The sequence below is a fragment of the Lissotriton vulgaris genome, chromosome 10, assembly GCF_964263255.1.
Source record: "Lissotriton vulgaris chromosome 10, aLisVul1.2, whole genome shotgun sequence".
NCBI classification, from domain to species: domain Eukaryota; kingdom Metazoa; phylum Chordata; class Amphibia; order Caudata; family Salamandridae; genus Lissotriton; species Lissotriton vulgaris.
Genome location: NC_141698.1, coordinates 715451181 through 716604613, shown reverse-complemented (window position 1 = coordinate 716604613; position 1153433 = coordinate 715451181). Strand labels below are relative to the sequence as shown.

Below are 1153433 nucleotides of genomic sequence, written 5' to 3'. Positions count from 1 at the left end.
ATGAAGTTCCCACCCTCTCTACGAATAATCTGGCGTAATAAAATGAGGAACATTAGAGAGCCTGAAGAAGTAAAAAATGTGTTCAGTCTAATGAAAGATACGATCCTGATGGAAAACTCTACAATCTGAAAAAAAAACGTGAAAAAATTAGATGCCGGCGCAAAGTAAGTAAAACAGACATTCAGGTCCAAGGTGGAGGAGCCCAAAGGGGTCAAGATAGAAACCCCAAGAAAAAAAGAAGGAGGCTTCCCAGGGGAGGGTAAGAACAAAACACAAAACCAGAAAAGTAAAAAAAAATCAACAAAGCAAAAAAATGGGTGGGGAGCAAAATGGGGAAAAAAAACAAAAAATTAAATCCTCAATATGGAAAGAAAATTGGAAAAGAATGGAACACCGACAATACAATATCGAAGCTATTGCGACAAATAAACTAAAAACTATAAAAACAAATGGGAGAAATCAATAGAAATATAAAAATACTATGCTGGAATGTTAATGGCATGAGAACAAAAAGTAGAAGAAATAAAATTATTGAATACCTTAAAGTATCTGAAAGCGAAATTATAATCCTGCAGGAGACACACCTATTGAAAGAGGAATGGATCAAATCATGAAAAAATTAGGATGGGCGGACATACATATATGCACAAATCAAGAATGTAATATCAAAGGTGTAGCTATTGTCCTAAAAAAATCCCTAAACGCAATTTTGGAATCTTCGGAAGTCGATAGTAAAGGTAGATGGGCACTAGCAAGAATAAAATTGGGGAACTCCGCATTTACAATAGCAGGGTACTATGGCCCAAACCTTGACGACTCTGAGCCCTTACAGAAACTGTACACACAGTTGCTACTAGTTAACACCCCAATAATTCTAGGAGGAGACTTTAATCTCATCCTAAATCCTAAAACTGATAGATCCCCCCCAGGAAGAAATGTTAATCTACCTAATTTACCAAAAATGAGGGAGTGGATTGTTTTTTTTTTTTTGTAACATTGTTTTTATTGCATCACCAAAATAATTTACAGACATTAATTCCTTGGCAGAATTAGAAAACATAGCAAGAAGTCATATTATCAATTCGTTCCCCCCACCATGTCTGGCATGTCTCCAGAAAGAAGACCAATTTGCCATTACGCGGAGTCCATTCCTTGCTGCATAAATCAACGTCCGACATCATGTTTACAAGAAAAAGTGGAATGCTTTTGTGATTTTCACCCCACCCCCACCCCTAACAATCACCTTCCCCCCACCACCTCAACAGTCCCGAACTCCCCCCCCCCCGTGGCAGCGCTGTGTAAAAAGATCCTAGTCAGAGTAAGGTCCAGTGTGGGCAAGAAGGTCCTAAACATTCACTAAGGTGTGTTCCTGGGTGTGTGAGCGGGGTCGGCTGCCACCAAATCCTCCTCCTCCTCATCCCCCTCATCAGTATCCTCTCGGAGCGCCTGTACCATCATTTCCCAAGCTGTTGCCCTCTCCATAGCCTTCTCATCATCCGTCCTCCTCGCCATCTGGTACCTCAAAGTACTTTCACACGCTGCCCACCGCAGACATTCACCATACCATCGCTTATACGTGGGTCCCGCTTTCGACTTCCAATTCCTCGTTATCTCCCGCTTCGCAAGGATCAACCCCAAGTCTATAAATCGGCTGGTATTTTTAGTTTTAGACGTGTGCGGAAACCAATGTAGGATCCCCACTGCCTTGGTATACTGTATGTCCCTATCCGTAGCATTATTCAGGGCCCTCCCGATTTCCTGCCAGTAATCCCCCAAGACAGGGCAGTCCCACAGCATGTGACCCAAATCCGCCCCAACTGTGTTACACCTGGAACAAGCCGCTTGTTCCACCCCAAAGTATTGCCGTATTTTCCCAGGCGTGAGGTATGGCCGATGAATAATGTAGAAGTGTATGAGCTGGAACCTGGCGTTCCTCGAGCTTTTCCGTGACCGTTGTAGCAACTGACCCCAAGTTGTATCAGGGATCTCCATTTGGAGGTCCAACTCCCACTTAACCTTCAAAGCCGCGAGCGGCTGCAAAGCCTCCCGCATCATTCTGGAGTACAGACAGGTTACCGCCTTAAAGGTCCCGGCTGCCATCATCGTATATTGACACGCCATGGAGATCGCCGGTTCCTGCAAACCCTCCCCCCAGTGATCTTGCATAGCGGCTGTTACCGCTGCATGCAACAAGTAGTCACCTCGCGGGAGATCGAACCGCTCTTGCAATTCCTGAAATGGGAGCATCACACCGTCCTCGTACAAGTCGCCCAGCATTTGAACCCCAGCCTCCTCCCAGCCCAGTAAACGCGACCAGTCCCCTCCATGAGGGAGGGCTGTAACCATCCCCAGCGGAATCTCCGGGGCATGCATACTCGTTTGCACGCCCGATTCCAGCAGAGTCAAAAAGTCTGTTCCTCCACTGTCAAATCTCTAACCAAGAGCTTCTGATGCAGCGTGATGTATGCCAGCACATGCCGCGGAGTGCCCTCATCCCTAGCTTGCTCCGGGCCTCGATATACCCGCGCGACCTCCTGAGTGAAAGCCTTCAGCTGAGCCGCCAGATAATATCCTTCAAAATCAGGCACCGCCATACCTCCCTCATCCTTGGGCCGCAAGAGAGTGTCCAGCGCGATTCGTCGCCTTCCTGTGCCCCAGAGAAACGCTATGGTCAATGATCTCAGGCGACAGAAAACGGAGCCCGGAATCCATACCGGAAGCGTCCTAAAATAATTTAACAGCCTGGGCAGAGCCACCATCTCAAGCAGGGAGACCCGACCAGCCAGTGACAGTGGAAGAGTGGACCAAAAATCCATACTCCCCCTCAGGGCAGTAATGCAACGGTTAATATTGCCATCCAGCATATCCGTTGGGGTATGGTAAATGTAAACGCCTAGATAAGGCAGACAATGCGGTTCCCACCGGAGTTCCTGCGCCGTGAGAGGGCACGGCTCTCCCTGTCTCAGGGGGTATAGACAGGATTTGGGCCAATTGACCTTTAGGCCCGACAGTCGCCCGAACAGCTCCAACAAACGTCTCGCCCCCAGTAGCTCTACTTCCGCATCAGCCAGGAACATTAGTAAGTCATCTGCATACAAGGAGATAAGATGCGGCCTGTCCCTGTACATCAGTCCCGCATAATGGCGGCCAGACCTGGCTTCCGCAGCAAAGGGTTCCATAGCCAAAGCAAACAGGAGAGGAGAGAGGGAGCACCCTTGCCTAGTGCCTCGTCGTACGGGGTACTGCTTTGAGATCAGGGAGCCAACCCTGACTCTAGCTGTGGCTTCCGTATACAGAACTTTGGTCCAGTTGATGTACCCATCCCCTAGCCCGAAACGCCTCATCACCTCGTACAGAAAATCCCATTCAAGGCTATCAAAGGCCTTCTCGATGTCTATGGAGAGCACGAATGGGGTAGTGGCTTCCGACCAGTGGGCCCCCATCAATCTTGTAAGCCTGCGGATATTGTGGGTAGTGTTACGCGTAGGGATAAAGCCGCACTGATCTTTGTGAACCAGACTTGTCATGTGTGCCATTAATCTATTTGCCAGGATTTTACTCAGGATCTTGTAGTCCGTCGTGAGCATGGACAATGGACGGTAGGATGAAAGGGCAGTGCCCTCTCTGCCAGGTTTTAATAATGGGATCATAAGGGCCTCACACATGGAGCTTGGGAGCCGACCACGCGATTGCGCTTCATTATAAACCAGTTGGAGTTGTGGAGCTAGGTACTCCAAATATTTACTATAAAATTCCACCGGGAGACCGTCAAGCCCCGGAGTCTTATTCCTAGCCATCTGCTTCACAGCACTCCCTATCTCCCCGATCGTAATGGGCCGACCCAACTCCTCTGCCTCCGATTCCTCCAATTGCGGTAGCAGTAGCCCTTCTAGGAAAGTGCCCAACTCTTCCACCCCGCCCGTCTCTCCACTCTCGTACAAACACTGATAATACGCCCTGAATCTATCCAGAATCCCTGCTTGGGTGTGGCACAGCCCCTCCCCCACCGCCTGAATCGCCATGATGGGCGTGCCCCGCCTGATCGGATTGGCAAGCCACGCCAGCATCGACCCCGCCTTATCACCTTCCGCATGCGCCTTTGTCATGTACGCTTTATGGTCAAAGTTACGCAGCCGTTCCAATTCCACCGCTAGTGCCTCCATGCCGCCACTAAGCCCCTCCTGAAGCTCGGGGTGATTTGGGCGTTCCCTCTCCTTCTCCCTCAACCGCTTCTCCGCCTTCTCAAGATCATCCAGCAAAGTCCTACGTGCCCCTGCAGTGCTCCCAATACAGTGCCCCCTGACCACCACCTTAAACGCGTCCCACTTAGGTATGGGCGGAAAATCCGTTTCGCTCGCGGATTTTGCGGATTTTCGGGAAATTCGCAATCCGCGAGATTCGCGAATCTCCCGCAAAATCCGCAAATCCGCGAGCAGCGGATTTTGCTCGCACTGCTCGCACTGCTCGCACTGTTCGCGTGAGTTCGCGGCTTCCCAGTACAACTTTGCGCCCCGCGAATAAGTGCTAAATTGCAGAAATACGATCTTAGCAAAACTGAAACTACTTGCCAGGTTCAAAAGTTCAGGCTCATCATTAGTAGCCATTTCCTGTAGTGCTTCCTGAGGGGCCCCTCCAGAGTTCAGTTGCCAGTTGCAACTATTATGTGACCCTGCTCTGAACCTCAGAATAGTTACACATATGCCACAAAGGTCCTGAATTACAGCTAAGGGAGACAAGCAGGAGCCAGGCTGGAAGTTAAAATCCATTAATCAGCCCCTAATTCATTATTGTCAGTTGGGGCAGGGCAGGTGTTGTAACTAATTTTGCAACAATGAAAGCACTTAGCAAGTGCAAAAGATCACTAATCAGGGCGCACTAAGGAAGCAGGTGCCAGCTAAAAAAATATTCTGTGACACATTAATCAGCCCCAAATTAATTCAGGTCAGTTGAGGCAGGGAAGGTGTGCTTTGCTTTGCCGAAAATAATGTACACTGGACAACCAGAGGGTGTGGTGATGAAACAGAGGGTGGCATGGGTGGGCCAGAGGGTGGCATGAGTAGTCAGAGAGTGGCAGTGGTGACAGAGAGTGGCAGTGATGAAGAAGAGTGTCCCAAACAGGCTGGACACGTAGAAACAACAAGTTCGCAAAACTTGCGACCCGACAGGTAAGTTCGCAAATTGCGAAATTGTAAAAACCCTCGCGAACTGGCAGAAACACGGGCGAACACAAAAAAAAATCCGCAAATTCGCGGGAATTCGCGGATTTTGCGGATTGCGAGTTCGCAAATCCGCAAAATTCGCGAACGCGAGATCCGCAAAATTCGCCCATGCTTAGTCCCACTCCACCGCCCTAGTGGAGGCGGAGCCACCATTCTCCTCAAAGTAGCGCTCTATTTGCTCCCCTAAGGCCTCCCTGAAAAGCAAGTCATCCAAGGTATCAGGCTGCAGTCGCCATGTAGGCACACAATTAACTTCCACCATCCAGTTCAGGGACAACAACAAGGGGTTGTGGTCCGACATCGTGCGAGCCAGATACTCTGCGCTACCCACTGTGGTGAGCATATGTGAAGAGAACAGAAACGCATCCAATCTAACATGTAGGTCATGCAAATGTGAGTGGAAGGAATAGTCCCTAGTGGTGGGGTGTAGTGTCCTCCAGGCGTCCCCCAGGGCCCAACTCTCCTGCCACTCCAGCCTGCGTTTTGCTACCCTGTGTGCTGGGGATGCGCGCAGCAGTGGGGATGGGATCTATCCAAGTCAACATACACCACCGAGTTGAAATCCCCCCCCCATGAGCACCGGCCCTGCCAGATAACTCGCCAGTTTGCACGAGAGTGTTGTCAGAAAAGCGGGCAAATCCACATTGGGGGCGTACACGCTGCAGAGAGATACCACCCGGCCCCTCAATCTCCCCTCCACCGCTACATATCTACCCTCCGGGTCCACTATCGACTTGGTGACCTGGAAAGGGACCCCCGCCCGTATCCAAATCAACGACCCTCTCGCAAAGGCCGAATAAGTCGTGTTAAACAGTTGCCCCCTCCACCTTCTTTGCAGCGCAATCCCCTCCTGCTTGTTGAGATGCGTCTCTTGTAGGAACGCCATATGCACACCCCTACGCTTCAGATATGCTTGTACCTTGTGCCTCCGTGCCATAGTCTGGAGACCCCGCACATTCCAGGTCACACATTTCAGAGCCCCCGTACTAGCCATGGCCCTTTACATACACAGACAGTACAATAAAAGTCACCAACCATGCGCTTTTGCCAACAGCGTGCTGCCCCTCCCTCCCACTCCAAACAAGTGAAACCCCCCCCTCCCAAAACAACCTGAGCAACCCCAACTACTCTCGGCTCCCACCCCCCCCAGGACAGGCCCCCCCACAATCGGAAGCAACCCCATCCAAACTATCACACCCAACCACCCTCAAAAGAGGCACTAATATTCGCAGTCTCCACTGCGATGACCGTAAGGGCCAGTAGGGCGCGGGCCGATGTCGAGAGGGTTTGTCAAAGCAAATCAGTCCCGCATATTCCGCCCCATGATCCCCCCATTACAGATTCACGAAACCCCATATAATAGTATCCTGTTCTCACGGGCACAGCGCGCCAGTGTCTGACCAGTAGGCCGCTCCTCTTGTCCAGCGCGTCATGCCTCAAGGATCTCCCCAGAAGTCTGCGGTGTCACTATAGGGCCCTTGGCTCTACCAAATTCCGAGAGCCCCGTCTCCGACCCCGTGCCCTGCTCATCAGAGTCCGTGCCCTTCCCGGACTGGCTTCTGGCCGCGCTAGATAGGTCCACAACCGCCTGTAGAGCCGCCTTTCTCTCTGCTTCCGTTTGTGATATGGACGGTTTGCCAGTTCTCCAACGATTTTTTCGAATCCGTTGGGACTTCCTGATCGGTTGTGCCACTCTAGCTTCCTCCGCCCTGGCTTTAGCTCCGTCCGTTCCAGCTTTATAGATGTCCCACCAGGCCCAAGCATCCGCCGAGGTCGCAAAAAAGAGCGATTGTTCATCCACCACCACTCTCAGCTTCGCTGGGAAGAGCAGGGAGTATTTTATGCCCTCTCCACGGAGCTCACGCTTGAGGGACAAGAAGTTGGCCCGGAGTTTCTGAGTCTCAAACGTATAGTCCGGGAACATAGTGACTCTGTTATTGTCCACTTGAAAGGGTCCCGCTTCCCTCGCCCTCTGTAGTAGCCAGTCCCAGTCCCTGTAATGGAGCAACTTGAACACCACCGGGCGAGGTAGAAGGCCCGGGGCCGGCGGCCGAGCCGGTACCCTGTGAGCCCGTTCCAGGGAGAAGAAAGGAGATAGTCCCTCCGGTGCCACCTCAGTGCGTAGCCAGTTGTCGAGGTAGCCCACCATATCGTCGCCCTCAATTTTCTCCGGTAGGCCCACGAGGCGAACATTATTGCGCCTACTCCTGTTTTCCGCATCCTCGGCCCTCCTCTCCAGCACCTTCAGCCTGTCTAGGGCATTCGCCATCTGCACTTTCACAGCTGCGTGGTCCGGGACCAATTCCTGAACAGTAATTTCCATGGATTTCACTCTATCCTTAAGTTTATCATGGTCAGCTTTCAGGAGACTCAAGCCCGTCGCCACCTGGGCGATGTCCTGCTGCAGGGCGTCTTTCGTGGTCGCGATGGCCTCCAATATACGGTCCTGCATGCGCTGGAGAGCAGACTGATCACGATCCGCTCCATCTGCCGCCTCCGTGTCGGTCGCTCCTTCCCCCTTCCCTTTCGGTTTCACCATCTCGGCTGCAAATGGTAGCGGCCTCTAGGGACCCTTCGTCACCCTCACTGTCTCCACACTGCAGAGCTCCGCCACTAGAAAACTCCCCGGGTAATAGGATCAGTGTTCTTGGATGTGCTTAGCGCAGTGGGCGCCGCTCCAATCACACTAGATAGTATAGTACTCTAGGGTCCACTGCTGCCGTTGAGCCTTCAGATGCCAGCCTGTGCTCAGATAGTCGGGACCGTCGTCACAGGGCCGCCGCCATTTTAGTGCTTCGTCGGCGATCCTAATTATGGCCACGATTCCCAACAGCTAGCATCAGCTTGAGGGAAATTCACCCGTGCCCGCCGAGTAGGTCAAGAGGGGTCCTGCAGTCCATCCAACACCTCCAGTAATAGGGCAGCAGAAGAATCCGGCCTCGTGCTCCCAACGTTTCCTTATCCCGGACTCAGGGCGCCATCTTAGATCGACGGCATCACACCTGGTGCCGGTCTTCAAAGTCCAATTTCAGGGCCAGGAACAGCTCTAGGTCGTCCACCGTGAACGCTGCACCCTCCGTGATGACTTCAGATTTTGGATTATCCCAGTTTTGCTGGAATCCGTTCAGATAATCAGGATGATATTCGGGATCGGGCGCGGAGCTCCGGGCTCACGCTGCCTACCTCCTCGGCATCCAAGCCACGCCTGAGGGAGTGGATTGGTATCTATAAGAAAGACTTGGAACTAATAGATATTTGGAAGGAAAAAGGAGACAAGAGCCAACCTTTTACACTCCATAACAAAAGACTAGGACATAAATCTAGAATCGATTTCTTCCTAGTAGACAGAAGACTACTGGAAAATGTAACAAATCTAATTCATATTCCAGCCCACCTATCAGACCATTCCGCTGTACAATTAACGCTACAAATTAAGACAGCCCAGATACATAGAAGGTTCACGGTGGAGAGAGCCATGTTTTTAGATCAGAAAATTGTACAAGCACTTAAAGAAGAAACAGAAGACTTTTTTGAAAACAATAAAACAGGAACTTCAAAACAAATAGTTTGGGACACATATAAGGCCGTACTAAGGGGCAAACTACTTAACCTTGGTGTACATAAATCAAAGAAAGAGAAACAAGAAATAACAGATTTAGAAAAAAACATAAACATTCTAGATACTCAAATACTAATAGAAAGAGATCCAGACAGAAAAGAAAGCTTGCAAAAAGACAGACAAAGACAAAAGGACTCCCTGAGTAACATCCTAGAAGAAAAAGTAAAAACTAAGTGGGAAGCAAGCAAGCTGGCAAATCATGAATACGGGGAGGGTTGCGGAAAATGGCTCGCATGGAAATTAAAAACTGATATGGCAAGAAATAGAGTAAAAACCCTAATAAGACAAGATCAAGATCAAACAAACCTGACCTTAGCGGAAGAGGAAATTAGAAACTAATTTATGACCTTCTTCTCGAATTTATACACTGAAGATGTCAACCCATCTGAGGAACAAATAAAGAGATATCTAGTAGACATGCCAGTCTTAAAACTGTCGGAGGAGGAGAAGAATGAACTAAATAAAGAAATTTCACCAACTGAGGTTAAAAATATAATAAAATCCCTAAAAAAAGGAAAAGCAGCAGGCCCAGACGCATTGCCAAATGAGCTGTATCTGACTTTAATGGATACATTAGTCCCACATATAACAGAGCTAGCAAATATGGTTTTTAAACAAAAGGAAATGCTGCCAGATACCTGGAATGATGCAGTAATAACAATCATTTTAAAGCCAGGAAAGGACCCCAAAAAATGTGAATCATACCGGCCGATATCTCTGCTTAATGCATATTATAACATTTTTACTAAAATAATGGCAACAAGATTGGGAAAGCTCACACCTCAACTTATACATTCAGATCAAAAAGGCTTCACAAAAGGAAGGCAACTACATGAACTAACGCATGAACTTATAAGTGCTATAGACATAGCTACGGAAAAAAATATCCCTTTAACAATATTAACGGTCGATGCCGCTAAGGCATTCGATAGAGTAAACTGGGCATTCCTGAACAGCATAATGACTAAAAATAATTTAGGGGACTCCTTTTTACACGCAGTAGGAGAAATCTATAAAAATCCAAGATCAAGAATTTTGGTTAATGGTAGCCTTACGAACAACATCAAAATCGGCAGAGGCACTAGACAGGGGTGCCCCCTCTCACCCCTGCTTTTTAACCTATATATAGAACCCTTAGCAAATAAACTTAGAAATTGTAAAGAAATATTTCCCTTTAAATATCAAGGATGGGAGAAAAAGCTGGCACTCTACGCAGATGATTTGATGCTATTCACAGATGAATATGTAAAATCTAAACCAGCTATAGAAAAAATCATCAGTAAATTCGGTGATGTTTCAGGATACTTTTTTTTTAAATTTTTTATTTTTGTTGCAAAATACAAATAGTATCATCATCATCAATCACATAAAAGCTTACATTCTTGAGGCCAGCTCATAACACGAGATAAATATAAACAGTATGTACGTTTCCGGCCCTTTCTGATCGTGTAGCCGCATCATTATTCAACGTGATCAGATGAACGGAACGAATAAATGTACCGTAAAAATTACGATTTGCGTTTTGTGTTTTTTGTGTAACATGGAACATAAACTAGAAGAAACTGCACACATGAGTCGGCATGTCATTGAGGTAGATTCGATAGCAACTAGCATCATAGTCGTCATAGGAGGGACCAATCATACATTTTCGTACCCTAGGCCCTACCCCATCCCACCCTCAACAGACTCCCATCACAAATCCATCCCATTCCCATATGTGTTGCCCATCATCCAGCCCCAGTCCCAATCAGTGATCTTCTTCATCATCAGAACCCTCAAGATCCTCTTCATCCAGTGGCTCACATATGTCCCCCCTATAGGAATTCCAAGGCTGCCAGACCCCGTTCCACTTACGAGGATTATCCCGTAGTTTGTAGACTGCTCTTTCAGTCAGCATGAGCATGTCCATATTTCGGATCCATTGAGCCAATGTGGGGAGGTCAGCCGACCCCCATTTCTGTGCTATGTCTCATTTGGCCGTGACCAGCCCGATCGTGGTCCACGCCCTTGCATAAAAGGTAAGGTCAGTAGGCCCCCACACATTCAGTAGACACATCCGCGGGTCCAAGGTGAGGGAGGTGTGAAGTGCCTGTGCAATGGTACGGAGAACCCGCTGCCAATAGCTAACAATGAACGGGCAGTCCCATAACGTGTGTATAAACGTGCCCTCCGCCCCGCAGCCCCTGAGACAATTGGGATGACCTGCTCTTTGCAATCTGTGTAGTGTTGTGCGAGTGTAGTAAATCCTATGTAGAATCTTTAACTGCACTAGGCGGAATTTGGAGGATATACCTGCCTCGCGAGGGGACGCCATGGCTGCATTCCAGTCGGATTCGTCTAGGTCTCCGACATCAGTCGTCCATCTGTCCTTCAACTTCTCTAGTGGGTCAGGCATGTTATTAACCAATTTGCGGTAAGTCAGCGAGGTTGCCCCCTCCTGCAAGAAGTCCGTGAGCAGACGGTCCTCTAGCGGAGAGGATTCTGGTGGGGATGTGTCTGGTGGAATTGCCGCTTGTAGGGCGTGTCTAATCTGTACATATCTGTATAGTTCGTTATCCCCTAGTTCATACTGTTCCTGTAGAGTTGCAAAAGGAACCACCCCCTCCCTCGTCCACAGGTCCCCCACAGTTGAAATCCCGATGTTATCCCACTAGGTAAAGCCCTTAGTGCGTCGCAAATGTCCCAACGCCATCGTGTCCCATAAAGGTGTGAGTTTTGTGATGGTCCCATCCCATTTCAGTTTTGCTTGCGCCTTGTACCATAGGCGAACCGTGTGTTTCGTGGGTCCAATGAGTTTCTCCGCAATACCGCGGTGGTACAGTGGGGCCAACAGACTGTTCGTGCCCAGTTGCGCCCTATCTGCTTTGAACGCTGGATCCTCTTGTGGGGCATGTATCCATTGATTAAGTATCTTAAGCTGGGCCGCCAAGTAATACAGCCGTACGTTGGGCAATGCGATGCCCCCATCGTACCAACTCCTATTCAGCTTTATGTGCGAGATCCGGGCTGGCCGGTTCCCCCATAGCAGGCCCGTGATCTGCGCTGTTATCTTTTGGAGGAAGCTGTCTGGTATCAAATGTGGGGCATTTTCAAGAATATACAAAAAACGCGGCAGGGCCATCATTTTAAAGAGCGCTGCCCTTCCCAGCAATGTCAGTGGGAGTTCCTTCCAATGCAGCACATCATTACGAAGTCGAAGCAAGGAAGGCTGTAAATTAAGCCGTGCGAACTCTGCCTCGTCGCGGGTAATATGGACCCCCAAATATTTAAAGGAAGAGGTAGCTATCTCTAGCGGACAAGAGACCGGGAGTGGCAGAAGTGGTCCATTGAGCTTGAAAATTGTCGACTTTGCCCTGTTGATGGTGTAACCCGAGACTCGCCCATGTGCATTACAGAGAGCCAGGAGGTTGGGAAGGCCGTCCTCCAGATCAGTGAGGTATATTAACATGTCGTCCGCGTATAGTGACACTCTATCCTCCCATTGCGGAGTCCATTGGATCCCCCTCAGGAGCTGCGTGGTACGAATAGTAGCCGCCAGCGGTTCCAGAACCAGAGCAAAAAGGAGGGGCGAAAGCGGACATCCCTGCCGCGTGCCACGTCCTAGATGTATGGTTCGAGAAATATGGCCATTAGCTACCACTCTGGCTATGGGGTCCTTATAGAGCATACGTATCCAGGAGATAAACACCGGTCCAAAGCCCATACGTGCGAGCACTGCAAAGAGGTAACTCCACTCCACCATGTCGAACACCATCTTGGCGTCCAATGATAGGATCGCAGCCGACTCCCGCAATAGTGAGAGCCTCGCCACAACCCCATGCACCCTGCAAAGGTTTAGAGCCGTACATCGATGCGGCATGAAGCCGGATTGGTCCGGGTGAATCAATTGAGTTAAGCACGGCAAGAGCCTGTTTGCCAGCACTTTAGCTATAATTTTGGCCTCTGGGTTCAGAAGGGGGATGGGTCTATATGACGAGCAGTTACTGGGGGGTTTACCCGGTTTCGGGATGGCTACAATAGTCGCCATCCGCTGGTCCGGCGGTAACATTCCCTTCAGTCTACATTCCTCGTACATCTGAAGAAGGGGCGTACTTAGGGCTTCTGACATGGTTTTAAACCACTCAATGGGTATTCCATTGGGGCCCAGGGCCTTACCCGAATGAAGGGAGCCAATGGCTAGTTGGATTTCCTCCGCAGTCAAGGGTGCGTCGATATCCTTCGACGCCTTGTCCGTCAATTTCGGCAGAGGCACACATTCGAGGGCAGCTTGAGCCTCATCCTCCGCCACCACTGTCGTAGGGGTGTACACGTCACTAAAATGATCAGCTAGGACCTCCACTATTTCACCTGGGTGGGTGTGGACGACGCCACACGAGTCAGTGAGCTGTAGGATATTCCTCCCTCCCCCCTGCCTCTTATCTAGCCACGCCAAGAGTTTGCTAGCTTTGTCCCCAATGTCGTAGACCCTGTGTTGAGTCGCAGCAATGTCCGCCAAGGTGACCCTCCGTAGGTGGTCGGTGAGGTGACGCTGGTGGACCTGTAGATCGTGGAGTGTATCCTCCGAAGAGTTTGCCATGTGGGCGGTGTTGGCCCTCTCGAGGCCCAACTCTAAGTCTAATGCTTCCCTCCTATGTGCTTTCTTGTGGTTTACAATAATGGCAATGGCTTGGCCCCTAAACACGGTCTTATATGCTTCCCATAATGTGGAGGGGGAGTCTACCGAGGACTGGTTCTCCTCAAAGTAAAGCCGGGTGGCTTTCTTCAGGTCCTTACTTATCTGTGGAACTTTAAGATATCCAGGGAAGATCGGGAATAACCGTTGTCGTTTAGTGCCTATAGTGGTGATTGTTAGAGTGAGCGGTGAGTGGTCCGAGATGCCCCTCGGCTGTATATTCGCCTCGGCCACGGTAAGATACCCGTTGCCCAATACGAGAAAGTAGTCGATCCTGGAAAGACTATTGTGAGTGGCCGAGTAATATGAATATTGTTGCTGGCCAGGGTGTAGTGTGCGCCATATGTCCACCAATCCCTGTGCGTCTAGAAAGGTTTGCAGCCTGCTGGGACCATCAGTGTGTGTTCGGGAAGGGAACCGGTCGAGGGTGTCCGTGAGTGTCACATTGAAGTCCCCACCTACGAGCAAGTCCCCATCAGGGAGGTCCAACAAGAATCTGCCAAGGTCCGGCAGGGCTACAGAGTGTAGCGCCGGCGGTATATACACGGAAACTACATTTAACAATTTCCCCTCCCACTGACCATGGACTGCCGCAAAGCGGCCATGAGCATCAACTGCTGTTGACTTCACTATAAATTGAGAGGATTTCTTTTGCAAAATACCCGTACCACGAGATCCTGGAGTAAACTCCGCATGCACTATCATTTGATAACCTCGCCTATCTAGGGCCTTCGTGGCCGCCCCCTTCAAGTATGTTTCCTGTAAGAGAACTAGTGCAGGCCCCTGTCTTCTAATTCCCTGTAACACCAGACCCCTCTTAATCTTGTCCCCCAGGCCTCTGACGTTCCATGACATGATGTGCAATGGGTTTGATGTGGTGTGGCTATCTGTTACAGCCATGAGAAAGATGGTGAACCATCATGAGGCCCCCTCGCTGTAGGCGAGGTGGCGTGCGGAGACAGGTGTAGGGTAGATGTAACTCTTTCCGACATTCCAATTCCTCATTGTCCCACATAGACAAGATGCTCTCAGAAAAATGAAACATACCAAGAAACATATGTGTGCATAGAACAAAAACTCGCAGGACCAAGGGGTCCTGTATTGTGAACCTTCCCGAACCCCTATCCACCCCCCTCACTGACCCCCTGCTGCACGGACTCAAAACTGCCCGCCCCCCCAACTGAGCAGAGTGCATACCCCATCCCCAAAACAGTGTACTTGCGCGTTGGGGTGAGGGACTCTCCGCTGCCGGCAGTCTCTCATTCACACCCTCGGAGGCCCTTCACTCAGTGTCCAATGGCGGGAAGCGCGTACGCAGCAGTAAATGTCTACAACACAAGTAAAGTCTGAAGCTCATTGTTCCTCATTCTCTTCTTGGCCGCCTTCTGCCCCCAAAGAGTCGCTACTTTCTGGTCCACCTCCCGAAGCCTGGGAGTCCTGGCGCTGACCGCCATTTCGATCCTTCTTGGGTCGATTTGTCCGTCGTGGATTCTGACCCGGCCTCCAGCCCTCCAGCCATTCCTGTGCTGTCTCCGGGTTATCGAAGAACCACGTTCTGTTCTCAGCTACCACTCTAAGTCTTGCAGGAAAGAGCATGGAGTACGGTAGTTCCCTTGACCTCAGTTCCTTTTTTACATCAAAGAACGTTCGTCGCCGACGTGCGACCTCCGCCGTGTAGTCGGGGAAAATGGCGATGGTAGCGTTCTGTAGCTTAAGAGGAGGAGAAGTCCTGGCCGCCTGCAAAATGGCGTCCCGGTCGCGGAAGTTAAACAAACGGGCTACTATGGGCCGCGGAGCTGCCCCTGGCTTTGGTTGGCCTCCTGGTACTCGATGGGCCCTTTCAATAGAGAAAAAGTCTGACAATCCTTTCGGCTTAAGTTCATCCGTGATCAGGCTCTCCACAAAGAGGTCCATGGCTTTAATTCCTTCCGTCTCCGGTACCCCAATAATACGGATGTTGTTCCGCCTCGAACGCCCTTCCTGTTCATCCAGTTTTTCCCGGAGCATTTTATTGTCCTGCGCCATCTTCCCCATTTCCCGTTGGAGTTCGGAGACGTCCTCCACTAGAGATTTCGTAACCACCTCCATGTTCTTAACCTTCTCCGACATTTTGTGGAGGTCCGCTCTGAGCAAGGTGACATCCGTGGAAATCGCACCCACTGTCGTTTGTAGCTGAGCCAGAGCATGCATTACATCGTCCAGTGTCGCCTTCTTACCCCCCGGGGTGTCTGCCGTCTTGCCTCCCGGGTCTTTCCCCGGCGCCGGGGAGGTGGTTGGCTTGTCGGAAGTGTACCATTCGATGCGGGTCTGTGTGGCGCCGCCCTTGGGACCTTTCCCCGCCATACCGCTGGAGTTCATGCTCCTCGTGCCCCTACGCTCCAGGATGTCCGGAGCGGTGTGATCGCACCACCCAAGCCAAATATATTGTGTTCAAGCCTCGGTAGGGTGTTCCGTAGGGCGAAGAGCGCCGGTATTTGCCAAGTGCGCGGCACCTTCCTCGTTCTAGAAAATGGCGGATGCCCCCGTCGTCACAGGTTCCTTCACACACAGAGCCGCCTATTTCGCCATTGGGGAAGGCCGGGGCACCGGCGATAATGCTATTGTCCGCCACACTCCCGTGGCCTGCATGCTTCGCTGCTTCTGACTGTCCGGGAGGCACTCGTCCTGCCGTCCCCCGCGGCCAGCGGGCACTTCCGGTCCAGATTCCCAGGTCCGCCTGCACTTCCTGCCAGGCCACTCGACCAGGGGAGGTCCCGGCTTAGGAGGTCGGAGTAGGCCGAACCGCTGCCTCGACGTATCTCGGTCTCGGATTGTATCGCCGCTTGTCGCTGCTTACACCACCCGGTCCTGGGCTCCGGTATCCTCCTGTAGGGCTTGGAAATTGTGTCGGATTATGTGTCGGATTGACGAAGAGGCCGCTTCAGCTGCGGAGCTCGTCCCTTATGCTGCCGCCATGATCGGCTGCTAGCCACGCCCCCCCCATGTTTCAGGATACTTAGTTAACCACGCAAAAACAGAAATAATGACATGGAATACACATTTTAACAGCCCCAACATAAAGGAAGAGATAAAATACCTGGGCATCTTGGTTAATCAAAATCTTGATAAAATATCACAAAACAATCTAAATAAAGTAGCTCGAGAGGTGCGAAAATTGCTTAAAGTATGGTCTAGCCTTCCCCTAAGCTTCATAGGGAGGTCTAATATTATAAAAATGACTATACTCCCAAAATACACCTTCCTATTTAACACTATTCCTTTGGAATTTAAAAAAGCTGAATTAAAAAAGCTGCAAGGAGAGATAGCAAGTTTTATATGGGCCTCCAAGGGAACCAGAATTTCATGGAAAAAACTCATGAGAAAAAAATCGAAAGGAGGGATAGCAAGTCCAGACTTAACAGAATACTGTAGGGCTTTTCAATTTAAAAATACTCGGACTCTCCTAAGAATACACCAATATTACCCGGAATATCTGCAAGTAATGACAGAAGCTGAGGATCACTTTCTTTTTAAATTTGGTCACCAAAAATACTTTAAGAAAATTAAGCTAAAAGTTCTGAAGGAGGCAGTTAAACTTTGGATACAAATTAGAACGATCTTAAAAATCCCTTATTATAGTGCAATGGCACCGATATGGAATTCTCCTGGAACTCCGGACTGTTTAAAAGATGCCATGGCCACCCCTCTAAAACAATGCAATATCAAATATTGGGGTCAACTTCTAATTGGGTCAACATTAATAACATGGGAAGAAATGCATAAGATCTCCAATGGAACAATATCAAAATTCAAGTTTTATCAACTAAACAGCTGGGCAAAGACACTACCAACGCATGATAAAGATAACAAGACTTTAGAGAAAGAAATGATAAAAATCCTACCCATAAATAAGGAGGTAGCAAAATGGTATTGGACCTTTATAACAGAAGAAGACAAAAGTTCCCAGATGGTAGAACAAATCTGGGGAAAAGATCTGGCCTCAGAAGACCTAGTAAATATATGGGAAGATTCAATAGAGAAATGTTGGTCAACTTTAAAATCCGCGGCATTAAAAAGAAATCATCTGTATACCCTGCATAGAGCCTATTGGACACCGAAAAAACTTTCAAAATTCAAAAATGCGGGAATCAAAAAATGCCCTAAATGTGGGGAAGAAAGGGCAGATGATGTCCACATGTTCTGGAGTTGCCCATCCCTGAGAATATTCTGGGAAGGGGTTGGTAAGACGCTGAACTCAATATTTCAAAAACATCTAAATGTAAGTACAACTCTTATTCTCTTTGGGATTGATAACATAACAGGGATAGCTAAATTAACAGTAATGGAAGCAAAGTTACTTTTTGTATTAATGGTGATAGCTAGAAGGGAGATCTGCATTAAGTGGATTGGTCCTCAACCCCCGACGCATGTAGAATGGTTGAACTCAGCTATCAAGATAAATAAACTAGACAGAAGGGGAAAAACTAGCAAGAGGTTTAAATATTGGGAAATCATGGAAAAACATCTGACCTCTGAGGATAGGGCAGAACACACTGTCCTATGATTAAAGCGAAAGCGTATTCTGGTTTATGAGTATGATACTCATAGAGTAGCCAAGGTGGCTAGCTCCCTCTCGACTACAGATATGTTTATATGTAAATGGAAAAGGTTCTCCTCTGACCGAGCAAGACATGGGAAAAACTCCCAAGACAAGAGAGACCATTGGGCAGTGACGGTACAAAAAGAAAGCTTCAGAGGCAGAAACCAAAATTTCCAAAATACATAAAATGTTTGCAGTATGAGGATTATTAAAAAAAAAAAAAAAAAAAAAAATGCCAACAACACCCAACTCTACATGAACATCACCTCCCTTGATAACATACCCACCCTCAACAACACCCTGACAAAGTTGCAACAGTGGCTGACGCTCAACCATCTCAAATTCAATGCCCTTAAGACTAAAAGTTGCAGAGCTTATGTGCCACTTTGATGAAAAAGAATACGCTAGAATATACATAAAACTGCACACTGTTTTTCAACTATTAGTAATAGGCCTTAAAACGTACTAGAGTAGCATTGCTTGAAAACAAGATTGAATAGAAAGTGCTAAATATGTATAAACAAGTTTATGGCCTTTTTACAAGTTTGGCGGTCCTCCTGTCGGCCCACCACTGCCGCTTCGATAGGAGGACCGCAAGCCCTTAGTGAGCCTGCCTGCTGGATTACAAGTGTAATCCATTGCCGGCGGGTGGTGCTGCAGAGTTCTCATGGCAGGGTCTGTTAGGCTAACAAGAGAGCCTAACATGCAGCCGCCAGAGCAACAACTGTATAATATAGAATGGTCCCAGTAAACAGTATTTTGCCACAGGACACTTAGAACATATATTCACAAAATGTAGAAAAACAATGCATACAATTAATGACTGAACAGTGTTATTTAATCACACCGTCATATTCTCAAATGCATACATTACAAGGTCAAATTCATACACAAAGTACCCGGAGAAACACAGATATTTAAATGTGGACTTTCTAACCTACTTCTTTTTCTCCTTCAAAGACGATATTGCAAAAAGTTTTGTTTTTCATTAATACAAATGTTTCAACTTCTACATGGACTATTTTCTTAAGAGTTGATATTAGATATATAATATATATGTGGGAAAGTAAGCCTGAGCAAGGCAACCACAAGTGGCGGTTGGTGATATACAAAAATGGTGCAGTGCTATACAGAAAAATACATAAAATACATGCATAAAATACCTCAGGAAAGAGATCAAAAGCAGTCAGCTGTTGTCGGATCTATCTCCGAGCATGGATCTGTAAGTTGTACAGATTTGGGTGAATAGGTGCTAAGTCTTCAGATTGAATATGTGTGACATTTAATGGTTTCAGTGTACTTATGAGTTACATTCAACTGCCAAATGTGTAACACTTAGAGTGACACTTTCTCATGAGTAAAACCACGCAATCAATGCAACAAAGACACAAATATCAGAATGAACACCCTTTTGAGCAATGCGAAGCTCTAAAAGATCTTGAACCTGCCCCCACACTCTGACAGAGCGATACCAAAGGGGATGATGGACGGAGCGTTTGAGCAAATCAAACACTCACCCCCAGTCAAGTGATCTGGGTTTAATCCATCACCATTCTTTAGCTCACTCCACCACCCCCACTTCAGACATGGCCATATGCAAATCAGTCTGACCCTGTGCCTCATGGGAACAGTTCAGCCCGAACTGCCAAGCCATGTCTTCCCTGGACCGGAAACAAGCATCCTGGGACTGGTTTCAGATTCATAATCCTTATCAACCAGGCTTTCTTGAATCCAGTGGTAGAGTGAGCAAGGGACCCACATCTGGGCATACCCTGCCAACTTAGTGAGAACAAAGCGATACCAAAGGGGATGATGGACGAAGCGTTTGAGCAAATCAAACACTCACCCCCAGTCAACTGATCTGGGTTTAATCCATCACCATTCTTTAGCTCACTCCACCACCCCAGTTCAGACATGGCCATATGCAAATCAGTCTGACCCTGTGCCTCATAGGAACAGTCCTGCCCGAACTGCCAATCCATGTCCTCCCTGGACCGGAAACAAGCATCCTGGGACCCGTTTCGGATTCATAATCCTCATCAGCCAGGCTATCTTGAATCCAGTGATAGAGTGAGCAAGGGACCCACATCCGGGCATACCCTGCCAACTTAGGGCGAACAAAGCGATACCAAAGGGGATGATGGATATATTGCAGCTGCCAGTCCATAGAAGCATGTGGTTCGATGCTGGCCTTCTTGAATTTCAGTAACACTTTCTGGGTGTCGCAATACCCAAAATATGATCTCAAGGGATGAAAACTTGGGATACAGATCCATGCAATCATTACCACAAACATGAAGGCCAAACTGGACAATCCAGTACCAGTCCAGGACATACATCTGGATCAAACCACTGGATTTTTTGAGAGGAGCTGATCATTTGACCTGGACATGGAGCCCAGCATTGAGGCAAAGCCTGCAGTTAGGTCTGAGGGAAGTAAATTCCATGTAGTGCATGAACAGGGAATGGACTAGATACCACTTGCAAGTTCCAGGACACTCTGACTTGGATCTCTAAATGACAAATTTCGGCTGAAACATACAATTCACTAAGTTACAATAGACATCACTGGCAGCAAGGACAGGACTAAAGATCAGCTCACTATGTACAATATTTCTACATTAAAACCTGTGACCCAAACACAATTTTTAAAACACTCATTTTCAAATTGAAATCTATTTAAACAAAGAATGATAGAAAGCAGCATTTCTGCCATTAAAAAAATGCTACATACTCCTGTAAGTCAGAATAGTCATGGAAATATACATTTCACTGAAGAATCCACCTTCACATTTTGTTGTTAAAGAAAAAGAAATCCGGACGATACAAGAGTGAAAATGCTGACCTTTCCACTTTAGGAATTGTGGAAACATGCATATCCCGTCATGCACTGCACGATAACAGACAGTTTTTGAAGGTCAGGCTGAGAAAGGATCTAACAATACCCTCAGTCAAAACTAGATACTGATACAAGAGAGCCTATTTTTGAGTACACAAGATGGAAAACTAAAAATAAAAGTAACTTCTTACCCCGTCATTGGATTCTTGCCGATGTTCAAGTACGATGCATCGAAGCAGGAATACAAGTGGCATCATTGTAACCATATATTGTGCAGTAAGGTCTCTCCTACTGCAGTATTTCTCCCAGAGGTCCCACCTCTAAGGGCCTATTGGCTCTCAGCTCGCGGCCTATGACGCAGAGACTATCCATCGAGTTATGGATTGTTCGAGAAGCTAAAGCTGCACGAGCAGCTCTGTCATTAACCAAGAGCCGCTGCACCTGTGCACGTAGGAGGTATCTGCCAAAGTGGAGCGGTTCTGGAAGAAAATACCGACTAAAATACTCTGATATGAAAATGAAAACATTATTACGGTAGAAGTGCTAAATGGTCTCACCCGGACATATTGTTATTTGGCGTTTATATAGCACACAATCTGCCAATAGCATGACATCACAGAACTTTAGATTTTCAACTGGGAAGACAATGTCCCCAGTCAAGTGTTGCAGAGTGCAGACCCACCATGGGAAAAGGCTTTAAGTGTGTGCACATCAATTTTACAAGACAAATTTCAGTTTCCATCGAGGTGAAACACTTTCTACAACAAGCATTTGCAATGCAATAGGTCTCGCATTAGGAAAGTTTGAGCTATTGGTCTTGTAAATGACAATTTTTTTTATTTATGTGTTGGTTTTTAAAATAGCTAAATTAATAGCTTTGTCATTTACAATGCCAATAGTTATAACTTTAGCAAATGTGACACCTATAGCATTTGTAATGCAACATGTTTTGTATTTACGTGAATCTTTGGCATTCCTGGGAGCTAAAACGGTGTGATAACACCCCCCCTATTCCACATTTCAAGTATATGCTATGAGATTAGAAACCTTCAGTCTGAAGGACTACAAGAGTTCCCTCCTGAGTGTCCCCATTGGACGCAAGCCTTTAATTGGTTGCATGTCCCCCTCCCCAAGTGCACTTTCCATGTCAAGTTGCACAATGAACAGCGCTAAACATAGCGTGCCACATGTGGCAAAGTGGCTATTAGTCCGATGAACTGGCGCTTTACTGCTTGATTTGAATGGCCTTCTTTGCTGCTCATCCTAAGTCTGTGTGTTGACCCCATACACGTTAATGTTGAAGGGAACCCAATCGCCTACTGTTGATGGGAGCACTGAAAGACTTCTTGAATGCAAGAAAGTTACCATAAGGGATGCATCTTTAAAACCATCCTTTTCTTCATGGCCTAAACGCTATCCGACTGCCACATCAGGGGTTAATGTGCAAAAAATGTTTATTTAACAAACTTGGTGCTAAGTGTTGGCACTTAGAGAGGTTACATGTCCACAATTGTCCATAAAGATGTTCAGAGATCCATTAGCTGCTGAAACCGATCCTTCAGATGGGATGTCAAAGGCAGAAAGCTATGCCGAAAACGACCCTTATCCAAGAACATGGTTCACAGCCTCACCTAATAGATTTTTACAATGCACATCATGCAAATGTAGTCGATTAGCTACAGCAACAGTTAGTGGCCACTTAGTTGGAGGCTTCGAGGTTTACACATTTATAAGTGAAAACTGACAGTCACGACTGCGGAACTGAAGGCACATTACCAACCTTATGCTCCATCAGGTGTATTCTCTCATTCTTAACATGAACAGAAAAAAAAAACATAAGGCCATCGTTTTTCCAGGTAGAGAGTACGTAGATTATTTTGCTACAATGCTACCACATTTACATTAAAATACCAATAGAAACCTGGGACAAGCTGTTCGTGCAAATAAGACTAGGCGTCTGAAAGCGTGGTGAAAAATACTAATGGAGCAAATAATGGAGCTACCCCGTGTCAATCTTCCAAGGGGGCAATTGTCCATGCATACCCTGAAACGGTTTTAACTTAAACTAATGTGTACACTTACTTTATTTACTAGTATATCCTACAAGGATTTCGTGGGGAGAAACGACTAAGCATGTTCATTATGTGTTTTGGGGACTCCCCCCCCCCCATTTGCTATCATACGCATTTAAGGCCAACATTTGGAGCCGTGTATATACACACACAGCCTTTAGAAGAAACAAATGGAATAAAAAGGCACCAGCTCGCAGTGGGGTGGAGCAAGTTACGATGGGGGCGGGTGGGGTCGATTTGAGCTTAAAAAATAAAAAAAGTGCTGTTCTTACCAATCGCTCTTCCAAACAAGGCGGAAGAGACGCGAGACGCCAGCGGCCAGTCGCGTGCACATCTCCTGTTGTTGTGTTGATCGCGAGATTGCCGCCGAGCTGCCCGCGGCGACCCGGAAGCTCTTGGCCGGCCGGCCAATCTGCTCGCGGCCGACCGGAAGTCCCGCCTCCTGAGGTCCTGGGTAGCCCGGGTCCCCAAGAGGGGGCCGGGGAGAAGGAGGAGTGTGGCGCCTGTTGCGGGGCTCCTCTGACCTGAGGGAGCCCCGATTGAGAAGAGGAGACGCGCCGTGAGGAGCCCCGCCGGAAGAGCGCAGTCGGTGAGTGGGGCCCAGGGCTGATGTGAAGTCCGTGTGTGCCTGTGTGAATGCCTGTGGGGGAGGGTAGGGGAGGGGAGGGGAGGGGGGGAGTGTGTGCGCGCATGTGTGCGTGTGTGCGCAAGGGAATGTGTGTGCGCATGCGTGACTGTGTGTGATTGAGAGAATGCGAGGCAGGGGATAGTGTGCCGTGTGCCTGTATGTGTGCCGTGTGCCTGCGTGTGCATGCGCGCGCCTGTGTGTGTGTGTGTGTGTGCGTGCGTGCATGCAGAGGGGTGGGGGCTGCCTGTGTCTATGTGTGAGCAATGGCTTTGCTCCGCGCAACCGCAGCTCAGACGCGCGCTCCCGAGGTGAAATCTGACAATGTGGAAGCGCGCGTCTGATTGCTGTCCACTTTCCTAAATACGGGCAACATAAGTTGTCGAGCTGATGCATTCATGCTTCGCATGAATGCCACATCAGCTCGACCTAAAAACCTTAATAACCGGGCAAAAGGAAAAAGATGAACATTTATAATAAGTGGTGAAAAAATAACCAAATGTAACTTAATAGAAGTTCCACCAGATATATGCACATATAAATGTGTTATTTCCCATTGTGTATCCTTGCCAAAAGGCAGCGGAGCACTGGTTAGAAACAAAGGCAAGCATAAAGTCAAGGAGTAATGAGAGAGGCAGTGTTAAAGCATTGTGATGTAGAGTTCTTTAAAGAGGGGTGTCTTCAACTCTTTCCTGAGATGGGGCAGTTCTGATAACTACAGGGATGCTGTGATACAGAAGGTAATGTAGAACTATTTCTTCCTGGTAAGTTTTCAGGTTCACCTATTTATTAAGATACCTGATGCAGAACCTCTTGTACTTGTGGGTATATGAGTATTTTGTGAAAGAACATTTTAATGTCTTCTGTATAATCATGCTGTAGTCTGGAAGGTTTAAACATCCCTACTGAAAGAAATCAGCAGTAATGCAGGAAAGCACAGCAATGAGTGACTAAGATTTAGAGTCAATCCCGACCACCTGGAGAGGAGGCCTGGCCTGCAAAGAATCCTCCTGTAGCACCAGATCGGACAGGGCTTTAACACTGGGAGGAGGAGTTTAGAGCTGTTCTACCTGCCCTTAATGACAACATGCTGATTAATCTTTTGTTATTCTTTGAGATATCCTTTTTCTTACATAGCAAAGTCACACAAATGTGCATTACAACCTTGAAAAGAGCAATCAGTCACACTGGTTTGCTGCAAGGAAGGTTGTTGAAAGGGAGCCGTTGTCACCTGTTCTTGCAACACAACCATGACAGAGGATAGACAGTTGCAGCCTTCATTAGGATCTTGTCATCTCAATCTTTCATTTTCTACCACTCTTGATCTTCTAGATCAAAGGTACGCAAGCTACTCTAGCCCTCCAGACTTGTGCATGCGGCTCCCAGGTAAACTGTGGCACTTGGATGCTATGAACTTGGTTGACAGAGATATAGGGGCGGCTGTAGAGCCACGAGGAGCCATACTGTGATGACTCTCCTGCTGTTTTCAAAATCTGCAAAAGCTTCCTGCAAGTAGCCAGTTTCTAGGTCAAACAAAACGCACATGGAGAGGCAGCAATAAAAACACTTGTCCAATGCTTAAATACATCCAATGAGACACATGTCCTTCTTTTTGATATGAAAAAAGTCCTTCTTTTTATTATATGTATATCCTCTTGATAAAAAGTGTGTAGATCGACAGCCAATGTTCTTAACAAATGGAGATCAATAAAACAGCCAACGCGTTTCGCCCGGAGGCTTCCTCAGGGCTAATTCTCAAGGTGAGCTCAGATAAGTAGGTCGCTTTCTAACAGACAGCTGTTTGCTTTCCAAATACTTTTTGGGGACCTTCTGAAAGCTTCCCTGGGATTGCATTCTGCCCATTGCTTACTATTAACTTTGTGTTTTGTAACTTAGTTGCTTGCTTTGTAATTGCAGGCTTTACTATTATTATTTTTTAGGCCGCCTAGCATGTCCCTCCCGAGGAGTAAAGTCTGTTTACCACTGCAACTTGTTTTCTTTCACAGCTGCTCGCTTTCTGTAATCTGGCTTTTACATTTTGTTCTGACCTTGTCAAATGGAAAGGGGCGACCACTCGGTCCCCCCGAACGTATGGTCGGGTGCCCCGATCCCCCCGGGAAGCCATTTTGGGCGGGAGGCGTGTCACGGCAGGTATGCCCGAAGCGGCGTAGCCGGGGCGCGCCTTTTCCCGCCCAGGAGGGGCTGTCCTAGACACCTACACCGTTGGCCACGCCCTGTAGGCGGTCGGAGGAGGGTCCACGCCCTCCCGGAGAAGAATAAATGGAGCAGCAATCCAAAGAAGCATCCTCTTGTTCCTGTGCTTGGAAGCTGCACCTCCTCGTTGCACGTGAGCCCTTGACGGAACAAGAGCCAATTTTGAGAATTTAATTTTGTGTTTCTTCTTTCAGCGAGTTCGAAGCTTCCTGACCTAGGACCTTGAGGTTTACCCTTGGACGATGCCTGGCAAGAAGGTCGGAAAGAGGGTCGGAACCGACCAGATGCTTCGTATGCTGGTGAAGGACATGGCGGACATGAAGAAGCAGATGGCGGCAATGAACGGTGCGGGTGGACCAAAGAGAGTCATCGGACCAGCATTGCCGGGAGTGGTCCCTAACGGGAGAGGTAGAAGGGCCAAGAAGGGGGCATCGGGGGGGGGAGGCCCCGGTTCCCGAATCACCTCCAGCGGACCCGGTCACCCCGATCGAGGCCCCAGTTCCGGTCCCGAACGCGGGACAACCAATCCCTGTGGTGGTCCCTCCTGTGAACGAGGAAGATATGCCTCCGGAGCTGGCTGCCCAGTTGGCGGCATGGTTGGGCAGAGAGAATGAGGGGGCCACGGCTGAAGAAGCCAGGTCGATAATGAAGCAGTTGCGGCAATCGAAAGATGCTGCGAAGGCACCGTGTTCTCTTGTTTCCCCGCAGGCTCCCGTGGAACAACCAGTATCGGGCGTTGGTTCGGCAGCGACAACGGTCACAGCTACCGGTTCAGGTAAGCTGCTATTGCCGATGGCGGGGGAGGGATCGGTACCCTCAACGAGGGAAAAAGTCGTTCAACATATTCGGATTGATGTGAAAGAGAGGATTTGGGCGGATAAATATGTGAACATGTTTTCCTTGTTGACCGATCACTATGAGAATGAGCATGTAAAAAACCAGAAAGAGTTTTTGCATCCTAGTGTATGGCGCGCAAAGATGGCAGGTTTCAGAGTAGATGAAACAATCGCCAATTGGGCCAGAGCGTTTGGAATGTTCACTGCAATTATGGGGGAACGTAGGCCCGAATTAGTGGTGGAATTAGCCGTTTATCAGACACGTATCATGGAATTTTATGAATCATACGGGGGCAATCAATGGTGTTGTTACGATAGCATATTTCGTAAGTCCAAGGAGTACGACTCATCCCTGACGTGGGATTGTTTCGACTCCATTTCCTGGCAGAAAATTGAGAGGTCGAGCACGGCGAAGTCGCCATTTTTAGGCGGGAACGGGGTGGAGCCTTCCCGCCATTCTTTGGGGGCGCCCTTTCGGGCGGGTACAAGCAGCGATCAGAACACAAAGAATAATGGCAACTCGGGTAAGAAAGGGGTCTGCTGGAGCTTTAACAGAGGCAAGTGTTCTAGGCCACAGGGATCTTGCAGGTTCAGGCATGAGTGTGCAGGGTGCGGACAGTCCTCGCACCCCGAGAGTACGTGCAGAGCCAAGACTGGTAATACGGGAGGTAGAGGGGGCGCCAAACAGGTCTAAAGTAGACCGAGGGGCGCCATTACCTACCCCAGTTGATATCATGGCACTGATCCCTTGGCTGAACGAATACCCTGATCATATCTCCGCCGGGGTGTTGCGAGACGGTTTCTCATATGGTTTCCGCATCCCGGCGGGGGATTTTCGGGGGGAAGCACAATGTAAGAACCAACTATCGGTTCAACAGAATACGGCGGTGGTACAGGCAAGGATTGGTAAGGAAGTGGCCCGAGGTCGGGTTGCTGGACCATATGACATACCACCAGTTGGCAATTTTGTTTGTTCACCTTTGGGAGTGGTCCCCAAAAAGGACCCAGGGGGGTTCAGGTTAATACATAATTTGTCAGCTCCTAGGGGCCTTTCGGTGAACGATGCGATTGACCCGGGAGTTTGTTCGGTGCGGTACGCATCCTTTGATGAGGCCGTCGCCATTTTGAATCGCCTAGGGCCCGGAGCGCTGATGGCTAAATCAGATATCGAGTCAGCGTTCCGGTTGCTCCCGGTACACCCAGATGATCAGCGTCTCCTAGGTTTTATGTTTCAGGGACGCTATTACATGGATAAATGTATGCCAATGGGTTGCTCCATCTCTTGTGCGTATTTTGAGAAATTCAGTAGTTTTTTGCAATGGGCGTTCACAAGAGTCACGGGCTTTACACATGTTATGCATTATCTTGATGATTTTCTGTTTCTGGGGGCAGCCGGGGACATGGAATGTGCACAGGCCTTGAGGGAATTCTGTAACCTTATGGAGGAGTTTGGCGTGCCGCTGGCACCCGGTAAGACGGTAGGGCCATCTACTACACTCGAGTTTCTCGGAATTGAGCTCGATTCTGTAGAGGGGTGCTTCCGCTTGCCCAAAGAGAAGGTGATGAAATTCAGGGCCTCGCTAAAAACATGTCTCGGCGAAAGAAAGGTATCTCTCCATCAGTTACAACAGGCTGTGGGTCAGCTTAACTTTGCCCTGAGAGTAATACCGATGGCTCGCCCCTTTTCCCGTCAAATGCACGGTGCATTCAAAGGCAGAGGTCAAATGTCAAATTCAAAGTGAGAATATTTATGTGACAATCTTGCTGGACATTGGGGTCGTGTTCTGTACATTGTTCTTTTTTTCTAGCACACAACTACATTTAAATGTCTGTAAATGAACTGTGCAAATATAAATATTAAGAATCAGGAAAGCACAAATAAAGCAATTTTTTTTGTAATTCCGAAGTGTGGTGGAAACAAATATTTTATTGTGATCAAAACAAATCAATACACTAGGTGATGCCCTTTCCACACATTATCTTTTATGAGCTGTATATTTTTATCAGTAAAACTGGCAGTGAGCTACCACACCATGCTTACTCCACCCTACAACACTCTATGCTACGCCACTCCACATCACTCTACTCTAACCCCCTCTACACCACTCTACTATACGCCTCTCTATGCCATTTCAGGCGGGGCCTCTACGACTCTCTACTCCACTCCATGCCACTTCACTCTAGGCCGCTTCACTCCACTCCATCCTACACCACTCCACTCTACGCTAATCCACTCTACAGTACTCTACTCTACAACACTTTACCCTATTTTACGCTACACCACTCACCACCACTCTATGGCACTCCAAGAAACTTCACAGCACTAACTTTTAGCCATGCTGAACAGCAGCCATGCCGGTGTACAACATAGCTAAAACACATTGGCAAAGCCAATGGCTGTAACATAGACAAGACATATTGTCTTTGCAATGCTTGTTATATACATGTCAACAGAGAATAAGGAGCTGCAGCACGTCGGAGAGCCAAACAGTTTTTGGAACAGGTTTACATGGGACGTTAATAAGGAGATATGTCAACAAATATAGTTAACATGTAGTTCAGAGGTCCTGAACAATGGACTGCCTTAAAACCTTTAACATTTACAAATTCAGTCAACTGCCAGTATAGGGACATGTGAAAAATCGTGAAACTGTTTGTAAAATAGATTATTAGTTTAACTAATTTTAATGCCAGTGAAAAAGAAAATCACAACTTTGTGACTTCAGCCATCTATTTTCCACCGCTAATGAATTTGTTTGGCGTTTGATAATTCCATGCAGCTTTATTGTGTTCATGAAGAACAAGTTAATTACCTTTGGTAATGCATTATTTGGTAGAGACAATACCTAGCTGCAGATTCCTTACTTTTGAATATTCTAGGCGTCAGGCTGGGTCCAGTAGATTTTTGCAATAGCAGTGCCCCTGTGAGCCAATAGGTGGGTCTGCACGGCGTCATCCACAACAAAAATGGTGTCTGTGTCACCTACATAGGCACCACCTCAGCGCACTGATTTCAGATACTTTTTACGACTTTTCACACCAGGAGCACAGAGCCATGAAGCGCACAGAGCCATGAAGCGCACAGAGCCATGAAGTGCACTGACACTAGTGTGTCCAAACTAGGGCACTGAAAGGGATTAACCCTAACTCTAGAAATATGTCCGCATAGCGGGGAGGACGGATGGGTCGGTAAGGAATTGCAACTAGATGTTGTCTCTACCAGGTTATGAGTTACCGAAGGTAAGTAACTTGTTCATCTTATAGAGACATCTAGACGCAAGTTCCTTACCTTTGAATAGATACCCAGGCAATATAGTCTCCAGCAGTGGGCTGTAGACAAATTCGAAACTAGAAAGTCCTGCAGGACCGAATGGGCAAAATGCCCCTACATGCAGACCTGACTATCCAGGCAGTTATATATGGTGAAAGTGTGCAGGGATGTCCACGTTGCTGCCTGGAAGAAATTCAGGACTGGGACTCTACGTGCTAACACAGTGGTCGCAGCTAAAGCTCTCGTGGAATGAGCCCGTTAGCCTCCAGGGGGCTGCTTTTTGGCCTGTGTTTAGCACATTTTAGTACGTAGAATGTTCCAGCATGAAATGGTTCCTTTTTGCACTGCCCTACCCTGCCTCACTCCAACATACCCCAGGATGGGTTGGTCGTCCACCCGGAACTCTTGTGTGCTGTTAAGGTAGACTGAAAACGCTCTTTTTGGGTCTAGACAGTGTAGTCACTCCTTTTCTTTTGCATAATGTGGAGCAAAGTGACGGATTGGCCCAAATAGAATGGTGTTACCAGTTTTGGCAAGAAAGAGGCCTTAGAGCAAAGCACCAGTTTATCTGGAAAAACAGACAGGAATAGAGGTTTGGATGATGAATCCTGCAACTCACTCGACCTCCGGGCAGATGTTAATGCCACAAGAAAGGGTGTTTTGATGGTGAGAAGCCTGAGGGGCCAATTATTAAAGAGGCTCAAAAGGAGCACACTTTAAGAAAGTGAGAACCAAATTAAGGTGTCCTGAGGCATAATGAAAGAAGGGGGAAACATATTTACAAGACCTTTAAGAAACCCATTTGTAACGGGAGACTTAAATAAAGAGGCTTGGTCGGGCAGGTACGAAAAGGCAGACAGAGAAGAGGTAACCCTTTAGAGTGCTCAGAGCAGAGCCATGCTGGGCAAGGGTAAGAATAAAAGGAAGGACATCAGAAAGAGAAGCAGAAAGAGGGTTAATAGACTTTTCTATACAATATAATACAGATTTCTTCCATCGGTGGAGGGATGCCTGGCTGCCAGAATAACATTGCAGACTTTGGGAAGAAGGTCGAAAGCTGTCAACTGTCGCCGCTCAATCTCCACGCAAGAAGGTGGAGAGTTGACAGGTTCGTGGAGGACCCTCCCCAGCCTCTGTGACAGAAGATCTTCCCGAAGAGGTAGCCTGATTGGAAAATCGATACTCAGGCTGAAAAGCTCAGGATACCAGACTCTCTGTGCCCAGTTCGTGCCTACAAGAATGACTTGGACCCAGTCATTCCAGATGTTGTTGAGAACTATGGGCAGAACTGGTATGGGCAGAAAGGTGTACAGGAGGCCAGAGAACCACTCAAAATGGAAAGCGTCTCAGAGTGAGAGTCGCCTTGGAAACTCCAGCATGCAAAACTGCGGACAGTCTGCGTTCTTGATGGAGATGAACAGAACTAATCAAGGCTCTCCCCACTGCTGATAGAGACCATGCGCCACCTTTGATGGGGATGCCTTTTGTGATCCGCAAGGCATCCTCTGCTGAGTTTGTCCAATCTGTGTTCTGGGAACCTGCCAGGTACTGAACCACCTGGGATATACCCTGCTGTTCCAGCCATTTTCATAGATGCAGGTCCTCTAGACACATGGTCCACGACCCCACCCTGCCCTGTTTGTTGCAGTACCACATGGCGGTGGTGTTGTCTATGAACACCTGCACCAGCCTTTCCTTGATAGAGGGTTAAAAGGCTTTCAGTGCCAGCCAGATCGCATGGATCTCTGACATGTTGATATGTGGAGTCCGGAATCCGCCAGAGACCGGAGTCCTCTGATGTTTACTTCTTCCAAATGGTGTCCCATCCCAGGAGTGATACATCCATCACTGCTGTGAGATCTGGTTGGGGAAGGGAGAGAGTTCTGCCTCAGACCCAAACGCGGTTCGTTAGCCACCACTGCAGTTCTTTTGCAGTTCCCTCAGAGATCTGGACCTTGCCAGAGAGATTTTCCTGATGCTGCGCTCACTGCAACTTCAGGTCCTACTGCAGTACCCGCATATGCCGTCTGTCATGTGTCTAGCAAGATGCAGAAGTCCCAGCAGACTAACAGTCATTCTCATTGAAAACTAAGATTGAGGATGAAACATCGGTATCATAGCCTGAATATCCCAGACTCTCTGCTCGGGAAGATGAGCCTGAAACTGCACTCTATCCAGGTCAGCTCCAATGAAACTGAGCACCTGAGAGGGAGTCAGGCATGACTTTTGCACGTTGATAGTGAGTGCAGGAGTTTCGCCGTAGTCTGGAGGTGGGAGGTGGCAACCTGGGACGAACTAAACTTCAACAGCAAGTCATCGAGATAGGGGAAGAATGGCACCCCTGATTTCCGCAGATGATCTGCAACTGCCATCACCTTGGTGAATACCCGAGTGGCACTGGTAAGGCCAAAAGGGAGACGATGATTGAAAGTGCTCGTGACCTACCTTAAACCGCAGATAAGGCCAACAGGCAGTCAGGACGGGGTGAGTTGATGCAATAAAGAGCTGTGAATTGGCCTGAAAGGGGTACACATCAGAAAGGTGAATACTACATTTAAGTCCTATTGCAGCATTACAAAGGGGGTTGGTGGAAACATATGTTGCAAACCTTTTAGAAAACATCACATCCAGTGATTTGAACAAGGATAATTGGCTCAGCAAATGTAAAAAGGCTAAAAGGTAACCTTTAAATGTGCCCAAATCTAGTTGAAGGAAGGCATACAGGGGCCCCATGCTCCACTTCATACAAAATGCATCTCTTAGATAGCTTTCTAGGGAACTCCAGTGCTCAAACGTTTTGACATTGTGCGTTATAGACAGTGGCAAGCAGATCTAGCCAGCGTTCTGCCTGTGTTGGAAAATGCATGAGGCCACTTCTGGATGTAATTGCCATTCATGATTCGCTAGATGTCACTGATGGAGATCACCCACCGTGGTACCTTAATTGACCCCTAGGTATTGCACCATATGGGAAATCCACTGAGGATCAAGCCTGCTCCAGAGGCATAGAGCCTCCTGGCATGGGACTCTGGACACCACCCTGCCCTGCTTGTTGCAGTAACACATGGCAATGAGACGTGCACCAGCCTCCCTTTTCTGGTTGGCAGGAGGGCCTTTAACACCAAGTGAATCACCTGCAACCCCAGCAAGTTGATGTGGAAGTAGGTCTCCACTGGAGATTAGAGTACTCTGATTGCCACCTCTCTCCCAGATGACCTCCCCAATCCAGTAGCAATGCGTCCCTCACAACCGTCACCTAAGGGTGGGGCAGGGAGAGGGGTCTGCCACTGGCCCAAAAGCAGTTGAGCAGTCAATATTCCAGATTTTTTTCAGTCTCCTCTGATACCTGGATGGAATCTGACATGTAACCTTTGTGCTGGGCCTACTGACCTCCCTTCCCACAGTGCATCTGGCATGGTTGGTAAGCAGGATGCAGGAGACTAATAGGCCAAGAAGTCTCAGAGTCGCAATCCTCACTAAGAACCAGGATAGAGGTTGAAAATGCAGGATGATTGTCCGAATGTCGTAGTGGATCCAGAGGAAAGGCTCAAAAGTGCACCGTATTCAGGATGGCAGAGATGAATTAGAGTCTTTGTGAAAGAATCAGGTTTGACTTAATCAGGTTAATTGAGAACCCTGATGATGTCAAGAGGTTCGCCATTGTCTGGAGGTTGTCTGCGACTGACTGTGACAAACCTGCCTTCAACAGCCAGTCGTTGAGGTTAGAGAAGAGTGGTATAACCATCCTCCTCAGATAGGCAGGGACTGTTACTAACACATTTCTGAACATCCAAGGTGCACTGGTGAGGCTGAAAGGGAGCACAGCAAACTGAAAGTGTTTGTGGGCGGAGGCGTGGCTAGCCAGCACCCAAGATGGCTGCAGGGGAGTGAGGCTCTGAGCACTAATTAAATCTTTTCCCCCAAAATCCGTTCAATCCATCCGTATTGCCCGCTGTAAACAGCTGCCGGGGTACTAACTGTGTAGCCGAGTCATCCGATCAGCCATTGCCGACTTTTTCCCTCCCCTATCCAGAGAAATCCAGGCCGTCACCTTGGACCGGGACCCAGAGGAGGTTCGGCCGTGATGACGTCCAGACCTTCCCTGCGCGACATCCGGTGCTGCTGCGGAGGCCTGCAAGCACAGGAAAGTGTCTCTCCATCGGCACCCCTACTTGTTTGTTCACAGAGTCAAGCCCTGACCCCGTAGGTGTTGCCGATCGCTCGCCGCTGCTTGCACTGTGGTGGGCTCTGGTGCAGGACATAGACTGAAGCGGAGGATATTGTGGCAGCAGAGGGGGCAGATAAGCCCAGGATCGCGCCCTTCTCTCGGCGCAGCTGCCCGATCATCACCGGTACGTGCCTTGCTTTCTGGAGGGTTCCCTGCTGTTCAGAGCCGCATTCAAGGAGTGACACACACGGCGGTGCACAGGGTGAGCTCCAGTGCACGCGCCTATTGTTGTGTTCCCAGTTCTGGCACGCCTGTGACGCCACGGGCGTGCAACGTTGAGTCATGTGACTTCCGTTAATAAAGAGGGGCCCCGCACGCCCCGGAGAGCCATGAAGTTATACCCAGTGTCTGTCTCTGTTATTTCTAGGGCCACGTGTTAGGCCTAGTCATCCCTAGATGCCCCTGAGTGTAGGGCCCGAGTAGCAATCCCTAGGGCTGTCACTACCCACCCCAACGACACAACAACTGGCGACGAGGGTGGCTGCCGAGCCCTCGCCGGGTGTGCGTGTGTGCCTGCTGTCTCCTGCAGCGGCCGCGAGCCTGTCCCCCGGCTCGTGGTGCTCGTGCCTCACGCCCGCACACGCACACGCTGTGCGACCACAAGAAGATCGCTCCGGTCCCAGTGAGCGCTCAGGTGAGACGTTTGCTACCGTCCCACGCCGGCTGCCAGGGCCGTGCCGTACGGCGATTCCGGGAAGCGCCTGCTGCGATCGCCTGCCTGCGGAGGGAGGCCGTGTGCACTCCAACCGGTAGATCCCCACCCAGCGCCACACCTGACTTCCCTGCCCATGCGTGAAGCTCGCTTCTGCCCGAGTCGCACGGCTGGAGGGGCGGCGCCCTACCCCTTCCTACGCATCTCGCGGACGCGTCGTCGGCCGATCCCGCTGCAGGCCTCGTTCACCTGTGGTGAGTGCGCTGGTCGCACGCGCCTCGCCACGCTCCCTGGAGGGAGAGCCGTTGCCCCAGACATCTGAAGCGCCCTCGACAAGGGAGCGGCCCCAGCGACCACGCGGCCACGCTCGTAGCAGCGGCCTACGCCAGGCCCCAACGGACTCTGTCCTTATCAGTCTCCCCACCCATCAGGGGTTTGACTCGACGTCTACAGTGCAATGGCCACGATTCCGCCCATCGAACCCTTCGTGGTGGAGGGGTCGCCATCATCATTAGCTCCTAAATGGAAAGAGTGGGTGGACAGACTCCTCGTATTCTTCGAGGCCACAAAGGTACATAAAGAACAAAAGAGAGCCATGGTGCTCCACTTGGGAGGCAAAGACATACACTCTATCAGCAGAACACTCACTGAAGCGACTCCCAAAACACATCACACGCTGATCAATGCCTTGAATGCTCACTTCGAACCCATGGCCAACCAGGACTATGAAAGGTTCATTTTCAGGCAAGCGCGACAGTTGCCGGAGGAGTCTCTGGACACGTACCACACAAGGCTCAAGAAGCTAGCGCTATCCTGCGGTTTCGCGGATGTCACAGAGGAAATCCGGGGACAAATAATCCAGGGCTGCGCCTCTGCAAAGCTGAGGGAACGAATATTGGAGGAATCAGGCAAACCATTAGCGGACATTCTGACCCTCGGTCGCACTAAGGAACTGTCCAAAGCCAGGGCAGCGCACATGGAAGCAGCACTACAGGCAACAGTTAAAGTGGAACCAGTCAACAAAATCCAGGTCCACTCACCGTCTAAGTGGCACAAGAAGACGGCCCAGCCACCGAATGTGGCATCCGGACACCCTTGTGGATACTGTGGAGGCCCGAGTCACCCAGCACCAGAGTGTCCGGCTAGAGGGAAGCGCTGCTCAGGATGCGGCAAGCTCAACCACTTCGAGAAGGTGTGCCGCTCGAAGAAATTCCGCAGGCCCCGCCAAGTGGTAAATGCAGTGCCGGAAGGTGAACAGAGGCACAGTGACATGGACGATGACGAAGAAGAAGAACGGACGGTGCACAAAGTACATATGATTGGCACCGCCACTCGACGCACCAGAAAACTCCCACAATGTCCGATCAGAGTGGCTGAACAGGACATCATGGCTGTAGTAGACACGGGAGCCTCCATCAACCTCATGAGTGCAGCACTCTACAGGACAATGACGCAACCCCCTGCCCTGAGTTCCACGCCCATCACTGTGTTCGCGTATGGGCAGGATACCCCTCTCAAGATCCGAGGTAAATTCCGAGCTGCTGTTCGCCATGGGGACAAAACGATCAATGCCAACATTTTCGTATCAGAAGATGGGCAGGGCATGCTGCTAAGCTGCAGAGCGGCTGAGGACCTAGGGGTCGTGACTTTTGCTTTTGGCGTTCACGAAGAATCTGTGCAGCAGCTTATAATGGAGTAAGCTGAAGGAATTGGACGGTTCAAAGGCCGTGAAATACACCTGCACATCGACCCAACGGTACAGCCGGTAGCCCTGAGACACCGACGCATCGCGTTCCACCTTAGACCCCTGGTAGAGGAGGAACTTCGGAAGCTGGAGGCGGCTGGCATCATTGAATTTATTTTATTTATTTATTTTAAAAATTTATAAAGCGCAGCATATACCCGTGGGTGTCTTGGCGCTATGACTTCGCTAACGATCTCAGATTGAGCATGTGTTTACCTTAAGGAATGTAGTCCTGGGCAGTTATTGGTCAAATAACCAGGTTTTTTTCTGGGCAGTTATTGGTCAAATAACCAGGTTTTTACCAGTTTTCTGAATTGGAGTAGCGAGGGTGCCGATTTTATTTCCTTTGGAAGCATGTTCCAAAGTCTGGCTGCAGAGTTGGTGAAGCATCTATCGCCCCATGTAACCGTCCTGGTACGTGGCACAACCAGTAGATGCCTCTGTTCAGATCGCAGAGATCTTTTCGGTAGATAGTGAGAGAGCTTCTGTTTGAGAAACGCTGGGCCATGACCCTTGAGGGCTTTAAAGGTGAGACACAAGGTCTTGAATCTAATATGATTTCTCACCGTTAGCCAGTGGTAGTTCCTTATTGCTTGCTTGGTGGACTGAAATTTGGGGATGCCAGATAGTAGCCTTGCGGCAGCATTTTGAATAAGCTGCAGTTTAGCCACCACCCGTGCCTGAGCATTTACAAATAATCTGTTACAATAATCAAGTGATGAGAGTACTAAGGAGCTCACCACTGTTTTCCTAGTACTCTCAGGAAGATAGGGCAGGATTTTTCTGATGATCTTAAGCTTGTAAAAGGCCGACGACGCTACCTGATTGGCATGGCTGGAGAAATTGAGATTGTCGTCGAAAATAATTCCTAGATTCCTGACCTTATGCACAGGTTCTGGGGGGGCTCCAAGTGGCGTCGGCCACCAAGTGGTGGACCACTGTGGTGATAGTTTTCCAAAGATCATTACCTCAGTTTTATCTGAGTTGAGCCGTAGGCAGTTCTCAGCCATCCATTCCTTGATGGCCAGCATGCCTTCCTGGAACCTGGCGGCTACTTCCTCACCATCATTCTTAATTGCGATCACCAGTTGGGTGTCGTCGGCGTATGAGAAAAGGCTCATCCGGTGGTTCTTGATTACCCTAGCTAAGTCCGACACATAGATGTTAAAAAGTGTCGGACTTAGGGATGAGCCTTGCGGAACACCACATGGGAGGGCGAGCTCGGTAGATTGAAATGCGCCCAGGGTCACTGCTTGCGTTCTGTTAGACAGAAACAAAGCCAGAAGCTCTTTGGCCCTTGAGCGAATGCCCATTTCTTCGACACGGTCAATCAAAATAGCATGATTGACCGTGTCGAAGGCCGCTGAGAGATCCAGCAGGACCAGTATCGCTGTTCCTCCTTGGTCCCTGATGGTTCTAATGTCATCAGCAGCCTTTATGAGAGCAGTCTCTGTTCCATGTAGTTTCCGAAACCCGAATTGAGACTCGTCCAGGAGGTTGTTCTGTTCGATGTATTCAGCTAGTTGGCTGTTCATAGCTTTCTCCACTATTTTGGCCAGGAAAGGCAAGCTGGCGATAGGTCTATAGTTTTTGAGGATTGTTTTATCTAGACCAGTCTTCTTGAGGAGGGGTTTCAGTAGTGTGTTTTTTAACTTGTCCGGGAAAATCCCGGACTGGAACATGGCGTTGCAAATTGGGGTAATGACTTCACTAACCACGTCAGTTACTGGAATGAGAATTTTAGGGGGGCATGGATCTAGAGATGAGCCTGTTTTTACCTGTCTCATGAGATCTTTTATCTCCTCATTCGTCACATCCCTGAATTTAGTAAATGAGCAGTCCGTGTTATTTCTTAGTTGTTTAGGTTGTATGTTGGTATTAGATAAAGTAACAGAAAATTCAGAGTATATGTCGTTTACTTTTGAGAAGAAGAAACCTGCTAAATTATTGCAAAATTCCTGTGATTGAGGAGGGCTGAGGTCTACCGCTTTCCCTGCCAGAGTCTTGACTACTTCAAACAATTGTCGACTTGAGTTTTTTGATTTTTCAATTTGCTGCTCAAAATACTTCTTTTTTTCCTCCTGAATCATTTTTTTGTAAGTGGTTAGTTCGTCTTTGTACTTGGCCTTACTTATGTTATCATAAGTCTTACACCAGATTCTTTCCTGGTTCCTACAGATCTGTTTTTGCTTTCTGAGGATCTCTGAGTACCAAGGTGCTGAAGGCACTTTCCTATTCTTCGAGATGGTTTTTAGTGGAGCATGCGTTTCCACCGCGTTGCCTACCCAATTGAGAAACTGACCTACTGCTTCAGTAGGGTCTAGCTGAATATTCGGGCGAGTATTAGACAAGGACATCCTGAAGGTATCGTAATCGATGTCCTTCCATACTCTAAATTTATTCTGAGGGGGGGTCTGTTTAAAGGGGTTGGTCCGTTTAATAGGTATATGACACAAAATGGCATGGTGATCTGTCCATGTAAGTGGCAGTATATTGGATACCTCCAACTCATTAATGTTGGAGAAGATGGCATCCAAAGTATGTCCAGCATCATGAGTTGGTGCCTTTATGTGCTGGTTTAAACCCAGTGTGTGACATTCTGCTAATAAAGCTTGAGTGTCAGCCTCGTCCGTCTTGTCTAGATGGAAATTTAAGTCTCCCAATGCCATAAAGGAGTCCTCAATGGCTAGTGGTTCCATCCAGGAAGTGAAGGAGGAAAGAAACTCTACGCGAGGACCTGGTGGTCTATAGATGAGCACTCCCTTGAGGTTGTGTGAAGGGTTCAAGTTGATGGCAAAGTGTAACGCCTCACATGCTGGCGATGGTACCTGGGAAATTCTGACTGGGAAAATATCCCGGGTAATAATTGCCAAGCCTCCTCCTCTTTTTCCCCCCTGCCTGTCCCGCCTGTACACCTTAAAGCCGTCTGGTACTGCTACCTGTAAGTCGGGCTCGGATGTATCATCCATCCATGTTTCAGTTACAAAAAGGATATCTATTGCGTAGTCCACAATTAGATCGGCGATATCCTGCCTATGCCGAGCCAAAGAGCGAGCATTAATAAGGGAAATGGATATAGTAGTATGTTTGGCGGTGCCATCAGTGAGATGGTTGGCTTTATTGTTAATTAGAGGTACGTGGGATTTACAGTCCTTACAACCAATTTCAGTTTGATCAGGGAGATCCTCTGGGTTTTGTTGGGTACAGGTCGTCAGGTGTCCTGGATTCCACTTACGTATTTCGTCAGAGGTGTAGGTAATCCTTTCGGTATAAAATGGCACAGGGGGTATGGCGCTAGGCGCGGATCTGGCGCGGACGGGCGCAGACGGGCTTGCCTCCGGCGCGCCTCCGGCGCGCCGCCGGTGCGCCCGCCCGCTACGCGGACGGGGTGGACGTCTGCTTTTATCCAGTTTTGAGGAGGGTGGGAGGCGTCCAGCTACTGGACCGCCACCCTTCCTACCTCCAGTATGGCGCCACGTCAGCACGTATTCTGCTGCGCGTGATGCTAGAGCGTGATGAAGCGGCAATGTTTAGCAATGGGGTCTGATTAGTTAAAATACATACAAGTTGAAAAGTATGTAAACAAAAAATAAGGCACACAATTTAAAAGCACACAGAGCCCCCGGCTTCCGCCTCAGGGGTGAGAAGACTAGCTGTAAGTCAGCGCGCGTGCGTTATCGCGTTGCTTTTGTAGTCGGGCCCCACCCCCTGGGTGTCGCCCATCGTGGTCACCAGAAAGCCAAAACAGCCAGGGGCGGTCAGAATATGCGCGGACATGCCCCTCCCCAATGCAGCCATAAAACGTGAACGTCACATCACTCCCACCATTGACGACTTAATTGGAGAAATGGCCGGCGCCTGTTGGTTCTCAAAGCTGGATCTATGGTCGGGATACCACCAGTTGGTACTGGAAAAGGAGTCGCGAAACATAACGACCTTCTCGACTCACATAGGCTTCAGGAGGCACACCCGGCTCAGTTTCGGTGTCTCCAGCGCAGCGGAGGTGTTCCAGAACGTAATTCAAGAGCTGATAACAGACATACCGGGTGTGATAAACATGATACATGCCCGTACCATCATAGAGCACAACCAATGGTTAGCCCAGGTATTCCGAAGACTGAGAAAGGCTGGACTCACTCTCCACAGAGAGAAATGCGAGTTCCTACAAAGAAAGATAGGATTCTTCGGATACGTATTCTCTGCAGAAGGGGTCAACCCCGACCCGGAAAAGGTCAAAGATGTCAAAGACGCAAAACCCCCTACCACAATCACAGAGGTTCGGAGCTTCCTCGGCATGGTCAACTACTGTGGGAGGTTCATAAGAGACCTTGCCAACCTCACACTTCCCCTGAGAGAACTCACAAAGGACTCCACGCCATGGACCTCGGGGCCGGAACAGGAGAAGGCATTCGAAGACATCAAGGCATCACTCTCGGACAACACGACCCTGGCATTTTTTGACCCCCGAAACCTCACCATGATAGCAGTAGATGCTGGCCCCACCGGGCTAGGGGCAGTCCTGATGCAGAAACAAAGAGATGAACTGGATTGGGTGCCTGTTGCCTTCGTGAGCCGCTCGCTCACGGATACCGAGCAACGATACTCTCAAATTGAGAAAGAAGCCATCGCCATCCACTGGGGATGCCGACACTTTCACCTATATGTTTATGGCAAACCTTTCACGGTCGTGACTGATCATAAACCCTTGGTAGCCCTATTCTCGGGGACCTCAACAAAGCCACCACCCCGCATTGAAACATGGATGCTACAACTACAGGAGTACAACTGCAACATTGAATACCAGCCAGGGGCAAGGAATCCAGCAGACTACCTTTCACGTCACCCCCGGCCCGCCACTCCGGAAGAGATGGAAGAAGCTGAAGAAACGGAAGCCTATGTCAAGTGTGTGACGGCGCGGTCGTGTCCGCGACCCCTCTCAGTAAGTGACATAGCGGAGGCCACGGCGCATGACGTCTGCATACAGAGGGCTCGAGAAGCTCTTCGAAAAGGGAATTGGCACCGTGCCAAGGAAAGTTGGAAAGCGCTTACACCAGAAGCCCAAAGGATAATGGAAATTCTGCACCACGTAAAAGAAGAGCTGAATGAGGATAGCACCGGATGCCTGCTGCGAGGGCACCGACTGGTAATACCCTCTGCACTAACTGAACAAGTGGTACAACTTGCACACGTCGGTCACCAAGGAATGGTTAAGACCAAGGCACGCTTGAGAACAAAAGTATGGTTCCCTCTGATGGATGAAATGGTGGAGAGAATGGTGAGATCGTGCACGGCCTGCCAAGTCACAGGTGACGTTCCGCGTGAAGCCCCAGTCATAGTAGAACCACGGCCGCAACAACCATGGGAAAGAGTCAGCATGGATTTTGGCAGTCTACCGGATGGGAGACACACCTTAGTGGTAATTGATGACTACTCCAAATACCCCGAGGTGGAAATAATAACCAGCACGAGTGCTGGAGATGTCATACCGAAGCTGGAAAAGATCGTTGCTGCTCATGGGGTAATGCACGAACTACGGACTGATAATGGACCCCCGTTTCAAGGACAAGAACTAGCCACTTATCTAGCTTCCCTCGGTACTCAGCATCGCCGCATCACCCCCCGCTGGCCTCAGGCTAATGGAGAAGCAGAGCGATTCATGAGAACTCTGAACAAGGTGATTCGCATTGCACATGACAAGAGCCAGTCAATAGAGATGGCCATCTTCACATTCCTTCGGAGCTACAGGCAGACACCTCATTCAACCACGGGGGTGGCCCCGGCACATGTCCTCATCGGGCGGGTGGTGACTGACTCCATCCCCCACCACCCCTGGTGGACCCCCGATGGGGCGGATGAAGACCAGATCGCGAGGAAAAGGCAGGCCACGTACGCTCAAATCAGCAAGAGAAGAAGAGCCGTGACACTCACTTTCAGTAGAGGGGATTTAGTACTTCTCAGAAACAGAGTAACCAGCGGGAAGTTCAGACTGAACTATGAACGAGGGCCCTGGCGGGTGATCAGTGTGAAAGGCACCCGCATCATAGCGGCACGTGGGCGAGAAACAGTAACGAGGAATGTGTCACATTTCAAACGATTCCATCCTGAGCTAAGATCACCCTGTCCTCCAAAGTTCACTGCAGAGAACGAGGTTGCCTTCAGTCCTACTAACCCTGAAACAGTAACCAGACAAGAAGTCACTCGGAGAAGCAACAGCTATGTGGATTCGAACGGCGGGCTGAATGAAGACACAGAGGCCATGGAGAATATGGATTGTCCCGATGTTGCAATCGACCGGTCACAGTCACCAGTCCCGGTCACTGAAGAGGACACACTGAAGCGGGGAGAATCGCAGTATGGACTGAGAAGAAACCCAACACCCTCCTGTCGCCTGCGGGACTACCTCACGTAAGACTGTTCTGATGTGAAATCTAAACGTTGAAGCAATAGACTGTTTGGTATGTTAACCATCATGTCCAGTAATCTGAATAACATTTGAGTAGAGTTTGCCAACGGCCGCATATCAAGGTGGACGGTTGAAATTGTGTGTGTTTTCATTTCTTCATGTTTTAGGAGGAATGTTGTGTTCCCAGTTCTGGCACGCCTGTGACGCCACGGGCGTGCAACGTTGAGTCATGCGACTTCCTATAATAAAGAGGGGCCCCGCACGCACGTACGCCAGTCAGGCGCGCAGACGGAGAGCCATGAAGTTATACCCAGTGTCCGTCTCTGTTATTTCTAGGGCCACGTGTTAGGCCTAGTCATCCCTAGATGCCCCTGAGTGTAGGGCCCGAGTAGCAATCCCTAGGGCTGTCACTACCCACCCCAACAACACAACACCTATAACGGACTGCTTCCAGGGTCTCTGGCCTGCTTCTAGTTCTGTGGAGGGGGTCGGGAGTGGTGGCACAGGACTGCCTCCCGCGGCTATTACAAGGGATTTCGTCTCGTTTGGGTCATTGGGTCACTTTGGTCGTCAGAGCGAGCTATCATATCTCCACTTGGCGCCCCTCCCCCACTCTGACTGCAAAACCCCTGAATGACAAATTGGCTGGAGCACAGGCTAAGGGATTGTGGAGGTCGACTTAACGCTGGGCGTTTTACACCCGATACAGCTGGCTTCAGGGGCGCAACTAGGTCTTAATTTCAGGTGGGCTAACATGGCAAATGAAGGGGCGTGGCTAATGTTAATCAATGGGGCGGGGCTAAAATGGCAGATAATCAGGATCGATTAATGCTCAGGTCAAGCGGAGAAAACATGCAACCCTAAAATTACCCCCTCGCACCCCACAAACCATTACCACCCTGAACCCCAAAATTACCCCCCTCACACCCTAAAACCCATACCCGCACTGAACCCTAAAATGAACCCCATGACACCCCAAAACCCATTACCACCCTAAACCCTAAAATTACCCCCTGGCACCCCAAAACCCACACACACCCTGAACCCTAAAATTGGCCCCCTGACACCCAAAAACCCACACACACCCTGAACCCTAAAATTCCCCCCTCACATCCTAAAACCATACCCACCCTGAACCCTAAAATTAACTCCATAGTACCCCAAAACCCTTAACCACCCTAAACCCTAAAATTATCCCCTGGCACCCCAAAACCCATACCCACCCTGAACCCTAAAATTGCCCCTGACACCCGAAAACCACAACCACCCTAAACCCTAAAATTACCCCCTGGCACCCCAAATCCCATACCCACCCTGAACCCTAAAATTACACCTGGCACCCCAAAACCCATTACCACTCTGACCCCCAAAATTTGCCCCGGTACCCTAAAATTACACCCTTGCCCCACAAAACCCATACCCACCCTGAACCCTAAAATTACCCCTGGCACCCCAAAACCCATACCCACGCTGAACCCTAATATTACCCCTGGTTTCCCAAAACCCATACCCACCCTGAACCCTAAAATTACTCCCTGGCACCCTAAAACCCACACTCACCCTGAACCCTAAAGTTACCCACTAGCACCCCAAAAAGTGAACACTACAAACTTACACTACATTTGCATATTCGGAGGGGACTCTCCTCTTTAGAGAAAGGTCCATGGCCCTGTTCACCATTTATCTCGGGCCATATGTATCAACAAATTCTTTTGCGATTCCTAAATAGCGATTTTTAAGGAATCGCTATTTAGAAATCGCAAAATGGTATGTATGAAGAAATTCGCTATATTTTAGCGATTCCTTAAAATTCCTTAATTGCGATTAGCAAATTGCTAATCGCAATTAAGGAATAATTTCCCATTCATTCCTATGGGCCAGGAGGCCCATAGGAATGATTGTGAAGTAATTCTCAAATTGCAAATTCGCAATTTGCTAATCGCAATTTGAGAATTATTTCAAGGGTGCAGGGGTGTCTCAAAGACACCCTGCTGCACCCCTGAAATGTACATGTGTGTGTATATGGTGCACATACATGCCTTATGGGCATGTGTGTGCATCACATGCCACCTTCAAAAATGCCAAATTGTGCATTTTTTAAAGATTTCGCAAATTACCATCAACTACAAGTTGGTGGTAATTTGTGAATTCTTAACCAAAATTCGCAAACCAAAAATGCTACATACATAGCATTTAAGGAATCGCAAAATTGCGATTCCTTAAATGCTATGGCAAAATATGAAATCGCAAATCTTTGCGATTCCTTATTTTGCGAATTTTTGATACATGCCAAAACATGCAAAAAGACAGTTTGCAATTCGCAAAGGCTGAAATTCTACGACTTTCGGCCTTTGTGATTCGCAAAAGGCTTGAGCTGTGCTGTGGATGTGACTTCCCTGCAAGAGCACGGACAGCAGGGGGAAAGGGATGTCCAGTGCAGGTGAAGCTTTTCCTTTGTAAATTAATTCCTGCTGGCGTCCTAGCTTAGGGTTTGATGTCTGTGCACTTGTATGGAATACACATCCATACAAGTGCACAGACAGCAAACCCTGGGCTATGACACCAGCAGAAATTCCTTTACAAAGGAAAAGCATCACCTGCACTGGCCGTCCCTTTCCCCCTGCTGTGTGCATCTTCCCACTCCCACCCCATGCTGAACACATCAAGTACTTAGGTGAAATCCCTGCCTTCAGGCAAGGATATCACCTCGGGGCCAGTAAAGGAAAACAAGAGGTGGGGGCTGGGGGTTCACTGACACTGTTTAGAGGCTGGCTGGCTCGGGCTGCATCAATAAAAATGACATTCTCAGCTCCGATGAGCAGTCATTTCAGTGCGTGTCAAATTATCCCGGGCTGAAGAAGACGACGGGGGGGCTGAAGCCCGGTGAGCCCAATGGGTGTTGCGCGCCTGGCTGGCTTCATTTCGTGGCTGGAAGTAATTGCGATATGACTGGATTTGGCACTACAAATACCCCAGAGACACGCAGCGAGGCTGAAACTGCACCCCTGAGTCTATATCACCTTAGACGAGGTGCTGTTCATTTGTAGGCATTGAAAGCTCCACAGGGCACCGTTAGTATACAGGACTATCAGTGATGTTTTTCCTCGTCCAGCCTCCCTCCTTTTTCCTGTTTGGATTTGCGGAGGCCAGGTGTTCTCTGCAGTGACGGCTGCGATTGCCTTCTTGATTTCCTGACGGCTCTCCTCACTTTGGGCCTATTAGCCCCTTGGGGTGTCTGGGGCCTCTAGTGTCTGTGCCGTGCCCGCTTGGGAAACAACCACTGCCATTTTCTGCTACAAGCTGCTCCCTACTGAAGGGTTACTGGCGAAAATGAACTGACGACATTTGTCTGTGGTTCTGCATATCCGGTACTTGACGCTCCCCTGGTCCGACGGTTCCCAGCCCAGGGTGTGGAACGCAACACAATGGTCACAGCGAGAGGCCCCAAGCCATCCGATATGCAAAGATTGCCGAAATGTGCCCATTCCAAGCCAGAAGAGACAGATGGGAGGCAGGATGGTGTGGAGGCGAGGCAGCAACCTGAAGATGGGGGGCCGACACTGCTAGACATCATGGAGGCAGTCCAGGGAGTTCGTACCTCATTGGAACTCAAGATCAACACTGTCTCTATTGATGTCAACCTTATCCATGCTGATCTGAGGAACATCGGGGAGCTGGTCAAGGTGAATTAAGGTTCTATCGCCACACTCAAGCACTCCACGACGCGGCTGGAAACGACGGTCAAGCAATTGCAGGCCCAGACGTCCGACCTCGAGGCTCCCCTGAAGGATTATGAAGGGCGCGCAAGGAGTAACAAAGTGCACATCCTGGGGGTACCCCAGCGAGCAGAGGGGCAGGCCGCTGACCTGTTCGTTGATGACTTGATCCAAAATCATCTACAACCCTGATCCCTCTCCAAATATTTCTCAGTCAAACGTGCTCATATGGTGCCTAGAGGCCCTCCAAAGCCGGGCACTCCGCCTCGTCCCATCCTGGCACGGATCTTCAATTTTCACGACCGGGACATTATCCTTCAAGCGGCGAGAGATGGACCTTCTCTCAAATTCAAGAACTCGAGCATCACCTTTTTCCGGACTTCACCTACAAAGTGCAGCAGAAACGCAGCACCTGCCTGGAAATAAAACGAGCTCTCAGGAGCCACAATTTGAAATATGCCATGCTCTTTCCAGCAAATATGCGTGTGCAAGCAGACGGCAAGTCAATGTTCTTCCAGTCCCCGGAGGACGCCTGGGACTGGCTAGAGAGGTGGCGCTCCTCCGCAGACCGCGATGGCTCATCCCATGATCAACCTCATGGATCCGACTGCCCTTGAGGAAAGATTGACTGAGTTCCTAAGTCACAGGTATTGGCAGGCTTTGCAAGAACTGGGGTCTCACCCTGTATTTAGTGATCAGCTATGTCACTGACTAAGATGGACCTTGCCTCGGTCCTTGGTTTTGGAGGGGGATGCATTCTGCGTCCGGACATTGTTTAACATATGTGTCGTTTCCCATAATGAGCGCTATAGGATTATTGTTCATGTTTAATTGCACATATAAGAAAGGGACCCCCTGAGACTAGTAGCAAGTTCCTAGGTCAGGGCACAATATTTATCAAAATAACAGTTCCTAGGCAACTATGGGGTCCTGTAAGGATATCAGGTACAATGACACAGTGATGATAAAAGCACAAATTGTATATAAAGTAAAGCAGTGTACAGGAAGGATAGATTGAAAAACAATATCATATACATCTGATTTATTTTAAATATACAGCATAAATGTATTAAAAAACATATAAACAATCAATCTATAAGACAAGTAATATGGGGGATTTCAACATATATAATCCATCTCATTTAAAATCAGGTTACATAAATAAAAATATACATTCATAAAAAACAACAACCAAGTGGGTAAATGAGTAATCTCATTTACCCACTTGGTTGTTGTTTTTTACAAAATCAGTCCAGTCCTGAGTCTGTGTCTTCTGGGTATCTCTGAACAACAACCTATATTGTTCAGTGGTTAAGCCAAACCCATCAATCAGAGCACTCTTCAGGACAGAGTAGTTGTTAGCATCCCCATCACTAACTGTGAGGAGCTTATCTCTACCTTTTTCTGAAAAGGAGAGCGATAAGATTGCTGCCCACTGACTTTGTGGTACCTGCTGCACTTTGCAGGCCCTCTCCAAAGCAGTTATCCACTTGTGGATGTCATCCCCTTCTTTGTAGGGGGGCACAATCTTGCTTAGGTGTCTAGTATCATAGGACCTATCTTTATCCTTAGGGATACTGCTGCCACCAGTGGGTTCTAACCCACTCTCTCTATGCTCTCTAGCACGAGCAAGCCTCTCTTTGGCCAAGGCAACCTCAAGTTCCTGTCTCTCATTCCTAAGAGCAGCTTCTCTCATTTTGGCCTCATGTTCTCTTCTCTGAGGGGAGGTCATCCCTCTCTGAGCATGGCAATGAGAGCCATTTGAAGCATGAGATTGGAGAGATTCCCTGGAGTGGGATCTTCCTCTTCTCTGCCTCTGGTTAAGCCCACTTGGGGGGTCTGTATGAGGGCTGCCCATACTGACTCCCATGTATGCTTTAGTTAGCCTGACTAAGTCTTCTGACTAAGACCTGGCTGTTTGTCTTAAGGTCAGAATCATCTCCGCCCCCTCTCCTTCTTCCTATTCTGGTACTGGAATATCAGTATTATCATCTGAGGAGGGGAAGACTTCATCTGCACTACCTGTATCACCTGTCGTAGGTGAATGCTGAGCATCATTCTCTTCTAATAACTCAATCAGGAATTTGAGGGTAGGGTTTGAACCCTGTTTTAGCCTTCTGGAGGTGCACAATTGTCTCAACTATGGAAAGGCTAAGGCTTCATATCTCGAAGCAGTCCTCCAGGGATCTACCTCTACAGTCAGTGAACCACTGGGGTTCATTGTCTGAGACATGGTTTCTAGTGAGGTGTGGTGTTGCACCTACCTACACTATATGTTTTTCTAAAGAACCTCTCTAGGAGTTGTAGTCAGGGTGTGCTAGGCCCAGGCTCTACAACAGCTAAGGTCAGTAGAACTTAAGTATACTAAGACTTGTTTTTATATATACCTACAGGTACCTATGTGATCTTTCAAATGACATCTCAAGATTACAAGTGGTAAAACAACAGCAAGATCTAATCCCACCGCTGCCACCAATGTGAGAAGTTGGCCTGGTATATGATGTTCACTATTCTAGTGAACACCTTGCACTAGTCCAAACAACCCTTATGGTGATGGTTGTAAAGTCAACCTTATAGACCAGCTATCCTAGAGGTAGCGTGGACAGAACAGTCTTAGGCTAAAAGACTCTTGAGGACGTGTAAAGCCAGCTGTTTTACCATATGTAACCCCTGAATATCAAATGAAAGGACACCACACAGGATATATATAAATATATATGTATTTATTTACTAACACACTCCTCTGAACTCTTTATGAGGTCAGAGACAAAAACACATAACAAGTTACACTCAGAAATACTTTAAATAGCACAATTTACAGTTAGGCCCCAGGGGCGCGTAAAACCATATACTAAGTAAGTGGTATAAGAACCACGACTTGGTTGATTGGCTGCCTGTCCCACATGGTATGTAGGAACTGCGTTCTCAGCCAAAAAAAGATTGTGAGGATTGCTGTCTGGTGTGGCTGGGTGTGTAAAGACATGGTTGGATGCCCCACCCATGGCCACGAAAGGGGCAGAAGGCGGATTGGGGTTGGCATGGGGCCATGCAAAAGCCCAAGGGCCTGACTTTAGCTCTGCTATTCTTAAAGCGCTCAAGCGCAGAGTCCGCCTTCTCTCTGTAAAACTGAGTGCCATCAAAGGGCAAGTTCATAAACAAAGCTTGGACATCTCCTGAAAGCCAGAGGTTCTCAGCTAGGTGGCGCCTCAGGGCCACCGACGATGAAATCGCTCTACCCAGTGAGTCGGTCGTATTCAGTCCACGTCAGATGGTGAACTTGGTTTCTCTCCCATCACGAATGGCTTGAGAGAGTATGGCTCAGACCTCCTCCAAGACCATGGGTAGCACTTGTGCCACCAAGTCCCAGATGGTATGGGAGTATCGGCCTAAGAGGCACACAGTGTTCAGCGACCGCAGTGCCAGGCTGGCAGAAGAGAACTTTCTATTCTTAAAGGTACCCAGCCTTTTGGATTTCCTGTACAGTGGAGTAATAGGAAATAAGCCAGGGTTAATTTTGGAGGTGGAGGCCTGGACCACCAAACTCTCTGGGATGGGGTGCTGGGTGAGGAAACTGCGGTCCTCAGGGGTGGGGTGATGGCAGCAGGCAATTGTCCTTTGTACAGGAGCCCCTGTTCAGTGTTTGGACCAGGACCCAAGTAGGACATCAGTAAAAGCTTCCTTGAATTGGAGTAATGGCTTGGAAGGGGTAACTCCCTGCTGAAGCACCTCCATTTAGAAGTTTGACTTGACTAATGATCCTTATAAATGTATGAATAGATCATAAATGTGCTCCACTGCCTCAGTCTCGTCCAACATGGGGCCATAGTAATTCAAAAGATTGAGAATTACCTCTGCAAACTTAACCTTAGTCCATATCGATCTGCCCTCCCTATCCCGGGTTACACGTTTGACTTCCCAGTCTACCATATTCGAGAATATTATTCCCACCCTCGCCCTGCCATATTTGCAGAGGCAAAATAAGCCTGTGAGTACTTCTTTAGTAGAAATAATTTGGTGTGTTAGTCTTAAAATGAGTTACCTGCTGAAAAATTACCTCGGGGGTTGAGGAGGGGGAGGAGACTAGCCATTTCAAGAGATTATCACTTTTCCGCGAATTCAGCAGGCCATTGACATTACACGTAATCATCTCATCTTTATATTCTGTGAAACTTCTTAACTTTCAAACTTACACATTGTCTCCCCAGGAACCTCTTCTCAACCGAAATATTCAACTTACTCATCCTTTAGTCGCTGCACTTGGCCATTGTCAAATTCTTACTCTATCACTTCACTTCCAAATTTCATCCTGCTCTTCTTAGTTATCACTACGTGCCCCTACTCTCAGCTTGCTGTTTTATATCTGCACAACCCTCCCCTGCTGCCCCCCTAGTCTGACCACCCCTCCACCCCAATTCCATCTGAGGATTCCATCTGAGCCCTCCCATTAAATATGGTGCCCTGACCTGGCCACACTCTCACACTTCCACCACCTCATGTCTTTTTTCCCCATCATTTCACAAAAACCAGAGCCATGAACAAAGTGCTACATAGTACTACAAAGTGCTACTCTGAAAAAGTGACAAGTGCTTAACAGGATAGAGATGTGATTACATCATTCTTTAACATCCATTATTTTACTAGATCCGAAACCGTACATCAAGTCCTAAAAAAAGTGACTAGTGTTTAGCAGCATATCAAAGGGACTACAACACTAAAAGTGACTGCTGGATGACATTCTGAACAATATAGTATCCCAGTTAGTATTCGCTGATACCTTTCAGATTTTAGCCACATTTCCCCCCTCATCCCTTAACGATTACTTTCTTTCACCACCTACTGGAAAACCTCTTGCACTTCCTCCAGAGTAACACAGAGGTAAAATTGCACCTTGAATAAACCCTTCAGCTTAGATTGTTGGACAATACACACATGTGCTCCGGCATTTTTAAGCTGACCAATAAGTCCCTAGGTCGGTGAGCTGCTAATGCCAACATGTGTGAGAATACTCTAACTTGTGACCCATAGGTTAGCAAAAAAGTTTTATTCTGGATGGCTGTAGTTAGAATAGCCTCCTTTATGTGATAATCTGCAAAATTTGCAATCATTGTCCGTGGATATTTAATGGTAGAAGCGTGCTGTGCAGGGACCCAATGAGCCCGCAATATAGTAAGATTTGCAGGGGCTTTCTCCAGTATATGTTATTTTATCATTGTTTCCATGTACATCAACAGATGTGCATGTCAATTAATGAGTTACTTTTCCCAGCTGAACTACCAATCCTCCATATCAGATACTCTCTGCTTGATTTCCTTGATTCACTCTGGAATTTGTTGCACCATTCCCTCAATCTTATCCAGCCAATGGTGGACTAAGGCTATTTCCTGCACCCGAGAGGTTTTACATTCTCTGATTTCAGCTAAAATGTTTAAAAAACAAGCATTTACAATGCAACAGTCTCGCCTTTGCAAAAGTTAGAGCTATTGGCATTGTAAATGACAACATTTGTATTTATGTGTTGGTTTTGAAAACAGATAAATGGCATTGTCATTTACATTTCCAATAGCTTAATCTCTCGCAAATGTGAGCCCTATTGCATTTGCACACACACACACACACACACACACATACACACAGCCACACACACACACACACACACACACACACACACACACAGAGCCATACACACACACAGAGCCATACACACACACAGCACCACACACACACCCCCAGAACCACACACACACACACACACACACAGAGCCACACACACCCACAGAGCCACACACACACACACAGGCACACACTCAGAGCCACAGACACAGAGCCACACACACAGACACGGAGCCACACACACAGACACAGAGCCACACACACACACACACAGCCGCACATGGAGCCACTCACACAGTCATTCACAGAGCCCCAGAGCATAATTCCAAGAGCCAATGTAGTTTAAAAATTACTTGTGAAGAAGCATGCGGGGCACTGTGGAGGCGCCGACAGCTCCCACCTATCTTGACAGGTCACTCTCCACCCTTCTTGACTGGTCACTTTCCACCCAGCTTGTTATGCCACTTTTAGTCCATCGTGATGTATCACGCCACCTGTCGTGGCAAGTCACTTGTCAGGCGACCCTCAATCATTCACTTTCAGCTCTTCCGGACAGATTGCGTCCACCCGTCCTGACAAGTTACTCTGAGACTCTCCTGACAGCTGCTGTCCTCCAGTCGTCGTGACAGCGTGCACCCATTCTGACAGGACGACTCCCCCTGCAAAGTGCCCGCAGCACTCACTGCTCTCAGTGCTGGGGCAGGGGGCACAGCTCCTTGAAGCGGCGGGCAGCACTGTAAGAGAAGGCATGTACTCACCAGGAGCAGGGCGGCCGCCAGGGGCAGCAGCGGTGCCCGGGGGCGGCGGCTGTCCATGCCAGGGCAGGAGGCTGGGTGCTGCTGGAGGCACTGCTACCGGACAGGGAGTTCTTTTGTGCTCTGCTCCGCGGCCTCTCACTGCCCCTCCTCCTCCTCTCCTAGCCCTCCCTCCCTTCCACCTGGCAGCCGCTCGCGCTTCCTGAATCTAGGTGCGGAGGTAGCGGCCGGGCTCCCCGCCGGTGCGCAGTGCACAGTGTGCAGAAGCCCGGGGCACAGGCAGAGCTCGAGACGGGACAGGCGGCACGCAAGAGAGCGGGCTCAATGCCACAGAGAGGCGCTGCATAGCGGAGCGCGTGGAGGTACTGATGCTGTGCAGCGAGGGGGCATACTGGAGACATTGCGCGCTCGAGGGCAGAGACTCCGAGCTGGGAGGGGCGGGGGCGTTGGTGTGGTTAAAAAGGAGTGAGCATTGGATCACCCCTAAACAGAATGGGAGACACTTTGTGGGGTTAGAGTGTGTGGGGAGCAGCACTAAGGCATCGAACGGGGGGAGAACCCTGAATGCAACAGCAGGAGATTCCCAGCAACACGCTGGGACCGTGCGTGAGCCGGAAGAAAAACACGGGAACCAGGGACAAGAACCCCAGGTGCGAGCCGAGAACACGGGGTCCCTTTGCGGAGTGTCAGGAGGGCTGAGAACACAGGCGGCCACAGCAACAAAACTCGCTAGAACTGAGGGCCCAGTAAAGGGATCCATTGGGAGATTCAGGTGCAGGCTGCAACAGCGGCTCGCCCCCAAGAGCCCAGAAATAGCCATGGGGCAGAAGGGGGGTTAGGGACCCGGAACTCAGGCTCCCCTGGAGGAGTCCAACAAGGCAAGAGCCCAGAACTAGGGCTGGGTTAGAAGGGGGGGGTTGGGGGGGGGGGGGGGGGTTTAGGGACCCGGACACAGACTGCGGAGTCCAACGAGGGAGCCTCACACCTAAGAAGCCTCTCTTCATCTGACTGCCAGAAACCTTTCACTGCCTGGGCCAGCCCCTGCTGTGCCGGCTCCACTTCATGTCTTATTTTTATATCCCCCACCGCGCACAAAATCCGGAGACACTCGCACTTGCCCACACCTGGCATCCTGCCCCCGGGCAGAGCAGTCCAGCCCTGCCAGGTCACATTTCTTCACAACAAACTTATTCAAAACATACCAACGTTGTTTTTTAGGTGAAACAACAAAGGCTTGATTGTTGTGAAGGACGAAGTGAAGAGTGAAGAATTTCTCTCCCTCCCCCACCCCATACAAACCCTTCTGTGCCCTGGGGGGACCTCATCGACACAGGCCTACAGCACAGGCGCATACCGGGCAGGTACTGTCAGGCTCTAGGTACACACATTATATATAGTACAGCGCTTGGGTCGTCTGCAAAGCCGCCAAGGCGTGCGTGGGACAGTACCAGAGCGGCCCGCTCTCAGGAGACCGACGGCACGGACGCCTGCAGCAGAAGCTCGGCGCTGTCAGGACTTCACGGACACCCAATCCCCGGTGCTGTCGGGAGGACAGTACTGACGCCCACAACAGAGCCTCGTGCTGCTGAAAGGGCACTTGTGTGTGATGTTCTCTTTGTCCGGTGGGCACAAAAAGTGCACACACACGTTAGAGCTGGCCCTGTGGCACTGGTGACTGCTAAACACAACAGCACTGGTAGTTTTCAGTGGTTACAAGCAACTCAGCCACATGGGGTTAACCACCTCCGTTCGCTTTCACTTTTCCACTCAAGACTACAAGGGAGGTGATATAAATTACCGTCAGAAAATAACCTGAAAAGGCGAGATCTCCATAAAGATACCTGTGCACCCCCCAATTTTAACGAAAGTGAGTTGAAATGCCCATGTGCCCTCATAAAGGCCCTTACCCGCTTCAGCACAAAAAAGAGGTGCTTCACCCTCTTACCCCCCTCCTTTAAAAGCAATCCCTACACTCCCTTTTGAGACGGAAATGACAAAAGCTGGCCCTTCACTGACTCTAATGGCAGAGTCAGATGTGAGCGCACGGCGGGGTTCCCGTCGAGGTGTGTACGCCGGGTCTGGAGCGAGCAAGCCTCAGCCCTCTGGGCACATACACCCGCCTGGTTTCGGGTGGATGGGAGGAGACGGTCTTCAGTTAGTTAGCATGGCACTCCAAATAGCGTTTGAGCCAGCATCTGAAGCTCCGAAAAACAAGCATTGGCCATGTTAATTTTCGTATAAAAAGTGGAAAAGAAAGTAAACACATGGCGCACAACAACAGAAGCGAAACCAGTCACCATGACTCACTAAGTGGTGGGGTGAGGCCGACCCGTGTGAGTATAGTGGGGCGTGGCAATGCGCAATCTGGAATCTGCGCAAGCTGCCTGCTCTTGCGCAGCCCAAATCCCGTAGAAGCATAATCCAGCCCAAATCGTGTTCTGACCTGCCCACCGGGCGCCATCACTGAACTGAGGGGCCGTGCAGAACATATCATCAGAGATCATTGATGCAGTACTGGACGAGCTCAGCAGACAGCAATTACTTGCAGACGAGTTCTATAACACAACAGTGACACTGCTAAATCCAGCGCTTCACAATAGAAACAGAAATTATACATGAGAAGATTACGAGTGAACAAATTACAAAAGCAGACGCTAAGTTATATGAGGCAAAAGTGACAATTGTGAGCAAACAAAATACACGAGGTAGCAAAAGGTACATTACAGGAGGAATATACGAACTCGAAAGTTTCAAACCGGCATCCCGGAGCGGCCACATCCGCTGGTTCAAGACGGCACTGCGGAGCTTCGCAAGTAAGCTACTGCCCGGGCGCCATCTTCGGGGGAATGACAAAAACAAACCTTGGAAAAAAACAAACGCCCACCGCTGCATGACGGAGAAAAGGGGCGGAGCTTAAAAAAACACAGAAACGCCCACGAATCTGCTCCCACAATGATTGACATATCTCTCTTCCAATGGCTAGCTTCCATTTATGGAGCAAGCCAATGGAAGAGAGAGGCGGGTTAAAGCCACAGTACTGGAAAACTAAAAATTTCGGCTGCGCAGTGAACGCCAGGCGAAACCTAAAAATTGAGGGCTGAAACTGATGGACGGAAGGTTGACTAGGATTGACCAGAACAGTACTTTGCAACACCCCTTGCAGTACTGAAGTGGTTGGGTAATTTTTAGCCAGAGATGTTTCAACACCAGTAGACAGATCCTAACTAGTCTTATTAGAAGTTAAATTTCCAATAGTTTGTGGCAATGCAATTAAAACGTCTGCTAACGGCTGATGCACCATCTCTGGACGGACCCCCACCACACTCAAGCCTGCCCCGCGCCCGCCATGAAGGAACTAGAGCAAGGTCACAGAGGTACTCCTCAACACCACCCTCCTCCAAGACCCTTCCAGCGCCACGACCAACACCAACTCCGCAGCCAAAGAACTTCACCGCTGGATCTCCTGCTGCACCGACAAGCTAGCACACCTCCGTCACCCCGCCAAACAACGCCCTCTGAAGGCAGCCTGCTTCACCACAGAACTACAAGAAGCCAGGTGCTCCTGCAGACGCCTAGAGAAAACCTGGCGTAACCAGAAAACCACTGAAGCACGGAACAACCCCAGGAACGCCCTGAAAAGATAAGACCAGCGCATAAGAGAAACCAAACGGACCTACATCAGGGACAAAGTCCACACCAACGCGACCAACGCCAAAGAACTGTTCAACGTCATACAGCATTTCACCAGATCCCCCAGCGAAGCCACAGACGTCACACCTTCCTAGGAACTCTGCAACAAGCTCAGCTTGGACTTCCATCTGAAGATCAAGGCCCTCTACGACAACTTCAGCGAACAGACACTGGACACCACCCCCTTCCTCACGGCCACCGATAAGGCAACCGTCATGACCTGGAATCCCACCACCGTCGAACACATCACCGCGACCATGAAGAAAACCCACTCAGGAGCCCCAACGGATCCCTGCCCACCGCACATCTTCCACAGGGCCACCGCCGCCATCGCACCCGAACTAGGATGGACCATCACTGCCTCTTTCAGATCGGGCACCTTCCCAGTCAACTCGAAGCAGGCGGAGGTTAAACACCTCCTCAAGAAACCAACTGCCGACCCAACAGACCTGAAATCTACCGGCCCATCTCTCTCCTCCACTTCCCTGCCAAAGTCACCTAGAGACTCATAAACGCTTAGCTGACCGCCTTCATCGAAGAGAACTCCATCCTAGATTCCGCAGCAACCACTGCACCAAGACCGCCCTCCTCGCTGCCACTGATGACATCCGCATGCTACTCGACCAGGGACACACTGCAGCCCTCATCCTTCTTGACCTCTCCGCAGCCTTCGACACCATCTCACATCACACGTTTGCAGCCAGACTTCATGATGCAGGGATACAAGGAGCCACCCTCAACTAGATCCAATCGTTTCTCTCCAGCAGAACCCAGAGGATCAGACTCCTTCCCTTCCTCTCCGAACCCACAGATATCAACTGCGGAGTACCCCAAGGATCATTGCTCAGACCCGTGCTCTTCAACACCTACATGGCCCCCCTCACCGCCATCGCCAGACAGCATGAGCTCAGCATAGTATCCTACACCGATGACACCCAGCTCATCCTCTCACTCACGAAGAATCCTGAAGACACCAGACTCTGCTTCCAGGATGGAATGAAGGACGTCGCAGCCTGGATGAAAGACAGCTGCTTGAAGCTCAACTCAGAAAAAACCGAGGTCCTCATCCTCGGAACCTGTACCTCCGCCTGGGACAACACCTGGTGGCCCTCCACCCTCGGGGGTCCACCCACCCCTACAGACCACGCCCAACTATCTCTGGGGGATTTTAATTATATACAAGATATGGGGCGGCTAGTGACATTTATTTATTTTTATTTTATTTATTTGAGTTTTATATAGAGCTGGCTAGACCCGGAGGTATCACAGCGCTTTACATAAGGATTCACAAAATTACATCAGTTACAAGTTACATCAGTTACGAGAAAACATTTCAAGAGCGTCGGAAGTTGGAATAAATGAAGCTTAGAAGGGTAAGGGGGTGGGGTAAAGGTATAGGATGGAGATAGGATGGATGGAGAGACGAAAGAGAGTCTGCCCAAAGTCCGGCTCTTGCACCAGATAATCCACAGAGGATGCCACGCCAAGGAGTCGGCCCAAATCTGTTTTTGAATGTATTAGGACTTATAATGGTGACTCAGGATTGATTATCTGGTGCAAGAGCATTTTTACTACAGCCTTCTTGAATACAAGAGACAAAGAATACCTATAAGGTAATCTGAAATCAAGTTGGATACCGTTGGGGAGAGACTCAAAATACATGTTAAAAACTATAAACATTTATATTTTTTGACCTGAAGAAGTCTGTGAAGGACGAAACGCATTGGCTACGGCTACAGACTTTTATTTGAAGAAAAAATAAATAAAGAATGCACTGCAAACAACTCCACTGAATTGTTATCGTCGTCGATTTGGAATAAGCATTGTACATAAACTGTTATAATTGCTTGAATATTAGGACATAACTGCAATTAGTGTGCTGGACCATTGTGTGCTATAATCTGAGAGAAAGACAACCTTTGTTTTAGGAGATTTAGGGTTTGTGAATCTCCGGTCCGTGGCACCTAAAAAAACCTTTACAGAGTAGTACTAGGGCTAGGTGCAATTGTGTTTGACTTCATTCCCCGTTCTCTTTTTGCAATAGTTTTTGTGATGTCATTAAGATAGATTAGCAACTGTAAAAAAAATCTTTTACTACACTAGCAGAAAGTTTAATAGAATATCAGAGATTTCCCAGCAAGAAATGGAATGCACATACAAATGTTGAACCCAAAGCCGAAATGAAGTGGCGTTAGAAGTGTGCCGTGGGCCCTGAAGCAAACAAGGAAACCTGTTTCCCTTCTCCCTGTTTCAGTAGTAAAAAGAACAGTCCTAATTGGGGCGTAGTGGAACCCTCACCCCTCTTGTTACTGGGTGCCACTGTACCTGCTGTACTATTGATTGGTACGCCCTTGCCTAGTTATTTAAAAAAAACGTGAAATTCACTCCCATATCTTCGGAATGATGCAAAAGGCTCCATCAGTGCGGTGATGCAACAATGATCAACTCTGCAAAAAAATCTGAGAAAAGAATCTGAGCCTTCACAAGAGGTTGAAGTCGAAAATTCGTGTCTTAAAACTTTGTTCAAAAGCCACGAGATTGCCTCATTAAAACAAATATAGGATAGTCAGCAACTCAGGCTAATATGATTATTATCGCGATTTTTTGGACTGAATCAACTGCCCTTTAAGGTATTGAACAAAGACTGAAAGGCTGGCAAGCTTTGAGACTTTTGTCAGTGTATTTGAACAGAAAGCACAGTAAAACAAGCACTGGTAAAGCCAATGCGTATGGTGTTGGCTACTGACCTTTTCAATTTAGCAATGATTATTTTGTTTGTGAATGGGCTTTGTATGAAGGCATGCACTGGAAAAAAAACAAGCATTGTCTGTGGGTTGAAATGCATATACTTTTATGTAAAAGCACAGATTGTATCAGCATGCAGTGCATTGAAAGAGACTACCTACTGGGCTCACTGTAACAGAAAGGAATGCTGTCAATGACAGGTAAGCCAATAGCTGAAGTGGGCTGACTGCACGTCATGCTGTATACAGTGGTGGACAGAGGCAAAATGTGAATGACACCACAGAAGAGCAATGGATGAAGAGAGATGACTGAAAATCCCTGTACGTATTTATATTATATGTATTTTTATTAAAAAGAAATAGTCTTGGTTAATGCCAAATCTAAAAATGGTAAGTCCACAGAAAGATAAATACAGAAAAATGTGATAGGGTCCAGAGTTTTTACACCGACAACAGATATAGATGTCTTTGCATGGTGAACTCTCTAGTTGTAAACCCTCAAAAATAAAAAAACTTCACTGTTTGAAATATTTGTATTAATTTACAACACAATGATATCAGTGCTAGCATCATTGTAAGGAGTACATCCATTTCCAATCTGACTTATATCCACATATTTGACAAGACTTATAGAAAATTAGCTCCCAGCCATTTTACCCATTACAATTTTTTTGACGGTGACAAACTCGCCAACGTAAAGTTCCCACTCCACCTTCCCATTCACATTGCACTGCTATGCAACGCATAGCATATTTGTCAGGGAAACACCTTACTGGTATTATGCACATATACCGAAACCATTAAATTGTTGTCTAAAGAAGTATTAGTATAGACTTTCCTCTGGGCTGCATAATACAATGGCGCTCAAGATCTCTCCCCTTGCACAGTAGCTATATAACAGGTTTTTCCCATGCGTTCATGATGGTCTAGTATCTTGATTCGACAACTCTTGAATCAACGGCATCCAATCCTAGAAATCTTCAGTTAATTTCTCATCTCTCCTTGTGGCCTCCATCTGACTCTCCTCAGCTACTAATTTTTAGTGGTTATGAACTTAGACAAAGAATACTTATATACCTTTAGGAAATCACAGCACCTGAGGCTTCAAATATGTTTAATTTCCCCCTTTTTCTTCTCAGGACCATCCCTAATGTACACTGCTTCAGCATCAACCTGGGCACCCCCAGTAATTGGGTATGGTTTAGACATCGGCCATGCCCAAACAACATGTTTGCAAAGAGCAGCTCCATGTCATGTGCGGTATTCGGCATTGATACCCATGTCCTGGGCAGTCTACAGGGTAGATCCTATTCGCTTTCAATGGAGTTAAGTAGATTCTAGACAATTAGTTGAATTGTATTAGCTTAAATCTGGCATCGCTAGATATGCTCATCACTTACTTACAAGCTTTGTCTCCTATTTTTGTAATCGGCTCTGGACAGTCGATGATCGATTTATCTTTAGCAATACCCTGCTCTTCCCACTTTATCATGTCATAGAGCCCAATAAACATTAGCCACCAATCCCCCCACTGCACTAAACTGAACATCATTGGCATCGTTTGAGTTTCATCTGGGGCTTCAAGGAATGACTTGCCTACTTCTCTGGCAGTCTTTGCGACACAGGCATAGTGCCAAAACTGCCCGGTTCCTGTCCCAGTGCATTCCTGTTCCTTGGCAAGTGTAATTAATACATTTGCTGCCCAGGCAAGGATCTCCCATTATTAATTACACAGCAACCTTCTCTCCTTCTCTCGCGGTTGTCAGCACACTCCTGCAGACTAAGAGTGTAAAAAAGAAAAAGCAAGGCAGCAGGCTTTATCAATCTATGCACCCATTATCTGGAGAAACATCCCCCCCCCTCCCCATCCTTCTAGGTTAGAAAGGAGCTGAAGATTCATCTCTTTAAATAACACTACATCACAACTCATTAACCGTGCACAACCCAGCCACTTCTCCTGTCATTGAAATGAAATGAAAAGGGGATTTGTATAGCGCGGCTGCTGCCCGAGGGCGTCCAAGCGCTGAATAGAGGGCGTAGTACTCTGAGGGGAATGGGGGTAGTTAGTTTCTAAAGAGGAAAGTTTTTAGCTCTTTGCGGAAGGAAGAGAGGAGCCGGTTGGATCTTAGGGAGGGGGGAAGGGAGTTCCAGAGTTTGGCGGCATTGAGCGCGAAGGACCTGCCTCCTGCCCTGGCCCTTTTGATTCGGGGAACTGCGGCAAGGCATGCATTCAATGATCAAAGTTGTTTGCCGGGGCAGTAGGGGGTACGAAGAGAGTGGTTGATCTCGGGGCCGGCTCTGTAAAAGGCTTGATGGGAAATACAGAGGGCCTTAAATTTTTGACATTGGTTGACATTTTGCTTGTTTGACCTTGTAAAGCATTCCATAGCTTTTTGACTAACTTTGTGCTCTAGAAATACCGTGTAAAAACATACAAACGCAAACAATATACTTGTGCACATCCATACACACCTGCAGCATGTTCACTCTTCCACCGAGATCTAATTTGGCTGCCGTCCCGCTCGTGCCCCTCCACTTGCCTTGCATTGCCTGGAAGGCGTGTGTCATAGTTACACGGCGATGACAGCTCTGGACTTGTAATACAACCTGTCATTAAGTGGCTGGAGCTGTAGAATGACTGGTCGTTACAGTCCTTCCCTGTAATTCACGCGGCGGGTGACACAGAAGTCCAAGGGTTTGGAGCACCGTGGAGGGCAGCATTACACGTTTTACTCAGGGAGAGGTCATCAACACAAACTGCACAAGTGTGATAGTCTGCACTATAGTCGCCGTCCCATCAGATGTGCACTTTTTTTATTGTTGAAAGACTTAATAAGGTGACGTGAAATAATAGCTTACTTTTTATAAATAAGTCTTTATTGCTTGATTTTAAAAAAACCATTGCAAATACAAAACATTTAAAAAGTTTCAAAATTGCATTTAAAATATCATGTTCGGGGGGCGTGGCCAAGATGGCGGGCTGAGCGGTCGCACTTGCCGAGGGCTCCCGGACCCCTGAATTCCTGCACCGCTCGGAACCGCTGATTCCCCCCCGGATCACGCGGCCACCGAGCCTGGTGCTTGCGGTGGAGGTGTGGAGAGCCTGCTGAGCCTGGTTGGCGCCGTCGGGGACGAGATTTTGGCCGGTGTAGCCCAGATCGGACCCCGCTGTACGACCCGAGTGAGAGCTGGAAGCCGCGAGTCTCCCGACCCTCGGAGCGCGACGGGGCGATCGGCCCCTGAGGTGTGAAGCCCGCTGTGGTGCATGTGCTGTTGGAGTGGGATTCGGCGACGGCGCCGCGCGCAGCCGGGAGCTGTCCAGCAGCGGCAGTACGGAGCGGAGCGGAGCGGAGGTGCAGAGCGGTAGCGGAGTCGGTGCCACCTCGCTACGCCAGCCCGTGGCTTGACGAGGCCTGCTGGAGGAGGTCGCCTCGGCTGGTTATCTGTGCGGAACTGGGGACCGAGTCTCCCGAGACTGATCTCTCCCTGAAGCAGCGGACCCCGGTGGCTGTTGCGTTGTGACCTAGCCCCCTGGCCGGATTTCTGGTTCTTGGGTCGGAGAAGGACAAAGGGTCTCCATCTTGGGCGTTGTCCCCACAACACTACTGAGCGGCCATTTTGTGGAGTTCGGCCGGGCAGCTCATCCCTCCTGGCGCTCTTTGCGACCACTCCCGGCTGGCATATAGCCGCTTTCTCTGCTGTTCAGCGAGCCTCAGTGTCCGTTCTCGCTCTACAATGTCGAATGCCAGGGGACAGCGAAGAGGCGACCGGACCTTGCCGGAGATGCTGGGACGGGGCGCCCTACGCAGCGGAGGTGCTCAACCGGCCGCGACCTCCCCGGCACCAGCCAGGGGGGCAGAAGGTGGAGAGCCCCCGGTGACGAGGTCCTTTCTCGAGTCCCTGTTTAGCTCCCTGAGGGAAGACTTCCAAGCACTCAAGAATGAAGTGGCCGAGGAGGTCCGCGAAGTGAGGAGAGAGATGGACTCCCTGGGGGATCGGGTGAACACGGTGGAGGAAGCGGGCCACTCCAGGGATGAGGAGATCACCCATCTGCAGCAGGAGGTCCTGCGGCTCCGGGAGCAACAGATTGAGCTACAGGCCCACGCCGAGGACCTTGAAAATCGGTCCAGGCGGAACAACATTCGGGTCCGCGGAGTGCCGTCTGGTGAGGAGGGTGAAGACGTGACGGCATATCTGGTGGCCCTCTTCCGAGCGATCCTGGGAGAGCCGGAGGACTTTCGGATTCGCATTGACCGGGCGCACCGGGTGGGTCGCCCCCGCAGGGCCACGGCGCCCGCCCCGGACATTTTGGCCTTCCTCCCGAACTTTCCTTTGAAGGAGCGGATCCTCCGTGAGGCACGAGGGCAGCAGCCTTTTCGATTCCGGGACCATCCTGTGACACTGTTTCAGGACTTATCCACAGTCACGTTACAGAAGAGGAAATCCTTCAAGATCGCTACGGACTTCCTTCGGGAGCATGAAACGCAGTACTCCTGGGGGCACCCCTTCCGCCTGATCTTCAGGTGGAACGGTGTCTTACATCAACTTCGGTCCCTTCAAGATGTTTGCGAGGTGCTGGGCCTCACTGCAACAGACACGGATACCCCGGCCCCGCGACGGAGGCGCGGCAATCGTAACGGCTGGCAACGAGCTGAGGGGGGGGCCTCTCCCCCGGCGGAGCGCCCGGGCTCGCCTGCAATCCGGGCTGACATGGCGGCTGCTATCCAGGAGGCCTCCAGAGTGGCGGCGAATGGCGAAGTGGCCTTGACGGCCTGAACTCACTCCGGGGGGAGTCTACTTTAGCACACTCTTATTGCAGGTGCGGGGTTTCGGGGGGTGGCACGGGAGGAAGGGCGAGTGCTGAAGGTGGTGGCTGGACGTCCACTAGGTTGACTTTCCACGGCCTTGCCCGTTTTGGGCCGGACTGGGACAATGTCTTTTTTGAGAAGTTTGAGAAGCGGGGGAAGGGGTTGGGGCGGGCGGGCAGCTGTTTTGATTTTGGGACCTGGGGGGGGGGCCAGTAGCGGGGGGTGGTGTGGATTTGCTGGTGTAGGGGCGGGGGGGGGGGGGGTTTGGTCGTGGGGTGTTGGGGTTCGGGGACTGTACTGTGCCAATGGTTGATTCAACGTTGCTCTGTTTTGAGGTCTCGGAGGGTGCCTTCTGTGTTTGCTGACGGGGCTTTGCCTTTTGATATGTGCTCCCTGAACTCTCTCTTTGATGGCTCTTAAGGTGCTTACTCTCAATGTGAAAGGGCTGAATAATCCGGTTAAGCGGCGGGCAGTGTTATCCCTGTTGGAAAACTCACAAGCGGATATCTGCCTGCTGCAGGAGACCCACTTGCTGGCTAAGGACTGCTCGCGGATGCGAACCCCCAAGTTCCCCACACAGCTATTTTCCTCTAGCACTTCCAAGACGGCAGGGGTGGCCATTTTGTTTTCTAGAAGGTTCGGGGGCGAGGTTGTGAGCAAGGTGGCGGAGCAGAAAGGAAGACTCCTGGTATATAGAATCAAGGTGGGGGGCTTAGCACTGACTGTAGGCTCCGTTTACTGCCCCAATGATCATCAGGACCAATTCTTACACAGGGCCTTGGACGACGTTGCATTCACCTCTGATAGGCACATAGTGTTGGGGGGTGATTTGAATCTGGTTTTTGACGCGGCGCTGGATAGGTCTGTGCAGCGGCGCCAGCAGTTGGGTGAGCTTTCGGGCTCGATTCGAACTCGACTTGCGGAGCTGGACCTGCATGACATGTGGCGCTGCCTCCACCCCACCACCCACGCATACTCTTATTTCTCACACGCCCATAGATCTTATGCGCGCTTAGACCACCTCCTAGTGTCGGGCCCGCTGCTTCTTTTGGCTTCGAATGCGGACATGGGGGTCCTTTCTCTTTCCGATCACGCCCCAGTTGAGGGCACTTTCACTCTTCCGCCGGTGGCTCGGTCGAGGGGGGTTTGGAGGCTCCGAGATACGCTTTTGCATAGGCGGTCGGTGGTGGATCAGATCAGGGCGGCCATTTTGGCTTTTCAGACCGTGAACGACAATGGGGACACTTCCCGTGCGACACAGTGGGCGGCCCTAAAGGCCGTGCTCCGAGGTGAATTTATCGCGATTTCCGCTGCCGAGAATAGGGACCGGCAACTTAAGAGAGATGAGCTCACCCAGCGGGTGAGGGAGCTGGAACAGGTTCATCACAGGACAGGGGCCCCCAGGGTGTGGAGGCAGCTGAAGGCGGCGCGGAAGCTCCTGGCAGCCCTGGACACGGATCGGGCGGAGTACGCAGTGCTCCGCCTGAAGCACAAATATTACACAGGGGGCGATCGGTGTGGGCGGCTCCTGGCTAACAAACTCAGGGTGCAGCACCAGCAGCACCGAGTGAAGGAACTGCTGGACCCGGCCGGAGGCAGAGTCACGACCGATGAACACATAGCGGATGTCTTCCGCGGCTTTTATGCGGACCTCTACTCCGGGGAGCCACCTTCGGCCCAGGCTGAGGGGGACTACCTGGACTCGGTTCCGCTTCCGTCGCTGACTCAGGATCAGGCTCAGTATCTGGAGCGTGACATACGCATTGAGGAGGTGGTTACGGCGATATCCCGGCTCAAACTGGGCAAGGCCCCGGGTCCGGATGGCTTCGTCCCGCTGTTTTACAAAACCTTCTGTCAGGAGCTGGCGCCTCTGCTGACTCGCCTTTTTAACTCCTTCGCAGAGCCGGGAGCCATCCCCTCCGAATTTCTCCAGGCCACGGTCTCAGTGATCCCTAAGCCGGGCAAGGACAGGACCGCCTGTGGGTCCTATCGTCCCATTTCGCTGCTGAACACCGATTTGAAGGTGTTCACCAGTATCTTAGCGGCACGCTTGGCGTTGCATCTCCCCGGTATGGTTGACTCGGACCAAGCGGGCTTCGTGCCCGGTAGGCAAACGGTAGATAATACGAAGAGGGTGACGCACATTCTCGAGAAGGCTTCTAGGATCCCTGGAGAGAGGATGCTCCTGTCCATTGACGCGGAGAAAGCTTTTGACAGGGTGCACTGGCCCTACCTTGAGAAAGTCCTGAACAAATTTGGGATAGGGGAGAAGTTTCGTCACCTGATCTTTAACTGCTACCGGTTCCCGTCTGCGGTGGTCCGGGTGAACGGCGGCAGCTCTCGACCCTTCCCCATTGAACGGGGCACGAGACAGGGATGCCCGCTCTCCCCTTTGCTCTTTGCCTTGTACATGGAGCCATTTGCCCAGAGGGTTAGGCAGAACCCTGACATTATCGGTGTCCAGATGGGCGGGTTTCGCCACGCGATTAGCCTGTACGCGGACGATGTCATTCTGACGCTGGATGACCCGCGGAGATCGCTACCGGCCTGTGTGGAGGAACTGAACTTATTCGCTGATGTGGCGGGCTTTAAGGTGAACCTGGGTAAGTCGGCCGCCCTGGACATCTCGCTATCTGCTGCCACTAGAGTGGAACTGCAGAGGCTTTACCCTCTGAGCTGGTCCAAGGACCAGATCCCGTATTTGGGGATCCTGCTGGCGCCCTCCCTCCCGGAGATGGTTAAGGCCAATTACGCAGCTCTAGGCACTAAAATCAAGGAGGAATTGGGCCGGTGGGATAAAGGCACGCTGTCGCTACTGGGTAGGGTGGCCGCGGTGAAGATGACCCTTCTGCCTCAGGTGCTTTACCTCTTCAGAGCATTGCCGCTCCACCCTCCTGCGGGTGGCTCGCGGAGACTCAGACTGCCATTTCGCGATTCGTGTGGCAGGGTCGTAGGCCGAGGATCAAGAGGGGCATCGCTATGCTCTCGCCGGAATCCGGAGGGCTGGGGATACCGGATTTACGGAAATATTTTCAGGCCGCTCAGCTCCGATACCTCGTGGAATGGAGCCGGTGGGAATCTGATAAACACTGGTTGTTCCAAGATCAGGCGGTGGCGGGTAGGACGCTGCAGGAAGTACCATTCCTGAGGCGAGCCCATCGACCCCCCAATCTTTACGCGTCTTTGGTGACGCGGGTCCCGCTCCAGACGTGGGACTCGGTGGCTGCCAGATGCGAGTTGACTACCTTCCCCTCTCCCTTCACGCCGCTCATTGGCAACCCGGACTTCGGCCCGGGGCTGGAACAGGGAGCCTATGAACGCTGGCGGGTGGCCCGCTGCTGCACTCTGTACCACTTGTACTCCCCCGAGGGAGTTGTCTCCTTCCAGGACTTGCAGAGGGATTATGGCCTCCCTGAGACGGAACGCATGCGATACATGCAGGCGCGCCACTGGGCATTACAACCCCAAGTGCGCGACGCGGCACACAGGGAAATCACGGAGTATGAGCGTTGGTTAATTACTCGCACGTCGGACGCCAAACTGATCTCGGACCTGTATAGAATGCTGCAGCCCCCCTCATTTCACATTCACAACCCTGGTCGGGAACGATGGGAGCGAGAGCTTGGGCGCGAGCTGAGTCATAAAGAATGGGACCACATCTCCTACCGTGCGCGCCACTCGGCCTACCACACGGGTCTTACGGAGACCTTTACTAAAATCTCGACCTACTGGTACCGCACTCCGGAGAAACTGCACGAGATGGATAGGGCGATACCGGGGACGTGCTGGCGCAACTGTGGCAACACTGGTACACTGACACACATACTGTGGGATTGCCCCCTGCTGGCTCCGTACTGGGAAGAGGTCCTGAGCGAGGTTGACAAATGCTTTGGGATAGAACTGCCTAGGTTCCCGGCCTATGTCCTGTTGGGGTTGCCGAATGGGTTGATGTATCCCCTTAGGTCCAAGAGGGGTAGACAGATCGCAATTGCGCTGGGGTCAGCGGTGCAGAATATTCTCATACACTGGCGCACTACAACACTTCCCTCTGTAGTTGGTTGGCTGCACAGATTGTGGCATGTTCTTGGAATGGAAAAGATGTCCTTAGTGGCCCTGGGGGATACTGATACCTTTGAGGAATTGTGGGAGCCCTTTCACAGCCTGTTATGTTCTGAGTTTCGAGAGATTACCTGCCCTAGATATCTGCGGTTGTTGAGGCTGACGCCGCCGCCGGACCCGCCTGCCTGAGTGGGTGGGGTTGGTGTTGCATAGTAGTGATTCATGGAGAGTTCACAGAGGCGGGGACTGTAGATGCTGGCACAGTACAGGGGGTGGGTCGGGGTATGGTAGTTGGGGGTTCAGTTTGGTTGGGTAGGTTTTTTGGAGCGGGGTTGTTTCTCCTCCCTTCACCCCCCCCCCCCCTTTTTTTTTTTCTTTTTTGCTTCCCCATGCGTTCTTTCTTTTGTTCCTTCCCTCCTGATTTTTTTCCTCTCCTCATCCCTCCCCTCCCCTCCCCTCGTCGTTTGTCCGTGCCCACAGGTGCTGAAGCTATGCTCCCGAGTCGGACGGAGCCTCTTGCAAAATTGTAACTGTATTATTGTATTGGCTGTATGATGCGCACTGGTGCGCGGATCTTGTGGGTCACCTGTTTCTCACCCCTCTGTGTCCTATCCCACCCTGCTTCAATAAAATACTTTAAACCTAAAATATCATGTTCATAAAAAGCCATTATGAGTAAACAATAACAGATGAAACTTTCATTTAAAATATCATATTCATAAAAAGCCAGTAGGGGTGGCAACAACAAGTGAAACTTGACAGTTTTATTCCGATGGGGAGTCGCAAACTGTGGGCACCTCAATACGTTTTTTTGCAGCGCGCTCCATAAATCTTACTAGGACACAATTTAATTTAGTGTTCCTAGGATCAAAACAGGCCAAAACTGCTGCTCTGCAGCTTCTAATCATGTTTCTATTCCAATGGTGCTTGAGTAGGGCCCGTCTCTCTGTCAGTAATATTGGGCACAGACAGATGATGTGTATGATGTCTTCTTTATGGGTCCTGAAAAGTCGGCATAGATCTCTTCCATGTTCTCTTTTCCATTTTGGCCAGTGAGTCAACAGGTTAATAACTCCCAGTCTCAGTTTTAAAAAACGTAGTTTCGTTCGAGCACTGAACGATATAGTAAGGTACGGCTGTGGAATTCACAAGGCATAGGATTGAAGGGTCATTCACCCGTGACTTCTTTTTGCAAGAGTGGCTTTATCTTCCACTATTGATAATTGTTTGGTACTGATTTTCGCTAGCCTTTTGAATTCCTTCTGGCTAGCATGCAAGTTCCAGAGGTCATTTAGGCATAGGGTTTTTAATCCTTTTGACCAGTAGTCATGTCCTGCTCGCCATGAGTTGTTGTCAATGCTGGCCCACAAATGGTGTCCTAAACTTCCCTCCTTTGATAACCTCAATTTGTGACAGCACACGAGAAAAGACATGGCTCTGGCCAATGGTTGTTTGCAGATGCCTAGTTCCAACCTAATTTGTGCCGGTGATGTATGATTTGGTAATTTGAACACGGACCTATAGATCTTGGTAATAATTTTGTCCAGATGGTCACTGTCCAATCCTTTTAAAGCTTCACTGCCGTAGGTTAAGGTAGGAATGATTTTTGCCTGAGCCACCTGTAATGTGGGTGCAAGAGTTGGGCCTTGTAGCTTCTTTTGAATTAGTCCAATTGCAAAAGCACGTGCCGTACCCTTCCTTTTTAGCTCTTCTAGGTGGGATTTGTATTTTTCATTGTTGTTAAAAATAACTCCAAGGTACCTTTGGCAGTTTGATTCGACAATGCTTTCATTGTTCAAAGCCCAAGACAGTTTCTTAACTTTCCTTGAGTGCACTGCTAGAATTTTCGTCTTCCTGTTGTTAATGCGAAGCTCGTTGTTATTTGAATAGTCAAAAGTAGCGTCCAGGAGTCTTTGCATTCCGATCTTTGTTTTACTTAACAGTACCACGTCGTCAGCATATAATAGGTTTGTCAGCGACAGACCAGATAGTTTGGGAGCGTGGGAATTGACCTTGTTGAGGGCTTCAGGGAGGTCGGCTAAAAATAGGTTAAAGAGTGTCGGGGCCAAGACACAACCCTGTTTGAGGCCTTTTTCCGTCTGAATTGGACGGGACAATCTTGAGCCGTCCCCGATCTTAATCCTAACCCATGTGTCCTGGTGTAGAAGTTGTATGGCTCTTAGGAGGACCGCTGGAATGTTGAGTCTAGACAACTTCTGCCAGAGTTTACTTCTGTTAACATTGTCGAAGGCCGCTTGGAAGTTAATGAACCCCATATAGAGTGGGCAAGAACAGAACTTCGCTTGGTCAATCAGGCAGGAAAGGGTCATAAGATTGACTGAGGTACCGGTGTTTATTGTGAAACCTGTTTGATTCGGAGGAATTATAGAGTCATCATCAGCCCATGCCCTAAGTGAGTTGAGCAGCACTCCCGCAAAATACTTTGCTTCATTGTCAATGAGTGCGATGAGACGGTAATTCCCTGGGGATTTTTTATCCCCTCCTTTAAAGATTGGTGCAAGAATGGATCCATGCCAGGAGGGCGGTATGGTGTTGTTTTGCAGACATGAATTAAAAAGGGGGCTTAGTTTCGCAGCCCAGAAAGTTGCATCTTCCTTAAACAGAGCTTGAGGAATTCCACCTGGACCAGGAGCGCCGTCCTTGCGTCCCCTTTTAATTATTTTTTCTATTTCAGCCTTCTGGACTGTTGTAAGATTGACGCTGCTTTGAGTCAAGAGGCGCTCTTTTATTGATGTCATTTTGTGACCTAGCTTCGTTAGGGAATTTGAAGTGTTCAGAACAGATTCCCGGACAATCTCTTTTTGTGTTACTTTGTACATGGGAGGGAGATTTAGGTGGGTAATGTGCACTTCCTGGTCATTAAAGTGGGAATAGAGAAATTCGACCCACTCTATTTCAAGTATGCTTGAGGAGGAAACTTTGGATGCGCGCCCAGATGCGCTATTGATTGTGCGCCAAAACCTGGCAGAGTTGTTTGTTTTAATGTCATGCTGCAGTTTGACCCAAAACAAGTTCCATTGGCTTATGCGTAGCTCACGTTTTGCTTTCTTGAGGTGACACCTTACTTTTTATATAGTTACTGTTAATCGCATTTAAAAGAGTGCACGTACATCAATAATCTAAATCTTGGTGCAGAGAAATAAATATAGGGTAAGATCGCTAGAGCACTAAACAGCCAGGGGTGAATATACATCGGAGGACCGTTCGAGTGGGTAGATCACTCGTCCAGCACGGTAATGTCTGTAGCCCTGCCGCCAGAACCAAAGTTTTATTAGCTGGTTTTATTCACTGATATGAAATTGTATGTTCGCTTTCAAAATCGCGAAATACTGTAGGACTTTTAATGGGACTATTTGCACTAGAGTGACTTTTTTTTAGCAATTGAACTTTATTGAAGGAATCCATACATTCTTTTTGGGGTCTGTGCAAAAGAGTGTGGCTGGGACTGTGTCATACTGTAGGGGACCAGGCAAAGTTCTTGGAGGACCTTCTGAAGCTATGACGTATGAGGTTAAGGTTCCGGTTGTCTAAACGTGCTCGGGCTGGGGGGCTACATAAGTAGGCGGATTGTGACACAATCAGAGTGGCCTGTGCCGCCCAAGACCATCTGGACCAGGGCCAGCTGCTACGTAGCAGTCACCACCTCTACTGCGCATCAACTGAAAGACCTTGGTCAAGTAAGTTTCCAAATTCCTGAGCTTAGGAGTAAAGTATTTATAGAAGAAGATTGAATTTCTGCGCATATAGCTCTGCCCTTGTGTGGGCCAGCCCACACCCTTCCACTCTTCGGTAGCAGCCATCCATCACGGTCGAATAGCTGAACCACAGGGACTAAAGTGAGGAAACAGTGATAAGGCAATCACATCTACTTGCTCTGCTTAGTCAAAATACTCACTCTCTGATAAACACAAAGTCGAAATCGTATGATTTATTGACACATGGCAATGTAGACGCACTATTGCTTGCTGAAACCTGGCTCACTGACCATTCGGCCCCAACGAATTAGAGTCCATCCCAGAGGGGCTTCAACGTGATCAGCATTATTCACGTATCCTCTCCACGCCACTGGAGTCAAGCTATCCTGGCTGAAGATGGCTGATAGCCAGAAACCGGTCCTAGGATGCTTGATTCCGGTCCAGGAAAGACATGGTTTGGCAGTTCGGGCTGGACTGTTCCCATGAGGCACAGGGTCAAGGCTGATTTGCATATGGCCATGTCTGAGCTGGGGTGGTGTGGAGTGCAAAAAAACGATGGATTTAGGCCCAGATCCCTGTACTGGGGTGAATGTATGACATTGTTCTGCATTCTGTCCATCAACTGTTATTTTTACAACTGTGCGCAGGTCAGATGGGGAGCGAGGGTTGAGCTAACTAATAGAATCCCTATCGAAAGAGGGGTCCGCCAAGGATGTGTTTTGCCCACCCCCTGGCGCACTCCGATTGAGTCAGGCGTGTCCCGGTAGCGGCCGCGGCCCTTACAATATTCTTCAGGGAGACGCGAGGACAGGATTGCCAATTATTTTATGTGCTTACTGCTTGACGGTGCGTCCATGTGGCTTAGTGGGGCTACGCCCCTACCTACGCACCAATGGACGCACAGCGCCAACAAGATCTAGTGTTGTATACATTGCATGAAAGTAAGCTGCAATTCAAATCGAAAACTTCAAAATTGAATCAGGTAATAAAGGAGGGCTTCGCCATAATAGATCAGTGGCCATCAGACCAACTGGACTCTTTCCACTTCACTTCTTAGTCTTCTAGATTTAAGATAGCCTCGCAGTTAGATTGCTATCTCGTGGATAAGTTATTAGAAAGCGGAGGGACTGAGATACTTGCTAATTACTTCTCTGATCACTCTATAGTCTCTCCTTTAGTAGTGCTAGGAGCACCTCAGAAAAATGAATCCAGATGGCAGTTTGATAAGCCTCTGCTTACGGACCAAACTTAGGTAAAAAAAATTAGACATTTTAGTCAGGATTTTTTTTTTTTATCAATGAAAATACTGTCCCTATATTTATGGTGTGGACGCATTTAAGGCAGCTATCTGGGAGCGGGTAATCTCCTTCAGAAGCTAGGATATATAAGCAACATGCACTAAAAAAAAAATCTTTTACAGACCACAGTAGAGAGGGCTAGGCACGAATGAAACATAATGTCCATAGATGATCAAACTGTTACGATATTACATCAAGCATTGATGAGGGCTAAGGAACAATTCAAATACTTTTTTATCAACAAAAGCTGTATGAAGAAAAAAATCAGCACATAGGTAAATATTTGGCATGGACCACCAAAACCCAGAAAATTAGGCAAGTAATTACCCAAGTGAGGGATCCAAATAGGCGAACCATAGAAAATAAGAAGGAGAGGGTAGCTGGATTAGTTCTCAACCATTTTAGGAAAATCTGAGCAGAAGGTAACAGATAAGCAAGAGATGGCACAGTATTTTAGGTTCTTTTAGCTACCACAAATCACTATGGAGTATAGCAATGCAAACAGAGCTTCTGGAAGTGGTCGATGCCATTCAAAATATGGCTTGCGCGAAAGCCAGTGGAAGCAGTGGCATTTCAACAGAAGTATACAAGGTCTTTCAAGCTGAGATTTTTACTTTTTTAACAATTCTTTTTAAACAAATCAAGGGTGGGATTCCCAGCTCCAAGAGGTTCAAGAAGTCAGTAGTAATAAGCTTTCTTACAAAAGATAAGGATCCAAGAGACCCCAATTCCTACTATTGCATAAGTTTGTTAAATACAGATTTAGGTGACTAGTATTGCCCATTGTGGCCAACAGGTGGTCCATGTTGACCAAAATGGGTTTTTGTCAAAAAGGTCTGTAGCTACCAATACTTCTTTTTTAACCCAAGCCATTGATTACTTGTCAGTCAACAAGTACAAGAATGTAATACTTATGATGGTTGCGGCAAAAGCCTTTGAGCTTGTTGACTGGCAAGCTTTGTTTTTTATTTTGAAGAAATTTGGATTTCCATCTCAGTTTGTCTTGGTGCTGAAGGAGTTTCATAATGAGGCAGTATAAAAAGAGGGGGATGAAGGATTTGGTTCCATTTGTATCGGTCGCCGTTGGTCTTTTTCTATCAAGAAGACAGAACAGTAAATAGTAGGTATGCAAGAGGGTCTTGTTTCTTTATTACATTTTAAATTCCTTTTGTACCAACGTTTTCCCCAATATTGTTTTATGAAGGGTCTTATGTCGAAGGCAGAAACAAGATATAGGAGGAAGGAAAAAAACAAAAAGAAAGCAGACACAGGGGTTTTCTAATGCTGGGGTTATCACAGTTCTAGCATTTTAAGTTCAAGCTTTTTTCCATAATTCTGGATTGGGGCTTGGCTGGTTCTTTGTTTGTCTCCGTCGTAGGGAACTGGGGAAGAAGGAATAAAAGAAACAAAATGTCAGGCTGGCATCCTGAGTATTTATATATATATGTGCATGCGGGATGGTGTTCCCTTAATACCGTCCCTACTCCTGTGATGTGCCTAAGTGAGGGAAGAGATGATGTGTTCACCCAGTGCTGCCCTGAAAACTCGTCCACCAACCCCGAAAAGAAAAGCCAGGCACTTACCTGAACCCATGGTCCTCCTGGACCATGGGAAGGGAAGTCTCAGCCTCCGCTTCCCGTGATGGAGTGCTGAACTCAAAGGCGCTGCTCCAAGAGCGGATATCTGCGTCTTTCTCTCCCTTGTCTCGAAGTAATGTCCCGGCTCGTTGTATCTCCATCTCTCCTCTTTCTTGTGGTTCTTGTACGTGGTCCTTTTCTTTCTGCTCCGCCTCTTCGTCTCTTCCCGGTCCTGTACACACCGCAATGGAGTTCTCTGCCACTAGGATGCCGTCTTTTGCTCCTCCTTCCGTCTTTGTAGGTGTCGGTGTGTGGCTTCAGGCATATACTGTGTCTAGACCGCTGGGCTCCTTTCCGGCCAGGAATGTTGTATCCTCCATGTTGGAGTGGTCGGGCCATGCCATTGAGAATCCACCACCTTGCCTTCTATCCAGGAATGGACGATCAGGCCATTCGGATACCAGATACTGAGAGAGAAAGTCCACGTTGGTCTGTCATTTTCCCAGGCCATGTAAGGTACGAAAAGAAAAGGGCTGTAAGGCAAGGAACCAAAAGAGCACTTTTGGGTTCGAGTCTTTATGAAGAGAGAGCCAGGTCAAAGAGGCATGGTCTGTCAGGAGAATGAACTGCCATCCTAGGAGATAGTACTGTAAGCTTCTACTGCCCACTTGATGACCAGGCATTCTTTCTCTATGGTAGCAAATGTAACCTCTCTAGGTAATAGTTTTCTACTTAGAAAAAGGATAGGGCGTAACTTGCCTATGGTGTCGGGTTGGGAAAGGACAGCCCTAGTCCTCTACCAGAGGCGTCTGTTTGAAGAACAAAGGTCTTTTTATGGTCGGGACAAGTGAGGACAGGGGCACTGCACAGAGAGAAACTATGTTATTGTGGGGGAAGACCACTGGAGAGATTTTCCTGATGAAGAATTACTTAGGACAGTGAGGGGGCTGGCGATGTCAGAAATGAGGTATAATACCCAACCAAACCCAAAAAGGAGCGGACGACTTTTTTGTGAGGGGACGGGGAATATTCACAATAGCCTATATTTTATTTAACTGGGGTCTGATTTGTCCCTCCCGGATGTCATACCCAAGATACTCGATGTGATTTGTACCTAGAGTGTTTTTTTGAAAGGTTGATTGTTAGCCCAGCTCTTTTGAGGGTGTCTAGGATTGCCTCCAGATGTGTAAGGTTGGCTTTCCAATCTGGGCTGTGAACAACTATGCCGTCCAAGTAGGCTACAGCGTATGGGTGGTGTTCCCATAAGAGGACATTCATTAACCGTTGAAATATGGCTGGGGCACCATGTAGGCCGAATGGAAGGACTTTGAAGTGGAAATGGCCTGACGGAGTAGAGAATGCTGTTTTTTCTTTGGCTTCTTCAGCAAGGGGTATTTGCCAGTAGCCTTTTTTAGTGAGGTCGAATGTAGACATGATTCTGACATCCCCGTCGTTCCATGAGTTCATCAACGCGGGGCATAGGGTATGCATCGAACTTGGATATGGCATTGAGCTGCCTGAAGTCGATACAGAACCTTATACTTCCATCCAGTTTGGGAACTAGGACAACTGGGGAGGACCAGGCACTGTGGCATGGTTCGATTATGTCTGCCTTCAGCATGGCAGTTATCTCCTGGTCTATGGCCTGTCTCCGTGCGGCTGGTATCCGGTATGGTTTTAGTCTTATTGGTCTAACCCCCGAGCTGTCAATCGTGTGTTTCACTAATGAGTCCCGGCCGGGTGTCCCAGACAAGACATCCAAATAGGTGTTGCATAGGGCGAGTAATTGGTGTTGCTGTTTTTTGTTCAATTGTTCAATTGTTCTCCAAGGGGTACAGATCCCCCCTCTGTAGAAGAGGGTATAACTAAGGGAATGTCAAGGGGTTTGTTAAGTGATATGTGTAATACCGGATGGTCTTCTCCTGGCGAAGCCAGTGAAGGGCCGCCCAAGCCTTTAACAGATTCACGTGGCAAGTTTGTCCAGTTCGCTGTTTATGGGGGCAGCTATGCGGTAGGAGACTGGAGTAACTCTATGCAGTACCTTATATGGACCCTGCCATGTGGCGAACATTTTATTATCTGAACTAGGAAGAAGGATCAAGACATAATCACCTGCTTTGAGTTCTCTGAGCTTAACGTTTTTATTGTACTGTGCTTTTTGTGTGGACTGTGCCCTTTCCATATTCGCATGGACTTCCTCCCAGAGTGATGCCAGAGTGTCTCATAGTGTTGGGCTGTATTGAAGGAGGGGTTTACTTTCATCCTCTTCCTTTACCCACTGTTCAATCGTCATGTCAAGCAGTGTACGGGGTTTCCTCCCAAACAACAGTTCGAATGGGGATAAACCTGTAAACCTTTGTGTATGGGTACATATGGCGGATAGAACTAGGGGGATTTGGCAGTCCCAGTCCTTTACTGATTTGTCTAACACCTTCTTTAACATAGCTTTTATGGTTTGATTGTATCGTTCGTCTAAACCATCTATCTGGGGGTGGTGTACGGCAGTAAGCATCTGTTTAATGCCGAACAGTTCACATGTTTGTTTCATAATGCGTGACACAAATGGGGTACCTTGGTCGGTTAGCAACTCCCAGGGAAAACCAACCCTGGAAAAGAAGGAGACCATTGCCTGGGCTACGGCTATGGAGGATATACTGGTCAAGAGTATAGCTTCCGGGTAACGGGTGGCGTAATCTACTAACACAAGCAGGTATTTGTGTCCACGGGAGAAAGGGATAAGGGGTCCAACTAGATGCATTTCTACCCTTTAGAAGGGAACGTCTATAATAGGGAACGGTTGTAATGGTGCTTTGGGAATCGAAGGGCGGTTGACCAGTTGGCATCTTTTACAGGAGGCACAATGTCTGGCTACCGCTAGGTAAACCCCAGGCCAATAAAATCTTTCTAGTAGGTAACGTTAGTTTTTTCCTTTCCATAGTGACCTCCCCCAACCTGACTATGAGCCAAATCTAACACTTGATCCCGGAAGGGTTTCAGGACCAGTAGTTGCTCTCTTACTCGTCCTACCCCCCGGGTTATCCTATACAACAAGCCTTTTTTTATGCACAATAACAGACCTACCTTTTCGGGTTGGTCTTCTTGGGCTTGGTCCCAGGTGTATTTCAAGGTGCCGTCGTTCCACTGAGAGGCACGGAAGTTCTAGCCTGGCGTCTGGGTCATGGCTGGGGAAAGAAGGACAGGAGATGATAGGATGATAGGATACAAAAGTTCTGAAGGTACAAGTCTCGTTCTTTCCTCCTTTCCTTCCTGGATTTTATTTGTTTGGGTTTTGGGCTTTCTATAGTTTCTCGAGAAAAAAGGGCATTTTCTAGCCATCCTAGCATTGGGGGGACTGCGATGTAAGGGATGAGCGATATTCCTGGAACCGGGGTTGATCAGTGCCTATAAGTACGGATTCCGGGAGAGAAGGCAACACCCCTACTTTCCTTAGCTGGGATTCCCAATCTATTTCTAGTAATATTTCAGCCAGTGGGTACATCTTTTTTTCTCTGTGTACGCATGTGACCTGTAGGAGGTCAGTATCAAGAAGGTGGGATTCAGGAATAAGGTTTTTGCTGACGACAGTGTGATGACACCCAGTATCCAGAAGGGCCGTAACTGGTTTCCCATTGACGCATATTCTTTTTTTGTATAGCTGTGGTGTTTCTCCTACCACCAAGACGCGACCTCGGGTGTAGCCTACTTCCATGGGCTCTTGGGGAGAGATGCGAGTATGGCACTGTCGGGCTATGTGTCCCCACTTGCCACAGTGGGAGCACCGAGGACCCTGTAGGGCTGGTGCACTCTGGATGAGTCGGGATGTGGACTTTATAGGGTTTGGGGTTTTGTTTTCTGGGGGCCTGGTCAGAGGTCTAGGCATATGCGTCTGTTGACGCTGGGATTGGGTTTTAAACTCAGGAGATCTGTGGAAGACGCATGCCAAATCCACAGCTGATGTAACAGTTAAATGGGGGTGCTGTTTAGCTCATGCCCGGGTGTTAGGGGGGAGGGCCTCAAGATATTGCTCTAGATATATATTTTCTGTGACATCGTCCATGGAGGAGGAGCTGGTTTGTAACCACCGGTTTTCTGGGTCCCGTATCCGGTAATACAGAGCCCTGGGGTTGTCTCCTGATGACCATTTCTCCTTACGAAACCGGTTATGATCGTATTCCTGGTCACAACCCAATCTCTCTAGAATGGCCCTTTTTAGGTCACTATAATTATGATTCCGTCTTTTGGTTAGCAGCTTGGAACGCGGCCTGTAGTTCCCCTGATAGCAGAGGGGCTATATACTGCCCCCACCTCTCCTGGGGCCAGGCAGCAGTGGAGGCGACCCGTTCAAATTTAACAAAAAGTAAATCAGGATCATCTCCTTCTTGATATTTTTGTAAAACAGTACCAGGTATATTGGGATGCACCCTTGTGCTGGCTATGGCGTCTGTCAGGCGCAGGATGGCTGTATCCTGGGCTTGTTGGTTCCAGGCCATGAGGGGTGCCTGGTCTTTAAGTGCTGTCTGTAGGACTTCTCGTTGAGCTAGTTTAGTCTGCTCTTCAACAACAAGTTGGGATATGACAGACTCCATGGTGAGGTGGAAGAAGGAATAAAAGTAACAATATGTCAGGCTGGCGTCCTGAGTATGTGTATGTGTGTGTGTGTGTGTGTGTGTGTATATATATATATATATATATATTTCAAAAACATCCCCCTCAGGAGATAAACGAGCCGCACACGCTATATCGATATATATATATATATATGTGCATGCGGGATGGTGCTCCCCTTATACCGTCCCTAATCCCATGATGTGTCTAGGGAAGGGAGGATGTCTTCACGCAGTGCTGCCCTGAAACCCCGTCCACCAACCCCAAAAAGAAAAGAAGCCAGGCACTTGCCTGAACCCACGGTCCTTCTGGACCGCAGGGAGGGAAGTCTCACCCTCCGCTTCCCTTGATGGGGTGCTGGACTCAAGGTCGCTACTCCAAGAGCGGATATCGGCGTCTTCCTCTCCCTTGTCTCGAAGTGAGGTCCCAGCTCGTCGTATCTCCGTCCCTCCTCTTTCTTGTTGTACTTGTATGTGGTCCTTTTCTTTCTGCTCCGCCTCTTCATCTCCTCCCGGTCCTGTACATGTCGCAATGGAGTTCTCTGCCACTAGAACGCCATCTTTTGCTCCTCCTTCCATCTTTGTAGGTGCCGTTGTGTGGCTTCCGGCGTATACAGTGTCTAGACCGCTGTGCTCTTTTCCGGCCTGGAATGTTGTATCCGTCATGTTGGAGTGGTCGGGCCATGCCATTGGAAATCCCTCACAGGCAGAAGCTAAAATCATTATTAATATGGAGAGGTGGGAGTGGCTAAGATCAAGCGGGGAAATGGCAGTGATACCCACTAATCCCAATTTTGTTTTCTCTTTTTATTTAACCTCTTGGCAGGCAAACTTTGTTCTAATCCTTTCATTGTACCCCTATAAGTGGGATGGCAAAAAGTAAATTACTTGTGGATGATATCATTTTATACTTAAAGGCAGAGGGTTCCAATATATAGAACACGATGGATGAAATTCTGTGTTTTACATGTGTAGGAGGGTATAGAGTAAAACAAGCCAAAAAGAATACTTATATTTAATTCAACGATTTCTCAGCTTTCGGTTGGTTTATAGTCTGTATCGCAGTGACCCATTAGATATTTGTGAATCTTTGAAAGAAGTGATAATGCACAATTATTTCAGCTAAATTATGATAATACCCATATGAAAGCAAAAATGCTATTAGACAGGTGGACTCTTCTGCCTTTGTCATTGGTAAGACAGGTTTCATTTATTAAAATGTCAATACTTCCTCTATTTTTATTTCTTAATCTTCCTCTCAAAGGACCTCATTCAATTTTTGAGGAGCTAGATACAATTATCCTGAAGTGTATTTGGGCAAATAATTAACCCAGGGTAAAATAGTCTACACTCCAATTAGATACAATACAGAGGGGTTTAGCATTATTACATTTTTCAACATATTATCAGGCCTCATTGGTTAACTTGATGATACAACTAACTGCAGCAACATCAAACTATGACAATTTTTTGTTAAATCGTATGTTAACCGAAAGTGCAAAAATACTACCAAATGTTTGCGCTCTGCCAAATGTCCTAAGTAAACGATATATACGTTATAGTGGTTTTAGCAGCTTGTATCCAGCCATTTTTTAAATTACAAGATATACCAGTATGTCATGATTTCACTACAATGCAAGACCGTGAGATTTGGGGTATACCATTCATTCAAGGGGCCTTACAATCTTAGAGAGACTTTGGCTTTGAACAACAGGATGATTTTTATAATCATACAAGATTGATTACATGGGAATCGAAAGAACAGCAATTCGGCAGTCAAAATGCATCATTATGTTTAAGCTTCAACCAGGTGACTAGCTTTCTTTAAAATAATTATGTGATTATGAGTCTGCACGGTTGATAATGAGGTGGATTGACAAAAATAAGATGATTGGAGAGGAGTACTGGTATCACTTGCTACGTCATAGGGTCAACGAGAAATTGTTAGACAGATTGCTTCAGAAAGTTTTTGAAGAAACAGGATGCAGATTTAATATTAAAGATTGACAATTACTTTGAGCAGCGAATTTCAAAAGTATCAAGGTGGATGGCATATTATACACCACATATATTGCACAGAATGTTTCCATCACTCCGATCAATGCTTTAGGTGTAAGATGAACGTGTGGGTGGATGGGTGTAAGAAAGTAGGATCTGCTTTCAAGGTTATGCCCACTTTTTGCCTGATGTCAGTGTGTTTTGACTGTAGTTTGCTGGGATCCTGCTAATCAGGATTCCAGCATCTGTGCTTTCTCTCTCAAAATGGCTTTGTTAAGGACTTTTGCACTTCTACAATTGTATGCTTACTGGTGTACCCTTGTAAGTCCCTAGTATATGGTACTGAGCTACCTAGGGCATAATTACACCAGAGGTCTCCCATTGGCTGCAGATTGTATTATGCCACCAATGGGAGTCTACTTCAACTCTGATTACAGGCCTGTCATTGCAGACTGTGAGAGTTTGTGCTTGCACCTCTCACAACAGATATGTTTCGGTATATCTGAAATCACTACACTTAAAACTTATAAGTCACCCAATTGTAGGCCCTTCAGTCCTGAGGGTATGGTACTTGGTTATATGTGTGAGGGTGCCCCTGCATGAGCAGGACATCCCTACAAACCGGAGTCGAGTCTCCATGCTTTGTAAGTGTGGTCAGCCATTTTAAGATATATAGTGGCCATCATTCATTATGAGATATCTAACTATTTAATGGCTGTGCCGAACCTAGTCATGTTTGGTATCAAACATGTTGGAATCATACCCCAACACCGATTCTGGTGTTGGAGTTATGATTCCATGTACTGGGGGGCCCCTTAGAGGAGCCCCTTGTATTCCCAGTACCAACCTTTAAGGATTGCCAACAAGCTAGTGCTGCTGCCGACCACAGGCACAATTATGCCCTCCTGCTGCTGATCTGAGCTCGAGCAGGAAAAGGTAGAACAATAGGTTTTATATCACAGGGAGGTGTGACCATCTCCCAGACAGGACTTAGTGTTTTGGGCTGGGGTGGGGGCGCTCGCCAGCGCCACCAGACTGCATTGAAGGGCACATTTGGTGCCCTCCTTGCATACTCCTGTTTGAGCCAGTTCAGGAACCCTCCGGAGGGGAGCCCTGAGTTGTTCCAACCCTTTTCCTTGGGTATTTGGGCTCCCCTGTGGGTGGGTTCTCAGAGTTGTCATGGAACAAGACTCACCTCTGAAACCAAGACACTTTTCGACCGTCAGGACACTTCGACTTCATTGGACTTCGACTGGAACCAAGACTGCATCAAGTTAGACTCCTGCTGCTCCTTGTCCCGCTGTTCTTCAAGTATTCTGCCTTGTCTGTGCTTCATGCAGGTTCTACAGAAGACCTGTGGGCATCCAGGACATCCAAAGAAATCTCCTTTGCAGTGAAGGAGTCACTCCCCTGCATCTGCAGGCACCGTAACAAAGCTGACAGGTCTGCTGCTCCCGACGTCCTACGGACTTCCGAGGTTCAGCAACATGGGTGGTGGTTCTGTGTCTCTCCAGAGGCCTGATCCGTCTTCCCTTCAATTTGGAGGACAGTATCCCTCTTTGGAGCTGCTGGGACCAAACCCCTGTACACCGCGTCGACTTGCCGTTGCCAAGGCTAGTTGGCTCTGCCCTCCACAGAACTTCAGGCTACAAAAAGCCCGAGTCTCCAGCACCTCACCCTTTGAAGATCAGCTTCCTAACGGCATCCCTTGCATCATGGGCCTCCCACTTTGGTGAGCTACTGGAGGTCCTTTTGCAACTCCTGTGCCTCCGGCCTGTTTGTCCTCTCGAGGGTCTTCTGCTACACCATATACCAAGCCAGCTTCTCACACCACCCCAACCTGTAAGTCTCCCGTTCTGCTGTTACCCGTTCAGCCAAAGCACCCCAGAGTTGCGTCCACTTTTCAGCCTCCTCCGGGGGGATTCACCACTCCTCGTACCAGGAGTCGGGCATCTCTTCCTTGTCAGCGACGTCCTCTGGTTCGGCGTCCAGACTGACTGGCGTTCTGTGTCGCAGTTTCACAGTTCCTTCCATGTCCATCTGGGTCTTGTTCTTTCTCTTGTGCTCTTGATTTCCGGGGTCTGTGTTCTTTTCTCCTCCTCCTTTTTGTGATTGGTACGTTTTCTCCAGCTCCTGCTTAAAGACACAAGAGTCAATTTTCAATGTTACTGTTCTTCTCTTAACATTAGTCTCTTCTTTATTACTTCCACTGGTGTTTTCCTGCTGCCAACATCTAGAGGGGAGGAGTCCCTGGTGTACATAAGGCAAGTAAGGGGTTTGAAAGCAGAATTCCTAACACCTATCCATTGAAGTTTATTGGACCACATATCCATGCATTCCCTATAGGGACTGAGTCGAATACTCCCAGAGATAGACTACTGCTCTATTTATTATTGTGACCAACTAGGCAAATTGTTTTCTCCTTAATTCTAGTATATTACTTATCTTAGACAGGCTTCCGACTAATCCCTCTGCCCAGCTACAATTTTGCTTGTTTACCCTTAGAGGCCGGGTGCTCACTGCCCTGTCCTGATGACTACCTCGCATTAATCCGAGGTTGAAATGCCGTTGACTACAGACGTTTATAGACCCCACTTCCTGAACTTCAACCTCCACTTGTCACAGCACATTTACTTCATGTGTGTGAGCAATAGGTCTTTGAAAATACTGAACAAAAAAAATACTTTTTACTGTGAAAATAAAATGTTGCTCAATAGAATGTATGCCTGTCTTGTAAATGATTTAATTATTCATTTTATTTGGGGACACCATATAGTTTATGCACATATTGTGATTGCCATAATTCTAAAAACAACTAAGATTGTCTTCTATAAAGAGATTATTGTTCTAGGACTAACACCATAGTGAACAGCTGTTTTCTAAATATCGTAGGATTAAGGCTCTGACTGAGGATTCTGCTCCCCATCTTCATCCATCTGGATGTGTCGGAGTTGGGGATGGTGCCAGCGTGGGGCGTCAGCTGCACCAGTGTGTCAGTACTGGAGACATTACCAAGGTAGGTCAAGATGGCTCGACCTGTGCCACTCCAGATTCATCCTCGGGTCCAAGGGGCCCGACTGGCGCTGTGGGCGAACACCAGGGCCGGACTGGGAACCAAAAACAGCCCTGGCACATTTTGCCAGACTAGCCCCTGGCCGGCGCATCACGAGCGACCGCAGCGAGAGAGCCTGACCACTACAAGAGGGTTTTGGGGGGGGGTTCTCCCCCAAAGAAAATTTTGGAAAAAGACAGACCAAAAGTATGAGTTACTTACCTTCAGTAACAATGTATCTGGGGGAGAGGATTCTAGCCGCAGATTCCTTAACGTAGAATTATCCCCAGGCGTGAGACTGGATCTTGAAAACTTTTCTGCCACAGCATACCTGCGCGCCGGGGGACGGCACCAAGTGACTCGGCCTTGACGTCGTCCGCGCCGGTGACGTCAGCAAGGATACATAAGTCCCACCCCGGCGCACCTACGTCAGTTTTCTTCGGGGATCTTTCCGCGCCACAAAGCGAAGCCATCACAACCAAAACTGTGAGAATACTGAAGCAGTGTGCGAAAATCCAGCTAAACAGAAGGGAAAGAAATGAAAGGTGAAGAACAGCATATTTTAGAATAGTGCCAGGCACTAAGGTTCCAAGTCATGGAATGAAAGAATAGAGCGCAACTACTGGAAGCAAACCCACAACCAACAGAACAGCCTCCCTGGAAACAGAAAGCATGTGAAAAAAGAGCACAGCAGATGAAAAAATCCGCAACCACCGCCCGAAGCCAAGAAAGGGTCCAAGGCCAGAATGGAAGCACAACGACAATTCATCCCCCAACAACACCAGCAGGGGCAGCTCCTGAAAAGGACCGGGGTCGAGACACAGCCAGGAGACCTCAACCCCAAGGACTGCAAGAGTCAGAAGTGCAAGCAACACAGGAAAGCAGGGCACAACAAACCATATATTGGAGATCAAATGCATGGGCGCAGAAGTACCTGGCATCCATCCACCAATCCCCAGAAAGGAAGGAATGGAGTAACAACTACAACAACAAGGCGAGCATCCCCCAAGGGGGGGGGGGGGGGAGTAAGAAAAAAGCACCCCTAGAGGACCGCCGCCTTGAGGCAGGTCAGTGTAGAAGACCGAGAAGGGTCCTCGCAGAAACAGGGAGGAAGGGCGGGTCGTGAAGGAATCTGCGGCTAGAATCGTCTCTACCAGATACATCGTTACTGAAGGTAAGTAACTCGTACATCTGATAGAGACTACTAGCCACAGATTCTCCCAATGGGGAGGAGGGTTCTGCGAGAAGACCTCCCCTGCTCAGGAGAACCCAAGACACCCCCAACGGGGGACCCGCGATGGGGGCAGGGGGAAAAAAAAACATCCACTGCAGCAGGGATAAGGCACAGGCTCCAAGCTGAAGAGAACCTCAACATCGTGGAGGAACACTTGCACCACAGGGGATGTGTTAGAACGACAAAGAGGCAACCAAGCCTTCACCAACAGGAGAAAGCAATACGAAGGGGAGGGAGGGGGAAACCAGAACACCCCAAGCCCAGTCAACGCACCAGGGACCTCTACCAAAGCCCCAAGGCACAAGCAGCGCAGAGGAAGAAGAGCCACCCAAGGAAAAGAGGCCGAATATGGAGAGCCCTCCACCGGGAAACATACCCAGTGAAGAGGACCACCGAGCCCATCACAACTTGAAGCCAAAGACAAGACTGAACGAGCCTAAGCAGTAAGCAGTACAAAAGGGGTTGGTGATGGACGGAGCATCTGAATCAATCAAACACTCACACCCAGTCAAAAGATCTGGGTTTAATCCATCACCGTTCTTTAGCCCACTCTGCCACCCCAGTTCAGGTTTGCTTCCATTAAATAGTAATCAAATCAAATCATCCAGTGTAAGGTGTCGACGATGTTTCGATCCCCTTAGGGCATTACGGGATCATCATCAGGACATTCAAAATTCATGCCTTATCATACGTAGCGGTATTTAGACTTGGCGTTATTGCCAGTTTGGAATTAATTTACGCAAGACCGCAACTGCAGGTCTGTTAAGGGAGGGGAAACACAATGGTCCCAGGAATGGTAGTCGGTGCAGATCCTCAATGGGGTTCCGGGTGCTGCAAGGAGTCAATGCTCACGAGCACCAGAGGGAGCCCCGTAGGGCTTTGCGGCGAGGCAGTGACGCTAGGCGCCAATGAGTGAAGCCCCGAAGGATTACACCTCGACGATGCCACCCTCCTACAACCTGAAGCCGAAACCTTCGGCTCCGGAGCCACCGGCGATGACGCGGAAGTCCCAGCACAAGGCAAGGGATCTGCAGACGTCACAGGAGGTGAGGAAGGGCCAAAGAAGCCTGCAGCGCCGCCGCATTGGCAGTCATTTGGGCCCTAGTCCCCTCCGCGCCAGGAAACAGCGAGTAGGGAGGTGACAGGTGAGGGCACCTGTCCCGCGGGGAGCCGGCGCCCACCCTAAAAGGAGGACAAGGCCTCAGAGACATACTGAAAGACCTACCAGCCGGTGAGCCATGCCCAAAGGGCCACAGCGAAAGGCAATTCTGCAGACGAAATCGGCGGCTCCTTGCCTCCGAGGTAGAGGACGGTCACTGGGACAACACCAACCTGGATAAGCGCACCCACAGCAACTTTATCTAGCGCTCCCGCCGTGATTTAGGCTTTAGTTGTTGGAAGGCGTTGCATCTCTCTGAGTTGTGGTGCTCACCCATGCACCACATGCAAAGCAGGTGAGGGTCCGTCGCCGCCATGGGACATGCACAAGAGGTACACATCTTGAAGCCCGAAGGCATCTGCACTCTGTTCCACTAAACGCCAAAGTGTAGGAAGATAATGGAAGGCCTGAAAACAGGCCAGTAATCTGGATCCGCGTTGCACACGGAAAGAGAAAAAACTGACATAGGTGTGCCGGGGTGGGACTTATGTATCCTCTCTGACGTCACCGGCGTGGACAACGTCAGGGCGGAGTCACGTGATGCCGTCCCCCCGGCGCACAGGGATGCTGTGGCAGAAAAGTCCCCAAGTCCAGGGGGGAGCGGCCAGCCTCTGAATAGAGGAGGCTCCACAGAAGAATGGGAACCTGAAGGGCCTCAGGGGAAGGCAGAGAGGCCGGTGGAAAAGCCAGCCGCGAGCCAAAGAAAGAAGGGTTCGAACATTTAGGCCGTGGGTACGGCGAGGATCCCTCGCTGGAAGATGCCGGTGAAAAGTCAACAATACAGCGACCAGTCTCCGGGGAGGAACACACCAACAGATGACAGACCTCTGGAGAAGGGACCTCAGGAGATGAATCAAGAACCCGACGCGGCTCCATGGAGTCCGCCATCGGTGCCTGATCAACATCGACCGGTGCCGGAGTGGGCATTTGTGGCCCCGGGTCGACTTCTGCCACCATGTGCCTTCCGAGAGAATGGGGCTGGGTCAACGCCAGAACAGCGAAGGAGCGGTGACGGCTTGTCCTCAGAAGGGGCAGTCGCCCGCGTCGAGAACTGAGAGAGACTTGTGAAAGCGCCCCAGGTCCCGGCCTCTACCGGCGACTCCACCGGAGCTGGGGAGGAAGGCTCCCGGCGCCGAAACAGCGCTGGCTCGACCTCTGGCAAGGTAGCCGCCTGCTCAGAGGACCGAGGGGGACGCGGGGGCAAGCCCAGGGTCCCGTCTATCTCCTGCAACACCACAGGGAGCCCCGTAGGGATTTGAGGTGAGGCAGGGACACTAGAGGGGAGCCCCGAAGGACCACACCTCAACGGCACCACCCTCCTACAACCTGAAGCCAAAACTTTTCTGCCGGAGCCACCGGCGACTCCACTGAAGGCCAAGTGCGAGGCAAGGGCTCCACGGACATCTCAGGAGGTGGAGGAAGGGCCAAAGAAGCCTGCAGAGCTGCAGCGTAGGCTGTCATTTGAGCCCTAGTCGCCTCTGCGCCGGGAACCGGCGGGTAGGAAGGCGACGTCCCGGGGGGAGCCGGTGCCCACCGCGGAAGGAGGACAGGGCCTCGGAGACAAACTGAAGGGCCTACCAGCCGGTGAGGCACCCCCCTAGGACCGTGGTGAGAGACGATGTCGCAGACAAAACCAGCAGCTCCTCGCCTCCGAGGCAGAGGACAGACGCTGGGATGACCTGGACAAGCGCGCCGACAGCAACTTCTTCCGGCGCTCCTGCCGCAATTTAGGCTTAAGGTGCTGGCAGGCATCGCAGCTCTCTGAGTCGTGGTGCTCATCTAGGCACCACATGCAAATCGGGTGAGATTCCGTCGCCGACATGGGACGTGTACAGGAGGTACACGTCTTGAAGCCCGAAGTAATTTGCACACTGTTCCACTACCGCCAAGCGTGAAAAAGAAGAGAAGGCCTGAAAACAGGCCAGGACACATTCCAGATCTGCGTTGCACGTGGAATAGAGAAAAAACGGACGTAGGCGCTCCGGGGTGTGACTTATGTATCCTCGCTGACGTCACAAACGCGAACAACATCAGGGCGGAGTCACGTGGAGCTATCCCCCCGGCGCACAGGAATGCTGTGGCAAAAAGGTTCTCCGGATCCAGTCTCACGCCTGGGGATAATTCTACATTAAGGAATCTGCAGCTAGTAGTCACTATCAGATACCAGAAGCACATCAAAAGCGGGTCAGTCACCGACATCTGTTGGTAATAGGCACCACACGGTTTGAAACAAGCTTTCCCAGCTGAAATCCTTACATCAGGAGAAAAATCTCATTTTTTTTACAAAAAGTTGAAAAAAGGTCTTTCGAAAGGACTTTGGGTAGTTCTTCCAAAATCTGTGCTGACTGGTGTGGAAAGAAAAGAACTGACGTCCGCGGGGTGGGGTGGCGTCTGTATAGGCACCGCACACATCACTTCCAGAGCAGTTGCCAAGGATATCATGCAGAGCCAAACACCACCACCTACTGGTGCAAATCCACCCCCTGGCAATGTTTCTCTTGGCCACGGCCTCCACTAGTCCGAGACATATCTCCATATGCCTTGTCCAGTCCTCATCCCCCTGTATCATCAATAGCAGTCATCGTGGCTCCTGTGGGACCGGTGTGCCCACCACCTTTGACATTGTGGCAGCCACCCTAGTCCAGAAAGGGACTATGGCGGGGCACTCCTACAATATGTGGTAAAAGGTACCTTCCCCGTGGCAGCCCCTCACGCATAAAGCTGAGGGGCTCCTGCCCCACTGATACAGGTGTGTGTGAGGGTAGTATGTGCGATGGAGTATTGTCATCTGGATCAGCCGGAACCTGGGGCGGATTGCTACCTCCCGTGGGCTTTGTATGGCGTCCTGCCAGTCGGTATCGTCAATGTCACCTAAGTCTCGAGTCCACGTCTCTCTAAGTTTCTCCAGCAGGTCGGGCATGTTATTGATAAGTTTCCGGTAAATGGTGGATGTGGGCTTCTCCAAAATGGGGTCTAGTAGCAGCCTGTGCTCCATAGGGGAGTACTCCGGGATGGAAGTGTCTCTGACCAGTTGGAAACGAATGGCATGTATAAGTTGTAGGTAATGGTAGTATTGTGACTCGTGAAGGTCGTATTCCTTCTTTAGGTAGGCAAAAGAACAGGGAGCCGAACCCTTCCAGACATCCCCCAGATAATCTATACCTATCAATTTCCACACCCCAAAGCCAGCCAGTCGTGACACTTCCCACAATTGAGAACCCAGCCACAGGGGAGTGCGACCAGTTAATTTGTCCGCCCAACCCAGGAATCTATTTGCTTCCTTCCAACACTGTACCACTAACCTAGTATGGTTTCAGTCTGGACTGAAGGCGGTGGCCAGCTGGTTGACAGGTAACTGTCTCCAGCTTAATGCCACAAAAACAGAGGTTATGGTTGTCGGGAAGGGAGTGGAGCTCTGGGGCGATCAGTGGTGTCGGAGGTGAAGAATCTAGGGGTCTGGTTAGACGCTGGTCTCACATTCGTAGGGCACACCAAAAAAATTGCAGCCTGTTGCTTTGGACTGTTAAGAGGTTTAAGACCAGTTCTTAAATTCTTCGATGCCCCTACCAGACAGCTTGTAGTCCAGGCAACCATCATCTCCCGTCTGGACTACGCAAGCTCTTTGCTGGCTGGGGCTAACCAGGCTGAGTTAACTCGTCTGCAGCAGGTGCAAAACGCCGCGGCGAGAGCCATTGTCGGCCTACCTAGATTCTGCCCGGTGGCTAATGTCCTCCGCTCCCTGCATTGGCTCCCTGTAAGGAAGCGTATTCTTTTTAAGGTCCTTTGTTTGACCTTCAAAATCCTAAGAGATATAGGCCCTGAGATTTTGGCCAACTCAATTTCCTTCTATGCCCCTACCCGCAACCTCCGATCTCAAGGTCAGGCCCTTGCTGTTGTCCCCAGATTTAGGCTCAGCAGGATGGGGGGTCGTTCCTTCAGGGTGAAAGCTGCGTTAATCTGGAACACCCTCCCAGTGGAAATCCGACTGCTTGAGGACCTGTTGTCTTTCCGTAAAGCCATCAAGACTTTCCTGTTTTAGCCATTTCTCTGAGGCCCTATCTCCCTGTTGTGTTGTGTTGCTCCTTGTCGCTGCGCCGGGACGCTCCTTCGCTGGAGTCGCTGTGCGCATAATAAATTGTTATAACATAACATAACATAACGTATGTGCAGGCCAGTCTTTCCCCACTCTGTGAGCGTAGAGCAAGTGCTCAAAATTTCCCTTAGGCATGGCAAGTCTATCCACCCTGTACGCTGGTTTCGAGTTGTCTGTATACACCCAGTTGTTTACTACCTGCAGCTGTGAGGCCCAGTAGTACAGGCGTACATCCAGAAGTGTCACCCCCCCATCGTACACCCCCCTGGTCAGTTAATTAAGCACTATTCTGGGAGTCCCCCCATTCCAGAGCAGCACCCGCACCACCTGAGAAATCCTTGTGAACACACCCTGGGGGACTGGGTATGGTGTGTTTTGCAGTATGTACAGCAATGTTGGCAAGGCGAGCATTTTGAAGAGTGCTGCACGAACCATAGGAGAAAACGGGAGGGACCTCCAATGATTGACAACGGCCCCTAGGCACGCCAATTGGGGTTCAAGATTTTAAGTGAAGAAGTCCCTCGCATCCCTGGTGATGTGGACCCCTTGGATTTAAACCCATCCGTAGCAATGGTGGCAGGAAAACGAGAAGGAACCCACGGTGGGGAGCCCGACAGGGGAAAGATCACCGACTTCCCCCAGTTGATATTGTACCCGGAGTAGCTGCCGAACAGTTCGAAGAGGTGGAGCGCCTGCGCCATAGAGTGATAGGGTAGAGACATGTAGAGAAGGACGTCATTTGTGTATAACGAAATACGCTCCTCTCAGTCGTCTGTCAGGGCCAGGCTCCAAAAGGACCTGTCTCTCCTGATCCAGTGTGCCAACGGCTCAAATGCCAGGGCAAACAGGAGGGGAGACAGGGAACAGCCCTGCCTGGTGCCCAACCTGAGGGGGAACTGTCTGGACACTGAACCATTCACCCTAACCCTAGCCATCCGCTGCTCATACAAAAGAAGCACCCATGCACAAAAGGTGGGGCAGAAGCCGAATTTCTGGAGCACCATAAAGAGGTGGGGCCATTCGATGCTGTTGAAAGCCATCAAAGCATCCAGAGACATCAATGCCGTCTGGGTGTCCCCTCCGTCCTCCGTCATCTATAGCACGCAAGAGAGACGTCGCAGGTTGGGGCGGGTTCTACGATGGGGCATGAACCCTGACTGATCCACGTGCACCAGGTCAGGCAGAACCGACAGCATTCTGTCCACCAGGGCCTTGGCCAGAACCTTGGCCTCCGTGTTGATCAGCAAGAAGGGGATGTACGACGAGCAAAGGTCCGGTGGCTTCCCAGCCTTGTGAATAACCACTATGGTGGCCTCGCGTTGATCCGGCGGGAGCGTGCCCCTGGCCTCCTCAAAGATCCGAACTAAGGGTTGGATGATGACACTTGCCTGTCGCTTATAGCTTTCTACCGGTAGCCCATTGGGCCCAGGTGCCTTTCCCGACTGTAGGGAGTTGAGGGCTTTGCCAATTTCTTCTGCCGTAAGGTGCGCTTCGAGGCGGTCACTCTGTTCTCTAGACAGTTGTGGTAACTGAAAGTACCGCAGGAACTCAGTGCAATCTCCCTCAGTAAGAGTGCACACCGGGGAGTACTCCTTCTCAAAATAGGACGAGAACGCTTCTGTGATGTCCATACTGTTGGACACTACAGTCCCCGATTCATCATGTACCTGTGCTATCCAGGATCGCTCCCTGTCCCGCATCTCTAGCCAGGCTAGTAGCTTTAGGTATTTGTCGCCCACATCGTACATCCGACGTTGCATGGCCAATGCATATGCACGTGCCTCCGCTTCTGCCAGGGAGCGAAGCTCCCGTTGTTTGAGCAGCAGCCTGTGGTCGTCCAAGGGAGCAGTACCTGCCTCCCCCTCCAATTTCTCAATGTATCGCTCGATTTGGCTAATCCGTAGGCGTTCTTCTTTCCCTTTGGCCCCAATAAGTGCCTGCGCCTGTCCCCTTAATACAGCTTTGTAGGCTTACCACAGTACGACATGGGAGTCCACCAAACCGCGATTTTATTCAGAGTAGAGCTTTGAACCCTTAACCACATCGCTGCTGTGGTTATTTTTACCCTGTGCTGGAAACTGCAATTTGGCTTTATTCATGACGAGCTCAGCTCGTCATCAGCACAGCTCAACTGTGCCTCATGACGAGCTGAGCTCGTCATGAGCATGGAAGGGGTTAACTAGCTTGGCGCTGATCGACTTATCGCAGAGACGCCACAAGTCTATCCTTGGAAAGGAGACCCTGTCAACAAGCTGGCCCAGGATCGTGACCCTAAACGGCGCGTGGTCCGAGATGCCACGGGCCAAAATACGGTCAGTGGCGTAACGAAACTTGAGGGGGCCCCCCTGCAAACTACATGGAGGGGCCCTCTCCCATCCTCCGTGCCAGTCTAGAGCTCTCAGGTCAGCGACCCGCCATACTGCAGGGGATGCGGGGCGATTGTTACGCCACTGTCACCAATACAGCCGTTATAAGTAACACTGGATGGTGGAGTTAAAGGTTGGGCTTAGTCTGCCGGCAGGCTATCATAGATGGTGGTCCAGTCATTACAGGGTCCCTGCCATCAGCACGCCAGGGAAGTTTGGCCAATTTTAGGTGGGTTTCCTGATGCAGACTCCTTACATGATATACAACATCGGGCCCACTCATCGTTCAGTTTTGGCAAAAGTGCATCCACTGCTCCTTCTCGTTTCCGTTTTAAAACATTAGACAAGGCGACAATGCAGTATTTTAAAAGCAGATGTAAAAGAGCACATTTTGATAATATATTTTTATTAGTAGACAATAGCAATCTTAAGAGGCATTGCATAGCTTCATACACACTGTGACCCCAATTTCATCACAGTCTCAGTCTCTTTCTCTCTCTCTCTCTCTCTCTCTCTCTCTCTCTCTCTCTCTCAATGAGTCAGTCTCTCTATCTCAGTCAGTCAGTCTCTCTCTCTCTGTCATTCAGTCTCTTTCTGTCAGTCAGTCAGTCAAGTCAGTCAGTCAATCAGTCAGTCAGTAAGTCTGTCATTCGGTCTCCCTCTCTGTCAGTCTCTCTATCTCTCAGTCAGTCAGTCTCTCTCTCAGTCAGTCAGACTCTCTCTCTCTGTCAGTTTCTCAGCCAGTCAGTCTCTCCGTCAGTCAGTATTCAGACTCTGAGTCAGTCAGTCTCTACTCTCTCTCCATTCTCTCTCTCAACTCAGTCCACTCTATCCCCACTGTCTCTCTCTCCACTGTCTTTCCCTACACGGTCTCTCCCTCCACTGTCTCTCTCTCCACTCTCTCTACTCTCTCTCCAGTCTCTCTCCACTCTCTCTCCATTGTCTCTCCCTCCACTGCCTCTCACTCACTCCCTTCTCTCTCTCTCTCTCCCTTCTCTCTCTCTACTCTCTCTCCACTCTCTCTCCACTCTCTCTCCCTCTCCACTGGCTCTCTCTCCACTGTCCCTTTCTCCACTGTCTCTCACTCTCTCTGCTCTCTCTCCACTCTCTCTCTGCTCTCTCTACTCTTTCTACTCTCTACTCTCTCACACTCCCTACTCTCTCTCTCTCCACTCTCTCTCTACTCTTTCTCTCTCTCTCTCTCTCTCCACTCTCTCTCTTTCCAATCTCTCTCTCTCCACTCTCTCTCGCTCCACCCTCTGCACTCTCTCTCTCTCTCCACTCTCTTTCTCTCTCTCCTCTCTCTCTCCACTCTCTCTCTCTCTCTCTCTCTCTCTCTCCACTCTCTCTCTCTCTCTCTCCACTCTCTCTCTCCACTCTCTCTCCTGTTGTGAATTAAATATTCCCGATTAATGCCCTTATGTGGTTATAACAAATCATATCCTTATAAAGGCATAAGAATGATTTCCATATTTAGTCATAGCCAATGCAGTCCAAATACGGCAAGGCTACTTCCCTAGACTCCTAGAAAGTACAACGCGTTCTTTAAACAAACCAAACCTCCAGCAGCCCGGGAATTCCCCCTGCTTCTGTTTTGATTTGTCCTAGAACTCCTGAGAGTCCTGAAAGAACTGCCAGTTCTTAGTGACAGTTCTTAGTGACGTTTTATGTCCAACCTTAGGTCAAACTCGGCACCTTCCAGGTATAAATATACCAGCATTTGCCTTAAGCAACACACGATGGTTTGGAGCAGAGCGGCTATCTACTTACCCAAAGCCCAGCTGATGCGAGTGCAGAAGGAAGCCGACCCTCCCATTTTACGCACTGAGAGAGAGGCTGTCTTTTCTCCTGCCGAGAAATCCAGCTCCAGTGTTTCCAGTCACCCTTGCGGGTTGCTGGGAGATCGAGTCCTGAGAAAGAGATACAAGACCTCCTTCATTCTAAAACCAAGGTACGGAGCTGATTAGATCCTTAGAGAATTCTTGATTCAGATTCTTGGCAAAACTAACTTAACTTAAACTGCAGCTCACTTACGCCTTCTCAAGTACTAGGCTTAGGTTAGGTACACTGGGGTGGGCGTAATTTAGAAGCACCAGTTGAGTACGTTTAGTCAACTTTTATCATTGTATGTATTGTATATATTTTATCCGTTTTAATATCATATGGCTTAGAAACCATATAAATGCTTTTACAGTATTATTTCATAATACTCCTTTTACTGTACGTACTCTACTTTATGATAAGTATTGCAATTGTGGCAATTCATTTCTCTTGCATGAGAAAGAAGACTGCTCAATAAATAACAAATTTTATTGAAAACGCCTGTCTCTCTATTTCTCTGCACTCTGGTGAAACTAAGCATTCACGATTGACTGAGTGAAATAGCTATCTATTGTTTTCAAACGACTCTGGAGATATACTCCTTATTCTGGAGGGAGCAAAGTTGTCATGTTTATGCGGTTGTCAGAAACGAATCCCTTCTTGTCTAATCAGGACAGTTAACTCCTTCCTGTTCATTCGAGAAAGTTTCTAGTGACCTCTGAGCTAGCTGGCATACCTAATTAAGTCTAACATATTCAGTAGAGACCTAGTCGACCTCAGTCCTACGTCTAAACTATCGTTTTTGTTATTCCAATGAGCAGAGCCTATTGGGAATATAGGAACTACACTACATGGCGCCCAACGTTTGGTAAGGCGATATTCTAACGCAAGATACTAGAGTAACTCATTCGTGCTATTCACACAGACCCCTTTTCCCGTAAAAACTCCAATAGAAGTCTGGAGTGGGTGAAAGGTTAATATCCGCCGAAACTTAGTAGGAAGAGATTCCTATGTATTAGTTTTTGGTTTAGTCAACTTTGAAGGATACAGTGTTCCAAAATATTGTGCACCTAATCTTTGTTTCCTTGAAACTCGCACTGCAAACTTTCATTAAACCTTGTCAAATAACGGCGACAACAACGAAACCGGTGGAGCTGCAGTAGATGCGAATCAACCAGGTGCAGACCTTACAGGGTTTAATGAAGACGACCAGAATGCTATAATCATCCCGTTCAATATAAGAAAAACCATAACTATAAAACTTATAGAAAATGGAGTATCATCAAGAGGTGGTACAGTAGTATTTGTGGTAGAGGCCCATGAATATCGGCAGACAGAGGTATTCTATTCCTGGGTAACTTTTCCAGCAGCACATGCTGTGACACGCGAGTTCCACTACTACAAAATAGAGGAATCTCCAGAGGAATACTCTCCTTTCGAGGAAGTTGAAATTCCACTAACATACCAAGAGCACCTGCTCTGGTTTAATGGCGCCCTAAAACATCAAAATCACATTACCAGGCTCGGTCCACTAGGTAGACCAGGAGCCACAAGGCCGGTTTTAGCCAGCTACACACCACACCCTGACATTGAAAAAATGTCAAGCGAAGAACTCTTAGTTAAAATAAAAGAATTAACAAAAGCATATAGAGACTTAGTTCAATTAACAGTTGACGGTACAACCTACTGCCTAAATACACTAACTGAAAATCCTGAAAAAACTTTCATTAAAAATAATCTCAACTCTCAAAAGAAGAAGTGGGTGGGTAATAAACAAACCACTCCCAGAGAAAAACAGTTTCAGACCAGAGGAATGTCTCCCCAACGAAGATATAGATCTCCGGAAGGAGGGGGCAAGTCTCCACAACGGGAGCCCTCTGAAAAAAGATACAACCTTAGAAATAGGGACAATTTGAGAAAACCTTACAGATATCAAGATATTGATACACGTCCCTCTCGATCTTTTCAGACATCCTCAAATAAATCGGAAAGAAGAGGACGGTCAGAACATAAAGAAGAGCACGTCAAGTCCAAAGACAAGGAACCTGCTCATCAAAGTAAAAAATTACAATTTCCCAGAAAAAGGCAGCCAGTATTAAAGTAAAACATGCCGATAATTCTGAGGACACAACTGAAAAACGGAGAGTGGGCCCAGACAATGCTAGACAGCGCAGCAGAAGTGACCCTAGCTCGCAAGATCCTTATGAATCTTCTGGAGATAGTGGACACGAATGAATACATTCAAGTGGAAACCGCAGACACCTGAGTTAGCGTGCCCCATAAACTATATGAAATAACATTACGTATAGAGGGAGATAAAACTAGGAAAATAAAAGGTCTCTTTTGGGAGAATCTATCTAAAGGCTATTATATCCTTCTAGCAGAGAAAGACTGGCCACCAGAGTTTGTCAGGGAGTGCCCACATGGCGAAGAAATGATTATGCCTGCCTTCTCAAATCACATTCCAATTCATAAAAAATACACATTTGCTAGAAAATGGGCAGTGGCCCAAGCCCCTGCATTATATAAAAATCATGTAGGATGGGATGAGGATTCTCATCACCATAAAATCCAGATAAAAAATCAGCCTACTGCACAGAGGCAGTATCCAGTTAAGCAAAATGCTAAAAAACAAGTCAGAGAAATCTTAGAACAACTTGAATATCAGGGGGTGATTGAAACATGCACCTCATAAATGAACAATCCTTTGTTTCCTGTCTCCAAGCCAGACTATTCATATCGTCTAGTTTTGGACTACAGACACCTAAACTCCTGCTGTAAAACATTTGCAGTACAAAACTCACACAGTGCAGCACTAATGAATAACATCGTGCGCAAGAAATATAAAACGACATTAGATATTTCAAATGGTTTCTTCTGTCAAAACATAGCATCTGAAAGCAGATATTTGAACTCTTTCTCTAGCACGGGGACCCAAAAACAATTTTGTCGTCTCCCACAGGGATTCAAGAACAGCCCAGGATTATTTTCAGACAGGGTATCAGAGTTACTACAAATATATGATGATGAGGCCTTATCTTATGTCGATGGCATCTATCTTACAGACGATGACCTGGAGACTCCCTTGAAAAGAGTGAACACCATCATACTTGGGTTCGCATCTGAAGGGTACAAATATTATTTCTTTTTTTAATAATTTTTATTTGCATTTTTCAAACTCAATATTACAGGCAAGAAGACAGCAGCAATTTCACTGCTTCCCCCCCCCCCCCATAAAGTCCAAATATTTCTTCACAGTTCGGAGATTCGAATACCCAGTGCCCTGTGGCACCCATCTTGGTCATCTTGTTGCACCTCATCCATACCATCAGCGTAAAAATTCTCACCGTGGCCCTTACCTAGACCCCCCCTCCCACACACCCCCCCTCAAACCCATGATGGTGTCGCCACTTGGACCAAACTTTTCGAAATTTCTTGGGGCATCCCCAAGCTTTGTAAGTCACTCTCTCGGCTGCCATATACAGGTCCAGTCCCCTTCACCATTCCTCCAGTCCCGGAGGTTCCGATGCCCCCCAATACTTAGCAATGTCCCTTTTCGCTACCACCAGGGCCAGGACGAGGAAAATGGTGAGTGGGCGTGTCAGACCCACCTCCGTGGTTATACCTAGCAATGCCAACTTGGGGTCCTGGGGAATCGGAGCCCCCAAAACTTCCTCCAGCTCCCTGAAGACCTGTGCCCAATAGGTTTGGATTACGTCACATGCCCAGATCGTGTGGTAAAAATCCCCATCACATTGGTGGCATCTAAGACACCGCGGGTCGTCCACTTTCCCCATTTTAGTAAGTCGCAATCTGCCATAGTAGGTCCTATGGAGCACATTAAACTGAATAAGACGCAGTCTTGACTTGATCGCCACCTCCCAGGGATGCATCAGCACTATTTCCCAATCCAGGTCCTCCATCTCACCCACCTCTGCCTCCCACCTCTCTCTAAGTTTTGCCAGGTCACCCAGCATATTGTTCGTCAAGGTTTTGTAGGTTAGGGAGACCGCCTGCCCCGGTATCTGCTCCTGGAGAAGCCGTCCCTCCAACGGTGCGTATTCTGGGATGTCAGCAAGCATGATGTTTTGGGCTCGCCATGCGTGTCTTAATTGAATGTATTTGAAATGCTGTGTGTTATGGAGGCCAAACTAAGTTTTAAGAGCCTGAAAGGACTACAGCTCTCCCTTGGCTATCACATCTCCTATGGTGGAGATGCCGATGTCGTCCCACCTTCGAAAGCCGCGTAGTTTGTTCAGTTCAGCCAGCCAGCCAGCGGCAGTGCCACAACGGGGTCTGTCGCGTGGGCTTCTTTTCCCACCCCATACGTTTAGTGGCCTTAGTCCATGCGGCGAGTGTGAGACGTCGCCGGGAGGAGCGGACCCTTCTAATGCCACCATAAAGGTAATACATTATGTTGTGTGTCGGCATTTTGACTCTCTCTAGGGTATACGTCGGGTGGTCCGCCGGGGCGTGCAGCCAGTCGTTAATGGGTATCAAATGTTCCGCCCAATAGTAGGCCTCCAGGTTAGGTAGCGAGATCCCCCCACTGTACTGGTGTCTCTGGAGTGTAGGCAGGGCCACCCTGGGATGTTTGCCTAGCCAAAGAAAGGATCGTAAGTCGGCATGGATCTTAGCGAAGACCCCAGTCGGGAGTGGGTAGTATTCGTTCTGTAATGCGTAGAGAAATTTTGGTAAGGTTATCATTTTATACATGGCCGCTTGGCCCAGGAGTGTGAGTGGGAGCTGTCTCCAGCGGTCCATATCCGCCACTGCATTCAGCATGATCCGTCCCAAGTTCCTTTAGAACGATATGGTCCTATCCAGGGTTATGTATATCCCAAGGTATTGGAAGCCGTCAGCCGTCGTCAACTGTCTGTCTGGTAGCCTACCCCACCGGTCCCATCCCCCCGGGTTGTATAGAATTGATTTATGCCAATTAATTCTATGACCCGCCTGTCTCCCGTAGTGCTCTAGTTCCCGGAATAGAGCCGGGATGGTGGTCTCTGGTTTTGTTATATATAGCAAGACATCATCTGCGTAGAGTGAGATCTTTTCTTGTGTCGGGTTCGTGTCAGTGCCTGTAAAACCAGAGATGTCCTAATTTTGCCGGATCCGTGCTGCTAGTATTTCTATGGTGAGTGTAAAGAGGAGGGGGGACAGGGGGCAACCCTGGCGGGTGCCTCTCTGGATCTGAAACTCGCGTGAGAGTGTCTGGTTCACCCGTACCTTCGCTTTCGGGGTAGAGTATAGGAGTTGGACCCATTTCACGAAGTTTGGCCCAAAGCCAAACCTGTGGAGGACTGCAGTAAGAAATGGCCACTTGCCATTCGAAAAAGCGGTAACTATCTGGAGTTAATCTTGGGCATGTATATGTGCTGTGGAGTTTCAAAGTGTTTCGCTGCCTCTCCCCAACTATTGTCCCTCCCCCTAATTCTCCCTCCCCATTCCCCAACTTGAATCAACTTGGCACCCCCCACTCCCGCCCCCCTCCCCACCTCCCTCCCCATCCAGTCGCATCCTAACACAGGACAGAACTGTCCGCAGGAGTAGGCCTGTCGCCCACCCACCCATCCCTCCCTTCAGAAAACCAACAGAGAAATCACACAGTAAAACGTGTTAAACAAGAGGGCGTGTCAACTTGCGTGCTTCTCCATGCCGGGCTGCCATCATTAAGAATCAGGTGCACCCCCACTCTTTAATGTGAGTCTTGTGTTTCAGTCACTGGAGCGCAGTTCAGCCCCAAATCGTCCTGCTCCAAATGGCGGATCGCCTCTGCCAGCGGATGGACGGATTCCTGCGTTCTCCCCTCCTCCACTCCTCCCGATGCGCGGCTCCCCAGCTCCTCCTCGTCGTCGCCTTCCGACCGAATGTTATTCCGGAGGCAGTTGAACCTAGATTCTGCTCCTGGGTGTGTCCCTGGCGACTCCGAGCGTCATCTCCGCGCACGACCTGGGTCATGACCTCTGTATGGCGTCGCCGGAGTTGGCTTCTTCACCCTATGCGACCTCCGCCTTTGTGGTTTCGGCAATTCCCACTGAGAACTTTGCCGTATTGCTCTGTCCAGCTCCTCTCGCCCAGCGGCCTCTCTGCTGTTAAGGATAGGGCGTTCTTCGAGCCACTGCCAGGCGTCCTCCGGATGTGTGAAAAAGATAGACGTGTCCTTATAAAGCACTTTAAGCTTCGCAGGGAACAGGAGCATGTAAGAGAGATTCCGTGTCCTCAGCTTCGCCTTCACAGCGTCGAAAGAGCGACGTTGTCTCTGTATCTCCTGACTGTAGTCCGGGAATATCATTATCGTCGTGTTTTCCAGACAGATCTCTCCCTTTTTTCTGGCCTCCCTCAGGATCAAGTCTCTGTCTGCGAAATTAAGAAAGCGCGCAATGACCGGTCTCGGTCTAGCTCCTTCAGGTGGTTTTGCCAGGAGGGCCCTATGCGCCCTCTCGATGATGAAGCAAGGAGAGAACTGCACAGTGGGGAAGGTCTCCTTCAGCCAGGTGCGTAGAAACAGGGTCATGCTCCCTCCTTCGATTCCTTCTCTAAAACCTACGAAGCGCAGGTTATTGCGTCTCACCCTGTTTTCGGCATCGTCCACCTTCCACAGCAGTTGTCGGTGGGGTGCCTGCAACTCTGCCATGTCTTTCTTCAGGGTGGTTATCGCGTCGTCATTCTCGCCAATCCTAGTTTCGGTCGCCGTCACCCTATCCGACAGTTTGCAGAAGTCCTGTCGGAGCAGCGTCACTTCAGACACAACTTCCACGATTTTCACCTCCAACGCCGCCCGTGACTCCTGGATGTCCGCCCTGGACGCCTGGATGGCTTCCAGTAGTAGGTTAGTGTCGGTCCGCACCCAGGAGGGCGCATGAAGGGCCTCTAGCTGTTGTTTGGGTGCCGCAAAGTTGTCCATGGGACCCTGCTTCTGCGGCTTGGGAGGCGGGTCCTTCTTCCCCATAGCTGCCCGTGTCTCAGGGTTGCTCACCCGTCGCAACCTGCTGGCCCAGACCTCTTCGGCTCACCTGCCAGGGGTCAATGACTCTGCGTGGCGTGGCGTTTCTCACTCTGAGAACTGCGGAACCAACGTCCGCCTGGCTTTGCTCCCACCTCCGCGCGCACGCCGGCCGACGGGCGACCGGCCCTCGTTCAGCTGGCCACGTGGTAGACCACCGACCCGTTCGTCCGTCCGGGTACGGCTGCTCCTCCTCGCCGGTGCCCCAAGGCCGCCTTTACAGTGTCTCAGGGTGGCCCTCCCGTGTGGTACTTGCAGTCTTACCCCCAGTGGGGGGGGGCTCCGTCCCAGCCCACAGGTGGTGAGAGGCCAGGGAGGGGGGGCCAGACTCCTCGGCGTGGAAGGGGGGGGTGCTGGATCGGGCGCTCCCGTCTGTGGATACGTAGGCCCCGGAGGGGGATACCTGCCGAGTCAGGGGTCTTCCGGACTGCGCTGCGCAGCTCCGACCGCCCTGGTGGCGCAGAGAAGCAGCGGCGAGAGTGAGGGGGGGGCGTCCCAGATTCCCAGCGGGGTTAGCCTCCCTGCCCCCAACCCCCACGCAGGCCGCAGTCCAAGGAGCCTTCCCGCTTCCTCCTCAAGGGACCTTAGTTCACAGGCCAGGGTCTCCGGGTGGGCCAGTCACTCCCTTGCTGCTCCGTCCGCCACGGCGTTATAGGGCAGGCGGGGTGTAGCTATGAGGGCATGGGGGGGCAACCCCGGTGTTCCTACAGCGTCCGACCCCTCCACTCCTCACCTCCTTTCAGTCTGTCCATCGGCGCGTTCCCGCTTTCCTCCTCGAGGGACATCGGATCCACAGCCCGCGGTCCCCTCAGCGCATCATCAGCATCTTCCCGCCACAGCGGCCAAGCCGGAAGGGGCCAGGCGGAGGTCGGCACACGAGGGGGGGGGGGGGGGGGCCTCAGTATTTTGGCAGTGTTGCTTTCCCCAGCTCAAGGCCCCGCACAGGCCTCGGTCCAGTGCTCTCCTGCTCTCTCCTCTCTCCTCACCGGCTACCGGCCTCCTAGCCTTGCTCCCGCTCTCACCGCTAGGCCCGCTTCACTGCCTCTCCAGTCTGCAGTCTGTCTTCACGGGTCCATGCCGGATCGCGAGCGGCGCCCTCGCAGGACGGCTCACCGGGTCCAGTCCTCTCAGGCCGTCGATCGGATGCCTGGCAGCAGGGCTCCGGAGTGGGACAAGCCCCTCAGCTAGGCCTCTGCTCTCGCCACCGGGCCCCCTGCGGTGTTGCCCCGGACCGAGGTCTGCCTACACTGGAGTACACCGGCTCTTCTACCCGTCTCTGGCTCAGTGACAGAGCCCCGAAGTCGGGTCCGCCATCTTGCCCGGAGGGGTGTACACGCCGGCACTCGTCTCTGGGAGATTTCTGGAAGAGGGAGGTCGTTTCGTTGCAGGCAAGTCCGCTCCTCCACCCCCGAGGGTATTACTGCTCCTGTTTTATGTATTTTGGGTGCCCTGGGATCGTATTATCGTCGGATTCTGTGGCAGCACTCCGGGAGCTCCGGAGAGGCACTTCCTAACCGGCCATGCTGCTGGCCACACCCAATCCTGAAGGGTACAAATTTAACTTTAAAAAATCACGAATTGCCCATCTAACTGTCCTATTTTTAGGATATGAATTGTCAAGTGAAGGCAAACGGCTAGCAGACAACTTCCTAGAGAAGTGTGCAGTACTCCAAGCTCCAAAAATGCTGAAAAACTTACAATCAATTCTAGGTTTCCTGAATTTTGGAAGAACATACATTCTAAATTATGCAGAGAGGGTTATACCTCTCTACGAACTAATAAAACCTGACTTTAAACCAATTAATTAGACTCAAAAACATACAGAAATTTTAAGATCATTACAGACAGACATGTTAACTAAAACAAAACTGCAAACACGCGCAAACGAACGCAACCTTGTAATCCGAGTCATCCCAGGAAGATGCGGATTCACATACCTGACGTCTAATGAGGGAGAAACGGTACCAATAGCTTACAAATCACACTTGTACACACAAGCTAAACTGAAATTCAGTTCTACTGAAAAAATTCTAACTGCGGTTCAAATGGCTGTAGCAAAAGAAAAACCTCTAGCTCATGGGAAGAGGATATCTGTTTTAACAGCAGTATCAGCCCTTGAAGCGGTAACAAGACCGAGCATTACAAATGCTATAGCTCTAGATCCAAAATGGATACAATGGGAAAATTCTCTTGCTACAGAAGACGTGAAACACGCTTTTGATCCGAAAATGAAAAAACTAGAAAATCTGGAATATGAAAATGAATGTCCTCTGTCAATTAAAATTCTGCCTCTCGAACAGTACACCTGTGTAATCTACAGGGACAGATTTGCACAACACTACGTTGTGGAAAAACAAATTTACAATGCTGCGTGTGCGATTGTTAAAGGTCGCTGGCGCTTAGGTAAATTTAGACCGATGCTCACTAAAACTGAATCACTCAGAAACTGCACAGCTCAGCGAGCTGAAATAAGATCCCTAAAAATGGCGCTTGAAAATGCTGATCGCGAATTCCCCACACTAATAGTGTGCGATTCGCATTACTGCGTCCGGTCTTACAATAATTCCATGCAGACCTGGATAAAAAACGGTTACAAAGATGAGACAGGTGCCACAATAAAGCATAAAAAACTATGGCAACAAGTAGTTCTTTTGCAGAAAGAACTACGAAAGACTCATGTGATACATACGCAGAGTCTTCAACGTGATGGCGTTCACGTTGCAGGGAATTCATTGGCTAACAGAGCCGCAGCGGGTCAACCGGCTTCCGTAGCTACAAAAAAGCGTACGAAAAAACAAATAGATGGCGAAACGCTGCTTGCAGTAAAAGCCTCAATGGAAGGCAATTATGCGGCGTTACCTCTAAATTATCCACTCGGAAATACATACATAATTGATGCGAACTCCATTCTGTTTGCTCAAATCCCTGGAGTAGGGGATAGAGTAATTCCAAACACGAACCAGAGAGTCTTCTTGATTGAAGAAGCACACATGGGATTGGGTCTGAGGCAACAAGAGATCCTGAAATCTCTAATAGAATTACAATCAAAATACTGGTGACCGGGGATGAGCGTGCAAATTTATAACTTTGCAATGAATTGTCAGGACTGCAACAGAGATCGCAGTTGTGAACCGGACCAGACACCTGCCCAGACACCTCTATTAGACAGCATCAGGCTATCTATACGCAGACATTCAGACGGAAGAATGCAATCCCATAATTATTAAGACGAGATTCATTTGGATGTGGCCCCAGCACACGGCTGACGCCAGAACTGTTATAAAAGATTTGCAAGATGGTTGCTAATAATTTCACCTCCGTGTTGAGGAGGGAGATAGGGCGGTAGGAAGCACAGTCTTCCCGCGGCTTGCCCTCCTTATAGATCGGGACAATCGTCGCCATGACGAGGTCCGGGGGGAGCTCCCCCTCCTGGTATGCACCAGTAAAGAGGGCTTTAAGATGTCGTGTCAAGAGGTCCGCTGAGCGCTTGAAAAATTCAGCCGGGAAACCATTCGGGCCCGGGGTTTTGCCCGGCCTCAGCCTCCCCGATATCGTCGGTCGTTATGTCCGCCTCCAAGCCCGCCCTGGCCTCAGAGGACAGCGCCGGCAGGTCTATCTGTTCCATGTACTGTAGCGCTTCCTCGCAGGTCGCCAGGTCTCTAGCTGCGTAGAACTGTTCATAATGGACCGCAAACGCTTCAGCTATCCCCACGTCAGTACTAACAAGTGTCCCGTCCGCTCCGTGAACACTATCCACCCACCGTGCCTACGCTCCTTTTTACTGAGCCACGCTAAAAGTTTGCCAGACTTGTCTCCCACGTCGTAGAGATGATGGAGGGTGGCAAGGGCTTGGGTCTTCGCCTTGTTGGTCACCAACTCTTGGTATTGCCTCTGGGCGTCAAGGAGTTTTCTGAGAGTCTCGACCTGTTTGGAGGTCTGATACTCCCTCTCCCACCCTAAGAAAGTCTGTTCCAAGGCCGAGACCTCAGCCTGGAGTTTACGCCTTTCGTCTCCCAGTCTGCCCTGTATCCTATCTCGTAGGACCGGCTTCAGGGCTTACCAGAAGGTGGCACTCGACTCCACCGACCCCTCATTCTCCGCGATATAAACCTTAATGTCCGTGCGAATGCCTCGCAGTATGGCTGCGTTTTGCAGGTCCCAGGCTGCTAGGCGCCAGGAGCCTCCCACGGTGCCCCGGGTACGCCCTACCTTTACTAATAACGGCGAGTGGTCCGATATACCCCTGGCCTTATATTCTGCAATGTCATCTACCTTCAGGTATTGTCGGGACATGAAAATATAGTCCAGGCGCGAGAACACCCTGTGGGCCCCTGAGTAATATGAGAAGACCTGTTGTGTCAGATGTAGCCATCTCCAGACATCCGTGAGTCCTAAATTAGCTACCTGTCGTGATAGTGCGGTCTGGTGCCCCTCTCTACCTGGCTCCCCGGAACGGTCCTGTGCTATACTCATTACATTTGAAATCGCCTCCCACCACTTGTACCATGTCTGCAGTGTCTAGTAGGATATTCGCCAACGCTGTAAGCGTTCGTGCCTGCAATTTGGGCGGTGCGTAACCGAGATTAGCGTGTATGTGCGCCTATTCCAGGTCCCCTGCACCCCAGCGTACGTCCCCTGTGTATCTATCCAGGTGCGTGTGATGCAGAATGGGGAGGTTTTTTTGATGATGACCGCCACCCCTCTGGAGTCGGAGGTGTAACCCGCATGAGCCAGGACTCTATGTCTACCCCTAGCAATGAAGGCACACTGAGTACCCTTGAGATTTCCTGCAGGAAGGTAGCATCCGGGTCTACTCTTTTAATGTAGGCATCCACCAAACCTCTCTTGACCTTAGAGCCCAGACCATTGACGTTCCATGTCAGGACGCTTACTCCCCTATCTCCCCCCTGTGGATTGCCTACGGTACTCGCCATTCGAAAAAGCGGTAACTATCTGGAGTTAATCTCGGGCATGTATATGTGCTGTGGAGGTTCAAAGTGTTTCGCTGCCTCTCCCCAACTATTGTCCCCCCCCATTCTCCCTCCCCATTCCCCAACTTGAATCAACTTGGCACCCCCCACTCTCGCCCTCCTCCCCACCTCCCTCCCCATCCAGTCGCATCCTAACACAGGACAGAACTGTCCGCAGGAGTAGGCCTGTCGCCCACCCACCCATCCCTCCCTTCAGAAAACCAACAGAGAAATCACACAGTAAAACGTGTTGAAGAAGAGGGCGTGTCAACTTGCGTGCTTCTCCATGCCGGGCTGCCATCATTAAGAATCAGGTGCACCCCCACTCTTGAATGTGAGTCTTGTGTTTCAGTCACTGGAGCGCAGTTCAGCCCCAAATCGTCCTGCTCCAAATGGCGGATCGCCTCTGCCAGCGGATGGACGGATTCCCGCGTTCTCCCCTCCTCCTCTCCTCCCGATGCGCAGCTCCCCAGCTCCTCCTCGTCGTCGCCTTCCGACCGAATGTTATTCCGGAGGCAGCTAAACCTAGATTCTGCTCCTGGGTGTGTCCCTGGCGGCTCCGAGCATCCTCTCCACGCACGACCTGGGTCATGACCTCTGTATGGCGTCGCCGGAGTTGGCTTCTTCACCCTATGCGACCTCCGCCTTTGTGGTTTCGGCAATTCCCACTGAGAACTTTGCCGTATTGCTCTGTCCAGCTCCTCTCGCCCAGCGGCCTCCCTGCTGTTAAGGATAGGGCGTTCTTCGAGCCACTGCCAGGCGTCCTCCGGATGTGTGAAAAAGATAGACTTGTCCTTATAAAGCACTTTAAGCTTTGCAGGGAACAGGAGCATGTAAGAGAGATTCAGTGTCCTCAGCTTCGCCTTCACAGCGTCGAAAGAGCGACGTTGTCTTTGTATCTCCTGACTGTAGTCCGGGAATATCCTTATCGTCGTGTTTTCCAGACGGATCTCTCCCTTTTTTCTGGCCTCCCTCAGGATCAAGTCCCTGTCTGCGAAATTAAGAAAGCGCGCAATAACCGGTCTCGGTCTTGCTCCTTCAGGTGGTTTTGCCAGGAGGGCCCTATGCGCCCTCTCGATGATGAAGCAAGGAGAGAACTGCACAGTGGGGAAGGTCTCCTTCAGCCAGGTGGGTAGAAACAGGGTCATGCTCCCTCCTTCGATTCCTTCTCTAAAACCTACGTAGCGCAGGTTATTGCGTCTCGCCCTGTTTTCGGCATCGTCCACCTTCCACAGCAGTTGTCGGTGGGATGCCTGCAACTCTGCCATGTCTTTCTTCAGGGTGGTTATCGCGTCGTCATTCTCGCCAATCCTAGTTTCGGTCGCCGTCACCCTATCCCACAGTTTGCAGAAGTCCTGTCGGAGCAGCGTCACTTCAGACCCAACTTCCACGATTTTCACCTCCAACTCCGCCCGTGACTCCTAGATGTCCGCCCTGGACGCCTGGATGGCTTCCAGTAGTAGGTTAGTGTCGGTCCGCACCCAGGAGGGCGCATGAAGGGCCTCTAGCTGTTGTTTGGGTGCCGCAAAGTTGTCCATGGGACCCTGCTTCTGCGGCTTGGGAGGCGGGTCCTTCTTCCCCATAGCTGCCCGTGTCTCAGGGTCGCTCACCCGTCGCAACCTGCTGGCCCAGACCTCTTCGGCTCACCTGCCCGGGGTCAATGACTCTGCGTGGCGTGGCGTTTCTCACTCTGAGAACTGCGGAACCAGCGTCCGCCTGGCTATGCTCCCACCTCCGCTCCCAGGCCGGCCGACGGGCGACCAGCCCTCGTTCAGCTGGCCGCGTGGTAGTCCACTGACCCGTTCGTCCGTCCGGGTACGGCTGCTCCTCCTCGCCGCTGCCCCAAGGCCGCCTTTACAGTGTCTCCGGGTGGCCCTCCCGTGTGGTACTTGCATTCTTACCCCCAGTGGGGGGGGGGCTCCGTCCCAGCCCACAGGTGGTGAGAGGCCAGGGAGGGGGGCCAGACTCCTCGGCGTGGAAGGGGGGGTGCTGGATCGGGCGCTCCCGTCTGTGGATACGTAGGTCCCGGAGGGGGATACCTGCCGAGGTGGGGTCTTCCAGACTGCGCTGCACGGCTACGGCCGACTTGGTGGCGCAGAGAAGCAGCGGCGAGAGTGAGGGGGGCGCCCCAGATTCCCAGCAGGGTTAGCCTCCCTGCCCCCCACCCCCACGCAGGCCGCAGTCCAAGGAGCCTTCCCGCTTCCTCCTCAAGGGACCTTAGTTCACAGGCCAGGGTCACTCCCTTGCTGCTCCGTCCGCCACGGCATTATAGGGCAGGCGGGATGTAGCTATGAGGGCATGGGGGGGCCACCCCGGTGTTCCTACAGCGTCCGACCCCCCCCACTCCTCATCTCCTTTCAGTCCGTCCATCGGTGCGTTCCCGCTTTCCTCCTCGAGGGACGTCGGATCCACAGCCCGCGGTCCCCTCAGAGCATCATCAGCATCTCCCTGCCACAGCCGCCAAGCCGGAAGGGGCCAGGCGGAGGTCGGCACACGAGGGGGGGCCTCAGTATTTTGGCAGTGTCGCTTTCCCCAGCTCAAGCCCCCGCACAGGCCTCGGTCCAGAGCTCTCCCGCTCTCTCCTCTCTCCTCACCGGCTACCGGGACTTTGATTGAGTGCCCACCGGATTGTTTATCGGGCCTTCTCTCCTCCGGCCGCCATCTTGGTGCGGGGCAGCCGGAGTCCGGAGCGTCTCGAGCCTCCTAGCCTTGCTCCCGCTCTCACCACCAGGCCCGCTTCACTGCCTCTCCCGTCCGCAGTCTGTCTTCACGGGTCCGTGCCGGATCGCGAGCGGCGCCCCCGCAGGACGGCTCACCAGGTCCAGTCCTCTCAGGCCGTCGATCAGATGCCTGGCAGCAGGGCTCTGGAGTGGGACAAGCCTCTCAGCTAGGCCTCCGCTCTCGCCACCGGCCCCCCTGCGGTGCTGCCCCGGACCGAGGTCTGCCTACACTGGAGTACACCGGCTCTTCTACCCGTCTCCGGCTCAGTGACGGAGCCCCGAAGTCGGGTCCGCCATCTTGCCCGGAGGGGTGTGCACGCCGGCACTCGTCTCTGGGTGATTTCCGGAAGAGGGAGGTCGTTTCGTTGCAGGCAAGTCCGCTCCTCCACCCCCGGGGGTATTACTGCTCTTGTTTTTTGTATTTTGGGTGCCCTGGGATTGTATTATCGTCGGATTCTGTGGCAGCACTCCGGGAGCTCCGGAGAGGCACTTCCTAACCGGCCATGCTGCTGGCCACGCCCAATCCTGAAGGGTACAAATTTAACTTTAAAAAATCACGAATTGCCCATCTAACTGTCCTATTTTTAGGATATGAATTGTCAAGTGAAGGCAAACGGCTAGCAGACAACTTCCTAGAGAAGTGTGCAGTACTCCAAGCTCCAAAAATGCTGAAAAACATACAATCAATTCTAGGTTTCCTGAATTTTGGAAGAACATACATTCTAAATTATGCAGAGAGGGTTAAACCTCTCTACGAACTAATAAAACCTGACTTTAAACCAATTAATTGGACTCAAAAACATACAGAAATTTTAAGATCATTACAGACAGACATGTTAACTAAAACAAAACTGCAAACACGCGCAAACGAACGCAACCTTGAAATCCTAGTCATCCCAGGAAGATGCGGATTCACATACCTGACGTCTAATGAGGGAGAAACGGTACCAATAGCTTACAAATCACACTTGTGCACACAAGCTAAAATGAAATTCAGTTCTACTGAAAAAATTCTAACTGCGGTTCAAATGGCTGTAGCAAAAGAAAAACCTCTAGCTCATGGGAAGAGGATATCTGTTTTAACAGCAGTATCAGCCCTTGAAGCGGTAACAAGACCGAGCATTACAAATGCTATAGCTCTAGATCCAAAATGGATACAATGGGAAAATTCTCTTGCTACAGAAGACGTGAAACACGCTTTTGATCCGAAAATGAAAAAACTAGAAAATCTGGAATATGAAAATGAATGTCCTCTGTCAATTAAAATTCTGCCTCTCGAACAGTACACCTGTGTAATCTACAGGGACAGATTTGCACAACACTACGTTGTGGAAAAACAAATTTACAATGCTGCGTGCCCGATTGTTAAAGGTCGCTGGCGCTTAGGTAAATTTAGACCGATGCTCACTAAAACTGAATCACTCAGAAACTGTACAGCTCAGCGAGCTGAAATAAGATCTCTAAAAATGGCGCTTGAAAATGCTGATCGCGAATTCCCCACACTAATAGTGTGCGATTCGCATTACTGCGTCCGGTCTTACAATAATTCCATGCAGACCTGGATAAAAAACGGTTACAAAGATGAGACAGGTGCCACAATAAAGCATAAAAAACTATGGCAACAAGTAGTTCTTTTGCAGAAAGAACTACGAAAGACTCATGTGATACATACACAGAGTCTTCAACGTGATGGCGTTCACGTTGCAGGGAATTCATTGGCTAACAGAGCCGCAGCGGGTCAACCGGCTTCCGTAGCTACAAAAAAGCGTACGAAAAAACAAATAGATGGCGAAACGCTGCTTGCAGTAAAAGCCGCAATGGAAGGCAATTATGCGGCGTTACCTCTAAATTATCCACTCGGAAATACATACATAATTGATGCGAACTCCATTCTGTTTGCTCAAATCCCTGGAGTAGGGGATAGAGTAATTCCAAACACGAACCAGAGAGTCTTCTTGATTGAAGAAGCACACATGGGATTGGGTCTGAGGCAACAAGAGATCCTGAAATATCTAATAGAATTACAATCAAAATACTGGTGGCCGGGGATGAGCGTGCAAATTTATAACTTTGCAATGAATTGTCAGGACTGCAACAGAGATCGCAGTTGTGAACCGGACCAGACACCTGCCCAGACACCTCTATTAGACAGTATCAGGCTATCTATACGCAGACATCCAGACGGAAGAATGCGATCCCATAATTATTAAGACGAGATTCATTTGGATGCGGCCCCAGCGCTCGGCTGACGCCAGAACTGTTATAAAAGATTTGCGAGTCTTTATCGGCACATACGCAATTGGCATGCTACATTCTGACCAGGGTCCTGCGTTTAGCTCTCGGGCTTACAAGGAGGCCATGGCCAGCATGGGCATTGCATTGCGGTATTCTAGTCTATTCCATCCCGAGGGAAATGTGGTGGTGGAGAGAAAAAACCGTGACATAAAGCAATCTATAACAGCGAGGGTATTAGGTTCGTGTGACGGGTAGGTCAAACATCTAATAAGTGTCCAACGTAGTCTTAATAATCTGCCAAGAAATTCTCTAGGAGGTATCACTCCGTACAAACTTTTGTTTGGTACAAGAATGATCATTCATGATCTCGATTGTCACACTTCAGTGGTGAAACAAAAAACCTTTCATATCAAAGATCGTTTGGCTGTTTTACAGGACTTGAATGAAACAAGAAAAAGTTCAAGTAACGAAACGCTACAGCCAATGACCACTGAAGGAAAACCACCTGTCCCAGCAAGACCTGTCTGGATTCCAAAGATTGGGGATCTGGTCAGAGAAAAGATCGCGGTCAAGAAAGAATTTGGGCCTTCTTACAGAAAAGCAGTACCTGTCTTAGCTGTCAGCGGAACAAGATCAGCAGTACTACCGCCCCTTGCTGGCAAAAAGGAGAACCGAGTTGTATCAATCGACCTGGTGAAACCACAACCATGTGGCCAATAATAAGTAGTAGGCCCATTGGACTCCAAATCTTGCTACAATCCAAGAGGTTCAAACTGAGAGACTAATCACATTTGATAAACTTGCAGTGAATAAAAAGGACTATGCAACAAAGCCATGGAACTTGTGCCTCTTGAAAGCCAAATTGCAACAGTTCGTCAAGAAACACCTGTCTACAACGATGTAGTCTCTGACTATACAAATGTAACAAAAGAAAATCCAAAGATCAATGGAAATCCGGAAGCAATTCCACCAATTGATGGAACTGTATCTGGCTACTTTATCAACTTTGATGACTTTTCCGATGATCCAAGTGAACATGGAGACAAGCCAGCAACAAAAACTTTCAAAGAAAAAATTACAGAACTCTTTCATCAACTCAGAGAAACATATCTCATTTCACCATGGATTAAACTATGGATTGTGTTAGGTGTACTTTTCCTACTTCTGTGGCTCATCTTGGTTTTAAGTTTGGGTAGATTTATTGATGGAAAATATAGTACAATGGACACAGCAAGTCAGAACATCAACTTGGTCCTGAAACCACACAGATCTTGTCACATCGAAAAATGAGAACTTTCATCAGTGAACATCACAGCCATCCCTATACCTGGTGGTATAGCATGGGACAAAACTGACTATGAAATCTATGGCCCGGTTGAGCTCTTGAAATATCCACACCAATTCAAGATCTCCTTAAGTGACTTTGTATCACCTAGTGCTTTCTCTGATGATTGGGACTTTGAAAATATTAATAATATGATGTCAGATTTAGAAATGTCAGCAAAATTTACAGAACATGATTATTTACAGGGTTCTTCGAATTATGAAGAAATGTATTGCTTCAATCACTTTGGGCATCATTATCTGCATAAATCTGCTAATCCTAGAAATGTTTTCAGTTATAATCAGTGGGAACATTGTCCAACTCCGCCAAAAGGCAGTTCGAAAACATTTTATGAGAAATTCCTATACTTCTCAGGGTTTAATATCACAAATCCAGAAACGTTTTATTTCAAAATGTTAAATAAGACAGGAATGAAAAACATGTTGACAAATACTAAACTGATTTATTCTGAAAAATGGTATGAAAAAATGTCTACATTTGGTTTAGAATTTTGGAAAAACAACATTGAGACACAAACCATCTGAGGTACAAAAGAGTGGCAGGTACAAGGTTTAGAATTATTATTTAGAGCCTGCATGATCACAGAACAAATAATGTTCCTGAATGACACCATTCAACAAACAACCTGTCTTGGTTTAGCCAAGATAAAAGATTTAAACAACCTGTCTATACCAAAGCCTATGCCTGATAGAAACACCACTATAGATGAGGGGTTAGACGTGTCCTATATTTAAAAAAAAAACAGAACAATTCCTGATTGGAACAAATGGTTGATCTGGCCCACAGACACTAATACCTGTCAAGATAGATTCCTGAACAAAGTACAGGGGTTCAAACAAAATAGGCCAGACCCAAGATATTCCCAGAGACAACATCCAGGGATAATTACAACATATAGTGTAGGAAAACTATGCCTCGATTGGCTACAGAGATCCACACTTCCCGAAATTAAGCAACACTTAACTTTACTTAAAGAAGGTGCTGACTTGCGAGATTTTATAATGGGACCTCGCAAACAGCGTCAAAAACGTTTCATATACGCCGGTATATACGCAGCTTACAGTGAAGCTAGGAAAGTAACACAAATTAAAACTGCAGAAAAAATACGAGAAATTGATCGTATTAATTTGGAAAAATCACTTTCTGTAGTGGACAATGGGTTAACGACTGTCCTCCAGAATTTATTCACTGGACAGCATTGTATCATCTGCTATTGATATAATAGAACAGGATATGCTAATGTTACAACATGGCCAGTCCCAATTACGTTCTATTGTACAGCTAGGCTGGACGTTACAAAACCTCTGTTCAGGCCACGTGCCATGGCGTCTAATCAACACAACATCATTATTGTCTATCTTTAACCTTACTGATAGATAAATCTCGGTGGCACAAAAAGGAGCAGACTATACGGTGCTGAGCATTGAAAAACTAGAAAGATTACCATTACAATACCGATAACAACTTTTCAGTTTCAATACTGCCAAAAGTATATACCAGCAGGCCTGTATGAAAGGTTGGGTAAAGGATACATCAAATCAACCTGGAATTTACCTTATACACATAGCTGTTATAGTGAAGGGAAAAAAGAGGTATTTCTTAGTGGTAACAATTGTAAAAAATCACTAAACGGTACACATTTCTGTGTCAAGGTATTAACTTGCATGGAGCCTACGAAGGTTCATCAAACAACCTTTCATCTCATCTGCACGGCACCTCTGCTACACAGATAGAGCCCTTTTTCAGACAACTTTCCAACGCTAGCTACGTTATAATAAGTGACTCCCTGTGGCGCAGCGGATTCAGTTTAAGGTCCTCTGCGTCGCCCATAAGATCTTGAAGGGGTCCCCTGCAATGATCCTCACGACACTCATGGCCAATTACATTCCGGCACGACCCTTAAGATCGTCAGATCTCGATTTGGCTGTGGTCCCGCGCTTTAAGCGAAGCAGGGCCGGTGGTCGCTCATTCCGAGTGCGGGCCGCTGCTCTGTGGAACTCCTTGCCCCCGGCAATTCGCGCCATGAGCGATGTGCTCTCTTTTCGTCGCGCCTTAAAAACATTTTTATTTCCTTAGTTTGTGTGTTCTGTGCTGTTTTATTTAGTTGTGTTGTGTAGCTGCCTTGTCTGGCGCCAAGACGCTCCTTAGCTGGAGCATTTGCGCGCCTAATAAAAACCACATAACATAACATAACATAACAACTGTTGTGGCATGATGCCAGGAAAAGCCTATCTCTCGAGCGTTACTTCCAGGGTCATTTGTTGTATGCAAGTATTATATCCAAACAGCAATCCAGACATGGAGGCAGCAATATGACCTTCTGTGAATATCTCTTCTATTCTAATTGATATTTTAAGCAGAATGAAGTCTATTCTTTTACAGACAACTGTGCCTTTAACCTCGTCCAAAGAGACGTATGACCTGCAAGTTGCAAGGACAGCGGCAGAGATACATACCCTATTATCGACAAATTGCCCGTGCATTTCGTAGAAATGTTAAGCCAAATCTTAAACATGTCAGATACCAGTGGCATCGCACATGTATTTAAGACTATTTTTTCGGGACTGTTTGAAACAGTTCTGGGCATCTTCCCGAATTTTGTGCATTCTCTATTTGGAGGCCTGCCTCTTATTTTGGGACTCGTAGCAGGAATTTTATTTTTGTTCCTTCTGCTCCGATATGGCAAGCCAAGTCACAGACAAAACTCAGGCTACGATGGAAGAAACGATGCTAGCAATACGATACCAAGACCGTATCTCTAAGGTCCTCAGATTAGCCCGGCTAAGAGATCTGAATACTACCTGGTTTCTTTCATTCAGACCAATCTGGCAAAATTGCATCTTACCTGTGCTTCGATGTCTGCTATGCGGAGAAGAATGCGTGTTGGATGTCTGTCTTACACTACCATCAGCAGTAGCAATGGATATTAATGCTTTGCTTTGTCCGGTAACGACTCATGCAACGTGTATTCTGATGACGGCATTCGTTGAGACTTCACCATTACGATTAGGTGGCAGTGAAGTACGAGATGAAAGCGGCACCACACAGGTACAACCTTCTGTGAACATTGCTGATCTGAACACCGATGATGGCAATGCATCGCATATCTGCACTATTTTTGATTTTTCAGCGTTGGCCCAACTTTCACCTACTGTTGTAGACACATTTTTTGCTGGCCTATCTGAGGTAATGTTCTCTCGTAACAACCAGAATAATATTTGAAAAAGCGAGCACACAGCATTCCCTGAACTCTGAATTCGGCCTTCAGTTTTTATAAACAACACTGCTGAAAACATTTGGAACAATTTTTTTCCCAAGAAAGCGAAATTATTTTTTCCCAATTTCCAAAATATTTACCTTTTTTGGCCCATGGTACTCTGCTTAAAGTAGAACTATTCTTAGAGAACAGAACTTCTATTTTTAGAGGCTCTAGAGACAATATTTTGAATCAGCCTCTAGCACATGTACAATCTTGTATAACTATGTGATGAAATGGTCTCGACCTTTTTCTTCAGTATTAAGAGCCATTTCATGAATGTAATTTTCGTGATTCATTCAGTCAAACATTCTAAATGAACAACATTTTATCTGAATGATACCACTGCTTGAAAGCGTACAGTATATAACTCATTTTCGTGTATCTATACCATTTCAAATGCATTTGATGTATTTTGGGGTGGGCTAGAAAACACATGCATACTTATATGTTTATATATTGCTTAGTATTTAGTAATGATGGACATTATACGTGGAGTGGGTGTTGTGAACGTATCTAGGACCCTAATTTAATATTCCCGATTTATGCCCTTATGTGGTTATAACAAATCATATCCTTTATAAAGGCATAAGAATCATATAATCATAAATAAATCATAAATCATACGTTCTTATATAGCGCCTTTCACCGTAAGGTCTCAAGGCGCTTGCTTTGGGAACCCGTCCTGGCCTTTCCCTGCGAGATTACCCCTACTGGGCATCCCCATGGTGAAGACCAGGCATCCCATCGCGGTGGGGCCGTAGTGGAGATTAAGCAAGCTATTGCCCAGAGTTGCAGAGTGTGAACCCACGATTCAAGTAGGCACGGAGGCGAGAATTATCGAGTCCATGGACATTTTGAGCTCAAGGCCCTGCCGCATCGGGAATTGAACCCTGGTCCCGGGTCTGACCTCTGCATCAGGGACTGCCTCCTCTAACCGGTGAGCCACACTTCTCCAAATATCCATATTTAGTCATAGCCAATGCAGTCCAAATACGGCAAGGCTACTTCCCTAGATTCCTAGAAAGTACAACGTGTTCTTTAAACAAACCAAACCTCCAGCAGCCCGGGAATTCCCCCTGCTTCTGTTATGATTTGTACTAGAACTTCTGAGAGTCCTGAAAGAACTGCCAGTTCTTAGTGACAGTTCTTAGTGACGTTTTATGTCCAACCTTACGTCAAACTCGGCACCTTCCAGGTATAAATATACCAGCATTTGCCTTAAGCAACACACGGTGGTTTGGAGCAGAGCGGCTATATACTTGCACAACTAACGCGAGTGCCGAAGGAAGCCGACCCTCCTGAGGTTCCGTGACAATTGTAAGTGGTGTTTTCGACTCGCACGAATATAGTCGAGTCTAGTATCTATGAACCGCAAATGACGAGTTTAGTAAGTGTGCGCAGTTTCGCTGTGCTAACTTAAACCGTTCGTTTGTTATGTGGGTTTTTCATCTGTACCCACGGGTTCCATCTTAGATACGGCATCCATTTTGTCTCTTGCCCTCAAGTAGCCAGCGAACGGACGTTGTCCGCTTCGCGACCCTGGGACTTCCAAGATATTTGCGGAAGACACATGTTCTTTGTGAGTGTCTTTATGACGAGGGGGGATGCTACTGTAAGGCAGATGGCGCCGCTCGAGGCTCATCTTGCCGCACGGACTTATTGTCTCAGCCGTGCATCTCATTAGGCACGTCCCTTTGATGCCTGTATCTCGTGTTTCCCGATACCTCCCCTTTTACACCCTTTTCGATCTTCCCACTGTTTCCCTCTTCCTCTGCACCTGTCCTTGTTCCTATTTCGATCTATTTTACTGCTGATTGGAATTTGCTAATGGTGGGAAGATGGGTTTTTACAGTTGGGAACCGCCAAATGTTTCCGCACTTATGTTCCGGACCTCATGTGTTTCAAAGTGACCAAAGCGACCCCTCTGGGGGATAATGATGGGAACCGGGTTGTAAACTTTTGTGTGCCATGTTATCCTATGGGTAAAAACTGTATAAAAGGAGCGACCCACAGAACCAATTTGAAGCAGTCTCCCCAAGTTGCACGTTGTGTACTTGTCGTGACATCTGTGTTCCCTGCAGCAAATAAACCTTGAATCTTTGACGCCGAAGGAAGTGTCCCGTGTCTCTGTGATTCGTACGCCGGAGCAGGTTACCCACAAAGGTTTCAGGTGTTGTGCCCTGGCACCGCTGGGTCTTAAAGAACCCAGTCCTTCAGTTGGCGCCCAACGTGGGGCTGCATCAGTGGTACCGGTCCAAGCCCGACGATCGTGAGGAACTTCGTGTGAAATCTCCGAGGGAAGGTGCACTCCGCTTCATCGATCCTGTTGTCGAAATAAGTGGCCCGAAGACTTTTCCCGCGAAGATTCCCACCTCCGGACGGCTGCGACGGACTGCTGCCCTGACTGTAGACCTGTTTTGGCGCCTGGCGTAGACCTTGGTATAGCGAGACGATTGACGGGCCTTCCTGGTGACGCCATCGATCTTTGAGTTAAGTATTTGTGGGTCGCTCCCAGAGTTCTTGGTTGTTGACACTTTAGCGAGTGTTTTTGTTGTTACGCTGTGTGAGTGTTTTTGTCGGTGACACTTTGCTAGCGTACTTTGTTGTGTTGTTTGACGACTGCAGCCGCCAAAAACCGAGGGTTTTGTTCTTTGCTGGGACTTGGTAAATCCCGTAACCCTTGAAGTTTGTGAAACTCGGCTAGTGTGCAAGATGCCTGGTCGCAGTACTTTGTTTAGTTGTTTCAGACCTTGTGGTACGGATTCCCGACTGGAGGACTCGTGTCCGATACCTCCGGTTGGAACTCCCACGTATGAGCTCTATAGTAAGCATGGGCTAGGCCCAATTACCTTTAACGATTACTGGATTAAATACACGAAAAAGGACGGCGACCTTCGCTGGCCACCTCATGGTAGCTTTGAGGCTCCGATCTTAGATAATCTAGAGATTAAATTGTTCGAAAGAAAGTCAAGGCCGGCCATGTTTGATGCCTTTCGGTTGTGGCGTAAAGAAGCCCGACAGAAAGAAATCAGGCAGACTAAACGTAATCAGCGAGATAATGTTGCTACCATAGTGAAGAAAGCAGAGCAATTTCAGCGTGATAAGGAGGTTAAGGATAAGGAAGTGTTTGATAGATTACAGCGTATGACCATAGATAAATGTTACCCCGCTTTGCCTACGGAGTCGGAAACGAAGGATGAGTCAGTTGAGGATCCTTTAATGTCTTATCTTATGAAGTCGCCACCTCCATACGTACAGGGTACCGCAGCTCCTGTGGTCCCTGCCGTACCTATTCTTCCGCCTATTCCTCCTCCGCCTGTTCCTCAACCTGCACCCGTTCTTCCGACTGTTCCTGCTCCTTTGCCTGTTTCTATCCCTACTGCTCCTCCGCTTCCACATACTCCTGCTCCCGCTACTGCTCCTGCTACTGCTCCTGTTTTGTTAACCCCTGCTGTTGCTACTGTTTCTACTCCTTCTCTTGTTAGTCCTGTGTCCTATACTCCTCCCTCTACTCGTAGTCGTACTACTCCTCTTGCGGCTAGCTTCTTTCATTCGCTCGGACCTGTTCATGGGTCCGCTGGTTCTGATGGTCCTCAGAGACATAGTCAGCTTCCTGGAAACAGAGAACGCGTTGCGTTATATAATATGGCGATGGGTTGGATGGTAAACCCTCTTAGGTGTCCACCCCGTGTTGTCCTCGATACATTTTGTCAATTCAATATACCAACCCAGAGATATGTGTTTAATGAAATGTGCAAGTTCCTTTATGATCAAATAGCGGCCGATGCGCCTGACGAGGTGCTGACCGCCCTGTCTGATCTTCAGCTTCAGTTCGCAAATGGACTGATAGTGGATACCAACGTTCGACGTGCTGTTGAGCGGTTGCTATCTTTTCGTCCCGCTCCAATCCCTCATGCATTGTTCGTTGAGGATATTGAAAAACAACCAGACGAGTCTGGCCAATATCCTATGCGTGAAGTTCCGCCGGTTTGGATACCAGCTGATCCTAATGCTCAACCCCCGGTATTGGCGCATTTCCAGAAAGTGTGGATACATCTCCCATGGAAATGCTCGGAAGTGCTGCAGGTGAAGCAATCTTTGCCTGATCCACGCAAAAATCCTACAGGGTATTATAAGGAATTATCGCAGCTCGTAGATGCTACGGTAATGAATCTTGCCGATATCGATATGTTGTTCGGCAATGTCGTGCCGCAACCGGTATGGGCTAAGATTCGGCAGGAAAATCATCCGACTGAATTAGGCGGTGATTGGGCTGCCATTGTAGCGGCAGATGCCGGACAAGTGGTTGCTACTAAACCCGACCAGTTGATTACTGCTCTTCCTCAACGAATCATAACATTAATGAAAACGCTTATGCCAGCTATGAGGGTAAACTGGGACAAACTGTCAGCTTGCAAGCAGAAGAAAGATGAGAGTGTTTCCGACTTCTTTACGAGGTTCGAGGAAGCATTCATTGACCATAGTGGACAGGATATGGGTACCGAGGGTGGTCAGAGGTTGTTCGTGGATAAATTTGTTTCAAACGTATTGCCCGATTTGAGCAATAAATTAAAGAATTCGGAAAGTGCATGGGCCGTTTCTACTTCGGCTCAGATATTGGCTACGGCACAATACTATGAGAATAGAGAAAAAGAAGAGAACGACCGTGCTGATAAAAAGACGAAAGAGCTCAAAACTAAAGTGTTGTTGCAACAAGCGTATCCTCCGCGTTCAAATCAGAATGCGCCCCAACAGAATAGATCGCAGTCGCAATCGAATCGATCGCAGCCGCGTAATGATTCCTCCTCCCAAAGATCCTCGTTAGGGTATAATCAATGTGCTTATTGTAGACAGGAGGGACACATTAAATTCAATTGCCCTGTTTTGAATGAACGTAACAATGGTAACTCATCTAGAGGAGGTCGTGGTGGTTCGCAGCAGGCATCACGTGTTAGAGGTCGTGGTGCTCAGAACGATCGCTCAGACAACTCATCTAATTCTAATAATTGTTTCGATCAAAGTGGATCATCGCAAGGACGATCTGCGCAGTACAATGTAGACGATTATTACGTCAATCAGGGAACTGACGACAGTAATTACTAGGACAGCCAAAGACAAGGAGAGGGAGTGGTATCAGTTCCGGTTGATCAGAGAGGGCCTTACGTCGCAGTTGCTACATCGGGCGTCGTTGAGCCTTTTCTGTTGGACACTGGTGCAGCGAAAAGTTCTATCATGCATTCGAAACTCCCTGGCGCACCTTTGTCTGGCTTAACAAATGTTTCCGTTGGATTCTCTGGCGCCCCCGTTAGCAATCCAGTTTCGCGCCCTTTGCCCCTTAAAATTGGGCCACGTGAGCTAGAAGCTCCGTTGATTTTGACTACAGGTTGTGGTGAAAATCTTTTGGGCCTGGATTTGCTTAAACGTTTGTACGCAACTTTGTATTGTTCTCCTGCGGGTGTAAAGCTTACGTTAGGAGAGAGGGTTGTCTCTCCTATGTATTTGTCTCTCGATAAGCTTCCACCGGAATTGAGTTCTCTTCCTGCGTCTTTATGGGCAACGGGTCCAAATGACGTGGGCCTACTTGATATCTCCCCTTATGTTGTTCAGTTGAAATCTAATGTGCGACTGCCACGTATTCCCCAATATCGTATCTCCCTTGATGGTGAACGAGCACTGTTAGCGATCATCTATGATCTGATTGAGAAAGATGTTATTGAGGAGACTCGGGGAAACGTGTGCAACAGCCCTGTGCTGCCCATTCTTAAACGTACTGATCCTTCAAAACCGCCTGTTTATCGCTTTGTTATCGATTTACGGGAAGTGAATAAAATTGTGGTTCCTCAATTTCCTGTTGTGCCTGACATCACGGCGCTACTGACTCTGATTCCAGCTTCTGCTTCATGGTTTTCGGTGATTGACTTGAAAAATGCGTTTTTCAGCATCCCGATTGCCGAGGAGAGCAGGGACCTTTTCGGTTTCTCTCTCGGTGGACATAGCTTCCGGTTCAAACGCGCTCCTCAGGGCTACTGTGAAAGTCCATCTATTTACAGCCAAGCCTTGAAGGGTCAACTGGATGCGTTTAGGTTGCCGGTCGGTGCGGCCTTGATCCAATACGTCGACGACTTATTGGTGGCTGCTGATACTCAGGACATTTGCAAAATTGCTACGGTGTCGTTGCTGCAACATCTCTGTGAGCTGAATCATAAGGTGTCCCCTTCTAAACTCCAATATTGTTGTCAAGAAGTAACCTATCTAGGTCACTTATTGTCAAAGGAGGGAAGGAGGTTGACCCCAGAGAGAATTGCAGCAATTGCGCGAATGGCTGTGCCAAAAACCCAAAGAGATGTGCGTGCCTTTCTAGGTATCACGTCGTACTGCAGGCAATGGATTCCTAATTTTTCATTGCTAGCGAAACCATTGGTGGCTCTTACGTGCAAGGATGTTTCAACTCCTTTACCATGGACGGAAGAATGTCAGAAAAGTTTTTCTGAACTGCGTGATTCATTGTGTTCGGCTCCTGTGTTAGGTACCCCTGACTACAGTAAGCCGTTTACATTATATGTTCACGAGAGGGAAGGTTGTGCTTTGAGTGTCTTAACGCAACCTTTTGGTGGTAAACAGCGTCCATGTGCATATTTTTCCTCGACCTTGGACCCAGTAGCTAGAGCATTGCCGAGTTGTTTACGAGCAACAGCGGCAGCTGCGGTCTCCATCCGACAATCAGCAGGATTGGTCATGGATAATATGCTTACGGTGATGGTTCCGCATGCAGTCGATACTCTTTTGAATCGAACGAAAACCCAGCACTTGACGAGTGCGAGGTTGTCTGGGTACGAGTTGACGCTCTTGGCAAGCCACATTCAGATAAAACGTTGTAACGCTCTGAACCCGGCAACTTTGTTACCAATTAGCACAGAGTCAGATGAAGTAGCAGAACATGATTGCTACTTGAGGACTGAAGAGGAAACTAAAGGTCGAGTGGACCTTAAAAACACCCCATTGGAAGATCCGGATGGTACTTTGTATGTGGATGGGTCATGTTTTAAACTGCCGAATGGCGATGTGACTACTGCTTATGCTGTTGTAACATTGAATACTGTTGTTGAGACTGCAAGGTTGAATCAAAATTCTGCCCAAGCTGCAGAATTGATTGCTCTTACTAGAGCATGTGTGTTAGCGAAAGGGAAACGTGTGAATGTGTTTACTGACAGCCAGTACGCGTTTGGAGTCGCTCACAGCTTTGGACGATTGTGGAGAGAGAGAGGTTTCTTGACGTCGCATGGTACGAAGATTCAGCATGGCCAGCTTGTGAATGATCTTTTGGATGCATTGACGTTGCCTACGCAAGTTGCGATTGTTAAATGTAGTGCGCATCGTAAGGTGACGGATGATGTTGGTCGTGGTAATGCGTTTGCGGATGAGACTGCTAAGGAGACTGCCCGGAACCTTAGCACTCGGATGTATGTGACGAGTGCTAAGGTAGGTGGCCTACAGAATCGAGCATGTGTGAGGACACTATCGAAAGTGTGAAAGAAATTCAGAATGAGGCCACCGAGACTGAAAAGACGAAGTGGAAAGAAAGCACGGGAAAGTTGGATGCGAATGGTTGTTGGATTGATTTGACCGATCAGAAAAGATGGATGTTGCCTGATGCGTATGTGCTGGCCGTTGTGACAATGGCGCATGGGTTAGCACATATTAGCGCGAAAGGTATTTGCAAGTTGTTGGCCCCTGTATGGAAGAATGATGGTATTACGAAATGTGCTGAACGTCTGGTGAAGAATTGTATGGTGTGCATGATGTACAATCCTGGCAAAGGAACCCCAACTCCTCCTGGCAGTTTTGCTCCCCCTTCGTATCCCTTTGAGGTGATTCAATTGGACTTCATCCATATGGAGCGATGCAATAACCTGAAATACGTTTTAGTTGTGGTTTGCGCATTCTCCCGATGGATCGAGGCCTACCCCCTCAAAGACAATACTGCTTTGTCTACTGCGAAAATCCTACTGAAGGAATATTTTCCTCGGTATGGAATGCCTAGAGTCGTGTGGTCAGATAACGGAAGTGAGTTTGTTGGAAGTGTGATGAAGAGTGTGTGTAAGGGCCTTGGAATTAATCAAAAATTCCACAGCGCCAATCATCCCCAGTCAGCTGGATTGGTTGAAGGGTACAACGGCACCCTTAAACTAAAGCTAGCGAAGATTCAGGCTACGACTGGTCTTTCGTGGCCTGACGCTTTACCTTTAGCATTACTGTCAACTAGGGCGACTGTACACTCCCGAGTAGGGCTTAGTCCCTATGAAATAGTGTTCGGCCGTCCTGCGAATGTGTGGGGGGTTCCTAGGCCAGGAATGTTTTCTGATCTTGAGTACCCAATGTTGATCGATTATCTACATGACTTGACTGCTAAACTGAGGTTAATTCACCAACAGGTTTACGACGCATTGCCGACGCAGACGGAGGGTCCAGGCCACCAGCTCCAGCCCGGAGACTGGGTGGTGACGAGAAATTTTTCACGCAAGAATAACCTGGACCCGAGGTTTACCGGACCCTACCAAGTGCTCCTGGCCACGAGGACTGCCGTTCGTCTCGAGGGACGTAAGAATTGGGTGCATGCCACGCACACCAAAAGAGTCCCTATTCCTTTGCCGGCAGACCCGTGGGTAAGGAGAGGCATTGCATCATCGGAAACAGAAACCTTGCCGGCGTTTGTACCTTTTAGCGACGCACAGCTTGTTGGAGAATCCTCAGCGCAGCAGAAAGACACTGTTGAACAATTAGCATCAAAAGACTCAAGACCAGAACACTCAACTGATCAGCAGGACGCTGTCTCTTCAACGGATCCTTTGTTTGACGAGCAGACACGTCCTGGGAAAACCCGATACTTTTTGCGATCTCGCACTAAGGACAAATAAAAGATCTTGCTTTGCTGTATTGACGATTGCATTACCCCGTTTTCCGTGATCAGTTTTGAACTTTCGTATTACTGTAATTATTTTTGTACATATATATTGAGCTTCATTCCTTGTACTTTTTGCTTCCACAGCTGAGAGACTTTGTTTTTGCATACATACATATTGTGCATTGAAGGCCGTAGGGCCGCGCGCGTACTTCCTTCTGGATAGTAGGTCTTGACGCTAGGTTAAAGGCCGTCGGTTCCTGGGAACTCCTAGGGATTGACTATTGCTACACAGAACAAAGTGCGTCAAGAAACGTTGCGGACGGTCGTAGGGAATGGCATTCTCGAAGCTGAATGATTTGGAGGGAGCTCAGGTTCATCGATTCAAGCTGCAGCAACTCAGTCGTACCAAATGTTTTATATTCCAACTGTTTGTATTGTTTTTGACTGCTTCTGCATTATTGGCGGGTGGGGTGTATTACACGATGTCTTACTTCTTACCTGCTACACCTACTCCTACTCCTGACCCTAATCTTACCTCTACTGTTTCTCCCCATTCCTTTCATATGTTACCCGAACACGAGCAGGCTAGACGTGTAGAATTCCGCAACAATTCCTTTATTCAGCTCCTTCATCAGCATCAGTTAGTGGTTAACACTACTAATTGTTGGGTGTGTGGGTTGATGCCACATACTACGGATAAGGGAATTCCATATCTGGTGTTACCGTATAGTTCCCAAGGGTCAGCTCGAGCATTTCAGACAATGTTTCGAAGCGCACTGGGTTTCCACCCCATCCGAGAACCACGTTCCCCCTACTCTGGTCCTACCTCGTATCAAAAACCTTTGTGGATAGCAATAGAGGATTTGGATAGTGATATCTATGATCCCTCGCTTATTCCCGAAGAAGAGATACAAGCCTATAGGGTCCTAAGTAGAGGTGAATATAGTGCGTTCACTAGCGAAAAGCAGCTTAAAAGCTCGCCTCCGATATGGGTCGTACCCCACACTGGTAATTTTTGTCTCATGGGTCGTGGCCGAAGATCGCAAGCCCGACTTGGAGCAAGTGCTTGCACTGAAAATTACATTCTGCCGATGTTCTCATCCCCTGTGTTTCTGGCTGCCAAGGGTACATACTTTATCTGTTATGATCGTGCATACACATGGTTGCCCGCTGACTTCATGGGCTCATGTTTCATTGCAAATCTGTTGCCTCCGACGTTTACCGTAGATGCCGATTATCATAAGACTAGAGTTGTGCGAGGCGTAATTAGCGAAGAGGATACTGCCGGTCAAGAGGCAGGAGACTTTTTCAAGGGTTTCCTCCCGTTTTGGGGACCTATGGTTAATAGTAGGAACCTGAGACAGTTGACTCGAGTGGTAGAATCGACAGCTAATATTACTGCCAGTGCCCTTGGTAATATCACCACAGAACTTCAGGCGGAGAGACTTATGACGTTACAAAACCGTATGGTTTTAGATGTCATCTTAGCAGATCGAGGTGGGGTATGTAAGGTGATCCATTCGAGCTGCTGCATTTTCATCCCAGATAACGCTCCTACTGTCTATCAAGCCATCTCGAGGTTGCATAAGATCTCCGAATCCATACACGTGGATGTAGGGGATTGGACGCTACTTGGGTGGTTTTGGGGCCTGATGTCGACTTGGGGTTGGAAGATTCTGATGATCATCGGAGTCGTTGTGGTGTTCCTGTTCACGTGTTGCCTTTGTGTGCAGTGTGGTCCTGCCTTATGTGGCCTCTGTGCTACAACGTGTATAAGACAACCACCTGTTACCAAGGGGACTCGGTTGGACAGAGCTATGCTACAGCAACATCTCGATGGTTTGATGAATATCGAATATGATTCCGACTAGTGCTTGCCTACATGAGGGCAAAAGGAGCGTCTGAGGTTCCGTGACAATTGTAAGTGGTGTTTTCGACTCGCACGAATATAGTCGAGTCTAGTATCTATGAACCGCAAATGACGAGTTTAGTAAGTGTGCGCAGTTTCGCTGTGCTAACTTAAACCGTTCGTTTGTTATGTGGGTTTTTCATCTGTACCCACGGGTTCCATCTTAGATACGGCATCCATTTTGTCTCTTGCCCTCAAGTAGCCAGCGAACGGACGTTGTCCGCTTCGCGACCCTGGGACTTCCAAGATATTTGCGGAAGACACATGTTCTTTGTGAGTGTCTTTATGATGAGGGGGGATGCTACTGTAAGGCAGATGGCGCCGCTCGAGGCTCATCTTGCCGCACGGACTTATTGTCTCAGCCGTGCATCTCATTAGGCACGTCCCTTTGATGCCTGTATCTCGTGTTTCCCGATACCTCCCCTTTTACACCCTTTTCGATCTTCCCACTGTTTCCCTCTTCCTCTGCACCTGTCCTTGTTCCTATTTCGATCTATTTTACTGCTGATTGGAATTTGCTAATGGTGGGAAGATGGGTTTTTACAGTTGGGAACCGCCAAATGTTTCCGCACTTATGTTCCGGACCTCATGTGTTTCAAAGTGACCAAAGCGACCCCTCTGGGGGATAATGATGGGAACCGGGTTGTAAACTTTTGTGTGCCATGTTATCCTATGGGTAAAAACTGTATAAAAGGAGCGACCCACAGAACCAATTTGAAGCAGTCTCCCCAAGTTGCACGTTGTGTACTTGTCGTGACATCTGTGTTCCCTGCAGCAAATAAACCTTGAATCTTTGACGCCGAAGGAAGTGTCCCGTGTCTCTGTGATTCGTACGCCGGAGCAGGTTACCCACGAAGGTTTCAGGTGTTGTGCCCTGGCACCGCTGGGTCTTAAAGAACCCAGTCCTTCACTCCCATTTGACGCACTGAGAGAGACGCTGTCTTTTCTCCTGCCGAGAAATCCAGCTCCAGTGTTTCTAGTCACCCTTGCTGGTTGCTGGGAGATCGAGTCCTGAGAAAGAGATACAAGACCTCCTTCATTCTAAAACCAAGGTACGGAGCTGATTAGACCCTTAGAGAATTCTTGATTCAGATTCTTGGCAAAACTAACTTAACTTAAACTGCAGCTCACTTACTCCTTCCCACGTACTAGGCTTAGGTTAGGTACACTGGGGTAGGCGTAGTTTAGAAGCACCAGTTGAGTACGTTTAGTCAACTTTTATCATTGTATGTATTGTATATATTTTATACGTTTTAAGTATCATATGGCTCAGAAACCATATAAATGCTTTTACAGTATTCATTCATAATACTCCTTTTACTGTAAGCACTCTACTTTATGATAAGTATTGCAATTGTGACAATTCATTTCTCTTGCATGAGAAAGAAGACTGCTCAAAAAATAACAAATTTTATTGAAAACGCCCGTCTCTGTATTTCTCTGCACTCTGGTGAAACTAAGTATGCACGATTGACTGAGTGAAATAGCTATCTATTGTTTTCACACGACCCTGGAGATATACTCCTTATTCTGGAGGGAGCAAAGTTGTCATGTTTATGCAGTCAGAAACGAATCCCTTCTTGTCTAATCAGGAAAGTTAACTCCTTCCTGTTCATTCGAGAAAGTTTCTAGTGACCTCTGAGCTAGCTGGCATACCTAATTAAGTCTAACATATTCAGTAGAGACTTAGTCGACCTCAGTCCTACGTCTAAACTATCGTTTATGTTATTCAAATGCGCAGAGCCTATTGGGAATATAGGAACTCCACTCCACTCCACTCTCTCTCTCCCCTGTCTCTCTACTCTCTCTCCTCTCTCTCTCTCCACTCTCTCTCCACTCTCTCTCCACTCTCTCTCCACTCTCTCTCCTCTCTCTCTCTCTACTCTCTCTCTCCCTCCACTCTCTCTCTCTCTCCTCTCTCTCTCTCCACTGTCTCTCTCTCTCTCTCCACTCTCTCACTCCACTCTCTCACCACTCTCCCTCCACTCTCTCTCCACTTTCTCTCTCCACTCTCTCTCTCTCTCCACTGTCTCTCTCTCCTCTGTCTCTCTCTACTCTCTCTACTCTATCTCTACTCCCTCTACTCTCTCTCTACTCTCTCTCTCTCCATTCTCTCTCTCCACTCTCGCTCTCCACTCTCGCTCTCCACTCTCGCTCTCTACTCTCTCTCCACTGTGTCTCTCTCCAGTCTCTCTCTCCAGTCTCTCTCTCTCCACCCTCTCTCTCTACTCTCTCTCTACTCTCTCTCTCTCCACTCTCTTTCCACTCTCTCTCTTGTTCCACTCTCTCTCTTGCTCCACTCTCTCTTGCTCCACTCTCTCTCTTGCTCCACTCACTCTCTTACCCCACTCTCTCGCTCACTCCACTCTCTCGCTCACTCCACTCTCTCGCTCACTCCACTCTCTCGCCCACTCCACTCTCTCTCACAAAGTAGTGTGCGTTGCCATAGGCATCCACAGAAATGTTTCCAGGGGGGCACATTTTTTACTTCATCACCATCCCCCTTGCACTCTTCTACCCTCTGCCTTGCACCCTTCTCCCCTCCGCCTTGCACCCTTCTCCCCTCTGCCTTGCACCCTTCTCCTCTATGCCTTGTACCCTCCTCCCCTCTGCCTTGCACCCTCCTCCTCTCTACCTTGCACCCCTCTCCCGTCTACCTTGCAACCTTCTCCTCTCTACCTTGCACGCTTCTCCTCTCTACCTTGCACCCTTCTCCCCTCTACCTTGCACCCTTCTCCTCTCTACCTTGCACCCCTCTCCCGTCTACCTTGCAACCTTCTCCCCTCCACCTTGCACCCTTCTCCGCTCTACCTAGCAACCTTCTCCCCTCTACCTTGCACCCTTCTCCTCTCTACCTTGCACCCTTCTCCACTCTGCCTTGCACCCTTCTACCCTCTGCCTTGCACCCTTCTCCCCTCTGCCTTGCACCCTTCTCCCCTCTGCCTTGCACCCTTCTCCTCTCTACCTTGCGCCCTTCTCCTCTTTGCCTTGCACCCTTCTACCCTCTGCCTTGCACCCTTCTCCCCTCTGCCTTGCACCCTTCTCCTCTCTACTTTGCACCATTCTACCCTCCGCCTTGCACCCATCTCCTCTCTGCCTTGCACCCTTCTCCTCTCTACCTTGCACCCTTCTCCTCTCTACCTTGCACCCATCTCCTCTCAGCCTTGCACCCATCTCCTCTCCGCCTTGCACCCTTCTCCTCTCTACCTTGCGCCCTTCTCTCTACCTTGCACCCTTCTCCCCTCTGCCTTGCACCATTCTCCCCTCCCCCTTGCACCCATCTCCTCTCCGCCTTGCACCCTTCTCCTCTCTACCTTGCACCCTTCTCCCCTCCGCCTTGCACCCATCTCCTCTCAGCCTTGCACCCATCTCCTCTCCGCCTTGCACCCTTCTCCTCTCTACCTTGCGCCCTTCTCTCTACCTTGCACCCTTCTCCCCTCTACCTTGCACCCTTCTCCCCTCTGCCTTGCACCCTTCTCCTCTCTACCTTGCACCCTTCTCCCCTCTGTCTGGCACCCATCTCCCCTCTGCCTTGCACCCTTCTCCCCTCTGCCTTGCACCCTTCTCCCCTCTGCCTTGCTCCCTTCTCCCCTCTACCTTGCACCATTCTCCCCTCTGCCTTGCACCCATCTCCTCTCCGCCTTGCACCCTTCTCCTCTCCGCCTTGCACCCTTCTCCTCTCTACCTTGCACCCTTCTCCTCTCTACCTTGCACCCTTCTCCCCCCGCCTTGCACCCATCTCCTCTCCGCCTTGCACCCATCTCCTCTCTGCCTTGCACCCTTCTCTCTACCTTGTGCCCTGCTCTCTACCTGCACCCTTCTCCCCTATACCTTGCACCCTTCTCCCCTCTGCCTTGCACCCTTCTCCCCTCTGCCTTGCACCCTTCTCCCCTCTGCCTTGCACCCTTCTCCTCTCTGCCTTGCACCCTTCTCCCCTCTGTCTTGCACTCTTCTCCTCTCTACCTTGCACCCTTCTCCCCTCCGCCTTGCACCCATCTCCTCTCCGTCTTGCACCCATCTGCTCTCTGCCTTGCACCCTTCTCCTCTCTACCTTGCACCCTTCTCCCCTCCGCCTTGCACCCATCTCCTCTCCGCCTTGCACCCATCTGCTCTCTGCCTTGCGCCCTTCTCTCTACCTTGTGCCCTGCTCTCTACCTGCACCCTTCTCCCCTCTACCTTGCACCCTTCTCCCCTCTGCCTTGCACCCTTCTCCCCTCTGCCTTGCACCCTTCTCCCCTCTGCCTTGCACCCTTCTCCCCTCTGCCTTGCACCCTTCTCCCCTCTGCCTTGCACCCTTCTCCCCTCTGCCTTGCACCCATCTCCTCTCCGCCTTGCACCCATCTCCTCTCTGCCTTGCACCCTTCTCTCTACCTTGTGCCCTGCTCTCTACCTGCACCCTTCTCCCCTATACCTTGCACCCTTCTCCCCTCTGCCTTGCACCCTTCTCCCCTCTGCCTTGCACCCTTCTCCTCTCTGCCTTGCACCCTTCTCCTCTCTGCCTTGCACCCTTCTCCTCTCTGCCTTGCACCCTTCTCCCCTCTGTCTTGCACTCTTCTCCTCTCTACCTTGCACCCTTCTCCCCTCCGCCTTGCACCCATCTCCTCTCCGTCTTGCACCCATCTGCTCTCTGCCTTGCACCCTTCTCCTCTCTACCTTGCACCCTTCTCCCCTCCGCCTTGCACCCATCTCCTCTCCGCCTTGCACCCATCTGCTCTCTGCCTTGCGCCCTTCTCTCTACCTTGTGCCCTGCTCTCTACCTGCACCCTTCTCCCCTCTACCTTGCACCCTTCTCCCCTCTGCCTTGCACCCTTCTCCCCTCTGCCTTGCACCCTTCTCCCCTCTGCCTTGCACCCTTCTCCTCCCTGCCTTGCACCCTTCTCCCCTCCGCCTTGCACCCATCTCCTCTCCGCCTTGCACCCATCTGCTCTCTGCCTTTGACCCTTCTCCTCTCTACCTTGCACCCTTCTCCCCTCCGCCTTGCACCCATCTCCTCTCCGCCTTGCACCCATCTGCTCTCTGCCTTGCACCCTTCTCTTCTCTACCTTGCGCTGTTCTCCCCTCTGCCTTGCACCCTTCTCCTCTCTACCTTGCACCAATCTCCCCTCCGCCTTGCACCCATCTCCTCTCCGCCTTGCACCCTTCTCCTCTCTACCTTGCACCCTTCTCCCCTCCGCCTTGCACCCATCTCCTCTCCGCCTTGCACCCATCTCCTCTCCGCCTTGCACCCTTCTCTCTACCTTGTGCCCTGCTCTCTACCTGCACCCTTCTCCCCTCTACCTTGCACCCTTCTCCCCTCTGCCTTGCACCCTTCTCCCCTCTGCCTTGCACCCTTCTCCTCTCTGCCTTGCACCCTTCTCCTCTCTGCCTTACACCCTTCTCCCCTCTGCCTTGCACCCTTCTCCCTTCTCCTCTCTGCCTTGCACCCTTCTCCTCTCTGCCTTGCACCCTTCTCCTCTCTGCCTTGCACCCTTCTCCCCTCTGCCTTGCACTCTTCTCCTCTCTACCTTGCACCCTTCTCCCCTCCGCCTTGCACCCATCTCCTCTCCGCATTGCACCCATCTGCTCTCTGCCTTGCACCCTTCTCTTCTCTACCTTGCACTGTTCTCCCCTATGCCTTGCACCCTTCTCAGCCCCCCCTTACCCCCCCTGCGGACGCCCACATGGTGCTTCTAACAAGAGTGCTTACCTGAGGGCACCATTTTGCTGCCTCATCCCTTCTCATATGAGCTCTGCCCTGGAGAATGATCTCTCTGGGGCCCCCAGTCCCCTTCCTTGTCAGGGTCTTGAGCAGTGCTCTGTGCTGCCTCCTCTCTCACTGGGGCCCCCAGCCCCGTCCTTGTCAGGGTCCTGAGCAGTGCTCTGTGCTGCCTCTTGCTCTCTGGGGCCCCCAGCCCCCGTCCTTGTCAGGGTCCCGAGCAGTGCTCGGTGCTGCCTCCTGCTCTCTCTCTGGGGCACCCAGCCCCCGTCCTTGTCAGGGTCCTGAGCAGTGCTCTGTGCTGCCTCCTCTCTTTCTTGGTCCCCCAGCAGTGCTCTGTGCTGCCTCCTGCTCTCTGGGGCCCCCAGCCCCCGTCCTTGTCAGGGTACCGACAGTGCCATGTGCTGCCTCCTCTCTTTCTCTGGGGCCCCCAGCCCCAGTCCTTGTCAGGGTCCTGAGCAGTGCTCCGTGCTGCCTCCTGCTCTCTGGGGCCCCCAGCCCCCGTCCTTGTCAGGGTCTTGAGCAGTGCTCGGTGCTACCTCCTGCACTCTCTCTGGGGCCCCTAGCCCATCTTGTTAGGGTCCCGAGCAGTGCTCTGTGCTGCCTCCTTTCTCTCTGAGGCCCCCAGCCCCCGCCAGGGTCCTGAGCAGTGCTCTGTGCTGCCTCCTGCTCTCTCTCTGGGGCCCCCAGACCCCGTCCTTGTCAGGGTCCCGAGCAGTGCTCTGTGCTGCCTCCTCTCTCTCTGGGGCCCCCAGCCCAAGTCCTTGTCAGGGTCCTGAGCAGTGCTCTGTGATGCCTCCTCTCTCTCTGGGGCCCCCAGCCCCCATCCTTGTCAGGGTCCTGAGCAGTGCTCTGTGCTGCCTCCTGCTCTCAGCCCCCCCCCCCCCGCCCCCCCATCCTCTTCCCAGACCTGGCACCTCTGACTGAAGAGAAACAATGCATGTTGATTCTTTGTTTCTCTTCAGTCAGAGGTAGGGGCGAGGGGCTCTGAGCAGGCTGCAGACAGCCTGCACCTGCTTTAGAGGGAGAGAGGCTTGCTTTAGCGCAAGCCTCTCTCACAGCTCCCACTCAAGAGCTGAGGGGCGCCGGGGCCCCCTTCATTTAATGAAGAGAGTGGGGGCCCCCCCCCACACCGCGGGCCTGCAGGGGCGTTTGTTACGCCCCTGGATGCGGGGATCAGTGAAGGGCCCCAGCTGATCGGACCGGGCGTAGAAATAATCAAGCTGAGATGATGATGTGTGCTGTGTGGAGTAGAAGGTATACCGTCTCCTATTCGAGTTATGTGTGCTCCACAGGTCACTAAGTCCCATTGCCATGGCAAAGTCTCCCAGGCCTCTCTCACCCCTATAACCAGTCCGTGCCCCAATCTGTCCAGGTCAGCCATCATCACCACGTTCATTTCACCCACTACCAGGAGAAGCCCCTGAGGAATATCCGCCAAGAAGGAGCCCAGCCGTGGGAGCATAGAGGATCAGATCAGGAAAGATTAACCGCTTCGGACATTCAAGGGGGCCTCTCGTGCCTATGGAGTGCGTAACTATATTGTACTAGAGCATAATGTACCAACCCCCCAAACAAACTCCCAACCAACAACACTCCCCACCCTGCCTCCCTGCCAGATGGGTCCCCAACCTCCCACCTTGTGAACATGCAGAGTGCCTGTCGCCCCAAAGCTGTCCCGTGCTACATGCATGAGGAAACGTGAACTTGAAGTCAGCCTGAAGAAGTATACAAATCTGACGAATGTCCCATCCCTATGAACGGTATATTGTTTGGGCAGTTCAGTGAGTCCGTGGAGTAAAAAGTCCCCAGTGGAGGACGGTCTCAGCCTGGGATATGTCCCTCCCCTGGCTTCCAGGCCCCGAGGAGGGGCTTTGAGGGTCCCGTAGGTCAAACCCGTAGAGGTACCACATGTGGCCCGTCACCCCCTCCCGTCTGCCCCAACACTCACAGTAAAAAACACTTAGACTGAGGGGGGAAAGTCAGTAAGTCACAGCGACGCCACATCAGCAGATTAGTGCGTGCCTCTCCTCTAAGGGCTCTAGGCGCCATCCCGGGGTCCCATGGCGTCAGTTGATGCCTAAGGTCACCTGTTGACCTCGCCGCCTGCAGAATGGCGTCCCGGTCCCAAAAATTCAGGATGCGGGCAATGATGGTTCGTGGGAGGGCCCCCGGCTTGGGCCTACCTCCCAGTGTGCAGTGAGCGCGCTCAACAGAGAAGAAATTTGACAGGCGTTTAGGTTTCAGCTGGTTCAATATCAGTTCTTCTACGAACCAGTCCACAGCGGGCCCCTCCAGGCCCTCCGGCACCCCACTACATGGATGTTGTAGTAACGGGCCCTCCCTTCTTGATCCTCGAGCCTGGAGAAGATGCCAGCCTAGTTTCTGGTAAGCGCCGCCACCTTATCCTTAATCTTCTGGGGTTTTGGACTGGAGGCTCCGCCACCACTACCCTGTCAGCCATTTTCCTGAAGTGCGCCCTGAGGAGGTTGACTTGCACTGTGACCAAATCCAGTTTGGGCTCCATCGTGCCCCTAAAATCACGGATGGCCGCCATAATGTCCCTCAGAGATGGGTCAGGGCAAGTGGCGTCAGGAACCTCCATTTGGTTCCCTCCTAGAGCCACCGTATACCGGTCAATCTGATTGGTCTGCCCCTGGCCCGGTGGTCTGTTTCGGCCCATGTCTCTGGCTGGCCCTGGGCAAATGCATCATATGCCCCAGCAAGCAGTGACGGGAGGCAGAACCAGGCCACCCACCACCCCTCCGGTCTAATCCACAGCACAGGGCAACTGCAGCGCGTCCCCGGTTGTTAGGCGCTGCCTCGGGCCCCCCTCCTCTCTCCTCCCACCTCCAAAGGATCTCCAGACTGCACCCTCAGAGCGCGTGGCCCTCCTCTTCTGCCTGGTGCCAGACCCGGGCAGCCCCCTACCCGTGCCATAGCTCAATCCCCGGCTGGGAGAGCGGCCTTATGATCAATCCCACACAGAGCCCGATCCGGGCCGTCTGTTAGACAAGGTCCGTCCTTCTCCGCCAGGCGCGCAGCCTTCTCTACCGACCCCCTGCTCCAGTCCTCCTCACTCATCGGGGGGAATTCACTGGTCCGCCTCCCACAGCGCTCCGCTACGCCTGTCAGCAGCACAGGAGAGGCGGGACGGCAAGAAGCAGCCCTCCCGCACTGTAACACAGGCCTCCATCTTTAAGCGCCGCAGCGGCCAGGCACCATTTTACCTCTGACAGCGAGAAACGGTCCGCTTGGGGATATCGCCTCCAGGGGTCTGAAATAGCCTCTCTCAACGTCTCCACGAGGTCTCCAGGCTCAGCGGTTGCAGAGCACCAGATGAGTTTGCTTGTGTGCCCACGGAGGATGACAGATGGCGGGTTAGTGCACTGACCGCGAGCGGTGAACTAGCAACCTGCGGCCATCTTCCACAGCTGCAAGCCATGTCCCACCATGCCACAAATTTGTCCCATCGGCAGGTGTATACCATCTTAGTGGAGGGACCCCTGGCTGCCAAGATTACATCACAGACTTCGGGAATCAAGTCAAATGACGTCAACTGCCGCCGCTAAATCTCCACGTAAGGAGGTGGAGGATGGACAGGTTCGGCTGAGGACCGTCCCCTGCTGCTGCAACAGAAGGTCCTCCTGAAGAGGCAGACGATTCGGGGGGGGATCGACTGGCATTGCTGAGTAGCTCGGGATACCAATACCTTTGTGCCCAGTCCGGAGCCACAAGGATAACTTGGGCCAGGTCGCGCATGATCTTCAGCACTCTGGGCAGAAGTAGTATAGGCAGAAAGGCGTATAACCGACCGCAGCTCCACTCGCAATGAAAAGCGTCTCCGAGCGAGTGCCGCCTTGGAAATTCCAACACGCAGAACTGTTGACATTGCGCGTTCTCTTCGGTGGCGAATAGATCTAACCAAGGCTCTCCCCACTGCTGAAAGAGGCTGTGCGCCACGTCAGAGTTCAGATGCCATTCGTGATCCATCATGCACCGGCGGCTGAGTTCGTCCGCCCTGGCGTTCAGGGAACCTGCCAGGTGTTGAACCACCAGGGTGACGCCCCGGTGTTCCAGCCATTGCCCGAGGCGCAGAGCCTCCTGACAAAGGTTCCACAACCCCACCCTGCCCTGTTTGTTGCAGTACCACATGGCGGTGGTGTTGTCCGTGAACACCTGCACTACACTTCCCCGGACAGAGGGAAAGAATGCCTTTAGTGCAAGCCGGATCGCCCGCAGCTCCAGAAGGTTGATGTGGAGCTGGGACTCCGCCGGAGACCAGAGGCCTCTGATCTCACTCTCTCCCATGTGGCCTCCCATCTCAGGAGGGAGCAGCCGTCACAACTACGTGCTCCGGTTGGGGTAGGGAGAGAGACCTGCCGCTGACAAAATCGCGGTTCGTGAGCCACTACTGCAACGGTCTTGCAGTGCCCTCCGAGATCCGGACGTGGTCGGAGAGGTTGCCCTGATGCAGTGCCCACTGAAACCTCAGGTCCCACTGCAGAGCTCACATACGCCACCTGGCGTGATGCACCAGAAGGATGCAGGAAGCCATCAGCCCCAGGAGCCGCAGCGTCAACCTGACTGAAACTCTGGCTAAAGGCTGAAAGATCGGAATCAAAACCTGAATACCCCGAACCCGCTGTTCGGGGGATAAACCCAAAAATTCCTCTGAGTCTAGAACCGCTCCGATGAAAAGGAGCTTCTAAGAGGGGCACAGGTGTGACTTCGGTACGTTGATGGAGAACCCCAGCCAGTGCAGGAGGTCAGCCGTAGTCTGGAGGTGGGAGACGACTGTCTGGGGCGAGCCCGCCTTCAACAACTAATCGTCGAGATAGGGGAAGACTGAAACACCTAATCTGCGCAGATGAGCTGCGACCACCGCCATCACGTTCGTGAAAACCCATGGGGTGCTGGTAACGCCGAAGGGGAGCACGGTAAACTGAAAGTGCTCGTGGCCTACCGTGAACCACAGGTAACGCCGGTGGGCTGGCAGGACGGGGATGTGGAAATATGCATCCTGCAAGTCCAACGCAACAATCTAGTCTTCTGGGTCCAGGGCAGCTAGGACCTGAGCCAAAGTCAGCATCTTGAACTTCTTCCGGAGGAAGCCGTTGACGCTCCGTAGGTCCAAGATAGGGCATAGGCCTCGTTTGCCCTTCTTGGGTACCAGAAAGTAGTGGGAATAGCAACCACGAGGGTCGTAACTTCCCCCTGTAGAAGTCGCAAGTGATCTCCCGACATGCGGGGGTACTGCGGTGGCATGGCTGGAGGGGTCACCTCGAATGGGAGGGAGTAGCCCCTTCGGACGATTTGCAGCACCCACCTGTCCGAAGTGATGGAGCGCCAGTGGAGGAGGTGATGGCGAACCCTGCCCCCCCACTGGCGTCGAATGGGCCTGAAAATTTGGACTAGGAGGATTTTGAGGCAGATCCTGCAGGGGAGAGTAGGGTCTGCAATCCTATGGTCACCCCAGATTTTTGCTTTTTGCTTCACTGGTTTACGACTTTCCCTGGCTGTGGGCCTGCTAATCAGACCCACAGCCTAGCTGTTCTCTCTCTAAATTGACATCCATGTACTTTAGGTGCATTTACCAATTGGTATTGGTCAATCTTGTAAGTCCTTGTACAGTGTACCATAGGTACCCAGGGCATAAGTGAACCCAAGGCCTACCAGGGGCTGCAGCATGTATTATGCAACCCCTGGCTGGCCATCCAAATCTGACACAACTGGCTGATCAATCAGCTGGGGCAAGGTGGTGTAATCACCCTTTGCTTTAGATATAGTGTACCTATATCTAAACCTAAAATGGACACATATCCTCCTATAAGTCAATCCTATGGCAGGCCTTAACAATCCTGGAGGCAGAGTGCTTGGAATTATGTGAGATGGTGCTCTAGCATGAGCTGAGCCTGTCTGAAGCTTTCGGAAGCAAGTCCTTTAGCTGTTTCCATGATAACCCTATACCATATCCTCTTAAGTGCATCCTCGCGGTTATTGCTAACTTTGGCATAGCATTATCAAAACATGTCAAGTAAGGTGTCATACGAATTGGAATACTACCCCCTCGCCAGTTCTGGTGACGGGGGTAGCATTCCACCCTTTTAGAGGGACACAACATGTATGTAACTAAGAACCCCGGTTAAAGTTAACTCGAGGCTCAGCATCACAAAATGGATGCTGCCACCACAGACACAAGTCTGACCTCCTGCTGCTGGGAGTCCTTCCAGCGAGGGAGGCCTGGACAAAGGGTTTCCTGCCTTGGGAGGTGCTAGCACCACCCCAGACATTATTTTGCGTATTAGGTAGGACAGGCCTGAAAGCAATGAGACATGCCTGGGGCACACAAGGTGCCTTGTGCATACACCGGTTCAAACCAGTTGCTGGGGTACTCCAGCCCCAGCTCTGGTGCGAAACAGGACAAAGGATAGGGGGTGTAACCACCCCCCTTCCTGGTCCCACCCATAGGAGGGACCTAGTCATAGTACAGCCCCCTTTAGGAGAATAAAGGTAGGAGCTGGTCCCATTCCAAATTAGATTATCCTGAATTGAATCTACAAGAAGAAACTCTGGACTTCGATGTTCTGCTCCACAGAAGACTGAAGAAATCGCCCTTGTGGCCAAGGAGTGACCAACCTGCACAAGCAGGCACCATCAAGCGTTCCAGCGGTTCACTTTGTCGTCTTCCCAAGTGGATCCAGACTTCAGAGCCCGACGAGACCCGGACTTCCAGACCTCTCCGGCCTCAACCTACATCTGCAGCACAGCTGAGATCCGTGGGCGCGGCGAGACACGTGGGAATGGCCATCTTGAAGAAACTGCACTTCGCTTCCAGCACGACTTCTGAGGCATCCTCGACGAAGTGCTTTGAGGATTGAGAAGCCCCAGCCCGAGCAGCTCCTGCACAGAAGATCAGCCTTCCAGCATCCACGAGATCTGCGTGGGGCCCTTTTGCTTGATTGCTGCTCGACGCATTGTCTGGTCACTTGCCGGCTGGCTAGTGGCCACCTAGACGACGATCCTTGAAATCCACACCGCTGGTCTGGTTGCTCCAGACTGGCCCTTGCTTCCCTGCAAAGGAGAAGCACCCCGGACCCTCCTGGTCCTCACCAGACGCCGATTCCACTCACCGCGTGGGTTGCCTTTGCCAAGGCCTGTTGATGCCGAATCCGGAACCAACACCGCCGACAGCGAGAGCCTGCATGGGACAGCTCGTGCTCTATCCTGGTCATCGAAGACACCTCCTGGTCCACGTGGCTGCAGAGTCAAGCGTCCACTCTTCACCTGATCGCGACGACAGCATCTGGTTCCTTCCTGGTTCCACTCCAGTCACTGGCTAGTGACTGTGAACATTGTCCCCTCTGCTTTCAGGTCTTCATCTTCCTTGTTCCACCCTTGGATCACTCCGGAAAGCTTCCTCCTGGTCACCTGCAGCATCTTTTCTTCAAGGCTCTATTGACTTAAACGCAAAAACCCGGCGCACTTTCACACCTATGCACCCGCAGCCGGTGGGTGAGGTAACGAGAACATTTTGGCGCTCAAGGGTAGATTGACTCTCCTAGTGTCCAGTTTCACAGTCGTTTTAGTCCTAACTAGTCAGAACTGTCCGTACTTACCTTTTTCGTAAATTGTACTGTTCATTGACTTCGTTACGCATCTCGCGTGTGAGTTCACACTTAGCACTCGCGTTCCGCGGGCCTCCTATTACTTACCTACAGTTAGGATAGTGTAGTCCCAGCGATACTACAGCCTCTGGACAGCTCCATTCCTTCTATCGACTTTCTCAACCCACTTACTTAGTATATGGTTTGACGTGCCCCTAGGGCACCATTGTAACTTGTGCAATTTAACATATTTTTCTTAAGATTCTTGTCATGTGCTTAGCCCTCTGACCACATAAAGAGTTCAGAGGTGTATGTTAGTTAAAAAATATCTTGTTTATTTTCATAAACTACCTGTGTGGTGTCCTTTCCTTTGGTATTCAAGGGGTTATATGTGGTAAAACAGCTGGCTTCACATGCCAAAAGAGTTTAGCCTAAGACTGCTTTGTCCATGCTACCATTAGGATAGCTGGTATATAAGGTTGACTTACAACCAATCACCATAAGGGTTGTTTGGAACTGATACAAGGTGATCACTAGAACTAGTGAGCATCATATATCAGGCCAACTTCTCACATTGGTGTGCAGCGTTTGGGATTTGAGCTTGCTGTTGTTTTTACCAAATATAATCTTGAGATATCATTTGAAAGATCACATAAGGTACCATAGGTACATATAACAAAGTTTAGAAATACTCTGAGTTCTACTGAACCAGCTGTTGTAGTAGAAAGGGAGTAGCACACCCTGATTACAACTCTTAGCAAGGGACCAGTAGGAAAACACATAGTGTAGGTAAGTGCACCACTTACACCTCACTAGAAAGCATGTCTGCCACAGGAGAGAACACAGTGGCTCCCCTTGTGGCTATTGAGCCTCCACAGGTCATTTCAAGATATGCAGCCCTCAGCTTCCAGGAGATGAGACAATTGTGTACCTCCCGGAAACTGAAACAGGGTTCTAACCCTACCCTTCCTTTTCTGATAGGTCTCTTAGAGACATATGATGCCAGAAGGGCTTCTAACCCAGGCCCCTCTGATCCTACAGATGGAAGCATGCCCCCCTTAGAAGGTGACCGTAATCTAACCCCCTGAAACAGAAGATGTAGAGGGTGAGGAAGATAGGAACTCCTCTGATGGAGAGGTAGACAAGGGCCAAGTTATAGTCAGCAGACTTACCAGAGCCAACTTAAGCCTACATGAGAATGGAACTGGGGGAGCCCCAGGCCCATCCACAAGCAGGCCTAACCTTGGGATTAGACAAGTTAGGTCTCACTCCAGAGGCTCTAACAGATCTATTCACACCCATGTCTCTCAGGCATCTTCTCAGAGAGGGATGACTTCCCCTCAGAGAAGAGAACATGAAGCAAAGATGAAGGAAGTGAATTTGAGGATCCAAAGGGAAGAACTTGCCCTTGCCAAAGAGAAACTTGCCTTTGCCAGAGAGCAGAAATTGAGTGGGGTAGAACCCACTGGTGGTAGCATTATCCCTAGAGATAAAGACAGGAGTTTTGATAATAGACACCTGAGTAAAATAGTGCACTCCTTTAAAGTAAGAGATGACATCCACACATGTCTTATTACTTACCGGTAATCTTCATAACCCCGATTAGGGTCCTCCCCGTCCCAGTCCTTACTACGTGAGGCAGTCCTGCCTCCACCCAGCCAATCAAAACGCCAGAAATCCAAAGGTTGAAGGTTACATAAGCCCCTCTCACCCACCGCCATGCCTGTTATCAACAAGACTCAGACACAAACACGGAGGGAGGGAGGGAAGAGGACTGGGACGGGGAGGACCCTAATCAGGGTAATGAAGATTACCGGTAAGTAATAAGACATTACCCCCTCATGGGTCCTCCCCGTCCCAGTCCTTACTACGTGAGGAACTCACAAGCAGAGAACCAAGAAGAAAAAACTGCAGGACACCAGGGATCCATGCAAAAGCACAAAACTATAAACAACAAAGTATCAACGAACAGCAGCGTACAAGACGCCAACAGAAATCGTCAAAAGAGGCAAGAAAACATCAAGCCGAGAAAGTCGCACAAACGTGCGACGGGACCGCCAAATGGCCGCCCCACAAAGCACCCAGATAGAGACCCCGCCGCCTCAGCACAGGAAGCAGACACAGAACCCACAGGAGACAAACAGGTTAGAAAAAACCCGAGACTGTAGTGAACATTGGAGGCAAAACAGAAGAGCCCTGCGAACACCCAAAGAAGGGAAACAGGAGAAACCCCTCAGCAGGCAAAACAGGAAGGAACACCTCCAGCCGCAAAAGGAAACACGAAGAAACGGGCAGAAAAGCCCGATCTAAGCCGCAAAACAACTCAAACCAGCAGAAACTGCAAAGAAGGAAACAAAACGAGCAAGGCACCCAACTCACCCAACCGACAAGCGGAAGTGAAGGCCAGCAAAAAAGCCACCGCAGTGGACAACCACAACAAGACCGCCACTAACAAGGACACGAAAGGGGCAACCGCAGACCATGCAAAACAGCAGGCAAGGCCCAAAGAAGAAACAAGCATAGGAAAGCCCGGACAACGAAGCAAAAGCCCCGAAGAAGCCGACTCACCAAAGGGCAACAACCACCGAGGAAGCCCCAAGGCCTCGACAAGCACAAACCGCCGTCAACGAGCAGACAAAGGGGAAGGGGAAAAATCCCAACAACAAACCCAAGCCGGAGAAACCAGCACAGAAACAGGAACCCCAGCACGGATTCCGACCAAGAGGAGAGCACCAGGAAACAAAAGAGCCCCAAAGTGCATCACAGCTCCAAAGAGCGGAAGGCCAACGCGACCAACACATGCCACCGGCCACCACAGAAGAACAGCCCAAAGACGCCAAAGACAGCCGCTCAAGAGCCAGGCAGTCAGAAGCAAGCGCCAAAGACAGGGCAAAGACAGCTGCGGACCCAGAAGCAGAGCCGGAGGCAAGGGAGGCTGGCCAAAACCGACACCCACCAGCAACAGCAGGAGCAGAAACCAAAAACAGCGAGGCCAACCCAACAACACCGACACCCCCCAAACCTCCGCAGAACCCCCGGGAGGAGAAAACGGGAGCGAAGGCATACAGAAAACCCGCAGGCCAAGGAAACGAGAAAGCAACCCCCGAGGAGAGACCACCCCGGAACAAAAACCAGGGGAGAGGAGCAACAGGAGGGGAATCAAACACGACCGAACCAGAGACCCAAACCAAAGACAAAAGGACCTGGAACAGAGGAACAGAGAGGGAATGCTACATGTAGCAGCAAGACATCCCAGCGCAGGGCCATTCCAAGCACCAGCGCACAGTCCCAAGCACCTGTGCATAGTCCCAATAAAAGGATATGTCCCGCCGAAACGAGCACTAGACAGCACCAAACAGAGGACGGGGGGGAAGCGGCCCAAGCCACCAAAGGAAGGCACAATCAGAGTACCATTCCATCAGAGAAACCAACCGCCGTAACAGGGATGTTTCTCAAGACCCCCCGAAAGCCAACAGAGAAAACGCCTCCCAGACACAAAACAGGGAAGCCAGCAGGAACAGAGACACGTACCGGGACCCCCCCCAGGAAGGCCCAAACAACAACGAGCCACCGGAGCGCCAGTCCGAACAACCGACAAGCCGGCCACCAAGGACCCCAACGGGGCCCCCAACCCAAGGACAGGCATCCGAGGACAACAAGAGGAGAGAGGGAAGCAGAAAGCACCCCCCCCACACCAGGCCGGGAGAGCAAAGCCACCAGACATGGGGAAAGAGGAACCAAAGCCCCGAAACCAGCATGAAAAAGGACCCAGCGAGTCAACAGAAGAAACACCAAGGACACAAGGTGCATGAGAGCCCAAAGAACCACAGCCGAGGAGGCAACCACCATCCGCCGGACACACGACCAACCCCAAGCCGGGGCAGGAGGGAGACCCAGTAGGACCCGTAGAAGATCCAACAGGGCAGAAAATAGATCCGGACATATGGAGCGCCTCACGAAATGCGTGTCATCCTAGCACAGGGGCCATGCCAACCCCCACCATTAACGCTCAACACAAAAGCATACGAGCCGCCAAAGCGAGCACTGAGAAACAGCTCCCAGCAAAGCGCCAAACCGGTCCAGAGGAACCGAAGCCCCCGAACAGGAACCAGGCGAGGAACAGCCCGACCCAATATGCCCCCAGAAACTGGAACCAGGCCAGCAAACCCCCACAGCAGGGGCCAGCGCTGTGGAAAAAACCAGGGGAGCAGGAGAGAGGCCAAAAGGAAACACCTGAAAACAGGAAACGGAACACAACCACCGCAAACCTCTGAGCAGCCGGATGGTAGGGAACGAGAAAAACAGGGGACTCCCAGACCTAGGGAAGCCAAAATCATCCACCAAGAAGAGGGGAACAACCGGGCAGCAAGGGGCACAACCAAAAGGGACACAGCCGCACCAGCCTGATCAAAGCTCCAGGAAGCAGAACCGAACAGAAAGACCAACGGGAGCCAGGACCAGGAACAGAGAGAAAGAGGACCCCGGCCCCACTACGTCACAGAAACCAGAACCACAGAGTGCAGCAACAAAAAATAGGCCGACGCCAAAGAAGATGGCAGAACGCATCACAGTGCCAACGGACAACGAAGCAACAGTGAAAACAGCCTAAAAGAGGGACGACCCCGGAATGGAAACCGGCAACCAAGAACGATGACCAACAGGACACACCATTCGGAAAGCAGACCGGACCAACGAGTCAGGAACAACGGAGCCGAGCCCCCAAATCGAAACAATGTCAACAAAAGGAGACAGGTGACCCACAAGCAGGTCAACACCAGGAGCGGAACACAGAACCTGAAGAGGAAGAGACTCAACCACCAGGCCACAGAGACTCCTCCTGGGCACAACATATCAGACTGACACCCAGGGGGCAGCTGCAGGCGCCGCAGAGGCAGGGAATCAAACGGAGTGCAAAAAATGCAGGCAGCGGACCAAGGCATCAGGGGAATGGCAAAGCACCAAAACGCAGGCCAGAGAGAAACCTCACAAGCCCCCGCCGCCCCTGTAGCCGAGGACAAGGCCCAACCATCCGGTACTAGAAAGAGGGACCCCCAAGAAAAGAACCTGCGAAGGACAGACCGAAAAAGAGCAAGCATACACCCCAAAAGGAGAAGCCGCATACGAACTCCTGAGAGCGGAATTCACCAACCTCCCAACCCGGTCCTCCAGGGAAGACCCCTCCGAAGACAGAGGAAGAAGGCGCAAAAAGAAGAAATGGAGGATACCAGGTGACAAAGACCACCAGGCGAAATCGTGTCCCCAGAAAGAGAGGAACACCCCGCAAGGCAATGCCAGGCCACACCTCAGCCAGTACAGCCAACAGGACAGCACGAAATGGCCGGTAAAATTAAACCGGGAATAAACCCCGCAGGAGCACATGAATCAGGTAGAAATACCCAGCATTAAAACGCTAGAAATCACGTGGACCATCCCCGAACGTATACCCCAACAGGAGAAAATGTCCACACCCCCATCAACAGTAGATGATGGCATAGCCGCATGCACCAGCAGCGCAGACAGCTCAAAACAGGCCAAGAAAAAACTGCAAAAGATGCTACGTGGACAAAGAGAATGCAAATTTCCAAAGCACAGCATGAAAATGAACATCCCAAGTCACATTGACAGCATAGGCAGGACTTGAACTCTTGGCATATGAGAGCCAGTGACCCCAGAGGCATACGACATACCATTGAGCAACAGCTCCGTGGATGCGCTGGAGAGGAAGCCCCCTCAAACATGGCGAGCAAAGGAGTAAACCCCACAGGAAACTCCCAACACACCAACAAAGGAAGTGCCCAGCAACCTCCAGGAAACACTGCCCCCAAACAACAATCTCGCATGCGAGACCGAAGAAGATACAAAAAAGGCAGCCCTGCAGTCTCCACCCACAGCCACATAAGAAGAACATGGCAGCAGGGGCCGGACGCTGCACTAAAGCACCAGCGCCGGAACGACCTGGGGCCAGAACACCAGGAGGGCTCCCCGCCCCAGCCCAGCACATGAACGGGGAGCATCCTGACCCCAGAACAGGAGCGAGGCCAACCGGAGGACCGGAGTGGCCACGCAAGGAAATGTGAAAAGACCACATCAGAGGCATTATAAATGGAAAAGAAACACTCACGGCACCGCCAAACCCTCCAGAAGAAACCAGGAACAGAGACAGGAACCGGGAGCACCAGCGTTCCGACAGCCGTCGGAGCAGAAAAAAAACAGGCATGGCGGTGGGTGGGAGGGGCTTATGTAACCTTCAACCTTTGGATTTCTGGCGTTTTGATTGGCTGGGTGGAGGCAGGACTGCCTCACGTAGTAAGGACTGGGACGGGGAGGACCCATGAGGGGGTAATGGATGACTGCTCTGGAGAGGGCTTGCAAAGTACAGCAGGTACCCCAGAGTCAGTGGGCAGCTATATTGTGGCTCTCCTTTAAAGGTAAAGGAAGAGACAAGCTACTCACTGTTAGAGCTGAGGATGCTAATGATTACCAAGTTCTGAAAAGTGCCTTGATTGATGGGTTTGGTTTAACAACTGAACAGTACAGGTTGATGTTCAGAGACACCCAGAAAACTCAAGCTCAGGATTGGACGGACTTTGTTGATTATGCCACTAAGGCTTTGGAAGGCTGGTTACTGGGAAGTAAAGTTACTGATTACACAGGATTGTATAATCTAATTATGAGAGAGCAAATCTTAAATAATTGTCAGAACCAGTTGTTGCATCATCACCTTATTGACTCAGATCTGACCTCTCCTCAAGAATTGGGAAAGATGGCAGACAGATGGGTCAGGACAAGGGTCAAGCAGCAGAACCAGGGTGGTGGCCAGAAGAAAGCAGACAACAGGGTAATGAGAATAAGCAAAATGACCAGAAGTCTTCAACAGGGCCCCAACAATCTAAGGAGGGTGAGTCCCAGAATTCCCAAAAGAAGAAGGCTGAAGGCCCAAGAAAACCATGGTGCCAATACTGTAAAAGTAAGACTCACTTGTTTAGTGAGTGCACCAAGAAAGGCACAGCTCCTAACCACTACTGCCCCTAGGGCGCCTGCACCCCCTAGTACAGTTAGTAGTGGTAGTGCACCCCCCCAAGGCTATAGTTGGGTTAACCTTGGGAACTGAGGTGGGTTCTGACTTAGTCAGAATACCTACTCAGGCTGTTCTTGTTTGTACTGGGGACATGGATTTGAACCCTACTGTAAGTTGTAGTACTCTGGGCAAATACAGACAAACGCCTTTAATTAATGGAAAAATGGATCAAGCCTACAGGGACACTTGTGTCAGTGTCACTATGGTGACATCAAACTTTGTGGACCCTGATCAGGTAATACTAGGTTCAGACTACCTAGTGACCAATGCTAGCACTGGCACTACCAATCACAGTATGGCAGTTGTTAACTTCTCCTGGGGAGGGGTAACTGGCCTCAAAAGGGTTGGAGTTGGTTCAGACCTCCCAGTGGACTGTCTTTTGGGCAATGATTTGGAATCCTCCTTATGGTCAGAAGTGGAGTATAGGACTCATGTGGAGATGTTAGGTTTGTCAGCACAAGTCCTTGCTGTGACCAGGTCACAGGCCAAAAAATGCACAGCTGAACAAGTGCTGGATCCTGGAACAATGGACCAGACACTTCCCAAGAGAAAGAGCAGTAGGGTCAAGGAAGGCCTTCCCCCCTACCTCAAGGTGAGGATCAGCCTTCTCAGGAGGCTGACCCAAAGACCCCAGAAGGAACTGTCCTAGAGGAGCTTGAACCTGATCAGGTTGAGTTTCTTGGGTCAGGGGGACCTTCCAGGGCAGACTTGAGGCAGGCACAGTTAGACTGTTCCTCTCTTGAACCCCTCAGACAGCAGGCTGCTGCTGAGGCTGCAGGGAATGCTACAGGTACCCACGAGGTGTACTGGGATGATGGATCTATACTCTGAGGCAAGAGGCCCCAAGCCTGGTACTACCAGGAGGCTGGTTATCCCCTTGTCTCTGAGAGGTTTCCTTCTTACCTTAGCCCATGAGATTCCCCTTGCAGGTCACTTAGGCCAGAACAAGACTTGGGAAAGACTTGTCCCTCACTTTCACTGGCCTAATATGTCTGAAGACACCAAAGAGGTGTGTCGCTCATGTGTCACCTGTCAAGCCAGTGGCAAATCAGGTGGCACAACAAAGATCCCCCTTATACCACTACCTGTGGTGGGGGTACCCTTTGAAAGAGTGGGGATTGACATTGTTGGACCAATGGACCCCCAACAGCATCTGGGCACAGATTTATACTAGTGGTAGTGGATCATGCCACTAGGTACCCAGAAGCTATTCCCCTTAGGACCACTACAGCTACTGTTGTGGCCAGGGCCCTACTTGGAGTTTTCTCCAGAGTGGGGTTTCCTAAGGAGGTTGTCTCTGACAGAGGTGCATACATTATGTCAGGATACTTGACTGCAATGTGGAAGGAGTGTTTGATGTAAATTACAAATTCACCACCCCCTATCACCCACAGTGCAATGGGCTTGTGGAGAGATTCAACAAGACCCTAAAAGGGATGATAAAAGGGTTACCTGAAAAGCTTAGGCGAAGATGGGACATCCTTTTACCCTGCCTACTGTTTGCTTACAGAGAGGTCCCACAGAAGGGGATTGTCTACAGCCCTCTTTTGAGCTTCTATTTGGGCATCCTGTAAGAGGACCCCTATGTCTTGTGAAGGAAGGATGGGAGTTACCTCTCAAAAAACCTAAGCTTGACATAGTGGACTATGTACTTGGTCTCCGCTCCAGCATGGCAGAGTACATGGAGAAGGCATCTAAAAACCTTGAGGCCAGCCAAGAACTTCAAAAAGCTTGGCATGACCAAAAGGCTGTCCTTACTGTTTACCAGCCTGGACAGAATGTGTGGGTGTTGGAGCCAGTGCCCCAACAGCTCTCCAAGACAAATGGTCTGGACCCCATACCATCATTGAACAAAAGGGAGAGGTCACCTACCTGGTAGACCTTGGAACTCCCAGGGGCCCTCACAGAGTACTTCATGTGAACAAGCTCAAAGGCATTTGTTGACAGGGAGGACATGGGCTTGCTCATGGCCACAGATGAGGGACAGGAGGAAGAGAGTGACCCTCTCCCAGACCTGCTCACTCAGAACCCTGATGATGGGTCAGTAGATGGTGTAGTCTTTTCTGACAGCCTCTCTGAACATCAGCAAAAGGATTACAAACAGGTTCTTCAAAGCTTTAGACAAATGTTCTCTCTGACCCCCAGTCAGACAAACTGGTGCACCCATGAGGTGGACACTGGTGACAGTCTGCCTATAAAGAGTAAAATCTACAGGCAACCTGACCACGTCAGGGACTGCATAAAGAAAGAAGTACAAAAGATGTTGGAATTTGGAGTCATTGAACCCTTAGAGAGCCCTTGGGCTAGTCCTGTAGTTCTAGTGCCTAAACCTCACACCCAGGATGGTAAGAGAGAGATGAGGTTTTGTGTAGACTACAGGGGTCTCAATGCTGTCACTAAGACAGAAGCCCATCCAATACCAAGAGCAGATGAACTCATAGATAAATTGGCTTCTGCCAAATTCTTGAGTACATTTGACCTGACAGCTGGTTATTGGCAAATCAGGTTAGCTGAGGATGCCAAGGCTAAAACAGCATTTTCTACCCCAGGAGGTCATTTCCAATTTGTGGTGATGCCCTTTGGTTTGAAAAATGCACCTGCCACTTTTCAAAGGTTGGTGAACCAAGTTCTCACTGGCTTGGATGACGTTTGTGCAGCATATCTAGATGATATTGCTGTCTTTAGCTCCACCTGGGAGGAACACCTGATCCACCTGAGGAACGTTTTGGAGGCCCTGCAAAAGGCAGGCCTCACTATCAAGGCTACTAAGTGCCAGATAGGGCAGAGTCAAGTTGTGTACCTGGGCCACCTTGTAGGTGGAGGCCAGGTTCAACCATTGGAGAGCAAGATACAGGCCATAAAGGACTGGGCTCCTCCAACCACCCAGACACAGGTCAGAGCTTTCTTGGGCCTGTCTGGTTACTACAGGAAATTTGTCAGAAATTATGGGACAATTGTGACCCCTCTTAATGACCTGACAAGTAAGAAAATGCCAAAGAAAGTTTAGTGGACAGTTAGCTGTCAAAAGGCATTTGATGACCTAAAGCAGGCCATGTGCACTGCACCTATTCTCAAGAGTCCAGACTACTCCAAAACTTTCATTGTCCAAACAGATGCTTCTGAGTTGGGTGTGGGAGCTGTTCTATCTCATCTGAATAATGATGGTCATGACCAGCCCATTGCTTTTATAAGCAGAAGGCTGACCCCTAGAGAGAAACGTTGGTCAGCTATTGAGAGGGAGGCCTTTGCTGTGGTTTGGGCCCTGAAGAAGTTGAGGCCATACTTATTTGGAACTCACTTCAAGATTCAGACAGACCATGAGCCCCTCTTGTGGCTAAATGAAATGAAGGGTGAAAACCCCAAACTTCTTAGGTGGTCCATTTCCCTACAGGGGATGGACTTTACAGTGGAGCACAGACCAGGGACTGACCACGGCAATGCAGATGGTCTCTCCAGGTATTTCCGCTTAGAACAGGAAGACTCACCTGGTCAAGGTTAGTTTAATGTCCCTAAGTTTGGGGGGGGGGTTATTTAGGAGAGTAGGGTCTGCAATCCTATGGTCACCCCTGATTTTTGCTTTTTGCTTCACTGGTTTACGACTTTCCCTGGCTGTGGGCCTGCTAATCAGACCCACAGCCTAGCTGTTCTCTCTCTAAATTGACATCTATGTACTTTAGGTGCATTTACCAATTGGTATTGGGTCAATCTTGTAAGTCCTTGTACAGTGTACCATAGGTACCCAGGGCATAAGTGAACCCAAGGCCTACGAGGGGCTGCAGCATGTATTATGCCACCCCTGGCTGGCCATCCAAATCTGACACAACTGGCTGATCAATCAGCTGGGGCAAGGTGGTGTAATCACCCTTTGCTTTAGATATAGTATACCTATATCTAAACCTAAAATGGACACATATCCTCCTATAAGTCACTCCTATGGCAGGCCTTAACAATCCTGGAGGCAGAGTGCTTCGAATTATGTGAGATGGTGCTCCAGCATGAGCTGAGCCTGTCTGCAGCTTTCGGAAGCAAGTCCTTTACTTGTTTCCATGATAACCCTATACCATATACTCTTAAGTGCATCCTCGCGGTTATTGCTAACTTTGGCATAGCATTATCAAAACATGTCGAGTAAGGTGTCATACGAATTGGAATACTACCCCCTCGCCAGTTCTGGTGACGGGGGTAGCATTCCACCCTTTTCGAGGGACACGACATGTATGTAACTAAGAACCCCGGTTAAAGTTAACTCGAGGCTCAGCATCACAAAAAGGATGCTGCCACCTATGCATACACCGGTTCAAATCAGTTGCTGGGGCACTCCAGCCCCAGCTCTGGCGCAAAACCGGACAAAGGATAGGGGGTGTAACCACCCCCTTCCTGGTCCCACCCATAGGAGGGACCTAGTAATAGTACAGCCCCCTTTAGGAGAATAAAGGTAGGAGCTGGTCCCATTCCAAATTAGATTTTCCTGAATTGAATCTACAAGAAGAAACTCTGGACTTCGATGTTCTGCTCCACAGAAGACTGAAGAAATCGCCCTTGTGGCCAAGGAGTGACCACCCTGCACAAGCAGGCACCATCAAGCGTTCCAGCGGTTCACTTTGTCGTCTTCCCAAGTGGATCCAGACTTCAGAGCCCGACGAGACCCGGACTTCCAGACCTCTCTGACCTCAACCTACATCTGCAGCACAGCTGAGATCCGTGGGTGCACGAGACACGTGGGACCGGCCATCTTGAAGAAACTGCACTTCACTTCCAGCACGACTTCTGAGGCATCCTCGACAAAGTGCTTTGGGGATTGAGAAGCCCCAGCCCGAGCAGCTCCTGCACAGAAGATCAGCCCTCCAGCATCCACGAGATCTGCGTGGGGCCCTTTTGCTTGATTGCTGCTCGACGCATTGTCTGGTCACTTGCCGGCTGGCTAGTGGCCTCCTAGACGACGGTCCTTGAAATCCACACTGCTGGTCTGGTTGCTCCAGACTGGCCCTTGCTTTCCTGCAAAGGAGAAGCACCCCGGACCCTCCTGGTCCGCACCAGACGCCGATTCCACTCACCGCGTGGGTTGCCATTGCCAAGGCCTGTTGAAGCCGAATCCGGAACCAACACCGCCGACAGCGAGAGCCTGCGTGGGACAGCTCGTGCTCCATCCTGGTCATCGAAGACACCTCCTGGTCCACGTGGCTGCAGAGTCAAGCGTCCACTCTTCACCTGATCGTGACGACAGCATCTGGTTCCTTCCTGGTTCCACTCCAGTCACTGGCTAGTGACTGTGAACATTGTCCCCTCTGCTTTCAGATCTTCATCTTCCTTGATCCACCTTTGGATCACTCCGGACAGCTTCCTCCTGGTCGCCTGCAGCATCTTTTCTTCAAGGCTCCATTGACTTCAACGCAGAAACCCAACACACTTTCACACCTATGCACCCGCAGCCCGTGGGTGAGGTAACAAGAGCATTTCGGTGTTAAAGGGTAGATTGACTCTCCTAGTGTCCAGTTTCACAGTCGTTTTAGTCCTAACTAGTCAGAACTGTCCGTACTTACCTTTTTCATAAATTGTACTTTCCATTGACTTTGTTACGCATCCCGCGTGCGAGTTCACACTCTGCACACGCGTTCCGTGGGCCTCCTATTACTTACCTTAAGTTAGGATAGTGTAGTCCCATCGAAGCTACAGCCTCTGGACAGCTCCATTCCATCTATCGACTTTCTCAACCCACTTACTTAGTATATGGTTTGACGTGCCCCTAGGGCACCATTGTAACTTGTGCAACTTGACGTATTTATCATAAGAGTCTTGTCATGTGCTTAGCCCTCTGACCTCATAAAGAGTTCAGAGGTGCATGTTAGTTAATAAATATCTTGTTTATTTTCATAAACTACATGTGTGGTGTCCTTTCCTTTGGTATTCAAGGGGTTATATGTGGTAAAACAGCTGGCTTCACATGCCAAAAGAGTTTAGCCTAAGACTGCTTTGTCCATGCTACCATTAGGATAGCTGGTCTATAAGGTTGACTTACAACCAATCACCATAAGGGTTGTTTGGACCGATACAAGGTGATCACTAGAACTAGTGAGCATCATATATCAGGCCAACTCCTCACAGTTATCATGTCCGCAACCACGTTGTGGTTGGTTTTGCGGCCTGTGGCTAGCTGGAGGTGTGGGGGCGCCCCTTCCTTGGCCACGAAAGGGACGAAAGGCGGAAGTTTGCTGGCGTTGGCCTAGACCCAAGGACTTGGCCGTAGCCCTGGAGTCCTTGAAACACTCCAGCGCACTGTCCGCCATGTCGCCAAAGAGGCGACGGCCATCAAAGGGCATGTCCATAAGGGTAACTTGGACATCCACCACCGTCGTCGCAATTGCCCTACCCAGCAAGTCCGTGGTATCAAGTCCACACCGAATCGCATAGCGTGCTGCATCAGTATCAAGTCCACACCGAATCGAATAGCGTGCTGTTAACAGACCGCAACCCCAAACTCAGTGAGGAGAACAGCTTCTTCCCAAACTGATCGTATCTTTTGGATTCCCGATCCGGGGAGCGGTCGGGAATGCCGTCTGGGAGGTAGAGGCCTGGATCACCAGGCTCTCAGGGTGGGGTGAACGGACAGGAAGCTGGGGTCACCCGGAGCCGGGTGGTGGAGTCGGGCCACGCTCCGATCTACAGGGAGGCCTGTAGAGGGCTTGGATCAGGTGCCCACAAGAACGTCAGTGAGGGCTTTGTTAAATGGCAGTAGAGGCTCCAAGGAGATTGCCTGCGGTTTGAGCACCTCAGTGAGGAGGTTAGTCCTCACGGCCGCGACCGGGAGCTCAAAAGCCAAGGCCTTGGCTGCCCTAGTCAACACCACGCTGTAAGCAGCCCCTTCCTCCGTAGCCACGGTAGGAGGGGAGACAAATCCAGTGTCGGGCAAAGTTTCCAGACCACTGGCCTCCCCCGGCTCATCTGCTCAGTCCCGGCTCAACTGGCACTGCAGTGCCAGAGGCTCCTCAGACCCCTCCCAGTCCCCCTCATCATCCATCTCCTAAGTCGTCGGTGAAAGGCTTACCAATCGGCGTCGAAAATGGCGCCAGGCAGAGCCGGTCCAACGCCGGATCTGGACCGGGGCTGGGACCGGGGACGGTGTCGTCCGGGGATGGAGTCTAAGGCGACACCCTTGGTGATGACGCCAGCGGAGGGGTCGTAAGGTCGACCGGCGTAGTCACGGATCGAGAGGAGCCCAGCGGCATCGGGACCGGAGTCGTCGATGCCGGCGCAGGGGCCAAAGCACTCGACAGCGCCGGGGCCGGAGCCACGAGGCCCGCTTGGGCTCCCAGAAGGACCCGAGGGGCCCGAAGGCACCTCAGCCGGTTCTGGCGGAGGGAAGCGCGACCTTATGGCCGTGAGGAAGGCGCTGATCTCCTCGGGCGTCGCGTGCAGCCCAGGGACCGGCGGGTATGGAGCTGAGCGCAGCGCTTGCGGCTCCTGCAGAGCCGCCCGAACCCCCGGCGCGTCGCATGAGCGTTGGGGGAGTCAGAAGAGAGATTTCGCTTCTTTGACTTCTTGTGCCTCGACTTACCTGAGGACTTGGAGCCCGACGAGCGGTAGTGACTCGTTGAGCGATGACTGTAGCCCCGCGACCAGTCCCACGACCTCCTCCTGGACCGGGACCTCGAGCGGCGCGGGCCGAATGCCGGAGCTCGAGACGCTTACGGAACCGCTCCTGCCCAGCCTTCGAGGTCAGGGCCCGACAGTCGGGGCACGACTTGTCATCGTGATCGGCCCGAGACATTAAAGGCACAGACGGTGGGGGTCGGTCACCAACATCAAGCGGTGACAATCGTCGCAGGGTTTGAACCCTGGCATCCCTATCGGCACCGCGAGTCGAGTAATCGACTCGAGAAAGATCCAAAAGAGATCAAAAAGTTTAGTAAAACATTGACTAGGAGTACTGCTCTTCCCGGATCTGCGCTTGCTGGAACCACGACGCGGACGACGGACGCGGAGCCGCAGACGACGCCTACCGACGCGCAGGGGTACTGCTACACAAAACTTTCCGGATCCAGTCTGACGCCTGGGGATATTCTAAGGTAAGGAATCTAACTCTAACCTGTTTCTTTCAGATATATAAGTTACTTACTTCGATAATACAATATCTGGTAGAGATACAGTCCAGCTGGAAATTCCTTAACTTCTGAATACTCCCCAGGTGCCAGACTGGATCTCGAAAGTTTTCACCAGTACCTATGTGTGCCAGGGGACTGCGTTGTACGGCTATGCAAGGACGTTGACTCCAGATTTAATTAGGTTGCGACCCCACCCATGTGGGTGTCTCTCTGGGCACAGGTGAAAGAGTGCTGAAAACTACAGCCAAAATGAAAAAATACGCTCGACAAAGTTGTTCTTCCGTATGTTTTTAGTTTTCAAATATGTTCATTCCACATATATCTTCAATAATGTTCAAAATGTTCCATCATGCTTCAAATCTGCATGTTAGATTATCACAATTAGAACTTTTCCCTACGCATTTCGGCATAAAGCCTTCATCAGGGAAATGTCTGAAATAAACAAAGATAATGACTTAGGGCCCGATGTAGGTAGGCCGTTACTGATCGGTAACTGCCGAAAATACCGATTTTTGGCCCTTACCGATCGGTAAACAGCCATCGAGATGTAGGGAACAAAAAACATACATAATCAGAGTGAAATCCGATTCGGAATGAGTACCGAATGGGAAAGAATCCGATACGTACATACCGAAAATCGGATATGTAACGAATCGGTAAAACACCGAATCGGATGCAAACACCGATTCGGTCCATGTACCGAATCGGTAGTGACACCGAATCGGAATATTACCGATTCGGTCCATGTACCGAATCGGTAGTGACACCGAATCGGAAAATTACCGATTCGGTCCATGTACCGAATCGGTAGTGACACCGAATCGGGACATGGACCGATTCGGTCCATGTACCGAATCGGTAGATAGACCGATTCGGACATGAGCCGAATCGGAAAACATACCGATTCGTATGAATCGCCGATCGGGAAATTCCCCGATTCCGACAGATGGGGAGATGTAGGGAGGCACAGAAACACCGAAATCGGCTCAAAATCGGTAGAATCCACTCGGTATTTACCATGGATTCCAATCAGGTGGTAACCAACTCCAACCCATATAAACAGTCCCAAAATGCATTGCAACTTGCAGGATGGCAGCTTTTTATGTCATTGCGAGGCGGCTACGGCTACAGCAGGAAGGACAGAGGGAATGGCTAAGAAATGAACAGGTCTACAGACAGAGGATAACCCTGTTCATGCTCACAGAGGCAGAGATACTACAGAGATACAGGCTGGACTCTGACACCATACTTGAGCTCATCAGGGATCTCAAACCATTCTTGGACCACCACACCCCAAGGGCACACGCCATCCCTGCGCACATCCAGGTGCTATGCAGCCTACACCTGCTAGCGTCTGGCAGCTATCAAAGTGGAGTTGCAGCAGCAGGAGGGGTGAGCCAGAGCAGCCTGTCAAGGTTCTTCCACACATTCCTTGACGCCATGATACACAGGATGGACCAATACATCTCTTTCCCTGCAACCCACGCAGAACTGCTACAAACTAAAGCTGACTTCTACCAGATGGCACAATTTCCCCAAATCATTGGTTGCATAGATGGCACGCACATTCCGATTTGCCCACCAGCGGACACAGAATACATATACCGCAATCGGAAGTCTACACACACCATCAACGTGCAGGTGATATGCAATGCAAAGTGCACCATCACAGACCTGGTAGCAAAATTTCCAGGGAGTACCCATGACTCCTATATTTTCCAACAGAGCGGCATCTATGCACGGCTGATGGCTGGCGAATTTGGTGAAGGATACCTCCTAGGTGAGACACATCATCAGACCCCCATAACACATAGTAGCTAGGTGTAATACATGTATGCATGTGTGTAATGTAACCCCTTTGTCTTCCAGGCGACAGTGCATATGCCCTCCGCTCATTCATACTCACCCCCTACCTCAACCCCTCCACACCCAGCCAAAGGAGGTATAACCGGGCCCACATACGCACAAGGAATGTTGTCGAACGGACCTTTGGCATCTGGAAAAGTAGATTCAGATGCCTGCACAAGAGTGGAGGTGCAAGGCAGTATACCCCCATCACCTGCTGCAAGATCATAGCTGTATGTGCAATGTTACACAACCTTGCGGTGAAGAAGGGCACTGAGGTGGAGTTGTCTGACTACGAGGACCATGACGACGACGAAGCTGTGCCACTGACACAGCCAGCTGGGGTGTGTACGCCAAGTGATGGCAGATACAGACGTGAGGAGATTACTGAGAACTATTTCTGAGTGAGTACAGATGCAAAGACAGCTAAATGGTGGTTGGGAAAAAACAAATTTTAATACTGTTGCAACACAGTTACAGCACTGATGTGCAACAAAAAATGGTGTATAGGAAAAAAAACTAAAGTCCAAGGTTCAGGTTGCCTCACCCGCCCTTGCAAGGCTATTTCTTTGCCCGCTTGCTAGACCCACTGGGGTGTCCCTCAGCCCCCTCTGAATGACTAGCAGCATCTGCGGAGCGCCTGGTGCTCCTACGTGGCTCAGACGCAGCGCTGGCCGGGCTGCTGCGGCTGCTGCTGTCCCCAGCATCACCCAGGTCCAGGGCAGGATTGGAGGCTGTGTTCGAAATAATCATGGCCTCCATAGCAGTGGTGATCCGGGCCATCCCCCTTGTGAGCTCTGCCGTATTCTGACTCAGGCTAGATTCCATGTTTGCGCTGCGCTGGCACAGTTGTGCCGTCGCCGCAGCAAGGCGGCTCATGCAGCGGTTCTGTACACGGGCATCCCGCCTGCGCACCAGCTCCTGCTCCTCCATTCTGCTACACAACTGGGTTATGGCAGTGGTTAGCCTGCCTAACCCTGCTGCCACCTCCTTATTCGATTCCACGAAGGCCTGAAATCCCTTTACCATTTCTCCCATCTGCAGGTTGTGCTGCAGGAGCTGGCATTGGCAGGCCATCGTGGATTTTGCCTGCTGCCTCTGTATCTTCACCATCTTTCCCTCGAGGCCCAGGAATACACTGCCCTCCCGTGCTGGTGCAGCAGTGGTGGTGATGGCACGGCGCCGGGCACTGCTGCTGCCGGCCTGCTGAGTGGGCTGGGGTGCCACTGGTGGGGGTGTGGTGCTGGCCGGTCCCTGAGCCCCTGCTCCCAGGACAGGTTGTACAGGTGGCAAAGCCATGGTTGTGGCAGGAGCTGTTGTAGGTGGAATGGTGTCCCTTGTAGGGGAGTTCTCTGGGGAGAACTGCAAGGGGGGTGTGCTGGCCATTTGTGGGGAGTGCAGTGCGTCGAAGTCTATCACCAGGTCTCCCTCCATACCTAGCCCTAGGGTGTTTCCATCCTCCTCCTCCTCCTGGGCAGCCTGGCTGGTGCTCGGCCCTGCGAGTGCAGTGTCAGACGGTGCTGCTCCCTCTGATGACAATGTTGGTCCGCCTGATGGTGCCCCTAGGTACAAAGAAGCATTTGTAAACTGAGTGCCGATGTATTACAGTCAGTTCAATTAAAGCATTCCACATGTCCTTGCATCTCCTTACACTGTGTCACACTGTTTCCTGTCTTGTGATTCTGCACTGCCATATTTTGCTAACTTCTGCTGACTACATGTACCATGATGCTTGTCTCTTGTATGTTGGTGACAGTACTGTGCTGGGGTTTGCCTATGCATTGTGTCTAATGGGGAGGTGTCTGGTAGGGTGTGTCATGATGCGCATGCTTCTTACCTGTAGCTGTAGCTCTCGCAGAGCTGTCCAGGGTCCCAATTCCACTGACACTCTCCCTCTCAATGGTGCTGGAGACCAGTTCCTCCAGCTCGGTGAGGGGTGGCGCTGGGTTCCTGCCTCCTCCAGTGCCTCCAGCCTGCCTCTGTATCTCAGCCATCTTCCTTTTTGTGAGGCTGCGGATGTCGTAGAATCTCTTCTTGAGTTCTTCCACGGACCTGGGGGTGACACCCGCAGCATTCACCTTTTGGGCGATTTCGGCCCAGATCCTCCTCTTGGTGCTGTCTGGCACATTGAGGGACAGCTTTCCAAACAGCTGGCGGTGCACCCTCACCACCTCCTCGACCAACACCTGAAGCTCGGTGGTGGTGAACTTCGGCTTCCTCTTCTGGGAGGACTTCTGGCTCTCGCTCTGGTCTGCCATGTTCTTCACTACAGTTGACAACCTCCTACTCCCACTGCTGCTAACTGTGAGTGTTGAGCTCAGGCTGGCTCTCCAGAAACTTCTTAATTAGCTGCACCTGCCAGGGTTGCCACTCCCTGTTTGGGTGGGGGAGGGGGAGCCACCTCATTGGCTGAATCGGCTTTTGCCGAATCGGCTTTTACCGAATCGGAAATTACCGATTCGGTAAAATCCGAATCGGTATTATCCGATTCGTATTTTACCGAATCGGTTTCTTCAATGCATTCCTATGGGCTTTTTCGCCATGGGTGTGTTTTCATGGCTACGATTCTATGATTGCCGAATCGGATTTTACCGAATCGGCTTTTACCGATTCGGTGTTAGCCGAATCAGGACTATCCGAATCGGTGTTAGCCGATTCAGTAATTTCCGATTCGTTGTTAGCCGATTCGGTACCTCCCGATTCGGTCCGTGCCGATTCGGAACGTACCGATTCTCATTACCGATGCCGACCGAATCGGTATTCATTCGCTTTTTTTTCCCTACATCTCGTTTTCCGATTTCAGAATACCGATTCGGACCGCCTCGGTATTTTGAAATCGGAAAATCGCTTTTACCTACATCGGGCCCTTAGTGCTAGAGATTCTCAACTTCATATTGAACCAGACGCAGATGTGACATATGTCAAAGTTGTACAAGCATTGGCATAGCCAATAGGTCTTGGATTTGGGACCTTATAAGTGTTTAGCCATGCCACAGTTCGTGTTGTTGCACCTAGGAAATTCTGCTGCATAACTCAATACTTGCGACGCCTCACAATCAATGGAGCCGTGGTCTTCCCCCAAGCACCACATGCAAATGAGGTGACGGTCCGTCCCCAACATCAGGCGTCCACAAGAAGAGCACATCTTAAAGCCCGAAGGCATCCACACACTGTTCCCACAAACACACGCAGAAGCGAAAGGCCTACACAGGCCCGGAGCACGAACCGGACCTGCGTTGCTCGCGGAAAAAGAAAGACTGATGTGGGCACGCCGGGGTGGGACTTATGTGACCTCGCTGATGTCACTTACGCGGACAACGCCCGTGATGCCGTCCCCGTGACGCGCAGGGATGCTGTGGCAAAAAAAATTCGGGATCCAGTCTCACGCCTGGGGATAATTCTACGTTAAGGAATCTGCGGCTAGTAGTCTCTGTCTGATTACCATCTTATCTGCATGAATTGAGGTAAAAGGGGGCTTAGAGCTAAGGCCTGCAACTCATTAAACCACCTGGCAGAAGCAATTGCAATTAGAAATATTGTCTTAAATGTTAAAATGTCAACGGACAGCTATGCAGGGGTTCAGAGGGAGACCCCATCAAGAAAGTAAGGATTACATTCAAATCCCACTGAGGCATGATAAATGGAGTGGGAGGAAACCTATTAGTGAGTCCCTTAATTAATCTCATGACTATGGAGATTTAAATAAAGAGGTGCTGTATGGCGTTTTAGATTCCAAATGGATTTTCCCGATTCATGTCCTTATACATATAGAAATCACGCTGCCCTTATATAAGCATTGACATCCAGCCCTTATTTAGGCATAGCCCATGCTACCCAAATACAGGCATGGCTACTTCCATCCGTTCACCAAACCTCACAACGATTTCTTGGAAAACCAGCTTAAGCCGTTAGGGACTTCCCTTGCTTGAATATTCATTTCGCCAAGATTTCAGTTAGTTTACAATGAACATCTATTCATTAGGGGTTCATTCATGACGTTCATATGCCCAACTTTACATCAAACATGGCATTCCTAAACACCTTCAAGGAATAAATATACATTCGCTTGCTATGGCAAAGCACGTTGTGGTTCAGTGCAGTTCCACGACTTACTTGCCCGACGCAGCTCGCTACAGCAAGTGCTGAAGGAAGCCGACTCTCCAGCTGACGCACTGATCAGGAAGCTCGTTCCTCTGCCGAGATTCCAGCTCCAGTGTTTCTGATTCCCCTTGCGGGGTGTTGGGAAATCGAGTACCGAGACAGAGATACCAGACCTCCTTCATTCCAAGGTATGGAGCTGATTAGAACCTAGAGAAACCTTTGGCAAATTCTTGGCAAAACTAAACCTATGCTAAAGACCATAACTTACTTCTTCCCACGTACTAGCCTTAGATTAGGTACACTGGGGTAGGCGTATTTTAGAAGCAACAGTTGAGTATTTTAGCCTGTGTTATTTATGTATGTATTTTTATATGGCTTAGAAACTATACAATGCCCTTACAGTATTATTTTACATTACTGTTCACAATGTATGCATTATACTTTGCATTCTGCCTGACGATTGTAGTAGTTCACCTCTCGTGCATGAGAAGGAAGACTGCCCAATAAATCCTTTAATTGAAAAGCCTGTCTCTCTATTTTTCTCTGCAAACTCTGTAGAAACGAAGCATGCACGATTGACTGAGTGAAATACTTATCTATTATTTCCATGACTCTGAAGATAGTTATTTCAGTCCTAGGGAAACAAAGTTATCATGTTTATGCAGTTGTCAGAAACTAATCCTTTCTTGTGTATTCGAGAACGTTTCAAGTGACCTCTGATCTAGCTGGCACTCATGATTCAGTTTAGTATATTCGATAGAGACCTACTGCTGCACAAGTTACCTACCTTCGGTAACAATATATCTGTAAGAAACAGTACTTTGTGTTAGATTCCTTACCTTAGAATATCCCCAGGCATCAGATTGGATCCGGAAAGTTTTGCGTAGCAGTACCCCTGCACGTCGGTAGGCGTCGTCTGCGGCGCCGGGATGACGGCTGAGTACTTAGACGCCGCCCTTGCGCACTGAGATCAGTTCTTACACACATCTTTTCCGCCAGAAACGCAGAGCCATGATAAAAACCGAAACTGGTGCCATGAAACTAGGGCCCTCAAAGGGAGGAACCTTAACCCTAGATATCAGTTCGCAGAACGGGGTGGATGGGTGGGGCGGTAAGGAATCTAACACTAACTACTGTTTCTTACAGATATATCGTTACCAAAGGTAAGTAACTTGTGCATCTGAAAGAAACAGGTTAGTGTTAGATTCCTTACCTTGGAATAGATACCTCAGGAATACCAACCCCGGTGATGGGTCTGCAAACCAATGATCACACCAGAAAGTACTGGAGAACAGAACGACCGAAAAAGCCATCTCTCCGGACTAGGCTGTTCACGTAGTAGTGTCTAGCGAACGTGTGCAGCGAGGCCCACGTAGCAGCCTGACAGATGTCCTAAAAGGGGACTCCCCAACCAAGGGCAGTAGTAGCCGCGGTGGCCCGAGTGGAATGGCCACGCAGCCCCACAGGAGGCTCCTTTTTAGCCAGTGAATACCAAGCCTTAATGCACAAAACGACCCATCAAGAAATGGTTTGTTTGTGCACCGCCCGTCCCTTCTTAGCGGCCACGTAACCAACAAAGAGCTGGTTGTCCACCCAGAACTGGCGTGTGCGGTCCACATAGAATGAGAGCGCACGTTTTGGGTCCAAACGGTGGAGCCTCTCTTCCTCTTTCGAGGGATGCGGAGGCGGAAAGAAGGTGGGCAAGGTGATGGACTGCCAGATGTGAAAGGCCGTAACCACCTTGGTCAGGAAAGAAGGACGCGTTCTTAAAACAAAAGGAGGCATAGAAGATAGAGCCTGGAGCTCACTCACTCACTCACCTGGCAGAGGTGATGGCATCAGGAATGCAGTCTTAAGAGTAAGAAAACGAAGAGGGCAATTGTGAAGTGGCTCGAAGTGAGCGCACATCAAATAAGTCAGAACAAGGTTCAAGTCCCACTAAGGCATCACAAAAGGAACAGGAGGAAACATGTGAGTGATGCCCTTCAAGAATCTATTTACAACAAGGGACTTGAAAAGAGAAGGCTGATCAGGAAGCCTTAAGAAGGCTGAAATGGCAGAGAGGTAGCCTTTGATAGTGCCCAGAGCAGAGCCCTGCTGGGCAAGAGAAAGAAGAAAGAGGAGAACCTCTGAAAGGGGGGCAGAAAGTGGATCCACAGCCTTTGCTGTGCACCATGCCACAAATTTGTTCCACCTGCAGGCGTATACCGATTTCGTGGAGGGACGCCTGGCTGCCAGAATGACATCACAGACTTCAGGAGGCAAATCAAATGGCCTCAACTGCCGCCGCTCAATCTCCACGCATGAAGGTGGAGACTGGACAGGTTCGGTTGGAGGACTGTCCCCTGCTGCTGCAACAGAAGGTCCTCCTGAAGAGGCAGACAAATCGGGGGATCGACTGACAGGCTGAGTAGCTCTGGATACCAGTATCGTCGTGCCCAGTTCGGAGCCACAAGGATGACTTGGGCCCGGTCGCGCCTGATCTTCTTCAGCACTCTGGGCAGAAGTGGTATAAGCGGAAAGGCGTAGAACAGACTGCAGCTCCACTCATGACGTAAAGCGTCTCCGAGCGAGTGCCGTCTTGGAAATTCCAACACGCAGAACTGATGACATTGAGCGTTCTCTTCTGTGGCGCATAGATCTAACAAAGGCTCTCCCCACTGCTGAAAGAAACCTTGCACCACGTCCGAGTTCAGATGCCATTCGTGATCCATCATGTACCGACGGCTGAGTTCGTCCACCCTGGCGTTCAGGGAACCTGCCAGGTGTTGAACCACCAGGGACACGCCCTGGTGTTCCAGCCATTGCCAGAGGAGCAGAGCCCCCTGACAAAGGGTCCACGACCCCAACACGCCCTGTTTTTTGCAGTACCACATGGCGGTGGTGTTGTCCATGAACACCTGCACTACAATCCCCGGACAGAGGGAAGGAAGGCCTTCAGTGCAAGCCGGATCGCCCGCAGCTCCAGAAGGTTGATATGGAGCCGGGACTCTGCCGGAAACCAGAGGCCTCTGATCTCCCTCTCTCCCATGTGGCCCCCCTATCCCAGGAGGGACACATCCGTCACCACTACGTGCTCTGGATGGGGTAGGGAGAGAGATCTGCGGAACGCAGGTCCAATGTAGGGCGTAGGCCCTCTTTGCCCTTCTTGGGAACCAGAAAGTAGTGGGAGTAACAACCACACCCTACTTCTGGCCCAGGAACGCGCTTGATGGCCCCCTTGGCCAAGAGGGCCGTAACTTCCTCTTGCAGAAGTTGCAAGTGATCCCCCGACATGCGGTGGTACTGCGGTGGCATGGGTGGAGGGGTCGCCTCGAAGGGGAGGGAGTAGCCCCTTCGGACAATTTGCAGCACCCACCTGTCCGATGTGATGGTGTGCCAGTAGAGGAGGTGATGGCGAACCCTGCCACCCACTGGCGTCAAATGGGCCTGAAAGCTCGGACTAGGAAGGCTTTGAGGCAGATGCTGCGGGGGTGGATGTGGACTGGCCTCGCCGCTGTGCCCTGGCACATCCACAGCGGTTACCACGTCCGCCACCATGCTGGATGTTGGTCTGCGGCCCGTGGCTGGCAGGACGTGAAGGGGCGCCCCTTCCTTGGCCATGAAAGGAGCGAAAGGCAGAAGTTTGCTGGCACTGGCCCGACAAGCCCAAGGACTTGGCCGTAGCCCTGGAGTCCTTGAAACGCTCAAGTGCACTGTCTGCCTTGTCACCAAAGAGGGGACGGCAATCAAACGGCATGTCCATGAATGAGTTCTGGACATCAGCCGAAAAGTTGGCGGGCCTCAGCCAGGTGTGGCGGCGAACCACCAGCGGCGTGGAAATAGCCCTGCCGAGCGAGTCAGTGGAATCCAGCGCACATCGAATAGAGTACCATGCTGCATCTCGCCCTTCCGCAAGGGATTGAGCGAGTTTTCCCCTGGGCCTCCTCCGGGCAATTTGGCAGCACGTCCGCAACCGTGTCCCACAGAGAGTGGGTATAACGGCCCGAAAGGCAAGCGGTGTTGACCGACCGCAACCTCAAATTAAGTGAGAGAACAGTTTCTTACCGAAATGCTCATACCTTTTTGATTCCTGATCAGGTGGAGCAGTCAGGAATGCGGTCTGGGAGTTAGAGGCCTGGATAACCAGGCTCTCAGGGGTGGGGTGGGTGGACAGGAAGCTAGGGTCGGCCGGGCGGTGGCGTCTTGCCACGTTCCGATCTACAGGGGGGCCTGTAGCGGGCCTGGACCAGGTGCAACAACAGAACATCAGTAAGGGCCTCATTAAATGGCAGTAGAGGCTCCATTAGAGCATGCCTGCGGTTTAAGGACCTCGGAGAGGAGGTTCGGCCTCATGCCGCGACGGGGAGCTCAAGAGCCAAGTCCTTGGTCGCCCTTGTCAACACCACTCTGTAAGCAGCCCCCTCCTCCGTAGCCACGGTAGGAGGGGAGACTAATCCAGTGTCAGGCGAAGTGTCCAGACCACTGGCTTCCCCTAGCTCAACTTCCCAGTCCTGATAAGACTGGCACACTCATGCCAGAGGGTCCCCAGACCCCTCCCAATCCTCCTTGCCTCCCATCTCCTGATAGTCAGGTGCAAAGGATGGGGCCGGATCATAGAAGAATTGCTCTTCTCTCGGCGTCAAATGCCGCGTCGAGCGACGCCGGTCCGACGCCGGATCCGGACAGAGGGACGGACCGGGGACGACGTCATCCAGGGAAGACGTCGTCCGGGGACGGCGTCGAGGGCAACACCTTGTGGGTCGGCGCCAGCGTAGGGGTCGTAAGGTCGACCAGCGGTGATCCGGATCCAGTCTGATGCCTGGGGATATTCTAAGGTAAGGAATCTAACACTAACCTGTACTTTCAGATTTAAGTCCTACGTCATATCTATAGGATATATTATTCCAATGCACAGAGCCTATTGGGAATACAGGAACTAAACTACATGGCACCCAACGTTTGGTAAGGCACTAATTTAACGCTAGATACTAAAGTAACTCAGTCGTGCTTTTCTCAGAGACCCCTTTTTTTCCATAATACTCCAATAGACTTCTGGAGTGGGTAAAGAGATGATATCCGCACTAGCGGAGTAGGATGAAAAATACTATGGATTCGCTTATTGGTTTGTTCAAGGTTGAAGGATACAGTGTACCAAAATATTGTGCACCTTATCTTTGTTTCCTTGAAACTTGCTTTGCATACTTTCAGTCAACAAAATGGTTGACAAAGTACTTCCCGGGGCCAGTGATCCTGAGGCTGATCCAGCCACTGCAGTTTTAGACTATTCAGGTTTCCAAGAAAATGACGATGACGCTATAATCATTCCTCCAAATTTAAGGACAGCCATCACTATAAAACGTATAAAAAATATCGAGAGGTGGTAGGGCAGTTTTTGTGATAGAGGCACATGAATATCAAGAGACAGAGGTATTCCATTCATTGATAATCTTCCCTGAAGCAGATCCAAGAACAAATGTGTTTCACTTCTATAAAGAAGATGAACCACCAATGGAATACATTCCTTTCGAGGATATTGAAATTCCACTAACAAACCAAGAGCATGCACTCTGGTTTAAAGGCGCCCTAAAACATATAAATCACATTACTAGGCTCGGTCCACTAGGTAGACCAGGAGCAACATGGCTGGCTTTAGTCAGCTACAGACCTGACCTTGACATTGAAGCAATGTTGGGTGAAAAATTACCTACTAATATACAAAATCTAATAGAGTTATACGGTTGAAGGTCTTTACTAAAAATACTCCTACTCCTTCTAAAAATAAGTGGGAGAACACTAAACAAACTTCTAAAGTGAAGCTTTCTCATTCCAGAGGTAGGTCTCCTCAAAAAGAGCCTCTGAAAGGGGGTATATCCTCAGGAACAGGGATAATTTGAGAAAACCGGATAGATATCAAGATACTGATACACGTTCCTCTCGTACCTTTCAGACTTCGTCACAGAAATCCGAAAGATGAGGACGATCAGGACCCAAGGAAGAACGTGTGAAGTCCAAAGACGATCAACACATTCAGAAAAACAAGAAACCTCAATTCACCAAAAAGAAGGTAGCAGGTCTAAAAACCAGACATGCCGAGGATCTTGAGGACACAACTCAAGAACGGGGAAAAGACTCAGACAATTTTGGACAGCGCAGTAGAAGTCACCATAGCTCGCAAGAACTTGAAGGATCCTCTGCAGACTGTGGACTTGAATTAATTAATTCAAGTTGAAACTGCAGATACCAGGGTTAGTTCTCCACATAAGTTATATGAAGTAACACTCCAGATGGAGGGAGACATACCAAGAAAAGTGAGAGCGCTCTTTTGGGAGAGACTTTCTAAGGGTTATGACATTCTTCTTGCTGAACAAGACAGGCCACCAGAATTTGTCAGGGAGTGCCCACATGGCAAAGACATCATTATGCCAGCCTTCTCCAACCACATTCCAATTCATTTAAAATATACTTATGCCAGGAAATGGGCAGTTGCCCAAGCTCCCGCATTATATAAAAATCATGTAGGATGGGATGAGGATTCTCCTCACCATAAAATCCAGTTAAAAAAATCAACCAACTGCACAAAGGCCGTATCCAGTTAAGCAAGAGGCTAAAAAAACAGGTCAGGGAGATCTTAAATCAACTTGAATACCAGGGGGTGATTGAAACATGCACCTCGTCAATGAATAATCCTTTGTTTCCTGTCTCCAAACCAGCAGATACTTATCGTCTAGTATTGGACACCTAAACTCTTGTTGCAAAACTTTTGCAGTACAAAATGCACACAGTGCAGCATTAATGAATAACATTGGGCGTAAAAAATATAAAACTACTTTAGATATTTCTAACGGTTTCTTCGGTCAAAACATTGCACCAGAAAGTAGGTATTTGACTGCGTTCTCAATGATGGGGACACAGCGTCACTTCTGTTGTCTCCCTCAGGGATTCAAGAATAGTCCTGGGTTATTTTCAGCAACGGTAACAGAGTTACTGCAAATATATGATGATGAAGCTTTGTCATATGTAGATGACATCTAACTGACTGACGTGACTTGGATAGGCACTTGAACAGGGTGAAAACCATTATACTTGGATTCGCCTCTGAGGGGTATACATTCCATTTTAAGAAATCGAGAATTGCCCACCTCAACGTCCTTTTCTTAGGAAAAGAACTATCAAGTGAAGGCAAAAGCCTGGCAGACAACTTTTTAGAAAAATGTGCGCTGCTCCAACCTCCAAAAACGCTGAAAAACAGTCAATTCAAGGTTTCCTGAATTTCGGAAGAATTAACATTCTAAATTACGCAGAAAGGGTTAAACCACTCTACGAATTAATCAAACCTGATTTTAAAACAGTCAATTGGACACAAAAACACACTGAAATGTTGCGTTCATTGCAAACAGACATGTTGGCAAGAAAACATTTGCAAACACGCGTAAACGTACGCAACTTAGTGATCCGAATCATTCCAGGACAATACGGATTCACGTACCTACCTTTTGACGAAGGTGAAAAAGTACCAATAGCTTCCAAGTCACACTTTTACACACAAGCAGAAACAGAAAAAATTCCGACAGCGGTTCAGGCTGCTGTAGCAAAAGAGCCCTCGCACAGGGTAAACGCATTATGGTTGTGACACCTAAACCTGCCTTAGAAGCAGTGACGAAAGCGAGTATTGCAAATGCTAAAGCTTTACATCCAAGATGGATACAATGGGTTAATTCTCTTGCTGCAACATATGTTGAATACGTTTTTGATCCATATTTGAAAACACAAGCATTCTAAAATATGAACAAGAATGTCCTCTGCCTACTGAAATTCTGCCTCTAGAGCAGTATGAATGTATAATTTATACTGACGGATCAGCTCGACCAGCTACGGGGGTAAACAAGCTTTTGGTACGTCGTGCGTGATCGTTAAAGGTCGTTGGCGCCATGGCAAATTCCAACCAATGGTCACTAAAACACAATCTCTAGGAGATTGTACAGCTCAGCAAGCTGAACTACAAGCATTCAAGATGGCACTTGAAAATACATATTGCAAATTCCCCACACTCATAGTGTGAGATTCGTATTGTTGTGTTCAATCTTACAATGAATACTTGCAAAACTAGATTCAAAACGGTTACAAGGATGCAAAAGGCGGCACAATCAAGCATAAAATGCTTTGGGAACAAGTAGTTCAGTTACGACATGGACTACAAAAAACTAAAGTGATACATACGCTAAGTCATTAAGTTGCAGGGAATTCATTGGCTGATGCAGCCGCGAAGGCAGCTGTGCAAACGGCTTCCGTAGCAGCAATCACTCGTTCAAAAATGAAAATAGACAGCGAAATAATGCTAGCTGTCAATTTCACAAGCAAAGGCAGCGGTTACCAATAAGTTTCCACTCAAATACTCATATATAATTGATGTAAATTCCGTTTCTTTTGCTCGAATCCCTGGAGTGGGGGGGTAGAGTGATTCCAAACAGGAAACGTAGAGTAGCTTTGATATACGAAGCACATTTGGGAGAGGGTCTGATACATCAAGGGATCTCTAAAACGATATTAACTGTTAAAGAGACTAGTGGCCAAGAATGAATGCTCACATTCACATGTTTGTCATTGACTGCATAGACTGCAATAGAGATTGCAGCACAGAATGCCGCTAGACACCGGACTATAGCATAGCCAGCCCAGTACAGACACCATTGTTAGACACCATTAGACATTTTACACGTAGACGTCCCTATGAACAAATGCGGTCCCACAACTATTAAGACAAGGTTCACTTGGATGTGGCCTCAGCGCTCGACTGACGCTTGAACTGTTATAAAAGATTTGCGAGTCTTTATTGGCACATACACAGTTGGCACGCTATATTCTGACCAGGGTCCTGCGTTTAGCTCTCGAGCTTACAGGGAGGCCATGGCCAAATTGGGTGTTGCATTTCGGTACTATAGTCCATTCCATCCTGAGGGAACTTCGGTAGTGGAAAGAAAAAAACAGGACATAAAGCAATCTATAACTGCTAGGGTATTAGGCTCTGGTGACGGGTGGGTTAAACTTTTGTCCAAAGTAGTCTTAACAATCTGCTAAGAAGTTCTTTAGGGGGTATCAGTCCATATGAAGTCCTTTTTGGGACGGGAATGTTAGTATCGGACCTCGATTGTCAGACTTCAGTGGTAGACCAAAAACCCTTTGATATCAAAGACCGTTTGGCTGTTTTACAGGACTTAAATGAAATAAGAATGAAACAAAGTAACGTGTTCCTGAAGCCAACCACCACTGAAGAGAAACACACCGCCCCAGCAAGGCACGTCTGGATCCTAAAGCTTGGAGATCTGATCTAGTCAGAGAGAAGATCGCGGACAAGAAGGAATTTGGGCCTTCTTACGGACAACCAGTACCTGTAAGTACCTGTCCTAGCAATTCACGGACCAAGAACAGTGTTGCTGCCGCCCCTTGCTGGTAAAACCACATTATACGGCCGATCATAAGCAGTAGGCCAAGTGGACTCAGCCAATGTAGGAGACACCCTGATCTGGCTACTATCCAAGAGGTTCAAACTGAGAGACTCATCGCCTTTGAAGAATCTGCAGTGCGAAATGAAGGACTAAGCAAAAAAACAGTGGAACGTGTACCTCTTGAGACCCAAATAAAAGCTAATCAAGAAACACCTGTCTACAATGAAGTAGCTCCTGACTACACAAATGTTATAAGTGATCCTGTGGTTCCAGCTATTTCAACGAATCCTGATGCAATCCCAACAATTGACAGAACTTCCTCTGGCTACTTCGTTAACTTTGATATGTTTTCCGAGGATCCCAGCGAGCCTGAAACAACGCCAGTAGAAAGAACTTTGAAAGAACAAGCGGCAGACCTTTTGACACCTGGAAAAGACTTATCTGGTTTCATCAGGGATTGAATTTTGGATTGTGTTGGGTGTGCTTTTTCTTCTAATTTGGTTGACTCTGGTAATAACTTTGGGAATGCTGATAAATGGAAGATATGTAAAAAAGGACACAGCAAGTGAGAACATCAACTTACTCCTCAAGCCACACAAATTGTCTCATTGTGAACAAAGAGACTTGTCATCAGTGAACATCACAGCTGTAAGTATACCTGGGGGTGTAGCTTGGTACAGAACTGACTGACATTTTTGGCCAATCGGAGCTGTTGAAGATTCCACACCAGTTCAAGATTTCCTTGAATTACTGTTTCATCTAGTACCTTTTCTGATGATTGGGACTTCAAGACTGTTAATAATATGATGTCAGACTTAGACATGTCTGCAGTATTTACAAATCATGAATATTTAGAAGGTACATCAGATTATGAACAAATGTATTGTTATAATCATTATGGTCATCATTTCTTGCACAAATCTGCAAATCCTAGAAATGTATTCATGTATAACCAAAGGGAACATTGTCCTATGCCACCAAAGGGTAGCTCAAAATTTTTTTTTAGAAAGCTTCCATACTTTTCAGGGTTCAATACATACGATCCAGAATCATTTTACTTTAAAAATGTGAACAAAACAGGAATGAAGTATGTTGACAAACACTAAACAAATTTATTTAGCAGCCTTTTATTCTCAGCTGTCTACACTAGGTTTCGACTTTTGGAAAGACAACATTGAGACAAAAAATGTCTGGGGCACAAAAGATTGGCAAGTACAGAGGATAGAAGCTTTATTTAGAGCCTGCGTTATCCCAGAGCAAATTAGGTTTTTGAATGACACTGTCCAACAGACGTCTTGTCTTGGGTTAGCCAAGATAAAAGACCTAAACAGACCGTCTACATCTACACCTATTAGTGATAACACTTCAGAGGGGGAGGTCGACATACATACTATTTTGCATCACAACAGAACTGTTCCAGATTGGAATAAATGGTTGATCTGACCCACAGACACAAACAACTGTCAAGATAGATTCTTGGACAAACACAGGGTTCCACATTCACTAGGCCGGACCCAAGATATGTTCAAAGACCGCATAAAGGAATAGTAACAACATACAGTGTAGGGAAACTGTGCCTCGAATGGTTACATAGATCTATACTCAAGGATGTAAAGCAACACTTATCTTTACTTAAGGATGGCGCTGATCTTAGGGAATTCTTGCTAGGACCAAGAACATCGCGTCATAAACTTTTTATATATGCCTGTATCTATGCTGCTTATAATGAAGCATGGAAGATTACTCAAGCAGAGACTGCAGAAAAATACGAGAAATTGATTGTATTAATTTAGAGAAAACTCTCTCTGTGGTTGAGAATGGGTTAACAACTGTCGTCCAGGATATATTCTTTGGACAGCATAGTGTCTTCTGCCATAGACATCATGAAACAGGACTTGGTCATGTTGTACCCTGGTCAGTCGCAATTACGTTCCATCATGCTATTAGGCTGAACGTTACAAAACCTTTGTTCAGGCTATGTGCCTTGGGTTCTAATCAATACCACGTCACTGTTTTCAGAATTTAATCTCACTGATAAACAGATCAAATTGGCACAAAGGGGAGCAGAGTATAACGTGCTGAGCATTGAAAAACTGGAAAGATTGCCATTTACAGTGGCTGAAAAGCCAGCCACTGAATGGATTATACATGGAACAATCACTCTGCCAGTTACAATTTTCCATTTCGAGTATTGCCTAAAACATATACCAGCCGGCACAATGAAAGGTTGGGTAAAGAATACATCAAGACATCCTGGGAATTACAATACACACATAGATGTTAGAGTGGGGGGCGTGAAGTGTTTATTAGCGGGAAAAACTGTGAAAACGCACTAAGTGGTTCTCTACTTTGTCAGGGTATAAACTTACACGGGACCTGCGACGGTTCCTCTAATAATTTTTCCTGCCACCTGCAAGGTTCACCAGCCGCGGTGATTGATCCAATTTTTTGATAACTCTCAAATGGGAGTTACCTTATGTTGAATGATCACAGCTGCTGTGGCATGTTGCCAGGAATACCATATCTAGTAACTGTGTCAGCCAAGGTCACTTGCTGTATGCAAGTATTGTTTCCTAAAACCAAGACAGACCGGGAGTCGCCACTTTATCCTTCACTGAACATCTCTTCTATATGAATTGATACTTTAATCAGAATGAAGCCACTCTTTTGCAAAAGAAACCTATGATCTGCAAGTCGCAAGGACTTCTGCAGAGATACATGCCCTCCTAATTACAAAATGCCCTATACATTTCTCAGAAATGTTAAGTCAAATCTTAAACATGTCTGATACGAGTGGTATTGTACATGTATTTAAGACAATATTTTCTGGACTGTGAGCACCTTTTGAAGCAGTCATAGGAATATTTCCAAACTTCGTGCATTGTTTGACGGATTGCCTCTCATTTTGGGCCCGCTGCAGGGATACTATTTTTGCTCTTACTGCTACGATATGGCAAGTCATTTCACCAGCGACACCCAGTTCTCCATGGAGACAACTACTGGTGAAGTGTTGTGAGCGAATCGTCCAAATTTTGGGACTACCTCATCTAAGAGAGTTAAATACCACATGGTTTCTGTCATTCAGACCAATTTGGCAAGATTGCATCTTACCTGTTCTACGCTGCCTGCTATGCGGAGAAGAATGCATGTTAGGCACATGTCTCACACTCCCATCAGTCATGCCAACGGATGTGGATACTTTGCTTGAACCAGTAATGGCCCATGCACCGTGCTGCCCAGCGGCTACTAATTCTGATGACTGCATTCGTTGAGATCTCACAGAAGCAAAATGCTACAGTTGAGGTACGAGAGGAAACAACAGGAGCACAGGTACCATCCGATTCGAACATTGCTAATGCAACCAATGCTGAGGGCGATGCTTCACATCTATGTGCGGTTGATCTTCTTAATGAGGTAATCCAACTTTCACCTACAATGGTAGACACATTTTTTACAGACTTAGAAGATTTGATGTTTTCTCCTACCACAAACACTGACTTGATTTGGCACACAGTGTTCTGAGAGACTCTGAATTCGACCTTCATTTTTTCAAAACAAAGTTCTCACTTTGGAACTCTTTTTTTTCTATTATTTTTCCAAATTTGCATTTTTCGTTTTTTGGCACAAAGTAATCTGCTTAAAGTAGAACTATTCATAGAGAACTAGGGCCCACATGCTTCATTGTTTCATTTTGCACTTCCTAATTCGCAATTTTTACAGATTCTCAAATATTATGTGATTAGCAAAGTGCGAATTCGCAATTCCCATTCATTCCTATGGGCTAAAATGCCCATAGGAATGAATGGGAATTGCAAATTCGCAATTTGAAATCGCAATTCAGCAATGCATTTCAAGGGTGGAGAGGGGGGTCCAAATGACCCCCCCCCTTCACTCATGAAATGTACTTTTGAGTATAAGTTACATATACACATGTGTGTCTGTAACTTTACAGTTTAAAAAATGCATGTTTGTGCTTTTTTAAACAATTTCGCAAATTACCACGAGGTTCAACTTCGTGGTAATTTGCACTTGCAATTTCAAATTTCGCAATTTGAAATCAAATGATGCATAGCATTTTAGAAATTGCAAAATTGCGATTTCTGAAATGCTATCGCAATTTTAGAAATCGCAAAAAAGTTGCGATTTCTAAAAAAGCATGATGCATCTCAAAAAAGCATTTTTGGAAATGCAAATGGCCGATTTTAAGGAATCGCACCGTTTGCGACTCCAAAAATGCTTGATGCATGTGGGCCTAGAATCCCAAGAAGAAAAAAAAAACTTCCTCATACCTTGTCCTCATACCAACAGTTATATGTTATCTGACATGAAATGGTTTCAGCACCGTTCTCTTCTGTATTTACGAGCCATTTCATAAACGTATTTTTTATGATTAATTTGTGTGGCATTTCGAATATCAACTATATGCTTTGAATGAAACATTGCTTTGAATGCGTACAGTACCATTGCTCGTCTGTGTACAACCAGTACCAAAGCATTTTTATGTATTTTGGGTGGGTTTTAAACACTTGTTGTATAGATAGTTTTTTGATACGTTCATACATGTTTAGAACTTATTATTTAATAGAAGTCATACATAAGAAAGTGGAGTGGGTGTTGTATGGCGTTTGATTCCGAATGGATTTTCCAGATTTATGCACTTATGTAGGTAAAGACATCCAGCCCTTATTTAGGCATAGCCCATGCTACCCAAATACAGGCATGGCTAGTTTCATCCGTTCACCAAACGTCACAACGATTTCTTGGAAAACCAGCTTTAGCTGTTAGGGATTTCCCCTTGCTTGAATATTGATTTCTCCAAGAACTCAGTTAGTTTACAATGAACATCTATTCCTTAGGTGTTCATTCATGACCTTCATATGCCCGACTTTTCGTCAAACATGGCATTCCTAAACACCTAAAGGTATACATATACCTTCACTTGCTATGGCAAAGCACAGTGTGGTTCGGTGCAGTTCGACGACCTACTTGCCCGACGCACCTCGCTATAGCAAGTGCCGAAGGAAGCAGACTCTCCAGCTGACGCACTGATCAGGAAGCTGTCCTCCTCTGCCGAGATTCCAGCTCCAGTGTTTCTGACTCCCCTTGCGGGGTGTAGGGAAATCGAGTCCCGAGACAGAGATACCAGACCTCCTTCATTCCAAGGTATGAAGCTGGTTAGAACCTAGAGAAACCTTTGGCAAATTCTTGGCAAAACTAAACCTATGCTAAAGACCTTAACTTACTTCTTTCCACGTACTAGACTTAGGTTAGGTACATTGGGGTAGGCGTATTTTAGAAGCACCAGTTGAGTATTTTAGCCTGTGTTATTTATGTATGTATTTTTATATGGCTTAGAAACCATACAATGCTCTTACAGTATTATTTTATATTACTGTTCACGCTGTATGCATTATACTTTGCATTTTGCCTAACAATTGTAGCAGTTCACCACTCTTGCATGAGAAAGAACTTTCCAATAAATCCTTTTATTGAAACGCCCGTCTCTCTATTTTTCTCTGCAAACTCTGTAGAAACGAAGCATGCACGATTGACTGAGTGAAATACTTATCTATTATTTCCACAACTCTGAAGATAGTTATTCCAGTCCTAGGGAAACAAAGTTGTCATGTTTATGCAGTTGTCAGAAACTAATCCCTTATTGTGTATTCAAGGAAGTTTCTAGGGACTTCTGAGATAGCTGGCACTCACTATTAAGTTTAGTATATTCGATCGAGACCTACTGACCTAAGTCCTACGTCATATCAATAGGATATATTATTCCAATGCGCAGAGCCTATTGGGAATATAGGAACTACACTATAGAGGGCTGGTATGGAAAGCAGAGAAACGCAGACAAGTAGCCTTTGGCCGTTGCTACTGCACATCTCTGCTGTGCCAGGGAAAGAGAGAAACTGAGAATATCAGACAAATGGAATTGTAAAGGATCAATCAATCTCTCTCCACACCATTTCACAAAACTGGCCCACCTACCAAAATAGACCAATTTGGTGGAGTGTCTTCTGGCTAATAAAATAACATCCACCACATCCTTTGGGCGAGAGAAAAAGCTCAGGTTGCCCGATTCAATCTCCAGGCATGAAGGTGCAGGCTCTGGAGGTGGGGGGTGTAGAACCAGCCCCTGCGAGATGAGGTCTGCCCTGAGAGGGAGATGTAGCGGAGGGTGCGATGAGAGGTAAAGGAGGTCTGTGTACCACACCCTTCTTGGCCAATCCGGGGTGATCAATATGACTTCGGCCTCGAGGAATGAAGGGTATAAGAGTAAACGCGTAACGAAGCTGTGAACCCCAGACTAACTCAAACGCATCCCCTATTGGATACTGGAGACTGCCAGTGCCCATTCTTGTGAGTGACAAACAGGTCCAACCGAGGAAAATCCCACATCCTGAAAATGTGATGGACCACCTCCGGATGGAGACGCGACTCGTGATCAGCCAAGTACAGCCGATTCAGCACTCCGGCCAGATGATTTGCAATTACACAAATCTGATGGTCCTGAGCCGAGGACCAGAGTCGCAGAGCCTCACTGCAGAGACAATACAACCCTACTAGTCCCTGGTTGTTGATGTACCACATTGCCGTAGTGTTGTCCTTCAGAACCTGAACCAACTGACCGTGAAGTGAGGGAAGAAAGGCCAAACGAAATGCCCACTACTCTAGCAGATTGATGTGAAACAACCTTTCCTCTGGAGATCAAAGGCCTTTGACTTCCAGATCCCCCAGATGAGCCTCCAACCCTAGAGTGGAGGCATTCGTCATCACTGTGGCCACCAGAGAAAGGAGGTTGAAACGGCTTCCCTTGAGACAGGTTGTCTGAAACACTTCACCATAACAGCTCCGCTGCAGTGTCTCTGGAGATTCTGACCACCTCCCTGAGATCTCCGTTGTGCTGAAACTACTGCCTGAAGAGGCACCACTGGAGTGCCCTCACGTGCCAGCGTGCATTGTTGACCAACAGTTTACAGGAAGCAAACAGACCAAGCAGGCGTAAAACCTTCAGGACTGGAACAGCCGCTCGATCTTGAAAAATTGGAATCAAATCTGGATGTCTAGAATCCTCTGAGGAGGTGGAAAAGCTCAACTCCCAGTAGTGTCCAGTACTGCCCCTATGAATAGGTTGTGCTGAAAGGGCACCAGGTGAGATCTGGCTACATTTATCAAAAAACCCAAGTCGAACAACAGTTGCGTTGTTACCTGCAGGTGAAGCAGCATCACCTCTGGCGACTTCACTTTGAGCAGCCAGTCGTCCAGATAGGGAAAAACAGGAATCCCTGATATTCTGAGATGCGCTGCTACCACCAACATCACCTTTGTGAAGACCTACGGAACGGATGTAAGACAGAACAGAAGGACCGCAAACTGGTAGTGTTGAAATCCCATCATAAAACGGAAATACTTCAGATGTGACTTCAGGATGGGAATGTGAAATTCGCATCCTGTAAATTGATCGGCACCATCCAGTCTTCCTGCTGCAGCACCAGAAGAACCTGAGCTAGGGTCAACATCTTGAATTTCTCCTGTTTAAGGTAAAAATTTGAGATCCTAAGGTCTAGAATCAGTCTCAATCACCCGTCCTTTTCGGGGATCAGGAAATTCCAGGGTTTGGCATCCCTGACCCCTTTCCTGCTCCGGAACAACCTCTATCGCACTTTTCTGTAATAAAGACAGAACCTCTTGTTGCAGGAGCAACAGATGGTCCTCCAAGCACCATCCCTGGTGAGGGGGAACTCCCGGAAAGGAAGGGCGTATTCATTTTCTACGAGTTCCAAAACCCTGAGTTCTGATGTAACAGAGCTCCAATTGTTTAGAAATGGGACACCCGACCTCCCACAGGGCAATCATTCTATAAGATGAGGGATCTAGAGCTGCTTCCCTCTGGTACCAGTTGGGGGAATGGGGTAGGAAGAGGAGGAGACTTGCTGACGAGCTGAGCCTTGCAGGCAACCTCGTACTTTCCCCCTGTATGATCTATACAGAGGATTCACCTTATGCAGCTGCTAAGCCCAAACGAAGGAGTCTTGCCAAACCCTCGAAATCTTCGGTAATCAAATCCTCTGGGCTGGGACTGTAGACCCAACAATCTAGCTGTGGCCCTACTATCCTTAAAGAGCTGTAGTACCTAAGAGGTGAGAGCCATCCAAAGGCCAGTCCAAAAGGGTGGCTTGCACATCTGAAGAAAAACCAGACCCCCTTAGCCAGGCATGCCTCCTGATTGCTACTGAGGAACAGATCACCCTAGCAACGTAATCAGCTGTATCAAGCCTAGATTGTATGACCGGACAGGTCACAGCTTGTGTGTCTGATTGGACCTCTGCAAATGGCCCTGAAAGTCTTCCGGAAGTTTGGGGATCTCTTCCTTTGCAGAATCTATGAATGTAGTGGCCCAGCAGACACATTGCATTTGTGGATTTTAAGGCCCCACTGGTAGAAGAAAACACCTTTTTTAGCTGATCGCTCCATCCTCTTAGATTCCCCATCTCCAGGCGTGGATGGGAAAGAGCCTGTAGACTGCTTAGTAGAGCATGATGCCTGAACTACTAAGCTCTCAGGGGATGGGTGTGCAGATAGGAAAGCTGGGTCCCCAGAAGCGACCTTGTATCTCCCGGCAACCGATCTGGACACAGCCGGGGCAGTCAGAGGCTTCTGCCATACCTCTAAGATGGGCTCAGTCAAAGCCTCATTAAAGGGAAACAGAGGCTCCATTACCGATGAAGGACAGTAAAGAACTTCCGTAAGGATGTTAGACTGAAGCTCCTCAGTAGGTAACTGCAAGTCCAGCTGATCAGCTACTTTCCTTGTAATGGAGTGGTAAGAGACCTCCTGTGATGGAAGGACTTTCGGAGAGATGTATTCAAACCACTAGCCTCCTTCAGTCCCTCAAATTCTTTCATAGGGTCAATAATCTACCCTTCTTCAGTCTCTTCCTGCTGTTCCTGGTATTCTTCCTCCTCCAGAAATCTTTGTGCCTCCCTTCTGGATCTCACCCTGGTAATCCGCATCGGCTGTGCCAGACGCGGCGCCTGGGGACTTCCGGCCCGGGTTCGATGGAGGCTCCACAGGGTTAGTTGAAGGTGCCGGGCGAGGCAGAGATGGCACCGGACCGGATCCAGACGGCTCCAGAGAATATCTTTCCTCCAGGGACTGTACCGGCATCGATAACCTTAGCGTCGGGAGAGGCCAACTTCCTGGGGTCATAGGCATAATTGGCATGAATGGAGCCTGTGCAAAATCAGATGGCAAACCTCCAAGGTAGCATGGCAGCGGTCCCATGGGGTCAACAGGCACACCAGTAGGGTTAGCCACCTTGGCAAAAATGCCAAACATCGCATTCAAGTAATGCAAGGGATCCGTACCTGGAGCTGGAAAGGGAGGGTATGGATCCAATACCTCCTGTTCAGAGACAGCTCAAGGAGGGCGTAAGACCGGCTCCGGAGACACTGGAGCTGGGGGTGGAGTTGTCGGAGGCAAAAGCGTTGCTTCCTTGGGTGCCGGAGAACCTCTTGGAGCCGGAGAGTATGTCGGAGTCATCTGAGGCGAAGGGGAAGGTGAGACTTCATCCTTTCTGTGACACCGTAGTACTGGGGCCCTGACTTCAGTGACTTATCTTTAGAAGAACAACCTCTGGATCCATGACGCCGCGTCTTGCGTTTCCTCAACGACTTTGAGGTATGTGGAGTCAGTGACTTTGACTTCAATCTCATCCTTCTTCGGCCCCTCTTCTGCTTCTTCACCCTGGCCATGAACAACTTGGCCTCCCTCTCTTGGAGGGTCTTTGGATTTATAAGTCGGCACGACGAACAACCCTTGATGCTGTAGTCCAACAAGAGGCACCAAAGGCAAACATTGTGGGAGTCTGATTGATGTATGACCCCGCTATCCCTACAAGGCTTGAAACAGGACTTCTTCTGAGCAGCCATCTCACTGCTACAATTTCAGGAAGAACTTGCAACAATGAAACTCTCCTGGATAGCCCAGTGGATGTCATTCGGACCATGATCCTGCTGAATGGAATGTACAACCATGGGTGGGTTCTGTACTTTACACTTTATTTCAGATTTGTGCTGTGTAATGCGTTTTGTTACTTGTTGGGTTGTCTGGCAAACATATGCCAAATTGCAGGGACACAATGCAATATATAACGTTTGTCGTGTTGCAATTGGTGAACTCATTGTGACAAATGCTTTTATTTCCATAGTTGAAAAGGCTTCCTTCTACAGTGCAGGAACATAGATTGCAATTCCCATATTTGTGATGTCCTATTACTGGTGGCAGGGCCAGCATGGTCTGTAGCGTTGGCCGATGTCTTTTTTGTCTGTCTATTAGCCCGTACCAAGAGGTCTCTGATGCTCTTGTTTTTCCTCAAGGCAAAGCCTGGAATATCTTTGAAAATTTCGATACCTCTCACTGTATTCCAATTCTTTTGAATGATTTTCTTAATTTCATTTGTCATTGTCGAGAATGTTGTCACACAGACCAAAGGTGTTTCTTTGGATCCTTCTTTTGGGGTCAAGAGTGCCTCCCTCGGTGTATACCAGGCTCTTTTCATTGCCCTTTTTGGTTAACTTATGTGGGTAGTTTCTCACAACCAATGTTTCAACTAGTGTTTTTGCATTTTCAAAATAGTCTTCTTTCTTTAAACAATTCCGCCTAATTCGCAAGAATTGACTGAAGGGTATCTTTTCTTTCAGATTGCGTTGGTGGAATCTGGAAAAGTGTAGAAGTGTATTCCTGTCTATTTCTTTTGTATATAGTGTGGTGTAAATGGTACCTTCTTCGTGTTGTATCATAGGATCTAGGAAGTTTATTTTTTCTTTGCTGGCGCTCACAGTAAACTGAATGTTGGGATTTCTAATGACATCCAATGGACAATCCTAAAACAGGTCAAAAGTAAAGACACAGAGAGGCTGTTGGGCCGATTTGAAGCAAAACTAATAGTGAAGCTAGGGACAACGAACCATGGTTTGCGTTTGAACGAAATGACTGAAATCATGCATTGTTGCTAAACAACCGCAGGTGAGGAGAACCACACCATGCGATGCACAAGAAGATCATGACATTGGCGCTATAACAACAGTGATCCCCCGCACACATTCTCTCTGACATCCTTGAGAAGCAATGAAATCTCCACTGTTCAAACAACAAATTATGGCAACATATGTCAAGTGTAAAGATACAGCCACGACACAGGCCATAAGAGTTAGCGGAAATCATGCAAATCTACAAAGCACACCCGTATAAAATCGTACAAGTCCAAGAACCAAGCCTAAAGTAAATCAAGACCATTTCTGGATAGAAATGAATGACGGAGCACACGTCAAAACAAGAAACTCCAAAACCTTGTATTCCCTCTTCCAACCCAACATGAGTTCAATATCCTTGAAGAAGCTGCACCCACACACTGCCAAACCACACCGGGGTATCCACATTGCCCCAATCACAAGAATCACAACACACCGCTATCGGTAATAAAAAGCTGGAGATACAGAATTGCCACTAAAATCAGCTAGGCGAAATCAAGGACATCACAAAAACAACAGGCAAAGAATAGATGCAGCGTCGGCGTGGCCATGACAACAGGCAATGAGGCACCATCAACATGGAAGGAAATCGGGCATGGAAGCCCGAAAGTCAGGCAACAAAAATGACACCTGACACGCCCCCACGTCGAAACGTGACAATGTCAGAAGACGCCAGCATTCAAGATATGTACCCGGAACCGGCCACTGAACGATCAACTCTGTCGGCAAAAGGGACGATGCGAAGAAGCTAGTTACGCGACTCCCAGCGGAGACAAACCAAAGAAGAAACCGGACTTACATGCTCTAAGGTAAAGCGCCGCTCGCACTAGTCAAGGGCATTGAGGGAACATGCACCAGATGCATGCTTAGCACAATCTCACATGCATAACGGACACAGTCAATAACCAATACTCGGAAATGAAGTAGACCCCAACGGGGGAGAGACACTATAAGTCACATCTAAGATAAATCCGCCAACCTCACAAAGTATGCCAACACCACCAATAGCACTCGCTCCTTTTTGAAAAATTCTCCCAGCATGAACCTCACACCAATGTGTAGACTGACCACCTCATTGCACTTAAAATATACGGCACGATGAATGACTTAAAATTCCTACATATCTGACCTCCCTCCCTTAATACCTTTAGAACTCCAACACAAAAGAAGAGAAGCCCACTGATCCACAAAGATGTCTCATATGCCCAAGAATAAGAATCCAGTTCTAGAAAAACTGATGACACACACCAATGTATGGGTAACCCTGTTAACCAACTCAACATGTGATTTAACTGTCATTTTTAACGTTCCCCATTCACTGTCAAATTAAATCGCCCTTCTCCCCCTCCAATACAGAGTCCTACACAGAAACACCCAGCCTGAGGAAAACCTTCTGAAAATCTTCTGGTCCCCACATGAAGGTCAAAACGCGTGGGTATCCCCCACACTGAGGCCAAGGGATCCCCCTTGTTGAAGACATCAGAATGACTGACATATAAGCTGGATTGAGACAGCTTAGATATTATGGATCTTCCACAGGCTATCCCTGACCTCTTCACTTTTGAACCCTTAAATCCATTTGTATAGAGGTCTTCGCAATTCTAGAGACCCAATACCTCACGATCATAGTAGGTCTGTTCAATTCATTATGAATACGATGATTGAATTTAATGTTTTATATGTTTTGTTCCAGTAGTACTGTGTATAGATTTATTTGTACACTGTTTTATGTTTTGTGTAAAAAAACTACTATCTGTATAACTTTGTTACAACTGAAAAAACAAAAAAAAGCACAAACAAGTAAAATAACGACATTGGCAAATGCACACTGTGAGTTTTGGTGTTTGCAAAGAGATGGGCTTTAATATGTGGTACTGCCAATTCAAATGTATTAAATGAAGAAAACTAAGAAACTTCACCCGCAGATAAAAAATATTCTGTGTTTGTAAATATTTTATAGAATCCATGGTCCTAGAGGTATCTGTTCCTCGTATAGCTTAACTGATTCCAGCCTCTTGGTCCTTAACTGAATCAATCCAAGTCACGCGACTGCTTATTAATTGAGCAAGCACTGTTTTAGCTGCCATGTAGGAGGAGGAGTCTGCACTGGCGGAAAAGTTCTGAATAAACCTTCGAGGAACTGTTTCACCAGTCTACTGGACCAAAAAGATGGAACACTACTTGATCTCCGGAAAAGGGGAATAGCTGCTAAGTGAACTCTAAATGAAGCGTGAGCAGAGCTAGAACACGCCAAATTCAGAAGATATGGCAACATTTCTTCTGGCGATGAATGAAGAGGATGGACGTTAGCCGATGTGCATCAAATGCAGAACCTCTTAAACTTGAGAGAGTAAGTCTTGCGAGTACTATCTGCTCGTGCATCACACATCTCTACACTCCTGTTGGATCTTTAAATGCCGAAATTCTTGGGACTCAGGAGCCAGGCGGATAATTTCAGAGATCTGGGTCACGTACTTGTCCCTGGCCCATCAACAACAGAGATGGAATCAGTTTGAGGTGGATCGGAGGCTACACTAAGAGGAGATGTAGCTTGGTTACCAATGTTGGCGAGGCCACGCTGGAGCTATTAGTATGGTTCTGCTTCTATCTTCAACACCTTTGGAAGGAGAGGGATGGGAAGAGTAAGCAAATATGCCGTACGCCAACTTGCGAAGTACTGCCATTTGTGGTTGTCTGGTGTTGTAAAAAAGACTGTTTGGCTTGCCCCACCAGAAGAAAATATTGTGTTAATTGATTTAATTCCCACTCGTGGGAGGTTGTTTTTAGCCTGCTTAACATGTATATGTTGTTTTGTCTACGTGCTACATACTCCGCTGCTAGCGGCACCTTGTGCTGAATCGCCCAGCGCCAGATTAGTTGAGCTTCCTGAGAGACCAGGAGAGATTGTGTACCTCTTTACTTGTTTAAGTAGTGCATTGTCTTAGTACTGTCTGTTTTGACAAGCACAGAAGCACTTTGTCGTCTGGGCAAGAAAGCTTGAAGCACCAGGAATACTGCTCTCAACTCGAGGAGATTGATATGGAGGTCCTGATGAGATGATGGCCATTTTTTCACTGACATGAAGCTCTTGTAGGAAAGCTCCCCACCCGTCCAAGGAGGCATCTGTTATTGCGAGAGGTGTGGCCGAAACTGGAAAGGCAAGTCTTGCGACAACTGGTGAGGTTTTGCCCATCAGGTTAGCAATACCATCACAGGAGAAACCTGAATTATGTAGTCCAATGTTCCCTCGACCTGTACCCATTGCATGTATAGTTTTTTGGAGAGGACACGTGTGCTGGCAACAGTAAGGAATGAGGTGAATACAGGAGAACATCATGCCCAGGAGAGATTTGTAAAGGTGTACAGAAAGAAATCTTTTTTAAACATGTTTTGCCAAGCATATTAGACTATTATCTTTCAAGCATGAGGTACGCCTTTTTTTTAATGGAGTCCGGAATGGCACCTAAGAAGGTTAGCAGTCTCAAAGGTCGAAGAACTGACTTTTCCGGGTTCAACGTGAGACCTAGCTGCTTGAAAAGTTGTAGGCAGGCTTTTATGGATGTTCTTGCTGTTCCGTATGTAGGAGCCTTGACTAGCCCGTAGTCGAGGTAAGGAAAAATTTGATGATTTTGTTGCCTGAGGTAAGCTGCAACTGGTGCTAGTCACTTCATAAAGATGCAGTGGCCGATTTGAGACCTAAAGGCAATACTTGAAACCGATAGTGCCTGCCGGCCACCGTGAACCTGAGCAACTTCCTGTGTTTCTGGTGTATGGGTATATGAAAGTATGCGTCCTGGAGATCCAGGGACAACATGGAATCATTTCAGTTGAGGAGATGCAACACATCCTGGATGGTGATCATGCAGAACGATTGTTTCTTGAGAAATTTGTTCAGGCTTTTTAAGTCCAAAATCGGTCTCCACTTCTTTGACTTCTTGCCAACCAAGAAGAAACTGGAGTAGAAGCCTCTTACTCTTTGACTCAGAGGGAAATGTTCTATAGCTCGCTTCCATAACATGGTGGCAACCTCTAGCTTTAAAAGATGCAGGTGTTTTTGGGCAAGAGGTAGCGCAGAGGTCGGAGGAGGAATTTTCATGAATTCTAGTGAGTGGCCAAATTGGATTAGGTCTAGGACCCATTGATCTGTGGTTATTTTCTTCCACTGTTGAAAATAATGGGATATCTTACCGCCCACCCTGGATGGAATGGGCGAGGTGGGAGTTGGCAGCAGAGAAAAGTCATTGACAGCGACTAGCGTCCTTGCCCTGTCGTCCTGTTTTTCCTCTGAAAGAGGACTTCTAGGCAGCCAAAGGTTTCTGTCGCGGAGTAAATTGCAATCTGTATTGTTGGGTGGAGGAAGCGTACGTTTAGTACCGAAACTGTTGGTATCCTCCCCTGTAAGATGGACCCCTCTTGCCTCTAGTACCACAAAAGGCATTTTCTTGTACTGTAAAGTCCTGAAAGACTTAGCTGTTTGTGTCAATCTTAATTGTTTTTAAAGCCTCATTGACATGACTTCCAAATAATTCTTCCCCATTATAAGGAAGGTCCAAAATGTTGGTCTGTCCTTCAGGGCTGAATGAGATGGCCTTCAGCCACTTTTGACGTCTCAAGACTGCAGCTCCAGCCAGCTGGCGGAAATCGGTGGAGGCAATGTCCATAGCGCAGTTCATTATTTCTGAGGCAGAGCACTCTGCTTCTAGCAAAATCTTTCTTACTTCTTCCTTAACATCTGATGGAAGTCTATCAACGTATGCAGTAACATCAGACCACATATGCCTATTGTAGCAGCCCAATAGCGCCAGGGAATTTGAAGCTCTGACCGTTAATGCCGACATGGTAGAGAAGCGTTTTCCTATGTTGTTGAGTCTTCTGCCTTCCTGGTCAGGGGCGCTGAAAGGGGGCGGCCGAAGGATCCTTAGATCATCGCTGGGCTACTTGCGAGATAACTGAATCTGGTTTTGGGTGACCAGTTACACAAGCAGGTGTGTCATCTGGGGCATTATATTTTTTTACCCAGCCTTGGTAAAACTGGTGGTACTGTTGCTGGATTCTGCATGATCTTGAAACCCTGCTCACAAACGTAATCGAGAATCAGCATAGATCTTACTGACTTACTGTAAGGCTCCTCAAATCATAAAGAAATCAGTCTTGCTGCTGCATGGGTATTGGTAACTCAAAACCGCTAGCTACTCTTTTCAGGAGGTTATGGAAACCCCCTAAATCTTCTGGCGGGGAATACGTTAGGGGCAGAGATGGTGATGTTGGCGGGGGAATTATGTAAGCATCCAACTCATCCTGTTGAAGCTCACCTTCTTCCTTTTCCTCTTCAGAAGATGACTGTTGTAGCAAAGGTACTTCGTGAGGAGAGGAATGAACAGCTGGAGTCCACTGCTGTGGTGGGTTAGGAGAATGAACCTGTAGTTCAGGAGGTGGAGGAGGAGCTTGTTGGAGAGGCGATGCTGGAGGAAATCTTTTTTTATAATCTGCTACCATGGATTGCAGTCACAAGTCTAGAAGGAAGACACACCGTATCTTGCTGATTTTGATGGTGGTGTGAATAATAGCATTGTTGGTCATAATAGTACTGATCATCCGAATCCTCGTGATATTTAACATTAAGCTCTGATGGGCTTTGTGCTGCCCCAAAGAGATTATCATCCTCAGAATCATCATCATCCAATAGATGTGAAGGTAAAAGTGATTGTACCGGATTGCGTGAACTTAAAGCTGGAGTCAAGGTTTAATGCTTTATCTTGTGATGTGAAACAACTTTTTCTCTCTTTGCTGTTGGTGTCGTTGACGAGCCGGTCGACGAGGGCTGTATTACAGTCAGATGTGCCTGTTCGTCCACGGAATAGCCGTTGACAACAATGAACAGTTGGTGAAAAGACATTTAATTGACAAGCACAATGTGGTTGCCGTCGACGACAAAATCGTAGACCCTGCTTCCACTGTCGACTAGGTCTGCACCGTCGATGGAGTTTGCACCATCAGCGAGGATGAGACGTCGTTGAGAGCCCGGTCGTCGGCAAGAGGATTACCATCGCAGAGTGATGTGTCGTCGATGGGTGGATCGTTGTCGAGAGATATTTTTTGACGGCTTAGAGGACGGATTGATCTGCGTCGTAGACTATATAAGAGCCTGGCCGGTCGATGACATCGTCGACGCCACTGAAAAAGTACCTGAAGAGGATCTTCTTGTCGTCAGAGATGTCCTCGATGAGCTCTCCGTCGGCGGGGCTGAGGGAGGCTTTTTAAATGTATGTTTTAACGTCGGAGGTGCAGTAGAAGGTTCAGAAACTGGTTTTGAAAAGATGTTTGAAAGATACTGGTCTTTTATCCTGCTGCAAATGGGAAGGTGGATTAGAAAGAACACTATGCTTGGGAGAGCTCTCAGATGATTCTTTAGATACTTTTTTGGGGGGATATGGAGATGGACCTGCAGGGTCATAAAAAGGCATTTTTTGAGGCGTATTAGAGGAAGATCTAGAAGAGGCATCACTCTCCTTATCAGAGAGCACAGTATCCGTGTACTTAAACCACTGCAGTCACAAGAGAAGCCTCCCTTCCAGATCGTTCAAAGTTTTAGTTGGAAAACGTACAGCATACCTTGCAATCCTTTGGTTTGTGGTCAGGATATTGACAGTAAAGGCTGTCCTTATTAGGGCCGTCGATATGCAATCTCTTCTTCCTGCAAGTGCTACAGGGTCTGAAGAGGCCTTATTTAGGTGTGCCTGACATGATGGGCGTTGTTTAATCCACCTAAACACGGCTGTACAGGTCTGGAGAGTATATCTGTCCAACAAGGACAAAGAAAAAACCTGAAGAAAAGCTTCTTTCAAGAGTTGTAAGGAAAAAACTGAGCAGAAGTCAATGGAGACTACCTAGCAAGAAAGCGGTAGAAAATTTGAGGGATTGGAGTTTCTCCCAGGAAGGTTCTACAGGGTGGAGTAATCTGTCTGGCTGTTTTCTAAGTTTGGTCCTTTTTCAAATAAGGACAGGGATATTTGACTAAATAACGAGGTCTTGGACCCTCTGTTTTATGTCTAATAGGACTTTGCTTTTAAGGATAAAAGGGGCTAACATGTCGACGACAGGGAATGATTCATGCATGTGAATTTATGAAAGTTCCAATACTGGAGTAATGTTTTAATTTAAAAATCATATTGTGGGTTATTCTTCTTGGAAACGTTGTTGGTTCACCCGTTCGCCTCGGAGGCATGAAAAAAAAAATGGGTGGAACTGATGACAGCATGCCAATGAGGTTCTCTTATGGCTACGTTGACGTCACGCAGTCGTGGGCGGAGCTAATACATTGCGATGTGGGAGAGCTATGGAGAAGAACAAGTTACTTACCTTCGGTAACGCTTTTTCTGGTAGATACAATATCTGCCTGTGGATTCCTCACCTTGTGAATATCCCCTTGCGTCAGCAACATTCAGAAATTCTTTTTGTAGCTTCGCGTGGACGCGGACGTCACAGAGACACGACTCCGCTGACGTCACCGACGCCTATAATAGGCCCACGCCGGCGTGATGACATCAGTTCCGCCCTTTTTTCCGTGCCTTCGAGGCACACGGACGGACCGATGACAGTAGAAATGTACCCAATATACACAGTATAGAAATAAAAGTAACACACACAGTGTGAAGTAAATGCAAATAAACATTTTACAATAAAACAATCCATTAGAGGTACTCCGGCAAAGAAGAGTGGACAACGGGGAGGCGGGTGGGTCAGTGAGGAATCCACAGGCAGATATTGTATCTACCAGAAAAAGCGTTACCGAAGGTAAGTAACTTGTTCTTCTGATAGATACATCTGCCGTGTGGATTCCTCACCTTGTGAATAGAGTCCCACAGCAGTCCCCACTCCCGGAGGAGGGTGTCCACTCTTCTAGACCAGGAAATCCTGAAGAACAGAGCGCGCAAAATGACCGTCCCTCCTCACTTCGGTATCCAAGCAGTAGTGGTTCGCGAAAGTGTGGAGGGAAGACCAAGTTGCGGCCCTACAAATATCCTCTAGAGGCACACTTCTAGCCAATGCAGAGGTCGAAGACTTAGCCCTAGTCGAATGAGCTCTTATGCCCTCTGGTGGTTCCTTACCGGCCAAAGAGTAGCAGATCTTAATGCAGAGGACGATCCATCTCGACAAAGTCCTCTTATGGACCGCTCTTCATTTCTTGCAGCCAGCAAAGCCAATAAAGAGCTGGTCATCCATGCGACAGTCTCTAGTTCTGTCCAAATAAAAAGACACCGCCCTCTTGGGGTCCAGACGGTGCAACCTCTCCTCCTCCTTGGAAGGGTGAGGGGGAGGATAAAAGGAAGGAAGGGTGACGGATTGACCAAGGTGGAAAGAAGACACCACCTTCGGCAGAAAAGCAGCCCTGGTCCTTAGAACCATACGATCAGCATGAATGGACAGGAATGGGGGCTTGGAACTAAGAGCTTGAAGCTCACTTACCCTCCTTGCCGAGGTTATCGCAACGAGGAAAACAGTTTTGAAAGTCAGGAGCCTCATGGTACATTTATGAAGAGGCTCGAAAGGAGCACCCATCAAAAATGTCAGAACTAGATTCAAATCCCACTGAGGCACAATAAAAGAGACAGGAGGGAACTTATTAATGAGGCCCTTCAAAAACCTCGAAACTATAGGAGATTTAAACAGAGAAGGCTGGTCAGGCAAACAAATAAACGCCGACAGCGCTGACAGATAACCCTTCACCGTGGCAACAGCAAGCCCCTGCTGAGCCAGAGAAAGGGCAAACTGGAGAACATCAGATAAATGGGCCCTCAAAGGGTCTATGGACTTCTCCCTGCACCAAACAACAAACTTCGACCACCTATAAGAATAGATGAACTTAGTGGAGTCACGCCTGGCTGACAAAATGACATCCACCACATCGTGAGGGAGAGAAAAAGAAATCAGGTTGCCCCGTTCAATCTCCAGGCATGAAGGTGTAAGGTCTGGAGGTGGGGGTGTAGAACCTGCCCCTCCAACTGAGAGAAGAGATCTGCCCTGTGAGGGAGACGGAGCGGCGGGTGAGAGGAGAGGTGGAGAAGGTCTGAGTACCACACCCTTCTTGGCCAATCCGGGGCAATCAATATGACTCGGACCCGGTCTTGGCGAATTTTCCTCAGAACCCGAGGAATCAAGGGTATGGGAGGAAACGCGTAAAGGAGTTGCGAGCTCCAACTCAACTGAAACGCGTCCCCCAAGGCTCCCTGCATCGGAACCTGGAGGCTGCAGAATGACAGGCAGTGAGCATTCTCGTGAGTGGCGAACAGATCCACCCGAGGAGTCCCCCACATCCGAAAGATGTCGAGAACTACCTCTGGATGGAGTCTCCACTCGTGATCGGCAGAGAACTGCCGACAGACTGTCCGCACGAACGTTCAGAACTCCGGCCAGATGATTTGCCACTAGACAAATCTGATGGTCCTGAACCCAGGACCAGAGACGCAGAGCCTTTTTGCAGAGACACTGCGACCCTACACCTCCCTGTTTGTTGATGTACCACATCGCGGTCGTGTTGTCCGTCAGGACTTGAACCGACTGACCGCGAAGGGAAGGGAGGAAGGCCTCGAGCGCCAGACGTATTGCCGCAATTCCAGAAGGTTGATGTGAAGCAACCTTTCTTCTGGAGACCAAAGACCTTTGACCTCCAGGTCCCCCAGATGAGCATCCCACCCGAGAGTGGACGCATCCGATATTACTGTGGCAACCGAAGGAGGAATCTGAAAAGGCTTTCCTTGAGACAGATTGCCTTCCACACTCCACCAAGACAGATCCGCCGCAGTTTCTCTGGAGATCTTCACTGACTCCCTGAGATCTCCGTTGTGTTGATACCACTGCCTGCGGAGGCACCACTGGAGTGCCCTCATGTGCCAGCGTGCATGGTTGACCAACAGAATACAAGAAGCCATCCGACCGAGCAGGCTAAGGACCTTCAGGACTGGAACAACCGCTCCAGGGAAAAACAAAGGAATCATCTCCTGAATGTCGCGAATCCTTTGAGGGGGAGGGAATGCGCGACATACAGTAGTGTCCAGTACCGCACCTATGAACAGGTTGCGCTGAGAGGGCACCAGGTGAGACTTGGGTACATTTATCGAAAAACCCAACCTGTGCAACAACTGAGTTGTCTCTTGCAGATGATGGAGCACCTTCTCCGGCGACTGCGCTTTGATCAGCCAGTCGTCTAGATACGGAAACACATGTATCCCCGATCTTCTGAGATGAGCTGCCACCACCGCCATCACCTTGGTGAAGACTCGAGGCGCAGTAGTAAGTCAAACGGAAGGACCACAAACTGGTAGTGTTGTGACCCAACCGTAAAACGGAGATACTTTCTGTGCGACTTTAGGATGGGAATATGAAAATACACATCCTGCAAGTCGATCAACACCATCCAGTCTTCTTCCAGCAGCGCTTGAAGAACCTGCGCAAGAGTGAGCATCTTGAACTTTTCCTGCTTCAGGTAAAGGTTCAAGATCCTGAGATCCAGGATTGGCCGAAGCCTGCCACCTTTCTTGGGGATCAGGAAATACCGGGAGTAGCACCCCTGACCCCTCTCCTGCTCTGGAACCACCTCTATTGCACCTTTTTTGAAAAGAGCCAGGACTTCTTCCTGCAGGCGAAGCAGGTGGTCCTCCGAACAATAACCCTGGCAAGGAGGGTAATTGGGAGGGAATTCGTGGAAAGGAAGTGCATACCCATTCCCTACAAGATTGAGAACCCAAAGATCCGATGTAATTAATTCCCAATCTTATAGGAAATGAGTAAGCCGACCCCCCACTGGGCCCACATGATCCGGAATGGCGGATCTAGGGCTGCTTTGCTGCGTTGGCTGGGGGTTGGGAAGGAGAGGAGGAGGATTGACGACCTCTAGGGCGGGATCTTTGTCTGCCCCTGTACGACTTGTACAGCGTATTCTGTTGCTGCTGAGGCTGCTGCTGGGAAGGTCTCTAAGAGCGAAAGGAAGATCTTCCGAACCCCCTGAAGCGTTTACCAGTAGTTCCTCTGGACTGAAGACCCAAGGACTTTGCAGTGGCCCTACTGTCCTTAAAACGTTCCAAGGCAGCATCAGCCTTCTTGCCAAACAATCCTGAGCTATCAAAAGGCAAGTCCAACAAAGCAGATTGGACGTCCGCAGAGAACTCCAAAGACTTAAGCCAGGCAGCCCTCCTGGTGGCCACAGATGAACCCATAACCCTTGCCACCGAATCAGCAGTGTCCAGGCCACTTTGAATCACTTGTCTCGCAGCTGCTCGAGTGTCTGAAATCACCTCCTGAAAATCTTTCCGGTCATCTTCAGGAATTTTCGGAACTAGCTGCTTGACAGAATCCATCAAGGCATGAATGTACCTCCCCATCAGACACGTTGCGTTGGTTGACTTTAACGCCATACTGGCTGAAGAGAAGACCTTCCTGGCACCCTGATCTTGCTTTCTGGATTCTTTGTCCCCAGGAACCTGTTGGAAAGCTCCAGCAGATTTATTAGAGCAAGCAGCCTGCACCACCAAACTCTCAGGCAAGGGATGAATTGACAAAAACGCAGGGTCCTCAGGTGCCACTCTGTACCTCCTCGCAACTGTTCTTGAAACTGCAGGAGCAGACAAAGGCTTCTTCCAAACCTCATAGATGGGCTCAGTCAAGGCCTCGTTGAAAGGTAACACAGGCTCAACTACTGACGAGGGAGAATGAAGAACCTCAGTCAAGATGTTAGGCTTATAGTTAGCAGTAGGAAGAGTAATATTCAACAGACTCGCTGCTTTCTTTATTACAGTGTGATAAGGCACCACATCCTTTGATGGCACATTTGAAACTGAAGCCAACTCCCACTCAGGTGACAGTTCAAGCCCACTGGCCTCACACAAATCTTCAGAAGGATCCTCAGAATCCCGTAACTCTCCTTCTTCAGTATCAGAATATAGATACCTATCCTCTTCCAGAAGTCTCTGAGCCTTTCTCCGAGACCTTTCCTTCACAACGGAAGCCAACGGGTTCGGAATCGACTCCGACGGCGCTGGAGCCGGCGTCGAACCCGACGTCGGACGTGCTTCTCAACACGAGGTCGGACAGAATCCTGCCTCGGAGTCGTAGGCATCGGCGTCGATGTGACTGGCGTCGACTGAGTCGGCGTCGAGCGCTTCGGCATCGACGACACCGGAGGTGTCGGAAAATGCCAATGCGGTGGTATAGCCGGCATAAAAGGCATGAAGGGCGCAGGGGCGTAAGCCTGGGGAACACCCAAGTTGAAAGCCATAGGACCCGTGGGACCAACAGGTGCACCAGACGGGAACATTGCCCTAGAATAGACACCAAACATGGCGTTCAGAAACCGAGATGGATCCTGACCTGGAGCTGGAAACTCAGGATAAGATTCTCTGGGTCGTTCCTGAGGAGGCGGAGTCGAAACGACGTCGACCTCTTCAACGAGTCCTGGAACCGGGGTCGATGAACCCGCAGGCACCGGAACCTCGACTTCACCAGCCCCCTGCTCCTCACCTTCATCCTCCTGACCAGAAGGATTGGATGGAACTGGAGAATGAACCTGCTCTTGTGATTCGGGTGAACCTGGTTGTGAAGCCTCACCAACAGAGACATGCTCCGACTCCGAAACCACCTCCTTACTCAGGAGCTTGACCTGGGACTTCGGTCTCGAACCAGAGTCTTTTCCGGAGCGATGACGTGACTCATGGCTCCTCTTCTTGTGCTCCTTCCTCGAAGACTTCGAAGCGTGAGCTGAAGATGACTCAGAGCGTGACCTCGACCTCGAACGACGAGTCAGAGACTTCGAAGATTTCTTTTCTTTCTTACTCTTTAGCTTAGCCACAAGGAGTTTCGCTTCTCTTTCCCTTAGCGCCTTAGCGCCAGCAAGCACAGTCCTCGACGTCATGGTCGGAGCTTAAACACCAGACACAGCAGTCATGTGGATCGGTGATAGACATAGTCTTGCCACATTCGCCGCAAGCCTTAAAACCAGTCTTCTTCGACGACATCTCGAAGAATATAAAGTTAAACAGAATAACAGGTAAATAGTAACAAAGTTACTGTAAAGCTACAGTACGATCCCTGAAAACCGTTAGCGTCGACGACGCGGAAAAAAGGGAACTGATGTCATCACGCCGGCGTGGGCCTATTATAGGCGTCGGTGACGTCAGCGGAGTCGCGAGCGGAGCCGTGTCCCTGTGACGTCCGCGTCCACGTCGGCGCGAAGCTACAAAAAGAATTTCCGAATGTTGCTGACGCAAGGGGATATTCACAAGGTGAGGAATCCACACGGCAGATGTATCTATCAGAAAAGTTTCAGTGGAATTCTGAGCATTGGGGTAATTCAAAAGGCGAGGAATTATCAGGCAGATGTAGCCATCAGAAATTCCTCCCTTTTGATAAGGCCTGTTCAGAAAAATTGCTAGTTGAAGGTGCAGGACGTAGCCCACAACTTGGAAGACAAATGGCACCACTTAACCTCTGCGGTCATCCCAGGCTTGGACCATGAAAAGTGTTTCCTCTTTTTTCCTAATGGCCTTGGCATGAATACAACCACATTTATCTCATGATTTGGAAGTCGTGCACCAGCCCGAGACACCATAAGCAGAGGATGTGTTGATCTAAGAGTGACATCTGCATGCCACGGGCAAAGTTTGAACCCTGATAATTTTAGAGGACACATTCTAAACATAATACTGCACCTAATATTTTTATACAAGTGTCAAGAAGAGCAACTCATGATCCATGTGCCACTATGTGGGTGCACCAGGGTAGTGACTTCTGCGACTTTGTGATATCATGTTTGGGGTGGTTCCGGATAGGAGATGGAGTAGAGGTGCGTCCTACCAGCGCAAAGGAGCTTTTGCAAAATTTTCAGATCCAGTCAGGTACCTGGAGGTATTCAAGTAGAGAGTAATTTGTAGGTAGAAGTACCTATTCAAATCTTCAAACATGTCACTCTAGAATGTCCTCATAAATTGTGGAAAACAGAGCAGATTGTAGACAGTCAAATTGTTTTATTGAACTCCCCTGGTCAGGGATAAGCAAGAGTCAGGGCAGACACTGCATTTCCATATCTACTATATCCCAATGTCTGGTACTCAAGGGTGGACCTAAAGCAATAACAGAGTCAAACAGAGGAGCCATATTGTGCATTGGTGATCAAGGCAGTGGCAGGATGAGAAACACACTGATGGCATTAAGAAGGACAAACAAACTTTGGGGAAATAACCTTTTGCTGAAAATAAGTAAAGACATGGAATAATTACCATTTGGTATTAAACACTTTTTCCCTCCCTTGTCAATTAGAGGGTGGATGAATAGGATTCATAGTTGTGCTCTGGTGCCATTACAATATTCTTACAGCCAGCTAAAGAACTTTTATTTACAACTCTATATATATATATATATATATATATATATATATATATATATATATATATAGCCCAGCTGCGGAAGAGTCTCACAGCCTTTGCGGGCCACAGATGGCACAAGCATGGCGTCATCGCGTTTGACAGTTTTCGTCAGACGTCTAGCGCAATTCAGACAACTTTGGAGCAGTAGATTTGCATCAACCCACTGGGGTGTTATATTTGTGAAGATATTAGCAGGCACGCAAAACGAACTCACTTGAGAAAATTCATGTGCACTACACGGACCAGAAGGCTGTGATGTTGGCCCAGCCCACTGGGGCGAGTCTGAGTGATTTATAAAAGTGCGCATAGCGCAGTGTTGCAAACTGAACTTTTGCCATTGAGAAAGGGAGAAGTAAACCCGAAACGCGTCTGGCATGGAAAGAAGATGCAGTTTGTCTGTTTTTATTGTTGTTGCTGACCTCTTAGCCTCATAAGTGCTGCGCCGGTTCAATGGCCGACGGCACCACTACCTCGGGAGTGCTGCCGTCGGCCATTGGACGTTCCAACTGCACCTGCGCAATGGAACGTTCAGCACTGGAGCTGGACGTTCCATAGCAGCTAAGGTGTTAGTGAACCGACATTAGAAACAACTCGCGGGCTCTTCCATTGGGGCTAAACTCTTTTGTTGGAGATATATATATATATATATATATACACACACACACACACACACACACACACACACACACACACGCACACACACACACACACACACACATATATATATATATATATACATACACATACATATATATATATATACACACACACACACACACACACACACACACATATATATACAATTCTATGAGATAAATTTGATAGCATGGTCAAATAGGACAGCCCCTGTTTTAGTACCACATGTTTATATGTTGATTGCACAAGTTACTGCTTGTGTAACAATATACCTGTAAGAGACATTATTTAGTGATAGACTCCTTACCTTAGAATATCCCCAGTCATCAGACTGGATCCGGAAAATGTTCCAGTCAGCAGTACCCCTGCGAGTCTGTAGGTAGCGTCGTGTGGCTCCACGTCCGTCAATAGCGTCCTAAGCGCCGATATGACGTCATGGAGACAGCTTAGGCGCAACCCATGCGCGCGGACGTCGGTTCTGTACACGACTTTCCGCGCCACGAGCACAGAGCCATGTAAGAAACTGATCACTGGTGCCATGAAACTAGGGCCCTGAAAGGGATGACCTTAACCCTAAAAATCAGGTCGCAGAATGGGGAGGATGGGTGGGGCTGGAGGGAATCTATCACTAACGTCTCCTACAGATATATTGTTAAACAAGTAGTAACTTGTGCATCTGATAGAAACACTAGTGATAGATTCCTTACCTTAGAATAGATACCTTAGCAATACCAACCCAGGTGGTGGGTCTGCTAACAAGATTACATCAGAAAGTCATGGAGAACAGAAGGGCCAAAGTAGCAGTCTCTCCGCACTTGACTGCCAAGGCAATAATGCTTGGTAAATGTGTGCAGCAAGGCCCACGTAGCTGCCTGACTAATGTCCTGCAAGGGAACGCTGCATCCCAAGGCAGAAGTGGCTGCCGTTGCCCTGGTAGAATGGGCCCGCAGCCCCACAGGAGGCTCCTTCTTGGCCAACTAGTAACATGCTTTTATGCACAGAACTACCCACCAAGAGATGGGACATTTGTGCACGGCCCAGCCTTTTTTGGCGCCCACGTAGCCAACAAAGAGTTGTTCATCCACCCGGAACTGTTGTGTCAGCTTCAGATAGAACGAGAGCACATGTTTTGGGTCCAGACGGTGGAGCCTCTCTTCCTTTTTTTTTTTTTTTGAAAACCTTTATTATACCTTCATATCGTTACACAGCATGTCGCCTACAACCCCGATGGGCCGGCCGCTAAACTTAAGTATCACATCGGAACGACAGCCTTAAGTAAATGCATTGCACATGTTGAAGAGGTCATTTCAATAAGGGTCGCCGGAAGAGTTAATGAAGGACTGTAGCAAATGTTCCATACAGAATAGTTGAGGTTATCATTTTCTATTTTTGAAACAAACTAAAAGAACAACCGAACATCGGGAAATCACAGTGCGATCAATGACAACGTACATTGCTAGCTAGATACGAGAGCATACCTGAAATAAGACCAAGCCTCTTTCATCCTGGAATGAACGTAGGGCGCAAAGAAAACATCTCCACCCCCAACCCCTCCTGAAGGACCCCACCCCACAGCCAACCATCCTCACTCCAACCCGTCATCATCGTCCGAGTAAATTGGGTCATCTTCTGGCAGTGGGTCGCAGATGTCGCCCCGGTAGGCGTTCCACGGGGACCAGACCTTGTTCCATTTGCCAGGACAGGTCCGGCTTAGGTACACCGCCCTTTCTGTAACCATCGTCCTGTCCATGTTTGTGCACCATTGTGATGTTGTCGGGAGGTCCGCCACCCCCCAGCGCTGCGCAATGTCTCGCTTCGCTACCATCATTCCCAATGTCACCCAAAGGCGGCCGTGCCGGGACAAATCTGTTGGTTCCCATACATTGAGGAGGCACCGTTGTGGCTCCGGCAGCACCGAGACCTCCAGCACCTGGGATATAGTACGCAGGACCTGACGCCAATAGTTGTGTATGCGTGGGAAATCCCAGAATGTATGGAAGAAGGTGCCCTCTTCCCCGCAGCCTCGCAAGCAAAAGGGGTTTGGGGCTCGGTGTATGCGGTGTAGCAGTGTTCTAGTGTAGTATGTTCTGTGGAGGACTTTGAGCTGAACTAGCCTCATCCTGGCCGATATGCCCGCTTCCTTAGGGGAAGCCAGAGCCTCATTCCACTCATGCTCGTCAAGCACGCCTACCTCCTGCTCCCATTTTTCCTTGAGGGGCATCAGCGGATCTGGAGAGTTATTAAGGAGCTTCCGGTATGTGAGGGAGGTTGCCTTCTCTACCATATAGTCTGTCAGGAGGCGATCCTCCAGCGGGGAGGACTCAGGAAGAGTCGATCCAGCCGGGATGGCCGAGAGCAAGGCGTGGCGGATTTGTACATATCGGTATGTCTCGTGCGGTCCCAGATCATAAATCTCTTTCAAACGGGCGAAGGTGATGACATCCCCTCGCTCCCACATGTCCCCCACCGTGGAAATACCGATGGAATCCCATCGGGAGAACCCCTTACTGAACCGAAGATTGCCCAGAGCACGCGCGTCCCAGAGCGGAGTGAGCTTAGTGAGCGTGCCTTTCCATCCCAGTGCAGCGGTGGCTGCATGCCAAGTGGCTACGGTGAGCCTAGTGGGGCCCACAAGCGTTCTCAGCTTCCTCCGATCATAAAGTGGGGCTTGTATGTTATCGGCGCCCAACTGAGCCCTGTCTGCCTGGAATGCCGGGTCGGATTGCGGTGCATGTAGCCACTGGTTAATGGGCCTGAGTTGTGCTGCCCAATAATATAGGTGCAAGTTCGGGAGTGCAATGCCACCCTCGTACCAGCTTCTGCAGAGTTTGGCTTGGGCTATACGCGCAGGGCGATTGCCCCATAACAATCCGGAGACTACCGCTGCAACCTTCCTGAAGTATCCAGCTGCCATTGGGAATGGAGTGTTATCCAGGATGTACAGGAAACGGGGTAGGGACTTCATTTTAAACAAAGCAGCTCTCCCCAGCATCGTTAACGGCAACCCCGCCCAGAAGCCTGCGTCTTGTTTGAGACGATCCAGTGGTGGTAAGAGGTTAAGCCTCTTGTATTCGGGAGGGTCTCTCGTGATGTGAATGCCTAAATATTTAAATGAGGAACCGGCCAGCCGTAAAGGGCAGTCCGGCCCAAGCGTTGGGGGGTCTCCTGCCAGCACATACAACTCCGACTTGTTCCAGTTGATGGTGTAGCCTGAAACTTCGCCGTGGTCGTTACAGAGATGCAAAAGAGCTGGTACGCCATGCTCGGGGTCCGTTAGGTACACCAGCATGTCGTCCGCATAGAGAGATATGCGGTCCTCCCATCCCTCCCTCCATTGAATCCCCTTGAGTAGGGGGGTAGTTCTGATGCGAATAGCCAGGGGTTCTAGGGAGAGTGCAAAAAGCAAGGGGGAGAGAGGGCAGCCCTGCCGGGTGCCACGGCCAAGCGGAAACGTGCGTGATATGTGGCCGTTCGCCACCACGTGGGCCACTCGCGCTGTGTAAAGTAACTTTATCCACGAGATGAAGTTTGGGCCAAATCCCATGTGTGAGAGGACTGCAAAGAGATATGCCCACTCCACCATGTCAAAAGCCATCTTTGCGTCCAAAGCCAGTATAGCTGCACTATCGCCAATGCAATCCGCCCTCGCCAGCACCCAGTGTACCCTTCTAAGATTGAGCGCGGTGTTTCTGTGGGGCATGAATCCTGACTGGTCCGGGTGGATAAGGTCGGACAGGTGTGGCATTAGGCGGTTGGCCAGGAGTTTTGCTAAGATTTTACTTACCGCATTTAGCAGAGAGATCGGGCGGTAAGATGAGCACTCCTCTGGAGGTTTACCGGGCTTAGGGATAGCCACAATTGTGGCCGTCCGTTGATCCAGCGGGAGCATCCCTTTTTCGCGACATTCCACGTACATTTTAAGTAAATGCGGGCAAAGAGCGTCAGAGCGTACCTGGAACCATTCAACCGGAATGCCATTTGGCCCAAGTGCCTTGCCGGTTCGGAGGTCCCCAATGGCTATCTGAAGTTCATCGGTGGTAAACGGCGCCTCCAGATCGGCTACGGCCTCCGGCTGCAGCGAGGGGATGTCTATACTGCTTAATGCACATTGGGCCGCAATCATGGTTACTTCTCGTTCGGGGGTATACACTTTTTCAAAGTGGGACGCCAACGCCTCCACCACTCGCTCGGGGTCGGTTAGCATCCTGCCATCGCCATCCTTCACCTGCTGAATCCCCCTGGAGCTACCCCCTCTTCTATCAAGCCAGGCCAGCATCTTCCCTGCCTTGTCCCCCACATCGTATACCCGGTTCTGTGTGTCGGTGATATGTCCCTGTGTCGTGAGGCGTGCATGGTCTGTGTACAGTTGCTGGTGAAGTGTGAGGGTGTGTGCCGTATCGTCCGTGGGGTCGGCTTCGTGGGCATTAGTGGCTTCGCGCAGTCGGAGCTCAAGGGCAGAGTGATCAGCTGTCTGCTCCTTTCTATGTGTCGCTATAGAGCTTATCGCCTGTCCCCGTAACACTGTTTTATAGGCCTCCCAGAGAATCTCAGCGGAGGCCGCAGTTGGCTCATTTTCTGTGAAGTAGTGCTCTGTGGTCTTTTGAAGGGCCTTCCTGATCTTCGGGACTTTAAGGTAGGAGGCATGAATGGGGTATATGCGGCGACGGGACCGTGTCCGTGAGGTAACGGTGAGAGTCAGTGGAGAGTGGTCGGAAATGCCTCGAGGGTGTATATTTACCTCATCTACGCGCTGTAGCCCATCCCCTAAAGCCAAGAAGTAATCAATGCGGGATAAACTGTTGTGAACTGTGGAGTGGAACGTGTACTGCCGGACCATCGGGTGAACGTGGGGCCAAACATCCACCAGCCCCAGTGCCTCCAGGAATCGCCGAAACCGGGAGGGGCCCCCCGGCAGGGCGGTCGCCGGAAACTTGTCGAGCTGCGGGTCTGCAGCTGCATTGAAGTCCCCACCTATGAGCATGTCCCCCTCCGGGAGGGACAGCAAGAAGTCTCCCAGGGCCGGAAGCATCACCGAGTGTAGGGAAGGTGGGATGTATACTGAAACCACTGTTAATGGGCGACCGTCCCACTGCCCTGCCACCGCTGCAAAGCATCCCTGAGTGTCGGTTCTAGTACTAAGGGTAATGAAGTGGGAGGATTTTTTGACCAGTATGCCCGTGCCCCGTGAACCTGTAGAGAATTCGGAATGAACCAGCATTCTATACCCCCTCCTGTCCAAAGCCTTGGTAGCTCCACCCACCAAGTGGGTCTCCTGCATGAGTATTAAGTCTGGTTTATAGCGTTTTACCTCGGACAAAACAAGGCCGCGTTTTACTTTATCACCCAGGCCTCGCACATTCCAAGCAAGAAGCCGGAGAGTGGAGCCGCTCGTCTGCGTCTCATCCACCCTCACGGCATTGAGCTGTTCAACCGCCATCAGTATCGATCAAACACACATTTTGTCTATAAAGAATCAGTCGCACTTGCAATAGTACATTAACAGTCAAAGCGCATTGTACAGTTCGAGATCGACTTTGTGAATTTCCCCTGAAAAAGAACCAACCCCCCCCCACCCTGCCTCCCTGCTAAACGGACCTGCAACTGCCCACCACCCCAACTCAGCAGAGCGCTTATCCCATTCCAAAAACAGAGTACTTGCGCGTCAGGGGAGAGTGTCCCCCAAAGCAGGCGGTCCCTCTGCCGCCTCGGGATGTCCAGGCCAGCGTCCATGAACGACGAGAACATCCATCTTTTTGGGAGAAAGCCAGAGTTCAACCAGTCCATCACGTGCGAGTTTCATTCGCCCCCAGCGGCCCCAGATCGTTCCTGTGATGGCGACTCGCTCGCACTTCCCCTAGCTGAAGACTGTGAGCCCGGTCGGCTGTCGTCTTCAGGCTTGTTGCGTCGACGATTAGATGTGCGGTCCACCGTGCGCCATCCTTCCAGCCAGTCTCTCGCTGTCTCTGGAGAGTCAAAAAACCAGACCTTCTTGTCGGCCACCACTCTCAGTCGGGCCGGGAACAACATGGAATACGGCAATTCCTGTTCGCGAAGCGTTTTCTTCACCTCCAAGAAAGTTCTCCTCCTGCGGGTGACCTCCGCTGTGTAATCCGGGAAGAAGGATATACGAGAGTTCAGAATATGAATAGGTGGTGCCACCCTGGCTGCTTGGAGAATAGTGTCTCGATCCCTAAAATTGAAAAGTCTTGCCAGGATGGGACGCGGGGCAGCCCCCGGCGTGGGTGTCCCGCCGGGCACTCGATGAGCACGCTCCACTGTAAAGAAGTTGGAGAGCCCCTTTGGGGCCAGTTGGGTCTTTATTAGGTCTTCTACATACAGGTCCATGGCCCCTTTCGTCTCCGATTCCCGGACCCCCAAAATGCGGACGTTGTTGCGTCTGGAGCGTCCCTCATGATCATCCAACTTGCTTTTCAAGAGTTTGTCTGCTTGCAGTTTTTCCATAGCCACCTGTAGGTCAGAGACATCCTCTATGAGTGATTTAGCCACTACCTCCACTTGTTTCACTCTTTCACCCATCTTCTGGAGGTCGGCTCGTATGAGGGTCACCTCGGTAGCAGTCGAGCCAACCGTTGCCTGAACTTGTTCCAGAGCACGTAGGACATCATCCAGGGTGGCCTTTTTTGTCCCTTCATTGACCGCGCCCTTGCCGATGGACTTGCGCTGCTCAGGCTGAGTAGGTGCCTGGTTGTCGTAGGCGAATTTGCCGAGTTTCGCCTGAGCGGCGGTTTGCCGTGGCCCTTTCCCCGCCATTTTGGCGCTACGCGAGACACTTTCTGTAGTGAGGTGAGCAGATCGTCCGGAGCCAATCGTGCCGAGGCGTCCGTTCAAGAGGTTCAGTTCGGGAACAGGCCAGTGGTCGCTGTCGATGTTGTAGTGTCTCCGGCAGCGGCGGACCCGAGTCAGCTGCGACAGGCCAGAGCGAGATGGCGGTTATGGCGCAGTAAGTTACAGGTCTCGGCCGGGTGCCGTTGTAGGGTACTGCTTCGCAGCGCCACTGGATAGGTAACGCCGAAGATCAAGTGTTCGAAGGGGAACCGCCGGTTCGGGGATTCGCTGGTGCCGAGCTCTGTCGTCAGCGGGCACTTCCAGTCGATCGTGCCGAGGAGGGCCTACTTCCGCCCGGCCAAGGGCTTGACTCGACACCGCGGCTGCACTCGTGTCACTAGGCCCCTCGCCAGTGAAGGACTAAGTTGATTTTTTGTCCTGTTTCCGGGGTCTGAGAGCTCCCAATTTTCTCCTGCAGTTGCCGTTCGGTCGCCGCACCCGGGACACCCCTTCTGGGACGATTAGTGAACGGATAGGCATGCGGATTGTTGCGGGAAGCCGCCTTGCTACGGGAGCCTCTCTAGGTTGCTGCCGCCATCACCGGCTGCTAGCCCCGCCCCCCTCTCTTCCTCTTTTGAAGGATGCGGAGGTGGAAAGAAAGTGGGCAAAGTGATGGTCTGCCCGATGTGGAAGGGCGTGACAACCTTTGGCAGGAAAGAAGGACGGGTAGATAAAACCACCTTGCCCGGATGAACAGAAAGGAAAGGAGGTTTAAAAGAAAGAGCCTGGAGCTCCCTCACTCTTCTGGCAGAGGTGATAGCTACCAGGAAAGCAGTCAAGACAAGGTTTAAGTCCCATTGAGGCATTATGAATGTCACAGGAGGATATGTGTGAGTAATGCCTTTCAGAAAACGGTTAACAACCGGGGACTTAAAAAGAGCAGTCAGATCTGGAAGCCGTAGAATGGCGGAGACGGCCGAAAGATAACCTTTGATAGTGCCCAGAGCAGAGCCCTGCTGGGCCAAAGGAAGAAGGAACAGAAGGACTTTCGAAAGAGGGGCAGGAAGGGGATCCATAGCCTTAGCTGTGCACCATGCCACAAACTTGTTCCATCTGCAGGCGTATACCGTTTCAGTGGAGGGACGCCTGGCTGCCAGAGTGATATCACAGACTTCGGGAGGAAGATCGAAAGCTGTCAACTGTCGCCGCTCAATCTCCAGGCATGGAGGTGGAGGCTGGACAGGTTCGGGTGGAGGACTGTCCCCTGCTGCTGCAACAGAAGAGCCTCTCGAAGAGGCAGTCGGATTGGAGGATCGATCGCCATGTTGAGTAGCTCGGGATACCAGTATCTTCGTGCCCAATCGCGTTGAATCTTCTTCAGCACTCTGGGCAGAATTGGTATAGGCGGAAAAGCGAACAGACCGCAGCTCCACTCACGACGAAAAGCATCGCAGAGCGAGTGCCACCTTGGAAATTCCACTGCGCGCATCTGATGACATTGCGCGTTCTCTTCTGTGGCAATAGATCAAAACAAGGCTCTCCCCACTGCAGAAAGAGACCTTGCGCCACGTCAGAGTTCAGACGCCATTCGTGATCCATCAAGCACCAGCGGCTGAGTTCGTCCGCCCTGGCGTTCAGAGTACCTGCCAGGTGTTGAACCACCAAGGTAATGCCTTGATGTTCCAGTCATGTCCAGAGGCGCAGAGTCTCCTGACATAGGGTCCACGACCCCAACCTGCCCAGTTTGTTGCAATACCACATGGAGGTGCACAACACTTCCCCAGACAGAGGGAAGTAATGCCTTCAGTGCAAGTCGGATCCTCCGAAGCTCCAAAAGGTTGATATGGAGCCAGGACTCCGCCGGAGACCAGAGGCCTCTGATCTCTGCCTCTCCCAAGTGGCCGCCCCATCCCAGGAGGGACGCATCTGTACCACTGTGTGCTCCGGTTGTGGAAGGGAGAGGGATCTGCCATTGACCCAATCGCGATTCGTGAGCCACCACTGCAATTGCCGTGCAGTGCCCTACGAGATCTGGACATTATCTGACCGGTTGCCCTGATGCTGTGTCCACTGAAACTTCAGGTCCCACTGCAGAGTCCGCATATGCCACCTGGCATGTTGCAATAGCAGGATGCAGGAAGCCATCAGGCCCAAGAGCCGGAGGGTCATCCTGACTGAAGCCCGGGATAGAGGCTGAAAGATCGGAATCATAGCCTGAATAGCCAGAACTCGCTGCTCGGGAGGATAAACCCAAAACTGCGTCGAATCCAGAACCGCCCTGATAAAGGGGAGCTTCTAAGAGGGACTCTGGTGCGACTTCGGCACGTTGATGGAGAACCCCAGCAAATGCAGGAGGTCAGCCGTAGTCTGAAGGTGGGTGACAACTGCCTGGGGCGAGCCCGCCTTCAACCATTTGTCGAGGTACGGGAAGACTGACCTTCGCAGGAGAGCTGCGACCAATCGCTATCACTTTCGTGAACACCCGGGGGGCGCTGGTAAGGCCGAAGGGGAGCACGGCAAACTGAAAATGCTCCAGGCCTACTGTGAGTCGCAGGTATTGCCGGTGGGCCGGCAGGACGGGGATGTGAAAATATGTGTCCTGCAAGTCCAACGCTACCATCCAGTTTCCAGGGGCGAGAGCAGCCAAGACCTGAGCCAGAGTCAACATTTTGAACTTCTCCTTCCGGAGGGAGCGATTGATGTTCCTGAGGTCCAAGATGGGGCGCAAGCCCGCTTTGTCCTTCTTGGGGACCACAAAGTAGTGAGAATAACAACCATGTCCTACTTCGGGCCCAGGAACGCGCTCAACGGCCCCCTTGGCCAAGAGAGCCATGACTTCCTGTTGGAGAAGCCCAAAGTGATCCACCGACATGTGGTGGAACTGAGGCGGCAAGGCTGAGGGGGGGTTCACTGGAAGGGGAGGGAGTAACCCTACCGGACGATTTGCAGCACCCACTTGTTGGAAGTGACAGAACGCCAGTGGGGGAGGTGATGTTGAATCCTGCCGCCCACTGGCGTGGGGTGCACCTCAAAACTCAGACTAGGAAGGCTTTGAGGCGGATGCTGCGGGAGCAGAGGTGGACTGACAGGCACACTGGCCACCTGTGCTGCCAGGGCGGCCTCCCCGCCCTCACTGAGTTTGGTTCTCCGCAGGCTCCTACTGAACAAGCAGGCAGTGGCACTCCTTCCGCGGCCACAAAAGGAACGAAAGGTAGGCGTGGCCGGGTGTGTGGTGGAGAGACCCAAGGACTTGGCTGTAGCCTGAGAGTCCTTGAAATGCTCCAGCTCACTGTCTGCCTTATCGCCAAACAAGCAAGTACCATCAAAAGACATGTCCATGAGGGAACTCAGGACGTGTCCCGAAAACCCAGTGGACCGCAGCTGGGCATGGCGACGCAGGGCAACTGTCGTGGAGATCGCTCTCCCCAAAGAATCCTCGGTGTCCAGCCCACAACGAATGGCGAACTTAGTGGCATCCTTCCCCTCTGCAACAGTTTGGAAAAGTATAGCTCAAACCTCTTCCGGGACTGGGGCAGCGTCTGCGCCACTGTGTCCCACACCGCGTGAGAGTAGCAGTCTAAAAGGCAGAGGAAAATAACCTTTTTCCAAATTGCTCCAGCTTTTTCGATTTCTTATCCGGTGGGGCGGTTGGGAACGCACTTTGGGAGGTGGAAGCCGGAATGACCAGGCTCTCTGGAGTCGGATGGTTAGTTAAAAAGGCAAGGTCACCCGGTGCCGGGTGATGAAGCAGGGCCACATTCTTATCCACAGGAACCACACCCTGTGGCTGGTCTAGACCAGGTGCCCATCAAAACGTTCGTAAAGGCCTCATTGAACGGAAGCAGAGTTTTCATAGAACTTTCCGCCGGCTGAAGCACTTCAGTGAGGTTTGCCATATGAGTGACAGTTGGCAGATCGAGGTCAAGGGCCTCAGCAGCTCTACAGAGCACCACAGAATAAGTGGCGCCTTCCTCCATGACAGCGGGAGGAGACATAAAACCCGGCTCAGAGGAGAGGTCAAGGCCACCTGCATCCTCTCCCCACTTCTGTTCAGACTCGCACTGCCGTGCAAGAGGGTCCTCCGACCTCTCCCAGTAATCCCCCTCCTCCACGTCCCAAGGCACAGGCGGCGGAGGCGAGGGAGGCCCGGGGGTAAACAAATGCTCCAGCGGCGTCGGTAACGGCACCGGGAATGGCGCCGGCCGGTGCAGATACTGCTCCATATACCAATTCGGGTCCCGAGCCGGGGCAAAATTGCCCGGAAATTCAGGCAAGTGCGGAACGAACTGAGCCACCGGCAGAGGACCCCGTGGCCGAAGCCACCATCGGAGGACCTTGAGGGTCTGGGGCAAAAGCCGCAGGCGGTGGAGACAAGCAAGGGCCCTCCATAGGGACCGTGGGGCCCGAAGGTGCACCAGCAGGAGCCCTAGGCCTGAAAAGACGGTCCATGGCTGAAAGAAAGTCTTGCACCTGGGCCGGAGTTGCTGACGGAACAGATATGGTGGGTAGGCCGCGGGACTCCCAGTCTCCAACGGAGCTGCAGGGGAAGGACCCCGGGCCCCCTTGTCCACATCCAAAGACTGACGGGGGGATGTCGGAAAACGAACACACTTCTTTGACTTCTTCTTGTCACATCTCTTACCCAATTCCGAGGGCGAAGACCTCTACCCCGAGGAGCGATGATGATGGCTCCGCGGAAGGTCCCTTGAGCGACCCCTGGACCTCGAAAGGTGTGGAGACGACTGCCTGGCCTCCAGCAGCTTTCGGGACTGCTCCCGCAAAGCCTTTGGTGCCATGGCCAGACAGTCGGGTGACAGAGTCCTGGTCGCGCTCCAGATAGTAGAGACAAACGCCATAGGGGTCGGCCACCAACATAGTACGGCGTCAGGCCTCACAGGATTTAAACCCAGGCATCCCTACTTGGCACCAGGAGTCATAGACTCAAAAGGAGGAGAGACTAAAGTCTAAAAGATTTAGTCAAAAACTAGGGTACGTGCTCTAACCGGATCTGCGCTTGCTGGCGCGGTAAAAGAAAGAACTGACGTCAGCGCGCATGGGTGGTGCCTAAGTAGTCTCCGTGACGTTATCTCGGCGCTTATGATGCCAGCAACCTACGCAGAGCCGCACAACTCAATCTACAGACGCGCAGGGGTACTGCTGACGAAAAACTTCCTGGATCCAGTCTGGGGATATTCTAAGGTAAGGAATCTATCACTAATGTGTCTCTTTCAGATTATGCCACTAAGTAAACAATGGTGTCTGAAGAACACATTTTTGCCTTTATTTGATCACAATATATCTACACATAAAAGGCAGCTAAAATTGGATTTCTAGACACAGTTATGTCTAAATGCATCAGAATAAATGAATTGTATTCAAGGATGAAATATGTTCAACTTTCAAATATTGCTATATGCAGCTAGAAAATCATATTTTCAATCAAAATAATTAAGTTGATCACCTTGAATAAATATTTGTCTTTATTTTATTGAGTTTGTCTTCTAAACCATTCTTGGAAATATGCTCTAGAGTAACACACAAAAGGAAAACCCTTCCAATAAAACCTGCAAATCAAATTGAACAAAGCATTGAAAATACTAATATAGGCCAACAATTTCACTTACAGAGCAATATTGTTATGTCCAAATGAACTCATGGCCCAGCCAAAAAAAAATAAAAACAATAGTGATTGAAAGTAAAATAAATTATTGTTTGTAAACTTTTAGGAACAGCAAATCTTTTTTTCCCCAATAAGGTATTGTTGCACAGTTTAAGCTTCATGCTAGTTACAGTTTATTTTACTGTTGATTACAGAGTAATGTACAGCATAAGTGACTGTGGCATACTACTGATAAAAATTAAACTACGATATATGAGGCACAAGAGAAAAAATTCTGTTTCACTCTAAAGACCTCCAGAGAATCCAGATTTGAACAGTTAAAATATGCTAAGGCTCAATTCATGAAGCGCTTCTTTATAGTCACAAATCAGAGATGTGTTGCACTATAAAAGTTGCTAATGCTTTAACTGCATCTGTTTAAATAGTACAGTGTATTTAACAGTACAGTTTGAAATTTAACAGGATTCCTATTTGGACTGCATCATACAATATAGTGACTAATAAAATTATGAGCTTGTAGTATATGCTTATTATCAAGATTATCACCATTACTAATTGCCTTTATTGTCACATATCTGTAGCAGTGTCAAATTGTTTTTAATTTCTTTATTTTATCTTCTAACTGCTCAAGCAGAATTTTTGGCATACTGAAACACAAAAACGGGAAAACTCAAATCTTCTTATGCTGTGCAAATTAGACTAAAGCAAAAGTATTTTGCTTTTAACTATTACTCTCATGGTTCTTGAATCTGGAGTGTATATTCTTGCTACACTTCAATTTCAGGACCTAGAAATGGTCCATTCTCATGACGCGCAAGATGTGTTGCTGCTTGTTCATTCCAAAATAAAACCATAATATCTGGTACTCTTTGTACAGAAGTTGAGCTATAAAACAGCGAAACCATAGCAGTATTTTACAAGGGAATAGAAAAACATAATCCATGTGGGGTGTGAAGTCATCCTCTCTAGGAGCAAACATTACAATGTAAATGTCCAAAAACAATTATAAAATATTTTAAATTGCATTTTTCCATACTAATTTCCAAACTGATAAACAGAAGGGAATTTGAAAACGGAGATCAAGTTTGTGATGTCTTGAAAGATGGAGTATTCTTTTCATATCCAAATGAGAATGCCTATTACCAATTCACTTTTGAGAGAAAGAATTTGCAAAAAAGGCAAAATATCCAGGATTATTATTTAAAAAAATGTTAGGATGTATCCTAACCACAAAAGAGATACATTTTTATTTTCATTACTATTTTACAAGTCTTTCCAACATACAACTGTAGGAGGTAGTCTGCAGAAAAATAAATTACTATTACATTTTAGATGCACAAATAGATTTTAGGTATGAGTTTAAATAGCACGAATGGTCAATTAGTAGAAATTATGTGGTGTGATTCATTGGATACACTTTTCTGTGAAAGAAAGTTTCAGATTTTGTATTAAGTAACTATACTAAATTCTACTTCACCTCAGACTTTTTTAGTGTCTTTGAATTCGCTATTCGATTGTTTCAAAACAATTTCATAATTGATCAACACTACCTTTAAATTAGTTGACATGTTACTAATACATTAGAAGGTATAAAAGATAACTGAACCACATCCACTCCTAGTGCATTAACTATGTTAATTTGATGGATAAAAATGAAGAGAGACACTGTGCCCTTGTGGAAAGGTTCATTAGAATTAAGCAGGACATTTTCACCCCAGGCTATATGCTCTGTGCAGAATCAAAAAGGACAGACAAAACGTTCAAATGCAAACATTTAGACTCCTCCTTTAGGACATAAAATATCACTATTGCAGTTTGTTATCATACAGAATAGCCTGGTAGTTGCCATTGTCTGGAAACAGCTGACAAGCATTGTCATACCAAAAATGAAATCACAGATTTTGTGACTTCAAGAATTCACTGGCAAATGGCAGTTGTCATAGCCCTCTAAAATATCTAGACACTGTAAAAAGAATTTGAGTTCTTGCTTCTTGAGGTAAGCTTACAAGTCCTGAATGTATGTCACTGCTTTCATTAATACAGTGACCGTAGTGTTGTATCTGCGTTTAATGGTTATCCCCCAAACATATTAAATCTAGACCAATATTGTTCCATGGTCCTTACACATTAAAATGTACACAGAGTAAGCAAGGTATTTTCAAATAAGATTCTCTTAACCTGTAACATACATTCAACTTGGCACAGAGCAGACTAAATTTAAGACATGAATAACAAACTTTGCAATGAACAGATACGCTTTAAATTACATGGCATTATTTGCAAGACGCCAGAATTGCACTATAGGTTTGTTGAACCAATTAGCAGAAATTGTGGAAGGGGAGGGATAAACAAGAGAGCTGTACAGGCCAGGTATAGTTTATACATTTTGTAAAATAAGCCTAGAATCCCAAGAGAAGAACCCACTCCCCTTGAGACAACCATTCCTTGTTACGTCTGCATGCCAACCAATCTTCTTCACACTTTATTCAGCAGCTGTAATGTGAAATAGAAAAAATATGAGTGAGCAAAAAGAAAAACAATCATGATTGGTCAGTGCTTTCTTTAGACTTAAAACATGTAGGGCGCCAGTCGGTGCAAGGTCTAACTTGTGAAATTTAAACTTTTGCTAACCCAACGTCTCATGCAGTTAGCATTAAATGGTTACCTACTTGTATTCCTGGTTCTGCATCGTAGGGATCTCCAAAGTATTCATAAATGTTAGAATAATTCCTCATCATGAGCATGGACACTGGAACACTTGTAGCAATATATTTGTCCACATTTTCACAGATAGGATGCTTAATTTCATATGTCCATATATTTGCTTTCTTGTGCTTGTGGGACTTCTGCAATGACTTAGAGTGTGACTAAGACCATGGGGGGGGGGAGGAGGTTTGAAGGAAAAGGGGGGACTGAGTGAATGGGACACTTTGAGCGTTGTGAAGTTAACAGAGGTCAGGTAGCGAGGAGCTTTAAGGATCGCTTTCTCAGCACCTTCGGGTCCATGGCACAGCAGTCATCACATGCGTTGAAGTCATGTCCCGGCTCCAGGCACCACAAACACACCAAGTCTGTCATTCACATTTGCCTAATACAAGCACCGCATGGTTTGAAATCAGTCGGTTTCTTTGGGGATATGCTCTGACCATGTGAAAATTCTCAAAGAGTTGACGTAAAGTAAAAAAAGACCAGTCAAAAAGCGCCTGAGGAGTAGCTAAATCCGGATCAGCACTATCTGGTGCGGAAAGAAAGAACTGACGTCAGGGCGCTGAGCTAATTTCCCAGCATGGATAACGCCAAGCCATACTGATAAACGGTAATAAATTTGCCCTTCTGGTGTGGTCACAGGCTACCGACACACTGCATATCTGAGAACAATGAACACAAATGTGAGACGAAGAAATCATGTTGAAGTGGCACTTTTATTCATTAAGTCATTAGCTTAACAGAGAATATATTCATCAACTCATTAGCTGGGGGAAGAATATTAAAAAAACTGACTTCAATCCGTCAGAAATAAAACACAAGTACACATTTATAATGCGCAAGAGCCTATAAGGCAAACTTTAAATGAGAAGAACAACCATACAAGAATCACAATTTTAAGATATATTAAATGCAATGAATTGGATGAGGATGTAAAAACTGAGAATAGATTAAGAGATCAAAAAGTAAAAAGGGTTATTTAGATTGGGATGTACCACCTGAGAGTAGGCTTAGAAGTCCCAAATCAGATAAACGGCCGGCGAACCCACGCTTGTGCAAGGCACTGCAGAAGAGTTCTGAGCTCCAAGTGGGGTGCAAGACCTATATACCAGTTCAAAGCAGAACGGTTAAACCGCATTGACGTAGGTACTGGAGTCATACTGGCGCAGGTGCTTGACCCACGCCTACAGTTGTGTTGCTAAACACTAAGAATGCAGAAGTGGTGACCAATTGGGTCAGGTGTTTGAGCGAGTGGACGGCCATGCTTGACTGCAATTTATAAATAAAGAACATTTGTAGCGTAGATATCTCGAAAAATATATGTGAGAGCGGAACTTAAAAACAGGTGTAATCCTTGCAAGATGACGTCGTGGGTTTCATTTGAGCAAGTTTGGAAAGTTTCATAATAAAAATGAAGCAAATGATACTTATGAAATGTCAAGGATGTACCAGCTGGTCTCGTGTGAGGGTGTGATGCGCTGGTCTTGCAATTGTGGAAAGTTTCTGTAGTTCTCTGGTTGCCTAAGCTGCCTTGTTGTGTTCAGCACAAAAGAAATGCATGTTCAAGAACATCGGGCCTAGTAGATTTTATTATCAAAGATGGTAACATGAGGCAGTGAGCTTTGGCTTGGGCCTATATGCAGATGTGTCAAAGGATATGTGGAATATCACTTACAGCTCGCAGGGTCTACATAGGTCGAGCAAAATGTTAGGTTGGGAAATTAGATAGTAAAACGTGATCCTCAAGTCATGACTGCTGTGCTTACCCAAAAATATCTCATGGGCCATAAGCCCATTGCCTACTTCAGTGGCATGTTAGACTCCGTCATGAAAGGTCATTACCCATGCGAGCAAGCTCTTGCCGCAACATCATTCGCTGTAGAGAAAAGCACACCCATTGTCATGAGTTCCCCTTTAAGTCTGTACACTGTGCACGCCGTCTTTGCCATAACGTGACTTCTTTGTCTCACATTTGTGTTCATTGTTCTCTGATAAGGAGTGTGACGGTAGCCTGTGAGCACACACTAGAAGGGCACATTTATTACCCTTTATCAGCTGGCGACCGCGGATCATTCGTGCTAAGACTGTTCTTGTCTCCAGCAGATCTGGAATACTCCAACGGATTGCCCTAGGGAGCCCGTCTCTAGCCACTGCCTGCCACTGGGTAAGTCAAGGATACTTTTTATTTTTTTCCCCTTGAGTTGCACAGGTCCCTGTTATGGGGTTGTGAGGCGGTATCTCTGGGGTCTCTCTGGCTGACTCACCAATCCGCTGTAGCGGTCTGTCTGGCCACAATGTGCCCCCTCTATCTCTTTGTGTGGTCACAATTTTTGCCTTAGTTTCAGGTAAGTAGTGTTGGTTTCTCTTACACACGTCCTGTGGGTACAGTTTTTGATGTGGGTTGGATGTTATCGCTTTAACTAACGCCTCAGGTTTGAGTCCTTCTCGGTTTAACTAACGCCTCAGGTTTGAGTTCTGGGGGTTCTCGGTTCAACTAGCACCTCAGGTTTGACTCCTGGGGATTCTAGGGTTGATTTAATTCTCGGGTTCGAGTCCCGGGGTAGGGGGGATGATTGCTTTAACATGTTCTCGGATTGACTCCCAGGGAGTCCTGGTTATCATTATATTTGACTTTCTTGTGGTTCGGGGTTCGAGTCCTCCATTTTGGTTTTATTACAGGGTTCAAGTCCTCAATTTTGGTTATATTACTGCAGCTATATTGATTGTTTGACTCTTCATTGCATTTATATTGCCTTTGCTCTTGATCGGGTGTCTTCACACTCTGTTTCATTATATCGGTCTATTTTCTTCAACTGTTTTTTTTCCCTTCATCTTGTGGTCTCCATATCCTGCCTGTGCTTTCTGCATCAGGTCCCCCTTTTTAATGCGGGCCTCCCTCCTTTGCCCGTTCTGTCCTTTTGGATCTCATTATTTCGCAGGCTTCCTCCTGTCTTCATCTCTTCTTTTAATGACATTTTTTTGCATGGATTGGGTGTAACATTTTTCTCTTTTATTAAACTGTTTTTCTTCTGTACACGTCCACTTTTTTAACTGCGCACTTCACTGCCACCAAAAGGGGAAGTCACTTGTGGTCACTGCGCAGACTTCACCCTCCTTTCCCTGTTGTGGTTTTCAGCCCGGCTGGCTTAGCTGCACTGTCATTAGATGAAAACAAGTTACTTACCTGTAACTTTGGTTCCCCAGTATTGGCAACTTTCATAGATTCCCATGCTTTGTATCATTCCCCAGTCGTCGGAATGGGAGCCTCGGTAAATAAAAAAATACCATAGCAGTAAGTACAAAAGAGAAAACTAGGCCTCATCTCATTTTGTAGCTTATCCATCTCTTTTTGTGAAAGAGACCAAAAACTTTTGCAACACCAATCAGAAGAGCCTCACCCCTTAGAACCTTCCTGAGAGCCTCAGATTTTTGTAGCCGTTGTGAAACAGCAACCATCTCAGTAAACAGGCCGAACTTTCCCAGGGGAGGAGGGTGGGCGCATGGGAATCTATGAAAGTTACCAATACTGGGGAACCAAAGTTACAGGTAAGTAACTTGTTTTCTTGCCCCAGTATTGGAACTTTCATAGATTCCCATGCTTTGTATCAGAGTAGCTAGCATTAAGCCATAAAAGCATATTTTGTTACATGAATATCATTACATGACAACATAGTTATTCTCATAGGAAACAAATCATAAAATGTTACCATAGAAAGGAATACAATAACTGATACAAAATGTGCAATACAGGAAGGAGGGATTGTAGGAAAAGCTCACCTCTCATTGAAAAAGATTTCTCAGGACTGTTTGTCCTACAGCTGCATCGTTCTTCATGGAAGAATCCAAGCAGTAGTGCTTCGTGAAGGTGTGGGTACTGCTCCACGTAGCTGCTCTACAGATGTCCTTGATAGGGACTCCTGAGAATAGAGCCACCGATGATGCAACAGATTTTGTTGAATGAGCACAAACTTGTCTTTCAAGCGGTTTGCCCGCTTCTTGATGGCAAAACTGAATTGCATTAGAGATCCAATGTGAAATACTGTGCTTTGAAAGCGGAAATCCCTTCCGCAGGGCACTATAAGAGACAAAAAGCTGAGAAGACTTCCTGAATGGTTTTGTTCGTTCCAGATAAAATTTCAGACACCTTTGTACTCCAAAGAATGCAAAGACCTTTCCGCTGGTGTAGTAGGTCGTGGGAAAAAAGATTTTAAAATCACAGGCTCATTCAGATGAAATTCGGATGGGACCTTCGGGATGAATTTTGGAATCAGAACATCCTTCTTGAACTGCAGAAAGGATTAGTGAGCGCTTGGAGCTCACTAATCCTCCTAGCCGATGTTAAGGCTAATAGAAGAGCCAGCTTCCATGACAGAAATGTAAGATCCGCCCTGTGAATGGGCTCAAACGGGGTTCTCATCAGATGAACCAAAACCAAATTGAGCTGCAAGCCTGGTGGCAGAGGCCGGATTGGAGTAAACGCCCTGAAAAGGCCCTTTAGGAATTGTTTGATAATCCTCGCACACCAAAGTGAAGGACCTGAAGACATCTGCCTGAATCTAGAGATGGCTGCCAGATGTACTTTGATAGAGGAATGAGCCAAACCTGATTTAGCCAGAGAAAGAATATATTGCAAAATCTGATGCGGAGCTGAAGTGTATGGAAAAAGATTCTGCCTCTGACACCAGAGACGGAACCTTTTCCATTTCGCCCGGTAAGTCTTATTTGTACTAGGAGCTCGGGCCTGAGACAGAATATCCTTACACTCTTTAGTGAGGTTAAAATCCTGGAATTCTCTGTACTCAGGAGCCACGCTGTCAATTGGAGTGAGCTCGGATCTGGATGGAGCACTGACCCTGAGACATTGTCAACAGAGACGGAAAAGGCTGCAGGTGAATTGGTTGATCTTGAGAAAGCAGGAAGAGTTACGTGTACCAGAACGGTCATTGCCACGCTGGTGCAATTAAAATCATTTTGCAAGGTTCCGCTTTGAGTTTCCTGATCAGTCTTGGGATTAGGGGTATTGGAGGAAATGCGTAGACAAATGCACCGCACCAAGCTATCGAAAGCGCATTCCCCAACGACCCCAGATGGTGATCCCTGCTCGCGTAGAACTGGCATTTGGTGTTTTCTGGGGTTGCAAACAGGTCTATGGTCTGGGTTCCCCAAATTGAGAAGACCTCCTCGAGAATGGTCTGGTCTAATTCCCACTCGTGACTGATCTATCTTTGGCGACTCAGAGCATCCGCTGTTGTTTTGAGCGAACCTGCGAGGTGCTCAGCTGTAAGAGTAATGTCGTGGAGAATCGCCCAGTTCCAAATTTCCTGAGCTTCTTTTGAAAGAGCCCGGGATCTTGTCCCGCCCTGTTTGTTTATATATTGCAAGGCCGTTGTGTTGTCCGTGCGAACCAGCACTGTGAGATTCTGAATCCTTGGAAGAAAGGCCTGTAGGGCCAAGCGAATAGCTTTGAGTTCCAATAGATTGATGTGGAACTTGCGTTGACCTGGGTCCCAATGGCCGCTCACATGCAACTCTTGTAACACTGCTCCCCAGCCTTCTAGTGAGGCGTCCGTGGTTAGAACCATGGGAGATGGAGGAAGCATGAAGGTTAAACCCTTTGAGATGTTGTCCTTTATCAGCCACCAGTTGCTTGCCCTTTTCATTGCTGATGTCACCCTTATCCTGTCGTCGAAAGAGCCTTCCGCCTGGTACCACTGCTTGTCCAGTTGTTCTTGCAGTGGACGCATTCGAAGCCTGCAGTGTGGAATCAATGGTATGCAGGATGAGGGGACTTGTAGAGACGGACCAACAGCAATTTCCTCTTTTGCAAGAGACGAGCTGACAGAATAAGTTTGTTCTGACGTTCCTCCGATAGAAAAGCCTTGCAGGGATTCGTGTCCAGGATAGACCCTAGAAACCTTGCTGACCTGGATGGGAGAAGGACCGATTTCTCCTTGTTGAGTTGAAAGCTCAGTAGGTTGAAGAGTTGAATGCAGCTTGTGACCGCCCTGGAAACTACCTGGAAGGATGGAGCTTTTACCAGCCAATCGTCTAGGTAGGGAAAGACCTCTAGAGATTGCTTCCTGGAAACACCGCCACTGGAGCAAGTACTTTTGTAAATATCCGTGGTGCGGACCCGAGACCAAAATGAAGCACTTTGAATTGAAAGTGGCTCTTGCCTACTGTGAAGCGTAGGTATTGCCTTTGAGCTGGGTGGATCGGTACATGGAAGTATGCGTCCGCTAAATCCAGATTCGCCATGTAGTCCCCTGGATTCAGTAGCGTAGAATATCCTGAAGGGTGACCATCCTGAATGATAGCTTTATGAGATAGGTGTTGAGTTCCCTTAGATCTAATATTGGACGCCACTTCTCCTCAGTCTTGCGAACCAGGAAGAACCTGGAATAAAAACCTTTCCCTCTTTGAGAGTGAGGTACAGGTTCTATCGCCCCCTTGATGAAGAGTTGGTGGGCTTCGAGAAGTAGAAGACGTAGATGTTTTGACTCGTTGGCGCCCGGAGCTCTGGTAGGAGGAAGCTGTTGAAACTCCAAGGTGTGGCCACACCGAATGCTATTCACTGGTCTGATGTAATGACCTTCCAGCTGCGTAGACAATGAGAAATCCTGCCCCCCACTGATGTTATCGGAGGGGTAGGAACAGTAGGAAGAGCCAGGAGGCCGCTATTGACGTTTAGATGACTCTCTGCCCTGGCGACCTTGACGGCCTCTCCCTTGCTGCCGAGAGAAAGAAGCAGATTGGCTTTGCCTCTGTGAATATTGTGGACTGTAGGATTGTGACGACTGGGAATACGAGGAATAACGTTGTTGGTATCCTCCTCTGTTGGTATAACACTTTCCCTTTGCTCCTCGGAATGACACTTTACAATATTGAAGAGTGCCTAAGGACTTAGCTGTTTCAGTGTCCTTTTTGATATCTTGTAAGGCATCATCTATGTGCTTTCCGAAAAGCATATCCCCATCAAAAGGTAAATCCAATATTTTGTTTTGTACTTCAGGGCGAAACCAAGTAGCCCTGAGCCAGCCCGGTCTTCGGAGGACCGCCGAACCTGCTAGAGCTCTAAAAGCAGTTGCAGCGATATCCATGGCGCAGTCAATTTCTGCGGAAGATCGTTCCCCCTCATCCAAGATCTTCCTGGCATCCGCCTTCGCCGTGTCTGGTAATTGGTCCACAAATGGCAACATATCGCACCACACTTGGCGATCGTAACGACCTAAGATCGCAAGAGCATTGGAGGCACGAACTAGGAGACTAGACATTGATGAGAATCTCTTCCCCACATTATCCAAGCGTCTGCTCTCTTTATCCGGTGCAGAGGCCAGAGGAGCTGAAGGATTCTTCGATTTCCTTTGTGCCGCCTGGGAGATCACGGAGTCCGACTTCGGTTGTCCAACCAGGCAAGCAGGACTACCATCAGGGGCCCTATACTTCTTCTCCAGCCGCAGTAGGACCGGGATGACGGTTGCTGGGGATTGCATGACTTTTACTCCCACGGACCAAACATGGTCTATGATGGGAATAGAGCGAACAGATTTCTTTTATGGCTCTTTAAAACCGTAGCGAAAACAGTCCGATTGGGTTATCCGAACTGGCAGGCCAAACCTCTTTGAAGCTCTTTCCATGAGATTATGGAAACCACCGATATCAACTGGTGGTGAATATACCGGGTCCGGTGAGGGAGAAGGTGGATCCGGGACAACGTATTCGTCCCATTCCCTATCAGGGTCGCGACCTCAGCCACATTCTGCCAATCATCTGAGGAATTATCATCATTGTTCCCATAGACTTGACTTGATGCCATACTCCGACGCACCTCAGTAGGTTCTTGTTCCCTTGGCTGAACCTCCGCTGCAGAGGAAGGAACCGATGGAGGAGGGGGCGTTTGGACATTGCCAGGAGTTTGGGATGGAAATCTTTTCCTGTAGTTCATTAGCAATAACTGCAGGTCCGATATCAGAGAGGAGGGCATGGCCACCATACCCTGTTGAGAATGTTCCTGAATTCTCTCTCTGGGAGAAGGTTGCCGCACCTCCTCATAGTCGTCATCCGAGTCCGAATCCTGGTATTTAACCCAGAGTTGCGACGGACTGTACGCATCCCCATATGGACCATCATCATCATTCTCCTCTTCTGAGAAATCCTCTTCTAGAAGCAATGCAGGAGGAAGAGGTGTCACCCTGCGTGGAGACGTCATGTCCGGGGTTATTTGTCGTCTTCGGATTGAAATCCTGACCTTTTGTACCGTTGATGGGCTCGTCGTCGACATCGTCGGCAGAGGAGTCATCGACGAGAGCGCCGTCGACGGGGAGATAACCATCGTCGACGGAGGAACCGTGTCGACGAGCTCATCATCATCAAAGTCGTTGACGACATTGCCATCGTCATCGTAGTCTTCGTCGTCATCGACACCACTGTAGGCGTCGTCATCGTCGACTTAGAGGATATTAATCTTGTCGACCAGGCCAAACCCTGTCCATCCATAGACGTCGAAGCGGTCCTCGTCTATGTCGTCGTCGACGAGGCAGAAATTGGCATTTGCTTGACTTTCGTCGACGTACCTGCTGTTGTCGCCGTCGACGAGCGGGATTTCTTGTCAGTCTTTGACTCCTGAGGTAAGGAAAAGGTTTTTTGAAACCTTTTGGTTTTCCAGTAGGCGGAGAGGTTACAGAAGGCTTTTGTAAACCCTTCTGAGAAGAAACCACCTCAGAAGTCAATCCCACTTTCTTCTTTGCACCTCTGTGAGGAGATTTTAGGGGACTAGACCTACCAGGCCTATCAGAGGCCTTTTGAGAGGTCTTGGAAGGAGGTTCAATAGATGTTGAAGGGGAAGACCTACCCCTCTTTTTTGATCTTCTTGAAGAGGAAGCCGAAGAGGAACCTTCACTATTGCTGGAAACAACCTCCTTTTTAGACTTCTTCTTTTGGAGCCAGGTTAGAAGTCTTCCTTCTCTGTCCCTCAGAGTTTTAGTAGAGAAGGTCCTGCAGATTTTACAGTCTGTAGCCTTGTGATCCGGGTATAAGCAGTAAATGCAATCTGCATGCTTGTCATCTACATACAGACGCTTCTTAGAGCAGGTAGCACAAGCCTTGAACAAGGCTTTCTTTTCTTTATCCGACATCTTGAAGAAAATAGGTTTTCTAAAGCTGTAGAAAGAAGAACTGAGCAGAGCTCAGAGGAGACTCCCTTAGCCCAACGTGCGGTAGAAATTCTAAGGGCTCTCTCAGGAAGGTTCTAAGGGGTGAGGCTCTTCTGATTGGTTGTTGCAAAATTTTTGGTCTTTTACAAAAAGAGATGGATAAGCTACAAAATGAGATGAGGCCTAGTTTTCTCATTTGTACTTACTGCTCTGGTATTTTTTATTTACCAAAGCTCCCATTCCGACGACTGGGGAATGATACAAAGCATGGGAATCTATGAAAGTTCCAATACTGGGTCAATCTAAATTTCTCCTTTTCTCTTCTACTTTTTTCTTTTCTCGGTATTCCCCTCTCACCCCTTCTCCTCCTCTTGGCCACCCTCTCCTCTCCCCCTTTCTGTACACACTACAATATAGGCTGCTATCCTCTTCCCCGCTCCCTATTTTTTTGCCCACTCTCTGCTCCTCGGCTTCACATCTCTGCACATCCTGTGGTCTCTCTCTCCTCGGTACTGTTCACACCTCTCTCCCTCTCCTCTTTTTGATCTCGAGTTCTCTCATACTGCGCTCCTATTTCTAGGCCTCTAGTGAGATTTAATATCTAGGTCTGTTTACAGTACCTCCTATTTTTCAAAATGCATTTTCTATATTACATCATCATTTATTTTACATGAATATGTCCTGTTTGATTTTAATATTTCATGTTTTCTTGTCGTTGCTTTGTTATTTGCCTATTGTGCTTCTAATAACATAGCGCCTAGTTGCCCTTATTCTACCCCATTACCTGCCTCTCCTTGGTCCGGACACCATCACACAATAGCAGAGTGTCTTGACCACAATTTAGCTGGTGTCTGGGTTGCACTCACACGCCTCTCCCCTTCTATCATTGCAACCCTGCTAGGTAGGTAAACACTCCCCCTTACTTCCACCTCCCTTCCTCTTGCCGTACCTTTACATCCGCACATTCATTCACAACATTTTTTGTCTATCATTTGCCTATGCAACTGCTAGACAAACGTGGAGAAGTATTCCTCCCTCGCCCCTTGCCACCCTTTTCACACCTTCCATACCTGTGATGTCCAACGCCCCCCACATACTATCCATTCCGCTGTCCACAACACCACTTTTAGCGAATTAACTCTCCTTACTGACCAACTCCGAGATACCCTATCCGCCGCTTAAGACCTTCTGGGGATCACTTTCACATAAACACCCAAGTGCGCATCTCTGCATTATCCTTGACTGACCTATTCGACGCCCAACCACATATATCCCTCACAACGCCATCTCCAGACACAACTCGCCCCCACCTGCTTTGGCCTGACCAATTATCTAACTCTTCCACCCTATCCATTCCCCAATCTGTTCCTTCTGAACACCTCAGTTATTCTGACCATTATGCCACCTCCCCCATCGTGATTATCACGGACGGGGAATCCTCATTAGACTCCACACAGTCAGTGGCTTAATCCGAAGCAGCCTTTCTCCCACATCTTGATGCTCCTGACTCCCCACACTCTCCACCTCTGACTCCTATTTTTTCCCGCCCACATTCTCAAGACCATCCGACACTCCTCTTAAGGGCACTCCTGCACGAATATTCATGAGACTCTACATCTCTGCCTGCTCTTGCAAGCCCACCAGATTGCACCAACTCAACATAAGGGACTGACCGATAACTCCCACAACAATACCCCACCTCAACTCACGGTATACCTGATCAACAATCACGTCATGGGTCTCTCTGATGGTCACCCCTCTTGCTTTGTTCACATGACACCTTCAACTAGCACTGTCCTTCTCACTATATTTTATCACTATATTTCAAGCACTCGGTATTGACTACAGTCATACCCGGCAGATTACGCTCTCAATAGCACAGGCACTTTCATACCCCCTTACATCAAAAACTTCTGCACCAAAACATAATAAAATATAGTATCTCCTGCTATACTTCTGCACCACCTACCTTTCACACCCAAAGGCCCCATGCAGGCAATATACGAAAAGAGAATATTTACGTAAGCATTCGTCTATCTCCAGGCTTAGAACTACCCACCACGTTTACCTAATCCTGGCCACGAAACCCATTACAAAGTAAGATTATTATTGCCCTTGCCCGCCATAATCTTGTATTCCCTGATTTCTCCCCGGAGGGAATATACAGGGGACCCGAGGAATTGGATTTAAGATACCTAATTTGAGTCATTGTTATTGACGCCATAGGAGACAAACTTGTAAAAGACCTATATCCCAACTTTCCCAGTGACTAGTCGGGGAAAACAGACAGGGCGTGCTCTTCTCACGTTCTGAAAACTTTCAGTGGGCAGGAACAACGCATACTCAAACACTGTAGGGAACTTCACAAACTCACCAAGAACATGAGTCACCCATGGCCCTCAGAAGGTAGTTTTGATAAGACAATACTTGTTCATGCTACCAACTTCCTAGACACCAAATACTCCGGCACCAAGCTACATAAGAGAACGGCTACCCTAGATCTCTGGCGCATTTTTAAGGACAATACGCAGGAGCACCCTGCTACGATGCCCACCGCTCCTCCGGCTCCTCCACCATATCAGGCCAGCGGTAAGTACACCGCAGTCACCATCACCCAAACTGAAGGTCCAGACTTACAGCCCACCACAAATAATTTATCAACTGTCGGATACCAACAACTCCCAGATGATATATCTTCCCTACCAGACTCCCCTCCACCCGTTGCTGCATGTAGCACACCTCCACCTGCACAGTGCCAGCATCAGCCATCCCCCCCCCCATCTGCACCACCCGTCCCCAGTAGCAGCCCAACGATACACGCCACAATGCCAGGATTACCAGGACAGATAGACGCGCAATTTATGCTGAAACTCACTCCCACTTCAATGACTACACCATCAACAGAGGAAGAAAGCTAAGATTCGGATGCTGACTCTCTTGCATTCTCTCACCATTCACTGACAAATGCCAACACCTTCCCTAATGCAAACGCCCCACAACTCAAAGAGTGGAAGCCCGCTCCGCAAGACAAGGTGTTGCCATTTTTCAGCACAAACACTGACAACCAACTGATAACATTCTCGAGTGTCCAACAACAGCATAGGGACAGGGAGCAGCAGGCCCTCCCGGAGTTTGACCCTGATCACTACAACAACTGAAGAACGCCCAAAGACATTAGCAAAAGCTTGGAGGATTTTTCAAATGAACATGCCCGTACAGACATATTCAATAGAGCAACATCACCAAGCCCCGATACGGCGATATTCTTCACTCACTCCGATGTACGTCATGCAAGTTATAATGATTAAACACAATAACTGAAAGTCTTAGAACGAGTCTTGCACCATCGAACTGCCAAGCAGCAGTAAATCCCCCACCCCCACATTACACGCATATACTTCTGGGGATACTGAGGGGAATGGAGAATTGTGCCACAGTGGATGTTTCCCTTGGCACGAGACAGCTGCGTCGGGGCAAACGCAGGCAGCTGCACCAACAGCTCAGGTCCACTCCGCACAACAAGAGCCGTCCTTAGCAAATACTGCATCTGTGACAGATCTATTTGACCCATTACGCGCCCCAACTATGACAGACCCATCCCGTCCACTATGTCTGGAACTCCGAAGTTCAGGTGACAGGCAGGAGAAGAAAGACTAGACTTCTCAGACTCCGCCTCTATGCGCACCACCAAAGCGAGAGAGTATAGTAACATGCATCTCAGCAAACCGTGTGTCCCGCAAAACAATGGTCTAACGCCCAACGAGATAGTGATACTAGGTGAAGGCTCAGATTATGCTGTCAATCCCTTAACCGCATGCGCGCTAGCGCAATTCCGCTCCTGTGCTGAGTTTTTTAAAACCGCACTTTACGTGACGAGCTGGGCTCGTCATCAGCGTGCGAGGAGGCTACGCCATGACGAGCCCAGCTCGTCATGAGCGTGGAAGGGGTTAAGAGACGATTTGGCAGGTTGGACAGAGTTCCTGGCACCACAGATGCTCCCATGGCCAAGAGAAGGGTCCCTTGAGCCACAGCATATGGCAACAGCAGTAGAATGCATCCTACAGGGTGCAGGAGATGAAGATTGGCGTTATTCCTATAATCTGGCCACTCTAAAGATTTGGCAGAAATATGCCAGACAACATGACCTCACGAGGCCAAACGAACAAGATGCAGGAGTGACACATCAGATGCCACTCTTGTATAAAAAAGCCACTGACCCGCCCATTTATATCCCATGGTCTCATATGGACAAAGAGAATCTCAAAAAAGCAATGACCAACAACATTATTACAACAACAGAAACAATGCCAAACGAAACACAGGTATGCAGGGAAGAGGTAATGGAATGGGACAGCAAAGGTTCCAACTGCAGCCAGGACAACACACTTGTTTTTATTGCCACAAAGTAGGCCACATGCAGAGAGAGTGCCGCACTAGACTTCGAGACCAAACCCAGTAATCTATGGGTCGTGCCCAACCAGCACCACCATGATGATTCCAGCAAATGTACCCACAGCCCCAAATGCTGTACACCTACTCCCAACCTGCCCAACAGCAAAACATGCAGCAAGTGCAGCTCCAAGCACCCATGACTGCCCAAGCCCAACCATCGCTCCTGCAAGTTCCCATGCAGCAGCAGCAGACACCTACATACCAAGTGATGCCTCAAACGGAAAATGCTGCGCCCCAAGGAGGTATGGTGATCACCCCCAGCAATCCGTTCACACAAGGCACTATTCAACAATACCAAGCAGGAGGATACACTGGTTAGGACAGACCACAGACAACTCTTTTGTGCCCGGTTTTATCATGCACAATGAGCGGTGAAGATGACCCCACCATCCTGGTCACGATAAACAACAAAACATATAGCTTTCTCATAGACACAGGCGCTACGTACTCCTGTATTACAGGCGGACCTCTGCACATTTCAGATCAGATAGCGGACACATAGGGATTCTCTGGGGCAATAGCAAGGGTCCCTTTCACCAAGCCAGTACCATACAGATAGGAGGCCGTGTGCTGGAACAACGATTGCTCAATTTGCCACAATATCCAGTGAATCTCTTAGTGCGTGACCACATGGCAAAATCAAACATGACCATCCACTTCAATGAGAAAGGAGCAATGATTTGCACTATACCAGGTGCACCCTTGGTGAGAATGATGGCACTCACTGTAGACTCCTCTTTGAAAGATCAAATAAGAGCCCGCCCAGTGGATGAACAAGCATTCTCCACTGTGGTACACATCATTGTAGCTAATACACCATAATTGCACAACCGCACTGTCCAGCTTACAAAGGAGTTTCTCTTTCACCCACAGTCTCAGAATTCCCAAGTATCAGACAGGAACATGATCCTAGACATACATGCTCTTGAAACCACCTCCACATATGGGGATTTCCTAGAAATTGACGATTATGCCCACACCTGGGCCTGCATCATTTTCATTGAGCCTGGACAACTGGTGAGAAGCATTTCAGATGAACAACTCTTTGGTGATCCTGAGGAATACTTGAAAACTGAGATCATCTATCTGAATGAGGTACCCCTCTCAGTAACAGTGGAAATGACAACACCCACTGCCATGACAAAATATGACTGTGCGTGAAGCAGATTTGGCTCAAGTCCCGGCACACTGAAATTTATTGAATTTAAAACGTATATAGCGCTTGAATGCCTGGGGGCGTCTAGGCGCTGTAGTGGAAGAAGATGCCAGAGATGAATAAATAGGTTAGGTCGAGAAAAACCATGTTTTCATCGCCTTTCTAAAGGAAAGAAGTGTTGTGCAGTTCTTTATGGATAATGGAAGTATGTTCCACAGTTTAAAAGTGTGGAGGAAAAAACGACTTCCTCTCCAACACACTCTCTTGAATTTGGGCATCTGAAGGAGTTTGCTCGTAGCTAAGCGAAGTGTTCTACTTGGAAGATACCATAACAGATGCCGTTTCAGGTATTCGGGTCCTGTCCCCTGAAGGGCCTTGAACGCTAATCATAAGGCTTTAAATTAAACTCTCTTTTTCACAGGTAGCCATTGTTGTTTTGTTGTTGTTTTAGGCCATGGGACACAGACTGGAACTTATAGATATTCAACAACATTCTGACAGCGGAGTTTTGAACCTGTTGAAGTTTGAGCAGGTGTTGTTTCTGAAGGCCCAGAGAAAGGGCATTTCCATAGTCCAGTCTGGCCAATGCCAAAGTGGTTACTAATGTTTTTACTGCAGCTGGCGGAATATAATTTTTCACCTTCTGAATTAGTTTTAGAGTTAGATGTACCTGAGATGCGACCTAATCGGTTTGATATTGAAGCGTGAGGCTGTCATCAAAGAGGACTTCTAGATTTTTAGCCTTTTGCACTGGTGTGGGAAGTATTCCCAAAGTCTGGGGACACCATTTCTCAGACCAAATGGAGGAGTCTGAGCTCAGGAAAAGCACCTCGGTCACTTCCATTCAGCTTTAGGCAGTTTGTGCTCATCCAGTGATCCACACAGGTCATACACCGACTGAAGCAAGCCGCTGTATCATCCGGATTGCCTGAGATGGAAACTACAATTTGGGTATCATCGGCGTAGGACACAAGCGAGAAGCCAAACTGTCTGATGACATCAGCTAGGGGGGTGACATAGAAATTAAACAACGTAGGGCTCAAAGATGAGCCCTGCGGGACCCCATAAGGAAGTGAAAATTGTTTTGAACTAGAGTCCTCAATCTGAACAAACTGTCGCCTATTATTAAGGTAGGATTTAAGCAAGCTCAAGGTGTAACTTGAGACTCCCAGCTTCTGAAGCCTTAGAACAAGGATGTCATGGTTCACGGTGACAAAGGCCACCGAGAGATTGAAAAGGATCAAGGTGAGTAGTAGAGAGTGAGAAGTAGAGAGTAGTAGAGTGAGTAGTAGAGAGGGAGTAGTAGAGAGTAGTAGTGAGTAGTAGAGAGTGAGTAGAGTAGTAGAAAGTGAGTAGAGTAGTAGAGAGCAGTAGAGTGAGTGGTAGAGAGTAGTACAGTGAGTATTAGAGAGAGTAGTAGAGAGTGAGTAGTAGAGTGTGAGTAGTAGATAATAGTAGAGTAAATGTAAATGTACATGTGGGGTATTTGTAAAGCAACTGTTACTCTAACCGAGTGTCCTGGCGCTGCAGACCGCTGGGGAACCCGTCCTGGTTTTCCCTGTGAGATGGTCCCTTTCTGGGTATCTCCAGGGTGAAACCAGGCATCCCCGGCGTCTGTGGGGGGCCGTTGTAGAGTTGAGGCAAGCTTAATGCCCAGAGTTACCGAGTGTGTTCCCTGGTTAGAGTAGGCACTGAGGCGAGAATTATCGAGTCCGTTGACCCCTGGTCCACGACCCTGCCGTGTCGGCAATTGAACCCTGGTCCCGGGCCGTTTTCTGCTTACAGGTCTGCCGCCTCTAACTAGTGAGCCACACCTCTCCACTACTCCACTACTCTCCAGAGTGAGTAGTAGAGAGTGAGTAGTAGAGTAGTAGAGAGCGAATAGTAGAGAATGAGTAGAGTAGAGTAGTAGAGAGCGAGTGCTCGCCTTGGATCGTGGCAGGGCCTGGGTTAGTTACGCAATGAATCCCATGGTTAAAGAGCTCGCTGCAGCCCTCAGCCTGGCACGGTTACCAGCCTGTGGACACTTATTTTCCCCCAGATGTGGGAGTGACTTGAAGCGGGTCCGCCTCCCCCGGGGCTGTGCGCAAACAGTAGCCTGGCTGGCAGGGACAACGTTTAAAAGGCAGCGAGTGTTTACCAGGGAGGCAGAGTTCATTCAGGCAGTCCGGCCCCCAGAGACCGTCGGGAAAGGGTCAGTGAGAGAAGGCCGGGGGTAAACACCAGAGTACTAATGTGAAAGGAAAACCCGAGAAGAAAGCAGCCGAAATATAAGAGACTTTCAGATCCCATTCGTAGTATTATTATGTAAATATTCGGTTCATGGTATCTGCAGAACTCAGAGCCCCCGATTCCGTAGATGGGAGAGCCGAGAGACAGGCAGTGATCAGCAACCCACAGCTGAACAACACACACCCATGACAGAAAAACAAAATAAAGGCAAACAGCAATGGCATGCTACACCCCGGAGTCAGCCCGGTGAAGAGCAAGCGTACCGTACATCCTCAACAGGACACCATACTTCAACTAGCGCCTGCACACACACATGAAATGCTGCCGCCCACTACAGCACACACATGACTGATTTATGCAGACAGGATACAGCACGTGGACAACGCCTATATCACTGATGCTTCAAGTTACACAAACAGAAATCAGACGTGAGCTGTGATCGTACCCTCGAGACCAGGGTGTGACTGCGCCGGAACACTCCCGACAGCACTGCAAGCCCATCCTCATGACAGGCTAGGCGCTGTGGAAATTTGACACACCACAGCATTCACTGGGGGATGCCAGGAGGAGAGGGCAGGTCTCCCAGTGACGCACCTGAGACATTACCCAGTAGAACTCTTTCCCCAAATCAGTAGTAGTAAAAACAACTATACAATGCGGAACACAGAAGCAACTGTACACAAAGGACAAGCTTATAATGGCATTTACTCTATAAAGTGGAGACGGAGGAGGAACAGGAGGGAAAGCTGTGTGCACAAAAGGCAAGTGCACAAAAGGCCTCGTGGGACAGCACCCCGGTTTCTGACATCACGACTACTCATGGTACGAATGATAACAATAGCCATTTAACACTGGTACAAACTGGACTGCGTCTTGCCATTTAAATATCCACATGACATTTTTTTTTTCCAAACACATACTTGAAGCCAAGTGGCTAACTGGTCTTGGTAGCACCTAACTGCCCGAGATTCTAAGCGCATGTAACCAAGGGTGGGGGCTGCTAAATATACCATATCTTGCTTCCTTGCCTGTGGATAGCATTCAAAATAAAAAAACTTGCTGCTGAGGGGAGAAGTTTCTTGTATGAAAGACATATTCGCCACTGGGGAAGATACAACCAGGCGACAATTAGAGAAGTACTTACTACAGCTGCCACTATGCATCAGTTTGACAAATGCAATTCGGGAATGCATGCGTGGGGTCTCTGTGATATGCTTTTCACACTAGATTTACCGTACGCACTACATGGGACGTGTATTTCCTACCACACACTAATTACAATTGTTACCAACCCACAATATTGTGCAACTCACCCCTTATCTCCCCCCCCCCCAAAAAAACACGATGACTCTCGGTCTCCCCAATGACATTGAAAAAACACAGATCGCAAGTAAAAAAAAGTATACTCGAAAATTCGAGACGCTCTGTTTGTTCAGTGCCTCGGGAAAGCAGTTCAGCAACTGCCGAGGGAGCGCCCGCTGCTGCCTCAGCCCCACACTCTGTTTGATTACTTTTGCGCTTTCATTAAAGGCTCCCCTCACTATGCCCAGACCGAAGTGGATGTCCAAGGCTCACTTACAGCTTACTCTAGAACCAGGGTTGTCACAACAAGGAGAGAGCCCACGAGGAGGTTGATGCAAGCATCAGCCGTGCCTCTGTGTGCAAGCGTTTTATCATCAAAGAACAAACACTGCTCTTGCAAGATCTGCTTGGGAGAAAGACATCAAATGCCAGGATGATGCCTTTAGACATCTTTTAAAGTGGCACTCATGCCAGAGACACTGCACGCCCTGACAGATAGAACAGAACTGGCGGCAGCGCCTCGTACCTTCCTTCTAGTGTACTGGGAATTATTTTATCTGCACCCAGAGAATGAACAGACTAGTAATGTTGAGAACATTGCTATACTTGTATAGACCATCCTTCAATCGGTCACGGTGGATAAATCCAAGTCACAGGGCAGTCCGAGCCTGGGAGAAGCAAGCTCCGTGTGCTGCCACCGCTGAAAGATGAGCTCGCAAAACTTCTCCAGAGCCCGCCTCCGCCTCTCCCTCAGACAGCAACCCACACACTCAGGCTCCAGTGACCTGCAAGAGGCAAACACAGCAGGCTTGAAAATCAAGCACTCGCTATGACTCTGAGTTTTTGCTTTTTCGGCCGTCCCACTTGGATGGCCTCGGCCTGTTTTCCTTTGGTTTGTTATTTTTATGGGGCCATCTGTTTGACCCCATAAAGATAACAAAGCTTTTACGGCAGAAGAAAGGCAAGCCAGTCCGTCCAAGTGGGACGGCAGAAATAGAGAAAACTGTACGTCACTGCAAGCTCTTTCCCAATGGCTGACCACCGTTTAGCATAAACTGTGACGCCGGCCAATGGGAAAAAGGGGCGGGGCTTAAAGCATGTTACCGAAACCTCCTGAAAACACTAAATCTCGCCAGCGAGACTGCGCATGTGTGCAGCTCTAGGCTTCGACCTAAAAAGTGACTAAGGTACGTGCTTTAAGCGGATCTGCACTTTCTGGCGCGGAAAAAGAAAGAACTGACGGCAGCACGCATGGGTGGAGCCTAAGAAGTCTCCGTGACGTCATCTCGGTGCATCTGACGCCAGCGACAGACGCGGAGCAGCACGATGCCACCTACTGACGCGCAGAGGTACTGCTAGCGGAAAAAATTTTCCAATCCAATTTGACGCCTGGGGATATTCTAAGGTAAGGAATCTATCACTAACGTGTCTTTCAGATTAATCCTGCTCTTCTGGCCTTACAGGATTCTGGAGGTCATACTGCAGGAGCATCCATAAGAGTTGCTCTTTGTTAGCGTTACTACCGGTCTGTAACTTTCTGGATGCAGCCTGGGTCCCAGAACTTAAGGCCACTGTAGCTAGAGGGTTGGGACCCACTGACTTCCAAACTAAACACATGCAAAGTAGGTGTAGTGTGGTGTGGTGTGGTGTTGCACCTACCTACCCTAGTGAAAACTAAACTCCCAAAAATTGGAGAAAGGTTTGTGCAAGATCCTTAAATGCCAATCCAAAAAGTTCAGTAGACCGTACTAATTACAAAAAGTATTTTATATGAATCTAAGCTAGTCATGTTTTTTTTTTATCTACCACACCTAGATTAGCTGGTAAAAAAGTGCAGGCTTAATTACCAACCACTGTGCACCAATGTAGGAGGCTGGCTTAGTATATGGTGCACACTTATTTAAGTGATGCACCTTTTACTAATCCAGGCATCCCTTATGATAATTTTAGTGATCTTTGATAACCACAGAAAGCTCTTTAAGTGGTAGCTTTCGAGAGCAGCCTTTAGGCTAATGTTGTAGGGGTGTTAAGCAGCTTGGTTTAATCATGTAGTGTAGGTTAAAAGAAAAATAAGCACACAATGTATGTAGAAAAATATGTCTATTTATTACACAACAGTCACTAACACATTGGTATATCTCCTACCTAGAAATAACAACACATATACACAACAATACTTCAATTCTAATCAGGCAAGCAAACACAAAATGCATTGGTCTACAGGGAGTAATCAAACCATATACTAAAAACGTGGAATGTGAACTGCGACCGAAGTCGGGGCTTGGACTAGGAGACTTAGAGGAGCTGGGGACACAAGGAACCACCCAAGGTAAGAACCCAGAAACCCCACAGTGGCTGTATGTAGAGTGGAAACACAGCCGCATGTCCAATCGGAGTCAACAGGAAAGTCGTAGTTGCAGTTTTTAAGAGGAAGGACCTTTCCCAATGGACCCAAAGAAACCCAGTTAAAGATAGATGGTTGGAGAGTCACCCCACCCGTAGATACCCCAGAAACCAGGATACCTGCACCAGGGAAGCTGGGTGCATTGGTGTGAAGTGACGTTGAAAACCACCGTAGACCACAATGGTGGACTTGGAAGCAGATGCTGCTGGAGAAGACTGTGCAAGAGTCAGGTAGAATCCAAGAGTGGATTCTTGAACAGGAGAACCTGTAAGCAGAGGGGACAGAGTCTATGCCATTCGGAGGTGACCAGGAGGCACGGAAGAGCAATGCCCACCGAAGTCGGACTGTTCAGAAGTGTCGACGGTGACCTTGTTGTTGCAGATGTGAGGACCAGGCGATGCTGAGGGAGACCAGGAGTTGTGCATGAGCTGTCCCATGTCCGAAGCCGAAGACCAGTGGTTAGTGTCTTGCGGGAGCACCAACAAGCCTTGGTAGCTGCAACTTGCATGGAGAGCGAAGAAGGAGCAACGCTGGGACCAGCAGGTCCAAGAGACTTACCACAAGCAGAAGAGTCAGAGCAGGCCCCAAGCAAGCAGGGGAGCCTTCTGGAGCAGAAGAAGACCCTAAGGAGGACCCACAAATCAAAGGCACAGGTATCGCAAGAGGACCTTGAGCAGCTCACCAAAATGGAATGCCCACGTACCAGAGGATGCAATGTGTATGCTCTACTTGGCAAGAAGAGATGCTGGAGCTTCTTGTAGCCCAGATCTCTGGAGTGCACAGCAAACAAGCCTTGGCAATGGCAAGTTGACGAGATGCACAGGGGTTCGGTCCCAACAGTTCAAACGAGGGATACTAGCCTCAAAATAGCAGACAGGACATGTGCGGCCTAGAGGGAGCTGCTGACCTACCACCTGAGTTGCTGAGCCTTTCAAAATCCATGGGACGTCAGGAGCGGCAGACCGGTCAGCTTCGTTGCGGTGCCTTCACTCCAAGGTTAATTACTTCAAGTGTCCTTAATGCCCACAGGTCTGGTGAAGATCCTGGAAGATTCACAGACAGACGATGAAGAAGACTTTCAGAACAGCGAGACCAGGAGCAGCAGGAGTCTTCCTTGATGCAGTCACGGTTCCAGATGAAGTCCAGCAAAGTCCAAGTGTCCAGATGGTCGAAGAGTGATGTGGTGTCAGGCTTAAGTTGTCCCACGACGAATCTGAAGAGCCACCTATAGGTAAGCCCTTAAGTATGCTAGGAAAAGGGTTGGAAGGGCTCAGAGGTCCTTCCCAGAGGAGGGGCTGGACAGAGGGGAGGATACTCCCATGTCCTCTGTCCAGTTTCATGCCAGAGTGGAAGCCAGGTGCTCCCTGGACTGGCTCAAACTGGAGTATGCAAGTAGGGCACCAAATGTGCCATTCAAAGCAATCTGGTGGTGCCACAAGCACTCCCACCCCAGCCCACTAAGTCCTGTCTGAGAGGTGGTCACACCTCCCTGAGACAGGAAACCTATTGTTATACCTTCTTAGCTCAGCAGCAGGAGGGAAGAATCGTGTCTGTGGTTAGCAGAAGCACTAGCATCCTGTCAGACCCTGAAAGGCGGTTACCGGTAGTACAGGGGGGGGGGGGGACCCCCGAAGGAGACCTCAGTACATGGCATCATATTTCCAACACTGGAATCGGTGCTGGGGTAGGATTGTGTGATTTCCATGCCCTATTAGTGTTTGGGCTACATGACAATTAATGCACTGGCGAAATAACTTTAAAAAACCCACACAGAACCACTTGTTTTCTATTATCATTATCAGTCAAGGCAATCTTTAGAATCGGGTGCTGCTTAAAAAAAAGTACACATAAATCAGAAACTTTCAGTCGCTTTAGGAAGGTAAGATCCTTCTAGCATGGTTACCCCCACTGTTTGCCTGGTTTTCTGTATGGTTTTGACTTAGTCTGACTGGGAACCTGCTAATCAGGACCTCAGCCATTGTGCTCCCTAAATTGAACATGGTAAGTACTTCTGTACATCCACAATTGGCTACTGGTGTACCTTTCTAAGTCCCTAGTATGTGGTACTAAGGTAACCAGCCCATAGGTACACCAAGGGTCTCCCATGGGCTGCAGCAGGTATTTGCCACCCATGGGAGTTCACTTGAACTGTGACTACAGGCCAGCTATTACAGCCTGTGTGAGTTGATGCTTGCACCTCTCACGACAGATGTAATTTTCCTTATATCCGGGGGCACTATACTTAAAACCTGTATCACCCCTATGGCGCTGTTCTGTTCCAAGAGCAGGGTGCTTGTTTAAAAGTGTGAGAGTGCCCATGCATAAGCATGACACTCCTCCAAACTTCTGAGTCGATTCTCCAAGCTTTGTAAGTGCTGTAAGTGCTGTCAGCCATTTTAAAACATATAGTGAACATCAGTCATTACAAGATGTCTAACCATATAGTCGCTCCACCGAACCCGGTCATATTTGTTATTGCCAGAGGCGTTGAGGAAGGCTTAGTCAATCTGCAACGGAACAGCAGGCATCAGTCCTGCTTGAACACTAAGGAATTGGATTTTCCCACAACGCCTCTAGCAATTCATATGTGAGGGTTCTTGTGAAATCTTTCGCCAGGCGCTAGACTGTATTTTAACTCCCACCACCCCCACACCCCCTGCTCCATGTCCTGATGAAGACTTGTAGTGACTACCAAAAGGGAGCACACAGTGGGTTGAAACCACAGAATAAGGCTCAGATCTACCAAGGCCCTGCGCATCAATAAGAGCATTAATTGCTACCAGGGTCCCTGGTTATATATCTGGCCACAAAAATCTTTGTCCTTTCCCTTGTACAAAAACCCTGAAACACCCTGTATATACCGCACACATTGTTTATCACTGAGCACATATGTTACATGATCACTGTATATGTCTCACCCATTGTAAACAGCCGTTGAACTACTGAATAATTGAGTATACAAGAATGAACAATAGTTACTTACCTGTAATCTGTGGTTCTCCATTATTGGTGTCTTTCATAGATTCACATGCCTGAATCATTCCCCGTCGTCGGAGTGGGAGTCCCACGGTACATAAAAAAGCAGTAATATGCCATTTGTACATAGCAAATAACAGTTATACCCAACCAGGAAGTAAAGTAGCCCCAGCTACAGTGGAAAAAACTTCCACATTAGTGACTATCCAAGTCATTATGTATAGACCAAACTGCAGCCAATCAGGCCACAGCTCCCACCAGAATGCTCTCCCCAGAGACCCAGGCTCTCAGATTTTGTAGCACCGGAGTGTACCCGAGTGTGTGTGTGTGTGTGTATATATATATATATATATATATATATCTCCATAGTCTGAGTGAGACTCTGAGGGGAGGTGGGTGGGTGCATGTGAATCTATGAAAGACACCAATACTGGAGAACCACAGATTACAGGTAAGTAACTATTGCTCTTCTCCAGTATTAGGGGTGTCTTTCATAGATTCACATGCCTGAATCAGAGTAGTTAGCAGTAATACAATAAATCGCTCTTGGACGCCAAGCTACACAGTTTTCATGCATGAACATAATGTAATGCAATAACATATTAAAGCGTCAAAAGAGCAAGAGGAGGTGGGAGAGATCATCAGAGGCTCACCTTATTGAAAAAGATTACACAGGACTGCTCTTCCCACCGAGGCATCGGTATCACTTGAAGAATCCAGACAGTAATGCCTCGTGAATGTGTGCCTGCTGGACCATGTTGCAGCTCTGCAGATCTGCAGGAGAGGCACACCAGCAAACAAAGCAGTTGAAGAAGAGACTGGTCTCGTAGAATGAGCTCTAGGTAAGGTCTGTAAGGGTTTACCTGCTTGTTGATGGCAGAGCCCTATCGTTGATGAGACCCACCTAGCGATAGTCTGTTTTGTCACTGCACAGCCTTGTCTCAGTCTGCCATGCGCTACAAATAGCTGATCCGTCTTCCTGATGGCAGCTGTCCTTGAAAGATAAAACTTAAGACATCTCCTGATATCTAATGAGTGTAAAGTCCGCTCACCTGGCGACTGCAGATTCGGAAAGAATGTCTTGAGTATCACTGGCTCATTCAAATGAAAATCCGATGGTACCTTGGGCATGTACTTCGGGTTGGTGCGCAGTATCACAGAGTCATTCGTGAATTGCAAGAAAGGCGGTTTAGACGTGAACGCCTGCATGTCACTAACCCTTCTGGCTGATGTTAACGCCAGCAGTAATGCGACCTTCCAAGTGATGAACTTCAGATCAACTTTATGGATCGGCTCAAAGGGATGGCGCATGAGCTGAGCTAGTACTATATTCAAATGCCAGGATGGAGGTGGCCGACGTATTGGTGGAAACATACGAAATAAACCCTTAAAGAATTGCTGGATTATTCTTGAGGAATATAGAGAATTCGTACCATCCTGACGGTATCGGGATATAGCCGCTAAAAACATTTTAAGTGTTGAGTGCGCCAAACCTGATTTAGCCAACTGCAAAAAGAAGGGTAAGATCTTTTCCGGTTCAGCATACATGGGATGTTAATTCATAGTTTGGCATCAAGCACAAAAACGCTTCCATTTAAGCTTGTAAGTTTTGTTCGTTGAAGGCGCTCTAACATTGGCTAGGACTTCTTGACAGTCTTGTGGAATGTTCAAGTGTGCAAACTCATGGTGTTGAGGAGCCAAGCCGATAATTTCAGAGAATGAGTGTCCGGATGATATACCCTGCCTTCTTGAATTGTCAGAAGATTTGGAATTTGAGGCAGCTGGACTGGTTCGCGTTCTGAGAGAAGAAGAAGCTGTGTGAACCAATATTGTCGTGGCCACCGTGGAGCAATCAAAATTATTCGACACGGTTGTCTTCTCATTTTCTTGATGACCTTGGGAATTAATGGAATTGGCGGGAAGGCGTAGGCAAATATCCGCTCCCGATTCATTGACAGAGCATCCCCGCAAGATTCTCTGTGGGGAATCCAGCTCGCAAATTGTGTACATTTCTTGTTCCGATATGTTACGAAAAGATCTAGATCGGGGTGACCCTATCTCTGGAAGATCCGATCCAGCGCTGGTTGATGCAGTTCCCACTCGTGAGTGCTGCTTTTGGATCTGCTCAGGGAATCTGCTAGCACATTGGCTACTCCTGGAACATACACCGCTGACAAGTTGATGTTGTGATCCAGAGCCCAATTCCAGATCTCTTGAGCCTGCTGGGACAACCAAACTGATCTTGTGCCCCCCTGCTTGTTCAGGTAATGCATGCTCGTTGTGTTGTCTGTTCGAATCAACACTGTTGAGTCTTCCAGTATCGCTTGAAAAGATTTCATGACGAGGAAAATGGCCCTTAATTCCAATAAATTGATGTGCCATTTCTTTTGCTGTCTGTCCCATTTGCCACTGATCGTCATCCCTTGAAGGTGAGCGCCCCAACCTTCTAGCGAGGCATCCGTGGTTACGATTAATCTGGGGACTTCTGCGAGGAAAGCACAGCCCACCTGCAGGTTGTGTTCCTGACTCCACCACAGGATTGCATTCTTCATTCGAGGCGTTAAGGTGATGATATCCTCGAAGGAACCTGATACCTCCACCCATTGGTGACTGAGTTCCTCTTGCAAGGGTCTCATTCTCAGACGACAGTTTGGAGTGAGAGGGATGCACGATGAGATCATCCCTAGGAAAGAATTGAATTTTCGAACAGAAACGCACTCTTTTCTGAGGAGTGCAGTCGCCATCTTTTGAATCTTCTCCTGTCTTTCGCTTGAAATGAAGACCTGAGCGAGCTTGGAATCCAGCGTTGCTCCTAGGAAAGACTTCCTTTGTGATGGTACCAGATCTGATTTCTCGAAGTTCACTGAGAAACCCAGGCTTTGAAGCAGGCAAAGGCATTTCTGGACAGGTTTGCTTGTTGTGGCGTAGGAATTGGCCTTGATAAGGCAGTCGTCCAGATATGGGTATATCTGAATACCCTGTAATCGTAAGTGGGCCGCTACAGGTGCCAACATCTTTGTGAATACCCTCGGGGCTGAACGTAGTCCAAAAGGAAGCACCTTGAATTGGAAATCCCTGCCAGCCACTCTGAACCTTAGGAACTTCCTGTGCCTGGGGAAAATGGGTACGTGGAAGTAAGTATCCTGAAGGTCGAGTGTTGCCATGTGGTCCCCTTCTGTCAGAAACTGGAGGATCTCTTGGAGTGTCAACATTCTGAACGTTAATTTTTTGATGTATTTGTTGAGGGCACGCAAATCGAGGATGGGGCGCCATTCCCCCGATTTTTTGCGTATCAAGAAAAAACGAGAGTAAAAACCTTTTCCTCTCTGATGTTGAGGTACTCTCTCGATTGCCCCCTTTCGAATCATTGTATTGATTTGGATGAACAGCTCCTTGAGATGTGCTGGGGCCGGTCCTTTTGGGGGTGAATTTGGAGGGGTTTTTACAAATTCCAATATGTGGCCCTTGGAAACCACATCCAGGACCCATCTGTCTGTGGTAATTTTTGACCATTTCGAGCAATGTAGGGATATTCTTCCTCCTATTTGTTTCTGGCTGGGACAAAGTGGTGGCAGGATGTGTTCCTCACTTTTTGTTAGTGTTGTCTCTGCCCCGATATGTTGTTTTCCCTCGGGGCTGTGAATAATTATTTCTTCTTTGGCCATAGGGTTGTTGCTTATATGGCTGGTACCTCTGGTTATTTTGGTTGTTCGTATATGATCGTTGTTGGTAATATCCTCCTCTATTTGTGAAGTTACCTCTTCCTCTAGCACCACGAAAGGAAGATTTCCGGTACTGCAGAGTACCCAACGATCGTGCAGTTTCTGTATCCTTCTTGATGGCTTGCAAAGCCTCATCCACATGCGAGCCGAATAGGTACTCGACATCATAAGCCATATTCAGCACCTTGGCTTGCACCTCCTGCCTAAAAGATGTAGATTTCAACCATCCCTCTCTTCTAAGGACTGCAGCTCCTGCCAACTGCCTGAATCCTGTAGCTGCTACGTCCACTGCAGCATCAATGATCTCCGACGAAGCACACTCCCCTTCCTGCAGAATTTTTGTGGCTTTGGTCCGGTCCGGTTCAGGCAGTTTTTGAATGTATGGCGATATGTCTGACCACATCTGCCTATCATACCTGCCGAGACTTGCCAGCGAATTAGCAGCCCTAACTGTGGTCGCTGCAATAGTCGATACCTTTTTCCCAATGGTATCGAGTCGCCTCCCATCTCTGTCCGTAGGAGTGGAGATCTGAGATGACGGGTTCTTTGCTCTCTTTAGAGCTGCTTGCGCAATGACTGACTCCGTCTTGGCCTGGCCGATCAGGCAAGCAGGTGAAGAAGTTTGTGCCCTGTACTTTTTATCCACTCGCGGTAAAACCGCAGGTAAAGAATTTGGTGTGGCCATGATCTTTAGACCTTCTTTCCAAATAAAGTCTATAATAGGAAGAGACCAACTTTGCCTCTGAGACAAACTCTTAAAGTCGTACAGGAAACATTCGTCCTGTTTAGCCTCCATGGTAATGAGAAATCTCTTAGTTGCTTTGTCCACAATCCTATGGAAATTTGCAATATCCACCGGTGGTGACTCAGCTTTTGGTTGTTCATCTGGAGAAGGTGTGTCAGCTTGATAATCTTCATACTCCGAGTCCGTTTTATCTAATTCACCTTCTTCATGAGCTTCCTCTTCAGTATTCTCATCCTCCGTTTGGTGGTAGGACACCGGTGTTGATGGTCGGGCATGCTCCGCTTCTTCTGTCATTGTAGCCATTGGAGTCGGGGTTACTCGAGGCCGTGGAGAAGAGATTTGTGATTCGCCTGACTCTGAAGGCGGAAAACGGCGATAATAATCGCTCAACATATACTGCAAATTTTGGAAAAGTTCCATTGGCATTTGCATCCCTGGTGTTGGTTCAGTCTCCAACCTAGGCGGTTGTATCCCTTGCTCCTCTTCCTCCTGATCCTTTATTTGTATAAGCAAATCAGATGGGCTCTTAGCTGCTTGAAATAACTCATCACCAGATTCATCTTCCTCAGAATCCAAGAGCCTGTCTGGCATTTTTAGTGGCGACATAGATGCAGACTGTGATGAACGCTTTTGTAATAGTGCCGCAGTGGTGGCTGGAGACGGCAGCGTTATCACATTGCTCCTTGCTGACCAAACTTGAAGATCTGTGCAAGATGACAGCTTTGGTGTTGTTGGATTCTCTTGTGCCATTGTTAATTCTGTTTCTTGTGGCTTAGTCTTCGTCGTCGACGATGTACTCGTCGACGATAATTGCTCTGTCGACGACTGTGGCTGTTTAGTCTTCGTCGACGAGATGGACTTCGTCGTCGACGAGGGAACCGTCGACGGGACTACTTTCTTCGTCGACGGGGCCGTCGACGGGACTATTTTCTTCGTCGACGGGGCCGTCGATGGGGTCTTCTTCGTCGACGATGGGATCGTCGACGGCAGCTTCGTCGACGATGATGTCGTCGACGGCAAGGTCTTCTTCGTCGACGGTAAGGCTGTTGTCGACGGCAAGCTTTTCGTCGACGCTGGTATTAGCTTCGTCGACGGAGGCTCGTCGACGAGAGGTGTGACTATTTTCGTCGACAAGATGGGACGAACCTGGACATGCACAAAAGTTGGAGAGGACGCTGAGGACATCAACATAGAAGGTTTTGGTGAGGAAAAAGTCATAGTAGAAGTCACTGCAGTGGCTGCCTGACAGGAAAACGGCAGAGTAGTCGCTGCCTTGGTCACAGGCCTCTGAGGTGACAATAAAGACGCAGTCTTTTTTGATTCTGTTGGCCTCACAGATTTCTCAGAGGATTTTTTCATTTTTGAGGTAGAAGGCTCACCAGCGTCTTCAGTGAGCTGGGCCTGTCTTGCCACCTTAGCCTTAGGAGTAGTCACCTTACTCTCAGCCATCCTCTTTCTAGATCCCATAGAAGACCATGAGGCCAAACTTCCTACCTCAGAGAGTGGGTTATCCTTATCTTTAATCCGCTGTATCCACAGCAGCAGGCGACCCTCTCTGTCCCTGAGGGTCTTTGGAGGAAAGGTGCGACAAATCTTGCACTTCTTAGCCTGATGATCAGGGTACAAGCAGTAGATGCAGAGAGTATGCGGATCCTCCTTAAACAGCCTTGCTTTTCCGCAGGATTCACAGGCCCTGAACAGGGACTTTGATTTAGACATGTTAGAAAGTGAAATCTTTCAGAAGTAGAGAAAAACTGAGCAGAGCTCAGAGAGACTCCCTATCACACGACGTGCGGTAAAAAAATCTGAGAGCCTGGGTCTCTGGGGAGAGCATTCTGGTGGGAGCTGTGGCCTGATTGGCTGCAGTTTGGTCTATACATAATGACTTGGATAGTCACTAATGTGGAAGTTTTTTCCACTGTAGCTGGGGCTACTTTACTTCCTGGTTGGGTATAACTTATTTGCTATGTACAAATGGCATATTACTGCTTTTTTATGTACCGTGGGACTCCCACTCCGACGACGGGGAATGATTCAGGCATGTGAATCTATGAAAGACACCCCTAATACTGGAGAAGATTTAATTCCGATAAAAATGTGTACTGGATACATTCATACTTTGTTATTATGATTACTTCTGATAAACCTTTTACAGTTGTAGGCTTGTGTGATATCCATGCCCTATTAGTGTTTGGGCTACATGACAAGTAATGCACTGACAAAATAACTTTAAAAAACCTGACAGAACCACTGTTTTTCTATTAACTTTATACCCAGGTTCTGAGGGACACAGGGTCACCCCGTTTTGTTACTGGAATGACTGATAATGAAGCAGATTGGCATACACTTACTTTTTCACAGAAAGGTTCTCAAATTTGGACGTACAATTCCTGTGCAATATTTGTCACATAGAGGTTTCCAGATAGGGACAACACTTACATACATCCCCTGAAAATGCATGTGCATTTGCGGCTCTTTCACATGTTAAATACAAGCTTTTTCCAACTTTTTAGATCACTGTATTCATGTATTTAAGTTGGTCCTTCCCCACATTTCCAATCCACAAATTAAATGCATGATTGCATAAAAATGTAGGCACCTGGGAAATTCCCTGCAGGTGTACTACAGTCTGCATCTACCAGTATCTGCAGACCTGAAATCTCTGAATAAATAAGCCATGATTTGCAGGAGCAGCTGACACTCTTTGTATACCTATTTTTTACTTAGGTGCACAACATGTGTTATAAATCTAGGCCTGAGACATTATTATTTAAATAAGTGTCAGGAACTAATAACCGATCAATTTCTACAAAATATTATATAGTCTTTCAACTCAGCCAAATAAAATCTTACATTTTGTCCTGCCGGGGACCACCTCCACGCACTGCGATTGGCTGACTGTTCTGTGAAAAAGCACCACCACCACGAATTGCACTTGGATGGGTTGGCGAAGCAGCTGGATGTTGTCCTGGACGGATTGGCTTCGCTGAATAAGATAGAAAAGAATACAATGTAAAAACATTCTTACTAATGCAGCACGCAGCTTCTGAAAAAATACATTCACAACATATATCTGAAATTAAAGCAAACTGAACACATGCAAAACGCATTACATGATAGCACAAAAGAGCATAATGTGTGAAGCGGAGTACAAGCCGATCAAACTTTTCAAATGAAAGAGCTCTGAATGTCAAACATTATAATATGTGAGAATGGAAATAGATTTTCTTCTAAAGAGTTTTATTGTAAATTATGCAATTTAGTAATTAAGATCGTGATTAATACAGTGCAGGGATACTACCAGTTAGGTGTTCAGTTATTATTGATGCTGCCTAGAGAACTGTAGAGTGTGATAAAAATCTCCTTAAAAGTTGCTGCCAAGGGACAAAGAAATAGAAACATGTATTCCTATTTGTAAGAAACAAGTTTATTAAGTGTAAATGCAGTTCTCCAGTGTTGGTGTTTGCAATGTATTTAAGTAGGTTTGAGTTTGTTCCATAAGCAGGTCTAGAACCTCAAGCAAAAACCTGGCGGAGACACCTGTTCCGGATTCTCAGTATCTCATTAACACTCGTCTACCAGTCTTTCTCACCAGCAAAATTGATCGTTTTTGTAAGCAGCTGGGTCTATATATAGTATACCAAAAAGATGTATGCTGTGTAAAGAGTTCAGGTATACCTTATAAGTGAACTGGGGCTTGCCTTAGCAATCCCAAGGTGTTCTATTTGTGGTAGTAGGATAAAGCAGCCTTAGATTCATTCGCGGGGAATGTTAGGTATTTGTTGCATACACAGACTCAATAAATGATACATATACTCAAGAGGAGATCAACACCAAATTAGAACAACTACTCATCTTTTCATATATTTTTCAACACCAAGAACTTCACAATTGCGTAAGTACTTTTCAGGTTATCAATTTTACAGTATTTAGCAATGTTAACGAACAGTACGCTTTTACACTGAAACTTTTCCTATGGCGAGAAGAAACATTTGCTGCATACAGGTATTTGCAATAGGATTTCCAGGGTCCCTTTTAGGTCGTGGAGCTTTAGGGGGCCAAGATCCCAAGTTCTACTAGCAGTTTGGTGTTACCTGCCCTGGTGTGTCTGGGTGCAGAGGAGCTGGACGGGTTAGTAGCCTGGCACACTACACTGCTGGCAAAGAGGGGGCCACCTAGAAATAGGCTGCAAAGGGGACGAAATAAGTTACTTACCTGTAGCTGTAGTTCCCCAGTATTGGAAGCTTTCATAGATTTACCTGCTTGAATAATTCACCGTCGTCATGATGGGAGTCCCGGGTATTTAAAATAGTAGTAGTAGACTTAAATAGTCATAATACACTAATAGGTATAGGCCTAGGCCTCTTTGTCTAATAACCTATCCTAGTCCTTATAAAGAAAAGGACCACATTTTTGCCTCAAACAATCAGCACTTTTTACCCTCTAGAAAACTCCTGAAAGAAGAACAGAACCTCAGATTTTCGAGCACAAGGGCTATATACAACCTGATGAGACATCTAAGGTGAGCTTCCCCCTGGGGAGGAGGGTGGGTCGCATGCAAATCTATGAACACTTCCAATACTGGAGAACTACAGCTACAGGTAAGTAACTTATTTTTTACTCCAGTATTGGAATTTTCATAGATTCACATGCTTGAATCAGAGTGGCAAGCAGATTGGTAGCATATTTACCATAGTTTTAAGGCATATCAGGAATCTAACAGTGTAACCTGCAAGCAATCACTAAACAGTATAAAAGATATGAAGATAATGTTAACAGTTAAGGAAAAAAGTTTCATGAGACTTCAAGACAATAACCAATTTGCCATATAGAAACGTGATACAGTTGAAAAAACCAGGTAGGAGGGTTGATAGGGGTGGCTCACCTTCATAGAATAGATGGCGAACTATTGCCTGACCCACTGCTGCATCATTGAGAACTTCTGAGTCCAAACAATAGTTCCCGGTGTAAATGTGTCTATTCTTCCACATTGCTGGCCAGCAAATTTCCGGAGGGGATACACCCGCAAATAAGGCTGTGTATGTTGCCACTGACCTCGTAGAATGTGCTCTGACTCTAGCAGACCGAGGTCTGCCAGCCTTTTGATGACATAAATGTATTGCATTTGCAATCCCCCTCGAAATGCTCTGTTTGGAGACTGGGTAACCTTGCCTTGGTGCACTGTATGCCACTAACATTTGAGAGGTCTTACAGAAAGATTTTGTTCCCTCTAAATAAAACTTCAGGCAACGTTTGACGTCCAATGAATGCAAAGCTCTCTCAGCCAATGTCGTAGGGTTCGGGAAGAAGTCTTAAGAACCACTGGTTCGTTGAGGTGGAAATCAGATGGCAACTTTAGAATGAACTTTGCATTTGTTCGGAGCAGAACTCCATCTGATCTGAATTGCAAGAAAGGTTCCTTTATTTACACTGACCCTTCTGGCTGAGGTCAAAGCAAGTAACAAAGCCAACTTCCAAGACAGGAATTTAATTTCTGCAGTGTGAATTGGTTCAAAAGGGTTTTTTATTATTTGTGTAAGAACCGTGTTCAGTTGACAGGTCAGTGGTGGAGGTCTTACTGGTGGGAACACCTGAAAGAGCCCTTTGAGAAACTCTTTAATTATTCTAGAAGACCATAAGGGAGAAGAAGTCAATGATCTTCTGTACTGTGAAATGGCCACTAAGTGAACCTTGATAGAACTATGTGCCAAACCTGATTTTGCGAGAAGCAGAAGGTAAGGTAGGATCTGTTCTGGAGAGGAAGACAGTGATGTAAACTCGCAAGATGACACCAGATGTAGAAATGCTTCCACTTGGGGCGGTACGTCTTGTTAGTACTGTCCGCCCTTGCTTTGGCTAGAATATTGCGGCATTCACTAGAAATGTTCAACTGTCTGAATTCATTGTATTCAGGAGCAAAACTGACAAATGCAGGCTCTTAAGGTCCGGGTGCAATATCTGTTCCTGGTTCATAGTCAGGAGATCCGGAATCACTGGAAGTCTGAAATGTGGGACTTGCGATAGGAGAAGCATTTCCATGTACCAGTGTTGACGTGGCCATGCTGCAGCGACAAGGATCAGTTTGCATGGCTCCATTTTCATCTTTCTCAGGACTCATGGAAGAAGAGGAATGGGGGGAAAAGCTTAAGCAAAGATGCCAGACCATGCAACTGAAAAGGCATTTCACCATGATCCCTGTTGAGGACGCCAACTTGCATAGCACTGGCATTTCCTGTTCTGGGGAGTTGCAAATAGGTCCAAGCTCGGTGTGCCCCAGTGTAGGAATACGTTCTTCAGGGTCTGGTGGTGCAGCTCCCATTCGTGACACAATGATGTCAGTCTGCTTAACGTGTCCTCAATTGTGTTCGGCCGTCCTGGAACATGTTCCGCTCGAAGGCAGATCCCGTGGTCTATGGCCCATTACCACAACATTTGGGCCTCCTTGGAGAGAAGGTGAGATTTTGTGCCCCCTTGCTTGTTTACGTAGTGCATCTTTGTTGTGTTGTCCGTTCGGACTAGCACTGATGAATTCTTAATCCTGGGCAGAAATGCCTGTAGGGCCAGATACACAGCTTTCAACTCCAACAAGTTTATGTGAGATTGAGTTTGAGCTTGATGCCATTTTCTGCTTACTTGGAGTTTTTGGAGATAAGCTCCACAGCCTTCTAAGGACACATCTGTTGTGATCACTAGGTGCGGCCTCCTGAAACAAGGACATCCCTGCTGACAGATGATCAATGTCTAACCACCACTCTAGGGCCTTCACCATACGAGTAGTTACTCTGACCGTGTCGTCGAAAGAGCATACCAACTGTACCCACTGTCTGTCCAGTTCTTCCTGAAATGGGCACATCCTGAGACGACAAAACAGAATCAATGGTATGCACGACAACATCATCCCTAAAAGTGATTTGAAATGTCGGACCGAAAGTGACTTTTTGATTTTGATGGAATATCCCACAAGGAGTTGTTGCTGACGTTCCTCTACTGGGTATGCATTTAAGCAGACCGTGTCTAATATGGCTCCTAAGAAGAGAGTGTTTTGAGATGGATTCGGATTGGATTTTTGCTGCTTTACAGTCAGAGCCAAGCTTCTGAAAAGAGCTGTGCAGGCCTCTGTTGGCTTTCTCGCTTGGACGGAGCTTTAATAAGCCAGTCGTCCAGATACGGGAAGGCTTGATATTTCTGTTGCAATCGGAGTGAGACACTTTGTAAAAATCAAATCCTGGGAGCCGATTTGAGACCAAATGGGAGCACCCTGAACTGGAGGAGTTGTTGGTGGTGTTTGAGTAAATTCTAGAGTGTGTCTACATTGAACTAGTCGCAAACCCATTGGTCTGTAGTAATAACTTGCCACTGGTGAAGGAAGTGTGAAATGTTGCCTCCCAAACGGGTAGGACGAGATTGAAATGATTGGGTTGGTGACCTGAGATATGGAGCCGGAGATGAATCATTGGAGGCGGCTAGTATCCTTACCAGTCCTTGATGTCTTTCCTCTATTTGCTCTGACATAGGATGTCTGAGGCGGTGATCTTTGTTGGTAGTGAGGCCTGTATGACTGTGACGTGGAAGAATACACCGGGTAACCATACTGCTGGTAACCCCATCTATAGGAAGGTTGACCTCTACACTTTGAATACCGAAAGGGTGTTTTCTGGAACTGCAGTGTCCCCAAAGACTTGGCAGTGTCTGTGTCTGCCTTGATGTTTTTACGGGCTTCCTCTACATGGTTGCCAAAAAGAGCCTCTCCATCGTATGAAGGTCCAATAACTTGTTTTGGACTTCAGGTTGAAAGGAGGTGGCTTTCAGCCAGCCTGGTCTCCTTAGGACTGCTGAACCAGCTAATTGTCTGAATCCTGTTGCAGCAACATCCATTGCTGAGTCTGTAATTTAGTTTAAGGTTCTTTCCCCTTCATGAAATATCTTTTTAGCCTCCTCTTTAACATTTTGTGGCAATTGATCAATATAGGAAGCAATGTCCGACCACATTTGGAGATTATAGCGCCCTAAAATTGCCATGGAATTTGCTGCCTTTACTGTAAGCTGACATTGATGAGAATCTTTTCCCAATAGAATGTGAACGACTGCCCTCTTTGTCCGGAGGCGCAGAAAGGGGTACTGTAGGATTCTTCGATCGGCTCTGAGTGTCCTGCATTACTACTGAGTCCGGTTTAGGGTGTCCTGTGAGACACGCTGGGGCACCTCAGTCGTTTTATACTATTTATCTAGACGTGGGAGCACCGCTGGCACAGATGCAGGGTTCTTCATAATTCTAACCTCTTCCTCCCAAATATAATCAATTATAGGAATAGGCATCACTGATTTACGAAAAGGTTCCTTAACACCTTGGCTGCTAGAGTCATTCTTCCCCTGTGCTGGGCCATAATGGAAATGGGAGGCTTGATGACTAGCTCAGCTCGTCATGAGCACAGCTCCACTGTGCCTCATGACGAGCTGAGCTCGTCATGAGCACAGAAGGGGTTAAAATCATATAGAAAGCAATCCGCCTGTTTGGCAGGCCTTGGAATGGCAAACCTTTTTGCAGCACGCTCCATCAGATTGTGAAATCCCCCCAACATCCTCAAGTGGGGAATCTACCAGAGGAGGAACAGGTGAAGCTGGAGAAGACATCCTGTAGTCATCCCCTTCAGAAGCTGTATCATGAAGTTCCCCTTCCTCGTCAGAAGAAACTGGTTCCGGGAGAGGAACAGATTGACGAGTATTCAGCAATGCAAGTACCGTAGGAGCTCTACCTCTCACTGGTGATATCACCTAAAGAGAGGAGGCATATTAGATGAGTAAGAAGGCGGGAAGCGCTGCCTGTAGTCTTGCAGCATAAACTGTAAATCATTCAATAATGCAGATGGCATTAGGACCATTTCCTCATGATACTGATGATGTTGTTCAGGCTGGGTAAAATAAACTTTACCATAGTAATGTTGTTCTTCCTCATCATCGTCTGGTTGGCACTTAACGAACAACTAACTTACCTTCGGTAACTGTATATCTGTAAAAAACATTAGTTAGTTGGATTCCTTACCTTAGATTATCCCTAGGCGTCAGACTGGATCTGAAAAGTTTTCGTCAGCAGTACCCCTGCGCCTCAGTATGTGTCGTCTGCGGCTGCGCGTCCGTCGTCGTGATCGCCACGATGACGCCGTCGGAGTACTTAGACGCCACCCTTGCGCGCGGACGTCAGTTCTGTACATAGCTTTCCGCATCAGGAACGCAGAGCCATGCAAGAAACCAGCACTGGTGCCATCAAACTAGGGCCTTCGCAGAACGGGGAGGATGGGTGGGGCGGTAAGGAATCTAACTAACTAATGTTATTTACAGATATATTGTTACGTAAGATAAGTAACTTGTTCAACTGAAAGAAACAATTTAGTTAGATTCCTTACCTTAGAATAGATACCCCAGCAATACCAACCCCGGTGGTGGGCCTGCGAACCAAGATCACACCAGGAAGTCCTGGAGAACGGAACGGCCAAAAAAGCAATCTCTCCGGACTGGACTGTCCAGGCAGTAGTGCTTGGCAAACGTGTGCAGCAAGGCCCACATAGCTGCCAGACAAATGTCCTGCAAAGGGACTCCCCGACCCAGGGCAGTAGAAGCCGGCGTGGCCCGAGTGGAATGGGCACGCAGCCCCACAGGAGGCTCCTTTTTAGCCAAGGAATAACAGACCTTGATGCACAAAACGACCCACCGAGAGATGGTCCGCTTGTGCACCCCCCATCCCTTCATAGCGCCCACGTAGACAACAAAGAGTTGGTCGTCCACCCGGAACTGTTGTGTGCGGCGGAGGTACAAGGAGAGAGCACGTTTTGGGTCCAGATGGTAGAGCCTCTCTTCCTCTTTCGAGGGATGCGGAGGTGGTAAGAAGGTGGGCAAGGTAATGGACTGGCCGATGTGAAAGCCAGTAACAAACTTGGGCAGAAAAGAAGGACGTGTCTTCAGAACCACCTTGTCCGGATGGACTGAGAGGAAAGGAGGCTTAGAGGAAAGTGCCTGGAGCTCATTCACTCTTCTGGCAGAGGTGATGGCAACCAGGAAAGCAGTTTTGAGAGTCCGAAGAGGGCAAATATAAAGTGGCTCAAAGGGAGCGCACATCAGATAAGTAAGAACCAGGTTCAAGTCCCACTGAGGCTTCACGAAAGGAACAGGAGGGAACATGTCCGTGATGCCTTTCAAGAACCTATTTACAACAGGGAACTTGAAAAGAGAAGGCTGATCAGGAAGCCTCAAGAAGGCAGAAATGGCAGAGAGAAAGCCCTTGATAGTGCCCAGAGCAGAGCCCTGCTGGGCAAGAGAGAAGAAAGAGGAGAACCTCTGAAAGCGGGGCAGAGTGTGGATCCCCACCCTTTGCTGTCCACCACGCCACAAAGTTATTCCACCAGCAGGCATATACTGTTTCAGCGGAGGGACGCCTGGCTGCCAGAATGACATCACAGACTTTAGGAGGCAAGTCAAATGGCCTCAACTGTCGCCGTTCAATCTCCACGCATGTAGGTGGAGACTGGACAGGTTCGGGTGGAGGATCGTCCCCTGCTTCTGCGACAGAAGGTCCTCCTGAAGAGGCAGACGAATTGGGAGATCGGCAGACATGCTGAGTAGCTCGGGATACCAGTATCTTCGTGCCCAGTCCGGAGCCACAAGGATGACTTGGGCCCGGTCGAGTCTGATCTTCTTCAGCACTCTGGGCAGAAGTGGTACAGGCGGAAAGGCGTGCAACAGACCGCAAATCCACTCGTGATGAAAAGCGTCTCCGAGCGAGTGCCGCCTTGGAAATTCCAACACGCAGAACTGATGGCATTGTGCGTTCTCTTCGGTGGCGAATAGATCTAACCAAGGCTCTCCCCACTGTTGAAAGAGGCCTTGCGCCACATCAGAGTTCAGACGCCATTCGTGATCCATCATGCACCGGCGGCTGAGTTCGTCCACCCTGGCGTTCAGGGAACCTACCAGGCGTTGAACTACCAGGGTCACGCCCTGATGTTCCAGCCACTGCCAGAGGCACAGAGCCTCCTGGTAAAGAGTCCACAACCTCACCCGCCCTGTTTGTTGGAGTACCACATGGCGGTGGTGTTGTCAGTGAACACCTACACTACACTCCCCCGGACAGAGGGGAGGAATGCTTTCAGTGCAAGCCGGACTGCCCGCAGCTCCAGTAGGTTGATGTGGAGCCGGGACTCCGCCGGCGAACAGAGGCCTCTGATCTCCGCCTATCCCATGTGTCCCCCCCAGCCGAGGAGGGACGCGTCCGTCATAACTACGTGCTCCGGTTGGGGTAGGGAAGAGGGATCTGCCGCTGACCCAATCGCGGTCCGTGAGCCACCACTGCAAATGTCTTGCAGTGCCCTCTGAGATCAAGACATGGTCGGACAAGTTGCCCTGATACTGGGCCCACTGAAACTTCAGGTCCCACTGCAGAGCCCGCATCCGCCACCTGGCGTGATGCACCAGAAGGATGCAGGAGGCCATCAGCCCCAGAAGCTGCAGCGTCAACCTGACAGACTCGTGATAAAGGCTGAAAGATCGGAATCAGAGCCTGAATATCCGCCTAAATATCCGGAATCCGCTGTTCGGGAGGATAAACCCAAAACTGCGCAGAGTCTAGAACCGCTCCTATGAAGAGGAGTTTCTGAGAGGGACACAGATATGACTTCGGCACATTGATGGAGAACCCCAGCAGGTGCAGGAGGTCGGCCGTAGTCTGGAGGTGGCTGACGACTGTCTGGGGCGAGCCCGCCTTCAACAACCAGTCGTTGAGATAGGGCAAGACTGACACCCCTAATCTGCACAGATGAGCTGTGACAACCGCCATCACTTTCGTTGACACCTGAGGGGCGCTGGTAAGGTCGAAGGGGAGCACGGTCAACTGAAAGTGCTTGTGGCCTACCGTGAACCGCAGGTAACGCCGGCAGGACGGGCATGTGAAAAGAAGTGTCCTGCAAGTCTAACGCTACCATCCAGTCTCCCGGGTCCATGGCAGCTAAGACCTGAGCCAGTGTCAGCATCTTGAACTTCTCCTTCCGGAGGAAGCCGTTGACGTTCCGCAGGTCCAAGATAGGGCGTAGGCCCCCTTTGCCCTTCTTGGGAACCAGAAAGTAGTGGGAGTAGCAACCACACCCTACTTCAGGCCCAGGAACGCTCTTGATGGCCCCCTTGGCCAAGAGGGTCGTAACTTCCTCCTGCAGAAGATTCAAGTGATCCCCCAACACGCGGTGGTACTGCAGTGGCATGGCTGGAGGGGTCACCTCGAAGGGGAGGGAGTAGCCCCTTCGGACGATTTGCAGCACCCACCTGTCTGACGTGACAGTGCGCCAGTGGAGGAGGTGATGGCGAACCCTGCCCCCCACTGGTGTCACATGGGCCTAAAAGCTCAGACTAGGAAGGCTCAGAGGCGGATGCTGCGGGGGTTGATGTGGACTGGCCTCGCCGTTGTACCCGGGCACTGCCACGACGGTTACCACGTCCACCACAGCGCTGGATGTTAGTCTGCGGCCCGTGGCTGGCAGGACGTGTGGGGGTGCCCCTTCCTTGGCCACGAAAGGAACGAAAGGCAGCAGTTTGCTGGCGCGGTGCTGACAGGCCCAAGGACTTGGCCGTAGCCCTGGAGTCCTTAAAGCGCTCAAGCCCACTGTCTGCCTTGTCGCCAAAGAGGCGACAGCCATCAAACGGCATGTCCATAAGGGTGTTTTGGACATCAGCCAAAAAGTTGGCGGACCTCAGCCAGGCGTGGTGACGAATCGCCATCGTCGTTGCCATCGCTCTGCCTAGCGAGTCCGTTGTATCCAGCCCACACCGGATGGAATACTGTGCCGCATCTCGACCCTCCGCAAGGGCTTGGGCGAGTTTAGTCCAGGCCTCCTCCTGACATTGTGGCAGCACGTCTGCGACCGTGTCCCACAGAGAGTGGGAATAACGGCTGTAGGAGAGTAGGGTCTGCAATCCTATGATCACCCAAATTTTTTGCTTTTGTTTCACTGGTTTACGACTTTCTCTGGCTGTGGGCCTGCCAATCAGACCCACAGCCTAGCTGTTCTCTCACTAAATTACAACGTGTACCTTAGGTGCATTTACCAATTGGTACTGGGCCACCTTATCAGACCCTGTAACTCAGGGCATAGGTGTACCCAGGGGCTACCAGGGGCTGAAGCATGTATTATGCCACCCCTGGATGGCCATCTAAATCTGACACAACTGGCTGCACGACAGCTGGGGCAAGGTGGTGTAATCACCCTTTGCTTTAGGTATAGTATACCTATATCTAACCCTAAAATGGACACACAGATTCCTATCAGTCACTCCTATGGCAGGCCTTGACAATCCTGAAGGCAGAGTGCTTGGAATCGTGTGAAATGGTGCTCTGGCATGAGCTGAGCCCGTTTGCAGCTTGCGGAACCAAGTCCTAATAGCTGTTCCATGATAACGCATACCATATACTCTTATACTCTTATAATCCTCGCGGTTAAATGCTATCTCTGGTATCGCTTTATCAAAACATGTCGAGTAAGGTGTCATACGAATTGGAATACTAACCCCTCGCCAATTCTGGCGACAGGGTTAGCATTCCACCCTTCTAGAGGGACACGACATGTATGTAACTGTGAACCCCGGTTAAAGTTAACTCAAGCCTCAGCATCACAAAATGGATGCTGCCACCACAGACACGAGTCTGACCCCCTGCAGCTGGGAGTCCTTCCAGCGAGGGGAGCTTGGACAAAGGGTTTCCTGTCGGGGCGGTGCTAGCACCATCCCAGACAGGGTTTTGTGTATTCTGGGTAGGCAGGGCTTTACAGGAAGGTGACTGCAAGTGGCACCCCGGTGCTCACTACGCATCTGCCGGCTAGAACCAGTTCCAGGGGCACACCAGCCCCTGGCCTGGGGAAAGTCCGGCATGGGAGAGGGGTGTAACCACCCCCTTCCTGGTCCCACCCCTAGGGCAGGACCCAGTCGCGTACCCACCCCTTTCTTTAGGATAAAGGCAGGAGCGGGGACCCTTCCAAATTAGATCATCTTTGATTCAAGAAACTACTTTCTACAAAAGGAACTCTCGACTCTTCTCACGATTTCTCCCTTGTGGCTAAGGAGTAGTCACCCTGCATCCGCAGGCACCATCTAAGAACTCTGCGGTTTGCTGCACGTCCTTCCTCCGGAATCCGACTTACCAGCTCGACGAGACCCGGCTTCCCTGGCACCTCTGACCTCTACCTACCTCTACAGCTAAGCTGAGAACCGTAGGTGCGACGAGACCGAGGGACCGGCCATCATCAGAACTGCACGACTTCTATCCAGCACGACCGCCGAGGGATCCTCTGGTGAGTGCTTTGGGGTCCGAGAAGCCCCGACCCTGAGCAGCTCCAGCACCGAAGTCCAGCCCCCCAGCATCTCCACGATCTGCGTGGGGCCCTTCTGCTTTTTGGCTGCTCACCGCGTTGTCTGGCTACTAGCCCGCTGGCTTGTGGCCTTCCTGACGGCGATCAACGACGACAACCCTGCTGGCCTGGTTGCTCCAGACTGGCCCTTGCTCCCTCCCAAAAGAGGAGCACCCCGGACCCTCCTGGTCCACTCCAGACGCCATTTTAGGTCCACCGCGTGGGCTTGAATTTGCCAAGACTTGTTGCCCCAAATCCTGGGTCCAGCGACGTCGACAGCATCAACCATCGTGGGACAGCTCGCACCTCCATCCTGGTCGCCGACAACGCCTCCTGGTCCGTGAGACTGCAGAGCCCAGCGTCGCCCACTCACCTGGTCGAGGTGACTTCACCCGGTGCCATCCTGGTGCCCACACAATCACTGGCTAGTGATTAAGAACTTGGTCCCCTCTGCTTTCAGGTGTCATCCATCTTTGATCCCGGCTTGGATCACTTCGAACAATCTTCACTGGTCGCCTGCCAGCAACTTCTTTCTTCAGGCTCCTGGTTCGTCAACGAGGATTCCCGACGTATTTTCAGACCTATGCAGCTGCAGCCCCTGGGCTGGGTAACTTCGGCATTTCGGTGCCCCAGCATAGCCTCACTATCCAAGGGTCCAGATCCACTTTCGTTTTCAACCTACCTAGTCGGGTTCGCCCGAGAACACTAACTTTGCTTTTACTAGCTCCCATAGACTTTGTCCCGCATCCCGCGTGAGAGTGCACACCCTGCACCCGAGTCCCCTAGGCCTCCTACTAGTAATCTGAAGGTTCAGTAACGTAGTCCTAGCGATTCCAAAGCCTATTAGTATAGTACTTACTTGCTAGTAATTTCGCATTCCACTTTCATAGTATATGGTTTTTCGTGCCCCTCGGGCATTTGTGTAAATTGTGCAACCTAAAGTATTTTCGTAAGAGTTTTGTTGTGTGCTTAGTACCCGGTCCTCATAAAGAGTACAGGGCCGTTGTGAACTAAATAAATACACTGTTTATTTTCATAACACTTGTGTGGTGTCCTTTCACTTGGTGTTCAAGGGGTATATGTGATGGTATAACAGCTGGCTTAACACGCCCTCTAGAGTTTAGCCCGAAGACTGCTCTTGTCCATGCTACTAGGATAGCTGGTCTATCGGTTGACTTACAACCAATCACCATAAGGGTTGTTTGGACTGATACATAGTGATCACTAGAATAGTGAACACTGAATATCAGGCCAACTTCTCACAACGGCCCATGAGGCACGCGGTGTTAACTGACCGCAACCCCAAACTGTTTGTACCTCTTGGATTCCCGATCGGGGGGAGCCAATGGGAATGCGGTCTGGGAGTTAGAGGCCTGTATGACCAGGCTCTCGGAAGTGGGGTGGGTGGACAGGAAGCAAGGGTCGCCCGGAGCCGGGCAGTGGCATCGGGCCACATTCCTATCTACAGGAGGACCTGTAGCAGGCCTGGACCAAGTGCCCACAAGAACGTCAGACAAGGCCTCATTAAACGGCAACAGAGGCTCCGAAGAGCTTGCTTGCGGTTTAGGGACCTCAGTGAGGAGGTTAGTCCTCACGGCCGCGACGGGGAGTTCAAGGGATAAGGCCTTGGCCTCCCGCGTCAACACCGCACTATAGGGAGCCCCCTCCTCTGTAGCCACGGTAGGAGGGGAGCCAAAACCAGTGTCTGGCGAAGTGTCCAAACCACTGGCATCCCCTAGCTCACCTGCCTAGTCCTGAAAAAACTGAAACTCATGTGCCAGGGGTCCTCAGACCCCTTCCAATCCGCCTCGCCACCCATCTCCTGGTACTCTGGGTCAAATGATGGGGCTGGATCATAGAAGAAAAATTCTTCTCTCTACGTCGAATGCGGCGTCGAGCAGCGCCGCTCCGGCGTCAGAACCGGGTAGAGGGGGGGGGACCGGGGACAACATCGTCCGGGGCCGGCGCCGGCGGGGTCGTAAGGTCAACCAGTGGCGACCCGGATCCAGAACCGGATCCAGTGGGGCCCTGCGGCGTCAGGACCAAAGTCGCTGACGGCACCGGGGCCTAAGCACCCGGCCCACTTGGGCTCCCAGTCGGGACCCGAAAGGGCCACAGAACCTGACGGAGGAGTGAGCGACCTCATGGCCATGAGGAAGGCATCGATCTCCTCCGGCGTCGCGTTCTGCCCAGGGACCGGCGGGTATGGAGAAGGCAGCGACGCCTGCGGCTCCGGCAGAGCAGCGTGGGCGGTGTCGCCCGAACCCCCAGCCGCGTCGCCCGAGCGACGGGGGGGGGGGGGGGGGGGTCAGAAGAGCGATGTCGCCTCTTCGACTTCTTGTGTCTCTTACCTGAGGACTTGGAGCCCGAGGAGTGGTGTCGACTCTCCTAGCTGTGATGACTTCGGCCCCGCAACCGGTCCCTTGACCTCCTTCTGGACCGGGACCTCAAACGGCGCGGGGCTGACTGCCGAAGCTCGAGGCGCTTGCGGGACCGCTCCCGCCTAGCCTGCGACGTCAAGGCTCGGCAGTCGGGGCACGACTTGTCATCGTGGTCGGGCCCCAGGCAATGTAGACACCGGTGATGGGGGTCGGTAACCGACATCAGTCTGCTGCAGTCGACACAGGGCTTGACCCCGGGCATCCCTACCGGCACCGTTCGAGTCGTTCAACTTCGAAGAAAGATAAAAAATGATCGAAAAAGTTTAGTCAAAAATTGACTAAGTGTACCACTTTTTCCGGATCGGCGCTTGCTGGCGCGGAAAAAGGAAGAACTGACGTCAGCGCGCGAGGGCGGCGTCCAAGTACTCCGGCACCAACGACGGACGTGGAGCCGCAGACGACGCCTACCGACGCGCAAGGGTACTGTTAAGCAAAAGTTTCCGGATCCAGTCTGATGCCTGGGGATATTCTAAGGTAAGGAATATAATACTAACTTGTTTCTTTCAGATTCGCTGTTCAGGAGGATAAACACGAAACTGTGCCGTGTCCAGAACCGCTCCAATGAAGAGGAGCTACTGGTAGGGAATCAGGTGCTTCTTCGGCTTGTTGATAGAAAACCCAAGCAAATGCAGGAGGTCGGTCTTAATCTGGAGGTGGGAGACGACTGTCTGGGGCGAGCCCGCCTTGAACAACTAGTCGTTGAGATAGGGGAAGACAAACCCCTGATCTGCGCAGAAGAGCTGCGAATACCGCCTTTTGTGAACACCCGAGTGGCCTGGTAAGGCCAAAGGGGAGTTTGGTGAACTGAAAATGCTCCTGGCCCACCGTGAATCGCAGTTAACGCTGATGGGCCGGTAGGACAGGAATATGAAAATAAGTGTCCTTCAGGTCCAGTGCCACCATCCAGTCTTGTGGGTTGAGAGCAGACAAGACCTAAGCCAGAGTAAGCATTTTGAACTTCTCCTTCCGGAGGAAGCGATTTACGCTCCAAAGGTTTAAGATGGAACGTAGACCCTTGTCCTTCTTCGGAACCAAGAAGTAGTGGGAGTAACAACCATGATCTACTTCTGGTGTCGGAACGCGCTTGAGCCCCATTGGCCAAGAGGGCCAAAACTTCCTTCGCGAAAAGTGCCAAATGAACCCCCGACATGCGGTGGCATGGCTGGGGGGTAGACTAGAAGGGGAGGGAGTAGCCCCTTCGAACAATTTCCAGAACCCGCCTATCTGATGTAATGGTGCGCCAGTGGGGGAGGTGACGAATCCTGCCACCCACAGGCGTCTGGTGGGTCTGAAACACTGGACTAGGAAGGTGTGGAGGCACTGGCAGCGGGGGTGTTGGTGGACTGACTCGCACGCAGGCCCCGTGACCCACCTCTGCGAGTCCCACGTCCTTGGCTGCGCTGGAACTGTTGCTGCACAGACCAGTTCCGAAATGAGCGTGTCTGGACGACCCTACCGGAGCTACGAAAGGAATGAAAGAGAAGCGGAAGAAGTACGTGTGGCCGAAAGGCCTAAGGACTTGGCCGTGGCTCGAGAGTCCTTGAAACGCTCCAATGTGGAATCCGCCTCATTACCAAAAAGGCAAGTGCCATCGAAGTGCAGGTCCTCAACCAGGCATGACGGTGTAGCGCCTCTGTTGTGGAAATCGCCCTACCCAGCGAATCAGCGGTATCAAGACCACAACATATAGTGAACTTGGCCGCGTATCTCCCCTCCGTAAAAGCGCGGGAGAGAACTGTCCGGGCCCCCTCCAGACACTGAGGCAGCACCTGCTCAACCTCATCCCATACAGAATGGGAACAGCGGCCCAAGAGACAGGCAGTGTTCACAGACCGCAGTCCAGAACTTGTGGAAGAATACAACTTCTTCCCAAACTGCTCCGATTTCTTGGATTCCTTGTCTGGCGGAGCAGAAGGGAACACACTCGGGGACGTCGAGGCCTGAACCAGCAAACACTCAGGTGTAGGGTGCTGGGTGAGGAAGGCAGGGTCGCCCGGGCCGGGCGATGGCGTCTGCCCACACCCTTGTCCACCGGGGTCCCTGTACAAGGCCTGGACCAAATGCCCAGAAGCAAATCAGTAAGTGCATCATTAAACGGCAACAGTCGTTCTGTAGAAAAAGATGGCCGAAGCACTTTGTCAGTAGGTTGGTCCTGATAGCACTGTAGGGAGCTCGAACTTAAGAGGCTCGGGTGCCCTACGTAGCACCGTGGAACAGATCCTACTCTCCTCCATAGTAACTGAAGGGGATGGCTCTAAGGCGTGCAAGCAGGGCGGCACAGGCCGCAGATACGTGCCATTGCGGACACGAACTATTGTAATTCGTCCGCAAACGCCAATGGACCCGGGAAAGGTGGATAAACCAACCGTAACTGCTCAGGCTCGGTAGGAGCGGTGCGGCATCCCGCGAACAGCGAGGGGAGGTCGAAGAGCGGTGACGCTTCTACGACTTTTTGTTCTTCGCCTTACCTGACTGAGTGCGAAGACTTCGAATAATGGTGCTTGCCCTCGACCTCCCGCTGGACCAGGGCCTGGAATGACGTCTGGCCGACTCACAGGCCTCCAGCCACTTTCGGAACCGCTCACGCAAAGTTTTCGGGGCCATGGCCATACAGTGGGAGCCCGACTCGGTGTCGTGGTCACGCCCCAGGCAGAAGACACTCACGGTGCGGGTCCATCAGCGACATCGTGCGCGGACAGGCCTTGCAATGCTTGAAACCGGGCAGCCTTATGCACCAGGGGTAGAGTGTACTCACAAATGATAAGGATTAGATACATACCTGTAATCCTAGTTTTCTTCCAGGGGTATCCTCATCAAAGTCATAAGCACTAGAATTTTCCCGCCCATGCGCGGGACCCCGGAGACACAATCATATATGTGCCCCACCTTGCCTCCACCGTGAGGATCTCGCTTGATTGGGGGTGATGTGGTTAGTGGATCCAAGGAGGCATGGACTTTCACGGAGGTTATCCGGACATTGAGGGTTTTAAAATGCGTGGTGAAAATCCTCCCCAGCAAATACACTCTTCCCAAATACTGCATTCTGGGACATGCAGGCGTGCAACATCAAGCCACATACAGACTCACCTGTGGGGCGGCGCGAGTAATCAGCAAGCAGGTTGTGGCGGGACATTTAAATCCATAATATGTGCCGGCTTCCTGCAATACACCTCGGGCACTGAAGAAGGCTGTGACAAGAAGCCGAAATGCATTTGCCAAGCTGTGAACCACGGAAATAAATGCCTCCAAGCTTCCCCGGTTGTGGTCTCTTCTTCTTCTGTGGGAGGAGTGTTTGGGACAATGTGAAGCATGATTGCCAGCATCACGCACAAGAGACCCCCGCATCTTCAAGGAGGCCACGGAGCTGCTGGTTTTTCTGTCTCGGCGGATTTCCCTTGAGGGTACTGGATTTACCGTGGCACCCCCCGGTCATTGGGAGCTGTTAGGGCGGTGCTGCTGCTATCGGGCTGCACGTTGGGCGAGGTGGAGCTCCACCTTGTCTCCGCCGTGAGGATCCCGCTTGATTGGGGGTGATGTGGTTAGGGGATCCAAGGAGGCACGGATTTTCACAGAGGTTTTCCGGACATTGAGGGTTTTAACCCCTTCGCTGTGGCGGCAATTCCGCCGCAGCGCTAGGGGGGGGGGAGGGGGGCGAGAGGCGGCTGCATGCTCGTGACGGAGCCGCTCCGTCACGAGCCGCGGTTGAGCTGTGCTCGTGACGGAGCGGTTCCATCATGGCCCCGCCCGCTCAATAGAACGCGCCGCGCAGGCGCGGCAGCAGGGCCATGACGGAACCGCTCCGTCATGAGCACAGCTCAGCCGATGCTCATGAAGGAGCGGCTCGGTCATGAGCATGGGAGGGGTTAAAATGCATGGTGAAAATCCTCCCCAGCAAATACACTCTACCCGAATACTGCATTCTGGGACATGCAGGCGTGCAACATCAAGCCGCATACAGACTCACCTGTGGGGCGGAGCGAGTAATCAGAAAGCAGGTTGTGGCAGGATATTTAAATCCATAATATGTGCCGGCTTCTTGCAATACACCTCGGGCACTGAAGAAGGCTGTGGCAAGAAGCCGAAATGCATTTGCCAAGCTGTGAACCACGGAAATAAATGCCTCCAGCTTCCCCGGTTGTGGTCTCTTCTTCTGTGGGAGCCATGAGTGATGTCACTGACGATGTCATGAGTGATGTAATATGTGATGTCATCAGCAGTGCATTGCAGGCGCGCTTGTTATAGTGAGTCCAACTAACTATAACGTTGGAATTTCTATGGTTTTATGTCAGTAAAATTTCCAGCTAACTATAACTGGTGTGAAACCTATGGGTTTTTCAGTGAATTTCATAGGTTTTTTTAAATGCTAATTCTTAACTGTATATAGGGCCTCAAACCTATGAAATGTAATATTTTTTATAATGAATCCTGTATTGTATATTTATATAATACTCTTTTTTTTTTGCCCTGGTGCGCTCCCGGTGCGCGCACTGGAAAGCGCATTTTTCCGGAGCGCCCCGGGTCGCGTACCGGTGAGCGTCCCGTTAGCGCTATTGCCGCGAACGAAAACATGACGTATCGCGTAGCCGTGTCCGTGTGATACGCACGGCGTAAGCGCACCCGGAAGTACTCGAACGAATACGATCGTGCAACGTAAGCATCTGACGCGGTTACGCGACGCGCCCTGTGGCGCGTCGCGTAAGCGCGTCGGGTCATGTGACCTGAAAATAACACTTTTTATTGGTGTAAAACAGTTTTGGTTTCCAAATGATGAAAGCCCTGGTCATGTGACCTGAAAATAACACTTTTCATTGGTTCAGGACAGTTTTTTTTCTCCAAATGATGAGCCCCCACCTTTTTTCCTTATTCTGACTTTGTCCTTTGATTGAGGAAGACCTGTTTGGAGATCTATCAGAAATATTTTGTACTTTAAAATGGCTACAGTAGCAGCAGCAGCTGGAGCATCTGCACCACCACCACAACATCACATTTGTGGTCAAGAAGAAGAGGAAGAAGAGGAGGAGGAGGAGGAGGAGGAGGAGGAGGAGGAGGAGGAGGAGGGGAGGAGGGGAGGAGGAGGTGGCTGCCAGAAGACAATACCCCATGCAGGCCAAGGCAGCACATTGTATGGGAGTTTTTTTCTATCCCAGAGGGCAAGAAGAAAGTCAATGCGCCCAAGGTGACTTGCCAAATCTGTGGCACTGAACGGTCAAGGGGGAACCCTAACAAAAAATATTCTTTTGGTAATAATACCATGATTAGGCACATGCAGCGCAAGCATCCGAACAACTATGCTGCCGCAGAGGTGAGAGAACTGGCCAGCAACCCTCCCCAATCTACACCCAGCACCTCCAAACGAAAACAACCCACTCCATCGGGACCAGAGACAAGGGAGACGATCCCTTGCATACAACCACGGTTTGGTGAATTCAGGATCACATGTATTTTTTGTGGTAAGACCATCTCCTATGGTGAGCAGAGCATAAAGCTCATCCTCCTTGCTGGTGACAACCACAATTTCCCCCAAAAACCCTAATATTTTCCTGATTTTTTTTGCTCCAGTTGAGCCATTTTCAATTCCCCGTTTTTTGTTTCTCCCCATAAAAATAACAAAAAAATATAAAATAATTTATAAAAGCCAAAAAAAGTACAAAATGTTCAAAAACATTAAAAAAAAAAATAAAACAACAAAAAGAAGAAAAAAACAGTTTTTAGAACGACCTCCAATTTATAAAAACAAAAGGCTACATTTTTAAAAAACTATCATTCTTTTTTCCCCATGGAACGCTTCCCGGTACGCTCCGCGGTGCGCGTACCGGGCGCTCCCGCCGTGCAAATCAAATTTTTTTTTTCTTTTGCCCCGTGGGGCCCTTTTATAGCCCCCACATCAAACCTAGGGGGTCAGGGGGGGTCTACTCTGCCCCCTTATGGTCATTTCCCCCTTTGTTTTTGCCACCTCTTGTGTCTCGATCCTACCGAGACACAAGATGGCGGCCGCTCCGGACTGTTTGGAATGTTGACAGACACCCGAGAGCCAATCAGCTTTCCGCGTGCGAACTCGCGTAGCGCGCTGGTTAGCGCCCCGGTGCTCGTACCGGGGAGCGCTTATAGATATATATATATTTTTTTAACCTAAATTACTCCAAATCCACTGGAGCACATATCTTGAGACATAGCAAAGGCACATCGGGCTACCAGTCCCTACAATTTTGCCAAGTTTTGTGGAAATCCATTCAGCCGTTCGGGCTAAAAGTGAGGTCGACCGCCCTATGGAAATTAACATGGGGAAAACACATTTTGGGACCCCCCTTTTATCTCGGCCCCCGCTTGACGAATCCCCCAAAAACTTTCAGGGAAGGACCGGAGCGCCGCGAGGCAAATTTGAGGAAATTTTCAGGCAGATTCCTCAACCGGCGCCAAAGTTATTCACAATAGAATGTTGAGATTATGCATTGAAAATAATCGTAACTACCTACTGGCGACCGCCACCTAGCGACGAATAAATATATATATATATATATATATATATATATATATATATATATATATATTCCACCAGAAATCACGCGCAGCTCCGCAGCGTAACCCAGACCACACCAGCAGTACCTTAAAATTGGTTTTATTAAGAGAAAGGCATAACGCGTTTCGAGTCTCATGACTCTTCATCAAATGCCATCAGCTGCATCAATGGGTTCGTTTAGCATTTTAAAATAACGTAGCTTTGTAAACATTGAGAAGGGACCAAGTCCAATTTTTTCCAATTTTAAGAGGACAGTTCAGGTAGTTTTTTCTCTGTTTTAAATACCGTGTTCTTTTCCAATATGCAAGGTTTAGTACTGGCTCTTTAATAGGTTGATAGTAACCCCCACATTGGTTTTAAAGTTCATGTTTCCTTGCAATACAATATTAAGGTTTTGACTTCCATTAATACTGGACTCTCATTCCCAGAATACCTTTAGACTGCCCTTTGTTTTCCTTGCTGGATTCCCAATGTCGAGCTTGGCAAAACCATGCTTTTTGCACCGTGTCTTGAGTGAGTATGAGTATGAGAGTATATATATATATATAAATAGTTTATAATAGAGATAGTCATCTCCCTGGTTCTGTCCAGACTTGACTTCTCTAACAGCCTTTACCTTGGCATTCAAGCTGGAGAGCTCAAACGCCTTCAGCTAGTTCAGAACCAGGCCGCCAGACTCCTCCTGAACCTCTCTAAGAGGCAGTCTGTAAGATCCGGCCTGAAACAGCTACACTGGCTGCCTGTGGAGCAGCGTGTGGCGTTTAAAACAGGGTGCATTGTATTCAAATCTCTACATGACTCCGGCTCCCTTTTCATCAGAGACATGTTTAAGAGATATACTCCTTCACGTAATCTTCGCTCCACTCATAAATCTCTTCTGACTGTCCCATCCTACAAGCGGAAGCGTCTTGGAGGCAGCTGCTTTGACCTTCTTGCAGCTGGGTTTTGGAATTCCCTTCCCCTCCATCTGAAACTGAATGACAACATCCTCAGTTTTAGACATTCCTTGAAAACCTGGCTTTTCACTCAGGCGCACTGTTGAGCTGCGCTAGCTCCTTCCTACAGCGCCATGAAGCCTCCGGGCGTACGTGCGCTTATAAATACCTACTAACATTAACATTAACATATATATATATATATATATATATATAATATGTATGAGTATGAGTATATATATATATATATATATACCTCAGTGCAATTACAGTGTGATCAAGGGCAAGTCAGCCCGAAACGCGTAGCTGTTATCCTGTGAATAAAGAATCCATCTTGCTGTACCTGGTTGGTCCGTCTCCCTCTGTGCTAGCGTGGTGTGCTGTTGTGGCTGCGCATGGCGAAATGGCAGGGAGCTAATTCGCATATATATATATCACACAACAGTGCGTCTGCCATTCGGCATCACGGTTCAGCCCGCCCCAGCCATCCAAGTTCGTTGTACTGCCTGACGCGTTTCTGTGGCCAACGTACCACTTCATTAGAGGCATTTCTCCTGTACGCATTGGAGCGCTCTTTATACTGCATGCTGATTGGTTGATAAACCCCTCATGGGTTCAACTACGTATTTGATTTCAAAGCCTCTGATGAAGTGCGGTAGCACAAACACGTCAGGCATGCATAACTCGACACGAAAGCTGTTATTTGCATCGGCATGCCGGTTCCGTTCTTACCCTTTAAAAGCCTGGTGCTAGCAGATGTCTGAGTGCGTATTTGTTCCGGTGGGGAACTATGGAGCTTTCATTTTACGCGGCGTCCCCGGCCGCAAAAGATGCACCACCCTACTAAGGTTGGGGGCCGGCAACAGCAATATTTACGTGCACCCATTAGGGTAGAGTTCGCTGATCCAGACTACAACACCCACAAGTCAATACACTCAACAAAGCAGCCCATCAAAGGGTGGCATTTTTCCTTGTGTGTGTATGGGTCAGAACAGCACGAAAGACTGTTAAAGCCTCTGATGAAGTGCGGCAGCACAGAAACACGTCAGGCATGCATAACTCGACACGAAAGCTGTTATTTGCATCAGCATGCCGGTTCCGTTCTTACCCTTTAAAATCCTGGTGCTAGCGGATGTCTGACTACGTCTTTGTTCCACCACACCAAAAAACACACGAAAACACATAAAACACCCACACACACATAGGACTGAAAGCATACACAGCTCCCAGGCTGCATTGCAGAAACATTCTAAAAAGACTGAAAAGCTAAATCATAGCAACATAGAGATAAACTGGCACCGTGCCTTTAAGGCAGTCATGATCCCCAGCTTCCCATCATGCCTCAGGGGTGACAGTTAGGCCAGTTGTTCTTTGCGGTGACTCAAAAAGCCATGACACAAAGAGATGACATTACCTCATTAAAAACACAATGATCCTTTGTCCGGGAGGTGGGGGGGTTGCTTATGACTTTGATGAGGATACCCCTGGAAGAGAACTAGGATTACAGGTAAGTAACTAATCCTTCTCTTCCAGGGGATCCTCATCAATAGTCATAAGCACTAGAATAGAATAGCGAGCCTCACCTCATCCCCTGCGGGCAAAGGAAACATAACGGTAAATTAACCAATCAGCTCAGATAACTAAGCCTGGATAGATAGATTACTATCCGAATAGATTCCTCAAGGAGGCCTGGCCCACTTGAGTATCAGCCCTGGAATCGGATTCTAGACAATAATGCCTTGTGAAAGTGTGAAAGTGTGAACCGATCTACAGGTTGCAGCCCTGCAAATTTCTGACAATGGAACATCATGCAAGAAAGCTACTGTGGCCGCTTTTCCCTCAATGGAGTGTGCCTTAGGAGACAACAACAAGGGTTTATGTGCCAACTGGTAAGCCAATTTTATACAGGACACTATCCATCTTGAAATGGATCTTTAGGAGGTTGGGAAACCTGTTCTCGTGGCACCATATTTCAGAAAACGATTTCCTTATGCTCTTGGTAACTTCCAGATAGAATTTAAGCACTCGAGGGGTTTGGTAAAAAAGGACGGGAGGGAGATTGACAGATTAATATGGAAATCAGAGATCACCTTAGGCAAAAAGGCAGGGTGAGCCCTTAACACTACCCTGTTGTGGTGAAACACAGTATAAGGTTCTTTTGCACACAGGACTTGGATCTCACTTTCTCTGCGCGCTGATGTTATCGCTACCAGAAAAGCGGCCTTCCACGTCAGGTGCTGCAAAGAGGCTTTATGAATGGGCTCAAAAGGATGATTCAACTCCCAGGGAGGAGAAGGGTTTCGAACAGGGGGGTACACTTGGTTCAACCTCTGTAAGAAATTCTTAACCACCTGCATTTGGAAAAAGGAAGGTTGGCTGGGTGACTTTCTGTATGCCGTAATGGCTGACAAATGAACCCTGATTGAGGCATATTTCAAACCTGTTTTTGCTAAATATAGAAGGTAAGGAAGAATGACGTCTTCCTGCCCCACCATAGGTAGAACCTCTTCCATTTAAAGGCGTATGACTTGTGGAGGATTGCTTAGCCTCTTTCAGGATATGCATGCAGTCTTGCGGCAGATTCAGGTGTCCGTATTGTAGGACCTCAGGAGCCATGCTGCCAAGTTCAGGGAGGGAAGGCTGGGATGAAGAGGTCCGGGTACCACCACTGCCGTTGCCAGTCTGGAGCTATCAGAATCATCTTCATGTTGGATCTGATGAGCTTGGACACCACCTTCGGGATCAGAGGCAGAGGAGGAAAGGCGTAGGCAAATGTCTGACCAATCCATCAAAAGCGCATTCCCCCTTGTCCCTGGACTGTGGAATCTGGATGCGAAGGTGTGGCATTTTTTGTTATTGTCGTCTGTAAATAAATCTATTGATGAACGACCCCCACTGTTGGAAAATGTCTGCCACCACCTCGTCGTGCGGGACTTAGTCTGGCTGATCTTCGAAGTGCCGACTGAGTGCGTCTGCTATGACATGCTGCTCTCCCGGATGGTGCACTGCCACTATGGAAAGGTTCTGAGCCAGAAGCCAGTGCCAGATCGCTTGAGCCTCCAGGGAGAGCGGGCGAGAGCGCGTACCACCTTGCTTGTTTAGATAATACATGGTGGTTGTGTTGTCTGTTTGCATCAGGACCGAGTTGGAAGTGATCGAAGGCAAAAAAGCTTTCAGAGCAAGATGGACAGCTCATAGCTCCAACATGTTTATGTGGTAGGAGTGTTCTTTCGTTGACCACCAGCCCTGCAATTGAAGGCACCCCATGTGTGCCCCCCATCCTTGTAGAGATGCATCCGTTATCAACAATTGCAATGGAACTGGTTGATGGAAAGGGACTCCCACCAACAGATTCTGAGGCCGAGTCCATCACTTGATGGAGGATTTCGCTGCTTGGGAGAGCACGATCCGATCCTCCCAGCGACCCGTTGCTTGGTCCCACTTGTCTTCTAGATCTTGTTGCAAGGACGCATTCTCAGCCTGGCGTTGGGGATGAGAAATATGCAGGAGGTCACCGACCACAGCAGAGATGCCACTTGTCGGACTGCTGTGCAATCTGTCTGAAGCAGAGCCTTGCACTTCTGCTGCATTGAAGAAAGTCTCTCCTACGAAGGAAACGTTTTTCCTTTGTATCCAGAGTCGATTCCAGATAGTGGATCGTCTGGGTGGGCTGTTGTACAGACTTCTCCATGTTGACATGAAGACCCAGTTTGAGAAGTTGCTGTAGACAGACTTGGAAATCGCTCCTTACTTGTTGAGGAGATGGCCCTTTGAGGAGCCAATCGTCTAAGTAAGGGTAGACAAATAGACCTTTTCTGTGTAGGGCGGCCGCCACCACTGCCATGCACTTGGCAAACACTTGTGGGGCAGATTTCAGTCCGAAGGGCAAGACCTTGTATTGATAGTACTTGTCTCCGACCACAAACCGCAGATACTTGCGATGACGCGGAGCAATGGGTATACGGAAGTACGCATCTTGGAGGACCACCAAACACATCTAATCTCCTGCTTGCAGATGTGGACATATTTGATGAAGGGCCAACATGCGAAACATCTCCTTCACGATGACTCTGGTCAGCAGGCGAAGGTCCAGGATAGGTTTGAACTTGTGCTCCTGGTCTCTTTTGGGCACAAGAAAGTACCTGGAGTAGACTCCCTTCCTTCGCTGCGCGGAAGGAACCTCTTCTATGGCATTTTTTCGCAGAAGGGTTGCCACTTCCTGCCGGAGCAACTTTAGTTGGTGAGGACGATATCTTTTTGGAGGAATGGCCTTTGGAAGCACCCAAAAACGTAGTGCGTATCCATTGCGTAGTATATTGAGCACCCAACAATCTTTTGTGATGCTGCACCAATCTGCCAGATGATGTGAAGCACTTCCTCCCACTGGAGTGGGCAACAGCGCCAGAGGAAGCTCCTGCTCATTGCTTCCCTGCCGATCTGGCCGTGGTAGAGGACTGTCACTGGTGACCACATCTACCTCTGTTGGATTTACGGCCCTGATAGTGCGATTTGCCTTGGTTTTTTCCTTGGGACCATTAAGGGGTTTGAACCCTCTGCTGGTATCTCTTGCGCTGTTTGGGCCTCTATCGACGTTTGTTCTTCTTCTCCAAGCCCACGGCTTTGAGGGTGTCGAGTTCCGCCTCCATCCTGCCCATTTCCTCATCTGTATGGGTGCCAAATAGAAAGGAGCCGGAAAACGGGAGATTTAGGATTCTCTGCTGTGCATCTGGCTTGAGTGCTGTCAGCCTCAACCAGGAGGATCTTCTAGAACAAACCCCAAGGGCATATGAATGCGCCAATAGAGTAGCGCTGTCCGCTGTCGTACTGATCACCTGGTTGGCAACAAGTGACCCCTCGGTGATGATCTCTTCAAAATCCGTCTGATCCCCTTTTGGCAGCTTCTCTTTGAAGCGGTCCAAGGAGTCCCACAAGGCCCTATCATAGCGACCTAATAAGGCTGCTGCACTGGAGACCTTTAATGATGAAGCTGCCGAGCTGCACACCTTACGTCCCCAACAGTCCTGGGACCTAGTTTCCTTATCGGGAGGAACCGATGAAGACGCAGCCACCGCATGAGTTTCCTCGCTGCCGCAATAGTCACTGAGTCTGCAAGCAGATCAGTCTTCAAGAAGACAGGGTCTGAGGAAGCCGGCTTGTATTTTTTCTGAATTCGAGCCAGTGCGGCCTTGATCTTAGCTGGCATCAGGAAGATGTCCATCACGGGTTCCAGAAGCCCAGGAACCAAGGGAAGTAATGGACGAGACCCTGCCCTCTGATGCAGTCTCAAAGATCACCGTTGTTGCCACCTGAGGGGAGGACATCTCAATGTTCAGCTTCTGAGCCCCTCTCTGAAGCACATCATGGTAGGTGTTGATGTCATCTATCGGAGACACTCTCGAAACAGGGATGTCTGATAGGGTAGGGGAATAATCCCTCTTCGAGGATCAGGTGGAAGAAGAAGAAGACCACAACGGTGCCCTTCTCCTTCTGCGATGGGAACTATGTCTTCGTTCCCAGGACCTGTTGTGTGTTCCTCACGTATGGGGGAACACGATCTGTCCACCTCCTGCATCAACCTCTGTAAAGGTGACCTATGGATGGGTCTAGCATATTCTTATATTCGCTGCGTCGCCTCCGTATCCTTGTCCCAGTGATGCAGGGGGAGGAGCAGTCTTAGAGACAAGCGCACGGCAGGGGAAGCCTCCCTGTGTGATGGAAACTTATGAGCAGGTCTGCTGAACGTCCTTCTGGAGAGGCTGATTTCGTGGAAGGATGTCTGAAGGAATGAGAGGAAGAATGGCGTAAGGCGGATCCCGTCACCACAACCACCAATCCTTCTCTATACTTCACTGAGGTAGGCCTGGACGTTGGGCGTGCGCCTCTCAGCGTCGAACCGGACCTCCTCCTCCTCAACGTCGATCTCCGGTCTGATGTTGGAACTGGTGTTGACGCTTCTCTACTCCTCGACGTCGAATCCCTTGCAGACGGCGCCTGGATATTCCTTCGTCTCGACGTCGAAGAATGTCGTCGTGCAGATCCAGATGAAGGGGTTCTGCTTCTCGACACCGAACGACGTCTTGTTGATGACGGCAGAGCACTCTTGTACCTAGATGCCGATCATCATCGAGACGACGGCGAAGGGAAGTCGATCCCCGACGGCGATCGTCGTCGAGACGGCGGAGGACTCCTGCGCCTCGACGGCGACCGCCGATGGACTGACTACGACGGAGGGGAGCCTGCCATCGACGCTGAATGTCGTGCAGACGACGGCGGGGGACTTCTATTACTCGACACAGATCGTCGCCGGGTTGACGCCGGCGGAGGGCTGATACTCCTCGACGCCGATCGTCGCCGAGTTGATGATGGCGGAGGGCTTCTGTTCCTCGGCGCCGATCGTCGTCGGGTTGACGGCGGCGGAGGATCACGAGTCTTCGACGACGTACCTGAATGTCGATGTCTTCGACGGCATGCCCGCCGTCGATGGCCTTTTCTTGGACAAATGACCTACCGGTGGTACATTTTTCAGAGTCGAGCCCGACGCCGAGGTAGAAGGGTGAGGGATCTTGCTTCTGGATGGAGATCTAGACCTCTTGGAACCCTTCTTCACCGGTGACCTGCCTCTTGAAGACTTTTCTGCCAGCCCATACAGACAAATTATTTCTCTGTCCTTTAAAGTCCTTTTGGACAGGGTCTGACAATGAGGACAAGCCTTAGGGTCATGGTCCTTAGGCAAACAAAGGATACAGACTTCATGAGAGTCTGACCTGGCCTTTTTACCACAAGAAGGGCAGGGGTCAAAAAGTGAGGGACATTTTGAGTGAAAAAAAAAATGCCCAAAACTCAAAAAAAGACAGAACCTTACTTCAGAAGGTGAAAAACGTCGAAGTAAGTCAAAGTCGTTAAAAAAAGAAGATTATTTCTGACTAAAATCAGAAAGAAGTGGAGCTGTGTAACCAGGATCCTTCCTGAAGGAGCCGGAAAGAACAACTGGCCTAACTGTCACCCCCGAGGCATGATGGGAAGCTGGTGGTCATGATTGCCTTAAAGGCACAGTGCCAGCTTATCTCTGTTTCCTATAAGTTAGCTTTTCAGTCTATTTAGACTATGTTTCTGCAATGCAGCCTGGGAGCTGTATATGCTTTCAGTCCTATGTGAGAGTTTCTTCTGACTGCTAAGCATTAAAACAGATTCAAAAAATGTTTTGCTGTTGTTTTCCCTGTTTCTAATGTATGTTTTTATGATATAATGGGGAGTCCTTACAGCATTATTCAGCTCTGGTGTGTGTGTGTGTGTATGTGTATGTATGTGTGTATGTGTGTGTGTGTATATATATATATATATATATATATATATATATATATATATATATATATATATATATATATATATATATATATATTTTTAGTGAGCAAGGCGCCAAGCGCTTCAGGAGGGCTACCCACGGCGCACCAAACCATCCAGCTTTCTCGTGCCCCAATCTATCTCACAGCCACCCTCCAAGCATTTGTTCAGAAGTCCGACGCGTTTCGGGGCAGACACGCCCCTTCGTCATGGACATAAACAGATTGCACAGGACACTCACCACTTCGCTTCAAATGCATTTTATTTAAAGCGGGGCCGCCCTAAGTGGGCGTGGCTCATCACGTTGTGCTTCACAGGAAACCTGGTAGCTGTAGTCTTTGGTGGTGAGTATAAGATTATCCCTTAAGTAGGTTGTGCAAAGTAGTTATCAATCAGTCATCTTGGTTATTTTTCCTCATTTGTTAGAGGTGGGGGGTGGGCTCTGGGATGATATTCATTACTCTGATGCGTCGCGCTGTGTAAGCAAAGATGTAGTATCTTCACTCCAGTCCTCGTCATCTGTTTTGCTCCAGGCGAATGGCGAAGTGGAGCCCCTCCCAAGGTCATGGCAGACCGGAATTAATGTTAGTGAGCAAGGCGCCAAGCGCTTCAGGAGGGCTACCCACGGCGCACCAAACCATCCAGCTTTCTCGTGCCCCAATCGATCTCACAGCCTCCCTCCAAGCATTTGTTCAGAAGTCCGACGCGTTTCGGGGCAGACACGCCCCTTCTTCATGGACATAAACAGATTGCACAGGACACTCACCACTTCGCTTCAAATGCATTTTGTTTAAAGCGGGGCCGCCCTAAGTGGGCGTGGCTCATCACGTTGTACTTCACAGGAAACCTGGTAGCTATATATATATATATATATATATATATATATATATATATATATATATATATATGATTGTGTTTCCGGGGTCCAGCGGCGCATGGGCCGGAATACTCTAGTGCTTATGACTATTGATGAGGATCCCCTGGAAGAGAACATAAAATTACTTAGTCAACAAGTGACGGAGTACCGCTCTCTCCGGATCTGCGCTTGCTGGCGTGGAAAAATAAAAAACTGACGTCGGCGTGCGTGGGCGCGTCTATATAGCTCCAGAGAAGTCATTTCAGCGAATACAACGCCAACGGAGCCGTACGACGACGCCTATCGACGTGCAGGGGTACTGCTGACGAAAGCTTCCCGGATTCAGCCTGACGCCTGTGGATATTCTAAGGTAAGGAATCTATCCCTAACGTGTCTTTCAGATAAATTGGCTACAAGAAGCACAAATTAGACATTGAGATACGCAGTCCCACCACAAAGAGGAAGCTACTAGACTGCTAACACAAAATTATGACACAAAAAATACCTGTCAACATACAACACCATGAAAGGGTTTATTTCAAAATTCAATTCCTGAATAAATAAGGATACCAAACACAACGGGAGTCTGATTTAGGAAAGGAAATCCCGGACTAAAAGTGGGGGTAATATACACAAATTTTTCTGAAGTATTCAAGACTGTGAGGCAGAGTAAAAGCGCATGATGTATTGTTACATTTCCTCTTCTAGGCCGAAACAAATTTACCCAGCAGTCTCAGACTTCTGCTGGAGATGTGAGAAAATAGAGTTAGATTATACATTATAAGGTGAGAGCATGAAGCAATGCATAATTTTGGAAAAGAATGCTCAGCCATATTGACAGGATTCTGCAGGCTCTAATTCTAAGAGACCCAGGTAAAATCCTGTTGCTTATAGTGGAAGTGGGGCGAGGGCACAGGGTGAATTGAAAGTCTTTGCTTGGTACCAGTAGATCCTGATGCTGAAAAAAGATGTGTCCTCACTGAGATACTAATAAACATATTTTTCTACCCTGACCGTCATTTTAATCACCGTCACTTATCTTTATGAGCACTGCACCCTATCAGTACCACTCTCAGTGAGGACACATCTTTTTTCAGCATCAGGATCTACTGGTACCAAGCAAAGACTTTTGGGCTTGGCCATATAAGAACCTGCTGATAAAGTCCTAGATGACGATGTTCCGCCATATGGGTGGGCTGATAGGACTCCTTTGCAACTGATTGTCCTTCACCGTTAGTCGTGATAGTGGTGTGTGAGTTTCCTTGTGGCCACTTCTTTTTCTCAACTTTCAAGACCTTCAAGTTTTTTTGTTGTTGTAGTATAGTTCATGAGGGGTATGAGCTTGATAGGTCGGTAAATATAGTCCCCCAGACCCTTCTTTAACAGTTGTATTCTAAACAGGGTGAATTGCCCAGAAACCTTAATCTAGCACTTACTATGTTCAGACAAGAGACTTACCATACCATAAAGAGAAATAATCCACCGGGAACACACTGGATCTCCTCACACTCTAGCATTGGAGAGAATCACACACAAAATCCAAGGCACAAGCACTCATTTTCCCAAAATATGGAGCCTGCTCAGTGGAGTGAACAACCTTCAAGGCACCCGACTCTTGCCTTTTTTTGCTGGATCCTACAGCCACGGAGGGGTACGGGGGAAGAGGCATATACTGCTAACAGAACAATAACAGTGGATGGTGAAAGGATGTCTAGGAAAAGGTGAGGGGAACGAGAGGAGGGAGAAAATGAAAAGGTTTTTCCATTTCTTTTTCAGCTATTTTCATTTCCACTGGTGGGAGGTCTCTGTAGTTAGGAGTGTACAGACTAGGAAGAAGTTGGGATAGCATTAAAGTACTGGTGTGACATAGCTCCACCAGCAGATTGTTAATGTATAGTCTGCAGTACAATAGTGGAGAATTCTCATACATTCATCTCTGTTCAAAAGGCCTTGTGGATAAAAATGATGGAACAGTCCTCCTCAGAAGCTTCTTTCTAGGTAGTATTTCCTGTAGGTAATTGCAGTTCACAATATTTTCTTTTCAGTGAATCACAAGTGAGGAATAGGTTGGTACAGCCAGTCCTAGTATTTCTGTGCATTCCAGGATACATGCTACTTGGCAATTGCTAGTTTTGAACAGGATGTAGAAGGTCAGCTTTGAGGTGCTTAAAATGTTGCTCGCATTTCATCATGTCAAGTATCATTCAAAATCAAACAAGTGTCTCCATAGGCTCATCTGCCTAAAAACTTCTGGAGGAGCCCGTACTAGTAATTCTGTGGATTCTAGGACAAAGTGCTACTGGGTACTAGTTGGAAATGTTCTTCCCCACCCATTTTGATTGTGAGCTCCTCCAGAAGTCCCAAGGCTGATGAGCCTCAATGGGATGCACCTGCATTCTAGGAGTGATAATACACCAGACAAACTAAAAGTGCATCTTCAGGCACCCTCAGCATGACTACTACAGCCTCTTTTAAGATGGCAAACAACATAGAAAGACATGCTCTGGAACACAACCAGAAGTGGCTTACTTCGAACAGAAAAAGCACTTATGAGTAACTGAAAAACATGAACCGAGCATTCGATAACACCTTGAGAGAATGTATGCCGATCTGTCTGCACTGTGCTCCTTCTTCCTGGGCACAAACTAGGTGCCTTTCATTATCCCTGAAATGCTTTTACTGAGACTGTCTGGCAGATTTAATAAAATCTGGAGGCTCGGGAGGATGAAAGGCGGAAGAATAATGAACTTTGTGTATGCAGTTCCTTGGCCCCTTTAGAGCAACACTGAATATTACATTGCTGTTCTGATTGAGTGGTGGAAAACAAAAATGAGTATCAAGTAAAAATGAATACACAAATGAATGAAGGTTAAGGAGCAAACTATCATACAATTATGATTTAAAAATGAAACCTTAAAAATTATTATTTTGTTACTAACCAATCTGTGCAGAATGTCCCCTTCGTGCCATATTCTTGGATCTCACTGCTTCCTTGATACGGTCGACCTCCTGTTGGTATCGTTTACGATCACGAGATGCATTTTCTTTGGCTTCCTTTAGTGCAGATTCTAAGGCTTTAACTCGTTCAGCTGTAGCCCTAAGTCGTTTCTCCAGCTTAGGAAGCTCACACCGAAGATCTGCATTATCACGTACCAACTAAAATGAAAATCAAGCTTAGTTACAAGACTTCTATGTAATTTCATTTTACAGATTAAATCACAGCAAGTGCAAGTAAATGTCTGATTCAAATGTCACCAATCATTCCACGCAACAAACTGTTTTGTGTGTGCGCAGATAGGAAAGGGCACTGTAAACTTGCTGAAGCACTGGAAACCAATTCAGAAATGTTGAGAAAAACTCAACCTCCTTACTTTTTGTGTGCAGTTCCAGTATTTGTATATTTCATATATTCACATGCTTGCATCATCCCTGTTGTCGAGGCCGGAGATTCGCAGTATTATGATTATAAGCAGTACAGAAGTTGAGCTAGGCTTTAAAAGCTTTTAAGAGGCCACATTGTTAGCCTATCCCCTTCATTAAAAAAATACCAAACTTCAGCCAGAGCACAGGATGACGAACACCTCTGACTTCAAAGGCCACCATACCTCAGATCATACAATTTAGGAGTGGTTGGAGATAATCGGGCAAGAACATTTACCTTTGTTAATTATAATTAACTTGTCCGACAAGAAAATATGAGGAAGGACTGCTTGCCCGAATGCAGTGTCACTGTAAATCATTGAATCAATAGAGCAGTGCTGGATAAACGTATAGATGTTCATCTATGTAGCTGCTCTGCAATTCTGTGACAGAGGGACACCAGCAAATAACGCAATAGAGGTTGCCACGGTCTTTATGGAATAAGTTTCTACAGTACTTTGTAGAGGACAACCTGCTTTTAGATGACAGAAGACTATAGTTGCCGATGCCCAATGTGCTAATGTCTGTCTGGAAATAGCATACTTCTTTTTCATGGGACCCTATCAAACTAGAAGCTTATCAGATTTTCTACAATTCTAAGTACTGTCAATGTAGAATTTAAGAAAACAATGTACAACCAGAGCGGGTTCTGCTGCATCTTTAGGATCATTGTAGGTCCTGGGAACCACAGGTTCTTTAAGATGAAATTCCGACCGAAACTTGGGAATAAAGAACAAATTACTTACCTCCGGTTATACATTATCTGGTAGAGACAATATCTAGCTGCAGAGTCTGAGGTGTTAGATCTGGAAACCTTTGTGTTAGCAGTACCCCTGCGTGTCGCTGGTTGTCTCAATTCGGCTCTGCATGGTGTCGGCGGTGCCAGATATGTCTGGGTCACCTATACAGGCGGCACCCCCGCGCACCAGGATCACACAGCCATGAATTAGACCGACCAGTGTGGGTCAAAACTAGGGTTCTGTAAGGAGATAAACCTTCGCTCTAAAAAAGGTGTCCGCAGAGTGGGAAAGCATGGGTGTGTCTGTAAAGAATCGGCAGCTAGATGTAGTCTCTACCATATAAAACATTACTGAAGGTAAGTAACTTGTTTCTCTGATGGAGACTTCTAGCTGCAGATTTCTTACCTTTGAATAGATACCCAAGCCATACCATCATGGCGGTGGGCTGCGGACAAATTACTAGACTCAAAATCCCTGCAGGACCGAATAGACAAAATGCCCATCCCTGCGGACCGGACTGTCCAGGCAGAAGAGTTTAGCAAACATGCACAGGGAAGCCCACGTTGCTGCCTGACAGATGTCCAGGACTGACACTCCACGAGCAAACGTTGTGGTCACTGCCTTCCCTCTGGTGGAATGGGCTCATAAGTCGTAAGCCTGCTCATAAGCCCTCAGGAGGCTGCTTTTTAGCCAGGGCATTGCAGATCTTAATACAGAAAATAACCCAGCCCGAAAAGGTTAGTTTCTGAACTGCCGACCTTTTTTAGCTCCCACATAGCCCATGAAGATTTGGCCGTCCACCCGGAACTCTTTTGTGCGGTCAAGGTAGAGCGAGAACTCTCTTTTTGGGTCCAGACGATGGAGTAGCTCCTCTTCCTTAGAGGGATGTGGAGAAGCATGAAGGGTGGACAGTATGATCGACTGACCCAGATGGAATGGGGTCACCACCTTAAGTAGGAAAGAGGTTCCGGGGCGAAAAACCACCTTATCCGGAAATATCATAAGATAGGGAGGCTTGGATGACTAAGCCTGAAGCTCCCTCACCCCCCGGGCAGATACTACCACTAGAAATGCGGTCTTGATGGTAAGCAACTGGAGAGGACATTTATGTAGCGGCTCAAAGGGAGCACACATGAGGTAAGTGAGAACCAGGTTCAGGTCCCACTGAGGCATAATGGACGGAATAGGAGGATAAATACGTACAAGCCCTTTCAGGAACCTATTTACAGTAGAGGACTTGACTAAAGAGGTTTGGTCAACCAACTGCAGGAATGCGGACAGAGCAGAAAGAGAACCTTGAGAGTGCCCGGAGCATAGCCCTGTTGGGCAAGAGTAAGAATAAAGAGAATATAAGAAAGAGGCCCAATGGACTTTTCTGTACAATATTTTAAGAATATACTGTATTGGTGGAGGGCTGCTTAGCCACAAGAATAACTGTACAAACTTTGGGAGGAAGGTGAAAAGCCATCAACTGTTGCCGCTCAATCTCCATGCAAGGCGAAGAGATGACCTGTTAGGGTGGAGAACCCTCCCCTGCTGCAACAGAAGAAGCTCCCGAAAGGGCAGCCTGATCTGAGGATCAAAGCTAATTTTTAGAAGCTCAGGATGCTAAATCTCTGCGCCCAGTCCGGAGCCACAAGGCCGACTTAGGCTTAGTCGTTCCTGACCTTCTTGAGAAATGTGGGCAGCAGTGGTATGGGCAGCAAAGGCAGACAGGAGGCCGGTGTTCCACTCGCAATGAAAAGCGTTGCTGAGTCGATAACCGCCTTGGAAATCCCAAAGTGCAATACTGCTGACAGAGTGTTCTCTTTGGATGCATGGATGCAAAGAGAACTAACCAAGGATCTCCCCACTGCTGAAAGAGACCTGGTACTACCTCTGGCTGGAGATACCATTCGTGATCCGCCAGGCATCGATGACTGAGTTTTTCTGCCAATCAAAAAATCTTCCAGGTTTTGTATCACCAGGGTTGTGCCTGGCTGTTCCAGCCATGTCTAGAGACGCAGGTACTCTTTACAAAGGGGACACGACCCACCCTTCCTGTTTCAGCACCACATGGCTGTGATGTCCGTTAACACCGGAACTAACTTCCCCTTGACAATGGAGAGAAATGCTTTCAGCGCTAGTCAATCGCCATGAGCTCCAACAAGTTGATGTGGAGCCCTGATTCCGACGGAGATCAGAGTCCTCTGATCTCCATCTCTCCCAAATGGCCGCCCCATCCCAGGAGTGACACATCTGTCACCACTGTGAGATCTGGTTGGGGAAGGGAGAGCGGTCTGCCTCTAACCCAATTGCAGTTCATTAGCCACCACGGCAGGTAGTTTGCAGTTCATTCCGAGAGCTGGACCACATCAGAGAGATTCCCCTGATGCTGTGCCCACTGGAACTTCAGGTCCCACTGCACAGCCCGCATACGCCATCTGGCATGATTTACCAACAAGCTGCAGGAGGCATTGAGGCCCAGCAGCCTCAGAGTCATTCTCATTGAAATCAAGGACAGAGGCTTAAACATCAGTATCATAACCTGAATATCCTGGGCTTGCAGCTTGTGAGGATAAGCCAGAAACTGCACTGTGTGCAGACCAGTTCTGATGAAAGGGAGTGTCTGAGGGGTCAGGTGTGACTTCTGCATGTTTCTAGTGAACCCCAGTGAATTCAGGAGGTCCGCCGTAGTTTGGATGTGGGAAAGGACAGTCTGGGGGGAGGCTGCCTTCAACAATCAGTCATCGAGGTAGGGGGAAGACTGAAACCCTAACCTGCGCAGATGAGCTGTGACCACCCCCATCACTTTGGTGAACACTTGAGGGGCGCTGGTAAGGCCAAAGGGTAGCAATGTGTACTGAAAGTGCTTGTGGCCTACCTTGGACCGCAGGTAACGCCTGTGGCAGGCAGGATATGGATGTGAAAATATGCATCCTTAAAGTCCAATGCTACCAGCCAGTCTCCTTGGTCTAGGGAAGACAAGACAGGAGCCAATTGGAGCATCTTGAATTTCTCCTTTTTGAGGAAAAGCTTGACAGTCCGTAGGTCCAGAACAGAACAAACACCTTTGGTTTTTTTTTGGTATCAGAAAGTAGCGGGAATAACAACCACTGCCTACTTCGGATTTCGAAACCATTTCTATAGTCCCCTTGGAAAGGAGAGCTGTAACTTCCTCTAGGAGCAAGATAGGATGATCCTCGGCCAGCCATTCTTAAGATGGCGGTAAAGGAGGAGGCAAAGATTGGAAAGGAAAGGAGTAACCATTCTGAATGATCCGCAAGACCCATTTATCTGATGTTATGGACTGCCAGTGGAGGGGATGATGTTAGATTCTCCCTCCAACTGGACACCCATGGTCTGGCAGAACCAAACTAATAGGACTTATAGCCTGCAGCTGCCTGGAGGTCAGTGACAGATGAATTCTGGCTACCATTCCCAATGAGGTCGGAATGCACCACATCCAAGTCCTCACACAACTTGGAAAGCCTGTGTAGGAAGGTGGTTGAGGTATGGCTGACCCGGTTGAAAATCCTTTTAAGTGCCCAGAAAAGGGCAAAAGGCAGACTGCGGGCGAAGTGTCACTAAGAGACCCAAGGATCTGCCCGTAGCCCGCAAGTCCTTCAGGGGCTCCATCGCTGACTGCCATCTTTCCGAATAGCCAAAGACCCATCAAAGGGCAAGTCTATGAGGTTGGCCTTGACATCCCCTAAAAAACAGATTTTCTCAGCCAGGCATGGTGCCACAAGGCCACTGTTGACTAAACTGTTCTGCCCAGCAAGTCAGTCGACCGCAATGCTAGACTGGTGGAAGAAAACATCATCTTTCCAAGTGCTTCCAGCCTCTTGGGAGTCCCTGTCTGGGGGTGTGGAAGGGAACACACCAGATGTTGAGGCTGGGACAACCAAGCTTTCAGGGGTAGGATTTTAGCTGAGGAAACTTGCCAGGACGACAGCGGCATGCTATTGTCCTGTTCACAGAAGCCCCTGTGCCAAGGCGTGGGCCACGTTCCTAGAAGAACATCCATCAGTCCTTCATTAAAGGGCAAAAGGGGATCGTATAAAGAAGCCCCCAGGCTGAAGCACTTTGGACAAGAGGTTAGTTTTGATCTGCACCAAGGGCAGCTCCAGGCCAAGGACCTCTGCTGTCCTCTTTACTACCATAGCATAAGAAGCTCCCTCCTCCATAACCACAGTAGGAGGAGAGAACATACCAGCATCGGGAGATATGTCCAGTCACCTGGCCTACGCAAGCTCCTAATAGCAGTCCAATTCCTCACCAGGAGTGTCTAACTGGTATTCTATAGAGTCCAGTGACCCCTCCCACTCTTGTCCCATGCCTGAAACCTCCTCAAAACAGTCAGGGAATGACCTAGAGCCCCGGAGCTCTGTCAGCTCTGGAATCTGCATTAATCAATGCTGTTCCGACTCAGAGTCATTCAGGACTCAGGATGGGCTGGCGCTGCCAGTAGGCGCCAGGAGCATCGAATTCAGGACTAGCACCGGGGAAGGTCACGTTGGCATTATCGGCGCTGATCCGGATCCATGAGACCTCACCGGAGCAGAGGGCGAGGAACCGGATAGGGCGTATTGTGACCCCGCGGGGCCTAGCGGGGCAACAGAGAGGTTGGCCTGCTCAAATACACTGCGCATGGCTTCGTAAACCTCTTACTTGAACGAGGGCTGCTCCAGCTCCCTGGAACGTCAATGTTCCTCACACGTCTCGTAAATCCTCAACTGACGAGATGAAGTTGAAGTCTGTTTAGTCTTCTTTTTCTTGTGATTCTTTCCCGTGTGTCCCTAGGACCTAGAGTGTGAGGAAGACGACTTTGGACTCCTGGAGCGGTTCCGTGAACAAGCAGTTTTAAGGACTTACCTCTAAGCCTTCTGCGCCATGGCCCGGCAGTCTGAGCATGACTTCGAGTTGTGGTCGCCCTTGAGACACCATAGGCACACAAGATGCGGGTCGGTAACTGACATGGCGCGGGGACAGGTGCCAAATGACTTATTCCCTACCTTTCTAGAGATCATCCCTCGACAATTTTCTTTTCAATAAAATGTCAAAAAAAGTGTCAAAAAGAGACAGAGGGGTAGCTCTTCTTTGGATCAGAGCTAACTGGTGTGGAAAGAAAAGAATTGATGTTTGCATGCCTGGGTGGCCTCTATATAGGAGACTTCGAGATCATATCCAGAGCCAACAACGCCACAATAGTCACCTCTACTACTACTGTCAGAGCTTCTAATGCTCTTGCCGTACTTGGACGATATAGTACATATGTAAGAGTCCCAGAGAAAGACGTATCACAAACGTACACAATTAATTATTCAAAACATTTTCTAATAAAATAATTCATCACATTTAATAGAGCAAACACTGTTCTTTAATCACAATGTGCTAGTCAATAAATCAGACATTATACACAATCATAATAATGCCCCGAGCACAGGAAAGGGAGGGAAGTGCAAGGTGTGAAATGGAAAAGGTAGGGTAGTTCAAAAGAGAGACCTTAATGTCATACTCAACGAAACATTCACTATTAATTAAGAAAGGCTTCAACTTATTCAAGCCAAAATTACAATTACAGTAACATTGCAGAAGTCATTCGACGCTCACAATCATAAATACTAAACAGTCATGGATAGTGCCGGATGACAATACTGGTAGAGCCGTCGACGTTTCTACGTCCTAGATGATAGGGACTCGGCGCCGCCCTCGATTCTATCAACAACGTAGCCGCAGTCTGCCGTCTCAGAGTGCTCTGTCCTTCGTGTTCACGGAGTACACCTAGGACAAATATGGCAATTTTGGACTGCTGATTGCTATTGCGGCCTCCTGATCGATCGGAAGTGCAGGAGAATTGGTCTTCAGTCCACTAGTATCTGACCACACAGAAGGTGGTCCAACAGATTCCCAATACCCGGAGCCGGCTGGCCCGAGTTGTAGGAGAGTAGGGTCTGCAATCCTATGATCACCCAGATTTTTTGCTTTTGTTTCACTGGTTTACGACTTTCTCTGGCTGTGGGCCTGCCAATCAGACCCACAGCCTAGCTGTTCTCACTAAATTGACATATGTGCCTTGGGTGCATTACCCAATTGGAACTGGGCCACCTTATCAGACCCTGTAACTCAGGGCATAGGTGTACCCAGGGCCTACCAGGGGCTGAAGCATGTATTATGCCACCCCTGGATGGCCATCTAAATCTGACACAACTGGCTGCACGACAGCTGGGGCAAGGTGGCGTACTCGCCCTTTGCTTTAGATATAGTATACCTATATCTAACCCTCAAATGGACACCCGAGTTCCTATCAGTCACTCCTATGGCAGGCCTTGACAATCCTGAAGGCAGAGTGCGTGGAATCGTGTGAATTGGGCTCTGGCACGAGCCGAGCCCGGTTGCAGCTTGCGGAACCAAGACCCAATGGCTGTTCCATGATAACGCATCCCATATCGCTAACTTCGGTATCGCGTTATCAAGACATGTCGAGTAAGGTGTCATACGAATCAAGACGGTGACCCCTCACCAATGCTGGCGACGGGGTTAGCATTCCACCCTTCTATAGGGACACGACATGTACGTAACTGTGAACCCCGGTTAAAGTTAACTGAAGCCTCAGCTCCACAAAATGGACGCTGCCACCACAGACACGAGTCTGACCTCCTGCTGCTGGGAGTCCTTCCAGCGAGGAGAGCTTGGACAAAGGGTTTCCTGTCCGGGGCGGTGCTCGCACCATCCCAGACAGGGTTTTTGTGTATCCTGGGTAGGCAGGGCTTTACAGGAAGGTGACTGCTGAGTGGCACCCTGGTGCTCACTACGCATCTGCCGGCTAGAACCAGTTCCAGGGGCACACCAGCCCCTGGCCTGGGGAAAGTCCGGCATGGGAGAGGGGTGTAACCACCCCCCTTCCTGGTCCCACCCCTAGGGCAGGACCTGGTCAAGTACCCACCCCTTTCTTTAGGATAAAGGCAGGAGCGGGGACCCTTCCAAATTAGATCATCTCTGAATCAAGAACTACTTTCTACGAAAGGACATTCAAGACTCTTCTCAAGATTTCTCCCTTGTGACTAAGGAGTAGTCATACTGCATCCGCAGGCACCATCTAAGAACTCTGCGGTTTGCTGCAAGTCCTTCCTCAGGAATCCGACTGCCCAGCTCGACGAGAACCGGCTTCCCTGGCACCTCTGACCTCTACCCACATCGTCAGCTCAGCTGAGATCCGTGGGTGCGACGAGACCTCGAGGGACCGGCCCTCCTCAGAACCTGCACGATTTCTTAACCAGCACGACCGCCGAGGGATCCTCTGGTGAGTGCTTTGGGGTCCGAGAAGCCCCGACCCTGAGCAGCTCCAGCATCAAAGTTCAGCCTCCCAGCATCTCCACGATCTGCGTGGGGCCCTTCTGCTTTTGCTGCTCATCACGTTGTCTGGTTACTAGCCGCTGGCTTGTGGCCTTCTTGACGACACCCGACAACAACGCTGTTGGTCTGGTTGCTCCAGACTGACCCTTGCTCCCTTTTCAAAGAGGAGCACCCTGGACCCTCCTGGTCCACTCAAGACGCCATTTTAGGTCCACCACGTGGCCCTGAATTTGCCAAGGCTTGTTGCCCCAATCCTGGGCCCAGCGACGCCGACAGCATCAATCTTCGTGGGACAGCTCGCACCTCCATCCTGGTCGCCGACAACGCCTCCTGGTCCGTGAGACTGCAGAGCCGAGCGTCGCCCACTCACCTAGTCGAGGTGACGATCATCCGGTGCCCTCCTGGTACCCTCTGACTACTGGCTAGTAGTACGAACTTGGTCCCCTCTGCTTTCAGGTGTCATCCATCCCTGATCCAGGCTTGGATCTCTACGAACTATCTCAACTGGTCGCCGGCCAGCAACTCCTTCCTTCCGGCTCCTGGCTCGTCAGCGAGGACTCCCGACGTCTGTAAAGACTTGTGCAGCCGCAGCCATTGGGCTAGGTAACTTCGGCATTTCGGTGCCCGCATAGCCTCCTTATTTAAGGGTCCCGAGTCCCTACCGCTTCCGACTTGCCTTATCGGGTCCGCCCGAGACCACTAAACTTTCCGTGCCCTCGGGCACTTGTATTGATTGTGCACTTGAAGTATTTTCTTAAGAGTTTCGTTGTGTGCTTAGTACCCTGTCCTCATAAAGAGTATAGGGCTGTTGTGATTCTAATAAATACACTGTTTATTTTCATAACACTTGTGTGGTGTCCTTTCACTTGGTGTTCAAGGGGTATGTGATGTTATAACAGCTGGCTTAACACGCCCTCTAGAGTTTAGCCCGAAGACTGCTCGTATCCACGCTACTAGGATAGCTGGTCCATAAGGTTGACTTACAACCAATCACCATAAGGGTTGTTTGGACTGATACAAAGTGCTCACTAGAATAGTGAACATTATATATCAGGCCAACTTCTCACACGAGTCACCATGTTTTTTTCTCTTCATTTATAGAATTGTCTTGCCCCACTACATCCCTTGTTGTCCTGATGAAGACCCCGTCTAAGGGCTGAAGTCAACATCCCGTGTAGGGGTCGAAACGTCGACAGCTCTACCAGTATTGTCATCCGGGACTATCCATGACTGTTTAGTATTTATGATTGTGACCGTCGAATGACTTCTGCAATGTTACTGTAATTGTAATTTTGGCTTGAATAAGTTGAAGCCTTTCTTAATTAATAGTGAATGTTTCGTTCAGTATGACATTAAGGTCTCTCTTTTGAACTACCCTACCCTTTCCATTTCACACCTTACACTTTCCTCCCTTTCCTGTGCTCGGGGCATTATTATGATTGTGTAAAATGTCTGATTTATTGACTAGCACATTGTGATTAAAGAACAGTGTTTGCTCTATTAAATGTGATTAATTCTTTTATTAGAAAATGTTTTGAATAATATATTGTGTACGTTTGTGATACGTCTTTCTCTGGGACCCTTACATATGTACTACCTAGCACCCATGTCCCAGCGACTTCTTGGGTTAAACCCCCCCTTGGTAACGTACTTGGACGATATGACTGACAGATGTGGTTAGACTTGAACTCTACTTTAGAACACCTTCTGGAAGATAAGAGAAATGAGGCAATGACTATCACCTAAGACAGAGAAAGAACCCCCTTCAAGATCATCAACACAGCAATTAATAAAGCGTCCCCGGGCTTCTGGCAATTAGCAGGAGTGGCAGTTCTTGGGTGTAATGGATGGCTCAAAGCAACATCTTTCTGCTCTGAGGCTCAGACCAAAATTATAGACATGCCTTATGAAAGAGAGGCTTTGTTTGGAAAGTATGTTGACGATGCTTTATAATCTGTCAAAACAGACACAGAGACAACTTCAGTTGTTGTAAAATAAGGAAGAGCCCAGCCCATTTAGTGCGCTAAAGCACAAGTTACTACTTGTGTAACGATATATCTGTAAGAGACATTAGTTAGTGATAGATTCCTTACCTTAGAATATCCCCAGGCGTCAGACTGGATCCGGAAATTTTTGCGTAGCAATACCCCTGCGCGCTGTTAGGCGTCGTCTGCGGCTCCGCGTCCGTCGTCGGCGTCGTGAGCGCCGGGATGACGTCATCGGAGTATATAGACGGCGCCCATGCGCGCTGACGTCAGTTCTGATAACACAGCTTTTCCGCGCCAGATACGCAGAGCCATGATAGAACTAACACCGGTGCCATGAAACTAGGGCCCTGAAAGGGGATGACCTTAACCCTAAATATCGGTTCGCAGAACGGGGAGGATGGGAGGGCGGTAAGGAATCTATCACTAACTAATGTCTCTTACAGATATATCGTTACACAAGTAGTAACTTGTGCATCTGAAAGAGACACGTTAGTGATAGATTCCTTACCTTAGAATAGATACCCCAGCAATACCAACCCCGCGGTGGTGGGTCTGCGAACCAATATCACACCAGAAAGTCCTGGAGGACGGAACGGCCAAAGAAGCCATCCCTCCGGACTTGACTGTCCAGGCAGTAGTGTCTTGCGAACGTGTGCAGCGAGGCCCACGTGGCTGCCTGACAGATGTCCTGCAGGGGGACACCGCGGCCCAGGGCAGTTGTCGTTGCCGTGGCCCGAGTGGAGTGAGCCCGCAATCCAGCCGGGGGCTCCTTCCTCGCCATGGAGTAGCATGCTTGGATGCACAAGATGATCCACCTGGAGATGGTCCTCTTGTGTACAGCCTTTCCCTTCTTCGCGCCCACGTAACCAACGAAGAGTTGGTCATCCACCCGGAATTGGCGAGTGCGGTCCAAGTAGTAGGAGAGCGCACGTTTTGGATCCAGACGGTGGAGCCTCTCCTCCTCTTTCGAGGGATGCGGAGGCGGAAAGAAGGTGGGCAAGGTGATGGACTGCCCGATGTGGAAGGCCGTGACAACCTTGGGCAGAAAGGAAGGTCGTGTACGCAACACCACCTTATCAGGGTGAACAGACAGGAAAGGCGGAGAAGAAGAAAGAGCCTGGAGCTCACTCACTCTCCTGGCAGAGGTGATGGCAACCAGGAAGGCCGTCTTCAGCGTAAGGAGGCGAAGAGGACAGTTATGAAGTGGCTCAAAGGGAGCACACATCAGATAGGTGAGAACAAGGTTCAAGTCCCACTGGGGCATCACGAAGGGAACAGGAGGGAACATGTGTGTGATGCCCTTCAGAAATCTACTCACTATAGGGGACTTGAACAAAGAAGGCTGATCAGGTAGCCTCAAGAAGGCTGAAAGAGCAGAGAGATACCCTTTAAGAGTGCCCAGAGCAGAGCCCTGCTGGGCAAGGGAAAGAAGAAAGAGCAGCACATCCGAAAGGGGTGCAGAGAGGGGATCCACAGCCTTTGCTGCGCACCATGCCACAAACCTATTCCACCGGCAGGCGTATACCGACTTAGTGGAGGGACGCCTGGCTGCCAGAATGATGTCACAGACTTCGGGAGGCAAGTCAAATGGCCTCAACTGCCGCCGCTCAATCTCCAAGCTTGTAGGTGGAGACTGGACAGGTTCGGGTGCAGGACCGTCCCCTGCTGCTGCGACAGAAGGTCCTCCCGAAGAGGCAGACGAATCGGGGGATCGACTGACATGCTGAGTAGCTCGGGATACCAGTATCTTCGAGCCCAGTCCGGAGCCACAAGGATAACCTGGGCCCGGTCGCGCTTGATCTTCTTCAGCACTCTGGGCAGAAGTGGTATAGGCGGAAAGGCGTACAACAGGCCGCAGCTCCACTCGCGACGAAAAGCGTCTCCGAGCGAGTGCCGCCTTGGAAACTCCAACGCGCAGAACTGCTGACATTGCGCGTTCTCTTCTGTGGCGAATAGATCTAACCAAGGCTCTCCCCACTGTCGAAAGAGACCTTGCGCCACGTCCGAGTTCAGACGCCATTCGTGATCCATCATGCACCGGCGGCTGAGTTCGTCCGCCCTGGCATTCAGAGAACCTGCCAGGTGTTGAACCACCAGAGTCACGCCCTGATGTTCCAGCCACTGCCAGAGGCGCAGAGCCTCCTGGCAAAGGGTCCACGACCCCACACCGCCCTGTTTGTTGCAGTACCACATGGCGGTGGTGTTGTCGGTGAACACTTGCACCACGCTCCCCCTGACAGAGGGGAGGAATGCCTTCAGTGCAAGACGAATCGCCCGCAGCTCCAGAAGGTTGATGTGGAGCCGGGACTCCGCCGGAGACCAGAGGCCTCTGATCTCCGCCTCTCCCATGTGGCCTCCCCAGCCCTGGAGGGACGCGTCCGTCACAACTACGTGCTCCGGCTGGGGTAGAGAGAGAGGTCTGCCACTGACCCAGTCGCGGTCCGTGAGCCACCACTGCAGTTGTCTCGCAGTGCCCTCCGAGATCAGGACATGATCGGACAGGTTGCCCTGATGCTGGGCCCACTGAAACTTCAGGTCCCACTGCAGAGCCCGCATCCGCCACCTGGCGTGACGCACCAGAAGGATGCAGGAGGCCATCAGTCCCAGAAGCCGCAGCGTCAACCTGACCGAGACCCGGGATAACGGCCCGAAGACAGGAATCAGAGCCTGAATATCCCGAACCCGCTGCTCGGGTGGGTAAACCCGAAACTGCGCCGAGTCGAGAACCGCTCCGATGAAAAGGAGCTTCTGAGAGGGACACAGGTGTGACTTCGGCACATTGATGGAGAACCCCAGCAAGTGCAGGAGGTCGGCCGTAGTCTGGAGGTGGCTGACGACTGTCTGGGGCGAGCCCGCCTTCAACAACCAGTCGTCGAGGTAGGGGAAGACTGACACCCCTTGCCTGCGCAGATGGGCTGCGACCACCGCCATCACCTTCGTGAACACCCGTGGGGCGCTGGTAAGGCCGAAGGGGAGCACGGTAAACTGAAAGTGCTCGTGGCCTACCGTGAACCGCAGGTAACGCCGGTGGGCCGGCAGGACGGGGATGTGGAAATAGGCGTCCTGCAAGTCCAACGCTACCATCCAGTCTCCTGGGTCCAGGGCAGCCAGGACCTGAGCCAAAGTGAGCATCTTGAACTTCTCCGTACGGAGGAAGCCGTTCACGTTCCGCAGATCCAAGATAGGGCGTAGGCCCCCTTTGCCCTTCTTGGGTACCAGAAAGTAGTGGGAGTAACAGCCACGTCCTACTTCTGGCCCAGGAACGCGCTCGATGGCCCTCTTGGCCAAGAGGGCCGAAACTTCCCCTTGCAGAAGTCGCAAGTGATCCCCCGACACACGGTGGCATTGAGGTGGCATGGATGGAGGGGAAGACTCGAAGGGGAGGGAGAAACCCCTTCGGACAATTTGCAGCACCCACCTGTCCGAAGTGACTGTATGCCAGTGGGAGAGGTGATGGCGAACCCTGCCTCCCACAGGCGTCACATGGGCCTGAAAACTCGGACTAGGAAGGTTTTGAGGCGGGGGCTGCTGAGGGAGGTGTGGACTGGCCTCGCCGCTGGCCCCGACCACCGCCACGGCGGTTCCCACGGCCGCCACCGCGTTGCTGAACATTCTGCGGCGCGTGGCTGACGGTCCGTGGTGGGGCGCCCCTTCCGTGGCCACGAAAGGAGCGAAAGGCACCCGATTGCTGGCGTGGGGCCGCAAGGCCCAAGGACTTGGCCGTGGCCCTGGAGTCCTTAAAACGTTCCAGCGCATGGTCTGCCTTGTCGCCGAAGAGGCGACGGCCATCAAACGGCATGTCCAGGAGAGTGGCCTGGACATCGGCCGAGAAATTGGCGGACCTCAACCAGGCGTGGCGTCGAACCGCCACCGTCGTTGCCATCGCCCTGCCCAGTGAGTCCGTGGTATCCAGCCCACACCGGATGGAAAATCGTGCCGCATCTCGGCCGTCCGCAAGGGTTTGGCTGAGTTTAGCCCTGACCTCCTCAGAGCATTGTGGCAGCACCTCCGCAACCGTGTCCCACAGAGTGTGGGTGTAGCGGCCCAAGAGACAGTTGGTGTTGACTGACCGGAGCCCTAGGCTCACAGACGAGAAGACCTTCTTCCCGAACTGCTCATATCTCTTGGATTCCCGATCGGGCGGGGCCGTCGGGAATGCGGTCTGGGAAGTGGAGGCCTGGATGACCAGGCTCTCGGGGGTGGGGTGGGTGGACAAAAAGCAAGGGTCGCCCGGTGCCGGGCGGTAGCGTCTGGCCACGTTCCTATCCACAGGAGGACCTGTGGCGGGCTTGGACCAAGTGCCCAGCAGAACGTCACACAAGGCCTCATTGAACGGCAGAAGGGGCTCCGCGGAGCCGGACTGCTGTTTGAGCACCTCAGTGAGGAGATTAGTCCTCACGGCCGCGACGGGGAGCTCAAGGTTTAGGGCCTTAGCTGCCTTCGTCAACACTACACTGTAAGCAGAACCCGCCTCCGAAGCCACAGTCGGGGGCGACGTAAATCCAGTGTCTGGCGATGTGTCAATACCACTGGCCTCCCCAAGCTCAAATGTCCAGTCCTGATGAGACTGGCAATCACGTGCCAGAGGGTCCTCGGACCCCTCCCACTGCTCCTCGTCACCCAGCTCCTGGAAACCAGGATGAACAGCCAGGGCCTCCTCGTGGAGATAGAATTCTCCGACGGCCGACGGAATCGGCGCCCAGCGGCGCCCTTCCGACGCCTGAGGCGGACCGTAGGAAGCATTGGGGTCGGCAACCACCACGGCTGCCGGGGACGACACCTGAAGGGACGGCGCCGGTGAGGTCGTAAGGTCGACCGGCGAGGTCCCGGATCCGGAGCCGGATCCAGCGAGGTCGCGCGGCGCCGGGACCGAAGTCGCCAGCGGCGCCGGGCCCGAAGAACCCGACGTCGTCGGGGCCGAAGCGCCCGACCCGGAAGGACCTCCAGACGGAGCCGATCGGCCCGAAGGCGCCACGGGAACCGACTGAGGAGGGAGGGCCCTCATGGCCATGAGGTACCTCTCGACCTCCTCCTGCGACGCGCCGTGCCCAGGGACCCGAAGGTGTGGGGCAGGCGGCGACGCTTGCGACTCCCGCGGAGCCGCGTGGGCGGTGTCGCCCGAGCCCCCGGCCGCATCGAGCGAGCGTCGGGGCGGGTCGGAGGACCGATGGTGTCGCTCCGACCTCTCATGCCTCTTACCTGAGGACTTGGATCCAGACGATCGGTGACCACTCCCGGAGCGTCGATGACTCCGACCTCGCGACCTGTCCCTCGACCTCCCGTGGGACCGGGACCGGGACCTGGAGCGGCGCGGGGCCGACTGCCTCAGCTCGAGACGCTTGCGGGACCGCTCCCGCCTAGCCTTCGACGTCAGGGCCCGGCAGTCGTCACAGGTTCGATCGTCGTGGTCGAGGCCTAAGCACTTCAGGCACCGGCGATGGGGGTCCGTGACCGACATGAGTCGGCCGCACTTCGAGCAAGGCTTGAACCCGGGCATCCCTGGCACCGATAGTCGAGAATCGACTAAGTAGAGGATCAAAAAGATCAAAAAGTTTTCAGTCAAAAAGTGACTGGGGGTAGAGCTTCTTCCGGATCTGCGCTAGCTGGCGCGGAAAAAAGAAGAACTGACGTCAGCGCGCATGGGCGCCGTCTATATACTCCGATGACGTCATCCCGGCGCTCACGACGCCGACGACGGACGCGGAGCCGCAGACGACGCCTAACAGCGCGCAGGGGTATTGCTACGCAAAAATTTCCGGATCCAGTCTGACGCCTGGGGATATTCTAAGGTAAGGAATCTATCACTAACGTGTCTCTTTCAGATGGGATTGACCAATTACCTTGTAGAGGCAGGTACCAGCTTTACTGTTACCAACCGTACCAGCAGATTGAGCAAGGTTACAGCCAGATAACCGAGAAACATTTTCCCACATTGTCTAGTCTCCTAACTAATTTATTAGGAGGTGCTGAGCAATGTGTAGAATGGTTACTTTATTTTCTCTGGGCTGCTAGGATGACCACAGAGTCAGGTCTTTGGTGACCTATGAGACATGCTTGAGTGTTTTTTTGGAGCCTTCTATTTCCTAGCGAGGCAGGAAGTAATGGCTGCAACTGTAGCTGGGTTCTTCATACACTTTAAACTCTCTGTCCAGACACATTCAATGATAGGGATATATTTTACAGACTTCCTAGTTGATTTTGTGAAGTCATAGAAGAAATATTCAGCTGGTTTGCCAGGCAAAGGAAGGCCAAATCTTATTGATGCCCTCTCATGCATTGGATGAAATATGTCCATATCGTCTGGTTGTGAATTAACTGGAGGTGGAGTAGCGAGGCAGATAAAGATAGTCATCCCATTATGATCCTCTGTCAACTCGAAGTTAGTCTAGAATTTTACCCTATTCATATTAGTCATCAGGGTACAGGTCTTCATTTGTGGGTGACATGATGCGTCTTTTAGGAGAAGGTTCTACTGTATGAATAAGTAACCCTGGACTAGTAGACAATAGGATGGTCTTTGGTGTAAAGGGTGCTGTAGGGCGAGTATGGGGCTGCACCCTTGGAGATTTGAGTTGTTCAAGCAATCGCTTTGAATATTCAGTTAACATAATACACAAGTCTTTAACCACAGTTGTGGGCACCAGAATCATGGCTTCATCATGATAGGGATATCTTTATTCTATAGGGTCGTATTCAATGTTTCTGAAAAGATTCTAGGTCTCTCGCTTGTATGGCTGGCCGAGATGGTGGTGGTTCTGTGGATGAATATTCCTCTTCCATATACTGGTTGTCATCATGATCATCCGGATATTATACGCTTAATGGTTTGTGTTGTAATCAGTCCAAAGAGACCCTTATGACCAGAGTATTTCGAGTATAGTAAATACCTATGTGTGTACGGCAACACTTTACTAGCCCATGTGTTCCGGGAGAATTGCCAGTGGAATTTGCTTATCTGAAATTAATACGACCGCTGAAGGTCTCACTGTCGAGTCAGTCATAAACGGTCATTTATGCTTTGATTAAGCCCTGTGTGGCGTTGTTGATCTCCCTTTTAATGGTACCATCTACTGTTCCTCCGGTATCAATGATGTTGTTGCAGACACTGTTGCTGATGACACTGTCACCATGGTTTGTTTGTTGACGTTGTTATTCTTGTCACTTATGTAGTGGATTTGTGCCTTGTCTGGGTTTTCTTTTATCAACAAAGTTGTTGAAGTTTCTATCCACCTCATCTTAGACTTCAGTTTATCCTTTGATTTTACCTTTAACCCCTTGCGTGCTGATGACGGCTCCCGTCCGACATGCGTCACAGTGCTCGTGTGCTGATGACGGCCGGGAGCCGTCATGACCACGCCCGCGATGGGAATGTGCCGCACATGAGCGGAATTCCCGCCGCGGTCAAGGGGTTAAGGATTGAATTAAAGGTTCTGAGTGAAATTTGACTCCTTTTTTCTTGTGGCACAGCTGTTAGCAAGTTCTGATCATAACATCAACTTGAAGATTCTTCACTATATAGAGAAGCAGGGGGGAATAAAATAACCAATGCTGCATGCTCACGCTAGTTTCTTGCTCGACTCTTTCCGCGCCCTTGAATGTAGAGTACAAGTAAATTGGTGGTTCCATTGTGCATCTCTCTAAATTAAGTACTTATAGATGGTAAAAAAAAGCCACGCCACACAGAACAGGGAGGTGGGAAGGAGGTGAGAAATCTGTGGTTAGATAAGAGTATCCATCAGAAATGTGATCAAGGGTAAATAAACTTGTGTTCTAGTTGATACCTCTAACCACAGATTCCTTATCTTTAAAATTGATGCAAAGCAGAATCTCCCAGGATGGAGCCTCTGTGGAGTGGGATCAGACCACTACAGCAGGGCCCAATGAGTAAAAAGCCCTTTCCATCGGACCTGGCTCTCAAGGCATTTCGAATTTTTAAAACACAATATTTCAAACAAATATCAGTCTTACAGCAAGTTAGATGGTAAGATGGTACGGTCAGGTTGTACATACAGCATACATTACATTCGGTGTTGCATTGAGTCCTGGACTCAAGGCATTATTGCTCTATGAAAGTGTGCACAGACACCCATGTCATGCCCTGGCAGATGTCAAGAACAGTCATGCACTGTGCCAGTCTAGTGGTGGCAGCCTTAGTCAGTTAAATGAGCCCTCAGACCTTCTGAAGGCTGCTTTCTGGAAATGTGTAGCATATCTTGAGGCAGAGGACTATCCAACCTTGACCAAGTCTGTTTGTGCACCATCTTGCCTTTCTTTCCTGAGAATTCCACAAAAAACTGATCGTCCAACCAATGACCTTTGGTGCGATCGATGTCAAAGCTGCAAGGATCTTTTGCCTCCAGTTTATGGAGTCTCTCCTCCGCTTTCGAGGGGCGATTTGTAGCAAAGACTGTTGGGAGGGCGAGGAACGTCCGTACCAAATTAGGATCACACTGTGGCAGCACAAACTGTGTGGGAGGGAAAATGTGTGTCAAACCTTTAATAAATCGTATCACAACAGGCGACTTAAATATGGACAGTTGGTCCCACAGACACAAAAAAGGAAGAAAGGGCTGGCAAAATACCCTGAATAGTGCCTACTGAACACAAAATGGATGACATTTACAAACTCAGGTGGCAGATCGAATGTAATGAGCTGCTACCTCCCAATCTCAACACATCACTCCCACTGAGACCCAGGACCAAGGCTGAAACATCAGGCTCATAGCTTGAATATCCTGGACTGGTTGAGATAGAAGGAATGCGCTGCACTGTTATGTTATGTTAAGGGGATTTATAAAAAACGGGGCTTCCCAGTGTTAGAACTCGCAGATGGATAAGCTGTAACCAAAAGCCTACCAGAAAAGGACAGGCATTAGATGGAGAAGAGTCATCAACTCTATATCCAAGATAGCTCCTATAGAAAGAAGACTCTGCGAAGGAGTCAGGGATGACTTTGGCATGTTGATGGTGAACCCCAGCAATGTCAAGACGTTCACCATCATCTGGAATTGGTCTACAATTGACTATGGCAAGCCCACTTTCCACAGCCAGTCGTTGAAGTAGGGGAAAGCTGGTACCTCTAACCTCCAAAGATAATTAACGACCACCACCATCACTTTTGTGAGCATCCAAGGCGTGCTGGTTAGGTCCAAGGGAAGCACGGCAAACTGGCCTACCTTGAACTGCAAGTAACATCTGTGGGAATGCAGCATGAGCACATGAAAGTATGCATCCTACAGGTCCAAGGCAACATCTGTTACCTGAATTAAGGGCGGACAGAAACTGGGCCAGTGAGAGCATTTTTCACTTGCTTTTCTGCAGGAAGGCATTCAGAGGGTGAAGATCTAAAACTGGACGAAGTCCTTGGTCCTTTTTCAGTACAAGGAAATAGTTAATAACAACCAATGTTGATTACCACACCAAGTATCTCCACAACAACACCTTTAGACAGTAGAGCTTGCACTTCTGCAACAAGATGGACAAGTGCCCCAGTGAAAGTTGCATTGATGTGGGTAGAAGATTTGGCGTGCCGTCATGGAATGGTAGAGCATAGCCCAGTTGAGCAAAATGAAGTACTAGTCTGTCAGATGTACAAGCTTGGAGGTAATGGTGTGCCACTTAGGGCAAACTAAAGCAGTTTGGATGCTGGGGAGGGGAACTGTAAGGATGTGTGCCCCAGTGGACATGCACATTTCCTACCTGATCCCAGTTCTTGAACGGGCTGGGAACAAATTTACATTCTCAACTTTGAGAAGGTCTCGCACGTTTTTTTCTACTGTTCAGAAACGCAAAGCTTCGCTTCTTGATCCAGGATCGCCTTTAGGTTTATGAGAGCACATTCCTCCTGGATTTGAGTCCTGGGCAAAAAAAAAAAAAAAAAAAACAGACACGCCTGGCGCAGGTCTGTCACTGACATTTGTTTTCCACAGTCATGAACCGGTTTAAATCCTGTAGCTTCGGAATCAGATCCGACACTATTCCCTTGCACACTGCTTCACAATTTTATTGAGTAAAAAACTTGTCAATTTGACAAGAAATGGGAAAATGGAGTCCCGGATCTGGGTTTAAAGACTTAAGGAACTGACGTCCGTGTGCAGGGGGGACAGCTCCACTTCATGACTTCTGGGGGAGAACTGAGTCACTATGAAGCCACAAAGCATCACCTATCGGGATGCAGAAGCACTGATGAGAAAGCTTTCTGTAGCCAGTATGACACTGCAGGCGTATTCTAATAGTGAGAAATATGCGGTTAGATTTAACCACGAGAAGCAAGATTCTTACCTTGTCCATAAGTACTGTGGTTGGAAACCTGTTGAAAGTCAAGCTCGCTTTTATCTTCCGATTATCCAGGGAGCGTGGTTGGGATTCTCCCCTTTTTCATCGCTGTGTTTTGCCATAGCCTTGGCGCTGGTCTCAGTTTGAAGAGTAGCATTGATCATAACCAGATTGGAGAGTAGCATGGTCTTCCTTGGCCTCCATATTCAAATAAACTGCCTCTATAGGCTTGTGATCTCCTTGAGCTACAAAAGGAAGAGCAAAAGGATTATCTGTACTTGAACAAACTCCTTGGAAGCATGCCATATCTGTGACCATCTTGATATATTGCAGGGTGCCATCCATATGTTCCCAAACAAAGTTTGGTCATCAAAGGAAGGTCTAAAATCATTGCCTGGACCTCTAGATGGAAGAAAGCGAACTGAAGGAATCCCGGCCTATATAGGGCTGCTGCAACTGCAAGCTGATAGAAAATGGTGTTGGATCATTCACTGCTGCCTCTGTAGTGCTGGCCAATTCTTTTGCACCTTCTCTAACAATGATCTTAGCTTTGTCTCTTCAGTCCTCTGGGATAAGGAGATTGACATGGCGCAAAAATGTCATGCCGCATCTTGCGAACATATCCAGAATGCCAGCGCAGTCACTCGTTGATGGATGCTGCAGCAGAGTAATCGGATTTTGCCAGCTACTTTGAGTCGCTGCCAAGATGACAGAGTCAGGTGGCAGTCAAGCATTGCTGCGAATATTTCGCTCAATATTTCTTCACCAGCCAGAGCACGACTGCCTGAACAGTTATCAGCGTCTCATCTTGAGACCTTCCAACGAGACAATATCCAGAATCGGGATGAATTTAGTCATGGCTGTTCCACAGAAGTCATGGGGAGATAAGAGTTTTCAGTTGCTCTTCCCAACAAAGTGTGAAAACGGGAGATGACATCTGGAGGTAAATCAGGCCTAGAGAGAATGTAGTCCTCTTTCTCTCACTTCATTATGCGCATAATCATCATTCTGTCCTTCATCTAATTGAGTGGACCCATAAGACTGTGTCCAACACTTGATCCTGGTGCTGGCATCAGCCTCCTATTCTGAATCCTTTACCTGCAATGGAGGGTGTGCACAAAGCTTCAAAAGCGACTACGAGAAAGTTATAGGCTGTAATGTAATTCCTTGAGAATAAGCGCCACATACCAGGGTGAGGTCACTTGTATACTTCTTCCTGGCATCCTGAATCAGACCTTCACACTGTAATACAGATGTGATTTTTGAACACGTGCATATATGTGTGCGTGTATATAATTTTATTAAGAAAGGGAGCACACAAAATCCTTTGTAATTCAAAAAAAAGGCACATATGTAGGTATGCAAACATACATGTCAGAAACAGATTGTAATTGAAATTCTTATAGTTTCAGGAGGCTCATCTGTCCTGAGGAAGATCTAAAAACTATATAGATCGAAACGCCGTCGACCTACCCAAGGAATTTCACTATTTCCAATTGTATATAATTGTTGTGTTTTTATCCTTGTTGTTGTTGTGTGACAGTCCGTTCACTTTGTTCACTTATGTCACTTCCTGCACCTCACTATTCACTTGAGCACCTGAAAAAGATTATGACTATTTATATATACCCTTGAGAAAAGAGTAAAATAAAATACTCCTATCTGTACCTACTACCTCTGCTCCCTAGCGATTTATTAAGTATTCGCTCCCTGTTTCTTTTACCTATCAAGGACCCCTTGAGGCCTACCCTGAACCATTGTTTTTCTAAAGTAATGTAATTCCTGTCATTGATGGGGTTGTCAACAAATATCCAATATCATGATCGACTGGATCATCATCGTTGAGGAAATCACTCATCAGCTGTGAATGCATTGTTGCCATCAATGGAAGCTTCTTGACAACTGTGAGGTACCAGCTGACAGGTTGGTCATCATCGAAGGGGAATTTTCCATGGATGGTAGAGCAATGGCTGTTGACAACATGTGTGGTTAGTCCTACTGGATATGAGAATAGTTACATTTTCAAACAATTTGTTGGGACAGGATGTTATGTATCCTTTTTTTAATGGCTTTTCAAAGTAAGGCTTCGTCTAATACTTGGAAGTTGGGGGTTGAGGATGCTTTTGAAGTAAATTCCATATGAGGAAGCTCAATATACTTCCTTTTGTGCACTGCCTTCATGGAAGTGCCAGGTGGGGCACATTCACACAATCATCCCTAGAGGAGGGGAATATTCCCTTTGGAAGGGAGAATTCTTTTCCTTTCCAGTAAAGTATTCACGTATGTCATATGGAGACACTGAGTGCGATAAGGGCAATAAATTCATTGATCATGGGAATCGTCCGTGTAGATATTCTTTTGATTGCAGTCTGAGCAGGACTTGTGGGGGTCTTTTTTCTTTCTCAGCCATAGTGGCAGTTGGTGACTGTGGTCCCCCCCTCAAAAATCGCAAACACAGTTTGTGAAATGGCAGATAGGGCTGTCAGAAATTCAGGAAGTACAAAATAAAGATTCAAGAGCGTCCAATATATTGTCAAACACATGCTGGAGTAGATCTCTTCTGAAGGACTCCCTCACTCACAACGTGGAATAGAAATATAAGCTACGGTGGCTTTAAGGGTGAAGTAGTAGAGCTCAGCACTTGCATCTCATTGGCTGATGGTCAGGTTGTTTCAAATGAGGTGGATGTGCTACTAAATAAACTGTTGTTGAGACCCAAGGTCATTTTAACACGATTTACTGCTATTTAAAGTTACCAGGGATTTCCAGCGTTATGACAGCGAATGATTCAACCATGTGAATATAGAACAAGTTACTTGCCTTCTGTAAAGATTTATCTGTAAGAGACATATATTAGTTATAGATTCCTTAACTTAGAATTACCCCAGGCGTCAGAATGGATCCCCAGAATTTTTCTGCAGCAACACCCCTGTGCGTCGGTCGACTCAGTGTCCGTCGTCACAGTGCCTACTTAGACTCCGCCACTGAGCGCAGACGTCAGTTCTGACACAACTTTCCACCCCAGAAGCACACTACCATGAAAGACACTGACCACTGGTGTGCCACACCAGGGCCCTATAAGGGTGTCCCTAACCCTAGAAGTCGGTTCGCAGAGCGGGGAGGATGGGTGGGGCGGTAAGGAATCTATAACTAATATATTTCTCTTACAGATACATCATTACCGATGGTAAGGAATATGCTCCTTACCAGTATGCATCTGTTCTTGGCATGTAGGGCTGCTGACATTCATATCTGTGCATAGATCACCGCCTAGAGTTGGGTTCGGATGATAGCACCTTGTTGTCCTGTAAGAGTCTTCGAAGTATCACGAGATAGGTGGCTCCTCCCCTGGACTACAGTGCGCATGGGCATCTTCTCCATCCTCAGATTGTTTTTCGCCATTGTGGCAGAGATGGAGATAAGTAAAGTAAAAGATGGCCATGCAAAAGATAATGCTGCAGCTGCAACAGGCACCGGGAAGGAGGACGGGCGATATGAATGTCAGCAGCCCTACATGCCAAGAACAGATGCATACTGGTAAGTAGCATATTCCGTTCGAGGCATGTGGGCTGCTGAATTCATATCTGTGCATAGACTGTATAGCAGTATCTCCTCTAGAGGTGGTTACCTGTGCTTGCTGCAGCAGTTTGAAAGAGAGTTTTGAGGACAGCCTGGCCTCCAGCAGCTTGCTGCTTTGCTTGCACGTCTACACAGTAGTGTTCTGTGAAAGTGTGTATAGTAGACCATGTGGCTGTTCTACATAGGTCTTCAAGAGGAATATTCCCTAGGAAAGCCATAGATGCCCCCATTTTGCGCGTAGAGTGTGCTCTTGGGGGGATAGTTAACGTGCGTTTAGCTTTTTGATAACATATTTGAATGCATTTAACTATCCATCTGGCTATTCCTGACTATGATATGGGATTTCCTTAATGTTGTGGTGAAAAAGCAACAAATTATTGTTTTGTTTTTCTGAATGATTTAGTTCTGTCCACATAATAAAGCAGAGCTCTCTTTACATCTAGTGTGTGTAGGGCTCTTTCAGCTTCTGACTGTGGATTTTAGAAGAACACTGGCAGTTCTATTGATTGATTAATATGGAAAGTGGATATGAATGTTGGCATAAACTTAGGGTTTGTTCTAAGTACTACCCTGTTAGCATGTTTCTGCATGAATGGTTCTTCAATTGTTAGTGCTTGTAGTTCACTAACTCGCCTGAGTGAAGTAATGGCAATCAAGAATGCCACCTTACATGTTAAAAATTGCAATTCGCATGAGTGTAGAGGTTCGAAAGGAGGTCCGATAAGTCTGGTGAGTACTATATTTAGGTTCCAGACTGGTGAAGGTGGGTGTTTTGGAGGAATCACCCTTTTGAGACCCTCCATAAAAGCCTTGATTGCTGGTACCCAAAACAGTGAAAGGTGTTGTCTGTTTTGGAGATATGCTGCTATAGCAGCGAGGTGTAGTCTTATAGAAAAGTATGCTAGGTTGCATCTTTGAAGATGCAGTAGGTAACATATAATGTTCTGTATGGAAGCATCTATTGGGTTGATTTGGTTATTGTTGCAGTATATAACAAATCTCTTCCATTTAGCTGCATAGCATGCTCTAGTAGTTGGTCTCCTTGCCTCTTTAATGATATTCATGCAGTCTGGAGGCAAGTTAAGGTATCCAAATTCTAAGACTTAAGCAGCCAAATCGCTAGGTTCATCTGATTGGAATCTGGGTGTCTGATTTCTCCATGGTTCCGAGTTAGAAAGTGGGGTGCGAGGCATAGCCTTTGATGAGGAACTACTGAAAGCTCAAGGAACGTTGCGTACCATGGCTGTCTCGCCCATGTTGGAGCAACTAGGATCATTGTGAGTGACTGTTGCCGTAGTTTGCGTGCCACCAGCGGAATCAGTGGTGCTGGGGGAAAAGCGTACGTAAATCTGCCTGACCAGTTCATCCATATCGCATTGACCTGTGACAACGGATGTGGGAACCTGGCGGCAAAGTATTGGGATTTTGAGTTTTCTTTTATGGCAAACAGGTCTATCTCTGGGTGCCCCAACTTTTTGAAGAATGGCTGGAGAACATTTTGTAAACACTCTTGGAGCTGTGGTTACCCCGAAGGAAAGAACCTTGAATTGGTAGTGTTGACCTTCTATTGTGAACCTGAGATATTTTCTGTGAGCTGGATGGATGGGTATGTGAAAATATGCATCGTTGAGGTCCAATGTTGCTAGGAAGTCTCCTTGCTGGAGCAATGGGAGCACTTGCTGTAGTGTGATCATGTGGAAGTGCTCCGACAGTATGTATTGATTTAGGGGTCTGAGGTCCAATATTGGTCTGAGAGAGCCGTCCTTTTTGGGAATAAGTAAGTATAGTGAGTATACTCCTGTCCCTTGGTGTTGGAGGGACTGGCTCTATGGCCCCCTTTTCCAGCATGCATTTCACGTCTTGTTGTAGCAGGGTGATGTGTTCTTTGGACATAGGACGGTGTCTGGGTGGTATGTTGGGTGGAGTAGAAGGGAGTTCTAGGCAATAACCAAACTGGATAATTTGTCTCACCCACCTGTCTGTGGTAATTGCGTCCAGACTGGTAGGAATTGTTGGATTCTGCCTCCGACCGGTGTTAAATGGTCTGGAGGTAGTGTGATGAAGTCACTGTTTTGAGGCAGTGGAGGCTCTGGTATTATTGCCTCCACGTCCTCTTCCCTTATCATTGTTGCCCCTATAAACTCCTCTGTTGAAGTTCTTGTTAAAGGAACCTTGGCTGTTGCTTTTGTATGTAGTCGAGGTTTGTGAAGTATTGCCCCGTGTAGCTCCTCTGTATGAGGAGCGTCGAAAGTGAGAAAACAAGTTACTTACCTGTAACTTTGGTTCCCCAGTTTTGGTAACTTTCATAGATTCCCATGCTTTGTATCATTCCCCGTCGTCGGAATGAGAGCCTCGGTAAATAAAAAATACCATAGCAGTAAGCACAAAGTGAAAAAATAGGCCTAGGCCTCATCTCATTTTGTAGCTTATCCACCTCTTTTTGTAAAAGAGACCAAATTCTTGCAATAGCCAATCAGAGCAGCCTCACCCCATAGAACCTTCCTGAGAGAGCCTCAGATTTTCGTACCCGTTGTGAACAGCAACATCATTGAACAAGAAGGCTGAGCTTTCCCAGGGGAGGAGGGTGGGCGCATGGGAATCTATGGAAGTTACCAATACTGGGGAACCAAAGTTACAGGTAAGTAACTTGTTTTCTTGCCCCAGTATTGGAACTTTCATAGATTTCCATGCTTTGTATCAGAATAGCTAGCAGTAAAGAGAAAGCATATTTTGTCATTTGTATATCTGTAAATGTCATACATAATCCTGATAAGAAAAAACAGATACACATTGGTATCACAAAGCAGAACAACCACAAGAAATACAAAATATGCAATACAGGAAGGCAGGATAGAAAGGAAAGCTCACTGACTTATTGAAAAAGGTTCCTCAAGACTGTTTGGCCCACTGCTGCATCCTCTTTCACAGAAGAATCCAAGCATTAGTGGCGAGTGAAGGTGTGGACACTGCTCCATGTCGCCGCTCTACATATGTCCTTGATCAGGACACCTGAGAATAGAGCCACCGATTAAGCCATCGACCTCGTCGAATGAGCACAAACTGCTCGCTGAAGTGGCTTGTCCGCTTCTCGATGGCAAAACTGGATTGCACTTGATATCCAGCGGGAAATACAGGGTTAAGAAATTGGACAACCCTTTCGCGGAGCACTGTATAAAACAAAAAGCTGGGAAGACTTCCTGAACAGTTTCGTCCGCTCCGAGTAGAATTTGAGACATCTTTGAATGTCCAAAGAATGTAACGCCCTCTCTGCTGACGTAGAGGGCCGCGGGAAGAAGGGGACCTTTGGAATAAATTTAGGATTTGTCCGCAGGATGAGAACATCATTCTTGAATTGTAGAAAAAGTTCCTCAATTGTGAATGCCTGGAGCTCACTAACTTTTCTAGCCGATGTCAGGGCCAAGAGAAGAGCCAGTTTCCATAATACAAACTTCATATCGGCCCTGTGAATAGGCTCAAACGAAGCCTTCATCAGATGTGACAGGACCAAATTAAGATGCCAGGCTGGTGGTGGAGGCCGGACTGGAGGAAAAACCCTGAACATGCCTTTCAAGAACTGTTTAACAAACCTCGCAGACCAAAGGGAAGGACCTGATGATGATCGTCTAAATCTAGAAATGGCCGCCAGATGAACCTTTACAGAAGAATGAGCCAGTCCAGATTTGGCAAGATAAAGGATGTAAGGCAAGAGTTGGTGCGGTGCAGAGTATATGGATGTAGACCTTGTCTCTGACACCAAAGGCAGAACCTCTTCCACTTCGCCCGATAGGATTTATTCGTACTCCGCGCTCGGGCCTGGGCTAAAATGTCTCTACATTCTCCTGGAAGATTCAAACCCTGGAACTCTCTGAACTCAGGAGCCACGTTGTCAATTGGAGTGACTTCAGATCTGGATGCAGAACCTGCCCGTGAGCCATTGTTAATAGTGATGGAACAGGCCGCAGGAGAATTGGTTGATCTTTAGAAGAAGAAGTTCTGTGTACCACAACTGCCTGGGCCATGCTGGTGCAATCAAATCATTCTGAACGGCTCCGCCTTGAGCTTGCGGATCAATCTCGGGATCAGCGGAATTGGTGGAAAGGCGTAAACAAATGTGCCGTACCAGACTATCAAAAGCGCATTTCACAAGGATTCCTGATGGTGATCCCTGCTTGCGTAGCACTGGCATTTGGCGTTCTGAGGAGTCGCAAACAGATCGATGGTTGGGGTCCCCCAACGTGAAAACAGTTCCTCTAGAATGGTCTGATCCAATTCCCATTCGTGGCTGATCGTCTTTTGGCGACTCAAAGCGTCCGCTGTGGCATTGAGTATGCCCGCAAGATGTTCCGCTGAAAGAGTGATATTGTGTTGGATCACCCAATTCCAAAGTCTCTGTGCTTCCTTCGAAAGGGTGCAGGATCTCGTCCCGCCCTGCTTGTTTATGTAGTGCATGGCCGTGGTGTTGTCTGTATGAACCAGCACTGAACGGTTGCGGATCCTTGGAAGGAAAGCCTGTAAGGCTAGACGGATGGCCAGAAGTTCCAGCAGATTGATGTGGAACTTGCCTTGGACTGTGCTCCAATGACCACTGACTTTAAGTTCTTGGAGGACCGCTCCCCACCCCTCCATGGAAGCATCTATTGTCAACACCATGGGAGATGGTGGCAGTTGGAATGGCAAACCTCCTGAAAGATTCTCTTTTAGCAACCACCAGCTGCTTGCTTTTCGCATTCCCGGTGTGATCACGATTTTGTCGTCGAAGGAGCCGGTCACCTGACGCCATTGCTTGTCCAGCTGTCCCTGCAGTGAACGCATTCGAAGCATGCAGTGCGGTATAAATGGTATGCAGGTTGATATCGATCCGAGAAGCGATTTGTATTGGCGGACTGACAGACTTCCTTGTTTGCAGCAGGCGAGCTGAGAGAATCAGTTTGGTCTGGCGCTCTTCCAAAGGGAAAACCATGCAGCAATCCGTGTCCAGGATAGCACCCAAAAACTTTGCTGTCTTGGAGGGGCGCAAAATCGATTTCTCCTTGTTGAGCCTAAGGCCCAGCTGCTCGAACAGTTGACTGCAGCTCGTAACTGCCCTGGACGCTTCTTGGAACGAAGGAACCTTTACCAGCGAATCGTCCAGATATGGAAAGAGTTCGAAAGACTGCTTCCTGAGAAAAGCTGCCACAGGAGAATGTCCTGAAGGGTGACCATCCTGAAAGACAACTTGATGAGATAAGTGTTGACCTCCCATAGATCTAAAATCAGACGCCACTTCTCCTTCGTTTTGCGAACCAGGAAGAACCTGGAATAGAACCCTTTCCCCTTCTGGGAGTGAGGTACAGGCTCTATTGCCCCCTTGATGAAGAGTTGGTGGGCTTCGAGACGAAGAAGTCCTAGATGTTTGGGTGTAATGGCGTCTGGAGCTCTCGTTGGAGGAAGATCTTGAAACTCCAACGCGTGTCCTCCTTTGATGATGTTCAGGACCCACTGGTCTGATGTTATGACCTTCCAGCTGTTTAGGCAATGGGCAATCCTGCCCCCCACGGTGTTAACGAGGGTACAGGAACAGTAGAAAGAGCCACATGGCCGCTATTGTTTCTTAGCATTGTGTCTCCTCTGTTGCCCCTGACGTCCTATCGGCGGCTGGCGAGAGAAAGACCCCGACAGACCCTGCCTCTGCGAATATTGGGGTTTGTATGACTGACCAGGTTGAGAGTAGGAAGAGTAGCGTTGCTGATTGCCGCCTCTGTAGGATGAGAAACCTCTTCCTCTTGCCCCCTTAAAATGAACTTTGCGGTATTGTAATGTTCCTAAGGATTTAGCCGTGTCAGTATCTTTCTTTATGCCTTGTAGAACGTCATCCACGTGTTTACCGAATAACATCTCTCCGTCATAAGGTTGGTCCAGAATTTTGTTCTGTACTTCTTGTCTAAACCACGTGGCTCGCAGCCAGCCCTGGCGTCTTAAAACAGCCGAGCCTGCTAGCGCTCGGAAGGCCGTAGTTGCTATATCCATAGCGCAGTCGATTACCTCCGAAGAGGCGCGCTCCCCTTCCATCAAGATTTTCCTGACCTCGTCCTTAGACCCATCCTGAAGTTCTTCCACAAACGGGGACAGGTCACACCACATCTGGCGATCATATCTCCCCAGAATCGCCAGAGCATTAGCCGTCCTAACGAGGAGATGGCCATTGTGGAGAATCTTTTTCCAACATTGTCCAGACGCCTCCCCTCTTTATCAGGTGGTGTCGTTAGCGGTGTGGATGGATTCTTGGACCTACTCTGTGCGGCCTGGGAGATAACAGAGTCCGGTTTTGGTTGACCTGTAAGACATGCGGGGCTGCCCTCCGGCACCATATATTTTTTCTCCAGTCTGGGAAGCACTGGGAGGACCGTGGCTGGATTTTGCATAGCCTTTATTCCCTCTGACCAAGCATGCTCAATGATGTTATGTTATGTTATTCAAACTTATACCGCGCACAGCTGCCCCAGCAAAGGGGCGTCCTGGCGCTAGACAAGGTACACAAAACACAACATAAATAAAACCAGAAAGAGGGGACAGCAGAATACAGAAGATCAGGGCTAGACGAATAAGATGGTTTTAATGGCACGTCTAAATTGCAGCAAGTCTTCCATAGCCCGAATGTGAAGGGGAAGAGAGTTCCACCATTTCGCCGCTAACACCCGAAAAGAGCGGCCACCGGCTCTACTCAGCCTGAAGCGCGGAACAGCTGCCAGGTTTTGGCCCAGAGATCTAAGGGTTCGTGAGGGTACATATGGTACCACCAAATTCTCCAAAATTTGGGGGGCTGAACCCTTGAGGATTTTAAAGGCGAGGCATAAAACCTTGAATTTGATCCTCTGGTTCACAGGGAGCCAGTGAAGAGAGCGCAGCGTATTAGAAACCGAGCACTGCCTAGGCAGACCTATCACCACTCTGGCTGCAGCATTTTGAACTCGCTGCAGTCGGGTGAGCTCCGACTGATTAATCCCCGCCAAAAGCGAGCTAGCGTAATCCAGCCGGGACAACACTGACGCTTGAACCACTAGTTGCCTGGTGGGTGCGTCGAAAAATTTCATGATAGGTCTTAAACCTCTGATAATACCATAGCAGGAGGCCGCCACTTTCTTGGTATGGCAGATCAAGCTATGGGGTCGGATCAAGCCAAACTCCTAAGTTTTTTTATTTCCGCTGCTGGGGAAGGGGTCACACCCAGTTCGGAAGGCCACCACAGGTCACCCCATAACTCTGCCTGCTTGCCAACTACCATAAACTCTGTCTTTTTGGCGTTTAACTGGAGACAGTTGGAATTCATCCAGTTAGCCACTGCCCATAGTCCGTCTCCGTGATGGGTATCGAACAAACTGACTTCCGGAATAGTTCTTTGAAGTCGTACAAAAAACAGTCAGATTGAACTGTGGTAATGGGAAGACCAAATTTCTTGGACGCTCGTTCCATTAGGTTGTGAAAACCTCCAATATCTGCTGGAGGAGAGGTTGCGGTATCAGGCCCCGTTACATCTGGATTCTGAAGGCCATCCTGATTCCAGTCCACATTCTGATCTTGGTCAGGATCCCCCTGCTGATCCGCATCTGATGAGGCATCATCATCCCGAGTGGCAACCACCTCCTGTGGATGTTCTACGGGCTCTGGGTCATGCACCCTTAAGGGCAAAAAGGCATCTGCCACTGCTTGTGGTACTGGAGGTAGAGGTGTGGGAGGACGTATTTGTTGAACCTCCTGTTGAGTAGGAAACCGCCTCAGATAGTCCTGCAACATTAATTGCAGGTCTGAGATGAGTGAGGACGGCATCGCTACCATCTCCTGTTCGGACCTTCGTGGAGAACTATGCGAATTGTCATGCATGCAAGGCCTCTCTTGCTGGTCATAACAGTCTTGCGGAGCATAGTTGTGTTGCTCCGTCTCGCCTTCCTCAGAACTGACCTCTTGTAATTTGACTTGCAAGTCAGATGGGCTATAAGCTGGCCCATAATTGCTATAATTTTCCTCCTCGGAGTCATCATCAAAAATTAATGAAGGAGGCAACAGCGTAACCTGCCGTGGAGATGTCATTTCTGGAGTTATACGTCTCTTCCTTTGAGAAATGCAGATTTTCCCAGTCGACGTCGTCGGGAACGTCGTCGACGGTTGAATCTTCGTCGACTGTTTCGTCGACGGAAGCGCCAACGAAGAGACTGTGCTCGTCGTCGAAGGCTGAGTCGTCGACGGTGAGATGGCTTTCGTCGACGATGGTTGGATCGTTGACGGAGTCGTCAACGAGCTCGACGTGAGAAACATGGTAGCTGTCGTCGTGGAAAAAGTCAGCTTCGTCGACGAAGAACAGGAATCAGGCGTCTTAAACTGACGACGGTGTAGATGCAGTCGACGTAGCCATCGTCGACGAGGCCATTTTCAGAGACAAGTCTTTCTTGACAGGAATCGTCGACGTACCTGTAGTTTTCACCGTCAACGGATGCTGTTTCTTTTCAGAAGCAATGACCTGAGGCGTAGACGAAGGCTTTTTCACCCCTCTTTCAATTCTCTAAAGTTGGTGAAGTCACAGAGACGATTTTCTTAGCCTTCTTTGTAAGTTGCAACTCCTCAGGCTGTCTCTGCCTCTCCTTTTCACCGTGGTGAGGAGATTTTAGGGAAGCAGGCCTATCAGACCTATCCGAGGTCCCAGACAAGGCCTACACATGGGGCTCATTAGATGTTGAAGGGGAAGACCTACCCCTCTTCTTTGATCTTTTTGATGACACAGCAGAAGAAGAGCCCTCAGTGTCCGAAGACAGAACTTCCTTGCGATCCTTCATCTTTTGCAACCAAGTCAGCAGGCTGCCTTCTCTGTCCCTCAAGGTCTTAGTGGAGAAGGTCCTGCAAATCTTGCAGTCAGTGGCCTTATGGTCCGGGTACAAGCAGTATATGCAGTCTTCGTGTTTGTCTTCAACAAAACCTCTTTTTGAGCAGGTAGCACAGGCTCTAAAAAGTGCTTTCTTCTCTTTGTCAGACATGACGAAAAAACAGGCAAAAAGTTGTAGATATGTACTCAGAAGTGAAGAAAATTGAGCAGAGCTCAATGGAGACTCCCTTGCACAACGTGCGGTAGAAAATCTGAGGCTCTGAGGCTCTCTCAGGAAGGTTCTATGGGGTGAGGCTACTCTGATTGGCTATTGCAAGAATTTGGTCTCTTTTACAAAAAGAGGTGGATAAGCTACAAAATGAGATGAGGCCTAGGCCTATTTTTTCATTTTGTGCTTACTGCTATGGTATTTTTTATTTACCGAGGCTCCCATTCAGACGACGGGGAATTATACAAAGCATGGGAATCTATGAAAGTTCCAATACTGGGGAAACCTCTGTGTTGTTGAAACTGCAATGCACACATTGATTTTGCAGTTTCTGTATCCTTTTTCATTTTGTCTAAAATGGTGTCGACTGCAGGGCCGAAAAGGAAGTCTTGATTGACTGGTTGGTTAAGAATGGTAGATTACACCTCGTTCTTAAAGCCAGAAATACGTAGCCATGCATGTCTTCGTAGTAAGACGCTAGTGTTAATGGACCTGGCTGCAGTGTCAGCTGCGTCAAGCGTACATTTAATGGAGGCGCTTGTAATAAATTTCCCCTCTTGTATGAGGTCATTAGCTTTGAAAGGCTCAGGCAGGTGTTGCATTAAACTTTCAAGCTGGTCATAGTGTGCTCTGTCGTAACGAGCTAGTAGAGCTTGTGTATTTGCAATTCTCCATGAATTGGATGCTACCCTTTTACCCAAGGCCTCTAGTATTTTGAACTCCTTATCAGGAGGTGGAGCTTCTCCTGTTGTCTGTGAGTTGGCCCTTTTGCGTGCATTAGCCACTACTAGTGAGTCTAATGGTAACTGACCTCTGATATAGGTAGGATCTGTAGGGGCCACTCTATATTTCTTTTCAACCCTGGGATTGATTACGCGTGCCCTGGCTGTATCTTTAAATATATCTGGCACGTGTTTTAATACCCCTTTCAACATAGGAAGTGTTCTGACATTTTTCTCTGAAGTAGGGAATGTGTCAAATAGAAAGTCTTCGTCTATAGGGTCATTGTGCATGTCTACGTTGTCGTACTGCGCTGCCCTATCTATTAGCTGGTTGAAGACAATGGTGTCGTCAGTAGGTGATGGCTTTGTTGGGTATGAGGAGGTGTCAGGGATGGGATGCGTGTCATATGGGTCAATCTGATCATCCCATGGTTCATTTTGAGGGTTAGGATCCTCTGGATAGTTATAATCATCTTGAGGATCTTCCCCTGTGTTATCCTCATTGTAATCTGAGTGCGTAGGAGAGTAAGGAGCAAAAGGCGTAGTAGGCATAGTGGGATAGAAAGGAATGAAAGGTCTAGAGGGAGTAGTCCCAAAGTCCTTTTTCTTTAGAGGAAATGGGGGAATGAGAGTCCATGTCCAATGGCATCTTCTTCCTGTGTAGGATTGTGACTTTACCAGTCTCAGGGTTTATATATAATTTTGTCTGTTCCTTTGATGGATCTGGATGGAAGAGTTCTTCTTCCACTGTCCGTGTCGTTGACTTCTTTGGCTTAGTCTTTTGTGGATCGACTGTTGCCTCCGGGTCGAAAACCTTTTTTGGTTCGACGACTTTCGGTGCCTTATTGCTCTTTCTCGGCTTGGCCTCTTTGTCCGGGTCGACGACTGATTGCGGATCGACCGGATCTTTAGGTTCGATACGCTTTTTGTGCTCGACAGGTTTTTTAGGTTGCCTGTCTTTTGTCGAGTCGATGAGTTTTTTTTCGAATCGACCGGTCTTTTAGGAACACTTGTCTTTGATTCGATGCCTTTCTTTGGCTCGATAACCTTCTCTGGCTGGACCACAGGCTTCGGTACGACGCCCTTTGTGTCGACGACCTTCTTCGGTTCGGCGACCTTCGTCACAGCGGCCTTCTTTGGCTCGACGGCCTTCTTTGGCTCGACGCTTATTGACTCGACGGCCTGCTTTGGTTCGGCGCCCTTTGGCTCGACGGCCTTCTTCGGGTCGACTCCCTTAGGCTGTACGGCCTTCTTCGGTTCAACGCACTTCGGGTCGACTACCTTTTTTGGTTGTAGAACCTTCTTAGGGAGAACGTTACTTGGATCTGGGGTCTCTGAAGGCTTAATCTTTGTTTTCGTAGCCGAGCCGGACGGCAGGGCTGCTGACTGATTTTTTGGATCTTTGCTAAGGCCTTTAGGCGATGCCTCGACCGGAGCCTTCTGCAACGGGGTAATTGGTGTCGGGGGCAATGTACTCATGGTTTGCCCCAGTGGGATTTCGTCATCGGAGTCCAAGTGGTCCTAGACGGTGATGATCTCTGGATCCGAATCTTCTGCTTCTGGAAGTTCTTGTTCATCATCGAAGATGTTGTCTGGTTCCGGTGCCTGTCGCTGCATCTCTTGTCTAGCGGCCCCTCGAATCCGGATGGTTTTCTTCTAACGGAATTGGGCACAGGCTGGGCAGGTTTCTTCCTTGTGGTCTGGTGATAGGCACTTGTTGCCTACTGTGTGTTTGTCAGTATGCGGGAACTTGGAGTGGCATTGTGGGCACCTTTTGAACGGGCTCCTTTCCATCGACAGCAGGCCCACGAGGCGTCGAAAAGGCCCAACAGGCCGCGTCGACGACTGGGTCGAGATGGAAAGTTTGATTGAGTCAAGAAGTACCGTGCGAGAACAATACCGAAGTCGAAGTCGAAGGCCTTTTGGCCTCTAGAAAAGTTTAGTTTCGATTCCGAAGTTGGAGTATAGGAATAACATCCGAACCCAATGGCGGAAAAAAACAATGAGGATGGAGAACGTGCCCATGCGCACTGTAGTCCAGGGGAGGAGTCACATATTTCGTGATACTTCCAGGACAAGGTGCAATCATCCGGACCCAACACTAGGCAGCGATCTATACACAGATATAATTCAGCAGCCCACATGCCTCGAACATAACTTGTTCTTCTGAAAGAGACTATTAATTATATATTCCTTACCTTAGCATAGATACCCCAGCAATATAATCATGGATGAGGGACTGCAAACCAAGTTCACACCAGAAAATCCGGGAGACAAGAATGGGCAAAGTAGCTGTCCCTCCGAACTTGACTATCCAAGCAGTAATGTCTGGTAAACGTGTGCATAGAAGCCCACGTGGCCGCCTGACAGCTATAGATGAGCGGAACTCCCAGCGACAAAGCAGTGGTTGCTGCTATAGCTCTAGTGGAATGAGCGCAGAGCCCCACTAGGAGGTTCCTTTTTAGTAACAAATCTTGATACAAAGTACTACCAATTGAGAGATGATACGTTTTTGAACAGCCCAACCTTTTTTGGCACGGACGTAGCCAACGAAGAGTTGATCATCCACCAGGAAATCTTTTGTGCGGTCAAGGTAGGACATCGCAGATTTTAGGCTTAGACAGTGGAGTCTCTCCTCCTCCTTAAAAGGGTGCTGAGGCAGGAAAAAGGTGGGCAGAGTAATAGTCTGCCTGATATGAAAGGGAGTGACTACCTTAGGAAAGAAAGACTATCTTGATTGGATCACCACCTTGTCCGGAAGGACTTAAAGGAAAGGAGGCTTAGAAGAAAGGGCCTGAAGTTCACTCACTCTGCGAGCAGAGGTGATGGCAACAAGAAAGGCAGTCTTCAGAGTGAGAAGCCTGAGAGGACAGTTATGAAGAGGTTTGAAGGGAGCACACAAGAGAAGTCAACACAAAGTTCATGTCCCACTGAGGCATTATGAAAGGCGATGGAGGAAAGAGATGAATAATGCCTTTAAAGAAGAGACTTACAATAGGGGACTTGAACAAAGAGGGCTGATCTGGCAGCCCAAGAAAAGTAGAAATAGCTGCTAGATAGCCTTTAAAAGAGCCCAGAGCGGAGCCCTGGTGGGCCAAAGAAGGAATAAAACAACCTCAGGAAGAGGGGCAGAAAGGGGATCCACAGCCTTTGCTGTGCACCATGCCACAAACTTCTTCTATCAACAGACGTATACGGTTTTAGTGGAGGGACGCCTGGCTGCCAAGATAACATTACAAACTTCAGGAGGAAGTCAAAAGCTGTCAACTGCCGCAGCTCAATCTCCACGCAAGGAAGTGGAGGTTGGACAGATTCAGGTGGAGGACCATCCCTTGCTGCTGTGACAGAAGATCCTCCCGAAGGGCCTGTCTGATTGGAGGATAAATGGCCATGCTCAGGAGCTAGGGGTACCCGACTCTTCATGACCAGTTCGGTGCCACAAGAATAATTTGGGCCAGGTCACACCTGATCTTCTTCAGCACTCTGGGCAGAAGTGGTACAGGCGGAAAGATGTACAGAATGCCGCAGCTCCACTCGCGACGAAAAGCATAGTCGAGTGAGTGCCGCCTTGGAAACTCCAACATGCAGAAGTGCTGACATTGCACACCGCAGCCCTCATCCTTCTTGACCTCTCCGCAGCCTTCAAAACAGTTTCACATCACACGCTCGCAGCCAGACTCCAAGACGTGAGAATACAAGGAGCCAGACTGGACTGGATCCAATCCTCTCTCTTCGGCCGAACCCAGAATATCAGACTCCCTCCCTTCCTCTCCGAACCCATTGATATCAACTGCGGAGTACCCCAAGGATCATCGCTCAGCCCCTCGCTCATCAACATCCACATGGCCCCCCCTTGCCATCATCGTCGGACAGCATGGGCTCAGCTTCTTATCCACCGCAGACGACACCCAGCTCATCCGCTCACTCACGAAAAATCCCAAACACACCAGACTCAGTTTCCAGAAAGGAATGAAGGACATGGCAGCCTGAATGAAAGACAGCTGCTTGAAGCTGAACTCAAAGAAGACAGAGGTCCTCATCCTCGGACCCTGCACCTCCGCCAACACCTGCGCACGAAACCTCGGTGTCATCCTCGACTCCTCTCTCTCTCTCTCCATGAACCGCCAGATCAACGCCGTCACCTCCACCAGTTTCAACTGTCTGCGCATCCTCCGTAAGACCTTCAAATAGATCCCCCCCGACTGCAGAAAGACCGTCACCCACACACTCATTACCAGAAGACTGCATTACGGAAACGCCGTATACGTTGGAATCAACAGAACCCTTCTACACAAACTACAAACCATCCAGAACGTTGTAGCCAGACTCGTCCTCAGAACACCACGCCACGAACACATGACCTAACACCTACGAGACCTCCACTGGCTCAAAGTTGAGAAGAGGATAACCTTAAAACTCCTCACCCACGCCTACTAATCACTCAACAACTCCGGACCCAAATACCTTAGCAAGAGATTATCCTTCCAGGTACCCAAGAGGAACCTCCGCTCCGCCGACCTCGCCCTGGCAGAGGTCCCCGCATCTGCAGAAACAGAGCGGCAGGAGAGCCTTCTCCTACATAGAGGCCAAGATCTGAAACGAAGTCCCTGTGAACATCAGACGACCCCCTACGCTGCACACGTTCAGGAAGAACCTCAAGACCTGGCTCTTCGTCTGATCCAGAGCTGCTCCCCACCACCCCTCTAGCGCACTGAGAACCTCACAGGTGAGTGGCGCACTCTATGAACCCCTGATGATTGAATGATTGACATTGCGCGTTCTCTTTGGTGGCGAACAGATCTAGCAAAGGCTCTTTCCACTGCTGAACGAGACCTTGCACCACTTCCGAGTGAAGACGCTATTCGTGAGCCAACAGGCACCGGCGGCTGAATTTGTTGGCCCTGGCGGTCAGAGAACCCGGCAGGTGTTGAACCACCTGGGTTATGCGCTGATGTTCCAGGCATGTCCAAAGGCGAAGAGCCTCTTGACAAAGGGTCCACAACCCCACCACGCCTTGTTTGTTGCAGTAACATTGTAACATTGGTGTTGTCCATGAACACCTGCACCGCCTTCCCCTTGAGGGTGGGAAGGAATGCCTTCAGTGCCAAGTGAATTGCCCGGAGCGCCAACAGGTTGAAATGGAGACCGGACTCTGCCAGAGACCAGACTCCTCTGATCTCAACCTCCCCCACGTGGCCGCCCCATCCCAGGAGTTATGCATCGGTCACCACTGTAAGTTCAGGTTGGGGAAAGGAGAGGGATCTGCCTCTTACCCAATCCTGGCTCGGTAACCACCACTTCAGTTATTGTTCTGTCCCCTCAGAGATCTGGACGTAGTCGGAAAGCTTCCCCTGATGCTGCGCCCACTGAAACTTGAGGACCCACTGCAGAGCCCTCACATGCCATTTGGTTTGATCTACCAGCAGGATGCAGGAGTCCATCAAGCCCAGCAACCTCAGTCATTCTCACCGAAATCCGTAATAGAGGCTGAAACACCGGTATCACAGCCTGAATATCCCGGACTCGCTGCTCAGGAGGATAAGCCCGATACTGCAGTGTGTCCAGAACAGCTCCAATGAAAAGGAGCGACTGAGAGGGAGTCAGGTGTGACTTTGGCATGTTGATAGTGAACCCCAGCAAATGCAGGCAGGCCGCCGTAGTCTGGAGCTGGGCGAGCCCGCCTTCAAAAGCCAGTCGTCGAGATAGGGGAAGACTGAAATCCCTGATCTACGCAGATGAGCTGCGACCACTGCCATCATTTTCGTGAACACCCAAGGGGCACTGGTAAGGCCGAAGGGGAGCACAGTGAACTGAAAATACTCATGGCCTACCATGGCTTACTGTAGGTAACGGTTGTCGGCTAGCAGGACAGGGATGTGAAAATAAGCATCCTGAAAGTCAAACGCTACCATCTAGTCTCCAGGGTCGAGGGCGGACCTGAGCCGAGGTTAGCGTTTCGAAGTTCTCCTTCCAGAGGAAGCGGTTGAGGGCCTTGAGGTCTAAGATAAGACGCAGGCCTTTGACTTTTTTGGGCACCGAAAAGTAGCAGGAATAGCAACCACGACCTACTACTGGCGCAGGTACCCTTTCAATAGCTCCCTTGGCCAAGAGAGCTTAAACTTCCTGGCTGAGAAGTGCCAAGTGATCCTCCGACATGCGATCGAGAGACTGTGGCATGGAGGGAAGGGTAGTCTTATAGGGGAGGGAATAGTCCTTCAGACTATCTGCAAAACCCTCCTGTCTGACGTGATGGATTGCCAGTAGGGGATGAGATGGTGAATCCTGCCACCCACTGGCCGCTGATGGCCCTGAAAGGTCAGACTAGGAGGATTTGGAGGCTGCTGCAGGGGAGGAAAGGTGGACTGGCCAGCCGGTTCCCAGACCGCGTGGCTGGGTCCCACGCCTGCGGCCACGCAGAGGCTGGGCAGCTTGTGTGGGCCGATGGCTGGACTGGGCCGGACGTGGTGGGCTGCCCCTTCCGTAGCCACGAAAGGCAGACCGTGGGGGACGGGAGGACGCAGTGAGGCCTAAGGATCTTGCCCTAGCCCGAGAATCCTTAAAACACTTGAGCGCAGAGTCTGCATTGTCACCAAAAAGGCTAGGGCCATCGAAGAGCATGTCCAGCAAAGTTGCCTGGACACCCCCTGAAAAAACAGACGTTCAAGCCAGGCGTAGCGCCGAAGAGCTACTGATGTGGGAATCGTTCTGCCCAGCTGTCGGCAGTGTACATTCCACAGCAGATTGTGAATTTTGCTGCATCTCTCCCAACCGCCACTGCCTGGGAGAGAGTGGCTTGGGCCTCCCCTGGACACTGAGGCTGCACCTGCGCAACTATATCCCAGACTGTATGGGTAGAGTGGCCCAAGAGGCATGCAGTATTCAATGATTGCAGCACCAAGCTGGAGGAAGAAAACATACTCTTCCCAGGGTGATCCAGCTTCTTGGATTCTCTATCCGGGGAAGCAGAAGGGAATGTGCCCTTGGTAGAAGAGGCTTGGACCACCAAGCTCTCGGGGTAAGGGTGTTGGGAGAAGAATGTGAAATCGCCTGGAGCCAGGCGGTGGCGGCAATTGTCTGTTCCACTTGAGCCCCTGTGCTGGGCTTGGACCAGGTGCCCAGAAGGACGTTAGTGAGGGCTTCATTTAAGAACAAGAGGGGTTCAGAGGAAGCTGCCGCCGGTTGAAGCCTCTCGGTCAGTAGGTTAGTCCGCCACTGTAGGAAGCTCTAGGCCCAAAGCCTTGGTTGGCCTATGCACCACCAATGCATAGGACGCTCCCTCAACTGTAGCCACGGTAGGGGGAGAAAGCATGCTAAGGTCTGGGGAGGTGTCCAGGCCACTGGGGTCACCAAATTCCTCTCTTCAGTCCGGCTCTTCCAGCTGCCTACTAAAGGCTCCAGTGGCCCCTCCCAGTCCTCATCACCACCCTCAGGGCGATAGGGAACACCTGGAATGAACAATGAAACAAAGTGCCATCTGTCGTCGGATTTGACGTTGGCTGTCGTCTGGATCGATGCCGGGGAAGGTCGACCAGAGTTGATCCGGATCCTGGCCTGGATCCATGGGGTCCCTGGGGCACCGGGCCGAAGCCGCAGGCATCAAACACCTAGGGGCCCCAACCGGTTCTGCGGGGCCCAAAGGCGCACCAGTGGAGTCGGGCTGCCCAAAAATGAACAAACAGGGACCGGAGACGGAGCCTTAGAGCGACGCCGCTCCGGTTCCCGCGTAGCGCCAGCCAACCGACGGGGAGAAGGCGAAGAGCGACTGTGCTACTTAGCTTTCTTCTTGTGCTTCGACTTACCCGATGAATGCGAAGATTTTGATTAGGTGTGGTGGAGCCGACTGCTGGGCCTCCAAAAGCTTTCAGGACTGCTCCCGCAAAGACTTCGGATTCATGGCCCGACAGTCGGAGCACGACTTTGGGTCGTGCTGGCGTTCCAGGCACCAAAGGCCCACGAGATGCGTATCTGTGATGGACATCAGCTAATGACAGGAGTTACAAGGCTTGAATCCGTTCCGACGATGGGACATGCCAGATGGCCCAGGAGTCGAAATCTCAAAAAAAGATGTTGACAAAAGTTTAGCCAAACAAGCATTGGAAATGCAATAGGTCTCGCATCATTAGAGTTAGTGCTTTTAGAATTGTTTATGGGTTTTTTTTTGTAAATCTTTAGCATTTTTGTTTCCTGTAGCCAATGCTAAAGAATTACAAATAAAAAAAGCCATAAACATTTCTAAAGCTCTAACTCTAATGCTGCGAGACCTATTGCACTGTCGGCTGGGGTTTTTTGATGGTGCTGTGCTGGGAGAGAGAGTGGGGAGGGGTTGGAGAAGGGAGGGGGCGAGACCTAAAAAGGCTTTTATAACCAGAAACGTGGATATAGCAGCATGCGTCCTCACCCAGAGTGGTTGGGAAGGGAAGTGCGAGTCTTAGCTCCTGACATACCTTATATTGGAGTGCTGCACAGTTACCACGAGGTGGCACTGTTTGCAGTGTTTGGGGGTGGAAGCTTTAAAAACTCCCCACCTGAAATGTGTAGTCATTCGAATTCATCAGAAGTTATAATCCTTACTGTTTAAAAAGCCTAATGCACGTCTGCCTTGCATGACTGTGACTACCTTCGCAAATAAGAGACCCCAAGAGATGCGTATGGTGCCAGACAAGAATCTCCTGCATTTAAAGTCCGAGAGTAAAGCGAAAGGCAGAACAGCTGCGAGGGGGTGGGGGTGGTGGAGGAGACTCGGGCAGCGACTGGGTTTTAAATAAACTCCCCAGTAGCTAGTGGTAAACTCTTTACGAGGCTTTTAGTTGCATCTAGGGGAGTCTTTGACTTACTGTCTTTTATATTTGTTACCATTTTTATTTGCTAGAATTCGAAGCATCTTAATAGGGCTTAACCTAAGACCGGATGTTCCCTCACATGCATTAATTTAGGTTGCATTGAGCAGTGCGTGCACTTTGCTTGACCCATTGAAGTGCCTGGCTAAATGCTCACGGGAGCTGTGTGCTGATGCACGCGATGAAAAACCAAAGCATGCACTTGCTTGATCCAAGACGCTGATGATGTCCCTGTGACAGTGCCACTTTGGCTGAATGCACACGTACTAGAGTTTCTCCTTTACCTGATGGGTAGAGACTAGTTAGTAACGAGACGCACGGAAAACGCGGTTTTCAAGGTACAACATTCACTCATGATCTTCTCTGTCATAATAAACCAGTGACTGCGCGTAAACCTTGTCCTTGTAGTTGTGATCCAGAGTGGAGCTTTCACACGGAGTAGTTCGTTGTCGGTACAGAGATCACACTGTGTTTGTTGTCTTGCACCCCTGTCTGCCTGTTGTTGGTTGGTTTGGTACTCATAAGGAAAAGCAAAAACCCGCAGATTGCGTACCGGCTGCTTAGTTTGTGGTTACTTTGTGTGTTCAGAGTCGCCTCGACAGATCTTTAAACAAATACCCGCTAATGAAAAGCAGAATCCACGCGCTGCAGCTCATGACAAGACCTCAAAATAAGCGCATTAATGCTGCTTTATTATTAGCCTTGTATAACACAATAGCCCGAGTCACGGCAAATATTGGCAGAGCAGTGCTTCAACCCCATAAATGTGCGAGGCGCTGTACAATGTAGAAGGCAGGGTAAATACATTAATTTCAGTTTGTAAACCCGTGTGGGTGTCTCGTAAGGAGCTCGTTTTTTTTCCTGCTTTTGTAAACGCTCCTATGCGAGTAGGAGGAGGAGGAGGGGGGAGGAGAGTAGGAGGAGGAGGGGGGAGGAGAGTAGGGGAGGCACGGCCTAGCGGCCTTGCAACCAAGAAGTGAGGGGGCGGAGCTGAGGGAGGCTGTGAGAGAGAGAGTGGGGAGGAGAGTAGGAGGAGGAGGGGGGAGGAGAGTAGGAGGAGGAGGGGGGCCAAAAGAGACAAGACGGAGGGAAGGCAGAGAAGGGGAGGGGGGAGGAGAAATGCGACACGGCGGGCAGGGGAGGGGGCGGAGCGGGGGTGTGGGAGGAGTGCGCCTGAGGGAAAATACGCGGCTGGGGGCATGTGCACGCGCTTTTAAGCTCAATGCGCATGCGCATTGAGCTTGAATTTCACGGGCACTGCAAGGAATCGCCACGATTCCTTGCAAGTTGGTTAAAGGCTGTTTAAGCCCCCATAGTCTCGCAAGCTCGATGCGCATGCGCATCGACAGGCGAGACCTAAAAATGACTAAGGGGCAAGCTCTCTCCGCATCTGCACTAGGCTGGCACGGAAAAAGAAAGAACTGGGGGGAGACCGAAGGATGACTACAATTCCCAGGGGCCTCAGCGGCCGGAAGCCGCGAATACCTGCGCCAGGAGGCGCATAAATTACAAGTCAGCCACGGCGGAGCGGGGGACGAATCCTTTGTTTGTTGCCATACTTGCACCTTGCCATAGACGCTTACCAACCTTGGGGCCAAGAAATTCAGCAGCTCCAGTGCCCGCGCGGCCGAGCGCAATCCCGCTCACGGTCTCCTCCCGCCGCCGCAGCTCTCCAACAGCCGAGCGCGGCCGCAGTGGGGGGGGGGGGGGGGGGGGGGGGGGGAGACCAAAGGAGGACTACAATTCCCAGGGGCCTCAGCGGCCGGAAGCCGCGAATACCTGCGCCAGGAGGCGCATAAATTACAAGTCAGCCACGGCGGAGCGGGGGACGAATCCTTTGTTTGTTGCCATACTTGCACCTTGCCATAGACGCTTACCAACCTTGGGGCCAAGAAATTCAGCAGCTCCAGTGCCCGCACGGACGACCGCAATCCCGCTCACGGTCTCCTCCCGCCGCCGCAGCTCTCCAACAGCCGAGCGCGGCCGCAGTGGGGGGAGAAGAGACCAAAGGAGGACTACAATACCCAGGGGCCTCAGCGGCCGGAAGCCGCGAATACCTGCGCCAGGAGGCGCATAAATTACAGGTCAGCCACGGCGGAGCGGGGGACGAATCCTTTGTTTGTTGCCATACTTGCACCTTGCCATAGACGCTTACCAACCTTGGGGCCAAGAAATTCAGCAGCTCCAGTGCCCGCACGGCCGACCGCAATCCCGTTCACGGTCTCCTCCCGCCGCCGCAGCTCTCCAACAGCCGAGCGCGGCCGCAGTGGGGGGAGGAGGGGGGGGGGGGGGGGGGGGGAAGAGACCAAAGGAGGACTACAATACCCAGGGGCCTCAGCGGCCGGAAGCCGCGAATACCTGCGCCAGGAGGCGCATAAATTACAGGTCAGCCACGGCGGAGCGGGGGACGAATCCTTTGTTTGTTGCCATACTTGCACCTTGCCATAGACGCTTACCAACCTTGGGGCCAAGAAATTCAGCAGCTCCAGTGCCCGCACGGCCGACCGCAATCCCGCTCACGGTCTCCTCCCGCCGCCGCAGCTCTCCAACAGCCGAGCGCGGCCGCAGTGGGGGAGGGGGGTCAAAGAGATCAAAGGAGGACTACAATACCCAGGGGCTTTCAGCGGCCGGAAGCCGCGAATACCTGCGCCAGGAGGCGCATAAATTACAGGTCAGCCACGGCGGAGCGGGGGACGAATCCTTTGTTTGTTGCCATACTTGCACCTTGCCATAGACGCTTACCAACCTTGGGGCCAAGAAATTCAGCAGCTCCAGTGCCCGCACGGCCGACCGCAATCCCGCTCACGGTCTCCTCCCACTGCCGCAGCTCTCCAACAGCCGAGTGCGGCCGCAGTGGGTGGGGGGCGGTAGATTAAAGGAGGACTACAATACCCAGGGGCCTCAGCGGCCGGAAGCCACAAATACCTGCGCCAAATTACAGGTCAGCCGTCGCGGGACCGCCCGCGGGCGTGCGCCGGGCTAAGTCTGGGCAAAGGGCGGGCCCTCTGAGGCCCTCAGAGGCACGACGAGGCCGGGCTGGGCCTATACCCTAACGTGTTGCGTAGGATTGTTTGTTCACATTCTTTGTTCCCCTACTCGCCATGGCTGAGACATTTGATAAACCCACACCTGGAGGCGTAGTTGGAATACCAAGGGTACATTAGACAACTATTTCACCAAGGTTGTCACTGATTTAGAAAGGGAGAGTGTTTTGGCTGAACGTAGAGGGGAGCGGCGTCGCTCCATTGAATGTTTGAAAAGTAGACCTCTCTTGGATAGGTTGCCCTACACTACTTCATCTGATGCTATTATCCATACTGAAAACGAGGACACTCTATCTACTGATAATGTCCCAATACTCTTGCGTGACACGCCCCCCCACTTGATTTCTCCCAACACCTCATTAACGAATATTGTATCCCTTCCTGGCGACTCCATTGTAGATACAGATGTGATAGTTGAGCCACCTGTACCTATATCTGAGACCGTTAGGAAAAAAAAGGTTAGGAAACCAGCCATGCCTAAAGTTTATGGCCCTCCACCAAACAAGAGAAGGAAGAGGGGCGGTGAGCCGCAAAGAAGTAAGATTCACCACTCTGACTTTGGCAAGACTACTAAGGCGAATGCAATATCCACATCTACCTTAAAGGCCACTGTACCAAATGCCCAAACCTCAATGGCTCCTACGAACACAGTATTAATTTTAAAATCCCCTGTACTGACTGTATCAACTCCACCAGGTTTAGCTACTCCTCTACATTGTCCGTCTAAGGAAGCAGTGTCTGCTGTCCCTCTTGAAAGTTTTGAACACCTAATCAGGTCATTTGTTTTGCCCATAATAGAGAGGCTGAAGAGGGTGGAACAAAGGCTGGGAGACCTAGAACTGGCTATTAGTAATAATGTTGGATCACTTAAGGGTCCTGTGAAGCTAGTCCCACCCCCCCCCCCCTCCTAGTAGTATTGCCATCTCCCACCCCTGCTGTTGAGATGGGTATAAATAAAATTAGTAAGCCTACAAATAAAAAAAAACAGAGGGCAATACCCCCTAAATCGGTCCAACAAACATTACCACATACTGTCAGCGAAGTTCCGAAGGCAGGGAATAAATGTCTCACGGGAAATAAGCAAGAGGAGAGGGGATCTGCTAGTCCAGCTAGGACAGAGAAGTACAGGGGGCGTCAAGTCGAATTACCCCCTGAAGCGGTTTCTTTTGTGGTTGTCCTCACGGGTGTTCCGAAATTAGAGGATGGTAGGAGGGAAGGGTTCTCCCAGTTAAAAAACAAAACCATGCATTGGCTTAACCAAAACCTACCACTTCCCTTTAATATTAATGGAGAGATTCTGCATGTTCGGCGACTTCCCTGGTTGGGAAGCAGAGTGAAAAACATAAAGGGGGATCTAATTGTCATCAACTTCAGAGATCCCGGGGCTGTTAGATATATTTTTAATTGGACTCCAGGGAACGTTGGTAACTCCATCGTTCCTTGTGACCTGACTTATTTTTACCCGAGATCTCTAGTGAACCCTGTATTCCATCCCGGGGTACTAGCATGCCCGCAGATTAAACCATCTATACCATTTAACAACCAGTATATGATGCAGGCATCTAATCCCATGACCGCTGAAAATGTATTTGGGTGGGAAACCGTACCTTTCAGGTGCCATAGAAATGGAAATAAGAGGATGGACCATTTGGTAGGAAATGGGAGGATGGACCATCTGTTACCATTTACCCCGCTGGAAGTAGCAAACAGGTTCGATGCCTTTTCAGGCTTTGACGATTGCGATTGACAAACGGGAGTCCCTACTAATAAGCGATCTGCAAACGAGAACCAAGATGTAAATGCCAAACTTAGCCCTCTAGTGCAAGTCCTGACATCAGAACAAACTACTCAACCCACCATTGTCATCTCTCCTGATGACCAACCCCCACTGAACTGCGAGCCTGAGCTGGGGACTGCTCTTAGCACCTCCACTATTAATGATCTTTCTGGTACCCTGGACTGTGAACCAACTAAGCAAGATTTGTCGGTTGCCCAGGTCAAAATCCTCTCTTGGAATGTGGCGGGTCTTAAGAATAAACTGCCCATCCCAGAGTGGGGCTCTTTTATGACCTCACATGACATCTGTATGTTGAAGGAAACCTGGGCCTTAAAAGAAAGTAGGGTTCAGGGCTTTGCAAACATACAACATCTTGGCAAGTATGGGTGAGAGGGGTAGGCCCTCGGGTGGGCTGTCTATATGGGATGGTACGCACCTTGGTGCTAAGGCATCTCAAATTCCAACTAATTCAATGGACGTCCAGTGCGTGTTGTGGAGTATGTTAAATGGGCCGGACATTGCCTTGATCAATTTATATTCAAGGCCAGTTAGGCGGGGTCTCGAGTCCGAGGCTATTGAGACCTTGTTAACCTTCATCCAATCGATTGATTCATCCACCGTGTTAATCTTGGGTGGAGACTTTAACTGTCACTTTGAGCCACTCATGGATCCGAATTTGAGCAATCCAGATGAGGTTGACTTGCTGTGGGCTATTCCTGACACATTGATTACCCGGGTCACGGCATGGACCCCTCTGGTTCTACAATTGCAGTCATTCTCGTTAGCGACATAATTACGAGCCTGTAATGGGAGGGTGGAGCCTGATAGACCAGGGAAAAACCCGTTTAATCGATTAAAAACTAGTACCTCAGTAATCGATTATATCTTCATCGAGGCCAGGCATTGGGACAGGCTGCACGAGTTTAGAGTCATTGAAAGATTTGACAGTGATAATAATGCTTTGGTCCTGTAACTTAAACCAGGGAGCTTTGGGTTGAAATGCCAAACTCCGGCTGAACATTTCACCATTGTGCTTTTAATAATAACAAACCATAGGCGCAGGGTTAAATGGCCAGACCTCCAGATGTCCACTAGTAAACTTGCCGAATTATACGAGTCTGTTATTCCATTCATTGAAGACATGGGGAAATCCGACCACCTAGGCAGGGCATCTGAAATACATATTCAATTGGTTGCCGCACTCAAAGACATTCTGTATCCGGTGAGAAAGCTAAAACAGCCTTGAACCGCAATATCTAGATGGTATAACGCCTCCTGCCGGAAGGCCAAAAGGGCCCTTCTTATAGCAATAAAAACCAACAACAGGAGGAAATCAGGGCCCATCGCATCATGTACAAAAAGGCAATTTGTGATGCCAAGAAGGAATGGGAGGCCTCTACGTGGGAGGAATTGGGATCCGCGCTTAGTACCAATGACTTCAAATCATTCTGGTCCATAGTCGCAACTAGATTTAGTGGGCATACCCCGGCACTTGACCCGAATATTGCCCCTTCAATTTGGGAAAGCCACTTTTGCGATCTTTACGGCATCTCTGAGCCTGATGAAAAGCCTGTTACTGTCCTTGAACCTCAGCAGCCTGTAAGCATTAGTGGGGCTGAGCGGGGACGGTTAATTACAGTTCCCCTATGCCCCGCTCCAGTTGAACTCTTTACCCTGGCTGAGGTAGAGACAGCTATAGGCAAATTGATTCCTAATAAAGCTCCAGGTTTGGATAAATTGCCAGGGGATTTGTTTAGGACGCAACCGAAAATCTGGGCCCCCTATTTGGTTGTTCTGTTTAATGGTATTCTACAGGGAGATGACCTGCCATCTACCTGGTTAGGAGCTGAAATCGTGCCTATCTTAAAAAAGGGTTGCCCATTAACCCCTTATAATTATAGGCCGATCAGCCTAATTGATACATCTCAAAAGTTGATGGGGAGGGTCATCCTTGATATGATTTTAGGGTGGATTGAGGATAACGGGATACTGTCCATACTCCAGGCAGGCTTTAGGTCTGGCACCTCCACTCTAGACCAAATATTTCGCCTGCAGGTCCTATACTGGAAGACAGCTAAGGTGGAGGGTGGCAGCCTCTACCTTGTGTTCGTGGACCTGCGGGCAGGTTTTGATCTAGTTCCACGGGAAAAATTGTGGAGAGTACTAGCAGACTTGGGCCTCCCGCCCTATTTGTTAGCCATTCTTTCTAAGCTTCATGAAAATAATTTTTGCCCAGGTGAGGTGTGGCACGCACGGCGAACTCACAGATCAAATCCCTGTTCAAAAAGGAGTTCGCCAAGGGTGCGTATTGGCGCCAACGCTATTCAGCCTCTATATAAATGGCCTTGTGGAACATCTGAATGGTGTGGAAAATAACGAGGCCCCTAAATTAGCTACAGGTAGAGTGCCCGCTCTGATGTTCGCAGACAACACCTTGTTGTTGTCTAGAACATCATCGGGCATTCAGAGAATACTTGATGGTTTTGTGGAGTTCTGCGACCTTCAGGGGCTGGAAATCAATCTAGGCAAAACTAAATTTATGATTTTTAACCCTCCTAAGCGCGTACGCCCAAATCCTGTTTTACATGGTACTCCCCTTGAAAGGGTTAAAACATTTGTTTATTTGGGTGTCACGTTAACTGAGAATTTTGGTTGGAATATGCAGATCGCTAAATCCACACTCAAGTTATCCCAGCTAGCGGGGGGCATAAGCAAGGTTTCCAGGGTGTCTATTTTTAGGCCGGTGTCCCCAGCCCTAGAGAAATATTGCCGTCAGGCCAGGCCGGCAGCGACCTATGTGGCTGAACTTTGGGGGCACAAGCAGATAACGAATTTTAAAAGGGTGGAGCAGTCTTTCATTAGAAATTTAGTGGGGTTACCACCTAGCACGCCATTGATCCCTCTTAGATCTGATCTTGGCATGCTGCCAATAGAGGCGATCACTAGTGCTAGACCAATTATGTACTGGAAGAGGTTGTGGTCAGTCCCTGAACTGGTTGCGTACAGAGCGGAATTTTCTGAGATTTTGCCTCTTCTTAACAAGCATTTGCAATGCAATAGGTCTCGCATTAGGAAAGTTTGAGCTATTGGTATTGTAAATGACAAATTTTTTATTTGTGTTGGTTTTGAAAGTCGCGAAATTAATAACTTTGTCATTTACAATGCCAATACTTTTAACTTTTGCAAATGTGACACCTATAGCATTTGTAATGCAATATGTGTTGTATTTACGTGACTTAGATGTATTGATATTACAAATAACAATGGCTTTTAATGTTTTAAAAAAATTAATACTTAAATAAAAGTAGAGGGAGGGCGATAGATAGAGGGAGGGCGATAGATAGAGGGAGGGCGATAGATAGAGGGAGGGCGATAGATAGATAGAGTGAGGGGGATAGATAGAGGGAGGGCGATAGATAGATAGAGGGAGGGCGATAGATAGATAGAGTGAGGGCGATAGATAGAGGGAGGGCGATAGATAGATAGAGTGAGGGCGATAGATAGATAGAGGGAGGGCGATAGATAGAGGGCGATAGATAGATAGAGGGAGGGCGATAGATAGAGGGAGGACGATAGATAGATAGATAGAGGGAGGGCGAGGTAAATTGGGTAAATGCGGACCCAGGGGCTATTTTAAGATGTTCTTGTATGCATATGAGCCGTTTGAATGTGGTGCAGCATAGGTAGTACATTATATGATCATTGTTGGTAGCCATGGGATAAGCATGTGGCCAGCCAAAGGGTAATGCTGTCAGATTTCCTTTACCCTAATAATAATGAAGTGCGATGGCCTTTAAGCAAAATAAGAGGTGAAATAACTAGATATTAGTACTGTCCCCACTAATGTCTGAAAGTACTAATGCATGCATGACATGGCAAACAAAACCTATTCTGTGGTATGAAAACATTAATCTTTCTTGTTTTTTCCAAAAAGCATATTTAATGCACCTTTACTATGCCGCTCTGGACACGGAGGCTGAGATTTAGAGTGGCTTGGGGCACTAGAAGAAGCACCAATGAGCCACGGTTTAAGTGAGGGAATTCTAGTTTCTGAAAAGCAGAAGAAATCCACTGGTGTATTCTTGTGAGGCAGGCCTGCAAAGAGGCAATTAATAACAGATGGGTGTAATCCACACAAATAGTGAACTACAACACAGTGAGAGGTGACAGTGAGGTGAAAGCTCACAGACATGTCATGCACAGGGTTAAATAGCACTGATGATGGAGTGGTACCGTTAAGAATCCTGCAAGTACGGGGCTGGGGGGAGGGTCGTAGTTTCAGTGAATAATAAATTGAGATCTTTCCAAAGGGAAGGCTAGCAGTAAAAACGCCACTATAGAGAAAAGGAGTGTTGTTAAAGCTCTAGGAATCTTTCAGGGCCTTAAGTATAGTTTATTTTATAGTTAATAACCTAATGCGGGTTTGCATGTTGTGCAAACATTATGTCACTGCGTTTTGCTTCCTCAAACCCAACCGTGATTTTTACTTAGGGTAATGTCGGAAGAACAGCGAGGGAGGATAATATGGCATTAGCAAAATGGAGGGAGCCTTGGCTTCCATCAAAGTATATAAGGAAAATGAAAAGCAAAAAATTACACTCGACTCCTGTCAAAAACGTTGCATGGTGAGTTTGCTGTCCTTTTAAATCTGATTTCGCCACCCCTAACATGGCTGCTTCAAAGGGATGGGAGCCGAGCAGGGACGCGGTCTGAATGGAGGCAAATGGCGGTGAGACAGCCATCCTGGGAAAGAGACTGGCTATCCTAGGAACCTGGACAGTGGGCAGAAAAGAGGGACAATATAGGTACCTGCGAGTCATCATCTTGAAAATAAATAAAACACATCTACGCCTACGGAGCAGTGGATGAATCATTAAAGCGCGCTCCTTCAAACGTAGTTGTTATTATGTCCCGGGCGGAAGTCAGGCAGGCCGGGGGCGGGACGTGGAGACACACCGGAAGCCCGGGCGGGCTCCCGTGAGGTGAGAGCCTCGCACGCACAGAAGGATGAGACCGCCGCCGCCTGCAACGAGCCCTCGCCTGGAGACGAGTACCGGTGAGTGGGGGCCTTTGCTGAGCTGCGAGGGCGGGGGGCATGTGTGTGTGAGTGGGGCGGCGGGGGGCTCTGTATGTGTGTGAGCGTGCGTGCGTGTGTGTATGTGTCTTGGAGTCTGTGTGTATGCGTGTGTGTATGCGTGTGTGATGACTGCGGGGGGGGGGGGGGGGAAGAGTGTGTGGGAGCGAGCGAGTGTCTGTCTGTGTGTATGCGCATGCATGTGTGTATGTGTGGGGATGTGCACGGTGAATGTGGACGGAGCCGACGTGCGCGTGCACGAGGTCAAATCCACAGGCTAAAGCGCGTGGCACCCTCTTGTCCTAATCCCCCTGAAGTCGATGACTATAGTTCTCGAACTGGACTGGAGCATCCTACGGATGCTAGTCCAGCTCGCCCTAAAAACAAAAAGATCCCTTGGCTCCAGCATATTAGTGCTGTTAGCACCCGTTTAGGTTTTCCTGAACTGTGGAAAACCCGTAAGATTTTTTGCCTCGAGATATCCAAGAATGAACTTCTTTCTCAGATACGTCGTTAAACTATCAAACATTAATGAGCTCTGCATCACTGGGTAAGCTGACATCTGAGTTCCTCCTAGTTAAACCAGAACCTAAAGTCAATTTTATGGACCTAATCGAACCCCCAGTTGCTCGAAAGCTGTATCTACAGTTAAGGCATGGCACTCGTCCAGTTAGGTCTTTTAGATCTAAATGGTCAAATCCTAACAATGAAGTTTGCCCAGCTTGTAGCTACAAAACTGAGAATGTAACCCATGTACTATGTTTCTGCCCTGCCTATTCTGCAATTAGAAAACGCTGGCTAACACCCATTTGTAAGAACTTGGGACCTTTGCACTTTACACAGGCTTGTAGGATACTGACATACGATACCCATCCACCCATTGTGTTTGCAGTCCTCTTTATTTATTTAATATGTGGCGCAGGAGATATACCTTTTTAACTTGATTGTTGTATACACAATTTTTCTTAATGTCTTGTATCATGATAACTCTTAGTTTAATTCTCTTTTTAACATTTCATGATTATTTATTGTTTTACTGTCTGTGCTGATGTATCTTATATGCACTTTTTATGGTTGTTCGACCGAAATAAAAGTTATCAACTACAACAGCTAAAATTGTATCCTTCAATTTCTGTGCAACATAAATGTCGTAACCAAACTAAACACTATTTATTTTTAAATATTGAAAACAATCTGTGTACATGCAGGTGTCTCTTAGTTTTTTGAGTGTGGTACTAAAAACTTGAAGTTGTGATTACAAAAGTCAAAGTGAGTAACTTGATATATGCTTCAAGTTGCAATTGTGTATTTGTATACCTTGTGTTACCAAGTTCGCTTTCAAAAACAGGAGGTGCAGACAAATCTAAGGTGCACAATGCAACTCTAATAAACACCAGAGAACATGAAATTAGGTGGCAGATTAGCAGTTGGATAGATACCTGTTTGTGGACTTTTGTGAGTTGTTCAAGGTTATTCTCCAGAAAGGAAATCTTCTGTTTCTGTGCAGCACTGCCTCCGGTGTCATCCGAATCCATCTCTGCACTCTGCAAAGCATAACCAAACTTCTTTTTTGTCACTATCAACTGACAGTGTAGATTTCTACAATCTAAAGAACTTTAAAAACTAGTAATTCAGGTGCCAAATGCTCCTGGAGGAAATCATACATGATGCTCCCAGCAGACAAATCTCAGCCCAAAGTAGTATGAAGCAATCTTCCTTATTGACAAGTGAGTAGTTAGAAGCATACAGCGTTAGCAAGCCATTTACTCAAATGTATTCAATCAAGATAGACAATCTACAAAAATGTCTTGAAATGTAAACAAGCTTAATATAGTTCAAGTAATGCATTGTTACAGAAATGTGGATTACATTTTAGTTTTGTGAACAGGGTACCTTTTTCACTCTTGTAGCCAAGTCTTGAACAAAAAGCTTCCTAAGGTTGTGCAGCGTCTGAAGTTCTTTTGCCTAAAAAATAAAAACGATCGTCATGTTATAAATTATCTTTATAGTAACTTTAACCCATTCCATAAATGGTAAAGGTGAAAGCCATCACAAAGTCCATTCAAAAGGAACAATACGTTGGCAACAAGCAAATCATCAGCTTCTGGTACACGTACAGTCTTCATTCCGTTTACTCAACTACAGACAAAAAGTGAATACTTAGAGGTAAAAAAAAAAAAGAAATATATCTATATATCTATCTATCTATATATATATATGCCGATATGCATTCGCCACCACTGTTTGTACTGCCCATTAAAGCATGATGTTTTCCGTCGACTCGCCTCTGATTCTTCTGTTGTGGAGGGATGTGATGGCATATTCTCTGCACTAGCCAGGGGTGCAGCATAGATGGCCCTGCTGTATCAAGCGACCCGGACAACTACTGGCAAACCAGCGCTGCCTCGCAGCGACTTTGAGGCTCGGGGTACCAAAATGCCTGGTGTCCGCCACTTTTTTCAGGACGGCTCAGGCGGAGTGAGGTATTTTACCTCCAATGGGACGCGGTGCTGCCGTATGGCTGTCCCTGCTGAATCGCTATCCTGGACTAATGGGCAGCAGCAGTCCGAGGGGACCGAAGGAAGGCTATGTGGACTTTGGCATTACCCTTGTTATTACCTCACCACCTACCTGCACATTCCTGACAAGCCTGCTTAAACTCGACATGCATCCCCCATATCGCCGACCCAAAGGCATCCATACATTGCATCTTGGGAGTTGGAGTTCATGCATTCACCACTACAGCCAACAGGTGAGCTGATTCAGCACAGGGGAGGAGCTTACAGATCACTACAGAAAGAAAAGCAGGACTTTGGCATTAAGATGAAGAATACCACGCAGTGCAGGGCACTGAGGAAGGCTTGATGCCGAAATGCATTCGCCACCACTGTTTGTGCTGCCCAATAAAGCATGATGTTTTCCATGGACTCCCCTCTGGCCTCTGATTCTTCTGTTGTTTGTATTGTGATACAGAGAGCTGACAGTCAAATGGCGGGCAAATTCTGTCCTTTCACTATCAAGTAATGATGAACAGGTTAGGTACCTTCGGTAACACTCTTTCTGGTAGAGCCCATCTAACCGCTGAGTCTTCACTTTTAGATTATTTCCGCAGGTGTCAGACTGGATTTGAAAAATCTTCAGCAGTATCCCTGTGTGCTGGTAGGTGGTGCCAGCAGCTCCACGCCGGCCTGCGCCAGATGGGACATGCGCCTATAAATGAGCCATCCTTGCACAAGCATCAGTTGTTTTTTTGGCATTTTTGATCCCGCAAACGCGGTGCCAATCAGATTGGTTATGACCAGTGTGAAGATTCCTAAATTGGGATTTTGTTTCAAGAAAAAACCAGTTCACAGAAAGGGGCGGGTAAGTGAGAAATCTGCGGTTAGGGTCGCTACCAGAAAGAGCATTATCAAAGTTAAGCAACTTGTTCTTCTGATAAAGCCTTGTAATCACTTATATCTCACCTTCTGAATAGATACCCAAACAATACTTCCTACGAGGTGGACTCAGACCAAAAAGTCCTGAAGGATCAAGAAGGCAAAATGCCCCTCCCAGTAGACCGTATTGCCTTGACAATAGTGCCTCGTGAATGTATGGAGTGACACCCATGTAGCAACCTGACATATCTATAACCGGCACCCTGCAAGCCAATGCAGTTCTAGCAGCCTTGGCTCTAGTTGAATAAGCTTTCAAGCCCTTGGGGGCTGCTTTTTGGCCAGTGCGAAGCCGATCTCAATTGAGAATACTATCCATAGCAAGTTGGTCCTTCACTGCACAGTCTAGCTTTTCGGCGCATCAGTGAACTTGATAAAGAGCTGACCATCCACCTCTGGTGGTCTTTTGTCTTTTGTATGATCGACACAGAAGCTTAGAGCTCTTTTCGGATCCAACCAGTGAAGCCTCTCTTCCTCCTTAGAGGGGTGAGGTAGAGCAAAGAACGCCGGAAGGGGGATGTTCTGACCAAAATTAAACTGAGTTACCACCTTCGGGAGGAGGGAAGCTCAAGTCTGCAGGACCATCCTGTATGGACAGAACATGGTGTAAGGGAGGTTAACAGAAGGGGACTATAACTCACTGACTCGTCGAGCTGATGTTATCGCAAAATTAAAGTCTTTAGGTTAAGGAGCCTGAGAGAACAACTCTGGAGACCTCAAAGGCGCACACATGAAGAATGAGAGGACCGAAGTGGAGTGCCATTGGGGCATGACAAACAGAGAAGGAGGAAACATATGTTTCAACCCTTTGAGGAAACCCATAACAACAGCATCTCTAAATTAAGAGGACCAGCCCATCAACCATATAAAGGTCAAAAGAGCTGTCAGGTACCCTTTTAACAGTGCCCAAAGCAAGACTTTGCAGGGCTAGAGACAGCACAAACAACAAAACTTTGGACAGCTTTGCATGGAGTTGCATGGAGTGGGTCAATCTGTTTAGAAGAACACCAGGCCACAAAGTTGTCCCTATGGCAGGCATACAGATTTGGTCGAGGGACGCCAGGCTGCCAAGAGGACAGCAACAGGAGGAAGGTCAAGAGCACTAAACTGTTGCCACGCATTGTCAAAGCATTGAGGTTGCATAAGCCCAGTGGAAGACCCTGTCCTGCTGCTGAGACAGGAGATCCTTCTGAAGGGTTAGCCTAATCGGAGGATAAGTGTCTGTGCCCAGGAGTTTGGGTTACCATATTAGTGCCCAGATCAAAACCACTAGGATGACTTGGGCTCAATTGGTCCGGATATTCTTCAGAACTTGGAGCAGGAAAGGTATCATTTGGAAAGTCGGACAGGTCTTGCCACATTCAGATATGCCAAACCTTGTAACTGGGCTTTTGTTGCAGTTATATCCCCAGTTTTTTGCCCCCCTTTTTAGCCACTAGATACTGATTTTCGACTCAGACAGTGCACTATGGCCTGCTAACCATATCTTATGCCACCTTAAGGGACCCACTCACAAATTCCACACAGACTGCCATTGCAGGCTGCGTGCCACGGTGAAAACCATGAGTGAAAACATGACATGGCACACTCCTGTGTCATGCCAAAGTCACTGCATCTAATATATCACCAATACAGCAGGCTTTTTAGCCTTAAGGCAGGGTGAAGTATATTTTACGGTAGCACATAACTGCATGACCTGTGATGTCTAGTTCACTTACTGGATACAACAAGTGAGCTGGGAAGCCATCTTAAGGTATATACAGTGAAGTGATCAAAGCGATTTGCCCACCTAAATAATAGCTTCACTGAAACATATGGTGTTTGGTATCAAACACCTCATATTAATAAACCCACACTGATTCCAGTAATGGATTTAATAAAACATGAAACCAGAGGGTACCCTAGAGGTACCCCCTAAATCCTACCAGCCCTCTAGTGCGATGGCTGTGGTGCAGTCCAGCATGACACCACAGAGGAGTTTCTGACCCCCAGTGGTGAGAGTTCAGGCTCTCAGGGGGGTCAGGAACAATATCTGCTCTGATGTTTTACACCTCCTCCAGGAAGGCTGATAAATGAGCGTTCTAAGAGAGGTAGCATCAAAGTGCCCACCCCCCTTGACCAGGGCAGAGTAAGGAACTCTGGGACAGGGTTATGCCCACTTCCCACAGGTAGAGGTCATAAGGGGGGAGGGCGGGTAGTAATGACTTCAGGGGTAAGTAGCCCACAGTGGACTCACCAACGCTGCCTGAAGCCTCTTTGTGCAGCCCGTCTACCGCCAGTGTCTCCGGCGATGAAAACCCGATGCCTCAAAACACCTCTGCACGCGGCCTTCCTGGCCCACATCCCCAAGCATCAGGAGACCTGACTCCCATTGCTTGTTCAGCCTCACTGGTCTCCCAGTCCTAGCTTACAGCCTCTTTACAAACGGACATTTCCTCAAGAATGTGGCTACCTTAGCACCCAGACGCCCCAGAGCGTCCAGAGGTGACCTGTTGGTGTGGACATGGACCTTGCCCCATACTCACCTTAAGTGGAGGAGATTGGTCCCGTAAGTCACTGTGAAGTGCCCAAATGCAGAACATGTTTTCCCCCATAGGATAACATTGGGCACTCGTTGCTGAAAAGCACCTCAGCACCCGTCCGCTCCACTGCTGGTGCTGCCTTGTACCGTACCCTCTACTTGCCTTAAGTCCAGGTGAAGAGTCAAGAAAGTCGTTCAATAAGCAAATGCAGTACATGTTTTTCACTTATAGGATAACATTACCGCTCCCAAAAATTGCACTGTTTAAACATTTGAAAACTGTAAACATTCATACCTTGAAAAGTACTTGCCTGACTCGGATAATCTTGGTATCTACATTCATATTAAAGTATGTTATTTTTTATAAATTAGTGTGAGATTGCTTTACTGAGTGTGTCTTACTTACTGCCCTTGTGTGTGCAATGAATGCTGAGCACTACCCTCTGATATGCCCAACTGCTCACCCACACTGCCACACAAGAGAGCATTTGGGGTTTAATTTGTGCCTCTGAAATTCCTTGGGGTTTGCCTTGACACTTTACACAGAATACCTTTTTTTGGTCCATTATATGAAGAGGCATCTTCCAACAAACCTCCGGACACAAAGGGAACAATATGTTGGTAACAAGCAAATTATCAGCTTCAGGTATGTATGCAGTCCTCATTCCTTTTACTCAACTGCAGATGAAAAAACAAATGTTCTGAGGTAAAAAAAAAGGAATCTCCCTTAATTGTGATTCTACAGGACTGGCATCTTTCATGCAGTCACATGCCTAGAATATGCAGGGGTAGGGGGTAGTTTTCTGGGCTGGAGGGATTGGGTGCAGTTTCCTGGGCTGGGGAGTAGGGGGTAGTTTTCTGTGTTGGGGCGTCGGGGTAGTTTTCAGGGCTGAGGTGTTCGGGGCTAGTTTTCAGGGCTGAGGGGTCCGGGCTAGTTTTCAGGGCTGAGGGGTTCGAGGCTAGTTTTCAGGGCCGAGGGGTTCGGGGCTAGTTTTCAGCTTTCAGGGCTGGAGGAAGTCAGGGTTATTTTCAGGGCTGGAGGGGGGTTGGGTAGTATTCAGCGCTGGGGGAGGGTCAGTAGTTTTTATAAGGAAAATGCTACTTACCAGTATGCATCTGTTCTTGGCATGTAGAGCTGCGGAGTTGCACACTGTGCATAGATCGCCACCTAGTGTTGGGCCCGGATGTTTGCAGTTTGTTGTTGTCCTGAAAAGTTCTTTGAAAGTCAGGAGATAGGCGGCGACTCCTCAGGACCACATTGTGCATGGGCATTGGTTCCATCCCCAGATTGTTTTTTCGCCATTAGGGAAATGATGGAGCTTTGCAAGAAAAGGAAGGATGCTCATGTAATTTGTATCTAATTAAGATAATACTGGAACAGACAAGGGTAGCCGGGTGGGCATGTGCAACTCTGCAGCTCTACATGCCAAGAACAGATGCATACCGGTAAGTAGCATTTTCCGTTCGAGGCATATGAGCTGCAGATTGCACACTGTGCATAGATTGTATAGCAGTACCCACTCTTTGCGGCGAAAACCCCTATCTGTTGCAGTAGTTTGGAATAATGTTTTGAGAACAGCCTGGCCCACATTCGCTTGTTGTTTTGTTTGCACATCTACACAATAGTGTTTTGCGAATATGTGCGGTGTAGCCCATGTAGCTGCTCTGCAGATGTCATCTAGGGGAATGCTCGCTAAAATGCCATTGAAGCCCCTATTTTTCTTGTAGAATGGGCTTTAGGAGGAACAGATAACATATGTTTAGCTTTGTGATAACAAATCTGTATGCATTTGACAATCCATCTAGCTATCCCAGATTTTGAAATGGGATTACCTTTGTGTGGTGGTGAGAAAGACACAAAAAGTTGTTTTGTCTTATGAAAAGGTTGAGCTCTTTCTATGTAGTATAGCAATGCTCTTTTCACATCTAATGTGTGAAGAGCTCTTTCAGCTACGGACTGTGGTTGCGAGAAGAAAACTGGCAGTTCCACGGATTGATTGAGATGGATAGGAGAAATGACTTTGGGCAGGAATTTTGGATTAGTATGTAGAACAATCTTATTTTGATGCATTTGCAAGAAGGGTTCTTGGCTGGTTAGTGGTTGTAGTTCACTAACTCTCTGCAGAGAAGTAATAGATACTAGGAAAGCAACTTGTCATGTTAAAAATTGTAATTCACATCTGTGCAAAGGTTCAAAGGGAGGTCCCATTAACCGTGAGAGAACAACGTTTAAATTCCACACAGGTGAAGGTGGTACTCTGGGAGTGATTATTCTTTTAAGGCCTTCCATAAAGGCTTTAATGGCAGGCACTCTGAACAGAGATAGATGTCTGTTTTGCAGATATGCTGTTATTGCAGCAAGATGTAGTCTAATAGACGTATAGGCTAAGTTACATCTTTGGAGATGCAGAAAGTATCCTATGATGTGTTGAATTGACACATTTAGGGGATCAATATTGTTGTTGTGACAATATATCCCGAAACGTTTCCACTTGGCCGTGTAACATGCCCTAGTGGTTGGACGTCTAGCTTCTTTAATGACATTCATGCAGTCTGGAGGAAGATTCCGATATCCAAATTCTAGGACTTCAGGAGCCAGATCGCAAGTTGAGCTGAGCTGGGTCCGGGTGTCTGATCTCTCCACGGTTCTGTGTTAAGTGGTGTGGAGACAGGTGCAGTTTTTGGTGCGGTACCACAGACAGTTGTAGCAGTGTGGTGTACCACGGTTGTCTGGCCCATGTTGAAGCAACTAGGATGAGGGTCAGAGAATGCAGCTGTAGTTTGCGTACTACTAGTGGCATGAGTGGTAGAGGTGGAAAAGCGTACGCAAATCTGTTTGACCAATTCATCCATATCGCATTACCTTTTGACAGTGGGTGTGGATATCTGGCGGCGAAGCTTGGGCATTTTGCGTTTTCGTGGGTGGCAAATAAGTCTGTTTGAGGTTGTCCCCACATCTGAAAGAATGGTTTAAGAACTTGCATATGAAGTTCCCACTCGTGGGTCTGTTGCGTTTGACGACTTATCAGTTCTGCTATAGTATTTTGTACTCCCGGAACATGCTGGGCTAGGAGGAATATTTTTGAGGTATAGCCCACCTCCATATGTCCTGTGCTAGTTGAGAGAGTTGCAGGGAGTGTGTGCCTCCCTGCTTCTGTATGTAGTACATTGCTGTCATGTTGTCTGTGCGGCTTTGTTTGCTACTTGCTTATAGAAGGCTTTTAGTGGTAGGAATATTGCTAGTAACTCCAGATGATTGATGCGGAGTAACTTTTGTTGCAGTGTCCACCTGCCTTGCATGGTGTGTTGCAGTAGGTGGGCCCCCCAGCCGGAGAGCGATGCGTCCGCAGTCAATATTATCTGAGGAGGGGAGGAGCTTCGCGCGCATCCGAGATGGCCGCGTGAGCACAGGGCTCCCGGGACCCTCGCCGCCTTCCGAATCTATCCTGAACGAAATCCTGATTACGAAGACGGATTATTGGAGATGAAACTCAGCTGATAGACTAGCTGCTTTCAAAAATTGATTCGGACTTCGGGAACCACCACTACGACATCCTGAACTTTTGAGGCCCACCCCATGGCGACGCCTGGGGCTCGAGTCGTTGAGACGACCAGGCAGTAGTTGAACAACAACGGCCGCGGGGCTCTGCTCACTGCTTAGGAGTTAACTTTCGGTTTCGCTTTTGGGTCTTTGGCCTTATCCTATCTTAAGATCGATCTGGTTGCCCGAGATCTAGCCGAACTCTGTGAATCCGCTGTGTGCCAACGGTCGCAAGTGTTTGTGTGCTGAGTTGCTGGTGCCTGCCTTTGAAGACTCCGGTGGGTTTGACCGCGAAGGGCCATTTTCACCCGGTCTCACAGGCCCCTCGGGGGCACATTGCCCAACACGGCGGGCAGGCCCGACAACGAGAAGCGAAAAACCAAGACGCCTCTTCGTGTGTGTGTGGGGGGGGGGGGGGGGGGGGGGGGGGGGGGGGCGGGGGGGGGGGGAGGCTGGAGGGCCGGGGAATCATCCAAACGAATTTCATGGTTCGATATACCCATCCCAAGGAGTCCCCCGGTGGTACGAATAAGACCCTGGAAGAGGCAAAGGAAGACCCGGCTGCGATGATCGATTGGACGCTACAGGATGTCATGGGCGCCATTGCTGGTATTAAGACTTCCATTGGCCAGCAATATGAGGCTCTCGCCCTTAAGCTCGACACCGTGGCCATTGACGTCAATTTGATTAGAACGGACTTATCAAAGACTAATGAGAAGGTCAAATCTTTAGATCTGAAGACCTCCAGCCTCACAACCGATGTGTCCGACTTACAGACGGAGGTCGGAAATCTGCGATCCTCCTATGATCTCTTGGCTCGTCGACTTGAGGATTTTGAAAATAAGGCCAGACGCAATAATGTACGTATTATTGGGGTCCCTGAAAAATCGGAAACTCCCGCTGCAGATATCCTTGTTGAGGATCATATCCTAAATTACCTCGCCCCCAAATGCCTAAGTAAACTCTTTGCTGTTGAGCCTGTGCACCGAGTGCCGGGTGGGAAGCCGAAGCCGGGTGCCCCTCCGAGGCCGATTATCGCCAGAATTTTCAACTTTAGAGACAGACGCTATCCTGCAGGCATAGCGGGTGGGCGGCCCAGTGAAGTTTGAAAACAACGGTGAGCTTCTACCCAGACTTTACCCAGTTCGTTCAGAGGCAGAGGATGGGGTTTCAGGGAGTGAAGTGACGGTTGAGAGACATGGGCTTGAAATACGCCATGCTATTTCCAACCAGGTTCCGTGTCGAATACGAGGACCGGACGTTTTTCTTTGATCGTCCCGAGGGAGTGAGTGGCTAGCTGGATACATTACCAATGCGGAGCGATCGAACGGAACACTCGGCTGGAGCGGAGGGTGGCGTGCCGGAGCAAGAATAACAATGACAATGTGGTTCCTGATTTCCGAACAATTAACATAACATGCAGCTTGGTTCGACGTCTTTCATACTTATGTGATTGTCAGTGGCACACCCGAGGGTGGTGGGGGGAGTGGGGCTCTTTCCTCCTCTGGGTTTCTTTTTGTAGACTAGTTTAATGTTAGGGCGACAGGCACACTGCAAGTTGGGGTGGCTTTTGAGTCTAACGCAGGGGTGAAGGGTGGGGGGTATTGTAACAGGCCAATGTTGGGGGGTGGAAGGGTGAGTTTGGATATGTTTTATTTTCTCTCAAGGCAACGTATTGTTTTATTTTTGGATCTGGGTACTGTGTTCGCTATGGGGTGGATTCTGTATTAATTTCTGGGATGGGGTAGTGGGTTGAAACTACTGTGTTGGAATGTCAATGGGTTTGGGGATAGGATAAAGCGGGGAGTAATTTTGCAACTGCTGAGACGCCTCTCCCCTGACGTTGTGTTGTTGCAGGAGACGCACTTGATTGGAAACTCTTGTCACGCTATGAATCGGCGAGGATATCGTCTCGCTACACACTCTGGGTTCACTACTGGTTCTAGGGGCGCAGGCATCCTAATTAAGAACTCTCTCCCCTTGGAAATAGACAACATGATCCTTGATGACAGGGGGCGCTACGCTGCTCTCACAGGGAGGTGGGAGGGGAGGACTGTCTCACTGATTTCTGTATATGTCCCGCCTTGTCTACAGACCTCGACTTTTGCTGATCTTGGGCGTGTGGTACTGGGACTTCCGGATGGTATCCTTGTTCTGGGCGGAGATTTCAATTCGGTTGTCTCCGGTACTGTAGATTGCCACCCCCCCAGAGACCTCACTAGGTCACAGTCTTGGTTAAGTGGGTTTTTGGAGACACTGGGTTTGGTAGATTGTTGGAGGTTGATGCATCCGGGACAGGTACAATACACCTTCCACTCTGGTGCCCATGGCAGTCTCTCTAGACTTGATTATGTTTTGATGCCGGCGGCACAGGCTTCCTCGGTCAGGGAAACGAATATGCTACTTAGCCGTATGCATCTGTTCTTGGCATGTAGGGCTGCTGACATTCATATCTGTGCATAGATCGCCGCCTAGTGTTGGGTCCGGACGATCGCACATTGTTGTCCTGGAAGAGTCTTCGAAGTATCACGAGATAGGTGGCTCCTCCCCTGGACTACAGTGCGGATGGGCATCGACTCCATCCTCAGATTGTTTTTAGCCATTGTGGCCAAGATGGAGTGAAACTACGTGAATGAGGACCATGCCAGAAGTATGTGTGAATGCTGCAGCCGCTACAGGCGCCGGGGAGGAGGGCGGGCGATATGAATGTCATCAGCCCTACATGCCAAGAACAGATGCATAATAGTAAGTAGCATTTTCGGTTTGAGGCATGTGGGCTGCTGAATTCATATCTGTGCATAGAATACATAGCAGTTCCTCCATTACCGGCGGCCGCCCATGCCAGCTGCAGCAGTTTGGAAAAGTGTTTTTAGAACAGCCTGTCCTACAGCTGCCTGCTGTTTGGAGTGCACATCCACACAGTAGTGTTTTCTAAATGTGTGTGTGGTAGACCATGTGGCTGCTCTACATATGTCTTCCAAAGGAATATTTCCAAGGAAAGCCATGGAGGCCCCCAACTTTCGGGTGGAGTGGGCCCGCGGTGGAATGGTGAGAGTGCGCTTGGCTTTCTGATAGCAGATCTGAATACATTTAACGATCCACCTGGCTATACCAGCCTTGGAAATGGGGTTACCTTTGTGTTGTGGCGCAAAGGCAACAAATAGTTGTTTAGTCTTCCGAAAATCTTTGGTCCTATCAATGTAACAGATTAGGGCCCTTTTGACGTCAAGTGTGTGGAGCATTCTCTCCGCAAGTGACTCTGGATTTTGGAAGAACACAGGTAGTTCTATAGTCTGGTTGATATGGAACTGAGAAACTACCTTAGGAAGGAATTTAGGGTTAGTGCGAAGCACCACCCTGTTGGAATGAATCTGAATAAATGGCTCTTGGATAGTTAGTGCCTGGAGTTCACTAACTCGTCGCAGCGACGTAATCGCTATAAGGAAAGCCACTTTCCATGTCAAGAACTGAATCTCGTATGAATGCAGTGGTTCGAAAGGGGGACCCATCAGCCTGGTGAGGACCACATTGAGGTTCCACTCGGGAGCTGGTGGCGTCCGCAGAGGAATAACTCTTTTGAGTCCTTCCAGAAAGGCTTTAATGGCAGGCACCCTGAAAAGTGAGAGGTGCTGTCTGTTTTGGAGATAAGCAGCCAATGCGGATAAATGTATACGAATGGAAGCATAGGCCAGATTACATTTGTACAGATGTAAGAGATAACAAATGATGTTTTGAATAAATGCATCCAGCGGGTTAATGTTGTGGTCTGCACAATAAATGACAAACCGCATCCACTTCGCCGCATAGCATGCTCTGGTGGTGGGCTTCCTTGCCTCCCGGATAATGTCCATACAGTCTGGAGGCAAGTGTAGGTAGCCAAACTAAGACTTCAGGAGCCAGATCGCCAGGTTGAGCTGTTGCGGATCTGGATGCTGAATGTCGCCATGGCTCTGCATCAAAAGCCAGGGTGTGAGGCGCAGCCTTTGATGCGGTACCGCGGACAGTTCCAGAAACGTGGTGTACCATGGTTGGCGAGCCCACGTCGGACCAACCAGGATGAGAGTCATCGAGTGCTGCTTCAGCTTGCGTGCCACCAGCGGTATTAGAGGTGCTGGGGGAAAAGCGTACGCAAATTTGCCTGACCAGTTCATCCATATCGCATTGCCTTGCGACTGTGGGTGTGGAAACCTGGCGGCAAAGCTTCGGCATTTTGCGTTCTCATTTGTGGCGAACAGGTCTATCTCTGGATGACCCCACCTTTGGAAGTACGGGTGGAGTACTGATGGATGTATCTCCCACTCGTGCATTTGGTGGCTGTACCTGCTGGGCAGGTCCATCATCTGATTGTCCTTGCCTGGGAGGTGTTCTGCCATGAGGAAGATGTTTCTCTGAATGGCCCACTTCCACATGCTCTGAGCCAGATGAGACAACTGCGGAGAGTCTGGTCCTCCCTGTTTCTGAATGTAGTACATGTCCGTCATGTTGTCCGTCTGGATCAACACGACCTTGTTGCAGAGATGTACTTTGAAGGCTGTCATTGCCATGAAGATTGCCATCAGTTCTAGAACATTGATGTGCATCTTCCTTTGCTGTGGTGTCCATAGTCCCTGCACAGTGTAGTGGAGTACATGAGCTCCCCATCCCTGGAGAGAAGCGTCCGTCGTCAGAATGATCTGTGGCACAGGCTCCTGGAACGGTCGTCCCTTGCAAAGGTTTTGTGGATTCCACCAATGCAGAGAGTTGTATGCCCGACCGCTCACCAACACTAGGTCTTTCAACTGTCCGTGAGCCTGAGTCCACTGACGTGCTAAGCACTCCTGAAGCGGACGCATATGTAGTCTTGCGTGCGGGACTATGGAGATGCAGGAAGCCATCATGCCTATCAACTGCATGAACACTCGCGCTGGAAGAGAGTGTTGAGGTCTGAATTTTTGTATCAGCGATTGAATGCTGCTGACCCTCACTGAATTTGGCTGTGCTGTGGCTGCCAGAGTGTTTATCGTCGTACCCAGATACTGCCGTATGTGGGCGGGTTGCAGGTGGGACTTTGGGTAATTCAGTGAGAATCCCAGATCGTGAAGAAGGTGAATGGTGTGGGACATGTGGGCGGCACACTGCTGGGCCGACTTTGCCTGGATGAGCCAGTCGTCCAGATAAGGGTAGACGTGAATGTTCGGTCTCCGTAGGTGTGCCGCCACTGTCACCAGGCACTTTGTAAACACCCTGGGTGCCGTGGTGACCCCGGAAGTCAGAACCTTGAACTGGTAATGTTGGTTGTGGATGGTGAACCGGAGGTATTTTTTGTGTGACGGGTGTAGCGGAATATGAAAATACGCACCCTTCAGATCTAAAGTTGCGAGAAAATCCCCCTGACTGAGCAACGGTAGGACTTGCTGCAGGGTCAGCATGTGAAAGTGCTCCGATAGGATGTACTGATTGAGGGGTCTGAGGTCCAGTATGGGTCTGAGGGACCCGTCCTTTTTTGGTATTAAGAAGTACAGTGAGTAAACTCCTGAGCCTCTTTCTTTCACAGGCACGAGCTCGATTGCCCCTTTTTGCAGCATGACGAGGACCTCCTGCTGCAATAAGTGCAAATGCTCGGCGGACATAGGACGGTGTCTTGGGGGTATGTTGGGTGAAGTGGATGTTAACTACAGACAATAACCATACTGTATAAGCTGTGTGACCCACCTGTCTGTGGTGATGGACTTCCAGACTGGCAGGAACTGTTGAAGTCTCCCCCGACAGGTGTTGCGTGGTCGGGGGGCAGTGACAAGGCGTCACTGTTTGTTAGTGGCGGAGGATCTGGAGTTGTTGCCACGACCTCTGCCTTTGGCGCTGTTTCCACGATTTCCACCTTGACTCTGTTTGGTGTATGTGGTCTGAGTGCCGCCTTTATAGTACTGTGTCGTTTGGGAGAGCTGGCCTTTGGAAACACCTCTAGTGCTTGAGCGACGAAAAGAACCACCCCTGAACTGCTGGGACTGCAGAGCCCCCATGGACTTCGCAGTTTGTGTCCTTTTTGATTTTCTCCAAGGTGGTGTCCACCTCTGGGCCAAATAGATGATCAGGGTTTACTGTCTGATTGAGAATGGTGGTCTGTATCTCCGGCTTGAATCCTGAGATTCTGAGCCAGGCATGTCGTCTCAGCATGACACTAGTGTTAATAGCTCTAGCCGCGGTGTCTGCCGCGTCCAGTGCACATTTAATACAAGCATTTGATATGAGCTTCCCCTCTTGGATGAGCATCTCAGCTGCCTCTTTGTATTCGTCTGGCAGGTGCTGTAACAGGGTCTCCAGTGTGTCGTAATGTGCCCCGTCATACCTGGCTAGAAGTGCTTGTGTATTTGAAATGCGCCAGATATTGGCCGCTTGAGCTGCCACCCTTTTCCCTGATGCCTCAAACACCTTAGATTCCTTATCTGGGGGAGGAGCATCACCCGTTGTTTGTGAATTAGCCCTCTTCCGGGTATTAGAAACAACAAGAGAGTCCAACGGCAACTGTCCCTTGATGTAAGTAGGGTCACCAGGCGCCGGTTTATACTTCTTTTCAATTCTAAGGTTCATCACCCTGGCTCTCGTAGGCTCCTTAAAGATCTCCCCAGCATGCTTCAAGACACCCTTCAACATAGGCAGAGTCTTGACAGTCCGCTCTGAGACGGAAAAGGTGTCAAAAAGAAAGTCCACTTCAATGGGGTCAGCATGGAGCTGGACGTCATGATTCTTCACTGCCCGTTCAATGAGGGCATTAAACGCAGCTGAATCCTCTGTAGGCGACGTTTTCACAGCATACATCCGAGTGTCTGGGGTAGAGTGAGGATCACCTGGGTCAGCAGCAGCTGCCCAGGGTTCATTGGTATCATCTGGCTCAGTGTAGACAGGATAGCTGTATTCATCTTCATCACCTTCCCCAGTGTCCACATCTGAATAAGTGGGTGAGACATCATGGCCATGTGGAGAACCCGGTTCCACAAGAACAGGGGTCGAAGTGGAATCCTTTTTCTTCTTTAGTGGAATTTTATAGGACTCCATTGGCTGTTCCGGGGCAATTTTCCGCTTATGAAGGGAAAGTCTGCCCGTGTCGGCATCGATAAATTGTTCTTGTTGTTCTTCCAACGAAGATTGTCGATGCTTTAAGGCCGGGACCGCCGTCGTCGACTTCGGCACCGAGGACACCTTCTCGGGCACGTTGGTGGCCATTCTAGGGGCGAAAGCCTTCGGCGCCACTTTCGGCGGAAAAGTGAAATGAATGGGCGTCGCCGCCTTCTGTGGTTTATCGACAGGCTTCGAAAGTGGAGGATCTTTTGGCCCGACACTCGAGGCCTTGTCCTTGATGCGCTTTAGGGAGTCCGCCACTTGCTTGGAGAAAGCGGCGGACGGCTGCGTCGACTCAACGGAATCCTACGAGGCACCACCAGACGTGGACTCGTGGGTCGGTCCGCTCTTGGCCTTGAACCTTCAGATCACTGAGCCCTTTGTCAGTGTCGACCGTCTTCGGCGCTGACTTGTTCGGCTCGACTGCCTTGACCTTTGTCTTCGGCGTGCTAGACTTCGTCTCGACGCCCTTGAGCGGTTTCTTCGGGTCGATAACGCCCTTTTGCTTCGTCGGCGCTGACAGGTCCGAGGGCTTTGAGCAGACCAAAGCAATACGCACTTTTGGTTTTCATGGGGGCACCAGTGCTTTTACTTGCGTAGAGACCGATGTCTTCACTTACGGTTTAGATTTCGCAGGGTGGGGCTTCTTAGCAATGTACGTAGCCGAGCCCAAAGGCGGGGCCGTAGAACTCATTGGAAGATCTTGGGTAAGGCCTACTGGCGATCCGTCGACCTGAGCCTTTTGAAGCGTTTCGGGCCCAATGTCAGTTTGAGTTAGCTCCTCGCTCGAGCTATCTTCCATGGCCCCAAAGGCCTCGTCGTCGTCTCCTACCTCGTCGACGACTTCTTCCGCGTCGAGCATTTCAACATCCGTGTCGTAGTTGTAGTCGACCTCCGACGCGGGATTCGACAGGTTCTCACGAACTTCCCGGTCAGCTCCTTCATCATCCCCGGCATCGAATATGTCCACAGGCGCCGGTGCATTCTGCTGGGCCTCCTGGCGCGCAGCTTCATCATGATCCGGCGAGAGACACTTGTTGCACACCGAGTGGTCGTCGATGTGGGGATACTTAGAGTTGCACACGGGACATCTCTTGAACGGACTCCGTTCCATGATGGTCCGTCGATAAGGTCTCTGGCGTCGACTGGGCCTTCAGCGTCGAAAGCACGCGGCTCTCTGAAATCCGGCTCAGAACTGAGCTGGAAGAATCGGGCACCGAACGCAAGACTATACCGACGAAAAACTAAAGGCCTTAAGAAAGTTTTTTATCGATTCCGACTAGAGTGAACCAATATACATCCGAACCCAATGGCGGAAAAAAACAATCTGAGGATGGAGTCGATGCCCATGCACACTGTAGTCCAGGGGAGAAGCCACCTATCTTGTGATACTTCGAAGACTCTTCCAGGACAACAATGTGCGATCATCCGGACCCAACACTAGGCAGCGATCTATGCACAGATATGAATTTAGCAGCCCACATGCCTCGAACTTAGGCATCTGGCCCGGGGTATATCAGATCACTCCCCACTGTGGCTCCAGATCGGCACTAGTATGGGTGCCGAGGGAAGAGTTGCCCCGATCAATCCCTGGTACCTTCACAACCCCAAAACTCGTGCTGAGTTGATTAAGTCCTTGGATCAGTACTTTGCTGAGAACGAGGGATCTGTGTCCTCTTCTGTTTCACTGTGGGAGGCATTTAAGACAGTCATCCGAGGACAGGCATTATTGTTAATCGCTGGAGCCAAGAAAAGTAAAAATGAGGAGGTGGTCCGTTTAGAGACTTAAATAACTGTACTAGAAAGGGATTTGGAACTAGATGTGACTCGTGACAAGCTTCATGCCCTTAGCCTCAAACAACTTGATTATAGGGCCCTAGTCACAGATGTAGCTAAAGTCATGAGTAGAGAGCAGCAGGGCAGACTGTATGATGTGGGAGATAAGGCAGGGAAGCTGATTGCTTGGCTGGATAAAAAAGAGAGGGCGAGTCGTGTGGTGCCTGTGATTGAGAAACCTGATGGAGTGTGTGTGACTGACCCGACTGAGATTGTAGAGTGTTTCGCGGAACATTTCCGGAATGTGTATTCCCCAGTCTCCAATAGACCGGAGGAAGACTCCCACCTGTTGCTGCGTAACATTGCATTGCCTCGCCTGACTGATTCAGATAGGGACCTAATGGAAGCTGCAATCTCAGCTGATGAGGTGGCCCTCGCTATTCGCTCGGTGCGCTCGGGCAAGGCTATGGGCCCTAATGGGCTTCCGATCGAACTCTACAAGTTGTGCCCTGACAAAATGGCGCCGTATCTCCGTGATATGTTTCTAGAGTCACGAGACATCGGCTCCCTTCCTCGTGATCAGAGTCTTGCTACCATCGTTGTGATCCACAAGGAGGGGAAACCGCGGGATCGCTGTGCATCCTACAGACCCATTTCGCTCTTAAACGCCGAACCAAAGATTCTCGCTAAGTGGCTGGCAAACCGCTTGATAAAAGTAATTAGTGACTTGATTCACCCGGTAAGTCCGGTTTCATCCCACACCGCAATACAGCACTTAACCTGAGGCGCTTGCACGGCGTTCTCGCGAGGGCGCAGTCGCTGCGTGAGCCGGCCATTTTGGCTTCCTTGGACGCTACGATTGGCCTTTGATACGGTGGAGTGGCCCTACCTCTCGGCCGCTCTTGCGAAATTTGGTTCCGGTCCCGGTTTCATAGGCTGGGTGAAACTTTTGTATGAGGAAATATTGGCATAGGTGGTAGTGAATGGTCGAGTGTCTAAGCCTTTTGTTCTCGGGAGGGGTACGCGGCAGGGCTGTCCGTTGTCCCCACTTCTTTTCGCCCTTGCTCTGGAGCCTCTGGCTGCCTGGCTCCGATGGGAGCCTTCGATGAAGGGTATTCGGTGTACCCCGGAATTCGAGGATCGTATATCGCTTTATGCAGACGACATTTTGTTGTACCTCATGTGTAGGAAGGTACCTCCTGACTATGGTTGCCCCCAACTTTTTGCCCTGTGTTTTAGCTGGTTTTTGACATAGTCGACCTGGGGCCCTGCCAATCAGGACCCCAGGCCTACTGCTCTCTCTGTAAAATGGATTCCATGCACCCTAGGTGCATTTCCAATTGGTACTGGGCCACCTTGTCAGACCCTGTAACTCAGGGCATAGGTGTACCCAGGGCCTACCAGGGGCTGAAGCATGTATTATGCCACCCCTGGCTGGCCTCCTAAATTTGACACAACTGGCTGCATGACAGCTGGGGCAAAGTCCCTTCTTCAAGAGAGGCACCCCGGACCCTCCTGGTCCACTCCAGACGCCATTTTGAGTCCACCGCGTGGGCTTGAATTTGCCAAGGCTTTGTTGCCCAATCCTGGGTCCAGCGACGCCGACAGCTTCAGCCATCGTGGGACAGCTCGCTCCTCCATCCTGGTCGCCGACAACGCCTCCTGGTCCGTGAGATCTGCGAACACAGCGTCACCCACTCACCTAGTCGAGGTGGCTACCATCCGGTGCCCTCCTGGTGCCCACTGACTACTGGCTAGTAGTCTCGAACTTGGTCCCCTCTGCTTTCAGGTGTCATCTTCCTTCGATCCAGGCTTGGATCCATCGAACTTTCTTCACTGGTCGCCTGCCAGCAACTTCTTTCTTCCAGGCTCCTGGTCCGTCTACGAGGATTCCCGACGTCTTTTGAGACCTATGCAGCTGCAGCCCCTGGGCTAGGTAACTTCAGCATTTCGGTGCCCCAGCATAGCCTCATTATCCAAGGGTCAGGATCCACTTTCGTTTTCTCCCTACCTAAATTTGACACAACTGGCTGCATGACAGCTGGGGCAAAGTCGTGTAATCACCCTTTGCTGTAGATATAGTATACCTATATCTAACCCTAAAATGGACACACAGATTCCTATCAGTCACTCCTATGGCAGGCCTTGACAATCCTGAAGGCAGAGTGCTTGGAATCGTGTGAGATGGTGCTCTGGCATGAGCTGAGCCTGTCTGCAGCTTGCGGAACCAAGTCCTAATAGCTGTTCCATGATATCGCATACCATATACTCTTAAGTGCATTATAATCCTCGCGGTTAAATGCTATCTTTGGTATTGCTTTATCAAAACATGTCGAGTAAGGTGTCATACGAATTGGAATACTAACCCCTCGCCAATTCTGGCGACAGGGTTAGCATTCCACCCTTCTAGAGGGACACGACATGTATATAACTGTGAACCCCGGTTAAAGTTAAACGAAGCCTCAGCTCCACAAAATGGATGCTGCCACCACAGACACGAGTCTGACCCCCTGCAGCTGGGAGTCCTTCCAGCGAGGGGAGCCTGGACAAAGGGTTTCCTGTCAAGGGCGGTGCTAGCACCGTCCCAGACATGGTTTTGTGTATCCTGGGTAGGCAGGGCTTTACAGGAAGGTGACTGCTGAGTGGCACCCCGGTGCTCACTACGCATAGGCCAGTCAGAACCAGTTCCAGGGGCACACCAGCCCCTGGCCTGGGGAAAGTCCGGCATGGGAGAGGGGTGTAACCACCCCCCTCCTAGTCCCACCCATAGGCAGAACCTAGTCACCGGGTCAGCCCCCTTTTTTAGTATAAAGATAGGAGCGGGCCCCCTGTTCAAATTAGATCATCTTTGGAATCAAGACACGACTTTCTGCGAAAGGACATCAAGATTTCTTCTTCAAGATTCTCCCTTGTGGCTAAGGAGTAGTCACCCTGCATCAAGCGGGCACCATCCTAAGAACACTGCGGTCTGCTGCAAGTCCTTCTACACGAATCCGACGACCCAGCTCGACGAGACCCGGCTTCCCTGGCACCTCTGACCTTTACTCACCTCTACAGCAAAGCTGAGAACCGTGAGTGCAACGAGACCTCGAGGGACCGACGATCGCCAAGACTGCACGACTTCTTTGCAAGAAGCCCATCGTGTGCTCCACTGGTGAGTGCTTTGGGGTCCGAGAAGCCCCAACCCTGAGCAGCTCCAGCACCGAAGATCAGCCCTCCAGCATCTCCACGATCTGCGTGGGGCCCTTCTGCTTTTGCGTGCTCACCGCGCTGTGTGGCTACTAGCCGGCTGGCTTGTGGCCTTCTTCACGACGCCCGACGACATCACTGCTGCTGGTCTGGTTGCTCCAGACTGGCCCTTGCTTCCTTCTTCAAGAGAGGCACCCCGGACCCTCCTGGTCCACTCCAGACGCCATTTTGAGTCCACCGCGTGGGCTTGAATTTGCCAAGGCTTTGTTGCCCAATCCTGGGTCCAGCGACGCCGACAGCTTCAGCCATCGTGGGACAGCTCGCTCCTCCATCCTGGTCGCCGACAACGCCTCCTGGTCCGTGAGATCTGCGAACACAGCGTCACCCACTCACCTAGTCGAGGTGGCTACCATCCGGTGCCCTCCTGGTGCCCACTGACTACTGGCTAGTAGTCTCGAACTTGGTCCCCTCTGCTTTCAGGTGTCATCTTCCTTCGATCCAGGCTTGGATCCATCGAACTTTCTTCACTGGTCGCCTGCCAGCAACTTCTTTCTTCCAGGCTCCTGGTCCGTCTACGAGGATTCCCGACGTCTTTTGAGACCTATGCAGCTGCAGCCCCTGGGCTAGGTAACTTCGGCATTTCGGTGCCCCAGCATAGCCTCATTATCCAAGGGTCAGGATCCACTTTCGTTTTCTCCCTACCAGGTCGGGTTCGCCCGAGAACACTAACTTTGTCATTACTAGCTACCATAGACTTTGTCCCGCATCACGCGTGAGAGTGCACACCCTGCACCCGAGTCCCCTGGGTCTCCTAGAAGTAATCTGAAGATTCTATAGTCAAGTCCTAGCGATTCCTAAGCCTATTAGTACTGTACTTACCTGCTAGTAATTTCGCATTCCACTTTCAGAGTATATGGTTTTCCGTGCCCCTCGGGCATTTGTATATACTGTGCTAACTTAAGTATTTTCGTAAGAGTTTTGTTTTGTGCTTAGTACCCTGTCCTCAAAGAGTACAGGGCTGTTGTGATTCTTAATAAATATCTTGTTTATTTTCATAACACTTGTGTGGTGTCCTTTCACTTGGTATTCAAGGGGTATATGTGTGGTATAACAGCTGGCTTAACACGCCCTCTCGAGTCTTTAGCCTTAGACTGCTCGTATCCACGCTACTAGGATAGCTGGTCTATAAGGTTGACTTACAACCAATCATCAATAAGGGTTGCTGGACTGATACATAGTGTTCACTAGAATAGTGAGCACTGCATATCAGGCCACCTTCTCACACTCACGTCCCCTCGTAAGTCGTTGAATGTATTGTTTGATGTGCTCACCTCGTTTGGAAGGAACTCCGGCCTTGTGAACAATTGGACCAAGTCCAGTGTGTATGTGCTTTCGGGTAATACCCCCCCCCACTACCGCCGCGCGGATGTCCCATCCAGGTGTCGCAGATGGGATTTAAGTACTGGGGGATTTTCATAACTTTAGATCCTGTGGCTTGTTATGATCGTAATCTGCTTCCTCCTCTTCAGAGGTTAAAATCTGACGTGGCGGGTTGGCTCAGGCTACCGCTTTCACCACTTGGGCGCGCAGCTCTTTAAAATGATGTCCTTACCGCGATTTCTATACGCGCTCCAGTGAAGAAGTTTGGCTCAGTGGTTAGAGGCGGCAGACCCGGAAGCTGAGATCGGCCTTGGACCAGGGTTCGATTCCCCGCCTCGGCGGGTCTCGGGCTCAAAAATTCCACGGAGTCGACAATTCTCGCTCTGGTGCCTACTCGACTCACGGGATCACACTCTGCGACTCTGGGCAATAGCTTGCTTAATCTCCACTACGGCCCCTCGCGGCAGGATGCCTGGCTTTCACCTTGTGGATACCCGGCCGGGGTATCTCACAGGGGAATACCAGGACGGGTTCCCTAAGCAAGCGCCTAGAGACCCCTGGGTTATAGTGCGCTATATAAATCGAAACACATTTACATATGTTTGATGTTGTTCCGGCGAGTTATTTTCGGGAGGTGGAGAGTCTGCAGAGAAAATTGATCTGGGATGGACGCTCGCGTATTGCCCTCGCCAAGCTCACACTTCCCTGGTATGACGGCGGTATAGCACTTCCGGATATCAGGCGATATTATTGGGCCTCACAGTTGGGAGCGATTAACCATGGAATGTATGGACCAGCCTCTAACCATGCATTCGAGATGGATAAGTACTTGTTACCGGGTGGGGACTATAACAGGGCCCTTTATTCTAAAGCAGCGGGAAGGGAACTTTCGGGACCCACCAAGAGAGCGGTACGAGTGTGGCATGATGCGAATGCAGCAACGGGATGGAGGGATCGACTGACCCGCGCGACTCCGCTTTACGTGTCTGAAAGACTGGGTTGCCTGTGGACAAAATGATTTGAAAAGTGGGATATGATTTGTATTAGTAGGGTGAGTGATCTGTGGGTCAAGGGTAAAGTCAAGACCTTCGAGGCACTGAAGGTAGAGTATGAGCTGAGTGATATGGAATTCTTCCGTTATGCACAGATTACCCACGCATTGAGTTCGGTTTTTCCTGAGGGTACTGACATCCCCGAATCCTTCCCACTAGAAGATCGGGTGCTTGACGAATACGTGCCCGACAGCACAATTTCTTTGATATATAAGAAATTGATCAATAATCGAACGGATCTGTTGGGGCGGCTCAGGGAGGTTTGGACCAGCGATGGTTTAGAGTTGGATGACGAGGACTGGCAGTCGGCGCTATCCTCGCCTAAGGAGTTCGCGTTTCCGGCCCGTTTCCGACACGTTCAACTTAAAATCCTACACCGGATATATGTAACTGGCCCGCGCTTGATTCGTATGGGTTATTCAGTGGACGGGTTATGTAGGCGTGGTTGTGGACTGGTTGGAACCTTCCTTCATATAATTTGGGAGTGTCCGGAGGTGGTGGTGTTCTGGAATCGTGTACATGCTGTGATGGAAAGAGTCACGGGTGTGGCATTATTACCCAAAGCCAGGCGTTGTCGTTGAATGTATGTGAACCAAATGACTGATGTGGCACAGACGCAGTGGGCGACCCTTGGGAATATGATTGCTAAGAGATATCGCGCAAATGTGGGGCTCCCAGCGGTCGCCCACGGTTTTGACATGGAAGGAGAACATGGACTGGTGTATGTTTAGGGAGAAGACGGTGTATGTGGCACGGGGTAGACCCAGGAAATGGAATACAATTTGGAGCCAGTGGAACTCCTACCGTGGGAATATATGTACGCCTCCATTTGTGGAGACCCCAGAGGTTTCCCTTTCCCCCTGATCCGGCATTCCAAGTCTGGTGCAGCTTTTATGATTACTGATTTTGTCCCCGCACTGGCCCCGCCCCTTGCTGCAATGATGTTTGTATTGTACTGTACTGCAGTTACACTCCTTTTTGAAAACGGATCCGAATGTATTGTCTTATTGCCTTGTATCTAAGTTCTTTTTCTTGAATAAAATAAAAATTATATTAAAAAAAAGGATTATCTGAGGAACTGGCTCTAAGAACGGTCGTCCCTTGGAAAGGTTTTTGGTGTTCCACCACTGCAGAGAGCGATGAGTCCGACCGTCTACCAACACTAGGTTTGCTAAGTGACCTTGAGCCTGGCTTCATTGACGTGATAAGCATTCTTGGAGAGGACACATTTGAAGTCTTGCATGGGGTACTATGAAGATGCAAGAGGCCATCATCCCTATGAGTTGCATTAACACTCTTGCTGGGAGGGAGTGTTGTGGCTGAAACTTTGTTAGAAGAGTTTACATGCTGGCTATCCTTGCTGGAGTGGGATAAGCTAGCGCTGTTTGAGGTGTTTATTGTGGCACCGAGGTACTGTTGTACTTTGGATGGCTGTAGATGAGACTTGGTGAGATTTATTGTGAACCCTAAATTATGGAGCAGTCGGATGGTGGTATGAGTGTGTTCCATGCATTGATTGTATGAGCTGGCTTTTATGAGCCAGTCGTCGAGGACAGGAAGACATGGATGTGTTGTCTTCGTAAATGCGCTGCCACTACTGCTAAGCACTTGCTGAATACTGTACTGTGCTGTTTTAACTCCGAATGGGAGTACTTTGAATCGATAGTGCTGCCCGTCTATTACAAATCTGAGATACTTCCTGTGAGCTTTGTGAATGGGAATGTGGAAGTATGCGTCCTTGAGATCTAGAGTAGCCAGGAAGTCATTTTGCAGCAGGAGCGGAAGGACTTGTTGGAGTGTGACCATGTGAAAATGGTCTGACAGTATGTATATATTTAGCAGTCTGAGGTCTAAAATAGGCCTTAGAGAACCGTCCTTCTTTGGAATTAGAAAATAGAGAGTAACCCCAGTGTTTTGTTGATGCAGAGGAACTGGTTCTATTGCACTTTTTTCTAGCGGGGATACTACTGCTTGCTTTAACAGTAACCTGACTGAATAATTTGTCGCACCCACCGGTCTGATGTGATGTTGATCTAGGCAGGCAGGAATTGTTGAAGACTTCCCCCCACAGGAGTGGAAAGGGGGGGGGGTTGGGGGGGACGGGGGGGGGGGGGGGGGGATAAAGGTAGAGGCAGAGCGCGAGTTGTTGTTTTTGCCTCTGCCTTTGATGTTGTTATCCCTGTAACCCCCTCTCTGGTAGCCCTTAGTGAATGTGGATTGACCAGGGATTTTGTAGAAGTTGAGAAACTTTCTAAGGAGTAAGCTCTTGTGTTGCCTCTGTATGATGGGCGACAAAAGGATCGTCTGGGAGCTTGCTGCGGCAAGGCTCCCATAGATTTTGCTATATTGGTGTCTTTTATAATTTTCTCTAAAGACACGTCAACATTTGGGCCTAATAAATGTGTCTCATCAAATGGCTGATTAATGGTGGAGTTTTGTACCTCAGGTTTAAAACCTGAAATATGTAGCCAGGCATGTCTATGTAGTAGTGTGCTGGTATTGATTGCTCTGGAGGCGGTATCTGCAGCGTCTAGGGCACAACATATGGAAGTATTAGCGATATTTTTACCTTCCTGTATAAGTTCATTAGCCCTGTTTTTGTATTTGTCTGGTAGGTGCTGCATTATGGACTCTAATTCGTTGTAATGTGCCCTGTTGTATCTTGCCAGCAACGCTTGGGTGTTGGCAATGCGCCAGATGTTAGCTACTTGTGCCGCTGTTCGCTTGCCGGAGGCGTCAAGGAGCTTAGATTCTTAGTCTGGTGGTGAGGCCTCACCTGATGTCTGGGAATTAGCACGTTTACGTGCATTAGACACTACTAGAGAATCTAATTGTGCTGGACCTTTAATATAAACTGGATCTGTAGGGGCAGTTTTATATTTTTTCTCAATGCGAGGATTGAGGACCCTAGCCAGACAGGATCCTTAAAAACCTCTGTTGAGTGCTTGATGACACCCATAAGCATTGGTAAAATGGCAGTAGACCTTTGTGTGTTGTCAAATTTGTCTAATAGGAAATCCGTCCACTGCATCAGTGTTTAAGTCCACACCATGATATTGTGCAGCTCTTTGGTCTAGTAGGTAAAAACCCTATAGTGTCCTCTGGTGGGGAAGGTCTGGAAGGGTATACATAATCTTGTGGGACGTAACGCACATCAGGGGTGTTGTAATCATCCCATGGATTAGGTGACTGAGGGGAACTATTGGTGCCTGCTGGGTCTTGTGCACCCCTATCTATATCGTCAGAATATGTGTCTGCATCATCATCTGGATTAGTAGATGGTGTAGGTGAATGATGTGGCGGAGGAGGTGTTGGAGGAGAAACAATATGGGGAGGTGACGGAGAAGGGACCCTACAGGAGAGGTTGCAATGTCCTTCTTTGGAGGGGGAGGAGTTGCTGGCACCTCAAGTGGTCTCTTCTTGGAGCCGAGAGTTAATTGTCTGGTTTTAGGATCCTTTACAAGAGTTTTCTGATTGGGATCCGGTGTAAAACGTTTTTCTGCGTGGGGCAAATCCTTCGGAGTCTAAGTTTTTTCGGCACCGAGTCGGTAGCTGGTGTCGAGTCTTTTGGCTTAGGAGTGTGCCCTTTTGCACTGTCTTTCACCTGAACCTGTTTTTTCGGCTCCGACGCGTGTGAATCTGGTGCTTTGGGCGTTTTTTTTACTTGGCTCCGAGTGCGGTTTCGGCATCGATGAGCCGCTGCTAGTCTTCGGCGCCGTTTACTTAGGTGTCGGAGCAGCGGTCGGCGTAGTAGAGGAAGATGGCTTATTTTTCGGTTTCGGTATGTTGCTGGCACCGGGAATAGGCTGGCTCGAGCCCGAGCCGCCTGAAGGCTTAGTGGGCTTCTTTACCGGGCCCGAAGGCGGGGCGTGGGAAGCAGTGTCTCGGTGTGCACCCGCGCCCGAAGGTGAGGGTGTGACCGTAGCCTTTTTCGAGGGTGTCGAGGAAGGGTTGGGGGTCGACGGTCTTACTTACGACCCCTTTAAATGGAGTGATGTCCTCGACATCAGAGTCTTCGGCATCTGAGGATCCGATACTCTCTTCGGCGTGCTGGTGTTCTGGCACGTCGACGCCCTCTTCGAAGATGTCGTTGGGGATCGAAGCTGACGAGCGAGCCATAGTTCTCCGAGCTCGTCGGTCCCAAATGGTTTTCTTGGAGCGGAATGATGCACACACCGAACAGTCTCTGGCTTCGTGCTCCGGTGAGAGGCAAAGGTTGCACACCTCATGTAGGTCGGTGTGGGGAAACTTCGACCCACATTGAGGACACTTCTTGAATGGTGTTCTTTCCATGAGCCAGAAAGCAAGGCCTAGGTAGGCCCGAAGGTCTTCGTCGACGACCAGAATCGAAGACTTCGAAGTGGTAGAGAATCGCGTCGATGTAGCGCGATCCAAACAATACCGTCGAACTGGGTGAGGATTGCGTGCCAAAGGAAAACGGTTCCAAACTGGAGCGCAGGAAACACATCTGAGCCCGATGGTGAAAAAAACATTATGGGGATTGAGCCGATGCCCATGCGCAATTTAGTCCTGAGGAGGAGTCACCTATCTCGTGACTTCCAAAGAACTTTTCAGGACAACAGACTGCAAACGTCTGGGCCTAACAATAGGTGGCGATCTATGCACAGTGTGCAATCTGCAGCTCATATGCCTCGAACATAGGGGTTAGGGTATTAGGCCGAAGGGCAGGAAGGGGTTGATATGGTGTTTGTTAAGGAACAGGGTTGTATGCCTCAGGGGGAAGGGAATGGGTAGTTAGGTTCGTTTTTAGAGCTTAGGGGAGGTGGAGGTAGTTTTTAGGGGTCAGGTAATTTTTCAAAATGGGGGTTTGGGTTTTAGGCCTAAGGGGAGTGGGTGGGGTTTGGGTACTTGTAGGGACAGCACAAAGGGGTGGGAGTGGGTCGAGGTAGTGGTTAAGGGGTAGGGACAGCATACCCCTTTACCATTCATGCCTTGTGTATGCGAGGGTGTCCATGGGCGTGTTCCGGAAGGATCAATGTGCGTCATGTGGTCCCTGACTGTTGCTGGTCTGTGGTGTACGAGTAGTATGAGAGACCGACCACTGTATATAGGGGGGGGGGGGGGGGGGGATTCTGCCCTTGACCAGCTGTGAGCAGGGCCGCCCGTGTCTATTCGCTACTAGAGTCCCATTACCTCGACTCGGAGGGGGCCGGTTCGTTTAGCGGCCCTGAGCACGGCATCCAGATTCCTAAAATGTAGAAACTTCGCTAGCATCGGTTGCGGGGGTGCTCCGGGTTGGGGTCTGCGCGCCGGGATTCTGTGATCGCGTTCAATGGAGAAGAAGGCCGATCTGTCCGCAGCTGGGGTAAAGGACTTCAGCCAGGCCTCCATGTGACCCACCGGGTCTTGTCCCTCAATCCCCTCCGGTAATCCGAGCACCTGTATATTACAGCGCCTGGACCGGCCCTCCAGGTCCACCACGCGCTCCTCCATTATGGACAGGCGGTTTAGGACATCCTGAATTGTCTTCTGCTGGTCTTTCATTGCAGGCTGCAAGTCCGCAATGATCTTACCCTCTTCGTTGACCTTATCAGCTAGTTTACGGTGGTCATCTTTGATGAGGGTTATGTTGGTCGTCAAAGTGCCAAGCCTCTCCTCCATTGACACTCCTGCCACTCCCAGCCTGTATGGTGGAAGCTCACCGGTCACCACCATTGGGCACCATGTTAGAGTCAGGCGACCTCGGCTGAAATGACAGCCCGGTGTCCTACTGCATAAGGGGGAGGGGGAGGAGTCAGCCTGCAATCGCTTGCCCCCCGTGATGGAGCACACCACCGCTCACTGATCTTGTTCAGCCACTACTCGTCCAATGTGTCCGATTGCTGTTGCGTACCGCTGCGGTCGTGGCCGGGACTCCTCAGGGCTGCCCGCTGTTCGGAGTGACCGCCCGCGGCAGTGGGTGGGCTGGCAAGTGCTGCCGGGTGCGCGGGCCACCTACGGTCTTTGTAGCCCCATCCTGCCGAACTTGCCCGTTGCTAAAGTGTCTGGAGCCCTCTAGGATGCCTGGAGTACAAGTTACTACTTGTGTAACGATATATCTGTAAGAGACATTAGTTAGTGATAGATTCCTTACCTTAGAATATCCAAAGGCGTCAGACTGGATCCGGAAACTTTTGCGTAGCTGTACCCCTGCGCATCGGTAGGCGTCGTCTGCAGCTCCGCGTCAGTAGTCCGCGCCGTGATGACGTCGTCGGAGTACTTAGACGCCGCCTCCGCGTGCTGACGTCAGTTCTTAGACACAGCTTTTCCGCGCCAGAAACGCAGCGCTAGGCTAAAAACCAACACTGGTGCCTTGCAACTAGGGCCCTGAAAGGGGACGACCTTAACCCTAGATATCGGTTTACAGAATGGGGAGGATGGGTGGGTCGGTAAGGAATCTATCACTAGCTAATGTCTCTTACTGATATATCGTTACACAAGTAGTAACTTGTGCATCTGAAAGAGAGACGTTAGTTATAGATTCCTTACCTTAGAATAGATACCCCAGCAATACCAACCCCGGTGGGGGGCTGCGAACCAATAATCACACCAGAAAGTCCTGGAGGACGGAACGGCCAAAGAAGCCATCCCTCCGGACTTGGCTGTCCAGGCAATAGTGTCTTGCAAACGTGTGCAGCGAGGCCCACGTAGCTGCCTGGCAAATGTCCTGCAAGGGCACTCCTCAGCCCAAGGCAGTTGTAGTCGATGTGGCCCGAGTGGAATGAGCCCTCAGCCCAACAGGGGGTTCCTTCTTAGCCAAGGAGTAACACGCCTGGATACACAAGATGATCCACCGCGAGATGGTCCGCTTGTGCACCGCTTTCCCCTTCTTAGCGCCCACGTAACCAACAAAGAGTTGGGTCATCCACCCGGAACTGGTGTGTGCGATCCAGATAGAACGAGAGCGCACGTTTTGGGTCCAGACGGTGGAGCCTCTCTTCCTCTCTCTCGAGGGATGCGGAGGCGGAAAGAAGGTGGGCAGGTTGATGGATTGCCCAATGTGGAAGGCTGTGACTACCTTGGGCAGGAAAGAGGGCCTGGTCCTCAACACAACCTTGTCCGGAGGGACCGAAAGGAAAGGAGGTTTACAGGATAGAGCCTGGAGCTCACTCACTCTCCTGGCAGAGGTGATGGCTACCAGGAAGGCTGTCTTCAACGCAAGGAGGCGGAGAGGACAATTGTAAAGTGGCTCAAAGGGAGCACACATCAGAAAAGTAAGAATCAGGTTCAAGTCCCACTGAGGCATCACAAAGGGAACAGGAGGGAACGTATGTGTGATGCCTTTCAAGAATCGATTAACAATAGGGGACTTGAACAAATTAGGCTGATCAGGCAGCCTTAAGAAGGCTGAAATGGCAGAAAGGTAGCCCTTGACAGTGCCCAGAGCAGAGCCCTGCTGGGCAAGAGAAAGAAGGAAGAGAAGAACCTCAGAAAGAGGGGCAGAAAGAGGATCCACAGCCTTTGCTGTGCACCATGCCACAAATCTGTTCCACCTGCAGGCGTATACCGACTTTGTGGAGGGACGCCTGGCTGCCAGAATGATGTTACAGACTTCAGGAGGCAAGGCAAATGGCCTCAACTGCCGCCGCTCAATCTCCAAGCATGGAGGTGGAGACTGGACAGGTTCAGGTGGAGGTCGGTCCCCTGCTGCTGCAACAGAAGGTCCTCCTGAAGAGGCAGATGAACCGGGGGATCGACTGACATACTGAGTAGCTCGGGATACCAGTACCTTCGTGCCCAGTCCGGAGCCACAAGGATGACTTGTGCCCGGTCGCGTCTGATCTTCTTCAGCACTCTGGGCAGAAGTGGTATAGGCGGAAAGGCGTACAACAGACCGCAACTCCACTCGCGCCGAAAAGCGTCTCCGAGTGAGTGCCGCCTTGGAAATTCCAATGAGCAGATCTGATGACATTGCGCGTTCTCTTCAGTGGCGAATAGATCTAACCAAGGCTCTCCCCACTGCTGAAAGAGGCCTTGCGCCACGTCCGAGTTCAGACGCCATTGTTGATCCATCATTCACCGGCGGCTGAGTTTGTCCGCCCTGGCGTTCAGAGAACCTGCCAGGTGTTGAACCACCAGGGTCACGCCCTGATGTTCCAGCCATTGCCAGAGGCGCAGAGCCTCCTGGCAGAGGGTCCACGACCCCACCCCGCCCTGTTTGTTGCAGTACCACATGGCGGTGGTGTTGTCCGTGAACACCTGCACTAAACTCCCCCGGACAGAGGGGAGGAATGCCTTCAGTGCTAGACGAATCGCCCCCAGCTCCAAAACGTTGATAAGGAGCCGGGACTCCGCCGAAGACCAGAGGCCTCTGATCTCCGTCTCTCCCATGTGGCCTCCCCAGCCCTGGAGGAACGTGTCTTTTCACATCTACGTGCTCCGGTTGGGGAAGGGAAAGGGATCTGCTGCTGACCCAATCGCGGTCCGTGAGCCACCACTGCAGCTGTCTCGCAGTGCCCTCCGAGATCAGGAAATGGTCGGACAGGTTGCCCTGATGCTGGGCCCACTGAAACTTCGGGTCCCACTGCAGAGCCCGGATCCGCCTACGGGCGTGATGCACCAGAAGCCGCAGTGTCAACCTGACCGAAACTCGGGATAAAGACTGAAATATTGAAATCAGAGCCTGTATATCCCGAACCCGCTGTTCGGGTGGGTAAACCCGAAACTGCGCCGAGTCGAGAACTGCTCCGATGAAAAGGAGCTTCTGAGAGGAACACAGGTGTGACTTCGGCACATTGATGGAGAACCCCAGCTGGTGCAAGAGGTCTGCCGTCATCTGGAGGTGGCTGACGACTGTTTGGGGCGAGCCCGCCATCAACAACCAGTCGTCGAGGTAGGGGAAGACTGAAACCCCTAACGCACAAGTTACTACTTGTGTAACGATATATCTGTAAGAGACATTAGTTAGTGATAGATTCCTTACCTTAGAATATCCCCAGGCGTCAGACTGGATCCGGAAATTTTTGCGTAGCAATACCCCTGCGCGCTGTTAGGCGTCGTCTGCGGCTCCGCGTCCGTCGTCGGCGTCGTGAGCGCCGGGATGACGTCATCGGAGTATATAGACGGCGCCCATGCGCGCTGACGTCAGTTCTGATAACACAGCTTTTCCGCGCCAGATACGCAGAGCCATGATAGAACTAACACTGGTGCCATGAAACTAGGGCCCTGAAAGGGGATGACCTTAACCCTAAATATCGGTTCGCAGAACGGGGAGGATGGGAGGGCGGTAAGGAATCTATCACTAACTAATGTCTCTTACAGATATATCGTTACACAAGTAGTAACTTGTGCATCTGAAAGAGACACGTTAGTGATAGATTCCTTACCTTAGAATAGATACCCCAGCAATACCAACCCCGCGGTGGTGGGTCTGCGAACCAATATCACACCAGAAAGTCCTGGAGGACGGAACGGCCAAAGAAGCCATCCCTCCGGACTTGACTGTCCAGGCAGTAGTGTCTTGCGAACGTGTGCAGCGAGGCCCACGTGGCTGCCTGACAGATGTCCTGCAGGGGGACACCGCGGCCCAGGGCAGTTGTCGTTGCCGTGGCCCGAGTGGAGTGAGCCCGCAATCCAGCCGGGGGCTCCTTCCTCGCCATGGAGTAGCATGCTTGGATGCACAAGATGATCCACCTGGAGATGGTCCTCTTGTGTACAGCCTTTCCCTTCTTCGCGCCCACGTAACCAACGAAGAGTTGGTCATCCACCCGGAATTGGCGAGTGCGGTCCAAGTAGTAGGAGAGCGCACGTTTTGGATCCAGACGGTGGAGCCTCTCCTCCTCTTTCGAGGGATGCGGAGGCGGAAAGAAGGTGGGCAAGGTGATGGACTGCCCGATGTGGAAGGCCGTGACAACCTTGGGCAGAAAGGAAGGTCGTGTACGCAACACCACCTTATCAGGGTGAACAGACAGGAAAGGCGGAGAAGAAGAAAGAGCCTGGAGCTCACTCACTCTCCTGGCAGAGGTGATGGCAACCAGGAAGGCCGTCTTCAGCGTAAGGAGGCGAAGAGGACAGTTATGAAGTGGCTCAAAGGGAGCACACATCAGATAGGTGAGAACAAGGTTCAAGTCCCACTGGGGCATCACGAAGGGAACAGGAGGGAACATGTGTGTGATGCCCTTCAGAAATCTACTCACTATAGGGGACTTGAACAAAGAAGGCTGATCAGGTAGCCTCAAGAAGGCTGAAAGAGCAGAGAGATACCCTTTAAGAGTGCCCAGAGCAGAGCCCTGCTGGGCAAGGGAAAGAAGAAAGAGCAGCACTTCCGAAAGGGGTGCAGAGAGGGGATCCACAGCCTTTGCTGCGCACCATGCCACAAATCTATTCCACCGGCAGGCGTATACCGACTTAGTGGAGGGACGCCTGGCTGCCAGAATGATGTCACAGACTTCGGGAGGCAAGTCAAATGGCCTCAACTGCCGCCGCTCAATCTCCAAGCTTGTAGGTGGAGACTGGACAGGTTCGGGTGCAGGACCGTCCCCTGCTGCTGCGACAGAAGGTCCTCCCGAAGAGGCAGACGAATCGGGGGATCGACTGACATGCTGAGTAGCTCGGGATACCAGTATCTTCGAGCCCAGTCCGGAGCCACAAGGATAACCTGGGCCCGGTCGCGCTTGATCTTCTTCAGCACTCTGGGCAGAAGTGGTATAGGCGGAAAGGCGTACAACAGGCCGCAGCTCCACTCGCGACGAAAAGCGTCTCCGAGCGAGTGCTGCCTTGGAAACTCCAACGCGCAGAACTGCTGACATTGCGCGTTCTCGTCTGTGGCGAATAGATCTAACCAAGGCTCTCCCCACTGTCGAAAGAGACCTTGCGCCACGTCCGAGTTCAGACGCCATTCGTGATCCATCATGCACCGGCGGCTGAGTTCGTCCGCCCTGGCATTCAGAGAACCTGCCAGGTGTTGAACCACCAGAGTCACGCCCTGATGTTCCAGCCACTGCCAGAGGCGCAGAGCCTCCTGGCAAAGGGTCCACGACCCCACACCGCCCTGTTTGTTGCAGTACCACATGGCGGTGGTGTTGTCGGTGAACACTTGCACCACGCTCCCCCTGACAGAGGGGAGGAATGCCTTCAGTGCAAGACGAATCGCCCGCAGCTCCAGAAGGTTGATGTGGAGCCGGGACTCCGCCGGAGACCAGAGGCCTCTGATCTCCGCCTCTCCCATGTGGCCTCCCCAGCCCTGGAGGGACGCGTCCGTCACAACTACGTGCTCCGGCTGGGGTAGAGAGAGAGGTCTGCCACTGACCCAGTCGCGGTCCGTGAGCCACCACTGCAGTTGTCTCGCAGTGCCCTCCGAGATCAGGACATGATCGGACAGGTTGCCCTGATGCTGGGCCCACTGAAACTTCAGGTCCCACTGCAGAGCCCGCATCCGCCACCTGGCGTGACGCACCAGAAGGATGCAGGAGGCCATCAGTCCCAGAAGCCGCAGCGTCAACCTGACCGAGACCCGGGATAACGGCCCGAAGACAGGAATCAGAGCCTGAATATCCCGAACCCGCTGCTCGGGTGGGTAAACCCGAAACTGCGCCGAGTCGAGAACCGCTCCGATGAAAAGGAGCTTCTGAGAGGGACACAGGTGTGACTTCGGCACATTGATGGAGAACCCCAGCAAGTGCAGGAGGTCGGCCGTAGTCTGGAGGTGGCTGACGACTGTCTGGGGCGAGCCCGCCTTCAACAACCAGTCGTCGAGGTAGGGGAAGACTGACACCCCTTGCCTGCGCAGATGGGCTGCGACCACCGCCATCACCTTCGTGAACACCCGTGGGGCGCTGGTAAGGCCGAAGGGGAGCACGGTAAACTGAAAGTGCTCGTGGCCTACCGTGAACCGCAGGTAACGCCGGTGGGCCGGCAGGACGGGGATGTGGAAATAGGCGTCCTGCAAGTCCAACGCTACCATCCAGTCTCCTGGGTCCAGGGCAGCCAGGACCTGAGCCAAAGTGAGCATCTTGAACTTCTCCGTACGGAGGAAGCCGTTCACGTTCCGCAGATCCAAGATAGGGCGTAGGCCCCCTTTGCCCTTCTTGGGTACCAGAAAGTAGTGGGAGTAACAGCCACGTCCTACTTCTGGCCCAGGAACGCGCTCGATGGCCCTCTTGGCCAAGAGGGCCGAAACTTCCCCTTGCAGAAGTCGCAAGTGATCCCCCGACACACGGTGGCATTGAGGTGGCATGGATGGAGGGGAAGACTCGAAGGGGAGGGAGAAACCCCTTCGGACAATTTGCAGCACCCACCTGTCCGAAGTGACTGTATGCCAGTGGGAGAGGTGATGGCGAACCCTGCCTCCCACAGGCGTCACATGGGCCTGAAAACTCGGACTAGGAAGGTTTTGAGGCGGGGGCTGCTGAGGGAGGTGTGGACTGGCCTCGCCGCTGGCCCCGACCACCGCCACGGCGGTTCCCACGGCCGCCACCGCGTTGCTGAATATTCTGCGGCGCGTGGCTGACGGTCCGTGGTGGGGCGCCCCTTCCGTGGCCACGAAAGGAGCGAAAGGCACCCGATTGCTGGCGTGGGGCCGCAAGGCCCAAGGACTTGGCCGTGGCCCTGGAGTCCTTAAAACGTTCCAGCGCATGGTCTGCCTTGTCGCCGAAGAGGCGACGGCCATCAAACGGCATGTCCAGGAGAGTGGCCTGGACATCGGCCGAGAAATTGGCGGACCTCAACCAGGCGTGGCGTCGAACCGCCACCGTCGTTGCCATCGCCCTGCCCAGTGAGTCCGTGGTATCCAGCCCACACCGGATGGAAAATCGTGCCGCATCTCGGCCGTCCGCAAGGGTTTGGCTGAGTTTAGCCCTGACCTCCTCAGAGCATTGTGGCAGCACCTCCGCAACCGTGTCCCACAGAGTGTGGGTGTAGCGGCCCAAGAGACAGTTGGTGTTGACTGACCGGAGCCCTAGGCTCACAGACGAGAAGACCTTCTTCCCGAACTGCTCATATCTCTTGGATTCCCGATCGGGCGGGGCCGTCGGGAATGCGGTCTGGGAAGTGGAGGCCTGGATGACCAGGCTCTCGGGGGTGGGGTGGGTGGACAAAAAGCAAGGGTCGCCCGGTGCCGGGCGGTAGCGTCTGGCCACGTTCCTATCCACAGGGGGACCTGTGGCGGGCTTGGACCAAGTGCCCAGCAGAACGTCACACAAGGCCTCATTGAACGGCAGAAGGGGCTCCGCGGAGCCGGACTGCTGTTTGAGCACCTCAGTGAGGAGATTAGTCCTCACGGCCGCGACGGGGAGCTCAAGGTTTAGGGCCTTAGCTGCCTTCGTCAACACTACGCTGTAAGCAGAACCCGCCTCCGAAGCCACAGTCGGGGGCGATGTAAATCCAGTGTCTGGCGAGGTGTCAATACCACTGGCCTCCCCAAGCTCATATGTCCAGTCCTGATGTGACTGGCAATCACGTGCCAGAGGGTCCTCGGACCCCTCCCATTGCTCCTCGTCACCCAGCTCCTGGAGACCAGGATGAACAGCCAGGGCCTCCTCGTGGAGATAGAATTCTCCGACGGCCGACGGAATCGGCGCCCAACGGCGCCCCTCCGACGCCTGAGGCGGACCGTAGGAAGCATTGGGGTCGGCAACCACTACGGCTGCCGGGGACGACACCTGAAGGGACGGCGCCGGTGAGGTCGTAAGGTCGACCGGCGAGGTCCCGGATCCGGAGCCGGATCCAGCGAGGTCGCGCGGCGCCGGGACCGAAGTCGCCAGCGGCGCCGGGCCCGAAGCACCCGACGTCGTCGGGGCCGAAGCGCCCGACCCGGAAGGACCTCCAGACGGAGCCGATCGGCCCGAAGGCGCCACGGGAACCGACTGAGGAGGGAGGGCCCTCATGGCCATGAGGTACCTCTCGACCTCCTCCTGCGACGCGCCGTGCCCAGGGACCCGAAGGTGTGGGGCAGGCGGCGACGCTTGCGACTCCCGCGGAGCCGCGTGGGCGGTGTCGCCCGAACCCCCGGCCGCATCGAGCGAGCGTCGGGGCGGGTCGGAGGACCGATGGTGGCGCTCCGACCTCTCATGCCTCTTACCTGAGGACTTGGATCCAGACGATCGGTGACCACTCCCGGAGCGTCGATGACTCCGACCTCGCGACCTGTCCCTCGACCTCCCGTGGGACCGGGACCGGGACCTGGAGCGGCGCGGGGCCGACTGCCTCAGCTCGAGACGCTTGCGGGACCGCTCCCGCCTAGCCTTCGACGTCAGGGCCCGGCAGTCGTCACAGGTTCGATCGTCGTGGTCGAGGCCTAAGCACTTCAGGCACCGGCGATGGGGGTCCGTGACCGACATGAGTCGGCCGCACTTCGAGCAAGGCTTGAACCCGGGCATCCCTGGCACCGATAGTCGAGAATCGACTAAGTAGAGGATCAAAAAGATCAAAAAGTTTTCAGTCAAAAAGTGACTGGGGGTAGAGCTTCTTCCGGATCTGCGCTAGCTGGCGCGGAAAAAAGAAGAACTGACGTCAGCGCGCATGGGCGCCGTCTATATACTCCGATGACGTCATCCCGGCGCTCACGACGCCGACGACGGACGCGGAGCCGCAGACGACGCCTAACAGCGCGCAGGGGTATTGCTACGCAAAAATTTCCGGATCCAGTCTGACGCCTGGGGATATTCTAAGGTAAGGAATCTATCACTAACGTGTCTCTTTCAGATCTGCGCAGATGAGCTGCGACCACCGCCATCACCTTCGTGAACATCCATGTGGCGCTAGTAAGGCCGAAGGGGAGCACAGTAAACTGAAAGTGCACTTGGCCTACCGTGAACCGCAGGTAGCGCCGGTGGGCTGGCAGGACGGGGATGTGGAAATCGGCGTCCTGCAAGCCCAACGCTACCATCCAGTCTCCTGGGTCCAGGGCAGCTAAGACCTGAGCCAGAGTCAGCATTTTGAACTTCTCCTTCAGGAGGAAGCCGTTGACGTGCCGTATGTCCAAGATAGGGCGTAGGCCCCCTTTGCCCTTCTTGGGTACCAGAAAGTAGTGGGAGTAGCAACCACGTCCTACTTCTGGCCCAGGAACGCGCTTGATGGCCCCCTTGGCCAAGAGGGCCGAAACTTCCTCCTGGAGAAGCCGCAAATGATCCCCCGATACACGGTGGTTTTGCGGTGGCATCGCTTGAGGAGTCGTCTCGAAGGGGAGGGAGTAGCCCCTTCGAACAATCTGCAGCACCCACCTGTCCCAAGTGACAGTGCGCCAGTGAGAGTGGTGATGGCGAACCCTGCCCCCCCCCCCCACTGGCGTCACATGGGCCGAAAAGCACGGACTAGGAGGGTTTAGAGGCGGATGCTGCAGAGGAGGGTGTGTACTGGCCTCGCCGTTGTCCCCGACCGCCTCCACGGCGATTTCCACGGCCGCCACCGCGCTGGATGGTAGTCTGCGGCGTGTGGCTGGCAGCACGTGTGAGGGCGCCCCTTCCTTGGCCACGAAAGGTGCGAAAGGCACCCGTTTGCTGGCATGGGGCCGAGAGGCCCAAGGACTTGGCCGTAGCCCTGGAGTCCATAAAGCGCTCAAGGGCATGGTCTGCCTTGTCGCCAAAAAGGCGACGGCCATCAAATGGCATGTCCATCAAGGTGCTTTGGACATCACCCAAAAAGTTGGCGGACCTCAACCAGGCGTGTCGTCTAATAGCCACCGTCGTTGCCATCGCTCTACCTAGTGAGTCGGTGGTATCCAGCCCACACCGGATAGAATATCTGGCTGCATCCCGGCCCTCCACAAGGGCTTGGCCGAGTTTGACGGCGTCGGGACCATGGGGCCCTGCGGCGCCGGGCCTGAAGGCGCCGGCGGCGTAGGGGCCAAAGCACTTGACGGCGTCGAAGCCCCCGACCCGCTAGGGGCCCCAGGCGGGTCCGCTGGGCCCGAAGGCGCCACGGAACCAGTCTGGCAAGAGAGGTTCCTCATGGCCATGAGGAAGCGTTCGATCTCCACCGGCGTCGCGTTTTGCCCAGGGACCAGAGGGTGTGGAGCAGGCCGCGACGCCCGCGACTCCGGCGGAGCCGCGTGGGCGTGTCACCTGAACCCCTGGCCGCGTCGTGTGGGCGTCGGAGGGGGGGGGGGGGGGGGGGGGGTGGGGAATCAGAAGAGCGATGACGCCTCTTCGACTTCTTGTGTTCCTTACCGGACTACGACTTCGACCCGGAGGAGTGGTGCCGATTCACGGAGCTGTGGTGGCTCCGTCCCCTCGACCTCTCGTGGGACCGGGACCTCTCGCCGCGCGGGCCGACTGCCGGAGTTCGAGGCGCCTGCGGGACCGCTCCCGCCTGGCTTTCAAAGAGAGGGCCCGGCAGTCGGAGCAGGCCTTGTCGTCGTGGTTGACGCCTAGACAAGTTAGATACAGGTGGTGAGGATCCGTGACCGACATCGTGCGGTCGCAATCCTCGCAGTGCTTGAATCCAGGCACCGATCGGAGTCGTACGACTTCGAAAAGATGATTAAAATGATAAAAAAAGTTAGTCAAAAAATGACTAGAAGTACTGCTTTTTCCAGATCTACGCTTGCTGGTGCGGAAAAAAGAAGAACTGACGTCAGCACGCGGAGGCGGCGTCTAAGTACTCCGACGACGTCATCACGGCGCCCATGATGCCGACGACGGACGCGGAGCCACAGACGACGCCTACCGACACGCAGGGGTACTGCTACGCAAAAGTTTCCGGATCCAGTCAGACGCCTGGGGATATTCTAAGGTAAGGAATCTATCACTAACGTGTCTCTTTCAGATTACCAGGATGACAGGCAAGATCCCGGGTGGTCTCCATCTTGTCATCCAACGTCAGGCTCTTGAAAGGGTACGATTTACCAGAAATCCACAGTGTGAGAGCCGGGACTGATCGGTGCTGAATGCCCAGTGAGTTCCGGTCTCTAAACGTCCGTTTTGCGGTCAGGAACGACGCTGTGAAACAGACACAATCCCAGTCTGCAATGGAGCCTCAGCAAAATGAGTCCATCATTGCAGCCGGCTTGGCCACGCCCCTCCTTACTCAGAGGAGTATACCTAGAAACTGCTCTGGGCCATTTCCTGTAAACAGGTAATTAAAATCGTTTTTGTTAGTTAGTGCAATTTAAAGAATTTATTTAGGTTTACAAACTCCACACTTGGAAACCTTTCCAAGAAAAACAGTCAATGTTACCCAATGGAGGAAAATAGTGTTATCGTTTTTAGGTAAGTATTTGGTAGTGGGAGTTTAGGTTCTAGGGGTAGTCTAAGGGGTACCCCAGGGTCAAGGATGTACTCTTGTTACACCCTCAGCGGCACTAAGGCAGCCGGGTGCAGAGTGATGAGGCCCAATGTTATCCAATTGGGGATAGGGGACCTCCGGTTGGTGGCTGCTGACTAGTAGGCCACTTGGTTGTGGGAGCAAAGCTGCTGGACCTTAGCCCAGGGAAAATGGGGAAACAAAGTAGCACCAAAGGTGCACCCTCAGCTGCACTTGGGCGGCCGGGCGCAGGGTGCTTTTTCAAAGTCGGACACCTGTTTTCAATGGGGAACCTCCAGTTTGCAAAGGCGCTGTAGGCTTGGGGACGAAGGTCCTCTGGGTGCGACCACCACTTCGAGAGGTAAGTTGGGAAGTTAGGGGTTGGTTAGGCACCCAAGGCCATGGGACGTTGGGTGCAGGGGTGTCTTTTGGGGTCCGATCTTCTTACCAGCTCTTGGTCACAGTTGGGGAAACCTTCTGGATTTAGACTGCAGGCGTCGGCTAGAGGCAGGTCAGGGGTCGCCGAATCTCGTGTCAGGATTGCCAGGGTGACCTCCTTGTGGTGTTTTCCCACTCGAGCTCGGGCCGTGAACGGTGGGTGCAGAGTGGTGCGGATTCGTGGTTTCCGGCCAAGGCCAGAGGTTGCAGATAAACAAATACGGTGTTCATGGGAGAAAAAGCCTTTGAGGTTGAAAGCAAGCAGGTCCTCGGGTTTTTTGAGGTAGCTGGCTGCAGGACAGCCAGGATTTCACAGGAGCAGGTTTGAGGGGGAGACAGGTCGGTAGGGATGGGGCCAGGTCATTGGGCTTCTTAGTCTTGATAGCTTCTGCCGAGCTGTTCAGTCCTTCTTGTAGTTTCTTCTTGTCTGAGGAAGCAAGGTTCAGGGGTGCCCTTAAATACTAGATTTAGAGGTGTTACAGGTAGGTAAAAGAAAGGGACCAATGGGTCCCTTCCCTGGGGTGGGGACACCCCCTATTATGCCACCCTAATAGCAGAAGTTATTGCAACCAAAAGGAAAATGCTACTTACCAGTATGCATCTGTTCTTGGCATGTAGAGCTGCAGAGTAGTACACTGTGCATTAGATCACCACCTGGTGTTGGGCTCGGATGATTGCAGGTTGTTGTCTTCTTGGAAGAAGTCTTTGCTAGTCCCGATAGGTGACTCCTCCCTTGGACAATACTGCACATGGGCATCGGCTCCATCCTCAGATTGTTTTTCGCCATGATGGGAAATGATGGAGTCAGTAGAAGTAAAGAAAAGAAGGATGTCCATGCGTATGCATCTAAGTAAGATGAGAACTGGAACGGATACAAGTCCCGGGGAGGCGGGAGGGCGCGTACTACTCTGCAGCTCTACATGCCAAGAACAGATGCATACTGGTAAGTAGCATTTTCCGTTCGAGGCATGGGAGCTGCAGATAGTACACTGTGCATCGATTGTGCAGCAGTATCACCTTTAGCGGTGGTCACCTGTATCCATTGCAGTAGTTTGAAAGAGAGTTCTAAGGACAGATTGTTAGTGTACGTTTAGCTTTTATATAGCATATTTGTATACACTTTACAATCCACCGTGCAATCCTGCCTTTGGAGATGGGGTTGCCTTTGTGCGGAGGTGAGAAAGCGACAAACAGTTGTTTAGTTTTTCGAAACGATTTAGTCCTGTCGGTGTAGTAGAGTAGAGCTCTATTAACGACTAGGGTGTGTAAAGCCCTTTCTGCTACTGAGTCTGGGTTTTGGAGAAACACAGGTAGCTCGACAGACGAATTGAGGTGAAAAGGAGTGACGACTTTTGGGAGAAATGTTGGATTAGGCCTAAGAACCACTTTGTTGGGCTGTATCTGAAAAAATGGTTCTTGTATAGTGAAAGCTTGTATTTCACTTACTCTTCTGAGAGAGGTGATAGCAACAAAGAAAGCAGATTTCCATGTTAGGAATGGCAGCTCGCATCTATGTAGGGGCTCAAAAGGGGGTCCCATAAGTCTGGTAAGGACAAGATTTAGGTTCCACACAGAAGGTGGCAACCTGGGTGGGATTATCCTTTTTAAGCCTTCCATGAACTCTTTAATTCTCTCTGAAGAGAGACAGATGTTGTCTGTTCTGCAAATAAGCTGCAATTACTGCAAGGTGCAGGCGTATGGAAGAATATGTCAAATTAGATCTTTGAAGATGTAGAAGGTAACAAATGATATTCTGGATGGAAGCATCCAGGGGGTCAATTTGCTTATTCGTGCAATAAATTGCGAACCTCTTCCATTTAGCAGCGTAACACGCTCTGGTAGTGGGTTTCCTGGCTTCTTTAATAATGGCCATACAGTCTGGTGGTAGATTTAAGTAACCAAACTCTAGGACTTGAGGAGCCAGATCGCTAGATTCAGTTGGTGCGGGTCTGGGTGCCTGATTTCGCCATGGTTCTGTGTTAACAGAGATGGAGTGAGCCGCAGCTTTTGGTGTGGAACTAGAGATAGTTCCAACAGTGTGATGAACCACGGTTGGCGTGCCCATGTGGGAGCTACAAGGATTAGCTTGAGAGACTGTTGTCTGAGCTTGCGCACCACTAATGGAATTAGTGGGAGAGGCGGAAAAGCGTACGCAAATCTGCCTGACCAGTTCATCCATATTGCATTGCCTTCGGACAGTGGGTGTGGAAACCTGGCAGCAAAGGCTGGGCATTTTGTATTTTCGTGGGTGGCGAACAGGTCTATGTGTGGATGACCCCATTGTTGGAAGAATGGCTGAAGAACTTGTGGATGCAATTCCAATTCGTGAATCTGTTGTGACTGTCGACTCAACAGATCTGCTATCTGATTGTGAACTCTAGGCTGCTAATAGATGTATGTTTGAGGAATGGCCCATCTCCAAATGTCTTGTGCAAGCTGGGACAGTTGCAGAGCGTGTGTCTCCCCCTGTTTTTGAATGTAGTACATGGATGTCATATTATCCGTCCGGATGAGTACAGCCTTGCCTTGCATGTGAATTTGGAAGGACTTGAGTGCTAGGAATATTGCTAGCAGCTCTAGTGTGTTGATATGGAGTAGCTGCTGTTGAGCGGTCCTTTGACCCGGAGTGGTATGTCGTAGGAGATGGGCTCCCCATCCTGTGAGGGATGCGTCTGTTGTGAGCACTAATTGTGGAACTGGCTCTAGGAACGGCCGCCCCTTTGTCAGGTTTTTGGTGTTCCGCTACTGTAGAGAGCGATGTGTGCGGCTGTCCACCAACACCAGGTCTGTTAATTGACCGTGAGCTTGGTTCCACTGTCGTGCTAGACACTCTTGTAGCGGATGCATTTGCAATCTTGCGTGTGGAACTATGAAGATGCAAGATGCCATCATGCCTATGAGTTTCATGAATACTCTGGCTGGGAGAGATTGTTTGTGTTGAAAAATGGCAACTAAGTTTTGAATGCTTTGTATCCTGGCTGGACTGGGATAAGCTAGAGCTGTCGACATGCCTACTTACTGTAGCCCCTAGATACTGGTGTATGTGCGAAGGCTCTAGGTGCAACTTGGGTGTAGTTTATTGTAAACCCTAGGTTGTGCAGCATCTGGATCGTTTGGTGTGTGTGTGCGCAACGCACTGGCTGGCCGATTTGGCTTTTATGAGCCAATCGTCTAGATAAGGGAAGACATGGATCTGTTGTCTTCTGAGATGTGCTGCTACGACTGCTAGGCACTTCGTTAATACTCTTGGTGCCGTTGTCACTCCAAATGGAAGGACTGTGAACTGATAGTGTTGTCCTTTTAGTACAAACCGTAGGTATTTCCTTTGAGCAGGATGTATAGGGATGTGAAAGTAGGCGTCATTCAGATCTAGTGTAGCAAGGAAGTCTCCCTGTTGCAGCAGTGGAAGCACTTGTTGCAGAGTGATCATATGAAAATGATCTGATTGTATGTAATGGTCGAGGGGCCTGAGGTCTAGAATCGGTCTTAAGGTCCCGTCTTTTTTGGGAATTAGAAAGTACAACGAGTAAACCCCGTCCCTTGTTCCTGTAAAGGTACTATCTGAATCGCACCCTTCTGCAGAAGGGATAGAACCTCCTGCCGGAGCAGAGCTAGATGATCGGTAGACATTGGACGCTGTCTGGGAGGGATGTGTGGAGGGGTTGCTGAAAGTTCCAGGCAGTAGCCATGTTGGATAATCTGTCTTTCCCACTTGTCTGTTGTAATGGAGTTCCAGACAGGCAGGAACTGTGTTAGTCTGCCCCCTACAGGAGTGGAATGCTGCGGGGAGAGGGCAGGGAAGTCATTGCTTAGGGGCGGAAGAGGCTCGAGTGTTGTTATTACCTCTAACTCTGCCCTTGGTATTATTGCCCCTGTATCCTCCTCTGTAGTGACTCTTGTTAGAGGAGGTTTGTGTCTTGAAAGACGTGTTAGTGTCTGTTCGTTTGTTTGGAGCCGCCTCTGTAAAAGGAGCGACGAAAGGAACCTCGAGCTGGGGTAGACTGTACGGCCCCCATAGACTTGGCAGTGTCTGTCTTTTTTCATTTTTTCGAGGGTAATGTCTACTACCGGGACCAAATAACTGGTTTTGGTTAAAAGGCTGGTTCAAAATGGTGGTTTGTACTTCCTGTTTGAACCCCAAAATGCGTAGCCACGCATGTCTCCTAATGACGACACTGGTATTAATAGCTCTAGATGCTGTCTCTGCGGCATCTAGTGCGCATTTGATGGAATCGTTAGATATTAACTTGCCTTACTGTATGAGGTCAGTAGCTTGATCTTTGTACTGATCTGGGAGGTGTTCAAGCAATTTCTCCAATTAGTCGTAGTGAGCGTATCATAACGGGAGAGGAGGGCTTGCGTATTAGCTATGCGCCATATATTGGAAGCCTGCGCAGCCATTCTCTTGGCGACAGACAGAGGTTACAGACCTCGTGGTGGTCGCTATGCGGAAACTTTGCTTGACATTTCAGGCATTTTCGGAACGGAGAACTTTCAATATGGTGTAGGCCGCACTGCGTAGATAGGCCCAGAGGCCCACTTGGATGACCGGAATGTAAACCTTTGGGCTCGAAGGTGCCGCCGTCAATGTCGAAGGCAGGTAGTAATTGTTTTATGAAGTTCTGCACGTCGAAGTTGCAGAAAAACTGTTTCTGGCCGGAGCTGAGAAACTTTCATCCAAACCCAGTGGCGGAAAAAAACTATCTGAGGATGGAGCCGATTCCCATGCGCAGTATTGTCCAAGGGAGGAGTCACCTATCGGGACTAGCAAAGACTTCTTCCAGGAAGACAACAACCAGCAATCATCCGTGCCCAACACCAGGTGGCGATCTAATGCACAGTGTACTATCTGCAGCTCCCATGCCTCGAACATACAGTTTTGGTAGTTAACAAATAAAGGGTGCCACCACAACTGTGAAGGAGCTCAAATGGAGAACCTATCAAAATGTAAGAACCATATTAAAGACCCACTGAGAAATCACAAAGGGAGGAAAAAGGTTAGTCAGGCCCTTGAGAAAACACAACCACTTTTACTTAAACAGGGAAAAGTGATCTGGCAAACAAGGCGGCTAAATGACTCTTCAGAGTTCCAATGGTGCATTCCCTCTGAGCAAAGGAAAGCACAAACTGCAATCCCATCTCTCAGAAAAGACCATCATAGTGGAGGGGGGACACGCAGTTAAGAGGGATCCACAACTTCGTGTGGCAGCTGAAAGAGTCTCAATTGATGCCACTCAATCTTTAAGCATGTAGGTAGGCGGAGGTCTCGGAAATTGGGGTGCAGAACCATTCCTCCTGACAGGGAGGGAAGATTTGACTTGAATGGCAGGCACGTAGTGAAGCGCAGGAGGTGTGCATACCACACCCTTCTTGGACAATACGGGATGATGAGAATTACTAGGGCCTAGTCTTGGCAACTCTTCCTCAGAACCTGAGGAATCAAGGGTATGTGAGGAAATGCGCAGTGCACCTGAAAGTTCCCCTTTTACTGAAACCCGCCCTCCCAAGGCTTCCCTCAACGGATATTGGAGGGCGCAGCACTGTGGGCATTGAGCATTTTCCAAGGTAGTGAACAAGGCCACCTGAGGAGTGCCCAAAGATGTTCTGGACTACCTTTGGAAGAGATTGGCAAAATAACACCAGCTCAGACTGTCGGCTCGGACATTCAGAGACCCCGCTAGGTTATTGGCGGTGAGCTAGATCCCTTGGCAGTACTGACCCTGGATTTGTTGGGAGGGCCATAGGTTACATTTGGGTTTGTGGACCAAAAAACTCAGGTTGAACAGCAGAGGTGCCGTTGGTTGCAGAGGAAGCAACTCTGGCAAACTGGCTTTCTGGAGCCAGTTGTCCAGGTATGGAAAGATGGGGATGTCCGACCAACTGAAATGGGTTGTCTCTACTGCAATCATCTTCGTAAAGTCTCAAGGTGCCCATGTCAATCCAAAGGGTAGTACCGCAAATTGGTAGCAAACAGAGCCCACCACAAATTGCAAGTACTTCCGAAGAGACAGCAAGATAAGAATGTATGGTGTCCCTAGACATGTAGGATGCGTACGTCCACAGTCTCCAAGCTCCAACGGCAGTAGAACTTGAGCTACGGTCAGCATCTTGAACTGCTCCTTTTTGAGGAAGATGTTCACGCTCCTAAGATCTAGGATAATTGGCAGAGGCCGGCGTCATTCCTGGGCACCAGGAAGTAATATGCTCAACAACCTTGGGCCTTTTCCTTTTCGGACACTAGCTCCACTGCTCCTTTGAGAAAAAAGCTGCCACGTCCTGTTGCAGGATGGTCAGATGATTGAGAGGTGGGCAAGACAGGTGGATGAGGAGGTGGGTTGCAGAGTAGTTCTGCTACAGCCTTTGTACTGCCTAACAAGTGGGATTCGGCTGCTGCTGTTGTTGTAGGAGGGACGGTGGGTAGTGGCGGGGACAAAAGAGCCGAAAGCTTCTAAAGTCCCTAGCAGGCAGAGGCTGCACCCCAAAGGATCTTGCAGTGCCTTTGCAGGTCTTAAACCTCTCCAGAGCAGAGTCAGCTTTATCTCCAAAGAGTTGAACGCCATTGAGAGGAAGATCAATTAATTTGGCTTGGACATCTGAGGACAAATTCAACGTCCAAAGCCAAGCATGCTGTTTTACTAAGATGCTGGTGCCCATTCCTCTGGTGACCGAATCCAAGGTATCCAAGCCAGATTTTATGATGAGCAGTGAAGCATTCTTACCATCGGCTAGGACTTCTTGGAAGTGTTTTTTCATGTCAAGCAGTACATGAGGGAGTATCATTTGCCCCACAAAGCATGGTTGCATCTTGGAAGCAAGCAATTTGCATTAAGGGATTTCAGATCTATGCTCCTTGCTGGGAAGACTGTCTTACCCAAAGCCCCCATCCTTTTTTATTCTCTGTGAGAAGGGACTGTTGGAAAGGTGCCACCAGATAGTGCTCCTGCCCTGGAGGCTTGTATAACTAGGCTTTCTGGGGATGGGTGAGAAGTCAAGAAGGCTGGGTCGCCAGGAAATTAACAATACCAGCAGGAGATTTATGAAGAGGAGGGTTTCTCCCATGCTGGTAGTACTGGGTCCAGCAGATCATCGGCTCAGCTGTAGCCACAGAATGACGTAGAACCTCAGTGAGGACATTAGTTTAAGTTTCAGTTGTGGGACATTTCAGATTAAGCACTTCAGCAGCCCTGAGCATCACTTTAGGGGGGTGAGATAACTTTTGAGTAGGTGGTTCAGTGGTATTGTCCATAGCGAGTTCTGGTGAGGTGTCAAGCCCGCTTGCAGAGGGCAGTCCTTGAGGATCAAGGGGTACTTGCATGGGATTGTTGTCAGAAAAGTGCTCCAGTGGGGCAGAGTCAGTTCTGAAAATGTAATGGAGGTCAGGTTTTATACGGCTCCTCTTCTTAATGGCTTGACATCGGAGTGTGACGCTGGTGCCTCCGTATCTAAGGCCGGTGGAGGTGGCACAGGTGGTGATGTTGGCGTCTCTATGGGTGTCATCAAGTGAATTGATGAGTCGAAGCAGTATGGCATTGGATCTACAGGAATGACCCGAAGGGCACACAGAGAGGGAAGCTTTGCAGCTCCGTTGGGCCCAAAGGGGCACAGTGGCCTTTCTGAAAATGGCATATATGGCGTTAAAAAAACACTGCAGGATCGCACTAGGTAGTCGGTAATTGTCTGGGCTAGCGCATAATGAATTGCTGGTGTCAGGGTTGGTTTTCAGTCCACAGGCAGTTTCTATGGGAAGCAGGTCTGCTCAGAGAGATTCTCTGTGAGGATAAGGTCGAGCTACGGCTCCGAGGACAAGGGGAGAGGGAGAGAATTTAGGAAACCTACCTCTACGCCACATCTATCATTTTTTATATTTGTGGTGCCTTTTTCCTGACGGCGTCGATGGAGACCAGGATCAGTGGGACTGTTTTTTGTGGCGTTGATTGCCCAGGCCATAAACAATTTTACCTTGCATTACTTAATGGCACGAAGTACACAACAGTGTTGTGGTCTGAGCCCATACACCATGGACAAATGCATGGGAATCTGTGAAACGCTTATACAGAGACTTTTTTGAAGGAGACATTCTTTTATAGAAGGTAGAGCGTACATAGAATTTATGAGCTACGGATCCACATCAAAGGTGCGAAAAAGGGAATTTCCATTGGTACGCCAGGGAAGACACTACATGGGCTCGTTGTGTCATCTGATGTCTCTTCCGGCATGACTGAATCCAGGGCCCTATACCACTGACCTCGAAGCTTTGAAGTTTCTGGATCCAGTCTGACACCTGGGGTTGTTCTACAGGTGAGGAATCTTCAGGAATAAGTATCCATCAGCAATACCACTACAAGTGGTTATGAAATCCTACCTCCTGATACCGTATTTAAATATGAGCAAACAAAACAAGCTGTGGGCAAAATTCTAGCAAGACTATCGGAATTAACACCTGTGGTACCGAAAAAACCATATCGTCAGGCATGGTTCAGGAGGTGCCATAATTACTCTAGTGAGTTCTCAGGGGTTGCAGGGGACAGGACCATAGATGATGTGCCAGTGTACCGCTACAATGCAAAAGATTTACTCGGTCCCAGACCAATGGCTTGGGTATTTCAAGAGCTACAGAATTTGTAGCACACATAGTAATGGTAGGAAAGGAATATGTTACCCTGTAAGCATCTACTCGTAGCGTGTAGTACTGCAAATTCAAATGCAATACATAATCCCGCCATCTAGTGTTGGGCTTGGACTCTGCAAGTGGTTTTTCTCGATGAAGTTTTATGATCTGCATTGTGTATCGTTTCTCCTCCCTCTCGAGGTATTGCCAAGTTTAACGGCTCCTTTGTTAGATAATGATTTTTCCGCTTGCCATATACGGAGTGAGGGTATAGTCTGTTACGTTAGTATTTGCTGTTGAAAATGCTTTAGTTGTGTGTATTCTTCTCATCATCTAATGTCTGCCAGGGAGGCGGGAGGTGCATGTGAATCTGCAGCACTACACGCTACAAATAGATGCTTTCAGGGTAAGTAACCTACTCCATTTATAGTATGTGTTGGCTGCAGATACACATGCTATGCTGAGCCCAGTCCCTTCACAATAAAGATTTTTAAGCAAGCACCCCTAAAGCAATCCTCCTAGTTTCCTTGTGGTTACTTTGTATTGCATTTAAAGGCAAATTACTTACCACAGTCTCTTCCAAGCCCTTTAGGTCTTGCCTGGCTTGCTCACGCCTGTCTTGCATAACTCTGCAGATTAGATAAAAACATAAATTTGCTATAAATACCATTCAAATTATACATATAATACGTGTGTAATATATTTGCGGGGAAACATTCAAATCACACAGAGTATTTTCCATAATAAAGAAAAATCACTTTTTACGGTCTTTCTCAACTACATTAATTAGATCCCCTAATTGTGCCATGATAAAGTGAAGTCTGTTCCCTAATAAACTGACCCTACCCTAGTATTAGCCTAGCCTATGTGGCCCACTAAAGTATACAGAAAAGTGATAGATGGAATGCTTCAATTAATCTCAACCACTGGAAATTACTCGGTTTGCATGACCCTCCTCCAATGGGAACAGTCCAGCACGAACTGCTAGCCCAGGTCCTCACTCACCTGGTACACAAGCAACCCAAGACCACTTTCCCCCCAGTTTCATCGTACTCCTTTAGCATGTGTGACCCTCTGGTTGCTCTATGTGGGCATCCTTAGATTTTACCAAAAGGCTGTTGCTAGATCACAGGAAAATTCAGGGGGTAATTTTTCTTTGTTCCAGATAATACCTAAAATTCTTGAGTACGAACCATTCGATATGAAACCGCACACAATAATTCTTCAAATGTATAGCTTCCACTGAAAAAAGAATGTTAAAGTATGTTATAGTTAAGCAATTAAGAAATTAAAAAACCTGGAAACTAGCATTTATGGTGGAAATGCATTAAACTAACAGTCCACCTTAGGTTTTTTTCTCCATTATAGTGTGCCTAGATCATACAATGGTTCGGGTGTTGGCTGTAACTGGTTAATTTGACACTGTTAGTTTTTACTCTGCTTAACCACAATGTCCTTTAGCATACTCATTTCATAGAATTGTTGTGGCTTTGTTGTGCAATATTTTGCTTTAAACCCTGTGTTAGTGCTTGTAGGAAGCTGGAATTTTGTTGCAATCATGTTGTTCCCCCACCATCTTTTGCCCCATTATTTTACTTCTAGATGCTGTTTTTCAGTTCTGACAGTGCACAGAAGCCTGCTAACCAGACCTCAGGGCCAGTGCTCTTTCCCCAAAATCAAGTTAAGTCTAATTGTAACCCAATTGCCATGGACTTTAGCACCCCTGTAAATCCCTAGTAAATGGTACCCCTGGTACCCAGGGCATGGGAACTAAAGAGGTTCGGTAAGGGCTACAGCATGTCTTATGCCCACACTCACTGTGTGCCATGCCAAAGTCACTGCATGTAATATATGCAAGTCACCCCTACAGCATGCCTTGTAGCCCTAAGGTAAGGTGCATTATATTACATTTGAGGATATAGCTGCATGAGCCGATATGCCCCTATGATGTTTAGTTCAATTACTAGATCGTCCAAGTGAACAGGGAAGCCATCTTAAGTATATGTACTGGGAACTGGTCAAAACGAGTTCCCCAGCTACACGATGACTTCATTAAAACCTATAGTGTTGGTATCAAACACTATATCTTAATAATTATGTACTGATGCCAGTACTGAATTATGACATGCACCCAGAGGGAACCTTCAAAGTGCCCCCTGAAACCTAACTAGTCTTCTAGTGTGGTGGCTTACTGGATGCTTCCAGCCTGACACATGAGACGTATTTCTGACACCCATCATGAGATCATGACAATGCCTGCTCTGGCATTAGGTGATATCACAGCGTCCGGCATGAAACCTAGTGAATCTGCATATTAAGGCCAGAGGCTTCAAAGCCTTTGCCGCCTTTGATTTCCGACCAGGGCTTCCATCAGACTTGGGAATGCCAACTCCCTGCCCTGATGCAAGGGAAATTAGGTATGCAAGGAGGTGTGTTGCACCTCTAGGCTAGTTACACCGCTAAAGTGGGCTGCCTGAAGTGAAGATGAAAGGAAAATGCTACTTACCAGTATGCATCTGTTCTTGGCATGTAGAGCTGCAGAGTTGCACACTGTGCATAGATCGCATTTGAAGTCTTGCATGGTGCACTATGGAAATGCAAGAGGCCATCATCCCTATGAGTTGCATGAACACTCGTGCTAGAAGGGAGTGTTGTTGCTGAAACTTTGTCAGAGTTTGCATTCTGGCTATCCTTGCTGGAGTGGGATAAGCTAGCGCTGTTGAGGTGTTTATTGTGGCACCGAGGCACTGTTGTACTTTGGATGGTTGTAGATGAGACTTGGTGTGGTTTATTGTGAACCCCAAGTTGTGGAGCAGTTGGATTGTGGCATGAGTGTGTTCAATGCATTGGTTTTATGAGCTGGCTTTTATGAGCCAGTCGTCGAGGTACAGGAAGACATGGATGTGCTGTCTTCGTAAATGCGCTGCCACTGCTGCTAAGCACTTGGTGAATACTCTTGGTGCTGCTGTGACTCCGAATGGGAGTACTTTGAATTGATAGTGCTGCCCGTCTTTTACAAATCTGAGATACTTCCTGTGAGCCTCGTGAATGGGAATGTGGAAGTATGCGTCCTTGAGATCTAGAGTAGCAAGGAAGTAGTTTTGTAACGGGAGCGGAAGGACTTGTTGGAGTGTGACCATGTGAAAATGGTCTGACTGTATGTATATGTTTAGCGGTCTGAGGTCCAGAATAGGCCTTAGAGAGCCGTCCTTCTTTGGAATTAGAAAATATAGAGAGTAAACCCTCTTGTTTTGTTGGTGCAGAGGAACTGATTCTATTGCACTTTTTTCTAGCAGAGATACTACTTCTTGTTTTAACAGTAATAGATGTCCTTTTGACATTGGACGCTGTTTGGGTGGTATGTTTGGGGGGGGCAGATGTTAGTTCTAGACAGTAACCTGACTAAATAATTTGTCGCACCCACCTGTCTGATGTGATGTGATGTTGGTCTAGGCAGGAAGGAATTGTTGCAGTCTTGCCCCCACAGGAGTGGAATTTTGGAGGGGAAGGGGAGGAAAGTCATTGGGTAGGGGTGGAGGCAGAGCAGGAGTTGTTAGTCTTGCACCTGCCTTTGTTGTTGTTACCCCTGTAACCCCCTCTCTGGTAGCCTTTAGTGAATGTGGATTGGCTAGGGGTTTTGTAAGACGTGGAGGGACTTTCCGAGGAGTAGCCTCTTGTGTTGCCTCTGTATGATGAGCGCCGAAAAGAACGTCTGGGAGCTAGCTGCTGCAAGGCTCCCATAGATTTTGCTGTATCTGTGTCTTTTTACATTTTTTCTAAAGACACGTCAACATTTGGGCCAAATAAATATGTCTCATCAAATGGCTGATTAAGGATGGAGTTTTGTACCTCAGGTTTAAAACCTGAAATACGTAGCCAGGCATGTCTAAGTAGAAGGGTGCTGGTATTGATTGCCCTAGAGGCGATGTCTGCAGCATCTAGGGCACAACAAATGGAAGTATTAGTAATATTTTGACCTTCCTGTAGAAGTTCATTGGCCCTATTCTTGTATTTGTCTGGTAGATGCTGCATTATGGACTCTAGTTCATCATAATGTGCCCTGTCATATCTTGCCAGCAATGGTGGGTGTTGGCAATGCGCCAGATGGTAGCTGCTTGTGACGCTGTTCGTTTGCCGGAGGCGTCTAGAAGCTTAGATTCTGGGTCACCTGATGTCTGAGAATTAGCACGTTTACGTGCATTAGACACTACTAAAGAATCTAATGGTGCTGGACCTTTAATGTAAACTGGATCTGTAGGGGCAGCTTTATATTTTTGCTCAATGCGAGGGTTGAGGACCCTAGATCCTTAAAAACCTCTTTTGCGTGCTTGATGACACCTTTAAGCATTGGCAAAATGGCAGTAGACCTCTGTGTGTTATCAAAAATGTCTAATAGGAAATTTTTCTCCACCGCATCAGTGTGTAAGTCCATCCCGTGATACTGGGCAGCTCTTTGGACTAGTAGGTTAAAACCTATAGTGTCCTCTGGTGGGGAAGGTCTGGAAGGGTATACGTCTTCTTGTGGGACGTAAGGCACATCAGGGGTGTTGTAAGCATCCCATGGATTAGGTGACTGAGGGGGACTATTGGTCCCTGCTGGGTCATGTGGACCCCCACCTGTGTCATCAGAGTCAATGTCTACATCATCGTCTGGATTAGTGGAGGTTGGAGGTGAATGATGTGGTGGAGGAGGGGAAACAGTATGGGGAGGTGGTGGAGAAGGGACCCTTAATGGAGAGGTTGCAATGTCTCTTCTTTGGAGGAGGCGGTGGTGCTGGCGCCTCAAGTGGTCTCTTTTTGGAGCTAGGAGTCAATTGACCAGTCTTCGGATCCTTTACAAGAGTTTTCTGATTAGGATCTGGTGTAAAAAGTTCTTCTGAGTAGGGCAGATCCTTCGGCGTCAACGTTTTCGGCTCCGTAGGTCTTTTCGGCACCGAGTGGGTAGCTGGTCTTGGGTCTTTTGGTTTAGAAGTGTGCCCTTTTTAAAATGTCTTTTACCGGAACCTGTTTTTTCGGTTCCAGGTGTTTTTTCGGCTCCGAAGCATGTGAATCTGGAGCTTTAGGTGTTTTTTTTACTCGGCTCCGAGTGCGGTTTCAGCACCGATGAGCCGCTGCCAGTCTTTGGCCCTGTGTGCGTAGGTGTCGGAGCAACTGTCGGCGAAGTTGAGGAAAATCGCTTCTTCTTCGGTGTTGGTATAGGATCGGCACCGGGAATAGGCTGGCTCGAGCCCGAGCCGCCTGAAGGCTTAGTAGGCTTCTTTGCCGGGCCCGAAAGCGGGGCGTGGGAAGCCGTCTCTCGGTGTGCACCCGGGCCCGAGGGTGAGGGTGTGACCGAAGCCTTTTTTTGAGGGTGTCGAGGAAGGGTTGGGGTCTACAGTCTTACTTGCGACCCGTTGAGCTGGAATGATGTCCTCGAAGTCGGAGTCTTCGCCATCTGAGGAGCTGGTACTCTTCGGCATGCTGGTGTTCTGGCACGTCGACGCCCTTTTCGAAGATGTCGTCGGGGATCGAAGCTGACGAGCAAGCCATAGTTCTTCGAGCTCGTCGGTCCCGAATCGTTTACTTGGAGCGGAATGAGGCACAAGTGGAACAGTCTTTAGCCTCGTGCTCCGGTAAGGGGCAAAGGTTGAACACCTCATGTAGGTCGGTGTGGGGAAACTTCGACCCACATCGAGGACACTTCTTGAATGGCGTCCTTTCCAGGAGCCAGAAAGTAAGGCCTAGGTAGGCCCAAAGGCCTTCGTCGACAACCGGAATCAAAGACTTCAAAGTAGGGAAGAATCGCGTTGATGTGGAGCGCGATCAAAACAATACCGTCGAACTGGTGAGGATTGCGCGTCAAAGGAAATTCGGTTCCAAACACATCCGAGCACAATGGCGGAAAAAAAACAATCTGAGGATGGAGCCGATGCCCATGCGCAATGTGGTCTAAAGGAGGAGTCACCTATCTTGTGACTTCCAAAGAACTTTTCAGGACAACAAAAAACTGCAAACATCCGGGCCCAACACTAGGTGGCGATCTATGCACAGTGTGCAATATGCAGCTCATATGCCTCGAACATTAGGATTTCACCATCTTGGTTGTGGTGAAATTAGGAACTCTGGGACAGGGTTATGCCCACTCCCTACAGGAGGTGGTCATATAGGGGGGGTGTAGTGACACCAAGGGGTAAGTAGCCCATTGGCTACTGCACTTCACTCACCTTGAAACCCCGAAATTGAGTACTTAGGTGGCACCCTGACCGTAGGAACTCTGATTCATTCGACTGAAAAAAGAAGGACAAAGAAGAGGCAAAGAAGCAAAAACTGCAGACTGCTGGTGGACTTTGGTGGCAAACTTGGCCTGCTCACTTGCACCTGTCCAGATAATTCCAACAACCCGACTCGTCCTGCAGCTGTGCATCCTCCAAAAGCCTTGGGGAGCCTCCAGCATTTTGCCAAGCTGCCAGCATCTCCCTTGAAGTGTATAAGCCAATTCCCTGCAGCCCCCAACCACAGAGTCCGGTTCACCATTTTGCTGTTCACTGGATCCACCGATGCAGCAGCCACCCAGGAAGAGGTCACCATTCTCCTAGCGGTCAGATCTGTCTCAACACAAAGTGAGAAGACGCCAGGACCAACCGGAGCTGCCCTGCACCAATACTCAGTGTAACTGACCCCTTGCAGCAACCAAAGCTATTTTGAGTCCAATCCAGACGCCAAATCCACAGAGACCGAGCAGCTGTCGAGGGACGTCAGCACCACAGAGAACAGCATAGTGAGTGCCCAGCTGACCTGATTTGTTCCCTTTTGAAGGTCTCACCAAAAAACGTGGGTGCCTTTAACACACTGGCACCAGCTGACCAAAACCCTCTACACCAGAGCACACCTCGCCCGGGTCCACGACAGCCGACATTGCTCCCCTTCTCCCAGGGTCTCCACGAATGAAGTCCCCATTGGGATGTCTCAGACTGGTCTCCAAGTCCCCTTCTGCATCCTCTTTATAGGTGTCCACCCCCACTTTTCATGAGGTGTAGCGTGCAAGGCTAACAACCCGTTCAACATCTGTGCATACAGACACTCCAGGGTAGGTAAACTTGAACTGCTTGGTGGTACTTAAGACCTTGGGCCCCTAGCACCTTAAGTCCTACATGGGACCCCTGAGATTTGTTTGCAAATTCCTGTATGCAATATGCAATATATGTTTCTTTCTCCATAGGAAATCATTACCACATTAAGACTTATTTAGGTGAAATTGTTACTTAACTGCAAAAATAATACTGCAAATTACTTACATATTAACGAAGTTCTTGGTGTTAAAATATTTTTTTTTTAAACTAGTTATTTTTCTAAATGGGTCGCTAGTTTCTTCTTGACTGTGTGTCTCGTTTATTAACTCTGTGTTTTCAACAAATGCACTAACACCACCCTATGATAAGCCTAAACTGCTCACCCACACTACCACAAACGAGAGCATTTGGTAATTCAAGCCCCGTTAGCCAATAAGCATACCTCGTTTTAGAATACTAGATAAAAATCCAGTTTCCTACGGTGCTCATTTAGTTGGTGTTTATTTTAGCTCCATGATCCCTGTGCTGTTATTGGAGATACAGATATTGCTCAGGTATTGCATTCACCATCTTGTACATCAACATACTTCTGGCATTTGCTGACTTCAACTGATAGGGCGGTATGCCTACCTTGACCTGCTTCAGCCTTTGTGATTCTTGAGCCATCATTACCAAACTTCAAATCAAACAAAAAATTCAACCAGTGGGATTTTAATTAAAGGTTTGACTATGCTGCTCTCAAATTGGTTCTCAAATTTAGCACTATTTTTAACCATTTCTACATTGTGGAACATACCCTTAACTGCTGCAGAGAGCGAACATTTAGTCTATATTTAGAATGTGAAAATGCAGCATTTGGGTCCTCTAACCCAGACTATAACGTTACTACCCATACTCTTAGGTGGACACTCTTTCCACCTGCAAATTACTCATCTGTTGAATAACCCCAGGTGTGAGACCAGATCTGGAAATGTCAAAGCTCTTTGATACCAGTTGGGGCGCAGGCTTCATGTTAACGCTGGTAGCAGTGTCTAGGGGCTTTACCAAAGCCATATAGTGCCCACTCTGGCACAGCACCGTCAGTTTCTGTCCTTTTTTTCATGGCTTTGTTGCAAACAGATGGAGTGATATCGACCAAATACAGTGCAATTCTAAAGACTGACAGGAGCATTATTGCTCCTTCCCCTGTATAACTATCCCATCAAACAGAGAGGAGGGCAGGATCGGTAAGGAATGGACAATTAGGCAGAGTATCCACCAGAAGGAAAATGCTACTTACCAGTATGCATCTGTTCTTGGCATGTAGAGCTGCAGATTACTACACTTAGCATTAGCTCGCCACCTGGTGTTGGGCTCGGATGATTGCATGTTGTTGTCGTCTTGGAAGAAGTCTTTGTCGTCACAAGATAGGTGAATACTCCCTTGGACGATAGTGTGCATGGGCATCGGCTCCATCCTTAGATTGTTTTTCGCCATGATAGGAAATGATGGAGTTAGTAGAAGTAAAGAAAAGGATGTCCATGCGTGTGCATCTAAGTAAAATAAAACTGGAACAGATACAGGTCTCGGGGAGGCGAATAGTAATCTGCAGCTCTACATGCCAAGAACAGGTGCATACTGGTAAGTAGCATTTTCCGTTCGAGGCATATGAGCTGCAGATACTACACTTAGCATTGATTGTACAGCAGTGTCTCCCCTAGCGGTGGTCATCTGTATCTGTTGCAGTAGTTTGACAGAGTTTTAAGGACAGCTTGGCCTACTGCTGCTTGCTGCTTGGCTTGCACATCAACACAGTAGTGTTTAGTGAAGGGGTGTGTTGTAGACCATGTTGCCACCCTGCATATGTCCTCTAGGGGGATGTTTCCTAAGAAAACCATAGAGGCTCCTAGTTTGTATGTGGAGTGCGCTCTAGGAGGAACTGTTAATGTACGTTTTGCTTTTTGAGAGCATATTTGTATACATTTCACAATCCATCTTTCAATCCACCTTTAGAGATGGGGTTGCCTTTATGAGGTGGAGAGAAAGATACAAACAATTGTTTTGTTTTTCGAAAAGACTTAGTTCTAACTATATAGTAGAGGAGAGCTCTTAACATCTAGTGTGTGTAGAGCCCTTTCTGGTACAGAGTCTGGGGTTTGGAAAAACACAGGTAACTCTACAGATTGGTTTAAATGAAAAGGAGTAATGACTTTTGGAAGGAATTTTGGATTAGTTCTTAAAACCACTTTGTTAAGATGTAGTTGTAAAAATGGTTCTTGTATTGTGAAAGCTTGTATCTCACCTACTCTTCTAAGAGAGGTAATAGCAATAAGGAAAGCTGTTTTCCAGGTGAGGAATTGCAGTTCACATTTATGTAAAGGCTCAAAAGGGGGTCCCATGAGTTTTGGAAGAACACCGTTTAGGTTCCACACTGGAGAAGGTGGCAAACCTGGGTGGGATGATTCTTTTTAATCCTTCCATAAATGCTTTAATTGCAGGTACTCTTAAAAGAGACAGATGTTGTCTGTTTTGTAAAAATGCTGGTGCAGGCGTATGGATGAATATGCCAAGTTACACCTTTTTAAATGTAAAAGGTAGCAAATGATATTCTGGATGGAAGCATCCAGGGGGTCAATTTGGTTATTGTTGCAATAAATGGCAAATCTCTTCCATTTAGCAGCATAACAAGCTCTGGTAGTAGGTCTCCTGGCCTCTTTAATGATGTTCATACAGTCTGGTGGTAGGTTAATATAACCAAACTCTAAGACTTCAGGAGCCAGATCGCCAGATTCAGTTGATTTGGGTCTGGATGTCGGATGTCTCCATGGTTCTCTGTTAGCAGAGATAGCGTCAGTCGTAACTTTTGGTGTGGAACTAGAGAGAGTTCTAGCAGTGTGGTGAACCACGGTTGGCATGCCCATGTGGGAGCTACCAGGATTAATTTGAGGGACTGTTGTCTGAGCTTGCGTACTACTAATGGTATTAGTGGTAGTGGCGGAAAAGCGTACGCAAATCTGCCTGACCAGTTCATCCATATTGCATTGCCCTTGGACAGCGGGTGTGGAAACCTGGCGGCGAAGGTTGAGCATTTTGCGTTTTTGTGTGTGGCGAACAGATCTATGTCTGGATGACCCCACTTGTGGAAGAATGGTTGAAGAACTTGCGGACGTAGTTCCCATTCGTGAATTTGTGTCTGCCGACTCAACAGATCTGCTATCTGATTGTGAACTCCTGGAAGGTGCTCTGCCAACAGATATGTTTTGTGGAATGGCCCATCTCCAAATGTTTTGGGCGAGCTGGGACAGGTCCCCCCCCCCTGTTTTTGTATATAATACATGGCTGTCATGTTGTCCATCCGGATTAAAACAGCTTTGTTTTGTACTTGGAATGTTTTGAGTGCTAAGAATATTGATAGCAGCTTTATATGGTTGATATGGAACAATTTTTGTTGACTGTTCCATTGTCCTTGAGTTGTATGATGTAGGAGATGGGCTCCCTATCCTGTGAGAGGAGTCTGCTGTGAGCACTAGTTGTGGAACAGGTTTGAGGAACGGCCGCCCCTTTGTCAAGTTTTTGGTGTTCCACCACTGCAGAGAGCGATGTGTGCGGCTGTCTACCAACACCAGGTCTGTTAGTTGACCTTGAGCCTGGTTCCACTGTTGTGCTAGACATTCCTGTAACGGACGCATTTGCAGTCTTGCATATGGTGTGATGAAGATGCAAGATGCCATCATGATGCCATCATGCCTATTAGTCTCATGAACGAAGCGGAACGCGAGCGGGACGAGACCCGGACGAAGCCCGGTCAAAGGGCGGTCCCTCTGAGTACCTCAGAGGCCGAGGAAGGATGGAGCTGGGCCTATCCCCTAAACCTTGTGATTACGTGCAATATTCGTGAGGGCAGTTATATCATACTTAATTTGTTGAACCCTTTTTGAGGTGCTATTGTATTTTGGAGCTTCAAAGCTCACATTATAATAATGACTGCAAAGAAACTAAGGTCGGGGAGAATTCTAATGGGCAGAGTATGCTCTAAAACTAAATCTAACCCTCTTAAAAATAAGAGTAGTCTCTCAAATCTCTTAAAGGGAAACTGTCAACTATTCAGTTTGTGGGAACGGGGTTCGAATAAAGCGGCTCGGCCAACTCCGCCGCTGGCTGATAAGGCTGAAAACTGCCAGGATAGGATAGCTACACAACACGCAAAGGTCTCTTATGTTCCTGAGAGATTATCTGAGTCAAATACAAATGAAGAGGTGAAACCTTATACTAAGGATGTAGCTGTCATTGCTTCATTGCCCTCAAACTCTTCCTGTCCTCTCGTGAATAATCCTAACATTAACTGTGTACAGGCTTTAGTATATGATACCCCCTCCAATCCCCCTATGCTTTCTCCCAAACCTGGCCCCAGTGGGTCTAATCAAAAATTAAGCTTATCTTCTCAGAGAGAAGATAAGATTAATAAATCCATACCCTCTGAAACAGACTTGGAGCTTTATAAACGGTATGTTTCCGATGAGCCTAGTAGGCTGTCCACTTTGGCAAAGACTCCGGCAACATTCGTTCCTTCTGGTCTTGAACTTTACAGCAGTACACCTTCTAACAAATCTATTGCCAATAGTACTTCATTGAGTCCCGTTTTAAATTTAACAGGCCTTGACGATTCCAACCCTGTTAGTTCTGACAAACCTATTTCCGAGTCTTTGATCTCATTGGAGTGCTTGTTGTCATCTATTTTATCTTTACTAGAGAAATTTGTAGGGGGCTCAGATTGCGTCTTGGAAACGGTAACTCAAATTTTAAAAGTACTATTAAATAATCGCAAGGAGAAGGTTCCTCTCTCCAATTCTGACGTCTGTTTACCGGAAGACAAAGGGCTGAATAATACACCGTTAGAAAGTGTATCTGTCCCCTTGGAGGTTTCCCAATCATCCAGAGTTGATAAAAAGCTGATCTCCCCTATACATATCCTTGCTTCCAATTGTGTAGTGGAGCACGACTGCCCTTTAGTCGAAGTCCCGTCCACTCAGAGCGCGAAACTGGATAAGGAATGTTTTGCGATTTTCAACCAACAGAAGGTCAAAGAAAATAGAGCAGCTGTGGGAACGACTGTTAATGGGGGAAAAGAAAAAATGGGGAAATTAAATAAGAAGGGAAGAAACAAAAGGAAGTTAATTCGTAGGATTGAAAAAAATAGGCGGAGGAAAATTTTCTTTGAAATCCAGCAGGAAACCTCTATTAAAGATGATGTGGTTGAGGAGCCCCTAAGTGGTGTCAAAGATATGGCATTGGTCTCAAAAGTACTTCATGACCGTCCCCAGTCTCCATCCCTAGAACCTATTATTATTATTTCCAACAAAAAAATGCCATCCCCGCCCAAAATGCCCTTTAATCCTTCTTCTAACACTGTCCCCACGGGTTCTAATGTTACAAAGGATGGATGCCAAGTTGTTAACCCCTTCGATGCTGATGACGGCCGGGAGCCGTCATGGCACACAGCGCTCGTGTGCTGATGACGGCTCCCGGCCGTCATGGCGCCTACCTGCGGGAGGAGGGCTGCAGCTCCACCCGCGTGTCGTCGATTTTTTTTTTTTTACTGCGGGAGGCAGGGGAAGACCTTCCCGTGCCTCCCCCACCCGCCCCCTCCAACGTCACTGATGACGTCAGCGCGCGAGCCGCGCTGACGTCGGCACTTGTTTACTTTCTGTTTCCCCACCGGTGGCCGCCATTTCCAAGCTGCGCCTCGGTGGGGAAACAGGTACGTACAGCGATCTCGCTGCAACAATCTTTCTTTGCGAGGCACCGGGGGACAGAAAAGGGTTTGCCTTTCCCCCCGGTGCCTCTTTTCTGCATTCCTGCTGCACGGTCGTGCAGCAGGAATGCAGAATAGTCTGATTTTTTTGTTTTTTTTTGGGATTCCTCTATCGGGGAGCGGCCCCTTGAGCAAGGGTCGCTCCCCCAGGGGTGCATATTGTTTTACTGTGCTTGCCCCCCCCCGGGGGGGGGGGCAGGAGATATATTGCTGATTTGTGTAGCCCACTGGACCACCAATGCAACATTGTTTGGGGAGTGGCCCCTTGGGCAAGGGTCACTCGCCTTGGGGGCATGTTTTTGGCGATCTGCCCCCGTGGGGGGCAGATCAAACAACGCTTTTTGTTTTTTTGTAGCCCACTAGGCCACCAGGGATGGGGCAGGAGATATATTGCGGATTTGTGTAGCCCACTGGACCACCAATGCGACATTGTTTGGAGAGTGGCCCCTTGGGCAAGGGTCACTCGCCTTGGGGGCATGTTTTTGGCGATCTTCCCCCATGGGGGGCAGATCAAACAACGCTTTTTGTTTTTTTGTAGCCCACTAGGCCACCAGGGATGGGGCAGGAGATATATTGCGGATTTGTGTAGCCCACTGGACCACCAATGCGACATTGTTTGGAGAGTGGCCCCTTGGGCAAGGGTCACTCGCCTTGGGGGCATGTTTTTCGCGATCTGCCCCCGTGGGGGGCAGATCAAAAAACGCTTTTTGTTTTTTGTAGCCCACTAGGCCACCAGGGATGGGGCAGGAGATATATTGCGGATTTGTGTAGCCCACTGGACCACCAATGCGACATTGTTTGGGGAGTGGCCCCTTGGGCAAGGGTCACTCGCCTTGGGGGCATGTTTTTGGCGATCTGCCCCCGTGGGGGGCAGATCAAACAACGCTTTTTGTTTTTTTGTAGCCCACTAGGCCACCAGGGATGGGGCAGGAGATATATTGCAGATTTGTGTAGCCCACTGGACCACCAATGCGACATTGTTTGGAGAGTGGCCCCTTGGGCAAGGGTCACTCGCCTTGGGGCATGTTTTTGGCGATCTGCCCCCGTGGGGGGTAGATCAAACAATGCTTTTTGTTTTTTGTAGCCCACTAGGCCACCAGGGATGCGTGAAAGGAGAGTGATCCCTCGAGCAAAGGTCACTCTCCATTTAGGCCCCACTAGATCACCAGGGATGTGTGTGGGGTGTGGCCCCTTGGGCAAGGGTCGCTCCCCAAGGGGGGCATATAATTTTACAGTGTCTGCCCCCCGGGGGGGGAGGGGCAGGACATATATTTATGTATTTTTGAGCCCCCTGGACCACCAATTTTACTCTGTATGGGGAGTGGCCCCTTGGGCAAGGATCACTCCCCTTGGGGGCATGCTTTTGGCTGTCTGCCCCCGTGGGGGGGCAGATCAAGCCATGCTTTATGTTTTTTGTAGCCCACTAGGCCACCAGGGATGGTTATAAGGAGAGTGTCCCCTTGGGCAAGGGTCACTTTCCATTTTGGCCCACTAGACCACCAGGGATGTGTGTGGGGAGAGGCCCCTTTGGGCAAGGCTCACTCCCCAAGGGGTGCAAATATGTCTATGGTGTCTGCCCCCCTTATATTTTGTATTTTTCTGCCTGCCTGAACCACAGATTTTGTGTTCTATAGGGAGTGGCCCCTTGTGCAAGGGTCACTCCCCTTGGGGGCATGTTTCTGGCAGTCTGCCCCCTTGGGGTAGGCAGATCACGTCGGTATTCTATTTTTTTGTAGGGCCCACTAGGCCACCAGGGATGTTTAGAAGCAAAGTGACCCCTAGGGCAAGGGTCAGTATCCATTTGGCCACTAGACCACCAGGGATGTGTATGGGGAGCGGCCCCTTTGGGCAAGGGTTGCTCCCCAAAGGGTGCAATTTATTTTGGTACATTGAATGTTTGATAATGTATTGGCCCACTGGACCACCAATGAAGCCATGTGTGGGGGGTGGCCTCAAGGGCAAGGGTTTCTCCCCTTTTACAGGGGTGAATATTTTATTTATACTCTTAGGCCCACTTACCCCTTAGCTTTTTTGGTGTATTGTGTGTTGACTGGTGCATTATTTCAATATGTGATTGTAATGTTTTTTCTTCTCCTTTTTATTGTAGTGTAAAGCTTGTGATTCCTGTTTGTGGTTTTGGCAGTGGTTGTTCTGCAGTTTTGCGTATTTGCATTTATTTGGTAAGAAAAACATTTTTGTAGGGTTTACTTCAAATGAGTATTATTGTTATGCATAAATGTCTTTTTTTGTAAGTGCTGTCATAATGGCTGTATTTCTGTTTGTGTTCTGAGCATGAAATTAATTGCGATGTTTTTTGCGTTGTTTTATGTGTAATTTGTTTTTTTACCTTTTTCTTTTTTAGTGGGATATTGTTGATCCTTTCCGTGTCTGTGCAGAGTAGGTGGTGCTGAGTCTAGCTGCTTCTGTCAAGTGAGTGGTATAGTGTTGGAGTATATAGGTCTGTGAGATAAAGCAACATTGTGTTTATTTTTTTTTTTTCAAAGGATTTGTGGTTCACGTGTTTGACAAATAATCTTTTTTAGTTAGCATTATGGCTAGCCGTAGAATGACTGCTCAGCAGGTGATTAGTTTGCTTCTTGAATCTTCCTCTGAGCTGGATTATGAGACTGACAGTGCGTCTGAGGGAGAGGATGATTCAGGCAGTGAGTTTTCTCTCCACATGGAATCATCGGATGATGAATCCAATCTCAGTGCGGACGAAGTGCCTGTTGTAGAGGAGGAGATTGATGTGCCGATGCAGCAAGAGACATCTGGCTTGCAACCTGGTGCTTCAAGCATTCCCATTGGAAGTGCTGGACTCTGGGTTGATCCAAAAATGGTGCAGCCGGTGTTGTCTGACTTTACTGGTTATGCAGGGTGTAAAGTGGATTGTGAAAATTTCTTGCCTATACAGTTTTTTAAGTTGTTCATGGATGATGTCTTTTTGGCTGAGATTGTTGAGCATACTAATTTGTATGCGGAACAGTTTTTGAGGAAGAACAGTGCCAAACTTAGGCCCCACTCTAGAGCTACCCGTTGGACTCCCACAAATCTGGATGAGATGAATAGGTTTTTCGGTTTGACTTTTTTGATGGGCTTGATAAGGAAGCCTTCCCTGGCTTCATATTGGTCTTCCAGTCCCTTGATGGCAACGTCTATATTTCCTGCAGTTATGACTCGTGATAGGTATTTACTTTTGCTTCGTATGCTGCATTTCGTTGACAATGATTTGGCGTTGCCAAGAGATCACCCTGACTATGACCGCCTTTTTAAGATTAGGCCTGTTATTGATCATTTTGTAGATCGATTTTCAGAGATCTATTCTCCAGGCAAAGAAATTTCTATTGATGAGTCTTTGGTCTTGTTCAAGGGTCGTTTACTTTTTAAGCAGTACATTCCTAGCAAGAGGGCACGTTATGGAATTAAGCTGTATATGTTGTCTGAGAGTAGGACAGGATATGTCTCCAATTTACGTGTGTACACTGGTAAGGATTCCACTATTGACCCCCCTGGTTGTCCGTCCACTTTTGGAGTGGCAGAGAAAATTGTCTGGGATCTTGCTAGAGGACTTTTTAACAGAGGCCACCATTTGTACCTTGATAACTTCTACACTGCTTTGCCATTGTTTAAGGAGTTGTTGAAAGTAGACACTTTTGCCTGTGGCACAATCCGCTCTAACCGTAAAGGTTATCCGAAAGAGCTTGTTTGCAAAAAGCTTCAGAGGGGACAGTGCAGTGCCTTGCGTAGTGATGAACTGCTAGCTGTAAAATTTGTCGACAGGAGGGATGTGTACATGCTGAGTACCATCCATGATGAAAGTACTACATCTATGCCTGTTTGGGGTGCTGTTGCTGAAGTGCGTAAACCTGTGTGCATTGTAGACTACAATAAGCACATGGGTGGTGTTGACAGAGTTGATCAGAGGTTGGAACCTTACACTGCTATTCGTAAGTCTTATATTTGGTATAAGAAGTTGGCCATCCATCTGTTCAATTTAGCAACTTTTAATGCTTTTGTTGTGTTCAAGGAGTGTTCTCCTGCGTCAAAGTCGACTTTTGTTCAGTTTCAGGAGTCTGTGATAGGCAGCCTTGTTGTTGTGGAACAGGCACATATTCCTAGAGTCGGAGTGGTGGAGGAAGTGGCTAGATTGCGAGATCGCCACTTTGCTGATTACATTCCTGCCACGCCCAGAAAAAACAATCCCTGTAAGAGATGTAAAGTCTGCTATCGAAGAGATGTGCGGAAGGATACTCGTATGCACTGTGCTGATTGTCCTTCTAATCCTGGGCTTTGTGTGCCCAGATGTTTCAAAATGTATCACACTCAAAAGAAATTTTGGGAGCTACCGTGAGTCTAATGGTGTACTGCCTGGTCTGTAATGTTTTTTATTGGTTATTCAGTTGCATCTGTGGCATTAGTATTTTGTTTTTTAGTTAATGCTGTTTGTAGTTGTAGTTTTATATCTAGTTCCAAATGGTTTGTAATTTTTTTCTTTGTTATTAAAAAAAAAATATTTGGCGGTGTGCATGGATTGGTGTTTGGCTGGCGGCGTGCATGGACTGGTGTTTGGCTGGCGGCCTGCATGGACTGGCACTTGACTGGTGGTGTGTCTGGACTGGTGCTTGGCTGGCAGTGTGTGTGGATGGGCGCTTGGCTGGCGATGTGCGTGGGCTGGTGCTTGGCAGGCGGTGTGCGTGGGCTGGTGCTTGGCAGGCGGTGTGCGTGGACTGGTGCTTGGCAGGCGGTGTGTGTGGTCTGGGGCTTGGCAGGCGGTGTGCGTGGACTGGTGCTTGGCAGGCGGTGTGTGTGGTCTGGTGCTTGGCAGGCGGTGTGCGTGGACTGGTGCTTGGCTGGCGGTGTGTGTGGAGTGGCGCTTGGCTGGTGGTGTGTGTGGAGTGGCGCTTGGCTGGTGGTGTGTGTGGAGTGGCGCTTGGCTGTCTGTGCATGGAGTGGTGCTTGGCTGGAGGTGTGTGTGGAGTGGTGCTTGGCTGGTGGTGTGCGTGGAGTGGCGCTTGGCTGTCTGTGCATGGAGTCGTGCTTGGCTGGCGGTGTGTGTGGAGTGGTGCTTGGCTTGCAGTGTGCGTGGAGTGTTGCTTGGCTGGTGGTGTGTGTGGAGTGGTACTTGGCTGGTGGTGTGCGTGGAGTGGCGCTTGGCTGTCTGTGCATGGAGTGGTGCTTGGCTGGCGGTGTGTGTGGAGTGGTGCTTGGCTTGCAGTGTGCGTGGAGTGTTGCTTGGCTGGTGGTGTGTGTGGAGTGGTACTTGGCTGGTGGTGTGCGTGGAGTGGTGCTTGGCTGGTGGTGTGTGTGGAGTGGCGCTTGGCTGGTGGTGTGCGTGGAGTGGTGCTTGGCTGGTGGTGTGGTTTGCTAGGTTTCCCTAGGTGCCGGCAGAGCTAGGGTTCAAAAACAAAAGGTAGTCTCTTTGCCCAAAACGTGCACAATTTCACAGAAAAATTGAGTTGTGACCACGTTGCGTTTTGCACTGTTTCCTGTCGCAGCCACTATGCCTACCCAGGCAAGTGAGGTACCATTTTTCTCGGGAGACCTGGGGGAACGCTGGGTGGGTGGAAATTTGTTGATCCACGCAGATTCCGGAACTTTCCACCACAGAAATGTGAGGAAAATGCGTTTTTTTTTCCAATTTCTTAGCTTTGCAAGGGATTCTGGGTAAGAGAACCTGGGGGTAGGCAGTCGAGTGACCCCATCCTGAATTCCCCTGGGTGTCTACTTTTCAAAAATGTATAGGTTTGCTAGGTTTCCCTAGGTGCCGGCAGAGCTAGAGTTCAAAAACAAAAGGTAGTCTCTTTGCCCAAAACGTGCACAATTTCACTGAAAAATTGAGTTGTGACCACGTTGCGTTTTGCACTGTTTCCTGTCGCAGCCACTATGCCTACCCAGGCAAGTGAGGTACCATTTTTCTCGGGAGACCTGGGGGAACGCTGGGTGGGTGGAAATTTGTTGATCCACGCAGATTCCGGAACTTTCCACCACAAAAATGTGAGGAAAATGTGTTTTTTTTTCCAATTTCTTAGCTTTGCAAGGGATTCTGGGTAAGAGAACCTGGGGGTAGGCAGTCGAGTGACCCCATCCTGAATTCCCCTGGGTGTCTACTTTTCAAAAATGTATAGGTTTGCTAGGTTTCCCTAGGTGCCGGCAGAGCTAGGGTTCAAAAACAAAAGGTAGTCTCTTTGCCCAAAACGTGCACAATTTCACTGAAAAATTGAGTTGTGACCACGTTGCGTTTTGCACTGTTTCCTGTCGCAGCCACTATGCCTACCCAGGCAAGTGAGGTACCATTTTTCTCGGGAGACCTGAGGGAACGCTGGGTGGGTGGAAATTTGTTGATCCACGCAGATTCCAGAACTTTCCACCACAGAAATGTGAGGAAAATGCGTTTTTTTTCCAATTTCTTAGCTTTGCAAGGGATTCTGGGTAAGAGAACCTGGGGGTAGGCAGTCGAGTGACCCCATCCTGAATTCCCCTGGGTGTCTACTTTTCAAAAATGTATAGGTTTGCTAGGTTTCCCTAGGTGCCGGCAGAGCTAGGGTTCAAAAACAAAAGGTAGTCTCTTTACCCAAAACGTGCACAATTTCACTGAAAAATTGAGTTGTGACCACGTTTCTTTTTGCACTGTTTCCTGTCGCAGCCACTATGCCTACCCAGGCAAGTGAGGTACCATTTTTCTCGGGAGACCTGGGGGAACGCTGGGTGGGTGGAAATGTGTTGATCCACGCAGATTCCGGAACTTTCCACCACAGAAATGTGAGGAAAATGCGTTTTTTTTTCCAATTTCTTAGCTTTGCAAGGGATTCTGGGTAAGAGAACCTGGGGGTAGGCAGTCGAGTGACCCCATCCTGAATTCCCCTGGGTGTCTACTTTTCAAAAATGTATAGGTTTGCTAGGTTTCCCTAGGTGCCGGCAGAGCTAGGGTTCAAAAACAAAAGGTAGTCTCTTTGCCCAAAACGTGCACAATTTCACTGAAAAATTGAGTTGTGACCACGTTGCGTTTTGCACTGTTTCCTGTCGCAGCCACTATGCCTACCCAGGCAAGTGAGGTACCATTTTTCTCGGGAGACCTGGGGGAACGCTGGGTGGGTGGAAATTTGTTGATCCACGCAGATTCCGGAACTTTCCACCACAGAAATGTGAGGAAAATGCGTTTTTTTTCCAATTTCTTAGCTTTGCAAGGGATTCTGGGTAAGAGAACCTGGGGGTAGGCAGTCGAGTGACCCCATCCTGAATTCCCCTGGGTGTCTACTTTTCAAAAATGTATAGGTTTGCTAGGTTTCCCTAGGTGCCGGCAGAGCTAGGGTTCAAAAACAAAAGGTAGTCTCTTTACCCAAAACGTGCACAATTTCACTGAAAAATTGAGTTGTGACCACGTTGCTTTTTGCACTGTTTCCTGTCGCAGCCACTATGCCTACCCAGGCAAGTGAGGTACCATTTTTCTCGGGAGACCTGGGGGAACGCTGGGTGGGTGGAAATTTGTTGATCCACGCAGATTCCGGAACTTTCCACCACAGAAATGTGAGGAAAATGCGTTTTTTTTTCCAATTTCTTAGCTTTGCAAGGGATTCTGGGTAAGAGAACCTGGGGGTAGGCAGTCGAGTGACCCCATCCTGAATTCCCCTGGGTGTCTACTTTTCAAAAATGTATAGGTTTGCTAGGTTTCCCTAGGTGCCGGCAGAGCTAGGGTTCAAAAACAAAAGGTAGTCTCTTTACCCAAAACGTGCACAATTTCACTGAAAAATTGAGTTGTGACCATGTTGCTTTTTGCACTGTTTCCTGTCGCAGCCACTATGCCTACCCAGGCAAGTGAGGTACCATTTTTCTCGGGAGACCTGGGGGAACGCTGGGTGGGTGGAAATTTGTTGATCCACGCAGATTCCGGAACTTTCCACCACAGAAATGTGAGGAAAATGCGTTTTTTTTCCCAATTTCTTAGCTTTGCAAGGGATTCTGGGTAAGAGAACCTGGGGGTAGGTAGTCGAGTGACCCCATCCTGAATTCCCCTGGGTGTCTACTTTTCAAAAATGTATAGGTTTGCTAGGTTTCCCTAGGTGCTGGCAGAGCTAGGGCTCAAAAACAAAAGGTAGTCTCTTTGTCCAAAGAGCTCAAGATTTCACTGGGAAATTGAGGTGCGACCACGTTGCGTTTTGCGCTGTTTCGTGTCGCAGCCACTATGCCTACCCACGCAAGTGAGGTACCATTGTTTTTGGGAGACCTGGGGGAACACTGGGTGGGTGGAAATTTGTTGATCCAAGCAGATTCCAGAACTTTCCTCCACAGAAATGTGAGGAAAATGTGTTTTTTTTGTCAAATTCGTAGGTTTGCAAGGGATTCTGGGTAACAAGACCTGGTGGTAGGCAGTCAAGTCACCCCATCCTGAATTCCCCTGGGTGTCTACTTTTCAAAAATGTATAGGTTTGGTAGGTTTCCCCAGGTGCCGGCAGAGCTAGGGTGCAAAAACTACAGGTAGGCACTTTGCTAAAAAAGGGTCAATTTGTAACTGCAAAATTTAGGTGTCACCACTTTGCATTTTGCGCCGTTTCCTGTCGCAGGCACAAGGGCGACCCACACAAGTGAGGTACCGTTTTTATCGGGAGACTTGGGGTAATTCAGATTTGTAAATCAACTGTTATTACCAATTGAGCTTTTGCGCATTTCTCCCTTTCAATGAAAGACATTGTGTAACAAAAAAATAATTTTGAAAAATGACCAATAATTCTCATGCTAGTATGAGTATTCCCAATTTTGAAAATTAGCAATAATATACTGTTTCTGAACTCTATATTTTGTACCCAATTCAGAAATACATAGGTGTCTTTCATACAGATTTTTCCATGTATACATTTTCCAAGACAAAGTGCTCTATACCCAGTAAATGAAAAAATACCATTGCAAGTTGCTGCTCAGTTTTTGGATCTGGGTTCGTCGGGTTCTTGGTGAAACTACAAGTCCTATATATCCCCACAACCAGGAAGGTCTAACGGATGTAACGGTATATTGCTTTCTAAGAGCTGTCAAAACTAGAAAAAGTTATAGGTGAAAACGTTGAGACAAAAGGCTGTTTTTTTCAACAAATTTTCAATTATTCCAATATTTAACTGTTAGTTTCTATAAAGAAACCTTCATGGATTTAGACAAATGACCCCTTTCTGAATTCAGAATTTTGTCTACTTTTTGAAAATGTACAGCTTTCTAGGATCCATTATTGCTTTCAAACTCATTTCTACCATTCACTGGAAGGAGGTGGAAAGCTCTAAAAATAGCAAAAATAGGCTATGTCCCAGAAAAATGCCAAAACTGTGTGAAAAATGTCGGTTCTCTGACAAAAGACTGTCATTTCCTAAAAGCTGAGAAAATGGAGATTTCAGCCCCACAAACCCTTTTTTGATAACATTTTCAGGGAAAAACCCAGAGGCTTTCATTTGCAGCCCATTTTTCCCATTTTTCTGAAAAAAACAAAAAAATCACTATATTTTGGTTAATTTCTGGGACCCCTCCAAGGTAATCCACAAACCCTGGGCACCTTTAGAATCCACATGATGTTGGAAGAAAAGGACGCAAATTTGGCGTGGATACCTTATGTGGTCAAAAAGTTACAAGGGCCTAAGCGCGCACTACCCCAAATCGCCAAAAAAGGGCTTAGCACAGGAGGGGAAAAGGCCTAGCAGCGAAGGGGTTAAGAGTAAAAGCGAGTTACTTAGGCCAGGTCAGCTAGGGGCAGCTACTGATAAGTCCATGGACATGGGCCTGTCAGTTCTTAACCCCCTGGCTAGGCCTTTTTCCGGCTTTAAGGTCGATGTAGAGGATACAAGCAGAACGACAAGCAGAACCTCCGTATTTAGAAAAGAGGAAATTATAAATACATTTATCCTCGAGTTTTCCCCCTTGTTCGAGGCTGATTGCATTTTGAATAGAGCTGCTCTCCTTAAATGTTTCCATGAGTCAGAAAAATTGGAATTAATCCAATCTTCGGATATAGATCTGATTTATATTTGTAAAACGGATGGCAGATTTCTAACGAGGGCTAAATTTCATTCCAAACTCATTGTAAATTTAATTCTTCAGTGTTCTGAGAGATTTCAGAGTAAGGGGATTGATGTCATCCCTTTTTGGGGGAATGGCTTAAAGGATGGATTATCGATCTCCCCAAGGGGATTATGCTCCTCCACCTCTCTTTTTCCATCAGCTCTGGGTAGGAAAGAACGTTTTGATGCTTACAGCGACATAAAAATCTTCCTCTCTAAGGATATTCGCTGTGTATCCGAAATCAATCCTCCCCCTCTCTCTGTGCACAACAGAAATGAAGATGAGAGCTCCCGTTGGAATTGGCTGCCTGGTGTTCTTGCGAAGAAACCTATTATGAATCAGGAAAGGCGATCTGATCTTTAGCAGTAATTTAAAAATCCGGTCTTGGAATGTAGCTGGGGTAAAGAACAACTCGGAAAAAATTGAGTTCCTACTCTCTTCAGGGGCCAGTGTGATCTGTCTCCAAGAGACATGGCGCACTGAAAATTTTATGTTGGGAAGTGACTACATTATCCTGGAGGGTAAAGCCTCTGCTTCCGTAAGAGGCCACGCAAGAGGGGGTATTGCCTGTTGCTTAACAAATCAGAGAAAATGGAATTTTTCACATTTTTTGGATCCCAGTAACTTGTTTCAGGCTGTTACTTTAATTTGCCTTGATTATATGGAAATTCCGTCCCCACTAGTTCTGATTAATGTGTATATTCCTCCTGACGAGTATTTCAACCCAATTTTGAAGAAAGTTTTTTCCTATGCTAAGAAAGTGCGTGAGAATACCCCATCAGCCCATATAATCTTGGTTGGAGATTTCAATTGCAAGGTTTCTAACTCAAGTTTGTCTTTATTTAGAAATAAATATAGGGAAGAATCCTTGCACATTCCCCAATCTGTCTGGCCCGGGAATATTAAATCTAATAAAAGAGGGAAAATCCTTTTGGAGGAGGTACTCGAGCTGGATGGGATTGTGGTTAATGGACGTCTTCCGTCTGACTCCCCAGCAAATTTCACTCATGAGTCATACCAGGGAGAATCTATATTAGATTATGTCATAGCTGTTAATTCCACCTTTGCCATATTGAATGATCTGATAATCTCTAAAACATGTTTCAGTGACCATTCCACTTTGGTCATCTCTTTAAACATTTTCCCCCCTTTGGCTGACCGTTGGTCGCTAGATAAAGATTTGGTCAGTTTTAGCAGCACATCAGGGAGATGTCATTGGGATAGAAAGGCTCTTAGTGGACTGGAGAGCATCCTTGAGGAAGCAATCTCCGATTTGGTCAATTGGGAGGGGGCAGTAACTGTACATTTTTCAGATTTACTGTTGAAAGTGACCTCTTTAGCTAGATATCCCAAAAGAGATAGGCCCCCAATCCCTCCTTCTAGTTCCCTTTGTTTGTTAAATAAAGAAATAAACAAATTGGTAAGAGATCAATATTTGAATATTCTTCCAGAAAGAGCCCGACATATAGCCCTGTTGAAAAGAAGAAGGAAAAGGTTGAAACTTAGATTACGCAAAGATAGAGAGGACCAATTTTGGATACAATTGAGGGAGGCAGCCTTTCATGGCCGAGTGAGAGCATTTTGGTCCATAATAGGTAGGGGCTGTGGCGCAAGGATGATACCCACTCCTATCTCCATTGAGGAATGTACCTGGGTTGATCATATAAAAAATCTTTATGCAAGTAATGGCGTTTCTGTTCCCGTTGGAAGTTTCAAGACGGCTGTCTTGACCGTAGAGGAATCTCCATCTGAAAAGTCTATAGAACAGGCAATAATGGAAATGCGCGCTTCTGGAGCTATGGGCCCAGACGAGCTGCCCATTTCTGTTATAAAGCAGAGTAGTTTAAAATTCTCTATCCCTTATTGGCACACTGCTTTTTAAGCAGATCAGTCCTTCCTTCATGGAAAGGGAGTATCTTGATCCCCCTTTTTAAGAAGGGCGATCAACTTTCTCCCCAAAATTATCGCCAGATTGCTCTCCTCGATGCTGTTGGCAAAGTCTTTGCTAAATGCCTGCTAAGATTATTGAATGAATGGGTGGATCAATGCGGCTTATTACCTCTTGAGCAAACGGGCTTCCGTAAAGGCCACGGTACCCTGGATAAGCTCTTCAGGTGATTATGGATAAATATATCACGGTCCGGGGGGGAAAAGTATATGCAGCCTTCATAGACTTCTCCACAGCATTTGATAAAGTTGACCGCCCTCTGCTGTGGAGGAAACTATCAGCCTTAGGCATGCCACCTATACTGTTGGATTTAATACAGGATCTCCATACAGATACATGGTGCCGTATAATGATGGGAGGGGAAAGAGGTTTGTCGCATCCCATCCCTTCTGCCAATGGTCTTAAGCAAGGATGCCTACTGGCCCCCTTATTGTTTTCCCTCTATGTGTATGATCTCCCTCAAGCTTTGTCTCTGAGTAGTGGTATTGCCCCTGTTTTGGGAGATAAAGCTATTGCATGTTTAATGTATGCCGACGATATTTTGCTATTAGATCTGACTCCGAAAGGCTTACAAAATCGTCTGCATGCATTACAGGTGTTTTCAGAGTTGCATTTTTTACAGATTAACATTTCCAAAAGCAAGGTCATGTGTTTGACTGGCAAGAAAAGATATTCTCATGGGAATTTCACGTGGTCAATAGGCGGCCAAAAGTTAGAAATTGTGAAATCCTATATGTTTTTAGGGAAAATAATTTGTGGTAACATGAGCAATAAGGCTCATATTGAGAATAACAGGCGTAAGGCTCTGATGCAGGGTAAGGGCCTAAATGCACTTTATAAAGCCACAGGAAAACGGCATTTTCCCCATTTGCTTGAAGCTTTTCGTGCAAAAATTCCGGCTTCCCTGCTTTACGGCACTGAACTTATCGAAGTGAGTAGTTGGGGTTTTCTTCACTCTGTTGAAGGTAGACTCCTGCGTCAACTAACCTCTGTTAATACCGCCTGCCCTGTAGCCTCTCTTAGGCTTGAGTATGGCATGAGAAGTAGTTGGGTTCAGGGGTTAGCCGGAATTGTGAGATGGATCTTTCATCTAGCTAAATGTGATCCATCTTCATTAAGACATCTTATCCAAAAGGAATTACTAGGTCCTTTAAAGGAGTTTTCACCAATTGTAAAAAACTTCAGAAAGGCGGTCATGTTATTGCAATTGGAGGAATCTACCCTTTTTTCTCTTTCCCTTTATCAGTTAAAAGCTTCCTTAAAATTTGCAACATGGAAATTAAGCTTTTCGTTGGATAGAGATCAGATAAGGACAAAGAAAGGCGATTTGCCCGTTATTAATTCCCTTAGTCTTAAAACTATGCAACCCTATTCTACCTGGAATCTCCCACACGGCATTCGCCGTTTTTGGTTCTTATTAAGGCAAGATATGTTACCACTGAATAATCTTTTAGCTAAGTGGAATGGCTCCTCTAACAAATGTACCTTGTGCAATGTTTCGATTCAAGATCTCACCCACGTTTTATTTACATGTCCGGCTTTGACAAAATCCCGCCGCAAATGGGTGAGACCAATTTGTTTAGAACTCGGAATCTTATCTGCTGGTGCTTTTTCAGATGCCATTCTTTCACCCCCTAGTGAATTATTTTGTTCTAGAATCTTCACATTTTTTAAATGCTTTTTAGATTTGTATTAATCATGTGTGTAAATTTCTCTTTTTGTATAATATTGGAGTGTTATTGTGTATGTAAATTTTATGTGGACCTCTCACGAGTTCCAAAACATATATAAATAAACTAAACTAAACTAAACTCATGAACACTCTGGCTTGCAGAGAATGTTGGTGTTGGAAGGCTGTGACTAAGGCTTGAATGCTTTGTATCCTTGCTGGACTGGGATACGCTAGAGCTGTAGACGTGTTTATTGTAGCCCCTAGATACTGATGTATATGAGAGGGTTGCAGGTGCGACTTGGTGTAGTTGATTGTGAACCCTAAGTCGTGTAATGTTTGAATTGTCTGATGTGGGTGATGGACACACTGATTGAATGACTTGGCTTTTATGAGCCATTCGTCTAGATAAGGGAAGACCTGTATTTGTTGTCTCCTGATATGTGCTGCTACTACTGCTAGGCACTTTGTGAATACTCGTGGTGCCGTTGTCACTCCGAATGGAAGGACTTGAACTGATAATGTTGTCCTTCCAGCACAAACCTTAGATACTTCCTGTGAGCAGGATGTATAGGAATGTGGAAGTAGGCGTCCTTTAGGTCTAGTGTTGTAAGGAAATCGCCTTGTTGCAGCAGTGGGAACACTTGTTGTAAAGTGATCATATGAAAATGATCTTATTGTATGTAATGATTGAGGGGCCTGAGGTCGAGAATTGGTCTTGGTGTCCCGTCCTTCTTGGGAATTAGAAAGTACAGTGAGTAAACCCCTGTTCCTTGATCTTGTAAAGGAACTATTTGTACACCGCCCTTTTGTAGAAGTGACAGAACATCTTGTTTGAGCAGAGTAAGGTGTTCTGTAGACATTGGAAGCTGCCTGGGTGGTATGTGTGGAGGGGTTGCAGTTTTCTAGGCAGTAGCCATACTGGATAATCTGTCTTACCCACTTGTTTGTTGTGCTGGAGTTCCAGACAGGCAGGAATTGTGTTAATCTGCCCCCCACAGGAGTGGAATGCTGTTGGGGGAGCAGAGGGAAGTCACTGCTTTGTGGTGGAAGAGGTTCGATTATTGTTGTTACCCCAACCGCTTTCTTTGTTGTTATTCCCTCTATATCCTCATCTAAAATATCCCTTGTTAGAGGATGTTTGTGTGTTAGATTTGAAGGATGTTGTATTGTCTGCACCAGTTTGTTTGGAGCCTCCTCTATAGAAGGAGCGATGAAAGGAACTTTTAGCTTGTGTGGACTGTAAAGCTCCCATAGATTTGGCAGTGTCTGTATCCGTCTTCATCTTTTCAAGTGCTGTGTCTACTTCTGGTCCAAACAATTGGTTTTGATTAAATGGTTGATTTAAAATGGTAGTTTGCACTTCCTGTTTAAAATCTGAAATGCGTAGCCACGCATGTCTTTGAAGTACGACGTACAAGTTACTACTTGTGTAACGATATATCTGAAAGAGACATTAGTTAGTGATAGATTCCTTACCTTAGAATATCCCCAGGCGTCAGACTGGATCCGGAAAGTTTTGCGTAGCAGTACCCTTGCGCGTCGGTAGGCGTTGTCTGCGGCTCCGCGTCCGTCGTCGGCGTCGTGGGCGCCGTGATGACGTCGTCGGAGTACTTAGACGCCGCCTCCGCGTGCTGACGTCAGTTCTTAGCCACAGCTTTTCCGCGCCAGAAGCGCAGAGCCATGACAAAAACCGACACTGGTGCCAAGAAACTAGGGCCCTGAAAGGGGATGACCTTAACCCTAGATATCGGTTCGCAGAACGGGGAGGACGGGTGGGTCGGTAAGGAATCTATCACTAACTAATGTCTTTTACAGATATATCGTTACACAAGTAGTAACTTGTGCATCTGAAAGAGACACGTTAGTGATAGATTCCTTACCTTAGAATAGATACCCCAGCAATACCTTCCCCGTGGTGGTGGGTCTGCAAACCAATATTTACACCAGAAAGTCCTGGAGAACGGAACGGCCGAAGTAGCCGTCCCTCCGGACTTGACTGTCCAGGCAGTAGTGCCTTGCGAACGTGTGCAACGAGGCCCACGTAGCTGCCTGGCAAATGTCCTGCAAGGGCACACCTCGGCCCAAGGCAGTTGTAGTGGCTCGAGTGGAATGAGCCCTCAGCCCAACAGGGGGTTCCTTCTTAGCCAAGGAGTAACATGCCTGGATGCACATGATAATCCATCGAGAGAGGGTCCGTTTGTGCACCGCTTTCCCTTTCTTAGCACCCGCGTACCCAACAAAGAGTTGATCATCCACCCGGAACTGCTGTGTGCGGTTCAGATAAAATGAGAGCGCACGTTTTGGGTCCAGACGGTGGAGCCTCTCCTCCTCTCTCGAGGGGTGGGGAGGCGGAAAGAAGGTGGGCAATGTGATGGATTGCCCAATGTGGAAGGCCGTAACCACCTTAGGCAAGAAGGAGGGCCTAGTCCTTAAAACAACCTTGTCCGGATGGACTGAAAGGAAAGGAGGCTTACAAGAGAGCCTGGAGCTCACTCACTCTCCTGGCAGAGGTGATGGCTACCAGGAAGGCGGTCTTCAAAGAAAGAAGGCTTAGAGGACAGTTGTGAAGTGGCTCAAAGGGAGCGCACATCAGAAATGTTAGAACCAGGTTCAAGTCCCACTGAGGCATCACAAAGGGAACAGGAGGAAAGGTATGAGTGATGCCCTTCAGGAATCGATTTACGATAGGGGACTTGAACAAAGAAGGTTGGTCAGGCAGCCTCAGAAAGGCTGAAAGAGCCGAAAGATAGCCCTTGACAGTGCCCAGAGCAGAGCCCTGCTGGGCAAGAGAAAGAAGGAAGAGAAGAACCTCAGAGACAGGGGCATTTAGGGGATCCACAGCCTTTGCTGTGCACCATGCCACAAATCTGTTCCACCTGCAGGCGTATACTATCCTTGTGGAGGGACGCCTGGCTGCCAGAATGATGTTGCAAACTTCAGGAGACAAGTCAAATGGCCTCAACTGTCGCCGCTCAATCTCCAAGCATGGAGGTGGAGACTGGACAGGTTCGGGTGGAGGACCGTCCCCTGTTGCTGCGACAGAAGGTCCTCCTGAAGAGGCAGACGAACCGGGGGATCGACTGACATACTGAGTAGCTCGGGATACCAGTACCTTCGTGCCCAGTCCGGAGCTACAAGGATGACTTGTGCCCGGTCGCGCTTGATCTTCTTCAGCACTCTGGGCAGAAGAGGTATAGGCGGAAAGGCGTACAACAGACCGCGGCTCCACTCGCGACGAAAAGCGTCTCCGAGCGAGTGCCGCCTTGGAAATTCCAATGAGCAGATCTGATGACATTGCGCGTTCTCTTCGGTGGTGAATAGATCTAACCAAGGCTCTCCCCATCGCAGAAAGAGGCCTTGCGCCACGTCCGAGTTCAGACGCCATTCGTGATCCATCGAGCACCGGCGGCTGAGTTCGTCCGCCCTGGCGTTCAGAGAACCTGCCAGGTGTTGAACCACCAGAGTCACGCCCTGATGTTCCAGCCATTGCCAGAGACGCAGAGCCTCCTGGCAAAGGGTCCACGACCCCACTCCGCCCTGTTTGTTGCAGTACCACATGGCGGTGGTGTTGTCCGTGAACACCTGCACTGCACTCCCTCGGACAGACGGGAGGAATGCTTTCAGTGCCAGACGAATCGCCCGCAGCTCCAACAGATTGATATGGAGCCGGGACTCCGCCGGAGACCAGAGTCCTCTGATCTCCGCCTCTCCCAAGTGGCCTCCCCAGCCATGGAGGGACGCGTCCATCACAACTACGTGCTCCGGTTGGGGAAGGGAGAGGGATCTGCCGTTGACCCAATCGCGGTCCGTGAGCCACCACTGCAGCTGTCTCGCAGTGCCCTCCGAGATTAGGACATGGTCGGACAGGTTGCCCCGGTGCTGGGCCCACTGAAACTTTAGGTCCCACTGCAGAGCCCGCATCCGCCACCGTGCGTGATGCACCAGAAGGATGCAGGAGTCCATCAGCCCCAGAAGCCGCAGCGTCAACCTGACGAAACCCTGGATAACGGCCCGAAGATCGGAATCAGAGCCTGTATATCCCGAACCCGCTGTTCGGGCGGGTAAACCCGAAACTGCGCAGAGTCGAGAACCGCGCCGATGAAAAGGAGCTTCTGAGAGGGGCACAAGTGTAACTTCGGCACATTGATGGAAAATCCCAGCTGGTGTAGGAGATCCGCCGTAGTCTGGAGGTGGCTGACTACTGCCTGGGGCGAGCCCGCCTTCAACAACCAGTCGTCTAGGTAGGGGAAGACTGAAACCCCCAACCTGCGCAGATGAGCTGCGACCACCGCCATCACCTTCGTGAACACCCTTGGGGCGCTGGTAAGGCCGAAGGGGAGCACGGTAAACTGAATGTGCTCAAGGCCTACCGTGAACCGCAGGTAACGCCGGTGGGCCGGCAGGACGGGGATGTGGAAATATGCGTCCTGCAAGTCCAACGCTACCATCCAGTGTCCTGGGTCTAGGGCAGCCAAGACCTGAGCCAGTGTCAGCATTTTGAACTTCTCCTTCCGGATGAAGCCGTTGACGTTCCTCAGATCCAAGATAGGGCGTAGGCCCCCTTTGCCCTTCTTGGGTACCAGGAAGTAGTGGGAGTAGCAACCACGTCCTACTTCTGGCCCAGGAACGCGCTCGATGGCCCCCTTGGCCAAGAGGGCCGAAACTTCCTCCTGCAGGAGCCGCAAGTGATCCCCCGATACGCGGTGGTGTTGCGGTGGCATGGCTTGAGGGGTCGCATCAAAGGGGAGGGAGTAGCCCCTTCGGACGATCTGCAGCACCCACCTGTCCCAAGTGACTGTGCGCCAGTGAGAGTGGTGATGGCGAACCCTGCCTCCCACTGGCGTCACATGGGCCTAAAAGCACGGACTAGGAGGGTTTAGATGCGGATGCTGCCGGGGCAGGTGTGGACTGGCTCCGCTGGTTTCCCTGGCCGCCGCCGCGCTGGACGACAGTTTGTGGCGAGTGGCTGGCGGCACGTGTGGAGGCGCCCCTTCCTTGGCCACGAAAGGAGCGAAAGGCACCCATTTGCTGGCGCGGGGCCGAGAGGCCCAAGGACTTGGCCGTAGCCCTGGAGTCCTTAAAGCGCTCAAGCGCGTGGTCTGCCTTGTCGCCAAAGAGGCAACGGCCATCGAACGGCATGTCCATGAGTGTATTTTGGACGTCTGCCGAAAAGTTGGCGGATCTCAGCCAGGCGTGGCGTTGTACCGCCACCGTCGTAGCCATCGCTCTGCCCAGCGAGTCAGTAGTATCCAGTCCGCACCTGATTGAATACTTTGCTGCGTCCCGGCCCTCCACTAGGGCTTGGCCGAGTTTGGCCCGTACCTCCAACGGACACTCTGGCAGCACTTCCGCCACCGTTTCCCACAGAGAGTGGGTGTAACGGCCCAAGAGGCATGCGGTGTTGGAAGACCGCAGTCCCAAGCTAAGGGCCGACAAGATCTTCTTGCCATAGTTCTTGTACCTCTTGGACTCCCTGTCCGGCGGGGCCGTCGGGAAGGCGGTCTGGGAGTTAGAGGCCTGGATAACCAGACTCTCGGGGGTGGGGTGGGTGGACAGGAAACATGGGTCGCCCGGGGCCGGGCGGTGGCATCTGGCCACGTTCCTATCTACAGGCGAACCTGTAGCGGGCCTGGACCAAGTGCCCAAAAGAACGTCCGTCAAGGCCTCATTAAACGGCAGCAGAGGCTCCATGGAGCATGACTGCGGCTTAAGGACCTCAGTGAGGAGGTTAGTCCTCACGGCCGCGACGGGGAGCTCAAGGCCCAAGGCCTTGGCAGCCCTCATCAACACCACACCATAAGTAGCACCCTCCTCCGAAGCCACGGTAGGAGCAGAGACAAATCCAGTGTCTGGAGAGGTGTCCAGGCCACTGGCCTCCCCAAGGTCTCCTGTCCAGTCCATGTTAGACTGGCAATCTCTTTCCAGAGGGTCCTCAGACCCCTCCCAATTCTCCTCTTCCCCCATCTCCTGAGATTCAGGGTCGTAAGTGAACGAGGTCGGTTCATAGAAACTAAAATCTCCAAACGGCGTCGAGATCGGCGCCGATAGGCGTCGTCCAGACGTCGGAACCGATTGGGAGGAGGCATCGGGGACGGCGCCGCCCGAGGACGACGCCGGAGGGGACACCACACGGACCGATGCCGGGGGGGGTCGTAAGGTCCACCGGTGACGATCCATCGCCCGAGGAGGGTCCAGCGGCGCTCTGCGGTGCCGGGCCCGAAGGCGCCGACGACGCCGGGGCCGCTGTACCCTGCGGCGCCGGGCCCGAGGGCACCGGCTGTGTCGGGATCGTGGGGCCCTGCGGCACCAGGCCCGAAGGCGCCGGCGGCGTCGAGGCCGAAGCACCCGACGGCGTCGGGGTTGTAGCCCCCGCCCCACTAGGGCCCCCAGACGGGTTCGCTGGGCCCGAAGGCGCAGCGGAACCCGTCGGAGGAGAAAGGGACCTCATGGCCATGAGGAAACGCTCGATCTCCTCCGGCGTCGCGTTCAGCCCAGGGACCAGGGGGTATGGGGCCGAACGCGGCGCCCGCGACTCCCGAGGAGCCGCGTGGGCGGTGTCACCCGAACCCCCGGCCGCGTCGGGGGGAGTCAGAAGAGCGATGATGTCTCTTCGACTTCTTATGCCTCTTACCTGACGACTTGGACCCGGAGGAGTGGCGCCGACTCCCGGAGCTGTGACGGCTCCGTCACCACGACCTGTCCCTCGACCTCCCGTGGGACCGGGACCTCACACGGCGCGGGGCCGACTGGCGGATTTCGAGTCGCCTGCGGGACCGCTCCCGCCTGGCCTTCCTCGAAAGGGCCCGACAGGCGGAGCAGGCCTCGTCGTCATGGTCGACGCCCAAACACATCAGGCACAGGCGGTGGGGATCTGTGACCGACATGGTACGGTCGCACTCGTCGCAATGCTTGAATCCGGGCATCCCTAACCGGCACCGTCGGAGTCGTAAAGACTTCGAAATGGATCAAAAGATCACAAAAGTTTAGTCAAAAAGTGACTAGGGAACTGCTCTTTCCAGATCTGCGCTGGCTGGCGCGGAAAAAAGAAGAACTGACGTCAGCACGCGGAGGCGGCGTCTAAGTACTCAGACGACGCCATCACGGCGCCGACGACGGACGCGGAGCCGCAGACGACGCCTACCGACGCGCAAGGGTACTGCTACGCAAAACTTTCCGGATCCAGTCTGACGCCTGGGGATATTCTAAGGTAAGGAATCTATCACTAACGTGTCTCTTTCAGATACTAGTATTTACAGCTCTAGATGCAGTGTCTGCTACATCTAGTGCGCACTTGATTGAGGCATTAGAAATTAGCTTGCCTTCTTGTATAAGGTCATTTGCCTGTGCCTTATATTGGTCTGGTAGATGTTCTAGTAGTTTCTCTAACTGATCATAATGAACCCTATCATATCGTGAAAGGAGGGTTTGTGTGTTAGCTATACGCCATATGTTGGTAGCTTGAGCAGCTATTCTTTTGCCTGAAGCATCTATTACCTTGGATTCTTTGTCAGGTGGGGGTGCCTCATCTGAAGTTTGTGAGTTTGCCCTTTTCCTATCACTTGACACAACTAGTGAATCTAATGGTAGTTGTCCTTTAATGTATGCTGGGTCTGCAGGTGCAGGCCTATATTTTTTTATCAATTCAAGGGTTTAGGATCCTAGTACGTACAGGGTCTTTAAATCTCTCTGGAGCATGTTTGATGACCCCTTTAATCATGGGAATAATTCGAACAAACCTTTGCAATTGTTCAAAATCTTCCTCTGCCTCATCAGAATGCATAGTGACCCCATGGTAAATGTCAGCTCTGTTCAACAGGTGACCAAAACAAATGTTATCTTCTGGGGAAGAAGGTTTTGATGGGTATGACTGTTGGGCAGGAATATCTGGCAAATCCTGTGGGTTTGGGTACTCTATAGGGTATGGAAAAGGCTCATCTGTGTCTATCCCTCTCCCTAAACTATACTCATCATTTTGAGGTGAGTGTGAAGATAAAAGAGGAGAATGTGGAGGAGATATCTGTGGTGAATTGTTAAGAGGAACAGGGGATGAAGGAGAAGGAAGTATAGGAGAAGAAGGGTGCATAGGAGATGTGGCAGAGTCCTTCTTCTTGGCAGGCTCAATGTTAACTTTCAGCAGCCACCATCTCAAAGCTTTACGCGAGAATCTGTCAATTGGGCAGTTCCTACGCGTACGTAGGAACTGTTGGGTGAGAACACTCTTTGATAAACATGCCAAAGTACTTTCTTTACAACTACAAGATCGTGACGATCCTAAACGTCTAGTTCGTCAGGCATGGAAACGGGCCTCTAACAACAACCGTGAGGCCCTGCTAGATGCCCGTACTGAAAAAGCACCGCTTAAGAGACTTACTTTTGTGAACACCTTTAGTACACTTTCCAACAAGGTACAGAAAATGGTACGTAGGCACTGGAACATTTTAAATGTGGCCACAGAGAACATCCCTCTCCCTTTGTTGTCCTTCAAAAAGGACCCCAGCCTACGAGATAGCCTGGTGCACACTAGGCCCAGGATACAGCCCCAGGACTCTACCAATATACTATGGAATCTTCCTATGGTCCCTGGTCACTATCCATGCGGATCCTGTAGTGTCTGTCCACAAACTCGCCAGACAGAATGTGTAGACATTGGCACACGGAAGCCTTGGATTTTGAAGACTCATACCAACTGTAACTCGGACAGAGTCATTTATATGATTACCTGCCCGTGCTCGCTGAAATACATTGGCTATACCACACGTAAAATCAAATTGAGGATCAGCGAGCATAAAAGTACTATTTGTTGCAACAAACAATCCACGTGTCTTACGAATCATTTCCTTGCCCTTAAACATAAGGCAGAAGGCATGCGGTGGCTTGTGCTAGAACATCCATTCATTCCACCACACATAAGCAACATTTCATTAAAGAACAGAAATGGATTTTCAAATTGAAATGTGATAGCAAGGGTCTTAATGATGAGATCCCTTGGGTCTCTTTATAAGCAGGTGTTGAACTCTGTCATACATTGGGAGCATACCTGGTGGTTGTGGGTTTGTCTTAAGTGGTCACTGACAATCCTGTTATTTCACAATACACCTCTTAGATGTACAACAGCTACCGATGTGGGCATTTGTCCATGTTCAGATGAGGCGAGTCGGTCTAATGAGCAGTTACAGCCGTGGCTCATAGTGACTTTTCCAATCAGATTGTCATAATCACACTTGCAGAAGGTTTCTCCATACTTTTTCAGCTTCAGCCAACGTACCAGTATCTATGGCGGATCGGGCACTAGTGTGTACTCCCTGGTGCTTCCGATCTGGCCACAAATAACATGTCCTCAGTGCATTGATACCTGGTTAATAGAACACATTACTTTGAGTCTATAAATGTAACATCAATGTATTAGGAATGATTCATTGTAAAAAGAATCATTATAAAAAAAATGTAATTCCTACTTCACAAAAAAGTGCTACACTATATAAAAAAAGATAAATATGGTATGTCATGATCACATGACCGCTTTGATTAATTCATATTAAAATTAGCCCCCACTAGGATTCAGTGTAACCAGTTATAAAACCTTCTTAGATAATCTTGAATTGAACCTAGGGCCTTTGGTACTAGGTACTATAATGCTGAACAGGCACCATCATTGGCTTCAATGTCCCGACTCGTGATCATGCGCGCGCGAGAAGGGCTGTCTTCCAAGGTGTGAGCAGGCACGGCATTAAGGTTATTGGTAAAGCATACCCATAACTTTCACTGTATTGAAGGATAGAGGCTGGGTCTTAACAATCACGCATAGTCGCGCGATCGATGCACTTGTGAGCCTTGCCCCCTTCGTAGATTTTCTTTATCTTGATCAAGCACAGTGCTGTGGGTGCCTGGCGCTACATTACGAGCATGTGCCAGCAGTAGTACTAGTGTCCCGCCTCACGCGCATGCGAGTAAGGTTGGTGCTCTGTCATTTGCGCATACGCTCGATATAGATAACAAATAGAGCATGCCCAAAACGATCACCACCACGAAGGGCAGTGGCTCAGTCAAGTAATTAAGCGCATGCGCAATATTTATGCGCAAATAAGCATTAAGCTTAGCAATGGCAATTAACCAATTAGGAGGGGTATATAAACAGAGTCGTCCTGCCATTCCGGTACCTCCCCTTTGGCTTGGTCTACGACTGGGGGTACCGACGGACAGGTGAGTTAGGCTGCCATCATTATTCCTTCTTAGTCTTGACAAGGGAAAATTCCCTTTTAGCACTACTTTACCTGTATGCTTATCCAACTTAGCAGTGAAGGATGTAATACATTGTACTCCATCAAGGTGGTCTAGTAATACAGTGAGAGCCTTCCTTTTCATATAGGTCTAAATTATTTTGAGAAGTTGGTCTCTATTAAATTCATGGAACATAGCATACATTTTTGAACGCTGGCTTTGCATTCTGGAGCCCTCCAGTCTATTGTCAAGATCATATTAACAGTTAAGGTTGAAAGTATTGCAATATCTGTTGCACAATAAGGGATACATTGGGATTTATGTTTCATTTGTGTTCTTTTACATTTTGAAACAGAGCGGGCCTCATTCACCGAGCAGTTGCCGGGTGAGGTGAGGCGTACTCCCACACAAAGCTGGGTGAGCACCTTTATATTGAATAAAGAAATGTTATCAAGCTTATAAAATGCTTAGTCACTTATTGGGCATTTTGTCAAAATGAGATAATTACTCTTTAAGAAAGCAAGTAAACTATACGGTGTCTCAGAAGGTCCAAGTTCACCATGAAGCAACACGAAATAACTGATTTTATCATTTCAGTAAAGAAGATTGTACTTGTACCAACTTGGAACTGATCACACTTTGGTGCACACTAGGTTCTGGTAGGGTGGTTGATAACCACTATTGTACAAATTTCTCATTTAAGTAATGTTTTTTATTTTTCACACATTTATTGTATCACTATTGCAGTAGTGTACTACTCTTTAGGTCCCGACGAAAGCCGGGCATTGTTACCTACACGGCTGAAACATGTTGACCGTTTTCCTACTGCCATAAGATAGTTATATTTTCAAACTACCAGGCTTTGTTTTTAATCTTGACACTAGGACGATCCCAAATAAACATATTTTTTGTCCTTGTAGCCATTTTTAATATTCACATTCACTTTGCAATGCACACTATCAGCAACACTTTTTGAGATTACATTTGGCTGGGTTAAGGATTAGTTACTTACCTGTGATCCTAGTTCTCTTCCAGGGGTATCCTCATCAAAGTCGTAAGCATTAGAATATTCCCGCCCATGAGCGATATATATATATAACTATATATAAATAAATAAATATAACTATATATAACTATATATATATATAACTATATATAAATATATATATATATAAATATATATATATATATATATATCTATCTATCTATATCTATATATAAATATCTATATATAAATATCTATATATAAATATCTATATATATATAAATATATCAATCTAGATCTATATCTATATCTATATATATTGTGTAGGAAGGTGGATACCCGACTATGGTTGCCCCCAACTTTTTGCCTGGAGTTTTGCTGGTTTTCCGACTTAGTTGACCTGGGGCCCTGCCAATCAGGACCCCAGGCCTACTGCTCTCTCTCTAAAATGGATTCCATGTACCTTAGGTACATTTCCAATTGGGACTGGGCCACCTTATCAGACCCTGTAACTCAGGGCATAGGTGTACCCAGGGCCTACCAGGGGCTGAAGCCTGTATTATGCCACCCCTGGATGGCCATCTAAATCTGACACAACTGGCTGCACGACAGCTGGGGCAAGGTGGTGTAATCACCCTTTGCTTTAGATATAGTATACCTATATCTAACCCTAAAAATGGACACACAGATTCCTATCAGTCACTCCTATGGCAGGCCTTGACAATCCTGAAGGCAGAGTGCATGGAATCGTGTGAGATGGTGCTCTGGCATGAGCTGAGCCCGTTTGCAGCTTGCGGAACCAAGTCCTAATAGCTGTTCCATGATAACGCATACCATATACTCTTAAGTGCATTATAATCCTCGCGGTTAAATGCTATCTTTGGTATGGCTTTATCAAAACCTGTCGAGTAAGGTGTCATACGAATTGGAATACTAACCCCTCGCCAATTCTGGCGACGGGGTTAGCATTCCACCCTTCTAGAGGGACACGACATGTATGTAACTGTGAACCCCGGTTAAAGTTAACTGAAGCCTTAGCTCCACAAAATGGATGCTGCCACCACAGACACGAGTCTGACCTCCTGCTGCTGGGAGTCCTTCCAGCGAGGAGGGCTTGGACAAAGGGTTTCCTGTCAGGGGCGGTGCTAGCACCATCCCAGACAGGGTTTTGTGTATCCTGGGTAGGCAGGGCTTTACAGGAAGGTGACTGCAAGTGGCACCCCGGTGCTCACTACGCATCTGCCGGCTAGAACCAGTTCCAGGGGCACACCAGCCCCTGGCCTGGGGAAAGTCCGGCATGGGAGAGGGGTGTAACCACCCCCCATCCAGGTCCCACCCCTAGGGCAGGACCTAGTCGCGTACCCACCCCTTTCTTTAGGATAAAGGCAGGAGCAAGGACCCTTCCAAATTAGATCATCTTTGAATCAAGAAACTACTTTCTACGAAAGGAACTCTCGACTTCTTCTCAAGATTTCTCCCTTGTGGCTAAGGAGTAGTCACCCTGCATCCGCAGGCACCATCTAAGAACTCTGCGGTTTGCTGCACGTCCTTCCTCAGGAATCCGACCGACCAGCACGACGAGACCCGGCTTCCCTAGCACCTCCGACCTCTACCTACCTCTACAGCTAAGCTGAGAACCGTAGGTACGACGAGACCTCGAGGGACCGGCCATCATCAGAACTGCACAACTTCTATCCAGCACGACCGCCGAGGGATCCTCTGGTGAGTGCTTTGGGGTCCGAGAAGCCCCGACCCTGAGCAGCTCCAGCACCGAAGTCCAGCCTCCCAGCATCTCCACGATCTGCGTGGGGCCCTTCTGCTTTTTGCTGCTCACCGCGTTGTTTGGCTACTAGCCCGCTGGCTTGTGGCCTTCTTAACAACGCCCGACGACATCACTGCTGCTGGTCTGGTTGCTCCAGACTGGCCCTGCTCCCTTCCAAAAAGAGGAGCACCCCGGATCCTCCTGGTCCACTCCAGACGCCATTTTAGGTCCACCGCGTGGGCTTGAATTTGCCAAGACTTGTCGCCCCAATCCTGGGTCCAGCGACGTCGACAGCATCATCCATCGTGGGACAGCTCGCACCTCCATCCTGGTCGCCGACAACGCCTCCTGGTCCGTGAGATCTGCAGAGCACAGCGTCGCCCACTCACCTAGTCGAGGTGACTACCATCCGGTGCCCTCCTGGTGCCACCTGACTACTGGCTAGTAGTCACGAACTTGGTCCCCTCTGCTTTCAGTGTCATCCATCTTCGATCCAGGCTTGGATCACTCGAACAATCTTCACTGGTCGCCTGCCAGCAACTTCTTTCTTCAGGCTCCTGGTTTGTCTACGAGGATTCCCGACGTCTTTTGAGACATATGCAGCTGCAGCCCCTGGGCTAGGTAACTTCGGCATTTCGGTGCCCCAGCATAGCCTCACTATCCAAGGGTCAGGATCCACTGTCGTTTTCGATTTACCTTATCGGGTTCACCCGAGAACACTAACTTTGTCTTTACTAGCTCCCATAGACTTTGTCCCGCATCCCGCGTGAGAGTGCACACTCTGCACCCGAGTCCCCTAGGCCTCCTACTAGTAATCTGAAGGTTCAGTAACGTAGTCCTAGCTATTCCAAAGCCTATTAGTACAGTACCTACCTGCTAGTAATTTCGCATTCCACTTTTAGAGTATATGGTTTTTCGTGCCCCTCGGGCATTTGTGTAAATTGTGCAACTTAAAGTATTTTCGTAAGAGTTTTGTTGTGTGCTTAGTACCCTGTCCTCATAAAGAGTACAGGGCTGTTGTGATCTAAATAAATACACTGTTTATTTTCATAACACTTGTGTGGTGTCCTTTCACTTGGTGTTCAAGGGGTATATGTGATGGTATAACAGCTGGCTTAACACGCCCTCTAGAGTTTAGCCCGAAGACTGCTCCTATCCACGCTACTAGGATAGCTGGTCTATAAGGTTGACTTACAACCAATCATCAATAAGGGTTGTTTGGACTGATACAAAGTGCTCACTAGAATAGTGAACATTATATATCAGGAGATATATATATATATATGCAATTGCAGCCTAATAAACACTACAGCTGAATCATGCTGTAAAGAATTTCCACCATACATGAATAACATGCACTAGAAACATGAGAAACAAAAAAGTTTGTCTATTTTTCGGCACATTGATTGAGAGCCCCAGCAAGTGCAGAAGGTCGGCCGTAGTCTGGAGGTGGCTGTCTGGGGCGAGCCCGCCTTCAACAACCAGTCGTCGAGGTAGGGGAAGACTGACACCCCTAACCTGCGCAGATGAGCTGCGATCACCGCCATCACCTTCGTGAACACCCGTGGGGCGCTGGTAAGGCCGAAGGGGAGCACGTAAGCTGAAAGTGCTCGTGGCCTACCGTGAACCGCAGGTAACGCCGGTGGGCCGGCAGGACGGGAATGTGAAAATAAGCGTCCTGCAAGTCCAACGCTACCAGCCAGTCTCCAGGGTCCAGGGCAGCTAAGACCTGAGCCAAAGTCAGCATTTTGAACTTCTCCTTCCGGAGGAAGCCGTTGACGTTCCTTAGGTCCAAGATAGGGCGTAGGTCCCCTTTGCCCTTCTTGGGTACCAGAAAGTAGTGGGAGTAACAACCACACCCTAGTTCTGGCCCAGGAACGCACTTGCTGGCCCCCTTGGCCAAGAGGGCCGTGACTTCCTCTTGCAGAAGTTGCAAGTGAACCCCCGACACGCGGTGGAAATGCGGTGGCATGGCTGGAGGGGTCGCCTCGAAGGGGAGGGAGTAGCCCCTTCAGACGATCTGCAGCACCCACCTGTCCGATGTGACAGTGCGCCAGTGGGAGAGGTGATGGCGAACCCTGCCCCCCACTGGCGTCACATGGGCCTGAAAACTCGGATTAGGAAGGTTTTGAGGCACGTGCTGCGGAGGGAGGTGTGGACTGGCACCGCCGTTGTCCCCGACCGCCGTAGCGGCGGTTTCCACGGCCGCCACCGCGCTGTTGAACATTCTGCGGTGCGTGGGTGGCAGCACGTGTGGGGGCGCCCCTTCCGTGGCCACGAAAGGAGCGAAAGGCACCCGATTGCTGGCGTGTGGCCGAGAGGCCCAAGGACTCGGCCGTAGCCCTGGAGTCCTTAAAACGCTCAAGCGCATGGTCTGCCTTGTCGCCAAAGAGGTGACGGCCATCTAACGGCATGTCCAGAAGTGTGGCCTGAACATCGGCCGAAAAGTTGGCGGACCTCAACCAGGCGTGGCGTTGAACCGCCATTGTCTTTGCCATCGCCCTACCCAGTGAGTCCGTGGTATCCAGGCCACACCGGATGGAATATCGCGTTGCATCTCGCCCCTCCACAAGGGCTTGGGCGATTTTAGCCCGGACCTCCTCCGGACATTGTGGCAGCACGTCCGCGACCGTGTCCCACAGTGTGTGGGTGTAGCTGCCCAAGAGACACGCGGTATTGACAGACCACAGCCCCAAACTCAGGGACAAGAACACTGTCTTCCCGAATTGTTCATATCTCTTGGATTCCCGATCGGGCGGAGCCGTCGGGAATGCGGTCTGGGAAGTAGAGGCCTGGATAACCAGGCTCTCTGGGGTAGGATGGGTGGACAGAAAGCGAGGGTCACCTGGGGCCGGGCGGTAGCGTCTGGCCAGGTTCCTATCCACAGGCGGACCTGTGGCGGGCTTGGACCAAGTGCCCACAAGAACGTCACACAAGGCCTCATTGAACAGCAGTAGAGGCTCACTGGAGCTTGCCTGCGGTTTGAGTACCTCAGTGAGGAGGTTAGTCCGCACGGCCGTGACGGGGAGCTCAAGGTTTAAGGCCTTGGCCGCCCTCGTCAACACTACACTATAAGCAGCCCCCTCCTCCGTAGCCACAGTGGGAGGGGAGACAAATCCAGTGTCTGGCGAAGTGTCAATACCACTGGCCTATCCAAGCTCATATTTCCAGTTCTCTTGAGACTGGCACTCCAGTGCCAGAGGGTCCTCAGACCCCTCTCAGTCACCCTCGTCACCCGTCTCCTGTAAAACAGGTGCAACAGACGGGGCCTCCTCATGGAAATAAAAATCTCCAAAGGCCGTCGGAAGCGGCGCCCGTTCCGGCGCCAGAGTCGGACCGATGGGAAGATTGGGGACAGCATCCAGAGTGGGCGCCGGGGGCGACACCCGCGGGGCCGGCGAGGTCGACCGGCGACGACCCGGATCCGGAAGCGGATCCGGTGCGGTCCTGCGGCGCCGGGACCGAAGTCGCCGGCGGCATCGGGGCCGAGGGACCCGACGGCGCCGGGGCCGAAGCACCCGACCCGCTAGGGCCTCCAGTCGGGACCGCCGGGCCCGGAGGCGCTACGGAACCCGGCTGAGGAGGGAGGGACCTCATGGCCATGAGGTACCGCTCGATCTCCTCCGGCGACGCGCCGTGCCCAGGGACCCGAAGGTGTGGGGCAGGCGGCGACGCTTGCGAGTCAGTCGGAGCCGCGTGGTTGGGGTCACCCGCAACCCCGGACGCATTGTGCGCGCGTCGGGGTGGGTCGGAGGAACGATGACGTCTCTTCGACCTCTCATGCCTCTTGCCTGAGGACTTGGATCCTGACGACCGATGTCCACTCCTGGAGCTGCGATGACTCCGACCCCGCGACCGGTCCCTCGACCTCCTGTGGGACCGGGACCTGGAACGGTGCAGGGCCGACAGCCGGAGCTCGAGTCGCTTGTGGGACCGCTCCCGCCTAGCTTTAGACATTAGGGCCCGGCAGTCGGAGCAGGTGCGGTCGTCGAGGCCTAAACACTTCAGGCACCGTCGATGGGGTCGGTAACCGACATTAGTCGGTCGCACTTCAAGCAGGGTTTGAACCCAGGCATCCCTACCGGCACCGTTCGAGTCGAAGCCTCGAGTAGAGAAAGATCAAAAAGTTTAGTCAAAAAATGACTAGGGGTAGAGCTTCTCCGGATCTGCGCTAGCTGGCGCGGAAAAAGGAAGAACTGACGTCAGCGCGCATGGTCGGTGTCTAAGTACTCCGACGACGTCATTCTGGCGTAGACGGACGGACGCAGACGACGCCTACCAACGCGCAGGGGTATTGCTACTCAAAAATTTCCGGATCCAGTCTGACGCCTGGGGATATTCTAAGGTAAGGAATCTATCACTAAAGTGTCTCTTTCTGATAGTTCATTACTGAAGGTAATTAACTTTTACTTCTCTGTGCAGATTCCTCATCTGTTGACTAGATGCCAAGCAATACCTTGCCAGCAGGAGGGTTAATGAACAGTCAGATAAGGAAATCTTGCAGCACAGGTCCGAATGACAGGTGGACACACAGGGTTTGCAGCTCACTGACCAGTCTCGCTGATGCAGCAGCAACAAAAAAGACTGTCCTAATAGTCAACAACGCCATCAAAAAAGGGTGAACAAGATGTAGGGCCCAATGGGACATAGCATAAGGAGTTCAGGTGGAGGGGATACAAATTAGTCAACCATTTGTGGATCGTGATCACAACAGGGGACTTGAACAAGGAAGGCTGATCTGGGAGGCCGCGGAACACTGATGTCGCCAAATAACTCTTGACTGTGCCCACCGCACACTCTCTCTGAACCAGAGTCAGTGCGAACTAGAGGACTTTGACTACCTGGCCCATAAGGGATCAACAACGTCATCCCCGCACCATGAGACAAAACAAATCCTTGTCCAAGAATATCCAGATTACATAGAAGGGCGGTGAGCTGACAAGATGGAGCCTACTACCTAAGGTGGCAGGTGAATGGAGTTTAGGCGCCCTTGCTCAATATCCAGACATGAAGGTGAGCCTCTGAAGACTAGGGTGCTGGAACATCCCCCACCCACCCCTTGAACTACTGGGAAAGAAGATCCAACCAAAAAGGGAGACTAAGCGGGGGACACAGGTAGAGACACAGAAGGCCTGCACAGCACAGTTCTCTGCCACTTTGGGAGAATTAAAATGACCTGGCCAGGTGAAACTTTCTCAAAATTGGAGGAATCCAGGTTATGGGAGAAATAAGTAGTGAAGCAGAAAGTTCTGCCACAACTTAAATGCGCCTCCTATGGCTTGCCTAAACGGATACTAGAGGAGGCAGAACTCCTGGGACAGAGCATTTTCCAATGAGTTAAACAAGTCCACGTGAAAAGTGGCCAACAGGGTGAAGGTATAAAGTACTACCGCTGGTAGAAGTCACCACTTTTGATCGGCCGGATAATGCTCGCTCAGACATTCAGAGACCTGCTCAGAGAATGGCCAGATCCCTTGATGGTGCACCCAAAACTACAGTCTCACTGCCTCTTGACAAACATGTCAATTTTGTTTTAAATTCAAAAGTTAAGGAATCTGCGGGTAGATGTCTCTATCAGAAAAAAGAGTTGAGACCCTCCTCCTCCTTGAGTGTTCAGGTACTATATTGCAGTTGTATTGTCTGTAAAGATATCGACAGAACAGCTGCAAATGTAGGAGAGGAAGGACTTGAGAGCCAGACAAATCGCCTACAGCTCTAGCACATTGATATAAGGCACTTGCTCTTCTGGAGACCAGAGACCCCTGATCTCCAGATCCACCAGAAGGTCCCCCACTTGAAAGTAGAGACATCCCTCACTACCATACCCATGACTAGAGGAGTATATCCCTCAGAGAAGGTCCCACAGGAGACGACATACATTGCAGTATACAAGGAGCAATGTTTGCTACTTTTGCCTTTCTTCCAGGCCATGCAGGAAAAAACTTCTCTGTGTTCTCAAAGTGCACCTGAAGAGGGATCTGTAGAGATGACACTGTCTGGGCATGTGAGATTCTGGTAGACAGGACATAGACCCAGTGGGGGTTGCTTTAGCCATTTTTCTGCCACATTTTGCAAAAAAGGATGGCATTTGACAGAAAAAATGGTCTAAACTCTTAAGGATGTCAAGTGAACCAATTTTAAGAAGGTTCTGAAAGGTTTTTGTGAGGAAAAAAGCCTTGCAAAGTTGTCCAAGATCCTGTCACCAGGAGCCAGCAAAAGAACTGAGGTAACTGCCATCTACAGGCATAATGGGACATTGGAGGAGTGGTAACCATTACACATGCAGTTTCACTCTAGCATAGCCACAGTCTACGAAGTTACATTGCCATGACCTTCCCCTTCATTTACTAAAAAAAATAAAACACAAAAGTGGGGTTGTGAGAAATGCTTGAAAATGTCACTGTTCTTACTTTAAAATAAATTAAAGGAATTGCAATACAGCCTCCTTGGGCTGCTAAATTATACATTTGTTCAAATGCTTTTTACTCACCAGAAGCGGCATACATTCTTTGAGAACCTTCTGGAAAGTCTACCTATTTCTCTGGGTAGTCGTTCAGAAGTAGTTGTCTAATATCCTAGAGAACATTGCAGTAACAACCTTGAAGGACCCATAGGCTTGCTTCTCTCCTAAATGATGCGGAGGTTTCGGATACTTTTCTATCCACTTCTTATAACCCTCCTCTTTTTTTTTTTTTATAATTTTTTTTTTCAGAACACATTTTATTGTTGTGTTAGGGAAGATTGCAAGGAATGCACGGTACTCCGAACACCGGAGGAGCCGTGAGCATAAGATCAAAATACAGAGATAAGCAATCAATTTAGAAATCAGTATCAATCAATATTTTTGAACAACCCCCAGCCCCCCCACCCGGGTCCCCCCCTAACCCCGTTCACGATGTCCATCCAACCCTGGTAAAGTAGTCGGTATTAAAAAGGCAATACACTCTTACCCACGCCCTGGTTCACCAAGCATTTGTTCACTAGTGAATTCTTGTTGCGTCGGCGGCTCCAGCTACAGCCCCCTATAGTCCGCCCACCTCTTCTAAATTTTGTAGTGCTTTTTGGGGCAGCCCCGGGCCTCAAACACCGGACGTTCTAGACCCATATAGTAGTCCAAACCCTGTTTCCAGGCCTCTATCTGGGGAGCTCGAGGGCTTTTCCAGGCACGGGCCACATCCCTTTTAGCCACTACGAGGCCCAGGAGTAGTAAGTGTCGTTTATAGAGGTTGCCCCCCCACTTGCTCCAAAACATGTAAAAGGCCCAGCTGTGATGTACGGGGGAGTGTCCAACCCAGCACCTCATCTAAACAATCCCAAACTCGCTTCCAGTATCTTTCCAATGGCCCGCAGGACCATACCGTGTGTACGAACATGCCCAGCTCTCGGCCACATCTCAGACAGTCAGGGGAGGCAATCAGATCAGCCCCATGCAATCTCTCTCTCGTATAATAGGCCCTGTGCAGGTATTTAAATTGGATAAAACGCAGTGGCATAGCGATGGCCGCCTCCCTCTGGGCCGCTAGAGCCTCTCTCCAGCCCTCCTCATCTAATTCATAAATCTTTTTTATTGTTTAAAGCAAAAAATAAACAGACATTTCTGGTGCCATACATGTGAGGAGGTGGCCTGATATGCAGTGGTCACTATTCTAGTGCCCACTATGTATCAGTCCAGCAACCCTTATTGATGATTGGTTGTAAGTCAACCTTATAGACCAGCTATCCTAGTAGCATGGATACGAGCAGTCTAAGGCTAAAGACTCGAGAGGGCGTGTTAAGCCAGCTGTTTACCACACATATACCCCTTGAATACCCAGTGAAAGGACACCACACAAGTGTTATGAAAATAAACAGTTATTTATTTAAAGATCACAACAGCCCTGTACTCTTTATGAGGACAGGGTACTAAGCACAAACCAAAACTCTTACAAAAATACTTAAGTTAGCACAGTATATACAAATGCCCGAGGGGCACGGAAAACCATATACTCTGAAAGTGGAATGCGAAATTCCTAGCAGGTAAGTACAGTACTAATAGCTTTTGGAATCGCTAGGACTTGACTAGGGAATCGTTAGATTACTTCTAGGAGGCCTAGGGGACTCGGGTGCAGTGTGTGCACTCTCACGCGAGATGCGGGACAAAAGTCTATGGTAGCTAGGAAATAGAAAGTTAGTGTTCTCGGGCGAACCCGACCTGGTAGGGAGAAAACGAAAGTAGATTCTGACCCTTGGATAGTGAGGCTATGCTGGGGCACCGAAATGCCGAAGTTACCTAGCCCAGGGGCTGCAGCTGCATAGGTCTGAAAAGACGTCGGGAATCCTCGTAGACGGACCAGGAGCCGGAAGAAAAGATGCTGGCCGGTGACCAGTGAAGAAAGTTCAGTCGGATCCAAGCCTGGATCTTGAAGATAGATGACACCTGAAAGCAGAGGGGACCAAGTTCGAGACTACTAGCCAGTAGTCAGTGGGCACCAGGAGGGCACCGGATGGTAGCCACCTCGACAAGGTGGGTGGGTGACGCTGTAGCTCGAAGATCTCACGGACCAGGAGGCGTTGTCGGCGACCAGGATGGAGGATCGAGCTGTCCCACGAAGATAGAAGCTGTCGGCGTCGCTGGACCCAGGATTGGGCAACAAAGCCTTGGCAAATTCAAGCCCACGCGGTGGACCTAAAATGGCGTCTGGAGTGGACCAGGAGGGTCCGGGGTGCCTCTCTCGAAGAAGGAAGCAAGGGCCAGCCTGGAGCAACCAGACCAGCAGAAGAGATGTCGTCGGGCGTCGTTCAGAAGGCCACAAGCCAGCCGGCTAGTAGCCAAACAACGCGGTGCACAGCAAACAGCAGAAGGGCCCCACGCCGATCGTGGAGATGCAGGGAGGCTGATCTTGGGTGCTGGAGCTGCGCAGGGTTGGGGCTTCTCGGACCCCAAAGCACTCACCAGTGGAAGACTCGGTGGGCTTGCAATAAAGATGTCGTGCAGTCTTGGCGATCGTCGGTCCCTTGAGGTCTCGTCGCACTCACGGTTCTCAGCTTTGCTGTAGAGGTGAGTAGAGGTCAGAGGTGCCAGGGAAGCCGGGTCTCGTCGTGCTGGGTCGTCGGATTCGTGATGAGGGACTTGCAGCAGACCGCAGTGTTCTTTAGGATGGTGCCTGCGGATGCAGGGTGACTACTCCTTAGCCACAAGGGAGAATCTTGAAGAAGAAATCGTGAAGTCCTTTCGAAGAAAGTGGTATCTTGATTCCAAAGATGATCTAATTTTAACAGGGGGCCCGCTCCCATCTTTATACTAAAAAAGGGGGCTGACCCGGTGACTAGGTCCTGCCTATGGGTGGGACTAGGTGGGGGGTGGTTACACCCCTCAGCCCTGCCGGACTTCCCCAGGCCAGGGGCTGGTGTGCCCCTGGAACTGGTTCAGACCGGCCTATGCGTAGTGAGCACCGGGGTGCCACTCAGCAGTCACCTTCCTGTAAAGCCCTGCCTACCCAGGATACACAAAACCATGTCTGGGACGGTGCTAGCACCGCCCCTGACAGGAAACCCTTTGTCCAGGCTCCCCTCACTGGAAGGACTCCCAGCTGCAGGGGGTCAGACTCGTGTCTGTGGTGGCAGCATCCATTTTGTGGAGCTGAGGCTTCAGTTAACTTTAACCGGGGTTCACAGTTACATACATGTCGTGTCCCTCTAGAAGGGTGGAATGCTAACCCCGTCGCCAGAATTGGCGAGGGGTTAGTATTCCAATTCGTATGACACCTTACTCGACATGTTTTGATAAAGCAATACCAAAGATAGCATTTAACCGCGAGGATTATAATGCACTTAAGAGTATATGGTATGCGATATCATGGAACAGCTATTAGGACTTGATTCCGCAAGCTGCAGACAGGCTCAGCTCATGCCAGAGCACCATCTCACACGATTCCAAGCACTCTGCCTTCAGGATTGTCAAGGCCTGCCATAGGAGTGACTGATAGGAATCTGTGTGTCCATTTTAGGGTTAGGTATAGGTATACTACACCTACAGCAAAGGGTGATTACACGACTTTGCCCCAGCTGTCATGCAGCCAGTTGTGTCAAATTTAGGAGGCCAGCCAGGGGTGGCACAATACGTGCTGCAGCCCCTGGCAGCCCTGGGTACACCTATGCCCTGAGTTACAGGGTCTGATAAGGTGGCCCAGTACCAATTGGTAGATGCACCTAGGGTACATGAGGTAATTTAGAAAGAGAACAGCCAGGCTGTGGGTCTGATTGGCAGGCCCACAGCCAGAGAAAGTCGTAAACCAGTGAAACAAAAGCAAAAAATCTGGGTGATCATAGGATTGCAGACCCTACTCTCCTACATGACCCCCCCCCAAACTTTGGGACAATAAGCTAACCTTGACCAGGTGAGTCTTCTTGTTCTAAGTGGAAATATCTGGAGAGCCCATCGGCATTGCCATGATCAGTACCAGGTCTATGTTCCACTGTAAAGTCCATCCCCTGTAGGGAAATGGACCACCTAAGCAGTTTGGGGTTTTCACCCTTCATCTGATTTAGCCACAAGAGGGGCTTATGGTCGGTCTGAATCTTGAAGTGAGTGCCAAACAAGTATGGCCTCAGCTTCTTCAGGGCCCAAACCACAGCAAAGGCCTCCCTCTCAATAGCTGACCAATTCTTCTCTCTGGGGGTCAGCCTTCTGCTTATAAAAGCAATGGGCTGATCCTGACCATCAAAATTCAGTTGAGAAAGAACAGCTCCCACACCCAACTCAGAAGCATCTGTTTGGACAATGAATGGTTTGGAGTAGTCTGGACTCTTAAGGATAGGTGCTGTGCACATGGCCTGCTTTAGGTCATCGAATGCTTTTTGACAGCCTGCTGTCCACTGAACCTTTTTTGGCATTTTCTTACTTGTCAGTTCATTTAATGGTGTCACAATGGAACCATAGTTCCTGACAAACTTTCTGTAGTATCCAGTCAGGCCCAAGAAAGCTCGAACCTGAGTCTGGGTGGTTGGAGGAGCCCAGTCCCTGATTGACTGTATTTTGCTCTCCAGTGGCTGAACCTGGCCCCCACCTACAAGGTGGCCCAGGTATACAACCTGTGTCTGCCCTATCTGGCACTTGGTGGCCTTGATAGTGAGGCCTGCTGCTTGCAGAGCCTCTAACACTTTCCTCAGGTGGACCAGGTGATCCTCCCAGGTGGAGCTAAAGACAGCAATATCATCTAGATATGCTGCACAGAAGCCATCCAGCCCAGTAAGGACTTGATTCACCAACCTTTGGAAGGTGGCAGGTGCATTTTTCAGACCAAAGGGCATTACCACAAATTGATAATGCCCACCAGGGGTTGAAAATGCTGTTTTGGGTTTGGCATCCTCAGCTAACCTGATTTGCCAATACCCAGCTGTTAAGTCAAATGTACTTAAGTAGTTGGCAGAAGCCAATCTATCTATAAGTTCATCTGCCCTTGGTATTGGATGGGCATCAGTCTTAGTGACTGCATTGAGACCCCTGTAGTCTACGCAAAACCTCATCTCTCTCTTACCATCTTGGGTGTGAGGCTTTGGCACTAGAACTACTGGACTAGCCCAAGGGCTATCTGAGGGTTCAATGACTCCCAATTCCAACATTTTCTGCACTTCAGTTTTTATGCAGTCTCTAACATGATCAGGCTGCCTGTAGATTTTACTCTTGACTGGCAGGCTGTCACCAGTGTCAACCTCATGGGTACACCAATTGGTCTGACTGGGTGTCAGAGAGAACATATGTCTGAAAGACTGAAGAACCTGTTTACAGTCTTTCTGCTGATGTTCAGAGAGGCTGCCACAAAAGACAACACCATCTACTGACCCATCATCAGGATTCTGAGTGAGCAGGTCGGGGAGAGGGTCACTCTCTTCCTCCTGTCCCTCATCTATGGCCATGAGCAAGCTCATGTCCTTCCTGTCGACATATGCTTTGAGCCTGTTGACATGGAGTACCCTGTGGGGACTCCTGGGAGTTCCAAGGTCCACCAGGTAGGTGACCTCTCCCTTTTGCTCAAGAATTGTGTGGGGCCCAGACCATTTGTCTTTGAGTGCTGCTGGGGCCACTGGCTCCAACACCCACACTTTCTGTCCAGGCTGATAAACAGTCAGGACAGCCTTTTGGTCATGCCAAGCTTTTTGAAGTTCTTGACTGGCCTTAAGGTTTTCTGATGCCTTCTCCATATACTCAGCCATCCTGGAGCGGAGACCAAGTACATAGTCCATTATGTTGGTTGCAGGCTTTTTGAGAGGTCTCTCCCATCCTTCCTTCACCAAACACAAGGGGCCTCTCACAGGATGCCCATACAAAAGTTCAAAAGGGCTGTAGCCAACCCCCTTTTGTGGGACCTCTCTGTAAGCAAACAGAAGGCAGGGCATCAGGACATCCCATCTACGCCTGAGTGTTTCAGGTAGTCCATGAATCATCCCTTTTAGGGTCCTGTTGAACCTTTCAACAAGCCCATTGCATTGTGGGTGATAGGGTGTAGTGAATTTGTAATTGACACCACACTCCTTCCACATAGCAGTTAAATAGCTTGACATGAAGTTTGCACCTCTGTCAGAGACAACCTCCTTAGGGAAGCCCACTCTGGAGAACACTCCAACTAGGGCCCTTGCCACCACAGGGGCTGTGGTGGTCCTAAGTGGAATAGCTTCAGGATACCTGGTGGCATGATCCACTACCACCAGTATAAACTTGTGCCCTGATGCTGTCTGGGGTTCCATTGGACCAACAATGTCAATCCCCACTCTTTCAAAGGGCACCCCCACCACAGGCATTGGTATAAGGGGGGCCTTTGTTGTGCCACCTGACTTACCACTGGCTTGGCAAGTGACACAGGAGCGACAAAACTCCTTGGTATCCTCATTCATGTGAGGCCAGTGAAAGTGTGAGACAAGCCTGTCCCAAGTCTTTGTCTGGCCTAAGTGTCCTGCTAAGGGAATCTCATGGGCCAAGGTAAGTAGAAAACCTCTCTGAGACAAGGGTACAACCAGCCTCCTGGTCATGCCAGGCTTGGGGTCTCTTGACTCAGTGTACAGGAGTCCATCTTCCCAGTATACCTTGTGGGTACCTGTGGCGTTCCCAGCAGCCTCAGCAGCAGCCTGCTGTCTGAGGGGTTCAAGAGAAGGGCAGCCTAACTGGTCCTTCCCCAGGTCTTCCCTTGAGGGTCCCCCTGAACCCAAGAATTCAACTTGATCAAGTTCAAACTCTCTAGGCTCAGTTTCCCTCAATTCCTGCAGGTCAGCCTCCTCTGAGACTTGATCCACAACCTGGGGCAAGGGGGAAGGCACAGCCTTAACCCTACTGCTCTTTTTCTTGGAAGGTGTCTGGTCCATTGTTCCAGGATCCAGCACCTGTTCAGTGGGGCATCTTCTGGCCTGTGACCTAGTCACAGCAAACACATGTGCTGGCAAACCTAACATTTCCAGATGAGTCCTCTGCTCCACTTCTGACCATTGTGATGACTCCAAATCATTGCCCAACAAACAATCCACTGGGAGGTCTGAACTAACTACAACCTTCTTTTGGCCAGTTACCCCTCCCCAGGAGAAAGCTACAATTGCCATACTATGATTGGTAGTGACATTGCTTGCATTGGTCACCAGGAATTCTGTACCTGGCATGATCTGTCCAGGGTCCACAAAGCTAGGTGTCACCATTGTGACACTGGCACAAGTGTCCCTATAGGCCTGAGCCATTTTTCCATTAATAAAAGGTGTCTGTCTGTATTTGCCCAAAGTATTGGGACTTATGTCAGGGGACATATCCACATCCCCTGTACAAACAAGGACAGCCTGAGTGAGTGTACCAACTAAGTTGTCACACCCCTCAGAACCCAGGGTTAACCCTACTAAACCCTTGGGAGGTGCACTACCACTGCTGGCTGTACTAGGGGGCACAGGTGCCTTAGGGGCTGCAGTGGCAGGAGTCTGCCCTCCTCCTTTCTTGGTGCACTCACTAAACCAGTGAGTTTTACTTTTGCAGTATTGGCACCACCTTTTAGATTGGCCTTCTTTCTTCTTTTGGGGAGCCTGACCCCCACCCTCTTTGGGTTGTTGGGGACCTGTCGAAGACTTCTGGTCATTTTGTTCCCCCTTAGAATCTTTACCCTTCTGGTCTGCTTTCTTCTGACCACCTTGATTCTGGCCCTGGTTCTGTTTAACTCTTGTTCTAACCCATCTGTCTGCCTTCTTTCCCAATTCTTGGGGAGAGGTCAGATCTGAGTCAACAAGATGCTGATGCAACAACTGGTTCTGACAATTGTTTAAAATTTGCTCTCTCATCATCAAATTGTACAATCCTTTATAATCAGTAACCTTACTGCCCAGCAACCAGCCCTCAAAAGCCTTAGTGGCACAATCTACAAAGTCAGCCCAATCTTGAGACTGAGTTTTCTGGGTATCCCTGAACAGCACCCTGTACTGCTCAGTGGTTAGGCCAAACCCATCAACCAGTGCATTTTTCAAGACTTGGTAATCATTAGCATCCTCTACCCTTGTGGTGAGGAGCTTGTCTCTTCCTTTACCCTCAAAGGAGAGCCACAAGATAGCTGCCCACTGACTTGGGGGAACACCTTGCACAGTGCAGGCCCTCTCCAAAGCAGTAATCCATTTGTGGATGTCATCCCCTTGTTTAAAGGGGGGCACTATCTTACCAAGGTGTTTTGTATCAAAACTCCTTTCCCTATTGCTAGGTACAATGCTGCCACCAGTGGGGACTGCCCCACTCAATTGTTGCTCTCTAGCAAAGGCAAGCCTTTCTTTGGCCAGGGCAAGTTCTTCCCTTTCAATCCTCAGATTGGCTGCCTTTTCCTTAGCTTCATACATTCTCCTCTGGGGAGATGTCATTCCCCTTTGAGAGGAACGTTGAGAGCCATTGGTATGAAGGGATCTGATAGAGCCTCTTGATAGAGATCTATCTCGTCCATTCCCAATGTTAAGCTGACCTGAGAGTGGCCCCAAGGGTCCCCTAGTGCCCATCTCATGTCTGCTTAAGTTGGACCTGGTTAGTCTGTTGACTTCTACCTGTTCCTTTTCTGCCTCATCCCCTGATACCAAATCATCATCCTCATCATCAGCATCATCTGCTTCCTGAAGAGGATGGTCCTGGGCATCAAAGGGACCCTGTAAGGAGGGCATGTTGCCATCTGAATTAGAAGGGTCTGGGTTACCAGCCCTCCTTGCATCATGAGTCTCTAAGAGACCAATCAGAAAGGCAGTTGTGGGGTTAGACCCCTGCTTAATCTTCCTAGAGGTACACACTTGTCGTAACTCATGGAAGCTAAGCGCAGTATATCTTGAAGGGATGACCTGTGGAGGGTCAACTGACACAAGGGGAACCTCAGTGTTTCCTCCTTTGTCCGACATACTGTTTCTAGTGTGGTGTAAGTGATGCACCTACCTACACTATGTGTTTACCTACTGATCCCTTGCTAAGAGTTGCAGCCAAGGTGTGCTAAGCCTTGAGGAGCTACAACAGCTGGTTCAGTAGAACTCAGAGTATTCTAAGCTTTAGTTATATGTACCTAACAGTACTTATGTGATCTTTCAACAAGATATTCTTAGGATACGTGTGGTAAAACAACAGCAAGCTCAAATCCCAACCGCTGCTCACCAATGTGAGGAGGTGGCCTGATATGCAGTGGTCACTATTCTAGTGCCCACTATGTATCAGTCCAGCAACCCTTATTGATGATTGGTTGTAAGTCAACCTTATAGACCAGCTATCCTAGTAGCATGGATACGAGCAGTCTAAGGCTAAAGACTCGAGAGGGCGTGTTAAGCCAGCTGTTTACCACACATATACCCCTTGAATACCCAGTGAAAGGACACCACACAAGTGTTATGAAAATAAACAGTTATTTATTTAAAGATCACAACAGCCCTGTACTCTTTATGAGGACAGGGTACTAAGCACAAACCAAAACTCTTACAAAAATACTTAAGTTAGCACAGTATATACAAATGCCCGAGGGGCACGGAAAACCATATACTCTGAAAGTGGAATGCGAAATTCCTAGCAGGTAAGTACAGTACTAATAGCTTTTGGAATCGCTAGGACTTGACTAGGGAATCGTTAGATTACTTCTAGGAGGCCTAGGGGACTCGGGTGCAGTGTGTGCACTCTCACGCGAGATGCGGGACAAAAGTCTATGGTAGCTAGGAAATAGAAAGTTAGTGTTCTCGGGCGAACCCGACCTGGTAGGGAGAAAACGAAAGTAGATTCTGACCCTTGGATAGTGAGGCTATGCTGGGGCACCGAAATGCCGAAGTTACCTAGCCCAGGGGCTGCAGCTGCATAGGTCTGAAAAGACGTCGGGAATCCTCGTAGACGGACCAGGAGCCGGAAGAAAAGATGCTGGCCGGTGACCAGTGAAGAAAGTTCAGTCGGATCCAAGCCTGGATCTTGAAGATAGATGACACCTGAAAGCAGAGGGGACCAAGTTCGAGACTACTAGCCAGTAGTCAGTGGGCACCAGGAGGGCACCGGATGGTAGCCACCTCGACAAGGTGGGTGGGTGACGCTGTAGCTCGAAGATCTCACGGACCAGGAGGCGTTGTCGGCGACCAGGATGGAGGATCGAGCTGTCCCACGAAGATAGAAGCTGTCGGCGTCGCTGGACCCAGGATTGGGCAACAAAGCCTTGGCAAATTCAAGCCCACGCGGTGGACCTAAAATGGCGTCTGGAGTGGACCAGGAGGGTCCGGGGTGCCTCTCTCGAAGAAGGAAGCAAGGGCCAGCCTGGAGCAACCAGACCAGCAGAAGAGATGTCGTCGGGCGTCGTTCAGAAGGCCACAAGCCAGCCGGCTAGTAGCCAAACAACGCGGTGCACAGCAAACAGCAGAAGGGCCCCACGCCGATCGTGGAGATGCAGGGAGGCTGATCTTGGGTGCTGGAGCTGCGCAGGGTTGGGGCTTCTCGGACCCCAAAGCACTCACCAGTGGAAGACTCGGTGGGCTTGCAATAAAGATGTCGTGCAGTCTTGGCGATCGTCGGTCCCTTGAGGTCTCGTCGCACTCACGGTTCTCAGCTTTGCTGTAGAGGTGAGTAGAGGTCAGAGGTGCCAGGGAAGCCGGGTCTCGTCGTGCTGGGTCGTCGGATTCGTGATGAGGGACTTGCAGCAGACCGCAGTGTTCTTTAGGATGGTGCCTGCGGATGCAGGGTGACTACTCCTTAGCCACAAGGGAGAATCTTGAAGAAGAAATCGTGAAGTCCTTTCGAAGAAAGTGGTATCTTGATTCCAAAGATGATCTAATTTTAACAGGGGGCCCGCTCCCATCTTTATACTAAAAAAGGGGGCTGACCCGGTGACTAGGTCCTGCCTATGGGTGGGACTAGGTGGGGGGTGGTTACACCCCTCAGCCCTGCCGGACTTCCCCAGGCCAGGGGCTGGTGTGCCCCTGGAACTGGTTCAGACCGGCCTATGCGTAGTGAGCACCGGGGTGCCACTCAGCAGTCACCTTCCTGTAAAGCCCTGCCTACCCAGGATACACAAAACCATGTCTGGGACGGTGCTAGCACCGCCCCTGACAGGAAACCCTTTGTCCAGGCTCCCCTCACTGGAAGGACTCCCAGCTGCAGGGGGTCAGACTCGTGTCTGTGGTGGCAGCATCCATTTTGTGGAGCTGAGGCTTCAGTTAACTTTAACCGGGGTTCACAGTTACATACATGTCGTGTCCCTCTAGAAGGGTGGAATGCTAACCCCGTCGCCAGAATTGGCGAGGGGTTAGTATTCCAATTCGTATGACACCTTACTCGACATGTTTTGATAAAGCAATACCAAAGATAGCATTTAACCGCGAGGATTATAATGCACTTAAGAGTATATGGTATGCGATATCATGGAACAGCTATTAGGACTTGATTCCGCAAGCTGCAGACAGGCTCAGCTCATGCCAGAGCACCATCTCACACGATTCCAAGCACTCTGCCTTCAGGATTGTCAAGGCCTGCCATAGGAGTGACTGATAGGAATCTGTGTGTCCATTTTAGGGTTAGGTATAGGTATACTACACCTACAGCAAAGGGTGATTACACGACTTTGCCCCAGCTGTCATGCAGCCAGTTGTGTCAAATTTAGGAGGCCAGCCAGGGGTGGCACAATACGTGCTGCAGCCCCTGGCAGCCCTGGGTACACCTATGCCCTGAGTTACAGGGTCTGATAAGGTGGCCCAGTACCAATTGGTAGATGCACCTAGGGTACATGAGGTAATTTAGAAAGAGAACAGCCAGGCTGTGGGTCTGATTGGCAGGCCCACAGCCAGAGAAAGTCGTAAACCAGTGAAACAAAAGCAAAAAATCTGGGTGATCATAGGATTGCAGACCCTACTCTCCTACAATACATACATCCAATAATGACAGGGTGAGTTGGTACAAAAAAAAACAGGATAGTCGTGGAACAGCAGATATATTCCAAAGGCTCACACGATTAAGCACAATATAAAATTGTATCAGTATAACCGGTTGTAGGAAGGTAGATCCTGACTATGGTTGCCCCCAACTTTTTGCCCTGTGTTTTAGCTGGTTTTGGACATAGTCGACCTGGGACCCTGCCAATCAGGACCCCAGGCCTACTGCTCTCTCTTTAAAATGGATTCCATGTACCCTAGGTACATTTCCAATTGGTACTGGGCCACCCTATCAGACCCTGTAACTCAGGGCATGGGTGTACCCAGGGCTGCCAGGGGCTGCAGCATGTATTATGCCACCCCTGGCTGGCCTCCTAAATTTGACACAACTGGCTGCATGACAGCTGGGGCAAAGTCGTGTAATCACCCTTTGCTGTAGGTGTAGTATACCTATACCTAACCCTAAAATGGACACACAGATTCCTATCAGTCACTCCTATGGCAGGCCTTGACAATCCCGAAGGCAGAGTGCTTGGAATCGTGTGAGATGGTGCTCTGGCATGAGCTGAGCCTGTCTGCAGCTTGCGGAATCAAGTCCTAATAGCTGTTCCATGATATCGCATACCATATACTCTTAAGTGCATTATAATCCTCGCGGTTAAATGCTATCTTTGGTATTGCTTTATCAAAACATGTCGAGTAAGGTGTCATACGAATTGGAATACTAACCCCTCGCCAATTCTGGCGACGGGGTTAGCATTCCACCCTTCTAGAGGGACACGACATGTATGTAACTGTGAACCCCGGTTAAAGTTAACTGAAGCCTCAGCTCCACAAAATGGATGCTGCCACCACAGACACGAGTCTGACCCCCTGCAGCTGGGAGTCCTTCCAGCGAGGGGAGCCTGGACAAAGGGTTTCCTGTCAGGGGCGGTGCTAGCACCGTCCCAGACATGGTTTTGTGTATCCTGGGTAGGCAGGGCTTTACAGGAAGGTGACTGCTGAGTGGCACCCCGGTGCTCACTACGCATAGGCCGGTCTGAACCAGTTCCAGGGGCACACCAGCCCCTGGCCTGGGGAAGTCCGGCATGGCTGAGGGGTGTAACCACCCCCCACCTAGTCCCACCCATAGGCAGGACCTAGTCACCGGGTCAGCCCCCTTTTTTTAGTATAAAGATGGGAGCGGGCCCCCTGTTAAAATTAGATCATCTTTGGAATCAAGATACCACTTTCTTCGAAAGGACTTCACGATTTCTTCTTCAAGATTCTCCCTTGTGGCTAAGGAGTAGTCACCCTGCATCCGCAGGCACCATCCTAAAGAACACTGCGGTCTGCTGCAAGTCTTTCATCACGAATCCGACGACCCAGCTCGACGAGACCCGGCTTCCCTGGCACCTCTGACCTCTACTCACCTCTACAGCCAAGCTGAGAACCGTGAGTGCGACGAGACCTCAAGGGACCGACGATCGCCAAGACTGCACGACATCTTTACTGCAAGCCCACCGTGTCCTCCACTGGTGAGTGCTTTGGGGTCCGAGAAGCCCCGACCCTGCGCAGCTCCAGCACCCAAGATCAGCCCCCCTGCATCTCCACGATCTGCATGGGGCCCTTCTGCTGTTTGCTGTGCACCGCGTTGTTTGGCTACTAGCCGGCTGGCTTGTGGCCTTCTGAACGACGCCCAACGACTTCACGACTGCTGGTCTGGTTGCTCCAGGCTGGCCCTTGCTTCCTTCTTCAAGAGAGGCACCCCGGACCCTCCTGGTCCACTCCAGACGCCATTTTAGGTCCACCGCGTGGGCTTGAATTTGCCAAGGCTTTGTTGCCCAATCCTGGGTCCAGCGACGCCGACAGCTTCTATCTTCGTGGGACAGCTCGATCCTCCATCCTGGTCGCCGACAACGCCTCCTGGTCCGTGAGATCTTCGAGTCAAGCGTCACCCACTCACCTTGTCGAGGTGGCTACCATCCGGTGCCCTCCTGGTGCCCACTGACTACTGGCTAGTAGTCTCGAACTTGGTCCCCTCTGCTTTCAGGTGTCATCTATCTTCAAGATCCAGGCTTGGATCCAACTGAACTTTCTTCACTGGTCACCGGCCAGCATCTTTTCTTCCGGCTCCTGGTCCGTCTACGAGGATTCCCGACGTCTTTTCAGACCTATGCAGCTGCAGCCCCTGGGCTAGGTAACTTCGGCATTTCGGTGCCCCAGCATAGCCTCACTATCCAAGGGTCAGAATCTACTTTCGTTTTCTCCCTACCAGGTCGGGTTCGCCCGAGAACACTAACTTTCTAATTCCTAGCTACCATAGACTTTTGTCCCGCATCTCGCGTGAGAGTGCACACACTGCACCCGAGTCCCCTAGGCCTCCTAGAAGTAATCTAACGATTCCCTAGTCAAGTCCTAGCGATTCCAAAAGCTATTAGTACTGTACTTACCTGCTAGGAATTTCGCATTCCACTTTCAGAGTATATGGTTTTCCGTGCCCCTCGGGCATTTGTATATACTGTGCTAACTTAAGTATTTTTGTAAGAGTTTTGGTTTGTGCTTAGTACCCTGTCCTCATAAAGAGTACAGGGCTGTTGTGACCTTTAAATAAATAACTGTTTATTTTCATAACACTTGTGTGGTGTCCTTTCACTTGGTATTCAAGGGGTATATGTGTGGTAAACAGCTGGCTTAACACGCCCTCTCGAGTCTTTAGCCTTAGACTGCTCGTATCCACGCTACTAGGATAGCTGGTCTATAAGGTTGACTTACAACCAATCATCAATAAGGGTTGCTGGACTGATACATAGTGTTCACTAGAATAGTGAGCACTGCATATCAGGCCACCTTCTCACACCGGTTAACAGTTCAGTTGCGAACCCTCAAAACCTTCCCACCCATAAAATCAAAACAGCAGGAGAATCATGGCAACCAGGTATTAGAAGTTAAGGATCAACGCCAGGATATTTCGGTAATATTACGAATAAAGGAAAGACTGAGAAAAAATTGAAAAGAAAAGAAGAAAACCATATGGGCGATAACAGAAAGAAAACAATAAACCCATCCCCCCACCCTGCACCACTGCAAACGGCTATCGCCTAACCCCCAGTAGCAGTGTGCCTGTTGCCCCAACTAACTAGGTACTAAAAGAAGAAATCTACTGAATTAGAGAAAAGAAGTGGAGGAGGGCATAGTCGTACAGGCTCCCGGTCCACCCCCAGCGCCAGAACCAAGGACCCCCAAGTTGAAGTCAAGCCATCAATCGGACAACAAATATGTGTCTTAACAAGGGAGTCTTCAAGCACCGCCCAGCCTTATTATAGCATTAGTTTACCAAATCCCGTGCCCATCGATACTTGAGTCAAACCCAGTCTTTCGATCTCATCCTTGCCCCTTCCGATCAGACACATGAGTCCCCACCTAATAAACCACCTCTTCCACAAGACAGTCCGAGTGCGAAGAAACTATCATAGAACTCAATGCAAAACAAGATAGTAGAACGAAAGTGCCGTGAACATCATCAGGTCCAGAGGCTCCATTCCCCGTTATGAACTCCCAGCGTTGATTTGTCCGCCATCTTAGCGGCTCCGATACATAGGGAAGTGACGCAGTGTCATTCTGATAACAGTTCTCATCAAAAGTTTCTGGAGTGGGAACATCAATTAGCCCTCCCATGGTCTGCGACGATCGTAGGTTTAAGAATCCATTGGTGGCATTGAACTTGTGTTCGTCTTCCAAAACACTAGTCAAAGGCTCCAATACCTCACACAATGGGGGGTCTACTTCCTTCATCAGAGTGGCCATATTGGGTGTCTCGGTTGTCGCAGTTTCTTGTGGTGGAGTAGGGTCCGGTCCAATTCGTAGAATCTCAACCAAGCGCTCCATCGTCGCCTGAATGCGGTCTTCAACATACACCTGAAGTGACTCAATGGCCGCCAGCACCATTCGCAGCGACGGGCCACTCGCGGTCCGTTCAGCCACTCTAGTAGAGATCTAGGGATAGCACCCTTAATCTCAGAGCAGGTTCATACACATTGTGGCGGGGCGCAAAGACAGGATAATTGACAGGATATTCCGGCGGGAAGCCGAGGTCGGCGGAGCCGTAGGTTACGCGGCCATCTTGGTTGCTTCCGTGGCTCCTCCGACCCCTCCTCTCTTTTTAAGAGGGTACGGGTCAAGCTGATCGTAGAGATGCAAGCAGAGTCGGAAGGACACACAAAAAAGCAAGAAAAGACTGCAATCTGGTGCTCTGTAATTTATCTACAGACATCTTTTTAGACTGTGCCACACCATCAGATAATCTGCAACCCAGCACCATACCACTGTATCCTCAATGACCATTGCAACATCATTCTCAGCAATGCCTGAGAAACCAGCAAAGTGCATAATATCATTGAGTACATCAGTCTCAGAAATTAGTCTGCATGAACAGGCAAAATTGAAGTGACACTTTTGGTGCATGTAGTATCTTAAAGAGCGTTTGCCACAAAGTTCCAGATGAGGTTGCGAGATGTCGATTACAATACCTTGCCACATCCTGTGACGCAGGTGATATTTGCTGAGGAGTATGACACCTGGGAGGGAATTTATTCTGGAGCAGTTAATGTCCATTATTAAGGTACTGATGCTGTTTTTTCGCAAATGGCATGATTTAGATTCTGAAATGCCCAAAAAAGTATCCTTGTTCAAAAATCATTACGCTTATTTTGAACATTAATTTCTTGAGTAATTGGCAGCTTTAAACTCAAAGTCAAAGACAAGAATCTGTAATTAGGGATGTATGAAATGCAGCCATTTGTTGCGGTGGGTGCCAACCTATCCAAAACAGAGTTAAGTATCTAGGCCACCAGAATTTTGAAGTTCCTGCACAGTGTGGACCAGAATAATACTTTGCTCAGTGTAGATGCATAATGACACCGCAAGGGCGGCCTGCAATCACCAACATCAGTGGTCCCCCAAATTGAAAGAAACCTCATCAACTAGACCCGGGTTTGAACTGAGCACCAAAAACATCATCAAGGCAGTCACCATGTATCTGACCACCATATGGTGCTACCATTAAGTCCATACAAGCTGCAATGTCATGAGGCAGCTAAGGGCAGCCTCATGACATTGCAGCTTAGGTCCCAACCATCGTTATTTACTCTGGATTTTCACATAAGCACAGGAATAGCAAGCCTAAACTGTCTGACACCTGCCACGCACACATTTGTCTTGGATTGTTTTTTTTTTTAAATGGCATATGGAATGAAAAGGCCAGCTATTACCTCAATAGGGCCTTAATAGGTAAAGGTGCAACACTGAATGAATAAAACAGAACTACAGAAGGCTATGCGACCATTGCTGCCGGTACCCTCCCCTCTACAGTGGTCAGATTCTATCTCTGCTTACAGACGTTTCTGCAGTTAATGGCGTAGCCTAACTGACCAAAGTTTCTTACTCTTTTGTTCTACAAAAATGAATGTGCCAATGGCTAAAATTTACTTCAACACCACATCCTCCCCACTGAAGAGCCACAGCATAGATCTAGGAGAAGTAAGAAGCTAACCTGCTTCAGTCAGTCTATATATCTCTGTAGCCTCTCTAGAGGGATAGTTGCTCAACAGCAAAGCTTCACATACAGTGGCCATAAACATCAACTATGTGCATTGCTCCACTCAAAGAAATATTCTTCAGTCGATCTTATTTGAAAGGTACTTTTTCAGCTCAGACTTTCACCTTGGTATATCACTGTAGACAAGCCCTCCAATATTGTCAGCTAACCCCATTGATTCTTGTCTATGAGAGTCCATGATTTCCAACAAACCTTAAATTCCCAGTAGGAATTTCAAGATGGCAAACTCATATTGCCAATGATTGTATTACAGCACACCTGTCAAAGCCGCAAAGCTGTGCAATGCAATATACACCAGCTTCCTTGTATTCTCCTCTCTCAAAATGGTGAGGCAGTAAAGTGACACACAAAAAAGCAAATAAAGACTTAAAATAACAAAATATTTAAGAACTGGGTATAAGAGTTGAAATGAAACGCTTCCTTCCTTCTTGCAAATAGCATTGAGAACACGCAAGCAAAGTCATGAATGCAGACACATCCACTTGCATTGCGTTTAATTTAAGTAAAACCGATATATTGTGCTTCTATTTTGCTTCACATTACTGATTTACAAGATGCAACCGAGTCGTACTTACGTGAGTTCATGCAATTTTCTGCTTTTTTCTTGGTCTGTTGATTTCAGCTTTTCATGCTCAATCCTCAGGCGTTCTTGCTCAAGGATCATTTTCTGATTTTGGCTGAATAGATAAAATACTGCAATTAGGAACTAAGCTGGCTGGCATAATGCACACACACTATATATTTTTATCAATTCAAGTACAATGCTCATATAATTATTCTGATCGACCATAATAACATAACTTTTACTTGTAGAGCACATGCTCCATTCCAAGGGAAGTTCCTCAGTACTATGGACAGATGCATATTCCGTTCTCAAACTAATTAATATGACTAGCCACAATGTGGTGGTTGAGGGTAGGCGGGGATTGAAAGCCGCCTTAACCCACCCGTAGAACCTTTCTCCAGCAAAGCACAATATTAGAATTTATATATATATATATATATATATATATACACAAACACACACACACACAGACACACACTTTTAAAAACCAAAAGGTTACAGGGACGTTATAGTTGGGAAATAGAATTTAAAAAACCTTAGAAATTAACTGAAAAAACCCAAAGTTTAAAGGGATGTTGTAGTCCGGTTCAAATTTCACTCGTACAATGCCATAGAGATTCAGCAGTTATAGTTACATGAGCTAACTATCACTTACACCCCACAATGCCCTGCTTATGACCTCACATATTACTTCACTCATGACATGGTCAGTGACATCACTGATGACATCTCAAATTACATCACTGATGACATCATACAATGAGTGTGAGTGTTTTCTAAAAGTTTATGAGTGTTAAACATATACACCAAGGCACTACAAAAGTTTAAAAAGGATAATTTTACTTACCTCAAAGCATCTGTTCTTGGCATGTAAAGCTGTAGATTCACATGCTTTGCATACTCCTGTGATCTAGTGTTTGGGTTCAGTTGTTTGCAAGTTGTTTTTATTCAAAGAAGTCTTTCCTAGTCACGAGGTAAATGACTCCTCAGTTCGGTGATAGTGCGCATGGGCATGAACTCCATTGTTAGATTGTTTTCCCACAAGAGTGTGAGAATGGAGTAAATAAGTGTAGTATAGAGATGTCCATGCGTATAAATGTACAATGAATAACTGCAACAACTACAAGTACCCATGGAGGCGGGTGGGCAAAGCAGTATACTCCCAAAGCGGTGGCTAACCTGTAGATGTTGCAGTTGTTTGGAACAGTAAGAACTGCTTGGCCTACATTAGGCTGTTGATGTGCTAACAACTCTACACAATAGTGTTTGGTAAATGTGTGTGTATGGTGTAATGGTAACTGGCCCTTGATAAATATGGGGTCTGTAGGGGAAGCCTTATATTTTTTGTCCACCTTGAAAGGCAAGCCCGGTGAGGGCTGAAGTACTAGGTTGTGCCAACACTAAGAAGCGTACCACACAATGGTTGTATCATGGTGCAAAAAGATCATAGAGCATCAGTGGTGAGAACTGCGCCTGAACTGAACGGAATAAGGCCCTAAGATAGTGACTGGCAAAAAAAGAGCAGCCATCATGGGCAAGAGGATCACAGCAACACTGAAAAACGCCCCTGTGATACAGGCGAGGCAGAAGCCATACGGTATGTAACCCATACCGAGGCAGAGAAGGATTACCAGAGCCCACTGCACCGAAGGTGCAATAGAGTGATGCCAACGTCAGGATCACAGAACGGCATAAAAAAAGAGGCCCACAGCAAGATTATGGCGAAAAACTCCATAGGTGTGTACCAAGGCTCAGGCAGTCACCGAATAGCCTAGAAATACCCCAAATAGGGTACGTGTTTACCCCTGCGAGGGGGGAGTCCTCTTGGGCAAAGCACACATTCAGAGGACTGAAAGGAAAGACAGAACCAGCCGTCCGGCTGCACGTAAAGAATACTGAGATGGTGGAACCACCGCCTACACTATCTGGGTGCTACGCAGAGTACCGGGACATGTACGAAATCAGATCAACAAGGCAACATCGCCTATGCGGGATAAAAGAATACTGATAAGGCAAAAAAGGGATTACTGCAAGAGTCACAGTAGCCCTAATATTAGGCGGGAGACCGCTGAATCTGCTTGGATATCAAAAAGGTCCACGCCATTGAAAGGCAGATCCCTAAGAGCATCCCGAACATTGTCCGGGAAACTACTGTTGGGTAGCCAAGCATGGCGGCGCAAAGCCACCGACTGAGCAAGAGCTCGTACCACCGAGTCAGTGGCGTCAAGAGAAGAGCGGAGGGAGAATTGCGCCCTTCCCCCGCCATCATGCAGAAGGCAGATTAATTCAACCAGCGGGCCTTCTGGAATTAAAGGTAGAACAGCCTCGACCACGTCCCAAAGTGTAGAGGATGCACTTGCGAACACGCAAGCAGTATTCAAGGCGCTGATGCCAGCACTGGCAGAGGCGAAAAGCTGGCGCCCAAATGCGTCTAACCACCTAGACTCTCTGGTGGGAGGCAGCAGAGGTAGGGGGGAGGAAGACTAAGTCGAAGGCTGCCTGAACAACTAGGCCCTGAGCCCTAGGGTGAAGAAACAGACAGAGCAGATCATTAGGGGCAGGACGGTGTCGACGAGCTATGGCCCAATAAACTGGGTCACTCGAGGAAGGCCGTGCCCATGTGTCCAGCATGATGTCAAACAAGGATACTTCAAGAGGCAGCAAAGACTCCACTTCAACCAGCTCCATATGGAGAAGATCCAACAAAGGATCAGAGGGCATAGGAACCACAGGGGGGTCAAAACGATTAATAGCAGCCACCCTGTGAATAGCCCATGCGTAGGCAGCACTAGCCTCAGTAGCCATCCGGGGGAGGGGAATGGGGGTGGGGGGGAAATGGGGGGTGACAATAACCCATCGGTAGTGGATGGTTGGAGACTAGCCCGTCCACTATACAGCAACAGTGGAGGAGCCGGGGGATGATCCGGAGTCCACACCACACTGCACCAAAACGGACGCAGATCAGGGCAGTCCAGAGGAGCACCAGCGTGTGGCATCAGAGGAGGAGTCAACGTCCGAGAAGAAGGGTGAATCAACAACGAGAAGTTGGCCTGATATATAATATTCACTATTCTAGTGAGCACTTTGTATCAGTCCAAACAACCCTTATTGATGATTGGTTGTAAGTCAACCTTATAGACCAGCTATCCTAGTAGCGTGGATACGAGCAGTCTTCGGGCTAAACTCTAGAGGGCGTGTTAAGCCAGCTGTTATACCATCACATATACCCCTTGAACACCAAGTGAAAGGACACCACACAAGTGTTATGAAAATAAACAGTGTATTTATTTAGATCACAACAGCCCTGTACTCTTTATGAGGACAGGGTACTAAGCACACAACAAAACTCTTATGAAAATACTTCAAGTTGCACAATTTACACAAATGCCCGAGGGGCACGAAAAACCATATACTCTGAAAGTGGAATGCGAAATTACTAGCAGGTAAGTACTGTACTAATAGGCTTTGGAATAGCTAGGACTACATTACTGAACCTTCAGATTACTAGTAGGAGGCCTAGGGGACTCGGGTGCAGAGTGTGCACTCTCACGCGGGATGCGGGACAAAGTCTATGGGAGCTAGTAAAGACAAAGTTAGTGTTCTCGGGCGAACCCGACCTGGTAGGAGAAAAACGAAAGTGGATCCTGACCCTTGGATAGTGAGGCTATGCTGGGGCACCGAAATGCCGAGTTTACCTAGCCCAGGGGCTGCAGCTGCATATGTCTCAAAAGACGTCGGGAATCCTCGTAGACGAACCAGGAGCCTGAAGAAAGAATTTGCTGGCAGGCGACCAGTGAAGAGAGTTCGAAGTGACCCAAGCCTGGATCTTGAAGAGAGATGACACCTGAAAGCAGAGGGGACCAAGTTTGTGACTACTAGCCAGTAGTCAGGTGGCACCAGGAGGGCACCGGATGGTAGTCACCTCGACTAGGTGAGTGGGCGACGCTGTGCTCTGCAGATCTCACGGACCAGGAGGCGCTGTCGGCGACCAGGATGGAGGAGCGAGCTGTCCCACGATGGATGATGCGGTCGACGTCGCTGGACCCAGGATTGGGCAACAAGTCTTGGCAAATTCAAGCCCACGCGGTGGACTCAAAAAGGCGTCTGGAGTGGACCAGGAGGGTCCGGGGTGCTCCTCTTTTGGAAGGGAGCAAGGGCCAATCTGGAGCAACCAGACCAGCAGCAGTGATGTCGTCGGGCGTCGTTAAGAAGGCCACAAGCCAGCGGGCTAGTAGCCAAACAATACGGTGAGCAGCAAAAAGCAGAAGGGCCCCACGCAGATCGTGGAGATGCTGGGAGGCTGGACTTCGGTGCTGGAGCTGCTCAGGGTCGGGGCTTCTCGGACCCCAAAGCACTCACCAGAGGATCCCTTGGCGGTCGTGCTGGATAGAAGTCGTGCAGTTCTGATGATGGCCGGTCCCTCGAGGTCTCGTCGCACCTACGGTTCTCAGCTTAGCTGTAGAGGTAGGTAGAGGTCAGAGGTGCCAGGGAAGCCGGGTCTCGTCGAGCTGGTCAGTCGGATTCTTGAGGAAGGACGTGCAGCAAACCGCAGAGTTCTTAGATGGTGCCTGCGGATGCAGGGTGACTACTCCTTAGCCACAAGGGAGAAATCTTGAGAAGAAGTCGAGAGTTCCTTTCGTAGAAAGTAGTTTCTTGATTCAAAGATGATCTAATTTGGAAGGGTCCCCGCTCCTGCCTTTATCCTAAAGAAAGGGGTGGGTACGCAACTAGGTCCTGCCCTAGGGGTGGGACCAGGAAGGGGGGTGGTTACACCCCTCTCCCATGCCGGACTTTCCCCTGGCCAGGGGCTGGTGTGCCCCTGGAACTGGTTCTAGCCGGCAGATGAGTAGTGAGCACCGGGGTGCCACTCTGCAGTCACCTTCCTTTAAAGCCCTGCCTACCCAGGATACACAAAACCCTGTCTGGGATGGTGCTAGCACCGCCCCTGACAGGAAACCCTTTGTCTAAGCTCTCCTCGCTGGAAGGACTCCCAGCAGCAGGAGGTCAGACTCGTGTCTGTGGTGGCAGCATCCATTTTGTGGAGCTGAGGCTTCAGTTAACTTTAACCGGGGTTCACAGTTACATACATGTCGTGTCCCTCTAGAAGGGTGGAATGCTAACCCCGTCGCCAGAATTGGCGAGGGGTTAGTATTCCAATTCGTATGACACCTTACTTGATATGTTTTGATAAAGCCATACCAAAGATAGCATTTAACCGCGAGGATTATAATGCACTTAAGAGTATATGGTATGCGGTATCATGGAACAGCTATTAGGACTTGGTTCCGCAAGCTGCAAACAGGCTCAGCTCATGCCAGAGCACCATTTTACACGATTCCATGCACTCTGCCTTCAGGATTGTCAAGGCCTGCCATAGGAGTGACTGAGAGGAATCTGTGTGTCCATTGTTAGGGTTAGATATAGGTATACTATACCTAAAGCAAAGGGTGTTTACACCACCTTGCCCCAGCTGTCGTGCAGCCAGTTGTGTCAGATTTAGATGGCCATCCAGGGGTGGCATAATACATGCTTCAGCCCCTGGTAGGCCCTGGGTACACCTATGCCCTGAGTTACAGGGTCTGATAAGGTGGCCCAGTCCCAATTGGAAATGTACCTAAGGTACATGGAATTCATTTTAGAGAGAGAGCAGTAGGCCTGGGGTCCTGATTGGGAGGGCCCCAGGTCAACTAAGTCGGAAAACCAGCAAAACACCAGGCAAAAAGTTGGGGGCAACCATAGTCAGGTATCCACCTGCCTACAGAGGTGACATGGACATCGACACCGGCGTCGACGGACGTCGAGGAGGAGTTGCCTGGAAGTCTAAGACCTCCAAGGGGCACTCCGGCTGGGCGCCGTCCACCCCACTGCAACATATGGGGAACAGTGCATCAAGCCCGCACCGCCTCGGACGTAGGGAGCCGCTCAGGGCTATGCTGAGACTGATGGAGTGGGCTAGGCGGACTGGGAGGACCCACTGGGCCGTGTCCCGTTGGTGTCGAATAAGCTCCGGAACCGGAGTCGATGCACACAGCCGGAGCCGAGGACGAAACTGGCGGCGAAGACCAGATATGAGAGCCTTCCACCTCTATGGGACCCGAAGGCGCACCAGGGAGAGGGGGTGACCCAAAATTAGAGCAGAGTGCTTCGCCTCCATTTGGGCTTGTGTTGCTCCGGCTCCCGGAAAAGGGGGGCGGAGGGGTACGGAGGAGACAGCTGCTGGACGCTCATTCCTGGTAGGAAGCGAGAAGAGCAGTTGCCAGCGGCACGGGTAGGGGAGTAAGACCTCCTGGACTTCCATTTGTGTTTACCCTCTGAAAGATGTCTGCGTAAATGAGCTCAGGAGTGGGCTCGATCCCGAGAGGAAGAGCGGCGCCGCGAAGGTGCAGGACCGGACAGCCGTGCGGCCAGCAATTTTATCCGACGCTCCTGTAAGGACTTGGGTTTCATCTGCTGACAATCGTTGCACTCTGTATAGTCATGGTGCACCCGAGGGACCACATACAGATGCCGTGCATAGATCTCACACGCCTTAAAGCCCGAAGGCATCGCACACTGGTCCCGGGATGCCGAAGGCGTTGAAGACCCGAAAAACAGGCAAAGGAACCGCTGGCTTTCCAGGATCGGCGTTGTGACGTGGAAAAGAAGAAAACTGCAGTCAGCGTGCTGGGAGGGGCAATTATGGCTCCGCTGACTTCGCGTATGTGGACGACTTCAGGGCGGAGCCGTGCGGCACCGCCACCAGCGCGCAGAAGTGCTGCTGCAGAAAGTTTTCCGGATCCAGTCTGACACCTGGGGATATTTTAAGTTAAGCAATCTGCGGCTAGACGTCTCTATCAGAGTGGCTGTGTACGTAGCTCTACAGGTGAGCGAGTGGCTGTTTGGTTAAGTGAGTTTATGTGTGCGAGTGGCTGTATAGTACAGCAAGTAGCAGTGTGAATGGGTGTATTGTTGAGTGTCAGGATGTTTGAGTTCTTATATGGATGTGTGAATAGGTACATTAGTGGGTGTGTGACTGAGTGTGCGAGTACTTGGTGAGTGAGTTGCTCTGTTAGGCTGTATGGGTGGGTCTGTAAGTAGCTTTATAGGTGAATAAGTGGTGGGTGTGTGTGTAGCTGTATGAGTGAGTGTGCGGCTGTGAGTGACTGTATGGTTAAGTGACTGATTGAGCATCTTTATGGGTGAGTGAGTCGTTGTGTGAGTACATGAGTGGGTGTATGAGTAGCTCAATGGAGGAGTGAGTGGTTGTGTTAGTACTTGTATGGGTCTATAAATGGATAGGAGAGTTTGTGTTGGGGTGTGTGTGTATATAAGGGAGGTCACTGACCATGTCATGAGTGATGTAATATGTGAGGTCATAAGCAGTGCACGGTGGGGGTGTAAGTTATAGTTAGCTCAGGTAACTAGAACTGCTGTATTTCTATGGTTTTGTTCGAGTGAAATCTGACCCAACTCGAACATCCCTGTAACCATTGTTTTTTCAGGGATTTTCTAAGGTTTTTTACATTCTTTTTACTAACTAGAACGTACCTGTAGCCTTAGGTTTTTTAAAGTGAAATTCTATGGTTTTTAAACTACTAGGCACCTTTGCAGAGTGGTGGAGAAAGGGGGTGGGACCTCCGACCAGCTCTCAGCAATCCCACTGTGTGGGACTTACTGGAGGTAACAGGAGAGGTTCCTGGCCCCCAAGGACCCTCACCAGCCAATGGGACTTCATTCTCCAACATGTTGTGCGCCAGGAGGCCCCTTTGCAGAGTGGTTAAGAAAGGGGTCAGGACCCCCGGTGACTTTCCACGGGCAAGGTTTATTTTTTCAATTAGGGGAGGGGGGCCTGGTGCCCCCCTCCTTTCCCTGGGCCAATTCCAGCCCCAGGAACCCAATCCACTGGCTATTTTCAAATAGGTGAGGAGGCTGCACGGCCCCGCCTCCCCGGGCCGAATTAGGCCTGGGGAACTTCATCCTTGTGGCTTTTCTGTGGGTGCCTCCAGGGCACCCACTCTTCACTGGGACTTGGGGGGGGGGGGGGGGGGGGGGGGGGGGGGTGTTCCTGAATGCCCCATGCCCCATGGTCTCTTCCAGCTTCCCACCTCCTGCGGTAGTCCACATTTCTTTCATACATAGGGAGCTGCTAAACATGCAGCTCCTTGTGTCTAAAAGCAATTCTGCTGCACTTTCAGCAAGCAAGAGCATTTCTGAGTTCTCGCTTGCTGGAAGCGGGACATTTGCTGAGGCCTGGCGGGAGCGTAGAATCTCCTGCCAAGCCACAGCAAAAAGCTATGTCCCAGGGATGGGCACCCCGGACATCGTAGGAGCAGGCTCTGGGGGGTGGTAGTCCACAGGGGCATCTATGGCTCCAGGAGAGGGGCTGTATTTGGGCCTGCTCCAGAGAGGTTTGAGTCCCTGGGGTCAAGAACGGCCCAGGAGATGGATCGCATGGCCCCCTTCCATAAAAAAAAAAATATGATTTGGCTCCGGGAAGTTGGCGGTCCCCAGGGACTGGGAGGGTCCGTGTGACTCACCCCATTACAAAATTAAACAGCCCCGGGGAGGTGGTAGTCCCCGCGGTGGGTCTGTGCGACCCCCTTCACCCATAACTTGTGAATAAACTGTGAAGAAGTAGCGGTCCCGAGGGGATCCCCAAGACCCAACCTGCTTGATAAAAAACAATAATGGCCTCATGCCCGCGGGACCTGGCCTACATGGGGCTAAACGATAGAAAAGCGTGGGAGCCCACACATCTCTTTTGTTTAATTGTCAGCTGGAGCCACAGCTCCAGCGCAGCTCACCCTGAATGTATCTTTCCCAAAGGTTTTTTTGCCCTGGTGGGGTCACTCTGGAACACCCCCTCGCTCCCCCCCCCTTCCTCCCGAGGCTATGGGGGCGGGGGTGGGGAGTGGAGGGGGGTGTCATACCCTGCCCCCTTCTCTGAATTTTGTATGCTTTTCTGGTTTTCGCTAAAGCCAAGTCCCAAGATGGCTGCCAACACATCCTGGTTTTAAGTGTAGGCAGCCAATAAGATTTGAGCAAGGGACTGTCTAATCCTCGGAGGATCCAAGTCCCTATATATACACACAAATTAGAATTTTTGTTATTATCTCTAAAACTAATGAATGGATGTACACCAAATCACAAAAAGGCACCAAGGTACAAAGAGTTTTGGGATAACATCTTTTTCTTGCCCCCCGCTTGACGGATCATCACAAAACTTTCAAGACACTAGCAGGAGCGAGCGTCATGCTAGTTTTCAAAATGTCATTTGGATGTGTCAAACGACGCCAAAGTTATTGGCAAATGAAAAAAAGCTTGTCCTATTAAGACTGTCAGTAGGTAATATATAAAACAAAATGCAAAATAACATTTTAACTTACTGCTACTTAAGAGCACTTTGTGAAGCCTCTAGAGAGGGTTGTAGAGGTGGTCATTGCCCTAGTGTAATGGGCAGAAATGCCCGCGTATTTTTATTAGCAAAGGTATAGCTACTTGGGTGGATGGGGAGAAGTAAGGCAGATGAGTGAAAGACTGACCATACGCAATGCAGACTCCACTTTGGTTAAGATGGATGGGTAAGTACGAAGGACCATCTTACCAGAGTAGAAAAGCGGTCAGAGAGCACCTGAAGTTCTAACATGATCAGTGAAGTTATCACCACCAACTTAACGGTCTTCGAAGTAAGAAGCCAAACTGGGTAACTAGCCATCAACTCTAATGGGGGTGTCATCAAAGAGTTAACACACGATTCATGTAATACTGAGGAACAACTAAAGTAGCAGGGTGGGCACAATGCCCTACCAGAGTGTCATTATTGGGTAAGGCATAACTGCATGGGGTGGAATGAAGAAATAAGGAAGGGGGATAAGCTGGCCCATATGAAATGGAGAAAACAATATGGGGAAGATGGATGGGCAAGTGCAAAAGGCCATCTTATCTGGGTACAAAACTGGAAGGTGGACAAACAGAGAGGGCAGCTGTATTGTATTCCAAATAAGAAGTCAAACCCGGTAACTATGCATTGACTCTAATGGGGATGGCTTCACTAAAGTTAAGATTCAGGTACCATGGAGGAACAATTCAAGGAGCAGGAGCAAAAAGGTAAGCAACACATGCCTCTAGTGGCCATCAAAAAAATTAAAGGGAAGGCATATAAAGGCAGAGTAGCCAAATGACAGTTAACTGGAGCAACCACCAGAAACTGCTGTAAAAGGGGCAGTGCAAACCATAAGTTGTTAGAAAGAAGAGGCAAAGAGGAAGTCTGAGCAGATGTATTTAGCAGCCGTGTTATAGGCTACCTACATGATAACTGCACCCTCATCATGAAGACAAAAGTACTTTAGCAGACACTGATCAATCTCCAACACCTGTACTACCCATGTTTTAGTGTTAGGGGGAAGAAATGATCATTCCTGCAACAAGAGCAGGTCTGCCTAGTGCAGTACAAGAAGGAATGGCTGACTGCAGTGCATCAAAAATAAACATCCTAGATCCTCTATATCTAATGTGCGGCGACCAGCTATGCTTGATCCTCTAGCACCTTTTGTAAAGACTTTTAACCAAAAGGGAATCAGCACAAATTTGTTTTGGAGGCCCTCAAATCACATGAGCCCGAAACCTTCACAGAGGGATGTGTATAGTACAGAACTGAGGACACTTCCTGTTCTGAGCTGCCACAAACAAAAACCCCCAATCTGAAAAATAATACATTTGCAGAGTAGAAGGGAGCAAACTATGTGTGTGTGTGTATATATATATATATATATATATATATATATATATATATATATATATATATATATATATATATATATATATATATATATATATATATATATATATATATATATGATATATGAATATATGAATAGGATTCAGTTTTAAGCAACTGTGTTTGAGAAGTTGAACGAGCTACTCACCTGTGGTAATGTTATTTCTTTTGGATACCCAATCTAACAGTGGATTCCTCACTTGTACAATATTTCTAGCTGAAGACTACACCAGGTGATCTCAAAAGCAATAGCTCCTGCGTGAAGCAAGTTGCTGCTGTCTGACTTTGTAATGGCCCTGCACTGTCCCAAAAGTGACACAGCAGAGCTGCATTTCGGTTCCAATGAACAAGTTAATTACCTTCGGTAAGGATATATCGGTCAGAAACAGTTAGTGATAGATTCCTTACCTTAGAATTACCCCCAGGTGTCAGACTGGATCCGGAAATTTTTTGTCAGCAGTACCCCTGCATGTCGGAAGGTGGCGTCGTGCGGCTCCGAGTCCGTAGTTGGTGTCGCAGTCGCCGAGATGACGTTGCAGCAGCTACTTAGACGCTGCCCTCGCGCACTGGCGTCAGTTCTGTACAGGACTTTCCGTGCCAGGAACGCAGAGCCATACAATATACTGACCACTGGTGCATTGAAACTAGGGCCCTGAAAGGGATGACCTTAACTCTAGAATCAGTTCGCAGAACGGGAAGGATGGGTGGGGCGGTAAGGATTCTATCACTAACTAATGTTTCTTACAGATATATCGTTACTGAAGGTAAGTAACTTGTTCATCTGAAAGAAACACGTAGTGAAGATTCCTTACCTTAGAACAAATCTCCCAGCAATACCAACCCTGGTGGTGGGTCTGCGAACCAAGATCACACCAGGAAGTCTCGGAGAACAGAACGGCCAAACAAGCAGTCTCTCCTGACTTGGTTGTCCAGGGAATAATGCTTAGCAAAACTGCACCGATGCCCACGTCCCAATGCTGTAGTGGCCGCCGTCGCCCTGGTGGACTGGGCGCGCAGCCCTACCGGAGGCTCCTTTTTCACCAGAGAATAACTGGCTTTAATACACAAGACGACTCATTTTGAGATAGTCCGCTTATGTACGGCCCAACCTTTCCTGGCGGCTACGTAGCCAACAAAGAGCTGGTCATCTACCTGGAACTGTTGTGAATTGATTCAGGTAAAATGAGAGTGCATGTTTTGGGTCCAGACGGTGGAACCTCTCTTCCTCTCTGTAAGGATGCGGAAAGAAGGTGAGCAAAGTGATGGTCTGCCCGATGTGACAGGCAGTGACAACCTTTGGCAGAAAGGATCGACGTGTTCTGAGCACAACCTTGTCTGGATGGACAGACCGAAAATGAGGTTTGCAAGAAAGAGCCTGGAGCTCACTCACTCTCCTGGCAGAGGTGATGGCAACCAGGAAAGCAATCTTCAAAGTTAACAGACAAAGAGGACAGTTGTGAAGATGCTTGAAGGGAGCGCACATTAAATATGTGAGAACCAGGCTCAAGTCCCACTGTGGCATTACAAAGGGAATGGAAGAGAAAAAATGAGTAATGCCTTTGAGGAATCTATTTACAACAGGGGACTTGAAAAGAGAGGGCTGATCAGGAAGCCTAAGAAAGGCTGAAATAGCAGAAAGGTAGCCCTTGACAGTCCCCAGAGCAGAGCCCTGCTGGGCCAAAGAAAGAAGGAACAGTAGGACTTCAGAAAGAAGGGCAGAAAGGGGATCCACAGCCTTTGCTGTGCACCATGCCACAAACTTGTTCCACCTGCAGGCGTATACCAACTTAGTGGAGGGACGCCTGGCTGCCAGAATGACATCACAGACTTCAGGAGGCAAATCGAAAGGAATCAACTGCCGCCACTTAATCTCCACACAAGGACATGGAGACTTGAAAGGTTCGGGTAGAGGATCTTCCCCTGCTGCTGCGACAGAAGATCCTCCAGTAGAGGCAGATGAACCGAGGGATTGATGATCATACTGAGTATCTTGGGATACCAAACTCTTCAAGCCCAGTCCGGAGCCACAAGAATAACTTGGCCCGGTCGCGCCTGATCTTCTTCAGCACTCTGGGCAGAAGTGGTATAGGCGGTAAGTGGTACAACAGACCATAACTCCACTAGCGATGTAAAGCGTCGCCTAGCGAGTGCCGTCTTGGAAATTCCAATGCGCAGAACTGCTGAGATTGCACGTTCTCTTTGGTGGCAAATAGATCTAACCAAGGCTCTCCCCACTGTTGAAAGAGACCTTGCGCCACCTCCGAGTGAAGACGCCATTCGTGATCCATCATGCACCTGCGGCTGAGTTCATCCGCCCTGGCGTTCAGTGAACCTGCCAGGTGTTGAACCAACAGGAAAATGCACTGATGTTCCAGCCATGTCCAGAGGCGCAGAGCCTCCTGACATAGGGTCCACGACCCCACCCCACCCAGTTTGTTGCAGTACCACATGGTGGTGGTGTGGTCTGTGAACACCTGCACTACTCTTCCCTTGACAGAGGAAAGGAATGCCTTCAGTGCAAGTCAGATCGCATGGAGATCCAGAAGGTTAATATGAAGCCTGGTCTCCGCCAGAGACCAGAGGCCTCTGATCTCTGTCTCTCCCATGTGCCCAGGAGGGACGCATCAGTCATCACTGTGTGCTCGGTTTGGGAAGGGAGAGGGATCTGCAGTGACCCAATGCCGGTTTGTGAGTCACCACTGCAATTGTTGCAGTGCCCTCCGAGATCTGGATGTGATCAGACAGGTTCCCCATATGCTGCGCCCACTGGAACTTCAAGTTTCACTGCAAAGCCAGCATATGCCACCTGGCATGATTGATCAGCAGGATGCAGGAGGTCATGCGGCCCAGCAGCCTCAGGGTCATTCTGACCGAAACCTGGGACAAGGGCTGAAAGATCGGAATCATAGCCTGAATGTCCCGGACTGGCTGTTCGGGAGGATAGACCCGAAACTGCGATGTATCCAGAACCGCTCCGTTGAAGAGGAGCTTCTGAGAGGGAATTTCGTGAACACCCGAGGGGCATTGGTATGAACAAAGGGGCGAACGGTAAATTGAAAGTGGTTGTGGCCTACCGTAAACCACAGGTAAAGCCGGTAGGACGGGAATGTGGAAATATGCGTCCTGCAGGTCCAACCCTACCATCCAGTCTCCAGGGTTGAGGGCAGAAAAGACCTGAGCCAAAGTTAACATCTTGAACTTCTCCTTCCGGAGGAAGCGATTGACGACCCTGAGGTCCAAAATTAGGACGCATGCCCTTGTACTCTTGGGCACCAGAAAGTAGTGGGAATAACAACCACGTCCTACTTCTGGTGCAGGAACGCGTTCAATGACCCCCTTGGCCAAGAGGGCCGTGACTTCCTGTTGAAGTGCCAAGTGCTCCCGCGACATGCGGTGGTACTGGGGTGGAATGGCTGGAGGGTTAATCTCGAAGGGGAGGGAGTAGCCCCTTTGGACTATTTGTAAAACCCACCTGTCCGAAGAGATTGTGCGCCAGTGGGGGAGATGATGGCAAATCCTGCCACCCACTGGCTTTTATTGGGCCTGAAAAAACGGCTAGGAAGGTTTGGAGGCAGTGTAGGCCGGGGTGGAGGTGGACCGATACTGGCCCCCTGAGCTGGCTCGCCAGGTCCCACGTCCGCGCTGAAACTGTTGCTGCGCATGCCTGTGATTCTGAAGCAAACGTGTCGGGCACCCCTTCCGTGGCCATGAAAGAAGCAAGAAGCAGAAGGCGGAGGAGGGCGAGTGGCGTAAAGGCCCAATGACCTGGCCGTAGCCCGCGAGTCCTTAACGCGCTCTAACGCCATCGAAGGGCATGTCCATCAGTGTTCAAGATATCCCCCGAAAAACCAGTGGTCTTCAGCCAGGCGTGGCGACGGAGCGCCACTGTCGTGGAAATCGGTCTGCCCAGCGAGTTAGCGGTGTCAAGGCCAAAACGGATAGTGAACTTCGTGGCATCCCTCCCTTCAGCAATAGCTTGAGACAGCACTGTCCGGGCCTCTTCTGGATATTGAGGCAGCACGAGCGCCACCGTATCCCACACAGAGTGTGAATGATGGCCCAAGAGGCATGCAGTGTTCACTGACCGCAGCGCTGAACTGGCAGAAAAAATAAATCTTCTTACCAAACTGCTCCAGTTTCTTGGATTCCCTGTCCGGAGGTGTGGTATGGAATACGCTCTGGGACGCAGAGGCTTGGACAACCAAGCTCTCAGGAGTTGGGTGTTTGGAAAGGAAAAGGGGGTCGCTCAGGGTCGGGCGATGGCGTCGGGCCACATTCCTATCCACAGGAGCCCCTGTGTTGGGCCTGGACCAGGTGCCCAAAAGAACGTCCAAAAGTGCTTTGTGAAAAGGCAGCAGTGGCTCCGCAGAGGTAGCTGCCGGCTGAGGCACTTCTGTCAGAAGGTTGGTCCTGACTGCCACTGTACGGAGCTCGAGGAGGAGGGCCTCGGCTGCACTACGCAACACCATTGCATAACTTGCACACTCCTCCGTAGTCACGGTTGGAGGAGTTAGCATACCAAGGTCAGGAGAGGTAGCAAGACTACTGGCATCTACCAGCTCCTCTGTCCAGTCCGGGTCAAGCTCACACTGTGCTGTGAGAAGGTCCTCAGACCACTCCCAGTCCTCTCCTTCCTCCGAAGGCTGACGAACAGGTCGAAAATAAGGAGGATGGACATAGGGATAGAAATCCCCCATCGGTGTCGGAATCGGCATCAAGCGACGCCGGTCCAGCGCCGTATCCACATCGGGGCTGAATCTGGGGGCGACGTCGTCCGGTGGGCCGAGCAACGTCATAGGTGGTGCCGGTGGGGTCGACATAGATGGAGGTGTCACAAGGTCGACCGGCGTCGACTCGGATCCGAGCCCGGATCCATGGGGGTCCTGCGGCGCCGGAGCCAACAGCGATGCCGGAGCTGGAGCAGACTGCAATGCCGAAGCTGGAGATGCCAGCAGTAAAGAGATAGGACCCCAGTCGGGCCCGCGGAGCCAAAGGCCCACCGGTGGGGCCTGATGGCCCAAAGAGGTAAGCCATGGCTGACAGAAATTCCTGCAGCTGGACCGGAGTCGCCGACAGACCCGGAAAGGGCGGGTAGACCGGTGCCGACTGAGTAGGCTCCACCGGAGCCGCTGGGGAGGCACCACCCGCACCTTCAGCCGCATCGCACGACCAGCGAGGGGAAGTCGGAGAACGATGGTACTTCTTTGACTTCTTGGAATGCTTAGACTTATCTGACCCAGAGTGCGAGACTTCGATCCCGACGAACGGTGGCGGCGGCTCCGCGACTGGTCCCTCAACCTCCCACGGAACAGGACCTTGAGCGGCGTGGAGCCGACTGCCGGAATTCCAGCAACTTTCGGGACCGCTCCCGCAAAGTCTTTGGTGCCATGACCTGGTAGTCGGAGCACGACTTGGGGTCGTGGTCGCGGTCCAGGTAGTAAAGACACATGCGGTGCGAGTCCGTCACCGACATCATTCGATGACAGTCCCCGGCAGACTTAAAGCCAGGCGTCCCTACTGCACCAGGAGTCGATACTCGATAAATAGAGTCAAAAGGCCTTGAAAAACTTAGTCAAAAAGTGACGGGGGTACCGCTCTCTCCGGATCAGCGCTTGCTGGCATGGAAAAAGAAAGAACTGACGTCAGTGTGTGAGGGCTGCGTCTAAGTAGCTGCCACAACATCATCTCGGTGACCACGACGCCAACGACGGACGCGAAGCCGTACAACGCCACCTTCCAATGCGCAGGGGTACTGCTGCCGAAAACCTTCCGGATCTAGTCTGAAGCTTGGGGTAATTCTAAGGTAAGGAATCTATCACTTAAGATCCTGCATGTCAACATTAGTTTCTGTATCACCGTTCTTCCATATCCTCAGGTGTGGATCAGTTGAGGCCGAGTCTATTGGCTCACTTGACTAGGCGGGGCCGTCTGTGGCCGTCCGGGGACGACCAGGGACGGGACGGGCCACCCCCCCTTGGCTTTAATTGCGCGTACGAGCCCAATTTTGGCCGGGCTAGTGGCAATTTGTTTATAAAACTTTGATTGTGACCTCATAACTGTTCGTGACTTTCGAAATACCCCCAACATGTCTATTCAATCTACCCTACTGGATAACTACTTACTGAAAGTAGTCACTAGAATTAATAGCGACAGAAGGAAATCGCTAGGTAAAGGTAATTTACCTGACCTCCCTTTGGTTTAATCTCTGGACCCTAATAATGCGGATATTAATATCACCAATGATACTATTATAGCAGTTGAGACCGATAACACCTGTATTAATGTTGAATCCACCGAAGCCCCTGATGATCTTACTGTGGTGGAAGATATATCGAATCCATCTGAGACCCTTGAAGGCACCCCTCAACAGTCTAACAGGGCCACAAAATTTATGAGAGCATGTAGGAAAACAGCTCCTAAGCAGGGAAGCCATTCTGCCAGGAAAAAAAAGGACACCATACATAAGGAGAATATTGGTGAAAAAGGGGCACCATCTAAAGACAATTGTGTTTCCATTAATACTAACCAAATTGATCTGCTAGTGAATACTATTGATGATAAATTGAAGTTGGCTGTGGAGCCTTTGTTAGTTAAAATTGATGAATTGTGGGCATAAGTACTGAGACTGAGGGCTGTGGTGGATCAGCATGTAGTTAATTTGGATAAATCCATACCAATTATAAAAGATACTACATGCCCTCATCCTGCACCTAAACAAGATAAGGGAAGGCCTCGCCACGTTAATAGCACCCCTCCTGTTACTAATGTAGGAAAACAACCACCAAAGGAGACACCTGTATTGGCACGCCCATTGGTACATGATACGGGTCGACCTTCGCAGGTACCGGCGGTTGCGTCAGCAGCCGTAGTGCCTGGAGGTTTAAACTCTGATGTAAGAACACTACCAGCACCAAATAGAGACAAGACTGTGCCGGTGCCAGTTGTGTCAGCCATACCAGCTGCCATAGGGGGCACTGATGGGGTACCTGTAAGGATATGTAGACGACCAGTAGACCTTCCCCCTGAATGTGTACCCTATGTTGTGGTCTTAACTAGCGTCCCGGCTCTAACCCAGGCCCCGTATACCCAGGAGTCTGGGGATTCCTTAAAAATCAAAACAACTTCATGGTTAAACCGCCATTGCGGTTATCCAGTTGGCTACTCTGATCAAATTATTTCTATCAGAAGGGTCAATTGGATTGGTAATACCCGGAAGACCTGCAGGGGTGATTGTGTGATCATTAATTTTAAACACCCGCAACATGTTGCGACGGTCTTGCTCAGAGCAGCTGCATTAACGCAGTCAGAGACAGATGTCGTCGCAAGACCATTGGGCTATTTCTATAACCATCTTAACAGGTTGCCTTCTGCTAATTGTAGGGAGGGGGCTAATAATTTTAATTTTTCATCTATTGGAAATAGACCTGTTTTGCCCACCTTTAGACCTGGTTTTTCTGACGGCAGACCAATCCTGCCTATGCCTATGTTAAACCCTGTCCCCGGTGGGAACAAATTGATAACCCACACCCCCAATTTTGTACCCACTTGTGATAGCATTTTTTCATCTGCTAATGGGATGGTCTACCAAGTCCCAATCCAGAACAGGTACCAGTCATTGAGTTTTCTGGACCAAAACGACTGACATCAGATGGGCCCTGGAATTGGGAGGGATGTTAACAAAAATTATAATGGAGAGTCAACCATGTCTGAAATTGAACTGGTTAATAATGGGACTATAGATTGTATGTCCACTGGAGGAAAAGATGAGAATTTTATGTATAACATTCAGCTTTCTAATTCAGATGAGAACATGTCCATATTTAGTGATGGCCCGCCTAATGTTAGTGAAACTTGCAATATCGCCAGCTGGAATATTGCAGGCTTGACGGCCAAGGAGGATATTTTAGGATGGAAAGAATTTATTGGTCTATTTGATATCATTTGCCTACAGGAAACTTGCTGCAAAAATTTCAAGGGCAGTGATGGCTTTGTATCCTACGAACTTCCCGCCTTGGCATCGCCCTTTGGCAGAGCAAAAGGGGGGTTGTTGGTTTTGATTTCAGTCAAATTACCAATTTTGGTAAAAAAGCATGTATTAGTGGGGGCTCACTCCCAATTTCTATGGCTAGCACAAGAACCGGGTAGAAATATCCTCTTGATTAATTTTTATAATAATATATTTGATGGTACCAGGCACACAGTAATTAACGACTTAGAAAATGCGCTAAGTAGTATTGTGAAAAATTTTAATGGTGTTTATGAATTTATTTTTGTGGGGGAATTTAACATTTCAGTTTGCCCCTTATCATCTCAGAAGTTATGTGGTGTCTACGATCGTTCAGGGGATGCGATGTTCACTTTCCCCATAATTTGTATGGAGAAACTCTGAATAGCTTTCTGATAGATTATGACATGGAAATTTTGGAAAATGGAAAGAATGACTTGGGAGAAAGTTTACCGACTTTCAAAGGGAGGGGGGCTAATACTGTCATTGATTTTATGTGCATGTCCTCTAACCTAATCCCCTTGTGCTCAGAACCGAAGGTGGTTGATGTTATGCTAAGTGACCATAACTGCTTAACTATTGAAGCCATGATCTGGAAACCTGCCCCCGTTTCCGATTTGGGTACTGTTGTTAATATTGAACCCCATAGACCAAATGGTTTCAGGTTGAGGTGGAAAGGAGATAAAGCCGAAATAACATCTGAATCTATCATTAATAGCTGTATGACAGAAATTACGGCAATCCTCGAACAGGACGAAATCATGGCTGAAAGTATTGATCACTTTGGAATAATTAATGCAATCATCAATAAGAAGTTCACTAGAGTAGCTGGGCACAAGAGTAGACAAAAAAGGGGGTGGTTTGACCATGCCTGTTCTACCGCCCGGAAAGATCTCAAAGAGGCCTTAGCAGTTAAACCTAGAGATAAGAGTCTGGTGACCCAACTTAGGCTGGATTACAACTTGACCCTTAAACGCAGAAAGGCTGAACTCCAGCAGGAAGCGTGGGATAATCTTAGCCAAGCAGCAGAATTGAAGAATTGCACACTGTTTTGGGCCACTGTGAACTGTCCATTTCTTAAGGACGAGAAGGTACCAGAGCTAACATCAAACGTGAGTATGGAATCATGGATTCAACATTTTTCCATCATTTTTGATTCTGGTAATGGACCGGTCTCCTCTGGAGATGGTTGGCCTATTGTTGCCTTAAATATCACCATACCAGAGGTCATGGATAGTATTAGAGTTAGTAAGGGAGGGAAGGCCCAGGGACCAGATGAGGTGCCTATAGATGTGTACAAGACTGCCCCGGAGATATGGGGCCCATTGTTGGTTAAGATTTTTAATGCAGCAGTTAGTTGTGAGATACCGTCAACATGGGCAGAATCAATAATTGTTCCCATCTTCAAGAAAGGTGACCAGGTGATGCAAAAAATTACCGGCCAATATCCTTACTGGATTCATCTGTAAAAGTTATGAGCCGGGTCCTTTTAGTCAGATTAGAGGAATGGGCAGAGACCAACGGGATTTTAACCAACAGTCAGTTTGGGTTCAGGAAGGGCCGTGGCACCATAGAGCAATGCTTGAATTTAGAACTTTTGGTAGGGAAATATACCCAGGCCAAAAAAGGGTCTATTTATTTATGTTTCGCTGACCTAAGCAGCGATTTTGATATGGTAGACCACGCTATACTCTGGGACAAACTGATTGAAATGGGAGCTCCCAAAGGTATAGTCTACTTCTTGGCCCGCCTGTACGAAAAATTATGCACCAGTGTTCGGTATGGACCTAATGGGGAGTGTACGAGCAAGTTCAGGATCGGGAGGGGAATAAGGCAGGGGTGTGTTTTAGCACCCCTGCTCTTCACACTCTTCATTAATGAGGTGGATTCTGTTCTACAGACAGTTGCGGCAGACGTCCCGAGAGCTAACAACCTTAACATCCCTGTGTTACTCTACGCGGATGACGCCGTGCTGCTGTTCAGGACCCCATTAGGTCTTCAATGTTTGATGGACAGGTTTGTACAGTTCATCAAAAGTAGGCAGCTGGTGATTAATAGGACTAAAACTTATGTTATGGAGTGTGGGTCAGGACGATCTAAAATAAAATTTAATTCCCATTATTCCATAGAAGGTGAACCGGTCCAAAAAGTTGATAACTTTTGCTACTTGGGGATTACATTCTCTAAAAACGGCTGCTGGGATATAGAACATAAAGCCGTTAAAACAAAGATGACGAGGAGTGCTAATGGGGTATTTGTATTCGCTAAGAAGTTGGGGAATAGGCGTATTAAAGACATGTTAAATATTTTTCAATCCAGATGTCTTTCTGCGGCCCTCTATGGGGCTGGAGTATGGGGTGTGTCACCAGCCGGGAGTCTGCAGGTAGAGGAGAATAATTTTCTGAAAAGGCTCCTGTGTTTACCCAAATCTACCTCCAACAACTTGGTTCATAAGGAAATGGGGATTAAATTTTTGAATGACATGATTATGTTAAGACCCCTATTATTGTGGCGCTCGGTATGGCTGAATGATGGTACCTCCCTGAACAGAGCCATCATCGATGATTGCCTTAGTTTGGATCAGCATTTAAAGATCCCTTGGATCAAATATATTATTGATAGTTTTCAGAAGGTTTTTGGGTTTAATATGTCCAATGATCGATATTGTGCCTCTGACATTTCCAAGTCCAATTTGAAAGCCACTTTCTTGAACTATTGTGCAGAGAGGCGTGCTTTGGAGGAATCAAATCTCTCTACTTGTATGCTGTATAACAGTATGAATGACTTTATTGGACTCCAACCGTACTTGACACAGGTGACCAGAGTCTCGCATCAATTTGTGCTGACCAGGATGAGGATGGGAACAGTACATTATCTGGTAGCGTGTCCCAATGTAAATATGCGCCCATCCGGACCCTGTGCTTGTGATAATAATGCTGAGCAAAGCACTATGCACTTTCTTTTATTGTGTCAATTGTATGGTGAACTACGGAAAATTTTCCTAAAGCCTATGCTGAAAAGATTTGGAGTAAGAACAATTAATGACTCTATGAAACTGCTTTTTAATCTGCACCACCCGGACATCTGTTTTTTCACTGCTACTTTCCTGCTTAAGGCAATCGGTGCTAGGAAGGAATTAGTTACTTACCTGTACACTATAGTTCTCCAGTATTATCTTTCATAGATTCACATGCTTGTATCTTCCCCGTCGTCATGGTGGGAGTCTCACGGTAACAGAATGACCAAGCAGTATCATAGAGAAGAAAAACTGCATAGAAAATCCCCATAGGGGCTGTACTATTTGGTAACCAGACCATTTCTTTGTTTTGGTCCAAAAGCCAGCCAATCAGAATTGCTGCCCTGCCCTCACACTCCCCAGCAGCAGCTTCCTGCCTCAGATTTCCGTCCCCGAGTGAGAGACAAGGATAAATTCCGAGAACAAGATCTGCCTGAGAAACGGGGAGGCGGGCGGGCGCATGTGAATCTATGAAAGATAATACTGGAGAACTATAGTGTACAGGTAAGTAACTAATTCCTTCTCCAGTATTACATCTTTCATAGATTCACATGCTTGTATCAGAGTAGTAAGCAGTGCTCACCATATCCGTAGCGTTTCCAGGACAGAACCTAGAAGGAAGCTCTGCCGCACAGCAATGACATAATAGTAGTTATGAAAAAAACATCCGCAATACGATAAATGCATGTAAGTACACATCAAAGTACTGTATAGCAAAAAACAATATGCCATTAGGCCATACCTTACTGGAATAGACGCTTCAGAACAGCCTGACCCACTACCGTGTCCTCCTTCCACGCAGTGTCTAGACAGTAGTGTCTTGTAAATGAGTGCACACTCTTCCACGTTGCTGCTCTGCAGATATCTGGTAGTGCCACTCCTGCGAACAAGGCCATCGAGGTTGCCATCTTCCTCGTTGAATGTGCATGCACTTTAGAACATAGCGGCTTCCCCGCTTTGTCATGACATTTCAGGATAGCTGAGGATATCCATCTAGCAATACTCAGTCTCGACAATGGAAGACCTTTTCTCTGCCCTTCAAATGCAATGAACAATTGCTTGGACTTGCGGAACGGTTTTGTCCTCTCAATGTATAACTTTAGGCATCTTGAAATGTCTAGAGAGTGTAAGGCTCTTTCTGCTTCCGATGAGGGCTTGCTGAAGAAAGTAGGTAAAATAATGGGTTCGTTGAGGTGAAAAGACGTCGCCACCTTGGGAATAAAGGTAGGATTAGTTCTCAATATAACCCTGTCCTGACGGAATAGTAAGAAGGGTTCCTCCACTGAAAAAGCCTGGATTTCGCTAACCCTCCTTGCAGATGTTAAGGCGAGAAGGAGGGCTGTTTTCCATGACAGGAACTGCAAGTCTGTCTTATGTATGGGCTCAAAGGGTGGCCTCATAAGCTGCGATAGAACTGTATTGAGGTGCCACGGCACAGGTGGTCGTTGGATGGGTGGGAAGACTCTAAAGAGTCCCTTGATAAATTCCTTTATTACTCTGGATGACCAGAGAGATGGTTCATTTGGCTTTCGCCTGAATCGTGATATTGCTGCTAAGTGCACTTTGACTGAAGCATGCGAAAGGCCTGACTTTGATAGTAAAAGCAGGTAAGGCAGGATACCTTCAGGCTGAATCTCAAAAGGATGCAAGTTTTGTCTGTTGCACCAGTGGCAGAAACGGGTCCATTTTGCTGTATATGTTTTGTTCGTTGACACAGCTCTCGCTTGTGAGAGAATATGCCTGCACTCTTGCGAAATATCTAGATTCTGAAATTCACGCTCGTGAGGTTCCATGCGGACAACTTTAGAGAGTGTAGATCCGGATGCAGAATCTGCCCTTTCTCCATGGAGATGAGGTCTTGAAATGTCGGGAGCTGGATCTTGTCGCCCCTCGACAATTGAAGGAGGTCTGAAAACCACGCCTGTCTTGGCCAGGCTGGTGCAATCATTATGATCCGGCACGGTTCCAGTCTCATCTTGCGCAGGATGCGCGGTATCAACGGGAACGGAGGGAACGCGTATGCAAACCTTCCTGTCCAGTCCATGAGGAATGCATTTCCTATGGATCCCTGTTGATGGTACCTTGACGCAAAGTGAGTGCCCTTTGAATTGCTTTGAGTCGCGAACAAATCTAATGTGGGAGTGCCCCACCTTTGGAACAGAATGCGAATCTGAATGTCGTGAAGTTCCCACTCGTGTGTCGCATTTGGAGTGCGGCTCAGGGCGTCCGCCCGAGTGTTGAGGACTCCCTGTATATGCTGGACTTGGATCGAGATTTCGTTGGTTATGAGCCATTTCCAGATCCTTTGCGCCAGTGTCGACAGCTGTTTGGATCTCGTCCCGCCCTGTTTCAGCAGGTAAAACATGGTCGTGGTGCTGTCTGTTTGGATAAGTACTGACGACTGACGTATTCTGGGAAGGAATGCTTGAAGCCCCAGGAACACCGCCTTGAGCTCCAACATGTTTATGTGAAGCTGAGCTTCCCAATCTGACCAAAGGCCCTGAATTTCCAGCTCTTGAAGATGCGCGCCCCATCCTTTCAGCGAAGCGTCGGTCGTCATCACGAAGTCGTGATCTCGATGAATGAAGCTCAGTCCCTGGTTCAGGTGTTTTAGGATCTTCCACCATGACATGGCCACCTTCATACGGGTCGTGATGGTAATGCGATCCTCGAAGGTTCCACTGGCCTGTACCCACTGCTCGTCGAGTTGTTCCTGCAAAGGTCTCATTCGCAGACGACAGTTTGGTACCAACGGGATGCAGGATGACATCATCCCCAACATGGACTTGTAAATCCTCACGGAAGTGGACTTTTTATTGCTTGAAGAGAAGCCGTCAGCCCCCTGATTTTTCTCATCCGATCTTCGGAAGGGTAGGCTTTCCCCGTTCTGGTGCATATCCATGCCCCTAGGAACTGAATGCCCTGGGCCGGAGTCAGCGAGGACTTCTCTAAGTTGGTTCTCAGACCTAATCGCTGAAACAACCGGATGCAGCTCTGTAGAGCTTCTGCTGCGTCCCTGAAAGATGGACCTGTCACCAGCCAGTCGTCCAGGTATGGGTAAATGTAATGCCCTTGCAGTCTTAAGTGGGCCGCCACGGGGGCCATGCATTTGGTGAATACCCTCGGGGCTGATTTGAGTCCGAATGGCAGGACTTTGAACTGGAAGTGGCGACTCTCCACAACAAACCTCAAATACTTCCTGTGCTTCCGATGGATGGGAATATGGAAGTACGCATCCATGAGATCCAAGGACGCCAAGTAGTCATTGTCCTTTAACATGAGTAAGATCTCTTGCAACGACAACATTCTGAAGGATATCTTTTTTATGTAATGATTGAGATCCCTCAGGTCCAATACCTGTCTCCATTTCTGGGCCTGTTTCTTTTTGATGAGGAAGAAATGTGAATAGAAGCCTCTCCCTCTGAGATGCTGTGGTACTTCCTCTATGGCTCCCTTTTGTAGAAGCGAGAGAACTTCCTTCTGCATTTCTGTGCGATGATGGTTGAGCCTGAGTACTGGAGGGTGGTCCGGTGGTATCTCCACAAATTCCAGTGTGTGGCCCCTGCTGATGACATCCAGGACCCATTTGTCCGATGTTATGGACATCCAGTTGGTGTAGTATTGAGACAGATAGTGGTCGTTGTCCGGGATCTGTAGTGTGGGGAGCGCCTGCCTGAAATCATTGCCGTCTATTAGACTGCTGATTTTTCCCCCTGGCGTTGGATTTACCTCTGGACTGTTGTTGGTAAGAGGAGTTAGAGGATCTGTACTGGTTGTTGTTGTTAAACTGAAGATATCCCTGCTGACTGTACGGTTGATATCGGTGGGATTGAAAAGAGGATCGTTGATTAAATTGTCCTCTTGCACCCCTCTTCCGAAAGGACTGAAACTTTCCCTGCTGAAGAGATCCCAGCGCTCTAGCCGTATCCGTATCCGACTTTATGCCTTGCAATGCCTCATCGATATGTTTCCCAAACAGGTTCTCACCGTCGAAGGGCATATCGACAATCTTCGCCTGCACTTCTGGTCGAAAAGAAGTCGCCTTGAGCCAGCCCTGTCTGCGAAGCGAGACCGCCCCGGCCATTTGTCTGAAGGCTAAAGACGAAACATCCATGGCGATGTCGATAGACTCAGCCGCTGATTTTGCTCCTTCTTTAAGAAGGGCTGCCGCTTCCTCCTTTCGATCCTCCGGAAGCGCCGACAGGATGGGAGCCAGATCTGACCATATCTGCCTGTTGTAACGCCCGAGCAGAGCCATCGCATTTGCCGCTTTAATGGTAGAGGCTGCCATGACCGCAAACCTCTTACCTGCTCCATCCATTCTCCTCCCTTCCTTGTCTGGTGGTACTAGGGAAGTAGCCACCGGGTTTTTAGAATTTCTTTGCGCCGCCTGTGTCACAACCGATTCCGGCCTGGGATGACCAATGAGGCAGGCTGCCGTAGATTCTGGAGCTCTGTATTTCTTTTCAATTCGTGGAACCGAAACCGCTATAGAAGCTGGTGTTTTTAGAATCTTGAGGCCTTCCTCCCATAAATGCGGGATAATAGGTATTGAGCGAAGTGACTTTTTGTTATCATCCTTGAAATCGTACAAGAAACAATCCGTCTCTTGTACGTCCACATCCAGACTGAATCTCTTGGCCGCCCTTTCCATGATATCATGGAAGCCTCCGATATCTTGAGGAGGGGAGGTAGATTGGAAAGGGGCGACCACTCGGTCCCCCCGAACGTATGGCAGAGTGCCTCGATCCCCCCGGGAAGCCATTTTGGGCGGGAGGCGCGTCTCGGCTGGTATGCCCGAAGCGGCGTAGCCGGGGCGCGCTTTTTCCCGCCCTAGAGTGGGCTGGCCTAGACACTGACGCGGCCGGCCACGCCCTCGGGGCAGGCAGGGGCGGGTTTACGCCCGCCCTGAAGATGGATAAAAAGGGACGCAAGACCAGAAGACATCCTCTTGTTCCTGTGCTCTGAAGCTGCACCTCCTCGCTGCACGTGAGCTCGAGACGGAACGAAGAGCCAATTTTGAGCGTTTTAATCGTTCTTGTTTGTTTTTACAGTTACTCTGTTGGAGAATGCCGAAGAAGGTGGGAAAACGCATGACTACTGAACAGATGCTGCGTGTTCTCATGAAGGAGATGTCCGAACTAAAGAAGCGGGTGGATAAGAACGAGGAAGGGGGACCAAAACGTCCTTTGGCGGGAGCAGCCCCGGGAGGGAAAAACAAGAGGCCCAAGAGGGGAGCAGTGGGAGAAGACATCCCGGGTCCCAATGCCCCGCTCGAGGCACCAACTCCCGTGCCGGAGGAGGGGAATCCGATTCCCGTTGTGGTCATCCCCGTGTCCAAAGAGGATATGCCGCCCGAGCTGGCGGCACAGCTTGCAGCGTGGTTGGGCGACAGTAGTGAGGGCGCCACGGCTGCCGAGGCACAGGCGCTAATGAAACAATTGCGCGATAAACGGGATGCAGCCAAGGTGTCCGCGCCGGCGGCAGTAGTAGACAAGCCACAAGGGACGAGTACGACCACAGAGGCGGCGTCCGGTGCAGGTAAGCGGCCATTGCCGATAGCGAGGGATGAGTCAACACCCTCTCGTAGAGAAAAGTTGGGTCAACATGTTCCTTTGGCAATTAAGGAAAAGATTTGGGCAGGGGAGTATGTGAACATTTTCTCGTTGCTTGTTGATCATTATGAGGTGGAGCATGTTAAGAGTCAGAAGGACCTCATGCACCCGAGTGTTTGGCGCGCAAAAATGGCCGCCTTTAAAGTGAATGAGAATATTGGCAATTGGGGCAATGCTTGGGGAATTTTTACGTCAATCTTGGGGGAGCGTAGGCCTGAGTTGCTTTCCGAGTTTCCAATCTATCAATCACGAATCATGGGGTACTCGACATCGCACCAGGGTAACCATTGGTTCTGTTACGATAATCTTTTCAGAAAGGCAAAGGAGCATAATAAAAGTTTAACCTGGGATTGTTATGATTCTTTGACTTGGGATAAAATGAGGGAGACAGGAATGTTAAAAATGCCGTTGGTAGGAAGTAATGTTGGCGAATCCTCCCGGCAATATGCGGGGACGCCCTTTCGATCAGGTACGGGTACCGACGATTACTCGAAACCTGCCGGCAATACTGGAAAAAGGGGTTTCTGCTTTAATTTCAACAGAGGTAAATGTACTAGACCCCAGGGATCGTGTAAATTCAAACATGAATGTAGTGGTTGCGGGTCGTCCCATCCTGAGTCCATGTGCAGAGCCAGAACGGGTGATAACGGGGGGAGAGGAGGCGCCAAACAGGTCTAACGTAGTCCGAGGGGCGCCTTTACCAACCCCGATTGATACCCTGGCGATGATTCCCTGGCTCAGTGAATACCCGGATCGTACTTCTGCTGGGGTGCTGCGGAACGGTTTTTCGTATGGTTTCCGCATCCCGGTAGGGGACTTTCGGGGTGTGGAGAAGTGCAAAAATCAACTTTCCGTCCTGCAGCATACGCCCGTAGTACAGGATAAGATCCGTAAAGAGATTGCACGAGGTAGGGTCGCCGGCCCGTTTAGTGTACCACCGGTTCAGAATTTTGTTTGTTCTCCCTTAGGGGTAGTCCCCAAGAAAGACCCAGGAGAGTTCCGACTGATTCATAATTTGTCAGCTCCACGAGGGCTTTCCGTAAATGATGCAATCGATCCAGAAGTGTGTTCGGTGCGGTACGCATCCTTCGATGAGGCCGTAGCCATTTTGAATCGCCTGGGGCCCGGGGCGCTGATGGCAAAGTCAGATATCGAGTCAGCGTTCCGATTGCTCCCGGTACACCCAGACGACCAGCGTCTCCTGGGATTCATGTTTCAGGGTTGTTATTACATGGATAGGTGTATGCCAATGGGGTGCTCTATATCCTGTGCCTATTTCGAGAAATTCAGTTGTTTTCTACAATGGGTCTTCACAAAGAAAACGGGTTTCGAACATGTAATGCATTACCTTGATGATTTTCTGTTTCTTGGGGCAGCCGGGGATCTTGAATGTGGCCGGGCCTTGGCCGAATTTTGTGTGTTAATGAAACAGTTTGGTGTGCCATTGGCGCCGGGTAAAACAGTGGGTCCTACGACTTGCCTCGAGTTTCTGGGGATCGAGTTGGACTCCAGTGAGGGTTGTTTCCGTTTGCCAGCTGACAAAGTGTTGAAGTTCAGGGCAGCACTGCAAGTGTGTATAACGGCATCTAAAGTTACGCTGCAACAATTACAGCAGTTGGTGGGACAGTTGAATTTTGCCCTGAGGGTGATACCAATGGCCCGCCCCTTTTCTCGTTCAATTGCCCAGGCGATGGTCGGCCTAAGAGAGGGCCATCATCGCACGAGACTATCGGCTGAGGTCCGCCAGGACATGCGTATTTGGTTAGCATTTCTGGCAGACTTTAATGGTCGCGTCGTCTGGAATAAACCAGCTGTGTCCTCTGAAGAGCTAGGGCTATGGACGGATTCAGCAGGAAGCATAGGTTTTGGCGCCATCTTCGGCACAAAGTGGTCAGCACAAAGATGGCCGACATGGTGGCATGAGAATGGTCTGACGAGTAATATTGCTTTCCTGGAACTGTTTCCCATCTTGGTGGCCCTGAGAACATGGCCCGAAGGGTTCAAAGATCACTCTGTCATATTTTGGTCTGACAATATGACCGTGGTCGAGTGTATCAATAGTCAGGCAGCACGTTGTAAACTGATTTTAAGACTGCTTAAGGAAATTGTTTTACTTTGTATGCAATTGAACGTGCTATTCAGAGCAAAGCATGTTCCAGGGGTGATGAATCAGGCGGCTGACGCATTGTCTCGTTTTCAAATGCAGGCTTTCTCGGGTTTCCTCCCCTCAGCGGACCCAGAGCCGGCACCCTTTCCCGAAGCTCTCTGGTCTCTCGGTGCCCCGAACTTCGTCACCTCGTGGGAGAGAGTCTAGCACCAAGGACGAGGAAGGCATACGAAGGGGCGTTTCGGGCCTATTTAGCCTTTTTGGGGACTGATAGAGAGCGGCTTTGGGGTCACGAGGAAAGGGTAGTGAATTTTCTGATGTCCTTACGTAGGGCTGGGAAATCGGTGGCTACGGCCCAGAGGCATCGTGCTGCCATTTCCTTTGTTGCCAGAGCACACGCTATCCAGGACCCGACAGCGTCTTTCGTTGTACAGAAAGCGCTGCGTGGGTGGCAACGCCTTGAGGGTCGCAGAGTAGATGAAAGGCGCCCGATAGGTTTGGATAGATTGTCCCAGTTGTTGGCCACACTCCCAGCCACATGTTCATCTCAGTTTGAGGCGGTGCTGTTCCGAGCCGCTTTTACGCTAGCATTTCACGGGGCAATGCGGGTAAGCGAACTAGTTGCAAGGAGCAAACTGGATGTGGCGGGGGGTTTGTGCCAAGAACACGTTCAGATCAAGGGAGAAACAATGACTGTCTCCTTTGTAAGGTCCAAGACTGATCAAGATGGGATGGGTGACTGCGTCATCATACGCAGGATTCCTGGGTCCTCCATGTGTCCGGTAAAGTGTTTAGAAGATTACCTAGCACGAAGGGTGGCATCATGGGGGGGGACTTTGTTAAGACACGCAGACGCCACCCCACTGACGAAATTCCAGTTTCAGCGGGTGCTTGCGATGTCAATTGCCGCTGCGGGCTTGAACCCGGGCGAATTTGGGACCCATTCCTTTCGGATAGGGGCTGCTACGGAAGCTACAGCCAGGGGTCTTAATGTTGAGCAAGTGAAACGAGTGGGGCGTTGGTCCTCCAATTGTTATAAGAGATACGTGCGGTTGCACATGTTGTGAAGCTGTAATGATGTGCTCACGCTTCTTGTTTTGTTTGGTTTTCAGTTACGCAAGCCTACGAGGCGGGGCGGACTATGCAGTCGACCCTACACCGGGCCAGCGGTCAGACGTCACCGGCTGTGAAAAAGGAGGTGTGGGTCGTGGGCCACTCATACGTGAGGCGTGCCGCAGACGTATTCAAGGCAGGTGACATGATTCACGTAGCTGGGGAATACGGGTACAGGATGTCCTTCTACGGAAGAGGCGGTCTCTGTATTGACCAGTTTCAAACATTTTTCGAGGGTTTGTTAGGGCGGACAAGGTCACCGCCGTCTATAGTTATAGTACATGTAGGGGGCAATGATTTGGTCACCACCGGTAGACGACTACTCCTGGAGGCAATGCTTTCCACGGTAAGTTGGTTGGCGAGGAGAGTTCCGGGGTGCACAATTGCATGGTCCCATTTGATTCCACGAAAGGTGTGGCGGGGGGCTATCTCTATTCCTGCTTTGAATCATTCTGTTAGAAAGCTTAACAACAAAGTGAGTAGGTTGTTCCGTTCCAGGACATTGCATTCTATTTCTCACAGCTGTATTAATGATGACAGTATGTATCTGGGGGATGGTGTGCATTTGTCTCGGGTGGGGAATGAGTTACTCTTGGGAGACTTCTTAGCATGGTTAAAATCGTTGACACATGACCTTTAGGTAGGAGTTTTGTGGGGGGTCCGGATAGCCGGTCAACTATCCGGCCTGTGGCGGTAAGGTCATGATCGGTGAGCACTAATTGGAAGATCCCTATGAGTGGGCGTCACCCAACACGGATGGGAGCGCTCGGGAGAGGTGGCCTTTGGCCCCTCAACGGGGAGGCGGTCCCTTCTAAGGATGGGTCGCCGAAAGAAAAGGAAAGGCGGTCAAGGCCCCTTCCTGTGTAGGAGGGGTTACAGCCCCCTCCTGGGGAATTTCCCGGGGCCAGTGACATCTGCGACGGCAGATGCGGTAAGTTGTGTGGGGTTGGGGTGGAGGTCCACGATACCTTCTAGATACCTCACACGAGTCTTCGAACGACCTTTAACTGGCGTCGAGTTAATAGGTGCCCCCGTCAAGTCAAAGGGAAATTGGTAGTAGTTGCACTTGAGTACGCCTCAGTGCTGTCGCCCCTCCCAAGTGGGGGGGTATGTCTGGTTAGGGATCTTGACACCGGTTACGACCTTGCCGTTGGCCCTTAAACGTTAGGATGTACAATTTCAATATTTCAAGAAAATGTTTTGTAGGATGTTAGTTCGGCTAGGAGAACCTCTGTATTAGAGAATCTGTTAAGGTTAGCCAAACATCGCAATGTGGTAATGAAATTGTACATTAATATGAAATGTTTAATGTTCTAATTTTTTGTTTTAATAAATACGGCCGGGAGGGTCACTCCCTCCCACTTCCAAAAACTTCAAGAACTGTTTCCGGTTTCCCTCCTTTGGGGATTGTGTTGAGAGGGGGTGGCGGGTATCTCGGCCATATGGAAAGGGGCGACCACTCGGTCCCCCCGAACGTATGGCAGAGTGCCTCGATCCCCCCGGGAAGCCATTTTGGGCGGGAGGCGCGTCTCGGCTGGTATGCCCGAAGCGGCGTAGCCGGGGCGCGCTTTTTCCCGCCCTAGAGTGGGCTGGCCTAGACACTGACGCGGCCGGCCACGCCCTCGGGGCAGGCAGGGGCGGGTTTACGCCCGCCCTGAAGATGGATAAAAAGGGACGCAAGACCAGAAGACATCCTCTTGTTCCTGTGCTCTGAAGCTGCACCTCCTCGCTGCACGTGAGCTCGAGACGGAACGAAGAGCCAATTTTGACCCACCCACCAGCCCCTGAAGACAGCCAGTTGTTTTAATAAAATTGATCGATAATTCCATTTCGTTACAGGTTGTGTTAGTATCGTATTGATGTTGAATGTGTAATAAAGATTGGTCTAATTTTGTAAGTTCGATGATTAGAGAAATTCGGATTTGACGTCCATTTATAAACATGCTTTTCGGTCATAGTGGCCAATGTATTTTTAGTTTAGTTAGCATTTGTCGTATTTATTTTGGTCGGGCGGTAAGGTCATGATCGGTGAGCACTAATTGGAAGATCCCTATGAGTGGGCGTCACCCAACACGGATGGGAGCGCTCGGGAGAGGTGGCCTTTGGCCCCTCAACGGGGAGGCGGTCCCTTCTAAGGATGGGTCGCCGAAAGAAAAGGAAAGGCGGTCAAGGCCCCTTCCTGTGTAGGAGGGGTTACAGCCCCCTCCTGGGGAATTTCCCGGGGCCAGTGACATCTGCGACGGCAGATGCGGTAAGTTGTGTGGGGTTGGGGTGGAGGTCCACGATACCTTCTAGATACCTCACACGAGTCTTCGAACGACCTTTAACTGGCGTCGAGTTAATAGGTGCCCCCGTCAAGTCAAAGGGAAATTGGTAGTAGTTGCACTTGAGTACGCCTCAGTGCTGTCGCCCCTCCCAAGTGGGGGGGGGTATGTCTGGTTAGGGATCTTGACACCGGTTACGACCTTGCCGTTGGCCCTTAAACGTTAGGATGTACAATTTCAATATTTCAAGAAAATGTTTTGTAGGATGTTAGTTCGGCTAGGAGAACCTCTGTATTAGAGAATCTGTTAAGGTTAGCCAAACATCGCAATGTGGTAATGAAATTGTACATTAATATGAAATGTTTAATGTTCTAATTTTTTGTTTTAATAAATACGGCCGGGAGGGTCACTCCCTCCCACTTCCAAAAACTTCAAGAACTGTTTCCGGTTTCCCTCCTTTGGGGATTGTGTTGAGAGGGGGTGGCGGGTATCTCGGCCATATTGAGTGGTTCAGGTGATGCAGCTGAAGGCAAAACGTATTCGTCCCATTCCTTCCCCGAGGCATCATGAACTAGCTCTCCGTCTTCGGGCTCTTCATAGTCATCGGAGTCCGTTAGGTCGTCCCTAATAGTAACCACCTGCGGAGATTTAACCCCTTGATCTTGAGGGGCAGGTGCTTTTTTAGGTGTCTGCGTGGGAGGCGTGTGCGTAACTGGTTGCGATGAATTCGCCTCTGGGAAGCGACGATAGTAGTCGTTTAGCATCGATCTAAGATCAGACACAAGGGTGAGGGGTATAGAAACTGTCTCTTGACGTTCTTCCTCCCGTGAGTCCTCGTGCTGCTCTTCTTCATCTTCATAATCACCAGATTCCTGGAATGATTAATATCTGGCAGATTGTGGCCTGTCCTTGAAGGAAAAACTTTCCTCCTCATCCGTATCTTGGCTTTTTATCTGAAGCTGAGAAGGGCTGTAGGCGGCACCTGAGGACTCCTCTCCCTCCGAATCCTGCTCCAACAGCGATGATGGCGGCAATGGAGAAATCTTTGTCCAAGAGGTGAACTCCGCGGACTTACTGATGGTAGCCGAACCTCTTGTCGACTGAAAAGAGCGGATGGAGATCATGGTCTTCGATTGAGGAGAACTGTAAGCTTTAGCCGTTGAAAGTAAGATTTTCGTCGACGGAACCACCGTCGACGGGATCATCGTCGACATGACCATCGTCGACGGGGCCATCGTCGACGGAACCACCGTCGACGGGACCATCGTCGACGAGACCTTCGTCGACGAGACCTTCGTCGACGGAACCTTCGTCGACGGAACCTTCGTCGACGGACCCTTCGTCGACGGGACTGTCGTCGACGGAACCTTCGTCGACGGGACCTTCGTCGACGGGACCTTCGTCGACGGGACCTTCGTCGACGGGACCCCCGTCGACATTCGTGACATCGAACCTGTCGCCGACGGAGTCGTCGTCGACGACGGTCCTGACAGAGACATCTTACTCATCGATGTCGTTGCCGTAGACGTCGTGGTCGTCGACGCAGCCTTAGACGAAGCTGAAGTCGACGGAACTGAAGTTTTCACCACAGACTTAGGAGCAGAAACCATCGAACTGGTAGAAGGTGCAGATCCAGGTCCTTTAAGACTTGACTGCTTCTCCAGAGGAGTAATAGGAAGAGATGATGTCGATTTTTCCCTAGATTTACTCCTTTTAGACTCCACTTTCTCCACAGAAACAGAGGCCTTTCTTTTCTTGGGAGTGGAGTGAGAAGATTCTTCCTCAGAATCTGAGCCTGATGTGGCCTTCTTCTTCTGAAGCCATAACAGTAATCTTGCCTCTCTGTCACGCTTAGTTTTGTCAGAAAATTTTCTACAAAGCTTACAGTCCTTCACCAGGTGTTTAGGGTAGAGGCAATAAAGGCAGTCCTCATGTGGGTCCTCAGAGAAGAGTCTGGCCTTCCCACAGGATCTGCATGGCCTGAACAGCCTCTTCTTAGAGCTTTCAGCCATCATAAGCAATATGAATACACACAATACCTCAAGGTAGAAGGCAGGAAACAAGATTCCCAAAGGGTCAAAAGTTCACACAGGAACAGAAGAAAACTGAGCAGAGCTCAGGGAGACTCCTTTCTCACACGAAGGCGGTTGGAAATCTGAGGCAGGAAGCTGCTGCTGGGGAGTGTGAGGGCAGGGCAGCAATTCTGATTGGCTGGCTTTTGGACCAAAACAAAGAAATGGTCTGGTTACCAAATAGTACAGCCCCTATGGGGATTTTCTATGCAGTTTTTCTTCTCTATGATACTGCTTGGTCATTCTGTTACCGTGAGACTCCCACCATGACGACGGGGAAGATACAAGCATGTGAATCTATGAAAGATGTAATACTGGAGAAAAGTATGTGTTTTTAATTATTTTAATTATTTATTCCATCCCCTTCTGGATAATAATGTATTATGTGTTTCTTTTTTACATCGATCAAATGTTATGTATTTATAACTGTGTGTGCTTTTATGGACATGTTTTCTATGCTCTGAATAAAGCTTTATGAAATGACTAATTTATTCACTCCAGAAACCTGAATTTGACCTCATGGTCACTGGTTTAAATCCCAACAAGTCCACCCTGCCTTTGATCCTTCCAAGGATGATAAAATGAGTATCATGGATTTGGGTAAAAATTACCCATTATCAGCAAGATGTCCCAATGGGTGATCATGCCCTCTACAAATACACTTTATATTCCAAATTGCAGATGAAAGTGTGTTAAACTCTAACTCAGGGCTTTTTAGAATGTGCCGATGTCCACTCCACAGAACGGGGCCAAAGGGCAGTGAGCAATCTTAGGTTAGAGAGAAAATTCACCAGAAACAGGGTTGCAGAGGGGAACCTTGTACTTATGATGGATACTTCCAATCACAGATCATGCACTTGCAGGACAGTAAAGTGGAGGATCTTTAGAGTAAACTAAAAATCCCTGCAGGACGGAGCAGGTAGAGTAACACTCCCTGTGAACCTTCCAGTCAAGGCAGGAGTGTTTGATGAACATGTGCACAAAAACTCATATAGAAGCCTGAAAGCTGTCCAAGACAAAATCTACCTTTGTAAATGCAGTTGTAGCACCTTGACTTTGGTGAACTGAGCTGATCATCGACACAATAGTCCTTTGTGCGTCTGATACTAACGTTTATATGTCTCTTAAGATCAAGGCAATGAAACCTCTCCTCTTTTAAGGGATTTGGTTGGTTGAAAAACACTGGTAGAGTTATCGATTGTCCTACGGGGAAGGGCAAATCCACTTTAGACAGAATGGCAGCCCGGGGCCTCAGTGCCAACTTCTCAAGGAAGAAAGGGGTGTATGGAAGTTGCACTTACAGGACAAGCAGCTCCATGACAGAGGCCAGATGTGACTGCAACACAAAAGACCATCTTTACTTTCAAGAGCCACAAGGAACAATTAAGTATAGCTCTAATGGTGGGCACATGCGAAATGTGAGGACCAAATAATGTCCTATAAATGCATAAATTAATTAAGAAATGCGTTACTTACCTGTAACAGCAGTTATCCAGTATTGGTGTCTTTCATAGATTCACATGCCTGAATCATTCCCCGTCGCCGAGACGGGAGCCTCCGGTACATAAAAAAGTAATGTCCTAAGGACATACATAGAGAATATAGGCCGAAGGGCCTCCCCTTTTGGGGCCTTTCCACGTCCTTATGTAAAAGGACCGAACTCTCATCGTTAGCCAATCAGCTCCGACCTCCTTCTAGAACCTTCCCGGGAGGAGCCTCCGTCCCTCAGATTTTCGTACGCACCCAGCTAGGGTGTCGCAATGTAGACCTAGAGGTACGTGAGTCCTTACCGGGGAGGCGGGAGGGTTGCATGTGAATCTATGAAAGACACCAATACTGGATAACTGCTGTTACAGGTAAGTAACGCATTTCTTATCCAGTATTTGGGTGTCTTTCATAGATTCACATGCCTGAATCAGAGTAGCCAGCAGTTATACATGTATAGTGGTAAGGCACATTCTCACATCTAGTAGGCCTGCAGAAAGTACAGACAACCTGAGAGAAAACATGGTAATATATATTCATGCATATAGCAGAGAAAACCATTAAGAATGTGCATACCTGGATGGCGGGACGAGGTAAGGCTCACCTTATTGGAAGAGATGGCGCAGCACCGCTTGTCCCACTGCAGCGTCCTTCTGCAGTTCGATGTCCAGGCAGTAGTGCTTGGAAAAGGTATGCGGGGACTTCCATGTCGCCGCTCGGCAGATGTCCAGGATCGTCACTCCAGCGAAGAGCGCCGCTGACGTTGACATCGCTCTGGTCGAGTGGGCAGCCACTCGGTCTGTCAAAGGTCGTCCGGCCTGATCATGGCAGAAAGCAATTGCTGAAGAAATCCAGCGTGAGATGCTCTGTTTTGTCAAGGGTAACCCCATGCGCGGGTTGCTGTAGGCTACAAAGAGTTGAGAAGACTTCCTGACGTCTTTGGTCCTGTCCAAGTAGAATTTGAGACACCTTTTAATGTCCAGGGAATGCAGCGCCCTTTCCGCTGCCGTGGAAGGGTCCGGAAAGAACGACTTGAGGACAATTGGTTCGTTCAGATGAAAGTCTGACGGCACTTTGGGAATGAATTTAGGGTTGGGCCTGAGTACCACTCGGTCGTGCCTGAATTGGAGATACGGTTCCTGAATGGACAGCGCCTGAAGTTCGCTGACCCTTCTGGCCGACGTCAGGGCTAGCAGGAGAGCCGTTTTCCAGGAAAGATGCTTGAGCGATGCCCGGTGTATGGGCTCGAATGGGTGTTTCATCAATTGGTTTAGCACCAAGTTCAACTGCCAGGTTGGAGGAACTTTCCGAGGCCTCGGAAAGGATCTGTAAAGTCCTTTTAGAAATTGCTTTACCAGTCGACTGGACCAGAGGGAGGGTCCCGATGGGGTCCTGGTGAACCTAGAAATCGCAGCCAGATGAACCTTAATGGAGGCGTGAGCCAGTCCCGATTGAGCCAGGTGCAGTAGGTACGGTAGCAGCTGTACTGGGGTGACCCGGAGCGGGTGTAAGTCGCGTTCCGAACACCACACGCAGAACCTCTTCCACTTCAGCGAGTAGGTCTTGGTCGTGCTGCTCGCTCTCGCTTTGGCCAGTACTGCCCTGCAGTCCTGTGGTATGTCTAGCTCCCCGAACTCACAGTGCTCAGGAGCCAAGCCGATAAGTTGAGCGAACGGAGGTTCGGGTGGTGTACCTGGCCTCCGGACATTGTCAAGAGGTTCGGGAGTTGTCGCAGGTGAATCGGCGGCCTGATGGATAGGCGAAGAAGATCCGAGAACCAATGTTGTCTCGGCCAGTACGGAGCAATCAGTATCAGCGTGCACGGTTCCGTCCTCATCTTCCGGAGGAGCCTCGGTATCATCGGGAACGGCGGAAAAGCGTACGCAAACACGCTGGACCAGCCGATGGAAAAAGCATTTCCCAGCGACCCCCGTTGGGGATGCCAGCTTGCGTAGCTTCGGCATTTGGTGTTCTCTGCCGTCGCGAAGAGATCGATCCTCGGGGTGCCCCATTGTGAGAAGACGTGGGCCACCGTGTCGCCGTTGAGCTCCCATTCGTGGGAGAGAGAGGTCTGCCTGCTGAGGGCGTCCGCGATAGTGTTCTCCTTCCCTGGAACGTACTCCGCCTTGAGGGAGAGGCCGTGCGCCACCAACCAGTTCCAGATTTTTTGCGATTCTCGTGAGAGAGAGAGAGATCGCGTTCCCCCTTGTTTGTTCAGGTAGTGCATCGTCGTGGTGTTGTCTGTTTTGACGAGCACAGGGGAAGAGCCGATGCGTGGCAGGAAGGCCTGAAGAGCCAGGTACACTGCCCTCAGTTCCAGGAGGTTGATGTGTAGTTGTGTCTCCTGGGCGTCCCATTTGCCGCTGACTCGAAGGTCTAACAGTACTGCGCCCCAGCCTTCCAGTGAGGCATCGGTCGTGATGACCAGTGGTGCCGGCGGCAGGAGGAACGGCAATCCGGCCGTCAGGTGAGTCCTGTTTCTCCACCACAGCAGGGCCTTTAAGATGGCCGGCGTGATTGTGAGAATGTCGTCGAAGGAGCCTGAACACTGTTTCCATTGTCTCGCCAACGCTTCCTGTAGGGGGCGCATGCGGAGCCTGCAGTGCGGTACGAGGAGAATGCATGAAGACATCATCCCTAGCAAAGAGGTGAACGTCCGGACCTTGATGCGAGGCTTCTTGGCCACCGCCGCGGCCAGAGACAGTACTTTGCAGATCCTGTCCTCTGAGGGGAAAGCCTTCGCACGCCCCGTGTCCAGGGTTGCCCCTAGGAAGGTGATCCTCGTTGACGGAGTAGTGCATGATTTTTTGAGGTTGATCGTCAGACCCAGCTGTTGGAAAAGAGCGCTGCAGGCGTTGAAGGAAGCCAGCGCGTCCTCCGGGGAAGGAGCCTTCACCAGCCAGTCGTCCAGGTAGGGGAACACCTGGTGACCCCTTTGTCGCAGGAAGGCAGCCACGGGCGCCAAGCACTTTGTGAAGATACGTGGGGCAGATTTGAGGCCAAACGGCAAGACCTTGAACTGGTAATGTCTGCCCGCTATTTCGAACCTTAGGTATTTCCTGTGCCTGACGAGTATGGGGACATGGTAGTAGGCGTCCTGTAAGTCCAGGGAGACCATCGAGTCGCCTCTTTCCAGTGCTCCTAGGATCTCCTGGATTGTGACCATCCGGAAGGATTGACTCCGTAGGAAGGCATTGAGTGCCCGGAGGTCTAAGATCGGCCTCCACTTGTCCCCTTTCTGTTGGACCAGGAAGAAGTGGGAATAAAAACCCTTCCCTTTCTGGGAGTCCGGGACCTTTTCGATGGCTCCTTTGACCAACATGGCAGAGACTTCCTGGAGAAGGAGGTGCAGGTGTCTGTGAGCACGCTTCAGCGGAGGGGTGTTGGGAGGGGTGTTGACCAGTTCGAGGGAATGTCCAAATTGAATTATTTGTAGTACCCACCGATCCGTAGTGATTTTTCGCCAATTGTGGAGGAAGTGGGTCAGTTTTCCCCCAATTCGAAAGGATGGAGACGGTGGTGGGACTGGCTGGAGTAAGTGGTCACTGGCGGCCGCCAGCGCCCTTCTTGGCGGATTTGCCTCTGAAGGACGATCTCCCATAGGATGACTGTCGGGACTGTTGTTTCTGCTGGGGTTGGTTCCTGTTGCCATAGGAATAGGACGACCGATTTTGGTAGGAACCTCTGTAGGAGTACTGACCTCTGGAGCGGCCTCCCCGAAAGGATTGGTTCCGGGACTGGAGGGAGCCCAGAGCCCTCGCCGTGTCGGTGTCTTTCTTGATGGCCTGGAGTGCCTCGTCTATCTTCTCCCCAAAGAGGAATTGCCCATCGAACGGCATATCCAGCACCTTAGATTGGACCTCCTGCCGAAAAGACGTCGCCTTGAGCCAGCCCTGGCGGCGGAGCACGGCAGCCCCGGCCAACTGGCGGAATCCCGTCATGGCTGCGTCGATGGCGCAGTCGATAATTTCAGCCGCGGAGTTTTGTCCCTCCGCCAGAAGAGCTTTCACCTCGTCCTGGACCGTGGCCGGCAGGCCTTGCAGGTAGGGAGCTATGTCTTCCCATAGCTGGCGGTTGTAGCGGCCCAGGAGGGCGATGGAGTTTGCCACCTTGATGGACATGGCGGATGTGGTGGAGAACCTCTTGCCTATGGTGTCCAGCTTCCTTCCTTCCTTGTCCGGGGGCGCGGACAGCGGCGAGGAGGGGTTTCGGGATTGTTTTTGGGCCGCCTGAGTGACAACCGAGTCCGGTTTGGGGTGGCCGGTCAGGCAGGCAGGTGCGGAGTTCGGGGCCTTATATTTTTTGTCTAGGCGCGGAACCACCGCCGGCACCGAGGCAGGCGTGAGCATCAGCTTCTTGCCCTGTTCCCAAAGAAAGTCTATCAAAGGAATAGACTTGGTCGATTTCTGTGTGTGCTCCTTGAAATCATGGAGGAAGCATTCCGTTTCCGCGGATTCCACCGCCATGTGAAACCTCCTTGCAGCTCTGTCCACCAGTTTGTGGAAACCTCCCACGTCCGCCGTTTCAGAGTGGCGCGGTCTCGGGGATGCCGGGGCAGACGAATGGTGTGATGACGCAGCATCGGCATCTTCGTCTCTGTGGTCCGAGGCGACGTCTTGTACCTCGCCTTCCTCTAAGTCCGTGTCATCCTCCTCGCTTTCCGATGAGTCCTCCGCCTGTGTTTGCGGTCGGAGTTGGCTCCGAGGACGGGCCGGGGGAGCGGAAGGGTGCGAGGCCGACGGTTGCGCTTGGGTGACCGGTACCTGGGCACCGCTGTCTGCGTCCGGGAACCTTCGTTTATAGTCCTGCACCAGGGATTTCAAATCGTTGACCAGAGACAGTGGCAAACAGATCATCGGGGTTTTCACCGTGTCTACGGTCAGGGAGCTGCCTTGATACATCACTCCGTCCCGGATCTCTTGGACGTCCTGGTGTTCTTCGTGAACCTCCTGTTCTCCGTCCGACTCCTCACTTTGTAGTGTGTCTTGTTCGTCCTCGGGTGCCAATTCCACCGTTGGGCGAACCGAGGGCGTTGGAATCGAGTGAATAGAGACTTCGACCAATCTCGATTCTTTCCAAGATGGCGCCGGGGTCTCTTCCGACGACGTGCGTGAAGATGGCGCTCCCGCCATGTGTGTTGGTGATTTGGGCACCTCCGTCAGGGTTAATGGTACCAATTTTTGCGGGGATAAGGGTTTCGCCGCCTTACTGATGGTAGGGTCGTGGACTTGAGATGCCTTTGTCGAAGGTGTGGTTTTTGAACTTGACTTCGACTGTTTAGGAGACGAACTTGACTTCGATGTCTTGGGTGACGAGCCTTCGGTATGAGGTGTTTTCGGCGAAGGCGTACCTGAAGATTTAGACCTCTTAGGTGACGAAGAGGCGGCCTTCGTATTGGATGAGTGTTTCAGAGGAATGGTCGAGGAGACCGGTGCGCCCGAGGACGCAGTGGTGGTCGTCGCGGTCGCCGCGGAGGGCGATGAGGCCGTAGCAGTCGACACAGTGGTCGTGACTGAGGTGGTCCGCTTAGTAGATGGAGCGGGCTTCTTGAACCTCTGGCCATCCTTAACAGACACGGAGGAGGTGGTGGAGCGTGCCTCCGAAGGCTTCCTGTGCGCCTTCTTAGGAGGAGTGTCTGTCTCTCCAGGGGACTGCACCCTGGGTCTCTTCTTGGAGACTTTGGAGGTCGCGGAGACACTACCCTCGGAAGATTCCAGAGTGTCTCGGACCTTAAGCCTGTCGAGCCATTCGCGAAGGCGAGTTTCCCGTTCCTTAACCGTCTTCTTTGGGAAGGCTCTACACACCCTACACTTGTCAGTGACGTGGTCAGGGTACAGGCAATATAAGCACAGGTCGTGCTTGTCCTCCGCTTGAATCCGCTGCTTGCCGCAGGAGGAGCAGGCCCTTAGGAGGGCTTTCTTCTGTGAGTCCGCCATGGACGAAGTTTTCTTATTAGATTCCGACATGTAGTCGATGCTAGGATGAAATCCTTTTCGTACAAAGTGAATTTCGGTGAAGTTTGAGACTTCGAATTTTGGAAACCTGAAGAGCTCAGGTTGGAGACTCCCTAGCACAACGTGCGGTAGAAAAATCTGAGGGACGGAGGCTCCTCCCGGGAAGGTTCTAGAAGGAGGTCGGAGCTGATTGGCTAACGATGAGAGTTCGGTCCTTTTACATAAGGACGTGGAAAGGCCCCAAAAGGGGAGGCCCTTCGGCCTATATTCTCTATGTATGTCCTTAGGACATTACTTTTTTATGTACCGGAGGCTCCCGTCTCGGCGACGGGGAATGATTCAGGCATGTGAATCTATGAAAGACACCCAAATACTGGATAAATTTAATTAAATTAAAGAAGGAAGGCTAGTCAGGCAAACATAGAAAGTCCGAAAGGGCAGACATTTAACCTTTAACCTTGCTGGGCCAATGACAAAACAAACAATAATACATCTGATAATTTAGCATATAAGGGAGCAGGCTAACAGACCCTACACCGAGGAACAACGTTTTCCAAGTGTTCCAAATAGAAGGATGGGGTTGAGGAAAATCTGGCTGCCAGGATCACATCCACCACCTCTGAGAGGAAGTCAAAACGGCTCAGATAGCACCATTCAATCTCCACACATGGAGGTGTAGGTTGAGGTGATCTGGTGCAGGACACTGCCATTTTGCAGAGATGAGATGGTCTTCCTGAAGGAGTAGCTGTATCAAAGGGCAAATCCTCAGGCCCAGGCCTATGCACCACCACAGGAGGTATGCGATTCTGTAGGACCCTCTTGGCGGGAACTCCAGCATAAAGTAGTCTCAACACTGTAGTTTCAGCAAGAGCAAAAAGACCTTACACGCTAACGGGTTGTATTGCACTAACACGTCTTGCAGATTTAAGTGCCAACAGAACGGCTGTTTTCCATTTAAGGTGTTCGATATCAGCTTTCTGGAAAGGTTCAAAAGGTTTTCATCAGTTGTGTTAAGACCGTGTTTAGCTGCCAAGTAATCAGTTGGTTTCTTATTGGTGGGTAAGCTCGAAATAACCCTTTTAGAAATTCCTTTATTAACCTGTCAAAAAACAAGGACTTCCTATTCCTAGGGAGTCTGTATATTGAAATTGCCACTAAATGTACTCTATTATAGCTATAATGGAGGCTGGCCTGAGCGGCTGCCCTTGCGCAGGTTTCGAGGAGAAAGATTGACACTCATTAGACTCGCACCAATTTCAAAATCTCAGCCATTTTGCCTTGTATGAGTTGTTCGTAGAGTCCGCTATAGCTTTTGTCAAAATGCCTTTACATTGTTGGGAAATATTTAGCTCTTGAAATTTGTTGTATTCAGGATCCAGCAGGCAAAGCTGAGTGATTTTGGATTTAGATGAATCACTTGCATGCCGTTTGTGTACCAGAATTGTCTTAGCCACACCAGAGCTATGAGAATAATCCTGCACGATCCTTGTTACATCTTGTTCAGTTTTTGTGGAATTAGAGGTACTGGTGGAAAGGTGTATGTGAATATGTCTGCCCAAGACATTGGAAACACATTTCCTAGCGATCCCTTGTGTGAGAACCTGCTTACGTAGTGTCAACTATTTTTGTTCGCCGGAGTAACAAATCGATCCAGAAAGGTTCCTCCCCATTTGTTGAATATTTTCCTGAGTTGAATGTCTGATAATTCCCACTCATGGCAGTCTTTCATAGACATTCTTATTTTGTCTGCCCATTGGTTTTCCATGCCCTGAACATGTTGCGCTTTCATTGAAAGTTTGTGTTGGAGACACTAGCTCTGTATGTACTGTGCTTCTGTGGATAGAGAACGTAATCTTATTCTACCTTGTTTGTTTAAATAAAATATTATGGTCATGTTCTTTGTGTGAATCAAGACCTCCGACCCCTGTACTCTCATTAGAAAAGCCCAAACGCTAGTGTCTTCAATTCTAGGAGATTGATGCTTCCTACATTCAACCATTTTCAGCTCACTTACAGATTTTGGAGATGTGCTCCTCAGCCTTTTATTGAGGCATCCGGTGACATGACGTAACTTCGAGTCTTGAATAAGAACTCTGACCACACTACAGTGTGTTCTTTCTTCATCCACCATTGCATCGCGAACAATATGTCTGCTGTTATAAGGACAAAATCGAAATAGCTAGTGTCCTTTGTCCAGTTGTCCCTGTAGCGGTCTCATGTACAAACAGCAGTTTGGAATGAGAGGAATGAACAAGTTACTTACCTTCGGTAACGCTTTTTCTGGTAGATACAATATCTGCCTGTGGATTCCTCACCTTGTGAATATCCCCTTGCGCCAGCAACGCAACGTTCGGAAAATTCTTCGTAGCACGCCGGCGTGGACGAAGTCATAGGAGCACGGCATCGCGCGCGACTCCGTCTGACGTCACCGGCTCCATATAAGGCCCACGTCGGCGTGATGACGTCAGTTCCGCCCTTTTTTCCGTGCCTTCGAGGCACCCGGACGGACCAACGAGTATATATATATATATATATATATATATATATATATATATATATATATATACACAATGTACACAGTACATGCAAATCAAAAGCAATTAAAGTGCAAAACTATACAAAATCAGATATACAAAACCATAATTACATTTGCACATAAACCCAGGTATAGCAGAGTGGACAACGGGGAGGCGGGTGGGTCAGTGAGGAATCCACAGGCAGATATTGTATCTACCAGAAAAAGCGTTACCGAAGGTAAGTAACTTGTTCTTCTGATGGATACATCTGCCGTGTGGATTCCTCACCTTGTAAATAGAGTCCCACAGCAGTCCCCACTCTGTCCACTCTGCTACACCAGGAAATCTTGGAGAACAGAGCGCCGAAGTGGCCGTCCCTCCTCACCTCAGCATCCAAGCAGTAGTGCTTCGCAAAAGTGTGGAGGGAGGCCCAAGTCGCGGCCCTGCAAATGTCCTCAACAGGAACACCTCTAGACAATGCAGAAGTAGCAGACTTCGCTCTAGTTGAATGAGCTCTAATACCCTCAGGAGGGTCCTTACCCGCCAGAGAGTAGCAAATCTTGATGCATAGAATAATCCATCTGGAAAGTGTGCGCTTGTGCACCGATCTGCCCTTCTTGCAGCCAGCAAAACCCACGAAGAGCTGATCGTCTATTCGATAGTCTTTAGTCCTATCAAGATAGAAACTAACCGCTTTCTTCGGGTCCAGGCGATGAAGCCTCTCCTCCTCCTTGGAAGGGTGTGGGGGAGGATAAAAAGGTAGGAAGGGTAATGGATTGACCTAGGTGGAAGGGAGTAACCACCTTAGGCAGAAAAGCAGCCCTGGAACCATTCTTTCAGCATGGATGGACAAAAACGGGGGCTTGGAACTAAGAGCTTGAAGCTCACTTACCCTCCTTGCCGAGGTAATTGCAACTAAGAAGACCGTCTTAAAAGAAAGAAGCCTCATTGGACACTTGTGTAAGGGTTCAAACGGCGAACCCATCAGATAGGTTAACACAAGATTCAAGTCCCAATGAGGCACAATGAAGGGAGAAGGAGGGAACCTATTAGTGAGTCCCTTCAAAAACCTCAATACCACAGGAGATTTAAAAAGAGAGGGCTGATCCGGCAAACAGAGAAAAGCCGATAAGGCCGAAAGGTAACCTTTGACAGTGGCAACAGCAAACCCTTGCCGTGCCAGAGAAAGAGCAAACAATAAGATATCAGACAAATGAGCCTTTAACGGGTCAACATCCCTCTCCCTACACCAAGATACAAACTTAGACCACCTATACGAATAGATGGACTTGGTGGAGTCGCGCCTGGCGGAAAGAATGACATCCATCACATCGTGAGGGAGAGAGAAAGAATTCAGATTGCCCCGTTCAATCTCCAGGCATGAAGGTGTAATGTCTGGAGGTGGGGGTGTAGAACCTGCCCCTCCATCTGAGAGAGGAGGTCTGCCCTGAGAGGGAGACGGAGCGGCGGGTGAGAGGAGAGGTGGAGAAGATCTGTGTACCACACCCTTCTTGACCAATCCGGGGCGACCAATATGACTTGGGCCCGGTCTTGGCGAATCTTCCTCAGAACCCGAGGAATCAAGGGTATGGGAGGAAACGCGTAAAGGAGCTGACCTCCACAGCTCAACTGAAACGCGTCCCCCAATGCTCGTTGCATCGGATACTGGAGACTGCAGAATGACGGGCAGTGAGCATTCTCACAAGTGGCGAACAGATCCACCCGAGGAGTCCCCTACATCTGAAAGATGTTGCGAACAACCTCCGGGTGAAGCCTCCACTCGTGGTCGGCAGAGAACTGCCGACTGAGAATGTCCGCACGTACGTTCAGGACTCCGGCCAGATGATTTGCCATCAGACAAATCTGGTGGTCCTGAACCCAGGACCATAGACGCAGAGCCTCTTTGCAAAGACACCACGACCCTACTCCTCCCTGCTTGTTGATGTACCACATCGCGGTCGTGTTGTCCGTCAGGACCTGGACCGACCGACCGCGAAGGGAAGGGAGGAATGCCTTGAGCGCCAGACGTATGGCCCGCAATTCTAGAAGGTTGATGTGAAGCAACCTTTCCTCCGGAGACCAAAGACCCTTGACCTCCAGATCCCCCAGATGAGCACCCCACCCTAGAGTGGATGCATCCGTTATCACCGTGGCCACCGATGGTGGAAGCTGAAAAGGCTTTCCTTGAGACAGATTGCCTTCCACGCCCCACCAAGACAGAACCGCCGCAGTTTCTCTGGAGATCTTCACTGACTCCCCGAGATCTCCGTTGTGTTGATACCACTGCCTGCGGAGGCACCACTGGAGTGCCCTCATGTGCCAGCTTGCATGGTTGACCAGGAGAATGCAAGAAGCCATCAGACCGAGCAGGCGAAGGACCTTCAGGACCGGAACAACCGCTCCATTGTGAAATAAAGGAATCATTTCCTGAATGTCGCGAATCCTTTGCGGAGGAGGGAATGCACGACATACAGTAGTGTCGAGTACCGCACCTATGAACAGGTTGCGCTGGGAGGGCACCAGGTGAGATTTGGGCACGTTTATCGAAAAACCCAACCTGAACAACAGCTGCGATGTCTCTTGCAGGTGATGAAGCACCTTCTCGGGCGACTCCGCTTTGATCAGCCAGTCGTCCAGATATGGGAATACAGGTATCCCCGACCTCCTGAGATGTGCCGCCACCACTGCCATCACCTTGGTGAAAACTCGAGGCGCAGTAGTAAGACCAAACGGAAGGACCGCAAACTGGTAGTGTTGCGATCCCACCGTAAATCGGAGATACTTCCTGTGCGACTTTAGGATTGGAATGTGAAAATACGCATCCTGCAAGTCGATTGACATCATCCAGTCTTCTTCCAACAGCGCTTGAAGAACCTGCGCAAGAGTGAGCATTTTGAATTTCTCCTGCTTGAGATAGAGATTCAAAATCCTGAGGTCCAGGATTGGACGTAACCTGCCATCCTTCTTGGGGATCAGGAAATACCGGGAGTAGCACCCCTGACCCCTTTCCTGCTCTGGAACCACCTCTATCGCACCTTTTTTGAACAAAGCCAGAACTTCTTCCTGCAGGCGAACAAGGTGGTCCTCCGAACAAAAACCCTGGCAAGGAGGGTAATTGGGAGGGAACTCCTGGAAAGGAAGAGCATACCCATTTTCTACGAGATTGAGAACCCAAAGATCTGATGTAACCGATTCCCAATCCCGTAGAAAATGAGTAAGCCGACCCCCCACCGGAGCCACATGATCCAGAATGGCGGATCTAGGGCTGCTTTGCTGCAGAGGGAGGGGGTTGATTATTAGAGGAAGAGGAGGAGGAGGCCTGGCGTCCACGACCACGGCCCCTTTGCTTTCCTCTGTAGGTTTTATACAGAGGATTCTGACGCTGCTGCTGCTGCTGCTGTCCTTGGTTGTAGGGACGAAAATTGGATCTGCCAAAACCCCTGAACTTCCTAGCCGCAGAGCCCCTTGTCTGAAGGCCCAAAGACTTCACCGTAGCCCGGCTGTCTTTGAATCTCTCCAGAGCTACGTCAGCCTTCTTGCCAAAGAGGCCTGTCCCATCAAATGGCAAGTCCAACAATGTAGACTGAACATCAGAAGAAAAATCGGAGGACTTAAGCCATGCGGCCCTTCTTGTTGCAACAGTAGAGCCCATAATCCTGGCAACAGAGTCCACCGTGTCCATACCACTCTGTATAACCATACGAGCTGCAGCCTGAGTATCAGCAACCACCTCGTTAAAGTTCTTCCTATCGTCCTCTGGAAGCTTAGAAGAAAGTTGTTTAACAGAGTCCATCAACGCATGAACGTATCTCCCCAAAAGGCAAGTAGCATTGGTGGACTTCAAGGCCATGCTACCCGAGGAGAAAATCTTTTTAGCAGACTGGTCCAATTTCTTAGAGTCCTTGTCTGCCGGCACCTGAGGGAAAGAGCCTGCAGCCCTACTGGAACAGGCGGCCTGCACTACCAGACTCTCCGGTGCAGGATGCGAGGAAAGAAATTCAGGGTCATCAGGAGCCACCCTGTAACGCCTTGCCACTGACCTGGAAACCGCAGGAGCAGACAAAGGTCTCTTCCAGACTTCCTTTATTGGTTCAGTCAATGCCTCTGTAAAAGGAAGTGTAGGCTCCACAATTGAAGAAGGCGAATGCAAAACTTCCGTAAGGATGTTGGGCTTGTATTCAACTGTGGGCAAAGTCAAGCCTAGCAAATCTGCAGCCTTCCTAATAACAACATGATAGGGTGCTAAGTCCTTAGATGGAGTATCTGAAACGGATGGCAAACCCCACTCAGGAGAAAGTTCCAGGCCACTTGCGTTTTGAAGGTCCTCAAAACAATCCCCCTGATCTTGCAACTCTCCTTCCTCAACCTCGGAGTCCATATACTCCTTCTCCTCCAAGAGGCGTTGTGCCCTGCGCCTCGACCATTCCATGCGGACCGAAGTCTATGGATCCGGCAACGACTCCGACGGCGCCGGAGCCGACGTCGAGCGAGGAGCCGGAGGACGGGAAGCACCACGATCCGAATCACCACGAAGCCGATCCGGAGTCTGCGAAGCCGCATGCGAAGTCGACGACCTCGGCGGCGCCGTACCGAGCCAAGGAGTACAAGGCGTCGGCATAAACGGCATAAAGGGGGCCGGGGCATAAGCCTGGGGCACACCCAAATTGAACGACAAAGGACCCATGGGACCAACAGGCGCACCAGTGGGGTACATTGCCCTCGAGTAAACTCCAAACATGGCGTTTAAAAACTGCGAGGGATCCTGACCTGGACCTGGAAAGGGTGGGTACGAACCCAACGGCCGCTCCGAAGGAGGCTGATCCGGCAAAGGCGCACCCTGGCGCTCTTGTTCTTCAGGCTCCACAACCGGAGTCGGTGCTCGAGGAACCTCTTCTTCATGCACCGATGAATGGTGCGACTCCAGATCCTGTTCCGGCTCCTGAACTGGAGAACCAACGTGAGATCGAGCCGGAGAAGGAGACACGAAGTCCTTGTGATGTTTACGTGACTTCTTCCTCGAATCCGAAGACTCCTTGCCAGAGTGGTGTCTGGAGTGATGTTTACTCCTCTTATGCTTCTTTCTCGAGGAGCTCGAAGCATGGCCCGAGGCCGACTTGGATCCGGACCTCGACCTCCCTCTGGACCTCGACCTCTCTCTGGACCTTGATCTCTCTCTCGACCTCGACTTGGTCCTCGAAGCCGACCTCGACTTCGACCGCGACAGCTGTCTCGACTTCGAGCGCCTGGACACCGACCTCGAAGACCTTCCGGCTTCTCTTTCCTTCACCTTTGCAAGCAGAAGCTTCGCCTCCCGCTCTCGCAAGGCTTTGGGGTTCATCTTGTCACAGGAACGACAGTTCTTAACATCGTGACCCGAACCAAGACACCACAGACAGTCGGAATGCGGATCGGTGATCCACATCATCCGGGAACAGGAACCACATTGTTTGAAACCTGTCTTCCTCGACGACATTCTCGGCGAAGAAGTGAATTCCAACAGAGAAACTGTAACAGCAAAACAGAGAAAAGATACAAAAGTATCGCAGAAGATCCCAGAAACCGTTAGCGACGACGCGGAAAAAAGGGAACTGACGTAATCACGCCGACGTGGGCCTTATATGGAGTCGGTGACGTCAGACGGAGTCGCGCGCGATGCCGTGCTCCTATGACGCCATCCACGCCGGCGTGCTACGAAGAATTTTCCGAACGTTGCGTTGCTGGCGCAAGGGGATATTCACAAGGTGAGGAATCCACACGGCAGATGTATCTATCAGAAACATGGTGATATCATTCCCAGAAACTATTTAAATTGCCTTACTGAAGTGGACCTTTTCCTTCATAGGTCATCCCCAATGTCATTATTTTTGCAACCCTTTTCTTTTTTTTTTTTTTTTAACTCTTTTTATTTTTTTTTTTCCAATGGCAGAGGCAGAACAAATACAGGGATGTAACAAGATACAGCAAAAAAGAAAAATAAGGCAATAACACTCAATAGTACAATTCAAAACAAACATATAACTCAGATACTATTTCCTGAAGATATAATCATGGTTGAATTAAATCCAATTATCGATAGGGAGCCATACCTTCCTAGCAAATAACTTTTTTCTTCGTCCTTTCAGTTTATAAACTGCATTGTCCATTCGGTACGTGTCTAGTAGCTTACCTAACCATTGTTCAAATGATGGTGGATCAGCATCTAGCCATCTTGAAGTTATACAGAAACGATAGATAGACATTCCAATGAAGAAAAAAAGCTCTTGATCAACAGATAAACTCTCGGATGGGAAATATAAACCAAAGATAGTGACAGAAGGGCATAGTTTGATATTAACATCAAGCAAATTGGTCAAAAAGTTCTCAATCTTATTTTTATATACACTAAGTTTAGGACAACTAAAGAACATATGGCATGAATCAGCTGCTAGAATCCCACACCGGCTACAGTTGATACCTTTCGTAGCGTTCCATTTAGCAAGTTTAGCAGGTGTGTAATACAAATCCAAAGAGGCCATATAGTGTTGGCTTTTAAGAGAACTATTAATTAATACTGTATTACTAATCTCAAATGCCCTTGCCAGATCAATCCCTTCTATAGACAGTTTCCTCTCCCACTTCTGGGCTTGTTGAGCGAGGTCATCGTGCAGCCTGTTAATCATTAACTGATATAATGTACCAATACGGGCACCCTTCCTACCACTCTCCAAGATATCATTAGACTCCATTTCATCACTATAAAGAAGGTTTTTTTTTTCCAAAAAGCTGCGAATTTGTAGATACTTAAAAAAATCATTTCTAGAAAGACTAAATGTGTCTTGGAGTTTGGAGAATGACATTAAAATCCCATCTAAGTACATTTGCCCTATTGAGTGAATCGGTCCCAAACAAAGTCGAGAAATAGGGGTGCTTAGAGGAATCCCAGAAGTTGGAATGTTACAGCATATAGGTGTATAGAAATTATATTTAGAAATAATCCGCAACGCTTTATTCATCTGTCTCCAGGCCAGAAATGCAGAAAGAAAGATCTTAAATTTCGTTTTTTTGTAATAGCTCTGCTCCGTAAAAATCAGTAGCGATTGACACGCATGATCACCCATAAGCATTTCAAAAATAGATGGGGCCTTCCAGATTTCGTCGGCATGATCGTGGAATAATAAAAATTTGATAGTTTTAAGAGTAATGGCCCAATAATATATTCTGAAATTCGGGAATCCTAACCCCGCACGTCCTTGCGGAAGAGTACACCACTTAAGAGATCTTCTAGATCGACGATACCCCCATAAAAATCTAGACAGCATCCTATCTATTTTATTGAAGAGAGACATAGAAAAGAATAGGGGAATAGTACGAAAAAAATAAAGAAATTTTGGGAAAATTAGCATCTTAATGACATTAGTCCGTCCAAATAAAGATAAATGTAAGTTGTTTAACCGTTCCAAGGTCCTATTGGTAGATAAGAGTAGAGGGTCCAAGTTTAATCCAACGATATCATCTATTTTAGAGGATAAAGTTACCCCAAGGTATATAGCGGTGGTATTAATTGGGAGATCAGTGGGTGTACCTGTCTTAGAATGTATGATTTGGGTTTTTGAAACATTCAATTTATACCCAGAAAATTTGCCAAATTCACTAGCAACTTCGATTATTTTAGGTAAAGCAGTGGATGAATCAGGGGTTACAATGGCCACGTCGTCTGCGTATGCTAAAACTTTGTGATCTATTTCCTGGAGTCGGATTGGGGGAATGCCAGGTTCTGTAATTAATCTGTTCAAATAAGGTTCTAAATAAAGTGCAAATAAAAGTGGAGAGCAGGGGCACCCTTGTCTGGTCCCCCTAGTAATAGAAAATGATCTGGAAATGTCAGTACCTAGTCTTATTACTCCTTTTGCATTGAAATAAAGTGACTGTACAGCCTTAATAAATTGTAATGGAAAACCCTTCCATTCTAACACTGACCAAAGGAACCCCCAGTCTACTCTGTCGAACGCTTTTTCAGCATCGAGTAAAATCACTCCGACTGGGGATTCCTTTGCTTGGGCCCAATCCAGCAGTGCAATAACACGTTTAACGTGATCTGTAGTATCCCTATGTTTGATAAACCCGTGTTGAATGTGAGAGACCAGACCAGCCATGACATTATTTAACCTATTGGCAAGAATTTTGGAATATATCTTGCTGTCTGCCGTGATGAGGGAAATGGGGTGATACGAACCAAGTTCCTTTGGGTCCTTGTTCTTTTTTACAAAAACAACTATGATAGCAGTCGACCAGGAATCAGGAGGTTTATCTTGAAATGCTGCGTTAAAAATTTTTAGTAATTCTGTCTTCAGCAGATGTCTGAACGTCCGATAAAATTCGAGGGGGATCTGATCGGACCCCATGGCTTTGCCGGCAGCTAGGCTCAAAATAGCCTCTTCAATCTCTTCCCAGCTTATTGGCCTAGCAAAGAGATCGACATCATCTGTACGCAATGACAGTTGATCGGAGTTTTGGAGATAGTTTATAGGATTAAGAGTCTTATCAACTTCGTTATTATAGTCATTATATAATGTCTTATAGAAACCATGAAATGCGTCTAATATCCCTGCCTTATTCTCTTGAAGGACCCCATTAATATCTTTGATGCATTGTATCTCATTAAAAGTAGATTTTTGACGTAAACGCTGTGCTAAAACTTTTCCCGTACGTTCACTAAGTTCATAGCGTTCTGTTCTGTGTTGTTTAAATTTTATGGCTACTTCTTCAGCAATATGTGTACGGAGTCCTGCACGTTCAGTAGTTAGTCGAATTTGTGCATCTTCTATATTGACATTATTTTTACAGGCGGTGGATAATTCAAACTCTGCCCGCCTAACCTTATTTAGCCTATCCTTAAAGTCTTTTTGATTTTTTTGCCTTCTATAATTAGCGAAACTAATAGTCTCCCCCCGTACAACGGATTTAAAAGAATCCCAGACTACCTGTGGAGAGGCAGAATCATTATTTATAGAAAAATAATCTTTGATAATAGTGACCATGGACTGGAGGTACTCTTCGTCCAATAATAAGCTCCTCTGAAATGACCAAGATCTATTTAAGCTTTGATGATCCGTAGGGAATTGAATCTCCGCAATGATGGGATTATGGTCCGAAATAACCTGTGGTAGTATTTCAATACGGGTTTGCTCCAGAAAAACCGAAGAAACAAAAAAATAATCTAGACGGACAAATTTTCGGTGGGGGGTGGAGAAGAAAGTATAACCGGGGTCATTGCAATGAAACTTATTCCAAACATCGGTTAACCCGTTACACAATACCAGATCTCTTAAAGCTTTATACGCTTGAATCTTACGACCCGTATATCTGTTTCCTAGTTTAATATCCCAATTGGCTGGTATATGAATATTGAGATCCCCACACACTATAATCGGTTGTGTCCAAGTAGATAGCTCTGTGTTAATGAGGTTGAATAATTCAGCATCATCCAAATTTGGGCCATACAGACAACATAGAGTAAATCTACAGCTACCAATTTTTAATTCCGCAAGCCCCCATCTCCCCCATTTATCGGAAGATGTTTTAACGCACTTCCCTACTCCCTTTCGCATACAAATAGCAACACCTCTCTTGATACCCATTTGCTTAGATGAAATCAGAACTTCTAATCCAAGATTATTCAAGAGAGAGCGTTTGTCCCATGAAATATGGGTTTCCTGAACACATAACAAGTCAATATTCAGAGTTTGTAACATTGTACGAAACATAGCTATCTTCTTTAAATCATTAAGACCATTAATGTTGATAGTGCATATTCTCAACCTTTTATACATTTCAGAAACAATATGAAAAAACGATTGTTGCTCATCATCATAAACATTTGCTCCCCTACATTAAACTTTGTATGCCTTATAACCATCACTGTATTGAACACCTCGGCCTTAGTAGCCATCCCTATATTGAACACCTCAGCCATACACCCCCACCACCACCCGTTGCCCATTCCCACCCCCACCCTGAACCCCAGAACCCCTCCCCCCACCCTCCCCACTATAGGAGGCACAGGAACCATCAGTTCCTGAAAAATATGGATGCCGTGTCCCTGGCTCCTAGCATCTTTACCAAAGAAAGAAAGAAAATGAGAACGGAAAAGAAAACAGGAGAGAAGGAATACTCAAAATTCAGACAGATTCAGACAAAGAATGAGAAGGAGTATAAAAAAACGTTTAGGAACTAAATAGATAGGAGTCCTGCATTAGGATGAGAATTATTACTAAGTATAGTTCCTAAGCATATACTCTGGAATTTACATAAAGCACGTCTAAGCTCATCCAAATCGTTCAAAGAGAGTCTAGATACTCCTTAGCTTTAATTGTTGAAATGAAAAATTTTGTTTGGCCTTTAAATATAGTTTTAAGTTTTGCGGGGCCTTGAAGAAATACTGCTACTTCCTTCTTCTGAAAGTCAGGGATTAGTTGCTTCAAATGCCAGCGTTGGGCCACAGTAGCTTGGCAGTAGTCTGGTCGCACGAAAAACTGAATACCAAGACCATCCGCTTTCTTATCTGGTCTTGCATTGACAAAGATAGCTTCACGAGCAAGAAAATTATTAAATGAAACCAAAATGGCCCTGGGATAGCTTTCTTGGCCTTGTCGCGGTTTCCTTGCGGTGAAAGGGAATCGGTGAGCTCGTTGTATCTCCCGGGCCCAATCCCAATCGGTGATTTCTGGGAAAGCATCACCTAATAGATTAATAATAAACCGCCTCGGGTCACCTCCTTCTTTGTTTTCAGGGATTCCCAAGAAACGCAAGTTGCTTCTGCGGGCCTGATTTTCCAAGCTGGCTAGCTTATCAGATAGATCATTTTTTTGTGTTTTAAAGTCTCCTACTTCTTGTCGTTGAGCCATACATTCCTCTTCCAGCACGGCTATCCTGGCCTCTGCTTCAGTGACCCTGTCCGCAGTCTCTGAACATAATTTAATTGCACGGCGTACTGCATTTTTGACTTTGGCACATGTCATTTGCGTGCGTTGATTCTCGGCCTTACTTTCTGCCCGATGAGTCATCATAGTGTCAAATATCGTTTTCAATGTTATCTCTTCATTATTATCTGATGGTGAAATTGGGTCGGGTGAGCCATTATGATTAGGGCCGAGAGTGTCGTCAGCAGCAGAAGCAGTAGCAGCTAAGTCGGGAGATAAAGAATTCACATCATTTGATGGCCTGAGAGTAGTCTCTTTACTCACTGCGCGAGAGGATCTTTTCTTCTTCGGCCTCTTTTTAATGATGGTAGCTGTATTTGCATTGTCAGGGCTGAGGCTACTCTCTCCGGCGGAAGATAAGCTCTCACAGCTGATGTCTGCCCACTCTTTATTTACACCTGTTGCTTCATCAGATGAAAGATCTGAGAGAGAATAAAAGTTTTCAGGAAGTTCCTGATTATGCTGCTGCGAGATAGTTTCTGTTTCAGCTCGCAGATCACTAGATAGGTCGTTTGATACCAAAGATAATGATGGAAGTGAGCATGACCGATTGGGAATGGCCCCACCGGGAACTGCAATTCCCATAATGCCCTTCCTCAAAGAGTCAGTCGGTATCGGAGCCGTTATCACATTAGAAGAAATATTAGTTTTGTTCTGAATACCGCTGCAAATAGATGGTTGACAGGAGAGCTGAGCAGTTGTTGAATCAGTGCTTTGATTATCCATGCTTGCATTATCGGTGCCATTGTCTAAAATTTTCTTTTTAGCGGCATGTTTCTCAAACAAGTCTGGCAATGTTTGTAATACATTGGATTTAGTAGCAACCCCCTTATTGGAGCTCTTACCCGGTTTTGTGGTAATCTTGCCAGAAATCAGTGGTGCTGCCTCTGCCATCGCGACCTCCACGCTCACTTGTTCCACGTCCTTCAGCTTAGACCCAATATCGTTTTTCTTGCTGCTACGTGTTGCAATGGAAGGGGGAAGCGGCGTCCTCTTTTTCTTTCGTGAACCCCCTCTGCCAGGAAAAACGCTCCTCTGTACCCAGCAGAGACAGAGTGTAGCGCGCCACAGCGGAGACCGCCGTCGGAGCTCTGAAAAATTTAGAAGCATTCGTGAACACCGCCTGTCACGAGGATAGTTTGTTGCAAGTGATAGTTTGTAGCAGCCTGTTAGAACTATGTATAATGCAGCGTAGTTCACTTGTCTTCCAGCAATATTCGCCGGTTTGAAATCCTTTTTGTTCCAAACAAAACGCCTCTCAGTCGCTGAAAGCACTGATTCAAGTCCCGTAGGTAGTGGGCGGAAGTGGACAACGCCTCTCAGCCGCTCAGCTTCTCAGCCTCTCGATCTCCGCACAGCTCCGGGGCAGCCTCTGCAAACAGCGGAAAACAGCGGTAAACAAACGGTAAATGCTCCGTCCAGCTAGCCGGGATCATGCTGACTGCAGATATCCAGGTAAGGTGCACCGCTGATTTTTAAAAGCGGAATATCCCTCTTCCCTTCTCTTCCCTGCACATCAAAACGCCAGGAGCGAGGGAGCTAGCTGCCTACATAGCCTTCCCCACGGCAGCCATCTTGCCTCCGAGCAACCCTTTTCTTATGTATATACCTTGCAAATCTTTGTTTTCATAACTGCCCCCAGAAAATTGATTTTTGTGTCAGGGGTTATACAAGATTTCTCTTTGTTAATGTGGAGGAAGAAGTCTGAGAAGAGTTGAAAGTATGTCATTTTAGAGTCCTTTGCAGCCTTCTGAGAATTTGCTTTTATCAGCCAATTATCCATGTACAGAAATACCTGGAGGCTGTTCCTTCTCAGGTAGACTGCTACGGGAGCCATGCATATGGTAAAAATTCTCAGGGCAGACTTCAGGTCAAATGATAGAATACTGAATTGTAGTGACTTCCTGCCACCTCGATTCCGAGATATCCCCCCTGCTTTACATGTATGGGGATATGGAAATAGGCGTCTAAAAGATCAAACAATTTCATATGGGCTTCTTTCTTCAACATCTGAATTATATCCTGCAGCCTAAGTAATCATTCTGAATGACTGTCTTTTAGGTTCTTCTTGACCTGCCTCAAGTCCAACACCTGCCTTTATTTTCCATTGTTCTTCAGCAGAAAGAACTTGGAGTAAACACCTCCATGTCTGCAGCTTTGTGGGACTTCTTCGATTGCTCTCTTGGAAATCAGGGATTTGGTTTCTTCTCAACTGCTGAAGATGCTGCTATGACCTTCTGACAGGCAGATGGTATGGAGGTTTCTGGATGTATCCATGCTGCTTTATGATGGCCAAGACCCACCATTAATGTTGGAAACCTTTTGTTGGTTGTATGGATATCTCATCTGATGTGGAGATCAGTTGAGATTGTCTACCCATTGACTCGTACATGGATTAAAGTGGACTTACTATCATCTACCTTGATTGGACATTGACACATTTTTGTACAATTTCAATGCTCGGATAATCCATTGAATATTGATTGCCTCTCTGTTGAGGAGCTAATTTGGGTTGTATGGTAACCAACCCTTGTCCTTGAGCAACGTGTGCATAACACATTCAATACTACTTTCCTATACACATTGCAGAGCGCCTATAGATGCAAACCGGTTACCATTTCCATATTTATAAAAATAGGTCTCATTTATTAGACACACTATCACTAACACATTGGTGTTTCTCCTACCTGGCAGTATCAATACAATACACAAGAATACTTTGATAATAATCAGGTAAGTAGCACAGAATACAGTGGTGTCCAGTGGGAGACCAAACCATATATTAAGCAAGCGGAATGCAAATTGAAAATGAGAACAGGACTTGGACCAGAGGAGCCAGAGACACAGGAACCCACCCAAGGTAAGTACCCAGGAACCCCACGGAGGCTGTGAGCAGAGTGGGAACACAGCTGCGTGCTCAATGGAAGTCAATGGAGAAGTCACAGTTACTGTTTTTTTTTAAGAATAAGGCCGCTTCCAGAAGGACCCAGAAGAAACCCTTTGGAAGACGGAACGTTGAAGAACCACCCCACCCGTGGATTCCCCATGAACCAAGTTACCTGCACCAGGGAAGCCAGGTTTATAGGGGTGAAGTGATGTCGGAACCTGCATTAGACAGCATTGGGAGACTTCGAAGAAGATACCTCTGGTGAGGATGGGGAAGGAGTCCGGGGGAATCCAAAGGTGGATTCTAGAAGTGAAGAACATCCAAGCAGAGAGGACAGAGTATGCCACTCGGAGGTGACCAGGGGGCACGGAAACACAATGCCCACAGACATCGAGAGGTTTAAGTGGGACAATGGTCGCCTTCTCGCTGCAGCTGTGGGGACCCGGCGAAGCAGAGGAAGACCAGGAGCCGTGCATGAGATGTTCCATGTTGGACATCGGTGTCTAGGTAGTCGGTGTCCGGCGGGAGCACTAACAAGCCTTGGTAGCCACAAATGGCGTGAATAACAAAAAGGAGCAAACCAGCAAGGGACTCACCAAGAGCTGGAGAGTCAGAACAGGACTGAGCAAGCAGGGGAGCCAGCTGAAGCAAGAGAAAACCCTCAAGAGGACACACAGGCCAAGGCACAGGGGTTGCAAGAGAACCTCAGCAGCTCACCAAAGATGGATGCCACGGCGCAGAGGATGCAATGAGGACGCTGATATTCAGAAGATGAGGGGCAGAAGCTTTTTCCCTGAAGATCTTTGGAGTGCAGAGCCAACAAGCCTTGGAAACGGCAAGTCGAAATAGTGCACAGAGGTTTGGTCCCAGCTGCACGACGAGGTATACAGTCCTCAAAATTACTGAGAAGACAGGTCAGGCCTCTAAGAAGCTGAAGAACCGCCACCTGTGTTGCTGGGCTTTGGAAGCCTGTAGCACAACAGGAGCAGCAGACCAGTCAGCTTTGTTGCGGTACCTGTAGATGTAGGGGAGTGTCCTTGATGCCCACAGATCTGTTTAAGAACCTGGATGAAGCACAGTCACAGATTACGCAGAGGACTTGAAGAACAGCAAGAACAGAAGCAGAAGGAGTCTTTCTTGATGCAGTCTTAGTTCCAGTCGGAGTCCAACAAAGTCCAAGTTTCCAGACGATTGAAGAGGGCTGTAGTTTCAGGGATGAGACTTGTCCCATTCCGAAAATGAGGACCTACCCACAGGACAGGCCTGATGTACCCTAAGGAATGGATAGAATGACTTACGGTAGGTCCCTCCCAGAGGAGGGGCTGGACATAGGGGAGGATACTCACATGTCCTTTGTCCAGTTTCGCACCAGAGCAGGACAAAGGGTTCCTAAATTGGTTCAAACCAGAATATGCAAGGTGGGCTCTAAATGTGCCCTTCAAAGCAGTCTGGTGGCGCTGGCAAGCACCCCGACCCCAGCCCAATATACTAAGTCCTGTCTGGGAGGTAGTAACACCTACCAGGGACAGGAAACCTATTCTACTGTCCCCTGCTCGAGCTTGACTCAGCAGCAGGAGGGCAGAATTGGGTCTGTGGTTGGCATCAGCACTAGCTTGCTTGCAGACCCTGAAAGGCTGTTACCGGGAGTAAGGGAGTTACCCCAAGGGAACCCAGAGTGCATATGATCATACTTCCAACACTGGAATCTGTGTTGGGGTATGATTCCAACATGTTTGATACCAAAAACGACCGGGTTCGGTGCAGCTACTATATAGTTCGCCATCTCATAATGACCGATGTCCAATTTATATTAAAATGGCTGACCACACTTATAAAGCCTGGAGAATCGACTCCAGGGTTCGAATGGGTGTCCTGCTTATGCAGGGGCACCCTTACACTTGTAACCAAGCACCTTGCCTTCAAGACTGAAAGACATGCCATAGTGGTGACTTTTAGGTTTCAAGTGTTGTGACTTCAGATATTAGGAAACCTTTATTTGTTGTGACTTCAGTGTGCCAAGTTGGTGCAAAGTATAGGTGACACAAAGGTCAATACGGTGCAGCAGACTGCAACAATGTCAGGTACAGTGGACCAACACCACGTACTGGTGCGCAGGGGTACTGTTCCAAGAAAAATCTTCTGGATTCCTGGGAAATTCAAAGTTAAGGAATCTGCGTCTAGATGTTTCTATCAGATAGGAATGGAAGACCGATGGGGAAAGGGATGCCTGTGGACTTGAGACAAAAAGTTAAAATCAGTAAAATGATGTTTGACTTAATGTCAGTCTCTTAACATGTCACATAGGCCTAACTAATGTTTCAATTCCTTCACCACTGTTGGATTTATTAAACTAAACATTTCAAATCAGGTGGTTTCAGTCAAACTCTTGAAATCAAATATGTCCTGCAGGATAAAGATTAATCACATTATAAAGCATAAAAGGCTGACTCCTGAGTTATTAAATATTTGGGAGATGAGAACTTCACAAATTAGGCTGGTAAAAGTTTGCTTAATTAGCTACCCTGTAAGACACAGCGCCCTCTGAGCACTGATTGTCCAACAGAGTTCCCTTCCTGAAAGGCATTCGGCAGGACATGAGATTGGTTGCAACTTTCAGTTGCTGTGAAATACTTAGATCACATTTTTCCAGGATTCTCAATATGAATGGTAAATCCCCTGTTTAGGAACTATATTTGAGATCAGTCAGGATGTTTACAAACATGTTTCTTAAAGACGGTGCTCCTTGAAAGGAATCCTACAGTCTCAGAATAATCCGGTCTATATTGTCAACTAAGAGAAAATTCTGTTGATTCATCAGCCTGCAGTGATTTAAGTAGTCCTTGGCAAATTTTAACAGAGAACTCCTTTTGTAAATTACATTTCAGCTCTAAGCTGCTATGAGAATAATGCAAAGCGTACAAAGACACTAATCTGTCCATTAAATGTACTTGGATTTAAACAACATATGTTGACGAATCAAAAACCTTCCACTCTCAAATATGGAACTTTGTGAAGACGAAGATAATACCAACAGGAGAAAGAGCTCCTCAAAGAGCCGCAAGTTACACAAGCTGCTAGTTCTGCATTTATACTTAAATACATTTCAACACATTCATATAAGGAAGGACCAACACCACCACCAGACGTTAGATGATGTTTATTGTTGTTATATTGCTTGTACTTTATGTTATGAATTTTTTTTATTAGATCTAAGCCTTGTCTTCATCAATGGATTTGATGTTAGACTAAAGGATAGCACACTTTCATATACACTGCAAAATGCATACCCAAAAATAATTCATGATTGTCTCAGAATTTAGGTAATCCAGACAGATTTAAAAGCAGCTTACCGTTTATATAGAGCACAAAAACTGAAAATCAGCAATGTACCAAACCCTGCAGTTAGAATTCTTTTCTCCAGCTAGTTTGTGAACATGAACCTTTTGTAGAAGGACTACAAGCAAATTTACAATTACGAAAAAATCTATAAACTTCTACGTTTGTGATTTTCATAGTACTTCAGAATGCAGAGCACAAGACAGCATACAAGTACTTTGTGCGAGCACACACAAATTCCAGTTGTACATTCTACAGGAAAGGTGCTCACAGGATCAACAAAGCACAAGTAGCAGACAACAGAACACATACAGATGTTTATCTTGCAAAATACTTACTCCTGAAGGTCAGTGATAAGTTTTTCCTTGGCTTCAATCTCATCCCTCAGACTGCTAATTTGCTTATGATGGGCATCACGATGACTCTGAATTTGCTGCTCAACAGCAAGCTACAGATAAAATAAAGGTAGTTTAGAACTCCCATAAACAGATCCAAATTTAAGGTATGTCTAGATCGCAAAGATCATCTGCAATATAAAATACCCACCTTGACTTCATTTGCAGTTTGCACCTTATTTAAGTGTTCCTTCTCCATTTCATGGACTTTTTCTGCACAAAGATAAATAATAGGATATGAAAACATTGTCACTTGCATATGTTTAGAAAAACTTTTTGTTTAAATGAATCAGAATCAACACCATTGAATACAGATTTCAATTGTGCATTCCCACTAGAAACAATGACATATTATGTTACTACTAATATAAACGCCAAATTATCAGTTTTCGTCAAGGAGTCTTAATTATTAATGGATGTAATAAGTTTACTGACTTATCATACTGGTTTTCTGGCACTAACGCAATCTATAGTTTCACCAAGTAAAAACTTTGACATTTCAGAATATATACAATTTCTTCTTCATTATCAGGGAAAACTTGTAAAATGATTTTATTAGCAAATGTTTAAATTGACTAACAGGTGTTGAAAAATGAAGTAATGTGCACTGGCAATGCCAATAGGTCTGACTAATAAAAGCTGCATTCCTAATAAGTTTTGTAAATATTTGTTGATCCAGTGTGGTTGTATTTTTATTTATAATGGTTTCAAAGCTGAGCCTGTTGTGTAATCACTGGTTGAGACATGGGTTAAAGGCTCAGAAGTGCACCTTAGTATAACTAATTCCACACATTAAGCGCTATCGGCAAGATGGCTCAGAGGCCGCCCTCGCGCGCTGACGTCAGTCCTGTACATAGCTTTCCGCGCCAGGAACGCAGAGCCATGATAGAAACCAACACTGTTACCAGGAAACTAGGGCCCAGAAAGGGAGGTCCTTAACCCTAGATATCGGTTTGCAGAACGGGGAGGATGGGTGGGGCGGGAGGGAATCTAACACTAACTAATGTTTCCTACAGATGTATCGTTACCGAAGGTAAGTAACTTGTGCATCTGAAAGAAACACGTTAAGTGTTAGATTCCTAGCCTTAAAATAGATACCCCAGCAATAACAACCCTGGTGGTGGGTCTGCGAACCAAGATCACACCAGAAAGTCCTGGAGAATGGAACGGCTGAAAAAGCCATCTCTCCGAACTTGGCAGTCCAGGCAGTAGTGCTTCGCAAAAGTGTGCAGAAAGGCCCACGTAGCTGCCTGACCGATGTCTTGCAAGGGGACTCTCCGACCCAGGGCAGTAGTAGCCGCCGTGGCCCGAGTGGAATGGGCACGCAGCCTAACAGGAGGTATCTTTTTAGCAAACCTTGATACACAAGACGACCCACAGAGAGATGGTCCGCTTGTGCACCTCCCATCCCTTCTTAGCGCCCACGCCTGGTCGTCCACCTGGAACTGGCGTGCGATCTAGATAGAAGGAGAGATCAAGTGTTGGGTCCAGACAGTGGTGCCTCTCCCTCTTTCGAGTGATGCGGAGGCGGAAAGAAGGTGGGTAAGGTGATGGACTGCCCGATATGAAAGGCTGTAACCACCTTGGGCAGGAAAGAAGGACGAGTCCTCAGAACAACCTTGTCCGGGTGGACAGAGAGGAAAGGTGGTTTAGAAGATAAAGCCTGAAGCTCTCTCCTGGCAGAGGTGACGGCAACCAGGAATGCAGTTTTAAGAGTCAGAAGACAAAGAGGACAGTTATGGAGTGTCTCAAAGGGAGCACACATCAGATAGGTCACTACAAGGTTCAAAACACACTGAGGAATCACGAAGGGAACAGGAAGAAACATGTGTGTGATGCCTTTCAAGAAACTTTTTACAACAGGGGACTTGAACAGAGAAGGCTGATCAGGAAGCCTTGAGAAGGCTGAAATGGCCGAGAGGTAGCCTTTGATAGTGTCCAGAGCAGAGCCCTGCTGGGCAAGAGAAAGAAGGAAGAGGAGAACCTCTGAAAGGGGGGTAGAGAGTGGATCCACATCCTTTGCTGTGCACCATTTCACAAATGTGTTCCACCTGCAGGCGTATACAGATTTTGTGGAGGGACGCCTGGCTGCCAGAATCACATCACAGACTTCAGGAGGCAAGTCAGATGGCCTCAACTGCCGCCGCACAATCTCCATGCATGTAGGTGGAGACTGGAAAGGTTCAGGTGGAGGACCAACCCTGCTGCTGCGACAGAAGGTCCTTCTGAAGAGGCAGACGAATCAGGGGATCGACTGACATGGTGAATAGCTCGGGATACCAGTATCTTCGTGCCCAGTCCGGAGCCATAAGGATCTTTCCAGGTCGCGATCCCACCCGGTAAATCTACCTCTCACCCGCTCACTTTGGGGGTCCCACAGGGATCATCTTTGAGCCCCACTTTATTTAATCTATATGTTAGACCGCTGGCTGCGGTAGTCAAACGCTGGGGCCTGACAATGGTGTCCTATGCGGATGACACGCAGCTGGCGGTCACATTAAGTGGGGACTCAGCTGTGGACGCCCTCAACTTTTGTGAGGGACTTCGTGCGGTGGCCAATTGGATGAATCAGAACTGTCTCCAATTGAACACTAAGAAGACAGAGGTCATGGTGGTCGGAAAGCAACCGGGATGGTGGAATGACAACTGGTGGCCTCCCGAGTTAGGAATGATCCCTTCTCCTGTAATGGAGATAAAAAATCTCGGGGTCTGGCTGGACCCCACCCTCAGTTTCACCTGCCATACTAAGAGGGTGGCTGCCTCCTGTTTTGGCATTATCAGGGGCATCAGACCTGTGCTTAAATTCTTCGATGCCCCCACTAGACAGCTAGTGGTCCAGGCCTCTGTACTATCTAGGATAGACTATGCCAGTGCTTTGCTAGCAGGTACGAACCAGGCGGAACTCATGCGGCTGCAGCGAGTGCAGAACGCCGCAGCAAGAGCGATATTAGGTCTGCCTAGACGATGTTCAGTTTCCAGAGCATTACAAGCGCTCCATTGGCTGCCTGTTGCTCGGAGGATCGAGTTCAAGGTGCTTTGCCTGGCTTTTAAAATTCTAAAAGGCACGGCCCCCCCTATACTGACGAATCTACTGACCCCTTATGTCCCTTCTCGATCTCTGAGATCGATGGGCCAGAACTTGTCTGTTGTTCCACGCTTCTCGCTGAGCAGGATTGGCGGCCGCTCCTTCCGAGTAGTAGCCGCAAAATTGTGGAACTCTCTTCCCATTGAAATTCGAGCGCTGGAAGACTTACTCCAGTTCAGACGCGCCATTAAAACCTTTCTTTTTAATAAAAATCTCTGATTCTGCTGCATTTTGTGATGTTGTGTATACCTTCCTTGGCGCCAGGACGCCCCTTTGCTGGGGCAGCTGTGCGCGGTACAAAAACAGTTAACATAACATAACATAACATAACATAACTTGGGCCCGGTCTTGCCTGATCTTCTTCAGCACTCTGGGCAGAAGTGGTATAGGCGGAAAGGCGTACAACAGACCGCAGCTCCACTTGTGACGAAAAGCGTCTCCGAGCGAGTGCCACCTTGGAAATTCCAACGTGCAGAACTGATGACATCGCGCGCTCTCTTCGGTGGCGAAAAGATCTAACTAAGGCTCTCCCCACTGCTGAAAGAGACCTTGCGCCATGTCCGAGTTCAGACGCCATTCGTGATCCATCATGCACCGGCGGCTGAGTTTGTCCGCCCTGGCGTTCAGGGAACCTGCCAGGTGTTGAACCACCAGGGTGACGCCTTGGTGTTCCAGCCATGTCCAGAGGCGCAGAGCCTCCTGACAAAGGGTCCACGACCCCACCCCGCCCTGTTTGTTGCAGTACCACATGGTGGAGGTGTTGTCCGTTAACACCTGCACTACACTTCCCCGGACGGAGGGAAGGAATGCCTTCAGTGCAAGTCGGATCGCCCGCAGCTCCAGAAGGTTGATATAGAGCCAGGACTCTGCCGGAGATCAGAGGCCTCTGATCTCCGCCTCTCCCATGTGGCCCCCCCCCATTGCAGGAGGGACGCATCTGACCGAGATCCGGGATAAAGGATGAAAGATCGGAATCAGACCCTGAATATCCCGAACCCGCTGCTCGGGGGATAAACCCAAAACTGCGCCAAGTCCAGAACCGCTCTGATGAAGAGGAGCTTCTGAGAGGGGTACAGATGTGACTTTGGCACGTTGATGGAGAACCCCAGCAGGTGCAGGTCGTCGGCCGTAGTCTGGAGGTGTGAGATGACTGTCTGGGGCGAGCCTACCTTCAACAACCAGTCGTCAAAATAGGGGAACACTGAAACACCTGATCTGCGCAGATGAGCAGCGACCAACGCCTTCACTTTCGTGAACACCAGAGGGGCGCTGGTAAGGCCGAAGGGGAGCACGGTAAACTGAAATGCTCATGGCCTACCGTGAACCGCAGGTAGCGCAGGTGGACCGGCAGGATGGGAATGTGGAAATAGGCGTCCTGCAAGTTTAACGCCACCATCCAGTCTCCAGGGTCTAGGGCAGCTAAGACCTGAGCCAATGTCAGCATCTTGAACTTTTCCTTCTGGAGGAAGCCGCTTACGTTCCGGAGGTCCAAGATAGGGCGTAGGCCTCCTTTGCCCTTCTTGGGAACCAGAAAGTAGAGGGAATGACAACCACACCCTACTTCTGGGCCAGGAACGAGATTGACGGCCCCTTTGGCCAAGAGGGCTGTAACTTCCTCTTGCAGAAGTTGCAAGTGATCCCCCGACATGCAGTGGTATTGCGGTGGCATGGCTGGAGGTGTCGCCTCGAAGGGGAGGGAGTAGCCCCTTTGGACTATTTGCGGCACCTACCTGTCTGACGTGATGGTACGCCAGTGGAGGTGGTGATGGCAAACCCTGCCCCCCACTGGCGTCGAATGGGCCTTAAATACCGGATTAAGAAGGCTTAGAGGCAGATGCTGAGGGCGGCGGATGTGGACTGACCCTGCCGTTGTCCTCCGGCACCACCACGGTGGTAACCACATCCGCGACCGCGTTGTGACTGGTTCTGCGGCCTGTGGCTGGCTGGACGTGTTGGGGCGCCCCTTCCTTGGCCACAAAAGGGGAAAAAAGCGAAAGTTTGTTGGCGCTGGCCCAGGCCCAGGCCCAGGCCCAAGGACTTGGCCGTAGCCCTGGAGTAATTAAAACGCTCTAGCACACTATCCGCCTTGTCGCCAAAGAGGGGACGGCAATCGAAGGGCATGTCCATGAGCGTGACCTGGACATCCCCCAAGAAGTTGGCCGACTGCAGCCAGGAGTGGCGACGAATCTCCACCGTCATGGGAATCCCTCTGCCCAGCGAGTCCGTGGTGTCAGGTCCACATCTAATAGAGTACCGTGGTGTACCCCGCCCCTCCGCCAGGGCTTGGGCGAGCCATGTCCGGGCCTCCTCCGAACACTGTGGCAGCACCTCCGCAACCTTATCCCACATAGAGTGTGTGTAATGGCCCAAAAGGCAGGCGGTGTTGACAGACTGCAGCCCCAAACTCAGAGAGAACAGTTTCTTCCCAAACACATCATACCTTTTGGATTTCCGATCCGGAGGAGCGGTCGGGAATGCGGTCTGGGACGTAGAGGCCTGAATCACCAGGCTCTCGGGTGGGGTAAACGGATAGAAAGCAGGGGTAGCCTGGAGCCGGGCATTGGCCTGTAGAGGGCTTGGACCATGCACCCGTCGATGAGGGCTTTGTTAACCGGCAGTAGAGGCACCGAGGAGCTTGCCTGCCGTTTGAGCACCTCAGTGAGGAGGTTAATCCTCACGGCCGCGACAGGGATCTCAAGAGCCAAGGCCTTGGCCGCCCTGTTCAACACCACGCTATAAGAAGCCCCCTTTTCCGAAGCCCTGGAGGGAGGAGAGATGAATCCAGTGTCAGGCGAAGCGTTTAGACCACTGGCCTCCCCAGCTCATCTGCCCAGTCCTGGCTTAACTGGCACTGCTGTGCCAGAGGGTCCTCAGATCCCTCCCAGTCCTCCTCGTCATCCATTTCCTGGAAACCAGGCAAAAATGATGGAGCCGGGTCGTAGGTGATCGGCATCTGGCATCGCACCCAGACCGGGGCTGAAACCGGGGACGGCGTCGTCCGGAGACAGCACCGGGAGCGACACCCTCTGGGTCGGCGCCAGGGGAGGGGTCATGAGGTCGACTGGCGACGATCCGGATCCAGGCTTGGATACTGTGAGGCCCTGCAGCGTCGGGACCGGAGTCGACGACGTCGTCTAAGAACCCGACAGCGCAGGGGCCAAAGCCGCCAGCCCGCCGGGGCTCCCTGTCAGACTCGTGGGGCCCAAAGGCGCCCTCAGCAGGTTGCAACGGTGGGAAGTGTCATGGCCACGAGGAAAGCACTCATCTCCTCCGGCGTTGCGTGCAACCCAGGGACTAGCGGGTATGGAGCTGGACGCGGTGCCTGCGGCTCCAGCGGAGCAGCGCCGGCGGTGTCGCCCGAACTCCCGGCGGCAGCTCGTGAGCGTGGTGGGGAGTCGGAAGAGCAATGATGCCTCTTCGACTTCTTTTTCGAATGCCTCGACTTACCGGAGGACTTGGAACCCGACGAGTGGTGGTGACTCGACGAACGGCGATGACTGCGGCTCCGCGACTGGTCTCTCGACTTCCTCCTCGACCGGGACCTCGAGCGGCGAGGAGCCGACTGCCGGACCTCGAGCATCTTACGGGGCCACTCCCGTCTAGCTTTCGAGGTCAGGGCCGGCAGTCGGGGCACGACTTGTCACCGTGGACGACCCCAAGGTAGTAAAGGCACCGATGGTGGGGGTCGGTCACCGACATCAATCGGTGATAGGCGTCGCAAGGTTTAAAACCAGGCATCCCTAACGGCACCGCGAGTCAAAATAGACTCGAAAAGTGATCAAAAGAGATCAAAAAAGTTAGTCAAAAAATAACTAGAGTACTGCTCTTCCTGGATCTGCGTTGCTGGCGTGGAATAAAAGAAAAACTGACGCCAGCGCGCGAGGGCGGCGTCTAAGTACTCCGACGACGTCATTCCAGCAATCACGACGCCAACGATGAGCCGCAGACACCTACCGAAGCGCAGGGGTACTGCTGGCGAACACTTTCCGGATCCAGCCTGACGCCTGGGGATATTCTAAGGTAAGGAATTTAACTAAAGTGTTTTTCAGATGTGGAGGGTTTTCTCCGGAATGGACTAGAGGCCTCTACGTGTTAGCTCCGGCGTATGGGCTCCCTAGCCATCCTTTGATATATCCATAGTTAGGACTATTCTGTAAGATGAAGGTTGGAATGTTAGGTTCCCATTTAAGATTGATTGAAATCTGCACCAGAGCAGTATCTGCTTGAGTCTACTCCTCAGCTTGACCATGTTGTCCTATAAACTATTTATCTCCTTTCACTGATTGTCTATTTCCAGATCTCATTTTGAGCCTGCAAATGGGTATTAACCCAATGCAGGTTGACATCAGGTCCAGGAGAGATTTGTATTCTCTGTAGGAAGGTGGCTACCTGACTATGGTTACCCCAGATTTTTTGCCCTGTGTTTAGCTGGTTTTCGACTTAGTTGGCCTGGTTCCCTGCTAATCAGGGCCCCAGGCTATCTGCTCTCTCTGTAAAATGGATTCCATGTACCCTAGGTGCATAACTAGATTGGCTTGGGTCACCTTATCAGCCCCTGTACAGAGCACTATAGGTGCCCAGGGCATAGGTGCATCCAAGGCCTACCAGGGGCTGCAGCATATCTTTTGCCACCCCTGGCTGGCTATCTAAATTGACACAACTGGCTGATCACTCAGCTGGGGCAAGTGGGTGTAATCACCCCTTGCTTAGATATAGTATACCTATATCTAAACCTATATCTGGACACATATATAGCCTGTAAGCCACTCCTATGGAAGGCCTCATCAATCCTGGAGGCAGAGTGCGTGGTTTTATGTGAGATGGTGCTCTGGCGTGAGCTGAGCCTGTCTGCAGCTGTCGGGAACAACTCCCTAAGCTGATCCGGGATAATGCCATACCATATACTCTTAAGCGCATTATAATCCTCGCGGTTATATAGCAACTTTGGTTTGGCTTTATCAAAACATGTCGTGTAAGGTGTCATACGAATTGGAATACTATCCCCTCGCCAGTTCTGGCGACGGGGATAGCATTCCACCCTTCTAGAGGGAGAAGACATGTTACTTTGCTGAAACGCGGTTGATTTAAAATGAGCCTCAGATCCACAAAATGGATGCCCCTGCCACAGACACGGGTCTGACCTCCTGCTGCTGACCGAAACCCGGCAGAGGAGGCCTGGACAAAGAGTTTCCTGTCACAGGGCGGTGTCAAACCACCCCAGACAGGAGATAGTGGATTGGAGTAGGGAGGTTTCAATGAAACCAGACACTGCCTGGGGAGCACAAGGCTGCCCCTTGCAGGATCCGGCCAAACCGGTTCTGGGGCCTCCCAGCCCCTGTCCCAGCGCGGCCAGGATCAAAGGAGAGGGGTGTAACCACCCCCTTCCTGGGTCCCACCCATAGGAGGGGACCTAGCAGGATGTCCAACCCCCTAGATTCGAATAAGATGGGGAGCAGTCCCAACGGACCTCAGATCATCCTAAAATCAACTTTAAACTAAGAAGACGACTGGACTTCGACATTCTGATGACAGAAGACTGAAGAGCATCTCCCTTGTGGCCTAGGAGGGGCCACCCTGTGAACACAGGCATCACCCAGCACCTCGACGTCTGCTTTGCCGCCGCCTCCCGCCGGAGTCCGAGTGCAGAGCCTGACAAGACTCAGCTTCCCAGACTTCTCCCAGCCCGATCCACAGTCCCTGCAAAGAAGGGACCCGTGGAGGTACCGAGAGACGTGGGAGCGGCCATCTTGAAAGACCCCCGAGACACTGACTGCGCAGCACCCGAGGCACCCTCGACTCTGTGCTTTGGGGTTTGAGAAGCCCCACAACCGAGCAGCATTTGCACCAAAGACCAGCCCTCCAGCATCTCCACGATCTGCGTGGGGCCCTTTTGCTTTTTGCCACTCAACTCGCCATCCCGGCCGCTTGTCACGTGGTCAGCGGCCATCTTGGCGACGAAACCTACAATTTACACTGTGGGTCTGGTTGCTCCAGACCTGCCCTCGCTCCTGTAGAAAGGAGTACCCGCTCTGACCTTGCTGGTCCGAGTAATAAGCCTTTTTCACTTTCCCCGTGGCTTGCGTTAGCCAAGGCTTGTTTGCTTCAATCGAGTTGCCGACACCGCCATCAGCTAGAGCCTTCGAGGGACAGCTCGTGATCGACTCCTGGACGTCCTTGACCTCTTCGTGTCCACGTGGCTGCAGAGAGAAGCAACCCCTGATCACCTGTTTGCACCCGACTTTGCCTGGTTCCAATCTGGTTCCACGGTGGTCACTGGTCAGTGACTTTGAACATTGTCCCCTCTGCTTTCAGGTCTTCACCACTTCAGATCCACCCTTGGATCCACCGGACACTTCTGCTTCACCTCGCCTGCAGCTGCAACAGCTTCAAGCACCAAGAGCCTGCGTGTCAGAACCCGACGCCACTTCGACCCTGTGCACCCACGGCCTGTGGGTGAGGTAACATTGCAACGCCGGTGTCTATACACTGGTACACACCTCTAGGGTCTGTGTCTAAAGTTTTGTGTTCCTAGGTTCAGCGGAATTATCTTTTAATTCACTTTAACTGACTTTTACGCACCATTGACAGTGCATTGGTGCGCGCCGCACTTTCCGTGCTGCACCCGTCTCCTGTGGGCTACTCCCGACTTCTTCATTGCTTGTCCTGACTGCTCCCAGCGAATCTCTAGGCCCTAGGCCTAACCATTGTTCGATAAGTGTTACTTATACCACTTTTTTAATATATGGTCTGAGTGGCCACCCGCCCTCATCCATAAACGTGCAACTTTATATGTGTAACAGTGCTTTTGATTTAACGCTTGTGCCCCTTTCCTCATAAAGAGTACTGGGGAGTAATTTAGAAATAAATACATATATTTTTATAATATATACTTGTGTGGTGTCCTTTCATTTGATTACAGGATTGTATGTGGTAAAACAGCTCGCTTAACACGACCTCTTAAGTTAAGCCTTTAAGGCTGCTTAGTCCATGCTACCACTAGGATAGCTTGTCTACAAGGTTGACTTACAACCTGACATCTTTGGGGTTTGTTTGGACTGATAACCAGTGGTTCCAGAATTGGAAACACTACCTATCAGGCCAACTTCTCACATTCTCTCACCATAATTGTTTAATTGGCACAAAGGTTTTCGCCAAGGCTCGGAGTTTTAGTGCTCTTTCTGAAGTAAGGGCTTTTCCTAGTTGCATATCCAGGAATGGTCCCAAGAACAGGAGACTTATTGCTGGTTCAGTTGAAGATTTTTTGATGTACAGTATCAGTGCTGTTGCCTCTTCCCTGGATGAAGGCTTGACAGGCTAATCATTCAAGCTTGGGTATACCTGGTGAGGTATTCCTGCTTTCTCAGGAATGCAGCATCGGGTGTTAAGACACTTTGTGAAAATCTGAGGTGCAAACTTGTGACTGAAGGGAAGCGCCTTGGTGGTGCTGCCCTAAAACTGAAAAAAATAAGGCATTTCCTGAACTATTCATGTATAATGATGTGCAAATAGGCATCCTTAAGGTCCAATGAGTTTATATCTTCTTCCTAAAGGATCAGTAGGACTTCTTGGAGGATCACCATGCAAACTGATTTTTTGTTTCCAGGAATGTGTTGTATTTCTGGATGTCCAGAATAAGCCTCCATTGCTCTTTTCTTTTTTTTAAATAATCTGGAATATAATCCCTGATTGATTTGGGATTTTGGGACAGCCTCTACTGCTCCTTTCAGGAGGAGTAGTAGTGTTACATGATGTAGCTCTCTTAAGTAGAGACGCTGTTCATTTCTGGATGGATGAACAGGTCTGTATGATTCTAAGGGTGTATACTTTGCAGCACCCAGTCCATTGTTATGAACTCCCATACAGACAAAAAAGGGTGTTTCTCCCCTCCCCATAGCCTTACCTTGATTACACTCACTTTGTCAAGGAGGAGGGGGGTGTAGATTGGTGTAAAAAAAATGGTCCTTTACTCGATACTGAGCTAGACCTACTTTGTATGCATGTGATCATCTGGCACTACAAAAAGTGGTTGAACTAGGGCATATATACAGCAAAGTATCCAGGATTCATGCAGTGTCCAGTTTTTATATTCAAGGCATCATCTAGGTTTTTTCAAAACAGTATCAATCAGTCAAAAGACATGCACAAGATTTCGGATTGCACTTCTGTGCAGGACATGCAAGGCAGCCGTCCACGTTCTCTCATTACAGCGGATCTTGCTAGCTAGTGGAAAACAGCATTGGAAATGCTCATTTTTGCCATTAATTACGGCAGCCAATTTATTAGATTATTTTTTTGAGTATTGACTTGCTTTCATCTGTACAGCGGAATGAACAAGATTAATGGTAAGAAATCATGCCACATTTGACGGTCGTAACTGGTCAAAAAGATCAATACATTTGCAGCTTTGATTGAGATCACCACCATACAACCAACTTGGCAGCCTACATTCTCTAGTCACCGATTTTCTTTGTCAGGAGGTGCTGAAGTAGGTGTGACAGATTTGTTAGATCACCTTTGTGCTGCTGCGACAATAACACACTCTGGTTTCGGATGGACCATCAGACAGGTTAGGTCCGAGTCAGGGGTCCTACATTTTGTCTCTAAATGGGTCTTGGGATTGTGGCTGGTGTTTTCATTAGTATCAGCCCCTCCAATCATACAAAGCCTAATAATGCAATAGACTTTGTGTCCTTTCATGGCTGTTTTTTGAAGTCCATGATGAAACACTGCTGCTCTACTGACTCCTTGGGGAGATTAGTCTCTTAGCTGTCCTTTCCACCAGTGCATGAAAGTGGGCTATGTAATCCGGCAAGGGTTGAGGGGGTAATGGGAGTCCAAATGCATCAGTGATTTGTATCCCTCCTTAGGCAAGATGTAGTCTTATCACCCTCATTTCCCTCTTGGTCCCTTTTGGAAGATTACCCTATTGGTCCCTTTTGAACGGTCACCCTCTTTCTCCATGTCCGACAGCTGGTCAAAATCAGACACCTCTTGCTGTGCCATGCCCTCAGGTGTCGATGGGACAAGTGGCAGGGAAATATTTTATGGAAGTGTTCTCAGTATTGCTGAAGGTGGTAAACGATGCAGAGGTGCATGGGAATTCGAGGTGTTTGCAATAGCATAGATGGTGAAGGCAGTGAGACAGCAGACGCTTGTCCAAAGGGCTGCTGAGAAAGACTTTTTTGATAAGTGTCTATTGCAGTGTTGCTATGAACACAACATGTACGTGCACAACCTCAGGCTCATTATAATGATGTCAAGGAACACATAGTGGTGGAGACTTTTCAGCTGTATAAGCATGTGGCTGATATTCTTATTCTTAGCATTACTCCTGTTCCTCAGAAGCCTCCTCCTCAAACACAGGTAAACAATGCCTATCTAATGGCGCAGGGCAATATGCCACCACATCAGAGGCAATCTACTGTCGTTGTCAGTATCCTCAGGTGAAGATTCCACTTCCTGACTTGGAATATATGTCATAACATTTAACGGCAAACAGAAATTTCCATCATCAATATATCCATCCTTGCCTAGGTGGTAAGCGTCAATGCAGGTCTCACTGTCAACGGTGAATGGAGGTTTTCCGATGGAGGATAGGCGTCGAAGTAATGGTAGAACATCCTTGGTATGGTCATCGACAGTGGTCTTTGAGTTGATTGAGCTGTCATGTTTGACTAGGTTTTGGTTGTGGATGGAGTCATCAACAAGGAGATCTACATTGCTATCAACAAGGTATGTACCTTAGGATTGAATGGTGATGTTGTTACTCGCCTAGGATGGAGCTGCCGCCTTCATCCTTGGCAAGGCTGTTACAGGCTGTGATGATGGCAATTCTATCAGAGCTTCCAGGGAGCTGGTTGGTTTTGGCCTATTATGTAGGCTTTTCCGGAAGAAACTAAATTTTTGCCTTTGAGGAAATGCCTGCCAGTCAGTGCTTTAGGTCCTGCTCTGGAAACTCCACATTTACTTTTTTCGCACCTTAGTGGAAGTGCTTGGTGAAGCAAATTTCACACAATCATCTCCAGAGGAGTGCGAGTCCCTTTTGGAAAAGTAGATTTTCTTCTTTTCTAGCAGCTCCATTACCAATCTTTCAGAATCTTGGAAGGGAAGGGTTTACAAGTGTTACAACGTAAAGACATGCACTCTAGTTAAAGGTAATAAATACACTGCTCAAGTGGATCATCTTCGTAGATTTTCTTGTGTCCACAGCCAGAGAAGGATTTTTAGAGAGATCTCTTCTCCTTGTCAATCATGAGGACAGATAATAGTACCAGACTCAGAAAGTGGAGTTGTTAGTTTCACAAAAGTCCTCTAAAAACAACTAGACAGAACAATAAAAGTTTAAGATAGGAATGGGACAAGAACAGGAAAAATATGAGAATAAAGTCACAGAGTAGTTGGAGCAGCACTGTTCGGGGGATGCCTTTACATACAAGGAGTGACAGAAATCTGAGCTATTGCGGCCTACTATGGAAACATGAAATCTCAGGCCTTAAGTTTCATTGGTTGAAGTGTGGGTTCATTGAAATGTGGCTGAAGTGCTACTAAATAAACACTGTTGAGACTAATAGCAAATTTAACACAGTTAACTGCTATTTACAGTTACTGATTCAAGCATTTGAATATATGAACGATCCAATGCTAAAAAACCTGCAGCTCTAGCAGTCAATTTAGCAGCTAAAGATATAGTAATGCTTAACTAAGGTAACACCAAATGGGACTGCAAAGGTGCTTCAAAAGGATGGCACATTTCTTGCTTTAATAATAGGTGTTTCAGCATAGGTATTTTTGTGGGTACTGGAAACCCTGAAGCTGAGGCTTCATCCTGCAGACTTGTCTGTACGGCCACAGAAGGTAAGACCAATACAGACGAGTGCTCAGAGTCTCTCCCTGTGTATCTCTTGAACAAATACTTACAGAATGCCCACACCATTAAAAAATAAAGCTGACAATTTCTCACTATCCTGCAGCAACTTAACTGTAGCCTTGTGGGGGCGGAGCTTGCTGGCGTCCATGGTAGACGTGTGAGCGCTGAGCTCCTCGCCGTAGCCCCAAAAAATCCGACAATTCCATCCTGAAAAGTGCCTAATTGGTCCTAACAACTGATGTTCACTCCCCAGCAGCTCTCGGGGGTGAGCGGCGGATGCTTTGTGTTTTGTCCGGCTGCCTAACGAGACGTCCCGGGGGGAGGACTCCGTCGGTGGCGGACCAGGCCTGCATCCGCGGCCTGGCCTGAAGAGCTGCCCCAGCGACGTCAGTCTACGTGCGGCCAGTGAGGACCCGGGCAGACCGGTGGTGCGGACCCTGAGGTGGAGCCGGGACGCCCCGCGCTCGTAGCGGCCATACACTCCTCCGAGGTACGCAGTGACTCCTACAGCCGGCATTGGGGCACCGCAAGACTTTTTGTGGACACTATCTGAGGAGCTGGAGTCTATAGCCCGGGAACGCTCATGGCGGTTGGTTCGGCTTAGCCCTCCCCACCCGATCCACCATTGACGCCCGGACTGGCTGCGGGGGGCCCTGAGCTGCCGGTGTGGGCAGCTTTCTGATCAAATCCTTGGACCCAGCTGCACGCCCGTGAACCGCGGGGGCCCGATGCCGAGCTGCCTGCGGGCCGGAACTCCGACTGTGAGTACCTCTGGGGACCCAGTAGCTGCGCGACGTGGGAGGACGGCATCGCCTCTGTTGTAGGAGCTGTAACTGCGCTCTTCCCACAGCGAGGAATTGTAAGGGTGGATGCGCTATATGAGACTGAGTGGGGGCGATATTTGGAGGAGTCCTGCTGAGATGCTCCCGGCCTCGCAGTTGCCGCCATTTTGGGGACTTGCGGCCTGTACTGGCGGTACAGCGCAGTGACTGGGGCGCGAGGGCACAACGATGGAGACTCCAGGTCTGCGCTGACGGCTGCTGAGGGTATGTCCATAAGCCCTGGTGCACTAGCCCTGTTGCTTGGGTGGTGAAGTGCTGAGGAGGCCCTGGGAACAAATTACCCCGGAGACGGACTGGGTCCTTGACAGAGGACGTTGGGCATAGAAGAGATACAACACAGGTTGGCCGTCGGCTGGAGGGCCCCACGGTTGGCAACTACTTGGCACTAACGAGGTGTATGAAGCACTGGACCGGTTGCACGCATTCTTGGTAACCTGCACGTGTGGATCGTACGCTGTCGCCTGGGGCTTGAAGGCCGAGGCAGGACGCGGAAAGACACTGGTCCATTTCGACTCGGTACGGAAACCTGCGGTGTAATACGCTTTGATGTCCACCAGAATAGCAATGGGCAAGAATGATAGAACACAATCCAAACTCACCATTGAGCAGCGACGGACCAAAGGGACCGAAATGCCGGCTCCGGAGGCGTCCCCGAATGGAGCCACCTCTAACGGATCCACAGGCGCAGACATCCGCGAAATGCTGGTATCGATGGAAAAAGGGATCCAAGACAGTATAGCGTAGATCGGAACTAAAATCGATGCCCTGACATACCGAATGGACCGCATGTCGGAACGGGTGGACAGAAAAGGGGGTGGTGATGAACAGAGTGTCTGAATTAAGCAGACCACTCTTACCCAGTCCAAAGATCAGGGCTTGATCCATCACCGTTATTTATCTCACTGCACCATCCCAGCTCAGAACCTGGCTATATGCAAATCAGTCTGTCCCTGGCCCAGTGCATCATGGGAACAGGGCAGACTAAACTACCAAGCCAATTCTTCACCAGAAAGGAGGCAAGCTACCGGGGACCGGTTTCTGGCATTTCAGCCGTCGTCGGCCCGGCTTGCTTGAATCCTGATGGTTATAGGGGTGGGTGACCCAATAAACCCTTGCGGGCTTGGGCAGTCACAGTGTTTAAGGAAAAAGTGCCAGCAAGGGATTTGTTTACTGCTTAAAGTTTAACAGTGTAGTGAAGTCTGTATTATTTAGACTTATCAGCTGAGTGGAACAGCAACTGTTCAACGTATTTTCAATTGGTTTCAAAATTCTATAGAAGCTACCACACTAGCCCCATATAAGTACAAAAACTTAAACAGATTCACAGTAATTTTTATGGTTATAGCCAATAAATGAAGTATTGGACAAAAGAACAAAGGTAGAGCAACACGGAAAGGTTTGTTCTTCAAAGAAAATTATTATTTATATTCTTCCAAATGCAAATTGTCAAAATATCAAGGGTATACAGTTAATGGTGATAACCAGTCCAAGTCTACTGTCCGCACTTGACTTTCTATTTATTATCTTTTAAAAGAAGTCAATTTTATATATTTTGTTATAGACTGGATTGTTTTCTTATGTATAATGGATTGTTTTGTCAGCTCCATTTACTTAAGATACATATGCAATCACCATTAACTGTATACCCTTGATATTTTGACAATTTGCATTTGGAAGAATATAAATAATAATTTTCTTTGAAGAACGAACCTTTCCGTGTTGCTCTACACCTTTGTTCTTGTGTCCAATACGTTGAACAGTTGCTGTTCCACTCAGCTGATAAGTCTAAATAATACAGACTTCACTACACTGTTAAACTTTAAGCAGTAAACAAATCCCTTGCTGGCACTTTTTCCTTAAACACTGAATCCTGATGGTGCACTGAGAATGGGACTCATGTCTGAGTATACCCTGCCACACCTATAGTGGCCAAAAACGATTCAGAAAAGGGGGTGGTGATGAACAGAGTGTCTGAATTAAGCAGACCACTCTTACCCAGTCCAAAGATCAGGGCTTGATCGGAACGGGTGGACAAGCACGCTGAACGTCTTGACATGGCGGAAAGACGGCTGACAGAAGCGGAGGAGGCACAGTCGGAGTGGGACAAAGATCGGAAGCAATTCGGCAGACTCTTACAGGTGATCCAAGACAAGTCGGAGGACTTGGAGGCGAGGTCGCGGAGATCCAACATTCGTATTACGGGTGTGGCGGAGACCACACAAACCAGAAAAATGAAGCTTTTTGTGGAGAAACTCTTGAAAGTGCTACTTGGAGACGAGGTTTTTTCCCCTATGTTTATAGTGGAAAGGGCCCATCGCACACTAGGACCCTGACCAAAGCCTGGTGCGAATCCGCGTCCCATAATTGCGAAACTGCTGAATTACTGGGATCGAGACACAGCGCTTCGCTTAGCCAGAGACAAGGGCAAGCTACAATATGAAGGAATGAATGTCTCACTCTACCCGGACTTTACCGCAAAAGTTCAAGAGGAAAGAAGGCAATTTGCTCCGTACAAAAAACAACTGCGCGACCTAGGGTTGGACTATGCGATGATGTACCCAGCGAAGCTCCGGATAAACAAACAAGGGCATTCGCATTTCTTTACTGATCCCAGGGAGCTGCAAAAATCACTGAAGGAATGGTCCAGAGAGCGCAGGAATAGCCCGAGATGATGTTAATACCTCTTCGCAGCTGGAGGAGCAGGACTGAGTTTGCAGTCTTTGTTCGATCCGGATATAGTGTTGCTATGGTTGGTCCATCCCCCCTGGAATGATCGTGCCCCAAGGTGCGATGTACGCTACAAGGGCGTTGAGCATGGTCTGCTCCAGACAGGTGGAGCCCTGGAAGTACTTTGAGGACGACCTGCTGGGTGAGATCTTGTTGATTTATCTGTGCGTCATGAGGTGCTGGGGGGGCTCCTCCGTCAGGGTTGTAACATCACGCCATAGTTTTAGATATTTGAGTTTGTGGTGTGGATCGCTGGTGGAGCTGAGAAGGGAGCTGGGCCACAAGATGGGTAGGGGAGTAAAACTATGCATTTACCGGACTGGGACTTAAGAAGGCACAGTATGATCGTCAGGGGCGTGGCACTGGAACGCTTCAGCATTGCTGAGTCGGACTGATTGATAACTGCTTTTGGCTGGCAACGTCTGCCCCTGCGCTTTAGGCCTTCAGGCTCCGGAGAGAGCCATTTAAGGGACTGTTTAAGTTTGTTTCTCAAGGGAGATGGGGGGTGGGACTAGGCTCTGCCTGACCAGGTTGGGGGTGGTCGGCTGTGGGCGGGGGGAGGGCGATTCCTATCTGATTAAGTTGGGGTTGGTCGACTGGGGAGTTTGGAAATGTTGGTTTCAGTGGTGTGCTATGCCAGGTATTGTGTGTGAACTTGCTGCAAATGTGGTCCTGCCTATAGATTCTAGATGCTCAGGATATCCTTCTGGGGACGGCCTACACGTATTGAGTCTAGATGGAAGACACTGAAATCCAGAGACTGGACGATGGTCCCGGTCTTGTAAGGGTGCTGACTTGGAACGTAAGGGGGTTGAATGACTACCGAAAGCTCAGAAAGGTAATGAGCTATCTTCACAGACACCGTATTGATGTGGCCCTGTTGCAAGAAACACACCTCCCTCTTACGAGTAGAATGCTGTCTGCAAGGGGTCTGGAAGGTAACTGTGTGGCAGCTGGTTTCACTACCCACTCGAGGGGGGTGGTGACATGGGTAAATCCCCGATCGCAACTGAGGTTGACACCCCTATCTGCTGACCCGGAGGGACGATACCTCATAGCACGATGTACAGGCAAAGGTCATGACTTGTTAGTGGTGAATGTTTATGGTCCCAATTACGATAATCCCGCTTTTTACTCAGCCCTAGCAGATATGTGCAGGATACATGTCGGCTCCAGAATGTTGTGGGGGGGAGATTTCAACTTTGTAATGCACCCGGACCTGGACCGGTCAGCTGGATCGGCCCGCAGCCCTGCGGCGGCGGCCGTTCTTATGCACACGGAACTAATCAAGTTAGACATGGTGGACGTATGGAGGCACAGACACCCAGGGAGGGGAGGGTTCACACATTACTCAGCCTACCATATATACATACGAGGATCGATTATTGGTTCATATCTGCCCCTCTCCTGAACTCTGTGAAGGGTTGTACAATACTCCCCCGCACGCTGTCGGACCACTCGCCACTGCTTCTGTTCCTCGCTGCTCCGGCTAGGAAAATCCCCTCGTTCACTTGGAGATTCCCCCCATATTCCTTATTGGATGAGGCCTTCAGAGGGGAGTTAGCGGAAGACATAGAAACATTCTTCGACACCAACCTGGGGTCAGTGGACAACTTTCAGACAGTGTGGGACACATTTAAGGTTTACATTCGTGGAATGGCGATGGCGAAACATTCTGGGGTGCTCAAATCCATTAGGCAAAGACTCAAAAGCCTTGAAACTCAATTGGCAGATTTAGAAAAGCAACATAGGGGCACATCAGACAGCGACACAGAAGAGCAGATTAAAAACCTAATTAAAGAATTTAATGAGGAAGCTGACAGAGAGGTGAAACATATGGGGAAGTATGCCACAGCTCGAACATACGGGGAGAGGGATCGCCCAGGTTCCTTGTTAGCTAGACTGATGCGCAATAGTAGACCCCGACTTGTTGTGGAGGAATTAGTCACGTCCACAGGGGAGGTAATTACGGAGGAGGCCGACATTGTCGCTGAATTTAAGGATTACTACTCTAAACTTTATAGGTCTAGGGCTGGGCACATGGAGGAGGAAATTGATGACTACCTTAGTTATATTAGGATGCCCTTCTTGGAAAATTTCCAGAGAGAATTTTTGATGATGCCCATACAGCGGGACGAGATTCTGGAGGCGCTGGAGGGAATGAGATCATCCAGTGCTCCTGGTGCGGATGGACTCACTGTAGCCTTATATAAGGCCTTTAAGGATACCCTAATACCACATTTGATGTCCCTATTTGATGATATCTGTCAACAAGGTAGTATGTCGAAGTCTATGGGAGAAGCCCTTCTTATCACAATCCCCAAACCAGGGAAGTCCCCTAGGGAGTGCGGTTCATACAGGCCACTCTCTCTGCTGAATGTGGATGCCAAATTATACGCGAAAGTACTAGCTGCGAGGCTGGCTATAATCGTTCCGGAGATGGTCGCTCCGGAGCAAGCGGGGTTTGTTCCTGCAAGGAACTTGACATATAACCTCCGCACGGTCTTAGGCACTATCCAACATATCAAACAAGACAACAAGGCAGTTGCGATATTTCTCGACATGGAGAAAGCTTTCAACTCTGTGGAGTGGCCCTTCATGCTAAGGGTACTGCGGAAATACGGGTTGGGAGAACCTTTCTTACAAATGCTAGGAGCCCTTTATTACAAACCCTCGGCTCGCCTAAAACTAGGAGATACGGTCACTGACCCAATTGAAATAAGCAGAGGCACTAGACAGGGTTGTCCCCTATCCCCTCTGTTGTATGCGCTAGTGGCAGAACCCCTGGCGTGTGCGATCAGAGAATACCACGAACACGAGGGGATCAACTTCCCTGCGTATAAGATTGGTATATCCACGTGTGCGGATGATACCCAGCTATATGTCAGAGAGCCGGTGGTTAATCTTGCTTCGGTACTGCGGGAGGTGGTGAGATTTGGAGCGCTGTCTGGTTTGCGTGTGAACTGGGACAAGTCGGTAGCTCTTCCGCTGACACCGGTGACTGTCCCGTTTGAAATGGAATACCCGCTACAGTGGACCTTGGACCCCATTAGGTATCTGGGGATACGTCTGCATACTGATCCCGAGTTATTGGTTCGAGAGAACTACGGGAGGGCATAGAGCAAACTGATGGACGATGTGGAGATCTGGTGTAGACTGCCACTGTCCTTGATGGGGAGGATAGCGATAATAAAAATTGTGGTTTTGCCTCGGTTCCTGTTTCTCTTTAATAACATACCGGTGGTCCTATCCAAATCCTTCTTTCGGCGTCTCACGCAACTCCTTATAAGGTTGGCGTGGGGAGGTAAACAACCCAGAGTCCAATGGAAGACATTAATCCTTCCCTACGAACAGGGGGGTCTGGGAGCGCCGGATCTAGAACAGTATTATCGCATCGCGCAGGCGTCACACCTGCACACGTGGATCCACGGTAATCCCGATATACCGCATGTAAAATTAGAATGTCTGTTTGCGGAGCCGGTACCTCTCCCAGCCACGATATGTCACCCGGTAGACCGCAGGATAGGGATACTAGACTCCATTACGGCAACGAATCACGCATGGCATGAATTGTTGAGATTGCAGGACGCCGATAGGCTGTACTCGCCACTTATGCGGGTGGAGTGGGCTGTGTGGATTCCTCCTCTCGCAGAGAAAGGGGTAACAAAGGCACTACAGGAACTAGGTATCACCAAGAGGGGAATTTGTTCCTTGACGGCACTATGAAGACTCTCCATCAGGTTCTGCAATCGCAGTCAGGGAGATCGATTCTCCACAGCTTCCAATACCATAGGGTTCGCAGTGCCCTACAGGAACTTCTTGGCCCGGAGCTAGCTGAGCCTCCGGAGGTGCCAGAACTTACCTATGTTATCAAGAACCCGGCACCTGGGAAACTGGTGTCCAAGCTTAAAAAAAATCGGAGACCGACATAGGTCACGTCACCAATCTACGGCTAGGGCGGCCTGGCAGATTGATCTCCAGACGCAGATCACTGACGAGATGTGGAGCTATTGTTGCACCAATACCAGGAAAATATCTCTGAATAATAGACATAGGTTGATTCTCTTCAAGTACTTGCAGCGGGTCTATTACACGCCGGAGAGGCTGCATAGATATGGCCTGAGAGGATCCGCGGAGTGTGAACGCTGTCATCTCCCGAGAGCAGACTTCATGCACATGGCTTGGTCTTGCCCTGGAATTCACAGATTTTGGAAGGAGGTATTTTCAGAGCTGGGGCTGATACTATGAGTAGACATCCCGCCCAACCCGGCCCTGGCACTGTTGGGTTATTCCAAAACTCTCCCGGTAGCGCTACGTAGACTGGCAGACATAGCTCTGCTGACTGCCAAGCGAACGGTCGCCATGTGCTGGATGAGGGGGCCGCTGCCGACAAAAAAAAGGTGAGAGGCTGAACTGCTATACTGCTGTACGCAGTCGGAGACATATAGCGAATTGCTACCTCCCAAGAGTCGTCCCAAGAATTTCTGGGGGCTGTATAGGGCCTATCTAGACGCTAGAGACAGCTCAGACACCGGATCAGACCTGGAAGCTGCAGGGGAAGGAGATGCTCAGTGTGAGGCCGCGGGGCACCAGGGGTGCGACGGCTTACTCACTTAAGGATGCTCCTGGCAAGGGTGAAGGTCCTGGCCCCACGGGGCCTGGTACTGCACAGAGGGAGCTATACCTAGATGTGACAGGAGATATAAATGGCGGGAGGGAGGCGGTGGCACTTGGGGTCCAGGGTCCACTCTGATTATCTACTGGTGGGTGGCAAGTAGGGACTGACACAATAGGCACACGGGCAGCACATACAACTGTAGCACACGTTAGAAGGCAGGCACACCTTGGGTTGGGGGGGGGGGGGGGTTTGGGGAGGGGAGGGTAGTTTATGAGGTAGGCATTTCGGACAGTTTTGGAATAGGCACTATTTTGTTTTAGCCTATAGCCCCGGGAGCTCCAGCGTACTATAGTACTGACAGCTGTTCTGTAGGGGGTGAAACGCACCAACCGGACGCATAGTTAAGCAACAGTGGATGATGGTTGGGGTCCTGCCACATGCATTGCATTCCTATTTGTTATGCTATCACTCTATTTGCCGCCAGGCCCCAGGGATGCTGGCATGAAGGCTGTGTAAGTTATATCTAGACTGACATGCTGTGATGTTGTGGACTGCTGCCGGCCTCAGGGTTGTTGGCTATACGAGCTGTGTGACAATTGAATATGCAATAAAGTATAAAGTTAATAAAAAAAACTGTAGCCTTGTAGCAATACATTAGCAATGAGGTTACTATTACAAAACATTTAGCACCTATCATGGAGGAGCTCGCTCAGAGTACCTAGAACCTTCTAATTTTTTATGGTGACCACAGTTCTAACTACTCTATGTACCTACCTGCAAACAAAAGTAATATTTTCCTTTGAAGTGTAAGCACAGAATGGACATTATTTGTGCCTTATGGTATCTGATTTAGTAACAGCTATCCCAGAATCAGCCTTGATTGCTCAACCCTTCCCCCAACCTAGCGAGAATCACTTATACAAAGGAAGATAAGTTTACTATCCAATTGGATTGCAAAAGCAATGTGACCTTGGAACACCAGTGGTAAACAACAGCACTCATCCGGGATACTGCCCAGTACAACTGAAAAGTCTCACACCAGAGTTTCAGGTTCCTCTTCAATCTTCCACTCTTGATTCACATTCAAAAGCCCTGGTGGAAGAGGTACATCTCTTCAAAGTGTGAGCCATAGGGATTATTGTCCAAATAGAAACATGGAAAGATTTGTTTTCCTTTAAGGAAAAGACCAGTATACTCTGCGTACTATTTTATACCTAGCCATCAATTCAGTCCTCTTACCTGGACTTAATCCAATAGAGGGGCTGGTTGTCTGTAACAGACCCAGACGAAGCACACTAACAAGTTGTAAACATTCCTCAAGAATGTGTGGTTTGCACTCCATGAATACACTACCCATTCATAGTCCTACTGTTTATATTAACTTCACATTAAGAGCTTTCTTCTAAGAAGATTCTTTCTCCCATATGAACATAGTACGAAAGACTATTAGCTGGGAACACATCGGACTGAGAATACGTCAGATAGTACACAAAAACTGTCTTGAGGATAAATAAGGAACAGGTTCATCAAGCATCCTAATGTAGCACTGCAATGTAAGTGTCTATTTCAAAGGAAAGGCACAACATGGTGCATTTGGAGATGCTCGATTCAATATCACAAGGGTATATAAAATCTACAAGATGTCAAAACCAAATCTAAGAGATGTAAAAAGCAAAGAGAAAAATACTTACATTAGATTGAGAAGTTAGATAAATGGAAAAAGAAGTGATAATTCCAGGCAGAGGCTCCAAACAACCTTACATAAAGTTCTTCAGAATATAGCCATAGAGTCAGTCCAGGAATGCAAATGCTACTTACCAGTATGCATCTGTTCTTGGCATGTAGGGCTGCTGACATTCATATCTGTGCATAGATCGCCGCCTAGTGTTGGGTCCGGATGATTGCACATTGTTGTCCTGGAAGAGTCTTCGAAGTATCACGAGATAGGTGGCTCCTCCCCTGGACTACAGTGCGCATGGGCATCACCTCCATCCCCAGATTGTTTTTAGCCATTGGCAGAGATGGAGTGAAGTATGTGAGTGATGACCATGCTATGAGCATATATGTATATATGAAGACTGCAGCTGCTACAGGCGCCGGGGAGGAGGGTGGGCGATATGAATGTCAGCAGCCCTACATGCCAAGAACAGATGCATACTGGTAAGTAGCATTTGCAGTTCGAGGCATGTGGGCTGCTGAATTCATATCTGTGCATAGAATACATAGCAGTCCCTCCATTAGCGGCGGTCGCCCGTGCCAGCTGCAGCAGTCTGAAAAAGTGTCTTGAGAACAGCCTGACCAACAGCTGCCTGCTGTTTGGAGTGCACGTCTACACAGTAATGTTTAGTGAAAGTATGTGTGGTAGACCATGTGGCTGCTCTACAAATATCTTCTAAGGGAATGTTACCTAGGAAAGCCATAGAGCCCCCCAACTTTCTGGTGGAGTGGGCTCTTGGTGGAATTGTGAGAGTGCGTTTAGCCTTAGCGTAACAGATCTGAATGCATTTCACGATCCACCTTGCGATCCCAGCCTTGGAGATAGCGTTTCCCTTGTGGTGTGAGGCAAAAGCAACGAAAAGCTGCTTGGTTTTGCGAAAATCTTTTGTCCTGTCCACATAGTACATCAAGGCTCTTTTAACGTCAAGGGTGTGGAGCATCCGCTCTGCCAGTGTCTCTGGGTTTTGGAAAAACACCGGCAACTCAATTGTCTGGTTCATATGGAATTGAGACACAACCTTGGGTAAGAATTTAGGGTTAGTGCGGAGCACAACCCTGTTAGCATGCACTTGGAAGAAAGGTTCCTGGATGGTGAGCGCCTGCAACTCGCTAACCCTCCGTAGCGATGTAATTGCTACTAAGAAAGCAACCTTCCAAGTCAGAAATTGAAGCTCACAAGAGTGCAGTGGCTCGAAGGGAGGACTCATCAGTCTTGTAAGAACCACATTGAGGTTCCATTCTGGAGCTGGTGGGGTCCTTGGCGGAATGACTCTCTTGAGTCCTTCCAGAAAAGCCTTGATAGCAGGGACCTTAAAAAGTGACAGGTGTTGCCTGTTCTGGAGGTATGCTGCCATAGCAGACAGGTGAATGCGGATGGAAGAGTACGCCAAATTGCATTGATACAGGTGGAACAGGTAGCAAATGATGTTTTGAATTGAAGCATCTAGCGGGTCAATATTGTGGGTAACACAGTAAATGACAAATCTCTTCCATTTAGCCGCATAGCAAGCTCTAGTAGTGGGCTTTCTTGCTTCCCGAATTATGTTCATGCAATCGGGAGGAAGATTGAGGTAGCCAAACTCTAGGACTTCAGGAGCCAGATCGCCAGGTTGAGCTGTTGCGGATCTGGGTGCTGAATGTCGCCATGGCTCTGCGTCAGAAGGCTGGGAGTGAGATGAAGCCTTTGATGCGGTACCACGGAGAGTTCCAGAAACGTGGTGTACCATGGTTGGCGAGCCCACGTTGGAGCAACCAGGATGAGAGTCATCGAGTGCTGCCTGAGCTTGCGTGCCACCAGCGGTATCAGAGGTGCTGGGAGAAAAGCGTACGCAAATCTGCCTGACCAGTTCATCCACATCGCATTGCGCTGTGATTGCGGGTGTGGGAACCTGGCGGCGAAGCTTTGGCATTTTGCGTTCTCCTTTGTGGCGAACAGGTCTATCTCTGGATGACCCCACCTTTGGAAGTACGGTTGGAGTACTGACGGATGTATCTCCCACTCGTGCATTTGATTACTGTGCCTGCTGAGCAGGTCCGCCATCTGGTTGTCCTTGCCCGGGAGATGCTCTGCCATGAGGAAGATGTTCCTCTGAATGGCCCACTTCCACATGCTCTGAGCCAGATGAGACAGCTGCGGAGAGTGTGTGCCTCCCTGCTTCTGAATGTAGTACATGGCTGTCATGTTGTCCGTCCGGATCAACACGACCTTGCTGCACAGATGTACTTTGAACGCCTTTAAGGCCATGAAGATTGCCATCAGTTCCAACACATTGATGTGCATCTTCCTTTGCTGTAGTGTCCATAGTCCCTGCACTGTGTAGTGGAGTACATGCGCTCCCCATCCCTGGAGAGAAGCGTCCGTCATCAGGATAATCTGTGGTACAGGCTCTTGGAAAGGTCGGCCCTTGCAAAGGTTTTGTGGATTCCACCAATGCAGAGAGTTGTATGCCCGACCGCTCACCAACACTAGGTCTGTCAGTTGCCCATGAGCCTGAGTCCACTGACGTGCCAGGCACTCCTGCAGCGGACGCATATGTAGTCTCGCGTGCGGGACAATGGAGATGCAGGAGGCCATCATGCCTATCAACTGCATGAACACCTTCGCTGGAAGCGAGTGTTGAGGTCTGAATCGTTGGATCAGCGTTTGGATACTGGCGATTCTCACTGAAGTTGGCTGCGCAGTGGCTACCAGAGTGTTTATTGTTGCGCCCAGATACTGTCGTACATGGGCGGGCTGGAGATGGGATTTTGGGTAGTTCAGAGAGAATCCCAGATCGTGCAGGAGATGAATGGTGCGGGACACGTGGTCGGCGCACTGTTGTTCTGTTTTTGCCTGAATGAGCCAGTCGTCCAGGTAGGGGTAGACGTGGACGTTCTGGAGCCGCAGATGCGCCGCCACAGTCGCCAGGCACTTCGTAAAGACCCTTGGCGCTGTGGTGACCCCGAACGGCAGAACCCTGAACTGGTAGTGCTGGTCTTGGATCGTGAATCTGAGATACTTCCTGTGGGAAGGATGCAGGGGGATATGAAAGTATGCGTCTTTTAGATCCAACGTAGCCAGGAAGTCCCCCTGTTGAAGCAGAGGGAGTACCTGCTGTAACGTGAGCATATGGAAATGCTCCGAGAGAATGTACCAGTTGAGGGGCCTGAGGTCCAGGATGGGCCGCAGGGAACCGTCTTTTTTGGGAATTAGAAAGTACAGAGAGTAAACCCCTGTACCCCTTTCCTGCAGTGGGACGAGCTCTACTGCCCCTTTTTGCAGCATGACCTGAACTTCCTGCTGCAACAAGAGCAAGTGCTCGCCGGACATAGGACGGCTTCTTGGGGGTATGTTCGGTGGAGTGGAGGTAAGTTCTAGACAGTAACCGTACTGGATAAGAGACCTGACCCACCTGTCCGTGGTGATGGCTTTCCACGCGGGCAGGAACTGCTGGAGTCTCCCCCCGACCGGTGTTGTGTGGCCGGGGGGCGGTGACAAGGCGTCACTGCTTGTTGGCGGCGGTGGACCTGGAGCTGTTGTTTCCACGTCCCCTGCCTTTGATGTTGTTGCCTCTGTAGCCACCTCTACCCTTGTTGGTGTATGAGGTTTGAGTATTGCCCTTGTAGTACTGGGTGGATTGCAATGCCTGACCCCTTGAGGTGCCTCTGGTATTGGAGCGGCGAAAGGAACCGCCCCGAAACTGCTGAGACTGGAGGGCCCCCATAGACTTAGCAGTTTCTGTATCTTTTTTCATTTTCTCAAGCGTCGCATCCACCTCAGGGCCAAACAAATGGTCAGGATTAACCGTTTGGTTCAGGATGGTTGTTTGTATATCAGGCTTAAACCCTGAAATCCTAAGCCATGCATGTCTTCTGAGCAACACACTAGTGTTGATTGCCCTGGAGGCTGTATCAGCCACATCTAGCGCACATTTGATGGAAGCGTTTGTGATGAGCTTTCCCTCTTGAATTAACATTTCCCCTGCCTCCTTGTATTGGTCAGGCAAGTGCTGCAGCAGTGCCTCTAGGGTGTCATAATGAGCCCTATCGTAGCGTGCAAGTAGGGCCTGAGTGTTTGAGATGCGCCAAATGTTAGCTGCCTGTGCAGCAATCCGTTTCCACGAGGCCTCAAAGATTTTTGACTCTTTGTCTGGGGGAGGAGCGTCACCAGTCGTCTGCGAGTTCGCCCTCTTGCGAGCGTTGGACACAACCAAAGAGTCCAGTGGCAAGTGTCCCTTGATATATGTTGGATCCGAGGGCGCTGCCTTATATTTTTTATCGATGCGTGGATTGATGACACGTGCCCGAGTGGGCTCCTTGAAGACCTCCTGCGCGTGCTTGAGCACTCCCTTGAGCAATGGCAAAGTTTTGATTGACTTTTCGGCCACAGAGAAAGTGTCAAATAAAAAGTCCACATCCACAGGATCGGAGTGCAGCTCGACATCGTGGTTAGCCGCAGCTCTCTCGATCAACGCGTTGAAGGCAGCAGAGTCCTCCGTTGGCGACGTCTTCGCCGCAAAGAGTTGCAGTTCCTGACCCGACTGCGGGTCGTCAGGGTCGCCTCCGGCAGACCAAGGTTCATGTTCCTCCTCCGGATCAGAGTACGCCGGATAGTTGTACTCGATCTCCTCCTCGTCGCCATCCCCCGCGTTGGAGTGGGTCGGGGAACGCGGCAGGTCACTTGGAGACGCCGGCGCCAAAGGTGCTAAAGTACTCGCAGAGTCCTTATTCTTGAGAGGAATGCGAAAGTGTTCCAACACCGGCTCCGTGGTGATTATCCTTTTGAGGAGGGACAGTTTGCCGGTATTGGCGTCGATGATGACTTCGCGACGTTCTTCCTCCGCGAGTGGCTGGAGCCGAGGCTTAGCCACCACTGGAGACGCTTTGGGCGTCGACACCTCCTTCGAGGGCACCCCAGCTACCTGCTTCGAAGCGAAGGCCTTCGGCGTCGACTTCGGCGGCAGGGTGAAGCGGATAGGCGCTTGTGCCTTCGACGGCTTCTGCGCGGGCTTCGACACCCCAGCTTCAGGGTCGGGAAGCTCCGCGACCTTCCAAATCCGCTGCAGGGACTCTTCGACCTTCTTCGAAAGGGCAGGAGAGGGTGTGACCGCCTCTCGTGACTTCACTGGCTTGGGAGTGGTGTCGGCGAGAGGCACCGTCTTCGGAGTCGATGCGTTACTGTCCTTGGCTCCGACAGCCGGAGCCGGGGAAGCCAGAGCTTTGGGATCGCCTTGACGCTTCTTCGAAGCCTTCTTCGGGTCATCGACCGCGACTTTCTTCGGCGCCGACCAGCCGCGTCGGACGACTTTGTCTTCGGCACCGACCCTGAGGCCTTCGGGTCGGCCATCTTGGCGGGACTGTCCATGTCGGCCATTTTGAATTTCTTTGATTTTGACGCCTCCAGAGCCTTCAACACTGCTTTCACTTTCGGTTTCGAGACCGAAGATGTTGAACCCGAAGGCTTCACTTTCGGCAATGTGAGTGGCACCTCCAAAATGTCCGTGGCCGGGCCCGTGGGCGGGGCTGCTGGACTAATAACATGGTCTTGGGTAAGGCGCGAAGGCGATCCCTCGACCTGGGCCGCAGGAAGGGGGTCGACCCCTGAGTCAGTCCGGGGATGCTCTTCCTCCGAGCTATCCCCCCCACGGTGGCAATGGCCGTATCGTCGTCCCCTACCTCGTCGCCGGCTTCGTCAAACTCCTCGTCTCCTGCGTCGTAGGCCTCCCCCTCGGACGCAGGGCTAGAGTCCGAAACCTGTTGGACATTGTCGCTTCCGACGTCTTCTTCGAAGATGTCGTCCGGCGGGGGCGCAGACAGTTTGGCCTGGAGTCTCGCAGCCCGACGAATCTTGAGGGTCTTCTTGCACCGGAACTTCGAGCAGGCCATACACCTGGCCTCGTCGTGGTCCGGCGACAGACAAGTGTTGCACACTGGGTGCACGTCGAGGTGCGAGTATTTCGCGTTGCACACCGGGCACCGTTTAATTGGAGTCCGTTCCATGTCTGGAGCGTCGTGTAGGCCCGTCCGCGCCGACAGCACGTGGAAGGGCAGCGAGAGTTCGGAGCTGAAGAAACAGTAAACCCGAACGAAAACTATACCGGCGCCAAGCCTAAAGACCTTTTGGTCTCGAGTTAAAAGAGTTAACAACTATCGGTTCCGACAGAGGGAACCGACACACATCCGAACCCAATGGCGGAAAAAAACAATCTGGGGATGGAGGCGATGCCCATGCGCACTGTAGTCCAGGGGAGGAGCCACCTATCTCGTGATACTTCGAAGACTCTTCCAGGACAACAATGTGCAATCATCCGGACCCAACACTAGGCGGCGATCTATGCACAGATAAGAATACAGCAGCCCACATGCCTCGAACACATGAAGACAAACAGTTTGTCCCTTAAGGATGCTGTTCAGTTACCTAAAACGTAAAGCACCAACTTGGCCTAGGAGCACTCCTTATTGCAATAAAACTTTGCAAGGTGTTCATTTTCATGAACAGTACCAACATGATGTGTTGCATCAGAAGGCACACACGAAAACCATTGCAAGCTTGCAATGATCTTGGGTCACTAAATTTATCTCTGGCCCTTGAGTGATACAGACTTCTATCACAAGTTTCTAGAACCGGTCTCACTGTCTGAACTTTGCTTGGTGCCCAAGAGCATAAGAAACAGTCACCTTGGCATTTCCATGGAAAATTAAAAACGAATTCACTCAACAATAAGCTCTCTATCAGAAAACAATAAGAACATTAATGGATATTTTGGCTACGGAATCACTTGATGAGAATATGCCCATTAAAATTCCGCTAAACTAAGTTTAATTCTTATACCATATTGGTCAATTCAGACAAGAATCACGCTTGCTAAGGGTAACAGCAATTAGTGTCTACACAAATGCTGATCAACTTTACTCTTCAGAAAACAAGGTCCCCAGAGGGCATTTTGATAGCATTCTTTCATTCACCCCATCACGCAGGAAGCAAAATGGCAAGGCCATACACCTTGTTGGGTAATGTACTCTACTAATATCAAGACTGTGACCTGGAACAATTCCTACATGGGTTGTCTTAGAATTCTCACATTAGTTTGCCGACTAAGCGAGTTTCAAGATCTCCCACTCAAGCACAATTGCATGGGTTGTTTTAAAATATACACATCTTTAGGGTACTCATACTAATTGTTTTGCAAACAAAGGTAGGCATTATATGCAAACCAAGAAATGTGCTCAAATGTTTTTCCAGAATCACCCTGCAGAGGGCACTGTATGTAGTTTACATCTGAGGTTCTCAGCTTAGTTTAAAAATATCACATTCTTTCTGTCAGGTAGGCATTTTGGAGTGATTGTTTACTTGAAGGGATTAGTAGGAAAGTGCCCCTTTTTGTCATGGTCACGCCCATGTTTTGTCAATGGTACTGATGTTTTTCGACAGATGTGCACTGGGACCCTGCTAACCAGGCCCCAGTGCCAATGCTCTTTCCCTAAAAACTCAAGTTGTAACACCATTGGCACACACTTTAGCCCACCTGCAAGTTCCTAGTAAGTGGTACCCTGGTACCTAGGGCACAGATACCCAAGGGCTGCAGCATGTATTATGCCACCCTAAGGGAACCCCATATAAATTCCATAAAGCCTGCCATTGCAGATTGTGTGTCATGGTGCAAACCATGACTGAAAACACGACCTGGAACTCTCACTGTGTGCCATGCCAAACTCACTGCATGTAACATATCCAAGTCACCCCTACAGCAGGACTTGTAGCCCTAAGGCAGGGTGCATTATATTACATGTGAGGTTATAGCTACATCAGTACATATGCTCCTATGCTGTTTACCCAACTATATGATGGCTTTACTGAAACCTATGGTATTTGGCAACAAACACCTCGCCTTAATAAATCAGTACTGTCTATTAGATTTATTATGACATGTACCCAGAGGACACCTTAGAGGTGCTCCCTGAAAAACCTACCACTCTATAGTGTGCTGACCGACTGGTATCTACCTGCCTGCCACCACAGATGAGTTTCTGAGGTCCTGCAGGTGAGAGCTCACGCTCTCTGAGACCAAACCCTACCCTGCGGCCCATTTGGAACCAGTACAGGAGGGAAATTAGCTATGCAGTAGGCAGGTTGCATTACCAGGCTAATCACACCCCTAAGGTAGGCTACCTGATGTGGTCCACAAAAGAAGGATTACACCATCTTGTTGTATGCGGTATTAGAAACTCTGGGACAGGGCTATGCCCACAGCAAATGGTCATATCAATCACAACATTTGTATAGCGCGCTACGCACCCGGCAGGGTCTCAAGGCGCTTGGGGGAAGGGGTCTGCTATTGCTCGAACAGCCAGGTCTTGAGTTGTCTCCTGAAGGCGAGATGATCCTGGGTCAGCCGAAGGTGGATGGGGAGGGAGTTCCATGTCTTGGCCGCCAGGTAGGAGAAGGATCTGCCACCAGCGGTGGCTCTTCGAATGCGTGGTACGGCGGCGAGGGTTGTCGAACGTAGCTGGCGGGTGGGCGTGTAGAAGGTCAGGAGGTCGTTGAGGTACTTGGGGCCCTTGGGGGAAGTAGTGACCCAAAGGGTAAATAGCCCATTGGCTATAACCATTCACTTCCCCTAAAGCCCCAAAAGTGAATATTTATGTGGCCCTGATGCCAGGAACTGAGATTCACCAAACTAAAGAAGGATATAGAAGATCCCGAAGAACGCACAAACTGTGGACTAGGTGACAAACTCTGCCTGCTCCTGTCTCGAACAATTGCAAAGCCCAGACTCATCCTGCAGCTGCACATCCTCTAGAAGCCTCGAAGGGCTGCCTGCACTTTGCCAACTAGCCAGCGCCTCCAATGATGTGGAAGAGCCACTTCCCTCCAGCCACCAACTGCATCAACCCGGTACACCGTTCTGCTGACCCTTGGGTCCACCACAGAAGCAGTATCCCAGGGGAAGGTCTTTATGCTCCAGGAGGCCAGATCTGTCTCCCTACCAAGTTTGGACATGCTAGGAGTCCCAGGAGCCGCCCTGCCCCACTACCTGGGGTACCTTGTAGCAGCAAAAGCTTGTTTAGTGTCCTGCATGGACACCAATGCAGACCTACTGACACAGGTTTTCCCATTAACTTCAGCAGTAGCATTCAAGGCTACCCTTGCAACCAGCACCTTAGCACCTGGACAGTCATGGCAGGTAAACCGAAACTGCTGGTGGTTCAAAGGACCTTGGTCCCTATTTAACTTAAGTCCAGAAAAACAACCCTAGGATGTGGAGAGGAGAGGATATGGCCTAACAGCTAGGGCGTCGACCTCAAATCTTGACAACCAGGTTCAAGTGTCAGCAACAGCGCTCAATATCCTGCGATTCTGGGCAAACCATTAAATATCCCCGTGCCTAACAAAAATGAATGTGTCCATCTGTAACTAAACTGGCGCTCATGTAAAGCACTGTGATACCCGATACCTTCGGGTCAAGTTTGCGATATATAAAACTCCGGGGGAAAATAACACTGTAACTTGTGCCCCTTTGCAGTGTATTTTTCCACCATAGAATAACATTACCGCATTAGAGGCTCACGCCTCAAATCTGACTAAAGTATTTCCTATGTTTCTGTAAATCGCTAACTTATAAAGTACTTACCTAATTTCCAAGATCTTGATGTCTAAATTAATATAAAAATCTATGTTATTTTTCTAAATTGGTGTCGGATTTTCTTATTTAGTGTGTGTCTCATTTATTGACTCTGTGTGTGCAAAAATGCCTAACATTTCCCCAGGATGAGCCTAGGCCTTCTAAAACACACTACCACAAATAGAGCACCTTGGGATTGTTAAAGCAACCCCCATACACCTTTAAGGGATACCTGGACTCTGTGCACAGTGCACCTCATTTTGGTACACTATATAGAGCCAGCTTGCCACAGTATACCAACTCTATAGGACCCACATGGACACTATTTTGGCAAAAGCTTCCACAGCTTCTCACTGACAAAGTTCTAATGATATCCTGTGAAAAGCAACTATCTGAGTTACTACACAGCCCAGCAGGCACTAAGCACTGGATGTTAGCTTAATTGCAGAAGTCCATTTTTGTTGTACCTTGCTGCAGAATACTTTTGATTAGAATATCTGGGTTTCGTGTCCTCCAGTTCCAAACTGTCATTCCTACATAGGATCTGGCCCAACTGCATTGATCAAAGCCAAGACGTGGAAATAAGAAAGATACTAACCAGCAATCACAGCTGCAATCTGTCATGAGAATCTTCATTAAAACACTGTTGCTTTATACATGTTTATGGAAGACTTATTTCAAACAAAATGATTACCCAAACATATGGAAACCTTTCTGACTTTTCTAAATTCTCCAATTCGAATATAAAGCAGACTTTCATATGCAACTAGACGGAGGTAGGCGTTCACAGGTAGGTGTTTCAAGAAGATCAGAGTATACTGTGTACCTATTGAACAAGTTATGTACCTTCAGTAATGCCTTATCTGGTAAAGACTATCTAGCTACAGATTCCTTACCCTAGAATAATCCCTAAACGTCACACTGGATATAAACACTTTTTGTGGGAGGTTCTGCTGCGAGCTGGTAGGTGGCGTCTTTCAGCTCCGCGTGGCATCATCTGCACCAAAAGTGACATGCGCAATGCCTATAAAGGCACCACTCTAGCAAACTGATGTTAGTTTCTTTTCACAACTTACCACGCCAGAAGAGCGGAGCCACGAATAACACGGACTACTGGTGCGTCACCCGAGGGCCTTTGAAAGGGAAACAGCACTGCATTCTGAATCTGTTCACAGAGCAGGGAGGATAAGCAGGTTGGTGAGGCATCTGTGGCTAGAGTCTCTATAAGTAACTTGTACATCTGATAAATACTTCTAACCACAGACTCCTTGTCTTAGAATAGATACCCAAGCAATACCTTATAGGAGGTTGGGCTGCGATACATAGGCCGTTCTCTTTACTTAACTCTATATAAGCAGCCATTAAAACCATTTGTGAAACATAAAACAATCAAAACTACAGTTCCTATGAACCATTGGGAAAAAGTCCGCCCAATCCTCAGACAGAAATGTCCCTAAAGATCTTCTACGGACATGAAAGGGAGTGTCCACCTTTGGTAGGAAGGATGCTCTAGTCTGAAGAAGCACCTTGTCTGGGTAGACGTTAAGGTACAGAGGCTGAAATGACAAAGCCTGTAGCTCACTGACCCTCAGGACAGATGTTATTATCACAAAAAATGAAGTTTTTATAGTAAGGGAAGTTGTGTAACGGCTAGAAAGGAGCGTACATCAGAAAAGGTTGGACTAAATTGAGGTCCCAGTGAGGCGTAATGAAGGGGAAGGTGAGAATGTGTGTTGGAGACCTTTCAACAACGTACGTACGATAGGGATCTGGCAACCACAAAAATGTTGAGATGGCAGAAAAAAGCCTTTAAGATGTTCAAACAAGAGTCCTACTGGGCTATAGAAAAAATAAACAAAAGAACCTGGTAACGGGGAGACCAGGCCAGTGTCAGGGGAGATGTTCATACCACTGGTACATGGCAGATTTTCATACCAGGTGTGCGTGTGCTCATCCAACTGGTATCCAAAGTGTCCACAGACACCTCCCATTTGTCTCCCAAACCAGTCATATCATAGGAATAAGGCACTGGCTCCATCATGAGGAGTCTGCCACCCATCAGTGACGTAGCTTGGGTTGAATGATGCCTCTCGGGCTTCGTGTTGAAGTCGGGGATTGCGCCATTGTGGGGCTCGAGTCACTGAGGATGTTGGCACTTGAGCTGGTGCCAGTAAAGATCAAGGTGGCTCGACCGGTGCTGCTTCAGATCCATCCATGGACCCAAGGGGCCCGACTGGCAGTGGTGGCGAACCTGCAGGCTGAAGACCAGTGGGGCGTTGTGAGAAGTTGGCCTGATATATGATGCTCACTAGTTCTAGTGATCACCTTGTATCAGTCCAAACAACCCTTATGGTGATTGGTAGTTAGACAACCTTATAGACCAGCTATCCTAGTAGCGTGGACAAAAGCAGTCTTTAGGCTAAACTCTTTATGGCATGTGAAGCCAGCTGTTTTAGCACATATAACCTTTGAATACCAAATGAAAAGGACACCACACAGGTTGTTATGAAAATAAACAGTTATTTATTAACTAACATACACCTCTGAACTCTTTATGAGGTCAGAGGGCTAAGCACATGACAAACTCTTAGGAAAAATACGTTTAAGTTGCACGATTTACAATGGTGCCCTAGGGGCACGACAAACCATATACTAAGTAAGTGGAATGTGAAAGCCAATTAAAGGAAAGGAGCTGTCCAGAGGTTGTAGGATCGCTGGGACCACGCTATACTAACTTGAGGTAAGTAATAGGAGGCCCACGGAGCGCGTGTGCAGAGTGTGAACTCACATGCGAGATGCGTACAAACGTCTATGGACAGTACAGTTTAAAGAAAAGGTGACTACGGACGTTCCTGACTAGATAGGACTAAAACGACAATGGAACTGGACACTAGGAAAGTCAAGCTATCCTTGAGCACCGAAATGCTCATGTTACCTCACCCACAGGCTGCGGGTGCATAGGTGCGAAGTCGTGTCGGGTTTCCGCGTCGAAGTCTATGGAGCCTTGAAGAAAGATGCTGCAGGCGACCAGGAGGAAGATGTCCGGTGCAATCCAAGGGTGGATTGGTGAAGAGAAGAACCTGAAAGCAGAGGGGACAATGTCCAAAGTCACTAGCCAGTGACTGGAGTGGAACCAGGAGTGGAACCAGATGTCGTCGCGATCAGGTGAAGGTGGACGCTTGTCTCAGCAGCCACGTGGACCAGGCGGTGTCTTCGACGACCCAGATGGAGGCACGAGCTGTCCCACGTAGGCTCTCGCTGTCGGCGGTGTTGTCTCCGGATTCGGGTTCAACAGACCTTGGCAAAGGCAACCCACGCAGTGAGTGGAAACGGCGTCTGGAGGGGACCAGGAGGGTCCGGGGTGCTCCTCTTTTGGAAGGGAGCAAGGGCCAGTCTGGAGCAACCAGACCAGCAGCAAAGTTGTCGGTGTTCGTCGTCTAGGAGGCCACAAGCCAGCCGGCAAGTGACCAGACAACGCGTCGAGCAGCAGGCAAGCAGAAGGGCCCCACGCAGATTTCGTGGATGCTGGAGGGCTGGTCTTCGGTGCAGGAGCTGCTCGGGGTCGGGGCTTCTCAGTCCCCAGAGCACTTGGATGAGGATACCTCAGGAGTCGTGCTGGAGCGAAGTGCTGCTTCTTTCAAGATGGCCGGTCCCACGTGTCTCGTCGCACCCACGGGTCTCAGCTGTGCTGGAGTTGCAGGTAGAGGTCGGAGAGGTCTGGGAATCCGGGTCTCGTCGGGCTCTGAAGTCTGGATCCTTTGCAGGAAGACGACCAAGGGAAGTCGCGGTACGCTGATGGTGCCTGCAGATGCAGGTTGGATACTCTTTGCCCACAAGGGAGATTCCTTCTGTCTTCTGTGGAGCAGAACGTCGAGGTCCAGAGTTTCTTCTTGTGAAGTTGATCAGGATAATCTAATTTGTAATGGGACCAGCTCCTACCTTTATTCTCCTAAAGGGGGCTGCACTACGACTAGGTCCCTCCTCTGGGTGGGACCAGGAAGGGGGGTGGTTACACCCCCTTTCCTTTGTCCGGTCTGGCGCCAGCTCTGGGGCTGGAGTGCCCCAGGAACTGGTTCTGACCGGTGTATGCACAGGACACCTTGTGTGCCCCAGGCATGTCTCATTCCTTTCAGCCCTCGCCTACCTAATACACAAAATCCTGTCTGGGGTGGTGCTAGCACCTCCCAAGGCAGGAAACCCTTTGTCCGAGCCTCCCTCGCTGGAAGGACTCCCAGCAGCAGGAGGTCAGACTTGTGTCTGTGGTGGCAGCATCCATTTTGTGATGCTGAGGCTCGAGTTCACTTTAACCGGGGTTCACAGTTACATACATGTCGTGTCCCTCTAGAAGGGTGGAATGCTACCCCCGTCGCCAGAATTGGCGAGGGGGTAGTATTCCAATTCGTATGACACCTTACTCAACATGTTTTGATAATGCTATACCAAAGTTAGAATTTGACCGCGAGGTTCATAATGCACTTAAGAGTATATGGTATAGCGTTATCATGGAACAGCTATTAGGACTTGGTTCCGCAAGCTGCAAACGGGCTCAGCTCATGCCAGAGCACCATCTCACATAATTCCAAGCACTCTGCCTTCAGGATTGATAAGGCCTGCCATAGGAGTGACTGATAGGAATATATGTGTCCATTTTAGGGTTAGATATAGGGATACTATATCTAAAGCAAAGGGTGATTACACCACCTTGCCCCAGCTGTCGTGCAGCCAGTTGTGTCAGATTTGGATGGCCAGCCAGAGGTGGCATAATACATGCTGCAGCCCCTGGTAAGCCCTGGGTACACCTATGCCCTGGATACCTAAGGTATGCTGTACAGGGACTGATAAGGTGGCCCAGTACCAATTGGTAAATGCACCTAAGGTACATGCTTGTCAATTTAGAGAGAGAACAGCAAGGCTGTGGGTCTGAAGCAAAAAGCAAAAATCGGGGGTGACCATAGGATTGCAGACCCCACTTTCCTACAGGCGTCTCCTGCGATGACCCAAAGGCGCTCCAGCGGGGTCGGGATGCCCAAATAGGAGTATATCCTCATAAAAATCACATAACTGGGTGGCGCGTCACTCCAACTCCCAGAAACTTTGGAAGGAGTGCGGGCTCCACCACAGAGCTAAGCATCGAGTGCAGACACTCCATCTTGTCGCATGACTTCGACCGACGTGGCGAATTCGAAGCTCTCTCCAACTACTTGCTTCATTGGCAGACGAAGAGTGATCAGAGTGGGTCCGCGGCCGATCCCAGGACATTCCTCTCAACCAAGATCGTGAGTATTGCAGTGTCACACATCAAGGAGCTAGAGGGACCCCTTCCCTCAAGGCATTGAGGTGCATGGCACGGCATTCGGCCCAGGTCTTGGTGTTATGGTCAAACTTCAAACACCAGAGGCACACCAAATGTGAGCCCGTCACCGACCTCTGTCAGTGGCAGGGGCCACATGACTTGAAATCACCTTTACTAGCGGACATCCTCGATGCACCAGTAAACAAGCTGGTGCAGCTTAAAATACTGCACCGCATCTACTTTACAGGGCCGTGTTTAGGGCAAATGGGGAGAGCAGAGGATGGTAAATGTAGAAAGGGCTGTGGAAATGAGGGAACATTCCTGCACATACTCTGGGAGTTCACACACTTACAGAGATAATGGAAGAAAATACACAAGGTAATGGCGAGGTGCTTACACAAGACATCTCCTTGGAAGCCAAACACCGTCTCCTGAATGTGTGGGTACCCACTGACCTTAACAAAAGCATCACATGGACATCGCTGAGATTGATGATAGCGAAGCATAATATTACACAGAAGTGGGGGGGAGCACCGGCGCCGTCAGTGTTCACTTGGAAGAGGGAAATGAATTGGTGCATGTTCCGTGAGAAGACTATATACATGGCATGGGGAAGTCCGAAAAAATGGTCCCACATCTGGAATGACTGAAATATAGAAGCAATATCTGTATCTCACCAGTAGTACCAGCTCAGGTTGAAAACATGTTAGCATGATACTAGTTACCGAATAATATGCGGTTGTACACATGTACCTGGAAATGATTGTTTTGTGATGAAAAGTAGACTCTACCGAGATATGCCTTGTGAAATTTATTCGAACTGTTAATAAAAATAAATATTTTAAAAAAATCTTTAAAAAGTCAACAAAAAGTTTTTAAAAAGTCATTAAAAAAAAGACTGGGGGCAGCTCTTCCCGGATCGGTGTTGACTGGTGCGGAAAGAAAATAACTGCCACCAGAGTGCTAGGGTGGCGCCTATTAAGACACCAGGCACATCACTTCTGACGCGGACAATGCCACATAGAGCCGAACTACGCCACCTACTGGTGTGCAGGAGGCACTGCTCACTAAAAGTTTCCTGATCCAGTCTGGCGTCTTGGATTATTCTAAGGTAAGGGATCTGCGGCTAGAAGTCTCTAGCAGATTGAGCCTGCAATCCTACATCACAACAGTTTGGGGAAGGGACAGTTGGTGGGAGGTTTTAGGATGTTTTAGGGCCGGATGGGTAAATAACCTGCTATGGATATTCAAGAAATGGCAAATGGGATGACTACTGAAAAACTATACAATCACAAACATATTGATGTAATGAGTTGGAGATAAGAAAGCATTGTGAGCCACGATTAAATTGTACCACATCCAGGGGGGGCGCTAGAGGGCGCACAGCGGAATGGCTGCCTTTTGAGACGGCTCCGCCGGCCAGGATGTAACATCGGCAATTACTAGCGGGAGGTGAGTGCCCCCAGAAACATTAACGGCACACATAGAAGTCAGAACATGCCAAGAACAAAGGGATGAGGCGAGATTGAGTGGACGAAAGCTAGATGACCAGGAAACTGCCCCGGAGATCTCCGGTGCTGGTGTACGACTCGGCCCAAGATGGCGGACCCGTGAAGCGAACACACTACGCGGCACGGCAGATGCAGAATATGGACGGTAGGACAGCAGTGTGGCTCCCGGTGCGGTTGCGGAGGATATGAATGGCGCGCAACAGGGGCTGGATGGCCTTATTAGCAGTGTAAGGCAGACAAAGTGAATGGTCGCAGGCATCGTGGTCTATTACTGTACGGGGTGTAAGATGGCGGCGATTGGGGACGGCAGCGTGAAGTGCCCCCAGCCCGGACGCGGAGCTCCCAAACTGACACGCTCTAAGCCCCACAAGATAGGATACACGAGGCGCCCTAGTCAATACCCTGATACTGCACAGCAATGCGAACACCTCCGTAATAACGCTCAAATTGAGGGTACACTGTTCCGGATCACAAGATGGCGGCACCCATAGGGATCTAGAGCGCGAAGACAAAAACGGAACGCAGGACTGCCGGCAAGGAGTCGCTGCCCGGAAATAGCGGTAAGAGGCGGTAATGAGCCTATGCCACTGTCGAATTAACACACGAGACTGCACTGACATCGCTCTATCCCCCAAGTGTTCTGGGATACACCGTGCACCTATCAGGGACACTACTACGGGGAGGCGCTGGGAGAGAACACGAGCGCACACAGCACGGAGCCTACAACCGCTAGAGCGGTGCAGACATCATACCGCCCCAACTGGCAAGTATGGGACGACAACATCGGGGAGGCCAAGACATAACAGGGATTAGGCAGCGTGAAGACGAGACCCTGCATGTGCTGCCCCTTGCCAGTTGCCACAAACGAGTGTCGGAGTGCAATCATACTGAAGCAGGTGCCGGACTACTTCAACCCCATTGTGGGCTGGAAACGCCGAACTCCCAGGAAGCATTGACTAGCAGCAACGACCATATCCTGAGTGGAAAGACGCCCGCGACAGTCAAAGCACATTGGACAAACGGGGTGGAAGCGGACACCAGTCGACAGAGACCATAGACTGGCAAGCACAATATCGCGTGACTTGAGATCCTGTCGGGCAGAAACTATGGGCAAGCCGGAGTAAGTGGAACACACCCACAGAACCCTAGCACCAAAACCGGGGGCTCCCCCACGGCCGATAGTCGCACGTCTTCTGAACTACAGAGACAGACGCAATTCTGAAAATGGCGAGGGAGAAGCAGACGATCGAACATCAGGGTAGCAAACTGCAATTTTACCCCGACTTTACACTTAACGTCCAATGGCTCGTAGAGAATTTACACCGGTGAAACAGAAACTCAGAGAGATGGGTGTTGAGTATGCAATGCTCTACCATGCCAGATTGAAGATTACAAAGGAAGGAAAGACTGATTTGCCAAAGGAGGCGTACGAATTCATCAAAAAAATAGGACAGGGCGCCGCGAGCAACGCAGAATGGAGCAGAATCAGGACTCTGATTAGAGATGCGAAGATGTGAATAACAAAATAGAACCACACCAGTTGCGACAAATACAGGTAGCGAACATTGTTGGTCGACTGCTACTGTACCACAGATATGAAACGGAGGAATCATTTAACAGGATTTTACACCAGACATCCCCCTGCAGCGAAAATGGCGCGGAACCAACATTTGCTGCAGGCGGGAGCGTGCCGGGTGCTTATTGGCGCCGCTCTACCTGGTATAACGTATGACCTGTAGAGTGGATGACTGGCAGAGCGCGCTGGGCCGGTGAAGCCAGTCGCCCGAATCGACCAGAAGACGTGGCGTGATGTAGTAATGTGTCTCCACAATTTCTTCTAGACCAGGTAACAGAAATGTACATTGCACTAGTGTGATATGGAGGGGCGGAGGTAATAAAACGGTTGGACAGACTGCTATGGATTTTCATGAACATACACATGTGGTCTCGCCTTGCCCGTCTCTACGAGTGTCGGAACACATTGGCTGTGGACGATTGATATTGGCAAAGCCGGCACCACACTCTGCCTCATGTGGGGTTGACACAGATGGGGTGTACTAGCCGGAATACCACTACCCTGGCCACATCGACTGTGTTGGATGAGTTTGTGTGACCCAGGTGGACCCCCCAATAGGGTGACCCCCCTACCGTGGTTTTGACAAGTTAACTGTTGATAGTGGGGAATGTCTTTGGCATGATTGGGATGCTAAAGTGGGTGGGGGGAGGTGGGGAGGATTTGGGACTGTTTGGCTCGAAATACTGCATTTAAGAAACACTGCCTTAATCCGAGCAGGGAATGTATTTGAGTGCATATCACAACAGTTATGGCGCATGCGTTATATTAACGCTACCAGTGGTAAAAGATTGAGCAGCATAAGATTGGAGAGGGGAGATGGTTGAGAAACTAATGTCGGATAAGCTGAGACTAATAACCTGGAACGTGCGAGGGCTCAAAAACCCCAAGAAAATTAGGCAAATACTTGCATATTTCACAAGATTACATATTGACATAGCCTTCCTACAGGATTTGCACATAGACCCTTATACACAGACATAGATAGGCAACAGATGGGCAGAAGCGACGTATGGGGCTGCATACTCTTCATACTCGAGAGGGGTCCTGATACTATTAAGGAAAGGGTTGAACTTCATAACGGAACGTGCTCACACTGATAGCGAGGGGAGATATGTGGCCGTTACAGGCACCCTTAGAGGACAAAGGATCAACCTACTGAATATATATGCACCAAACTTTGACGACCCCACGTTTTACAATGCCATCTGGATGAAACTAAATGAACTCCCAGAAGTCCCGGTGGTGTGGGGGGTGGCCTTCAACGTAGCTTTAAATGACGTAGTTGACCGATCACACACATCGGCGGAGACACACAAACAAGCTGTAAAGAAAATACATGACATCTTGCTAGACAAGCAACTAGTGGACCTCTGGAGAACAAAACACCCAATAAAAAATTGGAAGCTACACACACAACAGCGGCGCATGGTAGCTGGTCGAGAATAGATTATTGGCTGGGTTCCCCTGAAGTGTTACAGTGGAGGGTAGATATAACCCACCTTTCCCGAACTCAGTCAGACCACAATCCGGTGATGTTGACTCTAGAACTGCCCAACTATATACCTCCTCCGTTTAGCTGGAGATTCAATGGGAGGGCCCTACTGGACCCGCTTTATAAATAAACAATCAGAAAAGCCATAGCAGAGGATTTTGAGTTAAATGCACCCACCACAGACAACCCCGGATTAATGTGGGAAGCCTTCAAAGCCACCATTAGGGGTATATGCATCAGCACCAATGCAGTTATCTTGAAAGACTTACGGCAGCAACTATCGAAAGGTGAAGAAAAATACGAAAACTGGAGCTGGAGTTTGAACAGACTCAGGATCCAGATATATTGGGCAAAATCAGAACTGAGATATCCGAATATCAAAAGTGTGCAGATGAGGAGCTTCATTACGTCCATAAGCACAAGTTACTACTTGTGTAACGATATATCTGTAAGAGACATTAGTTAGTGATAGATTCCTTACCTTAGAATATCCCCAGGCGTCAGACTGGATCCGGAAACTTTTGCGTAGCAATACCTCTGCGAGCCGGTAGGCGTCGTCTGCGGCTCCGCGTCCGTTGTCGGCGTCGTGAGCGCCGGGATGACGTCGTCGGAGTACTTAGACGGCGCCCATGCGCGCTGACGTCAGTTCTGATACACAGCTTTTCCGCGCCAGATACGCAGAGCCATGATAGAACTAACACTGATGCCATGAAACTAGGGCCCTGAAAGGGGATGACCTTAATCCTAGATATCGGTTCGCAGAACGGGGAGGATGGGTGGGTCGGTAAGGAATCTATCACTAACTAATGTCTCTTACAGATATATCGTTACACAAGTAGTAACTTGTGCATCTGAAAGAGACACGTTAGTGATAGATTCCTTACCTTAGAATAGATACCCCAGCAATACCAACCCCGGTGGTGGGTCTGCGAACCAATATCACACCAGAAAGTCCTGGAGGACGGAACGGCCAAAGAAGCCATCCCTCCGGACTTGACTGTCCAGGCAGTAGTGTCTTGCAAACGTGTGCAGCGAGGCCCACGTAGCCGCCTGGCAAATGTCCTGTAAGGGGACTCCTCGGCCCAGGGCAGTTGTTATCGCCGTGGCCCGAGTGGAGTGAGCCCGCAGCCCAGCCGGGCGCTCCTTCCTCGCCATGGAGTAGCATGCTTGAATATACAAGATGATCCACCTCGAAATAGTCCTCTTGTGTACAGCCTTTCCCTTCTTCGCGCCCACGTAACCAACAAAGAGTTGGTCATCCACCCGGAATTGGGGTGTGCGATCTAAGTAGTAGGAGAGCGCACGTTTTGGATCCAGACGGTGGAGCCTCTCTTCCTCTTTCGAGGGATGCGGAGGCGGAAAGAAGGTGGGCAAAGTGATGGACTGCCCGATGTGGAAGGCCGTGACAACCTTGGGCAGAAAGGAAGCTTGTGTACGTAACACCACCTTGTCAGGATGAACATACAGGAAAGGTGGAGAAGAAGAAAGAGCCTGGAGCTCACTCACTCTCCTGGCAGAGATGATGGCAACCAGGAAGGCAGTTTTCAACGTGAGAAGACGGAGAGGACAGTTATGGAGTGGCTCAAAGGGAGCACACATCAGATAAGTGAGAACAAGATTCAAGTCCCACTGGGGCATCACGAAGGGAACAGGAGGGAACATGTGTGTGATGCCCTTCAGAAATCTACTTACAATGGGGGACTTGAATAAAGAAGGCTGATCAAGTAGCCTTAAGAAGGCGGATAGAGCAGAAAGATACCCTTTAAGAGTGCCCAGAGCAGAGCCCTGCTGGGCAAGGGAAAGAAGAAAGAGCAGCACTTCCGAAAGGGGTGCAGAGAGAGGATCCACAGCCTTTGCTGGGCACCATGCCACAAATCTGTACCACCTGCAGGCGTATACCGACTTTGTGGAGGGACGCCTGGCTGCCAGAATGATATCACAGACTTCAGGAGGCAAGTCAAATGGCCTCAACTGCCGCCGCTCAATCTCCAAGCTTGTAGGTGGAGACTGGACAGGTTCGGGTGCAGGACCGTCCTCTGCTGCGACAGAAGGTCCTCCCGAAGAGGCAGACGAATCGGGGGATCGACTGACATGCTGAGTAGCTCGGGATACCAGTATCTTCGTGCCCAGTCCGGAGCCACAAGGATAACCTGGGCCCGGTCGCGCCTGATCTTCTTCAGCACTCTGGGCAGAAGTGGTATAGGCGGAAAGGCGTACAACAGACCGCAGCTCCACTCGCGACGAAAAGCGTCTCCGAGCGAGTGCCGCCTTGGAAATTCCAACGCGCAGAACTGATGACATTGCGCGTTCTCTTCTGTGGCGAATAGATCTAACCAAGGCACTCCCCACTGCTGAAAGAGGCCTTGCGCCACGTCAGAGTTCAGACGTCAGAGTTCAGACGCCATACGTGATCCATCATGCACCGACGGCTGAGTTCCTCCGCCCTGGCATTCAGAGAGGCTGCCAGGTGTTGAACCACCAGGGTCACGCCCTGATGTTCCAGCCATTGCCATAGGCGCAGAGCCTCCTGGCAAAGGGTCCACGACCCCACTCCGCCTTGTTTGTTGCAGTACCACATGGCGGTGGTGTTGTCGGTGAACACTTGCACTGCACTTCCCCGGACAGAGGGGAGGAATGCCTTCAGTGCCAGACGAATCGCCCGAAGCTCCAACAGGTTGATAGGGAGCCGGGACTCCGCCGGAGACCAGAGGCCTCTGATCTCCGCCTCTCCCATGTGGCCTCCCCAGCCCTGGAGGGACGCGTCCGTCACAACTACGTGCTCCGGGTGGGGCAGGGAGAGGGATCTGCCACTGTTCCAGTCGCGGTCCGTGAGCCACCACTGCAGTTGTCTCGCAGTGCCCTCCGAGATCAAGACATGATCGGACAGGTTGCCCTGATGCTGTGCCCACTGAAACTTCAGGTCCCACTGCAGAGCCCGCATCCGCCACCTGGCGTGACGCACCAGAAGGATGCAGGAGGCCATCAGCCCCAGGAGTCGCAGCGTCAACCTGACCGAGACTCGGGATAACGGCTGGAAGATGGGAACCAGAGCCTGAATATCCCGAACCCGCTGTTCGGGTGGGAAAACCCGAAACTGCGCCGAGTCGAGAACCGCTCCGATGAAGAGGAGCTTCTGAGAGGGACACAGGTGTGACTTCGGCACATTGATGGAGAACCCCAGCAGGTGCAGGAGGTCGGCCGTAGTCTGGAGGTGGCTGACGACTGTCTGGGGCGAGCCCGCCTTCAACAACCAGTCGTCGAGGTAGGGTAAGACTGATACCTGCTGCCTGCGCAGATGAGCTGCGACTACTGCCATCACCTTCGTGAACACCCGTGGGGCGCTGGTAAGGCCGAAGGGGAGCACGGTAAACTGAAAGTGCTCTTGGCCTACCGTGAACCGCAGGTAACGCCGGTGGGCCGGCAGGACGGGGATGTGGAAATAGGCATCCTGCAAGTCCAACGCTACCATCCAGTCTCCCGGGTCCAGGGCAGCCAGGACCTGAGCCAAAGTCAGCATCTTGAACTTCTCCGTCCGGAGGAAGCCGTTGACGTTCCGCAAGTCCAAGATAGGGCGTAGGCCCCCTTTGCCCTTCTTGGGCACCAGAAAGTAGTGGGAGTAACATCCACACCCTACTTCTGGGCCAGGAACGCGCTCGATGGCCCTCTTGGCCAAGAGGGCCGTGACTTCCTCTTGCAGAAGTTGCAAGTGATCCCCCGACACACGGTGGTATTGCGGTGGCATGGATGGAAGGGATGCCTCGAAGGGGAGGGAGTAGCCCCTTCGGACAATCTGCAGCACCCACCTGTCCGAAGTGACTGTATGCCAGTGAGAGGCGATGGCGAACCCTGCCCCCCACAGGCGTCACATGGGCCTGAAAACTCGGACTAGGAAGGTTTTGAGGCAGGTGCTGCTGAGGGAGGTGTGGACTGGCCTCGCCGCGGTCCCCGACCGCCGCCACGGCGGTTTCCACGTCCGCCACCGCGCTGCTGGACAGTTTGCGGTGTGTGGCTGACGGTACGTGGTGGGGCGCCCCTTCCGTGGCCACGAAAGGAGCGAAAGGCACCCGTTTGCTGTCGTGGGGCCGTGAGGCCCAAGGACTGGGCCGTAGCCCTTCAAACGTTCCAGCGCATGGTCTGCCTTGTCGCCGAAGAGGCGACGGCCATCAAACGGCATGTCCAGGAGGGTGGCCTGGACATCGGCCGAGAAGTTGGCGGACCTCAACCAGGCGTGGCGTCGAACCGCCACCGTCGTTGCCATCGCCCTGCCCAGTGAGTCAGTTGTATCCAGCCCACACCGGATAGAAAAGCGTGCTGCATCTCGGCCGTCCGCAAGGGCTTGGCCGAGTTTAGCCTGGACCTCCTCCGGGCATCTTGGCAGCACCTCCGCAACCGTGTCCCACAGAGTGTGGGTGTAGCGGCCCAAGAGACAGGCGGTGTTCACAGACCGCAGCCCCAAGCTAACAGACGAGAAAACCTTCTTCCCGAACTGTTCATATCTCTTGGATTCCCTGTCGGGCGGGGTCGACGGGAATGTGGTCTGGGAGTTTGAGGCCTGGATGACCAGACTCTCGGGGGTGGGATGGGGGGCTCAAAAAGCAAGGGTCGCCCGGGGCCGGGCGGTAGCGTCTGGCCACGTTCCTATCCACAGGTGGGCCTGTGGCGGGCTTGGACCAAGTGCCCAGAAGAACGTCACATAAGGCCTCATTGAACGGCAGCAGGGGCTCCGCGGAGCTTGACTGCGGTTTGAGGACCTCAGTGAGGAGATTAGTCCTCACGGCCGCGACGGGGAGCTGAAGGTTTAAGGCCTTAGCTGCCTTCGTCAATACTACGCTGTAAGTAGAACCCGCCTCCGAAGCCACAGTCGGAGGGGATGTAAATCCAGTGTCTGGCGATGTGTCAATACCACTGGCCTCCCCAAGCTCATATGTCCAGTCCTGCTGTGACTGGCAATCTTGTGCCAGAGGGTCCTCTGACCCCTCCCAATGTTCCTCGTCACCTGTGTCCTGGAAACCAGGATTAGCAGACAGGGCCTCCTCGTGGAGATAAAAATCCCCAAAGGCCGACGGAATCGGCGCCCAGCGGCGCCCTTCCGGCGCCTGAGTAGGACCGCAGGAAACATTGGGGGCGGCAACCACATTGGCTGCCGGGGGCGACACCTGAAGGGACGGCGCCGGCGAGGTCGTAAGGTCGACCGGCGAGGTCCCGGATCCGGAACTGGATCCAGCGAGGTCCTGCGGCGCCGAGACCGAAGTCGCCAGCGGCGTCGGAGCCGAAGCACCCGACGGCGTCGGGCCGAAGCGCCCGACCCGGAAGGACCTCCAGACGGAACCGATCGGCCCGAAGGCGCCACGGGAACCGACTGAGGAGGGAGGGCCCCCATGGCCATGAGGTACCTCTAGACCTCCTCCGGCGTCGCGCCGTGCCCAGGGACCCGAAGGTGTGGGGCAGGCGGCGACGCTTGCGACTCCCGCGGAGCCGCGTGGGTGGTGTCGCCCGAGCCCCCGGCCGCATCGTGCGAGCGTCGGGGCGGGTCGGAGGATCGATGACATCACTCCGACCTCTCATGCCTCTTACCTGAGGACTTGGAACCAGACCATCGGTGTCCACTTCCGGAGCTTCGATGACTCCGACCTCGCGACCTGTCCCTCGACCTCCCGTGGGACCGGGACCTGGAGCGGCGCGGCGCGGGGCCGACTGCCTCAGCTCGAGACGCTTGCGGGACCGCTCCCGCCTAGCCTTCGACGTCAGGGCCCGGCAGTCGGAGCAGGTGCGATCGTCGGGGTCGAGGCCTAGGCACTTCAGGCACCGGCGATGGGGGTCCGTGAACGACATGAGTCGATCGCACTTCGAGCAAGGCTTGAACCCGGGCATCCCTGGCACCGATAAGTCGAAAATTCGACAAAAGAGAGAGATCAAAAGGATCAAAAAGTTCAGTCAAAAATTGACTGGGGGTAGAGCTTCTTCCGGATCTGCGCTAGCTGGCGCGGAAAAAAGAAGAACTGACGTCAGCGCGCATGGGCGCCGTCTAAGTACTCCGACGACGTCATCCCGGCGCTCACGACGCCGTCGACGGACGCGGAGCCGCAGACGACGCCTACCGGCGCAGGGGTATTGCTACGCAAAAGTTTCCGGATCCAGTCTGACGCCTGGGGATATTCTAAGGTAAGGAATCTATCACTAACGTGTCTCTTTCAGATAAGACGGATCGTGAGAAGCTATGGTGAAAGTGGGAGGCCGGGTGCTACATTGGCAGCCAAAATAAGTGCACAGAGACCGCCACCAGTAGTGACGGCGGTGAGGGACACAAAGGGTGAGTTACGACATGACGCGAAAGGGATACTAGAGACATTTATGTGTACATAGGGAAATTATACACAACAGGCACAACGGCATCAGCGGCGGAAATAGCAACATACTGTGATGATGTGGCGCTAGCTTGCTTGTTGGATGCGCAGAGGAAATACCTCTCCCTGCGGAAGAGGTCACTGAAGTCATACAATCACTACCTAATGGAAAGGCGCTCGGACCGGATGGGTATACGGGAGAGTTTTATAACGCCTTTGTAGACCTACTGGCTCCACATATTGTAGCTATGCTGGGAGATGCTCACGAGAAAAGGATATTACCACCTTCACTAAGGGAGGCTATGATACTAGCGTTTTTGAAACCGGACAAGGACCCGGAGACATGCAAATCTTATAGACCACTGTCTCTTATAAATGTTGACTCTAAAATACTATCTAAACTCTTGGCAACTAGACTACAACGACTGATGACCAGGCTGATCTTACCCGATCAGTCGGGATTTATCCCAACCCGTTCCACGTCCCATAACACCGGAACCTTATTTGTACTTTCCCACTATTTGACTCCCACTACCAAGGCCGCGGCGATTCTATTGGACGCCGCGAAAGCTTTCAACACCAAAGCTTGGACCTATCTGCGCGCAATCTTGGGCAGGATGTGTTTCCCGCCGATGTTCCTTCAGTGGGTGCACTTACTATACACTGCGCCCATGGCACGCATTCAGGTTAACAAATACGTCTCAGAGCCAATTTTCATAGGAAGGGGCACCAGGCAGGGATGCCCACTATCCCCCCTACTATTTCCCATAGCGTTAGAACCCCTAGCTTGCAAGATACGACAGGGGCACCATTACTCAGCATTGCAGTTTCCCCAGAGACTACTCCACATATCGCTTTATGCTGACGATATGCTGTTGTACGTGCGAGACCCAAAAGACAATCTGAACCCATTATTGCGTGAATACGTTAAATTTGAATACCACTCAGGGCTCAGTATACATTGGGCTAAATCGACGATTATCCCGCTCACCGACAGCACTCTCCCATTTCAAACGGAATACCCCCTGGACTGGCAAGCAGATCCAGTTAGATACTTAGGGGTGTGGTTTCATAGGGACCCCAAAGTAGTGATCCGCACGAATTACAGTGGAGTGATCAGGAGGTTGGAACAGAAAATTGACAGATGGACACAACTACCACTGTCAATGGAGGATAGAATAGCGATCGTGAAGATGGTGGTACTCCCAAAACTACTCTACTTATTTAATAATATACCAATAAAGCCCCCAATGGCAGTATTTCGAACAATTACATCCATGACGCTAAAACTAATCTGGGCGGGTAAAACTGCTAGGATTGACCTCCAAACTGACTTTACCGTTTGCGTGGGGGGTTTCAGGGTCCCTGATTTCCTACTCTATTATCTGTGTGCTCAGGCCCAATATGCTCATTTCTGGCACCACAAGGTCCCATTCCTTACACATGTTGCCGTTGAAGAGGGAGACGCCCTTCCCATTCCCTTGGTCGCAATACTGACACACGACAGACCCCCATTGCACAAACGGGATATAAACACAATAGACGCTACAAATGAAGCTTGGAGACTGATGGCTAAAAAGGTGAATAAGCAACCAATTTACGCCCCGGAACTGCCATTACATCATCATCCGGATATCTCGGTTACAAGGGAGAAGGTGGGGATGGAACTCCTTAAACAGGTGGGCATGGACACCATGGGGGACTTATACCAGGAAGGGGTGGTCAAAACTTTAGAGGACCTTGCATACGTTCAAAACCAATCGATGCTTTTCAAATTCACGTTCTATAGAATACACAGGGCAATTAAAGGACTTTACCCGACTTACCCAGCAGAACCACACGTACTACTAACCCTACATTTGCTGCTCACAATACCCGACCCCAGACACCTGGTGTCCAAGCTCTATGTATTACTGCAGGCCGAAATGGGTATCACAGCGCACAAGGGGATACAGAAATGGGATAGCTGTTTAGACACCCCACTCACTGAAGAGTGGTCCACAATGGGCACGATCACGGAGCTACTGACCCCAAATGGGAATCTACGGTTGATACACATTAAATATTTACATCACACGTATCACACACCTAAGAGATTGCACAAATATGGCCTGAGGGCAGACTCTAGATGTCAAAGGTGTGGGACCGAAGACGCTGATTTTATACGTATGGCATGGTATTGTGGGGGGGGGGGGGGGGGGGGTACGAGGGGGTAGCAAATTTTTGGTTGTCAGTGACTGATGTACTGGGCAAGATGGTGGACATCCAGATTGATTGTAGTATTCGCACATGTTTACTGAGCCTGTTGCCGGGTGTTAGAGCACGCAAATGTACGTTTTGCGTAATAGCCCTACTTATGGCCAAACGGAGAATATCGATCTGCTGGGGAGGTAAAATGGCACCGCAGACCAAGCAGTGGATCCAGGATATGGTCTATTGCAAAGACAATTTGAAACTGTTTAAGGAAGAATTACCACTACAATCGCGACCAAAAGACTACTGACATTATTTAATTAACTATTTAACTGGAATAGACTAACAGCAATAATCTACACATGATGTAATGTATACTGGTTTGACATGTAATGTACAAGATCGCACCCTGTTAGATGTGGAGTGTTGTAATGCAGTGATGTTGTAAGGTGTGTGACTACCTCATGTTCGGACGCAGGACGTCCTGTAATGTACTTGAAATGCCAATAAAAAAATAAAAAATTGTACCACATCCATGAACTACACTTCAGCACTAGGTTGCTAGTTGTTTACTCAGAGGCCACAGTATTTATTATGAACTTAGGTGTGGTCATGACAAGTGTAGGTTTATTTCAGACAGTTACACCACAAATTTGCTGACTCAGCAATATTAACATATACAAGTTAGTGTGGCCTATGTTCCAATAGATGAAGCTTTTATGCATATCACAAAAACCTAGCCAGAGAATTGCACGCATTGTATCATAAATACTGTTTACAAAAAAAGCCCTCTGAAGTTGAAAACAGAAAATCTACACCCAAAGGGCCAATATTTCTGAAAACCATATATAGGACACAAACATTTATGTCAGAACATATTCTGTATATAATATTCTGACATACAACCTCAACATAGTCCAATTCATCAAGTCATTCAAAAATGATACCAAATGTCTTCAGTTATGTCAGACTTTAAGAAACACAAGTAACAGCTGCTGAATAACGTTCTACAATTAAATTAAAGTTGTGAAACAAATGAAAAATATATATATACAAAATAACCCATACTTCACCTAGGGCAATTCTGGCCTAAAAGGTGTAAATTGGAACACCTACCTTGTGCTCTTAGTTTGACAAGTTCTTCATTGAGAGAATCCACAGACTCTTCCAGCTGCCGTTTCTTCTGCTCCACATTTTGCAGATATTCTGTCAGGGACTTGATCTTTGCTTCATGCTTTTGGGTAAGTGAAAATAATAGTTTCAGTTTTTTTTTCTTATCAACAGCCGTATATTAAAAAGAAATTCAAAATATGCAAACTGTGCAAAAGAGGAATAACCTCAGTTACCTAGTGCTTATTTTTCTTTTCAGGGAGGGGTTTGGCCACTAAATAATAGGCAATGTTTCAAACTCCTGAGGGATTAAAGCGTAGAGGGTTTGATTCAATTCCCAGCTGGCTTAGAAGATAACCTACCAAATTCATGCCCAAACACTGAAGCAGTCAAGGAATTTACAAGACCTATTTCACAATAGTGAGAAATGATGCAATGTCATGACTAGGCTGGTCATTTTGATGAATCTAGGTTTCAAATGCAGCCACAGGTGGTGTAGTGTGTTCAAAAAGAGGTGCCCTCTCTCGTTAGTATTCTAAAATCTTTTTGGAGCCAGTGGCTGAGACACCCTCTTTTTTTTTAAGTTAAAAAAAGACTTTATTAGTGGAAATGGAAGGTATCAAAAAACAATATACAGAAACTTGAAGGAGAACTAAAAGGAGGAGAGGGAAAAACAAGACACCCTCTTTTTGCTTTCAACAACAAAGGCCAAAGATCGATCTTCATGCTGATAAATTCATTATTGACAAATCAGTAATTTCCCAAAATACTGTGTTCACCATACAGGAATTTTGGAAAACTGTCAAGCCATATGGCCTACAACCTTCACCTCTACTATAATTCAATAAGGAATATGCTACTTACCAGTATGCATCTGTTCTTGACATGTAGGGCTGCTGACATTCATATCTGTGCATAGATCGCCGCCTAGTGTTGGGTCCGGATGATTGCACATTGTTGTCCTGGAAGAGTCTTCGAAGTATCACGAGATAGGTGGCTCCTCCCCTGGACTACAGTGCGCATGGGCATCCTCTCTATCCTCAGATTGTTTTTCGCCACTGTGGCAGAGATGGAGTGTAATACAGTAAGTGATGACCATGCTTGAGAATGATTCTGAGTGCTACAGCTGCTACAGGAACCGGGGAGGAGGGCGGGCGATATGAATGTCAGCAGCCCTACATGTCAAGACCAGATGCATACTGGTAAGTAGCATATTCCGTTCGAGGCATGTGGGCTGCTGAATTCATATCTGTGCATAGAATAAATAGCAGTTACCTCCTTAGCGGTGGTTGCCCGTGCCAGCTGCAGCAGTCTGAAAAAGAGTTCTGAGAACAGCCTGTCATACAGCAGCTTGCTGTTTGGAGTGTACATCTACGCAGTAGTGTTTTGTGAATGTATGTATGGTAACCCATGTGGCTGCTCTACATATATCCTCTAGAGGAATGTTACCTAGGAAAGCCATGGATGCCCCTAGCTTACGTGTGGATTGCGCTCTTGGGGGGAACTGTTAAAGTGTGTTTAACTTTTTGATAACAGATTTGTATGCACTTAACAATCCATCTGGCTATACCTGATTTGGAAATAGGGTTGCCTTTGTGTTGTGGAGAGAAGGCAACAAACAGTTGTTTAGTCTTTCCAAAGTCTTTTGTCCTGTCGATGTAATACATGAGAGCTCTTTTAACATCTAAGGTGTGCAGTGCTCGGTCTGCCACAGAATGAGGGTTTGGAAAGAAAACTGTCAGTTCTATGGTTTGATTAATGTGGAACTGCGACACCACCTTAGGCATGAATTTAGGGTTGGTACGTAGCACTACCCTATTAGCATGAATTTGTAGGAAAGGTTCTTGAATTGTTAGGGCTTGAAGCTCACTAACTCTTCTTAGCGATGTGATGGCTATGAGAAAAGCCACTTTCCATGTAAGAAACTGTATCTCACAAGAATGAAGAGGTTCAAATGGTGGCCCCATGAGCCTGGTGAGAACTATGTTGAGATTCCAGACAGGTGTAGGAGGGTGTCTGGGAGGGATCACTCTTGAGTCCTTCCAAAAAAGCCTTAATGGCAGGCACTCTGAAAAGGGAAAGATGCTGCCTGTTTTGAAGATAAGCTGCCATGGCGGCCAAATGTATCCTGATGGAACTATATGCCAGATTGCATCTATATAGATGCAACAAATAACATATGATGTTTTGCGTGGACGCATCTAGCGGATTACTGTCATTATTGGAACAGTAGATGACAAATCGCTTCCATTTGGCTGCATAGCACGCCCTAGTTGTAGGCCGACTTGCCTCCTTGATGATGTTCATACAGTCAGGGGGCAAGTTGAGGTAGCCGAACTCTATGACCTCAGGAGCCATATCGCAAGGCTCAACTGTTGCGGATCTGGGTGCCGAATGTCTCCATGGCTCTGAGTGAGGAGACTGGGCGTGAGGTGCAGCCGTTGGTGAGGCACCACTTAAAGTTCCAGGCCTGCCTTGCCCATGTTGGAGCAACCAGGATGAGCGTCATGGAGTGCTGCCGCAGTTTGAGTGCCACTAGCGGTATGAGCGGTGCTGGAGGAAAAGCATACGCAAATCTGCCAGACCAGTTCATCCATATCGCATTGCCCTGAGACTGCGGGTGTGGGAACCTGGCGGCGAAGGTTTGGCATTTTGCGTTTTCCTTTGTGGCGAACAGGTCTATCTCTGGATGACCCCATTGCTGGAAATATGGTTGGAGCACCAAGGGGTGTATCTCCCACTCGTGCATCTGATGGCTGTGCCTGCTGAGCAGGTCCGCCATCTGGTTGTCTTTGCCTGGAAGATGTTCTGCCATCAAAAAGATGTTCCTCTGGAAAGCCCACTTCCACATGCTCTGGGCTAGATGAGATAGTTGCGGAGAGTGTGTGCCTCCCTGCTTTTGGATGTAATACATGGCAGTCATGTTGTCCGTCCGGATCAGCACGACTTTGTTGCACAGGTGCAGTTAGAATGCCTTCATCGCCATGAAGATTGCCATCAGCTCCAACAGATTGATATGCATCTTTTGCTGCTGCATCGTCCATAGTCCCTGCACGGTATAATGGAGGACATGTGCTCCCCAGCCCTGGAGATATGCGTCCGTCGTTAGCACTATTTGTGGGACAGGCTCTTAAAACGGTCGTCCCCTGCAAAGGTTTTGTGTGTTCCACCAATGCAGAGAGTTGTATGCACGACCGGTCACCAACACTAGGTCTTTCAGATGCTCATGAGCCTGGTTCCACTGTCGTGCCAAGCACCCCTGGAGCAGAGGCATGTGTAGCCTCGCGTGCAGGACTATGAAGATGCAGGAGGCCATCATACCGATCAGCTGCATGAATACCTGCACTGGGAGCGAGTGTTGGGGCTTGAATTTCTGAATCAGCAACTGCATGCTGTTGACTCTGGCAGAGTTTAGCTGCGCTGTTGCTGTTAGAGTATTTATTGTTGCACCTAGGTACTGTTGTACATGAGGGGGCTGAAGGTGCGACTTTGGGTGATTTAGTGAAAATCCTAGACTGTGTAGGAGGTGAATTGTGCAGGACATGTGGCTGGCACACTGCTGGGCTGACTTTGCTTGGACAAGTCAGTCGTCCAGGTAGGGATAGACATGGATGTGTTGCCTCCGAAGGTGCGCAGCCACAGTTGCTAAGCACTTGGCGAACACCCTGGGGGCAGTGGTGACCCCGAAAGGCAGGACCTTGAACTGGTAATGCTGATTGTTGACGGTGAACCTGAGATATTTCCTGTGACTTGGGTGAATGGGAATGTGGAAATATGCATCTTTCAGGTCTAGGGTTACTAGGAAGTCTCCCTAACTGAGCAATGGTAGGACTTGCTGTAACGTGAACATATGAAAATGTTCTGACAAGATGTACTGGTTCAGGGGTCTGAGGTCTAGAATGGGCCGCAGGGAACCGTCCTTTTTTGGGATTAAGAAGTACAGAGTACACCCCTGTACCCTGCTCTTCTAAAGGCACGAGTTCTATTGTCCATTTTTGTAGCATGGAGAATACTTCTTGCTGCAACAAGTGCATGTGCTCTGCGGACATAGGACGGTGCCTTGGGGGTATGTTGGGGGGAGTGGAGGTTAGTTCTAGACAATAGCCGTATTGGATAAGTTGTCTCACCCACCTGTCTGTGGTAATGCCTTCCCAGACCGGCAGGAACTGCTGGAGTCTTCCCCCGACCGGTGTTAAATGGTCTGGGGGCAGTGACAAGGCGTCACTGTTTGTTGGGGCGGAGGATCTGGCATTGTTATTTCCACGTCCTCTGCCTTTGGTGCTGAACCCACGATATCCACTCCTGTTATTCTTGTTATAGGTGGTCTGCTTGCTCCCCTTGTTGTATTGGGCTTGCTGCAATGCTTGACCTCTAGAGGCTCCCCTGTTACCGGAGCGACGAAAGGAACTGCCCGTAAACTGCTGTGACTGCAGAGCTCCCATGGATTTTGCGGTCTCAGTGTCTTTTTTAATTTTTTCAAGGGTTGTGTCTACTCAGGACCAAAAAGAAAGTCAGGGTTAACTGGCTGATTGAGCAAAAAAAATTGTTTGGATCTCTGGTTTGAAACCAGAGATGCGGAGCCAGGCATGACGTCTCAGCATTACACTAGTGTTGATGGCTCTAGCTGCTGTGTCTGCTGTATTAGCATTTCTGCTGCCTCTTTATAAGCATCAGGCAGGTGTTGCATCAGCTGTTCTAACGTGTCGTATTGAGCCCTATCATATCTGGCTAATAGGGCCTGTGTATTTGAGATCCTCCAAATATTAGCCGCTTGAGCTGCTACCCTTTTGCCAGAAGCTTCCAAGATTTTGGATTCTTTGTCCGGAGGAGGAGCATCACCACTAGTTTGAGAGTCTGCACTTTTGCGAGTATTAACCACTACTAGGGATTCCTATTGGAGCTGGCCCTTGATGTAGGTAGGGTCCACAGGCGCAGGCCTATATTTTCTTTCAATCCTTGGGTTTACAACCCTTGCCCTTGTGGTGTCTTTGAAAATATCAGTAGCATGTTTGAGGACACCCATTAGCATAGGCAATGTTTTTACCGATCTTTCTGAGGTGGAGAAAGTATCGAATAGAAAGTCCTCCTCCACTGGCTCAGCATGCATTTCAACGTCATGGTTAATGGCCGCCCTTTCAATTAAAGCGTTAAACGCCGCTGTGTCCTCAGTAGGCGAGGTTGTGACATTATAAGACTGAGTATCAGGCGTAGTGTGTGGATCATCAGGGTCAACAGTGTCAGTCCAGTGTTGAGGTTCCCCTTGATCTGTGTCAGCATGATAAATAAATCCCATAGTTCTGTAATCATCTCTCACATCCTCATCGCTGCGTGTGGGAGAATCGGCATCGTGCTGTGTATAGGACTCCACAGGTTCGAAGAGAACAGGTGAGGTGGCTGAATCCCGTTTCCTTTTGAGAGGGATCTTGTATGACTCTAAAGGATGTTCTGGAGTGATTATTCGCTTTTGAATGGTGAGCCTGCCAGAATCCGAGTCGATGAAGAGCTTCGACTGATTGTCATACGAGGGCGCCTGGAACATAACCTCCTCTGGAATGGATTGAGACTTGGAAGGTACCGACACCTTCTTGGCCGCTTCGGCGCCCTTTTGTGGTTCAAACGCTTTGGGTCGAACGGTCGGGGCAGTCCGTATTTAATTGGAGGAAGCACCTGAGACGAACCGACCTTCTTCGAGATAGACGGCGTCTTCGATCCGATCTGCTTTGGTGGATCACCAGCAGGCTTGCGGCCTTGCGTCGACTCGAGCGCATGGTGCGCAGCAGGCACTGCCTTGTGCTTCGACGCAATATGCTCTTTCGGGTGGACTTAGTCTTCGACTCAAGGGCCTTGCTTAATATAGGCTTGGAGGATGCAAGCATCGGTTTGACAGTCTTTTTAGTCTTGAGTCCTTTGGCAGTGTCGCCATGTTTGGACGTCGACTGCGTCAGAGTGACGTGCTTGACCGTCGAGACTGGCTTCAGCGCCTCGCTCTTCGGGCCAAAGCCCCCTTGTGACCCCGAAGGGTCGACAACACTTTTAGACTTGATTGGAGCCGAGGAGTCCGAGGGTGTCGATCCGAGGACTGTCTTCAACAGTTTCGGTTTCGTGTTGGCATCTGTTGGTTTCGGTTTCGATTTTGATGGATCGACCGATGGCTCCTTTGAAGTATTCTAAGCCGGGCCTTGACGCGGGGCTATAGAATGTGGAGTAAGATCTCGGCTAAGGCCTTCCGGCGATGCCCCGACCTGAGCCTTAGAGAGCAGAGTGTCAATTTTAGGCTCCGCAACTGCGGGTGGGCCTTGCTCATCGTTTGAGTCGTCAGTGACAGCTCCAATGGCCTCTGCGTCGTCTCCTACCTTGACGACGTCTTCTTCATGGACGTAGTCCCCTTCTTCGTCAACATCGAAGTTAGAGTCCTGCTCCGACGCAGGGTCTGACTGCTGGCCAGGATCCTCTTCATCAACGCCTTCATTGTCATCGGCCTCGAAGATGTTCTCCGGGTCGGGCGCCGCTTTCTGCGCCGACTGCCGCGCAGCGCGTCGAAGTCGAAGCGTCTTCTTCGACCGGAACTTGGAACAGGCCATAAAGCTGGCCTCGTCGTGGTCTGGGGATAAACATTTATTGCACACTGGGTGCACATCAATGTGAGGGTACTTTGAGTTGCAGACGGGGCATCTCTTGAACGGGCTCCGTTCCATCGTCGTCGTAGTTGGGGCCTGTGGTGTCGAAAAGGCAAACGGCCTCCGACGTCCTGTTGGAAGAACTGGATGAAGTACAGGCACCGAACGAGACAATACCGACGCCCTGAAAGCCTTTTGGCCTTGCACAAAGAGTTTTATATCGATTCCGAACTTTAGTCAAGAAAGTACATCCGAACCCAAAGGCGGAAAAAAACAATCTGAGGATAGAGAGGATGCCCATGCGCACTGTAGTCCAGGGGAGGAGCAACCTATCTCGTGATACTTCGAAGACTCTTCCAGGACAACAATGTGCAATCATCCGGACCCAACACTAGGCGGCGATCTATGCACAGATATGAATTCAGCAGCCCACATGCCTCGAACACTAACCATTCCCCTCCTTAGAAATAGAACCTTCCTTCTGAGTAATAATTCCTGCAATACCAATACTTTTCCAACCTATTATTACACCCCACTACCATGAAAAATACAACTTCTCGATCTGTAACCCTCTCATTGCCATCTCACAACATCTAACCTCCTTCTCTCCCCCATTCATCCATCCCTCTTTTTTACACTTGCATTATCTCACTCCAATAGTTACATCTAACTCAAACTTAATACATCACTTAAAAATGGAAGACATTCTTCAGTCTCATTAACGCACAAGACTAACCCAATAACCAACAAATATAGAAAACTAACCACTAGATTAACCACCAACTATTGGCTACAGAGTATCGTTCTACCCGCCATAAAGTGATTCACACCTTGTCAGGGGTAGAAAACACTATATAGATGCAATTACATTAAAATACAATAATAAAGAAAAAGATTGTATCTTGGGGTAGGCCTCCAGTGATCTCTGATATAAGGAGTACAATACAAATTACATGAGCTATTTAGACATAATGGTCCTGAACAACTACGAGCTGCTGTTTGAAGAGAAGTGCAATACAACATTAAAGAAGAAACAATTGGGCACCTGGATCTCTCTCCCTCTGCCTATCACTGACTGGATAATGTAGCAAACATGCCTTTTGACAAATTAAATCAAACTCCTTTTTGTTCATGTTCAACAGTGATTAATAAGACAGTTGATGCTTCTATGTGGGCTTGGAAGGAGAGTAGGTGCCATGAAAGGAACAGAGGACTAAGTCTATTCAACGATTGGGCTGTCTTTGCCAGATTTTATTTGAAACCACTGGGCTGCCCAATATGGAGCAACCAACAACTAGAATTCTACTTTTAGGCTAGCTGAAAGGACCATTGTTTATTTAAACTCGTTAGAACTTTAGCATTAATGCTATGAGACCAGTTATTCCACTGTAAATTCACGAAGTTGTACAGAAAGCTAATTTCATTATCTCCAACTGTGAGGAAATGCAGAATTATCATATAGCATGGGCTTGCATCGCTAAGAGAATTTTGGGCAGGGTTCAGCTAGGCGTCTCAACTTCGGGTAGCTGTCAGCCATATTGTATTGTGTATCTGAATATGAAAGAAGAGTCCCCTTAATGGAAAACACATTCAACGGCTAGATTGTGCTGCTAATTATGAATCAAGTTATCAACGGAGGGGTACGAAGAAGGCTGCATCTAGTGTTGAACAGAATACTGGGTCATTATGACAAAATCCCAAAATGAAAAAAGCAGGCCTAACGAAATCAGGCTGAAAAACATTTTGGGAAAAGGCAAAATTGACGACATACCTTTTTAACAAAATATAATAATTATGCTACGAAAGACAGTGAAAATGGTTAGAAGCCCAGATCCAGAATCAAGTCTATAAAAGTAAAAAAAAAAAATAATGTTTTTTCTTCGAGATTAAGAATTAAAGGAAAAAAGTACAACAACAAAAAATGTAAACAATTTTAAAAAAAAGAAAGAGTGGGGCTTTTCACCCTGGGGAAATGTTCAGGGAGGTTTGGGGTGGAGAGGAGAATGGGTGTGAGTTTCAGAGCAAATACAGGGTTAAAAGGGGAGGGAAGTAAACCTCTAGTAAATAGGAGAAACGTACCGTCCGGGAGTGTTTAGGATGGGAACCATCTCATCCATCCAGCTTAAAAAGAGAAGGGAACAGATCAGGAAATTGGGGGCAGAACTGCAAAAAAGAAAAAACCTAAAGGAACACATTTTAGCTTATTTGCTCGGTCATCTTGATGAAAGCCATTCAAGGAGAACCATTAGTGGGAACAGGTTTAACAAAAAAGATCGGGGATCTCTGTGCAGAGTCTGCCGGTGGCGTCTGGGAGTCCTGGAGGGATCAACCCATGGTGGACTGGGAATCTGGAGCGGTGAGGGACCTCGGGGGACCGGTGGGCCACTCAGATTCGGGTTCTTTGTCCTCAGCAGGCTCGGAGTGTTCCTTGGCCGTTTCTTTTGAACAGAGCTGCTGTTCACAGTACATCCAGTCTTTGTTGAAGGCAGCCAGACCCCCCCAGGGGTTCTTGAGTTCGCAGTCTGAAGGACTACGCGACTTTTGGTGCAGGGTCTCTGGAAACTGCAGACGGGCCAGTAGGGCTGGGGCCAAGTCAGTTCTTCGTAGGCTGCAGGAATCTGTCTTCTTGGCTCAGGGCAGCCCCGTAAATACTGTATTTACGTGGCGTTTTAGGGGTCTTGAGGTCAGTAGCCAATGGGCAACGGACCTTAGGGTGACTACACACTTGGTGTGCTCACACTACCTGGGGGAGTGGGCACAATCTCTAATTCTTCTTGAAAGAGTGCGTGCCATCTGCAAGATGGCGGGCACTGAAGAGTAGGCTTCACCTCGCCTCCCCAACATGAGGGGTGGGGTTGGCAGAGGTGGGCACACCTTCTGGGCTGGCTTATTTTTCCCACCTGTCTTCCCACTGAAAGAGGGGAGACAGGAAGGCGGCCTGCTCCTGCTAAAAGGAGAGACTAGGGGATCGCATTACAAAGGCGGAAAGGCCTTTGAAGGTCCCCGCCACAGATGGAGTTTCCTTATCTGGGAAAGGTGTGACCACCTCCGCCCAGGAAAAGCTTTGTTTCTGGGCTCCAGAAACATGTCTTATGGTGGCAGGCTGGTGTTTACCAGTCAGGGAACCCACCAGAGGCTGGTCGTTTTCCAGGGAGAATCTGAGTGCATTGTATAATAAATCCCACATGAGCATCAGTGTGGGTTTATTATGCTGAAAAGCTTGATAGCAAACTTCCCAGAATTCAGTAAATTCATTATGGTGCTGTAGAGTTCGTACTGACAAACACCCAGACCATATACTCTTTTATGGCTTTACTGCAATTACAATGTCTAAGAATGGACTCAGACACTATAGGGGTACAGGACTCATGCAATTGTACGCTCACCAGTGGTATAGTGCACCCAGCTAGAGGGGTGTCTTACCTATACCACAGGCAGTGGGTTGCAGGCAAGGCACACAGGGATGTGTGCCATGTTGACTTCACTTTTCTCTGCACCAAAAACATGCAGCTTACAATGGCAGTGTGTGTTTGTTAAGGTACAGGACCTTTAAGGGTGGTACAATATGTGGTGCAGCAATTAGAGGCCTTCCTTGGTCACTGTGCCCTTAGTACCCATGGTACCTTTTACAAGGGCCTTACAGGTGGCCAGAGAAGTGACAATTAGGGATACAAAGGTACAGTTTTGGAAAAGAAAACAGGCCCTGGGAACCAAATTGGAGTACCCAGGGCACACCAAGTCAAAGTGCATCAGAAATCTGGCATAAAATGGCATGGTTACGGCAACAGAAACTCAGTTGCCTACAAGCACATTTTTTGTAATTCTGTGTGATGGAAACAAACATTTTAATAGGATCAAAACCAATCAGAACACTTTACTTGGTGGTGTGCAAATGATACATATTTTAGCTGAAATCCAATTTCCAAACATTTTTGTTTATACTCTATGTAGGTTTAGCAGTAGAACTGCCTGTGAGTGGGAAGGTTTCAGGCCATTTAAATGGAAAATGTGGTGTCTGTAAATGACAGTGCATTACCACATCATACTTTAGTAATTATTTATTAAAAGTGAGCTTTTAACTCGTTTAGCGCGTCGAACATTCCGCCCCAGTGCGGACGTTCGATCGCTCTAACGGGATTCGGACGTCCAACGGTCGTGCGCAGCACCAGCGAGGTAGTGCACGCGACGACCGTTGGACGTTCGCAGCACGGAAAGGGTTAAAAACAAACTGAAAAACATTCCTGTCCATGCCCTGATGACAATGCTATTAGTGAACTAAGAGGCAAGTCAGGTGCCAATGTGTGCCCTACATGTGGGCTAGATTCTTATTACACATGGAGTCTTAAATAAATTATATACGTTTTTGTACCAAAGAAATGCTGAATGCACATATTTGAAGGTGCGCTCATAGGTGAAAATGAAGAAAAAGGTGACTCTATAAAATAAAATATTTACCTAAGATCAAAACATTTGAGACAAGTTTAGGGGCTAAGCAGATTACAGTTCAGGCGAGTAGATTATTCAAGTCACTAGAACTGCAGGTCTGGTAACGTTTTTGTGAATTTTCGAGGCCTGCCCTCTCCTTCCCCTTTGGGGTCTCACAGGTAATCTTATATTGCCAAACATGGCAGTCACTAATTTCAATGCCTGCCCAATTGCCACCGTGGACTTAAAGAAAGGATTGCAAGATAAAGGACATCTAAAATTTAGTTGAGGGGCCCCGGAGGGATTTGAGAGGGTATATGGAGTACGTCCTCCCAGTGAATACTCTAACAAAAAATACTCCAAAAAGCACCATACTAAAGAAAAATTCAAGGTAGGTTGCGCTCATAGGTAAAGAACGGCCTATGTATGAGGAGGGATTAAACACTATACCACTAGGGATGTGTTTGATATGCTAACCATATCTGTGTGTATGGAAGGGGGCAACACTAGTTGTTTTTAGTTACCCTCACACACCCTAGTGGTGTCATGCTTCATCATCGGGTCACCCCGACTCCTATAGGTCAGGGTGGGCTCAACCACAGTGTTGGGAAGCTCTTAAGATAATGAAGGAGAAAGGGGGGTATATATAATATACCTCAATCAGACCCCCGGTATCCCTTTATTCATGGGTCTGGTTGGGTTATTAAAAATAGAATAAAAGTAGGGTTGTTTTAGGATTTTTATGGTCCTATGACCCTAGTGAAGTGCCAACATGTTTCAGTCCTTATGAGGCCATAAAGGTCCCGGACTTTCTTCAGGGCAAGATTCAGAGACCCCCTTATGTGTGGGGATGCTAAAGAAAGGGAATTCCCTACTCTATTGGTATGGCGAGGGAAGAGTAGCTTCTCCTCGTGTTCATGTGGTAATGTTACTACGAATTGCAAGGCTCCATCTGTAGAGAGATTTAGCAAATAGAATTTTTAGAAACAGACATTATCTGTATATTCGCATAAAATCCCTGTGCTTGGCATGCTGAGTGAACATGCTCAAATAGTGGAGAACACATATGGTCTCCTTCTATGTCACTTCTATGTAGTATATAGTGGCATTCTCATTGTGTGACACCCAACATTCTTTGTCAATACATCACACTCCATTACGCTCTAACGGTGCGAGGCTGTGAAGTGAGGTATAAAACAGGTGATCGAAATCTCAATGGCAGCAAATGAATCACACATAATACAAACACACATACATATTCCGCATTAATGTAGCACACACCGAGAACATCTGTTCACATACTGCATGCACTGGTTGGTAAACGGTTGGTTCACTTACCCAAATTATGTTGGGCGCAGGCACCTCAGTGGGCGGGACTTTTGGGCATACTCTCCTAGTTAGAGTATGGAGGAAAGTTAGGTATCGCCTTGGAATGCGAGTGGGTCTAACGCTAGACTAAAGACTCTAGCGGGACTACGTATAACTCATATGAACCCCCATCAGTCGAAGCAGAGTCTCTACTTACTTGTTTAGAGGATGTACCCTACCAAAAAGTGGTCGGACCCGTTCGCCGGCTTGTGGCTGTTTTGCGAGACGATGCGGGATAAGGAACTGTTTATTTCCGCACTCGGTATGATGCGTATGACGTCATCCCCGGAAGTGAGCGCGTGTCCCTTCGCAAGGGGTCATGGGAAATGTAGTATTACATAGGGATTATCGTTCCGTGGTACCGGAAGTCCCGTAAGAGAATGATATATGAACACACCGATGAATCCACCAAAATGCTGAGTGAATACTTGTACATACTGTCTACTAATGCGCAGTCTTGTTTCTCACTAAGTCAGTGCACCTTACATATTAAAAAATTGTGGGACTCAACTATCAATACCTTTTAAATAAAAACTATTTATCCACTAATAATATAAATTGTAAGATGAAGGCAAAAATAAATAGTGCCCGAATATTGGAAGCGAGCACAGATACACAGAGGAGCCCGCACTAATTAGATTTGGGTCACTTTCGTCAATCCCATTCTCTTGCGGGACTTCCGGTACCACGGAACGATAATCCCGATGTAATACTACATTTCCCATGACCCCTTGCGAAGGGACACGCGCAGTACATGGGTATTTAGGGTAGAACAATGTCCCCTTAACATCGACGAAAGGCTCGAAGATGTTGATTTCGTCGACGCCCTCGACGACGAGTATACCGTCGACGGTTCCCCCGTCGACGAGAGTGTCTGGATCCTCTGTCCCGTCGACGGCTGCTCCGTGGACGATTGCTCCTTTGACGTCTGCCCCGTCGACGGCTGCTCCGTCGACGACTGCTCCTACGTCGTCTGCCCCGTCGACGGCTGCTCCGTCGACGACTGCTCCTACGTCGTCTGCCCCGTCGACGGCTGCTCCGTCGACGGCTGCTCCGTCGACCACTATCTCGTCGACGAGAAAGTTAAAATCGAAGGTTCCGTCGACGACTATGTCCATGAAGATTCCGTCGACGGACCCCCTGCTGACGTCTCCGTCGACGATGTCCTCGTCGACGACTTCAAAGACAATTCCCTTGAAGAAGACGACCGATTTAGCACCGTCAACGCGGTCGCAGGACACAGTTTCCATGTCAGTCTCATCTTTTGCCTCACTGCCTATGATCCCACTGCAGTCCAGCAAAGCAGACCATTTCGGAACTCTCACAGAAGGGGAAATGGCTATTCCACCCTCTCCTTTGTTTGCTACTAATTCAGATCAGGAGTCTGACGACCAAGCTCAAAGTGTATCAGACCTGAATATAAAGTGCCAGGACTTCAGTAATGATGAAGATGAGCAGTATGGCCAACATCAAGAAGTTCACTCTCAAATACCAGCTGCGATGTTGCCTTTATCTATGATTTCGAGCCTCCAGAGCATGTTGGATGATTACAATCGGTGATTCCCGCCATCTCCACAAGTAACTAATGTCCCATCGGTTTTGAACCCGATTACGGAGCAGTCACCTGCTCCTTCACAACCAGCACCGCCTGTTACCATCCATAGAAGTACATCAGTTAAAGTTCACACAACTCTTTATCCCGATGATGATGATGAGAATTCTCCAGAGCGTGAGGATGGAGAGGTTTCGGATGTGGATTGTGATGATGATGTACATTTAGCGGAGTGGGATGACTATCGTGCTCAGACACCATCCCCATCTCAGGTGGCGCCAGGGGATTCTCCTCCGGTGGATATTGCCAGCTTCCACCAATTGATGGACAGGGCGGAGCAACGATTCAAATTACCACGGGTCCAGAGAGAGGAAGATTGCTTCCTTTATGATTTCAAGAATCAACCGTTCAAACAGATTCACACTGTCCCAATTATAGATTTCATCTGGGCTGAAGGGGTAAAACTCATGAAGACCCCAAACTCTTAACCAGCACAATTGCCACGGTTGGAAAAGAAATATAAGGCGCCGGTGGGATCTCCGGCATGCCTTACAGGCCAGCCTAAACCTGATTCTGTCGTTACACAGGCAGCTCAGAGAGGTTCGAGAAATCCAGCATCTACTATCACCGCTCCTCCAGACCGGGAGGGCCGACGCCTGGATGCAATAGGGCGTAAGTTTTCCTCTATGTCCTCTACAACTGTACGAGTGGCTAACGCTATGGCCATTTTAGTTCGTTATGACCGTCAGATTTGGTCGGATATGTCCGATTATATGGCATTAATTCCAGATGCTTCCAAGGCAGAAGCGCAGCAACTTCTGCAGGAAGGTCAGAGAACTTCCGAAGAGCTAATTGATTGTGCAGTGGATGTGGCCTGCACTGGTTTTCGACAACTCGCTGGAGCGGCCGTCCTACGTCGACAAGGTTGGCTACGCTTGACTTCTTTTAGGCAGGAAGTTCAAACAAGGATTCTAGATATGCCATATGACGGCGAATCACTTTTCAATTTAAGAAGCAGCCCTTTCGTGCCACTACCTCCACTTTTCGAGGATGAAACAGTCAATATCGGTTCTATAACCAAGGCAACCAACGTTTCACTGGAAACCGGCAACAGTCTTCCCGTCAGCAACCTGCCAGAAACTATCGAGGAAAGTCCACTTTCAGGGGAGCTTCCAACAAACGTCAATGACTTGCCTGTCAATCTAACAATTGGAGGTCAAATCTCTCTGTTTGGTTCTCAATGGCCCTCCATTACAACAGACCGTTGGGTACTCGACATTGTAGAAAAAGGCCATGCATTGGAATTTGTCGAAGTACCTCCTCCAACGCCACCTTCCGGACCATCGCCTCCGCACCTCACAGAACTATTCCATCAAGTTCGCCTTCTCATTCAGAAGGGTGCGGTAGAAGTACTACCAAAGTCTCAGAGAGGGAAGGGGTTTTATTCCCGTTTTTTCCTTATCGTCAAGAAAAATGGAGAATGGAGACCCATATTGGATTTGAGAGCGCTCAATCACTATCTCAAAGATCAATCCTTCCGTATGCTGACGCTTGCAGAAATCTTGCGCTTGCTCTCGGTCGGAGATTTCATGACAACCATCGACCTCCGAGACGCCTACTTCCATGTCCCTATACTCGCAGGTCATCGGAAGTTCCTGCGCTTCAAGGTGGGGCACTATCATTTCCAGTTCAAGGTCCTTCCATTTGGCCTCCGGTCGACCCCTGAGTCTTTACAAAGATATTACTCCGGTCATGACCTTTCTTGGCCTTCAAGGTATCCAGATATTCCCATATCTCGACGACTGCCTCCTGAAATCACAGTCCCGCTCACAACTGCTGCACCATACCTCCATTTGTCAGACAGTATTTCGTTCCTTGGGTCTGTCCATAAACCTGGAAAAATCTCAATTGCAGCCAACAACTTGCAAGGATTTCCTAGGGGCCACGCTGGACACCAAGCTGGCGAAGGCGCTTGTTTCCCTGGAACGTCAGCAAAGGATTCTACGACTTGTCTTGCTTCTACTGACAAAGAGGTGCATTTCAGTCCGTCTGTTGAAGTCCTTTCTAGGGATGGCTTCTTCGTGCATCGCTCTTATCCCGCATTGCAGACTAAGAGCACGACCTATTCAAGAGGGACTGGACGGACAATGGCGTCAAGTCACCGATTCCTTCAACGACCAAATCGTCATCACCATTTCCATGAAGAAAGTGCTCAGATGATGGGCACAGCCCGTCCTCTTGCAGCAGGGATGTCCTTCCTGTTCAAAACCCCAGATCTGAAGCGAACTACGGACGCATCTCTGGAGGGTTGGGGAGCGCACCTTCAAGACCTGTCCATCAAGGGGAAATGGACTCTGCACCAAAAGGCCTGGCACATCAACAAATTGGAGCTCATGGCTATCTTTTTAACCCTGAAATCGTTTCAACCCGTGCTGCAGGGAGAGTCTGTCCTCATACAGACAGACAACACAACCTGCATGCCTTACGTAAACAAGCAGGGCGGAACGAAGTCTCCGGTGTTATCCCGCCTAGCACAGGCGATTTGGGACTGGTCCATCAATCATCAAATCACACTCACAGTAGTTCATCTACCAGGGTTGTCCAACCTCCTGGCAGATTCCCTCAGCAGATCCCGATCATCCACCCACGAGTGGGAACTGCATCAACCGACACTCGATATGATCTTTCGTCGCTGGGGTCACCCAGCACTGGACCTCTTCGCAACTCCAGAAAACCGCAAATGCCCCGCTTACGCAAGTTGGCATCCCCACAAAGGGTCTCAAGGCAATGCCCTTTTTGATGGATTGGTCGAATCTCTTTGCTTACGCCTTTCCTCCAGTCCCTCTAGTGCCGAGAGTGCTTTGGAAAATGCGGAGAGAACCCTGCCACATCCTTCTCATTGCTCCCTGGTGGCCGCGGCAGGCGTGTTTCTCGGAGCTGCTCCTCCTGTCTCATTGCAAGCCCATCCTTCTTCATCCTCGGATGGACCTTCTCTCCATGGACAAGGGTCTGATCTACCATCCTGACCCCTCTTCTCTGAGCTTATCAGCCTGGAACCTGAGCACTGTGAATTTGCACATCTAACCATTCCTCAAGAGTGTCGTGACATCCTTGCTCAAGCCAGAGCTCCATCAACTATAAAGACTTACAAGTTAAAATGGAAACGCTTCTGCCATTGGTGTGCTGACGCCGGGGTGCATCCCTTGCGTGCCACGCCCGCTGAGCTCCTCCCTTTCTTTTTCCAACTAGCTCAGTCGGGTTTGTCTCATTCTACTTTAAGAGTTTTTCTGGCGGCAATTTCACGCTTCCGCCATGATGGCTCCGCCTCCCTATGTTCCTCCAGGTTAATACGCCAATTTTTCAAGGGACTCTTTCGAATTTTTCCTCCAGTTCGGCGTCCCCCTCCCGAGTGGCGCCTCAACATTGTCTTAACACAGTTAATGGCTGCACCATTTGAACCAATCCATAGAGCAGACCTCAAGTATATCACCTGGAAGGTCGCTCTACTTCTTGCTTTGACGTCTTCTCGTCGAGTGAGTGACATGCATGCATTCACGATAAAACCACCTTTTCTTCAGTTTAAACCGGATTCTGTGCTTTAACGCACTAACCCTACTTTTCTTCCAAAAGTGCCTTCAGACTTCCATATTAATGAACCTGTTATCCTGAAGTCTTTCTTTGCTAACCCGCAGTCTCCTGCGGAACAACGCTTGCACTCCTTAGACATTAGACGGTGTTTGAAGTTCTACATCAGCAAAACAGCACAGTTCCGAAGATCGGATCAGCTCTTCGTGGCCTATGGCCGCTTTCAGAGGGGACGACCAATCACCAAACCTACAATAGCCCGTTGGGTGGCTTCGGCTAATGCTTTCTGCCACCAGAAGGCGGGAAAGCCTTTACAGACTGCAGTACGGGCCCATTCCACCAGATCTGTGGCGTCTTCTACTGCACTCTTTGTCGGTGCCCCATTACATCAGATCTGCAGAGCAGCCACGTGGTCCAGGAGGCACACGTTCACGAAGCACTACTGTCTGGGTGCCATGGCTGAAGGAGATACCGCAGTAGGACAAGCTGTGCTCTGTAATCTTTTTCAATAAGGTGAGCCTCTTTCTACCCTCCTCCTTTTAGTTTCCATATGATTTATTATTATTATTATGTATACATATGTATGTATATATATTTTCTATTGCATGTGTTCTTACACCTACTTGTTTACCATCTTTGCTTATGCATTGCATTATGGAAGCTTTGTGTTATAGTCGGACTGCTAACTATTCTATATTCAAGCATGTGAATCTATGAAAGACACCCCAATATTGGAGAAGAAGAACAATAGTTACTTACCTGTAAACAGGTGGTTCTCCAGTATTGGTGTCTTTCATAGATTCACATGCTTGAATCATTCCCCGTCGTCGGAGTAGGAGTCTCACGGTATATAAAAAAGCAATAAAATGCCATAAAATATATAGCATATTACAGAAATACCAAACCAGGAAGTAAGTAGCCCCAGCTACAGTAGAAAAAATGTCCACTTTCGTGACTATCTAGGTCATTATGTGTTAGTCCAAATTTCAGCCAATCAGGCGACAGCACCCACCAGAATGTTCTCCCCAGAGGCTCAGGCTCTCAGATTTTCCCGCACAGGAGTGAAGTCCCATGCTATCCGAGAGAGTCTCTGGGGGAAGGCGGGCGGGTTGCATGTGAATCTATGAAAGACACCAATACTGGAGAACCACCTGTTTACAGGTAAGTAACTATTGTTCTTCTCCAGTATTAGGGGTGTCTTTCATAGATTCACATGCTTGAATCAGAATAGTAAGCAGTACTCACATTATAACGCTCGTAGACGTCAGAATATCATGTATGCATATAATTAAACATATCTATGTGTACAGTAAAGGAGACATGCACAACAGTAATCACATGTTCTGAGCAAACGTCTAAGAGCAGAAATGAGGAGGTGGAAACAGAGGCTCACCTTATTTGAAAAGATTGCGAAGCACTGCTCTCCCCACCGAAGCATCTGCATCATCTGCCGAGTCCAGACAGTAGTGTCTAGTAAAGGTGTGCCTGCTAGACCACGTGGCAGCTCTGCAGATCTGTCGAAGCGGTACACCAGCAAAAAGGGCAGTGGAAGAGCTAACTGCCCTGGTTGAATGTGCTCTTGGCAAGGCTTGTAAGGGCCTACCAGCCTGTTGGTGACAAAGTCCAATCGTACAGGAAACCCATCTAGCAATGGTCTGTTTTGAAACAGCACAACCCCGGCGCTGCTGGCCGTAGGCCACGAACAGTTGGTCTGTCTTGCGGGTGACCGAAGTTCTGGAGAGATAAAATCGAAGGCATCTTCTAATGTCTAAAGAATGCAGTGCTTTCTCAGCCGTAGACTGTGGGTTAGGAAAGAATGTTTTAAGGACAACGGGTTCATTAAGGTGAAAGTCCAGTGGTACTTTAGGCATGTATGTGGGATTAGTGCGCAATACCACTGAGTCCGTGGTGAATTGAAGAAAAGGTGCCTTAGATGTAAATGCCTGAATATCGCTGACCCTCCTAGCAGATGTCAAAGCCAGGAGCAACGATACTTTCCATGTCAGAAATTTCAGGTCCACCTTATGAATCGGCTCAAAGGGGTGTCGCATGAGCTGGGAAAGGACGATGTTCAGATGCCATGCCGGAGGAGGTTTTCGGATTGGCGGAAACATGCGAAATAAGCCTTTGAAAAATTGTTGGATGATCCGTACAGAGAACAGAGAGTTTGATCCATCTTGGCGAAACCTAGAGATGGCTGCTAGGAAGACCTTAAGAGTAGAGTGCGCCAAACCCAGTCTGGCTAGATGCAGAAAGAAAGGAAGGATTTGTTCTGGTGTTGCTTGAATGGGATGTAAGTCATTAGCTTGGCACCATGTACAAAACCTTTTCCACTTAAGTTTGTATGTCTTGACCGTGGATGGAGCCCTGGCTTTTGCAAGCACCTCCTGACAATCTTGTGGAATATTTAGGTGTGCAAATTCCATGTGTTGAGGAGCCAAGCTGACAATTTCAGCGAGTTCGGGTCCGGATGGTATACCCTGCCTTGCTGGGTGGAAAGAAGCTGCGGAATGCGTGGTAGTGGAACAGGGTTGCATTCCGAGAGAAGGAGTAGGTCGGGGAACCAGTATTGTCTGGGCCATCGAGGAGCAATTAGGATCAACCGGCATGGCTGTTTCTTCATTTTCCTGATAACTTTCGGGATCAGAGGTATCGGTGGGAAGGCGTACGCGAAGATTCGATTCCAGTTCAGCGAAAGGGCATCCCCGCACGAGTCCTTGTGGGGAACCCAGCTTGCAAAGAATGGGCATTTCCGGTTCTGGAAGGTTGCAAACAAGTCCAAGTCCGGATGCCCCCACATCTGAAAGATGCGACGCAGAATGGGAGATGGAGTTCCCTCTCGTGAGTGCAGCCCCCGGACCTGCTGAGAGAGTCCGCCAATACATTTGCGATCCCCGGAACGTGGATCGCTGACAGATGAATATCGTGAGTCAAGGCCCAACTCCATATTTCTTGTGCTTGTTGAGATAGTCGGACTGATCTGGTCCCGCCCTGTTTGTTTAGATAATACATGCAGGTGGTGTTGTCTGTCCGTATCAAGACTGTGGCACCTTGCAGAGTCGCTTGAAAGGACTTCAGGGCTAAAAATATGGCGTGTAACTCTAACCGGTTGATGTGCCATTTCATTTGGACCTGGTTCCACTTCCCGCTGACCGTCATGCCTTGGAGATGTGCACCCCAGCCTGTCATGGATGCATCGGTCGTCACTATGAACCTGGGAACTTCCGTTAGCATGGAGCATCCCACTTGTAGGTTGGATCGGTGGGTCCACCATGCGATTGCTTGTCGCATGCGAGGTGTAATGTGGAGGATATCTTCGAAAGATCCTGTGGCTTGGATCCATTGGCGGCTGAGTTCCTCCTGTAAGGGTCTCATCCGAAGACGGCAGTTGGGACTGAGCAGAATGCAGGAAGAAAGCATTCCGAGGAATGACTTGAATATGCGTACTGAAACGCACTTTCTTAGTGACAATGTCATCGCGAATCTTTGAATTTTGACTTGTCTTTCTTCTGAAATGAATACTAGGGCAAGGTTGGTGTCCAGTGTCGCTCCTAAGAAGTCCTTTCTCGTTGTAGGTGTGAGGCGAGACTTCTCGAAGTTGATTGAGAAACCTAGGTTCTGCATTACCGACAAAGTTTTTTGGACGTGATCTTGAGCCGTGTCGAAAGAACTGGCCTTGATAAGGCAGTCGTCCAGGTATGGATAAATTTGGATCGATTGCAACCGAAGATGGGCCGCCACTGGGGCCAGCATCTTCGTAAACACTCTGGGGGCTGAACGTAGGCCAAATGGGAGGACCTTGAACTGGAAGTCCCTGCCAGCCACTCTGAACCTGAGAAACTTCCGATGCCGTGGGAAAATCGGTACGTGGAAGTATGCATCTTGAAGGTCGAGTGTTGCCAAAAACTCTCCCGTCGAAAGAAATTGGAGGATCTCCTGAAGTGTTAGCATCCTGAATGTGAGTTTCTTCAGAAACTTGTTTAATGCTCGCAAGTCGAGGATGGGGCGCCAATCTCCTGACTTCTTGCGAACAAGGAAAAATCTTGAGTAAAAGCCTCGTCCCCTCTGATGATGAGGCACTCTTTCGATTGCCCCTTTCCGGATCATGGTGTTGATCTGGACGAATAGCTCCTTGAGGTGCGCCGAATCGGGTCCTTTTGGGGGGCAATTTGGGGGGATTTTTACGAATTCTAAAATGTGTCCTCTGGCTACTACATCCAGGACCCATTTGTCTGTAGTAATTTCGGACCAATTTAAGTAATGCTGGGATATTTGACCTCCAATTTGGTTCGGGTTGGCACAGAGTGACGGCAGGATGCGTTCCTCATTTTTTGTTGTCTCTTCCTCGATAATTAGATTTTCCTCGAGGTTGAGAGTAATTTCCTCTCTTCTGTCCATAGGTTTGTTGCCGGTAAGGCTGAAATCTTTGGTTTCCCTGGGTGGAGGGATAAGAGCGTTGTTGGGCGTATCCTCCTCTATTATTGAAATTGCCCCTTCCTCTTGTGCCACGAAAGGAAGATTTCCGGTACTGAAGGGTACCCAGTGAACGCGCTGTTTCCGTGTCTTTCTTTATTGCCTCCAGGGCCTCATCAACATGCTTGCCGAATAGTGACTCTCCATCAAAAGGCATGTCAATGATTCTGTTTTGAACCTCCTGCCTAAAGGAGGTTGCTCGTAACCATCCTTGCCGTCTTAAAACAGTTGCACCCGCAAGCTGTCGAAAGGCAGTGGCAGCAACGTCCACAGCAGCGTCAATCATCTCCGAGGAGACACACTCTCCTTCCTGAAGGATTTTCTTGGCCTCAGTGCGATCAGGCTCGGGGAGCTTGTCTACGTATGGTGAGATGTCTGACCACATCTGTCTATCATATCTCCCTAAAATGGCGAGGGAGTTTGCGGCTCTGATGGTTGTGGCTGCAATGGTAGAAACCTTCTTGCCAATGGAATCAAGGCGTCTCCCATCCTTGTCTGGAGGGACAGAGACCTGAGACGTAGGGTTGGAAGATCTCTTCTGCGCTGCCTGTGCCACCACAGAATCGGCTTTAGCTTGCCCGACAAGGCATGCTGGAGAAGTAGCAGGCGCCCTATATTTCTTATCTACTCGAGGGAGCACTGCTGGTAAGGAATTCGGCTTGGCCATGATCTTAAGGCCCTCCTTCCAGATGAAATCTATAATCGGAATGGTCCAACTCTGCTTATGAGGGGTAGATTTAAAATCATACAAAAAGCAGTCCTCTTGTTTAGCTTCCATTGTTATTAGAAACCTCCTAGTCGCTCTTTCCATGATCCTGTGAAATGAGGCAATGTCCACGGGTGGTGACTCAGAGGCAGTAGGCTCCGCCGGAGAGGGTGTGTTCGCGTTGTAATCCTCATACTCCGACGATTCAGAGGCTTCATTCAGCTCTCCTTCTTCCTGATCATCCTGTTCCGAAAGCTCCTCTTCTCGTGGCTGAGGAGATGAAATCGGTGACGTATGCAACGTTGAGCGACTGTCCTCCAACGCATTAGAAGCCCTTGGTCTAGTACGCGGAGAGAGGGAAGGCCTTCCCTGTGGCAAAGGTGTAGACATCACTGAGTCACCAGACTCAGAAGGCGGGAAACGTCTATAATAGTCACTGAGCATGTACTGTAAGTTGCGGAATAGCTCCTCAGGCAGTTGCCTATCAGTGTCAGGTCTTTCAGCACGCGGAGCAGGCTGAACGTCCTCCATGTCATCCTCAACATCCTCCTGAACTTTAATATGGAGTTCGGATGGACTTCTAGCTGGCCCAAAGTTTTCGCCCTCATAGTATTCTTCTTCATCGGAATCCAAGAGCTTGTCAGGCACCACGATGGTAGTAGAAATAGAGTCCACAGCAGCTCTCTTTTTTAATAAAGTAGCCGTGGTCGCAGGAGATGGCAATGGAATCCCTGCTGTTTGTGCGGACCAAACCTGCAAAGTAGTGCAGCTTGAAAGAGGCGGCGTGAACGGGACGCCTGCATGCTGCTGACAGTGCTGTCCCGCCGACGGAATCGTTGTCGACGGGGTCGTCGACGGGGTCGTAGACAGTAGCTTTGTCGACGAGTGCTTTGCCGTCGACGATGATCTTTTCGTCGACGAGGTCGTCGACGGTGGTGTCGTCGTCGAGGCCGTCGACAGTGGTGTCGTCGTCGAGGCCGTCGACGGTAGTGTCGTCGTCGAGGCCGTCGACGGTGGTTTCGTCGTCGAGGCCGTCGACGGTATCTTCGTCGTCGATGCCGTTGACGGTGGTTTCGTCGTTGAGGCCGTCGACGGTAGTGTCGTCGTCGAAGGTGGCTTTGCTGTCGACGATGATCTTTTCGCCGACGAGGTCGTCGACGGTGGTGTCGTCGTCGAGGCCGTCGACTGTAGTGTCGTCGCCGAGGCCGTCGACGGTGGTTTTTTCTTAGATGAAGAGGACAAAATCGCCGGCGGCACCTTGGCCATCGTCGTCGGGGCAACTGTCGACGACGAGATAGGCCTAATCTGGACATGAACCAGTGTGGGCGAAGAAGCTGAAGACATGACAAGTGTAGGCTTCGGTGAGGAGAAAGTCATAGTGCAGGTGGTAGAAGTGGCCACATGAGAAGAAACACAGTCCTTCCTTGACGTTGAAATTGTCAATAATGGCAACTGAGGAGGCACAGATTTAGAAGATTGCTTAGGCACTGCCTTAGTACCAGACTTCTTAGAGGGCGTAGAATCCCCTTTGGAAAGTGGGATAACTTTACTTGAAGAACTAGGCCCAGGAGCATCCAGGGAAGATTTAGACTTCTTAACCCCCTTCGCCCTCAGAGATGAAACATCAGTTTCAGCCTTCCTCTTAGTTGATAGAAATGAAGAGCCGGAACCCAAACTTCCTACCTCCGAGATAGGGTCATCCTTGTTCTTTAGTCTATTGAGCCACAATAGAAGGCGCCCTTCTCTGTCCTTGATGGTCTTGGGGGGGAAAGTCCGGCAGATCCTGCACTCCTTTACCACATGATCCGGATAAAGACAATACAAACACTTCTTGTGGGGGTCCTCCTTGAAAAGTCTTGGCTTCCCACAAGAGTCACAGGCTCTAAACAGGGATTTAGATGAAGACATCTGGGAAAGTTGAAGAATTTTAGAGATATAGAAGAAAAAACTGAGCAGAGCTCAGGGAGACTCCCTTCACACAACGTGCGGTAGAAAATCTGAGAGCCTGAGCCTCTGGGGAGAACATTCTGGTGGGTGCTGTCGCCTGATTGGCTGAAATTTGGACTAACACATAATGACCTAGATAGTCACGAAAGTGGACATTTTTTCTACTGTAGCTGGGGCTACTTACTTCCTGGTTTGGTATTTCTGTAATATGCTATATATTTTATGGCATTTTATTGCTTTTTTATATACCGTGAGACTCCTACTCCGACGACGGGGAATGATTCAAGCATGTGAATCTATGAAAGACACCCCTAATACTGGAGAACAATTGTTACTTACCTGTAAACAGGTGGTTCTCCAGTATTGGTGTCTTTCATAGATTCACATGCGACCCTCCCTCCTCCCCTCAGAGGCTCTCTTCTCCTCATAGACTCTTTGGGTCACTCTGTGCTCCGAAAATCTGAGAGGCTTAGCTCTGAGGAGAAGGTTCTAGAGGGCTGCTGTCGCCTGATTGGCTGTAGTTTGGACATACATAATGACAAGGATAGGCTGCATTGGGTCTTTTCTATTCCCATGCATTCCTATGTAGAATTTTGGACAGGCACTCTTTGCCTTTTCTTTACTTATTTCTGGGTTTTTTCTCCTAATTATATATATATATCGTGGACTGCAGGTTCCATCAGGCAGTGCTCCTGGGAGGTGCAACGCTGTTATTACACTCACCTGGAGGAGGAGGAGCCAAGGGACTGCTGATATTGAAGTGGTCTCTGGAGCGCTTGAAATTTTGTTTTCTTGTGGGACTGGCACTGATGACGGCCAATGGGGCCAGAAACGCGTCTGCCATGGCGTTTCACAGACTTCAGGAAGCGACTGCATGTTTGCCAAATAAATCCTTCATTTGAGCCCGGAGCATGTGTCTCACTGATTTCTAAAGAGGTCAGCATTGGTTTTCTATGTGTAGCCGGGTCTCTGCTGATACCGGCAAGGGGCACGCCCTCTCGTTCTGGAGCTCCGTGTGATCAGCAAAAACTGTGGTGGAGTGTGAGAAGCACAACACGGCGCCCCCCCTAGCAGAGGTACTAACCAGCTGGTGTGTGTCTGCGCGAAGGGGAGAGAGGAGGCGGCATTGTGCTGCCTGACAAGGGCTCATTCGAAGGTAATGGCCGGAATAATATGCCCAGGACCCCTGTGGTGGAGTGCAGGAAGCGCCAAGCAATTGGGGGCACGAAAGTGAGTCTGTTGTCCCATACACTGGAATACGGGACCTCGTGGACTGCAGGTTCCATCAGGCAGTGCTCCTGGGAGGTGCAACGCTGTTATTACACTCACCTGGAGGAGGAGGAGCCAAGGGACTGCTGATATTGAAGTGGTCTCTGGAGCGCTTGAAATTTTGTTTTCTTGTGGGACTGGCACTGATGACGGCCAATGGGGCCAGAAACGCGTCTGCCATGGCGTTTCACAGACTTCAGGAAGCGACTGCATGTTTGCCAAATAAATCCTTCATTTGAGCCCGGAGCATGTGTCTCGCTGATTTCTAAAGAGAGAGATATATATATATATATATTATTTACCGTGGGACTCCCACTCCGACGACGGGAATATTCAAGCATGTGAATCTATGAAAGGCACCCCAATACTGGAGACAGTCTTTATAGCAAGGAGGGCCGCATCAATGTGTTTTCCAAATAAGGAATCACCATCATAGGCCATGTCTAAAAATTTTTGTTTGTACTTCTGGCCTAAAAGATGTTGCTTTAAGCCATCCTTGGCGTCAAAGTACTGCAGCACCGGGAGAAGCTACGACAGCAAGCAAGATGGCCGCATAGTCTCCCGGCTCGGCTGACCTCCGTCTTTCGCTCGAAGATCCTGTCATCTATCCGGATATTCCGCCCCATATCCGTGTATATGAACTAATCTGCAGTCCGATGGAGCAATCCCGAGACTTTTCAGACATTGTGGAGTGGAATAATGTCGAGGTTTGACTTGAGGCCTAACCCAGTCTGGAAGCCGGGGTCTCGAGTGCTGGTCCAGCCGGGTCCTAGTTGAACAACAGCGGACCGGTGAGGGCGGCAGGGTCCGGTCCATGGAACTTTCGACATTTTTTGGATTGCTTTGCTGCCGATCTGCTGCCTGGTCTCGTATCGAAGGTGAGGAGACGAGTGACGCCCGAGGCGGTGTGGCGGGTGTGAGAAGTTGGCCTGATATGCAGTGCTCACTATTCTAGTGATCACTATGTATCAGTCCAAACAACCCTTATGGTGATTGGTTGTAAGTCAACCGATAGACCAGCTATCCTAGTAGCATGGACAAGAGCAGTCTTTAGGCTAGACTCTAGAGGGCGTGTTAAGCCAGCTGTTATACCATCACATATACCCCTTGAACACCAAGTGAAAGGACACCACACAAGTGTTATGAAAATAAACAGTGTATTTATTTAGATCACAACAGCCCTGTACTCTTTATGAGGACAGGGTACTAAGCACACAACAAAACTCTTACGAAAATACTTTAAGTTGCACAATTTACACAAATGCCCGAGGGGCACGAAAAACCATATACTATGAAAGTGGAATGCGAATTTACTAGCAGGTAAGTACTGGACTAATAGGCTTTGGAATCGCTAGGACTACGTTACTGAACCTTCAGATTACTAGTAGGAGGCCTAGGGGACTCGAGTGCAGAGTGTGCACTCTCACACGGGATGCGGGACAAAGTCTATGGAGGCTAGTAAAAGCAAAGTTAGTGTTCTCGGGCGAACCCGACTAGGTAGGTTGAAAACGAAAGTGGATCTGGACCCTTGGATAGTGAGGCTATGCTGGGGCACCGAAATGCCGAAGTTACCTAGCCCAGGGGCTGTGGCTGCATAGGTATGAAAAGACGTCGGGAATCCTCGTTGACGAACCAGGAGCCTGAAGAAAGAAGTTGCTGGCAGGCGACCAGTGAAGATTGTTCGATGGATCCAAGCCTGGATCGAAGATGGATGACACCTGAAAGCAGAGGGGACCAAGTTCTTAATCACTAGCCAGTGATCAGATGGGCACCAGGATGGCACCGAATGGTAGTCACCTCGACCAGGTGAGTGGGCGACACTGGGCTCTGCAGTCTCACGGACCAGGAGGCGTTGTCGGCGACCAGGATGGAGGTGCGAGCTGTCCCACGATGGTTGATGCTGTCGACGTCGCTGGACCCAGGATTGGGGCAACAAGTCTTGGCAAATTCAAGTCCACGCGGTGGACCTAAAATGGCGTCTGGAGTGGACCAGGAGGGTCCGGGGTGCTCCTCTTTTGGAAGGGAGCAAGGGCCAGTCTGGAGCAACCAGACCAGCAGTGTTGTCGTCGTTGGTCGTCGTCGGAAAGGCCACAAGCCAGCGGGCTAGTAGCCAGACAACGTGGTGAGCAGCCAAAAAGCAGAAGGGCCCCACGCAGATCTCGTGGATGCTGGGGGGCTGGTCTTCGGTGCTGGAGCTGCTCAGGGTCGGGGCTTCTCGGACCCCAAAGCACTCACCAGAGGATCCCTCGGCGGTCGTGCTGGATAGAAGTCGTGCAGTTCTGATGATGGCCGGTCCCTCGAGGTCTCGTCGCACCTACGGTTCTCAGTTTAGCTGTAGAGGTAGGTAGAGGTCAGAGGTGCCAGGGAAGCCGGGTCTCGCCGAGCTGGTCAGTCGGATTCCGGAGGAAGGACGTGCAGCAAACCGCAGAGTTCTTAGATGGTGCCTGCGGATGCAGGGTGACTACTCCTTAGCCACAAGGGAGAAATCTTGAGAAGAAGTCGAGAGTTCCTTTCGTAGAAAGTAGTTTCTTGATTCAAAGATGATCTCATTTGGAAGGGTCCCCGCTCCTGCCTTTATCCTAAAGAAAGGGGTGGGTACGCGACTAGGTCCTGCCCTAGGGGTGGGACCAGGAAGGGGGGTGGTTACACCCCTCTCCCATGCCGGACTTTCCCCAGGGCAGGGACTGGTGTGTCCCTGGAACTGGTTCTAGCCGGCAGATGCATAGTGAGCACCGGGGTGCCACTTGCAGTCACCTTCCTGTAAAGCCCTGCCTACCCAGGATACACAAAACCCTGTCTGGGATGGTGCTAGCACCGCCCCTGACAGGAAACCCTTTGTCCAAGCTCCCCTCGCTGGAAGGACTCCCAGCTGCAGGGGGTCAGACTCGTGTCTGTGGTGGCAGCATCCATTTTGTGATGCTGAGGCTTGAGTTAACTTTAACCGGGGTTCACAGTTACATACATGTTGTGTCCCTCTAGAAGGGTGGAATGCTAACCCCGTCGCCAGAATTGGCGAGGGGTTAGTATTCCAATTCGTATGACACCTTACTCGACATGTTTTGATAAAGCGATACCAGAGATAGCATTTAACCGCGAGGATTATAATGCACTTAAGAGTATATGGTATGCGTTATCATGGAACAGCTATTAGGACTTGGTTCCGCAAGCTGCAAACGGGCTCAGCTCATGCCAGAGCACCATCTCACACGATTCCAAGCACTCTGCCTTCAGGATGGTCAAGGCCTGCCATAGGAGTGACTGATAGGAATCTGTGTGTCCATTTTAGGGTTAGATATAGGTATACTATATCTAAAGCAAAGGGTGATTACACCACCTTGCCCCAGCTGTCGTGCAGCCAGTTGTGTCAGATTTAGATGGGCATCCAGGGATGGCATAATACATGCTTCAGCCCCTGGTAGGCCCTGGGTACACCTATGCCCTGAGTTACAGGGTCTGATAAGGTGGCCCAGTACCAATTGGTAAATGCACCTAGGGTACACGTTGTAATTTAGTGAGAGAACAGCTAGGCTGTGGGTCTGATTAGCAGGCCCACAGCCAGAGAAAGTCGTAAACCAGTGAAACAAAAGCAAAAAATCTGGGTGATCATAGGATTGCAGACCCTACTCTCCTACAGCGGGGGTCCCTGACCCGGAGGCCTAGCGTTCGTATCACTGGTACCATTGGGTTGGAGACTTGGCACGCAAGAACGCATGTTGACGATCTGTCCCTCATGGTTCATCCCTGCTCCGACTAATCTTCCCCCGGGGAGGGCGACTCTCCGAGGGGATCACTATGCCTGATGTTCTGCGAAACCCGGCGGAGCGGGCTAAGTGCGGCCCGTCATTGCGGTTAGTGCTGGCAGCCCTCGAGGCACTTCAGGTGACTATGGAGGCCCAGGTCTGGAAAATGATGTCGGCAGCGGATGGAATTAGAAGATCGGGACCGGACCCTGACTCGTTGCCCGGTTTTGCCTTTATTGTTTCTATGGCCTTTTTTCTCTTTCGTATCCTTCCTTTTGCCTTTTCTTTCGCTTCTTCCTTTTTCGGGTCAGCGTAGTGGGTCCACTTTTCTGTCAATTGTCGAATTTTTCTTGTCTGTACCTATACTTTTCACGGTATTTCAGTATCATTGGGCGGGCGCTTAACTGGTGCGAACTGAGATTGTGTGCTTGTTTATCCTGAATTGTATGCCTTAGTGCCACTGTCCTAAATGAGATCGATCTAACTGTGGAAATCCTCCTATTTTGCCCGCCCTTTATGCGTCTCTGTGATATTGTATGGCACCTGATCCTTCTATTTTTATATTGTAAAATGGAGCCTTTAGAATCCTGTCATTCGCATGGTATGCTTAATAGCCAGTTTTAACCGAATTTGTGGTACTTTCGCTTCCCGGGCTGCCGAGTCGTGTCCTAACTGACTTGCTGTGATGAAACTGATTAGCGGCCGGCCCTGGTGGTTGTAGGCCCATATTTGTAACTGGTTGAAGTAACAAATAAAGGTTTTCCAAAAAAAAAAAAAAAGTACTGCAGCACCAGCAAATTGTTGAAAGTTGGTATTAGCAATGTCCAGTGCACTATCTATAATCTCAGATGCAGCTCGTTCTCCCTCTTAAAGTATCTTTCTTGCGCCTTGTTTACATTCCTTAGGGATGAGGTCAATAAATTCTGCCAAATCTGACCACATCTGGCTGTCATAACAGCTGAGGTTCGCCAAAGAATTTGCTGCTGTAATGAAGGCTGCTGCCATAATGGAGAACTGCTTGCCTATAAGGTCCAACCTCCGTCCTTTCTTATCTGGCGGCCGGCGGCGCTGATATTGGTGTAGCCGGATTTTTGGATCTTTGCTAGGCGGCTTGCGATATTACTGAGTCTGGTCGGGGATGACCAATCAGACAAGATGGAGTTTCCGGAGGAGCACGGTACTTCTTCTCAATGCGAGGGAGGACGGCCGGGATAGAGGCAGGCGTCTTCATAATATTTATCCCTTCATACCAGATATAATCAATGATGGGAATCGCTTCTGTGACCTTCCTATACTCTTCTTTAAAATCATGTAGGAAACAATCTGTGTGTTTCGCTGTGACTGGCAATTAAAATCTGGTTGCAGCACGTTGCATCAGATTGTGAAAGCCCCCAATGTCCTCAGGGAGAGAATCTAAAGGCTGAGGAATGGGTGGAGAAGGCATTGGTATGATAAAATCATCCCAAGAATCCACAATAGTAGCTTTGTCAGGCAATTTACCCTCTTCAAACTCTTCATCCTCTAAGGAAGAAGTATCATGGTGCGTTTGTGGTAATGAACCAGAAGAGTGAGGCAGCAAAGTGGGAACCTCAGTCTGTGGTAGCGAGTCTGGCACTTCAGTAGGTAGAGGTGGAATGTCAGGGACATCCTGTTGCGGGGGAAACCATTGACGGTAACTCGCCAGCATGGCCTGTAGATCTTGTATGAGTGTAGGAGGAAGTTGACTCGCCTCTCTATGATCCAAATCTCATCTGGGAGGTCTAAGATGTTGTGTAGAGAGGTCTTCCTGGTAATCCTCTTCTTCATCCTCATCTTGGCATTTTATGTGAAGTTCAGAGGGGTGGCGAGGTATGCTGAACGGTCCCTCGTCATCTTAGTCATCAAAATCCTCATCCTCAACGTGAGTCTCTAAAATATGAGATGGCAGAAGAGGAGATATCTGGCTATAATCCTGTCTATTATCAATCAACAACGGTCCTTGACAATTAACCATACAAACTTTAAATAATTATAGGCCACAATCTGCGCTATAATGAATAAGGTGTCCAGCCGGAAGAGCGAGAGCATGGTAGAGCCACACAGCCTATAGCATAACCGAACAAGCTAAGGCGGTGGCTAGTGTGGGCGCTTACCTAAGAATTAGGGGATCGGTGCATCCCAGGCGGTGGCACCGCTGTGCCACGGCTTCTTCAAGGGAGAATGGAGACGGGGTGGTCGACCATGCTATAGGCTGTGTGGCTCTACCATGCTCTCGCTCTTCCCGCAGCCTCCAGGTTGATCCTAACTGTGAAGATCACGCACCTGCCCACGATTATTTCTCCAACCCCTTGGCATTCAAGGTTTCTGGTAACCCTAGGTAAGCGTTTTCCTAATCTCCACCGTAGCCCCCATTCACACGGCTCCAGCACGAGTAGTAATTTAATTTCTCCCCCTCAGAAACGACCATCCCGTCTCCACTCTTCCCTTAAGAAGCCGTGGCACACCGGCGCCACCGTTTGGGTTTTACTGATCTCCTAATACTTAGGTAAGCACCCACCCAAATCACCGCTTTAGCTTGTTTTTTATGCCTTAGGCTGGGTGGCTCAACTCCGCTCTCGCTTCTCCCACAACCTCCAGGTTGATCCCGATTGTGAAGACCACACACCTGCTCCGCGTCACTGAACCGTCCCTTGGGACCAGCTGCTACCCTTCCCCGGACCCGCCTCTTCCGTAATTTAGGTAATTCCACCCCGACTCTGCTACCCCACCAACTTTTTTCAAAAATCCCCGCATGGCCCACTATCCACTGCGGCACTCACATGTTCTGACTCAATGCACCCCTGAATGCTTCACCCACTTGTCACAACCATGAATTGACTGGATGAATGTCACAAGACATGGCAATGGCACGTACGTATGGTAATTCAACACCTTAAGGCATGGCGTTAGAATCCTTTATGCTATGTACTGGAGGTCGAGGTGAGATTTTTAACAAATGTCCCTTGTGTCTTTTTGTTTCCCTAAATTCCTTACAGGCTTGCATATTCAGGCAATACATTGGTTGTCCTGATGATGATCCTTCATTAATAACAGGATCGAAACGCCGTCAACAGTTGATGTAGTTTAAACAATAGTTCTCCATTGTGTGACGTAATTGTGTTTTCACTACATGAGTATAGCTAGGCTGATTTTTCCCAGTACACTAGCATCTCACTAATTGTAAAATTGCCTGAGAAACACCCCACCCTGTAAATACTGTTTTGACTTGCCTTGTTGTATGTTTTGGATACAGGACTGTGTCCCACTGTATATGTGCCCTTTTGAATTTGCTCTTTATTTTTTCTATCTATTAAATTATAGGGTCCGGCTGGTCACCTTATTCATTATAGCGCAGATTGTGGCCTATAATTATTTAAAGTTTGTACAGTTAATTGTCAAAGACTGTTGTGGATTGGTAATACTTATACCCCTGGTCCTTGCGTACCTAGTGGGTTCCCTTGTTCCTCAAAATAGTAGAATCCTGTCTACGGTAGGTCTTTGGTTGAAAATGAGTAGAAGATGTAGGTGTTTGAGAAAGTGGGGGAATCTTCTTCGATAAACTCTTCTTCGACGGGCTCTTCGTCGACGGGACTGACGACAGTCCCGTTGATGATCCAGACGACAGTCCCGTTGAAGAGCCCATCGACGATGATCCAGTCGGCAGGACTGTCATCGACGGGCTCTGCGTTGATGGGCTCGTCTTAGATGGAATTGTCGTCAACGGGCTCGACGTCAACAGGGTCACTGAAGGTTTCGTCGACAGAACAGACAGACGACATAGACGACACGGTCGACTTTAAAGATAGAATTACCTTCGTCGTCGATGGAACCTTCGTCGATAAGCTCGACGTTGACGCGGTCATTGACTGAGCCTTAGAAGATGAACTCTTCGTCGACTAATCTTTCAAAACAGGCTTCTTAGACTTAGTAGAGAAACTGTATCAGAGGAAACCAGTGTAAGAGTTTTAACCTGGACTTTACTCACGGTTTTAGAGGTTGAAGGTCTTTTAAATGCCTGCGAGCGAAACCTCGTTGACCCAGAGGAACATTTTGGTGACCTCTGTGAGTAGTCAGAAACTTTATGACAAGCCTTATGAAGTTTTCCTCCCTCACTGGAAGAGCTGTCATGCGTTCTAGCCCTTTTGCTAGACGTCGAGGCCTTGTCATCCTCCTCAGCCAAGGAAGATTTCAACCATAAAAAAAGCCTCGCCTCCCTGTCCCTAAGAGTCTTAGAAGGGAAGGTCCGGCAAATTCTACAATCCTTAACAACATGCTTAGGATGTAGGCAGTAGATACAATCTTTATGCTTGTCATCCAAATGGATCCTCTTCTTCGCACAGGTCCTAGAAGGTCTAAAAAGAGCCTTTTTGTCAGACATTCTGAAGAAAAGAAGTGAAGAATTGAGTAGGCACTCAGGGAGCCTTTCTTCCACACGACGTGCAGTGAAAATCTGAGGAGAACTGCCTCTGCAGGGAAGGTTCTAGAGGGTGCTGGTAGCTGATTGGAACTATTTTGTATTTCTTTTCGTATAATGATGTAGATAGGCTACTAAGTTATAGGCATTTAGTCTTTTAGCCTACTACTATTATTTACTTAGGCACTGCTTTTGTATTTTACCATGGGACTCCCGCCTCGGCGGCAGAGAAAGATTCAGGCATGAGAATCTATGAAAGGAAACCCCAATACTGGATAAGGGACAATTTCCGTCTTGAATAACCATCTACTAAGTATTTAAATTTCGAACCAGCTACAATAAGGGGGCAATTAACATACAGGTTCAATTTCCAGTTATTCATTGGAAAGAGCACTGCCTTTGACCAATTTACCTTTACTCCCTTTGGTGTTATTCAGGTCCATCACATACAGAAGACTACTGTCTGTGCCAATTAGGTATTGTGTCCTTCCAGTTTCCACAACATAGGAATCCACTGACTAGGTCTCTTCTGACCCAAGAGGCCAGTGGCTCCAAGGAAAGAGTTTAAAGACATTGCTGCAACAAATTATATGATTACTTTGGGCTAAGCTGGGTATAAAACAGAGTGATTCAGGTGAGCCGACCTTTCAATCACTAGAAGGTTTGCAAGATTCTTGGTTTCAATATTAGGAAGCTGGATATTGTGTGAAGAACGAGATTCCTCCCTCAATTTCCCTTTTTTAGGGATGACAACTATTGTAGACATCCACTAATCATATTCACCTGTCTGAAAACCTTCTCCTGTTGCTTCCACAAATGTAATTGTATGCTTAGTAAACTTCCTACATAGTTCATGTGGGAAACCATCCAGGCCACCACCTTACCCAACTGCATCTGCAATAGGTACTCACCAAGTTAATCTTTTGTCACTTCTCCTTCAAGCATTGCCCTATTCTCTTCACCCAGCCAAGGAACAGCAAGGTCCTAAACAGGCCACTTCTTTTATTCCAGGTTATTGCTCAATGAGGTGGCTTATAACCCCCAATAAATCTACAGCTATTGAGTCGTTTGAAACCAGCCCCCTCTTATCCCACTCAAATCTGAAAATTACTGTGCCCATCTATTTCCCACTTCTTGGGTACAAACTCATACAGTTATTACCCCTTGCTGGCCAAAACAGACTGTTTTCACTCAGAAGTCACATGTTGAGCTTTAGCCTACCTGTACAAATTTTGTGTTTTTATAATCAATCTAATTCAAAACATCCTGAACCTATTTGGCGTGTTCAGGTCACGTAATGACATGTGCGTGACCAAATCAAAATCATAAGTCAAATCTTAAATCTAGGGAACCAGCATCACATGTTGAAAAGCAACACTGCTCAGAAATTTGGTTAAGGGTTGGGGGGGGGGGGGAGGTTGGGGGAAGGTCGCAACACTGCTCTAAGAAAAAAGATTCTGAGCTTAGTCAATGATTTTTTATATTAACTTTAATTTAATCAAAATATAATTAACCCCATTTATCCTTCTCTCTTAAGACAGCCTGTGTTTCCAAAATGTAAACGACGATTCCTCTATATACCTAATTATCAAGTCCATTCAGTCTATGTTTTACCCATGCCTTGCCCATATACATATATGTATTCTATTTTGTGATAATTCACATTAAATATACATAACAATATTCCTTATAAAAATACTTCATACAATGATAAAAACGTGGACATAAAAATCAATTGTATAAAATTTACATGGTATAAAAATGTATAATCATCAACACTAAAAAATAAAAACTAACAGTGGAACCTGGGTGCCAGTTGACTTGTGGATCCTTAGCCTAATTCATCCAATAATTTATTCAGTTGCTCATGTTTCGGTACTCCTATGTGAGTACATCCCTTGGATTAATACACTGTCACAACAACTTTAACCTCTCCAAAAAGATATTTAGTTTAACACAAGTTGTATTATTATTTCTAGAAAGCCAATTCTGGGAGCACTCGAGTTAGGACCATATTACTCTGGTCAGGGTAACCAACTATAATAGGGACTCCCTGGTACCAGTTTTAATAACTATATCTGCACCTTTCCGCACTTGTGATCCCATATCATTGTCACTTTGTGTTGTATTGTCTTCCACCTCCCTATTGCTCTACCTCCTGCGTTGGTCTGCACAGGGAGGGGTTAGCAGCCCTATGATGAAGCATGACACAGCTTTCTGTGCGTGGAGGCAGTTTTAACACTCCTGTGTTTCCCCCACACTTGCTAAACAGCTAATATATCTTGAGTCCCTCCTCCAGTTTGCGTTTGAGATATTTGTGTAGAAGGTCAGAGTGGGACGGATTCCTCTTACCCCTCATTCCTTTTGTGTGGTTAGTTATAGCATATACAGAGTCAGCTTCCTACAGCTGCCAATGGCAGAAACCGTTTCTTCCCATGCGACACTAACTACTTCACCTACTTCTATTTCACTGGATTGATTTGTCCCATCCTTAATAATCTCAATGTCTGTTTCCCTTTCCTCTCTTGAATACAATTGCATAACATGCTGTTCCCAGATGCTGTAGAGTAAAAAAGTCACCACATGCACTGTTCCTTTGGCCAATAAATGCCAGAATAACGTACAATCTTTTATTCTAGATGCCTCAACAAGGAGGCGCCAATTCTCTTCCTCCCATCTTTTCTTGGCCTCGAACTGCATCTTGCTGTAGGCCCTTCTTCTCTCAGCTATGACAGTGCTTTTCCATTCTTCACTGCAGTGACTAATGCGGATCTAGCCTGTTAACAGTCATCACTGTACCAGGGTATGTCTTTCCGTCTAACAGATGCTTCGCGAATGTCTACAGAAGTAGCTCTTGATGGTCTTAAGAAAATGGGAAAACAATCAAGGTCTCTCAAAATAAGGAGAGTTGAGATTACCTCAGAATATATATCCACTAAAGACTTCTCATCTGTTACTACGTGGCTCCATCTAATCTGTAATTATTTGCAGTGACTAAAGGCAAGGCCACTCTATCAGCACGGTTTATCAGATAAGGGATGTCAATCTAGATCGACCATTATATAAATCGATCCAGCTTTGTGTGTTCGACCTTTTGAAGGTAAAGGAAGCGATCAGATCTGGTGGCGTCCGCTCATTACAAGCACAGACTCCATAGGTTAGGGTGAAAGACAATACTTGTCGCCTCACCTTTGTGCATCTCTTAAGGAAAGGTATCTGCAGTTTGTTTATACCTCTTGCTAACTCTTACTCTTGTACATAGTCCACTGGTTTATAGGTTACATTAATGTCTCCTGTTCCAATAAGGTAATACCCTCTCTCCGAATTCTCTAGAAAATTAATCAAAGATGATAATGTGGCAACCTCCTGGTTTTGATTGCTGAAGCAATTGTATTCGTTTATTAATCTTAGTATGAAATCCCCTTTTAGGATTATGACGTCAAGTCCTAATATATCAGCTGACTCCATGTTTAACCTGCGGACTTTATAGGCCAAACCGGACTCGACCCAAATAAGTAATCTCCAGCCGGACGATGGCAATAGTCTAGCTTGGACATTATAATTAGTGTACCCCATCCTAAAGACTGGTTCAGTCACCCACGTTTCCTGAAACAGGCATATGTGACACCGATCTACTAGGTTGGCCCAGTTGGAATCAAACAGTTTTGACCTTAACACTACTACATCCCACGCGATCACTACATAGTTGTTCAGGACTTGTGAACTTCTGAGTTATAGGGACCTCTGTTAAAATTTCCCCTCCTGGGTAAAGGCCTGGCTCAGGTTGGACTGGACGTTGAGCTTAAAGAATTAGCAGGTTAGTTTGAATATTAGTTCTATTAGGACTTATTGTAGAAGAGTTATTGGTTCTTTAGGTGGCTTCTTTTTACATTCATAAATGCCATTCTTCATAAATGCCATTCAAGAGTCAATCCAAACTGTCAAGATCAGAGAGAGACTGTAACCTACTGCAAGTTGCTATTCCATAGGTCTGGTGGCCCCAGTGCGTATCCTGGGTTGAGCAACCGCTGTCAACAGCAGTTGCGCAAGCATAAATATGAGGTCTATAGAATTGTCTCAGGGGCATAATGCTGATCCCATGACCTGAACCTGCACAACTTAACTTATCACAACATGTAATAAGTTTTCAGCAAGATCAGGGAATTTGCAATTGAGCACAATAGAATCACCCTGTATCTTTTCTAGAAGGGCCAACCCACTCATCTAGCAAATAGAATATCGTGATAGCTAGAGATTGTAAAATCAGTATTGCGTGATAACCAGTGGCAGACTATTTTTCAATTGACCCATGGACTCATTCATTTTAGCGGGTAGGTGGGGAACATGAGTTAAAATTCCCACATAAGGACAGCACCCAGGTGGAAGTTCAAGTTGTAAACTTTTGTTCTATTGTCTACTTCTAGGGATTCCCTTAAATCTGGCATTGCATCACTTCCATTACGTCTTTGTTGGATCCAGTCCACTGTACCCTAGCATCTCATTTTATTAGGGTCATCAACTCTAATGGAGCAGCCTTTTGTTAGTCCTTCTTCCCCAACCATTCCCACCTTTATATCATGGTTGCTTTTGCGAGTAATAGCCAGGGGCATGGAAGGAACCACAACATTGCTTAAGAATCTGTATATTAAATCGATCGACTTCGCCTTCACCTTCAATTGTGCTACAGCTCCGCGGTGCACACCTCACTATGCTATCGTTCACTCTAAAACGATCTGTTGAGTTTTGTAGCTTTAACACAGAATCCTCCAAATTACCAAGTCTATCCAATAGAGGTGAGAGACTAGTGATCAGTATAGACTCTAGTTTCCTGACTATAGTGTCCAGGGTAGAGGTCAGTCTTTTCTGTGCAGGACAACGAGGATAAATTGACCCCCCCCCCAAATTTGTTGCACAATTGTTGTCTTCTTTGATCTAGTGCTTGCCATTTGATTTGAGGCCATGGTTTTCTTCTTCCTGTTAATTGGAGGCCCGCCTGCAGTTAATGAGGATAGATTAGGAGAGGTTGGAACAATTATAGAGTCCCCAATGGCAATTTCGACCGGCTGAGTGATTACATTTTGTGCAATTACGAGATCATTACAGTAATTAGTGACTGCAAGGAGTATATTATTATCTCCCTTATCCAATGACGTTCTGCAAATGTAATTTCAATGTCTAGTACCATTGCGGCATGCACCAAAAAGGAATCGAGGGTGGTGCCTTGCAGTCTCTTGTGGGGTCTCTTAGGGGAGCCCACCTTATTCCCCAAATTTTTCCTTTTTACCATCTCTAGTGGAAATGAGTGATCGAATTTCATTAAGTTGGCACACCTACCGCCTATATCAGGGGAATGTAGCCAAGGGGGGTGGCCCAGCTTCGTCTGCCCGTGGACGGGCGCAGATGGGCCCACTCTTTGACCGGGCACGTCCCACGCTGCAAGATGCCTTTATTAATTATATGGCGCTCCGGCGCCTCTGGCGAATGTTGCAGCCCTCCTCTGGGTTGGGGCAGCTGGGGAATGCAGTTCCTCATCCCCGTGGCACACTGACAAGGACCAACTGCACGAGTGCTTAATGTAGGACAATCACATAAGGGCAGCAGGAGTCTTCAGCAATTAAGAAAGATGAATACACTCCACCAACCGTCTTGCCGAGGGCTTACGAACGAAGGATGTAGCTTTCTTTATATGCGAGACGTCAGAGGCATAAAAGACAACATGGTATAAATATTGAAAAGTGCACAAGTGTATATGAAGTCTTATGGATGGCGGGTTTGAGCCTGCACTATTGCCAAAGCACAGGTCATAAGTGGTTCACAATATTACAGGCTGAGGAGTAAAAAAAAATTTTTTTAGGGTTCAGTAAAGGTTTTGTTTTAAATTAATGGTGCCCTTTCCCGAGATCTGTCTGATGATTTACTTTAAAGCTTTAATTTAGAAAGATGTATTTATCTTAAAAGATAAGAAAGGTCATCAAACTAAGATCATCAACAAAACTGGTTAGAAAATAAAACATGAACACTGGTTCTGACAGCATGTACCAACAGTATGATACTCTAAACTGTTAATTCTGAGTGAAGTGGAGCCCCCTTTTTAAGTCAAGTTTACATATTCTCGGTCCAACTCCCCCCACTAGAAGCACATGCATGTGTGTAGAATCTGGAAGAGATTATACTGGACAGCAGATGTCCTCGCTCATCTGGCGATGTCTAGGAAGACCTCATGGCTAGGTTACTCAGCAAGACTATTGTGTTGTTCTCTTAACTTCCAGGCAAATCTCAACTGAAAATATATTCCTAAAACTGAAATATCACAGACATAAAAATTTAAAATGTCAACAAAACAGCATAAAAAACATTGAACAAGATTTAATGACACCATACATAAGTACCAGTAGTATTATGCAGAAAATAATGTATGACTAACTAATCGCAATACAAATGGTAAATGGGTTAGGGGGGCTTTAAAGACAAGCTCGATCTGATAAAGGATCACATTTATAACACAATCTACTTTTAATGTAGTGAAATGGGACTGATGAAAACAACAATTCAAATAGTGAGTAGGAGTGCTGCTTGTAGACACACAACATTGTAACTATTAAGATAGGTGTTACCTGTGAGATAAGAAGCTGGCATGCTGCCAGTTCTGTTTCATTCTCATCCATCTTTTTGTTACTTTCAGTTTGGGTGCTCTCCAACTGTTTGCAGCGTTTCACCATGGTTTTGACTTCCGACTTCATTTTGCTAATATACAGTCTTGCAACCGTAAACTCTTCATCTATTAAACCGGTCCCTTCAGGCTGCTGAGTGAAGGTAAATGGAGAGAAATTAATACACAAGTACTTCAACACTACCAAAGTTATCCTTCTCTCTTTCAAGCTACTCCTAAAACATAGATTGGTAAAGAAATTATGCTAACAAGCATTAATTTGAAATCCCTAAAGTGTTTGCCAACTAGCGATGTGTTTGAAGTTCCACTGTACAAGGCATTGGTGTGACATTACTCCAGGATCAATTAAATTCATTAATTTAGCGGAAAAACATGAACTCAAACCTGAACCAAATTGGTCTGTAGTCCTTCGTAAAGTTTCATACATATTTTGTGTTCATTAATCATTTCAAAATTAACCTCAGATGATTATTCCAGCAGTTGATACAGAGTTTCTTAGATAATCTTTTCAGGGATTCTGAGCTTAGTCACTGAATTCTTTATTTTATATTAACTTTAATTTAAACAATGTATATTTAATCCCATTTATCCTTCTCTCTTAATTAAAGACACCGTGTTTTAAAAAAAATTAAAATGACAATTCTTCTTATATACCTAATTATGAAGCCCTTTCAGTCTATGTTTTACCCATGCATTGCCCATATACATGTATGTTTTCTATTTTGAGGTTTACAATTATTTTATTTTTGCATGGTAATTACAAAGCAACTGACCCAACAAAAACAGGTCACCCCTTCCTAATGTTGTTGGGTCTCCACTGCTGTGTGTTTCAATTAAGGTCATATCTATTCCCATAACACAACAGAGTATTGGGAATGCCCCCAGCAGTGTCGCTGAGTTTTAAAAATGTGTCAAATGTATACAATTCTATGTCAGGTCTCGGATACGAGTAATAGGCTGTACTTTGAATTTGAAATTTCTTATAGAGCGCACGTATACCAGCGGTTTCTTGGCGCTATTACTAACAGGATCCAAGGTTAAAGAGCTGGGAGAACAGGAGGATTGTTATTCGAAAGATTTCGTGAATAAATAGGTCTTGAGTTGTTTACGGAATTGTGGGTAGAGGGTGATGGTGCGGAGTTCAAGGGGAAGGGAGTTCCAGAGGGTAGGGGCAAGGGTGGCAAATTTAGAGCCTCCCCACTTCTTTCTCCGGTAGCGTGGGATGGTGAGGAGGGACTGGGAAGACGAACGGAGTTCCCTGGTGGGAACATATGAGACGATCTCAGAGGAGATGAACGCTGGTGCCAGGCCAAGTCGGGCCCGGAAAGTGATGGATGCAAGCTTGAATTGGATTCTGGCTCGCACGGGGAGCCAGTGTAGAGATTTCAGAAGTGGGGTAGAGTGGTGGAATTTTCGGAGTTTGAAGGCCAGGCGGGCCGCCTGGTTTTGAATCTGTTGTAGGCGACGCAGACTGTATGCAGGGATACCGGCATACAGGGCGTTGCCATAGTCCAGGCGGGATACCACCATGGCCAGGATGATAAGTTTAAGAGCAGAGAAAGTGAAGAAACGAGACACCCTGCATATAGTGCGCAGTGAAAGGAAAGAAGAGCATACCACAGAGCTAACCTGGGAGTGAAGGGTGAGTTGAGAGTTAAGTTTTATGCCTAGTGTTTTAACTGAGGAGGAGGGAACAGGAGAAGGGCCAAGAGAAGGGGGCCAAATGAGAGGGGACCGTATTGACTTTAATCACATGTCAATACTCCAGAAGCCATTTCAAGAATTTGATAAGTAAAAAAAAACTACATTTCCCATGACGAGAGAAACAAAGAAAGTCCATCCAATCACAACACAGTCTCTATTATAATATGCTGTGTAACCTATCTTCCTCTTTCTTCGCTGCTCCAGCAGCAATAAAGGCAAGTACATTTTGGATTCCTTATTTGTTATGACAGTACCTTTGTGCTCAATTTTAACAGACTAGCACGTTTCATTTGGTAGTACTAGTGCTAATTGTCAGCGCTGCGGTAGCTTATAAGCTCCTACGAGGCAGCCATCATTCTAGGCTCGCTTGAGCGCGTGCAGTCTTCCAACTGCTAGAGGGCCTGCACTGAAGAAAACACATGCAGCGCATCCCCAACCCCATGCTGCTTAACCTCGCCAGCAGGTGCCCCACCCGTAACTTTTGTTTTGACATCATACTACTTGGTGGGGGCAGTTTAGTTGATAAGGGACACAAGATTTTTGCTGGCCTCATCAATGCTCGTTCAATGGTTAAATATGCTCTTAATATCCACGAGCTTATTTTAGATAATAAACATGACTCTCTGTTTAACACTGAATCTTGGTTAGGTGACTCATGTGCGCCGGTAATTGAACTTGCCATTCCCAGAGGGTTTCACATAGCTTGCGCAGACCGCACAACGGGGCGTGGGGGAGGAACGGCAGTGATATTCCGGGAGGCCTGGGCCTTCACCTGTTCTACCGTCAGAGAACTGACGGAGGGGAAGGCGCTGGACTTCACTTTCACCATGTCACCCCACTTTATTCTGGGGGGTATATTGTTGTACCGGCCGCCTGGCCCTCCTGGAGCGTTCCTGGAGACTCTAGGAGATATCTTTGACCCGCGTGTGTTGCGCTTTTCTAAATTTCTTTTCTTGGGTGATTTTAATATTCACTCCAGAGGTTTCGGACTCAGCTGCTCTGCTGGATCTACTTGACCTCATGCAACTGGCCCAGTGGGTGGAGGGACTAACTCATACGGGCGGCCATTTGATTGCTTTAGTTTGCTCGAATTTTGATTTGCATATCTGGGACCACCTCCCAGTGACATGGTCTGATCATGGTTTTGTTAGGTTCTCCTGGGATATGGGGTCTCCCTCTTCCACCCTACCTTCGTCCCACGTGCCCGCTAGGTGGAGGATTAACATTCCAGCCTTGCTTAACACCCCTCTGGTTCCTGCAGGTGAACTTGGAAGCAGTGGACTGTTTTAACACCTGGATTGGTCAGGGGGTTGAATCCTCCTCCAAACTCTCAGCTATTTGTCATCATAGATTGTCCCCCTCGAATCCATGGTTCTCTACGTACCTAAAAGAGCTAAAATTGGGCTGTAAGAAACTGGAACACCAGTGGCGTGCTGCCTACTGTCCAGCGGCTAAATCAGTGCTTCGTGCGGCTCAGAGGGTTTATTATGCTGCTGTCAAGAAAGCTAAAAGTGATTTTTACGCAGAGCGAATTTTAAAAGCTAATAATATTAGTAAGGAGATTTTTTCAATCGTAAGAAGTTTTTTTCTCCCAGCGCGGAACAAAAACCTCTTCCATCCTCCCCTCAGTGGTGTGAGGAGCTCTCCCTTTTTTTATCAGCAAAATTCAATCTATTCAAGACAGCTTATGGTCGGATGTAAGGGAACAGCCGACCTCATCACCTACAGCTTTCCAGTCTAACATCTCTACCCGCCCCCAATTTTCCCAGTTCTTGCCAGCAGAAGACTCAGACATTCTTGCTATCCTCAAATCTCTAAAGTCGGGCTATCCATCGGACCCATGTCCAGCTAGAGCTTTAGCGGGGGTAGCTGGGAGTGTTTATCCTGAAGTCACTTCTATTATCAACCGCTCACTTTACTCTGCAAAGGTTCCCACCCAATGGGAACAGGCTAAACTTCTCCCGCTTCTTAAAAAAGCAACTGCTCATCCCTTGCTGCCTTCTAACTATCGGCCTATCTCCTTACTGCCGGCACTGGCCAAAGTTTGTGAAAAGGTGGTATTCCGTCAACTTGAGGCTTTTGTTAAAACATCTGGGGCGCTCCACCCAGCCCAGTCTGGTTTTAGAACATCTTTCAGCACGGAGACGGCATTGGTTGATGTAGCTGAAGCAATTAGGGAGTGCCTGGACGGGGGCGGCAGAGAGGCTCTGATTTTATTGGACCTCTCTGCCGCCTTCGATATGGTACCTCACCAGCTTCTCCTTGATCGGCTCTCTTCCATCGGCATCTCTGGGGCGGTGTGAGCTTGGCTGAGATCCTTTTTGGAGAAGTGCTCCCAACAGGTATGGTTGCCTCCTTTCTCTTCTTCTGCCAGAAAGCTATCAACTGGAGTCCCGCAGGGCTCTACTTTGAGCCCGCTACTCTTTAATATCTATATGACCCTTTTGATTGCCCTGGCAGAGGGGCTGGGTGCCAAAATTATGGCATATGCCGATGATACGCAGCTTCTATTTAAATGGAAAGGATCTGAATTGTGCACCGGGGATGCGCAGAGGTTCTTATCTGCTGTGTTAACTTGGCTGGCCAAGGCGCATCTCAAGTGCAATGAAGAAAAATCGGAGATATTGCTGTATGGCAATTTCCCCCCGCTGTTTAGAGAGGCCTTGCGGCCACTGGACTTCCCATGACCACGGTCAGCAGGTAGCCCGGCCAAGAACTTAGAGATATGGCTCGGGGAAGATCTTCGGTTCGCGAAGCATATTAAAAAACGTACTGGTATCTGCTTCGGCACTCTTAAGATTTCTAGGAAGTTTTTCCCTTTGTTACCGCAGCAAGATAAGGAAATGGTAGCTCGTTCACTTATCCTTTCCAGGCTTGATTATGCTAATGCCTTATTTATTGGCATCCCTGGCTATCTCATGAATAAACTCCAACTGATTCAAAATGAGGTGACCAGACTCCTATTTAACATCGCCAAATGATCCAGTGTGAGGCTACTTCTACGTGACCTTCATTAGTTATCTGTGGCCCAGCGGGTCCAATTCAAAATCCTGCCCATGGCCCATAAAGCACTGCATGACTCTGGACTTTTGTACATTAGGAAGTGCGTGGTCTTATACAGGCCTGGCCGCTCGTTTCGCTCCTCCTCTCTTCACCTACTGGCCATTCCTCAGTTACGCCGCTCTAGGATGGGCGGCCAATCGTGGTCAGTAAAGGTGGCCATTCTATGGAATAAAAGGGGGGTGGTGATGGACGGAGCATCTGAATCAATCAAACACTCACACCCAGTCAAAAGATCTGGGTTTAATCTATCACCATTCTTTAGCCCACTCTGCCACCCCAGTTCAGAGATGGCTATATGCAAATCAGTCTGACCCTGTGCCTCATGGGAACAGTCCAGCCCGAACTGTCAAGCCAAGTCTTCCCTGGACCAGAAACAAGCTTCTGAGGACCGGTTTCTGGCATTCCAGCCGTCTTCAGCCCGGCTTGCTCGAATCCAGTGGCAAAGTGAGCAAGGGACTCACGCCTGAGCATACCCTGCCACACTTATGGCAGCCAAAAGCGGTACAAAAGGGGGGGGGGGGGTGATGGACGGAGCATCTGAATCAATCAAACACTCACACCCAGTCAAAAGATCTGGGTTTAATCCATCACCGTTCTTTAGCCCACTCTGCCACCCCAGTTCAGACATGGCTATAGCAAATCAGTCTGACCCTGTGCCTCATGGGAACAGTCCAGCCCGAACTGCCAAGCCATGTCTTCCCTGGACCGGAAACAAGCTTCCGAGGACCGGTTTCTGGCATTCCAGCCGTCTTCAGCCCGGCTTGCTCGAATCCAGTGGCAAAGTGAGCAAGGGACAGCCTTCCCGGCCTTTTGCGACATACTCAGGACCTCCGCATCTTCAAGAAACTTCTCATAACTCATCTCTTCAACCCCTCCATCTAATTCTATTTGTGCTCTCTCGGTCCCAGTTCATCCGCGCCAGGATACTCCAGAGTAGTTGTGCCCGCTACAAATCATATATAACATAACATAACAACCCACCGGCAGCCGGAATACATCTATTTCGCTGGCTAATTACAGTGAAGTGCTCCGGCTGGGGCAGATTCATGCAGGGAAAGGATTGCGCTTTGAAGCTCGATCGAGCATTCTATTTTTAGCCCACGAAAGGGACAACACCCTACGGGGTAAGACAAACACTACTCAGGGACACCCCAGGCATTATTAACCCCTTTAACATACAGGGGGTCGTCCCATTTCACCAGATTTGACAGTTGCCTTTAATATCCCTCAGTTATTCAAAGAGTGGTTCCCCCTCACCCACATTGCCAGTAAGTTAAATATGGATGAAGAGACAAAAAGAGTTCAAAGGCAAAAATACATTTGCAAAGAAATATGCACATTATGAGTCAGAATAATATTTGCCTATTTGAAACTATTGAAAACCACCTCTCTGGCCAAAGGAATGGCGGGGTCCCCTGAGTTAGAATCAGGACACAAAGACTATAGGACAGGAGAAATACTTAGTAGACTTCTCTAGAAGCCCGACGTACCACGTATCTCGAAGAGACTGGGAAATATACGGAGGAGGAGGAGATCACCTACTGCCCCATAGATGACCAGTTTTGTGAGGTAATGGACGCGTCAATCCTCATGGTTGTGTCTGAAGTAGTAGCCTCCCTGGAGAAGAGACTGCTGGTACTCTAGGCGCAGTGCCAGAAACCCCTCACAACGAGCGAAGATTCAAACGGGACTCCAGCCCCCCTATCTTCAGGTCAACTGGCTACCCGAAAACCAAGCCCGCCCCAGAGCCTAGACAAACGCAAGCGCTCTGATGACCCTGGGGTTGATCTTGATGCTTTCGCACCCCTCAAGAAGGCTTTCCGAGAAGCCCAGTCCATACTAGAGTCACAGACGACAGATCCTTCCAAGGTAGTTCCACGCACACCTCCACAGGGGGACCAAGGGGATGGGGATGACTCCCATCACACTGGATGGGGATAGTTCTAGACCATGGCGCCAGCCCCCCGGTTGGAACAAACCCACCCGCGGGCGTCGGCCCCTCTTCACAGGGGGATTTGCTGGACCTAGACGATCTCCTACACCCAAGGTCCGCGGACATGTGCCTGGCAATTAAGGTTGTGGCCTACATGGCCAGTTGCTTAAGCAAGCCCCTAGAAGAGGTGAGGGGATGTCGAAAGGTTAAATTCCCATGGCCCTCTTTGGAGGGGAAAGTGGCTCCCACACCAGAAATAGATCCCAAGATGGCCACTTTCCCCGCCAAATTTGTCCACGACCCCAAGAAGGGCATTGATAGGTCCTGGCGGTCGTGCCAGGTTAAGCTCCTGGACATTGCAGGACCTTTGGCTAAAATCATGGATATGGTGGAGGATGCTAAAGCCTCCGGCTCGCTCATCTCCCCGGAGGTGCTATCTAGCTGGGCTCAGAGGGCCATCATCTTCCTGGGGAACGCAAACTGCGCGATCTCTACAGAGCAGCGAAGGTCGCTTCTCATTAAATTGATCCCAAATTGGGGGAGCTTTCCAAATAGGAGACGAGGACAGTGGCTTACGGTAACCTGTTTGGGGATGTGTTTATCAGAAAATTGGGAAAATTTGTAAACACCTTTAATTCCCTGATAAAGCGCAATCTTCTATCAATAGGATATTTACTCATGTTTTTGCCGCAGCTGGTCGAGGTAGGGGGTACTCATGCGGCCGTCCTTCTACACCAGCATCCATAGGTGGCAACTCAAGTCAGGGCCAGTGGCAGGAACCCAGCAAGTTTGCCAATTTCTACCAGACTAAGTCCTATCCCCGCTGCCGCGGCGGCAGGGGTGGCCAGAGAGGAGGCAATTTAAACAATAAACAAGATGAGACTCCAAGACCCGACAATTTCAGTTGGTGGTAGAGTGGCCCTTTTTCAGCAGGGTTGGGAAAAGTTGTCCTAGGATGCATGGGTAATGCAGACGGTGGGAGGCTTCCACATCGAACTTTACGGAACGCCACGGTAAAACCGCCTTCCCACCCCACTGACCTTCTCCCCAGAGCAGATGGCGTTCGTTGAGCAGGAGATAGACAGCCGGTCATGGAATGGGGGCAATAGTGAAATCTATGATTCACCTACGGGGTTCATCAGCAATCTCTTCCTTGTGGATTAGAGGGATGGCAGGCAGTGCCTGGTCATCAACCTCAGAGAATTCAAAGCCTGGCTACTCTACCGTCATTTCAAAATGGAGAGTATTCAACTCCTGCGGGATCTCCTTCAGGCGGCAGACTGGATGGTTCGCCTGCGGTTCCCAGGTGTTCGAATTCACTGCCCTTCCATTCGGTCTCTCATCAGCTCAATGGTGTTTGACCAAGATGATGAGACCAGTCATCGAACATTTCTGGTCCCAAGGGGTAAGACTCATGATCTACCTCAACGATAATCTACTGATGGTCCAATGCCTGCTCCACTTGTCCACGCATCTGCAGACAGCGATACACCTTCCAGAATCTTTAGGGTTTGTAATCAACAAAGAAAAATCAGCTCTGGTTCCATCCCAGTCAATTGAATTTTCAGTATTTCACGAATTCGGTCGAAGCAACCCTCAGCCTTCCCTCGTGGAAGCTGACCAAGATCCGACACGAGCTCAGGAGAACCATCTCCAAGTCCCATGTTTCGCTCCGTCAATTGGCACAGATTGTGGGTCTACTCTCCTCGTCCATACATTCGATCTTCACGGGCCCACTCCATTACAGGGCTTTGCGAGCCACCAGCGGCAAATGGTTGTCCATCGAACGTTCTTTGCACATCAACTGCCTGGAGTTGATGGCAGGCTCAATTACCATCCGTTGCTGGACCAAGGAGAGAGTGAAGTGCTCAGTCCTTCTCAAGATGGAAAACGTAGCGGTGGTACGCTAGGTCAATCACCTGGGGGGAAGAGATCGAAAACCCGGTTGGATCTCGCCCGTCCCTATGGGAATATTGTCTGGCCAACCAAATCTCCGTCGGCGGAGCATCTCCCGTGACTTCCAACCATATAGCAGATTGGCACTCCCGCCATTAGAGGGATGCCAGTCTTTGGAAGTTGAACCCCCAGATTTTTTGTCAGATCCAAGTCAGATGGGGTCCCTTCTCTACAGATCTCTTTGCCTCCCGGCTGTACTGCCAGCTCGACAGATACTGCAGCTGTAGGCCGGATCGCCAATCAACAGCCATGGACGACTTTCTCCAAGATTGGAGCAGGGAACAGCCCTACGCCTTTCCTCCCTTTTCCTTGATAACCAGACTGACGGCGCAGGTGCGCAGACAGAGGGCAAATGTAGTGGTGATTACCCCGATCTGTAGGTCACAGGCCTGGTTTCCAGCAATGATGGGACTTTCCTTGGATTTTCCAATTCCTCAACCCCTATTTCCCGATCTCCTCTAGGATCCCCAGAACAATCCTCGCCCACCGGTTCTAGAGGGATCTCTCCACCTCATCGCCTGGAGGGTTACAGGGGACGTTGGAAGGTCCCAGGCCTTTCAGCAGAAGATTCCTCCTTACTCGTGAAAGCCTGGGCAGACAGTACAAGCAAACAATATCGATCTGCCTGGTCAAGATAGCTGGGCTGGTGACTCCAACACCAAACTGATCCCAGGGGGCGGACATTGTCCAGCTCGTGAATCTTTTTGAGAGCATGACTTCGCAAGTGTTGGCATATCGGTCTATTAACGCCTTCAGATCGGCGATCTAGGCGGGTCACTCACCAGTGGATGGACACTCGGTAGGGGAACATCCACTAGTCCGGAAATTACTAAGAGGTATCAGACTATCAATTCCCCCTGGGCCTAAATATTCCTCTTTTTGGGATGTTAGCAAAGTCATCTCCTTCTTTCAGTCCTGGCCCTCCAATAATTACCTTTCCAGGAAACAAAGTTAGCGATGCTAGTGTGTCTACTATCCTGCTGCAGAGTCTCGGATGTTCGGTCTCTGCACAGAACAGTTGAGTCTTCACCCGACATGGGGAGGTTTTCCCTATTTCTCGCACAACTCAATGTAACTCCAGGATAGTATCCTATCCATCCTTGTGTTAGAATCCCAAGTGGTGTATAGTTCATACCATTAAGGAATATGAAACCATGACTGACGAACTCCGTCCACATGAGGAGAAGCAATTACTAATTGCCCTCACTAAGCCCTACAAAGCAGTTTCATCCCCTACGATTGACAGGTGGGTCATGCAAGAATTAGGAATGGACACCTCTCGCTTTGGGGCCCACTCTGTGAGAGGGGCTATGGCTTCAAAGGCCTTTTGTCTGGAAGCAAGCCTTGTGGACATCCTCAACCCGGCAGACTGGTCTAATGACTCCACTTTCAAGACTTTCTATTTTAAACCAGTTCCCTCTCTGTCAAGCATGGTGGTAGATAGCTGTGAACCTACCTAATCCTCGCCTTCGGGTTCTGACATAGAATGAAAAATGTCCTAGCTATCGTAAAGGAAAGTTTCAATTCTATGAAGGACAAGGAGGCAAGGATTAGCCCCCACGGCAATTTCTTCTAAAAACTGCTTCCCTCCCACTATTTAGGAATTTTAGTCAACAGACTTGTAGTAATTGGTCTGTTATGAAAAGAGTGAATTGTTTGTCGTTTAGATTGTTGGTTATACTGTCACATGGTATTTGATCTATGGTCCAATTGGGTCCAATGCAGTGTCTAGTAATGTATTCCCTTTGTTCTTTAGGAGCGGAATATAACAAACAGGAATGAGAAGATGAGCAGATTTCAACCATCGCAGGAAGAAAGAGGAAGATAGACAGGCTACACAGGATATTCTAAGAGAGACTGTGTTGTGATAGGATCGAATGTGTTTCTCTTGTTCCCTACTGTTCATGGGAAATTTAGTTTTGTTTACTTATAAAATTCTTGAAATGGCTGCTGGAGTATTCAAATGTAATTAAAGTGAAAGTACAGCCCAATATTCGCCTATGTGTCCTTAATAGAATTGGAAATTTCCTTTACCATAGCTAGGACATTTTTAATTCTGTGCTTCAGGGACTAGTGAGAAAGGTAAAATCTATTCTTCCATTGGTTAACACTGGGTCAGAAAACTTGGCTTTAACAAATGCTGTGAAAATAAACCTTCAACTTTAAGACTGCAGATGCAGTCATCCTTTCTATCACACTCTGCAAGGTCAGTCAGGTGGACGGCATATCTGAGTGAACAACTCCATATTTAACAGCTGCTGAGATTATATCTGGCCTTTAAGTAGATCTTGGGGCAGCTTTTACATATAATGCATGGAGAGCCTTTACTGTAAAAAAAGAAAGGTTCCATAAAAAGGTTGGAAAAAAAACTGTAACTACAATGAAATTGAGAGAACTTTAGAAAGCAAGTCCTATAGGAAATTTTGCTCCAGTAAGGAATATGCTACTTACCAGTATGCATCTGTTCTTGGCATAGAGGGCTGCAGAGTGGTACATTATGAATAGATCGCCATCTGGTGTTGGGCTCGGATGATTGCACTTTGTTTTTCTCTTGGAGAGTCTTTTGTATGTTGGTGACTCCTCCCTTAGTTGGTAGTGCGCATGGGCATCGGCTCCATCCTTAGATTGTTTTGCCATAGTAGGGTTAGATGGAGTAGTATAGTAGAATACAGATAAGAGTGCCCATGTAAGTGTATCTAAATAAGATAATGTTGGAACAGACACAGGTTTCCGGGGAGGCTGGGAGGGCATGTACCACTCTGCAGCCCTCTATGCCAAGAACAGATGCATACTGGTAAGTAGCATATTCCGTTCGAGGCATATGGGCTGCAGATGGTACATTATGAATAGACTATACAGCAGTTCTCTCCCTAGCGGTGGTCGCCCGTGTCTGTTGCAACTGTCTGAAACAATGTTTTTAATACTGCTTGTCCCACTCTAGCTTGTTGTGTTGCATGCACATCAACACAATAGTGTTTTGTGAAAGTGTGCGGTGTAACCCAGGTAGCCGCTTTGCATATGTCATCTAGTGGAATGTTTCCCAGAAATGCCATAGATGCTCCTAGTTTACGTGTAGAGTGAGCTCTAGGAGGAACAGTTAATGTTCTCTTTGCCTTTAAGTAGCATATTTGAATGCATTTTACAATCCATCTGGCAATGCCCGCTTTGGAGATGGGATTGCCTTTATGTGTGGGAGAAAACGCAACAAATAGCTGTTTTGTCTTTCTGAAAGTTTGTGTTCTCTCTATATAGTACAATATGGCCCTCCTAACATCCAGTGTATGTAGGGCTCTTTCCGCTACTGTTTGTGGTTTTGGAAAGAAAACCGGTAATTCCACTGACTGATTGATGTGGAATGCTGAGATAACCTTTGGTAAGAATTTTGGGTTTGTTCTAAGAACCACTTTATTTTGGTGTAGCTGCATAAATGGTTCTTGAATCGTAAAAGCCTGCAGTTCACTTACTCTTCTAAGTGACGTGATAGCTATGAGGAAGGCCACCTTCCATGTGAGGAATTGTATTTCACACCTATGCATAGGTTCAAAGGGTGGGCCCATTAGTCTGGTAAGCACTATGTTGAGATTCCAGACTGGGGAAGGTGGTCTTCTTGGTGGAATGACTCTTTTGAGTCCTTCCATGAAAGCTTTAATTGCTGGTACTTTAAACAGTGACAGGTGTTGCCTGTTTTGTAGGTATGCCGCTATGGCTGCTAGATGAACCCTAATAGAGGTATATGCTAGATTACATTGCTGTAAGTGTAATAAATAGCAAATGATTTGTTTAGTGGATGCGTCCAGAGGGTTGATGTGCTTACTGTTACAGTGTATAGCAAACCTCTTCCATTTTGCTGCATAGCATGCTCTCGTGGTAGGACGTCTTGCCTGTTTAATGATTTCCATGCATTCTGGTGGTAAATCTAAATACCCAAACTCTATGACCTCAGGAGCCAGATCGCTAGGTTCAGTTGTTTGGGATCTGGGTGCATTATTTCTCCATGGTTCTGTGTAAGATGCATGGGTAATAACCTTAGCTTTTGATGTGGTACTTGTGAGAGTTGTAGCAGCGTGGTGAACCACGGCTGTCTTGCCCACGTGGGTGCCACTAGTATCATTGTCATTGAGTGTTGCTGCAGTTTCCTCACCAGTAATGGAATTAGTGGTAGAGGAGGGAACGCGTAAGCAAATTTGTTGGACCAATTTATCCACAGTGCATTGCCCTGGGACCTTTGGTGTGGGTACCTGGATGCGAATTGTTTGCATTTTGCGTTCTGATGATTTGCAAACAGATCTATCTCTGGTTGCCCCCATTTTTGGAAGAATGGCTGTAGTATTTGGTCGTGCAGTTCCCATTCGTGAACTTGTTCTGACTGTCTGCTTAGGATGTCTGCTATTTGATTTTGAATTCCTGGTAGGTGTTCCGCTAACAGGTAGATTTTTTGAGGAATGGCCCATCTCCATATGTCCTGTGCTAGTTTGGACAGTTGGAGAGAGTGTGTCCCCCCCTGTTTTTGAATATAATACATTGCAGTCATGTTGTCTGTTCTGATCAGGACTGCCTTGTTTGTTATTTGCATTTGGAAAGCTTTTAGTGCTAGAAATATTGCCAATAGTTCCAGGTAGTTGATGTGCAGTTTCTTTTGCTGCGCACTCCACTTCCCCTGTACTGTGTATTTGTCCATATGCGCTCCCCATCCGGAGAGCGATGCGTCCGCTGTTATTATTACTTGTGGAATTGGCTCTAGGAACGACCGTCCCTTGGAAATGTTTTCTGTGTTCCACCACTTCAGAGAGCGATACGTCCGGTCGTTTACCAACACCAGATCTGTAATCTGACCTTGAGCCTGATTCCACTGTGTCGCTAGACACTCTTGTAGTGGGCGCATTTGTAGTCTGGCATGTGGTATTAGCAGTATGCAAGAGGACATCATGCCTAATAGTTGCATAAACACTCGTGCTGGTAGTGAGTGTTGTGGTTGAAATCTTTGTATTAACCCGACCATTGTCTGTACTCTGATTGGGTTGGGGTATGCTATTGCCTTTTCTGTGTCTACTGTAGCCCCCAGGTATTGCTGGATCTGGTTTGGTTGCAGGTGTGATTTTTTGTAGTTCACCGTAAACCCTAGGTGGTGCAGCAGTTGAATTGTCTTCTGTGTGTTGTGAAGACATTCCTCCTTTGATTTGGCCTTTATTAGCCAATAGTCCAAGTATGGGAAGACATGTATTTGTTGTCTTCTTAGGTGTGCTGCCACCACAGCTAGGCATTTTGTGAAAACTCTCGGTGCTGTTGTGACACCGAACGGAAGGACCTTGAACTGGTAGTGTTGTCCTTCTAACACAAACCTTAGGTATTTTCTGTGGGCTTTGTGAATTGGGATATGAAAGTAAGCGTCTTTTAGATCCAGTGTAGAAAGAAAGTCCCCTTTCTTCAGTAAAGGGAGTACTTGTTGGAGCGTGACCATGTGGAAGTGTTCCGAATTTATGTAAGCATTGAGAGGTCTGAGGTCTAATATTGGTCGTAGGGACCCGTCCTTTTTGGGGATCAGGAAGTATAGAGAGTATACTCCTGTTCCTTGTTGATCCTTTGGGACCTTCTCTATTGCATGCTTTTGTAGAAGTGCTAGCACTTCTTCTCTTAACAATGTCAGATGATCCTGACTCATTGGACGCTGTTTGGGGGGGATGTTTGGTGGGGTAGCTGTGAGTTCTAGGCAATAACCATGTTGGATAATTTGTCTCACCCACTTGTCTGACGTGATGTTTTCCCAGACAGGTAGGAACTGTGATAGACGTCCCCCGACCGGTGTTATGTGGTCTGGGGGGAGATCTATGAAGTCACTGTTTTGGTGTTGAGGCGTTGCGGTTGTTATTATTTCCGCGGCCTCTACCCTTATTGTTGTTACCTCTGTAATTACCTCTTGAATTACCTCTGGGTGATGTTGGTGTGAAAGATGTGGATTGCTGATTTGTTCCTGTGTTTTTTGAGCCCCCTCTATAGGTGGATCTACGAAAGGAACCTCTGTGCGTTGGCTGTTGCAAGGCTCCCATTGACTTAGCCGTTTCTGTATCTTTCTTCATCTTTTCTAATGTCTCGTCTGTACTTGAACCAAACAATGTCTTCTGATCAAATGGTCTGTTCAGTAGGGCTGTTTGAACTTCTTGTTTGAATCCTGAGATTCTAAGCCACGCGTGCCTTCTTAGCATGACACTAGTGTTAATAGACCTTGCTGCAGTGTCTGCTGCGTCTAATGCACACTTAATGGAAGTATTTGTTATTATTTTCCCTTCCTGTATTAATTGGTCTGCCTTCTTCTGATGTTCTTTTGGAAGATGTGTGAGAAGTTTTTCTAACTCATCATAATGTGCCCTGTCGTAACGTGCGAGTAGTGCTTGTGTATTAGCTATACGCCAGCTATTCGCTGCCTGTGATGCTACTCTTTTGCCTGATGCATCTATTAACTTTGACTCTTTATCTGGTGGAGGAGCCTCTCCTGTAGATAATGAGTTTGCTCTTTTACGAGCGTTTGAGACCACCAGCGAGTCTAGAGGTACATGCCCTCTAATAAATATTGGGTCCTTTGGAGCCGCTTTGTATTTCTTATCGATTCTTGGGTTTAACACCCTGGCTCTCACTGGGTTTTCGAATATTTCTTCTGTGTGAGTGAGAAGACCCTTTAGCATAGGAAGAGTACCTGATGTTCTCTGTGCACTAGGTAGAGTCTCTAACAAGAAATCCTCTATCTGAGGTTCTGTGTGCATATCTAGTTTGTGATATTTTGCTGCCCTATTAATGAGCTGCACAAAACCTGTGTTATCATCAGGTGGTGAAGGCTTTGAGGGGTATAGCTCTGGGTCGTTGTCCTCATCTGACCCTACATCGTAATTTTCCCATGGATCTTCCTCCTCTTGGATAGATTCGTCATCCCCTTGAGGTTCTCCCTCCCCTATATCACTGTCTACATCTGACTGAGTTGTAGATGGTCTTGGTGTGGAGGGTGTAGGAATAAGTGGCCTATTGTGAGGAATAGGAGAAGAGGGTGTGTCTCTAGGACGAGGAGAAGCAGGAGGAGTTATGTTCGTCCCCATTGTTCTCTTTTTTGAAGGAAGAGGTTTATCTTCTGACTGTTCACTCTTTCTCTTCTTCGTGACCACTTTCCCAGTCTGTGGGTCAATAAACAAGATCTTTTGTTTGGGATCTGTTTGTTGCTCTTGAATCGGTACCGAGGGTCCTGGTTCCGAGAGCTGTTTTTGTTTTCTATCTTCTTTCGACACCGAATGTCTGCTCGATTCCGACTTTTTGGGTATCGAGTGTCTTTTGGGCGATATATCATATTTCTTTTTCGACATGGAGTGTTTCGATACCGAGCTCTCCTTTGTATGCAGCCTCGGTGTCGAAGTCGATGACGCCCTTTTCTCGGATCCGACGTGGTGGGATTCCGAGTGTTTCGGTTTCAGTTTCGGTTTCGTTGCCGGGCCCGAAGGCGGGGCGTCGGAAACTTTTTTCAGCGGTTTGACCGGGCCCGAGGGCGGGGTCGTTACCGCACGGGGTCGGTTTTTCGGTAAGGGGACGTCGTCACTCACGGTTTGTTGCTCGAAGAGTTCTTCAACCTCCGACTGGTCCCCTTCCGACCCCGACTGGTCCTCTTCTTCCTCGATTTGTTCGTCTCCGAACAGCTCCGGGATTGCCTCCGCCTGCATTCTGGAAGCCTCGTGTCTTCGAGCTCGACGATTTCTAATCGTTAGCTTGGAGGAGAATGCTGCGCAGGCTTCGCAGTCCCTGGATTCGTGTTCAGGCGATAGACAGAGGTTGCACACCTCGTGTAGGTCCTTGTGTGGGAACTTAGCACCACACGATGGACATTTCTTGAATGGAGTCCTTTCCATGGACTCCGGGCTTGACTGCGTCGAGAAAGGTCTCCTGTTCTTCGACGTAGATCCAAGTTTTTCTCTTCTATTTTGAATTTGTAACGCGTCGGAATGGAAAAGAACGCGTTCGCTAACAATACCGTCGAATTGGAAAGGGAATACGCGCCGAAAAATCACTTTCTTCTGAAGTTGATCTGGAGCGTCTCGATCTTCATCCGAACCCGATGGCGGAAAAAAACAATCTAAGGATGGAGCCGATGCCCATGCGCACTACCAACTAAGGGAGGAGTCACCAACATACAAAAGACTCTCCAAGAGAAAAACAAAGTGCAATCATCCGAGCCCAACACCAGATGGCGATCTATTCATAATGTACCATCTGCAGCCCATATGCCTCGAACATAGCCATTTAAGGATCTTCTCTGTAGAGAGCTTGAAGCTCTCACACTCTACTGTTGTGATGTCCACAAAGAAAACTACTTCCTATCAGAAATGTTTGAGATATGATTTTTGCATGATTTCAAAAGGACTTAATTTGAAGAGGACAATATTTAACTCCTGGTAAGAGGTGGTTTTATAATAAGGGAAATGCTTTTTTTTTCTGAGACTTAAAAGAGGCATCAACATAGACCAGAGGTTTTTGGCTCCTAAACATTGGCTGCAGAAGTAATGTTGCGCCACTCACCAATCTCCCAACCATATAGAAAATCAGCCATCCAAAATAAAAATGTCAGTTTTTCAGGAATGTAGCTTTGCAGCATGGTTAGACATTCAATTAGCCACAGCTGTGATGCAATGCCTGAACTATAAATTAGAGCACCTAGTAGATTCTTCAACGCAAAAGGCCAGCTGCAGAAAGCGAATGATTCTTATCAGCAAGGCCAAGGATGTGATCAACACTTCTATAATAGGCTTGATAAGCCCTGGAACCAAAGCCACAAGAAGGTTTCAGAAGACAAGTCTCAAAAGAGAAAGAGATTCTAAACACAGAAAAGACTTGTCTATTGTTGAACCTCTCATTTGCTCCAATAGTAATCTCAGGCAAAGAGACCACGCCACTTACAGAGGACGAAGAGAGGAATCTTAAGTTCTAACAGAAAACATGCTCTGGTAAGAGTCGGAGTATTAAATAGTAGTTGGTGGCACCACTTTACTCCATCCAGCAGCTACAGAAAAGCGTTCCGCCTGCCTTGATCTTTCTCAAAAAAGTGTTTCTTCTGCCGTCCTCATTTTCGCTGATCTTATTTCTATGCAGCATCAAGAGTGATGTTCTCTTCATATCCCTTGTGCCTTCCTGGGTCATCTAGCTTGAAGAGGTAGAAGGGGATGAGCAGGAACAACCACAGAAAGACTAGAAACTTCAGGTATGGATTCTGACACTTCTATGACAGATGGACCTTCGTCAAGGAAGAGAGTCATCTTTTATTGTTAAGATGGTTGGGATTTCTTCAGCAGGGGGTTTGTTGCAGAGACAATCTACAATAATGATTAACTTCCAAGGCCTAACTTTTACACTAGATATGAGGTACAAGCCCCTGATGCCAAGTGTTCCATGGAAGAAAAGGGTCTCCACAATGAAAAGTAACAGGGCATCGCTGGGAGGCTTCCAGGTTCCATACTTAGAACTGTATTATCTATGTGTACAAACACACTTCGCAGCATACTGGCTCTGTCCCCCCCCCCCTCCCATTTCATGCCACACTTTGAGGTGGAAATGGGCTATATGGAACCGACACCACTGACGGGATTCATTGCAGCCCAACCTAAAAAGACGGAGGTGGATCCCATGACAATGGCATGTACAGTGACAGCATAGTGTCGTATAGCGGAAAAACTAGACATACCGATAATATACTCAACCCCACTGCCTCTTTCATGCCGCCCTGATTTAAAGGTGACTGAAGAAACAAGCTGCAGGAAAATACTGCAACGAGTCCAGGTGCAGAGATGGGGGGATTTATGTTAATGGGTAATTTCGTACATGCAAACAATTCTTCCAGGATACTGATTACATGTCATTGGAATTGTTCCTATATGTCCCCAGGCACAGGAGTCCCAGTTGGCAAAAAACCTGGGCATTAAGATCGACAATGGTCTGACGCTGAGATCGCAGATCCTCGGTCTTACGGGCACATGTTTCGGCATTCTCAAGATGCTCCGGAAATTTCTTCCTCTGCTCTCAGAAGAGCACAGGAGGATTACGGTGCAAGCCTTAATTGGCTCCAGATTGGACTATGCCAACGTCCTTTATCTGGGTCTTCCGGAATATCTTGTACAACGGCTGCAAGTGGTGCAGAATTCTATCTTTGGCCTTCATAGGCGAGTCAGAGTGTCCGGCCTTTTGCAGTCGCTTCATTGGCTGCCTATCCGGAAGCGGATAGTTTTTAAGGATTTGTCCCTGGCTCACAAAGCGCTCTTTGGCTCGGGAGCAAGATATCTTCAGCGCAGGCTTGTCTTTTACCGCCCAGCTCGATCTCTGCGATCTGAATCTTTGTTTCTTGCGGCGGTTCCCCGAGTCAAGAGGGCTCGGATCGGGGGGCGTCCTTTAGTCTGAGGGCCCCACAGCTCTCGAGAACACTGCCACTGGCCGTACGCGGTTCCTCCAATCTGTTGTCTTTTAGGAGGGGCCTAAAAACTTGGCTTTTTACCCTTTAATATCTCTCCTTCGCTGTCAATAAATGTTTTTATTTGTGTTATGTTTTCTTCAAATGAGTTGCCAATACAAAGCGCCGGGACACTCCACTGGAGTAGCTGTGCGCTATAGAAATCAAATGTAACATAACATAACAATGTAACATGTAAGGTTAAGGCAAAGTGTACGTGCAGTCACACCTGCGTTCCCACAAGGACCTACTAAATTACCCCCATTGCACAAATTGTTATAATACGCATCTCCCTCCCACGTAGTTTCTCTACTATTTCATAGCACACAAACTTCTCTCAATGAATGCCAGATACATGCACAAGCACACTGGGAGAGGGAACTCAGAATAACGCTCCAAGACAAGCAATGGGAATACAGTTGTTGCCAAACTGGACATATCACCTCTAGCAGTCGATTATGTATAATACATTTTACATTTCTACACAGATTATATTATACACTGGCCAAGATGCATCGGTTCCAGTTGCAAGACAATGATCAATGTGATTGCTGTGGCTATGCATCTGCAGATTTTTTTTACACGTGGCATGGGAGCGCAGTGTAGTCTATCAATAGTGGCAGCAGATCTTTAGTGCAGTGTCGCAAATGACCGCATCTCCCTTGCAGGCAAACCCCATCATGGCTTTACTGGTAAATACAGAGGAAATAGAAGCAGCATATAGAAAGTACACAGCATTGACATTACTTCTGGCAAAGCGCAGAGTGGCGTGCAGATGGGGCAGGGAAGAGCACCCAAATTTAAGGAATGGATCCGCGATCTCCCACTCTGGCAAGTCACTAACATATGCAGAACTCCTACCAATCACGTCCCAACCTAAAGATATCTGGGATCCATTAAGAGCCTATCTCTTGTCTAACCTACAGTGATCGAAGTACAACTAGAATGAGAATGATACATGCGTAACCCGGAGGACTGGGAGTGAAGGCATGAGCAAAAGTTTACCTATATTCACAATGAACTATGAACATGGATAGTGATACTGAATGATGGGAGTTTACAGATGTTAAAAGCTGATTATTTGGACTAGAACTTTGTATTTTTTAGCATGATTCATACAGTTCACAATGTAGTATCAAACCTGACACCAGGCCTAATACAAGCTGATATAAACTACGGAATTGATATGAGATGCAAATATGTCACTATGTAATTATTGATTGCAATTTATGTGTGCTCCTGAGATTACTGTTTTCGAAGTGGAATGAAATTAAAAAAAAAAAAAAAAAAAAAAAAAAAGTAAGTAGTAACGGCCTCAAATGACAAATCCTGGGGGGGGGGGGGGTGGCCTGCAGCCGATCAAGATGGCCGCACTTTAGAGGAGCTCCGGGAGGAGACTTAGATTCCCCGAATAATCCGGCAATTATCCGCACCAGCTGTGAGCGGAAAGCGAGGGGCATCGATCGCACTACCTTATGACCTGCAGAAGCTCCGCGCGAGACGGAGGGTGCATCTCACAGAATACGGCCTGAACGCTCGCCTGCAGCCGGGGACTAGCCTAAAATCAAGGCCGCTGGCAGTGAGTGGAATCCGGAGGGCAGCGGAAAGTGCGGTAGGCGCCTGGGCGGATTACAAGTGCTGAGAGCAAACCGCGCCTCTTGTCAACGCGCATACCCGGTGCTTTGATCTTTCCCCCCTGAGGAGGCAACAGTCGGCTGACTTCACGGAGCACTCATGGGGCGGATGCAGGCCCCAGGCTCCAATGCGGTGCGCCTAGGAAGAGAACAGCCGAGGGGGCGGACTAAGTCAGAGATTGCAGCCGGCGGTAGTGAGGTACAAGTGCTCGACGCAAGACAAGCGGTACCCAATTCCAGCCGGTAAATGTAAATTTGCGAGCACCGGAGCAGAGAGGCCTGCACGACCGGGGAGAGCTGGGACATCGACTTTTCCCCCAGGCCCGTGTGAGGTGTTATGAATGCCTGGAACCCACAGGGCCCACTACCGCGTATTCAGTGAAGGCAACAGACTGCGGCTACCACTAGTGTATCAGAGGCCTGAGGCACGTAACGGCGCTAAGGTTGGCCTGGCTAGGCTGGAGAGTGCTTAATTTGAGAGAAACGGCAGTATCCTATTCTGCCCCAGAGCCCCGATTGACTGCAATTGCGGCACTTGTAGCTACAGTATTTTATAAAACGGCATAATCAACAGCTTTGGCTGCAGCCGACAACAGGCTCGATAACCAACGGCCCAAGCGGCTGAAAGAGGGCGCGCAGAGCGGAAGTATATCCTGGGTGCCGCAGTGCAACATTATTGATCACGTCTTAGCGGTCCAGGGCCCCATTGACTTCAAATCAGTGGCGAGGCGGGAAAACCGACAGGCAGCGCGTGGAGGGATCCCGCGGCAGGAGGCGGCGATTACCGACCGGAGCAGCATTCATCGGGCAGAGATGGGGGCAGGGGCCCACGCACAAACTCACAGGTCAAACTGGACAAACACACCTATAACAAAGACTTTTCTGAGCTACCTGAGCGCAAAGACATCTCTGATACAGACTCTGACCAGGAGGGGGCGACGAAAGTGACGCTGGTAGATATCATGTCGGCCCTCCCTAAGGTACAATCGACGGTGGGAGCCATCTCCACTAATGTCTCCTTCTTGAGGGCGGACTTCCAGAGGTTGACTGCCAGGGTCACTGAGGTTGAACAAGTAACAAAATCTCTATCGAAGGACACCGCCACACTGCTCAGTAGGGTCAGCAATCTAGAAGCAGAAAATAGACATATGGCAGAGAAGCTGGACTACCAGGAGTGGCGCTCTCGACGTAACAACGTAAGAATTTCTGGTATTCCGAAAAGTGAAGGGAGTCCGGCCATGGATCTCTATGTTGAGGAGCTCATAAAAACTAGACTTCAACCAAGAGGGCTTTCCAATTTTTTCTCTGTGGAGAGAGCACATAGGGTGCCGGGAGGTAGGCCCAAGCCTGGAGCACCCCCCCCAGACCAGTCCTGGCCCATATTTTCAATTTCCGCGACAGAGGTTTGTGGAAGACCAGGGGTCCCTACCTCGTCGGAAGGGCGGTGTAGTCGGGGGGGCCACACCCCCACACCGGGAGGAACAGCGTCCCTTGGTCACCGGAATTACGCTCTTCGCCCACAGGAGCCGATAACCAACGCCGACCCGGAAACAGACCAACAGGATACCGGAAACGGAACTCCTTCAGGTGACCCGGAACCCGACCCCTCCGGAACCGGAAGCACGTCCACTGCAGTCCGCCGGGAACACAGAAAAGACGGCAGGAACGAGGAAACATTGTTCAGCCCAGCGAACTCGTGGCAGGAGACAGCGAACGGCGCGGAACCCCCGACGGAGAGCGGAAAGAAGGAGGAGATCGGAGAGGAGGCGGAGATCGGAGAAGAGGACGAGGAAGAAGACCTGTGGACGGAGGATTGGTGGCGACCTCCGGAGGTGGCTGCAGAGCGGCCGCAACTCGGATGAGAGTTGCGGCTGGGCACGTGAGTACAATCTATCCTTCTCCGTGTCCCTTAGTGTAAATATTGTAATTAACTGTATAGTCTTGTATATAGAGCCTCACGAGCACCCTGCACTAGCCTTAGTCCTTAAGAGAAGTATCACGAGCACTGTAAGTACAAACACCGCACTTATCCCGGACACCTCCCATCACAATACCCTCCTGCTTGCTGACTGGTCTTATCCCTACCTACCCTTCCCACCTGCCCCACGCTCTTTACCTGGCCCTTCACTTCCCGGTGACGGTGGAAGTACTCAGTAGTCCTTACTGGACGGGACTAACCCCTGTACTCTCTCTTTTACATATCTCCGAGGAGACCCATCAACCGCCCGTACCCTGACGACAACAGCCCCGCAGAGGACCACAACCCGGATATCTACTCACCATCCACACCCTCCCGGCTGGGAGCTTCCCTGCGGAACTTCTTCCCTGTACAACTTCTTTTTGATCCAGACTTTGTGTACGCTGTCATCGAATAAATCCTTGATCATAGCACACTACATTCGGCCTCCCCGCCTGTTATTCCGGTCCGCCCAGCCCACAACTTCACAAGGTTATACTACAAACAGCAAGTGTGGCCCCACCACTGGGTGTCCAGAACTCAGTGGTGTCCTTCCCAGACTATACGGCGGCAGTGTCGAAGCGCCGCAGGAGCTTCCTTGAAGTAAAGAAAGAACTCGGGCGCAGAGAGCTACCATACTCCATGCAATTTCCGGCAAAGCTGTGCATAGTGGCGGATGGAAAAACATACGGGCTCCCAAAACTATGCCCCACGGTGCTCAATCGGAATCATGGGACTTACTTGGAATTGCTTCAACAATGGTTTAAAAGTTCCATGTTAGTATATGTTCTCCGCTAGTAGTGTTACTCCTCAACATAATGCCCAAAGAATTTAATAATGCCTGATGTTAGATGTCAGTTTCCCTCAAACCATCGCTTTTTATCACAAGCTTCAACATAGGTCCTTACCTTCAGCGTCAACTTTTTAATTTAATCGTGTGCCGAAATTCCTTGAACGCGTACAACTCCGCGAGCGCTACAAGAAAAACAAGGTAGTCTTTAATTACCGGTATTATCCTATGTTTGCAAAACGATATTAGCGATCGGCCTGGTGTAGAGCCTGCGTCATTTACAGAGTTGCTCACCGTGCTCAGGGCAGATATTGTTTATTTATTATTTTGTATTTTTTCTTCTTTTCCTTTTTGGTGCTTGGATTAGATTAATCACTCTTCAATTCACCAGTTAAGGAACTAAAACTTGGTGGGCATATGGAATTGAGGTAAGCTTTTACAGAGGTAATACTGGTGGCACAGTGATGTAGAAATAGGTATTAAGGTGGAATTTTGACTGGATTTTTGTAATTTTTTGCAGTGAGGTTGGTCCTGATGAGAACCCTAGAATAAAGCGGGTTTGAAACGCATAGACAGTGGAAATACCAAACATTTGCTTTCAATAACTGCCTTTAAATAACTTGTTATTTGTTGTATCGTTGGAAATTAGATTGTACAATCAAATCCGGAAATGTGCAAATATTGTATAGGATACAAAAGAAATCATGATTTACAGCAATATTGTTTAGTATAAGACTCACAAGTATGAATGTTTAATGTTTTTCTTTTGAGACTGTGGTTGATTGGATGTTGAATAAGTGATGTGATGAGAGTGAGGAGAATTGTTGAACGTTAGTGTAATGTATGTATTTATTCTTTCTTTGCGTGTAGTGTTCATATGAAGTATTCACCATATGTATGAAATGGTTTTTGCATGTGATAAATTTGAAATAAATTGTGATATTCAAATAAAAGCTACTAATGAGCTTAAAGATGGTCTGATGGTATGTCCACGCGTCTTTGGATATAAATAATTTCAAATAATTAGCAGTATTGGCATTATTTGTGGTTGTTGGTTAATGAGTACTCAGCCTTACTGCTTAGGAGCCATACCCTTTTTTGTTATATAGTAGTTTGAGCGGGAGGTCTCTCGCGAGGTATTCACAGGTCATTTAATGCCTGCTTTGGGGCAACAAGACTGGTTCATAGACTGTTGTTTTCCTGGACGAATAAGGACTAAATTGTTTGTTTTTTCATTGTTTTTTATTATTTTCATCTCATTTTTGTTGACGTTTTTCTTGCATTGACTGGGTTTATTGACAATTACTGAAAATAATACCTTCGCCTATAGTGAAGATCATATAAAGAAACTTAAGTGCACCACCTAATCTTGCCTCAGCTTCGTTAAGCGCATCAGCTAAAGAACAAAACGAATCCGATAAACTATGACGCCTTAGGAAAACAAGCATTTGCAATGCAATAGGTCTCGCATTTACGCGTTTGAGCTATTGGTATTGTAAATGACAATGCCTTTTATTTATGAAAAATAAAGCATAAATAAAAGCATTGCCATTTACAATGCTAATAGCTCAAACTCGCTTAAATGCGAGACCTATTGCGTTGAAAATGCTTGTCGTCTATTTATGGTTCTTCCATGCTGGTTAGGGAGAAAAGTTCAAGGTGGGTCTGACTTTCCAGTTCCTCTGACAAAAAGCGAACTGTGCCTTGTGAGATGGTGTCCCTCAGTGGGAGGGTGAGATTATGAGTGGACATGTACGCATCAGTGGTTGTGGTATGCCAGGAAAACAGGAACCAGACCCAGTGCCACGTAAAATAAGAGCAACGAGTTCAACTCGCTATATCCCTTTTCCAAAGGTCTTCAAATACTGTCTCCAAACGCCTTGCCCTCTGACCTCTGGCCCAGACACTTTCACCTTTACTTCCCAGTTAATTGACTAGCTCTATTTTCAGAGTTCATTAGAAGCTCCCACTCGTTTTCTCTGCCCAGGTCAACCCATCCGGCATGCTCTTACTTCCGGTACCAAAGGTGCGTTGTGCAACTAAGAGCTTTGCATGACTATTACTGGCGCCCCATTAGAGGCACAGGGGGAGTCTGCAGGAGCGCTCATTGGGCTGACTGATCGGAAATACTTACTGTTCAAAGCCTCCAAAGATAGGACTTCCGGGTCGCTCCATGCCTCGGGAATTTCAGGATTTCAGGCCTGACCTTTGTTTTTGAAAATCATATTTTTATCATGTGTCGTAGTCTATGCGGGTCAACTGCAGCAAACGAAGACTACCAATCCCAGAATGCAGTGGTCTTTTGAATGAACAATGGTGCCATTTTCACACAGTGATCAGAAAGTCCTTGTGAACTCTTACTGTCCTTCCAGGTGCGTTGTCATTGTCACCCCAGCCACTGGAACCAGTATAGAGCTTTCAACTACTACGTGATCTAGAAATGTCCTGAATACTGAGATATATTAGTGGGGTTATGATGAGCATATTGGACGTTTTGGGACAAATGTGGTGACCGGAGAGCTGAAACATTGAAGGTTGCTCAGGATTTGTTAATTTGTTTGCAGTTTTATAGATCTCGAACTCCACCCAAAGGTATCCGAGCGCTTTACATGAACACCAGTTGCATTATATGCAGACAAATTAATTTTTAGGCATGGAGAGATTAAATTATTTGTGTAAAATAACAGCATATTGAGCCTCCAGCCAGGACTCTAACCCAGTTCCGCAGCTTCAAAGTCAGCCTCTCTAGCCATTATGCCACACACTCCTCCAATTACATCTAAGAACTTTTAAAACAGAACAGTGAAGACAATCGTGTCTGTGCTTAAGGCACCACACTGTTGCTGGCAAATAACGAGTATTTGCACCCAGAATGGTTAACAGCGGCAGGGATTGTAGGCACTTGTGCGAGGCTCCGTGGGTCTCCGGGGTGTTAGATCCTTGCAGGCGCTGCCCGGGTGAGGAGCGAAGCAGCCCCTCCCGCCCGGCGTCGACGAGTCTTCCGTTTACAGGCAACGGCCCCACCGGCACCAATCCCAGCGCGGCTCCTCGTCTGACGTCAGAGGAGCTGCGCTCCGTTTCCAGGCAACGGCCCCACCGGCACCAATCCCAGCACGGCTCCTCGTCTGATGTCAGAGGAGCTGCGCTCGGGATTTCTGAGGCTCCCGAAGTTCCCGGGCTGCGGCGGTGTTTACGGGGAGGCAACTTTGAATTTCCCTACAATGCCGCTGTGGGAGTCTATACCACGCTGCCTTCCTCAATATGTGCTGGCACAGAGCTCCACAGTGCCTTCCCATGCGTAAGGGGAGAGGAGCCCGGTGAGTAGGGTGGGGTTGGGTTGTACGCGCGTGTGTCTGTTTGAGTGTGTCTGTGCGTGCGTGCGTCTGTCTGTGTGTGCGTGTGTCTGTTTAAGGGGGGTGCGTGTATGCAGTGTGTGTGTGCCTGTGTATGTGCGCATGCGTGAGTGTGGCTTTGTTTGCGAATGAGAGGCACGGCGACGTGCACGCTCCCGAGGTTAAATCTCGGCCAGAAAAAGCGCGTGGAACTCTGCTGTCCACATTCCCCCAAAAGTAACAACATAAGCTGTCTCGCCCTAGACGCAAAAGCTTCGCTTTTGCTTCGTCTAGGCGAGACCTAAAAACAAATTAGAACAGTCTTACAAGGCCATTTCTTACTACAGCATTTGAGAGAAGGTACAATACAGGTTGGTCTTCAAATCAAGAACATCCCTGTAATCTTCAAGGAAGATCCAATTTTCAAGAAGGGTTTCAGTTTTATTGAAACCAAATGCAGTAGGAACCTGATGGTCCTTACTGTCGAGACAGCACTTAGGATATCAAAGAAAGAACTAGCAGAGATTGAAATATTAGAAACAGAACTCAAAAACAACCAAGCCATCACGGATTCTAAAGCCTTTTTGGAAAAAGTGGAAAAGGAAATTCTTGAATTTAATGATCACAATATTAACCAGAAAAGTAATCAGTTTGACAAATATAAAAATAACTTCTCTCTTTATATTGTGTATCCATATCTTCAGGCAGACTTTTATACAAAGGTAGAATCAATGAGATATCAGTCAGAGAACCAGGGTAGCTCAAGAAACCAGTTTATATCGTTTTCTGAGACATCATCCTCTTCTGAAGGAGAAACGGATAGTGGAAGAAACCGCTCTAATAGGAATAAAAAATGGAACCCACAACAACAAGGGCCTTTTTTAGGAAGAGGCCAGCCCAAACCAAGAGGACGTATCAGATACAACAATCAGCCATGGGAGATGACTACGAGAAGGCAACATTACAAAAACTGGGATCATCCTCCATTTTTAATCTATCTAAAAAGATCTTGACGGGCGTAGAGGAAAGTGTCCTCTCCAAGGGCCTTTCGTTTGTTCCAACCAAGAAGACTGACTTTGTGAAATTAAAAACGGAGTTCATTGAATTCTGTCGAAAAATACACTCTAAAAATGTTCTTTCTTGGAAAGGAGTTACCAATAGCGATTGAACAAACAGGACTATGTAAAAAAATCCACCTTTTGTACATCTGGAAGCCAAATACCAAAGGAAGTGATCTTATTTGAAACAAGCACTGGCGTTGCCAATAGGTTTCGCATTTGGAAAGTTGGAGCTATTGGTTTTGTAAATGACATTTTATATTTATATATTGTTATCGACAATGCCAATAACGATATATAAATATAAAATGTCATTTACAAAACCAATAGCTCCAACTTTCCAAATGCGAAACCTATTGGCAACGCCAGTGCTTGTTTTCACTGTGTGTATTTAATTGTGGCACGCGTTTTTTTCACTGTGGGTATTTCGGGCTGTTTTATAGTTTAATGTGGCTCTGTGGAGTGGTGGAAGAGACTGCAGGCATTTGTGGCGGTGACGGAGCACAGGAAGGAAGACTCATCAAAGATAAAGATCGAAATGCAGAGGCCCATGAAAGGAAGGGGGCGTAGAGGAGCCGGCTGGTGCACAAGTGGCTCACCGATGCAGAACAAAAGGCCATGAAAGGAAGGGGGCGGAGAGGAGCCGGCTGGCGCACAAAGTGGCTCACAGATGCATGGTGGCAACACAGACGAAAATGTCAAACAAGAAAAACAACTTGAACTTATTGCAATTCCATTTAAAAATGTTATATGCCAGTATATAGTTATTGCACTACTGAAACTAGCATAGCTGACAAAACAGAAAATTCTAGAAGGAAAATATGTTATCCGTTCCCATAAAGCTAGAGAGGTGTTTTCCAATGTAAGTAGCAAACAACAAAGGTGCATGTCCAAAGGAGGATCAGGTGTCATTGATTAGATTTAAATTCCTGTGATTAGTGCATGTGTGTGAATGAGTTAATACATTTAAACTGGGAGACAGTTCTACGGGGCGAAGGAATGCGTTTGAGCACATTTGATTCAAAATACAGATAAACTATAATGCTAACACAAAGGTGTTTTTTTGTTTTTTACAAAAGCGGCCAAAAATGATTGGTATGTATGGCAACCAGTGACCTCTCCCCCACCATGGGCTGTGGCTCACACTGCCTGGGGAACACAGCAGAGAAGACTCTGGGTGTACAGCTAAGAGCAAGCTGAAGTGCCAGAGCGATTCTGTCAGAGGGGAGCTTCAAAAAGCGTGAAGTTACATTTTAGTGAGGTAATGTGGGAACCAACACTAAAATTAGCTACCCTAATCCATGGTGCATGGTACCTGGCAGGACTGGGCAGCATATGGATTGCCTTAAACCAAACACTATTTTGAAGAGGGCGGGGCATTTGCTTATCACCAGAAATCAACATATCACCGGAAGCCTTGCACACAGAAAGAGGTGTTGTGCTGCATAACACGGCAAAGTCGTGTTGGGTGGATGAGGGGGCGGGGTAGCTCAAACCTCACATGGCCTCTGGTAATTTACCCCGTTTCAAACCCACCAGCCGCATCTTTGAGATCAAACAAAAGCAGGACAACACAAACAAACAAATTGTTATCTTTTGTGAATCACCCGAAGCAGCAGCATATTTCATGGATTCCTAACGCTCGGTCCAGGCGGGGAAAGCATACTGCCTTTATGCGGTTTTAGAAAGAAAGCAGGACTGCTTGTCGGTCAGGAGGTGGGGGACATCGGGCATGTTTATGGACTCGGTAACTGTCATGACAGCAGAAGGCAGGACTGGCCAGCGGGTGCTAACAGCGTGTTACAGTCACGCTGTCTCACCAGAAATGGGCAAAAGCACAGTCTGTGGGTGAGCAGAGCATGCGCTGGAAGTCATGGGAAACAACCGTTACAACGGATGTACCGCATCATGATGCCAGCGCAACGCGACTATTACATCGCGACCGGCTTCACAACGCATGCTATCCAGACGCATGCTACTACATCGCATTCACATGTACATCGCTAGCGATTACATCACGCTAGCATAAAGAGTGATGGGTGACTAGCGATGCCAACGTGTAAATAGATGCTCGGTTTGACCTGGAATTCACGCACCATTTTAGGACAACAATACGGCAAGTCCATGTTGGACGACATCTTTGGTGTAAATATGACATCTTTTCATAAAAGAGAGATGGATGACAGGACAAGAAGTCCATGCGCATTCATGTGCTGAAATTACATTCCGTCCACTTTGAATAAAGTTGCTGCTTTACATGGAATTCACGTACCATTTTAGGACAACAAGCCTACAAGTCCACATTTTTTAATAAAGTTGTGTAAATATTTACAGGGATGCCATAACAGGCTACATATCTTATAATTACAGCCTTGATGACATGGAGAGGATATGGTCTGACGGCTAGCGCGGCCGACTTTGGTGATGTAAACGAAGGTTCGAGCCTCCTATACATTAAATAGCTCCGCCTCGCATATGTCAATATTTCAAAAAAGAGTGATGTCGCATCGCCTTATACAGCGGGTGCTAACAGCGTGTTACAGTCACGCTGTCTCACCAGTTCAATGTATGTTTTGGTAAATAACAGGCTATATATCATATAATTACAGCGTCGATGACATATCACCGGAAGACTTGCGCACACAAAGAGGTGTTGTGCTGCATAACACGGCAAAGTCGTGCCATTTTAGGACAAAAATCCGACAAGTCCATGTTGGACGACATCTTTTCATAAAAGAGAGATGGATGACAGGACAAGAAGTCCATGTGCATTCATGTGCTGAAATTACATTCCGTTCACTTTGAATAAAGTTGCTGCTTTACATGGAATTCACGTACCATTTTAGGACAACAAGCCTACAAGTCCACATTTTTTAATAAAGTTGTGTAAATATTTACAGGGATGCCATAACAGGCTACATATCTTATAATTACAGCCTTGATGACATGGAGAGGATATGGTCTGACGGCTAGCGCTGCCGACTTTGGTGATGTAAACGAAGGTTCGAGCCTCCTATACAATAAATAGCTCCGCCTCGCATATGTCAATATTTTAAAAAAGAGTGATGGGCGACTTCGCCTTATACAGCGGGTGCTAACAGCGTGTTACAGTCACGCTGTCTCACCAGTTCAATGTATGTTTTTGGTAAATGAAAGCAAGACTATTCCGCCATGCTCGGCTCGAAAAAGCAAATGGCCGGATGGGGGCGGGAGAGCCTGGTTGGGGGGGCGGGAATGCGTGCGAGGGGAGAAGTGTGATAGGCAGATGGGCCGGATGGGGGCGGGAGAGCCTGGTGGGGGGGGCGGGAATGCGTGCGAGGGGAGAAGTGTGATAGGCAGATGCGCGGAGGGAAGCCGGATGGGGGCGGGAGAGCCTGGTGGGGGCAGGCGGATTAGGGAGATGCTCGTGCGTGTGTGGTCACGTGACCCGCTTTTGTGGTCACGTGACCTCACATGCACTGTAAAGAAACCGCAGTGGAAACGGCAGTGGTTTCACTATTCGATCGAGCCCATGAATTTTCGCCTATTCCATTCGCAAGCGAATGGTAATAGGCGAAACCTAAAAAACTGTTAGCCGCTATCTCCGAAATGGAAAAAAGAGCGAATTATGTAAAACATAACACAAAAGATCATAGAGAAGCAATAACTGCTTGAAAAAACGATACTGAGGTGACTATAAAACAGGCTGATAAAGGGGGCTCAATTGTAGACTGGGATACAACAGAATATACCAAGGAAGTCCTAAAACAGCTGGACGATCTGAATTAATATAAAGAAATCGCAAAGGACCCCACAAAAAAACTCAAAGGACATCTTTTCGCCATTCTAAAGGAAGGTTTTGATCAAGGTATTTTGGGACCCAAGGAGTATGACTATTTACAGACTAACCATCCACGAATTCCAGTATTTTATATACTCCCAAAAATTCATAAAAATGTGATACAACCACCATGGAGGCCAATCGTCTCCGGGTGAGATTCCCTTCTCGAGCCAATCTCAAAATACGTGGACTGCTTTTTTTTTTTTTTTTTTTTAAATTTTTGAAAACCTTTATTGTGCACAAAATACAGTACAAATACGGGCCTACAACCTTCCGGCCGGCCACGAACTCTCAGAGCACCCAGGCATGCAATACGGTGACATAGTAATACAGCTGCACATCGGCTAGTAAGCAGGAATCAGACTGGAAATTGCCGCAAGACCATGACACAGGAGTGTTTAAGGTTAAGTTTTCAAGTTTTTCTATGCAACTATTAAAGTCAGGTCATAGTGTTCCGTACTCGTAAAATGATAAAAGAAGAGCAAGGACCATGCAGGTGGGACATGACAGTAGCTACGAGCCGTACAATCCACATCTCAACAAACAGTCCCGACCGGGCAGGATGGCCACACAATGTTCACGTTACAGGGTAGCAATCCCAACCACCCCCTCATACCACTCCGCCACCCTTCGCCCAGTATGCCTGAACACGGACCGAGGAAAGAGAAAACACAAAAGAAGCAAAAACCGGTCCCATAGAAACTAACAAAAATAAAATGTAACCCCCCACCCTACACACATGCAGAGGCTATGGCCACCCCCCCCCAGCAGAGTGTCTGTCGCCCCTTAAACCCGAAATGCAGAAGAGAAGAAAAGAAGTGAAATAAAAGGAGAGATAAAGCAAGAAAACGTAGAAAAGGAAGAAGGAGGTTTAATTTTAAAATTATTTATAAGGAGTCCACAGCGGTAAGGTCAAGAAGGATCCGAGGCAGAACAATACGATGAGGACAGAAGCGGGTAACGAAACCTCAGAATAATCAGCAAGCATTTTCCACAAGACAGTCAACTGTAATCAATTAATTCAGGATAGAACATAATTCAGTCACCTAGTGACCTCCAATCGCTACCCACCAATTCCCAAATCACCCTTTGACCAAAGAAAATAAGGGAGGAAAGGAACAAAGGACAAAAATAATAAGAAGAGAAAAGAAGGAAAAAGAGGCCCATAGAAATTAAAACGATCGAAAAATTAACCCCCCACCCTACACACATGCAGAGGCTACGGCCTACCCCCCCCTAGCAGAGTGTCTGTCGCCCCAAAGGAGTACCCGAAATGCAGAAAAAGAAGAGAAAGAAAAAGAAGAAAAAATCACGTTTGATCGGAGGAGGGCCCAGGATATTACCAAAGCAAACAATTACTTTACCCACGGCCGCCCAACCCCAGGTCCCGACCTAGTACCTAAGCAACCTGTACCTCCAACAAGTGTCAATCCCAGTCCCGGCCATACACATAGAAAGTTGCAGCATAATAGGGTGCATCATCAGCCCTGTCCCCTTCGAACCAGGATGTCAACAAAGTCCAGTTCCAGGGCAGCCAACATGGAAGGGGAGGGCCCCCGTGGAATCCAACGCGAGAGTCGAGGCGCTTGCAGCGAGGCCAACTGGCTTGGGGCTCGATGGTAGGGGGCACAAGAAATCTTCACTGCCAGTCCAGAAACAGCACTACAGGGTGAAAGACCAGATGAGAGTTCCAGCGTAGCAGTCAGACGATACGCCAACAACAAGTCCCGAAGGATGGCAAGAAGCACGTCTCCAGAGAACAAAGGAGGAGGGCAGCATGGCGTCTGAAACTGAAGCACCGGCCCTCGCAGAGGTGCAGTGTCACCAAACTCCCCCGAGGCGATGTCCAGGAGTACTGCAGCAGAAACGGTGACGCGCCCATCCGATGTCTCCGTACACTCTAGACCGGGTGTTTCACCATCGACCAACGGAGGATGTGGCGTAGTGTGCAGTGCTGAGAAGCCACCGTGACCAGCCGGAAGGACCTCAGTGAGCCGGGCCCCCAAGTCAGTAGCAAAGTTGCGAAAGGCCATACGCAGACCTTCAAGTGCATCCAGGACATCCCGGAGCCCCAGCGGTGGATCCGGAGTGGGGGATGCATCTGTGGCCACCATCTTGTGCGCCCAGCCGCAGAGCGCCACGAAAAACAAGCCTCACTCGCCAGCGAGCCGTCCCCAATAAACCGTGCAATATCTGCAGGGCACAGTTGACACCGTGACACGAAGGCAGCCGGGCACAGGGAAGTTTCTGACGTTAGGAAGCCGGCGGAGCAGGGAATCCCTCCGGCAGGCACAGGGTTGCAGACGCGGAAAATGGCGTCCGCCTCGGAGGAGTGCAACAAAGAAACAATCCCGGCCCACTTCCAGCGAGGCCGAGATACAGTATACTGGAGCCGATACAATGTAGCAGGCTAGGCGCGCTATGCTGCCAATCCGAGAAAAGCTACGATGGAAAATCCCAGCGCCAGTCTGCAGCAAACGTCCACCGGCACCTCCCCCTCCTCAGCGGCCGCGGCTGTTGCTGTCGCCGCCGGCCGCCTCTGCAACTAGATGTCCCTGCTGCGGCCACTCGAGAGGCCGGGATGGACACAGCGGCTCTACAACCTCGGAAATACTCCGCTTTCGCCGGGACTCGCAGCAGCGGGAGTAGGAGCGTCCCCTGGGTAAGTGTGGCGCACGGAGGTGCAGGATTCGATGCAGGATCTTTGTAGAAGGCACACGGGTCGACGGAGCCGATGCGCTAGGCGGCCATCTCGGCTGCTGGCTAGGCTCCTCCCCTCCGTGGACTGCTTTTTGAAAGAGTTTCTGCCTTATGTGAAGTCGTATCACTTCAGGACACTACAGACTTCATTAACAAGTTGGAGAATGTTCCATTTACACAAGACAAAGATCTATTGGTGATGCTTGACGTCACCTCATTATATACAAAAATTCCCCAAGATGAAACAGTGGCAGTGCTGACCCATTTCTTGGAAAAGAGAGAAAAACCAACCAGAGTACCAACACAATTTATTGTGGACTTGGCCTCGTGCCCTAAAGAAAAATTATTTTTCTTTTGGCAATGATTTCTTTTTCCAGATAAAAGGCGTGGCTATGGGCTGTCCCTTTGCCCCAGAGCTAGCTGTGCTTTTATGTCAATGTATGAAGATACTTTTGTACATAATAACAACCCATTTTCCAAACATATCATCACCTGGCTTCGATTTATTAACTATATTTTCATGGTGTGGACAGGAGGCCAAGAGCAAATCATCTGCTTCTTCAATTGGCTAAATTCCAGAACATCAGAAATACAGTTTAGTATATCCCAATCAGCTCATAGAATAGCCTTTTTAGATGTAGAAGTGTATTCAGATACAGATGGTCTGGCGACAACTCTGTTCCAAAAATCAACAGATGAAATACTTTCTAGTACCACCCGAGAAGTCTAGAAGAAAACCTCCCGTAAGGGCAGTTCCTGAGAATCCGTCACAACTGTTCTTACAAAGATGAATATGTATCACATGCGAACAACTTAGTAAGCAAATTGAAAGATCAAGGTTACCCAAGGAAACTGGTGAAAACCACAATAAAACGGGCTTGGTGAACCCAGAGAGAGACTCTCTTGGAAAGACGTAAAAAATGCCAGTGCAACGTCAAGTATGTGTCACCACGTTCTGTCCTAATTCTAACCATCTTAAAAAAGTGATTAATCAAAACTGCCACTTATTAAAAAATGTGGATCAGGAATTTACAACTGCCCCTTTCTTTGCATTTAAAAAGGAGAGCAGTATATCAAATTATATGGTAAGGGCAGCAGCTAAAAAAGAACCTAAACCTTCACTAAGACAATTAATGGGGCTGGCACCTGTCACAGGCCACCACAAATGTGGCACGTGCACTTGCTGCGATTCCACAGTGGAAGGAGCTTTGTTCTCCCACAAAGGCATCCATTAGAAGCATGAATCTTTTTCAAATTGTAAAACCAAATCGGTTGTGTATGGAATAACATGCCTGTGTGGACCGTTATATATTGGAAAACGAGCCAGGAAATACGACAGAGGATCTGTCAACATAAATCTCGTATCACGAAAAAGGTTGAGACTGCACCTTTAGTAAACCATTGGATATAAAAAAAAAAAAAAAAAATCACACACGGAAGGAGATATCCGCTGAACAATAATTTAGATAGGGGAAAGGGATCCCGTGGTGGAGACCAGGAAAATAAACTACCAAAAAGGGAAGCCTTGTTGATTGTGAGATTCGACACAGCAGTTTCAGGGCTTAATGAACTTTCAGAAATTTATAAATTATGAACCCCAGGAGGCTGAAGGGTGTTTTCAGCCCCCTATACTCAAAGAACTTTCAGTAATTCATAAATTATGGACTCTAGGAGGCTGAAGCTTGCTTCCCAGCCCCCTATGCCCCAAGATGTTGACCGTCTATCCACTGCCTTTTATGCATAATACCTGCGGTGTTCCATTATGCTATAAATTGATGCAATACAATATGTATCATGCTATAGACTAGCCGTAGCCCCGTGTAGCCCCGTGTTCCAATTGAGAATAAGGCAATCTAACTTCTGTATTAGGAAGACTACAAGTCCCAGGACGGATTGGGCGATTGGCCCCTGCCTTTAACGTAGACGCACGGATTCCCGTAAGCATGTTGATCCGATTGGGACAAGGACCGGGAAGTAGGGAGGCACAGATTGAGCACGGTGAGTAACTCGGTAAATGACGTGGGCTCTACACCACGCCAATCGCTAATATTGTTTTGCAAACATAGGATAATACCGGTAATTCAAGACTACCTTGTTTTTCTTGTAGCGCTCGCAGAGTTGTACACGTTCAAGGAATTTAGGCACACGATTAAATTAAAAAGTCGACGCCGTAGATAAGGACCTATTTTGAAGTTTGTGATAAAAAGCGATGGCTTGAGGGAAACTGACATCCAACATCAGGCATTATTAAATTCTTTGGACAGGACGCTGAGGATTAACACTACTAGCGGGGAACATATACTAACATGGAACTTTTAAACCATTTGTTAAAGCAATTCCAAGTAGGTTTCATGATTCCGATTAAGCACCGTGGGGCATAGTTTTGGGAGCCCGTAGTATTATTGATAGGACAGATACTGTTTATTTATTATTTTGTATTTTTTCTTATTTTCCTTTTTGGTGCTTGGATTAGATTAATCACTCTTCAATTCACCAGTTAAGGAACTAGAACCTGGTGGGTATATGGAATTGAGGAAAGCTTTTACAGAGGTAATACTGGTGGCACAGTGATGTAGAAATAGGTATTAAGGTGGAATTTTGACTGGTTTTTCGTTGTTTTCTGCAGTGAGGTTGGTCCTGATGAGAACCCTAGAATAAAGCGGGTTTGAAACGCGTAGACCGTGGAAATACCAAACATTTGCTTTCAATAACTGCCTTTAAATTACTTATTTGTTGCATTGTTGGAAATGAGATTGTACAATCAAATCCAGAAATGTGTAAATACTGTATAGGATACAAAAGAAATTGTGATTTACAGCAATATTGTTTGGTATCAGACTCACAAGTATGAATGTTTAATGTTTTTCTTTTGAAAGTGTGGTTGATTTTATTATTAAACTCATTTTTAAGGCGCACGAATCATCCCCCAAGGGATATCTCGGCGCCTGAGAAAAACAGCTGTAGGAGAAGTGCGCAGTCAATTTTCAAAAAAGCCAGGTCTCTAGTAGCTTTTTAAAATTAACAAAATTAGTGCAGGAATGAAGAGGCACAGGAAGCTTATTCCAGTGTGTCGGGCCAGGTAGGAAAAGGCATGTCCTCCCATTTTGAACTTCTTGATTCTCCTGCTGCATAGCAGGTTGCGGTTACTCGACCCGAGTTGTCTTCCTGGTTGGTAACGTTCAATCTTGTTAGCCAAATACGACAGACCCAGCCCATGCAGAGACTTAAAGACCATACAAAGCAGTTTAAAAATGGCACGCTTTCTAATGGGCAGCCAATGCAAAAGTCGCAGCAGGGGAAGGGAGGAAGTTTGCGCTGGTTTATCCAGTGCCAGGCGGGCTGCGGTATTCTACCCTACCTGGAGCTCGACCAACAAATCCTCCCTCACGCCTACCAGCAAAGCATTGCCATAGTCCAGGCGACTCATCAAAAGGGCCTGGATCAGGGTTCTTCTTGCCGTCAGAGGGATCCAAAAGAAGATCTTTCTGAGCGACCTCAAGGTCCCATAGCAGGTGCCTGCTAAAGTTTTGACCTGCTCTTCCATTAAAAGATTGTTGTCCATTTTGATCCCTAGGTTCTTTGCCCATCCCCTAGGGGCAGGGGGTTCCCCTAATTCTGTTGGTCACCAGTCGGTGCTCCACAATTCTACTGCCTTCCCAAATTACAGAATCTCCGTCTTAGAGTTCAGCTGTAGAAAATTGTCTCGCATCCATTTGGCGATGGCCGTCATGCAGCCAATAAATGTGGCCTTCGTTTCGGCTGGATTGTACCCAATGTGTACTATCAGCTGCGTATCGTCAGCATAGGAGATGGATTCAAACCCATAATTTCTGACGATAATGGCCAAGGGGGCAAAGTAGATGTTAAACAACGTTGGGCTCAAAATAGAGCCCTGAGGCACCCCCTTGTCCACAGCTATGATAGGTGACACAAATGAGTCCATCTGGACAGCTTGAGTTCTATCTGACAGGTAACTCTGCATCCAGTCCAGTGCAGATCCTCTTGACACCAACCTCTCTAAGCCTACATAGCTGGATAGTATGTGAGATGGGGTCAAAGGCTGCTGACCGATCGAGCAGCACTAGCATGGCCAGAGAATCCATGTCTAGTGTCATCCTGAGCGAGTCTGTGACCTCCAGGAGGGCGGTCTCAATACTATACGAGGCCCAAAAGCCAGACAGACGGATCCAGGATGTTATTCTTTTCCAAATAGCAGGCCAACTGTCGATTTATTGTTTCCAGAATCTTAGAGCAGCACAGGAGGAGAGATATTGGCCTATAGTTGTGTGGGTCCCTTGGGTCTGCTGATGCCTTTTTCAATAAAGGTTTCAAACTGACTCTCTTCCATGTACGTGGGAAAGTTGCCGTTTCAAGTGAGATAGTGCATATCTCTACCAATGAGTCAGCAATGACCGGTGCTAACTCCAACATAACTGCTGGTGGTGCTGGATCTAAGACCGATACAGATTTTGCCTGGGCCAAAAGGGCACCAACCTGCTCACTGGTAATTCTGGAGAAATGGTCTAAAGTCGGAGAGCAGGAACTTAATTGGAAGGAGACTCCCTCATAAGCTCTCACTTCAGAGCCAAAGACAAGGTAAATTAGATCAATTTTATTTAAAAAAATGCGTCGCAAGGTTATTACATAGCTCCTGCGTTGCTGTTTAAAATGGGTTGTTCGCCCGGTGATAGGTGAACTCCCTTAGAATAACAAAGAGCTCACGTGAGGAGTCCTTAGCTCCTTCAATACGTGCCCCTAGGTAGGTTCTTCTGGCTGTATTACAACTATTAAGATAGATTCTTTGAACCTCTCGATAACTTCTCTTGTCTAATTCGGACTTAGACTTCCTCCATTTCCTTTCTTTTTTTCTGCACAAGGCTTTTTCTCTCTTAAGAGTGTCGGAGTACCAAAGTGCAGGGGCTGCCCTGGTCTGTAATTTAACTAGCTTCCGCGGTTAGTCGAGAGCCTCTGTAAGGGAGGCCTCGAAGAAATCTAACGCTTGGTCACAATCCTAGGCTAGCTTAAGTAAGGGAGGGGTATAGACCTTGCTAAAAGAAGAGGCTGTAACTTTTTCCCAGCTTATGCGAAATTCTTTATTGTAAAATTCCCCTACTTTTAGGATGAGCCCAAGCAAACTTCAGGCTCGCATGGTCCGTCCAGCCAACCTTCTGAGGAGATTCGACTAATAATTTGGGAATATTAGAGAAGATGTTGTCCAGAATATGGCCAGCCGAATGGGTCGGACTCTTTACTCTGGGAAAAAGATCCAGGGATTCCATGGCTGCTCTCAGGCTAGCCGAGTCCACGTTTGTGGCCTTCTCTAGGTGGTGATTGAAATCCCCTACGAGTAAAAGTCTTTCCTAGCCTTTCAGATAATTCTATGCAGAAATCTTCCTTATTTCCTCCTGGCGGGTGTACACTAAAGCTCCTGCCCATACAGTCCTGTGACCATGCTGCAGTTTAAAAATCAGCAGCTCTATGTTAGTATTAGAGACAGAATCTAAGCTCTTAATATGGAAAGGGGGGCGCGTGGCATTTGCCAGCCCTCCACCCCTCTTTCCCAATCTATCTACGGGTACTACTATGTAGTCTGCTGGTAAGGATATTGCTAGTGCTGGCGTTACGTCGTTATTTAGTCCAGGTTTCACTAAAAAGACTGATATCAGGTTTAGTCTCATCTAGCATATCCCAGATCTCCGCCACATGCTTAGGAATGAATCTAACATTAAGATACAACCGCTTAAAGGATGTGACTGAATCGCCTACAGGCTGCATCAATGGTCCAGTGATTGGATGTTGAATAAGTGATGTGATGAGTGAGGAGAATTGTTGAACGTTCGTGTAATTTATGTATTTATTCTTTCTTTGCGTGTAGTGTTCATATGAAGTATTCACCATACGTATGAAATGGTTTTTGTATATGATGAATAAAAAAAAAATGGGATATTCAAATAAAAGCTACTAATGAGCTTAAAGATGGTCTGATGGTATGTCCACGCGTCTTTGGATATAAATAATTTCAAATAATTAGCAGTATTGGCATTATTTGTGGTTGTTGGTTAATGAGTGCTCAGCCTTACTGCTTAGGAACCATACCCTTTTTTGTTATATATCATCAGGTATGGCAGCACAAAATCGAACTGTCCCTGATTCCGAAACTTACCCTACGACTAAGGTGACTCCCCTGTCCATGCTCACGTAAAACGTACATGGTCTGGGCGACAAACTAAAGAGGGGCTTGGTTCTACAGTGTTTAAAGCGGTGCTCTCCAACGGTGGCCCTGTTGCAGGAAACGCACCTTACTGGTATCGCATGCAAGGCGAAGGATAGATGGGGGTTTAAAAGAATAGTACACTCTGAATTCTCTTCTGGTTCCAGGGGCGTGGGTATTTTAGTTAAAAAACAATCCCCACTGATAGTGCATAACCCAAAAACGGATGATCATGGCGGCCATAATAGGTCAATGGGAGTGTCGGTCCGTTTACATTCCCCCGCACTGCATGCGGTAACACTCCCAGCCCTTAGTGAGTTCTTACTTGGTCTTCCGGAAAGGGAACTTCTGATTGGCGGGGACCTTAATCAACTATAGATGGCACCTTGGACCGATACCCTGCGAAGGCGCCCGTACCTGGCGTACCCCGCTTTGGAGGTTTTCTGGAGGCACTTGGGCTTACTGACGTGCGGAGCTGGCATCACCCCACGACACGGCAATTCACCTTCCACTCTGGGGTACACAACAGTTTATCCAGGATAGAGTACTTCCTAGCTTCAGCGGATTGCTTAAGAACCATTGACAGTATAGTGATAAGACCTAGAGGTATCTCTGACCACTCCCCGGTGCTATTGATGTACACATACCATCACAGGACTAGGCGACTTACTTATCCAATTTATCCTGGCTACTTACAGGTCCCAAAGATCAAGAAAGCCGTTATCACGGCGACAAAATACTACTTCCAGGAGAAGGTTAGGTCAGTTGACTCATCGACTACCCTGTGGGAGGCGTACAAAGCTGTCCTCCGAGGGCAGGACATTGTCTCTATTGCAGGGCACAAACGGGAGAAGCAGCAGGAATTGCAGGATATAGAGTTAGAATTGCATGACGCTGAGGCCCAACACTCCAACGACCCAACGACGGTTACATCCCAAAAATTGCATCTTAAGCAGCAACAGCACAGGAAATATCTTGAAGACCTGACCAGGTCGCGCCTAACGGCCACACAACACAAGATCTATGAAACCGGTGATAAAGCCGGAAAGCTTCTGGCATGGCTAGACAAAAGGGAACAAGGTAATAAGTGGATAGTGAGGATTCGGACGGGGGAGGGGCAAACCACAACAGATCCGCACACAATAGTACACACACTAGCGCAACATTTTCAGCAGGTCTTCCGAGATGATATTGGAGGAGGCGCGGTCTTACATAAAAGATATTGACATGCCCAGGCTCACCCCGGAAGCAGCTCTCACGCTTAAGGCAGACCTCACGTTAGAGGAGCTGCGAGTGGCGATTGGGTCATTACAATCAGGCAAGGCGGCAGGACCCAACGGCATACCTGTTGAACTCTAAAAAAAGGCGGCAGGGACTATTGCCCCACACCTGCTACACATGTATACCGACTGTTTACAGATATGCGAGTTACCGCTGGATCAGCGAATGGCCACTATAGTGGCGATACCCAAACCGGGGAAGTCTGCTGAAGAATGTACCTCGTACCGCCCAATATCATTGACTTAACCTTTTTATTTGTATTTTATTAAAACACATCAATGAGAACCCATCTAATTTTTCACTATGAAACATGGGTGATGTGACTTAATCTAGATTTACACAATTTTTCCATGTGGAGTATGCTCCTGCATTAAGAGAGTAGGTAAACATGGTCTGTAAAAGTGTTTTTTTTGTTTTGTTTTATAGCTAAACGGTGTTGGCTTACCTTTACATCATTATTTCCTACAGCAATTCCAATTTCGGCAAGGTCCTTCAACAACGATGTCATCATTTCTGTTGCCCTTTTTTTTTGGTGGTTGGTCATTTCCTTCAGTTTCTGCAGTTCTGAATCGATACTAGATAAAATAACCTAAAGAAATTGATGTGTTATATATTATATACACATATATAGAAATCTTTCAAAATATTCCACAGAATGGAGAGCACAAATTATAAATATTCAAAACAAGAAAGTCAGTCAAGTTGACAACCATATTTAGGTTCATATTCCTTTTTCCTTATAACTCACTGACCGATTTCTGACTGAGTTCTTCACTGAGCGTCTCATACTCCTTGGATTTATCTTCTACTTCCTGAGATTTTTGATCATAATTTACAGCAAGTTCCTCCAAGGCCTGCAACACTTCCTTTACTTCTTCCTTGGAGGCATCATTTTCTGCTTGGAGGCGGTTCAACTCTGCTTGCATATTGTCTTGGTCCCGTCTCGTAGAAGCTAAAAGCTAGAGTGAGTAACAAAAGACTAGATTCAGGCGAATAAAAACACAATTTATCTCTTGTTAATTTACATACAGAAATGTTTCTGCATATATTTATACATAATATTATAATGCTTTAAAAATTGAATCTTAACAGAGTTGTTGAATCGGCATGTAGGCTGCTTCATCTGCCAAATATAGTCGAAGGCTGTATGTTAAGCCTGAATACTGCAAATGCATTAAATAACACATAAAAAATTGTAATTTACCTGTAACTCTCGTTCTCCGGTATTGGTACTTTTTTCATAGATGCACATGCTCGAATCATCCCAATCGTCGAGGTGGGAGTCCGAAGGTACATTCTAAAGCAGTAGAATTAGTATACATAGCTTACAATGGAAAAGCGTTACCAAAGTCCGCAGAGGAAATTTATCGTTCCCGAGATAGCAGTATACAAATCTCTTCTGGTATGAACCTCTTTCAAAATAAGCATATACTCTTCAGGAAATTGATGGTAACCACATTCTAAGACCTCAGTTGCCAAATCATCAGATTCACTATGTTGAGATTTGGGTGATCTACTTGCCCTTGAAGTTGTGTCAGAAGGTTTTGAGGCGGAGCAGCATCTTATTCGGGTGAGCCTCACAGATGTTTGTCTTATTTTCCTTGCTAAGCTCAAAATAGTTGGTCGAAAGGAATTGGCAAATATACCCAACCAATTCTTCCATGAAGTACTGGTGATGCTGGTACCTGGAGGCGAACTTTGGGCCTATTTTGCAGTGGTAGCAGATCCACAGAGAGTTTTTTTCCATCTCTGAAAGCGCTGTGGAAGTTCTTGAGGATTAATCCCCAATTGAGTGTTTGTTCCTACATTCTGCTTAGCAGATCCGCACGATCACGGTCTATCTGAATGTGTTCCTCTAGGAGGAGAACTTAATGACAAATACCCCAAAACCACATTGTTTGGGCGAAGGCTGACAACAAGCACAAGCAAGTGTCCATCTGTTGATAAGAGCACTGCCTTGTTGAGAGTTAGAGTAGAAAAGCTTTGAGTGCCCGTTGCACTGTTGTCAACTTCAAGGAATGGATGTGCATTTCCTGTTGTGTCTGGATGCCTGAGAATAGTGAGGTTGTCCACCCCGTGAGGGAAGTGTCCATGCTCATGGACCCGAGCGGTTTACTGTTGATAGAAATATGCCCTGTATCAAGTAGCGGATGTTCCACCATTTTAGTTTGTGCTGAACTCTAGCAACATCAAATACTTCCAACAACTTGTCTGGACAGAGAATCCTGTAACAGGTGTATATGTAAGCGAGTATTTGGAACTATTGCAATACGGCTCTTAAGAAGGGTTGTATTTGTTGGAGACAGATGTGATTTCTTGAGATTCACTATAAATCCCAATATGTGTAGAAGCAACACTACCTGTTTAGTGCGTGCCAGGCACTGCTGTTGTCTGCTAATCTTTACCAGCCAGTCGATCAGATGAACAAGTTACTAACCTTCAGTAACAGTTTTTTAGTGGCTACTCTCTCTCTAACCATAGATCCCACACCTTAGAATGTTCCCACTAATCAGAGTTGCTCTAGATGTTTTTCAGCGATGCCCCTGCACACTGCAAGGGGTGCTGTGCATATCAGCACTAATTCCATACTAACCCAAAAGTGATGAAACAGAGCTGTATGTAAGTACTAACCTTGTTTGCAGACGTCAGTTACTTGCTGGACTCTTTCAGCACCCTCAAACGGGAAGCACAAAACCATTGTCAGTGCCAGTGTGCAGATATCTAACTTGGGACCTTTTCAAATGTTCAAAGAGGCTACTCAACAGAACAGGGAGATGTGAAGGTGGTGAGGTATCTGCAGTTAAGCGTACCCACAAGAAAACAGCATTACTGAACACCAGTAACGTCTAGTTTCTTATCCATCGGTGTAGTTTTGCAGCTTGAAGACTTTCAGCATGCACTATGCTGTGCATTATTCCGCCATCTAATGGTTGAGTCGGGAATTGTAGTATTGCTTCTTTTATTGTTTTTTCATGGCCCAGGTGGGCGTCGACATACCACGATCTGGTGTCCTTTCGTGACGTAGACTTGCTTCCTCCGGAAGCTCCCACCTTTGGTCGCCATCTTCGGATTCTTTTTTGTGGTCTTGTGTTACCTTTGTTTCTCCTCTAATCTTGTAAAGTCTTTCTTCAGGTTTAATCCCTTTCCTCCGGTCTCATCTTTCTGGCGGAGGAGGGTGGGTTCGCTAGTGAATCCAGAAAGTCCTCAAGCTGCAAAACTACACCGACAGGTAAGAAGCTATACGTTTTGCAGCGTGAATCTTTCTGGATTCACTATGCTGTGCATAGACTCTGTAGCGGTTTGCCCTTATTGTGGTGGTTAGGTGGAAGATGAGTTCTGGTTACTGAATATGTGTTGTAAGACCTTCTGTCCCACTTGCACTTCCTTGTTCATTTGGATATCCACACAGTAGTGCTTAGTGAACATGTGCACTGAAGACTATGTTGCAGCTTGGAAAATGTCTTGAATTAGTGTGTTAGCTAGAAACGCAATCGTAGCTCCTTTCTTCCTTGTCGGGTGAGCCTGAGCTGCTCCTTGTAATGGTTGTCCTGCTTGTTTGTGGCAGAGTTGCATGGTTTGTGCAATCCACCGTGCAATGGTATTTTTGGTAACTGGTTGTCCCAAAAAATTGCTGGCAAAAGATACAAAGAATTGCTTTGTTTTCCTGCACTATTTTGTCCTTTCTATATAGTGCATTACTGCCCTCCTGGTGTCCAGTGTGTGTAACGCCCTTTCTGTGCTTGTGGAAGGTTTTTGGAAAAAAAAATGAATTTGAATTGTCTGATTGAAGTGGCACCGTGACCCCACTTTGGCATGAAATGTGGGTCCGTTCTCATGGCAATCCTATCATTGTGTATCTGTAGGTAGGGGTTCTTGAAGTGTTAGCGCTTGTAATTCCCTCACTTTTCTTAGCGATGCGATAGCTACTAAGCAGGCTGTTTTTAGCGTGAGCATGTGCAGTGTAACATTGTGAACAGGCTTAAATGGTGCATTCATCAATTGCGTTATCACTGCTTTGAGGTTCCATGCTAGTGCTGGCATTCTGTTTAGAGGTGCCATTCTCTTTGCTCCTTCTAGGAATCTTTTTACCACTTGAACGTTTTCCTGTTTCTCCTCTTTTGTAAGCAACTATTGCCGCTAAGTTGGCCCTTAGGGAGGTGTAGCTTAGTTTATTCTGTAGTAGATGTGTTAAGTATTTCAGTACTTTTGATTCCCTTGTAATCTTCCTTTGTAGTTTCTCCCTAATGCACCATTCGGAGAATCTTTTCCACTTTGCTACGTAGCACTTCTTGTGGTAGGTCTCCTTGCCTCTCTGAGTACCGCCATTGTGCTTGCCGGTAGTTTGAGGTGTGCCAACTCTAGGTCCTCAGGAGCCATGCTGCTAGGCTGAGGCTCTCTGGCTACGGGTGTACTACTCTTCCGTTTTGCATTGTTAACAGGTCCTTTCTGGGGGGGAAACCTGTGTGCAGGCGTTTGTGCCATCTCCATGATCTGTGAGAACCCTGTTGGTATGGCCCACTAAGGTGTTATCAGAATTAGCGTCATGTTGCTGAACCTGCATTTGTTTAGTACCTTGTGTAGCAGTGGTTTTGGTGGAAAAGCATAGGCAAATGTCCCTGACCAGCTTGCCACTGCAAGTCCTGAACCTCCGAGGATGCGGAGCCCTGGTCCATAGCTCATTCCCTAGGGACTGTTTGCACGGTAGCCTGGATGCGAAGTTTTGGCATTTTGGTGTGTTGCAAATAGGTCTATTTGCAGAGTACCCCATTTGTGGAATTCCTTTTGGATTTCTTGTTGGTTGATTTCCCATTCATGTGATGAGGAAGTCTGTCTGCTGAGCCTGTCTGCTTCCACATTATCCTTCCCTGGTAGATGTATCGCTTACAAGTCTATTTGTCTTAAGATTGCCTATCTCCATATTTCCTGTGCTAGCAGAGATAGTGTCACTGACTTGCTTGTTGATGTAGAACATTGGAATGGTCTCATGTGTAGGCGGATATTTGGGTCCAAATGTATGCATGACGCCATCATTCCCATCAGTTTGCTCACTGTCCTCACTGTCAGAGCTTGCCCCCTGCGGTAAATACGTGTCTCCTTGCATATTGTCAAAGTTCTCTTTGCACTTGGGATCGCCTTGCTCTCTATGGTGTTGATCTCCACCATTAAGATTATTTTCACCTGTTTAGGTTCAATTGATTATTTCTCCCAATGGATTGAAACCCCCAGTTGGGCTAGTGTTTGTATCACTACTTCCATGTGCAACTTGCACTTGTTGTATGAGTTTGCTTTTACCAACCAGTCACAGAAGTACGGGTATACATGTATTCCCACCCTCCTTAAGTGTGCTGCTACTGCTGCCAGGCATTTTGTGAAAACCATTGGTGCAGATTTGAGTCCGAATGCCAACACTGAACTGGTAGTGAGTTTTGTTGATCATACACCTGAGGAGATGTTTGTGTTTGCTGTTGATAGGGATGTGCAAGTAAGCGCCCTTTAAGTCGATGGTTGCCATGTAATCCCCTTCTTGTAGCTGTGGAATGACCTCTTGGAGTGATGTCATTTTGAACCTTTGAGTTTTTATAAATCTGTTAAGAATCTTAGGTCTAGAATTGGACTCAAGGTTCCGTCTACCTTTGGTATAAGGAAGTAGGTGCTGTAGACCCCCTTATTCCGTTCTTTGTATGGTACTACTAGCAGCCAGCCCCGACGTTGTCCGGGAAGGCTTTGCTAGAGTACTCACCAGCATCGCTGCTCCTCCATGCTGTTCCTCCACGCGCTGGGCACTCCAGCATGTCTGGTATCGGCCCTGCGCCGCCGCTCCTCCCCGCGCTGGGCAGTACATTAGCTGGGCACTTGAGGATGTCGGGTGTGGGTCCCTTGCTCGTTACAGCGCTCCTGTCTGGACCCCGAACGGCACGTTTCCGTAACGCCCCGCCCACACGCCATTGCGCCAACGCATCTCTACGCTGTAGCATGTCCTCGCATCGTGGACAATGTAAACGCCCACATCTTGCTCTTCTTAATGTTAACGCCCACATCTCCTCGCATACACTCTAATACTGTTTTGTTTTGTACTGTTTTGTTTTTTACCGTGAAGTGTGCACTGCACTGTAATCCTGTTTCGTTTACCTGTTGTAATACAGTTTGGCTTACCAGCATCTCCTCGCATCGTGGACAATGTTAACGCCCACATCTTGCCCCTCTCAATGTTAACGCCCACATATCCTTGCATCGTGGACAATGTTCACGCCCACATCTTGCCAGATTAACGCCCACATCTTTTCACACGCCCACAAGGGACTACTTTACCACTGAGGGCGCCCCCCCATTTTAATGTATATGGTGTCCATATATATAGCCTATGTCCATCTCCTGGACCTCCCCTTTCCAATGCTGTATTGGGTGTTGTGATTGGTGGTGTACTTTGAGTTTACCCTCCTAAAAGGTTCCAAGTTCTCGCTTTATAATAGTAGTATAGATTTCTATATTTTTTTTCCTTAGAAGTTCTCGTGCTTCCTGCAGCAACTGTGTTTGTTCCTTTGCTGAGTGTACTCTGCCTCTTGGCTTTCTGTTTGGAGGTGGTTTTTCCAGGTCTATACAGTATACCCGTATTGAATGTTATTTTCCTTCACTCCTGGAGGAAGTGTTTTATTCTGCCTCCTACTGGTGTTGTATGTTGCAGGAACTGTTGCAGATCTTGATTCAATTTTAGACTTTGTGTTGACTCTTTTTCGCAGTCCTCCCCCTCAACCCACCTCCTGGAGTACTTGGCCAGATGTGCGTTGGTTCTGCTGATGAGTCACTTGGATGAGGGTGGCTGGCTCCCTCTCTGCCCGTTGCACCTTTCTCGGCCATGCCCTCACAAAGATTGTCCTCTAGGTTGGTACTGCCAGTTTTGTTGCTGCTGTTGTCCCTGGTTACCTCCTTGATAACCTTGTTGGAAGGTTTGGTGTGGTGCCACAGGTTGGTGGTTCTCCCTACCTGTTGGCCTCCTTGATGGTGTCCCTCTTCTCATACCTCTGAACTGCAGCGCCCCCATTGACCTTTGTGGTCGTTTTTTAGTTGGTTCAGTTTGTCATCAACTTGTGCGCTGAACAGTTGTTCACCATTGAAGGGTGTGTTGAGGATGCTGTTCTGAACTTCATTCTTGAAGCCTGATATCCTTAGCCAGGCATGCCTCCTTTCTGTTATCCCAAGCATCATCTGCCTGCTTGATGTCTTCGCTGCGTCCAGGGCAGACTTCAGACATGATTTTTCCTTCTTCTACCAGGTGGCTCGCCATTCTCTGGTATTCCTCTGGTATGTGCTTTAGGAGTTCGCTTACTTCTTCCCAGTGCTGGTATGCATGTCTGTTGATGAGCGCATTGGAATTGGAATTGGCGAAGCACCATTTTATCGCCGCACTTCTTTCCATCTTTCTACCATTAAGTCCATCCTCCTGCTGTTTGTCTGGTGGTAGTCCAGAATCTGTGATTATATTTGCTCTCTTCCTAGCTATGGATGTGATGATCGGGTCAGCTGGTACTGATCACCTAATGTACATGGTGTCCTTTGAAGAATGTTTATATTTCTTATCTACTCGTGGAGTTACTGCTCTACACATACCAGGCTCCTTGAAGGCCTCCTCCCCTGGTCCAGTACATTTGGGATCATGTGCATGAACTGGCTTCTAGTCTGAGATGTCTCCAAAAGGAAGCAAGATTGGGGTTTTTCTTCCTCTAGCTGCAATCCATATGTGTCTGCAGCTCTTTTGATGACTTGATTGTAGATCCCTATGTTGTCCGGCTGCGAAGGCCTTGATGAATAGGATTCTACACCCTCTTCCGGGGGTTCAGCGACGAGAGCTTGTCACTGCAAGTCCTGAACCTCAGAGGATGTTGAGCCCTGGTAAGTTTGCTGGTCTTCCTCCCCTTCCGCGTCGCAGTAGTACAGCTCTTCCTGCTCATCTCCAGGTTCAGGTGTGGTAGAAATTCCTCGACGCACCTTTCAGCTTCGGCGTGGATTTCGACGGAATGCTGTAAAATGTCATCTTTTCGTCAAAGTCTTTCTAGCGTTGCAAGATGCTTGCCATTTCGACCTCAAGCCTTTTCTTCTTCTTTTCCATCTCAGCTGCGTGTTCGACTTTGAGGGTTTCGGCTTTTCTCTCTGCGGTTGTCGAAGTCGTACCCGCTATCAGGCCTTTGTTTTTGGACGTCGAGGCCTCTTTTTCGTGCCTGCTTTTCAACGGTTTTCCCATGTCTTGGGGATTTTGCCGTCTGGGAGTCCTTTTTAAAGGAACCAATGGGCTGCTTGTCCTTGGATGCAGTTGTCGACGTGGAGTGCTTCGACGGCCCTGCTCCGTTAGAGAACTTTGACTCGCTTCTGCGAGTATCAGTTGAGTGTTTGGGGGTTCGACGACTCTTACATACTTCAACGTTTTCTTTTCGACCTCGACAACGATGGCGTCCTCTGGTCCTTCGGCGATGTTGTCTTCCTCTCCGCTGAAGAGTCCCTAATCTTGGAACGATGGGGTGTCCCCTGCCCCTCCATGTTGTAGTTTGCTCTTCTTTGCTTCTCCCTTACTCTGAGGGTCTTCAGGGTGAACGCTGCACAGGCATTGCAGTCCTCGCTTCGATGGTCGAGCGGCAGGCAGAGATTGCAAACTGAGCGTTGGTCCTTTTGCACGTACTTGTGGTGGCGGTTTGCGCAGAATTTAAATGGAGGTTTGTCCATCACCGCGCTCAGGGAGCCCCCTGTATTTGCATTCTCCGTAGAACGTCGAATTCTTTGATGTCCTCTCCTCTTTCGTCGACTTCTGTCTTTACTTCTAATCCGGTGTCTTCTCCGGTGATATTTTCGATGTGTTTGTAAATTTTTTGTTGATTCTTCTCTCCAAAGTTTTGGAGCTCCTTCACTGTTGATCCAGACCAAACGGCGGAAAAAGTAATCTGAAGATGGTGACCAAAGGTGGGAGCTTCCGGAGGAAGTGCGTCAACTTCACGAAAGGACACCAGATGGTGGTATGTCGACGTCCACCTGGGACAAGAAAAAAAAAAAAAGAGAATACTACAATTCCGGACCCAACCACTAGATGGCGGAATAATGCACAGCATAGCTGCAAAACTTGTTCTTCTGATGGGTACCATCTGCAGATCAAAAAAGATTTGCAGGGTAAACAGGTGAAAAGTCCTCCCAGGCAGACCTGGCTGGCAAGGAAGTGTTGCTTCGTGAAAGTGTGCACCAATGCCCACATCACAGACTACCAGATGTCAAGCTGAGGCACTCTGCTGGATGGAAAATATCAATATAATGAGGGGGAAAATCACAATCCTCAACCCCATCAACATCATCATCCTTTAGTGATGTCCCCGTGCAGAGTCAGAGCCAAAAAGACAATGCAACCTCTGCTGGCATACCTTCCATGGTAGAGGTTATGGTGTAGAATCAGGCAGTATGGTAATAAGTTCTGCTTTAGCAATTTCATAGCGAGACATCAGTCGGACTTGCAGTCGGTTCAGGGTAGGATATCCGTACCAGAATCAGGTCGTTATCTGGTGCCGGCAACATCGGACTGGCATCAAGGAGTGGCAGAACAGCGCATGTGTAGGTGCCAGAGTAGGTGTCTACCGGGTCTGTACCAAGAACGGGGTCAGTCAGTGCCAAAGAAGGCGAAGACGAGGATTCTCTTGATCCTTGGAGCCCGAAGGTGTGTCAGAGGGAGCGCATAAGGTGCTGAAAATCGACAGCATGCTTGATTTAAAGGCCTAGATTTGCGCCAACATCGCAGATGGCTCTGTAAACTCAGGTCACATCATGGTCAGTTGGGAGATCGGCTCCATACTTGGGGACCCCTAAGCAGACTGGTTAGCACCATGAGACCCAAGCTCCTGCTACTTTAACACACAGGGGCAGGATGGGTCCTACTTCGCTTGATAGCGTTATTCCTTGGCGTAGGAAAGTGCCCCTTTTAGACATGGTCGCCCCATTTTTTGCCTGAGATTTGATGCACCTATGACAGAAGTGCACTCGGTTTTTGCCATCCAGGTCCCCAGTCCCTAAAATTGTACAGTTGTTCCCCCAATTGACAAGACCTCTACTATCTCTATAAGACTCTAGTAAGGTACCCCAGGTACCTGAGGCAGGGGGTACTAAACAGGGGACCTAAGGTCAGCAGCATGTATTGTGCCACCCCAAGAGACCCCTCAGCACACTCATGCAAACTGCCATTGCAGGCTGCGTTCCATGGTGCAGAGAAAAGTGAAGACAAGACATAGCATACCTCTAATGTGTCATGTATGCAGACACTGCATGCAGTATAGGTAAGTCACCCCTCCAGCAGGCCGTACAGCCCTAAGGCAGGGTGCAAAATACTATATGTGTGGACATATTTGCATGAGCAGATATGTCTTTGTGATGTCCAAGTCGATTTTTAGGTATAACAAGTGAACAGAGAAGTCATTTTAAGTATGTGTTGGGACACTGGTAATTAAAAGTTCCCCAGTTACAAGATGGCTACACTGAAACCCTAGATGTTTGATATAAAACATCTCGTATTAATAAGCTCACGCCGATTCCTGCGATGGATTTATGAATACATGCACCCAGAGGGCACCCTAAAGGTGTCCCCAAAAACCTACTGACTACTAGTGCACTATGTAGGAAGCTGGTTCTTTATATATGGTATTTGAAAAACAAGGAGAGGGGCCCCCTACTCAAAAGGGACAGAGCACCAACAGACTGAAAAGTCAAAAATCAATTCTCCCTTTTAAGTTACTTCATTAAACACACATACACATTCAGATATCCGCATTTATCATATACAATCACAAACACCTCATCAAGGGAACACACTAACTCAGGATGTCACGCCACTTATAGAAATATAACTTTAGTTATATTTGTCAAAGATAGAAACAAACAAAGAGAATTAATCTCCCTGTGGTGTGCGGTCTATTTTTGAAAATTAACAATCGAATGACAAAATATTAGTGTCTCACTATATTCCTTTCCAAGGGGTGTTGGAAGTTTTATGATTTATAAAAGTGAATATAATATGTTTTTTATGGTATATTGAATGTATTTTGGAACAGTCTTAATTGTATGTTTTTATCAAATCATTGTGGGATTTTCATAAAATATTTCTATAAGTGACTTGACATTCGGAGTTAGAGTGTTCCCTTGATGAGGTGTTGGTGATTGTATATGAACAGTGCGGATATCTTAATGTGTATGTGTGTTTAATGAAGTTTCTTAAAAGGGAGAATAGATTTTTGACTTTTAAGTCTTTATATAGTGTACCAAAAAGAGGTATACTGTACAAAGAGTCCAGGTATTCCCTTTTGAGCTGATAGGGGCTTGCTCAAGTAATCCCTAGGTGTTCTTTTAGGAGGTAGTGTGGTCGAGCAGCCATAAGTTTATCAGAGAGGAGTGTTAGTATCTGCGCAACACACACAGTCAATAAGTCGTACACATGACTCAATAATATATCCACACCAATTCATAATAACAGGCACCAAAATCAATATGATCAGGTAAGTACATTTTGAGATAGAAATACTTTTAGGTTGCAGGAGTTGAAACTCAGTGCAATTTTCATTGGTGGCAATGTTATCCTATGGAGGGTAACTGTAGGAAAGTAGAATCTGCTTCCATGGTTAACCCCCTTTTTTGCCTAGTGTTATGCTGTTTCTGACTAGTCTGACTGGGATCCTGCTAATCAGGACCCTTAGTCTCTGTGCTTTCTCCCTTAAATTAGTTGTAGTGAGTACTTGGGTACATCTCAGATTGGGTACTGGTGTATCCTTGTAAGCCGCTAGTGTATGGTACTGAGGTACCCAGGCCATGGGCACACCAGGGGTCGCCTATGGGCTGCAGCATGTATTATGCCTGCTTTCTGTTGTACCTGGTTTCTCCTCCTTTCTAGTTGCTCAAGCCAGTGTGAGTGTGGTGTCTGCGTGGAATGTTGGAGTGCGTGATGTCAGTGAGTTTAGAATGTGAGAGTGCCTGTGTGTCTGTGGAATGACAGTTGAGCTGTGTGGGCTGAGCTACTAACATCTTGCTCCTGGTGGGACTGACTAATTTACTATCTACTTACTATCTATGGACCTTGAATTACCTTCCTCTGTAACTAACATGGAACTTATACTGATCTACAAATAAACCTACATCTTGGGTAAACTACTTGGCTTCCTCCGGATTCATATCTTCTTTTACCCACAACACTTTCCTATTGAGGGCAACAAATACTGCATAAAAGTTCTTTACAACAACTTAAGAGACCAAATCTCAGGACTTAAGGTGTGTACAGGGCAAGGTCCAAGGCAGCACCAGCCGGGCATCTTCAGCAGTACTAGGGCAGCCATGTGCAGTGGTGCAATACAGCGTGGAGTGCCCGATGTTAGTCAATGGGGATCGGTCTGGTCGATAAGAGGCTGAAGGTTTAGACTGAGTAGCCAGATGGTCTGACCCAACAGGGGGGCTTAGGCCTCACGATGCTCTGGGACTTGGGGACACCTTCGGCCGACTTCCACTTGGGCCAGGGGTGACTGGTGCAGAGGTGCTTTGAAACATCGGGTTTTCGTCACTAGGAGTAACTCGCTGTAGATGGGGCCTGCATACAGAGGCTGCAGATATCATCGGGAAGTCAACAGCCGGTTGCAACAAACACTGCAGGCTCGGGACGAAGATCTTCTGGAGGTGACCACCGGTTGGAGAGGTAAGTTTGGATGCCTGGGGATGCTGGGACACAGTTGGCTGAGCCACTCAAGACCGAGGGACGTCGGGTGCAGGGGTGTCTTTAGGCGTTGTATTTTCTTATCAGCTCGGGTCGCTGTCAGGGGGATCCTACAGAAAGGGGCTGCAAGCGTCTATTAGAGATTCGAAGCAGGTCAGAGATCACCAGATCTCAGGACATGATCGACAGGAGAACTTTTGTTTTGGGCCCCTTGACCTCGGCCGTGAGCATAGGGTGCAGACTCGATTTGGCCACAGTCTGTGGGTGAGCAAATTTGGGGCTCACTGGAGAAAGTCTTGGTTTGGGAAGGCAGGGCAGGTCCTCTGGGTTCTTGGGGGCTGCTGGCTGCTGGCTGCAGGACACACTGGGATTTCGCTGGAGCAGGTTCGGGGTGGGGACAGGCCAGTATGGCTGGGGTCAAGTCAGTGGGTGTCGTCTTCTTAGTCCAGCACGGCTTCTTCTGTCCTTATTCTTCTCTTCTTTGGTCGGTTCTTGTCTGAGAGGCAAGGTACAGGGTTGTCCCTAAATACTAGCCTGTTTGCTGCTGAGGAAGGATGCCTGGAGGGGTGAAGCCGTGCACTGCTGATGCTGACCCTGCACCTTTGGGGAAAACTACGTTTCCCGCCGCCACCTGCACTGGATTGCGCTCAAATATGCATCAAGTGTCCATGGCACGGGACGCACCAGGGCAAAGCCCTGGCGGGCCCATCCACAACCATCGGAGCCCAAAGGAGGCTGGGCCCCCTTTCAAAAAGTGGCCTACCAAAATCTCGTGACCTGTCATGGGGAAAAAAAAAACAAAATCGCACCAACTGAAAAAAGATTGTCGCTGGGAGGGGGGCCGTGGGGGGGATACTGTATACAAGTCTCTAGATGGACAGAATAATGGACTGATGGACAATAAATTGCAGATTATTGTCTGTGGAAGAGGTGTGGTGCAGCAGCCAGGGCAGCTGACTCCGGAACCCGGGGGCTCACGGTTCGATCCCAGGCACCGGCGGCCGATCAGCCTAGTACCATGTGACTCTAGGCAATAGCTTGCTTAATCTTCCTGACGGCCCACAGCGCCTTGACCCTCTAGTAATTGTTTGCGCTTTGCAAATACTGGACATTTACATTTATGTGCCCAAGAGCCCCCAAAGTCATCAGCAGCAATCTTGCCTTTTCCATCATGATCTATGTGAGTCCCTCCTGCTCTATTACTGGAAAAACCTCCACCAAAGAGGAAAAGAGAGTTGCAAAGACTAACTACGCCTGAAAAAGCTGTAAAAAAAAAAAACTAGGAAGTCAACCCTTATTCGATCTATTTCAGATTGTATAGAAAAGGCAAAAGGGTCAGACCCTACAATGCACCGACCACTTGAGGACATTGTAGGAGACAAAATAACACTTCTATTACAACCTATATTGCTACGATTAACCTCAATAGAAGGAATGCTGAAATCTCTGATGAACAATAAAATACTGATTGAAAGGGTGTCCTCAAATAAATGTAATGCACTTCCCCCATTATTCAACACTGTACTTTCTAAAATCCAATCTACACCCAGAAGAATCAAAATTAAGTGTGGGAACTAAACCACCTGATACAAATAGATTACCTACTGAAGAAAAACAGATCCTGTGCACACGTTTATGACATAACTGGTCCTGAAGTTTAGGACTCGACGAATAGGGGAGAAATCTCTTGAGGTTGAAATGAAGATCAAAATAAACAACAAGAGAGAGAGGGCATGAGCAGACACTCCTATACCCCTATCAATATATCTTAAACAACTGAGGAGTGACTAAGTGAAGAAAAAAACTAAAAATATATATATATATATAAAGGATAAAGCAAATTTGTTGTTGTATTTATGATTTTGTAACCCTACCTAATCAGTGAACCAGAAAAGAGCAGATCTTTCTCTTTTCAAGAAGGACCCTCACTCACCACTAGTTGGTGACATGCTTCATCATTGGGTCCCCGCTGGGGTGGCCGAATGCCTCCCCAGCGTGCTACACCGCCTGAAATGAAGATCAGACACAACGGTTGTGAGTGTGAAGAAGATTTATAAGTCAATTATGGTCAGTACAAATAATATAAGCCAGTCGACACTGGTGTCTTGCATCGCGCATTTGGTACACCAACAGACATACTCCGCGATTACACAGCCTTGAGCGCCACATCTTCCTGTCCTCTCAATTCAAACCCATTTTCTATATTCAACATTTGTGTCTTCAGGAAGGGCAGCCGCATAATCGCTTCACATACTTAATCATCATCGACCTACTTTCATATCGTCTAACTTGGAATAATACGATATACCTTAGCCCTTGTCGCTGTATCCACTGTCATTGACAGGGACAAGATAGCTTTTGAACTGTTTGACAATCTAGCAAAGGGAACCCCAGTGGTCAGTACAGCCAGTAACAATAACACTCAAGGCAAGGAAGGACTAAAAAAAAATTCTTGAAACTAGAGAGACTTAAGAAAACTCAAGGTGGTGGGACAGTGCCACACTTAATCAGTATCTGAGACTCAAGAGGGTACCGAGAGGACTAAGATCTCAGATATTCCCCACCTTTGATGACCTAGACAACGACCTCCTTGGTAAATGGGAAGAAACACTCACCTCTAATTCAAACACTCTAATACTAATACTGATTGAAAACGCAGAAAGAAAAGTCACTAAACAACAAGCAGAGGTATCAACTCTTGAAAAAGAAATATAAGATCTTAACCTGAAAGAAGCCACTGAGAAAAATTACGCTATTCTCAAAGAGGTACTTACAAAACATCAGAACGAAATAAAGGAAAGAAAAACAAGACAACTTAAAAAAGACGAAGCAGACTATAACGGAAGGTTGTGTTTTTACCTTCGCCTGCAAGTACGATCGATTGGTACAAAATCTTAGTAAATCCAAAACCACAGGCAAATCAGAGACAGTCTCCATCTCTTCGAGCACTTCATCATTGAACACTGAACCAACAAGCGACAGTGACGAAGACATTCAAGACCAACCAACCAACGGACACCAATCTAACCCAAGACCCACCACGTCCAATTTTTTACAGGAGGTACAGAGGATCAGGAGGGAGAACAGAATGCAGCAACGTACAGGCACAGGAGACAGAAAACCCGCAGAGGTAAAAGATCTGGACAAAAACCAATACAAGAAGAAATTGAGGTCAGGAGACGAGAAGAAAGTATAGAGAACACAGTGGAGGTACATGTTATCAACTTATCATCCACACCATTTGACACTGACATGACATCCCTCCTAAGCAAAGGACTCGGCCTTAATCCACACGAGCGAGGAGATCTGTGCAAATCCAAAATTGACTTATTCAAATTTATTAGGAATCTAAAACTACGAAAGCATTTTGCGAACTCCACTGACACGACCAAGAAAGCTATCAGTATCTACAACACCAACGTACCTAGTTTTCATACAATCAACGACAAAAAAGCCACACACCTTCTTCTATCTATAACCGATAGCGATGACCACCACAGGAGCATGAAAAACCTTTTACAGGACTTAGACATTGACCCAGGTGACTCAATCCTAGTGGCCTTAAATCTAAATCCACTTGGACCCCTAACTTGTAGGTGGTAACTTTATCGACATCTTCCACAACTTGGTACTTAATGACCGGGATCAATAGGAGTCAAAAACCCAAACCAAAACCAGACATACCAAAGATAATCTCACCAGAGGAGAAAGGCAAGCACTCAATCTTCTCAGCAAAAATGAAAACATCATTATCAAAGAGGCTGATAAAGGGGGGGAATGTCATTGTCATTAACCAGACAGACTACCATGATGAAATTATGAGACAACTTAATGACGTCTTCTGTTACAAACCTATCAGAAGCAACCCTATGGGTCCCTTGACCATCCTAATCAATAGGAATCTACAAAACTGGCAAACCGAAGGACTATTGGATGAGGATGAAGCACAAGTTACTACTTGTGTAACGATATATCTGTAAGAGACATTAGTTAGTGATAAATTCCTTACCTTAGAATATCCCCAGGCGTCAGACTGGATCCGGAAATGTTTGCGTAGCAGTACCCGCGCGTCGGTAGGGGTCGTCTGCGGCTCCGCATCCGTCGTCGGCGCCGTGATGACGTCGTCGTACTTAGACGCCGCCTCCGCGTGCTGACGTCAGTTCTTAGACACAGCTTTTCCGCGCCAGAAACGCAGAGCTATGCTAAAAACCAACACTGGTGCCTTGAAACTAGGGCCCTGAAAGGGGATGACCTTAACCCTAGATATCGGTTCGCAGAACGGGGAGGGTGGGTGGGTCGGTAAGGAATCTATCACTAACTAATGTCTCTTACAGATATATCGTTACACAAGTAGTAACTTGTGCATCTGAAAGAGACACGTTAGTGATAGATTCCTTACCTTAGAATAGATACCCCAGCAATACCAACCCCGGTGGGGGTCTGCGAAACAATAATCACACCAGAAAGTCATGGAGGACGGAAGGGCTAAAGAAGCCATCCCTCCGGACTTGGCTGTCCAGGCAATAATGTCTTGCAAACGTGTGCAGCGAGGCCCACGAAACGGCCTGGCAAATGTCCTGCAAGGGCACTCCTTGGCCCAGGGCAGTTGTAGTCGCTGTGGCCCGAGTGGAGTGAGCCCTCAGCCCAACAGGGGGTTCCTTCTTAGCCAAGGAGTAGCAGGATGATCCACCGCAAGATGGTCCGCTTGTGTACCGCCTTTCCCTTCTTGGCGCCCACGTAACCAACAAAGAGTTGGTCATCCACCCGGAACTGGCGGGTGCGATCTAGATAGTAAGAAAGCGCACGTTTTGGGTCCAGACGGTGGAGCCTCTCTTCCTCTCTCGAGGGATGCGGAAAGAAGGTGGGCAAGGTGATGGATTGCCCGATGTGGAAGGCTGTGACTACCTTGGGCAGGAAAGAGGGCCGTGTCCGCAACACAACCTTGTCCGGATGGACCGAAAGGAAAGGAGGTTTACAGGATAGAGCCTGGAGCTCACTCACTCTCCTGGCAGAGGTGATGGCTACCAGGAAGGCAGTCTTCAAAGTAAGAAGGCGGAGAGGACAATTGTGAAGTGGCTCAAAGGGAGCGCACATCAGAAAAGTAAGAACCAAGTTCAAGTCCCACTGAGGCATCACAAAGGGAACAGGAGGGAACGTATGTGTGATGCCTTTCAGGATTCGATCAACAATAGGGGACTTGAACAAAGAAGGTTGATCAGGCAACCTCAAAAAGGCTGAAAGAGCAGAAAGGTAGCCCTTGATAGTGCCCAGAGCAGAGCCCTACTGGGCAAGAGAAAGAAGAAAGAGAAGAACATCAGAAAGAAGGGCAGAGAGAGGGTCCACAGCCTTTGTTGTGCACCATGCCACAAATCTGTTCCACCTGCAGGCGTATACCGACTTTGTGGAGGGACGCCTGGCTGCCAGAATGATGTTACAGACTTCAGGAGGCAAGTCAAATGGCCTCAACTGTCGCCGCTCAATCTCCAAGCATGGAGGTGGAGACTGGACAGGTTCGGGTGGAGGACCGTCCCCTGCTGCTGTGACAGAAGGTCCTCCCGAAGAGGCAGACGAACCGGGGGATCGACTGACATACTGAGTAGCTCGGGATACCAGTACCTTTGTGCCCAGTCCGGAGCCACAAGGATGACTTGTGCCCGGTCGCGCCTGATCTTCAGCACTCTGGGCAGAAGTGGTATAGGCGGAAAGGCGTACAACAGACTGCAGCTCCACTCACGACGAAAAGCTTCTCCGAGCAAGTGCCGCCTTGGAAATTCCAACGCGCAGAACTGATGACATTGCGCGTTCTCTTCGGTGGCGAATAGATATAACCAAGGCTCTCCCCACTGCTGAAAGATGCCTTGCGCCACGTTCGAGTTCAGACGCCATTCGTGATCCATCATGCACCGGCGGCTGAGTTCGTCCGCCCTGGCGTTCAGAGAACCTGCCAGGTGTTTAAACACCGGGGTCACGCCCTGATGTTCCAGCCATTGCCAGAGGCGCAGAGCTTCCTGGCAGAGGGTCCACTACCCCACCCCGTCCTGTTTGTTGCAGTACCAAATGGCAGTGGGGTTGTCCGTGAACACATGCACTACACTCCCTCGGACAGAGGGGAGGAATGTTTCAGTGCTAGACGAATCGCCCGCAGCTCCAAAAGGTTGATATGGAGCCGGGACTCCGCCGGAGACCAGAGGCCTCTGATCTCCGCCTCTCCCATGTGGCCTCCCCAGCCCTGGAGGGACGCGTCCGTCACAACTACGTGCTCCGGTTGGGGAAGGGAGAGGGATCTGATGCTGACCCAATCGCGGTCCGTGAGCCACCACTGCAGCTGTCTCGCAGTGCCCTCCGAGATCAGGACATGGTCGGACAGGTTGCCCTGATGCTGGGCCCACTGAAACTTCAGGTCCCACTGCAGAGCCCGCATCCGCCAACGGGCGTGATGCACCAGAAGGATGCAGGAAGCCATCAGCCCCAGAACCCACAGCGTCAACCTGACCGAAACGCGGGATAAAGGCTGAAAGATTGGAATCAGAGCCTGTATATCCCGAACCCGCTGTTCGGGTGGGTAAACCCGAAACTGCGCTGAGTCGATAACCGCTCCGATGAAAAGGAGCTTCTGAGAGGGACACAGGTGTGACTTCTGCACATTGATGGAGAACCCCAGCTGGTGCAAGAGGTCTGCCGTCGTCTGGAGGTGGCTGACAACTGTTTGGGGCGAGCCCGCCTTCAACAACCAGTCGTCGAGGTAGGGGAAGACTGAAACCCCTAACCTGCGCAGATGAGCTGCGACCACCGCCATCACCTTCGTGAACACCCGTGGGGCGCTGCTAAGGCCGAAGGGGAGCACGGTAAACTGAAAGTGCTCGTGGCCTACCGTTAACCGAAGGTAACGCCGGTGGGCCGGCAGGACGGGGATGTGGAAATAAGCTTCCTGCAAGTCCAACGCTAACATCCAGTCTCCTGGGTCCAGGGCAGCTAAGACATGAGCCAATGTCAGCATTTTGAACTTCTCTTTCCGGAGGAAGTCGTTGACGTTCCGTAGGTCCAAGATAGGGCGTAGGACCCTTTGCCCTTCTTGGGTACCAGAAAGTAGTGGGAGTAGCAAGCACGTCCTACTTGCGGCCCAGGAACGCGCTTGATGGCCCCCTTGGCCAAGAGAGCCGAAACTTCCTCCTGCAGAAGCCGCAAATGATCCTCCGATACGCGGTGGTGTTGCGGTGGCATGGCTCGAGGGGTCGCCTCGAAGGGGAGGGAGTAGCCCCTTCGGACGATCTGCAGCACCCACCTGTCCCAAGTGGCAGTGCGCCAGTGAGAGTGGCGATGGCGAACCCTGCCCTCCACTGGCGTCACGTGGGCCGAAAAGCACGGACTAGGAGGGTTTAGAGGCGGATGCTGCGAAGGAGTGTGTGGACTGGTCTCGCCGTTGTCCCCGACCGCCTCCACGGCGATTTCCACGGCCGCCACCGCGCTGGATGTTAGTCTGCGGCGTGTGGCGGCAGCACGTTGGGGGCGCTCCTTCCTTGGCCACGTAAGGAGCGGAAGGCACCAGTTTGCTGGCACGGGGCCGAGAGGCCATAGGACTTGGCCGTAGCCCTGGAGTCCTTAAAGCGCTCAAGCGCATGGTCTGCCTGGTCGCCAAAAAGGCGACGGCCATCAAACGGCATGTCCATCAGTGTGTTTTGGACATCGGCCGAAAAGTTGGCGGACTTGACCCAGGCGTGGCGTCTAACCGCCACAGTCGTTGCCATCGCTCTACCTAGTGAGTCAGTGGTATCCAGCCCACACCGGATAGAATATTTGGCTGCATCCCGGCCCTCCACAAGGGCTTGGCCGAGTTTGGCCCGTACCTCCAACGGACACTCTGGCAGTACTTCCGCAAACGTATCCCACAGAGAGTGGGTGTAGCGGCCAAAGAGGCATGCGGTGTTGGAAGTCCACAGTCCCAGACTAAGGGAGGAGAAGCTCTTTTTACCGTACTGCTCGTACCTCCTGGATTCCCGTCCGGCGGAGCCGACGGGAATGCGGTCTGGGAATTGGATGCCTGGATGACCAGGCTCATGGGGGTGGGGTGGGTGGACAGAAAACATGGGTCGCCCGGGGCCGGGCGGTGGCGTCTGGCCACGTTCCTATGTACGGGCGAACCCGTAGCGGGCCTGGACCAAGTGCCGAAAAGAAGATCGGTCAAGGCCTCATTAAATGGCAGCAGAGGCTCGGCCGAGCTTGACTGCGGTTAAGGACCTCAGTGAGGAGGTTAGTCCTCACGGCCGCGACGGGGAGCTCAAGGCCCAAGGCCTTGGCTGCCCTCATCAACACCACAATGTATGTTGCCCCCTCCTCCGAAGCCACGGTAGGGGGTGAGAAAAAACCAGTGTATGGTGAGGTGTCCAGACAACTGGCATCCCCAAGTCCACGTGTCCAGTCCTCTTGAGACTGACACTCTCAGGTCAGAGGGTCCTCAGACCTCTCCCAATACTCCTCATCACCCATTCCCTGATAATCAGGGTTGTCAAATGATGGGGCCGGTTCATTGAAGTAAAACTCCGCAAGCGCCGTCGAGAGTGGCGCCGCTCCGACGCCGGAACCGGGCCGAGGGAGGCATCGGGGACGGCGCTGCCCGAGGACGGCGCCGGAGGTGACACCTGACGGACAGACACCGGAGGGGTCGTAAGGTCCACCGGCGACGACCCAGATCCCGAAGCGGATCCTGTGAGGTCCTGCGGCGCCGGGCCGAAGCACCCGACGGCGTCGGGCCGAAGCCCCCGACCGGCTAGGGGCCCCGGGCGGGTCCGCTGGGCCTGAAGGCGCCGCGGAGCCCGTCGGAGGGACCTCATGGCCATGAGGAAGCGCTTGATCTCCTCCAACGTCACGTCTCGCCCAGCGACCCGAGGGTGTGGAGCTGGACGCGGCGCCCGCGACTCCGAAGGAGCCGCGTCGGCGGTGTCACCCGAACCCCCGGCAGCGTGCGCGAGCGTCGGGGGGAGTCAGAAGAGCGATGACGCCTCTTCGACTTCTTGTGTTTCTTACCTGACGACTACTTCGACCCGGAGGAGTGGTGCCGAATCTCTGAGCTGTGGTGGCTCCGACCCCGCGACCTGTTCCTCGACCTCCCGTGGGACCGAGACCTCTCGCGGCGCGGGGCCGACTGCCGGAGTTAGAGTCGCCTGCGGGACCGCTCCCGCCTGGCTTTCGAAGACAGGGCACGGTAGTCGGGGCAGGCCTTGTCGTAGTGGTCGACGCCGAGAGAGAAGACACTGGCGGTTAGGATCCGTGACCGACATCGTGCGGTCGCAATCCTCGCAGTGCTTAAATCCAGGCATCCCTATGGCACCGATCGGAGTCGTTAGACTTCGAAAAGATGATCAAAATGATCCAAAAAGTGACTAGAAGTACTGCTTTTTCCAGATCTGCGCTTGCTGGCGCGGAAAAAAGAACTGACGTCAGCACACGGAGGCGGCGTCTAAGTACTCCGACAACGTCATCATGGCGCCCACGACGCCGACCACGCACGCAGAGCCGCAGACGACGCTTACCGACGCGCAAGGGTACTGCTACGCATTTCATTTCATTTCAAATAACTTTATTTCGATTCCACAAAGAAATCATAAAAGTATACATCAATATAAAAAACGCAAACTGCAATAAAAACCACGGTACATATTTACATAATTCTGGTTTTCAAAACATTCAGTTGTTTGGGGTTGACAAAGATGATAAATATTCATATCCCTCTTTGTAATAGCATGATCCAAAGGATAGTATTAATGGTCTAATAAAGGTGTTTCTTGGGACCTTATACAAAGCGCAAAAAAGAATAAGGTGCAGAGTATTTTGCGAAACCTTATCATTACAGGGGAAAAAAGGTAGTTTCTCACACCCCTCCCCCTGCTTTGGAAAGGCAAAAAGGAAGTGTAGAGTACTAAGGCGAAACCTTGTCAAGTAGAAGCGCCATTGCGTATTCATAATATATGATAAATAAAAAGGTCGCACCAGTTTGCCCCTGACACGTAATACATATTCACTATTCCTTAAGGTACCCAATTTAGAACTATAGGCATTTTTAATAGTTAACTTAGCATCCTTATTGATCATGCCAGGGTTTGCAAACATGTTGCCTAACCCAATCTTATAAAGGGTATCCCTAACATATCGAAGCCATGGAATCTCCATATAATGCTCAAGTTTAAGGCAATCTTGTAAGATATCTTTTGTCAATTTCAATTCCTCAGATTGCCAAACTTTAGACCATAGTACTAATGGAGCTACGTGTATGATGTCACTCGCAAACTCGATACCAACCTCCCCATGGCAAAAACTGTTTGACGTACCCGATGGGACAGATAGGAGACGTTTTATAAATTTATTCTCCATAATCTGCAACTTTTCACAATTTTGTGACCCCCAGACTCCAGCGCCAAAAGTCATAACAGAGACACACTTAGCTTTATACAGGGATATTATTTCTGCTATACGCCGTTGTCCTAGTTTACTGGCAAAGCGAAAAAGAGCTTCAATTGATTGATTGTGTACTGCTACGCAAAAATGTCTGGATTCAGTCTGACGCCTGGGGATATTCTAAGGTAAGGAATCTATCACTAACGTGTCTCTTTCAGATACAATGTACATGAAGGTTGTGAGACCCACCTACCCTTGCTTATATATACTTCCAAAAGTACATAAGCAGGTATCCTTCCCCCCCAGGAAGACCAATCATCTTAGGGATAGGGGGACCGGCCGAGAGACTGTCCCAATACGTCGACCTATTCTTGAATCCCATGGTCAGGAACCTGCCCTCTTACATCAAGAATACCAAGCATATATTAGGTATCTTATCGGACATTCAATGGCAACCTAACACCATCATGGCCACACACGACGTTGTCATTATACACATCCATCAACCCCGACTTGGGCCTCCGAACCATGACACAACTTCTACAACTCAGACCAGCCACCTTTTCGGCACACACTGACATGCTCATTTCCATGATGGATATCGTACTCAATAACAATTACTTCATTTACAACCAGAAATGGTACAGACAGACCAAAGGGGTTGCTATGGGCTCAAAATGTTCTCCTTCTTTCGCAAACCTTTACATGGGTGCCTTAGAAACTGAATGGCTATGGGGCGCCAAAGGCGCAGAATGGACGGAATATATGATATTCTGGGGCAGGTACATTGACGACTGCCTTCTAGTATGGTCTTGAACACAAAACCAACTGGATGCATTCTGCACACATCTTAACACCAATAACATGGAGATGCAATTCACCTGCCATTCCAGCCCCTCACGCATTTCCTTCTTGACATCAAATTATATGTCGCGGACAACACCCTACACAGCAGACTTTTTCGTAAGGAAACTTCGTGCAATGTACTTCTACATGCGGGCAGCTTGCATCCCATACATCAAATACAGACGATTCCTTTTGGTGAGTTTACACAGGCAAGACGCAATTGCAGTGAGAAAACTGAATTCAATAACTGCCTTGAAGACATGAAAAAAAGATTCGCCAAACGAGGCTACGAGCAGGCCACGATAGAAAGAGCGGCAGCAAGAATTGGAACCGTCAAAAGGGAGAACACACTTGTTGCCAAAACCAGTAAGCTGCCTATTAAGCAACCAGTAAAGGTCATCACTGACTACAATGACGGCAGTGTGGTCATGAGACAAAGCTGCAATAAACACTGGAAAACATTACTCAAAGACACCACACAAAGATCATATCCCAACTAGACCTCAATTTACATTCAGAAGGGGCAAGACACTGAAAAATAGACTGTCCAACAGTTCCAACTGCCACCACCACTCCTGGCTCAACACTTACTCGATTGGCTTCCACAAGTGTGGTTGCTGTGGAGCATGCAAATGGGCACGCAATGGAACAAAGGAGTTCACACACTGGAAGAACCGCAGGTATCAAATCACCAGAAACATCAATTGTAATACCACATATGTCTTCTACATCATTGAATGTACCTGTAAAAAATACTATGTAGGCAGCACTATCGGAGCTTTGAAAGAACGCATCATGGAACATGTAAGGGCAATGCACAATGGGGATGCCAGATACCCCATGGCCTCACACATCAACAACTGTTATCACACAAGGACCAAACAAAACTCTCAGTTACTTCGGTACCAACGTCATGGAACCAGGTGCCCGAGGTGGAAACCGAGAATTGAAACTAAGGAGAATGGAAGCCAACTGGATCATGCGCCTCCAGGCAGTTAAGCACGGGCTTAACATAGACCATGAGCTACAATACTTCCTGGGCTCTTGAACTTCACCCCAGTATTTTGGCTGTATTCTGTATGACCTTTGAAATGTCTATTTGCTCGCAATATTTGTATTATGAATAATTTCTACTCAGGATGCTGTTGCACTTGATGTTTAAAAGTGTCTCATTACCTTAGCCCTTAACACTAACTAAATTTCGATTTGTTTCTTGTTTATCTCAGTCTATGCTCACCTGTACTTACATGGTCTCTGCCCCTCCATCTCTTTTCTGACTCTAACGTTCTACTCTACACATCAACCTTTGTTCCTATACTTTATCTATTATCTTTGCATCCTTGCGGCACCCACTAATCTCCATTTTATTTCGTTGCCTCCTATCTATTTTATCTACACATTGGACCATCATAACATTACGGCACTACCATGCACACAACATTACATAGCACTCCTTTGGTACGTTGGATTCCTTTTCATTCCCTTTTTTTTTAATCCCGGCTTTTGTGCCTTTGCCCTTCTTTTCTTGTGCAAGACATTGATATATTGGCTCTACACATATGGCCTCCATGCACATTGGACACCCACGTAGCATTAGTATTTGTACCCATCCACGTATTAGAGCTAGCATCTTTCTCGTACCGGATGCAGTCACTTCCGGCTTTCTTGCATCCCGACTTTTCACCTGTATGAAACCACACCTACGTTGGTTTTTCATACTTCCTGTTAGCTTTCTGAAGAGGTTGGCTTTCTAGTCTCGCTCAACCTTGATTTTGGGTCCCGCCCATCACGCCACGAATTGCTCTGGCGATTAGTATTTCTTCCATTGTAACTGTACCTGCATTGGTTCCATTACCCAGACCAAGAACACTTCCCATCCGCACTAATTACCAGTACCTGCGTTGGTTCCACTACCAGGACCGTGAACACTTCCCGCCCGCACTGAGGGGTGCGCTTTTCCTTTCCTCCGGTAAGTCTTGCTCTGTCCCCTCGTACATGGACACCACCCGTGTCAGCGAGAATATTTTAATACCGCATCCCCTTTTCCCACACAGGTCCCTGTTTGAATCTGGGACGCACCCGTCTAGATTCACCGTTCCCGTCACTACGAGCAGGGGACACATTGATTTATCGCTTTCAATGTGCACACGTGGCTGGCAATATAGTTTTCAATCGCCACCACGGTAAGACATTTTCTTTGGGCCTCATCTCGATCTTTTCATTTCTCAGTTTGTCACACGCATTATCTTTTACGATCACAAACCCTACTGTTGTAAACTAACCGGGTGTGTTATGATGCATGATTATTTCAACCGTTAGAATGTCATACGCAATGTTTCTATTTTCATGTTCTCTTACTTGTGTAGAGTTTTCTCATGTAGTAATTCACATATCTTCCGAAACACTCGTTTGTGCATACTGTTGTATCTGCCTTGTACCTTTCTCAGACCTTTTTCAGACCTAACTCATGATCAGCCCTTCAAAGTGTGTGAGACTGCCTACATGTCCGAAAGCACTGCTTTTCCTTTCCAGTATGTTCTTTTTGCCATGACATTTTGATTTTTAACTGTTCAGAATGTTTCTCCTTGATTCCCTGTTGCAAATGTTTACATTGAGATCGGTTTTGCAACATCCTTAACAAAGTTAACATTATTTAAAAAGTATTCTGGACACTCATTTGACATGTTAGGATATTTCCTCTCTCCGTTTTTCTTATGACTTCCTAGTCTAGATTTATTGTCCGCCGTTTGTCTCGCCATTTTGAATTAGCATAACAGTTTACTTTGCGTAAGGTCGTGACGTACAGTACCTTCTTTTTGATCACAAATACACCTCACTTTTTGTTACGCATGCTGTTATGCTTATGCATTATGTCTTCTTTTAGGATGAACCACAAAGTCATACAAGCTCGCGTTTTTAACAGAATATTTCATGCACCTCACTTATTGTATTTGGTGTATATGGTTTTGATTGCATTACACTCTATGTCTTTACGCACCATAGGGTCTCCACATCCACCCGGAAACTCTCCCACTTTTTTACCAAGTCACCCACCTAATGTTGAAGAAACGTTTTAATTTGCCCATTTCCTAATTTTCACTTTTGTATATATGCTTTTTTCTTCGTTTTATGTCCTTCGCAGCCCTGATGAGTCACATCTCCTTCACAGTGTGACGAAAAACGTGTCAGCTGGCTTATATTATTTGTACTGACCATAATAGACTTATAAATCTTCTTCACACTCACAACCGTTGTGTCTGACCTTCATTTTAACCTCAAGAGATTTCTCCCCTATTTGTAGAGTCCTAAACTTCAGGACCAGTTATCTCAAACGTGTGCACAGGATCGGTTTTTCTTCTGTTTGGTATACGCCTTCCTACACCAGTGCAGGGGTTGGTTGCCGTCTGGGTTTGTTTTCCCCTGACCTGTCTAGCACCGCGCATTTGGTACACCAACAGACATACTCAGCGATTACACAGCCTTGAGCGCCACATCTTCCTGTCCTCTCAATTCAAACCCATTTTCTATATTCAGATTAGCTACTGAGTCAAGCTCAGGTCAGAGATTTTCCACGATAATTGGGAGCTCGCTGCAGAGGTGAGGGCATCATATAATATGGGGGCTGATAAAGCCTGCATGATGGAGTCACAGATGGGGAGCATACATCCTCCAGCTGGGGGTAGCTTATTGCTTAAAAGATTAATATTAGGATAATGAAGAAGGGTGAGCTTGATAAACCGCAAGCTCTAAGTCTTCACCAACTGCTTGCCCTTTCATGAAAATTATGGTAAACATCCCAAATCTTTGAGCAGAGCAACAAGAGACAACCACCCAATTGATGGACAAATCCAGGCATTGGGTAACTAAGACGGCTAGATTCCCACTATCTACATATGACCACCTAATCATGGCAAGGTGAATACCCTGAGTAGGAATATCTCAGAAATCCATTGAGGGGGATTGTATTTTACTGAACTTTGATAATTCATAAATTGTAGGTGAATTACTAGCTCAGCTTCCCCACAGCTTGTACATCGAGCTCACAGATTCATGTAGTCCCACTGGGCTTCTTTTACAAGACATTGTATATACAAAGTCCCCCCACCAACAGGGTACCCTTTCAGGGGAACAATGGGAGGAACTGGCTGCCATGGGGGGAGAATCGAATCTTCCCCACCTTCAATAGATATTCGGTACCAACAGATTTAAATAGTTTTGACTGACTACCTTTGACTGTTGCCCCCCCAAATTGGCTGCAATTGTGAAGATAGTATAGAGGCCGAAGAGTCTCAATACCGTTGTAATGGTAAATTCAATTGAAGTCAAGGAAACTGCTGATGATACTGACCCTCCATCTAGCATAGCTCTGTACACTAACCAAGTATTCAACAGCTAGTATAGAGCATACAAGTAATACTCTAACAAATAATACTCTGTACACTTTCCTTTCTGGAATATAGCAGGTTATAAAAATAAAAAACATAATAGTGAGTGGTATAACAAGGGAAGTGGACCCATTTTATATAAATGGGTACCAATGTTTTCACACCCCAGCCCTTGCACCCATCAAAGGGAAAGCAAAAGGGGGTTTAATTGACATGTATATCTAATACGATTTCATTCAAAATGGTGAGCTTTATTAATAAAAAAGTAAAAAAGGTAAAAAACCTTGGCATCATTATAGATGACCATTTATCACTGTCTGACCAGGTCAATAGCATCACTTCATCGTGCTTCTTCATGTTGATGATTCTACAAAAACATTTACCATTTATTTCTATGGATCTCAAGAAAACAGTTATCGTTCCTCTGGTGCTATCAAAAATGGACTACTGTAAAGCAATACCTTAAGGCAAACAAGAGAATTATAGGCAAGCTGCAAACACTACAAAATGCAGCTGCACGATTGCTGCACAAGATTCCTAAATTCAGTCCTGTAACCCAAAGCATTTAAGACCAGCACTGGCTTCCAGTCCAGGCAAGTATCCAATTCAAGTCATTGTGCATAAGACACTGCACGGGGCTGGGCCTGCCTACTTTAGTAAGCATATCATACGGCACATCCCACAACGAAACCGAAGGTCATCATTGGCCTCTCTAGTAGTGGTTCCCAGAGTGAGGACCGTAAAATGGGGAGACAGAAGTTTCTTCCATCTGGCACCCAAAATTTGGAACAAACTGCCCATCAGTCTCAAAAATCAAACCAATAGACAAGCGTTTAGGAAATTGTTAAAAACATGGCTCTTTGCATCAAAGCAATAGTTTTCTCCATTCCCCTCTTGTATAAATTAATGACAGCTAGCGCTAAGACGCCTCGTCATTCACGAGCTTTACAAAACCTGCATTTCATTTCATAAATCGCTTTATTTCCACATTTTGAAAGATAGTAATCACAACACAAACTGGATGATGATAAACTATTATAATAACAATTTTGATAAACTATCAGAGGTGGTAAAGGATCTCGAAAAAGTACTGGAGGACATAATATTCACACAAGCAAAACCACTATTTTATATAGGCTGGTGATTTTAATATATCAAAATGTATGAATGAAGATCACTGCATGTGCCAACAAATCATACAATCTGAGGACATAAAAGATCATTTTATACATTCCACCTACGGAAATGCATTGAATAATTTATTAATGGTCTGGCAGCTAGTAAGTAGGACCCAGAGAGCTTATAATAATGAACAATCCATTCCAACCTTTTATAGGGCGAGGACTGCTTCATCAATATATTATATAATAACATCTAACATCTAACTATAATAAACATACTTCCATTGAATTACACTCCGGGATGACACGGAATTTAGTGATCATGCAATTAATTATACTAACAAAGCTCCCATGGAAAGACCAATGGACAACTAGAAAGAGTTTTACAACTACTAAGCCCATCTTAGCTTGACTAAATGGATACTCCTTAAGGTGGAGTAAAATCAATGAAATGCTTGTTTTTTTCCCCGCTCAATATTGACGAACTATAATGAGGCCCTCTCTTGTCTAGATCTTAAAACAAACAAGTCACCAAAGCATTTAGAATGATTCTAGATAGTATCAAACAATTAACCCGCCCATCAAGCGTACAAAACCAGCACCAAAATCGCTGGTTTGATAAAACCTGCTCAAAAGCTTCAGCAAACCTTCGCAATGCTTTAAAGGTAAAACCAAAGGATAAGATACAAATTAAAAATCTTCGAGCAATTTATAAAATGTCTATAGAAGAGCGGAAAAAACAATTGTGTTCTGAAGCCTGGGAGAAACTATGGGCAGCTGCTAACAGCAATGACAGTAAAGTATTCTGGGAAGTGGTTAACATCCCATTCCTGCAAGATGAGGGAGATCCATCTACAGATGTATTTATAGATGAAAATATGTGGGTAACTCACTTTCAAAAAATCTTTCAAAAGCATAAGGCAGGTAGTACTGATAAACAGCTTAAAATTCCAAGAGCAGAGGGGAGGAGCCAAGATGGCGATGTGCACGGACGTGTAGTCTCTCGGCTCCCCGATCCTTTGTCCTTCTCGACGGAATCCTGTCCTGTCTCCTGTCATGAAACGCTAGCGAGAGGACGGGAAAAGTGAGCTGAGCGGGATGGTGCTCTCCCGAGGTCCCTGCCTGCCTGAAAATCCGCCGGATTGCCGAGTAATCTGCGGCGTCCGTCTTTGGCCCTGCTCCTGTGTCCCGAGTCGGGAAGCGGATATGGCGGCTGCCGGAACAACGAGGAGCTGTGCCTGCGGACTGACCCTGGCGCCTTGACGGGCACTACCATCTGCTGCTGCCCACGCCTGCCCTTCACTTGCTCACTGAGAGCCTGCCGACCGGGAGTTCTTCACGGGTGACTCCGCACCGGGACCCTCAAGTAAGACAAGCTGCGCCACCTCCATGATGGCGGACACTTGAACACTGCGAGTCCCCCACAAGCCTGCTCCCGATCCGCGGATATCATCACGGGGCTTTTGTTGCGCGCTGTCAACCGCTTGCAAGCCCTGCCCTGGCATAGCGACCTGTGTCCTCGCTGTTTTGGTGATACCTGTGCCTCTGCGCCCCTGTGTTTCCCCTGCTGGAGCCGACGCAATGGTGGGTCTGACCGCGCTTACTGCCAATCCTGCCTCGAATTATGACTGTACTCTGCTGCAGCGCCCCGGGTGCTATCCTGCCAGGAGTGCCGCGTTGGTGACCGGTGCGAAGATGGAACCCTCGGCCGCTCTGACCTGTGGCTCTATCCTTGACGCTATTCGTGACCTGCGAGCAGAAGCGCGTGTGGGCTTTCTTTTGCTGTGCGATACACTTGAGGCTGCTACGCCCTCGGCGGATTACGCACCACCGGTCTGTCTCCCTCGTTATGCTGCTATGTCTATCCTGACTCCAGACCGGGCTACAATGTTGCCGCGAGCGCCCATTAACTTTGCCAGCGCTACACTGTTACCGCCTTCGCCGGAGCCCATGGTCTTTGCCGAGCCTTTGCCGCCTCGGGGACTGCCGCCAAGTGCCCCTCAACCGCCTAATCTCCTTGCCCATGTTTTTTTGACTCAGCTTGTGACTTTCCTTCTTTTCTCACTTTGGGAGAACCAGCTGGCGTTGCTTCGTGGGGTCAATGGCACTGATCGAGGACGGACCCGTCCATTTTGTATTGAGACACCATCTATTTGCTGGGAACGGCCATCTTGTCTCTTTGTTTTGCCAGTGGGGATCGCTCTGTGTGGACTTTGGCCGAAGGGTCGAGTGCGGACTGGACAGGGTTAGCTGATTTCTCCGTGAGGACTGCGCATTCCTGGCTAGCGCGGGTTTGATTTGGCACTCCTTCATTTTTGTTCTAGTGTGACTCTCCTTGTTTTATATGATGTTCGCAATGCACTGTATTTCGCTGGCACACATGAAGGGTAATTGGCACCGTCCATTTTGTGACTACGAGTCTCCCCCTTTTTCTACGCTTCCATCTTGTCTCTTTGTTGTGTAGGGGGTTGGCATTCGACGAGGGGTGAGTCCTGGGAATCTCCGAGATTGGGCCAGTGTTAGGCGGTTTCTTTGCTCTATTGCTTTCCCCCTTCTCCTATGGTTGTGACTTCTTGCGGTGGGTGGATGCATGGGGTCGCCCGAGATCGGGCCAGGGCTGGGTGATTACTTTGGTGATATGGACGTGTTAATGGGCTGGGACTAGGATGGGACTGCCCTTTTTCTGATTTATTCGTATATTTTGAAATGTCTCTCCCCACCTGCAGTTTTGACTGCCGCTACTGCTGTGTTGATGACAATTGTGGTTGGGGCTGTTTACGGGGTCGGTGGAGTCCGGGAGACTGCTGCATTTGGCTCCTCCCCCCTCTTCTGAGAGTTTGAGTGTGGGATGGTTTTTCCCGCTCTCCTTATTCTCTTTCCCACTTGGGGGTTCTCTTGGGGCGACAGGCATGCCTATTGGGGGGGGGGGTGGGCCGTGGCCTTCCGCTGGTATGTCGGGTGGGGGGATGGGATGTGTTTTGTGTTTTTTCTTTGTCTCTATGGCCCTCTTTTCTTTTCTTCTTTCTTCTGTTCTTTTTCTGTTACACCTCTTTGTTTCCTTTGGGGTCGGGGTTCAGTCTTATCAAGGGGTTTATTGCATCGTAACATTATGTGACATAGCGGTTGGCCCTTGCTCTCTGAGGACGGTGAAATAGCTTTCTGATACATGCCTTCCTCTATTGCGCCTCCTTCCGGGGGCTCCTTGAATGATAATGGCTATCCTGGTCTGCTATTAGCTACTACCCTTTTTGTAGACTGATAACTTGTATTCCACAAAATCATAAAATTAAACCTTAGTTCTATCCTTATGTTATGGTTTTACGCTTTATACAAAAATACTGTGTTCAGGGATGGCTTCAACGGCGTTCTGTCCTATTGGTTATTTTATATTCTTCTCCTATATGTCATAGCGGCCGGCCCCTAGGGGTTGTAGGCAGACGCTGTGTACTGTGCTAGTAATAAATAAAGGTTTTAAAAAAAAAATAAATAAAAAAAAAAAAAATTCCAAGAGCAATCTCTCCTCTAGTATTTAAAATTGATGAGGTAGAGCTTGCTTTGGCACAAGCATCGTCTTTAAAGGTAGCAGGACCAGATGGGGTTCCTATTGATATATTTTTTTAAAACAAACCCTTCTGGGTCCCCTTACTCACAGCAGTGTTCAACGCCATTAGTATAACACGCTCTCTCACGTCTTGGAAAAAATCTATAATTGTACCAATATTTTAAAAAGGGGATGTCTCACACCCTGCAAATTATTGACCAATTGCACTAATTGATAGTACGGCTAAGGTAATGGGCCGCTTAATACTAAACAGAATGCAAGATTGGGCAGCCGAAAAGGGAATCCTTGCAGAGGTACAATAAGGGTTTAGGAAGGGCAGAGGAACTGTGGACAAATATTTGAACCTGGCCCTTTTAGCAGCAAAATAGACACAGGCCAAGCCAGAAAACTTCTATATGGCGTTCATAGATCTTTCATCCGCTTTCGACTGTGTTAACCACAATAAGCTGTGGCACTTTATGGAGTTAATGGGAGTGAACACCCCAAAAATCAGTGTTATCAGATAATTATATCAAGGAACCACTGAGAAGGTCCGCCATGGAAAGCAGGGAGAATGCACTAGACCCTTTAACATCACAAATGGTGTAATACAGGGTTGTGTACTCGCGCCCTTCCTGTTCTCGCTTTACACTAATAAATTAAATGAGATTCTAGTTGACAAGATTACAGACATCCCAAACGCAAGCTCAAGTCCATTTCCCTTCTTGTTGTATGCAGATGATGCAGTTCTGTCGGCAAGAACGCCCGTATTCTCACAAAAATGTATCAGTAACTACGTATATTTTTGGAGGAATTTAAATTTACATGTCAACAAAACAAAGTATTTTATTATGTCTGTTGGAAAAAGAAACAAAAAAATTAAATTATGTTATTGAGAACAGGAACATTTATCATTTTTCATCTCTGGGCATTGTTTTTGATAATAAGTTACATTGGAAAATGATGGTGCCATCCAGGGCCACACATATGAATAAACGCATAGCTGCAATTTTCAGGTTTGCCACGAATATGGGTAATAAACCAATTCGCAAGACGGTCAAAATCTATTTGGCAAAACCAATTTCTGTGGCAACGTATGGGGCAGCGATCTGGGGTATACCCAATGTGGATAGCCTCCAAAAAATAGAGGATGGGTTTGCTAAGAGGTTATGGTCTGTCCCAAAGGCTTGTACAAATGTTAATTTCCATAAAGAACTGACCTTTATGATCACCCTGCTCATTGTAAAACCCTTTCCTAAGGCGAGGCAAAAACATTTTTTTTTTTTAGAGAAATATGCACAAGATAGATAAAATAGAAACATTGAAAAAGCTACAGTATTTGCATATAATAATATCCGCCTATGTTGCATGGTCCACCTTCATATCTTACGCTCCTCGATACATCCTGGCAAGTTTTCGCCTAATTACATAACAAAAATGCTTGGCCATCCTGCCAATGTGTCTCCGTTGAACCAATTGAAATGGTGCCCCTGTGATACAACCTCAAAACAAACCGATTGTACATATTTTATTTTTCTGTCAATTTTACGTAAAGGAGAGAAAAAGATGTATTATCCCTTTTCTAAAGAAATTCTGCTTGCATAGTTATATTACTGCATTGTCTGTTATGTTACAGCTAGAGACACCTTACGTTTGCTCTGTGACGGCCTCGCTTTTATGTGTAGCTTTAACACCTTCGATGCTCATGACGAGCTCAGCTCGTCATGAGGCACAGTGGAGCTGTGCTGATGAGGAGCTGAGCTCGTCATGAACAATGGGAGTCATGAAATATCAGCACAGGAAAAAAATCTCCCTATCAGCCAAGGTGTTAAAAACTCGAAGTTTAGCCAACATGTGATTAATTTGAAGTCTGTGTGTAATAAGTCGAGAAAAAGTAACCTCAGAATTTTGTAATATATATGAATTTTAGATGTTTTTACGGAAAAGCTATGTACGTTTATTATACTAACGTTTTGCATTTTTTCCTAAATGCGAAATAAAGGTTGAAATGATGGATTGAAACTAGATTTATGGGGGTTACATGTAGGTAAAGGTCAGGACCAATGGGTCCCTTCTTTGGGGTGGGTACACGCCTATTATGCCGCCCTCCAGTGGAAGGGGGCATAGGCATTTCTCTGATTGGGCAGGTCCCCCACCATCTGCAAGATGGCAGAGACTTAGAATTGTGCTTCACCTCGCCTCCCCCACCTGAGGAGTGGGGTTGGCAAAGGTGGGCCAACCTCCCTTCCTCACTTGGATTTCACGCATCCAAAATGGTGGTCAGAACCGGTGGGGGCCAGTTGCTGGAAGCAGTAAATGGCTGGGGTAGCTTTCCCTATTCTAAAAAGAATAGCTCTTCCTAAATTACGGATTGAGGTATTCTCTTGTCCTTGTAATGGAATATGTGAGGAAAGGCCCTTTTTGAAGGGCCAACCCCACTTCTTGCTAAATTTAGTTCTGTTTTACTGACTGTAAACATTGGGGCGTCGATGTCCAGCGCCCAGTGTATGTACTCTGACTCCCAAAGTATATATGCAATTGGCTAATACCCGATTGTCATATTTAAATTACCTACAAGTCCCTTGAATATAGTACTCTGTGTACCCAATGCCTGCAAGTTAAATCTCACTAGTGGACTGCAGAACCTACTGTGCCACCACTAAAGTGACAAATGAATACATGACTCTAGACATGCCACTGCACCCTAGCTCTGCAGTTTTTAAACTGCAAATATAACCTGGCAACATAAACCTTTTGCCAGGCCTAAACCTGCCATTGTAATACTTATATGTCACCCCAAAGGTAGGATTTCCAGGACCATAGGGCAGGGTGCATGGTATTTAAAAATTAGGATATTTGTATTTAAGTTTTTCATGTCCTGACAGTGAAAAATCTTTAAAGTCGGTTTTAACTTTGTCAAGGGTGGGTCTCATGTAGAAAAGCACTGGGTTACATAATAACACTATCCTGTATAACTTCCGTTTGAGAATAGCTAAAACCATGGTTCATGGATTCAACTAATAGTAATTTAAAATCCAAAATGATTATAGAGCTGGATTTGAAATAGCTATTTTGAAACTGCAGCTTTTAGTAAGTTGGCACTTTTATACTAAAGCATCTAGTAGCCCTTTCGGACAATCCCCATCTGCCGCCTAGCAGCCTGCTGAGAGGTGAGAAATGCTCTCAAGAAAGGGGAAAAGGGCCTCGGCAAGGAGGAGGTCCGACTCCACTTCCTCCCGACAAGTTTGCCTGGGGGATGTGTCCACCAACTGTACAAGCTTCAAAAGAGCAGCCCCTGTCACAGACAGAAGTAACTTACACTGAGGCATGCCCCTGCCATTGTTTAAGTAGTTAGAGTGGCACCAATGCCAGTGGAGCGAAACCCTGTTCCAGACACAGTTTTTCAGGGGATCTTACTCATTTCCATAGACACACCACAGGAGTGTGCCCATAGCTCTGGTCCAGGAAAGTAAGATTCTGATATCTTGGATCTGGGCAGAGAAATGTACTGTGTGGTAGTTTGGCGCCAACCCCCTAGGAATTAGTCAGAGTGAACCGCACCCACAAGCTAGAGCAAGGCACCCCTGGCTACCTTCCTCATAGCACTGCTAGACCTGTGGAAAACAGAAGGATTGCACCGCCTGGACATTTTGTTGTGTTTTCAACTCGTTAAACTGTTTCAGTACTGCTAAATGCTTTGCACTTGTTTTTTTGAGGTACGCCTGACATCTCTGTGCCATGGCTATCTATGAAGAAGCAAAGGTTTAAATTAAAGTAACCTAACTGAAACTGATACAGAATAGTGAAATTATTACTTGGAGTGGTCTCATAACCACCCCAACAAACAATTCACTTTCTCACAAACTCTTTGAATTTTCTGGATTGCCGATAACTTTTCTTCAAAGGGAAGGACAACCCAAAGGCTCAGCAGTAACCCTACTCTGGCCTTCAGTCCTGTATAGAAATGTCAGCCTTCTCCCCAAAGAGACGATAGACGTCAAAGGGAATGTCCAAGAGTTTGGTCCTGACCTCCAAGGAGAAGTAGATATAGTGCAAACAAGCATGATGTGAACGCTACTCCAATACAAATGATTCTGTCTCCTGCATCAGGTATTGCCAGCCTAGTCTACACCAAAGAACCGAACAGAAGCAAAGCCTGTTCCTCAACGCTCTCAAGAGTAGGATGAGAACATACAAATGGAAGGTCTAATGGTGTCAGTCTCTGCTCCCTGGAAACAGCTTAAAAAACTGATGTAGTGGAAGAAGGTTTGTCCCACTCTTCTCATAAACAAAGTATCAAAGCATCATTAAATGGCATAACAAGGCTTAATCTGGATTTGCTTGAGAGAATTTTAGTAAACAGTGCAAAAAAAGCGAGGCTGGTTAGGGAGCAAGGAGAGCTCCTGTCCCTCTGGTTCAACTGATACTGACCAATTGGGTCTAGAAGATTATACTGTTGGGAAAGTATCCAGATCATTTACATTATGTGACTCCATCAGCACACCTTACTATCTGCACATCAGGCAATAAATTAGCACTATCATCCTCATTGTACTTATGAGGGAATTAATGAAATTTCAAGGAATTAGAACGGGAGCCAGATACATCATAAAATAAGAAAAAGTTATCCGTCCTTTGAGAATTCATAAATTTGTGGAATCAGAGACTACCGTATATACTTTGCAGCCTTCCCACCTTCGTTTTTGATGAGGAATTCTATCATTAACATTGGACCTGACTTTGGAGGAACAGCTCTGATGCCAACATCGATACAGTGGTAGCTAGTGTCAATATAGTAAAGACCAACATAGGATTTGGCATGGAAGCTAGCGGCTCTGCTTGTCCGAAAGTCAAGTCAAATCTGGTATGGCAGTGGGGCCAATGCTGCATGTGCCGCTACAAGAGTTGGAAGTTACTGTAGGGGTCACAGTGTCCAGAGAGAGACACATTGCATTCTACAAAAAAACTGACAACTTGGTAAAAGCATCAATTTGTAGGCACAAAGAGGATGACACTTAGCTCAGGATTTTACAGCAAAGTGGACACCGGTTCCGACGAAGAATGTAGGAATGTGTGAGCTCCTTAAACTGTATGTGTTTCTCTTATTTTCCGAATGGGAAGAGACAGAAGAGCGTTCACTCGTACAAAACCAGTGAAATTCAGCAGTTCTAATTAGCTGTGCTAAATGTAACTTTTGCCCCACAATGCGCTGCAATTTATTTATTCATGTGAAAGTTTTATAAAGCGAGGACAAGACCCTTGCGGGTATCAGAGCGCTTTACAGTGGATGAGTTTAGTTATATCATACATTAACAGAGATGCAAGACCATAATACATAGCATTATAAGAGAAAACAAAAATTAAATCAACATGATGCAGAACAGGAGCGGCCTGATGAGTAACAGTAGTATAATAAGGATAAGAAAGTCAGGTATATGGGAAATAATTAAGTAAACAAACAGCAAAGCAGTAAGGTGCAGAGCAAGGGCAAACTGACGAAGCATGGTAATGGAAACCTGGGACTATGTTTAGGTGAATTTAGCCATAAGGATGCCTTTTACTTCCAACCCGAAGGATGTGGTGGAGGGTTTAAATCCTGTTTCCGGTGGAAGGGCATTCCATATCCTGGGTGCAATTCCTGAGAAGGATCGTTTATACGTTTTTTTCTTGTTGAACTTTTGTCGCTTCAAAAGGAGGTTTTCCGCACTTCTTGTGGATCTAGTCCCACCGGATATTGTAAGTTTTTGTGTGAGATAGCTGGGAGCGTTGTGATGTAAGGCCTTGTTTGTCATGCACTCACATATTATGTTAAGGAATTTCTAAGGGCTTTTTTTAATTCCATTTCCTAACTAGAACATCCTTGTGAACTTTGTTTTTTTCTGTAAAAAAACAAATATACATTTTCACTGAAGCCTTATGTGATGATTCCAGACAAAAAAACAGAAAGGGAAGATACATTTGCCCCAGAGAAATGCTGGCACTATGAGAAGCATAACAGCGTAGGACCGCAGGTAATCCATTTGTGCGTTTTTAAAAAAAATGCAGACACCTTTTATCGTGGCCTGTAATTTAGCAGACATAGTAAATCTATATCCATTCCCCTGCAGGACACTGTTTATAATACGAAGTTGGCGAGTGTAAAGACTTCACGCTTTGTCACGCAAGGTAAATAATATTCACTTGCCCTTGCTTGCATTTGTTTGTAAAGCAAAAACTGGTCTAAAACATAGTTTCTGTTGTTTTCTGTAGCACCTGTCCATATTACCCCAGCAAGCGAGACCGACGCCACATTGCTTAGGCTCGCAGGTAATTCATCGAACATTATTATTGCATAGACATGCAAGCTTGTAAACTTGGAGTTTTTTATATATACTTTATTGTTCATAAATAGGGAGGACACCATTGATAGAAACAGCATTCTTGATACCAGCAGGTGAGCATGTACATAGTTTTCAACATGTCATACATATGGCTCTTGTACCAAAACCAATGAAACAAGATCCTAAACTCAAATTAATCTGTATTTGTTTCAGATTGATCTAAAAACAAGTAGCAGGTAAAGTCAATAACTCTCCTTTAAATGTAGTAAACTCATCAACTTAAGGCTGTAGTACAAAATAAAATATTTCCCTTTTTCTTATAGATTACAGTATAATATCAGAAATTAGCTTCATGAAAAACATTAGTTTTCCCTCAAAGATTGAGGTAAGATCCAAAAATAGTTCAAGTAAAAGAATCGTGTCAAACAGAGGTGGCAACTGTGAACGCCATAAGCACCAAGAGTAATATGTTTTCCCTTTTTCTTTTCAACAGACCCCCGACGAAGGGGCTTTTTAGCCCCGAAATGCATTGGGTTTATGTATTGAATATGATTTAATTATTTTCTGATTTTGCTTATTTTGATTTCTCTGTAATTATATTATGAAAATGTAAAGGTTGATTTCGATTGCAAAATGAACTGAATATAAATGGTTTAAATATATTGAAATACTAAAAAGGAGTAATTGTTCATTGCAAGTAGTGCGCTTTGGAGTCCTGGCAGCCATTAGGGGCCAGGCCACATTCAAATAGGCACTATGAGAAGGCCTGCAGATGTGGCGTTGAGGCAAAAAGAGAGCACTCTGAAATTTCAAGGGTAGTATAGATTACAAACATGGGTCACAAATTGTTTGCCTTGCGCTGTCTGGTATGTGACAATAGGGATCCTTTTAATCAATAGCCAATCTCAATGGAAGGTGAGGAAAGATCTGATTAAAAACTAACATCTTTATTTAGACCCTCTTGATCCATTTGCTTTCATTTTAGAAACCAATGATAGGCATATATTTTGAACCTCTTATTTTAACTAAGAAATAGCAGGAATAGGTGGCCTTCTTCCTTTAGCATTAGTTTCTCTGACGTTGACACTTTAAGCAATAGCCAGTTTCTGAGTAAAGGTTTAAACACCCTTGGTGTTATGCTCTTTAGGAAAAAGTGTAATCTCAATCAATATAACTTTATTCGATCTTAAACATTAAGATCATAAAAGTGCAAAAATGTACATTGTTCACATGTTAAAATTATGGTACATCACCATCAAATTTCGATAAAAACACAAAACAGAACACAAGTGGGATCTAATTTTGTATTAATCTTTACACTATCAATCATCCAGCTTTGCCATACTGTGAAATGACCTGTCAATCTTTAGTGCTGAAAAATTGTGTCTTCTGTGCTTGAGAGGACTGAAGCACAAATTCATCTCAATTATCATTCATTGGATACTATTGTCGGCAGGGGACCAAAGGGAAAGACTCGCAAAACAACAATTATATATGGAATTGTGAGAAAAGCCATATGTAGCCATGCTGAATTTCTCCGAGACTTTCCCTGTGTCAACGCAGGAACCATCCACTTCTTTCTTCAAGGGTGGAGCGCCACAATGTTTTGCACTAACTCTCAGAAAGCACAAGGTAAACTCTTAAAAAGAGATGAAGTGCAAGTAGCTCTCACAATAGGCACTATGGAATGGCACACTATGGTATGGCACACTTTCCAGCACAAGTCTAGCCACTGGCTCTCCTTAGTAATTGGCTTAGTAAGGAGAAAGAAAGTGTGGCATGTGAGGTAGAAGCTAAACTAAGAACAGCAACATAAGAGATGATAGCTTTGAGAGAATAATAACTCTGCTATATCAGATGTGGTAGAAAGGTTGACCATGGACAAGAAAGGATAGAGGTATGAGTTTTGGAAAGAGCCAAAGTAATTTGTGGGCATGAAATTAAAGCACTGTGCTGCAGTAAAAGCAGCAAAGGCCCCCTTAAAATGGGATGAATAAAAAGGAGTGATATGCACACGTTCAAGATAAACAATGGGTTTTAACATTTTAAGGATCAGAGGAAGGAGAGAATTGTACACTTGCTGGATTTCGTTTAAAGATACACGGTGGATTTCCAAAGAAAAGGAAAAAAATCAATTCTTTTAACAGGGGTGGAAAGCTCACCCAAAGTGAGTAGGAAGAAGCAGACAGCAGACTGAGGAAAGAAAGCACAAGGTTGATACTGAGATATCTGAGCAAATAATCTGCAGGAAAAGGAAGGCAGCAAATAATGAGCGAGCCAATGAATGGGTCCTGTATGAATGTGAGGTCTCCTTGTAACATGTAGACTAACTTACCTCCTCCTGATCCAACATTTGCTGCTTGAGCTTTTCTACCAACTGGCTTTGCTGATTAATTTCTTCATCCTAATGGAAGAAACGGTTATTTCATGAAGGAATTCAACATGAAAAGTATACATAAGAAACATTTCTTAAATAAAGTATGTAAAACACGCAATGAAAAAGTGAAAAATAATACATCAAAACTATTTTATTACAATAAGCTTGTTACAATACCACCCCAATTCCTCGCCATTCTTAACTCTTTCTCCTAGCGAAGTCATGTAAAATACAATCCGGGTAAAAGAAAGCTTGAAGGTGTCTTATAGTGGTGTCTTTCCGGATTGGCCTGTCCCTTTTACTCCTTCACAGTATGCCTCTTACACTTAATTAATCCACTTCCCACTAATTCCTGTATCAACCCCTCTCCAAGGTGACAGTCGGTCCTGCTCTAGGAAGTCCTTTAAATCACTGATTCTGACCTAGCTAGAGAGCTAAGACTTCCCACTGGGCTTCCCCCTGCTCCAACAGTATTATACCTACCTGAATTCATGCAAAGATTACAGAGTTGTTCCTTCCATGGGTCTTGCTAGAATTTAACAAGAGGAAAAGAGTCTTGGTAATTACCAGGAAAGGGCAGATTTTGGTGTGGTAAGCACCAGAATCCACATGTAATTTTCCAAACAATGGGAGTATAAAAAAATGTCACTTGTCGAATTTCGGCCATCTTCATGTCAGATGTTATCAGTGCACTCTGTTAGGGTGGACCTAACAGAATTACAATATAATTGATTGTTGCTTTTGGAACATGAGCCTTCCAGTGGATTGCATGCTCGCATACATAGGTTGACTCCCAACACACCTGTCACGCTTGGCAATTTTTGGAAGCTGCTTTTTCAAGTTGGTTGCAGAGACTACAAGTGGGTGTGCTACCGACTTATGAACTGACTTTTTATTTCTGTGGAAAGCTGTACCTTGCAGTTTGTTGCCCTTCCATCTCTCCTCGATGGAGCGCAGACACTTCTTCAAAGGTATTACATCTTTGAGCCATGCCATCCCCTGGAAGAGAAGTGGTTGTTGCCCTGAAGGTGCTCAATAGATCCAAGGCCCCATGGGATGATGGGCTCATGATGGAATTTTATCACAGCTACTCTACTCTCCTAAAGGACAAATTGCTTGAGGTATTCAGGGAAGCAAAGGAAAAGGGTCTTCTTCCACCAATCATACATGAAGTAATTGTGTGCCTAATGCTTAAGCCGGGGGTGACTCATCGAACCCCCTCATCTTACAGGGCCATCCCCATGCTTAACACAGATCTCAAAATCAGGCTACAGAGGGTAATTTGTGAATTGGTGCATGAAGACCAGTGAGGATTCATGCCGCCCGTAGCACCACTTATAATCTACGGAGGTTGGCCCTTGTGTTACATAGCGCCTTGAAGGGGGAGATGGCATTGGACTCCCTTGACCGTGAAAAGTAGCTCCATACAGTGGAGTGGGGATATATAATGTTGGTATTACGTCGTATGGGGTTTGGCCACATTTTTTGCACATGGATCCACCTTTTATACACGGAGCCCTCTATTCGAATACAGGTGGGGGATGAACTCTGACTTGTGAAAGGTGGGTAGAGGTACTCGTCAAGGTTGCCCCTTTCCCCCCTCCTGTTTACGCTGGCAATCAAGCCTCTCACGCTGCTGCTGCGTGGTGAGAAGGGGCCATGCAGGTATGTCCACACATGTAGTATGAACAAGTTCTTGACTTTAATGATCATGGCTCGTCCGTTTTCTCAATGTCCCTCTGACTACACTCTTTTTGGACTAACAATTCTAAAGCTCAGGGTTGTCTGTTATATCCTAGGAAGTATTGTTTGTGCTCATCTTGTTACATTATTGTACTAGCTAAATATGATATTCTCTGCTACCTCCTTTGCCATTTTTCCTGTACTATGTCTTTCCTTCCAAAATGTGATGCGCTCAGATACCCTTCGGGGTCATGTTTGTGCTATGCAAAACCTTATAATAAATAGTGCAACCTGCCTTAGGGCTGTAAGGCCTGCTGTAGGGTGACTAATCTATACTGCATGTTGTGTCTGTAGGCATGGCAGTGTTTTCACTTTGTCTGCACCAGGACATGCAACCTGCAATGGCAGTCTGCATGAGTTAGGTCAGGGGTGCCTTAGGGAGGCACAAAAACATACTGCAGCCCATGGCGATCCTCTTTAGTAGCCCGCCCTAGGCACCTGGGGTACCATTTACTAGGGATTTACAGGGGTGCTAAAGGTGTTGCCAATTGGGGGAACAATTGTACAGTTTTAGGGAAAATGACCTAGCAATGGGTATTTGATTAGTAGGAACCTTGTGCACTTTCTAACAAAAGTGCATCAAATACCAGGCAAAAATTGTGGGACCGTGTTAAAAAGGGGCACTTTCCTACAGCAAGGGAGCAGGAACGGGAGCTTCTTTTTGACTTTGACCGGCCATTTCAGAGAGTCTTCACCCTCACTGTTCCAGACAGTATTGGGATTCATCAAGGCACAGTCACTGCAGGACTTGGAGTAGTGTTACGACCCCAGGCAAACCTGATGGGAAATCAGTCACATGCATTTCCTTGCAACAGTTTAAACCCGTTAGTCTTGGGATGTTACATTTGTCCTTGCACATTGGATATTTAAACAATTTGTGGAAGGTAAGAGTTTTGTGAAAAGACCAGAGGGAGCTCTGGCTTTGTGTCTGGTGGAGTTAAAAGAAAGGAAAGGACAGAAGGGCACATAAGTGGTGCCTACAGGCGGTTCTGCAGTGTTGGTGCATAGCCACGCAATGCCACCTACTAGCACACAGAGGTACAGCTGAAAAGTTTCTCGATCCAGTCCGACCCCTGGGGATTGTTCAAAAAGTGAGGAAGTATGCCCACCTGGGGAATGTTCAAAAGGTGAAGTAGTGTGCATTTTAAAATAATGTCCAGCTGTAGTACTGTTTGAATAAGATCAGACTTCAAAACCAGCAAGGTTCTGCATTTTCAGTAATTTAATGAACACAAAGGACAAATGGAAATTCTCTAAAGGCAAGGAACAATTACAAAACACACAAAAACTATCTTCTGTCAACACTAAAAATGTATACATGAGGAATGGAGCCTTAGATTTGTACATTATGCTATGGTTCAGTGAGCGCACATGCTCACAACTCCAAAGCGGCGACCATCTTAAGTCACAATCAACCACAACTGATATCCAACAAAGAACATTCAAGAGAAAAATAGATTTTACAAGACAGAATTTTTAGAGAGAAAAAAAATTTAACCATACCTTGTCATCAAGTTGTTTATACAACTTAGAAACTTCTTCCTCACACTTTCTTCTCTCTGCATCAGTAAAATTAACTCCAATTGTTGTGGTTGCTGCTGGTTTGTCATTGATAACCATGTTATCGACAACAAGGGCTTCTAGATTGGCTTTTTCTTTATCAAATTGTTCTTCAACTGGCACAGATTCACCTAAAAATACCACATAATATGCAATTTAATATAAACTAAAGAAAAACAAACAGACGTTATTTGGGTCTGATATGAACACCCTACCTTTAATTAAAATAAAATACAAATATCAGGATGTTGTCAAATCAATTATCTAAGAGTAAAGCAGCACTACAGTCTACTGTGAAAAAGAACATTTGTGAAGGATGCTTCCAGGTTAATGACAATAAGACTGCTTCTCAAAGCTCTCCATTTGCCCAAACATTTAATCTAAAATGCCTTTGAACGAAAATATTACTTACCCTGTAAGCATCTGTTCAATAGCATGTAGTGCTGTGGATTCAAATGTTCTGTACACTTCGTATCTAGTGTTGAGCTCGAACATGACAATCTTTCTTCAAATAAGTTTTGAGTCGCTGCAACTGCTGCAGCTCCTCGCTTGGAGAAAATCTCCTGCCGTTACCGGAGAGGGGGACAGTGTCTGAACTGATAGTCATCCCACTCCGCCATATCCTCATCATCATCTCGCGGTCTGGAGGAATTTCATCCTCGTCGTCTGCATACCCAGTCGTGTGTAACCGAACTGAAGTTTGTATTTGAGGAGCAGAAGTTGGCAGAGGCGACAGAGGAGCCGAAGCAGGTACTGCAACAGGCTTCAGAACAGAAGGAACTGCAGGTACCTGTGGAGATGGCGGGAAACGCCTATTATAGTCGTCCAACATATGCTGGAGATTGGAAATGAGCGACACAGGCAAAGTCGCAGTAGGAACTTGAACAGGCGTTTCTTCCTGTTGGGAATATTGGTCCTCATCATCGTTACTATAATCCTGGCACTTGATGGCTAAATCAGATGGACTACGTGTCGCTCTAAAGGACTTGTGTACATCTTCCTTCGAGTCCTGGTCCGAGGTCTGGTCAATAGGCACTTTGCGGCGCTGGTGAAGTGGGTCGACAGTGGCAGATCCAGTGGACGACAGTGGCGGCAGAGAGGCAAACGCAGAAGAAGTCGTCGACGAAGCTGACGACAACGGAGTTGATTGAACCAAACTGAATTTTCGTCGACAGAGACTAAGATGACTTCTTCGTCGACGGAGCGATCGTCGGCGGAATACTTGTCGATGAGGCAGTCGACGAAGCTGATTTCTTAGCACTTTTCGTCAAAGATGATTTGGTCGTCGACGGAGTTTTCTTCGTCGACGACGAAGCAATCGGAATGATGGCACAGTATTGAAACTGAGGGTTTCGTCGGCGACGATGACAGACTAAACAGCCGTCGATGATCCTGAAGCAGACGTCATCGTCACCGTCGTCGTCGACTAGTCGGAGACGGCAGATCTAGTCGTGGGGACGACTGTCGACGGTCCCGTCGATGATGAAACATGTTTTCTCACAGAAACATGAGAAGAAGATGCAGCAGACGCCTGAGAACCAGGTCTCGTGGGCGTGGAAGTAGTAGGAAGAGGTGAAGACACTGCAGGGGCCATAGAAAGACAATTTCTTCTTTTTAATGAATGGAGAGGGCAACTCCTGCACACTACTACGTTTTGAAGCTGCTTGGGAACGACCAGAAATGAGATTTTCAGCATAAGAAAGTACATTATCCTTAAGTCTCAGAAGCCACAGCAGGAGACGGCCTTCCCTGTCCTTTAGAGTCTTTGTAGAAAAAGTTCTACAGAACTTACATTTACCCACATCCTGGTCGGGGTAAAGACAGTAAATACACTTACTGTGTGGATCTTCTGAATAAAGGCGTAGCTTTCCACAAGAAGAGCAAGGTCTAAAAAGAGAATTCTTACTTGAAGACATGCTGAAAACACAGGAAAACTTGAAGTAGAGAAAACTGAGCAGAGCTCAGGGAGACTCCCTTTCACACGACGTGCGGTAGAAAATCTGAGGTACTGAGCTCTGAGGAGAAGGTTCTGGAGGGCTGCTGGCGCCTGATTGGCTACAGTTTGGACCAACAGAATGACAGGAATAGACTACAAGTGTTTTTTCTCTCTCCATGTATTCCTATGTGGAATTATGTCTAGGCATTTACTGCCTCTTTTCTAATGTGTATTTCATGTGTTATGTTTTTACATATACATATGAGTATGTTATTGCTATTTTATTTACTGTGGGACTCCCACTCAGACGACGAGGAATATTCAAGCATGTGAATCTATGAAAGACACCTTAATACTGGAGTACGCCACCCGCAACGCAAGGGGGTTTCCATCACTTGTGGAACGTTTTTCATGATGTTCTGTTAGGGTAATCCACATTATTGCGGTGTATGCAACAGTGTATTAATGAAAAGTCCACATAAAAACAAACACAGCTGGGACTGATGTTGCTTGAGGGGTGGGAAACACAGTCCTCGCATAAAAGGGGGGCCTGCACAGCAAGACTCGAGAAAAATGTAAAAATGCCGAGCGATGGAGGAAACTGGTGATGGAATCTGTTTAAGTGCCAGGAGCAGGAAAGCGTTGCAGAGGGAAGGGAAAACAAGCAACAGAGTGGGAGGGGCGTCTATAATGATAAAAGATTAAGCGTGGCAGCCAGGGACAGGGGGCAACAACAAACGGAGCGGGAGCTGCAGCTGCAACAATGAAATAAAAAATGAAGCGCAGCAGACAGCAACAAAGTAGGTTTTACGTGAAGCCTTTATGGCACGCATCATGTGCACAGAACAGTCTGAGGCAGTGCTAAACTATCGTTGAGGGACGGATGAGAGACGGGGAAGGGGCATCAAGCAATGGAGTAGTGGAGTGGCCACAATAATAAACCCGTTAAAAGGAAAATCCTGTGCACTCGACGGTCCGAGGCAGTGCTAAAGTAACGTGGAGGGAGGGACGAGGAGGGGAGAGGGCAGCAAGCAACGGAGCGGGTGGTGCGGCCACAATAATTAACACGTTGAAAGTAAAACATTAGTTCATCAGACAAACCATAAATAAACAAACTAGTAAGACGACATGTAACAAGGAAACTGCCATGGAAGGAAATCAAACAGCAAAAGGAGGAACAAAGACAACAAAGGGATCATAGAAAAGCAAAATTGTACAAAGAGCACTACAAGGAACCATGTAACAAGCACGCGAGTGGTGCGTGCGTGCGTGCGCGCGTGCATGCCCATGCTGAGAGAGGAAAGCCAGATGGCGCCCTGCTCGTAACTGTGCGCGTAACCGCATGCTCTAGGACACACAAAAAGCTGCGGTCGGCTTTTAAAGCCCACTCACTAAATGGCTTGCCAGAGCAGCGCATGCGTTGACTCAGGTAAGATCTAAACAAGCCTTTACAATGCAACGGTTTCGCCTTTGCAAAAGTTAGAGCTATTGGCATTGTAAATGACAACATTTTTATTTATGTGTTGGTTTTGAAAACAGATAAATAAATGGCATTGTCATTTACATTGCCAATAGCTTAATCTCTCGCAAATGTGAGACCTATTGTACCCTACTGGACGAGCTCAGTAGACAGCAATTACTACCACACACACGCAGCCAGCCACACACACCCTGAGCCACACACACACACACACACACACACCCAGAGCCAAACACACACACACACCCAGAGCCACACACACACACACACCCAGAGCCACACACACACACACACACCCAGAGCCACACACACACACACACACCCAGAGCCACACACACACACACCGAGAGTCACACACACACACACACACACACACACACACACACACACACCCAGATCCACACACCCCCAGAGCCCCAAACACACACACCCCCAGAGCCCCCCACACACACCCAGAGAACCCAACACACACACACCCAGCCCCCCCCCCACACACACACACACCCCAGAGCCCCACACACACACAGAGCCACACACACACACACACACACCCCCAGTGCCACACACCCACCCAGTGCCACACACACTCACCCAGAGCCACACCCACCCACCCAGAGCCACACACACACACACCCAGAGCCACACACACACACACCCAGAGCCACACACACACACACCCAGGAGAGCAAGCACAGCGAGGAGGCAGGGAAGCAAGCACAGCGAGGGGGCAGTGAAGCAAGCACAGCGAGGGGGCAGGGAAGCAAGCACAGCCAGGGAAGCAAGCCCAGCCAGGGGGGCAGGGAAGCAAGCACAGCCAGGGGGCAGGGAAGCAAGCACAGCCAGGGGGCAGGGAAGCAAGCCAGGGGGCAGGGAAGCAAGCACAGGCAGGTTGCAGGGAAGCAAGCACAGGCAGGTTGCAGGGAAGCAAGCACAGGCAGGTTGCAGGGAAGCAAGCACAGGCAGGTTGCAGGGAAGCAAGCACAGCCAGGGGCAGGGGAACCAGGGGGCGGGGGCAAGCAGAGGCAGGGGGCAGGGAAGCAAGCACGGGCCTGGGAAGCAAGCACAGCCAGGGAAGCAAGCACAGCCAGGGGAGCAAGCACAGCCAGGGGGCATGGAAGCAAGCACACTAGTCACTAGTAGGTTTCAAAAGAGATCCTGGGCTGCACAATTTTGAGATCAAGTATTTGTTCAACAGCTGGCCGGAGATCCCTACTGGAATACTGGGAGAGGTCATGAACCCTCTGCCTGCTCAGAAATGCAGATAAGGAGCAAGATTAAACTTTCAAGTAGGATGAAACAGAAAGCATGATGATCAACGCATAACCAGTGCTGCTGCCACAGCCAGAGTTAAAAAAAACAAAGAATGTCGCTACGACGCTTGGACAGAAAACTGACACCTACTGCAAGTCTGCAACTTTGGATCAACTGGCCTGCAGTGATGCGTGATGCAGTATCCAGGCAACCTGGTGGCCCACTGGCCATTTACACGGCTTTCTGCAGAGCACCCTGTGTGTAGGACATGAAGCAGGGATTTTCCCTTCCCCGGTAATTAGTCGCTGATAATCTAAAAGAACTAAAAATGTCCCTTCACCCCTGCTAGCTAATTTCTTCTTCATGCAACTGCAGGTTACAGCGGCTCGCAAAAGTGAAAGGCTCAGAGTATCACCGAGATAATCTGGCTACATGATTACCATCATGTAAACTATATATTCTACACAGGAACTGGATCTTAAGAGGACCACTAATGTTAAATCACCAAGGTTCCTTAGCAAGAAAGCTAGATCGTTAACTTGATTTATACCAGAACCAAGTGATAGACTGAACCCTAAATGAAACCATGCAGCCTGAGATTCAGAGTGGAAGGTTTTGGCTAGGAAAGGATTTTCACCTCAATGTTGTTGCACTCCAATGGTTGATCAAATTATTCCTCTAAAGGAGGGTTGGAGGTAAATTAGTTATGCAAGCAGTAACGTTTAGCTACATAGTCTGGGACAGAGATAGAAACTGAAATCATATATTTCGGATGTACTCACTACACCTAACCTCAGCCCAATCAGCCAAAATGATTGGATCTTCAGCAAATTTTCATAAAGCATTGGGAACCAAAGGACGCAAAATACAAAGGAATATGCGTGTTTCACACAGACCGAATAACCTATAAAGGAATGGGCTGGTAATGCTCCAACACCGTGTTCCGGGCAAGCTCACCATGCAAGGTACTAAGATTGCAAACCTACACAACTAAAATCACTATACTACACACAATCAACCAACCCTTGCGACACACTGAAAGCAAGGTACTCTCGATTATGGGGACTGCGACTTATGTTTCCCAGTCTTAACATCACCGTTCTAACATACTGAATACCTCCTGTGGACTTGATCGACTGTTCAATTTACTGGAAGGGGTAAAAAAAAAATATATATATTTGGCAGACAGGAGGGCACAGCTTTTTTTCAGCAGTGTACTTTATTTCGCCCAACCGCTAGCATTCAGCAAAATACAGCTAGTGAATAGTTGCGAACAAAGGGAAAACGTACCCAGAATAGCTTATACTGGTGCCAAAAGTAAATACTAGTCTATTAATAAGGCCATGCCGACGCTAGAACAAGTCATGTCCGTACACACCATGACAATGAGTAATCACATTAAGAACGAAAGGGCCGCTCTATCAATGTGAAGCCGAATTTTAAGAATTCTAGTGCATGCAAATCAAAAGGTAGAAAAAAGCTGCCAGACACAGCAACACTTAAGTCTATCGATTATATTCAGGCGTTAAAGAAAAGATACTTGGTCACGGCGATATTAATATTCCCGATTGGTGATCCATAAAGGAAGAGCTTTTCAGCAGAAAAAAAGGCACACAATACATTTAAGAATTTTGTTTTTTGGTGCAGTTTATTCAATCAAGCAACACAATTTCGTACACAGCTGGTGCGCACGTCCAACAGACAGTTGTTTTAAAGCAAGATAAAGTGTCTGCTATTATGAGAGAATTATGATAGAAAATCTAATTCTAAACCAATGAGCCCTCCACACACCATTATCGTGTAGTGTTCCAAGGTTCGTCCCTTTCTCGGCAAGTCCTTTGGCACAGGTATGTGCTATAGCAAGTAAACTTCCAAACAGTCATAGATGAAACTCAAACCCATCTCCAACTAGACACCACCACAAACATTGGTTCCATAGTGTAAAGCAACGGTCAAAGGGATGAATCTCCAGCTCTCCTTACTCAAAATAGTCTATACTAAGGGCTGACCTTTTGGTGTAACTGTCAAGAGCCAAGGTCCTATCCAGCCTTAACTTATGTAACACTGAATCGGAGATCCAAAATAAACGTTTTGGCTGGCTACAACGCCTACATAAAGCCCCAATGAGCCTTTACCTGCATAAGAGGGATATGGCCACAACTAGCCATAGTTAAACGCAATCCACTGAGACCATAGTCAAGACTAGCTATAACAATCTTAAAGCCCAATGAGACACCCCCACTCACATACACAAAACTTAGCACACTAGACAAGCCAGAAACCTTCCCGACATCTAGAGATAACCCCGTTGCCCATTATATGCAACAATGAATAGTTTGTTTTGACGGGGGAATACTCACATTTGTAGAAAAATAATATTGAAACACGAAAAACTGGAATTATAGGGAAGGGTTGGAGAAAAGAAAACAATCATTTGCAATGCAATAGGTCTTGCATTAGGAAATTTTGAGCTATTGGTATTGTAAATGACAATTTTTTTATTTCTGTGTTGGTTTTGAAAATAGCTAAATTAATAGCTTTGTCATTTACAATGCCAATAGTTATAACTTTCGCAAATGTGACACCTATAGCATTTGTAATGCAATTAGTGTTGTATTTACGTGACTTAGATGTATTACTATTACGAATAACAATGGCTTTTAATTTTTTTAAATAATTAATACTTAAATAAAAGTTATTGTAATTTATAATAGCAATAGCTTAAACTTTTGTAAATAACTTTTGTGAAGATTGTGTTAAGTGTATTTTATTGTGACGAAAATCCAAGAACAGAAGTTAAATATTAACATCTTTTTGTGGCATTTGTAATAAAGTTTGAGACATTGAGAGAACATATTTGAACCAGTTGTTGTTGAATGGTTGCACAGATTGATGCTGTGGTGCCCCTGAGTGGTGGTGCCGAATGAGTGCGATAGATAGATGTGATAGATAGTGGAGAAGTGTGGCTCAGTGGTTAGAGGCGGCATACCCGGAAGCTGGGATCGACCATGGACCAGGGTTCGATTCCCCGCCTCAGCGGGTCTCGGGCTCAAAAATTCCACGGCCTCGATAATTCTCGCTCCGGTGCCTACTCGACTCACGGGGTCTCACTCTGCAACTCTGGGCAATAGCTTGCTTAATCTCCACTATGGCCCCTCGCGGCGGGATGCCTGGCTCTCACCCTGTGGACACCCTGCCGGGGCCTCTCACAGGGGAATACCAGGACGGGTTCCCTAAGCAAGCGCCAGGATGCCCTTTGGGTGACAGGTTGCGCTATATAAGTATACCTACATTTACATTTACATAGATAGAGTGAGGGCGATAAATAGATAGAAAGTGCCTATAAATAAACCAATCAAAACCATAAACACCTAATAAACAAAAATGCCTGATTATTGAAAAGGAATAGACCAAGATATTAGATTTGTGCAAATACAATAAACAGAAGCAAGACAGTGAAGGGGCAGGAGAGAGAGACAGAAATAGAGGAAGAGTGGAGAGGCCAAGACAGTGAAGGGGCAGGAGAGAGTGAGACGGAAACTGAGGAAGAGTGGAGAGGCCAAGACAGTGACGGGGCAGGAGAGCGTGAGACAGAAATAGAGAAAGAGTGGCGAGCCCAAGACAGTGAAGGGGCAGGAGAGAGTGAGATGGAAATAGAGGAAGAGTGGAGAGGCCAAGACAGTGAAGGGGCGGGAGAGAGTGAGAAGGAAACTGAGGAAGAGTGGAGAGGCCAAGACAGTGAAAGGGCAGGAGAGAGAGACGGAAACTGAGGAAGAGTGGAGAGGCCAAGACAGTGAAGGGGCAGGAGAGAGTGAGACAGAAATAGAGGATGAGTGGAGAGGCCGGGACAGTGAAGGGGTAGAAGAGAGTGAAACGGAAACTGAGGAAGAGTGGAGAGGCCAAGACAGTGAAGGGGCAGGAGAGAGTGAGACAGAAATAGAGAAAGAGTGGAGAGGCCAAGACGGTGAAGGGGCAGGAGAGAGTAAAACGGAAACTGAGGAAGATTGTAGAGGCCAAGACAGTGAAGGGGCAGGAGAGAGTGAAACGGAAACAGAGGATGAGTGGAAAGGCCAAGACAGTGAAGGGGCAGGAGAGAATGAGACAGAAATAGAGGAAAAGTGGAGAGGCCAAGACAATGAAGGGGCAGGAAAGAGTGAGACAGAAATAGAGGAAAAGTGGAGAGGCCAGGACAGTGAAGGGGCAGGAGAGAGTGAAACGGAAACTGAGGAAGAGTGGAGAGGCCAAGAGAGTGAAGGGGCAGGAGAGAGTGAGACAGAAATAGAAGAAGAGTGGAGAGGCCAAGACAGTGAAGGGGCAGGAGAGAGTGAGACAGAAATGTAGGAAGAGTGGAGAGGCCAAGACAGTGAAGGGGCGGGAGAGAGTGAGGCGGAAACTGAGGAAGAGTGGAGAGGCCAAGAGAGCGAAGGAGCAGGAGAGAGTGAGACAGAAATAGAGGAAGAGTGGAGAGGCAAAGACAGTGAAAGGGCAGGAGAGAGTGAGACGGAAACTGAGGAAGAGTGGAGAGGCCTAGACAGTGAAGGAGCAGGAGAGTGAGACGGAAACTGAGGAAGAGTGGAGAGGCCAAGACAGTGAAGGGACAGGAGAGAGTGGGAGAAATAGAGGAAGAGTGGAGAGGCCAAGGCAGTGAAGGGGCAGGAGAGCGTGAGACAAATAGAGGAAGAGTGAAGAGGCCAAGACAGTGAAGGGGCAGAAGAGAGTGAGACAGAAATAGAGGAAGAGTGGAGAGGCCAAGACAGTGAAGGGGCAGGAGAGAGTGAGACAGAAATAGAGGAAGAGTGGAGAGGCCAAGACAGTGAAAGGGCAGGAGAGAGTGAGACGGAAACTGAGGAAGAGTGGAGAGGCCAAGACAGTGATGGGGCAGGAGAGAGTGAGACAGAAATAGAGGAAGAGTGGAGAGGCCAAGACAGTGAAGGGACAGGAGAGAGTGGGAGAAATAGAGGAAGAGTGGAGAGGCCAAGGCAGTGAAGGGGCAGGAGAGCGTGAGACAGAAATAGAGGAAGAGTGAAGAGGCCAAGACAGTGAAGGGGCAGAAGAGAGTGAGACAAATAGAGGAAGAGTGGAGAGGCCAAGACAGTGAAGGGGCAGGAGAGAGTGAGACAGAAATATAGGAAGAGTGGAGAGAGAGGGGAGAGTGGTTTGAGAGGAGAGAGTGGGGATAGTGAGGAGAGGGGAGATTGAAGTGAGAGGGAGGTGAGAGAGGGAGGGGAGAGTGGTGAGAGGGGAGAGTGGGGAGAGTGAGGAGAGGGGAGAGGGGAGAAAGGGGAGAGGAGGGGAGAGGAGGAGAGAGGAGGGGAGAGGAGGAGAGAGGAGGGGAGAGGAGGAGAGAGGAGGGGAGAGTGGAGAGACTGAGGGGAGGGGAGAGTCAGGAGATAGAGGAGAGGAGATTTTATAGTATTGTTAGAAAGGAAGTGAAACTAAATAAGGGGAGGGATGCAAGAGGAGGATGATATGGGACTGACCAAGAGCGTGAGCGAGAGAGAGAGAAATATATTCTAGGATAGCTGAGTGGACTAAAGCGATTACATTTTCCCGAGACATTTTCCTGGGACTTGTAGACTAAAACTAGCGTCACATCTTTCTGACGCCAAAGAATCGAGAACCATTGAGTCGGGTAACACAGACACCTGTTTGGCGCGCCTGGAGATGAGTGGGAGTCTACAATGCGCTGTATCAAAGGTCGCTATCAGCTGTCCAAGAGTCAGAGACTTTTTAAAACGAGTGTTAGGCACAGGGCTGGGATGAGTGAAGAATAAAAATAAAAAATAACAAGCATTACAATCATTTCACTGAAGTGCCCCCTTGGGTCTAAGCTGTGGAAAAAAGTCAGCAAACGTAGCATCTAACTGAAGAGAGGAGGCAGGAAATTGAGTAAAGAATGGAGCTGGTGGTTCATGTCTGCCAAGGCTTTACATGTTTCAGTCTCCAATTATGTAATTCTGAATAGGAGTTCTGCTGCAGATCTAGAAAGAGAAGCTAAGAAGGGGTGGGTCTTCTTTCAATTAAGGCAAAAGGCACTCTGCTAAACCCAGGGCCGGTTACGGCATTAACATACAAAATGCGTTATTTTGATGTGGCAGAGGAAATTTCCATGCTTTCTACTTTTTATTAAGCATTTGACATCTGATATTTTCATATTGTTTTAGCTATGTGTGTTATTTGCTGTTAAAAGGTTTCAAAGGACAATTGTCCCAAAACCCGTATTTTATTACCTCCCTAATCGATTTCGATAGCCCAAAGGTCAAGTCTACACCAGCGTCTGCAAGATCACAATAAAGGTCTGCATTTTTGAGATTTTGGTGACTAAAGGTGGTCTGATACACTATGCACCCTCTGCTGTGCCCCGGAAGTAGTTGAGATGCTGTTAGACGGCAGAAATCACCGCGTCTGAAAGACAGCTTGTGGGACCTCGACTGTTGAGGTCAAACTGACGGCCATAAAAGAAAATGGGCAAACCGGCTCGGTTTATCCGCCCCTCACGTACCAGTGCCCCACACCTCCAGTGCATACGAGACCCGCCAGGCGTGACTGCAAAAAAAAAAAAAAAAAAAAAAAAAAAGAAGAGGTCTCCAGCTGCCCGAGGAAGAGAGGCTGAAAGGGCAGTTTCACTCTGCGTGCCCCAGCTGGCCATTCTGCACTGAGTACACATGTTGTGGCCTTCAGAAAATCGCTCTGCAAATAACGCCCAGTGTTTGTTTTTTTGCCCAAAAGCCTTTGCCACAGACGTAGAGGGGGTAGGGGTGCTAGAGAGAGGGAGATTGTCCTTCAAGCTCTTAACCTGCCCCTGGCATATAAAAACAATCAGGATGCAAATTAAATTGGCTGGTACTGTTAGGTCCTGAGTACCTGCACTTCTTTAATTTGATAGTGAAAGCACCTCCACTTCTCAGCACTGCTGCAATACTTTGTGTTAGACGGACCGGGAGGGTCGGCCGAGATTACGGGGAGAGGTCTCCAGGGAGAGCCGTCTCCAACGACTGTACAGACAAGTAACTTCCCCCCCACAGACGGACACCACACAAGGTTGAAGGTTAACGAGACTTTATATGCACTTCTTAGGTTACGATAGTATGATACAAGGAGGTCTGGACTCCGGGGTCCCCTCGGTTCTGATCTCTTTGAGGAAAAGGGTAGCGGGACAGTCTTAATTACCAATGAAGTCGAAATAGCTCACAATCCTCGAGCTCGGCGTGCTTAGATGGTCGGGCCGTGGAGGAGCCAAGCAGGTCCCGGAGTAGATGAAGGGCGACGGTCCGCGGCGGAGCCTGCTGGTCCCGGTGAAAGATGACGGTTACAACGGTCCGCGGCCACGCCAGCAGATCCGGACGACGATGAAGGATGAAGGTTACGACGACTGTGGCAGCGCCAACAGGCAGGACGATGGTGCACAGGACAGAGCTACGGCAGCGCCAGAAGTCCGTCCAGGATGAGTTCCTCTTTACGTCTCTCGACTCCAAGATACAACTGCCTTCCTGCTCTGGAGCTGCCCCAGTTATAGGGCTGACGTGCTTTGATGTCCGGACCCTCGCACTTGGAGGTCGGGGGGTCCGGGATGAGGGAGTCCAGACACCCAGCAGGGGGGTGGAGCCAGCGCCCGGGGAGGCGATGGGCGAGCGGCACTTGGCGGGGGAGAGCCATCGGCACCTCTTTCTCCCATTGACTTGCCAAGTAGCCCGCTCACCTCCTGGGTGGAGGGTGGTGCCGGAATGTCTGAGGCCGGGCTAGGCCCAGGGTTGAGGTCGATCAGGGGCCAGGCGGCCTCGTGGCGGAGTGTCCAAGATGGCGGCCCGGGCTGGGCGCATGGGCCGGCAGTGGATCGGACCCACGAGGTTACCATGTTCGAGGGCAGGGGTCCCTGAGGGGACGTAGGACGTGCAATGGTGGTGTGTGGTGCTTGTGTGACTGGGCTCGGGCCTGGTCGAGCTGGGGGAGAGCGGCCCGTCATGTGGCCTGTCCAACATGCGTCCCCCCCAGCTGAAGGCGGGGAGAGTTACCCATCCTCTTGGGGACTCTCTTCGTCGAGGCGGAAGAACCGGGACAGGCCATCCGCGTTGGCGTGGTCGGACCCAGGCCGGTGTTCGACCGTGAAGTCCATACCTTGCAAGGAGATGGACCAGCGTAGCAATTTTGGGTTCTCCCCCCGCATGTGCATCAACCACTGCAGGGGTCGGTGGTCAGTCTGCACCCGAAAGTGGGTGCCAAAGAGGTAGGGCCGGAGCTTCTTGAGGGCCCATACCACAGCGAAGGCTTCCCTCTCTATGGTGCTCCAGCGTTGTTCCCGTGGTAGGAGTCTCCGGCTGATGAAGGCCACCGGTTGATCAAGGCCTTCGGTGTTCACTTGGGACAGGACCGCCCCAATGCCCTGGTCGGAGGCGTCTGTTTGGACGACGAACTCCCGGCTGTAGTCTGGGGCCTGGAGCACAGGAGCGGAACACATGGCGGCCTTTAATTGTTCGAATGCCGCTTGACACTCTGGGGTCCAGTTCACCTTCTTGGGCTGATTTTTTGACGTGAGTTCGGTGAGGGGCCCCACGATGGTACCATAGTCTTTCACGAACCTTCGGTAGTAGCCCGTGAGGCCCAGGAAGGCTCGCACCTCAGTTTGAGTGATCGGGGGTTGCCAGTTCTGGATGGCGGCAATTTTCAGCTGTAGAGGGGCCACTAGGCCGCTTCCCACCTGGTGTCCGAGGTAGATCACTGACCCTTGTCCAATTTGGCATTTGCTAGCCTTGATCGTAAGGCCAGCTCGCTGAAGGGCTTGCAGCACTGCCTGGAGGTGGTGGAGGTGCTCGGTCCACTGGTGGCTGTACACAGCGATGTCGTCCAGGTAGGCGGAGCTGAACTCTTCGAGCCCCGCCAGGACCTGGTTGACGAGCCGTTGGAAAGTCGCTGGGGCATTCTTCATGCCGAAGGGCATGACCGTAAAATGATAGTGGCCATCGGGGGTGGAGAAGGCAGAACGTTCTTGTGCTCGGGGTGTGAGGCCGATCTGCCAATACCCTGCCGTCAGGTCGAAGATGCTGAGGTAGCGGGCAGCGCCCATTCGGTCGACCAGTTCGTCTGCCCGGGGGATGGGGTGTGCGTCCGTTCTGGTGACCTCGTTCAGGCCCCGGTAGTCGACACAGAACCGGAGTTCCGGTGTGGTTCCGGGGGCGGCTGCTTTGGGGACCAGCACGACCGGGCTGGCCCATGGACTGTCTGAGGGCTCGATGACCCCGAGTGTGAGCATCTTAGCCACTTCCGCCTGGATGCAGGCCCGTACCCGATCAGGTACGCGGTAGGCCCGGTGGCGGATAGGAGGGCTGTCTCCGGTGTCCACATCGTGCACGCACCAGGAAGTGACACCTGGGGTGAGGGAGAACAGACTGGCGAACCGTGATAGGAGGGCTTGGCACTCTTGGCGTTGTTCTCTGGTGAGGGTCTCCGAGAGTCGGACCCCATCCACGGAACCGTCTTGCTCCTGGGTCCGCAATAGGTCCGGGAGAGGCTCGGAGTCGTCTTCAACCCCATTGTCTGTGGCCATCAGTAGGCTGAGTTCGGTTCGGGCAAAGTGGGGCTTCAGTCTGTTGGTGTGGAGGACTCGGAGTGGATTCCGGGAGGACTCCATATCGATCAGATAGGTGGCAGGACCTTTGCGCTCGATTACCTTGAAGGGTCCCGTCCATTTGTCTTGGAGAGCGCACGGCTCTGTGGGGGACATTACCCAGACCTGTTGCCCCGGCTCGAATTCGATGGATGAGGCGTTCTGGTCATACCAATTTTTCATGTCCTCTTGACTGGCCTCTAGGTTGGCTTTTGCTAGGTCTCGGAACCGCCGGAACTGGTTGCGGAGGGTGAGGAGGTACCGGAAGACATCTGGAGGGTTCTTTGCCGGAGGCATCTCCCAGCCTTCTTTGATCAGGCTGAGCGGCCCCCGCACTGGGTGCCCATAGAGTAGTTCGAAGGGGCTGAAGCCTAAGGATTTCTGTGGGACCTCCCGGTAGGCGAAGAGGAGGCACGGCAGCAGCACATCCCACTGGCGACGGAGGGGCTCTTCCAATCCCCCGATCATCCCTTTTAGCGTGCGATTGAACCGCTCAACAAGTCCGTTTCCTTGGGGGTGATAGGGGGTCGTGAAGCGGTAGGTGACCCCACACTGTTGCCAGAGGGACTTCATATATTTAGAAATAAAGTTCGTGCCTCTGTCACTGACGACTTCTCGGGGGAACCCCACCCGGGAGAAGATCCCCATCAGGGCCCGGCCGACCACTGGGGCTGTCACGGTCCGGAGAGGAATAGCCTCAGGGTAGCGGGTGGCGTGGTCCACTAGTACCAGGATGAAGCGATGGCCTTGTCTTGTACGCGGGTCCAGGGGTCCCACAATGTCTATCCCGACCCTCTCAAATGGGGTCGTGACCACCGGAAAGGGTTGCAGGGGGGCCTTTAATTTGCGGCCGCTCTTCCCACTGGCTTGGCACGTGGGGCAAGATCGGCAATGCTGGTGCACATCGTTTCTCATTTTGGGCCAGAAGAAGTGGGTCACTAGGCGGCTGTAGGTTTTATCCTGTCCCAGGTGCCCTGCCAGGGGGACATCGTGGGCCAGATTTAGCAGGAAGTCTCTAAAGCGGAGGGGCACCACTAGTACCCGGTTGGCCCCCAGCTCGGCGATTCGTTGCTCGCTGTATAATAGATCATTGTCCCAGTAGACCCAATGAGTTCCGGAGGTGTCCCCTGCGCTTTGGGCGAGCGCTTGTTGTCGGAGTCCCTCAAGGGAGGGGCAGGTCTTCTGTTCCTGACGAAATTGTTCTTGTGTGGGTCCCCCTTCTTGAGCCCACTGGTCAAGATTAGCGAAGTCGGAAGGTTGAGCAAGTTCGAGGGGGGCGCCATGGCCGGGGGTCTCGGCGGGGGCGACCGGAGGCGGTGGCGCCGGCCATTCTGGTTCTTCCGGGTGAGGGTTGGCACGGGCGGCCATGGACCGGGTGGTGACACACGCCCAGTCTGGGACGCCCAACATCCCCAAGTGTTCTTTTCGCTCCACGGCTGCCCACGGGGAGCTTTCCAGATCATTTCCGAGAAGGCAGTCCACGGGGGCGTCGTCTCGGACCGTTACCTTCAACATGCCGGAGACCCCTCCCCATTCAAAGGGGACGCAGGCCATCCGACACAGACTCTCCGAGTTGTCGGCTGATCGCACAGGGCAGAGAATGTTCGGTAGATATTGTTCTGGGGTCACCAGATGGCAGCGGACGGCTGTCACACTGGCCCCGGTGTCTCGAAGGGCTTCGGCCCGTTGTCCATTAATGCTCACCCATTGGCTGTACTTCTGGGTGTTAGCGGGTAGGGGGACCCGCGGGACCATGTCTCTTCCCCCTAAGCACGCGAGAGTCATGGCGGCTGGCTCCCACTCTTGATACTCTTGCTCGTCTGTTTCCTGTTCCTCGGAGATCTGCTCCTCCCCTAGTGCCGCGGCGGCCACATGGCGGGGTTTTGGACTCTGATACTGCGGGCAGCTTGGGTCGTTTGCATAGTGGCCGACTCGTTGGCATCGGTGACATGTAACATTGGCTCTGTACCCCGGTCGCGCCGGGGTGCTGCCCCGGTTGGCCGGGGGGGTGGTGCTGGTAGTGGGGGCGGACGGAGTGTTGTCTCTTCCTCGTCCTTGGCCCCCTCCTCCTCCTCTGGGTCGGTGGTGACCATTGTTGTTCCGGTTCTGTTCGTAGGACCCATTCCGGCCCACTCTGGTGATCTCCCACCGGTCAGCTTCGGCTGCGAGCTGCCGGGGATCGGTTAACTTGCTGTCGAGGAGGTGTTGGCGTAGTTCAATGAAGCAATTGTTGGACAGATGCTCCCATACCATCAGATTGAACAGTTGTTCGTAGGTCGTGACGTTGTTCCCTCTGATCCAGCCTTCGAAGGCTCGGCTAAAGTACGTTACATAGTCCACCCAAGTTGTACCTGGAATGCGTGTGCAGTCTCGGAACCTCTGGCGGTACATCTCGGGCGTGAGGCCATAGCGGGTGAGGAGGGCCGCTTTCATATGGTCGTAGGAGGTCATCTGGTGGTCTGGGAGCTGTAACAGAGTATCGCGGCCCTCATTGAGGAATTTGCCCCATAAGCCGGCTCCCCAGTCGGCTCTATCGATCCGGTGCGCAGTCATCGCGATTTCATAGGCCTTAAACCATTGCTGGATGTCGTCTTCTCGAAAATATTCTCGGACCACATCCTTGGGGATGTGCACTTTTTTCTCCGTGGTCCCTGGGGTGGACGGTCTGTCGGGCACCCCTAACTCTTTATTTTGTTTGCGCAGGTTGATCTCGGCTAGGTTCCGTTCGTGCTCGTACGTTAGTCTTTTTTCCTCGAGCTCCCTTTGCCTCTGTTTCTCCTCTCTTTCTTCTCGGAGGCGAAGGTGCTCTAAGTTTATTTTTTGCTCGGCCAATTTGAGTTCTATGTCCATCTTGAGTCGGGCCATTTCGAGTTCGTGTAGTCGGGCTTTTTCTCTTTCCTGGATCTCGTCTTGCGAGAGACTGGTTCTTTGGCCCTCAGGGGCCGTGTTGGTATTTTTCGCGGTGCTTTGCTCAGGGGCTTCGACATCCCCGGTCTCTGCCCAAGATTCTAGGGCATGCTTGAAATCATCTTTGGTGCTTAGTCCGGTGGTAGCGATACCTAGTTCGATGCAGAACTGCTTTAGTTCACGATGGCTGTATTCCTCTAGTTTTTCCATTTGGAACTTCTCGGTTGATCCGCTCTCTTTAGTCGACATTGTTGTTCGTTGTGGGGTGAGCTACTCTCTGTACGTTATGCGGTGATTCGGATCGCGCCGCTGGCCACCAATGTTAGACGGACCGGGAGGGTCGGCCGAGATTACGGGGAGAGGTCTCCAGGGAGAGCCGTCTCCAACGACTGTACAGACAAGTAACTTCCCCCCCACAGACGGACACCACACAAGGTTGAAGGTTAACGAGACTTTATATGCACTTCTTAGGTTACGATAGTATGATACAAGGAGGTCTGGACTCCGGGGTCCCCTCGGTTCTGATCTCTTTGAGGAAAAGGGTAGCGGGACAGTCTTAATTACCAATGAAGTCGAAATAGCTCACAATCCTCGAGCTCGGCGTGCTTAGATGGTCGGGCCGTGGAGGAGCCAAGCAGGTCCCGGAGTAGATGAAGGGCGACGGTCCGCGGCGGAGCCTGCTGGTCCCGGTGAAAGATGACGGTTACAACGGTCCGCGGCCACGCCAGCAGATCCGGACGACGATGAAGGATGAAGGTTACGACGACTGTGGCAGCGCCAACAGGCAGGACGATGGTGCACAGGACAGAGCTACGGCAGCGCCAGAAGTCCGTCCAGGATGAGTTCCTCTTTACGTCTCTCGACTCCAAGATACAACTGCCTTCCTGCTCTGGAGCTGCCCCAGTTATAGGGCTGACGTGCTTTGATGTCCGGACCCTCGCACTTGGAGGTCGGGGGGTCCGGGATGAGGGAGTCCAGACACCCAGCAGGGGGGTGGAGCCAGCGCCCGGGGAGGCGATGGGCGAGCGGCACTTGGCGGGGGAGAGCCATCGGCACCTCTTTCTCCCATTGACTTGCCAAGTAGCCCGCTCACCTCCTGGGTGGAGGGTGGTGCCGGAATGTCTGAGGCCGGGCTAGGCCCAGGGTTGAGGTCGATCAGGGGCCAGGCGGCCTCGTGGCGGAGTGTCCAAGATGGCGGCCCGGGCTGGGCGCATGGGCCGGCAGTGGATCGGACCCACGAGGTTACCATGTTCGAGGGCAGGGGTCCCTGAGGGGACGTAGGACGTGCAATGGTGGTGTGTGGTGCTTGTGTGACTGGGCTCGGGCCTGGTCGAGCTGGGGGAGAGCGGCCCGTCATGTGGCCTGTCCAACACTTTGACTTTGACAGTGCCAGCACTTCTAGATGTGCCGGCCGGCCAGCAGTGAATAATTAGGGGAGAGAGAGGGGAGGTGCTGGGGAACAGATGGCCGTGAAGAACAAGTTACTTACCTTCGGTAACGCTTTTTCTGGTAGATACTATATCTGCCTGTGGATTCCTCACCTTGTGAATATCCCCCTTGCGTCAGCAACATTCGGAAATTCTTTTCGTAGCCTCGCGCCGATGTGGATAGGACGTCACAGAGACACGGCTCCGCTGGCGACTCCGCTGACGTCACCGACGCCTATAATAGGCCCACGCCGGCGTGATGACATCAGTTCCGCCCTTTTTCCCGTGCCATCGAGGCACACGGACGAACCAATGACATAAGCAATATACACAGTATACACAATAAACAATTGCCAAGGAGAAAACACATAGTGTTAAGCAAATGCAAGAAAGCAAATAAAGCAACTCCTCAACAATCCAATATATTAACAATATAATACAATAACTCTGGTAAAGAAGAGTGGACAACGGGGAGGCGGGTGGGTCAGTGAGGAATCCACAGGCAGATATAGTATCTACCAGAAAAAGCGTTACCGAAGGTAAGTAACTTGTTCTTCTGATAGATACATCTGCTGTGTGGATTCCTCACCTTGTGAATAGAGTTCCACAGCAGTCCCCACTCCCGGAGGAGGGTGTCCACTCTTCTAAACCAGGAAATCCTGAAGGACAGAGCGCGCAAAGTGACCGTCCCTCCTCACTTCGGTATCCAAGCAGTAATGCTTTGCGAAAGTGTGGAGGGAAGACCAGGTTGCCGCCCTACAAATGTCCTCCACAGGAACACCTCTAGCCAAAGCTGAGGTTGACCACTTAGCTCTAGTTGAATGAGCCCCAATACCCTCTGGAGGTTCCTTACCGGCCAAAGAGTAGCAGATCTTTATACAGAGGACAATCCATCTTGATAAAGTTCTTTTATGGACCGCTCTTCCCTTCTTGCAGCCAGCAAAGCCAATGAAGAGTTGATCATCCAAGCGACAGTCTTTAGTTCTGTCCAAATAAAAAGACACCACCCTCTTAGGGTCCAGACGGTGTAACCTCTCCTCCTCCTTGGAAGGATGCGGGGGAGGATAAAAGGTAGGGAGGGTAATGGATTGACCAAGGTGGAAAGGAGTCACCACCTTAGGAAGAAAAGCAGCCCTGGTCCTTAGAACCATCCGATCAGCATGTATGGTCAGGAACGGGGGCTTGGAACTTAGAGCCTGAAGCTCACTCACCCTCCTTGCCGAGGTTATTGCAACGAGGAAAACTGCCTTAAAGGTTAAAAGCCTCATAGGACATTTATGAAGAGGCTCAAAGGGAGAGCCCATCAGAAAAGTCAAGAAAAGATTCAAGTCCCACTGAGGTACAATAAAAGGAGTAGGAGGGAACTTGTTTACAAGACCCTTCAAAAACCTTAAAACTACAGGAGACTTAAAAAGAGAGGGCTGGTCAGGCAAACAAATAAAAGCCGACAGAGCCGAAATATAGCCCTTAACCGTGGCAACTGCAAGCCCTTGTTGTGCCAAAGAAAGAGCAAACCGGAGCACATCTGATAAGCGGGCTCTCAAAGGGTCAATATCATTCTCACCACACCAAGTGACAAATCTAGACCATCTACATGAATAGACAGTCTTAGTGGAGTCACGCCTGGCAGACAAGATGACATCCACCACGTCAGGCGTGAGAGAATAGGAAATCAGGTTGCCCCGTTCAATCTCCAGGCATGAAGGTGCAATGTCTGGAGGTGGGGGTGTAGAACCTGCCCCTCCACCTGAGAGAGGAGGTCTGCCCTGAGAGGGAGACGGAGCAGCGGGTGAGAGGAGAGGTGGAGTAGATCTGTATACCACACCCTTCTTGGACAATCCGGGGCGACCAATATGACTTGGGCCCGGTCTTGGCGAATCTTCCTCAGAACCAAAGGAATCAAAGGTATGGGAGGAAACGCGTAAAGGAGTTGATTTCCCCAACTCAACTGAAACGCGTCCCCCAAGGCTCCTTGCATCGGATACCGGAGACTGCAGAATGACGGGCAGTGAGCATTCTCGCGAGTGGCAAACAGGTCCACCCGAGGAGTCCCCCACGTCCGAAAGACGTGACGAACCACCTCCGGGTGAAGCCTCCACTTGTGGTCGGCAGAGAACTGCCGACTGAGACTGTCTGCACGCACGTTCAGAACTCCGGCCAGATGATTTGCCATCAGACAAATCTGGTGGTCCTGAGCCCAGGACCAGAGACGCAGAGCCTCTCTGCAGAGAAACTGCGACCCCACTCCTCCCTGCTTGTTGATGTACCACATCGCGGTCGTGTTGTCCGTCAGGACTTGGATCGACCGACCGCGAAGGGAAGGCCTTGAGCGCCAAACGTATCGCCCGCAACTCTAGAAGGTGGATATGAAGCAACCTTTCCTCTGGAGACCAAAGACCCTTGACCTCCAGATCACCCAGATGAGCACCCCACCCTAGAGTGGATGCATCCGCTATAACCGTGGCCACCGATGGAGGTAGATGGAAAAGCTTTCCTTGCGACAGATTGCCTTCCACGCTCCACCAAGACAGACCCGCTGCAGTTTCTCTGGAGATCTTCACCGACTCCCCGAGATCCCCGTTGTGCTGATACCACTGCCTGCGGAGACACCACTGGAGTGCCCTCATGTGCCAGCGTGCATGGTTGACCAACAGAATGCAAGAAGCCATCAGACCGAGCAGGCGAAGGACCTTCAGGACTGGAACGACCGCTCCATTGTAAAATAAAGGAATCATTTCCTGAATGTCGCGAATCCTTTGTGGAGGAGGGAATGCACGACAAACAATAGTGTCCAGTACGGCACCTATGAACAGGTTGCGCTGGGAGGGCACCAGGTGAGACTTGGGTACATTTATCGAAAAACCCAACCTGAACAACAACTGAGTTGTCTCTTGCAGTTGATGGAGCACCTTCTCTGATGACTCCGCTTTGATCAGCCAGTCGTCCAAATAAGGAAACACAGGTATCCCCGACCTCCTGAGATGAGCTGCCACCACCGCCATCACCTTGGTGAAGACTTGAGGCGCAGTAGTAAGACCAAACGGAAGGACCGCAAACTGGTAGTGCTGCGACCCAACCGTGAAACGGAGATACTTTCTGTGCGACTTCAGGATTGGTATGTGGAAATACGCATCCTGCAAGTCGAGCGACACCATCCAGTCTCCTTCCATCAACGCTTGAAGAACCTGAACAAGGGTGAGCATCTTGAATTTCTCCTGCTTCAGATAAAGATTCAAGATCCTGAGATCTAGGATTGGACGAAGCCTGCCATCCTTTTTGGGGATCAGGAAATACCGGGAGTAGCATCCCTGACCCCTTTCCTGCTCTGGGACCACCTCTATCGCACCCTTTCGTAACAGAGTTAGAACCTCCTCCTGCAGAAGAGACAGATGTTCCTCGGTGCAAAAACCTTGACAAGGAGGGTAAACAGGGGGGAATTCCCGAAAGGGAAGGGCATACCCATTTTCTACAAGATTGAGAACCCAAAGATCTGTCGTAACCGATTCCAAATCCTGTAGAAAATGGGTAAGCCGACCCCCAACCGGACCCACATGATCCTGAATAGCGGATCTAGGGCTGCTTTTCTGCGGCAGGGGGGTTGGAAGAGGTGGAGGAAGAGGAGGGCTGACGTCAATGAGGACGCGCTCTTTGCTTTCCCCTGTACGATCTGTACACTGAATTTTGCTGCTGCTGCTGTTGCTGCTGCTGCTGTTGGCCTTGCCGGAAATTCCGAAAGGAGCGACCAAAGTCCCTGAATCTTCTGTTGGAAGAAGTGCCTCTGATCTGGAGACCCAAAGACTTAGCTGTTGCTCTGCAATCCTTGAATCTCTCAAGAGCCGCATCCGCCTTCTTCCAAAAGAGATCTGATCCATCAAAAGGAAGATCAAGCAAAGTCACCTGAACATCAGCCGAAAAGTCCGATGACTTCAACCAGGCTGACCTCCTAGTGGCGACAGCAGTGCCCATAATACGAGCCACAGAGTCGGCAGTGTCCAGACCACTTTGAATAACCTGGCGGGCTGCCGCCTGAGTGTCAGAAATCACTTCCTCAAAATCCTTCCCGTTGGCATCAGGAATTTTTGGAGCCAGGATACGCAGAGTCCATCAGGGCATGCACATACCTTCCCATAAGACATGTGGCATTAGTTGACTTCAACGCCATACTCGCCGATGAAAAGGTCTTTTTTGCAACCTGGTCCTGCGAAGGATGAGAAGACCGAAAGGTCCTCAGGAGCAGCCCTGTACCTCCTCGCAACACTCTTATAAACCGCAGGAGCCGACAAAGGTTTCTTCCACACCTCCATAATAGGATCTGTCAAGGCATCATTGAATGGAAGTAAAGGCTCAACCACAGAATTCGGTGAATGCAAGACCTCAGTGAGGATATTAGACTTGAACTCCACTGTAGGCAGAGTCAATTGAAGAAGCTTGGCCGCCTTCCTCATAACTAGATGGTAAGGCTGGATATCCTTAGAAGGAGCACCCGAGCCTGAGGGCAACTCCCACTCTAGAGAGAAATCAAGAGTTCTTGAATCCGCCAATTCCTCAAAACAGCTCTCCTCCAATTCACCTTCGTCAACATCAGATTGTGAATCCATGTACCTCTGCTCTTCCAAAAGGCGTTGAGCTTCCCCTCTGGATCTCTCCTTTAAACGCCTCGCAGCCGGATCCACCTGCGGCTCCGACGGATTCGGGGCCGACGCCGGTATCGAATCCGACGGCACAGAAGAATGCCCTCAAGGACGATCTGGAGCAGGCGACGCTGGAATCGGCGTCGACTACTTCGGCTGAGCCGGGAACTGCCAATGCGGCGTCGGAGCCGGCATGTAAGGCATAAACGGAGCCGGAGGATAGGAGTGAGGAACTCCCAGGCTGTAAGCCAAAGGACCCATGGGACCCGAAGGTGCACCAGAGGGGTACCACGCCCTTGAGAAAACGCCATACATAGCGTTAAGAAACGCCGAAGGGTCCTGGCCTGGAGCAGGAAAGGGCGGCTGAAAACCATCAGGACGGTCCTGTGGAGGGATCGGATTCGGCTCTTCAACAGGCGCAGAATCCACAACCTCCCGAGCCTCTTCCTCTTCACGGGCCGGGGACGGCGCCGGAGACGGATTCGGAGCCGGAGAGGGTACCGGAGCCGGAGTGGGAGAACGCCCATGCGACTCGGAAGGCGAGGCCTCACCTTCAGGCTCAGAGACTTCGAGAGTAACCACCTTCGAACGTACCTTCTTCGGTGACCTCGACCTCTACCTCGAGCCCGACTCCTTACCAGACCGACGTCGGGACTCACGTCTCCTCTTCTTGTGCTTCTTCTTCGACTTCGAAACATGATCCGACGCCGACTTCGAAGACGACCTCTCTCGAGAACCAGATCTCGACCTGGACTTCGACCTCGCCCTTCGAGAACGAGACCTCGACGACTTCTCCTTTTCAGCTTTCACCTTAGCAACCAGAAGTTTGGCTTCTCTCTCCCTCAGGGCCTTCGGATTCATCTTCCGACATGAAGAACAATCCTCCACATCATGGTCGGAACTTAAACACCAGATGCAGTCTTCATGGGGGTCGGTAATGGACATCATTTTACCGCACTCCCTGCAGGGCTTGAAGCCGGTCTTCTTGGATGACATCGTCGAAGAGACAGGATACAGAGAATCAGAAATATGCAACAAAATGGCAACAATGTACCAGTAGGCTACAGAGATTCCCGATAACCGTTAGCGTCGACGACGCGGAAAAAAGGGAACTGATGTCATCACGCCGGCGTGGGCCTATTATAGGCGTCGGTGACGTCAGCGGAGTCGCGAGCGGAGCCGTGTCTCTGATGTCCTATCCACGTCTGCGCGAGGCTACGAAAAGAATTTCCGAATGTTGCTGACGCAAGGGGGATATTCACACGGTGAGGAATCCACACGGCAGATGTATCTATCAGAAGCAGGGGGCGGGGCAGCGGAACCCTTTGAAGTGGCCTGGCGGCCAATGCCCGACATCAACATTATGCCAAAACAAGCAGCTGAAAAGGAAGCCTAGCATCTGGCAGAGAGTGGAGAGCGAGGGATAGAGAGGAGGCGGGGCGGGGAGCAGAGCCGGGGGCCGTGAATAAGTGACGGCGGGGCAGGGAAGCCTTGAGTTAATTGTAAGTGGAGCCAATAATAACTGCTCGAATACATTGTCGCTTGCAAAGAGGAATTTACTAAGTCCATCATATAAAAACACAGAAAAAGTATACATGAAAAGGTATATATTTCTGCGATACTGCGTGTTTTGCCACCAGCTGCAAACAACAAACTAGAAGCAGAGCAAAAGATAAACTGCTCCGATGCATTGTATTTTATCTCGACCATGCAAATGACTGTGCCTTTGGCCACCAAACACAGATCTGTGAGAGGTTACGGATGCTGCCACAGGCTGCAACAGATTTTTGGAAAACAAATGGAGGGGCCAACTAGAAGTACTCTAATGCCGTGCTATGAAGTGATAAGTAACAGATAAGACCTAGACAGAGCGGGAGCAAATGTGAGATGCTAATGCATGCATGAGGACGCCTTTAAAAACGTAACAATTTTTCTCGTAAAAGAGGACCTCCTCCACCATGTCATAGGCCAGTATTGCGTTAAAAGAAGCAACAAGCAACGACGATGGGAGGAAGGCTAATTACAGGGTAAGCAACAATTACAGACGGAGCGAGGGCGGATGTATGTGCAAACAAGGACGGCGCGGCTGCGTTGACAATACTACCCAGATCTCACAGACTTTGCGCACCCCAGGCGTTGGAATTTATAAATCCACCCCTCACATTCTCCAAAAGGAAAGTCACTGCTGAACTCGTCCCCCTGCGTGCACTTGTGGCTCGTCACTGTATGTTTAAATACACCACTCCAGAACCTAGTAGACTGCGCACTTCGGTGGCCATTTTGAAGTTTTTATATTGAATTGCTGTACCGATGATATAATTTGTCAGTGAATAAACAAGTTGGGTGAACAAGCTTAAAATAAAAAATGAAAACACAAGTGCTCAGTCTTTAATTATCACTAAGGACGGAGTGACGAAGCAGCAATCTACAGTAACAGTCCAGATGAGAACAGCGCTGTTATCAACAGCACTCTTGGAGCAAGTCGGGCGAATACGTTTAAAACAAGCAGAATCCTACGCTGTGAAGTGCAATGACGTATCATAAGCACACAAAAAAAAAACAAGAACAAAAGACAGGCCAAAGGAGGGTGAAGGATTGGAGCATGAAAAACAAGGCAGCACTGGGAGGGGGGCTGGGCACGAAGGAAGGAGAAATGTGAGTCACGTCGGCCGTGAAGTGTGAAGCAGATCCCTTTGAAGCTCTCGGAGGCAGGAGCAAATGGTAAGGGGAGGAGAAATGCTGCTGGGGTGAATGCCTGAGGCCAAATCCGGATCGTAAAAAGTCAGCTTTTGGATGGACAGCAATAGGTTAGAGTAAACTCGACCTAAATAGGAGGAGGAGCAAGTACTTCCGGGGTATTCTTGAGACAGCCTCCTCATGCACGCTTCGTATTGCATGCCTAAATGGTTTTAATGAAAATGTCACTGATCGATAAGAGCTGCCCTGTGCAAGACGGATTATACATTGGAGCGTGACCAGTTAAGATAGGAAATTAGCGGTGGCGGGGAACAATTGGCAACCAGATTGTATACGACTGTCTAGTAACCAGCAACGTTTGGGTATGCTCCCGGGTAGATCCCAAACCATAATACTGTGAATCCACAATTTCTATCACGAAGCCTTTTTGAGAAATACGGCTTTCAACGCTCGTGGACTTCACAACCTGGCACGACCCAATGCTCTCATTATGCCATGGCCATGCCTAGTGACCCACCCGATGAGTTCCTGTATGCCCCAGGTTGAAATGCCCACTGACCGAGCCCAACCCCGCCTGTAAACCCAGGAGCAGTGACACGCTGATGCCCAGAGATCCCAAATTAAGCGAGTGCTTCACTGCCTTTGACATACAAAGGAAAGCACTCTTTGTTCTCCGGGTCCTTACAGCGCCCACGCATTGTGGGCCGGAACCGATCTGAACTGAAAACAGAGGTGGAACCGAGTACCTCCGGCAACCTACCCTCTCCAGTACAATAAAAAGCCAACTCAACTTCCGATTTCCGGAGAAACAGTGAGCTAAACGCACAAAAGGACTGTCTGTGGGTGGCGTTACCAGCATAAATTGAGTACTATGGCCTAAGAAGACCACCATATGGCCGTAGTCGAAGGAAAAACCCAGCCAATACATAACGTAATACGGAATTGCCACATTAAGACATGCCCTCGATAGACAATTTCTGTGCAATTGGGCTTTACGCCGTAGTCATTGCTTTTCTACTAAATGCTGGGGAACAGAGTGCATCTCCACACCTTACAAGCCTCCTGACGATGCCTCCATCTTTAGCCCCAAAAGGCTTAACATTTCTATAGGAATGAAACGTAAAATATCGCTTTCACCAAGCACAACCACCCTTGCCTCCACCACTTATGCAACTTCCATCCTATGCACGCAAAGACATAAAACAAACAGGGAGACGACATGAGACAGGGTACACGTACAAACGGGGAGACGACATGAGACGGGGTAAACGTACAAAGGGAAAATAAAATTATAAACAAAATGCTGCTTACCTGATCGCAAATAGAAACAACTTCCTGGCAACTTAAATCTCGCTGCCCACTCCGGCAAAAGACACGTCAAAAAAGACCAAAATATCACAGGGGGGAAAAAAAAACCATCCGCCCACCGCCGCATGACGTTTCAAAGGGGCGGAAAGGGAAAAAATGTACGGAACGCCCACGAATCGCCTCGGACAATGACAGACAGATCTCTCTTCCAATGGCTAGCCTCCATTTATGGAGCTAGCCAATGGAAGAGAGAGGCGGGACAAAGCCACATACTGTTGTAACATAAGATTTCGCCTGCGCGAACGCTGCTGTGCAGCGGACGCCAGACGAAACCTAAAAAGTAAGAAAGAATGAACAAGGACACATGCAACAATTCCGGACCCAAACACTAGATGGCGGACTAATACACAACATGTGAATCCAGAAAAGATTCACGCTGCAAAACAGTCAGTTCCTCAGAATGTGAAGATGAGTGAATGGGTGAGGAATTTGCGGTTAGAGTATCCACCAGAAAAAGCCGGACCGAAGGTAACTGATTCTTCTGATACTTTACAAAGGAACAGATTATCTAGGAAGTAGTGCTTTGTGAAAAGTATAATTATACATGGGGAATGAAGTTAGTTTTGAATTTGATGAATGATTAGAAAACAAATGAGATTATTATGTTAAAGAACCTATCAATTACACTAATGACACTGCTTTGTTTGGTGTCTTAAAGAAAGGTGTAAGGTGTAAGATTTTTGGATGTGATGGCTCAAAGTTATCAGCCCGATGGAGTTTCTTATCTGCAAGCATGTACATGTTGTTTAAAAGTATTTTTACCCATCTTTTCCAGGAAATGAGAAATTGTGTATTGTGAACTGACAAGGGAGCATGACAAGGGAACTCAAGATATGAGGTGGACAGGAGAGATCCAGTTTCTGATTCCTTTAAATCGGTTTCTTGAACAACTTAGCAACGCGTATGAGAGCTCATGGAGGAAGCTAGCAAGGGTGTTCATTCTTGTAGAGAGGCGACAGCCACAAGGTAGCAATCGTGGGTGGAGGTTTGCAAGATGTTTGGGGTGTGCCAGACTGGTCCAGTGAGAGTTTTTAAAAGGTTCTATTTGAAGACGTTGATGAACACTGTGAAAATTATTCTGGTAAGGCTCTCGAGAGCCATTGGGGAAAGGAAGTCTGGTTTAAAGTGACTTGTTCATCAAGATCTTACAGAATAACGGAAAGATAATCACAGCATTTTCTAGTATGCTGTATACGTTCAGAACGTTAGATTTCCATTCTGGAATGCCTCTTGGCAATGCTGCTGCATGGGTATCAATAAGGAGACTTGGCGTAATATGAGCTCCTAAGTAGCCATTAAAATTAGGATTTTCTTCCTACTGTTCTCTGAAAAATCCTGACACGTAACTTGCATTCTGGTAGTAAAAATGTGACCTATCCACTGTCTCTATTTTTGGGGGGAGGGGTGGGGGGGCGGCAGTCCCATACAATGTATTGGTTGCATGCCACTCTTTGCAACTAGGCTTAGTAATGGGTTACCAAGCACACGCACACACACACACACACACACACACAACAACAAATTGGCAAGCATCTTCACACATCAACAGGTTGCAATGCCATCCTTACAAGACAACCACCGCACCAAAGTACAAAAAATATAAAAGGACATGTTACGTACTTGTAATCCATATTCTACTTTAAAGGAATCTTCACTGAAATCATAAACCTAGAATAATACCCCCAATGTTTAAGGGCCCGGAACTCTTTACTTCCAATGTAAAGAAGCAAAATTCTTCTCTGGATGTAGACATTTCAAAATAGTCAATTTACACATCACCTCCATAATAGTAAAAAAAGATCACATTTAGTCAATCCAATCAGGCGTTTGTTAAGAGCGACTACTCACCTGTAAGGGTCTCAAGGAGCTTTAGTGGGGGTGTCTCTCTGGAACAGCAGTTTGGGCATGGTTAGGAAGCAGCTGGGCGGTGCGCGGGAGGAGCGTGAGAAGCACTCTACAGCTGAGGTGGCGATAAGGGCGTTGGGTGCTGGGCTCATCGCTGGATATCTGGAGGCATCAGGAGGCCAGCAGGTCGCCCGCACCCATGCCTGCATTGTATCCCTCATGTGAATTCCCAAGTGAAATCTGTACCGTAGTCACACTGCAGTACACACCACTCCCCTTATTTGGCCTAACATTTGACCTTTCGTTTTGGCCACTGTACGCCGCGAGCATCCCGTTTTTCACCACCCACCCCGCATCTCGAGTACAGCAGATCGGAGTTGAGCGGGTGGTGGAGTGATCGGAGTTGAGCGGGTGGTGGAGTTAGCAGCCCACTGGGCTCACAAAAATCGGCTATGATTTTAACAGGAAAAGACATGGATAGGGCATGGTCAGCTTAAAGTCAGCGCGTGGGTAAGCGTTAGGTAGCGGTACTCTCGACATTGGTGCGGAAGTGGCCGGCAATAAGCTGGTGCAGCTTACGCCTCGCCGAGGGGCTGCATGTGCAGCCACATGCATGTTGCTACTACTGTGTCAGTTTTTATATAATTATTTATTTATTCTTTATGCCCCCACAATAGTATCTGCTTAAACAGGCTACTATCATCATTGTTTTATCCCCCATCAAGTTGTAATAAGATATTGGGAGATTAAATGCCCTATACAGGGTACAGAACCACTGCGGCCTAGCAGCTTCACAGCCTTACAGAAGTATAGCAACTATTTTATGCTATATTTTTCAGCCTTAAAGCGCCTCAGTGGTTTGGCAAAGAAAAGTAGGTGTGCTTTTCTGGTGCTTCCGTTTTGCGTTCTTTGGCAGTACTAAAGATTTTACCTCGAGGGACGTGGCCAAGGTGGTGGCTGAAGCGGTGGCCGCTTGAAGAGCTCCGCTCCAGCCCACTGAATAATTAATCCTCCCCCTTCACATAAAACATAGGGTGGAAATCCTGCACGATAGCTTGGAGGGGTTACACCAGTGGCTCAGCTGTGGCGCTGAGGAGCTGGCATAAGCCTCAAAGGCCGTGAGATTGAGCCTTGGCCTATTGCGGGCAGGAAATACTGTCCTCGCTGGTCGGCGCGTGGTGGGCGGCTGCATCGTGATGGCTGGGCAAAGGAGATAAAGGTCTCCCCTATCAGCCGGTAAGAGGACAGGACACTGCGTCTACGGGGGCCGGCAGGAACCACTGGAGGGCATATCGCTGGCCACAAAGGTCTGGGGGCGCGGTTGCATGCATTAAGGTTCCTGTGGTGGCCGTTGCCTATCCCCCCTCCCCCCCATCCCCCCTCCCCCCTCCCCCCCCAGGTCTCCCGCTTTAGCTGTGGAAGGAGGGAGACGTGTGGCACACAAATTGCTGAACAGACCGGAGGCACCAGGATCCTGGATCCTATGCCCGGCGAGGCTGCAACCACTGCATGGGAGAGTAGGCTGATGGGTGTTGTGGTACTGTGCCTGAGTGCGACCAACAAATTAAAGACTGCCTACACAATATAGCTTCTGAACAAATGAGGACCCTGGCCAGAGTATCGCCAACTTCAAAGGCACGGGTGGCAGCTTGCTAGGAGGGCAGAGAGACAGCCAGCTACCCCGGGTACCACAGAATGGCAGCAGCAGGTGGGGACCTGACAAGGGCAACACCCAGAAATCATTCCCAACACTGGTACCTATTAGCCACACAGAGGGAATACAGTGCTGAAGTACAGGTAGCTGAGAAAACACAGAATCATCACACCACATGAGAGTCGACAACAGAGATGATTACACCCAAAAGATTCTACGCAAGGAGCCAATAAAGAGGTGGACTGCGTCAGGGGTGGCCCCTGGCGGGTGTCCTGCTGCCTAGAACTGCGGGCCTCTCCGCCCACCCGTAGCTGCCGGAGGCTGTAGCTGTGAAGTGAGGCAGGGGGTGCCCACCTGGGGGTTGTGGATTGATCGTTCCCCCCCCCTCCTCCCTTGCACTATATATTGGTGGCAACATCCCGAATTGTCTGAACACCCACGCGCGGACACCAGAACGCCAAAAGGTCACGATCACACAGGAAAGGGAAAAAAACAGAGCTGCTCAGAGTCAGGTGTGGTGGAAGCAACCGGCCAAGCAATGGTAAAAGATAGGCCGCAAAGAGGAGCCCACCAAACTAGGATCGGCCAGTATACAGTACCCGGGATCCAGGCACAAGGCGAAGGGCCTCGGGACCCTCTGGGAATGGCAGATGCCCCACCACAAGATCCCACATGTGCACAGATAGTCTTTGCAATCGAGGCCTTGAGTTCAGAGATCCAAGCGAAAATAGAGGCAGTATCACTGGATGTTGATTTACTGATGGTGGCGGATCGATGCATAGCCACAGAGCAATCAGTCAAGGAAATGCAGGCGAAGCTGCAGACACAAAAAACAGCACTTACGGATCTCACAACAAACACCGCGATCCTCGAGCAAAGGGCCGAAGATGCGGAAGGACGCTCCTGGAAATGCAATTTACGGTTTGTTGACTTTCTGTAGAGCGTAATGGAACAGATTGTGGATATCTGGATCAAGTCAACATTGTCGGAGGCCTCCCGGTCAGATCCATTTATCATTGACAAAGCACACATGGCCTTGATCCCAGCCTCCCTCCGGGAGCTCCCCTCGTACCCTTACAGCGAAGATACAAAACTACAGAGACCGAGATTGCATTCTTAGGGAGGTGAGGAAGACGGGACACCCCAAATTTGAAAACCACACCATACTCATCTTCCCAGACTAAATAAAGTTAGTCCAGCAAAAAAGGATGTCGTTCACAAGCGTGAAGCAGCTGGCACGGACGTCCGCACACGGGACAGCGAAGAGGATAACTACTATAAATGTGTGGTGGGACGGGGGAGGCCCACCCCCCAACTCCATCTCTTGCTTTTTACGTTTACTTCTACTTTACTGTATTTCAACACTGGTTCTTTAGACCGGTTATCCTTTAATTTTTTGTATGCATGAGGGGCAGGGTGAGAGTGAGTGATTGAGTGGCAGGGGGATAGAAGCGCAGACGGAGTGGGCTCACCTTGCCGGGGCCCTACACTAACCAGCAATCTATCGAAAGAAATTGAATAAGGTACGGTTGAGAAAATTTTTGACACAAGAGTGTGAGTATCTGGGGTGGAACGAGGGTTGGCCATTATGATCAGCTATATTTGATAGTTATGTAATAACGTTTAGGATATGGTACACGATTGGGGAGGCACGAATTGTTTACTTAGTGCTTACCCGGGTGTTGGGGCGGGGGATTGTTCGGGTCATAGGACTAGTCATGGGCAGCAAGCACAGCATTAAAACATCATATGGACATTGCAGCGTTACTGGACGAATGGCGCAGTTTAAAGTTGTGACAATAAATGTGTGGGGCCTCAACTAATTTACTAAACAACACAGGGTGCACACATACCTCCGCCGTCAAGGCATACACATAGCATTGCTCCAGGAGACCCATCTTGTTGAAACACAGGTAACCAAGCTCCATAAGAAATGGAGGAGTCTGATGTACGCAGCAAAATATTCCATGTATTTCCGTGGGGTGATTACCTGGGTGGCCCCACAGGTACCGTTCAAACTCCACAGCAGTGAGGCAGACATTGAGGGACAATACGTCCAGGTACACACAGAATTAGATGGTAAGAAAATATGTATAATGAACAACTATGCCCCCAACATAGATGACCGTGACTTTTTTCTGCAGTCAGAGGCTATCCTGCTGACATTCACGGGCATCCCTAGATATGGGCGGGGGATTTTAACTGCGTGCTAGATGCAACATTAGATAGACATCCTTCCAGGGTTGCCTCAAAGCCCAACATGACAGACACACTGCAGGGGGGTGATGGAAAGAATAGGGTACTCCGACACATGGCGTGTGATGTATCCAGATGAGGGAGGTTATACTTGTTACACACCGGCGCATGCGGTCTTGAGCAGGCTGGATCGATTTTTACTCTCTGGTGAAGCAGCAAAACAAGTGCTTCAAATACAGGTATTGAGACGCTACCTCTCGAATCATGCCCAGTGCTGCTGGAATGTGGGCCATGGTGCAGCAGACCCAGGGTTCAGCTATGGAAGTTACACCCACACATGTTGAAGGACGATGTGAAGGGGGAGCTCAGGGATGGTGACCACCTTCTTCGAGACAAAATGCAAGTCTACTGATAGAAGGGGGATGGAATAGGAAACCATAAAAACAGTGTAACACGGGGAATGCTGTAAGAGGGTGGGTCCGCTGTGGCGGCAACTGGAACAATAATTGGTACAGGCAGAGAGCGCCCTAGTTGTAGAGTAAGAGAGATATGGGATAGACTGGATTGCTTAGTCCGCCACGAATATCGCCAGTTGCTCCATTGGGTCGGTGATAGATCAAGCAGTTTGCTAGGATGGTTGCTAAAACGGGTGCGACCCTCTCAGATTGTCCTCATGCTGCAGCGGACGGACGGCAGCTGTATTGCTACTCAAACAAGTATTAATACACTCCTACATACACATCTAGCATCCATTTATTAGGAGAGCGCAGACGCCCTCACACATTTCCTAGACAACTTGGACCTGCCTGGCCTCACTGACAACCAATGCAGGGACTTGGACTGGAACTTACACTGGAGGACCTGCACGAGGCGCTGACTGCGATGGCTTGCTACAAAACACCGGGCCTGGATGGTCTTCCTACGGAATACTATCAAACATATGCTGACATACTACTCCCTCGACTCCTAGAAACCCTGCAAGAGGCCAAGAAAATAGGCAGCCTGCCCTCATCAATGAGGGAAGCACAGATAGTCATGCTCCTTAAGCAGGAGGCGACCAAAGCATACGAGGATCCTACCTGCTGCTATCAATGCTAGAGGTGGACATCTTAGGGAAGGATCTCACGATGCGACTGGGCAGGGTAGTTACTCATCTGGTCCGCACAGAGCAGTGCAGCTTTATGCCAGGACGTGGCAGCCACATGAACCTGCGACGGCTGTCACACCTTTTGCATACCACAGTTACAATGGATCTCAGGGCTGCGATGCTCGCCTTAGATATTGAAAAAGCCTTGGATACTCTGAGGTGGGATTATCTTTGGGACATACTGATATGAATGGGGTTCGGCCAGGGATTACATCATCTGGGTTCGCTTCCTTTATCATTCACTGTCTGCACAGGTGCGCAGTGGTGGGGTGATCTTCGAAAGGTTCTCTATTGAACGGAGCACACAGCAGGGATGCCCAATGTCCGCACTCTTGTTCGCCCTGGCAATGGAGCCGCTGGCGATTAAACTGCGACAGGACTTGTCAAACTGGAGTATAACGGTGGATGGGTGGATACACATGGTGTCTCTCTATGCAGACAACGCCTTGTTATATTTAACCCGATCAGAAGAGGCGATGCCCAAGTTATTAGATATACGAACTAATTTTGGCACAGCTTCCAGTTTGAAAGTCAACAATGGTAAATCTACCCTGTTCAAAGCTTGCTGCAATAACAAAAGAGGATGCAGCGGCACTTCCCTGCACGGAATTCCAATGGAGGCACATGCACTTCCGCTACTTGGGGATTCAGGTCACGTATACCACAGAGGAGCAGCATGACCTGAATGTTGGGGCGGTGATCTGGAGCTTTAGGACATCCTTAGACTTCCTTCCGCGATATTTTTTTTTATTTTTATATAAATTTGTTTATTGGTTTCAGTCACAGCCATACATTACTTGATTGGACAACTTATACAAGGTTTTCAGCAAGATAATCAAGCAGACATTAGTCCTGGTTACAATTTATAGACTTCCTACAGGACTCGCCTGTCTACGCAACTCCATTTCAACAGAAGGCGACACACAGGGATTCCCCATGATGCTTATTCCAGTGTGACCACTTCCTATCCCACTTCTTGGGGCATCCACAAGCCTTAAAAACCTCAGTCTCCGCCAACATACATCGATCCATTTCTCTGGCCCACCTGGTGACGAGTGGTGGGTTTGTTCCCCCCCCCAACCTCTAGCTAGCTCTCTTTTCAGTAGTGTATACCCCAATGTCGTAAAATGCTGTTTGACTTCCATTAAGTCGGCCGCCTCCCAAATGTTTAATATTGCCAGTGGTGGGGTTAATACTATCTGCCCCAAAGCTGTGTGCATGTGGTCTGAGGCTCCCTCCCAGAGGGAAGGTATTTTGGGGCAGGTCCACAGTGTATGGTAAAATGTGGCCTTCTGACCACAACACTTCACACACCGGGTCATCAGGTCTAGTTCCCATTCTCGCAAATATTGTCCCTGTGATGTACGAGCGGTGGAGTACCCTAAGTTGAATCAACCGAAATCTCTGAGTGATAGCCTCTGCACGTGGGGAACGCTGCCCTTATCGCATGTCTGATTTGTAAATACCTATACATTTCTCCTTGAGCCAGACGATATTGTTTCTGGAGCTCATTATAGGAAAGTATTGCTCCCTTCTTGACTAGATCCCTCACCGCTGATATCCCGATGAGGTCCCATTTGTCAAATCCGGGCTGAAAGCACAGCCTGCCCAGCTTCTGAGTTGACCACAGCAGTGTGGCCTGCATGAGCACGCCCGCCCATCCCAGCCGGCAGGTTACTACCCGCCAAATTTCCAATGTGTGCTTGATGGCTACAAAGAACCTCCACTTGTTTTTCCTGTCTGTAGTGTATAGGTCCCCCAGATATCCGGAACGGTCAGTTTGGTCTCTATCAAGGGCATATGCAGGGTCATCATGGGGCGATATATCCAGTGATTGACAGCCACCAATTGCGCGGCCCAATAGTAGCGCTGAAGGTCAGGAAGTGCTATGCCCCCGTTGTACCAGCCTTTCGTCAATTTCTGCAGTGCAATTCTAGGGACCTTTCCATCCCGCAGCAGTGTGCGGATCTCCCCCTCGACACCTCTAAAATACGAGTCCGGGAACTTGTGGGTACAGTTGTGTAGTACATAAAGGTAGCGAGGAAGGGCTAACATTTTAAATAGTGCCGCCCTCTCCACCAGTGTTGGGGTCAGAGACCTCCAATGCTTCACATCCGACCGCAGCCTGGCCAAAGGTGGGGCCAGGTTGGAGCTTTAGAAACAGTCCGGTCTGAAGTGACAAAAATCCACAGGTAGCAAAATTCCTAAGTCGCTACTGTTATAGCGCAGCCTGCCGGAAGGCTGGGCACCTCGCCCCTCAGCATAAACAATACTGACATTCTTTCTGAGAGTAAGCAAGGATTTAGTAGAAAAAGCCCCTTCTCCTTCCCGCTTTTTGCTGTTTCCCTTTCACATGTTGGGCTCACAAGTATTCCAAATGTCCTCTCAGACAAATCTTTTCTCCGACCTTAAAAGCTCTTCCATTTATTTAATATCTGAATTCTTAATTGGGCAGAAAGTAGGTGGGTGGGTAGTAAAACACACACACACAAGCACCCACACGCACAGTGATTTTGTGGCAGTCTTATTCCCAACATGAAGTACATTTCACAAAAAGTCAAGGCATATCGCCTGAAAACTCCTCACAAATGTGCAAAGATGTATAATATGTTGAGTGAAGTGACGAAAAAGGAAGGAATTAAAACCTCTTAAATCTCACTGAAATGTTCAAGGATCTAGATAGCATGAGCTGGAAAATAAAATCTGAGGATCAGAGACAAACAGCCAGGAGGGTGCCTGATGGGATATGGAATTTACTGGACCTTTAAAGGAGCAGTGTCGAGCACCATTTTTCTCTACTGATTCAGAAACGTCTGCCGTAGCTCTCCAGCACCAACAGGGTGCACTGACTCAGACTGGACACCGGAAATAGAGTTGTGGTGACCTCACTAGAGCCATACAGCACTAGCTGCAGCGTCCACCGTGGCACCCTAACATCAGTTCTGTCTTTTTCTGCTCCTTTCGATAGGGTTCCAGAGCTCTCTTCAACGGAGGTGAAGAGAATTTGGTCTCTAAATGGTTTCTGGTGCAGTGCTAGGGATAAGTTCCCACCTAAGTAGTCACAGTTTAGCCTCTTCCGTAGGAGTGATGGTCATATATTTATCATTGATACTGTAGGAAGGTACCTCCTGACTATGGTTGCCCCCAACTTTTTGCCCTGTGTTTTAGCTGGTTTTTGACATAGTCGACCTGGGGCCCTGCCAATCAGGACCCCAGGCCTACTGCTCTCTCTTTAAAATGGATTCCATGTACCCTAGGTACATTCCCAATTGGGACTGGGCCACCTTATCAGACCCTGTAACTCAGGGCATAGGTGTACCCAGGGCCTACCAGGGGCTGAAGCATGTATTATGCCACCCCTGGCTGGCCTCCTAAATTTGACACAACTGGCTGCATGACAGCTGGGGCAAAGTCGTGTAATCACCCTTTGCTGTAGATATAGTATACCTATATCTAACCCTAAAATGGACACACAGATTCCTATCAGTCACTCCTATGGCAGGCCTTGACAATCCTGAAGGCAGAGTGCTTGGAATCGTGTGAGATGGTGCTCTGGCATGAGCTGAGCCTCTCTGCAGCTTGCGGAACCAAGTCCTAATAGCTGTTCCATGATATCGCATACCATATACTCTTAAGTGCATTATAATCCTCGCGGTTAAATGCTATCTTTGGTATTGCTTTATCAAAACATGTCGAGTAAGGTGTCATACGAATTGGAATACTAACCCCTCGCCAATTCTGGTGACGGCGTTAGCATTCCACCCTTCTAGAGGGACACGACATGTATGTAACTGTGAACCCCGGTTAAACTTAAACGAAGCCTCAGCTCCACAAAATGGATGCTGCCACCACAGACACGAGTCTGACCCCCTGCAGCTGGGAGTCCTTCCAGCGAGGGGAGCCTGGACAAAGGGTTTCCTGTCAGGGGCGGTGCTAGCACCGTCCCAGACATGGTTTTGTGTATCCTGGGTAGGCAGGGCTTTACAGGAAGGTGACTGCTGAGTGGCACCCCGGTGCTCACTACGCATAGGCCAGTCTGAACCAGTTCCAGGGGCACACCAGCCCCTGGCCTGGGGAAGTCCGGCATGGGAGAGGGGTGTAACCACCCCCCTCCTAGTCCCACCCATAGGCAGGACCTAGTCACCGGGTCAGTGCCCTTTTTTAGTATAAAGATAGGAGCGGGCCCCCTGTTCAAATTAGATCATCTTTGGAATCAAGACACGACTTTCTGCAAAAGGACATCAAGATTTCTTCTTCAAGATTCTCCCTTGTGGCTAAGGAGTAGTCACCCTGCATCAAGCGGGCACCATCCTAAGAACACTGCGGTCTGCTGCAAGTCCTTCTTCACGAATCCGACAACCCAGCTCGACGAGACCCGGCTTCCCTGGCACCTCTGACCTCTACAGCAAAGCTGAGAACCGTGAGTGCGACGAGACCTCGAGGGACCGACGATCGCCAAGACTGCACGACTTCTTTGTAACAAGCCCACCGTGTGCTCCACTGGTGAGTGCTTTGGGGTCCGAGAAGCCCCAACCCTGAGCAGCTCCAGCACCGAAGATCAGCCCTCCAGCATCTCCACGATCTGCGTGGGGCCCTTCTGCTTTTGCCTGTTCACCGCGCTGTGTGGCTACTAGCCGGCTGGCTTGTGGCCTTCTTCACGACGCCCGACGACATCACTGCTGCTGGTCTGGTTGCTCCAGACTGGCCCTTGCTTCCTTCTTCAAGGGAGGCACCCCGGACCCTCCTGGTCCACTCCAGACGCCATTTTGAGTCCACCGCGTGGGCTTGAATTTGCCAAGGCTTTGTTGCCCAATCCTGGGTCCAGCGACGCCGACCGCTTCATCCATCGTGGGACAGCTCGCTCCTCCATCCTGGTCGCCGACAATGCCTCCTGGTCCGTGAGATCTGCGAGCACAGCGTCACCCACTCACCTAGTCGAGGTGGCTACCATCCGGTGCCCTCCTGGTGCCCACTGACTACTGGCTAGTAGTCTCGAACTTGGTCCCCTCTGCTTTCAGGTGTCATCTTCCTTCGATCCAGGCTTGGATCCATCGAACTTTCTTCACTGGTCGCCTGCCAGCAACTTCTTTCTTCCAGGCTCCTGGTCCGGCAACGAGGATTCCCGACGTCTTTTGAGACCTATGCAGCTGCAGCCCCTGGGCTAGGTAACTTCGGCATTTCGGTGCCCCAGCATAGCCTCACTATCCAAGGGTCAGGATCCACTTTCGTTTTCTACCTACCAGGTCGGGTTCGCCCGAGAACACTAACTTTGTCATTACTAGCTACCATAGACTTTGTCCCGCATCACGCGTGAGAGTGCACACTCTGCACCCGAGTCCCCTGGGTCTCCTAGAAGTAATCTGAAGATTCTATAGTCAAGTCCTAGCGATTCCTAAGCCTATTAGTACTGTACTTACCTGCTAGTAATTTCGCATTCCACTTTCAGAGTATATGGTTTTCCGTGCCCCTCGGGCATTTGTATATACTGTGCTAACTTAAGTATTTTCGTAAGAGTTTTGTTTTGTGCTTAGTACCCTGTCCTCATAAAGAGTACAGGGCTGTTGTGATTCTTAATAAATACACTGTTTATTTTCATAACACTTGTGTGGTGTCCTTTCACTTGGTGTTCAAGGGGTATATGTGTGGTATAACAGCTGGCTTAACACGCCCTCTCGAGTCTTTAGCCTTAGACTGCTCGTATCCACGCTACTAGGATAGCTGGTCTATAAGGTTGACTTACAACCAATCATCAATAAGGGTTGCTGGACTGATACATAGTGTTCACTAGAATAGTGAGCACTGCATATCAGGCCACCTTCTCACAGATACAAACAAGTACGGTTTATGGTGTCTCGGTTCTAAGCACGACTCCTTGTCAAGTGAGCTATGCTTCCTCATGAACCCCAAAAAGCTATCAAAGAGCGGGAGGTCAGATTTTTGCAGGCTAGCGCAAGAGATGATCATAAGGTTATAAACTGTCATAATCAAAGTCTACAGCCAAAACAAGCTCCAGGTGCTGCAATGCTGCCTTCTTCAGCTGTTCTAAATTTGCTTTTTCAAAGAGAGATTTAAAGTAGTACTATTTATTACTATGGAGGTTAAATAAATTGAATTTTTATATTGTATACCTTTAATAAACATTTCACACGCTCCTAAACTGGGGATTGGGAGGGCCAAGATCCCAATCAAAAATTAGATTTTCTGCTTTCCTTAAAAAACTAAAATGAGGCATCACAAATGTTTCTTACCATTTCGCCATCTATTGAGCTCATTTTCAAGCCACTGTATAGTACTCCGAAGTGTCTTGTTCCTCTCTTTCTCCTTTTCATATTTCTTCTTCCACTGCTCAGCAGTGAGCTCCACATTGACACACACAGTGTTTTTAATAGTTTTGGCTCTACAGAACAAAGTATATTAAATTACCAAAACACATTCCACCACAAAGGAAAAAGGGCACCATATTGCTACCTAGCAGTCATTCAATAGTTTGAGAAAAGAGAAGTAAGAAGGAAACAGACTCTTAAGTGTCAACACTCTATTGGATTACATAAACATCATAGCACTAGCTTTCAAACGGAGGATTCGGAAACACATTTTGATTATTATTTTAGACTGTCCGGTTTGTGTACTTGTCCATTTTCTAGATTACCCCCCTGACATCCCGAAAAGACCCTTTGGTCGCCCAAGGTCCTTAGCAACTTTCAAGTTCAAGAGAGATATTACTTCATTCTGGCAAGCAGCCACTGCAGGTAAGAGCAGTGGGGGCAGGGGAGGGGAGATTGAGAGACAACTGTGAGGGGAAATGAATTATTTATTTAATTGTCCCTTGTGGCCTCTTGAAATCCCCCCTCACCTGGCCCCACCGCTCTTACCTGCAGCAGCCGCTGGCAAGATTATTTGGGTGGCTTAGATCTGAACCAACAGAAGTTAACCCATTTAAACACACAAAATGGCGCAGAATTATTCTGCTCATCCAACACTCTGAATAATGGCAGTTTTTGCTTAACCTACTTTATCTATGATTGAATTCATTCACAGTTTTTGTACTCACCACAATGAGGTTTCTCTATTTGTGCACTGTGAAAGAATAGGTCTATTTGTCTGCTTTAAGTGCTTTCTGAATGCCAGCCCATACTGCTAAATTAAATGGGTGGAATACCCTTCTTTTATGGTGAAATATACTTTTGCAACATGTTTATTTCTCTTATGGATTTAAATCTATTCATTCCATTAAGATTCTCAATCGGAGTAAAACGGTTCTAAATATTTTACACTCATCATTGGACATGTCCTTTCAAGCAATCTATGAAATTCCTTCAACCTGTCTTTTTCCTTCAGAAGACCTAACTCTCTAAAACAAAACTCCAAATGAGGATTTACCAGTGTCTTTTTAAAGTGGCATGTACACTCACTTTTTCTGTTTATAGCGAATTAATCAAAAATCCATTTTGCCCCCCCAAAACACCATTCACTATAAATGTAGGACTCTTTATTGAATACTTTTCCTTTTACATCTGCTAGACAACTATCATCTTTCTTTAAATCACAATGAGTGGAAACATAAAAGATCTTAATATTATCTAGAAAATAGTTAATTTTTCACGTGTCCACTCCCAAGCACAGAGCCTCATGAAAGAATTATACGGAAACAGGTGCCTACCACTCAAAATATAGAACTTCATATCCCTTAGTACACACTTCATTTACAAGCATACCATGTTTTATTTAATCAGTTCCTACCCCTATTTTGAACCGGACTTACTCTTACGGATGTTTCACTTACTTACTGCTCTAGTAATAGTGAAGGTAACAAAGGCTTTAAAGAATGCTAAGCAGCTCATATAGGTTAATCCAACTGCATTGGTTTTTAAATACCAAAGCGAAACTACATCCAATAAACATGCCTCATTCTCATCAAAAGGCATGTTTTCATGAAATGTTTGGACTAATCTCTCACAGATGGTAACCATGTGTCCATAAATGTATACAATGTACACAAATCTACTCCCATCTTTAAGGCAGAAGTGCTAAAATCTCATTTACCTGGTCCCTATGCTGTACTCCTTTCTACCGCTTTGTCACAAAAATGTTATAAGAGCAAGCACTGGTTCCAGAATCCCCAATGCTAGTGGTCCACAAAACACAGGGACATTGAGAGGACTATATGGACTTCGCATGGTCCTTGGTTTGAGCCATTCCCGTCATAGGTGCTTGGCCCAGCTATGCAAATGGGATCGAATATGCTTCTTACCAGTATGCATCTGTTCTTGGCATGTAGGGCTGCTGACATTCATATCTGTGCATAGATCGCCGCCTAGTGTTGGGTCCGGATGATTGCACATTGTTTTCCTGGAAGAGTCTTCGAAGTATCACGAGATAGGTGGCGCCTCCCCTGGACTACAGTGCGCATGGGCATCGACTCCATCCTCAGGTTGTTTTTAGCCATTGTGGCCAAGATGGAGTGAAACTCAGTGAATGATGACCATGCTGTACGTATATGTGAATTCTGCAGCTGCTACAGGCGCCGGGGAGGAGGGCGGGCGATATGAATGTCAGCAGCCCTACATGCCAAGAACAGATGCATACTGGTAAGTAGCATATTCGGTTCGAGGCATGTGGGATGCTGAATTCATATCTGTGCATAGAATACATAGCAGTCCCTCGATTAACGGCGGCCGCCCGTGCCAGCTGCAGCAGTTTGGAAAAGTGTTTTGAGAACAGCCTGCCCTACAGCTGCCTGCTGTTTGGAGTGCACATCAACACAGTAATGCTTAGTAAATGTGTGTGTGGTAGACCATGTGGCTGCTCTACATATGTCTTCCAAAGGAATGTTTCCAAGGAATGCCATAGAGGCCCCCAACTTTCTGGTGGAGTGGGCTCTTGGTGGAATGGTAAGAGTACGTTTTGCTTTCAGATAGCAGATCTGGATACATTTAACGATCCACCTAGCAATACCAGCCTTGGAAATAGGGTTACCTTTGTGGTGTGGTGCAAAGGCGACAAAGAGTTGCTTAGTTTTCCTAAAATCCTTGGTCCTATCGATGTAATACATCAGGGCCCTTTTTACGTCAAGGGTGTGGAGCATCCGCTCCGCCAATGACTCGGGATTTTGAAAGAAAACGGGTATTTCAATAGTTTGGTTGATATGGAATTGAGACACAACCTTGGGAAGAAATTTAGGGTTAGTGCGAAGCACTACCCTGTTGGAATGAATTTGAATAAATGGCTCTTGGATAGTTAGGGCTTGCAATTCACTAACCCTCCGTAGCGATGTAATTGCTATGAGGAAAGCCACTTTCCACGTCAAGAACTGAATCTCGCAGGAATGCAGTGGTTCAAAGGGAGGACCCATCAGCCTGGTGAGGACCACATTGAGGTTCCATTTGGAGCTGGTGGGGTCCGTGGAGGAATGACCCTTTTGAGTCCTACCAAAAAAGCCTTAATGGCAGGCACCTTGAAGAGGGAGAGGTGCTGCCTATTCTGGAGATAAGCGGCCATTGCAGACAGATGAATGCGAATGGAAGCATAGGTCAGGTTACATTTGTACAGATGGAAAAGGTAACAGATGATATTCTGAATGGAAGCATCCAGCGGGTTAATGTTGTGGTCTGCACAATAAATGACAAACCGCTTCCATTTTGCCGCAAAGCATGCTCTGGTAGTGGGCTTCCTCGCCTCCCGAATTATGTCCATACAGTCGGAAGGTAATTGCAGGTAGCCAAACTCTAGGACTTCAGGAGCCAGATCGCCAGGTTGAGCTGTTGCGGATCTGGATGCTGAATGTCGCCATGGCTCTGCGTCAGAAGGCTGGGCGTGAGACGTAGCCTCTGATGCGGTATCACGAACAGTTCTAGAAACGTGGTGTACCATGGTTAGCGAGCCCACGTTGGAGCAACCAGGATGAGAGTCATCGAGTGCTGCCTGAGCTTGCGTGCCACCAGCGGAATCAGAGGTGCTGGGGGAAAAGCGTACGCAAATTTGCCTGACCAGTTCATCCATATTGCATTGCCCTGCGAATGTGGGTGTGGGAACCTGGCGGCGAAGCTTTGGCATTTTGCGTTCTCCCTTGTGGCGAAGAGGCCGATCTCTGGATGACCCCACCTTCGGAAGTACGGTTGGAGAACTGATGCATGTATCTCCCACTCGTGCATTTGGTGGCTGTGCCTGCTGAGCAGGTCCGCCATCTGGTTGTCTTTGCCCGGGAGGTGTTCTGCCATGAGGAAGATGTTCCTCTGAATGGCCCACTTCCACATGCTCTGAGCCAGATGAGACAGCTGCGGAGAGTGTGCTCCTCCCTGCTTTTGAATGTAGTACATTGCCGTCATGTTGTCCGTCCGGATCAACACGACTTTGTTGCACAGATGTACTTTGAAGGCTTTTAGTGCCATGAAGATCGCCATCAGTTCTAGAACATTGATGTGCATCTTCCTTTGCTGTTGCGTCCATAGTCCCTGCACAGTGTACTGGAGTACATGCGCTCCCCATCACTGGAGAGAAGCGTCCGTTGTCAGGATGATCTGTTGCACAGGCTCTTGGAACGGTCGGCCCTTGCAAAGGTTTCGTGGATTCCACCAATGCAGAGTTGTATGCCCGACCGCTCACCAACACTAGGTCTTTCAACTGCCCGTGACCCTGAGTCCACTGACGTGCCAAGCACTCCTGAAGCGGACGCATATGTAGTCTTGCGTGCGGGACTATGGAGGTGCAGGAGGCCATCATGCCTATCAACTGCATGAACACTCTTGCTGGAAGCGAGTGTTGAGGTCTGAATTTTTGGATCAGCGATTGAATGCTGTTGACTCTCACTGAATTCGGCTGTGCTGTGGCCGCCAGAGTGTCTATGGTTGCGCCCAGATACTGCCTTATGTGGGCGGGCTGGAGGTGGGATTTCGGGTAGTTCAGTGAGAATCCCAGATCGTGCAGGAGGTGAATTGTGTGGGACATGTGGGCGGCACACTGCTGGGCTGACTTCGCCTGGATGAGCCAGTTGTCCAGATAGGGGTAGAAGTGGATGTTTTGTCTCCTCAGATGTGCCGCCACTGTCGCCAGGCACTTTCTGAACACCCTGGGTGCCGTGGTGACACCGAAAGGCAAAACCTTGAATTGGTAGTGCTGGTTTTGGATGGGGAACCTGAGGTATTTCCTGTGTGAAGGGTGTAGTGGAATGTGAAAGTACGCATCCTTCAGGTCTAAGGTTGCGAGAAAGTACCCCTGCTGGAGCAGTGGGAGCACTTGCTGCAGGGTCAGCATATGGAAGTGCTCCAACAGGATGTAGTAGTTGAGGGGCCTGAGGTCTAGGATGGGCTTGAGGGACCCGTCCTTTTTCGGTATCAGGAAGTACAGGGAGTAGACCCCTGTGCCTCTGTCTTGCATAGGCACGAGAACTATTGCCCCTTTTTGCAGCATGACGTGGACCTCCTGCTGCAATAAGTGCAAGTGCTCGTCCGACATAGGACGGTGCTTTGGGGGCATGTCGGGTGGAGTGGATGTTAACTCCAGACAATAACCGAATTGTATAAGCTTTCTGACCCACCTGTCCGTGGTGATGGACTTCCAGACGGGCAGGAACTGCTGGAGTCTCCCCCCGACCGGTGTTGTGTGGTCGGGGGGCAGTGACAAGGCGTCACTGTTTGTTGGTGGTAGAGGACCTGGAGCTGTTGTTGCCACGTCCTCTGCCTTTGGCGCTGTTGCCGCGATATCCACCTCGACTCTTGTTGGCATAGGTAGTCTGGGTGTTGCTTTTGTAGAATTGCGTGGCCTGGGAAAGCTGACCCCTTGAGACGCCTCTAGTGTTGGAGCGACGAAAGGACCCACCCCGAAACTGCTGGGACTGTAAGGCACCCATGGATTTTGCAGTGTCCGTGTCCTTCATTTTCTCTAGGGTGGTGTCAACCTCTGGGCCAAACAGGTGATCTGGGTTGACCGTTTGGTTCAGGATGGTGGTTTGGATGTCTGGCTTAAATCCAGAGATTCTCAGCCAGGCGTGTCTCCGAAGCATAACACTGGTGTTAATAGTTCGCGCAGCGGTATCGGCTGCGTCTAGAGCGCACTTAATGGAAGCGTTGGAGATTAGCTTCCCTTCTTGGATCAGCATCTCAGCCCCCTCTTTGTATTGATCAGGCAGATGTTGCAAAAGGGTCTCTAGTGTATCGTAGTGCGCCCTGTCATAGCGCGCTAAAAGCGCCTGTGTGTTAGAGATGCGCCATATGTTGGCTGCCTGTGCTGCTACCCTCTTCCCCAAAGCCTCAAAGACCTTGGATTCTTTGTCTGGGGGAGGAGCATCAACCGTAGTCTGAGAATTGGCCCTCTTCCGGGCATTCGAGACGACAAGGGAGTCCAGAGGCAACTGTCCTCTAAGGTAGGTAGGATCAGTAGGTGCCGCTTTGTATTTTTTATCAATCCTAGGGTTTATCACCCTTGCCCTGGTAGGCTCCTTAAAGACCTCAGCAGCATGCTTTAAAGCACCTTTGAGCATAGGCAGAGTTTTCACAGTCTTTTCCGATACAGAAAAAGTGTCAAAGAGGAAATCCACATCCACAGGGTCAGCATGCAGCTGGACATTGTGATTGTTGGCAGCCCGTTCAATGAGGGCATTAAAAGCAGCAGAGTCTTCAGTAGGTGAAGTCTTAGCAGAAAAAAAGTTGTGGATCTTGTCCTGAATGAGGATCCCCAGGGTCACCACCAGCTGCCCAGGGCTCACTGTCATCCTCAGGCTCTGTGTAGACTGGATAACTGTATTCATCTTCCTCATCACCATCACCAGCGCCCACATCGGAGTAAGTGGGCGAGACATCATGAGTCTGTGGTGAAAGGGGTTCCACCAAGGCAGGAGAGCAAGCAGAGTCGTCCTTCCTCTTGAGAGGGATCCTGTAAGACTCCAGTTGGGGTTCTGGGGTGATTTTCCGCTTCAGAAGGGAAAGCCTGCCCATTTCGGCGTCAATGAAATGTTCTTGACGCTCTTCCTCCGAATGGTGTCGAGGTCGCGGGCCGTGGACCACCAACGAGGCCTTTGGCGCCGAGGAGACCTTCTCGGGCACGCCGGCCCCCGGTCTTGGAGCGAAAGCCTTTGGCGCCGTCTTAGGCGGCAAGGTAAAGAGGATCGGCGTGGACGCCTTCACCGGTTTCTCCACAGGCTTGGCAGGCGGAGTGTCCCTCTGCTCGACCTCCGCAACGCCGTCCCTGATGCGTTGCAGGGAGTCCATGACCTTTTTGGTGAATGCGGCGGATGGACGCGCTGGTTCATCGGAGTCCTTGGAGGCCACCTTCGGAGCAGAGTCCTTCGAGGCCACCTTCTGAGTCGACTCCCGAGGCGCAGCACCCTTGGCCTTGTCGTGTGGACGCGGGGCAGAGAGGACGTTCGGGTCATCGGAACGCTTCTTGGAGTCAGGGAGAGTTCTCTTTGTGTCGTCGACAGCCTTCTTCGGGTCGACCAGGCCCTTGCCGGCGTCGACCGTCTTTGGCGCTGACGCGCTGGTGTCGAACACCTAGACCTTAGTCTTTGTTGCGGCAGCCTTTGGCTCGGCGCCCTTGATTGGGCCCTTTGGCTCGACAGCCATCTTCGGCCTCAGAAGTCTTCGATCCGACTAATGCGATGCGCACTTTCGGTTTCGATACTTGCACCTGCACAGTATCCGGCGTCAAGACCGTAGGTTTCACTTTCGGTTTCGTTTTGACCGGGAGTGGCTCGGTAACAATGTCCGTGGCCGGGCCCGAAGGCAGGGCCGTGGAACCCATATCGTGGTCTTGGGTAAGGCCCGGAGGCGATCCTGCGACCTGGGCCTCATAGATAGGCACGGCCCCAGAGTCAGATTGAGGGAGCTCCTCGCCCGAGCTCTCCTCCATGGCCCCGAGGGCACCGTCATCGTCTCCTACCTCCTCGACGACTTCTCCACTTTCGAACACCTCAGCATCAGCGTCATATTCTTCTTCGACGTCCGACGCAAGGTTTGATTCCGAGACGTCCTGGATATATTCTTCCTCGACATCCCCAGCATCGAAAATGTCCGTAGGCGCCGGAGCAGATTGCTGGGCCTCCAGGCGCGCAGCTCGTCGGAGCTTGAGTGTCTTCTTGGACCTGAATCGGGAACAGGCCATACACTTGGCCTCATCGTGGTCCGGCGACAGACACTTGTTGCACACCGGGTGGACGTCGATGTGTGGGTTCTTCGAGTTACAGACCGGACATCTCTTGAATGGACTTCGGTCCATGATGGATGGTCGATAAGTTAGGAGCGTCGACTAGGCCTTCCGCGCCGAGAGCACGCGGGAGTACAGAAACGGCTCTGAGCCGAGCTAGAAGAAAGTAAGCCGAACGCAAGACAATACCGACGTATAGACTAAAGACCTTGGTCTCAAGAAAGTTTTTCTATCGATTCCGACAAGAGGGAAATAAAGACATCCGAACCCGATGGCGGAAAAAAACAATCTGAGGATGGAGTCGATGCCCATGCGCACTGTAGTCCAGGGGAGGAGCCACCTATCTCGTGATACTTCGAAGACTCTTCCAGGACAACAATGTGCAATCATCCGGACCCAACACTAGGCGGCGTTCTATGCACAGATATGAATTCAGCAGCCCACATGCCTCGAACACAATGTTTACCAGGAGACGTGTGGAACTGCTGAGTGGTAGGAAATGTGTGGATCTCTGAACTCAAAATAGTGGTTTGCATCGCAATCTGGGTAAGAAACGTAGTGAGATCCACCTAAATCGCATAACCCTGGAATTCCCTGGGTGTCTACATATGAGGAATGTCCGGGATTAGGGAGTGACTACGATGAGGACAAAAGTAGTTTGTATACATGCTAACTTTGCAAGGACGGTGATCTACCCGAACACATATGGGCCATCACTGATGTACATTATGCTCCAGGGCGAATGCTGTCCTTAACTGAAGCAGTGGGTAAGTGGGTAACCATGATGGAGCTGCCAGAGTGCTCTTAGCAGTGGAGCGAAGGGATTGGAGACATGGCAGGTTGTGACACCCCTCACCACCTCTCTTGAAAGGTCCCAATACCAAGAATTTGTTTCAGGTCCACAGCCCACCAGCAACATGAGGCAGGTAATTACAGCGGGCCATTTTGATTTATAAATAAAAGCTCTTTTGCGCTACTTCATTTTAATTTTATTTACCCATCTCTGAAGTTCTAGTGTAGACTCGGAGAGTCCAGAATAGACAACTGCTACAATCCAGGAACATAATTTCAGGTATTCCACTGTTATGATGCAGCAGAGGATGCCTTAAGCAAACTAGAGTCAGATGGTAAAAGATACTGTGCTTGTTACCAACGAGGATTTTGTTAGCTGACTAAGTTTGAAGAACTGCCAATTATGAGAGATGAAAGTGATATGTGGCCAATGAAAATGTAGGGGGGACACTCAAGGACCAGACCGTGGATTCTTAATATTCACAAACCTTCACTGTCTGAGTTGAACTGCTGGATTCACAGCTCAAATGTTTTCTCCAGGTTGAGATCAGAGAAACAATCCCCATAATAGGCTATTAAAACCATGGAAATGAATAGCAACTGTCACACCAGTTTCAAAGGGCTTTGCTGGCTGTAGTAAAACAATTTATATTGAGTTCACAATAGTATGGCATTCTGGCATCCTGCAAGTAAGGCACACATGTTTTTATCATCTTCAGAATTAGGTGCCTTAAGAGACCTCTATGCAAGATCAGCACTTAAAAAGCAGAAAGCAAATTAATACAACTAAGCAAGTCATTTAAGTACCACACGTGTCAGTTATTAAGAACGGTCCATCTGATGTGGTCATAAACAGTATGTTCATGCACACAGTAAGGGGGAAAAGGTCTTTAAAAAGTACAGTAGCAAATCATTTTTAACATCCAAAAATACAGACTACAAGCACCATGACAAAGTAAACTGTGCGACTGTTTGTATTTAAAAACAAAAGAAAGAAAAAGTAGATTTAAATTCACATGTTATGATTCTTCAAGAACGAAAAGGTAATGTAGCAGATACCATCTTTACTATGAGGCAGAAAATAGGAAATGAGTTAGCTATGTGTAGGGTAAGCATGCAGAAACTTACTGACAGCTTATATTCACAAAAGACTGCCTATCATCTGTATGCAAATGACACACAGCTCATATAAAGCCGGAGAATAAGTCTACCAGATGTCTTAAATAGCTTTCTTCCTTTCACAGATTCACTGCTGAATGCAGAAAACTATGTTGAAAGGTGAAAAACTGAAATCCTGTGTGAAGATCTCCTCAATACTCGTCCTTTTCCTTAACCGTGGCTTGTTGATTTGGGCCATTATCTAGCTACTATGGATAAAGCATGCATCTGAGAGTGATCTTGAATAATCTGGGATCAATCCCCGAGATGAATGCATTCTACCATTTATGTTGCTAAACGGAGTTCCTCTGCTCTCAGAACATTATTTTCCTCACTGTGGTCGTATCCCACTTGTAGAACTGTGACAGTCTATTAAACCAGCCTCTCCAGGATCTAGCTATCAAATTTCCAGATTGCAAAGCTATGCAAACTACTTGTTGTTTGGTCTGAAATGACTCAATCATGTCACACCGAAAGTCTTTCAATGGATCCTTGTAAAATAGAGTTCACCTTTTTTTAACTTTTAGCATTGTAAACAAAGCACTCAAAGGTTGTTTTGTCAACCACTTTGCAAGTCGGACTATCCTTTTTTTACTAATCAGTACATTCAGGTCTGACAACCTGTGTCTTTTGTCTAATCAACCTATTGAATACAAGAAATCTGGGGGTTGTTCCTTCCACCAAAATTCTCTACACCATACCCCAAAAGCAAGGAGATGCTACTTTAGAGTGAATAATAAACCTTACAAACATTCCAAATAAAAAAATTATCCTACAAGACAGATTTTTGTTCCTGCATGACTGAAGGTGGACTCCAAGATGTCACAAAAGGCAAAGGAGTGCTGCGGCAGTATGTGTAAATAAAGTTGTGTATAAAAAGTCACAGACACATGGAAGCACTATGTTAAATATCTATGTTTAGATGTCCTAAAAGATATAGGTTGGCTTAATGGAACGTAACTAAGCCATAGGGGGACGGCTAAATGAAATACATTCTGGCCTTTTCTTCCAGACTCTAAACCGGTTCTCAATGGAATCCTTTGTTGTACAAATGGAAAAGCTTGCAGCAGGAAGTTTTTTGTGCAAAGCCTAGGACAGTATGACACCCAGCTGTTTAACTGGGAAAAACTTCAGAATCCGTCTCAGCGGCGCAACAGTGCCTAGTTTCCTTTTTTTAATGGTTGGCAGACGCACAGCTTAAGTGCAATGAACAGAAATCTGAGAGTCTGCTCTTTGGTAAGCTCCCCGCTGATTTCCGAGAGCAGCTGTGGCTGCCTTATTTTCTCCTGCCCCTTTCTTCGGGACAGCCCGCAAAAAATCTGGGAGTGTGGTTCGATGAGAGTCTCTCCTTCTCTACACACATTAAGAAACTGGCCAGCTGCTGCTTTGGCCTTCTTAAAACTCTCAGGAACTTTTTTCACTCCTCCCGCTGGCAGGAAGAGAAACTGTCGCGTGTGCCCCGATCCGGTCTCGCTTAGATTATCCCAATGCCCTCTATGCTGGTGCCACTAGCTACCTGCTTAAAAAGCTACAGGTGGTTCAGAATACGGCAGCCAGATTGTTACTGGGTATTTCGGCACGGAATAGTGTGGTTTCTCAACTGCGCTCTCTCCACTGGTTGCATGTGACGGACAGGGTCAAGTTTAAATCTCTTTTTGGCTCATTGTGCTCTCCACGATTATGGCCCTCTTTATCTTCAGAGTCGCTTCTCCTTTAATGTTCCTTCGCGAGCCCTTCGATCCATGTCTCTTCGCTCGGGTCCTGCGCTTTAAGCTTCAGAGGTTAGGGGGCAGGTCTTTTGTGGTGAAAACAAGTGTGGCCTGGAATGCCCTCCCCATTGACTTGCAGTCTATTCAGGACCAAGCTGTGTTCAAAAGGAAATTAAAGACTCATTATTTGCATGTTAGCTCCTTCCTGTTCCCCTCTGGCATTGCGCTGCGACACTCACGAGTATCCGAACGCGTTATAAATGGATATAACATAACATAACAGGGTGTAAGAGCTACTGAGCAATCAGTCTGGAGTAGAATCTGCTTCTTCAGTCACCAGATGTTGCTTTTTGGGAAAGGGCTATTTTTAGACTACTGCGCATTGGCAAAACCATCAGAGGGTAAGAAGGATGTGGGATTCAATATATGGACCTAGACATGCTCCAAACAAGGATTAAGTGTGGGGACTTAGCCGGCAGCTGAGAGGGTTACGTATAAAGCGAGGGGGTGCCCGAGGAAATTTCGAAAAATATGGGCCAAGTGGCGGCACTATCACGGACTCGAGTAGGGGGGTGAACTGTGGAGGGGGGGGGGGGGGAGTGAGGGTTACGTTATTGCCCACGGAGGTGGTCTCATGTACGAACGATTTACACCTGTTGAACCTGGAGGACCTGGAGGATGAGTCGAACTAATGTTTGCGGCTTCTGCCATGTGGGGTGTGGAAGACACTGAGATCCGGGGGGGGGGGGGGTGAGGTATGGGGGACGAGCTGCTTGGGGGGGGGGGGGGGGGGGGGGGGGGAGGTGGAGGGCGGGAAGGGGGACCTCGGATTGAGGTCTCTCAGTTGCCCGGGGATGTTCTTTGTGGAAGTTGGGAGGGAAGGGTTTGGGGTGAAAAGATGGAACACGAAATGATCTTGTCATGATACCTATCGTATGCTACTGTGTTCAAAAGTTGCGTATAACCGGGGGTTGCGGAATGTTGACGCTCCCCCCGGAATGCCACACTGCTTTTCTTGATGATCCGTATGATGCAACAATAAAAAGAAATTTACAAAAAAAAAAATGTGGGGACTTAGCCAGGCATATACCTGGTAGAACACAAGCTAGGGAGTATCTACAAGTGTTTATTATGCCGGGAACCGTTCTTCAAAATATGTCCTACTTTTACACAAATCATTTTTGTGTTACTTGGACAATTTTCAGAGGAATTCTACTGCCCTTTTACCCCTGCCCTTACTATGCTACCAAGTATTCTGATCTGCCTGGTCTGCTGCAAATGCTTGTTGCTTTATTGTTTGCCATTCAAACTATCCTTAAGTTTACAGCATTGGTCGGGCACTGCTTATACAAAAATGATTTGTTACTCGTTTATTGTCAGCACAAAGACCCAATGCAAAAATGTTTTAAGAATCATTCAAAGATGACAGATTTGAGGGTACTGGAAAGTTAGCTTTGATGGTTATTTGGCATGAGCGTCTCAAGAACTCTCAAGCAACCAGTGCCCTGAAATTCCTCCAAGGATGGAATCTCAGCAGTCTTTCCTATTACTTGAAAAGACAGAGAAAAGGGATAGTAATTTTAAATCATGCTAAGGCGGTCCAACAAATCATGCCATCAAAATATAATCTTGTCAAAATTCAGTAGATGCCTAACACTGCATGGTCGTCTTCAACCTCATTAACTGACAAAAGAGCGATAAACAAAATACTAGCGAAGAAACTCCAGCTTAAAGGTTTTCATTAAAACAATGTTTTCTTTAGTAAAAATAGCAAATGGTCAATGCAACTGAATTTTATGGGTTAAAACTCAGTTGTAATATTTCCCCAAAGGCTTGCACAGGGAATACTGTAAAGCCTGATTCTGATGAGGAAGGCAGCATCATTAGGATTCAAATTCGTTAGCACTCGTACGTAGAATCATGATGATTTAACAATATTTAATAATTAAAATATTTGCAAACTGGAAGTTTTAAATAAATAAGCAATTAAAGAATAGCAAGAAGTGCATCTTCAAAGCTGAATTTTACCTAACTTGATCTTTAAGCACATTATAAATAAATTGGATGATTCATTTTGTACTTCAATCTAGCCACTAAATAAACCACTGAATATGCTGCACCAGGCCAACATTCAGCTAGCGGTACAAAAATACAAGAATGGCTAGCTTCCCTATGTTAAACCAGATAAGTCTTTTAAAAAAGTCTTTGCAAGAAATGAACTCTCTCATCAAAAAAGAATGCAGTATCAAAATCTGGTATCATACAAAAATTAGCAATTTTTTCCTCTGCAGAAAAACTGTGAAGCATGTATCTTGCCGAAAACAATACTTTGCTGCACGTTATCAAATACTGAAACATGAATAAATATTACAAATACAATGGTAGGTTCAACCAATACCTCCACGAAATCCAACTACCCGAAGAAAAAGTCACTACTAACCTTTGTCCAAACAACAGAGTCGACTTTGTTTCAGACTCGTTGTATGATGATGGTGAGCAACAAATAACAATAGTGGTTCTACAATTGCCCCCTAACGAATCCTGAAGAATCCTCGTCATTTTACTGTCACGGTATGGAATATAAGTCTGCAAAAAATAAAATCTTATGCTTATATGTTTCACATGTGGCATTTTGTTAATACATTTAGGTACAGGTACACAACACTTACCAGATCTGACACATAACCAAGGGGCATTTCACACTGTAGTCTGCGATGGAAACGCTTGAATGGTATAAAGGCATTTCGGAGAATGAACTACATTACTAGCACCACAAAAATAACTAACGTAATATGAATTACAATCTTGGAGTCCTAAACTCTAATGTACCTTTTTATAGCATGAAAAATTTACCAAAACTGTAAAATAAAATAATCTCCAGGAAGTCGCTCTTTAAATTCCCACAAACAAATTCCATAACCTAATCTATTTTGTAAGCACAAAAAGCAATAACTGTTACTTTCAAAAATGAAAAACGTCCAGATTGAAAAGAACAGTCTCCTTTCTCAGTGTATTTGCTTTGTTGGTCAACTTACCACTATAAATTAGGGACCCAGAAAAGTTTAAGTAGCACTTGACATTTACAGCAAGTGCAATTGAACTTAGTTTTAAGCTGGAAGTTTTAATCTATAAGAGTTGCTCTGGGTCTTTCAACAAAGGAAATAAAGTGCAGGGAAAAAAGACTGGTAGTTTATTTCCACATTTATTTTGATATATTTGTGCTTTTTAAGTAAAGATTTATAGCATCTAGTGAATATTAAATATCCAATGCTCCTGTAACGGTCCTTGTATAGGACTTTGCTGTGGAGAAACAGCAGTTCTGGGCAAATAAAAAACGAGTACTGCTTCTTGAACTGCAGCCACACAAATTACGTTATATGGGGACTTTGTCAACAGAGTGGAGATTTTCGAAGAAACAATGCATGTTACAATCCATATTGATGCTCGATATAATTGCAACATAATCTTAGCAAGTGATTCACAGACTTGTTGTCAAAAATGACAAAGATTATATCTAAAACTATGCATTGGTAGCATCCCCCACCCTCCTTCCACATCGAGGTCATTTCTGCCTTCTCTCGCCATTAAAATCCCCTGCTGCACCTGATGGTTTTTCAGCACTGTTTTATAAAGCGGTTTGCCACGTCCTTGAGCAGATTCTGACCAGAATCTTTAATGTCTTCAGAGATACTGGGACACTTCCCCAAATTATGCTGGAAGCCTCGATCACAGTCATTCACAAACCAGGGGAGGGCACGCACTGCTGCAGCGCCTAACGCCCCGTATCGCTCATTAATGTAGATGCCAAGCTCTTCACGGGTATCCTGGTGACATGCTTCAACCCCCTCATGCTGGCCACGATGGACCCCAAGCAACAGTGCGGAGAAAATACTATGAGAATTTTGCACCTGGTTGACAAGGCCAAACGCTCTCGCCGGGAGGTGATGCTCATAGCAGTATGTGCTACGAAAGCATTTGATAATAGTTCACTGGCCATACTTAGAAGCTACTCTAGCCCACTTCGGCCTCTGTATTCGGTTCTGCATACAGGTTTAGTTGCAATCAGGGTCAACTGGCAATTATTGATCTCCTTCCCATCCGCAGATGGACACGTCAGGGATGCCCACTATACCCTCTCCTATTTCCCCACTGCATTCCATCCTGGCCTTTCTAGATTAACTTGACCGGTTTGGAAAAATGGTGTGCTTTTGCATTAACCTACAGAAATTTCAGGTCTTCAACCTTTCAGTACTACCTCTCCTGCAGGAACAGCTGGCCGCAGGTTACCTTCTGGTGTGGGCAATGTTCTTGGTCTCTTATCTAGGGTTCCAGATTGTTTCCACGCTCCAGGACACAGACTGTCTACTATAACACCCTGCTCCACTAGATCAAGATAGGCCTAGCCCATTGAAGGCACTATCACTTCTCATGTCTCGGACATATAGATGATCTCAAATTGACAATTCTTTCAGGTGCCCCATTTTTGTTTCAAGTCCTTCGAGTGACGCCACCTGCAAGACTGCTCAAATCCAAGCAGGCGGAGCCAAACCCCTGTGTATTGGAAAACAAACGTCCAGATACCCCTAGGGGTGGCAGTGCTGCGCTTTACAAATGCGGTTTGATTGATTGATGTATTTGCTGTGATTTGATAACTGCCCTACAGGAGAGGGGGGTCTGGGGGCTCTTACCTTCTATACTTTTACCAGGCAGCACAGCTCCGCTTCTTGGTGGAACGAAACCACCCAGAGCCTGAGAAACAGTGCTTTATGGACCGAGCTGTGGAGTGGGAGCATCCATGGAAGATACCCTGGCTACAACGTAAACACAGAGACACTCTACACTTCACCAATCACCAGGGCTTCTCTTGCAGTTTGGGATAGCCTAGCCACCTGATGAGGCCTAACAAGTTTCCCATCACCACTCAATATCATGAGTAATCTAGATTTTGCCCTGGGTCTTCACCCCACAGCCTTCGTGGTTGGCAACAGGCTGTCTGTAGGTCCATCTGACACTACTTTGATGCAGATGGTCCTATTCCCTTCCAAGACTTGAAATCCACGTATGAACGTTTTGAATTTTCTCAATAAAGAACAATATTTTTTTTTTAAGTACTTACGCTTCCCTCTGCCAAAGCAGAAATAACATTTCCAAGAGAAGATAAGGACTTGTTGATGTTCTTTGCTTCATCCAACACAGCACCTTCAGCTCCAGTTTTACTGACCTACATCCAAAACAAAAAAAACAATTAAAATAATCTGTACGGAGGGATGCTTTTTTTCTAGAAAAATCACACAAACCAACACATGAATAAGCACAATGCACACACTTTAAAAGAAATCTTCAAGAACACATTTACAGTCAGCTGCATAACTAGCTTCTGAGTATGCGAAAGTATAAATAATAATACAAGACTAAGAATATCTTACCTTTTCACTGCCTGCTAAATCCACCAAGTAAAGTTTCCCACTCAACTTCTGTTCAGTTTGCGTGTTTTCTTGTTTTACGTTTATAAGAAATATGCTGTGACTTCGAGAGCTGTGTTCATTCATGTCTTTAAGAGAAATAAGAACAGGGTGCATGAGAAGACTGCAATTGTCTTGTATAATCTCAAATATCATTCCTTATTAGGTTTACCACCAGCCTTTTATTCTGGGACAGGACTACGTCTTTGACCCTGGATGGGGAATAATTTAAGGCCTTGCTCAATGAAAGGATGAGAATATAATACTATCAAGAGTGGTAGACAAGTATAATCATTGCCAAGATCCATAACTTAAAAACTGTAGGTGAGCAGTGCTCCTACAGTTGTATTTATTAAAGTGGCTTTCAACTGTTGGGGTATGAGGAAGTTAGTGGTGAATGGGTAATTTACTAGTTTACTTTAGGTTGTAGGAGTTCAAAATTAGAAGCACAGTAAATAACATTGATCAATATCCAACCAGCTCTATAACCTCAGATAACAATAATGCTTATTTACGGGTAGATAAAAAATAAAAAACCCTTCAAATATGATGCATGCGTAAACCTATAAGAACTGTCCAGGGGCCCAAAATACAACCTCAAATACTTTATTGAACAGGTCCATAGAACTAGAATGCACTAAACCTTTCTGTGGCCATATGGCCAATATTATTCTAAGGGGATACATCTAGGTCCAGATTTTCACTAGCAAGGGGTACTGTTTGGTGGGAGAGATAAAGGCTGCAGTTTATCAGACGGTGTGCTTTGCAGTATTCCGGATCTGGACAACAAGATGGAACCACCACTCAAAAAAACAAGGGTCTCATCTACTGAACTCAATTTATATAGGTCATGGTTGCTTCTGAATTCTGTTGTGGAAGTCAATCATGTCTAGGGCCAGGTCACCTGTGTGACCAGAAAGGGCTCAGATTAACACTGAGCAAAAGCATTAGGGAACAAAACTGTTTTTATTTGGTCTTTCAATGGTGCACGTTGTACTTGGTCAGCATACCCAATACAAAGTCTCAGATGGTGACTACCTTCAGAGGCAGATATCTTGGAAATTACCATTCATAGCCAAACGTTCCTGGCAGTGATGGAACCCACAGGGGAATGTATCCAAGTAGACCTGCTGAATAGAGAGGATTCACCAATTCCTGCTAGGAACAGGACTTTTCGGTTAGGCTCACCTTAAATTAATAAATGAATAGTTGGGGGTATTGCACTCAGTTTTTCAAGACTTAATCGTTTGTTCGATATGTGTGCAGCGCTAGATTAGTGCCTGCTGAACTCTTATATATGTATGAATATGGCCTGGTATCGCTAGATAACCAGGACTCTAGTGCGCACAACGAATTATGAATTTTGCAATTGAAACAATTTTTTCAAAACGTATTTTATTGTTAGATTGTCATGAATTTAGTAAGTAAAATTCATTTTTATCAATTTAAACAGTGCATAAACAATAGAAAATCATTGCGAATAAATCATATGCATTTCTCAAAACAATTAGTATACAACAGTTATATGTACAACCCAATGCATTTCGGGGTTTATACCCCTTCGTCAGGGGTCTAAAAGAGAAGGAAAAAGAAGAAAGGAAACTTGATTACTCTAGATGCTTTAGGAGATGTATGTTCCGTGGTCTAAAATATTATGTGAATGTCTTACCGAAATTACTGATTGTTCTGTTGTTGTGTGTGCTGTAAAGGTATGATAAATCTGAGAAATCGGTGAAAAAAAGAGGGGGGAAGAATCAATGACATGATTCATATGTATAAAAAGCTTTGAAGTTTGAAAAGGTAATCAAGCAAATTACCTGTATCCTAAGGTCAAAAAGAACCTGTCTGGAAATAATGAAAAAAATACGTATCAAGTTATATCTTTATAGTACCTATTCATGTTATATCATGTGGACTAAAACACGGAGCTCACCTGCAGGTCTTTGCATGTGTAGCCGCTGAAATATGGAATACAGGTAAACTTTTGTCCTATTAGACTTTGGTAACATTTCAACAAATTAGATCGTTCGCAATCGGCTTTAAGCAATATCCATTCATTTATTCCAATAGATTCCATATTTCAGCGGCTACACATGCAAAGACCTGCAGGTGAGCTCCGTGTTTTAGTCCACATGATATAACATGAATAGGTACTATAAAGATATAACTTGATACGTATTTTCTTCATTATTTCCAGACAGGTTCTTTTTGACCTTAGGATACAGGTAATTCACTTGATTACCTTTTCAAACTTCAAAGCTTTTTATACATATGAATCATGTCATTGATTCTTCCCCCCTCTTTTTTTCATCGATTTCTCAGATTTATCATACCTTTACAGCACACACAACAACGGAACAATCAGTAATTTCGGTAAGACCTTCACATAATATTTTAGACCACGGAACATATATCTCCTAAAGCATCTAGAGTAATCAAGTTTCCTTTCTTCTTTTTCCTTCTCTTTTAGACCCCTGACGAAGGGGTATAAACCCCGAAATGCATTGGGTTGTACATATAACTGTGTTGTATACTAATTGTTTTGAGAAATGCATATGATTTATTCGCAATGATTTTCTATTGTTTATGCACTGTTTAAATTGATAAAAATGAATGTTACTTACTAAATTCATGACAATCTAGCGATAAAATACGTTTTGAAAAAATGGTTTCAATTGCAAAATTCATAATTCGTTGTGCGCACTAGAGTCCTGGTTATCTAGCGATACCAGGCCATATTCACCTTAAATTAAAGCAATGATATTGCAATAATTGTAATAGTCAGATACACTTTTTGATACGAAGCAGAATGGACTAGACCATACAAAATGGGTATGAAAGTGAAAAACGGCTGGGGCCCCCTGGGAACTGGAAAAGGGTGATACGTGCACCAGCATCTTGGGGCACAGCTGGCTTAGCAGCTCAGTCAGATGAAGCTGAAGCCCAAAAACCCAAGGAGAGGCTGCTCTTAGGATCACAACATCTGCTGGCCAGGTAGGAACTGGCAATCTCATGGATCTTGTAGCAGGTAAGATCTCAGTCTTTCCACAAGTAAAAGTAGCAAAGTATCACAAAAAAATAACAACTTTGTCTCTGTCTAGAGGGAAAGCAGTAACACAGCAGAGGTTCATCTTGCAGCTGCATAGTTAATGTACACTAGTGCACAAAATAACCTGGAAGCCCAGAGTACAGCTTTCAGGGGGAAATACTCTTTCAAGGGGGAAATACTCTATTCACTTTGATGGCCAAGGTGTCAAGCCAAAGCCAGCCAAAGTGCTGGCTTTATCTTTTATTGTTTTTACTTAAATCATTGTATTGCTTTGAAGTTTCATACAAACTTATAGAAGTAGAAATGTGGAATTGGCAAGGTTGTCTGTGTGCTTTACACAATGTAGCATCCACTGGATGACAATTTGCTCTTCATAGAGCAAATCATGGAGGTTATCCGCTCTTGTTCAAGTCAACTATACCATATCTTCCTCGGAGACTTCAACCTCCATTGGAATGACACCAATGATCTTTTAGTCAACTCCTTTAAGTCTTTCCGATCTCAACTTCTCAGTTCTGTAAGGGACCTACCCACAACAAAGGCGCAACCCTTGACCTCATCATTGCTAGAGACAATATCATCCAACTGGATGACATCCTACCTTGTGACTGGTTGGATCATCGTCAAATCGCCTTCCACATTCTGGAAAAGACCACTCGCAGAAAGGGACAACCTCTTAAAGCTAAACAATTCTCTCGCAACATGAGACATCAACACTAATGATCTTACTTCCATCACTTTGAATACACTTCAGCCGCCCAGAGGCACTCTGGAGAAATGAGCCTTCCACTACTATCCTCTATCAGCTTAGGAAAATGAGAAGCGCCTACAGCAAAAAAATCAGCATTGCTAAAAAGGACCATTTCAGGGAGCAGCTGGACGGTGCTAAAAATAGATCCAAAGATGCTATTTGAAATCATCAAACAGCAAGCACACCACACGTCCAACCCCAACCTGGCTTCCTTGACTCCGCGTCCTTGCGGGGAGGACTTCACAGTGCACGTCTCTGAAAAAACTAAGAAAATTGAACGGGAGATGCAACCTAACACTCCCAGGGTTCCACCTCTAATCTACACCACACAATCAGGGTAGCTCTGGGTTCCCTCTGCACTCTCCCTACCTTTGGGTTGTTCTCCCAAAAATGATGCCTCTTGGAATTTCTTTATCCTGCCAGATTGCACAGAACTACTACAAGCTATGACAACTCTAAAACTGGCCAAACACTTCAATGATCCTCTGCCGCAAACAATTTTTAAAGACCTCAACTTGCCCATTCTACCGCATTGGTCGAGGATCATTCATGAATCTCTCCTGCAAGGGAGCATCCCTGTTTATCTCAAAATTGGGAAAGTAATCTCCTTCAACTTAGTATGGGTCTCTCAGTGCCTGTCCTAAAGTGTTTTGCCTCTCTCTTACATAACCGCACTCAAAGGAATAAACTAAACCAGTCCCTCGCATTCAGTACCCAGGATTGGAATTCAGCAAGGATTCGCACTCTCATCCATGCTCTTTAACCTCTACATGGAACCTCTCACCGTTATTCTGAAGAATTCTCAAATTCATTCCCACATGTAAGCGGACACGCAACTGTACCTGAAGATCTCCTCTCTGGAGGACATTAAAACATTAAATGAGGCTCTCTCGCAAACTCAACAATGGTTAGCCCAAAACCATCTTTTGTTGAATACCCTCAAAACTGAATTCCTGCTGATTACCCCACACAACCACTCTGCACTGACCCACAAAAGGCTAAAACAACTCACAACCCTTGACTGCACCCCTCACGCGATTGATTCCGCTAAATCACTGGGCATTACCTTGGACAAATACCTTAATATGCAAACTCACATCAGCACCACCATTAGGGGTGCCAACTTTAATCTTAACACAATTAAGAAAATCAAGCCTTTCCTTCCGCCAGAAGACTTGCAGCCTGCAATACAATCTCAGGTGATATCACAATTGGAATATGGCCTGGTGACCCTTGCAGGGCCTCCCTAAAGCGAGCTTGGCCCCACTCAGAGCCATTCTCAATGCATCGGCCAGGCTCATCACAGGCTCCAAAAACACGATTACATCACACCTGACCTTTTGCAGCTCAACTGGTTGTCTATGGAAGCCAGGATCAGGGCTAAAAAATTCCACTCGACCGCTCGCATAGTTGAGCTACATTTAACAAGGTCGAGCTGTTTTTAGGTCCTACTCGCCCTTTCTGGCGAGTAATAAAAAAAAAAAACGTTTGTCCTGTCTGTGAAAACGGAGCAAATGTGACAAGATTAAAGACATTTTTATTGCTCACAAAGTTAACAAGCAATAAAGTTGCCTTTAAATCTTGTTATCTTGTCACATTTGCTCCGCTTTCAGAGACGGAGGTCAAGTCGGTTGCAGTTAGGTCAAGGGCATTTTTTAAGGTACTAGTCCTGCAGGACTATTACCATTTTTGGGATTTTTCGAGCCCTTTGGATCCATTTCAAATAGCTTGCCTCACACAAAAAGCCCTGCATTACAACACTCCGGCCTATCTGGCAAAAAAGCTTGTTCTTTCTGGCTCCGGTAAGAACTTAAGTACATCAACACTACTCCTGAAACCTCCTAAATTCAAAAAGAAAAGTACGTACAAACGTGCTCTATCCGACCTTGCACCTAGAATTTGGAACGCTCTTGCTACGGAGATGAGACCCAATCCCTCCACTGCCTATTTCAAGAAACAGGCCAAATAGTTTTTCCTGAGTGGACATTAACTGCATCATTATGTAGTCTCTCTAGTCCCCCTGTTGACAGATTTGACATTTATCCCAAAGTATCTTTCGCTATGTTTTTCTATTGGATGTTAAACTATTATTTTACTCTAGGGCCCTTACGGAACTAGAATAGAAGAATACTTCTTGGGCCGATTACAGATTTGTCATTTACTCTACTATGCTGTGACGAGCCACTCTATAATTGTTTTACTGAATGTTACTGGAAATATATTGCACTACATGAGAAACTGGACTAGTAGGGCCTTCTACCCGGTATCTGTCTTTGATTGTTTACTTCTTGTTGTTTTACAATGTTGACCTCAACTGTTCTGAGTTCATGCTTGCTTCTGCCTCTGTGTCCAGCGCTGCAAGGGTCATGTTTGCGCTTTATAAAACTTTTCAAATAAATAAATTAAATAGACTGCAGCATAAACAGGAATAGCTTCATTACCATAGTATTAAACTACAACTAACTATGGGTGTATTGTTACCAACAAAACTTTACAACCTTTCATCTCAGTATATAAAGATGGAGAGGTTGTTACATAACTGACAAAATAGGCCCACAAAGGTATTCCAATTTTGTCATGCTTTTTGAGGAACCCTCTAGCCTTGTAAACCCGCTCTTCTGCATTGGCCGAGTAGTCCATGCCATTGATTGTAGGGGTGACCAATGAGATATCAGATTTGGGAGGGGTAGCCCTTGATAGGGAGGAATGCCCATATTGTATGAACTTAAGATCCTGTACCCATCTGACAATTTAAATATTTGCGATTAGGTTTCTAACCATTCTCTGAAGCCGTTCTCAGGTATTGTACTCTCTCTGAAAATATTTAAAGTGCATTAAACTGTCAGGATGAGACCACATGCCTCGAACATACCATTTCTTTCAATCTGCTCAATAGTTTGGATTCAAGGGAATTACCCACCAGAATTGGCCCTAAGTTAACCCCTTCGATGCTGGTGACAAAGCCAGCTCGTCATGGGCGTTACCTGCGCTGCGCGCATGACGAGCTGGCTTTGTCACGTACCCCGCGATTTTCAAATTTCAGCGCACAGTGGGAAAACCCGCTAGCGCACATGCGGTTAACTACAGTGTGAATCATTTGCAAAACAATTGAGATCTGCGAATAAGGAATTCATGTGATATTTGTTTAAAGGATTTGAAATATTCTGACTTCCATACATCCCCCAACTTTGAGATCCCCATCAGGTCCCACAAACGTAATCCTTTTAGATCAGTGGTTCCCAACTTGTGGTCCGGGGAACCCTTGAAATCCACAAAGCCACCCACTTGGGATCCGCAACTACTTACATTAAATAATATTAACAGATTAATAAAGTGCATATAAATAAAGAAGCTAAATGTACAATTGAAAAATATAAAACGTTTTGTAAATGTGAAGGAATTTGAAATTGGAGGCTAAAAATGTACTTAGTATCCTCAGATTGATTTGTGGGAGCAGTGCAGGTACATCAAACAGAATATAGTATGGATGATGAGTGGCCTCAATTGAATTTAGAAAAGCCCCACACCTTCTAAAATATATATATGTTTTAAAATATATGTGTTTGCGAATTAAATAAAATGTGTTATAATTTGTGTAGTAGTTTGATGAATGCTTTTTTCTGCATTTTTTGTGTATTGCTTCGGGGCTCAAATTATCGACAACGCTTAGGCTGGGGTCCCTGGCTTCAAGTAATAACTCAGTGGGAGATGTCCAGAATCCAATAATGATTCACTGGGGGTCCCAAGAAGTCAAAAGGTTGAGAACCACTGTTCTACATATATTTTACCTAGGAAAAGGATAGCCACGAACCATGCCAGAGGAGAGAGAGTTTTGACAATAAGCCTTGCATTAAATCCACTTCAAAACACAATACTAGCATTCAATGGGAATTTTAGTGACAGGGGTAGGGTTTTAAGAGTTTCATGCTATCTACTAGGTCTAGTGGGCCATGTTTCTTAAGCATGTTTACACATTTAATGGACGGAATATTGCAGTCATCAAATAACAAACACTTATCGGGGATTAATTTTGCTGGCCTACCCACTATTCCAAGGCTACATTTGTAGAGGATTTTCATGCCATTTCAAAATAAGACCCTTTGGGACTAACCCGCACTTGCTCAAAGTTGATGTAACCCTGTAAAGAAATTGTGAGGGATGGCAGGAGAGACGTTTTGCAGTACATATAAGGGCTGGGATACTGAGATAATTTTAAATAAAGCCTCTCTCCTCTCCTCATTATGGACAGTGGGAGTTTTCAAATTCTCTTTCCACTTGGTTTAGCAATTATGCAATGTTTAAAACCTCGCTTTTAAGAGTGTCTGATATGATATAGACGGGTAGTTCTAAACCTTTTGACTTCCTGGGAACCCTACTTAATCATCACTGGTACCCAGGCACCCCCACTGTATCATTTTTGGAATCTTGTTGGCCCAAGGTGCCCTATTTAGAATTAGGGTAAAAGTGAGCCGAAACTTAATTTTCGTCAGTACTTGGCAAAAAAAGTACCAATCAACTGAGTTCAATAGGGAAACCGCTTTTAACACAGTCAATCATGCAAGCCTTTACCACAAATATACCTTTAGCACGCATGCTTTTACAATGCAAAGTACGTATATTTAAGCTATGTGTGTCAATATATATTATAAAAAAGTTTGCCACTTCCTCGGAGATGCACACAAAGAACAAAGAGGGACCCCATTCTTGCAATACGGTCCTTTATTTCCTTACTGAACAGCATTCATTTCGAAAGTTCAATGTGTCAGGTCCTACGCGTTTCGAAGCTCCTGCTTCTTGTTCACGGACCAGCGCTGTGATTAATGGCAGAGATGTCGTCATCTTTGCAAGTCCCTCATTTGAATAGTGATTACCTGCCCCCAGGTGGACTGGTTCCGATATATATATATATATATATATATATATATATATATATATATATATATATATATATATATATCTCACCGAATCTTCACTACTCCATATTCACTGAGCCAGAAACGGAACGGACAATGATTTTCCTTTGTGCAATATTTTATTCATTAGTGCATTCCGCCAGGACGCGTTTCAGCCCCAGAGGCCTTGATCATATCACGTACTAGTGTTTCCTTTGGTATTTAAAGTGACAGTGCTTAAGAACAATGGAAAACAGACTTTGTCTGTTTTTCCAGCAGTATTCACACCAATTTAGACAATTCTATTTCATTGTACATTCTTTGATATATCAGTTTAAATACCGTTTTGTTGCTGTTAAATACTGCTGCATTCTCTGTGGGGAAAATTAAATTAAACTCAACTGTCAAATACATAATGTTCATATTCCTCCACAGATCCCGACATTACTGAAACACCCTGGCAAAAACAATTTGTAATATTGACACCGCAAATCCACTGTCTTTGATCATAGTCCCTATCAGATCACAAACTTGACTCCTGTCAAGTTTTTGTCCCATATCGGCACACCTATGTCCTGGGTCATGCACCATTTTGCAATATATATCAGTACATAAGAGAAAAAATACATAAATGTATACATAGAGTATATAAATAAATAGATATATATTTATGATGATAAAAAAAGTTTCCCTACTTCGACCTAATTCTAAAACCTAGTGCAAATATCGCATTTGGTATGTGCAAAGAATGCTTTTTTGTCTGTGCAAACTTGCAAATAAACTGATGTGTACTGATAAACTTGCTGACAAACGACTGGTAGGGACCAAACAATAATTTCCATTATGCCTGCTATTAGTGAAGAATGTTAAGCCAGGAAAACAAGTATCGTTTTATATAAAAACAGTATGGAAACAACAAAGTGGGTAAAGGAGGCTTAAATGCTAAAAAGGTTTAAATCCTGAATGGTTCTTACATTTTTCAAATCTGGCATGTAAAAACCCAAATAAAAATAATATTAGTGAGAGAAACTAGTTAAATATTCTGATTTGCTTGTTTAAATGTAGTTGTTTGATTCTACACAGATTATTCTTAGAGCCATGTATGTAAGTCCTCTGTTGTATTCAATCCATTAGGATTTTTACAATCCAACTCCAAAATGTATTTTGTCTCTAAGCGTCTGAGAATTGCATCCCTGTCCCCTCCACGCTTGGGAGAAGAGACAATATCTATCACAAAATACTTCAGATGTTCTAGATTATTTGAGTGGACTTCCTTAAAATTTCTTGCGACAGGAGAGGATTCATCTGAGTTGGTGACCAGCAGTTTGGTGCTTCCCACATACTGCAGGCCACACGAGCGCTCCAGCACGTATATTGCATACTCTGACATAGGAGACAGACACTTATTGATAGTATAGGGCTGGTCTCTGAATGGTGCGGAATATGTTGTTTTGTTTATTCCATATTTGCAGGCTCTGCATGACTGACACTTAAAAAAACCTTTCCGATTAGTTAGCCAACTACTTTTGGGTTTTATCTCCGGGTTATTATCTACCACCAGATCCGTGGTACTGGGTGCCCGTCTAAGTGATTGTAGGCGCACGTGGCAACCTTTCACCCAGAACTGAATCCCTTAAAACCAAATGCCAGTTTTTCTTAAAAATTAGGTACAAACTGTCTTTCTGTTTATTGTAGGTTAAGATAAGTCTTGGGCTGTTATTCTTTTTATCCACCTCAGTTTGTATGGGTATTCTAGGAGTGCTTATTGTACCCTTGGCGGTTTTAGTTAACAATTCAGTACGGGACATTCTTCTAGTACGACTTTTTGCATCATCCAAGAGGTGCTCAGCATATCCCCTCTCACGGAATCTGTTCTTACATTCTTGTCGAGCCCTCATCAAATCCTCATCACGGCTGCAGATTCTCTGAATCCGCAACATCTACCCATATGGGACACTACATATTGTGTGCTTTGGATGAAAACTGGATGAGTGGGGTATGGAGTTGCCAGCTGTTACTTTCCGATGTACCCTAGTTTCAAGTTGATTATTGGCTACAAATACCTCCACATCTAAAAAAGTAATAGAAACATTACTGATGTCATTGGAAAACTGTAAATTCAAATCATTGACATTAAATTTAGCCACAAATTCATTTGCACTCCTATCACCTTGCCAAACTATAAACAGGTCATCAATGTATCTAATCCACCCGATTACATTCCTAGACAAATATTCGGCAAATTCTGTTAAAATCATACACTCCCACCATCCCATATGTAAGCAGGCGTAGCTAGGGGAAAAACTAGCCCCCATAGCTACGCCTCTTACTTGGTGGTAAATACTTTTGTCAAACATGAAGTAATTATTCTCTAGACAGAATCTTGTAAGGTCCAGGAGCATCTTATTATGTGTAAAGAACTCAATAGGTCTATTACCAAGAAAATAGCTCAGAGCTCTTAAACCATCTTAATGTCGAATTGACGTGTACAAATTGGAGACATCTAATGCAAACAGTAAAAATCCATTATTCAATTTAAAACCATGGATTTGTTTTAAAAAATCTGTTGTGTCTCGCACATATGATGGAAGTTGTTCTGCATGTTTCTGTAAAAAGGAATCTATGTAGACCGAAATATTCTCCAATAACCCCTGTTTAGCTGAGATTATTGGTCTCCCTGGTGGGCAGGTAATGTTCTTGTGTACCTTAGGTAATAGATACATTATAGGTAAAACAGGGTAATCATTCTTAAGGTATTTAAATTCACCTTGATTCAAAAGACCCATGCTTTACCAAGCTAACAGTTTGGTAAATAATGCATTTTGTACTTCCTTTGTTGCTTGGCGATTGCTAACTTTATAACAGTCCCTGTCCATTAGCTGGTGTGAAGCTTCTTCCTGATACATCTTAAGGGGCCATATGAATATGTTGCCTCCCTTATCTGAGCCACGGACTATTATAGAGTCATTGTCCCTCAATTTCTTTATGAGTTGATGATATTGCCATTGATGTATATTTCTCCTGATTGCCCTTTCTTTTTCAATTTTGAAATTCAACTTCTTAACTTCTGACGTGACTATTTCATGAAAAGTGCCAACAGAATCTTTAGGCATCAATGGATAACATTTCGATTTTGCTTTAAAACCTGTATTTGGTGTGGCATTGATTACAATGAATTCATTTTCCATCATTCTTTGAGTTGACATCTGCTCATCAAGGCTGCAACCCTGCTCCAAACTGTGCATATCGCGCAATACATTTATATCCACCGCAGACAGATTGTCTTGTTGATTGTTAGTAACGGTCAACCTTGCACCTCTTTTTGCTCTTGCCTGATGGAATTTTTGTATTTTGAGCTTCCTAATAAAACTGTAAATGTCCGCTCTCGTCTGTGGGTAATTTAAATCTGTCTCTGGGCAGAAGGAAAGTCCCAAGGACAGAAGTTGTTTGTCTGCCCTATCTAACACTATTCCAGATAGATTGATAATAGTGTTGGCATTCTGTATTTGGGTTTGCTGGTTTATTTGCGCCTCCAACCCATGTGGTTTGGCTTGGTTGTCTTTGGCCTGGCGCCTGCATCTCAGTCTTTCCTTTTGTTTGATGTTTCTCCTCCGGTTACGTTGGGTTTTTGAGTCGTGTTTCTGGGACGTAAGGTTTGCTGCCTCTCCTCCATACAAAAAACCCGCCTCTTCAACCAGCGTATGTTTAAATGCATTAAACCCTCTTGGGATACCTTCTGTCTCAGATTTAGTCTCAACTGAAGTACTTGGATCAGATACTGAAGCTGCTGATATTATTGATCCACTGCTCGGGCCAGCCCTTGCTCCTTCTCCTTTTTGATCATCATGTACCTTATACCTAGATTTTGCTGCATCATATTTGCGCATGAAGATAAATATCTGGCCCTGATCATAATAATTTTTATCGCGTTAGAACTTGTATGTCTGGCGCTTATTTAGGATGTCCTCCTCTTTTTTGAGCCGCATAGTCCTATCTTCCCTTAACTTGCTATTTCTACCATCGCCTTCTATGGTCTATATCACAACATTCAATTGATCAATTTGGGTTTGTAAATCCAGACTGTCAATTTCTGCATATTCAATCAGAATTTTTATTAACCTTTTAGACAAGTCCAAATTACATTCCACCGTCACGGAGCATGTTTGGATTAGGATTCTCATAGCTCGGAGCAAGCACAATCCTCAAGCCGCGGGGAACCCTACTGTAGGAGAGTAGGGTCTGCAATCCTATGGTCACCCCCGATTTTTGCTTTTTGCTTCACTGGTTTACGACTTTCCCTGGCTGTGGGCCTGCTAATCAGACCCACAGCCTAGCTGTTCTCTCTCTAAATTAACAACCATGTACCTTAGGTGCATTTACCAATTGGTACTGGGCTACCTTATCAGTCCCTGTACAGTATACCTTAGGTATCCAGGGCATAGGTGTACCCAGGGCCTACCAGGGACTGAAGCATGTATTATGCCACCCCTGGCTGGCCGACACAACTGGCTGCACGACAGCTGGGGCAAGGTGGTGTAATCACCCTTTGCTCTAGGTATAGTATCTCTATATCTAACCCTAAAATGGACACATATATTCCTATCAGTCACTCCTATGGCAGGCCTTGTCAATCCTGAAGGCAGAGTGCTTGGAATTATTTGAGATGGTGCTCTGGCATGAGCTGAGCCCGTTTGCAGCTTGCGGAACCAAGTCCTAATAGCTGTTCCATGATAACGCTATACCATATACTCTTAAGTGCATTATGAACCTCGCGGTCAAATGCTATCTTTGGTATAGCATTATCAAAACATGTCGAGTAAGGTGTCATACGAATTGGAATAATACCCCCTCGCCAATTCTGGCGACGGGGGTAGCATTCCACCCTTCTAGAGGGACACGACATGTATGTAACTGTGAACCCCGGTTAAAGTTAACTCGAACCTCAGCATCACAAAATGGCTGCTGCCACCACACACACAAGTCTGACCTCCTGCTGCTGGGAGTCCTTCCAGCGAGGGAGGCTCAGACAAAGGGTTTCCTGCCTTGGGAGGTGCTAGCACCACCCCAGACAGGATTTTGTGTATTAGGTAGGCCAGGGCTGAAAGGAATGAGACATGCCTGGGGCACACAAGGTGTCCCTGTGCATACGCCGGTCTAAACCAGTTCCTGGGGCACTCCAGCCCCAGAGCTGGCGCAAGACCGGACAAAGGAAAGGGGGTGTAACCACCCCCCTTCCTGGTCCCACCCAGAGGAGGGACCTAGTCGTAGTGCAGCCCCCTTTAGGAGAATAAAGGTAGGAGCTGGTCCCTTTCCAAACTAGATTAATCTTGACAATTTCCACGAAGAAACTCTTGACCTTCTCCCTCCTGAACCATCAGAAGACTGAAGAATCTCCCCTATGGTCAGGGAGTGACCATCCTGCTTCGCAGGCACCATCAAGCTCCTGTGCGGTTTGCTGCAAGTCCTTCCATCCCGGAATCCGACGACCCAGCTCCACAAGACCCGGACCTCCAGACTCCTCTGACCTCTACCCACATCCACAGCACAGCTGGGACCCGTGGGTGCGACGAGCAACATGGAGACGGCCATCTTGGGAAACCTGCACAGCGCTTCCAGCACGACCGCCGAGGGATCCTCGAGTGAGTGCACTGGGGTCTGAGAAGCCCCACACCGGCGCAGCTCCTGCACCAAAGATCAGCCCCCCAGCATCCACGAGATCTGCGTGGGGCCCTTTTGCCTGGTTGCTGCACCTCCTGTTTTCCGGTCACTTGCCGGCTGGCCAGTGACCTCCGAGACGACGATCCGAAGATTTCACCACTGCTGGTCTGGTCCCCCAGACTGGCCCTTGCTTCCTTGTAAAAGAGGAGCACCCCGGACCCTCCTGGTCCGCACCAGACGCCATCTTTGTTCCACCGCGTGGCTTACATTAGCCAAGGCCTGTTGACCAGATCGACGATCCAACACCGCCGACAGCAGCAGACTACGTGGGACAGCTCGTGCCTCGACCCTGGTCGTGAAGAACCGCTCCTGGTCTGCGCAGCTACAGAGAGAAGCGACCCTTCCACCACCTGAACGCGGCGACAGCATCTGGTTCCCTGCTGGTTCCAGCACCATCACTGACTAGTGATCGAGACTCTGTCCCCTTCCCTTTCAGGACTTCTTCCTCGTTCCATCCTTGGAACCACCGGACTCCTTCATCTGGCTGCCTGCCAGCAACTCCTTGTTTCAGGCATCACTGGGATCAACGCAGCAAACCCGACGCAACTTCAGCCCTATGCACCCGCAGCCTGTGGGTTAGGTAACTAAAGCTTCTAGGTGCTGAAGTCTGTGTTCACTATCCTAGTGTCCAGGTCCACTGTTTTCCCTCCATCCAGCCGGGTTCGTCCGGAATCCGTAACTTTCTAGAACTGTAGCATCCATAGACGTTGGTACGCATCGCGCGTGAGAGTTTCCACTCTGCGAGTGAGAGTTTCCACTCTGCACGTGAGTCCCATGGGCCTCCTGCTCCTTACTTACCTAGTTTGTAGCGTAGTCCCAGCGATCCTCCAGACTCTGGATCTCCTTACAGTATTTTCTTTCCTCGCATTCCATTGTTTTGAGTATATGGTTTGTCGTGCCCCTAAGGCGCACTTGTAAATATTGTGCGAACTCGTATTTCCTTTTTAGTATTGTCATGTGCTTAGCCCTCTGACCTCATAAAGAGTTCAGAGGTGTATGTTAGTTAATAAATAACTGTTTATTTTCATAACAACCTGTGTGGTGTCCTTTCATTTGGTATTCAAAGGGTTATATGTGGAAAAACAGCTGGCTTCACATGCCCAATCACCATAAGGGTTGTTTGGACTGATACAAGGTGATCACTAGAACTAGTGAGTATCATATCAGGCCAACTTCTCACACCTACCCACCTCCAAATACTTGCATAGGGATCGGTGTTCCCACCACTTATCTTGCTCCGAGCACATCAGTTTTTCAGGTTTTCTATATTGCTCTCTTAAGTTCCGGGTGCCACTTCTGTCGCAAATGCTTAGTTTCTCTATACGGGCAGCTGCACCTTCCACGAACATCTCCTCCGCCGCCTCCTCTTTCCCTCACAGTACGTCGGTGGCCATTCTGCACACTTTAGTTCGTTTGGCTCAAACAGCTTTTCTCCATGCGGATACAGCCTTGCACACCTCTCACTCGGCACCAATGGGTCGCTCGTACCTTGTGCGTCCGCCTCGGAATCCGTGTCCTCCGACCAGGTTTCCCCTGCTACTCCACACCCGTAGAAGCTGCTCCAGCCGCGGAGGGGCTGTGAGGCTTTCTCCTCCAAGAGATCCTCCACTTCCGGGTTTCACACCAGCACCAGCTTACCGTCTCACTGCCCAAACTCGAGAGGGGGTCCGTTACGTCCGAGAAAGCCATCTCGGACTGAATTATCCAAAACACCGAATCTTCACCACTCCATATTCAGAGAGCAAGAAACTAAACGGACAACTATTTTCCTTCGTGCAATATTTTATTTATTAGTGCATTCCGCCATGACGCGTTTCAGCCCCTAGAGGCCTTGATCACATGGCGTACTAGTGTTTCCTTTTTTATTTAAAGTGACAGTGCTTAAAAATAATTGAAAACAGACTCTCCGTCTGTTTTCCAGCAGTATTCACACCAATTTAGACAATTCTATTTCATTGTAGATTCATTGATATATCAGTTTAAATATGTATTTATTCACTTAAACAACCAAAGGTTACAGGGACATTATAGTTACGAAATTGAATTTCTACTTACATTTTTTTAAATTCTATGAGAAAACCAAAGGTTGCAGGGACGTTCTAGTTAGCATCAGATTTCACTTACAAAAACAGTGAAATTCAGTGGTTATAGCTACCGAGCAAATTATAACTTACGCCCCGCAAGATACTGCTTAAGACCTCACATATTACATTAATCTACACCCCTGTGTATTGGCACTGGTTCTTTTGCTCCTTTTTTTGAGGAGTGCCTAAACCTCTTCCTTGAGCAACTGTTGTAATAAGAGTTTGTGGTTGTGAGGTGGAATGTTTGAAGGGGTGTATAGGAAGCAGGATCTTTATACAGTGGCCCAAAACGAGGTGCAAAGTGTACATAGCTCAGGCAACCCTAATTGGTTCACTGAGGCACAAATGTTATCCCAATTGTTCTTTTTTGTGGTAGTGAGGGCGAGCAGTTAGGTGCATCAGAGGGTAGTGCTAGGCATTTGTTGTACTCAGAGGCAATAAATGAGACAAGCACTCAAGAATTAATTAGAGACCAATTTTGAAAAAGTGGTCACATTTGTATATACATTTTGATAACAAGAACTTCGATAGCAAGTAAGCACTTCTTTTAATATTGAATTTTGCAGTTATGCAACAATACTATTTAAATGTGCCTTTGCGCACAATGATTGCCTATGAGAGAAAAGGCATAGATGGGATACAGTTATTTACGGTCGGCTTCTCCTTCGGGTCATAAGGTCTTAGGAAGCCAAGGTCCAAAGTACTACCAGCAGTTACTTGTTACCTGCCCAGGGGCGTCCGGGTACAGAGGTCCTGGTCGCGTTGATAGCTGTGTGTGCTACGTCAGTAAAGCGAATGGGGGCCACCTAGGACCCGCCTGCAGAAGGGGACAAGTAGGGGAGCTCCAAACAGGGGGGTCAGGTCAGAAGGGTCCAGGGACAAGGGAGCACAGTCTGTCTATCTGTACCTGGGCTGGGGGGAGGGAGCTCGAGAATAGAGCAAAGAGATCGGCTGGGCTCTGTGCAGCCTGGAGCCTTAAAGTAGTCGGTCTCGCCAGTTGAGTGTGACAAATCAGGGGAGCTGGCCCATTCTCGAAGTGGGTCTCCGCAGTGCTGACATCCCTTGACTGCTGCTCGTGTCGGAGTCCGGATTGGACTGTCACGGTCTCAGTTTGCTGCAAAGGGTTCGGTACCCCGGATATTGGGCCTGTGTGGCTTCAGGTGATCGTAGTGTCCTCTCACTTGAAGGGAGACAGATCTGACCATCAGGAGCACAGGTACCTCTTCCTGGGGGGCTGCCGCATCAGGCTGGACGATGAGCCGAAACTCATGAACCGGACATTTCTTGTCGGTGCCTGCAGACTGCAGGGTAGTAGCTCTAGTCCAACGGAGATTGCCGGCAGTTTGTGTAGGACTGACAGTCTCCTAGAGTTCTTGGAAGCTGGTCAGCCGCGGGATGAGTCACTGATTGCGATTGTCGAGACTTGGTGTAGGCAGACAGGGTTTGGTACCAAAAGTACCAAGTCAGTCTTCTGGTCTCACTTTTCTTGTAGCTCTTAGTTGTCCTCTCATATTTATCCGTCGAATCAGAGTTCCTGATGTCAGTGGTGCCACCTAAATACTCAATTAAAGGGTGTTCCAGGGAGCGACTGGTAGTAGCAAATGGGCTACTTAACTTTAGGGTGTCTAAACCTTCTATATGACCACTTCTAGGGGGAAGTAGGTGTAACCCCTGACTCAGAGAGCCTAATTCTGCCAAAACCAAGATGGTAGAATTCTAAAAGTCATGTCCACTTCAGGTAGCCCATTATAGGGGTGGTACTAGCCTGAGAGGGGGACACACATCCTGCATTGCTAATTTTGCCGCCTGTCCTGAAGCCAAATGGGCATAGGGTGTTATTTTCCCTGTCTGGGGAAGCATTGGATTGCATATCAAAGGTGACAGAGGCATTGGAAGCCTCCTGCCTGGATATGCTGATCACTTAGCCATCCTGTTTAGAGGGGCTGACAACACCTCCGGCCGGAGCAGGCATTGTCTCTACTTTCAGAGAGCGCTGGCTCTTACCTGTCGGAGTTCAGAAACCGGTCTGTGGTGGCAGGCTGGTCAACTGGCTTCCTGTTCCGGGTTGTGTTGGGCGGAGAGAGACTGCAGTGACGGCAGCGATAGCTACTACCTGCTAGCAGCGGTGCAGCGAGGAGTTCAACCTGGTAAAAGAAATCGACAAAGGACATCCGAGCCGCACAGAATATCGGTTCCTTTTGGCCTATGGTTAGCAGGCGCAGCGGTTTCTAGTGGTGCCGAGCAGTTTGCCGGCATTGATGGGGGCTCCCTGACCGCACCTGATTCAGCTGGAAATCAGCTGGAAATCCACTCCGTGCCGCAAACAGAGGTAAGTGCAGCCGCTAGCTGGCGTCCGCAGCGAGACCGAAGCCAGCCAAGCACTGGTTGTTCTATTTTCAGCTTCTGCAGAAACCGCTGCTAAACTGGTAGACTAAGTTAAACCTGTTGAAGATAGCTGCTAAATTGACTGAAATCTGTATTGTAAAGGCAAGCGCTTTGAGCCAAGTGGTGCCAAGCACCGGTTCCTTAGAGCACAGTTACCGCCTCTGCTGAAACAGCTGCTAAACTAATTGAAATCTATACTGCAACGGCAAGCGTGGCCGCCATTAGTGGGCGACTGCAGTAAGTGACTGCTTTGTTGGGATTGCAGAGGTTGCCCGATTAGATCGGGCGCAGCCTGCATCAACGCCAAATATGCCCGCTTCCCCCCCACCTAATTCACTTACCCTTCTTCCATCTGCTCCTTGCTGTGCCACGTGCCATCTGTAGCTACAATTGGGGTGTGCTTCTTCTCACTTTGCATCATCTCATTACTCCTCTGCCTCTCCGTTTGCCACTAAGCAACAGTAGGACGACGAGGCGTTGGCTCTGGAGATTGGCCCTGGAGATTTGGGTATAAGGCAAAATCCTTAGCCAACTGGGTGACAGCCTTGAGCTCTTCGGAGGACCACATTTCTGGTAGCAGTAGCGGCAGATAGATTGGTCTATTAATTTTCCGTTTAATCTATGACTCACTATTCACTATTGTGACACGTCATACCTTGTTCTGTTTGTAAATTGTGCCTCAGGTGCGAACTGTCCCCCCTTGCTTGTTCTGTTAAGGAAAAAGACAACTCTTGCTGTGTATTATGAGGTCGGGAAAGGAGAGGTCACCCTTCCCTCCCACAATGGGTAGAGGGGGTGAATGAGAAAGGCATATGGATGGCCAATCCAGACTCGTCCCGACTTGTTGGTGGCCAAGTTGCTGATGCACAAGTTACTACTTGTGTAAAGATATATCTGTAAGAGACATTAGTTAGTGATAGATTCCTTACCTTAGAATATCCCCAGGCGTCAGACTGGATCTGGAAATTTTTGGGTAGCAATACCCCTGCGCGTCGATAGGCGTCGTCTGCGGCTCCGCGTCCGTCGTCGGCGTCGTTAGCGCCGGAATGACGTCATCGGAGTACTAAGACGCCGCCCATGCGCGCTGACGTCAGTTCTGATACACAGCTTTTCCGCGCCAGATACGCAGAGCCATGATGGTGCCATGAAACTAGGGCCCTGAAAGGGGGTGTCCTTAACCCTAGATATCGGTTCGCAGAACGGGAAGGATGGGTGGGTCGGTAAGGAATCTATCACTAACTAATGTCTCTTACAGATATATCGTTACACAAGTAGAAACTTGTGCATCTGAAAGAGACACGTTAGAGATAGATTCCTTACCTTAGAATAGATACCCCAGCAATACCAACCCCGGTGGTGGGTCTGCGAACCAATAATCACACCAGAAAGTCCTGAAGGACGGAACGGCCAAAGAAGCCATCCCTCCGGACTTGGCTGTCCAGGCAGTAGTGTCTTGCGAACGTGTGCAGCGAGGCCCACGTAGCTGCCTGGCAAATGTCCTGTAAGGGGACTCCTCGGCCCAAGGCAGTTGTCGTTGCCGTGGCTCGAGTGGAATGAGCCTGCAATCCAGCAGGGGGCTCCTTTTTGGCCGTGGAGTAACATACCTGAATACACAAGATGATCCAGCGCGAAATGGTCCTCTTGTGTACCGCCTTTCCCTTCTTCACGCCCACGTAACCAACAAAGAGTTGGTCATCCACCCGGAACTGGCGTGTGCGATCTAGGTGATAAGAGAGCGCACGTTTTGGGTCCAGACGGTGGAGCCTCTCTTCCTCTTTCGAGGGATGCGGAGGCCGAAAGAAGGTGGGCAAGGTAATGGACTGCCCGATGTGGAAGGCTGTGACAACCTTGGGCAGAAAGGAAGGTCTTGTCCGCAACACAACCTTGTCCAGATGAACAGAGAGGAAAGGTGGAGTAGAAGAAAGAGCCTGGAGCTCACTCACTCTCCTGGCCGAGGTGATGGCAACCAGGAAAGCAGTCTTCAGGGTAAGAAGACGGAGAGGACAGTTATGGAGCGGCTCAAAGGGAGCACACATCAGATAAGTGAGTACAAGATTCAAGTCCCACTGGGGCATCACGAAGGGAACAGGAGGGAACATGTGTGTGATGCCTTTCAGAAATCTATTTACAATGGGGGACTTGAATAAGGAAGGCTGATCAGGTAGCCGTAAGAAGGCGGAAAGAGCAGAAAGGTACCCCTTAAGAGTGCCCAAAGCAGAGCCCTGCTGGGCAAGGGAAAGAAGGAAGAGTAGAACTTCAGAAAGGGGTGCAGAGAGAGGGTCCACAGCCTTTGCTGTGCACCATGCCACAAATCTGTTCCACCTGCAGGCGTATACCGACTTTGTGGAGGGACGCCTGGCTGCCAGAATGATATCACAGACTCCGGGAGGCAAGTCAAATGGCCTCAACTGCCGCTGCTCAATCTCCAAGCTTGTAGGTGGAGACTGGACAGGTGTGGGTGCAGGACCGTCCCCTGCTGCTGCGACAGAAGGTCCTCCCGAAGAGGCAGACAAATCGGGGGATCGACTGACATGCTGAGTAGCTCGGGATACCAGTATCTTCGTGACCAGTCCGGAGCCACTAGGATAACCTGGGCCAGGTCGCACCTGATCTTCAGCACTCTGGGCAGAAGTGGTATAGGCGGAAAGGCGTACAATAGACCGCAACTCCACTCGCGACGAAAAGCATCGCCGAGAGAGTGCCGCCTTGGAAATTCCAACGCGCAGAACTGATGACATTGCGCGTTATCTTCTGTGGCGCATAGATCTAACCAAGGCTCTCCCCATTGCTGAAAGTCAGAGTTCAGACGCCATTCCTGATCCATCATGCACCGACGGCTGAATTTGTCCGCCCTGGCATTCAGAGAGCCTGCCAGGTGTTGAACCACCAGGGTCACGCCCAGATCCTCAAATGAGAGCAATGTCTTGTCCGAATAGCAATCTCCTACACTATCCAGCCTCGCCTCCGTCCATTGTACCAATTGTTCGCTTGTAAATACCGATTGGGGGTCACCATGTGGTAGTCCAACCAGTGGTAGTACTGGCGTATATTTAGCAGGGCAAAGGCACTTATTTTAACATTGTCTCCAGGCTTGCAATGCAGTACGTTGTAGCAGTGAGGTGTAATTGATGTCTGAATCTGAAAGAGACACGTTAGTGATAAATTCCTTACCGTAGAATATCCCCAGGCGTCAGACTGGATCCGGAAATGTTTGCGTAGCAATACCCCTGCGTGTCGGTAGGCGTCGTCTGCGGCTACGCGTCCGTCGTCTGCGTCGTTGGCGCCGGAATGACGTTGTCGGAGTACTTAGACGCCGCCCATGCGCGCTGACATCAGTTCTTCTTTTTCCGCACCAGCTAGCGCAGATCCGGAGAAGCTCTACCCTTAGTAATTTTTTGACTAAACTTTTGATCTTCTTGATCATTCTTTTTCATCGAGTCTTCGACTCTATCGGTGCCGGTAGGGATGCCCGGGTTCAAACCCTGCTCTAAGTGCGACCGACTGATGTCGGTCACGGACCCCCATCGCCGGTGCCTGAAGTGCCTAGGCCTCGATCACGACGACCGCACCTGCTCCGACTGCCTGGCCCTGACGTCGAAGGCTCGAGCTCCGGCAGTCAGCCCCGCGCCACTCCCGGTCCCAGTCCCACGGGAGGTCGAGGGACAGGTCGCGAGGTCAGAGTCATCGCAGCTCCGGGAGTGGACACGGGTCGTCAGGCTCCAAGTCCTCAGGTAAGAGGCATGAGAGGTCGGAGAAACGGCATCGTTCCCCGACGCTCGCATGATGCGGCCGAGGGCTCAGGCAACACGGCCCACGCAGCTACGCGGGAGTCGCAAGCGTCGCTGCCTGCCCCATACCTTCGGGTCCCTGGGCACGGCGCGACGCCGGAGGAGATCGAGCGGTACCTCATGGCCATGGGATCCCTCCCTTCTCAGTCGGGTTCCGTGGCGCCTTCGGGCCCAACGGTCCCGTATGGAGGCCCTAGCGGGTCGGGTGTCCTGCCCCGACGCCGCCGGGTGCTTCGGCACCGGCGCCGCCAGTGACTTCGGTCCCGGCGCCGCAGGACCTCACTGGATGCGCTTCCGGATCCGGGTCATTGCCGGTCGACCTCACGATGTCACCGGCGCCGGCCCCACGGGTGTCGCGCCCGCTGTGGACGCCGACCCCAATGTTCCCTACGGTCCGACTCTGGCACCGGAACGGCGCCGCTTCCGACGGCCTATTAGGATTTTTATTTCCACGAGGAGGCCCAGTCTACTAATCCTGTTTTACAGGTAACGGGTGATGAGGAGAATTGGGAGGGGTCTGAGGACCCTCTTGCACTGGAGTGCCAGTCTCAACAGGACTCGACATATGAGCTTGGGGAGGCCAGTGGTCTTGACACATCGCCAGACACTGGATTTACCTCCCCTCCGACTGTGGCTTCGGAGGAGGGGTCTTCATATAGTGTAGTGTTGACTAAGGCAGCCAATGCCTTACACCTTGAGCTCCCAGTCGTGGCCGTGAGGACTAACCTCCTCACTGAGGTCCTCAAACCGCAGTCAAGCTCCAGCGAGCCTCTGCTGCCGTTAAATGAGGCCTTATGTGACGTTCTTGTAGTCCAAGCCCGCCACTAGCCCGCCTGTGGATAGGAACGTGGCCAGACGCTACAGCCCGGCCCCGGAATTTATCACTAACGTGTCTCTTTCAGATTCAGACATCAATTACACCTCACTGCTACAACGTACTGCATTGCAAGCCTGGAGACAGTGTTAAAAGTGAAGTGGTTCTATGCTGCCCTGGTCGCATCATCCCTCAGCCCGTTAAGTGGGCTTCATGAGATATGGGATAAACTTGGAGGAAGGGCGCTAACTGGCACGGAGTGGCATAAAGCCTTGCTTTCTCCCAAGAATATCTCCAGGACTACTCGCCTAAAGAACATACACTTTAACTACATATACATGACATATCTAACACCTCACCTCCTTAATGTGACTATGGAGGGGAAATGCTACACTGCCCGAGATGCAATCCCCCTGATACGGACTTTGGGCATATGGTCTGGAGTTGCCAATATATGCAGATATTTTGGGAAGCTGTCTCAGACAAGATTAAGTGGGTACTAAATAGGGTGCTACTGCTAACGATCCAGGTATGTGTGCTGGTCTTATCCCAAGGCCACCCAAGCGGAAAGTTGGAAATAAATTGATAGACCTTGCTCTAGGCCTTGCTAAGCGCAGAGTAGCAATGGAACGGAAGTCTGTGAAGGGACCTCAACTAGACACCTGGAACACGAATGTCATTTGGTGGGCTGGTGCTGAGGCCAGAGTGTTACAATGGGAGGAGGCCAGAGGAGAGAGGTAGCTCCCTATAGTTGGGCAAGGGAGAGATGTAATGATAGCATGGGAAAAAATCTAGTGTTGTGAATGCTGGGGAGAACCAGGAGGGATGTGGCGCAGATAGTGGTGGAGTCTAGTGGAAAGATATGGGTAGCAGGGACCCCGCACTGAATCCAACAATGGTTCACCCAGGGTGCCGAAGCTCGACTGATTTGGAATAGAAACAATCTTGTTACACCCCTTCTCTGCAAAGTTTTAATGTATGTTGTGGGTTTTCTTATATTGTAGATTATCTTATTGTTTAATGGGGTTGTACCTCATGGATCAAAACAATGTAACTGACAAAATAGATCCATTGTAAATAATGCTACATAGAAGTTAAAAGCTGAGAATGATGGACCACCCATCTTGGAAAAATATTTGAATGTGTTATATGAAAGCAAAATGCATTTGTTGATTAGGAAAGAACCGGGTTGACTGAAAGATGTGATTTTATACTCGTAACGTCCTTAAGAATGCAATGCTGTATACCAAATGCCTATAAAGATATATTTTTAAAAAACTAGGGGGACGGTCAAGCTGGGTAAAGATCAGGGTCGTTGTCTGGTGGGGAAGGTCAGCATCAGAAGTGTACCAGGGGTCTGGTTGTGGGGAAATGGGAGTAGGATCTTCTCTCTCTATATTCCCAGTGTATGGAAGTGGTGACCTATGGAGTGTAGGAAACGGGTCCCATGGGAGGAGTCAGTAGAAGGAGAGTCTTACGTGGCCTGTATTGGTGATGGGGGAGCACGTAGTGGAATGGTGGCCTTGTCTGTCTTTTTCCTGTGTTTTGGAGTTGGGACTTCATCCAGGGCTTTCGAAAAATGAAACAAAACAGCCTTTTTGGTGGATGTATGGCAGTTACAGGTGGGCAGGAGATGACCCGGCCCGTCTCAGGATGGATTGCCAAATGTGTCTGTCAAGCTTCAATCTGCTATTGAAACCGATGGAGGAGTGGCTCAACGGCGTAGTCAGTGACTGTGATGGTAGTCGTCTCCGAAGATTTACTCGATTCAGAGATGGAAGCATTCAGTGCTTAACCGGTTAGCTTTGAGTTTTTTTCCAGTGCTGAGCCAGAGAGGCTGAAGTCGCTGGTCAGTACCGACCATGGCCTGAGGGCAGAGGTGCACCGATGGAATGTCACTGATATTCCTGGGTGGCAGTGCAGTCTTTTGTGGAGGCCTGCTCATTCTGCAAACTGTATCCAGGAGGGAAAGGGTGTGTACTCACGACCTGTTGAGCTGCTGGAAGGTTCTCGATCTCCAGATCAGAGCTGGTGTTGTCCTCTGGTGAGAACACCTCCTCATCAGCTGTGGACGCCTCAGCGTGGTGTTCTGGAAGCTCTGCAGTGTCCAAGAGGTCCACCAGTTCTTCGCTGCTGCTCCGCAACATCTCCAAGAGTCGGGCCCAAAGGTCACGAAGGGTCTTCTTCGATCTGAAAGAGCGGCAAGCGTTGCAAGGAAGCTTGTTATGCTCAGGGGAAAGGCAAAGGTTACCGACCTAATGTAATTTTGCAGTGATTGGGTTAGCATTAGCAGAAGCCATCCTGTATTTAGAAGTTATATTGGCCGTTTTGTGGAATCCATTTTGTATTTCTGGCAGCCATCTTGTTTGCCATGTGCTAACACGTGCGTGTCATGTGCTCTGTCCTACCTTGCTGTTGTCTGCGTTTGAAATCTGCCTAGAGACAGGTTATATTTAGACTCTTCTGCTTCGCACATGCTCAGTTGAGCTTGCAGCTGTCTTTGCAGCGGTCTCTAATCTTTAAATGTCAGGATGTGTTAACCAGAATTAGCAACTGTTAGCTCCTCCCACTTGTTTTCTGTATGACCTAATATGTACCTGAACCCTTCTCTTGCACTTGTACCGCCTTCTTTTGAGCCCCTGTGTGGGTATAAAAGGACCAAGCTCCTTCCATTCAGGTTGCTACTTCATACATTGCCGAAGGGAGTTGTGTGAATGTAGTTCTACCTCATGAGGTTTCTGTGCCAACTTCTATCCTATTGGTCTGAGGACTTGTGCAGAGAAGGGCGAACCCCTAGCACTGGTAGGCCTTGCTGAGGCCCACCACCACACTAATGGAGGTAAGTTTGTGGATATTCTGAGTGGCATAAGGACAATCTTTAAAAGGTGTTCATTCCATCACCCTTGTGACATGACACAGAACCAATCAGACGTCCCAAGGAGGGCTAGGCCACAGATGGTGCTGAGATTGCTCAGAGGAATGCCAGGGTACTGCTGGAGCTATCAACCTGGTACGGAAGGGAAATGGGATACGTGTTAAAAAAAAAAAAAAAACGATTTAGACAGTTAGGAGTTACTTTGCAAACCGAAAGACGTGCCTACGACTTTCTTGAATCGGATTGCAAGAGCAGACATCCAAACCGGACAGCAGAAAGAAAACAATCCAACAATGGAGTCGATGACCAAGTGCATTACCAGCAAGAGGAGTAGTCACCGAACCTCGTAACTTGAAAGACTTCTTCGAAGAAAAATAACACAGGCCCAAACAAAGCACAATCAATAAGAAGAGTGCTGTTTTTAAAAAAATCTTCTAACAGTCCTCCAATCAAGGAGAAGCGCATCTTCACTTTGTGCCGAGTAATCCAGTTGGCAGAAGTCACAAATTTAACTGATAAAGGTGATTTTGAGCATTTCAAGTCAGAAAGGTCCAATACAAGTCACTGTTGCCTTGATGTCCAGTAGCAACAGAGGAAGGGAGAGCCTTGTTGGTTTTACTCTAACAGGAGTAAGCCTACTCTACCAAGAGAAATGTGCTACTAAAGTCCTATCGTCCACCAGGTACAAGAGGTTTAAGAAGCATCCGGAGAATAAGTATGTGCAGACTATCATGCCAATCCTTGTCAAAAGCCCCCTTATGAAGGCAAGCCATCATCCTGTGCTGCACATATAGACCGCACCATTCGCCTACCGTTTGTAACCCAAAAATATGCACTAACATAACGTCCACACGAAGAAGGCAAGGGAAATTACTGCATGGGCCTATAACTTCCGGATACACTAATAGCTTATTAGCACTTGGTGAAACTCACACTTTACTTCAAACGGAGGCAAACATTTGTGCCGTTGTGGAAAACACTGTAATAAAACACCTATAAAAGCAGACTCCATATCCATAAGAAGGTGGCAGGAATAACCCCACAAGTTAAGATCAGAAAGGAGCCGAGTAAAAAATATAAAACCTAACTTTTATTTATGTTCAGCAAATCACAGACCGATCTTCTGGTGGTCAAAATGTGCGTGATTATAACCCAGTTGAACAGAACTCATTTCCACTTCCAAAGAACTAAACATTTATTTACCCATGCTTGGTTTCACTCATTGTCTTGTATAACTTTGAGCAGGTGCTCAGCGCACTGTGGTATCTGGCAAGGCAAAACGATGTGGGTCTAAACTCAAGTAAACATAAAAGTGGCATATATATTAAGGGGGCTGGTCATGAACTGGCAGCCAGAACCTCTCCCTAGGCACTCCATGTCCAAGGTGCCCTTACCATGAATTGAAGTCGAGCGGGTTGCCATACTACATCTCATGGACCAAGACCAGGTGGTGGAAGGCACACTACTGTCTATTTCAGAGACAGAGTCAAATGAAGTGTGCTTCATTCAGAAAAATTCAATGGTGACACCGGTACCTATCAATCAATCAATCAATCACAGCATTTGTATAGCGCGCTACTCACCCGGAAGGGTCTCAAGGCGCTTGGGGGAAGGGGTCCGCTACTGCTCGAACAGCCAGGTCTTGAGTTGTCTCCTGAAGGCGAGGTGGTCCTGGGTCTGCCGGAGGTGGATGGGGAGGGAGTTCCATGTCTTGGCCGCCAGGTAGGAGAAGGATCTGCCTCCAGCGGTGGCTCTTCAGATGCGTGGAACGGTTGCGAGGGCGAGGCTGGTAGACCGTAGCTGGCGGGTGGGCGTGTAGAAGGTCAGGCGGTCATTGAGGTACTTGGGGCCCAGGTCGTGGAGAGACTTGTGTGCGTGGGTGAGGAGCCTGAACGTGATCCTCTTGTCAACGGGGAGCCAGTGCAGGTCCCTCAGGTGGCCGGAGATGTGGCTGCGTCGGGGGATGTCCAAAATGAGTCGGGCGGAGGCGTTCTGGATGCGTTGGAGTCTTTTCTGTAGCTTGGCTGTGGTTCCGGCGTAGAGGGTGTTTCCGTAGTCCAGTCGGCTGGTGACGAGGGCCTCGGTGACCGTCTTCCTGGTTTCGGTCGGGATCCATCGGAAGATCTTGCGAAGCATGCGAAGGGTGTGAAAGCATGATGAGGATACGGCGTTGACTTGTCTGGTCAAACATAGATGGCCAGAACAGTGTGTATTTTCCTCAGTAGAAAGTGGTGCATGACAGGCTGCAATTTACAGTTTTCTTTGAATAGTTCTTCCCCATACTAAACTCGTACAACTGATTTTTTATGCAGTTTCAAGATGAATCTTAGAATAGCAAGTGCTCCTTTTACTGTCAGTACTGGGACAAGGGCAACAATCGAAAGGACGGCTCTATGAAGTCCTCAACTATCGAGAGCCCTGGCCCAATGGAGGTGGGTGGGATGTTTATGAATGAAGTGAATATATAGTATTGCAAGCACATAAGTGGAGAAAGATCAGTAATATTTCTTGATAAATAAGGAGTAGTAAGTTAAGGAGTAAAATTCAAATAATTTTAGGACCACATTAAATTAAATAACAAAATGCTCACTACTAACTTGTGACTGCAACGTGGCGGTTAGATTTTCCTTCATCAATGGTATCCATAACTTCTTCTGGACTGCAAACGAATCGCTCTGTACAACCCTTTGAAATTGGAGAAAAAAATATTGATTAAAAATAACCGACCGGAATACATTTAAATGTCTAACAATGCCAAATCCATTCTCACCTTTACATAAGGAACTCTATTCTTATCTTCGTGCACAGACAGGTTGGTCTTTGACACTGAAAAATAAATTTGCTACCTGAGTTACAGTTGAACAATTTGTGATTCAAAGTAGGTTACTAAAACAGTTGGCTTTTCCAATTTTAAAAATCCAAAATCGGACTGGGATTGATAGATGGGAATTGTTTGAAGTCTTGGCCTTTTACAGCTATGATTTAGCAGTTAACTACAAATATAATAATAGTTAAACATTCTTGGAGAATTTGGGAATACAAATAAATTGCCATCTAGGCAAAGTTCCTTAAAACAATTAGCAGCTTTATCATATAATCAAGGACAGCCGAACTTTGAACATGCACCCTTATCAATAATTCGGGTTAAAAGTTATAACAAAGAGTTACTCTGAGACAATCGATTGTACAGATTTGCACACTTACATTCATTCAGCAGTAACTGGTTTCAAAGCACGGTTTTGTTAAATTACTAAAAATAAAAAACACATTGAATCTTTAGGCAGACGTACAATAAATCCCTACACTGCCTAAGCAGAACATCTGAACTTTTGCATATGAAAGTGAGACTGCAGCTCCAGTGCTAAGGCCAGCAGCACTGAAACGAGCCCCAGAGGCTTGGCTTGCCACTGACATTTATGCACCACTTTACCTTGAGCAGAGCGCTTTCGATACAAGCTCCATCTTTTGCTTACCGCCTCAGTGCTTGTGCAGGCAGAAACAAAAGAAGTGCAAAACCACTGGTTGCTAAAAGATGCAAACCCTGGACATCTATACTGCGGCATCCATTTTTATCAACAGGGTCCATACATGACATTATCAGTGCTAGAAGCACCACCTTACAGTAGTATATGACCCAAGCACGTAGAAATGTAGGGTGTGACAAAGTGCAGCAGCACAAGCTTCGCTAGCTGTCAGATGGAGTAGTCACAAAGGGCTGCACAGCACTCTGTTCTACATCCTTGAAAGCAGGAAAAAAACATAAGAAAGACGTCCGGCCTTCCCTGACGCTCAGGTTGCAGGGTCAAATGCTTTGCCAAATGACACTGAGGTTTGACACAAAGGGTCACATAGACGTCCGATTTAAGAGCCCCCCCCCTCCAAAAGCAATGAAAAACAAATGCCCCCTTATCAGTCATGATAGCGACCCCCATGCCTATAATTTTCAAAAACACAACTTGATAATTTTATATAAACTCCATCCACTGAAGTAAATTCCCTTGACTTCACCCTTGATAATACTATTGCTAGCCATGCACACAAACTAGCCAATTGGCTAACTTCTTCCTACAATCCCTGAAAAAATATCACCCTAACCCTACTGAATACTGCAGTACATACATTGTTCATTGTTCATGTGGAGAAGCGTGGCGGCAGACCCGGAAGCCGAGATCGACCGTGGACCAGGGTTCGATTCTCCGCCTCGGCGGGTCTCGGGCTCAAAAATTCCACGGAGTCGACAATTCTCGCTCCGGTGCCTACTCGACTCACGGGGTCACACTCTGCGACTCTGGGTAATAGCTTGCTTAATCTCCACTACGGCCCCTCGCGGCGGGATGCCTGGCTTTCACCTTGTGGATACCCGGCCGGGATATCTCACAGGGGAATACCAGGACGGGTTCCCTAAGCAAGCGCCTTGGGACCCCTGGGTTAAAGTGCGCTATATAAATCGAAACACATTTACATTTACATTTACATTTCTCGACTGGACTCTGAAAACAAAGGCTTGGCAGGCATCATCCACTCACCCTTGGCCCAACAGAATAACTACAACGACACTTGTCTTCGATCAAAGGAAATTCAACCACATTTCACCAAACCTGAAAGACCTACACTGGCTTCTGCTCAATGCAAATACCAATTTTAATCTGTGATGTTTGGCTTACAAAGCCTCCTTATCTGTATAAACTCATAACTACATCCAGAGGCCGAGAAGGTAGGAGAATCAAGGGCTCTTTCTGCTAGCAAGGGCAATGTGTAGAACGTCACACATCTTGAAACAATCCTACTCCGGGACTGGCACATATTTATGAAATATTTAAAAAGACATATTTCTCAAACACACTGAGGCTAATTCAACAATTTTTCATCTAAACCTTATACCTGCACACCCACTGTCTCCAGCTTACAAAGACACGTCCAAACAAATGCTTGTCTCCTGATCAAAACTGTTCTTTGCTCACATATTAAACTCAATGTCAACCTATCAAATTCTTTCTCAAGATGCTATTTCTTCCTCTAATGATTCGGACCTACGATTGCTTTTGTTAGAAAGTAACACACACTACTACCATTTAGTACAATTCTACTATAAAAATAGTGTTAAATAAAGTCTAGCACAAAATACTTACCATCTAAAAGGTCTCTTATTTTATCCAAATAGATTTCAAAATATGACACCTAGAAGAGAGTGTGTTTTAGATTAAAAATACATTTAGATTTAAAACAAATTTGCTTCACTGAAAATAAAACGTATTCTAATACACTATAACAAACATTTAATTACGAAAGAGTAAATCTTTGGGCTCAATGAGCAGGCTTTTTCAATAAAGCCAATTCCAAATTTGAAAAAAGCAACAAATAATTAAAATAAAGCACATTAGACTGAAAACAGAATTCGGTAGCAGGAGTAACTAGCAGAAGAAATAATGCAGGAAATTAGGTTGACTTCTGCATAGGCTGCAAAGAGAAAAACTGCCATTACCTTTCTAAGAATTCCAGAGGCTGCACCTGTCCAATTGCACAAAGCTGGGTCAGCGAGAGAGTTTGCTTTTAGAAGATTGAAGGAGGGTCTTTGAGGCCCTCTCTACTATCAATGGCCCTATTCCCAATAGAGTTGAGAGGGATGTTTAAAAATGCAGAGCAAATATCCTCGATGGAAAGCTAGAATTGCAATGTACCCAACATTTACTTTGTCACAGGATTTCTCTTATGTTCGCAATCAGCAGAAATAAATAGGCAGCTTAAGCCACAAGTGGTAGAGCAGAACATACAAATACTACTTATGCAAATAGGTTATGCAGGGGACATCAGCCCAAGTATGGCATTCAGTCTGGATCGAGTTTGAATCAATGCAGTAATGTTTGGCAAATATATTAACAGAAATCCAAGTGCAGATATGTAACTATCTGGAAGGGGGAGAGGGGTGTCCTTGAAGCAGTAATGGCTGCCTTTCTTACCTAACCAAATGAAGTCTGAGATTACCCAAAACAGTCGAACACTTTTTTCTCTACAATGCAATGATGCAGGAGAACAGAGAACCAGCTTTAGTCTGAACGATGTGCTCCACTTGATCTATGGTACAAAGGCTAAGATAAGTATTCTGTATGTTCTATATCATGTTCCCAAAATGATAAAGTAATGTACTCAAAATTGTTTTAAGCTTTTTCGTTTATTGAAGTGCTGTGAGAAGCGTCCTATAATTTACAAGGAAAATGCTACTTACCAGTATGCATCAGTTCTTGGTACGTAGAGCTGTAGATCCGCATACTTTAGCATAGATCGCCATCTGGTGTTGGGCTCGGATGTTTGCACTTTGTTATTGTAGAAGTCTTTGTTATCACAAGATAGGGGACTCCTCCTTTGATTAGTAGTGCGCATGGGCATCGACTCCATCTCCAGATTGTTTTCGCCATAAAGGGGGATGATGGAGTTAGTTAGAACTAGAAAATATGTCCATGCGTAATGTATCTAAGAAAGATAATACTTAAAGACATCTAGGTGTCTGGGGAGGCGGGTGGGCGTAAGCGGATCTACAGCTCTACATGCAAAGAACGGATGAATACTGTTAAGTAGCATTTTCCGTTCGAGGCATATGAGCTGTAGATTGCATCCTTTTGCATAGATTATACAGCAGTTACCCCGTTAGCGGTTGCTACCTGTATGCTTTGCAGTAGTTTGAAACAGTGTTCTTAGTACAGCCTGGAACACACTACCTTGTTTTTTTGCCAGCACATCTACACAGTAATGCTTTGTTAAAGTGTGCGGTGTAGACCATGTGGTGGCTTTACAAATGTTATCCATGGGGATATTTCCTAAGAATGCCATGGATGCCCTTAGCTTGCGTGTGGAATGTGCTTTAGGGGGAATGGATAATGTACGCTTAGCTTTTTGGTAGCATATTTGAATGCATTTAACAATCCACCTGGCAATTCCAGCTTTTGACATAGGATTGCCCTGATGTGGTGGTGAGAAAGCTACAAAAAGTTGTTTCGTTTTCCTGAAACTTTTTGTCCTTTCAATGTAGTAAAGAATAGCTCTTGACGTCAAGCGTATGAAGAGCCCGTTCAGCTACTGAGTCTGGTTGAGGAAAAAATACTGGGAGCTCAACAGACTGGTTAAGGTGGAAAGCCGAAACTACTCTTGGTAAGAATTTAGGGTTTGTCCTAAGAACCACTTTGTTGTGACGTATTTACAAAAATGGTTCTTGTATAGTTAATGCCTGGAGTTCACTTACTCTTCTGAGAGATGTGATGGACACAAGGAAAGCTACTTTCCATGGGAGGAACTGTAACTCACATTTATGTAAAGGTTCAAATGGGGGACCCATGAGCCTAGTCAGGACAACATTTAGATTCCATACTGGAGAGGCTGGAATCCTGGGAGGAATTATCTTTTTAAGGCCTCCATGAATGGTTTGATGGGCGGTACCCTAAACAATGACAAGTGTTGTCTGTTTTGTAAGCAAGCTGCTATAGCAGCAATATGTAATCGTATTGATGTGTATGCCAGATTACATCTTTGTAGAAGCAGGAGATAACAGATATTTTGAGTTGAAGCATCTAGTGGATTGATTGTGTTGATATTGCAGTAAATAACAAATCTTTTCCATTTAGCTGCATAGCATGCCCTAGTGGTAGGACGTCCCTCTTCTTTAATGATGTTCATATAGTCTGGTGGAAGATTGAGGTAACCAAACTCTAAGACTTCAGGAGCCAGAACGGTAGGTTCAGTTGAGCTGGTTCTGGATGTCTTATCTCTCCACGGTTCTGTGTGAGAAGCTTTGGGGAAGGGTGCAGTTTCTGGTGTGGACCTACTGAGAGTTAGTTCCAGCAGTGGGTGAACCATGGTTGTCGGGCCCATGTTGGAGCAACCAGGATCATTCTGAGAGACTGTTCGAGCTTTCGCACCAGTAAAGGAATGAGCGGGAGAGGCGGAAAAGCGTACGCAAATCTGCTTGACCAGTTCATCCATATCGCATTGCCTTTGGACAATGGGTGTGGATACCTGAAGGCGAATGTTGTGCATTTTGTGTTTAAATGTGTGGCAAACAGATCTATGTCTGGGTGGCCCCAAATGTGAAAAATCGGATAAAGTTCCCATTCGTGTATCTGCTGTTGCTGATGACTGAGCAGATCCGCAATTTGATTGTGTATCCCAAGTAGATGCTCTGATAAGAGGTATATCTTTTGAGAAATGACCCCTCTCCAAATGCTCTGTGCTAAGCGTGAAAGCTGCAGAGTGTCTCCCCCCCCCCGTGTTTTTACATATAGTACATAGAGGTCATGTCCATCCGGACAAGGACAGTTTTGCCTAGGAGATATTTTTGAAATGACTTTAGGGCAAGAAATATGGCCAGTAACTCCAGGTGATTGATGTGGAGGAGTTTTTGTTGAGGGGTCCACATACTTTGAATGGTGTGGTTTAAGAGAGGAGCTCCCCAGCCGGGGAGTGATGCGTCCACTGTTCGCACTATTTGTGGAACCGGGTCTAAGAACAGACGCCCTTTGGAAAGATTTTGTATGTTGCACCATTGCAGAGAGCGATGTGTGGCGGTCCACCAAAACCAGGTCTGTAAGTTGTCCTTGAGCTTGGTTACACTGTTGTGCTAGACATACTTGTAACAGACGCATTTGGAGTCTTGCGTAAGGGACATTTAGGATACAAGAGGCCATCATGCCTATTAGCTGCATGAACACTCGAGCTGGTAGTGAGTGTTGCGGTTGAAATTTTGTTATGAGGGCTGGCATACTGGCTATCCTGACTGGATTGGGGCATGCAAATGCTTTGGAAGCAACTATTGTTTCACCTAGATACTGTTCGGTGAGGGACGGTTGGAGGTGTGACTTGGTGAGGTTTATTGTGAATTTTAAGCTGTACAGCAGCTGGATTGTGTTGTCTGTTTGTTGTACACAATTGCTGCGTGACTTGGCTTTTATGAGCCAGTCGGCTAGGTAAGAAAACACATGAATGCGTTGTCTTCTTAAGTGGGGTGCTACCACTGCAAGACATTTTGTGAAGACTCTGGGTGCTGTTGTGACCCCAAATGGAAGGACTTTAAACTGGGAATGTTGTCCGTCCACTACGAACCATAGGTATCTCCGGTGAGCAGGGTGAATAGAAATGTGGAAGTAGGCGTCCTTGAGATCTAGAGTGGCAAGGAAATAGCCTTGTTGGAGCAGTGGGAGAACCTGTTGTAGCATGACCATGTGGAAGTGATCGAATTGTATGTACAGGTTTAACGGGCTGATGTCTAATATTGGCCAGAGAGCGCCATCCTTTTTGGGAATGAGGAAATAAAGGGAGTAAACCTCTGTACCTTGGTGGTGTAGGGGAACCGGTTCTATTGCATGTTTTTGCAAGAGAGAGAGAAACTCGTGCTTGAGAAGTGTTAGATGTTCTGTGGACATTGGACGTTGTTTGGGAGGTGTGTGGGGAGTAACCGTACTGGATAATTTGCCTTACCCACTTCTGTGGTGAAGGAATTCTAGACAGATCGGAACTGTGATAGTCTTCCCCCGACCAGAGTGGAGTGGTCTGGGGGGAGTGGAGGGAAGTCACTGTTTTGTGGTGGGGAAGTTGCAGGTGTTAGAACCACGTCCTCTGCCCCGGTTGCTATTGCCTCTGCAAGTCCCTCTAAAATATCCTCTGCTAGGGGAAGTTTGAGTGGGGCTTTTGTATATTGAAGAGGTGTTTTCTGGGCCAGTTGTTTTGGAGCTGCCCCTATAAGAGTAGCGACGAAAGGAACCTCTACATGGATTTGGCTGTTTGTGTCCTTTTTCATCTTTTCTAAAGATGTGTCGACAGTAGGTCCAAACAAGTGTTCCTGATCCAAGGGTTGATTGAGTATGGTAGACTGTACCTCCTGTTTAAAACCAGATATGCTTAACCACGCATGTCTGCGCAGTAATATACTTGTAATAATTGGGAGAGATGCTGTATCTGCTGCATCCAGGGCACATTTAATCGAGGTATTTGTAATTAATTTTCCCTCTTGTATAAGTTTGTTTGCCTTGCTCTTATATTGGTCTGGAAGATGCTGCATGAGCTTTTAAAACTCATCGTTGTGAGCCCTGTCATACCTTGCTAGTAAGGCTTGTGGGTTGGCGATACGCCAGAAGTTTGCCACCTGGGATGCAACTCTTACCTGATGCGTCTAGTAGTTTAGACTCTCTGGCGGAGGTGCATCACCTGTGGTTTGGGAATTTGGCCGATTATGGGCTTTCGCCACTAGCAATGAGTCCAGAGGAAGTTGACCTTTAACCCGTTGATCGCGGCTGGAATTGCGCAGCAATGCGGGTTTGATGGGCGTGGTCAGGACGGCCCCCGGCCGTCCCCCGCACACACCCACTGTGACGTCGGACGGCCCCGGGAAAAGGTTAACGTAAACTGGATCACTTGGAGATGGTATGTATTTTTTCTCAATTCTAGGATTGAGTATCCTAGCTCTGAAAGGGTCTTTAAAAACCTCAGGGGCTTGTTTAATCATCCCTTTGAGCATAGGGAGAGAGTTCGTTGTTTTTTGAGGCTGTGAGAATGTCTCTAATAAAAAATACTCTTCCATGGGGTCTGAATGGAGTTGAACCCCATGGTATTGTGCAGCTTTATTTATTAGTTGCGCAAACCCTATATAGTCATCTGGAGAGGTATAAATCTGGCTCAGTTACATCTGGGACATTATAATCTTCCCAAGATTCTGTATCAGGATGTGGTGAGTCTGTGTCTTCACCCCCACCCCCTAAATCCTCATTATCATCTTGTGTTACAGGTGATAGAGGAGGTATTGAAGAGGGCACTGGATAAAGTATAATGGCTGGAAGGGTACCGCAGGTGTTTGAGGTGTCCAATTGCCTCTTTTTTGGTGGTATAAAGGTGACTTGTCCGGTAATGGGGTCAATATGGTGTGTCTTTTGCTTAGGATCCAGTGGATCTGGATGGAAATGTTCCTTGGATGCACTGTCTTTTTTCGGTGCTGAGGACTTGGGCTCCAAGTGGTGTTTTGGTCTATCTTCCTTAGCTTTAGGAGGAGCTTTTGTGTCCATCTGCTTAGGTGGTGTTTCCAACTCCGAAGATTTTGGTTGTTTTTTCGGATCCAACGTTTTGGATGGAATTTGCTTCGGTGCTGAAGATTCTGGTATCTTGGGTTTTGGTTTCGGCCCCGAAGAGTCTGGAGTCGATGGTACCTTGGGCTTATGTTTCGGTGCAGAAGACGGTTTTTCGGCCCCGTGATGTGGCTGGCTAGATCCCGAGCTGCCTGAGGCTTAGAGGGCTTCGGAGGCGGGGCTTCTGAAGCACTATCACAGTGTTGACCCAGACCCAAAGGTGAAGGTGTTACTGGAGCCTTGTTTTTTTTCTGGCCGGGGCATCGACGTAGGTACTCATGGTTCGTTGACCTGGAGTAATTGACTGGTTTTCTTAGTCTGATTCGTCGGCTTCGGAGACGCTGGCATGTTTATCTCCGGTTTCCGGTTCTGGATCATCGGGGCCTGCCTCGAAGATGTTGTCCGCGCCAAGAAGGTTGATCTAGACATTTCGTGACATTGAGCCCAACGATCACATATGGTCTTCTTGGACCTGAAAGTATCACAGGCCTTGCAGTGTCGACTCTCGTGTTCAGAAGAGACACAAAGGTTGCAGACCTCGTGGAGATCTTTGTGTGGGAATTTATCCCCAAACTTACCTTTTAAATGGAGTCCTTTCCATATGCTGGTTGATGGCGCCGATCGGCCTAATGGCCCACATTGACAACCAGACTCGAAAATATCTTTAGAAACTGGATGTGCATCGAGAGATCGCGATCAAAACAATACCGTGGGGAGGAGCCAAGATGGCGGCGGAGACGGACGTGTAGTCGCCCGGCTCCCCGACCCTATCTCTCCTGCAGCATCATCCTGCTCACTATCCTGGCGTCCCTTGACTGTGGGAGGAAGAGGACAGCGCGCTGTTACCGGGGGTGCTTCTCCGGTGTCTCCACCTGCCTGCTTTCTGATGCTACGGGCAATTTGATCCTCCGACCGGCGCCGAGCCCTGGAACCGAAACTCCTGTCCCTGCATACCGCCGGAGAGGGCTGCAGCCGCGCTTGTTACTGGATCGGCGGCGTGACGGGTATCAGCTGTCGGACTCCCTGCTATCTGTCCGACCTTCCACTAAGGGGACTCTCGTGCTAAGGAGCGACTGGCACAGTTGGATTTAAAGCTTATTCCCCACTTTGGTGCCGTCGGATTTGTTTATGCTCGCTGCGACTTCCCTGGCGAAGTCAACATGGCGGCCGTCCCCACAATGGCGATTGCGAGCTCTGTCCCTGATCAGGCTTGGGTAGCGCCGACTGGACTCCAGCGTGGTCGAGAATGCGGAGCCGCGCTTGAGACTGTGGATATACCTGATCACCCGCCTGAAGATTCCCTTGCTTCCATTCTGGCAGCGATTGCCGATTTAAAGGCTGAATGGCGAGCCTGTTCCCGAGCACTGATTATGCAGCTGGACACCGTCTTGCTTGGGTCGGACCACACATCGCCGCCATGTTCTCTTCATCGCGCTGACCTGGCCCCTCTCGGCACTGAACGCGCTACATTGTTGCCGCGCGATGGAGAACTGGGACAATCCTTCAGCGCGAGTGACTACGGAGGTTTGCCGATTGCTGATCCCGACGAGGCTACATTGTTTCCTTCTCCGCTACTGCCTTTCACCACAGACGCGGATTTGCTATCTTTCAACATGGATCCGCTGATGCAGTTAACTTTTCACGAGGCTGCTTCTTTCTCAGGCGCTAAGCCCCCCTTTCCTAGTGCACTGCAATATTTGGCGGCCGTGGGACAGGCTTCCCTTTGGATTGTGGAATCTGCGTGTGCTTGGGTGTATTTGAACCATCTTGGGGGGCTTCTTCTCCACCGTGAGCGGCCATCTTGCCTCTTTGTTCTTTCTGACGCGGATTCTTCTCCGGCGCCATTCTTGGATGGACACTTGAGATCTGGCCAGGGTTAGACAGGCCCCCACGCACATGGACTGTTTCAGGTGGGCAGGTGTGGACTCGGAAAGGGGTACCTCCTCGGCGCGGAATGTTATGTTACACTGTCTCTTTCCCGATTTATATTGTATTTTGTGATCTTTTGATTTGGCTGTCATGTTTGGGGGTGAGAGTGTTTTAGGGTCGGGGTAGTCCGGGTGATGTGGGATAGGCCCTCCCCCGGGGGTGGGGAGTTTCTTGGGAGTTTTAGATTAGATTGCTCTCTTTTGGATTGCTCTTTTCTGGCTCCCTACGACTTCTGTGATGCGATAACCTTTTTCTTTCTTCTTTCTCTTCTCTTCTTTTTCTTCTATATTTCGGGTTTATGGGGCGACAGACACACTGCTAGGGGGGGGTAGGCCGTAGCCTTTGCATGCGTGTAGGGTGGGGGGTGGGGGGATGGGATTTTATTTTATTTCCGTTCCTATGGTGCCTTGTTTTTCTCTCTTATTTTATTTCCACTTTGCTCTGTCTTGGGTCTGCGTAGGTGATGCTGGCGTACGGGTGGCGGTAGATTTTGTTATGATCCTGACGTTGTTATTTCGGTGGCATGCTTAATGGGCCACCAGGTCGCCTATGATGCTGGGCGCAGTATGCCTTGGTAGCTATAGATATGTCGTGCCTACGCGTACCCTGCTTCTTATTTTATGCTTTCTTTTCTATATTAATGGAACTGTTTGGACTTTAATGGTTGCTAGGACTCGGAATACAGACTTTAAAATCCAAAATTAACCTTCAATGCTCCTATGGCGTAATGGCATGTGATCTCCAGTGTAACTGACAACTAATTGTTTATTAATATTGCCGCGCTATTGCGCCTCTGTATTGCTTGCTCCTGTGCTTAACCAGTTTTCGTGGCCGGCCTCAGGGTTGTGGGCCCGTATTTGTATTTCTTCGGATGCACCAATAAAGGTTTTCAAAAATTTGAAAAAAAAAAAAAACAATACCGTGGAGCGGTGTGAGCTTTACGTGTTGAAGTGGAATCGAAATGACACCGACCCGGAAGCGGAAAAAAACAATCTGGAGATGGAGTTGATGCCCATGCGCACTACTAACCAAAGGAGGAGTCACCTATCTCGTGACTACAAAGACTTCTACAATAACACAGTGCAAACATCCAAGCCCAACATAAGTTGGCGATCTATGCAAAAGTATACTATCTACAGCTCATATGCCTCGAACATAACGGTTTAGATTTGCAGATGCCCCTGGTTCTGCCTAAGTAATAATGCAGAGATCTCAACATAAAATGTTCGTGCAAGATAGTTTCTGCTTGAGAAGACTGTATCAGGAGGAAGCCTTTTTCTCTGGAAATCAAAAAATTACTTTAGAAACAAGCATTGGAAATGCAATAGGTCTCGCATTAGAAAAGTTGGAGCTATTGGTTTTGTAAATGACAATTTTTTTTATGTGTTGGTCTTGAAAATAGTCAAACAAAGATGCAAGCACAGTGTGAGGGTGAAAGGGCAACGCAGGGGGTAGGATTACAAACGCCACGGGAGAGGGGAGCAATTGGAGTGCGGCGAAAGCATCAAAGGGCTGAAAATGCGTGGGGGGAAGGGGCACAACACGGTGACATTGAGCAAGCTGGCACTGCGTGCATTCAAGCTTGCAGCCAGGGAAAAGAGGGGTAGCAATTTGAAAAGCCCCTGTACAAAATGTCGAGCAAGCTCAACCTAGAAAGAGGAGGCAAATTAGTATGCTGCCGCCATGACTATGAAGCAGGGGCCGCCATGCTTGTGCCGGGTGCAGCTGGCTGAGTGGTGGAGAAAGTTGATATGGGCGAGCCCCGCAGAACCAAAGAAAGGCACAAGACTGCCATTGTAAAAGTTAAAATCTGGCATGGCGCTGGGAGGTTGCAGTCACATGATGTTTTTGCTGCACAGCGACTGTTGATACATCTCGGTGTACTGTGTGTGTGCAGTGATTCTGATCCTACCTGCCGTAGACACACGCTCTAAGGTCTTGAGGGGAGGTGAGGCGAGGAGAGGCACTCAGAATGGCCATCACGTGCGTGCAACAGCTATAAAGAGCGTGCAAGGGATAAATCCTAATCTTAATGGTGGAGAAAGTTGATTTGCGAAAGCCGGTCAGAACCAGAGAAAGGCACGCAGCCGCCATTGTAAAATTTAAAGCCTGGCATGGCGCTGGAAGCTCGCAGGTCACATGATGTTTTCACTGCATTGCAACTGTTAATGGTGTCGGGAGCAAAACAGCAGTGACCTCGGAAGGGTGGTGGGGGCTTGGAGCAGGATTGTAAAAGTTAAAGCCTGGCATGGCGCAGGAAGGCCACGGCTCACATGATGTTTTTGTCACATAGCAACTGTTAATTATGTTGGGACAAAACAGCAGTCACCGCGGTGGGGACGAAAACATGCTAGAAATGACGTGCAGGGAGAGAATAAAAGAGATGAAGAGAAGGTGTTTACGCAGGAAGAGGGGAAGTAGGACGAAACAGGAGGTAAAAAAAAACACACGCTGGGTGCACACAGAGCAAACGCTTCGTTTGACAGACCACAAAGATCACCCATTTTATTTTTATTTTTTAAATAGCAGCAAATTAGGGTTTCTGGGCCATAAAAGTCAGCGAATGTAAGAACATCTATGGAAAACGCAGGGCTGCTCTTGGAGGGGGAGGGGAAAGCACACTGCTGCTACAGCTCAGACCCAAAGGAAGAGAGCGAGCTTTCAAAACAAGAGACGGACGGCAGCGCGGCACGTAGGAGGGGAGGGGAGGGCAGGGCATACGCTGCTCACAGAAAGAATACAAAACAGCAGCCGGCGCAGATACCAGGGGATTTGTGGAGAGGAAGACAGCAATGCCACCAACTTAGATAAGAGTACACAATAAGAAAACGGGGAGTATAGATGTCTTCGAGCTGGAGGATGGATAACAGCGCTCTCAGCAACCTCAAAATCTCTGGAAATATAAACACGTATTAAGGAGAGGGAAGCTAATGTATACAGAACTGCAACCAAGATGCATGCAATGGGAAACAATGCATTTAGGGCCTCTGGGCATGCCAGAACATTACTCTCAGACGTTCTAAGAAGGGCTGCGACAGTGAACAATGTAAGGATCCCAAGCTGAACCACTGGTGTGATTGATCCACAGCAGGTCAGGGGAGTGGGGCTGCACTGAAATCTCATGGGGTGCGCCTTATGAAGGGCTTCATGTGTATTTGGAGGAAGGGTATATCAAGAACTTGTGATAACACTCAATATGCACTGAGGCAAAAAGGAATCATGATGAAAACAAGCAAGCTCTTGTCATTGCTGTGGGGAGAGGGGAAGGGGGGAAGAGAAACAAGAGACACGGCCTGGCGGCCGTGAAAGTGAAAGTATGCCGGCCGGCCGTGAATAATTAGGGGAGGAGAAATGCCTGTAGCAAGAGGCTAATGCGGGGAGAGTGCGAGGACAAGCATGAAAAACAAGCTCTTGGCAGCACAAAATGAGACGGCGGGCATTGCTGTGGGGAGGGGGAGGAGAAATGCGACATGGCCTGGCGGCCGTGAAAAGTGCGAAATGATCCCTTTCAAGTGAAGCTGCTGGCGGCAGATGGCTGGCTTTCATGTGCACGCGCTTTTCAGGTCAATGCGCTTGCGCATTGAGCTTGCTTTTCACAGGCACAGCATGAAATCGCCTGATGGTTAAGCTCTCGTTAAGCCCCTATATTCTCCAAGCTCAATGCGCAAGCGCATTGACAGGCGAGACCTAAAAAGGACCAATTCAAAGGGGCACTGTGTTAAATAAAATAAAACACTTTGTAAGGTTCCTCAGACAAGAAACTTTTAGCTCAACTCTCGACTGAAATGATCATCATTAAGAAGTAAAGGCAACTTTCTAAGTCTGTTATCAACCAATCAGGATTTGTATAGCGTGGCTCCATGCGCCGGGAGTGCTGCTGTAGGGGGTTCAGTAGAATAACCAGGTCTGGAATCTGAATTCCAGCTGGAAGGATGCAGTCCTAAGGTGAAGAGGGGTGTCGCTCCAGGATTTTGTTGTGAGGGAGGAGAAGGAGAATCCTCCACTGTTGCTGCGGCGGATGTGGGTGAGGCAGAGGGAGGAGGAGAGCAGGTCTTGGCGGGGGAGAGGGGGGGAGAGTTCAATTAGTTGTTGATGTAGGCTGGTACAAGGTTGCGCAGTGCCTTGGAGGTGTGGATCAGCATCTTGAACTGGCATCTCTTCTGAATGGTTAACAAGTAGGGGGATGATGTGGATCACAGAGTTCTGTATAGTTTGCACTCTCATGGGGAGGTGAGAGGCAATTCCTACGTAGAGTGACTTCCCGTAGTCCAGTAGGCTGGTGACAAGGGCTTGTGTGATGGTCCGCCTGGTGTCGATGGGAAGCTACTGAATATTTTGCGGAGGGTGAGGAAGCAGGCGGATGAAACTGTATTAATCTGCCTTTTCATGGTGAGCTTACGTCCAGGGTGATGGCAAGGTTACCAGGACTACCAGTTGAGTAGAATGGACAGGAATGACAAGAGGGGCAGGGAATTAGCCATTGCATTTAGAGCCAACATCAAACTTACTATAATTGATATTCTTAGTGCAGATTGGGCAGAAACTTGCATCTTTAAAATTACCAGCTTATCTAAGGGATCCTGGATGGGAGCTATACTCTACTGCCCCCCAGGCAGTAAGGCCCTCTTCTTTAGTCATCTCAAGGTGATGATAGCCCCAAATGTTCTGACTGATGACAATTTCTTGTTGCTGGGAGATTTTAATTATCATATTGATCTCTCCAATGACCCACACTCAATCGATCTCATCTCCAGCCTAAGCACTGAGGGCTCAAACAAACAGTGAATGGTCCCACCCACACAGCTGGTCACACCCTAGATCTTTTATTTACAAATTCTCCAAATGTAAAGGTTGACCCATCTCTGCCTGTACTCTGGTCCGACCATCACCTGTTGAAATTCAATATACATACCACATCTACCTGCCAAAAAGATTCTGTAACAGAACCAATATGGCGTAGGCCCTGGAACAAAATAAATCTGGAATCTTTTTCTTCACATTTTATCACTCCCCCGCTGTCTAACTCTAACCACCCTAACGATGCAGCCAATCTGCCCAGAAGTTGCTATCCGATTTAAAAATACACAAATTAGACAGTCTAGATGGGGGAGAATTGCTACTCGACCAGCGATTGGCCACGATAGGGGCGATCCCAAAACCCGTAAAACCCTCGACTGACTGCAACTCATATCGCCCAATTTCACTCCTCAATGCAGAGGTTAGGATACTCGCTAAGGTACTGACCAGCAGGCTGACGCCTCACCTCCCACACCTAATTCACTCAGCCCAATCTGGCTTTATGCCGGACAGGAACACTGCCTTAAACCTCAGACGCCTGCATGGGGTAATGGCTAGGATCCCAGTCCTGCAGGAACCGGTGGTGGTGATCCCTCTGGACGCGAAGATGGCCTTTGATATGGTTGAATGGAATTTCCTCTTCGCGGTCCTTCACCATTTGTGTTTTATATATACCAGACCCTTGGCATGCGTGACAGCCAACATCCATCTCTCCGATAACATACCACTAGCCAGAGGGACGCGCCAGGGGTGCCCACTATGGCCGATACTTTTTGCTTTAGCACTGGAACCCCTGGCGGCATGGATCAGGGGAGAACCACTGATGAGAGGCATTCAATGGGCGGACGGGTGGGAAGACCGTATCTCACTCTACGCAGATGACATCTTGGTGTACTTGACCAATCCTGAGCATTCCTTGCAAGTCCTCCTTCATATTTGCGATAGTTTCGGGAAAGTGTCGGGATACACCATTAACTGGTCCAAATCCATTATGAATGAGTTACGTGGCCCCGTACCACGTCTTCCAGTAGACTTCCCACTTCTGGTTGCATAGAACTCGTTTAAATATCTTGGCATTCATGTAACACCTAATCCTGCAGACTTTTTTTCCAAAAATTTGGCACCCCCACTAGAGTTTTGAAGAGAGCGTGACACATTGGGAATCGCTCCCCTTAACATTGCAGGGGAAGGAGGCATTGTTCAAAATGATGGCCTTGCCTCGATTTTTATCCGTCCTTGAGAAAACGCCACTTCCAGTGCCTCTGAAATATTTTAAGCAAATAGCGGCTCAGGTGTCCACGCTGCTATGGGGCAATAAGCCAGTACGAATTGCGCAGGAGAAGCTACACAGGTGGTGGTACGATAGAGGAGTAATGCTCCCCAATATCCAAATGTATTATTGGGCGGCGCACCTTAAAGTAATTAATCAATGGATACACTTCTCCCAGGGTGATCCAGCGTATCAGGCAGACAGGTTCCAGCTGGGCACGGTGAATATACTGGCGCACAAGTTACTACTTGTGTAACGATATATCTGTAAGAGACATTAGTTAGTGATAGGTTCCTTACCTTAGAATATCCCCAGGCGTCAGACTGGATACAGAAACTTTTGCGTAGCAGTACCCTTGTGCGTCGGTAGGCGTCGTCTGTGGCTCCGTGTCCGTCATCGGCGTCGTGGGCGCCGTGATGACGTCGTCGGAGTACTTAGACGCCACCTCCGCGTGCTGACGTCAGTTCTTAGACACAGCTTTTCCGTGCCAGATACGCAGAGCCATGATGGTGCCATGAAACTAGGGCCCTGAAAGGGGGTGTCCTTAACCCTAGATATCGGTTCACAGAACGGGGAGGATGGGTGGGTCGTTAAGGAATCTATCACTAACTAATGTCTCTTACAGATATATCGTTACACAAGTAGTAACTTGTGCATCTGAAAGAGACACGTTAGTGATAGATTCCTTACCTTAGAATAGATACCCCAGCAATACCAACCCCGTGGTGGTGGGTCTGCGAACCAATAATCACACCAGAAAGTCCTGGAGGACGGAACGGCCAAAGTAGCCATCCCTCCAGACTTGACTGTCCAGGCAATAGTGTCTTGCAAACGTGTGCAGCGAGGCCCACGTCGCCGCCTGGCAAATGTCCTGCAAGGGCACACCTCGGCCCAAGGCAGTTGTAGTGGCTGTGGCTCTACAACTGCCCCCCAACAGGGGGTTCCTTCTTAGCCAAGGAGTAACACGCCTGGATGCACAAGATGATCCACCGGGAGATAGTCCGCTAGTGCACCGCTTTCCCTTTCTTAGCGCCCGCGTATCCAACAAAGAGTTGGTCATCCACCCGGAACTGTTGTGTGCGGTTCAAATAAAATGAGAGCGCACGTTTTGGGTCCAGACGGTGGAGCCTCATTTCCTCTCTCGAGGGGTGCGGAGGCGGAAAGAAGGTGGGCAAGGTGATGGATTGCCCAATGTGGAAGGCCATGACTACCTTGGGTAGGAAGGAGGGCCTTGTTCGTAACACAACCTTGTCCGGATGGACTGAAAGGAAAGGAGGCTTACAAGAAAGAGCCTGGAGCTCACTCACTCTCCTGGCAGAGGTGATGGCTACCAGGAAGGCAGTCTTCAGAGAAAGAAGGCGAAGAGGACAGTTGTGAAGTGGCTCAAAGGGAGCGCACATCAGAAACGTAAGAACCAGGTTCAAGTCCCACTGAGGCATCACAAAGGAAACATGAGGAAACATACGAGTGATGCCCTTCAGGAATCGATTAACGATAGGGGACTTGAACAAAGAAGGTTGATCAGGCAGCCTCAGAAAGGCTGAAAGAGCTGAGAGATAGCCCTTGACAGTGCCCTGAGCAGAGCCCTGCTGGGCAAGAGAGAGAAGAAAGAGGAGAACGTCCGAAAGAGGGGCATTAAGGGGATCCACAGCCTTTGCTGTGCACCAAGCCACAAATCTGTTCCACCTGCAGGCGTATACCGACTGGACGCCTGGCTGCCAGAATGATGTTGCAAACTTCAGGAGGCAAGTCAAATGGCCTCAACTGTCGCCGCTCAATCTCCAAGCATGGAGGTGGAGACTGGACAGGTTCGGGTGGAGGACCGTCCCCTGCTGCTGCGACAGAAGGTCCTCCTGAAGAGGCAGACGAACCGGGGGATCGACTGACATACTGAGTAGCTCTGGATAACAGTACCTTCGTGCCCAGTCCGGAGCCACAAGGATGACTTGTGCCCGGTCGCGCTTGATCTTCTTCAGCACTCTGGGCAGAAGTTGTATAGGCGGGAAGGCGTACAACAGACCGCAACTCCACTCGCGACGAAAAGCGTCTCCGAGCGAGTGCCGCCTTGGAAATTCCAACGCGTAGAACTGATGACATTGCGCGTTCTCTTCGGTGGCGAATAGATCTAACCAAGGCTCTCCCCACTGCTGAAAGAGACCTTGCGCCACGTCAGAGTTCAGACGCCATTCGTGATCCATCATGCACCGGCGGCTGAGTTTGTCCGCCCTGGCGTTCAGAGAATCTGCCAGGTGTTGAACCATCAGAGTCACGCCCTGATGCTCCAGCCATTGGCAGAGGGTCCATGACCCCACCCCGCCCTGTTTGTTGCAGTACCACATGGCGGTGGTGTTGTCCGTGAACACCTGCACTACACTCCCTCGGACAGACGGGAGGAATGCTTTCAGTGCTAGACCAATCGCCCGCAGCTCCAAAAGGTTGATATGGAGCAGGGACTCCGCCGGAGACCAGAGGCCTCTGATCTCCGCCTCTCCCATGTGGCCTCCCCAGCCCTGGAGGGACGCGTCCGTCACAACTACGTGCTCCAGTTGGGGAAGGGAGAGGGATCTGCCGTTGACCCAATCGCGGTCCGTGAGCCACCACTGCAGCTGTCTCGCAGTGCCCTCCGAGATCAGGGCAGGTTGCCCTGATGCTGGGCCCACTGAAACTTCAGGTCCCACTGCAGAGCCCGCATCCGCCACTGTGCGTGATGCACCAGAAGGATGCAGGAGGCCATCAGCCCAAGAAGCCGCAGCGTCAACCTGACCGAAACCCGGGATAAAGGCCGGAAGATTGGAATCAGAGCCTGTATATCCGAACCCACTGTTCGGGTGGATAAACCCGAAACTGCGCTGAGTCGAGAACCGCTCCGATGAAAAGGAGCTTCTGAGAGGGACACAGGTGTGACTTTGGCACATTGATGGAAAATCCCAGCTGGTGCAGGAGATCCACCGTAGTCTGGAGGTGGTGGACGGGTGGGTAAACCCGAAACTGCTCAGAGAACCGCTCCAATGAAAAGGAGCTTCTGAGAGGGACACAAGTGTGACTTCTGCACATTGATGGAGAACCCCAACTGGTGCAAGAGGTCTGCCGTCATCTGGAGGTGGCTGACGACTGTCTGGGGCGAGCCCGCCTTGAACAACCAGTCGTCGAGGTAGAGGAATGTCTGAGACCCCCAACCTGCGCAGATGAGCTGCGACCACCACCATCACCTTCGTGAACACCCGTGGGGCGCTGGTAAGGCCGAAGGGGAGCACGGTAAACTGAAAGTGCTTGTGGCCTACAGTGAACCGTAGGTAACGCCGGTGGGCCTGCAGGACGGGGATGTGCAAGTCCAACGCTACCATCCAGTCTCCTGGGTCTAGGGCAGCTAAGACCTGAGCCAGAGTCAGCATTTTGAACTTCTCCTTCCGGAGGAAGCCGTTGACGTTCCTCAGATCCAAGATAGGGTGTAGGCCCCCTTTGCCCTTCTTGGGTACCAGAAAGTAGTGGGAGTAGCAACCACGTCCTACTTCTGGCTCAGGAACGCGCTCGATGGCCCCCTTGGCCAAGAGGGCCGAAACTTCCTCCTGCAGGAGCCGCAAGTGATCCCCCGATACGCGGTGGTGTTGTGGTGGCATGGCTTGAGGAGTCATCTCGAAGGGGAGGGAGTAGCCCCTCCGGACGATCTGCAGCACCCACCTGTCCGAAGTTACAGTGCGCCAGTGAGAGTGGTGATGGCGAACCCTGCCTCCCACTGGCGTCACATGGGCCGAAAAGCACGGACTAGGAGGGTTTAGAGGCGGATGCTGCAGAGGAGGGTGTGGACTGGCCTCGCCGTTGTCCCCGACCGCCTCCACGGCGATTTCCACGGCCGCCACTGCGCTGGATGGTAGTCTGCGGCGTGTGGCTGGCAGCACGGTGGGGGCGCCCCTTCCCTGGCCACGAAAGGAGCGAAAGGCTCCTGTTTGCTGGCGCGGGGCCGAGAGTCCCAAGGCCTTGGCCGTAACCCTGGAGTCCTTAAAGCGCTCACGCGCGTGGTCTGCCTTGTCGCCAAAGAGGCGACGGCCGTCGAACGGCATGTCCATTAGTGTGTTTCTGGACATCTGCCGAGAAATTGGCGGATCTCAGCCAGGCGTGGCGTCTCACCGCCATTGTTGTAGCCATCGCTCTGCCTAGCGAGTCAGTAGTATCCAGCCCACACCTGATTGAATACTTGGCTGCATCTCGGCCCTCCACAAGGGCTTGGCCCGTACCTCCAACGGGCACTCTGGCAGCACTTCCGCCACCGTCTCCCACAGAGAAAGGGTGTAGCGGCCCAAGAGGCATGCGGTGTTAAAAGACTGCAGTCCCAAACTAAGGGAGGAGAATATCTTCTTTCCATAATTCTCATACCTCTTGGATTCCCTGTACGGCGGGGCCGTCGGGAATGCGGTCTGGGAATTAGAGGCCTGGATGACCAGACTCTCGGGGGTGGGGTGGGAGGACAGGAAACATGGGTCGCCCGGAGCCAGGCGGTGGCGTCTGGCCACGTTCCTATCTACGGGCGAACCCGTAGCGGGCCTGGACCAAGTGCCCAAAAGAACGTCGGTCAAGGCCTCATTAAAGGGCAGCAGGGGCTCAGTGGAGCATGACTGCGGTTTAAGGACCTCTGTGAGGAGTTTAGTCCTCACGGCCGCGACGGGGAGCTCAAGGCCCAAGGCCTTGGCAGCCCTCGTCAACACCACACCATAGGTAGCCCCCTCCTCCGAAGCCACGGTAGGAGGAGAGAAAAATCCAGTGTCTGGAGAGGTGTCCAGGCCACTGGCCTCCCCAAGGTCTCCTGCCCAGTCCATATTAGACTGAAACTCCTTGGTCAGAGGGTCCTCATACCCCTCCCAATCCTCCTCATCACCCATCTCCTGAGATTCAGGGTTGTAATTGAATGAGGTCGGTTCATAGAAGTGGAAATCTCCAAAAGGCGTCGGGTACGGCGCCGGTAGGCGCCGTCCCGACGTCGGAACCAAAACAAAGGAGGTATCGGGGACGGCGCCGCCCGAGGACGGCGCCGGAGGGGACACCAGACGGACCGACGCCGGGGGGCTCGTAAGGTCCACCGGTGACGATCCAGAGCCCGAGGAAGGCCCAGCGGCGTCCTGCGGCGCCGGGCCCGAAGGCGCCGGCGGCGCCGGTGCCACTGTTCCCTGTGGCGCCGGGCCCGAGGGCACCGGCGGTGTCGGGATCGTGGGGCCCCACGGCGCCGGGCCCGAAGGCGCCAGCGGCGCCTGGGTCGAAGCCCCCGACCCACTAGGGCCCACAGATGGGTCCGCTGGGCCTGGAGGCGCTGCGGAGCCCGTCGGAGGAGAAAGGGACCTCATGGCCATGAGGAAACGCTTTATCTCCTCCGGCGTCGCATTCAGCCCAGGGACCGGAGGGTATGGGGCCGGACGCGACGCCCACGACTCCCGAGGAGCCGCGTGGGCGGTGTCACCCGAACCCCCGGCCGCATCGCGCGAGCGTCGGGGGAGTCAGAAGAGCGATGATGCCTCTTCGACTTCTTGCGTTTCTTACCCTACGACTTGGACCCGGAGGAGTGGTGCCGACTCCCGGAGCTGTGACGGCTCCGTCCCCGCGATCTGTCCCTCGACCTCCCGTGGGACCGGGACCTCACGCGGCGCGGGGCCGACTGCCGGAGTTCACGCCGCCTGCGGGACCGCTCCCGCCTGGCTTTCCTTGAGAGGGCCCGACAGTCGGGGCAGGCCTCGTCGTCGTGGTCGACGCCCAAACACGTCAGGCACAGGCGGTGAGGATCCGAGACCGACATGGTGCGGTCGCAATCATCACAATGCTTGAAGCCGGGCATCCCTACGGCACCGTCGAGTCGCAAGACTTCGCAAAGGATCAAAAATGATCAAAAAAAAGTTAGTCAAAAAATGACTGGGTTACTGCTTTTTCCAGATCTGCGCTGGCTGGCGCGGAAAAAAGAAGAACTGACGTCAGCACGCGGAGGCGGCGTCTAAGTACTCCGACGACGTCATCACGGCACCCACGACCCCGACGACGGACGCGGAGCCGCAGAGTACTGCAAGGGTACTGCTACGCAAAAGTTTCCGGATCCAGTCTGACGCCTGGGGATATTCTAAGGTAAGGAATCTATCACTAACGTGTCTCTTTCAGATGGTCCTCTACAACAAAGGCCAGATTCCAAAGCTAATTGATCTCACAAAACACACAGTCATGATATGGCACACAGCGCAGACGCCATTGGGATGGAAGGGAGTTATTACACGACTCACCCAGCTTTGGGACACCCAACAACTAGGGCACCTGAGATATAGCAAGGGCTTGGACCACTGGGACAACATAGGCATCTCTACGGTGGGCGACCTATGGAACAAAGGGATGGTAATCCCATTTGCGCAACTCAAGACAGCAATATGACCTTGCACCTTCCGAAACTTTTCGTTATGTGCAGATTAAACATGCACTATTAACTGTACTACCCCCAGACACTGATGTCCCGGAGGCCTCTCCGTTAGAGGACAGGCTTCTCACTGAATATATGCAAAAGCGGGCCACATCATTCACATATCGCAAACTGATCAATAACTTACCGGACCCGACAGTCGCCCTCTGAGAGAAATGGGTAAAGGACGTTGGGGAGTTGGACGATACAGAGTGGCAGGAGGCATGGTCTTCCCCCAAAGAGGTGGGCATACCCTCACGACTAAGGCTGGTACAGCTCAAAATACTACACCGCACATATCATACCAGGCACAATCTATACAAAATGGACAGAGCGCAGGATCCATATTGTCTGAGAAGGTGTGGGGAGGAGGGATCCTTTTTTCACACATTGTGGGACTGCCCCGTGATAGCAGACTATTGGAAAAAGATCTTAAGAACAGTGTCACAGACGGTGGGGACATCACTGGTCCCTGAGCCATGCAGATGCCTGCTAAATGTGTGGGAACCCAATGATTTAACGTGCCCTGCGCAAACGTGGGCCACTATGGGCTTGATGCTGGCTAAGCGTAATATAGCGCAGAAATGTGGAGGGACCATCACTGGCGAATTGGTGTAAGGACATGGACATTGCCATGATGGCAGAAAAAACAGTATTCATAAAACGAAAGTGTCCCCGGAAATGGAACAAAATATGGGGACCATGGAACAAATATAGGGGGGACATATGTGAGCCACCACCAGAGTGGGAAGACGATAGTTCACTAGGGGGAGTGGGTTTACGGGATGGTCCGATGTGTTGCCCGCAATTGACCAAATTTGTACAGGTGTTGAACATGTATGGAGATGGTTGGTAGATATCTGCACTGTAACATATGATATTGTACAACCTGACTTTATTGCCGAAGTTGTTAATGAAAACAATAAACAGAATTAAAAAAAAAAAAAAAAAATGTACAAATTAGAGGCCAGGAAGGCCGAACGTAAATTGAGACACTCAAAAAGCCTCACTGATCGAAATGATTATAAACATAGGCGTTATTTAGTCCACATTGCCTTGGCAAAATGTTTTACCTGGGGGAAAGAATAAATAAAGCTTCACAGGAGGGAGTGGACTATCTACTTTTTTTGGTCGATAAAATTGACAGTATCTACAGCCAGTTTCCTCACACTACCGTTCAATTGCCAATTCAGAGATTGGATGACAATTGTCCCTTGTTGGCTTCTACCCTTAACGGATTTTCTGAATTCTCGCTGGAAGAATTCACCCTGGCACATAAAAGGGTGAAATCAGGTTCTCCCACTGACACAGTTCTCTCCGAGGTTTCATCAAAAATCAGTCTAGCTATTATACCTAGCCTAAACCTCTCATTACTACATTACTACATTCCTCTGTACCCACTAGGTGGAGGGAGGCTATAGTCCGACCCATCCTAAAGAAACTCACCACAGATCCTGAACTGCCAAACAATTAACGACCAATTTCCCTTCATCCCCTGTTCGGTAAAATCCTGGAGTCACTGATAAATGGCCAATTAATCAAACACCAGGAAAATAATAAAGTGCTAGATACTTCTCAGTCAGGATTTTGAGCCTTCCATAGTATCGAAACGGCCCTACTAGGAGTGGTGGATAGCATCAGACTCTCTCTGGACAATCAAAAATCCGCCATCTTGGTCCTTTTAGATCTGTCGGCCGCCTTCACACCATCTCCCACTCCATCCTTCTGTAGCGCCTGAGAGAGGTGAGTGTCGGAGGCCCCGCATTGGCTTGTTAAGGTGTTACCTGAGTGATCAAAATTCCAGAGTTCAAATCGGTGCTTTTACATCCAAGAGCCAATCCATCAACAGGAGTGTCCCCTAGGGATCTATTTTGAGCCCTACACTCTTCAATTTCTATGTATCCCCTCTGCCTAAAGCTATCAAGGATCACCGCTTCGACACACTAACGTATGCGGATGATCAGCAGTTTTTAATCACTCTTGGACCTGACGCTGCAGATACTAAACATAGATTTGGGCAATGCATGCTGGACATAAACAACTGGATGTCAACTAACAACCTCCAGCTAAATGCAAATAAAACTGAAAGTGTCCTTTTTGGCAATGCCCAGGTGTTATGGACAAACGATTGGTGGTTCCCCACTTTGGGTACTTGACCCCTTCCGAAGGTAACGGCTTGAAACCTTGGCGTAATAATTGAAAATCAACTTTCCATGTGTGACTATGTTAATCATGTAGCGCGTACCTGCTACGGGATAATGCATGCCCTCTGCAAAATCTTTAAATGGGTCCCACTACCCTCTCGTATGCCATTGATACAGGGCTTAATCATCAGCCGTCTGGATTATGGAAACGCCCTAGTCGCGTCCATAAATTAAGAACTTCTAAATAAGCTCCAGGTTTTGCAGAATACAGCAGCTAGATTGCTCCCCTTCTGCACACAGCCTGAAGGCACTCTATTGCCACTTTACCTTCGTATTGCGACTGACCACAATAAGTTCCGTAGGTCCCTCAAGACTTGGCTAATTTAAATCTACTTTCTCTTTCCAGTCATCTTTCTAGTCTGTTCCGGAGTCTCGGCAAAGCGCAATGAGACCCTAGGGCAGAGGTCTTCAAACTTTTTGATGCCGAGACCCCCTTGTAAAACCTTTTTAGGCATAAGGACCCCCTTCCGACAAAGGATTCTAGAAACTGGTACTCCTCATCATAAACAACTATCGACAACCATAAATGCGCCTGTTAGACCTCATCACATCCATCCATCCTTCATCCATCCACACTTTCATCCTTCCATCCATACATCCATCCTTTACCTATCCACCCGTCCATCCACACACCCACCTTTTCACACATCCATCCATCCATCCATCATTCATCCATGCAACCTTTTATCCATCCATACATCCATCATCCATCCACCCTTTCATCCTTCCATCCATACATCCATCCTTTACCTATCCACCCGTCCATCCATCCATCATTCTTCCACCCACCTTTTCACACATCCATCCATCCATCATTCATCCATGCAACCTTTTATCCATCCACCCATACATCCATCCATCCTTCATCCATCCACCCTTTCATCCTTCCATCCATACATCCATCCTTCATCCATCCTCCCTTTCATTATTCCATCCATATATCCATCCACCCTTTCATCCATACATCCATCCTTCATCCACCCACCCTTTCATCCATCCATCCACCCACCCATCCATCATTCATCCCCCACCTTTTCACACATCCATCCATCATTCATCCATGCAACCTTTTATCCATCCATACATCCATCATCCATCCATCCACCCTTTCATCCTTCCATCCATACATCCATCCTTTACCTATCCATCCGTCCATCCATCCATCATTCTTCCACCCACCTTTTCACACATCCATCCATCATTCATCCATGCAACCTTTTATCCATCTATCCATCCATATATCCATCCTTCATCCATCCACCCTTTCATCCATACATCCATCCTTCATCCATCCACCCTTTCATTATTCCATCCATATATCCATCCACCCTTTCATCCATACATCCATCCATCCACCCACCCTTTCATCCATCCATCCACCCATCCATCATTCATCCCCCACCTTTTCACACACCCATCCATCATTCATCCATGCAACCTTTTATCCATCCATACATCCTTCATCCATCCACTTTTTCATCCTTCCATCCATACATCCATCCTTTACCTATCCACCCTTCCATCCATCCACCCATCATTCTTCCACCCACCTTTTCACACATCCATCCATCATTCATGCAACCTTTTATCCATCCATCCATCCATACATCCATCCTTCATCCATCCACCCTTTCATCCTTCCATCCATACATCCATCCTTCATCCATCCAACCTTTCATTAATCCATCCACCCTTTCATTATTCCATCCATATATCCATCCACCCTTTCATCTATACATCCATCCTTCATCCACCCACCCTTTCATCCATCCATCCACCCACCCATCCATCATTCATCCCCCACCTTTTCACACATCCATCCATGCATCCATCATTCATCCATGCAACCTTTTATCCATCCATACATCCATCCTTCATCCATCCATCCATCCACTTTCATCCTTCCATCCTTCCATCCTTCCATCCATCCTTCATCCATCCACCCTTACATCCATCCATTCACCCATCACTCATCCACCCACCTTTTCACAAATCCATCCATCATTCATCCATGCAACCTTTTATCCATCCATACATCCATCCCTCATCCATCTACCCTTTCATCCTTCCATCCACCCTTTCATCCATCCATCCTCCATCCACCCACCTTTTCACACATCCATCCATCCTTTATCCACCCTTTCATCTTTACATCCATCCACTCATCATTCATCCACCCACCTTTTCACACATCCGTCCACCCTTTCATCTTACCATCCGTCCAACCATACAGCCATCCACCCTTTCATCCATCCATCCATACATCCTTCATCCGTCCACCCTTTCATCCATCCATCCACCCATCATTCATTCACCCACCTTGTCTGTGCCTCTCTCATGGGGGGTCAGTATGTCTCTGCTTCGTCTTCCTCTCTCTCATGGGAGGGCATCTCTGTGCCTCCCTGCTTTGGGGGGGGGGGGGGGTGACACGGCTGTGAAAGCATCTCACTATGAAGAACAGACTCTCAGCCACATTTCTCCTGCACAGGCGCCAGGTATGAGGGCTCGTGGGACTTGAACCAATGATATGATTGTAATGTCCTTCTGCTGTCCTTCTGCTGTTTACTGTGTATTTGTAAAGCGCTCTGATACCTACGGGTTAAACTAGCGCTATATAAAACGTTAACAGTAAAAATAAACCCACAGCTAAGTCCATTGAACTCAAAGGGCTACAGCCTCCCCCCCCCCCTGCCCCCCCCCCAGCTCCTGTATGTCAGCCTGGCTGAAACAGCTTGGACACACACAAAGGCACACCAGAGTACTATCACAGGTCTTTAAAAGACCTTTAGTGGTTAACAAGGCTTTGATGTTTTTCACACCTCGGTGTGAATTAGGCGGCCTCCGCCTTGAGCACCCTCGATCAGCCCGACGCCAGGAACTGCACTCTGGCAGAATCTGTGACCCCCTTCCCAGGACTCCACGACCCCCCTGGGGGTCGCGCCCCACAGATTGAAGACCTCTGCCCTAGGGTGATATATGCGCTACACAAGAACCAGTACATAGACATAGAAATAGGTTACATACGTGGTTGGTCAGGGTGGGTGCAAGTCTTTGCTCGAGAGGCCACCAAGTGCGCTCCATGGGGAGGTGTTCCGAAAGATCAGCACTTCTGAATTGAGTTTTAGGCAGTTGGCTCATCCAGTCGGCAATGCTCGTCACGCACTTGAGGAAGTTGGTCAGATTAGTGGTCATCTGACTGTGAATGGATGAGCTGGTTATCGGGGAATAGGATTTGCTAATCAGTCCGTGAGCTTGGACGATGTTGGCCAAGGGAGTCATGTAGGTGTTGGGCAGGGCTAAGGATGTAACCTAGTAACCTTGATGGATGCCGAAGATGGTGTTCTTGGGTTCTGAGGCGAAGGGAGGCTGGCGGATTCCCTGGGTTCGTCCGGTGAGGAAGGAGGCGATCTACGTGTGTGAGTCTCCTTGGATTCCAATGTTGTGAGGTCTTTTGATCCAGTTACAAAAAGTGGCCTCTCAATTTTCTTGATGATGGATTTACAGATCCAGTGCAGTCTTTGGTTGCAATAATTTTTAAGTGAACCTACTAATTTGTACCCGTGACGTTGAAAAGTAGACAGTTCTGTTTTTCTCTTCTTTATTTTGTCATTGACTCATGGTGTCCTTTGCATTAGGTTTGAGTGTAGGTTAGATTTGAGTTGAATGGTTTTGTTGATTATTTTGCTAATTCGGTGGTAGTGAGAGAGAGTGAGAGAGAGTGAGAGAGAGTGAGTGAGAGAGAGAGAGTGAGAGAGAGAGAGAGAGAGAGAGAGAGTGAGAGAGAGAGAGTGAGAGAGAGAGAGTGAGAGAGAGAGAGTGAGAGAGAGAGAGAGAGAGAGAGAGAGAGAGAGAGAGTGAGAGAGAGAGAGAGAGAGTGAGAGAGAGAGAGTGAGAGAGAGAGAGAGAGTGAGAGAGAGAGAGTGAGAGAGAGAGAGTGAGAGAGAGAGAGTGAGAGAGAGAGTGAGAGAGAGAGAGTGAGAGAGAGAGTGAGAGAGAGTGAGAGAGAGAGTGAGAGTGAGAGAGAGAGTGAGAGAGAGAGAGAGAGTGAGAGAGAGAGTGAGAGAGAGTGAGAGAGAGTGAGAGAGAGAGTGAGAGAGAGAGTGAGAGAGAGAGAGTGTGAGAGAGAGTGAGAGAGAGTGAGAGAGAGTGAGAGAGAGTGAGAGAGAGTGAGAGAGAGTGAGAGAGAGTGAGAGAGAGTGAGAGAGAGTGAGAGAGAGTGAGAGAGAGTGAGAGAGAGTGAGAGAGAGTGAGAGAGAGTGAGAGAGAGTGAGAGAGTGAGAGAGTGAGAGAGTGAGAGAGTGAGAGAGTGAGAGAGAGAGAGAGAGAGTGAGAGAGTGAGAGAGTGAGAGAGTGAGAGAGAGTGAGAGAGAGTGAGAGAGTGAGAGAGTGAGAGAGAGTGAGAGAGAGTGAGAGAGAGAGTGTGAGAGAGAGTGAGAGAGAGTGAGAGAGAGTGAGAGAGAGTGAGAGAGTTTGAAACAAATATTGTTTTATTGAACAATACGAAATACAAGAAAATGTCTCACAATGTTTTGAATTTTTTAATATGAGTTTTGTTTCCCCTCTAAATCAAAAAAAAATGTTAAGGGATCTATTTGAAGGCATTTAGTGTTTATTAAAATTACTAGTGTCCATGAATTGAAAGGAATATGCTACTTACCAGTATGATTCTGTTATTGGCATGTAGGGCTGCTGACATTCATATCTTGTGCATAGATCGCCGCCTAGTGTTGGGTCCTGATGATTGCACCTTGTTGTCCTGGAAGAGTCTTGGAAGTATCACGAGATAGAGGACTCCTCCCCTGGACGACAGTGTGCATGGGCATCTTCTTCATCCTCAGATTGTTTTTCACCATTGTGGCAGAGATGGAGTATTGCAAAGTAAGAGATGGCCATGCAAAAGAGAATACTGCAAGAGAGAATACTACAGCTGCGACAGGCACCGGGGAGGAGGGTGGGCGATATGAATGTCAGCAGCCCTACATACCAAGAACAGATGCATACTGGTAAGTAGCATATTCCGTTCGAGGCATGTGGGCTGCTGAATTCATATCTTGTGCATAGACTGAATAGCAGTATCTCCTCTAGCGGTTGTCGCCTGTACCAGCTGCAGCAGTCTGAAAAAGAGTTTTAAGGACAGCCTGGCCTACAGCAGCTTGCTGCTTTGATTGCACGTCTACACAATAGTGTTTAGTGAAAGTGTGTATGGTAGACCATGTAGCTGCCCTACATATGTCTTCAAGGGGGATATTCCCTAAGAAAGCCATGGATGCCCCCATTTTACGCGTAGAGTTTGCTCTTGGGGGAACTGTTAAAGTGCATTTAGCTTTTTGACAGCATATCTGAATGCATTTAACAATACCATCTGGCTATTCCTGATTTTGAGATGGGATTACCTTTATGTTGTGGTGAAAAAGCAACAAACAGCTGCTTTGTTTTTCGAAATGATTTAGTCCTGTCAACATAATATAGCAGAGCTCTCCTTACATCTAGTGTGTGTAGGGCTCTTTCGGCTACTGAGTTTTGGAAGAAAACTGGCAGTTCCATTGATTGATTGGTATGGAAAGTGGATATGACTTTTGGCATAAACTTAGGGTTGGCCGTAAGTACTACCCTATTCGCATGTACTTGCATGAAGGGTTCTTGAATTGTTAGTGCCTGAAGCTCACTTACTCGCCTGAGGGAGGTAATGGCAATCAAGAATGCCACCTTCCATGTTAGAAATTGCAATTCACATGAGTGGAGTGGTTCGAAAGGAGGTTCCATAAGTCTGGTATGTACCAAATTTAAGTTCCAGACGTGCTTTGGAGGGATTATCCTTTTAAGACCCTCCATAAAAGCCTTGATTGGTGGTACCCTAAACAGGGAAAGGTGTCTGTTCTGGAGATATGCTGCTATAGCAGCAAGATGTAGCCTTATAGAAGAGTATGCTAGATTGCACCTTTGAAGATGCAAGAGGTAACAGATAATGTTTTGGATGGAAGCATCTAATGGATTGATTTGGTTATTGTTATTGTTATTGTTGCAATAAATTGCAAATCTTTTCCATTTAGCTGCATAGCATGCTCTAGTAGTTGGCCGTCTTGCCTCCTTGATAATGTTCATGCAATCAGGAGGTAAGTTAAGGTATCCGAACTCTAAGACCGCAGGAGTCAAATCGCTACGTTCATCTGATTGGGATCTGGGTGTTCGATTTCTCCATGGTTCTGAGTTAAAAGATGGGGCGAGAGGCGTAGTTTTTGATGGGGAACTACTGAAAGTTCCAGTAACGGTGTGTACCATGGCTGTCTTGCCCATGTGGGTGCAACCAGGATCATTGTGAGTGACTGCTGACGTAGTTTGCGTGCTACCAGCGGAATCAGTGGAGCTGGTGGAAAAGCGTACGCAAATCTGCCTGACCAGTTCATCTATATAGCATTGCCCTGTGACAACGGATGTGGGAACCTGGTGGCAAAGTACTGGCATTTTGAGTTTTCGTTTGTGGAAACAGATCTATTTCTGGGTGCCCCCATTTCTGGAAGAATGGTTGGAGAACTTGGGGGTGTATCTCCCATTCGTGTAGCTGTTGGCTATGTCTGCTTAGCAGATCTTCTACTTGATTGTCTTTCCCTGGCAGGTGTTCTGCTAGCAGAAAGATGTTTCTTGGAATTGTCCACCTCCATATGCTCTGTGCTAAGTGGGACAGCCGTGGAGAGTGTGTTCCTCCTTGTTTCTGGATGTAGTACATGACTGTCATGTTGTCCGTCCGGATCAACACAGCCTTGTTGTACAAGTATTTCTGGAATGCTTTTAGTGCCAGAAATATTGCTAGCAACTCTAGTTGGTTGATATGCAGTTTCTTTTATTTGATTGTCCAGAGCCCTTGGACTGTGTATTGAAGTAAGTGGGCTCCCCAACCGGTCAGTGATGCGTCCGCTGTTAGTACTAGTTGTGGAACCGGCTCTTGGAACAGTCCCCCCCTTGGAAAGGTTTTGTGTGTTCCACCACTGCAGAGAGTTGTATGCGCGACTGTCTAGCAACACTAGGTCCTTCAGTTGTCCTTGAGCTTGGTTCCGCTGCCATGCTAGGTGTGAGAAGTTGGCCTGATATTCAGTGTTCACTATTCTAGTGAGCACTATGTATCAGTCCAAACAACCCTTATGGTGATTGGTTGTAAGTCAACCTTATAGACCAGCTATCCTAGTAGCATGGATACGAGCAGTCTTCGGGCTAAACTCTAGAGGGCGTGTTAAGCCAGCTGTTATACCATCACATATACCCCTTGAACACCAAGTGAAAGGACACCACACAAGTGTTATGAAAATAAACAGTGTATTTATTTAGATCACAACAGCCCTGTACTCTTTATGAGGACAGGGTACTACGCACACAACAAAACTCTTACGAAAATACTTTAAGTTGCACAATTTACACAAATGCCCGAGGGGCACGAAAAACCATATACTCTAAAAGTGGAATGCAAAATTACTAGCAGGTAAGTACTGGACTAATAGGCTTTGGAATCGCTAGGACTACGTTACTGAACCTTCAGATTACTAGTAGGAGGCCTAGGGGACTCGGGTGCAGTGTGCGCACTCTCACGCGGGATGCGGGACAAAGTCTATGGAGGCTAGAATTTAGAAAGTTAGTGTTCTCGAGCGAACCCGACTAGGTAAGTCGAAAACGACAGTGGATCTGGACCCTTGGATAGTGAGGCTATGCTGGGGCACCGAAATGCCGAAGTTACCTAGCCCAGGGGCTGCGGCTGCATAGGTCTGAAAAGACGTCGGGAATCCTCGTTGACGAACCAGGAGCCTGAAGAAAGAGTTGCTGGCAGGCGACCAGTGAAGATTGTTCGAAGTGATCCAAGCCTGGATCGAAGATGGATGACACCTGAAAGCAGAGGGGACCAAGTTCTCAATCACTAGCCAGTGATTGTGTGGGCACCAGGATGGCACCGGGCAAAGTCACCTCGACCAGGTGAGTGGGCGACGCTGGGCTCTGCAGTCTCACGGACCAGGAGGCGTTGTCGGCGACCAGGATGGAGGTGCGAGCTGTCCCACGATGGTTGATGCTGTCGGCGTCGCTGGACCCAGGATTGGGGCAACAAGTCTTGGCAAATTCAAGCCCACGCGGTGGACTCAAAATGGCGTCTGGAGTGGACCAGGAGGGTCCGGGGTGCTCCTCTTTTGGAAGGGAGCAAGGGCCAGTCTGGAGCAACCAGACCAGTAGCGGTGATGTCGTCGGGCGTCGTCGGGAAGGCCACAAGCCAGCGGGCTAGTAGCCAAACAACGCGGTGAGCAGCAAAAAGCAGATCTCGTGGATGCTGGGAGGCTGGACTTCGGTGCTGGAGCTGCTCAGGGTCGGGGCTTCTCGGACCCCAAAGCACTCACCAGAGGATCCCTCGGCGGTCGTCCTGGATAGAAGTCGTGCAGTTCTGATGATGGCCGGTCCCTCGAGGTCTTGTCGCACCTACGGTTCTCAGCTTAGCTGTAGAGGTAGGTAGAGGTCAGAGGTGCCAGGGAAGCCGGGTCTCGTCGAGCTGGTCAATCGGATTCCGGAGGAAGGACGTGCAGCAAACCGCAGCGTATTAGATGGTGCCTGCGGATGCAGGGTGACTACTCCTTAGTCACAAGGGAGAAATCTTGAGAAGAGTCGAGAGTTCCTTTCGTGGAAAGTAGTTTCTTGATTCAAAGATGATCTAATTTGGAAGGGTCCCCGCTCCTGCCTTTATCCTATAGAAAGGGGTGGGTACGCGACTAGGTCCTGCCCTAGGGGTGGGACCAGGAAGGGGGGTGGTTACACCCCTCTCCCATGCCGGACTTTCCCCAGGCCAGGGACTGGTGTGCCCCTGGAACTGGTTCTAGCCGGCAGATGCGTAGTGAGCACCGGGGTGCCACTTGCAGTCACCTTCCTGTAAAGCCCTGCCTACCCAGGATACACAAAACCCTGTCTGGGATGGTGCTAGCACCGCCCCTGACAGGAAACCCTTTGTCCAAGCTCCCCTCGCTGGAAGGACTCCCAGCTGCAGGGGGTCAGACTCGTGTCTGTGGTGGCAGCATCCATTTTGTGATGCTGAGGCTTGAGTTAACTTTAACCGGGGTTCACAGTTACATACATGTCGTGTCCCTCTAGAAGGGTGGAATGCTAACCCCGTCACCAGAATTGGCGAGGGGTTAGTATTCCAATTCGTATGACACCTTACTCGACATGTTTTGATAAAGCGATACCAGAGATAGCATTTAACCGCGAGGATTATAATGCACTTAAGAGTATATGGTATGCGTTATCATGGAACAGCTATTAGGACTTGGTTCCGCAAGCTGCAAACGGGCTCAGCTCATGCCAGAGCACCATCTCACACGATCCCATGCACTCTGCCTTCAGGATTGTCAAGGCCTGCCATAGGAGTGACTGATAGGAATCTGTGAGTCCATTTTTAGGGTTAGATATAGGTATACTATAGCTAAAGCAAAGGGTGATTACACCACCTTGCCCCAGCTGTCGTGCAGCCAGTTGTGTCAGATTTAGATGGCCATAGAGGGGTGGCATAATACATGCTTCAGCCCCTGGTAGGCCCTGGGTACACCTATGCCCTGAGTTACAGGGTCTGATAAGGTGGCCCAGTACCAATTGGAAATGTACCTAAGGTACATGGAATCCATTTTAGAGAGAGAGCAGTAGGCCTGGGGTCCTGATTGGCAGGGCCCCCAGGTCAACTAAGTCGGAAAACCAGCAAAACACCAGGCAAAAAAGTTGGGGGCAACCATAGTCAGGTATCCACCTTCCTACACTAGGCATTCTTGCAATGGACGCATTTGAAGTCAGGCATGAGGGAAAATGAATATGCAGGAGGCCATCATGCCTATGAGCTGCATGAACACTCGAGCTGGCAAAGAGTGTTGTGGCTGAAATCTTTGAATGAGAGTCTGCATGTTGGCTATCCGGGCTGAATTTGGATATGCCTTTGCTATTGAGGTATCTATTGTAGCTCCCAGATATTGCTGTATGTGGGAGGGTTGTAGATGCGATTTTGGGTAATTTATGGAAAACCCAGGCTGTGTAGCAGCTGGAGTGTCTGAGACGTATGGCTTGCACACTGCGCGTACAAGTTTGCTTTTATGAGCCAATCGTCCAGGTATGGAAACAAGTGGATGTGTTGCCTTCTGAGGTGTGCAGCTACTACAGCTAAACATTTTGTGAATACCCTTGGGGCTGTGGTTACCCCAAAGGGGAGAACCTTGAACTGATAATGTTGACCTTCTATTGTGAACCTGAGGTATTTCCTGTGAGCTGGATGTATAGGTATATGAAAATATGCGTCCTTGAGGTATAATGTTGCTAGGAAATCGCCTTGCTGGAGTAACGGGAGTACTTGTTGTAGAGTGATCATATGGAAGTGCTCCGAGAGTATGTATTGGTTCAGCAGTCTGAGGTCCAATATTGGTCTGAGGGACCCGTCCTTTTTGGGAATAAGTAAGTATAGTGAGTAAACTCCTGTCCCTTGGTGTTGAATAGGGACTGGCTTTATGGCCCCCTTTTCTAGCATGGATTTTACCTCTTGTTTTAACAAGGGGATTTGATTTTTGGACATTGGGTGGTATGTTGGGTGGAGTAGAAGTGAGTTCCAGGCAATAACCATACTGGATAATTTGTCTCACCCACCTGTCTGTGGTAATTGCTTTCCAGACTGGTAGGAATTGTTTGACTCTGCCTCCGACTGGTGTTAGATGGTCTGGAGGGAGTGTGATAAAGTCACTGTTTGGTGGCAGTGGAGGCTCTGGTGTTATTGCCGCCACGTCCTCTGCCCTAGTTATTATTGCCCCTATAACCACCCCTGTTAGAGCCCTTGTTAAAGGAACTTTGGGTGTTGCCTTTATATGTAGAGGAAGTCTGAAGTGTTGCCTTGTGCGGTGCCTCTGTAGAAGGAGCGACGAAAGGAACCTCTGTGTTGTTGAAACTGCAGTGCGCCCACAGGCCCATAGATTTAGCAGTTTCTGTATCTTTTTTCATGTGATCTAAAATGGTATCTACTGCAGGGCCAAACAGGAAGTCTTGATTAACTGGTTGGTTGAGGATGGTGGATTGCACCTCATTCTTAAAACCAGAGACACATAGCCAGGCGTGTCTGCGTAGTAATACGCTAGTATTAATGGACCTGGCTGCTGTGTCGGCTGCGTCAAGCGCCCATTTAATGGACGCATTGGTGATAAATTTGCCTTATTGTATGAGGTCGTTAGCCTGAGCTTTGTAAGGTTCTGGCAGGTGTTGTAGTAAACTCTCAAGCTGGTCATAGTGTGCTCTATCGTAGCGAGCTAGTAGAGCCTGTGTATTTGCAATCCTCCATGAATTAGAAGCCTGTGAGGCCACTCTTTTGCCTGAGGCTTCCAATATCTTAGACTCCCTGTTAAGAGGTGGAGCATCTCCTGTTCGCGAGTTATCGCGTTTGCTACCACCAGTGAGTCTAAAGGCAACTGGCCTTTAATGTAAGCAGGGTCTGTAGGGGCTGCCTTATATTTCTTTTCAATCCTGGGATTGAGTACACGTGCTCTGGATGGATCTTTGAATATATCTGCCGCGTGTTTTAGTACCCCTTTCAGAATAGGAAGTGTCCTAACATTTTTCTCAGAGGTAGGAAAAGTGTCAAATAGAAAATCTTCTTCTATTGGGTCAGTGTGCATGTCGACCTTATGGTATTTTGCTGCCCTATCTAGCAGGTGGTTAAACACAATGGTGTCGTCGGTAGGCGACGGCTTTGTAGGGTATGGGGAGGTGTCAGGGATGGGTTGTGTGTCATATGGATCATTCTGATCCTCCCATGTGTCATCCTGTGGATGTGGATCCTCTGGTTCGTTAAAATTCTCTTGAGGATCTTCCCCCATGTTATCCTCATCATTATAGTCTGAATGTGTAGGGGAGTAGGGCACAAAGGGCATATTGGGATAGAAAGGAGGAGGAGTAAAAGGCCTAGAGGGAGAAGTCCCGAAGTCCTTTTTCTTCGCAGGAACAGGGGAAGGAGTGTCTGTGTCCAATGGTTTCTTTTTCCGGTATAAACTGTAACTTTGCCAGTCTCAGGGTTTATATACAGTTTAGATTGTACCTATGATTCCGGATCGGGATGGAAGAGTTCTTCTTCCACTGTCCGTGTCTTTGGCGCCGATGTTTTTGGCTTACTGACTTTTTGGCTCAAGGGCCTTTGGTTGTGGAGTCTTTTTCGGCTCGACTGTTGCTTTGGGGTCGGTAACCTTCGGTTCAACGTCTTTTGTTGGTTTAGGCGTCTTTTTTTGGCTCGCCGACCTTGTTTGGGTCGACGACCTGTTTCGGATCGACAAATTTTGGTTCGCTTTTTATGCTAGACAGCTTTCTTATGAGTAAAGACAGTTCCCAACAGGTATTATGCGAAGACAGTTTTGGAAATGTATGCAACATGCATTACAAAGAAAGGAAAACCAAGGAGTCAAATGCTTTTCAGAAAGGGTAATCTTATTTTCAAAAGCAACAGGAAAAAGCTTTCAAGGGTCAATACAGTTAAAGCAGCACTGTACAGAGTGGATCTTGTGACAACCCGGTGACACTTGGGGCAAGTGCTATATACAATCAGTGACAAGTGGGTGTGCAAGTGTTAAAAACAACAGCAAAGGCGACGCATTAGTCAGGGTATAAACATCAAATAATGGCCCCAACAGAGACAAGTAACAGTCACTTGAAACACAATTATTTATATGGGAGCACAAGACGTGAAATGCGTCGTAAAATTCAAGCTGTCTAGTCGACGGCGTTTCGATCCCCTTTAGTCGGGATCGTCATCAGGACGGGGTTGTTGATGGGAACAGTGACTTAAGCTCAGGCAGGAAGGCGTAGTTGTAATCCTGTTTTAGAGACTCGATGGTCCAAAGTTACTGAATGTTTCTTCCGTCTGGGCAGCGAGTAATACTGGCGAGGCCTGACTTAATCAGGGCTGTGGGCCGTAGTCGGGGCTCTGCTGTCAAGCGGGCTGCAGGCAATAAAAGCTTTCTTAGGCTCAATGTTTTTTGTAGACTGACTTTTTTCGGTTCGACAGGTCTTGTGGTGTGATCTTGTTTGTGTTGATCCACACTCATCTTAGGATCAACGGCCTTCTTTGGGTCGTGTGTTCCTTTTGAATCAACGACCCGCTTTGGTTCAAGGCTTTTCTTCGGCTCGATAGCCTTTGACTCAATAACCTTTTTTGGTTGGGCGACCTTCTTTGGTTCGACCACCTTCTTCGTATTCATATCTGTGCATAGATCGCCGCCTAGTGTTGGGTCCGGATGATTGCACATTGTTGTCCTGGAAGAGTCTTCGAAGTATCACGAGACAGGTGGCTCCTCCCTTGGACTACAGTGCGCTTGGGTATCCTCTCCATCCCCAGATTGTTTTTGGCCTTGTGGCAGAGATGGAGTATAGTACAGTAAGAGATGTCCATGCAAAGAGTGAATGCTACAGCTGCTACAGGCACCGGGGAGGCGGGTGGGCGATATGAATGTCAGCAGCCCTACATGCCAAAAACAGATGCATACTGGTAAGTAGCATATTCCGTTCGAGGCATGTGGGTTGCTGAATTCATATCCGTGCATAGAATGTATAGCAGTATCTCCCCTAGCGGTGGTTGCCCGTGCCAGCTGCAGCAGTCTGAAAAAGAGTTTCGAGAACAGTCTGACCTACAGCAGCTTGCTGTTTTGAATGTACATCTACACAATAGTGTCTGGTAAATGTATGTATGGTTGACCATGTGGCTGCTCTACAAATTTCGTGTAAAGGAATATTTCCTAGGAAAGCCATGGATGCCCCTAGTTTGCATGTTGAATGCGCCCTAGAGGGAACTGTTAAGGTGCGTTTTGCTTTCAAATAACATATCTGAATGCACTTAACGATCCATCTGGCTATACCCGATTTTGAATGAATATGCTACTTACCAGTATGCATCTGTTCTTGGCATGTAGGGCTGCTAACATTCATATCTTTGCATTAGATCGCCACCTAGTGTTGGGTCCGGATGATCGCACATTGTTGTCCTGGAAGAGTCTTCGAAGTATCCTGAGATGGGTGGCTCCTCCCCTGGACTACAGTGCGCATGGGCATCGGCTCCATCCCCAGATTGTTTTTAGCCATTGTGGCAGAGGATGGAGTGGCAAGTGTAAAGGATGTCCATGCTAATGATTGAATACAATAGTATATCTGCAGCTGCGACAGGCACCGGGGAGGAGGGTGGGCGATATGAATGTTAGCAGCCCTACATGCCAAGAACAGATGCATACTGGTAAGTAGCATATTCAGTTCGAGGCATGTGGGCTGCTAAATTCATATCTTTGCATAGAATACATAGCAGTCCCTCCATCAGCGGCGGTTGCCCGTGCCAGCTGCAGAAACCTGAAAAAGTGTCTTGAGAACAGCCTGCCCTACAGCCGCTTGCTGTTTGGAATGTACATCAACACAGTAGTGTTTTGTAAAGGTATGTGGTGTAACCCACGTGGCTGCTCTGCAAATATCCTCTAGAGGAATGTTTCCCAGGAAAGCCATGGATGCCCCCAACTTGCGTGTGGAGTGTGCCTTTGGGGGTATTGTTAAAGTGCGCTTGGCTTTATGATAACAGATTTGGATGCACTTAACAATCCATCTGGCTATTCCTGCTTTGGAAATTGGGTTGCCTTTGTGTTGTGGTGAGAAGGCAACAAAGAGTTGTTTTGTCTTCCTAAAGTGTTGTGTCCTGTCTATGTAGTACATCAATGCCCTCCGTACGTCCAAGGTATGGAGCATCCTTTCCGCCACTGTTTGTGGGTTCTGGAAGAATGCAGGCAAATCGATAGTTTGGTTGAGATGAAAATGTGACACCACCTTTGGAAGGAATTTGGGGTTAGTACGTAGTACCACCCTATTTGGATGAATCTGGATGAAAGGCTCTTGTATCGTGAGTGCTTGCAACTCACTTACGCGTCTTAGTGACGTAATGGCAATTAGGAAAGCAACTTTCCACGTTAGGAATTGCAGTTCGCACGAGTGCATTGGCTCAAACGGTGGTCCCATCAGCCTGGTGAGGACCACATTGAGGTTCCACACGGGAGCTGGCGGTGTTCTTGGGGGAATGACTCGTTTCAGTCCTTCAAGAAACGCTTTAATGGCAGGCACCCTGAAGACTGAGAGATGCTGCCTATTTTGAAGGTAAGCTGCGATGGCGGATAGATGTATCCGAATAGAAGTGTACGCTAGTTTGCACTTGTAAAGGTGTAACAGATAGCAAATGATGTTAGGGATAGATGCATCTAGCGGGTTTATGTCATTGTTTGCACAGTAAATGACAAAACGCTTCCATTTTGCGGCATAGCATGCTCTGGTTGACGGCTTCCTCGCCTCCTTGATGATGTTCATGCATTCAGGAGGTAGGTTCAGGTATCCAAACTCTAAGACTTCAGGAGCCAGATCGCTAGGTTGAGCTGTTGCGGATCTGGATGCTGAATTTCTCCATGGTTCTGCGTCAGAAGTCTGGGCGTGAGGCGCAGTCTTTGATGCGGGACCACTGAGAGCTCGAGGAACGTGGTGTACCATGCCTGGCGCGCCCACGTTGGAGCAACTAGGATGAGTGTCATGGAGTGTTGCCGTAGTTTCCTCGCCACCAGTGGTATCAGAGGTGTCGGGGGAAAAGCGTAAGCAAATTTGCCTGACCAGTTCATCCATATCGCATTGCCCTGCGATTGGGGGTGTGGGAACCTGGCGGCGAAGCTTTGGCATTTTGCGTTCTCCCTTGTGGCGAACAGGTCTATGTCTGGACGCCCCCACCTTTGGAAGTACGGCTGGAGTACCGATGGATGTATCTCCCACTCGTGCATTTGATGACTGTATCTGCTGAGCAGATCCGCCATCTGATTGTCCTTCCCCGGGAGGTGTTCTGCCATGAGGAAGGTGTTCCTCTGAATGGCCCACTTCCACATGCTCTGAGCCAGGTGAGACAGCTGTGGTGAGTGGGTGCCCCCCTGTTTTTGGATGTAGTACATCGCGGTCATGTTGTCCGTCCGGACTAACACCACCTTGTTGCACAGATGTACAATGAAGGACTTGAGCGCCATGAAGATCGCCATCAGTTCTAGATAGTTGATGTGCATCTTCTGTTGCTGCGTCGTCCATAGTCCCTGCACTGTGTAAGTTAGCAGGTGTGCTCCCCATCCCTGGAGAGATGCGTCCGTTGTCAGGATAACCTGTGGCACTGGCTCCTGGAACAGTCGGCCCTTGCAAAGGTTGTGTGGAGTCCACCAATGCAGAGAGTTGTATGCCCGACTGGTAACCAACACTAGGTCTGTTAATTGTCCCTGAGCCTGTGTCCACTGATTTGCTAAGCACTCCTGGAGCGGGCGCATATGCAACCGTGCGTGAGGGACTATGAAGATGCAGGAGGCCATCATGCCTATCAACTGCATGAACACTCTTGCTGGAAGTGAGTGTCCCGGTCTGAACTTCTGGATTAAAGACTGTATGCCGTCTATCCTGACCTGGTTTGGTTGTGCCGAGGCCGTCAGGGTATTGATTGTCGCACCCAGAAACTGCCGGACGTGTGCCGGCTGAAGGTGTGACTTCGGGTAATTCAACGAGAAACCCAGGTCGTGAAGGAGGTGAATGGTAGTCGACATGTCCGCGGCGCACTGCTGTTCCGATCTGGCTTGAACGAGCCAGTCGTCGAGGTAGGGGTAGACATGGATGTTCTGCCTCCTGAGGTGCGCTGCTACAGTCGCCAGACACTTGGTAAAGACCCTTGGGGCAGTTGTGACTCCGAAGGGTAGGACTTTGAACTGATAATGCGTGCCCTGGATAGTGAACCTGAGGTACTTCCTGTGGGACGGATGTAACGGAATGTGGAAATAAGCATCCTTGAGATCTAAGGTTGCTAAGAAGTCTCCTTTGTTTAACATAGGAAGAATCTGTTGCAGTGTAAGCATGTGGAAATGCTCTGACAGTATGTACAGATTGAGGGGACGGAGATCCAGAATTGGCCGTAGAGATCCATCCTTCTTTGGAATGAGGAAGTACAGGGAATAAACCCCTGTGCCTTCTTCCCCCACTGGCACGAGCTCGATTGCCCCTTTTTGCAGCATTACCAACACTTCTTGCTGCAATAAGTGCAAGTGCTCTGCGGACATAGGTCTTTGCCTTGGTGGAATGTTGGGTGGAGTGGACTTTAACTCTAGACAATAACCGTACTGGATAAGCTGTCGCACCCACCTGTCTGTGGTGATGTTGGTCCAGACGGGCAGGAACTGCTGTATTCTCCCCCCGACAGGTGTTAAATGGTCGGGGGGCAGTGACAGAGAGTCACTGGTTGCTTGGGGCAGAGGAGCGTGAGTTGTTGCCTCCTTTGCCACGTCCTTTGTTGCTGTTTCCCCTGTAGCCCCTCTTGTTTTGTTTGGGGTACGAGGACTGTGCTCCACCTCTAGGGAACTGCGACTGTTGACCCATCTGTCCTCTGGTGACTCCACGGGCACCTGAGCGACGAAAATTATTGCCCCGAAACTGCTGAGATTGTAGGGCCCCCATCGATTTAGCAGTTTCAGTGTCCTTTTTAATCTTTTCCAGGGTGGTGTCAACATCTGGACCAAACAGTCTATCCGGATTGACTGGTTGATTAAGTATGGTTGTTTGAATGTCAGGTTTGAACCCCGATATGCGGAGCCAAGCCTGTCTTCTGAGCATGACACTGGTGTTAACGGCCCTAGCGGCTGTGTCCGCGACATCAAGTGCGCACTTTATGGCCGCGTTGGAGATCAGTTGTCCCTCTTGTATAAGCATTTTGGTGCCCTCTTGAAACTGCGGAGGCAGGTGTTCTACAATCTGCTCTAGTGTGTCGTAATGTGAACGATCATAACGTGCCAGTAGTGCCTGTGTATTTGCAATACGCCAGAAATTGGCAGCCTGTGCAGCCACTCTTTTGCCTCCTGCCTCTAGCACTTTGGACTCCTTATCCGGGGGAGGAGCTTCACCCGTTGTTTGGGAGTTGGCCCTCTTGCGTGCGTTTGCTACCACCAAGGAGTCAAGCGGCAACTGTCCTCGAATGTATGCAGGGTCTGCAGGCGCTGGTCTGTACTTTTTTTCAATACGTGGGTTGACCACCCTCGCCCTGGTAGGCTCTTTAAAGATGTCCGCAGCGTGCTTGAGGACCCCTTTGAGCATAGGCAGTGTCTTTACATTTCTTTCCGAAACTGAAAATGTGTCGAATAGAAAGTCTTCCTCAACTGGGTCAGCATGCATGTCCACATCATGATTAGCAGCTGCCCTCTCAATTAGTGCATGAAAACCTGCAGAATCCTCCGTAGGGGATGCACGTGTACTGAAGGACTGTGGCTCTTGCCCCACATCTTGGTTGCCTTGGTCCCCAATGCCATAATAAGAATCTGGCTGTGCATCAGGTTCATTTACTGGGAATGTGTATTGTTCATCTTCACCATAGTCCCCACTGTCAGAGTGGTCTGGAGACGGTGTTGGGCTCCTTCCCTGAGGAGGTAGAATAGGTTCCATGAGGACAGGGGCGTCCTGTGGAAACTTCTTCTTCTTTAGAGGAATGACGTAGGATTCCACCGGCTGCGAAGTGATCTTTCTCTTGTAAAGGGTCAACTTCCCCGTGTCCGCATCTATAAAACACTCCGAATCCTCTTCGGGGTCGATCACTTGACCTGAAGATGTCCCCGCCGTAGAAGAATCCGACTTCTTTGGCGTCGATTTAGAGGAAAAAGCCTTTGGCACCACCTTTGGCGGTAGAAGGAAGAGGAGCTTGCTTGCCGGCTTGTCCGGGACATCTGCCGCCTTCTGCGTCGATGGCGTTGGCGTCGACGAGGAAAGAACCTTGTCCTTAATTCTTTGTAGCGAAGCAGCCACGAGAGATGCGTCGGTGACCGATGACTTTGGCACCGACGGGGTGGCCTTGCCCTCGGATGCGACGTTCCGGAGGTCTTTTAGAGGGATGGACGGCGCCGACCCCGAGTCCTTTGAGCGATGCGCAGATGTCCCCGTTGGAGCCGGTGCTGTGTCGGTTGCTTTAGCAGGCTTCGCCGGCGCCGGCGCGCTTGTCTTGTGCGTGCCACTTTTCTTAGAGGATCTCTCCTCTGGCGCCGATTTCGACCCTGTGGAATCGCCGTGTTTCTTCGACTTCTGCGGACCGGAGGTCGACGGAGTCGATGAGGCCGTCGTCTTACTTGTTTTCGCCGTTGCGACCGCCATCTTAGGGACGTTCGAGTCCTTCACTTTCGGTTTCGGTTTCGGGTCGGCCATTTTAGGTGTAGTCGAGACCGTTGCTTTCAGTTTCGGTTTCGAAACCCTAGGCGCAGCAAGTATGTCCGTGGCCGGGCCGACAGGCGGGGCCGTGGCTTGCGCTACAGGGTCTTGGGTAAGGCCGACAGGCGATCCCGCGACCCCCTCGTGATGTTCTTCAACTTCGGGGCATAGCTCGTCCTCTGAGCTATCTTCCTCGGCCCCATAAACCATGGCGTCGTCCCCTACCTCGTCGACGTATTCAAGGCCCTGACCCACGACTCCGTCGTCGTCACATTCCGGATCGGCCTCGACCTCCGTCTCAGGCGGGGAGATTTGAAGATGATGGCTCTGGTCCTCTTCTTCTTGGTCGCCGAAGATGTTATCTGGATCCGGGGCCGCTTGCTTGGCCACAAGGCGCACCGCGCGCCGAATCGTGAGAGTCTTCTTCGACCTGAACTTCGCACAGGCCCGGCAACTTCCTTCGTCGTGGTCTGGCGAAAGGCACTTATTACATACCGGGTGTACGTCTATATGTGGGTATTTGGACCCACAGAGCGGACAGAGTTTAAACGGACTCCGCTCCATGTTGGGAACTTAGTGTCGAGTCGCGATGAGAAGGCCTCGATGTCCGAAGAGTTGTAAGAAACTCCGGTGATTCCGGCTCCGAGAGACGGAAGAAACTCGAGACCGTACGCAAACAATACCGACGTGAAGAACCCAAAGCCTTTTGGCCGTGAAAAAATGATGTTTATTCGGTTCCGACGGAGAGACGTCGAGACCGCATCCGAACCCAATGGCGGAAAAAAACAATCTGGGGATGGAGCCGATGCCCATGCGCACTGTAGTCCAGGGGAGGAGCCACCCATCTCAGGATACTTCGAAGACTCTTCCAGGACAACAATGTGCGATCATCCGGACCCAACACTAGGTGGCGATCTAATGCAAAGATATGAATTTAGCAGCCCACATGCCTCGAACATAGGGTTACCTTTGTGTTGCGGTGAGAAAGCGACAAAACTGTTTTGTCTTTCGAAATGCTTTAGTTCTATCTATATAGTGTAGCAGAGCTCTCTTGAAATCTAGAGTGTGCAAGGAGCTTTCAGCTACTGTTTGTGGATTTTGAAAGAACACAGGCAGTTCTATTGTTTGATTTATATGAAAATGGGATACCACTTTTGGCATGAATGTAGGGTTTGTTTTTAGAACTACTCTACTTGCATGCATTTGAATGAATGGCTCTTGAATAGTTAGGGCTTGCAGCTCACTAACTCTCCTAAGTGAAGTAATGGCAATAAGGAAAGCCACCTTCCAAGTAAGAAACTGTATTTCGCATGAGTGTAGTGGCTCAAAAGGTGGTCCCATAAGTCTGGTTAAAACAATGTTTAGATTCCAGACTGGTGAAGGTGGGTGTGTTGGAGGAATTACTCGCTTAAGTCCTTCCATAAACACTTTAATTGCGGGCACTCTAAATAGTGAAAGGTGTGGCCTGTTTTGAAGATATGCTGCTAGTGCGGCTAAATGTATCCTGATGGATGAGTATGCTAAATTGCAATGTTGTAGGTGCAATAGATAGCAAATGATGTTGTGTGTAGAAGCATCTAATGGGTTTATATCGTTGTTTCTGCAGTAGATGACAAAACGTTTCCACTTTGCCGCATAACATGCCCTGGTAGTGGGTTTTCTTGCCTCTTTGATAATATTCATGCAGTCTGGAGGCAAGTTTAGGTATCCAAACTCTAGGATTTCAGGAGCCAGATCGCCAGGTTCATCTGTTGCGGATCTGGGTGTTGGATTTCTCCATGGCTCCGAGTTAAAAGATTGGGTGTGAGTTGCAGTCTTTGATGAGGCACCACTGACAGTTCTAGGAACGTTGTGTACCATGGTTGCCTTGCCCATGTGATAGAAACTAGTATTAGCGTCAGTGAGTGTCGGCGCAGTTTACGTGCCACTAGCGGTATTAATGGAGCTGGGGGAAAAGCGTAAGCAAATTTGCCTGACCAATTCATCCATGTCGCATTGCCCTGCGACTGCGGATGTGGGAACCTGGCGGCAAAGTACTGGGATTTTGCGTTTTCGTGTGTGGCAAACAGATCTATCTCTGGTTGTCCCCACTGCCAGAAGAATGGTTGGAGCACGTTAGGGTGAATCTCCCATTGGTGCATCTGTTGACTGTTGTCTGCTGAGCAGGCAGGCTATTTGATTGTCCTTGCCTGGGAGGTGTTCCGCCATGAGGAACATGTTCCTTTGAATGGCCCATTTCCACACACGTTGAGCTAGCTGTGATAGCTGTGGGGAATGTGTTTCTCCCTGTTTTTGAACATAGTACATAGCTGTCATGTTGTCCGCCCGGATCAACACTGTCTTGTTGCATAAGTGGTTTTTGAACGCTTTTAGTGCTAGAAAAACAGCCATCAACAAGTAGATTGATGTGCATCTTCTTTTGTTGTATTGTCCATAGACCTTGGACTGTGTAATGCAGGACATGGGCTCCCCAGCCTAGGAGGGATGCGTCCGCTGTCATCACTATTTGTGGGACGGGTTCTTGGAACAGTCGTCCTTTGCAAAGGTTTTGTGGATTCCACCAATGCAGAGAGTTGCATGCCCGACTGGTCACTAACACTAGGTTTTTAAATTGTCTGTGAGCCTGGTTCCACTGCCGTGCTAGGCACTCTTGTAGCGGACGCATGTGTAGTCTGGCATGAGGGACTATGAATATGCATGATACCATCATGCCTATTAGTTGCATAAACACTCAAGCTGGAAATGAGTGTTGTGGTTTGAATCTTAGGATTAACGTTTGCATTCCGTTGATCCGTGCTGCGTTTGGATATGCTTTTGCTGCTAGTGTATCTACTGTTGCTCCCAGGTACTGTTGGACGTGGGAGGGTTGCAGGTGTCACTTTGGGTAGTTCAGCAAGAAGCCTACACACTGTGCAGGAGATGAATGGTCTTGGACGTGTGGCTGGCACATTTCTGGGCCGATGGCGCTTGTATTAGCCAATCGTCCAGATATGGGTATACATGAATGTGTTGTCTTCTGACATGCGCCGCCACTGTCGCTAGGCATTTGGTGAACACCCGTGGAGCTGTTGTTACACCGAATGGTAGAACTTTGAACTGGTAGTGTTGTCCTTGAATAGTAAACCTGAGGCACAAGTTACTACTTGTGTAACGATATATCTGTAAGAGACATTAGTTAGTGATTGATTCCTTACCTTAGAATATCCCCAGGAATCAGACTGGATCCGGAAATTTTTGCGTAGCAGTACCCTTGCGCGTCGGTAGGCGTCGTCTGCGGCTCCGTGTCAGTCGTCGGCGTCGTGGGCGCCGTGATGACGTCGTCGGAGTACTTAAACGCCGCCTCCGCATGTTGACGTCAGTTCTTAGCCACAGCTTTTCCGTGCCAGAAACGCAGATCCTTGCTAAAAACCAACACTGGTGTCAATGAAACTAGGGCCCTGAAAGGGGATGACCTTAACCCTAGATATCGGTTCGCAGAAACGGGGAGGATGGGTGGGTCGGTAAGGAATCTATCACTAACTAATGTCTCTTACAGATATATCGTTACGCAAGTAGTAACTTGTGCATCTGAAAGAGACACGTTAGTGATAGATTCCTTACCTTAGAATAGATACCCTAGCAATACCAACCCCAGTGGTAAGTCTGCGAACCAATAATCACACCAGAAAGTCCTGGAGGACGGAACGGCCAAAGAAGCCATCCCTCCGGACTTGGCTGTCCAGGCAATAGTGGCTTGCAAACGTGTGCAGCGAGGCCCACGTAGCTGCCTGGCAAATGTCCTGCAAGGGCACTCCTCGGCCCAAGGTAGTTTTAGTCGCCATGGCTCGAGTGGAATGAGCCCTCAGCCCCACAGGGGGTTCCTACTTAGCCAAGGAGTAACACGCCTGGATACACAAGATGATCCACCGCGAGATGGTCCGCTTGTGCACCGCCTTTCCCTTCTTAGCGGCCACGTAACCAACAAATAGTTGGTCATCCACCCGGAACTGGCATGTGCGATCCAGATAGAAAGTGAGCGCACGTTTTGGGTCCAGACGGTGGAGCCTCTCTTCCTCTTTCGAGGGATGCGGAGGAGGAAAGAAGGTGGGCAAGGTAATGGACTGCCCGATGTGGAAGGCCGTGACAACCTTGGGCAGGAACGAAGGTCTCGTCCGCAACACAACCTTGTCCGGATGAACAGAGAGGAAAGGAGGTTTAGAGGATAAAGCCTGGAGCTCACTCACTCTCCTGGCAGAGGTGATGGCAACCAGGAAAGCAGTCTTCAGAGTAAGAAGGCGAAGAGGACAGTTATGAAGTGGTTCAAAGGGAGCGCACATCAGAAAAGTAAGAACCAGGTGTGAGAAGGTGGCCTGATATGCAGTGCTCACTATTCTAGTGAACACTATGTATCAGTCCAGCAACCCTTATTGATGGTTGGTTGTAAGTCAACCTTATAGACCAGCTATCCTAGTAGCGTGGATACGAGCAGTCTAAGGCTAAAGACTCGAGAGGGCGTGTTAAGCCAGCTGTTTACCACACATATACCCCTTGAATACCCAGTGAAAGGACACCACACAAGTGTTATGAAAATAAACAAGATATTTATTAAGAATCACAACAGCCCTGTACTCTTTATGAGGACAGGGTACTAAGCACAAAACAAAACTCTTACGAAGATACTTAAGTTAGCACAGTATATACAAATGCCCGAGGGGCACGGAAAACCATATACTCTGAAAGTGGAATGCGAAATTACTAGCAGGTAAGTACAGTACTAATAGCCTTTGGAATCGCTAGGACTTGACTATAGAATCGTTAGATTACTTCTAGGAGACGCAGGGGACTCTCACGCGTGATGCGGGACAAAGTCTATGGTAGCTAGTAATGACAAAGTTAGTGTTCTCGGGCGAACCCGACCTGGTAGGAGGAAAACGAAAGTGGATTCTGACCCTTGGATAGTGAGGCTATGCTGGGGCACCGAAATGCCGAAGTTACCTAGCCCAGGGGCTGCAGCTGCATATGTCTCAAAAGACGTCGGGAATCGTCGTAGACGGACCAGGAGCCTGGAAGAAAGAAGTTGCTGGCAGGCGACCAGTGAAGAAAGTTCGATGGATCCAAGCCTGGATCGAAGGAAGATGACACCTGAAAGCAGAGGGGACCAAGTTCGAGACTACTAGCCAGCAGTCAGGTGGCACCAGGAGGGCACCGGATGGTAGTCACCTCGACTAGGTGAGTGGGTGACGCTGTGCTCGCAGATCTCACGGACCAGGAGGCGTTGTCGGCGACCAGGATGGAGGAGCGAGCTGTCCCACGATGGATGAAGCTGTCGGCGTCGCTGGACCCAGGATTGGGCAACAAAGCCTTGGCAAATTCAAGCCCACGCGGTGGACTCAAAATGGCGTCTGGAGTGGACCAGGAGGGTCCGGGGTGCCTCTCTTGAAGGAAGCAAGAGCCAGTCTGGAGCAACCAGACCAGCAGCAGTGATGTCGTCGGGCGTCGTGAAGAAGGCCACAAGCCAGCCGGCTAGTAGCCACACAGCGCGGTGAGCACGCAAAAGCAGAAGGGCCCCACGCAGATCGTGGAGATGCTGGAGGGCTGATCTTCGGTGCTGGAGCTGCTCAGGGTTGGGGCTTCTCGGACCCCAAAGCACTCACCAGTGGAGCACACAGTGGGCTTGTTGCAAAGAAGTCGTGCAGTCTTGGCGATCGTCGGTCCCTCGAGGTCTCGTCGCACTCACGGTTCTCAGCTTTGCTGTAGAGGTGAGTAGAGGTCAGAGGTGCCAGGGAAGCCGGGTCTCGTCGAGCTGGGTCGTCGGATTCGTGAAGAAGGACTTGCAGCAGACCGCAGTGTTCTTAGGATGGTGCCCGCTTGATGCAGGGTGACTACTCTTTAGCCACAAGGGAGAATCTTGAAGAAGAAATCTTGATGTCCTTTCGAAGAAAGTCGTGTTTTGATTCCAAAGATGATCTAATTTTAACAGGGGGCCCGCTCCTATCTTTATACTAAAAAAGGGGGCTGACCCGGTGACTAGGTCCTGCCTATGGGTGGGACTAGGAGGGGGGTAGTTACACCCCTCTGCCATGCCGGACTTTCCCCAGGCCAGGGGCTGGTGTGCCCCTGGAACTGGTTCTGACCGGCCTATGCGTAGTGAGCACCGGGGTGCCACTCAGCAGTCACCTTCCTGTAAAGCCCTGCCTACCCAGGATACACAAAACCATGTCTGGGACGGTGCTAGCACCGCCCCTGACAGGAAACCCTTTGTCCAGGCTCCCCTAGCTGGAAGGACTCCCAGCTGCAGGGGTTCAGACTCGTGTCTGTGGTGGCAGCATCCATTTTGTGGAGCTGAGGCTTCGTTTAACTTTAACCGGGGTTCACAGTTACATACATGTCGTGTCCCTCTAGAAGGGTGGAATGCTAACCCCGTCGCCAGAATTGGCGAGGGGTTAGTATTCCAATTCGTATGACACCTTACTCGACATGTTTTGATAAAGCAATACCAAAGATAGCATTTAACCGCGAGGATTATAATGCACTTAAGAGTATATGGTATGCGATATCATGGAACAGCTATTAGGACTTGATTCCGCAAGATGCAGACAGGCTCAGCTCATGCCAGAGCACCATCTCACACGATTCCAAGCACTCTGCCTTCAGGATTGTCAAGGCCTGCCATAGGAGTGACTGATAGGAATCTGTGTGTCCATTTTAGGGTTAGGTATAGGTATACTACACCTACAGCAAAGGGTGATTACACGACTTTGCCCCAGCTGTCATGCAGCCAGTTGTGTCAAATTTAGGAGGCCAGCCAGGGGTGGCATAATACATGCTGCAGCCCCTGGCAGCCCTGGGTACACCTATGCCCTGAGTTACAGGGTCTGATAAGGTGGCCCAGTACCAATTGGTAAATGCACCTAGGGTACATGTTGTAATTTAGAAAGAGAACAGCCAGGCTGTGGGTCTGATTGGCCCACAGCCAGAGAAAGTCGTAAACCAGTGAAACAAAAGCAAAAAATCTGGGTGATCATAGGATTGCAGACCCTACTCTCCTACACCAGGTTCAAGTCCCACTGAGGCATCACGAAGGGAACAGGTGGAAACGTGTGTGTGATGCCTTTCAGAAATCGATTTGCAATAGGGGACTTGAACAAAGATGGCTGGTCAGGCAGCCGCAGGAAGGCTGAAAGGGCAGAAAGGTAGCGCTTGATAGTGCCCAGAGCAGAGCCCTGCTGGGCAAGAGAAAGAAGGAAGAGGAGAACCTCAGAAAGAGGGGCAGAGAGAGGATTCACAGCCTTTGCTGTGCACCATGCCACAAATCTGTTCCACCTGCAGGCATATACCGACTTTGTGGAGGGACGCCTGGCTGCCAGAATGATGTTACAGACTTCAGGAGGCAAGTCAAATGGCCTTAACTGTTGCCTCTCAATCTCCAAGCATGGAGGTGGAGACTGGACAGGTTCGGGAGGAGGACCGTCCCCTGCTGCTGCGACAGAAGTTCCTCCTGAAGAGGCAGACGAACCGGGGGATCGACTGACATACTGAGCAGCTCGGGATACCAGTACCTTCGTGCCCAGCCCGGAGCCACAAGGATGACTTGTGCCCGGTTGCGCTTGATCTTCTTCAGCACTCTGGGCAGAAGTGGTATAGGCGGAAAGGCGTACAACAGACCGCAACTCCACTCGCGAGTGCCGCCTTGGAAATTCCAACGCGCAGAACTGATGACATTGCGCGTTCTCTTCGGTGGCAAATAGATCTAACCAAGGCTCTCCCCACTGCAGAGAGATCTTGTGCTACTTCCGAGTTCAGACGCCATTCTTGATCCGTCATGCGCCGGCGGCTGAGTTCATCCGCCCTGGCGTTCAGAGAACCTGCCAGGTGTTGAACCACCAGGGTCACGCCCTGATGTTCCAGCCATTGCCAGTAGGCGCAGAGCCTCTTGGCAGAGGGTTCACGACCCGACCCCGCCCGGTTTGTTGCAGTAACACATGGCGGTGGTGTTGTCCGTGAACAACTGCACTACACTCCCCCGGACAGAGGGGAGGAATGCCTTCAGTGCTAGACAAATCGCCCGTAGCTCCAAAAGGTTGATATGGAGCCGGGACTCCGCCGGAGACCAAAGGCCTCTGATCTCCGCCTCTCCCATGTGGCCTCCCCAACCACGTGCTCCGGTTGGGGAAGGGAGAGGGATCTGCCGCTGACCCAATCGCGGTCCGTGAGCCACCACTGCAGCTGTCTCGCAGTGCCCTCCGAGATCTGGACATGGTCGGACAGGTTGCCCTGATGCTGGGCCCACTGAAACTTCAGTCCCACTGCAGAGCCCGCATCCGCCAACGGGCGTGATGCACCAGAAGGATGCAGGAAGACATCAGCCCCAGAAGCCACAGCGTCAACCTGACCGAAACTCTGGATGAAGGCTGAAAGATCGGAATCAGAGCCTGTATATCCCAAACCCGCTGTTCGGGTGGGTAGACCCGAAACTGTTCAGAGAACCGCTCCAATGAAAAGGAGCTTCTGAGAGGGACACAGGTGTGACTTTGGCACATTGATGGAGAACCCCAACTGGTGCAAGAGGTCTGCCGTCATCTGGAGGTGGCTGACGACTGTCTGGGGCGAGCCCGCCTTCAACAACCAGTCGTCGAGCTAGGGGAAGACTGAAACCCTAACCTGCGCAGATGACCTGCGACCACCGCCATCACTTTCGTGAACACCCGTGGGGCGCTGGTAAGGCCGAAGGGGAGCACGATAAACTGAAAGTGCTCGTGGCCTACCGTGAACCACAGGTAGCGCTGGTGGGCCGGCAGGACGGGGATGTGGAAATAAGCGTCCTGCAAGTCCAACGCTACCATCCAGTCTCCTGGGTACAGGGCAGCTAACACCTGAGCCAGAGTCAGCATTTTGAACTTCTCCTTCCGGAGGAAGCCGTTGACGTTGCGTAGGTCCAAGATAGGGCGTAGACCCCTTTGCCCTTCTTGGGTACCAGAAAGTAGTGGGCGTAGCAACCACACCCTACTTCCGGCCCAGGAACGCGCTCGATGGCCCCCTTGGCCAAGAGGGCCGAAACTTCCTCCTGCAGAAGCCGCAAATGATCCCCCGATACGCGGTGGTGTTGCGGTGGCATGGCTTGAGGGGTCGTCTCGAAGGAGTAGCCCCTTCGGACGATTTGCAGCACCCACCTGTCGGATGTGACGGTGCACCAGTGGGAGTGGTGATGGCGAACCATGCCCCCCCCACTGGCGTCACAAGAGCCTGAAAGCACGGACTAGGAAGGTTTTGAGGCGGCTGCTGCAGGGGTAGGTGTGGACTGGCCTTTGCCTTGGACCCCGACCACCGCCACGGCAGTTTCCACTTCCGCCATTGCCCTGGATGTTAGCCTGCGGCGCGTGGCTGGCGGCACGTGTGGGGGCGCCCCTTCCTTGGCCACCAAAGGAGCGAAAGGCACCCATTTGCTGGCGCGGGGCCGAGAGGCCCAAGGGCTTGACCGTAGCCCTGGAGTCCTTAAAGCGCTCAAGCGCATGGTCTGCCTTGTCGCCAAAGAGGCGACGGCCATCGAACGGCATGTCCATAAGTGTGTTAGGGAGGAGAAGATCTTTTTCCATAATTCTCGTACTTCTTAGATTCCCGGTCGGGGGGAGCAGGCGGGAATGCGGTCTGGGAATTGGATGCCTGGATAACCAGGCTCTCAGGGGTGGGATGGGTAGACAGAAAGCAAGGGTCACCCGGAGTCGGGCGGTGGCGTCTGGCCACGTTCCTATCCACAGGCTGTCCTGTGGCAGGCCTGGACCAAGTGCCCAGAAGAACGTCTGACAAGGCCTCATTAAACGGCAGCAGAGGCTCTGCCGAGCTTGACTGCGGTTTAAGGACCTCAGTGAGGAGGTTAGTCCTCATGGCCGCGACGGGGAGCTCAAGGCCCAGGGCCTTGGCCGCCTTCATCAGCACCACGCTATAAACAGCACCCTCCTCCGTAGCCACGCTAGGAGGGCAGACAAAGCCAGTGTCGGGCGAAGTGTCCAGCCCACTGGCCTCCCCAAGCTCTCCTGTCAAGTCCACAGAAGACTGACACTCCCGTGCCAGAGGGTCCTCAGACCCCTCCCAATCCTACTCATCACCGACAGCCTGGTACTCAGGCTCAAAAGATGGGGCCGGGTCATTGAAATAAAAATCTCCTACGATGCCAGACCCGAATCGAGGACAGGACCAGGGACGGCGCCGGGGGAGACACCCGAGGGGCAGGCGTCGGCGAGGCCGTTAAGTCAACCGGCGACGACCCGGAACCGGACTCAGTGGGGCCCTGCGGCGTCGGGACCGAAGTCGCTGACGGCGCAGAGGCCGAAGCCCCGGACGAAGCAACTGGCCCGCGTGGGGACCCAGTCGGAACCGCTTGGCCCGAAGGCGCCTCGGAACCAGACGGGGGAGCGAGCGCCCTCATGGTCATGAGGAAGTCAGCAATCTCCCCCGGCGTCGCGTCCTGCCCAGGGACCGGCGGGTGTGCGGCAGGCCGCGACACCTGCGGCTCCTGCGGAGCCAAGAGGGCTGTGTCGCCCGAACCCCCGGCCTCGTCGCGCGAGCGTCGGACGGAGTCAGAAGAGCGATGGTGCCTCTTCGACTTCTTGTGCCTCTTACCTGAGGACTTCGAGCCCGAAGACCGATGACGACTCCCGGAACTGTGGGGGCTCCGGCCCCGCGACCGGTTCCTCGACCTCCTTTTGGACCAGGACCTCAAGCGGCGCGGGGCAGACTGCCGAAGCTCGAGTCGCTTACGGGAGCGCTCCAGTCTAGCCTTAGACGTCAGGGCCCGGCAGTCGGAGCAGGACTTGTCGTCGTGGTCCAGGTCCAAAAAGTGCAGGCACCGGCGATGGGGGTCGGTAACAGACATCAGTCGGTTGCAGTCGGCTGCAGTCGGCGCAGGGCTTGAACCCGGGCATCCCTACCGGCACCGTCTGGGTCGATAGACTTCGAAAATGGATCAAAAAGAATCTCAAAAGGTTAGTCAAAAAGTGACTTGGGTACAACTTTTTCCAGATCTGCGCTAGCTGGCGCGGAAAAAAGAACTGACATCAGCACGCGGAGGCGGCGTCTAAGTACTCCGACGAAGTCATCACAGCGCCCACGACGGACGCGGAGCCGCAGAAGACGCCTACCGACGCGCAAGGGTACCGCTACGCAAAAAAATTGCGGATCCAGTCTGACGCCTGGGGATATTCTAAGGTGAGGAATCTATCACTAACGTGTCTCTTTCAGATATACTTTCTGTGAGCAGGGTTTATTGGTATATTAAAGTATGCGTCTTTGAGGTCTAGAGTTGCTAGGAAGTCTCCCTGTCGCAGCAGTGGTAAGACTTGTTGCAGAGTGGGCATGTGAAAATGCTCTGATAAGATGTACTGTTTGAGGGGCCTGAGGTCCAATATTGGTCTGAGAGAACCGTCCTTTTTGGGAATGAGGAAGTATAGCGAGTATACTCCTGTCCCTTGATGTTGGGATGGGACTAGTTCTATGGGCCCTTTTTGCAGCATACTGATGACCTCTTGCTGCAATAACGTGATATGTTCCTTTGACATTGGACGGTGTACGAGTGGTATGTTGGGTGGTGTTGATGTGAGTTCTAGGAAATAGCTATGTTGGATAATTTGCCTGACCCACCTGTCTGTAGTGATGTTTAGCCAGACTGGAAGGAACTGTTGTGGTCTTCCCCCGACCGGTGTTATATGGTCTTGGGGTAGTGTTAAGAAGTCCCTGTTTGGTGTTAGCGGAGGATCTTTTGGCATTGCCTCCACGACCTCTGCCTTGGTATTATTTCCTCTGTATCCACCTCTGTTTGCGCTTTTATTGTATGTGGATTGCGTGTTAGTTTTGTATGCGGAGAGTTGCTGCGATGTGTTACCTCGCGCTCCTCCTCTATAGTTGGAGCGACGAAAAGAGCCTCTGTGTTGTTGGGACTGAAGAGCTCCCATTGACTTCGCAGTCTCTGTGTCCTTTTTCATTTTGTCCAGAATTGAGTCAACTGCTGGACCAAACAAAAAAATCTGGGTTTATTGGCTGGTGAAGAATTGTGGCCTGGACTTAACTTTTAAATCCAGCTATGCGAAGTCATGCGTGTCTCCTAAGCAGTACGCTTGTGTTGTTAGATCTGGCAGCTGTATCTGCCGCGTCTAGAGCACACTTAATGGACGGACTGGTGTTTAGCTTTCCCTCCTGTATAAGTGCATCTGCCTGCTCTTTGAAAGGCTCAGGTAAGTGTTGGAGAAGTCCTTCTAAAGTGTCATAGTGCGCTCTGTCATATTGAGCCAGCAAGGCTTGAGTATTGGCTATTCTCCATGAGTTTGCTGCTTGAGCGGCTACTCTCTTGCCTGATGCTTCTAAACTTTTGGACTCCTTATCAGGAGGAGGAGCCTCTACAGTAGTTTGGGAATTAGCACGCTTTCGTGCGTTGGATACCACCAATGAGTCTAAAGGGAGTTGTCCCCTGTTGTAAGCAGGGTCCACTGGTGCGGCCCTATACTTCTTTTCAATTCTAGGGTTGATGACACGTGCCCTAGCAGTGTCTTTGAATATGTCATTTGCATGCTTTAGGACCCCTTTTAACATTGGAAGTGTTTTCACACTTTTTTCACATGTTGCAAGTGTGTCAAAGAGAAAGTCTTCCTCTATAGCATCTGAATGCAAATCTACATTATGGTAGAGCGCTGCTCTGTCTATTAATAAGTTGAAAGCCACTGTGTCTTCTGTAGGTGATGGCTTAGCTGGGTATACATTTGTGTCTGTAAGGGGTTGAGCCCCATCAGTGTCTGGGTCATCCCCCCATGGCTGTGAGTTTGGGTCTACATATGGGTTTTGAGTATCTCCAAAATCCACATTTGAGTCATGATTTACATCTGCGTCATGATCTACATCTAGGTTGTAGTCAGAGCGTGTAGGTGAGTATGGTGCATATGGAGTAGGCATAGCTGGAGAGATAGGTTGGAAAAGAATAGGAGAGGTTGCACAGTCTCTTTTCTTTTTGAGTGGAATTTGAGGAAAGTCTTCAGCAGGCACAGGTCTTTTCTTTCTTGAATAAACAGTCACTTTCCCAGTTTTTGGGTCAATATATAGTTTGGACAGATCTTCTGTAGAGGGGTCTGGATGAATGATCTCCTCTTCCACAGTGTTTTGCCTTGGCACCGTTGATTTAGGTTTGCCCATCTTCGGTTAGATGCCTTTATTCGGGTCGACCGCTTTTGGTGGCTGTATTTGCTTCTGAGGCTTTAGCGTCTGTCCGACTGGTTTTATCGGTCCGACGTCTTTCACAGGGCGCACAACTTTTTTGGGACCGACCGGTTTTGTCGGTTCGATAACCTTCGTTGGGTGTCCTAACTTGTGTGGCTGTAGAGGTGTCTTCGGTGCCTGCGGCTTCGGTTCGATGCCCTTCTTCGGATAGACGGGCTTCGGTTCGACCGCTTTCAGTTGGTCTCCTTTTGAGTCGACGACCTCCTTGGGCGTAGCCCTTTTCTTTTCGTAGACAGCCTTTTGTCCCTTTTCGTGCGAACTGGATTTTTTCGAGTCGACGGGCCTTGGCTTCGAAGGTTTATATGGAACATTGGCTTTCGGCTCGGCGCCCTTTGTGTTTATCACCTTCGGTTCGACGACGTTCGGTCCGAAGACTGTCGTGTCGATGACTTTCGGTTTCGATAGAACCGGCCTTGGATTACGTGTCTCAGAGGTCTCTTTTGCTATGTTCTTAGCCGGGCAGTATTGCGAGGCTATAGAAACAGTATGTAGATCTTGGCTAAGGCCTGTTGGCGATGCCTCGACCTGAGTCTGATACTGGTGTAGTGTCTGTGTGGGGCGGTGTACTCACGGTTCGCCCCCCGTTGTCGTCTTCGACAGCTAGGATGCATTGGTCGTAGTCTTCGACGTTGACGATTTGTTCTTCCTCTTCGATATAATATTCAGAGTCGTGCTCGGAGTATAGATCTTCCTCTTGATCCGAGTCATCGGCGCCAACTAGTTCTTCGTCGAAGATATTCTCTGGCTCCGGTGCCCACCTCTGCATTTCTTGCCTCGCCGCCCGTCGATTCCGGATCGTTTTTTTGGACCGGAACTGGGCACAAGCTAGGCAATTACTTTCGTTATGATCTGGTGATAAACATTTGTTGCACACAGAATGCTTATCTGTATGCGAGAACTTAATTGCACTGCGGGCAATATTTGAATGGACTTCGTTCAATCGACCCTCGATCCACGTGGCGTCGAGAAGGCCTAACGGCCCGATTCGACGTCCGGAGTGCAAGTAAATTGTGACTAAGGCTTTTCGGTACCGATCGAAAACAATACCGACGAATCCGAAGGCCTTTTGGCCTTGTTGAAAAGTTACTTTCGATTCCGAACTTGGAGTGCTGGAAAGTGCATCCGAACCCAATGGCGGAAAAAAACAATCTGGGGATGGAGACGATGCCCAGGCGCACTGTAGTCCGAGGGAGGAGCCACCTATCTTGTGCTACTTCGAAGACTCTTCCAGGACAAATATGTGCAATCATCGGGACCCAACACTAGGCGGCGATCTATGCACAGATATGAATTCAGCAGCCCACATGCCTCGAACATAATGTTAGAAATATTTTCACGAGGGGACGTGGCTAGCAGCGAAGGAAGATGGCCGTAGCCTAGTGGGTGAGGCTGTCTCCCCAATAAATCCACACATTAATCCGTGCATAAAACTACCCAGAGCCCGAAATTGTGTTCCGGAGGTGGAGTGAAGCGGATTGACCCAGAGATGTGGTCTGCGCCGTAAAATATCGCCGGAGGCAGGTTGCGGCCCACTCGCACATGTGCAGCCGGGGACTACTTTTTGACGCTGCATCTGCTAAGCGGCCGGTTGGAAAGCGAGCATCTGCTAAGCGGCCGGTTGGAAAGTGAGGCGGAGAGGCGGCTTGCATCGGAGGTAGGAGCACGGGCAGGCAGGGGCAGTGGTGGCAGTGGCGGCTGCCGCCTAATCTGGTGTACGGCAGCAAGGGACCTCTCTCCCCCAGAGGATGGGAATCGGCAGCCAGGATCGGGCCTCTGGGCCGGGTGGAGGCGAGAAAAGGAATTGGGCTCCGCGGAGTCCCAGCGGGGCTCCGTTGAGGCTCGGAGCGGCGACGCCGAGGAAAGGGCTGGAGCACGCACGGTGCAACCGCGGGAGTGACGGGATTAAGCCACATAATCAACCAACCGGTCGAAAGGACCTACCGCTGCAGAACTGCAGCTTGGGAAGATATATATCTATTTCCAAGGTACGGCAATCGGCGCCTGGATCAAGGATCGCCTGAAGAGCATCTACATTACATAAAACCTCTGTCGGGGGGGTGTTAACAGGCAGAACTACTATGGGATACACCGCACAGCAGCACACATGAGATACGGTCGCATTCAGGGGCGTGTGAGATAGAGGTGAACCGGTATTAAAGATCCCATACAATAGCCCCCAGGTGGTTAAGGGCGTGATGCTGGAAGACAGTGCCCCGGTTCACGGAGCAGGGGAGTGACCATGAAGCCCCTAGTAAGTCCTGCTGACTCCCCCATCTGAGACAAGCCACATCAGACTTGCAGAAGCCCAGCAGCGGCAGGAAGAGGCCGTCAAGTGAACAATGAGTGGCAAGGAGTCCCGTGCGGCCCAGCAGGGCAAACTGGATACGTTTGCCTACACTAAAGACTTTTCTCAATTGCCGGAACGCAAAGAGACTGGCTAAAGGCGCAGAGGAAGACGGTGGCTCAAAAGTGACACTAGAGGATGTAATGGTGGCCCTACACCAGGTACAGACCACGGTCAGCACAATCTCCACAGATGTCACATTCCTGCAAGCGGATTTCCCAAAAACGTCTGCAAGAGTATCTGAGGTGGAACAGGTAACGACGTCTCTTGCTAAAGACTCTACGCTACTGATTAAGAAAGGGGTGCAATTGGAGGCCGACAGCAAGCGAATGGCGGCAAAGCTGGACAAACAAGAAGGTCACTCCCGCCACAACAATGTTCGAATCACAGGCTTCCGGAGAATGAAGGGGGACCCACTATGGATCTCTAGGTTGAAGAACTCATAAAGGGCCGACTGCAACCTAAAGGACTGTCAACCTTTTTTTCTGTGAAAAGAGCACACAGGGTACCAGGTGGCAGGCCCAGACCTGGAGCCCCCCCCCCCGCGGCCGGTGCTAGCCTGCATATTAAATTTTCGGGACAGAGATGCCATTCTTCAGACTGCACGGGTAGCACCGCCTATCCGAGTGCAGAACTCGGATCTTTCTTTCCGGACTATACAGCGGCGGTTGCCGCACGCTGCAGAAGCTTTCTGGAGGTTAAAAAGGCGCTGAGGGCCCGTGAACTACCATATTCTGTGCTCTTTCCAGCAAAACTCTGTGTGGTAGCAGACGGCAAAAGCTGTTTTTTTGACACGCCAGAAGAGACACATGACTGGCTTGAGGGATGGCGACCGGCAGAGGGGTCTGGACGAGCGCAAAGAGGACGATGGCGGCTGGGGAGAGGAGGTGATTCTGAAGTCATTAAACAAGGAGATGTGGAAGCAGTACAACGGAATAAGGACTCCGGAGAGTGAAACCTACGGGGAGTGCCCACCTTTGCCTAAGGGGAGTATACCCAGATATATGTTATGGCCCACCTCGATCTTATGACCGCAATAGAATTGTTGATGGTTAAGGACTCTAGGGCATGGGGATAGAATGGCCTTCCTCATACCTGCAAGTAAAGTTCCAGGGATGGGGTTCTAAGCACTCTGCTGAGTTGGGGTGGCGGGCAGTTCTGGGTCCGCAAGACAGGGAGGCAAGGAGGGGGGTTGGGAGGCAGGGAGGGGGGTTGGGAGGCAGGGACTGTTTTTAAGTTTTTGCTATTTTGTATATGTTATGGTTAAGTATGGAGGTGGTTATGCAGTACTAGCGCAAACAGGGAAACACTCACGTTCAACTATGGGACAAGTCACTAGCACTGATAGGTCTGTTAGACATAGCGATGGGAGACGAAACACAGATTGACTCAACGGGGGATTCCAGCACCATGGTACCGTCCCTCTCCGTGCTCACATGGAATGTGGGCGGGCTGGGTGATGAGATTAAGCGTGGCCTGCTTTTACAGTGTATTAAGAGGGGAGGCCCGGCAGTGATACTTCTGCAAGAGACACATCTCACAGGCACGTCCAGCAAAGAGATGGACAGGCGGGGATATAAAATGGTGGTACATTCCAAATTTACGTTTAGCTCCAGGGGGGGCTGGAATATTAAGGAAGAAGCAGTTTCCCTTGATAATAAAAGAAGTTAAGTCTGATGGATCAGGGAGATTCGCACCATAAATACACAGTGGGAGGGGAGGCCCTTGAATGTAGTCTCAGTATACATCCCCCCGGCTTGCACGCAGTGGCCTTCCCGGATCTAAGTGTGTTCTTGCTTGGGCTACCAGTGGGGGGAGCTACTTGTTGGTGGAGACTTTAATACGGTTGCAAACGACTCAATGGACAGATTCCCTCTGAGGGCGGGTGCATCTGGAGCATCACGCCTTGGGAGTTTCATGGACGCAATGGGTCTGATATATATATATATATATATATATATATAGAGGAGATACCACCCCACAGAACATCAATTCACATATCACTCCAGTGTCCATAATAGCCTCACAAGAATAGATTACTTCCTGGGCTCGATGGGTAGCCTTCAAAATGTAGACAATATAGAAATTAGACCACGGGGCACCTCTGACCATTCCCCACTGCTGCTCAGATACACCCATCACCAGCAGAAGCGGCGCCAGATCTATCCGATACACCCTGGTTATCTCCAAATTCACAAGATCAGAAGGGCACTCCAGAAGGTGACGAGACATTACTTTCAAGACAATGCGGGGTCTGTTGCTTCCTCCACCACTCTCTGGCAAGCGTTTAAGACAGTCATCAGGGGACAGGCAATAGCTTCCATCACAGCTCACAAACAGGAGGGACAGCTGGAGCTACAGACTCTGGAGTCCGAAATAACTATTGCAGAGGCCCAACACACTAGAGACCCAACCCCCGACAGCACACAACTTGCACCTCACGCAGCGACGTCAAAAAGAATACCTGACGGAACTGACCAGACAGCAGCTGGCGAGCACGCGACACAAAATATATGACATCGGCGACAAGGCAGGGAAGTTACTGGCATGGCTAGATAAACAGGAGAAAAGTGACAGGTGGATAGCGCAGCTCAGCACAGGGGGGGGGAACAACACGCAATAGTAGGTACACTGGCACAACACTTCCAGACAGTATACTCTTCAGAATCGGCAAAGTCGGTGGATGAGGCCCTGACTTATATAAAGGACCTCGCCATGCTCAAATTGACCCCTGACGAAGCGCAGGAATTGGAGGCCGACCTCACTGCAGATGAGGTGCAAGAAGCCATTAGGGCGCTGCAATCGGGCAAGGCGGTAGGACCAAATGGCATACCAGTCGAATTTTATAAGAGGATGGCTGATTCTGTTGCGCCCCACCTGTTGAATATGTTCACTGAAAGTTTAAAGGCGGGAGAACTCCAGCTGGACCAGCGCACGGCCACCATAGTAGCTATTTTAAAACCTGGGAAACCTGCAGATCACTGTACCTCATATCGACCTATTTCCCTCAAATGCAGAGGTTAAATCCATGCAAAACTGCTGCCGCTTCAACTCACACCACACCTGTCAAAGCTCATACATCGGGACCGGTCAGGCATTATGCCTGGCAGGAACACAGCACTTAACCTAAGGAGATTGCATGGGGTACTTGCACGCGCAGCATTCGTGCATGAACCGGCAGTGGTGCTCTCACTGGATGCACATATGGCGTTTGCCATGGTCCATTGGCCCTTTCTCTTTGCAGTGCTACACCATCTAGGGTTCGGTCCAAAGTTCTGTTCGTGGGTTCAACTGCTTTACACTAAACCAATGGCACATGTTACCGCTAATGGCCACATCTCTGATGACTTTCCCTTAGCAAGAGGCACGCGCCAGGGCTGCCCATTGTCGCCACTACTGTTTACTCTGGTACTAGAACCACTGACGGCGTGGATACGCTGGGAGCCAATGATACGCAGCCTCAAATGAACTGATAATTGGGAGGATCGAATCGCCATGTACGCCGACGAGATCCTGTTGTATTGGACCTCCCCCAGGCGCTCCATAATCAGTCTTCTAGATATTTGCACGGCTTATGGTCGGGCATCCGGGTACACCCTCAACTGGTCTAAATCCATCATGTACGTGTTGCACTGCCCGCCAACGCATCTTCTGGACAATTGCCCGCTCAAGATTGCGGAACGTATGTTCAAGTACTTAGGGGTCTACATCACAACCGACTCAGGAGAATTTTACAATAAAAATCTGCAGCCACCGCTAGATCGTCTCAAAAGAGACATACGTCACTGGGAAACACTACCGCTGACCCTGCTGGGAAAGGCAGCACTTTTTAAAATGATGGCCCTACCTCGGTTTCTATATATTTTGGAAAATACACCATACCCAGTGATGTCCTCATACTTCAAAGCTATATTAAAGCACAGGTCTCTAATCTGCTGTGGGGCAATAAACCAGCACGATTTGCGCAAGCCAAGCTGGTGTGCGGTAGGTGCGATGGTGGAATAGCGCTTTCCGATATACAACTTTATTATTGGGTAGCGCAACTGAAAGTGATTAATCAATGATTACATCTCCCAAAATCAGACCCGGCATTTAAGGCAGACAGAGCACAGTTAGGCGTGATAGACATGTTAGCTCTCCTCTATGACAAGAAATTGTCACTGGCACCGTTTCGACCATTGCGTCATACTCTTGGATTGTGGCATACGGCTCAAGCAAAATTAGGGTGGCGGGGGTGATAACCCAGCTCACTCCACTGTGGGATGCAAAACGGCTAGGTAAACTGAGATATAGTAAAAGATTTGACCGTTGGGATGATATTGGGATATCAACGGTTGGAGATATGTGGCAGAAAGGGGAAGTGGTTTCCTTTGTGAGTTTGTGGCAGCAATACAAATTGGCCCCCTCAGAACTGTTCAGGTACACGCAGATACGACATGCTCTGATGACAGCACTGCCGCCTGGTTCAGAAGTCCCAGAGGCAGCCCCTATGGAGGATAGATTGTTAACTGATTACATGCCAAAGAAGGTAACCTCTCTAACCTACCGTAAACTTGTGAATAACCTGCCTGACACGAAGGGACCCCTGAGGGATAAATGGTCCCACGATATTGGTGAGATTGACTATTCAGAGTGGCAGGAAGCATTAGCATCCCCAAGGGAGGTGGGCATACCCTCACGCCTCAGGTTGGTGCAGTTACGCATTCTACACCGCTCATACTACACTAGACACACCTTGCATAAGATAGGAAGGGTGAAACATCCCTTCTGCCTGAGAGGCAGAGGAGAAGGGAACTTTTATCACACCATATGGGATTGTCCCAGAATAGCGGAATATTGGACGCAAGTGTTGAGAACTGTATCACAATCTGAGGGGGTCTCGCTGCTACCTGTGCCCAGCAGTTGCTTGTTAAACAAGTGGGAGCCAAACTACCCCACACATTCTGGGCAAAGTTGGGTTACACTGGGCATGATGGTTGCCAAGAGGAATATAGCACAAAAATGGGGAGGAGTGGAGGTGCCTACCCTAGCAGCATGGGGTAAAGATATGGATGCAGCCATGATAGCTGAGAGGGCAGTATTCAGCAGCAGGGGATGCCCTAGAAAGTGGAGTAAAATCTGGGGGCGTGGAATACGTACAGAGGTGATATTTGTGATCCGCCATCGGACCGAGATGACAGTGGTTCAGATTCAGAGGTCTGATGACCCAGGAATGAGTAAAGGAAGTTGGGTCTCAGGTGTTATAAAAATGCATACTTGTTACTTTGTAATAATTGAAAATGTTTATGATGATGATGTGCTGTGCTATGCTATGCTGCATGAATATGCTAAAGATTGTTTTATTGTGTTATCAGATTGAAAACAAATAAAAAGTTAAAAAATATATATATATTTTTTTTTTTCCCCGATCATCTCTGAAATACATTTAAATGTGTGCAACATTTTTTTCCATCTGCAAAGACCAGCTGGGAACAACTCCACCTCAGCAGTCAACAGTTGAAAAGTGAACAGATTAGCTTTGCAGCAAGTTTTTCACTGTACTGCTAATGCTAGATCCATGTAAAATAGAAACTATATATTTAGTTAACTTTACAGAATAAGTGGCGGAGTGACAACTCCATTATTTTCTTGCCAATATTTTCTGTCTTGTGCTTTCTCTTTGAGCTGTATAAAAGAAATGGCTAAAAGAATGAGACCAAGAACAATAAGAGAAAACACAGCGGAGCCTTGAATAAGGAATGTAATTATGACTAAGTACTATTTAGGATACAAAAGCCAGAGGCAAGACATCTGTCAAATAGGGGATGCAAGGAACAGGCAGAAAAAAGTGAAGGCCTATACCACCATGTCAACTGCTGTTGGACAATGGCAGAAATCAATTGATTACTATCAAAAGTATTTCTCATCAACTATAACACTCCTCATACTATTGAGTAGCTTGATGCATTTTCCACGGACTGCTTAGCAGGAAAGCATTTCCTGTTCTACCAGCAATTCTGATTTTGCAATGCTAATATGGAAATCATGGATAATTACATACCTTAATATGGAATTCCAAGTTTTCATCCATAGAATAAATATAATTAAAAATATCTTGCACTATCCTTGGAATAATTCCCATTCCGTCTGGATCATGAAGTATTCCCTATTTTAAACAAAAAAGAATGCAGATTAGTCATCATGATCAAAACCAAACTTAAGTGCAATGACATTCCACCATCAAGGTTTTCATCTTGGTATGTACGAAGTGCAAATAGATCACAGCAATGTAAAATGTTACTTTGATCATGTAAGAAACTGCATATGCATGTTTATTTCATTATCACACTATTGGTGCCCCAATTCTTTCACACTCCATTTTGGAAAGCCAAAATCTTTTCTCTGTTTCGAGTGGGCTATTGAGACTACAGTTTCATGTCACTCCCTCCAATAGCACACACCAATCAAAGCTTTCGCTCAGTTTCTAAGGCACTCCGCCTAAGATTTAAACTGATATATACTGCCTGTTGCACTTTCCTGAGCATACATAGAGCCTGTGTAGATCAGCTGTACCACACATGGTCAAGCAACAATACCCAACTGTGTTGCTGTTTTTTTGTTTTCCAGAGAGAATTCTCAGGATAAAGAAATACTTGCGTGTGGGTTCAAGTTTGCCTTTATTATTACACTACTTACATTTTTCATTCTCTTACTTTTGTGTCACACTCCCCCTGCCTTCTACATATGAGAGGAGAGGGGTTTCAAAGCATGTTTTTTCGACTAGAGTTCTTGACGACACTGTCTCAAACAGTGCAAGTAGTACATAAGGTTAAAGACATAGTTAAAGGGGGGGGGCGCTAGAGAGATGGCCGCACTATAGTGCAGCTTGGCCGGCCGTGAGCCAATAACGCCTAATAATCCTGCCATTACACCAGTAAAAGTGTGATAATTTGTGGGCATATCTGCATAAGTCACAAGAGCACTGGAGGACTTCAAATCAACTCACCGGTGTGGCTGGATAGTAGAGTTGAGGCGGACCGGCCCAGAGGTGCTGGTAAAAATGTCGGCCTCCCTGTGATGTTCGCGGCGACATCGGGACGGAGGCACAGGTCCACCAGAGGAGACCGGAGCAGACCCATTACTGCCTACACCGCACCGGTTGCCCTGAAACAACAGACCCTAGGCTGCGGTGTGTTGCAGACATCAGTATTGCCAGGTTTGTGGTCCCACTTACCGGTGAAAGACTGTGCTGGTGAGTGCGAGGCTGCGCTGCGGGGAGTCAATAGCGCTGCCTGGCTGCTGAGTGCGAGTCCCCGCCCGCGCTGGTGATCTGGGCCTGTGTCCTCGGCCTTGACGTGCGAGGGGCGCAGTGACGGCAGGTGGGAGAGCAGCTAAGAAGAACAATCGTTACTTACCTGTAATCTGTCGTTCTGCAGTATTGTTGTCTTTCATAGATTCACATGCCTGAATCAATCCCCGTCATCGAAGTGGGAGTCCCACGGTACATAAAAAAGCAATAATATGCCATAATAACATAGAAAAAAACGTGGTAATAACCAACCAGGAAGTAAAGTAGCCTAAGCTACAGGAGAAAAAACTTCCTCCCTAATGACTATCCTAGTAATTTTGTATAGCCCAAACTGCAGCCAATCGGTGACAGCACCCACCAGAAAGTTCTCCCCAGAGGCTCAGGCTCTCAGATTTTCTCGCACAGGAGTAATGGTAAACCAATCTAGCCTATGAGCCACTGAGGGGAGGTGGGCGGGTTACATGTGAATCTATGAAAGACACCAATACTGGAGAACCACAGATTACAGGTAAGCAACTATTGTTCTTCTCCAGTATTTGGGGTGTCTTTCATAGATTCACATGCCTGAATCAGAGTAGATAGCAGTATATAGCCATGCTTGGAAGACGCTATTCGTAGCATAAGTATGTACATATGAAAAACACATGATCAGATAATAAAATGTCTCATTTCTAAAAGCATGAAATTTGCAGTTACATGAGAATGTACATAATAATAAGCATGAATAGGCGTCTGAAAATCAGTAAGAGGAGGAAAGAAACGAAGGCTCACCTTATCTGAAAAGATTCCGCAGAACTGCTTGACCCACTGAAGCATCAGTCTCACTGGCTGCATCCAAACAATAGTGCTTGGTGAAAGCATGCCTGCTGGACCAGGTTGCTGCTCTGCAGATCTGCTGCAGAGGAACTCCAGGGAAAAGAGCAGTCGAGGAAGTCACGACTCTTGGAAGAGTGAGCCCTTGGAGTTACTTGTAAAGGTCTCCCTGCTTGTATATGGCAAAAGTCAATAGCCACAGATATCCATCTAGCTATTGTTTGTTTAGACACTCCATGTCCTTGTCGAATTTTTCCATAAGCGACAAACAATTGATCGGATTTGCGTATTGCAGAGGTCCTTTACAAAAAGAACTTTAAACACCTCTTGATGTCAAGGGTATGCAATGCCCTTTCCGCAGGGGATTGCAGTTTAGGAAAAAAAATTCTTAAGATGACTGGTTCGTTCAGGTGAAAGTTTGAAGGCACCTTAGGCATACATTTTGGGTTTGTGTGGAGCACTACTGAATGAGACATGAACTGTAAGAAAAGTGGATGAAAAGTGAAAGCCTGGATATCACCGACTCTTCTTGATGAAGTCAAAGCTAACAAAAGAGACACTTTCCATGTAAGTATTTTAAATCCACTCTGTGAATTGGTTCAAAAGGGTGGCGCAAGAGCTGCGCTAACACTATATTGAGATGCCATGATGGAGGTGGATGAAACATTCTTTAAAGAACTGCTGTATTATTCTTGAAGAGTGAAGCGAAGTAGACCCATCCTGACGATACCTTGAAATGGCTGCAAGGAAAACTTTTAATATTGCGTGGGATAAACCTAATCTTGCCAGGTGTAAGAAACAAGCATTTACAATGCAATGGTCTCGGCATCATTAAAGGTAGAGCTTTTGGCACTGCTCATGACATTTCTTTTTTTTTTTTTTAAATCATCAATAAATGGCATTGTCATTTACATTGCCAATAGCTTAATTGTAAAATAAATGGCATTGTAATTTACAATGCCAATAGCTACACCCTACACAGAGCCACCCTCACACAGACAGAGCCACTCACACAGACAGAGCCACCCACACATAGAGCCACCCACAAAACAAATAAATGGCATTGTCATTTACATTGCCAATAGCACAATCAGGGTGGCAGAGGCAAGAAAAATGGCACAAACAGGGTGGCAGAGGCAAGAAAAATGGCACAAACAGGGTGGCAGAGGCAAGAAAAAGGGCACAAACAGGGGGGCAGAGGCAAGATAAACTGCACAAACAGGGGGGCAGAGGCAATAAAAATGGCATAGGGGAGGAGAGGCAAGAAAAACGAGTGCAATCAGGGGGCAGAAGGCAAGGGTTCAAAGTCTCACTAACTGGGTGTGCAGGGGAGTGTTTACTTAATCACTGCCGGTTACAATGCAATGGTTTCAGCATTATTAAAGGTAGAGCTATTGGCATTGCTCATGACACACAGAGCCCCACACACAGAGCCCCACACACACACACACACACACAGCCCCACACACACACACACACAGAGCCCCACACACAGAGCCCCACACACACAGAGCCCCACACACACACACACACAGCGCCCCACACACACACACACAGCGCCCCACACACACACCCACACACACACACACACCCACACACACACACAGAGCCCCACACACACACAGAGCCCCACACACACACAGAGCCCCACACACACACACAGAGCCCCACACACACACAGAGCCCCCCACACACACAGAGCCCCACACACACACAGAGCCCCACACACACACAGAGCCCCCCACACACACAGAGCCCCACACACATAGCGATAAACACAGAGTGTTGCCTTTTTACAGTGCTTTATATGAGTTTTAGCCACACTCCAGCGCATCTACGCGGTTGTACAACATGGCTGCAAAACACTGCCAAAGCCAATAGCTCTCAATGGCAAGAGCCTTTGGCTTTGCCAATGCTTGTTAAAATCTGGGGTGGGCTGCAAATCTTGACTTCCAACCTTGGAAGGCCAACTCATGTTGTATCACCCTTGAGGTCCATAGACTGACCTATTAAATTCAGTAACAGAAGCACCTGCTATTCACAGCTCGTAGAAATATCAAACCCCGCTACAGAGCGCTATATCAAAGAGACATGCAGTGCTATTGAAATGAAGCCCGCTAGAGCGAGGAAGGAGATGCCAAGGACCAGTGCTTTAAAGATGTCTCATTCGAGTGCACCGCGAGTGGAATCAGTAGAGTAATCCCTGCTAGATGTTTGGCCCAGTTTTCTTTTCGGGTCTGGAAAATACACGTTTTGTATCGCCCTTGTGTAAAGAAAAAAAAATGAAAACAAGAACTTTGGTCTTCAAATACAGAAATTCCCAGCCGTAGCTTTTAGTGTTTAAAGGGGCAGGTGCCACTTTATCAGAAACACGACGCACGAGACCCGCTGAACTCCATCTCTGGAACATGCGAGAATGTGTGGAATTAGACTGACTGCCGAGACGGCAGGGGTGTTCAAGCTCACACTGCTTTACACTTGTCTGCATTCCAATCTGTCGGTGTTTAGGACCTTTCTGTATCGCTTGGTGTCTCTCCAGTCCTGTGCCTAGTACTTCCCTTAGCTCTACTGCGCCTAGAAACGAGTTAGTTTGAGCTGTAGATTAGACGCTATCAAACAATGTCAAACCTGGAGCCGCTCCCAGGGCTGAATGAGAGCAGTGATCTGCTGCCAGACAATACCGGGAGCATCGGCAAGATAGATTATGGAACACAGGAAAGGTGAACTAAATACGACAGCTCACCAACACCTGAAGGAGGTACATCTTGAAAGGGTGATTAAAAAAAAAAAAAACATGCGCTGTATTAATTCTACCAAAAAGAGAGGAGGCAAGCGCAAGAACACGTCGGATATACCTTTGTTAGTAGGACAGCTCAGTGGACTACTGCACCTACTGCAGCGATCTTGAATAGTTCGCTCTGCTTTGCGTATTGCCAATCACGCTCTCCATTATTTAGGGCACACAGGTTTATGCACAATCATTCCGCCTTCAGCTGGCAACCCGTTCTGTTACAGGCAGTCAGAGCAGTGACATCTGCTTGGCACAGTTCAAAAGAATAAATGCCCACTTTTTTGTGTTTGCAAATGGCATCGCAAAACGTTCCTACCTTGACCAAGAACGCTGAAGATAACAGAGAGCATGACTGCTTCGGTGCAGGGCACGATTGTGCTGCAGGCTACTAACAGCTGTGTGGCCACTAGGAAGGCCTTGTTTTTTGTGAATATGTTCTTGTTTTCCTAAAATCGCCTGTTCTTAATCGTGCCCCCCGCCTCCCACCCCCCACTCTGCCAACCTTGGAAGCACGAGGCGCGCGGCTGTCCTTTAAAATAATGAGGCATAATTAGGCTTGGCAGCTTTTATCTCCTTCTCCCGCTGAATTAGATTTCACAATAATAACAATGAGTTCTCGGGGAAAAAAATCCGGTTTGTGTGCCCAGCGCCTTTCACATCAGTCTGGGACCCCAAATGCTGTTCAAGGGCAGAAGCGTGGAGGGAGGAGGCGGGCGGTAGGTGTGTGTGTGTTAACGAGTTCGCCGTGCAGTTTACGACTGCCTGTGAGCACACAAGCCGTTCGCTTGCTGGTAATCTGCTGGGGTTAGGACAGACGGACAGCCCGGAGGCGAGGCTCTCAGGGAAGGCAGTCAGCCTGGTAATCGGCACTCCTGGGGTCGATGGCAGCATAGGAGATGAGGCCGAGGGGAGGGGCGAAGTCTGGGTTAAACGGGCGCCCTGCCAGGACTCCATCGCAACTCTGGGACCCGACGAGCGAGAAATTTTTTTTTAAAAAAACTTACCTGGAGTAAGTTGTGTACTTGACCCCCCGACTCCCCCTCCACCCGTCGGTGCTCGGTGTTTACGTCTGGTAAACGGCAACAAGCACGAACTACCACGTCAGAACCACACTCTGAAAGGAAAACTGTAAACCGAGACTCTCGGCAAATGCGCAGCCACGAACTGGTGCCCTATTTATTGGCTGGTGACCATTGCGATTCCTGCCCGTACAATAGCTCACCACGAATCCAATCTGGATGATCCGGGATTGCTTTCTAAAGCTAAACGTGTCATCTGTGCAGATGTAATCCAAGAATATTCAAGGGGGGGGCCATTGTTACCTCGGTCCAGAGCGCTTTCATAATAACCGTTTGCGCTACATAAAGACTCAGGGATCTGTGCGTTGCATAAACGATAAACAGACAATGTTTCCAATGTAACAGTTGTACACTCACACAAGGAGGTGCATACAGGGAAAGATGTGGCAGCGAGGCTGTTCCCAGAAACAATGGCGGCCGCAAGCTTCCGTAAAATTTCGGATTCGGGGCGTGTATTTGTTGTTTTGAGTGACGGATGACGTCACTGGCGAAAGAACAGCAAAATGTACGCCCCCGAATCCGAAAGAGACGGGGCTAAATTGGAGTGACGGCTCTCTCCTCCAATGGGTGGCCTCCGTTTAGGAAGCCAGCCAATGGAGGAGAGACAGGGCAGGGAGGAGGGTTCCAAAGCGCTACTAAGGGACATTAATTCTCCGACCCCAGACTGCGCAAGCGCAGCCTTTAGGTCCTTGACCTAAAAAGGCAATATCTGATCCGGCCTTGCTTGGAAAGGATGAATCCCTGCCGAGTGATACCAGATAAAGAATATTTTCCTTTTAAGTCTGTATGTCTTTATCGTAGCAGGTGCTCTTGCTTTTGCTAGTACCTCCTTACAATCTGCAGGGACATTCAGATGGGCGAATTCAAGGTACTCAGGCGCCCAGCCGCTAATTTCAGAGAAGCCGGATCTGGATGGTCAATCTGACCATCCTGAATGGAGAGGAGATTTGGTATTGGTCGAAACTGAATTGGTTCGCACTCCGATAGGAGAAGGAGTTCGGTGAACCAGTATTGGCGAGGCCACCTGGGGTCGATGAGAATCAGGCGACACGGTTCTTTCTTCATCTTCCGGAGAACTCTGGGAACCAACGGTATCGGAGGAAAGGCGTAAGCATATATTTGAGACCAGCTGATCGAAGACGCATTCCCCTGAGAGTCCTTGTGGGGATGCCAGCTTGCAAAGAACAGGCATTTGCTGTTCTTCTCGGTCGCAAAGAGGTCTAGATTTGGATGACCCCACTGTTGAAAAATCTGATTCACCGTTAGTTGATGAAGTTCCCGTTCGTGGGTGGACACTGTTGACCTGCTGAGGGTGTCCGCAAGAACGTTTGCAGTTCCTGGTACAGGGAGAGCCAAAAGATTGATTTTGTGTCTTATTGCCCATGCCCATATTTCCTGGGCTTCTTGAGACAGACGAACCGACCGGGTTCCTCCCTGTTTGTTCAAATAATGCATGCTTGTAGTATTGTCTGAGTGAACCAATGCTGTGGCCCCTTGAATGGCTGCGCGAAAGGACTTAAGGGCTAGGAAGTTGGCTCTTAACTCCAACAGATTGATGTGTCAGACCTTTAGTTGAGGGCTCCATCTGCCGCTGACTGTCAGCCCTTGAAGATGTGCTCCCCAACCCTCGAGGGATGAGTCTGTGGTAATTGTAAAGTTTGGTGCGTCTTGAAGAAACGCGCAACTCGGTTGTAAATTTCTCTCCTGAATCCGCCAGAGAAGGGCCCCTCAGAAGCATGGGGTGATTCGGATGAGATCTTCGAATGAGCCGGAGACCTGCGGCGGTTGAGTTCTTCCTAAAGAGGCCTCATCCTGAGGCGGCAATTCGGTATCAAAGGAATGCAACAAGAAGTCATCCCCAGAAAAGACTTGAACTGTCGGACTGAAACTGACTTTCTTGGTAATAAAGTCCGAGCCATGTCTTGTATCCTTTCTTGTCTCTCGTCCGATACGAAAGCTCGGACCAGTTGTGTGTCCAAGATTGCTCCCAAGAAAGCTTGTCTTTGGGACGGTTCTAGCTGTGACTTGCTGGGATTGATGGAGAGACCCAGTGAATGGAAGAGAGACAGACACCGTTGGACGTGGTTGTCTGTGTTTGCTTAAGAACTCGCCTTGATAGGGCAAACCTCTAAGTAGGGAAATATTTGTATTGCCTCCAGCCGGAGGTGTGCTGCTACTGGAGCCTGGACCTTCGTAAACACCCTGGGCGCTGAACGCAGCCAAAAGGGGAGGACCTTGAACTGAAAATCCCAGCCAGCCACTCTGAAATGCAGGAACTTCCTGTGACAGGGTAAAATGGGAAGGTGGAAATACGCATCTTGAAGGTCCAAGGTGGCCATGTACTCTCCCGCCTAAATAAGATGCAGTATTTCTTGGAACGATAGCATCCGAAACGTTAGCTTTCTCAAGTACTTGCTGAGGGCACGAAGATCCAGAATTGGATGCCATTCCCCAGATTTCGTCTTTATTAGAAAGAATATGGAATAGAATCCTGTTCCTCTCTGAACAAGAGGGACTTTATCGATTGCTCCTTTTTTTTTTTACATCAGATTGATCTAGGAAAACGACTCCTTGAGATGAGATGGAGATGGGCCTTTTGGGGGAACATTTGGAGGAAACTTTTCGAATTCGAGGGCATGGCCCTTGGCCACAATGTCCAAGACTCACCTGTCCGACGTTATTGAGGACCATTTTGAGTAAAATTGTGAGATCTGTCCTCCAATTTTTATGTGGGAATGCAGTGGCAGGTGATGAAACTCATTGCCTTTTATTTGAGTCCTATCCGCGGTAGGCAGGCTTTCTTTTATTCTGGGAATAATTAGTGTTGCGCTGGCCGTAAGACTGGAAACGTTGGGATTGGTAACGTTGATTTCCTGGTCTGTAGGAAGATTGCTGATTATAACTTACTCTAGTACTGGACGATCCACGTCCTCTCGCACCCCGAAAGGGGGGCTTCCAAAATTGTAAGGTGCCAAGGGACCGGGCTGTCTCCGTGTCTTTTTTGATTGTCTGCAAGGCTTCCTCTACCTGCGGGCCAAACAGGCGTAGGGAGGCACAGAGCCCGCTGACTCAGAAGGTGGAAAACGCCTGTAATAGTCATTCAGCATGTGCTGTAAATTCGTTAGCAATGCTACCGGCATCTGTGCTGTGGGGACACCAGTAATGGGTGATGTTACATGCTCAGGCGAAGATTGGCCATCTTGATAGTCCTCTTCTTGGTACTTAATGTGCAATTCCAAAGGACTTGTTGCTGTTCCAAACCTTTCATCCAGGTCAGAATCTTCCTCACTACCAGAGTCCAGCAACTTGTCAGGGACTTGCAAGGGTACTGTTTGCGGTGATAGGTGTAATGGAGATAAAGGATCTAGTCCAGAACCACGTCTCTAAAGCAAGGAAGGCTGCGGTGTAGATGTAAATGCCGTAGAGGATGACCAAACCTGCATGGTGGTACATGTAGACAGTTGAGGCGTCGACAGAGGCACCATCGACGGGGGCTTGGATCCTGACGAAGATAACGTCGTCGTCGACGGTAAAGTTGTCTTAGTCGACGATGAAGTCTTCGTCGACGATGGAGCCTTGGTCAACGGTCTAGTCGTCGACTGTGTAGGTGTCGTCGACGAGCTCCTTGGCGACGGGATGGTCGTCGACTATGAAGAAGCAACCGTCGACGGTGGCGTCGACGATGAAGCTATCGTCGACAGAATCTTCTTAAGCTTGGCCGTCGACTGGGCGCTGACGATGGCAGATGAAGATTCTCTCGTCGACGAGATAGGCTCGACAGAGACATAGACCAACGTCGACGGAGAAGACGCTGTCGACAATCATCTCTGGTTTAGGAGAAGAGAAAGTTACCGTAGACGTAGATGTTGCGTCGACAGATATCTTTGCCGACGAAGGAGTCGTCGACGGCGTCGTCGACAGGGTTTTCTTCTGAGGTAAAGTCTTCTCAGAAGCTGTTTTCAGAGGTAAATGTTTGGTCGCTCTTCCCGGGGGTGTGGATGGCAAAAGTTTGCTCTTAGCAGGGAGAGTAGCCTTAGAAGTAGAAGGCCTCTCAGACCCGTTAGAAGATTGCTGCTTCTTCACAATCTTCGCCCCAGGAGAAGATAACACCTCTTCAGCAGCTCTCTTCAGAGAAGCTGTAGTAGACCCAGAGGCAATACTGCCTACCTCAGAAACAGGATTATCTTGATCCTTGAGCTTTTGTAGCTACAAAAGCAAGCGGCCCTCCCTGTCTCGGAGGGTCTTCTGAGGGAAGGTCCTACAAATCTTGCAGTCCTTCATTTGATGGTCTGGGTACAGGCAGTAAATGCCCTTCTTCTGAGGATCTTCCTTGAAAGCCGGAGCTTAGCACAACAGTCACAAGGCCTGAATAAAGATTTCTTAGAGGAAGACATCCTAAAATCCAGGATCTTGAAGGAAAAAAAGAGAAGTACTGAGCAGAGCTCAGGGAGACTCCCTTCACACGACGTGCGGTAGAAAATCTCAGAGTCTGAGCCTCTAAGGGAGAACTTCCTGGTGGGTGCTGTTGCCTGACTGGCTGCAGTTTGGGCTATACAAAATGACAAGGATAGTCATGTGTGGAAGTTTTTTCTCCTGTAGCTTAGGCTACTTTACTTCCTGGTTAGTTATTACCAGGTTTTTTCTATGTTATTATGGCATATTATTGCTTTTTTATGTACCGTGGGACTCCCACTCAGACTACGGGGAATGATTCAGGCATTGTGAATCTATGAAAGACACCCCAAATACTGGAGAACCTGCCTTCTGCAATAAGCGGCCGGATAAGCATTATCCGGAGAGGACGTCTGCTGCCGGGCCTGCACTGCCGCCCTCGCGCCGGGGCCCTATACCTGCCGGGCGAGGCCTAACAGCGTGGTGAGTGCGGGAGGGCCGGTGCAGGAGAGACACCCTGCACGAATGCTGGCGCGGCTGCTGACCCTATCCCTGGTGTGAGATCTACATAACACATGGTGGCTGAGGCGCGGGCGTGTGAGGTGCTGCAGGAGCGCCGCACTGGCATACTTTGGTGGAGACATGCGAGTTGAGTTGCCTGGCAATGTCAGCATGGCCTTTCCCATAGCTGGCTGCACTTACCTTCCACAGTTTGGGCCCATACTCTGACAAGCAGCGGCTGAAGAGGGAGAACTTTGTCACGGTTTACATATTATACGGTCAAGCGTAGTTTATCACGAGCCTCTGGTGGGGTGCGCTGCTGATGGGATTTGCATATAGCACAGTGACTGCGAAGTCGCTGTGCCGGGAGGTATTCATGGAGTGTGCTCCCTGGTTTGTATAGCCTGTAAGCGGAGTGGAGGAGCTTCTTACGTGAAGGCCTGGTCCCCAAGTCATTTGCCTACCCCCAAGAGGTCTTGTCCACCCACAAGTCCGGATGGGTAAGCCAGACAGGGCGCAGCCAACGCGGTCCTTTGAAACTAAAAAAGTTACCTGTGCCACCAGTGACACAGCATCCAATATGGAAGAACAGGGCACGAGTCTAGATGCACTTGCAGCCACGCTCGCGGCGATGCAGCAGAGTCTGACCACCATAGACGGGAAAATAGACATCAATTTCCGCGTCAACCATATATCCACCAAACTAGACCAGCAGGCAACTCGGATCACGGACGTGGAAACCCCTGTATCCAAAACAGAAGACGCGGTGCAAAAAATACAAACCAAAAGCCTTAACATGGAGAAAGTCATGACTGTCATTCAGGACGAGGAGTTTGAGGCGCACCCCAGACGGAACAATGTCCGCATTACGGGAGTGCCGGAGTCAACTAACACTGGGCACATGGAGCAATATGTGGAAAACCTTCTGAAAGAAATCTTTGCGACGGCAGAACTGCCTAATATGCTCACAGTCGAGGGAGCGCACCGATCGCTTGCTCCACGTTCCCCGACGGGGTCATCACCAAGACAGATTGTGGCCAGGCTTCTCAATTATAGAGACCGTGATGCGATTCTCAGGTAGGAGATAGAGAAGGGCACAATTAACCATCAGGCTAATACAATACAATTCTTTCCGGATTTCACGGTGGCGGTGTAAATGGTGCGACGGGAGTATCAGTAGGTTAAGTCCTGCTTGCAAAAAGCTAACGTAAAATACGCAATGCTCTACCCGACCCGTCTTAAGATAATGTATAAAGGCAAGGACAAGATCTTCGCCACTCTGAAGGAAGCCATGACTTACGCCAAATCCCTAACACGACGCGATGGACAGAACCCCCACTCCGAAGAGGAAGTGCACAGCACCGAGTGGCAGAAAATGACACACCTCTGTTGTCATAAGTACTGTAAAAAACACTCCTTTGTCAGATGACCCCCCTACATGGGATCAACGCAGTTATGGCGTAAAACTGACTGCAGACCTCACTGCCCTCCCCGGTACTAACAGGGGAGCATCTTGGGTCTCAGGCGTACCCCCGTGACGGGTAAGCCCCAAACTGTTGTTCATAAAATTGTAAGTTCTTTTGAGAGTGCAGTAAGCCCTCATCGAAGTGTTCAGGTTTCAAATAAATTGGGTTCATTCTCCAACATGGTAGGGATGCGGGAGTTTGGGGGGAGATTTGACAGGATTGTCAGTATATGTTTTCTCATTTATGGAATCATGTCATGCTGCAACAGTATGGCGATAGCGGCTATTTTACTATTATTCACACTTACCACCCCCGCCCACTGAGGGAAAACTTACCATACAGTCAATTCCTTAGACTTAGGCGGAATTGCAGTGATATCAAAGAATACAAAACACAAGCCAATGACTTACACAACAAATTGGTGGCTCGCGATTACCCGAAGAGAGTCATCAACAAATGTCAAAAACGGGCAAGAAATCAGAATAGAGAATCTCTCCTTGAAACAGTACCAAAACCTCCACCAGAAGACATCCTTACATGTGTCACTACATATAATGCTGTGACGAATAAGGTAAAGAAAATAATAAATAAGAACTGGTCCATTGTAACATCAGGAAACCTTATGTGGCCTAAACCTCGCTTCGCAAACAAAAGGAGCCGAAACCTTAAAGACATTCTGGTCCACACAAGACCCGCTCCAAGAATAACCAGAGAACCCACCAATCCGTGGGGAACCCCTCAAGTGACAGGACATTACCCATGTGGCTCTTGCTCCGTGTGCAGTCTAACAAAACCCACGAAAGAACTCCAACTATTACCAAATTTCAAATGGACTCTACGGAGCCATACTAATTGCAATACTAGTCATGTAAATTACATGATCACGTGCCCATGTCATCTTAGGTACGTAGGCATGACCTGCAGAAGAGCTAAGCAAAGACTTTGCGAACACAGAAGCAACGTAAAGTGCAAAAAGAGCACCACCAAAATGGCTACCCATTTTTTAGAAAAGGGCCACACAACACTAGACCTGAATTGGGTTATCCTAGAAACCCTATCGAGGAAGGACAAAAATGCTGAGAGAATTCTTTTCGAAAAGGAGCAGAGATGGGTGCACAGATTGGGAACTGACCACGAGGGACTGAACGACAGCATTCCGTGGCTCAGTCTATCCAAAAGATGAGAGCCCACTTACTTTTGTTAAAAGCCAACACTTAGACAACTTCTCTAACGTTTCCTGTAAACAATATAGGAAACAAAGGGGACCTATGAGATCCGATTGATAATTATCCATGTATCGAACAGGACAATAGAATAAACTATACTATAATTCAGGTGTTTGTACTCTAAAGTACTTCATCTTCTACACAAGCACAATACCCATGAGAGATACATCAACGTATCAGAATCCATTCATAAGCTTAAGCGTTTGTGCCATCAAACATTCCATCTCCTATACCAACACTACCAATGGTCAACACATTATGGTATTAAAATAGCTTCTATACTTTTAAACCAGAGCGTGTACATCAATAAATGAGAACTATTACAGCCTCTGCTCGGCGAACTAAGATTACCAAGGTTACCATAACAACCGAGCATAACCATTGCGCCTAAACCACGCCCCTTAAAAAACGCCCATAAGATCTACCCGGAAACAGAATCACTGTTTCCGGTTGACAGCGAGCAGCGTCTGCAGCGTAGACGCGAGGAGCGGACACAACAGGTATCGAGGAGAATCGGCACGATACAACGTAACCGCAAGTATCCTTGTGCAATCTTTGCAATAACCCGATACTCTGTTTTCCCATACTAGTCCATCCCGAGCCCTGCACCCGATAGGAGCGAGTACAATAGACGCGCAAGGTAACGAATTATTCCTATCACGTTTGGTATCACGAACAGTTAACCACGCGACTACTGGCACTAAAACAAACCCTAAAGCCCGACACTCCCACTTAGCAATGTGAGATCCATTTTTGTGGGATAGAAATACGATCTATTACCATGTGGGCACCACCAATACAAACACCCCCTAGGTGAATCCTTGCCCACATTTGAATATGAGTGAATTTGAGAAAACATGCATGATCCACCATCTTTGAGCATGCTACAGCCCACTGCACTAGCGTGGAGTGTGAGAAGAGAGAGTTGACATTGCCATGATGTACTGTTGGTTTATGAAGTATTGCCATTTTTTAGTTGTGAATGTAGTCTAAGAATATGTTAGACTCACTAAGCAGATACCTGCTTTATTTGTGTCCCTTTGTAAATGTTTCCCCTTCCCCATGTATGTTTAAAAGCATCTGTGTTACTTCTATTCCAGGTACATTGAGACCTTTATTCAAAGAAAACAGGTTAATTAATCCTATTTTCTGATCACTTCTTTTGAGAGCACTTTATTAATTTTTCCCTCACTTCATTCGCGTAACGGTCCTGACGAATGCCTGTAAGCCCTAATCAAGGCAGAGAGGGCAGAAACATGTTGACCATTCCTTACTCCCCCCTCACAATATTTTTAACTCATAACTCTGAGTGCATCTACGACCCATAACATATCTAAAGGTGCACACCTATAGAGTTTTTCAGACCCGAACCCAGACCTAATAAATATCTTTCATCTGGTTTTCCGGGCCTTTTTAAGACTTCCTATCACTGGCTCACTACTGGCACAACCTTGGGTAAGATCCTCCAGGTGGAGGCTGCATAACTCAATGACCTTATGATTATGCACACACGTGACGTATACAGCGGAGAATCAAGATATACCGCTTGAACACCACCATACCCATCACGTGCATGAGGGTCTTTTACTTTGGGACGCCAAACCAACAAACTCGTGGTTATCGGATGGTCAGAGGGAATATTTGACACATCCAGTGACAGATTCGGAGATCCAGAAAGCGATAAGTTCCCTGCCAAATGGTAAAGTGCCGGGCCCCGACTGACTCACAAATGAATTATATAAGACATATGCGGAGCCGCTAAGTCCATGTCCTCTTGCTATGTATGCAGACGCTCATGAGAAGCAGACTCTTCCCCACCCCAGCCTCAGGGAGACGCTCATCCTTACGCTTCTTAAGCCGGACAAGTCCCCAGACAGGTGGGACTCCTATCGCCCACTGTCTTTAATAAACACTGAAATACTAACTAAGGTGATAGCCACCAGGCTGACTCCTTGAATGACAACCATAGAGGTTTCAGAACAATCAGGTTTGATTCAGACCCGCTCAACCTCCCACAATATTCGTACCACTTTTGCACTACTAAACATTTTAAATCTAGAGCTGGAGGCGGCCGCCGTCCTCCTTGACGCGGTCAAAGCCTTTGACACAGTGGAATGGGACTACTTATTTACCATAATGCGAAGAATGAGCATTCCTCCCATGTTCCACGAATGGATACAGCTCCTATACACGAACCCAGTAGCTAGAATTAGAGTGAATGGGCAGCTATCCGAGCTGGTTCCGATCAGACACGGCAAGGCTTCCCACTATCACCACTACTCTTCACTATTCTATTGGAACCGCTTGCTTGCTAAATCCGACAAAAATATGCGGATGCAGCGCTTAGGTTTCACCAACGTCAGATAGGCATATATTTATACACAGACGATATGGTCCTTTATGCGCGAGAACCCCAGCACAACCTGTCGAGACTACTGAGAGAATACATCAGATTTGGGGGGTTCTCTGTGGACTCCAGATCAACTGGAACAAATCCACTATTGTACCCCGTACTGAGGGCACTCACGTCAGCGTGCTTGACTACCCATTGGAGTGGCAGTCCGACCCAGTCAAATACTTGGGCATCTGGATCCACAGGGACCCCGAGGTAGTAATTGGATGGAATTACGGTAGGGCAATTGCCACATTTGAGGGACAAGTGGGCCAAACTTCCATTATCACTGGCGGATCGACTAGCCATTATAAAACTGCCCAAGTTCATCTATCTATTCACCAACATCCCAATCACACTACTGAACCATTTTTTTGTTAGAACACTGCAAACTCAAATTAACAAAATGGTGTGGGGAGGAAAGCAGGCGAGAATTAGCTGGGACACGCTGTCACTCCCTTACAATCAAGGTGGGTTTGGTGCCCCGAACTTCAAACTATATTACCTATGTGCACAGGCACATTACGTTAGTTACTGATAACATCCTGAGCCATACCTACCTCATCTGGCGGTCGAAGAGGGAGACGCCCACCCAATCCCTCAAGTTCAAGTTCAGGAATTTGTATAGCGCACTACTCACCCGGAGGGTCTCAAGGCACTTGATGGATGGTGGGGGCATTATTTATCGAATAGCCAGGTTTTAAGCTGCTTTCTGAAGGATGGGTGGTTCTGTGTAAGGCGGAGGTGAGTAGGGAGAGAATTCCAGGTTTTGGCTGCTAAGTAGGAGAAGGATCTTCCTCCCATGTTGGATCTGTGGATGCGCGGAATTGCGGCGAGGGCTTGATTGGATAATCGTAGTTGGCGATTGGGTTTGTAGAAGGACAGTCGTGTGTTGAGTCATTCGGGTCCTATGTCGTAGAGGGCCTTGTGCGCGTGGGTGAGGAGACGGAACGTTATTCTCTTGTTGACGGGGAGCCAGTGGAGTTCCTTCAGGTGACCGGAAATGTGAGCTTGACGGGGGATGTCCAGTATGAGTCTGGCTGAGGCGTTTTGGATGCGTTGGAGTTTTTTCTGTAGTTTGGCTGTGGTTCCGGCGTAAAGGGTATTCCCATAATCCAGTCGGCTGGTGACTAGTGCGTGGGTGACTGTCTTTCTTGATTCTGTGGGGATCCAACTGAAGATTTTTTTGAGCATGCGTAGAATATTGAAGCAAGAGGATGAGACAGCATTGACTTGTCTGGTCATCGAGAGGGAGGAGTCTAGGATGAAGCCCAGGTTACGTGCATGATCTGTCGGTATGGGTGCTGTACCTAGGGCCGGTGGCCACCATGAGTCGTCCCAGGCAGAGGGGGACTTCCGTTTTGTCAGAGTTTAGTTTTAAACTGCTGTTCTTTATCCATTCAGCTACTTCTTTCATTCCTTCGTGTAGATTGGTTTTGGCGGTGTTTGGGTCTTTGGTGAGGGAGAGGATCAGCTGGGTGTCGTCTGCGTAGGAGATGATGTTGAGGTTGTGTTGTCGCGCGATGGATGCGAGGGGACTCATGTAAATGTTGAAGAGGGTGGGACTGAGAGAAGAACCTTGTGGTACGCCGCAGATGACTTCTGTGGCCTCTGATTTGAATGGGGGGAGGCGGACCTCTGGGTTCTTCCGGCGAGGAATGAGATGATCCAGTCAAAGGCTTTTCCTTGTATTCCGACGTTGCTGAGCCGTTGTATGAGGGTGCTATGACAGACTGTGTCGAAGGCGGCGGAGAGGTCAAGTAGGATGAGGGCAACTTTCTCAGTGGTCCAGTAGCGTTCAGATGTCGTCTGTAGCTGCGATGAGGGCGGTTTCGGTGCTGTGTTTGGCTCGGAAGCCGGACTGTGAGGGGTCGAGGGAGTTGTTGGATTCGAGGAAGGCGGCGAGCTGATTGTTGACGGCTTTCTCAATGACTTTGGTGGGGAATGGGAGGAGTGAGATAGGGCGATAGTTCTTAAGTTCAGAGGGGTCTGCTGTGGGTTTCTTCAAGAGAGCGCTGAGTTCGGCATGTTTCCAGCTTTCCGAGAAGGTAGCGGAGTTGAAGGAACAGTTGATGACATCGCGGAGATGGGGTGCGATGATGGAGTCTGCTTTGTTGAAGATGTGGTGGGGACATGGGTCGGTTGGAGAACCTGAGAGGATGGAGTTCATCAGGCGGATGGTGTCTTCAGTAGTGATTGGGTTCCAGGCGCAAAGGTTGTAAGAGTGCTGTTTTGGTTCGGATGTGGGTGGAGTCGACTGTTCTTCGGACTGGTTTTTAAAGCTGTTATGTATGACGCCGATTTTGTTGTGGAAGAAAGAGGATAAAGAGTCACAGAGGTCTTGGGAGGGGGTAATGTCGTTGGTGCCGGCGGTGGGGTTGGTAAATTCTTTGACGATGTTGAAGGAGTAGTTTCTTTTCTGTAACTCCAGTTCTGTAGTAGGGGCATCTCTTTTATAGTCATAATCTAGTGAATAGTCCCGCCCATGTGCGTGGACCCCGGAGCAATCAAAAATAATCTCTTAAAGTGTCGGAAAAATGCAGAACTGCACAGACACTGAAGAGATAATTTAAAGACATATAATGCAGCCTAAAAACAGGCTACACTGTCCAGTACTTCAACTAGAAATTCCACCACAAATCCACAAAACAGCAAAGCCTGTCCAGATTTTCCTTGCCTTCAGCAAAAACCCCTCTGGAATGATAGAGAGGAAGACATGGACAGACAAGCCCCATAGGCTGCCATTATGTGGCTCAGAATAGGATACTGTGCCTTTAAGAGAACTTTCCAGAACTTCACAGTATCCCAGAATGCCCTGCAGGTCCCTCTTACTTTCAGTTCTTTTTGAAGGCGTAACACGCCAGACCTGTAGCATTCCTTACATGAATATCTGTCTCCACCGGGGAGGAGGGCGGGCGCTTATGACTATAACAGAGATACCCCTACTACAGAACTGGAGTTACAGAAAAGAAACTACTCCTTCTGTAGTAGGGGATCTCTCTGTATAGTCATAATCTAGTGAATAGAATGGCAAGCCCATCCCCACACCAAAGCGGCGGTGGAGAAAAGAAACCAACACCACTATTGCGCGAACAAATTCCGCAGCGAAGCCTGTCCAACCTGAGCATCCGCTCTGGCATCAGTGTCCAGACAGTAATGCTTAGCAAAGGTATGAACCGACTTCCAAGTGGCGGCCTTGCAAATTTCTGCAATCGGCACATTACGGCACATTACGGAGCAAGGCTGTCGTGGCAGCTTTGCCCCTGGTGGAATGAGCCTAAGGCTTACCTCCTAAGGTCTTATTAGCCTTCTGGTAACACAGTTGTATGCAGGACACAATCCACCTAGAGATGGACTGCTTAGAGGTCGCAAGACCCGTCCTGACCGATCCATAATTGATAAACAATTGGTCTGACCTACGAATACCTTTGGTCTTATCCAGATAAAATTTCAACACCCTCCTAACATCCAGGGAATGCAAAGACCTTTCCGCTGGATATGAAGGGTTCTGAAAAAACGTAGGCGAAGTTATAGTCTGGTTGACATGAAAATCAGAAAAAACCTTGGGAAGAAATTAAGGGTGAGTACGCATAACAACCTTAGCAGCATGAAATACAGTATAAGGTTCATTACAACATAACGCCTGAAATTCACCTGCGGGCCGATGTAATGGCCACGAGGAATGCCGCCTTCCAGGACAGGTGCTGCAACGAAGCCTTATGAATGGGTTCAAAAGGCTCCTTCATCAAACTGGATAGCACCACATTCAATTCCCATGAAGGCGAAGGAAGCCTGACAGGAGGGAACACTTTCTTCAAGCCTTCCAAAAAATCTTTGATCACCGGGATCTGGAAGAAGGAAGACTGTGAAGGACTCTTCCTGTAGGCAGTCAATGCAGCGAGATGAACCTTAATGGAATGAACATTAAGGCCAGACCGCGCCAAATGCAGAAGGTAAGGAAGGATGACATCTTCCTTGCACGTCGTTGGGTCAAAGTTCTTGGACATACACCAGATACAAAACCTCATCCACTTGTAAGCATAAGAAGTCTGAGTGGAAGGTCTCTTAGACTCCTTCAGTATGTCCATGCAATCTTCGGGCAGATTCAAATGGCCATATTGCACTATCTCAGGAGCCATGCCGCCAAACTCAAGGACGAGAGGTTGGGGTGCAACATCTGCCCCCCGAACTTCGTGAGAAGGTCCGCCTGCACGGCAGCCGTATGTGTGGAAGGAGAGACCGGTGAAGAAGGTCCGTGAACCACCACTGTCTGGGCCATTCCGGGGCAATCAGGATCATCCGTGCCCAGGACCGGGACAGCTTGATGAGCACCACTGGAAGCAGGGGAATGGGCGGAAAAGCGTAAACAAAGCTGTTCGACCAGTTGATCCAGAGTGCATTCCCCAGCGTCCCTTGCTGGTAGTACCTGGAGGCGAAGTCTCGGCATTTGCTGTTTTCGGCGGTGGCAAACAGATCCACGTCTGGAGTCCCCCACCTTTCGAAGACTTCTCCTAGTACGTCGTCGTTTATGACCCATTCGTGGTTTTCCTGAAACAGTCTGCTCAGTGAGTCTGCCTGAACATTCTGCACACCTGGTAGATGGGTAGCCGTTATCGTCAATCCTCTGGCCAGAAGCCAGCGCCAGATCGTCTGCGCCTCCCGAGACAGGGTGCGCGATCGACCCCCCCTGCTTGTTGAGGTAATACATCGTGGTCGTATTGTCCGTCTGTACAAGCAGAGAGTTGGTCTGGAAGGACGGATGTAAGGCCTTCAGTGCCAAGTGAACAGCTCTGAGTTCCAGGAAATTGATGTGATACGTGGACTCAGTCTGAGACCACGTTCCCTGAATCTGTAAGTCTCCCGAATGCGCTCCCCAGCCTTGGAGAGAAGCATCCGTCACGATAGTCTGAGTAGGAATGTCCTTGTGGAAGGGAACCCCTCTGAGGAGATTCTCTGCTGAACACCACCACTTCAGAGACTGAAGAGCATGCTGAGACAGTCTTATCTTGTCATCCCAAGATCCTTTCCTCTGGTCCCATTGGTCCTCCAAGCACTCCTGCAGAGGTCTCATGTGTTCAAGAGAACGCACGTCTTCTGGAAGTCTGCCTGAGCTTCCGAGAAGGAGGAGGCCTTGATCAACCAATCGTCCAGGTACGGGTAGACAAACACCTTGTTCTTCCTGAGGTGTGCCGCTACCACTGCCATGCACTTCGAGAAAGTCCTGGGAGCAGACTTCAGCCCGAATGGCAGCACTGTGTATTGATAATGGTTGGTGCTGACTTGAAATCGCAGAAACTTCCTGTGTTTGTACGCGATGGGCACGTGGAAGTAAGCATCCTGTAGGTTTATGGCACAAAGCCAGTCCCCCTGTTGCAACTGAGGAAAAATCTGATGCAACGACAGCATGCAAAACTTTTCTCTGCGAATCCACTTGTTTGCCTGCCGCAAGTCCAGAATGGGCCTGAACTCGTTCTTGTCCTTCTTGCGAACCAGGAAGATCCGGGAGTACAGACCTCTCCCTCTTTGAGACAGAGGTACGTCTTCTATCGCCCTTTTCCTTAACAGGATATCGGCCTCCACCTGAAGCTCGCGCAGTTGATACTGCGAGCTGACCGGAGGGATCGCTGGAGGAGGGCTGATGAACCGAAGACTGTATCCATTGCAAACAATATTCAGCACCCACTCGTCCTGAGTAATTTTTCTCCACTCTGCCAGAAAAAATAGAGCGCTTCCCCCCACCGGAGCGGGTAACGGATGAAGGGGAAGTAACCGCTCAGGGTCGAGACCCGGCCGGGCCCTTGTTCGCGGTTGAGGACTGCTGTCCCCCTCTACCCTTCTGACGTTTCTGGAAGGGTCTCCGGAACTGCTGCTGTTGTTGCTGCAGATGTCCCGAAGACTGCCCCCGTCCTCTTCCCTGTGCGCCATAGCGCCTCTGGAAAGGCCTGAAGGATTTCTTCTCTTTGGGTTTCTACAAGCCCACAGCCGTCAGGGCCTCTGCCTCCGCCTTCATGCGGGCCATCTCATCATCTGCGTGTTTGCCGAATAGAGTCTCTCCGGAAAAGGGCAGATTGGCCACCCGCTGCTGGGCCTCCGGCTTGAGTGACGTGAGCCGTAGCCAGGCATGTAACCATGTGCGGCCAACAGGGAGGTGTCCGCCGCTGCACTGATCACCTGGTTCGAAACCAGCATCCCTTCCTTGAGGATCTCCTGGAAGTCCTCCCTCTTGTCTCTCGGTAGCAGTTCTACGAACTGTTGAAGGGAGTCCCACAGCGCCCGGTCGTAACGGCCTAGCAGAGCTGTATCACTGGCAGCTTTCATGGCCGCGGAAGCGGTCTCACACGCTTTCCGTCACGCTGAGTCGATCCATCGACTCTCCTTATCTGGCGGCACAGTGGATGACGGGGAGGTAGAATGCAATTTCCTGTCGGCCGTCACAATCACTGAGTCCGGTACCGGATCCATTCTCAGGAAAGCAGGGTCTGAATCCGGGGCCCTGTACTTCAGAAGCCGGGACGGAGCGGCCTTCACCACCGCTGGTGTGAGGAATGTGAGAAGTTGGCCTGATATGCAGTGCTCACTATTCTAGTGATCACTATGCATCAGTCCAAACGACCCTTATGGTGATTGGTTGTAAGTCAACCTTAGACCAGCTATCCTAGTAGCGTGGACAAAAGCAGTCTTTAGGCTAAACTCTAGAGGGCGTGTTAAGCCAGCTGTTTTACCATCACATATACCCCTTGAACACCAAGTGAAAGGACACCACACAAGTGTTATGAAAATAAACAGTGTATTTATTAGAATCACAACAGCCCTGTACTCTTTATGAGGACAGGGTACTAAGCACACAACAAAACTCTTACGAAAATACTTTAAGTTGCACAATTTACACAGATGCCCGAGGGGCACGGAAAACCATATACTATGGAAGTGGAATGCGAAATTACTAGCAGGTAAGTACTGGACTAATAGGCTTTGGAATCGCTAGGACTACGTTACTAAACCTTCTGATTACTAGTAGGAGAACTAGGGGACTCGGGTGCAGAGTGTGCACTCTCACGCGGGATGTGGGACAAAGTCTATGGGAGCTAATAAAGACAAAGTTAGTGTTCTCGGGCGAACCCGATAAGGTAGATCGAAAACGACAGTGGATCCTGACCCTTGGATAGTGAGGCTATGCTGGGGCACCGAAATGCCGAGTTTACCTAGCTCAGGGGCTGCAGCTGCATATGTCTCAAAAGACGTTGGGAATCCTCATAGACGAACCAGGAGCCTGAAGAGAGAAGTTGCTGGCAGGCGACCAGTGAAGATAGTTCGAGTGATCCAAGCCTGGATCGCAGATGGATGACACCTGAAAGCAGAGGGGACCAAGTTCGTGACTACTAGCCAGTAGTCAGGTGGCACCAGGAGGGCACCGGATGGTAGTCACCTCGACTAGGTGAGTGGGTGACGCTGGGCTCTGCAGTCTCACGGACCAGGAGGCGTTGTCGGCGACCAGGATGGAGGTGCGAGCTGTCTCACGATGGATGATGCGGTCGACGTCGCTGGACCCAGGATTGGGGCAACAAGTCTTGGCAAATTCAAGCCCATGCGGTGGACCTAAAATGGCGTCTGGTGTGGACCAGGAGGGTCCGGGGTGCTCCTCTTTTGGAAGGGAGTAAGGGCCAGTCTGGAGCAACCAGACCAGCAGCAGTGATGTCGTCGGGCGTCGTTAGGAAGGCCACAAGCCAGCGGGCTAGTAGCCAAACAACGCGGTGAGCAGCAAAAAGCAGAAGGGCCCCACGCAGATCTTGGAGATGCTGGGAGGCTGGACTTCGGTGCTGGAGCTGCTCAGGGTCGGGGCTTCTCGGACCCCAAAGCACTCACCAGAGGATCCCTCGGCGGTCGTGCTGGATAGAAGTCGTGCAGTTCTGATGATGGCCGGTCCCTCGAGGTCTCGTCGCACCTACGGTTCTGAGCTTAGCTGTAGAGGTAGGTAGAGGTCAGAGGTGCCAGGGAAGCCGGGTCTCGTCGTGCTGGTCGGTCGGATTCCTGAGGAAGGACGTGCAGCAAACCGCAGAGTTCTTAGATGGTGCCTGCGGATGCAGGGTGACTACTCCTTAGTCACAAGGGAGAAATCTTGAGAAGAAGTTGAGAGTTCCTTTCGTAGAAAGTAGTTTCAGGATTCAAAGATGATCTAATTTGGAAGGGTCCCCGCTCCTGCCTTTATCCTAAAGAAAGGGGTGGGTACGCGACTAGGTCCTGCCCTAGGGGTGGGACCGGGAAGGGGGGTGGTTACACCCCTCTCCCATGCCGGACTTTCCCCAGGCCAGGGGCTGGTGTGCCCCTGGAACTGGTTCTAGCCGGCAGATGCGTAGTGAGCACCGGGGTGCCACTCTGCAGTCACCTTCCTGTAAAGTCCTGCCTACCCAGGATACACAAAACCCTGTCTGGGATGGTGCTAGCACCGCCCCTGACAGGAACCCTTTGTCCAAGCTCTCCTCGCTGGAAGGACTCCCAGCAGCAGGAGGTCAGACTCGTGTCTGTGGCGGCAGCATCCATTTTGTGATGCTGAGGCTTGAGTTAACTTTAACCGGGGTTCACAGTTACATACATGTCGTGTCCCTCTAGAAGGGTGGAATGCTAACGCCGTCGCCAGAATTGGCGAGGGGTTAGTATTCCAATTTGTATGACACCTTACTCGACATGTTTTGATAAAGCGATACCAAAGATAGCATTTAACCGCGAGGATTATAATGCACTTAAGAGTATATGGTATGCGTTATCATGGAACAGCTATTAGGACTTGGTTCCGCAAGCTGCAAACGGGCTCAGCTCATGCCAGAGCACCATTTCACACGATTCCAAGCACTCTGCCTTCAGGATTGTCAAGGCCTGCCATAGGAGTGACTGATAGGAATCTGTGTGTCCATTTTTAGGGTTAGATATAGGTATACTATATCTAAAGCAAAGGGTGAGTACACCACCTTGCCCCAGCTGTCGTGCAGCCAGTTGTGTCAGATTTAGATGGCCATCCAGGGGTGGCATAATACATGCTTCAGCCCCTGGTAGGCCCTGGGTACACCTATGCCCTGAGTTACAGGGTCTGATAAGGTGGCCCAGTCCCAATTGGATAATGCACCTAAGGTACACATGTCAATTTAGTGAGAGAACAGCTAGGCTGTGGGTCTGATTGGCAGGCCCACAGCCAGGGAAAGTCGTAAACCAGTGAAACAAAAGCAAAAAATCTGGGTGATCATATGATTGCAGACCCTACTCTCCTACAAGGAACAGCTCCTCCGCAGGTTCCTTCAATCCAGGCACCAGAGGCAGAAGAGGGCGAGACAAGTGCTTCTTGGGAAGCGTCTCGAATATCACGGACGTCGTAGGTGTTGGAGCCGTCACCGTGATACCCAACTTCGCAGCCCCCCTCAGGAGCACTTCCTGGAACGTGGCGATGTCGTCCACTGGAGAGATCCTGGTGTCAGGAGAGTCCGACAAGGTCGGCGAGTAGGAAGTATGGGTCCTGTAAGAGTCCGTGCAGGACCTGGACCCCTCCGCCTATGACGACTCCTTGATCTTCCTCTCCGTCCGGAGCGTGAACGGGACCTCCTCGGCCGAGGACGATCAACCGGGTCCACCGGAACGGGTGACTTGGGTCTGGACGGAGCCTTTGGCCTAGGCGTACCCTTCGGAGGCGTCGGAAGCTTAGACAACGAAGTCGATCTCGGCGGAACCGGAGGTGGCTTCTCAGGCAACCCTGATCCAGGCTGCGGTGGAGGCAACGGAGGCGGAGTTGGTGTCCTCGGAGGGCGACCTCTCGGCAACGGAGGAGGGGGAGTCACCTTCCCCGACGGGGTATATACTTCGGAATACACAGAGTGTGGCGAACCCCCTACATTTCCAGCCTGGGACGTAGGTGAACCTCCCACGGCGTCCGGTCTACTTCCACCTCTTTTCGGCGTCGAAGAACGGTGACCATACGGCGAGCGTCGGCCCCTGGACGTCGAGCGCCTCTTCCTCGGCGTCGACCGCCTCTGGCGCCTCGACGGCGACCTTCTGTGCCTCGACGTCGAACCTCGGCGCCTCGACGGCGATCCTCGGTGCCTCGACGGCGACTTCATGCGCCTCGACGGCGACCTCATGCGCCTCTACGGCGACCTCATGCGCCTCTACGGCGACCTCATGCACCTCGACGGCGACCTCCTGCGCCTCGACGGCGACCTCATGCGCCTCGACGGCGACCTCCTGTGCCTAGACGGCGACCTTGACGGCGAGGAACTTACCGACGACGCCCGTCTCCTCTTCGCCGACGGCGAACGGCGGTGTCGCCTCGACGGCGAGCGCCGATGCCTGGCTCTTCGACGCTGATCGCTCGACGTAGACGAGTACGACGATGAAACCATCACCGGAGACTTCGAAGGTCTAGTCACATTCCTCGACGCCGAGCCTCAACGTCGTTTCGTCTCCGATGATGGGGAACAGACGGCAGTCATTCCTCTCGACGCCGTAGTGGGCGCAACGGACCCAGGCGGAGAATGGTGACGTTTGCTGGTCTTCCTGCCCCTGGGGAGCCCCCCAGGAGCCTCAGCATGGGCAGAAGAAGCCCCTCCAGACCCACCTTGTGCCTTCAGTCTTCTTTCCTCGAGAGCCTGAAGTCTGATCTTCTTCCTTTCCCTCAGGGTCCTTCCAGAGAAGCCTTGGCAGATAACACACTCCTCTGGAACATGAGAAGCTGGATGGCAGAGGATACACACCTCATGGTGGTTCGACCTGGCCTTTTTCCTGGAGCACTCCGGGCATTTGTCGAATAAGGCAGGCATATTCGACAAATAGAGTGAGAAAACCAAGAAGAAAAGCCACACAGCACAATAAAGTACTAAAACTTCGAAAATTAGTGAAAAAACACCAAATAAGCCCCAAAAAGGGAGAGCTCAATGCTCCAGGGTCCTGCTAGCAGGAGCCGGAAAAAAGAACGAATAGTTTCTTACCTGTCGGTGTAGTTTTGCAGCTTGATGATCTTTCTGGATTCACTATGCTGTGCATATTCCGCGGTCTTGTGGTTGGGTCCGGATTCGTAGTCTTTTCTCTCTTTTTTTTTTTTTTTTTTGTGGCCCAGGTGGGCGTCGGCGTCACCCTTCCTTGGGTGTATTTCCGGTGACGTCGGCATGCTTCCTGCGGAAGCTCCCATCCCTGGGCGCCATCTTCGGATTCTTTTTTTCGTGTTTCCTTCGTTTCCGAAGTGATGGCAATGTTCTATGTAGGTGATTTTTCCTTAACCGCCTTGTATGTAAAATCCATTTTATCTCTTCATCTTTTTTTTTTTTTTTTTTTTTGACCACCCCTTTTCTCTCCAGCCTCATCTTTCTGGCGGAGGTGGGTGGGTTCGCTAGTGAATCCAGAAAGATCATCAAGCTGCAAAACTACACCGACAGGTAAGAAACTATTCGTTTTGCAGCGTGAATCTTTCTGGATTCACTATGCTGTGCATAGATTTTGTAGCGGTTTCTCATTTCCGTGGCGGCTGGGTGGAAGATGAGTTCTGGTGTCTGAATATGTGCTGGAGCACCTTTTGTCCGACTTGCGCTTCCTTGTTCATCTGCACATCCACGCAGTAGTGTTTTGTGAACGTGTGCACTGAAGCCCATGTTGCCGCCAGGCATATGTCTTGTATGGGCGTGTTAGCCAGGAAGGCTATTGTGGCCCCCTTCTTCCTAGTGGAGTGTGCACGCACTCCCTCGTCTAGTTCCTGTCCTGCCCTGTTGTGGCAGAGCTGAATCGTCTGTGCTATCCATCGTGCAATAGTGTTCTTCGTTACTGCTTTGCCCATGTAACTGTTGGCGAATGACACAAAGAACTGCTTCGTTTTTCTGTGCTCCTTTGTCCTTTCAATGTAATGCATGACCGCCCTTCTGGCGTCTAAGGTGTGCAGAGCTCGCTCAGCGCTATTGGTTGGTTTTTGGAAAAAACTCGGTATCTGTATGGACTGGTTCATGTGGAACCTGGAGACCACCTTCGGCATGAAGTGTGGGTCCGTCCTCATCACAACCCTATCACTATGTATTTGTATGTAGGGTTCCTGTAGCGTCAGCGCTTGTAGTTCGCTTACCCTGCGTAATGACGTTATAGCAACTAGGAAGGCTGTTTTCATGGTTAGCATCTTTAAGGAGGCCCTGTGCAGTGGTTCAAAGGGCTCCTTCATGAGTTCCGTGAGAACTACGTTCAAGTTCCATGCTGGTGGTGGCACCCGCTTGGGCGGTGCGATCCTCTTCGCTCCTTCCAGGAACCTCTTGACAACCTGGGATGTGAAGAAGCTCCTGCCCATCTCACCCCTTGTGTAGGCTACTATAGCCGCTAAGTGAACCCTCAAGGAGGATGAACTGAGTTTTTTGTCCAGCAAGTGTGTCAGGTATCGCAGCACTGTGGAGTCTTTCTTCATTTTCTTGTGAAGTTGTTCACGTTTGCACCACATCGTGTATCTTTTCCATTTTGCGACATAGCACCGCCGTGTGCTCGGCCTCCGTGCCTCCCGAAGGACCCTGAGGGTGCTCTCTGGCAGTCTCAAATGTGCAAACTCTATGTCCTCAGGAGCCATGCTACTAGGCTCATGGTCTCTGGCTCTGGGTGCAGCACCTCTCCGTTCTGCATGGAGAGCAGGTCCTTTCTTCTGCCGAATCTGTGGGGTGCACTCTGTGACATCTCCATGATCTGCGAATACCATGTCTGCCTCGCCCACTGTGGCGCGACCAGTATCAGGGTCATCTTGCTCGCTCTGCACTTGCTCAGTACTCGGTGTATCAGTGGTATCGGGGGAAAAGCGTAGGCAAATGTCCCGGACCAATCTATCCATAGGGCATTCCCAAGGGACCCCTTTTCGGGTAGTCTGGATGCGAAGTACTGGCATTTCGCATTCTGGCGTGTTGCAAACAGGTCCACTGATGGCGTTCCCCACCTGTTGAATAACCACCTCGTTTCCTGAGCATTGAGCTCCCACTCGTGGGATGCCGATGTCTGTCTGCTCAGCCAGTCTGCCTGAATGTTCTCCTTCCCTGGTAGGTGTATGGCTAGCAGGTCTATCTGTAGAGGGATGGCCCATCTCCATATCTCCTGTGCCAGTGTTGAAAGCGTTGTTGACTGTGTTCCACCCTGCTTGTTGATGTAGAACATCGCCGTGGTGTTGTCTGTCTGCAGTAACACCCTTTGCTTGTACAGTCTTGTCTGGAAGGCTTTCAGTGCAAGGAAGATTGTCTTCAATTCTAGGTAATTGATATGCTTTGTCGCATCTGCTGGCGTCCACAGTCCTCTCACTTTGAGCTCCTCCATGTGAGCGCCCCATCCCTTCAGGGATGCGTCTGTGGTGATGGTCACTGTCGGAGTTGGGGGTGTTAGAGGCTTTCCCCTTGTTAGGTTCTCCATGGTCCACCATGTCATCTCCCTTTGCACTGCGTGCGTCACCACCACAAGATCCTCCCAACTGCCTGACGCCTGTGACCACTGTTCCTGGAGCCATTCCTGCATGGGTCTCATGTGCAGCCGCACATTCGGCACCAGGTGGATGCATGATGCCATCATCCCCATGATCTTGCTCGCCGTCCTCGCTGTCCGAGCTTGCCCCTTCCGGTAGAGGAGAGTTTCCTTGACCAGCGCCCTTGCTCTCTTCTCGCTGGGGAACACCTTGGCCTGCACGGTGTTGATCACTGCCCCCAGGAAGGTCTTCACTTGCTCCGGTTCCATTGACGATTTTTCCCAATGGACGGAGAACCCCAGGTTTATGAGCGTGCTCGTCACTGTCTGTGTGTGGTGTTTGCACCTTTGGTACGAACTCGCCTTCACCAACCAGTCGTCTAGATAAGGGTATACGTGTATCCCCTGTCTTCGTAGGTGTGCAGCAACTGCTGCGAGGCACTTCGTGAATACCCTTGGTGCTGATTTGAGTCCGAAGGCCAGCGTTGTGAACTGGTAGTGGCCTCCCCCGATTGTGAACCTGAGCATATGTTTGTGCTTTTTGTTCATCGGTATGTGCAAGTAGGCGTCCTTGAGGTCTATCGTGACCATGAAGTCTCCGACCTGCAGTTGCGGTAGCACCTCCTGCAGGGAGGTCATTTTGAATTTCTGTGTTCTTATGAATTTGTTGAGGAACCTCAGGTCTAGGATGGGCCTCATCTTGTCGTCTACCTTTGGTACCAGGAAGTACGTCGAGTAGACTCCCTTGTTCCTTTCCTTGAATGGGACTCGCTCTATGGCCTGCTTTTGCAGAAGTTCCTTTACCTCTTCCTGAAGCCTCGCCAGCTGGTCTCCTGCTGGCGGTCTTCCCCTTGGTTTCCTGCTTGTTGGCCTTTTCTCCAATTCCAGGCAATACCCGAATTGGATGATGTTTAGGATCCATTTGTCTGATGTGATTTCTCTCCATTCCTGGAGGTAAAATTGCAATCTTCCTCCCACTGGTGTCATGTGGTCGTAGGTGTTTTGATTGTCCCGACCCCTTGGTACGTGGTGCCCCCCCGGGTCCTTTCTGTGGCTGGGCACCCAGAGTTCTGTTGAGTCACTTCGAGGAGGGCTGCTGCCCCCCTCTCCTATTCTGGCCACGTCCGTTTCTTCCTCGAAAGGACTGACCTCTTGGTTGGTACTGCCAGGACTGTTTCTGCTGACCTTGCTGTCCCTGTGAGTCTGCCTGGTGCGTTTGCTGGAAAACCTGGTGTGATGTACCTGGTTGGTTTCCACCTCTCCCGCCGGGCCTCCGTGACGGGGTGCCTCTTCTGTTGCCTCTGAACTGCAACGCCCCCATAGACCTTGCCGTCTCATTATCTTTCTTGAGCTGGCTGAGTTTCTCGTCCACAGTTGCCCCGAAGAGCGTGTCGCCGTTGAACGGTGTGTTGAGGATACTGTGTTGCACCTCTGGTTTGAACCCTGAAATCCTGAGCCAGGCGTGTCTCCTTTCCGTGACACCCATCATCATCAGCCTGCTGGCGGTGTCTGCCCCGTCCAGGGCCGTCTTAAGGCAAGAATTTGCCGCATTTTTCCCCTCTTCGACCAACATCTCGGCCTTCTGCCTGGCCTCCTGGGGTAGGTCCTTCACCAAGTGCCCCAGGCCGTCCATGATCTGGTACATGTGCCTGTTTAGAAGAGCGTTGGAGTTAGCCATGCGCCAGTGGGTCGCAGCATTCCGTTCGATCCTTCTGCCCACCAGATCCATCCTCTTGCTCTCCTTATCCGGTGGTGGGCCCGAGGTAGTGGATACGTTGGCCCTCTTCCTAGCCGTGGCCGTGATAATGGAGTCTGCGGAGACCTCGCCTCGAATGTAGGCCGGGTCCTTCGTGGAGTGTTTGTATTTTTTCTCTGTTCTAGGGGTTACCGCCTTGCATGTTGCGGGCTCCTTGAATGCTTCTTGTCCTTGAGCCAAGACGCTCTCGAGCATTGGGAGGAACTGGCTCCTTGTCTGTGTTGGGAGCAAAGTCTCGAGCAGGAAGTCTGCTTTCTGCTTCTCCTCGTCGAGCTTTAACCTAAATGCCGCTGCGGCAGATTGTATCGCCGAATTGTATGCCCCGATGTCGTCAGGCGGCGAGGGCCTCGAGGGGTATGTGTCGACCGCCTCCTCCGGGCTCTCGGTGTCGATATCCAGGTAATCCTCCTCGATGGGGTCAGAGGTGACCGACTCGGCGTCCAACCTACTGCCCTCCTCCTCGTCATAGCCGTAATCCTCGTAGGGATTCTCCTCATCTCCCTGGTCGTCGACCATCTCGGCGGCCGGGCCATGTCCGTCGCCGAGTTCTTCTTCCTCTTCGACCAGATCTAGCACCACGTGCTTGGTCTTGTGTGGAATTGTAAAGGTACTCATCTCAGCGTCGAAATCCTTCTTCCGCTGCAAGATGCTCGCCATCTCGGCCTCCAAACGCCGTCTTTTCTTTTCCCTTTCGGCCGCGTTCTCGGCCTCGGAACGCTCGGCCCCTCTCTTCGTCACCTGGCTCGGCGGCGAGACTCTCGGCGTCGAAGGTTTGGACGTCGAACTTGGTTTCGGGTCCTTGGACGTCGTCAAAGCTTTCGGGTCTTTCTCCCTCGACGCCGATCGGTCCCTTTCGGAGACGATCTTCGGCGCCTTCTGCTGCTCAACAGCCCGGCCCCTTTCGGAGGCGATCTTCGGAGCCTTCTGCTGTTCTACAGCTCTCGGCGCCAGGGACTCCTTCTCTGAGGATCCGCTGGGCCTGTGTGCGGTCGCGGACTGCAGATGTCGCTGCGTCGGCGCCTTCGGGGTCTGGCCCTCGTTTTTTCGAGACTCAGGGTCTCTCGTGCTCTTGTGGGACGTCGAGTCTCCTACCTTATCAGGCGTCTTCTTGGAATCGGTCTCTACGACCGTGTAGCTGTCGTGTTCGGCGGCAGCGTTGTCCTCTTCCTCTGAGGACATCCCCAGGTCGTACAGCGAAGGCGTCGGGGCTTTTCCTCCGAGGGTGGCGTGTGCTACCCTCTGGCTCTTCCTCACACGAAGGGTCTTCGCGGCGAAGACGGAGCAGGCGTTGCAGTCTTCGGTTCTGTGGTCGACCGGTAGGCAAAGGTTGCACACCGGGTGCTGATCTTTCTGCGCGTACTTGTGTCTGCAATTCGGGCAGAACTTGAACGGCGTGTTGTCCATCCTCGAGCGTTTCAGGCTTCCCTGACCGCGTGGACGTCGATGATCGTCGAAGTTCTCGACGTTCTCTCCTCCTTCTCTCTTCGCCAATGGTCTGCGAAGTCTTCCTTGGTCTTCTTCTTTTAATTTCTTCTCGAACTTCTCGCTTTGCAGTACTTTCTCCAAAAATGTCTGGAGCCCAACGGGAACGATCCAGACCCGACCGCGGAAAAAAGAATCTGAAGATGGCGCCCAGGGATGGGAGCTTCCGCAGGAAGCATGCCGACGTCACCGGAAATACACCCAAGGAAGGGTGACGCCGACGCCCACCTGGGCCACAAAAAAAAAAAAAAAAAAGAGAGAAAAGACTACGAATCCGGACCCAACCACAAGACCGCGGAATATGCACAGCATAGTGAATCCAGAAAGATTCACGCTGCAAAACTGAAAGTAAGAGGGACCTGCAGGGAATTCTGGGATACTGTGAAGTTCTGGAAAGTTCTCTTAAAGGCACAGTATCCTATTCTGAGCCACATAATGGCAGCCTATGGGGCTTGTCTGTCCAGGTCTTCCTCTCTATCATTCCAGAGGGGTTTTTGCTTAAGGCAAGTGTTAGACCTGACACCCTTGGAGTGGTTATTCCCCCATCTTTTTGCCTCTGACTCATGTATTTTTGATGCTGTGCTGGATTTCGTTTTTGCTGATTTAGATGCTTGGGACACTCTGCCACTGCTGATCAGTGTCAGAGTGTAAGTGCTCCCTCTGGAAATTGTCATATTGATTGGGTATACCCGATTGGCATATTTGTATCACCATGAAGTACCTAGTAAAGTGCCCTGTGTGTGCCAGGGCTGGTGATGACAGATGCTACTAGTGGGCCTGCAGCGCAGATTGCGCCACCCACATGAGTAGCTCTAAAATGGTGTCTCAGGCCTGCCAGCGCAGGGCCTGTGTGCAGTCAGCGGACTGCCATGTCCGCCTAGCCGGTGTCCCCACTGGCTGGGTCTAACCCTTCCCTGTCTGTGCACATCAGTCACCCCTATGGAAGGCTCAAGGTACCCCCCTGGGCAGGGTGCAGTGTATGGATAAGGTAGAGCATGTACTAGTGCAGGTAACATGCTCTGGTAGTGAGCAGCAGCCATTTTGTGTGCTCACTGCTGTAAGGCTGTCTTGCTCCATAGAGTAACATGGGGGAGGCTGGTCCCATTGGATCCCAGCCTATCTTCCCATAGGAACAAGATGGAACATAAGTGATTGATATCCCTGAACTCAGAATGTAATAACACATCTCTTAGTGAAGGTTGTTTTTAAATCCTGGGGTTGAAAATAGTACTTTTAGAAAGTGGCTGTTCTCTTGTCTAAACCTTTCTGTGTGCCTGGGCCTGTTTGTGGATTGCCTGGCTGGTCTGAGTGGGACAGGGGCTGCAGGGCCCCGGAGGGGGTCGGAGTCAGCCCAGAGGTGAAAGGCAACATCTGTTGCCAGGGAAGGGGGAGGAAGAAGCGCCTGATAGTGCCGGGCTGTGTCTGCCTGACCACCATGCTGGCTCCCTCTCCTGCCGGCCCACTGTCACCTCTGACCCTGAAGCTGACAGGAAAAAGAACACCAGAAACATTCCAGTGCTCAGGGCCCCCTTGCACAAAGACTTCAAAGACTTTTTGGGGTATAAGGGAAGGACCCCTGACTACAGAAGATTAGATTCTAAGATTCTACAATCAAGAGGAACCTCGGCTGGAAGAAGGACTGCTGGAGAACTAAAGGAAGATTGCCTTGTTGTGTGCTCCAAGGGCTGACCTGTTCTGCTGTCTAACTGGAAGCTGAGGAGGAGAAAGAGACTTCGCTGTGTGCTGGGACCCTGCCTGCTTGAAACTGCCAAGACTTGGCTGTGTGCTGTGTCTGCAACTTGAATCTCCAAGGGCCTGAGAAGAGCTGGCCTCCTGTTGGGAACCCAGGGTTAAAGGTTCCTAAAGCTTCGCCAAAAGCAGCTGCCAGATTGTGCTGTGGTGACCTGGGACATGTGGTACTCGACTGGGGAGCGTGAGGAAGGGATCGGTGTGCTCATCGGCACATTCCCAGCGAGGGTCGGAGGCTTGTGGTGCCTCCCCTCGTGAAATCCGCTCCCAAGTGGTTGTGAGGCCGAGAGGGGGGGTCTATTCGTGACCTGCGCCCTCAAAAACCCTTTGCCGCCAAAACACCATAGTGGCCCAGGACAAGGAATACCCCCAGAAGATTGCCGATCGTTGGGGAGCTGAAGCGGCGAAGAACGAAGCCGCCGCGCTCCCATTGGTTGAGGGAGCCGAGCCCCCTCACTAACGCCGCGACGGGATAGGCCCGTGCGGCGCAGCGTCATCAGTGGTGGTGGGCCGTGATTGGCCGAAGGAGCGGAGCGTCATTGCTGGCCTGTCCCGGGAGCCGCACTGCCATTGGCTGACTCCCAGGTGCTGCTGGAGGCTCGCCCCATTTGCCGCAACAGGATTGGTCCCCGCCATCGGGACCGCTTCGAGTGCCGTCGGATCACCGCCGGACCCGGGAAGAAGTGACCCGTCCTCGCCGAGGGAACCGCTAGGGCCTTGGAGACCCCTGGCCTACCGTCCCAGCAGCTGAGCGCCTGCCTACCTCCCCCACCGCTCGTGGGATTGCCGAGAGCGGGCGGGAGAGCAACCAGGACCGGCCGGGGCCAGGAGCGAGTGTGCTCTGCAGGCGCGGGCCGCCTGAAGCCAGAGGGCGTGGGAGGCTGTGCCGGTGGAAGGAAAAGAGTCCAAGGAGTACACGGTGAGGCGCGCTTGCAGCGCTTGGGGTGCAGTTGCTCCCAGGGCTGTTTGGGAAATTATTTGACTACTGGCATTGCTTAGGATGCTCGTTTTAAGAGCTACTTAACCATAAATCAGCAACCATATTTTTGCCGGCTGATTTAAGTGACTTGAGACATTTCTTTTTAATATACGAACTTCCTGAAATTGAGTACCACCTCAAAGATTAACTGCAACCATTAAGCTTAAGTGATACACCTTTCTAAAGAAGTGATTATCGTGTAACTGCTTTATTTACCTTGCTGAAACTAGATAAAGTTATATATTTTTATAAAATATACTTACCTGTGTGGTCTCAGTTTGTGGTGGATCGGGGATTATTGTTGTGTTAAGTGCAAATGTTATCCACATTGCCTCTGTTTAGCCTAGACTGCTCGCGCCATGCTACCTAGAGGGTGAGCAGGGGTTATCTCAGAGGGTTATTCCTTCACCCCGACTAGAAGCAAGGGTCCCTACTTGGTCTAAGGTACTTACCTCTGCCAACTAGAGACCCCCAGATCTAACAGCAAGGAAAATCTGGACAGGCTTTGCTGTATTGTGGATTTTTGGTGGAATTTCTAGTTGAAGTACTGGACAGTGTAGCCTGTTTTTAGGGTGCATTATATGTCTTTAAATTATCTCTTCAGTGTCTGTGCAGTTCTGCATTTTTTCAACACTTTAAGAGATTATTTTTGATTGCTCCGGGGTCCACGCACATGGGCGGGACTATTCACTAGATTATGACTATACACAGAGATCCCCTACTACAGAATAGTTCTTTGCTGTTGTGGGCGTTGTTGTCGAGTCGATCTTTGAATGCTGATTTCTTGTTGGATCGGATCAATTGGTGGTGTTTGCGGGTGGGTCCTTGAAGGAGGTCATGTTAGTGGTTGGGTTTTTTCTCCAGGTTCTCGAGGGTGCGACATAACTTCTTGGATTTCTTAAGGTCATCGTTGAACCAGGTGGCCTTTTTGCTACCTTGTTTGATCTGGTTGTTTTTCAAGGGTGCTAATTCGTCAGCGCTGTGGGTGATCCATTGTGCGAGTTTGGTGGCGGCTTGGTTTGGGTCCGATGAAATGGTAGGAGGGTTTCGGATGAGTGATGTGGTGAGTTGGTCGGTGGTGATTTTGTTCCAGTTTCTTCAAGGAATAGGTTGTGGTGGGTTGTGGGTTGTGGACGCAGCTGTGGTCCGTCCAATGAAGAGCTGAGGTGTGATCGAAGGAGATGTGCTTGCTGGAGGTGAAAATAGGGTCGAGCGTGTGTCCGGCTAAGTGGGTGGGGGTGTCAACAAGTTGTTTGAGTCCGAGATTGGCCAGGTTGTCCAGAAGGGTGGTGGTGTTGCTGTCATTTTTCTTTTCCAGGTGGAAGTTGAGGTCTCCCAGTAGGATGTAGTTCTCGGAAGTGAGGGCATGTGGGCTGATGAAGTCAGTAATGTCTTCGTTGAATTGTGTGCGGGTTCCTGGTGGTCTGTAGATGAGGGTGCCTCGGAGTGTGGTCCTGGGGTCGGTGTGGATCTGGAAGTGAAGGTGTTCGGCGGTTGTCGTCGGAGCTGGTCGTGATGCGGATGGTGTTCTTATGGACGATGGCGATGCCTCCTCCTGTTTGGATGGTGCGGTCTTTTCGGATGATCTTGTAATTGTCCGGGATGGCTATGGCGATGTCGGGTGCTGATGAGGCGTTCATCCATGTTTCAGTAAGGAAGGCGACGTCCTGCGATGTAGAGTCGAGTAGATCCCGGAGTTCAGTGGCGTGTCTGTGCACCGAGCGGGTGTTCAGCAGGATGCAGTTCAGGTGGTTAGTCGGATCTGTGTTTGGGGGAAGTGGATTTGGTGTGGGTTCTGAAGCTGGTGTATTTGCAGGAGTGGCAGGTGAATGGTCCATGGGTGTATCCTGGGGTAGCTGTGCAGCATTGTGGTGTGCGTCCGGGGTTGAGGGCAAGGAGGGAAGCGGCGTCGTACGATAAGCGGTTTGAGAGGGTTTTGCGGGGGGCAGGGGGTCTGGCGCTGGGCGCGGATGGGCGTAGACGGGCTTACCTTTGGCGCACCAATTCATCCCAAACTTCTGGGCAGGGCCCCCTCCAAAAATGGACCATACGCAAATCCAGAGAGGTGTTCAGCAACTTTGGGCTTGTCAGTAGAAGGTAGCTTGAGTCCTATGGCATAGTGAGCACTGGACCCACGTCTGGGCACACACTTTGCACAGAGAAAGATAGGTTGGAATGCAACCCCTGGCAATCGCCAATAGTTAAACGTAACCTCTTGTGTGATTAATAGAACACCTTAAGTGGCCAGGAGTATGCCCAGACATTGATCTCTGTGCAACTGTAACCAAGCTACAACTTACTCAAGAGTCCCAATCAGGCTGAAACCTGTCTTGGGTTGCTTGTGTTCTGGTTCAGGGAGGACCTAGCTTGGAAGTTCAGGCTGGACTGGTCATACTGAAGCAGGATCACAACTAATTTGCATGTGGCTAGGTCTAATCTGAAATGGCATGGTGGGCTAAAGAACAATAGTTTGGAATGCTCCCGTGAGCAATTGCCAGTTGTAAGTCTTTTGCTAGCATTCCTTCCTTTTTTGTGTGGGTGACGCATCTGTTTAACATAGCCTTATTTTTTCTTAGTAACCATTGTGTGACAAATTAACCATTGTGTGACAAATTATCTCTCCATTCTCTTCTCCCAACAATTTGTATTCTCCTTGTTTTAATATCTGGTGGTTGTCCAGTAGATGTTGGGGCATTAGCGGTCTTCCTATGCATGGAAGCTATGATGAAATCTGTTGGGGTGTTTTATATGGTTTTACAGAGTCTTCTGATTTATCTGCATTTTTTCTCCACCCTGGGTAGGACAGCTTCTGAAGAGGCAAGTCCTTCCCAAGTTTTTCCCTGGTCTAGCATGCTTGGCAAAACAGCCAGGCATTTATTATTTTTCTGTGCAGAAAGTAAGTTTTTGAGATGGATGATTTTGTTCGTTCTTCTTTTAATTGCGATCTGTGTCATCTGCTCTTTTAATGACTGAGATCATCTGGAGGCAAGGGTCTTGAGGAGTAAGAGTCAATGCCCTTTTTTGGCGACTATGTGTCCAGAGCTTGCCACCACTCTTCTGTGGTCTCCGATGTGTCATGCACACCATGCTTATACGGTTCCTACTCTTCATACAAGAGGTCCTGCTCTTCCTCTTGTTGCTCGGTACTGCTCAGTACTGCTAGTGGTTCTAACTCTACCTGTTTGTCTTCCAGAGTCCTACTCTCGGGTTTCAGAGGGGTTCTCAACCCTAAATGGTTTAACCAAACTCCTTTCTACTTCAGCAGAGCTGTCATTTGGGCTCAAGTATACATTTCTTCTTATCAACCTCAAAAGTCAGTTATTAGATATCAAGCATTGAAGGTTTTTTTTTTTTTTTTGGGGCTGAAGTCTCTTTTCCTTCTCACTCTTTTTCCTTCCTCCGACGCTATCACAGAGTCAGGTCCGACGTCTGGATGTTTGTCCCCAAAAGCGTCTTTTATCTGTGGGGCTCTTTCATCTTTATAGTTCCTTTTTTCCTTACCATCAGTTTTGTGTCGAAGGTGCTTGAGAACTTTAAGTTCAATGGTTTGGACTTGATCCCACTGTGACCCTGAGGCACTGCTGACCAGCATTTATCTTCCGTTTCGGATCTAGGTCTTTTTCAGCACCTCTTCTTTCTCTAGGTCGAAGTAGGTCTTCATAATGTTTTCCCCCCCACCCTCCTTTCACTGCCTCACTGTATCCCAGCGCTGCTTCTTCGCTCAACAGTACAATATCCTTCAGAAACCCTGTTTGGGCTAGGACTGCATTATGACATAATGAACCCACCTCTCCTCCCTTACAATACGTATGCTAGGGAGGGTAGCTACTGATTATAAATCTTGTTTTGTGCTTCTGAGCATATTTCTGGTGGCAAGTGAGGCAAAATATGACAGGGGTATTTTTCACATATCATAAAAGCTCCCCCTGCACCCCCAACCAGTGTGGTCGAAGCCCACGTGAAAGGCCTGAATTTTCAGTCTCTCTGCGTTTTTTCGGTTTCCCTTGATGTCCTCTGGAACCAACCATTAGATGGTGAAATAATGCACAGCTTCTTATGCACAAATGGTTACTTCTTTCACAAGCAATGCCAATTATTGCCCCTGTACATATTTTGTATTTAAACATGAAAAAGAAAACAGTACACAAAGAGTCCAATAACAAAATTGGGATAAGTGTCTACAACCCAAAAAGATAGGAGGTAGAAATATCAATTGATTCAGGTGATATGGCTCGAGATAAAGGAGCACATGAAAATGAAACAAATAGAACATTTGCTTGGGCTCAAATAGAGCTGTACTTTGATATACAAAACTAACAAAATCTTGGACATTCAGGTTCATATGAAAGCCATGAAGGCATGTGATACAGTTTCGAGCTGAAGAGTAAAGTACGACATGTTTACTCAACTTCAGAAGGCTGTAGAAATGACCTGTGGTACATTTCTTTTCTAAAAGGAGAACTCCTTATGTTTTGCCCGATTGGAATTTTTTTTATTTAATGCTGGTTATAATCATTAACAATATTCTGTAGAAAGTAACCGGCTTCAGTAAATAAATACCTCAGCAGAACAATATAACTGTGTGTTACAACGGGCTCGAACACTAGAAAAGGGAAAAGACAATAGTGAGAGAGTGTTCTGCTTCCTTTAGCAAACAACTTCTATGCACAAAATAATGTTTTAGTCTAGAACCTGAACTAGTACAGCAACTTTAAAGACTTTACTACAGGGTTATTAGAATTAATATAACATTTAAATGTTATGAGGGGAAACTGGCAAGAATACAAATGACTGCAAAAACTGAGAAAATTAAGATTTACCTCCATAGTATGAGTTTTTCCAGAGGATGTTTGTCCATACGCAAATATTGTACCATTGTACCCCTCAAGCACATCTACAAAAAAAAAGTACAAATATTAGTACTGAACCAACATGTGTAACAATAAAAAATGATTCTCCCGAGTACACGCGCACCTATCCAGTATGATTCCACACACATCAAATCACCAAATACACCATTACTACTTCATCTATCCACATTAACTTGCAGCTTAGCATAACAAGTATCCAACTTGTCAAAAATCCGAAAAGCTATACGTTTCAGATCCCCATGCACTTCATGAATCCATCAAGCTTGGACATTCAGCAGAGAATAGTATGTGTAAACATTGGAAGGAATGGGAGAGTACATTCAGAGAGTCATTAAATAAAAAGCTTCAGGACACTTAGTTGTCTCGAAACAGAACAGGGCAACTCTCAACTAAACGGGAACCAAGTGGCTGAAACTGAAGCCATTCATGCAGAACAATGCCCAAATTCCCAGGCAGCAGATTCCCATAAAGTTGTAGTCTTAGAGGGGCTTCACAGATTTTCCTAGGTCACAAATAAATGTTCACCAGAAGTGTGCCAACAGAATCAATTGGCACTTTTTAAACAAGAAAATCACTTCTCATGATACCCTTTCCTGCCCTATGGCACTGACCCTCTGCGTGGGATGTTTTGCTACTGCAGCGAGCCCATAACTTTGCATAGCTATTTTGGTACCTCATGATGCTTCAAATTAGGAGACCCTCCAAATAAAGTGTATTTAGTTGCAGTTCTCCAAATGCTTTGGCCATTTGCTTCAGATTCTTTTATTCTATGCAGGGCACAATGCATCACCGCTATTGAAAAGGGCACTTATGAAAGGGCATAATCATGGCATAGGCCTGAATTTCAAACTACTCTGCTCACAGCAAGTTCTCTTGCAGTGATTTTCCTGCATTCAATGAAGCTCTGGCAGTCTATGAATAACTCCACTAATCTGCAATCACAGAAAACTTGGTTCGTCCTGTGAGAAACAATTCTATCATCAGTTTTATCACCTTCAAACCATATTTGCTGCTTTGGGCTGAGAACCAGCTTATTGTAAAACCATAGTAAGACTAACTTTTTCTGCAATCTACCATCAGATATTTTTTTTCATAATTAACATCAAGAAGAGCTACCTATATTTCTTCTCTAGCCTCCGTATTAAGAACATATGAGGTGCGTGGCTTGGCAGTCAAATACGGCGGACGTGTGAGCATGCAGCTCCGTGCCAGCCCATCATTAATCCTGCCTAAGCAAGCCTGCGCTTTGACTATCGCAGCACTGAGACCACCCGCCTGGTGCAGCAGGAGCCGCAGCACAAACAAGCATTTACAATGCAATGGTTTCGCCTTTGGAAAAGTTAGAGCTATTGGCATTTTAAATGACAAAATTTGTATTTATGTGTTGGTTTTGAAAACAGATAAATAAATGGTATTGTCATTTACCTTGCCATTAGCTTAATCTCTCGCAAATGTGAGACCTATTGTACCCTACGGACGAGCTCAGCAGACAGTAATTACTCACGAACAAATATCATGCAATGAAGACGAGGGACACTTCAAAATATCAGAAATTACAGCCATTTGAGCAACAAGAAACTCCAAGAAGCTATGCATGATTGTGTGACTTATGGGATACATCCAGTAGTTATACTGTTAATAATTGCGGGTGCACAAGTTGTTTGTTTCATTTATTAGGACTACGGTCCGCTTCGGAGGTTGTGGGTTATCCTCTCACTTGTTGCACCATGGATAATATTCAGTTGTTCAGATTTACGTGAACCCTAGAGGCGCCAATACTTGCCACACTACTGCTAACCCAGTGACTAGTATCTTATCTCAGAATAGAACCCGTTTCTTGCTCTGTTGAATGTCATAGTCGGAATCGATGGTAAACTCATCCTCAGAACTGGATCTGTTAGTACAATTGCCCAGTTTTTGTTCACTATGGACCTGATCTTACGTTCATTTTCACATAAGTCAAAACAAAACCCCAGTAAAACCTATGGCTATATCACCGAAGCTTTTGAAAATGTGTGCTTGCTCAGTCTTGTTCACTGCAAAGTGTGGCCTGCACTCACATGAATGTTGTACTGTTTGATCTGGGAGAGTATGCTACTTTGAGTGAGAGGGTATAATGGTACCCTGTGCAGCTCAGTAAAATGGTGCTGGTCATTTTAGGCCTATGACACCTTGCCTGTGATGGCCACATTGATGCATGATAGCTGCCAAATGTTTAACGTTACGTTTAGTTGAGCCACCCACTATGCAAACCCCTCCCCTATCAAATAGTTAATCTCTTTGGCTTCAAATGGAGCATATACGCCAAACATCTGACTTCGGCCTTCTTGGAGTCTCAACAGGTTAAAAGGTATTTTGATAACTTGGGTGGTGGGGGTGTACTTAAGCACTTAAAATAACACTCACTTATTACGTGCGAGTGACATGTGTTATGGAACGCACTTTGAATTTGGGGCATACCTCCGAAGTGCCCCCCAGGTCATGTGTGAAACCATCAACCAGTCCAGCTTTTAGGCCAACTTCATGCTGGGATGTTTATTAGAGCACCATTAGGAAACTGCATATCCCAGAATGCAACGTGTCCTTAGCTAAAAACCTAGGACGTCTGAAAGAGTAGCCCATATCATGGGGGGCACGCCGACCCCGGAGTGGTGTCCGGCGCATCACTCAACGTTCCCCGGTGAGCTCCTCGCCGCAGGGTCGAGGGAAGCGTCACTGTCGGGTGTGTTGATCGGTCCGGAGCCACGGCCCCCTCCCTCCGTCACGCGCAGCTCCCCGCCCACTGACAGCCGTGATGGCGGCGGAAGAGTGCAAGAGCCGCGCAGGCACTAACAGCTCCTGAGGTGAGGAGGGGGTCCCGGAGGGAGGGTCAGGGATGCCGGCGGATGTGTAGCGCCCTGGGCCGGCACTGGGGGGTACAGGACACAGCATTACTACACCCTCCTGCCCGCGAGCAGGGGTGGACGACTGTGGCCGGTCTAACGGTTCCTATCTCCTGACAGGAAGAAGAACGTGCACTCCGGGAAGCTATGGTTGGGAGGACGAGATTGACTGGGGGACGAGAGTGTCTACCGGCCCCAACAATAAAGGTGCTATAGGTGGCGCGTGCTTAGAGGGTGCCGGCGGCCCCCATACAGCGTGAAACAGAGAAGCCAGCGAGGAGCAAGTCAGACTCGAGTGCTAAGCGACGAGGGTGTGAGTAAGAGAAGAGGGGGAGCGCAGGGATGTAAATAATGGGGACGCTAGAAGGATTTACAGGTAGCGAGAGACCGCATGAGGAAGGCAGCCGGAATGGGAAAGGTGTGAGTAATGATGGCTCTTACTCCAAAACAGTAACAGGGACCTGGGTGAGAAACAACCCAAGGACTGAGTGGTAGCAAAGGGGCGCAGCTGTATGGGAATGAACCAAGCAGGGAAAGGATGAGGTAGTGACAGGTGAGATGGCAGAGAAAGAAAGGGATCAGACAAATAAGGAAGAGAAACGAGGGGAAAGAAGAGCGACACACATCTCCTAGAAAGACAGCCAATTTAAAGATGGTTCAGCTGACAATACCAGAGGCTAAGAGTGGCTCTGAAAGAGAGAAACTGCTAGAGAATACCCGAGATCTACATCGCTCGGAGGCGCTTTAATGAAGTACTGCACTATACGAGTTCACAAAAAGAACAACAGTGTCATTGACAAAGCATCCGTGACAGCCGGAGACAAGGGCATTGTCAACGCAAGTGAGATTTCTAATACACATGACCGCTGACCCACAGAACGTGGAGAATTGTAATATTACACGCGTACACTGATAGGGACGCTACGATAAAGTATGAGTGACGACTACATAGAAAGATGATGTTGAACTCTTTTCAGCATAGACGAGACCCTGCCACGCAGCACTAAAGAAAATCACACCTGCTGAGCGATTTGGTACAGCCCTCCAGTCTAACCAATCAATTGCCAAGAGCATTCCTGCACAACTCATTGAAGATGACACTTTCGCATAACGTAGGAAGATACCTTTGAGTGAGGTTAAGAGAGACGGGCACTATAAAAACATGAAGACAAACTGCAGTTGAGCCTGTCTATGGGCACTACTCAGACTTTTATGTGAGCTTGAGGGAGGACTGTATACAGAGAGTACAGTAAAAAACAAGTATGAAGCGCTAAATAAATGTTTGCATTGAGTGCATAGTGTAACAAGTCAGGTCCCGGCCGGCAGACAATCACAGCGCGGCCCGGGGAATGAAGTCACGGACGTGTTCCGGGCCGGCAGCCAATCACAGCGCGGCCCGGGGAATGACGTCACGGGGGTGTCCCGGGCCGGCAGCCAATCACAGCGTGGCCTGGGACACACGGCAACAAGGGGCGGGACTTAAAAAAGACACAGAAACGCCCCCAATCGCGTTCCGACTGGGAAATAGTGACTGACAGCCAATCTCTTCCAATGGCTAGCCTCCATTTATGGAGCTAGCCAATGGAAGACAGAGGCGGGACGAAGCCCCATACTGTAGGACATAAGTTTTTGCCCTGGGCGGAGCACTGCTTTCGCAGTGCTACGGCCAGGGCGAAACCTAAACAAGCATTTACAATGCAACGGTTTCGCCTTTGGAAAAGTTAGAGCTATTGGCATTGTAAATGACAACATTTGTATTTATGTGTTGGTTTTGAAAACAGATAAATAAATGGCATTGTCATTTACATTGCCAATAGCTTAATCTCTCGCAAATGTGAGACCTATTGTACCCTACGGACGAGCTCAGCAGACAGCAATTACTACCACACACACACACACTCAGAGCCAGCCACACACACACCCAGAGCCAGCCACACACACACCCAGAGCCAGCCACACACACACCCAGAGCCAGCCACACACACACACCCAGAGCCAGCCACACACACACACCCAGAGCCAGCCACACACACACACCCAGAGCCACACACACACTCAGCAGAAACTTCTCATTAACCTATTGCATGCTGTGTGTGTAATTTCAACGGGCATAATTATTAGATAAATATGGCCAGTTGTTTTTTGGGGGGTAGTGGTGGGCTAGGTTTCAAAATATCACAGACAATTCAGATAATGACTCCTTGATCTTCAGAGAAGTTGAGCGAAGGTAAGTCACCAACCATTCTCAATGAAGGTACCTTCTAGGTTTCATCACAAGCAGTAAATATGAAGGAGAATGAAGCTTCAGGAATGTTGTCCTTTTCTTACAAAACCTCAGCTCTTCCTCCAACACCTTTAAATGTTCTTTATACTCACAGTTCTACTAAAGTAGGATTTTGGGTTACTCAGTTAAAGTATTTCAAAGAGAGATAGAAATAGGCAATAGGTCTTTAAAAAAATCCCTAAATGGATACCTTGTTGGGGCTAATAGGACATAATGCATCTCCGAGTTTTCAGTAGCAAACAGATGAAGGCTCAGAGTGGCCTTACCTAACCGGCGTGTCAGCATATCTACATAAAGTAAATTAAAATACAATAAATCTAAATGCAACTCACATAATCGGTCAATATCCTGTAATTTGACTTGGATACAGTACTCTTGGCCTGAAAAAATTACTGTTTCATGTCGAAAGCTAGCAAAAAAACAAAAAGAGTGAATGTGTGCCTCCATTTGCTCCAGTTATCAAGCTCCCGGTAAAATAAGTGGGGGACGCCGTCCACCCGCGTGGTACCCGACTCGAGCCCTGATGTTCACCCACTCCCGAACCCTCACAGCTAGACCCCTTTACAGTGGCTGCAGATGGAAGTGCCCTGCAAGGGCGTTGACCTCTGCAGCCTGCTCTTTCACCCTGAGCTAGAGGCCTCTGACTCCAGATCGTGACCAGCCAGGTCAAAAGGTCAGCAAAAGAAACAGGGATGTAAAGCACGTATCTCTCTGCAGGGCCTTGGGTGAAACAGAAGCCTGTCGACAGGAGTGTGGCAGCACGAGACAGGAAAGCCGCCCGAGGTGTGCCCCAGACCGGAGGGGGAGGGTCACTCGTTCCCTGCTACGTCGAGTATGAGAGAAACTGAAGAGGGACACCTGCCCAGTGGAGCTCCCGCTTCTCGATGTATGTGGGAAGAATCGGGCTTCACTCTGATTCAAACCCTGTTTCTGCCTTTCCACCACCCCCGTCCCGCCACTTGCAGCCGCACGGCTGGCCCTCCACCTGCGAAAAGGAGGGAGCTCGGGCATCAGGTGCTAAAGAGGCCCAACTTTGGAGAACATAGAGCAAAGACCCACCAGCACATCTTTGAATTGTAAACATGTTCCTTTAACAGTGACGTGCCATGGGACTCCCAAGTTGGATGTATGACGTTACAACGCATACTTTCACAACGCACATCATTACAACGCAACTTTTACAACGCAGGATCCTTTACAACGCATGACATTACATAGCAGATGCCATTACAACGCAAGCCATTACAACGTAAGTATAGATATTTTTTTTTTTAATGTAATTAATAAATATTTACTTATTTTTTAATTAATTAATTTTTTGTGTACTTTTTTTAATTAATATTGAAATAACTTAAAGTAATTTATTTTAATTATATAAAGTACTATTTTAAAAACAAAACCCTTAAAATACCCCTGTACCCCATAACTCAAACCTAGCCCTGAACCCTAAAAATACCCCTGTACCCCATAACCCAAACCTAGCCCTGAACCCTAAAAATACCCCTGTACCCCATAACCCAAACCTAGCCCTGACCCCTAAAAATACCCCTGAACCCCATAACCCAAACCTAGCCCTAAACCCTAAAAATACCCCTGTACCCCATAACCCAAACCTAACCCTAAAAATACCCCTGTACCCCATAACCCAAACCTAGCCCTAAACCCTAAAAATACCCCTGTACCCCATAGCCCAAACCTAGCCCTAAACCCTAAAAATACCCCTGTACCCCATAACCCAAACCTAGCCCTGAACCCTAAAAATACCCCTGTATCCCATAACTTAAACCTAGCCCTGACCCCTATAAATACCCCTGTATCCCATAACCCAAACCTAGCCCTGAACCCTAAAAATACCCCTGTATCCCATAACCCAAACCTAGCCCTGAACCCTAAAAATACCCCTATACCCCATAAACCAAACCTAGCCCTGAATCCTAAAAATACCCCTATACCCCATAAACCAAACCTAGCCCTGAACCCTAAAAATACCCCTGTATCCCATAACCCAAACCTAGCCCTGAACCCTAAAAAATACCCCTATATCCCATAACCCAAACCTAGCCCTAAACCCTAAAAATACACAAACACCCCAAAACATATACCTCAGTACCCCAAAACATATACTCCTATACTCATACTTATTTTTAAAATTTCTTAATATATTTTATTTATTTAAAAAAAATACATTATATATTTTTTTTATTTTTATTTTAATTAAATAAATTAAATAATGTTAAGAATTAAATAAAAGAAAAAATAAAATGATATACTTGCGTTGTAATGGCATGCGTTGTAATAGCATCTGCTAAGTAATGTCATGCGTTGTAATGGATCCTGCGTTGTAAAAGTTGCGTTGTAATGGTAGTGCGTTGTAAAAGTTGCGTTGTAATGGCTGTTTCCCCCCAAGTTACATCCTCACCCCCCGTCACTAAATACACTAAGCAACAAAGCAGTTTGCAGGCCCTGGGCTGTTCCCCCTTCTCTATGGTTCCTGAGCCTCTTGAGAAAAAGTAACAAGCACTGGCGTTGCCAATAGGTCTCGCAGTAGGAAAGTTGGAGCTATTACAATTGCAAATAACAATGCCTTTTATTTTTGTTTTCATTTTAAAAACATAAAGGACTTTGTCATTTACAAAACCAATAGCTCCAACTTTCCTACTGCGGGACCTATTGTGCACTGCACAGTGTGGGTGAAAGTGGCGTTGCGTGGGTGCGAGTGGCGTTGCGTGGGTGCGAGTGGCCTTGCGTGGGTGCGAGTGGCCTTGCGTGGGTGCGAGTGGCCTTGCGTGGGTGCGAGTGGCCTTGCGTGGGTGCGAGTGGCCTTGCGTGGGTGCGAGTGGCCTTGCGTGGGTGCGAGTGGCCTTGCGTGGGTGCGAGTGGCCTTGCGTGGGTGCGAGTGGCCTTGCGTGGGTGCGAGTGGCCTTGCGTGGGTGCGAGTGGCCTTGCGTGGGTGCGAGTGGCCTTGCGTGGGTGCGAGTGGCCTTGCGTGGGTGCGAGTGGCCTTGCGTGGGTGCGAGTGGCCTTGCGTGGGTGCGAGTGGCCTTGCGTGGGTGCGAGTGGCCTTGCGTGGGTGCGAGTGGCCGTGCGTGGGTGCGAGTGGCCGTGCGTGGGTGCGAGTGGCCGTGCGTGGGTGCGAGTGGCCGTGCGTGGGTGCGAGTGGCCGTGCGTGGGTGCGAGTGGCCGTGCGTGGGTGCGAGTGGCCTTGCGTGGGTGCGAGTGGCCTTGCGTGGGTGCGAGTGGCCTTGCGTGGGTGCGAGCGGCCTTGCGTGGGTGCGAGCGGCCTTGCGTGTGCGAGCGGCCTTGCGTGTGCGAGCGGCCTTGCGTGTGCGAGCGGCCTTGCGTGTGCGAGCGGCCTTGCGTGGGTGCGAGCGGCCTTGCGTGGGTGCGAGCGGCCTTGCGTGGGTGCGAGCGGCCTTGCGTGGGTGCGAGCGGCCTTGCGTGGGTGCGAGTGGCCTTGCGTGGGTGCGAGTGGCCTTGCGTGGGTGCGAGTGGCCTTGCGTGGGTGCGAGTGGCCTTGCGTGGGTGCGAGTGGCCTTGCGTGGGTGCGAGTGGCCTTGCGTGGGTGCGAGTGGCCTTGCGTGGGTGCGAGTGGCCTTGCGTGGGTGCGAGTGGCCTTGCGTGGGTGCGAGTGGCCTTGCGTGTGCGAGCGGCTTTGCGTGTGCGAGCGGCTTTGCGTGTGCGAGCGGCCTTGCGTGTGCGAGCGGCCTTGCGTGGGTGCAAGCGGCCTTGCGTGGGTGCAAGCGGCCTTGCGTGGGTGCAAGCGGCCTTGCGTGGGTGCGAGCGGCCTTGCGTGGGTGCGAGTGGCCTTGCGTGGGTGCGAGTGGCCGTGCGTGGGTGCGAGTGGCCGTGCGTGGGTGCGAGTGGCCGTGCGTGGGTGCGAGTGGCCGTGCGTGGGTGCGAGTGGCCGTGCGTGGGTGCGAGTGGCCGTGCGTGGGTGCGAGTGGCCTTGCGTGGGTGCGAGTGGCCTTGCGTGGGTGCGAGTGGCCTTGCGTGGGTGCGAGTGGCCTTGCGTGGGTGCGAGTGGCCTTGCGTGGGTGCGAGTGGCCTTGCGTGGGTGCGAGTGGCCTTGCGTGGGTGCGAGTGGCCTTGCGTGGGTGCGAGTGGCCTTGCGTGGGTGCGAGTGGCCTTGCGTGGGTGCGAGTGGCCTTGCGTGGGTGCGAGTGGCCTTGCGTGGGTGCGAGTGGCCTTGCGTGGGTGCGAGTGGCCGTGCGTGGGTGCGAGTGGCCGTGCGTGGGTGCGAGTGGCCGTGCGTGGGTGCGAGTGGCCGTGCGTGGGTGCGAGTGGCCGTGCGTGGGTGCGAGTGGCCGTGCGTGGGTGCGAGTGGCCGTGCGTGGGTGCGAGTGGCCGTGCGTGGGTGCGAGTGGCCGTGCGTGGGTGCGAGTGGCCGTGCGTGGGTGCGAGTGGCCGTGCGTGGGTGCGAGTGGCCTTGCGTGGGTGCGAGTGGCGTTGCGTGGGTGCGAGTGGCCTTGCGTGGGTGCGAGTGGCCTTGCGTGGGTGCGAGTGGCCTTGCGTGGGTGCGAGTGGCCTTGCGTGGGTGCGAGTGGCCTTGCGTGGGTGCGAGTGTCCTTGCGTGGGTGCGAGTGGCCTTGCGTGGGTGCGAGTGGCCTTGCGTGGGTGCGAGTGGCCTTGCGTGGGTGCGAGTGGCCTTGCGTGGGTGCGAGTGGCCTTGCGTGGGTGCGAGTGGCCTTGCGTGGGTGCGAGTGGCCTTGCGTGGGTGCGAGTGGCCTTGCGTGGGTGCGAGTGGCCTTGCGTGGGTGCGAGCGGCCTTGCGTGGGTGCGAGCGGCCTTGCGTGGGTGCGAGCGGCCTTGCGTGGGTGCGAGCGGCCTTGCGTGTGCGAGCGGCCTTGCGTGGGTGCGAGCGGCCTTGCGTGGGTGCGAGCGGCCTTGCGTGGGTGCGAGCGGCCTTGCGTGGGTGCGAGCGGCCTTGCGTGGGTGCGAGTGGCCTTGCGTGGGTGCGAGTGGCCGTGGGTGGGTGCGAGTGGCGTTGCGTGGGTGCGAGTGGCCGTGCGTGGGTGCGAGTGGCCGTGCGTGGGTGCGAGTGGCCGTGCGTGGGTGCGAGTGGCCGTGCGTGGGTGCGAGTGGCCGTGCGTGGGTGCGAGTGGCCGTGCGTGGGTGCGAGTGGCGTTGCGTGGGTGCGAGTGGCGTTGCGTGGGTGCGAGTGGCGTTGCGTGTGCGAGTGGCGTTGCGTGTGCGAGTGGCGTTGCGTGTGCGAGCGGCGTTGCGTGTGCGAGCGGCGTTGCGTGTGCGAGCGGCGTTGCGTGGGTGAGCGGCGTTGCGTGGATGAGCGGCGTTGCGTGGGTGAGTGGCGTTGCGTGGGTGAGTGGCGTTGCGTGGATGAGTGGCGTTGCGTGGATGAGTGGCGTTGCGTGGATGAGTGGCGTTGCGTGGATGAGTGGGGTTGCGTGGGTGAGTGGTGTTGCTTGGGTGAGTGTGGCATTGCGTGGGTGATAGTGGGCTTGCGTGGGTGTGAGTGGCGTTGCATGACTGAAAGTGGTGCTGTGTGGGTGAAAGTGGCACTGCGTGGGTGTGAGTGGCTTTGAGTGAGTGGCGTTGCGTGGGTGAGTGTGGTGTTGCGTGGATGATAGTGGGCTTGCGTGGGTGTGAGTGGCGTTGCGTGTCTGTAAGTGTTGCTGTGTGGGTGAAAGTGGCACAGAGCCTTTGATGTGGCCTGGCGCAGGAGAAATGCTGCTGCTGCTGCTAAATAAATATAAAAAGTGTTTAGAGACTCACGGCTGCCGAGAGTAACAAGGCAGTGCTGGGAGGGGGGCTGCACACCAACTGAAGTGCTCTGGTTGCACGGCCTGCGGCCGGCCGTGTGAAGTATTAAGCCTTTGAAGTACACAGGCATGCTGTGACGGAGGTGTGAGAGGTCTGGCAGGGAACAGATGGCCTGGCTGTGAAGCAGGGGGCGGGGCAGCGCTGGGGAAGCCTGTGGGAGGGTGATTGATGCCTTTGATGTGGGGAGGGAGGAGAGCCTTTTGCGAGCCTGCAGGAGAAATGCTGCCGATGGGCGTGCATGTTTAATCACGTGATTCACGTGAACTTAAAGAAAACCGCGGCTGAAAGCCCGTGGTTTGAAGTGGATTTTGCCGACTTGAATTCTCCCCATTTCCCATTCCTGCGAAATGGTAAAGGCGAGACCTAAAAACCCCTTGTCCCTGGTCAGACTAATCCATTCTTAACTCCCACACATTTCAGAAACGTGTAATTGTCCTATTGTGAGACAGCATGTAGTGACGTCATTTCTGCCTCTATGCCCAATTGGCACCATATCCTCTCTCTAAAGTCACTTTTTATGGTCTTAATGTTTAATCGTTTTCCACTAAACTCCCTTACAAATCAATCACCTGCCCTGCTGCCCTTCTCTACCCCATTTAACAACAAAAGACAGACTGGCTTATTTTGGTGTATCCCGGAGAGGTCTTTTGAAAGGCCAAAACATTATATTCCACCGACTCCTCCGCAGTCCCACAGAACCATAATATGCAAAGGTCTTTTTTTAAATTCCAGATATCCCTACAGGCAGGACTATTCTCAGGACAAAGGCCAGGTTGGTATCTGTGCTGGCTCAACCAGGAGGCGCATCTATCACTTGAAACTGGTTCTTTGTCCTCCGAGTCCACATTCACAAACACATGGTTCACTGATCAGATGTCCGGGTGCATTGGCCTAAAGACACCACCTGTTCTTAGGGTAAAATTACCGGGTTATCCATAACAGGTCTTCGGCGTGTTCTTGGGGCAAAAAACTGCACGTGAGGAGGGAGGTGATCGGACAGAAGAAATAGGAGGGCTTTATTCGCGAAGATTTCTCTAGGAGTGGCTGTGTTTTATTCTGGTCTTAGTTGTACATTGGACCTAAACAACAAGGCCTGATTCACAAAGCATTAACTCTCAGGTCTAAGTGTGACCTACACTCGAATTTCAAATGGCGAGCCCTGTATGCTCACAGGCCTTATTCAAACACTTTTCTAGCAAGTTTTAGATACTGGTCTAGAGATGGACAAAAAGTAGCCTTGCTGCTATGTAAATGTATAGGCATTTATATAGCGCACTACTTACCCGGAGGGTCCCAAGGCGCTTCGACCGCTGCGAAACCCTTCCTGGCTTCCCTGAGAGATGGTCCCTTAATGGGTATCTCCAGGGTGAGACCAGGCATCCCCGGCGGTCTGGTGGGGCCGTTAGTGAAGATGAGGCAAGCTAATGCCCAGAGTTGCCGAGTGTGATCGCTGATCAGAGTGGGCACCGAGGCGAGAGAATTATCGAGTCCGCTGACCCTGGTCCAGAAACCTGCCGCGCCGGGAATCGAACCCTGGTCCCGGGCCATCCTCTGCTCTCGGGTCTGCCGCCTCTAACCAGTGAGCCACACTACTTAAGATGAACCCTCTCATGCCCAGGCTGGTTGCTTTGTTCCTTCCACTTAGAGGTGCAGCCTCATAGGGCAGGGAATAGGTGGTAAATGCTGCAGCAGACTAGGGCAGTGTAGATTCAGTTTTAGCTGATACAAGTAAGGGATCCCTTGACATTAGTTTAGCCTTTTTTTTTAAGTTCAGAAATGTTTTTATTGAAACAATAGAGGTGTCATCATACAATACAAAATATTAAATTTCTGTCAGTACACTACAAGTCCATCTCAAAAAAATTACACCGATCGGACCGATTAGTAGGCAAAGTAAAACAATATACATTAGTTTAGTATTGTAACTTTTGTAGTCTATAATTTACTACCTGCTTTTGAAAGGAACTGTTTCAAAGATCACACAGAATGTGTAGAACCTTATGCTGTCCATGAACAGCCAGATATGTAAAGTATTCATCCACTTTGGGGGTATTTTGGTAATAGTGACAGATAATAAATACTTGTATATTGTGACCTAATTACACTGTATTCATTTTATGACTCATGAAAGGGGGAAGAATGTGTGGCTCTTGCTGACCCCGTGACCTTGGACTCACACTGATTTCTGTAGTTGATGCAGGTGGCCACTGAAGTCATCAGACACCTGGCCACATCCAACTGTGGATGCTCATGGCCAACCCTTTAAACCATACCAAAGGCCGCCCAATCCTCCTGTCACCATTCATGCCCATGGCTGATTGGTGCTCCATAAGGATGGCCAGTGGTGACCGGGCGAGATGAGCAGTTCAAGGGAAAGACTCTAGGACCCATGTCTGAAAGGGGACAGATTGTGGAAGCTGCCTCCCAGTATGCCCTCTGCCCTTCAATTGTGAGCAGAGGGCAAAGCCCCCAGTAGCCTGCAGCCTTGTACTAGGGTTTCTCCCAAGACACTATCTCATTTCTGGCAGCTGGCCTGTGACCGACCTATGCCACGGTCTTCACGCTTGGGTTTCACTTTTCACCGAGCCAAAACACAGATTCAGGTGTGGGAGCCGTGTGAGTATGCTAAAATGGGAGCCCATATGGGGCTAGTGAAGCCTGTGGTTGGGAGGGTACAGGACGGGCGATGGACCCAGAAATGTGGGTCCTGGTGCACAAAAAGTCTTTGCATTTGCAAGTCAAGCGAACGCAGAACAATCTCCAATGCACAAAAGTGCCTAATTGCATGTCAGCATTGCAGTGCGTGTTGTAGTCGAGCTGGCGGTGGCCATCTGCAATGTGGAAGCTTAGCTGTCAAGTTGCCAGCTCACATTCTGCGTGCGCAAGCTGCAGGCGTCAGCAGGAGCAGGCAGCGGCCTTATTGTCTCTTCTACTGAATGCTTTTCCCAGGGTACAGTTCACAATGAGGCTCTTATGTGGCATCGAGACCCTTGTAAAAGATGATTGCCTGCGCATCGTACTTAAACACAGAACCCGCGCACAACCTTTTGTCCATCAGGGCCACCGTTGGGCGGGAAAGAGAACTTTCAATGCATGTGTAACACGAAGTCTCGCGGTGCATTCAAGGGGATAGTAAGTAACCTGTACAACGTCTACTGAGTAACAAAGTCACGTAGCAAAGATGTCGTGGGCACATGCTGCAAGAAAAGAAACTGCTCCTTTGACTACTGCTGTGGTAGTAAACAGACAGTATCAGGGTTCAAAAGGCCCTTTATGGCTCTCGGCCCGGGTGCCACTGCACCTGCTGCACCAATGGTAGCAACGCCCATGTGAACAATCCGTCCATAAAACGGCCTGAAGTCTGAAGATATAAGGGTCTGTGTACCTTGTAACTGTTCTGTAAAGCTGTCTGTAAAGTGTCCCGAAGACAGAGACGCAGTATACAGTTTAACCTGCCTGTAAAGTGCTTTGAAGTCTAAGAACAAACTGCGCATGTCTGTAAAACACTGAGATCTGAGGACAGTAAGTTCGGTTTGAGGTATGATGTGTTCGGAAGCGCTAAGAAGGCTGATGTATTGGGTAATATGTTTGCAAAGCACCATGAAGTACAAGGCTAGACAGTGGTGTCCTCTGTGTAAGCAGTCTGCAGAGCCTTCGGAGGACAGAGGCGCTATAGAGTATGCAACCTGTCTATAAAGCGCATTGAGGTTTGAGGGCAAATGGTGCTATATGTGGAGCATGTCTGTAAAGCGCTGCAAGGACTGATGTGCTTAATATGTTTAGAATTATAAAGCACCGTGAGGTACGAGGTTAGACAGTACTGTACTCTGTTAGCGGTCTCTAAAGTGTTCCGAGGACAGAGGCGCGATATAGTGTGCAACCGGTCTGTAAAGCGCCTTGTGTGCAAACGGTGCTGTTTTATGTGTATCTTGTCTGCAAAAGCACTGTGAGGTCTTAAGACTGAAAGTGCTGCATGACGTAAGTCCTCGTTCTGTAAGTCATGTGAGGACAGCGGCGCTATATAATTTTCTAAGCGCTGTGAAGTCTGTAATTCCATATAATAAACAAGCACCTCGGGCACACGGACAGCGGGAGGGGGGGCGGGAACGGACAGCGGGAAGGGGGGCGGGAACGGGGACACGAACAGCGGGAGGGGGGGGCAGGAACGAGAGGGCACACGGAAAGCACTCACCTGGACCTGGACTTCCTCCGGCGGCGGTCGGCCGCGGAATGACCGAAATAAACATGGCCGAACAAAAAAATAAACCCCGCCCACTGCCGCACTGACGTCCTAAAAGGGGCCGGATGAGAAAAATTCTCAGGAACGCCCACGAGTTGCCTCGCAGAATGACGGACGCCTCTGTTTTCCAATGGCTAGCCTCCATTTATGGAGCTAGCCAATGGGAAACAGAGGCGGGACAAACAGCCATACTGTAACTCAAAAGATTTCGCCCTGCGCGAAAGTCTGCTAAGCAGCTTTCGGCGAGGCGAAACCTAAAAAGCATATGTGTGTACTGGTATGTTTATAGCTTGAGCTTTGGGTGAATCAGGAAAACACAGCGGTTGTTTACATCTTTGAAGTACATTGCGTTTCACATTTGTATTTCTCATATTTTCCATTATTAGGCATAGGAAAATGATAGGCTGATGTACTAACTCCTGTTCGTAAATTAGTATGTACAAATTGCACTCCAACTGGCTTGTGCAAAGTGATGCAATTTACAATACAACCTTTCTAATAAAAAAGCTGCATTACAAATTGCTCATTTGCAGAGCGTAACAACATGACCTGCATAATGACTATTAATTAGGCAGGTTACTAAATGCAATCATTTTTGATTGGCTACAAATGCAGACATGGTGATCCACAAGGAACATTTGACCTCCTTGCTACTTTTTATTTTCATTCCGAAACGTGAATTATGTACACTGGCTTTGCTTAATTTTTTTAAAAAGCCCAGTTTGTTAAGACATCGGGGGAGACAGTGGTCAAACCCCTTGCTGAACACACTTGGAGGGGGTGAGCCTAGAACCTATATTACCCACCAGCCTTGGGGTTCAGAGGCTTCGACGGTGAACATTGGTTTTGCCATGTGTCAGAAGACACTGCTTCCATTTTATTCGGTCTGGGGCCATTCACTTTATCTTTGACAGTTATTTTGCTGAAGGCATTTGCCATTTGCATACATGCCAATAGATCGGATTCAGACGGACGACTCCGGATTCGTGAGACAAAAAAAACTGGCTTTGTTTATTTGGGCAGTTCCGCCTTAAATTGCTTTACTTGAATAGAAGTTAAAGAGGAAATACATACTCCTGATAATTTTTTGTTTTTAAATCTCACTTTCCTCTTCTTTAAACGCTTGCATATATGTATTAGATAGCGCCTAGCGTCAGGATGCAGGCATGCGTGATGCATGTGACGTCATTGCTTGACAGACTACAGCCCCCCCGTTTCAAGGTGGGCAGTTTACTCACTCGGCATGCTTTATCCCAAGTAAGCACGTAAAACATGCATTGCCAAACCACCTTCAGCCTATTTCTGAAATAGTAGACAATGGCACATCTAGTCAATTCAGTTTCAGTCGTCTCTTCAACGTATAGTTTTAACAACCGTACGTTTTATACGACCAGTGCTCTAACGGCTATTAGCTTTCTGGCAGGACCCACAATTCATCTCGATTCCATTAGGCAGCAATAAACTATAAATGCGTGTGTAATGTAAATGGCAAGCGGGCCCAGCTCTTAGCTAGATCGCAGACGATTACAAAGCGGCGCGTTACCAGGGTCTATTGTGGCTGGCGACCCCAGCACTCAGCGTGAGTCAGAGATAGCCATGGCTGTCTACACTTCGAGAACAACAACGCGATGAGATAATAGAATAAAAGCAAAGAGGCTGAATATTAACCATATCTTATAAAAAGAAAATTTAAGAGAGAGACTGTCAAACGGTGTAACTGCACCAAACAAGTCACAAGAACTTGCTGGCAAATTAAAATGGTTTACAGAAAAGTCCAAAGTATTGATGCTAATGTAAAAGTGGATGTTTGCTTCAATTATTTCGGTTGCAATTCATTTTTCACAAAACAAAAACTATGCGTTATTAATTTTCCTTGAGACTGTGCTAAATTGTCCTACTAAACTGGCTCGTTGCCGCGTCCTATTACGTTGTACTCCTTGCCTTCAACTCCCAGAATGCTTTCTCTTGTCAATCACAGTCTCAATCGCGCACAATTAGTTCCAGGAGGAGCCTTCTGATACGCGGGCCTCGGGCTTGATTGTGGTGAGTGCTGGGTATTTCCTGAGTTTGAGCCCACATATGGATCGAGTAAGTCAGTGGCACTGGGACTACTGTTTCCCTTCACCACGACTTCTATATTTTTTTCTCAGCCTAAGCCATTTCATGTTATTCCTTGCGGCCATCGCGCGCCAGCATAACCTCAACATCATCTCCTACGCCGACGACACCCAGCTGATCCTCTCCCTGACCAACGACCCCGCCGCCGCCAGAACCAACCTCCACGAAGGGATGAAAGACGTAGCCGAGTGGATGACGACCAGCCGCCTGAAACTAAACTCAGACAAGACGAAAGTCCTCATCCTTGGCTCCTCGCCCTCCGCCTGGGACGACTCCTGGTGGCCCCCCACCCTGGGCACCGCACCCAAACCGACAAACCACGCACGCAACCTGGGCTTCATCCTGGACTCCTCCCTCTCCATGGCCAGACAAGTCAACGCCATCTTCGCGACCTGTTTCAACATCCTGCGCATGCTACGGAAGATCTTCCGGTGGATCCCCACCGAGACCAGGAAGACGGTCACCCAGGCCCTCGTCACCAGCCGACTAGACTACGGCAACGCCCTCTACGCCGGAACCACCGCCAAGCTCCAAAAGAGACTCCAGTGGATCCAGAACGCCTCAGCCAGACTCATCCTCGACATCCCCCGACGGAGCCACATCTCCGGACACCTGAGAGACCTGCACTGGCTCCCCGTCAACAAGAGAATCACCTTCCGTCTCCTCACCCACGCACACAAAGCCCTACACGACCAAGGCCTGAGCTACCTCAACAACCGCCTCAACTTCTACGCTCCCAAACGCCACCTCCGATCGACCAACCACGCCCTCGCCGCCGTCCCCCGCATCCAAAGAGCGACAACAGGAGAAAGGTCCTTCTCCTACCTGGCCGCCAAGACCTGGAACACCCTCCCTACCGACCTCCGCCTGACCCAAGACCACCTCTCCTTCAGGAAGAAGCTCAAGACCTGGCTGTTCGAGCAGTAGCGGCACCCCACCCCCTCCCCCAAGCGCCTTGAGACCCTCTGGGTAAGTAGCGCGCTCTATAAATGCCTTGATTGATTGATTGATTGGCAGTTGTGTGAAAATTCCGAGCAGACTTTTTGGCTCAGTGTGTTGATCTTTGGTGCCAAAGCAATTCTCTGAGAAAACAACGCCTGTCAACATTCTATTCCTTACGTAATTACCATTGATGGAAACACGTTTCGTACTCGTGGCTCTTGTTCACTGAACGTGGATCCTCCTCCCTGGTATATTGGGTAGCGGAAATGAGACCACACACCCTTTGACTTTCAGTTAATGAGATGAGGGGCGGGGCTTAAAAAAAGAGCAAAACACCCCTGAATCGCGTTAAGGCGGGGCCTGAACTGAGTGACGCTCTTCTCCTCCAATGGCTGGCCAGCATTTACGAGGCCAGCCAATGGAGAAGAGGGGCGTGTTCAAGCCCCCATACTACAAACATAAGATTTCGGCTCCGCCCACTGCTTACGCAGTGCGACGGTAGCCTCAACCTAAAAACGGACGGAAGGCCTCCTGCCGTTCTGCAGCTGGGAGAGACGTCGAGTGGGGTCCAGTGCTGGCCAAGATGACGCATTAAATCAACTGACCTACAAAAGCCTTAAGCGTAAGGCCATGCGATGCGGAACACACGGAAGACGTGTGCTCTGCAAGTCGCTGTAGCCGAAAAATCGGGCAGACCCGGTTTGTGACACATGAAATCGTGGCGTTAGAGCTGGGTGCAGGACGAGGCCACATAGGCCCTGAGAAAAGGAGGGGCCGTGCCCGGTCAAGTAGCAGTCCACGGCGTGAGGCCCAGGGACAGAGAGAAGAGTGTTGCGGTGGAGTCCGGAAGGGGAGACGACCTGCAAGAGAACATAAGTAGACTCCTTCCCAAACTGGAGGTGAATTCCATCTGATTGGAACTGGTTGCAGGGGCCGCAGGACCGAAGCGTAAAAATAAGACCAACAGAAACCGGGGGTGACCTGCTCATCCGAGAGCTATGAGAGGCTCTGGGTTCCCCCGGTTGGCCTCAACGAGGAACCCCATGGGATAAAAGGCGGGACTTAAAACTGAAAATACTTGCCAGCCACTTTGAAGCGTAAGAATTTCCTGTGTCTGGTGAGGATATGGATATGAAAAAAGGCTTCCAGAAAGTAGTCATGAAATCTTCCTGATTTACCAATTGAAGCACCTCCCGAAGTTACAACATCCGGTAGGATTGCTGTTTTAGAAATTTGTTGAGACAACGAAGGTCCAAGGTGGAACGCCACTTTTCTGACTTCTTTTTTAGGAGGAAAAATCTTGAATTGAACCCGGGTCCCCTCTGTCCAGATGGTACCACTTTGATCGCTCCCATTTTTAACGTTATGTCTATCTGAAACAAGAGTTCCTTCAGATGAATAGGAGGGGAACCTCTGGGAGGGCAATTTGGAGGGATCTTCAGAAATTCCAAAGTGTGACCATTAGGAACTAAATCTAAAACCAATCTGTCCATTGTTATAGAAGACCATTCAGGGAGGAAAAAGGAAATTCTTCCGCCAACTTTGAGCGAATTGGTGGGATCTGTGGCCAGCAGAGGGCTTCTTGGTGTTATCCCTGCCTCTGAAGGCAGTTTTTCCCCAGTAGTGTTTGTAGGAAGCAGCAAGAGGTTGTTTAAATGGCTGCTGATGTAGAGATGATTGGTATCGTGATTTACCCTGGTATGGCTGGTACTGCTTGTAACCATCATGAAAGGAGTATTAACCACGTCCTCTTGCCCCACAAAAGGGCTGCTTCCTGAACTGTACAGTGCCCAGAGCTTTTGAGTTTGAAGGGCTTTGTCAATGTGGTGACTAAATAGGGATTCGCCATCGTAAGGCATGTCAATTATCTTCGTTTGAACTTCTTTCCTTAAAGAAGTGGCCTTTAGCCAGCCCTGACGCCTCAGGAACACTGCTTCAGCCAGTTGATGGAATCCTGTGGAAGAAACATCCATGGCGCAGTTGACAATCTCAGCAGAGATCCTTTCTCCCTCTCGTACAATCTTCAGAGCCTCCGCTTTGGATTCCTCAGGTAGCATTTCTATAAAAAGGGAAATGTCCGACCACATTTGGGGGTCGTATCTACCCAGAATGGCAAGAGAGTTGCTGCCATGGAGGAATTTTTTTTACCGATGGAGTCGAGACGCCTTCCATCTTTATCCAGAGGACAGTGGAGAAATGGAATTTCTTGCACGAAGTGGAGCTGCTTGAGAAATCACACAATTAAATTTTTTTTGAATAAACAGAAAAGAAAACAATTAGCCGACACAAGTTTCATCACCTGGGACAGTTATCCCATGACTCTTAAGGGCTGAACAGAAAGGATGTCTGAGCATGCGATATCGCTGGTGATAATTCCAACACGGTCTGAACGAGTGTCGTGGGTATAGTAATGGTGTTTAAAACAGTGATGTTGTGGAAATAAAATTATCAATTGGGGAGGACGGGTATGTCAAAACCCCGTGTTCAGGATCCAAGGGTAGTGAACGGGCGGATTTGTCCATTTCACGAGTAGTTCTCTGTAAGTGGTGGCAGGAGTGTGTGTGTGTGTGTGTGGGATCCGTCCCGCTTTCCGGTTACTATACCCACGACACACGCTCAGACTGGGTTGGAATTATCACCGGTCCAGCAATATCGCACGCTCAGACATACTTTCCATGCACCCCTGAAGAGTCATGAGATAACTGTCCCAGGTGACGAAACACGTGTCGGCTGGTTGTTTTCTTTTCAGTTTATTAAAAAAAAAATGTAAACTCAGCATAAAGAATCTACTGGTGTCGACCACGGCTATCTTTACTTCAAGAGATTTAAAGAAGAAAACATTACTGTATTTAAACTCTAATGTGTGCCTGGGACTCTGTTTCAAGTTTCGGTATGGGTCCATACCCACACACTTACAGGAGTTATTTGGATTTACCCCTGACCTGTGAGAACCGTAATAATACCATATCTCTCATACTTACCGCTTACCAGCTAGAGCGAAAATGTCAAACCCTACTCAGAACCAATACCCAACAAAGAAGGCTGTGCAATCTGAGTCTGGGGGACTGAAGACGCCGGCTCTGAAGGAGGAAATCCTCTACCATATGCTTTAGGTTTGAGACTAGAGAAACAGGCATTTGGACTAATTATTCTCCTTGTCTGTCCAGGTTGGGAACCTGAGGGTAATAGACATTGTCCTCATCTTCCTCCTCCTGACATTTAATGAGAAGGTCCGACGGTCTGTGAGCCACCCCAAACATACCATCATCTTCTGATTCCTCCTCATCTGCTCCATAATCGAAAAATGTTTCTGGAGGACAGGAAGATACTTTACTTGGGGAAGTATGAATGGACAATATTACTTCCTGTGAAGGTCTTCTCCTAGGTAAAAGTCCGGTATCATCCTTGGATGTAGTCAATTTAACCCAGATCTATCGACTGGGAGAGAATGTTTGTTTTGCTCTGCAGTCCGACAATCATCTGTGTGTCTTATGTTTCGACACCCTAAGAACGCCGGGTATACCAAGACGTGGGTTCTTTGCTCACTTTGCCACTGGATTCAAGCTAGCCTGGCTGATGAGGGGTGTTACCCCGAAACCGGTCCCAGGATGCTGGTTTCCCACCTTGCTTGGCTGTTCGGGCTGGACTGTTTCCATGAAGCACAGGGTCAACAACGATTTGCATACAGCTGCGTCTGAACTGAGGGGGCAAAGTGAGATAAAGAACGATGGTGGATTCAAACCAGATCTGTGACTGGGGGTGAGTGTCTGAAAAGTTTCAGCGCTCCGTCCATCATCTCCTTGTGTTTGCTGGGTTCCTGAGATATAGCATCATATTATTGGCATAAAAAGATATCCGCAATAGTCAGATGGTATAGTGGAGGATCATGTTCATTATAGCGCGGTGTCAGTCTAGCTGCCAGAGGTTTAGCAGCCAGTACATATAGCATCGGGAATAGGGGGCAGCCTTGTCTCGTGCCATGCGGAATGAGTCCGAGGTTATGTTATTAACCCTGATGCAGGCAGTTGGGTTGGTCTACAATTACCTTATCCAGTTGACAAATAGTGGGGGCATAACTAAACAATGTAAACTGCAAGCAAACATGGCCATTCCACTGGTCAAATGCCTTAGTGGCATCCAGCAGGACAGCCACTGCGTTGAGTTCAGGGTTCAGTTGGTGTATTATGGTGAACAGTGTATGGATATTGTGTGCTGTGGAGAGGCCAGGGACTAAGCTAGTCTGATCTAGCATGCTAGGTCCGGAATTAAGGGGGAACATGTAATTGGTGCTAGGTTTCACCAGGATATTGGATTCACAGTTTATCATGGATTGGGGCCTATAGGAGTTGAGGCCGTCTGCTGGTATCTCAGGTTTCAATATAGCAATTATCAGTGTCACTCTTAGTGTGTGTGGGGGAGAGGGGGAGGAGGGTAAGATGCCGCTCTCATAAGCCTCTTCATACACCGCCAAGAGGAGAGGGGCAAGAAAATCGCCATACTCGTTGAAAAACTCATCCATGTCCAAAGCTTTGCCTGTGAGCATGCTTCCGATAAGCTTCGAAATCTTCTCCACTGAGAATGGCTGCCACAGATATTCGCAGCGAGCCATGCCCAGCCCTGCCAGAGAGCTATCTTGTAGGTAGGATACAGTGTTGTGCTTCAGTGGGATCCTTGGTGTCGCATAAATCTGCATAGTATGTGCAAAAATAGTTTCGGATGTCATCAGCTGCAAAAGGTCTCCTCGCTCGTTGTCTACAATGCATGGTATATCCCCCCCTACCACACCTGCCCAAGGTTTATGAAGTATCATTGCATACGTTTTCCCTGTTCTTTCATCCTCTCTGTATCTGCAGGCCATGGCATACTTAGTTGTGAATTTGATTTCTTGGTCCACATAGTCATTTTGGGTCTAAAGTTGGTTGTACTAATGTTACTATGTTGCACTCTAGCTCATTCACCTTGTGGCAAATTAAGTTTAATATTTCATGACTTTTGGAGATGAGAAGTGGGAAGCCCTCCACCTACCACCGTAAATGCCTCCCCTATTGGGCTCTTTTACGGTGCAGAGTATTAACTTATTCTAAAGTATTCCAGGATTTTGAGGTTCAATTCTTTGAGCAATATAGTATCTTGTAGGATGTCTGGGTGCAAGGACCAGTGCGATTGTCGATTGCATCTTTTCAAGATGTCAAGTAGACTGGAGTGTGATCCGAGAGTGGGCGCACCAAGTGATTCATCTCAGCAGTCCAAGCACGGACTCCTCAGGAACAAGCCAAAGGTGCAGCCTGGGCCACATGCACCACAGAAATGAACGTGTCTTTGCGTCTTTGCCATGTCACGCACACCACATATTAATCGGTGCATGGTCTACTATAACTAAATTAATGGCCTAAGTACATAGCCAGCGGGGAGCTCATAGCAGTGAAAAGAGTTGGTGTTAAAGTCGCCACCCCATTTCAGTAACCTAATACACGCATTAAGTATTCTGGCATATAAATCCTGGAAGATGTATGTAGGCGTTTACTATAGTAGTGTAGAGTCCCTCCAAGACACCTTGAGCTAAGACACATCTGCCCTGTGCGTTGGACTGCATACATATATGCAGAACATTTGTCCCATTCTTATCAATATAGCCACGTCTTTGGAGTTGGAGGTGTATGATGTAAAGTATTTGTGGGATGCCCATTGTGCCCGTAGCTACTTTTCACAGTTGGGCATAAAATCAGTTTCTTTGGAGTGACACTGATATATTGTGTCACTCCAAATATGCAGATACAATTCTAGTTTTGTGGCATTTTTTAGGCCCTCTGATATGCCACATGAGACATCTCAATTTAGTCATCTGTCTGGGGGTTTAAATGTGTAAGTAGCACTTGTGTGACCTGGTAAGGATGGCATGTGTAAGTAGCACTTGTGTGACCTAGTAAGAGTGGAGACCCTATGTAAGTTCGCACTGTTGACTGTATTAGTATTATGTACATGTACTGCAGGTGCACTAGGTGTACAAGGTAAATCCTGCAAAATGCTGTCCCCCTCCTATTAACCAATGTGGCTAACCCAAACATGCCAGTGTAACCTTATATTTTCCAGCATACCCTAACCAAAAAGAACATTAACAACCAAGCCCAGAAGGGGTAACTCCCAGGTCCAAATCATTGGCGTCAAGAGGCAGCCAGGGTGCCAGCAAGACCTCTGGAGCTAACTAGAGGTGGCCCTGGGTGGTGTAAGGAGGGATTCGGTTAGGACGCATCCATATCATAGCTACAGTGGGTGCTCATTCTAGTCAATGGTCTATCAAGTGGCAGGTGTCCAAGGTATCTGGGGGCCCATGGCATGCTAGCAGCCAGATCGTGGTGTCGGGCGTAAGGGCCCCACAGCTGTTATTGCAGAAAGTCTAAGATTCATAATTCCAAGGTTTAGAGTTGCCTGGCCCCCCATGTCGTTTAAGGAGGGTTTTCAGGTATACTGATGCTTCCTAAGGAGTTAAAAATAACTCTTTGTTTGCCCCGATTGCTCCAGAGGCACGCCTGGTACAGCACAGCATAAGTCATACCTGCATTTTGCAACTGTTGTTTAATGGGTAGGTACTCCCTGCGCACATTCTACTCAGCGATCTTGAAATCATGGCTGAAGATTATTGTAACTTAGAATGGAATGCTCCAGCTCATGCCTCTTGCTCTCCACTGGAATGTGGAAGGTTGGGTTGGGATTCTGTGAAGAGCGACATGAACAGGAACAGCAGAACACAGTCTGGAGGTCTCAACTGCATTTCTTATGACTTGGAACAATAAATATATTAGTTGGAAACTGCCTTTCCTGCGTGTAACACACTAATTAAACAAAGGTGACACCATTACCTTGTTAGTTTAGCCCTTTCTGCTCTCTTGCTAGCTTGAGCATGGTATTTCGGTCTCCATAGGTCAGAAGATTCGCAATGATAGGGTGGGGGTTGGGGTCTCCCAGAAGAGGTCTCAGTGTCAGCATTTCTGAGCGTTTGTCTATTCTGGAATTTCCAGGATGCGTAGGTTGTTTTGACGAGATCGCGCCTCAAAATCTTCATTTTTAACTTTCTTCATGTTCAGGAATTTGGTGGAGACTAGCTTCACATCATCTCCTACTACTGAGATCTGTTGCTCAGCTATAGTAATTATAGTGTCTAGTGTGGCTGACCGAGTCCCATTCTCAGGTTTAAGATATCAATTTTCCCATCTATGGACACCCGGCTCGGTTGAGTTCCATGCAGTAGTGCTTTTAGATCAGTATCACTCAGATCGTCTCCAGCCGTCGTGGAATCAGTGTGCTCTTCCATTCTGTCAGTCTCTGAGGTTTTGGCAGGGTTTTGCCTCAAAAGTTAGACTGGGTTGCTTATGGTCAGCTTTGCCTGCCTTGTATTTGCAGTCTCTGCCATCAGGCAGGCAGAGTGTATCAAGCAGAACGGGAGTAATTCCACAGTAAGGCCCATCACACGTCGTGGCACTGGAATCCACCAGAACAGTTGGTGCTCACCACGGGACAGTGGTTGATCCAAGCGTTAGGTGTTTCCCCCCCCCCCCCGCCCTCCTCCCCTCCCCCAACACCTCCACTCCTCGGCAATCCAAAGTATTGCCCAGGAGTTTCAGATCAGCAGCTCCAAAAGTCTCTAAGCAGCAGGTGGCCAGCCAGGTCCTCCGCGACAAGCAGCATCTCCTTATTGTGTCTCTAGTTCTCGAAAGATCAGTGCTACCCCCTGTACAGATCACGAGCTTGCGTCACATGGGGCTCACTTGCACCATTGTGGATGGCACAGTGCTCCTTAATTTCTGAGTGGCTTAGCACGGGCCTCAAACCAGGCAGCAGCTGCCGGATATGCTCTCCGCCAGTGCAGTTCACGTGGCCGCCATCTTTGGTTGCACTGCAGCTCGCAGGCGAGATCCCCTCCATCCGGGCCCTTGGGCCTCACGCAGCCCCACCACCTCTCACTTCTTGCAAGGCCCGCAATCAGTACGGAGCCCACGGAATATGGCCACCCGCCGATTTCTCCTTGCGTGGCTGCAGGTAAGGTAGGAAAGCAGTCAGTTCTTGCGGCCTAATCAGTGGTCTTCAGCTCCAGTCATCCCATCGACCCTGGCTAGCAGAGCAGCTCTAATGTATAGCCATCTTGCTGCGGGCACTCTGGCACCCCCCCAAATGGCTGTACTTGATGATCAGATGAGTTGGAAAGGTGAAGAGTAGCAGACTTGGAGCATCTGTCATTAATGTGACAAGTGGAGAGGCCTGCTCAGGCTCTCTGTTCTAGCACTGTCGATCTCTGCAATGCAAGGGGTCTTGAATGAACATGCCATGCTACAAAGCCCATTTTTCGAGTAATCACCAGGCAGCACACCTCGGGGAGTGGGCTCCCACTTGTATCCTCACAGGGATAAGGAATGGGATGCTCACTGTGAATAATCACCACTCTGGGTCTCGCCACCAGGAGCATGGTTTTCGGATCAAACATGCTTATGTTCAGAGGTTAATGTGATCTGAGCTAGAAAGCACTGTAAGAGAGTACCGTGCAATGAGCCATTCACCTCCTTTCCTCAGTGAGGATTATAAACAGTGGAGGATCATGCAGAAGCAACATTGCGGAAACGCCGTCTACGCCGGAGCCCCGTCCAAACTCATCAGCAGACTCCAAAGAATCCAGAACGCCTCCGCACGCCTGGTCTAGACGTCCCACGCAGAGACCACATCACCCCTCACCGAGTGACCTAAACTGGCTTCCCGTCAACAAAAGAATCACTTTCAAACTCATGATCCAAGCACACAAAGCACTCCACAAGACTGGCTCAGCCTCTCAACAGCAGACTCTCCTTCTACGTACCAAATAGGATACTCGCTCCGCAGACCTTTCCCTGGCCACCGTCCCACGCATCCACAAAACCAACTCCGGGGGCAGATCCTTCTCCCACCGCCCTGCCAAGACCTGGAACGCCCTCCCCCTCCTCCTACGACAGACCACAGACCTCCCGGCATTCAGAAGACTGCTCAAGACCTGGCTCTTCGACCACTAGCTGCAGCTCCCCCCCCCTCCCCACCCAGCGCCTTGAGACCCTAGCAGGTAAGTAGAGCGCTTTATAAATTCCATGATTGATGGATTGATTGATTGACATCACACCTAGAGGTTTGTAGTAGGTGCCGACAATCTCCAGGTTAGAACTAGGGATGTGTGTTGACTGGTTGTCCACCAACAGGTCCAAATGTTCCACTAGGTGGAGAAGCCTTTTTCATGGGAAACCACAGTAATGTAGAACAGCTGCAGGCCCAAAACCACCTAAAATTACGACGTTTTCGGAGCTGACCAAGGTAGTCATCCTCTGTGGAAAATGAAAGGATTTCACCAGACTGGAGTCCAATAAACCACATACCTTCTAATATCACCAAATAGGTTTAAGAGTGGTTAATCGGGAACTGAATCTTGAATACAGTCCAGAGTGTTAGGGCAAGGCAGAACTCTGGTCCATTTCTTGATGGGAGTTTAGATGAATGAATCTGCCACACTTACTTGTGTCCCATCCTTCAAATGTGTTTACCAATAAAGACTTGTCTGCTTGCCCTTGTAACACTAAAGCGTCCCAATCACAACTCCAGTTGTTTTTCTTTTGTAAGTTGTACGAAGAAACGCGCAATCACATACTGAGACCACTATTAAGGACCTTGAATATATGCAGAAGTGTAAAGAGGTTATAAAGTACTTGTGGCTGCTCCAGACAGATGAAGTTTGCCACACTGTATACAGATTCTTAAATCGCCGTAAACAAAGGCAAATGAATGGTCAGGAAATTATTTCTTTACATGGAGTACGAATTACATTTGCCTGTTGTTACCCATCTGTTGACACTGTATTTTATATAAAATCTATTTTTAACATAATTTCTTTCAAAACATTGTGTTATTTTAATCTTAAGCTAAACAAAATGCAAGCAGGACGTATTGCTTGTTTGTTTTATTCATGGAAACTATTAATTGTCTGTATGTATGCATAGTTTTGCTTTTATTGTTCGCTAAAACCCGAATAACGTTTCTTGATGATGAATTAATGAAACATCAAACTACTGATAGCAATGGATCACCTGCTGGTGGAAAGGCTGTCACTGGGACTAGGATCTTGACTAAGACCCAAGGGGCACCGTTGAGATTAAGCCTGTGAAACAGTGAGATGTCCTATGTTTTTGTAGGACAGATTATTGGATGTTTGCACACTGGATACCCACTCAACACAAAGTAATTCGCGGGACACCTACTACCCCATGCTAAAAACAGCACTAATGTAGAGGCTTAGGTTGTTGCTAAGGGTGTGGAAACTACGATTTGTTTTCCTAGTCATCCTGGTGGCAGGACAAGCTTAATTGCACATAAATGGAGGACTCTAGCCGCCTCATTTAGAAGCTCTTTGGATGTCAACTGGGGCATAGGCCTCTAAGATGAAGATAGCTACGAAAGTATAGCTTTTCTTTACCAATAGGAGGACCCACGCATCAGCAATTATATGGCCTGGTGCTGCTAGTGAAGAAAAGGCTTTTGTCCCTTACCCCAATCCCCACTTAGTGGAGAGCACCTTCAGAGAGAGCGACGTGGAAATAATTTGAACTTCGGAGGCTCTGTTGAGGCCAATAAAGCGTACTTTTTCTTTCCTCTGAAACACGTTTTGCTACCTGAAGAGAAGGAGTATTTAGTCAGGGAGTTGGAGAAAAGGTACTCCATAGCCTTCATCCGCTGGAAAAGAGTAATGAAGACTGGCAGCACAACTTTGAAGGCACACAGAAATGTCTGCACTATTTTATTTTACTGGGGTATTTATATAGCAAAGAACAATGCCCAGTGAAGCACCTTTCACAGCCCCGGGGTACATATGTCACTTTTGATGTTTACAGTGTTAAGACACTGATAGAATGAAAAATAAAATTACAATATGTGTATTATTTATATCTGAAAGGACACCAACTATTGAGAGATGAAACAGGTTCTTTCCAAAGAAAGGGGTTGAAAACTTTTTCCTGTGTCGATGGCTTTAGAACGGAGTAACAGAGTCACACCCGCAGGAGGATAGTCTCAACAGCCACAACAGCTGTGATCAGTTATTAGAATGTAACTCCCGTTAGAAAGCTGCCTAAAGAAGGGCTCTATCTGCGTCCAAGGTGTGACGTGCTGGTGGCATGAAAGGTTGTTTGAAGTTCCTTCACAGGCCCCATGTAAATTAAAACCCTGGCACAAAAGTATACCGCTTAGTGAATGTTGGCAATTTTCACCACTAAGAAATACATTTTTGTTGTGGTCACTGTAGCATGTGTGTGTATATGGTAATTTCCATGATGACTTAATGTACCCTTTACCCAATCGTTCATACTGGCCTGTCGGTATATACTCAAGGCAATTTTTAAATCGGAAAGTTGTTATCGGAATTGTGATAATCCTGTGTATTATCCATTCAATGACAGGTCTTTCTGACATTGTCAATGGTAATCTCTCAAGTTTTTCGATGCTCAGGATTGTATAGTCTGCTCCTTTCTGTGCCAAACTGATTTGTTTATCAGTAAGGTTAAAGATGGAAAACAATGACGTTGTGTTGATTAAACGTCATGGCACATAGCCTGAACGAAGATTTTGCAGCGTCCAGCCTAGCTGTACAATAGAACGCAATTGCGACTGGCCATGTTGTAACATTAGCAAGTCTTTATCTATTATATCGATGGAAGATGATAAAATACTGCCCAGTAAATATATTCTGGAGGACAGAGTCATTAACCCATTGTCCACAACAGAAAGTGATTTTTCCAAATTAATACGATCACTTTCTCGTATTTTTTCTGCTGTTTCAATTTGCAATACTTTCCATGCCTCGTTGTATGCCGCTTATACACTTGCAGCTATGAAACGTTTCTGACGCGGTTTGCGTGGTCCCATAATGAAATCGCGCAAATCAGCACCATCTTTAGGTAAAGATAAATGTTGCTTAATTTCTGCCAGTGTGGATGATTCTAGCCATTCAAGGCACAGTTTCCCTACACTGTATGTTGTTACTATCCCTGGATGTTGTCTCTGGGAGTATCTTGGGTCTGGTCTGGTCATTTTTAACCCCTGTGTTTTGTTCAGGAATCTATCTTGACAGTTATTCATGTCAGTAGGCCAGATTAACCACTTTTTCCAATCAGGATGTGTTCTGTTTAGATGTAAAATTTTTGATATGTCTATTTCAATATCTGTGGTTGCATTATCAGGTATTGGCTTTGGAATAGACGGTTTGTTAAGGTCTTTAATCTTAGCTAGGCCAAGACAGGTCGTTTGGTGAATCTTGTCATTTAAGAACATTATTTGTTCTGGGATCATGCAGGCTCGAAATAATGCTTCTAGACCTAGTACCTGCCATTCTTTTGTACTCCAGATGGTTTTTGTTTCAATGTTGTTTTTCCAGAAATCAGAACCAAATGTCTTCATTTTTTCATAAAATGCTTCTGAATATATCAATTTAGTATTTGTCAGCATTGTTTTCGTCCCTGTTTTATCCAACATTTTATAATAAAACATTTCTGCATCACTTGTGTTAAACCCTGAGAAGTATTGGAATTTCTCAAAAAAACGTTTTTGAAATACTTTTAGGTGGAGTAGCACAATGTTCCCATTGGTTATATTTAAAAACATTTCTAGGTTGTGCAGATTTATGTAAGTAATGGTCTACGTAATGTGAAAAACAGTACATCTGTTCATAATTAAATGAACCTTGTAAATAATCATGTTCTGTAAATTTTGCCAACACTAAATCCGACATCATATTATTTATACTTTCAAAATCCCAATCATCAGAGAATGTACTTGGTTTTACAAAGTCACTTAATGAAACCTTGAACTGGTGAGGATATTTCAAGATCTCGACCGGGCCATATACTTCATAGTCAGTCTTGTCCCACACTACCCCGCCGGGTATTGGAATGGCTGTGACATTTACTGATGATAGTCCTCTTTTCTTGACGTGTGATGATTTGTGAGGTTTCAGAACTAAGTTGATGTTCTGACTTGCTGTGTCCATTGAACTGTAATACATTTTCCTAAAATTAAAACTAGAATTAGGCATAGTAGGAGTATAAGTACCCCTGATACAATCCAATGCTCAATCAATGGTGCATTTAGATATACTTCTTTGATTTGATGAAAGAGTTCTGTTGCCTTTTCTATAAAAGTCTTTGTTTCTGGCGTCGCTTCAGAAAAGTTATCGAAATTGATGAAGTAGCCAGAGGCAGTTCTGTCAATTGTTGGAATTGTTTTCTCCATTTGCTTTTCATTAGCACATTCTGATGCCACATCATTGTAGACTGGTGTTTCATGACGAACTGTTTCAATCTGTGTTTCAAGAGGCACGAGTTCCATGGCATTATTGCATAGTCCTTCTCTGTGCACTGCAGGTTTATCAAATGTGATTAGTCTTTCAGTTTGAACCTCTTGGATTGTTGCAAATTTGGGTATTCTGTTATTTCTTGGGAGTCCACTTGGCCTACTGTTGATTATAAGCCACATGATTGTGGTTTTACCAGGTCGCTTGATATAACTCTGTTCTCCTTTTTACCAGCAAGGGGCGGTAGTACTACTGATCTTGTTCCGTTGATTGCTAAGACAGGTACTGCTTTTTTGTAAGAAGGCCCAAATTCCTTCTTCACCGCTATTTTTTCTCTGACCAGATCCCCAATTTCTGGAATCCAGACAGGTCTTGCTGGAACAGGTGGTGTGTCTTCAGAGGTAGTTGGCTGTTGCTTTATTTTTATGTTGCTTAAGGATTTTCTTGTTTCATTCAAGTCCTGTAAAACAGCCAAACGATCTTTGATGTCAAAGTCTTTATTCTTATCTTTTACCACTGAAGCCTGACTATCAAGATCCTGAATATGCATTCTAGTTCGGAACAATAGTTTGTACGGGCTGAAACCTTTTAGAGAATTTTTTGGCAAATTAAGACTACGTTGGACACTTATTAAATGTTTGACCCACCCATCACCCGAACCTAATACCTTCGCTGTTATAGATTGCTTTATGTCTCGGTTTTTTCTTTCCACTACACTGTTCCCCTCAGGGTGAAATGGACAAGAGAATCGCAACCCAATGCCCATACTGGCCATGGGCTCCTTATAAGCTCGAGAGCTGAAAGCAGGACCCTGGTCAGAATGAAACATGGCAATTGCGTATGTGCGGATAAAGACTTGCAGATCTTTTATAACAGTTTTGGCGTCAGCCGAGCGCTGGGGCCACATTTTTAAAGTGAATGTAGTCTTAAACAATTAATAGGACGCTGGATTGCATGTGGACAGCATTATGCTACCTACATACAAGGCCATGGCATTACTCCGCTTGACTCGCTGCTGCGATCTCTGTCGCAGTCCGGAAGGTTCTTTACATATTTATAGTGGTGCAGGCTCATCTCCGGCCACCAGTATACGGATTGTAATTCGGTCAGAGATTCCTTCATCTGTTTGTGCCTTGGACCTTCACCCATGTGTGCGTCTGCTATTAATAATTTTCTCCGGTTCGTGTTTGGAATTACCTTATCCCCCACTCCAGGGATTCGAGCAAAAGGAACGGAGTTTGCATCAATTACGTATGCATAATTGAGTGGATAGTTCACGGGTAGTGCTGCACAGTCGCCTTTTAAGGACTTTTTTTACTGCCAGCATGGTTTCCCCGTCTATGTATTTTTCTGAACGCTTTTTTGTGGCTACAGAAGCCGGTTTAGTTGCTTCCGCTATGGCTGTCTTAGCCAATGAATTCCCTGCAACGTAAACGCCATCACATTGATGACTCAGAGTGTGTATCACGTGAGTCTTTTGTCGTTCTTTCTGTAAAGGAACTACTTGCTTCCAAAGCATTTTATGCTTGATTGTGGCACCTCTGTCATCTTTGTAATCATTTTGAATCCAGTTCTGCAAATCATTATTGTAAGAGTTGAAGCAAAAATGCGAATCGCACACATTTAGTGTCGGGAATTCACGTTCTGCATTTTCAAGCGCCATCTTTAAAGATCTGATTTCAGCTCGCTGAGCCGATCATTTTCTAAGTGATTCAGTTTTTGTTATTTTCGGTCTGAATTTACAGCAGAGCCAGCGACCTTTAACAATCGCACAGGCTGCATCGTAGGATTTATTTTCTACATTGTAGTGCTGTACAAATCTGTCTGTATATATTATACAGGAGTACTGTTGTAGAGGAAGAATTTCGATTGGCAGAGGATATTCTTTTTCATAAGTTAAATCATTCCGTTTTTTCATGTGCAGGGCGAAATAGTATTTCACGTCTTCTGCTGCAAGAAAATTTTCCCACTGTATCCATTTCGGATCCAGTGACACTGTAGGCAGGTTTACTGGGCTGAAAAGTGCCTCGAAGGCAGATTCTGCTGGGAGAACAGTGATCCTTTTGCCTTGTGCTAGTTCTCGTTCTTTTGCTATAGCAGTCTGCACTGCTTTCACAGTATTTTCTGTGAGACTGAATGTTTTTTCTGCTTGTGTGTACAAGTGAGGTTTGTAAGCTGTTGGTACCGTTTCTCCCTCATTAGAGGTCAGGTACGTGAATCCGCATCTTCCTGGGATGACTCTGATTACAAGGTTGCATGTATTGTCACGTGCTTCTAATTTTGTATTTGCTAACATGTCTGTTTGCAGTGATCTCAAAATTTCCGTGTGTTTTTGAGTCCAGTTGATTGGTTTAAAATCAGGTTTAATTAATTCATAGAGAGGTTTAAACCTCTCTGCATAATTTAGAATGTAAGTTCTTCCAAAATTCAGGAAGCCTAGAATCGATTGCAAGTTCTTCAGCGTTTTTGGTGCTTGGAGTACAGCGCACTTCTCTAAGAAGTTGTCCGCTAGGCTTTTTCCTTCACTTGATAATTCGTATCCTAAAAATAATACTGTCAGATGGGCAATTCTTGACTTTTTAAAGTTGAAATTGTAACCCTCTGCAGCGAACCTAAGTATTATGGTGTTCACCCTTTTCAAGTGAGTATCCAAGTCGTCGTCTGTTAGATAGATGTCATCGACATAAGATAATGCCTCATCATCATATATTTGTAGTAACTCTGCTACTCTGGCTGAGAATAGTCCTGGGCTGTTCTTGAATCCCTGTGGGAGCCTACAGAAATTTTTCTGTGACCCCATTATTGAGAAAGCGGTCAAGTATCTGCTTTCTGGTGCAATATTTTGACAAAAGAAACCATTAGATATGTCTAATGTTATTTTGTATTTTTTGCGAACTATGTTATTCATTAGTGCAGCACTATGCGAATTTTGTACTGCAAATGTTTTGCAACATGAGTTAAGGTGTCTGTAGTCCAAAACTAGACGATACGAATCGTCCGGTTTGGAGACAGGAAACAAAGGATTGTTCATTTGAGAGGTGCATGTTTCAATCACCCCCTGGTATTCAAGTTGATCTAAAATCTCCCTGACCTGTTTTTTAGCTTCTTGCTTAATTGGGTACTGCCTTTGTGCAGTTGGTTGACATTTTAACTGGATTTTGTGAGGAGGAGAGTCCTCATCCCATCGTACATGATTCTTATATAATGCTGGTGCTTGGGCTACTGCCCATTTCCTTGCATATATATATTTAGTGTGAAATGGAATGTGATTTGAGAAGGCAGGCATAATCATTTCTTCGCCATGAGGGCACTCCCTGACAAACTCCAGGGGCTAATCTTTCTCAGCTAACAGGATGTCATAGCCTTTTGAGAGGTTATCCCAAAATAGACCCCTTATTCTTCTAGTTTTATCTCCCTCTATACGCAGTGTTATTTCGTATATCTTATGAGGTTCGCTAACTCTGGTGTCGGCAGTTTCTACTTGAATGTATTTATTCGTGTCCACTGTCTCCAGATGACTCATCAGGATCTTGCGAGCTATGGTGATTTCTGCTGCACTGTCTAGCATCGTCTGTGCCCACTCCCCGTTTTTCAGCTGTGTCCTCAGTATTCTCGGCATGTTCGAATACTCTAATACTGGCTACCTTCTTTCTTGGAAATTGTAATTTTTTACTTTGAGCAGGTTCCTTGTCTTTGGACTTGGTGTGCTCTCCTGGGTCTGACCGTCCTCTTCTTTCTGATTTCTGCGAAAAAGATCGAGAGGGACGTGTATCAATACTTTGATATCTATTGGGCTTTTTCAAGTTATCCCTATTTCTAGGGTTATTTCTTTTCTCAGAGTGCTCCCTGATAGAATTCACTTTTCAATGCCCCAATTACCCCATGATGATGTGCGAGTTAGCATCATATGACTAACTAATGCAGTTCGTATATGCACTTATGCTGAATTTCTGTTCTCACTCATTGCTTATATTCAAATGTATGTGTGACCATATTAGTTTCTTAGCTTAGCCTGTGTGCCACCATTTTGTGTAACCCTCTGTGCCTGCGGGCTCTGCTCGCTCATGCCCCTCCCGCAGGAATACCGAAATATACTAAGACAGCAGTTTTCGTTTCTCGGCTTACTGTGGCCGAAACTAACAAGTCTCGTTATCAGTAATGTTCTCATGCCCAGAGACGCCGAAGCCTAGCTCCATGGCCCTGAGCAGAGATAATAATGTATCCCTTGCAGGTGCAGATGCCTGCTGTATGAGAGCATTGTTCACTGGTCTGAGGCTCGGTAACTTTCCACAAGGGGCGTACCCCTCGTTACTGTATTGCATTATAATGTATTGCTGTGATGTAGAGAGTCAGTCCTCTCGTTCGCACTCCTAGGAGTGAGGTCGGACAGGGCCCTCTCATATGAGTGTTGTTTGGCCTACTAAAGACTATTATTATTCTTCTCCACTGTCCGGCTGACTTCCTATATAGCAATTATAGGTGAGTGCGGTAAGTCACTCGGGTGGATTTGAGCCACGCTTATCAGATGGCGCCCGAATAGGGACCCCGCGATAAGGATCTTTCTCACCCGTAAGTGGGTAGCAGAAGACCGGGGACCCGCTGGTCGGCACGGTGGGCCCGGGTACCCATCTGATGCCGAGCTTGGTTCTCGCAGCGCTGCCCCACCCTGCTGATCGGGAGAGGTCCCGGTTCGGATCTTAGGCCGGGGTCCAGAAGGCGGAACTTGAAGCTGACCGTGTTGGTCCTGGCAGCCGGAGGTGGAGAACGGTAGAGGTCGGTGCCGCCTACAGAAGGTGAGTGGTCCACCTGTGATTGTTAAGGAACGGGAGTGTTCTGAGAGACTAGAGTGTCTCTAATGGGCCGGAGTGCTCCTGGGGCTAGTGTGCTCCGGGGAACTCAGAGTACGAGTTGGTGCTCTGACAGACTTAACGAGGTTGGGGACGTATTTAGATGTAATTGTTGGTAGCGATCCGACCGGATGGCACTGTGGTGAAGGCGTGGCTCATTGCGGGCAGACTCCGATGCTTACCCCGAACTCCTAGTGTGGTGGTTCAGTGGAGGTGAGATCTGGGTTTCTCGCGGTAAAGTGCGCAGTGATCCATAGTGCCGCACGGGTGGCGGATCTGTTCCCCGTCCTCGGAACAGTTAGTGTACTGTTCGGTCTGCGGTAGAGTCCAGGTTCCCCAGGACTTGGTCGACGGGCCTTGTCCCATTTGGTAACACGTGTTTGGAGGTATTGTATTTGTGTATGCGAAGAAGAAAATTCCTCTTCGATGTATGTCTAGATGTGTGTGTGTACGAGCTCGAGTTTGTGATTCAAGGTAACGTAGTCTGTGGAGAAGCACCACTTTTACATCGAAATAAAGATGCCGTGTTTTAGCAAGTTACGATGTTTTGGATGCTGTTGTCGACCCTCAGATACTAGACTGGCCGAGAGCCAACCTGCACCCCCTGAAGGGACTCCGAGTTTTGATATGTATGTCAAACATGGATTGGTCCCGATTTTGTTTGGTACCTTGTGGCATCGGTACACTGCTGATAATGTGGATTTACAATGGCCTTTGACGGGTTCTTTTGATGAAGATAAGTTGGATTATTTGCAAGACAAACTGTTTGCTAGGCGTAGCCGTCAGAGTATGTTTGATTCTTTGCGAGTGTGGCAGAAAGAGGCCAGGAAGCGCAAGCTGAGAGATGAGAAAGAGGCTTATAAAAAGTCCACCCAGACTATGGCGCAGAAGGCGAGAGAGCAGGTGGGAAATGAGAACGCGCTACGTATGGAGCGCGCAGATAGACTTTGTAGGTTGAAAGAAAATAAAAGTTATGTAGTGCGAGAGGACGACCCAGATGAGATGGAGGACATTTTGAACACCCGACCCCCTCCCCCTTATGCCCCACAGCCCTTGTACCCCTCCTTGCCACTTTCGGCCCCTAGTAGTGACGTTCCGGGTCCTTCAGCAAGTGCCCCCCAACTGTCCTCGCCCTCGACGCCCCTCATTTCTCTACTCCAGACAACTTCACCTACACCCTCACAATTTTCTTTAGCACTTCCTACTGTTTCAGCTAGTACCACTCCCGGTCAGGAGATGCTAACGCCGAGTCGAGGCGCAGGGAGCGGATTACTCTCGCAGGTACGGAAGTTGCTTACGCGTTCTACAGTTGGTTTGGATGAAAAGAGTATGGTGGCTAATCAGGCATGTCAGTGGGCCAGGAATAATATTTATTCGTTTGAAGATATTTGGTCCACTATGAAAGATTTTGAGCCCTTGATGCAGCAGCACGCTTTGTGGCACATGTCCAATGTATTGATACCGCTATGGGAGCAGGGATATGGAGGTGTGGCCCCGGCGGTTTTACGAGACATACAGGCTGGAGCATATAGAACGAACACAGGGGTGAAGGAAGTGATGAGTAGTTTGCGTGCACTATTGCAATACAGGAATGAATTACCCTCTGCCGGCGCACCCCATTTCCCAGGTCTCCACCCAATGCGTGAGGTGCACCCTATTTTTCATCCCGAGGTCCCCGAGTTGCTAGATCCAGTAACGAGGGCTGTTACCAGGAATAGGATAGATGCGCATTTCCAGGAGCAATGGGTGTATACGCCATGGAAGAGAAGTGAGGTATTATCATTGAAGGCCCAGCTACCGGATTCTAGAAAGAACCCGACTGCCTATTATAAAGAGCTTACAGAAGCGGCGTCTTCTACCGTGATGACGTTGGCTGATGTTGAATTGTTTTTCGGGCTTTTGGTCCCGGTTGATGTGTGGCGGCAAGTGAAAGGTACTGACCATACGGAAGAGTTAGGAGGTACGTGGCAGGAGTTGCAGGACTGGGACAAGGAGCGTAAGCCAGGGGAGAAGCCGAAGGCTGAGATATTAGCTTTGCCAGGGCGCATTATAAAGTATATGCATTCTCTCATTCCCCCGAAAAAGGTCGATTGGGACAAGTTGACGGCTTGTAAGCAGAAAAAAGAGGAGGCGGTCTCCGATTTCTTTACGAGGTTTGAGGAAACGTTTATAGATTTTAGTGGGCAGGATGTGTCACAAGATGGCGGATTGCGGCTTTTTGTTAATAGGTTCGTCATGAACTTATTGCCTGAAATTTCAGCTAGACTGCAAGCGTCGGAGAGCACGTGGACAACGTCCTCTCCTTCGGGGATACTCAGTATGGCGCAATATTATGAACACAGGGAAAATGAGTGTAAGGACAAGCAGGAAAAGAAGGCTAAGGATCTAAAGACAAGAGTTTTGTTGCAGCAAGTGGCTAGAGGTAGAGGAAGGGGTGCAGCGCCGAGTCGGGGCGGCGGCTTTGGGAGAGGTGAGAGTAGGGAGAGGCTGGGACCGAATCAGTGCGCAAAGTGTAAGCAGGAGGGGCATTGGTGGCGAGATTGCCCACTGTTTCAGTCAGGAGGCGGTCCAGGAAGAGGACGAGGACGAGGTAGTGGTGATTTTGGGAGACCGGCTGCGCGGTCAGAAGGAGGCGGGAGACCGGGAGGCAATTACTTTGACAATGGGGCGGACAGACAACAGTCGCAGAGGGGCGGTGGTCAGTACTACAACGATGATTACTCAGTGGACGATTTGACAGGGTTCTCCCACAACTAGGACAGCGTAGGACAGAGCATGGGACCAGTACTTATGGAAGTTGATCAGAGGGGACCTTATGTCGAAGCTGACTTAATGGGGTCTCAGCAAAAATTTCTAGTGGATACGGGTGCAATGAAAAGTTCAGTGGCTCGTTCTCGGGTCCCAGGGGCGGCTCTGTCTGGCAAAAATAACATCTCTGTGGGTTTTGCAGGAACTCCGGTGATTAGCCCCATTTCTAAACCTCTTTTGTTAACGATTGGCCCTTTTACTGTTGATTCACCGTTTCTATTGACATCAAATTGTGGAGAAAATTTGTTGGGTTTAGATCTATTGAAAAGATTGCATGCCACCATCTATTGTTCTCCGGATGGCGTGTACCTTACTTTGGGCCCGAATGTTGCCCGCCCATTGCAGTGTTTTTCGAAAGACGACCAATTACCACCTGAATTCCAGGGCATACCCGACAGCTTGTGGGCTGTCAATGATACAGATGTAGGTAAAATGGATATTGCCCCGGTGACCATAAGAGTGAAGGTGGGAGCGAAATTACTCAGGATCCCTCAGTATAAGATTCCTAGGGAGGGGGAGAAGGCCCTATTACAAATAATACAAGATTTAATACCGTCTGGTGTAGTGGAAGAGACGGATTCGAACATATGTAACAGCCCTATTTTACCTATCCTTAAAAGACGATCACCTGAAGCTACTGTTAATACCCCTGATGTTTATAGATTCGTGATCGATTTGCGACATGTAAATAGAGTAGTGGAGCCACAGTACCCGGTGGTCTCTGACATCACCACAATATTGACTATGATCCCCCCCTCTGCGAAATATTTCTCTGTCCTGGATTTGAAAAATGCTTTCTTCAGTATTCCGGTACATGAAGAAAGCCGTTATCTCTTCGGATTCTCATTGGCTGGCCGAAGCTTCCGCTTCAAGAGAATTCCTCAGGGGTACACTGAGAGTCCGAGCATATATAGTCAGGCTCTAAAGGCACAATTGGATGAACTGGAACTTCCACCTGGCAACGTCATGTTGCAGTATGTGGATGATATCCTGATAGCATCGGACGACGAGCAGGGTTGTCGGGATGCTACTGTGAAATTACTGCATCATTTGGCCAAAAGAGGGCATAAAGTGTCCCTTCCAAAATTTCAATACTGTCGAACGGAGGTCACCTACCTCGGTCACCTCCTTTCGAAAGTGGGGAGGAGATTGACGCCAGAGCGCATAAAAGCGATCACTAAAATGCAGGTACCTAACACGCAGCGAGAGGTGCACGCATTCTTAGGCATAACATCGTATTGTCGTCAGTGGATACCTAACTATGCGTTACTAACAAAACCCCTATTGTATCTGACTACCAAAGAAGTGCGCGAGCCCCTACCCTGGACCCCTGCATGTCAAGAAGCATTTGAGTCACTAAAAACGTCTTTGTGTTCTGCGCCAGTTCTTGGGACACCTGATTACCAGAAGCCTTTTGTTCTTTACGTACATGAGGCGGAAGGTTGCGCGTTGTCTGTCCTAACTCAGTGTTTTGGGGGAAAGCAGAGACCTTGTGCTTATTTCTCTGCCATGCTCGATAACGTAGCGAGAGCGCTGCCGAGCTGTCTGAGAGCCACGGCGGCTGCTGCGGTCTCTATAAGACAATCGGCAGGGCTCGTGCTGGGATCAGATCTCACAGTAATGGTACCACATGCTGTAGACATTTTGCTGAACAGGACACAGACGCAGCACTTAACTAGTGCTCGTCTTACGGGTTATGAGATGACTATTTTTGCACCCCATGTTACGATCAAAAGGTGTGCTACACTGAATCCCGCCACCTTGTTACCTATCCCCACAGATACAGATACAAAAGACGATGACATACATGATTGTTTGTTCAGGACTGAAAAGGAGACAAAGGGGAGGGTGGACCTGACAGACAGGCCCTTGGATGAACCGGATGGGGAGTTGTATGTAGATGGGTCCTGTTTTAAATTACCAGATGGTACATCGACAGCAGCATATGCAATAACAACATTACAGACGGTGGTGGAGACTTCTAGGATACCTTACAATTCTGCCCAGGCTGCGGAGATTATTGCCTTACTGAGAGCATGTGAATTGAGTGAGGGGTTGGACGTGAACATTTATACTGACAGCCAATACGCCTTTGGCGTGGCTCATAATTATGGGCGACTTTGGGCAGAACGGGGATTTCTGACCTCTCACGGACAACGCATCCAACATGGTCCACTGGTATTACGACTGCTAACGGCACTGACACTACCCAAAAGATTGGCTGTGATAAAATGTAGCGCACACAAGACGATAGTGGATGATGTGGGAAGAGGCAATGCTTTTGCTGATGAGACAGCGAAGGAAACTGCTAGAGAAAAATTACCACGGATGTTTGTGGCAGGGCCAGCTAGATGGGTCCCAGATGTTCATATGTTCGCAGACACCGTACAGAGTGTCAAGAACATACAGGGAAAAGCGACAGACGAGGAATTGAGAGCATGGAAGGATGGGCAGGGACGACTGGATGCGGATGAATGTTGGACAGATGCGACAGACAAGAGACGATGGTTGCTACCGAATGCGTATGTTCTTCCAGTAGTGACGATGGCACATGGGCCTGCCCATGTGAGTGCCAAGGGCATCTGTAAGCTGTTAGACCCGGTATGGAGTAATAAAAATATCTCTAAATTGGCCACTAATTTGGTTCGCCAGTGCATGGTGTGTTTGAGACACAATCCTGGAAAAGGTACTCCTGTCCCAACTGGAAATTTTGCACCCCCTTCTTTCCCTTTCGAGGTGATCCAGATGGATTACATCGAAATGGAAAGGGTTAATAACTTGAAGTACGTTCTTGTAGTTGTATGTGCCTTTAGTAGGTGGGTGGAGGCGTATGCTACGAAAGACTGCACAGCCATTTCCACTGCAAAGATGTTGATAAAGGAGTATTTCTCCCGTTTCGGATTACCTAGGGTGATCTGGAGTGATAATGGTACGTCCTTTAATGCAGAATTAGTGAAACAAATATGTAAAGGTTTGCATATATCCCAGAAGTTCCACTCAGCCTTACATCCCCAGGCAGCAGGACTGGTGGAGCGGTTTAACGGCACGCTCAAGCTAAAGATGGCCAAAATATGTGAGAGTACAGGTCTCCGTTGGCCAGATGCACTTCCCTTAGCTTTGCTTTCAACGAGAGTCACTGTGAATGCAAAAATGGGCGTCTCCCCCCACGAAGTGGTATTTGGCCGTCCGGCCAATATTTGGGGAGTGCCCAGGCCTAAATGTTTTTCTGAAGTGCCATACCCTCTGTTGACAGATTATCTGTATGCTTTGACTAAAGATCTCCGTTCTATTCATCAGCAGGTAGCAGACACTCTGAAGCCGTTGCCGGAGGGGCCTGGACATTCCATCCACCCAGGGGACTGGGTCGTCGTGCGAAGATACCAGCGGAAGTCTTGTCTGGAGCCAAGGTGGTCGGAGCCGCGCCAGGTGCTCCTCACCACGCGCACTGCACTTCGGATCGACGGCAGGAAGGCGTGGACTCACGCCTCACATGTAAAGAGAGTCCCGCTCCCGTTGCCCTATGACAAATGGGTACAGGATGGCATCGCTGACCAAGAGCATGAGTCTATCCCGAGGTATGCTCCTTTCTCGGATGCTTCACTGATTGGAGAAGAGCGTAGCGGAATAGAGAATTCAGTGAGCTCTACTACTCCTGATGCTACTAGTGAAAAGACATCAGAAAGTCCAGCGTCTGCCGCAGATACACCTGTTTTGTTCATCGACCCCGAAGTGCCAGGGAGCACTCGCTATAATTTGAGGCCCCGAAAAGGAAATAATAAGTAACAGTGCTGAAAATGATGGACTAGACACCGGAAGAAGGGCTTAGTGGATTTCCTGAATAAGAAGATTTAGTGGTAGGGATGGACTTATAAGAGCCCTGGTGTTTAGCCGAAGATTGTGTTCTTTGAGACTATAGAGTGGTGCGGGGCCCGAATTAAGTGCTTCCCTTGTTTAAATTGTTGAATAACATCGTTGGAGTAAGGTATGGATGGTAAAAGCCTGCCTGTGAGGCTTTGAAGGACACAGGGAGAAGATCCCTTTTAAGGGTTGAAGAACCCCTCTGGCCGGTTGAGGATTGTCTGGGACTATTTTTCTAGTAGTAGTGTGATTTTTATTTTTTTTGATCTTGATACTTCAAAAGAGAAGAAGATTATTCAGAATGTATCCCTTTGGGCGGCCCATTCCTGATGAGGAGCAGCCCTTTGCAGCTCCCCCGAGACCTGAGCCTGATTCCCCCTGGTTGGCACTTTCCCGAAAAGGAAAGATAGTTGTTATAATTATTATTCTGATTGCCTTTCTAGTGACCATTGGAATATTGTTTATCCTGGATAAAGCTTACCCCGTTCATGTATTTGCACCTACACCCACTGCCGTTCCTGAACATAATATGATTACTGTTGATTATGGTGAAAGAATGTTGAGAAAGGGTTACAAGGATAATGTTTTTATTAAGACTTTGCACAATGCACATGCCACTACCAACTTGACAGATTGCTGGGTCTGTGGATTATTACCTTCTGCTGCCTATAAGAAAGACAGATTTCTTGCCCTCCCTTTGACGCCAGTGAATAGTTGTGTGGGGTGGTATACACTCATAGGCCTTGTTAAATATTTCCAGCAGCCAGATTCCCTGACCCCTCGACTGCAGAATAGGGGGTGGACTATGACAATGCGAGTACGCCCTCTGCCTTCATCATCCCTTGGACGAATATACACTGATGGACGTTTTGATCAGAAATTTATAGAGACATGTGAGAAAAAGTTGGGCCGGTTCCTGACACCAAATGATACTGACAAACTTCGGGAAAGTTTCCTGAAATTAAATGCTTCTCTGTCCTACAGACACCCCCCGAAGGGTAACAACAGTTCCAAGTCTCTGATACCTTTAGCAGTGGTAGGTCCTTCTCCTTATTTCTGTATAGAGGGGAGGGGTCCCATCAAAGTCGGTAATAGCTCCTGTAATGTGACTGCTTCGATACGCTTGCCTCTCAGTCCCTCTTTGATTGCCCCACCTAGCATCTATTTCGTGTGCGGAGATAATGGATATTTATGGTTGCCCGAGGGTTGGGGTGGGGTGTGTTACCTAGCCTACATGATTCCTCCTGTATATGTGGCTCCCTCCGATTACCACAAAACTCATCGTCGATTCCCCAGTCCTCAGGAGCAGCCACCAGAGCAGCGTAAAAGGAGGGAACTTCAGGTAGATGACGTCGATCAGACAGACACCTCGTACCAACAATGGACTGATTTTTCTAAGGGTTTGCTTCCTTTCTGGGGTCCAATATTTAACAGTAGAGCTATTAGACGACTGTCTAGGGTAATGGAAAAGGTAGTCCTCACTGAAGCTGACATTACGACTAACATATCTGTTGAGATTCAGGCCATGAGATTATTTACGATCCAGAACAGGATGGTGCTTGATGTCATGCTGGCCGATAGGGGCGGGGCCTGTCGCGTCATCGGGACGTCTTGCTGTGTCTATATACCTGACTCAGCACCGACTGTTAACTTGGCAGTACAAAAATTACATAGATTAGCGACTGAACTACATCAGGATAATGGGACATGGTCCCTACAGGGGTGGCTCTGGGGTGCCTTCTCATCCTGGGGTTGGAAAATATTGATAGGTTTGGTTGGTGTGGTCAGTGTAATTCTGAGTTGCTGCCTTTGCATTTATTGCCTCCCTCCATGTTGCTCGATGTGTGCTGCAAATATACGTCCGAAAAAGAAGTTACATGGTCAATATGCCACTTCTATGATTACTGAAATTCCTGCTGATGCAAGTTGGTTAATGTTTATTGCAGAAGATGTTCTGGACTAAAGAAATAAAGTCCTGCCCCTAGAATGGATGTCGGCACTACCTTTTGCAAATAAATGAGGCTATAGTTAGCCAATGATGCTAAAAGGAGGGTCTGATAGAATTCACTTTTCAATGCCCCAATTACCCCATGATGATGTGCGAGTTAGCATCATATGACTAACTAATGCAGTTCGTATATGCACTTATGCTGAATTTCTGTTCTCACTCATTGCTTATATTCAAATGTATGTGTGACCATATTAGTTTCTTAGCTTAGCCTGTGTGCCACCATTTTGTGTAACCCTCTGTGCCTGCGGGCTCTGCTCGCTCATGCCCCTCCCGCAGGAATACCGAAATATACTAAGACAGCAGTTTTCGTTTCTCTGCTTACTGTGGCCGAAACTAACAAGTCTCGTTATCAGTAATGTTCTCATGCCCAGAGACGCCGAAGCCTAGCTCCATGGCCCTGAGCAGAGATAATAATGTATCCCTTGCAGGTGCAGATGCCTGCTGTATGAGAGCATTGTTCACTGGTCTGAGGCTCGGTAACTTTCCACAAGGGGCGTACCCCTCGTTACTGTATTGCATTATAATGTATTGCTGTGATGTAGAGAGTCAGTCCTCTCGTTCGCACTCCTAGGAGTGAGGTCGGACAGGGCCCTCTCATATGAGTGTTGTTTGGCCTAATAAAGACTATTATTATTCTTCTCCACTGTCCGGCTGACTTCCTATATAGCAATTATAGGTGAGTGCGGTAAGTCACTCGGGTGGATTTGAGCCACGCTTATCATCCCTCTGGGGAGACTGGTGTTCTCGAGTCGGAGTTCTTTCCCTCCGTCGAGGAGACCTTCCTCTGGACTGGAAAACATTTTCTTTGGGAGTGGATTGTTTATTTCCATCCCAGATCCTTTTAGGAGTGTTTAGATTATTTTTAATAAATAATTTTTCAGGATTTGAGTAGTTGGGGTTTTACTGGTTTCCCACCCAAACTATCTCTACCTAATTCTTCATATCATTTTTCTATAATTCTGGCAAGCTCAATTGGTTGATCTGTTTCCTTCAATTTCTGGCGGATCGCCACAGATGCTGCTTCTCCTTTTATATTGGCTAGTAATATAGCAGAGACCTGCTTGAAGTCTTTCAGTAATTTCATACCAAGAGTGAAAGCAGGTTCTGGACCGTATTCATTCTGAATCTGTTTTAGCACATCTGGTATTACCGCCATGGACGGAACACCATGTGTTTTTGTGTAAATGGAAGCAAAAACTGTACCCCAAGTGTCACAGTCCTCCACATGTGGTGCGACCCCCATTGGAAGGCAGATGGTCAGAATTCTGTGTTTCTCAATAGGGGTAGTATTCGGAAATACTGCCTCTATTTGAGTAATTTTCTGCGCTAACCAGAAAGGAATTTGTTCCCGTTTTATGGGTGTTTTACCAAGACATGATTGTATGTTCTGTGGTGTAATTTTATTTGTGTTCCCCTGATGAGGGGTCAGCTGTGATACATTAACAGCTGTTTGCACTGTTGCAGTCCGCATTACATATTGGACTAATTGTCTATGCATTTTAATTAATGTTTTTAGCTGTGCTAAAAGTTCTTCGCGAGACATTTTTGCAATGTCCGGATGTGGTGTGTAGCAGGCTAGAACCGGCCATGTTGCTCCTGGTCTACCTAGTGGACCGAGCCTGGTAATATGATCATTGTGTTTTAGGGCGCCTTTAAACCAGAGCAGGTTCTCTTGGTATTTTAATGGGATTTCAAACTCCTCGAAAGGAGCGTACTCATCTGGTGGATCCTCTATTTTGTAATAGTGGAACTCGTGTGTTGTAGCGTTTGCCGCTGGGAATTTTATCCAAGAATAGAATACCTCTGTCTGCCGATATTCGTGTGCCTCTATCACGAAGACGACTGTGCCACCTTGTGTGGTCAGTCCGTTTTATATAAGTTTTAACGTTATAGTTTTTCTTATGTTAACCGGGACGATAATCGCACCCGGTTCATTAATTCCTGTAACATCGGGACCCTGCTGAGTCGCATTGACTGCGACTTCAGCGGTTCCGTTGTCTTCTACTGACATTGTATAAATGAAAGTTTTGCAGAGCAGGTTTCCAAGGAGACAAAGATTAGGTGCACAATATTTTGGAACACTGTATCCTTCAACGTTGAATAAACCAGAGCTTTACATAGGAATCGCTTCCTACTAAGTTCGGGCGGATTTTAACCTTTCACCCACTCCAGACGTCTATTGGAGTATTTACGGGAGAAAGGGTCTGTGTGAAAAAGCACGACTGAGTTACTCTAACGTCTTGCGTTAGTTTTATCGCCTTACCAAACGTTGGGCGCCATGTAGTGTAGTTCTATTTTCCTTATAGGCCCTGCGCATTGGAATAACATAAAAAGCAGTGTAGACGTAGGAGTGCGGTCTTCTAGGTCTCACTGACTATGTTAGACTTAATTGGGTTTGTACCAGCTAGCTCAGAGGTCACTGGAAACTTTCTTGACTGAATAGGAAGTGATCAGCTTCCCTGGCTCAGACAAGAAGGGATTCAGTTTTCCAACAACCGCATTAACATGACAACTTTGCTCCTCAGAATAAGAGTCAATCTCTAGAGTCGTGTGAAACAATAGACAGCTATTTCACTAAGTCAGTTGTGCAGAATTACTTTCACCAGTTATGCAGAGAATAGAGACGGGCGTTTTCAATAAAAGGTATTATTTATTGAACAGTCTTCCTTCTCATACAAGAGAAATGAATTGCCACAGTTGCAAGACTTGTTATTATAAAAAGTGCGTGCAGTAAAAGGAGTATTGCGAAATAATACTGTAAAAGCATTGATATGGTTTCTTAGCCATAAGATGGTTAAAATGAATAAAATATATACATTCATATATACATTTGGCTAACGTCCTCAACTGGTGCTTCTAACTACGCCTACCCCAGTGTACCTGACCTAAGCCAAATACTTGGGAGGGAGTAAGTAGCAGTTTAAGTTAAGTTGGTTTTGCCAAGAGTTTGCTTCAAGAATTCTCTCTAAGGGTTTAGTCGGCACCGTACCTCTGGAATAGAATGTTGGAGGTCTGGTATCTCCTCTCAGGACTCGATATTCCAGTTACCCGCGAGGGTAGACTGGAAACACCGGAGCTGGATTTTCTCGGCAGGAGAAAAGACAGCGTCTCTCTCAGCGCGTCAAGGAGGAGGAGGTGCAGCGTCCGTGGGCTTCTCGCATCTGCTGGGCTCTGCAAGGGACAGCTGTTCTGCTCCTGTATTCACCACCACCATCGTGTGTGCTTAAGGCAACATTGGTATTATTTATACCTGAAAGGTGCCTCGTTTGACGTAAGTTTTTGGACATAAGACGTCAATAAAGATGTCACTAAGAACTGGTCGTTCTTGCAGTGCTTGCAAGAGTTCTATTACTAATCAAAACAAAGCAAGCGGGGCTTTCCCAGGTTGGTGGGGGTTTTATCTGTTGAAAGAACTCGGTGTGTTATCTAGGAATCTAAGGAAGTGGCTTCTGCTGTGTCATGTACTTTAATGAGCTGCAGAGACGAGTTACTGAAATAAGGCTCTGATTGTTTATGCCATCATAGGGCTATGTATTGATTATAGCCGTATAGGGGCATAAGGTCACAATATTGATCGGGGTCCTAGATAGAACACAACAGGTGAACACCACACTCCTCTGGAAAACTTTAAACGAAGCCAAGGTAATGGCTATGAAAGTCACCAGAAATGGCAATGACTCTATTAACTCCAAGTTTACCGATATTGATTCCTCTATAGATTTCTTTATTTATGAGTCTCTACCTCGGGACACTTCATAAAGAATTGTATTGTAAAGTAGGACATGTTTTTACCATTGCTTACAAATGCTAACATGGATCAAATGAATAAGCTAGTTAACTTCAGAACTCTCTTTCTAGTGAATACTTTAACTACAGATTCCTCACCTTTAAAATATCCCCAGGCACCAGACTGGATCCAGAGAATTATCCAGAAAAGCTTCAGCACACAGCTAAATGCCACCCTGTGGCTCCACAGTTACTCCATATCGCCCAGGAGGACATAGAGTAGAGCTGCTTATGAGCACTACCCGTATGAGCTGATGTCAATTTGTTGTATCGTTCTCCCTCCGCATCCTCAGACGTGGAGCGCAAAGCAAACTGTTTGAGATGGTGTGCTGAATCCTAACGTGGATTGTCACATAACACCTCCTGACACAGTATCCAGGACCCCACTACCCCACTGCATGTTGTAGTACCACATGACAGACTTGCTGTCCATAAATATTTGCACCAGCCTCACTCTGATGGGAAGCAGAAAGGCTTTCAGGGTTCTCATTGTTGTCCGAAGCTCCAGAAGATTGATATGGAACCTTTGATCTCCACCACTCTCAAATGGCCCCCTCCATAGTCCAGTAGTGAGGTGGATGTCACCTCTGAACTATGGTTGGGGGAGGGAGAGTGGACTGTTGCAGGTCAGGTTGGCACTTGTCTGCCACCAGAGAAGATCATGAGCTCTCTCCAGCATGATATGGATGTAGTCGGTGAGGCATCTCAATGCTGGGCCCACTGGAATTTGAGATTCCACTGCAGGGCCGGCCATTTGGTATTCAGAATGAGAAGGACGATCAAGGCCAGGAGACCAAAAAGCCTCAGACATCCTCACTGAGATTCCGGACTGATCTTGAAATATCAGGATTGTAGCAAATCTGCCATTTCTGTAAGGTCACCCAGTATTTTTCAACTTTTGCTGCATCCTATGTTTTTGCTAGCTTTGGAACTCTGCTAACCAGTGGTAACGTATATGTGCTCCTGCATTACACATGGTCAAGTAGGCATATAACTATTTGGTATATTTTACTTACCAATATGTTCCTAGTATATGGCACAAAATATTCCAAGCACCTGTAAGTTAAATGTCACTAGAGGACTGCCACACCTAGTGTCATGTGGTTTGGTTTCACCTTTGCACTGTGTTTTGTTAGCATGAGCGTGTTAGAAGTTTAAACGCCATTTTCCTTTTCTGCAGCCTCTGCACACGACACTTTTTGTTATTAAAGCTTTTCGCCTAGTTGAATATTTTGCTTCACACGAGAATAACATGTTTGCTTATAATATGCAGCCTTGCTTGGTAAGCTATATCTGTACAGTGAGTGCAGAGGCCTTCAAGGTTATTTCAACACAGCGCTTATTGTTCGGTTTGATCAGCGCACTGGCTAGACATAATATATATGCAGCTGCTTTGGGTTTTAGGCGCGATTAATAATGCACTACACTTATCAGGGGAGGAGCCAAGATGGCGACCGGAGCAGACGTGTAGGCTCCCGGCTCCACCAGCCCTTGAGCCCCGCACCGGCATCCTGCTTTCTATCCTGATTGATCCTGGCGGCGGAACGTTTGTGATGATGCGCTGATCCTTTCCGTGTTTCCCCGAGATTTCAGCCTGCCCGGTGGCCGGAGATAATTGCAATGTTGTTCCCCGCCCTGGGCCCTCGCCTGCAATGCCGCTCGTCACCGGACCTTGGAGGCTCAGTAACGGCCGGACTATCCGCGTAGCGCCGAGGACTTGGAGGCGGTGCCATTTTCACGAGACGCGGTCCTGACTACACTGTATGCCGAGGTCCACCGCAAGCTGTGCCTGGAACGTGCTTGCTGGATGGGGAAGCCTCGAAGGTGCGGATTCTTTGTTCGGAGCTGGAGGAGCGCGGCATGGGGTGCTTAGCAGTCCGGCTCAACGTAGGCTGCCTGCTCCTTTTCCCGGCGTCCAGCCTGATGCGAAGCGGCTCTAAGGGACGGGCGCTCGATTGAATTCGACCCTGGTGGCGTCGGAGACCTGGAGTGGCGCTTGTTCGTGCTGCACCTACCCCGGTTACTACCCCGTACTATCGATACCATGGCTTCGTCTGATTGCTCGTGGCATGGGGGAGACCACCCATCCCTGCCCGTGGACTGTCACCCTGCCTGCGGTGTGCACCAGCTCGCAAGCACCTGTTTGGGATATCGAGACGAAGGGGCTGGAGCCACCATCATCATGTTGGTCCATTCTGGCCGCCCTGTGTGAATTCCGCTTAGAGATGCGCAATGGCCTCCACGTACTGGGTGAGCATTTTGACAAAATGATGTCCGATCTGGGTCGTGAGCGCAACGTCTGTTTCCAGCAAGGCTTGGACTTGCCTTTGCCGTTTTGTGGAGATACAGTGCTTCTTTGTGCCTACAGTGACTATGTGCCTGCTGCTGACTCTACCGGCGCCTGCGGCCGACTGCCCTCCAGCCCCGCTTGTGATACTTTGTTTCCCCCTCCTTCGGAGCCTGACTCATTGTTGCCTTCAACATCGCAATTGACTATGGATCCGGCTGCGCAAACTCTGGCCCCCTCGATGGCTCTTTCATTGTGGCCTTCGCTCTTTCCCCTGCGGAACCTATATTCGCCAGATGCCATGATGGAACTATGTAAGGTGGACAAAGGACTTTATGATGATTGTCGACGGCCATTTTGTGCTCCTGAGTCACCTCCTTCTTCTAAGCGGCCATACTGTCTCTTTGTGCCCGGGGGGATGGGCCTTCCTGGGGGAGTGTACTCAGGGTTACATCCGCGATCGGGTCAGGGCTAGGCTGCTTTTCTTTACTATGGCTTCACGGGCTGGCTGGGATGGGGTTGGAACTGTTTTGTATATGTCTCGGGCGCACATCGCGTGCTGATTTTTTCCATCTATATTAGTATTGCTACTTGTTATTGTACTGGCGTTTTCAGGGTGGAAGATGTATTTGTGGCTGGGGAGACCGGGAACATATAGAATTGGCCCTCCTCTCGATTCTTTCGTGTTCTATGAGAGTTGTAGATTAGCATGCTCTTTTCTCACTCTCTATATTTCGGAAATTATACTATTTTTCCTTCCTTCTTTCTTTCTTGCTAAATTTCGGGTTTATTGGGCGACAGACACACTGCTGGGGGGGGGGGGGGGGGGGGGACGGTAGGCCGCAGCCTCTGCATGCGTGTAGGGTGGGGTGGGTGGGTGATGGGATTTTAGTTTCTTGGTTTCAGTTTCTATGGTGCCTTATTTTTTCCTTTATTTTTGTTTTTTCTTCTTTATTCTGTCTTGGGTCCGTGTCTGAGACTACTAAGGGGTGGGCGGCGGTGGACATTGGGTGTGATGTAAGTGCTGGTACCTCTACCGCATGTACTGCTAGCCGCCATGCCGCCCGGAGGGGACTTGACTGTTGGGTTGTTAGATTACGTGGTGATTAGTAGCTACTGTGATGTTATGCCTGCACGGACTCTACCTTCTTTGCTTATTATTTCTTTTTCAATATTAAGAAAACGTACAAGCCGAACTTTAATAGTTGCAACAAAAATTAAAATTAACCTTCATTGCTCCTGGGACATGGTATCACGGCAATTTACAGTGTAACTCTTAAATGCTTGCTGAAGGTAATAATGTGGTACTGTGTCGCCGTATTGCATGCACTGGTGCTTCAAAAGTAACCGTGGCCGGCCTGATGGTTGTGGGCCCATATTTGTCCTTTTCTTGATGCACAATAAAGGTTTTCAAAAATTAAAAAAAAATAATAATAATAATGCACTACACAGAGCATGAGTTACACACTTGCTGAATATCCGCATGCAGAGAGGTGGTGCAGGAGATGATGTGATCCATTTCTGCTGAAACCAAAGGTATGGGCCCGCCCTTCTAAACCCAAAGAGACCTTCTGTAGATATAATATAATATACTAGCTAAGGAGGGTAAACTGAGGTTCTATTTAGACCTTTTCCCTTTAGCATTTTAACATACTTTCTCCCTTTGTATTTTATGGAATAGTAACCATGCTGAGCACCTTGTTCCTTATGATATGTTTGCTTGTATTAGCTAAGATACGGTGATTGAGAACACTGCATTAGAAATAAACATTTCAGACTTGCACGTGTCCTCATTTACTCCTGGTTCTGGATTGATATGTTAGTATAACGAAAGAGTGTTCATGTGTTCCATTTTACCTGAGGTGTTCTAAGTCCATGTTCTGGGTTGTCTAAATCATTGGGGGTCGGTAAGAACCAATGAGACACCGATTGCTAGTCTGGTAGGGGATTTTGGATACTAAGGTGAGTTTTGGCACACCCTAATTCACTGAGGTTCTAAGTCTCTATGCACAGTTCTGTGTAGGAGCCGAATCCCTGCTACACACTATAGTGGCAGTGTAGAACATGTTTTCAGACCTACCATTTTAGCCTTACTGTAACTGTAAAACTGTCAAAATAAACCCTCTTAGAAGGTGGTCGAAACCTCCCTTTTAAATAGTAAGAAGTCACACCTAGGTCTGCCTTGTCACCCACAAGGCAGGGTGCATGGTATTTGTAAGAACATGTTAACAGTAAATATCTACCTGTCCTACTTTTAGTGACTAGCACCCAAAAGCTATTTTTCACTATGGCATGCATAGATATCCTATGCAGAAATCCAGAGTACAGATTAAAATCCTAGTACTCCATCTCGGGAAAAGCCTAGATATAAAAATAATTTAAAACCATTTTAATAGTTATTAATAATCCAATTCAATGGTGAAGTAAGATTTTTAATAAATATTACGGAGAAGTAACGTTTAGATAGCTACCTCTACCCAGCCTGAAGTTCCTAGAGGCAAATTTGCATTTGCTCTCAAACATCTCCCAGTCGGGGATTACCATTTAAATAGGTGCAAAAGGGGTGTGAACTGCTTCCCAGGATGGGCAGAGACATGAATGGGCAGAGAGAACTCCTCTCAACCTTCAAGAATATGCAGGGAGGGGACTGTGAGCATCCTTTTGACATTAGAGTCAAATCCTGCTTGACAGGTCTGCTGGGTTTACATATAGCACTTTGGGGTGCAAGTGAAAGGCAAAAAACAGGAGGTCAAGAATATTCTTGTGTATCCACTGTCTGGTTACTGAAGGACCTGTTTTGGCCAACCAGACTTCTGTCTCTGGGTTGTACATGCACAACTGGGGGTGTGCCTAAAAGTAAGGGAAACAGGATGCCATAACAATTTTGGTGCTTCCACTATCTAGTTTCTTGGAAACCGTATTGTGGGTACAGTGGCTGCCTCAAACTGGTTTTTAGTGTTACATGAAGGAGGACTATGATTATCAAAGTATACTCCATACATACATCCCCAACCCTCAGTGACATGTTTAGTGTGGCCTAAGACAATCAACAACAGGAAAATGTGCAAAGTGGGGAGGACTGGCCACAGTAACGCTGACCCCATTGGTCAGGATGTGTGCATGAGACATTTCAAACCTCTAGTTTATACCAGGCATAAATGTGGCTCTCCTGAACCGGAATTATATCAGGAGAGTACTGAACCGGCTTCTATGACCCGTGATGAGCCCTTAATGACTGGACCTGCTCCTTCTTGTACTAAGGAATTCAAGCTACAGGGATACAATAAGCTACAAGTGGCCTTTCCTGCAACTGCCCAACTAACCAATGGCAACTGAACCTGGACTCGACTCTACTGTAGGGCTTTACCAGACTCCCAGTGAGTTTTTAAGTGCCTCCCTGGGGTCCTGGGGTCTTCAAAAGTGTACTCTTGTAGTGGATTCGGACTGGAAGGACTAAGTCAGAAGGTAAAATCTTGGTCTGGGACTAAGCGGGGTGGTGCCTCTGGCCCACACTCCATAGCTGTCAGTGTCAAATTGCCCATAGATCCAGGTCTACTGTGACCATGGACTATAATTGGCACTTTGTGCTTCTTTGGCTATTCCTACTTAAAACTATAAAAACATTAATATCTCCATTTACCCCCATTGGTTTCAGTCAGTTTAGGATTTTTATAGCTTAGCATGTTCACTTGATTTCTATTTCGCTACAGCATAAATACTTTACACATTGCCCTAACTTAAGGAGATCTGCTCTGTGCCTTAGCTGACAGGAGGCTGATCTCAGCTGTTTAAGTGACTGAGTGTTTACCTGACAATGGTTGTGATTATTACTGGAGGTGGGTAGCCACCACCTGCAACCCCAAAATGATACTGTAATTTCTTACAGGGATCATATCCTGAATGTCCAGGACCTGCTGCAGCAAAGGAAAGGCCTAAACACCCCACCTGAGCACCACTGATGGGGAAAAGTTGGGTTTGCTGCTCGTTGATGGTGAAACCCAATGATGTCAGGAGATCATCAGTCGTCCAGAGGTGGTCTGCGACTGAATGCAGTAAGCTTGCCATGAGCAGACAGTCAGAGGTACAGGAATACATATGTCCTGCCAACCATTAAAGATGGGAAAAAACTACCACCATCACTTTGTGAACAATTGAAGAGCCAATGTAAAGCTGAAGGGCACCACGGCTCACTGAAAGTGTTCTTGGTCAACCTTGAAAGCCTGTGAGACTGCAAGTCAGATATAAGAAAATAAGCATCTAGCAAGTCCAAGGACGCAATCCATACTCCTGATTCAAGGGCTGACAGAATATGGACCACAGTGAGCATTTTGAACCTGAAAGGCGTTCAGCGGGAGGTGGTCCAAGATAGGTCAGAGCCCTACGTCCTCCTCTCCTCTCAGCATCCGTTAAATGACGCATTGGACTACAAAAGGTTGAATTACTGCACCAGATTTGGAGGGTGAACAAAAGTCATTCCAGAGTCAGAGGAAGATGGGGAGGATAGAAAAATTAAGTGTAGGACATAGCCTGTTTGATCAATCTGTAAGACTGATCAGTACAACATGATGGATTTTCAGACGGGCAGGAAATGACATTCCGCCTCCAACCGGCTTGCCACGAGCCTTAGAGGGCAAACATAAGCGGCTTGGTAGCTGCTGCTGCAGAGGCGGAAGAATTGGAAGATTATGGTCACTGATGGACTGAATGGTTCCTGCTGGTGCTACATAAGTGACCTCGAAAGAACTGGGCTGGTTGCTGCAGTACAGGTTGGAAAAGATGGCACTGTCTGGAAGCTAAAACCCTTGGACTATTCCCTAAATGCTTTATATTGTTGCGGAAATTGCTTAGCTGACATTAACAGCACTATGGATTCTGCTGTAGGGTGACTATCCTTAAATAGTTCACATCCCAAATCAGCCATTTCTCCAAATAACCTGGAGTCACAGAAGGAAAGATCCAGTAAGGACAACTGCACATCTCTTAAAAACAAGGTTGGCTACGGCTAAGCAGGAGTCCTGAGCACAACACTGGTGTCCATAGCTCTGTGGATTCAGTCTGCAGTAACCCCAGCTTGGAGGACATACTTGGCTGCATCCTGAGCATACTGTGTAGTTTGGGTTTGTGATGCCCGGAGGTCCTTCAGGACAACCAGCAAAGTGTCACTGGCTATCTGCCACAGTGCATGTGAGTACTGCCACAGTGCATGAGTGTACCTCCTCTGAAGATAGACTGCATTAAACGATTTAAGTGCCAAGTAGGTCAAAGGAAACAATCTCTTCCGAAAGCAACAATACTTTTTGAGTTCCTATACAGGGGGTGGGCGGAAATGAGTTTGATTACTCTTACTGGACGAGAAGTGGGCAATCAGGAATTCCGGTGTAGAGTGCTTGGTTAGGAATTCTGGGTCACTGTAACCAGTCAAGGTCACCTAGGTGCAGGTCAATTGACTGGTGGGCATGAGCAGGGCTTAGATCAAGTAGCCTGAAAGGAATTAGTAAGGGCTTCATTAAATGGTAATAACGGATCCTAAGAGCCCAACCTTTGTTGAAGAATGTAAATGAATACATTGGGTTTTGTCTCTACAATGGGCAATTACAATATTTCCCCTTCCCTTCAAACCACCACGGCAAATGAGATATTTCCTTCAGTTGGTTGTCCAGGTGGAGGGTCTACCTCCATTTGAGGAGGTGTATCTAGTGACAATACAGCAAATCCTCAGTATAGTAAGAGAAGAGCCACTTGTCACCTTTCTTATCATTGTCAGTATCTTGAGGCACAACTGAATCAGAACCAAAAAATGTGAATCCTCAGCTGGTACCGGTATGAGGCAGAGGTACTGAATGGGAATCTGGCTATTTAACTATCATCTGCGCTTAGATAATTTCACAGTGATATAGGCCTGGATCGGACTGAGCTGAGAGTTCAGGGTTTCATCATCAATCAGCAAGAGTGGAGTCTGTATTGAAGTATACAAAACAAGCATTTGCAATGCAATAGGTCTCGCATTAGGAACGTTTGAGCTATTGGTATTGTAAATGACAATTTTTTTATTTATGTTTTGTTTTTGAAAATAGCAAAATTAATAGCTTTGTCATTTACAATGCCAAAATCTATAACTTTCGCAAATGTGACACCTATAGCACTTGTAATGCAATATGTGTACTATTTACGTGACTTACATGTATTGATATTACAAATAACAATGGCTTCATTTTTTTTAATAATTAATACTTAAATAAAAGTTATTGTAATTTATAATGGCAATAGCTTAACCTCTGAAAAAAACATTAGGATGGGGTCCTTGGGCTTCTTTAATGACCCACTGGATACATGCCCTACTAACACTATAAAACTAAAAATAGTATCCAGGAGTCAGAGAGAGACTACGAATCTACTTTGAAAGCAACAAAAAATAATGTTGTGTGATGGTTGAAGTGACGTGACTATGTGTCATCCTGCACTCAGATTTCCTTTCTTGGAAAAAAGTGCCCATCAGTTCCCACCTGATTCCGCCCTACATCATTTGGGCTCTCCTTACCCAGGAGAAAGTGCAGTATATCTATCAGTGTAATAGTGATAGGTTAACTTCAGGAAGTTTCCAAAGTTGTGCTGGTAGGATTGCTGAACTGTTTTACTGCGTAACTGAATTACAGTGCCAAAATAAATGTGTGGAAAAATAGTGATGTTAAAATTAGGTAGTTATTGAGTGGATGCAAACATTTTATTCAATTCCCTCAAAACTCCCAATATTAAAATGTGAAAAAGCAAACAGATTTAACATAATATCTGTTGTTCAGTAGGGTCAACATGTTTCAGCAAATGTGACTTGATGTGTCACTGCTTTCTTCAGGACCTAGATTTTATTGGCTACTGTGTAAGAAATAAAGGAAAAATATCACCTGTATATTTTTCAACTTCGTTCAATCTTCTCCACTATTATCGGTGAACAAGAAAACAATCATACACACAAATGAGAAACAAAGTAGAAACGTAAGGAGGCAATTATCAATCGTTTTTGCCACATGTTAGATGCTTAGTCTGATCTAATAAACAAACAATTCTTTACAAGATTGGTCACGATATCACCATATGTTTTCAACAGAATTCCTGGTCACCTTACCTCAATCTGGTAGGAGGAATAGCATCACCCCACCTGGCCGCTGCTCAGGTAAGAGGAGCACCGCTCTAGTAAAAACACAGAACATAAGACTTGAACTCGCTCAAATAGGCCACGTGTCTCACACAGACTCAATTCCTTATTCCCATGTGTTTCTATGCAGTGTCCAGATGAACAGTGATTTGTCAAATATTGTGCTCTAATACATTGTTGACAGTAGTGTCTACAGTCAAGGAGCATTAACAAAAATGCGTACATGCCCTCGATTATTCGACTTTGGGTCTGCCAGGATGTTAGGAGCAACATACTATTGTGGGAAACCCAGGATTCAAGATGGTATTATGTGTCAATCTGTCACAGTCGGTGACACAATTAGCTTTTCATAATCAAAATTTGATATATCGCGTTCCCAGCCAGAAACGTCGAACATTCAGTGGTCTTGCGCACCAAACTGACCTCGCCGCTTGATGTTTAGGAGATTTTTAATGCGTCTAGCAAGGAGTAGGAGGAGTTTATACGATTCATCTTAGCGCATATCTTCGCTCCCACTACAAACAACCCGATTTGTCTGAGATGTATAGCGCATCAACCAACACTAGCCGCTTGCTATTTGGGAGAATTTAATGTATCTAGCAACAGACAGGAAGAGTTTCTACGACTTAGCGCATAGCGTCTTTCTCTCTATAAACAACCCGATTAGTCCGTGATGTGTTACACCAATCGGTAAATTGCTTACCTTCCTGTCGGTACACCGAACGTCCCTCTGGGCAATCTGGGGGGGCGTCAGTGCACCGGTGTGGAGCCATTTTGATCGGCCTCGTGTCATGTGACCCAATGAAAATCATGACCTCATGAACTACAAAATCACACAATACGCCTGGGAACTGTAGTTCTGTTTCTTTGTGAACCACAAAATTCAATTCAGACTATGGGAAATGTAGTTCCGTCTCGCGAGGATCTCTGTACATATAACAGAATTAAAGGGTTCTTTACAATTGCAGGAAAGAAACGCCAAAAACGAACTTTACAAGTACAGAGAGGGAATATCCTGAATCTTCTTATTAGCACAACCATATCAATTATTAAAGAAGACAATTCTCTTACATGATGCTTATTTGAACTGAAGTCCTGTAGGGTGCTAGCAAGAGATTTCATTTGATTTAGGTACTTCAATAAGTCTGGCTAATAAGTTGATTAGTGGAAAGTACTTATTTCTTATTGTGCTGAGGATGTCAATTAGATGTTATAATGACATCCATGGGATATCTTCATTTAGGCCTATCTTATCACTATTTAAACGATAAACCCACTTTTGCTCCCGTTTGAAGAGAAAGTTAGATATGTCAGCTACATGTTCAGGTATTAATGGTTGTTCCAGAACCGTCCAATAGAAATCCCTTGGACCATGGCCTTTCTCTAAGAAGTGTGCCGTAAGTCTGGTGGCTTGTCTACGACACCGGATGGCACTTTTGTGTTCGGATATTCTAACCTCGTTGCGCCTAGTCGTCATACCGACATAGCGCAGTTGGCAGGGGCAAGTAATTAAATAGATCAGATTTTCACTATTACAATTTGTAAACCTGCGCTGCTCCCATGCTCTATTTGTACCGATGTCGATAGTGGTTGATTTGCTGGTCTGGGGACATGCAGCACAAGTGCCGCAAGGATGATGGCCCGTTACAGCAGGTGAGTCCCAAAGTGTACCTACTTGACGTGGTAATTTAGTTCGAGGTCTAGTGTGAACTAATTTGTCTTTGAGGTTTGGTCCCCTTTTGAAAGCAAAGAGGGGTCGTGCTATTTGATCTCCCCCTGTGTTTAAAATAGACCAATGTTTGTGGACAATTTTCTGTAGTGCATTCGATTTGTATTAAAGGTGTTCACAAAAGTTAGGCGCTCCATTTTCTCCTTTGCTCGTTGTGGTTCCAACAACCCTTCGCGGTTGTTGTTCGATGCACGTTTTTTTGATTGATGAACCACCTTTTTATGATATCCAGGACTTCAGTTCAAATAAGCTTCATGTAAGAGAATTGTCTTCATTAATAATTGATATGGTTGTGCTAAAAAAAAGATTCAGGATATTCCCTCTCTGTACTTGTAAAGTTCGTTTTTGGCCTTTCTTTCCTGCAATTGTAAAGGACCCTTTAATTATGTTATATGTACAGAGATCCTCGCGGGACTGAACTATATTTCCCATAGTCTGAATTGAATTTTGTGGTTCACAAAGAAACAGAACTTCAGTTCTCAGGCGTATTGTGTGATTTTGTAGTTCATGAGGTCACGAGCTTCATTGGGTCACATGACACGAGGCCGATCAAAATGGCTCCACACCGGTGCACCGACGCCCCCCCAGATTGCCCAGAGGGACGTTCGGTGTACCGACAGGAAGGTAAGCAATTTACCGATTGGTGTAACACATCACGGACTAATCGGGTTGTTTATAGAGGGAAAGACGCTATGCGCTAAATCGTAGAAACTCTTCCTGTCTGTTGCTAGATACATTAAATTCTCCCAAATAGCAAGCGGCTAGTGTTGGTTGATGCGCTATACATCTCAGACAAATCGGGTTGTTTGCAGTGGGAGCGAAGATATGCGCTAAGATGAATCGTATAAACTCCTCCTACTCCTTGCTAGACGCATTAAAAATCTCCTAAACATCAAGCGGCGAGGTCAGTTTGGTGCGCAAGACCACTGAATGTTGGACGTTTCCGGCTGGGAACGCGATATATCAAATTTTGATTATGAAAAGCTAATTGTGTCACTGACTGTGACAGATTGACACATAATACCATCTTGAATCCTGGGTTTCCCACAATAGTATGTTGCTCCTAACATCCTGGCAGACCCAAACTCGAATAATCGAGGGCATGTACGCATTTTTGTTAATGCTCCTCGACTGTAGACACTACTGTCAACAATGTATTAGAGCACAATATTTGACAAATCAGTGTTTATCTGGACACTGCATAGAAACACATGGTGATAAGGAATTGAGTCTGTGTGAGACACGTGGCCTATTTGAGCGAGTTCAAGTGTTATGTTCTGTGTTTTTACTAGAGCGGTGCTCCTCTTACCTGAGCAGCGGCCAGGTGGGGTGATGCTATTCCTCCTACCAGATTGAGGTAAGGTGACCAGGAATTCTGTTGAAAACATATGGTGATATCGTGACCAATCTTGTAAAGAATTGTTTGTTTAGGGGATCAGACTAAGCATCTAGCATGTGGCAAAAACGATTGATAATTGCCTCCTTACGTTTCTACTTTGTTTCTCATTTGTGTGTATAATTGTTTTCTTGTTCACCGATAATAGTGGAGAAGATTGAACGAAGTTGAAAAATATACAGGTGATATTTTTCCTTTATTTCTTACACAGTAGCCAATAAAATCTAGGTCCTGAAGAAAGCAGTGACACATCAAGTCACATTTGCTGAAACATGTCGACCCTACTGAACAACAGATATGTTAAATCTGTTTGCTTTTTCACATTTTAATATTGGGAGTTTTGAGGGAATTGAATAAAATGTTTGCATCCACTCAATGACTACTTAATTTTAACATCTCTATTTTTCCACACATTTATTTTGGCACTGTAATTCAGTTACCCGCAGTAAAACAGTTCAGCAATCCTACCAGCACAACTTTGGAAACTTCCTGAAGTTAACCTATCACTATTACACTGATAGATATACTGCACTTTCTCCTGGGTAAGGAGAGCCCAAATGATGTAGGGCGGAATCAGGTGGGAACTGATGGGCACTTTTTTCCAAGAAAGGAAATCTGAGTGCAGGATGACACATAGTCACGTCACTTCAACCATCACACATTATTTTTTGTTGCTTTCAAAGTAGATTCGTAGTCTCTCTCTGACTCCTCGATACTATTTTTAGTTTTATAATAGCTTAACCTCATCACTGCGGCATGAATTCCTCAGCAGTGCTGAACATTCGTGGTCATGACGTCTCCCAGCCGTCATCAGCACACTCCCACCGTGACTCATTATGAGCATCGAAGAGGTTAAAGCTTTGTAAATAACTTTTGTGAAGATTAGGTTCAGTGTACTTTATTGTGACGAAAATCCAATAACAAGTGAAATATTAACATCTTTTTGTTACACTTGTAATAAAGCTTAAAACATTGAGAAAACATATTTGAACCAGGTGTTGTTCAATGGTTGCACAGATTGATGCTGTGGTGGCGCTGAGTGATGTTGTGATGGCGAACGAGTGATGCTGTGGCGTTCAGTGATGCTGTGGTAGCACATAGTGGTGTTGTGGTGCCCCGGAGTGATGCTGCGGTGGTGCGGAGTGATGCTGTATGCTAGGTTTTGTTTTGCTATCCTATGTATGTTTTGTTATGCTATGTTTTGCTACCCTATGCTTTGATTTGTTTTGTTATGCTATGCTAGGTTTTGTTATGCTATGCTATGTTTTTTTATGCTTTGCTTTGTTTTGCTATGCTATGTTTTCTTATGCTATGCTATGTTTTGTTGTGTTTGGTATGCTATGTTTTGCTATGCTATTATATGTTTTGTTTTCCTATGCTATGTTTTGTTGTGTTTTGTTAAGCTATGCTGTTTTGTTTTGCTATACTATATTTTGTTGTGTTTTATTTTTCTATGCTTTGTTATGCTAAGCTAAGCTTTGTTATGCTATGCTGTTTTGTTATGCTATGTTTTGCTATGCTTTGCAATGCTATGTTTTGTTATGCTATGCTATGCTGCGTTTTGCTATCCTATGCTTTGTTTTGCTATCCTATGCTTTGTTTTGCTATCCTATGCTTTGTTTTGATATGCTATGCTATGCTGTGTTGTGTTGTGTTATGCTATGTTTTGTTTTGCTATTGTATGCTTTGTTTTGCTATCCTATGCTTTGTTTTGATATGCTATGCTATGTTGTGTTATGCTATTCTGGTGAGGGTGGGTGAGGGTGTGTGAGGGTGAGGGGGTATGTGAGGGTGAGGGGGTATGTGAGGGTGAGTGGGTGAGGGTGTGTGAGGGTGAGGGGGTATGTGAGGGTGAGTGGGTGAGGGTGTGTGAGGGTGAGGGGGTATGTGAGGGTGAGTGGGTGAGGGTGGGTGAGGGTGAGTGGGTGAGGGTGGGTGAGGGGGTGTGAGGGTGGGTGAGGGGGGTGAGGGGTGTGAGGGGGTGTGAGGGTGAGTGGGGGGTGTGAGGGTGAGGGGGTGTGAGGGTGAGGGGGTGTGAGGGTGAGGGGGTGAGAGGGTGAGGGGGTGTGAGGGGAAGTGGGTGAGGGGGAGGGGAAGTGTGTGAGGGGGAGGGGAAGTGGGTGAGGGGGAGGGGTGAGGGTGGGTGAGGGGGTGTGAGGATGAGGGGGTGTGAGGGGGTGTGAGGTGGAGGGGGTGTGAGGGGGAGGGGGGTGTGAGGGAGTGTGAGGATGAGAGGGTGAGTGTGAGGGTGGGTGATGGCGAGGGGGTGTGAGGATGACTGGGTGTGAGGGGGAGGGGGTGTGAGGATGAGAGGGTGAGAGTGTGAGGGTGGGTGATGGTGAGGGGGTGTGAGGGTGACTGGGTGTGAGGGGGAGGTGGTGTGAGGGGAAGGGGTGTGAGGGGAAGGGGTGTGAGGGGAAGGGGTGTGAGGGGAAGGGGTGTGAGGGGAAGGGGTGTGAGGGGAAGGGGGGTGAGGGGTGTGGGGAGTGTGAGGGGGTGTGAGGGTGAGGGTGAGGGGGGGTGAGGGTGAGGGGGTTGAGGGTGAGGGTGAGGGTGGGTGAGGGTGAGGGTGAGGGTGAGGGTGGGTGAGGGTGGGTGAGGGGGTGTGAAGGTGAGGGGGTGTGAGGGGTGAGGGGGGGTGAGGGGGTGTGAGGGGTGAGGGGTATGAGGGTGAGGGGGTGTGAGGCCGAGGCGGTGTGAGGGGAAGGTGTGAGGGTGTGTGAGGGTGAGGGAGGTGAGGGGGTGTGAGGGTGAGAGGGTGAGGGGGTGTGAGGGTGAGAGGGTGAGGGGGTGTGAGGGTGAGAGGGTGAGGGGGTGTGAGGGTGAGGGGGTGAGAGGGTGAGGGGGTGTGAGGGTGAGGGGGTGTGAGGGTGAGGGGGTGTGAGGGTGAGGGGGTGTGAGGGTGAGGGGGTGTGAGGGTGAGGGGGTGTGTTGGTGAGGGGGTGTGAGGCCGAGGGGGTGTGAGGCCGAGGGGGTGTGAGGCCGAGGGGGTGTGAGGGGAAGGTGTGAGGGTGTGTGAGGGTGAGGGAGGATGAGGGGGTGAGAGGGTGAGGGGGTGAGGGGGTGTGAGGGTGAGAGGGTGAGGGGGTGTGAGGGTGAGAGGGTGAGGGGGTGTGAGGGTGAGGGGGTGTGAGGGTGAGGGGTGTGAGGGTGAGGGGGTGTGAGGGTGAGGGGGTGTGAGGGTGAGGGGGTGTGAGGGTGAGGGGGGTGAGGGTGAGGGGGGTGAGGGTGAGGGGGTGAGGGGGGTGAGGGGGTGTGAGGGTGAGGGGTGTGAGGGTGTGGGGGAGGGTGAGGGGGTGTGAGGGTGTGGGGGAGTGTGAGGGGGTGTGTGGGTGAGGGTGGGTGAGGGTGTGTGAGGGGTGTGTGAGGGGGTGAGTGAGGGTGGGTTAGGGGGTGTGAGGGTGAGGGGGTGTGAGGGTGAGGAGGTGCGAGGGCGAGGAGGTGCGAGGACGAGGGGGTGTGAGGGCGAGGGGGTGTGAGGGCGAGGGGGTGTGAGGGCGAGGGGGTGTGAGGGCGAGGGGGTGTGAGGGTGAGTGAGGGTGAGGGGGTGAGGGGGCATGAGGGGGTGAGGGGCATGAGGGGGTGAGGGGGCATGAGGGGGTGAGGGGGCGAGGGGGCGAGGGGGCATGTGGGGGTGAGGGGCATGTGGGGGTGAGGGGCATGTGGGGGTGAGGGGAGTGAGGGGTGGAGTTGTGAGGGTATGGTGTTGTGAGGGTGGGTGAGGGGTTGTGAGGGTGACGGTGGGTGAGGGTGAGGGGGTGTAAGGGTGAGGGGGTGTAAGGGTGAGGGGGTGTAAGGGTGAGGGGGTGTGAGGGTGAGGGGGTGTATGAGGAGGTGTGTGAGGGGGTGTGGGGATGTGAGGGTGTGAGAATTGAAGTGCTCCCCATATTGTCTGTTAGAAAATTGGGGATCCACTCTCTCTCATGTGGAAGCAATAATTATCGTCTAAAAGCAGGAATTTCTCAAAAGTCCAAGAATTGGGTGTGACATTTCTGTTATTTATTTCAGCGGTGCAGATTAACAGATTATGATCGGATAGGATTCGAGGCAGTTTCTCAATTTGACAATTCGTTTTGAGTGAGTTAGACACTAATCTATAATCCAATCTTACATGGGTGAGATGTGGACTGGAAAAAAAATGTGTACCCTGGATCATTAGGTTTTAAGGTCTGCCATCCATCCACTAGCCCTTGTGTATAACACATCTCTCTCAGTGCTTTAAACACTTTAGGTGTACGGCCAACATAATGCAAACCATCTTTTATGGACCAATCATTAGGAAGGTTGATATTGGGGTCCCCGCAAATCAGTAAAGGTAGAGTTCGTTTGAGATTGTCAAAAACCGACGGATCATCGCTGTTTTATCTTTTGCATGCTCCCGTACTGACATACTGTAATCACCCAGCAACCAAATGTATCTGCTTTAGAGTGACTAAAAACATACCCACTTCCCTTAGCTAAAATAGCAACCTTCCCGCACCCTAGCTCCTTGTGTTGTGACATAATCAACCTATACCCTAACGTTTTTAAAATGTGTGTTTGTGAACCCTCCATGTGCGTTTCTTGTAGACAGACAATATTTGTGCCCCTTACCTGTAACCCTACTGCTACAGTTTGCCTTTTTTTATATCATTTAAGCCACAAATATTCATCGATAAAACTCTTAACAATCCCATCTCACTACATCGTATACTCCATATACATGTCCAAAGTTTGGAATGTGCCGCGTCTTAGTATTATCATACCAGTTTTGTCTCAAGTTTTTTGCGCATTTGATCAACCTGCCTGACCAGCCACCCCCCTCCCTCTCCCACCCCCTTCCCTCCACCACCTTTGGAGGTTACCTTGCTGGGCCAGGGTTTGACAGCCAGCGTGCAGAGCCCCGCGAGCCCACTGAGCCTCCCCCTCTAGAGATATAACCTTCTGTAGAAGCTTACACCAAAAACAAAAATGTACCATAATAATCATCAGGGCAAAAAAAATGAAAAAAAAGCCAGCAGATGAAAGAGCTCCTAAAATGATTACAAAACTATATTTCCGACACATTGCATCTGCCTGAGTATCACGTTACTAAGGGGTTACCCACATTATGCATATTGAACTCATTACTTATGTCCCGAAATTTCCTCTAGGTACTTTTTGACTTGAATTTCTGAAACAAAACTACGTGTGACCCCTTTATATGCAATTTTCAACCTGGCCGGGTTTTGCAAGTACACCTCGGATCCTTGTTTCTGAAACGATTCAAAAAGCTGTCAGAGTCTCCACCTGCGTTCCACTGTGGCGTGTGCAAAATCAGGTCTTGTGAAGAAGGTTATCCTGTCAATGGTCCGCTTATTTGTGGGTCTGGCTAAGTCAAAAAGAGTTTGGCGGAGTAGGAAATTACCAAAAAACAAAAGCATAGCACAAGGATGTTGAGGTGCCGTGGAGAGTTTACCGGGAGACGGAGGGAATCTGTAGGCTCGCTGTTTTTCTTTGTCCAAGTCCCATGATTGTAGCTCTGGAAAAGCCCCTTTGTGCAGCACGATCATGAATTTCCTGGGGTCATCTTTCTCGACTCCTTCCGGAATTCCTAGGAAGCAGAGATTGTTACGTCTCTGCCGTGGCGACGTGTTTTCAACGTGGCGACGTCTTTTTCTAGTAGTTTAGTCCTTTCCTCCACCAAGGCCATTCGATCTGCAATTTCGGCACAGGTTTTGCCTACCTTCCTGAGTGCCCCTTGCAGTTTTTTGGCAACCAGGCGGGCTCTGCGGCTATCTGCCTTGACTGCCTCCTGGAAGCTTTTGATGGATTGCAGAATATCTGTCAAGGCAGGTTCGCTTCTTGAGTCTCCCCGATCTCCCCCTTTGTCGCTGCCAGTGATTGTTTGGTTGCCCCCAGAGGCTGCAATGGAGTTGGAGAATATCGTAAGAGGGGTGTCATTTTGGACCCATTTCAGATCCCTTGCACCCTCTTTGTCAGAAATGTCACAATTCTTTTGAAATCTATCTCTATTTTTTTTAAGTAGCTTTTTAGTACCCTGTTTACTTTTCTGAGTGTCAGTGTTGGGGCTGCTATACCATTTATTGCCTAGCTCCCCGATTGACAAGGACATACTTATGTCTGATATCTCGGACTCTTCTGTCAGAGAACACCGTTACCAGCTGGAGATGTTGGTAGAGGGTTGGCAGTGCTTGTGATACCTTTAACAGTATTTGTATTGCTACTCAAAGTACTGATGTTACTACTGCAGCTAGTAGTATTACCTCCTAGGCTGCCTTCTATCGCCAGAATCGCAGGTACTGGGGCGTTTGCAATATCAGCAGGAGAGAGTGTCTGAAGTCTGTAATGCACCCAATGCTGCAGGTGAAGTGTGGTTAGTCATTCCGACCACAATCTGGCTCGCCATCCCACTTGTCTCCGGAGGACTTTCTGCTGGCAGATTGTCTTCCGCCACACTTGCTGCGTTGGAACTGCTGGTGATTAAGGGTTGAGAGACGCCAGTTTACTTATGTGGCTTTAGTGACCATAACCCCCTAACATTGGTCCTGCAAGTATCAAATGCAAGCAGGAATGGAAACAAAGGGGAAGGCCCAATTAGGGAAAAGCTAACGGACCAGGGTAGGCGGCTGAAATGGGCAAGAATCGACAGGGAAAGTTTTTATAGGTCCTTGGTAAATCTAGGTGGAGGAGTCATTGATAAATGTTTGGACGTCTCAATAGAAGGGCCCGCACTAGTGGTGGCATTTGAGGAAATGGCACGTATAATTGATGCCCTCCTGAGAACAAAAGGGCAGGGAAAGCCCAGAAAGGATCCTAGATGGTTTGACAGTGCTTGTTCACTGGCACAAAGGAAGCCGAGGGCCGCCCTGAGGTCAAATCCCAGGGATAAATACAGGGTCACGCTGTATAGAACACGCTACAAAAAAGAACTGAGCAGAAGGAAAAAGTCGATCCAAAAGCAAGTTTGGGAGTGTAGTGTAGTGTAGTTCCTATATTCCCAATAGGCTCTGCCCATTGGAATAACATAAACGGCAGTTTAGACGAAGGACTGAGGTCGACTAGGTCTCTACTGAATATGTTAGACCTAATTAGGTATGCCAGCTAGCTCAGAGGTCACTAGAAACTTTCTCGAATGAACAGGAAGGAGTTAAGTTTCCTGATTAGACAAGAAGGGATTAGTTTCTGACAACCGCATAAACATGACAACTTTGATCCCTCCAGAATAAGGAGTATATCTCCAGAGTCGTGTGAAAACAATAGGTAGCTATTTCACTCAGTCAATCGTGCATGCTTAGTTTCACCAGAGAGCAGAGAAATAGTGAGACTGATGTTTTCAATAAAAGTTGCTATTTATTGAGCAGTCTTCTTTCTCATGCAAGAGAAATGAATTGTTACGCGCATCACCTGTAGCCCGCTTAGACCCAGCGCACTCACTTTGCCTCCCCTTCCCCCCCCCCTTCCAGATCCCGTCACAACTGTAGCCCTTCAGGTAATGTCTAGTCTTGTTTTCACTTGTCTCCTCGTCTCACTGCGCTCTCCTTTATCCTTTATGTACTTACACTTTTCCCTCACTCTGTGACTACACACTGTACTTTATGCTTCTATGATATTTCCGCTGGTCCACCACTACAGTTATAATGTATTATTTCTGCGTTTCTACTTGTCTCCGACACCACATCTATACTTCTGGTCGTTTTTGTTACCCACCTATGTACTTAGGAACTTAGTTTTCCGTCAACAATGTATAAGTGCATATTATCAACATATTTGTTAGACCGGTGTCTTTTTATTTACAGGTACCCTCCAATGTACTTACTTTTCTACTGTATACCGATCAATACCATTGTGTACCCTGCCCTCAGATACCGTTTTGTATACCATATATATAGAACAGATCGTTTTCAAACTTGTTTTCAAAACGTTGTCCTTTGCTCTTGTTTGTTTTTCTAGTAGAATGGCTCATGTATACAAGAGTTTTGAAAACTAGTGCTCTTTCCTCCCCACCTATGGCCCTCTCTCCACCACTTTATGTATGCTTTTCAGGTCACCCGTCAACGCTACATATTAATTATCATATACCCAGTTCTTGACATTCGTTTAGACATTTTGTATGCTTTTTTTTAGTATATTGGACCGTGTATACGTTTGTTCTGAGAACCAGTGTCTTCTTTCTTCCCTACCTTTGGCTTACACTTTGCCATCTTATGTATATCTCTCAATGTTACCAGTCAACGCTATATGTATAGTTGAATTTACCTTGTTTGTGTTACGCACTTGGACACTTTTGTCACCACAAATCTTTTACTTTACAGGCCCCTTAACCCTAGACGGTATGCTTTTTTCCCCTTGATTTTCTTCCCCTTTTAGGAGAGCGGGAGAATATACTTTTTCCATATATCCCACACTCAGACTTTCTTATTAACCTGTCCGCGTTTTCCTACTAAAGCGCTGCAACCACCAGCACTAATTCAGTTTGCGACGTTTGTTCTTCTTTTTTGTCTTCTTTTAGATGACTCTGGAGTCCACATCCAGGACACTACACACAGACAGATCTGAGCACCTGATCCTCAGATTTCAATGGCCTCGCCCGGGTTTTGAATGCATCACTGTGCACTACGTTTTGGGTTCTCCATTATCTAGTGTCATTTCACAACATGTGTTTTATACGCACCATAGGGTCTCCAAGATCACCTAGTATTTTCACTCCTACGACTAGCCACCATTCACTTGTTAAATGAACAATCATTTACCTGGATGGTTTTTATGCCCTTTTCTTTTCAAGAATAAGTCATTTAATTTTGTTTTCCTATTTTTTCCTCACTATTGTCCTTCCCTTTGTGCCTTTCCCTAGCCCTGATGAGTCACATCTACTTCACGGTGTGACGAAACACGTGTCGGCTGGCTACTATTTTTCTGTACTGACCATTACTTGACTTATAAAAAACTTTATTCACATGAACCTTGGTATCCGACGTGCTTTTGAACTTTGAAGCAATAATTTTCTCTCAGTAGAATCTCTAGTCCTTACACTAGGACTACATACTACACTAGCGTGTGCACAGGATCTGTTCTTCTTCCCTTTGGTTTAGGCCTTCCTACACCATTTCAGGGGTTGTTTTTCCCATTGGGTTTGTGTTCCTCTGTCCTGTTCTGCACCGCGTGCCTACCGCACAACTATCTCAGCAACAAGATCAAAGTGCTCAGAGCGCCACCACTTCCTACTCTCCCAACGCAAACCCATTCTCTCCCTAAAACCTTTTTTAACTGTACCCGAAATGACAGTGTCTTTATCCAGTGAATTCTTGTCAAGGGTTTTCCCTTTTTCTCCCCCGCCTTTGCCTTTTGACCTAAAATGTCCAGCTTTTTTGGTCGAGTAATTGCCAACGTTGTGCTAGACTGAGAAGATACTAGCGCGCTCTTCACCTTCCCTGCTCTCGCCCCTTTACCGGTCATTCTTACTGGAATGTTGCAGATGCGACTGCAGATACATAGTATTCCTGGAGTTGTGCCGATCTTTCCATAGTCTCCCTAGAGGCTGCAGCGCTGCTTAAACTGGATACTTTACTGTTCATCGAGGTATGTGCGCTGGCTCCTGATTACTTTCCTGTAGTCATGTTGTCCCGGGAAGAACTCACGCAGGTCAGGATGAATCAGTGAAGCCTGAAGCCTGAGTCGAGTTGAAGTCCTCGCGGCAGGGGAGAAACGGGAGTACGAGCCATTGTGAAAGAATTCCTTCCAGCTCCAGTTTTATTTTATTTTCATTACGCATACTCTTTCGTCTGAGTTTAGTGCGTATTTTATGGTTTTAGTAATTCCCTCGCATTTTCGTTCCAGAAGGTATCAAAGGCGCCTTAAAAAGTTTCTTTAGGGGGATACTCAGCAGAGCATCTCCGCGAAGATGTCCGTCAGACGTCATCTTGCCTCCTCATACAGATTTGTCTTGGCTAATTTTATAATCATCAGTTTGCCTTTTTGCTTTGAATTTAAAACAGTGTATTCTACCGTGTATTATTTTTACAATATTCCTACCTTTTGAGGATTATGGTTGTGTTTTATTAATGATAAAATAAGTAAAAAAGTAAAAAATACCAGGCTCAGCATGTTAGCTTTGAGTGCAATGGACAGGCTTGAGATTTCTCTTTATATCATCCCAAAACTGGAAGTGCTGGGCGGCCTAAATTAGGATCAGGGTTTGGTTATTCCAACTGCTCTGGCTAACAACAGCACCCAAAACTGGTTTAGAGTTCTATAGGTATTTGAGTACTTTGGCCCTTCAGCTTTCCGGCATCTTATCTCCCAGCGATTTTCAAGGTCTATGCAAGGCGACTGCCAGCCAAAATGCCCAATATCAGACCAGCACTAAATGTAGGGGAAGTATGTCACTTGCCTTGCTTTATCAGTCTACTGCATCACAATGATGACCCTGTTAATTGCCACTACCCACTTCTGTCATAACAGCGCCGTGATGTCCTATTTAGGATGATTGTTTGCGCTCTATAAGTACCATTGACATGATAACCATTTCAGTCTGAATCTGTGTCAGTCCCTAAAATGCTGAATGTACCTTGCAAGGCCTGCCCGTGATTCAGCTGATCCTATTGTGCCCACAGAACCAGCCGTGACTTACAGATACCCCACCCAGTAGAATTCCGCCTTAGTCTCTTTCTTGAGTCCTAGAATTATGTATATGAACACAGCCGTCACAAAGACACTGTGGACAAGGTTTTTATTCCAGCATAGTGAGTGCCAAATGAAATCTTATGAGCAATTCTCTACAGTCAACTGGAGAAACGGTTTTACTGATCAGACCCAGTGGTGCAATTCCAAGTAATATGGACAGAGGTGTAATATGGACATATTATAGTCACTGACATCGATCAACTGGTCAGATGATTGGTAGACTTTAGGAAAACAGATGTACAATCCTCGAACAACTTACTTTTAAATATCTAGTGATTTCCTTTGCAAAAGCTCTGCCACTTTTAACACTGGTATTGTCAAAGTGTCAAAGATGTGCAGGAAAAAGATATTCTTGACTACCTGAAAGAATTCACTTGAGAAGTGGTTGTAACAATAATTAGTAGTTCCAGGGATCAGAAAGATCGAGGGCAAGGGATGGAAAAAGATTATTAGGTGGAGGAGCCAACAAGAGGCACATATCTGGTCTGACCCATGAGGGGATGAGGCACTAGCAAACTGAATGATTCACACACTCCCCAGGCTAAAATAGAGTAAACACTATATAATAATTAATTACTGATCCTTACTTTTCTGTTGTGGTACCAAATAAAATATCATCTCGAATTAATGTGAAACAAACTGTTTAAATAAAAAGTGGATGGGGGGCGTGGCTACGCGAGCGGCGATGGCGGTTGTAGCCTGATAGAGCTCCCGCCGGCCCGCCATTGATCCGGCGAATTATCCTGGTCCCCGAGCCACTGACCCGCAGCCAAACCGGGGATAAACTTACCAGAGGTGTCAGTGACCATCCGGTGTGATCGGTGGCGATCCCGCGCTCCCGAGCAGAGCTGGGAGGCGAGGTGCGAGGTGCGGCCTGGTGGACTACGGAGCAGCAGGGGCCTCGATTTTGGAGTAGCCGGAAGCGGGTTGCGGCCGGGAGACGGCCGCGGCGCCCCACTTGCCCTGGGGCAGAACGGCTACTGGCAATCATCCCCCCCAGCGCCCGGCTGAGCCTGGGGGCAGCGTGGTCGTGGAGGACAGTCCGAAGCAGCAGAGGCGGCCTGGTGGCCCGAGCGCAGCCGGGACCTCGAGTTTCACAGCCTGGTGTCAGGGGCCGGCAGTGCAGAGCAGAGACGGACGCCCTGGAGAGCCCGATCGGCGGTGAATGTGCCGAGGCAGCTATCCGGCATACCGGCAGCCCCCCCCCGGGCCCGCAGACCAGAAGGGACATCGACACTGTGGCGCGTGACGCAGAGGGTTCACGCACAGTCAGGCAGAGCAGTACCGGTCACCGAGAGCCACGACCAACGGCGGCGGAGGGGGACAGCGTGGTGTGGGGGAAGTGTCTGGGGTCCACCCGGCGCTGTGCCAAACTATAAGCCGACCCGAAGTGACTGGTCTGAGACTCCCCCCCCTCCCAGGGGGCCAGCAGCAGCCAAGTGGCCCTAATACCTCTGCCATCATGACCAGGGGGGGTAACAACTCCACTAAGCAAGTAACCATCGATAAATTCACCGGGCCTAGTGGGGGCCCTGGACCATCAGGGGGCGGCCCGCCTGGAGGGGGGCCGGATAACGCAGCCCTCATGGCCGCCATAACTCAGTCGAGGGACATGCTGGATGCCAAGATAGGGGCCGTTGGCGCAGATGTGACCTTATTGCGCCAGGACCTGAGGAACGCTGTGGCGCGGATCACGGAAACAGAATCCAGGGTGTCAGTGGTTGAGGACGACGTGAATAACCTTAAAAAGAGGATGGCGGCGATGGAATCTGCGCAGCGGATTACGGCGCTCCGTGTGGAAGATGCAGAAGGGCGGGCGCGCCGCAACAACCTCCGCTTCCTAGGATTTCCTGAGAGCTGTGGGAAGGGTGGCATGGAACAGTTCCTTACACAGTGGCTAGAATCGTGGATGCCCCCGGGGACGCTGTCTGCATGCTTCATTATTGAAAGGGCACACCGCGCCCTGACGCAGAAACCACCTGAGGGCGAGCGACCTAGGGCGGTAATCGCACGGCTGTTGAACTACCACGACAGAGATGCCATATTGAGGGAAGCTAGGAATAAAGAAACCCTCCTATGTGAAAATCAAAAGATCTTGATCTTCCCTGATTACACCAAACTCGTCCAACAGCAACGTCATTCTTTCATGGCAGCCAAGGCGAAGTTGAGAGGCCTCAAGCTACAATATTCCCTGCTGTACCCAGCGCGCCTGAGAGTGATCTTCCAATCACGGACACTATTCTTTGATACGCCGGAAGACCTTTTCCGATGGACCGATGAAACGGTGCGGGTCAGACCAAATTCTCAACCAGGGCTCAATCCGGGCTCCCCTGAGGGCTCGCCTCGGCCACAGCGAGATCGGACGTCTAAACACGGACGAACTAGACGCTCCAAATCACGCAAGCGGGCAGCCTCGGCCGATGACACGCAACATACTGCCAGAACCGAAGACTCCGAACAATCTAGCACAGATCACTGAAGTTTCCGGGGCCTCGGCTCCCTATTCTGCTACTGTTGCTGCAAATCCAAGTTGGACGCACCTGGTCGCCTGAGACCCACTGTATCGCCTATTATACCACGGCCTTGTGACAGTACTGTTAATATGTAGATGGGGTTGCGGGGTGGGGGTTCGGGGACTACATGATGGTGGCTGCCACTCTCCCGTTTGTGAGAGGGACACGGAGGGGGGGGGGGGTGAGTTCACTGTTCCTCTTTGGGATGTTGGGATCCATTGGTATGGATGGGCCCGAGCCCTCAGTTTTGGTCTCGGGACTACCCATACCGCGACAGATACTTCATAGTTCCTTGAGGTATAGGGTGGGGGGAGGCGGGGGATGGGCGGTCAGGGTTGCGGCTGCTGAGTTGGGGTTGGGGAATGTTGGGGATTGTGGGGCTGGGGGGTTGGTGTTGTTCTTTGGGGTAAATAGTGCAATGCATGTGTGTGTCATATTAATGCTTCGTGTGGCGTGTGATGGGTGGCGCTGGAGTTGGGGGCTCGAATGGTGGACTTCAACGGACTATGGCTGATTCGACTCATCGGGCTCCAGAGGACTCTATACGGGTGATTACGTGGAATGTCAGGGGGTTATTAGACAAAATCAAGAGTGGGGCAGTTTTGCGATGGGGTAAGAGAACGGCGGCAGATGTATTGTTGCTCCAAGAAACGCATATGATGGGCACAAAGGCGCTGGGCCTGCAGAGGTTTGGCTATCAACAGGTTTTCTATGCCGGGTTCTCTAGGGGATCTAGGGGTGTGGCAATATTGGTACACCGTAGAATAGCGTATGTTCATGAGAAACAATGGGTGGATCCACAGGGTCGCTTCTTATTTGTGAAAGGCATGGTGGGCACGGAATCGATAGTGTTTGGGAGTGTGTATGCCCCCCCCCCCTCTGCAATGGGCCCTGGCTGAGAGATTGTTCTCTGTATGGGAAGATATATCTGGGTCGGTGGCAGTAATTGGGGGAGATTGGAACGACGTGATGGATGTGTGTATGGATCGCCGGAGGCGCCAAGAGACGACTGCAACTCCCCCCCCCTTCCCTCCCACCCTCCAGACTGCATGCAATGAGTGAGGGGCTGGGCTGGGTGGATGCCTGGCGACATATGCACCCTGTGGCCCGTGAATATACGTATCTCTCGGCGGTGCATGGGTCATTCTCGCGCTTAGATTATGTGTTTTTACCTCATGAATGCCTGAGCAGGGTGAAGAGCGCAGACATTTTGCCGAGAGGCTTATCCGATCATTCCCCAGTGTCAGTTAACATAGACCTCCTGCGAAAACGACAGCCGTTCAGGTGGAGGATGTCCTCGTGGCATCTGCTACAGCCGGCCTATACTAAGCATTTGCGAGAAACCATAGATCACTACTGGCGGGAGAACCTGGTGGAGGGAGCAGACGTGGAGGTGGTGTGGGAGGCGATGAAACCAACCGTGCGCGGGGTAGATATTGCATGGTGCTCGGAGGCCCGTAGGCGGCGCCGGGAACAGACAGCGGTGGCGGCTGAGCGAGTAGCGACCTTGGAACGGGAGCGCCGCGAGAGTGGCGATGAGATCGGGCTAAGGCTGCTTCTACAAGCACAGCAAACGTACGCATCCCTCTTGATGGATGAAGCCAGACAGGCATGGCTGGCCACAAGAAGTAGGGTGTACCAATGGGGGGACAAATCGTGCTCCATGCTCCATAGACTGTGCCAGCACAACTTTCAACCCCTCGGGCTGCCGGGCATTACAGACGACAATGGGGAGGTCCTGACTGACCCTGACGAGTTGGCAGCGAGCTTCGCCACATACTTCGAAACCCAATACGCCTCTTGTGACCAATTGCCTGAGGGCGAGTTGGCCCGGTTTTTCGCGGACCTACCACCCATACCGGTGTCAGACGAGACCAAGGAGGCCTTAGATGCACCCCTCACGGCGGAGGAGCTAGGAGACGCTCTGGGGCAACTCAACGCGGGTAAAGCTCCTGGCCCTAATGGCTACCCGTGTGAATTTTTTAAGAAATTTCACGTACAGCTGGGGCCACACTATCGCCGAGTTCTTGAGGCGGCGAGGACGCGAGGCGCATTGCCCCCCGATTGGCGTCATGCTGAAATAGTGGTATTTCAGAAGCCTGGTAGGCCCCCGGGCAGCCATGACTCGTACAGACCTATTTCCCTCATCAATATCGAGGCCAAAATATTGGCCAAGGCCCTGGCGAACCGTCTGGCTCCGTATATCACGGATCTGGTCCACTCGGATCAGGCAGGCTTCATGCCCCACAGGGCAACGCGACACAATATTCGACGGGCACAGGCGGCGCTCGACGCGGTTGGAGCCTTGGGGGGCCAGGCGGCATTATTATTGGCCGATATCAACAAGGCCTTCGACTCGGTCAGCTGGTCGTACATATTTACACTGCTATCGTGGCTCAACCTAGGCCCAGTTTTCCGGTCCTATATCAAATTGCTATATACGGATATCACAGCCTCGGTGCGAGTCGCTGGGGCGGTGTCGGAGACGTTCAGCATCGGTCGGGGAACTGGGCAGGGGTGCCCTCTTTCCCCCTATCTTTTTGCCTTAGCTATGGAACCCCTAGCGGCCAGAGTCCGCGGAGATGCGTTGATACGGGGCTTTGACTGGAATGCCACCCTGTCGGATAAAACTGCACTATACGCGGATGATGTCCTCTTCTTCCTCACTGATTTACAGCGCTCCGGCCCACGTGTCCTGGAGGTCATGCGACGGTTTGGGGAGGTATCAGGTTTATACCTGAACTTACGTAAATCCACCCTATGGGTATTACGTGGGGACGCAGTGACGGACCCCTGGGCTTCGGAACTGCAGGTGGCCACAGGTGGTCTGAAATACCTCGGGGTGTTTCTCTCAGACTCGGTAGATACGGCCTGGGAGCGTAATATCCTGCCCGTCTGGGAGCGGGTCCAAACGGATGTCAAAACCTGGTCCCGAATGCCCCTGTCAATCTTTGGCCGATCAGCTATCTTTAAGATGGTCGCACTGCCGCGCCTCCTCTACCAACTACAAAACCATCCATATCCTATACCACCCCAATGGTTCCGGCAGGTTGACTCGGTGCTGGGCCGCTTCCTTTGGGCTGGCGGTGCTGCCAGGGTAGCGCTGCGCACTTGTTTTTTGTCCACATACTGTGGGGGCTTAGCCACCTCGGATATACGGTCGTACTACCAAGCCGCTCATCTCCTTGTCCTAAATGAATGGTGGTATGGTGACGGTAGAGATCCGGCCTATACCTTGGAACGGGCATTGATGGGGGATAACTCGCTCCACACCATCCTATACTCACCCCGGCTACGTCGGCCACTGCCGAGAGTCACTAAACTTGTATTTGCGATATGGCGGCAGGCCCTGCGTCGCATGGGTTGGTGGGGTAGATTGACCGCGGAAACACCGTTATGGCACAACGGCTTACTACCAGAACTGTCTAAGTTGTCAGGCTTTGATGGCTGGGACTCAATAGGCATTTCGCAACTCGGCCATGTGATGTCCGGGACGACTCTCAAGTCCTTTCAGGCCCTTAGTGCCGAATTTGATATGCACCAATCTCAATTCTATCGTTACTTACAATTCCGACATGCTTTGACGCCCAGCATAACCAATCTCGACTCACTCCCGGAATTTAGCCCGATTGAGGCGAAGGTCTTCATGGGCGACCTTGGGGACAAAAAAGTATCGCGCATCTACCAGACCATGGTCACACATTGCTCATCCACCCTCCTTCCACTGAAGGCGACCTGGGAGGCCGACATAGGTCCACTAGATGAGGATGATTGGAGAGAGGCATTAGAATCCCCGAGGGGGGCGGCTATAGCGATACGGTTTCGCCTTATACAGTTCAAGATTCTACACAGGGCCTACTATACCCGCGAGCGTCTGTGGAGGGCGGGCCTGATTGGGTCCCCGGAGTGTCTGAGATGTGGGGCGGAGGTGGGTACGTTGCTCCACACAGTGTGGTCATGCTCCAAACTAGTTGGTTTCTGGAGGGGTGTCTGGGGCTGTCTGTCGGAGGTGCTGGGCTGGTCCCTTCCCCGTACCCACCGCCTGGGTCTCTTGCACATCCTGGACGGGGTTGGTGGTAATATTTATAAGCGACACTTGCTCCTCCTGGGGCTGATGGTAGCCAAAAGAGACATGGCCCGAGCATGGAAGGATGTGAGCCCCCCCCCCCTGACTGCATGGAAGGCTGGGTTAGACTTTTGTATGGGTCTGGAGAGGCCAATCTTTGAGGCACGAGGATGCCCTCGTAAACATTTCAAAATATGGAAGAGGTGGGCGGACTACAGAGGTTTGACACTGGATCCCCCGGCGGAGCCAGAGGAGGACCTATAGCCCTGTATGCTCCTGCGGGAACCATTCCCACACACACACTTGACACACCAAGAACTTCCGTCTACATGGTTCACACACACATGCATGGGGTTAGGGAGGGTTGAGGGTGGGCTCGGGGAGTTGGGTGGGTAGATACCTAAAAAGATGAAGGTGGGGTTAGCCTGTTCGTCTATCCTTGATTTCGCTGGTTCATTGTTTCATCTCTCAGATTTCTGTTATGATTGTAACTACAATGCCTGGTGGTATCGTCCTGGATGTGGGATGCCACTTTGATTCATATGCTCATCTTTATCAATAAAATTGTTGTGAAAAAAAAAAAAAAAGTGGATGACCTGGGTATAACCGATGTTTCTCCAATACTTCGCCTCCTTCCCATTTCATACAAACAGACGTAACAAAAAATTGATCTTCAGAAGACCTTCATCTCAACATGCTAAACAAATAAAAGGTATTCACTGTAATTATGGTGATTTCAATACACTGCTCTCCATTCATTAGGACTGTTTGAAAATGTTGTGCCTTGCAAGAAGGATTGCAAACGGCCTCTTTAAATGAGCACCAAATAGGTTTAGCTTTAGTGATCTATTGGATTACCATACATATCATTTTGTGTGTGAACTATGCGTGTGTGTGCCTACTCAATGCAACAAACATTTACTTTTTTCATTTTAGTTAGGATGGGGAGAACCAGTACAGCAATTTAGAGCAACACAAAAGAAAACTGCAGTGCTTGAAAAGCAATAAGTGGAAGCAGCAATGCCAACCATTCAAAGAGATTGTAAAAATTCGATGCTCTAAGGGAGAACAAACACAAAATTGATAAGCTGGGACACTAATAAGGAGCAAGCAAACGAGAGTGACAAGGAAGGTCAACCAATGGTAAGCAATGGGCAGCTTCCAAGCCCCTCTGTGTTCTTGGTAAGCCACAATTTGTCTCGCTACAGACAGCACACACGCTGTCTAGTAGGTATGACAAAAAAATTGTTGCACTTTAATAGATACAGGTCATAAAAAAAGCAACAGCAGAAATAAATCATTTGCGCTTATACAGATAAGCCAACAAGAACAAAGGATAACTTGTAGGGAAGTACATTTAATAACAGTCGTGATGGGTAGAACATGAATGCTGCCCTAATTCACTGTATAACAAGGAAAAAGAAGTAGGTGCGGTGTAGGCAACCAACTGGGATGGAAGGGCAAGACACAGAAGAAGGACAACATTCTGTGCTGAAATCTTTCTCATTGCTTAAAAGGATTTGGTGTATAATTGAAACAAAGAAATGCACAGTAAGGACGATTAACGCATTAGATAATTGTGAAGTCTACAAATCTGCCCAGGTTTGTCAAAATACAAAATCATCTATTTAAATAGTACTAATTAGGGGAAACATTTCATCATCCTGTAACTTACATCTTGTCGGGAAAGAATCATATTAATATGGCCTTACCTTTGACAATTTTTTTCGCACAAGCATTGTAAACATTTTCTTGGGTTGTGTTGGACTGGAACACATGATCAAAAACGTATGGTTTGGACTGAAATTAAAAAAGAAAACAGTATTTTTAGATGATGCCATCTTTTAATTTCACAACATTAACATTTTACATGTAAAAAAAATGAATTGAGAAAATTCATAAAATAAGAATTTTTGGAACACACACTTCAGATATAGTGAACACTAGGCTCCTCACATAGGATGTTCCAATTCCATTATGGAATGAAAATAGATTACATTAAAACATGCTGTGGTTTTCTTACAACATTAATCGTGATGGCAGATTGGGTCTTTCTTTTCTGTTTGGGTCTGGAGATATACTATTGTCACTATAAATGCTGAGCTCAAGTGTACGACAATGTGCTCATGCTCTCTATGGTCATGTAGGCTCAAAGTTTTCATCCAGGTGTGATTGGACAGGTTCCTGCCATCCTCATCTCAGTGGGTATTTCATCTATCTAAGCAGTTCTGGGATTCGTTTACCATTTACTTTGAGAGAAAAAGTTCCAAGACCTGGATTCCTATTTCGGAGCCAAAGCAACCCCTCCACTGGCATGACTCGGGTAAGTAAAAAAAAAAAAACTACGTTGGTAATTTAACGTCTCTTTACTGTTCAGCTCTTCCCCATACTAGACGACTGGAATATAGCCTTGTAGCCCACCGTAGCGGGAAATACAGGCCCCAGCTTTAAAAAGAAGGTCTGTCCAGTCATTATCGTTCTTATTGTTTGTTCGTTTCATAGAATCTCCATAAGTCACTATAATCCTGATAGCGCTACAGGTCTGTTTCAAAGTTTATCTCCACTGTATTTCCTCAGTATGTGTAGGTCGGTCAACATCTTTCTCAGACTCTCTCTATCCCGTCACCATCTCAGCAGCTATCTACAAGCCATTTATTTCTCTATTCTATCTCTCTCGCTTTCATTTCAATTCATATTTCGTTCTTTACCTACTTGGGGCTCTCAGTGGAATATGAACTCTCACCTGCAGGTGCATGGGGGGCATTCTGTAGTGAGTTAGGTCCCTTGTGTGTCATTTCCGAAATGCTGCATGCACATAGGATTTCCCACTTGGCCTACACCATATTTTCAACACCATATCTTTAGGCACACAATTAATTAAGCACATCATAACTTTTCCAGTCCAAGATGAGGTGTATACTTCCTGCTTCTGCTTTCAGACCAGATCCTGTTCCTGTATTCTATAAAGGGATTCATTTCAAGTCTAGGTTGAGTTGTGCCTTGTCTGGTTGCCTGCTCGCTCACCTCATTTAGAGCGCCCTTGTTGCTGTTATCCTCATATTATTTTTCTCTTTGCTGCTTGGCCTGGGCAGTAGGAAACCTTCTGGACTTCAGCTTTTCCCTTTCTGATGCAAATTATTTAAGAGGTAATTTGAGACTACCAGTGTAATCCTGTAGTCTGGTGTTGCTGCTAGGGATAAAATGCTGTTTTTACTCATGGAAAATGTCCCTCGAACGTAGCCAAGATGATCTGCTCTTGACCGGTTGCAATGCCACCAAAATCTATAGCTTGACCAAACCCAAAACCTATTAACAGCAATAAATAACTTAGGCCCCCCTCCACCCTCCAAGTCCAAAGTTTAACGTTAGAAAATGTATTTTAATGCCACTTTATAGCCATTTTGCAACAAGGGTCCTTGGATCTTTATTTGCCTGGCTTGGTTGAGATGAAATCAAATGGAAACCCTTAAGAGCTGAAACAGTTTTGGACACTTGTTCAAACCACTTTACTGCCAAAGCTCATATTTACACCAGGGATGGAGTCAGGGTGCGGTTTATAGTTGGTAATACAACCAGAACTACCTTGGCTTGGGCTCTGCTGTTAGCTCCTGAAGCAAGTACACTCCTAGGCAACTTCCCAACGTTTTTGATGGAACTCAAGAAAATATTTGAATTTTAAAAATAGAAAATACTAAGCTCAAGAAGGGATTTTGGAGGTAAATCAAAATATCTTGGGATCTTCACACCTATATTTTCAAAATTGAGGCATGGACCAAGGAAATCTATAGGCCTGATTCAGCTCTAGTCACCATGTTCCGTAAAGGACTGAAAAAGAGTTAAAAGATGCACTTTCAAGATTCATCCGAACAGCGGCCTTTCAATGTCTCTCCAACTGCCCATCCAAACTGATAGCCCTTGAAGGTGAGAAGGATGGAGGTTTTCCACAAACCTGCATTTAAGGCCACGTTCAATCAATCAATCAATCATGGCATTTATAGAGCGCGCTACTCACCCGGGAGGGTCTCAAGGCGCTGGGGGGGGGGGCGGGGGGGGGGGGGGTTTGGGTCTTGAGCTGCTTCCTGAAGGAGAGATGGTCCTGGGTTCGCCGAAGGTGGGTGGGGAGGGAGTTCCAGGTCTTGGCTGCCAGGTAGGAGAAGGATCTTCCTCCGGCAGTGGCTCTGCGGATGCGAGGTACGGTGGCGAGGGCGTGGCTGGTTGATCGAAGCTGGCGGGCGTGTAGAAGGTCATGCGGTCGTTGAGGTACTTGGGGCCCAGGTCGTGGAGAGCATTGTGTGCGTGGGTTAGGAGTCTGAAAGTGATTCTCTTGCTGACGGGGAGCCAGGGCAGGTCTCTCAGGTGTCCGGTGATGTGGCTGTGTGGGGGGATGTCCAGGATGAGTCGTGCGGAGGCGTTCTGGATGCGCTGGAGTCTTTTTTGAAGTTTGGCTGTGGTTCCGGCGTAGAGGGTGTTCCCGTAGTCCGGTCGGCTGGTGACGAGTGCCTGGGTGACTGTCTTCCTGGTTTCGGTCGGGATCAATCTGAAGATCTTGCGGAGCATGCGCAGGGTGTTGAAGCACGAGGATGAGACGGCATTGACTTGTCTGGTCATCGACAGGGAGGAGTCCAGGATGAAGCCCAGGTTGCGTGCATGGTCCGTTGGTTTGGGAGCGGTGCCCACGGCCGGAGGCCACCATGAGTCGTCCCAGGCGGAGGGGATGGTCCCAGGATGAGGACTTCCGTCTTGTCTGAGTTCAGTGTAAGGCGGCTGCTCCTCAACCAGTCGGCGACGTTTTTCATCCCTTCGTGTAGGTTGGCCTTGCGGTGGTGGGGTCGTTGGTGAGGGAGAGGATTAGCTGGGTGTCGTCGGCGTAGGAGATGATGTTGAGGTTGAGTTGACGTGCGATGGCTGCGAGGGGGCTCATGTAGACGTTAAAGAGGGTTGGACTGAGTGAAGATCCTTGTGGAACGCCGCAGATGACTTCGGTTGCCTCGGATCTGAACGGGGGGAGGCGGACTCTGGGTTCTTCCGGCGAGGAACGAGATGATCCATTCCAGTGCTTTCTCTCGGATTCCGATGTTGCTGAGGCGTTTCACTAGGGTGCGGTGGCAGACTGTGTCGAACGCCGCAGAGAGGTCCAAGAGGATGAGGGCCGTTGTTTCCCCGTTGTCGATCAGGGTTCTGAGGGCGGTCTCGGTGCTGTGGTTGGCCCGAAACCCGGACTGTGAGGGGTCGAGGGATCAATTTGTCCCGAGGAAGGCGGCCAGCTGTCTGTTGACTGTCTTCTCAATGACTTTGGCCGGAAAGGGAAGGAGCGAGATGGGGTGGTAGTTCTTGAGGTCGGTGGGGTCCGCCGTTCGTTTCTTCAGGAGGGCGGTAAGCTCGGCGTGCTTCCAGCTCTCCAGGAAGGTGGCGGTGTGGAAGGAGGAGTTGATGATGTCCCGGAGCTGGGGTGCGATGATGGCGTCGGCTTTGTTGAAGACGTGGTGTGGGCAGGAGTGGGTTGGTGATCTGGAGTGGATCGAGTTCATCGTGCGGATGGTATCTTCGGTGTTGATCGGAGTCCAGTTGCAGAGGGTGGAGGTGGCAGGCGTTGGTTCGGCGGTAGGGTGCGTGGTCTGTGCGTCAACGCTGTTGTGTATGTCTGCGATCTTGCTGAGGAAGAATGAGGCGAGTGAGTCGCAGAGGTCTTGCGAGGGAGTGATGTCGTTGTTTACGGCGCTGGAGTTGGAGAACTCTTTGACTATGCTGAAGAGTTCCTTGCGGTCGTGGGCGTTGTTGTCCAGTCGTTCTTTGAGTGCCGCCTTCTTGGTGGTGCGGATTAGCTGGTGGTGTTAGCGGGTGGCGTGCTTGAGGGCGGTCCTGTTGACTGTGGTCTGGTAGAGCCGCCAGGCTTTCTCGAGGGTGCAGCAGTTCTTCTTGGATTCCTTGAGTTTGTTGGTGAACCAGGGTGTTTTCTTGCTACCGGTTCTGCTGGGAGGGTTCTTTAGTGGTGCGAGATTGTCGGCGCAGGCGGTCAGCCACATGGCGAGGTTGTTGGCTGCTTCGTTTGGGTCCGCTGTGTAGGTGGGTGTGTTCTGGCTGAGGGCGGCGGAGAGCTGCTCGGTGGTGATCTTGCTCCAGCTTCGGCGGGGAGCCTGTTGCGGGTGGTGGTGGGTCGCCGTTTTCCTGAAGCTGAAGTGGATGCAGCTGTGGTCGGTCCAGTGGAGTCCGGTGGTGTGGCTGAAGGAGATGTGCTTGCTGGATGAGAAGACGGGGTCAAGAGTGTGGCCTGACGCTTGACCCCGCACCTGACTGCGAGAAAGAACCAATAACTGCAAGATATCTTGACTGCAGAAGAAAGATCTAGAAGACAAAATGGGCTTGTGCCTATACTGTGGTCGAAGTTTCAGTCCCATTCGTCTTTCTCGTCAAACCCAGGATTCGGAAAACTAAAAGGCTTGTCCCGAGTACAGGATATAGAGATGAGATCAAATGAGAAGACCCTGCTCTAAGCCTCAAACGTTTCTGGGTTTGCTCTGTTTCAAGGAGAACTTCAGGTCAGCCTCATTGTTATTTAGTATCAGAACTTGTAGGCTGTCGAGTTTCAAATGTTTTTCATGGACATTCAATGGGCATCAGAATATCATAACCCTGTTAAAATGGAAAAGATCCTGATAGTAGTTAAAGCTGTAGGTGGAAATTTAAAGCCTCATGATTTGTTACTGAAGAGACACAGATCTTGCCACTCTGGCATTTCAGCAAATTTTGAAACAATTACGTTTGACTTAATTTGGTTTACTCATACTTTTATCCTAGGCATAACTGCTAGCTTGACAGAATTAAGTCCCCTGCGGAGTGTTTTTATTTTTCGTCCCTGAGAAGGTCACCTCTGTGCTTCGGCCCTGCATAGACTATTGATGACTTAATATAATTATGGTCACAGATTGATACCCCTTTTCCCAAATTCCAACATTCTAGAAGCCGTTCAAAGCTTTGCGTGACAAGGGGTGTGCTTAAGATGAGTGAGCTATCTAACTCGAATTGAGGCTGGTGACAAATTGAAGACCACTTTCAGAACACCATTTGGGCATTACCAATAGCCTGCTTTGCCATTCTGCTTTTGCAATCCACCAGATGTCTTCCAGCAATTTATGAACACCATTATTTCTGACCTGATCCTTCAAACTATGATTGTCACCCAGAATCCTGAACACTACTCATTGCATGTCAAAGAAGTGTTACAAAAACTAAGTAAAAACAAGCTGGTCGTCAGAACTGAAATAAATGCCTATTTGATCAGAAATCCGTCGAACATCTGGGCTATGTCCTTTCCTCAGAAGATATCGCAATTGGCTCACAGAAGGTAAAGGCAATTTTAGATTGGCTTATTCCTTATTCAAAACAAGAGACAGAGGTTTCTGGGCCAAGCAAATTACAGGCAGTTTATAAAAAAAACTTCAAGATTATATCTCCGATCACAGATTCAAGAATAACAAGATATTGCAACAGAATCATCAAACCACCGTAGCTTTTAAAAGACTGAAGGACTGAGTTTGTAAAAGGACCCCATTCTTCAACAACCAGACAGCAATTAACCATTCATCTTGGAAACCCAAGTTGCTCACCAAGCAGTGGGTGCAGTTTTGATTCAAACAGGTTCCGAAGGGCAGGAACATCAGAGTGCTTACTACTCATGATAATTTACTCTACCCGAATTCAATTACGCTGTCCAAGAGAAAGAACTCCTCGCAATTAAATCAGTCTTTATTGAATGGAAACATTTCCTTCTAGGTAGTCAATTGCGGGTCACAGTTCGCACAGATCAACAAAACCTACAAGTATTGAAACAACAAGAGGGTCAGAATAGCAGTCAAGCTTGGTGGGTCCTTCCTTTCCACCAATATGATTTTTGTCTCACATATATACTTGGAACTGATAATACGGTTATATACTCTTGGTCGCAAAGGTATCCTAAGCTAAAGAATATCAGCCTCTAAGAAAGGAAAGATAATTTCAACTCAGGCATTCACCTCCACTTATTCCTCTACCATTATGAAACGGTTTCCTCAAACTCAGCTACTGGAGATTTAGGGCCCGATTTATATCTGCAGGGCGAGTTACTCCATCACAAAGGTGACAGATATCCTGTCAGCCGAAATATAAATCCCACTGGATATAATGGGATTTATATTTCGGCAGACAGGATATCCATCACCGCGGTCACGGATTAACCTGTCCGCTTCGATCTAAATCAGGCCTACAATCATCTTCTGTGGCAAACCTTTAGTCCTACAAGGACATTACAAAAGATGGCTCTTCAACTATGTTCCAACTTTTTGATTTCCAGCCAAAAGGGAAGAGGATTAACAGACGAACCAGTTGGAAGAAAATACCGGTGGTCATCTCTCCTTCAAGATGTGGCAGATATGTCAGCTCTTGTGAAAGGTGTACCCAGAGTAAGAGTGAAACACAAAAGAAAGCTGTTTTATTGATGACACTATGAATACATACAATACCTTGGGAAATCAACCCTACAGAATTTACTATTGATCTACCTCCTTCCAAAAAAAGGGTACTTTAATTATGGTCACAGTAGACTTTTAAACTAAAATTGCACATTTACCTGCATTACCTGAAATATAGCTGAAATGAAGATATTCTACTCTGAAATTTTTAAACTTGATGGATTGCCTTCGAAGAGACATCTCTGATAAATGGTGTCAGTAAGTTTATAAATTCAGGAAATCCTTGTGTAAGAAATTTAGAATTCCAAGAACATTACCTCCAGCTTTTCACTCACAAGGAAATAGTCAAACTAAGAGACTGAATCAAACTTTGAAGAGCATTTAATATGCTACATTTCAGACTCTCAGGACAACTGGAAGGCTCTGTTGCATGTGGATGAATGTACCTGTAATATTTCAATTTACCATCCTAATGGTTCTTACACATTTTGGGCCTTGACTGGGATTTACCCACAAAATATTCCAGAAACCTTAGAAACTGAAGATCCTGTACCTGCAGTGCAAGTCTTGATGGCAAGACAAACAGGTTTGAGAAATTTTAATTCAGTCTTTACCCCTCTAAAAAAGGAAATTCAAGCCAATCAACAGATGATCAGCGGCATCCCATAAAACAGTAGACAAAGTATGTTATGTTAAAAGTTTGTGAAAGCGCGACAGCTGCCATAGCAAAGGGGCGTCCCGGCGCTGGTAGATCAGGTGCAGTACCAAAGAGGCAGGCCAAGCCGGGAGAGCAACCCTAAGGGAGAGGAAACAGCAGGGTTTTGACAGCTTTCTGGAAGGAAAGCAGGTTCTCCATGCCACGGATGTCCAGCGGCAAGGAGTACCAAAGCTTGGCTCCTAGGACCCGGAATGAGCGCCCACCCATGCGGCAGAGTTTGGTATGCGGTACAATCACCTGGTGTTGTCCTAGTGAGCGCAGACTCCGCTGGGGCACATATGGGTTTAGAAGCGGACACAGGGGGTCTGGGCACCTGGATTTAAGAATCTTGAACGCCAAGCAGAGAGCTTTGAACTGAATTCGGGAGTTCATTGGAAGCCAGTGTAGCTTTCTAATTGTGGCTCTGGCAGAACATCTATGGGGAAGACCAACCAAGGTCCTTCCTGCCAAATTCTGAACCCTCTGCAGACGTGTTCTCAGCTTTGTTTGCACCCAAGAGCAGCACACTGGCGTAGTCCAGACGTGAGATAATGGTAGCCTGGACAATAAGCTGCCGTACTTTCAAGTTGAAGAATTTCAGTATTGGATTAAGGCCCCTCAACAGACCCACACAGGTGGCTGCCACTCTCTTGGTGTGGGTCTGAAAACCGAGCGAGGAGTCCATCCAGACTCCCAAGTTTTTGACTAATGACTTGGGTGCTGGCATGGCACCCAGAGAGGATGGCTACCAATGCGGATTCCAATAGGTGGTGTTCTTCCCTGCAAGCAGCACCTCCGTTTTGCCAGCATTAAGCTGCAAACAGTTGTCAGTCATCCATTGGGCAACTGCAGCCATCCCGTCCCTAAATCTCGTGGCCGATGCAGATGGTCCTTCAGTAAGAGTGATGACCAGCTGAGTATCATCTGCATATACCAGCGTGAGACCCCACTCCTTTGCTACTGCCGCAAGTGGTTGCACATAGAGATTAAAAAGGGACGGGCTGAGTGCAGAGCCCTGAGGGACTCCCTGACCGATATGATGGAACGGAGAGAGAAACGGAGGTGCCGACACCCGGAAAGATCTGTCCTTTAAAAACTAACTAAACCATTCCCGGGCGACGCCAGTGATCCCGACTGCCTCCAGACGATATAACAGAATGTCATGGGATACCGTGTCAAAGGCCGCGCTGAGGTCTAAAAGAATAGGCGCAGCACTCTGACCGGCATCGAGAATCGTCCGGAGATGTTCGGTCGTGGCCAGTAGGGCAGACTCGGTGTGGTGGCCCGGCCTGAAACCATTTTGAGATGGGTCTAGAATGCCGTTCTGATGCATGAATTGCGACAGCACATTGTTAACGTGGGCCTCAGCAAGCTTAGCCACCCAAGGGTGCAGGAAAATCGGTCTAATGTTTTCTGGTTTAGAAGGATCCAGGGTGGGCTTTTTGATGATAGGGGAGACCCATGCCTGTTTCCAGACAGTAGGAACACTAGCCATAGAAAAGGACAGGTTAAGTATGAGACTCAAAGGCTGCTGGAAAAGCGTCAGAGACTCCATGAATTGTGCCGGCTTCATAGGGTCTGCCGGAGAACCCGATTTAACTTTCCTGCAGAGTTTAGTCAGCTCATCATTCGAGATTTCTGGTATGCGAGTCAGAGCGGCGCCACCAGCATTAGTATTAGTGGAGGCGTGTAAATCCAGACAGTGCTGCGGAAAACACCTGTATATTTTCTGCACCTTTTCTACAAAGAAAATGGCAAGGTCCTCACACTGCTGTGTGGAAGTGATGCTAGCAGCAGGAGTTCTATTACACTGAAGTTCCTGTACCAGTTTAAAAATACATTTAGTGGGGTTAGAGCTAGCTTTAATTTCTTCCGTATAGAATGTAGCACGCCCGGAGCAAATTGCTTTATGATAGAGTTTTAATTTAGCTAGGTACACCATTTTATCTCCATCTTTATAGTCTCTTCTCCATGTTCGCTCAGCCCTCTTACAATCTTTCCTCATGGATCTCAGGGCGTCGTCATACCAAGGGTTAGAGGGGGAACTGCGTCCCTTAGTTCACTTAGCCGGAATGAGGCATCAAGTCCCCTCACGATCCAGTCCTGGAAGGTGGTGTATGCTGTATCAGGGTCCAAAGTGTCCCCGCTGGGAAACATCCCTATGAAGGTATGGAGATCATTAGGTTCAAGTTTGTGCCATGGTCTCTTAAAGACCCGGTTCAGCCCGTCCCTTTTGAATGGCTCCAAAACCACCACCGTGGCTTTAACCAGGTAGTGATCAGTCCATCCCATAGGTTTGGGCACTTCCGTTTTAATCTCCGGGATGTTGGAAAACAATGGATCCAATATGTGCCCTGCCGAGTGCGTAGCTACCTGAATTAGAGAATCTAATTGTAGGGCCGCTAGGTCTGCCAGGAGATTTTTGATGGTAGGGTTGTGAACCTGTTCGAAATGGAGATTCAAATCTCCTAGAATCGTAAAATTAGCCGATCCCACCACCAAGGAACTAGCCACCTCCCGTAAAGAATCGATTAACATGGATGCAGGTCCTGGGGGTAGGTAAATGTAAAGTCCTGACAGCGGGAAACGCAGGCTAATGGCAATATTAAAACGGGCGCCTTCACAGCTCAGAATATCTTCCTTGATGAAGAAGCAGGCATATTGTTCTTTGAAAAGGACAGCTATGCCGCCGCCTCTAGCCTCCCTATTTACAAACCTAATCAGGTAACCTTCCGGAAGCGTAAGATTAGGTAAAGTAATCATATGATCGCGCAGCCATGTTTCACACAAGAAGAGAACATCAGGAGATTCTTCTAAGATGAGTGTCCGGACCTCTAAATAGTGCTTGGCGAGTGATCTAACATTCAGCTGAAGGACAGTGAGAAAGACATGCTTGGCAGACCCGGATCTCTGTCTGGCCAAACAGGGTCTAGGTACAACAAATTGACAGGAATGACACTGTAAGCGTGTGAGCCCAAGTTGACCCTGCAGCTCACCACAGGTATGCTCTGCATTTAGTGCAAGTAAGGTCTCTTTACCATAATATCGGACTTCCCGCAGACCTCGACCAGGGGTACAGGCGAGAGGCGATGTCCTGGCGATGACGGGCGCAGACGGGCTTGCCTTTGGCGCGCAGCCGGCACGCCCGCTGCGCCGTCGGGGAATGATGTTCATTTATAGGAGGAGAGGAGGGCGGGAGGCAGCCGCAACTAGAGCGCTACCCCTGCCTTCACCCAAGATGGCGTCCACCCTACACTCGTTCCAGCACCAGATCGGCTGTGCGTGGAGTGAAGCTAAGGTAGGAACAGTGCAATAATCAGTTTTTAAAAGAACACAAAGTACATACACTTTAAAAGAATTAAAAGCGATTGTGGACGGGGGCGTGGCCAAGATGGCGGAGAAGGAAGACGCTTTTGCCCAGAGCTTCCGAACCCGTCCAGGCCCCGGGCCTTTAAAATAGCTTGTTCTCCCCCCTTTGACGCTCGATAGTGTCGGGAGGGTGTCGGAATCTACCGGGCTGACCCCAGACCTGGGTTCGGCCCGGGACGCAGCGGACCAGGTGCGGTAAAGAAGGGGCCCCGATGTCGGAGGCGGCGGCAGCCGGCGGCCGAGACACGGCCTAGGGTAACACTGGCCCCGGAGCCTAAGAAAGCCTGCGTCTGTACCGCACAGTGAGGCGGTGGTGTGGCCCGGGTGCCGCAGCGGTGGCAGGGAGTACCCTGCGTGACGCCGGTTGGCCCTCCGAGAAGCTCTTCCCCTGGGGGTCGGCCACGTTGCAACTCGAGGCCGCGGCTGCGGCCTACGCCGGTAGAGGCTCGGCGGAGCGGTGAGAAGGCGACACCGGAGACGGAGGCAGGACCGGGGACCACAGCAACGGAACCCGGAACCAGTGCTGCCCTTGGAATCACCCCGGATCATCCGGCTGCGACGTACGGCGAGCCCCGAAGTTAGGAGCGGAGAAGGCCTAGGACCGTGAGGAGGCCTGGGGCAGCGAAGAAACCTGGGGCAGCGAAGAGGCCTGTGGCGGCGTAGAACTCAACCAACGGTGTCCCGAGAGCTGAGGAGGGGGCCGCCGGGATACGGAAGCGCACCGGGTCCCCAGGAAACGCTTTGAGGATCGGCAGGACGCATCACTCGGAGGGCCGACTAAATTGAGGTCGCGGCTGCGGCCTACAGCGGAGGAGCCCGGCGGGGGAGCAGGGACCTACCGGAGGGGGGCTGCTTCGCACGGCCCGTAGGCAGAGGCTGGACCCCATTTGAGAGCTGCTGCGGAGCCGGAGAGAGGCGGAGGCACCTGTGCAAAGGGAGGCACTACCCGGAGCCTCGGGGGCCTGCTGGAGGGAGCACCAGTCGCGGAGCACGGGAGAAGAAATTGCACCGGGGGCCCTTATTACCTACTCCCCGCGGAGAACAGAGCCTGAGTGATCGCTAGCACCCACCCAGAGAGTGGTGACCGGGGGCGGTCAAAGGGGCCCATGACTGATTCTGCCAGAGTGGGCCGCCTGAGACAGAATGGGCTACACGCGACGATTTAGCACAGGGGACCAGGCAGACCGCACAGAAGATTAGCTCCAGTGGAACCGCGCGCTGGAAAGCCCGGGAGATCAATAGCTGGAGGGTCCCCCCTCGGGCGTAGAGGGAGGGAAAAGGAAACCCGGCGACGCTTCCACGCCTGGGACTCACGGCACAGAAGGTTGGACGCTCCCGGGGCACCGGACCAGCCAATTAACTGGTGATATAGGCACGGACTAAGGTGCAAACGTAGCTGCAGCCTAGCTGAGTGGAGAATACCTTAGATTGGAACACTCTGAGCACACCAGCCTCTGCCGAGAAGTGGAGCGTGGAGCTGGCACCCTGTGATCTGGTTCGACGAATGGCACGAGAGCGGAGTGGTGGCCCCACGGCCGAGATGGCGGGTCAGAAGGGCAGTAAGAGGAATGATCGCACACTCCCTGAGATGCTCGGCAAGACCCAGGCCAGGGGGGACAGGAATCGGCCTTCGCCGAGCTTGGCAGGAGGCTCACATTCAGCAGGAGGTGGAGAGCCTCCGGTCACCAGGTCCTTTTTGGAATCCCTTTTCGGCACATTACGGGATGATTTCCAGGCGCTGAAGCAAGAAGTGGCAGGAGAGGTACGTGAAATACGGAGAGTGGTGGACGGCCTAGGGGAGAGAGTGGCCACAGTGGAAAGCTCTACGCAGCGGCAGGACGAGGAAATTGTGCAACTACAGCAAGAAGTGCTGCGCCTCAGAGACCAACAACTGGACCTTCAAGCACACAATGAGGACTTGGAAAATAGGTCTCGACGGAACAACATAAGGGTTCGAGGAATACCATCAACTGAAGAGGGCACGGATGTGGCGGGCTATTTGCGGGAGCTCTTCAGAGACATACTGGGAGAAGCTACGGACTTTCCCATACGTATAGACAGGGCGCACAGAGTGGGGCCTCAGAGGCGCGCATCGGCCCCGCTGCCGGACATACTGGCCTTTCTCCCGGACTTCCCGTTGAAGGAACGGATCATGGCTGAGGCACGAAAGAAGCAATCGCTAGCTTTTCATGGTCATCCAGTGGCTCTATACCAGGACCTGTCCGCTATCACTCTACAAAAACGTAAAGCGTTTAAAATAGCGACTGACTTTCTGAAACAGCACGAGACGTCCTACTCATGGGGCCACCCTTTCCGCCTCATCTTCAAATGGAATGGCGAGATGCATCAACTGCGGTCTCTGCAGGACACTTGTGCAGTATTGGGGATCACCGCGGAGGAAGAGGAGTCCGCCACGCCACGACGGACGCGCGCCACCGACGACGGTTGGCGCAGGGTCTCGAGGCGCAGAACATCGGTTGCATCCCGGAGGCCAGGCTCACCCACCATTAGGGCCGACATGGCGAGCGCCATTCAGGCAGCATCCAGAGACTCAGCTGTTAAAGGTGGTATCGCGTTGACAGCGTAAGATTCCTCCGGGGGGAGAACGGCATAGCATTGCTGTTATTGCAGGCTTTGGGACATGGGGGGGTGGGGGGGGAGGGAGCGGAGGGGGGGGGGGGGGGCTGGACGTCCACTTAGGTACCATACCACAGACTTGTCCAGTTGGGACAGGACTGGGACAATACGTTCGAAGGTTCTGGAGGGTTGGGAGAGGGGGGGGGGGGAAGGGGGAGTTGGGAAGGGTGGTTGGGGGTGAGGGAGGGGAGAGTTGGGGAGTTGTGGGACAGTGGGGTTGGGAGTTGGTTATGGGGAGGGGAGGGAAAGGTCCATCCAGTGCTCTTGCTGCATCCGGCTCCTATGTCCGTATGGCCCACGGTCTGTCACTCATTGACTCTGATCTTCTGCTTCTACCACACTGTTTTATTCACCCATGGCGACCCTTAAAGTTGTGACCCTTAATGTCAAGGGGCTTAACAATCCCATTAAGAGGAGAGCGGTCCTGTCTCTACTGGAGGACACGCAAGCAGACATCTGTCTTCTACAGGAGACCCACCTGCTGACGCGTGATTGCCACAGACTGCGATCAAGCAACTTCCCCACACAGTTCTTTCCCTCGAACACTACTAAAACAGCTGGAGTGGCAATCCTGGTGTCTAGGTCCTTCAGGGGAGAGATTCTACACAAATTCGCAGAGCTAAAGGGGAGGCTTTTGGCGTATAGATTCAAACTGGGGGCCCTAGCGTTTACCATTGGGACAATATACAGCCCGAACGAGCATCAAGAACGCTTCCTCCATTCTGCACTGGTGGACATAACAGCGTCCCCGGACAGACACATCATACTGGGGGGTGATCTGAATATGGTGTTGGACTCATCTGTAGATAGGTCGACTCAACGTTACCCACAGACTGGGGAACTGTCCCAGGCAGGAAAGACCCAACTGGCAGACTTGGATCTTCATGATCTTTGGCGCCGATTGCACCCCACAGATCGAGACTACTCTTACTATTCACATGCACACAAGACATACGCAAGACTGGACCATCTTATAGGTACCGGACCGGTCCGCAATCTGGCCACGACGTCTGAGATAGGAGTCCTCTCTCTGTCGGATCATGCACCGGTCTCAAGGACCTTCGCTCTGCCGTCGGGTCGGGCTCCCCGCGGGGTATGGCGCATCAGAGTCACTCTCCTGCACAAAAAAACAGTGGTGAAACGCATTATAGATTCGATCGGGGAATACCAGTCTCATAATGATAACGCTGACACCTCGTTGGCGACCCAGTGGGCAGCAATCAAGGCAGTATTGAGGGGAGAATTCATTACGATCTCCTAGGCTGAGAACAGGGAACGGCGTCAAAAACTAGATGAACTCCCGCAAAAAGTCCGGGAACTATAACAGGTGCATCGCCGCACTGGGGCCCCCAGGATCTGGAGGCAGCTGAAGGCAGCGAGGAAACTCCTGTCGATCCTGGACATGGACAGGGCGGAATATGCGGCGCTGCGGCTGAAGCATGCATATTACACGGGAGGGGATAGATGTGGTCGTCTCTTAGCAAACAAACTCAGGGTGGCACACCAATGTCACCGGGTAAAGGAGATTGTGGTTGGTGACGGCATGACAGTCACCGACGATGCCCAGATAGCTGAGGCCTTCCGTCGATTCTATGCTGAGCTATATACTGAGGAAAGTCCGATGACGCAGGAATCGCAGGATTATTTGAATACAGTCACCCTTTCATCCCTAGCACCGCCGCAGACAGAATATTTGGAACAAGAGATTCGAGTCGAGGAGGTGATTGCTGCCATTTCCAGACTCAAGCATGGGAAGGCCCCAGGCCCGGATGGCTACACCACACTCTTTTATAGAACATTCAGTACCACGTTGGCACCCATCCTCGCCAGACTGTTTAACTCCTTCTCCACCCCGGGGGCTATCCCACCTGATCTCTTACAAGCCACGGTGTCGGTCATACCCAAGCCGGGAAAAGACCGGACCCAATGCAGTTCGTACCAACCGATCTCCCTCTTAAATGTTGACCTCAAACTATACACAGGGATTTTTGCGGCTAGATTGGTGCTTCACCTACCGGGACTGGTGGAGCCGGACTAGGCCGGCTTTGTGCCCGGGAGACAGACGGTGGATAATACCAAGAGAGTGGTACATATCTTGGAAAAGGCCTCCCGAATCCCTGGGGAGAGAATGCTGTTGTCAGTCGACGCTGAGAAAGCGTTCGACCAGGTGCACTGGCCTTATCTAGGACGGGTAATGGAGAAAATGGGTAGGCGAGAAATTTTGTTCCTTCGTGTTTAACTGCTACAGGTTCCTATCAGCGGTGGTGCGGGTGAACGGTTGTAGCTCTCAGAGGTTCACCTTTGAGCGAGGCACCAGACAGGGGTGCCCACTGTTCCCACTCCTCTTCGCTATGTATATGGAGCCATTTGCCCAGAGAATACGTCAGAACCCAGACGCGACCGGCATGAGGATGGGAGGGTATATCCACACTGTTAGCCTTTACGCGGAGGATGTGATTCTGACCCTAGAAGACCCGAGACGTGCTCTTCCCGCGTGCATCGGCGAATTGGACGCCTTTGAGGGTGGCAGGATTCAGAATTAACATGGGGAAGTCAGTAGCACTAGACCTCTCCCTGACAACTGCAACGAGATCGGAGCTACAGGGACTCTTCCCCATGCATTGGTCGACGCGCCAAGTACAGTACTTGGGTATCCTGCTGGCACCCACGCTGCAGGCAACGGCGACTGCTAATTATGCGGCTCTGGGTAAGAAGATAAAAGAGGAATTGGGGAGACGGGGTAAGGGCATGATATCCTGGCTTGGCAGGGTAGCGGCGGTCAAGATGGCGGTCCTGCCCCAGATCTTGTACCTGTTCCGGGCACTGCCGCTCCAGCCACCCAAGGGATGGATCCAGCAGACACAGGCGGACTTATCCCGATTTGTCTGGCAGGGCCGCAAACCTCGGTTGAAAAGGGCTCTCTCCACGTTGGCTCCTGAGTCAGGGGGACTGGGTATTCCAGACCTGCGCAAATATTTTCAAGCGGCGCAGCTGCGGTACCTGGTGGAGTGGAGCAGGTGGGAGTCAGACAAGCACTGGCTATTCCAGGATCAGGCGGTGGCGGGCCGTCCTTTACAGGAGGTACCCTTTCTGCGTAGAGAGCACCACCCTCCAAATCTCTAAGCGTCCTTTGTCACGTGGGTCCCGTTGAAGGTATGGGACGCTACCAACAAGATCCAAGACCTCACCACGTTCCCCACTCCATTCACGCCCATTGTAGACAACCCGGACTTTAAACCGGGGACAGAACCGGGAGCCTTCACGCATTGGCGAACTGCCGGATGCAGAGCGCTCTTCCAACTGTACGAGGCGGACGGGGTCCTTCCTTTTCAGAGTCTCAAAGAGGACTATCATCTGTCCGAAACTGACAGGATGCGCTACTGGCAGGTGCGACACTGGGCTCGACAGCCACAGGTGAGAGAATCGGCGGACAGGAAGCTGCTGCCATACGAGAAATGGTTGGTAACACGCACTTCAGACGCAAAACTCATCACAGATCTCTATAAGATGTTACAACCCCCTCCCTCCCACTTTCATAACCCTGGCAGAGAGCGATGGAATAGGGAGCTGGGTAGGACGCTAAGCCATAAAGAGTGGGATCAGATCTCGTATCGTGCAAGGCACTCCGCATATCATATAGGACTCACCGAAACATTTACCAAGGTGTCCACATACTGGTATCATACCCCAGAAAGGCTGCATGAGATGAGTCGGCATATTGAGAACACCTGTTGGCGGGAGTGTGGGCAAATAGGTACGCTAACACACGTCTTATGGGATTGCCCATTGCTACATTCTTACTGGAAAGAGGTGATTGACGAGATCGATGCTCACTTCGAAATAGAGATGCCCCGCCTCCCAGCATACGTCCTGTTGGGTCTCCCTAAGGGTCTAATGTACCCCCTGAAATCCCGCAGAGGTAGGCAAATTGCCATAGCACTGGGCTCAGCAGTCCAAAACATCCTAATACACTGGCGCACAACGAAAACCACCCTCCACTATAGGTTGGTTACACAGATTGTGGCATGTCTTGGGCATGGAACAATTTGAGGAGCTGTGGCAACCATTCCATGCACTATTAGCCACGGAATTCAAGGAACTTACCTGTCCAAAATACCTGAGATTACTGAGACTTACACCACCGATAGATCACACTGCTCAACGTCCAATTGACTGGGCAGAGTTAGTGAGGAGGGGCAGGGGCAGAGACACGAGCATTAGGCAGAGCAGGCACTGGATGGGGAGGGGAGGGAGGGCGGGGAGGGTAGGGTAAGGGTGGGAGTTGGGGGGTAGTTTCATCAATACAGAAGGGGTGCAGGGGGCTTGTTCCTATCTTTGTATTTTGTTTCAAGACTAAGCATATGGGAGCGAAGCCGACAGGGCCCCTGCTACAAGAATTGAGGATATTAAGCACTACTTTAAGATGGGCCCCTCGGCACATAGCACTGAATCCATTGCTTGAATGTTTCTTTTTCTGTCCATTGTACTCTTTCAATAAAATACTTTAAACATAAAAAGCGATTGTGTACAAATTATTAAATGGAACTCTTCTGCCAATTTACCTTGTTTCATTAATAAAATCTAAGCTCTGTCCAAAGTTATATGTTCCCTTTTAAATCGCCAAGATCATTAATCCTGTCACTTTAAGACTTAAGCTTCCGTCTTCCTGGAAGGTCCATCCTTCCTTCCATGTTTTCTAGTTGAAACCGTACGTTCACGTTCAGGCTCTCTGGTCAAAAGGAAACCTCCAGGACATTTGTGATTTACGGCATTTTAAAGGAATATTACGGTCTCTCATCGATTGAAAGGGGTATCAGCTTTGTGATAGTTTCTGTCAACCGGTTGAAATGGTTCATTCTCCCCTTTTGATCAAGCAACACTTTCCCAAGTTTCCCAGTAAAGCATTTGCTCCTAATGAGAGGCAGAATATATAGAAAATGTCCTTACCTAATCGGGGCTCGCGGCAGCAAATGCCTACCCACTGAAACCTTGATCACATCGACCTGTTCTCTGGTTCCTGCACAGCTCAGTCTCTGCAGAGGCACCCGTGGGACATTATGGGGAGCACTGTTTCCACTATGAGGCTCGGTTTCCCTGACTTAAGCATACAGGGGACATTAAAGGGCAAATCTGATCCTGTATGCAACATCTCTGAAACGCTGCATGCAAATAGGATTTCCCACTAGATCTATGGAGTCCCTGCAATGCCATAGGTAAATGTTTTTTTCATTTTCTATTATGTAAAAGCTATTCAGACTGAAGGTAATTTAGGGCACAATTCTCAATCATACAGTAACCTTTCCAATTCAAAAGGTTTTTTATTTGTTTTAACTTTCAGGTCAAATCAACTTTGTACAGAGCACCAGTCACTGATAACCTCCCCCATATAAGTCGTTTTTCAGCACCAGGGCATCTTCCGCAGGTCACAAAATCCCACTATAACTCGCTAGAAGGATCTATCACAGAAGATGAAATATCAGACGCCATTAAGCAGTTAGCGGAGGGTAAGTCTCTGGGCATTGATGGCTGGCCTTCGGAGTTTTACTGTACTTAATCTGAAAAACTTGTGCCCCAGTTACTGAATGTTTATAAGGACGCTTATGAAAGAGGAGAACTCCCAACATCCTTGCGAGAAGCACGGTTAGTAATACTGCCTAAACCGGGTAAGGATCCGCTGCGGATGGAATCATATCGACCTCTGTCTTTATTAAATGCAGACTATAAAATATTGGGGAAAAGTGCTGGCCAATAGGCTACTAGAAACGGCATCCCTTCTAATACAGGAGCATCAAAACAGCGTTATCTCGGGGAGGAGTACCGGATTGAACTTGGCCGACTGCTCAGGCTGCTGAACTGGGCCCATGCACTTTCCTTTTTCTTTTCTCTTATATAAAAAGTCATGTGATTGTACCACATTTAATATGTTCTTATCGAATGGTTTTTAATGTGATTCACGTTATTTGTATTTTTATCATGAATTGGTAATTTTTTATTTGACAGTTTTAAGATGATTTCAGAGTTTGTATAATCTTTTGTATATTTTCTGTCTTTTAAGATGAAATAATCAAAATAAAGATTTTTTGAATTAAATTGAATTGACTAACAACCCCTGGTCAGCAACCTTGGATATCGAGAAAGCATTTGACACCTTAGGGTGGCAGTATCTGCTGGAAGTGCTGGGTAAACTTTGCACTGGGCCCAAATATTTGCGCTAAGTGTGTATATTACACACTAGCACAGAGGCAAGAGGAAGAACAGGTCGAGACATATCCCCACAGTTTGTTATAGAGCGAGGCATCAGACAAGGCTGCCCCCTGTCGCCTATACTATTTGCATTTGCTAAGAAGCCCTTAGCATGCAAACTGCGACAACAGGTACTGAACTGGGGCATCCATGCAGATAGACAGTGGCATATAATCTCTGCATATGTGGACAATGGACTGGTCTACCACCCGGGGGATGTACTATTCTACAGGATCTGATGGAACTCCTGGATTCCCACGCTCAGGCCTCGGGCCTTCAGTTAACAAGCCCAAGTCAATAGTTTTCCCCATGAAAGCGATCCCACTGGATCAGAGACAGGTCATGCCTAGAACCCGCTGGAATGAGCACTCAACACCTTCAAGTATCTGGGCATGCAGATCTATCACTCTAGCGCAGATGTCATAGATGGGAACCCATGGTAAGGCAGTATCCAGAGTGCGTGCAACGCTGCCATTCTTGCGTGGTCTCCCCTTGTCCCCTATGAGAAGAGCGGCCATTGCTAAATGTTGCTTATCCCGAGGGTGCTTTACTTTTTTACTGCTCTCCCACACAGGCTGCCTCCGAGCATATTTAAAGAACTGGAGGTACTACTGGTGGCATTTATATGGGGAGGCTCTAGATCTAGAGTGGCACACCGTAAACTGTACCTACCACTCACAGACAGGGGATTGGAGGCACCAAACTACAAGCCCTACTATGCTGCTGCACAGCTCCAGTAGCCAATGAGATGGCTAGCGAATGCCCAGGCGACAGATGACCAGCTAGGCAATGCCCTTTACACGTACAGCCATAATAGAATGGCTATTGGGTTCCACCACTCCAATACAAATGAAGCAGGGGAAACTGCTAATGGCGACAGCCAGACGTAGCTGGATATTGGCCTAAGAGCCAAGCAGCACCATGTGCACCGATGATACCACTTGAGATTCTACCAGGTTCATTTGCTTGCCATGACCACCCAGAATTAGAGTCCTGGGCAGAAGTGGAACTGGATACCTGGGGCGACTTATTTGTGGATGCACAGCTACAGAGCCTGGAAAGGCTGATCGAGCACATTGATATCACACACAGACCAACCCCATGCAAAGGCAGGAATACTGGTAGTTTGTGGAAGGCAAATTTAATACACCTAGTTCCTCACAGGGATGAGATGGTGAGCATTAGCAATAACATGCTAACATATAGCGACCTATTAAGCGGAGCACAGCATTTGTGGGGCGACAGGAGTCGTCTCCTAAACCATTTGAAACAAAATTAGTAAACTTGAGTCAGTACTCTCAGAGGTGCTGAGTTTAATTAAACCTTTAGTTCATTTTCATTATATGACATGAATTATTTCATCTGAAACTGAGTTAACATTTCATTTCTGAAGCAACATAAATGTATAAGCTATTCAACAATTCATAGTGGGCAAAAATGAATCAAAATATACACTTCGGTCAAAAAAAATCAGATCTTGAACAATTATAGAAACAAATCCCAATGCATTTCGGGTTCTATACAGCACGAACCCTTCTTCAGGGGATATATCAGATTCTAAGTTCCAGGTAATGTTCAAGTGTTCTTTCCACAGGAACCTACAAATGCAATAAGTACCAAAGTCTCAAAATGTAGCAAGTATATACAGAGCCAATATGTACATTTCTTACAATCAAAACGAATAGAATTTGCACTCAGAAACGGAAGACTAAGGAAAGAGAAAAATGAGCAGGTGTGGGGTGCATCCGAAACGTGCAAAGGAATTAAGAGACAAGTAGGAGTGATACGATCTGTTAAAAAATGTAACGAACCTAATGTGCATGATATCCCTGTTTAAAGTGCCTATCCGAAGGTGCACAATAAATAATGTAACAAAGTGCTGGGTGGAGGTAGAAGCTTACCGCCCACTTGGAATCAAGGTAAGTGAAAACCACCACTCTGGATCCGTGCGTGAATATAAACTCATTCAGTAAACTCGCTGAAATAGAATTCCAAACGAGAACGATGATATATGAACTGATTCCAAGTGGGCGGTAAGCTTCTACCTCCACCCAGTACTTTGTTACTAGAGATTACTTTGATACACATAGGTGTGCAAACACAATACAACTAGTCGAACATATAGCGAGCAGCATGCGAGTCGCCAGTCTCCAGGCATGACCTGGCTTAATTGGGCAAGAGCCACAGCTTTCGCAAGCACACAACTGCGCGATGCGTGCAACATCCCCCCCCCCCTCTCCCCTTCCTCTTCACTGTTCCCGCTGTCCTTAAAAAGTACACACATAAGTAGTCCCTCTAGCTCATATGACCCGAATCAAATAGTTGAAATCGTATAGTTTGTGTACATTGTGAATTGGTTGATGTGAAGATATAGCGATAGAAAAAAAGTCAGTTGGTTTATTTGCCGATTACAAAGTGGACAACATACATAGACATGTATAAAAAGTTAGATTCGGTTTTCTTTTCTTTTATGTCACCAACATGCAGTGCAGCCCAGTTCCCCACCTATCGCCAAGTGTGTAAATGACACTGTACTGTTTTGTTTAATAAAGCTGGTAGATTGTATTATGCATAACCTGTGAAAAACCAATAAAGATGATTTTAAAAAAACAACAAAAAACTTTCAAGTCACATCCTGTTTCTGCATTGCATAAAAAGATCCATTTTGAGTCTAGATTGGGTCTTGCCTGGTTGCCCGCTTGCTGGACTCGTTTGGAGAGGTCATGTTCCTCATTTTCCAGTGAACCTCCTACTGCTTTTCTCTTTGCTGCTTGCCCTGCGTAATAGCAAGTTTTTCTTTTGGACACAATTTTTTTTCCTTCCCAATGCAAATTATTTCAGAGGCCACTTCAGACTACTAGTGTAACCCTGGAGTAAGGAGTTGCTGCCGGAGGTAAAATGCTATTTCTATGCACGAAGTAAGTCCTGCAACTATCGCCAAGAAGGAATGCTCTTGGCAAAATCATCCAGTGAAAAATGACCAATTTATTAAAATACTAGTGAAACATTTTGTCCCTTCTTCCTCAAATAACAATGACTAAATTAAGACGTGTAAAACAGAATTATCAGCGATGCCGATTATGGGATCAAAAGGTAGAAATATCAACATTATTAAAATAATTATAGCAATCGGGTAAAAATCAATTCTATGTCAGGACCGGAGGCTTCGGATTATGCCATTCTTTCATCGCTTTATTCTCTACAGCAGCAAGAAAAATATAACACAACTACTTTTCCCATGAACATTTGGGGAAAGAATAAAGTCAACATGAGTCCTATTACAGTGTCCATGTACAGGTGTCTCCCATCATGCTCCACTGTACTTGTCTCCTCCTCTTTCTTGGCTGCTCGCAGCAAGTTAAGTTGGTTTTTTCCTTCTCTCCTGGGTTTGGGTTTCTGTGTGGTTCCTTTGGCCTTTGGGCCGGGTGTCGGGTTTCTGTTTTTCTCCACAGATTCCCTTGATTGGTCGCGGGACGCCTAGTGCGCTCCTTACGCGATCTTTGCCCAGTAGTGTGCGGTGTGGTGGCGCGGCCACCAGGGGCCGGTGTCTCGTTGCTGAAGGGGCGCTCCCAGAAGCTTCTAGAGTGTTCTGGCGCGCTCCTGTCACCAGCGGACCCGTGCCTTGCCTCCCGGCTCTGACACCCTGCGGGGTCGCAATTAGGTTTTCCCTTGCTTCTGAACGCCCTTTGGGTTGTACTTTTGGCGAACACCCTACGGGGTCGTAAGTGTGCTGTGGGACCGCTTTGCCGGGAGGCGCCCCGAGAATCGGTGGGCTGCAGCGTTCCCAGGGCTTTGCCCGTTCATTGTGTGCCTCTGGCCACCCATATCGCTGGGTCTCCCCAGACTATAGAGCGCCCTGAGGAGGGTCATTGTCTTGCCTGCCGTTCCCGCTGCTAGAGCCTAATTTAACTCGCGATGCAGGGGAATGCGGACAATTATCCGGAGGAGGACCTTCTGAACTATGTCCTGTTGGACGACGATTTTTACCAGGCAGTCGACGATTCCATCTACCGTGCGGTTGACCAGGCTATAGTTCCCCTGGAACAACGTCTTTCAGCCAGCCTGGACGAGGCCTATGCCAAGTTTGCCGCCTTGCTTCCGGCGCCGGTCCCGACCTCCGGGCCGGATTCGTCCCCTACCCCTCCTCCTCCCAAGAAGCCTTGCACTGAGGGGGTTGATTCAACGGCTTTCGCCAAGGTAAAGAGTGCCTTCAAGGCCCTGGAGGACGCACAAGCTCCCGCTCCTCTTCCTTCGGAGGCTCCGTCGCTTTCTCCACCTGCGATGTCTCCGGACCCGCAGCGCGACGATGACGACTCCCCGGACTCGTCGGAGGAGGCCTGTTCTTCCAGGTCGTGGCTCCCCTCTCAACCCTCATCCTCCGCAGGTCCGTCGGACATGCTGGACCCGGACGATATCATCCATCCCCGTTCCTCAGAGTGGGTCCCGTGCGACAAGGTGGCCCAGTACGTAGCTAATAGGCTGCGGAAGCCAGTGGACAAGGATGCTAGGAGCCGCCTGCGCGCGGAATGTCCCCGGCCGTCGTTGGATGGCAAGGTAGCCATGACCCCGGACATCGATCCGAAGATGGCGACCTTCCAACAGAAGTTTGTCAAGGACCCGCGGAAGGGTATCGACGGGTCCTGGCGCACTTGCCAGGACAAGCTTCTGGATGCTGTCGGGCCCCTTACCAAGATCCTGGATATGGCGGAGGAAGCCAAGGTGTCGGGTGACGCGATTTCCCCTGAGGTCCTTTCCAACTGGGCCCAGAGGGCCATTATCTTCCTTGGCAACGCCAACTGCGCCCTCTCGACGGAGCGGAGGCGCTCCCTGCTGATCAAGGTGGATCCCAAGCTGGGTGACCTCGCCTCGTCGGAGGCGGGTGCTGTAGCCCAGGGGGGCTTGTTTGGTGACCCGTTCATCAAGGAGCTGGGAAAGCTCGTGGCGACCTTCACGTCCCTGGATCGTGCCCAGTCCAATATCAAAAAGGTTTTCGCGCCCCGGGTTTTTGACAAGGCCGGACGGGGCAGGGGCCGCTCGTTTGGCCGGGGCGCCAGCTTGGATCGAGGTCAAGGCTCCGGACGTGGCCAGTACCAGGACAGGGCCAAGTTCAATAACTTCTACCCCACGAGAGGGCAGAAGTTCGGAGGTCGTGGTGGTCAGCGTGGCCAACAGCAAGGCGGTGGCCGAGGTGAGTGTTCTGCCTTCCGCGAGTTTGAAAGTGGGGGGGCGCTTGGCGCAGTTTCTTCCTGCATGGGCCTCCCTTACCAGCGATGCTTGGGTGCTGCAGACGGTTCAGGGCTTCCAAATGGAGTTCCATGGCCGTCCATACCAGCTACAGCGTCCTCGCCCCATTACCTTTTCCCTGCGCGATGCGGCTTTGGTGAGCGAAGAGGTCGCTGCCCTCCTCCAAAAAGGGGCGATTTGTTGCGCTTGCGAACACCCCTCAGGGTTTATAAGCAATCTTTTCTTGGTAGACAAGGTAGATGGGGGCAGTCGCCCCGTGATCAATTTAAAGGAGTTCAACGAGTGGTTGGTGTATCGGCATTTCAAAATGGAAGGGATACATCTGCTGCGCGACGTCTTGCGACAGTCCGACTGGATGGTCAGGCTGGACTTGAAAGACGCTTATCTGACGATCCCCATTTTTCCGCCTCATCGGCGTTTCCTCCAATTCAGGTGGGACGGCCGGGTTTACGAGTTTACTACTCTTCCTTTCAGACTCTCCTCTGCACCATGGTGCTTCACAAAGGTGTTGCGGCCGGTGGTGGAGGCCTTGCGAGCTCAGGGGGTCAGGATGATAGTCTACCTAGACGACATGCTGCTCATGGATCCGTGCCCCGAGAGACTGCGGTCACAGTTGCAGTCGCGATCAGCCTTTTGCAAGGCCTGGGGTTCGTGATCAACGAGAAGAAGTCTCTCTTGGTTCCCACGCAATGCGCTACGTTCCTCGGTTTCTCCATAGACTCGGTGGCGGCCACCTTAAGCCTGCCAGCCAGGAAGATGGCGCGGATCAGACACGAGCTGCGTCAGACCCTAGCGAAGCGGATGATTTCCTTGCGCCACCTGGCGAGGCTAGTAGGCCTGTTGTCCTCTTCGATCCAGGCTATCTTCCCGGGGCCCCTTCACTACCGCGCCATGCAGCGTTTGAAGGCGTACCACCTGCGGAGGGGCCTGACGTACTCTCAATTGATTCCTTTGTCGGAGGACGTGAGGGACGAAATGCAGTGGTGGCTTACGCACATGGAGGCCTGGAATGGCCGTGCTATTTTCGGTTCCGCCCCAGATATCGTGATAGAGTCGGACGCCAGCCGTTCCGGCTGGGGGGCGCGGTGCGGGGACTTCTCCACAGGCGGTGCCTGGTCTGCTCTCGAACAGTCCTTGCATATCAACTGCTTGGAGTTGCTAGCGGGCTCCTTCGCAGTGCAATGTTGGACCAAGGACAGAGTGCAATCCTGCGTCCTTCTGAGGATGGACAACGTGTCGGCGGTCCGTTATATCAACCACCTGGGCGGCACCAGGTCCAAGATGTTAGCAGACCTGGCCAGGGATTTCTGGCACTTTTGTCTAGACCGCCAGGTGTCGGTTACGGCAGAGTATTTGCCGGGTCGTCAGAACGAGTTGGCCGATTGGCACTCGAGGAATATTCTGGACGCCAGCGTCTGGAAGCTGGACCCTTCCCTGTTTGCGGAGCTCTCAGGCCTTTGTTTGGACCACCAGCTTCTGCAGTATTTCAGCTGGCGCCCCGACCCTCTGGCGGAGGCGACGGATGCGTTCCTCCAAGACTGGTCGGGGATACAGGGGTATGCGTTTCCCCCGTTCTCAATGATAACGCGAGTGTCGGCGTTGTTGCGACGCCAGTCGGCGCGGGTAGTGATGATCACTCCGTGGTGGAGGTCGCAAGTTTGGTTTCCGGTTCTTCTGGAACTTTCTTGGGATTTTCCGATCCTACTCCCCCAGTCTCCCTACATTCTGCTGAATCCGGAGGGAGCGCCCCACAGGTTAGTCCTGGAGGGCTCGTTGCGCCTGATGGCGTGGAGGCTCTCCGGCGACGCTGGACGTTGCCTGGCCTTTCGAGAACGGCAGAGGACTTGCTCTCCAAGGTTTGGGCCGACAGCACGACCAAACGCTACAGATCGGCTTGGCTCCGGTGGAGTCGTTGGTGTGTGCGACGGGGTTTGGATCCCGTGGGGGCGCCTGTAGTGCGTGTCTTGAATTTCCTGGCGGAACGGTCTGATCAGGGCCTGGCCTATCGATCGATCGATCAATACGTTCCGGTCGGCGGTGTCTGCGGGGCACGACCTGGTTCAAGGGTCCCCGGTTGGTGAACACCCCTTGGTCTGTAGGCTCTTGCGGGGTATACGGCTTGCCTTGCCGCCGGAGCCTCGGTATTCCACCCTGTGGGATGTGAACAGGGTGCTGAATTTGTTCCTTTCCTGGCAACCGAACAGGTTTTTAACACATAAGGAGTTGACGGCTAAGTTGGCCATGTTGTTGTGCCTGGTGTCCTGCAGGCGTGTCTCGGACGTGCGAGCGTTGGATATAACGGCCAGGGTTTTTTCTCCCGAAGAAGTTTCCTTTACCGTCAGCAGACGGACCAAAACCAATACTAGGGTCATTTCGTACCCGGCTTTTCAGGACTCCCCTAAGCTGTGCGTGGTGCAGTGCCTCCGGGCGAACCGCAGCTGCTTATTGCCCTGCGTAAACCGCATAAGGCAGTTACTTCTCCGACGATCGCCCGTTGGGTGCGTTGGGTCATGCAGGAGGCGGGGATTGATACTAAGCAGTTTGGGGCTCACTCTACGCGAGGTGCCATGGCGTCTAAAGCTTTTGCCCTTGGGGCTCGGTTGGAGGATCTGATGAGAGCGGCTGATTGGTCCTCGGACTCCACGTTTAAGAGGTTCTATTTCAAGCCAGTTATTGATGTGGCCAGATTGGTGGTCGATAAGCTTTGAACTGGCATAATCCGAAGCCTCCGGTCCTGGCATAGAATGCGAATTTGCCTAGCCTTGGTGCCGGTAAGTTCCAATTCTATTAAATGTAAATGTACAGGAATTTATATAGCGCAAATCACTGAGCGGTTTCTAAGCGCTTGCTTAGGGAACCCGTCCTGGTATTCCCCTGTGAGATAACCCCGGCAGGGTATCCGCAAGGTGAAAGCCAAGCATCCCGCCGCGAGGGGCCGTTGTGGAGATTAAGCAAGCTATTGCCCAGAGTCGCAGAGTGTGAACCCGTGAATCGAGTAGGCACCGGAGCGGGAATTGTCGAGTCCATGGACATTTTAGGACTCAAGACCCCGCCGAGCCAGGAATTGAACCCTGGTCCCGGGCTGACCTCTGCTTCCAGGTCTGCCTCCTCTAACCAGTGAGCCACACTTCTCCATTAAGGACTCGGAGGCGAGGATTATCCCCCCAGTGACTTCATGGAAGTGTACCCTCCCCGTATGCAATGTAAGTAAAGCGTTTATGTTCCTTTTTGAATGTGCGCTTATGGCTCTGCGGTGTACTGCTCTTCCTGTTTTACGGCTGACGTTCTATTGCTATAGGATGGATCTGATGGTATATTCTTTTGCAGGAGCAGATATTTCTAAACAAGATGCGCGAGTGGACGGATGTTCTGACTTCGCGCGAAGAAAGAGGAGGAGACAAGTACAGTGGAGCATGATGGGAGACACCTGTACATGGACACTGTAATAGGACTCATGTTGACTTTATTCTTTCCCCCAAATGTTCATGGGAAAAGTAGTTGTGTTATATTTTTCTTGCTGCTGTAGAGAATAAAGCGATGAAAGAATGGCATAATCCTCGCTAATAGTCCTTAATAGAATTGGAACTTACCAGCACCAAGGCTAGGCAAATTCGCATTGTTCAGTCATGCCATGTATATGCTATATTTCTATAACTGCAATTTAAAGTATTAAACCGAAGATTTAAGCTCTTGTAGCACTATATTTTTATACATCTATTATCAGCGAGTGCATGGAAAACAGTCTCACCCAAATGTGTCACAAGGAGTTTAAAATAACTAACTGAGTTCATCATTTAGCTATGCATCGCACATTTAAGCACTTATCAATGGGCGTCCTGTGTTGTGTTGTCTGTTCTCACATAAGCAGCTGTCCCAGCACACCCTAACAGCTGAATTAAACCGTCGTTTCTGCTAACAGGCACCATTTAGACCTTGCTCGCGATTTGTTACACACCAATTATTTTGCTTAAAATAATAATAGAGTTTGCTTTTAAAGTTTCAATTATTTTATTTCAAGTTGTACAGTATCTTCAGCCACTTAAAGCCAATATCCGGATGGGCTTCTGTAGCTCTGCAAGAAGTGTTTTCCTTACAACTTTGAGATTTAAAAGTAAGAAAGTCTGCCTAACTAATAACTCATATATTGTAAGTTATTAAGCTGTGCTCGATTTTTTATTTGATGAAACAGCGAATTTGTGGGCACATAGGGATGCAGAGAAAGCAACGGTCTTCAAGGACATCCAGACCAACAAGTATAGACATCCGTAGGCAAAAGCAGCATAGCAGTTACATTTAGCTGCTGTGCCCCAGGAGAAGCAGGCCGAGGAAGTAAAGTGGGGAGGTGATGAAGATGTGGGGAGGTGATGAAGATGCAGCGAGCGAGACTTTATCCCACCGAACTTATTGCACTGCCATGAAATCTGGTGATATCCAGCCAGTGCTTGTACTGAAGTAGCTGGCGTGATGCAGCTAGGTGGCACGGGAGACGTACGCTGAGGTTTTAAGAGGACTGGTGATGCCAACAGCCGACACAAGGCTAAAAAGGATTTCTGGCCACTACCAGATGAAGTAGAAGCTTAACTGGAAAGCAACGCTAGACGGATGAATGCCTGCCTGACCTCTCCACATTATATGCAGAACCCAGGGGGCATAAGCAAGCTCCTTCATTTGTGTGCGAGGAAGTTGAAAAAGGTTATGAAGAATTTGCCACCAATAAAGTAAATGTATTAATATAAAAATGTGCTTGAAGGTTAACATAAAAATGCATAATAAATAGACGTTAGGAAAATGTGTCTTTATTAAACCTGCAAAAGAGAAAATGCTGCTTATTCCTGCAGAAAGCTCTAATTTTGTTCTTTCTCACACGGTTAAGCCGCACTATTCTTTCATTCTTCTCTATTCCTTGAAGAATATAAATGCTTTAGCAAAAGATGAATTAATGTTATATCTGAATTGTAGTAACTTAACTTTTTATGAATTGTGCAGTTTCCTGGAAATGATGGATTAAACCCAGATCAGTTGACTGGGGGTGAGTGTTTGATTTGCTCAAACGCTCCGTCCATCATCCCCTTTGGTATCGCTTTGTTCGCCCTACGTTGGCAGGGTATGCCTAGACGGGGGTCCCTTGCTCACTTTACCACTGGATTCAAGCTAGCCTGGCTGATTAGCCAGAAACCGGTCCCAGGATGCTTGTTTCCGGTTCATGGAAGACATAACTTGGCAGTTCGGGCTGGACTGTTTCCATGAGGCACAGGGTCAGACTGATTTGCATATAGCCATGTCTGAACTTGGGTGGTGGAGTAAGCTAAAGAATGGTGATGGATTAAACCCAGATCAGTTGACTGGGGTGAGTGTTAGATATGCTCAAACGCTTCGTCCATCATCCCCTTTGGTATCACATATTTATAATAAACATGTGTATTTAATGAGAGAAGATGCTTGCTGCAGCTTAAAGTTCGTGATCTAACTAAGACCTACAGGCTTTACATATTTCATTTCATAGAACAGCTTATTCTTACACGATGGGACACAAAGCAGCTAATAGAGTAGGCTTGCAAAAAGGCTCTCATGAGATCTTTTACAGATGTACCTTATTACAATAAGTTGCAGCCACATCTGAGTGACTTCATATCGACATGGACGTTTACCATGGGAAAGGAGGAAAAAGATGACGGACCATCTGAAGATCTTCTTTCACTGGACGATTATGACATATTCGCCTGTTTTTGCAACATGTTTAGTGGCTTTTCTATATAGTACGTGTACCTAGCTAGAGAATAAAGGCATTCTATGCACTCCTACCATGGCATGCACGTTATGGCGCTAGTTAGAATTACCAGAAGATATTGCCAACTGTGAATTTCTTCAATTATCCTTGCTCTAAGTGAAGAGACTTTCTATCCCTATGACAATCAAAGCTATTGCTGTGGTTCTTTCCTTCTACGGTCCTAACGGTTGCTACTACAGTTGTTGGGAGAACTCAGCTGAGTCAACGGAACTACACTTTATGAGGAGTTCTACCCTTCAGAGTTATCTTATTTGCTCCAGAATTTACTTGCTCTTGTCCAGAAGGAACTGGTTATGGGTTCTCCATAGGATAGGTAGGATATGTAATTTAGTATAAATAAGGGACTAAATTCTGAATGGAATATTGTGGTATTTGTATAAATAAATAGGGAAACACCCTTTATACTGAAAAGGGAACGGGTATATAGACTACAAAAAACATTATTTCCCTTTCCTTGGTTATAGGTGGTAGGACAGACTGCAGATAAGCAGTCCTACTACCCAAGCGTAATATTAAGCTACAGCTGGAGGTATAATCAAATATAGGGCGCACCACACAAATTGTGTGGTGCGCCATATATTTGATTATACCTCCAGCTGTAGCTTAATATTACGCTTGGGTAGTAGGACTGCTTATCTGCAGTCCGTCCTACCACCTATAACCAAGGAAAGGGAAACCTCTGTTTTTTGTAGTCTATATTGTGGTATTTTCCATGCTTGTTCTAACCAAACTTATTTTCAACAATTTCTGTATTTGGATCTATTTGACTAATCTGAATGAAAACAACAAAAATACCGACTAATTTCTTAACGAGAAAATAAAAAGTTTTGAAACTTCACCAAACCTCTCTTTATTGGCTGATCATCAAATGCAAATAATGACTACTATTTTGTGTGATGCTCCATTCGAATATGGCGGTAAAGATTTATCGACATAGGAAGGCGCGGAAATTCCAAGTTCTCCAAGTAAGTTTTAAGGTGACTTCATATATGTGGAAATTTTTAAAACAATTTCCGAGCTTGCAAATGGTGTACGAAAAGCTTGAGGCATAGCACCATTGATTTTTATAATTTTAACACCCCATTCAAATAGCAAACTTCATTTAAGTGGGAAGGTCAGATGTGCATTAGGCAAAGCATCAGTCACTGTGAGAACAGCACTAAGTACAGTGCCTTTAATTTACATGTGATGAGTCATATGCGTAATGCCAATCATTTCTCAGGAACTCTACAGAAATCATTCATGTGTCAAGAGTTGCGGCCCAAGCAACATTCACGAGTGAAGAGAGATAGGGATAGCACAAATCATATGTTATAATACCAGTCATTCATGTGTACGAAGTCCAGGCACAGAACCATGTGTGTTTGAGCTCCAGGCCAAAAAAACAAAACATCTATTAATGCGTGAGAATTCCACTACATAATATTGTTCATGTGCAAAGAGCAGTAGTTAGAATATCCTTTTATGTAGGATACTCTAGGGCACTTTTCAAGTGTGATGGGCTCTAGCTATCGCCATTCATTCATGCGCAAGGGAGCTGTAGGCAGAATACAATTGATGAATACATGTATGTAAAAGCCTTAGTTACAACATCACTTGCATGAGGAAATGGAAGCATGATAATCATCCATGTGTGCGGACCACATGCATATAACTGAAGATCCGACGCAGTAGCACCGCCAGTAATTCTTGTGTATAGGCCCTAAAATCCATAAGCAAAGCACCAAAACTAAATTAGTGGAGACATCCCCCTTTATGCAGAACTGTTAATTCCAGTACGTTTTCCTAGCTGCAGACGTGTAGCATATTCTGTTTATCTCAGTGAAGCGAGGGTGGAAAGTGAGGAACACTCCTCGGCAAATCCATGTTGATGCCAGTCCTGTCCAGCAGCAGCAACCGGTCAAACAAAAATAAGCACTGACAGAGCTGCTTGGCTAGTCTTTTTATTACTATGATTATTGTTGCCGATCACGTACAGGTATGTTATTAACGTTTCTCTTAAACACACACAATTTCAAACACAATGCTCTTAGATCGGTGGTCCCCAGCCTTTTGAGTAAAAAGAGCTACTATTATTATCAGTGTTATAATACTGTCCATATAAGACAAGATCACATTACTGATCACCATGTTCAAGATTACCAGAAGTGATCCCCTCAGTGCATCAGGAGGGTGCCCAGTAGCATAGAAAAGGCTTTGTCAATTGGGAATGCCAATACATAGGCAATGCCTATACATAGGTAATGCACACCAGCCACAGCTTCAGTGCGCCTGGCACAAAAGTAATATTAGTAATTCGTCTTGGTATACAATTCAATACTCAAAAATCACCTTCCACATCACATCCCCCTTTCCTCACACTGACAACTGCAATCCCATCCCTCCTCCTCTTCGTCCTCTCTTCAATCTCACATTCCTATCTTGCGATCCTCCCTCTCACCAACTGCATACTAAATTGAGTTGATATGATTACGAATGTGAGAGGCCTAAAAAGCTTGCAAATCTTATACAAAACACAATTATAATTGACAGTTATAATAGCACCAGCACTGCACCAAATACAAGACAATATTACCCCAAAGATATCTATAAAGGAAATCTGTATCATCAAAATAGAAGTGAAGGAATATTGCTCTCTTGGAGTACTTGTACAGCGAATGCTTTTTATCTAACAGATTATCCACTTGCATAGACAACACAAGATTAAACAGCAACCAAAAAAAGAGTTAGCAGGTGGGAGAACCTATCAAACAACCTTTGTCGCATCAGTTTTAATCAACTTTGCTCGATTTTTGAATAACTGAATTCAAAGTTAAACGCACACAAAAAAAGCAAACTTAGTATCTTTTTTTAAAGTCCGCAATGATTGTCATGCTTATTTTATCCTCCAGCTTACTTGTGCCCTAAAGTGATTAAAATTATGTTGCCCGTTCCTCATTATATAGAATCCCGAAACCAGCTTTTGTCACAGAATATTTCTATACCAATTCTGTTTTCCCCTTTCACACTTCTACTTACACAAGTGAACAGAGACCTCAGACCATTTACTATTGATTGCATATTCATAGGCTGCATACAATAACCTTCCAACCTGGCTTCTTATCGTTCGCTAACCAACAACATTCATTTGTTGCCCTCCTCAACTCACTTCTTACATCTCTACTCTTCTTGAACACAATTTGGTTGCCTAATCATTTAACTTGTTTCAAAATGTAATACAAATAGCTAAACTTAAAAAAAAAAATTAAACATGTTAAAAAGGTAAGCAGTTAATTTCCTGCACGGATATTTCGACTCCCCTGTGGCTTTGGAAGCAGGCTGGCGTCAATTGTACGCCTGCACCCAATGTAACGAGGCGAAGGCCGATTTCTTTCGTGTAGTTTGGGATCTATCAATGGTTCTGTGAGCACCTCAGCCTTTGACGCCCTGTCCCAGGTGCTGGGACATCCTGTGTGGAAAGCAATCCTTGGTCGCTAGAGGGAGCAAGAGAGCTGTAACTGACAGCAAACGCCAGAAACACCAGAAACGCCGAGTGGCGAGCAAGCCTCGGAAAACAGGCTCCAGACCACAGCAATTTGCTTCGCCTCGTTCTACCTGCCTGCCTGCCTGCCTGCCTGCAGAGAGCGAGGGGGTCGTGGCGACGACCGCTGCTCATTGTTCGAGCAGCCTGCTGTGGTCCTTGCCGGGGCCGTGGTCCTTGCCGGGGCTGGGGATCTTCGCCGGCTCCTCTTTCACCGCCGTCCACCGGGGCCAGGTGGGTCTTGTGGTCCGGAGCGAGTGGATTGGCTGCGTCCCGCTGTGTTCCGCTGTGCCCTGCTGTGTCCTGTTGTGCGGCTTGGGAGAGCCACTGCCGGCTGCCGGCGTCCCTGCTAAAAATCTGGTGCAGGGAGCAGTGGCAGCAGCTGTCAAGGCAGGTGCAGGTGCCGGGAGAAGTGGACAGGCACTGGGAAAGGCAAGCGTAGCAGAGAGCGAACAAGTGGCAGAGAGTTGCAGAGAGAGGGGAGGCTGTGGTGTGCCAGCACCTAATCTACTCAACCGTAACAATCTATTAACAGCAAAACCACCCTCCACCCAAGACAACTGCCAGACTATCTCTAACAGCCCTAGAGCAGCGACAGCCTTCCGGAAGTGCGCAACTGAGTGCCCAACTGAGTGCTCTGCGTCCTGTGGTTTCTCCAGTGCCCCACAGTGCACCACAGCCCTCCAGTTGACAAGCAGGTGGTGTGAGCGCAGGAAGTAAAGGCATAGCGCTGTGACAACACTCCCTGAAGACCCTGAAAGTCCTTTGTATTCCCACCATCACTAAAATCTACACTAGTGGCAAGTCCAAACTGCCTCATAGATAGCTACTGCTGAATAGGGAAAGAGGATCAAAACGTGAATCAGCAGTAAGGTCGTGATACACACTGCACCCCGCCTGGTACAGGGTGGGCAAGCTACGGGGGGTGACCTGCGTGCCCTCTCAAGGTCCTCAGTGTTAAACAAGGTGCGAGGCTGCAAGCACCCAAGCCAGTACCAGGAAATCTCAGAAAACACCAACTAATTAAAAATCTAACAAAGTAAACCACCTGGGAAACAAAAAGATGAGATCTGGGAAGCTGAGAACAACTCCACTTAGAACCACCAGGAAGAAAGTCAAGACCAAATCGCCCACTCACCTTCAACAAGCTGGCCCACTTCCCAGTCTAACATCCCCTACCTATCCAATTTTTGGAACACCGAAACATTCCGGGAAGTTTGCATTTATGAAGGACCCAATGTCGGTGATTTACTCTATGTCGGCAACCCCAAATGGTCTACAAAAACCTATGACGCCGAACACTTGTAAAACAAAGTCAGAGAAAACAAACATGACGGTTCCTAAACCAGCCTCAAGCACAACGCCGAACGGAGTTGAATTGAAGCACAATTGCGTGGATCTAACCCATGACACAAATATACACATGATGCAATGTCAAGCCCAAGTCCACAGGAATAACACTACATCCAACCCGCCAAAAGGACTTGACGATGAGAATTCATTAACAACAATGCCAGCATCAAAAAGACCCCTCGACACCTCTCTGGAAGGACACACAAGCAAAGTAATACCTAACAACAGTGGAACAAACTTACCCATGATTGAAAGTAAGTGTTCAGTAAGCACAAGGGATAGTCCTTGCGAGAGGAATAGCCCTCACAAAATCAATTGGAGTGACTCCCTGGACAAGGCTTATCCTAATAACCATTCAACTCCAAGACCGGTTCCACGCCCAAACAAAGATCTAAAATCTAGTGCAGCAAAAACAAAAGACCAAAATCTGGTAAGTAAACCACACATAATAATGAATAACAACGAAAACATTGCAAGGCACAGGAGCTGTTCTTCCATTAATGCAACCAGAAGTGACATGGACCAAACCAGTACAAGCGATAAACTACTCCTTGCGGCACTGGAGGACCAAGTAATAACGATTCATGACTCACAGTCAGAAGTCTCATTAAATACAGGTCGAATGAACAAAAGCATAGTAAAGACCCTTAGTAGATCAAAACCGGCATCAGATAACGAAATGCTTACATATGCAAGACCTTGTGACAAGGATGGTCCAAAGAAAGCATCCATATTAGAAATATCAAGCTTATCCTCATCAGACACTGCATCAAAAGTAAGCAACCCAAAACTTGAACAAAATCGAATCCAGGCAATGAAACAAGAAACATTGTTCTGCGAACAGGCACACCTGGATATCTGTACTAGCCAAAATAAAAACCACAGCAACCAACCAGAAGTTGATCAGGACGTAAAAAGCAATCTAGAAGCCATTTTGACTCTCCATAGCGCGCTGGGGTGCATATTGGAAACGTCCATAAAAACCCTCAATATGCAATCAGATAAACTTGACATACAAATACACTTAATGGGCTCAATAGCTGAACATATAGCTGGCATAAATAAAAAACTTGACACTATGGCTGGCACATTTAACAGCTTCATGGAGCAAGTTTGCCCAAGTATGCCAACCCAGCCTTGCACCTGTTATCCAATACTAGACAAACTGCAGGACTTGCCGCACCTACTAAAGGATATCCTGAAGGAATGCAAGCAGGCAAGTCAATCTACTAACAATATTCAACTAAGTGGCGATTTGATCTCCTTTGACCATCAAGTGACCCAACCAAGCGACGCAAGCAAGTCTAGGAACGTAGAGGCAGCTCACAAAGCTGTTCCTCTACAACAGCCGACAGAAGGAAATGATAATCAAATCAACTCAGGCATAATAATAGACGAAGGAATGGGTACCACAAATGTAAAATCCAACATTCTTTTGATAGGTCAACCCACCACCACTAAAAACCCCACAATCGATCAAACTACCAAAATCGACAATGGGACAAGACTCACCAAACGCCAGAAAAAAAGGGCCAGAAAAAACAGAAATCAACAACCTAGATGCGAACCTGAAAACAAACAGAGCATAGCAAACTTTCCCATTTTTGATCAAGCCAAATCAAAAATAAAAAACTGGAGTGTCACCAAAAATGATCCACCACAGTTGACGATAATGAAAGACAAAAAATATAACGATCAGAAGAATGAACTTGACTCCAGGACAGAAACTCTTAGCAAACAAGCACAGAAAAATCTGTCCAGCAGACCCCTACATGCAGCAGTAGTCACCTCCCCAAAAGTCTTGGATACTGGGAACCTTCCAATTACTGACCAATGTAATTCTATTGGATCAAGTTCCTCCTTTGAACAAGGAGTCAGCCTTGAAGATCAATCAAGCATGCCATTAATGACTTGTCAATTCAAACTAGATAAACCTGATCTTGCCTCAACACAAAGTCCTAGTCTGCAGAGTACAAATAAGCGGCACCTAATATTAGAGAAAGAGCAAAACAATGGAAAATCTGGTAATTACAGGCTTTACAGTCAGGTTACCAAAAAATCAATCAATAACGGCATGGCATCCACAATTCTAACCACCACCACCAGTGCGGACATAGAAACTGACAGGCAACTGGTAACAAACGTTAATAGGAAAAATTTGGAACTCATCAAAGTTACCTTCCCCACTGACATAAAGGCAGCTAATGCTGAAACAACAAACAAAGTAAAGGGAAGAGACCACCCTGAGAATCCGGTTGACGCAAATGAGTGCTTAGCAGCAATGAGGCAAACAACAAGTGTGGAACAAGAAGCAAAAACATTAACCATACCACAAATACGACTCCAGAATGGTGCACTTAATTTACTCAAAAACCAGCACACCGTTAACATAATAGACACTGGAAGTCGCATGCAAACGAAACAACGTCAAACCGTTAAAACGTGTGACAATTTGCAAATGATAAAGGAGGAAACCACTAACATAGGGAAACTTCTCTTTATCCCCGAATATGAACTACAAGGCTCACAAGATTACCTAAACCGAGGGAACATACTTCGTTTAACATCAGCAATCCCAAGCCTTGGTCACCTCACCTCAGCAGATCTTCTCTCGGTTGAGTTTATAACAATGAATGACGAGGCAAAAAAAGAATGCACGGTTACAACATGGAGGGACGCAAGTATAGTGACCCACATTCTGTCAGAGATGGCTAAATTTAAGAAATGGGGAATCGTTCTGAAGGAAGTGGCCAAGGCAGCGTATCCGTCCCCGCTCCTAAAAAGGAGCCACGAGATCGTAAATCAAGTACAGACGAACCGACCAACGCGCTCAGTCCTTCATGGTGCTAGGGGACCCGAAGTAACTGAGTTTGAGCACCTATGGCCGCAATCGACATCCCCCAATTGAATCTCCCGCAAGTCAACTAACACTGAAAGACAAGTCATAAAGGTACTCTCCTGGAATATTGCAGGCGCAAAAGACATTGTAACCAAAAATGGCAAAGCTGCCACCTGGGCTCTATACGCAATAATAGCCCTACAAGAAACGTGGCTAATCGAGCCAATTGACATTCCAGGCCGGCTATGCTACCATGTAAGTGCGACCCGCTCTCAACGCTTCGGGCGAGCTAGTGGGGGCCTCTCCATCTATATTTCAACAGCCTTAAACATCAAAGCATCACAACTGGCTGCAACAACGGCGGACATGCAAATTCTAAAACTGGAAAGCACGATAAGGGCCATAACAAGAACTTTAATTTTAATAAACACTTATGTTAATCCAAAAAAAACTCCCAAAAAAGCACTCTTCCAACGTATAATAACAGTGGTCTCAAACCTGCGTTTGGAACACCCTAACTGGGAGATAATTCTCACTGGTGATTTTAACTCTAATCTGCTTCAAGAATCAGAAGATGAAACTAACATCAACACAGCTAATGAATTTTGGAATGTTGTGCCGCAGGTGATTCCTCAAGTCAGGAAGAGGGACAAGGAGGGCAAACAATTCATGTGGGATCTAGAAAATCTTGGCCTTAGGGTACTAAATGGAAGATCTAACCAAGACAACCCCCCCTCCATGACCTACACAGGTCACAACACAAGCTCCATTCTGGACTACACGTTAGTCACATTACCCCTGTTAAGTCAAGTACAAGACTTCCACATAATTTGTTCCTTGGACAGTGACCATTCAATGCAACATCTTGAGATTAGGACGGGCATAACCAAACACGCACCAGCGCCCATGCTACCAGGCAGCACCACTACTATTAATTTGAAGCGGCTTAAGTGGACGAGCAAATCCCTCCCTCAAATAGCCAATGATGCTAAGAACTTATTACAAGCGCTCCTTATAGAGAACGTTCTGAGCCCAGAAATTTGGAGTGACTATTTGAAACAACTCCCGAGGACCAGCACAAACAACAAAACCAAAACTCCTCTCAAATTTAACATCAGATTCGATAGCTCAGCACGATCATTAAGGAGGCACTTGAAAAAATTAACGCATCGAGTACATGGTCAAACCCAAAATTCCAGCGTTTGGGAAGCAGTACGTAAGGCCAGGAAACAATATAAGAAATTAATATGGACTGAAAAGCAAAACCTTGTAAATGAATTCTGGTCTAAATTACTGCATAATATAAAGAGAGCAGACTTGAGGGCGTTCTGGTTACAAGTTAACTCCATAAACCGGACAGCTCAACCAATAAGTATGACCTGTATATCCGAACCGGAATGGACCCAACATATAATGGAAACATTTTCAATAAATAATTGGATGACACCGGCAACTTTGCTTAGCAAAGTAACAGTTAAATCAGTGGGAGAACACATTGTCCAAGTCCATCAAGGGGACTGCCTAAAAGCTGTGGAAAACTTGGCACCACACACCAGGCAAGACAAAGAGCAAAGCATATTAAAAATAATCAAGAAAAGTAGGCAAGAAAGCGCCCCTGGTCCAAACGGCGTTCCGCAAGCCATTTACAAGGAGGACCCACAGTACTGGGCCAGTAAATTCGATTTGCTCTTTCGAACAGTAAAGAACACAGGTGGTATCCCTGAGAGCTGGAGGGGGGCGATCATAACTCCAATCTATAAAGGTGGAGACCGTAAAGATCCAAATAACTACCGTCTGATCGCCCTCATCGACGCTGAAGCAAAATACTACGCGTCAATGATACTAGCAGACCTGACCCAATGGTCAGATAAGAACAATAAAATACCACTGAATCAGTCTGGGTTCCGCCGTGGCATGGGAACAATGACGAATGCTATGGCCCTATGCCTGATCGCAGAGAAAAGCCTACAGAACCGCCAGGAGCTCTACACCTGTTTTGTGGACTTCAAGGCGGCATTTGACCGCGTCAACAGGCAATTGCTATGGGCAAAACTAAAAAAACTGGGCCTACCGGACTCTATTCTCTTGCCCATCATTAACCTGTACACTGACACCTGGATGCAGGTAAAAATTGACAATGGGCACTGCCTAACCCGGAAGATCAACACTGCCGATGGTCTAAAGCAAGGATGTGTTTTGGCCCCACATCTATTTAATCTATTTATGGGTGATCTGACAGAAAGCCTGGACAAGGTCAACGCACATCCTCCCCGGTTAAGTAGCCTCCGTGTAACGCACTTATCATACGCGGACGACGTGGTATTGCTGAGCCAAACAAAAATTGGCCTCCAACGCCTACTGCATGACATGTCCGTCTACACAAAAAAGAACCTGTTAACCATAAACATCAGGAAAACAAAGGTAATGCTCATAACGCGACGACGCAAAACTTCACCAAACTTCCGAATAAACAATGATCAACTGGAAGTGGTAAACAGCTACAAGTACCTGGGGGTACATTTAGACAACCGCCTCAATTTCCAAGTGCATTTTAAGGACATGGAAAAAAAAGGGTCCACCTTACTGCACGCTTTCACTAGTTTGGCAGCAGAGCTAAAAGGTCCTCTTGTCTCCCCCTTGCTAACCGCAATGAAATCAAAGCTGTTACCCACAATAGCATATGGGAGTGTATTACATCATGGGAAAAGTGCTACTCTCATAGACAAAATACAAACTAAAGTCTATAAACGGGTCTTTTCCCTACCGAACAGCTCCTCACCAGCGCAAGTAAGACTTGAATTTGGATTACAATCACAAGTACTACTGAAAAAATATGAGGCTATCAAATTCTGGTACAACGTTTGGAGGAACAAGGAGAACAAAATGAATGGGGCATTGTGGGAAGCAATCCACACAAACCCGAGCTCTGAGCACGCAAAGTACCTAAAACTCTCACTGGATACAACCGAGCTGGGACCACTGTGGGGAACAAAACTGCCAGTTTCTTCGTTCAAACAAGCGGTCGTGAGGATCGCCAAGAAACACTCGCTTCTCAACGATAAAATAACCTTCAGCGCCCGGACCCACGCCTGGATGACCATCAAATCATACATAAAGCCCATACCAGCAGCTTATTTTGACATGGCCTTCTCGTTCTTTATCAAATGTAAATTTCTTCAATTAAGGCTGGGTAACCTCCCGACAAGATTTGATCAACCAAAATGGAAACCACAAGAATCAACGGAATGTGACCTTTGTGGCGCAGGTAAACAAGACATTATTCATATAGTTTGCATCTGTCCGGCTATGTATCAAGGTCGGCGGTATTGGTTAAAGGACAAGCTCAACGAGCAAGGAGTTCGTACCTGCCGGACTGCGATAATTCAAATCTTATGCACTGCGGATCCTCAACTGATTTGTAGATCAGTTAAATTCCTGGACAGTTTCGTGAAAAAACAAGACCTATTGTCACAGGTCCGACCTTCATCTTGACTTAAGAACCCTGTTTCCAAAGACAATTTGTGTCTTGAATAATTTCACTGAAACTCACGTCAGTCTTTTGGACACTTAGAATACATACTTTTTCTCTTTTTATATACTTAAATGTTCATTTTAAACATTGTGGAATTGTATATATTGTAATGGTTTTAATTAACCAACAATAAAGAACTACTTTACTTTACTGTGTACTGCTCGCCCCGCACAGTGCCCCTTGGCATGTTGTAAGATCTAGGAGTGAGGAGATGTGACCGATACCTTGTGTGACTAGGGGCATTGATCACCAAGAGACATATATAATGCGTAGATGAAACTGAACTCATGCGTGGGATCTGAGTCCTGCATAAGGGCATAGACTGGTGCGCAAAGATGAAGTAACCTATCCATGCTGCAAGGTGCTGCCCTTCTAAACATCAAATGGTCTGGGCGAATAGAGGGTTCACATCGGGCTACAAACCTTGCTCTGCTGACTATAGCTATGTATATGTTTGTTAACTCACAACTGACACGATTCTATTGTATTACTTGGCTCAGAGTTCTCTTTGTGATAAAAAATCAGTTTATCACAAAAAAGTAAGGCAAGGGCCTTCACGAGACAGTGGAATTGGCAATAGGAATAAAGAAATCGTTTTACGATATGCTACCGCTCCACTTTATTCCAAACCTGAGGGAACCACTAAGGGGGAGATGATGGTACATATTTACAGCACGAGCATAAAATAAGGTTTGGGATGGGCTGCTTCATTCCAATCTTACGTTAGATACTGCTCCTTATTATTTCACAGAAGGGAGACACACCTAAAGTAGCGAACTGTGAGTGTCATCTTCGAAGAAACCCCCAGGCCTTCTTTTTAGGGCTATCAAGTCTGAGGTCATGCTACGGGCGCAGTAAACCCCTCTGCTCTAACATCCTTGCTCCTCCAATTCAAGATCAGAAGGCATGAAACCTTTGAGTCACATGTCTCAGCATGCCTGCTGCGTTAACCAAATTTAGATGATTTTGCCAAAAGGAGTCTCACAATCTGCAATTTATTCAGTGAGAAAAAAAGGCAAAGTTGCATCTTCAGTTCTATGTCATTTACTCATGCGATCACATTAGTGTACAGAATACTTGTGCATTTCTTTTTCAGGAATCAGCATTTCAACTACCTAGCCTTTCCCTGCAAAACATAAGCTGCAGAGCGTCCATACACCCATGGCAATATTAAAGTTATAATGAATATCTGCCTTGAAGGAATGGCTGACTGGAACACACAGTAACCAAAGTAACCGCCTCAAAATACCCCACTAAACTAAACACATTTGCTGCACTGATAATAGTGAACTAGTCTGCCTTCCGTAAATTCGTACGTAACTCCAAGTTAATTGTACACAACTTTCAAGAGAAATTTCATGTACAGGACTCCAAACACTCAAACTCCCTTTCACAGGTCCTAAGAGTAAAATTAAACTTTCTGAAATATGTGAAAGGCATAACATTCACCAGTTTGGACCAGGAAATGATGGATATGAAAACAAGTTACTTACCTGTAACTTTGGTTCCCCAGTATTGGTAGCTTTCATAGATTCCCATGCTTTTGTATCATTCCCCGTCGTCGGAATGAGAGTCTCTGTAATAAAAAATACCATAGTAGTAGGTGCAAAAGAGAAAGGAAAGGCCTAGGCCTCATTCCCTTTTGTAGCATATCAGCCTCTTTTTGTAAAAGAGACCAAATTTTTGGCATCAGCCAATCAGAGGAGCCTCACCCCTGGAACCTTCCTGAAGGAACCTCAGAGCCTCAGATTTTCGTAGCCGTTGTGTGCTAGACACCCTACTTGCTGAAGGCTGAGCTTTCCCCGGGGAGGTGGGTGGGGGCATGGGAATCTATGAAAGTTACCAATACTGGGGAACCAAAGTTATAGGTAAGTAACTTGTTTTCTTGCCCCAGTATTGGAACTTTCATAGATTCCCATGCTTTTGTATCAGAATAGCAAGCAGTAAACCATCATAAACACATTTTGTAAATAAGTACCTTATAACACTAAAAAATGAAATCACAAAATGTGTTACCAATGGAAGGTGGGATAGAAAGGAAAGCTCACCAATCACTTGAAGAGGTTCCTCAGGACAGCTTGGCCCACCGCCGCCTCATCCTGTTGCAATGACTAAGCAGTAATGCTTAGTGAAAGTGTGTACGCTGCTCCAGGTAGCAGCTCTGCAAATGTCCTTTGTATGTACCCCCGCAAAGAGGGCTGTTGAGGATGCCACTGATCTCGTTGAGTGAGCACGGATCCTGCCCACCAGAGGTTTTCCTGCCATGTTGTGGCAATGCAGGATAGCACTCGAAATCCATCTTGAGATCCCCTGTTTGGACAGAGGGAGACCTTTGCTTGGACCACCAAAGGCAATGAACAATTGCGAAGTCTTTCTAAATTCCTTGGTACGGTCTATGTAGAATTACAACGATGTCTAAAAATCCAGAGTGTGCAATGTCTTCTCCGCTGGAGTGACTGGGTTTGGAAAAAATGTCTTTAGAATCACTGGCTCATTTAAGTGAAAGTCTGTAGGAACTTTAGGAATGAATCTTGGGTTCGTCCGCAAGATGATTGTGTTTCTTTTGAACTGTAAAAACGGCTCTTGGATAGTAAGGGCCTGCAACTCCCCCCACTCGCCTTGCCGAGGTGAGGGCTAAGAGTAGAGCCAATTTCCATGACAAGTATTTCAGGTCTGAGCGGTGAATCGGCTCAAATGGTTCCTTCATCAGCTGAGCCAGGACCAAGTTTAAATGCCAAGTTGGAGGAGGAGGTCTCACTGGTGGACAGACCCTGAACAGGCCTTTGAGGAATTGCTTGACAATTCTTGAAGACCATAATGAAGGACCAGAGTCAGATCTCCTGAATCTCGAAATTGCCGCCAAATGGACCTTGATCGTAGAATGGGTCAGATTAGACTTTGCTAGCGAGAGTAGATAAGGCAAGAGTTGATGAGGTTTCGAAGTAAAAGGATCAACCTTTTCCTTTTTACACCAAATACAGAACCTTTTCCATTTTAATCTGTATGTCTTGTTTGTTGAAGGTGCTCTTGCCTGGGAAAGGATGTCCTTGATCTCCTTGGAAAGAGGGACATTCATGAATTCTCGCTGGTCAGGAGCCATGCAGTCAGGTGTAACGATCTTGGGTCTGGATGCCAAACCTGTCCTCCGGACATTGTCAGAAGATCCGGAACTTCCTCCAGCAGCAATGGAGGAACTAGCGACAGCAGATGCAGCTCCGTGTACCAAAATTGTCTCGCCCATGCCGGGGCTATAAGGATAACTTTGCATGGTTCCGTCTTCATTTTCCTGATGAGGCGTGGAATCAGGGGAATTGGTGGAAACGCGTAAAGAAACCTCCCCATCCAGGCTATCGATAGGGCATTGCCCAATGAGCCCTGATGGTGGAACCTGCTGGCGTATGTCCGGCATTTCTTGTTGGTTGGCGTTGCAAATAGGTCCACCTCCGGTGTGCCCCATGTCTGAAATAGTAGATCCAGAACCTGCTGCTTTAGTTCCCACTCGTGACTGACTGCGGCTAACCTGCTCAGTCTGTCGGCGCCTTCTTCAGCACTCCTGGTAAGTGCTCCTCCTTTAGTGAAATTGAGACCAAAGGCCGCTGATCTGCAGATCCTGCATCACTGCTCCCCATCCCTCCAATGACGCATCCGTCGTTAGTATTTGAGGCGATGGTACGCTTGCGAAGGATAGACCTTGGCACAAATTGTCTTGAGTTGACCACCAAATCACTGCCTCTTTCATCTCTCGAGTGACAACCACCTTGTCCTCGAACGATCCGTGCACTTGTTTCCATTGTAGGTCCAGTTGTTCCTGCAGGGGACGCATCCGCAGTCTGCAGTGCGGAATTAGGGGAATACATGATGACATCACCCCTAGCAGCGACTTGTAGCTGCGTACAGAAAGACACCTTTTTCCTCGAAGGTTTCGTGCCAACCGTTGTAGTTTCTCTATCCTCTCTTGAGTAGGAAACGCCCTTGAGAGCCTTGAATCTAACTGCTCCTAGGAACCGTGCTCTTCTTGAGGGCATCAGCGTGGATTTTTCTCTGTTCAAAGTGAGCCCCAGATTTTGGAACAGATTGGTGCAAGCCTGCACTGCGTCCTGCGCTAACTTTCTGGACGGGGCCTTCAGTAACCAATCGTCCAGATAAGGGAAGACTTGGAAGTGGTTTCTGCGCAGAAATGCTGCCACCGGTGCCAGCACCTTCGTAAAAATCCTTGGGGCAGAGCGAAGACCGAACAGCAGAACTCTGAACTGAAAATGGCTCTTGGCTACTGTGAAGCGTAGGAACCTTCTGTGTGCTGGGTGAATTGGGACATGGAAGTATGCATCCTCCAGATAGAGTGTGGCCATGAAATCCCCCGGGCTGATCATCTTCAATATGTCCTGTAGGGATACCATCCGGAAGGATAGGGAGACGAGATAGGTATTTAGCTCCCTGAGGTCCAAGATGGGGCGCCATTTTTCCAGCGTTTTTCTCACCAGGAAGAACCTGGAATAGAACCCCTGGCCCTGTTGCTTGGAGGGGACCGGCTCTATCGCCCCTTTGCGGAGGAGCATCTGTTGTAGTTCGAGTCTTAGGAGACGCAGATGTTTCGATGGAATGGCTGCCGGGGGCCTGGGTGGAGGGACTTCCATAAATTCCAAAGTATGTCCTCGGTTTATGATGTTGATCACCCAACAGTCCGATGTTATTTTGGACCAATTTTGAAGGAATTTTGACACCCTGCCTCCAACTGATGATTTCCTGGAGGAGGGAACAGTAGGCAGAGCCAGGAGGCCGCTATTGGCGTTTGGACGTGCCCCGTCCACGTGCAGCCTGCTTGCCCTTGTTGTAAGGCCTCGAGTAACCTGAAGATTGGCCCTGTCTTTGCTGGTAAGACTGGCGGTTTTGGTGGTATCCTGAGCTGTTAGAAGAATAGCGTTGCTGCTGGTGTTGGTATGAACCTCTATAACCACCTCCTCTGCCTCTTGAACCTCTGAAGGGAGACTTGCGATACTGGAGGGTACCTAGCGACCTGGCTGTTTCTGTGTCCTTTTTGATCTCTTGAAGAGCATCATCTATTAATTTCCCGAATAGGGCATCACCATCGAAGGGCAGATCAAGGACCTTGTTTTGAATTTCCGGTCTAAACCAAGTTGCCTTCAGCCATCCTTGGCGTCTCAACACTGCCGCTCCTGCCAACGCCCGAAAGGACGTCGTGGCAATGTCCATGGCACAGTCTATAATTTCCATAGAGACCGTCTCACCCTCTTGTAAAGTCTTTTTCGCTTCCGCCACTGACTCCGGTGGAAGCAGTTCGAGTTATGGAGCTATATCACACCATAATTGGCGATCATATCGTCCTAATATCGCCAAAGCATTTGCGGCACGTATTAGCAGGCTAGCCATCGATGAAAACCGCTTGCCCGGGTTATCAAGACGTCGTCCATCCTTGTCAGGAGGGGCCGTTAAGGGAGCAGAGGGGTTTCTCGACTTCCTCTGTGCTGCCTGCGAGATGACAGAGTCAGGCTTTGGATGGCCCGTTAGCGCTGCAGGTCCATCATCTGGTGCTTTATACTTTTTATCCAGACGCGGTAGTCCAGGGACCACCGTCGCTGGGTTTTTCATAGCTTTCAAACCTTCCTCCCATAAATGATCCACAATTGGAATCGACCTTGTTGTCTTGCGGTGTGTTTCTTTGAAATCATATAAGAAACAGTCCGTGGTTTGAGCGGGCATTACCAGTTTAAATCTCCCAGCTGCACGTTCCATCAGCTGGTGAAAACTGCCGATGTCAACAGGAGGTGAATCCACTAAGTCTGGATGAGGCGAAGGTTGATCTGGGATGATGTATTCATCATAATTATCCTCATCATGATCCGACTCTTGGTCACCATTGGATGATTCATCGTCATTATCCCCATCCGGGTCATCAGCTGGCTCTGACGGAGCCTGAGGCACCGGCCGCTGAGGTTGATGCGGCGTTTGTATCGGAAGTTCCAGAGGGACTACAGATGAGGGGTTCCTCACTGGTGTCGAAGGAGCAGACTTACGTGGTGATGGTCTTTCTGCTTTTGACTTCAAGTCCTGCAGCATCTTGTGGAGGTCATGCAAGAATGTTGTAGGAACCGAAACCATGTCCTGTGGCTCATAGCTATTAGAGTGAGCCATTTGGTTGATATTCTCCTTCCCCCTGGTCATATGCCCCTTCTGAATCTGTCTCTTGACTTTTGATTAGTAGCTGAGACGGGCTATTGGCATAGTCATAAGTGTCATGTCCGTCTTCCTCAGATTCTCCCTGGTCCAACAACAAAGTTGGCGGTAAAGAGGTCACCCTTCTCGGGGATGTCATCTCAGGAGTGATTCTAGTTAACGAAACCGTCACTCGTCTCTCCGTAGCCAGTATCGTCGATTGTTCCGTCGACGCCGGAGATATCCTCGTCAACGATATTGGAATGACAGATGTCGTCGTCGACACCACCGTCGACGAGCCCGCCGACGTAGTAGAAATTGTCGTCGCCGTCGATGCACTCGTCGACGACACCACCGTCGTCGATGCCATCGTCATCACTGCTGTCGACGGTGAGGGTTTCCTCGTCGACGATGTTGATGAAGCCGTAGACTACGTCTTCGTCGACGATGTCGTTGGCACACTCCCCGTCGACGCTGCCGTCGACGATACCTTCTTCGACGACGACGACAAAGCTTTCGTCGACGATCCTCCCGTCGACGGGACCAATTGGATTTTGGGCTTCATTTTCTTAGTCGACGGACCCACCGTCGACTATGTCTTCGTCGTAGAGGACTTAGAACTACTCTCTGAAGAATATGAAGAGGGTTTTTTGAAGGCTGGGTCTGTCTTCTCACCCTTAGGAGGCGAAACCAGTTCTGCCTTATCCTCCCCACTGCGGTGGGGGGGAACTTCCTGAACCCCGGCTATCAGACTCTCTGGGGGTCTTTTTAGAAGCCTTTGAGGGGCGCCCAACAGAGGAAGATGGGGAACCTCTACCCCTTTTCACTGACCTTTTTGAGGAAGCAAATTAAGACGACTCCTCATCACTGGAAACTCCATGTTTCCTCTCCTTCTGCCTCTGTAGCCATGTAATCAGCCTTCCAGCACGATCTCTCAAGGTCTTGGTGGAGAGAGTGCGGCAAATTTTGCAGTCCTCTGCCTTGTGATCCGGATAAAGGCAGTAAATACAATCCTTGTGTTGGTCTTCCACAAACAGCCTTTTCTTTCCACAGGTGGAACAGGGCTTGAAAAGGGCTTTCTTTTTCTCAACTTCAGCCATCCTGATGAAAAGGAGAGATTTCTGAAGCAAACTGAAGAAATCCTGAAGTAATCCTGAAGAAAAAACTGTAGAAATCTACTTGAAGAGTTGAAAATAGAGCAGAGCTCAAAGGAGACTCCCTAGCACAACGTGCAGTAGAAAATCTGAGGCTCTGAGGTTCCTTCAGGAAGGTTCCAGGGGTGAGGCTCTTCTGATTGGCTGATGCCAAAAATTTGGTCTCTTTTACAAAAAGAGGCTGATATGCTACAAAAGGGAATGAGGCCTAGGCTTTTCCTTTCTCTTTTGCACCTACTACTATGGTATTTTTTATTACCGAGACTCCCATTCCGACGACGAGGAATGATACAAAAGCATGGGAATCTATGAAAGTTCCAATACTGGGGCAACCTCTTCTAGTGTACAGACCCTTCAATGCCAGTGTGTTTCCGACTATTAAACTTTACATCTTTAGCCAGATTGTTTTTAAAATGATTATGAATTACTACTAGTCTCACAGTAAGGTTGCTAACTAAAGCATACTGTTTTTGTATAGCTGGTAAAATATTTTAAAAACAGAGCAAGCAAATAACTTCATATCTTCTCTCTTAACAGTGGCGTCGTGAAGCAGCCACGTGGTAGCATAGCATTTGTATAAAGAACGGTAAATAAGTATAGTGGGCAAAATTACTACTATTAAACACAATAAAGCAAGTTAGTTGCCTAGATATTTAACCATCCTGCCTTTGGTTCATCCCATACATGTCTCCTTGATGTTGCCCTCCTTTGCTCCCAATTCCAGTCCTTGGATATAAAATGAATGGGAAAGCAAGTCTTCCTACATCCCATGCTCAATGCTTTACTCCAGCGTTATGTAACTTGTAAGGCGGCTCCAACTTCCTGGACCTCGGTCAAGGTAAAATGAGGACTCCACTCGCATTGATCTTTTTGCTTTTATTATCCAAATGTCCCAAGTACTGTTTAATAAATAAAAGCAATTTTAGAAGCCTGGAAGTAAATAGATCGTCTGACTGGAAGCAGGAACTCTTCAAAGCACAATAGCTAACTAAAACTATTAAACACTGGCACACAAGCATTTGGCAGCCATCAATGTTATTAAAACGCAACCTCTTTCCCAACGAATATGGCTTATAAAAATGCTCAAACGTCTATGCTGTACTTTAAGTTTGATAATTGCTAAACAGACCAAACCAGATTAGAAGGCTACCATGCAGAAGCCTAAATTATTATTTCACGCCTTCTAAAGTGGCTTTACTGAAATATTAGTTATGGAAAAATAGGCTTTTTCATCACTAGAGGTTTTGTAGAAGAAGATTTCAAGGGTGAGCTGGAACACAACTATAAAAACAAAGAGCAGATCATTTATTGTAGAGACCAATTTGGAAAAACTAGATAGAACAGGTTCAGCCGAAACCTCTGGAACTGCTCATCGAAGGGATCACCACTCATGAGGGCTGAAATCAAACAGACTGAAATTCACTATTGTGATTCGAAAAGGTTGAGCACATGTTGCATACATCAATCACTGTTTCTGGTACAGAAAGAACCTATGTCATAAGAAAAGATACCAGATTAATTTCAACTTGCATTTTTACTTGTGGCAGTGCCAACAGATAGACAGCCAAATGATATGTACGTCAAATAGTAAATGCCCATTATAGAGGCTTCAGGAACCACATTTTAGCAATAACTAATGATAAACCTAACAGATTGTGGTTCATCGTTTAATCAGTAAGAACATTTGCTAGCAGACAAGGATATTCACCAGGGAACAGGTCTACAAGACTGACTGGGGGACCAAAGAGAAAACTTTCTGATTTACCTTTGAAATCATGGTATCCAGATTGACTGAACAGCAACGACGAATGTTGCCTGACCACAGACTATCTACTTATCTCAAGAATGAAAGGACTACAATCAAACTGGAGATAACTTTGAAATGGGCCCATCCAGTGTAGAGGAAAACGGCTCACTTAAAGCAATAGGTATTCCCCAAAAAAATCAATTTTTCTGATGAGGTCTACCGGGATTTTATGAACTACTATGACATCATTCACCAGATGGCCAATTGAAAACCTAGCACTTTCAGGTGGGCAGTAACAACAACGCAATCCTGTATTAACAGAGTATGTTGGAGTCCAGAGTGTTGCAAAAGTAACACACACACAATTTATTACCATTGTTAAGTGGTCTCATGATGCCCCTATATATTCAATGGTAATAAATTAGCATATTTCAGTACGCATCTGTATGTATGGCTTATGCCACAGCATTTCTTCATGTGATCTCAATTTCAAAACGGTGCACTCACTCAGTGGGGGTCCCCGGATTCCAATAATTATTCAGTGAGGATCCACAGAAGTCGAATGGTTAAGAACCATTGGTCTCTGCGATTCTTGCTATGTATGCTTTGACCTAGAAAAGGCTGGATTATGCCAATGCTATACTGTTCCAATCAAAAGTGTACAAGTGTATGTTAGTAATAAATACTAACCTTGTAATCTTCTACTCATTCTGACACACATACCACTATTGTGTGTTAACTGCACTGTTACTTTGTATATGTCATTTAAATAATAATATAATAATAATAACGAATGAAGGAAGGAATCCTGTTTAGACTGGGACGTGATTAATTCAGTGACAATGAAATGTAATTACTCAAAATTCAAATCCATCCTTGAACCCTATATGTAAGCTTCTGCTCGTCAATTTTTCATGCAAGAGTGCATCTCACGCAAAACAGTGAGAAAAACACAACTACCACTCGTGTTCTAGTTGTTAATGTTATTCCTGCACTATAATTTTGTCACAACAGCAATGTAAGATCGCGATAAAAAATAATGACAACTTCAGCAATTTCACATAACATGTAAAACGAAAATCTTGAAATTACGCAAATCACACCAACATAATAACATTTTCACCCACTAGCTGAGACAATGAAAACTATAGGGAGGGAGGGGGGGTGGGGGGTGACAGATGCATTAAAAAGAAAGTACAGTGGAAATACATTGCCTGCAAAAGAACTGAAAAATCAGAGCTCCTCCGAAAATAATGCAGCATCATAAAAAGGTCTTGGGTGGGAAACCAGGAACCAGTTTATGAAAAATCTCACGCAACGATGTTGCACATAGTGCTGTCAGGTTGTCGTAAAAAAAACTTAGTTCTACACAAACATGTATTTAGAGACTGTGGTCTGGCTCAGTCTTTAAGGAAAAGCCTTGGACAGCAGATCTCCCTCCAACAGAATTCAATATTTTCCATGTTATGGCAAGCAAAGTGAAAAGCAGCAAGAGTGTTGTAGACACAGTGGGCACTTTGCATCGTTTAAGAGTGCCATTGGAAACAAATGTGAATTTGTGGATGAGAGAACAGAATGCGTCAGAGAGGCTGAAAATCTCCATCTGAAAGACCAACTTCACTAGAACCATGCCTGCCAGCTTTGCTTTAGCACCAACTTTGAAGTTCACAGTACAGACTGACCAGGCACATGAGTTCCTAGAAGGAGGAAACCTTCATTGAAAACGTATCCGATGCATTTTGACTACTAAAATAGGGATTACAAAGCATTTTGTCCTACCAAGCTAGGGATAGTTAACATCGAGGTGTCAAGTGTATGACAACATAACCTCTGCATCAGCTATGCAAGTCTATCATCAGGTCTGCACGCCGAGTCTCCAAGAAAAACATCAGGTCTTCAAACAGACCTACATTAAACTACAACAAAGTAAAGTTCTGTTCTGATGCACACACTCATTAGTGGAAAGAAAGAATCCTTTGAGCTGCCGCATGTAGGAAAAGGGTCATGTTTGGAGAGAGCTGACTGTTGCTCTTGCAGGATCTTCCTCCAAACATGCTGGCTAGAAAGGTTTCACGTGATACACGAAAAGATGGCTAGGATCTCTCTGCATTAGCTAGTTCCTAAATGATGCAATAAGTTTTCATAGGCAGATACGGAGACATCCTTCCTTGAGGTGTAATCAGGGGAACACTCTGCTTGGGTTACCGTTTGATCTGGTGAAAGCGGAAGGTTAGGACGGTCGATTTGGGCCTGGTTGTTCCGTTGCTCATCCTCTGGGGACTGGGGATAGGAGAGCGGGGTTTTACCTCGGAACGTTTTGAATGTTGATGTACCGCTTGACTTTCTGCTTTCCTTCACTTATAATCTCATTTGCCTCTAGTGGGGCATCTGAGATCAGTTCTGTTGAGATGTTCTGATCATAGCTTATTTAGTAATTTGTTTATGAATATGCAAAGTTTCGTGAGAAATGAGAGACAAGTGATAAAATTGTGGTTTATTATTTATGTTACTGATAACTAGATGACCTAATTAATATACACATTTAAAGCTTAAAGATGTTTTTCGCGAATCAGTTTATCCTGTAGCAAATCGTAAAAATTTTAGCGGGTATCCTACTTTCCATTTTCAAAACATCGGAAGTGTTATATGTAACAACCGTATGATGCAGTCTTTACTCAAAATCTTGGCAGTGCATCACAACATTGTGCAAAGAGGCTAAACATTTAATGTGCTCTTACAGTTTACCCCTTGATGAATCGTGTACGGACATAATAGAATAAATTACACTGAAAAGAGCTACATCAAACAGAACTCAAGTAACTGCAGACTCAGAAATAATTCTACCAACTACCTGGCCCCCAGAAACAAGGGCTGCACTAGATACACACAAACATTTACCTTTTGTTTTGGTATGCCAAGAAACAAGCCTGAACGTTATATCATAACAGCGTTTCTAGAAAACCTACAAAGACTCTGCTAACAGGTAATGAGTACCTGTCCTCAAAGCAAACGATGCGGTGTTGATTAGTTTGAAACATACACAAAACAAACTGAAAGGGCACTGGAAAAAAGGTAGAAAGTGCGTAAAATGTCTGTTATTGGATCGCTTTTCTTTCCTGTCTCTTTCTTTGTATTACACTGTGCCTATATTGTACGACACACCACTCTATAATACTCCACTCTACGACACTCCTCTCCACTCTATGACACTCCTCTACACTCTATGACACTCCTCTACACTCTATGACACTCCTCTACACTCTATGACACTCCTCTCCACTCTATGACACTCCACTGTATTTGAAGACATGCCATTCCACTCTACAGCACTCCACTCTAGAACACTCTACTCTACTATATGCCCATCCACTCCACTCTATGGTACTCTGCATCCCATGAGAACAAGTGAAATCCCATTAAAAAACTGAATGATACAGCATCAATATATCCTGCACCCAATGTCAGTGATTACTGTTGCATTATGAAGTATAAAATTAAGGGCAATTGATATATGCTTCTGTGAATAGTATCAGGCTGGCTTTATGGTTACCGTTCAAAGCATGGGAAGACAACAATTTTGGCACACGTGTGCAGTTAAAAATTTCCTTTAAATAATGTTTTGAAGCTAAGCTCCTTTCCTGTTAAAAGGAACCCTAAGCTATCTAGCCAGGGGCATAGAAATGTACGGTGTTACTGGGGATTAATAACCAGGCAAATGACTATATCCCCTAACAGAACATGAGCAGTGGTAGATTCACAGAGCAGTGTCTCAATTCTTTGATATTCAAGGTCAATCAGATGCCACGTGTGGGAATTAACTATTCAACCAGTAATGCAGGCACTCTCCGAATTTTAATCAACTTGCCACATCTAACCAGGTAACCAGCGAGATGCTCAACACTGACAAAACAGATGGTGTATTACCGTTGGCTAACCCCACTGCATATCATATGTTCAGGGAGGTGTTGTGCAGCTTTATCTTCTAATGTCCCAGTTAGAATATAGGAGCTAGTGTGCATCTTGCCAGTGCTACTACACATTCTTGCAGAAAACAATAACGTACCTGCTAAGCCTCTAAAACGTTGAGGGTAGTGCTGACAGCTATGGAGATCAACATGCATCACCCTCTATGGACTCATCGATGATTCAAAATGGAACCAACCCAACTCCCAGGACTTGGAAGCAAGCCTTGCAGCCGAACTTGCATGCAATTCAGTCAGGCTCTGTATTTTCCAATCCAAATATCACAGAGAAGGGAGGGTGTTCCACTAACATGGTAGTGTGCAGTTCGTTGGGGAGGTCCCTGCCAGAAGCACTTCTGTCACCAAAAGGTTACGGCACAACAGAAGAAAAGCCAGCACACAGAATGTGGTGCTCTGGTCCTGGCAGACTCTTGCGGAGATTACAATAATTATGACTGATCACTCCCATTTAAGCAGCGAAAACGTGCGCTGTATCTGAAGCAAGACCTTAAAAACATCAAAATATCCACAAAAAAAAGATGAAGGTAGAAGTAAAATAAAAAAAATAAAAAAGAAGGATATCTTGAATCCGAGGCCTTCCTATTGCATGGAGGAGAGGAGGGAAAAACTCATTAAAATTACTGCTGAAGACCTATGCCAGAGCAAATTCCTAATTTGCAGAACTTCAAGACCTTCTGCACGCCTCCAAAAGTGCTCAAAAGAATGCAACCGCCATTAATCAGGATTGAGTGTCCACTAACAAGTACGTCACTAAAACGGGAGAAGTGTCACACGGGCTGGCAAGGCTTGCTTCCTGCTGGTAATCCAAAGTAGATGACTTGGAGAACTGTGAAACCAGCCCAAAGAAACGCCTGAAGTTCCAAGTTCAAGACATGAAAGAAAGTCTGAAGGTAGATAATGTCTCTGCATGCTGGGAATTCCACCACCACCTTTGGACGATGACCACTTTTCATAAAGATGCATAGTTTCTTGGAGTACCTAATGATTTTTCCTTTCAAATTAAGTAAGAAAGGGACACATATTTCCAACCAAGAGTTTGAAAGGGGACAGAGATTCAAGAGCCATAGATATGACAAAGCAGGGCAGACAGGGATAATACACTGTATGCAGCCAATTACCAATGAACGGGGAAAGATTTTCAACAAGGAGTTTTGATTTATCCAACTAGTCAGTCCAAGCTGAAGAGCATGCAGAATCTACAACTCGGTAAGAAGGAACTGCTTGCCAGTGGAATGCCTCCGTGAGGAACCCTGCAAAGCTCAACGCGTAATAAGGGAAAAAGGTTTGTGTTCGCTCATAGAGATGCCCCAAGTTTTTTTTACCAGAGAAAATAGGAAGGTTATTTACTTGACTTTATGGATTTTTCACCTACTACACGTAATATCAAAGAGAGGCACTATTATTGAACGGTAATATGGGAGGCAGGTATGGATAATGGACAACAACTGCAGGAACTCTACCACCCATTATTGCTACTCCCCTTCTCTTCCCCACTGTCCTATCACAAGCTGCCCCATGTCTTTTATTGTGGTAGGCACTGTGATTGCTTTAGGTGGCTAAAAATTGTTTTTAGTGGGTTAAGAATATGGTGTCCTCAATAAAGAGTCTTGACTCAAACCAAACAGATAGACAGATTTTTTTAAGCAACCCTGAATTGATGAACTGTAGTCAAATCAAATCTGTGTTCTGTGTAGGTTGTACAGATTTACTTTTTCTCCAAGGTTTATACAACTGTATCAACACGCTCGAGCTCTGAGAGGAGGCGAAGCTTTGGGGCAGTGTTTGGTGAAGGCGGGACTGCGAGGACCAGCAGCCTTTGCCTGTAGACGCTGGGTGCCTCTTCCGGCCCTCCCACAAGCCCTATATATCTCTCCATACTTGTCGCTTCGCGGGACCCGCAACTATAGAATCCCGCCCATTGTCATATTTTTATCCTTCAACCAACTTGTTAGATTGTGGAGGTGATTGGTCCCTAGTAACGCACCGCGTGGCGGGTAGGGTGGAGAGGGGATGGCATGGGCGGCCAACTGCACAGAGCCACATATTCACCCAAAATAGGTTCAGCAGCTTGGAAATGGTTGATTGACTACAGCACACCAAGGTGGAAACATCGGGCAACACTCATAGTAGGTGTAACGCCAATTCTGGTGTAGCTGTGGAGTCATTTAGTAGTCAACTCTCTAGCGATCCTCCCGATCTTCACCTTTATACCCAGGGAACTACCATGGTAAATGGCGATGATGGATTGGGGAGTAGTGTTGTCTCACACACTGGAGTCCCCCCATGTAGCTGCTAGAGAAAGGGCACCACTGGGGTGTGATACTATCGTCCCTAATGTTACCAAATTGAAGTGTCTGACAATATTGTCATGGAATGTGGCAGGTCTAACGCATAAACTAAACTGCCCAGACTGGGGGTCCCTGGTGGATAAGAAAGACATTTGTCTCTTTCAAGAGACCTGGGCCAGGGATGAACAACACAGAGCGGGATTTGCTTCTTTCAATGTACCTGCTAGGTGGGGAGGGAAGGGACGACCGTCAGGGGGCCTTACCATCTGGGTTGGTCTGCATTTGGGCTGCATGGTTGAGACCTTGGTCACATATTCCAGTGGTTCCCAAACTTTTTTGTCCCATGGCTCCCTTGTCCAAATTGGCAGTTGGCAGTGGCTCCCCACCATTGTTTTACCCGCGCACCGGGATGCCGCAGCGCACACTTTGGGAACCACTGGTCTACATGAAGAATCAAGCCTAGACGTGATGAAGGATTCAGAGAGTAGGCATCACCATAATACTTTATTTGCAATCACAAAGATCTTATAAAGTACATGTCAATGCATACAACACCATCATAGAGTAGTATAAAGCACTGCCACTAAAAGTAACCAGGCTAGAGAAAGGCTCAAGGAGCTCTGTGGCGTAACTAGAAGTGTACGTGGGGTGGGCTCTGATCATGGGCGTCCGCAGAAATGTTTCCATGGGGCGCAAATTTTTAACTTCACCACCACCCCCTTGCACCCTTCTCCCCTCTGCCTTGCACCCTTCCCCCCTCTGCCTTGCACCCTTCCCCCCTCTGCCTTGCACCCTTCCCCCCCTCCCCCTTGCACCCTTCTCCCCTCCCCCATGCACCCTTCTCCCCTCCCCCATGCACCCTTCTACCCGCTCTGCCATGCACCCTTCTACCCGCTCTGCCATGCACCCTTCTACCCTCTCCGCCTTGCACCCTTCTCTGTGCCTTGCACCCTTCGCCTTGCACCCTTCTCTGTGCCTTGCACCCTTCTCTGTGCCTTGCACCCTTCTCTGTGCCTTGCACCCTTCTCTGTGCCTTGCACCCTTCTCCCCCTTCGCCTTGCACCCTTCTCCCCTCTGCCTTGCACCCTTCTCCCCTCTGCCTTGCACTCTTCTCCCCTCTGCCTTGCACTCTTCTCCCCTCTGCCTTGCACTCTTCTCCCCTCTGCCTTGCACCCTTCTCCCCTCCGCCTTGCACCCTTCTCCCCTCCGCCTTGCACCCTTCTCCCCTCCGCCTTGCACCCTTCTCCCCTCCGCCTTGCACCCTTCTCCCCTCCGCCTTGCACCCTTCTCCCCTCCGCCTTGCACCCTTCTCCCCTCCGCCTTGCACCCTTCTCCCCTCCGCCTTGCACCCTTCTCCCCTCCGCCTTGCACCCTTCTCCCCTCCGCCTTGCACCCTTTTCCCCTTCTCCCTTGCACCCTTTTCCCCTTCTCCCTTGCACCCTTCTCCCCTTCTCCCTTGCACCCTTCTCCCCTTCTCCCTTGCACCCTTCTCCGCCTTGCACCATTCTCCCCCTCGCACCATTCTCCCCCACACAGGACGCACTGGCGATCCAGGGGGGACAAGTAATCCCCCTTGCCCCCCTCTGCGGACGCCCATGGCTCTGATGAACCCAAGATGGCTCACCAGATCCTATTTACCCAGTGTTTTAAGTGGGCTGGGTCCCTATCAAGCTCTCCATTTTTGCCTTCAGCCTCAAGATAAAAAAAAACAATCTTAACTCTGTAGCAGTCACTTCACTGCCTTTGAGGTAACACCAAAGAGACTCGTTATAGTTCTTTTAGTCTCATCATAAGGTTTTTAATGGAAAATAATAATAATAGTTTTTAAGTAAATCGTCGTGGAAGAATAAACGATACGCCCATCTCTGAAAGAGTTGTTTGTCTTAAAGGAAAAATGTCACTTGCTGATTCCCGTTTCACCACGAATGAAGCACTTGTCTCTCAGTAAATGTATTTCTGTCAGAGACCTGCAGGTGTCTCTTGGTGCTCAAAAAACAATCCTCCACTTGCGAGGGGGGCGGGGCTGGGGGGGATGAGCTATCCCCAAGGAAGCGCTACAATAAAATAAACTAACACACCAGAGACCCCCAGGACCCTGCCCTGCTCAACTCCAATCCTAATACTTTACACTGCCCCTGGGGGTGCTTTCTCCCACCGGAGTCTAAACATCCAGTCATAGGCTCAAGGTGGCATGACATAGCATTGAGGGCCCCGAACAGTGGTGAGGGCCACACGTTTCACCATCAGACATTCATTTCACGGGTCACCAGGAGAGGATGTGGCTAAACGACTAGAGCGGACGAATTTAAAGCTGGGGAACTGGGTTCGAGTCTCGGCAGGGATGTGCAACACAGTGCGATTCTGGGCAAATCACTTAATCTCCCCGTGCCTAAAAATGAATGTGTCCATCTGTAACGCAATTGGTGCTAATGTAAAGTGCTCTGATGCCTTTGGATGGAGTTCGTGGTATATAAAACTGCAAAAAAATACTTGGTAGGGTGCCTTGTGCTGCTTTTGGGGAGCATTAAATCAGATGACGTAGTAAAATTACAAAGAGCACGGCGCAAGAGGCTTTTCACATCACCATAAATTCATAAACAGCCTCTGAAGACGTTTTACCAGTAGGCGCTTTATACAGCGCTATATATGAAGCGGTTTGTGTTCCGCGGTGCGCATTGTGCCTACACGAAACAGTGGAGCTGGCAGAGTGCAGCTGCATCAGGGCATAGGCCTCGTCCTGGGCTGAGCTCTAGAGGACATAAAAAGAAGCACTTCAAGAATCTGTTTGAGGTCACCTACCAAGAGTCAAAGGTCAGCTGCACCTGCGTTAGTTCAGAATCACCTCGTGTAAGGAAGGCTAAGGGACCCCTAAGCCTTAGGAGTGACCACTTATCTGGGCCCATTAGCAGTAATTACAGAGTCCCCCAGACATTGCCAGCACGATGGACCTCCCTTTCTTACAGATTTACGACCCCCCCCATCAGCGCCCCCTTTCAGGACAGAGCTAGGCGCTCTTCTAACAAACAGGCTCATGTCCTTCACAGCGCCTGGGTGTCCACAATTCTATATTTTTTTTAACCTTTTTATACTTTAAATCAGGATCCAAACTAAGGTTCACGTTCTCATGACCTGCATTGTATGCAAAACATATCTGTACAATTTAATGTATTGTTTATCATTTATTGTTTAAAAGTTATTTAGATTTTACTTGATTTTCTCTGTCCCAGGAAACGAGTCAGCACAATGCTTAAACAGATCTTTAAGTCTTGTCTCACAGCATAACAAACCTATTGATACTTTCTCTCTCACACTCCCTATTTTTGTCCTAATCTCTCTGTTTTCTGTGTCGTTGTCTCTCTCTCTGTCACACTTACCTATCTCTTGGTGCCTTTGTCTTTTTATTTTCCATCTCTCTCCCTCCTTCTGTGCGCTCACTCTCACAGTTACACGTTAAGTGTGTGTCTCACTCCTGTCCAAGCAGAGCCCGCCGAATGACGGACGACTGAGGGCTGTTGGTAGCAATTTCCCACAATGTGCCCGCGGCGCCCCTGGCACCTCATTACGGCGCACCGGGGAGCCGCGGCACACAGTTTGGGAACCACAGACATATTCTGATGATGTCCAGTGTATTGTTCTGAAGTGGCCAAATTCCTTTAAACTTACCATTGTGAATGTTCATTCACGTCTGGTAAATCTGGCCACTGAATCCGCCACCACTGATGAGTTATCGCATTTCCTGGGTAGTCTTTCTAGTGATTCTCATCTTTTGGTGGCTGGGGATCTGAACTGCCATTATGAGCCCCTTTTGGGGATGAGTGAAGGTGCCCTCATGGGAGAGGATGACTATTGGACTATTCCTCCATGTCAATTCCCATGTCCTAAGTCAAGGTCTCCTTTAGCGATCCAGATTACGGCCCTAACTTTAAACAATTCTATAAGGGCCTGCAACGGACGTACACCGTCCGATATTCCATCGATGTGTACCTTTAATAAGAGGGGTCAAGAATCTCGCCTTGACTACATCATGGTTGAAACACAGATGTGGTCTAAGGTTATCGACCTTAAGGTAATCTCTAGGGTCGCCAGTGATCATAATGCACTAAGCCTGGAGACTGTTTTGTCAGGGCCAATTGAAATTTTAACTCCAGACGTGGTAGACCAAGGTGACAGGATGACACTAACAAACGATAGACGCAGGATCAAGTGGGGGGAAATAGTGGAATCCCCAGATGAATTAGCTAAATTATACGATACAATCCTTTCTCTGTTTTTGGAGGTGGATGCTCTAAACACCCAACCTCTGTCAACAGATTATAATGAAAAATTAAGGTCCCTACACTCGGACCTGGTCTCTAGCCTAGCTGAGGTTTTTAATCCCCAGGCCCCCAAGGGGACGAAAAGGGCACCAGTTTCTTCCTGGTACAACTCAGCATGTAGAAAGGCCAAGTCGGAGCTGGTTACGGCTATCAAGACTGGGAGTAACAAACCTATAATTCGTGAATTGAGATTGTATTACAAAGAGGTAATGGAACATGCAAAGAAGGATTGGGATCTGGAAAGGTGGTCTAATTTAACCACCGCTTTAGACTTGAGGGATGCACGCAGATTCTGTCAATAGTCACCACAGGTTCTGGAGAACCAAAATCTGCCATAGAACCCAATATTGATGCATTGGTGCGGGAAGAACATTTTAAAGTTTTATATTCAATTGAATCAGGTATGGAAAGTAGGTTGGTACCCGCAGTTCAAAATGGCCAGCAGGAGGAGCTAGAGTTTACCTTGGAGGAGGTGTGTCATGCGGTAGGGAAAATTGCAGTGGGAAAGGCCCCGGGTCTGGACAATCTCCCGGGAGACCTTTTTAGGAATCAACCCAGAATTTGGGGCCCTTATCTGCACGTTTTCTTTAATGCAGTTTTGAGAGCTTTGGAGGTACCCTGTACTTGGCTGGGAATGGATATAGTCAGGGTTCTCCTCTGCTCCCGGTCAACTACAGACCCATCAGCCTCATTGACGTTCCGCAAATTTTTTTCGCACGCCTCGTATTGGATCGCCTGCTGGCATGGATGGAGGAACACGAAGTCCTTAGCCTGTTTCAGGCGGAGTTTAGGAGGAACATTTCCACCATGGACCAGATCTTTCGCCTAATTTAATTGTATTGGAAAACTGCAAAGATTGAGGGTGGCAGCCTCTACATGGTGTTTGTGGACCTCCGGTCTGCTTTTGACCTAGTGCCCCGGGGGAAAGTGTGGCTGGTGCTTCGGGAATTGGGTGTTCCGCTCCAAATCCTGAATGTCTTGATGAGGTTACATGAGGGGAGTTGCTGCTGCTTTGCATTCATAAGGGTGGACCCCTCCTGAGGCGGAAGCCGGGAGGTAGACTACCGTTTTAATCTTGTGTAACTGCGTTGATCACTAGCAAAGTATACAAATATTTACTGTGTGTTGTGCTGACTACTAGCGCGACGCCCGTCTTGTAATCGCCGATTTTTAAATAATTTTATATTCAATCACTTTTCTTCCTGTGCTCCCCTCTTTTCTCCCTGTGCTCCCCTCTGCCGTTTTCGCTCCTCTTCCCCGCACCCTGGTCGGTTACAGCCGATTTTCGGGCTGATCACTGAGACCTGGACAGAGTGCTCCCACAGCGGACATCTTGAGTGGGAGGCACCAGGACCTTTAGCGTTCTATTCCTCCTTACTTAAGGAGTCGGTTATGTCTCCGCGCAGCGGACGCGTAAAGCGGACGCGCCGTATCAGCGCTGGAGTCACGCCTGAGTCCAGCCCGTCTGCGCCAAGGAGGCGCTGAGGGCCAGTAAGGATACTGGAAAAACTACTCCTGACTCAGATATTTACTTCTACTCCCAGGACACACTCCTAGCTCTAAGACCCCCCCTGGAAGCCCTGTCATTACGGGTCTACCCCTCAAAGACTATGTAACGCTCTCAATTGTTGTTCCACTGAAGAGCCGAGCAATTATATCTCGCCTGCTCGCCCTGCTAAAAATACTCCTAAAACATCCCCGTCCCTTCACAAGGAATTTGGCTTCCTTATTAACGCCCGATCATTGGTTAAAAACAATATCACTTTTAATGATTTTGTCTCGGAAAGAAGGCCCTTTTGGGTTTTTATAACCGAAACCTGGGCCACTGACTCCTCGGGGCCCGAACTAGTAAATGCCGTCCCCGATGGCTACGCCCTCGTGAGACTGGACAGAGAAAGGGAGAAAGGAGGAGGGATTGCCATCCTACATAAATGCTCTACTATCTGTCGGATTGAGCTCCTCTCCTCCCCGCTGGACTCTCTTCAAGCTCTGCATTTTATGTTAAAATTCACTTCCTCGGCCTCCTTTGCCGGCATCCTTCTTTATAGACCACCCGGTCCTAGAGCTACCTTTACCTCCGACCTCCTGGAATTAATGGAGCCCTATATTGACAAAACCAACCTCACCATTCTAGGTGAATTCAATTTTCACCTTGAAAACCCTAATTCAGTGGACTCCACGATTCTGCTCGACTCTCTAGCATTCTATGGCTTCGTGCAGCAAGTAATGGGCTCCACTCATTCCGCAGGGCATTCCCTGGATGGAGTTTTTACTAACGACTCCAGGCTACTCACAGGCCCTCCCCTTCCCCTATCTTGGACTGACCACATGGCAGTCCCTCTTGAGCTCACCCTCTGTCCTTCGGCCCCTTCCGATAAGTCCACTAGTCATCAGGTCTCCAAAAGGAACTACAAGGGCCTCAATAACGAAGCCCTAGGGCCTTTTATTGCCAACCTTAACCTTTCATCTATATCAGAAATAGATATTGCTTCCCTTGAGCTCTCCAACTCCATAGCAAAGTCCATTGATACTCTGGCCCCGGCTAAATCTTACTACTCTGCCAGAAAGCGCCCCTCGGCCCCCTGGTACACCGACGCCCTCATACTGCTCAGACAGGACTGTAGGAAGCAAGAAAGGCTTTGGAGGTCCCATCTCGATCCACACAAAAGAACTAAACATAAGGACATGCTCAAAAGATATAAGGCCGCAGTTCTAGCGGAAAAAATGTCATACTTCACTAACCTTACGACTACCCTCAGATCACCCAGAGAGCTATTTAAAATCGTGGATAATCTATCCATGGCTCTCCTCCCTGACCCTATTGTGCCCTCCCAAGAGTTGTGTAACCAGATTTCCATTTTTTTTCCACACAAAAATCAAGGATATATACACAGCTCTAGAAGATTGTAACCTTAACACCCATATCGCCCACCTTCCGACAACTCTCCCCCCGCAAGACTCGATGTCTCTACCTCCTGACAGCATGACAAATTTTCCCCCTCTAACTTTGGAGCTCCTCTACCAGCTCCTTGATAAACTTAAGTTTGGTTCCCCCCTTGATCCAGTTCCCCTAAAAATCCTGAAGGAGTGCAAAGAGGTACTGTTGCCCCCACTCCTTTATATCATGAACCAATCTATCTCCAAGGGCACTTTCGCAGCATCCTGAAAAATGGCCATAGGCAAGCCACTCCTCAAAAAACCCTCCCTAGACCCCACCATCCTAAAAAATCTCCGCCCGATATCCCTGCTACCTGCTCCTGCCAAGCTATTAGAGGCCCACCTTAACTCTCATCTCAGCTCCTTCCTGGATAAATCCTGCCTGCTAGATTCTTCTCAGCATGGCTTCCGGAAGGCGCACAGCACAGAGTCAGCTCTCACAGTGGTGGTAAACAACATCCGCACTAAGGTAGACAGTGGTCAGACTACCCTTCTGATCCTGCTCGACCTTACAGCTGCATTCGACACCCTGTCCCCCGCTATTCTGATTGCTCGCCTCAGTGAGATGGGAATGGATGGGCCTGCCCTGAGTCTCCTGGCCTCGTTCCTCAACCAACGCATGCAGAGGGTTAAACTGGGTGACTTCCTCTCCCCTGCCAAGCCTGTGCAATGTGGGGTTCCGCAGGGCTCATCTTTGAGCTCCACCCTTTTCAACATTTATGTGGCCCCCTTGCCAGGCTTGTAAGATCATTTGGTTTGGAAGTATTATCATATGCCGACGACACCCAGATTATAGTCTACCTCAATCAATCTGTGGAGACCGAGGCATCCAACTTCAGGAACTGTATGGAAGCAGTAGCAGGATGGATGACCAAAAATTTCCTAAAACTTAATGGGGAAAAGACGGAGGTCTTGGTCTTCGGAGGCAAACATGAGATTTGGTCGGCTGACTGGTGGCCATCGGCCCTTGGAGTATGCCCCACACCCACCCTTGCAGCTCGTAATCTATGAGTTATTCTTGACACCACACTTTCCCTCGCTAAACAAGTGAATAGAACCGTTTCTACCTTCTGCTGGGTTCTAAGGATCCTCCGCAAACTCTCCAACTATCTTTCCGTAGATTCCAGAAAACAACTTGTGGTGGCCCTTATCTCTTCACGCCTAGATTATTGCAATGCACTTTATCTGGGCATAAATAAGAGTCTGGTTCAACGCCTGCAGGTTGTGCAGAACGCTGCAGCCAGGTTTGTGGTCAACGCCCCTATACGGTCCTCTGGCTCGGCCATAAGAAAACATCTCCACTGGCTTCCGATGCTGTCCAGGATAGATTTTAAGGTTCTATGTCTAACCCACGGTGCCCTTCATGAATCCGGTGCAGAGGACATCAGGTCCCTGGTATCCTTCTATACCCCTTGCAGGATCTTGCGCTCTGCCAACAAGAACCTTCTGTCCACTACGCGGATGAAGAAGACCAGATGGGGAGGGAAGGCTTTCTCTGCTCTTGCCCCGAAGCTCTGGAACCTTCTCCTTGATAAGCTCAAGGGCCTTGCACCACCAGAGCAATTTCGCAAAGCCTTAAAGACCTGGCTTTTTACCAAAGCATACCAGTAGTTTTCCCCCTCCTAAACTGTGCACTGCTCCCAACTTTTCCATCCTATGCGCCTTGATGCCTCTGGGCAAAGTTCTGCGCTATATAAAACTAATTTCATTCATTCATTCACAGGTAAGATGCGGGAGGAATGGGGCGCCGTCACCCAGGTTTCCAGTTGGCAGGGGGGTGAGGCAGGGGTGCATTTTGGCACCGACCCTGTTTTTCCTCTATGTAAATGGCGTAATCTCACATCTGGATGATGTCCCCAGAAGAGAAGGGTGTTGCCGGTGGCAGAGTCAGCCTCTATTCACTTAGCGCTCAAACTGCTGTTAACTACACTGCGCTGTTGTCATAGCGGTTGTTTTTATCTAGCGATTAAGGCTATTTTAAAACGTTCAGTGTATGTTGTACCTGTTAAAATTTGTATTCACTGCAATACTCCTTCAGGCTGTTTAGTATACCACCCACTCCCGCCCCGGTCCGCCGCGTCCAATCATGGGCGTTTGATGCGGAGGGCGAGGAGGAGCCTTGCACTTCCGGGCTCAGGGATCACAGGTCAGCGCTCTGGCGACGCTGTGAGAAGAAAGTCTATTTAAGGTCAGCTGGGTTTCTTTCGCGCTGTGGAGAAGAGTGTTGCCGGTGGCAGAGGCAGCCTCTATTCACTTAGCACTCAAACTGCTGTTAACTACACTGCTCGCGCTGTTGTCATAGCGGTTGTTTTTATCTAGCGATTAAGGCTATTTTAAAACGTTCAGTGTATGTTGTACCTGTTAACATTTGTATTCACTGCAAAACTCCTTCAGGCTGTTTAGTATACCACCCACTCCCGCCCCGGTCCGTCGCGTCCAATCATGGGTGTTTGATGCGGAGGGCGAGGAGGAGCCTTGCACTTCCGGGCTCAGGGATCACAGGTCAGCGCTCTAGCGACCCCTTCCCTGCGCTATAAATGTGCTTTGGTCAGCGACCGCGCAGCGGACGCGTGCAGCGGGCGCGCCGGAAGCGCGCCAAAGTCAAGCCCGTCTGCGCCCGTCCGCGGCCGGACGGGGCGCGGGGCCATAAACTCTGGATCTCCCACACCAAATATCAGAAGGTATGGCAGACAGGAACTGCTGGACATCCAGCCCAACACTCCCTCATGCTGCAAACACTCTATGAATGCCCTCTTGCTAAAAACCTGTACCGTATGCACTTTTGTCCCCCACAACCATGCTACTACTTCCAGCACGATCAACACAATCAAAGCAGCCCTGCTTAACTGCAGATCTCTTCGTAAACACCGCTCAGAAATCTTTGATTTACTCGAGGATGACGACATCAACATCCTGTTTCTCACGGAAACATGGCTGGACGAATACTCAGACCCCGATATCATTCAGGCCCTACCTCCCGGATACTCCCTCTCCAGACTGGATAGGAATGATGGCAGAGGTGGTGGCATTGCCATTGCTACTAAAGCCCCTCTTGAATGCACCCTTTCCCCCGTCTCGGTGGACCATAGTGAAGCTGGCTCCTTCACTATCAATACGGGACCCAACCACTCTATTTCAGGTATCCTTGTGTACCGTCCCCCTGGAAGGCTCTATGATTTTACTCCCACTCTCATGGAAGCCCTAACCCATCTAGCACTTAGAAAAACTCGAGTACTAGTGCTAGGAGATCTAAACGTCCATTTTGACGACCCCCTCGATAAGGAGGCGACAGACATTAAGTCTGAGTTACTCTCCCTACAATTAGAATTACAAAATAATGATCCGTCACACCAACTAGGACATTTATTGGACCCAGTTTTTGGGAACTGGAAGGGAGTTCAGACCCTACCTCCCCAGCCTATACCATGGTCTGATCACTTCATTATCCCCATACTTTTCCAACTAGATAGGACTGAACATAATCAAAGATCTCAGCGATATAAACGCAGGAAATGGAAAAATTTCTCGGCAGACACGTTCACAAAACTTGTTCAGGATGCAGGGCCTCCTAGAGGAACCGACTGTGAGACCGCATATAAACACCTTCAAAATTGCATCACAAAGGCTCTTGACATCACAGCCCCGATTCGCACAGTAACCAACGCTATGAGAACTAAAAAATCGTCCCCCTGGTTCAGTCAGGAGCTCCAGACCCTCAAAACTGCTTGTAAAAAGCTTAAAAGAGAATGGCGTCTTAAATACTGCCCAGAAAATAAAACCCAGTATAAAGCAGCGCAAAAAGAGTATAATAAAAAGATACGTTTGTCCAAGGCATCTCACTATACCAACCGGATCCTGGAAGCTGAAAACTCCTCCAAGGAGCTCTTTCAGATTTATAAGGAAATCTCTATTATCGACTCCAACTCCACCTCTCAGAATGACTCAGTAGAAACCTGCAATAATATTGCTAAGTATTTCTCAGGAAAAATCACTAATATATATGCCAATTTCTCCAGCAATATAAAACCTGGCACTGAATTCACGGAGAATGATGACCACATACGTACACAATCATGTCTGTGTGTATTCTCTGTCCCTCCCGTTGAAACACTGGCTAAAATGTGTAAAAGCATCAAATCCGGCTCTCCACGAGATCCTGCGCCACCTAAAATCTTGGCTAGGTCTATCTCGGTCTTAGAGCCCCATTTTAGACACATGCTTCAAGTATCTTTTTCTACCGCCTGCTTACCCACGGAATGGAAACAAGCCATAGTGCTCCCAATCAAAAAAAAGCCTAATATGAGTCAGGACATACTAGAGAACTTACGCCCAATTTCCTTGCTACCCTATCTTGCAAAACTAGCAGAGAAAGTAGCCAATGTCCAACTCATTGCCCATCTTGAAACCCAGAATGCCTTCCATATATCGCAGTCGGGTTTCAGATTGGGCTTCTCTACTGAGACAGCTCTCTTGAGAGCGACCGAAACTCTGCGGGAAGGAGCCGATGAGGGCAAGACCATGGCTCTCATCATGCTGGACCTCAGTGCCGCGTTTGACACTGTAGCACATTCCATCTTGCTACAGTGTCTAAACAGAGCGGGGGTCACCAAAGAGGCGTTAGGCTGGCTGAAGGCTTTTCTTATCAACAGGAGCTTTCAGGTCCAAAGAGGGACTTTTCTATCGGACAGCGTGATGCTTGAACAAGGGGTGCCTCAGGGCTCTGCCCTGAGTCCCACCTTGTTTAACTTGTACATGGCACCGTTGGCGGAGGTGGTACAATCGTTCGGCGTAGAGCTTGTCTCTTACGCCGACGATACTCAACTTCTAATCTCCCTGTCCCAAGCTCCCTCATCCGAAGCCGACAATTTCAAATCCTGCATGTGCAAGCTTGCTGCCTGGATGACTGAACACTGCCTCAAATTAAATGGCACAAAAACTGAGGTACTTATAATTGGAGGAAATGACACTAAATGGACGAAAGACTGGTGGCCTACCTGTCTTGGACCCTTACCCACTCCCAATCGAGAAGCCAAGAACTTAGGTGTCTGGATAGACAATAAGCTCTCCTTTGACAGCCATGTCAAAAAAACAGTAGGCAAGTGCTTTGGAGTCATGAAAACCCTCAACCGTACCCTGGACTTGCTCCCGCTGAACTCCAGGCGTACCATGACTCAGGCACTTATTACCTCCCGAATAGATTATGGGAACGTGCTACTGCTGGGCGCGACCGAAAAAAACATCAGAAGATTACAAGTCTTGCAAAACTCAGCCGCACGTCTAGTGCTAAGACTTCCCCGCAGAGCTCCCTCCAGACCTTCCCTGGCCACCCTCCACTGGCTGCCTATTAGCAAGAGCTCTCCTATGGTGCCACAGGATTATTCACCAAAAAGCCCCCTCCTACCTGTCCGATCTGGCGGTACTGTATGAGCCCAACAGATCCCTCAGATCCAAGGGAATGGGCCTGCTTAAAACATCGCTCCCTAAAAGAGCTAGAATGGGAGGTAGGTCCTTCCGCACTTTGGCAGCTAAGAAGTGGAATACCCTCCCTACGTACATCAGATTAGAAATCAACGAGGCATCTTTTAGAAAACTACTGCAAACCTACCTCTTCACCCTATAGTCGTCTGTATCTCTTTCCCCCTCCTAACACTCTCTCTCCACAGCGCGGGGACACGCCGGGAGGCGTCACCAGGCGCTTTACAAACCCCTTTAATAATAATAATAATAATAATAATGATGATGTGCCTAGATTGGCCGGCAGGAGTGTGCCGGCGATTATGTTCGCTGATGACACCCTCCTGCTTTCCAAGTACCCTATGGGGATCCAACGAATATTAGATGGCTTTGGGGATTTTTTTCGATGTCGTGGCCTGGGGATAAATGCTGACAAAACAAAATTTATGATATTTAATCCTCCGACATCCACCCGCCCGAATCCTACCCTGGGTACTGTGAGATTGGAACGGGTTACGACTTTCCAGTACCTAGGGGTTATACTGCATGAAAATCTGTCCTGGGGACCGCAACAAGTAAAATCGCAAATGAAATTGTCCCAGTTTGCGGGGGTATTCTCAAAGTTTCCAATACATCGACATTAAAGCCAGTGAGACCCGCACTGGAGATTTAGAAGACTCAAGCGAGGGCAGCGGCCCTCTATGATGGGGAGTTATGGGGGCATTTTTGCAGACCTCAAATCCCCAAAACGGGAACAAATTTAATTAGACAGCTACTCACACTCCCGCAAAGCACCCCGCTTTTCCCCTTAAGGCTAGATTTGGGGCTGAGACCCATAGAAGATGAGCTACCCCTAAAAACCCTCAGGTTCTGGTGTAGGCTCTGGACAATGCCAGATCTGCTGAATTATAGGCAAGAGCTCAAGCCAATATTAAGCTATAATAGTGCAGAAAAATTCCCTGGCTTGTGTTCATAAAACATGAATTTCTAAGATTGGGATTATCTGCTCTGAGGCAGGATCCAGAAAGGGGCTGCCGCGAGGTCTCGCGCAAGTCCCTTACTAGGATTTTTATAGATAAAAAAACGTACCTCCATTTTGTATGACTCGAATGCCGGCACCCTGACCAATTCCTTTTTAGCATTCAAAGTTTCGTATTTTTTTGAGGATTTTATGGATCTTGTCTTTCCGATTTTAGCTAGGAAACTTTATATACAATGGAGATACAGCACTTTACCCTTAAGAGCTTTTACAAGCAAATGGTCAGCCTCTACTAACAAAGCTTGCCCAGGACGTAGAGGATGAACTTCATGTGCTTTTTCTTCTGTCCAGCTTATAGCAAATCCAGGAAGTATTGGCTAGTACCTTTATGTAAAATAAAAATTTGGGTTTTATACACTGTACACACGCTTTTAGAATTCTAAAAAATGATACTTCTAGACACATCGTATTTGCACTTCCTAAGTACTTGTTAGCCATGTGGTTTAAACGACGACACTTAACCGACAATGAATGTTAAGGATTAAATATTTATAAGGTATTGTACTGCAAAAATGTGTATTATACGCTGTATGAATCTTATTATCTATTGTGTCCATTCTAATGAATTCTATGCATAATCTCCTTTTAATATATGTTTAATCTCTGTACTCTTTTATGGCAAGAACAGCCGAAATAAAGAATTGAAAGAAAGAAAGAAAGAATCAACACTGTGAAACCTTTGTTTTGCTAGAGGAATTATGCACTTTATTTAAAACGTTTTCATGGTACACATAATATTTATGATAATGAGAAATATGGCAGGTGAGCAGATATTTCTTGGTTAGCGAAAGGCGTGGTTAAATAGGTGCCTAAGAATTAAAAACAAAACGTGTGCTTCAAAGTACATGTTTTCAGTGGGAAAATGACCAAACACCTGATGGGGAACGCAGGGGAAGGTTTTTTTCTACATGGAACACTTATTCCATGCAGAAAAAATGTACATAAAAAATGTGTGTAAATGCACCTTTTCGTTAACCTCAATACTGTGGATAATCTGCAGTAGTAGGGTTAGGGGAAACAACTTCGTAAACTCTAATTTACAAATATTTCAGACCGTGATCCTATGGAGATTTGTAAATCATAAAGCAAGCTGAAGTAGATGTCCGTTTTTTCTTGAATCAGCTCTCAACAAACTGCAACTAACTCGGGCGAATTACGTTGCCCTGATCACTGTGGAACGCGCTGTGAACTGTCAAGTAGCTAAAAAGACACGAGTTACTGAATTACATACGACTTATTCTGCGCACCGTATAAGGCTAGAAACTTGGGTAAGAAAAGTCACTAGAATGTTGAATATTTATTTAAATGGAGGATGGGAGAGCACGCTTAATGTCCTTATCTCCACCCCCATGGATTTTGTGAACCCCCAAAATTGAAGGGCATTCCCAGATAGATTTCCTTAGCTCCAAGGGAATCTTGCACATTGAACCTCCTTTGAAGAAAAGAAAAACGGACAGGTGTCTCAATTTTCTCTACGATGGATTAGGCTCATCAAAAACTCTAAATTGGCTGCCTTTTGAAGCAAGAATACAGCTAAAGATCGCCTGCCTGACTCACAAAGCTCTCCAACTCAAACCCCCAAGTACCTATGCCAAAAACTAGAACTTTCTGGAGGTGGTAGACCCTCAAGAAGCGCTAACACCTTCCTTCTGAAACCACAGATATTTCGAAAAAAGTGAGCTTATCAAAGAGCTTTCTCGGGCTCCGCTCCACAGATATGGAACTCTCCCTCCCTGAAATTCACAGACTCACCTCCAAGGTTGCCTTCAAAATGGAAGTAAAACGATTCCTTATGTGCAAGTTTTACCCTAATTAGGCTCCGATCAATTGCTTGAAGATACTGGACCTTCACCCTCATCCATTGTACTGATATCCTCTTACCTAATCTTTTCTTCCCCTCCTAGTCCCGATATATATATTTTTTCAACTCCTTTGATGATGAGTTGCACTCTTTGTAACTGTTTCTTTTGATATGTATTTGATGCCTCCCTAACCTTGAGCTTCCGTAATTGTAAAGCGCTCTGATATCCCTCGGATCATGTTTGCGCTATATAAAACTTTATAAATAAAAATAAAATAAAAAAAGATCCAGAGAAAGAGAACCTCTTGCCTGCAGTGGTTGTGTGTAGATTTGTGAACCCTCATTTGAAACTCTGAAAGCAGCAGACACATAGTAGTTGGACTTTGTAATGATAGGCTATTTATAATGCACAATCAATAGACAAACCTTGTGTATCAGAATGAGGAAAATCATTACTGTAACCTCAGCAGCTGTAATATAAAAGATGATTAGTAAACCCCAAAGCGTTTTACATCAACATCCCTACTTATAATAAACAGTCTAACCTCTGCCTAACATTTATATTTATATTATCAGCCTCATAATTATGGTATTGACTGAATGTATAGTATTTTCCATAGCTACCTTATGCTTAGCCATGTTTTATTGTCTCTCCTGCATTTTCCCCAGGCAACCAGTCTTTGCGTCTGCTTGTCTTTATGCCATTCTCCTCGATTATTCTCTATGGAGGCAGGAGGGAGAGTTGTTGAAGAGTCTCTAGTAGCTGCATCAGTGTGTGTACAATGCCTCAGTCAGAAACATATCCAACTAGTAATGCGATTTTAAAGTTCGACCCCCTGCATGGCAGACTGAACGAACTCCCCATCATTCCGAGGTCGGCATTGTCGGTCTACTTGTAACATTCATTAGATAAAGACCTTAGCGAGTGCGGTAGGGAGTATTTTGTTGTTGGGGGGGGGGGGGGGTTATTATTGAATGAGTGAGTGCGCTTCTGAACTTGAGCCCGCACTCACAGGTAATAATGTGGACGTAAAGGCGGTTTATTCCCGTGAAGAGTGGTTGGCTGTGGCACTGTGGCTGGATCTGCCGCCCGGTGGTACTGTCTGCGTTATTGTTGCACTTCAAATACAAATCCTGGGCTGTCGGTTACAGTGCCACAACGGTTGGCTTCTGCCTGGTTTAATGCTGTTAAATATGCTGCACCGAGGTGCTCGTCTAGCAGCTAACATTGTTATTGCAACATAATTAAACGGGTTACAGACTGACAAGCTCCGGCCATTAACGCCCAATCATAATATTAATAATCGCCTCTGCTCAAGCACTGCACGGCCTTTGAGTCACCGTGTTTTCGTGTGTTTTCGGTCTGAACAACTTGAAAGACTGCATTGTTTTTCAGGATTTCGTTTGCGTCGGTGCCCAGCCGGGCTGCTGCAAAAACACACAGCCCCACAAAAGATAGGAAGCTGCTGGTTATTTTAGCTGCAATAAACTCCCATCCAACAGAGAGGAAATGAACAATATCAGAACAAGCGCTGTGGTGCAACATAAAGTGAGGGGCCAGTGTTGTGAAAATAAAAGCAAATCACTTAGGTTTCCCATGCGTGAAAAGAGGGGGAAAAAACACTTTAAAAAAAAAAATGTAAACTGGTCTGCATATAGAGCACTCTAAATGCAGGTAGCAAATGTTGAAACACTATGGAAAGGAAAAGCAACGAGAGAAAGAGAAGGCAAGAACATGCATTCTCGTGAAATGCTCACACAAAGAACCAGCCTGTTTATAAGCGCTGCGCGCCTCGTGAACAGCGCCGCGCTCCCCTCTGCAGACTCCCCCTGCATTCCACGAGGCGCGGGTCGCGATCCGGCTTAGTCTGCCATGCAAAAGCGCACGCGCCCAACGTTATCCTATGGGACAACGATGCGCGCGGCCAGATCTTGTCTCCACATTCCACTCGTTGTCGGCTGAGCCGACAGCTATAGTGCTCTCGGTGAGAGAGCGCTTTCGCGCGCTTTTCGCAGCGAGCCCTAAAAAGGTAAGGAATTGTATCAAACCACTCCACATTAGCTCTGTGCCCAGCAGGGCAGCCTTCTAATGCTGCTCACTACACGTAGCTCTCTAGACAGCAAAAGAGAAGTTTCTTCTTTGATGCATTTGTGTTATTTTTGTTAGCACGACTAATGTCAACTTGATCATATCCTGGCTATCCCACACACTGTTAGCTAGAATTATCATTCAGAGCATGAGTTTTCTAAGCCCAAAACCCTTCACATGCACACTCTAAACAGTGCGTCCTAAAATTAGGCCCAATTTATATGTAACAAGCACATAACATATGTCATCAGAAAAGCCATGCCACAAACGCCAGCAATGCATACAGACTATTTATGTAAGCTCTTTATGTAGGATACCATTAATTCAACTGCTTCTTGCTCCTTAAACAAATAGCAATTGGCAGCGCAAGGCACTAAAAGGTGGGGTCTCTTGACAAAGGTTTCCCCCCAACACTCCCCAGGAACCATTTCTAGGCCCTGCGTGGGCAACACAACATATTTACCCCTTTGCAGACACCTAGGTAACCTCCTGCCTGCTACTGGAGGTGACAAGGGACCAATACCATAACCACATGACACAGGCAACCTGATAACACTACTCAAGGATTCAGAGGCACCTTTAAAAGTCTGGGGACAGCGTAGGTCGTCTCCTCGCGTGGCTAGGACAGAGAGAAGAGGTGGCGAAGTAGTGACACACACTGGGGAGATCCCCCCTCTGAAGAGGACATTGCCAGAAATGTTGTGGGGTTCTATCATAGGCTCTACAGGGCCTGGACAGATCACGTAGATCACAAAATAAAAATCCTGGCGGAGGTACCCTTCACCATCTTTTTCACCACGGACAGAAAAGCCCTTGAAGCTGACTTGACCACTGAGATGATAGGAGAAGCACTGAACGCGATGCAAATTAGGGAAGACACCAGATACCAATTGTTCCCAGGTGGACCTATACAAGCACTTTGCTAAGCTCCTCCACCCCCGTTTGCTTAACTTGTTCAAGGCAGCAATAGAGGAAGGGAGTCTGCCTCCAGACCTAAACCATGCAATAATAATATTTATATCTAAGAAAGGTCAACAGCCCAAACGATACCCCCATCTGCCTACTAAATACTGAAAGTAAGATCCAAGCCAAAATCCTAGCAAACAGAACCTAGATTGACATTGTCGCTCCATACCTGGGACTACCTATTTGAGACTCTAAAGCGGTCTGGATTTGGACCAAGGTTCTGTAGCTGGGTGGCCCACAATACAAAGGGCTCACCACAGCTGTAAGGGTCACCGGAACAGTCTCTGAAGCATTCATCTTGGGGAGACAATCGAGACAGGGATGCCCGCTGTCGCCGCTCCTGTTTGCATTGTGCCTGTAGGGTTTGGCCTGATGGGTGCACTGCAGGGTGGTAATCTTGGGTTTTCCCCAGCTCTCAAAAGACCCAGAAAATCTATGGCTATAAAGCGATGCATTGGTGTAACTAAAGACTGAGAACTTTGAATACTTGTGTTACTATCTTTGTTCCATGCCTTCAAGACCTACTCAGGGTATCAAATTTACTGGGGGAAGTCCATAGTGTTCCAACTGGGAGAGAGGGGAAGGGGACCTCGAAAGAACAAACACAAGTACAAAGATTTAGGCATAGGTACAACAAAAGACCACAACCGGTTTCTGGAGTTGAACCTAGACAGGGTTCTACCCAAAAATGTGGCTATCCCAAGGAAGCAATTACTGCTTTGCATGCTGGACTTAGTCGTACCCAAGAGAGACCCGGCCAGACTGTGAGGAGAGAAAGGTACACCCACAAGAGATATGTAGCAAGAGAGAATGAACAGATTTATGGAGGCAGAGAGGGTGGTTTATAAAAGCAGAGGCTGCACCAGGAAATGTAAAAAAAATTGGGAGGAGATGGAGGGCTATCACAGAATGACATAATCCAGTCTACCCTCCAGGATGAAAGGACGCATTATAGTGGCATCATCCACGATGGTGCAATAAATTGGGCCACACCAAGAGAGACGCCACGGGTATTCAATCTGGTGCTGAACGCTGTTTGAGGCGAGAGAGGGTGGCAGAGAAAAGTGAGATGGGACCATGTATGCGCTTGAGTGTTTATTGTTAGCATACTGACCATTGTTTCGGTGAAAACATTAAAAATATTGCCCTAAAAATAGTTATTCCGTTAAATTCAACACAAATAGTAGTCCTCAGAGGAAGCGCAGTCCTGAAGCAGACCTGTAGTTTGCACACCTATAATGCAGTGACACTAACTCACTTGGCTAACTGACATGCTATATACTTCCATTTGTTGCCAATTTTCTTAAAACAATGATGGGCTAAATAAAAAAACTAAAATAGTGTATTTTTGTGTTAACTCCAATCTAATTCATGCGTGTTTAAAACAAATTGAAACAGTATCACGTTCTACGGAACCCTGTTTTCGTTTGGCAAGATTATTGCATTTTTGCTGAGCAACTACAAAATGGTTTCAAAAGGTTTATCTAATGTGAAAAATCGAGTCAACCATGATTTTTTGGCTTTGGTATAAAAAGCTACAGCAAATAAATGTACCTTCTTTGTACGTGGCTAGAATTTCTAAAATGTTGGTAGCTGCAGTGGCTGAAAACAAGCCAAAGCAGATGGAATGCAGTTTAGAAAAGGTAATGCATGGAAGAAATGAAGAATGATAATGCTTGATATGCCCGATATCTTGTTCTCTGTGCAGTATTTCAACTAGATGGCAGAATGAGAAAATTAATCAGTATCCTAATCCTCTGTGCAAATTTAATTTAAACAACTTCATACCAAAAGGACACTATTAGGAGTATTTATTTTATGATGGTATGTTGGCTTTCTGCAGCAAAAGCAAAGAAAGTCAGTGTTCAGGCGCATCAAAAAAACAATGAACAGGGCGTGGCTTCGCGGGCGAAGATGGTGGACGCAGCCTTCTAGAGCTCCCACCAGCCCGACATCCATCCGACGATTTATCCTGGCTCCCGGACCCGATCTGCAGCCCACACCCGGGGTGATTGTAACGGACAGCGGAGGTGTCATCCGGTGCAGAGTGTGGCGCTCCCGGGCCCTCCGAAGTGGTGATAGCGGCAGAAGCGGCCTGCGGCCTAGTCCCGGCGAGTGCAGCCGGGGCATCAATTTTGGCGCCTCCAGGACGGGAGATCTTCGCGCAGGCCCACCGCGCCGACATATAATCCTGGCCCAGTGCCCCTGGTCGGCGGCGGAGCTGTGGGTGATACATCGGAGCTGTCCCCTACTGAGGCTGTGACGGCCCGTTCAGCGGGGACGTCCGAAGAGAGCTGCGGCCTACATAGGGAACAGAGAGACCGGGACCTCGAGTTTGGAGGCTCCCGGCTGCGAGTAGTGGTGCCCTGCGGCGGCCTGAGCGGCGAAGTGGAGGGACCAGCGGCACTGTGACCCCCCCGGGGCGCGACCCTGCCCAATGAGTCTGGCATAGCGCTGCCGCGCTTCCTTGGACCACGGGCCGGTGGATGGCCTGAAGTTCCGGCAGGTGTAGCACCCGAGCCCTGGGAGGCCCTGCAACAGTGCCAGTGGTGACGACGAGAGGGAAGTGAGTGATTCCTGAGGCTGTGTGTGTGGACGAAGAGGGGCCGCAGCCCGCAGCTGCAGTGCCCGAGGGCTATCCAGTACGATTGGACTGTGCAGTGAAGGGCCCCCTGCAGTCCAGGGCCTGCAGCCAGTCGCTGAGTGGCCTGGAGTGGAGCCACGAGGCCCCCCCTGTGGAGCAGCGTCCAGAACAGGGGTCTTACAGCGAAGGCAGTGGATGTTGAACTGCATAGGAAGAGACAACCGTTCCGATGGAGGATGTCTTCGTGGCACCTTCAGCAAGCTGAATATGTACAGCACATGCGGGGTGCGATTGCCCACTACTGGCAGGAAAACCTTGTAGCGGACATAGATGTGACGGTGGTCTGGGGAGCCATAGAGCCCACTTTGAGGGGAATCGATATAGCGTGGTGGGCGGCGGTCCGTCGCAGATGTCGGGAGGCCATAGTTGCAGCAGCGGTGCGAGTGGAAGTTCTGGAGCGGCGGTGTCAGAGAGCGGGAAATGATGTGGCGGTGCGGCTGCTCCTGCAGGCGCAACAGTCCTATGCGTCCGTGTTGATGGATGAGGCACGACAGGCGTGGCTGGCCACGCGGAGTAGAGTATATCAGTGGGGAGACAAGTCCTGTACTATGCTCCATAGGTTATGTCAACGTACCCTGCAGCCACTTACCCTGCCTGGACTCACAGATGGGGACGGTGTCACTATAACGGACCCGGTTGAACTGGCAGCTAGTTTTGCCCGATATTATGCGGGGCAATATGCGCCACAGGATTGCCTTCCGGCTGATGCGGTCGATAAATGTATTGCCGACCTGCCCCCGAAGGCAGTCTCCGATGAGACGCGAGCAGCGTTAGACCTCCCTATTACGGCGGAAGAGCTGGGGGACGCGCTGGGGCAGCTCAACACAGGGAAGGCACCCGGGCCGAGCGCCTACCCGTGTGAATTCTACAAGAAATTCCAACTCCAACTCCAATTGTGGTACCATTACAGGACTGCGCTGGAGGCAGCGCGGGAGCTGGGTCAGCTGCCAGCTGACTGGCGCCACGCTGAGGTGGTGGTTTTTCAGAAGCCGGGTAGGCCCCCTGACCGACATGACTCGTATCGCCCTATATCTTTGATTAATATCAAAGCTAAACTGCTGGCTAAGGCGTTGGTGAACAATCTTCTACCCTACGTAGCCGATCTGGTCCACCCAAATCAGGCTGGCTTTATGCCGCGCAGGGCGACGCGGCACAATATTAGACGGGCGCAGACGGCTGTTGACGCAATGGGGGCCACCAGGGAGCGGGCAGCCCTACTGTTGGCAGATATAGATAGGGCATTTGATTCTGTGAGTTGGGCCTATCTATTTGCGCTCCTGCCTCATCTTAATCTAGGCCCGGTGTTTATCTCGTACATCAAACTGCTATATACTGACATTACGGCGTCCGTGCGTGTCTCCGGAGCGGTTTCAGAGAGGTTTCCAATCGGTCGGGGGACCCGTCAGGGGTGCCCGTTGTCCCCATACTTATTTGCACTGGCCATGGAGCCCCTGGCCTCTTGGGTACGCATCGACGCGCAGCTACGGGGCTTCGTGTGGGATGGGGGACTCACTGACAGGATCGCACTCTATGCGGACGACGTCCTCTTCTTTCTCACGGATTTAAATAGATCGGGCCCCCGAGTATTGGAAATCATGCGCATATTTGGCGAGGTATCGGGTCTCTGTCTTAACCCGGGCAAGTCCACCCTATGGGTGCCGGGTGACGGGGCAGGTGCGGGCTCTTGGGCGTCGGCCTTGCAGGTGGCGGCTGGGGGCATGATGTATCTTTGAGTGGTCCTGTCCGCGGCTATCTCGTGGGAGCGCAACGTGATACCGGTATGGGAGAAGGTCCAGACGGATATTAAAACATGGTCCCGGATGCCTCTTACCATATATGGTAGGTCTGCGATCTTTAAAATGGTCGCACTTCCGCACCTTTTATATCAGCTGCAGAACCATCCGCACCAGATCGCACCTCAGTGGTTCCGGCAGGTCAATTCTGTCCTAGGCCGCTTCTTGTGGGCTGGGGGTGCCGCCAGGGTGGCGCTGCGTACATGCTTCCTATCCACATATTTTGGTGGTCTTGCTACGTCAGACTTACTGTCGTATTATCAGGCCTCCCATTTGTTAGTACTGAATGAATGGTGGTACGGAGATGGAGGAGACCCGGCCTACGCTCTAGAGCGCTCGCTGATGGGGGACAATACGCTGCACACAATCTTATACTCGGGCAGACCGCGGAGGTGGCTGCCATGTGCCACACAAGTGTTTTTTGCGATTTGGCGACAAGCATTGCGTCGCATGGGCTGGTGGGGTATATTGACGGCAGAGACCCCGTTGTGGAATAACGGGTGGCTCCCCGCACTGGCCTAGCTAGCGGGGTTTGGCGGATGGGATTCTATCGGGATCTCTTCGCTTGGAAATGTTATGACCGGTGTAGCTCTCAAGGCATTCCAGGAGCTTAGGAACGAATTCCATATGCCCAAGACCCAATTTTTCAGGTACCTGCAGTTTCGTCACGCGCTCGCAAGTCTAGTTGGTTTGGAGTCGCTGCCGGAATTCAGCCCCGTGGAAGCGAAAGTTTTCATGGGAGACCTCGGGATAAGAAGGTATCCCGTATCTACCAAACACTAATCACTCACTGTTCCTCTTCCCTACTTCCATTAAAGGAAACCTGGGAAAAGGATGTCGGACCCCTGGATGAGGATGATTGGAGGGAGGTCCTGGAGTACCCGCGTGGGACCGCTATCGCGGTACGACTCAGATTAATCCAATTTAAATATTTGCATAGGGCTTACTATACACGGGAGCGGCTGTGGAAGGCGGGACTGATTGTGTCCCCAGAGTGCCTTCGATGTGGAGCTGAGATGGGTACTCTGCTGCATACTGTATGGTCTTGTGCTGGCCTTACTAGGTTCTGGAATGGCGTATGGAGCAGTCTGTCGGAGGTACTGGGATGGGATCTCCCTCGTACCCATCGTTTGGGCATTCTCCATGTGCTGGAGGGCGTGGGAGGGAATATCTACAAACGTCACCTTTTGTTACTGGGTCTGGTAGTAGCCAAGCGGGACTTGGCACGAGCACGGAAGAATGAGCGAGCCCCCCCACTGAGCGCATGGAAGGCTGGACTGGACTATTTTATAGGGCTAGAGCACCCAGTGTTTGAGGCCAGAGGATGCCCCCGAAAACATTACAAAATTTGAAAAGGTGGGCCGATTATAGGGGTTTAACTCTGGAGCCTCCAGCAGAACCGGACGATAGCCCGGATCTAGACGATGGACTTCAGGCCTAGGGAGGCACATGGTGCCTGGCATGATACAAACAGTTACTGGAGGCTTACTGTGATCACGTGCACTGGGTTAGGGAGGGATAAGGGGTGGGTAGAGGGGTTGTTGGGTGGCTGTGAGAGGTGGGGAGAGATAGGGGGGGGTCGTTCTTTTTTATTGATTGGGTTTGCAAGATATTGAGACATGTGTTGATATTTGGCAGTGATCTCCTAACTGTGGAGAGCTGTGAATATGCCTTTACCTGATCAATCAATAAAATTTGTTGTGAAAAGAAAAAAAAACAATGAACAAAAGTATAACATATTAGGAATGTTATACTACATAGTAATGAGTGTCCAAAGACAAAGAAATGATGTTGATCTCTGTAAGTATCTCCTGAAAATAATGCTCTTTCAGGATTAAAAAAATATAATAAAACCTGTACTTTTAAGATCTTCTGTCCATTGGGAGTCTCTGGCAACTTCTACTAAGGAAACGTTGCACATGTAGTTTGTACATTTTGTTTTCTGCTTCCAATAAATTTTGTAGGACCTAATCCGTCCCCAGAAATTAATTAAAAACTCAGGGGAGACTTTCGTGGCATACACAATTTCATGAAAAGTCCATCTCTCACTTTAAAAAACAATGTATGTTGGTGAGGACACAAGCAGTCTGGCCACATGCTCTTGGCTCACATAGGCATGCCTTATAACCTCCTGCATCCTTCATTACTGGCATGGGTCTGAAGGACCACCCTATTTCAGCCAGTACCATCTTCAACAGCAACAGGGTGGCGTTACTAGAAAAAGAGAGGTGATAAAAGGGCACAGATCAAAGATTGGGCAAAGCAATCTGATGTTGTCATTACTGACTACAGTAAGGCCCACTTCAATACAGCCAGCAGCACTGTAACCAATTACAACAGCTACTTCGAGATGGCCGCTACTTTAAGCATGCTTACAAATATTAACAAACAACTGCTTTCCAATACCGGCAAAATAATGTGGTCACAGGCAAACTATGAAGAACATTGAGAGGTTCAAAGATGGCCATCCCACTCTTGCAGAGTCACTGCAAGGGACAAAAACAGATAATTTAATTGTACCTGCCACGTGATTTCACAAACATAACATGAAACCACCCATTCCAAGATTTCCGCCAGCAATTATCAGTTCTCACAAACAGAATGCTGACACCAAAGAATGTGCTTGTACTGAGCGTTGAGCCGCTATATTAAGAACCTTACAAACACCTCTAACAATAGGAGCTTTTTATACCACATTTACAACAGATCCTACACACAGGCACAATAAACTAATGACTTTGCTTCTAATCAAAACCTAAGCGGTGTCCTCGGAAAACTGCCACTTAAACAAGGCATACCAGTGCAATATTACATTCAGTAAGAACTTGCTGGTCACTGCCTATTAGCTGAAGCCCAAGCCTGCATCCATAATTTTTGGGATACTATCACAGTAACCGGTCAACTTTAGACTTTAATAGGTCCTACAATTTTACAACTCGGAGAAGTAGACTAAAGCAACCAAATGAAACTGTGAGGAAGTACAATCGCTGGACGATGTTTCGGGGCAGTTTCCACCCTTTCTCTCCCAGTCTCCCCTTATGTATTCACAGACCGGGCATGGAGAGGACTGGCCCTTTAAGGAATCCACTTCGGCATACCAGGTGACGGAGTCACGTGGTACGGAGAGCAGCTACTTCACGGAAGAGGCGAGGAGTTTCCGGCGTTCTCTAGGACTACACCACAACGTGAGCGAGGAAGAGACACCGATGAAAACCTTCCTGATACCGCCGTGGAGCACAAGGACGGAATCCGAAGACCTGGAACCCTCGACGCTGATGGAGGAGGCAGACGATGCCGGAGGAGCGAGGACCGGAACAGACGGGCAGCCAGACCCCACCTGGCAACGCGAGCACACCAGCCACGGCCACCAGGGGTCGTGGCTGCACAAGGTACGGGGACGCTTGCACCTTCCTTGGGGTCGCGGGACGGAGGAGGGCAAAGGGCGGGGTGACGAGGGCACAACCAAGTAGGTTGTGGCATAACGGCGCGTAGAGGGTCATTTAAAAGAAACCGCAAGCTCACTGGTGAAGGTTCGGTGCCAACTCTTACCCCTCACTTACCTGGCTTCCTGCGCCATACCCCGTATTAGACCCCAATTTACGGTTGTTCTTGTTTTTCTTTTCTTTCCCCTTCCCGAGTTCTGCACAAGCCTAACAGTCCTCAAGTACAGAAGACCACACTGTTTGGAGTCCTCTAAGAGAAGAGCACAACAACCAGAATCCCTTGCTTTGTGTTTTTGGACTTGTGTCTCTACATCGGAGTGAGCCATTGACTTCTTTTGTTTTGTTTGTGACTAAATAAACCCTAACGAGTACAAACATCCCTAATAGTCCTGGTCCGCTTCTCCATCGCGTTACAGAAACCTAGGCCTAGGCTTGAAAATAAGGGCACCAACTAAAGAACTTGATGAGGATCAGATTATTTGCAAGAGAGGAGTATGAGGGCCAGATTGAAGCTCTTTGCAGGATTAAAGGAAGCTCTCATACTCAATGGGTTGGGATTAAATAAATAAACAAGCTGAAGTTATGTGATCTGAAGAGCTTTGTTGATAAAAATGTTTTCCTGTTTAACCAAGTGGCTCTACCCTCCGTAGATCAGTCCATAAGAAACACCTGGTTTATTGAGCAGACATATTAGATTCTTAAGTACTCTCAGTGCCCCCAAAGCTGAGTTGCAGTAAAGTGGCATGAGTATGCCCAGACATGGTGCCAAGCTCATTGTGTCACTAGAAACAATCTATACCCAATTGATGAGCCCATTACTAGGGCAAATACGGTCCAGGGTTGCATGTGTTCTGGTTCAGGGTGGACCTGAGTTGGCATAAAGCTGGGTCCAAACTGAGGTGGCATGGAGAGCAAAAGAATGATGAGTGGGAATGCTACCCCGAGCTACTGAAAGAGGTTCCACTTATTGCATTTAGCCTTTTGTGCGTTTCATGATCGCCAGAAGTATAACCGGTATGCCCAGACATGGGTCCCATGATCAGTATCACTGGAGCCCACGACGACGGTGAAACCGGTACTGGATTGCTTGTGTTCTGGTTCAGGGAGGACCTGGTTGGACTGTTCCCACTGAAGCAGGGTCAAGGCTGATTTGCATACAGCTGGGTCCAATCTGAGGTGGCATGGTGAGCAAAAGAATGATCGGTTCAAGTTCTAAGCAGGCTATTTCCGGAGGTTAGACTTCTTGAAAGCAGCCTCCCATCATCTTTTGTGTGCTTCTGGTCATATGAACCAACCTCATCTCAAAAAATTGGGTTTAGTGCTGGGATCTTCATCTGTGGGAGAACCAACTTTTAACTATTTATTTATTTATAAAGTTTTATATAGCGCGAACATGACCCCGAGGGATATCCGAGCACTTTGCAATTACGGAAGGTGAAGGTTAGGCAGGCGTCAAATACATATCAAAAGAAACAGTTACAAAGAGTGCAACACATCACAGGAGTTGAAAAATATATATATATCGGGGCTAGGAGGGGAAGAAAAGATTAGGTAAGTGGATATAAAAACATCAGTACAATGGATGAGGGTGACGGTCCAGTATCTTCAAGCAATTGATCAGAGCCTTATTAGGGTAAGAGCTTGCACATAAGGAATCGTTTTACTTCCATTTTGAAGGCAACTGTGGAGGAGAGTCTGTGAATTTCAGGGAGGGAGAGAGTTCCATATCTGTGGAGCGTAGCCGGAGAAAGCTCTTTGATAAGTTCTCTTTTTTCAAAATATCTATGTTTCAGAAGGAAGGTGTTAGAGCTTCTTGAGGGTCTACCACCTCCAGAAAGTTCTAGTTTTTGGCATAGGTACTTGGGGGTTTGAGTTGGAGAGCTTTGGGAGTCAGGCAGGCGATCTTTAGCTGTATTCTTGCTTCAAAAGGCAGCCAATTGAGAGTTTGTAGGACTGGGGAAATGTGTGCAGACCTTTCAATGCCTGTGGTCAGTCTGGTCGTCGCATTCAATACAGCTTTAAGTGGGGCCAAGGTATATTTCGGGAGGCCACAAAGAGTAGCACGGTCATAGTCTGGCCTTGGTAACACCAGCGCTTGAACAACCTGTTTGAAGTCAGCTTGTGGGAGGAAAGGTTTGAGATTCCAGAGTAGTCTTATCTGGTGATTCGCTCCCTTGCAAACCTTACTAATGTGGTTTTTCAAATGTAAGTGTTTGCCCAGGGTGATTAAAAGCGATTTGGCTGAATCAATGATGACAGGGGGCCAGTTGAAAGCAGTGAGATGATTCCTCCAGAGGTCTACCTTGGGAGTATGATTTGGAGGAGAAATAAGCAAGAATTCGGTTTTGGAAGTGCTGAGTAGGAGGTGGTTCTCCGTTAGCCAGTTTTGAGTGCTCATGAGGGTAGTGTTGAGTGATGTGAGATTGTCAGGGGGAGGAGATTTTCAGGTAAAGTTGCGTGTCATCTGCGTGCATGTGGAAGAGAATGTTCATTGAGTTTAGTGCATTTGCATGTGGTTCCAAGAAAAGGTTGAATAAGGCAGACCCTTGTGGGACACCCATGGATACAGGTGTGGGTTGGGATAGGGAGTGGTTCGCCTTAATTCTTTGAGGTCTGTGGTGGAGGAAGGACGAGAACCATTGCAGCACCAGACCAGAGAGGCCCATCCTGTGTTCCAGAACGGATAGTAGGTTGTCGTGATTTACAGTGTCAAATGCAGAGGAAAGGTCAAGTAGGATCAGGAGGCAGGATTCGTTGTGGTCGAGCATTTTTAGAATGTCATTGAAAACATGAATGAGAGCCACTTCAGTGCTGTGACCGCTCCGAAAGCCTGATTGGTGAAGGTCTTGGAGTTGGAAATTTTCAATGTGAAAGTTTTCAAAACTATCGCCGGGTTCATTTGCTGTTATATTCTTATATAATGTCTTCTCGAGTTGTACTTGTGCTCTTAATGGTTTATATCTATGCGCCAAAGGTATAGCTTTGACCATGTCAGTAGTACAATAAGTCTATTAAATGTCCTCACTATTTTTTTTTATCTTTTATGTCTGCCTCAAGTTTGTCCATATTTGGCTCCATTTTAATCAATGCCTCTTTACTGTTTTTTCTTAAGTTCTTTCATGAATTTTCCCACTTTCAATTTTCCCACTTTCAATGCATGTCTGTCCACGCCTACTTAGGAGCCCTGTTCTGAGAGAGTCCGAAGACTTCCAGATTCGGATCGACAGAGCACACAGAGTTGGCCGGCCTCGCAAGGCTTCGGCGCCTCCTCCGGACATTTTGGCCTTCTTACCAGATTTCCCCCTGAAGGAGCGGATTCTCCGTGAGGCGTGGCGGCAACAGCCTTTCCGCTTCAGAGACCACCCGGTGGCTCTCTACCAGGACCTGTCCACGATAACGCTGCAGAAACGGAAGGCCTTTAAGATTGCTACGGACTTCCCAAGGGAACATGACACGCAATACTCGTGGGGGCATCCCTTCCGCCTGATTTTTCGATGGAATGGAACTTTGCACCAGCTCCGGTCCCTCCAAGATGTATGCGGGGTGCTAGGACTCACTGCAACGGACACCCCGGCGCCTCGTCGCAGGCGGAGCACACGAGATGGCTGGCAGCTGGTCGGGGAGCGGCGATCCCCGCCGCCCGCGAGGCCTGACTCGCCTACAATTCGGGCAGAAATGTCTAGCGCCATACAGGAGGCCTCCAGGACATCGGCGAATGGCGATGTGGCCTTGACGGCCTGAACTTGCTCCGGGGGGAGTCTGCAGTAGCCTATCTTCATCGCAGGTGCGGGGGTTCCAGGGGTGGGGGGTGGCGGGGGTGCTGGTGGTGGTGGCTGGACGTCCACTTGAACGACTTTCCACAGCCTTGTCCGCTAAGGACCGGACTGGGACAATGACGTATTTTGAATGGTTTGGGGAGGGGGGGGTGGGTAGGGGAGTTGGGCGGGCGAGTTTGGGGTTTGGGGGTTCACTGGGAGGCGGGGGAGGAGGGGGGAGTGTGGGGTTCCAGGGAGGGGGGGGGTTCACACAGTTGGGGGTTTGGGGGTTCGGGGATTGTACTGTGCTGCGGGGTGGTTTGCTCTCACTGTGCGCTGGAGCCGCTTGCTGTGGCCTTTGAGATTTGTCCGGTGGGCCTCGCCCGCCTTGGTGAGCGTTTCTGGTATTCCCACACTGATGGCCCTTAAGATTGTTACCTTGAATGTGAAGGGGCTGAATAACCTGGTTAAACGACGGGCTGTACTGTCCCTCCTGGAGGACTCACAGGCAGACATTTGTCTTCTGCAGGAGACCCATCTGCTGGCTAAAGACTGTCACAGGCTGCGGACCCCAAAGTTCCCCACGCAGCTTTTCTCTTCCTGCGCTTCCAAGACGGCAGGGGTAGCGCTCATGATATCTAGGAGGTTCAAGGGGGCGGTTCTGCAAAAGGTAGCGGAACAGAAGGGGAGGCTCTTGGCGTATAGAATCAAGGCAGGAGGTCTGGTGTTTACTGTAGGCTCCATATATAGCCCCAATGATCATCAGGATGAGTTTCTACACAGGGCACTAGAAGACGTGACGTCCACTCCTGATAGACACATTGTGATTGGGGGGGACTTGAATGTGGTCTTTGATGCTTCCTTGGACAGGTCGGTGCAGAGGCGCCTACAATCGGGAGAGCTTTCGGGCTCGGTCGGTACCCGTTTGGAGGAGCTTGATATGCACGACATGTCGCGCCGCCTCCACCCCGCGACCCGAGCATACTCCTATTATTCCCACGCCCACAAATCATATGCAAGGTTAGATCATCTCTTGGTGACGGGCCCGATGTACGAACTGGCCTCGAGCGCCGACATGGGGGTCCTATCTCTCTCAGATCATGCCCCGGTGGAAGGCACTTTCCGACTGCCTCCGGTGTCTCCCTCGAGAGGGGTCTGGCGCCTCCGGGACACTCTGCTGCACAAGCAATCGGTGGAGAAACAGATCCGTGAATCCATAGCGGAATTTCAAAGTATTAATGACAACGACGACACCACCCGTGCGACGCAATGGGCCGCCTTGAAGGCTGTGCTCCGTGGTGAGTTTATTGCCATCTCCTCGGCAGAGAATAGAGATCGCCAGCTTAAGAAGGACGAACTTACCCGACAGGTGCGGGAGCTGGAGCAGGTGCATCAACAGACGGGATCCCCTCGTGTCTGGAGGCAACTGAAGGCCGCCAGGAAACTCCTGTCCGTGCTCGACATGGACAGAGCGGAGTACGCAGTACTTCGCCTGAAACATAAGTACTACACCGGCTGAGACAGGTGCGGCCGGCTTCTGGCGCACAAACTCAGGGTACAGCACCAGCAGCACCGGGTGAAGGAACTAGCGGTCCCCACTGGAGGGACGGTCACGGAGGATGGGCGGATCGCGGTAGTTTTCCGTGGTTACTATGCGGACCTCTACGCCGGCGTTCCCCCCCCTCAGCGCGAGCTGAAGCAGACTATCTAGAGTCGGTGTCGCTCCCGTCCCTGACGCCGGATCAGGCCCAAAATCTTGAGCGGGAGATTCGGATTGAGGAGGTGGTCACGGCGATCTCCCGACTCAAAAACGGGAAGGCCCCGGGACCTGACGGTTTTATCCCTCTCTTCTATAAGACCTTCTGTCAGGATCTCGCACCAGTTTTGACGCGCCTATTTAACACGTTCTATGAGCCGGGCGCTATCCCCCCGGAATTCCTTCAGGCTACGGTATCGGTGATTCCGAAACCGGGCAAGGATCGGACTGCTTGCGGGTCCTACCGACCGATTTCACTTTTGAACACAGACCTGAAGATTTTCACCAGTATCCTAGCGGCGCGCCTGGCACTCCACCTCCCGGGTATGGTTGACCCGGACCAGGCCGGGTTTGTACCGGGCCGGCAGACTGTCGACAACACTAAGAGGGTGACCCATATACTGGAGAAGGCCTCGCGGATACCCGGGGAACGCATGCTCCTTTCCATTGACGCGGAGAAGGCGTTTGACAGAGTGCATTGGCCCTATTTGGAGAAGGTCTTGGGCAAATTTGGCATAGGCGAGAAGTTCAGGCACCTGGTGTTCAATTGCTATCGATTCCCATCCGCGGTAGTGAGGGTGAACGGATGCAGCTCTCAGCACTTCCCAATAGAGAGAGGCACCAGACAAGGGTGCCCCCTGTCACCTTTGCTTTTTGCTCTTTATATGGAGCCGTTCGCACACAGAGTTCGCCAGAACCCCAAAGTCATAGGTGTCCGTATGGGGGAGTTCCATCACGCCCTTAGTCTCTAAGCGGACGACGTGATATTGACGCTCGATGATCCTGGGAGGTCATTGCCTGCGTGTATCGCAGAATTGGAAACCTTTGCGACCGTAGCGGGTTTTCAAGGTAAACCTTGGGAAGTCGGCAGCCCTTGACATTTCGCTGTCCGGCACCACCAGGACTGACTTACAGAGGCTCTTTCCTCTGAGCTGGTCTAAGGACCAGGTGCCCTATCTGGGGATTCTTCTAGCGCCCTCTCTCCCTGCTATGGTCACGGCCAACTATACGGCTTTAAGTACAAAGATCAAGGAGGAACTGGCCCGCTGGGACAGGGGCACGTTGTCGTTGCTGGGAAGAGTGGCCGCGGTGAAAATGACCTTCCTGCTGCAAGTCCTGTACCTATTTCGAGCTCTCCCGCTGCAACCCCCCAAGGGATGGCTAGCGCAGACTCAGTCTGCTATCACACGCTTTGTGTGGCAGGGCCGTAAGCCTAGGATCAAGAGAACCATAGCCACGCTGGCGCCTGAGTCTGGTGGCCTTGGGATACCGGACCTGCATAAGTACTTTCAAGCTGCTCAACTGCGCTACTTCGTGGAGTGGAGCCGGTGGGAATCGGACAAACACTGGTTGTTTCAGGACCAGGCGGTGGCGGGCAGGACGCTGCAGGAGGTGCCCTTCCTGCGGAGGGCCCACCCCCCCCCCCCCCCCCCAACCTCTATGCGTCCTTAGTAACAAGGGTCCCGCTCCGTGTGAGGGACTCCGTGTCCACCAAGCATGACCTTACCACTTTTCCCTCTCCTTTCACGCCAATAGCTGGTAACCCGGACTTTGGCCCAGGTATGGAGTCGGGAGCCTATGAACTCTGGCGAGCTGCCCGGTGCTCCGCCTTATTTCATATGTATGGCCCGGAGGGTGCGGTTTCCTTCCAGGACTTGCGGCGGGACTACGGCCTTCCCGAGACGGAGCGCATGCGATATATGCAGGCGCGCCACTGGGCGCTACAGCCGCAGGTGCGAGCATCAGCAGACCGGAAGCTCACAGCATATGAGCGTTGGCTGGTAACTCGCTCATCGGACGCCAAGCTTATTTCTGACCTTTACAAGATGTTGCAACCTCCCCCCTTTCACATCTACAACCCCGGTAGGGAGCGGTGGGAACGAGAACTTGGACGAGCGTTGAGCCACACTGATTGGGACCACATTTCTTACCGGGCTCGACACTCTGCCTACCACACTGGGCTCACGGAGACTTTCACAAAAATTACGACTTATTGGTATCGCACCCCCGAGAAACTACATGAAATGGACCACTCAATACCCAAGACATGCTAGCGCAACTGCGGCCAGACTGGCACACTCACTCACATATTATGGGACTGTCCCCTGCTGACTCCTTACTGGGAGGAGGTACTGAATGAGATTGACCAGTGCTTTGAGATTGAATTACCCCGCTTCCCCGCCTATGTTCTACTGGGCTTGCCAAATGGTTTAATGTACCCACTAAGGTCTAAGAGGGGTAGACAGATAGCGATAGCCCTGGGATCGGCAGTACAGAACATACTCATACACTGGCGCACTACCACACCTCCTACTGTTGTTGGCTGGCTACATAGATTGTGGCATGTCCTAGGCATGGAAAAGCTATCCCTGGTGGTGGCGGGGGAGGTGAACACTTTTGAAGAGCTGTGGGCGCCATTTCACACATTGTTAAGATCGGAATTCAAGGAAATCACTTGCCCTAGATATCTCAGATTGTTACGGCTGACACCGCCGCCAGATCCGACAGCCTGAGCTGGCCAAGTAGGCAGTTGGAGGGAGGGATGGATACCATGCTGCCACAGTGAGAAGGCGGAAGGTTGACGGCACAGTACAGGGGGTGGGGGGGGGGGGGGGGGGGGAGTTGGGGGGGGGGGGGGGGGGGAGTTGGTTTGGGGGGAGGGGTGGTCTTTTTCCTTCCTTTTGTTTTGTTCCCACCCACAGGTGCGCTAGCCATGAGACTTTGGCACGAATGTGCCCATCGCACTGAACGAACTGCCTTCACGCATCTATTGAATTGTACACACTGATTTGGGGGTGCACCTGTGGTTATTTGTCTGTAATGTCCCTTTTTCGTTTCCTACTGCAATAAAATACTTTAAACCTAAAAATGGTATGGAGTACTGATGTACAAGAACAAAACGTAACAAAACGATTTTTAAAAACTATAGAAACATTATTCAAGTAATGAATTGCCCTTCTCTCGTACTCAGTAACAAGCAACAAGACTGCACAACCATGCACTGCAGATTGTTAACTTTTAAGTCGGGACTATCCAATGTTGGTCCACGAGGGTCACATCAGATTTTTACAATAAGCAGTTGGGAAAAATGTACATACAGTTATTAATATTTTCAAATCCAGTGGCTACCTGAAACATTTGCATATGGCTGTCCAAAGTAGCACATTCATGCTAAAAGGAAGCAAAAAAGTATAAATGCATCATGTAAATAAAAACAAAAAAACTTTACAAAACTGGTGTTGCTCTCGGATCTCTCTCTAGAGAGCCACCGGCAGGATAATGTTGACATCTACCCAAACATGTCTAAAGAGTTAATTAAGATACTGCATCCACAATACACAGCAGACATCCGATTGGCGAGTAAGGCTTTTTAGCCTTACAGAAGTGGTGTCCAAATTCAATTTAGGAAATAGCCCTACATGTGCTTTTGTTACTAAAGCCAGACTAAACAACACAAAATTGAACAGCCTCACTATTTCTACTTTAAATATGCTCCAACATGCCCACAATGCAAATGAGCTTACATTATCAGTTTGTAAAACTGAAACACAAAGATATACATAACTGTTCATACATCAGGTGAGGTCGGTATAATTTGGCTATTTCGTAGGACTGAAATAGCAGTTATTGGTACTACAAAGATTTAGTGAAAGCAAAAGGAAAGCCATCTGTTTGGAGCTATACTGGAGATGTACAAGATGAAAGCCTTACAAAGCGACAATGAATAAAAGATGAATGAGTTATGGCACCAGACAACCTCAGTTTGGGTTTATAATATGATAAACCTTTGGGGTTTCTTAGAGTGTAGTGTTTTTGTAGCAAAAATGCTATTAAAATTTCTTCAAGCAACAGTCAGAAAAGGTGTTGCTTGCTGAGATTGGCTCGAATACAATCGCTGGAAAAGCCATCTAGAAAACTTCCCAAAGCTGCTTAGTTTAGATTGTGCAGTCCAGGACTGACAAAACTGCTCCAGAAGCGGGTTTTCAGTACTAAGAAACTTTGCCTTTATGGTTGATATTCATGGACATTAAGAGCCGACTTTGTGTGAGTGATGAAATAAATGAAATTGTAAACAGGACCGTCTGGGTGGTAGACCATATACACAATATAAATTTCTTGAAAGACATCCATTTCATAATGGGTAGCAAACCGAGAACCTTCAAGTTGTGCTTTCTGGCACCTTACTAGCTCACTCTTATCTTTTTGTAGAGAAGGGGTGCCTTCCTGATTACCCTTTCACAAAAACTGACCTTGGTCAGTCTTTTCCTATTGGTAAAATCATGAACAGTAATATTTACCTTGAGGCCTGTCGATATCTAAAAGCAACGTTTTTCTTTCTTTTTTTTTTTTTTTTTGCAACCTTTAGGAGCATCATACGTCGGATGTTTGAGTAACTTGCTGGATGGCCAAATCCTTGGTAATCTAGCAACAGTGTGGACATGTTTCACTGTGGAATGAAGGTGCTTCTTATTGTTTAGAAATTGATGTATATATAATTACCATTTCATAGTATTTTACAGCTTCAATGTAGTTCCAGATGGAAATTAAATTGGCTGGGCAGATACAGATTTTATAAATGATGTAGATGCACAATAAAATATTCTGTTACTGCAGTGGAATACTTCAAGCTGAATTTTAAGAAGTTGGACCGGAGCTATTCTCCCTCCCAACACAGATATGATAGACTCACCTTGAACCGTCACGTTTGAAAGCTTCTTCCCAAAACATTTTTTCTAACATATTGTTAAAAAATGGGGACTCTTGATCTGCAGGGTGATTAAGCACCTCTACTGGAACTATTAATAGTGTGTATGTAGTGGACCCACTGCCGCTTCCCCCTATCACAGAGGCAACCAGGGATGCCCTGGATGCGAAATCCAGCGACCGACGTCTCCTGTGCGATCCACTCCCTGGCTCGGAACAAGGCCCCTGGCCTGGACGGGCTGCCTCTCGAGTACTACAGTACATTCTTCACAGTGTTAACCCGCTGGTTAACTGCCATGTTCGCTGACGCTCTTGATCGGAGGGAACTCCCAGTCTCTCCAGAAATCGGTAATGGTTTCCTTTCTCAAGCCGCACAGGGACGCACAACAGCTGTCCTCCTACCGTCCCATCACGCTTTTCTCCACAGACTGCAAAATCTTGGGGAAAATTTTGGCCACCTGATTCGAACAGATACTTCGCCCCCTAGTACACTCAGACCAAAACGGTTTCGTCCCCAGCAGGAACACATCCCAGAATATCAGACGGGTCTATCATATTCAAGATCAGGTGGATGACACCTTTCCTCGCGCTGCATGCATCATCTTAGATCTCGATAAAGCAATACGGTGACCTGGCAGTTCTGCGCCGGACGGGAATAGGTCCCACCCTACTACAATACACTCCGCTTCTTTACACTAACCTAACGTCTCGGGTCAGGCTCGGCAAATACATCTCGACCCCGCTGCGTATAGAGAGGGGTACCAGACAGGGCTGCCACCTGTCGCCATTGATTTTCGCCCTCGCCGTCGAGCCTTTGGCGATCAGTCTAAGTCGGGAGGGCGTGGCTTGGGGCATCCCCTTAGCCGATACGATCCACTGTGTCTCTATGTACGCGGACGATCTTCTACTGTATGTCCGGGACATCACCGAGGACCTAACTTACATTTGGACGACCCTGTCCGGGTTCGCAGAGGCATCCGGCCTCCGAGTGAACTGGGAGAAGTCAGCGGTGTATCCTTTGCACCATCCCCCTGACCCTCAGGTAATCCGGATCGGTACGCAGACCCTCTTCCTGAAACTTGGGCACCCCTCGTTATCTGGGGGTCCGCCTCTAGCACTCGCCGACATATACGAGGGCAATTACCGTAGAGTTCTCGCCAGCATTCGCACTTCGGTGTGCTTCTGGAAAACCCTCCCACTGACCCCTATCGGCCGTGTAGCGCTCGCTAAAATGATCATTGTCCCTCGACTATTGTATTACTTCACCAACCGACCGGTTGTGCCACCCAGAAGCTTCTTCCGCAAGCTGGACATGTTACTGCGCACTCTCGTGTGGGGAAACGGTCAACACAGAATAGCCCTCGCCAAGCTCCAGCTGCCCACTACGCAGGGTGGCCTGGGCGCCCCCGCCTTTGAATCACACTTCCTGGCAGCGCAACTCCAATGGCTGTCGTACTGGACAGCTGGCAGACACTCCGGGTAAAAGGGGAAAAAACATACGGCCCTATTTCCATACCGGAACTCTCCCGTCTGCTTCTTCCCGGCAACAAGCCTCGCAAAACCTATCCCTTACAGGTGTCTGTGGCCCGTCAATGTATGATGCGAATTCACCGTATGGCGCCAGGGACTCCTTGCTATTCCCCGCAACTACCACTGGTGGGGTGGCCCAGAGGGGACTCATACTTCACAAGCACCATGGTACACACATGGACGGAAGCTGGGGTCACAGAAGCAGAGACACTATTCGCAGAGGGGCAGCTAAGCCCGTTCGATAGACTTATGGCAGACCACGACCTCCCACCTGGACAGTTCCTGACACACCACCAACTTGTAGACTGCTTTCGTCCACACAGCGACCTCACGGCGGGTGAACCCGCGACGCACCCTGTAATTCACACTATCCTTTATATGGGTTGCGGCAGACACCTTGTTACATGGCTGTATAAGTCAATCAGGGAACTCACACACCACTCGTTACTCACTCTGAGGGCGACCTGGGAGGACGAGATCGGACGACAACTACACGATCGGGAGTGGGGGAGGGCGCTGGAATTCTCAAAGAAAGTCTTGAGAAACGCAAGATTAAAAAATATACAATACTATATTTTCCATCGGGCCTACCAATCCCCTGCACGCTTACAGCGATTCTATCCTGACACTCAGTTCCTATGCCCTCGATGTCAATACCGGACGCACTCCTTCTACACATGTTCTGGAGTTGCCCGACCCTTCAGCCTTACTGGTCGGCCATACTAGACTCCATCTGCACCCTCACAGGCCTCATAAACTTGCGTTCCTGGGAGGCGGTTGCATTGGGGATCTTTAGCAGGCCCAAGACACACAAGGTACAGGTCAAATATGCTGCTCTATACCTGCTTCTTGCCAAAAGGAACATAGCCATGCAGTGGCGTGCGGCTGCTGGGCCTTCCTTCGAGACATGGGTGGGCGCGGGGAAAAAATGGGCTATGGTGGAGGAGTACACATTACGGGAGGAGGATGAAGGCCAGCGTAAACCTCCTATTTCATTGGAATGGGCCACATTATCCCACCAATTCATGCTAGCCCACACACGTGACACCCCGAACACCCCTCAAAACGCCACCACGTCCCCGACATTACCGGTGCCTCTCTAGTATGCACATGACCTAGTCTCGCCTACCTATATCGCACCTCGCTTCCCCAGCCCACGCCCAGTGTCTCCCCTCCCCCCCCCACCTCTTCCACCACCACCTCGTCGCTGCCTCCGCAGATGTGCCCCGTTCGGCCTGTCTAATCCTGCTCCCCTGCCTCAGTCTTCACCTCTCTACCCTCCCCCCCCCCGGTTGTTTCTCCCCTCACTGGCATGTGTTCTCCCATCTCCCTCGCAGCCACACGATCTGTGTTATCAATCTCCTTCTCCCCTCATATGGTTCTCCATTCCTTTCTCCCTCAGATGTCCCCCCGCCCTCACGCTGCATCAGTTACCAGCATATCAGCGCCTTCCATCCGCGTATTCACAGATTATTGTATACATCCCATTGGCATGTTTCTACTGTTGTAACACCTCTAACAACCAATGATGTACTGTGACGGCTTTTCCTTTTTTTGAGGAAAAATGTTAATAAAAACAATTTTAAAAAAATATAGTGTGTATGTAGTGATGGCAAAATGTTGTATGCTATCCAGTAGCTGAGATAATGTATCCCCCCTCTAGTTTCCTGGGAGAGACATTAGTTAGAGTGGGTGATTGCAAAGGAAATTTGAATTAAATTGGTTAGAACAGATGCTAAACTCTTTGAAGATTTACAATAATGGTCTGCAATACTTCATGTGTTAAGATTGGGGGATGGGAGCGAGAGGAGAAGTTGTATTGAGGTTGAATGATTTGTAATGTGATGAAATATCAATGACAACTATGATAGCTGCTATGGTCCTTTTTCGTTCACCATGATGCCTGTATCATAATTTACACTTGAATATATAAAGTTTTTAAAAAATTGAGTATGGTCAATGTGCAAAACCGTAGCTGTGTTTTATTTTAGTATATTATTTGGAAATGGGTTTAAGACCCTTTCCAGACAGCAACAATTCTTTCTCTGAGACGGTCGCAGAGCTCCATTTACCTAAAAAAGATGTGTTACCACAAACCTAAATGGACATAGACCAAACTACCAAGGTTTCTCACTGTCTACATAAGTGTCAATACTTTCCGAAAATGAAGGAAATCGAGAGCACTTATTTAACAGCAACCAATTCGAATTACTTTCTTAACTGATGCAGCAGCATTAAGGGTATACACACCTTTTCACACAAAGCTACTGGATGTTGTCTGACCTTTTTTGTTTGTGATGTAAATCAGTGTGAAATGTGGGTGTTATTTGTCACAAGAAGTTCAGCTGGGTCTTAATATGTAAAACCACAGAATCTTAAGAGGGATTACTTTTTTCCCCACATCATGGCATATTCCTTTTGAAACGGCGTGAAGTACCATAAGAGGGGCAATAGATTTTTCAGCAAGACGACCTGGGGTTTAAACACACAATGAACAGAAAGTAGGCCAGTCCAAAGACCACGGAGGCCAAAGAAACTGCTCACACGTGAGACGCACTCAACGAGATAATCTTGACTTTTTATACAAAGCTGCTATTCTCCAATAACAAAATATAAAAGTTATATATGACGTAAACATATATCAAGCACAATAAGAATGTGGACAAATAGATGTATTTATTTTCAGGAGCACTGAACTTAATTGTGGCTGCTTTTTTCTCCACTGCACTAAATTGTATTGGGTGTTTCATTTAGTGTACTTCTTATTATTCTGGTATACAATATGCCATTTATCTATCTTTCTTTATATTCCCTTGAAAAATAATTGACAGCATGAATTTCGTACCAGGGAATAGTAAGTGAAGTTACTAAGACTATGATGTGTTCACTGATAGAGTTATGAATGCATTACTGTGTAATGGAGTCTTATTCCATCGGTATAATATAATTAATTACTTTTATATTCTGGAACTATAAGTGCACGAGAGATTTTAACCTATGGCCTGCCCTCATGACCTATACTAATACATCATGAAAAGGTTTCACCAGAAGGCACGTGTGATGTATATGTGTACACCAAGCTTTATTTTTTTCCTGAAAATAGGCCGGACCCCTCTTTCCTAGTCCCCCACGTAAGGGACAACCTCCTTTGCTTTTTGCGGGTCCTGGGAAGGTGTTTGAAGTTGACCAATACTGTGTGGGCTTTGGATAGTTCTAAAGATCCCAAATTAGGTAATTCAGTGTTCATTTCTGGGCCACTTCATTAACAAGTGTATTACATCACTGGTGACGCAACCCACATCTGATGGGCCTGGGAAGGATGCCCTTGCCCCTCCCAGGTCCACTACTGATCAAGCTGGTTTGCAGGATGACAGGAGGGTTTAAGGACAGCTTTAACTATGCTCAGCTTCTCCTGCATCAATTCAATCAACTTTTTCTGTTGTTGTAAGAGAGGGAGGAGTAAAGAAAACAGGAGAAACAACGGAGCTCCTAACAACCTCTCCCACCCCACCAATAGAAAACTGAACAAGGAGGTGGTGGAACGGAAGGGGCGGAGCAGGGATATTAACCTTTCAAACCCCAATTTTAATTTAATTACACCTTTTCACAATACTTCTCTGTCCTAGAAAGCACTGTGAAATGAAGGAGATTTGTGTCTGTGCCACAGCAAAGAAAAAAACTGAAAGGATTTTAAGGCAAAAATATACCCTAACAGTGTTTGGCTCCATGCAAGAGCACAAATACACAGACACTGGCGCCCAAGCGAGGAGCTGGGCACTGTCTGGTATGGTTTAAGAAAAAATCCAAACAGTGTCGGGCTCCTTGCTGGGGCAGATAGCACAAGTCTGGGCCAGGATTTATCCAGCACTTACGTTAAGCTACCATACCAAGACGTTTCTGAACACAAGACAACTGGAGCTCTCCGGGGCAGTAAGTATGGCTGGAATATATACCACCAACTTTTCTTGGCCATAATTCCCTGCAAAGGTCAAACATTATTTAAAACAATCTGCACAGGGGTGCGGCCAAGAAGGCGGCGAGGTAGGGCGCTGGGCTCAATCACTCCGGCCATTCTCCAACATCCCTATTCCCTCTGCGTATACATTGCGCAAAGGGGCGAATTCTGTGGGACATTATCCCTGGAAGCGCCCGGAGAGGTTTGGGCGACATCGGCAAGGCAGGGGCACCACAATAGAGCAAGGAGAAGCGGCCTGGCACTCTGCGAATGCAGAGGCTGGATTGGGCGTGGCCGGCCGGGCCTTGTACGCTGATCCACGGCGCGTCGGGAGACAACGGCCGGAGCACCTGCCATCGACCAGACTGCGTTCTTCAGCTGCCTACACTGCCCAAGCGAGCAAGTTGTGCTGCAAATCACTCTCTGGAAGTCCAGAGACCCGAGAGCCACTATAATCAGGGAAGAGGCGAGGCAGCGTAGCCGAGGGAAAGCGGTGTGGGACATGAGTGGAGAGAGCACACCGACCGGCCCTGCACATTTATTTTATAGAGTTTTATATGGCGCGAACATGACCCGAATCAGGTATCGGAGCGTTTTACATAGCACCAGTTGCATTACATGAGGACACATTCATTTTTGTTAGGCATGGGGAGATTAAGTGATTTGCCCAGAATCACAGGATGTTCAGCGTCATTGCAGAGGCTCGAACCCAGTTCCCCAGATTCCAGGTGGACCACCCTAGCCGTTAGGCTTCACACAATGTCGGACTGCTGCTGGGAAGCCCAGAGACTCGAATAGCACTGCCGCGAGGGAGCAATGAGACTGTGCTGTAAGGGAAAAGCAGGTAATTGGAAAAGTCACTACCTGCAGGGGATCAGCATTCATGAATCGATATTTCCACCAAATAGAAACAAAATTAAATGTCATGTTTTGGTTAAAAAGACAAATGTTTTAATAGAATTTTACAATATTTAATAAAAGATCTTAAGTGAAAAATGACTCAATACAGACAAAACTGTCAGCCCATGCTCTCGATTTCTTGAAAATTAAATGTAGACGTGGGCAAATCACATATTCTTAAGGATTACTTCTTTTCTTTCAAATCTGTATAAATAAGAACTGGTAGGAATCTTATTCCAACCCTTATACCCATAGATGGTGGTTGGTAGCATTACTTGTCCTTTCCACCTCTTAACACAGGGAGCTTCATCAAAAACAAACATCTGCTTACCTGTCTAAATACCCAATTCACTTCTCATAGTTCCCTGTGCATTCTACACCCTGCCCAGTTAAGTACCAAAGTTAAAGAAACAGACCCCAGCACCCTGCCAGGAATCTCAAAATAATCATTGACAGCAAACTGGACATGACTGCATAAGTCAACACCGTCACTGCATCCTGCTCCCACACCCTGAAGATGCTGAAAAATATCTTCAAATGGCTCCCAAGGAACACTTTAAAAATGGTCACTCGCACCTTACTCACCAGCAAATTGGATTAAGGGAACACGCTCAAAGCTGGGATCACTAAGCAACTCATTCGAAGACTGCAAACAGTCCAGAACTCAGCAGCCAGACTCACCCTGAACCTCCCATACAGAACTCACATCACACCACACCTCAGGGAGTGCCACGGGCTCTCGATACACGAACTCTTTTAGCAAACTCCTCACACACATTCATTCAAGGCACTACACAATGTAGGCCCCACCTATGAACAATTGCATCCCCTCCCGCCAACCACCCAGACATCTCCATTAAGAAGGCACACATCTGACAAGAAGCGGTGAAGCGGTGACTTTTAATTAACCAATCTACCATAGGCAGGGCTCAGCCCACACACCTGCCCTCACAGGAGACAAAGCACTTTACTAATAAATACAACATAATGCAGGTAATATTCGGTGAATTGTGGATAAGGCGTTGCAACAGACACTTGGAATAGAGAGATAATATTAAGAAATGTCCATTATATAGTAGCCAAAATTGATTATCGCCAAAAAACCTCCAATACTCAGATGGAGGCTGGTGCAACGTTAAGGAGTATGGCATAATGAGTGGCTGCTAGATAACAGAGATGGAGGAATGTTAAACGTGTATTCACTGACAAGCAAGACTAGAACTGCCGATGTTTCCACTTTTTTTTATTTAAATAGGACTCATGTACCAGCTGTATTATGCAGTGTATCACGTTCAAAATGATAATGAAGAATTATTGTTCACCAGAGTTGGTGCTTACGTGAAAATTGCCAGTTCTTGTGTTTAAACAGCAAAACTCATAAAGATTGCTCTTACTGTGTTGAATAAGTACCAATCCAGTAATTATCTAAGACAATGAAGGACAAATGCAGGTAAGCGTATAGTCGTTTATTTGCAACCAGATCCTAGTCAGGTACAACGAAGAATGCCTATGACCGCCACCCTCCACGCATATCTCTCTAACCCCACATTCAAACCCATACATCACACGCGACAACTAAGCAGCTATTTCAGATGGACAACACACGCTGCAACATTCAAAACTAATCATGGCACGCAAATGTTATTCCAAGTTGACATGCGGGCGTGTGCGCTCATCTCAACAGTAACATACCACACACCTCCCTCCTTTTATATATTTTTCCTTTTTTTTGTAGGCAAGTACCAAATCTTTAAATTTGATAGGTAACTTGTGGACCTTTGAGCTTCTCGTTGAACCTGAAGAAGCAGAAACACTAGATTCATTAAAAGATGAGCATGCAGGAGCAGAAACACAAGATTCATTAGGCGATGTAGTGAGGTTTGATGCGTTCATGTCTACACTTGTGACATCCAAAAATACATTTGAGGAATTATCATCATTAGATTCCTTCTTGCCTTTAAACTTAGATAGATACTCTACTGAAGTTCCAAACACTCCCATCATCCACTCGTACTGCATTTCTGAATACTTCAACAACTTCCACAGGATCAGACCATTTTGATAACCCTTTATGTACAAAGGTACCCTTCTTCAACCATACTAAATCTCCAACCTGAACAGAAACATCCTTCACAATTTTATTCTTCAACAAATCATTCTTCATTTTTGTTTTATATGCATCAACTTTCCTACGAATTTCCTTAAAATCAATCTCAGCAAATTCAGTACGTGTTTCGTCCTTATTCTTCAACCACCATGGCACTAATTTTGTGCTTGGTTTGCGCCCTCTAAGTAACTCAAAAGGAGACAGTAGGGTCACAGCATTAGGAGCTGTTCTATAAGAGAGCAACATGGATTGAAGAGCCTTGATCCAACACATTCCACCTTTAAAAGCTAGCTGAATTGCTTCTTTAACAACCCTATTGAATCTCTCAATTTCACCATTGGCCTCTAAATGAAACACTGCAATTCTTCTGTGAGTTATACCACATCTTGTTAAGTAATTCTACATCTGTTTACTAATAAATTGTGGTCCATTATCTGTAACGATCTCTTGAGGAATCCCCTCTCTACAAAAGATTTCATCCAAAAACTGCATAATAGTATCAGAGGTAACTTCCTTAACCATCTTAATCTCTGGCTATTTCGAAAAATAATCCATAAGTCCAATGCCAAATAAATATTGCTGTGGCAATATACTAAATGGGCCAATAATATCAATTCCAAGTTTGTTCCAAGGTGAAGCAGGTAAGTCTACCGGTTGCGGAGAAGGCGGCAAGGCCTTAGCTGACTTATCACTATTAGTACACAATTTGCAAAGTCGCACTTGGTGCTCAACATACAAATCAATTCCAGCCCACCTAAAGTTATCTTTTAAACGTCTCCTAGTAATTGAAATGCCAAAATGTCCCTCATGGGCAAAATCAACAAACATTTTCCTGAGAACAAAAGGCGGAATAAATGTATCACCCCTTAAAATAATTCCATTCTCTATGGCCAATTCATCTTTAATTTTATGATAACTCATTAAGCTCCCTACAAGTTCTTTTTCTTCTGGCCATCCATGTAATATAAACTTTTTTTTATCTCTTTGAGTTCCTGATTTTATCCATTTCCACATTCCACAATTGTCCTGAAGAAGGTGTGACCATATCTACGGCCTTAAACACCGAAACGCGTCGACGCACTACGGAATATAGAATTCAAGTAAAGCCTAGGGGTCTCCAGACATACCCCAATTTTGGACACTGGAAGTCACATATAATTTGTGTAAAGGCTATTGGATCTGATTAATCTGTAGCAACATCATTTGTTCTATTAAATATTGGGGGTTTCTTTGTCTCTCGTATTATTTGAAAATGTATTATGTCATTAGATTCGATGATTAGATTATGGTACATGTGTTTCTTCTTGACAAACTTGTGTAATTTTGATGTAATATCAGATGTTTTAATATATTTTATTGTATTGTATGAGATGTCTCAAAGTCAAATGTTTTCAGAAAAACTATTTTTCTGAAATTTTAACAAAAATGTCTCCGACTGCAAAGGAGAATATTGTTCGATTTTTAAATAAAAGAGTGTAAAAGTTACATTTTAGTCTGTGACCGATATTTAATGAGTACACCAATTTAGTATACTGAGTGAATGTGATATGGTGTAGACAGAATAGAGTGAGTATTACTGTCCTTGAGCTAGTCCAGGGATATTCCTTTGACCTTGCACATCTGCTGATGCACCACAGAATTCTCACCAAAAACCAAATTCACGTCACATACCACATATGCTACTTCACACTTGTCACTGTCAATATTGTCTGAATCTTTACATGGTAGGGGAAGTCTTGACATGCAATCAGCATGGACATTGGATTTCCCAGGTACATACTCTAATGTATATTACAAATTTTGTAGCCTTGATTAAAGTCTAGCTAATCTAGATGATAGTGTACGGCCCCCACCAGGTGATAAGATGTGCACTAGAGGTTTGTGATCAGACTTCATGGTGAATTGTGTACCCCATAAGAATGGTCTAAAATGCTCAGCACCCCAAACACAAGCTAATAGCTCTCTTGCAATCACCGAATAATGACGTTCAGATTCCCTTAACGTTCTTGAGGCATAAGCCACAATCCATTCCTTACCCCATTCTTCTTGGATAAGTACCGCACCTAAACCAGAATTGCTTGCATCCACCATTCTAATACGGTGTTTACCAATAACAAAAGGTTTAAGGCATGGGGCCTTGATAATCATATCCTTAACAGTGGTAAAAGTTACAGTCATAGTATCAGTCCAAATATATTTAGCATTCTTTTTTAGAAGATTCCTAAACGGTTCAATCACAGTAGCATAATTTGGGTTGAATTTAGCATAGAATTCCACTAAGCCTAAGAAGGCTACTAGTTGTTCTTTTTTCCCAGGAATAGGAGCTTTGCTGATATTCTCCAAACGTGACGCTTTAGGTTTGATCACATTTCCACAAATACAATGTCCCAGGTATTCTACTTCCTTTTTTTTAATTTGCATTTGTCTGCACGAAGTGTTAAGCCTTTGTTTGACAATGCATTCAGCACTTCCGTCAGGTTGCTGTCATGTTCCTCCTCATTTTTACCGAAGACTAAAATGTCATCTTGGAATGCTATGGCTCCAGTGAGGCCATTCAAGGTTTTCTTCATCAGCCTTTGAAATACTGCTGCAGCACTAGCTAAACCAAAAGGCACCCTGCAGAACCTTTATAATCTTTCTGGCGTTATAAATGCAGTCAAGTCTCTTGACTCCTCATGGAGAACAACTTGGTGTTATGCATTTGCAAGATTTAAACATGAAAATATCTGTGCATCAGCCAGTGTGAAAACCATCTATTGCAAATTGGGGAGCGGATGGGAATCCACACAAATAGCATTGTTTATACTGCGTAAGATTAGATTTAGGATGGGATGCACAGCGTGTCAACGAAAGTTCAGTATGATTGGGTTCACCTCAGGTGGCGTTAATACCTCTAAAAACGCCGTTGATAAATACTAAAGATGTGATACCAGTGAGGCACTGGGACCATCCCTTTGGGAACACCTTAATTTCCTCTAACGTGTAGAGAATTCCACAAAGATTGATGTTTTCAGTTAGTCTTTTTATTATTCAAAAGTAAATGTTGATTCAAGAAAACGTGTTGTTTCGATTCATATTTTCACTCATTAACAGCATGAGTGACATTTGATTTATCAAGACATCATTATGATTCAATATGTCCAATGCATTACGGGCAATGCTATATGCCCTTCATCAGGGAATAATGCTGTAACAAAAGAAATATCCTGAATTACCATCTTTCTAACACCCTTGAGCACTTCATTAAATTAACCATCAAATGAGTCCAATAAACATGTATCTATACGATTGTCAGGACCAAATCTCTATGTGGTTGTTTGCAACCGAAAAGTCAATCAATTGTACTTTGATAAGCATTAATAAACAACTCACATGTCCGTAGGTTCGATGTTGGTTAAATCATTAACGCTGTGGTGAAAATAACGCTGTGATAAAAATAAAGAAAAACGAGGGTTGTGGTGTGTGGTGATAACACGGGTTACGAAAAGCATTAAGGCTGCTGGGTGTTGTAGAGATCCACTCACCTATTAGTCAGAGAATTCATGCGTGAAACCGCGCTCACGGTAGCTTGCAATTAGAAGTTGCAACAATGTTGCTAATCGGTTTGTTTCTTGAAATGAAGATGCCGATCACGTGATTAATGGAGACGGGAAAAAGACTATGTGACTGGTTTTAATGTGTGTGGTTTCTCTCAAGGTGATGCAGGTGCACCAGACGAAGTCTGGGAGAAAATGAAAGCCTGATGTGTGAGTCACATCGTGGGATGTTACTAGAAAAATATAAATAAAAATAAAATGTCAAGATCGGGATTTGCCTCGGTGACGTAGCGTAGTATCGAACCGGCGTGTGTAAAAAGAAATGGTCCGAAACATGCTTTAGTCTATGGTGCTATTGGAGAGCTGTGTTGGGATGCATAGAAATGGATGCTAAAAGTGTGGTAAATATTAACCATTATACAGGAGAACCAAGCTGGCAGTACATCAGGGCAAATTTACATATTTACAATATATATCACAGATAACATGAAAATTCATTTCTATCGTTCAAACCAAATGGCTTTTGCGTGCACAGTTTGAAAATCCAGTAATTCTCTCTTTGGAGAATATATTTGGTGTTGTCTCTTCCTTCAATTTTATTGATGGTCTCTAAGATTATGAATTTGAGCTGGGCAATGCTGTGTTTAGCTTCCATGAAGTGCATTGCAACTGTTGATTTTGCATTCTTCAGACGTACATTGGATTTGTGCTCTGTGAGCCTGATTTTCATCTTTCGTTCAGTCTTTCCAATATATAACTTGCCACACGGGCATTTAAGGGCATATATGATATTAGATGAATCACATGTCGCATTGACTCTCAACCTGATTTCTTGTCCTTTCATTGGGTGGTTGATTTTATTACCTTTTATTGCATTATTGCAATGTCCGCAATTATGACATGGTCTGGTTCCATGGTAGGTTTCTGAAACCTACCATGGAACTCCAAAGAGAGAATTACTGGATTTTCAAACTGTGCACGCAAAAGCCATTTGGTTTGAACGATAGAAATGAATTTTCATGTTATCTGTGATATATATTGTAAATATGTAAATTTGCCCTGATGTACTGCCAGCTTGGTTCTCCTGTATAATGGTTAATATTTACCACACTTTTAGCATCCATTTCTATGCATCCCAACACAGCTCTCCAATAGCACCATAGACTAAAGCATGTTTCGGACCATTTCTTTTTACACACGCCGGTTCGATACTACGCTACGTCACCGAGGCAAATCCCGATCTTGACATTTTATTTTTATTTATATTTTTCTAGTAACATCCCACGATGTGACTCACACATCAGGCTTTCATTTTCTCCCAGACTTCGTCTGGTGCACCTGCATCACCTTGAGAGAAACCACACACATTAAAACCAGTCACATAGTCTTTTTCCCGTCTCCATTAATCACGTGATCGGCATCTTCATTTCAAGAAACAAACCGATTAGCAACATTGTTGCAACTTCTAATTGCAAGCTACCGTGAGCGCGGTTTCACGCATGAATTCTCTGACTAATAGGTGAGTGGATCTCTACAACACCCAGCAGCCTTAATGCTTTTCGTAACCCGTGTTATCACCACACACCACAACCCTCGTTTTTCTTTATTTTTATCACAGCGTTATTTTCACCACAGCGTTAATGATTTAACCAACATCGAACCTACGGACATGTGAGTTGTTTATTAATGCTTATCAAAGTACAATTGATTGACTTTTCGGTTGCAAACAACCACATAGAGATTTGGTCCTGACAATCGTATAGATACATGTTTATTGGACTCATTTGATGGTTAATTTAATGAAGTGCTCAAGGGTGTTAGAAAGATGGTAATTCAGGATATTTCTTTTGTTACAGCATTATTCCCTGATGAAGGGCATATAGCATTGCCCGAAATGCATTGGACATATTGAATCATAATGATGTCTTGATAAATCAAATGTCACTCATGCTGTTAATGAGTGAAAATATGAATCGAAACAACACGTTTTCTTGAATCAACATTTACTTTTGAATAATAAAAAGACTAACTGAAAACATCAATCTTTGTGGAATTCTCTACACGTTAGAGGAAATTAAGGTGTTCCCAAAGGGATGGTCCCAGTGCCTCACTGGTATCACATCTTTAGTATTTATACTGCGTAAGCCCATGCACAAACGAAGATCACCCCCAGATTTAACTGAAATCACTACTGGTGAAACCCAAGGAGATGACTCTATAGGTTCAATTATCTTTTTGTTGCACAAATCATTGAGCAAATCTTTTAACTTATTTCTGTAGGATAAGGGGACATTCCTAACTGTATGTCGGACAGGTAAAACATTAGCATGTACTTTTATGCGATGTTCAAAACCTTTATACTGACCCAGTTCATCACCGACTAGTGTAGGATACTTTCTTTTGATCTCAGAGACCAAGGAAAAAATTGTTAATCTTAGTTGAAACAGTATTTGTGGGAATTGTCGCAATAGAAAAAATAGGTGGATCAGCATTAGGATCTAGTTTTTTACCTAGTTTCTCCTGATGCGGCCAATCTACTAGTGATTCTCCTACTCTTGCAACACATATTTTCCCTCGTGTGCTACGTTCATGAAAGGTCAAATCAGAAATGAAATACCCATTAAGTTGTAGTTTGTGCCCAGTGTATACACTTGGTGAAATGTCAGGTTGTAGAAGTTCAATGTCAAGCCAATTAGAATTAACTAATGTATGAGGTAAGATGATATACCACGAACAAGAATCCACTAAAACTTTAGTAGAAATTCCATGAATCTTATCATTACATGAAGGAAATTTTGTAGTACTTATTCCTTTGGTTACAGAAAGTATGTTGTTAACATCATAATCACAGTCACTTAGTCGTTCGTGTTCTTGGATGACATTAACTCTCCTTGGAGCCGATCTACACACTCTAGGAAAATGTCCTTTTTTGTTACATCTAGCACATACTTTCTCTAAGGCAGGACATGACCGAGTTACCCAAGTGGTAGTTGCTACCGCATCTAAAACAATAAACACGGTTACATCTTGGATCCAGCTTTTGCCATCTATTTCTGTTTTCTATTCTATAATAGGTTTTATTCCTTTGGTTTATTAACTTTTTTTGCTTATCAAAATCTTTTTGCTTGTCATTTTCTTTGCTCCTCTACAAACTTTTCTGAATCTTCAATAGATTTCGCTATCTCAATAGCTGCATTGAGAGACATATCTGAAGTAGTCCACAGTCTTGGTTGTATTTTGTTGTTGTTAGTACGCATAAGAATCTGATCTCTTAGAACTTGGTCATAGTTAATATGTTCAAAATCACAGGTGACTGCTAGAGCTCTCAATGCAGATACATAGTTGTTAATGGAGTAGTCCCTTTTTTGTTTCATTGAATAAAATTTAAATCTTTCCATGATCATAATTTTTTTTCCATATCTAATAGAAAGTTGTTTTGAAGCAATTTGGTAAACATTTAAATTAGTAGTATCATTCAAAGGAGGTAGGCTTTTGTATTCTTTAAGAGCTATGCCTCCAAGACAGTGTTTAAGTAGAGCCAGTTGTCTATCTGGTAAGAAATGGAGGAGGAGGTTGAATGCCCGTCCTATTTGTTTGCACCTTGTTTTGACAATATGTGCTTTAAATTTAAACTGTGTGCGTGTCACAGATGATATCAATGTAAACAGAATGAGAATTTGTAACACGCAGAATAAGTGTGCGCGTGTCACAGATGAATACTCACAACTGACTCTGAGATCATTAGCTCTGAGATGCAAGTTCCTCAGCAATTCGCGCTAAAGCTGGGTTTTACCAAGTGTTGTTGTTGGCTTAGTGAAAAGGCGTTACTTCCATATAACAGCCAATCACAGTAGGAGATTCTTGAAAGGCTAATTGCGAATAATCGTAACAACATCCAATGATATGAAATATTCCACAGGAAAGGGTTTGGCAATACTGGCAACAGCCAATTATATGCACGAAAGCCAAAAACACATCCTCAAATGAAATGGGATATTTGAAGTAATTCCAGCAATGGTAATTCTTTCCGTTAAGGTGCGCTCCCATCCTCGTCGCCAATGTTAAATAAGTACAATCCAGTAATTATCGAAGAAAATGAAGGACAAATGCAGGTAAGCGTAGAGACGTTTATTTGCAACCAGATCCTAGTCGGGTACAATGAAGAATGCCTATGACTGCCACCCTCCGCGCATATCTCTCTAACCCCACATTTGAACCCATACATCACAAGCGACAACTAAGCCGCTATCTCAGATGGACAACACACGCGGCAACATTCAAAACTAACGATGGCGCACAAATGTTATTCCAAGTTGACATGGACATGAGCACGTGTGCGCTCATGTCAACTTCAAACAATAACATACCACATACTGGAGGCATTCATCATGAGCACTCTCAGTGACAGCTTTTTGACACTTATTTTGCATGCAGGTTCATCTTTGACAGCTTTGGGGCAGGCGCCCCAGCCTCGCCCGGGAGACTTCGGTCAGCGCCAGGTGCTCAACACAGCGGACGCAGCCCTAGCTAATAAAAGCTTTTAAAAGATGATTTCCTGACCATCTACATTAGTGGTCTTCAAACTTTTTTATTCCGCGCGCCCCCCCAGTGTAGAAAAACAATTTGCCGCCCCCCCCTCAAAATATTTCACAATTATTTTATTTTAACTGGCAATGTTTAAATATGTCTAGACTTATTTAAACATTGCAGCTAAGTTCTGTCACTGTTTTAGAAATGCAAACAAATACAAGATTTCCAAACATACTATTCCGGTGAGGCAGGCCTTACTAACGTGCAAAGGATCCAGTGTGGTTATTCAAAATGGCAGTGTGGGTCTTGGAGCAAATGTGAAGTCCCTTTCCCTTTTGACACCTTCTCCCAGCCAGGATTTAAATGACAAAGGATGTGAATGATGGCCCATTACAGACGTGCTTACTGCTGCTCATTTTTTTAGGCTGAAAACAAAGCATAATGTTTCTTTTGGCCAGAGCCTGGCGCCCCCCCTGAGATCATTCGAGGCCCCCCCTAGGGGGGCCCACCCCCCAGTTTGAAGACCTCTGATCTACATTGTTAAAACTGGGTGGCACTTTTTGGGCTTAGCACTCAATATTACTAATGACCCATTCTTTTTTCACTCGTATGACTAAAGTCAGTGCTGTGTGTGCCTCCTCACTTTTAAAACTAGGCAAATAGAGCGTCAAACGAGTCAAGTTACAAAGAAAAGTAAAAGGTGAATTGATGCTTTGAACAAAATAACAACAAATATTACACCTACTTTTACCCACATGCACTCATGAGAATGAGAGAGGGTCGTACCGAACCTCCGGACCACCGTGCACAAAACTCTTCAAACAAAACTATGGTGCAATACATTTTGAGTGCCATACAGATTTTTAGGGCAGGGCACACTTATTTGATGTACAAATATAACTAGCTAACATACGTATTCCAGAAGGCAGTGGTTATATTTTGTTTGACTAAGATAAGCAAGGTATGCTTTCCAGCCTGCTGCTACGTAGATTCAAGTGATGCATTTCTGCTGTCATGTGCATCTCTGCCTCATTGATTAGTATGCAGAACCAAAAGAGCATAAAGATTTTCTGTGCTGAGTACTTAAAATATAGATGAGATAATAATTCTCGTCCACTGGCCAAGTATTCGGATAAGTGTGGTGGCTCCAATGGAAGAGTTGGCAGAAATGGATGTGCTTTTATATAAACAGGATTCTGTCAGTCTTAGGGAATAAGTGTTCTTACAAGCGAATGAAGAATTCTAGAGCTCTGTGAATAAACGCAACTTCGTGTATACCCTCTATTAATAAGAGTAAGGCGGGCGGTAGGGCTACTATCCAGCGATCGAGCATGCGAAGGAAGGGAAGGCTTGTCACTGGGTACACAGGGCGGCTGAATTACGTCAACACATATTAGACAGTATTGGCCCACAGTGATAATGAGGGGTGGTCTATCACTGGTGCAGTTGGAGAAAGAAACTGGCGATCAATATATATATATATATATATACACACATACACATACACACACACTTCGGGGGGGGGGGGGGGAGGGGGGGTAAATGACTTCGGAAGACGGGGGTTGTCAACGTTCAAACTGTGAAGGGCAAACTGGGAAAAGTAAAACCAGGGATGCAAACGGCAACAGGGAGTGACCATCACCGCAGGCAGTGTCAGAGGCAGGAACAGCGCTGAACCATCCCAGAAGGGTGAAGTCATCACCAGTGACATCTGAAGAACCAACCCTCAGCTGACGCTCCTGTGTTTACTGACGCGCTGTGACGTCATAGACAGAGCTCGTTCGCTCTGCAGCGAAGTGCTGCTATGGTCTCTACTTGAAGGCTCACAACAACGCATACCGGAAGTGTCGTCTGGAAATGAAGATAGCCCCCGATGAGACCGGGCCTGGTTGCCAGAAGCCACGAAAGCAGACTGTAAGGCCAGCTATGAGAACCCGACAAGTACAGCAATCCCTCATATAAAGACATACACCTCTGCGCAGCTCTCACTTACCGCGATCACCACCGTGTCATCCCCCTGCACCTTGGCGATGAACTTGTCTCCGCGGGTAACCTCAGAATCGTTGAAGGGCCGGATCCGGCACATCACTTTGATGCTGCACTCCGCCGGGTCCGCCATCTTCCTACCAGCTTACAGAGTGGGACCAATACTGTGCACTGCCTGAGCGATGAGGAGCCGCTCTACTGGCCCACGCTCACCGCTTCTTACCCGCTGAGGAGGCGGGCACGGCCCCAGTGCCCGGTCCTGTGCACAGCCCTGTGAAAGGAGCCGCGGCGAAGGAGGAGATTTCACTTCCGATCCAACATGGCAGCCATAGGGGGTAGGCGCCGGGTAGCCCTCCCCCTCCCGGCACGCCCTGGGATTGGGCAGTCCAGTGGTGACGTCTGCGACGTCTGAGGAAAAGAAACAACGGCTCAGGCACGAGGGTCCTCCTAGTCGCAGAAGGGAGGAGACGGTTGACAGCGCGAGAGTCTACAGGCTGGCAAGCCACTAGAGGAGCATCTAGGGCTGTGTTGAGCACCTGGTGCTGGCCGAGGTCTCCCGGGCGGGGCTGAGCCGCCTGCCCCAAAGCTGGCAGGGAGCTTCCAGCTAGTGGGTGCGGCGGCGGCGCCGCCTCGCAGGGAAGCGTCAGGCGCATATGTGGAATTGTGACCTATTTTCATTCGCTCTCTTTGATTGTTCTGAGACTTCCCGACTCAGGCTCCTATAACAACGCACCAGGAGACGTCAGGAGCGGGGCATGACGCCACGCTGGACTCAGCAGAACTCAATCCGTTCGTGACAACTTGTTTTAAAATATTTTTTTAATTTAAAAATAGTATAGTTCTAACATGCTAGTTTGTACGCCTATAAGGCCAAACGCCAACCATTCAAGTGACATTCAAATACAATAGCCTAACAGTAGCATCAATGAAAGTGGTTTTTTTAGGTCGAAGCCTACCAGCACTGTCTGGTTTGCAAAGGACATTCAGAAAGCTTGCTATGGAATACATTCCAGCCGTTGTTTAACATTGTCTAACATTGTGGTTTGTAACTCAATGAAGTATCTTTAAATGAAGATTCACAGGTAAATTGAAGAAAGTAGTTTATTCCATATAAAGAGCACGTCCAGATAGATCAGCTATCAGGAGTAAACTGACTAGCTGCAGAGTTGTCAGACCCTGACCTAGGGTGGTGTGGAGTGCAAAAAACCGATGGATTTAGGCCCAGATCTTTGTACTGGGGTGAATGTAAGACATTGTTTTGCATTTTGTCCATCAACTGTGGTTTTTGCAATTTTCACCCCGAGTGGGCTGGGTATGCTCGGACGTGAGTCCCATGTTCTCCACAGCACTGGAGTCCAAATATCCAGGCTGAAGAAGGCTGATATCCAGAAACTGGTCCTAGGATGCTTGATTCCGGTCCAGGAAAGACATGGCTTGGCAGTTCGGGCTGGACTGTTCCCATGAGGCACAGGGTCAAGGCTGATTTGCATATAGCCATTGTCTGACCTAGGGGTGGTGTGTAGTGCAAAAAAACGATGGATTTAGGCCCAGATCTTTGTACTGGGGTGAATGTAAGACATTGTTCTGCATTCTGATCATCAACTGTTTTTTTTTGCTAGCTGCAGAGTTGCAGCACCAACTTTTAATCTTACGGGTTTAGAAACATGTTTGGTATTGTAATAAACTTTATTCTTGATTTGTGAAGAAGCAAGATTTTATTTAATTTCACTCATATCACAGGACATTTCATTTCTTTTCATCCAACTTGAATTCGTTTTAGATAATGGAATTCTACATCTCATAATAGAAAATTGACTTTTTCCTAACGAAGAATGAGGCGTTACTCTATAAGCCCACAACATTTGACACTCCGCTTCTCTCCGCTTGCCCTCAGCAGTCCCGGTAGGTCGGGCGGCTTGACCAGGGCTGTACACGCGAACTGGGCTGCCTCAGACCGCTGCCTCGGAGAGCGCGCTGAGCGCTTTTTTACAAAAGCGGCAATCCAAAGAGCGCCTTTTTACAAAGCGGCAATCCAAAGATATTGAGGAGTCGTTGACAAAGCACCGGGTTCGCGGTGGAAGTCTCGCGGGACTCACACGACGCCCAGACCTGCTACTCAAGACACAACTGGTGAGTGACGACAGGATAAAGATAAAGAGACTGGCGAAGGAGCAGAGAGGGGATATTGTTTAAAGAAAACAACGGAAAAGATATGAAACGCCCCGCCTGACCTTAAAATGGCGGCCGGCGAGGACATAGAATGGCCTTAAAATGGCGGCCGGCGAGGGCAAGGAAGGAATAAATTATTCATAATCGATAGGCTGTTGACGTCCTTCTCCACTCCCATATTGCTTAGGCAATAAATACAACAGTACTAACATAGTGCTAATGAAAGAATGGGCCAAAATAAGAAACTAGATTTGATACAATCAGATATTGGGGAAGCAGCACACACACCGCCTGACTTTAAAATGGCGGTCACCCCGAACATACAATCTAACAAATGACTAGTACATAATTACAATCTTCCTATCGAGATCTGTGCTAGCCGCTCGCCGCCACAGCTCCAAACCTTGGAGCTAAAGTGAAGTTCAACACTGAAACAACACACAGCAAGCAGATAGCAGGATCACCCTGCCTGACCATAAAATGGAAGCCACCTCAGACGTCCTGAATGGGAAAAAAACCACAATTAAGCACAACAAAAATGGAAAATAAACATAAGAAGAAAATAGACGCAAGAAGATAAGACATTTAAAAGAACAACACTTAAGAGAGCGCACTCCACCAGAAAAGACCTTAACACCTGTACAAGTGATGCAACTAGCAAGGATGGCCGACTACTTAGCACAACAAAAATGGAAAATAACATGAGAAGAAAATAGACACAAGAAGATAAGAAATTTAAAAGAACAACATTTAAGAGAGCGCACTCCACCAGAAAAGACCTTAACACCTGTACAAGTGATGCAACTAGCAAGGATGGCCGACAACTTAGAATTGGTCGGTATAAATGCACACTGCATAATATATCCGTCTCACCTATCCAAGACCTCAGTTAAGAAATACAAACACAATCTTATGAGGAAAAACCCGAACATTTTGATTTCCGACCCCTCATTAAACGCTATCAAAGGCATGATTATAAACGACCTGATATTTTTCACCAGAAAAACAGCTAAATGGCGCACTGTCATTACAAAGATGCTCAACATAAAAGCTGTTAACAATACCCCACATGGCACAAAATTCTTGATCATACCATCTTCAAGACTCAAGGCAGACTTATGCATAACTGTGTACAAGAATGGAATAGTGCTTATTCAAGCCGCCAATAATGACTTAGAAAAATTTGACAACATATTTTTGACATTAAAAGACTATGTAGAGAACCCAAAGGATCAACTACAGTGGAATGAACAAGTGAACAACCCAGACACTACTCACTCTACCACAACACGCTTCATATCACATAGTAATTCGCAGGATCAACAACAAGAAACACCACTAGGAGACGCAGAAACCCTACTTCCAAGAGATCCTCAACATCATCAACAATCTACGATACTAGGAAACAAAACGAGGACGGAAGACAGCCCGGAGGGAGAGGACGCAGAGAACACAGAAACATTGATATATGAGGCTACTGCCCCGGCACAAATACAGAGGGAAGATTCATCAATGCTAGACCAGGAGACGGATCCACAAAGATCATCGAGTCTAGAAGGCAGTATGAAGAATGAAGACAGTCGGGATGAAGAGACTATAGAGAAAACAGAAACACCCTTATTGACACAAAGATCAGAGAGAATGGAAGACATCACGGAGAATACAGAAACCACAAACAGCGAACACAGGAACAAGAGGATGGACACCCCTAATACTTCGCATCAGACCCTGAGAGATATCAAGGGGTTACAGACACAAATTGTCAATATGTCCCAAGACATCCTTAGCACACGGAAAACAATGGAAAAGATTCTGGAAGTCAAGATAAACACGCTTTCCAAAATAGAACACATCCAAGAAGCTCTGAGTAATTCCCAAGAAAAAAGGAAGGAGATCGCCATGCCACCGATAAACAGGCAGAACCGTCCTGATAGGAGTTCTAGTTATTTAACAGAGGATGAAACCCTAGCCATACTCCGAACATATGAGCTTTCAGAACATAGTAGAGGAGAGGAAATAAGAACAGTCCCGATTGATGTGAATAGAACAGCCAGATACAAAGAAAGGAAACCTAACCTTAACAACTTCAAACAAGTCCAATTATCTAACGATTTGTCGGAACAGGTCTCCAGTAACACAAGAAAAGCTCTGAAATGCCTTCTGCTCAACTGTAGGTCTGCAGTAAAACATGCTTCAGACATCGCGGCCCTCATTATTAGCGAGGAATGCGACCTTGCAATCCTAACAGAGACATGGCTGTCGGAATCATTATCTACAATCATGGATCTGCTAGTGCCCCCTGTGGCCGCTCGTGTTTGAGGTTCTTTGTACACTGACCGCTGCCCTTTGCTACAGGAGTAGCCTTTCATTCTGCCCATTGCCTACTGTCCCGAGTGCGAGGAGAGGAGAAGGAGAACTGCCTGGCCGCAGAGGAGGTGAGAAGCGCGGCTCCCTGGACTGCGAGGACCAGCATTCAATAACAACAGCTGGGTCCTCCTCCCGCCAGAGCCGCGCCCCCTTCCAGTGCCACGCCCCCACCTGGATTGCTGATAACCTCTCGCGGCCCCCGCTTCGCGGGAGCCGCTCGTGTTTGAGGTTCTTTGTACACTGACCGCTGCCCTTTGCTACAGGAGTAGCCTTTCATTCTGCCCATTGCCTACTGTCCCGAGTGCGAGGAGAGGAGAAGGAGAACTGCCTGGCCGCAGAGGATGTGAGAAGCGCGGCTCCCGGGACTGCGAGGACCAGCATTCAATGACAACAGCTGGGTCCTCTTCCCGCCAGAGCCGCGCCCCCTTCCAGTGCCACGCCCCCACCTGGATTGCTGATAACCTCTCGCGGCCCCCGCTTCGCGGGAGCCGCTCGTGTTTGAGGTTCTTTGTACACTGACCGCTGCCCTTTGCTACAGGAGTAGCCTTTCATTCTGCCCATTGCCCACTGTCCCGAGTGCGAGGAGAGGAGAAGGAGAACTGCCTGGCCGCATAGGAGGTGAGAAGCGCGGCTCCCGGGACTGCGAGGACCAGCATTCAATAACAACAGCTGGGTCCTCTTCCCGCCAGAGCCGCGCCCCCTTCCAGTGCCACGCCCCCCTTATGTCAAACCTAACTTAAGCAGGACCAGTGACGCGTATCGCGGGACGCGCGCGGGTCGAAGCCCGGGACGAAGAGCGGACAAAGAGCGGGCCGTTCAAGGCCGTTAGAGGCCAGATAGAGCCGGGCCGGGCCACCCCCCTAACGTCTCGCTCAAAAACTTATTGTAAAGACCCCCACCGGTACAAACATGTCTTCAAGGGGAAGCAGAAGCAAGACTGCAGCAAAGAAAGGTAAATTAACTGGCCCAATAGACAGTTTTATAACAAAGGCTAATACCTTTATAGATCAGAGTATATCACTGATAGAACGGAGAGTATCCCAAGACCTCTTGGAGGCCCGACGATCCTCAATGGGACATCTAGCAGCCACTAGAACGCCAGTCCCTACCAAAGATCAAAGGCATAGTGAGGGCGGGACTAACAACAGGCAGAGCCTCCCAAATATAGTTGATTTATCGGTGTCACAACTCTCAGAATCACAACTAATAGCTGACTCCGACCTAGAAAAAACTCCTGATCTAGTCCTACACCCCACACCAGAAGAGGTAAGACAGGCAAGAGGGAGGAGGGAGGGAGCTATAAAAAAGAAAAAGAATCAGGTAGCGACAAATAAAACACCAACAAGAAAACAAACTCCAACCGCCACGGAGGGAAAAGAAAATACACTCAGTCCCCCCCTGCTGGGAAATCAGAGCAGGCACACTGCGAGTATACATCATGATGCCTCACCTACCACGAATTTAGTGATAGTATCTGAGGGCTCTCCAACAAATGAAACTGACTATGATTACAATTAAGACCTGCTGGAAAAAATTGAAAATCTCCTACATAAATCCCTTTCATCTATCCAAAAGACTCTGATAAAACTGGAAAAAGCTGTAGCCGAACTTACAGCGACAATGAAAGCTAATCCTGCCTCAAATCGTGCACAAGTTTCACAAAAAGCACAAAAACCTGGGGCACAAAAACTGGTAAATATAATCCCTGTGGCTCAAGCACCAACTCGACACCTGTACCCACTACAGCCCCGAAACCCCCAGCTACAATACCTATTAAGAATAAAGCATCAGCTACCTCAGCCCCATTAATTCCACCAGGAAAAAACAGCACCCCTTGTAATAGTACTGCCACGGCTAAAAACAACCAACCATCAATCAAACAACCCCAAACATATCAACCGAGGGAAAGACAACAACATGTCGAAACACGACCAGTAATACGCCCAGTAACACTTCCACCAGAAGCGAGTCCCTTTGTTGCTATATTGACCGGTGTACCAGAGCTGACAGACCAAAAACATGAACCAAATTGGTCGTTAAAAAACAAGATACAACACTGGCTTACCATTAATCGTCCTCCTCCACCTCCCTACTGTTCTACTAGAATCCTGATGGTTAGAAGAGCCCCTTGGGTCGGTCACGGCAAAAAATCAATACAGGGGGATTGCGTCCTAATTACTTTTGAGGACCCCAGAATAGTAGAATACATCTGCGCAGGAGAGGACCAAACTTTAACTGGGGGGGTAAGAATAAAACGTTTGTCTTTTACCCACCAACATTTCAGGATGGCCCCTCACAAATAGAGGGACCCTGGTACACAGTAGGCCCTCACTATCGAGGCAGAGAAAGGGATGAATGGAGAGGGCAAGAACACTGGAGAAAATATAGAGAACCCCCACGCTGGGACGGGTGGAATGGACTACCACTAACCAATATGTATAGTGGCTTAGAGTGCGTCGACTGACCACCACAGCCAGAAGAACAGACATCTAAAACTCCAGATATCCTGCCAACCCCAGACAACACCTTAATCCCTGAACATCCACTTATCCACACCAACCTACAAACAGACAATGTTCTCAAAGATAATCCTCCAGCTCTGAGCGTGATCTCCTGGAACATCGTGGGATTACGACCAAAGCTGGAGGATGGGACCATCATGCACCATGTACATAGACAACAAATACTCTGCCTGCAGGAGACATGGTCACAATCAGAACTTCACTTACAGGGGTACAGGACGTTTTTTTCCCCTACGTTGGTGGGGAAAAAGTGTAGACCAAAGGGAGGACTAAATATATATATAGCCAATACCATTCAACACATCAAAATACGTGTCATTGAACTGGATCTTAACTTCCAGATCATTGGTCTTTCCCTACCCAAAAATGAGTTTGTAGTCCTCATTAATTTCTATAATAACCTTGAGGAAACACAGCTCCAGAGAGCTTTGGCCCACCTTCATGAAAAATTATCCACCCTTAGACAGAAACAAGGAGCAAGGGGTGGATTATCCATAATATGGGCAGGAGATTTTAATCTACATCAATGTACTCAACCAGAGCAAAAATGTCCTAGTATGGTCACAGAGGAAGGTGATTTCCTAACCCATTTTCTTCATAATAACGCGGGAGGAATAATGAATGATTTCCTATCAGATCTTGACCTCCAAATAGCAAACACACCGGATCCCAGAACTAGTTTACTAGAATCAACCTATATAGGAAGAGGTTTCAGTACTACGGTTGATTACATCATAATATCAGCTAGCCTACAACCCAGAGTAAACAGCTTTGAAGTCATACCCAACAGCCAAAGGGACCATGCTATCCTCAAAATGGAATTGACTAAAAATCATCAACAGTCTCTGCCTACGGCGATAGCTAGTGCACTGACCCAAGATAATATAAACCTGGGCCAATTGAATAGGTACTCAATAAAGTGGGGGAAGATAAATCCAGAGGAAATCACCAAAGACTTGATAAAATCAGTATACCCCCAAATTAAGAAATGTCTAGATATACTCATAGAAGATGAGGAACTTCTTAATAGCTTCGCACAAATTATGGAAAAAATACAGTCCTTACTTACAGCAAAACACAAAGCTGGACCACGTCGACCGAAAGGATGGTTCAATCAAGAATGTACTCAGGCCCACTCAAAACTCAAACTAGCACTAAATAAAGATGAAAGGGATCCCCATATTCTATCCGCTCTAAGAAAGGAATATCATACAATCAGAAAAAAGAGAAAAGCGGACTTAAAGCAAGCCCTATGGGATGAACTTCATGCTAGTGCACAGGAAAAAAACAGCCAGGCCTTCTGGAGAGTTATAAGAACTCCATTTTTGGCGGATGATTCAAATCCCAAAATTGAAGTTGCGATAGATGAGTCAGAATGGGTATCACACTTCTCAAAAATCTTCCAAAAACCATCTTTTGAGCAAGAAAACGAACACGAGAACCTAAAAGTTCCGCCCTACCCTATTCAAATAGAATTTGACATCTCCGAGATCCTTCTGGCCCTTAAAACAAGCAAAAATGGAAAAGCACCAGGCCCGGATGGAGTCCCGGTTGACTTTTTCAAGTATAACCCAGACCTTTGGGCCCCGATCATCACCAGGGTGTGCACGGCAGCGGCAAAGAAAGGAATCCTGGAGTCTTGGACAAAGTCCGTCATGGTACCGATATTTAAGAAGGGAAACCGCCAGGACCCTGCTTGCTACCGCCCAATATCCTTGTTGGATTCACTGGGTAAGTTGGCAGGTAGGGTGATCCTGGAGCGACTTCAGGACTGGGTGGAGGAGAGAGGCATACTGTATGATCTACAATTTGGCTTCAGAGAAGGCTTTGGAACTGTGGAGCAAGCCCTAAACCTCTCTGTGATTATCGGGAAATATATACACGCCAAGAAAGACAAATTATATATGATCTACGTGGACTTGTCCGCGGCATTTGACTGTGTTTCTCACACCAAATTGTGGTCCCTCTTAGCCCAAATGGGGGTAGATCCGCCACTCCTGAATTTTTTAAGGGAAATGTACTCCAAGCCCTCTGCCAGAGTCCGCTTTGGTACAAAAGGAGAGTTGACAGCGTCTTTTAGAGTGGAGCGTGGAGTCAGACAAGGATGTGTCCTGGCACCTTTCCTTTTCTCCCTCTATACTAACAACCTGGAGGTTGAGCTCTTGAGAGGTGCCCGGGACCTCCCACAGGCAAAACATCGCCCGATTCCCACTCTGCTCTATGCGGACGACGCTGTCCTCCTGGCACGGACTCCCTGTGAACTTCAAAAGATTCTTAACAGGTACTCTCAGTTTATGGGTACCCTAGACCTTCACATAAATGTGAAAAAGACTTTTGTGATGACGGCAGGTACTGGGAGAAAACATCTGAAAAACATTACCCTTAATAACCAAAAAATAGACTCTGCAAATGAATATTGCTACCTGGGAATTACAATAGACAATAAATTGTCCTGGAAAAAGGCTGTGGAAGCGAGGAAACACTGCTTTAAAAGAGCGTTAGCGGCATTGGTGACGTTTACACAAAAACTGGGAAAACGACCGCCTGTGGAACTGTTAGCGATATATAGGGCCAAATGCCAATCGACAGCCCTATATGGAGCAAGCTTATGGGGTCACACGGATGTCACCTCCCTGCAAACGGTGCTACAAGGGACTTATTTAAAACAAATTTGCATTCATTGGTGAGTCGTAGCTATGTAACGCACTCTTGTGTATCCGCAGGATAACCGGTTTGCATCAACTATAACAAATATATTGGTGGAAGGAAAACTGAACAAATAGAGCAAAGATCGTATTGAGTATTCAAAACTATTCTTTATACTGCAACAAAAGTAGGGAGACAGATACAAATGAAATAAGGCAGAAAAGTCATGAACAGAGATAAATTGAATTTTCACTGCAGTTCATAACTAAAAACATCAACTCCAAATATTTAAAGACACAACCAAAATTAATTAATAAAAAAGGGTTGCGAATTGGTAACAGAGTAGCGTGACAGGAGATGATGGAGTGTCGACGTTTCGGTCTAGGTAGCAGTCGTCAGATAGACCATCATCAGGACGGTGTTTTTCTATGCAGAAAAAACTCCCTTGAATCTTCCAATGGGTCTTAAGAGTGCATGGAAACAGCAGAGCCACTGGGAAAGCTGAACACAGCAAAGGCGTGTGGCAAAGAAGTCCAACACGGAGCCTCAACTTACGGGCGCATCGTCATCAGTTGTTTCCAAACAACTGATGACGATGCGCCCGTATGCCGGTTTTCAACATTACTCAAAGAACTTCGGATGTTAAATCTTCACGTACTAACTGGTTATCAATTACAGCGCGTACTGCCTATACTTAAGTTGAGGCTCCGTGTTGGACTTCTTTGCCACACGCCTTTGCTGTGTTCAGCTTTCCCAGTGGCTCTGCTGTTTCCATGCACTCTTAAGACCCATTGGAAGATTCAAGGGAGTTTTTTCTGCATAGAAAAACACCGTCCTGATGATGGTCTATCTGACGACTGCTACCTAGACCGAAACGTCGACACTCCATCATCTCCTGTCACGCTACTCTGTTACCAATTCGCAACCCTTTTTTATTAATTAATTTTGGTTGTGTCTTTAAATATTTGGAGTTGATGTTTTTAGTTATGAACTGCAGTGAAAATTCAATTTATCTCTGTTCATGACTTTTCTGCCTTATTTCATTTGTATCTGTCTCCCTACTTTTGTTGCAGTATAAAGAATAGTTTTGAATACTCAATACGATCTTTGCTCTATTTGTTCAGTTTTCCTTCCACCAATATATTTGTTATAGTTGATGCAAACCGGTTATCCTGCGGATACACAAGAGTGCGTTACATAGCTACGACTCACCAATGAATGCAAATTTGTTTTAAATAAGTCCCTTGTAGCACCCTTTGACCTAAACTACTTTGTGCCCAAGCCTACAAGGGTTTATTGGGTTTCCCCTGCCTTTAACAACACCTCCCTGCAAACAGCAGAAAATAACTTTTTAAGGTTCTTGTTGATGGCCCCAAAGTGATCCTCAACTTATGCCTGCCACGTTGAATTAGGTGTTCCACATATTGAGGACCTTGCAAAAATACAACCGCTACTCTTATGGCGCCGTATCTGGACTTCGGAGAAAAATGACCTCACCAAGATGATAGTGGCAGACGCTATGACATTGGACCATGCCTTAAAAATTAAGTGGTTAGCCTATATCAGAAACTTTTTCATTGACCTTGGGGCAGAGCAATACTACCTGAATCCTGAAAAAATCAGTGAACTCACAAAGAAACAACTAAAAGAACAAGCCCTAGGACATTTGGAAAACTTGAGATTACAATCAGAAGCAGGCAAACCATCTGTCCAACACGCTATAATGGTCCAATCTACACTCCTAATTCAGCCCTATCTAAATCTTAATCTTGGTTTGTTTGATCGCTACCTTCTGAAAAGGTTCAGACTAAATGTATTTCACAGACTGGTAGCTTTTCCAACAGCAAATGTTTGGGATCCGAATCCACCCTTATGCCCCTGTGACGAGAAGTCAACACAAACAACTTTACATACTGTCTTGTTTTGCAAGTTTTACCATGAACATCGTAAAGTTTGGCTATTGACTTTGTTAAAATCTTGGGGTCTTAGGCAATGTCGCCCTGCTATGCTGTGTCTACAGCTTTTGGATACTTAAGTCACTTGTTACCATGTTCTTAACTTTTTGAAGTATATACATAGACATAGAAAAAACCTTTAAAAGTAATTCCCTTAAACAAATTAATGCTTTTATAACTCAGATGTGGAATTTACTTGTTATATATGTAATCACTTTGCACCTTTTTCTATAACTGTTTTTATTATGTATTATTATTGCTTTTATGGATTTCTAACTTGAAACTCCGAATAAAGATTATTATTATTATTATTAGTGCCCCCTCATTACAACATAGTGAGACTAGACAGACCAAAAAAGATAGGAGGCGGTATAGCCTGCATACACCGATCGGACATAGAAATCAAACAAAATCAATGCGTCTCCCTAGAATACTACGAATATCTTAGTCTAAATATACGAGACTCAGAATATTAAAGATGTAACTTACATGCCTTATACCATCCTCCTGGAAATAATGCCACTTTCATAAACCAGCTAATGGAGATCATTACAGAAAACTCTAACACCCAATCTAACGACATATTTCTGGGCAACTTTAACCTACACTGGGACGACAAGAAAGATAAACAGATCAGTGCTCTTAAAGACTTTTTAACTGAGCTGAACCTTACTCAAAATTGCACACAGCCGACGCACGTAAAAGGAGCGACACTGGATTGGATTATATAAAAAAACAAGTACATAATGTTACAATCAATTATGCAATGTGACTGGTCCGATCACCATGCAATAACTTTCCTAATACCCACCGTGAAAAGGAAAAAGACCATGCAGCCTATTAAACTCAAAAAGTGGACCCGGGACAACAAGGATGAGAATATTGAATGGCTAGTTGAAAACTGTGAGAAAGATCTGAATCCACCCGACAACGTGCAGAATGTAAATGAACTAACGGATCACTACACTACAACAATAACAAACATAGTCAACACTACCATGCCATTAAAACAGAAAAGGATAACCAAAAAGGACAAAAGCCCTTGGTTCAATGAGGCACTGAATGATGATAGGCGGAAATTAAGAATGGCTGAAAGAAAGTGGAGACAACACCCTTCAACACCCGAACTGAACTCACTCAGAAAAATCAGAAACAAGTATAACAAAAAGATCCTCAATTCCAAAAAAGAATATTTTACATCAGAACTAGATAACGCTAGAAACCGACCAAGGAAACTCTTCGAGATTTTAAAGCAACAATCCAACAAACTAGCCAAAACAGCCCAAGAAAACACTAAAACTAAGCTGAATTGCACAGAATTTTCAACCTTCTTCACCAACAAGGCCAACACTTTGGAAATTGAGCTCAAGATGGCAGCGGACAACATGCCAGTCAAACCACACAGACTGATCAACCCCATCCCGACAGTCAACCACGAGGAGTCAAAAAACACGGCGCATTGGGATACCTTCAAGCTTTACGATCAGAATACTATCGCCAAAACATTATCGGAAATCAAACCAAATAACCACTATAATGACCCTCTACCTGCCAAATCTTTACAAAAAATCAACCACATCGTCATCCCTGTTTGGACCAGAATAATAAATGCCTCGCTATCACAAGGGATACTTCCTGATTGCTTAAAAACAGGGCAAGTGGTACCCATCATCAAAAAACCCACAGCGGACCCCTCAGACCCTAATAATTTTCACCCAGTTACCAATATTCCAGTACTGGCCAAACTAATCGAGAAATGTGTACAAAACCAACTGAGCCAACACATTTCAAAGTTCACACTTCTAGACGACTGCCAATCTGGATTTAGAACAGGACACAGCACAGAAACAGCAATCCTGCATATTGTCGACGATGCATTACAAGCCCTAGATCAGAATAGATCTTGTCTTCTAGTATTTCTGGACCTGTCCTCTGCATTCGACACGGTAAATCATGAAAAATTACTAAACAGGCTACATAACAGGATGGGAACATCGGGAAATGTGCTTAAATGGCTTGAATCCTTCCTTCAGAATAGATCTCAAAGATTTTTGGTCAGCCAGACACTATCCACATCATGTCCTAATGTGATCGGAGTCCCACAAGGATCTACACTATCTCCTTCACTCTTCAACCTGTATGTAGAACCACTGACAGAAATTCTTAGAGGCGCAAACATATCTTATCATATGTACGCAGACGACACACAGATATACATCAAGATCGCTTCTCTGGAAGAGATCGCGGCAATGAACGAGGCCTTAAATTGTCATTAAACTGGTTGACCAGCAATCATCTGAAGCTAAATGCACAAAAAACGGAGTTCCTTTTGATCACCTTACCTAAGAACCACATGGAAGTGAAAGAATGGGCTAAATTGATCACAGACCTAAACTGCAATCCTACTCTAGTGGACTCAGCAAAATCATTAGGAATCACTTTAGACAAGAACCTTGACATGAGAACACACATCAAATCTATGGCAAAAAATGCAAGCTTCCACCTGAACTACATCAGGAAAGTGAAACCATTCATCTCTGCGGCTGATCTCAAAATGGCAGTACAATCCTTAGTTATCTCAAGGATTGAATATGGATGTACTACTTTAGCAGGTCTACCAAAATTTTCCACGGCACCCCTAAAAGCATGTCTCAATACTGCTGCAAGGATCATCACCGGAACTAGGAAATTCGATCATATCACACCACACCTGAAAGCATTAAATCATATGAAGCGAGAATCTAATTTAAAATGGCATGTATCACACACAAAGCGCTTCACTTCAAAACACCAAGATACCTGGCTCAAAAAATAGAGCTATCTGGAGGAAACAGACTGGCCAGAAGTGCCAATGAACTGCTGCTGAGACCACGTATCTTCCGGAAGAAGAAAACATACGACAGAGCTTTTTCAGGGGCAGCGCCTAGAATATGGAACTCACTCCCACCAAATATTAGGAAAATTACTAACACGGCAAGATTCAAGAGGGAAATTAAGATTTTCCTAATGAATAAGTTTCTCACTTAGGCAAGAAGAGACATCACCTCCTCTGTGACAATGTGGGGCCAAAAGCAGTAATACTAAGGGAAGCAAATAGATAGCCTCTAATTGCACAGGGAATAATCTAGAGGCGATATACTTACCCAGAACCTGAATGGAAAATGCACAGATAAAGACTAGTGGTCCTATTGTTATTATACTACAATTTACAGTACTGTAAGCAATATGATTAGCATGTATGATAAACTTAAGAAGAACACAACCGAAATGATATTCAAATTTTCACATGCCGATGGCAAGTGGTAGGTCAATATACTACGCCATGGTACTTATTATGAGAAAAGACTGTACTATCGTATATCTTCCCACCACATATCAATATGAATCGTTCTTCTATATTACTATATACCTTCCTACCTCATTCTCTGAATGTTTTTGATATGCAAGACTTAGCCCTAACCACTTGTATTGTATGGTACTTGTATTTGTATTCTGTGAAGCGCTCTGATACCCAAGGGTCACGTTCGCGCTATACAAAATTTTCTAAATAAATAAATAAAGGAAATTTTGATTTGACACACAGTTGTAAAGTATTTTTGATGACTATTAAGCATTTCCACAGTGCCATTACTGGAGGGATGATAACTTGGCGTCAACTTATGTTTGATACTATTAGAAGTAAGAAAAGTTAGCATTTCTTTAGATTTAAACTGTACACCATTATCTGTTAAAATGGAGGATGGACACCCTTCTTGTAAAAAAATGCATTCCAAAAAATCAACTACATTTTTGGTGTCCACTTTGTCAACAATTTTCAATTCAAACCATTAATCAACAAGTAACTTTAAAGTATTATCAAACCAGTTAATGGTACCCAGGATGTCTAAAGTTAAATCTTCCCATGGAAGATTCAGAGAAGTGACTTCACCTAAACGTGGATTTAATTTATTTTTTGATTAATCGGATAACTCACAATTAATGCACGATCTTAAATTTTTCCAATGTTATTATCCATTCCCGGCCACCAATATTGGTCTCTAACTCTAGATTTAGTGCAAGATATACCTGGATGACCTTCATGCAATAAATGTATCATTTGCTCTCTCAAAAGACACAGGAGGAATTATTTTGTCTCCTCTAAGAAGTGATTGATCAGAGATTGAAAGTTCAACTCTGACCTCCCAAAATCCTCTTAAATCATCACGAAGATTTTTTTTACAAAAGTTACTCCAGCCGTTTATCACTTTTGATTTTACATCACACAAAATACTGTCTTCAGAATTGGCTTTTATCCATTGATCTTGAAAAATACTATTCATGAATTTGTCGTTTTAAATAACATTTGCAACCGAAAAATCATTCCAAGAATTTCGATCAGATTCTATAATGGTAAAGAAAACCTGCTTACAAAATCTGCAATAACATTTTTAGCTCCTGGAACATAACGGATTTCAAATAAGAAATCTTGCAAGCGCATGGCTAGTCTTGCATTCCTGGCAGAAGCTTTGTTAAGACCCTCCGTAGTGAGTAATTTAGTAAGAGGTTTATGATCAGTCCTTACACAAAAACTTTTACCCCATATGAACTTACTAAAATGCTCCAATCCCCAAACTACAGCTAAGGTTTCCCTTTCAATCACAGAATATTTTTCTTCTGTGGGAGTCAAAGATCTAGAAGCAAAAGCGATCACTACTTCTTGATTGTTGTCCGAAATTTGAGTTAATACTGCTCCAAGACCTTTGGAGCTGGCATCGGTGGTTATGAGCACAAGGATTGAAGCCTTGGAGATTGGGAGCACTACAAATAGCCTTTTTCATCATGAGGAAAGCTTGCTGACACTCTTCTGACCAAGTAAAAGGAACTTTATTTTTCAAAAGATTTCTCATGGGATGAGTCTTTTCTGAAAAATTACAACCAAATTTTGAATAAAATTCAGCTAAACCCCAAAATTATCTTAACCCCTTCGAAGCTAATGACGAGCTGGGCTCGTCATGGCGCTTACCTGCCGTGCGCGGATGACAAGGCCAGCTCGTCATGAATAATGGTCATTTTGGAGCTTCAGCGCAGGACGGGAAAACGCCTAGCAGCCATGTGGTTAAGTCATCTTTGGATTTAGGAGCAGGGGCATCCAAGATAGCTCTTACTAATTTAGTCTTGGGTCTTATACCCTGTTCACTAATTTCATGTCCTAAATACTCTACACTCTTCTGTGAGAATTTACATTTTGAAATTTCAGCAGTAAGATTTTTGTCATTAAGAATACTTAAAACTTTCCTTAATCTAGAATCATGTTGATGCACATTTTTCCCCATAATAAGGATATCATCTTGAAAGAAAATGATTCCTTGCATATCTCCAAAAATTTGTGACATTAGACGTTGAAATACTGCAGCCGCAAATGCCAATCCAAATGGCATGCAGCGAAAACAACCAAAAGGAGTGAAAAATGCAGTTAAATCACGACTAGAATGATGTAGGGAAATCTGGTGATACTCTGAAGATAAATCCAGTGCTTAAAAATATTTGGCACCACAAGTTAATGACATCATTTCCTCGATTCTTGGTAAAGGGTATTGATCAACAATAATATTGTCATTAAGACTTCTTAAATCAACGCATAGACACATTTTTCCATTGGCCCGTCTAGCTACAACCAATCGAGAAATCTATCCAGCAGCTTCTATGGGTTCAATGATGCAATTATCTTGTAATTTTAATAATTCACACTTAACGTCATCTTTAACAATGACTGGTATGTTGCGCACCTTATGTATTTTAGGAATGGCATTACTTTTTAACCTTATGCGATGAGAGAAACCTTTCATTTTACCAATCTTACCTGAGAATACATTTGGAAATTCTCTAAGAGCCCAATTTTTTGGTGTTGTAACCTTCACACGCAACAAGGACTTGTTCTGGACTGTTGGGATCCAGAATAATATGCAAAGCCCTTTGATCCTTCCAGCCCAATACAGAAGGACCATCGGAAGTAACATACAATTTACATACAGGAGTGCGGTTTTTGAATTCAAACACCAATGAGTGATACCCCAACATATCAATTTTGTCACCTGTGAAACTTTCTGGAAGCACATAAGTAGGTTCTAAGTGTGGGCCTAAATCATTAATTAATTCTTTTTCCCATACACTCTTAGCAATAATAGCAAAAGGTGAACCTGAGTCTGCTGCAACCTGTAAAGGAATTCCACCAAATTTTACAATATACAACGGTTTGCTCTTTTCATTATCATCAATATTTAAAACTATATTGCATTGTTTGGTTTCCTTGAGATCAGAAATCGAATTGTGTGAGTCAGAGTCATAGTCTGATGAATCTGTATCGGTAATACAAGTAACCTTCAGTCGCTGGCTAGTGAGCCCGAAGCAAGATGGCTGCGCCTTAGTGCAGCTCTGCTGGTCGAGCTACCAATCCCCCTAAAATCCGACAATATCGGCGCCATCCGTGGCTGGAAACGACACCTACCTGCCCCTACACTGCTGAGGAGTGCTCTGCTGCTGTCATTCCTGGAATCACTGTAAGGACACGGGTAAACCCAATGAGTCGCTGGGACCTGGGTAGATAATTGATACAAACAAAATGGTCCCAAATACTAAAAGCTACTAGATCAAACATTTTAAAAATTTCAACGAAAATATAACAACATTGTTTTTATTCACAACGTGTATCATAGAAACTTACTCATAAAATACATTCACAGTTGATCACATTTGATGCCCCTAAGGAATGGAAAGGGAAGGGTAGTGATTGGATAGTGGGGGTACTGAATGAATACAGTAATGGTCACTATGACCTCGATAAACCAGGAATAATAATTGATTAACAAACTAAAAATCACAGTTCATACATTGATTAAAGCAAAATCATGCCTCAAAAAATCACAAATGATAATTTAGGAAAGAAGGCTGAAAATAAAGAAGAATGTCGACGTTTCGACCCAGATTCGTGCAGGTGTGAAATGTAACCTTGCTAGAGGGTCTTCATCAGGACAGTGGCGCGTTTGGGGGCAGTGAATCTGCATGAAAATTTAATAAATCAATATTAGAAATGGTCCAGATGATCCATCTTACTCATAAAATAATGGGAGGTCGAGAGGGGAGAGCATTAAAAAACAAGGAGGAATACATTAGAAAAGAGGCAGGTGTCTAACAAGACTATGTTGGGACATCACGAATGTTATGATGTCCCCGAAACAACCCGAACACCCAGAGTCAAGTTTGATCTACAGTGTGAAACATCGCAAGTGCTACAACCCACCCAAGCATAAGGTATCTCCAAGGGGTACTGCATGGTTCAGGGAACAAATTGGCATGTTTCATCAATCCCTATTGTGCAGTAAGTCATAGGCGTTCATTGATAGCCATAAGTATGATAGTAACCAAGATGGACACATCAACCTTGTTACCTTGATAAAAAACGTAATCAAGCGATGAAAAGGTAATCCGTCACAATGGTCAGGGTCCTAAAAAAGTAAGTAGTCAAACATGGAATCATAAGTGACTCTGGTATGGGCATTAGTCAAAAATAAATAGAGAGACGAGGTGAAAATCGCCTACCCGTAAATCTCTTAGCAGAACTGTAGGGCCAACAGGGTTCCCACTCGCTGGTTATCTCCACTCATATAATCAGTCGTATTCTATAAGGTGAAATCACATTATATGGTATTATCTATACCGGTGAGGCAAAAACTGTGATACATCAAAAGCAAGAAATACTGGGGTGTCACATACCTGACACAGTCACGGAACTGTAGTCCAATGAGGGAATCTGGATAGCCGGTGAATTAAAATAATGGCACCCAGCAAATAATATCCGGTTTCTAAAAATATATACACGGCAGCATTTAGTGTTTGAAAACAAATAAGGTCCAATCCCTACAGACCTCTTCTCAACCGTATAAAGCATCACATACCTTTAATAGAAACAGTATCGCAGACAGTCGCGGTGAAAGACCGTATCTTGGTATACTGACTGGTCGCCCAATAACCTGCAACGACAGAATCGGCATATAGTTTTTGCCGAATCCTAAAACGCATTTGAACCACCTGGAAGACCCATTGTTTCGGGGTGTGGGTCTATGTTGGAACCCGTGGGACGGTATATAGACTTTTTTCTTAAACCATTGGCTGAGTCGGCTCCCACCTACCTCCGCGATACTATGCACACTATTAATATCGTAGATGGACTGCCATTTGATGCTGAGAAACAGATTCTGGTTACTTGTGATATTACTTCTTTATACACAAGTATCCCGCAGGAGGAGGCTTTGACTGTTATGACACGCTATTTAGATCTGAGGACTGCACCAACACCTGTACCTACAGAATTTATAATAGGACTCTTGAGGCTTGCAATGATGCACAACTTCTTTATGTTCGAAAATCAGTTCTACCTTCAAATTAAAGGTGTGGCTATGGGGGCTACATTTGCCCCAGAATTAGCCATTCTCTTTATGGCGGCTTTTGAGGAGGATATCATTCTTAATGACCGGAACCCATTCCAGGCCCATCTTGGGCTTTGGGTCCGATATATAGATGATATTCTATTTATCTGGAATGGTGACCAAACTCAGCTGCTGGCCTTTCAGGCATGGCTTGATCTACAATCTGTGGACATTAAATTCACTTTTAAATCAGATGTGGCACAAGTTGATTTCTTGGATCTTACTATTTACAATAAAGATGGCATTTTGCAAACAACTCTTTTTGGGAAGCCAACTGAGCGGAACTCGCTCCTCCAATATGGAAGCCATCATCCTAGATCCTTGAGGGATAACTTGCCTATCGGGCAATTCTTGCGACTCCGCAAGAACTGCTCGGCCAAGTCACATTATATGAAACAAGCTGAAGACCTCATGTGCAGAAGTCTGGTAAAAAAGGCAAAAAAACGAGCATGGTACAACCCGAGGGAATGCCTGCTACAACCAAAACAGAACACTGACCTACAGAACAACTGGATGGTGTGCGTGACCACTTTTTCAACTGAAAGTAACAGGGTGAAGAAAATTATTAACAAACATTGGCCGCTGATATTGGATGATATTGGCTACCCGGCCCTACCACTACATGCTTTCAAAAGGGGTAAAAACATCAGGGATCATGTAGTTCGATCCTTTCTCCCGGTGACTGAACCCAGCACAGTGCTAACACTTTGGAATCTTCCACCAGTGGCAGGCCACCATAGATGCACCAAATGCAAAGCCTGTAACAATACAATTCAGACAAAGGTTTTTGAGTACAAGGATCACAAGATCCCTTTAAAATCACACACCAATTGTAACACTCCTAATGTTATCTATGCCATCATTTGTGAGTGTTATTTAATATATGTAGGCCAGACACAACAGAAGATCAAAGTCAGGATTTTACAGCATGCTAGCAGGATCAGATGTGGGGTGGTGGGAGCCCCGCTAGTAGATCACTTCAATTCTGAAAAGCACTCACCAGATAACTTCAAATGGGTCATCTTGGAGAAAGTGATATTGGGTCCCAGAGGTGGGAGCATCTCTAACATTCTCAATATCCGAGAGGCCAAATGGATGTTTTTTCTGGATTCTGTGAGGTCAGGCCTTAATGAAACAGAGAGTACTTTTGCCCAAATGGCCAATCTGTAAGATTCACTATGTACATTGAGAGCTCTGAACATTTAACCTATAGTAACTATATACATGTACTTATCTGTTAATACTGATCTGGGTGACCGTTCGGCTTTTACCATCGTGCCAGATAGGTACGCCTAATATGGTTACTTACAATTGTTACAGTGTATTTTACACTGTTAATATATCGTTCTATATGTCTTTGTGCTTGAACGTAACAACGATTGATTTAATGATGGGACGGCCTTACCATCTTCTAAGATAGGTACGCCCTATCATCTACAATCTGTTGCCTGTGTATATTCATATTCTACATTAGAATGTGTCCCTTATTTGCTTTCTGTGCCTGATATAATAGCAACTCATTTTGCGATGGTTCGGCTCCACTTTCCTGCAGGTTGGGTATATCATAGCGTCCACAACATGGATATATTTATCCTTTGACCTTGATCTCAATGTATGTCTAGGATGTCTTTATTAGGAGGCTATTAATACACCCCGTGGAGCCCAGATTATATTGCATTTTGAGCGCACCAATATTGTCAGCCGTGTATCCCATAATCAATAATAGTGCCGGTCGCATGGCTATCTATTTATTTATTTGACCTATTATTAACCATACTAGGATAAGGGCTTTTCCGTTGTAGATATTGTCATCTATGTATATATCCTGCTCGACAGGTTGCTCGCATCGCTTTATTAAGTGCTCAGTGACTGGCGACTCTGAATAATCCTCCGGAGTCTTTCTTCCGTTTCGATGACTCTCAATAGTCATGTGATCGGAACCTCTACCAGGAAGTCGATATCTCTCCATGTCATTCGAACGGACAACGTCGATTCATGTGGACTAACCGGACCCCCGTGGAAACTCGCGCCTTTCCTTTGACGGTATGCCTGCCTATCTCTTATCCCTAATAATAGCTTACGCATATTTTTCGACTCGGCAATAATTATATGCCGATTCCGTGTCGTTACAGATTACTTAGCAACAGTCGACTTAAGTGGATATACAGAACCCCCGGTGAAACCTGCATTTATCTCCTGAAGATATGCCTTCGTATCTTCTATCTTTAACAGTAGCCCTTGTGTGCGTTTTAGGATTCGGCAAAAACTATATGCCGATTCTGTCGTTGCAGGGTATTGGGCGACCAGTCAGTATACCAAGATACGGTCTTTCACCGCGACTGTCTGCGATACTGTTTCTATTAAAGGTATGATGCTTTATACGGTTGAGAGGAGGTCTGTAGGGATTGGACCTTATTTGTTTTCAAACACTAAATGCTGCTGTGTATATATTTTTTAAACCGGATATTGTTTGCTGGGTGCCATTATTTTAATTCACCGGCTATCCAGATTCCCTCATTGGACTACAGTTCCGTGACTGTGTCAGGTATGTGACACCCCGGTATTTCTTGCTTTTGATGTATCACAGTTTTTGCCTCACCGGTATAGATAATACCATATAATGTGATTTCACCTTATAGAATACGACTGATTATATGAGTGGAGATATCCAGCGAGTGGGAACCCTATTGGCCCTACAGTTCTGTTAAGAGATTTACGGGTAGGCGATTTTCACCTCGTCTCTCTATTTATTTTTTACTAATGCCCATACCAGAGTCACTTATGATTCCATGTTTGACTACTTACCTCTTTAGGACCCTGACCATTGTGACGGATTACCTTTTCATCGCTTGATTACGTTTTTTATCAAGGTAACAAAGTTGATGTGTCCATCTTGGTTACTATCATACTTATGGCTATCAATGAACGCCTATGACTTACTGCACAATAGGGATTGATGAAACATGCCAATTTGCTCCCTGAACCATGCAGTACCCCTTGGAGATACCTTATGCTTGGGTTGGTTGTAGCACTTGCGATGTTTCACACTGTAGATCAAACTTGGCTCTGGGTGTTCGGGTTGTTTCGGGGACATCATAACATTTGTGATGTCCCAACATAGTCTTGTTAGACACCTGCCTCTTTTCCAATGTATTCCTCCTTGTTTTTTAATGCTCTCCCCTCTCGACCTCCCATTATTTTATGAATAAGATGGATCATCTGGACCATTTCTAATATTCATTTATAAAATTTTCATGCAGATTCACTGCTCCCAAATAAGCCACTGTCCTGATGAAGCAAGGTTACATTCCACGCCTGCACGAATCTGGGTCGAAACGTCGAGATTCTTCTTTATTTTCAGCCTCTTTCCTAAATTATCATTTGTGATTTTTTGAGGCATGATTTTGCTTTAATCAATGTATGAACTGTGATTTTTAGTTTGTTAATCAATTATTATTCCTGGTTTATCGAGGTCATAGTGACCATTACTTTATTCATTCAGTACCCCCACTATCCAATCACTACCCTTCCCTTTCCATTCATTAGGGGCATCAAATGTGATCAACTGTGAATGTATTTTATGAGTAAGTTTCTATGATACACGTTGTGAATAAAAACAATGTTGTTATATTTTCGTTGAATTTTTTTTATTTTTGATCTAGTAGCTTTTAGTATTTGGGACCATTTTGTTTGTATCAGTCATTCCTGGAATCGGCTGCCTCTAGCATACTGTGCCAACTTTGCGCCGCAGCGCCGCATTGTGAGTAAAATGGCGGCCTCTATGCCGGCGGACTGCTTATTCCATGAACTGTGTACAGCCCTTCCTGTGAATGAGTAGCTGAAAGACGCTGTCTGCTAGTGTGCTGCATGGAATTGTGTCAAGTGGTGACAGTTTGACATTGGCTGCCTCTCATACCCTGAACCCGACATTGCCCCGCCGGGCTACGCTGCAGGTATGATGGTGGCCCCCGGGTCGGTGGTCTATTGATTCCCGGAGCTGTGGATTACCTTCAATTGTAAGCAGTGTGCTGGAAACCGCTGTCTGCTGATTTGACACCCAATGTTTGCCGAGTGACAAAGGACATTGCGGTACGGCTCCCTGGGAGGCGGCAAGCTGAACAATTGCTGGGTGGTGACGCTTCTGAAATGAGGTGCCCGCAGGCTGCTTTGGCGCATCACATTGAGTTGGAGCTCCGACAGAATTGCGCGTCCCTCGCTGGGGCTGCGACGCTGCTGTGGTGTGGTGGCGTGAGGCCCCATTGGAGATGTGACGCCCCCGTTGGGTGTCCCGTTCCTGCAGGCACTGCCCTGAAGCCTCGGAGCGGGGCCCCGCGGGAGAGGCAACAGAGATAATTTACAGCCTGCGGCGGGAACTTGGACGGCCCGGGAGCGGGCTGAGGAGCATCTCGGTGAGTGAAGCGTGCTACCTTCCCTGGCGCCCTGTGGTGCAGCGCTCAGTGCTGGAGTGCTTGCGGCCTCCATAAACTTTATTGTAGAGTGGCGCTCAGATTTAAACAGCTTCTGGGGCTACTACGACTTACAAAGCAACAGAGGGAATAAAGCACTGCCCATTTGGCCTACAAAGGAAGTGGAGTCAACACTGCAGAGATTATTGCCCATACTGCACATTATAGTGCCTAATAATCTAGCGCCTCTGGCTGTGTGCCACCTACATTCTGTGAGAACCAAGCTATCCCAGGTGTGACTACCTCATTTTCCTCTCAGTGCCATTGACTAAACACCTCCTGGGGCTACTACGACTTACAAAGCAACAGGGGGAATAGAGCACTGCCCATTTGGCCTACAAAGGGAGTAATGAGTCGCCACGGCAGAAATTATTGCCCATACAGCACAATATAGTGCCTAATAATCTAGCGCCTCTGGCTGTGTGCCATCTACATTCTGTGAGAACCAAGCTATCCCAGGTGTGACTGCCTCATTTTCCTCTCAGTGCCATTGACTACAACGTGGGCAGCGCATCCTTATTTGCAACCTATCTGTGGTGGATAGAAGGGAGCTGGGCGAGAGGCATCTCCTGGACACACTCCTGGTGCGCAAAATTGGTACTGACATGGAGTGCACTATCAACAAGATCACGCACGGCGGCATTCTTGGTCTCGCCATGGGGCTCACAGACAAGCAGCAGAGCAAACTACAGTTTGCCGCCAAGAAGCATACCAAAACATCCACTCCCACTGCATCAGACGCCGAACTGGATCTAGAGTATGGTACAACCACAAAGCTGGAGCGTATGATGCTCAGCATGCAGCAAAGTCTACAAACTATTGATGCCTAGATTGACAATCTTAATCTCCGCATGGACACCAGGGCTTCCAAAGTAGACAAGCACAGTGCGCAGATTGCCAAAGCGGAGAAGCGCATCTCGACCACGGAGGACCGGATGGAGGAGGTGGGGACCTCGTGTGCTGCTATGGAGAAAATATTGGAGGTTATCAAGGCTAAAAACGAGGACAGGGAAGCTCGGTCCCATAGAAATAACCTCCGTATTCTTGGGGTCACCAAAACCACAAATACTGGGCCCATGGAGACATATATTGAGATGCTGCTGGGAGCTGAACACTTTTCAAAAGTGCTCATAGTCGAACAGGCTCATCGATCCCTGGCTGCCAAACCTATTCCGGGTGCCCCACCGCGGACATTAATTGCCAGACTCCTGAACTATAGGGACAGGGATACAGCGCTCTGTCTAGCTAGGGAAAAAGGGAAGCTTGACTACCAAGGGATGCAAATAGAACTATTCCCTGACTTCACCGTCGCAGTACAACAAGCCCATTGAGAGTTTCAATCTGTAAAGAAAAAGCTACACTCTCTTCAAATTCCTTATGCTATGCTCTACCCTGCCCGCCAGCTGATACAACATGGGGGGAAGGCGCAAATCTTCACTACGCCGAAGGAAGCGCTGCAATACACTCGACGGCTGGAGCAGCAGGAAACACTACGTGAAAGGGGTGGAATCTCGGCCTCTGACCGATGAGCACGTGAGCCAAAGTTGACTCTGATCTGTTTCTGAATGCTCTACTGCCTTTATTCCTTGATGGCAATCTGCGTGTAGTTCTTTATCTGGTTTTGTGATATAGGTTTAATGCTCGAACTGTAACAATCCATATTTCAGTTTTCAAAGGTGCCTTGCTCTGTATGTTGCATTTAAAGTATACTGGCACAGCCGTCTGTTCAATAATGCACTCCACATCCATTGCTGTGTTAGCACTAGGTAGTTGCTGGTAATACTTTATAACTTATGTTTAGCCATGTGTTGGTTAGCCATTTTGACTTTAGCTCGACCCATCCTGCGCTTGCAGGGGGCCAAGAGCTACTAGCTACCCACGAAATGGGAAAACTCCACAAAGTTCTGTTTCTATGTTGGTGCCGTTTTGGCGCCCTTGTTGGGGTGATGTATTTCTTTATGCTTGACATGCTGTGCTTTGCGAAGTTACAACTGTTGTCTTTCTGTTCTGTTTACACAGGGATCCAGTCGCAGTTAGGTTCAATGACCGCTGTGGGAGGGAGGAGTGGTTGGGGAAATCTGTTTCACTATAATGGCATTGTACAAGATACATCTATGGGTACTGCAATGTGTATCACATATAGATTCAACTGTGTTGCAGAATCCTGTGGAGGGCAGCAGAGAGCTAACGAGCAGAGAGAGCAGTTGCAGCTGAAGCAACAAGCGAGCAGGACGCCACCATCCTCAGCAGTGCGACGCCCGAGGTCTTGGGTCCGGCTTAAGCCGATCACCTTGTTTTCTGGAAAAGCGTAGCCCCCCCACCCACCTGGAGCAAGCTTCTGACGCTGAGCCAGGTCTACAGAGGCTGCGGGGGCTCGGCGGTAGCGTGGCGACTCGTGGTACATCGAACCGGCATATTGAAACGCTCTGCCTCTGCCTCCTGTCGGCCCCCTCCTCTCGGTACACGGCACATAATTCCACGCCCTCGGAGGGAGGAGGAGGGAGTGAGGGAGCGTCTTGGAGGACCGCTGCGGGCCACTACGGATTACTGCGGACCATTGACGGCGAGTACCGGTGAGTGGGGAGGAGATCACCGGCATCTGGCATTTGGCAATTGTTTAGTACTAGTATCCTGGTAGTAGCATACAAAGCACACAAAGCAGCATACAAAGCACAATTAATAGCTGAAATCATACGCCTATTTCACATTGGGGAAACCTGCGAATTGCGGGGTGCGGCGTAACGAGACTCTCCAGGGATAAAAGGGTTAAAGAGGAAAGCTACTGGACTTGCGACTCGAGCGGAAGAGAGAATTTAAAGTCATGGCATTAGGAAGGAATAAACGTCGGAAAGTATCTAAAAATTCTAAACTTCCAGGAAATACAAGTCATGGAGTAGAGGACATAACCGAACTACCCATTGACTTGGAAAGTGCGATATTGACACCTACAAGAAATAAAACATCTGTACTGGGGTCTACTGCTTCCTCAAGCACAATTAATCAGAAGGGGCCGATGTCCGCTAAGGCTGCAGGTGTAAAAGGTGGTTCTACGGTCTCAAAATCTATTAAAGACTTCTTTGGTAAGCATTTTAAAGAAAAGGAGACACCAGAAAGAGAACCAAAGGCGGTGGAGCCCCTAAAATTGACTGAGATCCAGGTATCAGTTAACGATTCCTTGAACCAGACAAATTTCGACATTGCTGATATTCCGATAGTACCTCGGCTGTCTTCCTCCCCACGGCTGTTTCAATCAGTATCAAACCAAGACTCGGAGGGAGAGGGGGAGGAAGAAAAAGAAAATGATAATGAAATTCTGAGCGATTTACACCCAGAGAGAGAAGCTGCCGAAGAAGAATTTGGACTAAATGTAAAAGTCAGCCTGGAAAATGTAAATATGGCCCATACTGTGTTATCAGGCCTACCTGTGAATAGTTTGGAGGTAACGGGTACCTCGAGCTCATCAATGCTTGAGGTTATGTTGATGCACCAGAAAACTTTGCAAGGAATCCTAGAAGTTTCAGTGGTGAATAATGAAATTCTAAAAACCCATAGTAAGCAGTTTAATAACATAATTGGGGAATTGACGCAGATTAAAGCCCAAATGCCATCCCTTGTAAGAACTGTTGAGAACAAAGCCGATGAGGTGGGAGAAATAACAAGGGCAAATGCACCTAATGAGGAGGAGCCCACTGTATACATCTCCCGCTGTCCCATGATTATAAGGAGATATGGCGGAAGGAGGCGCGGCCTGTTGAGGAGAAAAGGGAAAAAGGCCCAACGGGTCAGTCAGGCTGTACAACAGCTGAACATAAAACAGGTTCCCCACGAACTAAGGCCCAGAGGCAAGGCAGTGAGAGTAGAAATGGATTATGAAACCCCAGTAGACTCTAGGGCAAGCACCCTTGGTACCCAGGAAAAATCATGTTGGGACCAAGGTAAAGGCTTGGCCAAGAATATTAGGGCCCCTAAGAGGATGCCCAGGGGAAGAAAAGAGGGGTTAGAACCAATATGGGAAATGGAAACGTCCACTGATGCAGGGCCCAGTAACTTATCCCCGGTGAACAATTGGATGAATAGTGGCAGATCAGAAAGTAAATTGAAGAGAAGGGATAAATGTCCAGAGAATAGCCATAAGCCACTACAGGCATCCAGGATTGTGGACACTTGGCTATACCTAGAACCACTGGGCCAGGGAAATGGGAGGAAATGGAGTAAGAAATTAAAACCCCTAAATCGCTCGCAGCTACTATACTCATTTGCTAAATGCCCGAGCCTAAAATATGTCAGTACAGACGACTTAAAAGAAGTGGGGTTTTTGGCCAATGCTAAAGGTGAGGAAATAACAAAGGTCCTCCTCCACTCAGCTTTGATAAAAGTCGCAATGGAAAAAGCGGAAGCTGAGATGCTGAAGGAAGGAATCAGAATAGTAAATAGAGAGGATCTGAAATTGGACAATCAAGGGCACCAATTCCTTAGAAATCATGCCGGTTTGGGAGAACGGCAAATAAAAATTATCTCATCAGGATGGAGTAACAAGGAAGGCCTGGCAATTACAATTGCTCCTAAAAAGCTAGGGTGGGGGGAGGAAGATGTCTTGGATGGGAACAGGTACAGAGAGCTGGCTTACCTAGATCAGGAGGAGGAGGGGAATCTGAGCAACATTGATTAGGAAACTGGGTCGTCGCACAGCCTGCGCATCTTGTCTTGGAATATTAATGGCTATAAAAGAATATGGCCTCAAGAGACTTTCAAAAATCTCCTTGAAAAGACCGATATTATGTGCCTACAGGAGACATGGCTGTGCGACGAAACCCCCGTTACGGAAGGTTTTGCAAGTCACATAAAACCTGCAAGAAAGAATAAAATGGGTAGGGCGTCAGGCGGCCAGATGACGCTGCTCTCCACAAAGTTAGTGAGAGATATCCTCCATCTCGACCTAACATGCATCTGGGCATTGGGGAGCAGAGTGCTGATCCAAAATAACAAGACAAGGGGTGAAGGTTTTTGTATTATCAACGTGTACATACAGAAAGGGGAAAAACAGGAGTATAAAGCAGAGCGGGATCGTTTAAAAAAGGATCTAGAGTACTTACACGAACTCTATCCAGGAGATGTGATTTTAATACTGGGAGACTTTAATCATAGATTGAATCCCATAAAAACGGATGCCTGGAATAGTGACATACTAAAAGCGTATAACATAGAGTCTGCAAAGTTTATCAGCACTGAGCTCTCAAATCAGGATGAGGAGCTTGGACGGCTGCTGGGGGGCATGGGTCTGGTTTGTGTGAATGGTAGGAAAGAAACAGATCGGCCCGCCAAGCGCACATTTAAAGTAGGCCACCAATTGTGCCCGATAGACTATGTATTTACCCAGGCCTGGTGTTTCCACACAATCCAACATTTCGAAATACTTCAAGTAGAGGGCAGCGATCATTTCCCACTATTGATAGAAATGTATGTAAATAAGGTCCCGCCAAGACAGAAGGTGTTGCATGTAGAGGTTGAATATCCCAAGCGACTTACAACCCGGATAAGTGAAGAACATCTAAATAAACTGAAGGACCTTCAGATAGTAGCTGACTTAGGAAACCTAGTAAAGGGGGAAGAGATACCCTCGTATGAGGATATGATAAGACAACTCGTAGAATGCCTCAGAATAAACATTAAACGGGGGAAGCATAGCTTGGGAAGGAATCTTCCACTACATGCAACTAGTAACCCATGGTTTGATGCAGATTGCCGTAAAGCAAAGGCCGTTATTAGAAAGAAGGAAAGAAGCCTTAGGCGGAGTGATAATGAAGTAGAATTTCTAGCCCTTAAGAAATTAAGGATAAAATATAAGACATTGATTAGAGACAAAAAAAGATCTTTCAAAGAAAACTGCTGGAAGAACCTACTAGCGACAATCGATGAAAAGAATGTCAAAGGCTTCTGGAAACTGATACAGGAATGTGCGGGGAAAACAGCAGGGTCCATGCAATGTTCTGTCCCAGAGGATAAGTGGGTAATCTACCTTGAGGAGATCTACGGCAAATGGCCAAGAAGGGAGGCAATAGTACCATCTAGTTGGCCAGGAGTGAGGGGTGAAGTAATGGAGCAGTTCTCCCAAGGTCGTATTAAAATTGTGATAGCCAAATTAAACTTAACACGAGCTGCTGGTCCAGACAATCTACCCGCCATTATCATAAAAACAAATATAGATTGGTGGGCGGATTTGTTCGCAAAAACGTTCTTAAGAATACTAAAAACAGGAACGTTACCAGATAGCTGGAAAGGGGCTATTATTAGACCCATACACAAAAAAGGCGACGTAAACTCCCCTAAAAACTATCGCCTGATAAATCTCTTGGACATTGGGGAAAAAGTCTTCTCTAAAATCGTTCTGGGTCTATTAAAAGATTGGGCTGAAGATAATGATATAGTACCTCCTGAACAGGGGGGTTTTAAAGAAGGTCATTCAACAGTGGATCATTGCTTTGCCCTCTGGGCGGTAGCGCGGAAGTCTATAGAGCAAAGGGGTAATTTGTTCTGCTGCTTTGTAGACTTCCGCGCAGCATTCGATCTTGTAAGCAGGGAACAGCTATGGTCTACCTTGAAAGGCTATAAGTTACACGCAGACCTGTTAGCCCTTATTCAGGCCTTGCATACAGATAACTGGGCCCAGGTAGTCCTGGACGAGGATGGTGGATTATCTGGCAAGATCCAGATTGGAAATGGCCTGAGGCAGGGGTGCGTATTAGCCCCGTTGCTATTCTCTTTGTTTATAGCGGACCTACCTCGGAATCTAAAAGAGGTTAGAGGGGCTAGCCCAAAGCTAGGGGGTAACCATATATCCTGTCTGCTTTATGCAGACGATCTGGTGATCATGGACCAGACGGAGATAGGCTTGCAGAGGAAACTAGATATGTTCCATAAATACTGCTTAAATAAAAAACTGGTAGTAAATATGGAAAAGACCAAAATCCTATGCTTCGGCAAAAGTAAGACCCGTTTCCCTTGGTATTTAGGTACGGAACAACTTGAGAAGGTAACGGAATACAGATATCTGGGAGTATGGTTCACTAGTAACTTGAAATGGACCACCCATCTGGAAGCGTTAAAAATCAGGGCAACAGCCTCTATAAAGGGCTTAAAAAGGTTTAATAGCTTCTACGGAGACTTGTCAGATAGGCCGGCTATAAAGGCCTACCTGGCAATGGTCCCCGCGCAATTCCTATATGGATCAGAGGTTCTCCTCCTTAGCGGGAAAAAAGGTTGGGATAAAGAGGAGGGTATGATCCTAAAAAGCTTGTTCTCGTTGCCGAAATCAGCAATGGTACAAGCAGCAAGATTGGAGATAGGAGTCACTTCTTGGGCAATTACATCCAGGATGGCACTAATACGGTTCTGGCAGCGTCTGGAGACAGGGGAACCTCCCAGAAAAATATCACAGTGGTGTAGAGAGGAAATTGCCTCCAGCGAGTTATCGTGGGCTAAAGAAACAAGACTCTCACTAAAGGAAGCCTATGGGAAGCTAGGGATAGAACTAGATACCCAGTTAGGACATACCAATATAGGCAAAAAAGAACTACGGTCATTGGGAGCGGATGTGTCCTGCATATGCGATCAAGAGTATCTCCGACAAAAAATATCGGTGTCCCATATGATCCAAGTATGGATTTCAGAAGTCCACTCCTACCCTTACTTGGATAGGTTGCCGAATCAGCACTTAAGAAGAGAGGTTTTAAAACTGAGAATGGGCATAAACCCCTGTTATGTAAATAACAGGGTTAAAAATTATATGATAAATAGTAATGGCAATTGCACATGTACGCTAGGTACCTCCTGTGATATTATTCATATTTTATTAGACTGTAGGATGACCCTTGATATACGTAAGGAGATTTTAGGCCCGCTATTCAAAACTTATAGGATTATGAATAGAAAGCAAGCTGTAGATCTCCTGGTGGGGATGGTAAATCTGGATATAGCCTGCGCCTTGGGTAAATACATGAGCCGAGTCAGGGGGTTTCTCCAGAGTACAGAGGTATAGGCGTATGGTAACGAGATTGCACTTCATTGTATGTATTATGTTTGGAAGACCTGGTCACATATGTTTTCTCATGTTCACCCTTGTAATTTTCACATCCTAGGAGGATACTGATTAATAACAAAGTTACTGGGGTTTCCTCCCGGAAAGGACTGATTTGCAATTTTACAAATTTTATATATTTTGTGTTTTTATAAAGTTTTATAAATGTATTGTGTATACTTTTATGGTTGTAATAACCCGAATAAAGTTTTAATGACTGACTGACAACTGTGTTGCAATTTTTACACCTCAGATTTTCCGGTCATGGTCGACCTAAAGCGGTCTACTATCTCTTGTGTGAGTTGGAATGTCCGGGGGCTTAACAACGCCAAAAAGGTGCGACAGGTACTAGCTTATCTGGATAGGCACCATGTCCAGATCGCCCTGTTACAGGAGACACATCTTACGAAACAGGCAGTTCCCCACATTGCCACAAAATGGGCCGGAGTGAAGGTCACTGCATCACATTCATCATATGCCCGGGGGGTTATGATCTTAGTGAAAAGAAATGTTCTCTTTGTGCCCATTCATGTTGACGAGGACACAGACGGAAGGTATATAATAGTGCAGGGTACGTTATACAACACACATTTAACTATTGTGAATGTATATGGTCCTCACACGGATGATCCCGCCTTTTTCGATGCCCTGTGGAGTAGACACATTATTTTGATTAAACCTTGACTTGGTAAAAGGTTTACTATTGAAAGTTTTTGACAGAAAATCTTGCTAGATCCTTTTTTCGAAGACTCCTTACTTTTCTTGTGATCAAATATTGTATTAACTGTAGGAGTAGCATCAGTTTGATCAGATAGTGCTTTGGAACTCCTGTCAGAAAGTTCAGCTTTTTTAACAAGCGTGATGACGTCTTTAAGACTGGATTCACCCTCTATCCAAAGTCTATCCTGAATGGTTTTATTTTTCGTGCAAACAACTTGGTCCCTAATAAGTTCATCATGTAACACTCCGAACTTGCAATGTGCGGCAAGCAACTTTAATTGTGAAACATATTACTCCACAGAATCGTGTTGTAGTTGTTTTCTTTTGAAAAAGACACGTCTTGTAACTTCTATACATACTGTGGGCGAATAATGTTCAGTTAAATCTAAAATAGTTGCTTTAAAAATGTCAAAACCACCTGACCTCTCAGGTTTTTGCATTTGATTATATACTCTTAAACCTTCAGGACTAAGACTGTGTAATAGCATTCTTTATTTTCTTTCAGGAGACAGGGTACCAACATTGTCTTCCAAAGTGGCTATATAGTTTTAAAAATATTCTTTCCACTCTGTCCATTTAATGATTGGTTCACCAGGAGCAGTTAAAAACTCTTCGGGAGTACTCAAATTAATGTTAATACAAGAGGATGCATTTGAAACATTTGAAGAAGTAGAAGCTGAAGTATCAGTAGCAGTAGAGGTATTGGTATTCATGGTAATCCTCAAAATATTGATATAAAATATCACATAAAAATAATCAATACAGACTTACATGAAATGGAATTGTAACAATTTTTGCAGTAGGAGAAGAAGTAACCAAGCTGTTCCTCAAACCCAGACGTGCTCGGTAAATAAATAATAAAGGTTTATGAGCAAAAAAAACACCAAATTCAAAATGGCGGCACGTTTGCCACGTCGGGTTACGTTGCGTGGCCTTCAGGATCACGATCGTCGAAAAGAACCGTGCACAAACGCGTTGGAGAGCGTCTGACAACACCCGTTTCTATGCACGTATGATTGTTCCACAAAGTACGCGGGGAAACTGCAGTCAGCCACGGAAGGTAACAAACGTTCAGAAGAAACAAGTTGAAGAATAAACATCGGTGGTGAGTCAGAGTAAGATGGTGAAAAGGTAAATTTACTCAAATGGTTCACTTGTCGGTCTTCACTTTAAGTTCCGTAGAGGTATTTTATAGTTGCTCCGTAAGGAAAATGAAAAAGGGTGAAACAGAGACCGGTTGAAGAAAAACAACTCGATCTACTCACTTCCGCTTATGATTGACAATACATCATAATACATCTCCAAGTTGTCCTTTCTTTTAACTTGAAGAAAACAGAGCTCTGGATTAAATTAAATCCATAAATGATTAAAAAAAATAGTTTGACTTCATCTCAAAGTGAAGAAGCATAAAATTTTTTTTAATGAAAAAGCAACAATTAAAAATGAAGAAAAATCCAAAACGTCGCCAATAAAATGTAGTATCTTTAATTGAAGATTCACAGGTAAATTGAAGAAAGTAGTTTATTCCATATAAAGAGCACGTCCAGATAGATCAGCCTTCGGGAGGAAACTGACTAGCTGCAGAGTTACAGCATTCCATTACAACTCCCAAATAGAACATGGAACAACAACATATTCAAAAAGATACATAGCATTAAAGGAAAAAACACTTACCAAATATAGTGCATACTACACTCAAGTTGCTTGCTTTCTATTTGCTGGCTATATTTGTATCTAGGCTTTTGAGCTTGCACTCGTCCCTTTACTTGCCCAAACCCTTTTTTACTGTCACATTTGCTGTGCTTTCAAAGACCGAGGTCAAATGTCAAGCTCTCTATTTCAAAGAGCTTGGTGTTTACTTTTCTTTCTCTGACTTCAAATTGAGATGATTTATGAGGTGATCATTCTGGCTCCAGGGAGTGCTTGAGAAAGGCTGTAGGATGTTATTTTTTTTCCAGCACACAACAAAATGTAAAGGTCTATAAATGAACTGTACAGACATTTGAAAATTAGACAAGCCGAAATGAAGCATATTTTGGGTGATTCTGAAGTGTGGTGGAAGCCTAATTTCAAAGGAGCAAAACAAATGAATACACTAGGTGATGACATTTCCACATGTTATTGTATCGGTTGTGTATACTTTTATCAGTGAAACGGTATGTCTGTAAATGTAATGTGATTTCAATTGAAGATGTGTTGTCTATTATGGAAGTGTAGTATCACACCAAGCATATTCCACTTTACTCCATACCACTCCATTTAACACCACACCACTGCACTGCACTTTACTCCACTGTGAGCCACTTCACTCTAAGCCTCTGTACTCTTCAACACTCTATGCCTCTGTACTCTTCACCACTCTTCTATGCACAAATCCCCTCTCTGTCACTCCACTCTGCAACACTTCACTCTACACCAATGCACTCTACAGTGTACAACTCCACTCTACACCAATCCACTGTACGCCACTCTAATCTTATCTGCACAACTGCACCCTAAGCCACTGCACTCTACAATAATTTACACCATTACTCTATGCCACTGACCTCTACTCTGCAGTACTCCACTCTACACCACCTTATTCTACATCTATAAAACGGCAGTGCACTCTACTTTGCGCCACTCTACTCTGCAATACTGCATTCTCCACCACTACTGTATGCCACTGCACTCTGCAGCACTCCACCCTATGCCACTGCACGCCACTATACTCTACACCACTCTACACTATACCCCTCTACTGTGCACTCTTCTATGTAGCACTCTAATATACGCAACTGCATTCTACAACTCCATTGCATGCCGCTGCACTCTATGCCAATATACTATGAAACACTCTCTTCCAATGCACTTAACACCTGTCCACTCTAAGCCACTCCACTGTTACCCAATGCCATTACACTCTAGTCTGCACCACTCCACTTTACGCCACTCTACTGCTGCATTTTTTGCCACTGCACTCTACGCAACGTTTCTCTGCAGTACTCCACTCTATGCCCCTCCACTCCAGGGCACTATATTCGGCAGCACTGCACTCTATGCCACTCTACTGCATTATTTGACACTGCACTCTATGCCACTTTACTCAGCAGTACTCTACTCCACAGCACTTTACAACACTTTACTCTACTCTGCACTACTCTACGCCACTGCACTCAATGCCACTCTTCTCTGCACCACTGCACTCTCCTATGCAACACTCAAATCTATGCCACTGCGTTCTACAATGCTGCATCGCACACCGCTGAATTCTATGCTGTTGCACTCCACGGCACTTTACTCTGTAACACTCTATGCCATTGTTCTCTATACCAGTCTACTGTACCAATGGTGGCTGCTCCAATAGGGCGGAGAAGCGCCTCCACATCACCACCAAAAAATAAAACTGATTTTAAATTGTTTTATTTTAATTCCCTTGGACCCACCCCCAGGACTGATGAGTCTTGGGGTGGGTCCAGGGATAGCACTGCTTTTGGGAGAGTGGTGGCACTCCCTTCACTTTGCATTAGGTGTTTTGCCAGCCAAACCCCTCATGTACTGTGAAACTCTCTCCAACAGCAACTGCTTTGCTGGGGCTGGTGAGAGCAGACACAGGCTCCCAGTCTGTCTGGGAGCGTAAGTTGCTGGCGCTCAGGCCAATCCTGAAGCTGCTCTCATGCAGGAGCAGCTTCAGGATTGGTCGCAGAGCAGGCTGGGAGCCTGTGCCCGGGGCCAGAAGCAGGAAGAGCACGATGCGGTGGGAGACAACAGTAGCGTTAAGATACGTTTATTTTATTGTCCCAGAACCCTCCCCACCTCCCTCCACTGCCCCCCTCCACTTTGGCAGAGAATGGGCCGCTACTGCACTGTACGCTACACAACTCCACTCTATGCCACTCCCCATTACTCTTCACATTTCCACTCTGCGACACTCAAACAATAGCTCTTGCTTAGGTGAGAACTATTGGCTGTGCCAATGCTTGTTTATTTTGTGGGCTAGAATTAGCGCAACAGGCACAGATCTTCCAGGGCACTGCATTGGTTTTGGATACGTATGCACAGTTCACTTTGATCCTTTTACATACATGCCAAAATTTCAACTCTGGAAAGTGGGAGATTTTGGAAAAAACTGCAGGAGAATGAATTTTCTCCATTGACTTCTATCGAAGCAAAGCTAATTTCAAGCAGGAGTCCGCTAAATTAAATCAATTTTTGACATTAAAAATCGGTAATTTCTGCCTGAATCAGGTCTGTTGGCATGTATGCTTTTATTATCCTTCTGATGTGAGGTTGCACAGTCCTGCTCACAAGCATACTCCTCTCGCTGGCGGGGTGGCACATTACTTTCCTGATAATCAAGACAAAGCACCTATGCAGGATCAGAGATTGTTAATCTCAAATCATATGAGGCAAAGTGTCCCTGTGGATAGCAAATTAACAGCAAATCAACATAGCCTAGAAATAAGAAAATATTCTAAGGATCTTTAAGTTGTAATATCATGAAGGTTTGTTAAATAATTAAAGTGCATTACAGAAGGCACAATATTAGGCACAAAGCACAGTAAATTCTCATGCAATTCACTGCACATAGCTTTTTACATTCATGACAATAAGGGAAAATGATTGAATCAGACATAGTTGTTCTTTTCCAAATGACAAAATTTGCCCATACAGGAGACTAGAATCTAGTTGAAATTTCCAACGCCCTAACATCAGAAATTCTCCTAAAAGAAATCAGACAAAGCAAAGTAACCAGTTTCAAGGAGATTTGTAAAAAGAGAATGGTACTTATTACCTTGGCATGAAGTAAATAGGTTGATAATTAAACTGATGTCCCATAGAGACTCATAACGTGTCCTATGAGGTCTCCAAAATCTTACACCCTTCCTTGACCTTCTTATCAAAGTGTCACTCCCAATCGCATACTAGTTCCTAGGGCCCAAGATTCATCCAATAGATCTGTAGCCTTTCCTGAAATGCCTGAATATCTGTTAGTACCCCTGAAATCTTCCAATCAAGAAGGTTCATTTTCCCTTTTAAAACCAAAGGGTGAGGGCCGTGGCCAAGATGGCGGATGGGTGAGTCGCTTCTTCAGGTCTCTCCTCTCCCTGCTGCCGGGTCCAACCACCTAGAGCCATAAAGCAAGGGGGGTAAGCCCACAGAGCACGCCGCCGCCTCACTACATCATCGTAGAGCCACCCTGACACTGGCAGCAGTCCCGTTGTGCTGTTTTCAATTAGCGCAGGAGGCCAAGCAGAGCCGCAGGAGTTGGGGCCTGTGCAGCAGTGGACTCGAGTGACCTGGACACCCAGCCTGTGTTGCCTAGCTCGGGCTGGTGGGTGCTGAGGGTTCCCCAACTGGGGGACTTCACCTAGAATTGCCAGCGGTGCCCTGACCTGAATTCAGCTGGAGTGCTGCGGCCACAGTGACTGAGCCGATCGGAGGGGCTGTCATGTCTCAATTTTACCGTACTATTCTGTTTTTCTAGCAACAAGAACTGGACCTTGAAAAAATAACTGCATAAATATGAAATGTTTTTGAAAAAATCATTTTCTTGTACGAATACATGTACGGTATGTATTGACTAAATGTCACACTGATTATTAAATTTGAGAGAACCCCAGTTCAAATTCAAATATTGTCAGATCCTGTGATTTGAGCAATCAATAGAATACATAGATCTTGCGTTTCAATTTAAAAAATCAATGTAGTAATATTGTTGAGTGCTGGGGTATATCTGTCTGTCTAAAGTTTAGCACCGAAATCTTTTTGGAGAACCTTGCATCAACACCCATGGTAGTAGGGTATTTATGTTACCCTGATTGGCACCTAAACAAATTCTTTTTCATACTTGGAATTTGCCAACACGCTGCCCACCTTTACACTTCTTTGTTCTTCTGATGTGCGACTGTCTGTGCCACCACTACCCCCTGTCTATTTAATGCTGAGCGGCGCGGGGAGGAGGAGCTTGGGCCTTCCTCTAGGACGGGCGGTGATAGCGGCACGGTTGGCCCAGGACTGGGAGTCTTTGTCCAAACGGTGCCCCCTGGACCCAGAGAAGGGGCAGAGCTGCATTGAAGCGGCGAACGCGACCCCAGGGGGAGCCTGAATACCACCCGCTGGCCTTTCTTGCCAGGCAGATTCACCAGACGGGGGCCTTGTTCATGAGATTGGAGGGGGCCCTGCGCTACACCAGAGTGAAGTGGCCCCTCCCTTCATAGGCTTGGACCGTGGGACTGGAGCAAAGAGAAGGTCTTGGGGGACAAGGCAACGCTGGCCATTTCTCCCCCTCTGGGACTGGCCAGCATGCGCTTCTCCTGGCATCCTTCTTCGCCCATAGAGGTCACAGAGCACTAGGCGGCTGAGTGCAGATCTACAGGAAGCTGCTTATAGCTTACAGCTGCACACCCTGCTCGCCTCCCCACCCTCCAGGAACCCTAGGGGCACGGGAGGCCCCGGACTCTTGCCTCAACTGGCTAACCTGCGCATGCACACAAGCTGATAGGAGGCCTTGTAGCAGCAGCCGCACTGGACTCTACTGGTGGACTGAGTGCATGACCCCCGTGGCATCAGACCTGGGTGAGGGCTCCCCAGATAAGAGAGTCTACTTTATCGCTTATAACTAGGGGGGCCTTATCAGAGGACTACCAGTCTGCGCCATTCGGGCCCCTTGTCTATGCACGTTGGGAGGCCCACTTAAAGGAATCTGCTTTTGTCCCCGGCGTCTCTCTGCCTCGCCTTGCCTTCTGGTTTCCTGATCGCCTCTTGGTATGGCTACCAGGAGGGGAAAGAAGGACCGCGACCTTAAGGACATGCTACTCAAGCACCGAGGGAGCCAGGCCAGGGATGCTTTGCCACCTGGGACCAAAGGTGGGACTCTTGGCTCCGGGGCCCCAGAGGCATCAATCACTCGCCCCTACCTGGAGGCACTATTCGCTTCCCTTTGCGAGGATCTCCAGTCCTTGAAGAAGGAGCTTACCAGCGAGCAGAAGGATGTCCACCATGACATAGATGGTCTGGGGGACAGGGTCGTAACCCTGAAGGATCACAAAGCAGGCAGGGAAGAGGATATAGAACAACTTCAACAAGAAATCCTTCGCCTCAGAGACCAACATCTGGACCTACAGGCACCATGCTGAGGACCTGGAAAATAGGTTGTGCTAAAATAAGACCCGCATAAGGGGCGTTCCCTCTGGGGCAAAGGGATCATACATCTCCTCCTTTGTAAAAGAACTCTTCTGATCGATCCTGGAGGCTCCCTCAGACCTGGACATCAAACTAGATTGCATGCACAGAGTTGGTCCCAGGCAACCATCCACCGCCCCTCCACCTGACATACTGACGTGTGTCCAAGATTTTTCCCGACGGAACGCATCCTCCAACAGGCGAGAGAGAAGCACTTGTTTCAGTTTCAGGGCCACAGCCTGGTCCTTCACCAAGTTCTTGCAGCCAAATCCCTTCAGAATCGCAAAGCCTTTTCGCCCAATCACCACTCACCTGCGAGCCGCGGGGCTGCAGTACTTGTGGGGGTACCACTTCCGCCTGGTCTTCTGCCTGGAAGGGAAACTACACCAGCTTTGCTCGTTGGAGGAGGTGCATCGCCTACTGGATCTGAAGGACCGCTCATCAGAGCCCACACAGGGTGGGGACTATGACGAGACAGGCTGAGAACTCGTGGCCGGAGGGTTGCAAGATCTTCCCTTACTGAACTTCGCCCAGTTTATTGTTTATACCAGCCGATTGGGCATCATATTGTTCCTTTTTGTTGGACCCGGGGACTGTTTTTTAGAGCCCTTTTCACTGTCACCTTAGCCCAAGACTCTCTAATACTCCCCTGCTTATTTACCCCATCGGGCCGGAGGGAGGGGGCTTAAATAGCTGTCTTCACTGTGATGTCCTATGTCTGACCAATTAGTGGCTCTCACTCTCACTGGTAAAGGCCTCAACCACTCTCTGAAGAGGAGCACTATTCTTTCCTATCTGGAGCACTCCGGGGCACACATTTGCTTATTGCAGAAGATGCACCTTCTCCCTAAATACAAGCATAGGCTCCGCTCCAAGGCCTTCCGCCACCAGTATTTTTTTTCCCTCCCTAAGGAATCAGCTGGGGTGAAGATTCTGGTCTTTACCCATTTCTGGGGAAAGATGGGCCCCAAAAAAGCCGGAATAAAAGGTAGGTTGTCAGCATATTCACAGATGGTAGGTTCCAATTCCATCACTGTGGGCACTCTCTACTCATCCCAATGAGGGGCAGGAGCCTTTTCTCAGAAGGGTGGTGGCGGAGGTGTTGGGTTCACAGGACCGCCTAGTCTTGGTAGGAGTGGACCTCAACCTAGTAATTAACAACAAGATCAATAGATCGGCACAGAACCATGGCCAAACAGGATCCCTTTCCACTAAGGGAGTGGGGTGGCTGAAAGACGTAGGCCTAGCTGACATTTGGAGAACTTTCCATCTACAGTCCCAAAACTACACATACTATTCCTTTGCACACAAACCTATGCCAGACTAGATTGCTTTCTAGGCTCACTCGAAATTACCTCTTTAGTTCAAAGAGTGAGTATCAGGTTCCTGTTCTCTGTCCAACCACTCGGCTGTGATTATCACTCTTGCAGCCCCACGAGCAGGCCCGATCTGTAAGACTTGGCACCTGCGCGCTGGTTTATTACAATGCACAGACAACGTTGACCAAATCTCCAGGGTGATTACTGATTATCTGGCCATCAACGACACCGCTGATATTGCAGTCACAACCCTGTGGGACGTCCTTCAGGCAATGGTCAGAGGGGAGTTCATTGCCACATCGGCCACGGAAAACAAGATCTGTCGGGGGGAGGAGGGAGCGCCTCTCCCTTCATGTTGTGGAACTTGAACGTATTCCAAAGAGAGTAGCTGCCCGTAGGGTCTGGAGACAACTGGAAGCTGCCCGTGCCCAATTAGTTGGTATTGACATGGATCGGGTGGAATACGTGGCTCTCTGCCTCCTTCACTGATACTAAGTCCGGGGCGATAGGTGTGGGCGCTTTATCGCTAACCGACTGTGCATTCAACAACAGGAATCCGGGGTCCTGTCAGTGTTCAAATCCAAAGGTTGGGAATGGAGGGACGTCCCACACATAGTGGAGACGTTTTGCGAATTCTATCAGCACCTCTACACAGCACATGATCTTCCATCGGATGCTGCAACGACGTACCTATGGGAGACTCGTACCTCTGCCTTGATGCCAGAACAGGCGGCTGAATTAGATCACCCTCTCCGTATTGAGGAGGTTGTCTCCTGCTTTGCCACACCAGGAGCACATGACCACTGGTGTGAGTTGCTTGGGCCCTTATCAGGTCGTAGGGTGGGGAGGATGGGAGGGTCTGTGAGGAATCTGCGGCTAGATAGAATTTCTACCAGATAAGGCATTACCTAAGGTAAGTAACTTGTTCATCTGATAGAGACTTCTAGCCACAGATTCACTTAAGAATAGATACCCAAGCAATGCCTTCCCGGAACAGGTCTGCAAACCTGACTTAGACAAGAAAGTCCTGCAAGACCGAACTGGCAAAATGCTGATCCTAGTGGTCCTGACTGTTCAGTCAGTAGTGCTTTGTGAATTTGTGCAGTGAAGCCCATGTTGCAGCCTGATAGATCTCCAGGACTGGAACTCTGTGAGCTAACTCAGTAGTTGCAGCTTTGGCTTTGGAGGAATAAGCACGCAAGCCCTAGGTAGCTGCTTTTTGACGGGTCCGTAGCAGATTTTAATAGCAGAGTACAATTCATCGGGAAATGGTCAGTTTCCTCACAGCCTTCACTTTCTTGGCTCCAACGTCTTTGGTGCGGTCAAGGTAGAACAGTGATATTCAAAGGCCCTCCTGACCTTTACATGCACCCCCCTGATCAGCAGCAGCACTGGGCTACTGTTAACTGAAAACAGAACTTATATTTAAATGATGTTAAATATACAGGCAAGGTTAATTGAAGTGTTGAAAAAGTAAGTTACTCAGTTGTCCTGCTCCACTTAACTTTAGAGACACCTTCATTTTCAAAGGCATCTAGCACAAAAGTGTGAAAATACGATAAAGTCTCTTCGAAATTCAAAATGTGCATTTCATATCACACAATTTGGTAAAGTGGGGAAGCTGGGATTAATACCAGGCTTTCTGGTTTCACATGGTGCAATTCAGGCACTAGATGTATATGCTTCGCTTCCCTATACCCACCCTCGGCACCCCGCATCCCCTCCCCAATTCGCCACCCTCCTCGAATCGATGCGGCCCTCGTCAAAGCACAGACCAAACTTTGTGGCCCTTGAGAAAATGCTTGTGTGTACCCATGAGGTAGAATAACAGCACTCTATTTGGAGCCAGATGGTGGAATCTCTCGTCTTCCTTATAAGGAAAAAGGTAGGCAGGGTGATCTTATGGCCTACGAGGGAAGGGGTGACTACCTTCAGGAGGAAGGAGGCAGGTGTCTGAAGGGGCAGCTTGTCAGGATAAACAGTAGTGTAAGGCAGGGGCACCAAGAGCCTGCAACTCGCAGACCCTCTTTACCAATGTAAAGGCCACCAGAAAGGCAGTGTTGAAGAGTAATAACCAAAGAGGGCAGTTGTACAATGGCTCAAAAGATGAGCACATTAGGAAAGTAAGCACCAGGTTCAAGTCTCCCTGGGGGGGACATATCTTGCAAACTGTAGGAAGCTGGCTTTATAAGGTAGTGCCAATGTAAGGGCACACCATGTAAAAAGTACAGACGGCCCTTATTAGTTTAAAGGGCTTAAATTAATAATCTAAGTGCTCTATTTGTGGTAGTGTGTTTGAGCAGTTTAGGCTTATCAGAGGGTAGTATTAAGCATTTGTTGTACACACAGAGTCAATAAATGAGACACACGCAATAAGAAATTTGAGACCAATTTTAAAAAAAACACAGATTCTTAACTCATTTTAAACATCAAGGTCATCAGGATCAGGTAAGTGCTTTCAGAGTTATAGACTCTGTGTAGAAATAGAAACATACGGTAGAATAACGTTTTTCAGGTTTGAGCTGCGAACGCGGTAATGTTATCCTATAGGAGAAACATACACTGTATAGATATACTTGCAAATGTTTTTGGAGGGTGCCTTCAAGGACTTGAGGTGCTTAGGGGCCAAGATCCAAGAAATCACCAGCAGTTCGATTTTACCTGCCCTGGTGTTTCAGGGTGCGGAGGTGCTGGTCATGCTGGTAGCCTTGAGCGCCACAGGTTAAAGTATATGGGCGAAATTCCTGCAAAAGAAAGGCTACAAGTGGAGACTTGGGGACAAGTCCAGCAGAACCCAGAGGTGGGCTTGGCTTTTGAGCGTCTCTGGCGCACAGGGACACAGTCGGTTCACGTGAACCTGTGATAGGGGGCTAAGGTGTAGAGATGTTTTGCCGGGGGGGGGGGGGTCGCTGTAGTTAAAGGCTCTCACTTTGCTTTGGAAACCTGGAGAGGGAGAGAAAACAGGACAGCGGGTTCACTCTCGATAAAGACTTTATGGAACCTGAAGTCCCTCGACTGCAGTTCAGTTTTGGCGTCCGTGGGGTCCGGACTGGACACACAAACAGCGTTCGTAATTGCAAGGGCTCAGGTATTCAGGGTATTGGTACTGAGAGGCTCCAGGAGTGGTCTGTGGCACAAAACATGGTAAAAGAGATGGGGTAAACTAGGCCAGGTTAAGAAATGCCATTTTAAATGCTTACATTCTTAAGTTGAGTTCTCTCCCTAAACACAATGACAGTTGACACACATCCATTTGCGTGCAGACATAGGATAATATACTCCAAATTTTGTTTTGCTTACACTACCAATTAGTAGGCACTCTATCAGAACACCTTGAACATTCTGTACAAGGGCTATGTTCATTACGCAAGATGTTATTTGTTTTGGCTGCTTGGTGACAGAGATATCACAATCGAATAAACAACGGCGGCCTAACTGGGGCTTCAGCATGGTAATATGTTTGGTATTATTATATATACAACATCTAACATTTGTTTGGAATGAGGCGCACTGAGAGGTCGATCCATGCGTGAATGTCAGTTCAGATGATTCCTGTTTACTTTATGCAAGGGATGCTGTCCAGCTCCACACCAAGATGAGCAGCTTGCTGACACTTGCTGACACTTACCCACACATAATAGGGAGTTAGAATACCCTACAAAGATTTGACAGATTTACTTACCCTAGACATTATAGGTTTAGGATGCACTAGTTAGGAGTACAATATACAACAGTACTTGTATGCATGCATATATTCTCTGTAATAAGCAAATTGGTTGAACTGTTTATCTTTTTCGCCATTTTCGAAATACTAAACACATACTATTTCCTTCTATTGATTATTGCAGTGCAAGTACTTTACTCAAGAATCAAAAGGCTTCAATAAATATTGAAACACTTTACTGTGTATTTCTTGTGTTTCTCTTTGGGTATGCATAAGTGACTGAACAAAAGAATTCTAGATCTGTTCCCATGATCTCCTTGGGGGGTCAGAGTGGTCTTGTTCTAAGGTTGTATAATCCATTTGTTACCATGTCTGGTTAGGGGTACAGGTGAAGCACTGTGAGCTAGCAGGACTATAGGCCAACATATCCTGAGGGGTGCTCAGAATCAGTCTTGCACAGTTCCAACGTTTATGTTGTTCAACAAACGCACAGTTTTACTTGAGAAAGTATAAGCTGTATGATATGGCGTCGCCAATGTTCTAGCTTGGTTTCTAATTTAATGGATTGCCTAAGTAGTTTTCTTCTGTATACCCAAACATACCTTCTCACCTACAAGCTGGAGACGTCCTTGGTGTTTGGGAAAATATCCTCCTTAGCTGAGTAGGTAAACCCTGTGTATTGGCTGAAGGTTGTGCAAGCGTGAATCTTTCAACGGATCTCCTCATAGAGGTACCATCTCTGATTCCACATATTCAAATGTCTGAGGACTAACCAGCAATTACCATGCCAACTAACTGCAGACATGCAGGTACACAAATGCTGTTACAATCTGGTCTGCCCCTGACGGCTGGAGACGCTACGTTCGTGGTTGAGGCCCACATGGCATTTAGGACACAGGTATTCTATTCATGGGTTACATTCCCAGCAGCAAATACAACTTCAAGACTGTTTCACACATACACAGCAGATACAGTTCCTAATAACTACACAGCTTATGAAGCTCTAGAAATACCATTAACTTACCAAGAACATCAAAATTGGTTTGAAGGTGCCCTACCACATACAAACAACAATTTTAGACTAGGCCCCTTTAGAAATGAGGGAGCAACATGGCCAGTCTTAGCTGGTAGCACACCATATCCAGATACAGAAAATCTGAGAGCTCCAGAACTACGTACATTATACACAGATTGGTTCGAACATACAGGTGTTTAACACAGTTTGGCATGTCAACAATGACAATAAATCCTGCTCAAGCTCCACAACCACAATTGGTTACACCTGGAATAAGTCCACAAACGATCAATGCAGTCATGGGTAAGATTCCCATCAGACAGGATAAAATACCGATCTGGACTGCACAAAAAACAAACTAGTTTGAAGCAGTGCTTCCGCATACAGAACCTCAGGAAAAACACAGAATTCTCACAATATTATTGCCAATGGGGTTGGCTACCCCACTGGAAGACTGCACAACTTGGGGTACAATGTTTGCTGTAGTATGTACAAGAACACACGGTACATACGCATTAGCTGTTTTGCCAGATGCGCAGAGTGGGTAAAACCGTTTTATGACTTGAAATGTTCAGACTTTTCAAGCACACACTGGACATCTGAACACACACAACCCTTACGTTCAGTACAAGCTGACATGATAGCTTCAAAACAGTTACAAACATGTGTAAACACCATTAACCTGGTGATCCGTATAATTGTGAGTGAATCAGGGTATACCTATGTTACATTCACCGATGGAGACACTGTACCTATAAATCGTATTTATACACCAATTCTGAGATGCGTTTTACACCAACAGAAAAGATTCTGAGGGCGGTACAAACTGCTATAGCAAGAGAAAGATCCTCTTGGCTCAGGGGAAACAAATTATTCTTGTGACTCTGGCTCCAGCCTTAGAGGCTGTCACTAAGGGCAATATTCCTAACACTAAAGCACTACATCCAAGATGGATACAGTGGGCCAACTCTCTCATCCCCAACAGATGCAGATTACAGATTTAACTCCACACTACAAACGTAGGGATACCTGCAATACGAAAATTAATATCCTCTGCCTAATGAAGTCATGCCTCTTGATCAGTTTGATTACACCATCTATACTGACTGTTCTGCACAGCCTGCCGTAGGGACAAAACACTAATACTCTGCAACATGTGCTGCTGTTAAGGGTAGGATTGAGGATGACGAATTCCACACTCACAAGATCAACATGCAGTCACTAGGTGACTGCACATTGCAGATGGCAGAACTCAGAGCTCTAATTCTGGCACTGGAAAATACGGACAAAGGATTGCCCACACTGATAGTGTGCAATTCGTATTATTGTGTCCAGTCTTACAACACGTCCTTACAATGCAGGAGCCAAAAAGAATTCAAATATTCCAAAGGGTACTCCATAAAGCACATAGAGCCTTGGGGACAAGGGGCAAAGCTCAAAGAGTGCTTGCCACAGACTCATGTAACACACACACCGAGTCATCAGCATGTTGGAATACACGTAGGGAATTCCATGGTTGACGAAGGCGCAAGAGCAACAGTGCAAATTGCTGCAGTCGCTGCCATTACATGGAAAAATTGAGACTTCATGGTAGCTGTAAATGCTGCATGCGATGGCACCAACCTGTTGAAAGGCTTTCTCCGAAAGTACTCCTACCAGTTAAGTGCCCAAAACATTCCATTTGCTCAGATTCCCGGAGTGGGGGTTTGAGTGATATGAAATTCAGAACGCAGGTTAGTAGAAATCCTAACAGCACATGAGGGCCTAGCATCTGCACACACAGGGGTGGCGGCTTCAATGTAATTATTGCAGCAATATTATTGGTGGCCAGGGCTCTACAAACAGACCAAGGACTTCATCCTTAAATGCGACACCTGCCAGCAGATGAAGGATTCCGCCGCAGTGTGTCCACCAAAGACATCTCTACTGATCTCAGACAAGTCTCTCACTTTTGTTTATCTGGACCACTGCAGCCCTTCACAATCAGTCGGCGTGCAATCATCTTTTTAAAAAAACTTTGTTTATTGAAGTTTTTAGTGTAAGTACAGTACATATGATCCGTTAGGGACAGCATATAGGTTGGTACATCAGCAGTATACATATGACTGTATTACATACAAGAAATGAAATAATTATCAAGATCATAACAACAAAACAGTTATCGGTCAGTCCTTTCAATTAACAGCCGAATGTGGAGCACGTATCTTTCGCAACACAAAATATCTAATCACAGATTGAGCCATACGGAATCAATAAGGAAAGGGGCCAGCATAACACAGTTGTCACACAGAGAGATAGACATTCAAGGAATACAGCAGTACATGGCACGTCAATAAGCGAGGTTACAGTTCTATTTCAAGTGTCCAGTTTACAGGGCACAACCGTTAACATACATTTTAGGCAGCTCACCCACTCTCCCAGGTCCCAGAGTATGTACATCTACTTGGCTATCCTGTTCCTCAACCCCAGTCATAGCATGTGTAGATGAAGGGGAATCCACTCTAGCTCGTGCCCATTTCAAGAATGGTTCCCAGATATCACGGGGTCTAGATGCCGTTGGCATCAACTCCCAGTATGTGCCGAGTTGCGTGTGCCCATAGGTAACATCAGACAGCCAGGCCGCGAATTTAGGCAAAACTCTACGGCCCCATCTGACAGCCACCTGGCGCCTGGCATACAACAATGAAAGGGCATGTGGTTTGCGCCTGGTAGGTTCCGTGTCAGTCACCAATCCCAGGAGTCCTAGTTGTGGGGAGGGATCATCGGATCTCCCAACTATTTGATTGACAGCATCGAAAATTTCAGTCCAGTAACTAGTAAGTAGAGGGCAACTCCAAGCCACATGTAAGAAAGCAGCATCGTCCATGCCACATCTCCAGCATCTGTACAAAAGGGGGTGGTGATGGACGGAGCATGTGAATCAATCAAACACTCACACCCAGTCAAAAGATCTGGGTTTAATCCATCACCGTTCTTTAGCCCACTCTGCCACCCCAGTTCAGACATGGCTATATGCAAATCAGTCTGACACTGTGCCTCATGGGAACAGTCCAGCCCGAACTGCCAAGCCATGTCTTCCCTGGACCGGAAACAAGCTTCCGAGGATCGGTTCCTGGCATTACAGCCGTCTTCAGCCCGGCTTGCTTGAATCCAGTGGCAAAGTGAGCAAGGGACTCACGTCTGAGCATACCCTGCCACACTTATGGCGGCCAAAAGTGGTACAAAAGGGGGTGGTGATGGACGGAGCATCTGAATCAATCAAACACTCACACCCAGTCAAAAGATCTGGGTTTAATCCATCACCGTTCTTTAGCCCACTCTGCCACCCCAGTTCAGACATGGCTATATGCAAATCAGTCTGACCCTGTGCCTCATGGGAACATTCCAGCCCGAACTGCCAATCCATGTCTTCCCTGGACCGGAAACAAGCTTCCGAGGACCGGTTTCTGGCATTCCAGCCGTCTTCAGCCCGGCTTGCTTGAATCCAGTGGCAAAGTGAGCAAGGGACTCACGTCTGAGCATACCCTGCCACACTTATGGCAGCCAAAAGCGGTACAAAAGGGGGTGGTGATGGACGGAGCATCTGAATCAATCAACCAGACTGATTTGCATATAGCCATGTCTGAACTGGGGTGGCAGAGTGGGCTAAAGAACGGTGATGGATTAAACCCAGATCTTTTGACTGCGTGTGAGTATTCAGATGCTCCGTCCATCACCACCCCCTTTTGTACCACATCTCCAGCATCTGGCATCGTCCCTTAAACCCATGCAGTGGAGGCTAACAGGGGTGCGATAGTATCTATGTAAGAATTCAAAATGTACTAGGCACAGTTTGTAGTTAGGTGAGATTTCCAAGAGTTGTTTACAACAAAAGGACCATTGTATCTCACTTAGTGGTGGGTCTAGTTATCTATTCCAAAGTTGCATGGAGTTTGGCACTACAATCGGGGCTTTGTCTTGCATAGTAGTATATAGCGAGTCACTAATTTATTCGGTGAAGCCTAGCCAATATATTTTGGAGTGCAAGCAGTGTTGGAGGCGCATCCGGAAAACCCTCCCAGAACGCCCGACAGGATGACTTCAATTTGTGATAAGTGAATATGTCCCAGAATGGCACAGTTGAACCCTCCGCTCCTATCTGTGGATCTCTGAACACCCCGTCTGGGTATATATCAGCGAATGTATGTAATGAAATGCCAGCTAAGGATATCTCACCCCCACTCTCCGCCAGACAGGGAAGCATTGGGTTATGTTTCAGTGGAATTGCTGGTGCATATAATAGCGGAAGGTGAGCTCGTCTTCGCAATTCCCGCAATGTCCAGCGCAATGTGTTGGCCGAATCAACTTCAGAAGCGGGTCTCGGAGCTTTGTGGTACAGAGCCACACTCAAAGGCAATGGAGCCAAGGAGTCAAGCTCAACCGCCACATGTGGCTGATAGGGTGTCGGTTACGTCCAGAAATGTAAGAATTGGGCCTGCGCACACAGTGCGTACAGATGCATGTCCAGAGCACCTAGGCCTCCCTGTCTCAGCGGCAGGGTCAACAAAGCCCAGGAAAGCCTAGCTTGACTGCCCGCCCACACCAAGGACAAAAGATGGGATCGTAGGCAATTAAAAAAAAATTTGTGAACATTTCATGAGCGGGATATCAGGTTTCGGGTCAGCGCGCCTGCCTAGAAAACTACATTTCCCAGAAATATTGAGCTCGCGACTACTGTTCCCAGAATACCCTGCGGTGTTGCAGGATATCACTGGGCGGAGCCTGGCCATCGGGGCTCGTGATTCCTGTTTGACGGAGGTAGCAGCTGCTCCTCTGTCGTACCGGAGGTTTCCTGTGATGTCGCGTTGTTCCTATCGTCTAAAGGTTTGAGTCTGGGCCCAGTACTTTGTGATAGCGCTGGCTAGCGCGTTTGCACAAGGTTAGAATAACATTGTGGATCGGAGCAACCCTGTGTTTTGTTTTTCACTCGCGGTGGCGAGTAAAACTTTCCTTTTACTTTTAAAGAGTCCGGAGTAACACATGCTGTGTTAACAAACAGTTGTGTGTGAATCAATACTGTATTGTGGCTTAGCAAGTGGCGGAGTGCAGGGGGGGATGAGGACCTCCGTACTACCGTCATGAATCAGTGACATTTATGTTGTTCAGACCGTTCTTGGATCCTTAAATACCAAAGCGGATGGCTGTAGTGAGGGAACTACGCCATGCCGTGTTTGGGTTAACCCTTGTGTGTACTCAGCGTAAAGAAGACATTTGCGCTATAGTAGCTAAGGAGGATTACTTTCATCATAAAGCGGATATCTCTACTTTCTTTTAGCACTGGCGTGCTGCATATTTCATGGTGCATTTCTTGATTATTTCGGCACTATACTTCAGAGCTTGCTGAGTAGTGGCTATGGGGTATGTTGCTAGCTAGAATTTAATGCTTTAGGTAGATGGTATTTATGCCTCATATTTTATACATTCTTTTGTGTTATACAGGATAGAAGGAAGGCAGATGAAACAGCAGTATGGTGTCTGTGCGCATATTTTCTACCGGTGAATCTATTGGTTGTGATCTAGTGAGAATTAAATGAGTGCAGGGTTAGGAAATGTATTAACCTTTGTACTTTTGTCTTACAGTTTCTTTTTCCCTGCTGCCCCTTCCTTCTTCTCTTTATTCTTTTGGTTTTTTTCCCCTTTTGGGGTTTTTACCTCACCGTATCGTCTGAACACCCTGTGTTTATACTTCAGGGTGTTCGGAGGGTCCGGAGGTGGAGCATTGTTGCTGCATGCGGATCCTGCGGAGTGCAATCCTGACAGAATCACGAGCCCAAGAATTTCACTCTGCCCGGTCCGCATGTAGAGACAATGGCGTCTATGGAGGATGTGTTACATGCCTTGGTATTGGTACAGCAGGAGTTGGCCTCCTCTAAGGCAGAAACTGTTGCCTTGAGGGAAAAGGTGGAACGTTTGAGTGGTAATCCTTTTAATGCTTCAGCCCCGTCCTCTAATGTCCAGGTCACTGTGCCTCCACCCATTCCGCTGGCTACTCCTGAAAGGTTCTCTGGGGACCCCCGCAAGGTACATGTATTCATGACTCAAGTCCTTGCATTTCTCATGCAAACCTTCATCATTTCCCACAAACCGTTCAAGGGTGGCTTTTCTGATTTCATATTTGGTGGGTGATGCGGCTGATTGGGCAGTACCCTTAGTAAAACGTGACGATGCTATCCTGTCAGATTGGACGGCATTTAGGACCGAATTCGAGAGGGTTTTTGACCGAAGAGCTACGACGTTTAGTGCTGATCGAGAGCTCTTAGCATTGAGGCAAGGTAGGCGAGAACTAATTACGTATCTAACTGCTTTCAACAGATTAGTGGCCGAAGCAGAATGGCCGGAGGAAAAAAGAATGTCCCTTTTTTATCAGGGGTTACATGACGACTTAAAAGATGTAGTGGCCCAGGTTGATCCACAGCCTACCACTTTTGTTGACATGGTGAATTTGGTGTTGAGGCTGGATAGCCGCCTGTCTGACAGAGGGTGCAATAGGAGAAGATGGGAAAAAGGGTTTTACAGTGGTTAAAGAAACCCGCCTAAGGCAACTGGGGGAACTAAAAACCCTCCTGAACCTATGGAGATAGGAGCACTCCGAGCGCCTTTGTCGAGAGAAGAGGGGGAAGCAAGAAGAGTACAGGGCTTATGCATGTACTGTGGGAAGAAGGGGCATTACGTCCGGGAATGTCCTTCTAAACCCAAGACTTCAGGGAACGTCAGTAGGTTCAAGAAGGTTGCTGTATCTAAGACAGTGCAGGAAAGGGAGCAGAAGGAGGACAACACGACTTGTGTGGAAGGGGGGCATGCATGGAAACTCACTTCTTTGTCCTCTCTGGGTAACGATGAAACAGAGCCGCACTTGGTGATTGTAATAACGTTGGAACACGAACTAGAAAGATATCAGGTGATGGTGATGTTAGACTCTGGAGCAACTGGTAATTTTGTGGATGAAGGCCTGGTGAGACGTTTAGCTTTACCTTGTGTCCCTAGAGAGAACCCTGAGGACGTTTTAGCAGTTGATGGGCAGCCTTTAACGTCAGGCCAAATTACCGAAAGAACCAGCGAGTTGGGGTTGTCTGTGGTGGTACAGGGCTCTGTGCATCATGAGGTTTTGTCCCTGAACATCATCGCCGCACCTCAGTACGAAATCATTTTGGGTATGCCTTGGTTACGTAAACACAATCCTGTAGTGGATTGGCAGACGAAAACGTTTCGTTTTTTACCTGAGCATTGTAAGGATCATTTGGTGCCATGTGTTTCTGCGAATGTCACGGTGTTAGCCACCCCTTTTTTGGCAGCTACTGCTGTGGAAAAAGATGTTAGACTACCAGTTGAATACTCGGCCTATAGAGACGTGTTTAGTGAGTCAAAGGCAGAAACTCTACCCCCACACAGGGAATATGACTGCCGCATAGATTTGGTGGAGGGAGCCACAATACCGTCTTGCAGAGTGTATGCTCTGTCTGTACCTGAGACCACTCATTTGAAAGAGTACATAGAGCATTATACTCGTTTGGGATTCATCCGACCATCCCGCTCTCCAGCTGCTTCCCCTCTTTTCTTTATAGCGAAGGCCAACAGGGATTTGAGGGCGTGTGTGGACTATCGCGTCTTGAACAAAAATACCACCCGTAACCGGTACCCTCTTCCCCTCATCTCTGTCTTGCTGGATCAGGTGAGGGAGGCCAAGATCTACACTCGGTTGGACCTACGTGGGGCATATCACTTGGTCAGAGTAAGAGAGGGGGACGAGTGGAAGACGGCGTTCAAGACGCGATACGGTCTATACGAATATCTGGTGATGCCTTTTGGGCTGTGTAATGCTCCTGCAGCATTTCAGTTTTTTATAAACGACGTCCTGAAAGACTACGTGGATCGATTTGTTGTGATGTATATAGATGACATCTTGATCTCTTCACAGGACGTATCTTGTCATACAAACCATGTATGCAGGGTATTGGACAAATTAAAGGAACATCACTTATACGTGAAACTGAGTAAATGCGAGTTTGGGGTTCAGGAGGTGGAATTCCTAGGTGTGAACCTCAGTCCAAGAGGTTTACAGATGTCCGAAAGGAAGGTACAGGCAGTAAGGGATTGGCCAGCCCCAAAGAATGTGAGGGAGGTGCAGAGCTTCTTGGGGTTCGCAAATTACTACCGTCGGTTTATTTTGCATTTTTCTCTGACTGCTGTCCCCATTACCCGGTTGTTAAGGAAAGGAAAGGCTTTTGTATGGACAGGAGAGGCTGAGGAAGCGTTTACAGCTCTGAAAAGAGCCTTCACCACAGCACCGGTGTTGACACATCCTGTTTTGGAACATCCTTACATAGTCGAGGCAGATGCCTCGGATGAAGCCATAGGAGCAGTCCTGTCCCAGAGGGATTCACGAACGGGTCAGCTTCATCCTGTTGCTTTCCTATCAAGGAAGTTGAGTTCGGCTGAGGTCAACTATTCCATAGCAGAGAAGGAACTCTTGGCTATAAAAAGGGCATTTCAGGAGTGGAGGCCTTACCTGTGGGGGGCTTGTCAGGCGGTGACGGTGTATACCGATCACCGGAATCTCCAATACATGTCCTCCGCTAGACATCTGACGCAAAGACAAATGCGGTGGATGCTGTTTTTTTCAGAGTACAACTTTGTGGTAACCTTTCGTCCTGGCTCGGAGAACAGGAAAGCGGATGCTTTGTCCAGACAGGAGATCCCCCTAAAACAGTGCGAAGAGGAGCTGTCCATCATCCCTTCAGCTAAAGTGGTGTGTGTGATCAGGGCCGAAAAGTTTTTGGACGAGGTCAAGGGCTCCAGGTCTTTGGGGTCTTGGGTCCGTTGGGCGGCTGCCAAACCGGGTCGGATGGTGAGACAGGGCTTGCCTTTTCAGGGGGAGAGCTTGTTTTTACCCAATGAGGAGATTCGGAAGAAAGCTTTCAGTTGGTGCCACGACGCTCCGACGGCTGGACATCCAGGGGTCACCAAGACTGTGAGTCTGCTTCGAAGACATTTCTGGTGCCAGAGCAAAAGGGGAAACCACCAAAAAGAAAGGTATGTTGATGCCTATGCCCACACCTGATCGGCCATGGCAGAACATAAGTTTAGACTTCATCACAGGGCTACCTTCTGACCAGGGAAAAACCGCGGTTTTGGTGGTAGTGGATAACCTAAAAAAAATGGGACATTTCATACCATGTGTGACCCTTCCCACTGCTAGTCAAACAGCACAGTTACTGGCCTCTCAAGTCATATGATTGCATGGCATACCAAGAGTCATTGTGTCTGATAGGGTGCCACAGTTCATCGCTCGTTTTTGGCGTATGTGGTGTAAGGCTTTGGGTATTGAGTCAGTGCTCTCTACCAGCTTCCATCCTCAAACAGACGCGTTTTAGCGGATTTATGATCTTTGTGCCTTCGTTTTGGCGCTTGGCCGCCATCTTGGGGGTGGCTAGTGACGAGTGTGCCACTTGGTGAGCGCTCTAGCGCTTATTACCACCACAGGTGAGCCCTACTTAAGGCGAGCATTTCTTCAGCTCGACCTTGAATAAGGTAATAGCACGCACGCGCGCTATGCTGCGGTAATTGTAGGCTGTAGCGCTTGTTAATTTTAAAAATACCGTTTTTTCTATTTACTTGTGTTTAATTTCTATTCTACCCTGTTTTTAACTGCTCTTGTAGCGCCCACACACCTGCACTTTAAATTGGGCCCCTCACCGCGTTTTAGCGGATTTGTGATCTTTGTGCCTTCGTTTTGGCGCTTGGCCGCCATCTTGGGGGTGGCTAGTGACGAGTGTGCCACTTGGTGAGCGCTCTAGCGCTTATTACCCCCACAGGTGAGCCCTACTTAAGGCGAGCATTTCTTCAGCTCGACCTTGAATAAGGTAATAGCACGCACGCGCGCTATGCTGCGGTAATTGTAGGCTGTAGCGCTTGTTAATTTTTAAAATACCGTTTTTTCTATTTACTTGTGTTTAATTTCTATTCTACCCTGTTTTTAACTGCTCTTGTAGCGCCCACACACCTGCACTTTAAATTGGGCCCCTCACCGCGTTTTAGCGGATTTGTGATCTTTGTGCCTTCGTTTTGGCGCTTGGCCGCCATCTTGGGGGTGGCTAGTGACGAGTGTGCCACTTGGTGAGCGCTCTAGCGCTTATTACCCCCACAGGTGAGCCCTACTTAAGGCGAGCATTTCTTCAGCTCGACCTTGAATAAGGTAATAGCACGCACGCGCGCTATGCTGCGGTAATTGTAGGCTGTAGCGCTTGTTAATTTTAAAAATACCGTTTTTTCTATTTACTTGTGTTTAATTTCTATTCTACCCTGTTTTTAACTGCTCTTGTAGCGCCCACACACCTGCACTTTAAATTGGGCCCCTCACCGCGTTTTAGCGGATTTGTGATCTTTGTGCCTTCATTTTGGTGCTTGGCCGCCATCTTGGGGGTGGCTAGTGACGAGTGTGCCACTTGGTGAGCGCTCTAGCGCTTATTACCACCACAGGTGAGCCCTACTTAAGGCGAGCATTTCTTCAGCTCGTCCTTGAATAAGGTAATAGCACGCACGCGCGCTATGCTGCGGTAATTGTAGGCTGTAGTGCTTGTTAATTTTAAAAATACAGTTTTTTCTATTAACTTGTGTTTAATTTCTATTCTACCCTGTTTTTAACTGCTCTTGTAGCGCCCACACACCTGCACTTTAAATTGGGCCCCTCACCGCGTTTTAGCGGATTTGTGATCTTTGTGCCTTCGTTTTGGCGCTTGGCCGCCATCTTGGGGGTGGCTAGTGACGAGTGTGCCACTTGGTGAGCGCTCTAGCGCTTATTACCACCACAGGTGAGCCCTACTTAATGCTCGCTATACCCGCGCAGCGGTGACGCGCAGCGGTAGCGCCTGACTCGCGCCGGAGTCAAACCAGAGTCCTGCCCCTCTGCGCCCGTCAGCGTCCCGGAGGCGCTCGGGCGGCGGGGCAGGCTCTGCCACTCAGCATGTGCCATTCTGGTCCACTCGTGCTGCGTTATACTACTGGGGAGCTCCGCGCTCTCCACACTGCTTCCAGTGGCTGTTGTTCAGTCTTTCCTGGGCGCCATCGTGGTAAGTCCATCTGCCCCGGTTGCGGCTGGCGTCCCACCCGTGCTCTGCCATGGTCCCCTGGCAATAACATCGCCAGTGTGGGATATCTCTGCATGCTATTAAACACCAGATCGGCGTGCAGACATGTACAAGACATCTTTGAGCTTCTCGACACGGCTAAGCCACTGTGTCTCATGCTCACCGAGACGTGGTGGGGAGAACTTTCGCATCCAGATGTTGCTATGGCAATCCCGCCTGATTATAACATCTTCAGGAAGGACAGAGCTAAGGGAAGGGGCGGTGGAGTGGCACTGGTGGTGAAGAAAGGCACGGCTTGTACTATCTTGCCAGTGGAGGACATTTGTGGTTCGGAGTCCCTTGCTTTTTCTATCGCTTTGGCTCCGCATCAATCAGTCAAGGGATTATTGGTCTATAGACCACCTGGCCCACCCGGAACGTTCTTTGAAGATCTCAACTCCGTTTTACTGGGATTGGCCCTGAAAGCAGAACACTGTATCGTGGCCGGGGATTTCAACTTCCGGTTGGATGATCCATCTGACGCGGCCGCTATTAAGATCTCAGAGGCTATGGCACCGCTGGGTTTGCTCCCCTATTTGCAGGGGCCGACGCATGACAAGGGGCACACTCTTGACCAGGTTTTCTCGACTTCCCCTCTTGAGGCGCTAGAGATTATCCCGGTACTATGGTCAGACCATTTGCTTGCTAAATTCTCGATCAAAGGCACAGTCAAATCGGCTGTTGCCGCCCCACAGCAGCATGGTCGAACCCATAGGGCGTACCATCGAGTTACCCCTGAGATGCTGGCTCAGGCTGCCCTGGATCATCCCTGCCCCCTCTCTGGCGACCTGACGAAGGATCTGGAGTCCTTGCAGGCATGGCTTTCAGACAGGCTTAACGATCTTGCCCCAGAACTGGCCCCCCGTCGTACTCCTAAACGGGTTTCCGCCCCTTGGTTTACCGCAGCACTGTCGGCCAGGCGGCAGCAGTGCAAGGTAGCTGAAAGAGCCTGGCGGGTAAAATATGACTCGGAGGCTAAGTTGACCTATAAGAGCGCGGTCAAGGAGTATCACCGGGACATTCGCCTGGGTAAGAAAGCCTACCTGGCAGGGAGGATAGAAGCTGCCTCCAACTCCTGTAAGGAGATTTTCTCTATAGTTAGAGAATTTATATCTCCACGGTCTAACATCACTGAGGAGAGGCCCTCTGATTCTTGGGCCTCTGATCTTGCTAGTTTTTTTACGAGCAAGATCCAACTTATACAGGAGTCTTTTCCATCAGCTGCTCCCTCGGAACGGACTAATTATGGGGCCTATCAATCGCCTCCGGCCTCGCCAGGCTTGACGCTGGGCGTATTTCCACCTATATCTGCGCCTGCCTCTTTAGCGCTGATGAGTAACTTGAAATCGGGCTCGCCCTTGGACCCGTGCCCTGCTAAAATCCTGGCGAAATTAGCCGAGGTGATCAATCCACTTGCTAACCCACTGCTGAATCTCTCGCTGAGCCAGGGAGTGGTTCCGCAGGCTTGGAAGCAGGCTATGGTCATCCCGCTGCTCAAGAAGCCTGGTCTGGATCCAAAGGCCCCAGTCAACTACCGGCCGATCTCTCTGTTGCCGGCTCTCACGAAAATTGTAGAAAAGCACGTGCAGACGGTGCTGTCCAATTTTCTAGAGACAAATGAGATTCTGCATGCCACCCAGTCGGGCTTTCGCCCAAATCTCAGCACGGAGACTGCGCTCCTCGAGGTTTCAGAAACTATTAAAGGGGTTCTGGATGCTGGGGGCAAAGCCATGCTGGTGATGATGGATTTGTCGGCGGCTTTCGACACCGTCCCCATGATGGTCTTCTCACAAGACTCTATGAGATTGGACTACGGGGGATGGTGCTCAGCTGGTTTTCCTCCTTTCTAGCTGGCCGCCGGCAAACGGTCTGGGCCTCGCCAGATTCCGCCGTGATGCCGCCGCTGGGAGTCGGGGTCCCTCAGGGCTCTATTTTGAGCCCGACCCTTTTTAATATCTTCATGACCCCTTTGGCGGCGCTGGCGGAGTCGTTTGGGGCCCGGATCGTATCCTATGCAGACGACACCCAGCTCCTCTTCTCGTGTAAGAGAGGAGGAGACTTTGAGGGGGAGAGTAGCCGGGATTGCCTTGGGGCTGTGTTTCAATGGTTCCAACTGAACAGCCTCAAGTGCAATTCCGATAAGTCCGAGGTACTCTTCTTTGGGTGTGATACGGAGCCAGACTGGCAGGCTTGGTGGCCTATCAATATGTTTCCCCCAACTTGTTCATCCCAAATGGCTAAGAACTTGGGGGTCAAGATGGATAAGGGGTTGACTATGAAGTCCCAGATCCTGGGGGTGTCGGGCATCTGCTTCGGCCTCCTTAGGATGCTACGGAGGTTTCTTCCCCTCCTATCGGATGAGCACAGGAAGCTGACTGTGCAGGCCCTGATAGGCTCCAGGCTAGATTATTCAAACGTTCTGTACCTGGGCCTGCCAGAGTACCTGCTACAGCGGCTCCAAGTGGTGCAGAATGCTGCGGCGAGAGCGATTTTTGGCCTGAACAGACGTGCTAGTGCTGCGGGCTTGCTGCAGACCCTGCATTGGCTCCCAATCCGCAAGCGGATCGCCTTTAAGGCTTTGACCCTTACATACAAGGCCCTTCATGCGACGGGAGCAAAGTACCTCCAAAAGAGACTTGCCTTCTACCGACCGGCTCGCTCTCTGAGGTCAGAATCCTTGTTTTTGGCGACTGTCCCGCGAGTGAAGAGAGCGCGCCGGGGAGGTCGCTCCTTTGGTCTTCTGGCGCCACAGCTGTGGAACTCTCTGCCTCTTACACTTCGGGGAGCCACCAGCTTACTAGCTTTTAGAAAGGACCTCAAGACCTGGTTGTTTACCCAGTAGGTTTTTTTGCTTGTTGTTTTCTTTCTGTCTGTGATTCTTTCTCTTTTAATTGTGTTATGTTAGTACACTGCAGCCTTCCTTAATAAAAGCGCCGGGACACTCTTTTTGAGTAGCCGTGCGCTCTACAAAAGTCATTTTAACATAACATAACATAACATAACAGATGGACAAACAGAACGTCTGAACCAGACCTTAAAGAAGTATTTGCGCTGCTACTCTAAAGAGGCACACGAATCATGGGTGGAATTGTTGTGGATGGCGGAGTTGGCGTACAACAACGCCTGGCACAGTTCAATAGGCATGACACCATTCAAGGCCAATTTTGGTTACGATGCTAACACTTTGCCGATCAATATCCCTGCTGATTTGGTTAACCAGCCCTCTGTGAGGGAGCATGTACAGACCTTGAGGAGGGTGCATAAAGGGGTGCAAAAACATTTGCTAAAGGCCAAAGAGGTGTACAAACGATGGGAGGACAGACATCGAACACCTGGTCCTCAGTTCAAGGTAGGGGATAAGGTGTGGCTCTCGACCAAGTACATTTGTTTCAAGCTGAGGAGCATATTCCATCTGCGATTCATTGGGCCCTATCCCGTTGTGCGACAAATCAACCCTGTAGCGTACAAGTTGAAGTTGCCTACCGCGTTGAGAATCCATCCTGCGTTTCATGTACAGTTGTTGAAGAGAGCCCTTTCTTCGCGCCGAACGGCGCCTCCTGCCCTTGCAGGTGATGGGAATCTGGAGTACGAGGTGAAGTCTATCCGTGACTCCAAATTCCGCAGAGGGGTGCTTTGGTATCTGGTCTCATGGAAGGGGTACGGGTCTGAGGAGGACTCGTGGGAGCCGGTGCAACACATCAATGCTCCGAGGGCGGTACGGTCCTTCCACAATAGGTTTCCTGCAAAGCCTGGGCCTAGGAGGCGCTAGGGAGGAGGGTGTACTGTCAGCTTTCAGGTCAGCGCGCCTGCCTAGAAAACTACATTTCCCAGAAATATTGAGCTCTCGACTACTGTTCCCAGAATACCCTGCGGTGTTGCAGGATATCACTGGGCGGAGCCTGGCCATCGGGGCTCGTGATTCCTGTTTGACGGAGGTAGCAGCTGCTCCTCTGTCGTCCCGGAGGTTTCCTGTGATGTCGCGTTGTTCCTATCGTCTAAAGGTTTGAGTCTGGGCCCAGTACTTAGTGATAGCGCTGGCTAGCGCGTTTGCACAAGGTTAGAATAACAATTGTGGATCGGAGCAACCCTGTGTTTTGTTTTTCACTCGCGGTGGCGAGTAAAACTTTCCTTTTACTTTTAAAGAGTCCGGAGTAATACATGCTGTGTTAACAAACAGTTGTGTGTGAATCGATACTGTATTGTGGCTTAGCAAGTGGCGGAGTGCAGGGGGGGATGAGGACCTCCGTACTACCGTCATGAATCAGTGACATTTATGTTGGTCGGACCGTTCTTGGATCCTTAAATACCAAAGCGGATGGCTGTAGTGAGGGAACTACGCCATGCCGTGTTTGGGTTAACCCTTGTGTGTACTCAGCGTAAAGAAGACATTTGCGCTATAGTAGCTAAGGAGGATTACTTTCATCATAAAGCGGATATCTCTACTTTCTTTTAGCACTGGCGTGCTGCATATTTCATGGTGCATTTCTTGATTATTTCGGCACTATACTTCAGAGCTTGCTGAGTAGTGGCTATGGGGTATGTTGCTAGCTAGAATTTAATGCTTTAGGTAGATGGTATTTATGCCTCATGTTTTATACATTCTTTTGTGTTATACAGGATAGAAGGAAGGCAGATGAAACAGCAGTATGGTGTCTGTGCACATATTTTCTACAGGTGAATCTATTGGTTGTGATCTAGTGAGAATTAAATGAGTGCAGGGTTAGGAAATGTATTAACCTTTGTACTTTTGTCTTACAGTTTCTTTTTCCCTGCTGCCCCTTCCTTCTTCTCTTTATTCTTTTGGTTTTTTTTCCCCTTTTGGGGTTTTTCCCTCACCGTATCGTCTGAACACCCTGTGTTTATACTTCAGGGTGTTCGGAGGGTCCCAAGGTGGAGCATTGTTGCTGCATGCGGATCCTGCGGAGTGCAATCCTGACACGGGATCGGGATTTTTGCAAACAAATACAGGAATTTGGGTAGGAACACCATTTTCGCCAGTGCCACTTTTCCAGCAATAGAGAGAGGTAGCTTCGACCAGATCGCCACCTTACCCTCGAGCCAGTTTACAGCCCGTCCAAAATTCAAGGACCAAATATCCTGGAGGTTGCAGCTTATCCATATTCCTAGATACTTTACCTCCTCTGCCTCCCAGTGCAGAGGAAATTCCGATTGCACCTCAGGTGTGTTGTCTGTTAGGGGGAAGATTACTGATTTAGCCCAATTTATGGATACTCCAGATAGGCTGCCAAATTTTACAAATTCACGTAGCAGAGGGTTCAGATTGTCAGCGGGATTTAGGACATATAGGGTGACATCATCAGCATATAGGGAAATTAATAAAGTGCGTGTACTAAAACCGATCCCCCTCGCAGTATGATGTTGCCTTATTCTGTCCGCGAGTGGCTCCATAGCAATAATAGAGGAGATAAGGGGCAGCCCTGTCTAGTACCTCGGGAAATTTCGAACGGATCAGATATCATGCCATTGACTCTCACTCGTGCTGTCGGCTTGGTGTAGAGTAAGCGCACCTGGTTAATAAATAGCGGACTGAAGCCCATACGCTTTAATATGCGGAACAAATAGGGCCATTCAAGGGCCACTCAAGGGAGTCGAACGCCTTTGTGGCATCCAAAAAAACTGCCACAGCATGTACAGTGGGGTGGAGATAATGCAATATGGAAAAAATGGTCCTGAGATTATGTGATATGGAGCGCCCAGGTATGAATCCTGATTGGTCCGGGAGGGCTACCATCGGGAGGAGGGGTTGTAGACGGTCAGCTATGAGTTCGCGTAGATTTTTACGTCCACATTGATTAGCGAAAGGGGCCTATAAGAGTCCAGAGATCGGCTATTTTTTTCTGGCTTTAATAGTGTAACAATCAATGCCTCCCTCATGGATGCCGGTAGGACCACACGTTCTAATGATTCCGCAAATACAGCGTGTAATTTTGGCACCAATTCCTCCACATACATTTTATAAAATGCAGTGGTGAGACCATCTGGACCCGGCGCCTTATTTAACGGTAGACCCTTAATCACTTTTGCAATATCTTCAATCGTTACTGGGAGATCCATGTATTTGCGGTGCATGTCGTTAAACCAAACCAGTGCAATGGAGTCTAAAAAGTCTTTGAGGTGCTCTGGAGTCGTAGTGTGTGCAGACGTGTATAAGTTGAAATAGAAGGTTTTAAATTCTTGTAAAATTTCACGTTGACCCACAATAGCAGTGCCTGTAGGGCTATCTATCGTGTGTATGTATGCAGTTGGTTTGGTAGTGCTAATAAGCCTTGCTAGGGTACGGCTTGGTCTATGTCCCTCCCCATAGCGCCAGGCTTCAGCTTGTTTACCTAGGAATTTAGTTCCCGTTGGGCCTCCTCAGCAAAGTCTAATCATTTTGCTTTTAGTTCTGCTGCTATTTCGGGGTTGGGGTCTGCACAGAACACGTTTTCTAGGTCTTTTATTTTCCCCTCTATGGAACTGATAGTGCCCCTAATAGCCTTGAGGACTCCTGCTTGCCTCGCTATACATTGTCCCCTGATAACTACCTTGAAGGCGTCCCACAGCACTGATTCTGTGGACACCGAACCTGAGTTAATATCAAAATAGTCTGTGATGTCTTTCCTGATCTCATCTTTGAAAGCTTCATCAAGGAGCGCATGTGGTGGCAGGCGCCAGCTAAAGGCACGGGTTGGGGCACCAGGAATTGTCAGTTCCAATAAACATGGGGCATGATCTGAGAGTGAGCTAGCCAGACCACCAACATTTGTCGTCCAGGCGGCCACATCGGGGGAGACCAGCCAGAAATCTAATCCCGACCAGGCCACATGGTGACTAGATATACATGTACCCTCGCGGGCAGTAGGGTTTCTCACTCTCCAGATACCTGTCAGATCTCCCTCCAGCATAATATCATGTAAAGCTTGGCTTGCGTGAGGATGTAATGGTCTAGATGCACCTCTGTGATCAAGGGAATAATTTAAAACCACGTTAAAGTCACCTCCCCATATAATGGTAGCGCAGTCCATCATAGTGATCTGAGCCCAGATAGCTCTAAAAAATTCTGGTTCATCCGCATTCGGACCATACGCAGCTGCTAGTACTACTAGTTTACCATTCAGCACACCATGCACAACAACATACCGCCCTTCCAGATCCATGTACATTTTACGCTCTCTCCAGTCTTTCCCCTTCCGTATCAGTATCGCTACTCCTCGAGCATAATTTAAATATATGGCAGAGTATGTAGCCCCCCATCTGTTGTGTTTCAGTTTCGCTGATGGCTGGGAGTTGATATGTGTTTCTTGTAAAAAACAGACATCTATGGTATGCCTCTGTAAATAGGTATGCATTAACCTCGCTTTCCTGCCATCATTCAGTCCTCGGATGTTCCACGTCAGAATCTTAGTCACTCCCATCTACAGTGAACAATCACCATGCGCCCGTTCCCTAAATGACTCTCAACAAAACCATGCTGCATGGTGATATGGAACACATTGATATAGTACCGACATCGTACCAAACACCCAACTGATCCCAACCTCCCCCCACCCACTCCAACCCCCCAATCAGGTTGTGTCGAACCCCCCCATAAACACGCAAAGCGTGGAAACTAGTAGAAACTCTAAACATTGGGAGACACCCCTCAGAGGCGCGGAAGCACGCGCATACACCCCCTTTTGCATGCACAGGGTGGCTGTGGGATAGTGATACATTTCCGCAAATACCCAACATTAGTGGGCCAATAAATCTACATGGTATAATTATAAGGATACATTTCCATTACGAATATAACAAGTCTCAACCAGAAGTTGGACATATGACACTTAGCATCCAGTCAGGAGCACAAAAAATCAGCAATTTGTAGGCAATTATTTATTTATTTGTTGAGATTTATAGAGCGCAGCGAATACCCTTGGGCGTCTTGGCGCTAGTAAATTCCACCAGTCCACACTCGTTGCATGAGGCTCATTGGTTGAATAACCATGTTTTTAAGAGTTTCCGGAATTGATAAAGGGACGAGCTCGTCCTGATGTTGTGCGGGAGGGTGTTCCAAAGTTTGGGGGCAGCCACTGTGAAGCGACGGTCACCCCAGGAAACTTTCTTTGATCGTGGGATAACTAGGTGGTGCAAAGAGGAAGAGCGGAGCTGCCTTGAAGGTACATAAAGTTTCAGTTGGTTTTTAAGCAAATGTGGTCCTTGATTGTTTAAAGCCTTGTAAACTATACACAAAGACTTGAACTTAATTCTATTTTCGATTGTAAGCCAATGATACTGCCTGATTATTGCTGATATGGATTCAAACTTTGAAGTTCCTGAGAGCAGACGTGCCGCCGCATTTTGAATTGATTGTAATTTGTTTTTGACCCTAACCTGAGCGTTGAGGAAGAGACCGTTACAATAATTCAACGCTGTTAGAACTAAGGAACTCACCAAGGTTTTGATTAAGGTCTCCGGAAGAAAGGGTCGAATCTTTCTGATCATTTTCAATCTAAAGTGTGCCGTTGAAGCCACTTTGTTTGCGTGGTCCATGAAACTGAGTCCATCATCGAAAATGACGCCTAAGTTCCTGACTTTTGATGTGGGGGTGGGAGGGGAACCAAAGGCAGCTGGCCACCAGTAGGAGGACCATGCTGGAAGAAGCGGACCAAAAATAACCACCTCGGTCTTCTCCGAATTAAGTTTGAGGCAGTTAATTGCCATCCATTCACCGATTGCGAGCAGACCGTTTTTAAAGTTTTGCGCTACTTCTCCTCCATCACCCTTGATAGCCAACACCAACTGCGTGTCATCCGCGTACGATGTTAGGCTCATCCCATAAGCCCTGATGACATTGGCAAGGTCCGACACGTAGATATTGAATAGTGTCGGACTAAGGGATGAGCCTTGGGGGACACCGCATGGCAGCGAGAGTTGGGCAGATCGAAAAGGTCCAAGGGTGACCGCTTGCGTTCTATCTGCAAGGAAGGAGGCAAGGAGATTTCTGGCTGAGTGACAAATGCCCAGTTTTTCGACACGGTCGATCAGGATGTTATGGTCGACCGTGTCGAAAGCTGCTGATAGATCTAGCAGTACTAAAATTGCAGTCCCGCCTTGGTCACGAATGGCCCTGACATCATCGGCGGCCTTTATAAGGGCGGTTTCAGTCCCATGATGTCTGCGAAAGCCAAATTGAGAGTCGTCTAGCAGTCGGTGTTTCTCGATAAAGTCTGAAAGTTGGAAATTCATGGCTTTCTCGACTACTTTAGCTAAAAACGGTAGGCTCGCAATTGGCCTATAGTTTTTAAGCTCGCTTTTATCCAAGCCGGATTTTTTTAATAAAGGTTTCAGCAATGTTTTTTTTAAGGCATTTGGGTAGGTCCCTGAGGACAGGATGGCATTACAAACCTCAGTCAGCACCGGTATAATGGAATCCATGACTGAGGTTAGTGCTGAAACTGGACAGGGATCAAAGGCAGAGCCTGATTTAATGGTTGAGACAATGGTCTTCGTTTGGTCGTCTGTAAGTTTGTGGAAACTTGACAGTGTAGTGGCTAGGGATGGACAAGGAGAGATGGTGTTCGTCCTGGATGTTTTGGAGGTGAAGGCTTGATAAATGTCATCCACTTTGGTGAAAAAGAAATTCGCCAGTTCATCGCAGAATTCTTGGGAGGGAACCGGGGCAAGGTCAGAGATATTACCTGCCAAGATTTTAGTTATTTCATATAGGCGTTTACTTGAATTTATGGCTTGGTCAATTTGGTTAGAGTAATATGATTTTTTTGCCTTGGTGATCATAGCTTTATAAAGTGCCAAAGCTTCTTTATATTCTTTCTTACTGGCCAGGTCATAATTTTTTCTCCAAATCCTTTCCAGATTCCTATTACTTTGTTTTTGCCGCCTCAGCTCGTCAGAGTACCATGGGGCAGTCGGATTGGCTCGGTTTCTGGACAAAGATTTCGAACACACTGTTCGTTCGGTAGCCTGGGCGAGCCAGGTATGGAATTTTAACGTAGCTTCATTGGGATTGTTGGGCACCGTAGGACGCATATTGTCCAGCTGCATTTTCAGCTCTGTCTGGTTTATATTCTTCCAATCTTTAAAGCAGCTTTGCTTTAAGGTGGAGTTGTTATTTTGGACAGTTTTCATGGAAATTTCCCCACATATGGCGTAATGATCAGTCCATGGCATTGGTACAATGTCCGTTATATGGAAACAGTCAACATTGGAGAAAACACCGTCTAAAATATGACCTGCTGTGTGTGTGGCCGAGGTGACTAATTGTTTTAACCCTAAGATCTCCAAGTCCGATATCAGGGTGGATGTGTCAGCCTGGTCAAGCTGGTCTAGGTGAAAATTTAGATCACCTAGCACTGTAAACGAGTTTTCCATTGCTACTGTTTCCAGCATGTTGATGATACTGGCGAGAAAAGCTGTCCTAGTTCCCGGAGGACGATAAATCAGTATTCCCTTAAAGTTAAAAAGGGGGCTGAGTTGTATTCCAAATTGCATTGCTTCGCATGAGTTAGAAGGAATAAGGGTGGTTCTGACAGGAAAACACTCCCTGGCTATAATAGCCAAACCGCCTCCTCTTTCCCGTACTCTATCCTGCCGGTGAACCTTATAACCAGCTGGTACTGCAATGACCATATCTGGTTCGGATGACTCATTAGTCCAGGTTTCAGTGATGAAAAGGATATCGAGTTTATTATCTATAATGAGGTCCGCAACTTCCTGGCTGTGTTTACACAGTGAACGGGCATTGATAAGTGCCATCAGTAAAGTGACGTCCTTAGTGTTAATCCGCTGATTGGCTTGGGCAAGCACCGACTGTAAAGGGATACATTTTTTGCACTGTGGACAGGGCACATTTGTGTCATAAAAAGTCATATAGGGGTCTACTATCGGGCAAGACAACAATGGCGGTGGTCTGAGGTCCAATAAGGTTGTGCGAGAATAGGATAAGATATGAGCGCCTAACGGCAGACCAGGGGTCGTGGCCCTGGGCCCGGTCCCGGCGCGGACGGGCGCAGACGGGCTCGCCTTTGGCGCGCCTTCGGCGCGCCGCCGGCGCGCCCGCTGCGCCCGCCCGCTGCGCGGTCGGGATGGTCTGGTACCTTTATACATTGGAGGATGAGGAGGGTGGGAGGGGTCCAACCACTGCACCGCCACCCTTACCTCGCTCAAGATGGCTGCTGAGGTGGGTGGAGTGCTGTGTCAGCGCGAGGAACAAGCGCTGTGCCCCAGAGAGCCTGTAAATCACCTCCGGCGGACGCTAATCTCACGCCGAGGTGAGGGCTGCAATGTTAAGACCTAGCTGTCTAAAATATGTACAAACAATTAAAAGCGCTCTTCGTAATCAATGCGCGTAATTGCAGCACTTAAAAAGATGCAAAAGGGATTGCCAAGAGCCCCCGGCTTTCCGCCTCAGGGGAGAGTGTAAACGAGTGAATTTTTGCCCAGATGGTAATCTCCTCCCCTTAAGTAACCGGAGGGCGGGAGGGGTCCAACCACTGCACCGCCACCCTTACCTCGCTCAAGATGGCTGCTGAGGTGGGTGGAGTGCTGTGTCAGCGCGAGGAACAAGCGCTGTGCCCCAGAGAGCCTGTAAATCACCTCCGGCGGACGCTAATCTCACGCCGAGGTGAGGGCTGCAATGTTAAGACCTAGCTGTCTAAAATATGTACAAACAATTAAAAGCGCTCTTCGTAATCAATGCGCGTAATTGCAGCACTTAAAAAGATGCAAAAGGGATTGCCAAGAGCCCCCGGCTTTCCGCCTCAGGGGAGAGTGTAAACGAGTGAATTTTTGCCCAGATGGTAATCTCCTCCCCTTAAGTAACCGGAGGGCGGGAGGGGTCCAACCACTGCACCGCCACCCTTACCTCGCTCAAGATGGCTGCTGAGGTGGGTGGAGTGCTGTGTCAGCGCGAGGAACAAGCGCTGTGCCCCAGAGAGCCTGTAAATCACCTCCGGCGGACGCTAATCTCACGCCGAGGTGAGGGCTGCAATGTTAAGACCTAGCTGTCTAAAATATGTACAAACAATTAAAAGCGCTCTTCGTAATCAATGCGCGTAATTGCAGCACTTAAAAAGATGCAAAAGGGATTGCCAAGAGCCCCCGGCTTTCCGCCTCAGGGGAGAGTGTAAACGAGTGAATTATAATAGTAACAATAAGAGATTTACATCTCACGTATATTTTTAAACAAACCAGGCGTCCGATATCAATCGTTGTCGCTCATGTGACCCTCTTCATTACCACCCTCAGCATCCCTCAGTGCTGCTTTGGGGCCGCAGACGTGTTTGGCAAATTGGAGTGCAGACTTAGCGTCAGTGAAATAATGTGCAGTGCCATCATACAATACTTCAAGTTTCGCAGGGTACAGTAATGAGTACGGAATTTCAGCTTGAAACAGGAGTCGCTTAGCTGGTAAAAACTCTCAACGAGCTGCCTGTACTAGAGGTGTGAAGTCAGGGTAAAAGGATATAGAGTTCCCCTTGTGTGTGATTCGTCCTTTTTCTCTGGCCAGCCGTAATATTAAGTCCCTGTCTTGATAGTTAATCAATCATTTTCTCTGGCCAGCCGTAATATTAAGTCCCTGTCTTGATAGTTAATCAATCAATCAATCACGGCATTTATAATGCGCGCTACTCACCCGGGAGGGTCTCAAGGCGCTGAAAGGCAATAGTTCAATAGCTTTGCTAGTATAGGTCTAGGTGTGCCCCCCACCGGGGGTTTTTGGCCAAGCGCTCTGTGTGCACGTTCTACAATAAAGACAGGGGATAGATGTGGGTCAAATAGTTTGAGTAATAAATCAGAGATAAATACTTCCATTTTCATGATGGCCGTCGTCTCCGGAATTCCGGTGATTCGGATGTTGCTCCTTCGGGAATGTGCCTCCAAATCATCTGCCTTCACACGCAAGGTCTCCAACTTCTTATCCATGTCCGAGATGTGCTCCTTAGTTTCCTGCTGAAACTCACAATCCTCAACATGACGGTTTTCAAGACAGTCCAGCCACATTTCGTGCGTTGAGACCTGGGAGCGGACTGCCTCAAGTTGAGTTGTCAGGGCGTCCAATTTTGTATCAATGCTCCTAAGACTGGTATGCACCTCCAACATGAGTGACCTAATGTCTTCATCTTGGCTCGCCCCTGGCGCATCGTTTGCCGCAGCTTCTCGGTTTGGGTCGCTTTACTTTGGTGGGCACTTGTTTTCAAATGTTATTTTAGGCTGGCAAGTATCAGCTTTGCCCATGGTGGCCTGCTAGTAGGGCGCTTCACGTGTGACCGTCTGCACTGGTCTGTGAATGACTCGCTTGGATCCTGTCCCGCAGAAGGGCCGAGGAACAATCGCCAATAGTAGTGTAGGGCAGCCTCAGGTGGGACCGCCACCCTCGCAGACAGGCAGGATTATTGCCCGCAGGGCCAAACAGTATGGTAGGCGCCAATGCCAACTATACCTTTTCTCCGTTGTCGTCGCAAGTGGTCTGGGACTTTGAAGGATGGATCGAGCCACAAAGCTGCAGGCAGATTTCACAGTCCAGTCTTCTAGGTTAATGCCGCCAGATACTCCCGGGCCTCGAGCGGTATAGAGGATGGCAGTGTCCTGCTGGGTGGGATGTTCGCGCAAATTCCGGCCCTTGCTGGACTAGAGGTCTGCGCACCGTGGCCTGCCCAGTGGCCCAGGTACTGTCTTGTGGATGAATGAGGGGGTCTTCCCTCCGCGCTGGACGACCTTGTTTTGTTTCGCCCTCGCGTGTCAGGAGTAATGCATGGGGGGGAGGGTTCAGATCCCACCCCCACTCGGAGCTGCATCCGTATTACGCAGGCAACCCAAACACACACTCGAGTGGGAAGCTGACCTTCCTTGTCCAGTGGGTATGCACTGTGACTTCGTGGGCTCCCCGCGGTCACTCTCTGCAATGTTTCCGCCTCCTCTCGGCAGCCATTATCTTTCACGTCCAAAATGGCGCCGTGTTGGATCGGCTCCGATGTCTTCAGCAATGAAGTCTCGTGTCTTAAAGTGGAGCTATCGGTACGGGAGGGCAGCGATGCAGGTGGCGGCGTCACCTCCAAATAATTCTCCAGGCTCCGTGCAGCGCTGCCCGTGCGTGTTGCAATGTGAGCAGTCGGTCCGCACTGGGCCCCCACAGCCTCGGGCTCAGTTGGCAGTGTGCACCTGGTCAGTGCACCGCAGCCCTCGGCCCCCACAGCAGAGTCACTACGGTGGTTCGTCGGGCAAGCGCGGCACGCCACACAGGTCAGTTTGCTGTCCGCCTGAGTTTCCGCCACCAATTTCTAGTAAGTTTTGGTTTAGCACTTAAGGAAGAAGCCGGATTAATATAGGATAAGAGCCTCAGCCGCCGGAGCTCGCTCAAGAGGCGGCCAATTCGCTGCCCGGCTAGCCACGCCCCCGGCGTACAATCATCTTGGTAGCAGTGGATTCCTTTTCTCAATTCCTATGGGTTTGGCTACAGCAATCGGCTGAAACTCAAACTGATATAAAATATCTTCAAGTCTTTATCGGGACATACACAGTAGCCACATTCCATTCGGACCATAGTCCGGCGTTTGCCTTTAAGATTTACAGAGACACCATGGTAAAATTGGGTGTGACTGTGTGGTACTCCTCCCACTATCATCCCAATGGAAATGCGGTAGTGGAGAGGAAGAACCAGGACTTAAAACAGGCTTTAACAGCAAGGGTATTAGCTTCAGGTCACAGTTGGGTTCATCACCTGTACAAGGTTCAGAGTGTCCTAAATAATCTGCCTAGAAAATCCCTGGGTGGTCGGACTCCTTACGAGGTCCTGTTTGGAGTTAAGATTTGGGTGTCTGACCTCAACAGTCCCAGTACAGTTGCGGCTAAAACAGAATCTGACATCAATGAAAGTTTGGATGTTTTACAGGATTTAAACAACTTTCGAGAAGCTCAGAGCAACATCCAGCAGAATTGTAATACAATTGGAAAAGTGAGGGAAGCATCAGCAACTCCTGGTTGGATCCCAAAGGTTGGTGAACAAGTCTGGGAAAAGATTGTAGATAAGAAAGAATTTTACAGAGCTCTTGTACCTGACCTGGTAGCTGAAGGTACAAGAACTGTCCTTCTACCACCCCTTGCTGGTTGCAAGAACAAGAGATTTGTGTCAATAGATCTCGTCAAACCACATTATGTGGTCGGACCTTCACAGTAGGCCATGAGGGGTCCTAGGTAGTTACCTGCCTCCTCTCACTACCCTACAAGAAGTCCCTAGGGGAGCTTTGATCAATGATGAAGCCTCCTCTACCCTTCAGGGGACAGCTAACACTGAAGTATCACTTTCTTTGTGTTACATCAACAAATTCCTTGCAAACATCTTGCACAGAAGCACAGATTTCGATTTGGCAAGCAGACAAAGAAAGTGTTTACAGCAACACATCACTAAAAAGTCTACTCTCAGTTCTACACAGCCTGCAGAGTTGCCCAAAATTGATCGAACAGCCGCTGGCTACTTTATTGTCTATGATGACCTCTGTTTGGATTCTTTTAACCAGCCACCCCTACCGCCCAGAGGTAGATTGCGTGAATTCTTCATTTGGCTTAAAAAGACATACTTTATACCACTTTGGATATACATTTGGATTACAATTTCGTTACTTTTACTCTTCCTTTGGATTGGTTTTGTGGCAGTCTTTTTCTTGATTCTGATAGGGCACTGTCTCCCAGAATGTTCTGCTGTTGAACTTGGTTTTAAAACCACATTCTTTATCGTACAAAGTGCAAAGAGACCTTTCCCTGGTGAACATTTCTGCTGTTCCGGTGCCTGATGGAAATGTTTGGGATAATGTAACCTATGATATATTGGGACGCACTGAATTAATATAAATTCCATACATGTATGAAATTTCTTTGCATGACTTTTACTCCTAGTACTATCTCTGATAACTGTTTTTTAATGGAAATGAGATGTTTGAGGGTTAAGCTAATTATGATGAAATGTTCTATTTTTTTGGAACTTTTTATTGAAGCAGTTACAGTACAACAATATAATCAGAGGCATCGTGCAGAGGCTCAGTACAGAATGGCAAGATACAAATCAGGACAAGTACATATTAGTCGGTCCTCAACAGTGCATTGTCAGTGGCATAGAACGACAAACCTTTACCAAAGAGGTGGCGTTACTCATACAGTCTCTCCCAGGGGAGCATGCTAAAAAGCAGGAGGGCTTGGCAAGCCGGGGCGAAGACAGGGGAAATACCGGGATGAGGACCGCCAACAGCTAGCACTGGCGGCCGCCGCGGACCAAAGGCCGACGGGGAGCGCGGGAGAGGCAGCGGCAGGAGTAGAGGGGGAATGGGGCAGCAACAGGAGCCCCCTCGGCTCTCTATGGGACAGGGTGAGAGCGGGCCTAAGTGTAATGCCGTGGCCAATGAAACACCCCACCATCCAATCAGGCGGGAAGACACCAGCATGAGAACCCCACATGCTGCAGGGGCAACGGGAACACGGAGAGGGGGGCTACCCATCGATCAGCGCGGCATCAGCCTTGGGCGCAGGGGCAGCAGGGGGGGCAGGGGAAACAGGATCGCTAGAGGGGGAGCGGGACAGGAGGTAGGCGACCAGGGGGCCCCAGATATCAACCGGGCGCGACCTAGCCGGCAGCGGGTCCCAAAATTCTGATAACAATGTTTAGCAATGGGAAGCATCCTCCTGCCAGGCCGACACCACAGGGGCGGGCCGGCGGCCCCAGCACATAGCCACCCTACACCTGGCCAGCACCAGGAGCATCGAAATCAGCCAGTGCGACGCATCTGGACAGGGCTTAACAAATCCGAGAAGACAAAGAAGGGGGTCTGGAATGATGGGGGTGCCAGCAATCTCAGAGATCACGGAGCAGACCTCCAGCCAGAACACCTGCACCCGAGGGCAAAGCCACGCCAAATGAGCGAAATCCGCAGAAGGGGCGGAGCACCGAACACAAGAATCCTCAGGTGTAAGTCCTAGGCGGTGAAGATGCTGTGGAGTGCATTAGAACCTGTGCAGAAAGTTGAAATGGATCAATCGGAGCTGGTAATTTGGGGAAAGTTTAGTGATTTGATTACAACAATAAAGCCAATCGGCGTCCGAAATGTCCAGACCCAGGTTGGCGCTCTACGCCTCGCGCGCCTGCGTCGTGGAGATGGGGGAAGACAACAAGGCAGAGGCATACAGTCTGGTGACGAGCTTGCGTGAGGACGTTGAGGTATATAACAAATCCAGAGCGGGAAAAGTGGGCGGAGGCTGCGGAAAGGTCGGGTGCAGTTTCCGGCAGGTAGCACGCAGCTGATAATACAGAAGTGTGTCCATCAAGGATGGCGACTCCGGGAGTGAGTAAAAGGAGTCGTCAGGGTATAGATCAGCCACAGTCTTGAGGCCCGCCAGCGCTGCGTGCCGAGACATACATGATGACTGAAGTGGGGGAAAGTCCGGGTGGTTAGTAATGGGCATAGTGCCAGCAGATAGAAGAGATAGCCCAGCCAGTCTGCGCAGATAGGGCCATGCCCAGCGACGCGTCTCCACCGTGTTCACCTCCGACCGAGGGCGCACCGCAGGGGCGAACAATGCAGTGGTGAGGGGCCATGGGATAGCAACATCAGACTCAACTGCAACGTGAGGCTAGTAGGGGGTGGGATGCAGCCAGAAGTGCAGAAAACTGGCCTGAGCGCAGAGGGCGTAGAGGCGGAGATCAGGCGCACCCAGACCACCGGCAGCCATCGGCAGGGTCAGGATTTCGTAAGCGACCCTGGGCTGTTGCCCCGCCCAAATCAAGGACACCATAAGAGAGCGCAACCTGCAGAAAAAATAAGCAGTCAGGAGGATGGGTATTTTAGAGAAAAGATAAAGGAATTTGGGGAGGTCTACCATCTTGGCGATGGCGACGCGGCCCGCGAGGGAGAGGGGCAACCGATTCCACTGGGGAATCTTAGACTCTAGCCAGTCCACAGCGTGGCCAAAATTGGACCTCCAGAGGTCGTCCGGGTCCCTACTCAACCAGATGCCTAAATAGCGAGTGGGACCAGTTGCCCACTCGAAGGGATAGTCAGGCACAAACGGAAGAGTTGCATCTGTCAAGGGGAAAAGAACAGATTTATTCCAATTAATCTGGACCCCCAAAAGCCCTCCGAACCAAATAACCTCACGTACCAGAGGGCTGAGATTTTCCGGGGGATGGCGAATGTAAAGGGTGATGTCGTCCGCGTACATTGAGACTAGGAGGGAGCGGGTTGAGAAACCGATACCCCTTTGGGTGTGGTGCTGACGAAGGGGCTCCAGGGCCAGGGGCTCCATAGTGACGGCAAAAAGCATGGGCGACAGAGGGCAGCCCTGCCTCATGCCACGCATGATACGGATACGGTTTGAGATCTGGCCGTTAATGCGCAACCGGGCGAGTGGGTCAGTATATAGCAATTTAATATTTCGCAAACAGTGAGCGCTAAACCCCATGCACGAGAGGACATAAAAAGGAAAGGCCACTCCAGCGTGTCAAACGCTTTCGTGGCATCTATCAGCGCGGCCACGGCCGGAAGGTCAGAGTTAATTTGATGCAGAACAGAAAAAATAGTACGAAGATTATGGGAGGTTGCCCTGCCCGGGATAAAGCCAGATTGGTCAGGGAGGGAGAGGTTGTCATTAAAAGAAGCAGATGGGAGGCAAAGATTTTATTGTCTATATTAATGAGGGAGAGGGGGCGGTAGAAGTCACACCGGTCAGCATGTTTGTCCGGTTTGAGAAGCAGCGTCAGCGAGGCCTCGCGAAGCGACGGTGGGAGCGAACCAGTGTCAAAGTACTCGTTATACATGGTGTCCAGACGTGGAACCAAAGTGGGGCGAACTGTTTATAAAAGGCGGCAGGGAGGCTGTCCAGGCCGGGTGCCTTGTCACACGGCAGGCTGTTGATTGCCGCCAATATTTCCTCTTTTGAAAAGGTTCATCAAGAAATTTACGGTGGTTGTCCGCCAGCCAAACCAGAGCGATGGACTCAAAATTTTGATCAAAGTCCACAGTAGAAGGGGGAGTGCCGGCAGAATAAAGCCGGGAATAGAAGGCAAGGAAGCGGGTCTTGATCTCTTTTGAAGAGGTGGTGCGGTCCGGTCCCCCGTCAATGAGGGCCGTAATGTAAGAAGAAGCAAGCAGTGGGCGCAGCAAGTTGGCGAGGGTGCATCCCGGGCGGTCACCCTCCCCGAAGCGGCGAGCGCGGCCCTCCCTCCCCAGAAAGGATAGCTCGCGGCCAGCCTCCTCGGAGGATTCAGAGTGCTTTTGACGCAGAAGCGTCAGTGCATTGTGGCCAGCGCCGTTCGCAATGGAGGCATCGAGGTCCCGGATCTCCCCCTCCAGCCGGGTAAGTGAGGAGCGAATAGCCCAGAGGACACCGGCCTGCTTGGATATGCACTCCCCTCGAATGAATACTTTAAACCCCTCCCATAGCGTAGAGGCCGAATCCACAGAGCCTACATTAAGCTCAAAATAATTAACAATGGCGGTTTGAATCTCATCACAAAATACAGTGTCTCGAAGAGCGTTGGAAGGAAGGCGCCAGGTGAATGCGCGGTACCGGGAGTCAGGAGGGCGATGAAGTAGACGGACCGGTGCGTGGTCGGAAAGTGTGCACGCCATGTGAGTGGTGCCCGTAGTCAAAGACAGGACATCCAGTGATACCAGCCAGAGGTCAATGCGAGACCAATAGCCCCTAGCACCCGTAATGCACGTACCCTCCCGGGCATCGGGGTTAAAAGTGACGCCAAACATCGACTAGCGAGTTGTCTGACAATATGGAAGACAGAGCGGCGGCCGCACGCGGGTGAGACCGGTAGGAACCCGACCTGTCCATATCCGAAGATAGAGTGCCGTTAAAGTCGCCACCCCAAACTACTGCCGCAGGGCCACAGGAGGAGATCAGCCGCCAAACATTATAGAAGAACTCCGGGTCGTCCGTATTTTGGGTCATACACCGAAGCAATGGTAACAGGCTGAGCAAGCAGCAACCCGTGGAGAATTACATACCGACCTTCAGGGTCAACTATGGCACGAGAGGTCTGCCAGGGGAGGCCGTGATGCAACAGGATTGAAACACCTCTGACGTAGGAAGAGTAAGTGGAAGAGTGGGATTCCCCCCAGTACCTTGCGCCTGGAGGTCGAATCGGGGAGTAGGTGAGTCTCCTGTAGGAGGCAAATGTCAACCCTGTGGCGCTGCAGGTGGGCATGTGTAAGCCGGGCCTTGCGATGGTCGTTTATGCCGCGGACATTCCAGGACCAGCAAGTTAAATCAGCCATAGGACCAGAGATACGGGACAATCAAACACAGGACGCGGAACAGGAGGCCAAGCAGCATTCAACCCAGTGTAGCCATAGTGGGGAGGAAGGACCAGTGGGAGAACACAGACGCTGCAGGAGCACAGAACAGGAGGGGACCACCGCAGGGGAAATACCAGCTCAGAAGGGGGGGGGGAGTCAAGAAAGCCGGAAGGGGGCCATCTCATCAAAGGCAGCACATGGGAGTGAAGAAACAGCCATGGTGTTATGCCGAAGACATAGCAAATTACACAGTATCGCACATTAAATGCCAAAAAGATCGACCATAAAGGTGGTACCGTATCTGCACTGGAACCTGCATTGGTAAAATGAAGCAAGAAAACAACAAAAAGAAAAACGAACCACCATTTCACTGGAGGAACAACCCTACCCAACCACCCCCCAAAAACCCTTTGGCGAGTCACATACAGAGCATGAAAAACTGAACGACCTTCAGCACCCCACCCATCCCCACCCACCACCGCCCCCCAATCAGGCGGGGAGTACCCACCCCCAGCAGAACCAGAACTGGAACCCAGAAACACATCTTCAGACAACCCCCCACCCACACCAACCCCCCAATCAGGCTGAGCATACCACCCACCCCACCCCAGGGACCCACAACCGGGAGGGGATACAAGAGAGTGGAACTGGGAATCTTCCTGTGGGTGCATGGCAGGACCCAGCATACGCCCCTGCAGGGAAGCAGGGTGGCCAAGCCAAGGAGGAACAGACATCAATAAAGAAGATCTATACTCAGTCAGACAGTAAGGGTAGCACTACTCATTCAATGTCACTGAGGTGCCCGGACCCATCAGGCTGGGATAATGAGGTGGCAGAGCGAGACTCCTTGTCCAGTTTTTTGGGGAACGCCATGGCCTCCCTAGGATCCTGAAAGACCAGTGTTTTGGCCCCCTGGCGAACTCGTAGCTTAGCCGGGTAGGCCAACAAATATGAAACTTCATGTTTAAGAAGAATTCATTTTGCAGGGAGGAATTCTCTCTGGGCGGCCTGCATGGTGAGGGTGTAATCTGGATGGAAGGAAAGGTTATTGCCTTGGTGGTTGATGGTCCCCCTCTCACCAGCCGCCCGGAGAATGACGTCCCGATCTCGATAGTTTAAAATCTTTGCTATTATCGGACGTGGGGGAAAGCTCCGGTAGGCCAGTGATGCGCAAGTTGCACCTCCGAGAACGGGCCTCCAAATCCTGTTTCTTTTCTCGGATCACCACAAGAAGCTTGTCCATTTGCAACAGCTTTTGCCGGTCCTGGGTGGCAGAATCCTCAGCATCGGAGACCCGGGACTCCACGCGAAGCAGGCGGTTGTCATGAGAATCCACACGGGACTTCACATGATCAAGGCGGGCCGAGAGTTGATCCAGCTGAGCAGCAATCCCAGTTACAGTGGACTTGACTTCCAGCATTATGGATTTGAGGTCATCATCTCGGGAAGGCAGGTTCTCAGTGGCCCCCGCAGCAGGGTCCGCACCCTCGGCGCCCGCGACGTACTGCCGAGAAGAGCTGCGCAGATCGAAGGCAATCTTGGGCTGTTTGGGGTCGTTCTTCCCCAATGTGTAGAGCAACGATGAGTCCGCAACAGGCCACAAGCCCACGGGGGCGACAGATACAGGGCCTCTCCAGACGCCCACAACCAGGTAAGAGGAGCAGCACCCGATCTTCGGCCCGGGGAGACAGGAGAGGCGGGTTAAGCACTGCCACCAGCGGTCTCCAACCACTGCGCAGGCCCCACCTGGTCAGGCACCCCGCACCCCAGAGTGGAAACGTCCTGTGCACTAGTTAGAGGGGTCCAAAAAGTGCAGAGCAGGTGCACAGCAGCCCAACAAGGCTCAACCCCCGTGTGGACCAGGGGGCGATGGCGGTGAACACCGCGCTGGGCAGAAGAGATGGACTCTCTGTGGACACAGCAGACAACTCGAGAAGGGCGCCACGTGGAGTCCGGCAGGGCGTCAAGGTTCACAGGCCTGGCGCTCTTGAGACGCCCCACCCAGAGAAACTGAGGGGGGGGGAGGAGCGTATCACGCACGGCCCAGCAGGCCGCGAAGAGACGACCAGGGCCCCCCACGGGCAGCCCGTGTCGCAGGCGAGGGGCGCAGTGTCCAGTAGTAGAGCGGGGGCAGATTTCGCCACAAATAGGAGGTCTGGGGAATGGCGTGGCACCACAGGTACAGGCAGATGCCAACAGGGATCCGGCGCCGTGGTCTGTATGGTGGACGGCAGGCGCACACCGCTGGAATGGCGTGACTATGGGCTGAGGAGTGAAGGCCCACACGATGACCCACAGTGGGTAGACGAGCCCCAGCCAACAGTGGAGTTGCAGATGTGGCCCAGAGGGAGTCACTCAGCGCCGGCGATAAGATGTGGGGGCCTGAGAGCAGCGGCAGGGCCTCCCCCGTTGCAGGTCCGGAAATCGAGGCCGGGGCTCAGTCAGGATCCTCAGCAGGCCCAGGCCGGGAGCAGGCACCGCCGGGGCCAAGGAGAGGCGGACAGCAGGGCGCTCCCCATGCCAGGAGACAGCAGAAGTGAGAGCGAGTGCGCCCAGGGGGGTCGCTAGCAGAGGATCACGAGGGGGACCGCCGCTCCCACAGCACCGGTCGGGCGCCGCGGCAGCCACGAAAGTCCAGAGGAGGAAGACCAGGCCACAATCAGGCCGCAGCGTCCACAAGTGGGCCAGCACAGCGGGAGGCCCCCAACCCCGCCAGCAGCCCCACAAGGGCAGCGCCACTCACCCTGGCACAGCAGCGTCCGCAGGCCGTCCACACCACAGGGGACCAGCAGGCTACCGTGGCGTCCGGGCCGCACTGGGGTAGGCCTCTGGCGCAGGACCACAGCGCCAGACATGAGGCACGAAGCTCCGCCGGCGGGGCCCGCAGCGAGGCCAGGAGTGGATCAGCAGAAGCCTCAAGATCTCCGGGGATAGATAGATAATGTTCTGACAAGGTCCTTTATTGGTACCTTTGGTCTACTTTGACCTCATCGGAGTCCCGGACTGCAGTGGCAGAGTCAGCACAAGACGAGTGACGAGGTGGCCGAAGGCCCCCGCTGACCCACACAGATTCCGATGAGGTCAAAGTAGACCAAAATAAAGGTACCAATAAAGGACCTTGTCAGAACATTAATGAATGACGTTCTGAATTGAGATACACCGAGTAATTCTTAGGAGTATCCTTCACCTTTTCACCTCACCCTGGTCCTGAAGAAAGCCCACCCGACCTGTTGGCGAACAAGGGCTGAAACATGTCGACCTTATTCACAATCATTGCGTGATAGAGCCATAACAAGCTCCTCAATCACCTCCAATAGTTTTACTGTCTCAAAAGACCCCGGAACGAATAAAAAGTTATATCCGGAACCGAGAGACTTTTAAATTCACTTCACCATTTCACGAGCACCATTTCTGGTCACTACTGTTATAGCAAAGGGTATTACCTCCTGGTGGAGGTTGCAAAACCACTAAACTCCATGATTTTGCAAAAACGTGTGTAAGAAGCGGAGAACGAAAATATA

At 48.3% G+C, this 1153433-nt stretch overlaps 1 protein-coding gene and 1 long non-coding RNA gene across 2 annotated transcripts; both read right to left on the bottom strand.

Annotated features, from left to right (window-relative positions):
- Positions 1 to 209798: 209798 nt before the first annotated feature.
- KIF5B (kinesin family member 5B) lies at positions 209799 to 1072568 on the bottom strand. Its single transcript, XM_086941550.1, has 26 exons — positions 1071927 to 1072568; positions 959382 to 959469; positions 878917 to 878990; positions 838783 to 838887; positions 775327 to 775375; positions 772968 to 773023; positions 772795 to 772882; positions 743806 to 743930; positions 743496 to 743600; positions 740820 to 740965; positions 726833 to 726981; positions 686388 to 686575; positions 683100 to 683168; positions 642203 to 642409; positions 641896 to 642039; positions 599491 to 599679; positions 558769 to 558886; positions 505938 to 505999; positions 505730 to 505839; positions 443318 to 443419; positions 379910 to 379970; positions 331023 to 331094; positions 330569 to 330673; positions 276216 to 276432; positions 243662 to 243794; positions 209799 to 212454 (listed from the first exon to the last, which is right to left on the bottom strand). Exons 1-26 carry the CDS (start codon positions 1072050 to 1072052, stop codon positions 212448 to 212450), a joined length of 2895 nt encoding a protein of 964 aa, XP_086797676.1. The 5' UTR covers positions 1072053 to 1072568; the 3' UTR covers positions 209799 to 212447.
- LOC147688710 (uncharacterized) lies at positions 1061477 to 1068656 on the bottom strand. The gene is made up of 2 exons (XR_015300546.1): positions 1067541 to 1068656; positions 1061477 to 1064672 (listed from the first exon to the last, which is right to left on the bottom strand). It is a non-coding gene; the product is annotated as an uncharacterized LOC147688710 (long non-coding RNA).
- Positions 1072569 to 1153433: the final 80865 nt, after the last annotated feature.

Bases quoted from the DNA above. Each gene is read 5' to 3' on its own strand.
- KIF5B (XM_086941550.1), bottom strand. From the start codon at position 1,072,052: ATGGCGGACCCGGCGGAGTGCAGCATCAAAGTGATGTGCCGGATCCGG. The intron at 740,966-743,495 runs GTAAGTACTTAA...TATTTTTTGCAG, and splicing joins CTGCTTTGGCAGAGGGAAGC to ACTTATATTCCATACCGTGA. The intron at 599,680-641,895 runs GTAAGCCAACAC...ACCTTCACTCAG, and splicing joins TAGGAAATAATGATGTAAAG to CAGCCTGAAGGGACCGGTTT.